This window comes from Pleurodeles waltl, chromosome 1_2, assembly GCF_031143425.1.
Source record: "Pleurodeles waltl isolate 20211129_DDA chromosome 1_2, aPleWal1.hap1.20221129, whole genome shotgun sequence".
Classification (NCBI taxonomy): Eukaryota; Metazoa; Chordata; class Amphibia; order Caudata; family Salamandridae; genus Pleurodeles; species Pleurodeles waltl.
Window position 1 is genome coordinate 813,516,245 of NC_090437.1, and position 1,153,433 is coordinate 814,669,677.

Sequence of the window (1,153,433 nt, forward strand, 5' to 3'; positions counted from 1 at the left end):
ATAGTAAGGTTTAAGGTGATTGACATGAAGCACCCTGAGGGGGCTTCTGGCTGTGCTCAGGACCACGCCTTCCTTCTCCACAATGAGATGGGGTCCACTCCATTTGCCCTGGAGTCCACAGGCTGCACTGACTTAGTTCTATTGAGTTTAATTAATGACTTATGTTGATGCATTAGAATGTCTTTTGATTCAAGCTTTGATTAGGTCACGTCTTCTGCGACTTGCAGATTAACAGATATTACTAGAGTTGTTTTAATTAGTATTGGATGATTTAAAATTCATGACTTAGGGGGTCATTCGATGACCGCCAGGGCCAACGACCGCGGAAGCACCGCCAACAGGCTGGCGGTGCTTCCTGGCCAATTACCGCCGCGGTCAGAAAAGGGAAACCGGCGGTTTCCCGCCGGTTTTCCCCTGGCCATAGGAATCCTCCATGGCGGCGCTGCAAGCAGCGCCGCCATGGGGATTCCGACCCCCTTCCCGCCATCCTGGTCCTGGCGGTTCTTACTGCCAGGAACAGGATGGCGGGAACGGGTGTCGTGGGGCCCCTGGGGGCCCCTGCACTGCCCATGCCACAGGCATGGGCAGTGCAGGGGCCCCCTAACAGGGCCCCATAAAGATTTTCAGTGTCTGCTTTGCAGACACTGAAAATCGCGACGGGTGCCACTGCACCCGTCGCACCCCTTCAACTCCGCCGGCTCCATTCGGAGCGGCTTCATTGTTGAAGGGGCTTTCCCGCTGGGCCGGCGGGCGGCCTTCTGGTGGTCGCCCACCGGCCCAGCGGGAAAGTCAGAATGACCGCCGCGGTCAATTGACCGCGGTACCGTCTTCTGGCGGTTCCGCCGGGGTCAGAATGACCCCCTTAGTTTTGTTAACGAATAGGAAGTAAAATTACTGAAATGAAACCTAAGGTGTGGGTATTCATGACTGAAAAGCCATGGGGTGTGAAAATTATTGACTCCATTGGTTGTTGGATTGATTAATGGTTATTGACTATTTTGTATTGAGTTATGATTCTGTATCAAAACTATGGCAAGAACACTCTATACGAATCAAAAGGTTAATCGACCTGTACGCGTCCCCTTGTAAGTTTACTTACAAAGGGCTGGCACTCCAACAGTCTCAACCTCAACACCATTTATTAGGAGTAGTTGCTTGTAGTTATCCATATTAAGGGGACAATCAACTAAGGTGGCAAGTCCAATGCCACCATCAGAGACTAAAACAGCCTCAGTGGTCTCCCTAACTACACCACCCCCCACTACATTATCAAAAGTGAGCCCAGCTACACTCTTTGACTGGCTATTTGTATTGTCTTTCCCACCACCACTGCAATTACTTGGGGCACTAATGGAAGCAGTGGGGGTTGTGGTGGTGGGAGGCTTGGTGTTTCGCTTTGGAGAAGTGGGATCACTTGCTCAATGGCCTTTTATTTTACTTAAACAACACCATGGCTTTTTCTGATTGTGTGAAGAGGATTTGGACCCACCACCCCCAGAGGATTTTTGTGGGTCTGATGAAGACTCTGATGATTTGTTTTATCTTTGTCCCCACCCTTCTCATGAGACGTACCATCCTTCTTCTTGCTGTCTTTGTCACCCCCTGTATGAGCTTTTCTGCTCACCCTTGTTCTGACCCATTTGTCTGCCTTCTTACCTAATTCTTGGGGAGAGGTCGGATCTGAGTCCACAAGACACTGATGCAACAAATCAGACACACAATTGTTCAATATATGCTTTCTCAGAATTAAGTTATATAGACTTCCATAGTCAGTCACCTTACTGCCATTTAATCAACCTTCTAGGGCCTTCACTGAACAGTGTACAAAATCTGCCCAATCCTGTGGTGACTCCTTTCTGGTCTCTCTAAACTTTATTCTATATTGCTCAGTGGTTAAACCCAGATCTTCTAAGAATGCACATTTGAGAATGTGATGTCTGCATCATCCTCCCTGACAATAAGGAGCCTGACTCTCCCCTTGCCAGTGAGCAACACCCACAGGATAGAAGCCCACTGAGCTTGAGGGACCCTTTGAACTTTACAGGCCCTCTCAAGTGCAGCAAACCACTTATAGATGTCATCCCCATCCATGTAAGGGGGAACAACTTTGTGCAGATTTCTGGAATCAAATGTAGGTTCCCTAACACTGGAGTTCTTGAAACTGCTGCTGCCACCATGGGAAACTAACCCCTGTATTTCCCTTCCACAGCCAGGGATTCCCTGTCTAAGACCAACTGTTGATACTGTAGCCTCAGTCTGACCTCCTTTAACCTCAGCTTTCTGAGTTCCCTATCTACAGACTAGTCCTCAGGGTTAGAAGTGTGGGATGCTTCTGAAACAGAAGGAACATTTGAATTGGCGGAGGCAGATCCTTTCCTAACTGGAGCCCCCCTAGTGACCTGGCCTCTAAGTGTGAAGAGAGCCCTACTAGTGTGTGACCCATTCCCACTCCCAGTTACACTAGGGGGTTTGTTGACAGAAAGATCAGTGGGAGGACCCTCACCAGGATTCCTCCTAGCTACCTGGTTGGAACTTTCCTCCACTCCCCCCTCTGGTTCTTCCTGACCAGTGCTAAGTCCCTGGTCATATTTTAGGAGAAGATTTAAAAGGAATTCCTTATTTGGGTTCTTCCCAATCCCTAAACCTCTTTCAATGCAGAGACCCCTCAAACTTTTTAAGTTTACACTTTCATATTTTGTTTTCACAACTCTAAGGGTAGCCTCTACAACAGACATGTTGACAGAAAGAGTATAGGAAAAAGAGTAAAAATGTTTCTCTAGTAGGAGTAACTTTTTAGAGAACAGAAACTCTTTTCAGAAACTTTGAAAAACATTTGAAAAGTTTTAAAGAACTTTTTAGAAAGTTAAAAGTGACTTCTAGGTACAATTATGTAGAGCTCTAAGTATTAGAGCAAGTTTTTCTTGTGGAAAGCACTAGTAACAAAGTGGTAAAGCAATTGCAAGTACTTATCCCACCGCTGCACCGCCAATGTAGGAGGATGGCCCGCTTGTAGTGGGTTACTTAGTTACTTAAACCTTATACCAGATCTAGTTATCCCTTATTAGTGAAATGTAGTAGTGGTCTAGCAGCTTAGGCTGATAGAGCTAGCTGTAGCAGAGCAGCTTATGCTAAACTAGGAAACATGTAAAGCTCCTGCAATACCATTATAGTTACACAGTACTTATACACAATAAAAGACAATACTCAGTGTTACCAAAAATAAAGGTACTTTATTTTAGTGATACAAGGCCAAACATATCTTAGAGGCAATACTCCTTCTGGAGGTAAGTATTATACACAATATATACACTAAACACCAACATTAGGTACGTAAATAGTCATTTGACAGTGCTAACAATAGAAAATACCATAGAATGCAATAGGAAGAAATAGGCCTAGGGGCAACACAAACCATATACTAAGAAAGTGGAATGAGAATCACGAATTCCCCTCTGGGCAAGGTTACTGTATAGAGGGTCACTGGGAGTGTAATAAAACCACAAAGGTGAGTAAAATACCCCACCCCAGAGCCCAGGAAAGTAGGAGTAAAGTACTGCAAGTTTCCTCAGGACACACTACAAGTCATGATTAGAGTTATTGCAAGAACCAAGCAAGACTGCAAACAACAAATGGTGGATTTCTGGAGCTGAAGACCTGTAAAGAGAGGATACCAAGTCCAGAGGTCGCAGAAGATTCCAGGAAGGAGAGGAGCCCCTGCCAACCTAGAAGATGGTACAAAAGCAGATTCTCTGGTTGGAAGAAGTCTGCAGAAGGGCAACAAAGAAGATGACTGTGGGTTCCTGCATGATGCAAAGGATGTCCCATGTGGTGATGTTGGATATAGGTGAGCTGCAGCGCTGGATTCATCCAACAAGCCTTGGTTCAAGCGATGTCACGTTTTGCGTCAAAATGGTGCTGTCTGGACTCAGGAGGGATCTGGGGGCCTCAACTCAGACTGAGGAGGCAGTGGGGGCTCCCAACACTGGAAGTAACCCACAGATGACCAGGCAGTGCCCACAGAGGTCCCGGGACACAGGGAAAAAGGTGCAAATTGCACTTGTTGCAGTTCTACAAAACAAGGTCCCATGCCGCTGGAGAACAACTTGGAGAGTTGAGCATCGCAGGATAGAATGCTCAGGACCTGGGCCAGGCTGTGCATGAATAATTCTTGCAAATAGTGCACACAGGCCTCAGGAGGGGAAGGTGACGTGGAGCACAGGGGTACTGTTGCAAACGGGTAAGGCAAGCTCTTACCTCCTCCAAATTTGGACAGCTGCACCTTAGGAAAGTCTGTGTTGAAGGCATCCACCACCTGTGTCCCAAGGAGCAAACTCTTTGTCAGGAGAGGAGTCCCAGAGACCCGGTCGTCATCTTAGAAGGTGCCTGCTGGAGCAGGGAAGTGACTCTGTCACTCCATGGGAGATTTCTTCAGTCCTACTGGTGCAGGGTAAAGACAGGGAGTCCCCAGAGCATGCACACCATGCAAAGTGTTGCAGTTGCTCGCTGGAGCTGAAGTTGAAGAGTCACAGTAGCCTTTCTGGATACTTTGTTGCAGAGGATTCCTGATGAAAACTTGCAAGCCGAATCTAAAGAGAAACCCACAAGTGTGACCATAAATAGCCCTGAGAGGGGGATTGGCTACCTAACCAGGTATGCATCTGTCAGGAGGGGTCTCTGATGTCACCTGCTGGCACTGGCCACTCAGAGAGCTCCAGAGTGTCCCCACGCCTTGGAAAACAAGATGGCTAATGCCAGGGACACACTGGAGGAGCTCTGGACACCCCTGGGGTGGTGATGGACAGGGGAGTGGTCACTCCTCTTTCTTTTGTCCAGGTGTGCACCAGAGCAGGACCTGGAGGTCCCTGAACTGGTGTAGATTGGCTTATGCAAGGAGGGCACCATCTGTGCCCTTCAAAGCATTTCCAGAGGCAAAAGCGCACAACGTCAGTGTAATCACCTCACTTCCACCTGTCCATCCACAAAGGACAGGTGGACGCCATTTCAGGGGGGGGACAGGCCCTGGATTACAACTGTGTCACGGTTCACAATTGTACAATCTGGACAAATGGCACAAATAAATTTTAAAATAACATCATGCAATGTACTGTTGTGGCTACAATGTACAGTTTATGACTAGCCCCTCACTCTTTTCCCCCTTAGATTGCAACTGCTATGGATGAATAGGAGATGGAGACATACCCCCGTGTACAGACCCCTGCTAGACTTGGCAACAATGGAGGACAGGCACATTATCTTCACCTACAGACTTGACAGGGACGCAATCACAGAGCTGTGTGCCCAACTGGAGCCTGACCTGATATCTGCTATTTGTCACCCCACAAAGACAAAGGCATTATGCACCAACCCAGGATACTTGGCAGTGATGTGGGAGATGTACTGGTCAGCCAGGCACACCATTTGCACATTGAGTGAGTGGAAACTCTTTTGATTCCTGAACACCTGTTCTTTCTAGCAGGGGGACAAATGCAACATGGGTAATGTAATTTGGCAAATAATATTGAGTATATGTCCCATTGCATAGAATTCTGCCTTCACAGTGGCCAAATCTTCCACCTGAGGAAAGCAATGTAGCTGCACATGTGTTTCACCAGGGCAGACAAAACCCTTGCCTGCACGATTGAGAACATTGGCTGTGACATTCCTTCTGCAAAGCCCACTGTCACTTGGAAAGAACCAGTTGCCAGGAAATGGAGCACTGATAGAACCTGCACAAGAGGCGGGATCCCAGTGGGATGACGGATAGCTGATATAAGATCAGGCTCCAATTGAGCACACAGCTCTGTGATTGTGGCCCTGTCCAGTCTATAGGTGAGTATTATGTGCCTGTCCTCCAGTGTAGCCAAATTCACAAGGGGTCTGTACACGGGGTCATGTCTCCTCCTCCAATTCCTCCACAGTGGTAGGTATCTAAGGGACACAGGAGTGAGTAGGGTGTCACAATCCAAACAATGTATTTACCACCTCAGTGTACATAGAGCAGTAATGTGAAGGGACAATGGGTATGGCAATGTATGTGCAAATTATAGAATTGATGCAGTTCTCGATTATCTGAATGTTGTCCACCACCATAAAATGGTGAAAGCCTGTCCTGTTTGTAGGGATAGGTGGAAGTGAGGCAACTGGGCTTCATGGTGGAAAGCGGCTTTGCACCACTGTGCTATTCCTCATTGGCTAATATGGGGCTCTATGGAGTACAGTGGCCAATGGGGATAACGGGCAGCTGTGACGGTGTACAGCGCCATGGACGTGACTGCCATTTTCTGTCTATAGCCTCACTTGATTCCTGCCTTCCCAAAGGACAATACCTGCACTGCATGTGCATATGTGACCTGTCTCTGGATCCTGACATGGCCCCTGTGACTGGGGAAAGGGCCGCTGCCTTCACTTCAGAGGAGTTGGAGCACTTGGTGGATTGGGTCCTACCTCAGTATGGACAGCTGTAAGGGCATCCAGACCAACAGGTGAGTACAACTTGGGCACGATGCATGTGACAAGGTTGCATGGAGGTGTGTGTGCAAGCATCATGCCATTTGGGGGGGTGGTATGGCTGGTGGTAGTGTACATAGTGGGCGCCGGGTGATGTGTGTGCCAGTGGAAATGGAAATGGGATTTGTGGGGTATATAGTATGTGTATTGGTGTCCTCCTGTTTGTGTTTCCTCTGCAGGTCAGCGCCCATCAGAAGAAGGGATTGTGACGTGCCATTGTCAAGGACTTGCAGACCCTGGGGGTCTACAGCACATGGAGCACCCACTGTAGGAAAATATAGGAGGACCTGGGATTCTAGGCCGGGAAGACCACAGAGGACCAGCTGTTTATGGCCTCCCAATGAGGGTAGGGTGCCTGTCAGAAACTGACCCCTGATGGCCTGCATACTGGCTAAGGCCTACCCAGAGCTGGATGGGCGCTTGAGGGCATTACAGCAGCTACAGTGGGGGCTATAATTGGTAGGTGGCATGGTATCCTGGTGGTGGGTGTCATTTAGTGGGTGCCCCTTAATACCAGGTCAGAGATCGCAGCGTGATCCAGCTAAAGGGTAATGGTTGTATTGGTATATCTGGTAACATAGCATGGTTGAAACAGGAGATGACAACACTGACTCAGATTAATCCTCTGATGGAAGCTCCCTGGTGGTGAAGGATACCTATGAGACCACCCCAGCTACAAATATAGCCACCACCCCATACCAGTACAGCCTTCCCAGTAGCCTCTCACCGAGTTGCCCGTACGCGCTCACCAGGAAGATGGGCATCTCCTTCACCCCAGGCACCTCAGGCCCTGCCACAGTGAGCCCTGCTGCCCTCAGTGAGGAGGCTATTGACCTCCTGAGATCCATCTCTGCAGGGCAGTCAACCATTGTGAATGCCATCTAGGGGCTGCCTACCCAGATGCAGCAATACAATGCATTCCTGGAGGGCATTCACTGTGGATTGGTGGCCCAACAGAGATCGTTCCAGGCTCTGGCCTCCTCTCTGATGGCAGCCATTGTCCCTGTTCCTACCGTCTCCCCTCCAACTACCACTTCCCAGTCCCAGTCTCCTCAACCCCAACCCATCCCATTCACACATACAAACAAGCATGCACACAAAACATCACACAATAGTGGCACAGACAAACCCAGGCAGCTCACTTCAGGCCTGAAGCACTCACAAATAACTGACAGTTGCACACACACAACAACATCCACTGCCTCAACCTCCACTCCCATCCCTCCTCCCACCACACCGTTCCTTAGAAGCTTTTCCTTGTCCTACTTGACCTCTTCCCTCCCCCTCCACCCCTGTCCTGCCCGTAAGAACAGGGTCACAATGACCCAGCCCAGCACCCTAGCCAAACAGTCCACAGGGACAGTGGAGGCACCTCCTAGTTGTAGGGGCAAGAAAGGAAAGGATCCCACTCCACCACCCAAGAGAGGGAAGGATCGCACTCCACCCCCCAAGAGAGGGAAAGATCCCACTCCAACACCCAAGAGAGGCAGGAGGTCCCCTCCAACAGTAGTGGGCAAGGAACCCTCACCTCCAACAGGGATACAGCAGCCCTCACCTCCAGCTGGGACACAGCATCCCTCACCTCCAGTTGGGACACAGCAGCCCTTACCTCCAACTGGGACACAGCAGTCCTCACCTCCATCACCTCCAACTGGGACACTGCATCCCTCACCTCCAGCTGGGACACAGCAGCCCTCACCTCCAGCAGAGGGCATATAGGCCACCCCCCAGGGACTGTTGTAAAAAGAGTCCTCTCCAGAACAAGTGGGCAAGTTCCCCACTTCAGAGACTGTAACCTTGCACTCCCCAGCAATGCAAAATTGGCATGGAGCCCCCTCCAGGGCCAGTTGGAAAGTTTCCCACCTCAGAGACTGTTACCTTGCACTCCCCAGCAAAAAGAAATGGGCATGGAGCCCCCAGAACCAGTGGGCAAGTTCCCCACTTCAGAGACTGTGACCTTGCACTCCCCAGCAATGCGAAATTGGCATGGAGCCCCCTCCAGGACCATGGGCAAGTTTCCCAGCTCAGAGACTGTGACCTTGCACTCCCCAGCAAAGTGAAATGAGGATGGAGCCCCCTCCAGAACCAGTGGGCAAGTTCCCCACTTCAGCTGGGGTGCCCCCCACTCTCCTTCTCCCTCAGGTGCCTGGCCATTCCCAACATGATGACCCTGCACAGTGTAGTGAAGGTTTAGTCAGAGAACAACAAGTGGAGCCTTGGGCTGTGCCCTGTGGCCATGTTGGTCTTTTTTACTTTGGATTAGCCATTGTCCCTTTCTGAATAGTGACTCATATTTCTCTTTTCACATGGACAGTATGGTGGCTGTTGACATCAAATTTCAGTTCTGGCTAAACGCTGTCCTTGCATTATTATGACTTGTGTCCTTTGAGACTGTGAGACTGTTTTTCCTCTGCAGCTGGTTGTGTGTATGGTGTGTGTGTGTGTGTGTATGGTATGTGTTGTGCGTGTGTCACTTTCCTTTTACTCCCTCCCTCCCTTGTGCTAGGCGGCTGTACTCACCATCATCGTCTTCGTCGGCATTGGTGTTCCAGGTGGAGCATGGTGTAGATGAGAATCGGGAAGACTTGAAGTTCCAGTTCCATAGCGGCATTGATCTTCTCTGTGTCTCTGATGGTGAGTCTTTCATCTTCTGTGGTCTGTTTCAGCGTTGGTACTTCCCTGAAAATCGTGGCAGTTTGCTATGTCATAATATGGTGGGTCGTATCTTGTCTTCCGCCTGGCTGTTAATGGCTACTGCCGTGGTCAGAGGTGTTAACACCTTGGCGGTTGGTGTGGTACATTGGCTGTCTTTGGGAGTTATCACTGCCATGGTCATAATTTGGCAGCAATTACCACCAGCCTGTTGGCCGTATTACCGCCACTTTAATAGTCACCGCCATTGTCATAATGACCACCATGGAAATGTAGTTTCTCAATTAATTCACTTTGAACTGCAGGATTTTTTCAATGTGCAGAAAGCTAAAATAAAGGCTCTTTTGCCTTAAAAATAATAAACTCAACAAAACTGGTAGTGTATGCCGGTCTTAGGTTGAGAACTGAAAGACAGCCTACCATCCCACGCCCAACAAACAGCAAACCACACACACACACCCACCATCATACATATCAGAGGACAAATATGTAGACAAAGAAAATGCACGCCGTTTAGCACCTAGTTAAATGTATGAAGCACTATATCACTACAATACAATACACATACTTTGATACTGCTGTTAGTTCTACCTAGTGCTGGTACCACATGATAACCTGTACTTCCTACAGTTGACATTGCTGTCTCACCCCCTCCTCCAATGCAAACACTGGCCTTGCATGTCTCTTTCCACAATCTCTTAGGGGCATATTTATACTCTGTTTGCGCTGAATTTGCGTCAACATTTTTGACGCAAATTTGGCGCAAACCTAACACCATATTTATACTTTGACCCCCGACCCCACGAATGTCAAAGTTTTGCAGTGTGCGTCATTTTCTGGATGCATGAAACTGCCTTGCGTTAATGACATGCAAGGTAGGCTTTCCCGTCCAAAAAATGACATTAAGGCATGTGCGCCTTATTTATACTCCTGTGTTATTTTGACGTACAGAAGGGGGCGGGCCTTAAAAAATGGCACCCACCCTGATTTGTGCCATTTTTTAACACCTCGGTGAGGGCAGGCGTTAAGGGACCTGTGAGCTCATTTCCATGGTCTCTGACCATGGAAGCAGTCCACAGGTGCCTTTCCCTGCCCCCAGGGACAACCCCTGCCACCCTCTCCCACCCCTGGAGGACACTCATGGATGGGAGACCCATCCCAGGTAAGTACAGGTAAGTAGAGGTAAGTATTTTTTTAGTTTTATTTTAAGTGGCATAGGGGGGCCTAACTTGGGCCCCACCACATGCCACTGTGCCCAATGACCATGACCAGGGGACAGGAGTAATTTCAATGGGGTTGTGCGTCAATAAATGACGCAAGTCCAGTTAGAGACATGGGCCCGTATTTATACCTTTTTTGCGCCGCATTTGCGTCGTTTTTTGACGCAAAAACGGCGCAAACTTGCAAAATACCATTGTATTTTGTAGGTTTGCGCCGTTTTGCGTCAAAAAGCGGCGCAAATGTGGCGCTAAAAAAAGTATAAATACGGGCCATGATTTTTTACTCCATCCTGACTTGCATCATTTTTTGATGCACAACCCCCATTCTTCCCTACGCCTGCGTTGGCCGGTTAGAGTCATTTTTTTTAGTCTAACCAGGCTGCAGCGCCGGCTAACGTCAATCTATAAATAAGGCGCCCGCCTGGCGCGTTGGAATGGCGTTGGCCGACGGTACATGTTTTGACGCAAACCAACGCTGGCGCTGGCTTGCGTCAAAAAGTATAATTATGGGCCTTAGTGCTGCCATCAAAATATATTGAACGTTGTATTTTCACTGAGTTCCTTAACACCATACCCCAGTTCTATAAACTTGTTTTCTGCACACCTGTAGAGATGTGCAAGCATGTATTTCTCTGGTATGATAAACTGTTGGAATGAGTATTTCTGATTATATTTTAAGACTGAAGGTGAGGCATTCCTTTTTCAAAGAAAAAGGTTATGTCAGCTAGTTTCATCTCTTAAGGAAGAAACAAAGTGGTACTTGAATGGCAAGGTACTTAAAAACATATTCACTGCATCACTACAGGAAACCTATCTCACCCACTGATTTTCTCATAAGCATACAAAATAATTTTGCTTCCTCACTCATCCACACACTTTTCAAGACGTAGTTTCCTCTTTTAATAGTTTTGAGGCCTCGATCATGAGCTCACAGGAGACAGAAATTCTGTCTCCTTTCTCAGCCCCAGGGATGGACTGTGACAGAAAACAGGCTTGAGCGCCAAAGTAAACGTGACCTCATTTAGTGAATCAGATAGCTTGAAAACTGCAAATTTGCATCTCAGAGCAGTTTTGAGCTTCCAGAGACACACTGTTTGGGTGTATTGCAAGTTTTGGGGGACTGCATGCATTTGTGTTTGCTGCAGACAATGGTAGTCGTAATATGACAGAAAACAACTATACAAAACAGCCCTCCAGTCTATAATATAGACCACAAACAGACACAAATAACCAACACACTCTCTGGTCAGGCCAGTCCTTCTGTTACGGGTAGATTGCCCTACAGGTCAGACCTACCCAATTTAGCCCCCTTATACCAGCAACAGACGCTCCGGGCTGAGTTGACTGTTTATTCACTAAAATAATGCTACTTTGAACACAGATAATTGGTATGCTCTAATTTGCTGTGTCAAAGTATAGACAGAATTGACACCTGACCTTCAGCTTGGTTCATTCCCAATGTGCTGTAGTGTTAAAGGAGACTGAAGAGACAGGTTGTTTGTTTGGCTTGGGGGCATGGAGGATAGGGCCTGGAAAAAGGCTGCTTCCTCCTGCCATCCTGAGCAAAATATTTCATTGTTACTGCTTTCCTAATCCAAATGCCTCTGACCCTGAATCAGACAGTACAATTCTCCGCAGGCAGTTTCTCTCCCTTAAATCCTCTGCAAATGCGAAAGCATCTGTGTAAAACGTGAGGCCCTATTCCATGATAATCTGTATTAGGACTGCTGCCCGTGCGAGGACTTCACTAGCCCCACAAACACAGTGTGCACTTTTTCATCTCAAAGCAATATCTGATATGCTGACAATTACATATAGGGGGGGGGACCAGGCATTTTTTTTATGGGGGTGCCCGGGCCCTTCAGGCACCCATGTGGCTATGGCTTTGTCTGTCACACTATGGAGAAAGAGCAAATCAAATTTGATATTACATAGGTGAAGAATGAAGTTGCTAACAGCCTGAATAGATTTTCTGTTTACGAGATTAAAGCAGACAAATGTAGAAAAAGTAAAAAAAATAAACTAGTAAAAATAAGCATATTTCTCCTCTTACACCTCACCTGAGAAGGCATAGTATGTGATCAGGAATGCACCAAAAACCATGAGTGGAAGCATGGGAAACCCCTTGTTATATCCATGGAATGCCTTTGCAGGGCAGAATACCATAAGGCAGCAATTTGCACTGCCTTGCATTACTTCAGATTTACTATGCCACACTGAGTCACGCTGGATGACTCTGCATGACATAGTAAATCTTCCTTAAGGGCTTGTGTTGCACTGCATCACCTTGCAGAATTCATGGGCAACACCAAGGGGCATATTTATACTCTGTTTGCGCCGGATTTGCGACGTTTTTTTTTACGCAAATCCGATGCAAAGGTAACTCCATATTTATACTTTGGCGTTAGACCCGTCTAGCGCCAAAGATCTTGGAGTTTGCGTCATTTTTTAGCGTGGACACCTACCTTGCGTTAATGATATGCAAGGTAGGCGTTCCCTTCTAAACAATTACTCCAAGGCATGTGCGTCTTCTTTAAACTCCCGTGCAAAAATGACGCACGGGAGTGGGCGGGCTTTAAAAAATGACGTCCAGCCGCTTTTGCGTCATTTTTTAACGCCTGGTCAGGGCAGGCGTTAAGGGACCTGTGGGCTCGGAAGGAGCCCAGAGGTGCCCTCCCATGCCCCCAGGGACACCCCCTGCCACCCTTGCCCACCCCAGGAGGACGCCCAAGGATGGAGGGACCCATCCCAGGGAACTTAAGGTAAGTTCAGGTAAGTATTCTTTTTTTTTTTTTCTTTTTTGTGGCATAGGGGGGCCTGATTTGTGCCCCCCTACATGCCACTATGCCCAATGACCATGCCCAGGGGACATATATCCCCTGGGCATGGCCATTGGGCAAGGGGGCATGACTCCTGTCTGTGCTAAGACAGGAGTCCTTTCAATGGGGGTTGGGAGTCCAAAAAAATGGCGCAAATCGGGTTGAGGCCAATATTTTGCCTCAGACCTGACTTGCCCCATTTTTTGACGCCCAAGCTCCATTTTCCCCTACGCCGGCGCTGCCTGGTGTGGGTCATTTTTTTTTACGCACACCAGTCTGCTGCGCCGGCTAACGTCATTCAATAAATAAGGCGCCCGCATGGCGCTTTGGAATGGCGTTAGCCGGCGTTAACATTTTTGACTCACAACTGCGTTGGCGCAGTTGTGCGTCAAAAAGTATAAATATGGCCCCAAGTTCTTAGTAATTTGGGTCTGAGTGTGCAGATAGAGAGAGAGCGAAAGGGATGAATGGGAAAGTATAGATGCCATGAGTTGAATGGAAGAAGAATAAGGAGAACCTATTTCGGATTTTCCTGGTAGGTGAGAATTAGTAGCTTAGCAACGAAAGATGAACTATAGTTAGACTGAGAGTAAAGTTAAAGAACATAATTTGAGTAGAGCACTGAACATGTTTGAAATAATGAGAGAATCAAACAAGAAAGTGCGGACAGAAGTGAGCTATTAGAGAGTACTTTAAAATCTATATACAAAGTCAGGAGAGGAGCACATCCAGAGTTACACTGAGTCATCGTGCAGTTTTTATGAATAGAGAAGAACTAATGTAGACATAAACAGTAGGCGGTCTTTACCATACTCAGAACGGAGAGGTTGAGAGTGATGTAGGTGCATTCATGTACATCCCTTCTCAAACCTGTTTGCATTAAAGGCCTTTAGCAAACACCCAGAATTCAATGAACCACCTTCCAGAGGAGTAAGCTGACTAGGTGACTAGGTGGCTTGGTACTGCACTGTAGGAGGCTGGTCCTATTCTCTTCACAATTGTAACTGTTGTTGGAATCAGGGAAACCCTCCTACCCCAAGCCATAGCTAAGGAGTTGTGGTTGGACGAAGTTCTGAGGAAGTATGAAATAGAAGTAATGCAAGTATAAAGATCCTGTGAGCACACAAATTTATCAAAGCAAGAATACATGTATAATGTACAGTAGAATAAAAATAGTACTCTTGGAGACGTGGGTGTCAGGGATGCCGTGTGTTGCCCAGAGTCCTGTGACCCAACCACTGTTAGAGATGATTGCCATACAGTAGCACATATGATTGTGGGAGTGGTAGGACAGGAATTTCCAGACAATCACCCCTGATAACCCAAGGGGCACAGGATACAAAATAATTTGACCTGCAGGTCCAGAAGTCCAATTAGTCAACATTTTGAGCATAAATAAACAGGTTTAAAGGTTTACCATCCAGACGGGGTTTCACAACTGTGAAATTACCATCTACATCAGCCCATGCTAACTAACTATCTGAAAAGGAATACCAGCTCTGATCCACAGGACAACCTCCCTAGCATTTTTCATGAAGCTGGTGCCGAAAACGTGGCCCTGTAATTTATATTGTAGCTTAGAGACCTCTGTAGCTATAAGATGTGTCACCTGTAGGAAGACAATCTGAGATGCATCCTCCTCAACACCCGCTCCGTCCACAAGCATGCAGTAGACCTATGGAATCTCATTGACTCAGCCTCCCAGACATCGCCTTACTGACCGAGACCTGGATGAACCCCCCTTAGTGCCTGACATTGCCACAGCCATCAAAGATGGCTACAAGATCACCCACAGGGACCGCTCCAACAAACCAGGAGGAGGCATTGCCATCGTCCACAAGAACACCCTCTGGTTCACGACCATCACCGAAGACACCCTCAGCACTGCCGAACACCTGCGCTTCCAGATCCACACTGAACCAAACACCACCCTCTGAGGGACCCTCATCTTCAGGCCCCCGACAGAAATTCAGCGACTCCATCACCAACATCATCAGCACGCATGCTCTCACATCCACTGACTACATACTCCTCTGGAACTTAAACTTCCACCTTGAGAACACCAATGACAACAACACTGCCCCCCTGCTCGACAACCTCTCCAACCTCGGTCTCAAGCAGCTAGTCACAAAACCAACCGACTCTGTAGGGCACACACTCGACCCTATTTTCTCCGCCAGCAATCACATCTCCTTCAGCCACACCACCGAACTCCACTGGAGAAACCACAGCTTCATCCACTTCTCCTTCAAGAAAACCACAAAACACCACCACCCACTGTGGATCCCCCACTGCAGTTGGAACAAGGTCACGAAGACCAACTTATCGTGACCCTCTCCTGGAACCCACCCATCAACACCACCGACACTGATGCAGCTGCCTGCAACTTCAAGCAATTGGTCAACACCTCTGCCAATATTCTCTCCCCAATCAAGAGTCCCGCCAACAGACGCACCGACAGAAAGGCCTTCTGGTTTACCACCGACCTCCATGAATCTAAGCAAACCTGCAGAAGACTCAAAAGAAAGTGGCACCAAGATCAGACTCGGTACAACCACACAGCCTTCAAGAACACCATTCGCAGACACCACCAGCTCATCCTAGCCACCAAGAGAACTGCCTTCAAAGACCGAATAACAACAACGCACACAGCCACAAGGAGCTCTTCAACATTGTGAATGAACTCTTCAACCCCAGCCCCAACGTCATCCTGCCATCCCAAGATCTCTCCGACTCCCTAGCCTCCTACTTCCACCGCAAGATTGCAGACATCCACAACAGATTAAGCACCAAGACCCCCCCCGGCAACCACCAACACCACAGATTCACCTCCAACGAACCTCCTGCTCTCCTGGAGCCCCGTCACAGACAACAACACCATGGAAATCATGAACACCATCCACTCGGGCTCTCCATCTGACCCCTGCCCTCACCACATCCTCAAGAAAGCAAGCACCCCAACTATGGAAGATCATCAACAGCTCCTTCGAGTCCACCACCTTCCCAGAGAGCTGGAAACACGTTGAGATCAACGCCCTCCTCAAAAAACCGGACCCAAAGGACCTCAAGAACTTCCAGCCTATCTACCTGCTTCCCTTCCTGGCAAAAGTCATCGAGAAGGCTGTCAACAGACAACTAACCTGCTTCCTCGAGGAGAACTGCACCCTGTACCCTTCCCAATCCGGATTCCGCAGCAACCACAGTACCAAAACAACCCTCATCGCCAGCACCAATGCCATCAGAACCATACTGGACAATGGAGAAACCACGGTCCTCATCCTCCTGGACCTCTCGGCCACGTTCGACAACGTCTGCCACCACACCCTACGCTCACGCCTCAGCAATGCAGGAATCCACAACAGAGCTCTGGACTTGGTCAACTCCTATCTCACCAGTAGAACCCAGAGAGTCCACCTCTCCCGTTCCGATCGGAGGCCACCAAAATCATCTGCGGCGTACCCCAGAGTTCGTCCCTCAGCCCGATCCTCTTCAATGTCTACATGGCCCCGCTCGCTAAAATCACCCAATCCCACAACCTCAACATCATCTCATATGCCAATGACACCCAGCTGATCCTCTCCCTCACCAAGGACTCCGTCAAGACCTACCTCCACAAAAGAATGAAAGCCATCGCCAAATGGAAGAAGAGCTGCAGCCTCAAACTCAATTCCGACAAGGCGGAAGTCCTTATCTTCGGCCCCACCCACTCAACATGGGATGACTCCTGGTGGCCTGCCACTCTTGGATCCACTCTGACTCCCACCGACCATGCACGCAATGTGGGATTCATCTTGGACTCCTCACTATCCATGACCCAGCAAGTGAATGCCATCTCCTCCTCCTGCTTCAACACCCTCCGCATGCTCTGAAAGATCTAAAAATGTATACCCACCAAAACCAGAAGAACAGTCACCAAAGCCCTCGTAAACAGCAAACTGGACTACGGCAATGTCCTCTACACAGGAACCACAGCAAAACTCCAGAAGAGGCTGCAATGCATCCAGGACGCCTCTGCACGCTTCATCATGGACATCCCCACCCTGCCACATCACAGACCACCTGAGAAACCTGCACTGGCTTCCGGTCAACAAGAGAATTACCTTCAAACTCTTCACCCACGCTCACAAAGCACTACACAGCACCGGACCAGAATACCTCAACAGACGGCTCTCCTTTTACACCCTGACCCGGCATCTCCGCTCTGCCGCCCTCACCCTTGCAACTGTCCCACGCGTCCGCAGAACAACAACCGGCAGTAGATCATTCCTGCACCTTGCCGCCAAAATGTGGAACACTCTTCTCACCCACCCACCTGCGCCAGACTAAAGACCTCCTTACCTTCAGGAAACTTCTCAAGACCTGGCTGTTTGAGCAGTAGCAGCCCTTCCCTCACCTTCACCCCTCCCCTTCCTCAGTACCTTGAGACCCTCACGGGTGAGTAGTGCGCTTTACAAATTCCTGAATGATTGAGGGTTCTAGCAGGTCAAAGCCACATGCATCTTGTAGTCTCTGTGCAATGAGTTTATACCCAGACATTCCATGTAATTTAATTATATGAGGAAGTGAATTAAACCGTAACTTACATAAATGACAAGGCACCTATAGAAAAGCCTAGACGTGAGTGGCAACTAAAAAGAACACACTAGAGAAAAGTAGTAAGGCATCTTGTCATGTGGGAAAAACAGTACAATCTAACAATACATACATTTTAAACATGTGCCGAACAGATCCCCGCCCTAAGCATCCAAAAAAGATGACAAGTGAAAACAAAATTTCTCCAGGCAAAGAGGGTCTGGGAAACAAAAAGAGGTACATGAGTGCCAAGAGAAAGAACACCTATTACACTGATGTATAAGAGTAACAATCCTAGTAGGCAATCAAGACATAATAAAACCTATTAGGATCCCATTGTCAACAGGCAAGATGGGCAATGTCATACAGTCAGGCAAAAGAATCACAATTGAATGCAAGCAAACAACAGTATCAAGCAAGTCAACCAGACCAAAGCGCCCTCCCCCACAATACATCTATAAAGAAACACACATGCACCATGTGGCATGGTACATGATAAAGGGCATACGACATTCAAATAATATTGTCAACAAATTGTGCTGCAAACACCGGTGGTGTTAGCGAGTTAGAACCCAGTTCACCAGAAAACAAGTCCTCCCTAGAAGCATTGCAGTCAGAGGAAACTGATTGAGGTGTAGCAGAGAGATCATGCAGAGATGCAACCATAGCCAAAGCCTCCTTCTGTGCTCTCTGGACCTGGGCTTTGGGGGGAAACCATGGTACTTCAATCCATGATGATGTACTTTATGGACTGTGGCCAAAAACTGTTCCACCTGAGAAATAGAGGCAAAAGAAAAGGGGGGCAGACAATTGTTTTTTCAATGTAATAAAGTTTTGAATGCAATGTTAAATTAATGATCATAAATAATGTATTTGTGCTCTGAAATGACTGTTCAGCATCTTTGAGTATTCTTCTGTACAGCGTGCTGATAACTTACAGTTAAATGGGCTCTGTAAGAATGCAAAAATGCACAAGAAAACAATTCCCTGGGGCATATAAACAGTGCCTTTTCCGTTCAGCAGTGAAAAATACATTTATAGAATATATGCTAACGAAAATACTTCAAAAGAAGTTAAAAAAAAACATGAAAATGAACATGATAGTCATAACATGAAATTTGATTATCCAGGGAATGTTATTTGGCAACACAATATAAGTGAGCAGATTGCAAATTCCTTATACTTGCCTTTAAACTTTGAGGAGTTGTTGATGAATGAATGATGACAGAATAATTGGAAATTCAAGGTTTCAAATTAAATGTCATCACTTCTCTATCCCACATCTAAAACATCAAAATATTGGTAGCTGTTAGACTGCAAGGCCATAATCTTAGACACACCCAAAGGAACTGAGGTATGGATCTTTAGTCTCATGTTCGGGCTACTTATTACATATTGAATTCTATGCACCCGAATCCCATGACTGCTTTGCACATTCCTGCATTGAAATGTTAAAGTCTTAAATTCATGACTATCCTAGAATGTTTTTTACTCCACTGCACATGATTAGCATTGTAGAAACTGAATACTGTAGTGTATCCTAACATTTTCTGGGCTGGCCTGAATTCAGTCCTATTGGTTTTATATTTCCACAAAGTAGTTGTTCAGGTGGGATATCAATATTGGGGCACATTTAAAAAGGAGCTTGCAGTGCTGTTGAGTAATTTTTTGATGCAGCATCAGCTCATTCCACGCTCCTTATTTACCAAGTGATGCATTAGGTACAATGAGTCACTTTCTGCTGGCCTGCATCATTTTGTTTCTGTGCCTCAACTGGCTGCTTCACATAACCTTAAACATATGCAAGGTAGATGTTCCCCTGTAAAGACCAGTGCAGAACTGATGCATTACAAGTTTATTTTAAAGTGACACACGTTTGGCAAGCAATGCAGAGACCATTATATGTCAAAATTCCTATGCATTGACAACCAAGGCAAAATAAATAATTAATTGGTACTGGTACGTAAACAGAACACACCCAAAACACTTTGGCAAGCTAAGCTATGCCAAGGGACCTGTTCCTTCTGCAGGTAGGAGCAGAGAGAGCACCACCACCACATCCACCACCAACACGTAGGAAGCACAGGAGAAGGGAATGTGTCTATTGCTAGAGGACTACTTTCATTGACCTCAGGAAGGAGGAGGTTATCACCTACAACAGGCTCAGGAGGGAGCCCATCATCCAGCTCCCAAATCTGGTTGCACCAAGGCTGTAGCCAGCATCCTAGAGGTGCACCAATATTCCTTGGCAGGCCAAGCTGTTGGCAGTACTCCACATACTGGAGTCTGGCTCATTCCAAACCACCACAGCCAGAGTAGCAGGGATATCTCAGCCATCCTTTTTGGCATGAGAAAGGTTTCAAACAATTGGCCCTATTCAGGTAATGTGTACCATGTAAAATTATGCTATATGTGGTCCATTGTGTGACACACAGATCTCCAGTGGTTAAAAATGTTCATCAAGGAAGACCCTCATGCACAAAGTACATCTCACAGGAAATGCAGACACATATTCACCATCTGAAAATATGTCTGCCTTGGTGCTATGCTGCCCATTGTGTGCCAGTGCAGTCTGTAAACTCAAGACTCTGTTGAATGTCCCAAAATATGTCCTACACTGCCCTCACTCAGTGAGGCATTGTTGTGTTGATAGTTTACCACCTGCATTGTACACCACAAGACACCCATATATCTCTCTCCTTATGGTCTGTCAACATTGTGGACACAGCACACTGCCATATGTAGAGAATGATGTCCTACATGGACATGCACTCATTGATCTATCCATGGCTGTAGCTACTGAACAACAGTGACTAATACTGTCACACCCATGTCATCTGCACTGGGTAACTATTGCAAATTCAGACATGTGGTAGATCAGAAATGCCAAGTATAGTTCCAAACCAACACAATAGAGAAGTGTGAGAGAAGTGTCTCCTCTATGGAGAACTGAATATCCATATCAGTAAAGATTCACCACATCCATGGCATTGGCACTCACACGTATTACAAATAGTAAGTGAATCTGTTTAGTACAGTGTCAGTCATAACGAAAATGAAAGAAGAGGAACAATCAGTCAAAAATGAAAGGTTGTGCATACCAAACAATGTCAGTGTATGTCCTACACTGGATGGAAATGTGTATGAGTCATTTAAGGCACATGATAGACATGTTCTTGAATGTGGGTCCATAAACCATCATAATCATTGACTGATTGTTCCTCTCCTGTCTTTTCAGCTTACCAAGGATATGGCCTGCAGCCACGGGTCATGACCTCATATGCACATTCCCAGATGGATGGCCAGCGGAGCTACAACATTGCACTTAGAAGGACCTGGTCCGTAGTACAGCAGGCGTTTGGAGTTCTTAAGTCCAGCTTCCGCTCATTTGACATGTCCGGGACTGGCAGATTGCTATACTCCCCCCATGGTATGTAAAATCGTCCTTGTGTGCTGTACATTGCGCAACATATGTGTGCAAACTAATGCCCCATGGGATGAGGGACACGAGGACCAGGAAGACCCAGATGTGTCTAAAAACAAATGTCCTTGTCAACAACATTTGCCAAATGCATTTGCATTGGGAAGATATACACCAAACAAATAGAGCAATTTGCACAGTGTGGACATGTGAATATGTGTGCTGCTGCAGTGTGCTGCCCATCAGGCATCCTACCAAAATCCAGAGGGAGTGTAAATGTAAACAATGTGCAATGACTGCATGTGTGTTGTACAACCTCATACTTGTAGAGGACAGTATAGTGAGCTCATAGTCTGATGACTGTGAAGGGGGGCACATATGATGCAGATGGGAACACAGAGCAACTCATATACTCTACATATGCTACATCAGTGTCTGCAAGCACATAATAAATTTATTGTGGGATTTCACAGAACACATATAAATGTGGATAGCTCAACTGTACCGGTGCAGGATTGGCTACCTAGGTGCAATGCTGTCACACTTGCCCCACTAGGCAAGGATACAACAGGAACCAGCAGGGATGTATGTGACCATGTTGGTGTTTCTCACTCAGATATAAACAATGCTGTCACCCCTACAGGTCCATGACGACATGCAAGATAACTTCTTCCAATGTACTATTCACTGATGCATTTCAGGTTATAGTGGCAGAACGTGACATGAAATGGCTAGATGAGCAGCTCGTGTGAATGTCTACCCACATCCTAAGTTCACTGAACCCCTCAGTATAGCAAAGTATTGTGATGCATGCCAATTGTAAGCATATACCTCCTTGGAGGTAACAGACTTGTTTTGGCTACCCAAGCTGGCCACGTGATCACTAAACCATAGGCTAATAATTTTGGCATACGCTAATGTGCAGTAGTACTGCACATGTGCCACACATATTGTTCTAGACCTAAGCCCGGACCGCAAATGTGTATGTACTACAACATGATAAGGTGGTTGTTGGGTATTTCTGGATGGTAGACATTGTTTCGTACATATCAACCTGTGTCATATATGCCTATCCACATACATTACGTATCTGGATAGTCATTATGTCCCCCAGATGCCACATACACCTTAGACTGGCTGAACCAGCCAGTGTATGTCATTCCCTGAGTGGGTAATGTACCCACAACACACCCTAAGTTAGCAATGGTGCAGATATGGGCCTATTTACATGAGGCTGATGGCTCACTACTTCCATTCTTCAGGTGGCACAAGCCTCCCAAACGTATTGATGGGGCCACACTAAGTCACTTTGTGTGGCTAATCTTGATCTCATAGAAATGGAGTACGTTAAGGCACTGCAATTGACCAGCTTAGCTTACTCTACAACATGGGGCATTCCAAGGATCTTGCAGGGCATATTCCAAGGCAAAACCCATGAATATTTATGAGGATTCAGATTTACATAATGATGTAAACCTGGTGCTATGGCAAAAGCTTATGCCTCCACTGAACATGCGCAATGTGGCATAATAGTTTTGTAATTCTTCATGTCTACTTCATTCCATGTGTGCTGCATCATGCAGCACACAGAGGGAAATACCTCTTCTGATTGTGTAATGTGCTGGAAGGTGCCTCAACCTTTCCAAAAACAATTCTGTATTCAACACAGACACACTTGCGCAATGGTGCAAGGGTGCCTGTGTTGGCGAAAGGTAGCACAGTTTGCATTGGCAAAATGTGAAAGGACACAAATGCACTGTAGCTCAAATCAATGGTGCTATCCTGCCATGTTCACATTGGTGTAATGTAGTGCAACAAGAAGACTTGCTGTGCATTATTATTCAAATTACCCACACAAATGGGCTATAGTAAGTCACAGAAGTCTGAGCATTATCATGTATTGCAATGTGCATAACATTTGTGCACAACAGCTATATCTGTGGAACTTATAAAAGTACAACTCAGTTACCCACTTTCAACCAATCATGATACTGACAGTAAGACATAAACATAATGTTAACCTATCTAGAACCCACAAAATGTCACAATTTCACAATGATGCATTGCTATCTCAGTCTCCATATCATTAATGCAATCATTCTCACATATGTGCATTGTCGACATACACATGCAACACATTCCAAGTCATCAAGCATGTCAGCTCGGAAATCTACAGCCAAAGTCACTGATCCCTGGAGTGTTTACATGCGTTGCTCAATATGCTACGATGTAAAACTCCTAATTGGCCAATTGCGTCAATTTAAACAAACGCATTTACTAAAAGTGTGATGCATGGCACCCTTCACATCACCTGGAAGACTCACATCCACATCAACGCATCAAAAATGAAGTGTTGTGCATTGAGATGCATTGTGCGTAAATCACAAATTGCCTAATATTATATGGATGCATTAGAAAAAATTATGCATTTGGAGAAAATGTTAGTCATCCCCCCAGGAAATGACACAATGTCAATGCCATGCTGCAAACAAGGAAATGTGAAATTACTTTCAAATTCCCATACATTTTTTTTGTCCATGCTGGCTAGAGGTTGTCTCTGTTGATTGCTTGAGAGTTTTCTGACATTTTTGATATTGTTAATGTCTGTGCTGTATTGTCCATGTTTGTCAAATTGGGGGCTTTATAGATTTAGGGGCAGGGTGGTTGCAAGTTTAGGTAGTTTTTTAGTTAGGCTTTTTTTGTAATTATTGACATGTCCGCTAGGAGCATGTCCCGTAATTTGTCTGAGTAGGAGTTTGGAGGCCTCCTGTGGCTCAACATCCACTACTTCCTGAATATAATCAGGGTAATCAGGTGATACCCTGCAAGCGCGAGAAAGGAGTGGTGGTCAAAAGGTACAGTTCCATTTGAAACATGTCTATTGAGTGGACAGGACCATGCATCAGATTAAGCACTGATGGGCAGATGTCATTAGTTGGTGAGCCTGTCAGTAAGAACATATATGCCAAAAGCCCGTAGATGTGTCTCCTTGACAAACATCTGTCATTGATGTTTTGACTTGAGTGTCAGATATATTTTGGGGTTAGTATATAATGCTTTAGGCCAACTCTGTTTGGCAAAAGCCATGCCACAGAACAATGTTCACTGTGGCCTAGCACTGGCGCAAACAGACCATGCAGTGTAGGGTAGGCCCTAAAGTGCTTGGGGACCCTTCCGCCACTGTGTGTGGAGTGTTGTTGCCTACCTGCCAGGTCATTACTGAGACTGAACTGTATAGCCCACCCTCCATGTATGTTGCATGCAAGCACACTCACATGTCATCACGTCACATATGTGAGAATTACATGGTTATCCCCCCATTTTTTATCTGGAAAATTATGTAGTTTCAAACTTTATGTGCCCTGCGCCCCTGCTAAACAGGTTCCCAGAGCCAGATCTCTTTTCCCAAAGATGTACTACATTTCACTTACACTTCAGCCTCCTTTGTGAGCCTCTATTAAACAGTACCCCTGGCGCCTAGGGCATGGGTACTGAAGAGGGCCCCTCAGAGCTACAGCACCAATTGTGTCACTCTGAGAGGCCCCACACCAGCCTTACGCAAACTATCATTGCAAGTGCATGACAAGGTGAAACCAAAGTTGCAAACTCAACATGGCACTCACCAAGAGTGCCATGCCCAGGAACACTGCATGCAATATCAGTAATTGTCCCCTCTGGCAGGCCATACAAGCCCTAAGACAGGGTGCACTACAATGCATGTGAGGGCATATGTGTGCAAATATGCCCCTGCTGTGTGTTTTTCTAATTCTGAAAACATAGTAAGTCTGCAGGAAAGCCATAGCAAATGCACGTGCTGGACACTGGTCATTACGAGTTTCCCAGCTACATGATGGTCTCTTGGGACCCTGGGTTGTTTGGTATCAAACAAACTCAGAATGAGGTGCCCCCTGCAAAACATAGCAGCCTTGGCATGGTTGCCAACTGGTCCTAACCAGCCTGCTACCATCAGACATGATTCTGGACTTCTAGGGTGAGAGCCTGTTGCTCTGAGGAACCAGAACACCAAGCCTTACCTGGGTGAAGGTGTTAGACCTCCCCCCAGGCAGGCACCAGGCACCAGTGGTCAGTTTTACTGCCTTTGAAATTTGACCTAGCTCTGCTGCTAGCAGCAGATGGCTGCCCAATGATTTTGCCACATTTTAGGTAGGAAAACAGGCAGGAAACCTAGCAAGGATAGGAGGAGTGGGCATCCCAAGCCTGCACCACCCCTCAGATGTGGCAGGTAAGGTGACTGGTACATTTCATTTTCCTCCATCTTGGATTGTAGGAAAATAGCCAATCAGGGTTAGGGATGTGAAACCTTCCCACAGGAAGTGGTCACTTAGTGGGTCTAGGCACCCTAAGGTAGGTGACCCATTGTCCATTAGCAGGTACACCACTAACACCTCACAAATGCAGTATTTAGAGGGCATCCCTAAACTAAGAACATAGATTCAACAGACACAAGACCAGGAACAAATAAAGTCCCAAAGCATGAGAACTGAAGTCCTGCTACACAAATAAAAAGGTGCCAAACCCCCCTGCCTGCTTCTCTAAGGACTCAACTATCATCACTGAGGTGTCATCTGTAAACCTGAAGGACTCTACAAAACACCAGAGCACCTCCAGACATCTAAAAATTACCAAGAACCTCCCTTTGAGTAAAGGTATAACTCTCCTGCACCCTGTAGGCATGGAACCTAGAAAGTTCGGTAAAGTGACGAGCTGCTGACCAATGGCCTGGACCCAGCAACCCTGCCAAATTCTGTATAACAGCCCTTAAGGACAAGACCTGCCAGCGTGTCAAGTTTGGTGGCACTGCGACTCTCCAGGGTTGTGGCATACTACTACCATGGGTACTGCACTCCCAATGTAGGACGCCCAGAATCAAGGTCCACTCCAGAATCCCAAAAGGCCAGAAGCAAGCACCAGTCAAGAGACTTCAAGACACCCACCCAAGAACCACCCCGCAGAGTGGCCTTACTGCCCTGAATCCACCTCAAATTTGCCTGCTCCTGACTCCAAGGTCCCTAAGAGGCACCACTCCTGGCTGACGTATCTGCGCTGCATCAGGCCTCAGTGACCAATCAGCTGTGTACTAGAGGTCCCAATCCCCTGTGACCTCCACCTTCCAAGGGGACCCAGCGGAGATTACTTGAAGTCCAACTTGCAGTGTGTTTCCAAGTGGCCGCCTTCTACTTTGGGCGTCAACTTTAAAACATTTAGCCACTGCTTCTGCTTGAACCTGGAACCACCTGACATTCTCCAGCTGGCCCATTGGACACTTCGATGACCTCAACGTGAACATGCAAGGTGACATTTGTGAGAGTATTACCTGATTTGATAGGCATTTTTTAACTTTTTCTGATTGATTCCTATGGTGCATAATCACACACAAAAACAGAACACTTTCTAACCTTTGAAAAATCATAGCAAAAGAAGTACTTACAGTATATTCATGATCTTTATCTTAATATGTTTATAAATATCTGAAGTATTTATGTAAACTGGTCTTGAGTTATTCTTCTGAGTATTTGTCCACATTTACTAATATTGTGAGTAAAATAAATGCTTTGCATATCTCCTGGATTAGCCTAACTGCTCCCCCACACTACCACAAAAACAGAGCATTAAGTCATCTGCTTTTGACCTCTGGATACCAAAGTGGGGTTGTTTGGACTATCTGCACAGTGCATGTTATTTTTGTACACTGTATAGACTGACTCCTGCAACATGTTGACCTGGTTGTTTGTTGTATCCCTGACAATTTGCCATAAATGTCAGCTTAAAAATTATGGATATTCCTTAATGAGACTGTACAGGGCCATAATGTTCCTTGTATGTGCAATAGTGATATGTAATGAGTGAACTGAAGTCAAACACAAGCATGCCTACTGCTTGATGTGTATTGTATAGTTAAGGACATGTATTCCTTTGAGAAAATGCCATGAAACTTGTTAGCTTGCAGATTGTGGTCTTTCCATTCATGAGGTACATATATCCATTTAAGGCAGGCACCTTGCACCATGTAGTGATTTATTTTAACTAGGTATGCACTCTGTGCATCTGAACCTTTATTTTCCTGTTCTTACCCATAAAGACTGCAAACAGGCATACCTATGGTCATCATCGGGCCAATTTAACTTTGCCATATGTTACTTATCTAATGTGTTGTGTTGATTGTCAAGACATTTATCACAAAAATGTAGTATGCCTCATGTGCCTACAGTGCGCATGTCCTAAATTCATACAGCATTGTTCCATGTTCTTGTGTTGTAGGTGAACCTGACCCAAATACAGAGGCTGAGGTGGAAACATTCTGTGATCGTGATGCTACAGTGAGTGTTATCTAAACCATTTCTGAGTCCTGTAAGCGCTGGGTGTGATTGTCCATGACAAATATGTACTTGGATACACTTCTTATACCACATGTATCCTTATGTGTGTGATCTGTCATCCTGCATCATAGGGAGCAGAACATCCCTCAGACTGCTGCATATCAGTAAAATGTGAGCAGGAAACTCAGAGGATGAATGTCCAACATGCCTTTGATTTCGGATGTTGTTTGATTGAAAGACTGTGTGAACCTGTCTTTGTGTGGGTCAACAGCAATCTGCCTGTCTGTTGCATGTTGCTAGTGTACATGTACCCATGTAAATGTATGGTCTTTCTCTAATTCAAGGCCAAACAGCATGTGTGGATTCCTCCCTCAGTGCAGACAGATTGGGCATGACTAGATATGGCATGTCACCATTCCACCAGGAGTAATGCATTTAAAGGCCTGACTCTTGTCCTTCTGTGCCCAATGACCTATAGGCAACACATGGCCACACAATTCTAATGTTTGTGGAACTGAAATGAAAATGTGTACAAGTACACTTGCATGTCTGCATTGTCTGGTCAGTATACATGCCATCACACAGTCCCACTACTGGTGGTAATACCCATACAGGTCCTCCTTGAAAAATGTAATCCTTGATGAACCCCAGGCCGAGGCATGCAAGGTACAACACAGGATACTTATACATATGAGAACTACAGCATTCATTCACGCACCCATTACATGGCTGTGGCTTTGGATTGTGTGCGTCAAGGCTGCAATCCAAATTACTTGTATGGGAAAATACTAGGGTTCATATGCGACAACATATTTTTGCTTGTTTTCAGTTTTTGTAGCTTGGTATATGCTTCCATGTATTTACACTATTGCCCTGATTGAATCACCCCAGGGAGTAGCTTGGGTAAGCAATGCATGCGTGCCATTCCTTGTGTACACAGCATCACATTCACAAAGCAGTCTCAGTAATGTTATGTGTACAGGTATTTTTGGCATGCACTGCCATTTTATGTAGCTACAATCTGGCAACATGAGTACATTTGCATCATTACATTTGGAGAGGATTGTATTTAAAAAGAATCCTTTCTATTTATACTATCCCAAGTGTCAATTTAGGGTCAGGACCTGGCACTTGTGCAGTTTTTGTTAACTAAATACTAATGCCAAATCAAATGGGTACAGCATTGCATAGTCTGATACATATTTCCATCCTTTCCAACAGATAACATGGCCCATGGGATCAGGTTGGGATGTTACCACCTCCACAGACATATTGCCCTGGCATACAGGAAGATGGGCCATAGATATGTGGAGGAAAGAGCCGCCAGCACTTTGGATGACAAACCACAGGTTCACCAATGACCAGTCATGGCAGGATCCAGCCAAGCTGTAAATGTTCCCCATTGTGGGGGTGAAGGATCAAGACCAACCACCTCTTCAGGTCCAACAGTGAGTGCTACACAGCAACAACCACCAACAGCAGGGCAGTCATAAGCATTTGAGCTGCAGATCATGAATGGCCTGCCTGAACTGAAGCGACATGTAAGTGGTATTGGACATCATAATGCATAGCATTACCAGTTTGCAGCAGGCGCTGGAAAGGATGGCTGTTCAAATTTAAGACACTTTTCAATCCTGCCAGTCCCAATTTCTTTTAGGATTTTTTTACTCTTTGCACAGTAGGTTAAGTTAGTTTAGACATTAGCTAGTTTAGTTTAGTTTAGTATTAATAATGTCTCTAGTTTTCATCTTGTTAGGTGGGGATATGCGTGGGCGGTTTGTTAAGGGGTGATGTTTTTTATATGTTTAAAAAAATATATATATATGTGTGTGTACATTTAAATGTAGTCAGTTTGTATGTATGAGTAGTTTATGTTGTTGATGTTTGAATACGTGTCTTAAGGGGTGTGGGGAGTTGAGATGTAACATATCTATTCTGGTATGTGTGTAGGATTAGATAAATTAAGAGAAGGTATGTTAAGGTAGTTGTAGGATAGGTTAGTGTACATTAGATAGATCAGGTAAGTTGAAGATTTTTTAATTTATATAGGTAAGATTTGTTTGAGTAGTTAGGATTCCATTGTAAATCTTGTATTGGATACTAATGAAATGTGTTAGCTACTTTAACAATTGCTTTGTGATTAACTGCATAAGAGTTGACGTAGGTTGCTATGTGGTAGTAGACACATGCTGTGGGTTTTCCAAGCAGTGTTTGCTTACATGTATGAGTAGCCTAGAGGACCAGTCCTTTGAGGTTTGAGGTTTGCAATGGATTGATGTAAGGGATTCTCACACATGATTGGATGATGAAAGGGGAACTCCTGGTGTGAATGGACAAAACAGGTATTTCCATACTGTTGACGAGTGTGTGTGAGTCCTGCTACATTCACTAGATATTCTTCAACAATTGTTAGTATTCGGTGCGGTTTTGGCTTACACACTGATGCCAATCACTTACACACTCTTCCTTGCATCATTTGTTTGTCACAACAGTGTTGTTTGCTGGCTAATATCAATGGAAGTGTCTCCCATGGGGCGGTAACTTCCTTCAGTCTTATTATTGACTGATTGCTAATTGCAGCACTTCATGCATGTGACATTAAGGTAACTACTTGCTAGTTTAGCTGCACATAAGCTTCACATATACTGTTGCCCTTGTATACTTATGTGATTTCATTGCATACCTATTTGGCTTCATATTCGTGAACACTGGGCACTGTGTGCCAATTCTGAGTTGGGTGGGCCCAGTAAAGCTAGGTAGGTTGTTAGTACTGACACTTACCACAGTTGAAAATTGCCAGAGTTGGGTATCTGCATAGTATCATGTATTCTTTGACTCAGGCAAGCTTGCCTGTACATGTATATGCCTCCTCTGCCACTCCTCATTTGGTGCCAGGTACTCAACCTAATTCCACACAGTGATGGAACCCAGATCATACGTTGACTCTCATGTACCTATAACACCAACAATAGGTGTGAGCATATCCAATGAACTGAAATGGATGGCTCTTATTGAGGGTGATGGGACAAGCTGTACCCCACATGTTAGTAGTACTGGAAGTGGTGACATGTACCTACCCAGGTTTACAACATGACTGGGGATATCCAACTCAGTCTCCAACCAAAGCCGACGACATCATCGCCCCGCACCTCCAGACCGTCATCAACTCTTCTTTTTCTTCTGCTACCTTCCCCGAATGCTGGAAGCACGCTGAAGTCAACGCCCTACTAAAGAAACCTACGGCTGACCCAAGCGACCTGAAAAACTTCCGCCCCATCTCTCTTCTACCTTTCCCAGCCAAGGTAATAGAAAAGACCGTCAACAAACAGCTGACCACCTTCCTGGAAGACAACAACCTGCTCGACCCTTCACAAACCGGATTCCGAACCAACCACAGCATGGAAACCGCCCTCATCTCAGTCACAGACGACATCAGAACCCTGATGGACAACGGTGAAACAGTCGCCCTCATTCTCCTCGACCTCTCGGCTGCCTTTGACACCGTCTGTCACCGCACCCTAATCACCCGCCTACGCTCCACCGGGATCCAAGGCCAGGCCCTGGACTGGATCGCCTCCTTCCTCGCTAACCGCTCCCAAAGAGTTTACCTCCCTCCGTTTCGCTCAGAACCCACCAAGATCATCTGCGGCGTACCTCAAGGCTCATCGCTCAGCCCGACACTCTTCAATGTCTACATGAGCCCCCTCGCCGACATCGTACGCAAGCACGACATCATCATCACCTCCTACGCCGACGACACCCAACTTGTACTCTCCCTCACCAAGGACCCCGCCAGCGCCAAGACCAACCTACAAGAGGGTATGAAGGACGTCGCAGATTGGATGAGGCTCAGCCGCCTAAAGCTGAACTCTGAAAAAACGGAAGTCCTCATCCTCGGCAACACCCCGTCCGCCTGGGACGACTCCTGGTGGCCCACGGCCCTCGGCACCGCACCGACCCCCGCAGACCACGCCCGCAACCTCGGCTTCATCTTGGACCCTCTTCTCACCATGACCAAGCAAGTCAACGCCGTGTCCTCCGCCTGCTTCCTCACTCTCCGCATGCTCCGCAAGATCTTCCGCTGGATCCCCGCCGACACCAGAAAAACCGTGACCCACGCCCTTGTCACGAGTCGCCTGGACTACGGCAACACCCTCTACGCCGGGACCACCGCCAAACTCCAAAACCGCCTGCAACGCATCCAAAACGCCTCGGCCCGCCTCATCCTCGACGTACCCCGCAACAGCCACATCTCCGCACACCTGAGACACCTGCATTGGCTCCCAGTCAGCAAAAGGATCACCTTCCGTCTTCTCACCCACGCACACAAAGCCCTCCACAACAAGGGACCGGAATACCTCAACAGACGCCTCAGCTTCTACGTCCCCACCCGCCCCCTCCGCTCCGCTGGCCTCGCACTTGCTGCCGTCCCTCGCACCCGCCGCTCCACGGCGGGTGGGAGATCTTTCTCCTTCCTGGCGGCCAAGACCTGGAACTCCCTCCCCACCAGCCTCAGGACCACCCAGGACCACTCCGCTTTCCGGAGACTCCTAAAGACTTGGCTGTTCGAGCAGCGATAACCCACCCTTTCCCCCCTAGCGCCTTGAGACCCGCACGGGTGAGTAGCGCGCTTTACAAATGCTAATGATTTGATTTGATTTGATTGCTGGTTTCTGCCCTTCTGGGTGGCAGACTAGTTTTTCTTGTACCTTGACAGATCCATGTTTCACATCCTCCAATTGAGACATACTTGGCATGACTCCTTCCTGACACATGCTACATCTTCACCCAAGACCTCCTCACATGGAGGATGTTGTACCCCAATAGGCTCTTCTCTGTCATTGCTTCCCAGTTGTAACATAAGTGTGACACTGTCAGACACAGCAGTGCATATGTACTGGACAGGCTGCCTTGCAGAACATATCCATTCTGACATCCTTGCTATGCAATGTCTTCCCATTCAGACAAAGTGGCAGTTCAACCTACTCAGCCAGTACTTACAATGCACTGCACAACCAGGGGTCCACCAGGGGCACACTCCATCTTTGGTGTCAACACACTTCTTCCTCTGGTGTGCATCACTTGCATTAACCCCAACCTAGTCAGATTTAGTGCAGGGCATGAGTTCTGGTGGTTCCTATAATGGCAGTTGACACCTTTGTGCTCTCATCCCACATGCCAGGACAGGTGTGTGCTATTTAGTGTCATGCCAGTTAATATATATCTGGCTCCTGGGATGTTCCTATGTGTTGAAACGTCCGACACCCCACACCTGACGCCTCTCTCAGGTGAGCTGTCTCTCCCCTGACAAGCTCAATCTGTTCCATGGCTTTGCGGTATAGATTTGTGTGCATGGGCCCAAGTAAAGCATAGTCGCCTCATGGTGCAAGGTGGCCTGCATTGTCACCATTAGTTTAGGCAGTGTTCTAGTGTCCATGATTGAAGTGTTGCTCCAGCCCATGATGGTTTTTACTTTATATTGTGGAACTTGTAGTTCTGGTGAATCGTGTTGTACATTCCACTACACGTGCCAGTATATAAAGGTGGTCCTGGACTGGTGCTGCACTTGACACATGGAATGGAACTGGACTGAGGTGTGCAGCATTTAACTGGGTAATGTAACTCACATTTCTGTGCCATTTAATAGTACATGAGCCAGAGTCTGGCCCTTTGCCCTGCACACAGTGAGGTGGAGTGCTCAGACATATCTAGCTGTACTGCACAACATGACCTTTTTTGCCTACATTTCCCCTTGTTGATAATTACCCTGTGGCTCTGGTTGTTCCTCGTGTGCAGCACTGTCCTGTCCTGGTACTCCAGCCACCAACTCGTCTGGGATGAAAACTGCCACCCGCTCCTCCAAAGCATCCAACTCCTCCTGGGTGGCTGGGCTCCCTCCTCCATTCTGCATTACTGCCTTTCAGTAGTTGGCCAGTTTCTCCTTCGTAAAGCACTTGTAGTCATGGCAGTGATTTTTTTTTTTTTTTACAGTTGGTGACAGACCTGTTAGCTTGTCCTATGCTGTTGCTCGTCTCTACCATAGACAGCCAAAATGCCTCTTTCCTCCTTAGTGGCAATTTAAAGGTGACAAAGAGCTGATGTTAGGGCTCTGTCACTTCAGTGATCAAGATGTTATTCTCCTCCTCACTGACATTGCACTTCCTCTTCTTCTTCCCTTGGGAGTCTGTCCGGACATCCTGGCTGGTGCTGGGGTAGTTGACCTTGCTTCTGCTTTCTGCTCCATGGGTGAAGTGTGCCATTTCTTTCCCAGATGAATCACTTATTAGACTTTTTTGATGCATTCCGGACTCAAAAGTGACACAAGGCCAATTTGCCATACTTTATGTGCCATTAGTCAGCCCAGCATCACTTTTTCAGAAGAAGTATCAGATTTCCTTGCAGGACATATACACGGATGCGTCATTTTTTTATGCAGCCTGAAACCTGATGCCATTGTACACCATTTTGTTAATATGATGCATCCATGGCAAAGGATTCTGTTGTACTGAATTACATGTTTATTGTGCCGCATCACTGATGCACCATAGTGAAGCATCACTTTTTGTAAATATGGCCCTTAGACTCTGTCCGTGGTCCACAGTGAGGATCTGAGCACAGTAGAAAATATTTTGTTTAATAATCATAATGATATTTGTTTTCTAATAATTTGAGATGAGATCAAGGTAACTTTTATAAGTTTCATAGCATCCATCCTGACTCATCAATATACATGAATTAAATGTAGATTTGTTTGTTTGAAATGAGTCTATGTTTCACCCAAAATACTTCATTATAAACAGGATCTTGCAGCTGATGAGAAACAGAATAGAATGTATAAGTTGATGTAGGAGGCTGGCCTTGTTTTGTAGTGGATACCTAAGGTACTTACACCTTATATTAAGTCCAGTTATCCCTTATTAATGAAATGTAGTCAGTGTCTATAAGCCAGGCTCTCTTGCGGTAGTGTGGATGAGGAGCCAAGGCCTAACTAGGAGACATGTAAAGCTCATGCAGTACCACTGTAGTCACACAGTACTGACACACATGAAAGAAAATACTCAGTGTTACAAAAATGGAGGTACTTTATTTTGGTGACACAAATGCCATAAATACCTTAGAGACCATACTCCCTTAGGAGTTAAGTAATATACACAGTATATGCTCTAGAATACAGAAATAGCTGTAAAAACAGTGCAAATAGAGAAAATCACAGTAGTTAGAAATGGGACTAGGGGGAACACAAACCATATACTTAAATAGTGGAATGCGAAAGTCGGCTTCCCACCTAGGGAAGTGTAGTGTGTAGAGGGATGCTGGGGGTAGTAGAAAACATCAAAGGTAAGTAATAGAACCCACCCCAGAACCCAGGATGCAGGAGTAAATCACAGTAACTTTCCTAGAACACCAGGGAGCACATTATAGAAAAATTTTCAAGAACCAGAAGAGACTGCATCACACCAAAAATGGATTCCTAGACCTGAGGACCTGTGGAATAAGGGGACCAAATCCAAGAAGTACTGAAGAGACCAGGGAGAAAGGGAGCCCCTGCCAACCGGATGAAGGTACAAAATAAGAACCACCTGTGAAGAAGAACAGTCAACGCTGCATCCAAGAAGATGGATGCAGGTTCCTGGTTGGTACAGATGATGTCCCATGCCGGATGGATGATTGCAGTCTGGATTGCGTCACTGGATTCCGCTAACAACCCTTGGTACATGCAAAGCTTGCGGTTCTTGGAAAATGGCACTGCTCGGGACCAGGAGGAACCTGGTGGCCTCTACTCAGGAGGAGGAGACAGAGTGGGTTCTCAGCAACTCAGAGATCCCTCAGAAGACCAGGCAGAACGCAGAGGAGTCCCACAGCATGGAGACAAAGAAGATGCAAAAGGAGGCCCATGCACCACTACACAAAGGGATCCCAAGCCACCAGAGAACCAAGCAGGAGGTTGTGCATCACAAGAAGGAGTGCTGGAGGCTGGAGATGCATGGTGCATGAAGACTTCATGGAGGGATGCCAACAAGCCTTGGCAACTGCAAAACAGGCAGTGCACAGGGGTAGTGTCTTGCGGAGGAAGGCAAACTCTTACCTCCACCAAAGTTGGACAGCTGGACTTCAGGACCATCGGGAGCACTTCAGTCCACCACCTGTGTTGCCAGATCCTCACAGTTCTTTAGGAGATGGGACCCAAGCCACTAGTTGTTGCTGCAGAGGGGTGCCTGCTGAAGCAGGAAAGTGATTTATTCACTTCAAGGGAGATTACTTTGTTCTTCTGGTGTATGCTGAAGACTGTCTGTCCTCTTAGGATGCACGACTGTGAAACAGTTGCAGTTGCTGGCAAGAGCGGAAGATACAATGTTGCAGAAGTCATCTTTGCTTGTTTGTTGCAGTTGTAGAGTTTCCAGAGGATCCAGATGCAGTTTCTTCGGTAAGAAGGTGAAGTAAAGGATGCAGAGGATTTCTGCTGGAGTCTTGCATTCCAAACCTGAAGAACCCAAGAGAGAGACCGTAAATAGCCCTAAGAGGAGGATTGGTCAGCTTAGAGGTAGGCACCTATCAGGGGAGGGCTCTGACGTCACCTGCTGGCACTGACCACTCAGATGCTCCCAGAGTGTCCTACCACCTTGGAATCCAAGATGACAAACTCCAGGGACACTCTGGAGGAGCTCTGGGCACCACCCCTGGGGTAGTGATGGACAGGGGAGTGGAAACTCCCCTTTCCTTTGTCCAGTTTCATGCCAGAGCTGGGACTGGGGGTCCGTGAACTGGTGTAGACTGGATTATGCCAGGAGGGCACCATCAGTTCCCTCCCTTCAAAACATTACCAGAGGCTTTGGGAGGATACCCCTCCCATGCCAATAACACAGTTTTCCAAGGAGAAAGGGTGTAACATCCCTCTCCAAAAGGAAAAACTTTGTTCTGCCTTCCTGGGCTTAAGCTGCTCACGCAACAGGAGGGCACAGACCTGTCTGTGAGGTGGCAGCAGCTGGGGCTGCCTGGAAAACCTCAAAAGTCTGTAATGGCAGTACTGGGGACCTCTAAGGTGCCCCCAGAGTGCTTGGAATCATACAACCAATGCTTTCAAAAGCCTTGGGGTATAATTCCAACATGTTTGATACCAAACATGGCTATATTCAGAGTTACCATTGTGAAGCTGTACATAGGTAGTGACGGAAAATGGTCCTGGATGACGTGGGGGCACCTCTGCTAGTGCAGGGGTGCCCTCATACGCAGGTACTCTGCACCCAGCCTTCAGGGTTGGAAGGTCTGGCATATGGGTGACTTATAAGTGACCTGGTGCAGTGTAAATGGCTGTAAAATGATGCATTCACCATTTAGCACAGGCTGCAATGGCAGTCCTGTATAAGCATTTGCATGGGCTACCTATGGGTGGCAAAAGAAAACACTGCAGTCCACAGGGATCCCCTGGAACCCCAATGCCCTGGTACCTAAGTACCATATACTAGGGACTCATAAGGGGGCACCAGTATGCCAATAGTGGGTGGAATACTGGATTACCAGTATCCTATAACCATAATTTAAGAGAGAGAGCATAACTACTGGGGTCCTGATTAGCAGGATCCCAGTAGACACAGTCAAACACACTGACAAACAGGCCAAACGTGGGGGTAACCATGCAAGAAAGAGGCTATTTTCCTACAGTTAACATGTCTGCAAATCTATTTTCAATTATTTAAATTAAAAGAGAGATGATGTACATATTCTTTAGATTTAGGCTATGTACAGAGGATTGTTTGGTCAAAGTAAGTATATAGTTGCGCATGTTCTCATTTCATCCCTGAAGCCTTGGGCAAAAAAACACCTACATCCCAAAAGGACAATGAAATTTGCTTTGGAGATGACTTTTTCCCAAATGTTGCTGAATAACATTTCAGTAGAGGAAGTTGAGTATGTCCATAAAATCTGTTATGGCATAGGACTTGTTAGCATTCCAGATGATCTTTATAGAACTTCAACATTCAATTGATCTCTCACTTCGCATAACCATTGTAAATTTTTTTGCTTTAAGATGTATGATTGTTTCTCAAAGACACTGATTGGGGTGATTCCTTAGCAAGTTATGACTCTAATTGTGTTCAGCTGACAACTGTAGTGTCATCCCTAGCTAGGGTACACAGCTATAACTACGCCACACACAGAGCTGTATATTACACTACTTCATTTGTCAGCATGTAACTGTGAACTCAACATTCTAAACCAGCATTCACTTCACCACATACTTATAATTGCATCACAGTTCTATGGAGTCCTTCAGGAGACATAGGGTTCCATCATTCATAACTCACACAACACAACATACCACCTCTGTTAAATAAAAAATTACAATTGTTTTAAAATTTATACACAATCATAGCTCTTCGATGAGCCTTTGTAGTGCTCTGATTACTTGTCCCGATTGTGGCTTTGGAAACTGGGAACTACCATTAGAAATGCTAGAGATTTTAATAGAATTAAATGCATTTAAAAACTGTATGAGAGAATCATAGGCCTAAAGCAAATACTGCATGTTAAACACAAGATGATAATTTTGGCAAATTCTTTACTTTTAGCTAAGCTGAAGTTGCTTCTTTTGATCTTATTGTGACAAATTCATATAACTTGCTTGCCACAAACTTCATATGCTAGCAAAGAAAATAATATTCGTCTTTCATGCCTAACGGCTTGAACTGCACTGGAAATGCTACTTTGTTTGATTTTTCTTAAAAACCTTTTTTTTAATAGGCTCCTACTGTGAAGATGTGTGACAATAAAAATGACAATATGTGTTTGCGCATAAAACTTACATTAATGTACTGTCTTTCAGAAACCATATCAACAGGAACTTTATTGAATGTTGCAGTGTTGTTAAAAGTTTGTTTAAATATATCTTGTATTTAGAACACAGCTTACCATCTCAATGGAAACTGTCCTTGTCCCACAGAATCTTCGCTTTCCAATTGGTTGGAAGAAGAGTTTCATCTGTGAAACTGGTAAAGCTTTTGTAACATTGTATAATGGATAAAAAGTGTTCCAGGGAAAGAGAGGAGAACTAGGAGAAGATGATGCTCTCACTCTTGCCTCTGTCATTCGCATTTACACTCTGAGCCAAAGACAGCTGTTGTGGCTAGACAGACAGTTAGACACGTGTTCCTTTTTGCTCTTTTATATTTCATTCACAATAATATTCAGACTGAGATTTTTCTCTGTTACTGACCTTTCTTGGACGACTATTGAAAGGACTCTTCATGAACTGTTCAATTAAATAATCCTTTTAATTTGGATACTATACTAGGGGTCAGATTTATTGGACATACTTTATGCTAGTTCTGTAATTTGTACTTTACCTGATAATATAAAGATAAATGAATTACTGATTGATAAAACCTTTAAAATAGAACTCATACACTCATTATTAACTCAAGAAATTAAAAGCAATTGAGAGTTTAAATTAGTGATGCACTTAAATTTGCAGCTTCCACTTCTCACTTATCACCAAGGTTCATTGCCATATGGCCCATGAGATGCAGAGATCATTAGAAAATACCAATTAGGTCACTCTGCGCTTCCAGTGGCGTCCATGATCTGTTTTTGCGACGCAGGAACAACAGCAGTCAGGGGTTTCTAACTTGTCCTTTCTGAACCAGTCTCTACATTGATATCAGGAACACATGGTGAGCGACATGTTTGAAATGCAAGGAATCTCCGGTAATGGATTTCCCAGGATGTTGGACACTCACTGTAGGAAAGTACCATCTTGCCTGGCATGTTACCCCCATTTTTACTTGTATGTCAGTTTGTTTTTGCCTGTCTCACTGGGATCCTGCTAGCCAAATTCACTATTTGGCCAAAACCAACACCTAGAAGAGATGATGCTGACAAGTCTAATAACTTAATAACATACATGTGACATGCAGGTGGGCCATAGGCCTGGGAGAATGCCCATCTGAAAGACTGGAGCAATAAACACGAAACAAGATCACAATGTGAATTAATCACAAGGGAGGCATGTCACATCACTCTTGCCACAACACAGACACACTAATTGTACCCTTTTTCATTGCAGAGGAAGCTGGATCTCCTGCGGATATGCCTGTCCCAGATTACCCTGATGACATAGATGACGAGCTGATAAACATTCCCCAGGAGACTATCCAAAAGGTCCTTGAAACCCTCCAGACCCCACATTCAGTCACAAGGAGGAGCACAGAACAAGCAGCCAACGCAGAGGATCCACCCACCACCCCAATTGTAAGACCTGCCAGCTCCAATACAGCTGAGGACTCAGACGACACAGGCACCAGCTTTGAGAGAACTGTAGTTGGGGTAAAGCGGGAGCTGGCCAAGGGGGTCGGGTGGGGATGCAAACTATGGCAGCCAGCCTAGAGGGGGTGCATTTGTGCATGATGTCATCTTCAGATCAGGCAGCAGCTATGCAAGCCCTAACATCTATCTTGCAGGAACAGCAAAAACCCAGAAGGAAAGAAACCAACACCTACAACACCAATCCTGTCAACGCGTGCACGAATGCAACATTGAACCCTTCAGGGCCGACCTGGCTGTCTACCATCGTGATGTGGCTGCTATTCTTAATAATCAGCAGATCCTCCTTGCTGCAGTACTGCCCTTAAGACCTTCACAGGGAGCAGCGACCGGGATGTCTGACTCCACGTCTTCTAACACTGAGGTGTGTGTTGCCCCTTCACAACCATCACCACCAAGAACAGAGGAGGCAACACACACATTAGAAGAAGAAGACATGGAACAGATCACCTTCACACTGAAAAGTACCCGGAAGCACTAGTCCCTGCCACATGGCCAACAATTACCAAGGTCCTGCGCTTTGTAACATGCCAGTCTTACAACAATTCTACTTAATGACTGTTCTGCTCACCACTGTATATCTTGTCAGCCTGCCCAGTGATTGTCTCTCTCTTACTCATTGGCAAATCCTGTCCCTCTGCACTGTCTGAAACATCACCCCAGCATGTCAAAAGCATTTCCGTAACCCCTTGTGTAGGATCACAATGTAAGATGTCACTCTAATGGACTCACAATCATGGACAATGTACAGATGGCACTACAGCACTTTTCAATAAATAGCACTTACACAACAAATCTGTCTCTGGGTAATGTGACATATCAGCTGTGCAGTAGATAACTGAAATGTGCCTACTGTCAAATTACGTAGCTTGTCAATACAACTGTGCTGATAATATGTAGTCAGATAAATTTGCACAGTGGGGATAGTCCCACGCTGTCACTAAAGACGTGTAATGAGACAGTCAACAGGGCAACCTTGGTGTGCTGAGTGAGATAATGTCTCAGGTGTCATGTTCCGGCAGGTGTCATTACAACATTTGTACACAGGTTAGCCTCTGCAATTCCCACTGCATCTGGGAACATCATAGCCTCTGTGCTGATTATTCTCGCAGCTATTCACCACACACAGCCCATCAATATGTTGTGAGCAATGTAATTTTGTGTGTGAACTGCCAGGGTCCTGACATGTGTGGATTTTTCATGGACATTTTCAGAGGTTGCTGGTTCTGCTGAAGGCCCCATACCCAATCCCTGCATACAGCCCTGGGACACTGTCACACTTTGTCATTCATGCATACATGAGACCCAGACAAGGGATGGGCCATGAATTTTGGTTTTCACAGAGGATTTAACAGATATGGTACAGTTAAAAGGCAGATGATGCTTTACAATGTATTTGGGTATGCATTGAAGAAGCACATGCCCAAATACCCCCTGATGAATGAGAGGTTTGCTAACACAAGTATGGCACATATGTAGACACAGGGATACTTTAGTGTGACGCACAGACAGATGCCAGTCAGGCTGACAGAAGGCAGGGTGAATTAGGATACAACAATTTGACAAGTTACATAATCAGTGGTCTGACTAAGACTGTTTGGAGGATGAACTAGATAGTTGACATGTCAAACTGTGCATGTCCTGTGTTTTTGAAGGTGACAAATGAACACAAGGGCTGTGTTACACAGCTTAATTAGTATCAATGCTTAACAGTGTATTTGACAAAATGGCAACTCCTATGCTGTTCCATACATCACCAGGGGCAGTGCTTGTTGTAATGGGTGGGGTGAATGGAGGTGATCACAGGTGTGGGCTGCATATGTTTCTCACAAGTCCTGTAGGTGAGATTTGCATTCTAATGGCCAACAGACATTTTCACACGGGAAGCAATCTACAGGTGCTAACAGGGCTTGGAAACTAGAAGCCAGTGTATTAATTGACCTGACGTCCATGCAGTCAGATGTTCTATGACAATGGCATACTATAGGAAAGGGTGTAGCACATTGGAGTGCTATTGACAGGCTGTGTGTAGAGGAGGGAATATCAGGGTACACATCTTAGTATTCCAGGGACCTCTTCAGACAAGTGGGTTGTGACCAGGTGCATGGGTGTGTAAGGAGTTAGGAAATGGGCTGAAATGTACATGGAAAGTCATGTGCGCAATGCTGCTCATATGTGTGGCACTTGTGCTGTCTATGTTCTGCTTCTATGGGGCTCTCTTCACAGATAGTCCTTGCAAATATTGGATGCAGTTGGACTTACTGCTGTCAAGGTTCTGGTCAGAAATTCCTGTTACTGATGCAAAAGCACATCAACTGCCTCATGTATGAGGCTTGTTTTCCACTTATTGAGTGATGGTGTCTTAGTTGTGTGCCATATGCTGCGTTGGACCTTCATTTCAACATGTATGTGTGAAATAGGTGTGGTCCTCTGCTATTGGCCTTCAAAGGAGAAATGTACATGATATATGTCATTTACAGTGTGTGTGTATGTGACCATTGTATGTTACGCATCACTTTAGCTCTGGGATTTTCAGTGTCCTAATCGGTATATCAGCAATGCTCCATGAGGCAACACTCTTATTCTGATAGTTAGAGATGAAGGTGTGCAAAAATGATTAGCCAGACCATGATATAGTGATTATTATAGGTGTTTATTAAAATTAGTTCATTAAAGTGGTGATGGTGATTATATTTAAAATAAATTGTTCACAATATGTTGCCGCCTACGCAAACCAGCGGCCGTATTCTGTAGTTCCTCCTCATGTTGCAGGCCAGCATCCTCCTCTTCAGGCATGTGTGGCTCTGGTTCCAGGAGGGGAATGTTCCTTTTTATGCAAATGTTGTGCAGAATAGCACCTGTTAGGATGATCTTACAGACCATCTCCGGTGGATATACAGTAGAAGGCTACCACCAGTGATGTCGAGGCACCGGAACCTTGACTTGAGGATGCCGAAGGCCCTCTGGACTATGGTGCGTGTCCTCCTATGTGCGTCATTGTGGGCACGCTCTGCTGCAGTGCTCGGGTTGCCAATAGGTGTCATTATCCATGGCTGGATGCCATACCCCTGATCAGCTGCAAGAGAAAATGAATGGTATCATGTTGATGTAGCTAGCCCCATTGAAATCACCTTTCATGGCAGTAGTTGTCTTGTGTTGTCTGTGACTCTTTTGTGTTATTATGTCGCATCCTAGGCTTGTAGGATGTACCATCTGCATCATGTTGTTTCCTTGGCTGAACAAGTGTTTGGCTGCTGACCGTTTGTCAGCAGTATGTTTTGGGATTTGCAGTACAGTGTGCCCTCCGTAGCATTGTGACTTGTGATACAGGTGTCTGTGTGTCTTCACTGGGGGTGAGATGATAGTTCCATACAAAGATTATTTTTGACAGTGTGGTTAACATGTTCATATCATTGTACCCTGGACATCCCATACCTTTAGACTTATGCAATGGATTAATGTAAACGTCATTGGGACACTTACAATTTGCAAGGTAACATTTAGGCAACCCACTCCACACGTTGTGATCTTTGACGTCTTAACATTAGACTGTACCTATTTTCTGATGTGTGGCAGGTTCGATGGTGACCTAAGAAACATGGCTAGCGGTGTCACGACCTCAGTGTGTTCCTGTTCACATGTTGCTGTTGTGGTGTATGTGTTGTGTGTCCTAGAGGGTTGCTGTGCAGTGTGTATATAAGTAGGTTTTTGTACTTACCAACAAGTAGTCCATTGCTATACCGTCCATCCTGGAAGTATTCATTGAAGGTGCAGTGACGGAAGATGAATGAGTCATGGACACTCCCAGGATATTTAGCCACGATGTTGGTGATCAATCCTTGGTGATCGACAATGGCCTGCACATTGATGGAATGTGTGTGCTTCCTGTTGCGGTAGAGGTGTTCAGTTGCAGCAGGTGGCACAAGGCGTACATGTGTGCAGTCGATTGCACCAAGGACGTGTGGGAAGCTACTAATGAGGTAGAACCCCTGTTTTGTTTCCTGCTGCTTCTGCAGTGTGTTAGGGAAGCAGATGTGGCGGGGTGTAAGTCCAATGATGGCATCCAGTACTTTGGGCAAAAAGGCAGAGAATGATGGTTGTGATATTCCGGCAACCAGGGCGCCAGTTGTTTGAAAAGAGCCACTTTCCAGCATGTGAAGTATGGCAAGCAGCTTGGTTTCTGTTGGGATGGTGCGGGGTGTCAGCAAAGTGGATGCCAACTGCGGCTCAATGTTGCGCAGCAGCTGCTGAATGGCCTGCCATTTCAACCTGTACCTCTGTAAGATGTTGTGTTCCCTGAGGCCATGAAGGGTTGTTCTGGGGCGGAATATCCTCTCCTGCCTTCTGCGCTGCCTTTGGGGTCCCTGCTGGTGTTGTGGTAACAGCTGTTGTAGCTGCCGGGCTCTGCGTCTGCGTGCACGCTGGATGAGAATCACCTGCATGTCTCCCTTTTGCTGCTCTGCTGCTCTGCTGTTGCTTCTGTGTGTTCTGATTAAATACAGGTGTGTTTGCCCCATTTTAACACCTGCCCTGACCCAGGCGTTAATTTTTTACGCAAATCAGGCTGTGCGTCATTTTCCAGCTCCACCTCCCGTCCGTGCGTAATTTTTGCCCGAAAGCATAAATATGACACACAGCCGTTTAAGTAATTTTTTGGACAGGAACGTCTACCTTGCATATCATTAACGCAAGGCGGGTTTTCGCATACAAAAAATGACGCACACCGCAGACTTTTGTCGTCCGCGGGCTCAGGCGTCAAAGTTTAAATATGGGGCAACGTTTGCGCTGAATGTGCGTGAACATTTTTGACGCACATTCGGCGCAGACAGAGTATAAATATGCCTCTAAGATCACTGAGTGAGTCTCTGAGTTCTTGACTGTTGAATGGTAGATCATTGTCAGATATTAAGATCACAGGAATACCCCATGTTGCGAAGATGCTGTCTAATCTGTCAATGATCTCTCTTGAGTGACAGATGAGAGGCCATCTTCCAATGGAAAATGAGAGTGTTCATCAGCAATCACAATCAGGTGATGTTCATTGTCAGGAGGACTGAAAAAGTCAACAGAAATTATTTTCCCATGCATGCTTTGGCAACTCTGGCATACTTAAGTGATGCTGAGTAGTTTTCAATGAAAGACAGTTGCATAGATGACATGCCTTCAACTCTTTTTCAAATCCTTCGTCAAGATGAGGAAACCAAACTCGGGCTCAGAGAGCTTGCTTTATAGCAACAATTCCTTGACGTCCTTCATGTGCCACTACAATTATCTGTTGTCTCAGACTCTCCAGAATAACAATTCTATAACCTCTCAGGATGATATTTTTTTGAGTCATGGACAGTTTATCTTTGACATTCTTGAACTTCTGTTATTGTCTGTCACTGGCATGAGGTCGAGTGTGCTAGTTCCAAGACTGATGTCTGATGTGTCCCAAGACTAATAATGCCTTACAGTTTTATAATATCACTATCTTGGCAGTGATAATTTGCTCCAACAATATGACAGCTGGTATGTTTGATTTCACAATGAAGTTTATGTAAGCTTCATCTGTCTTGGAAGGGGTACCCTAACACTGTATAGGCACTCTGGAGAAGTAGTCAGAGAAGTTTAGATTTTTTCCTGGATGGTGCACAATTGTGTAGTTGTACTCTTATAATCGTAGACCCCAATGTTCAATGCAAAGAAAGATCTTGGCTTTTGGATTTCCAAAGATGGTCAACAATGCTTGATGATCTATCACAAGTGTAAAAGGTTCTCCATATTGGAAGACATGGAAACATTCACATGCCCCCACCACTGCTAAACTTTCTTTTGCAAGTAGTGAATAAGCATGTTCAGTTTGGGACAAATGTTTGCTTGTATATACTACAATATGTCTTGGAGCATTTGGGTGTCTGCTGTGCAAGGATTGGACCTAAGTTGATTGGGCCATTGTCAACAACAGCTTCTGTATAGAGCTCTGAACCAAACAATGCCATTTCAGTAATGATCTCAAAAGTTTGTTTGATTCTCTTAGAGCTTTGCTCGCATTCACTTGATCAATTAAATCAATCATTCTTTTTCGTGAAGTATCTCAATGAAGCACTCACAGTGGCAAAGTTGTGTATGTATCTGGAACGGTAACTGGCCAAGAAATTACATAGCATGGAAACATCTTGCATTTCAGAACACTTGCACTTTCACTGGATAGGGAGTCATACCCCCATCAGAATAGATAAGACCAAAGAACTTTAGCTTTGTTTTATTGAATTCACATGTATCTATATTCAATAGTTAAGCCTGCATCAACCAGTAAACAACAAACTTGCTTTGCAGTCGTATTGTGCTTCTTCTGTGTAGCTCCAAAGACTTATATGTTATCACTATAGTTAAAAAGATTCATGATAGGGTGTATGATAACATCTTGAAAAAACTCTGCATCTGATGACACACCAACAAGTAGTCTTTTATATCAAAAAAGACCAATATGTGTAGAAAAGGTTGCAATGTACCTACAGTTTTCCTTGAGTTCCAACTGATATCCTATATTTAAATCACAGCGAAGACTGTCACACAATTTAGTTGTGCCATCATGTTAGCAATGTGCAGCCCCGGATGTTTTTCTCTTTTAATTGCCTTGCTCGCTTGATGCATATTTACACAGATGCATACAGCTCCTTCACTGTGCTTCTTGTGTACTACCACTACGGGCGAAACTTATGGCATTGGACCAGCAGAACAGTCAATAATATCTTGTTTCAGTAATGATTTGAGTTACTTTTCAACAGCTTCTTGTAAAAGAAATGCAATTCTTATATGTCTTTGTGCAACAGGATGGCCATCCTAATTAATATGCAATTGTACTTTCATAGTTTAAAGTTTTCCTAATCCATGAAACAAAGAAGGGAAGTGACTTACAGTTTTGTGCTGAACATTCATGCTGTAGTGCATTGAGAGCAGTCTCATATCACCAGCTGTGATGAGTAAACATGCACTTTGTGCCATACCTTTAAGCAAATGAATGGGTGCTTGCACTTTGTCTTCTTGTGTTTCATCTTCACTACGAATGAACCTTAACTTTTCAATGATATCAATGCAGGCCATGTGTATACTTTAGGTTTCAATGGAGTTAGTTGCAGTAGTGTAGATAGTTCATTATATTTCTCTTCAGGCACATTGTTTATCAACACACAACTGTAAATAATGATGGGTATTGAACAACCACTCACTTTTAGTGTAAATTTCAGACAATGTTTGAACAAATTTGGTGCTTTTTCATGTCAGCTTTTCTTTGTCTGGTATTTCTTTTCACATGCAGCTGGTCCCATAATGACACATTTTTAAGAGGTAAACATCAACTTTGCACAATCTTCTTCTTCACTTTCATTTGAAATTGATACTGACAAACCTTTTGACAATGATTTAGATGATAAAAGACTCTGGTGTCAATTTGTCTTAGTTGGTATTGATGCTTGGCCTTGTGGGCATGCATCGGACATGGCTTGTGGAACATTATTTAGCCATTTGTCTTCTTGTCATAAATCACATAATTTTTCCTTCTTCTTGCAAACTGTTGCAAAATGGTTTTTCTTTGGTCAGCTTTTGAAATCTATCCAATTGTGATATGTTTACCTTTGTCTGGAAAAGTCTATCTGAAATACAGCTTCTTTTTCAGTGGAGACATCAAATTGTGTCTTTCAGACTCAAGTTTCTGCTTGCTTTTCATCTTCATGACTGACTCACTTTAGACATGTCCGGCCTCCATATCAGCATCTTGTCCACCAGCAGGCTCTTCAGCTCTGGCAACCATGAGAACTCACTCCAGACTGTGGGGCATATTTACAAGTTTGTAGCACCACCAGAGTGTCACTTTTTGTGATGCCCTGGTGGTCCGGTGCACTGCACCACATTTAGAAGGCTGTCCTAAGCCATTTTTTGAGGCTTAATTCCACCTTGTACATATGGGACCCTCTGATGCAGTTTTCTGTGGAAGAGGGGCGTGCAATAGGTGTTGTTGTGGGCTTTCCACCACAACACCCATTGCTTTTGAGACTGTCCCACATTTACAAGAATTGGTAAATATGCGGTATCTCCACAAACTAACGCCACCCCAGGGTTGGTGTTAGCATGGCACAACAAGGAGAAATACTTGTATTTCTTCTTGTTTTCGCTTTTTCTATGTGTGCTGCATTTTGCAAGAGCAAACACCATGAATGATATTTTATGTGCAGGAAGGCCCCCCTTATTGCACATAAACAATCATTAATTAATGGCAATTTGCTACTTCTATGTGTGCTGCATTCTGCAGCACACATAGAAGTGACAAATCACTATTACTGATAAACAAATAAACAATTATTTCCTTCAATGCAGACACCCTTGCACTATGGTGCAAAGTTGCCTGTGTTGGCGCTAGGCAGCTAAATTAGCACCTGTGCTAGGGGAAACACAGGGGCGCACTATGGGGCATATTTATACTCCGTTTGCGCCGATTGTGCGTCAAAAAATTTGACGCACAATCAGCGCAAACGTTGCCCCATATTTAAACTCTGACGCCCGAGCCCGCGGATGACAAAATTCCGCCGTGTGCGTCATTTCTTGGATGCGGCAACCCGCCCTGCGTTAATGATATGCAGGGTAGGCGTTCCCGTCCAAAAAACGACGCAAACGGCCGTGCATCGTATTTATGCTTCCGGGCAAAAATGACTCTCGGCTGGGAGGCGGAGCAAAAAAATTACGCACAGCCCGATGTGCGTCAAAATTTAACGCCTGGGTCAGGGCAGGCGTTAAAATGGGGCAAACACACCTGTATTTAAGCAGAACACACAGAACAAACAGCAGAGCAGCAGAGCAGCAGAGCAGCAACAGGGAGACATGGAGGTGATTCTTATCCAGCATGCACGTAGACGCAGAGCCCAGCAGCAACAACAGCAGCTACCACAACACCAGCAGGGACCCCAAAGGCAGCGCAGAAGGCAGGAGAGGATATTCCGCCCAAGAACCACCCTGCATGGCCTCAGGGAACACAACATCATACAGAGGTACCGGTTGAACTGGCAGGCCATTCAGCAGCTGCTGCGAAACATTGAACAGCAGTTGGCCCCCACTTTGGTGACACCCCGCACCATACCAACAGAAACAAAGCTGCTTGCCGTACTTCACATGCTGGCAAGTGGCTCATTTCAAACAACTGGTGCCCTGGTTGGCGGAATATCACAACCATCATTCTCCGCATTTCTGCCAAAAGTACTGGATGCCACCATTCGCCTGACAACCCTCCACATCTGCTTCCCTAACACACTGCAGAAGCAGCAGGAAACAAAACAGGGGTTCTACCTCATCAGTGGCTTCCCACACGTCCTTGGTGCAATCGACTGCACACACGTACGCCTTGTGCCACCTGCTGCAACAGAACACCTCTACCGCAACAGGAAGCACACACATTCAATCAACGTGCAGGCCATAGTCGATCACCAGGGATTGATCACCAACATCGTGGCTAAATATCCTGGGAGTGTACATGACTCATTCATCCTCCGTCACTGCACCATCAACCAACACTTCCAGGATGGACGGTATGGCAATGGACTACTTGTTGGTAAGTACAAAAACCTACTTATATACACATTGCACAGCAACCCTCTAGGACACACAAACATACACCACAACAGCAACATCTAGACAGGAACACACTGAGGTCGTGACATCACTAGCCATGTTTCTGAAGTCACCATTGAACCTGTCACACATCGGAAATTACTGTACAGCCTAATGTGAAGACATTAATGAGTGTGGTTGCCTAAATGTCACCTTGCAAATTGTAAGTGTCATAATGACCTTTACATTAATACATTGCCTAAGTTTCAAGGTATGGGATGTCCAGAGTACTTTGATATGAACGTGTTAACAACACTTTCAAATTTAAATGTGCATGGAACTATCATCACACCCTCAGTGAGGACACACGGACACCTGTATCACAAGTCACAATGCTAGGGAGGGCACAATGTACTGAAAATCCCTAAACATACTGCTGACAAACGGTTAACAGACAAACACTTGCTCAGCCAAGGAAACAACACAATGCAGATGGTATAGCCTACAAGTATAGGATGTCACATAAGTACACAAAAGAGTCACAGACAACACAAGACAACTACTGCCATTAAATGTCTTTTCAATAGTGCCAGCTACATCAACATGATCCCATTCTGTGTTTTTCTTTCAGCTGATCAGGGGTATGGAATCCAGACATGGCTAATGACACCATTTGGGAACCCGAGTACTGCTGCAGAGCGGGCATACAACGACGCCCATAAGAGGACACGCAGCATTGTCGAGCGGACCTTTGGGATCCTCAAGTCAAGGTTCCGCTGCATTGACATCACTGGCGGAAGCCTACTATATTCCCCCGAGATGGTCTGTAGGATCATACTCACATGTGCAATATTGCACAACATTTGTGTAAAAAGGAACATTTCCCTCCTTGAACCAGACCCATACATGCCTGAAGATGAAGAAGAGGAGGATGCTGGCCTGCAACAGGAGGGGGAACAACCAAACACGGCTGCTGGAGTGCGTAGGCGCCAACACATTGTAAATAATTTCTTTGCATAATTATCACCATCACCACTTAATGCACTATTGTAAATAAACACTGATAACAAACACCACATCATGGTTTGGCCTATTCATTTCTGCCCACCTTTAGCTTGAAATATCTGAAGAAGAATGTAGTCTCATTGAGCAATAATGATATAACAATCATGACACAAAAAAATACACCACAAATGTTATGGCCACCATACAATGGTCAAATACACACACAATGTAAATGACAGACATCCTGTACAGTTCACCTTTGAAGGGCAATAGCTGAGGACCACACATATGACTCACATACATGTAGTAAACATGGATCATCACAGCAGACGGCACACAACTAAAACACCATCACTCAACTAGGGGAAAACAGGCCTCATACATCAGGCAGTTCACATGCTAATGCTTCAGGAACAGGAATGTAGTACTAGACTCTTGCCAACAGTAATTCCAACTACTTACCATCATTGCAATGACTATCTGTCACTAGAGTTACACATAAGCAGAACATACACAGCACAAGTGCTACACCTATGACAAGCTTCCAGCACATCACATCCCATCTACATGTCAGCCCTTTTCTAAAAACATTACACACACTTGCAGCTGCTCACACCCCACCTGTCTGAAGAGGTCCCTGGAATGCCGATTTGTGTACACTGAGATTCCCTCATCTACACACACACACTCACAAGAGTCATCCAGTGTGCCACACCCTTTCCTATGCCTACCATTGTCATAGTACCATCTCACTGCATGGAACTCAGCTCATATAATACACTGGCTTGGAGTTTTTAAGGCCTGGAATCACCTGTAGATTGATTCTTCTGTGAAAGGTACTGTAGGCTAATTATCAGTAAATCCCATCTGACAGGACTAGTGAGCCACTGATGGAGGCCACACCAGTGATCCCCTCCATGCACACCACCCAAATGTACATGCCCCGTCCCTGCTGATGCCTCCTACTGCATACATGTTGGAATTTGAGCTATTATATCATTAAGCATTGCTACTAAGGTTGCCGTAGAACACATTATCAGGGTTCATGTGTCACCTTCAAAACAACACAGGACATACACAGTGGGACATCTCAACTGTCTACTGCTCCCTCTGACCAGTCCTAGTCAGAACACTGATCATGTAATTACTGAAAGAACTTGCTCCTGATTGACCCAGCATCCTGTCAGCCTGACTGGCACCTGTCCGTGGGTCACTCTACAGATACCTGGGATCCACCTATGGACCACACGTGCTGTCCAAAACCACTTGTACCTCAGACACTAATTTGTCATTAGCCTCATCAATGTATACTCAAATACATAGTATTGCATCATCTGACTGTTATTTGCATCCGATTTGTGACAGTGCCCTTGAATAGCCAAATCTTGGCCCTTCCGTTGTCTGGCCCTCATTAATGCCTAAACTACAAAGTGTGACAGTGGACCTGGACCATAGTGTATGATGGTGTAAATGGCCTCCATCAAAACCAGCAACCTCAGATAATGTCCATGAAAAGTCAACACATATGAGGACCCTGACTGTTCAAACGCTGAGTAACATTGTTCAAATGATAAAGATGAGTCGTGTGTGTTGAATACCAGCCATTTACTTCTGCACAGAGGCTATGATGTTTCCTGATACATTACCATCCACAGAGGCCAACTGGAGTACAAATGTTGCTATGACACATGCCGGATCCAGACACCTGAGACATTCTCTCACTCAGCACACCAAGGTTGCCCAGTTGAAAGTCTCATTACACGTTTTCAGTGACAGGGTGGGACCATCCATGTGTAGGTGTCCATGTCCTCAATGGCTTTTCTCAAATTTTGCTACAAACAATACCCAATAGAAACAAGATTAGCTGCCACTAACTCATGAGGAGACCTGGACGTTACAGTGACAACATACACCCTGACAGTTAATACTGGATCAATATTGGACCACACACATGTACATGTACCATCCAATCAACAAAATATTTGCAAGCAGCTGATCACAGTAGTCTCCCAGTTTTAACCTAGCAGGAAGAATGAAACATGCCACTAAACCAGGTAATGCATAAAGGGCCACATACATCAACAACCTATTTGCTATCATGACATTAGGAATGTTGAGATTTTGCAAAAAATATCAATGCAAAATGGTATGTCAGATTTCTCCAAAGAATCAATTGGACAAACGCAAAATGGGCAAATGGGATTACAGAATGGCAAACAGTGAATCATACCCTATTTGCTTCCATGGGCCTGCTGCTGAAGGTTTAGCATTACTGAATTTGGGAAACCCTTGGATAAATTTGCAAGTCTGGAAGAGCAAACCCTGGGTGCTGGGTGCCTAAGTCCACCTCTACTGCCCCCCAAATATACATTATTTATGCACATGTGAAGCACACACATGCATAAGGCGCATGTGTGCCCTACATGTCAAAAGTAAAACACATTTTAGATACATTAACTCATAATTAGGACATGGTTACCCCCTAAAAAAGTGTAGGCGACAATTGCACTACCTATTTGGCCTTTATGTAATTTTGATTACCTTGATAAATGTGGAGACATTTTTGCTAAGGAATACATCCTGGTATCCCATTCATATTTTGAAAATAGCCATCAGCAATTACCCACATATGTGTACAATTATGAGTAATATCCATTCTGGCCAATCATTACCATTGCTCTGTGAATACCTTCTTTACATCCTATAAGGGACATTTGCCATAGCTAACCCCAAATGTGTAACACTTAGCACCGTTTGTTCATGTCAAAATTCATTTCTCAATTTGACAAATGAAAGACATATTTGTCATAATGCATCATATTTCCATGCATACAGCTTGTGCGTCATAATTTTTGACGCACAGGAGTGCAGATAATGCAGAGTCAAAAAAATATTTCAAAAATAGATATCATAATATCCTGCATAACATGGCCTCCATTTTTTTCCATAATGCGTCATATTTCCACGCATACAGCTTGTGCGTCATAATTTTTGACGCACAGGAGTGCAGATAATGCAGAGTCAAAAATATTTTTCATATTTAGATATCATATTTTCCAGCGGCTTAATTTTCAACTCGAGAACTGTAAAATATGCCTCAAACAAATATAATAGACCAATGAAGAATTTGTTTTTGACTTTGCATTATTTGCACTCCTATGCGTCAAAAAATATGACGCACAAGCTGTATGCGTGAAAAAATGACGCATAGCGGGAAAAAAACGGCGGCCATTTTATGCAGGATGTGATGTAATAGGATATCCTGTTTACAGAATCTGTACAGTGGGTGTACTTTCACTTTCACTTTGCAGTCTCAGATTATTCTAGACTGTGTGGCTGTGTGGAAAGTGTTGTCCTGTGTATTAGTGCTTTTGTGTCCAGTGTACCATCTCAATTGTGCTTTTGTCATCATTGTCTTGTTGTTGAATACTGTCTGAGTCTGTGTTGTATTATTTTGTCAATTCCAGTGTATTTTTTTTATTGTCTGTGGGAGTCTGTTGTGGGTACTGTAATAGAGGGGTTAGTTGGGCTCTTCTTCTTAAGTTTTCTTTGTATTTCACCACTCTACCTTTCCCCATTTCCCCCTTTTCCTTTTTCTACAACTTTTTCCCCTTTGTCAGTGCTGACATGTCTGGTAGGCCACGGCTTTCCAGGATGGGTGAGGAGGAATTGGGGGGATTTATATGGCTTGTTTGCCATTTCCTCCCACTCATGCTGGAGGCTGGGGGTAGGGTGATACAGGGGTATCACACAGAGGCCCGTAAAGTCTGGTGGGGGAAGGTGCGCCATCACTTGGTCCGTCTATATGGTAGCCAAAGGAATGACCATCAACTGAAGCACCGCTGGGCTGATCTGATATCCAGGGAGCAAGATCTGCTGGACCACCTGGGAATCAGGATTGGTGGCCATGTTGGTGAGTACAGATCAATTACATGTGCACAATTTAAAGCTGTGTGGTGACATGTGATGATTGTTACCCAATCTTCCAGATAAGTAGCTGACTGTGTGTAATGCTAGGGAAACCTACTGGGTAATTGATGCAGAATGTGAAGGAAGACAAATGCTAGCAGTCAGGTAGCTCAGGTTTTCTACACATACCGGTTGCCTGTAGCAGAATGTAATGTAGTGCTGCCTTTGTGTCAGACAAGCGACACATTAATGACGCAATTAGGACTCTACAGGTCACAATAGCCAGTGAAAAATGGATGTTGAAACATCATACCTACATATGTAGACGCCATAGCTAGACTGACATTTGTAAACCCTACATGATGCTATAAATGAGTGCTGCCTTCACGTCTATTGAAGTTAGCAATGTTGTCCAACATATGTCACATGTGTGTCTGGTTGGTGTGTATGGAAAATGTTCATGGAAGTGCCATGCCTTGTCGTGATAAATGTGTTCCTTCACATCTAATTGTTACATGCCTGATCTGAGCATGAGCCATATTTGTTAAGGACTCAGGTGCCCTCAGCTAACATATTAGACTGGTATTTATTGTCACTTGTGCCCAAATCAGAATAGGGATTGCAGTCCAAAGGTATGGACTAGGGTACAAACATCTATGTTTGGTGCCAATCACTATAGTTAGGACACATCAATGTATGAAACTGTAACAACATGAGGTATTGCCAAAGTACCTGGCCCTCTGTACCATGTACCTATCAGTCACATATGTGTCATGACCACATAGGCTGTTTGAGTTTGAGAGGTCATGCAGTCCTCAAGTAACCAGCTTTTGTATGTCTCTCTTGGATGCACATAATGAGATGAATGCACCCCTATATTGTTGGTGCATACTAATGGAGGTGCATCTTTGCCACCACATGACTGTCCAGGCCACTGCATGTGTGTAGTAGGGTGTGTAACTGTAGCAGGAGTCTCATCCAATGTAAATGTTGCTCATGAATAATTCCATGCAGTATGAGCATGTGTGAAAGGGTTTCATTACTCATGTCATATTCTCACATTGTCTTTGTAATTGCAATTGTTTGTCAGTGCACAGATTCTGAGTATATTCTTCCTTCCATGCTTTACAGGTGGACCTGCACCGTACACAGTGGGAGAGGTGGCTCATTTTGAGGACCCCGACACCTACAGTGAGTGTTGCATGTGTGCTATTTTTAATGTTTGCTGGTGATGCATGCAGGACTACTGTGTGTTCAACAGAATTCAAGGTTTGATGCGCTGCCCATTCATTAGTATTGTTCCATTAGTCGGATTTCAGTTATCACTTCATTTTGAGTTGACCTATGCTTATCCATTTCTCAGAATTTGGGTCTGTAGGCCATTCCAGTAGGGCCCGCTATGGGGAATGGGGTGAGTCATGTGGAATACACTGGTTAATGTAAGAGTTGCTCTGGGACTTGTCTCGGACTGAGTCTGCATTTCAGACTGACATTCTCCCAGATAGCTTCTGCAAATGGCTTGTCTGAAATCTGCTGCTTCCCTAGTTAACGATAGACTGGGTACACTGTAGGTTGGATCTTCCGGGGGCATGTACTTCCACAAGTTGTACTAGAAGTGTGTGGGACTAGAGTACAATGGCCTAGGTGTACATGCTACTCATGATCATGGGTGTTCTTGCTCCTCTGTGTCTGTAGAAAAATATGCCTCACTGGTGGTATGTGATGTTGGCCTAAGTCAGTACATTTTGACATGTGTGGACCTTGGATAGGACAAGGTTTAGCTGACTCCGATTTGTTGCTAGCCCTTCACTGGTGGTGTGTGTGTGGAGGCAAAAACATGTTGAGCTTTCTATACACTCCTGGGTGTGCATTGATTATGGGATTGTTGGATGTTCTTCCCACCCCCCCCCTCAAAGTCAGCCATGTGTTTGGGAATAGGGTACCTAGGACTGTAGCAACCAGTATGTTACACATACTTGTGACCATTTGAAACTTTGTTTTGAACCTAGTGTACACACTCGGTTATGGCACATGAGTTCTATACTAGCAAATCCAATTACAAATCGCAGATATTGAGGGTTGTGATTGTTATCACATACACTGACATATGGAGTCCAGGCAATAGGCGGAGGAGGTGCAGCCATAATGTCAGCTGCATTAGTAATTTTTATGATGAGAAGTTTAGGCTGATGTCACCCATCATGTGGAACATGTATATGCTATGTGTGAGATGCCCTTTGTATGCAGGCTTCCCATGTACTTCCTCTGAGAATTTCAATGATCTATATGGTGATATGAGCTGTTACAACTACAGTAAAAGTCATTTGCAATTGACCCATTGTGCTATACCACCCAATGCATTTCCTATGGTAAATAGTTGCCCTTTCTCTTCACAGCTGCAAACATGAGTGCCGCACAGAGGCATGAATTTGAGAGGCGGGCCATGAGATACCGGCACATCCTGCAGGTGCAGTCGGGGTTCCGACGGATGGCCCGAAAATATCAGGCGGATCAGGCCTCTGGAGCATGGTGGGCCTCACCACAGGGTGGCCCAACGTTGCCCACTACAGCCACCACCACCACAACCACCAGTTCTCCCCAAGTGGCCCCAGCAACGGCGGGGACAGTTGTCCCTGCCTCTGCAGCACGACCAGGACCCAGCAATATAAGAGCTGCAGGACAGTCCAGTGGGCTACAAACAACTCCCACACAGAGCACCTCTGCCAGCACACAGACAGCAGCAGCACCTCCAATTGACCCTGCGGCATTCCAGGCTTTAGACCACAAAATGGACAAGTTTATTCGGAAGGTGGACAAGCTGAGCCTGCATGTGGCGTACATAAAGAAGCGGATCAGGTCCATCAGGCGGACCCTACGGAGGGCCAACCTCTAGGACTTATATGGTCTATTTTAATTTATCCCTCCCCTCTCTCCTCTTTCCTTTTTATCATGATAGGTGGGTTTGGGGGATTAGTGTTAGTTTAGTATAGGTTGTTAGCTTAGTTAGTGTTAGGGAGGAGGGTGAGGGGTCCGTATTCTTTCTATTTTTCATTTTTGAGTGTGTGGGTTGGTTTGATGATTGTCAATGTTGGGATTCCTGCCTGTTTAGAAAAAATAATAATAATAATAATTATTAAAAAAATACAAAAAAATATATGATTGTTTAGGATAGTATAGTATGTGTGTAGGTTAGTATGTGTTGTCCTGCATGTGTCCTGTCTCATAATGGTGGGTGGGGGGTTGATGTTTAGATCGATTCATTATATGTGTAGAGTAAGTTTAGCTTAGGTTAGTTAGGGACAGTAGTGGGTTAGGAGTAGTCAGGTTAGATTAGTGTAGGTATGACTTTTCCCTTAGTTGCCTCTGGTGTGAATACTTATGAATAAATATATAGTTAACCCTTTGCATTATGTGTTAACTGCTACTTGATCATGGCCTTGCCATCAGTGTAGGTGATTGTTGTTCTATGACATTTGTGTCCTATGCTACAAACCGAAGAAAAAAGAGGTTTAAAATGGCAGCTACCCCTGTGCTAACTTGGTAAGTATCCACCATTTGATAGAACCACCATTTGGAGTTTACATGGATCACAAAGGATTTGTGTTGATGAGTATGTTTTCTACATCACAAAGTGTGCTTCCAGACTTGGTATTGTGGGGAATTTATTAGGTCGGACTGCAGTGTGATGTTCAGGGACATCTTTGTAGATGAGGTGTTGTTAACATTCTTGTCTTCTTGTCTTCATTACTGACATAGATCATGTGTGCAACAATTCAGCATGACTTCCCTTCTTGGAAGTATACTCAGAAAGGGTGATTGATGCTGTGTTTAGTTGTGTTTGCTTAGATTAGACTGCATAATTTAATGTTTTAGTATTGCATGGTGCCCACATTTATCAGCCACCATTAGTTGACTTTGATTGCTATTGATGGAGCATTATTCTGTCCAACACAGCATGATTGTGTGTGGTTTCTCCCTTCATTATTTATTCTCCTCAGGATGGTCAGGTTATGATGCAATCCTGGCCACTGCACAGATGTATCTGACTACATGATGTCAGGACAGTTGTATTGACAAGCTACATGGTTGTCACACAGGCACTTTTGATTTATCTACTGCACAGTTGATGTGTCAAATTACACAGAGACATATTAGGTGTGCAAGTGCTATTTATTGATAGGTGCTGTAGTGCAAAATGTACATTGTCCATGTTTGCTGAGTCCGTTCTAGTGCATTCTTACATGGTGATCCTACAGAAGGGGTGCGGATGATGCTCCTGACATGCTGGGGTGATGTCACAGACAGTGCAGAGGAACAGGAATTGCCAAATAGTAGGAGAGAGACATTCACTGGCAATAGGGACAAGTCATACAGTGGATTGCCGAACAGTCATTGAGTGTAGTTGTAGTGAGACTGGCATGTGTCAAAACGTAGGACCTTGGTCAGAGTAGGCCATGGTGCAGGGACTAGGGCTTCCGGGTACTCTTGCGTGTGAATGTAATCTGTTCCATGTCTTCTTCTTCTGATGTGTGTGTTGCCTGCTTTGTCCTTGTTGTTGTTGGTTGTGAAGGGGCAACACACACCTCAGTGTTAGAAGACGTGGAGTCAGACATCCCGGTGGCTGCTCCCTGTGAAGGTCTTAAGGGCAGTACTGCAGCAAGGAGGGCCTGCTGGTTTTTGAGAATAGCAGCTACATCACGATGGTAGGCAGCCAGGTCGGCCCTGAGGGAGTCATGATTGCATTCGTGCATGCAGTGGAAAGTTTGGGGTGCGAGGTGTTGTGGCAACTCCCTAACTGCAGTGGTGAATTCCTTTATAGTTTCTTGTAGTCCTTGCAGTATGGATGTTAGGGATTGCATAGCTGCTGCCTGATCTGCAGATGACATCATGCACGAGGGCACTCCCTCAAGGCTGGCTGCCATATTTTGCATCCCCACCCGCACCTCCTTGGCCAGCTCCCACTGTACTCCAACTACAGTTCTTTCAAAGCTGGTGCCAGTGTCGTCAGAGTCCTCAGCTGTGTAGGAGCTGGCAGGTCTTGCAATTGGGGTGGTGGGTGGTTCTTCTGTGATGGCTGCTTGTTCTGTGCTCCTCCTTGTGACTGAAGGTGGGGTCTGGAGGGTTTCAAGGACCTTTTGGATAGTCTCCTGGGGAATGTTTATGGGCTCGTCATCCATGTCATCAGGGAAATCAGGGACAGGCATATCGGCAGGAGATCCATGTTCCTCTGCAATGAAACAGGGTACAATTAGTGTGTCTGTGTTGTGACAATTTTTACGTAACATGCCAGCCTTTTGATGAATTTATTTTGTGATCTTGTTTGGTATTGGTATCTGCTGTCCTTCATATGGGCATTGTTATAAGCCTATGGCCCACCTGTGTGTCACATGTATGATATTGAGTTATAAGACTTGTCTGCCTAATCGCCTCTAGGTGTTGCTTTGTACCAAATAGGGAATAGCCATCTTTTTGTCCTACTCGACCCTTCATGTATATCCATTCTTATGGTGAGACCTTTCACTGGCTGTGGGTGTTCTGATTGCCCTGGCAGCACACTTGCCTCTCAGGACCTGCCCCAATCCCTGATTGTTCACATTGACTTAAATGTAATTGACATGTGGCATATCCTATGCATGGCAATGTTATGATGTGATATGGATGTAGACATTGTTAATGTGTCCTGCTGATGTTGGGTAATGTGTGTTACATTGGATTGCCCTGTTTATCGTATCAGTGTCCTATTTGGTCCTCTGACTGTGCAGGTGTATTTCAGTGACCAGTTGCATGTATCCCCTCCTCAATGCTGTTGTCTGAGCAGTATGACATTTGTGATGTTGCCTTGTTAGCCAGGCACGGGAAGGACCCTGACATATGCAGCATGTGTGTGTCCTTAGTGCTGTGTCGCTCCTATTGCTGTTTAGTTTGGCTGATGTATGTGACAACTATGGGCATTGACATGTGAGTGTACTGGGGCCTTTGTCTTGTTTCAGGAGATTGTTGCAGATGTCATCCTCACCCCCTAATTTAGGTATGTATGTTCCATGGGGAGGTTACTGCCATTGGCTACTATAGCTGCACAGAGATCAGAGGTGTTAGTGTCAACTGTTGTTGCAGTTACATTGCAGTTGTTGTTTTGGCTAGAGGATTGCTGATAGGGCCCTAGTTAATGTAGGAGATATTTTGGCTGACGAGTGCCAGGATGTAAGTTTGACGTAGTGGCCTTCCTTCCTGTCGAGGCTTTCCCTTAGCTCCATTGTTGTCATGACAGGATGCCCCCATGGGACTGTTGTTGGTGTTGTGTTATGTTGTGCCCCAGCTTCTGTATGTGCAGGGCATGCCCCCCTGCCATACCCCTTTACCCATGCCACTCCATGTATATGCTGACTTACATGCAATGTGTAGTAGGTATTTCCCCCCCTGCTTACAGTCAACATTAATGTATTTTAAATCCCCATGCAACTTACCCTGCATGTGCGTTGTCTCGTGGTAGTCTGCACTGTCCTGTCCTTGAATCCCTGTGACGATCTCCTCAGGGATGACGGCTGCGACCATCTCCTCCATGTGGTCCAGGGCCTCCTGGTGTGCTGGACTCCCCCCTCCAGTCTGCAGTGCTGCCTTCCTGTTCCTGGCCATTTTTTCCTTTGTCCTACATTTGCAGTCATGCCAGCGTTTCTTACACTCAGTGACTGTCCTGCGTACTTCAGCCACGCTGTTGATCTTGTCAACAATTTGTTGCCATATGGCCTCTCTCCTACTGATTGGCAACTTCAAGGTGATGAACAGTTGGTGCTGGTGTTCCGTCACCTCTTTAACCAGGATTTCCTGCTCCTCTGCACTGAAGCAACACTTTCTTTTTTTTCTATATATGTCCTGGTTCTTGTATGGATCATCCTGGCTGGTTCCCGGTCTGCTGTCATCTTCCTGGGGTCTGTAGTGGCATCTGGGATCCATTTTGGCTCTCCTCTGCTGAAAGGGCAGTGTTTGCGGGTATTTTTGACGCTATTGCGTCAAAACAAACGGCGCATATCCGGGTTGCGGTGTCGTAAATCGACCCACAGTCATTTACGTCGCGTTAACGTCGTTTTCCTTTACAACTTGACGCCGCGATGTGCGTAAAAAAAAATGACTCCCACCTGTTGATTGCGCCGCCGTGCGTCAAAGTATAAATTTGACGCACGCATTGCGCATCGAAATGGCGTTAGCCGGCGGTAAAACTTTTGCCGCAAAACTGCGGCGGCGCAGCTTTGCGTCAAAAAGTATAAATATGGCCCTATATTTTTTAAATTCGGGCATCCTTGTGTTTCTAAAGTGACACGGCATACCGCTGACAATGTTGGTGCAATTTTCTCTGAGCATTTATCATCTGAATAAATCTGACAGGCATCAGTCAAATAATGCCAAGATGTATTGCTTTATCATCATTGAATTCATTAAACTTACAGTGTTTCATGAGCGTATCCAGTCTCTCAACAAATTTGTCTATGGCTTTGCCAACTCTCTGTTGTTCTTGAATGAAAGTGTACCTTTCTTGGTCTATATTCTGTTGTGGAGTGAACTTGAAATTCAAGGTTTTTGAATTTGACAGTAAGTAACTTCATCAGCCCTCAACATTTTCTTTATGACTTATTTTACACCTTCACCAGCATGATTATTATGGTAATTAATAATCTTATCCATTCGCATCAATAAAATCTTCAGATGTCTCTATCCAAGCAGTCATTTGTCGCCATTATTCTTCTTTTTGTCAGTGTCAATTGATGGTGGTATATTCAGGAAGGTAACAGCAATATAATAGCTCACAGGATTGGCTGACCTTGAGGATAAATTTCTCTCTGACTCCACTTGGTGGTCTCGGTGAACTTGTTCATGTGCACCATCTCTTGGGCCTTTTGAAGTGTTGGCTTCTGGGTCATCTTTGAAAACTGTGGGAAATGTGGCCTTTTTATTAGTCTCTATTGGAAGAACAGCTGTTGATACTTCAGTTACTGACAGTTCCATAAGCACAACCTTGGGCACATCTTGGGCCACTTCCCAGAGCTGTGGTATGATGGCCCTCTTTAATCGGTTCTGGTAAGCAGATGACCTTTCTTGTATCTGAATTGCTGTGTTTTCAGGTGTCCATGTGTGCTTTTTCACACCTGGCTGATCTCTGCCTTGGAGCATTTCAAATCACAGTGTTAAATTGCAATTTGCTGTTGCTATTTGCTGCACTTTCAAAACCTGCTTGTATCTGCCTTCAGCAATATCACTCCATATGATATATATAGATTTATTTTGATTTATTTTGTATGGTAGTATGGTCCCTCCGATGGTTGACTTCTTAGTGAACCTTTCTGTTGGACCTAGCCCTTTTTACAGGGTCATACCCAAACGTTTTGCCTTCCTTCTCGTATTATTGTTGGCTCTAGGACTCTGAGCACTCTATCACTGCTCATCAGTGCTAAAGTGCAGGTGCTCTCCCTTCTAAAGTTGGTATGATTGACTTACACCTGCCTGACACATTTAATTTACCTATAAGTCCCTCTTACAGTGGTATCCCTATACCCAGGGCCTGTAAATTAAATGCTACTAATGGGCCTGCAGCGCTGCTTGTGCCACCCACAGAAGTAGCCTTTCAAGCTTGTCTCAGGCCTGCTAGCGCAGGGCCTGCATGCACAGTTTCCTGCCACAGGGACCTTGCATCTAAATTCACTTGCCAGGCTTGGAACTCCCCTTTGACTACATGCAAGTCACCCCTAAGGTAGGCCATAGCTAGACCTATAGGCAGAGTGCTATGTATGTAAAAGACAGAACATGTGCCTGGTTGTGTGGCCTGTCCTAATAGTGGCAAACAGCCTATTTGGTTTCTCACTGCTGTGAGTGCTGCTTTGCTCATAGGATTGCATTGGAAATGCCCTACCTTATGTCTAGGTGGTATTGTCTGATCTATGAAGGGTAACATTGGCATGTTTGATATGGTTATAATGGTAGTAAGAAATGATGCTTACTGGTGTAGGCGGATTTCTTATTACCATTATTGAAATGCCACTTCTAGAAAGTAGGCATTTCTCTGTGCTTATGACTCTGGTGCTGGGCAGCTTGACTCCAATTCACTTCTGGGGCAGAGTGACAGCTGGGCTTTGTGCATACTTTTCCCACTACCTGTACACAGGGTGGGTGGAGGTATCACCAAGGTGCATCTACATATTGAATGGTTTCCCCTGGCTGAGAGAAGGAGAGGCGGGGCACACCTGCATTTATAAAGGTTGTACTCTGGCCTCACACAAAGGGCTTGTTTTCCCCCCACTGATGTCTGTAGCCAGAGAGAGGGGACACTCATTAAACCACTTAGGACTGGCTGGAACCTCTTCTACCCCTTTTGTAAAAGCTGTGCAAAACTGAGTATAAGTACAGGAGGCTTTTCCCATGTTTGAGCGACACTAATGGACTAATGAACTAGACACAGGATGCTGCTGAAGGGACTTGCCAGGAACCGCCTTGGACTGCTGCTGTTGTGCTGACCTTTGAACTGGATCACTAGGAGGAACTGCCATTTACTGCAACCCTTTGTGCTGGCTTGTTTGCTTGTGCCCTACCGCCTTGTGCCCTCTTTTCCTGTCCCGAGGGGCTGGGTAGTTTGCCCCCTGTTTCCCTGCAGCTCTTTTTGCCTCACAGTGCTGGAGATCGCTGCATCTGGCTAATTTCCTTGGCACAGGAAGGTGGCTGGAGGTGTTGCTGAGGAGCACTTTGTCTTTGTGAGAGGAGCTCGTGTGCGTCTGCCAATGGGCTCTTTACTGTCTGCAGCCCCAAGGCGTGAGAAGCGCTGCCTGGGCCTCAGTCCCTGAACGCCAGAAGAGTACCACTATGTTGTGGAGGCTTCTCCACCCCTCCATCAGATGCCGTGGAGGTAGCTCAGCCGAGGTACGCTTGCAAAGGAGCCCCCGGGGCATGAGCAGGAACTGCTTCCCGAAAATAAATCACAGCTGTGACCGGGCGGGTGCAATGAACCCTGCTGCCAGATTGCAGGAGGACACCTGCCACCCAGCCAGGAGAGTAAAGATCCCTGCAGATCTGGAGGCCGTCCTGTGAGGAGGCGCGCAGCCTCCATAAATGAAGTCGGGCCACATACTTATTGGCAGCACCCCACCACCTGTTTCAGTGCTGTTGTGTTGGGAAGCCCAGGGAGGGTTTCCCCCTGTACCATTACCTTTGATGGGGCATTCTTGGATTGCTAGCCCTAGCAGACGAAACCTCAAAGGAGGTACCCGATCCTGTTGGGGTTAAGTGTGACAATACTGTATAGTCTGTGAAAGAAGCGCAGACGCGCTGAGGCTTCGTGTGGTTGGGTTCTATTGTATGATCTCAGGACCTGGCAGTGTTTGATGCTCTCTTTTATCATGTGTGCTGGGTGATATGACCTAGAGCCCTTTATTGTACTTGTCTGTGGTGGGTGAGGAGTATTCTAGGGTCTACAGGTCCTGCATTGGCAGAGAGAGGCATAGAATGCCATATGCAGTGGGAGATAAAGGTTTAATCAAGGACACATGTACGAAGGGAACGTTTAATTTTATGTGCATTTAGGATAGTGTCAGGACACCTCTGATAATGTATTTACTGTGCCATGTGCATCTTTGATAACAAGGATGACAACCTGACTGCTAATTGTGTGCAGAACACCAGTAATCTATGTGCTTCTCCTGACTACTGCTTATGTTTCAGGATAACCAGTAACATGTGTGTTTTATGTGACTACTGCTGGCTTTTTCAGAGCACTAGTAACTGAGTAATGTTCTGACAACTTCTTGTGTAGCAGGATATTACTGACATGTTGTGTGTGTTCTAATGATGATTTATGCAATACAGTTTTTTTTTGTATAACTTGGCATTGAGTTTCCTTTGTGGTGTATTTAATGCATCACATGTGTTGTTTGTGTTGTGCAATCACTTTACACATTGCCACTGGGCGAAGCCTGACTAATCATGCCAAACAACAAGGGGGTGAGCAGGGGTTCTCTTAGGTGTTTAACTCCCTCGCCCTGACTAGAATGGTGGGTTGTGTCTGGCTTAGGGGCATACCCTAGCCAACCAGAATCCCCATTTTTAACACATTCTTTATCTTGAAATGCTTCACAATGGCTGGAGCTACACTTTGACTTCACATACACTAAGGTGGTCATTCTGACCCTGGCGGTCTTTGACCGCCAGGGCGGAGGACCGCGGGAGCACCGGCGACAGGCCGGCGGTGCTCCAATGGGGATTCCGACCGCGGCGGTAAAGCCGCGGTCGGACCGGCACCACTGGCGGGCTCCCGCCAGTGTACCGCCGCCCCATTGAATCCTCCACGGCGGCGCAGCTTGCTGCACCGCCGCGGGGATTCCGACCCCCCCTACCGCCATCCAGATCCCGGCGGTCCGACCGCCGGGATCCGGATGGCGGTAGGGGGGGTCGCGGGGCCCCTGGGGGCCCCTGCAGTGCCCATGCCACTGGCATGGGCATTGCAGGGGCCCCCGTAAGAGGGCCCCTACATGTATTTCACTGTCTGCTGCGCAGACAGTGAAATACGCGACGGGTGCAACTGCACCCGTCGCACAGCTTCCACTCCTCTGGCTCGATTCCGAGCCGGCTTCATCGTGGAAGCCTCTTTCCCGCTGGGCTGGCGGGCGGTCTGAAGGCGACCGCCCGCCAGCCCAGCGGGAAAGTCAGAATTACCGCCGCGGTCTTTCGACCGCGGAACGGTAATCTGACGGCGGGACTTTGGCGGGCGGCCTCCGCCGCCCGCCAAGGTCAGAATGAGGGCCTAAATGTCAACTCTGCACTTCTACTGAGGCACTTGTGGCATGCATGGGCAGCTTGATTGGACCAGGACAAACTCTCTGGGAGAGCACTGTCAATCTTTGGGTTACTTATTTCCTATTTCCTTGCCAGTTTTAGCGTATTTTCCTGCCAGCATACCTGACAATAATTATGCCACACACGGAGCGGTATAGTCAACGTATTTATTCATCTGCATGTAACCGCCAACTCAGCATTCTAAACCTTCATTCACTTCACCACATTTTAACTCTTACGTCACATTTCTATAGAGTCCTTCACGAGCCAAGAGGGTTTGATCATTCGTAACTCACACAACACTACAACCTCCACCATATTTATTTACCTCATGGACCACGGTTTTGTGAACGTTGGATAGAAATGTGTCTTTTTTTTGTCTATTTACAAATTACTGTTTGGATTTCTGTTCTTAACCCCTCGGGTGCCGTGGACGTAATGGTTATGTCCTGGGCAGCACCGTCCAGACAGGGTCCCACGGGGGAGGTGCTAGCACCTGGGCAGTGGTCAAAGGGGAATCACTTCCCTTTCCACCCCAATCCCCCTGACCCCCCATGTGGCATCTGATGATGTCAGCACGCAATGGCATGCTGACCTCATCAGAGGCCGGCCCCCCTAAGCTTCCAGCGTGGATCAGAGGAGAAATGCAAAAGCATTTCTCCTCCAATCATGTGGAAGGGGCAGAGAGGCATGAAAGGAGAGGAAAGGCCTTTCCTCTCCTTTCATGTCTCTCTCAGCATTTTGAAATGCCACTAGACACCAGGAAATAATTTTTTGGTTTGTTTAGGCAGAAGGGGACTGACCCCTTGGGCAAGGGCCATTCCCCAAGGGGGAGGCAGAAAATGCTAGACATTAGAATTTTTTTTTTTTTTTTTTTTTATATATGTGGGGAACGACCCCATAGGCAATGGTTACTCCCTTAGGGCCAAAATTACTTTTAGGCTATTTCTGCCCCCCAGTGGCAGATCGGCCAATTATAATTAATTGCCCGGGGGGGCAGAAACCCTTAAACACCAGGGATATATATTTGTTTTTATGTTCACTTTTTTTTATATATGGAAAGTGACCCCTTAGGCAAGGGTCACTCCCCTGGGGGCAAATTAACTTTAGGCCATTTCTGCCCCTCTTGAGGGCAGATCGACCTATTTTTGTTTGGCCAATATGCCCCCAAGGGGGCAGAAACCAGTAGACACCAGGAATTTTTATTTTTTTGCGTCAGTTTGATGCAAGGGGAGCGACCCCTTAGGCAAGGGTCGTTCCCCTATGGGGCAAATTTATTTTAGGGCATTTCTGCCCCCCATGGGGACAGATCGGCCTATTTTTATTAGGCCGATCTGCCCCCGGGGAGGCAGAAACCACTAGGCACCAGGGATTTTTGTTTTGTTTTTTTGTGGCAATTTCATGCAAGGGGAGTGACCCCTTAGGCAAGGGTTGTTCCCCTGGGGGGGGGCAAATTTATTTTAGGACATTTCTGCTCCGCTTGGGGGCAGATCGGCCTATTTCTATTAGTCCGATCTGCCCCCGGGGGGCCAGAAACCACTTAGGCACCAGGGATTGGTGTGTGTATGTGTGCGTTTTGTTTGGGGGAACAGCCCCTTGGGCAAGGGTCACTCCCCATGGGAGGCATATTACTGTTGGCCATATCTCCCCCCCCGGGGGCAGATCGGCCTATTTTTGAAAGGCCCATCTGCCCCCAAGGGGGACAGAAAGCCCACCAGAGACCAGGGAAGATTTTTTTTCCAAAATAAGAGATTGGATATATGGCCATACTCCCACCCCAAATAAGTGGGGCCAAAGTTGTTCTGCCCACCGGCGGGCAGATGGGGCAATTACCCCAAATCCACTCCATGGGGGGTAGAAAGCATAATAGATGCCCGAGAATTACAAAAAAAAAGTGGGGTGTGGCTACCAACCAGTATGGGCCTGGTAATACCCCACCCCTACTGAAGGCGGTAACAGTCTTTCAGTTCTCCCTCCGCACACTAAAACATCTTGTCCCACAGCAAGCAAGATGGCATTTGATTTTTTAGGGCTTTGGTTTTACTTTTGGGCCATGAGAGCTTGGCTAACTCTCAAAATCGTACCACTCGCAATGGTGAGTGGCTGCACTTTTTGGACTTTAGGACTCTGCCATGTAGAAAAATCCACAAGACCTGGACACATCTCAAAACTAAACATCTGGGTTATTCCAGGTGGTGTGCTTCACATGCACCCGCACCATTTTCTTACCCACAATGCCCTGCAAACCTCTAACTTTGCTGGAAATCATACATTTTTCACACATTTTTGTGATGGAAACTTCCGGAATCTGCAGGAATCCACAAAATTCCTACCACCCAGCATTATCGCATCTACACCGATAAAAATTCTGCAGCAATTGTCAGCCTAAACTTTTTTTTTTCAAACTGCCATTTTGGACCAGGTTTGGTTCCCCCTCAATTTCGACATGCTTTTGGCTCCTCCCTGTCAGAGGCACTTGGCCCACCTACACAAGTGAGGTATCGTTATTACTGGGAGACTGAGGGGAATGTTGGGTGGTAGGAAATTTGTCCCAGTGTGGTGATCCCTCACAGAAATGTGGGAAAAAAATATGATTTTTTAGCTAAATTTGAGGTTTGCTGAGGATTCTGGGCAAAAAAAAAACACTGGGGGATCCACGCAAGTCACACCTCCCTAGACTCCCTCGGGTGTCTAGTTTTCAGAAATGTCTGGGTTTGGTAGGTTTCCCAAGCTGGCTGCTGAGCCCAGAACCAGAAACGCAGGTGCCCCCCACAAAAAACTGTATTTTTGTTTTTGATAATTTTGATGTGTCCGCATAGTGTTTGGGGGCATTTCCTTTCTTGGGCACTAGGTCTACCCACACAAGTGAGGTACCATTTTTACCTGGAGACTTGGGGGAACGCTGCGTGGAAGGAAATTTGTGGCTCCTCTCAGATTCCAGAACTTTCTGTCACCAAAATGTGTGAAAAAGTATTTTTTTGGCCAAATGGTGAGGTTTGCAAAGGATACTGGGTAACATGACCTGGTCAGAGCCCCATACGTCACCCCATCTTGGATTCCTCTAGGTATCTAGTTTACAGCTAGGCACTTTCCAAAATAACAGGTCTGTTTTCTTTGGGAGAATGTGATGTGTCCACATAGTGTTTTGGAGCATTTCCTTTCGCGGGTGCTAGGCCTACCCACACAAGTGAGGTACCATTTTTATCGAGAGACTTGGGGGAACGCTGGGTCAAATGAAATTTGTGGCTCCTCACAGATTCGAGAATTATGTCTCACAGAAATATGAGGAGAAAGTATTTTTTAGCCAAATTTTGAGGTTAGCAAAGGATTCTGGGTAAAAGAACCTGGTGAGAGTCCCACAAGTCACCCCATCTTGGGTTCCCCTTGGTGTCTAGTTTTCAAATATGCACAGGTTTGGTAGGTTTCCATAGGTGCCGGCTCAGCTAGAGGCCAAAATCCACAGCTAGACATTTTGCAAAAAACAGTCTGTTTTCTTTGGGAGAATGTGATGTGTCCACGTTGTGTTTTGTGGCATTTCCTTTCGCATGCGCTTGGTCTACCCACACAAGTGAGGTACCGTTTTTATCGGGAGACTTGGGAGAATGCTGAGTGGAAGGACATTTGTGGCTCCTCTCAGATTCCAGAACTTTGTGTCCCCAAAATGTGAGGAAAAAGTGTTTTCTGAGCCAAATTCTGATGTTTGCAAAGTATTCTGGGTAACAGAACCTGGTGAGAGCCCCACAAGTCACCCCATCCTGGATTCCCCTAGGTGTCTAGTTTTGAAAAATGCACAGGTTTGGTATGTTTCCCTAGGTGCTGGCTGAGCTAGAGGCCAAAATCTACAGCTAGGGACTTTGCAAAAAACACGTCAGATTTCAATTGAAAAATGTGTTGTGTCCATGTTGCGTTTCCTGCCATGAGCATTAGGCCTACCCACGCGAGTGAGCTAAACTTTTATCTGGAGACTTGGAGGAACACAGAATAGCAAAACAAGTATTATTGCCCCTTGTCTTCCTCTACATTTTTCCTTCCAAATGTAAGACAGTGTGTAAAAAAGGCATCTATATATCCCTACAACCATAATAGTGAAGCAGACATAACGGTAAATTGCTTTAAAAAATCTGACATTGCAGGAAAAAGTTACAGAGTAAAACGTGGAGAAAAATGACAGTTTTTTCACCTCAATTTCAATATTTTTGTTTTTCAGCTATTATTTTCTGTAGGAAACCCATGTAGGATCTACGCAAATTACCCCTTGCTGAATTCAGAATGTTGTCTACGTTTCGGAAATGTTTAGCTTTCTAGGATCCAGCATTGGTTTCACACCCACTTCTGTCACTAACTGGAAGGAGGCTGAAAGCACAAAAAATAGTAAAAATGGGGTATGTCCCAGTAAAATGCCAAAATTGTGTTGAAGAATTGGGTTTCCTGATTCAAGTCTGCCTGTTCCTGAAAGCTGGGAAGCTGGTGATTTTAGTACTGCAAACCCTTTGTTGATGCCATTTTCAGGGAAAAAATCACAAGCCTTCTTCTGCAGCCCTTTTTTCCAATTTTTTGAAAAAAATCCAAATTTTCACTGTATTTTGGCTAATTTCTTGATCTCCTTCAGGGGAACCCCAAAATTCTGGGTACCTCTAGAATCCCTAGGATGTTGTAAAAAATAAGATGCAAATTTCGCGTGGGTAGCTTATGTGGACAAAAAGTTATGATGGCCTAAGCGCAAACTGCCCCAAATAACTAAAAAAAAGGCCTGGCACATGAGGGGAAAAGGCCTGGCAGCGAAGGGGTTAATTTCTCTTTCCCTCTTCACTTTCATCCTTAAAGTTTATTTTTTATTGCTGTCAATATCTACTGTAGGGAGAGGTTGAGATCCTGAGTCCTGCACAGTCACCTGACTCCTACGTCACTCATTGGGGAATCCAGTGATGCCAGTGGAGATATGTCCAAGATAATTTCTTCATGGTTATCTTAACACTTGGTAAGCATTGAGAAAATGTGATTATTTGAATTGTACTTTTGCTCTTTAAAAATACATTGTTTGTTTACATCGTCACTTGAAATTATGTGTTTCTTTCTACGAATAGCATTGTGATACTCTGTGTATATGCTGACATGATCTGCTCTATAGTCTTCACCTGGGCCGCCCTCCTTCATTAATCAAAGGTATGTTTAATATATACTTCTAGAAGGGTATGAGCCTGTCCTCTATAGGTAATCTCCTCCACCCACAAGTTGTCTGCACTTGAATATTTAGGCAAAAAATTGCCTTCATTACGACCCTGACGGTAGGCGGAGAAGTGGCGGTCTTACCGCCAACAGGCTGGCGGTAAAAAAAATGGAATTACGACCATGGCGGTTACCAGGGTCATCCGGCACTTCTCCGTTCCGACCGCCAGGGCTGAGATGACCGCTGGGCTGGAGTCTTGGGTCTCCAGCCCGGCGGCCGTCACAAGACCGCCGGCGGTATCACAACCCGGCTGACCGCCATGGATTTCATGGGGTTAGGAACTGAGATGACCGCTGGGCTGGAGATCCATGGCAGTAAGCACTATCAGTGCCAGGGAATTCCTTCCCTGGCACTGATAGGGGTCTCCCCCACAATCCCACCCCCACCCTGAGCCCTCCCCCCACACCCTCTACCCCCATGCCACCCCCAAAGGTGGCAGGGCCCCCCTCCCCACCCCTACCCCCAACATTGCAACCCAGACACACACCGTACACGCATGCGGACACCAGCAACACAGATACCCGCACACATATCAACAAACATGCCAACAGCCACACACACAGACATACACGCACACATCCATTCCGACATACATACAGACAGACACGCACACATTTCCAAACACAACAACCCCCTGCATGCATACACGCACTCACACACCCCCTCTACATACTCACACGCACACCTCCATGCACACACATAACACACAACACCCCCTCACCCCCCTCCCCTAATGGACGATCAACTTACCTGGTCCGTTGATCCTCCGGGAGGGGATGGGGTCCATGGGGGCTGCTCCGCCGCCAGCACCCCGTCAACAGAACATCGCCACGCGGAATCACGGAAAGTGATTCGGTGGGCGGTGTTCTGATGACGGGGCGGTGGAGGTGAAGCAACCTCCACTTCCCGGCCGACCGCCAGTATGGCTGCTGGCGGCTCTCCGTCCGGAAAAGGACAGAGGGCTGCCAGCAGTCATAATTCTCAGAGCGGAAAACCACCTGCACTGGCAGTCTTCAGCACTGCGGTCCCTCGGCGGTCTTGCAAAAAGACCGCTGAGGTTGTAATGACCACCAATATGTCTTGAGATTTTCTATCTTGAAGGTAAACAATGAAGAACTTAATTAACATTAAAAAAACTGAGTTGTGGGATTTTTTGGTCTCACTTGTAGGTTATTAAATCTATCCCTCTATCTTGTGCTATATGTATAGTGCAAACTTGGCTGCAGGATCACATGACAGTGAGTCATAGATTTTATTTGTGATTATTATTCTCAAGCAATTCACCTGAGGGTTGGTTCCTGTTGTGTTTTTAGATTGTGTTGCAGAAAGGGTGTGCATTTCGTTTCTTTCTGTTTCTCAGGAATGTTGTAAGGTTGATGATGAAGTAGCAGATCTTGGGGCCTATCATTCATTCTTTCTTTTCAGCCTTTCTCATTTGACAATTCAGCAGTGCCCTATCATGTAGAATGGCACAGAGAGGAAGTGGACAGTGATTGGTGGGAGAGAGTAAACATACTCACCATTTAAAGCATCGTTACACAGGATAGACTGTAGCAATACAACCAAAAGACTGACGCCACATTCTGGAAGATAAAGAGAATATGTTCTGGATTATTTTACTCATGCTCCTCAAATCCATACCTATATACAACAATGTAAAATAGCCCAGTCCAGTGGTGGATTTAAATGTAAAGTTCTATCTCATTGAAAGGACAATGGATGGTTTCACAATGATTGCTATATGGCTCATAAACTATAATGAAAAATATTGATGGCACGCAAAATAATGATCCTTATATGTTAGACAATTATAAAGATTTTGTAGAGAGTATAAGATGTTATTAGCAAGGAAAAGAAAAAGAAAATGGAGAGGGCATTTGACCAGTATAACTCAAGAATTGTTTGGACCTTGTTTAAATGTGGATATATTCTGAAAACTGATCAGCAAACCTCCTGCTATTTTTGAGAAAGGCGGGTCTCAACAAATTATTTAGCTATATCAATCTTCAATTACTTTTTCACAATATTTTGAAAGTTTTGTTACTGATGTGACTGTGCTAAGTAAAATATCATGTGACAAATTGATGTATAGTGTTTGCTCCTGTTGTTATGGTCCCTTTATTATTTACTGTATCCCTTGCTGATTTGCAGGTTCAGTAATCTCATGACCACGCCTTCCATTTTAAAATTACTCATAAGCATACAGACGTAGTACTTTATGTTGTAGTTTTAGATTATACTCCCAAAGACTTTGAAAAGCAATTTACTATCTTGAAAAATTCCGTAAAAGAAAATAATTCAACCTTAAATGTATTTAAGAGCAAAGTGGTTCTGGAGAGTAATTTGAAATGGAAAGGTGTTGCTACTGTTGCTATTTGGGTAATTAAAAAAACAGAGATTGTGAAACAATATAAATGCCTGTGTGCATTATTTAATAATTCACTGCATTGGAGAGATAATTTAACTATGATTTGAAATAATTGTCTCCAGTTATTGGGCCATGTCATTTTGATTAAACATTTAGAGGACACTGAGTAGTTTCTTTAGCAAAGGTATATAATCAATAAGTAGTAATACTGATTACTTTATAAAACCATACTCCTCTATTATGGGACCTTATGACTATATTTGAAAGAAATACCATTTTGGAAAGAAGATATTTGAAAATAATATTAGGTCTTTCGAAGCCCACCCTGCAACTCATGCCTCTATCTGGATTAGAGCTTGTGCTCTACTTTGATATTTGTTTTGCATCATCTTTTAGTTCCTTGTATATTGGGGAAGCCTAACCCAAAGTCCTGTTTATTATTTAAATTTTTTATATTAGTAGAGCGTGAGCAAGCTGTTATTATTTTACTGGAAGGGTCTACCTGGCTAAATGCCAGATAGAACATTATCTTTCCTATTTATCCAGCAGCCAGCAAAATAGTACATAATCACTGCTTTTTAGCCAGCCACAAGCTAAATAATAGAGATGATGTACAATTTGACCAGTGGATAGATACGTAGTGTGAAAGACATCTTTACTTAGCTGTCATGAAGTAAAAAGGGGCTCCAGGCAAAGGTAGTGTGGTGACCATCTTGTAATGGGGATGCAGCATATCTGAAGTATTTGGAACTAAATCCATGTACAAAAGCTTGTTCAAAGGTAAGTGCATGAATAAAGATAAGGTGCTTATAGCTAAAAAAAAAAAACATCAAACTAATTTTGAATAAAAACATTTATGTTACTTTAATATTCAAATAAAACATGTAGGAATCAAACAGAAGTTTTAGGCTATCGCACACAGATATTTTGCACTGGCGTATGCAAAGAATCATGAGTATGGTATCAAGCATGATTTATAAATGTTTTATTCACTCATAAGAACACGTTTTAAATATTCAGGATCATGCTTTTGAGGACTGGACTCTTTTTGTGCTTTTTAAGAAGGTCTTGTGCAAGCTTTGTGCTTTTTTTAAGAGCGATTATGCTTGCTCAGTATTTCAAACCTGGCAGCACAGCACCAGTTGACCAGCAGCAGTAAACAGGGAATACAGATGGATAGATGGTGTTTGGGCCCCAGAGTGAAGGGCAAATATGGCAGGCAATTGGTCTTGGAAGCACAGTGCTTTGGGACACTTGTTGGAAGTAAACCGAGTGAGGAACAGTGAGGGAGCTTCTATGACTCAAGAAGTGAAAGCAGGAGATAGGTAGAATAATTCAAGGAGGAGTTAACTCTGCTACCTGTAAATAAGCACACAGTTTCATACTTTCCACCCAGCAGAGTGGGTTTTAGGCATAGATGCTTATTGGTCATGTCACGAGTGGCCCCTTCAGCTGCACTGACATTTTAGTAACCTGCACAATGTATCTTGGAAATTGTAGTTTTGATTGTTAACTTGCTAAGCAGTGTTTTAAGTGGACAAGGTCCCGACTACTGAAATTTAATCTCTGTCCTTGGCAGTGCTGTCTCTTGAAAGGAAATCTGGAATATTCATTAAAAAAACAAATTCTGTGTGACAGGGTTGCAAGACTAAAGTCATTGCGGAGGGGGATGGAGAAGAAAGGAGAAGGACCAGTAGGAGGAAGGTGATAAGAAGAAGACTAAAGGCCAGGAGGTAGACCACCAGGAGGGCTAGGGCCAGAACCATGCACACTAGGACATGAAGATCCAGACCCAAAAATAATTAATCTAGGCCCAGGGTTACCAATGATAAATAGACAGTGAAGAACAGGAGAAGGAGAAACAGGGACTATAAGTACCAGTACCAGAAGGAGATGGATCGGGGGTCAGGATGTATTAATACAAGTTGACAAGGGCCTGAAGGAACAGGACCAGGAGTAGAGCAACAGAAGGCTGTAGGTCATGACAATGATGAGGTCAAGGAGGGCCTGAGTGCAGCAGCAAGTACCAGCAAGACAAGGACAACCCAGATAGACACGACAAAAAGCACCAGTACTAGAAGACCAATAGAAAGAAGGACCAGAGGCAGAGGTTCAAGACAGACCACATAGACCAGATCAAGGAGCACCTAGGGTCCAGAATCAAATGGATCAGAACTGAAAAGACCACAGCTAGAAAAGACCAGCACTAGCAAAATCTAGAGACCCTAGAATAAAATGACGAGATGGATATAAAGGACCAAGAAGTCAAGGGCCAGTGGGATGAGGATCAGCATGTCCATGAGGGTCATACTTGGGAGGCTCCTAAACCAACGTGACAAGGACTACATGAATCAGTGTGATGAGCAACATGGGAACTAGGAGGACCAGTGCAAGAGAGATGAGGAAGACCAGACCCAGGAGGACCATTATTAGGGGGAGCATGATAGAGTAGACCAGGGTCAGATGGAAAAGAACATAGTAGAACAGGGCAAAACAGGATACCAGAATAACTAGTAGGACTAGGCAGAGACAGGAAGACTGTGGAACTAGGAGTGGCAGAGGACCCAAGGGAAGTTGAGCGAGTACCAGAATAATTGATACACAAGGACCCGACAAAAGAGTTCCAGAACTAAGACCAGGACTACAGTGACCAGGAGCAAAAAGATTAAGAACAGGCAAGGCAGAGGTCTAGATAAACCAAGAGAGCAGATCAAGTTGGAGTGATGGATGAGAATTAGGGTGAAGGGGATAAAAAGGTCCAGGATTGGGAACCTGTCAAACAGGAGACCCAGGATACAAAGAACTAGATGTAGGAGTACATAGGAACCACAACCATATAGACCAGGACGTACACTGTGAGGACGGTCTAAAAGTAGAATGAACCAGAAGTCAAGAACGTTGGAACATGGGAAGGCTAGAATGATCTGTGATGGGCCAGGACAAGTAATTAAAGAAACATGAGGACATGGAGCAAGAAGACCAAGCCCAGGAGGATCAGGGCCAGATTGAAGAGAACTACAGAGCTCAGGACCTGGAGGACAATGTCCAGTAGTACCAGGAAATCAGGGGCAGAGGCTGAGGCAGGAACAGGAGCTATGCCCATTATTAGGAGTTACACGGGGAACAACAGACAAGACGGCAACAATACTCCTGGTAGATCAAATCATTAACATTTATAAAGCGCGCTACTCACCCGTGCGGGTCTCAAGGCGCTAGGGGAAAGGGGGGGTGGGGGTTACTGCTGCTCGAATAGCCAGGTTTTTAGGAGTCTCCGGAAAGTGGAGTGGTCCTGGGTGGTCCTGAGGCTGGTGGTGAGGGAGTTCCAGGTCTTGGCCGCCAGGAAGGAAAAAGATCTCCCACCCGCCGTGGAGCGGCGGATGCGAGGGACGGCAGCGAGTGCGAGACCAGAGGAACGGAGGAGGCGGGTGGGGACGTAGAAGCTGAGGCATCGGTTGAGGTATTCCGGTCCCCTGTTGTGGAGGGCTTTGTGTGCGTGGGTGAGAAGTCGAAAGGTGATCCTTTTGCTGACTGGGAGCCAATGCAGGTGTCTCAGGTGAGCGGAGATGTGGCTGTTGCGGGGTACGTCGAGGATGAGGCGTGCCGATGCGTTTTGAATGCGTTGCAGGCGATTTTGGAGTTTGGCTGTGGTCCCGGCGTAGAGGGTGTTGCGGTAGTCCATGCGGCTCGTGACGAGGGCGTGGGTCACGGTTTTTCTAGTGTCGGCGTGGATCCAGCGGAAGATCTTGCGGAGCATGTGGAGGGTGAGGAAGCAGGCGGAGGACACGGCGTTGACTTGCTTGGTCATGGTGAGAAGAGGGTCCAAGATGAAGCCGAGGTTACGGGCGTGGTCTGTGGGGGTCGGTGCGGTGCCGAGGGCCGTGGGCCACCAGGAGTCGTCCCAGGCAGACGGGGTGTTGCCGAGGATGAGGACTTCCGTTTTTTCAGAGTTCAGCTTTAGGCGGCTGAGCCTCATCCAATCTGCGACGTCCTTCATACCCTCTTGTAGGTTGGTCTTGGCGCTGGCGGGGTCCTTGGTGAGGGAGAGTATAAGTTGGGTGTCGTCGGCATTGGAGGTGATGATGATGTCGTGCTTGCGAACGATGTTGGCGAGGGGGCTCATGTAGACATTGAAGAGTGTCGGGCTGAGCGATAAGCCTTGTGGGACGCCGCAGATGATCTTGGTGGGTTCTGAGCGAAACGGAGGGAGGTAAACTCTTTGGGAACGGTTTGAGAGGAAGGAGGCGATCCAGTCCAGGGCCTAGCCTTGGATCCCGGTGGAGCAGAGGCGGGTGATTAGGGTGCGGTGACAGACGGTGTCGAAGGCAGCCGAGAGGTCGAGGAGAATGAGGGCGACTGTTTCACCGTTGTCCATCAGGGTTCTGATGTCGTCAGTGACTGAGATGAGGGCGGTTTCCGTGCTGTGGTTGGTTCGGAATCCGGTTTGTGAAGGGTCGAGCAGGTTGTTGTTTTCCAGGAAGGTGGTCAGCTGTTTGTTGCCCGTCTTCTCTATAACCTTGGCTGGGAAAGGCAGAAGAGAGATGGGGCGGAAGTTTTTCAGGTTGCTCGGGTCAGCCGTAGGTTTCTTTAATAGGGCGTTGACTTCGGCGTGTTTCCAGCATTCGGGGAAGGTAGCAGAAGAAAAGGAAGAGTTGATGACGGTCTGGAGGTGCGGGGCGATGATGTCGTCGGCTTTGTTAAAGATGAAGTGAGGACAGGGGTCCGAAGGGGCGCCGGAGTGGATAGAGTTCATGATGGATTTGGTTTCTTCAGTGTTGATGTGGGTCCAGTTGTTGAGGGTAATGGCCGGGGGTGCGGGTTCGGTGGTGTTATGTTGGGTCTGTTGTCCGAAGCTGTCGTGGAGGTCGCTGATCTTGCGATGGAAGAAAGTGGCGAAGGATTCGCACAGATCCTGTGAGGGCGTGACGGCGTTGGCGTTGGGGTTGGAGAACTCCTTGACGATGCTGAAGAGTTCTCTGCTGTTGTGGCTGTTTTTGTCCAGTCTGTTGGTGAAAAAGTTCTTTTTAGCAGCGCGGATCAGGCGGTGGTGTTTGCGGGTACTGTTCTTGAGGGCGGTCATGTTGTCCGTGGTGTGGTCCTTGCGCCAGGCCTTCTCGAGGGTGCGACAAGTTTTCTTTGATTCTTTGAGGGTGTCAGAGAACCAGAGAGGTTTTTTGGTGTTGGTCTGTCGATGCGTGCGTTTGATGGGAGCAAGGTTGTCTGCGCAGTTGGAGATCCAGTTTGTGAGGTTGAGGGCTGCGTCGTTGGGGTCGGTGGTGAGGGTGGGTTGGTTGGCGGCGAGTGCTGAGAAGAGTTGCTCTTCGGGGATCTTGTTCTACTGTCGACGCGGGATGGGTTGAGTGCGGAGGTGGCGGGTCTCGCGTCGGAATGTGAAGTGAACACAGCTGTGGTCGGTCCAGTGTAGAGCGGAGGTGTGGCAATCATACCTTAAGTACCCATATCAGACAATACCTCCCCTCTCATGACACTACAATTTAAAGCTACCTCTGACCCCTCTGTCTCTACCAATACTAATATGGCTCCGATATTCTATCTATCAAGACATAGATTGACCCCTGATGAGATATACATTTTTAGCAAGGGACTTTCATTTGTACCCACAGTGCGTTCCAGTTTTTTAAAATTCAAACTTGAAATGCAAAGGTTCTTTAGGAAGATAAGATTGAACCACTTTTTTTGTATCAAACACCCAGGGTACCAATCTTGATATAACAGAATTAAGATTACATTCTACATTTACACCACCCTCCCACATAATGCCAAGCGAGGTCTTGTCCTTTGAAAAAATGGTTCTGAAAGATATCAACAGTTTAAGAAAACAAATACAATCTCACTTGAGAGCATGGCCATCACAAATCTCAAAAACAATACAGAGATTGTAAGACAAAGGTGGGGCTATAGTGGTTCAATATATTTCTGACAAGAGATCCTTAATCAATTAAAGGATGTGAGGTGTTATAAGAAAATAAAAGGAGATCCCACCAGTACGCTTAAAAAGGAGATAGCTGAACTTATAAAGCAAGGGCTAGACCAAGATTTTATCAGCAAGAATTAATATTTATTCCTCGACAGGGAACATCCAAGGATGTCAGTAATATATACCTTACCCAAGGCACATAAAATATTAGACAACCCTCCGGGCCACCCTATTGTATCTGGATGGGGCTCCATCTTGGAACTATTATGCGAATACGTTGATTTTTTTCTAACCTGCCTAAAACCAGATCTCATATTAGAAGCAGCATGCAATTCATAACAGAATTTGAAGGTATGGTATTTAATTAATTAACTGACCTACTAGTTACCATGGACATTCAGCCCCTATAAACCAGTATCCCAAAGACAGAGGCACTACTAGTGGTAGAGGAAATAATGGGATAGCATACGCAACCCATACAGGTACCCACCTGGTTGCTAGTTGAAAGAATAAAAATGACCAAAAATTATTTACATTTTGAGAATTATTTTTATTTCCAAATCAAGGGAGTAGTGATGGGAGCAAGCGGTGCACCAGACCTAGCTAATCACTATATGGCTGATTTTGAAGCACAACATATATTTTCTCCTGATAATCCATTTAGAGAACAGATAAGAAAATGGTCACGTTATATAATTGAAGTTTTTTTATTTGGAGGGGCACAGCCTCTGAACTACGTTCCTTCCATGCATGGCTCAATATGAGATCTGCAGATACTAAATTTACAGTTGAATACAGCAAAACAAGTATCCTTTTTCTGGATGTGAGGGTAGGGACTGAGGATGATAAGATTAATGTGTCCATTTATTGGAAACCCAGAGAAGAACACCTTTTTACATTACAACAGCAATCATCATAGGAGTTGAATAGCTAATCTACTATTTGGTCAGTTTTTACGTATTCTCAGAAATTGTACAAGGAGAGTATCCCAAAAGACTGGTTAAAAGAACTAAAAAAAGAGCATGGTATGATCATAGGGAATTTTTATTGTAATCAAATCAAAGAAAAGATGAGATGGACAGATTAGTTTGTGTGACCACGTTTAACCTGCCAGCAACGCAATAAGAAAAGTCATTGAACGACTTTGGGGTTTGTTATAGGATCATCTAACCAATAAAGGGCTACCACTACTCTCACTCAAGAGAGGGAGGAACTTGAGGGATGCCTTAGGGAGAGCTAAATTATCAGAACCACCTAAAACTACTCTAAATGCTTTGTGGGGTCTCCTGACAATGGTTGAATACTATAAGTGTGGGAAGTGTTTGTCTTGTAAGTTTAGTTTTAACACCAATGATTTAATTCATGCTCGTCACACTGATTCTTGTGAATAATTTAAATACGTTCACTAATTGCAACGCAAAATATGTTGTTTATGCAGTATGGTGTCCTTGCCAACTGTTGTATGTAGAAAAAAGCACATAAAAAGTTAAATGTAGAATTCTCCAACATAGAAGTAGGATCAAATGTGGTACCATTGGAGCACCTCTTATGAAACATTACCAGAGCCTACAGCATAATAATGAGGGCATAAAATGCAAGTGATTGAACTTGTCAGGACGGGACCAAGAACAGACAACATTGACACTCTTCTATCCAAGAGGCAGCTCTATTGGATGGACAAGTGTAATACAATTTCACAAGGATTGAACACATTAGAGGGTTGGAGACATGTATCTGCTACAGGATCATTGACTTTATCAGCTTGGCTTGTGAGAAGAGCTTTGTCTGTGTTATGGTTCTAATTATCACTGTTTTTGACTTTATTAAGTGTAACAGAAGATGCAAATTCATATAATATTAATATATAAACATCTCTTCCACAGGATCTAATGACATTTTAGCCTAACTGTGAATACAACATTTCAAAAAGGGCCAGATTGCAAACTAAAGGGCTCTGTTTGTTTAGTATTATTTGATGGGAATAACTAGATACACTGTGAACAAATTAAATGTCCGCATCTATTACATGATGGGACCTTTTCTAAGAAGTCTTTTAGTTTAAAAAATCTTTAGTAATTAACTTTGCCATAGGTTAACTATTAGCTGTCCCAAATAAATTATTAAGGACCATCACACGAGATTGTAACAGCCGTGATGAAATCACAGACGGTATTAAATACATACAAAACCGAAAGGGATACTCATTAAAATGGTCCAGTATAGAATCAAAACCTAGATTTACATAGAAGGTTATCATCTATCACTACATCATTTTATTTTACTTTTGCCCTCACCGTCTTTTTGGCCCAAGTAAAAGAACTCTTATTTTGTTTATCATAGACTAGTAAAAAATAGCCGTTACAAAACTGGACTTTTGTTTACTTAATAGAGGAACGATCTATTTTCTAGGCATTAGATGGTAGCAGAGGCTAATCTTGTGCATGTTACGTATGGCTGGCATCTTCATCTATAAATAGAACAAGGTGGGAAGCAGGCATCCAATGGATTCATTATGCTGCTTCACTATCAGCCAAGTAAGTTGATTGAACAAACAGGTTTAGTGTAAATTTTTGCTGGCAGAGACTCATTTATCTGACTCCACGATACTGTGTTTACTTCCTTCATAGAACTTGAGCTTTTAACCTGATTAAATCAGGACTACAGATCCTTAATTCTAGTATAGGACCCTGTCAACATGTTTTAAAAAGGACCTTAAACAATTGGCTCATTTTAATGGAATGATCTATGACCTTCCATAAGCCATTAAGTAACTATAGAGCAATGTTCATGTTTATTTTTAACCCCTAATAAATAGCCTTGAGTTTTGAAATATCAAAAAGAGTGGTATTATTGATAACACAGAAGGGCTTCATGAAAAAGAAAAGTTTTATCGCTAACATGACTAGGATGTGTCTGATTTCTATCAAAGAGGGGGTGAGTACCTCTTCAAATTGATTTAGTTTCCAAATTAAGTAGGTGCATTTTGTTTCTATCTCTTATGAGGTTGATTAATTACCAGAAGTAGTGACCTCATGTCAAACATGGACTTGATAATATAAACATATAGGTGGTAATTACAAGCCTGGAGGTCGGTGGTTAAAAAAATTGGAATCACGACCGTGGCGGAAACCGCCAACATAGACAGCCACTTTAACAATCCGACCCCCAAGGCGCTACAAACAAACACCGCGGCGGTAACCGCCAACAGACAGGCGGAAGACAAGGTTCTGCCCACTGTATTGCAACAGGCCAATCCGCCACCTTTTACGGGGCGGATGCACCGCAAACAAAAACACGGCGGAAACAGGACTTGGAAGGGAAAACGCTCACCTCTGCACACCCCACGAGGAATCAGGACACCATGAAACCCGAGCTCCAAATACTCCCAGCCTTTATCTTCCTGCTTCTCTACCAGGCACAACAAAGACGGCGGCGAAGACCACGGTGAGTACTGCACCTATGACACAGGGGAGGAAGGAGGGAAAAAAGAGTAACACACACACTCAACACTCCCACCCTCACCCACTACAACACACACACAAGTACATATTGATACATTACATTAACACCCCCCATCCCCCCTGGAAGAATGCAAGGACAAAAGGAAATGAGTTGAACGTTTGTAATCTATTCAAATACAGTAATCAAAAATATATACATATATATATATATATATATATATATATATATATATATATATATATATATATATATTTACACTAGAAACAAATATATACACCTAGAATACAAGTCCAAGGTATTCCAGCATCATAGTCCGTGGACCACTGAGCCCAAAATGCATGGGGGAGGCCCACACTCAATACCCGATCAAAACGGAGAGAACACTGCTGTGGTATCAGATAGAAATTCTGAATTGAAAAAGGGGGATATGGAGGATTAATGGTCCAGTGTATGCCCTCCTATGGGTACTATAATATACTGTTCCAAAAAAAGAGCAAGAAAGGAAGGAACTGGGGTCCTAATAATTAGGAGCAAGAGTCCTCACACACCCTATTGGGTGTCATGCTTCATCATCGGACATGCTCCTCTTCAGACCGGTGCTGCAATGTCTGACGGGCTCCCCCTTTCGGGGGGCTCTTTGCCGGAGATCTTTTCTCAATGATGCCACAAACTCCAAAAGTGAGTAAGGAGAATAAAGAAGGGAGAATAATGGAAAATTTTTAAATTGGTTCACAACCCTCTGAATACTCAAATTTATTAATCTAGGTAGGGAAATGGCCAAGATTAAAAACACAACGAGGGAGTGGGAAAAGAGGTAATGCTCCACCACTCTATATTGGTTTGTAGAAATAAGAGGGGACCAGGAATTACCTGACACACCTCAGCAGTGAGGTCGACATGTTTCGCGTCTCTATGGTCCTCAGAGGATCCAGTGACGCTTCTTCAAGACCTAATATACTATAAATCTCTCCTACTATCAACTAATTAGATACCTGCAGTCAGGAACTGTCAGCACAAAATCAAAAAGGAAGGATCCCAGTCACTTACACGAGTCCAATCTGACTCGAACTTGCTGTTCCTATAAGTCACCCTGAGGATATAAAATGACAGCATATAATTATAGTCCATCAATGGTGATTAACAGAATGGGTATCAAATGACGCCAACAAAACAAGCAAAAGGTGAAAAACCGTGTACACCAAAGTGATAGTGTAACAAAAGTAGCAAACCCATGCAAGTTGAAAGAATGAGCTTACCCTCCCAATTAGGGAAAGGGGCTTCAGGGGACTGCGTCGGCCTTTAGCCAGGCTTTACAAGCACTCTAGTCATAAGTGTAGCACGCGGACATAAAACGGGACATAAAAAACACAGAAACCTCAATTAGGGTACAAATATAAATGTTAATGATATGCATCACATAGTGAATTTGACTAATGCATTCATGATATGTACAATAATGCTCTCAAGTGTATCTGATTCATCCATTCTCTATATTGTCTATTGGGCAGGTCTCTCTTATTATAAACCAAGTACACACAAAAAGAGGAATGTAGTTGTACAAAATATGTACAGAATGACAAGGGCAAACAATCGATGTAAAGCACCAGTGGGGTTGTTATTTGGATAAAAAAGGTAACGCCATGTTAAGCCCCGGGCGAAACCGCAGTCGAAAAGGGGGACTCAGGATTAAGTCTACTAACGTAATTATTTACGTAAAGAGACAACGTCAATAAGGATAGCATGTATGGGTCGTCATCTCCATTATGGAGGAGATCGCCATATCAGTCATAGCAGCACTAAACCAGTCTTTAGAGGTCCATAAACCACTCCCCAGGCACTTACTTGTGATAGTCCTGGGTCAGAGAAGATCACCTACCCCGAGCCACACTCCCGAATGATAGTGTGAGTCGCAGGCCGGGGAGAAAAAATAGCGTTTGAACCGGAAATACAGGCGTCAGGCCGGCGTACTCGTTGTCTGGCAACACGGTCCCATATTATCCAATTGTTCAATTGGGACGCCATAAAAATAGAAGACGGACAGCATACCTACATGAAGCCACTCGGAGTCTAAAAGTGGCGGCCATTATAAGACGATTAATTATAATGTCAATAAGGCATGGTTTATGTTTTAAAGGGGTATCCATGTTCTTCTCAATTTGTCAAGGAGAACGAAAATAGCTGTTTCTTTTCAGAAATAAATATGTAAAAAAAAAAATCTTAAAGAATGAAAATAAACCAGTCATAATTACCCAATTCATTGTAAAATATGGGTATAGTACAATAGTTTGTTATCCTGGTATTTGTCAATGTCATATGTAAAGTGTAAAAAAACAGGGGGGGGCAAGTCTGGATATAGAAAAAACTTAACCCACTCTAAAGAAGAATTCTACCGGCAATGTAGTGGGCACTCTGGGATAATCAAATCAAATGTCCCACAAAGGTCCTGGAATTTTAATAATAAAAACTCGTCCAGGGAATATCGTCATTAAGCCCATGGCGATGTGTGTTGAGTTTGAACACCCAACGCTGTTCCAATTCGAAGAGACCTCTTGTTCCCTTCTGTGTACAAGTTTGCAGTATGACCCACCACATGTAATCCGGACTATGATTAGTATCTTTGTAGTGGACACTCAGTTTTGTGGTGGTACGTCCGCAGCGAATATTGCTACGATGTTCGTTAATCCTTGTCTTGACTGCTCGTGTGGTCATTCCTACATAGCGTAGGTTACATGGGCAGGTGATCAAATAAACGCAGTTGGAGGTATTGCAGTTAGTGTGTTTTAATAACCGCCAATTGCCAATTGGATCTAATTCAAGAGACTATATGGGGCATATTTATACTCCGTTTGCGACGAATGTGCGCCAAAAATTTTGACGCACTTTCAGCGCAAACGTTGCCCCATATTTAAACCCTGACGCCCGAGCCGGCGCACAAGGAAAATGGCGCTATGTGCGCCAGTTTTTGGAAGCGGCACCCCGCCCTGCGTTAATGACATGCAGGGTAGGCGTTCCCGTCCAAAAACCGACGCACACAGCGTTGCGTCGTATTTATGCTTCAGGGCAAAAATCACTCCAGCGCGGCAGGTGGCGCAAAAAAATGGCGCAAAGCACGAATATCGTGAAATTTTAACGCCTGGGTCAGGGCAGGCGTTAAAATGGGGCAAACACACCTGTACTTAATCAGAACACACAGAACAAACAACAGAGCAGCAGAGCAGCAACAGGGAGACATGGAGGTGCTTTTTCTTCAGCGTGCACGTAGACGCAGAGCCCTGCAGCAACAACAGCAGCTACAACAACAACAGCAGGGACCCCAAAGACAGCGCAGAAGGCAGGAGAGGATATTCCGCCCAAGAACAACCCTGCATGGCCTCAGGGAACGGGACATCATCCAGAGGTACCGGTTGAACTGGCAGGCCATTCAGCAGCTGCTGACAACTATTGAACAGCAATTGGCCCCCACTTTAGTGACTCCACGCACTATCCCAACAGAAACAAAGCTGCTTGCCGTACTTCACCTGCTGGCAAGTGGCTCCTTTCAGACAACTGGTGCCCTGGTTGGTGGAATATCACAACCCTCATTCTCCGCCTTTTTACCCAAAGTACTGGATGCCATCATTCGCCTGACACCCCGCCACATCTGCTTCCCTAACACAGTGCAGAAGCAGCAGGAAACTAAACAGGGGTTCTACGCCATCAGTGGCTTTCCGCACGTCCTTGGTGCAATCGAATGCACACACGTACGCCTTGTGCCACCTGCTGTGAGTGAACACCTCTACCGCAACAGGAAGCACACACATTCAATCAACGTGCAGGCCATAGTCGATCACCAAGGACTGATCACCAACATTGTGGCTAAATATCCAGGGAGTGTACATGACGCATTCATCTTCCGTCACTCCACCATCAACCAACACTTCCAGGATGGACGGTATGGCAATGGACTACTTGTTGGTAAGGACAAAAAACAAACTCATATGCACACTGCCCAGAAACCCTCTAGGATAAACAACACATACACCACAATAGCAACACCTAGACAGGAACACACTGAGGTACTCACATCACTAGCCATGTTTCACAAGTCACCATTGAACCTCTCACACATTGGAATTTACTCTACAGCTTAGTGTGAAGACATTAATGAGTGTGGTTGCCTAAATGTCACCTTGCAAATTTGAAGGCTCACAATAACCTGTACACTAATACAATGCATAAGTTTAAAGGGATGGGATGGCCTGGGTATGTTCATATGAACGTTTCTAATACACTTTCATGTTTCAACTCTGCATGGAACTATCATCACACCCCCAGTGAGGACACACGGACACCTGTATCACAAGTCACAATGCAAGGGAGGGCACACTGTACTGGAGAAACCAATACATCCTGCTGACAAATAGTTAGCCAACAAACACTTGCTCAGCCAAGGAAAAAAAACAATGCCAAAGTTTTCACCAACAACCATAGGTTGTCACATTAGTACACAAAATAGTCACAGACAACACAACACAACTACTGCCATCAAAGATACGTACAACAGTGCCTCCTACATCTAATTGATACCATTCTGTGTTTCTCTTTCAGCTGATCAGGGGTATGGCATCCAGCCTTGGATAATGACACCATATGGGAACCCAAATACTGCTGCTGAGCGGGCATACAATGACGCCCACAAGAGGACACGCAGCATTGTGGAGCGGACCTTTGGGATCCTAAAGTCAAGGTTCCGCTGCCTTGACATCACTGGCGGTAGCCTACTCTATTCCCCAGAGATGGTCTGTAAGATCATACTCACTTGTGCCATATTACACAATATTTGTGTAAAAAGGAACAATCCCCTCCTTGAACCGGACCCAGACATGCCTGAGGATGACGAAGAGGAGGATGCTGGCCTGCAACAGGAGGGGTAACAACCTAACACGGCAGCAGGAGTGCGTAGGCGCCAACAGATTGTCAATAATTTGTTTTCATAATTTATTATAATCACTTGTATTCCACACTTGTAAATAAACACAGATAAGAGACACCACATCATGCTTTGGCCTATTCATTTCTGACCACCTTTATTTTGAAATTGCTGAAGATGAATGTCGTCTCATTGAGCAAGAATGCTATAACATTCATCACACCAAAAAAACAAATGTATGCACAGAGGGTAGGATGTGACATGATACATTACCATACACAGAGCACAACAGGAGTACAAATGTGGCAATTACACATGCCGGATCCAAACAACTGAAACAGTCTCTCATCCAGCCCAAAATTGGAGATAATTTGAAAGTCACATCACACGTGTTCAGAGACAGGGTGGGACCATCCATGTGTACGTGACCATGTCATCAATGGCTTCTCTCAAGTGTGTGATATGAGCAATACCCAATTGGTACAACATCAGCTGCCACTAACACAGGAGGAGACCTTGAAGTCACAGTGACAACATACACCCAGACAGGTGATAGTGGATCCACATTCCCACACACATGTACACATATGTCATACAATCAACCTAATATTTGAAAGTAGACCATCACAGTTGTGTCCCAGTTTGAACCTAGCAGGAAGATTGTAACATGCCACTAAACCAATTTATGCAGAAAGGGACACAGACAACAACAAAATTATTCTCATTATCACATCTGGAACGCTGAGAGTCTTGCAAATATAGTCATTTGAAAATGGTATGCAAGTTTGCTCCAATTCATCATTACTGCAAACGTCAAATGGGCTAATGAGATGAATGAATGGTCAACAGTCATTCATACCATATGGCCTTACATTAGCCTGCTGCTGCAGGTTTGGCATGATATAATAAATATACTCCATGGATACAGTAGCTATTGTGGATGGTCAAATCCTAGGGTGCTGGGGGCCTAAGTCCACCTCTACCGCCCCCAAAACATACAAGAATCATGTACTTGTGAACTAAACACATGCATAAGGCACATGTGTGGCCTACATGTCATAAGTCCAACACAAATCTGAAACACAACATCATAATGGGACATGGTTAGCCCCATAAAAACTGTAAGTGACTCTTCCACTCACTGTTAGGACTACAGATAAAAGCATCACCATCCTAATTGTGGACACATTTTGGAGAAGGAATACATCATGGTATCCCATCCATCATTTCAAAATAGCCATCAGCAATTAACCCAAATATGTTGACAAATATGGTCAATACATTAGTTAACGTATCCAAAACATTACAGTGTGAATGCCTTCTATACATAAAACAACGGACATGTGTCATATCCAAACACAAATGTGTATCACATCGCACCGTTTGACCGTGACAAATCACCTTTCCAAAGGTAAAAACATGAAGACATAAGGAAAAATTTGCTCCATATTCTACGCATACAGCATGGGCGTCATAATTTGTTCACGTACATGAGTGCACACAATGCAGAGTCAAATACGAATGTATCCAAAAGTGTCTTAATATTTCGCCTTCAAAGTATAATTTACATTAACAATTTTTCGACTCTGCATCATGTGCACTACTGTACGTGGAAAAAAAATGACGCCCATGATGTATGCGTGGTAAAATTGACGCTACATGGACAATATGTTGGTCATCTCATGTACATTAAAAAATATTAATATTCATATCATATTTTTTGACTCCGCCTCATGTGCACTACTGTACGTGGAAAAAAAATGACGCCCATGATGTATGCGTGGTAAAATTGACGCTACATGGACAATATGTTGGTCATCTCATGTACAATAAAAAATATTAATATTCATATCATATTTTTTGACTCCGCATCATGTGCACTACTGTACGTGGAAAAAAAATGACGCCCATGATGTATGCGTGGTAAAATTGACGCTACATGGACAATATGTTGGTCATCTCATGTACAATAAAAAATATTCCTATTCATATCATATTTTTTGACTCTGCATCATGTGCACTACTGTACGTGGAAAAAAAATTACGCCCATGATGTATGCGTGGTAAAATTGATGCTACATGGACAATATGTTGGTCATCTCATGTACAATAAAAAATATTCATATTCATATCATATTTTTTGACTCGGCATCATGTGCAATGTAATGCGTAAAAAAAAAATGACGCACAATTGTGTATGCGTGAAAATATGACGCATAGCGGGAAAATAAAAACGGCGGCCATTTTATGCAGGAAGTGATGTAATAGGATATCCAGTTTACCAAATCTGTACTGGGAGTTAACTTTCACTTTCACTTTGCAGTCTCAGATTTATCTAGACTGTGTGGTTGTGTGAAAGGTGTTGTCCTGTGTTTTACTGCTTTTGTGTCCTGTGTCCCTTGTATTTTGTCTTTTTGTCAATCTATTCTTGTTGTATAACATTGTCTCTGTCTGTTTAGTCTTGTTTTGTCTATTCCTGTGATAGTTTGTATTGTCTGTGGGAGTCTGTTGTGGGTAGCATAGTTTGGGTGGTTAGTTGGGCTATTTTCTACTTTTTCTTTTTCTTTCACACCTCTACCTTTCCCCATTTCCCACTTTTACTTTCATATTTCATTTGTCTATTTTTAGAGCTCTAAATATGTCAGGTAGGCCTCACCTGTCCAGGATGGGTGAGGATGAATTGGGGGGATTCATAAGGCTAGTTAGCCATTTCCTCCCACTGATGCTGGAGGCTGGGGGCTGTGTGATACAGGGGTATCACACGGAGGCTAGGAAAATCCGGTGGGAGAAGGTGCGCCATCACCTGGTCCGGGTCTACGGGAGCATGCGAAATGTCCATCAACTCAAGCACCGCTGGGCAGATCTGATCACCAGGGAACAGGACCTGCTGGACCACCTGGGACTCCGGATTGGTGGCCATGTTGGTGAGTACAAATCAATTACATGGGAAAATTAGAAATCTGTGTGGGAACATGTGATGATTGTTACCCAATCTGCTAAATAAGTAGCAGACTGTGTGTAATGCTAGGTAAACCTAGGCCCATGGTTATACACATATATCCCCATTTTTGCAAAACATTTTCACACAAGAACAGCAGAAAATTGCAACTTCTAACTGTATTTTGCTAAGTAGCCCCCTCTCTGCGTAACTAAATGATGCAAATGATGCGCTACAAAGGTATACATATGTGCCCTAATGTGTATTTGTTGCAGAATGTGTATAAAGACCAATGCTACCAGTCCGATGGCTCATTTTTGCAACACATACCAGATGCCTGTAGCTGTATGTAATGTAGTGTTGCATTTGTGTCAGAAAAGCAACACGTGAACGGCTCTATTTGTACTCTACTGGTCATAATGGCCAGTGAGTAAGTCATGTTGAAACAACATACCTACATATGTAGACGCCATAGCTAGACAGAAAATTAGATACCCATGATGATGCTATACATGTGTGTTGGCTTCACGTCACATGAAGTTAGTTATGTTGTCCACACATATGTCACATGTGTGTTTGGTTGGTGTGTGTTGAACATGTCCACCTAGCCTGTTTGATTGTGAGGGGTCATGCAGTCCTCATGGAACCAGTTTTGGAATGTCTCTCTGGGATGCACATGCTGAGATGTATGGATAACATTATTGGTGGGGCATACTAATGGAGGATTAACTTGGCCAACACATGACTGTCCTGGCCACTACATGTGTGTAGTAGGGTGTGTCACTGTAGCAGGAGACTCATCCAATGATAATGTTGAATACAAAGTCATCCATGCAGTATGAGCATGTCTGAAAGTCTATCATTACCATGTCATATTCACACAGTGTCATTGTAACTTAAATTATTTGTCAGTTCACCCAGTCTGAGTATATTCTTCCTTTCATGCTTTACAGGTGGACCAGCCCCGTACACCGTGGGAGAGGTGGCACATTTTGACGAACCCGACACCTACAGTGAGTGTCGCCTGAGTGCCATTTTCATTGTTTGGTAAAGAAGCATGATGGATTACTGTGTGTTCAAGAGAATTCATGATTTGATGCGCTCGCCGTTCATTGGCATTGTTGTTTTAGTGTGATATCAAATAGGACTTCTGTTTCTGTAAAGCAATACCTAGCCATCTCTCAGTTTGAGGGGCTATAGGTCATTCCAGTTGTGCGGCAATGGGGAATGCTATGACTCATTTGGAATACACTGGTCAATGTTAGACTTGGTCAGGGACTTGCCATGAACTGAGTCTGCATATCAGACTGACTGTCTCCCAGATAGCTTAGGCACATGGCTTTGATGACAAGTGCTTCTTCCTAGTTGAGGATGGACTGTGTACACTGTAGGTCGGATCTTCCGGGGGCATGTACTTCCACAAGGTGAACTAGAAGTGTGTGTGACTTGAGTGCAGTGGCCTAGGTGTTCTGTGGAATCATCAGAATGGGTGTTCTACCTCCTCTGTGTGTGTTGTAAAACATGCCTCACTGATAGTATGTCATGTTGGCCTAAGTCATATCATTTTGACATGTGTGGACCTGGGATGTGACAATGTTTGGCTGACTACAACGTGTTGCTAGCCCTTCATAGGTGTTGTGTGTGAAGGCACATACTTGTGGAACTTTCTAAACACTCCTGGGTGTGCATTGAACATGGGATTGTTGGTTGTTCTTCCCACACCACCCACAAAGGCTGGGATGTTACTGTGAAACAGGGTACCTAGGACTGTAGCAACCAGTATGTTACACGTACTTGACACCTTTTGTGACTTGAGTGAGTACCTAGGGCCACATGTAGCAAAATGTCTACACGTTGCAAATGGCATAAATTTCTGTTTGTGAGTTGCAAACGTCTGTTTCCGATTCCAAATTGTTATTGGTGGTCATGAACATCTTAGCAAAATGCTTTTCAAATTGCTAAATATTAAGGGGTTTACCAGACCTACTTGCAACTCACAGTGGTAGGCAATCCCATTTGCAACCGAGTACGTGGTTGCAAAGTGAGTCGCTGCTATCATCCACTTGAAGTGGATGGTAACCCACTTGCTAACTGGAAGGGGTCCCCATTGTAACCCTTCACCTTTGTGAGTGGACCAAAATAATCCTGCACAAAACAGCCAGTGGTCTAAGGGACCACTAATTACCGTGAAATGATCCAAGATTGAATTTGTTGTGATTTTTAACTAATTGCAGCTCATTTTCCTTTCAGGTAAACGGCCTACACTTGGGGAAAAATAACCTGCTTTATTTAAAAGCAGTCACGTCCATGGAGGTCTGCTGTTCCCAGCAGGCCTCCATCCCCGTGAGTGCCCATAGTCGCTAAGGTGGCGCAACTTGGAACGCACATCATTGATGTTCATGAGGTGGGTCTTAGGGACCCCATAGCGACTCGCAGACGGTGTCAGAGACACCGTTCTGCATTGCAAATTGCTAGTTGCATTTTCCAAATTCCTACATCTGGCCCCTAGTGTGGACATATGATTCTGGGCCAGGGGTTCAATCTTAGCACACAACTAATTCCAAATGCCATTGAGTGAGGAGTGTGATTGTTATCACATAGAATGACATATGTAGTGAAGTCAGTATGCGGAAGAGGTGGTGCAATAATGTCAAATGCCTTAGGTATGATTTGGATGAGTAGTTTAGGGTGATGTCATACATCATGTTGAGACATGGATATGCTAGGTGTGATATGCCCTTATGTATGCATGCTTCACATGTACTTCCTCTGAGCCTTTCCGTGAACTATGTTGTAACAATTGCTGCAACCAATACATTTCTAGTAATGGACAAATGACCCACTGTGGTATTCCACCCACTGGAAATCCAAAGCTAAATATTTGCCTTTTCTCTTCACAGCTGCAAACCTGAGTGCCGCTGATCGCAACCATTTTGAGCACCGTGCGATGAGATACAGGCACATCCTGCAGGTGCAGTGTGTGTATCGGAGGATGGCCCGCAAGTACCATTCAGATCGGGCCTCCGGGGCGTGGTGGGCCACACCACAGGCTCCCCCAACGGTGCCACCAACAACCACCGACACCACATCCACCAGGTCTGCCCAAGTGGACCCAGCAACGGACCAAGCATCTTCCTCCAGACCTGGACCCAGCCGTGTGGTGGGAGCAGGACTGTCCCGTGGCCACACAACTCCTGCCACAACATCCACCTCCACCGGCACGCAAACCAGCACTGACCCTCCTATCGACCCAGCGGCCTTCCAGGCATTGTCCCGGAAATTGGACAAGTTGATTAGAAAGGTGGACAACCTGACGGAGGACATGAATGAGGTCAAAAAGAAGGTGCGCTCCATCAGGCGCACACTACAGAGGGCAAATCTGTAGTACGTTTGCCCTCCTGAACTTTTACCCCTCCCCTCTCACCTCTTTCCTTTTTTATACTGTTAGTTGGGTTTGGGGGGTTAGTTCTAGGATAAGTGTAGGTAATTAGCTTAGTTAGTGTTAGGTAAGAGGGTGGGGGGTCCTTATTCTTTCTATCTTCTATTTTTGTGTGGGTGGGTGGGTGGGGGGCAATGCTGGGATTCCTGTTTAAATTTTTTTTAAAAAAAAGTATATGTTTGTGTAGGATAGTATAGTATGTGGGTAGGTTAGTAAGTGTTGTCCTGCATGTGTCTTGTCTCATAATGGTGGGTGGGGGGTTGATGTTTAGATCGTTTCGTTACATGTGTAGAGTAAGTTTAGCTTAGGTTAGTTAGGAACAGTTGTGGGTTAGTAGTAGTCAGGTTAGATTAGTGTAGGTTTACATTTCCCTTAGTTGCCTCTTTTATTACTTCTTTGAAATAAAAATTTAGTTAACCCTTTACATGATGCGTTAGGTGCTACATTATCCTGGCCTTGACATCAGTGTAGCAGAATGTTTTAGTATGACATTTGTGTCCTATGCTCGCTATCCCCAGGCTATTGAGGTTTAACATGCCAGCTACCTGTGTGCTAACTTGGTAAGTATCCACCATGTGGGAGACCCACCATTGGTAGTGTGCATTGATCATCAAGGTTTTGGGTTGGCATGTATCCTACTTCACAAAGAGTGCTTCCAGACTTGTTATTGTAGGTAAATAGATAGGTCGGACAGCAATGTGAAGTTCAGGGAGATCTTTGTAGATGAGGATTTGTTCACACTCTTGTCTTGTTGCTGTCATTGCTGACCTACATCATGTGTGTACTGATTAAGCATGAATTTCCTTCATGGAAGTATACGCCGTAAGGGTGATTGATGCAGTGTAATTTGTTTATGATTCCTTACATTTTACAGCATTAATTCTAATTTTAGTATTGCATGGTGCCTACATTTCTCAGCCACCATTAGTTGTCTAGAATAGCTATAGATGGTGCATCATTCTGTCCAACACAGCATGATTGTGTGTGCTTAGTCCCTTCATCAGTTATTTTCCTCAGTATAGTAAGGCTATGATGCAATCCTGGCCGATGGACAGATGTTTCAGTATACATGAAATCAGGACAGTAGTATAGAGAATCTACATGGTTGCCACACAGCCACTTTGGAGTTATGTACTGCACATTTGAAGTGTGAAATAACACAGAGACACAATAGGTGTGCAAGTGATATTTATTTATAGGTGGTGTAGTGCAAAATGTCCATTCACAATGTTAGCTGAGTCCGTTCTGGTGCATTCTTACATGGTGATCCTACAGACGGGGTGTGGATGATGCTCCTGACATGCTGGGGTGATGTCACAGACAGTGCAGAGGAACAGGAATTGCCAAATAGTAGGAGAGAGACATTCACTGGCAATAGGGACAAGTCATACAGTGGATTGCCGAACAGTCATTGAGTGTAGTTGTAGTGAGACTGGCATGTGTCAAAACGTAGGACCTTGGTCAGAGTAGGCCATGGTGCAGGGACTAGGGCTTCCTGGTACTCTTGCGTGTGAATGTAATCTGTTCCATGTCTTCTTCTTCTGATGTGTGTGTTGCCTGGTGTGTCCTTGTGGTTGTTGGTTGTGAAGGGGCAACACACACCTCAGTGTTAGAAGACATGGAGGCAGACATCCCGGGGGCTGCTCCCTGTCGAGTAATGAAGGGCAGTACTGCAGCAAGGAGGGCCTGCTGGTTTTTCAGAATGGCAGCCACATCACGATGGTAGGCAGCCAGGTCGGCCCTGAGGGGTTCTAAGTTGCATTCGTGCACACGTTGACTGGCTTGCAGTTGGAGTTGTTGTGTCAACTGGATGACAGCTGTGCAGATTTCCTTCTGTGTTTTTAAAAGTTCCTCCAAGAGCGATGTTCGTGCTTGCATTGCAGCTGCCTGATCTGCAGTTGACAACATGCACGAACGCACCCCCTCAAGGCTGGCTGCCATAGTTTGCATCCCCACCCGCACCTCCTTGGCCAGCTCCCGCTGGACCCCAACAACTGTTCTTTCAAAGCTGGTGCCAGTGTCGTCAGAGTCCTCAGCTGTGTTGGAGCTGGCAGGTCTTACAATTGGGGTGGCGGGTGGTTCTCCTGTGGTGGCTGCTTCTTCTGTGCTCCTCCTTGTGACTGAAGGTGGGGTTTGGAGGCTTTCAAGGACCATTTGAATGGTCTCTGGTGGGAGGTTGATGGTCTCATCATCCATGTCATCAGGGAGCTCATGGACAGGCAGATCGGCAGGAGATCCGTGTTCCTCTGCAATGAAACAGGGTACAATTAGTGTGTCTGTGTTGTGACAATTTTGCACTAAGATACAAGCCTTTGGATGCCTTAACTTTGTACTCTGTGTTTGTCTTGGTATCTGCTGTCCGTCATAGGGCATTGTTGTAGGCCTATGGCCCACCTGTGTGTCACATGTATGATATGGAGCTATCAGACATGTCTGCCAGGTCGCCTCTAGGTGTTGCTTTTAAATAATTTAGGAATAGGCTTTTTTTTGTCCTACTCCTCCCTCGGTGTTTAACTATTGTTATGGAGGGACATTTTGTTGGGTGTGCTGTCATTATCCTACATGTGATTCTTGGCTTTCTAAGCAGCAGGATAGCTAATGGTGTGGGGGACTAAGTCTGACCCACTTGTAAATAACTCTGTCACCCAGATATTTCATTTTGCTCAGACTAACTAGCAGTGCCTCTGGTCTCCCACATCAAAGGAATGTTTAGACATCCGAGCGCATGACATCTTTGGAACTTCTCAGGGAAGTCGTGGTCACTCAGATCCTACACAATTATGTCTTTTCCGGTATGTTCCCATACACAAAGGACTAAGACAGTATTTGTTTAATATAAAGTTTCATTGTACAACTGACTTGTAGAAATTTAGGTGTGAGCCCCAATAACCCAAACAATACACACTGTTAGAATTGAAATAGTCCGCAGGAGAGTAATACATTAGTACACAGCTATCATGGTGCCTAACAGTTTCTACTCTCCCTCTGCTTGTTCTATGTATAGCACAGCATGTTAAGTTTGGAGCTTGCCTGTCTGAATCACAGGGGAGACATCATCCCTCATATCAGAGGAATGGGCTGTGATCTGGTTGTGCATCAGCAGCAAGGCAGGCAGCATCTAGTTGTGATTTTCTGTTTGGAAACTCCCTCTTGCATGTCTTGGGACAAGGAAGTGATTTTAAAAGTCATATGTCATGGTGATGACAAAGTTTCCCTACGCAGGAATGCCAAACCTTAACCCCTACCACATCCAACATACCAGACTGTATCCTTGACTGGGGCACAGAGTGAATATGTTCTGGCAAACTCAAGTGCAGAAGTAGGCAAAACAGTGTGATTTGACTAATTGACCACACCTTAAGACTGGCTATTTGCTACGTTAACTGATAGGAAGAGCAATGAGAATCATTTAGTGCAAAGTGCTCTGAGGCTCTTAGATGTGAGCAAATGAGTATAAGTACATTCAGGGTAAGATGCACAAAGGCCTAAAGCCTGAAGCTAATGCGCAATGTATTCGTTTCACTTGCCACAATACACTTTGACTGACTGTGGGTGATGTGACTGCCCTGCCAGCACACTTGGCTCTCAGGCCCTGCCCCATACACTTTTTATTGACATTGCATGAACTGTACATGTTAAGTGGCATTACCTATGCATGTCAATGTTAGGATGTGGTATGGATGTAAACATTGCTGATGTTTGAAGATGATGTTGGGTCATGTGTGTCTTACTGGATTGGCCTGTTTATCGTATGAATGTCCTATTTGTTTGTCAGACTGTGCAGGTGTGTTTCAGTGACCAGTTGCCTGTGTCCCCTCCTCAATGTTGTTGTCTGAGCAGTATGACATTAGTGATGTAGCCTTGTTAGCCAGGCACGTGAGGGACCCTGACGTATGCAGCATGTGTGTGTCATTAGTGCTGTGTGGCTCCTATTGCTGGTTACTTAGGCTTATGTATGTGTCAGGTATGGACATTCGGCATTTGAGTGTACTGGTACCTTTTTCTTATTTCTAGGAGTAGTTGCGGATGTCATCCTCACCCCCTAATTTAGGTATGTATGTTCCAGGGGGGGGTTCCTGCCATTTGGTACTATAGCTGCACAGAGATGAGAGGTGTTATTGTCAACTGTTGTGGCAGTTACATTGCAGTTGTTGTTTTTGCTACTGCATTACAGATAGGGACCTAGTTGATGTAGATTAGATTTTGCACTACAAGTGCCTGGATGTGGATATGAGGTAGTGGCCTTCCCACCTGTCACTGCTTTCCCTTGGCTCTCTTGTTGTAATTACAGGATGTCCCCATGGGACTGTTGTTGTTGCTGTATTTTGTCGTGCCCCAGCTTCGGTCAGTACTGGGCATGCCCCCCTGCCGTGCCCCTTTACCCATGCCACTTCATATATGTGCTAACTTACATGCATTGTGTAGTAGGTATCCCCCCCCCTGCTTACAGTCCCCATTATTGCATTTGAATTCCCCATGCGACTTACCCTGCATGTGCGTTGTGTCGTGGTAGTCTGCGCTGGCCAGTCCTTGAATCCCTGTGACCATCTCCTCCGGGATGACGGCTGCGACCATCTCCTCCATGTGGTCCAGGGCCTCCTGTTGTGCTGGACTCCCCCCTCCAGTCTGCATTGCTGCCTTCCTGTTCCTGGCCATTTTCTCTTTTGTCCTACGTTTGCAGTCATGCCAGCGTTTCTTACACTCAGTGACTGTGCGGCGTTCTTCAGCCACACTGTTGATCTTGTCCACTATTTGTTTCCAGATGGCCTCTCTCCTACTGAGTGGCAATTTTGAGGAGATGAAAAGTTGATGCTGGTGTTCCGTCACCTCTTTCACCAGGATTTCCTGCTCCTCTTCACTGAAGCGACACTTTCTTTTTTTTTTTTAAATGTCCTGATTCCTGTATGGATCCTCCTGGCTGGTTCCTGGTCTGCTCTTATCCTCCTGGGGTCTGTTGGGGCATCCGGGATCCATTTTGGCTCTCCTCTGCTGAAAGGGCAGTTTTCGCGCAAAAATGTAACGCAATAGCGTGAAAAAAACCAGCGTTTTCACAATTGCGCTGTCGTAAATCGACCCACAGTGATGTGCGTCGCATTTACGTTGGTTTCCTTTACGACAGACCGACGCTGTGTGCGTCACGAAAAAATTAACTCCCACATGTTGGTTGCGCCGCCGTACGTCAAAGTATAAATTTGACGCCCGCATGGCGCTTCAAAATGCCGTTAGACGGCGCAAATTTTTTTGACGTAAAACTGCGTTATCACAGTTTTGCATCAAAAAGTATAAATATGGGCCTACGTGTTTAGTCAGTGCACACACGTTACAGTTGCCACAAGGGAAATGACCTGTAACTGGTGGAAGATCCCACAGGGACCTTTGTCTTGTCGAGGCAATTCGGGGCCTGGGCGGGTGTGGACCAGCATATCCTTAAGATTGGTGGTCCTTTTGAAGGCAAACAAAGGTTTTTGAATATCATTCCCACCGCTGCAGAGGATGTCCCATCTCTTGTTAATTACTTTCTTAATAGTATTGGACAGCGGGGTGAACGTGGATACACATGTCAGTTTATTTTCTGATGGTCATCTGTAACAATGCATCCCTGTCACTATATCTTGCTCATTTATAAGCGTATTAACCACTTTTTGAGGATAATGCCGGTCGCCTAATTTATTACGCAATTCTGATGCTTGCGCGTCAAATGAGTGTATATTACTGCAATTGCGACAAAGTCGTAAAAACTGGCCAAAAGTACTTGGGCCCGTATTTATACTTTTTTTTGCGCCGCATTTGCATCGTTTTTTGACGCAAAAACGGCGCAAAGTTGCAAAATACCATTGTATTTTGTAGGTGTGCGCCGTTTGGCGTCAAAAAGCGGCGCAAATGCGGCGTTAAAAAAAGTATAAATACGGGCCTTGGTTTATAATAAGAGAGACCTGCCCAGTAGACAATATAGAGAATGGATGAATCAGATACACTTGAGAGCATTATTGTACATATCATGAATGCATTAGTCAAATTCACTATGTGATGCATATCATTAACATTTATATTTGTACCCTAATTGAGGTTTCTGTGTTTTTTATGTCCCGCTTTTATGTCCGCGTGCTACACTTATGACTAGAGTGCTTGTAAAGCCTGGCTAAAGGCCGACGCAGTCCCATGAAGCCCCTTTCCCTAATTGGGAGGGTAAGCTCATTCTTTCAACTTGCATGGGTTTGCTACTTTTGTTACACTATCACTTTGGTGTACACGGTTTTTCACCTTTTGCTTGTTTTGTTGGCGTCATTTTGATACCCATTTTGTTAATCACCATTGATGGACTATAATTATATGCTGTCATTTTATATCCTCAGGGTGACTTATAGGAACAGCAAGTTCGAGTCAGATTGGACTCGTGTAAGTGACTGGGATCCTTCCTTTTTGACTTTGTGCTGACAGTTCCTGACTGCAGGTGTCTAATTAGTTGATATTAGGAGAGATTTATAGTATATTAGATCCTGAAGAAGCGTCACTGGATCCTCTGAGGACCATAGAGACGCAAAACATGTCGACCTCACTGCTGAGGTGTGTCAGGTAATTCCTGGTCCCCTCTTGTTTCTACAAACCAATATAGAGTGGTGGAGCATTACCTCTTTTCCCACTCCCTCGTTGTGTTTTTAATCTTGGCCATTTCCCTACCTAGATTAATAAATTTGATTATTCAGAGGGTTGTGAACCAATTAAAAATGTTTCCATTATTCTCCCTTCTTTATTCTCCTTACTCACTTTTGGGGTTTGTGGTATCATTGAGAAAAGATCTTCAGCAAAGAGCCCCCTGAAAGGGGGTGCCCGTCAGACATTGCATCCCCGGTCTGACGAGGAGCATGTCCGATGATGAAGCATGACACCCAATAGGGTGTGTGAGGACTCTTGCTCCTAATTATTAGGACCCCAGTTCCTTCCTTTCTTGCTCTTTTTTTGGAACAGTGTATTTCAGTATATTATCAGATAGAAATACAACAGGCACCTCGGGGGAAGGGAAAGGGGGGCACCTCAGCTGGATGAGTGCACAATGCCAGATCCATGAGGGGATCCATGCCCACTGCTTTATCCTGGGGAGTGCAAAGTTGCAGTCTCTCAAGTCTCTCCAGTGGGTGGTTTGCCCACTGCTGCATCATGGGGAGTGCAAAGCAACAGTCTCTCAAGTCTCTCAAGTCTCTCCAGTGGGTGGTTTGCCCACTGCTGCATCCTGGGGAGTGCAAAGCCACAGTCTCTCAAGTCTCTCCAGTGGGTGGTTTACCCACTGCTGCAACCTGGGGAGTGCAAAGCCACAGGTTCTCAAGTCTCTCCAGTGGGTGGTTTGCCCACTGCTTTATCCTGGGAAGTGCAAAGCCACAGTTTCTCAAGTCTCCCCAGTGGGTGGTTTGCCCACTGCTTTATCCTGGGGAGTGCAAAGCCACAGTCTCTCAAGTGAATGTCTCCACTGGTTCTGGAGGGGGCCTTGTGCCCAGAGTGCTTCATCCTGCCAAGGACAGAGGTAGTGGATGTGATACTCCACTGGTTCTGGAGGGGCCTTTGTGCCCAGAGTGCTTCATCGTGCCAAGGACAGAGGTAGTGGATGTGATACTCCACTGGTTCTGGAGGGGGCTTTGTGCCCAGAGTGCTTCATCCTGCTCCTGGCGGCCTCAGTAGCGTCGGAAGCTTTGGCGCTCACTGGCCTGCGGTGCTTGTTGCGGCGGTGTCCTGTTCAACGGTGCTGGTGGCGGCGGTGTCCTGTTCAGCTCTGCTGGTGGCGGTGGTGTCCTTGGCAGCGGTGCTTGTTGCAGCGGTGTCCTGTTCAGCGGTGCTGGTGCTGGCGGTGTCCTGTTCAGCGGTGCTGGTGGCGACAATATCCTTGGCAGCGGTGCTTGTTGCGGCGGTGTCCTGTTCAGCGGTGCTGGTGCAGCGGTGTCCTGTTCAGCGGTGCTGGTGGCAGCAGTGTCCTATTCAGCGGTGCTGGTGGCGGTCTTGTCCGCCGTGCAGGTTTTCGCAGACTTGCCTGTTTTACTGTGCCCCTTCCCCACCTTGGATGGTGTCGCAGCTGTCTTCACACTCCCAAGTGTACCCATGGGAGAGGCTTTGGTGGAAGATGTTTTGCCTCTCTCCCGCCGGGCACTGGCCAACTTTTTGTGCTTTTGAGGTGGGGGACTGTCCGTGGTCTGGCTCCCTGGCACACTGGCTGCCCTGCTGCCTGGCACACTCCAGAAGCCGGTTACTACTGGCACCACTGTTCCCGCAGATGTTGTGGCTGAGGCCCTGGGTTGGGACCTGGAAAGGCCGGCCCTGGGAGACTGAAGGGGTGGGGGAGGTGAGGGGAAGAGGTCAAGGTTGGACAGGAAAAGTTTTTTGGACACAATGGTAGATGGAGGGGGTTTGGGAGCGGAGGAAGAGGTAGTGGTTGTCGGAGGTGTACGTTTGGTGACTTTGGGTGAGGGTGCATGGGCTGTAGGCTGTCGTGAGGTGGATGGCTGTTGGGTGGGTTTATGGCTGCGTTTGTGTACCTGGGGAGGTAGGCTCACAGACACACTGAGAGAGGACACAGGGGATGTGTGAATGGTAGTGGGGTGGTGAGTGCACGTGAGCGGGGTGTGGTGTTGGGTGTGCTGGTGATGGAGGTGGTGGCTTACGATGTAGTGCATGCAGATGTAAGTGGAGACGAGACTGGGAGGGAGGAGGGAGACGAGGAGGAAGGGGACACAGTGGAGGCAGTTGCTGTTGGTATGTCTGCATGGGTATGATACTTGCGTGAGTGCCTGTGGGATGTGTGGTGCTTATGTTTGCCTGAGCTTCCATTGTATGCTGAGGTGTGTGCATGCTGGTCTGATAGTGTGCTTGGGATAGGCTGAGGTACAGGGGTTTGGGTCTGGGTGGAGGAAGTTGAAGGGGGGAGGCTAGAGACAGGGACAATGGCTGCCATCAGTGCTGAGGCCAGAGTCTTAAAAGCTCGATGTTGGGCTACCTGACCAGAATGAATGCCCTCCAGGTATGCATTGGTCTGTTACAACTGCCTCTCCACACCCTGGATGGCATTCAAAATGGTAGACTGCCCAACATTGAGGGACCTGAGGAGGTCAATGGCCTCCTCACTGAGGGCAGCAGGGCTGACTGGGGCAGGGGCTGAGGTGCCTGGGGCGAAGGAGATGCCCACCCTCCTGGGTGAGCAGCCACAGGGCACACGCTGAGGGGCTGCTGGGAGGGCGGTGCTGGTAGGGGGGCTGGCGGCTGTACCTGTAGATGTGGGGGGCACAGAGGGACCCTCCAACGCATGGGAGCTCCCATCAGAGGAGGAGTCGGTGTCGCTGGTCTCAGCTCCTGTCCCCGCCGTGGAGCTCCTCTTGCCCTCCGTCCCACTGGTGGCTTCTGACTCCGTTGCTTCACCCTCCAGGGCCATGTGGGATGCAGCTCCCTTCTGTTCCCGTGGCACTGCTCCTCCGCCTGATGATGCTAATGCACACAAGAACAGGGAGACCACACAAAGGAGGGGAAAGACAGAAGAAAGACATCCAATACTGCTACCGTTGGCGGACACTACAGACACAGAAGCCCCCTGCACTACGCAGTGCACTTAGAGTTCCCTAATTAATCACAGGGACATGGGTTACAAGGCCTATGCCCAATTGCTGCACACATGGAAGTCACAGGAGCCTGACTAGGTGTAGTTGGATCTGAACACAGGTGGGGTGGGATGCCACAGGGCCTGCCATAAGAAGGGACCTAGCCTATTAAACTCGCCCGGGCCTAGGGGAACCCACAGCCCACCTTCCCCATCAAGACACCTACAATGCGCGCTGAATCAGCAGAATGAGAGTGTATTCTCCCCCTTGTGGCTGCCCTCAAGCGCCCATCCAACTCTGGATACGCCACTGCCAGGATCCGGAACATCAGGGGGGTCATGGTGCGATGGGCACCCCTCCCACGTTGGGAGGCCATCCCCAGCTGGGCCTCCGCCATATCCTTGCTCCAGCGGCGAATGTCCTCCCATCTTTAACGGCAGTGGGTGCTCCGTGTGTGGTGGACCCCCAGGGTCTGGACTTCTTTGGCGATGGCCCGCCAAATATCCTTCTTCTGGTGGGTGCTAACCTACAGGAATAGTACAGGGGAAAAGGAGAAGATATAACCGTCCACACCGTCACAGTCATTGGCTTGCATCCCTACCCTTGACATGACGCACATGCACTCACCGTCGTATCATGCACGCCTCATTCTCCCCCCCCTATCTTTCATCAACACCACTCCAAACAGGCATTGCCCATACAGTATGCTCACAGGGTACTCACCTGTTTGTCTGGAGGACCGTAGAGTAGCGTGTACTGGGGGAGGACCCCATCCACTAGTTTCTCCAACTCCTCAGTGCTGAAGGCAAGGACTCTTTCCCAAGACACATGAACCATTGTCTCTTCCAGACTGAGGTCACAGCAGCACTTGCAGTGTAGGTCCTCTCCTGTCGAAGATCAGATATCAAGTGATTGAACAGAGAGAAATTGGCGGTGACGTCCGCGGCTGTGCATACCGTCACCGCTGGCGTACATCGTCATTGGCTCCTGGGACCCATAGGGTCCAATGTTAACCAATGCAGGATTGCGCCGCGGTCTTCGACCGCCTACCGCAACGGTGTACAGCACCAGTGCAGTTACCTCATATCCCCTTGTCCCACATTACAGGTCAGGCAGCCTCCATTTCAGGGGGCCACATGGCATTAATTTTGGCTGCGTCACACATATCTAGGCTTTGCTTAAACACTAATACAGCCATATGTTGATTTTCAAACATTTCCTGATAAAGTTGTGTTTACCTACCTCATTGTTGGTTGTTCTCCTCCATAGAGCACGTCCGCTGGGGCAGGTGAGGAGATGGCGGCATCCTCCGCTGTACAGACCGCTGGTGGACCTGTTGACAATGGAGGAGCGACATGTAAGTATCACCTACAGACTTGATCATACCACAATCCTGGAACTGTGAGCCGAGTTTAAGCCAGACCTGATGTCAGCTATCCGCCATCCCACAGGAATCCCCCCTCTAGTGCAGGTGCTGTCAGTACTCCATTTCCTAGCAAGTGGGTCTTTTCAAACAACAGTGGCCATAGCATCAGGTATGTCCCAGCCCATGTTCTCCAACGTGTTGTCCAGAGTGGTGTTTGCCCTGCTGAAACACATGCACAGCTACACCGTTTTCCCTCAGGTGGAGGATTTGCCAACAGTGAAAGGTGACTTCTATGCCCTGGGACATATCCCAAACATCATTGGTGCCATTGATTGGACACATGTGGCCTTGGTCCCCTCACGCAGGAGTGAACAGGTGTACAGAAACTGGAAGAGGTACCATTCTATGAATGTGCAGATGGTGTGTTTGGCTGACCAGTACATCTCCCATGTAAATGTCAAATTTCCTGGCTCAGTGCATGATGCTTACATTCTGCGGAATAGCAGCATCCCTTATGTGATGGGGCAACTCCAGAGGCACCATGTGTGGCTATTAGGTGAGGACATGGACCCAATACAGTGTGACTAGGTGTCTGGGTATGGGGATGTCCCTAAGAGTTCATGTGTGTCTAACAGTTGTCCCTCGCCATTTGAAGGTGAATCTGGTTACCCCAACCTGTCATGGCTACTGACCCCAGTGAGGAATCCCAGGACAAGGGCAGAGGAACGCTACAATGAGGCCCATGGGCGGACTAGGAGGATTATAGAGAGGACCTTCGGCTTCCTGAAGGCCAGGTTCCACTGCCTCCGCATGACAGGTGGTTCCCTATTCTACTCACCAAAGAAGGTGTGACAGATCATCGTGGCCTGCTGTATGCTTCACAACTTGGCTTTGCGACAACAGGTGCCTTTTCTGAAGGAGGATGGTCCAGATGGAGGTGTTGTGGCAGCTATGGAGCCTGTGGACAGTGAAGACGAGGAAGCAGAAGAAGAGGACATAGACAACAGGAACACGGTGATCCAGCAATACTTCCAGTGAAACACAGGTAAGAAGACAACACTGCCTGCTACATCTGTTTAAATCTTCTACCTCTCATCTGTCTGTCATTTTCACCTAGTGCATGGACACTCAGTTGTCACTTTCCCTTTCGAATTCACAGATGTGAGTCCCACTGTGTGACCTCTGCTTTGTTTCTGCATGGATTAGAGCTGTGTGACATAAGTCTGTTGACATTACATTGGATACAGCATTTTGCCACAGTTATTGCTAATACACATTTTCAAAAGCACAGACTGACTCCAGATTGTTTTGTGATTTAAGGGTGTTTATTTAAGTGCTAAATAGTGGAGGTGGTTGTAAAATGGTCAGGGTTGATGGTGGAGGAATGTCCATGGCAGAGCCCAGTCTATTAGTCTCACAAGTGCATTGTCCAAAGGGGCATAGGAAGTGGAGCTAGGGCAGTTTAAGTATGGACAGGGTGACAAAGTGGGACAGAAGGATGACAATCAGGGTGGTCTCATTTCTTGGCGGGTGTCTTGGCATTGTTCTCTGTCTTTGTCCTGGATCTCAGGGACCGCTTGCAGGGTGGTTCTCCATCTGCAGGGGGTGGCGTGCTGGTGTTGTGGTCCTGTGGCGGTGCCTCCTGTCCACTAGCGCCGGTAGAGGTGGTGGTCAGTTCATCGTCCAGGCTAGTGTCAGGGGCCTCTTGTTGTGCCACAGTGTCCCTCCTGGTGTTCACGAATTCCTTCAGCACCCCTACAATGGTGCCCAGGGTGGAATTGATGGATTTGAGTTCCTCCCTGAAACCCAGGTACTGTCCCTCCTGCAGCCGCTGGGTCTCCTGCAACTTGGCCAGTATCTGGCCCATCATCTCCTGGGAATGATGGTATGCTCCCAGGATGTTGGTGAGTGCCTTGTGGAGAGTCGGTTCCCTGGGCCTGTCCTCCCCCTGTAGCACAGCAGCCCTCCCAGTTCCCCTGTTTCCCTGTGCCTCTGTCCCCTGAACTGTGTGCCCACTACCACTGCCCCCAGGTCCCTGGTGTTGGGGTGGTGTGTTAGCCTGGGTTGCCTGTAGTGGTGGACACACTGCTGCTTGACATGTCCTGGGGACAGAGGTATGGGCCCTGCTGGGGGGGTGCTGTGCTGGTGTTTCCAGAGGGGGGAAGCTCTGTAGTGGCCTGTGCCAGTGTGAGGGGAACCGACTGTCCAGAGGTCCGAGATTGGCCGGGCTGGTCATCTAGATCCAGTTGGACAGAGCTGAAGTCATCAATGTGGGCCTCTTCTGTGGGTGGAGTGGACATGTTTGGACCCTCCTGTCCAGTGACGTTGGGTAGGGGTCCTGCAGGGGTGTAAAGGCATGATTATTGCATCTGTTTGTGCCATGGTTTGCAATTGGTGGGTCACCCTGTACCCCAGTGCTTCCATTCTTGTGTGGGACCTTCTGTGATAATGGTTTAGGGGGGTGTATGGGTATGTGCAGGGGACATGCTTTGGTGATGGGTGTCCATGCTTTGGTGTTACATGCAGGGCTTAGGTTTGGGATGTGTGGTTTGTGATAGTGGGACATGTGGGAGGAGTTGGAGTGGTGGGGTGAGGGTGAGGGTGGTGGTATGTGATAGCATGCAGGTGGATGGGAGATGAAGTAGTTAAAGTTTTGACTTACCAGAGTCCATTCCTCCAGCTACTCCTGCGAGGCCCTCAGGATGCAGTATAGCCAAGACCTGCTCCTCCCATGTTGTGAGTTCTGGGGGAGGGGGTGGGGGTCCGCCACCAGTACTCTGAACCGCAATCTGGTGTCTTGAGACCACGTAACACACCTTTCCCCGTAGGTCGTTTCACCTCTTCCTGATGTCATCCCTAGTTCTTGGGTGCTGTCCCACTGTGTTGACCCTGTCCACGATTCTGCGCCATAGCTCCATCTTCCTAGCTTTGGTGGTGTGCTGCACCTGTGATCCGAATAGCTGTGGCTCTACCCGGATGATTTCCTCCACCATGACCCTGAGCTCCTCCTCAGAAAACCTGGGGTGTCTTAGCGGTGCCATGGGGTGATGTGTGGGGTGGTGTGTGTTGTGATGTGTGGGGTGATATTTAGAGGTGTGTTGTGTGAGGTGCGTGGATGTTGTGTGAGTGGTGGTGTTGAGTGCCTGTGGATTCTATTGTTCTTTCTGGTGGTGTCTCTCTCTTGCCTTCTGTCGCAATTGTTGTCCTAGGGGTTTGTGGGTGATGTGGGTGGGTGTTTTATAGTGTATTGGGTGTGTGGGAGTGGTGTGTGTATGTGTATCAGGTGTGTGTATTTGGAAATCCAATGTGGTAGTGTTTTGTAAATATGTGTGTATTTTGAGAGCGGCGGTGTGTACCGCCAATGGAATACCGCGGTTGTAAGACCGCCGCATGGATTCGTGGTTCGTGATAGTGTGGGCGTATTCATGTTGGCGTGACGGTGGAGGTTTTGTTATCACCAGTTTATCACTGACCTTTGGTGTGGCAGACTTGTGTGGGTGTCTAGATTTTGGCGGATTGCGAGCTGTGGGTCATAATGGCTGTGGCGGAATACCGCAGCCGCGGCGGTGTGTTGGTGGTCTTCTGCACGGCGGTAAGCGGCTTTTACCACCAATGTTGTAATGACCCCCATAATATGTTGTACTGTTGCATTAATAGATGCTGACCAGATGGAGGGGAAAGTACTGATACATGCTTTCTGTATTGTATTTTAGGTGATTCTTATTTCAATATTCGGTCCTGATGATGATCCTTACAAATGAATTAATTTCATTTTTTGGGGTCAAAAAGTCAACATTGAATTTGAAAATGTAGATTGGCTTTTGAAAAATTCAGAAGGCTGACAGAACCTATTTGTTATAGATGCTTATCTGAGACCTCATGCTTTTAACCACAGTTTGGTTTTAGTTTTCATGTAATTAGCACTGTAGCACTTATACTAACACATAATTAACTTACACTGAGCCATTATACAGGAACATCTTGATTACTTTACTTTAAATTGTGGAATTTAAGTTTCCAATAAATGTGATATATTATTCACAAACTTCATCAGTACAGAAAGTTATTTAAAGTATAACCACTGCCATGGAAGTTAATTCATATTCTTCCCAAAGAGGGACGAACATTATTTCTGTTATACTATTGACTTACCCAGGTCCCAGGGTACTGGGTTGCCCCATTTTTTCAAGACAGGAAATCAAGATAAGCAGAATAGGGATTTTGAAGACCAAGGGCCAGATGCTCCAAGACTGCTGAAACCAAGAAGGACCAGAGGTTTATGATAACAAGCAAAATAGCACAAAATGACCGGGCAGCCAGGACCAAGGAGACCAAGACTTGAATGGTTGGTGAACCAAGGTAATGAAAACTAGGCCCATGACAGATACAACTATAAGGGCAGGACCAAAAGGGTCAGGACCAATGGGCTCATCATCTTGAGTGGAACAAGGGGAATGAAAAAGAGGAATAGCAAGACCATGGCCAGAAGGGCCAGGGAGGTGAGACCAGGGACATTGGAAACCATAGCCAGAAGGCAAAGTTGTAAGAAGCCCGGGAACCAAAGGGCTATGGGTACCTGGAAGATTAAGGCAAAGAAGATCAGGACCTTGAGTTCCAGGACCACGAGGACCAAGGCGAGGAGGAAAAGGGGGATCAGAACCAGGGACATCACAAACAAGATGACCGTATCATGGAGGTTCAAGCCACATGGCTAGGAGTAAGATGGCCAGGAAGATGAGGAACAGGATGGCCAGACAATAGCACCAGGGGGGCAGAATAAGCAAGGAATATGAGTGGACTTGTACCAAGGATACTAGGAGGACCAGAGCTAAGAGGATCCGGACTAGAGCAAGGAAGATTAGAAGGATCACCACTAAGAGAATCAGGAGCAGGCCTAGGAGTGCCAGAGGGACTGTAACCATATTTTAGAAATGATCCTTTCTGCAGGGTTATCCCCAGACTTGTTGTCTTTCTCCTTCATGTTTTCTGGATTTGCTTTTGTTGGCTTTAGGACTCTGGGCACTTTACCACTGGTAACCAGTGCTAAGCTGCATGTGCTCCCTGCCTAAAATATGGTAACATTGGTGTGTCCACAATCCTTTAATTTACTTGTAAATCCCTAGTAAAGTTCATCGTATGTGCCCAGGTCCTGTAAATCAAATGCTACTAGTGGGCCTGCAGCACTGCAGTAGCCTTTCAAACATGCCTCAAGCCTGACTCTGAGGAGCCTGGGTGTGCTGATTTAAAATGTCATTTAGACCTGGCAAGTGCACTCACTTGTCGTGCCCAAACCTTCCTTTTTATTACATACCTCACCCCCTAGGGTAGGCCCTGGTTAGCCTAAGGAACAGGGTGTGGTGTATTTAGAAAGCTGGACCCATACTTTTAAATTTAACATGTTCGGGTAGTGAAACACAGCAAAATATGTTTTTCACTACTGCAGGGCCTATCTTTCCCATAGATTAACATTGGAGTTACCATGAAGCACTTTGTAAGTGTTACTTTCAATTGGGAAAAGATAGAAATATGGATTTTGGTTTCTCTGGACTCAATTTAAAATCACAACTTGTAGTAAAGTGGGATTTCAAATTGTAAGTCTAAAAATGGCACTTTTAGAAAGTTACCATTTTCTTTATGCATACTGTGCCTCTGCCTGTCTCTGAATACATGTCTACAGTGGATGACAGCTGGGCTTTGTAGATTCTCTATAGACATTCATATACAAAGGGAGCTGGGGTGTGACATTTGCATCCTGGTGGCCCATCACCAGACTGATGGGCCATTAACTTGCTTGATGGGGGGGATGAGCTTAGCAGTGACTCACTTAAACCTGAATAGAGTTGTGCTTCTCCCCACACAAAGGGCTGCATAATGTCCTGTAGAGTGTCTGGAGCCAGGGAAGGATGGCTCCCCCACTTCAAATGCACATTTGGGTATAAGTACTGGATCTCAAACCCCACCAAATGAGAATTCTACTTGAACCAATCCATTCTGCCAGGAAGAAGGACTGCTGTTCTACCAGGAGGGACTGCCACTCTTCAACTGCATTGCTGTGTTGGCCTACTGCTAGCTGTGTCTTCTGATGTAGGAGGGACAGCCACTTTGCTACTTGCTTTTCTGTGTTGGTCTGCGGCCTGCTGCTTCTGGCCTAGAGTGAGAAGAACTGGGCTTCTTCTCTACATCCTTGAAACCAAATTTCTCCAGGGAGTTGTCAGCTTCTCCCCAGTTCTCCTGCAGTCTCAGGGACATCAAAGACTGCCTGCAACTCCCCTGGGGACAGATGTGTGACCTTTTGTTTTGCCACTCATAATTTGCGATCCCTTTGGGAAATGCAAACTGCGAGTCGCAAAACAAAATGTACAACAGTGTTAAGTACACTGTTTGTGATTCCCAATGGGGTATTCATAAGGTAGAATGCAATTTGTGATCTCATTGGGAATGGCTACACTCACAGGGATGGTGGCCTGTTGGGGATAGCAGACCACCATGTCTGTGACTGCTTTTTAAATAAAGCAGTTTTATTTTTTTAAATGCAGCCCATTTTCCTTAAAAGAAAACTGGATGTATTTCAATCAAAAAAATGAAAAGTTTCCTTTAAATTTTTTCAGAGTAGTCAGTGGTCAATGGGACCACTACCTGCTCTGAAAAAATATTTGTGATTCCATTCACAAAAGGGAAGGGTCCCCTGGGAACTGCTTCCCGTTTGTGAATGGCTTATCACCAATTTGAAATTGATGTTAAGGGTGACTGTTTTGACACCGCATTCACGGTTGCAAATTAATCTATTTAGATTCAGTATTCGGGTGGGACACCCTGAATACACCGCTTCCTAATACTGAACCACAAAACCCAAATTGTGATTCAGTAACAAGTTAACAAATGCAATTTGGGCTTTGTACATCAGAAAAAACATTTTTCTAGTCATGACTAGAAAAATGGTTTCTACATATGGCCTGTGGTGCTACTGGACTCTATCCTCTGTGAGTCCTACCCTTACCTGAGGCATCCCCCTCTAGTCCTAGGCCTCAGAAGTTGGCTCCTGAGCTGATTCCTGCAAAACTCAAGGTATTGCCTTGAGTGCATGAAAAAATCTGCTGCAGCCCTCCTTCGACAACGATACACAGCCTGCTCGACAACAGTGGATTCACGTTCTGCATGGCTCAATAATGATGCATCACATTCACTTCAGCGGAGCCTGACGATGACGCAATTACCTGACTGCATGGAAAATCCAAACGTATTGTGCCCTTGGTATTGATGCTTTGCTACATCAAAGGTGCTCTTTCAGCAGGTTTTGGTGAGTTTTGTATCCAGCGAACCCTTCATCGCAGGGATTTGCACCGGTCCTTCACGACCTCAAGTAACCTTTATACTAACTACTGACATCTAGGCGCTCATTACAACCCTGGTGGTCGGTGACAAAGCGGCGGTAATACCACAAACAAGCCGGCGGTAAAACAAAATGGAATTATGACCACGGCGAAACCGCTCACACAGACAGCCACTTTAATACACCGACCTCCACGGCGGTAGCAACAAGCACGGCAGCGGAAGACAATGTACCGCCCACAGTATTACAACTGGCCTATCCGACACCTTTTCCGGGGCGGTACCAACAACATCAAAAGCATGGCGGAAACAGTCCACAGAAGGCAAAGGGCTCATCTCTGGAGACTCAAGGTAGAACCACAACGCCATGGAGCCATGGAGCCCTAACTGCAGATCTTCCCTATGTTGGTCTACCTCCTCCTACACCAGGAATACCAACGCCGGCGACGACGACCACAGTGAGTACTGTCGCCTAGCACACAGGGGAGGGGGAGGAAAAAGAGAGTGACATACACGTGCAACACGGAACACCCCCACCGCCATCACCATACACACAACCAGATACAACAACAGGAAAAATGCAAGGACAAAAGGAATCGATTAAAGTGAGTGTAATAAGATAAAATGCTAGAAATACGTCCTCAAAAATCAAAACAGTATTTACATATATACAAATGGAGGGACACTGCCCAGTCCATAATGTCCGTGGGCCACAGGGCTATTTCACATAGGCCAAGGCCCCACTTGACTTCTGCCTCAACACGGAGAGAATACTGCTGGGGCATCAGGTCAGAAATACACAGGCACCTCAGGGGGAAGGGGAATGGGGAGGGCACCTCAGCCAGAAGATGGTACAATGCCACTGGTCCTGGAGGGGGCTACATGCCCTCTGCGATGTCCTAGGGAGGGCAAAGCCACAGTCTCTCAAGTGGGTGGTTTGCCCACTGCCTGCTCCTGGGGAGTGCAAGGCCACAGTCTCTCAAGTGGGTGGTTTGCCCACTGCTTGGACCTGGGGAGTGCAAGGCCACAATCTCTCAAGTGGGAGGTTTGCCCACTGCTTGGTCCTAGGAAGTGCAAGGCTACAGTCTCTCAAGTGGGTGGTTTGCCCACTGCCTGGTCCTGGGGAGTGCAAGGCCACAGTCTCTCAAGTGGGTGGTTTGCCCACTGCTTGGTCCTGGGGAGTGCAGGGCCACAGTCTCTAGTAGATGCCTTCTTCTACTGGTTCTGGAGGGGGCCTTGTGCCCAGTGTGCTTCATCCTGGCAAGGAGGAGGTGAGTGGATGCCTTCTTCCACCGGTTCTGGAGGGGGCCTTGTGCCCACTGTGCTTCATCCTGGCAAGGAGGGGGTGAGTGGATGCCTTCTTCCACTGGTTCTGGAGGGGGCCTTGTACCCAGTGTGCTTCATCCTGGCAATAAGGGGGGTGAGTGGATGCCTTCTTCCACTGGTTCTGGAGGGGGCCTTGTGCCCAGTGTGCTTCATCCTGGCAAGGAGGGAGTGGTTCTAGGAGGTGTCTGTCTACTGTGTTTGGGTGGAAGTGCATGGGCTGGAGTGCTTGTGTTTGGGTACTTTGGGAGGAGGGGGCACAGGCACAGTGGGCGAGGACACACGGGACGTGTGCATGGATGTGGGGGTGGTGACTGCCAGTGAGGGGCGTGTAGTAATAGGCGTGATGGTGATGGAGGCAGTGGATGAGGATGCAGTGCATGCAGGTGTGAGTGGAGAGGCTACTGGGAGGGAGGAGGACGAGGATGAGGGGGACACAGTGGATGCAGTGGATGTTGGTGTGTCTGCATCTGGATGGTGTTTGTGTAAGAGTCTGTGGGATGATGTGTGGTGCTTGTGTTTGCCTGAGCCACTCCTGTGTGTTGTCTTGGGTGCATGCTGATCGGAATTTGTGCTTGGGATAGGTTGGGGTTCAGGGGAATGGGACTGGGCAGAGGAAGTTGGAGGGGGGAGGCTAGAGATAGGAACAATGGCTGCCATCAGGGAGGAGGCCAGAGCCTGGATTGATCTCTGTTGGGCCGCCATGACAGAGTGAATGTCCTCCAGGAATGCATTTGTTTGTTGCAAATAGCCTGCCAGTCCCTGAATAGCATTCACTATGGTTGACTGCCCAACAGCGATGGATCGCAGGAGGTCAATAGCCTGTTCACTCAGGTCAGCAGGGCTAGCTGAGGCAGGGCCTCAGGTGCCTGGGGAGAAAGGAGATGCCCACCCCCCCATGGTGAGCGGGCACGTCAATCTCGCTGAGGGGCTGCTGGGAGGGCGGTGCTGGTACGGGGGTGGCGGCTGTACCTGTGGTTGGGGTGGCCAGAGAGGTGTCTGCCACCACTAGGGAGCTTCCGTCGGAGGAGGTATCACTGTCAGAACTGTTGCCTCCTGTCTCTGCCGTGGTGCTCCCCTCGCCCTGCTTCCCACTGATGCCCTCATCGTCAGTAGATTCAGTCTCATGGGCCCTTTGGGATGCAGCTCGCTGCGTCGCCGGTGCCTCTTCTCCTCCGCCAGATGATGCTAATGCACAGAAGGACAGGGTGACAAAACAAAAAGGTGGGCAAAAGACAGAGAATACACTTGGTCAATGGCAGCAACAACACCACCGTTGGCGTACACGAAACACACACACACAGGGAACCGTCCTATGTACTAGGCAATGCACTACCAGTCACAATGCTAGTCACCAGGCCATGGACAGGAATACCTAAAACCAATTGCAGCATACCTGAGATCCACAGAGCCCTGCCCAGTAGTGGATGCCTACTAGCTTGGTTGGAGGTGGTATTCATCAGCCCCTGCCCAACATGGAACCTACGCTGTAATGTCCGCCCTGCCCTAGGGGCACCAACAGGCCCACATCCCCCACCCGAAGACCATTCCACCATGCACAAGTAGTATAATGTGAAACTGTACTCACCCCCTTGTGGCTGCTGTGATGCCCGCAAGCGCCCATCCAGCTCCGGATAGGCCACCGCCAGTATGCAGAACATGGGGGGGGGTCAGGGTTCAATGGGCACCCCTTCCTCGTTGGGAGGATATGCCGAGCTGGGCCTCTGCTGCCTTCCTTGCCCAGCGTCTTCGATTCTACCACCGTTTGCGACTGTGGGTGCTCTACCTGCCATAGACCCCCAGGGTCCGCACATCCTTGGTGATGGCATGCCATTTGCCCTTTTTCTGATGGGCACTGTCCTACAGAGACATATACATAGCAAAAAGGTATCAGTCATACCGACCAGCCTGTTACACTCATGGCCCACCATCTCCTGCCCATCCCCTTACACACAGACATTGCACACCATACATGCAGCGTGCTGCCCAGGAGCCTTCAACTACCCCCCTTACATGTGGCCCTCATATACAGCACTCCATGCATTCATGCCCCATGCATCGCGCTCACAGTGTACTCACCTATTGGTCTGGAGGCCCATACAGCATTTGGTACTGGGGTAGGACCCCATCCACCAGTCTCTCCAACTCCACAGCAGTGAAGGCAGGGGCCCTTTCTCCAGTGACACGAGGCATGGTCAGTTCCAGACACAGGTCACAGCAGCACTTGCAGTGTAGGTCCTCTCCTGTTGAAGGTCAGGTAGCAAGTGAGTCAACAGAGGTCACGTCCGTGGCGGTGCATACAGTTGCTGCCGGTGTACGTCACCATTGGCTACTGTAACCCATAGGGCCAAATTACAACCAATGAGCAGTTGCACAGCGGTACCCGACCACCTCCTGCATCCACTCACAAGGTCAGCAGCATTACCTCATTTCCACCTGTCCATCCACCCAGGACAGGCGGACGCCATTTAGTGGGGGGCAGGCCATGGCACCTAACTGCAGAGCACACATGGGCACCATTTGGCCTATACAACAACATACTGTTTCAGCCACAACAAGCAATGCACTGTACATTTGGGAAATGTTGAATACTGACAAGATGCTCATCATTATGCCCCCTAGATTGCAACCGCTGCAGATGAATAGGAGATGGAGACATCCCCCAGTGTACAGGCCCCTGGTGGACTTGACAACAATGGAGGACAGGCATATTATCCTCACCTACAGACTTGATAGGGCCACAATCCAAGAGCTGTGTGCCCAATTGGAGCCAGACCTGATCTCTGCTATCCGTCACCCCACTGGGATCCCCCCTCATGTGCAAGTCCTATCAGTGCTCCATTTCTTGGCAAATGGCTCATTCCAAGTGACAATGAGCTTGGCAGCAGGAATGTCTCAGCCAATGTTCTCAATTGTGCTGAGCAGAGTGTTGTCTGCCCTGATTAAACACATGCACAGCTACATTGTTTTCCCCCAGGTGGAGGATTTGGCCACAGTGAAAGCTGACTTCTATGCAATGGGACATATCCCCAACATCATTGGGGCAATAGATGGTACACATATTGCCTTTGTCCCCCCCAGAGAAATGAACAGGTGTTCACAAATGGAAAGAGCTTTCACTCTATGAATTTTCAGATAGTGTGCCTGACGGACCAGTACATTGCCCATGTCAATGCAAAGTATCCTGGCTCTGTGCATGATGACCTTATCCTGAGTAATAGCAGCATCCCATATGTGATGGCTCAACTCCAGAGGCACCCGGTGTGGCTAATAGGTGAGCCCATGGTTCCCACCCAGCATATGTTGGTGTATGGGTATGGGGTTGGCCCTAAGGGTTAGTGTTTGGCTAACAGGTATCCCTCGATATTTGCAGGTGAATCTGGTTACCCCAGCCTCTCATGGCTACTGACCCCAGTGAGGAATCCCAGGACAAGGGCATTGGAATGTTACAATGAGGCACATGGGCGAACAAGAAGAATTATAGAGTGAACACTCGTGCTCCTGAAGGCCAGGTTTCGGTGCCTCCATCTAACAGGTGGGTCCCTGTGCTACTCACCCAACAAGGTGTGCCAGATCATCGTGGCATGTTGCATTTTTCACAACCTTGCCTTACGTCACCATGTGCCTTTTCTGCAGGAGAATGAGGCTGGAGATGGGGGTGTGACAGCTGTGGAGCCTGTGGACAGTGATGAAGAGGAGGCAGAGGATGAGGATGTGGACAATAGCACATCAATCATACAAATGTACTTCCAGTGACACACAGGTAAGACACCGTAACTTCACCTTCCATTGACAGTTTTGTATTGGATATTGTCACTGGCAGGCTGATATTCCCACTACTATGGCCACTTACTGTACCCTTTGGCATGTCTATTTACAGATATATGTGCCCCACTCTGGCTTCTGGTGTGTTGATGGCAAACTATAGGTCATACCTATGTATACATTACTGTACAGTTGAATTGCAATGTTTACAGATTTTTAAATGACTTCATAGTTTGATCAATTGACAGACTCAATGCTTGTATTTTTTACAAGGGTGTTTATTTATGTGCTAATAAGTGGATGGGGTATTGCTATAGGCTGGGGTGGTGGTGGAGGAGAGTCCAGGTAAAAGTTCCATTCTATTTGTATCACAGGTGCACTATCCAGAGGGGCATAGGAAGTGGAGCAATGGCAGTTCAAGGTGGAAAGGGTGACATAGTGTGACACCCATCTGGGCGGGTGCAGTGGTGGTGTTTCCTGAAGGGGGAGGCTCTGTGGTGGTATGGGACTGCGCCTGATTAACTGACTGTCCGGAGGTCCCTGATGGACCAGGTTGGTCATCCTGATCCAGGCGTGCAGAGCTGCTGTCATTACTGTGGGCCTCTTCTGGGGGGGGACTGGATGTTGCTGGCACCTCCTCTCCAGTGACGTTGTGTGGGGAAACTGTGGGGATGTAAATGCAGTGTTATTGTTTCTGCGTGTGACATCTTGTGCATGGGTGTGTTGTCTTGTATGGTTGTGATTTCCCTGGCAGCTCAGGCTTGTGTGAGTAGTGATTTGGTTGGATAGGTGATTGTCTCAAGTGTGCATGCTTTGGTGATGGGTGTTCATGCAGGTCTGTGATGGGTGTCCAGGCATTGGTTTTGCATGTATGGCTTGGTAGTGGGAGGGGTGGGTTGTGATGGTGGGGTATATGTGAGGTGGTGGAGTGATGGGGGTGAGGGTAGAGGTGGGGGTTTGTGATGGCATGCAGGTAGAGGGGGTGATAGTAACAGAGATTTGACTTACCAGAGTCCGGTCCTCCAGCCAGTCCTGCAAATCCCTCAGGATGCAGTATTGCCAAGACTTGTTCCTCCCATGTTGTTAGTTGTGGGAGAGGAGGTGGGGGTCCACCGCCAGTCCTCTGTACTGCCGTCTGGTGTCTTGCTAACACGGAACGTACCTTCCCCCATGGGTCGTTCCTCCTCTTCCTGATGTCATCTCTTGTTCTGGGGTGCTGTCCCACTGTGTTGACCCTGTCCACAATCCTCCACCATAGCGCCGTCTTCCTGCCAATGGATGTCTGCTGCACCTGTGATTCAAATAGCTGTGGCTCTACCCGGATGATTTCCTCCACCATGACCCTTAGCTCCTCCTCTGAGAACCTGGGGTGTCTTGGGTGTGGTGTGAGTGGTGTGTGTGAGGGTGTGTGTGGTGATGTGTTGGGGTGTGTGCTGTGAGGTGTGTGGATTGTCTATGGGTGATGGTGTTCTGTGGCTCTGGTTCTGTGGGTGCTCTTGGTGTGTCTCTCCCTCAGTTTTCAATTTTCTTGTGTTGTAACAGGGTTGTGGGTAATGAGCGTGTGTGTACTATAGTTGTGTGGGTGTGTGGGTGTGGTGTGTGTATGGGTGGCAGGTGTGTGTTATTCAAAATTTCCAACATGGTGTTGTTTTGTTTGTGTGTGTGTATTTTGAGTGCAGCTATATGTACTGCCAATGGTTTAGCACCATTGAATGTCCGCCGCGGTGATTCACGTGTCATAATGCTGCGGGCATAGTTCTGTTGGCGTAAAGGTGTGGGTTTTGCTACCGCCATTTTATCACTGAACTTTGGGCTGTCGTACTTGTGTGTGTGTCTGTATAGAGATGGATTGCTATGTGTGTGTCATAATATGCGTAGCGGTAAACCGCTGCTGCGGCGGTATGTTGGGGCAGTCAGCATGGCGGTAAGCGGGACTTACCGCCAATGTCATAATGAGGGCTTCAGTCTCATCTGAATTCATCTGCATATTAAATAGGTCTTCCTGGGCTGGAAGGGTAGAGGGTCTGATACTTACATTACAAAGGCCAGTGTCCTGCCATCGCACAATAGACTGCCAAACGCCCTACTGGAACCCTGACAGACAGGACTGAACTGAAAGGGGAACTTGTGCACTTCAAAACCACTCCTTGAAGTCTCCGCCACTGAAAAGGCATTTTGGGTATACATACTGGGTGTCTGACCCCACCAACGCAGACACTTCTGGATTTACACCTGCATCCGATCAAGAGGAACTGTCTGGCTGCCCAAAGGACCCATCTGGACTGCTTTGCTGAGAAAGAATGCTTCCTTGCTGTTGCCCCACTACCCTGCTAGCCTCTGACTTTGCTGAGAAGGACTCTGCCTTCCCCAAAAGTGCTCTACTAGGGCTTGGGTTGAGCTTGCTTCCTATTTTCTGAAGTCTTCAGACCAAAAGGTGCCATATCTTCAGGAAACACTTTGTGCATTTAGAATCAATGCACCGCCTACCGAAATCGCTGTCAATCCTGCATTGCGACCGCACAGCCGACCTGAACACCACAGCCCAATGGAAATTTGGTGGCACACCTGCCTTGCGACAGAATATTTGATGCATCGCCTACCGGATCGGCGCATCGCCCGTGCCTTCTTCCAATGCATAAAGGATTTTCCCCTCATCATCCCTGAGCATCAAAATATTCCTGCACCGCAGTGACGAACCAAGACTGCGCACCAAAAAATGATGCAAACCCCTTGCAGCATGGAAAGAAACAACACATCATCTGTGTTGCACCAGAAAATTTGACGGAACACCTAATTTTTCCACTTATTTCTTCCTTTGCTGTCTACTGTGTGTAGCAAATAGAGAACTGGTTATTTCTAAGGAATAAGAATCTTCTAAACCTTTTAAAAGTAATATTTCAGCTTGTGTTTATTGGATCCTTGTCATTTTGACCTTATTTTATTCTGATAAATATATATATATTTTTTTCGAAAAATCTGTAGTGTATTTTGTGATGTTTTCACTGTGTTACTGTATGATTTATTGCACAAATACTTTACACATTGCCTTCTATGTTAAGCCTGACTGCTCAGTGCCAAGCTACCAGAGGGTGGGCACAGCATAATTTGGATTGCGTGTGACTTACCCTTACTAGGATTGTGGTCCCTACTTGGACAACAGTAATCCTATATCTGGCCCAGGTACATTCTCATTGCTTTCTGAGTACAAGTCAGCAGATGGCTGTAGCAGAGTAAACCGCTTCAACTTGTCTTAGAAAAGCTCTAATCATCTTTATCATTAAGTTCCTATGCAGATAAGCCTAAAGAAGTAGGAGCATGTATAAAGCAAGAGGCAGCTCCAAAAAGGGCCTCTCAAGTCACTGTGTCTTGGACAATGGTACAATGGAAGGCCATTCTGTGACTTTTCAGTAAAATAACTTGGAAACTTTCAAACGTTTGGGACTTTTAGACCCATAAGTAATAGCTGTCGTAACCTACATAACTTGCTGTGACATAATTACAGAGAATACAGAAAAAATATGGGAGTAGTGTAACGCAGCATTTAGCACTATTTACTCAATGTTAAATGCACCATTACATCCAAACTAGACTAGAAGATGCATTATGTGCAAAAAAGATAGCACAAAATGCAACACCAACCAGTGGTAATTACTTGTTGAATACTGCATAAAGCATAATATAAAATGTAAGCAGTCAAAACACTATCCAGTTAAAACCTGACATTTCTCTGATATCTGCATGGTTACTGGCCAAGTTATGTATACAGCTATTTAGCAAGCCGCCAGGGAACAATGTATCTTCTTTTCTATTTGTAAGGCCACCAGCCAAACAGTACATCATCTCTGTTATTCGGCCATCAGCTGGGTAAATATTGCAATTGTTTTCTATTTACCAGGCTACTGGCAACCTAGTATATAATATCTGCCAGTTAATCAGCAGCCATAAAAAAAAAATGTATTAGCTATCTGTATGGCTACTGGCAAAACTGTGAATAATGTTGATTGTTTTGCCAGCAGTTGGATAATGAGTGTAGTTTTGTTGCACAAATGTGTATTTACCTTAAAGAAATGAAAGACAAGAGGTGCTTGACAAAACACTAACAGTCAATTTAATTAAATGCAGCGACTGGGAAAGTGCAGCACAGGGCTAAGGTCTGATGAGTGTCTCTCAAATTTACAGAATTCTGAGCGCCCTTTTATACAATTTTTTGCGTTATAAAACAATTCTATATATTCTTTGTGGAAGGAATCTGAGCCTAGTGGTGGAGTCATAAATTTGACTATCTGATAAAGTGCTCAGTTGGGTCTCAACCTTGCATGGACAAAATGGGGGCTAGTAGGTAACATGTCCAAAAGGCCATCATGGGGAGCATCTGATCACTGCATGTTGTGTGTGTGTTGTGATAGGAAGAGTAACCCAACTTCATGTGGCATCTGACTCATGGTGTTTTTGGAACATGCCTCCCTCTGGGCAAATCTGTTTTATTGTGGGGCAATCTCCTAGGACCTTTGTGTTGATGCTGCCTATCTGGGGAATCGATCTGAGTTTTTCCTGTTTGCACATTTACCTATGGGCCATGTGTGTCCCACCTATCAACTGTCAATCAGTTGCAGGGATTGTATTACTGACTCGGGGTTGGTGGGGAGGTTATGTCAGGTGGATTCAGCAACAGTGATTTGAGTTTTCTGTTATGCTGGCACATATCACGGCGTACGTTGACATTGTTTTTCTGCATATTAATAGTTTCTTTGCTGTCTGCTTGACTGCCGGCCAAATAGTACATAACACCTTCTAATTAGCCAGTGGCCAGGTAAATAGTGAAGTCTTTTTGTTATTTGAACAGCTGCTGGCCAAACAGTGCAGAAACTCTATTATTTGTCCAACGCCTGGGTAAATATTAAAGATTTTCTGCTATTTTGAAGGCAACTGGCCAATTAGACAGGAGTCGAGTAAATAGCAGAGAAAATTCACAATTTACCCGGTGGCCAACTAAATAGCAGCTACTGAAGGTTTGCCGTATGCATGGCTGCTGGGTAAATAGGACATGATCTCTGCTATTTACTCAGTGAAATGGTAAAGCAAAGTTCTTTGGTGTTTACATGGCTGAGAGGAAATAGTACATTACCTCTGCTTTGTATTCGGAGCAGTGATGTAATCACAATGACTAGGCTCTCCTGCGGAATATGATGAGGTGCCCCGAGTCTCCCATACCTCACGGATATTCATTGATCTTGGGCTGAATGGTGCCCCATTGATGGTTTGGGGCCCCTTGAGGTTTGGTGGCCTGCTGCACTGCATGGGCTAGAACGGTCTGACTCACTCCCCTGACTTAGAGGAGAGTTACTACTGAAGTTTCTTAGCTGTTCGTATGGTTGTGATTGAAACAGTCCATGATCTCTAGTATATTAGTCAGCAGTTGCATAAATAGTGAAGTCTCTGTTGTTTGTATGGTCAATAGACAAACAGTTCAGGATATATATTATATAACCAGAGGCTCGTAAATAATGAAGCTCTTTGGTGTTTAAATGGCTCCGGGCCAAATAGAGCATGACGTCTGCTGTCTAGTTGGCTGCCTTGTAAATAGTGAAGTTTCCTTTCTATTTGCATGGCCATGGGCGAAGTAGTACATAATCTCTGCTATCTAGTTGGTAGTCGGGAAAATAGTGATGTTTCTTTGCTGTTTGCACTGTTGCTGGCCAGATAGTACATAATCTTTGCTGATTACTTGGCAGTGGGGTGAATAATGAAATGTGCTACTTATTTACATGGCTTGCAGTTAAATAGTGCATAATATCTGCTATTCAGCTAGAATCTGTGTAAATTGCAATGGAAATTAACTATATCACTCTGAGTGAATAGCTGCTACCTATTTTATTTGTATTATTTATATTGCTAAAATTCAGTCTGTTTGATCTAATTTTATTTTGCCTACCAACCCTGTCACTTTTTTAACTCTCTTGGCCTTGCTGCCCAGAAGGGTATTTATTTATTTGGATGTAGTTTGCAGAAGAGTGATGACGCAGAAAAAGAGGGTTTGATATATATTCATGTATACTGTGTAACCGACATATATATTGAAGTGTGATTTTAAGTAAAAGAAATAATGTACAAGGGAAATTGTGCCCTCGGGGCAGTTCGCCATCATTATAAAACGAGCTTTATTAATCATGAAGTATTAAAATGTATTAATCCGTCATAATCGCAAATGTATGCCATGATTTCTTGTTTGAAAACTGTTTTGCTTAGCTTAAATTTAGTACAGGCTTTGGCCTAGTTGCTTGGTTTCAAATTCTAACTGCGTGATTCTTTTTTTTCCTTGAATTAATGAAATATATTCTTGCTTGAAGTTGTATTTTTCCAGTAGAAACTGGCTGGTACACTTATCTCCAAGGTTTCGTGCTAGGCCGGTTACATCCCCTTTGATACAAGGTCAGTCTCTGCAGGTGCGGACAATGAAGGTACAGATAGTAAAATAATTGGCAAACCATGATACAATTTGTGTTCCAAGGCGCCAAGGACAGTGTATGCATAAATGGGCGCTAGTAAAAGACAATTTTGATTGGACAATTTGAAGCCAACCTATGAACCCTCCAATGGAAGACCCTACAGAATTTGGAATGTTTCTTACTTAAACCCACCGGACAAAGAGAAGTCAGCCATTTTTCCTCGATGCCAGTTTGAAGCCTGATGCCAGACTCCATTTTGGACGACACCCTAATGCCCTTTTCTCTATCTGAGAGAAAGAGACTTTAAGAATTCTCACCCTAGAGACTTTAACTTTGATTTGCCCCGTCTTGCCCATGCAGTAACTTTGCCCTATTCTCCTTGCCGTTGCAAGGAAGCTTGCCCTTAACTTTGCCCCTTTGAAATTTACCCCATGCTGATCAACCGGTACCTGAAGGACGAAGACTTTTCTTGAATGCTGATTGCATTTGGTAAATATGAAAGGATAAATGTATTATGCATTGTGTTTTTTTTCCTTTTAGGTACCAACTGCTATTTTGATAGGATCCTAGCTAGAACTTTTCCAAATTTGTGTTGACTAAATTAGTTTTGCATGAAGTCCCACATGCCAATGCTAATTAGAGGTTAGTCGAGGTATTCATTCAATGTATCATGAAGAATTGAAATCTTGTTATGCTGACCGAATGTATGCAATTAGTCAAATACAGTTAGTCACATTGGTGATTTGCATTGCTATAACAGAGTGTATCATTATTCAGATTTTACGTAGATTGCGTTTCTTCCGCTGTTATGGACAGCTAGTAATGTTCATATACATATATCAATTGGTTTTGAGACACATATATATTGTGCTAGCTTTGTTAATATAGGGAAATAAATTCACTAACTTTTAATAAACTGGTGTGGTTATTCATGACTGAAAGGTCATGGTGCGCCGAAATACCAACTGTTATTGATTTCTGATGTGTTATATTGATCTATTAAGTGAGTGCTGATAACCGATTACAACAGTTATTGATTATTGATCTGAGTGACTTGACTATTGAGGATGAGGAGAGCCCGACTCGGTTAAAAGATTCAACGACCTCCAACGTGTCCAGGTACAGGTAATTTATAAGGACTGGACGCGTTATCAGTAGATGGTAGCAGAGATTGATGGTTTAGCCCTTTGGGACCCCATCCGAACAATAGACAGAGTCAGGTTAGAATTTTCTTTGATAAAACAAGTTGGAGAGATGATGATGCCCTAAGTACCCAATGACTTTCCCGGGATCTCGGAGCTTGCGAATGAGGAACATGCAGGTATGAGAACGGTCTCAGCGTTTCTAGTGATGGTATGAGTGAAGTTAGGGTTTCGCGCTTGCACAGCTTATCGCCGCAGATTAATTGAGAAGTTTGTGAGGATTTTAAGGGGGGTTAAAAGATATTAGAGGAGTGTTACTCCAAAGGTGTGAGAGTAGGGAAGTCGTCGAACTTCACATGTGTGTGGCGCTTTGAGCAGAAAAATTGTCCACGTGGTTGTTGATGTTGAGGCGGGCCCTGCGAGGTCAAGAGACTCCGGAGTATGTTGAAAAGTGTATGTGACACTTGTTTGATGTTGTGATCTGGTCGGTTTAATAGGTTGATCGGGCGTGGTCAACAAGTCGGTATGAATGTTGCAGAGTGAAAGAAAACTTCGACTTTGAGATTTGACGAATTCTAAAGTGCACTAGAATAGTTCATTGATCAGTTGAGAGTAAAGTTTGCGGGTCAAATTTTGCTTGCGAAAGTGGGAAACCGAGAAAGATGGAATAACTGCCGAGGCTAGTGAAAAATCCCTAAGGTTTCTGAAGCGATTGTGTTACCCTTCCTGTAGTAAACCGACAGATCTGTTTTATTCTTTTGGTTAAGTGCTCGCTTTATATTGCAGAAATTAGTTTATGAGTGAAGCCGAATGAAAAGAGGACAAGCCGCAGGACTTTGTCAGCCGCAGTGTGTGAGTGTGACGTCACTAGGAGCCGCGCTGGGATAGGTCGGTTGGTGAGAAGGGTCGCGCACGGACTGGACGCAGTCCGTGAAGCGCAATTGAAAGGGGAAAGGCAAGCGAAGAGTATTCCGGGAATTAAAGTCATTTATTGGTTACATATTTTTAGAAAAACAAAAGACGGAAAGATGAAATTTTTCAAAGCATTTAAGAGTGCCATGAGGGGAGATGTTTATATTAAAGCAAATGTAGGAGAAGAAACACCGCCTGAGGGTACACCAGCTTACATCGTCATTGAAGAAAAGGGTGTAGCGCCGTGTCTTTGGCTAAAGCAATGGTGCAAATTAACAGAAAAACATGGAAGTGTAACGTTCCCTATCCACGGGTCGTTTAACCTAAGGGTTTTAGAAAATCTGAGGTTTGCGCTATACGACATGAAAGTACCCCCAAGGCCAGCACAGTTTGAGGCATTGGCAATTTGGGAGCTAATAGCTAGAAATCAACAACAAAAGAAATTTGAGACAAGAATAAGGAAAGTAGAAAAGACCCTAGCGGATGCTAGATGGGACAGCACACAAAAGGTTTGGAGATCAGACGTATTGCAGGGAATTAAATTGTTTCCAGCGATTGCCGAGGAAGAGGAGACGGAAGGAAGGAAAGCCACCTGTAAGACAAACAGGAGTCAGTCCAGGGAAGGAGAGAGCAATAGAAACTCGAAAAGGGGAGACGAGTCAGATGATGAGGAGTTCATTATACAATTACTGAATGATCGCCCACCACCATATGTGGAAAGCGAAAAAGGCTCAAGCATTAGTACTGCCCCTCCAGAACCAATACAGGGTAATGTGACGCCAAATTTGAGAAGATCTCAGAGGCCGAGCAGTTCTGACATGCCTTTCTCACCACGAATACCACGGCTTCAGAGGATGTACCCAGACGTGCCAACATTGAAACCTGCTGATAACTATCAGCCACAGGTTCAAAGGCACTGTTGTGATGAGCATAACATGGGAATGACTTCCGATTCAATGGCGCAGGGAGGACAAAATTATCAGAGACCGACATTGATTCAAGCTGAATCAACACAGTTCTCGATGCCCCAAAAGCAGACACAAGAAGTGCGAGTGGTAGAGAGCCAGTTAGGTATGCCAGCAATGATGAACCATAATGTGGGGATTAACATGCCACAGAATTCGGGGAACAGACAGAATCCAGATGCAATATCTCTACCTATCACTGTAGGTCCACCAGTACCACTGTACATACAGGCAAATTCAAGCACCAGCGACCAAGGGTTAGTGATACAGAATGGCACAGGGAGAAGATGCATAGAAACCACTCCAGAGACAACTCCGATAGCGGCACTGCCAAATGGATCTGGGTCCTTGTCGGAATTCAGTCCAATTCCAATTTGTGCTCCGTCAACCGTGGTAAGGTCACACCCACCACTATTAGTACCGTTAACTTCACAGACTGAAACATTACAGAAACCGTCAATGGCAGTTGATGTAACTGCCACATTGATGGGACTGAACGCGCAACAGTTGACACAATGGTTCAACAGCCTGATCTCCCCACAGAGTACATCAAGCGGGAAGGGAGAAGAATATTTGAATAAAATAAGGTTGGGGATGGAGGCAGATGAACTGGTAGAAGGAACAATGGGTTTGAACAGATTAGAATCATACACAGAGGAAGAACTAAGATACATGTGCCCTAGGATTACAAGAGAAGTGAGCAACATACATAAGAAGTTACAAGAAATTGCAGACAGAAACGAGATCGATATAGGTAAGACCAAACACCTGAGCAGAAGTTACAGGTTAGACTTCGAGACAAAAGATTTTGAACACATGAGATCCGCAGGGATGAAAACACACCTTAAAGAGATACTGCAGAGTGCACAGGTTTGGAGATGTTTAGACAAGTGGGAAAGCAGGTGGGTCAAGAAAAAGGATAAAAAGAAGGAAAACACTTCAGAACGAAGTGAGAAAAAACAACAGAATGACAATCTGATAACCATGTTACCAATGAGAGAGACAGCAGGGGGAAAACTTGTGCATGTACCATGGCACAGGTGCGATATTCAATCCTTTACGGATGACTTTCCCAAATTGAGAGAGAAGTCGATTGAGTGGTATCAACAAACGGATAGATTTGTGAAGCTCGCGAAGTGTCTCTGGGAAGACCTGAATACCTTATTTGAAATTGTGGTTCCGGCTGATTTGTGGGAATATAGTAAAAGGGCTGTAGGTTGGCCGACGAGTGAACCAGAGAGAGATAGGGACACAGGTGCGCCATCACCTATGGTAATGAGTTTATACCATAAGGTGATCGAGCACTTGAAAACCAAGGTTGCGTCGAAAAATGTGGATTGGCAAAGGATTGACAGGACCGCTCAAGAGGTTAAAGAATCTATACACGCGTATTATGAGAGGTTGTTGAAAGCGTTTAAAAATTACAGTGGCACGGAAACGATTGAACCAAAAGACATGCTCCATTTTGTGTTCAGGTTTGTGGAAGGGCTGAGACCCGAAATTAGCCAGATGATTAAATCGCATTTGATTTGTTGGCAGTCAAAGTCGATCGATGAAGTGTTGAATTATGCAAAATACTGCAGTGATGAGATTGAGACAAAGCAGAAAAGATTGAAGGAAAAGGTGATGGTGATGCAGCTCAGAGCAGCTCAGACAGGTTTACAAGGTTTGCAAGGGTTTCAACAACAGATGCCGCAGCAGCAGCAACAGGGAAATGTTATGTTTCAGCCACAGATGAGAGGCAGAGGTCGAGGAGGTTTTGTGAATAATGGTCCAGATTTGAATACCGTTATGATTCCGAATGGTATACAGGCAATGAAGAAGGTGATGCGGAATTGTCGGGCATTGGAAACGGGAGTGCCCAATGATGGTGCAGGAAGGTGTAGGTCAGCAAAACAATGATGTCAATGCATTTCAGACTATGAGAGGACCGAACCAAACTGAGAGGTCCGAATCCAAATTTTCAAAACCATATGAACCAGATGCAGGGTCTACAACCCATGCAACCGCAACAGGTGCAAATGCCTCGTGTGCAAATGACACAATTGCAGCCAATGCAACAGCAGTTTCCTATGGTACCTAATCAGCTAATGCAAATACCCTTAGCACCAATGAATCAGCAGCAAGCAATGCTTCCTCAACAGGTCACGGGTCAAGGAATGAATCAAAATGACACAGTACATCAGTTCCCGTTACACAGTGAGAATGAAATAAACGATGCATGGGAGAGTGAAAGTTCAGATGAGGAGGGAAATTGTGTGCTTGCAGCATCCTTGGAAGTTGATCAAAAGGGCCCGTATGTGGAGGGAAGAGTTATGGGCCATCGTGTTTCATTCTTGGTTGACACAGGAACTACACGTTCCACTGTTAGGAGCACTGAAGTACCAAATCTGCCACTTTCAGGGAGAACAGTTCAAGTAGTGGGAGTAGCAAACAGGTACCTGATGAACCCAATCACAGATCCAGTACAAGTCAGAATTGGTAACTATCAAGGGTCACATAATTTTGTGGTATGTGACTCAAGCCCGATATCACTGTTAGGGAGAGACCTATTGTGCAAATTGGGATGTTCGATTATGTGTTCGAACGATGGAATTAGAATTCAGACGAGCAGTGATGGGGAAGAAGAAGACAGTGTAGAAGGGGATGAGATGGAAACTGTCGATGAAGAATATCCTCTGATTACCCTTTTTCCGATGATCACTGAAGCAGATATTCCAGCTGAATTACGGGAAACAGTCGGAAAAGAAGTGTGGGATAACAGGAAAAGAGGTGGGATTGGTGAAAGGAGTGGAACCAGTGAAAGTGACCGTAAAACCCAATGTAACCTTTCCCCAGACCCCACAATACCATATGGCACAAGACACCCTCATGAAAGTCGCCCAACTCATTGACGAGTTTGTAAAACAGGGAGTACTGAAAGAAGTGTTAAGCAGTCCATGTAATTCACCAATCATGGGACTAATAAAGCCAAGTGGAAAGGTCCGAATTGTGCAGGACTTGAGGAAAATAAATGACATCATAATTAAATGCTGCCCTGTAGTACCAAATCCAGCTGTGATAATGTTTCAAGTCCCTTGCGATGCCGAGTGGTTCTCAGTCATCGACTTGTCACAAGCATTCTTTTTGGTGCCTCTTCATGAGGACAGCCAATTTCTCTTTTGTTTCAAATTCTTAGACAGAGTTTACAGTTGGTGTCGAATTCCTCAAGGGTTTTCGGAGTCACCGTCAATTTTCAATCAGATTCTAAAGAAAGACTTGGAAGCGTTAGAATTGCCATTCGAGTCAACCCTAGTACAGTACATTGATGACTTACTGATTGCATCCAAGACAGAAAGTGACTGCACAGCCGACACCATTGCCCTATTGAACCATTTGGGAAGGAATGGACACAAGGTGTCTCCTTCAAAATTGCAGTTCTGTCAGAAGAAAGTGAAATATTTGGGTCATCAAATAGAGAAAGGGTCACGGAGAATAATGAAGGAAAGAATAACAAGTGTACTTCAAATGAGTCCACCAAAGACGAGGAGGGAGGTGAGGAAGTTTTTGGGGATGGTGAGCTACTGCCGCCAATGGATTCCCAACTTCTCAACTCTAGCAAAGCCTTTACTGAAACTGACCCAGAAGGATGCATTGGATGAAATTGAGCTGAAAGGAGATGAGATGGATGCTTTTATTGAATTGAAAGAATGCATGTGCAGGGCTCCAGCTTTAGGTATACCTGATTACACAAAGCCTTTCACATTGTTTTGTCATGAACGTGGTGCATGTTCCTTGTCTGTCTTGACCCAAGCCCATGGTGGCATAAACAGACCAGTAGCGTATTTTTCAGCTGCTTTGGATCCGGTCGCAGCAGCACTGCCAGGGTGTTTGTGCGCCGTAGCAGCAGTTGGTATCAGCCTCACTCAGAGTGAAGGAATAGTGATGGGACACCCATTAACAGTCATGGTCCCTCACTCAGTCGAGATACTTTTGACACGTTCCCGAACACAGCACATGACTGGTGCTAGATTCACTAGGTACGAAACAATAATTCTGGGATCACCTAATGAGCAGCTGAAAAGGTGCACTACGTTGAATCCAGCAACCTTGTTTCCCAGTGAAAATGCTGAAATTGAGAACGCTGAAGACATCGAGCATGACTGTCTTCAGGTGACTGAATTTTGCACCAAACCAAGGCCTGATATCAAAGATACCAAATTAGAAGAAAATGATCAAATCATTTTTGTTGACGGTTCATGTTTAAGAGATGCACTGGGTGTATTGAAAGCAGGGTATGCTGTATGTACTGTAACAGGTGTTCTGGAAGCCTCTTGGCTTCAAGGGGTTTACTCTGCACAAGTAGCAGAATTGGTAGCTCTTACTAGAGCATGCCAACTTTCTGCACTAATGAAAGTTACCATTTACACTGACAGCCAATACGGGTTTGGAATAGTGCATGATTTTGGACAATTGTGGTCACAGAGAGGCTTCATGACCTCTTCAGGATCACCAGTGAAAAATGGTGAAAGAATAAAAGAATTGTTACATGCCATTCAGTTACCAGGGGAAGTAGCAGTGGTGAAGTGCAGTGCACACTCGAAGGGACAGGACTATGTTTCCCTAGGAAATGGATATGCGGATCAAGTCGCAAGGTTTTGCGCATTGAACTGTATATTGCTCAGGGATGAATGGAATTTGATAAGTGAACCAGAACTTGAACAAAGCGAAATATTTGCTCTAAAAGTTATAGATACAATGGACGAATTGAAATCCCTACAGAATGGTGTCAGTGAGGATGAAAAACTCTTGTGGACTAAATCACAATGTGTAAAGAGACTAGATGAATTATGGGTTTCAAGTGAAGGGAAATTCGTTCTTCCAAATAGCCTTTTGACACAGATAGCCAGATTTTACCATGGACAAGCTCATCTTGGGAGGGATGCCATGATTAGGTTATTTAAAACTGATTGGTTTAACCCCAAATTCCGTCAAGTTGCTGAAGCAGTTTGCCACCGCTGCGTCATTTGGCAACAGATGAACGCAGGGAAGGGAACAGTAGTAAATTTGAGCCACATTGGAAGAGCAGGGGGTCCATTCAGCAGGATGCAAATGGACTTCATTGAGATGCCTGTGCATGGAGGCTTGAAGTATGTGTTGGTGATTGTGTGCATTTTTAGTCACTGGATTGAAGCATACCCTACACGCAGAAACGACAGTCTCACAGTTGCAAAACTACTCTTGAGAGAGTTAATACCACGTTTCGGATTCCCGATCTCTTTAGAATCAGATAGGGGAAGTCACTTCAATAATGAAGTAATAAAATTGCTTTGTGCAGCACTGAACATTGAGCAAAAGATGCATTGTAGCTACCGCCCTGAAGCATCAGGTCTAGTGGAGCAAATGAATGGCACATTGAAATCGAGAATGGCGAAAATATGTGCATCGACAAATTTGAAATGGCCTGACGCATTGCCTTTGGTACTAATGTCAAGGAGAAACACCCCTGACAGAAAGACTGGATTGTCCCCACACGAGATTCTCATGGGCAGAGCTATGAGACTTCCAGCAGTTCCTGCAAATGCGCTTTTGAATATTACAGATGATATGGTGTTAGACTACTGCAAAGGTCTAGCTGATGTGGCTCGATCTTTCTCTCACCATGTGGAGGCAACCACCTTGCCACCGATCCAAGGTCCAGGACACACCCTGAAAGCAGGTGACTGGGTCGTGATAAAGAAGCACGTGAGGAAGTCGTGTTTGGAACCCCGTTGGAAAGGACCTTTCCAAGTGATTTTGACGACTACCACCGCTGTGAAGTGTGCGGGAGTCCCCAACTGGATTCACGCCAGTCACACAAAGAGGGTGCTGTGTCCCACAGATGAGGAAGTTGAAGCGCTGAAACTGCCAGTACCTGATAACAAAGTGCCGAGCGCTGAGGCAGAGCAAAACAGAACTAGAAGCGAACAGGCAGAAATAGAGGAGGGAGAAATATTCTCTGAGGACGAAGCAACCGATTCACTTGGGGAAGACCAAGGAGGAGCCTCAGACAGCGACGAAGCAGCTGAAGGTAACAAAGAGCCTGAAGCAGCTGAAAGTGACAAAGAGCCTGAAGAAAGTAACGGTGACAGAGGGCTCGAAAGAGGTGAAGAAGCAGGAGAGCCTGATCAGAGGAGGGCTTTCCCAGAAGCAGACGATACAGAAAAGGAAAAGGAAAACCTGATTGACTCCCCAGAAGGAGGGGACAAGGCAGAACAGAACGAAACTGTTCAAACTTCTTCAGAAGAGATCGCAGGTCCATCAAGTGGACACAGTGCAAAGAGAAGACCGAGCATATCACCAGTAAACCTAAGAACTAGAGAAACGTTGAACGACAGTGAAGGGCCAAGAGTGAAAGAGAAAAGAAAGGAAGTGTCTGTCGTGGTACCAACATCAAGTGAAGAAAAGGACTTAGCCAAAGAGGAAAGTACCAGTGAGACAGAATCAAAGAGAGATGCAAAACTGAAAAGAAAAAGGATACCGAGCAGGAGGTATTCCAGTCCGGAGTGGGCATACGTAGCCAATAACGATTGGTCAGACGAATTCGTATCCCTCAGCCTTGAGAACGAAGAGGCAGAACTTCATTTTGGAAATAAAAACTTTATGGACTCTGTTGATTGAAATCATTGATCACTTGATTGATTTTCTTTTACCGGCTAAGACATTGCTAACTTGACATTGCTAACCTGATTGACTTTTCAACCGGCTAAGACATTGCTAACTTGATTGACTTTGAAACCGATTTTGAGACAACGCTGCTAACCGATAAGAGACTAAGCTGCTAAAGAAACTGTGTGAACATTGAACTCGTTCAGCTTTGTAAATACCTGCAACTGAGAAAAAAAAAAAAAGACCCTGCAAATACGCTTTGATAAAGTGTCTTCAGCTTTCTGATTCTATACAGATCATGACTAGCTTCACTACACAGGGGCGTAAAATGAAGTGTTGTAAATACATGTGTATAGGCTTACTGATCGCATGCGTACTAATAATTGTAGCAATAGTTCTTGGAATGCATGGTAAAGGCGAGAGTGAGACGAATGATGCTTCTACTTCTAAACCTATTATCGTTACTGAACTAACAGCTCTGAAGAGACTCGAGCAAGACGAGAGACACTTGCATGATAAGAAGGAACTTTCATCTAACGTTTTCTATCGCTTACTGAGTGAGTATGTTGAGACCATGGATGCGAAAGATTGTTATGTGTGTACACAAATACCTACCTCAGTAGTGGAAGGGGTAACGTATCACAGCATGCCTCTTACGTATGGAATTACATGTAGTATAGTAGCTTCCAGATTTTATGCTCAAAAAGACATTCATTATTTCTATACTAATTACGATGTTACATTTGCATATGTCCCCATAATAGGGCACCTAAGTAAGATAGCTAGAGATTGGTCTGCCAAATTAATGAGGGAATTTTTCGAACCAATGTCCCCTTTCCACACAGCTCACGCACATAGGGAGAACCTTACATGCTTGCTTTCACCAATAGAAATATAATTTTTAGACCGCACTGACGACAGAAAGAACGAAATGAAGGAGAAATTAGAGAAGGAGTTGCACGAAAGGACGTCTGTAGATAATTATGCTTTTGCCGCAATAAAAACACAAGGGAAAATAGCCTTAGATACATTGCATGTGGGAAGATTTTGTATACATAGATTTCCATCATATTATGACACAGTTTTTGTGGGAACGAGTGAATGTAAACACACATACGCATTTCAACAAAAGTGGACGTTCATGCTGAATGGACAAGACCCAGTTATTCCTGGAGTATATTATATTTGTGGACTCAACGCCTATTATCGTCTTCCTAAAGGATGGTATGGGAGGTGTTATTTGGGAATATTGTTCCCAAAGGTTTACCAGTTATATGACTTAAAGAAATTTCCAAGGCTGTCTGAATCACATCATGTTCAGAAAAGGGAGACAGCTGCTGGTGTGGTAGGAGATATATTTGGAGCTATGATTCCTTCAGTAGGAGTCATATTGAATTCAATCAAAATACGAAAGTTGTCTACTATTGGGGATAACATGTTGACAAAATTTTCGGGAGCTATAATCCTGATGGATGCTGAACTCGCTGCAGAAAGAGCTATGACTCTTCAAAATCGGCGTGCCTTAGACATTCTTTTAGCAAAGGATGGCGCCGTTTTCAAAATGCTTGGCACGCGTCACTGTTGTACCTATATACCCGACAACAGTGGAAAAATTAGAACAATGCTTACAAATTTAAATAGAGAAAGTGTAGATTTAAAGGAATTGAAAGAACCCGGAGTTTGGGAGAAAATTGGAAAAGGATTTGCTTCTGTGGGAAATTGGCTCAGCAACGTTTGGAACGGATTGTTACTAAAAATAGTAAAGGGAATATTAATAATATTAATTTGTCTATTAGGTTCTTGGGGAATATGGAAAGCTTTCAAAATGTTAAAAGCAAGGAACAAAAGAAAAAGAGAAGAGAAAATAGAGAACAAAATGGTGGAAATTTATAGGGAGAAGTCAAAAGGGACTAAAAGAAAAAGGGAATTGACTGAAGTGCCAAATTACTATACAGAATTTTAATGGAATAACATTTGTGAGTAGATTTGATGTGATGACATAATTAGTCATCAGAGGAGGGATTGATGACGCAGAAAAAGAGGGTTCGATATATATTCATGTATACTGTGTAACCAACATATATATTGAAGTGTGATTTTAAGTAAAAGAAATAATGTACAAGGGAAATTGTGCCCTCGGGGCAGTTCGCCATCATTATAAAACGAGCTTTATTAATCATGAAGTATTAAAATGTATTAATCCGTCATAATCGCAAATGTATGCCATGATTTCTTGTTTGAAAACTGTTTTGCTTAGCTTAAATTTAGTACAGGCTTTGGCCTAGTTGCTTGGTTTCAAATTCTAACTGCATGATTCTTTTTTTTCCTTGAATTAATGAAATATATTCTTGCTTGAAGTTGTATTTTTCCAGTAGAAACTGGCTGGTACACTTATCTCCAAGGTTTCGTGCTAGGCCGGTTACATCCCCTTTGATACAAGGTCAGTCTCTGCAGGTGCGGACAATGAAGGTACAGATAGTAAAATAATTGGCAAACCATGATACAATTTGTGTTCCAAGGCGCCAAGGACAGTGTATGCATAAATCGGCGCTAGTAAAAGACAATTTTGATTGGACAATTTGAAGCCAACCTATGAACCCTCCAATGGAAGACCCTACAGAATTTGGAATGTTTCTTACTTAAACCCACCGGACAAAGAGAAGTCAGCCATTTTTCCTCGATGCCAGTTTGAAGCCTGATGCCAGACTCCATTTTGGACGACACCCTGATGCCCTTTTCTCTATCTGAGAGAAAGAGACTTTAAGAATTCTCACCCTAGAGACTTTAACTTTGATTTGCCCCGTCTTGCCCATGCAGTAACTTTGCCCTATTCTCCTTGCCGTTGCAAGGAAGCTTGCCCTTAACTTTGCCCCTTTGAAATTTACCCCATGCTGATCAACCGGTACCTGAAGGACGAAGACTTTTCTTGAATGCTGATTGTATTTGGTAAATATGAAAGGATAAATGTATTATGCATTGTGTTTTTTTTCCTTTTAGGTACCAACTGCTATTTTGATAGGATCCTAGCTAGAACTTTTCCAAATTTGTGTTGACTAAATTCGTTTTGCATGAATTCCCACATGCCAATGCTAATTAGAGGTTAGTCGAGGTATTCATTCAATGTATCATGAAGAATTGAAATCTTGTTATGCTGACCGAATGTATGCAATTAGTCAAATACAGTTAGTCACATTGGTGATTTGCATTGCTATAACAGAGTGTATCATTATTCAGATTTTAAGTAGATTGCGTTTCTTCCGCCGTTATGGACAGCTAGTAATGTTCATATACATATATCAATTGGTTTTGAGACACATATATATCGTGCTAGCTTTGTTAATATAGGGAAATAAATTCACTAACTTTTAATAAACTGGTGTGGTTATTCATGACTGAAAGGTCATGGTGCGCCGAAATACCAACTGTTATTGATTTCTGATGTGTTATATTGATCTATTAAGTGAGTGCTGATAACCGATTACAACAGTTATTGATTATTGATCTGAGTGACTTGACTATTGAGGATGAGGAGAGCCCGACTCGGTTAAAAGATTCACCGACCTCCGACGTGTCCAGGTACAGGTAATTTATAAGGACTGGACGCGTTATCAAGAGTGGTACAAAATTAGAAGAACATAACAAATAGATTATTACTCAGGTTATGTACTTGTTTGGAACTCACTAGGTACTCCCCTTTTCTAGAGGATAAGCTCAAGCTTTGCCATTGTGGTCGGTTTAACTGCTTGAGGGCGGATACGTGAAAATAACAGGGTCATTTAATGGAAATCACTGTGTGAAAAAGCTAATGGAGCCTTTTGTGGTTCATGTGTTGGCAATTCGCCCTATATGGGGGGGGGGAGAGACAGAAAAGTGGGAAGCTGGGGAATAGTGAAAACTTGAAGAGAGGGCACATGATCCTGCACCACTTAAAAAAGAGATTTGTATTTGCTATTGGAACATAGCGGAGGCAGATGACAAAAGCCAAAAAATCCCTCTGCATTTGTGGGAAGAGCAGTCCAATTTGTGGTATGTGTCTTTAAACATCCGTTACATTACAGTAAAAACAGCAGCTCTCAAGAAAAGCCATTTCTTCAAGAATCTGTTCACAGTTGCGGGGAGCAGAAAGCTAATCATATCCATATGTGTTCCACCTGCTCTAAAATGAACACTTTATGGTAAGGTGTAACTAAGACTTCCTCAGAGGCAGAGGTAGCCTGAAACCAAATAAAGGTCAGTCCTCTACTGATCTTGTTTTGGATGGATGCTCGACTGAACTTAGCTACCATGTTAAGTGTCAAACGTTTTCTTCCTTATGCGATGTTGCAAACAAGTAAGGAGATCTGCATAAACTTGCTTTTGGAAACCCCTCCTACCCCATATAGATCGCTGAAGGCAGTTAATGTGTGCAGGTTGGATATCCATTGCAGCAGTAACAGAAACTTGGTACGTTCATGGGCTAGTTACACCAGATGAAGAGAGGGTTATCAATGCCGTCGATCCAATGATTAAGCAAGATTAGCTGATGGGAATCAGCTGGAGGTGGTTTTCTTCAAGCCTCTGTGCTGATATATTTGGTAACAACTGTTCAGAACGTAAATGGACATCTCTAAAGTTGCAAAATTTACTTTATCTGAAGGCGAATGAGGACCAAAAGAAAATCCTTGAAAAGAGAACCGATGTCAGCAAGTTAACATTTCAACACCCTACCTTTAAATTATAACACCTTTACCCTGAAATCTGCAGAAAACCAAGAGCTAGTTTGTCCAGCCCCATGTTGACTCAAATCTTATTGAAAGGCTTAAACTCTCCCTCTACCTGATCCCTCAGCTTTCAAGCTGCATTTATCATCAGCAACCTAAACTCATGCTCAGTACCAAATATATAAATGGCATATTCTGAACACAGGAAAATGTTTTTTGGTAGAAGTTATTTTTTTTCCTGTGGAAGTTTTTCCCCTCTGGGTTGGGTCTCTAAATACGTTACTGAAGCTTCAAGGAGGATAGACCCTCCTCTTTAACCCTCCTTCTCCCCCCTTTGTTTAGCATATTCTGAACACTTCATATTTTTTTCTTCCCCAATTATAATTGTATTCCCTTATCATGCAGGGAATTGCATTGAGCAGAGGTTTACCAATTGAAATGGCATTCTATATTCCATTTGGCTGGTATTGCGGAAATGTCATTTTATTTGGGTTACTATAGAGCAGGGCACTGTGAAAAATTAAAAGGGTCATTAGGAGTTTGGTGGTCTCTGGACTGACTTGTTGGCGGTGGCAGTGGCGGTGGCAGTCATACCGCCAACAGGCTGGCAGAGAGGACCAACAAATTATGTGTTAGACCTGGCATCCTTGGTGTGGTCTCCCTTTGTCTTTTTGCCTCTGATTCCTATGTTTTGACTGTGTGCTGGACTCTGTTTTTGCTGTTTTTTGTACTCTGGGCACTTTACCACTGCTGACCAGTGCTAAAGTGCAGTGCTCCTGCGTAAAATATATGTGTAATTGGCTTTTCTATGATTGGCACATTTGATTTACTATGAAGTCCCTAGTAAAGTGTGATAGAGGTGCCCAGGGTCTGTAAATCAACAGCAACTAGTGGGTCTGCAGCACTGGTTGAGCCACCCACATAAGTAGCCCTGCAAACCTGGCTCAGACCTGCCACTGCAGTGTCTGTGTGTGCAGATTTAACTTGCCAATTCGACCAGGCATGTGTACCCACTACTCAGCCCCAAACCTTGCCTTTTTACTGATGTAAGGCATCCCTAAGTTAGGCCCTAGGTAGAACCATGGGCAGGGTGCAGTGTATGGTAAAGGGGGGACATGTGCTGATGTTTTCACTGTTGTATGGCCTCTCTCTCTCATAGGTTAACATGAGGGCTGCCTTTAAATATCTTGGCCATCTGAGCTGGAGTGGAGGGAGGAGAGGTCACCTATACCTGAATGGGCTGTGTCTGCTCTCACACAATGCAGTCTCTACCCCCCTGTGTGTGGCTGGGCCTGGGCAAGTCAGGATCCTTTCCTTTGACGTTTGCCTACATCAAAGGCAGAAAGGAGTATAAGTAGTGGACCCAAAACCCCAGATTTTTGAATTACTTCTGGAATCAAGAGGAACCTTTGCCAAGGAGAAGAGCTGAAAAGCTGGAGGAGGAATACTGCTCCTTTGCCTGTGACGCTGCTTTGCCTGGCTGGCCTACAGTTGCTGCTTCTGCCTGAAAGAGGACAAAGACTGGACTTTGTTGTGCATTCCTGTTTGTGAAGAATCTCCAAGGGCTTCAGTTGAGCTTGTTTTTGAAGTATCAGGGCTATTAAAGACTTCCTCTGCCAACACCTGGACTCTCTGCTGAGACTTCTTCCCTGCCAAGTCCCTGGGCCTTTAAGAGGGGAAGTTGACAGAACAAGAACTGAAATCCAAGCACAGAATACCGTGAGGGGAACATTTTGTCACACCACCTACAACGCGGCTAAAACGGAAGTTCCACCTGCATCACAGCTGGGAGATTTATGCATCAAGGCTGGAGAAATGACACAACACCCACTTGCGGCTGCTGATAATGGCGCAAACCCCACGTAGTGCGGTTTTCCATCATGGAGTGGCAGGATTTCACATACATCATCCCTGGGCGTAGTGTTTTCACCGTATTACTGTGTAAGTTGGTACAAATACTTTACACATTGCCTCTAAGATAAGCCTGACTGCTTTTGTCAAGCTACCAAGGGAGTGTGTATCTCCATTGCCCTGATTAGAGTGAGGGTCCCTGCTTGGACATGGTGCAAACTGACTGTCAAAAAGAGACCCATTTTTATCATTATGACTATGGCAGTATTGTATATGGAATACTGCCAAAGCACTGCCGGCACTGCTACGTTGGTCAGACTGCCTAGGACATTAGAAGGAACCTACAGGCTGGCAGAGACCATGTTTCCGCCAGACATATTACGAGGATGCAAACCACCAAGATTTCCATCGTGGTCGCACCACCATGGAAACCCAGGTGGAAACAAATTCTTTAAAAGGAGTACCACTACTTTCAGGAAGCCATACTTGTCCAGAGCCACCATGGAACCTGAACTAAACATCATCCTGCTGTTCTTGTTCCTCGAAAGACTTCGGAATCTTTGTTGACAACGATGACAGCAACCATAAGTACAAACACCAACCTGTTACTGTTGTATAATGTAAATTTTAGTACACGTATACAACATACCATCGGGAAGGAGGTCCTTGCGTGACACATTTAAGTGTGCACTGACACGCATGCTCACATATAGCCACACACACAACCGCACATACACAGTACGCACACTACAACCACCACACACACTACAGCCATCACACACCCATACACACACATGACAAACACATATTTACCCACAGAAACACAGCACTGGCCCAGTCTCACACTATACCATACAACACTAAAACACGTCACAACAATACCACAACCACACCATTATCAACACATTGCCAATCCCTCATAGACACTACCAAGGGGCACATCACACATATAACACAACTAGCAAATAACAAGGACCAAACACCCACAATCATACAACTTACCAGTCAACACACATCACACACAGCACATAGTACCTAACATACCATGCACAAAACACGCACACTAACATAGTCAAAGCACACAAAGCCACACAACACAGCAACAAACACATGTCAACACAAACACCACTCAAACCCATAACACTAACATATTTACAACATACACATGCCTATCACACTACACACACCCTATCCTTGAGGGACCAAAGCACGGCACACAACCTCACAGGCTGCTCAAACAATACAGGAATACCAAGCACCACACACACACACACAAATAAAGCCAGGAACAACTCTAACCTAGGAAATGAAATGCAGGACAAAGATGTAACCAGGAAACCGACAACTGTTTGTTTAAATATGTTTTGTAAATATTTAAGATAAAGTTAAAAGCCAGAAACCAGTCCATAGTTTCTGCTTTATGCACCAAAGGCACATATTAGTGACCCAAACTTGACTCCTGACTGCCATGTAACCTCCACAGGTAGGGGCATCAAGGAGGCAGGTAGGCACCTCAGGGATTATCTAGGGAGGACGGTGGTAGAGGAGCGGTTTGGGCTTAGACTTGGGAGGGGGGTTGAGATTTGGCTTGGGAGGGATGGTTTAAGTTTAGGCTTGGGGTGTTGGCTCTTCTTGGACGTAGTAGACTTCTTGGCGGGGGGGACATGGGTACTTGTGGGGGGGTAGAGGAAGCCTTGGAGGTGGAAGGGTTGGACTTGGGGAGGTAACCAGCACGTTTAGGGGTTCCATGGGGGGAGAGGAGTAGAAAAAAGAGCAAACTCAGAAAGGAAAGATTTTTTAGACACACAGGACTGGTGATAGTAAAATGGTTTGGGTGTGGAGGGGGAGAGAGTGGTCCTAAGAGGTGTGGGTGTGAGTTATGGGTACGTGTTTGTGTGAGGTATGCTTGTGGGTGGCGAGTGTCTGTTGGGTGAGTGAGTGAGGATGTTTATTTGTTTTAGGCTGAGGGGAGGTTGAGTTGCTGGGGGATGCCATGTTGGGTGCGGGCTGCCTGCTAGGGTGGCAACTGCAGTATGGTAGATGTACTGCATGTAGGGTGTCTGTGGGTGTAGTGACTGGGGTGGATGTCTGAGGGTCTGCTGTGGTACTGTCTGTGGGTAGGATAGGTGTAGAGACTGGATCTGTGAATGTTGGTGTGGTGTCTTATGGTGTGCTGTCTGTGATGCTGGGGTTGGTGGGGGTGTCAGGGCAGGTTGTGACTGTTGCTGTGTGTGCATCTGGATGTTGCTTGTGTGCATGCCAGTGGTGTGTCCTGTGGTGCTTATCTTTGTGTGAGCTACCCTTGGTTGTTAGACTGGATCAATGCCTGTCTGTTTGTGTGTGGTGGCTGGATCAGGGAAGAGGGGTTTGGGATTAGGAAGGGGATGGTGGGGGGGACGATAGACAGTGTCACTGGCTGCCATTAGTGCCCAGGCCAGAGCCTGAAGGGATCTCTGTAGGCCAGCCAGAGCACCATTAATGCCCTCCAGGAACACATCACTCTGTTGGATTTGAGTTGCAAGTCCTTGGATGGCATTCATGGTAGTCGACTGACCCACAGAGATGGACCTCAAGAGGTCAATAGCCTTCTCACTGAGGGTAGGAGGGCTAACAGGGGCTGAGATGCCTGCCGCAAAGGAGAAGCCCACACTCTTGGGTGAGTAGGCACGGCCAACTGGGTGGGGATCTACAGGGAGGATGGTAGTAGAAAGAGGGGTGGAGAACAGAGATGGTGCTGGGGTTGTCCCAGATAGGTCCATCACCACCAGGGAGTGTCCACTGGAGGAGGATTCCGAAGATGATGAGGTGGATCCCCCCAGGTAGAATCAGTTTTGTGCCAACATCATGTCACAACAAAATACATTCCTATATTACAACAATATCATACACCACATAAGCCACCTATCTCACATTTACAATACCAATATATCAATAGAGCTATCACACTAACCATTTCATCACAAAGTGACTCGGCAACATGAATCTGCGTCCCTATCCACAGCAACATACTCAACCAAAAACCAAGGTATGGGAAATAGTGGTAACTTGATTTACACATATCACATGCACCAAATCTACACATACTTATAAAATTACCTGATGTCATGTCCCAGGAAAGGAACCTTATCATATGCTAAACACAAGACAGCATGTTGCAAACAAGACAAAGCCATTTCATGTCACAGAGATCACAACCTTCACAACTGAAAATTGCAAACATGCACCTACCCTATTTGGCATATCAACTTCTGGAATATGATAGAGTCTAAACACATGTATAGTGGACCTACTCATCTTAATCATTCTCCACCTGTAAACAAATGCTTGTACACTTAGAGGGGCCTACTTAGCCCACAGCATTTACCCACAGACAACCACAGATAGCATACCTACTCCTTAAATACAATGGACACATGTAATGTGCATGAAGGCCACATACAGTTCAGCGTATCATGATGAGTAGCAACATCAATAGTCCAATGTTTAATTGGCAACATCACTATCCATACTTCAGACATGAGTAGTGTTACATCTGTATTGGAAAATGGCAATGGCACAAACCACATCTGATGCTACCATGATAGAGACATACACCTTGAAACAAGCCAAATGACTGACTACACATACCATTCGACCCACATGTTAATGTGAACTACCACACCTGCACCACAATGCAGTCAGTGCAAACTACAGGTTTCCAAAGTAAAAACATTAAAAAATATCCAAAATAGCAAAAGAGAGTATGTTTAAGTTACATCACAATGTAGATTTATGCCAGAACCTTGAAATGTACACATGATGTTGGCAAAAACCAGTGAAGCATGCAGCATACTAAAACAAGTAGGAGGATAACTAAAGTTAGAACTAACAAAAGTTAGTGCAAGTAGCCAAACATACACCTCCTTCAACATCCACTTCCTTGTCAAATGTCCATCTGCAGTTAGGACATGTGTGAAGTGGAGTCAGGCAAACAACATGCATATCCAGTACCAGGTGTTGGCTAGAAACATATGACCACAAGCTTGTTCTAAACATGATATAAGTAAACTATTTCAAATGCCACCATCAATTAAAATGTAGGAAAGTAATTTTGTGGATCAGGGTACATACATCACACACTCCCTACTATGTATCAGGGCTCAGAATCTTTTTATGCACATGTGCGTGTGTCAATCTACCCACACATATTATCTTAATACTTCATTCCAGCACATTTCATCTATATCATCATACACTCTACATTTCAACCAATGGTATTGCATTGCACTTACCTGTTCCTCTGGTACACCATAGAGCTGTCCATACAGGGGTAGGACCTCCTCTGCAAGCATGTCCAGCTCTTTCAGCAAGAAGACAGGGCCCTATCACCTGTAGGACATGTCATGATTGCTCCCAGAGGCAGTACAAAGCAGCTCAAGTCATGGCAGTCTTGCTTGCAGCAGTGTCATGAGTCAAGTAAAGGTTTCAGCAGAGGATGGCAGTCACGTCCACCAGGTACAGCACCATTACCACCGGCGGACGTTGCATTGGTTTAAGTCCGCCAAAGGCAGCAATGTGTTCCAATAGCAAGGTCCTCCGTGGTTGTGACCGCCTACAGCCATAACAACACCCGCAGGTGGAGTTAGGTCACTTCCTGATGTCCAGTACAGTAGATCAGGCAGGTGTCATTTTAAGGTTCATATATGTGTCTAAAGGATGTGTAAATCGGATTTATGATAATGTCTTAAGTGCTGGATTTATGGAAACATGTAGTAATGTGCATGTAATATGTATAGGATGTGAAAATTATGTATCCTGAGTTATCTACAGGAAACAGTATTGTTATCAGAGTAATGACAATCTGAACATAGTATAGTTGTACCAAATATGTTTCACATGTTAAGTAAGTTGAAGTCACTTTGACTGTCAGTGACATGTTTCCCCAATAAAAGAACATGCGAGGGGTTAGAGGATCTGAGTATAGTAATTAGTCAAATGTTGGTTAGGTATGTGCTGAGTACCACTTTTTCACTATTTCAGGTGACATAATAAGGATTTATGTGTGGTGTTGGTGTGATTATACTTATGATGTGTAATTTGAGTCATTCATATACATACTGAAGTTGTCCCATATAGCTACCCTGTAATACGAAAAACAAGACAAACTCCAGTGTACCATCCACTAGCAGCCCTGTACACCATTGAAGGAGCAAATTGTTACCCAAATATAGCACCACGATTGGCAGACAGTCATGGATTGATGTTGTCAGTTGAAACCAGACTGATGCTTGCCAGTCCCAATCCCAATAGCATATCTCCCTTTGTTCAAGTCATGTCAGTGCTATATATCTTGGCCACTGTGTCTTTTCAGAATACAGTGTTTCTAACTGGAGGGATGCCTCAGCCCATGTTCAGTCTGGTTTTGAAGGCTGTACTCTCTGCATTGTTGAAACACCTGGACAGCTACATCAGATTCCCCAACATGAGAACCCTCCTCTATTCACCCCACAAGGTGTTTCATGTTATTGTTGCCTGCTGCATGCTCCACAACCTTGCACTGAGATGTCAGATATCATTCAAACCAGATGAGGGGGAGCCATCAGATCTTGTGGGTGGAAATGCAGATTTGCCAAGTGAGGATGAGCATGATGAGGATGACGCTGGAGACATCAGGACTGATTTCATCAATCAGTACCTCAACTGACTCAAGGTATGTGATAAAACAAAAGTGATTCACTGGGTATTGGTGAGATTGGGAATGCCAGAGACGGTTCTTATTATGACCCTCAGATAGGTAATAAGTGGCTCCAAAGCCCATGACACAGGTATGCATGTTGGTTGTGGACAGAACAGCTATGTACATAGTCTAATGTTTTCATAGCGCACAATCAAAGTCACATTTGTACATATGATTTGGCAGTGTAATGTTCACTTATTAATGTGGCTTATACCTTATGTTTGTTAATTACATATTGCAGATTGACTGTATGGCTCATCCTCATTTGGCAATATCAGACAGTGTCACAGGCAGATGAGGTTCGCAGACTGACACGTGAAGTGAACATGTATTAAACCAGGTACTGTCTGTCATGAGATTTGTGGTGTGTGAGTTCTATGCCCAAACTGTCAGGACAGTGCGACGGTAGTGTTCTTTTCCACACTAAAGACATGTTGGATATCGGAGGTGGGGTCAATGGTGCCATGTGTGTGTTCATATGTCTCTGACACATGTCATGATGTGGCATCCAGACCCTCTAACATCTTAATGGTTTGTGTTGTTTGTGAACTAACTTGTACAGAGCTGCCAGTGGGTTTCCGCAATGCAGACCAATGTGCATGTGTCTGAAGACTGCAATAGGTGAGTGGCAAGCCTACAGATACCTAACCATGGTAAGTGGAAGGTGCAATGAATGGGGACGTAAGTACTGACCTCTGTCTGTTTCGTGGGATACGATCATTTGAGAGCTATATATGAGTATGTGATAAGCCTTTAGCTGATGATACACTGAAGCAATCTGTTTGCCTCCTGGGTTAGTGAAAGACTGACATGTTCCTAACTTCAAAGCCTGTGTGTTGGTGGTGTGTGACACCTATGCTGGAACACTAAAGTTATCAGCAGTTCATCTCTATGTGATAATTGACATTCTCCAAATAAATATATGGGTATGCACAATAAATGTGATTTGTGTCATGTATATAAGACATTGTCAATATTATATGTATTCTGGTTATACAGTACATGTATAATGACCATGACAAAGTTTTACATTAGAGAGGAACGTTTTAGTACGAGAGTTGTCATCCATGACAGTTTTATATGGTTGGTAAATAACACATGATCTGTGGTTAAATGGTATTTATTGGGGATTGCACAGCAAAATGAGTGATACGAATAAAAAATATGCAAAGTCACAAAGTAAAAAGTGAAGTGGTTCAGTCATGATGGATGAAATCATGAGGGTAGCTGCTACACCATTTGGGAACACAAGTCCAGTGTCCTAGTACCATAGGAAAATGGAGATAGATTTCAGAACAGTCAAGAGGGTGTATCTGTGTCACACATAAGGGACCAATCAGTAGAGGTTCACTTCTTGGCAGTGGCTTTAGTCTTGGCATAAGCTCCTCCTGGAATCCTGGGAGGACATTCACATTGGCGGGGGTGTTCTTCTGCTATAGAGGGTAAGATGTTTGAGGCATTGCCTTCCCCTGGCAGGGCCATTATTCCACTAGCAGCCACAGATGCAGTAGGGCCTGATGTTTCATTGCTAGTGGAAGAGGTCTGATGTTGAGTGCAAAACCTACTCAGGGTAGTATTCATATCCCTCAGCACCTCAGCAATGGAAGCCAGGATGGCATTTTGGACTTGCCACTGCTACATAGATTCCTTGTGGTTGTTCATCTGCAGCTGTCTAATCTCCCTCATCATAGTCAGTATCTGGCCCATCATGTCTTGAGAATGTTGGTAGGCTCTCAAGACTTGAGATAGTGTTCTGGTCAGCTGTTTTCCTTGGAGTCCCCATCCTCTGGGCCACACCATCCCTCCCACACACTCTATCCCCACATACCTGTGAACCTGGAAGAGTGTGCCCACTTCCACTGGTGGCATGTCCATCATTGTGAGGGGTGACAACAGGAGACTCAGGTACCTGTGCTGGGGGGGTATACGATGGAAGACACTGTACTTCGGGCACAGGTTTGAGGGCGAATGGTTACCTGTGATGTGGATGCAGCTGGGCTGGGATGAGTTGATGTGGGCAGGGTGAGACTGACCAAGTGTCACTGGTGGACCTGCTTCGTCCTCAGTGTCCAAACATCCAGGACTGTTTTCCTCACTGGGGCCTTCATCCAGAGGGGTAGTGTCAGTTTCTGGTGTCCTCTCCATGTTGACAGTGGCAAGGTTACCTGTAGGAGAAGTGGAACACAAGTTACTGTAAGTGATGCAACAAGTAAGGTTTAACATTGACAACTAGACATTCTATGTGACATACACACACTTCCTTTGCATGATCCTTTGTGTTTTGCTTGTAATAGTACTGTAGAGGGCCATAGCTTTGCTGTCATTTCAACCACTGTTAAGCAGTGGTGCATTGAGGAGGAGAGTAAGACCTGACACCTTTTGGTGTGTTTAGCTTGTCAGTTTGCCTTCTGACCTCCTGTGTTTATGGTATGCTGGATTCTTATTGCTGGTGTATTTGTGCATTTTACCACTGCTGAGCAGTGCTAAAGTGCAAGTGTTCCCTGTGTAAATTGTATTGGTGATTGGTTTATATATGATTGGCATATCTGATTTACTAGTACATCCCTAGTGAAGTGCACTAGAGGTGCCTAGGCCCTGTAAATCAAATGCTACTAGTGGGCCTCAATGTGCCACCCACATGAGTAACAATGTGAACATGTTTCAGACCTGCTACTGCAGTGTATGTGTGTGCAGTCTGGCACTGCCAATTCAACCTGGCACGTGTACCCACTTGCCAGGCCCAAACCTTCCCTTTTTGTACATGTAAGGCATCCCTACATTAGGCCATAGGTAGCCCCATGGGCAGGGTGCAGTATATTGAAAGGGTAGGATATGGGTTGGTGTGTTTTACATGTCCTGATAGTGAAATACTGCCAACTTCAGCGTTCACTATTACAAAGCCTGTCTCTCCCATAGGTTAACATGGGGACTGGCTTTGAATATCTTTTAAGTTCAGTTTCCCATTGGGACTAGATAGAGATGTGGAGTTTGGGGTCTCTGAACTCACAATTTGAAAATACATCTCTTGGTAGAGTTAGTTTTTAGATTGTCTGTTTGAAAATACCACTTTTAGAAAGTGGGCATTTTCTTGCTTAACCATTCTGTGCCTCTGCCTGCCTTTGGAATCTACATCTGGATAAGACTGACAATTGGGCTGTTTGCGAACTCCCAACAGAGACTTTCCTTGGAAGTTTGCCTACTTTAAAGACCAGAACTGATATAAGTAGTGGACCCAAAACCCCAGACTTTTAGAACATGCCTGGATCAAGAGGAGCCTCTGCCAAGGAGAAGAGCTGGAGGAGGAGTACCGCCCCTTTGCTGTTTGTGCTTTGCTGGGTTGGCCTGCAGTTGCTGCTTCTGTCTTAAAGAGGGAAAAGCCTGGACTTTGCTGTGTATCCTGCTTGTGAGGTTTCTCCAATGGCTTAGAGTAGAGCTTGCCTCTTGATGAGAGTCTCAGGGATATCAAAGTCTTTAGTTTCATCTACCTACAACACTGGCAACTGTATGTTTCATGCTGAAACAGAAGAAAAACCACTTCAAAGCCTTCAATGACACCACTGACTGCAGCGTGACCTGACGATGATGCACAGAGACGTGCCCTGCTTCGCTCCGCAAACCTGGTCTCACCAACATCGCCACCTGATGTCATCACCAAGCCGCTGCTTGCACCGTGGGCCACACACTCCGCATCACCTTGCTCACACTGCAGCCTTGGTATTCCCAACGATGAAGCATTATGCTGATACCGATGCCGCAGCCTGTACCATGGCCTGAGGACACCACTTGTGAGGTACACGACGCACTGTCCAATCCCACACTGCAGCCTTGTCCACTAACACAATTGAATCCAGCATTGTCAACTGATGGCCCTTTCTGCTCCCTGATCCATGGGCCCCACATGAAGCCCACCCCGTGCTGCACTGCTGCCTTGGGCCTGACGATGACAGCGCTTCAGCAATGATGACGTCACTGCCTGCACCATGACCTGGAGACACTGCACGTCGCACCGCCTTGTTTAACACTGCTGCCCTGGTCTCACTGACACTGCAGGATGCCACCACTGAATTGCTGTCTGCACTGTGACCTATGCGCACCGCACGTCACATCATCCTGCTCCACACCACAGCCTCAACGCCATCAACATCAGTGCTTCTTCATTCGCCATCAGCCCAGAGTTTGATCTTCAGCATGTGTGACTTCAAGGGCCCAACAACCCCTGCACCAACCTCCGGAACCAATGCCTGCGATGGCATTGACTTTGCAGTCCAGATCTCCTCATGAGGATCACAATACCCTGCATTTCCAAGGCACTGTTTGTGGGTCTTCCCGACATAGTAGCTTGCCCACAATGCCGAGGCCAATATGAACTGTTTGATTTGTTGTTCACGACACTGTGATAGCCCCAGACAGAGCTGTCAACTTCAAAATTCATATATTTATTACTTTATGTTGGATGTTTCTTGTTTTGGTCTTGTTTTACAAATAACAATATTGTCTATTTCTCTAAAGCTGGTGTGGTGTCCTTTGTAGTGTTTTCACTGTATTATTGTGTGCTATGTGCAAATGCTTTACACATTGCTTCTGAGATAAGCCTGACTGCTCGTACAAGCTACCAAGAGGGTGAGTAGGGTTATCTGAGCTAGGTACCTCCCTTGCCCTGACTAGAGTGAGGATCCCTACTTGGACAGAGTGTAAACCAACTGCCAACGATAGACCCCATTTATAACAAGGGGTTACATTGATTGTTAGTTTCACATGCAAGACATTTTAAAATGTAGTGCACTGTTCTTGTTTTCTTACAGGTGGAACAGTGCTCGCTGGGAGTTGTAGTGCGTCAGTTCCTGTACTATCCATGCCATACATAGACACTGTGGACCCAGGTGAGTTTAGTTGACATTTGGGATGCCAGAGAGGGGTATTTAGACATTTGAACACAGGGTTGGTGGATGGTTTGATCACTGCGGTGGGAAAAGATGATTGTGGGTGTGTCAGACCTTCTTTGATTTTATATTATTATGATAAGGTGGCACGTATAGAGTAAGTCATCTATTACCCTCAGAGGATGACTTGGACCTTTTGACTCAGACAGGAGTGTGAAATCATTCAATCAGACAATATGAACCTATTATCCTCAAATATGACATCAAATAATCAACATAATCAATTTGGAGTCAGTAATTTAAACACACCATGACCTATGTGACCATGAATCACCACACCAGTTTAGTAAAGTTTAAACTTTTATTGCCCTCAAATTAACAGTGCTAAGATCACATAAATCATGCACAAGACCAAATGATAGAAATACAGAAACATCACAGGATGTCCAAAACTCCAGAAGAATCTCAATCTAACTAGAACATTTAACATTAAACATTCCAAAATAACAATGTAGAATAGCAACATAATCAAGTGAAAAATAGAAACAGCATACATTTAATTTCTGCAGTTGAAATAAACAATATCAATTAATAAAGAGTAAATTTTAGACATTAGGGGGGTTATTACAACTTTGGCGGAGGTGTTAATCCGTCCCAAAAGTGACGGTAAAGTGGCGGATATACCACCAGCCGTATTACGAGTACATTATATCCTATGGAACTCGTAATACGGCTGGTGGTATATCTGTCACTTTTGGGACGGATTAACACCTCCTCCAAAGTTGTAATAACCCCCTAGGTCAGGCATACCTAACTAGTACTCTAATTAGAAAGAATATGTGGGCTTCATGCACACAAAAAATTAAAGACAAACATTTATTTGGAAAACATCTAACTATGGCCTTAACCAAAATAATAGGTTGGATTTTTCAAAGAGAAAACCTGCAAGAAGGCTCAAATTCACATTGGTTATACCTCTCCCAAATGGATCAGCAATCAGTACAATCTTCTTCAGCAGAGTGCAAGAACATCAGGTCTTCATTAGTCAGCATCAGGACATGAAAGGAAACAGTTCAGTAAAGTTGGGCCTAGTATATTTGAACTGTTAGAATCATAGGCAAGAACAGAAACATATTTAGCTCAGAGTAAAACTGGAACAGAACTAACATCACCAAAAAAAAATCTATATTAAAGTCCCAAAAACTACTAACTAAGCTTCCATTGATCATGACTATGGTGTGGTTTAGTTTGCAGCCAATGAAACATCGTCTGCACATCCGCTGTATCTCTTCACGTTTTCTTGCACCAGGATTTAATTATGCTGTCACTTCTCTTTTCTTCCTCTGACATTAGATTCTGTACATAGATTACATTTAAAACTTTATTAAAACATTACATGTGCTTCCTGCCAAAAATGAAACTCAGGCAGGACAAATATGCAACATGAAAAACTCAACATTGAGAAATGAGGCTCTTTGTTTAACTAACAGTTGTTATCTCAAAGAGATATACACCACCAACAGTAAGAACAGGACAGAAATTAAGTTTCCACTGTGCAAGCCACACAGAATGTTTGAAACAACATTATTTTGCAGAGTTAACATTCTTTTAAACATCATGGCTCTGGAAAATTAATACAGTATGAGGCTTTTAAAATGTGTTAAGCATGAAGAATAAACATTTCATTTACATTTAAACCATTAACATTTTAGTATAATGATTCAATCAGACAATATCAACCAATTATCCTCAAATGTGACATCAAATAATCAACATAATCAATTTGGAGTCAGTAATTAAACACATCATGACCTATGTGGCCATGAATCACCACACCAGTTTAGTAACGTTTAAACATTTATTGCCCTTAAATTAACAATGCTAAGATCCAATAAATCATATTAATAATCATCTTGTCAGTATATTTGATTATTATTAAGCAAAATATATATTCATTAGTCATTATTTACCTTAATTGTGACTGACACCAAAGTGATCCCATTTCAAAGTGCATGTTTTATTTTCTAACACACAGCTTTCTGTTAGGCCCTTCAATACACATTACTTCACATTGTTTTGAAGACACATTTTATTAAAAATGTTTACACTCCATCATGGTCTGTGAGCATGCAAGGCAAAACTGTTTGATGACATAATAGGTGTTGTGACTTATCTGACTCCACTCCCCCAGGTATCCCTGTCAGGCCCTTGGGATGGAGGATGTCCAAGACCTTCTCTTCCCATGAAGTGAAAGTAGGGGGAGGAGGTGGTGCTCCACCACCAGTCTTGAGGACAGCCAGCTGGTACCTTGTGGCCAAAATGTACCTTCCTCCTGAGGTCGTTCTATCTATTCCTGATGTCGTCCCTTGTGTGTGGGTAACTATCTACAGAATTTACCCTGCCGACTATCCTTTGCCGCAACTCTGGATGTACTATGACAGTTTCGTCCACCATGGCCTTCCACTCATCATCAGTGAAATGTGGATGTTTTTGTAGGAACATGGTAGTGGTGGAAGAGATGGTGAAGTAGTGCAAAATGGGGAAAAAGATGTTTAGTGAGGAGGTGCGGGTGCTGTGATGTGAGTGGGTGACAGTTGTGTATAGTGTGGGATACTAAGGCCCCCATTATGACTTTGGCGGGCTGCAGCAGTGCCCCCCAAAGTCATCCAGCCACATTGGTGGCTAGAACCCTGCCGCCCTAACTTGAGTTCCCCGCTGGGACGGCAGGCAGAAATAGTGTAACTGGGCCATAACACTGCAGACGACTCTTAATGGAGCCAGGCATGGTCTTGAGGGTGATTATTGTTGAGTGAAAGCATCTGGGCCAAAAGTAAACAGCAGCTGCTCATTGAATTTGCAAGCAAAATATGGGCCTCATTACAAGGCCTGTGGTCTTAAGACCACCAGCCTTGTGGTGGTGGTCTGGATGGCCGCTGCTGTGGCAGTTCGACTGCCATATTTAGACCCTAGTGGTCAGACTGCCAGGATTCTGCCGTCTTTGCCTGGATCAGATGGTGGTCCAAATGGGTTGACGGCGGGTGGAGATCGCAATCAGCAAGGGTGGTGCTGCATGCAGCACCGCTCTGCTGATTATGACTTCATTCTCTGCCAGCCTTTTCATGGTGGTCTTGCCACCATGAAAAGGCTGGCAGAGAACAGGTGTAGGGGCCAACAGAGGGGGCCCCTGCACTGCTGATGCACTTGACATGGGCAGTGCAGGGGTCCCCCTGCCCAGTACCATCACAATGTTCACTGTCTGCTGTGCATACAGTGGACATTGCGAGGGTGCTGGTGCGCCCTGCGGTGGCAGAATTGTCACTGGCTCTATTTTGAGCCAGAGAAAATGCTTCTGCCAGTTTCCCCCTGGGGTGGCGGGCATAAACCTCGGTTTCCCAGTGGAAATCTCTTAATGGGTCTGTCAGGGAGGTAGCCAGTGTGGCATCATCCTCCTTGTCAGAAGTTGAGCGGACGGTGCAAACCGTTCACTGAATTCCTATGAGGCCCTATGTTGTATCTTCTTTCACTGAGGCTGCTGCAGCAGATTCCCTTATTAAGGCAAACAGAGCAATACGTAAAATGATGTTAGAGGTCAGCTTTTTCAGCTTACAAGTTGAGCATGTATATATAAAGTGTTCCCCATTGAGGCGAAGTGTATTTTATTGTACTTGTCCTCAGCATCAAACCTATCATTACTACATTGCCAATTTATGACACAATTATTTTTAAAAAGACCGCCAAAGTCGTAATCAGGGCCTATGTGTTTTGGATTATGGTATTTAGCATTTCATGGTGAAGAAACTGTTTTGGAAGTGCCATGGAGTTACTGAGGAATGGTTTGTACCACTATATATTTTAATTAACTGACCAATATGTACCTCAAAAAGAGAATTTTATTATCCTGATGTAGGATCAATGTAGGCCCTGTATGAGCACTTAAGGTTTTAAATCTCTTTCTAAAATATTAGTAACTACCATAGGATTAGTTTCAATAACAATTTGGAACTGAGAGAAGCTGATTTGATTGTAGTATAGGGCAAGTTTTAATGTTTTTACGGGTATTCAGTTACCTAATAGACTTTGGTTGAGCAAATTTGTGCTTCTGTGATGTTAGCAGAGAGACAGAACAGATGAGAATGGGGCACTTGAGATTTTGAGAAAAACCTTTAATTGAAACTGTTTCTATGCCTCTTGATAAAATGTTCACATGTAATTTTAGGGTAGAGGAATAGCCCTTAAAATGCCTCAGATGTATGAATGTTGCATTAAGAGTCACTCCACGTTGGAGCTGTATGCTTTTCACCTGGAATGTGGGGAGTCCTAATGGTGGGCTCTAAGTCTGTGTTTTGTGGCTTGAAGAGTGTTAAATAAAAACTCCAAAACATAGTTATTTTAAATGCAAGTCCTTTCTTTAATGACTGCTAGCAAGCATTGCTATGAATGTGTTAATATTGAATGCATTGCAGTGTGGTTATACATAAATTATCATGGTGACTTTTTAATCAAGCTGATAAAGCCAATAGGCTTTCTTTTTATACTTTGGTGTTCAGACCCTTTGACAAAACTAGTATGTCTGCCTTACTTAAAATTATATCCTTTTATATTGTTACACTAGGTTAAACAACCTCAGTAATTCACTGAAAAAAACAAAGGGGATAACGATATATGACATTTAAGTAAAAATGTCAGTTGAGTCATAACATTTTAAACTCTAAGAACCACTGTAGTTTTCTAGTTGTAGAAAACTGAAGTAACTTAACCTTGTGCCCCTGCTCATGACTTCATGACTTCACATATTTCATCACTCATGGCATGGCCAATCACATATATAAATATATATATATATGAATAAAACAGTGGCAACCACTGAATGAAGTTATAGTTAGGACCAGCTTTCAACAGGAAATAGATTTTTTGGTTTAGTAATATGTTTGGTGCCATCTGACAACATTTCATGAAACATTTCAAAGACAGGTTCATCCACCTCAGCTTTTTCCTGGAAATTGTCAGGGTGCTCTGTCAATTGGAGATATTTGAGAAAAGGGAGGATGCCAAATTTTGTTTTCCCCACGCATGTTTAGACAACGCTACAGCCAAAATTTCTGAAGCCAAAACTATGAGGTAGTGTTTGGTGTTTTTCAGTGAATACATGCGAAGTAACTATAACTCAAACCATCACCATGCACAATGTTATGTGTAACATACAGTTGAGGATATCAGAAAAAAGATTCTTAGTACAGCAGTACCCCACCAATGTAGCTAAATATAATACAAAACATAACAACACTGAGAACAAAATAAACAGTATCAAACAGTTATTTCTTACCTGTCGACCTTTATTCTCAAATAAAAATGTTTCCAAATCAGCCTTTCGCAAACAGCCAACAGTCTCTTTACAACAGCCAACACAGGTTTTGCACATCTTGTGACTCAGGGCTATTACAAAAATATAACATAATGAATAGGTATCTACAGAATACGTAAATAACAGAATACATAAATTGTAATCTTTTCCAGATTTTCTGAACATATTTTTCACAGCCTCTACATTGTATTTAAAGACACTATTTACATTCAAAATTCAAACAGCAATTTTCCTCATACGGAAATACCTTCATCTGACAAATTCTCTTAAAGCCTTTTAAGTTCTTTTAGAGCTTTACATCCAAAATATGTAATTTTCCCAATTATTAAACGTTCTTTATGCAGTGAATATTGCATATCCATGGTGGAACTAACACCTATATTTTGTTTTATTCCATTGTACATGATGATATTCAACATAATCCAATTATTTATTATTTGCAACTTAACGCATCTTATAAAACAAATATATAATCATCATAATACTAATGTATGCTGACCCACTAGCTTCTTTATATGAATATAGAAATTACAAATGTCCTATGCATGAGGTAATCACTTCTTAGTATGGGCTCATATGTGGCCTCCTTCGTCACTTTCCTCTTTGCTGAGTATATATGTGCCTGGTTATACTAAAAAAAAATTTAAAGATTCATTCATCACTTCCTGTTTTAAGTGTATAATTAGTGCAAAACTTACTTCAATACTTCTCCATCAGTGTGGGGCTGAAATTCCGTTACATATCTCTATTCATAAATCACGCACCTCACATTTCCTTAGTCAATTCTTCTCTTCATCTTTTATTGGTAGTAAAAGAAATACATGTATTGAAACTCGCTGCTGATGTGCTCCGTTTAGTCTTCTTTATCTCAAAAGTTAACGAAATTTAGGGGCAGATTTATGAAAACCTCCTTGTGCCATTTTTTCTGCCCCCCCCCCAATGGGGCGACACCCCCCTTGCATACATTATGCCTGACACAGTCATAATGTGGCACAAGGGGTGACAAAGTGGCAATTCAAGCATTGCCCCACTTTGTAAATTGGGCGCCGATTTTTGGGACTTCCAACGCCACATTAGAGTAAAAGAAAAATGAGCTAATGTGGCTTTTGAATGGCTCTAGCCCCTAATAAATCTGGGCCTTACTATATTACCTCATCTATCTCATATTATTGACAAAACCTCACCTGGAGCATAATATTTAACAGAACCAGTCCGGAAATCTTCTATAATTCAGTTCCTCTCTTGACAATAATTGACATGACATAATATGGTAATCTAAAATCCAAAATTAACTATTTTGCAATGTGTATGATAAGCATTCCAGATTAGCTATTTATCCCCTGACGCTGGTTAAATACTATCTTCGCAAACCCAGCTTAATTTAGAAAGATCTAAATTGACCTTTACTTAACATGCACGCATCGCGATTATCTACACAGCAAATGCTGCGCTATTGCCTCACTTCCACTGATGCTATTCATAATATGTATCTGAATATATTGTTACGCAGGGCGAGTGACCAACTTCAAACAGGCCTATGCATGACCTACAATAATAACGCTATTTAAATAAAACATACAGGTATCACTGCTGTCGACATAGCAACCGCTACATCATTGCCTAGACCCGAAATGCTCATGGCGTTGTTATCCACACACCAGCAATTACAATATTGGCTTTATCACAAAGGTCAAACCAGCTCCGAATTACTACATATAACATCCCACAATATTTCCTTCTTGCTGATCATCTTTCATTACAATTGCTGTGGATTAAATATCACCCCTATTTTTTGCCACTATCAAGTTTATGCGTCTCCTCTGCACCTTTCCGTCTCACTTTCTGATTCGAAATAACCTTCAGAACTGCTCGTACCTATCTTTCTTCTTCAGTTTATCACACGCTCTAACCCCTGCTATACACATGCTCACCCATCCCTAAATGATTAGCCTGTGCTTAATTATGTTTGTTCTAAAAAAAAATACATTTATCACTCGAGGCTTAGCAAGTCCCATACAATATTCATCCTTAAAAATATATGCCTGTTCAAACTGATCAAAAATAGTGAAAAAGTATCTACCTGAAACATCTAACCCCTATATGTAGAGAATCGTAGATCGGTAACGTAACCCTTCCGCTAACTCACTTCATATGATTAAACTATTTCAGATCATCTCTTCATTCCATTTTCGTATTCACCATCCCTCAACATGTGATTTGTTTGCTTTACTAGTCCTACCCTTTTTAGTCATAAGTGTACCGCAGTGACTAGATAGGTACTACTATGTCACAATGAGCCAAGTACAGACAGCAAACGAATGCATCACAATTAACAACCTCCAGTCATAGGAGAAAGACCAGTGCTATAAATGGGCAGGTACTGTTTGGTACTGAGTACCTGCACTTCTTTAATTAGAGGGGAAGAGTACCTGCACTTCTTGGCACTGTTGCAATACAATATAATGGGTGAGTACCAGCAGCACTTCTCAGGAGTAAACAGGTACTCTAAATCGATAGTACTTACACTTCTATATTTCCATTTAAAGCAGTGGCGACACCGGTACTCAGATCTCGGCCACGCCATCAGATCATTGTGGTTGTCTAAAGCCATCAATTAAAATATTTTTTGAATATTCTTGCATGTCCAGCTCCCAAATATAGCCAAAGTTAATAAATAAACTTTTATTAACCCCTTTGCGGCCGGGCCTTTTCCACCCTCTGGTGCCAAGCCTTTTTTTTGGCTGTTTGGGTCAGTTCGGCTTAGGCCCTCATAACATTTTGTCCACATAAGCTACCCACGCCAAATTTGTGTCCTTTTTTTCCAACATCCTAGGGATCCTAGAGGTACCCAGACTTTGTGAGTTCCCATGAAGGAGACCCAGAAGTTAGCCAAAATACAACAAAAAGTTTGGTTAAAAAAAAAAAAAAAGGGTAAAGAGGGCTGCAGAAGAAGCCTTGTGTTTTTTTCCCCTGAAAATGGCATCAAGAAAGATTTTGCAGTGCTAAAATCACCATCTTCCCAGCTTTCAATCAGAAAACCCAACTTTTCAACACAATGTTGGCATTTTACTGGGACATACCCCATTTTTACTATTTTTTGCGCTTTCAGCCTCCTTCCAGTTAGTGACAGAAATGGGTGTGAAACCATTGCTGGATCTCAGCTAAACATTTCTGAAAAGTAGGCAACATTTTAAATTCAGCAAGGGGCAATTTGTGTAGATCCTACAAGGGTTTCCTACAGAAAATAACAGCTGAAACAAAAAAATATTGAAATTGAGGGGAAAAAACAGCAAATTCTCTCTACATTTTACTCTGTAACTTTTCCCTGCGATTTCAGATTTTTTAAAGTAATAAACTGTTACATCTGCTGGACTCTTTTGGCTGCAGGAATATCTAGGGCTTGTAGGTTCATCAAGAATCCTAGGGCCATATTTATGCTTTTTGATGCAAAACTGCGCCGGGGCAGTTTTGTGTCAAAAATATTACCGCCGGCGCACTGTGCGGGCGTCAAATTTCTACTTTGACGCACGGCGGCGCAAACCACAGATGGGAGTCATTATTTTTTACACACACCGCAGCGTTAAGTCGTAAAGCAAAACGACGTTAACGCGGTGGAAATGGCTGTGGGTCAATTTACCACCCCGCAAACCGGATATGTGGCGTTTCTTGACGTAATAGCGTAAAAAAAAAACGCAAACACTGCCATTTCAACAGAGGAGAGCCAAAATGGATCCAGATGCCACTACAGACCCCAGGAAGATGAAGATGACAACAGACCAGGAACCAGCCAGGAGGACCCACACAAGAACCAGGACAGTTATAAGAAGAAAAGAAAGTGTTGCTTCAGTGCAGTGGAGCAGGAAATTCTGGGTAAAGAGGTGACGGAACACCAGCACCAACTGTTTGTCACCTCAAAATTGCCAATCAGTAGGAGAGAGGCTATATGGCAACAAATTGTTGACAAGATTAACAGTGTGGCAGAAGTACGCAGAACAGTCATCGAGTGCAAGAAACACTGGCATGACTGCAAGCGCACCACCAAGGAACAGATGGCCAGGAACAGGAAGGCAGCACTGCAGACTGGAGGGGGGAGTCCAGCACACCAGGAGGAGATTGTCACAGGGATTCAAGGACAGGACAGCGCAGACTACCAGGAGACAACGCACATGCAGGGTAAGTCGCATGGAGAATTAAACTGCAATAATGTCAACTGTGAGCAGGGGGGGATACCGACCACAAAATGCATGGAAGTCATCATATACATAGAGTGGCATGAATAAAGGGGCACAGCATGGGGGCATGGCCTGCACAAACAGAAGCTGGGGCACACCATTACACTACACCAACAACAGTCCCATGGGGGCATGCTGTCATGCCAACGGTGGAGCAAAGGGAAATCCACGCCAGAAGGGAAGGCCACAATGTCAAACTGACATCCCGGCACACGTCAGTCACCATACCCCCTACATTAACTAGAGCCCTCTTAACAACCTCTAGCCATACTGACAACTGGAATGTAACTGCGACAACAGTTGCCACTACCGCCTCCGCTCTGTGTGCAACTCAAGTAGCCAATGGCAGTAACCTCCCCATGGATCATACACACCTAAATTAGGGGGTTGAGGATGACAACTTCAATAATCCCCTGAAACAAGACAAAGGCCCCAGTACTGTCAAATGTCAATGCTCATAGTTGTCGCAAACATCAGCCAATATAAACAACAATAGGAGCTACACAACACTAAGGACATACCCATGCTGCATATGTCAGTGTCCATCCTGTGCGTGGGTCACAATGTAACATCCCAAAAGTCATACTGCTCAGACAACAGCATTGAGGCGGACACACATGTAACTGGTCACTAAAATACACCTGCACTGTCAAAGGAGGAAATAGGACACTGATACGATTATCAGGGCAATCCAATGTACCACACATTCACCAACATCAGCAGTACACATTACCAATGCCAACATCCATATCGTGCCATAACATTGCTATGCATAGGGTATGCCACATGTCAAATACATTTAAGTGGATGTGAAAGATCAGAGATTGGGGCAGGTCCAGATTGTTAAGTGTGCTGCCAGGGCCATCAGAACACCCACAGCCAGTGAAAGGTCTCACCATGAGAATGGATGCAGATGGAGGGTTGAGTAGGACAAGAAGGTGGCAATTCTCTATTTGGCCAAAACCAACACCTAGAGGAGATGATGCCGACAAGTCTAATAACTCAATAACATGCATGTGACATGCAGGTGGGCCATAGGCCTGGGAGAATGCCCATCTGAAGGACTGGAGCAAGGAACACGAAACAAGATCACAATGTGAATCCATCACAAGGCAGGCATGTCACATCACTCATGCCACAACACAGACACACTATTGTACCCTGTTTCATTGCAGAGGAAGAAGGATCTCCTGCGGATATGCCTGTCCCAGATTACCCTGATGACATGGATGACGAGCCAATAAACATTCCCCAGGAGACTATCCAAAAGGTCCTTGAAACCCTCCAGACCCCACCTTCAGTCACAAGGAGGAGCACAGAACAAACAGCCATCGCAGAGGATCCACCCACCACCCCAATGGTAAGTCCTGCCAGCTCCAATACAGCTGAGGACTCAGACGACACTGGCACCAACTTTGAGAGAACTGTAGTTGAAGTACAGCGGGAGCTGGCCAAGGAGGTGCGGGTGGGAATGCAAACTATGGCAGCCAGCCTAGAGGGGGTGCGTCCGTGCATGATGTCATCTGCAGATCAGGCAGCAGCTATGCAATCCCTAACATCTATCTTGCAGGAACTGCAAAAACCCCAGAAGAAAATCAGCACAGTTGTAATACAGTTGACCCAACACCTACAACAGCAATCCTGTCAATGCGTTCACGAATGCAACATTGAACCCCTCAGGGCCGACCTGGCTGCCTACCATCGTGATGTGGCTGCTATTCTCAAGAACCAGCAGATCCTCCTTGCTGCAGTACTGCCCTTAAGACCTTCACAGGGAGCAGCGACCGGGATGTCTGACTCCACGTCTTCTAACACTGAGGTGTGTGTTGCCCCTTCACAACCACCACCAACAAGGACAGAGGAGGCAACACACACATCAGAAGAACAAGACGTGGAACAGATCACATTCACAAGGAAAAGTACCCGGAAGCACTAGTCCCTGCCACATGGCCAACTATTACCAAGGCCCTGTGCTTTGTAACTTGCAAGCCTTGCAACAACTCTACTTAATGACTGTTCTGCTTACCACTGTATATCTTGTCAGCCTGCCCAGTGATTGTCTCTCTCCTACTCATTGGCAAATCCTGTCCCTCTGCACTGTCTGAAACATCAACCCCAGCATGTCAAAAGCATTTCCGTAACCCCTTGTGTAGGATCACTATTTAAGATGTCACTATAATGGACTCACAATCATGGACAATGTACAGATAGCACTACAGCACTTTTCAATAAATAGCACTTACACAACAAATCTGTCTCTGGGTAATATGACATATATCAACTCTGCAGTAGATAACTGAAATGTGCCTTCTGTCAAATTACATAGCTTGTCAATACAACTGTCCTGATATTATGTAGTCAGATAAATCAGCACAGTGCCCATGATTGCATCATACTCTGCCCATCCTGAGGGACATATCTGATGAAGTGAGAAACCATACACCATCATGCTGTGTTGGACAGAAGAATGCTTCCTAAAGGGATATCTGAGTCATCAAATAGTGGCTGCAAAATGTTGTCACCATGCAATACTAACACATATAACAGTGCACACTAATCTAAGCAAACACTACAAAAACTGCATAAATGAAGGTGTCTGTGTTTACATACAAATAGGTAATCATGCTGAACTGTGTCACAAATGACGTATGAGAGTCATGAAGACAAGAATACAAGAGTGCCTATGAGAACTCATCTTATAAGGGTGTCCTTGATCATCACACTGCAGTCAAACCTAAAACTGTTCCCCCAATACCAAGTCTGGAAGCACAGTTTGTGACGTATAAAACACACTTATCAACAGAAACACATTGTCATCCATATTAACTGTGAATGGTGGAAACTTTGCAAGGTAGCTCTGGGGTAGCTGCCAATCGTACAGCTCAGTTGGGATTTGTTTGTAGCATAGGACACAAATGTAATAGTACAAAATTCATGTACACTGATTCCAAACCCAGGATCAAGTACCATTTAACACATACTGTTAAGGGTTAACCAAATATTTATTAAATGCTAAAATCTTACCTACCCTAATCTACCCTGACTACTCATTACCCACAACTGTCCCTAACTAACCTAAGCTACACTTACTTATCACATTTAACAAAACATTCTAAACATCCGCCCCCTCCCCCCTTATGAGACGGGACACATGGAGGACAACACATACTAACCTAAACACATACTATACTATCCTAAACACATATATATTTTTTTGTATTTCTTTATTTAATTTTTTGTTTTTTTTTGTGTTTTTTTTAAACACACAAGAACCCCAACATAGCCAAACACCCACCCACCCACACACTTAATAAGTAAAAATAGAAAGAATCAGGGCCCCCCACCCACTAACACTAACTAAACTAACAGCCTATACTAACCTAACACTAAGCCCACTAACTATAAGAACAAGGAAAGAGGAGGGAGGGGAGGGAATCATGTCCATTTCAAAAACAGTCTAAAGGTTGGCCCTGCGGAGGGTCCTCTTGATTGACTTAACACGCTGGTTAATGTGGCGCACATCCCGGCTCAGGTGGTTTAACTTGCGCAGCACACAGTCCATCTTCCGATCCATGTTGTGGAAGGCTGCAGGGTCTGGGGCAGTGGCAGTCTGGGTACTGGTGGAGGAGGTGTGTGTGTGTGTGGAGCCAGGGCCAGTGGGCCGTCCTGCACCTGTAGCAATGCTGGGGCCTGGAAGTCCAGCAGATGTAGGCACAACAGTCCCAGCTGTGGGTGGGGCCACCTGGCTTGAAGTTGTGGTTGTGCTGGTGGGGGCTGTGGTGGGCAAAGTAGGCCCACCCTGTGGGAAGGCTCTTCATGCCCCGGAGGCCCGTTCATGGTGATATCGACAGGCCATCCTCCTGAACCCGACTCCACCAGCAGGATGTGCTGGTATCTCATGGCCCGGCGCTGGAATTCACGGACCTGGTCTGGAGTCATGTTTGCAGCTGTGAAGACAAATGCAAATATTCTACATTTGTAACTGAATTGTGTGAAATGGCACAAGAAGTTAATCAGACAATACATCTACTGTACTTGTAACAGCTCATATCACAATACAGATCATTGAATGTCCTTGAGGAAGTACATGGCAGGCCAGCCTACAAAGGTCACATCACACATAGCACATCCATAACCTACAAGATGGGTAACAACTGGCTTTGACTAGCCATCTGAGTTCTGCCAGTTATCAGCTAACAATCATGCTGAATATCCTCCGCCAAGACCTGGGCTACAAATGTCGGTGTACAGAATGCAAAACTAAAGCCACATGGTCTGCAAGTTGTAACTGGACTTGCCAGTATAGTACCAAGTGCCATACCTGAGTGTGTATACTAGGTTCCAACCAAACAGTCACTTATTCACATGTATGTGTAACATACTGGTAGAATCAGTACTAGGTACCCCATTCACAAACCCATGCCTGTGTTTGAGGGTGGGGGGGTGGATAAACAACTATCAATTTCCAACAACATGTACACCGAGGAGTTTATAGAGAACTCCACACGTTTTTGGCTCTACACACACACCACAGGTAAGGTCTATCAACAATGAGGAGTCAGCAAACCCTAGACCAATCATAGGGCCACACGTCAGGAAATGCAGAACTTGGTACACAACATATACTTTCAGTAAGGCCTGACGTACATCAGACACAGAGTTGCAAGAACACCCATGATCATGATTAATATACACACCTAGGCCATTGCACTCAAGTTCCACATACTTGTAGCACTACATGTGGAAGTACATGCTGCTAGGAGGTTCTACCTACAGTTTCATAAGTACCTTGGTAAATAGGGAAGCAGAAGTCTATTGGAAAGCAATTTGCTGTACCAATCTTGGAGAATGTAGGTCTGACAGGCTGACTAAATCGGAGCTGACTTCCAGTGTGACTCTTGTTGATACAAGTGTCATCCACATGACTCACCCCAGTACTCACAGTGGGGCCTACAGGAATGGCCTACAATCCCTAGATAATACCACTGGATACGCATTGGCCAACTCAAAACATTTGAGAAACTGAAATCCCACTCATGGAACAAGAGAAATGATTGCCCAACGCATCACACCTTGCTATGCGTTCAACACACACAAGTCCATAAACAGTAAACACAACACATAACAGACATATCAACACTTACTGGAGTGATCGGGGTCCTCAAATGTCGCCACCTCTCCCACAGTGTAGGGTGCCGGTCCACCTGTAAGGCATGGAAGGAAGAAATGTGCTCAAAATCTGTGCACAGAGCAACAATTTCATAAACATATACAATGTGTAGGCTGAATAAGGAAATGGCAGCCATTCAGACATGATGATACTGCATCTGATATATCACGGCCAACTTGTACATAGCATGGGTCTCCTGTGACAGTTACACACATATCTGCACACATACATTGGCCCTAACTATCATGTGGTGGCAAACATGCCCCGTTATTGGTGACCAGAAAAAAATATGGAGTGTAATTGTCTCATCATGTGCATTCAAGAGAAACATCCAAAGCCTGGTTACTTGAGGACTGCATTACCAGTCAAACATGCCTTGTGGCCATGACCCTTTTTTTACACATAGGTACAATGTACAGAGGGAGGGGCAGGGACTTTTGTAAGCCCTCCTGTTGTTACATTTTATTCAATTGATGTGGCCCAGCTATGGTGATTTGCACCAACCATGGAGATATGAACCCATGTGCATACCTTTGGACTGCCATCCATATTTGGAATGTAGCACAACTAACTCAAACAAACATTCTAAGATGTTAGCTGAGGGCACCTTACACCTTTTCACGATATTTTCAAATCCAGATCTGACATGTATCCAAAAAGATAAAGGACCACAATAATCCAAAACATTCATAGTACTTCAGTGAACGCTTTCCTTCCACACTCACCAGACTCACATGAGGCATATGTCTGAGCCACTTTGCTATAATCAATTGACGTGAAGCCAGCACTAATTTTCTGCATCATGTAGTGATTCTAAAGTCAGTCTAGCTATAGCGTCAACAAAGCTAGCCAATATGTTGGTACATCTTTACTTCTCTGGCAAAAGTGCCCTATATAGACATGATTGGCTCCTATTTTGTTTGGTTGTCTGACACAAAGGCCGCACCAATTTACTTCATGGAAAAGTATCCTGTACGTTTGCTGAGCACGTGCTACCTGACAGCTAGCAATTGTGATCCTTACCACAGTGCATCAATTATCCCTGTATGTTTCCCCAGCATTACACACAGTCAGCAAGTTAGCTGGCAGACATAGTACAAATCATCTGATGTCACTACAGAGCATTTAATCGTGCACATTTACATGATTAGTACTCACCAACAGGGCCACCAATCACGATTCTCAGGTGGTCTAAGAGATCCTGCTCCCTGGTGATGAGGTCAGCCCACCGGTGCTTCAGCTGGTGGTCACTCCTCTGGCTGGCATACACACACTGCAGGTGATGCAGCACCTTTCCCCACCAGATTCTGCGTGCCTCTGTGTGATACCCCTGTATCACTCTGCCCCCTGCCTCGATCATCGGTGGCAAGAAATGGCACACAAGCCAGATGAAGCCCCCAACTCCTCTTCACCCATCCTGCCAAGACGTGGCCTACCAGACATATTAGAAATGTGAAAGGGAATAGGGGTAAAGAAATAGAAAGGGGAAAAGGGGGACAGTAGGGGTACAAATACAGAAGAAAAGTAAACTTAACCACTAAAAGAGCCCAACCATCCCCAAACTACCACTACCCACAACAGACTCCCACAAACAACAAAAACACTAGGTAAATGGACAAATGTACACAAAACACAGTAGGACAGTATACACCAACAATATTTATTTCACAAATTGACAATAGAGACAGCACACAGGACAAAAAAGCACAAAATCTTAGGACACCATTCTCTACACAGCCACACAGTCTAGAAGAATCATAGACTGCAGATTGAAAGTGAAAGTACACCCACTGTACATGATCTGTAAACAGGATAGCCTATTACATCACTTCCTGTATGAAATGTCCGCCCTTTTTCACGTAATGCGTCATTTTTTGTCCACCATTACTGTATTTGCGTCATTTTTTTTGATGCACAGGAGTGAAAATTAGCCCGCATCCAAATAATAGTACATGGCCTGTACAAATATCTGGATGCGGCCTAATGTTTACTCCTGTGCGTCAAAAAAATGACGCAAATACAGTATTGGTGGGCAACGTAAAAATTTCAGGGCATGAACTGGTTTTGGCCATTGCTTCTGTTTTTATGTTATGTCAGATTTGAGACACATCAGAGATAGACTGATTGCACCCACTATGGTGTTGATGGTGTATGTTCACATGTGTGACATCATATTGCAGCGGACCATGATCCACTACTCACTTCACAGTATTTTTACGGTTGGCTAACGCAATAGATGGTCATAAGGGTGGCCTACATATATGTGTTGCACAAATTGGGCATGTTTGGCATAAGGAGAGGATAGCAATGTGACGCACATATGTACAATAACTAAATGCCTTTGGCTCAAAGTGTGTGCTTTGGCAACTAATGTATTTGTTGACCAAGTGTGTGTGTATCACATGAAGCATTATTGCACATATGCTTGTATGAATGTGACGTCCATGTGTCCAATCCTTAGATGCAAGTCATTGTGGAACTGAGAGAGGGCATGTGTTAGTCATACATGTAGCAACATCCGTAAAATGGACTTCCAAGATTTAGGGTAACGCAGACACCACATGTGACAAAGCATGCACCAGATAGATGGCAGACACTTGTATATGTCAATGGTCCACATTTTCAACATCCTATGTCCTAGAGTTTTGGTAACAGCTTCCTAGGCACTAGTTGGTGAATCCCACAGTGAGTCATACACATGCATTGAGGAAGTGGGTACCATGTTGTTTGCACAGACAGACAAGGGTGAATCACAAATGTATGATGACACCACAGTTGAGGTCATAGAAGTGAGCCACAACTCTCAAGTGGCTGTGGTGGACCAACATACGAGGCAGCATGTGTCCACATATTTCCAGTGATCAATTGCACATAGGTGTCTTGTTCATGTGTGTGGTCCAATGATGATTCTGTATATTGTTTGGGGTGTAATTTGTCACAGTTCGGTCCAGGACTCATCATGAGTCAGTGGCAGCTATTCCTGTATCTACTGAGTATCCTTGGTTGATCAATGTGAGTAAAGTGGATGAGGACATGTGAACCTACATAGGGATGGTCCCACCCTGTCACTAAAGACGTGTAAGGAGACAGTCAACAGGGCAACCTTGGTGTGCAGAGGGAGATAATGTCTCAGGTGTCATGTTCCGGCAGGTGTCATTACAACATTTGTACACAGGTTAGCCTCTACAATTCCCACTGCATCTGGGAACATCATACCCTCTGTGCTAATTATTCTTGCAGCTATTAACCACACACGGCCCATCAATATGTTGTGAGCACTGTGATTCTGTGTGTGAACTGTCAGGATTTTTCAATGTGTGGATTTTTCATGGACATTATCAGAGGTTGCTGGTTCTGCTGAAGGCCCCGTACCCAGTCCTTGCATACCGCCCTGGGACACTGTCACACTTTGTCATTCATGCATAAATGAGACCCAGACAAGGGATGGGCCATGAATTTTGCTTTTCACAGAGGATTTAACTCAAATGGTACCGTTAAAAGGCAGATGATGCTATACAATGTATGTGTGTATGCATTGAGGAAGCCCATGTCCAATACCCCCTGATGAATGAGAGGTTTGCTAACGCAAGTGTGGTACATATGTAGACACAGGGATACTTTAGTGTGACGCACAGACAGATGCCAGTCAGGCTGACAGAATGCAGGGTGATTCAGGATCCAGCAATTTGACAAGTTACATAATCAGTGGTCTGACTCAGACTGTTTGGAGGACGAACTAGACAGTTGACATGTCAAACTGTGTATGTCCTGAGTTTTTTAAGTTGACAAATGAACCCAAGGGCTGTGTTACACGGCTTATTTAGTATCAATGCTTAACGGTGTATTTGACATAATGGCAACTCCTATGCTGTTCCAGGCATCAGCAGGGGCAGTGCTTGTTGAAATGGGTGGTGTGCTTGGAGGTGATCACAGGTGTGGGTTGCATCTGTTTCTCACAATTCCTGTAGGTGAGATTTGCATTCTAAGGGCCAACATACTTTTTCACACGGGAAGCAATCTACAGGTGCTAACAGGGCTTAGAAACTAGAAGCCAGTGTATAAATTGACCTGACGTCCATGTAGTAAGATGTTCTATGACAATGGCATACCATAGGAAAGGGTGTAGCACACTGGAGTGCTATTGTTAGTCTGTGTGCGTAGAGGAGGTAATATCAGGGTAAACATCTTAGTATTCCAGGGACCTCTTCAAAGAGGTGGGTTGTGATCAAGTGCATGGGTGTGTCAGGAGTTAGGAAATGGGCTGACATGTACATGGAATGACATGTGTGCAATGCTGCTCATATGAGTGGCACTTGTGCTGTCTATGTTCTGCTTCTATGGAACTCTAGTCACAGATAGTCCTTGCAAATATTGGATGCAGTTGGACTTACTGCTGTCAAGGGTCTGGTCAGACATTCCTGTTACTGATGCAAAAGCACATTGACTGCCTCATGTATGAGGCTTGTTTTCCCCTTATTGAGTGATGGTGTCTTAGTTGTGTGCCATATGCTGCGTTGGACCTTGATTTCAACATGTATGTGTGAAATAGGTGTGGTCCTCTGCTATTGGCCTTCAAAGGTGAAATGTACATGATATATGTAATTTACAGTGTGTGTGTATGTGACCATTGTATGTTAGGCATCACATTAGCTCTGGGATTTTCAGTGTCCTAAACAGTAGATCAGCAATGCTCCATGAGGCAACACTCTTATTCTGATAAGCAGAGATGATGGTGTGCAAAAATGATTAGCCAGACCATGATATGGTGATTATTATAGCTGTTTATTTAAATTAGTTCATTAAAGTGGTGATGGTGATTATATTTAAAAGAAATTGTTGACAATACGTTGCTGCCTGAGTATACCAGCAGCCGTGTTTCTGTAGTTCCCCCTCATGTTGCAGGCCAGCATCCTCCTCTTCCTCCTCTTCAGGCATGTGTGGCTCTGGTTCCAGGAGGGGAATGTTCCTTTTGATGCAAATGTTGTGCAATATTGCATATGTTAGGATGATCTTACAGACCATCTCCGGGGAATATAGGAAGCTACCACCAGTGATGTTGAGGCACCGGAACCTTGACTTGAGGATGCCGAAGATCCTCTCGACTATGCTGGGTGTCCTCCTATGTGCGTCATTGTAGGCACGCTCTGCTGCAGTACTCGGGTTGCCAATAGGTGTCATTTTCCATGGCTGGATGCCATACCCCTGATCAGCTGCAAGAGAAAATGAATGGGATCATGTTGATGTAGCTGGCCCTATTGAAATGACCTTTCATGGCAGTAGTTGTCTTGTGTTGTCTGTGACTCTTTTGTGTTATAATGTCGCATCCTAGGCTTGTAGGACGTACCATCTGCATTGTGTTGTTTCCTTGGCTGAGCGAGTGTTTGTCTGCTGACCGTTTGTCAGCAGTATGTTTTGGGATTGGCAGTACAGTGTGCCCTCCCTAGCATTGTGACTTGTGATACAGGTGTTCCTGTGTCTTCACTGGGGGTGAGATGATAGTTCCATACACAGATTAAAATTGACAGTGTTGTTCACACGTTCATATCAATGTACCCTGGACATCCCATACCTTTAGACTTATGCAATGGATTAATGTAAACGTCATTGGGACAGGGCATTGTGGGTAAGAAAATGGTGCAGGGTGCATGTGAAGCACACCACCCTGGATTCACCCAGATGTTTAGTTTCCAGATGTGTCTAGGTCTTGTGGTTTTTTCTACATGACAGCATCCCAAAGTCCAAGAAGTGCAGCCCTCACCATTCCAATTTTGAGAGTTAAACAAGCTCTCATGGCCCAAACATAAAACCGAAATCCAAAATAATTAAATGTCCACTTGCTTGCCATTGAGATATGATCTTTTAGAGTGCGAAGAAAACTGAAAGACTGTTACCCACTCCAGTTGGGTTGGGGGCATAACCAGGCCGATACTGGTTGGTAGCCACCACCCCACTATTTTTTATTTTTTTTAAAGTTCCCCCAGGGTGTGGATCGGGGTAAGTGCCCTTTCTGCCCACTGGTAGGAAAAACAGTTTGGGCCCCATTTATTTGTGGAGGGGGTATGGCCATACCCCCACCCTCTTATTTTGGAAAAAACATTTTCCCTGGTCTCTGGTGGGCTTTCTGCCCCCCTTGGGGGCAGTTGGGCCTTTCAAAAATAGACCGATATGCCCCCAACAGGGGCAGATATGGCCAACAGTAATGTGCCCCATGAGGAGCGATGCTTGCAGAGGGGCTGCCCCCCAAACAAAACACACACATACACACACACCAATCCCTGGTGCCTAAGTGGTCTCTGCCTCCCCCAGGGGGAGATCGGCCTAATAGAAATAGGCCAATCTGCCCCTAAGGGGAGGAGAAATGGCCTAAAATAAATGTGCCCCCCCCAGGGGAGTGACCCTTGCCTAAGGGGTCGCTCCCCTTGCGTGAAATTGGTGCAAAACAAATCCCTGGTGCCTAGTGGTTTCTGCCCCCCTCGAGGGCAGATTGGCCTAATAAAAATAGGCTGATCTTCCCCTAGAGGGGGCAGAAAAGGCATAAAAATATTTTGCCTCCCTGGGGAGTGGTCCTTGCCCAAGGGGCCGCTCCCCTCATTCATTAATATTAAAAAAAAATCTCTGGTGTCTAGTGGTTTCTGCCCCCCCTTGGTGGCAGATAAAAAATAGGCCGATCGAAATGGCATAAAAGCAACTTTGCCCCCCCTGGGAGCGACCCTTGCCTAAGAGGTTGCTCCCCACTTATAAAAAAAAAAACATAAACAAAAAAAATATCATCCCTGGTGTCTATGGGGTTTCTGCCCGGGCCAAAAATAATTTGGCCCCCTGGGGAACGGCCCTTGCCCAAAGGACCTCTCCCCTCATGTCAAAAACCAAAATAAACAAACTCCCTGGTGTCTAGTGGGCATTTCTGCTGCCCGATCGCAATGCGATCGGCCAGCAGAAATGCTGAGAGAGACATCAAAGGAAAGGAAAGGCCTTCCTTTCCTTTGATGCCTCTCTCGGCCCCTCCACGTGATCGGAGGAGAAATGCAAAAGCATTCCTCCTCTGATCCATGCTGGGCAGGCCTCTAATGAGATCAGCACGTAATCGCGCGCTGATGTCATGAGATGCAACGGGGAGCAGGGATGGAAGGAAAGCGATTCCCCTTCCATCCTTGCAGTGGGGGCGCCGAGGCGAGGCTCATGGGGGGAGCACAAGCCGGTCCCAGGACATAACGGTTACGTCCTTGGTGCCTCAGCACTGCAGCCAAGGACGTAACCATTACATCCTTTGCTGCCAACGGGTTAAAATGCACTTCTTCAAATTAGTAAACAAATGTCACCAGCTTCAAACCCACATATGCATATTTATAAGTCAGAAACATAACCCTTACTTTAGCTTGCTTTGTATGAAACTTTAACTATTCATCTTTTCCTTGCTATCTTGTACTTGGTGCCTCACCACATGGTTTTTGTAGCTCAACAATTTCTACTCTTCTTAATCAGTCAGAAAATACTACTAAATTTTAGTCACTAAGGGCCAGATGTAGCAAAAAAGCAAATTGCGACTTGCAATTTGCGAGTCCGTGCGACTTGCAAATTGCAAGTCGCAATTTGCTATGCAGAAAGGTGTCTCAGACACCTTCTGCAACTCGCAATGGGGTCGCAAAGACCCACCTCATTAATATTAATGAGGTGGGTCGCAGTTTGCGACCCCATTGCGAGCATGGGCACTCACGGGGATGGTGGCCTGCTGGAGACAGCAGACCGCCATGTCCGTGACTGCTTTTTAATAAAGTAGTTTTTTTTTTTTCTATCTGCAGCCCGTTTTCCTTAAAGGAAAATGAGCTGCACTTAGAAAAAAAAACGAAACCTTTTGTTTCGGTATTTTTCAGAGCAGGCAGTGGTCCTGCTCTGAAAAATTATTTTTGTTTCCATTCACAAAGGGGAAGGGGTCCCATGGGGACCCCTTCCCGTTTGCGACTGGGTTACCATCCACTTCAAGTGGATGGTAACTGCGATTTCATTTGCGACCGCTTTTGCGGTCGCAAATGAAATTGCATAGCATTGCGAGTCGCAAATAGGAAGGGTACACCCCTTCTTACTTGCGAGTCGGAAATGCATTTTGTGAGTCGGATCCAACTCACAAAATGCATTTCTGCATACCGGAGAGGCTTTTGCGCCTCGCAAACGGCGTTTTTCGCCGTTTGGGAGTAGCAAAACCCTTTTTACATCTGGCCCTAGGATACTTCCAACCATGTTAAAAAAACAGATAAATTTATCATATAGTCCCACCACAAAGTTACAAAGGTAATGCCTGAATTTCAATCCCTCTAACGTTCCTGGATTATTTATATATAAATACCCCCTTAACCTTATTCTCTTATATATGTACCGCTTGAATTTCTTATTCACCTCGGCACGCTCAAATGTTCTACCTTTTATACCTTATCATTTCCACAGCCATAGGTCTGAAATGCAATTCTGTCTGTAAATATGGATGCACCCCAATATAATTATCACAGGACTAAAGCAGAGTATACAGTTCCCTATCTATATTCAATCCATATTGGACTGTGTGTAGTCTGATTATCCGAAATGTTTCTCTTGCTCTGACTTTCTTTTCAGATTATCACCTGTCCTGTCTATTTTTACTTGTAGTGAATACCCTTAAACTCTGATATTTTGTGTGCATCTCTAAAGTGTGTGGCCATGGGGTATTTATTTTCACAGTTCTTTAGAGCTCTTATGCATTCCATCCATCTAGTTTTTAGTGTTCTTATTGTCAAGCCCACATATTGCTTACTTCATATACAAATCAATATGCATTACAACTGCAAGTATTGCAGACTGATTCTTGAGGATTATATTTTTTTACACAACAGCAATTGGGTTAGACAAGCCCAGGCGTGGGCCTATCATATGTGAATCTCTACATGTGACAACTTTGAAAAGCATCACTTTTGGTCAGCATGCCCTTCTGATGAGTTAGGACATATCCTATTCTGGGGTAGGTAGAATGCCAACATCTTGGTGATCTGGGCCCGTAAACAGATGCAGTTGTATACTCTTTTTGAACACCTTAGTGACAACTGCTATAACTCCATGTCAACCCTAGACAAATTGAAATCTTAAATGTCATCATCTATACTTAGGGTTCAAAGATCATGTCTAGATTATATAGAAAGCCCACAGCCTATAACTCGATACTACATGTTTTAGGTGCACAGCCCAACATGCAGATTAACATGATCCTCCTGGGGATAATGACTCAACTCAGATGCAATTGTAGTGATGATCAGATCGTTATATAGAAATTGGACCTACTAGAACATTGTTTCCACCAAAGGGGATCTTCTGACCAAGTACTTTCCAAAGCCAGGAACAAAACCATCAATACCCCATGTCACTCCTTTCTAAAACATAAAACTCACAAGAAAAATAGTGGCAAACGTCTAACTTTATCACCAGATACAGTTCTCAAAGTTCTGCTGTGTACTGCATTTTAAAGTGACACTGGTATTTACTCCACTTAGATAATACACTTTCCAGGGCTCTAGCAAAAATTCATCAAATCACTCACAGCAGATGGCTGACCTTGAGAAACAGTCTTTGGGGGTCATTCTGACCGCCCGCCTGGAGGGAACCGCCAGAAGACCGCACCGCGGTCAAAAGACCGCAGCGGTCATTCTGGGTTTCCCACTGGGCTGGCGGGCGAACGCCAAAAGGCCGCCCGCCAGCCCAGTGGGAAACAGCCCTCCATGAGGATGCCGGCTCCGAATGGAGCCGGCGGAGTGGAGGGTGTGCGACGGGTGCAGTGGCACCCGTCACGTATTTCAGTGTCTGCAATGCAGACACTGAAATACAAAGTGGGGCCCTCTTATGGGGGCCCCTGCAGTGCCCATGCAATTGGCATGGGCACTGCAGGGGCCCCCAGGGGCCCCACGACACCCCTCACCGCCATCCTGTTCCTGGCAGGCGGAACTGCCAGGAACAGGATGGCGGTGAGGGGGTCGGAATCCCCCATGCCATGGGGGATTCCCAGGGCAGCGGAAAACCGGCGGGAGACCGCCGGTTTTCCTGTTCTGACCGCGGCCGAACCGCCGCGGTCAGAATGCCCAAGGGAGCACCGCCAGCCTGTTGGTGGTGCTCCCGCGGTCCCCGGCCCTGGCGGTATTTACCGCCAGGGTTGGAATGACCCCCTTTGTCTGAACTGTATCATATCCAGTCCATGCATAGACAAGGATATCTGGTTACCAACTGAAGGAAAGTACCATCTTGCCTGGCATGTTACCCCCATATTTCACTGTATATATGTTGTTTTAGTCTATGTGTCACTGAGACCCTGCCAGGCAGGGCCCCCGTGCTCATAAGTATGTGCCCTGTATGTGTTCCCTGTGTGATGACTAACTGTCTCACTGAGGCTTTGCTAACCAGAAACTCAGTGGTTATGCTCTCTCTGCTTTCCAAATTTGTCACTAACAGGTTAGTGACTAAATTTACTAATTCACATTGGCATACTGGTACACCCATATAATTCCCTAGTATATGGTACTGAGGTACCCAGGGTATTGGGGTTACAGGAGATCCCTATGGGCTACAGCATTTCTTTTGCCACCCATAGGGAGATCTGACAATTCTTACACAGGCCTGCCAGTGAAGCCTGAGTGAAATAACGTCCACGTTATTTCACAGCCATTTACCACTGCACTTAAGTAACTTATAAGTCACCTATATGTCGAACCTTCACCTGGTGAAGGTTGGGTGCAAAGTTACTTAGTGTGTGGGCATCCTGGCATTAGCCAAGGTGCCCCCACATCGTCCAGGGCAAATTCCCCGGACTTTGTGAGTATGGGGACACCATTACACGCGTACACTATACATAGGTCACTACCTATGTACAAATTCACAATGGTAACTCCGAACATGGCCATGTAAGATGTCTAAGATCATGGAATTGTCACCCCAATGCCATTCTGGCATTGGGGGGACAATTCCATGATCCCCCGGGTCTCTAGCACAGAACCCGGGTACTGCCAAACTGCTTTTCCGGGGTTTCCACTGTAGCTGCTGCTGCTGCCAACCCCTCAGACAGGTTTCTGCCCTCCTGGGGTCCAGGCAGCCCTGGCCCAGGAAGGCAGAACAAAGGACTTCCTTTGAGAGAGGGTGTAACACCCTCTCCCTTTGGAAATAGGTGTGAAGGCTGGGGAGGAGTAGCCTCTGGAAATGCTTTGATGGGCACAGATGGAGCCAATCTCTGCATAAGCCAGTCCACACCAGTTCATGGATCCCTCAGCCCTGCTCTGGCACGAAACTGGACAAAGGAAAGGGGGGTGACCACTCCCCTGACCTGCACCTCACAGGGGAGGTGGCCAGAGCTCCTCCAGTGTATCCCAGACCTCTGCCATCTTGGAAACAGAGGTGTCTGTGGCATACTGGACTGCTGTGAGTGGCCAGTGCCAGCAGGTGACATCAGAGGCTCCTTCTGATAGGCTCTTACCTCTCTTGGTAGCCAATCCTCCTTCCTAGGTAGCCAAACCTCCTTTTCTGGCTATATAGGGTCTCTGCTTTGGGGATCTCACCAGATAACGAATGCAAGAGCTCACCAGAGTTCCTCTGCATCTCCCTCTTCACCTTCTGCCAAAGGATCGATGGCTGACTGCTCAGGACGCCTGCAAAACCGCAACAAAGTAGCAAGACGACTATTAGCAACCTTGTATCGCTTCATCCTGCCAGCTTTCGCGACTGTTTCCAGGTGGTGCATGCTCTGGGGGTAGCCTGCCTCCTTCTTGCACCAGGAGCTCTGAAGAAATCTCCTGTGGGTCGACGGAATCTTCGCCCTGCAACCGCAGGCAACAAAAGACTGCATCACCGGTCCTCTGGGTCCCCTCTCAGCATGACAAGCATGGTCCCTGGAACTCAGCAACTCTGTCCAAGTGACTCCCACAGTCCAGTGACTCTTCAGTCCAAGTTTGGTGGAGGTAAGTCCCCACGCTAGACTGCATTGCTGGGTACCGTGTGATTTGCAGCTGCTCCGACTCCTGTGCACTCTTCCAGGATTTCCTTTGTGCACAGCTAAGCCTGGGTCCCCGACACTCTAACCTGCAGTGCACAACCTTCTGAGTTGTCCTCCGGTGTCGTGGGACTCCCTTTTGTGACTTCGGGTGGACTCTGGTTCACTTTTCTTCTAAGTGCCTGTTCAGGTACTTCTGCGGGTGCTGCCTGCTTCTGTGAGGGCTCCCTGACTTGCTGGGGGCCCCCTCTGTCTCCTCATCCAAGTGGCAACATCCTGGTCCCTCCTGGGCCACAGCAGCATCCAAAAACCCTAACCGCGACCCTTGCAGCTAGCAAGGCTTGTTTGTGGTCTTTCTGCATGGGAACACCTCTGCAAGCTTCTTCACGACGTGGGCAATCCATCCTCCAAAGGGGAAGTTCCTAGTCCTCTTCGTTCTTGCAGAACACCAAGCTTCTTCCAACCGGTGGCAGCTTCCTTGCACCCTCAGCTGGCATTTCCTGGGCTCCTGCCCACTCTCGACACTGTTGCAACTCTTGGACTTGGTCCCCTTGTCTTACAGGTACTCAGGTCCGGAAATCCACTGTTGTTGCATTGCTGGTGTTTGTTTTCCTTGCATAATCCCCCTATCACGACTTCTGTGCTCTCTGGGGGTAGTAGGTGCACTTTACACCTACCTTTCAGGGTCTTGGGGTGGGCTATTTTTCTAACCCTCACTGTTTTCTTACAGTCCCTGCGACCCTCTACAAGCTCACATAGGTTTGGGGTCCATTCGTGGTTCGCATTCCACTTTTGGAGTATATGGTTTGTGTTGCCCCTATACCTATGTGCTCCTATTGCAATCTATTGTAACTTTACACTGCTTGCATTACTTTTCTTGCTATAACCTGCATAATTTTGGGTTTGTGTACATATATCTTGTGTATATAACTTATCCTCATACTGAGGGTACCCACTGAGATACTTTTGGCATATTGTCATAAAAATAAAGTGCCTTTATTTTTAGTATATCTGTGTATTGTGTTTTCTTATGATATTGTGCATATGACACCAGTGGTATAGTAGGAGCTTTACATGTCTCCTAGTTCAGCCTAAGCTGTTTTGCCATAGCTACCTTCTATCAGCCTAAACTGCTAGAAACACCTCTTCTACACTAATAAGGGATAACTGGACCTGGCACAAGGTGTAAGTACCTCTGGTACGCACTACAAGCCATTCCAGCCTCCTACACCAACCAAAGCAAATGGTTTGTATAAATGTATGCAATGCAAAATCTGTCAGTATGCTGTGGATGAATGTATCTTACAATTTGAACAGAACATTTAACATCAAACATTTTATTAACTGCAACAGCAAATTTATGGTCTACTGCATTCTTTGTAAATGTGGCAAGCTATACATTGGCACCTCCATACAGCCACTAAAAGAAGGGATTCAAGAACACATCAGAGTGATCAAAAACAACAACACATGCTACACTAGACACTATAATATAGCCCTTGATGTTTCAGAGGAGGTTGGCATCAGGTATCTTGGTATAGCTCAGGTAGCTACTAACCCAGAAATGGTGATAGAGTAGAGGCTTTAAGAAAACATGAAGCTAAATGAATGGTGAAACTATGTGCAGTGAACAAAGGGCTTAATGTTGGCAGGGAGTTCCATGTCTTTCTCACAGCACCAAACTAATCTTTGATTCAACATTGGGAATTTAGCAGTGCTGCATATTATATACTGTATCGTGTTTGTTCACTATAAAAATTTCAATCATTAGGGTAAACTCTGTATTTTGCTTGACTTTGGTGCTCTTGACCCATATCCTTCATTTCTTTTCTTATATATTGAATCATTGTATATTTTTTCTGGCAGTGTTGTATACAATACACAAAGTTTTGTCTGTCTGCTCTCATGACTTTATTACACAAAAGTGGGATATGTTTCATATTTCAGGATGATTGTGAAACTTATTTTTGTTATGAACCATTGTTGGCTGGTTGACAATACTTTATTTCAAGTAGTTCCCATTTGTTTTTCTTTGCTTTATATTTATTGCCTTGACCACTACACATTTATGTATACATGTTATTACCACACTGTAATTAAAATTGTAGCTAGAACTTATTGAAAACATACAGCAATATTCTTCCTGTTTCAATCTACATAATCTATGTGTACACATTGTTACTACATTGTAACCGCAACTGTAGCTATAATGAATACTGAATGCATCTAGTGTTTAATAATAACATTATCATATTCCTGACATATTTTGTGAACTCACAAGGCAAATTACCAGTGTGGGTTTTCTCCTTCCCAGAACGATTTGTATGCTTTTGTCTTGTACCTTTCTTGGTGTGCATTTTGTTTTTTGATTCTTTAGATTACATTCAGCCATTGGGTCCTCTTTTTTACTATTTCTTTGTATCTCTATCCTGCTGTGCACATTAAGGCACATCTTCTATGATTATTGTGGTGAGAGTGTCTCTAATTTCACTACTTTTCACATTTCTGTTTTTTATTATTTGTTTACATCTCACAGTCATGCTCATGAGGTATGGCGCAACCTCTAATAGACAGATTGCTCCTTATTTCATACCAGCAGGACGTTTTACCCAGAGTGGCTTTTGAACTTGACCTGGCTTTGTCTCGTAATACAAGATGGCTTTTTCTGAAATTATTACTTGTATTTAATTACAGGGTTTGGCTAGGTATAGTACCCATGTTCACATATATTTCCTAATCTCTGTCGAAGACAGCACTTCACCAATGTGGCTGTGCTGTTCCCAGCAGCTTTCATTAAGGCCTGTGCACTAGTGCATTTTCAATGTCTGCAAGATACTTATATCGAGAAACTGATGCCATCGGGTTCCTTTACTTGGGATGTTCCATCTACTATGTTACCATCTCAGAGTACGTCTCTCACCATTCGGGGACATTGTTAGGTTTTCATACTAGACATGTATTCATACGAAGCATTTAGGGGCATATTTATACTCCGTTTGCGCCGAATTAGCGTCGTTTTTTTCGACGCAAATTCGGCGCAAAACTAATGCCATATTTATACTTTGGCGTTAGACGCGTCTAGCGCCAAAGTATGAGGAAAGAGCGTCATTTTTTTGCGTGAACGCCTTCCTTGCGTTAATGAGATGCAAGGTAGGCGTTCCCGTCCAAAAAAATGACTGCGACACAAATGCGTCGTATTTATACTCCCGGGCAAAAATCACGCCCGGGAGTAGGCGGGGCAAAAAACCCTGCATTTGCGCCTCTTTTTAACGCCTGGGTCAGGGCAGGCGTTAAGGGACCTGTGGGCTCAAAATGAGCCCACAGCTGCCCTCCCATGCCCCCAGGGACCCCCCCCTGCCACCCTTGCCCACCCCAGGAGGACACCCAAGGATGGAGGGACCCATCCCAGGGACATTCAGGTAAGTTCAGGTAAGTATAATTTTTTTTTTTTTTAATATTTTTTATTGGCATAGGGGGGCCTGATTTGTGCCCCCCTACATGCCTCAATGCCCAATGGCCATGCCCAGGGGACATATGTCCCCTGGGCATGGCTATTGGGCAAGGGGGCATGACTCCTGTCTTTACTAAGACAGGAGTCATGTAAATGGCGTCTGGGCGTCGTTAAAAATGGCGCAAATCGGGTGGAGGTGATATTTTAGCGTCAACCTGAGTTGCACCATTTTTAAGACGCCCTAACGCCATTTTCCCCAACGCCGGCGCTGCCTGGTGTACGTGGTTTTTTTCCACAGACACCAGGCAGCGCCGGTCTGCTAGCGCCGGCTAACGCCATTCAATAAATACGGCGCCCGCATGGCGCTTCAGAATGGCGTTAGCCGGCGCTAAACTTTTTGACGCTAAACTGCGTTAGCGCAGTTTAGCGTCAAAAAGTATAAATACGGGCCTTAGGATTCACAAGTAATTACCAGCTATGTATGATTGAGCCTACTTCTCATATTTTCTCTTTCTGCTGTAAAACTATTGGTAACTTTGTGGCATTACTAATTTTCTTTAAAAAGTGTTTGCTTTTTAATTTTGGATAAGATCGGCATTTAGTTTGTGTGAATTATACCTTTTCCTCCTAATGTATACAGTTTACTTTGATGGTGCTAGGTTTCTTATTGTTACATTTTACCCTACGTTTTTATATACTTACAGGCGAGGAGTTAGCAAGGTCCCCGGCCGGGTCTGTGGTCTCATGACACTTGGAACCACACTGAACTCTTTGAGTTGTTTGTGTGACTACTTAGGGGCTTTACAGTTGGCTCTGACAATTACTATTATTCTAAGACATTCTCTATGCGTTATGTTGAATTTTGGTGCCAGTCCACATTTTGAGACTGGGTAATTATATTGTGGACCATTATGCAAATACTGCCACCTACTGCTTATTGTGTCACCCAGTAATTGTTGCTGGTGACAAAGATATACAGATTCACTGTGAGATTGTCATTGCTCAGCAGTGTCCTCGAAACATTCCCTGCTTTATTTTTCCCTCACTTTTCTTTTCCTCTTTTACCCTTTCCATCATGTTTTTGTTTTGTTGGTCACATTGACCTGTTTGCACAAAGAAAAAAAAATCCCAAAAATATTTTACAAAATTGAAAATGTTTATTTTAAGAACTACACAAGTCTATCATACTGTAGATTAGACCACAAGTCCCATGATTATTTGCACAACCTGGACCATACTAACACATCATGCTTAGATAAGTGAAAGTTGGCTGGACAAAAGCATAATATAAAACGTTGGTGGCGTTTGTGTCTTCTGAGAGTCTTTGTATCATATGTGTGTCAGCAGTGTGTGAGATTAAGTACAGTGTCTGGGTCTGAATGGTGATTGCCTGAGGAGTCATGTACAGGTACAGCTAAGTGTGGCTGAGTAAAGAGATAAGTGGGACCCTGCAGATAAACATCTTTAGTCTTGAATCAATGGATTGAGCTTGAGATGTACTTTCAATTTGGATGTTGGTAATCCCATTCAGAGATGGGGGTCAATATCTACTGTTCGGAACTCTGGAGATGAATGTGTGTGCTACAAAACTACTGGATATCAAAATAAAACTGAAATGTCATATGTACATGCCCTCACCCATTTCTGCAGTGTAGCAAGGTTGCTTGCTGTATAGAATTACCTGAATGTGTAACATATATAACCCCTACGCAACATAATTTGTTACAATTGCATGCAAGACAGTACAGCAAGGCAGATGTTTGTGGATTACTGTGTGTAAGGCAGAGTGCAGGATAATTTGTGAAACATAACAAAATAACATGACTTGTATACTGCTATGATATTAACCTATGGCTAAAGGGAATGCTGTCACCCTGGTAACATGGTGCAATGTCTCAGGAGTGTGGTGTAGAACCTAATGTAACATCAGTGTAAGCACTAACCACAAAAATCATGTTCAATGTAAAAAGTGGCTACTACCTGCACTCACCCTTTCAAGAAAGGCAGGCTGGAAAGCTGACAGGCTCTGTTGAATTATGTGTCATTAAACTAATGCTACCCCTTGTACATACAGAGGTAGTCTGAACAATGTTAAGGTTCTACCACGTGTATAGCAACAATAGTCTAACATGGTCTAAACTACTTCTTGTAACATATGTGCTGCATATCCATGTGTATTTGACAACTGAAAAAAAATGTAGAGGTGTCAGTAAAAATACTTTTCTACTCATATAACGGATCAATATTGACATATTCCTATCTCTTTAAAGAGGAACACACATTACCTCCTGTAGAGTAGCCTGTCCTTAATGACAAACTTGTTGAGGACATCATCCTGCTCCCCCCCTCCCCCATGGACGATGACGCCTTCCAACAACTCCTCTACTCTATTGACTATCCTCCTTTTGTCATGCCAAGTGAGGACAGCATTGCAGGGTCTCTAGAAGAACCACCATCTACTGGACAGGCCCCGTCTAGTGGTAGAAACCCATCTGAGGACTCTGAGGACCTATAAGTTGAATTTCAATGATGAGCGGTAGGAGTCCAGCAGTGAATGGCTGATGAGGTGCGAGCAGGAAAAGAGTCCATAAGTTCTGTGTCCTAATAAGAGTATGGCTAAGGCTATTACAGACACCCACACTTGGCTCCATTCAATTGATGAGTCCCTAGTTGACATTGCCGGTGTCATGGTGCAGAGGGAACAATATCAACCCTCTACTTCTGACACCAGTGAAGCTGCCATGCAGCTGGGTGCCAGCCGTAAAATCATCTTATCTTATGTCTTATGCATATTTGTAGAGCGCATAGCTACCAGAAGGCTTCCCAGTGCTGAGTAGGGTGAAGTGTGCTCCTTCCTGTCTGTTGTGTATGTCAGAGAAAACTTAATTTGAATAGAGCCAGGTTTTGATCAGCTTTCTAAATTTGCTTACATCTGGCTCAGTTCTCAAACGTCTTGGCATGGAATTACATAGTTTATGGGACAGATAGGAAAAAAGATCCCTCCCCCCCCCATCTGGCCTTCTGAATGTAACCTTCAAAAGACCTGTATTATAAGACCCTAGAGTCCTATTTGGGGTGCAGGATGCCAGAAGGGACTTAATCATATGGGGTCCTCTATAGTTAATTGCCCTGTGCATCAGGCATAAGGCCTTAAATGTTATTCTCATCTCCACTGGGAGCCAGTGCAAGGTGTCCAAGGCACTTTTGGCTGAAAACCTCTTGGCAAGTTTAAGGATGGTTAATGAATCATGGAATCCATGGATCATAAATTATACTTCTAGATAACAACAATAGGTGACCTCAATAGCAACTAGCAAATGGCAAATAGCAAATAGTTGCTTTGCTTGCAAGCCACCAGACCCCTGTCAGGGTTTTCTAGGCTGACTTACTGGCACTGATGAATGCCCCTGAGGACAGAGGAGTCACATCTTCAGCCACTGATGTTTGTATGCTTCAGATACCTCCCATACAAATACCATCACATGCAGGGGAAGCACAATACAACGAGGACGTGGACTTCAGCAGTTTTCCATGGCAATCTACCTGATGACATTTGTCAGTGCCTCCAGGCCAGTTTCATAGACGTCCTGTGTTTGACATCATGCCACTTATTTTGTCATCCATTACTGTACTCTTTGTTTGGGCACCTGTTGCTTTTAATAATTTTTGGACTTCAAACCACTCATATTTTCGCTAATGGCAATTTGTACCTCATCACTGAAATTCTACTCACTTCTTTATGTCACATGACATGTCTTCAAAATGGACTTTGTATGGACATCCTTTGCTCATGATCAATGTTCGTGTTGCTGCCCCACACACTGTGAAAATGATCATGCTGACCCACCCATATTTGTACATAAGTGTACTCCTAGAAACCAGAGTGATATATGTCTGTTACAGGAAGAACTACTTATACATTGGTGGATATGTATTAACAGAACCCATTTCTTAGCATCTGAAGGACAATGAGCTAAAGTGGCCATCAACTGCTCTCTTTGGATATGCACCAACAAGTATATACACTGTGATGGCATTATGCAGAATGTCTTGGCTCCCAATGGAACATCAGGGTGTGCCAATAAGTTTCAGTTACTTAATTGACACACTGTGAATATCCCTTACTAAATATACAAATGCCTACCTGGTAAAATGGAGCCTTTGAGGTATGTGAGACAATACCAGTGTTCCACTCATCCACATATATCTAGCTAGGTGAACATGGCAACATGATCAAACACATATGATAGCCTCAATGCTCATGCTGAAGAGATCCTCAAGTACATAAATATTCACAGTTGCACTGATAATAGGCATATACTCAATCCCAGACTCCTTCTGAATTTGCTTCATACATGTGCCACGCAAGGATGTACAAGGGCAGTCTAATTCCTTGGATGCCTGTATGAATAAAATGCCAGGGTTTATTCTTGGGTTGCTGTGTAAGTAGGGTAAATGTGTTCCTCTGTTCTTGAGAGGCCTCACATATTTTGAGTGTGAGTGTATTCACATATGACATCTATTGGAAAATATACACTCATATTACTGCATAGGAGCCAGAGCACATAAGTGAGAACAAATCAATACCTTCCCAGGGGAAGAGGAAACAGAAAAATTATGCTTTTGAAATGTTTCAAGTAGTTTAACAAAGTGACATGAATAAAGTGCCACGCTTACCAAGTAGTCTGTGGCAATGATGATGGAGGTTCTTCAGGGTGGTAAAGACACATTCATGATTTGTATCCAGCTAAGATCAATGAGCCACTTGCACAATGATGCAAGGATGTGTGCTGTAGTGGCAGGTAACAGTATAATCCCCAGCACATCCAGGAATCTCTAATATGTAGTGACAAACACATCCCAGCTATACCTGCCCTATCATGTTCACACTGAGTGTAGCACTCGTATGCTACCTGTGCTATGCTGTGAATAACATTTCTAAAAGGGACCCACCTACAGAGCCTAAAACTGGAATATGTACCACTCTTGACACAGATAAAATGTAGAATAACACATCTCAATAGACCTCTGGCAAAGCAACATTTTCCTACAAAGACTGCAGTACAATAGCGACATCATGTACTCAACTCACTCCATGCTACCAACCCATAGTTAGGAAATGATGACAAAGTAGTTTTAAGAATGTTAATCTATATCAAGTATCTAACTTACCTACACCTATCTACCCTAAGCTAACTAACCTCAACACTACCTTACACTATCTTAAATAACCTTACACTAGCTATACCTACGGAGCCTATCCTAACTAACCTTAAATCTAGCCCATACTACCTTAACCTATCTTAAACTATCATCCCTACCATACACAAATGACAAGTTAAATATCAGCCCCCTGCCCCATTAATGCACATAGATAAGCACAATATATACAATATCCACATGCTAAACATACATTAAACATAAAATCATTAACAAAGCTATATTTTTTGGTATTTTAATTTTTTTATAACATACACTAAACATTAAGCTCCCACTCACGTAAAAACGTAACTCTATAAAAAACACACTTAATTTAACTGCCTAAAAATATGCACTAAACTACACTAAATCCATGCTAAATCCTAACTACCACTATGCCTATTTTAAGGAAATTATAAAAACAGCAGGTAAACAACAGGAAAAAAGCATTGTCCAAGGCTAGAGTTCAATTTCCCACACTGATGCTCTCCAAGCCATTTCACAATGTTACCATCATAGCAAGCAGGTTTGCCATGTCACTCTTGATGCCCTGCACCCTCATCTTCAGCTAGTTTAATTCCTTCAGGACCTGGGCCTGGAACAAAGAGCCACTTGCAGGTGTCATGAGCATGGCTGATAGACTTGTACATGTGAGCAAATAGATCGGCCTTGGATGGACTGCCTAGTGTCCATTTGTAGTTGGACACTGGATAGGACTGTGTATGCCTGCCTTTGTGCATGTCTGGTGCTCACTGACCTGCCCTTCTCAGAACACCCCCCCCCCATCTTCCATAAAGCTTTGGCTACGTGCCTGATGTGGAAGTAGCCCTCCAAGCACAACTAGTGGTGTTTATCATCTTCAGCTGTCATGTTATCTAGGGAGGTGAAGGAAGACATCTCCAGTTGAAGTACATGATGTCTGCAAGACTACGCTTACAACGTTATACAATGATATGTGGCAGCCAAGACCAACACCAAATCTTGAGAAAGGGATATGGACAATTTACCTTCTGTACAAATACATCTTCTAATCAAGCGAGGCAAACTGTCTCAAGTGCTGCAGTGTAAATATATGGTGTTGAAATGTAGTCTCACAATTTTTTACTGCCACAGCATTCATGACAGTGAGTCACAATCATGATGATGTGTCCATACGGAATAGGGCACATGGTCCAGATATGGATACTTTGGTGTTGTAATTGCATCATGCAAGTGGGTATGTAATTTGCTCATTAGCATATGTGAAATGTGATAAGTTAAGCAAGTCCATGTAGTGTACTTCTGCATTGGAGTACTCAGCTGGAGTAGAACAAGGCAACAGACATTGCAGTCTTGATTCACTCAGTGCCAGGTAGTCAATATATAGATGGAGGGTGGTTAGCTACCTCATGCAAGACATAACTCAACTATCTAGCCCCAGGCACATACCAGGAAATCAAGCAAATAGCTTCTGGTATACAGTTAAAAAATACAATTTTCAAATGACAGTAAACACATTCTCCCATGGTGGCTTTCCTACCCCACATTTTAAATTTGGCAATGCATCTCAGGTGTGTATGCATGCTGGAGTACCCATCTGTACAAGTGCTATGTGGGGTATGATGCAGGGAACCATGCACCATGAGGCAAGGGTGACTGTGTTGTTGATTGCCAGTACAAGCTACCCCACTAGTAGGGGAACAGTGCAATGGGCTATATGCTGCTGACAGCACATTCATGCATGTGGACTTTTACACAGTGCAGCAACATTACTATTTACCTTGCATTGGATGAATGCCTCCAAGAAATGGGAGATAGGGCATATAAGACCAGTGACCTTTGTCCAATGTACTCATAATTATTCTGTTTGCACTGAAATATGACTCCTGACAACCTGTCATCACCAGCCAAGCCACATGACCCTAACCCTTATATCTGGACGTCTGACCTCACAATGTGCATTAAGCAGGCAGTATGATAATGATTTGTCCAACACCATGGTTAATTAGAGTCGCACGCCTACATCATTACAACCTCTAGGGCTTCTGTGTTAATGTTCCACTGTCACTCCATTTCACATACCAATGACATGGACTTCTCAAAGGGATGCTCAAGTACCCCTGAGACCATGAGGCCAGATTGTAGCATTAATGCCATGTGCTCACACCCTTACAGACACACATGCTGAGATGCCATGTGTCCTCTGTCATGACACAAATCAATGTTTTGTAACAACTTTGGCCTATTACAGCAAAATTTGCAGGATCTATCATAGGAATGTTTTTTGTGATGGCAAGCCTGCTGAAACCCTCACAAGAGATTTTACAATTTGGAATTTGATTTTACACACAGATACAGCAACAGATATGTGTCACCAGACATTTTAAGTGTTTATCAGCATGAATGTCTGACCACACCGATAGTCATCCACACTGAACATAAGTGGCAGGATAGGTTAAATGTATGCAGCATATATCGGCATAGTATGATGCAAAATGAAGCAATATATGTAGCATTTGAACACACACTTAGGTGGTCATTACAACCCTGGTGGACGGTGTTAAAGCAGCAGTGAGACCGGCAACAGGCCGGTGGTAAAAAATTTGCAATTACGACCGTGGCGGAAACCGCCAACAAAGACAGCCACTTTAACACTCCGACCACCACGGCGGCACAAACAAACAGCTCGGCGGTCACCGCCAACAGACAGGCGGAGACAATGTACCGCCCACACTATTACAACCCACCAATCCGCCACCTTTTCTGGGGCGGATTCACCGCGGATAAAAACACGGCAGAAACAGGAATTCCGAAGGGAAAACGCTCACCTCTACACACCCCACGAGTAACGAGGACACCATGGACCCAGAACTCCAAATTCTACCTGCGATAGTCTTCCTGCTCCTCTACCAGGAGCACGAAAGCCGGCGGTGAAGACCACGGTGAGTACTGCACCTACGACAAAGGGGAGGGGGGAGGGAAAATACAGGGACACACACATGCAACACCCCCACCCCCACCCTCACCCACTACAACACACACACTAATGCATATTAATACATCACAGTTACACCCCCCAACCACCCCGGAAGAATGCAAAGACAATAGAAAATGAGTGTAACCATTGTAATATATTAAAATCAAGTAGGCAAAAATATATATATACACCATTTACAAAATATACACCAAGCATAGCAGTCCAGGTAGTGCTCCAATTAAGTCCGTGGAACACTGGGCCCACATGGTATGGGCGAGGCCCACACAAGATCCCCGACCATGACGGAGAGAACACTGCAGGGGCATCAGAGAGCAACTAAACAGGCACCTCAGGGGGATGTAAGGGGGGCACCTCAGCCGCTTGAGTGCACAACGCCAAATCTACGAGGGGGCCACATGCCCACTGTTCAATCCTGGCGAGTGCAAAGCCACAGTCTCTCAAGTCTCTACAGTGGGTGGCTTGCCCACTGTTCCATCCTGGGGATTGCAAAGCCACAGTCTCTCAAGTCTCTATAGTGGGTGGCTTGCCCACTGTTCCATCCTGGGAAGTGCGAAGCCAGAGTCTCTCAAGTGGATAACAGTCTCCACTGGTTCTGGAAGGGGCATGGTGCCCAGAGTGCTTCATCCTGCTAAGGACAGAGGTAGTAGATGTATCTCTCCACTGGTTCTGGAGGGGGCATGGTGCCTAGAGTGCTTCATTCTGCCCGTGACAGACTCAGTAGCGTCAGTGCCTTTGGCGCTCATGGGCCAGCGGTGCTTGAGGCGGCGGTGCCCTGTTCAGCGGGGGCTGAGACGGCGGTGTCCTGTTCAGCGGTGCTTGAGACGGCAGTGCCCTGTTCAGCGGTGCTTGAGGCGGCGGTGCCCTGTTCAACAGTGCTTGAGGCGGCGGTGCGCTGTTCAGCGGTGCTTGAGACGGTGGTGCCCTGTTCAGCGGTGCTTGAGGCAGCGGTGCCCTGTTCAGCGGTGCTTGAGATGGCGGTCTCCTTTGCAGGGACTCAGCTGCTGGTGGACCTTCATGGCCCAGCGTGGCTTTTGCTGGCGGTCCTTCATGGCCCAGCGTGGCTTTTGCTGGTGGTCCTTCATGGCCCAGCGGGGATTTTGCTGGTGGTCCTTCATGGCCCAGCGGGGCTTTTTCTGGCGGTCCTTTATGGCCCAGCGGGGCTTGTGCTGGCAGTCCTTCATGGCCCAGCGGGGCTTGTGCTGGCGGTGGTCTCCTGGGCAGCTGGGCTTGTGCTGGCGGTGACCTCCTGGGCAGCTGGGCTGGTGCTGGCGGTGGCCTCCTGGGCAGCTGGGCTGGTGCTGGCGGTGGCCTCCTGGGCAGCGGGGATGATGGCAGTTGCCTCCTGGGCAGCAGGGATGATGGCGGTGGCCTCCTGGGCAGCGAGGATGATGGCGGTCTTCTCTGCCCTGCAGCTCTTCCCCGACTACTGGGTTTCTTGTGGCCCATCCCCACCTTGGAAGGTGTCACAGCTGACTCCAAACTCCCACTGGGACCCCTGGAAGCGGCTTTGGTGGCTGGAGTCTTCCCCCTCTCCCACCAGGCCATAGCCAACTTCTGATGCTTCACAGGTGGGGACTGTCTGTGTAGTGGCTCCGTGCCACACTGGCTACCACTGGTCGCAGAGATGTTGTGGCTGAGGTGCTAGTTCGGTACCAATGAGACAGACGGGGTGGGGGAGGTGTGGGAAAGAGGTCATGGTTGGACAGGAAAAGTTTTTTTGACATACTGGGACGGGTAGCTGGAGGGGGTTTGGGAGTGGAGGAAGAGGTTGTGGTTGTAGGAGGTGTTTGTTTGGTGACTTTGGGTGAAGGTGCATGCGCTGGATGGCTGTTGGGTGGGTGTGTGCCTGTGTTTGTGTATCTTCGGAGGGGGCGTCACAGATACTCTGGGAGAGGACACAGAGGACATGTGAATGGTAGTGGGGGTGGTGACTGCACGTGAGCGGGGTGTGGTTGTGGGTGTGCTGGAGAGGGACGTAGTGGCTGTAGAGGTAGTGCATGCAGGTATGAGTGTAGACGAGACAGGGAGGGAGGAGGGAGACGAGGAGGAGGGGGACACAGTGGAGGCAGTGGATGTTGGTGTGTCTGCATGTGTGTGATGCTTGCGTGATTGCCTGTGGGATGTGTGGTGCTTATGTTTGCCTGAGCTTCCCTTGTGTGTTGAGGCGTGTGCATGCTGGTCTGTAGGTGTGCTTAGGATAGGATGAGGTACAGGGGATTGGGTCGGGGTGAAGGAAGTTGGGGGGGGAGGCTAGACACAGGGAGAATGGCTGCCATCAGTGCTGAGGCCAGAGTCTGAAAAGCTCGCTGAAGGGCCGCCTGACCAGAATGAATGACCTCCAGGAATGCATTGGTTTGTTGCAACTGCCTTTCTTCACCCTGGATGGCATTCAAAATGGTAGACTGCCCAACAGTGAGGGACCTGAGGAGGTCAATGGCTTCCTCACTGAGGGCAGCAGGGGTGACTGGGGCAGGGCCTGAGGTGCCTGGTGCGAAGGTGATGCCCACCCTCCCGGGTGAGCGGGCACAGGGCGAAGGCTGAGGGGCTGCTGGGAGGGTGGGAGGGTGGTGCTGGAAGGGGGGGTGGCGGCTGTACCTGTAGATGGGGGGGAGGCACAGATGTTGCCGCCACCACAACGGAGCTCCCATCAGAGGACGAATCCGTGTCACTGGTCTCAGCTCCTGTCCCCGCTCTGGAGCTCCGCTCGCCCTCCGTCCCACTGGTGAAGTCCGAGTCCGTAGTGTGTCCCTCCATTGCCATGTGGGATGCAGCCCCCTCGTGCTCCGGTGCCACTGCTCCTCCGCCTGATGATGCTAATGCACACAAGAACAGGGAGACCACAAAAAGGGTGGGGATGACAAAAGAAAGACATGTTGAGTGCATGCATTACCGCTACCGTTGGTGGACACGACAGACACAGAAGCCCCCTGCACTACGCCGTGCTCTTGGTCTCCACTGTTCAATTCCTGGGAAATGGCCTACTAGGCTATGGACGACATCTGCCCACATGGCTGACACAGGGGCATGACTAGGTGTAGTTGGCACTCTACAGAGGTGCGGTGGGGTGCCACAGGGCCTGCCTTACGGAGGGACCTTGCCTACGGAACTCACCCTGGCCTAGGGAAACCCACAGCCCACCACCCCCACCCAGACCCCTCCACTGCATGCAAAGTCAGCAGAATGCGAGTGTACTCACCATCTTGTGGCTGCTGTGATGCCCTCAAGTGCCCATCCAACTCTGGGTACGCCACCACCAGGATCCTGAACATCAGGGGGTCATGGTGTGACGGGTACCCCTCCCACTTTGGGCGGCCATCCCCAGCTGAGCCTCCACCGTCTTCTTGCTCCAGCGGCGAATGTCCTCCCATCTTTTCCGGCAGTGGGTGCTCCGTCTGTGGTAGACCCCCAGGGTCCGGACGTCCTTGGCGATGGCACGCCAAATATGTTTTTTCTGGTGTGCCCTGACCTACATGATTTGTACAGGGGGAAGAGAAAGTTATTACCAACTGCACCGTCAAAGTGATTGACCCCCATCCCTACCCTTGCCATGTGGCACATGCACTCACCGTTGTTTCATGCACGCCGCACTCTCCCCCCTTCCTTCTTACATCCACCCCTCTCCACACAGGCATAACCCATACATCATGCTCCCAATGTACTTACCTGTTTGTCTGGAGGACCGTAGAGTAGCGTGTACTGGGGGATGACCCCGTCCGCGAGATTCTCCAACTCCTCCAATGTGAAGGCAGGGGCCCTTTCCCCAGACACTCGAGCCATTGTCTCTTCCAGACCAAGGTCACATTAGCACTTGCAGTGTAGGTCCTCTCCTGTCGAAGATCAGGTATCGAGTGATTGAACAGATAGAAAATGGCGGTCACGTCTGCGGCGGTGCGTACCGTCACCGCCGGCGTACATCGTCATTGGCTCCTGGGACCCATAGGGTCCAATGTTAACCAATGCAGCATTGGGCCGCGGTCTTCGACCGCCCACCGCGATGGTGTACAATGCCAGCGCAGTTACCTCACATCCCATTGTCCCACTTTAGAGGTCAGGCAGCCGCCATTTCAGGGGCCCACATGGCTTCATTTTCAACTGCGTCACACATACCTAGGCCTAGACTCAACACACATACAGGCCACTTTTTGAGTATGAATGGTGTTCTGTGTAAGCTGTGGGTACGTACCTCTGAGTTGTTTGACTCTGTGCTCGCTGTTGTCCTTCATAGGCACCGTCCACTGGGACATGTGAGGAGATGGCGGCATCCTCCGGTGCACCGACCGTTGGTGGACCTGTCGACAATGGAGGAAAGACATGTGATAATCACATACAGGCTTGACCGTGCTACAATCCAGGAACTGTGTACCAGACCTGATGTCAGCTATCCGCCATCCCACAGGAATACCCCCTCAGGTGCAGGTGCTGTCAGTGCTCCATTTCCTTGCAAGTGGTTCATTCCAAACAACAGTGGCCATAGCATCAGGGATGTCCCAGCCTATGTTTTCCAACATGTTGTCTGCCCTGCTGAAACACATGCGGAGCTACATCGTTTTCCCTCAGGTGGAGGATTTGCCTACAGTGAAAGGTGATTTCTATGCCCTGGGACATATCCCCAACATCATAGGTGCCATTGATGGGACACATGTGGCTTTGGTACCCCCCGGAAGAGTAATCATTCGATGAATGTACAGATGGTATGTTTGGCAGACCAGTACATCTCCCATGTGAATGCCATGTTCCCTGTGTGTGGCTATTAGGTGAGCACCTGGAAGCTAGTCATTGCGAATGGTTGTCTGGGTCTGGGGATATCCCTCCAGGTTAGTGTGTGTCTAACAGTTGTCCCTCACCATTTGCAGGTGACTCTGGTTACCCCAACCTGTCATGGCTACTGACCCCAGTGAGGAATCCCAGGACAAGGGCAGAGGAACGCTACAATGAGGCCCATGGGCGAACTAGGAGGGTGATCGAGCGGACCTTCGGCCTCCTGAAGGCCAGGTTCAGGTGCCTCCATATGACAGGTGGATCCCTATTCTACTCACCAAAGAAGGTGTGCCAGATCATCGTGGCCTGCTGTATGCTTCACAACTTGGCTTTGCGACAACAGGTGCCCTTTCTGCAGGAGGATGGTCCAGATGGCGGTGTTTTTGCAGCTGTGGAGCCTGTGGACAGTGAAGACGAGGAAGCAGAGGAAGAAGACATGGACAACAGGGACTTGGTGATCCAGCAATATTTCCAGTGACACACAGGTAAGGATACAAACCTGCCTCCTACATGTACTGAAACACTACTACCTCTCTACTGTCTGTCGTTTTCACCCAGTGTATGGTCACTGAGTTGTCACTTTCCCTTACAATTTCACAGATGCGGGTCCCACTGTGTGACATCTGCTTTGATTCCTCATGGACTAGAGCTGTGTGACATAGGTATGTTGCCATTAACAACGAAAAAGCTTTTTGCCACAGTTATTGCTAATACAGTATTCCGAAATCACAGACAGACTCCAGATTTTTTGGTGCTTTAAGGGTGTTTATTTTAAGTGCTCAATATTGGAGGGGGTTGTAAAATGGTGATGGGTGATGGCGGAGGAATGCCCATGGCAGAGTCCAGTCTATTTGTCTCACAGGTGCCTTGCCCAAATGGGCATAGGAAGTGGAGCTAGGGCAGTTTGAGGATGGACAGGGTGACAAAGTGGGACTGTAGGATGACATTCAGGGTGGTCTCATTTCTTCGCGGGGGTCTTGGCATCGTTCTCTGTCTTTGTCCTGGATCTCAGGGACCGTTTGCGGGGTGGTTCTCCCTCTGCAGGGTGTGGGGTGCTGGTGTGGTGGTCCTGTGGCGGTGCCTCTTGTCCACTAGCGCCGGCGGAGGTGGTGGGCAGTTCATCGTCCAGGCTAGTGTCAGGGGCCCCTTGTAGTGCCACAGTGTCCCTCCTGGTGTTGAGTACTTCCTTCAGCACCCCTACGATGGTGCTCATGCTGGACTTGATGGTTCTAGGTTCCTCCCTTAAGCCCATATACTGTTCCTCCTGCAGGCGCTGGGTCTCCTGAAACTTGGCCAAGACCGTTGCCATCGTCTCCTGGGAATGGTGGTAGGCTCCCATGATGGAGGAGAGGGCCTCGTGGAGAGTGGGTTCCCTGGGCCTGTCTGCCCCCTGTCGCACAGCAGCCCTCCCAGTTCCCCTGTGTTCCTGGGCCTCTGTCCCCTGGACCGTGTGCCCACTACCACTGCTCCCAGGTCCCTGTTGTTGTTGGGGTGGTGGGTTAGCCTGGGTTCCCTGTAGTGGTGGACACACTGCTGATTGACGTGTCCTGGGGACGGAGGTATGGGCCCGCTGAGTGGGTGCTGTGCTGGTGTTTCCAGAAGGGGAAGCTCTGTAGTGGCCTGTGACTGGGTGTGGGGAACCGACTGTCCCGAGGTCCCCGATGGGCTGGGCTTGTCATCTAGATCCAGTTGGACAGAGGTGCTGTCATCACTGTGGGTCTCTTCTGTGGTGTGGACTTGTGTGGACCCTCCTGTCAGGTGACGTTGGGTAGGGGTTCTGCAGGGGTATAAAAGCATGATTATTGCATCTGTGTGTGTAATGGTGTGCAATGGGTGGGTGATCGTGTACCCCAGTGCTAGCATTCCTGTGTGGGACCTTGTGTGATGATGGTTTAGGGGGGTGTATGGGTATGTGCAGTGGGCATGCTTTAGTGATGGGTGTCCATGCTTTGGTGTTGCATGCAGGGATTGGTGTTGGGATGGGTGGTTTGTGATAGTGGGACATTTGTGAGGAGTAGGAGTGATGGGGGTGAGTGTGAGGGTGGGGGTATGCGCTGGCATGCAGGTAGGGTGGGGGATGTAATAGTAAAGCTTTGACTTACCAGAGTCCATTCCTCCACCTACTCCTGCGAGGCCCTCAGGATGCAGAATCGCCAAGACCTGCTCCTCCCATGTTTTTAGTTGTGGGGGAGGAGGTGGGGGTCCGCCACCAGTCCGCTGAACCGCCAGGTGGTGTCTTGAGACCACGGAACGCACCTTCCCCCGTAGGTCATTCCACCTCTTCCTGATGTCCTCCCGATTTCTTGGGTGCTGTCCCACTGCGTTGACCCTGTCCACTATTCTTCGCCATAGCTCCATCTTCCTTGCAATGGAGGTGTGCTGCACCTTTGATCCGAATAGCTGTGGCTCTACCCGGACGATTTCCTCCACCATGACCCTGAGCTCCTCCTCCGAGAACCTGGGGTGTCTTTGCCATGCCATGGGGTGGTGTAGGTTATGTGTGGGGTGGTGTGTGGGGTGATAAGTGTGCTGATATGTGGTGGGGTGTTGTCTGAGGTGCGTGGAAGTTATGTGGGTGATGGTGTTGTGTGCCTGTGGATGCTAGTGTTGTTGATGGTAGTGTCTTTCTCTGGCTTTCGTTTGTGAATTGTGGTCGTAAGGGTTTGTGGGTGATGTGGGTGTGTGTTTTATATTGTATTGAGTGTTTGGGAGTGGTGAGTGTATGTGTATCAGGTGTGTGTATTTCGAATTGTCCAATGTGGCTGTGTTTTGTAAATATGTTTGTATTTTGAGCGCGGCGGTGTGTACCGCCAATGGAATACCGCGGTTGAAAGACCGCCACGTGGATTCGTGGGTCGTGATAGTGTGGGCGTATTTCTGTTGGTGTGACGGTGAAGGTTTTGTTATCGCCAGTTTATCACTGACCTTTGGTGTGGTTGACTTGTGTGGGTGTCGGAATTATTGAGGATTCTGAACTGTGGGTCATAATAGCTGTGGCAGAATTCTGCGGCCGCGGCGGTGTGGTGGCAGTCTTCTGCACGGCGGTAAGCGGTTTTTACCGCAAATGTTGTAATGACCACCTTAATCTAAATTAGATATCAAGAGACATTAATTTTCACACTTGGGAACACTGTCTGAGTAATGCGTTGTACCTCATCAGCACCAGTGTCATACTCAAATATGGACATAGGCAACCAAACCATGTCCAGGGAAGCTTAGCCTATCTCATTCCACTTTGCTTACATATATTGGTTGAACATTGTATGTTGTCCCATGTGTTGGGTATCAAATTTAGATTGTGTTGACCATCTGCTGATTTAGCGCCAGATGATGGGACATGTGCCATAAGCATCAAACTAGTAGTTGAGTAAACAGCTGGTAAAGGTGCATGCTACCTATGTTCCTGCATACATTGGTCCTACATGCACATTGACATATGTCCTTGTACATTTTACATTATTCTGTATACAAATTCAGTTGTGTGTGTATGCTGAGCGGAATTTGGTCACAGGTGATTGATACATCCCCATACACATCACAATTTTACCATTATCATGGATCCCACACAAACATTTCTGAGAAACAACCCTATATGTATTACACTTATTGGTTGTGATGGGATCCCACAAGATTTCAATTTCACCCCTGGTATATGAGGTAGGTCCACCTACAAGACAATAATTGGAATATTACTTTGTTAATTGGTGCACACACACACACAGTCCTAAGTCCATTAACAGTACTATGACATCACAGTGATTTAGGAGATTCAGCATACTGAAAACACACATGTATATATTGAATGAATAGGGGGTGCAGCCAGTCTTCCTGCATGGCAGAGATGGCTGAATGTTGAGGCTTAGAGATATCTAACATCACATGCATGAAGCATGCCTCGGGCATGTAATGTTCTGTGTACAGGTGGACAGCATCATCTCAAGCCCCCTTGCACTATGAGACAGGGGGAAACTATTGGCCGTAGGGAGACCAAAGAAATGCTGTGTTGGAAAAAGAGCTTCATACTGTATGTAACAGGGACCATAGCAGACTATTCACGACCCTGGTGCACAGAGTGATGACTAGCAGCAAAGCATGCTACCTTGCAACATGGTGCAGGGATGCATGCTTTGGAAGAGGTACAAATATTTTGTCATAAAAGGGCCACCTTCCTGAACAAATACAATTGCCAGAAGCATGTTTGTTTGTCTGCATGTGCTGAACAATGCAGCATACATTAGAGGAAATTGAACATAACCTTCCTCCTTTCACATCATTTGTGTTGGATAACAATATGTTTGCTTCATACCCTACACAAGGACGTATGTGAAATCAGGTAATGTTTCCAAAGACAAGCATGTTAAATCCCAAAACAATTCCCACAACCCATTGAACAGCCCCCCTGAGGAGAGGCATGGCAATTGCATAGAATTACATTGATTTTTTTTATAACCAGCACAATAAATGGTTTGCCCCTTGCATGTTTACACTGTTTTAAAAGTGATAGTAACATAACTACATGCTAATGGTGCATACATACATACCTACGGGTCCGCCAATCTCCAATCTAATGTGGTCCACCAGATCATCCTCTTGGGACACCACATCAGACCAGCATCATCTCAGCTGGTTGACAACGCGCTCTGTCCTAAACATTGTCAACATATGCCAACACACTCTTTCCCAGTGCTCCTTGACAGGGTATCTCTGACTGACCATTCCCCCAAATACCAGCATGTTTGGAAGGCAATGGCTCAGGAGCCATAGCAGGCACTCAGCTCACCCACAGACAAATACTCAGCCCTATCCTTTCCCAACATGGCCAATGAAACTATACTACTTATAACTCAAACAAACACCCCTTAACCTGACAAAACAATAACAAAACAGGTAAAATCAACCACAAAATGACACAACAGGCACACAAATTGTACAATGCAGGGATAGACCAGACACTATCCATGACAACATTTGCAACAATACACCAGCCACTCTCCACAAAACACCTCCTACCCCCAGCACAGACTAATTGAGATTAAGGGATATTGAAAGTAACTTTCACAATCCGTATTATGCAACTTGCCACACTTATTGCATAATTTCCTGGGTATATCCTGCCCATTTCCGATGCTTGCATACATTTTTGTCACACATTGCTACTCAAATGGCCATAGCGTGATGAATGCACAACACATCAGCACTTCTGCAGTCAGTTCTACGCATTGGTCTTGATACACGGCATCGGACCAGCGCAACTGCTGCTATGCACCATCCAAAATGGATGATGTACAGATTCTGACCCCATGCAACTCGTCTAATGTGTGTGATCTACTGTAAAGGACTGTGAAATGTGGGATATCACACCCTGGGCCCACTTGCAGGGGTACTGGACTTATAGTTGCCATCTTTCTGTTTGCTTATGTGTGACATTTCCATGGTCAGAGTGTGCTTATGCGTGACATTTCATTTTCTTAAGTGGAACATTTTTAGTGACACCTTATTGTGAGGATAACAAAGTAATTTTTGCCATGTAAAGAGGAGAAATATGAAAATTGTTTTCTTTTGGGATTTGTAGAAGTCTTGGGTGGACTTAGGGCCAGATGTAGCAAAATTTTGGGAGTCGCAAATGTCCCGAATCGCAATTTGCGACCCCGCAAATTCGGAAATGGGATGCAAAAATCCCATTTCTGTAGTGCAAATTGCGATGCGAGCCATTACCGGCTCGCAAAAATTATGACCTGATTTTGTGACCCGCAAATAGGAAGTCGCAAATTGCGAGTCGCAAACCATATGAAAAAGCCACTCGCAAATTGCGATTAGTTGCAAAAAGCCCATTTTGCACACCCAAATTACCACTAAGTCAGAGCAGGTGGTAACCAGAACCAAAATATAAAAGGAGACCCAGATGGCATCTGGGTTACTCAAAATGGCTGAAATATATGTGATAGCAAGGAGAAGGAGAGTCCACGCCGCACAGCAGAGGAGGAGGAGGAGCCAGAGACAGGAGAGGATATACAGAACCAGGCAGACACTTTTCCAACAAACTGAGGAGGAGATATATGACAAATACAGACTCATCTGTGCAGCAATATTAGAATTAATTGATCTACTCAATCCGCAGCTTCAATGCCAGACTGTGCACGGCAGCGCAATCCCCACACATGTGCAAGTGCTATGCTCACTGCACCTCTTGGCCTCGGGTAGCTATCAGGGGGTGATTGCAATGGTAGGTGGGGTATCCCAAAGTGCACTCTCACGTTTCTTCAGATGTTTCCTAGGTGCCATACTTACACACATGTCCAGATACATATACCTACCCAGGAATGAGGCAGAAATGAACAGCACCAAGTTGGGATTTTACAGAATTGCCAACTTCCCCCATGTAATAGGGTGTGTGGACGGGACACATATACAAGTTGCCCTCCTGCAAATCTGGAATATATGTTCCGCAATTGGAAATGTACCCACTCACTGAACATCCAGGTGGTGTGTGACACCCATTATGTCATCACTGACATGGTAGCCAAATTTCCAGGGAGTACACATGACTCTTACATTTTCAGGCACAGTGGGATACACCAACGCCTAGTATGAGGGGAGTTTGGAGACGGATATCTCTTAGGTATTGCTGAAGACACCCTGAAGCCATACACACAGGTCACTGAAGAAATCATCCATGCCCTGCTAACATTGCTTATTTTTGCCAAACAGGTGACAGTGCATATGCGCTCGACCATGGATACCAACCCCGTACCTAACACCCAGCAATGAGAATGAGAGGCGATATAACAGTGCACATAGGCGGACCAGAAATGTCATAGGGGGGACCTTTGGACTGTTAAAGGCAAGATTCCGATGCCTCCACAGAAGTGGAGGTGCCCTCCAGTATGCCCCAATAACAGTATTCAAGATAGTTGGCGCATGCGCAATACTGCACAACATTGCCACCAGACGTGGGCTACATCTCACCCCTGCAGACCAAGATTCGGAGGATGACGAGCAAGAGCTACCACATCGGCAGCCTGGCAATGTAAGTATTGCAAATCAAGGCAGACAGAGATGGGACCACATTGCAACCCAATACTTTGGAAGATAAGTGGCAACAGACACCACACTCACCAATGTCACACACAAAGAGCCCTGTTGTGTAGTGGAACAAACAAAACATTTTAATTAGTGAACCTAATAACAAAGAACATAACTGTTCGTAAAGGGCTGCACATGTCCACCCTTAATGAGGACACATTAACTGCATGTGCCTCATGAGTCCTGTAGTGTTTGTGCCTAACTCCTCCTCCTGGTTCGCCCAGCATGGCTGGTCCGAGGTGGGTCAGCAGACCCCTGACGTGCACTGCCACTCCGCAGTACACGTGTGTCTGTGGCAGATACACTGCTGACAGTGGACCCCTCCTCACTGTCCTGAGGGGTCTCACCCATGCCCCTTGCCACCTGCCTGGCCTCCAACATGTCCACAGAGTGGCTAATGCGGCCCAGTCCCCGCGCCACATCACGTGCATAGTGGCCCAGTTCCACCTGCAGACTCACGGTCCGTCTTGACAGGCCTGTGGTGTTCATGGCAAGACTGACAATGGACGCTGCCATGCGGTCAAATCTTTGAACTAGGTGGCGCTCATGGCGCCTTGTGCTGTGTCTCTCAGCCACCAGTTCCGTCACCAGTTGGCGGATTGATTGTGTAAGGTCACTGACATTGTCATTCAGTCTTGTGAACTGTGTGTTCACATCAGCCAGGCCATGTGTGAAATTGTGTTCCATTCTCTGCATTGCACCTGAGATAATCCTCAATTTCCTTGTTTGCAGGCGCTGACCAGAAAGGAGGGATGCCTCAACTGCAGACATGGATGCCTCCCCTATATCCTCCTGGGCCACTGCCTGGACTTGGACTCTGCGTCTGCGAAGCGGTGGTGCTTCTGGCTCTTGCTGTCTCACAGTGTGGCTGGGACCAGGTGTTGTGTCTCCTTCCTCCATGTCCTGTACTTCATCTGGAGGGGACAGTGGTGGTGTTGTGCTGGGCCCTGTAATGGCTGCTGCAGCCTCCTGCACTGCCTGTGGCCCGTTGTCTTCACCCTGGATGGTGTGGCTGGTGGGGGTGTCTTGTGGGAGACCTGTGGGACATAGGGAACACACTGTCAGTCTATAACATCTGTTGTATGCCTCATAATAAACTTTTGCCTATATGCTGCCTACTGTACTACATTGCCCATAATGCACCATTCTGGTGGTTGTTAGTCTGGAATGGAGCTAGTCTGGTTGTGCATGCTGCTGTGTACTGGGTGATTGTGGATATAGCATTTATCGGTGTACATGCATGTTTCATGGTGCTCACTTTTGGATGTCCCTTGCGCTGACGTAACCAATGCTCCCATTCCTGACACAGCCTCAGGCTCCAGTGTCTGCTCCACCAATTCCTCCATGGCTGTGGGTGGTGGGATGGTGGATGGGCCTCCTCCTGTGCCCCTCATCTCCCTGGGCTGCTCTGCCACCCTCTCCTTTGTCCTGGAGCGCAGGTCGTACCACCTTTTTTAATTTCATCAATGCTTCGGTGGCTCACCCCAATGGCATTGATCCTCTCCTGGATTTGCTGCCAGATCCTCCTCTTCTCAGTGTCTGGGACACTCAGGGCTGCCTTTCCAAAAAGCTGGTCATGGTGCTGGCAGTATTCTTCTGTCAGCACCTCAAGTTCTTTCTGTGAGAATTTTAATTTCCTCTTCCTTCCTGCACTGCCTGTGTCTTCCATGGTAGCAGCTGTTCCTCTCTCCAGGTAGTTGCACAGCAGTTAGAAAAGGGTGTGGTCCTCCCTCCTCCCAGGTGTATTTGATGACTTCCTGGCTCTGATGTCATCAGCAAGAGCCAGGAAGTGTTTTTCCAACTGTTTTGCTGCACCTGCGTGCAATTTGCGGCCCAGTCGCAATTTGCGACACCCGACTTGCAAATTGCGAGTTCGCTTTTAGCGGGGTCGCTAAAAGCGACCTCGCTAACAGCGGACTCGCAATCTGCGGTGCGACATAATTTGCGAGTCGCAAATTGATGTCGTTTTTTTTTCTTGGATACCATTTTGCGAGTCGGAAATTGCAAGTCACTATGTCTCGCAATTTCCGACTCGCAAAATTTTTCCTTCCTACATCTGGCCCTAAGTCTTTCATGCCCCTATCAATTCATGAAAGGTGAGTCAGAACATGGGACATGGAGTCAGTCTGATTTCAAGGAATGCATGTGCATTCCTCTTCACTCAGCCAGGGAAACAGCAAGCAGAATGGCAGCACAGTAACGCAGGAATCATGAACTGTATGATCACATATCAGTTGTCACTGCATTACCAGGGTACACACCTGGATGTCCCCAGTCATATGTGCATATGAAATTGCTCCTGGGGTCTATTACCCACTCTATTGTAGTCCCTATACTGGCCAATCTCTTTATTCATGCAATGTATCAGGAATCCTCCCACGTGATGTGTCATGGATGCAACACACTCTTAGGAAAGCACAGAGAGAGACTGGGCCATCCGTACTAGAGTATATGTGCCAGCCAGCTTGCAGATTTACTTGACTTTCTAAATTCATCAGGTGTAATTCCAATATTGCACATGTGTTTGTCGGGTAGTCATGTCTCAGCACACAAAGCTAGTCAAGGTCCTCCATGTAATGTGGAAAATGGTGGCAAAGACACTTGTGCCCTCAGGGCTATATGTATGACCTAATATGTGTGGTGAGTGCATAATACACCATGGTAAATGGGCAATGCAAATCTATTCTGATATTTTTTAAATCACCCAAGGCCACCATGTCTAGCCCTGAGAAGTGTCATTAATATTGATTGACAATGCATTGCAAATCACTGCATTGCCTTTTCATCCCATGGTTATAGACACATTTCCAGACTTAGCAAACCAAGTAAATCTGGGAATGCACAAGGAAGTGCAACCGTCTCAGGAGTGGCATTACAAGGAGTTGGACCATGTAACTTCATCTTACAATGCGTACTGTGTGCTGCAGTACACATGGATGGTGGAATATGGCTCAGAGGATATTTTGCTTAGCAGGAAGTTGCACCTTTCTGCTCAAATACATTCCAGGATGCAACAAAAGCAGCCTTGCTCAATGGCACAAGTGTGCCTGCATTGGCCATAGGCAGCTAAAACAGCACCGGCTCAGGGCAAAAGGCAGGAACTATTTGTATTCTATTAGATGCAGCACATGACTTCCCTTTTGCTTTCACACATCCCCGGGCAGTGGGCTGATTATCTGCGCTGCACTGTGTGGCCATGCTCATTTTATGCCCCTCTGTTTACAGTCACAGGACATTATGGAAGCAATATTGTGATCCACATGTACAGGGCTGCCATAAACATCATAAGGTGCAACGTACACACTCAGGCACCCCACACTGTTTGGTTCTACACTCCCTTTGGACTGTGCTAGAGTGTGTGAAGGTGAACTGACTCATATATGTAGAGTTTGAGGATGCCCATACATGCATGTATGCCTTCCTTACAAATGACATTTGCACATGATACTTGGCCTTTGTCCATGACACCTGTCACTCATGATCTGTGATGGTATGTATAAAGTGCTGACATTCTGCATGCTACCACATTAGTGAGACACACTGCAATGAGTGTTATGTCTCTTGTCTGGACATCTTGCTTTATTTGTGTTCCAACACTTCCTACATACCATATGAAACACACCTTGCTTCTGCAGAACACAGCAAGACTGCTAGCTGTGCAGAACTGCACTGCTCATGTGTGTGAGGACACAAATGCACTCTTTATATGTGGATATGTGGCAAGCCTGGCCCTTACATACAGTACACTACATGTTATTGCATTGCTGGGTTGGGTGATTAAATATTTAGGGCCAAATTTGAAAGAAAGTGGTGCAGCGCAGCACCAAAATTGGCAGCACTGCACTGTGTCACTTCTGAAATACAGGGATGCACTGTATTTCAGAAAATATGGTGCACTCCTGTGTTTCCCCTAGTGCTGGTGCTAAATTTAGCTGCCTAGCACCGATGCAGGTACCCTTGCACTAAAGTGCAAAGTGCCTTTGTTGCAGGTAATGATTATGTGCGGGAAGGTGTGCCTTCCTGCACATAAACAATCAATAATGGCATTTGTTATTTCTATGTGTGCTGCACACATAGAAGTAGCAAATCATCAGTATTTAATGAGTGTTCATGTGCATGAAGAGACACCTTCCTACACATAAACAATCATTCATTGCATTTTGTTCTTTAGAATGCAGCACACATAGAAAAAACAAAAACAAGGAGAAAGAAAAGTATTTTTCCTTGTTGTGCCATCCATGATAATGTTCTGGCGCTGACTCAGGTTCATGAATCCTCATAAATCTGGGGCACTGTCAAAATGTAATTGGTGCTGCAGTGGAGCACCCATAGCAACACCCATTGCACGCCCCTCTACCACAGAAAACTACACTGGGGGGACCATGTTAACAAGGCAGCATTAAGCCATGCAAAGTGGCTTCACGCTGCCTTGTAAATATGAAAAATGGCACAGTGTCACTGAGCTGTCTCTTAAAGTCGAGTTCCGGTGGCTCTAGGGGCTTGTAAATAAGCTCCCTAGAACCATGGCCCCATGTACTCAACGGTTCTGACAACATGATTGATACATATTTAGGCCTACTTCTAGTTGAGAAGATGTGAGTGATTTGATGTTTACATTGACTGCGACATAAGGACAACACAATGAATTAGTTTAAATGTTTTTTCTCATGTTGAACATTTCAGATAATTGCAGACAATTTGTCCGTCATTCCATTTCTAAAAGAAAAATAATTGGCCACAATGTTGTTGTTGTCCCACCAACCACCTGCTGTGTGATGAATTTCACGCAGGACATTTGTTCTTACACATATGTTGTATAGGATCGCACACACAAGTATTATCTTGCACACCATAGGGGGGAGTATAACAATCTTCCACCAGACATGTCCAGGCATTGAAACCTGGACTTCAGAACTCCGAATGCCTGTTCGACCACATTCCTTGTCCTGATCAGTGCCTGATTGAACCATTTTTCTGGCTCCGTCTGGGGATGTACATGACTTGTGGCTGCAAAGCATATCCTTGGTCAGTTGAAAGTAGAAAAAATACAACCGTTAATGATAATGCACATTGCTATACAGACATACCTGGCCATGTGTGTCATGTATGCTGGCTAACTTGTACATTCTTCTTACAGTATTGAAATGTATGTGTCATATACACATATCTCTCCCAGTTCTCTGTGTCACTGCCAATGTTGACCATGTCCTGATACTTTGAACACTTCTACTTGCAGACTTTCATTTTCAGGCAGTAGATTACTGTGGTAGGTATTTTGAAATGTTCCTCACCACTCTATGTTATGTGCACTCACCACATGAGCAAAGTGACAAAGTAGTGATCTGATTTTCGGTCATATATTCAGCCCTTGGTAGCTTTGGACAGTGCCAGCATGCTTGACACCCACACAAACATATCTTTTGAAATATCTGAATATTATTGCCTGTCTACATAACATTGACCCAGCCTTTGATTTGTTCACTTACTTTAATGTGGGAATTTGCTGCCTACATGTGTTGCATTTGCAACATGTGACATGGATAGTTATACATTTTGTTGTCAGCTTTCAGCTAATGTTTGTGGTTAGACAGATTATGCTGAACTTAGATTGACACATAAGTACAGCAATTTGGATTTCTTATGTAAGACACACTGGTGTAGATACAAGAAACTTTCTACTACAGGCATGGACACAATGCTTTAGGTTCTCAAATGTATGTACATGATTCTAAATTGTAGGGGATTCAGCCTTCTATACCTTGATTCTGTCCTCCCTAAAGTGGCAAGAGAATGTTGCGATTGGGATCCTAAGTACATTGTGATACCTAGCCTTGGTTGCATTTCATTCTATGATAGTTACTGTTGTATGACATGCTTGATAGCATTGTATTTGAGTTTGTGAGTTTAACATTCATATGCGGGGAATTTGGTCAACTTAGAAAGCAATTCTGGTATCTATCACATTGGTAACATGTCAATGTGGCTTGATGCCTCTGTGTATACATGTTTCTAGACTGTCAGTATGGGTGAGACTTAAGCGTGTTTTATACTGTTTGTCTCACATTGGTACAAAGTGTTGACATTTACACAGGAATGGGGCATACATTTACATTAAACGACACAAATGAATTTACAGCTACTTCTTCCAGTGTTGCTCAATAAACTATGCTCAGTATACAAGAATATTGCCATGTGTGACACACTTGAGCCTGAACACATGATTTGTTCATACACCATTTATTTATTGAAATGTTAACTGATACCAAGACTAGGTATGCCATTCAGATAACATACATCTCACACTCAGCCATCATTTGCCCATAGTACTCTTAATGAGTTATCTAGTGTACCATGTGATTTTTGTCTTGATTTGTTAACAATTGTTTTATTTTTTATATGCATGATTATTTAAAATCCTAGCAAAAAACAGCCACCTATTTAAATGTAATAAAAATTTGATATCCACTATAAAAATTATTGAATTTATACTAAAACAATAATAATAGTAACTAAACAATTATTAAGAGCAAACTATTCGATGTGTCTGGTTCAGCATGTTAAAAGAACATAATCTACATCCTTATGGTGTATTTGCGGTCCCAGGCCACGAGTTTACGCATGTGGTCTGCGCAGACAAGAATTTGACAAGTCTACAGATACAGGTCAAATGGACCATGTCCTCCCTGGCAGCATTGCATAGCCTGCAAGACGTCTCTTCCCCATTCTTCCACAGTGGTTGATCCACTCTAGATGGAAGGGATCCTCGTGTAGTGCAAGCAGGTGGCGTTTGATGTGTACTGAAAATGTTGAAATAAGATATTGCAATGGTGCCAGGGTGGTGTAAGTATGCATGACAAACCAGGCATGCGAGCATCGTGCAAATTTACGTTTATCATCTAGGAACGATTGCAGACCTATTTCGTTCTTTAACACATGGCACAGAAGGGGATATGACATTTTGGAATCCCATAGATGTGCCATTTGTGTCTCTTGCAGCGAATACTGCAAGTATCTCTTATATACTGACTTTGAATCATTGCTCACTGAATTCCATAAAGCCACGACTAAAGGGCTGGCATTGTTTCTTCTTATTTTGTACCAGGTCTTTATTGTATGTACGTTCCTGTCCAGCTTTTGTTGTTTAAAGCCAAATTCGAACCTAACCTGAGCAGGTGAAGCAATACGGGGAAGATTAAAAACTTTTTTGTGGATTTTTATTTGTTGCTGATCCAGGAGCAAGACATCTTTCACGTATAGTGCTGCACTTCCATATGTGGCACCTGGAAGGAATTTGGCTGACATGACGGACAGTAAAGGTTTGTACGAAGGCCCTTTTAACCTTTTGGCTAGGGCGTAAAAAGCTAACGACAGGGCTTTACATTTCTGAGCGATGTGCTGCTTTTACGGAGCAAGGTTAGCCTTGTTGTCTATAGTATAACCCAGATATTTATTGCAGCGAGTCACTTCAAGGATAATGCCGCCCAACTTAATTTTATTTACAGAGTTAGCAGGGCATCCTATAGAGATAGTTTTTGTCTTCGTAGTGTTTATTTCTAAATTGTTTGACGTTGTAAAATCGCCCAGGGTGCTAGCTAGCCGCTGTAGCCCTATTTTTGTGTGGCTCAATAAAACAATGTCATCAGCACATGAGAGGTGTGATATAAGCAGCTTCCCCATCCTTGGAGAGTGTGAATTGGTCGCATCTAGATTTGGGGAGACATCAGCCATAAAAAGGTTAAAGAGGTACGGGCCAGAACACATCCTTGTTTTAAGCCTATATTTGTTTGAACCCTCCTTGAAATTTTCGAGCCATCTGCTACCTTGATCTGCACCCAGGTTTTATTGTATAGCATTTCAATGCTTTGGAGAAGCCATTCTTGCAGGCCCCAACTTCGCAATTTGCGCCAAAGAATTGGTCTGTCCACCTGATCAAAGGTGCTTTTGAAGTTCACAAAGCATAAATGTAACTTTTTCTTTAGGCGTTTTGCTTTGTTGGCAATGTTGCTTAGTGCTAGAATATTAATCATTGTGCCGTAACCCTTCTGGAAACCAGTTTGATTCAGTGGAACAAGGTTGTTTGAATTTGACCAGTTGAACAGGTCGTCCAAGATTAGCATGGCAAAATATTTGGCCTCACTGTTAATTAAAGCAATCAGTCTATAGTTGGCCGGATTTGATCTGTCACCCACTTTGAATATCAGATTGATGATAGATCCTCTCCAACTGTCAGGGATGGTTGTATTACGCTCAACTTCAGTGCAAAGAATTTGCAGTGTGGTTCACCAGTACTTCGGATCAGCCTTAAATATTGCCTGTGGAAGGCCATTGGGGCCAGGGGCCCCATCCCCACCCCCCTCCTAATTACTTGGGAGACTACTTTGACACTGTATCCAACATCTATCAGACAGAAGACGTTAGGACTTTCAGGCTCCTTCAGGTGTGAAATTGCTTCAGATGGGCCTGGTTTGAAAAAGATGTTGACCAGGTAGTTTGCCCATTAATTTTCAGGAATTGAAGAGCAGTTGATTGCTCTTCACTGCCAGTCAATGCCATTGACTGTTACCCAAAAGGCCCTAGAATTGGCCCTTCTTGAGTTGTAGAGTAATTTGAGCCAGAAGTTGTTCTCCCTCTTGATGCGCTCACACCATACCTGATTTTTGTAGTGTTTTCAAATGGCCTTTATTTGGACACATGAAGATTCCATGAAAGGTCTATTTGTTATTACTTTTAGCTTGTGCCTCAATTCCTTTCTTAGTTTTAGAATTTTCACTGAGGAACTTGAAGACACCATCCAATTTTGTGTTGGTGATTGACGCTTAGCGAAGCTGAGCGAGATAATGAAAGTAGAAAGGTGGCCCACACTTTCACAACCGGAGTCCTGGAGTGTTGCCGATTGAAATAGAGTTTTTTTTTTTTTTTCACACAGCCGTGGCAATGAGAACTCTGACCAAGTCAGATGTTTTAAGTTGGTGGATGTAATAGTTCCTATTAGGGAGGAAATGTAGGGCATTCAAGTCCAGTTCTATATGTTGATATGATTGATCGCTGTGGAGCATAGTTTTAATTTTAAATTTGCTCACACGAGCTAGCAAGGGGAGAGACCCAGCCGTATAGTCTATTATGGTTGCAGACTTTGTGCTGTAGTGGTTTAGCTTGGAGGCATGTCATCTTTGGTCCTGCCATTTAGAACCCTCATGCTCAAATATTCTAATGCATATACCAGTTGCTTACCCATTGCGTCCTGTCTCTTCCGTATTGGTGGGAGTTGAGGCAGAACTGACATAAAGCATGTTCAGCTGCCAATTGCACATCGGTTTCAGGAGTTTGAATTAGGTAGGCTTAAAGTCGCCCGTCACTAGAATGTCCCATGTTGGGTGAGTGCATCTTATCCCTTCTGATTTATTCAGTAATTTCTCAAAAAAGCAGGGTTTTCCGTTGTTTCTGAGGGTGAGCATAAACATTAAAAATTACAAGAGATGTTTGTCCATTACCGATAAAAGTAAGTTTGACAGCCTGAAAATCGTTTTTTGAAAATGCCAGCTCCTCTGTTGTAATAATGGTTTTTGCTCCAGCGATATTCCAGGACATGATGGTGACAGCCGACCCCTGATCCATATTTTCGGCATTATAAATGTTAAGTCAGTTGTTGAGTTTAAAACATGAGCCATCCACCTCTGTTCATCCTGAACATCATTCTGTGGTCATGGGGGTATTGGCATATGGCTTTGAGCAGTCGGGAGGTCATAGGAAATTTTTTGATTAGCTTCCACCGTACAATACTGCCTCTGCTCTGACTCCCTTGAATTCATCCCCAGTGCATGTTTGTGGGCCTTTAGATCCATTGATGATTGGATTTTTCCATAGAGCTTGATAGCAGGGGAAGAGGGTAGTGTGATCTGGATGGTTCTGACAGAAGTGTGCCCCAAGCTTCGAATTGCACTTCTACAGTTATAATTTATGTAACGATTTCCCTTTGTTTCTCCAACTAGTGGATGTTTACTCTGGCCCGTTTTGATTGTTGCTGGTGAGGAATTTCACCGACATTAGGTCTGCGGAGACAATCTTCTGAGTTGAAGCCAGGAGCTTCAGGATGTTACCCCTATTCAAGCAGTCTTGTTAGCCCCATGATGTGTATTGTGGAATTAGAATGATCTGCCTTAATTCCCAGCCACAACGTAACTTTTGTAGTTGTTAGCCCATGTTCATTAGTGATTGTTACCACCCTAGAGGGATGGTTAGAGTTTGGGCTTGTTTCTGAAGTTGTTTCCCTACGAGCGATGTTAGTGATGGGCTATGGATGATATGCTAAGGGGAGTGGTTTATTGGACTGGCTAACAGGCTGTGTTTGTACATCATCATTGTTGTTCCGTGGCTGTGATTTGGGCCTTGTGAGTTGCCCGTTATGGCAGCTGGGCAAATTGCCATAAATTGTAAAGAGTCACAGTTAGACCTGACAGCCATAGGGTGGTTAGCCCTAAATTTTTCCTGCCTCCCTCCACTTATTGTACACTGTTGTTGCTGGTTTTAGGACTCTGCGCATTTTACCACTGCTAACCAGTGCTAAAGTGCATATGCTCTCTCCCTTAAAACATGGTGACATTGGTTCATACCCAATTGGCTTATTTAATCTACTTTTAAGACCCCAGTAAAGTGCACTACATGTGCCCAGGGCCTGTAGATTAAATGCTACTAGTGGGCATGCAGCACCGATTATGCCACTCATATAAGTAGACTCAGGTCAGCCATTGCAAGGCCTGTGTGTGCTGTTTCACTGCCACTTCGACTTGGCATTTAAAAGTACTTGCCAAGCCTTAAACTCCCCTTTTTCTACATATAAGTGACCCCTGAAATAGGCCCTACATAACCCCTTAGGGCAGGGTGCTATGTAGATAAAAGGCAGGACATGTACTTGTGCAGTTTATATGTCCTGGTAGTGTAAAACACCTAAAATAATTTTTACACTGCTGTGAGGCCTGATCCTTTCTTAGGCTAACATTAGGGCTACCCTCATATATGGTTTGAGTGGTAGATTCTGATTTGAAAGGAGTAAAAGGTCATATATAGTATGGCCAGAATGGTAATACAAAATCCTGCTGACTGGTGAAGTTGTATTTAATATTAATATTTTAGAAATGCCACTATTAGAAAGTGAGCATTTCTCTGCACTTAAATCCTTCTGTGCCTTACAATCCACGTCTGGCTGGTTTAGTTGACAGCTCCCTTGTGCATTCCACTCAGACAAACCCCAAACACAGGATACTCAGTCACACCTGCACACATCTGCATACTGAATGGGTCTTACTGGGCTGGGAGGGTGGAGGGCCTGATATTTACATGTCAAAGGACAGTTGCCTACCCTTACACAATGGACTGCCACACCCCCTACTGGGTTCCTGGCAGACAGGAGGGAACTGAAAGGGGACCTTGTGCACTCTTTGAAGTCTCCCCCTCTTCAAAGGCACATTTGACCCTACCAACTCAGACACTTCTGGACAAGATACCACTGGAAAGAATCCCTGAACAAGAACCTGCAACCTGCCAAGAAGAACTGCCTGGCTTTCCAAAGGACTCAGCTGACTGCTTTTCAGCAAAGAATTGCCTCCTATTCCTTGAAGTCTCAGGGCCAAAAAGACTTAGGCCCTCATTACGACCTTGGCGGGCGGCTTAAGATCGGACCGCCAGGCGACCGCCAATGCAGCCGCACCCCTGCCGTGGCCATTTGGATATCCCCACTGGGCCGTCGGGTGGAAACCTAGTTTCCGCCCGCCGGCCCAGCGGGGATCTCGGCTGCAACACAGGAGCCGACTCCAAATGGAGTCGGCAGTGTTGCGGCCGTGCGACGGGTGCAGTTGCACCCGTCGCGCTTTTCACTGTCTGCTGTGCACATTAAAACCACCAGGGTCGTAATGCCATGGGAAGCACCGCCAGCCTGTTGGTGGTGCGTCTGCCAAAACAGCCCTGGCGGTCTTTGACCGCCAGGGTTGTAGTGACCCCCCTAATTTTTGCAACAAAAATCCAGCCTGCATTGTGGTGAGAAAATCACTGCACGCCAAACTGGAACAACGCAGCCTGGCTCCCCAAGAGGAGATTGACGCAGCCGCATGTTGCTCCTGGAACTTCGACGCACATCCAGCTGGATCGACGCAAAGCCTAACTGGAACGACACAGCCTGCCTTCCTGTGGGAGAAATTGGCACAGCGCCTGCCGTGCAACAGAAATATCCACGCATCACCCACCAGATCGACGCAGCCCCTGTGACTTCTTCCTGCATGCCCAGGATTTCTCTGCATTGTCTTTAGGGTGTCCAAAAACCCTGCAACGTGAAGAGGATCCCAGTCTATGCGCTGGAAATCGACGCAAAGCCTGCCCTGTGTGAAAACTCAATGAAGCATCGTCGGTGTGCACCAGAAAAATCGACGCACACCTCCCCAAATTTGAATGCAAACCAGATACTTTGTGCTTTCAAGAGACATTTGTTGCTTTTTAAAGACTAAAAACGTATTTTATCATTTCCTACAGTAATAGCTCAAATTGTACTTATCAAATCTTAATCGTTTTGACCTGCATTTAACCAGATAAATATATATTTTTCTAAATACTGTTTGGTGTATTTCTGTGGTGTTATACTCTGTTATTGCATGATTTATTGCACAAATACTTTACACATTGCCTTCTACGTTAAGCCTGACTGCTTAGTGCCAAGCTACCAAAGGGTGGGCACATGATAAATTGGTTTGTGTGTTACTAACCCTGACTAGAGTGAGGGTCCTTGCTTGGACAGGGGGTAACCTGACTGCCAACCAAAGACCCCATTTATAATAGTCACCTTGTGGAGGGTGACCTTGAATGCACCACTGCCTCTGATTCCTGAGAGACAGATTGGTTCCCGATGCATCATTTAGTTTCGGTACTGCTGGCACTGGCGTCGCTGGAAGGTCCTTCGCAGGTGGTTGCGCATCTAATTGGACAACAGGTTTTTTACTACCTATGTGTACTAACAACTTTTATGATCTTGACATTGTCGCCCTTGGTGTGAGGTCAGGTCCATGCACTCCTTCTCCCTCCTCTTCGGGTGGTATAACTTAGACTGAAGTTGTTTCGTCAGCCGGTGCACTTTGTGTTCTGCGGATGGTGGCAAGGCAACAGGTTGAGTGTCATCAGAAATTACCTTAACTGAACCATTGGCTGCCCCTACCCTTGTAATTTTCACATAATTTGAAGCCTGGGAATTGCTTGAGGATCCAGAAATCCGCATTTGTGGTTTTGATTGTGCCGAGAATATGGGGTGGAAATTGCCACTGGTATCTTTGGTATATGTTTTTTTCTTGCCTTTCTGGCTCATTTTTTTTGCCTTTTAGATGGACGTTTGGGTACTGGGGTAAATACTTGTTTGTACAATCTGAGTTTAGCAACACAGTTTTTCTCATCTGTATGAATTCATCTGTACAATTTGAGTTTATCAATGTTGATTTTTTCATCTGTGTCCCCATTGCAGTGGCAAGAGCGACATCTGGAGTGCCTAAGAGTGTGAAAGGCCAATTTCGTACTTTAGGATCTTTGTTTCCACAAAATGTTGTGCCCTGAGTATTTACCCTGTTTTTTTCAGGACGGCTTGAGGGATAGTCTTTCATTGACACTGCTCCTAGTATCTTTTGCAGAGACACTATATGATATGGATCATGTTTAGGATTATTTGGAGTAGCGAAGTTGTTCTTTTTTGTTTTTCATTTCCCCAATATGTCTCTTAAAATATTTGGAAGTATACTCAATTGATTGATGATCGGTCCACATTTGAAGAAGTCTTGCTGTTGATCCACATTGACCTTTTGATCAGGTGGCCAGATGGCCAGCATATCCTGTTTACGAATAATATCAGCGATGTGAGTGGCCATACATTTATTAGTTCAATTAGTAAATCAAGTTTGTCAGATTGCATATTGAGGACTGTCGTTGAAGTGTGAAGAGCCTTTAGAAGTGAAGCGTGTAGCCAAGTGAGGTCCCCCAACTCGCAACTAGTAGATTCAGCTAATAGGTGACCTTTGAAGAGGGTTTTACTGCTTCTATTGTTGGCAACTAGAGGGGTGTTGTTGGTGACTGAAGAGTCCAAGTTGCTAAATTCTGTTGTGCCTATATCTTGTAGCTTGCTGATGTCACTAGAGACTTCAATGATCATGTTGGAAACTCTTTCTTGTTGCAGTATGGCCAGACTTTGATTAGCCTTCTCCGATGGTAGTGGCTGGCTCAGGTGCTGGTCCTTGCTATTTGTTAAGTCAAAGGTTTTCAGGTCCAATGCCTCGACTAGGACTTTGTCATTTGTTATGGAGAGTGACTGTAGCCAAGTATCTTCCATTTTTCCCATAGATGCATCAAAGCAGATGTCCAACCTCTCTTTGGCCCCCTGAATGCCAGGCTTTGACCATGGAATGGGCTTTGACTGTTGGCAAGTTCTGGCAAACATGGGGTCATTGTGTGCCTCCGTCAAGTTTCCACAAATGATTGGCGGCTCAGTGTTACATGAATTAACTGTTGTTTCCGGTCGTCGGTCACCTTGAGGAGTTTTTCCCTCTGGAGCATGAACCTGAGCCATGATCAGGGTGCTGCACACCTGGATATTTTTGTGTGCTAATGCATTACTTGTGCCCCAGGGTTTGTTCTGTTGCTCACGGACTAAGTTTGCGTTGTGTACTACAGTAGCTTACTGCTCTGAAGCTTCCTGGAGGGAGGATTCCGGCACCAGATGCTGAATCAGAGTTGTCGAGGAAGTGAGAATTCTTGTTGAGTTTTTATTGCCTGATGCATCGTGCACCATCTGCACTGAACCCAGTGTTTGCGGGACCAGTGGTGTTGGAAGGCCCTTGATAGTATCAGGATTTGAAAAGAAAGCAGCAGTTGGATCTTTTAGGAATGCAAACTTGTTAGTACTTCCTGGTAAACCTGAAGAGGAGTAAGAGGCAATACAGTTGGTTGAGACTGCTGTTTTGTGCTCTTGGTGGAGGACATTTCCCTTTCCTTTGTGCCCTCCTTTGGGGTCTTTGGGTCCTGGTTTTGCCTTCCGTGGGTACCCTGACTTGACCAGATCTCATGGTAACTCGGGGAACCAGTCTCTAGTCTCGAATTCCTCTGGCAATTTGCGGTCCACTTGTGCCTGATAAGTTGAAATATTTGGAGGCTAAAGACTGGCAGATCTTGAGCTCTGGGACAGGAGGTGAGCGGTGCACACAGGTCCCTCACAGGCCGTGACCAGCTAGCTAGGTCGCTTCTGTGTGGACCTGGTGCACTCACTCTGCAGTTGTTAGCTAAAACAGCTATGCTCACCTCTGATCGATGGCCCAGTCAAAGGGGCCCCTGTCACAAAGCCTCACTGGGCTTACGGGAGATGGAGAGATGAAGAGGTGTTCGAGTGGACACCAGCCCAGGGAGGAAGAAATGGGGGCTAGGACTGGGCGCCGCAGGGCAGGACGGAGCTGAGAGTGAAGCCTGGGTGGAGGGAGGTTGTGCAGCGTGGGGGAGTGGCTTGAGGTGAGTGACGAGGGCAGTGCGAGGGCGGCCGATGGCAACTGATGGCAAGCAAGGATGGATCAGAGAAGATCATTGTCAGAGATCAAGAAACAGGGCTGCTTGGTAGTAAGGCACAGGGAGCAAGGGCTGCGATGTAGAAGTGCGAGAATGCAGGGGCGCACTGAGGACTGTGGAGTGTGGCAGATGTAGTGAAGGCCCTTGCAACCTGCTCCAACGAGCTCCAGAGCACACTCCAAGCATGCTCAAACCGACTAACCCACAAACCCTGCACCCTGCGCAGCTCCACACGAGAGTACCCCCTTCTCACCTCACCGGGCCACACTGGTGAGGTCCCTGATCCCGTGCCCCAACCCCATATGTTTCCCATATTCTCCCCCACTCACCACAACTGCAACTGCTGCTCCACACCCGTCTGCGTCCTCCGCGTCTTCCTTGACCTCCTCACAGAGTGGTGATCAGAAAGATGTAGCCGTGGGTGGGCTCGGGTCACTACAGTCGTTGTGGCTCTATGCTGCTTTCCGCTGCTTTCCACGTCAGTGCGCTAGTGCGGCTATCTCACGGCTATCTCAGGGCTGTGCCAGGGAGTGCGGGTCGTGGACGGATTGTGATGTGGGTGTTGTACTCTGTGTCGGATCACTGTGGCTCCGCGCGCCTCGGCTCTCAGTCCTCTCGGGTGCTGCTACTCCGCCAGCTCCCTGCTCCTCACCTCACCTCTCGGTCCTTGTCTCACTCGGTCCTTGCCTCGCTTGCAGATCCTGGCTCCTACCCTTCTCCACTCAGAAGCCAGAGCTGCAGGCACTCGACTTGTTAACAAGTGCAGATGATGTGGTTCAGTCCATTCACACAGTGTGGGATGAGACAATAATATGCATAGATGTTTCTTGCAACTGCCATTGAAGGATTAGTGAGGGAATGACACAAAAGAAAACCATTGTCTACATATTGTCGTAAGTTGTTCCATCTATGTACACATGAGAATAGGGTCCAGATATTTGGCAAAGTTGCACTATGCAGTGCAGCACATCACCTTGCTGTTCTGTGTCACTGGGAAAGGGCAGGTATGCATAGTATTTATGCCATACAGCACTTTCTTGTCCTTTCACTCGGTGCTGGCACACAATGTGCTGCCTAGTGCAAACACAGGCACACTTGCACCATGGTGCAAGGGTGACTGTGTTGCATGCAGAATTGTTTTTCAGGAAGAGGCACCTTCCTGCATAAAAAAAACCTTAGAAGCATATTGCTCTATGTGTGCAACAGAATGTAGCACACATCGAAACAGGAAGTAACATGGATGAATTAGGTAAATTACCCTTGCTATGCCTCTCCTGAGGAGGCATACTTATTTGAAACATTCAAATGTTTACCTGGTTTGCTATACATGACATGCATAATAAACTATGGCAGTTGCATGGAAACACCCACACAACTCCCATGGAACACCTCCTTAGCACACATTAGTGCAATACAGCAGATTTTTAACACTATTCAAAGCCAGGGCATTGTGTTACTTGAACAACTGGCTTAGAGGTTTGCATCACACATGTACCACTATGCATGGTGCAAGCGTGAGGCACACATCTCATAAATAGACCCCTAGAGCAATAGACAAACACAGAGATGGATATTATGTCATACATTTCAAATTTATAGTTAGTATATTGCATACTTCAGATTTACTTATCAACAAGGAGGCCATTGACATATTGCCCATTCTCGAAGCACTCATTGATGATACTGTGCCAAAAGATGTAGACATTATGTGGACTTCCAGTGTATTTTGCCATCACATAGATAAACATCCCCAGATAGTCCACTATGGCCTGGACATTGATAGAAAATGTGCGCTTCCTGTTTCTGTACAGGTGGGACATTTCAGCAAGAGGAACCAATTGCACATGTGTGCAATCCATTGCGCCTAAAACATGGAGAAATCCTGCAATGGCATAGAAGCCTTGCTTGCTGTCCAATTGATTCTGTTGGGTCTTGGGGAAGATGAGGTACTGGGGTGTGAGCGGCATTATGGCATTCAGGACAGAAGGTAGGAAAGCAGAAAAATATGTCTGTGATATTCCTGACACTCTGGTTGTTGTGAAGTGGAAGGAACTTGATGCCAGCATGTGGAGCACAGCCATAAGTTTCAGCTGTGAAGAGATTTTAGAGGGCCTGCAGTTGGTGGTTGTAGACTTGGCCCAATGTTTCAGCGTGATTCAATGATGGACTCCCTCCTGAGTCTGTAGAAATTGATAACCTCATCCTTCCTGAGGTCCATAAGGGAGATGTGCTGCTGGAACACACACTCCCTCCTCCTTCACAGCCTATGTGGTCTCCTCTCAACTCCTAGCTGCAGAATCACAACCTTCATGGTATAGTTGAGCTTGCCAAAGTGTTTTTTGATGTGCAAATTTTTATACCATAGCCACTGCATCATTTCTTGTGACTGAATTGCTGCTGCACACATATTTTGGCACAGTTCAGGCTTTGCATGCTGAATCCAAACAATGCATCGCATATTGGCAGACTCACCAATATCACTGCATTAGATTTGCATTAGATTTTGTGGTGGAAAACCTACCTCGATATGTGTCACGCAGCTGGTTTAGGCGCAGTTTTTGCCTGAAGCAAGCCTCCAAAAATGACATGTTTGGGCAAATGCATTGTCTTTTAAATATAGAGTACTGCTTATGCCGCAGTTGTGTCAAAGTTTGTGGCACAACGTCGCACAAGCCTCTCATAAATATGTCCCTGAGACCATTATCACATTTTTTCCAACATATGTTTTCTTTAAGTAGAAGGTATATGCTCTCCATAATGAAAAATAGTAGTGAAAGTGCATTCTAAATTCGAAATTTGAGAAGCAGTGAAGTTATACATAAATGTTTTTGATTTTTCTATTATTAGGATCACATCTTTGGATCATCAAAATGATATATTTGGTTAGCATTGTCAAATTAGGGGTTGAGACACATTTTATGTTACAGTTTAGACATAAGTTTGCGCAGCGTTATACTTTTTGTTAATGGAATTGATTTGCAATCAGGTAATGGTAGAGCAGCTCAGACCAAAGAGGTCACAACTTGGGTACATATTGTTAGCCAACATTTCTTGAATAGCCATACATAAATCTTGATCATCTTGTTGCTGATTGATAGAAAAGTGAAGTGCAGCGAATAGCACCTCCATGCATATTTACCATAGTTTTATGCCATTTTTAAATTGATGCATGTGGTTGTTTGGGTTTGAATTTGTTGATAGAGATTTATCAATGTGTTGCAGAAACGTTGATGTTTATGATATATCTGACAGTAGATACAAAAGAAGATTAACAATGATATTGCATAGCAGTGTATGCCATTTTGATTTTGAAACTGATGTCCAGTAATTTTCATGAGTTTCATTTTTGAGTTTTTGGTTGCTCCAATTCTTCCTTGTAATTGTAGTTTGAATAATTTTTTCTTTAAAAAAACAGTTTAGGTTTTGTCAAAATGGGATATTCATCAAGATGAGGAGTGTGTTTGTTTCACAAACAATTGTATATGCTGACACAGCTACTATCTGGATTTATTCTCCTCTCATCAAAATCTGTAAATATATAGTCCTGTTATATTTTAACATGAGGTAGAGCAATGTATGCCATTCCTTCTTTGAATACTGTATAGACAGGGGTAATTAGTGCTTAATCCCTAGGCCTTGTGATATGTGTATTGTTGTTGCATAAGTGAAATAAAGAGGAAACTTTTCTCTAGAAATATATACATTTTTGCAAGTAATAATCTTGTGCACACCAAGAGATCTGTTTTTGCTGTTGAATGTGGTCAAATTTGACCAAAATAAATTCAGTCTCTTGATTCTTTCCAGACATCACAACGTCCACTACAAATCTGATGGGTTCATTTACCTGTCCTTCATCTACATGTACATTTTGTTGTAATGACAAAACAATTTTTACAAGACTGTAAATCTTTTTTCAATCCCACTGTACATGGAACTGATTTTTCCATCTTTAGTAATTTTGTAGCTAACATTTTGAAAATAGGTATGGTGAGTTTGTGATTCTTCACTTTATCTTTACAAGGAAGATGTACAATTTCTTCTTTTTACAGATGTAGCATATCATAATTTAATTGAGCACATTCTTTAAAAGATGGCAGTAAACAAATTGGTTTGTGATTGTGAAAGAAGGCAATGCATAACCTCAGCAGGTGAATGAAGTTTTAGAAACAATCTGCTTTTATTTTGTTCCCTTGGCTTAATCTTTGCTTATTTTGTCACAATGCCAAGGCAAACGTATTTTAATAACCTGGCATATTCTTTATCGTTAGCTTTCCTCACATTCTGTGTTAGTTCTCTGTGTGTGAAATGCAAACAAATGTTGACATTTCCTATACTTCCCAAAGAACTGAGAGTTTGGTCCTGCAAATGTTTGCTGAGAATTTGTTAAACTTTTAAGGGTTTTAGTTGTAAAAAGTCTCCAGAAACACTGACCTGTTTCCCTCCAAAGAGCACATCATAAGTAATTCTTGCAGATCCACATGATCAAACACCAACATCACTTTTGATATCACGTTCACTTCATCTATGATTAAAACCTTTATTCTTTTAAGGTCGCCCCCAAGTTCTTACCATGTATTAGTATTTCATTTTAAGTATTTCAATTTGCTGTCATGATCCACAGGTAGTAACAGTAGATGATGTAAGGTAATTGATTTCATGTTATGTGCTGCTAAGCCAGAAGGAGCCTTAACTACACAAGATAAATTTGGCGTATGTTAATGTACATAAGCAGCAATTACTTTAACTAGAAAGCCTTTTCCCAGTTCCTGCTTGGCCCCTCACATACTGCAATGTAGATTCAAAATTACTACATTCACATAATCCATTTTCACATTGATTTCCATGAGCTACTGAATGTTTTATGTCTTTGTATATTTGTAGCTGTCAACAATTTAATTGAGATTCTAAATAATCCAAATTATTTACATCCTTTTTCACGTTTTCGATTGCATGTTAAGCCTTGTCTATCACAGGCACAGCTTCATTATCAATAACTGGTTGTCCAAGTGGGTCAGCAGTTCCGGAAGTGAAAGTATTATTAGTTGATGCAGTATTGCATTTAATTTCTGCATTACTTTAATTCTCTTTCTGTACTTCTTGTTACAACAATTGTAGGTATGCCTGAAATTAAGGCAATGCAGTGGTATTTTTAGAAACATTAACCCCTTCACTGCCAGGCCTTTTCCCCTTCAGGTGCCCGGACTTTTTTTTTTGGCTATTTGGGGCAGTTCGCACTTAGGCCCTCATAATGTTTTGGCCACACAAGCTACCCACGCCAAATTTGCGTACTTTTTATCCAATATACTAGGGTTTCTAGAGGTACCTAGAGTTTGTGGGTTCCCCTGGAGGAGACCAAGAAATTAGCCAAAACACAGATATAATTTCATTTTTTTAAAGAAAAATGGGAAAAAGGGCTGCACAAGAAAGCTTGTCATTGCTGCCCTGAAAATGGCATCAACAATGGGTTTGGGGTGCTAAAATCACCATCTTCCCAGCTTTCAGCAACAGGCAGACTTGAATAAGAAAACCACATTTTTCAACACAATTTTGGCATTTTACTGGGACATACCCCATTTTTACTATTTGTTGTGCTTTCAGCCTTCTTACAGTTAGTGCCAGAAATAGGCGTGAAACCAATGCTGGATCCTGGATAGCTAAACATTTCTGAAAAGCAAACAAAATTGTAAATTCAGCAACAGGTCATTTGTGTAGATTCTTCAAGGCTTCCTACAGAAAGTAACAGCTAAAATAAAAAATATATTGAAATTGAGTTGAAAAAAAGAGACATTTCTGTCTACATTTCATCTATAACTTTTTCCAGCTCTGGCAGATTCTTGAAAGCAATATACCATTACATCTGCTGGACTCCTCTGGTTGCGGGATATATAGGGCTTGTAGGTTCATCGAGAACCCTAGGTACACAGAGCCAATAAATGAGCTGCACCTCGCAATGGATATCCATTGTATACCGGGTATATAGCAATTCATTTGCTGAAATATAAGGAGTGCAAAATAGGTATCAAGAAAACCTTTGTATTTCCAAAATGAGCACAATATCAGGTGTTGAGAAGCAGTGGTTATTTGCACATCTCTGAATTCAGGTGCCCGGACTTTTTTTTTTGGCTATTTGGGGCAGTTCGCACTTAGGCCCTCATAATGTTTTGGCCACATAAGCTACCCACGCCAAATTTGCATACTTTTTATCCAATATACTAGGGTTTCTAGAGGTACCTAGAGTTTGTGGGTTCCCCTGGAGGAGACCAAGAAATTAGCCAAAACACAGATATAATTTCATTTTTTTAAAGAAAAATGGGAAAAAGGGCTGCACAAGAAAGCTTGTCATTGCTGCCCTGAAAATGGCATCAACAATGGGTTCGGGTACTAAAATCACCATCTTCCCAGCTTTCAGCAACAGGCAGACTTGAATAAGAAAACCACATTTTTCAACACAATTTTGGCATTTTACTGGGACATACCCCATTTTTACTATTTTTTGTGCTTTCAGCCTCCTTACAGTTAGTGCCAGAAATAGGTGTGAAACCAATGCTGGATCCTGGATAGTTAAACATTTCTGAAAAGCAAACAAAATTGTAAATTCAGCAACAGGTCATTTGTGTAGATTCTTCAAGGCTTCCTACAGAAAGTAACAGCTAAAATAAAAAATATATTGAAATTGAGTTGAAAAAAAGAGACATTTCTGTCTACATTTCATCTATAACTTTTTCCAGCTCTGGCAGATTCTTGAAAGCAATATACCATTACATCTGCTGGACTCCTCTGGTTGTGGGGATATATAGGGCTTGTAGGTTCATCGAGAACCCTAGGTACACAGAGCTAATAAATGAGCTGCACCTCGCAATGGATATCCATTGTATACCGGGTATATAGCAATTCATTTGCTGAAATATAAGGAGTGGAAAATAGGTATCAAGAAAACCTTTGTATTTCCAAAATGAGCACAATATCAGGTGTTGAGAAGCAGTGGTTATTTGCACATCTCTGAATTCCGGGGTGCCCATACTAGCATGTGAATTACAGGGCATTTCTCATATAGATGTTTTTTTATTTACAAACTGTCTTACATTTGGAAGGAGAAAATGTAGAGAAAGACAAGGGCCAATAACACTTGTTCTTCTATTCTGTATTCCCCAAGTCTCCAGATAAAAATGGTATCGTACTTGTGTGGGTAGGCCCAACGCCTGCAAGAGGAAATGCACCATGATCACATCACATTTTTACATTGAAATATGACATGTTATTTGGAAAGTGCCTAGCTGTGGATTTTGGTCTCTAGCTCATCCGGCACCTAGGAAAAGCTACCAAACCTGTGTATTTTCTAAAACTAGATACCGGGGGAACCCAGGATGGAGTAACTTGTGGCACACTCACCAGGTTCTGGTACCCAGAATCCATTGCAAACCTCAAAATTTGGCAAAAAATACTTTTTTCTCACATTTTGGTGATACAAAGTTTTGTAATATGAGGGGACACACAAACTTCCTTCACCTAGCATTCCACCAGGTCTCCCGATAGAAATGTTACCTCACTTGTGTGGCTAGTGCCCGCAACAGGAAATGCCTCAAAACACTATGTGGACACATCAAAATGATCAAATACAAAACTACCTGTTTTTGTGGGGGGCCTGCATACTTAGTCCTTGCTCAGCAGCCTTTTAGGGAAATCTAACAAACTAAGGCCCTCATCCTGACCTTGGCGGGCGGCGGAGGCCGCCCGCCAAAGTCCCGCCGTCAGGTTACCGTTCCGCGGTCGAAAGACCGCGGCGGTAATTCTGACATTCCCGCTGGGCTGGCGGGCGGCCGCCTTCAGGCCGCCCGCCAGCCCAGCGGGAAAGAGGCTTCTACGATGAAGCCGGCTCGGAATCGAGCCGGCGGAGTGGAAGCTGTGCGACGGGTGCAGTTGCACCCGTCGCGTATTTCACTGTCTGCGCAGCAGACAGTGAAATACATTTAGGGGCCCTCTTAAGGGGGCCCCTGCAGTGCCCATGCCAGTGGCATGGGCACTGCAGGGGCCCCCAGGGGCCCCGCGACCCCCCCTACCGCCATCCGGTTCCCGGCGGGCGGACCGCTGGGAACTGGATGGCGGTAGGGGGGGTCGGAATCCCCTCGGCGGCGCAGCAAGCTGCGCCGCCTTGGAGGATTCCAAGGGGCAGCGGAAAACCGGCGGGAGACCGCCGGTTTTCCTGCACTGACCGCGGCCAAAGCGCTGCGGTCAGAATGCCCTGCGGGGCACCGCCGGTCTGTCGGCGGTGCTCCCGCCGACCCTGGCCCCGGCGGTCTAAGACCGCCGGGGTTAGAATCACCCCCTAAGACATTTCTGAAAACTAGACACCTGAAAGAGTTCAAGGAGGTGTCATTTGCATGGATCACCTCATCTTTTCTTACCCATAATCCTCAGCAAACCTCAAATTTCGCTAAACAATCATATTTTCCCCATATTTCTGCACTGGCACAAATTTCCTACCAACCAAGGTTCCCCTCAGTCTCCCAATAAAAATGATACCTCACTTGTGTAGGTGGGCTAAGTGCCTGTGACAGGAAAGAGACAAAAACATGTCAAAATTGAGGGGGAAACAAAAGCGGGTCAAAAAAGGCAATTTGAAAAAAATGTTTTTAGGCTGACAAATGAGGCAGAGTTTTTATCGGTATAGATGTGACAATGGTGGGTGGTAGGAATTTTGTGGATGCCTGCAAATTCTGGAAAGTTCCATTGCAAAAGTGTGGGGAAAATGTGTGATTTCAAGCAAAGTTGGAGGTTTGCAGGGCATTGTGGGTAAGAAAATGGTGCGGGGTGCATGTGAAGCACACCACTCTGGACTCACCCAGATGTTTAGTTTTCAGATGTGTCTAGGTCTCGTAGATTTTTCTACCTGGCAGCATCCCAAAGTCCAAGAAGTGCAGCCCTCACCATTCCAAATGGGACGATTTTGAGAGTTAGACAAGCTCTTATGGCCAAACGTATGGTAAAAACGAAATCCAAAATAATCAAATGTCCACTTGCTTGCTATTGAAATATTATGTTTTAGTGCGCGAGGGGAGAGCTGAAAGACTGTTACACCCTTCAGTTGAGGTGGGGGAATAATCATGCCCATACTGGTTGGTAGCCACCACCCCACTTTCTTTTTTTTAAATTCCCTGGCATTAAAATGCCTGAGGAATGGATCAGGGGTAATTTCCCCATCTGCCCACCAGTGGGCAGAACAACTTTGTCCCCATTTATTTGGGGTGGGAGTATGGCCATACCCCACCCTCTTTCTTTGAAAAAAATCTTCCCTGGTGTCTGGTGGGCTTTCTGCCCTCCTTGGGGGGCAGATGTGCCATCCAAAAATAGGCCAATCTGCCCCCAAGGGTGGCAGAAATGGCCAACAGTAATGTGCCCCCATGGGAAGCGGCCCTTGCCCAAGGGGCTGCCCCCCCCCAAACAAAACACACACACCCACATCAATCCCTGGTTGAAAAGTGGTTTCTGCTCCCCGGTGGCAGATCGGCCTAATAGAAATAGGCTGATCTGCCCCCAAGTGGGGTAGAAGTGGCCTAAAATAACCCCCTCCCCCTGGGGAGCAGCCCTTGCCTAAAATTAAGGAAATACAAATCCCTGGTGTCTAGTGCTTTCAGAAATGGCAGAAAATGAATTTGCGCCCCAGGGGAGTGACTCTTGCCTAAGGGTCACTCCCCTTGCGTGAAATTGGTGCAAAAAGAATCCCTGATGTCTAGTGGTTTCTGCCCCCCATGGGGGCAGATTGGCCTAAGAAAAATAGACTGATCTGCTCCCAAGGTGGGCAGAAATGGCCTAAAATAAAATTGACCCCCAAGGGAGCGACCCTTGCCTAATGGGTCGCTCCCCATTTCAATTATTATAATTTTTTTAATTAAAATAGGCTGATCTTCCCCCAAGGGGGCAGAAATAGCCTAAAATAAACTTGCCTCCCAGGGAAGCAACCCTTGCCTAAGGGATCACTCTCTTGCGTGAAACTGACATTAAATAAATCCCAGTTGTCTAGTTGGCACTGCACCCTGTGGGGGCAGATCGGCCTAAGAAAAATGGGCCGATCTGCCACGAAGGGGGGCAGAAATGGCCTAAAAATAATTTGCCCCCAGGGGAACACCCCTTGCTGAGCTTCCAGCATGATGGGGTGGCCACTGATGAGGTCAGGACGCGATTGAGTGGTGACATCATCAGACATCACTTGCAGGTGTGAAAAGGAAAGCGATTCCCCTTCCATCCCTGCTCAGGGGAGGCCCTTGGATGGAGCGCTAGCACTTACCCCAAGGGCCTGGTGCAGGATGTAACAGTTAAGTCCTCGGCACCTGAGCAGTGCTGCCGAGGACGTTACCGTTACGTCCGTGGCACTCCAGGGTTTAAATGTTTCTTCATCTGATTTAGAGAGAACTATTATATTATCTTCTTTGTGACATGGTTTATGTAGTAAAAGAAGTGCTATGTAGTAGAATTCTATCTTTTCTCCTTTGCCACAACTCAGTTTCCAATTATCCATAAGAATAAGATTAGAATGGCATTAAAACAGCAACTTGCCTTCAACTAGAAAGTTTCCAGTGTTGATATCTTCTGCCATATTATTTTTAAATATGTAGAAGTAAACAACTTAACAGAATGATACATCTTCTAACAATGGGCTTCTCTTTGGGTAATGTGTGTCCAACACATTTGTTTTCAAAATGTCTTTGTTTGCAGGATTAAAATATGCAAGGTATTTAATTCCATGAAAGCTTTTTATGACTCCAAAACATGACAATGGCAATCCTAAACTAAGCCACATGATTGCCTGAGATCTACCATTAAAGCTTAAGAAACTCAAGTGGCTATATCTGTTTTTATGCCCTTATAATGTATGAAGTAATATAGGGGGCAACCACTGCAGAGGTATCTGCAATGAATTGTATATCCATGTTAGCATCCCACATACATACAATTAAAGGGTTGTGGTAGTTGATCCATTGTGAAGCTTATAGTCTAATATAGTTATTTGGTGATTTGCCAGAAACTGCATGTCTTGCAGATGACATTAAACTGTTTACTTTTCCTTTTTCTTTAGAGTTGGTCTTGGAAATCCAAAGCTACATTTTGGCAAATAATACAATTTTTCTGATATTTTCTTAAGCAGTATTTACTGCATTTATGTGACTGAAAGAATAAAACTTGGTCAGATAGTTTCTTGTTTTTCTCTCTGTTTGGGATGTTGCAAATGACATAACATTCAATAAAATGTAGAACAGTTAGATAAGAGTTGTATCCAAACTTAGGTGATCTTTGATTCAGAGAAGCATATGAATGTGTGGTGCATATCTTATTTTGTACTCCATTTGCCAAAAAATCAAGGACTTCTCTAACAGGATTTTTCTTGTCTTAGTTAAGTGGTGAGGCATAGTCAGAAATTTGTGGTTGAAAGAGCTGCAAATGTTGGCAACCAACACAAAACAACATAATTCAGGAGGTGTTATGTAGTTAATGTTTTGAATATAAGAATTTGCTTCAACAACAAATTGATGCAAGTCATTCCATCTGTACTCCACACAACTTAAAGTAATTGTTAGACTTGGGATCATTGGCATGGTCTCCCCTAACTTTTTGTCTTTACTTCCCAAGTTGTTTCTGTGTGCTGCACTCTGTTTTTGCTGTTTTTGTTTGCTCTGGACACTTTACCACTGCTGACCAGTGCTAAAGTGTAAGTGTTCCCTGTATAAACTGTAAATGTACATTGGCTTATCCATGACTGGTAAGTCCCTAGTAAAGTACACTAGAGGTGCCCAGGGCCTGTAAGTCAAATGCTACTAGTGGGCCTGCAGCACTGGTTGTGCCACCAACATTAGTAGCCCTGTAAACGTGGCTCAGACCTGCCTTTGCAGTGTCTGTGTGTGCGGTTTTAAACTGCCAATTCGACTTGACAAGTGTACCCACTTGCAAGGCCTATCCCTTCTCTTTTTATACATGTAAGGCACCACTAAAGTAGGCCCTAGATAGCCCCATGGGCAGGGTGGAGTGTATGTGAAAGGTGGGGCATGTACTTATTTGTTTTACATGTCCTGACAGTGAAATATTGCCAAATTCGTTTTTCACTGTTGCAAGGCCTATCTCTCTCATAGGTTAACATTGGGGCTGCCTTTAAATATTATTAAAACACAGAATCCCTTTGGGAGCAGATAGACATGTGGGGTTTGAGTTCTCTGAACTCATAATTTAAAAATACATCTTTTAATGAAGTTGTTTTTTAGGTTGTGTGTTTGAAAATGACACTTTCACAAAGTAGGCATTTTCTTGCTTAAACCATTCTGTGACTCTGCTTGTTTGTGGATTCCCGGTCAGTTTGATAGTTGGGATGTTTGCACTTTTCCTCTAGACCGTGACACAAAGGGAGCTGGGGTGTAGCCTGCATATCCTGATGGAACATCTGGGCGGAGGGGAGGAGTGGGCAGTTACACCTGAAATAGCTGTGCCTGTCCTCACACAATGCAGTCTCCAACCCCCTGGTGTGTGTCTAGGGCCTGGCCTGGGCAAGGCAGGATCTTGTAAACAACAGAGACTTCTCTTTGAGCCAGGCCTACTTTAAAGGCAGAAAGGGGTATAAGAAGAGCACCCAAAACTCTGAAAATCAGATTACTTCTGGAACTAGAGGAACCTCTGCCAAGAAGAAGATCTGGAGAAGCTGGAGGAGGAGTACTGCCACTTTGCCTGTGACTGTGCTTTGCTGGGTTGGCCTGCAGTAGCTGCTTCTGCCTGTGAGAGGACAAAGACTGACATTTGTGTGACTTCCCACTGGTGAAGAATATCCAAGGGCTTGAGCTGAGATTGCCTCCTGTGGTTGGAGTCTCAGGGATATCAAATACTTTTTTCTGCCAGCACCTAGGCTTTCTGCTGAGAGTCCTGCCTGCCAAGTGGTGCCCTGACCTGTCTCTGGGCCCCTCAAAGGTGAAGCTGGTGGAAAATGATGTAAATCCATGCAAAGACTGCCGTTCGGGGAAACATTTGATGCACCACCCACCTCGCGACTGAGAAGCGATGCGCCGCTGGCCTCGTTGCTAAAATCTAAACTCTATCTGCATTGCGGCTGGGACATCAATGCAATGTGGCTGTTGAAATGCCACACAACACCCGCAGTGGCTGCTGTTAATGACACAAGCCTCGAAGCAGCGCAGTTGCTTGATTCTGTGCAACTGGATTTCGACACAACATCGCTGGGCTGGGAAATCAACGCAAAGCCTGCCTGGACCCGAGGTGCCCATCTGTATTGATGCATTGCTCTCTGGTGGGAGAGAAGAAATAACGCACACCGACCGGAGAAGGAACGACACACGTTCTCACTTGCGGGTGAGAAATCACCACATTGACAGCTTTTTTCGACACACACTCGCCCGTGCAGATTTTTTTTTAATGATACTCAGGTACTTTGCACACAAACAACATTCTCACTGTTTTCTAAAGGGTTTAAGACTCCTTTGCTTTTTAAATTCATAACATGACTTGTGTATCTTGGATTTTTGTCATGTTGGTTTTGTTTTGTTTAGATAAATATTACCTATTATTCTAGCCCTGTGTTGTGTCATTTTGTAATGTTTTCAGAGAGTTACTTTGTGTGTTGGTACAAATACGTTGCACCTTGCCTCTGAAGTAAAGCCTGCCCGCTCATGCCAATCTACCAAGGGGATGACGGGGGTTAACTAAGAGTGATTCTCCTTTACCCTGACTAGAGTGAGGGTCCTTGCTTGGACAGGGGGTAACCTGACGGCCAACCAAAGACCCCATTTCTAAGACTGGTGATCAGCGGTTGGGATTGGACTTGTATTTGTACTTGACATACAGTGATTAAGTGTACACTACTGTTTTCAGTGCAGACCATTACGTAACCACATACTACTTGTCTTTGTGATTTTTGCTTTTTTCTCTTTTTTGGATTTTTCCCTACTTCCTTATTTTTGGTGATCACTTTATTGACTCTTTGAACTCCATTTGGGAACATGTTTTTCTGCCTTTGGAACTTTTTACTTTTAACTCTTCATCATGTCTCAATCTGGAGATACATCAGCTGGAGCTGTTTTTGATTTAGGGAAACTAGAGAGATTTACCGTTTCTCAGTTGAATTAGTTCTGCAAAAATCTTGCCTGTCCCATAAAGGGCTCCACCAGGAAGGAAGAGCTGCAGATGGCACTGAGGGCGTGGGTAACAGCCAAGGAAGCTGAAGAGTACACAGAGGGGGAGGAGAAGGGGGAGGAGGAGGAGGAGGAGGAGGAAGAGGTGCCTCTATTCACAATGGCATAGTGGGTGGGCCTGTTATGTCCAGGGAGAGGGTTTGTAGGGCAGGTAGCAGTGTGTCATCCAAGGGTCTGACTCCTGAAGAGTTACGGGACAGACAGGCAGAGAGGGCTCACCAGTAGGAGTTGGAAAAGTTTAGGATGCAAAGGGAGATGGAAGAAAGGAAGATGGCCATAGAGGAGAAGGATATACTGCTGGCTCATGGGCTCAACTTGAGGGAGCTGGATCAGAGGAGCCAGTTCAGTAGGGATGGTGTCAGCAATAACACAGTGCAGCCTGAGAGGAGGGTGCACATTCCTAAGGACCTTGTGAAGGATTACAAGAGGGAGAATGACATACTGTTGTGGTTTAAGGGGTATGAGTCTGCTCTCCCTATGAATCTGGTCCCTGAAGCTCAATGGGGAATGGGTCTGTGGAAGCAATTTGAGGTAGAGGGAAGGGATACTCTGACATCCTTAGAGAATCCCCAGGGGCTCACTTATCCTATCATGAAGGATGCCCTGATCACTAGGTATAGTCTCACCCATGGTGAGTATAAGGACACGTTTAGGTCCTATAAGAAGAAGGAATTGCAAACATGGTTGGAATGTGTTGATTATTTTTGCAGGTCACTGGATGGCTGGGTCAAGGACAGTAAGGTAACAACGTATAAGGGGCTTTACAATTTGATTGCTTGGGAGCACTTGTACATTTTGGGGGTTATTACAACTTTGGAGGAGGTGTTAATCCGTCCCAAAAGTGACGGCAAAGTGACGGATATACTACCAGCCGTATTACGAGTCCATTATATCCTATGGAACTTGTCATTCGGCAGGTGGTATATCTGTCACATTTGGGACGGATTAACACCTCCTCCAAAGTTGTAATAACCCCCTTTATGTTTTTGAAAGCTGCGCCAACACCTAATTGACAGCAAGCTGACTGACCCCAAGAAGCTTGTGCAGGAAGCAGACCATTGGGAGAGCACCATAGTCCAAAAGAGGTATGTGGGAGCCCACGTAAAGAGTGGGCAGGGTCCCCATCAAAAGAAGTGGGGGAGCAAGGGTAAACAGAGGGACTTCTCTAAAGGACCCCAACCTAGTTCCCAGGGTAAAGAATCCCAGCCCCCAGTAGAAAAGAAACCATGGCTCTCTACAGGGAAACCTGCAGAGAAGGGGTCGCGCAAGTGCTTTGCATATGATACAGAGGGTCACATGAGAGGGGACCCCAAATGTCCCAAGTGGACACCGGCACCTACTGGTGCTCAGTCACAGGGTTTGGCCAGTGTATTACTTGGGGAGGAGTTGGTTCAGGTGAGTGGGAGCCAGCTGAGATGACCCTTGTCTCACTAGGGGATAGTGAGATGGTCCAGAGGACCCTCGTGCCTGATAATACTAAAAAGTACGGGTGGTGGGTGACCATTAATGGACAGAGGGTGGAGGTTCTGAAAGACACAGGAGCCAGTGTGACTACAGTGAGGAGTCACCTGGTGTCTGAAGAGCAGATAGATCCCTGTGTGCTTCACTAAGTAATTGCAGTGGACAACTCAGAGCGCCTGTGCAGAGAGGTGCAGGTTCCCTTTGAATGGGGGGGGGGGGTCTCAGGTTCCTTGAAGGTAGCTGTGAGTTCAACCATGCCTGTAGATTGTTTCTTGGCAATGACCTGGAGGATTCCCCTTGGCAGGAGGTGGAATGGAGGTCACCCTTGGAAATGTTGGGTCTGCCCGGTGTGTGTGTGTGTCTACCCGGTCTATGGCAGCCCGTAAGGGTGATCAGGAAACCCCGGAGCCTGAGAGAGTAGCCCAGTTGTCTGCCAGAAGGAGGAAGAGAAGGGGTTCGGCAAAACTGGCCCCAGAAGTTCCCACGGTCCAGGAGGAGGCTGAACCTGAGGGTGGGAGGGGGGTCCTGTGGCCTACAGAGGAACGGGTGGCTGAACTGGGTGAGGTCCCTGAGCTGTCACAGTGGCAGCAGGAAGGGGGACCCACCAGGGAAGCATTCTGTGAGGCACAGAAAGTATGCCCTACTCTGGATGGTTTGTGGCAGCAGGCTGCAGACAAGGCGTCTGACAAGGAACCTGAATCACATTTGACTTACTGGGAGGATGGCCTCCTATATGGTGAGCTTAAGGTTCCTGACCGTAGGTCAGCCCATGTGCTGGTGGAACCCCAGAGCTTCAGACCCTTCCTACTGGGTCTGGCTCATGATGTGCCTTTAGCTGGTCATTTGGGGGAGGACAAGACCTTTGAGCGGCTTGTCACCCACTTCTATTGGCCCCAAATGTGCAGGCACTCTGATGCTCATTGTAGATCTTGACCAACGTGTCAGACAAGTGGCAAGAGTGGGGGGAAATGCAAGGCTCCCCTCCAACCTTTCTCTGTGGTTAGTACCCCCTTTGAAAGGGTTGGTATTTCCATTGTGGGGCCTCTGGATCCCAAGACATTCATGGGCAACAGGTTTATCGTGGTCTTGGTGGACCATGCCACCCAGCACCCGGACACCTTTCCTTTGAGATCAGTCACTGCCCCTGTGGTAGGCTGTGCTTTGATGGGGGGTTTAATCCACATGGGGGATCCCAGGAGGGGGTGTCCGATAGGGGTACCAACTTCATCTCAACTTATATGAAGTCTCTGTGGAAGGTGAGTGGGTTAACGTACAAGTTCACCACACCTTACCACCCCTAAAGCAATGGTCTGGTTGAGAGATTCAATCACACCTTGAAGGGCATGATTATGAGCCTGTCAGAGCCCTTGAGGCATAAGTGGGACATCCTCTTGCCATGCCTTTGGTTCGCTTACAGGGAGGTGCCTCAAAAAGGGCTTGGCTTTAGTCCTTTTGAGCTGTTATATTGCCACCCTTTGAGGGAACATTTGAGTCTGATAAAGAAGGCTTTGGAGAAAGCCCCTAGTAAACTCCCCAGGATGTTTTCAGTTACATGCTGGCTCTGAGAAACCAGACTGCCTGCTTCAGAGCTCTCGCACAAGAGAACCTGGAAGCAAACCAGGAAGAAATTAAATGCTGGTATGACCAGAATGCCACTCTGGTCGAGTTTCAACCTGGTCAGAAAGTATGGGTGATGGCGTCAGTGGAGTTAGGCACTCCAGGATAAGTGGACTGGGTCATTTTTAGGTGGTGGAACGAAAGAGTGAAGTCACCTACCTGGTAAACTTGCAGACTACTAGTAACCATTTAAGGGTCCTGGATGCGAACTGTCTCAAGCCACACTTTGAGCTGACTGAATTGTCCATGCTCCTAGCAACAGATGATGGGGTGGAGGAAGAGAGTGAGCCTCTTCCTGACCTGTCTGCTGGAGAGTAAGATGGGTCTGTGGAACAAGTGATCCTCTCCTCTCCCTGACCCCAGAGCAGAAGAGGGACTGTCAGCAGGTGCTAGGTCAGTTCGCCTCACTGTTCTCCCTGATCCCAAGGGGTCACAAACTTGTGTACACACATGATGTGGACACTGGGGACAGTCCTCCAGTTAAACACAAAGACTGACAGGGTTATGGCTAACATTAACGATGAAGTTTCTAAAATGTTAGCATTGGGGGTTATAGAGTTTTCCAAAAGCTCTTGGGCCAGCCCAGTGGTTTTGATCCCAAAGTCTGCTGCTCCTGGTGCCACTCCAGAACTCAGGTTCTGTGTGGATTACTGGGGACTCAATGCGGTCACCAAGACTGATGCACACCCCATCCCCCGAGCTGATGAGCTCATTGATCGGTTGGGAGCTGCCAAGTACCTAAATAAGTACGATCTTACCTCTGGGGCCTGGCAGATCACCCTGACTGAGGGGGTTAAGGAGAGGTCTGCATTCTTCACACCAGATGGGCACTACCAGTTTAGGGTAATGCCCTTTGAAATGAAGAATGCCCTTGCCTCCTTTCAGAGGTTGGTCAACCAAGTGTTGGCTGGGCTGGATGATTTCAGTGCCCCCTACCTGGATAACATTGCTGTCTTTAGTTCCTTATGAGAGGAACACTTGCAACACCTCTGTAAAGTGTTAGAGGCCCTGCAGAAGGCAGGTCTCACTATTAAGGCAAGCAAGTGCCAAATAGGGCAGGGTTCTGAGGTACACTTGGGACATCAAGTGGGGAGTGGCCAGGTGGCACCCCTACAGATAAAGATTGAAACCATTCTGGCTTTGGCGCACCCAAAAACCCAGACTGAAGTGAAAGCTGTTTTTAGGCCTCACTGGTTACTATAGGAGGTCTGTCAAGTGGTATGGCACAATTGTTGCTCCCTTGACTTAGTTAACTTCCAAAACGTAGCCCAGAAATGTGATCTGGATTTAGTCTTGCCAGACAGCTGTTGAAGCCCTGAAGGCTGCCATGCGTACTGCACCTGTGTTGAAGGCACCTGACTATTCCAAGGAATTTCTTGTGCAAACAGATGCCTCAGTGCATGATATTGGAGCAGTACTGTTACAGCTTAATGAAGAGGGCCTAGATCAACCTGTAGCCTTCATTAGAAGGAGGTTACTTCCCAGGGAAAGTAGGTGGAGTACAATTGAGCGTGAAACTTTTGCTGTGGTCTGGGCACTAAAGAAGCTAAGACCCTACTTGTTTGGGCCTCACTTCCGGGTTCAGACAGACCACAGGCCCCTCAGATTGTTTATGTAGATGAGGGGTGAGAATCCCAAATTGTTGAGGTGGTCTATCTCCCTACACGGAATGGACTTTGCAGTAGAACACCACCCTGGCACCGACCACGCCAATACTGATGGTCTGTCCAGATTCTTCTAGTTCTAGTGATGAGAACTCCCATGAGGTTGGGTAGTTGCTCCCCACTTTCAGCTGTGGGAGACATGTGTTAGACTTGGCATCATTGGCATGGTCTCCATGAACTTTTTTCCTCTACTTCCCAGGTTGTTTCTATGTGCTGGACTCTGTTTTTGCTGTTTTTGTTTGCTCTGGACACTTTACCACTGCTGACCAGTACTAAAGTGTAAGTGTTCCCTGTATAAATTGTATATGTACATTGGCTTATCAAGGATTGGCATATTTGATTTACTAGTACATCCCATGTAAAGTACACTATAGGTGCCCAGGGCCTGTAAATCAAATGCTACTAGTGGGCCTGCAGCACTGGTTGTGCCACCAACATTAGTAGCCCTGTAAAAATGGCACAGACTTGCTATTGCAGTGTCTGTGTGTGCAGTTTTAAACTGCCAATTCTACTTGGCAAGTGTACCCACTTGTCAGGCCTAAACGTTCCCTTTTTATACATTTAAGGCACCCCTAATCTAGGCTCTAGGTAGCCCCATGGGCAGGGTGCAGTGTATGTTAAAGGTGGGGCGGGTACTTATGTGTTTTATATCTTTTGACAGTGAAATATTGCCAAATTCATTTTTTACTGTTGCAAGTCCCATCTCTCTCATAGGTTAGCATGGGGGCTGCCTTTAAATATTATTAAAGCACAAATTCCCTTTGGGAGCAGATAGACATGTGGAGTTTGGGATCTCTGAAATCACAATTTAAAAATACATCTTTTAGTGAAGTTGGTTTTTAGGTTGTGTGTTTGAAAATGCCACTTTTAGAAAGTAGGCATTTTCTTGCTTAAACCATTCTGAGACACGGTCTGTTTGTGAATTCCCTGCCTGGGTCAGTTTGTCAGTTGGGCTGTTTGCACCTCTCCTATAGACCGTGACACAAAGGGAGCTGGGGTGTAGCCTGCATATCCTGATGGGCCATCTGGGCTGAGGGGAGGAGTGGTCACTTACACCTGAAATGGCTGTGGCTGCCCTCACACAATGCAGTCTCCAAACCCCTGGTGTGGGTCTAGGGCCTGGCCTGGGCAAGGCAGGATCTTGTAAACAACAGAGACTTCTCTTTGAACTAGGCCTCCTTCAAAGGCGGAAAGGTGTATAAGAAGAGCACCCAAAACCCCTGAAAATCAGATTACTTCTGGAACCAAGAGGAACCTCTGCCAAAGAGAAAAGCTGGAGAAGGTCGAGCAGGAGTACTGCCCTTTTGCCTTTGACTGTGCTTTGCTGGGTTGGCCTGCAGTAGCTGCTTCTGCCTGAGAGAGGACAAAGACTGACTTTTGTGTGACTTCCCACAGGTGAAGAATCTCCAAGGGCCTGAACTGTTGTTGAATTCTCATGGACATCAAAGACTTCTCTTTGCCAGCACCTGGGCTTTCTACTGAGAGCCCTGCCTACCAAGTGGTGCTCTGACCTCTCTCTGGGCCCCTGAAAAGTGAAGCTGGTGAAAAGGATAGAAATCCACGCAAAGACCGCTCTGCAGGGAAACTTTCGATGCACTACCTGCCTCGTTGGTGAGAAACGACATGTCGCCAGCCTCGTGGCTAAAATCGACGCTCCATCTGGATCGCAGCTGGGAGCTTGAAGGAACGTGGCAGAAGAAACAACGTGGAACACCCGCAGCGGCTGCTGTTAACGATGCAAGCCTGCCTGGACCCGAGGTGCCTGTCTGGATCGACGCACCGCCCTCTGGCGGGACAGAAGAAACAACGCACGCCGACCCGACCAGAGAAGGAACAACATACGTTCTTGCTTGCAGGTGAGAAATCACAGCTTAGCTGGCTTTTTTCGACGCACAATCGCCCGTGTGGCTTTATTTTTGGCACTATCCAGGTAATTTTACACGCTAACAACATTCTCACTGTTTTCTACAGGATTTAAGACTCTTGTTTTTTAAAGTCATAACTTGACTTGTGTATGCAGAGTTTTGTCATTTTAGTCTTGTTTTGTTTAGATAAATATTACCTATTTATCTAGACCTGTGTTGTGTCAGTCTGTAGTGTTTTCACTGAGTGTGTTGGTACAAATACTTTGCACCTTGCTTCTGAAGTTAAGCCTGCCTGCTTGTTACAAGCTACCAAGGGGATGAGTTGAGGGAAACTAAGAGTGATTCTTTTTTACCCTGACTAGAGTGAGGGCCCTTGCTTGGACAGGGGGTAACCTGACTGCCAACCAAAGACCCCAATTCTAACAGTAATAAACCAAGGGCCATATTTACTAGAAAGTGACGCAGCAGAGCAAATCACCTTAATGTACTGGGATGCAGAAATTTGCAACTGGACGATCATCATATTACCCACCTTTTCCAGTGGGGAACAAATGTGAGAACATCTTGCTACTAGTGTGTTTAGTCCCCCAGACGCTGATAGGCTGTCTTCTAGCTTCCTTTACTTGATATAGTTCTAAAGCATTATCCATTATGTCTTTGGAGTATAGTGCGTGGATGCTGTAATGTGCATACAATTTTTTAGGTTTTTTCTCAATAATCTGTTCAAATAGTCTGTTTGGATTTTGTTTTTCAAAGCATAAGTATACAGACATGTTGTAGTTAGCCAAATGCCCACATTTTTATGGTAATTGTTTTCTCTGAAGGTAACGTATTGCTTTATGAACTTTATTTTTATTAATTTTTGTCAAACTATTTTGTGTTTCTTAACTACTCCATTGAATAAAACCACTAAAGGTTCCTCTAGTTTGCCTTGTATTCCTAAGGTAGTTATGTTATTGATGAAATTCAATGGTAGAAAAACAACTTTACTTTTCAATGAACGTAACAATTCAGAGGGCTGACATTTTCCGGATTTTGGTTGCATTGTAACAAAGGATTGAAGAGGATGAGCTGTTTTAATTAAAATGCTTTCACTTAAATTCAGTTGTTGTAGTTATGATGGTATTGGACAAACTCCCAAATTGTTTTCAATTCAACAAGAAGGCATCTAGTTATGGTCTACTTTTCCCAGGCAATAATTGCAGATTACAAGACATATGTATATACCATATTTACCTTCAGCAAACAAAAAGTGAGCAATATTTCTCCACACCACCTTATCTTCATTTTGTGCTTTGTCAAGGAGATTAATAATTGTAATATGCTTCTTATAATGCCCTCTTCTGATTAGGTGTTCCCAAAAATATTTGTTGAAATTCATGAATATCCATTTCATAATTAGCCTAGTCTGTTAATGGATTTCTTATTCATTCTGAGTGAAGACAACCTCTGGAAAATCATTGTACTCAATGAGTTCATCAATGTATTTAAATTGGATGTAGTTCAAAATATTATTTGCTTCTGATGAATTAGTGTGTATGAGATCATACAGAAGTTGTTCTAACTGCCATGATGATGTTTTCACAAAGTATAATGTCCACACAAGTTTTCTTATTGTTGAATGATTTGTTGAGAGCATTTGATATGAACCTAAAGAACGTCCTTGGAGGTTAGGCAGTGAGGAAATTTCATAGCGCATTAGAAATGTCCTTAGCTTCTGAATGGATGTATCTTAAACATTACAAATACAATTTCATTCATATGTATTTTTTTCTACTACAGATCATCAGTAGACATGGTTCATTCTTCATAACTTTTATTTTCTTTCCCTACTACATTTTGATGTAAGACTTCATAAAACGGGACTCCAGGTGTGACTGACAGGGCACAGTTATTCTGTTGATGGTGTGCCTCTTCGTGAAATTATGGTTCAGTGCCCTCCCTGGTCTCCCTGGAAAAATTTGCAGTTTGGTCTTGTTAAATTTGTCTTCCAAAGTTTTTGTATTTTATAGGTGGAAATAAATGATCCAAAGTTTTCATGAGATTCATTATGAAAATGAAGAGTTTTCCTCTGAAATGCTTTTGACAACATGTTGAACATATTATGTTTGAGTTTATTTGCCTTTTTCCTTATGAACTGTTGTGTTTCAAGCAAATATTTTTGGGACACAATTTGTATAATTCTTTACAGTGTTTTTCCTAATCTTGTCCCTTATGTAAAGTGAATATTTTAATTTTTTTTAGCATGATTTTCTTTGTTGGCATTGGTAACTGTTAATGGTGTTCCCTTTGTCAATTTTTTCATATTAACTTTTTACTGATATAGGTAGGCTGTTTAGAAACAGCAGAAACATTCTAAATAGTCTTGCAACTAGTACTGGTTTTATGGAGGCATTATACCTCTCTGTACTCAATTATTTAGTTTGTCCTCCCTCTGATGTACAATTTCATTTTGATTCTCCAGGTACAGTTTTGTAGGCATTTTGTTCAATGTGGTCAGATCTGTTGTTGAGGAAATGGTTACAGTATTAATTATTGTAATAAAAGTTTTTATATTTTTTTTTCATGTTTCTCCTCTATTATTTTACCAACTGTATTCCATAATGAAGTATATATGGTTTTTTATAAAGACGTTGATGCAGGTGAGGAGGTATTATTTCAAATGCCTCAGCAGAGTCTCTGTGGTTGTTGGTGGTATTTAGAAGTATTATTGCACTGTGTTTGAAGACCATTTTGTTTGATAACCAATTACCAAATGTTTTACCTCTCTATGCTATACTTTATGTAATTTTCAGTTGGTTGTCTTTGCCATGTGATCAGAAAAAGTTATCTCACATGACTTTGTATTACTTGTGAAATATAATTCATACAGTCTAATTTATTTTGTAAAATCAATTGTTATTTTTGGTATAACTGTGCTACTTTATTAGCCTAATTTCTATTTAAGCCAATAATGTTGTTCCTTTCAAAATTAAGGCCCTCATTACGACCCTGGCGGTCGGTAGTAAAGTGGGGTAATACTGCCAACAGGCCGGCGATAATTACCGCCAAATTATGACCATGGCGGAAAGATCTCTGAAAGACAACCCGGTGGTAGCTGCCTACAGCCAGGCGGAAGTCAATGTTCTGCCCACCATTCTAAGACCCTGCAAGCCGCCACCTTTTCTGGGGCTGTACCGACAACATTAAAAGCCTGGCGGTAACAGAGCTCAAAAGTGAAAGGACTCACCATTGGAGACACAGGGACCACCCAAGCCGTCATCAAACCAGAACTGCATGTATTTCCGATGCACCCACACCGGCGAAGACGATGACGGTGAGTACAGCTGCCTAGCACACAAGGGAGGGGAGGAGGAAAATGAGAGTGACACACACAAGCACCACACACACCCCATACACACAACCAGATGTACAAGAAAGCAAGTTACTCCCCCTAAATCAGCTGAATAATGCAATTGCAAAAATAATTCACTAATGTGAGTATAATATCAATCCAGTATAAAAATAACTTACCCAATGTTACAGATATCTAGAAATGTACAGAAAAAGTGACACTGCCCAGTCCTCAGTTCGAGTGGGCCACATGGCCACAGGGCAAAGTCCAAGGCCCCACTTGTCACCTGCATCAATCAGTTGACAAATAGGCAGGCAGGTACCTCAGGGGTATTGGGGGCACCTCAGCTGGATGTGGAAAGAAGACCACTGGTTCTAGAGGGGGCAACATGCCCTGTGCTTGGTCCTGGGGAGTGCAAGGACACAGTCTCTCGAGTGGGTGTCTCCCACACTGGTTCTGCAGGGGGCAACATGCTCTGTGCTTTGTCCTGGGGAGTGATGGGCCACTGTCTCTCTAGTGGGTGTCTCCCCCACAGGTTCTGGAGGGGGCAACATGCCCTGTGCTTTGTCCTGGGGAGTGATGGGCCACAGTTTCTCAAGTGGGTGACTTGCCCACTGGTTCTGGAGGGGGCAACATGCCCTGTGCTTTGTCCTGGGGAGTGATGGGCCCCAATCTCTCGAGTGGGTGACTTGCCCACTGGTTATGGAGGGGGCAACATGCCCTGTGCTTTGTCCTGAGGAGTGATAGGCCACAGTCTCTCGAGTGGGTGTCTCCCACAATGGTTCTGGAGGGGGAGGCAGGATCACATTGGGTCCACCGGCGGTGACGGCTGCACCGTGGTGGTGCTGGTGGTGCTGGTGGTGGAAGGCTCCTGCACATCCCCTGCACCCTCGAATGGATGCACTGTGGTGGTGCTGGTGGTGGCAGTGGTGGTGGTGGGAGGCTCCTGCAAATCCCCTGCACCCAAGGATGGATGCACAACCATGCTTGGTGGTGGGGGCTCCTTGACAGCTGCTGATGCATGCTCCTGGTCCTTCTTGCCTGCTGATGCATGCTCCTGGTCTTTCTTGCCTGCTGGTGCAGGCTCCTTGGCCTTCTTGCCTGCTGGTGAAGGCTCCTTGCCCTTCTTGCCTGCTGGTTCAGGTTCCATGTCCTTCTTGCCTACTGGTGCAGGTTGCTTCCCCTTCAGTATATGTGGCCTGGATTCCTCTGCACCACGAGTAGGTGCGGATGGAACTGGGGCCTTGGACTGTGTGGCTGAGGTGCTTTGCTGGGTTTATGATATCCTGGCCATACATGCAGGACTGGGGGAGGGATAGGGAAGAGGTCAATGGTGGATAGAAAAAGTTTCTTAGGGACATTGGGGCGGGAAGAGGGAGAAGGAATGGGAGTAGAGGATGAGGGAGTGGTTGTTGGAGTAGTCTGTCTGCTGGATTTGGGTGCAGGTACATGGGTTGTATGCTGTTGTGCGGTGGATGGCTGTTGGGTGTCTGAGTGCTTGCATTTGTGTACTTAAGGAGGGGGGACAGACACAGTGGGAGAGGTGTCTGCCAATGAAGTGTGTGTTCCGCTTGGTGTGGAGAAGATGCTGGTAGTAAATGATGTAGTGCATGCAGGGGTGAGTGTGGATGTGACTGGGAGGGAGGTGGTGGAGTGGGAGGAGGGGGAGACAGTGGAGTTAGTGGAGGCAGTGAATGTTGTAGTGTCTGCAACTGTATGTTGTTTGCGTGAGTGCTTGTGGGATGAAGTGTGGTGCTTGTGTTTGCCTGTGACACTCTTGGTTGTTGTCCTGTGTGCATGCTCATCTGGCTGTGTGCTTGGGATGGGTTGGGGTAGAGGGGAATGGGACTGGGAAGAGGAAGTTGGAGGGGGACGGTAGAAACAGGGACAATGGCTGCCATCAGAGAGGAGGCCAGAGCCTGGATCGATCTCTGTTGGGCTGCCAATCCAGTGTGAATACCCTCCAAGAATGCATTAGATTGCTGCATCTGGGCTGCCAGCCCCTGGATGGCATTTACAATGGTTGACTGCCCTACAGAGATGGATCTCAGGAGGTCAATAGTCTTCTCACTCAGGGCAGCAGGGCTAACTGGGGCAGGGCCTGAGGAGCCAGGGGCGAAGGAGATGCCCACCCTCCTGGGTGAGCGGGCACGAGGGGCTGATGGGAGGGCGGTGCCGGTACAGGAGGTGCCGGCTGTACCTGTAGCTGAGGTGGTTACAGAAGTGTCCGTCACCATCAGGGAGCTTCCATTGGAGGAGGTATCTGTGTCTGATTTGCCCCCTCCAGTCTCTGCCGTGGGGCTCCCCTCACCCTCCGTCCCACTGGTGCCCTCACCGTCGGTGGACTCTGCCACCTGGGTCCTGTGGGATGCAGCTCCCTCCATTGCCAATGCCTCTGCTCCTCCGCCAGATGATGCTAATGCAGATAAGGACAGGATGACAAAACAAGAAAGGGGGGGAGAGAGACAAAGGATACACTTGGTCAGTGGCTGCACCAACACCACAGTTGACATACAGAGCACTCTCACACACAGGGAACAGGACTACACACTATGCATTGCACCACCACTGATATTGCTAGCCACCAAGGCATGAAGAGGGACACACACTGCCAAATGCAGCATGCCTGGGACCCATGCAGCCCTGACCAGTAGTGGATGCTTACAAGCTAGGTAGGCAGGATTATCCCTTCAGAACCCTAGCCACCAGAGAACCTACGCTGCTATGTCAGGCCTGGCCTAGGGGCACCCACTGACACACATCCACCACCAGATACCACCCCACCAGCTGTAATTTGTAATGATAGCCACTGTACTCATCCCCTTGTGGCTGCTGTGGTGCCCTCAAGTACGCATCCAGCTCTGGATAGGCCATCGCAGGATGCGGGCCATCAGGGTTCGACAGGCACCACTTCTTCGTTGGGAGGCCATCCCCAGCTGGGCCTCTGCCGTCTTCCATGCCCCGCATCTAAGGTCCTCCCACCATTTCCGACAGTGGGTGCTCTGCCTGCTATAGACCCCCAGGGTCCCCACTTCCTTGGCGATGGAACACCATATACCCTTCTTTTGATGGGCAATGACCTGCAGAGGCAATACACAAAGGGAAACACCATTAGACAAAGAGTCCAGCCTTTTACACATATGGCCCACCATTCCCATTTGCATCACTCATGGCACACACATAGCCCAGCACACAATGTGTACACCTCAAAGAAAACATTCACCCACCCTTATATTGAGGCCTTCACACATACAACTCCATGCATTCATACCACATGCCCACAGTGTACTCACCTGTTGTTCTTGAGGCCCATACAGCAGTCCATACTTGGGTAGGACCACATCCACCAGTCTCTCCAACTCCTCCGAAGTGAAGGCTGGGGCCCTTTCCCCGGTCACATGGGCCATAGTAGGTTCCAGACACAGGTCACAGCAGCACATGCAGTGTAGGTCCTCTCCTATGGAAGGGCAGGTAGCAAGTGAGGAATGTAATAGAAATGTCAGTCACGTCCGCGGCGGTGCATACCGTAACCGCTGGCGTGGATCACCATTGGCCTCTATACCCTATAGGGGCCAATATTAACCAATGAGGAGTTGCATGGCGGTTTCCCGCCACGACGCACAACATTGGAGGAATTACCTCACTTCCACCTGCCTCTCCACACAGGACAGGCTGATGCCATTTCAGGGGGGGAGCAGCCCCCCTGCTGCGTCACAGGAGAAATAGGCACATACTGGAAAATTCACACTGACCCATTACAAGTTTACAGATTCAAAACTCCTGTTGTGGCTCCAATGTTCAGTTTGTGACAGCCTCCTCACTCTTGTGTCACTTAGATACCTCGCTCAATCACAGAGCTGTGTGCCCAGTTGGAGCCTGACCTGATACCTGTTATCCGTCACCGCACTGGGATCCCCCCTCTTGTGCATGTGCTATCTATACTTCATTTTCTGGCAACTGGTTCTTTCCAAGTGACAGTGGGCCTGGCAGCAAGAACGTCACAGCCAATGTTCTCAGTAGTGCTGACAAAAGTGTTGTCTGCCCTGATAAAACACATGTGCAGCTACAATGTTTTCCCCCAGGTTGAGGATTTGGTCACAGTGAAGGCCGGGTTTTATGCAATGGGACATATCTCCAACATAATTGGGGTGATTGATGGTACACATATCGCACTTGTCCCCCCTGGCAGAATTAACAGTTGTTCAGGAATCATAAGAGTTTCCACTCCACGAATGTTCAGATGGTGTGCTTGGGGGACCAGTACATCTCCCAAGTCAATGTTAAGTATCCTGGGTCGGTGCATTATGCCCTTGTCCTAAGAAATAGCAGCATTTAAAATGTGATGGGCCAACTACAGAGGCACAGGGTGTGGCCAATAGGTGAGCCCTGGTTCTCACTCAGTAGATGTTGGTGTACGGGTATGGTGTGGGCCATATAGAGTAGTGTGTGGCTAAATGTTGTCTCTCGATATTTGCAGATGACTCTGGTTACCCAAACCTATCATGGCTGCTGACCCCTGTGAGGAATGCCAGGACAAGGGCAGAAGAACGTTATAATGAGGCACTTGGGCGAACAAGATATATCATTGGAAGGACCTTTGGCCTCCTGAAGGTCAGGTTCCAGTGCCGCCATCTAAAAGGTGGATCCCTGTGCTACTTACCCAAGAAGGTCGCCAGATAGTGGCATGATGCATACTACACAACCTGGCCCTCAGACACCATGTCCCTTTTCTGTAGGAGGAGGAGACTGGAGATGCCCATGTGGCAGCAGTAGACCTTGTGGACAGTGAGGATGAGGAGGCAGAGGATGAGGACGAGGACAACAGAACATCAATTATACAACAATACTTCCAATGTTCACAGGTATACATAGGTAGGACAGTGTAACTTTACATTTCAATGACTTTGGTTGTACTCTGTGTGGCAATGGCATGCTGATATTTCCCACCTCAATGCCTACTTACTGTTCCCTCTGGAATTTTGAAGATGTTGGTGACTTGACATATACTCCTGGTGTGATCACTACAGCCAACTACAAGTCAATAATCGTTGCTCATTCTATGTACAGTTAATTTGCAATGTTTGTACCTGTTTCAAAGAATACATATTTGATATACATGACTCGCTCCAAATGGATTTTCTTCAAAGGGTGTTTATTGAAGTGCTAACATATAGGGGGCAAGTGCAATGGGATGGGGTAATGGTAGAGGAAAGTCCAGGATATTGTTCCGGTCTGTTTATATCACAGGTGCATTGTCCATGGGGACATAGAAAGGGGAGCAATGGCAGGTGGACAGGATGACTCAGTGGGACACATGGGTGACAATCAGGAGAGTCTCATTTCCTGGCGGGGTTCTTGCCAAGTGTCCCTGGCTTCTGTCTGGATCACAGGGAATGTTTGTGGGGTGGTTCACCTGTCTACAGGGGGAGGGGTGCTGGTGGCCTGTGAGTACTGTGGCAGGACCTCCGGGCCACTAGCAGCAGTGAAAGGCTGTTCAGATGTCTGGCTAGTGGCAGGGGCCCGCTGGTGTGAGACTGCCTCCCTCATAATGTTGGCCATGTCAGCCAGCACCCCTGCTATGGAGATCAGGGTGTTGTTAATGGCCTGCAAGTCCTCCCTGATCCCCTGGTACTGTCCCTCCTACAGCCGCCTATTCTCCTGCACGTGGTCCAGGATCTGGCCCATCAGGTCCTGGGAATGTTGATAGACTCCCAAGTTCTCGGAGAGTTTCTACTGGAAAGTAGGATCCCTGGGCCTGTCCTCCCTCTGGCGCACAACACTCCTCCCAGTTTCCCTGTTGGCCTGTGAATCTGTCCCCTGAACTGTGTGCCCACTGCCACGGACCCCAGGTCCCTGATTGTCTTGTTTGCGAGGTGTGGCCTGGGGTCCCTGTAGAGGTGGGCACACTGCTGATTGATGTGTCCTGGGGACAGAGGTGTGGGTTCGCTGGGTGGGTGCTGTGGTGTTGGATCCAGATGGGGGAAGTTCTGTGGTGGTCTGTGACTGGGCTTGGGTAAACGGCTGTCCAGTGGTCCCTGTTTGGCCAGGTAGGTCATCTACATCCTTAAGACCAGAGTTACTGTCATCACTGTGGGCCTCTTCTGTTGGGGGACTGGATATTGCTGGCACCTTCTCTCCGGTGACATTGGCTGGGGTACCTGTGGGGATGTAAATGACGTGTTATGGTTAATGTGTCTGACATATTGTGCATCCGTGGCTTCCCCTCTATGGTTGGATTTGCCCTGCCAGCTTTCACTTGTGTATGTTAGTGTATGGAGGGATTGTTAGTTCTCTATGCTGTACATGCTTTAGTGATGAGTGTCCATGCAGGGATGTGAGAGGTGTCCATGCATTGGTACAGCATGCCGGGCTTGGCATTGGGAGGAGTAAAATGTGAGGGTGGAGTGTGTGGGATGTAGTGGAGTGATTGGAGTGAGGGTGAGGGGGTAAGATGGCATGCAGGTATGGGGGGTGATAATAGTCTAGAGTTGACTTACCAGAGTCCAGTCCTCCTCCAACTGTGACCAGGCCCTCAGGATGCAGTATTGCCAAGACTTGCTGCTCTCATGCTGTGAGTTGTGGGGGAGGAGTTGGGGGTCCACCGCCAGTCCTCTGTATAGCGAGTTAGGGCCATATTTATACTTTTCGATGCACAACTGCGCCAACGCAGTTGTGCGTCAAAAAATCTAACGCCGGCTAACGCCATTCTGAAGCGCCATGCAGGCGGCATATTTATTCAATGACGTTAGCCGCCGTCGCTGCCTGGTGTGCGTCAAAAAAATTGACGTACACCAGGCAGCGCCGGCGTAGGGGAATATGGAGCTTGGGCGCCAAAAAATGGGGCAAGTCAGGCTGAGGCAAAATTATCGCCTCAACCCGATTTGCGCCATTTTTTTCGACTCCCAACCCCCATTGAAATGACTCCTGTCTTAGCAAAGACAGGAGTCATGCCCCCTTGCCCAATGGCCATGCCCAGGGGACTTCTGTCCCCTGGGCATGGTCATTGGGCATAGTGGCATGTAGGGGGGCACAAATCAGGCCCCCCTATGCCACCAAAAAAAATAATAATAATACTTACCTGAACTTACCTTATGTTCCCTGGGATGGGTCCCTCCATCCTTAGGCGTCCTCCTGTGGTGGGCAAGGGTGACAGGGGGTGTCCCTGGGGGCATGGGAGGGCACCTCTGGGCTCCTTCCGAGCCCACAGGTCCCTTAACGCCTGCCCTGACCAGGTACTAAAAAACGACGCAAAAGCGGCTGGACGTCATTTTTTTTGACCCGCCCACTCCCGGGCGTGATTTTTGCCTGGGAGTGTAAATACGGCGCACATGCCTCGGAGTCACTTTTTTAGACGGGAACGCCTACCTTGCATATCATTAACGCAAAGTAGGTGTCCACGCTGAAAAATGACGCAAACTCCATGGACTTTGGCGCTAGACGCGTCTAACGTCAAAGTATAAATATGGAGTTAGTTTTGCGTCGGAATTGCGTAAAAAAAAAAGACGCAATTCTGGCGCAAACAGAGTATAAATATGCCCCTTAGGGCCATATTTATACTTTTTGACGCACAACTGTGCCAACACAGTTGTGCGTCAAAAAATCTAACGCCATTCTGAAGCGCCATGCGGGCGCCGTATTTATTCAATGACGTTAGCCGGCGTTAGCCGGCGGCGTTGCCTGGTGTGCATCCAAAAAAATGACGTACACCAGGCAGCGCCGGCGTAGGGGAATATGGAGCTTGGGCGCCAAAAAATGGGACAAGTCAGGCTGAGGCAAAATTATCGCCTCAACCCGATTTGCGCCATTTTTTTCGACTCCCAACCCCCATTGAAATGACTCCTGTCTTAGCAAAGACAGGAGTCATGCCCCCTTGCCCAATGGCCATGCCCAGGTGACTTCTGTCCCCTGGGCATGGTCATTGGGCATAGTGGCATGTAGGGGGGCACAAATCAGGCCCCCCTATGCCACAAAAAAAATAAATAATAATACTTACCTGAACTTACCTTATGTTCCCTGGGATGGGTCCCTCCATCCTTAGGCGTCCTCCTGGGGTGGGCAACGGTGACAGGGGGTGTCCCTGGGGGCATGGGAGGGCACCTCTGGGCTCCTTCCGAGCCCACAGGTCCCTTAACGCCTGCCCTGACCAGGCGCTAAAAAACGACGCCAACTCGGCTGGACGTCATGTTTTTGGACCCGCCCACTCCCGGGCGTGATTTTTGCCCGGGAGTGTAAATACGGCGCACATGCCTCGGAGTCACTTTTTTAGACGGGAACGCCTACCTTGCATATCATTAACGCAAAGTAGGTGTCCACGCTAAAAAATTACGCAAACTCAATGGACTTTGGCGCTAGACGAGTCTAATGACAAAGTATAAATATGGAGTTAGTTTTGCGTCAGAATTGCGTAAAAAAAAAACGACGCAAATATGCCCCTTAGTGTCTTGCTGCTATAGAATGTACCTTCCCCGGTAGGGCGTTCCACCTCTTCCTGACATCATCCCTAGTTTTTGGGTGCTGTTCCACGGCATTGACCCTGTCCACGATTCTCTGCCATAGCTCCATCTTCCTAGCTATAGATATCTGCTGCACCTCTGCTTCAAATAGCTGTGGTTCTACCCTGACAATTTCCTCCACCATGACCCTTAGTGCCTACTCTGTGAAACAGGGGTGTCTTTGTAGTACCGTGTGTGTAATGTGAGGTGTCTTGGTGAGGTTGTGTTGGGTAATGTTTTGGGGTGTATTATGTGGAGTGCATGAGTGGTGTATAGGTGTGAGTAGTGTGTGGCTCTAGTTGTGTCTGTGGTCTTGGCATCTCTTTTTTGGCAATGAATTGCATTTGTAAAGGGTTGTGGGTAATGTGTGTGTGTGTTTTACAGTGGTGTGTGTATGGGTGTCAGGTGTGTGTTGTTTGAATTGTCCACTGTGGTGTTGTTTTGTATGTGGGTGTCCATTGTGAGCGCAGCAGTATGTACAGCCAATGGTTTACTGCCACTGAATATCCGCTGTGGTGATTCGTGGGTATAATGTGGTGGGCGTAGTTCTGTTGGTGTAATGGTGTGGGTTTCTTTACCGCCAGTTTATCACTGACCTTTGGTCTGGCGAATTTGTGTGTGTGGCTGAATTCTGTCGGATTGGTGTGTATGTGTCATAATATGGTGAACAGATATCTGCCGTTGCGGCCAGTAAGTTGCCAGCCGTCAGCGTGGAGGTAAGTGGGGTTTACCGCCAATGTCATAATGAGGGCCTAAGTGGTTAATGTAAAATACTTTTCTACTGGCCAATAATCAAACTCTGATATATGTGTTTGTCTGGCTCCTTATTTTTAATTCTTGTATGTCATTGAATGTGCACCATGGTTGTGTTTGGCTTGTTGGCCATAATTACATTTTTTGGGCCAAAGAGCACACCAAGAAAACAGATTATGAATTTGACTTAGATTTGAAAGGAGTAGACATAATATCGATTGGGAAAAGAGGTATCAGTTAGTATAAATTACTCCCTCTACTTTCCTTTTTTAGTGCATGTGACCATCTGCACCTTATGGTTATCCTCTGCAGTGGACATGATATAGGCCATTTAACCAGAGTTAGACTAGAACTGGCCACAAAGGAGACATTTTCCACCTTAAAGTTAAAGTTTCCGAATACACATTCTGTGTTCTCAGACATCTGTCAAAGACAAAAGTCGATATGTTCTAATATATATGTTGCTAAATTTGAGAAGACTTGAAGACAATTTAAACAAGACATTCTCAGCAGTCCGAGATCATTGCATGTCTTCTATTTTCAGGAATATATATATATATATACATAGGTAGGTATAGTTAGCATCTAGAGCCAGATGTATCATTATTTACAATAGCAATTACCTAATTGTGATTTTTAGCGAATCACAACTAAGCAATCGCTATTGGAATGTATAAAACTCCAGAGGTTTCATACTGCGATTCGCAAGGGTTGCAAATCAACCTACCTCATTAATATTCATGAGGTAGGTTGCAATTTGTGAGCCATTGCGAATGGCTACAATCACAGGGATAGTGGCCTGCCTGGCTCTGCAGACCACCATGTCTGTGATTGCTTTTCAATAAAGCAATCCTTTAAAAAAAAAAAATACAGCCTGTTTTCTTTAAAGAAAAACAGGATGCATTTTTAAGAGTAGAGAGTGGTCCGTGGGATCACTGCTTGCTCTTAAAAAACGTTTTTTGCATGCATTCACAAAGGGGAAGGTTCTCCTTTGCGAATGGGTTACCACCTACTTGAAGTAGGTGGTAACAGTGATTGTTTTGTGACCGCATTCACGGTCACAAAACAATCATACATACCTCTGCAACTTGGTATTAGGAAGGGACACCTTTGACACACCCCTTCCTAATGCCAAATCGGTATGTAGTTGCAAATCCAATGTGCGGTTCGGTAACAAGTTACTGAATCGCAAATTGGACTTGTTACATACCAAAATGCATTTTTGCAATCGCAAAAGGCCCATTGGGCCATTTGTGATTGCAAAAATGTTTGATACATCTGGCCCCTAGTTTCCATAGAAAAAATATTTCAAATTAAGTGTACACTACTAGTTTGAGTTCAGACCACTCCGTGACCACATATTACTTGTCTTGTGATTTTTGCTTTTCTCTTTAGGACTTCTTTTTGTTCTACTTCTTGCTGATCCCTTGATTGACTTTTTTTTAAACTTCATTTGGGAACTTGTTTTTCTGTCTTTGGAACTTTGCACTTTTTAAAATCTTCATTCTGTCTTAATCTGAAGATGCATGAGTTGGAGTTGCCTTTGACACAGAGAAAGTGGAGAGCTACACAGTGGCTCACTTGAAGCAATTCTGCACGGATTTTGCCTGTCCAATTAAGAGCTCATCCAAGAAGGAGGAGCTGCAAAAGGCGCTGAGGGCCTGGGTGACAGCCAAAGAAGTTGAGGGACACACAAATGTTGAGCAGGAAGGGGAGGAAGAGGTGCAAGTCACCCACAATGATGTAGTGGGTGGGCCTGGTATGTCTAGGGAGAGAGTCTCCAAGGCAGGTAGCAGTGTGTCCTCCAAGGGTCTGACACCTGAAGAGTTACAGGACAGACAGGCAGAGAGAGAATACCAATTGAAGCTGAAGAAGCTCAGTCTATAGATGGAAGAGAGAAGAATGGCCATTGAGGAAAGGAAGATACTGCTGGCTCATAAGTTTAGCTTGAAGGAGTGAGATCGTAGGAGCCAGTCCAGTAGAGATGGTGGCAGCAACAGCGCAGTGCAGCCTGAAAGAAGGGTACACATCCCAAAAGACTTAGGTCCTCATTACAACCCTGGAGGTCTGTGATAAAGCAGCAGTAATACCTCCAACAGGCCGGCGGTAAAAAAAACGGAATCACGACTATGGTGGAAACCGCCAACATAGACAGCCACTATAACACTCTGACTCCCACGGCGGTAGAAACAAACACAGCAGCAGTAACCGCCAACAGACAGGTGGAAGACAATGTACTGCCTACATTATTACAAGGCACCAACCAGCCAGTGTTTCCGCGGTGGTACCAACGCCATCAGAAGCATGGCGGAAACAGTCTGTGGAACGGAAATCACTCACCTCTCGACACCCAGCAAGGAACCAGGACACCATGGAGCCTGAGTTACAGGTGTTACCAATGTTGGTTTACCTCCTCTTCTACAAGGAACATCAAAGACGGCGGCGACGACCATGGTGAGTTCTGCACCTAGCACACAGGGGAGGGGGAGGAAAAAGAGAGTGACACACACACGCAACACGCAACACCCCACACCCCCACCCACAACAACAGACACACAAACACATCCAAACACATCACAGATACACCCCGTCACCCCCTGGAAGAACGCAAAGACCAAACAAAATGATTGTAACTAGTATAATCACTGAAAATCCAGATAGGCCAAGATAACTTTAAAAGATCCGCATATACAAATATTTACACCAAATACACAAGTCTGTATACTGTTCAATTACATGTCCGTAGACCAGTAGTCCCAAAATGCATGGGTGAAGCTCACACATGACACCTGCCTCAAAACGGAGAGAACACAGCAGGGGCATCAGTTAAAAAAACACACAGGCACCTCAGGGGGAAGGGGAGGGGGGCACCTCAGCCGGATGACGGTACAACGGCACTGCTCCACGAGGGGGCTCAATGCCCACTGCTTGCTCCTGGGGAGTGCAAAGCCACAGTCTCTCTAGTCTCTCAAGTGGATGGTTTGCCCACTGCTTGGTCCTGGGGAGTACAAAGCCACAGTCTCCCAAGTCTCCAAGTGGGTGGTTTGCCCACTGCTTGGTCCTGGGGAGTACAAAGCCACAGTCTCTCAAGTCTCCAAGTGGGTGGTTTGCACACTGCTTGGTCCTGGGGAGTGCAAAGCCACAGTCTCTCTAATCTCTCAAGTGGGTGGTTTGCCCACTGCTTGGTCCCGAGGAGTACAAAGCCACAGTCTCTCTAGCGGATGCTTTTCTCCACTGGTTCCGGAGGGGGCTTTGTGCCCAGATCGCTTTATCCTGCCAAGGACTGGGGTAGTGGATGCTTTTCCCCACAGGTCCTGGAGGGGGCTTTGTGCCCAGAGTGGTTCTTCCTGCCAAGGACTGGGGTAGTGGATGCTAATCTCCACTGGTTCTGAAGGGGGCCTTGTGCCCAGAGTGCTTCATCCTGCCAAGGACTGGGGTAGTGGATGCTATTCTCCACTGGTTCTGGAGGGGGCTTTGTGCCCAGAGTGCTTCATCCTACCAAGGACTGGGGTAGTGGATGCTTTTCTCCACTGGTTCTGGAGGGGGCATGGTGCCCAGAGTGCTTCATCCTGCCAAGGACTGGGGTAGTGGATGCTTTTCTCCACCGGTCCTGGAGGGGGCTTTGTGCCCAGAGTGCTTCATCCTGCCAAGGACTGGGCTAGTGGATGCTATTCTCCACTGGTTCCGGAGGGGGCTTTGTGTCCAGTGATGCTGCACCTGGGGTGTGGCAGTTCCCATTCCCTCACCTGGGTGTCTGAGCCACAAGATTTTCAGGGAACAGGTAGCACGATACTCCATGGAGGCAGAGACACACTCCACCCTGGGTCGACATAGCCTGCCAACTGCTGGTAGTGGCAGTGCTGGTTGTGGTGCCTCATGTAGTGTGTGCAGGGTCTAGGACGCCTCCTGCAGCCTCGGAAGGGTGCCCACTAGGGATGCTGCTGATGTCCACTGTGGTAGCACTGGCTGGGTACGTCACAGGGCAGGTGGTGGTGGCTGCGGCAGTGTCTGCGGCAGAGATGCTGGTGGTGGTGCAGGTATCAGCACCTGTGGAGGGAGACACCAGGCCGTCTCCTGCAGCCTCAGAAGGGTGCCCACTGGAGATGATGCTGAGGACAGTAGTAGAGGCAGCGACGTGCAGGTGGTGGTGCAGGTAGTGGTGCAGGAGGTGGTGATTGCAGCGGTGGCCACCGCCATACAGGTTGCTGTAGAAGGGGTGACACCAGTCCCTTAATCAGAGGCTCTGTGCCTTGAGCTGACTTCCGTTTGCCCTTGTGTCCCCTACCCACCTTGGAAGTCGCTGCTGGGACCTTGGCACTGTCCTTTTTGGTTCTGGAAGAGGCCTTGCTGGGTGGTTGGTACGGCATTTCCCTTTGGCATGTCGGCCCCTTCTTCACGTTGGCAGGTGGCGGAATAAGGTGGTACTTGGCCTCACAAGGTGACACACTGGCAGCCCTGATGGGTGCCGCCTTCGCTTTTCCCGGACTTGCAGGGACCACAGTGCTCAAGGATTTTGTGGCTGAGGTGCTGGGCTGGGATCTGGACATCCTGGCCCTAGGGGAAGGATGGGGGGGAGGTGTAGGGAGGAGGTCAATGGAAGCTAGGAAAAGATTTTTAGACACACTGAGATGGAAGATGGAGGGGGTTTGGGAGTGGAGGAAGAGGTATTGGTTGTAGGAGGTGTACGTCTGCTGAGTTTGGGTGAAGGTGCATAGGCTGGAGGCTGTTGTGAGGTGGATGGCTGTAGAGTGGGTATGTGCCTGCATTTGTGTATTTTGGGAGGAGGGCTCACAGACACACTGGGAGAAGACACAGGGGACGAGTGCATGGTAGCGGGGGTGGTGATTGCACGTGAGCGCTGTGTGATGATAGGCGTGCTGGTGATTGAGGTAGTGGCTGAGGATGTAGTGCATGCAGGTGTGAGAGGAAACGAGACAGGGAGGGAGGTGGAAGACATGGAGGAGGGGGACACAGTAGAGACAGTGGATGTTGGTGTGTCTGCATGGGTATGGTGCTTGTGTGAGTGCCTGTGGGATGTGTGGTGTTTATGTTTGCCTGAGCCACTTTTGTGTGTTGATGTGTGTGCATGCTGGTCTGATGGTGTGCTTGGGATAGGCTGAGGTAGAGGGGATTGGGTTGGGGTAGTGGAAATTGGAGGGGGGGGGGGCTGGACACAGGGACAATGGCTGCCATCAGTGCTGAGGCCGGAGCCTGAAATGCTAGCTGTTGGGCTGCCACGGCAGAATGAATGCCCTCCAGGTATGCATTTGTTTGTTGCAAATGCCTCTCGACACCCTGGATGGCATTCAAAATGGTTGACTGCCCAACAGTGAGGGATCTCAGGAGGTCAATAGTCTCCTCACTGAGGGCAGCAGGGTTGACTGGGGCAGGGGCTGAGGTGCCTGGGGCGAAAGAGATGCCCACCCTCCTGAGTGAGCGGGCACGGGAAACATGCTGAGGGACTGCTGGGAGGGCAGTGCTGGTAGGGGGGGTGGCAGCTGTACCTGTTGTAGCGGTGGGCACAGAGGTGCGCGCCACCTAAAGGGAGCTCCTATCAAAGGAGGAGTCGCTGTCGCTGGTATATCCTCCTGTCTCCGTCGTGGAGCTCCCCTCGCCCTCCATCCCACTGGTGCCTTCAGACTCCGTACAGTCACCCTCCTGGGCCATGTGAGTTGCAGCTCCCTCCTGCTCCGGTGCCACAGCTCCTCCACCAGATGATGCTAATGCACACAAGGACAGGGTGACAAAACAAAAAGGAGGAGGAAGACAGAGGAGACACATGGTCAATGCCAGCAACAACACCACCGTTGGCGGACACAACACACAGGGAGCAGCCCTCTGCACTAGGCCATGCACTGACAGTTCTTAGGAAAATCACATGCCCATGGGGGACTGTGGCTAAGCCCATTAGCTGCACACCTGGAATTCAAGGGAGCCTGACTAGGTGTAGATGGCCACTACCACTATTGGGGTTGGAGTGCCACAGAGCCTGCCTAACAAGGGACCTTCCCTACCAAGTTCACCCTGGCCTAGGGGAACCCACAGCCTGCTTCCCCCACCCAGACACCTCGCACAGCTGGCTGGCTATGGCATGCCAAATACCCTTCTTCTGGTGGGCGCTGACCTAGGGGAAAGGTAAAGTAAGAATGGATTTTACTCCCCCGTCCAGTTATTCTTACTCATTGGCCACAACTTCCCTACCATGCCCTGAAACACATACACTGACCACCCTCACATGCTGATCACAGCCCCCCCACCCATGTATCTTCCATTCACGCCACTCCATACATTCATGACCCATCCATCATGCTCACAGTGTACTCACCTGTTTGTCTGGAGGACCGTAGAGTAGCGTGTACTGGGGGAAGACCCCAGCCACCAGTTTGTCCAACTTCTCTGCGGTGAAGGCAGAGGCCCTTTTCCCAGACGCTGTAGCCATTGTCGCTTCCAGACTCAGGTCACAGCAGCACTTGCAGTGTAGGTCCTCTACTGTTGAAGGTCAGGTGTCAAGTGAGTGAACAGATAGAAAATGGCGGTCACGTCCACGGCGGTGCGTACCGTCACTGCTGGCGTACATCGTCATTGGCTCCTGGAACTCATAGGGTCAAATGATAACCAATGCTGAATTGCGCTGTGGCCTTCGTCCGCCTACCGCGATGCTGCACAACATCAGCTCAGTTACCTCATTTCCCCTTGTCCCCCCTTACAGGTCAGGCAGCCGCCATTTCAGGGGGCTACATGGCAGGGCAACTAACTGCATCACAGCACTTTTGGGCTGGAATACGGACAGACAGCACCACACTGATTACATCACAATAGTGCAAAACACCCTTGTGCAACCTATGTGGTATATGACCCTCTGCTCACCCTTCTCCTCCATAGGGCACATCCGCTGGGGCAGATGATGAGATGGCGTCATCCTCCGGTATACAGACCCCTGGTGGACCTGTCAACAATAAAAGACAGACACATAATTATCACATCATTACCACCTACAGACTTGATCGTGCCACAATCCATGAACTATGTGCCCAGTTGGAGCCAGACCTGCTTTCTTCTATCCGCCATCCCACAGGAATCCCCCCTCTAATGCAGGTCCTGTCAGTGCTCCATTTCATGGCCCGTGGTTCCTTTCAAACAACAGTGGCCATGGCATCAGGGATGTCACTTTCAATGTTCTCTAACGTGTTGTCCAGAGTGTTATCTGCCCTGCTGAAACACATGCGCAGCTACATCATTTTCCCCCAGATGGAGGAATTGCCCACAGTGAAGGTGACTTCTATGCCCTGAGACATATCCCCAACATCATTGGTGCCATTGATGGTATACATGTGGCATTTGTCCCCCCCTGCAGGAATGAACAGGTGTACAGAAACCGCAAAAGCTACCATTTCATGAATGTGCAGATGGTGTGTTTGGCAGACCAGTACATCTCCCATGTGAATGCCAAGTATCCTGGCTCATTGCAAGACACTTGCAGTTTGAGGAGAAGCAGCATCCCTTGTGTGATGGGCCAACTCCAGAGGCACCAGGTGTAGCTAATAGGTGAGCCCAAGGTCCCCACACAGTTGTCCCTCAATATTTGCAGGTGACTCTGGTTACCCCAACCTGTCATGGCTACTGACCCCAGTGAGGAATCCCAGGACAAAGGTAGAGGAACACTACAATGAGGCACATGGGTGAACTAGGAGGATTAAAGAGCGGACTTTCGGCTTCCTGAAGGCCAGGTTCCGGTACCTCCATCTGACAGGTGGCTACCTATACTACTCATCGAAGAAGGTGTGTCAGATCATCGTGGAATGCTGTATGTTGCACAACCTGGCTTTGCAATGCCAGGTGCCTTTTCTACAGGAGGATGGGCCTGATGTTGGTCTTGTGGCAGCTGTGGAGCCTGTGGACAGTGAAGAAGAGGAGGCAGAAGAGGAAGATATAGACAAACGAAACAACATCATCATGCAATACTTCCACTGAGACACAGTTAAGAGACTGGCACTGCTCCCACTCATATCAGACTACTGTAGGACATTGCATGATTCTGCCTTTTTACCTCTGTGTATGGACCCTGACAGTTCACTTTGCCTTTCCTTTTCACGGATCTGGGTACCACATTCTGCCTTCTGCTATGTTTACTGCTGCCCAACAACTGTCATACATTGGTATGTGCAAATGAACATTGACATTGATATTTGTCAGAGGGGTTGTAATAACACACTTGTAAAAGTACATACTTACTCCAGATCATTTTGTGATTCAAGGGTGTTTATTTAAGTGCTATTCACTGGAGGGGGATGTGCAATGGGCCGGGGTGATGGTGGAGGACTGTCCATGGAAGAGTCCAGTTTCTTTGTATCACAGGTGCATTGTCCAAGGGGGCATAGGAAGTGGAGTAACGGCAGTTCATGGTGGTCAGGGTGACATAGTGGGATAGAAGGGTGACAATCAGGACAGTCTTATTTTCTGCCGGGGTCTTGCAATGTTCTCTGTCTTGTGCCAGGATGGCAGGGACCATTTGCGGGGTGTTTCTCCTTCTGCAGGGGGTGGTGTTCTGGTGGCCTGTTGGTCCTGTGGCGGGACCTCCTGTCCACTAGCGGCGGCAGACGTTCAGCCTAGTGTCAGGGGCCCGTTGGTGTGCCACTGTCTCCCTCATGGTGTTGGCCATGTCTGCCAGCACCCCTGCAATGGTGACCAGGGCGGTGTTAATGGACTTCAAGTCCTCCCTGATCCCCAGGTACTGTTCTTCCTGCAGCCGCTGGGTCTCCTGAAACTTGGCCAGTACTGTGCGCATGGTCTTCTTGGAATGGTGGCATGCTCCCATGATGCTGGAGAGTGCCTCGTGGAGAGTGGGTTCCCTTGGCCTTTCCTCCCCCGGTCGCACAGCAGTCATCCCATATTCCCTGTTTTTCTGTGCCTCTGTCCCCTGAACCGTGTGCCCACTGCCTCTGACCCCAGGTCCCTGATTGTCTTGGGTTAGTGGGTTTGCCTGGGGTCTGTGTAGTGGTGGACACACTGCTGATTGATGTGTCCTTGGGATAGTGGCATGGGCCCACTGGGTGGGTGCTGTGGTGGTGTTTCCTGAGGGGGAGGTTCAGTGGTGGTTTGTGACTGTGGCAGGGGAACCGACTGTCCAGAGGTCCCTGATGGGTCGGGCTGGTCGTCTTGATCCAGGAGTGCAGAGCTGCTGTCGTCACTGTGGGCCTCTTCTGTGGGGGGACTGGATATGTCTGGCACCTCCGGTCCAGTGACGTTGGGTAGGGGTCCTGTTGGGGTCTAAATGCATAGATATTGTATCTGTATGTGCCATCTTGTGCAATGGGCGAGTTTCCCTCTACTCCTGTGCTTGCACTATTGCCTTGGCCCTTGTGTGATTGGTGATTTTGTGGCCTGTGTGAGTCTCTCTACTGGACATGCTTTGGTGATGGTTGTCCATACAGGTCTGTAATGGGTGTCCAGGCATTGGTGTTACTTGCAGGGCTTGGTTTTGGGATGTGTGGGCAGTGATAGTGGGGTATCTGTGACGTGTTGGGGTGATGGGTGTGAGGGTAGGGGTAGGAGTTTGTGATGGCATGCAGGTAGGGTGGAGGGGATATAATAGTAAAGATTTTCCTTACCAGAGTCCAGTCCTCCTCCTACTCCTGCAAGGCCCTCATGATGCATGATCACCAAGACTTGCTCCTCCCGTGTTGTTAGTTGTGGGGGAGGAGGCTGGGGTCCACCGCCAGTCCTCTGTACGGCTACCTGGTGTCTGGATACCATGGAACGCACCTTACCCGGTAAGTCGTTCCACCTCTTCCTGATGTCATCCTGTGTTCTTGGGTGCTGTCCCACTGCGTTGACCCTGTCGACAGTTCTCCCCCTTAGTTCCATCTTCCTTGCAATGGATGTCTGCTGCACCTGTTATCCGAATAGCTGTGGCTCTACCCAGATGATTTCCTCCACCATGACCCTGAGCTCCTCCTCAGAAAACCTGGGTGTTCTTTGAGGTGCGTGAATGTTGTATGAGTGATGGTGTTGTGTGCCTGTGGATGCTGGTGTTGTGTTTGCTATTCTCTCTCTCTTTCTGCTTCTTTCAAAAAAGTAATTATAAGGTGTTGTGGGTGTGTGTTTTATAGTGGTGTGAGTGTGTGGGTGTGGTGTGTGTATGTGTATCAGGTGTGTGTATTTTGAATTGTCCAATGTGGTTGTGTTTTATAAATGTGTGTGTATTTTGAGCGTGGCGGTGTGTACCGCAAATGGATTACTGCGTTGATTTGTGGGTTGTGATACTGTGGGCGTATTCCTGTTGGTGAGACAATGTATGTTTTGCTATCACTAGATTATTACTGACCTTTGGTGTGGCAGACTTGTGTGGGTGTCTGTATTGTGGCGGATTAAGAGATGTGTGTCGTAATACCTGTAGCGGATTTCTGCCGTGGCCACGGTATCTTGACGGCCGTCAGCACAGCGGTAAGCGGGATTTACTCCCAGGGTTGTAATGAGGGCCTTAGTGAAGTATTACAAAAGGGAGGATGACATATACTTGTGGTTGAAGGGGTATGTGTCTGCTCTCCACATGAGTCTGGTCCCTGACGCTCATCGGGGGGGACGGGTCTGTGGAAGCACTTTGAGGTAGATGGGAGGGATACACTGACAGCCTTAGGGATGCTCAGAATCGAACCTACACTATCATGAAGGATGCCCTACTCACAAGATATGGTCTCATCCCTGAGCAGTATAAGAATAAGTTTAGGTCCTAGACGAAGAAGGAATCCCAAACATGGTTACAATGTGTTGATTCTTATTGCAGGTCACTGGATGGTTGGGTGAAGGGCAGTAAGGTAACTACATATGAAGGGCTTTACAATCTGATTGCTTGGGAGCACTGTTACAGTTTATGTTTTCTAGAGCTGCCCCAGCACCAGATTGAGAGCAAGCTGACCGATCCCAGGAAGCTTGCACAGGAAGTGGACCGCTAGGAGAGCACCAGGGTCAAAAAGAGGTTTGGGGGAGACCACGCCAAGGGTGGGCAGGGTTCCTCTCAGAAGAAAGGGGGTAAGGGTAAACAGGGGGAGTTCTCGAAAGGGCCCCAAACTGATTCCCAGGGTAAAGATTCCCAACCCCCCAGTGGGGAGAAGCCATGGTTCTCCAAAGGGAAGCCAGTGGCAGGGGGACCCCCCATGTAAGTGTTATGCATGTGACCAGGTGGGATATGTGAGGGGGGACCCCAAATGCCCCAAGAGTACACCAGCACCCACAAATTAAAAGCTACTAATGGACCTGCAGCGCTGCTTGCGCCACCCTCTGAAGAAGCCTTTAAAACCTGTCTCAAGCCTGCTAGTGCAGGGCCTGCATGCACAGTTTTCTGCCACAGGGACCTGGCATCTAAATTTACTTGCCAGTCCCAGAACTCCCCTTTTACTACATGTAATCACCCCTAAGGTAGGCCCTAGCTAGCCCTGTGGGCTGGGTGCTATGTATGTGGAAGGCAGGACATGTGCCTGGTTGTGTGGCCTGTCCTGGTAGTGACAAACAGCCTATTTGGTTTCTCACTTCTGTGAGTGCTGCTTTCTCATAGGATTGCATTGGAAATGCCCTGCCTTATGTCTAGGGGTATTGTCTGATTTATGAGGGGTAGCTTAGGCATGTTTGGTATGGTTGCAATGGTAGTGAGAAATGCTGCTTACTGGTGCAAGTGGATTTTTTATTACTATTACAGAAATGCCACTTCTGGAAAGTGAGCATTTCCCTGTGCGTATGACTCTGGTGTTTTTCAGCCTGACTTCAATTCACGTCTGGGCAGAGTGACAGTTGGGCTTTGTGCAAACGTTTCAAACAGCCAGCACACAGGGAGGGTGAAGGTGTCACAGAAGGGCATCTACATTTTGAATAGTTTTCCTGGGCTGAGAGAAGGGAGAGGTGGGGCACTCCTGAATTTGTAAAGGCTGTGCCCTGGCCTAACACAAAAGGGTTGTTTACCCCTAACTGATGTTTGGAGCCTGTGCTGGAGGAGAGAGGGGGCACTCCCAGAACCAGCTGTAAATGGTTGGAACCTCCTCTCACCTCTCTTTGTGAACATACTGTAAAACTGAGATTAAGTACAGGGTATTTTTTCCCCCACAATTTAGACATTCTTGGAACACCAGAGACACTTTTGGAACTGGACACAGAACGCTGCTGAATGGACTCACCAGGACCCACCTTGGACTTCTTTTGCTGTGCTGACCTGTGACCTGTTAGGTTACTAGGAGGATCTGCCACTATCTGCATCCCTTGTGCTGGCCTGTTGTTTGGGCCTTGTAGCCCTGTGCTTCCCCCTTTTCTGTCTCCACGGGCAGGGTGCTGTGCCCACTGACCCCTGCAACTATCCAAAGCACGGGGACAGCTTCATTTTATCATAAAGCACATTGAACGCACTTGTGGGGGACATTGCATGCTTTGAGGAGCGCGTTGTTGTGACAAAAGATCTCTGCTGCAACCCGGGCGCTTCTAATTGCACTCCCTGTGCTTGAAAGTGCTTTTCTGATGCAGAAAATCACTGCCGCAAATAGGGCATCCTTGATTTTCAAAACACGCTGAAGACACGCTGCCCATAGGACCTCTGGGGCACCAACTGAGTGAAGGAAGGACCAAGCACGCTCCTCCCGTGCCCCCAGGGCAAAGCACACTCTGAGGAGCTCCCCTGGGGCACGAGCAGGCACCTGCTCTGGTGCCTGCTGTCTTCTATTGCCCGGGCGGGCTACAGCCTGCATTTATTAACCAGGCGGGGTGAAGGAAGCCTCATCCAAGGCTCCCCTGCCCCGCCGGAGCTCCCTCTACTGTTGCACATTGGCAGGTGAAAGGAAGCCTCATTGGAGGCTCCCCCCACTTCCCCAACGGAGCCCCAAATTGCTTTCGCAGGAGACAGGTGGGGTGGAAGCCTCGCTGGAGGCTCCCTACCTTGCATAGTCTTCCCTTGTGTCTTGGGGGCCACCACGGGAGTCTGGTGAGGCCCTCCATCTGTTCCCCACTTGGATCAGAGGAGCTCCTCTGATCCAGCCTAGCAGATATAGTGGCCGCAGTACCTCAGTGCAGCCTGAGAAGAGGGTACACATTCCTAAAGATCAGATGAAGGGCAGTAAGGTAACAACTTATGAGGGGCTTTACAACGTAATTACTTGGGAGCACTTGTACAGTCTTTGTTTTCCAGAGCTGCACCAGTACCTAATTGACAGAAAGCTGACTGACCCCAGAAAGCTTGCATAGGAAGCAGACTGGTGGGAGAGCACCAGGGTCCAGAAGGGTATGGGGGAGACCATGCTAAGGGTGGGCAGGGTCCCCAACAGAAGAAGTGGAGGGATAAGGGTAAATGGGGGAGTTCTCTAAAGGGCCCCAACATAGTTCCCAGGGTAAGGATTCCCAGCCCCCATTTCAGAAGAAACCATGGGTCTCTCCAGAGGAACCTGCAGAGAGGGGTTCTTGCAAGTGCTTTGTATGTGACAGGCCCCAACTGGTGCTCAGCCACAGGGTTTGGCCAGTGTAGCTCTTGGGGAGGAGTTGGTTCTAGGTAAGTGTGAGCCAGCAGAGATGACCCTTGTCTTACTAGGGGACAGTGAAATGGTCCAGAGGACACTTGTGCCTGAGAATATTACAAAGTACAGGCAGTGGGTGACCATCAATGGACAAAGGGTGGATGCTCTGAGAGACAAAGGAACCAGTGTGACTACTATGAGAAGTCACCTGGTGTCTGAGGAGCAGGTACTTCCCCATGCACTTCACCAAGTAGTTGCGGTAGAGAACTCTGAGCACCTGTGCACAGTGGAGCAGGTTGCCTTTAAATGGGAGGGTCTCTGGTAGTTGTGAGTCCAACTATGCCTATAGATTGTCTGCTTGGCAATGACCTGGAGGATTCCCCTTTGAAGGAGGTCGAACACAGGTCTCACTTGGAGATGTTGAGTCTGCCTGGGTGGGTGTGTGTGTTTACCCAGTCAATGGCAGCCTGTCAGGGTGATCAGGAGGCCCTGGAGCCTGTAAGAGTAGCTGGACCATGTTCTCCCTTAAGGGGGAATTTCAAGAGGAGAAGGAATTCTGCCCTGGAAGTTCCCACTGTCTGAGAGGAGGCTGAATGTATGGGGGTGCCCTGGAACCTACAGGACAACAGGTGGCTGAATTGGGAGATGTCTCTGAGATGACTCAGTGGCAGCAGGAAGGGGGACCCACCAGGGAAGCATTCTGTGAGGCACAAACCTGCCCTACTCTGGAGGGTTTGCAGCAGCAGGCTGCAGATCCGGCATCTGGCAAGGAGTCTGGTTCACATCTGATTTATTGGGATAATGGCCTAACAAGCCTAAGGTTTCTGAGCCCGGGGCAGCCCATGTGCTGGTAGTACCCGAGTGCTTCAGAGCCTTCCTGCTGGGATGGGCTCATGATGTGCCTTTAGATAGACATTTGTGGTAGGACACAATCTTTGGGAGGCTTGGCAACCACTTTTACTGACCCCAGATGTGCAGGCACTCAGATGCACACTGTAGGTCTTGCCAAACTTGTCAGGCAAGTGGCAAGAGTGGGGGGAATTGTAAGGAACCCCTCCAACCTTTTCCTGTAGTCAGCACCTCCTTTGAATGGGTTGGTATTGACATTGTGGGACCTCTGGATCCCAAGACAGCCATGGGCAATAGGTGTATCCTTGTCTTGGCGGACCATGCCACCAAGTATCCAGAAGCCATTCCTTTAATATCCATCACTGCCTCTTTGGTGAGACATGCATTAATGTTTTTTTTTTACTCAAATGGGGTTCCCAAAGGAGGTGATACTTGATAGGGGTATCAACTTCATATATTCATATTGGAAGGAGTGTAGGGTAACCACACCCAAGAAAACGGTCTGGTTAAGAGATTCAACCGCACCTTGAAGGACATGATAATGGGTGTGTCAGAACCCTTGAGGCATACATGGGAAGTCCTCTTGCCATGCCATCTGTTCACCTACAGGGAGGTGCCACAAAATGGTCTTGGATTTAGCCCTTTTGAGTTGTTGTATGGCCACCCTGTCAGGGGACCTTTGAGTCTGGTTAGGGAAGGCTTGGAGAAAGCCTCCAGTAAGCTCCCCCATGATGTATTCAGTTGCATGTTGGCTTTTAGGAACCAGACAGTCCACTTCAGGAAGCTCGCTCAGGAAAACGTCGAAGCAAGCCAGGAAGACATGAAACACTGGTATGACCAGAATGGCACTCTGGTTGAGTTTCATCCTGGACACAAAGGCCCTCATTACGACCTTGGCGGGCGGCTGAAGCTGCCTGCCAAGATCGGACCGCCGGGCGGCCGCCAATGCAGCCGCACCCCCGCCTCGGCCATTTGGAGATCCCCGCTGGGCCGGCGGGCAGAAACCTAGTTTAGTAACCTCGGCCGCAACACAGGAGCCTGCTCCAAATGGAGCCGGCGGTGTTGCGGCCGTGCGACGGGTGCAGTTGCACCCATCGCAATTTTCACTGTCTGCATAGCAGACAGTGAAAAGCTGCACAGGCCCTGTCAGGGGGCCCCTGCACTGCCCATGCCAGTGGAATGGGCAGTGCAGGGGCCCCCAGGGGCCCTGCAACTCCCCTTACTGCCAGCCTTTTCCTGGCGGTTTGAGGCTGGTGGTAGGGGGACTCGTAATCCCCTGGGAAGTGCTGCTAGCCTGTTGGCGGTGCTTCCGTCATAACAGCCCGGGCGGTCTTGGACCGCCAGGGTTGTAATGACCCCCAAAGTGTTGGTGACGGCACCAGTGGAGCCGTGTGCTCTCCATGACAAGTGGACTGGGCCTTTGGGGTGCTGGAGCACAAGAGTGATGTCACCTATCTGGTGAACTTGCAGACTCCTAGGAACCATTTGAGGGTCCTAGATATGAACCACCTCAAGCCTCACTTTGAAAGGACAGAAGTGACAATGCGCCTAGCAACAAATGATGGGGTGGAGGACGAGAGTGAGCCTCTTCCTGACCTCCTGTCTGCTGAGGAGAAAGATGGGTCTGTGGACGGTGTGAACCTCTCCCCCTCACTGACCCCAGAGCAACCGAGAGACTGTCACCAGGTGTTGGGACAGTTTGCCTCATTGTTTTCCTTGACCCAGGGGTCACTCATTTATGTACACATGATGTGAACACTGGTAACATTCAACCTGTGAATCATAAAGTTTACAGGGTGACTGAAAAGGTTAGGGCCAACATTAAGGATGAGGTATCCAGAATGTTAGCTCTTGAGGTCATTAAGTTCTCCAGTAGCCCTTGGGCCAGTCCTGTGGTCTTGGTCCCAAAAGCTGCTGCACCTAGTGACACTCCAGAACTCAGGTTCTGTGTGGATTACTGGGGTCACTAAGACTGAAGAGCACCCCTTCCCAGGATCTGATGAGCTCATTGATCGGTTAGGGGCTGCCAAATATCTCAGCACGTTTGATTTAACATCTGGATATTGGCAGTTTCTCTGACTGAGGGTGAAAAACCAAGAAGAATCAAGGAAGCCGATTTTGGACGACTCCGGACTGACGCTGCTGCTGGATCCCATGAGTCAACCTGCAACTGAAGCCATGGTCCTCGCAGGCCAGACGCTGCTGCTGCCTTGCTGAAGTCCACGACCCCGTGGAAGTCACTGCACCACGTCATGACAGTCAGATATCGACCCTGCCGGAAGTGCACGGATCCAGCACCTCACACCACCGCCGCTTCACCTCCACAGTTCCGCAGCAATGACCCAACGTTTCCCATCAACACCTCCGCTCTTTCACTTTGCAGCACCAGAACCGACACCCCCCGGTTCTAGCGACACCTTGATCTCTTACTCCTTGCACTGGCTTGTTTACACAATTTCACAAGGTACTGTACCTGGGGGTCTGCACAACTCCGGAACTGGCACCAGTGGTGCCCCATTGTGGGAAATGACTCAGTCAGCACACCGTAATAACATCAAATCAAAGCCTTTGTGCTTCTAGGTGCCATTTTTATGTTTAATCTTGCAAAATTCATGTTTGCTTGTTTATGTTTGATTTTTTTAGTTTTCATCTTGTTTTGCTTAGATACGTATTTACTATTTTTCTAAACCTGTGCGGTGTGCATTTTGCAGTGTTTCACTGTATTACTGTATGTGTTGGTATCAATACTTTACACATTGCCTTTGATATAAGCCTAACTGCTTGTGCCAAGCTACCAAGGGGATAATCAGGGGTTATCTAAGTGTGTTTCTCCATTACCCTGACTAGAATGTGTGTCCTTGCTTCGACAGAGTGCAAACTGACTGCCAACCAGAGACCCCATTTCTAACACTCTCAATAATAGACCACCCTTTTTGACTTTATTTACTTTTTGAACAGCTTTTGCTAGTACTTTTGGATTATGCCCTCTCTCTTGAAATCTGTCAAGCATTATAGTTTTTTCATTGTGAAGTACCTCATCAGTTCCACAATTACACTTAGCCCTAAGTAATTCACCATAGAGGATACTATGGACCAGTTTTTTTGGATGGTTACTTAATGAATGTAACAGGATGTTACCAGCACTTTCCTTGTGGAGCAACCTAGTTTCCAATCTTTCATTGCAAGCCTCAATTTAAAGATCCAAAAATTCTACTAATTTCATTGCTATTTACTGCATCCGCAAAATCCATAGCAAGTTGCTCAGACCCCTTACAGATAACAAAGATGTCACCACTTTAATGCTCCGAGAGCACTACATGTTAATCGTATAGATAGATGTTACTGGTGACCCATTTCTTTCACCAGCCCATATAAAGATATACATTGCTGGTGGTGAAACAGGTCCCCATCAAAGTGCCCTGGGCTTGTCAAACATATTTTCTGTCAAATATGAAAAAAAATATTATTCAAATAGTACCCCTGCTAGATAATTATCTCTAGTTAGAATTGCTCTGTTTCCCCCTTTATCTGATTTTATATTGACAATTTCTTTATTATTTTGCAGCTCTCAAACACTTTTCTGGTGTTTGTGTTCATGGAACAATAAAAAACACACACCTTAACATGTCTCAATTTTTTCAGATCATTCATTACACATTTTTCAACTATATCAACTGCATCATTGGGCCTAGTTTGCAGGAAGTCTGATTTTGGTATAAACTCACTAGGACAACTTAAGTCAATAGTATTATCCATCCTCTTAAGCTTAAGAAAGGGATCCTCATTAGGTGTAACACCCATCCAGTTCACATAATGTATGTAATAATTCCACATCCCCAATATTAAAAATTGAAGCTGGATGTCATAAATCATCATCTTTCACAGTGAGTGGTTTCTTTTGTTCATACCATTTCTTTAATTTCATTTCACTTGTGAATTAAAAGAAAGTAATATGGCTCGCTGTTTAAAGTTGGAGGAAGGACAAAACGATCGGAGTAAAGACAGCATCGTGATTTTGTTAAATCAAGTCAGATAAATGTATCACATTTGTATGTGACTCCAATACTTTGCAATAGTTTGGTCCCTTGTTCCCATTCCCATTGAGCTATCGTTGTCTGCTGTTTTCTAAAGAACTTGCTTGTTTGTGCCTTTCCACCTTATCTTTTTCCTGTTGTTAAGCCTCAATAAGGTTGAAGTTCCTCTTTTGAGTAATTACAATTTTTTGAAAAATCATTTTTCACGCCCTTCACATCAGAGCCTACTGAAATGTTACTGTCAGCTGCACTACTGTCATCTTGTTACTCAATTTGGGAATCTGAGTTTGTAATTGTCAGTTATATTCCCATATGTTTGTTTGCTTGGTCAGAAAAATCCATTGATTTACTGTCCTTCCTCAACTGGTTTATTCTGACAAATGTTAACGCTGTTTATATGTCTGTTTTCTCTATTGATAATCATCTTGTGACCAAGGCACCGAGTCACAAAAGCACGTTGGGATTTTTTTGCTGTCTAATTGTTGTGTTCACACTATCATCATCAAAGTGAGTGTGCCTTTTTCTTCTTTATGTTGCGAGTTGTTGGATGTTTATGGGCAAAAGCAGATCAAAAGGGTTCCTCCACAGTCTCAAATATGTTTTAAAATTATAGACCCACAGTACCCGCATAACAGGGATCTCCTGTGATTTCTTGTACCCTTATTTATCGATCACTATTCAGTGAACATCATTCGTAGTGTGATGTTCTTCAAATTAGTGGTTGGTCAGTTTAGTGGATGTACAGACACATTTAATTGTGCTCTTGTGTTCACAGAGGCACATTTTCATCTTTATTAGGGTCATACCGGTGTATCTGATTCTGCACGGAAATGTGATACAGTAAACTCTACCCACAGCAGTATGGGATCTGAGTGGCAGTGGTGTCAATTAACGCAGATCCACTTCCATAGTGACCTTAGTGAATCTACATATGGTACATGCACCAGAGGTGAAATTACACCTGATGAGATCTCGATCCCATAGAGCTCTGTAGATTACTGTTTTTTTAGGTTTTGGTTTGGTGTGGACTAGTTCATTATCTGTGTTTTTTTGTTTCTTTTGAAATCTGGGGGGGGTTTAGCCCCAGTCAATTAGTATTCAAGATTTTCAAGTGTTTTTTGAACATTTTCCTGACCTTACTGGGCATAAGATAGGAGGATAAGAGTTTAGCATTCTTTACCTCTTGCTCTTTTGTGTGTAAGAGGATGCCTATGGGCCTAACCCCTGTGCCCACGCCACTGCCTTTAGGGACAGAGGAGTTTGTGAACTGGTGCCAGCTGACCAGTACCAACTGGACCTGCTGCTGGCCTCTATTGGAGTGCATTTTAACCTCCAAGTGGTGCTCCTCAGATCCTGATCCCTTGGCTGAAGTTAAAGTGTACTGTTCCTGTCCCCAAACTGCAAGATCTTTTTGCCTTCTTTCCACTTGCACACCCATGGAGACTGGGATCGTCGCTGAGCTGCGACCATCAATGTTGAATCGGCCTTCTAGCGTAAATTGCTGGTTCACCCCTCTGAAAGAGTTCTGACTTACATAAAAAAATTATAATTCCAGTCGAGAGAGCTTCATCGGGACTGACTCTCAGCAGCATTCAATTGACATTGAGGAGGCACTCCTGGGCACAGATATCACCTGCTCAGAGACTTCACACTATCCTACTTCTGTTGACAACCACAACGGGACCACACTCTTCATCAACCTGCTGTCTCTGAGCCCTGCTTAAGATTCACCTTTCAGCTTGTCCCACTCATGACTCATCAACAACCTCTTTTCCGCCATAAAAGTTTCTAAGTCAGAAGGTAAACTTTCCTGTGGAACAATCCTGGTTCCTATATCCGAGTGGTGATCCATTGCCTTTTGCCTCTGACACCATCTATTTTAACCAGATAACTGTAATTTCTGCTTTGTGCTTTGTGGGGCTATTTTGTATTCAGACTCAAATACCTCATATCTCCAGTTCTACTTATTGGAGTTTTGTAGTTTTGGTGTCATTGTATTTGTTAACAAATACTCGTTTTGTCTAAATTGGTTTGGGATATTTCTTGTGTTATGTTCTCACTTTATTACTGTTGAGTATTGCATACACATTGCCGCTAAGAAAAGCCTGCTTTATGCCAAGCTATCAGAAGGTTAAGCACAGATTTATTTAGTGACTTTTGGGGTTAAACCTGACAAGGACTGTGATTCTTATTTGAGATAGTTTCTCACCCCACTCAACTAATATTCCAGTTGCTTAAAATAGTGTTCTCAGTGGGACTCACCACATTCTTTTGGCAGTGCCGCTCAGTGATTTGAATAAAAACCAAAAATCACCTGTGATAATCTGACATCAAATTGATTTTTCTTTTTTTAATTCTCCTTTATTTTTTGTTTGGGCATTTGTCCTTTCTCTCAAATTTCACTCATATCCTTACATTTTGCATCTGTGATTTGTGTAAAACTGCAGATGGATCGTACCAACATTGAAAGCTTCACCGTGGCAGAGCTGAAAAAAGTAGTGTGAGGAGACCAGCTGAAGCTAGCTGACAGCTCCAAAGAAGCTTTGGTCCCAGATAGCCCTTGGAGTCCAGAGTTTGCATCAAGAGAGTAAGAGGAGGAGGGAGCCAAGTGTGGAGATGAGTAGCAGAAGGAAGGAATGGATGATCCTGGAGTGCCATCAAAAGGGGGGGATGACCCATTACTGGTCCCAGAGCAGCAGAAGAAAGAGGGGCCACAGGAATTAAGTCTCCAGCCAGGTCCAGTGCAGGGAGCAGTATGTCTTTTCACAATCTGACATTAGCAGAGATAGAGGACAGGCAGGCAGAGAGAGACCTGGCCACTCTAGCTATAGATGAGGAGAAAGCTGTGGCAGCTGTGGAAAGGGACCTGGAAGAAAAGAAGCTGGCTTTAGAGGAAAAGAAAATATGTTTCACTCATGAGATGAGTCAGATGGAACTGGAACTGAAAGGTCAAATGGAGATGGTGCCAGTTATACAGTGGTGTGTAGAAGAGGTAGAATGGTTCACATTCCCAAAGAACTGGTGTGTAGCTTTGTGGTGGGGATGATATTGACAAGTGGCTTGAGCCCACTAAGGTGGGAGAATCCCAGAGGGATACCTTATTGGCTGGGTGAGCCTAACAGGATGAATTATGTCTCCATGAATGAGGCCCTTACTGTAAAGTATGGTCTAATGCCCAGAGAAATACTGCTTGAGCTGTAGCAACAGTCAGAAACTGTGCAACCATTCCTGAGTAGATTTATTGGAGTACTCCAGGAAGGCACTAGCGGGTTGGGTGAAGGGCAGTAAACTCACTCACTATGATGGGCTGTTCCATATATTTTGAGAGAGCATGTGCTCAGTAATTGTTCTGTAGAGTTGCAACAACACCTGATTGATTGAAAACTCACTGTGCCAGGGGGCTTTCAAAGGAGATGACCTCTGGGTTAGTACCAGAATGTGAAAGAATGTATAAGGGAGTGACTCCAAGAAGGGGGGGGTCAGATCCTCCTTAGGAGAGTGATGGGGTATTCTAGGATAAAACAGACAAAGTCCCAAAAGGGTCCCAACATAAAGTGGAGGAAAGCATTCCTATGTCCCCTCCGACAATAAGATGTAAGGGTCTTATGGGCAGAGGCCCAGCTACCTTTTTTCCAGCCCAAATCCTTTGATTGTCTCCATTTAGGATGCAGTTGGAGGGGCTCTGTCTGCACCAAGAAATCACCAACTGGTGGGACCACCTCAGATGTGGTCAATATGCCTTGGGTGAGGTAATCCCCCAGAGCAGATGTAAAGCATGTCCTGCTGTCTCTTAGTTGGGAGGTAGACCCAGAAGGCATGCTTGTGATCCTTAAGAGTGAGAATCATCACTTCCACCAGATCGTAGTGAATAGGGTCCCTGTGACTGCTCTGAGGGATACCTGTGCCAGTCAGACCAAGGTGGTAGAAAGACTGGTTTCCTGGTGCAGTATGTCCCGGGACAGGTTTGCAGGGAAGCCCAGGAGGCATATGAGCAGGAACTCATCTGCCCTATTTCTCTGGTGGTGGAGGGCCAAGAGGAGGCCAATTAGTACATTCTGAGAAACTAACTACCACCAATGATATGCTGAGTTGGACAGCGTCCCAGGGCAACCTAAACTCACAGGTTTCTGAGGGTACAGAGAGTAGGGAGGCCTGGTTGGAGAGCAAGGGGTGAGAGGTAAAGGAAATCCACAAGGCAGGGACCTGTGGATAAGTGATTACCTGCTCTGTGAAAGGAGCACTTGACCTTGGGGTGCTGCCTATGCTGTCATAGAGACAGATGACAGGAGACCTGCACCAGTCAAACTCCTGCAAGACACAGGGTGTCACCCCTGAGCTGGGGGTGCTATTACCCTGGTGGCAATCGTGGCCTGCCAGGCACCTGTTCAACCTCAGGGTACACACTCTAGGCTGAGAGGCTAGTCTCAGGATACTACCCTTGAGATGGCTGGATGAAGCTTAGAGTTATTGTACCTATCACCTGGGGCTGTTGCCTTCCACTCTGAGGAACTTAAATGGCCAGAGAAGCTTCAAGGGCAAAGGTGAACCTATTGCCAGGCCCAAGGCTGGAAGTGAGTCCTCTCCCAGGCACCAGCTTGGAGCCTCTACCTGCCAGTGGATGTCTAGGGGCCTGGCTCTTGACACTGACAGCTGTCGGTAGCCTCTGTTGGTTGTCATCCTTATAGGCACATTTTTCCTTGGGTTGGAGACAGAAGTCTGATTGAAGGGCGGTATAGGTCACATAACCTTGTTGGACATGGCTGTACTGTCTGTCTTCCAGGATGAATCTGTGAGTAAGCTAAGGTTAGATGACTTACAGATGGGGTCTGCAGATGAGGAGAATGTTGAAACATAGGCCAGTGTAAAGACTCAGGGATGAAGAAAAAGTGACACAGTTAGGTTCAGAAGGGCCTTTAACAGACAACTGCCACTGCAGAAAAGGCAAATTGTCCACATACTACTGCCTTTGCAGGGTAGCTAATCAAGGTATTGATTAGTCAACCAGATGTTTGGTTGGGGGGTTATGTTGAAAATTCTTCCTTTTCTGTAGGGAGATCTCAAATGTTTGTCTTTGTGTTACTGAAGTTGTGCACGTTATCCCTCCCAACTAGTGGTAAAGTGCCCTCCCTTATAACCATGTTAAAATTAGTATGCACCCAATTGTCACAATTAATTTACTTATATGTCTCTAGTATTTGGTATGGCCTGTACCCAACGCCGGTAAATTAAATGCTACTAGTGGGTTGCAGCACCCTTTTTGCTACCTACTAAAGTAGCACTATGAAACCCTTTCTCCAGGCCTGCCCATGCAGGCTAGATATGCATTCTTAAAATGCCCATTTTCCATGCCCAAATAACACAGGCCTAAACCTTCTTTTTTAACACATATAAGTCACAGCTAAAGTATTTCACATGGCAGGCTGCATGGTAGTTAAAAAATAGGACAGGTACATTTAGTATTTTAACTAGCAATAAAAAAACTCCAAAGTTGAATTTTACTGTGGAGAGGCTGCCTCTCCCATAGGCTAACATTGATTTACACTATTTATTTCAATAAATGCTAAGTTCAGCTTGGGAGTAGCTAGAAATAAAACAGGTTCAAGGTGTTGTTGTATGAGTAATTTAAAATATTTGTAATGGTCAAATCAGATTTTAGGATACTATCTTGGAAATTACCCTTTTAGAAAGTTGACATATTCCTGATAAAACCAAAAGGCTTTCCTGCCAGTGTCCTCTTGTCACCTGGCCCCTGACGGCTCCCCTGTGTCTATTGTCTCTTGCTCTCAGTCAATGGGCAAAGGGCCTGGGAGTGGTGAGTCTCCCTTGACAGTATGGTCTGGGGGCTATGCCCAGTTCCATACCATACCATGGTTACCATACTTTGAAGAAGGCGGCATGATCACCAAAATGACTTGTGACTAATTGGTTGCTTGATTTAAGTGTTCAGTAAAGCAAGCTGAGGCCCCCTCATTTAATCCTAGCACTTCCTCCAATGTCACATAGCACTGAGGAACTGCAGCTTTGGTGGGGCTGATGAGCTTTGATTTACTGTAGTTCACATGCTCTGACAAAGTCTAAATGAGGGTCCTTGTGCTTTTGCTTGATTATCCAAATTTTATCTTACTCATTGCCTTCATACTGTTTACTAGTGTGCTGCTGCCACAACTTTAAAACTGATTATAAGGCTGGGCGGCATCATCAGGATGGTTTTAGGCCATAATCATTTACCAAATGGATTTAGTCAACAATTGTTATTGAGGAACACAATGATAGTTCATAGTTTGATTTTGGCCCGGAATCGTTTTGATTTCTGTCATTCTGCAGCTTTATAGCAGGTCCCAGTTGGTTCAGTGCTCAGAATTTCCCAGCATAAAATGTTAACCGTTGTGTGTCACACCAAGTTGTTTACTCTCATTGTGCATTTTACCATGTGCATCATTGAGAATTTCCTCCCTATTTTGGTTAGCTAAGGTGTTCAGATACTTCGAGGCAACTTCATAGGTATTTGATGTGGGAATCTGGATATCTATTAATTTTCCCCTGGACCTATTGCACTACTGAGCAGTGCCACTTGATGACTTTTGAAAGTGGTGGGTCATCGTATCTGCTCCAAACGAAGGCTCAGATTTACAAGCAGCCTGCTCCACAGATGCACCACTTTTTTTGACTCATTGGTGGTGCAGGCTGCTGACCCATGTCTACAAGGCCACGCAAAGCCACTTTTCATAGCTTTACATGGCCTTGCAGATATGGAGTAAGGCAATGCAGTGGAGGTTGCTGCATTGCCTTACTTTACGTGTGGGAGGCATTTCCGAGGGCGTTGCTTGTGTGTCCTCACACAACATCCATGGGGTTTGACACATTCCCAGATTTACAAGGTTTTGTAAACCTGGGAGTGCGTCGAAACACTACACTACCCTTGGGATGCTGTAGAAGTGAGGCAACTGGGAGAAACATATTTATTTCTCCCCGTTTTTTCCTCTTTCTCTGTGTGCTGCATTTTGGAGCACACATAGTAAGAAGAAAACTCCCCTTTGGAATAGTTTTTGTGCAGGAAGGTGCCCCTTCCTGCACAAAAACAATCATCCCTGCAACACAGGCCCCTTCGCAGCATGGTGCAAGTGTGCCTGCGTTAGTGCACAGCAGCAATTTGTGCATCAGCGCAGGGGAAAAGGACAGGAATGCGCCGCATCTTGTAGATACAGCACATTTCTGCCCATTTGTTTTGATGCAGGGCAGCGCAGCACAGCAAGAAGGCTGGTGGCGCTGTCCTGAGTAAAAACATTGTACATCTAGCCCTAACTGAGTCAGTGAAACAATTGAGTCCTATTTTCTCAAGGGTAGGCCTAAGAGTTTTCTCACATAAAAAGCATAAAGTATGGGTTAAAAAGTGCATTTTGCAGTGCAACCTTCCCATCACATTTTAAAAAGCTTTGCCTAGGAGATGACAACAAATATTATAGTATGTTTATGACCCACCAAGCAAACCAGGTTGGATGGATGGAACTCGAGGGGAGAACAAAGCGGGCATTTGAAACTGATAGCTTAGACATTTGTTGTTGACTCTGAGTTATTATTTACAAATCAGATAAACTCTTCTTTTAAAAAGGGCTATGAAGCACCCTAGGATCTTTTATTTTCAGACCCATCACTCAAGTAAAGATGCTTTATGGTGCGCGATGCGGAGGGGAAGAGAAATTGCCTTGTATTTGCAGCATGAGGACACAGATTGCTGGAAAACAACTTACGGTCTCGCGAAGCAATCTTTCTGCCTATAGGACATTCGACTTATCTGCTATTCTCATTTTTATGACAACCGGCAGGGCAGCGCGTGGTACATTGTGTTCAAAATCTATTTTGCTTGCGAACCAACTGCAACATCGAAAAAATGCGAGACATTTTATGTGAAAACTGCAGCGGTTGCTTGCTTCTTAAAATACTTCTTCCACTACATGTCCCTTTTGATGTACATTGAACGCTCAGGTGACGTTTCAGAGTGTTATGGCTTTTGAACCGGTAGCTGAACGCAGTGCAGTAAATAAACACAGCAAGCATAAACTGTAGGATGAAGCTTTACCACGATCTGTTAAGTGTTTGCAGTTCATCGAAAGCAGCGAAGGATAAATACTATTTACTCCTAACTGTTTCCCCCAGGAATGACTAAGCAAGAACACCAAGGGGCAGATTTAAGCCACTTTCCTTGCACCCATTAGCGCCTCCTACCACCACCATGTATGCACTGTATTTAAAATACGGCGCATCATGACGCAGGGTACGGGGCAATAGCGAAATATTTTGTTACGCAATTGATGTACTTTGCAAGAGTAGCGCCAAAATATTGGTGCTACTTTTGCAGAGTGCATAGGGGCCCATTATAAATAATGGAAGCCCCCTTTTAACGCCTGCTTTGAGCAGACATTAAAAGTGCTGTAAAAAATGACATAAGCAAATCTGTTTGATTGCCTTGCACCATTTTGTACAGCCCCCCTAATGGGGGAACACCCCTTATGCATACATTATGCCTTGCGCTGTCATAATGTAGTGCAAAGGGTTACAAAGTGGCGCAAAGGAAGCATTGCTCCACTCTGTAAATATGGTGGGAGGATTTGGGCCTTGTTGGGCCATATTATTAATAAAATTAAAAAATGAGGCTAATGTGGTGCAAGGTGGCGCTAGGGGGCTTATACATATCCCCCCCAAATGTGTCAGTGGCACGGGTAGTAGTATCTGTGATGTTACAGGAGTTTCAAAGCTGGGGAGAGAGGATAACCATAACTTGTTTGTGATACAGGGCAAGAGAATAAAGAAAGACCATGTCAGCTGCTTAACTGCATCCTACATTGTACATGCTGGGTGCATCAGGAGAAGTAATACAATACTGAATAAAAATATACTGGACTGGTCCCTCGCTGCCTTGCTGTAAAAGAGAGCATGCAGAGCTCGTGAAAAAGTGCCAAGACTCCCCACCCAGCCAATCCAAGCACTGCTCTCCTGCTGTCTATAATGGTAAACAGCATAAGAGCAATGACAGTATTGGCTGGGACAGGGGAACACAGTGTTCCATCCTAGGCTGATGGGATCGTGTCTCAACTTCCCTAGCTCCCTGATAGTGCTGACTATGGAAGTCTGAACTGATTATGTCAGGCTGGCCACAGCAAAATATTCGTCAAGCTGACATGCGGGGTTCAGTTACACAGTCTCAGCTGGTTACCCCAATCAATCTTACCTACTGCTAGAAGAGACAGCTGCACGGTAGTGCCACCCCATTAAGGAAGTAAGAAAAGTAGTGCTGTACGGATAAAGTATATTAATTTGGATTTTTGTTTTAAAATAAGTAAATAAATAGGAATGTAATGGCACACGGGGGAACTCCTTATTACTGAGCTATACCTATTTTTCTGAAGCAGCTATATAACTGAGGCCCTCATTATGAGTTTGGTGGTCCGAGGACTGCCACGGCGGAGGTGGCAGTCGCACCGCCTGAGGCCCGGCAGAGAAGACCACCATATTATGAGCATAGCGGTGCTCCCAATGGGACACAACCAATAGACCGCCAGTACTGCCAGTGCGGAGGGACTGCCGCTGCAGGCAGCAGGCATCTCCAGTCCGGCGGGAACCATTTTACAGATGAGCATATTTGAGGTTACACACCGCCAGGATATCCAGCGCGGCTGGACAGTCACTAAAACCCTGGCAAAATCGACCTGTATAAAAGGAGACAAGCCTTCAGGAACACAGACACGTCCGGAGCCACCATGAACCCTGAACTTGAGGTCTTCCCACTGCTTCAGATCGCCCTACGACTCCAGGACCAGTGATGAAGACAACAACCGTAAATACACCCACCTAGCACACATTGAATGGAAAGGCATTAGTACACACACAACTCAAACATCCGGAATGGTGAGTGATGGACACACATGCAAACTAACACCCGTACCAACACACATACACACACCAACATAAACGCTTGCACATACACAACCACATAATACCAAACAACACCACCTCAACACTTCACACTGAGTAGAATGCACGAGGAAACCAAACAACCCATGCTGCAACACAATCACATCACATACACTTAACACACACAAACCAAATTGCACAAATACAACACATCCATCATGAAGCAAAGGCAGGACAAGTATGTCTCCATCAAGACCAACAGGTGGTTAGCCCATATCTATTTGAAATACCAATATAAAAATATCAAACAATTTACAAATAGGGCGAACTGAACAGTCTAAATAATCCAAGTGCCACAAGACGCATATGGCACATGTGAATGACCCAACTTTTCTCCAGACTGCAAAGTGGCCTCCACATGATAGGGATATCAAGGGGGCAGGCAGGTACCTCAGGGGTGATGGGGTGGTGGTCGAGAGGAGGGGTTTGGGAAGGGAGTCCTTGGGTTTGTCCTTGGATTTGTGGGGGAGGTTTGGGCTTGGCTCTCGCCTTAGGTTTGTCGTTGAGAGAGGGTACCTTGGGTTTGGGGGGATTGATTTTTTGACAGGGGGAAGGGTATGGGCAACACCAAGGGGGAAGGGAGGACTTGAAGGTGGAAGGGCTGGGGAGGGACACTGTGCATTTTGGGAAATCGTGGGGTAGGAGAGTGGTAGGGAAGAGTGAAAATTCATATACAAACCTTTTCTTAGGGACACAAGGGCGTCATGGGGAAAGTGTTTGGGAGTGCAGGGAGAGGGAGTGGTTGTGAGGTGTGTTCATGTAGGTGTCGGGTGCAGGTGCATGAGTGGAAGGTATGTGTGTGCTGGGTGTCTGTTGGGTGTGTGACTGCAGGCATGTTGTTGTCTTGGGAGGAGGGGGAAGGAGGTGCAGGGAGATGCCATAATGGATGGGTGACTGTCTGCTGGGATGGTGCCTGCAGGTAAGGTGGATTTGCTGCATTTCAGGTTGTTGGTAGTTGTGGTGCATGTGGTGAATGGGGTGGATGTATGTGGGTCTGAAAGTGTGGTGACTGTGGGTATGACAGGACTAGTGGCTGGATCAGGGAGTGTTGGTGCTGTGCCAGCAGGTGTGAGTGGTGTAGTGTCTGTGAAGAAGAGGGTCAGTGTAGGGAGTGGATGTTGTTGTGTGTGCAGGTGGGTGTTTCCTGTGTGCATGCCGGTGGTGGGTCTTGTGGCACTTGTGTTTGTCACTGCAATCCTTGTCTGTTGAGGTGGATGAATGGCGGTCTGACTGTGTGCTCCAGATGGGTGTGGGGAGAGGGGTATGAGATTGACCAGAGGTAGCTGGAGGGGGGGACGGAAGAAAAAGGGACACTGGCTGCGGTTAGCAAGGAGGCGAGAGCCTGATAGCATCTCTGCAGGCCAGACAGGGCACCATGAATGCCTTCCAGGAACGCACTGCTCTGAGCTGTCAATCCCTGGATAGCATTCACAATGGTTGTCTGACCCACAGAGATGTACCTCAGGAGGTCAATAGCCTCCTCACTCAGGGCACAAGGGCTGACTGGGGAAGGGGCAGAGCTGCCTGTGGTGAAGGAGATGCCCCCCCCTCTTGCGTGAGTGGGCACGGGCAACTGGGTGGGGAGCAATAGGGAGGGCAGTGCTAGTAAGGGGGGGGTTGCAGACAAGGATGGCGCTGGGCTGGTCCCAGATGGGTCCACCACTGACAGGGAGCTTCCATCGGAGGAGAAATCCATTGATGACACAGGTGACCCCGTCTCCCCTGTGGCAGTCCCCTCGCCCTCCATCCCACTGGTCTCTTCGGCTTTGCTGGTTTCAGCCTCCTAGGTCTTGTGGGCTGCTGCTTCCACACTGGCCAGTGCCCCTTCTCCTTCGCCTGATGATGCTGATGAACACAAAGACAGAGGAGGAGAGGGAGGGAGGGAGAGAGAGAGAGTGAAAAATAGGGTGGAAAAGGATCAATACCAACCAACCATTAACACAAATCAAAATGTACATCTCACCAATTGCAAAATGACATGCCATACCATTACAATGACAGTGCATTTAAGTTAATACACATTGTGAATTGCAAGATGCTATGCTCATAATCCAGCTATTGTGAGAACATTTTGACTTAGTGAATTAGCAAGGCTGAAACACTGCATAGCAACCTTGTGAATGCCAGGGCGATGTCATGCATGACAATGAAACAATAGGGTTAGCCTCCAGGGACCTCTCAAGGGACTTACCACATCCACTACCATAGCAAAGTCGGAAAGGCTAGTCCACAGAATGATAGCTGCTATAATAGATTTTGCTTTGTTATTTGCACACATGGTCACATGTAGCATAATGTCATGGTAGTTTCCCTACACGTATCCCTCACTCTGAGGGCAACATATGTCAGCATGGTAAGGAGTTATTTTCTTAATACTGTCCCATTTAGGCATCCATGCTGAGGACCCCTGATGCCACCCCCACAATCAGCCCATGGCAGCTACTCTGCAAGATGGAGATATACTTAGTCATAGTGGGAGACACATACTGATGTGATAGCACTTACACCTCAGGTACAATGATGCAGATGGAAGCAGCTGGCCTGACACAATGCGTCCGGTGCCCACGCTCACCCAAACATTGAAATTATCCACAGGATATTCACTGACAGCAGTGTATAGCAACACATGACTGATTCAAAGCCTGCCAGGGTGACTGATACACATTGTGGATGTCCATCGACCGCTGATGACATGCACATCTGCCCACATGTAACCCACCCTATCCCAAATAAGGCCTATCATGTGGGAGGTGGGAGCCTGTATTCCTCCCCTTGTGGCTGCTGTGCTGCCCTCAAGTGCCTATCTCCCTCAGAGTAGGCCACCGCCAAAATGAGGGGCATTAGGGGGGTCAGGGTCCAACTGGCACCCCTCCTTCTTTGGGAGGATGTCCCCAGTTGGGCCTCCGTGGTCTTTTGGGCCCAGCGTCTCAGGTCCTCCCACTGCTTTCTGCAGTGGGTGCTCCGGCAGCTATGAACCACCAGGGTCTGCACTTGCTTGGCAATGGCATATAATATCTCCTTCTTCTGATGGGCGCTGACCTGCATGAGTGACACAGACAGAAAGAAAAGGACATGTAGAGGGGCAACACATCAGCAGCACTGGACTACTCACATCATACACATCACATGCCCACACCACTGTGTCTTCATGGCACAAACGCATGTACCACATGGCCCTGCGTGTATTCACTCCCTGTGTGGCGTGGAAATGCCTAACAGCCTCGCACACCCCTGTCACACAGGCCAATGAAATAGGGCTCATCTGCTCCTCTGGTGCCCCATACAGCTGTCGTACAGGGGTCGGACCCCGTCCACAATTTTCTCCGGCTCCTCCTGGTTGAAAGTTGGGCCCTATCTCCTGCAGGAAATGGCATGGTGGCTCCTAGAGACAGTGAACAGCAGCTCATGGAGTGGAGTTCTTGCTTGCACAAATGTCAGGGGTCAAGTGAGCTAGTTGGCAGGAAATGGCAGTTCATGGCCGTCAATGCCGGTGGTGATCATTATTGGCCCCAGTTCCCCAAAGGTAGCAATGTGATCAAATGAGGAGTTGCATGGTGGTTGAGACTGCCTACCGCCATGACGACATACTCCGGAGGAATTAGGTCACTTCCATCTGTTCACTGCACGCAGGACAGGTGGCTGCCATTTTAGGCACATACAATGGTTTTAAAGTAATAATAAGTGCTCCATGCTAGACATATGTACCGAATGCACTGTAGGCCTATGTTCAGCCATCATGGCTGGCCTGATTAATGTGATAATCATGCCACAGTGCTGTAGGATGGGTGGGTCTCAAATCCAGGACATGAACAGCAGCTCTGTACCTCATATGCAGTGTAACCATATGATGCAGTGGCATTTTCACAAACGTGGGATGTGCTGGACTAATATGCAGCTTTTACATGGACCATTGGACATGTGATGTGTGTGACATGCTGTTATCCAGGGCCTGTAATGGCCATAATGGTATGTGGTGACTTTTGAGGCCTGTCACAAGTGTGTGTTTTGTGCAACAAGGGTCTTGTTATCTAGCACGTGTTGAGTGGTCATCAAGTTGTATATTGTGCCCTCTCTATCCTAGATACCCGGTATTGGGGAGAAGGAGACATGCACCGGTGTACCGCCTCCTAGTGGACCTGTCAACCCTGGAGGAGTACCACATCATCCAGACCTCTTGTCTGAATCGTAACACCATGTTGGAACTATGTACCCAATTGGAGCCAGATTTATTGTCTGTTATACGTAATCCCTATGCCATCACTCCCACAGTACAGGTCTTGTTTATGCTAAACTTCCTTGCCCCTGGCTCTTTCCAGATTACAGTGAGTTTGGCAGCAGAAATGTCACAGCTCATGTTGAGTCTTGTGTTGACAGATGTACTGTCTGCTTTACTGAAACACATGGACAGCTGCATCAGTTTCCCGCAACGTGTGGATTTGCCTACTGTTAAGGCTGACTTTTATCATGTTGGACACATCCCTCATGTGATTGGGGCCATAGATGGCACCCACATTGCTTTGATCCCTTCCAGGACCAATGAAGAAGTCTATAGGAACAAGAAAAATTACTACTCCATCAATGTACAGGTGGTGTGTCTCGCGGACCAGTACGTCTCCCAAGTGACAACCAAGTATCCAGGATCTGTGCATGACTCCTTCATTCTGAGGAACAGCACTGTCCCACACATGATGGCACAACTACAGAGAGAACAAGCTTGGCTTAATGGTAAGTTTGCAATAGGATGTGTGTGAATGTAATGTCAAACGTCATGCCATTCAGCCTTGTGCCTCTAACTGTGCTGTGACAGGTCCTACCTTTGTGCACGCAGGTGCCTCTGGCTATCTTAACCTTCCCTGGCTGCTGGCACCAGTGAGGTTCCCTACCATGGATGGGGAACACCATTTCAATGAGGCCCACGCACGACAAGGCATGTTATTGAAAGTACATTTGGACCCCTGAAGGCCAGAAACAGGTGCCTCCACATCTCTGGAGGTGCCCTCTTCTAAAGTCCCCTAAACATATGCCAGATCAGAGTTGCCTGCTGCATCCTGCACAATCTGGCCCTGAGACAACAGATCCTATTACTGGCTAATGAGGAGGAGGTAGCTGGACCAGAAGATGATGCTGGGGACAGGGAAAGTGATGGGGAGGCTGACGAGGAAAGTGCAGCTGAATCTAGGACTGAGCTGATCACTCATTACTTCCAGTAACGTACAAGTGTTTTTTGTGTGTATTGTCAGGTGTATTATTTCGAAAATGCCTCATGACAGTACTGCTTATAGTACATCACACCATTGGAGGTGTTCGGTGTACCTATTCCTCGGTGTGACTTGTGGTGGGAGACGGCCTATCAGGAGCTGTGTTACTGATGACATCTCACTGACGTAAGGTGAATGGTAGGTTGACAATTCCTATGTGCAGGCATGTGGTGTGTCATTTGTCCTGCAAGGTACTGTGCAGATCTTTTCCCACATGAAGATTGTGTAGTGTGTATCACACCTTATCACAACTGTTAGCTGTGACATTCATGGACATTGTCCTTTCCTAACAGTAGTAAGTGTAGTAATTTCACCATTTCACCTATGACCTACTGCATAAAAGTCACAGGATTCCTGATCTTGTGGGTGTGACATTGTCTACTGTTGTCCCCCGTGTAGTTGCAAATCCAAACTGTGCACGACAACAATATGCTATATGTGTGCTGTGGCTCCCACCATGCCTACTACACTGATGTGAGTCCCTGTCTTGTTCTAATTTCAGGTTGGATTTGTGGATCTTCTCCTGTGAGTGGCTAGGCTAGTGACTCCCTTGCAACTGGAATTCTGACCCTGTCTGGTGTAGGGTGTCACCTGCAGGGAATGGCTCCCTCTGCTGTCCATGTGACATATTTTTGGTGAAGGGCAATTACCACACATTACAAATCACTATGATTGACATTTGTTCATGTGAGAATAAAGACTAGACTCAAAGACAGTTCCAGTGTTCTATGGTGTTTATTGTGCACAAAGTGTGGAAGAGTTGCTGAGTGTGGTCATGGTTGGAGTAAACATCAGAGTAGGTGGCCTAGCTGTAGCCAGTACAGGTCCAGTATCCAAGGCACATGTGAAAATGAAGTAATTAAATTGAGCAGCCAACAGGGTAATTCAGTGGCACACGAGGGAGAATGTCCAGAAGAGGGTCACTTCCTGGCAGTGGGTTTGGTCTTGGAATCAGCTCCTGCAGGATGTCTGGGTGGACAACCACGTTTCCAGGGGGGTTCCTCAGCTGGAGAGGGTTGGGTGCCAATGGCCTGCGGTTCCTCTGGCAGGGCCTCCATTCCACTAACTGAGGCTGATGTTGTTGGCTCAGTTGTATCTGGCTTCTGGATGGGGCCTGCTGGTGGATGGAGATAGCACACAGGATGCTCGTGAGTTCCTTGCAATGGAGGCCATGGTGGAATTGTGGGCCTGCCACTGCTGCATGGCCTCCTGGTGGAACTGCATCTGCAACGTTTGGAATTCCTCCATTATGGTGAGTATTTGGACCATCTTGCCCTGGGATTGCTGGTATGCTCCCAGGACTGGGGATATGGTTTCCTGGGCAGTTGAGTTCCTTGGGGGCCCCATCCCCTGGCCCACAGGTGCCCTCCCATGGCCCCTGAGGCCCTGTGCCTGTGCCGCTGGCAAGGTGTGCCCACTCCCAGTTTTCCCAGGACTTTCATAGTCTCCGGTGTGAGAGGTCGACTCAGGTCCCTGTATTGTGGGGCACACTGCTGATTGACCAGGCCTTGGGACACAGGTTTGGGGAGCAGGGTTTGGCTGAGATGTAGATACCAAAGGTTGCAGGGGGTTAGATGTGGGCAGGGTGAGGCTGGGAGTGGTGGACTGACCAGGTATCCCAGATGGGTCAGGTAAGTCTTCTATGTCCAGACATCCTGTGGCATTGTCATCACTGGGGCCATCATTGTGGGGAGGGCTGGCTGTCTTTGGCATCCTCTCCAATGTGGCAGTGGCAGTGGTACCTGCAAATTAAGTGGGAGTGTATCACATGGTGGAGATGTGAATGTTGGTCTCTGTGTCTGATGCATGCAGTGGCTTAACTCGATTCCCAGTTATGGAATTGAGAGATGCAGCACTAAAGACATTGTTTGTAGGTAATGTACAATGATATTAGTAGCATGTTCCATTGAGGGTTGCTGTATAAGGATTGCACTTCTGTCATTGTCATGTATAGGTACTCAGTCATAGCATCCTGTTGGTGTTGAAGGTGCAATAGTTGTACATGCAGGTGTTGCACTGTGACATGGGCAGATCTGCTTTTCACATGGATGCGCAGGTGCATTGTGGGAGTCGTAGTGATGGTATATGGCAGTGATATCCGTGCAGTTGCAAGGGACTGTCTGGCCATTGTGGCTGTGTGTTGGGGTGCCATTTGGGGTGGGATATTAGGTGATGTGTGGGAGATAGGGTGACTTGGGGAGTGAGAGGGTGGTGGGGTAGCATGCCAGTGTGCCAAGTTAGCACTAGGGGCATATGGGTACATTACCAGTGTCCCCTCCTCCAGGCATTCCTGTCAGGCCCTTTGGATGCAGGATGTCCAAGACCTTCTTCTCCCACAATGCAAACTCTGGGGGAGGAGGTGGAGGCCCGCCGCCATTCTTCATTATAGCAGTTTGGTGCCTGGACGCCATGGAACGCACATTCCCCCTGAGGACGTTACACCTCTTCTGGATGTCATCCCTTAAGCGTGGATGGTTGCCAACTGAGTTGACACTGTCAACAATCCTCTGCCATAACTCCATTTTCCTAGCTATGAATCTTTGCTGGACCTGTGCTCCAAGCAGTTGTGGCTCTATCCTGGCGATTTCATCAACCATGATCCTCAACTCATTGTCTGTGAAGCATTGGTGTTTCTGATGGGACATGGTGGTTGTGGTGAGCGGGGGTGCAGTGTGCAAGGGTGCAGCTTAGGGTGCTCGGTGGGATGGGTGTGCTTGGTTGTGTGTGCTGGTTGTTTGTGGTGTTTGTGTGCTGTGAACATATGTGTATTGTGTCAACAGTGCAGTTGTGTGGTGTGTTCCTAGTGTTGTATGTGATTGTACGTATGGTATATGTGTGCAGTGTCTCTGGTTTGTGTGGTCCTCGCTGTCGGTTTTGTTTTGGTTGCAAAATGTTGTGGGTTATATAGGGGTGTGTTTTATAATGGTGTGTGTTGGTGTGTCAAATGTGTGTATATGTGTCAGATGTGGGGTATTCAATTGGTCCAATGTGGTGCTGTATTCTGGAAGAGGTGTGTTTTTGGCCATGGTGGTTCACACCGCCAATAGTTTTCCACCATGCAATGACCGCTGTGCTGATTTGTGGGTTGTAATATAGAGGGTGATATTTGTTTGGCGTGGTGGTGCTGGTGGTGGAATCGCCTCTATCCTGCCCTCGATCGTCCTGGCAGTGTCCGATTTGTGGCTGTTTTTGGTCATATTGCTTTGTAGACTCTTCTTACAGTGGTCTTTTGGCCCCCAGAACTCTGTCAGTCTTCCTGAAAGACCGACAAACTCATAATGAGAACCTGAGTGTTTTAGGCCCGTATTTATACTCTGTTTGCGCCGAATTAGCGTCGTTTTTTTCGACGCAAATTCGGCGCAAAACTAACGCCATATTTATACTTTGGCGTTAGACGCGTCTAGCGCCAAAGTATGGGCAAATAGCGTCATTTTTTTTCCGTGAACGCCTTCCTTGCGTTAATGAGATGCAAGGAATGCGTTCCCGTCTAAAAAAATGACGGCGACGCAAATGCGTCGTATTTATACTCCCGGGCAAAAATCACGCCCGGGAGTTGGCGGGTCAAAAAACCCCGCATTTGCGCCATTATTTAACGCCTGGGTCAGGGTAGGCGTTAAGGGGCCTGTGGGCTCAAAATGAGCCCACAGGTGCCCTCCCCTGCCCCCAGGGACCCCCCCTGCCACCCCTGCCCACCCCAGGAGGACACCCAAGGATGGAGGGACCCACCCCAGGGACATTCAGGTAAGTTCAGGTAAGTATAATTTTTTATATATTTTTTTTTTTTTGGGTGGCATAGGGGGGCCTTATTTGTGCCCCCCTACATGCCACTATGCCCAATGACCATGCCCAGGGGACAAAAGTCCCCTGGGCATGGCCATTGGGCAAGGGGGCATGACTCCTGTCTTTACTAAGACAGGAGTCATTTAAATGGCGTCTGGGCGTCGAAAAAAATGGCGCAAATCGGGTTGAGGCGATTTTTTTGCCTCAACCTGACTTGCCCCATTTTAAGACGCCCTAACGCCATTTTCCCCCTACGCCGGCGCTGCCTGGTCTACGTGTTTTTTTTCCACGCACACCAGGCAGCGCCGGTCTGCTAGCGCCGGCTAACGCCATTCCATAAATACGGCGCCCGCATGGCGCTTCAGAATGGCGTTAGACGGCGCTAAATTTTTTGACGCTAAACTGCGTTAGCGCAGTTTAGCGTCAAAAAGTATAAATATGGGCATTAGTTTATTGAATACCACTCTATACAACATTGACGCATCCTATTCCATAAATATGTTGACAGAGCAGGGGCAGCTTATGTATCTTCATCTGCTCCGGTTAGAACATATTTCAATTGGAATTTCATGCACTTTGCACAAAGAAGCCCTTCTCTTTTGATCTGTTTTCGGTCAATCTTTTCTCTTTTTCCTATAAATCCCAGGTTCTCTGAAGGAGTTATAAGAAGAACATCAGATGTACTGTGTTTGTGAAAATAGTTGAGGTTATCAATTAAGAGGTGAACAAACACCCAGTGATGTAGAGAGTTTCAGTATGCCTATCTCCAAAATGTTTTATGGATTCATGTCATCAGAGGGATCTAAGTTTGGCTGGGTGCGTGGGTGTTCCCAAGCATCCACCCATGGATTTAGGTGAATTCACAGATTTACCATTACTGGTAGACCTGGACTTACAGCAAAAACCTACGCATCCCCAGGTAAGGTGTAACAAGGAGAAATATCTTTATTTCTGCTTGTGACGTCCTCTTTCTATGTGTGCTATATTTCACAGCACACGTAGAAAGAGGAAAATGCAGATCAGGATTGTTTTTATGAAAGAAGGTGTTCTTTCCCGCACAAAAGCAATCCTGCTTACAATGCAGGCACCCTTGTGCCATGATGTAAGGGTGTCTGTGTTGGAACTAGGCAGCACATTGTGTGTGAGGCATGGGAAAAGCTATAAATGTGCTGTACAATGTCAAGTACAGCACATTCCAGCTCTTTCACTATCACGCAGTGCCGCACAGCAAGGTCACTTGCTGTGCTGCATGATTTAATTATAAATATGCCCCTCAGTGTTTAGGATGTAAAGCAGAGAGCAACTAGTAATATCTAGCATCACCACAATAGTGTGCAGTTCACTGGTTCCTCTGTATGATAAGGAGGGGTGGGCTGTTCCATGGCACAGAAGGAGCAGCATTTAAAGAGGTCTACAGTGCTGATGGCCATCCCAGCTGCCCTTTCAACACTGCCTGCTTTCACAATGATAGAGGCTTCCTCAGTCACATATTTGCTAATGGAGTGATACAAAATGGTTGCTCATTTCAGACTTCTATTACTACAAATAAAAAGCCTGGGGAAGGTTCCACCAGCTATGTGCAGTGCTCGGCTTCACATGCCACTCAGTGCTCAAAAGGTGGAGACTATACAAAGAAATGAGAAGGGGAATAGTCTTGGGCAGCACCATCACCATCACCACAGAGTAAGATCCTTGGCATGGTTTTCTCCCTAACTTTTTGCCTTCAAACCCCCTGTTATGCTGGCTTCATTTTGCAGGTTTCCCCCACTTTTTGCCCGCATTTGGACTACTAGACCTGACAACTAAACATCTGTGCCACTTGACGGTGTGGAGTTATACATTTTTCCCAGGGCAGTCCAGCTAACAATATTCAGTTGAGCCCTTGAGGAGTAAAAAGGGTCTTGATATCTGGAGTATTCCTTTCTGGGTTTCTGTATTTTCGTTTAATTATAAATCCTTACTTTTACCAGTGCCTTGGTTGAACCTGATAGTGCTAGGTCTTATTTTGGTTCTCTCCCTTTTATACTATGACCTTCCCTCTCCTCACTCTCTGAGAAACACCCTCACAATTCACCATGGCCCACGTTGGTGGTAACCTTCCCTCATGAGGGCATCATACTTACCACTTCTGATACTCCTTTCGTCGAGGGTACTGGCGGATACACCAGAGGAGAGGCAATCCTTGAAAGGAAGAGAAGAACCGGAAACCCCTATGCCATCCCTGCGACAAGAAGGACTGTATGCCCAGAGTCAATTCCCTTCCTGGCTAAACATCTATATTTCTTTTTCCCTTCCATTATACCCTTGAGATTGACTCTAATAAACTATCAAGATTCAGAAATCTACCAAGACTTCTAAGTCATATTTCCACCCATCCCTCTCACAAACCAGCTGTTAGGTCTAGGCATGACGGATCAACAGGCCAACAGGCTCAGAGACTCCTTGCACCACTCCAGTCCAGTGCTAGAGTACCCCAAATTTAAACTCCCGTCCGTCACGTTCAAGCCACCGAACCCCAGTGGTACAGAGATTACTCACTTCCGATGTTTCCGGAAAGCGCATCCGAGTAACAGAGAGATTCTTAGCAGTTCTGGACAATGGGACAACTAGCTAGGGTGATGAAAGGGGTCCCCACCTTCTGGGATCTGGTGAAAACAAGGAAGCCACAGGGTGCGCTCAGGTAGCCAAGTAAACAATGGAAAGCGAGCAAGAGAGCAGTTCCCGACTTAGCTCATACCTCTGATCAAAGGAGGCAATCTAGATGGGACTCAGAGCAAACTAAGGAGGGAGGGAGAAAGCTTGCATCTTGGAAGCCCATTGAAAGAGTAGAGCAGTCTACCCTCCACTTGAGGAAAACAGGGATAGATACAGAGCCCCATTCAGGAAATAAACTGAGATAGAAGCAGAAGGGAACCTTTTGACTGGGGTCCATGCCTCACCAGAGTACCAGTGAAGGAGAGAGGCTAACCAGGAAACTAGAGACCAAGGCAGCCTGGTGTACACCCAGCTTGGATACAGAAGGACAAAGATGGCGTCTGCTGCTCCCCCGAACTCGCAAGACAGGTAAAATACCCCCAAATGATATAGTAGCTCAGGTGGAAGGTTAGATCTTCGCCCACCCCTTTTGTCACCTGCTAGCCTGCTGGACAGATTGAAGTAATCAATATGATAGAACCTGGTCAGAGGAGGGATCCTTTGAACCAGAAGACATAGCGATTACAGACTGCATCTGGCATGGAGGGGAAGATACCATGTGGACCTTCCCTTACATGCAGGAGCATGTGAGGAGGTGGGGATGCTATGTTGAGCGAAACCCAGGGGAGCTTCCCAAAACAAAAATATGCCCATTACTACAGAAGGCATGGCAGGGACAATCTATGTGCCATGAGCTCAGATGGACAAGGAATGACTAAGAGCCAAACTGCTGCAGTTGATGGATGGGAAGTGTAGTGAAAAGAACAGTGCAGGAATAACTCTTGCCATAGGGGGCATTAAAAGTCTGCTAAGTAGCGGACTAAGATAGTGTTCACCCGAGCCTCCATCCCATCAGTCATGCTGACAAATACAGAGCATGATTGGTCACATGCAATTCATACAGGCACCAAATATGGATGGCCCTGAGACAAATGTTCTCTAACTGCCCAGATGTCAGATGGTTGATGGCAGAAACCATGAAACCTGGGGAGACCATAGCAGATTTAATAGGATGAGGGAGCAGTAGAGACAGGACAACCATTGACTGATACTAGCCCTTGGGCTGTCTTCTTTAACAATATCCTCAAGAAGGGTCTGCCCACCGAAATACAAAGCAGTTTTGACAGCGTAGTTGGGCTAGCCGCTAGACACCAAACCCTGGTGGGGGATACAAGCGCACATGTTGCATTTTCACAAAAAGAAACAGGAAAAGGATAAGGAAAAACAGGAGCAGTCCCAGAGGGACACCACTAAGTTGGTTCAATATAAGCTGAGGAAGACTGCCCTCGTTTATCACAAGCGTACAAATGGCACAAGTCCTGAAGGGAGCTCCACCACAAGACCCCACAATGTTTTAATATAGCTATTATGATAGAAACCAGGGAGGTTGGCAGCAGCCAAACACCATACAATGCTAGCATTGCCAAAGAATGGGCCACATGGCCAACAAAAGGCAAGTAAAGGCACACCACGAGCAGAAGTCAGCAAACTGGGGCCAGGCCTCACAAAATTCCTATCCACAAGGTCAAGACTATCGAACCTGACTGTACCTTATTTTCAGCTGCAGGGAAGCCAGTCCACTGCCACACTACCACAGCAGGGGTCACAAAGTAGGACCAATGCATGGCATCAACAACCACAGACAAGGAACCTAGCTGAACAAGGTCCAGGGCCACAGCCATAGCAGGGAGGGTAACTGTTTGGGAAAGCAATGCCTTCGAGCAGATGCAGAACTCAAATGCGCAGTAAACCTTAATATCCCTAAAGCAAAGCATCCATTTCACACACACCTTAAAATTCCTTTCAGCAAAAGCGCAGGAGAAAAGTAAACAAGATTAGGGAGTTAAAGGATTTAAAGTGTTACCTCCATTAGGAAAATTCTGGATTGTTGTGTGGCTGTCGACTGGGTATTCTAACTGGAGGTTGGCATTCTTGGTTGCTGTACAGCTGTCGATGGGGTATCCCCACTAAGGGAAATAATTCCTAGTGCTGGCCGTAGCCTAGGCCCCACTCTGCTACTGATTTCCTGGTGTGGTGTTAGTTGGGCACACTCCAGGGGGAGGGTAGCCTGATGAATGGGTCAGGGTGGCTCCCCGACCGGTGCTTAAAAAGCAGGCACCCAGGTTCCTGCTCCCATCAGTCAAATGGGATGGGTTCCGATTACCAAGTGAAAAAATGGTCACCATTCTTGTGCTCCCAGCTGGAACAAAGAGTTCCTTTTGGTGTGTAGTCCCAGCAGCAAAAGTGCCCCCAGCGGCCCACAGCCAAATGGGGGCCTCCTCTTTGGTCCAAAAATTGAGCTGTCCTTTAGTGTCAGGTGTCTGGCTTTCCATGAGCTTGTAGCAGCACAGACCCCATAACCTTCAGAGGGCACACGTGATTTCCAAAAGGTTGCAGAACATCAGATGGCATTTAGTCAGTAAAGGGAGTTTGCAAGATCAATCAGTTGTACCAGTCCATTCCCATAATCCGGGCAAGCTTCACCAAATTCCTGGCCTTACTCCAGGCTCCCCATGCAGCGATAGCTTTGCCTCCTCTTTTCCCCCAAAGCTTACCAATAGCAGCTAAGAACCATAGGCCCATGAAGTTATGGTCTGAGGGAGGGGAGGTGATGGGAAGAGTCAAAAATCACTCATCACAGCTCTGAGCAGAGTACAATGCAGAAATGTGCTCAGCCCCGCAGCAGGCAGAGCAATCAGGCAACACGCAAGGCCTCACACACTGAAGGAGGTAACAATTCAGATTTAGAACTCCACAAATCAAAGGCATATGGGGAACGCAGAACAGTTCTCTGACCCCCTCCAGTTCACCACTTTAAAGATCGGCTGTTTAGAGAAATGCCTAAAACCAAACACCCCCTTGCGTACTCTAGAGTACAAGAGGGCTGGCAACACCAACAGAGTACCAACCAAAGTTAAAATATTACCCAGATTCAAAAGAATCACCCCGTAAAGAATACTGTTCAGACATACACTCAGTCAGGTACATAGAGGGAGGAGACCCCATGACCCATAAGAATCACTACATGCCTAAACAGTAATCAATTTTTTCCAGACTAGGAATCCCATGTAGGGCCACCTTCCACTGCCTTACCAAAATCATGGAAAACCAGGAATTAATAGTTGGTGATATGCAAGGATATAATGTTCTTCATTTTATAACAACCAATTGTAGCTCTTGGCCAACAGGTCTGCAGTCGAGCCGCTAAGTGCACCACCTTTACAAGGGACCATAACTTTCTCAAGGGTTTCACCTGTACCCCCAGCAGGATCAAGAGCAACAAACTGCTCAAAGAAGTTTCACGCCCAACAGGATCAAGAGCTACAAACCCCCCAAGGACTTTCCACATCCATCTCCCCAACAGGATCCCGAACCTCACCTTGCTCCAAAGACTTTATTCTGGACTGTTTTTAATCAAGAGACTCCCTTCGCCAAAAAGACCACAGACCTCTCCTCTGGAATCATCTCAAGGCATAGAATGTTTCATAAGCTATGTGTTTTAATGCATTTATACATTCACTGTTTACTAGGGATGCTACCACATCCATGCATATCCAAGGAACAGTCGAGCATAATGGATTCTATTCAGAAAGTACCACCACGCTTGCATAGGGACCTCTCCCACGTCACTGACAATTACACTCCACCCAACACCAGCACTCCACAGGGACTACAGAGTGCTCTTCTACACAAAATGTGATATCAGCACATAACTGTCGTGGGTTTCACATCAACCAGGTCATGTTATGTTTGTTCACTGATATCACATGCAGTAGGCACAGTTAGGCTTTACTTACCCCAGGAGGTAGACCTTGAAAATGCAAAATGCCATCTCCATCTACACCTATGTAGAATTAGTGGCAAAATACAACTGAATAGAACCCCATAGGGTAGTAGTAAATCTGACCCACTACGAGACCAATCCTACAGCACTGTACCTTCTGACCCATCCTAGCGATATTCGAACTGAGCTAGACAGGATGCACAGAAAGAGAGCTATAGGGGAGGACATAGTTTGGCCGCAAGATTTTCCAGAGAAGAGATTCTTGGAGGTAGCTAAACCACCCAAGCAGTGCACAAGCATGTCCATTCCTGCTTCCATCTATGATCCCAGGGTGGCTCTTAACATATCTGGGGACGTCTTCATTAACAACAAGTGAACCACAGACATGGAGTTTCAGTGCAGAGCCATCCAACTCAATGATGTGAAGGGAAATGGGCCTTGTGGGGGAGGACTGAACAACAGTGTCAGGAGATCTGGGACATTGACATAGATAGGTACACGTGGATAGAATAAAAGGGCAAACCCCTACCTGTACAGAAACTTACACTTATGTTTCAATGGCAAAGAAACCATTCAGTTGGGTACAAACAAAAATGGTGGCACAATTTTGCACATTTTGGACATGCAATGAGACACCTCCCCACTGATGGGCGCCTGCTGGCAATGCTTAATCGTCACCATATACAACCCAACTCTGGTCATCTCTAGAGAAGATCTGTCTGAACTGTATCAACACCCACTGAGGAAGAAAACAACACTGTTGCGTCATGTTCAAAAGAAAAGAACTGTTGATTATTTTGGCTGGGCTCAGTACATGGACATTCCTGAGAAACTTAGACTATTCACCAAAGCCCAAGTATCAGTGGGAGGGTCCATACCCTTCTTCAACTTTTAGACAAAAGTGAATACCTGCTCATTGCAAATAGCCCTGAAGGAAATGCTCAAAATGATGAAAAGTACTGAGCTCGGCCTTAATGCAGCCAAGGAAGAACTAAGAGCCATCCACCTCATGGTTATGCAACATCAGTATGTGTTGGACTTGATGGACTTGAACTTGGACTTGGACTTGATGACCACAATGGAGGATGGGGCTTGCCAAAAGTTCAGTGCATCTTGCTGTACTTTTATACTTGGCAATGACATGGACAATGGAACTCTGACACTTGCCATTCCAGCATTGCACCAACTACAAAAAGACATTCTTGAGGAGGGACATTCCCAAGAGCAGGTGTGGTTCACAAACTGGTTCTCTTGACCCCCCCTGTGGCTGACCGGTCAGTGCATTTCATTGTTTCCAGCTTTTGTTGTATTACTACTTTTGTGTGGTTTTCTGCAAGTGGGGGATTTCTTCTGTAAAAACACAACCCCCAAATTTGGTAGTGTACAAGCAGCTGGGGAAGTGGGACAAAAAGCTACCAACAATGTGACTGTCATGATGTGTGGGTTAGATGGTGCAATTGAAAATTCAGCTAGAGTGGGGAATGGTAATATTGGATTAATCAATGTCGATTCACACAGCAATACATTTATTTATATATACAAACAAAGTTGCATCACCATTATTGGATTTCCCCGTCGTCAACTCTCTGTCAACCTCGGTACGTAGGTAGGTGGTCAGGAAGGCTCTGAGACCTAAGCCTCAGATTAATAACTGACAGGTCACACATAGAGTAACACTTAGCCAGAAGGCAAATGCCCAAACAAGAAAACTTAGATCAGATCCCACAGATAGGCACAGCAACACCACAAAGGTCCCTGGAGATTGACTCCAGTAAAACACACATGGCCAGAAGGATGCCTAAATTCCCCAAAACACCATCAAACTAGATGCAGCATGTAGTTAGGGACACATAGCCAGTCAGGGCACAACACACACAGCGACCTCATGCCCCTCAGGCCAGACATCTAGACATTTACTCGCTGGCCTCCATTGTGTCCACTTCAGGTCAAGGCCCACCTGCATTTACTATCTGAAAACTATATTTATGACTCCATGGCAACTGTTCTCATTTTTTCCAAGAAAGGAATGTTTATTGACACTAGCTTCATTAAGTTCAAGCTACGCACAAATATCAGTTGGGTGGAACATGGTCCGTTGGTGCACACCAGTGATGGTTCAGATAAAGTGTACTGAAATTTCACAATACAGAAGAAATAATTAATATAATGGGACCAAACAAAGGTGAAAATCTAGCACTGTCTCCAAAAAAGAAAAAATGTGTTTCAAATAATATCAAAGACAAATTTGTTATGCCATAAATGCCATTGTGTATCAAAACCAAGACAATCAAATGTGATCTCAGTGTATTGAACTTCAATATTCTTTATTGAATAACATCCTAGCCAGCACATGTTTTGGAATACAAATATTATTCATCACCCTAAGGTGAATATAAGTAGCCTGATTAGGACAAGAGTGTAGCAAGAAGAAAATGTACAATCAATACAAGACACATCTCAGAAAAGGAATTCTAAAGAAATGAGGGCTTCATTTACAAGCTGTTTGCACCTCAGCTGCATCTTTTTTTTTCACCACTGCAGTGGCGGTGTGGTTAGTGCTCATCACTCCTCCATATTTATAAACTGACGCATTGGTCCCAATGCGTCAGTTTGTGAAGCCCTGTGTTACCTGCACCAGATATAATGTTTGCAGTGAAGGTGTTCTCACAGAAAATGCCACGCAGAACTGATACAGTGAAATTTATAACATTTCACTGCATAATTCTGCTACTTCACTGGATCAACATTTTACCGCCCCAGGGCTTTTTCCTATGAAACTCCCTTGTAAATGAGGTCCTGAGTAACATAACTCCAACAGATTTCATAAACAAGGATTAAACAGAGTGAATCATAAATTAAAAAATCATCTGTTTACAAAAACAGACTCTAAGCATCCCATAAGTATTTAAAGCTAGAAAAACAATTGCGTAATGTAAAGACTGGCCACATAGAGTTTTTCATTATAGCCACATAAAGGGTACCGATTGCAAAGTGTACCAACAACGTGCTGTGCACAACTGTAATACCTAATATAAGGGAAATAATGCCGAAACTAATGAAAACTCGGGCAGTGCACCCTATTGCAGCAAAACATCCAATAGTACTCACAAGTTTATACCGATAATATGTAATGATGAAATAATAATAATTTTGTAAAATAAAAAATAAAACCTGACCTATGTTAAATAAACTGACAATATCTGGAGCCATACCAGCTATTTTTAAGATGAGTAAATTGTCTGCAAAGAATTTGCAAAGAAAAAATATGACAGGTATAATTTCTATCCTATTCAGTTGCAACTATGTCTTCAATGTAAAAGAATAATGAAGAGTGAGCAATTGAAAATAAAACATATTGTATATCAATATCTTGCGTTGTACATCGGCTAAAATGTGCAGAAACTGTGTTAAGAATAACAGTGAAGAGAAAAACAACATATACTTTCACATGGGTAAATGTATTTGGAAATTACCGAAGGGGTATCCCGTCCTGGCGTCCATGGTACACATCTTCCTCGTGACAATTCTCACCAGTATTCATAAATTTAAAAAAACAGAAGTAGGGCTAGAAGGCGTAATGATGGCTTTCAATATTAACCCTTATCAGAGAAGAAAAAAAAGAAATACAATTAAACAAGATATCGTACATGAAACTGTAAGTTCAAATTTCATCTCGCTGTTGTTCTAAACATAAGTAATATCTCCCTAGAAGTAGAAGTGGGACTAGACACGACATTGTATTACAAGCTTTAAGTGTAAAACTTCATAATGCTAATGTCCTAATTTGAAATAATATGTCCCTAGAAAAACTTGCGAAAGCACGAGAAACGATCAAAGGAAAGTTAACAAAATTCAACTTGCCTTTCCACAAACTGAATCACTAAGAAGTGGAGCAAGAAGTCCCTATCAGAGAGCAACACACACACCCATGTATATATACCGCAGTGGTCGCCATTGTGAGGTATTCTATAATCAGGGTTTCCATACGAAGATAGTTTTTTTGTTTTGTTTTGCTAATAACTTTGCGATGTCTTTACAACATTTTTCAAAATAAAATTCATCCACCTCAGCTCCTTCCTGGAAATCTTTGGGATGATCAATCCAGCAGGGGATGAGAAATAGTAGGGTTCCAAAACACCTTTCCCCATACATAAAAAATAAACAATGATGTATCCAAAACATCAGCAGATAATTACACCACATTTGACAGAAAGCTAGATCTCTACTCAGAAAGTTTACATTTTATGATTTTGAGTAAATCTGTCTAGTATTTTTTTGAGAAAATTAGGTTGAAAATGTATAAATATATTGACAGTTCATCATACAAGACTGCAGCAGGACACAAACTCAAAAATATTTTTCTCGTTGGCTGACTCACTCATGTGGAAGTAAACAATATGATTGGTTGGCAGCAAATTGAAGAAAATGTTGCGATGCCATTACAGGATGTCCTGAAAATGTTTTAAAAAAATAGTAGGGGCAGCATAGGGGTACCCAGGCACCCTGACTCCTGTAGGAGTTCATAGAGAGACTCCCCTGGCCAAACAAAAAATTTTTTGGTCCTCATCAAAAAACTACAGGACATCTGTAGGATCTAGCACGGTCCCACTGTGTGCACCAGGGATTCCCGCAGGAGTCAGGTGAGAGTCCTGCTGGTAAAAAAAAAAAAATCTTAACAAGAGGGATGTGCATCTTTTGCCAGATGGCTGAAGGCCATGTGTGTTGGAGGTTAGCTGCTCGCAGTGACAGGGGCGTATGGCAGGCACTGCGCCCAACCCCATCCCTGTCCACTACATATGGCCAAAGACCATGCATGGCATTGAGTTGGACTCCGTGCTGGCTGTCCACTCATAAATTCGCCAGTTATACGTAGCTGACATGACTATAAATTGCACCACTGTAATGCTCTTCTTATGCCATCATATATTACAACAATTTTGAGATCTGAAATGTATGAAGATGCTCGGCATACTTATGTCAGATAAATCTTAGTTGCGAATTTCCCTGTTTTTTGTGTATATATATATATATATATATATATATATCTATCTATCTCATAAACAAGTCCTGGAATACAGGAGCTCCATACAGCAATCCTGGATGGGCTCCGAGAGGCCCTAATAAATCCTCCAACACTCCCTTGAATATCAGGAGAACCAAGACACCTCCAAAGTGAAAAAATATTTCTAAATTTAATTTATTCCAGCATAAACATCCAACGCGTTTCGGCAACAGCCTCACTCATGGATAAATTACTGCTTGAGTGCTCCAGTTAAAAAACCCAAATTAATCACAAACATAGACAACAGACAAATCTTAAATGCATCAACCATAAAGCACATAACACAGCGGCCATCTTGGAGTGTGCATATAAGCTAATTCGCACAGTAGTTTGTACCATAATCTTACACATTATTAATCCAGTTTGTTCTAATATTCATTCACATTCTGTCATAAAATTCATCATGGTATCATTATCCAACAAGTAAAATCTAATTGAAAAAGTACAATATTATACAATTAATAATTATAACATTAAGGTGTATAAAATATAAATATTTTCACATTTTTTAAAATGTCAATATATTTCTTATAAACCTTAAATATTTTAAATATTTGTACCCATGTTGAAATTACTAACATTGGATCCTATAATGCCCAAGTGGGCATACATACTTTCAAAAGATTTCCTCGGAAAATATCTTGTTACTCTAGATGTCATACAACAGATCTGTCTCATATACTGGAGCTTTTCAACCCACGTGGTTAGAGGTACACAATCTTCTACTGTAACAACTACTAAAAAACCCAATAAATAATCACTTAAACCAATAATTATCACAAAATATATATCACCATCACTTAAAGTGTTGTTCTAAAAAGGCCGCCATACTCCTTCACCTCATTAAAAAAAATATATATATAATGTTCACCCTAGATGGATACTCAACTCTTCACTCGAATTCAGCCCCACAGGTTCCAATGTCTCAAAGTCTATTATATATATTTAGACTCTAAAATGCGCAGCAGCCTCTCTCTATCTCCTCCCCTTCTGCTGATCTTCACTTGATCAATAACTACGAACTTCAACAGATTCTCATTACCAAAGTGTTGGTTGAAGAAATGCCTAGCTACTGGATAATTCTTATCATAGTTTTTAATAGCTCGTCTATGTTCCAGAACTCTCTCCTTCGCATTGTGAATTGTACTGCCCACATACAACTTGTCACAAGGGCATATCAGACAATACACACAATAAGACGTGTTGCAGTTGTAATTCACCCTGATTACAAAGGTATCTGATCTTCCTGGAAGAGTCAATGTCTTACAAGCTTTACATTTCATGCAACAGACAAAACCATCCACTTTGGTATTCTGTAAGCGACCTCCCGATGTTACGTCATTACGACACAAGTTATCCTTCAGAGATCTACTCCTCCTAAAAGTTATTTGGGGATTGTCTTCAATCCAATTTGTCAGAAGAGGGTCAGTCTGTAAAATATGCCAGCTCTTACTCAAAATAGAGCGTTTTTTATAGGACTGATTACTGTAAGTTGTAATAAATCTGATGGAGTAATTCTCCTTTTCCAGACCCCTTTTGGTCCCATAAAGGACATCAACTCTATTCAAAGTCTCTACTTTCTGTCTGGCTTGGTCAATAACCTTAGCCCCATAACCTCTATTCCTAAACCTCTCACACATGACTTCACATTCCTGTTGAAAATCAGCTGCCTCACTGCAATTTCTCCGAGCTCTCAACAACTCCCCAAACGGAATACTGCGTATCAAAGTCCCCGGATGAGCACTATGGGCACATAGCAGATTGTTACCAGCCGTTGCTTTCCAATACAATTTGGACACCAGTTTGTTGTCTCTCACAGAGATATCTACATCAAGGAACTCAATACACCTCGAGTCCAGATGCTCAGTAAATCTCAGATTATATTCATTAATATTCAAATCCCGCGCAAATTGTATAGCTGCTTCCTCATAACCTCTCCAGATTACAAAGATATTGTCAATAAAACGACACCATAAGACCACATTGGTATCAAATTGAGTGAATTCTTCTGACACCTGCTCCTCCCACCAGCCCATAAACAAGTTTGCATAGCTGGGGGCAAAACAGGTGCCCATGGCTGTCCCTTGTAACTCACCCTCAGAGGGGCAGAGGACGAGGAGCCAGAGGAAGAGGAAGAGGAACAGACAAGCCAAGAAGAGGGGATGTAGGAGACGATGCAAGGCCCTTGGGAGTGGTAACTCGGGCACGCAAGTAAAAACTATGAATGTTGTAAATCTCTCAAGCAGAGTGCTGTCTGCTGTAGAAGAGGACCTCTTGTCTCTGGGCCTGTCATTCTGCCCAACCGGCTGCTTTAATTATACTCAAACTAGGATTGATACTTTTAAATTCATTAGAAAATTGAAACTAAAAAAGTGGTATCATACCAAGGTTAAAAGTGATGTGAGGCTTGAGGTGAAGGATAATGAGAAAAATGTGAGTAATTTATGTATTTCTGATATTGATTTGCTACATACAGCAACTGACCTATGTGAGGGGGTGGTTGCCCATGAGGATGCCATCTTAAATTTGATGGGATCGGGCATTGCCCTTGATAACACTTGCCCGAGTAATTTTAAGCCGAAATCCACCTTTTTACCTGCCATTCATTGCGATGCACTTGATGTTTTTGAACGAACAATGACTAAACAATTGAAGAAATTGAGGTATGGTGTAATGAATGTGAAAAATAGCAATCTATCAGGTGAACAGTAGCGAGCTCTCCAGGAATTGAAGGAAGATCATGCTATTGTCATCAGGCAATCTGACAAGGGGGGTAATGTAGTCATTCAAGATACCACTAAATATGTGGCAGGGGGAGTAAGACAGCTTAGCAACACTCAGTGTTATGAAGAAGTAAGTTGGGGAGACGTTAGATCAATGAATGAAAAATACTATGACATGCTTATTGATTGGAGAGATCAAGGAATGATAGAATGGGGTGAATTTCTGTTTCTCAAGTGCGATCATCCAAAGATTCCAATACTTTATCTCCTCCCCAAGATTCATAAGGAGTTAGTTAATCCACCAGGGAGACCTATAGTTTCGGCTATGGAGTCTCTCTTGGAGAATACATCAAAATATATTGATTATTTTTTACACCCTTTTGTTGAGTCAATACCCTCCTATGTGAGAGATACTACACACTTTTTAAAAATCATTGATGACATCCACTGGGAAGATGACTTTCTATTGTTAACATTGGATGTGACCAGCCTCTATACAAGCATAGATCATGATTTGGGGGTGAGAGCTATTAGACACTTTCTTAGAGCAAGGTCATTGTCCTTCTTTTTGCTTTCGGAAATGTTGTGCACTATGATTGAGTTTTGTCTTAAAAACAACTTGTTCATCTTTGATAACCACCTGTACAAGCAGTTACAAGGGACAGCTATGGGCACCTGTTTTGCCCCCAGCTATGAAAACTTGTTTATGGGCTGGTGGGAGGAGCAGGTGTCAGAAGAATTCACTCAATGTGATACCAATGTGGTCTTATGGTGTTGTTTTATTGACGATATCTTTGTAATCTGGAGAGGTGATGAGGAAGCAGCTATACAATTTGTGCGGGATTTGAATATTAATGAATATAATCTGAGATTTACTGAGCATCTGGACTTGAGGTGTATTGAGTTCCTTGATGTAGAAATCTCTGTGAGAGACAACAAACTGGTGTCCAAATTGTATTGGAAAGCAACGGCAGGTAACAATCTGCTATGTGCCCATAGTGCTCATCTGGGGACTTTGATATGCAGTATTCCGTTTGGGGAGTTGTTGAGAGCTCGGAGAAATTGCAGTGAGGCAGCTGATTTTCAACAGGAATGTGAAGTCATGTGTGAGAGGTTTAGGAATAGAGGTTATGGGGCTAAGGTTATTGACCAAGCCAGACGGAAAGTAGAGACTTTGAATAGAGTTGATGTCCTGTATGGGACCAAAAGGGGTCGGGAAAAGGAGAATGACTCCATCAGATTTATTACAATTTACAGTAATCAGTCCTATAAAAAACGCTCTATTTTGAGTAAGAGCTGGCATATTTTACAGACTGACCCTTTTCTGGCAAATTGGATTGAAGACAATCCCCAAACAACTTTTAGGAGGAGTAGATCTCTCAAGGATAACTTGTGTCATAATGACGTAACATCTGGAGGTCGCTTACAGAATACCAAAGTGGATGGTTTTGTCTGTTGTATGAAATGTAAAGCTTGTAAGACCAGCAATAGCTGCAAGACATTGACTGTTCCAGGAAGATCAGATACCTTTGTAATCAGGGGGAATTACAACTGCAACACGTCTTATTGTGTGTATTGTCTGATATGCCCGTGTGACAAGTTGTATGTGGGCAGTACAATTCACAATGCGAAGGAGAGAATTCTGGAACATAGACAAGCTATTAAAAACTATGATAAGAATTTTCCAGTAGCTAGGCATTTCTTCAACCAACACTTTGGTAATGAAAATCTGTTGAAGTTCGTAGTTATTGATCAAGTGAAGATCAGCAGAAGGGGAGGAGATAGAGAGAGGCTGCTGCGCATTTTAGAGTCTAAATATATAATAGACTTTGAGACATTGGAACCTGTGTGGCTGAATTCGAGTGAAGAGTTGAGTATCCATCTAGGGTGAACATTATATATATATTTTTTTGAATGAGGTGAAGGAGTATGGCGGCGTTTTTAGAACAACACTTTGAGTGATGGTGATATATTTTTTTTTGATAATTATTGGTTTAAGTGATTATTTATTGGGTTTTTTAGTAGTTGTTACAGTAGAAGATTGTGTACCTCTAACCACGTGGGTTGAAAAGCTCCAGTATATGAGACAGATCTGTGTATGACATCTAGAGTAGCAAGATATTTTCCGAGGAAATCTTTTGAAAGTATGTATGCCCACTTGAGCGTTATAGGATCCAATGTTAGTAATTCCAACATGGGTACAAATATTTAAAATATTTAAAATATTTAAGGTTTATAAGAAATTGATTGAAATTTAAAAAAAATTGAAAATATTTATATTTTATACACCTTAATGTTATAATAATTAATTCTATAATATTGTACTTTTTCAATTAGATTTTACTTGTTGGATAATGATACCTTGATGAATTTTATGACAGAATGTGAATGAATATTAGAACAAACTGGATTAATAATGTGTAAGATTATGGTACAAACTACTGTGCGAATTAGCTTATATGCACACTCCAAGATGGCCGCTGTGTTATGTGCTTTATGGTTGATGCATTTAAGATTTGTCTGTTGTCTATGTTTGTGATTAATTTGTTTTTTTTAACTGGAGCACTCAAGCAGTAATTTATCCATGAGTAAGGCTGTTGCCGAAACGCGTTGGATGTTTATGCTGGAATAAATTAAATTTAGAAATATTTTTTCACTTTGGAGGTGTCCTGGTTCTCCTGATATTCAAGGGAGTGTTGGAGGATATATATAAATATATATATATATATATATATATACATACACACATATATACACACACACACACATATGTATATATATATATTCCCTTGAAAACCTGAAGATTACAGGGATGTTAGAGTTAGGATCACATTTTAAACAAACCAAACCATAGAAATTCATCATTTAAAGTTAGGGGCACATTTAGGAACCCCTAGCACCTCCTTGTGCCACATTAGTGTCAATTTAGTTCACACTAATGTGGCCCAACGAGGCCATAATCACCATGCAAATTTACAAAGTGGTGCAATGCATGCATCGCACCACTTTGTAACCCTTTGTGATACATTATTCCTGCACCAGGCAAAATGTATGCAAAGGGAGCATTCCCGTTATGGGTGCCAAACAATTGGTGCAAAGAAATCTAAGAGATTTCTTTGCGTCATTTTTGCCAGCAATTTTAACGCCTGCTCAGAGCGTTATATTGGGCCTCCATGGGTTTTGCCGGATTAGCTAATCCTGCAAAGATCCAAACTAGCATCAGAAATTTAACACTAGTTCCCCTAACTACTGCCTTGGTGGACTGCAGAGAGCCTGCAAAGCCACCCAGTCTGCCCTGTGCTCCCAGCTTTGAGCAGCGTCAGAATTAGCCGAAGGGCAGGCTGGGAGCCTGTGCCTGCAGGGAGACTGAGGAGCGGAGCGGCACGTCGAGGAACAAGGTAAGTGGCTTGTTAAACTATTTTTTATAATGTAATGTGTTGTCCCCCCCCATTCGCCGCCCCAACCCGTCTGAGACCTGCAAGCCATGACTGCTAAGGGGTGCAAAAAAAGTGGCGCTGCACTGAATGCAGCACCACTTTTCTTAAATCAGGACCTTAGAGTTATCTCAAGTAAATATACCTTGTGCCCTAAAATAACTCGCACCCTCACCATGCACAGTTTTCTGCTTAATACACTTACTGCAAATGTTACATTCATATTATCAATGATGTTATCAAATATGTCATGAGTGATGTATTATGTAGGGATAATAGCAGTCCCCTAGGGATTTTAGACATGACTACAGCCTAAACTGCAGAACAGAATTACATCACATTTATCAGAAAGCAAGAGCATGGACCAGAAAGATCTTTTTTTCTAGTTTGGTGTAAATCTGTTCAGTAGTTTTCAAGTTATTAAAGAAAAAATCTTTTTGTATAATGAGAGACGTGGATCTACTGCAGATCCACCACATTGGACCAACGGATCTACATGTCATCAGCAATGCCAGGATAGGCTAGACACAACCTGAGAGAAAAGTTGTAGGAGCCATTTGTCAATCTGGACTTGGTTCCTGAGGGGGCATACAAATAAAATAGGATGTAAGGGGCATAAACGTATCCTGATACTATGGGACTGAAGGAGGGGTCTCCGAGGGACCACTTATGGGAAAAACGTTGCCCAGAAATGTTTTTTTTTGGGGGGGTGAGGAGCCACGGATCCTCTGCGGCACTCAGTGTGGCCCCCTCATGTGAATCCACAATGGATCGGCAGTTCCTGACCCCAATTTAAAAAAATACCCCCACTCACACACATTCACACACTCACACACCCACTAACACTCAAACATCTACTTACACACCCACACAACTACTCACACACCCATACAGACACTCACACACCAACTTACACACCCACAAAACCACTCACACACCCACAAAATCACACCACACCCCCGCTCACAGGCCCACACAGCTACTCACACACCAATACAGCCACTCACACACCCACTCACAGTCCCACAAAACTACTCATACAGCCACTCACACACAAATTCACATATCAAAACAGCCACTTACACACACACACACACAGAGCCACAGCATGTGGTTGGCTGCATGCAGGGGATGGTTGCAGGGCCTGACTTTAGGGCTAACCCTGTGGCTTACCTCCTGTCATGAATGGCTGAAGCCATGTGCAGTGTGGGCTTGGGTGTATGTGGTGGGACAGGTGCATGCAGGAGTTTGGCCGAAAAAACGTGGAAAATTACTGAAAAAAAACAAAGGTTATAGGAAAGTTATTGTTAGGAAATAGAAATAAAAAATACTTCAAAATTCACCATAAAACACAAAGATTACAGAGATGTTATATTTAGGCTCAGTTTTTACACACACAAAACCACAGAAATTCAGCAATTATAGTAATACATATGTCAAAGAAAATATAACTCGTGCCCTAAGGTAACTAAAAATCACGCCCTCACCATGCACTGCTAGTTACTCCACATATTACATCAGTCATGGTGTGAATTATTAAAGTATGAGTTATAGTGGTGGTCGCCACTAGGCAGTTATAGTTAGGACAATCTTTCCATACAAAAAGTGTTTCTTGAATTGTGTATATCTTTGGCACCATTCTACAAATCTTCACAAAATATTCCCAAAAATTCATAAGATTCACAGAAAAAAAAGAAGAAAAAAAACAAGTGCGGGATCCCGTGCTTGCTTCTGTGAGGCCCTGGGGCCAGGTCTCAAGGGCATTAACATTTTTAACACGGGGCCCTCCAGTCCCCCTTCAGTCCCAGTGTCTGTCACCTCCTTTGTGCTTCAGACAATTGTAACAGGGGTACTCCCTGCATCCCTGAGGGCCACCACCTCCCTGGAGCTTTAAATCAATATAATGCATGGGGCCGTCTGTCTCCCCCAGCACTGGGGACCACCACCTCCCATGGGGAAGTAAATAAAATGATGTGTGGGGAGCCATGTGCCCCCCCCTCAGCCCCAGGGACCGCCACCTCCCCAGGCCAGTAAATAAAATGACATGCGGGGGCACGCAGCCCCCCACAGGCCTGAGGACCACCAACTCCCCTGAGCATTCATGTAATGGTATGCAGGGGGGGCAAGCAGCCCCCCCACATCCCCGGGGACCACTACCTCCATGTGGCAGTAAATAAAATGAGATGCGGGGGGCATATGCCCCCACAGCCCTGGGACCACCACCTTCCAAGAGCAAACATTAACATAAGAAAAGGGGTCTGTTTTGGACCCCCGCAGCCCCGGGGACCACCACTTCCCCAGTGCTATTTGTTGGAGAGGCAACTTGTCAGCCTGCCTCTTGTAGCCAATGATGGCTCTGGGGACTGCCACCCCTGGAACATAGCTGTTTGTAGTGGCTTTACAGCTGCCACCAAGTCACATCAAACATTTTGATTGCAGCGAGGGAGAGCTGTCAAACAGCTCTCCCTCAGTGTGAGCAGAGGTTTCCTCTGTCTCCCTGTTTCAGGAGATGCAGTCAGGGAGACAGAGGAAACAAATGCTCTCACAGAAAGGGAGCTGCTTTAGCCAATTCTGGCTTCAACAGGAAGTGGGGAGGCAGTTGGGACCAATGGGACCTTGAGGCTCCCCCCATGATCCCCATCATTGTGACTGGGTGCCCTGGGAGGCAACCAGGTAACATGGCTGGGCCTCGACGGGTGGGGACTTCACCATGGGGAGGGTAGCCATGTAACCCCCTTCCCTCAAAAAGAAAATAAATAATTAGGCTGTGGCTCAGGGGATGGGATCCCAGGGGTCAATATCGGCTTGGGAAGAGGGCCCTGTGTGGCCCCAGTCCTTTAGAAAAATTCCAGGCCTTAGGGGATGCGATCCCTGATGCCAAGATCAGACTAGGGAGGTCGTCATGTTCCCCCTCTCCACCCCAAAAGAATATTTAGGTTGGGCCCTGGGGGATCGGGTCACCAGACCCAAGATTGGCCTGGGGAGGGGGGGCTGTATGGAGTTGGGTTGTTATAGGGGTTGGCCACAGGGACTGGTCGCATGCTAGGCCCTGTAGCCAACCCCCACTGTGCATGGCCAAAGGCTGTGTGCAGCACTGGGTTAGCTGGTTATAGGGGTGGCCAAGGGCTAGGCCTGGCTGGCCAACCCTCTGCTGCACACGGCTGAAGGACGTGTGCAGCATGAGGTTGGGTTGTTATGGGTGTTGGCTGCAGGGCCCAGCCACAGGCCAGACTCTGTGGCTGCGCACAGCTGAAGGTCGTGCACTCTGGTGGTTGAATTAATGTATAGTAATGAAAATTGCTACACGTTAAAAAACATCGAAAAAAATAAAGGTTATAGCAACATTATAGTTATGAAATAGAATTAACAAAAGCCTTAGAAATTTATTGAGAAAACAAAGGTTACAGGGACGTTATAGTTAGGTTCTTAATTTACTTGTTCAAAACCTTAGAAATTCATTAGTTATACTTAAAGTTATTTCAGGTAACTATAATTGACGCCCTAAGGTAACTACAACTCGCACACTCGCCATGCAGTGATATTACCTCAGACATTACACCTGGTGCCTGCAGAGAATTTCAGCCATTATAGTTATAGTTATTTCAAGTAACTATAACTTGTGGCCTAAGGTAACTATAACTCGTGACCTCGCCATGCACTGCTAATTACCCCAGATATTACAGCAATCATAACGAGTTTTTTTAACGTCAATAAAAATATCAATGAAACATTACCAGTCAAATTATTGAAGAAAAAACTGTGCATGGTGCAAGTTATAGTTCCCTTAGACCACGAGTTATGGTTACTTGAACTAACTATAACTATGATGGCTGAATTTCTCTGGCTTAGTGCAAGTAAATTCAGAATCTAACTGCAATGTCCCTGTAACATTTGTCTTTTTAAGTGGATATATATGTAGTTAGGAAATGTAATTTTTTTTAAACATAGAAATTCTCTTAAAAAACCAAAGATTATAGGGACGTTATTTTCAGGCTCAGATTTTACCAGTACCAAACAATCGAAATTCACCAGTTATAGTTATCTCAAGTAACTATAACTCGTGCCCTAAGGTAACTATAACTTGCGCCCCGCCATGGACAGTTTTTTAATAAATTTTTTAACTGAAAATATTACATTCAGATTATCAATGATGTTGTCAAAATGTCATGAGTACCGTAATTTGTGGGATAATTAGCAGTGCATGGCGAGGGTGTGAGTTAAAGTTACCTTAAGGGCTCCTCTGTGGTTCCTCCTCATATATATATATATATATATATATATTTATATATAGATAGATAGATATATATCTATATATATATATATATATATATATATATATATATATATATATATATATATATAATAAAAATAAATAAACACCAAGCCACAGCAAACAACTACGTTCCAGGAGTGGGCACCCCCGTGACCAGCAGGAGCCAGCCTTGGGGGGTGGCAGTGCCCAGTGCCATCAAAGACTCCAAGGGGGGGGGTCATTTGGCTGCCCTCCAATGTGAAGATAGCCCTGGAGGGTGGTGGTCCCCAGTGCACAGGGGGCGTACAGCTCCCTGCAAATAAATTACATTTTTCCCTGGGGGTGGTGGTCCTAAGGGTGTGGGGGTCCCATAGGGACACCCTTAATTTTCTTTAAACATTTACCAACTCAACCCCCCACAACCCCCACAAAAAAAATACAATTTGCCCAGAGGGGGTGGTAGTCCCTGGGCCGGTGGGGAGCTACGCGGTCCCCCGATCCAGCTTGTTGCCCTGGGGGTTGGTGGTCCCCAGGGCAACAGCAAGGAGCCAGACGGGCCCTCAGCATATTACATAAAAGCCCCGGGGAGGTGGTGGTCCCCAGGACGGCCCTCCAACATCCCAAAAAAGAATCCAGGGGTGGTGGCAGTCCCCAGTGCATCGGGAGGGGGACAGGAGGACCCCCTGCTTTTTTTTTTTTTAAATAAAAAGTGCCCAGGATTTGGCCTTGGAGGGCATTAAACTAACGAAGCACTGGAGATCGCACTTTTTTTATTTTTTTTTATTTTAAAAGTGGATTCGAATATTCACCTCATCTCTGCTTGTAAAGTAAAAAACAAATGCTTTTTAGCCCTGGAGCAGTCCCTTTGGGACACCACCAGCAGAGCTAAGGGTTTAGGGTATTTGTACCCTGGTCCATTTTTTTTAATTTAATTTTTTTTATTATGAGACTTGGCTGAAGCCGAGTCCCAAGATGGCTGACAACAGTGTTATCAGTCAATCAGATCTCAGCACAAGATCATTAGGGGTTGTGGATCCTTCACGTCCCTAGATATACACATTTATTTCCCCTTTAATTTCCCCCAAACTACTGAATGGAATAACACCACCTTCCCGGGGCTCATTGAAATACATTTCGGGTTGGCACCTGGGCCCTCTGGGCCCCAGAGACCACCAACTCCCAGTGGCTCAGATGAAATACAGTGCAAGGGGCCCACGGATTCACCTGTGGATTCCTGTGGATTCACACCTGGGGCCACATTCAGCCCCTCTGAGGGATCCCCGGATCTCAGAAAATATAAAAACAAATATGTCTTGCTCATATTTAACTAATTATTTATAGGTAAGGCATATTTATATGATCCTCCTTGGGTCAGAGACCCTCTATCCTGACCCCATTATGTACATTCCCACATTTCAGCCCCGTGGACCATTCCCTGATAAAAGAAAATGGTGACTGCAGCAGTTCCCGGGGCTTGATTTGGGGATGCAATGGACATAAAGGGGTCAGGGTAGAGTTTCCCTGATCATAGGGGCTTGATATAAATGCAGTGAAATTGTAAAAAAAATCAGTGAAAATGCATTAAAAGCATTTTTTAAAACATTTTCTGAGATCAGCGGATTCATCTCCGAGAGTCCGCCTCCCTCCATTCCGCTCTGAAGCCATCAAAAACATCTGCGGTGTACCTCAGGGGTCGTCCCTCAGCCTGACCCTCTTTATCGTCTACATGGCTCCGCTCACAAACATCGCCAGATCTCACAACCTCAACATTGTCTCATATGCCGATGACATCCAGCTGATCCTCTCCCTCACCAAGGACTCCGCTATCGTCAAAACCAACCTCCACCGAGGAATGAAGGCCATCGCCAAATGGATAAAGAACAGCTGCCTGAAACTGAATTCTGACAAAACTGATGTCCTCATCTTTGGCTCCACCCCCTCTGCATGGGACGATTCCTGGTGGCCTGCCACACTGTGAACTGCACCAACATTCACCGACCACACAAGCAACATGGGATTAATTCTGGACTCATCACTATTAATAACCCAGCAAGTCAACGTCATCTCTTCCTCCTGCTTCAACACCCTCTGCATGCTTCGGAAGATCTACAAATGGATCCCCACTGAAACCAGAAGGACGGTCACCCAGGCCCTCGTAAGCAGCAAACTGGACTACGTCAATGCCCTCTATGCAGGAACCATGGCCAAGCTCCAGAAAAGACTGCAACGCATACAGAACGCCTCCGCACACCTCATCCTGGACATCCCACGCCACTGCCACATCACAGCCCGCCTGAGAGACCTACACTGGCTCCCAGTCAACAAGAGAATCACGTTCAAACTCCTCACCCATGCTCACAAGGCACTGCACAACACCGGACCAGAATACCTCAACAGACGGCTCTCCTTCTACATCCTGGCACAACACCTTCAATCCGCCGACCTTGCCACCGTCCCACACGTCCACAGAATGACCTCCGGTGGCAGATTGTTCTCCCACCTCACTGCCAACATGTGGAACACTCTTCCCACCCACCTGCAACAGACACAGGACCTATTTACCTTCAGGAGACACCTCAAGACACGGCTGTTCGAGCAGTAGCAGCCCCCTTCCTCTCAATGCCTTGAGACCCTTACGAGTGAGTAGCGCGCTTTGCAAATACTATGATTGATTGATCTGCGGGGCTCAGTGTAGCCCCCAGTGTAAATCTATGGGTGGATCCGTGGAGCTTGTAAAACTTAAAAAAATATATATATAAATACTAGCCCACACACTAAGGCATTCATATGAACACTCACACTCAATTCACAAAAACTGTCATGCTCACTGTAACAGCCAGACTCATACTCTCACATCCAGCTTTACAGCCAGACAGATACTTTCAAACCCAATCTCATACCTAGTCACACCCTTTCAATCCTAATCTGACATTCTAATACACCCTGTCACACCCCTTCTCATACCCACATAGGCATTATCACACCCACTCTCACACACAGACAGACACTTTCACACCCACTCTTATAGCAACAAAGTCTCACACTCACTCTCACCCAAAAACACACTCTCACATCCACTCTCACAATCAAGACAGACACTCTCACACCCCCTCTCACCTCAAGACAGACACTCTCACACCCACTCACATACCCAGACAGATGCTCTCACACCCACTTTCACAACTATACAGAAATTCTCACACCCACTCTCAGACACAGAAAGACACTCTCACATCCATGCTCACACTCAGGCACAACCAGTCACACTCACTCTTACACTCGGACATACACTCACACCCTGGGACACCCTCTCAAACCCACTCTAACAGACAGACACACTAATACTCCCTGTTGAACCCAGATTCTCTTTGTAGGAAAGTACCATCTTGCCTGGCATGCTACCCCCATTTTTACGTGTGTGTCAGTTTGTTTTTGCCTGTCTCACTGGGATCCTGCTAGCCAGGACCCCAGTGCTCATAGTTTGTGGCCTAAATGTGTTCCCTGTGTGGTGCCTAACTGTGTCACTGAGGCTCTGCTAACCAGAACCTCAGTGCTCATGCGCTCTCTGCTTTTATAATTGGCAATGCAGGCTAGTGAGCATTTTTACCAATTCTGATTGGCACATTGGAACACCCTTATAATTCCCTAGTATATGGCACCTAGGTACCCAGGGTATTGGGGATCCCGGAGATCCCTATGGGCTGCAGCATTTCTTTTGCCACCCATAGGGAGCTCAGACAATTCTTACACAGGACTGCCACTGCAGCCTGAGTGAAATAAAGCCCACTTTATTTCACAGCCATTTTACACTGCACTTAAGGAAATTATAAGGCACCTATATGTCTAATTCTCACGTAGTGAAGGTGAGGTGCAAAGTTACTAAGTGTGAGGGCACCCTGGCACTAGCCAAGGTGCCCCCACAAAGTCCAGGGCAATTTCCCCAGACTTTGTGAGTGCGGGGACACCATTACACGTGTGCACTACATATAGATCAATACCTATATGTAGCTTCACAATGGTAACTCCGAATACGGCCATGTAACATGTCTAAGATCATGGAATTGCCCCCCCATGCCAAATCTGGTATTGGGGTGCCAATCCCATGCATCCCCGGGGCTCCAGCATGGACCCCAGGTACTGCCAAACTAGCTCTCTGGGGTTTTCACTGCAGCTAACCCACAGACAGACTTCTGCCCTCCTGGGGTCTGAGCAGCCCAGTCCCAGGAAGGCAGAACAAAGGATCTCCTCTAAGAGAGGGTGTTACGCCCTCTCCCTTTGGAAATAGGTGCTAAGTGCCTGAGAGGAGTAGCATCTCCTGGCCTCAGGGAATGCTTTGAAGGGCACAGATGTTGCCCTCCTTGCATAAACCAGTCTACACCGGTTCAGGGATCCCCCAGCCCCTGCTCTGGCGCAAAACTTGACAAAGGAAAGGGGAGTGACCACTCTCCTGTCCATCACCACCTCAGGGGTGGTGCCCAGAGCTCCTCCAGTGTGTCCCAGACCTCTGCCATCTTGAATGCAGAGGTGTGATGGCACAATGGAGGCCTCTGAGTGGCCAGTGCCAGCAGTTGATGTCAGAGACTCTCCTAATAGGTGCTTACCTGGTTAGGTGGCCAATCCTCCTCTGTGGGCTATTTAGGGTCTCTCCTGTGGGTTTCTCTTCAGATAATGAATGCAAGAGCTCACCAGAGTTCTTCTGCAACTCCCTCTTCGGCTTCTGCCAAGGATCGACTGCTGACTGCACCAGGAGGCCAGCATAACCGCAACAAAGCAAGACGACTACCAGCAACATTGTAGCGCCTAATCCTGACGGCTTTCTCAACTGTTTCCTGGTGGTGCATGCTCTGAGGGCTGTCTGCCTTCACCCTGCACTGGAAGCCAAGAGGAAATCTCCTGTGGGTCGACGGAATCTTCCCCCTAACGCAGGCACCAAACTTCTGCATCACCAGTCCTCTGGGTCCCCTCTCATCATGACGAGCGTGGTCCTTGGAACACAGGAGCTAGATCCAAGTGACCGTGACAGTCCAGAGGTCCTTCTGTCCAAATTTGGTGGAGGTAAGTCCTTGCCTCCCCATGCCAGATAGCAATCCTGTGTACTGCATGAACTGCAGCTGCTAGGGCTTTTGTGCACTTTTGCAAGGAATCTTTCATGCAAAGCATAGCCCTGTTCCCCAGCACTCCATTCTGCATTGCTCAATTTGCTGAGTTGACCACCGCCCTGTGGGACCCTCCTTTGTAGTGTTGAGACAACCACCATGCTCAAATTTCGTGAAAGCCTGTTCAAGTGCTTCTGCAGGTGCTGCCTGCTTCTGCGTGGGCTCTCTGTACTACCGAGTGCCCCCTCTGTTTCCTCCTCCAAGGGGCTACCTCCTGGTCCTTCTTGGGCCTGGGCAGCACCCATTTTCTTCAACTGTGACCTTTGCAGCTAGCAAGGCTTGTTTGCAGTCTTTCTGCATGAAATCAACTCTGCTTCCTCCAGCACGCCGTGGGACATCTTCTATGCAAAGGAGAAGTTTCTGGCGTCTTCCGTTGTTGCAGAATCTTCAGCTTCTTCTACCCAGAGGCAGCCATTTTGCACCTTCATCCGGGGTTTAGTGGGCTTCTGCCCCCCTGGACACTTGCATGACTCTTGGACTTGGTCCCCTTCCTTTACAGGTCCTCAGGTCCAGGAATCCATCATCAGTGCTTTGCAGTCAGTTGTTGCCTTTGCAGAATCTCCTATTACGACTTCAGTGTGTTTCTGGGGTAGTAGGGTAACTTTGATCCTACTTTCCAGGGTCTTGTGGTGGGGTATCTTGGACACCCTTAGTGTTTTCTTACTCTCCCAGCGACCCTCTACATACTAAACTAGGCCTGGGGTCCATTTGTGGTTCGCATTCTACTTTTGGAGTATATGTTTTGTGTTGCCCCTAGGCCTAAAGCATCCTATTGTATTCAACAGTGTTTGCACTACTTTTCTAACTGTTTACTTACCTGATTTTGGTTTGTGTTTATATTTTGTGTATTTTACTTACCTCCTAAGGGAGTATATCCTCTGAGATATTTTTGGCACAATGTCACAAAAATAAAGTACCTTTATTTTTAGTAACACTGAGTATTGTGTTTCTTATGATTTAGTGCTGTATGATATAAGTGGTATAGTAGGAGCTTTGCATGTCTCCTAGTTCAGCCTAAGCTGCTCTGCTATAGCTACCTCTAGCAGCCTAAGCTGCTAGAACACTAATAATCTACTAATAAGGGATAACTAGACCTGGCACAAGGTGTAAGTACCATCAGGTACCCACTATGCCAGGCCAGCCTCCTACATTGGTCACACTAACTGTCACACTCTGAGACACTCTCTCACACATACTCTTACATGCACGCAGACACTCTGACACTCACACTCAGAGGCACCCTCTTACACCCTCTCTCACAGTCAGAGAGACAATCCTACATCCACTCTCACACTCAGATTAACACTCTTACACTGACTCACAAATCCAGTCACATACTCTCGTGCACATTCTCCTCAGAGATACTAATACAGAGCAGGATGGCTGTGACTTGAGATGCAGAGTGGTGGATGCCATTTTGTTGTAGGGGGAAATTGTCCCGGTGCAAAAATGTGGGCAGTAATACATATGAAGGGGTCAGGGTAGGAGTTCCCTCACCAGAGGGGTTGAGATAAATGTTGCACATTATTAATACATTGGAATAGAATGCCATTTTTTTCTTGTTTGTTTTCATCATCCATGGATGGATCTGTGGATATGGATGGTATTAAAAATAAATCAGGGGGCATATGCACAAGCCTCCTCCACCCCTTCACACCGTTGTAGCTTAATTTTTGTGATGCTATAGTCGTGCTAAACCAGTTCTCACCCTGTGCCATATTTACAAAGTGGCCCAATGCTAGTATTGCACTACTTTGTAAACCGTTGCACCACATTATCCCAGTCCCAGGTAAAATGTAGGCAAAGGGGGACATTCCCCTGCTGGAAGACCCAAACAAATGGCTCAATGAAATGTACAAGATTTCACTGCACCATTCTAGCTTAATTTTTTTAAGCCTGCCCAGGACGATGGACCTACCCGAGCTCTGCTGGATTAGCATCAAAATATTCGCCCCTAGTCCAGCAAAGCACCACAATAGTATCAACATGTTTGACTCTATTGTGCTAACGTGTGCCACGGTGTGCAGTATTGTAAATTCAGTGTTACCATGGTGGTGTTAGGGGGCACAGGGTGACACAAGGAACCTGGCACATAAGAGTTAAACCACTAGCTCCTTCTAAAATATTTAAGATAAATTATTATGTGTATGATAATAGGATTGGCTCTGAAAAGAGCCTTTGTGTTAATGATGTGTAGGTGATTACTACACATGAAACAGGATCATGAAACAGGATGCAGTCGCTCAGGATCTGCAGGGACACTCTGTTGGCTTTGTCTGTTAGGTGAACTTCAACATTTCTGTAGATACCATCCATATCAAACCATAAATTATTATGATATATGGAGCCCATGTTATAGTCACTGAGGTATGCAGAAGCAGTGTTACTAACATGTTTCCTCAATTTGTGTATTTGTGGACAAAAGTCACTTGACCACTTTCACTTCTCCCTTTAGCAAATGTTAGAAAAAAACAAGGCAGTGTGTGGGAAAAGTGCCATTAATTTCCCAAAGGTATCCTTCATTAGGATTTTCAATCCTAACTCAGGAACAGTGCCCAGGTCATTGCCACACCGGGGCACTATCATAAAGTCTGGCTGTTGGCAATCCTTAATAGTTTCAACCAAACATAGCAATTGATGTCACTTTAACCCTCTCTGGCCACACCAAGTAATATCCACATAAGATAAACCCAAGTCCTTGTCAATGCCACTCTTTCTTGCACTCTTTCTGGCCCACACAAAGCTGTGTCCCACAAGCCACACTCTTAGCAATCTGGAGGGAAGCTGGAGTACCATTCAGGACAAGGCTACAGCTGAATGAGGCAGTGTTAAAATTACATTCATAAATGTAGTTTAAAATGGATGGTACAAGTTAACATTGAAAACAACTATTTTAATTGGTTATTCTAAATATGTTGGTGGAGAAAGACAGGTAGTGACATTGTGAGAAAAGAAAAGAAATGTGGGAGTGGCTTTTGGGAAAGAACAAAAAGTGTTGCTGTTTCAGATATGTTTTTTGTTTGAAAACGTCAATCTCACCTGCTATTTTTCATTTAAAAGTAAGCATGATGCTAGCTGAAAATGTTATGCACCTCTGACCTACTGCTGCAACAGAATGTTGCAAAGTATGAGTTAGACCAAGCATCCTTGGCATAGTCTCCCCTGTATTTTTGCCTCTGCTTCCCATGTTTTGACTGTGCGCTGGACTCTGTTTTTGCTGGTTTTGTTACTCTGGGAAACTTACCACTGCTGACAAGTGCTAAAGTACAATTGCTCCCTGTGTAAAATGGATGTGTAATTGGCTTTTCCTTGATTGGCACATTTGATTTACTAGTAAGTCCCTAGTCAAGTGCACTAGAGGTGCCAAGGACCTGTAAACCAAATGCTACTAGTGAGCTTGCAGCACTGGTTCTGTCACCCACATAAGTAAACAATGTAAACAATGCTCAGATCTGCCTTTGCAGTGCAAGTGTGTGCAATTTTAAACTGCCATTTTGACCTGGCTAGTGTGCTCACATCCAGGCCCAAACCTTCCCTTTTATACATTTAAGGCACCCCTAATGTAGGTCCTAGGTAGCCCAATGGGCATGCTGCAGTGTATGTTAGAGGTAGGGCATGTACGGATGTGTTTTATATGTCCTGACAGTGAAATATTACCAAATTTGTTTTTCACTGTTGCAAGGCCTATCTCTCTCATAGGTTAACATAGGGGCTGCCGTTAAATATCTTTTAAGTGCAGTTTCCCTTTGGGGGCAGATAGAGATCTGGAGTTTGGGGTCTCTGAACTCACAATTTAAACATACATAATTTGGTAAAGTTGTTTTTTAGATTGGCAGTCTGAAAATGCCACTTTTAGAAAGTGAACATTTTCTTGCTGAAACCATTCTGTGACTCTGCCTGCTTGAGTATTCTCTGTCTGGGTCAGACTGACAGTTGGGCTCTTTTTGAATCTCCACTAGACAGTTACAAAAAGGGAGCTGGGTTGTAGCCTGCATTTACTGATAGGTCATCTGGGCTAGAGTGGAGGACCTGAGACTTACATTTAAATGGGCTGTGCCTGCCCTCACACAATGCAGACCCCAACCCCGCTGCTGTGTATCTGGGGCCAGGCCTGGGCAAGGTAGGATCTTGTGAACAACAGAGATGTTCCTTTGAAGTTTGCCTACTTCAAAGGCAGAATTGGGTATTAGTAGTGGACTCAACCCCCCAATTTTCAGATTACTTATGGAACCAAGAGGAACCTCTGCCAAGGAGAAGACCTGCCCCCTTGCTTGTGACTGTGCTTTGCTGGTTTGACCTGCAGTTGCTGCTTCTATCTGAAAGAGGACAAAGACTGGACTTTGTGGTATATTCCTGCTTGTGAAGAGTCTCCAAGGGTTTGGAATGAGCTTGCCTCCTGTTTTGTAGTCTCAGGGCTATCAAAGACTTCAACTGTCAGCACCTGGACTCTATGCTAAGAGTCCTGCCCTTCCAAGTGATGCCCAATCCAGTCCCTGGGCCCTTGAAAGGTGAAGCTGGTAGAACAAGGACTGAAATCCATGCACATGAGCCATGCTGGGAAAATGTTGACGAACCACCGGCAACGCGCCTGTAAAAACAATGTGCCACCTACATAGTGGCTGAAATCGACGCAAACCCCACACAGCTCAAATTCTCGTCCTCATGCGGCTGGGTTTCGCACGTAACATCTCTGGGTGTCAAAATCAACGTGAACCTGCCCGGACCTGAAATGCCTGTCCATAAATCGACGCATAGCTCTCTTGGGGGAGAGAAAAATTACGCATCGCCTACCCGGCAGGAGAAGAAACGACACACGGCCTTACTTGCGAGTTAAGGAATCAACACATCGCTGACATTTCTGACGCACACTCACCAGTGCGGCTTTATTTTTTATGCAAACCAGGTGTTTTGTGTAACAACAACGTTTCCATTGTTTTCTATGGAGGAAGATTCTATTGTTTTAATAATTCTTAACTTTACTTGTGTATGTTGGATTGTTGTCATTTTGGTCGTGTTTGATTTAGATAAATATTGCCTATTTTTCTAAACCGTTGTTGTGTCCATTTTGTAGTGTTTTCACAGTTTTACTGTATTTTTTGATACCAATACTTTACACATTGCCTTTGAGATAAGCCTAACTGCTTGTGCCAGTCTACCAAGGGGGTGAGCAGGGGTTATCTAAGTGTGTATCTCCATTGCCTGGACTATATTGAGGGTCCTTGCTCAGAAAGAGTTCAAACTGACTGCCACCCAGAGACCCCATTTCTAACAGTATGTTACCAAGGTAGCACAGCTAGAGGGGTATGGGGGAAGGCTATAAAAAAGACTAGACTGTAACATTGTAGTTTCAGTTGCACTGGGAAAAACATGTTTAAAAGTATGTTTAGGTGACAATACACTTTTTTATTGAAAGAGGAATATATATATATAGCATTACTTGTGAATATACACTAAAAGTAAAAAGAAATCTCCCACGTCAATCGACGGATCAACACGTATAATTATATGGAGGGCCTTGATAAGTGCTTTGCTGGATCCGTGTATCCAGTGAAAACTGGTGTGGAATTGGGCTCTCTTTTGAGGAGTGTTCTAAAGAGTTAATTATCATATCCAGTCAGAAGATGTAAAGCATAACTTAAATATGAAAGAGAGATTCTGATTGGCTTTGTGATTGAGTAACATTGAATGCAAAGTTGAAAAGGTTATCATTAATGGCTCTCTTGATTGTGAGTGGTGTACCATTGAACTGCTTTGTTTTTGCACATTTTAAGTGACAAGAAATTCAAACTAAGACTCATAGATGAATATACAGAGTAACAAACATACTTAATAGGTGTGTGTAGTATAATGTATTTTAATGTAAAATGTGTTACTACAGGGATAATTGTACTTAACATGAATGACAGTGAGTAGCATGTTCATAACCACTAAAAATGAATATAAATAATACCTATATGATAACAATAAAGAAAGGTATAATAATCATGAAAGAAAAATTACAGTTTCCTTTTACGACACAATAGTTAACCCTTAGGTAGACTAGAGATAGGGCATAGAACAGGGTAGATTGTTATTAAAAGATGGGACATGTTGTTTGAATGTTTAACTGAGTTACATGTGGAGTTGCAGAGCCTTATGCTCACATATGTATCAACTCTGAGGCAGATACTACAACTCATGTTCCTATTAACAGAGGGATAGAGCTGCTGACATAACACTACCTGGAGGGCTGCTTATACTTTCATGCATACAGCCAGACAGTAGTTTTATTTCCAGCAGTATTGGATCCAGTTTCACACATAGTTACATACCCCTGTACTCACCTTTTTTGCTTGAACATCTGGTTGTGCTACTGATACTTTTAGTCAGATATTTAGCCAAGTACTGACACAACCTACTCACCTATCCACACAATTACTATGTTAAGCATAGTTGAGGCCTACTGCTGGAGACTATAAATATGTACTTTTATTGTCAGTTCGAGTACCCATTACAAAGACTGCCTGAGAATTCTCAAACTATGGTTTTACTACAGGAAATTAGGCACTCAGGTATTCTGTAGATAGGTGATAGAGCGTGGTACGTTGTGGTTAAAACATTAAACATGTCTATCTTGCAAACTCCTATCCTCACCTATATAAGCAGTGTCCCACCCATACTTCACCTCATATATCTATTAAAGGGATAGAGCCACTGGCCCAGCTACACCGATTGTGAGAAGGGTCCCTTATAGATTCATATACACACCCATGCAGCAGTTATGGTTCCAATAGTATTTGAGTCTGTTGCACACACAGTTACATACCTCTTTGCTCACCATATTTATTTAGACATTTGGTGGAGCATTCAAAGTGGTACTGATACACTCAGTCACACATGTACCAAATACTGACACAACCTACTGACTCATCCATACAAGTACTAATTTAAACATGACACATACGTACTACTGTAGACCCTGAGTATGCAGTTTTACTGGTTCACCTTTAAACTGTTGCTTAAGTGCTGCACTTTCAGTACTCAGGTAGGCCATAAGTATCCTTTACAGCAGGGAGCTTTGTAGTTCAAAGATAAAACATATCCTTTTACCTTTCACTGAGTTAGACATGCACTTGCAGACTCCTATGCTCACTTATAAATGCAGTGTCCAACTGATGCTGCAACTCATATAACTAATAGCAAAAAGATTGAACCACTAACACAGCCAATGTGAGAGTGCAATACCCGCTTATAAAGTCATGCACACACTCAGGCAGTAGTTATGTAGCCAGCAGTATCAGAGCCAGTTGCACACACAGTTGCATACTATTGTAGTCACCACCAGATAGTGATTCATAGAGGTACTTACAGACACATTTACATGCTCAGTGACTTAGTAAGAGAGCCAGTGATATACTATTGTATTTACTTAAACATCTGCTGGTACACTCATAGATGGACTCATACACTCACTCAGATATACAGCGAGGTACTGACACAAACTAGTCACCCATACAAACAAGTCCTCTTTTAAACATGGCTTGAGCCTACTACTACAGAGCCTGAGTGTGCAGTTGTACTGGTACCTCGAGTTGCCAAGAAAAATCCATTTGTCAAGCTTGAAAGTGTTCTTTTTAGTACCAATAACTCCCCCTCACTTAGACAATCAGTGACATAGAGCCAGTCAGACTGTGACACGGCCACTTACACATTTATGAATACAGCTAGATAGCAGTTATGTATCAAGCACTATAGGTGGCAATTGCACACACAGTTACATACCCCTTTACTCACTACATATACTTAAATATCTGGTGGGATAGTCATAGAAGTACTGATACACTCAGTCAAATATGTACCAAATACTAACGCAACCTGCTCAACTATCCACACAAGTACTATTTTAAACAAGGCTCAGGCCTACTACTGTAGACCCTGAGTATGCAGATTTACTAGCAGCTGGACTTGCCATTAGAAATGCCGTTTATCAATCCTTTAATTGCCATTTTAGTGGTGACAGTTCAGTTCTCAGGTAGGCTGTAGGTGGGGAATAGAGCAGGAAGCTTAATCTTTAAAAGATGAAACATATCCTTCTAAGTTTCACTGAGTTAGATGTGCAGTTACAGACTCTTATGCTCACTTATACATGCAGTGTCCAGCTCTTTCTGCAACTCATATAGCTAGCAACAAAAGGATAGAGTCAATAACACACCCAGTCAGACACTGAGAGAGATGCTCATACATGCATGAACACACAGCACTTTTGTTCCCATTAGTATTGGAGCTAGTTGTGCACACAGTCACATAGCCCTGTTTGCACTATATTTACTTAAACATCTGGTGGCACACACATAGAAGGACTCATACACTCGCTCAGATATGTAGCCAGGTACTGCCACAACCTACTCACATGTACAGATAACTATTCTGTTAAACATGTGTGGATAGCTGAGCAGGTTGTGTTAGTATTTGGTACATATCTGACTGAGAGTATCAGTACTTATATGCCTACAAAAAGTAAAAATAAATATGGCAAGAGTTAGTTGATATGAATAAAGTAAAAACAGGCACATTATACTTGAAAGAAAATAATGTTTTTAAAAAAATGTTGACATTATTGGAAAAGTGAGTTGTATCGATGATGAGGTACTACAAGCAAGAGGACAAATATAAAAGTTGGATAAACAGAAGTCAGAAGAAATATATGAAAACTATAGTATCCATCCACTTCATTCAAAAGATGTAGTTGGCAATGATCTGTTTCAAATGAAACAAGTTAGAGGAGCTCCAATGATGTACAGGAAACAGAGGCTCGTCCATTTCTAGAACTATTTCCCACAGGAGTAGATGGCCGCTATGATCAGTGACTTGCACAAATACCAGCAGCTGAATAAAGGTCAACTAGACTATTTTCAGAGGACCCTAGGTTTTGAAAATGTATTCCCTATGTATTCCATCTGTTACTTGAGAGTGACTTGTCAGGATGAAAATAATAACAAGACTCTACCACAGCAAGTTCTATGCTTCCACATACATAGATGAGGCAAGTGTTGTTGCCAAAGATACAGATGTAAAGAAATGTTTTATACAAGATGTTGTTTTGGATTTCCAAGGCCTCTCATTTCTAAGGGAAGAATGATTAGCTTCTTATCTGCAGTGAGGCATACACTGACAAAATCAAAAACAAATACATATATTCTGAAAAAATCATAGGCCTACAAATATATTCATGATTAAAATCCTGACATTCTGAAGTTATGGAACACATATATGGCCATACAATTTGTTGCAGACAATTCCATTGCTATTGCTCGCTATGTCACTTTATACATCACAAAATCAGAGAAAATAGAGATTAAGGAAACGTGGGAAGAGATTGATGCAGAAAAATCTCTAGCAAAAAAATTATACAGTTTCAGCTTGAAAATGCTTTTCAATTGGGAGATAAGTTCACTTGAGTGCTGAGATAGGTTGAGTTTAGCTTGCTTTTTCTCAAAGTCTAGAGAATTTGTTTGGGTTAGTCTAGGCCTTGCTAACGCATGACACTGAGCATTAAAATTTTTCTCAGAAATTAAATACCTTGCAGAGTTTGTAAAGGAGAGTAGAGATATTGTTAAAACTAATATGTTGGATACCTACTATCCAAGAAGAAGTCCAGACCTACACGATATGGGGGTCATTACAACATTGGCGGTAAAAGTCGCTTACCGCCGTGCAGAAGACCACCAATACACCGCCGCTGCGGCGGTATTCCACCACAGCTATTATGAGACACATCCCGGAATCCGCTGAAATTCAGACACCCACACAACACCGCCACACCAAAGGTCAGTGATAAACTGGCGGAAATAAATCTTCCACCTCCACGCCAACAGAAACACGCCCATGCTATTACGACCCACGAATCCACGCGGCGGTCTTTCAACCACGGTATTCCATTGGCGGTACACACAGCCGCGCTCAAAATACACACACATCTCCAAAACACCGCCACATTGGACAATTACAAATACACACACCTGATACACATACACACACCACTCCCACACACCCAAGACAATATAAAACACACACCCACATCACCCACAAACCCCTACGACCAAAAAATCACGAACGAAGGCCAGAGAGAGAGCACAGAATAGACAACCCCTTCACACAGAGGCACACAACACCATCACCCACACAACATCCACGCACAAAACACCACACACCACTACACTCACCACACTCATCACCACATACATCACCCCACACATCACACACACCACCCCATGTCACGCCAAAGACACCCCCGCTTCTCCGAGGAGGAGCTCAGGGTCATGGTGGAGGAAATCGTCTGGGTAGAGCCACAGCTATTTGGCTCACAGGTACAGCACACATCAATAGCCAGGAAGATGGAGTTATGGGGCAGAATAGTGGATAGGGTGAAAGCCGTGGGACAGCACCCAAGAAATAGGGAGGACATCAAGAAGAGGTGGAACGACCTACGGGGGAAGGTGTGTTCAACGGTCTCCAGGCACAACATCGCGGTACAGCGGACTGGCGGCGGACCCCCACCTCCTCCCTCACAACTAACAACGTGGGAGGAGCAAGTCATGACCATCATGCATCCAGAGGGCCTCGGAGGAGTCAGTGGAGGATGGGACACTGGTAAGTTAAATCCTAACTATCATATCCCCCACCCTACCTACATGATACCACACACCCCCACCCTCACCCCCTCCCCTATCACTCCAAATCCTCACTAATCTACCCATAACACAAACCACCCATCCCAAACCAAGCCTGCATGACACAACTAAGCATGGACACCCCTCACTAAAGCATGCCCACTGCACATACCCAGAACACACCTTCAACCATCATCACACAAACCCACACACAGGAATGCTTGCACTGGGGTACACAAACACCCACCCATTGCACACCATTACACACACACATGCAATAATCATGCTCTTATGCCCCTGCAGGAACCCGAAGGACCGTCACCACACCAGAGGGTCCAGACAACACCACTCCACCCCCAGAAGAGGCCCACAGTGACGAGAGCAGCTCAGCCCTACTGGATCCTGATGACCATCCCGGACCATCCTGGGCCTCTGGACAGTCGGTTCCCCTTGCACAGGCACAGCCCAACACCGACCTTCCACCCTCTGGTAACACCAGCACAGCACCCACCCAGCTGGCCCAAACCTCCCTACCCAGGACAGGTCAATCAGCGGTGTGTCCACCACTACAGGGAACCCAGGATAACCCGCCACCCCAACAACAACAGGGACCTGGGGGCAGTGGTAGTGGGCACACAGTCCAGGGGACGGAGGCACTGGAACACAGGGGAACTGGGAGGGCTGCTGTGCGACAGGGGGCGGACAGGCCAAGGGAACCCACTCTCCACGAAGCCCTAGCCTCCATCATGGGAGGATACCACCACTCCCATGAGACGATGGCCACGGTCTTGGACAAGTTGCAGGAGACCCTGCGCCTTTAGGACGAACTGTATTTGGGGTTCAGGGAGGAGCTCAGGACCATCAGCTCCGCCCTGGCCACCATCGTAGGGGGGCTAATGGACATACAGCAGACCTTGAGGGACACCGTGGCACTCCAAGGGGCCCCTGACACTAGCCAGGACGATGAACTGCCCACCACCTCCACCGGCGCTAGTGGACAGGACGCCCCGCCACAGGACCACCACACCAGCACCCCACCCCCTGCAGACGGACAACTACCACGCAAGCGGGCCCTGAGATCCAGGAACAGGACAGAGCAAGATGGCAGGACCCCCGCCAGGAAATGAGACCACCCTGATTGTCACCCCACTGTCCCACTTTGTTACCCTGTCCATACTTAAACTGCACCAGCTCCACTTCCTATGCCCAGATGGGCAGTGTACCTGTGAGACTAATAGTCTGGACTCTGCCATGGACATTCCTCTGCCATCACCCATCCTCATTTTACAAACCCCTCACATTTCAGAGCACTTCAATAAACACCCTTGAAACACAAAACAATCTGGAGTCAGTCTGTGATTTACTAAATATGTATTATCAATGACAGTGTCATAATGGGATTACCATTGTAAGGCTAACATACCTATGTCACACATCACAAGCACTTGAAGGATGCAAGCAGTTGGCACGTAGGTAACCACACCTGTGAAACCGTAATGGAAGGGTACAACTCAGTTTCCAAATAGTGATTGAAATCGAGAAACAGGATAGAGGTAGACGTGTGAAAGTTAATGTAATGGTAAAAATGAAAATGTTCTCACCTGTGTCTCACTAGAAATATTGCTGTATGACTGACTCCCTGTTGTCGTTGTCTTCTTCCTCAGCATCATCCTCATCACTGTCCACAGGCTCCACAGACTCCACAGCTGCTACTACACCGTCATCTGGATCATCCTCCTGCAGAAAAGGCACCTGGTGTCGCAATGCCAAATTATGGAGCATGGAGCAGGCGATGATGATGTCGCACACCTTCTTCGGTGAGTAGAATAGGGAACCACCTGTCATATGGAGGCACCTGAACCTGGCCTTCAGGAGGCCGAAGGTGCATTCGATCACCCTCCTAGTCTGCCCGTGGGCCTCATTGTACCGTTCCTCTGCCCTGGTCCTGGGATTCCTCACTGGGGTCAATAGCCAGAACAGGTTGGGGAAACCAGAGTCCCCCAATAGCCATACACGGTGCCTGTGGAGTTGACCCATCATATCAGGTATGCTGTTATTCCGCAGGATGTAGGCATCATGCACTGAGCCAGGGAACATAGCATTTACCTGCGAGATGTACTGGTCTGCCAAACAGACCATCTGGACATTCATGGAATGATAACTCTTCCTGTTCCTGTACACCTGTTCACTCCTGTGGGGGGGGACCAGAGCTACATGGGTCCCATCAATGGCACCGATGACTTTGGGGATATGTCCAAGGGCATAGAAGTCACCTTTCACTGTAGGCAAATCCTCCACCTGAGGGAAAATGATGTATCTCCTAACGTGTTTCAGCAGGGCAGACAACACTCTGGGCAACACGTTGGAAAACATAGGCTGTGACATCCCTGATGCCATGGCCACTGTTGTCTGAAAAGACCCACTTGCAAGGAAATGGAGCACTGTTAGCACCTGCACATCAGGGGGAATTCCAGTCGGATGGCGTATTGGTGACATCAGGTCTGGCTCCAACTGGGTACATAGTTCCTGGATTGTGGCACGGTCAAACCGGTAGGTGACGATGACATGTCTCTCTTCCATTGTCAACAGGTCCACCAGCGGTCGGTACACCGGAGGATTCCGCCATCTTCTCATATGTCCCAGCTGACGGTGCCTACGAAGGACAACAGCGACGAACCAGTCATTATTCCTCCAGGTATGTACCCACAGTTACACACAAGGCTACACCACTCACAAAACCCTTCCTGTATGTGTGTTGAGTGTTAGCCTAGCTATGTGTGACGCAGTATTAAATGAAGCCATGTGGGCCCCTGAAATGGTGGCTGCCTGACCTCTAAACGGGGACAATTGGATTGTGGGGTAACAGCGCTGGCGTTGCACACCGTCGCGGTAGGCGGTCGTAGACCGCGGCGCAATGCTGCATTGGTTAACATTGGACCCTATGGGTCCCAGGAGCCAATGAACAGGTGCGCTGGCGGTGATGATTCGCCCCGCCGTGGACGTCACCGCCGCGGACGTCACCGCCATTTTCTATCTGTTCAATCACTAGATACCTGACCTTCGACAGGAGAGGACCTACACTGAAAGTGCTGCTCTGACCTCGGTCTGGAAGCGACGATGGCTGCTGCGTCTGGGGAAAGGGTCCCTGCCTTCACTGCACAGGTGCTGGAGAAACTGGTAAACGGGGTCCTCCCCCAGTACACGCTAATCTACGGTCCTCCAGACCAACAGGTTAGTACACAGGGAGCATTGTATGGGCTAGGCCTGGGTGGAGAGGGCTGGTTGGAAGAGGGAAGGGGGCAGAGTTCAGTGAACATTAATGCATGTGCCAAATGGCAAGGGTAGGGAGGGGGGACACTTACATCTACGGTGCAGTTGGTAATGGCTTCTCTTCTTCCCTTGTGCATGTCATGTAGGTCAGCGCCCACCAGAAGAGGGACATTTGGCGTGCCATCGCCAAGGAGGTCCGGACCCTGGGGGCCCACCAGAGACGGGGCACCCACTGCCGTAAGAGATGGGAGGACATTCGCCGCTGCAGCAAGAAGACGGCGGAGGCTCAGCTGGGGATGGCCTCCCAACGTGGGAGGGGTGCACGTCGCACCATGACCCCCCTGATGTTCCGGATCCTGGCAGTGGCCTACCCGGAATTGGATGAGCGCTTGAGGGCATCACAGCAGACACAAGGGGGTGAGTACAACATCATTCAGCTGACTTTGTGCGTAGTGGAGGGGTCTGGGTGGGGGAGGTGGGCTGTGGGTGTCCCTAGGCCAGGGCGAGTTAGGTAGGCAAGGCCCCTCCGTAATGTAGGCCATGTGGCACTCTACCCCACCTCAGCAGACTGCCAAGTCGAGGTACAGTTGTCCCTGTGGCATACATGTGCGCAGATGTCCACCATTGCCATGTAGGCCATATCCCAGAAATTGCATGTGCAGAGGGCAGGAGCACGGCGTAATGCAGGGGGCTGCTGCGTCTGCCTTGTCCGCCAACGGTAGCGGTAATCCATGCACTAAAACTCTCTTCCTTCTGTCTCCCCCCCTTTTTCTGCTCTCTCTTTTGTACATCAGCATCAACAGGCGGAGGTACAGTGGCACCGGAGCACGAGGGAGCTGCATCCCACATGGCCATGGAGGGCCTCACCACAGACTCTGAATGCACCAGTGGGACGGAGGGCAAGGGAGCTTCACATCGGCCACCGGATCACCAAGCAGCTACACGGACTCCTCCGTCGATGGGGGCTCCCTTGTGGTGGCTGCACCATCTGTGCCCCCCAGCTCTACAGGTACAGCCGCCACCTCCCAGCAGCCCCTCAGCGTTCGCCCCGTGCCCGCTCACCCAGGAGAGTGGGCATCACCTTCGCCCCAGGCACCTCAGGCCCTGGCCCAGTAACCCCTGCTGCCCTCAGTGAGGAGGCCATTGACCTCCTCAGGTCACTCACTGTTGGGCAGTCTACCATTGTGAATGCCATCCAGGGTGTAGAACGAGAGTTGCAACAAGGTAATGCATTCCTGGAGGGCATTCATTCTGGTCAGGCTGTCCTTCAGTGAACCCTGCAATCTCTGGCCTCAGCACTGATGGCAGCCATTGTCCCTGTGTCTAGCCTCCCCCCTCCAACTTCCTCCACCCAGACCCAATCTCCTGTACCCCAGCCCATCCCAAGCACACCTACAGACCAGCATGCACACAAGTCAACACACCCAAGTAGCTCAAGCAAACATAGGCACCACACACACCACAGGCACTCACGCAAGCCTCACCCATGTACAGACACAGCAACATCCACTGCCTCCACTGTGTCCCCCTCCTCCTCTTCTCCCTCCTCCCTCCCAGTCTCGTCTACACACACACCTGCATGCACCACATCTACAGGCACCATGAATCGCACAAGGACACCCAGCACCACAAGCCGCTCACCTGCACTCCAGTGCCATTTACACGTCCCCTGTTTTCCTCTCCCAGTGTGTCTGTGACGCCCCCTCCCAAAGTACACAAACGCCGGCAATCACTCACCCAACATCCATCCACCTCACGACAGCCTCCAGTACCTGCACCTGCACCCAAAACACCTAAAGTGACACCTCCGACAACCACCTCCTCTTCCTCCACTCCCAGACCCCCTCCAACTACCCATCCCAGTGTTCGTCAGAAACTGTCCCTCTGTAAAGTTGACCTTTTTGCCCCCACCCCACCCCCTCCAATTCATCAGTCCCGTCGTAGCGCCTCAGCCAAAAAGCCTTCAATACCAGTGGTGCCTGTTCAAGGTTTGTGGAGTGCACCGGCCACCAGGGCAGGCAGTAGGACCCGGAGCCAAGGCACTGGCAGCTCACCCCATGTAAAGGCTCTAAAATTGGAGAGTGGACAACGGGACCGTGTTAAGACTCTTGGTGGGAAAACAACTGACATGGGTTCCAAGGGGATTGGAGAGTCAGCTGTGACTCCACCAAAGGTGGGGAAGGGCCAGAGGAAGTCTGCCCAGCCTGTTGTGAGTGTCACGGCGGAGAAGTGCGCCATCATTTCCGGCGGTCGACACACAACCGCCAGCACCGTCGTCACTGGTCAGGAGACCACCGCTAGAGTCACAGCCCAGGAGGGCCCAAGTATCGTCACTGGTCCAGAGACCACCACCAGAGTCACAGCCCAGGAGGGCCCAAGTATCATCACTGGTCAGGAGACCACCGCCGGAGTCACAGCCCAGGAGGGCCCAAGTATCGTCACTGGTCCAGAGACCACCGCCAGAGTCACGGCCCAGGAGGGCCCAAGTATCGTCACTGGTCAGGAGACCACCGCCGGAGTCACAGCCCAGGAGGGCACAAGTATCGTCACTGGTCAGGAGACCACCGCCGGAGTCAGTGCCCTGAAGGATCCCGGCTGCCACAGCCCCGCTGGGCAATGATGGAACTTCATGCCACACACCAATGCCCAGTGTAGAGAACGTCATGCCGCACACCAATGTCCATAGCAGAACCGCCAAGGCAAAGCACCGCTGAATAGGGCAAAGACCGCCATGGCAAAGCACCGCTGAACAGGGCAAAGACCGCCATGGCAAAGCACCGCTGAACAGGGCAAAGACTGCCATGGCAAAGCACCGCTGAACAGGGCAAAGACCGCCATGGCAAAGCACCACTGAACAGGGCAAAGACCGGGTAGGAATGAATGGGCCGCCACATCAGGCATCCTTATCACATGTGCAGCTGGGACAGTGACAGCACAGGAACTTTCACGGGGAAACTCATCCAGTCTGGGCACCAGTCCCCCCCAGTACCACTAGACACCTGCATCTACTTGAGTGACTGTGGCTTTTCACTCCCCAGGATGGCACAGTGGGCACCCCACCCACTGTAGAGACTTGAGAGACTGTGGCTTTGCACTCCCCAGGATGGCACAGTGGGCACCCCACCCACTGTAGAGACTTGAGAGACTGTGGCTTTGTACTCCCCAGGATACATCAATGGGCATGGACCCCCGTCGTGGATCTGGCTTTGCAGTCATCCGGCTGAGGTGCCCCCCCTTCCCTTCCCCCTGAGGTGCCTGTAGTATTTCTATCTGATGCCCCGGCAGTGTTCTCTCCGATTGTGGTCAGGTATCCTTTGTGGGCCTCGCCAATGCATTTTTGGACTGTTGGTGCACGGACATTGTTGTGTACATATCTGCACTACTTCTAATATTGTATATAATTATGACTGATTTTCAAATATATATCTGTATATTTTTGTATGACATGTATATTGCCACATTATAATGTTTGACCGAATTTCGCATTGTCTTTTCATTCTTCCGGGGGGATTGTGGGTTGTTACTGTGATTTTTGTGAATGCATTGGTGTGTATGTTGTAATATGCGAGGGTAGGGGTGGGGGTGTTTGGTGGGTGTCCCCCTAACTTTTGCCTCCCCCTCCCCTATGTCGTAGGTGCAGTACTCACCGTTGTCTTCGGCGCCTACGTAGCTGTTGGTCATAGAGGAGCAGAAACACAAGGGCAGGTAGTATTTGTAGTTCTGGCTCCATGGAGTCCTCGTTCCTCGTGGGATGTGTTCAGGTGAGCGTTTTCCCATAGCAAAAGCTGTTTCTGCCGTGTTTTTATCCACGGAGAATCCGCCCCGGAAAAGGTGGCGGATTGGTGGGTTGTAATACTGTGGGCGGTACATTGTCTACCGCCTGTCTGTTGGCGGTGACTGCCGCGCTGCTTGTTTGCACTGCCGTGACGGGCGGTGTGTTAAAGTGGCTGTCTTTGTTGGCGGTTTCCGCCAGGGTCATAATTCCCTTTTTTGGTCCGCTGGCCTGTTTGCGGTATTTCCGCAGCTTTAATACCGTCCGCCATGGTTGTAATGACCACCTATGTGTCTTAATGAAATTCTGCAGTACTATAGGTACAAATAGGTACAAAAATAATGTTTCAGAGAACATTGATGAAAGCAAATAGGTATAATTAGTTGCAATGGTTGTTTGGTTTTCCATGCAAAAAGTATCTTAATAAATCATAGAAAACTTACTTGTCAAACTGCTGAGAATTTTATTTTATCACTTCTACAACTATTTAAACCTTGGCATTTAGAAACAGAGTTACTTGGACAGTATGACTTCAAAGAATATACTTTTAATGCTATAAAAGACAGAATTGAATGTCCAATATTCCCTAACTACCTAAAAATGCTAAATGAACAAATTGAACAAGAAGAAACAATGGCTACTAAGATATCAAAGGATAGTTCACAAAGCAGTCATAGTTACAGACCTCTCAGTCAAGATCCCCTTGGGCAACCAATAATTAAAAAGAAAGCTGCCATAGGGATGAATGAGGTGCAGACCGCAATGTAACAAGCAAGAGAAGAAAATGTTGACAGTTAGTAGAACAACTCAATAAGTAGACAGAAATGTATATGGAAGTTAAAGAAAAAATAGATCATGGATTCCTCCATGAAAACAATCAATTGTAAATGTACAAGTTTTAAGCCAATTCCTTTGTATGTCAGAGGACAAGTTGGCACTGGAAAAAGATTTTTAATACAAGTTCTAACCACTTATCTAGAAAATACTACACACACGATGTTATCATGTAGAGTAACAGACCTTACTGGATTGGCTGCACACAACATCAAAGGAATTACATTACATCATCTTCTTATGCCCCCTGTGGAACAAAATTATAAACTGGAGTATTAAAAGTTATCTGGAGAAGCTTGTCACAAATGTTCAAGAGTGTTGAAGAAATTAAAACGTTTAATCATTGATGAGGTGAGCATGGTCCCAAACTTAATGCTCACCTTTGTACATTTAAGAATGCAACAGATAGTCAAGATACAGTATGGTGTCCTTTTTGGAGAAAAGCATCACATTGTTTTTGTTGATTTATTACAACTTACCCTTGTGGAAAGACAGCCTGTTTTTAAGACACTCTTACATGAACAAACTCATAATTCTTTAAGAAGCATAGGGAATATAAACATTTGGTTAAAATTCCAATACAAAGAACTCATTAGAAATTGGGATGGGCAGTGAACTCAGCTCTGCTGACAGATTTCACAGTGTTTTTTGCACTCCCTGGTCCAAGCAGAGCAAAGAGTTCAGAAAAAAAAACTGCACCAGATGGAGGTAGATCAGAGTTCACTGGTGCGCCAGTGGCGCTACCAGGTCTGCCAATATGTGCATCACCTCTGGCTCCACTTCACCCTCCATTCTGCTGCTATCACTGTCGCTCCTGTCAGGCCATTGCGCAGGAGAAGAGAAGACCTTCAACTAGTAATGAGTACTTACTGTCCGTTGGCATCGACCTGCTGTAAGTGCCAGCTCTGGTTGCAGACCTCCTTTTTTTTGCTGTCCTCAGCAGCCAGGGAGCAGCGGGTAGAGGGAGGCAGAGAGCCATGTTGCTGGCAACGGGGGCCCTGGAACCAGAAAGCATTCAGATCCTGGTGTCATTTTCTCTTCAAAGTCCACACAGGAATGGCTACTGGGCATGCACAGTACTTGCATAGGAGGGGGTGGTACTGCACATGACACAGCTGCAGATGTCAAGTACACCACACCTTACCTCACACCAGTCAGGAACACCCACCTTTTCAAATCCTTAAATGTGTTTAGTAAATTATGTCTTCTACTTCTAAAACCTGTTTTATTAGATGGAAATGGAGGGAATGGCTCAGTCACAGCAAGGCCTTCCTCTTTCAAACAATGCATTTACTATGTTTGAAAATCTGTTGATGGGAGTTTTTAAATCTCCTCACCCACTCCCCGGTTCTTCGTAGGTCCATTAGCAATACTGTTGACATTTTCAAAGGAAAATGTAGTTGCAGCCCACAAAAAAACACATTCTAAAAAGGCTCCCTGCTGTGACTTTTAAATAGCGCCTTGAGCTAACTCGTAACGTTTGAATTGCATAATAAAGTAGAGGCCGTGCAAACACCAGTGCCTGAGTTGATGTGATTTTGTTTCTGACAGAGAGGAAGCTGGTTAACCACAGATCACAGCTGTGTGAGCTAAAGAACAGTCCCTCTAAACACGATGTTAAGAAGGCACATCCTCCCACTGGAAGCCACAAACAGAATACCTGGGCCAGCAAGGTGAAAAGAAGGTCTGTGCAGATAAAAAAGGGAAATTTGCAGTCATAGCTCCACTTGAAAGAACCTGTCTTCTCAGAGTCCCTGAGAAAGAAAGTGATGTTATGGGGTACAGTGCTGAGGCCTGTAGGGAGGGCTGGAGACCGGGTAAGCATCAACTCTGGGCGGCATTCTGATGCACGTGAAACTCTGCAGAATTTCACAGAGTTTTTAGCTAACTCTGTCGAATTCTGTGGAGTATAGACACTCATCAAGCATCTGATATGAATTTTGAACTATTCTGTAGGATATTAAAGAAGGAATAGTGCCAATGGTGTCTCAAAAAAGCACTCTCGGAATGAACATTGTTTGTTAATTTTAAATAACATGCTATGTACTTATGGAGTTTTTTACAGTCCGTGTGGCTGTTTTTCCCCCACTGTTCACTGATGAATACACATTTCCTTTATAGTGCAAAAGTATAGAAGCTGGGAACAGTGGAAAGAGAACATGAGATGCTTAGACAATATACCTAACTGCTATTCAATGATATACATTTCTTGTGTTTTGTTATTAACAACAACTTTTTTATTACAGATTGTGAAGCTTTAACATATAAAATAATATTATGGAAGTTTAACTTTTATTGATCTTTTCTCTCTTTCAATACAGAATAAAGGGTGTCTTTTTTGCAGTAATAAATATGTAACCAATTTCATCTTGCTTCATTCATACATCATCCATACATGTACAATGTACAAATAGTTAATAACACTCCAACAGTAATACAGACCAATTAAAACACACCTTAGCATACACATACACATACATTAACACCCAGACAAACACTGATGCATACAGTAAAAAACCCAGGAAGACACTAATGTATACACTGACATACCTAGGCAAACAATGATGCCTACACTGACATGCCCAGGCTTAGCGTGATGTTTACACTAACACACCCAGGCACACACTGTCTTACACACTAACCCACCCAAAAAGACACTAATGCATACACAGACACACCCAGACACACACTGATGTACACACTGACACACCCAGGCACACACAAATGTTTTCACAGACACACCCAAGCACACACTGTTGTAAACACTGAGACTCCCAGGCACTCACTAATGCATACAAAAACAAAATCAGGCACTCACTGATGCACAAACTGACACACTCACTCACACACTGATATATTCACTGACACACCCAGGAAGAGAGTGATGCACACAATTAAGCACCTATGCATACACTGATGCATACACTGACACACCCAGGCACACACTGATGCACATACTGACATACCTACAGACACACTATTGCATATACTGACACACCCAGGCATATACTGATAAATACAATGGCACACCCAGGCTCGTACTAATTCATACACTGATACATCCAGGAACACACTTACACATAAACTGATACATCCAGACACACTCATTTATACACTGACACACCCAGGGACACACATATACACACTCTAAAACACCCCATAACACATTGATGTATACTCTGACACACCCAGGCACACAGTAACACGACCAGAACACACTACTACATACATCTAGGCACACACTGATGCAGACACTGACACACCCAGACTCACATTGCTGCACACAGTGACACACCCAGGAACACACTTATGCATATAATGACACACCCAGGAAAACACCAATACCTACACTGTCACACCCAGATGCACACTGATCTATAAGCTGACCCACCCAGGCACACACTGATGCATACACATATACACTCAAGCACACCGTGAAACATACACTAACACAGTCACAAACACATTGACAGATACAGTGACACCCCCACGGACCCACTCATACATACAATAACATGCCTAGACATACACTCATGCATATACTAACACACCTAAGCATAAACTCATACATACACTGGCAAACACGTATTCATACACTGAGATACCCAAACACACACTGATGACTACACTGGCATACCCATGTACACATTAAGGCATACACTTCCACCCCCATGAACTCTCTGGGGCATACACTGCAACACACAGGCACACATTCAAGCATACACTGACACCCAGTCACACATTGAAAAATATACAAACACAGCATGCCACACACTCATGCATATACTGTCACACCCAGAAATACACTGATGAATACACTAGCACACCCAGGAAAAAACACTGATATATTCACTAACATACCCAGGGACACACTTACACATACACTAACACAACCAGGCACACACTGACGCATATACAGAGATACCCTGACACACACTGATGCACACACTGTCACAGCCAGGTACACACTGATGCATACACTTACACACCAAGACACACTGATGCACACACTGTCACATCCAGGTACACACTGATGTATTTACTGACACACCTAGCCACACACTAACTCACACACCGACACACATAGACACACTGATATATACATTGCCACACCCAGGCACAGACTGACACAACCAGGCACACACTGATGCATTCACTGACACACCCAAGCATACACTGATGCATATATTTACACACCAAGCCACACACTGATATATACCCTTGCACACCTAGGTACACATTGACGAACACACTGTGGCAGCCAGGCACTTTCTAATCCATACACTCATACACCCAAGCACACACTGATGTACAGAGTAATACACCCAGGCAGACCCTAATACATACACTGACACACTCAGGCACAAACTAGTATACACCCTGACATACCCAGGGACTCAGTCATGTATAAATACATACATGCACATCCTAATCCAAACACTAGCACATCCAGACAGACACTGATGAATACACTGATATAAACAAGCAAAGACTAATGTATGCACTACTGCACACAGGCAAACACCAATATATACACTAATAAACCCAGGGAAGCACTGATATATACACTGACATACCCAGGCATATACATATCTATATACTAACACAACCAGGCAAACACTGATGCATACAGTAACACACCAAGGCACACACTAATGCATACACTGACAAAATTCTAATATATACTCTAACACAGCAGGAACATACTTATGCATATACTAACACACCCAGGCACACACCTATGCATACACTGATACATATAGACTCACACTTATGTAAATACTAACAAACAGGTACACTTTCATGCATACACTGACACACTCAGGTACACAGGCGTTCACTGACACACCCATGCACACTCTGATGCATACACTGACACACCCAGGCACATTATCATGCTTACACTGCCACACAGAAACACAAAGGTATGTATACACTGACACAGAGACACACACTAAGACATATTCTGACACACCCATGTACACTCTTATGCATACACTGAGACACCCAGGCACACACATACATACACTGAGACAGCCAGGTACACTCTTGTGCATATACTGACACACCCAGGCACACACTGATGCATACTCTGATGACATTCCCAGGCACACTCTGATGCATATACTGACAAACCCAGGTACACACCGATGCATATAGTAACATAAACAGGTGCACTCTGATGCATATAGTGACACATCCATGGACATATTGATATATACACTAACACCGCCCAGGCACAGACCTATGCATACACTGACACACATACACATTGATGGATATACTGACACACCAAAGTATGTTCATCCATACACTGACACACCCATGCACAAACTAATGCATACACTGACACCCCCAGACACACACTAATATATACTTTGACACACTTAGGCACACACTAAAATATACTTTGACAAACTCCGGAACACACTTATGCATATACTGACACACCCAGGAACACACCTATGCATCACACCTATGCATACACAGACACACACAGACACATACTGAAATATATATTCTAATACACAGGTAGACTTTCATGGATACACTTACATGCACACTGACACACCCAGGTACACTCTTGTGCATACACTGACACACTCAGTCACACACTTATTCATACACTGACACACCGAGGTAGACTCTCATGCATACACTGACATACCCAGGCACACACTGATGCATACACTGGCAAAACCCAGCACACTCTGATGCATACACTGACACACCCAGGTACACACTGGCGCATAAACTAACACACCCAAGTATGCTCAGGTACATACACTAGCACATACAGGCATACAGTGATGGATCCGGTAAACTCACTCACGCAGTCACTCAAATACACACTAACACACCCTAATACACATTAACACATACACTAACACAACTACAGAGTTTTTTACATACCCAACACCATGTACACAAATATATAAAAGAATAATAAGTCAAACACAGCTCTTTGGTTGATTCAATGGTGGTTCTAACAAGAACCCTTTTTTCAGATTTTTGGTTGAAAAACCTTTTTTTTTTTCAAAGTGAAAACAAACTTTTGAAAAAGCTAAATGCAAAACATTTGCTGTAGAAAAGTTGCTGAAAACAATAAAGTGTCAAAAAATAGCAACAGTGCTTCTTCAACTGGGGAGAAAAAATCACTCACATCTTTAACTACAATGACAACAATATTGTGGCAGATGGAGCAGGATGTCACCATTAAACCTAATTTGGTGCATGTGGCTTCCATAGTGATGGTTGCAGGAGGGACATGACCAGATGAAGGTGAGCCAGCTTCAGCACTCAAATCTCCTTCTTCTCTCTACCTCATCATTTAGAGATATGTACATGCTAGATGTGCAGTGGATATACTTTTTTGATGTGCCACAAGACAATTTGTTGCCAAACAAGTTGCATTTAACAAATTGGACTGTAACTTTCTTCTCTCTGCTAGGTAAGGTAATAAATTTCCATACCTCACTTTCCTTCAGTGACCCTGAAGGCGTCTGTTCTTCCTTTTCTTCATGTTCACAATGTAAACCTTTAGCAGATGGAGATGCAGCACTACCTTCAGCCCTTAAAAACAAGTGTTCCAAAATCTCTTTCCTCTCACAATAACCAGTGAAATAATAGCTGTTTTAGGGCATGGTCCTACTCAAAAGTAGGTATGGTCCAAAACTATCTATCTGGTCCCTTCATGAATCCACAGATTCAAACTACACATACAATCAAATATTTGAAACTAAAATAACCATAGGATAACTTATAAATACTTACAAATAGGTGCATCCTGATTCCAATATGAAACACAGGGACCCTTATATACTAAAACTAATCCTTTAAAAAAAATCACAGGGTGCGCGGATCCCTAGCGATCACTTCATTGGAACAAAAACCATAGAGCACAACAGTCCACTTTTTCCAGCCCCGCGGAGTAACTGTGAATCCTAAACAAATTAAAAATATAATAATAATACTGTAAATATGGTTACATTTATTTTATTGATACTTTCTTTTTGTTTTATCAAACGTCTTTCTTTTTTTATTTTTACCCTTATCCTGACTGCTTCATCAGTAGTGTTTTATACTTATTCCAGTATCTCTTTGATTTTTCCTCCTTTTTCTGCTTATTCAGTGTTTTTGAATTCTTTTCCTTCCATACCTCAAAATTACTTTCCCCTACTTCCTGTTCCTTTTCCTTTTTGCCATAGTTTAAAACTGTCAATTTATTTTTCAGATATGGTTATATAAAATCCCAATATTGTAGTAATGTGGCCACAGAACTCCACGTAGATCAGGCCTTAGTGACAGCCTCCATCTTCATTTAAAAAACCTTAGAAATTCACTGAAAAAAAAAGGCTACATGGACGTTATAGTTAGAAAATATCATTAAAAAAAACTAAGAAATTCACTCACACAAAACCAGAGAAATTCAGCAGTCATACTTAGCAGTCCTAACTATAAATTATGCCCCACAATACACTGCTTACCACCTCATGCATTACATCACTCATGACATGGTCAGAGACATCACTGATGACATAACTACTGACATCTCAAATGGCATTACTGATTATATCACTGATGACATCACCCACTGACAGCCTGTCACACCCCACTCACATACCCATTGAAATCTCTCATACACCCACTCACACCATCTCACAAATATTCACATACTCATACACACGTCCATCCAATTAAAGACAAAACACTCATTTTAAAGTGCACACACATGTATTAGCTTACTTATATAGACAGTCACACAACCATTAATTTTGCCTTGCACTTAATCCAATAGTGAGTTATAGACATATAAATTCAGTGAGATAGACTCAGCCACATGCTAAGTCAATCTTCACTTATTCATGTATACACCCACTAACTCACCCACTCATCCACCCAAACACACACATTCATACATCAAATTACTCTTGAATACATTCAGCCACACAATAAGTCATGCACCCATATAACTACTTATACTCCCACTCACTCACCGGAACAACAAATAACACAACCAGTCACTCATCCACACAGTTACTCAAACACACACTAACTTAGGACCTCATTACAAGTTTGGCGGTCTGTGGATAGCCATGGTGGTGTTGGCATTCTGACCACCGTTGGGCTGGCAGTTGGACCATGGTGTTAGAAGTCACTCCGGCCTATAGAGCAAAGACTGCTGTGGTCCCACGGGCATTGCCAGGCAGCAGAGACCACTGGGGTCACGAGGCTGCACAAAGAGGCCGGCAAAGACATAGGGGGTTATTCTAACTTTGGAGGAGGTGTTAATCCGTCCCAAAAGTGACAGAAAAGTGACGGATTTACCACCAGCCGTATTACGAGTCCATTATATCCTATGGAACTCGTAATACGGCTGGTGGTATATCCGTCACTTTACCGTCACTTTTGGGACGGATTAACACTCCTCCAAAGTTAGAATAACCCCCATAGTATCCGCCGGACACATTATGAGGTTGCACACCGCAAAACTGACCATTGCAGTCCAGCCACCACGTCTCAGCAGGCTAGAATGGGGAGTCTAAAGGGAGACACTCACCCACAGGCAGTCACACACCTCCTGTGCCACCATGAAGCACATCACACATGCCCTGTCACTGCTGAGGATCATCAATAGAGCACAAAATCCACACTGCCATGAGCGCAATCGACCAAAAGTACACACTCCTGCCTCTGTCATTATTCTCAACGTTTGTGCGTCACGCCGTTAGCCATATCATATGTGAGTCACTGTACAGGCACCAAGAACACTTGTCATTTTGTCCTGCATCAGATTCATACACTAAGAAGGATACAATCACAGTCACAAAATGACCCCTTTGGGAAGGTCACTCACACTCCACTGCAACACTACACAAAAACACATGTCTGATCACCTCAGGCGCAGGGACAGTGAAGTGTACACAATATTGTCTCACACAAGACCAACAACACACCAATATCACATCTACAAATACATCCCTCACGTGCCATGGACTGTCATCAGATTCAACACACTTATGTATGGATGTTGCATGGTACAGAAACACCACTCCCAATAAACATCCCTGCAATAGATACACACATGGAAGGACAATAGGATGCACAATATACAGAGAGACAAATCTACAAAGATCACTATGAAAACAATACCTGCACAATGGGGATGGGGCATCAGGAACACTCATGGAATGAGGATGCACGAGGACACATATGACTTTGTATATGTCCCTTAAACATTTGGACATGAAATGGCCCTACATGTATCTCGGGGACAAATATCACTAGACCCAAACGACATGCCTATCTGCACAATGTGGAAGTACAAGTCAACAAAAAACATACAACTCTAAGTGCATGGGACATACCTCTACTTTAAGTAGCTGCACACAGCTAACTGGACACATGCAAAGTCAAATACAAACAAAGTTATCACAACTGAACACACTCCATTCCTGCACAAACAAAATTCAAGCTGCCACACATTAGAATAATCCATAAGCCAGATCAGGGGGAAAAGTCTAACACCGTACTTGCTCACATTGGACAACACAAGATGAAGTACTTACTATACAAAACAGTATACAATGCCATAACACCACCTTTGCATTTACACCCATGTATCAATACAGTCAAAATATACCCTTATCTTGTTGGACACCAGCTCTGCTCTACGTCATATACTGCAAACAACAGCAAATGGATCAGCAGGCAGGCTGAAACACACAAAGGTAGGCAGATAACAGAGGACACCCAGCAGCAACATAAAGGTAGGAAAGGAATTGCAGGACAAGTGTATACCCGAAAAAAACAACTGTTTGGGTTTATTATCTTTAAATTTTGTAAGGTCCAATTGGCCAGTCAATATGTCTCTGTACAGGCACATCATGGTGCCGTCACTTGATTCCTAACTGCCAGGGTACCGCCACAGTAAGGGGCATCAAGTGAGCAGGCAGGCACCTCACGAATCATCTTTGGTGGAGTCGGATTTGGGATGGGTAGGTTTGGTCTTGCGTTTGGGATAGGTGAGCTTCTTCATGGAGGGAGTGGTATGGATGTTTGCAGGGGGGCAGGTGGGACAGGGGAGGACTTGGAGGTATAAGAAAGGGGTTGGGAGGTTGGCCGGGACTCCTAGGTTTAGGGTGAGTTGGAGGGAATAGGAGAAAGGTCAAGGTCAAACAGGAAATCTTTCTTAGGTACACAGTAATAGTGAGCAGAAGAGGGTGGGGATTTGGAGGCTGAGGGAGAGAGTGTCTGCTGTATCGGTGTGGATGTCATGGGTGCATGCATGTGGGAGGAATGCTTGTGTTTGTGTGGTGTCTGTTACGTAGGTGAGTGTGTGTGTTTGTGTGTCTTGGAGGTCTGGGAGGTAGAGGTGCTGGGAAATGGAGTGGTGGATGTGTGTGTGTTTGTTGAGATGATATCTGCAGGGATGCTGGATGTTGTGGATGTTTCTGTGTCTGCATGTCTGTGTGTCTGTTGGGGTGGTGTCTGCGGGTGTGATGGATGTGGTAGGTGTGTCACTGACTTTTTTTGGTAGTGACTGTGGGTATGCTTGATGTCATGTGTGGGATGGGGTGTCTGGGGAAGTGATGACTGATGTTGAGTCTGTGGGTGTTTATTCTTTGCTTGTGTGCTGGTGTGTTTTGCAGTGCTTGTGTCTGTGTGTGCTGCTATTGTGTGTTGAGGTGGATGCATGTGGATCCGTCTGTCTGCTTGGGTAGGTAGGTGAATGGGAGATTTGGATTGGGAAGAGGGAGGTGGAGGGGAAGGGGGAAGGAAGGTTGGTGTGACTAACTGCCATCAGTGTGAGGCCAGAACCTGAAAAAATCTCTGTAGGCCAGACCTTGCACCATGAATGCCTTCCAGGAATGCATTCATCTGCTGGAGTTGGGTTGCCAATCCCTGGATGGCATTCACAATGGCTGTCTGACCCACAGATACTTCTCAGGAGATCAAAATCCTCCTCACTGAGAGCAGCAGGTGTAACAGTGGCTGGGTCCAAGGTGCATGCGGCAAAAGACACGCCCACCCCCTTGGATGAGCAGGCATAGCCAACTAGTTGGGGAGCAACAGAGAAGGTGGTGATAGAACGGTGAGTGGCGGTCAAATATGGTACATTGGTATGCCCCCACAGGTATACCAGCACTAAGGAGTGTCCACAGCAGGAAGATTTTGGTGATGATGAGGATGTTCCGGTCTCATCCGTAGGATTCCACTTGCCCTCTGGGCTACTGGGTAACTGGGTCCCTCTATGTCTATGGTGTCTTGACCCTAGGTCCCATGGCCAGATGCGGCCCACTCGGCTGTGTCCTGTCTCCTTCACTTGCCAGTGCTGATGCTGCAAATACGAAGAGATATAGGGTCATCACATGTCCATGAACACACTTGAATAACAGCTCTGATTAGCAAACATTACCATGTTGTCAAGTAGGCTCCAGCAACAAAACTCCACCTATGTGGCCCATAGATGGGCCATACCATATGCATGCATGCCATCTGAACTGTCAAGAGCTGCCCACATGAAGATCAGGATCTCAAACGACTCCAATTGCATGGCTAAGGTTGTGCAATCACAGTAAGCAATAAACAAGTTGGAGACCTCATCACCCTCAGAGTTTTGCCCCTATAGCAGACCACAGTTATCTGTTGTGGTACAATAGTAGGCCAATGCCACCTGCATTCCCACATATCCCATTCAAGTTCATGCAGACAACTATTTGTCCCATACATAATCAACCAAAAATAAGAAATTATGCTCCAAAACCCTGCCATGTTGCTGACAAAAGCACGATAGGCTGGAGAAGGTCACATGGAAATGCTCATGTCACAATTAAAGCAATTCCACAATGCACACTTCTCCAAGTGATATTTGTTCCACTAGAGTCATTAAGGTAGTACTAATGTTGCTCAAATAGGCCACACATGTGGCATGGAAATGGGCACTATGCACATCATGTGCACTTTGTTTGGGAGAGATGTCCCCATAATCAATAACACAATGACTCAGCAAGTAACAGGGTAATCACCACTAATGTCTGTCACCCCTTACTCTGACATACTCTGAGTGCATCATTAGATGTTATTAGTCCCTGAGAGAGGCCCTGAGATTTGCATGTACTTGTTGAAGGCCCTCAAAATGCTGCTCAATTGGAAGCTACAGCATTGTCTCCATTATGGACATGCAGACCCAGATGTCTGTCTGTGTTGTTGTGGCTCAAAACTCTAGGGCTACCTGTCATGTCCCTCATTTGTCATTGCTATTGCAGTTGTACATGCCAAGGGACATGCTATGATGCATGAGGTAATGTGTCAGCCAATAAACACACACCCGTATGTGCCACAACATGAAATGTACCCCCATTGTAAAAGGCCAATTTCACACACAGATTGCCATGCACATATATGTCAAGGAATTATCCCATCAACACAGGTAAACCATGCATCTAACAGCAGCTTAAATATGTTTGCTAATGAGAAAGTTACACATGCTGATATATATACACAAGGATTGTTGGGAATAGTGATGGCACATAAATCATTTCAAGGGACATGCCCCACTTCCCAAGGGAAGGTATTGATCTGTAGCTGCACCTAAAGTACAATGTAGGCTCTGTCACATGTACGATGGCCATCTTCACAATACAGACTGCAGTGAGGCACCAGCACCCCTCATACGCTGAAGACAACTAGCCTCTGGGTGGCAGATGCCAATATACTCATTAACCCTGACACATGGCTAAGGACAGTGATCCATCACTTCCCTACCTTGGACCTGTAACATTGAGGAGTGGTGGTCTGTTGTATAGAATTTACACACACAACAACAAACAGTACATGATTGATCAATGTACATAGCCATATGTCTTTCCTAGAGAGCAAGTGGTTTGTAGATTGTACACAGTTGTGTCCTAGGTCCCTGGGCTAATAGGCAAGAAACATCAGTATACAATACATGACATGTCTACATCTACTATGTGACACTTGGCACTCTGACAGGCAGGAATAAACCCTGAACTCACCCCTCGTGGCTGCTGTGCTGTCCTCAAAGGCCCATCAAGATCTTTGTAGGCCACCGCCAGAATGCAAGCCATAGGAGTGAGGTCATGATCCAACAGGCACCCCTCCCACATTGGGAGGGCAGCCCCCGCTGGACCTTTGCATTTTTTCAAGCCCAGTGTCTTAGGTACTCCCACGTTTTCTTGCAGTGGGTGCTCTGCTGGCCGTGGACCGCTATGGTTTGCATCTTCTTGGCGATGGCTCTCCATAGTGCCCTTTTTGGTGGCTGTAGACCTGCCTGGATGCAAAAGACAAATCAAGAAATTATAATCACAAGTTTCATCACAAATTGGTCACATACATATCAATAACATCAAGCTAGGACTTTTTCTCAATACTCCCCAAGTGCGAAACACACAAGCCAATGTGTACAAGGACATGACTACAGACATATTTATTTCCATCTTCAGACTAACCCACTACACTGATCATGGACTACAATGACTACACAAGCTTACTGACATCAGGTAGTCCATGCTCTAGCAATCTGTACTGTAATATGAGCCACTGTGAAACAATACATATTTCTGTGGCTTCTGAAGGGTAAACTCCTTAGGAATGAATGAACCAACACATTCACACTCTGTGAGAATGACTGACTTCATGCACTCCCTACAGGCAACTACCAGAGTACAAACTTGAACATTACACATGAGTAACAATGAAGGGACTGGCATGGTGGGTACAGAAAGTGCCTTCCTTGTCCATGTATGGACATGTGGCCTCCCAAATTCAGACTCATGCCAGTTCAGGGGTGGGGTTCTGTGCTATGTACCTTTACCACAAAACACTCCTTTTGACATATGTGTCCATCCTACAGAAATGTCAACCAACAAATAAAGGCATGCATTGTACACTTTCTGTTATGTGACCAACCTACTGACTCACATATGTTTGCCTCCCGGGAATGAACACACTGTCTGCGCTATGTGGGACTGACAGGTGTGCAATATATGTGAACAGGACAAATATGACCTGTGTGAAGATGACAACAGAGTTGTGGGAGTAAGGGATGTATCATGAGTTTAAGACACACATTGACAATGATGCTAAATGGACATTTGGACTAGATTAATGATTTACCTCTGTACCCTTTTCTAATCTAGTCAAAGGAATGAGGCATTCAGGGCAGGTTTTGCCACCAAAGCCTCATCTTGGCCACATGACAAGAGCTGCTGGTGTACAGGGAGTGGGCACAGTACGAGAGTTGCATTACCACAGTCACTCTCCTACTGCCAAGACTAGCTTCCATTCTGGGAGATACATTTAACAGGTCGTGGGGTCTGCAGGCTGAGCATACAGAACCTTCATGACACTCCATTCCCATTGCTTCCATGCATGACAGGACATCATGTAGCCAACAACATTTTGGCATGTGGTGTGTGTAGCAACCTGAAGGGCAGAGTGACTCATGATATGCCTTCCACGCAACCGTTTAGCAAGGGCAGATGTGAGTTGAAAGATCTGTGGCACTATCCACATTACTCACATGACTCACAACTGACTCATACAACATGCATACACAGCTCACGCTATCATACACCAACATGCTGTCTGACATTACCACAATCATGAGGAAAGAGTTGCCAGTGAATGGCAGTAATGTTTCCTTACCTAGTTAAGTGCATCCAACACAAGCAGGACCTAGGACCCTCACACTACACAATGTAACTGAACTTCACATATGGCACTGGACACCAATACTTGCACATTGTCCATCCCATTGATGCCACACAGACTGCAACAAGAGACGCACAAGTAGTCTAACTGACACACATGGGCACATTCTAGCCTGTGACGAGAAAAGGATGAAGTACATATATAAATATATGCACATGGGGTACTTACCTACTACTCTGGAGACCCATAGACATGTCCATACAGGGATATCTCATTAACTAGCCTCTCTAGCTCCTCTGATGAGAGGGTAGGGGCCCTATCACCTGCAAGACGTAGCATGATTGCTCCTAGAGGCAGCACACAGCAGCTCAGGTCATGGAGGTGTTGCTGGTAGCAGCGTCAGGAGCCAAGTGAGTGGATTTGCAGAACATCGAGGTCACATCTGTGGTCATTATCGCCAGGGAACACAGCCATTGGCCCGCGACATTAGCCTATGGCTATCTGCCACAGCTGCAACCAGCTACGTCCATGATGACTTCCGAAGGCAGTCGCGGGTGGTTCCTAATGTCCAGTAGAATAGGTCAGGCAGCCACCACTTACTGTATTGGACTATTGAAAAAATGTGTCACAGCTGCAAATATGGATTATTGGCCACATAAACATGCTTATGCTGTTTTGCCATGGAGGTCCTACTACTAAAGTCCCACTGTAGTATGTTGCAAGGCACAGATGGCATTTAAGAGTGGGCAAGGGTCCACCACCGACAATGGTCATTTTGGCAGTAGGGATATCCAGTCACTTTTCAAGGGGCAATTGTGTTACACATCTTTGAGTTAGGTCAATATATATGTTGTGACTACATGTGTGGAAAACCATGGTGGGAACATGTGACACTTGTGTTATTTGCAGCTGCAATGCATCATGTAGGTTGCTGTGCACACAATGACTTATGTGAAAAGTCATGTCTTGTCATATATAGGTACCCAGAGAGAGGAAGGATGCGACAAACTCCTGTCTACGGTCCACTACTCGACCTTCAGACCATAGAAGAATACCACATCATACTGCTCTACCGTCTGAATAGGCAAACAATAGTGGACTTAAGCAATCAGTTGGAACCAGATCTGATGCCAGCTATTAGTTATCCAACTAGCAAACCACCCATTGTACAAGTCATGCCAGTATTGCACTTCCGAGCCGTGGGTCCTTCCAACAAACAGTGGCCCTATCTGCTGGTATGTCCCAACCTATGTTCAGCTTGGTATTGAAGGATGTCCTCTTGGCAATGTTGAAACACCTGGACAGCTATATCCAGTTTCTGTGATGTGATTATTTAGCCCATGTGAAGGCTGACGTTTACGTTTTTTCATGTATCCCACCTGTGATGGGGGCCATTGATGGCACACATGTTGGCTTGGTCCCAACGCAGGCCAATGAACAAGTATACTACAACAGAAAAAACTTCCATTACATCAACAGGCAAGTTGTCTCTTTGGTGGATCACTGCATTTCACATGTGTGTGCCCATTATCTGGATTCAGTTCATGATTCTTTCAGAACAGCACCATACCCCAGCTGATGTCACAACTGTACCCAGATAGGGCCTGGCTGGTTGGTAAGTCACATCTGTTCGGTTTGTGTGTGTGCAATGCCTGGTGCTACAATCATGAAGTGAGTGACTCATTGTTGCACATATGTCCCTTTCCTTAACTGGAGACTCCACATACCCAAACTGTCCTTGGTTGTTGGCACCACTAAGGCTTCAATGAGTCCCATATAAGAACCAGGCGGGTAGTGGAGTGAGTTTGTGGGGTCCTGAAGGCCAGATTTACATGTCTTGACTGGACTGGTGGAGCTCTTCTTTACTCACCCTGAAAAGTGTGTCAGATCCCTGTGGCATGCTGGATTCTCCATAACATTGCTCTGAGGAGGATAATCCCATACATCCCAGAAGAAGGGGAACCTGCAGTGCCATCGGGTGAGACTCATGAAATGCAAAGTGATAATGACGGTTGTGTAGAGGAAGGAGATGACTTGCGGGAAGATCTTGTCAACAGCTACTTTTCATGAACATGTATGTCATGTCATGAAATGATTGTTACTGTACAATGAACTGTGGTTGTGGGAATGTGTGGATTTGAGTGTTTTAGCAACAACCAGGGTGCTGATACTCAGCAATCTTCAGCCAAAGGCTGCTTGATGAGTTTGCCTTTGACATATTCCCACCTTGATGACGTTTGCTTTTGTCAGTTTCATTGCAATGGAATTACATTTCCAGTAGCTTTCTATGTGACTTGTGTAATAGATGTGTTTTCAAGACTATAATCCTTGTTTTCTCTTTGTATAAGCATCTTTACCATGACATCCTCATATGGGCATTTCAGAGTTGTGACATTGTCAGGTATCTGATGCTGTTCTGACATACAAAGTGGACATGGATTGTTCCAGGTAATGTAGGTCACAGAGGTTGCACAGTGTTTGGGTGGAAGGTCTGAAGTATAGATTGGAATTGTTTTGTGTGCTATATTGGGCCAATTGCACCGTGTGTGTCATCATGTGGGCATGAAATATGTAGTCATTGATTGCGAGCAAGTCATTCACCCTTCACACTGGCCCAACACTATTTTTAGATGACCTGTTTGTAGCTGGAGCTGCGTTTCATCATTGCAGGTCTCAGTACCTGGGCCGCAACACTGACAGATGTTTGTATCATACCACCAGATGCATGGTCATTGGATTATGATGACCCTGTGATCAGGGGCTGTTGTACTGCCATCTGTCCGTATGTGATGTTGAGTTACTTTGGTGTGGTATGTGATAAAGCTCAAGCTGCTGACATTATCCACTTTAATGTTTGACAAATCCCTTGCTTCCATGGTCTGGGGGGCTGCACCCTGGAGTATGTACTTTGACTCAATATGAGTCACACATTATTATGTCATAAAGGTCAGGGCATGTGGACAGCTTATATGCTGTACACTGGAATAAAATGTTTGGTGTGACCAGACACTTGTACAGATGTGTCTGTGTGTAATCCTGAGCAGGACACTGCGTACCTGTGACATATCCCTTCTTGTACAAGTAGCCTGTGCCTTCATCATATGGTTCACATGGTCTTTCATCTCTACATAGAAAATGTTTGAAATTAAGCAAGAAGACAATGAGTTTGTGATGGGTGAATAAATTACAGTGTTGATGCAGTAAATTAAATTTTGAGACAAAAGAAGAAAAATATTATGGTGAAGGTGTCATTCCTGGTGAATGAAATAATTGGAGTAGATGTCACACCACTGTGAGTCCAAAGTCCAGAGTACTCCTCCCATTAGAACTGGTGTGTAGCTCAGGATCAGTCAAGAGAGTGAATATGTGGCACACAGAGGAGCACATTTATGAAAAGGTCACTTGCTGGCAGTGGTGGGTGTGTTGCCATCCGCACCCCCTGGATTCTTCGCTGGATGTCCCCGCTTGCGTGGTTGGGGGGATCTGCTGTCTGGGGCTTGTTCCTCTGGCAGGGTCTCCCGTCCAGTGGCTGACACCGATGAAGAAGGGTATTGATGCACCAAAGGAAGGGGTAGAGTGGTGTGGCAGAGACCAGTTCATGGTGTGATAATGTCGTCCATCACCCCTGTTAGGGAGGCAATGTTGGTATTGTGTATTGTGAGCACCCCATGAGCTGGTTTCTCTATAACTGCTTTATTTCCCCATGTTTGGTTACTACTTGGCCCACCACGCTTTGGGACTCCTGTTAGACCCCCAAGACGTGGTTGATGGTGTCCTGGAAATGAGCAGCCAGAGTAGGCTCACCCAGCTGGCCCACAGCATCCCTCCCATGCACCCTACCCCTACAAGCTTGTGCCCTTGCCACAGGGGGGCCTCTCCCACTGATTCCTGGACCATCATTGTTGGAAGTGTTACACTGCAGCTCAGAATCCAGGACTGGAGGACACTTGATGGTAGACACTGTGCTTTGTACACAAGTTGGGGGGGTGAATGGTTGCCTCTGATGTAGAGGCAACCAGGTAGAAGGTGTTGATGTGGCAACAGTGAGACTCCCTGTTGGTGTCTGACCAGGTTGCCCAGATAGGCCAGAACCGCCCTCCATTTCCAGATATCCAGGAGTGTCTTCTTCACCGAGGGCTTCATCCAGGAGGGTAGTGGCAGTCTCCTCTGTGGCCTTTGTGTGCCCAGTGGCAGCTCAACATGTTGATGTGGAAGATACATTATTACTGGTTGTATTGTGACATCTATGTCCAATAATTTAGTGTGACATTAAGCATAGACCTTATACAAAGTTATATTGCAGTTGATCTAATTGTGGCAAATAGCCATGATATTGATCATATTGACCTGGCATTTGTGATGCATACTGATTCCATAAAAGTCAAGCAGCTGCTTAAATGTGTAGATCATTAGCCCCTCGGATGGATGGCCTGAAAATGACATCTTGCCACCAGTGCAGGTAAGACAGTGGCTTGGCAAGATATGTCTTTGGTCATTTTGAGGCCTATTTGATTTTTATGCAGACAGACCCTGGCGTTTGTTGTACATGTGACTGGAGTCATCACGTGGTCAGTGCATTGTGACTATGTCTACTGCCAATACCATTCTGTTGATGAATCTTGTGGCTTTTTGGATCATTGTTTTGCACTCTGAATAAGCCAGCCTTCCTGTCCTCAACAATTTAATCTTGAGTTAGCTGGGTAAGATGGAGCTAGGTGGCTAGACACATCTCTGAGTTGAGCATTATCTCTAGCTTGGTTCCTCCCATGTGAGTAAACTCCAATTGAGAGTTAGCAGGCAAGGATATTTGGACAAGTGACCACGGTCCTTGTGTTTGGAGATACTGAAACACTGACTTCTGGGAATTGCTGCCATGTCACTCTCCATACTACACACACTTGACAAATGGTATCCTCCCAGCTGAGTAAACTTCAATTGAGAGTTCATAAATAGATAGATTTGAGCATGTGAACATTGTTTCTGTGGTTGGAGTTAGAGGCACAGGGCCTATTGGGCTTAGCATTCCGGTCACTCCCTCAACTTCACACCACCATACAAATGATATCCTCCCACATGAGTAAACTTCATTTGAGAGTTAAGACACAGGGGTATTTGGGCATGAGAACACTGGGCTTGTGTTTGGAGTTGGAGAGACAGAGCCTCCTGGTCTTAGCAGTTATGTTACTCCCTCTACTTCATACACTTGATAAATGCCATCCCCACAGGTGAGTGCACTTCATGTGTGAGTTCCCAAAGAGGAGTCTTTGGAGAAGAAGACACTGGGCAGGTGGTTGGAGGGAGTAAATGAGCCTCCTGGGAGTTGAAGTCATGTAACTCCCTGTACTACACACGCTATACAAATACCATCCTCTCAGGTGAGTACACTTTGATAGAGTTGAGACAAAGAGGTCTTTGGACAAGATATTACTACGCTGGTGTTTAAATTTACGGAAGCAGGGCCTCCTGGGAGTTGCAGTCATGTTACTTCCTCTAGTTGCCAAATGGTATCCCCCCAGGTGAGTAAACTTCATTTATGAATTGGTAAAAAGTAGTCTTTGGACAAGAGAACACTGTGCTGGTGGTTGGAGTTATTGAAACAGGACCTGCTGGGAGTTGCAGTCATGTCACTCCGACTACTCCCCAATACTTGACAAATGTTATCCCCGAGGTGAGTAAACGTCATTTGGGAATTTACAAACAGTAGTCGTTGGACAAGACAATACTGTTCTGGTGTTTGGAGTTACAGACACAGGGCCTTCAGGGAGTTGCAGTCATGCCGGTCCCTGTCCTACAAACCATACAAATATCATCCTTCCAGGTGAGTACGCTTGAATAGAGAGTTGAGACAGAGGGGCCTTTGGACAAGAGAATCCTGTGCTGGTGTTTGGAGTTACAGAAATAGGGTCTCCTGGGAGTTGCAGTCCTGTAACTTCCCTGTACTACACACACTTGACCAATGTTATCCCCCCAGGTGAGTGCCCTTCAATTGAGCATCCACTAACAGATGTATTGTAGCATGTGAATGCTGTGCTAGTGCTTGTAATTACAAGACTAGTGCCTGCTGGGAGTTGTGGTAATGTCAGCGCCTGTACTACCCACACTGTATACGTTACCTTCCCAGGTGTTTACCCTTACATTGATGTATACAAAACTGTGGTATTTGGAGAAAAGACCACTTGTCTGGTGATTGGAGTTATAGAACAGTACCTGCTAGGATTTGGAGTCAGTCCAGTCCTGCACTACACACACTATGCAAATTTCATCTCCCAAGTGAGTATACTTCAAATGTGAGTTGCACAATAGTGGTCTTTGAAAGAATGAACACTGGGCTGTGGAGTGAGTAACAGTAAATGAGGCAAAAGATGAACTATGAGAATGCATGATATAGCAATTTGGTGATATTTTTAGTGTTGTGACTTATCAGACTCCAATCCCCCAGGGATTTCTGGCAAGCCCTTAAAATGCAGAATGGCTAAGCCCTTCTCTTCCCAGAGAAAGCGATATAATGGGGCACTTGAGGGGCCACCGCCAGTCTCCTTGGCCTGGAGCTGGTGCCTGGAGACCAGGAATGGACCTTGCCACTGAGGTTGTGCCACTTCTTCCGAAAGTCCTCGCTTGTGCATATGGTAGTACCTACAACATTGATTCAGCTGATGATCCTGTCCCACATTTCCACTTTTCTACTGAGAGGAGTATGCTGGATTTGCACGCCAGACAACTGTGGCTCTACTCTTATGATTTCATTCATCACGAGTCTTAACTCATCTTCTGAGATACAGGGATTTTTTTTACACGCGTTATGCTGGACAAAAAAAAATGAAACGGGTGACAGTGATTTACTAAACAGGGAAAGTGCAAAAGGGTGTGATGGACAAAAGTGTGTGCAGGGTGTTTTATGGGATGGTGACAAAAAGTGGTGCCTAGTATCTATACAGGTGGTGGTGCAGTGTAAATGCAAACGATTTTGGTGCGTGAAGGAATGTGTTTTATAGTGTCCTTGGCAAGTTTTATCCCATGTAGAAATGTGTCAGCTGTGTAGTTTTCAAATCCATCTAATATGCTATTGTGTATTACTTTGGTGGGCGCGGACTGTAATGTTTCAGACTGCCACTGGCTGACTGAAATGGGGGTCCGCCTTGGTCACTGTGAGCTCGTAATACAGTCAGTGGTTGGTTGCAGAGCTGTCGGCGCCTATTTCCAGGCCTCCTTGCCACTGCTGGTTTGCCTTTTTTGGTTAGAGGTCGGTGGTCATGCCGGTATTACCAACATGGCGTTCTTTTCAGGACCACCAACTTAACGGCCTGACGGTCCGACCGCCAAACTTGTAATGATGCCCTTAATCATATAGATATTAACACGTATAAACACTCTTCTATACAGTCACTGATACAAGTGCACTATCATGCATATATTCACTAACACACTCACTCCCTCACTCATGCATAGAATAACTGGCATACCCACTAACTTGCCTATAGACATACTGACATATCCTCTACCTCACTCAAACACCCAATCACATAACCTCTCACTCAAGCACATAAACACTCAGACACTAACTTACCACTACACATGCTGAAACAAACACTCACACATACAACTACTCACACATACATTTACTGATGCACACAACTACACAGGAACCCACTCACTCACCTTAAACATGTACTCACACAATCACTGATCCAAATGTACATGCTGTTACACAACCAGTGAAATACAAATGTACACACACAAATATCCACTGAGATCGCAAATATTACAAATACTATCAGTCATCACTGGCTGTGTAAGACTACTATTTTAACTTAAACAATACCTTTCTATATATGTTTTACTCTTTTGAACATTGGTTATACTCTTACACAAACTGGATGATGTCATCACCGATGTCATTTGAGATGTCACCATCAATGTCACTTATTTTGTCATGAGTGGTTTCAATAGGCATGTGAGTGAGGTTTGACAGGCTGTCAGTGGATGATGTCATCAGTGATGTCATCAGCTATGTCATTTGAGAAGTCATCAGCGATATCATCAGTGATGTCACTGAGCATGTCATGAGTGATGTGCAGTGCATTGCGGGGGCGTAAGTTATAGTTAGGGCTGCTAAGTATACTTGCTGAATTTCTCTGGTTTTGTGTCAGCTAATTCAGTACCTAACTATAATGCCCCTGTAACCTTTGGTTTTTACAGTGGGAGTGTGAGTGGCTGCACAGTTGAGTGACTGGCTGTGTCAGTAGCATTTTCACTAACTAAGTGGGTTTCTGTGTAGCTGTATGGGTAAACAAGTAGATGTGTGAGTAGTTCTACGTGTGAGTGAATGGTTTTCTCAGTAGTTGCACTGGTAAGGTAGTGACTGAGTGCTTCAATGGCTCAGTGAGTGGCTGTGTGAGTGGCTCTTTAAGTGAGTTAGAGGCTTTCAAGTATCTGTATATGTGAGTTAGTGGGTGTGTGAGTGACTGTATGCTGAGTGACTATATCAGTGAATATATGGGTGAGTGTGTACTTGTATCAGCGACTGTATAAGATAGTGAGCATTTGTGTTTGTAGCTATACTGTATGAGTAAGTGAGTGGATGTGTAAGTAAGTTTGTGGGTGAGTGTGTTATTTGTTGCATGGGTGAGTGAGTGACTGTACAAGTACTTCTTTGGGTGAGTGAATCATTGTCTCAGTGGCTCTATGTCTGTATGACTGGGTATCTGTGTGGCTGTATTGCTGAGTAAGTGGGTGAGTGGGTGTATGGGTTTGTGAGTGGGTTAGAGCGTGGCTGTATACATGCATTAGTGAAGACTCAGGGTCACCTTTCTTCTCACCTTTATTGCAGTGGCACTAACCAAAATACACCCAACATGTTTCAACAATAAATAAACCCTTGTCTTGTTCAGCAGTGCACAGAAACCAACATGACCACATTAAGTAGTGACATCATCATACACAGCACAGATGGCAGACTTCAGAGCAACCAAAATGAAATACACAAGTATCACCACCATCTTAGAACAGTGCAATATTGCAATATTGATGACTGCATGCTTACATAAACTTAACCAATAAAGCACCAATAAATCCTCCCCCATATCAAATATAGAGGGAAAATGAATCATACTGGGGTACCCTGTTGGCGACACTTACAAAGTGCAAGTGGGCATGGCAGACATAGAACTCTTCATTGGTAATAATGAAATTGATCTAGCCCAAGTGGGTGCCATGATGAAACTTAACACCTCTGATTACAACTGTGGCCATAGATGGGGTTGATGATGAGGTAAACATTTCCCCACCCCAATCATATTACATGGCAATGAATAGCAAACCCTTGGGCACATATACACGAGGGAAAGTTAAAATAATGGGGCAAAGGGGGGAATGCCATACGTGACTCATATTCCCACTGTTTACAATACGACTGCAAGGAGAAACAAAATCAAAGGGATGGCAATGTCACATGCATTAGAAAACAATGAAAGAAGGAACATAAGTACATATATGAAGCTCATATATAATCTTTTACTCCTAAAATTGGACAAATGCCAAAATAAAACAATTATTGCAGAACACCATTAAAGAGGTGTCACGTGGAGTGTACTACCCCAAACATGGTAGGTATATTCCGCCAAAGTTGGCTATTAATGAAATTGCATGTATGACCTACAACATATCCTCCTGCGGCTAAAGATAATATAACAAGTTGCCCATTCAGCATTCACCCCGGGCCGCTTCAACTGAAACAATTCACAGTGAAAAATAGAAAACTCATTCTTAGCTTAACAAAGCATGTGTCCAATTCTTAGTCACTCCAGTGAAATCTGTACAAAAACATTTAAAAAAATGCAGTTAAAACCAATGGCATGGAGGAAAGGGACAGATAAAAACAAATAATAGAACACATCAAATCTGCAACATTGTACGAAAAGATATACCACTCCTAAGCAATCACCCTAAGTGCCCTGCTAATTCTTCATCCATATTGAACCCAGCAGGGTGAAGAGTGCTGAAGTCAGTTATGTATCTGGATTCCAGTCTCCTCAAAGATAGCACTCTGTATCACCGTGCATACTAGCTCAGACACTGTTCAAAGTAAAGAATTCCAGTGAATCAGAGACAATATAGTGGAATTGTCTAAAGTGTCTAGCAACAGGATATAACTTATCACATCTGGTGACTACCTTCTTATGTTGTAATATTTGCTTTTTTATTTTGTGTAGCATGCTCCCAAAATAATATAGGTTGCATACACAAACAAGGCATACACACAGAAATCTGCATTACATGAAAAACCCTTCAAAATTCTATATTTTGGAGTTGTATCAGGTATTGTGATAGATCAAATGCTCTTACTATTCTTACAGGCCTCATAGTTTCTAATAAAGCCAACTATCCTGATTGGACCTGGTATAGCCTTTTCACCCACTACCAGATTCCTGCAAAGAATTTCTTTAAGTGGTTTGCCTATTTTAAAAGTGAACTTGGAGTATTCTGAACTGTGTTTGGAGACTCTCACTCTGTTAGAATCCTTGCTGAATGTAGCAATGAATATGATATGTTCACTAGCGTCAGAAGGTATGTTGCCTGTAAAGAGGACATTTTCACTCTTAGGTTTGTCCAGCTTTCCACAGACAGCATTCAGTGTTTCCGAACTATATCGCCTGGCATGATATCTGTCAATCATAACCTCCTTTTCCTGTTCAAATGCCTCATCGCTACTGCAGTTTCATCTGGCTTGTTTAAACTCACCATATGGAATGCTGTGGATAAGAGTTTTAGGGTGATTGCTGGTAGCATGAAGAATACTGTTCCCTGCTGTAATTTGACTGAACAGAATCCTTTCAATACAGGATTCGTTAATGACTAATTTAAAATCCAGAAACTTAAGAGTATTAATGTTAATGGCACTGGCGAAGCTCAGATTAAGATCATTCTATTTTAGTTCCTGAACAAATTCCAGAGTCTGTTACTTGAAACTTTTCCAGATGACAAAAAATGTAATCTACCTAACGTGCCCAGAGCACCAAGTGTATCTTACTGATGGATGTTGGTAACAACTTGCTCCTCCCACCAGCCCATGTACAAACATGCAAATTGGGAACAAAGTAAGTTCCCATTGCATTGCCCTGTGTCTGATGGTAGTATTTATTATCAAAGATGAAAAAATTATTGTCCAGGCAAAACCAGATCATGTCTAGGATCATCTTTGTTTGGAATAGGTAAGATAAGGAATGAGCTATAAGGAAATCGTGACAAGGCTAAACTCCTAATTCGTGGGGAATGCACATGTACGGGCTAGCTACATCAAGCCCCATCAGTAGATAATCCTTCTCCCATGTAATATCATTAATGATACATTGGAAGTCACCACTGTCCCTTACATATGAGGCCAGGGTTTCTACGAAGGGCCCCAAAATATTGTACACATATTTTGAAGCATTTTCTAGAAGACAATCTGTAGAGGACACTATGAGCCTGCTTGGAGCGTTTAAGGTATATTTTTGGATTTTTGGGAGTAAGTATACCAGTATCTTAGGGTGTTTCTTTAACAAGAATTGGCATTCCTCTCATTCAACAAGTCCCTGCTCCTGCCACTCCATCAGTTTGTCCCATTATGTCTTATTGGCCATAATAATAGTGTTCCTTTCAAAGGACTTATAACAAGAATTGCCTGCCAGCTGTTTATATCCTTCTGCTACATTGTTCTCTTTTCACACTTTAATGGTGTTACCACCCTTATCCGATTTTCTGATGACAGGTGTGTCATTCCCCCTCAACTCAGCTAAGGCTTCACCTTGTGCCTGAGAGAGGTTAAATGCTCCCCGATTACATATGGATTTCAAGTTTTTCAAATCTTTCACAACCTCTCTCTCAAAGACATCGATGTTGTCAAAGGGTAAAGTTGGGTGAAATATGAGCCCTGCGCTGATAATTACCCCAGATATTGCAGCACTCATGACGTATTTTATTACATCATTTATAATATCACTGCAACCATTTGCTATAAAATTATTCATGAGAAAACTGTGCCTGGATGGGGAGCGAATTATAGTTACCTTAGGGCACGAGTTACAGTTACTTGAAATTACTTACATTTCTATGGTTTTATACGTTTGAAATGTGAGCCCGAAAATAATGGCCCTGTAACCTTTTATTTTTTAACTGCATTTCTATGTTTGTTTAAATTGTAATTCCTAACTATAACGTCCCTGTACCTTTTAGCTTTTTCAGTAAATATATATATAAACAACATAATGGCAGTCGCCAGTAGGCAGTTAAATTTAGGACTTTGTTTCCATAGAGAAAACAATTTTTGGCTTGCCTATAGCTTTGGCACCGTTCGACAATTGTTCACAACATTTTCCAGAAAAAGTGTGCCTAAGACTCTTGTTGTGCATATGAAGTTTTAGTGTGATCATTCAAGTGGGGGCTGAGTAAAAGGCGGTTTATAAAAATGCATTTCTCATGTTAATTCTCATAGGGGGTTTGAACAAAACTACTGCCCAAACCACTGGACTGAATTACACCAAATTTGGCAGAAAGGTAGCTTTCGGTATGCAGTTTATGCTTTTTGTTATTTGGTGTTAATCCAAATATGTATAGCTAGAGGTGCAAAGGCTTTGTGAATCTGCTAAATCTCATGCAGAGATCTGTTGGCAGTGATTTTGAGAATCGGCTTCAGCCGAGTCTCAAAATAATAGAGAAGGGGAAGGATACAGTTACCCTACCCCCCAGCCTTGGTGAAGTGAAAAAAGCATTTTTTTTAAATAAAATCATGTATATTTACAAATTATGAAGTCATTTAAAAAAAAGCAAGCGTGGTTTCCCACACTTGATTTAAATTGCTCCCCCAGATAGGCCAGGTCCCAGTGGCATTGCAGGCAAAATAGGAAGGGGGATCACATGAGGCTCCTCTCCTAGGGAATTGAGTTGTCCAAGGGATTACCACCTCCCTGGGATTTATTTATTATATATAAAAGGGGGGTCCTGAGGGCCCAGGGACAACCACCACCCCGGGGAAACACATGTATTTCATAGGGGGTCCTGAGGACCCTCCATGGCCCTGAGGACTGCCACCTCCCCAGGGTTCTAGTTTATAAACATGTGGGGGGGGGCCCAAGCCCGTGCCCCAGGAACCACCACCTTCCCAAGGCAATAAAAAGATTAAATAATAGGTTGGTCCTATGGACCCCCCCAGGGCCTCGATAACCACCACCTCCCCAGGGTTACAAAAAATATATCAGAAGGGGTCTGTTGCGGAACCCCCACTGGGGGTGGTGGCCCCACTGGGGGTGGTGGCCCTGAGGACCACCACCTCCCCGGGACAAAATTAATACAAGGAGGGGGGTACACAGCCCACCTCAAGGAGCCATACATGGCCTGGGGACTGCCAACCCCGAGGCCAGTGCATGCTACCTCCCGAGGTGCCCACTCTTGGGAGATAGCTATTTGTTTTTGTTTGGCAAAAGCTGACAGCTCTCACCAAGCAAAAGCAAACATAACTCTGCATTTCAACTAGCGGGAGCTTTCCATCAGCTCCCGCATGCTGAAAGCAGAGTATTCATCTCTTTCCCTGCAAGCACATATACATGCAGGGAAAGAGATGAAAACATTGCTCCTGCAAGCAGGAAGCTGATATTTAAAGCAGCATTCTGCTGGTGAGAGCAATGCTGTCTCCCCCAGGATTCGGGGAGCCAGTTATTACCATGGCGACCTTCCGGCTGCCCCAGGTGTCCTGTGCTGTCTGCAAGCATCTTGCTTGTGTGCTGCTTTGAAGTCATTCTATGGAGAGACCATTGCTATAACAATAGCAATTGTCTTTCCGTAGAATGACTTTCAAAGTGGCACACAAGCAGGATGTTTGGTGCAAATGTTATACTTACATTTTCATGCACAGCAGAACATTGTCATGTCTGGCCTACTGGTAAAGCTCTTGAACTGTCACTCAGTAGGTTGAAAGTTCATATGCTGGTATCTCATGGCAGTGTGTCTGTTTATTTACTCATCTTTAGAATATTTAACATTCCTAGTCATGTAACATTTATGTCTTTTTCCTCATCACTATATTTGGGATGAATGTCATAGACATGTCTGGGCACTACACTCTAAGGAATCATCTGTGGCCTTGTGGTCAAGGTCTCAGACACTCACCCAGAAAAATGGTTCTGGTCTAGGTAAGTTAGTTGTCATTTCTCAGCTCTAAATTATTTTAAACTTCAAAATTTAAGGTACATCCACAAAGGTGATCTCATTCTTTTTATTTGACAAATACATTTTTTATACATTTTTCAGAACATTTCTCATTGTAAGTGGTGCAGGGTTAGGTGGGTATGGGGCTTTGGCCACAAGGCCTAGCCACAGGTCCCACCATGTGACCAATCCCTATGGCACTGCGCACAGCCAAGAGTGGCTCATGGTGCAGGGTTGGGTGGTTATAGAGGGTTGGCTGCAGGGCCTAGCCCATGAACGGCCAAAGGCCAGGCTTGGCACAGGTTTGGGTGGCTATACGCCCGCTGTGCACAGCCCAAAAAAAAAATGTTCAGGGACATTATAGTTAGGTTCTGAATTTACTCACCCAAAACTATAGAAATTAAGCAGTTAGTTATAGTTAGAGTTATTTCATACAATTCTAACTCGGACCCTAAGGTAACTATAACTTGTGCCCCCACCATGCAAAGTTTTCTCGTCAATATTTTGACATCCTGCGTCCCCCGGGGCCAGCTCAAATGCTTCAACCCCCTGAGGGAAGACTTCTGATCTGTTTCCCTGCTCTCACTGAAGGGACAAGGAATCAAATCAAAATATTATTTGCACTTGGAGGGAGAAGCATTAGGTGTTGGTCCCTGTAGGTGGAAGCGGTGGCAACACCTCCTGTATGCACAGAGCCTTCTGAGGTCAGAGGGGCTTTGTACTACCCCCGCAGCCCCTAACAAGAGTATGGTAGGTGACCTGTGTGGGCACCAGGGCACCCACCTTCAACTTTGAGGGCCCATGCCTCTTTTGACATGGTCACCCCCCACTTTTTGCCTAGTTTCTGCTGGAACTGAAAGTGTGTTGAGTTCCTGCTAATTAGGACCCCAGTGCCCAATCCCTTTCCTCCAAAACTGCACAGTTGTTTTTCCCAACTGGCAAAACCTTTAGCACCCACTTGAAGTTCCTAGTAAATGGCAACCATGGTACCTCGGGTACTAAAGCGGGTTCCTAAGGGCTGCAGCACAAATTGTGCCACCCTAAGAGACCCCTCACCAAGCATATTACCAGCTGCCATTTCAGGCTGTGTCTTGGTGCAGATAAAAGTGAAAACACAACATGGAACACAGCCTGTGTGCCAAGTGCCATGAGCATTGCATGCAATATATGTAAGTCACCCCTCCTTCAGGTCTTACAGACCTAAGGCATGGTGCATTACATTACATGTGAGGTCATATCTGCACAAGCAGGTATGTCCCTGCTATGTCTTTGTCGATTCTCAGACATAGTAAGTGACCAGGGAAGCCATTTCAAATTAATAAGATGGACACTGGTCACTACAAGTTTCCCAGCTACATGATGGCTTCTTTGAATAAAGGGATGTTTGGTATCAAACATCTCAGAACAAAAAGCCATTGCTGCTGCCAGTGAGGGACTTATTTATAACTGCACCCAGAGGGATCCTTAAAGGTGCCTCCTGAAAACCTACCAGCTAATAGTGGGTTGACTGACAGGTCCGAATCAGTTCAGCCACCATAGATGTGTTTCTGACCCCCTCTAAGGTGAGAGCCTGCACTCTTCAGGACAAGAGACAAAGGGGGTCATTCTGACCCTGGCGGTCATGGACCGCCAGGGCCAACGACCGCGGGAGCACCGCCAACAGGCTGGCGGTGCTCCCATGGGCATTCTGACCGCGGCGGTACAGCCGCGGTCAGAAACGGGAAACCGGCGGTGTCCCGCCGGTTTCCCGCTGCCCAAGGGAATCCTCCATGGCGGCGCTGCAGGCAGCGCCGCCATGGGGATTCCGACCCCTTTACCGCCAGCCTGGCTCTGGCGGTTTTGACCGCCAGAACCTGGCTGGCGGTAACGGGTGTCGTGGGGCCCCTGGGTGCCCCTGCAGTGCCCATGCCAGTGGCATGGGCACTGGTGGGCCCCCTAACAGGGCACCACCAAGATTTTCAGTGTCTGCCAAGCAGACACTGAAAATCGCGACGGGTGCAACTGCACCCGTTGCACCCCTTCCACTCCGCCGGCTCCATTCGGAGCCGGCATCCTCATGGAAGGGGGTTTCCCGCTGGGCTGGCGGGCGGCCTTCTGGCGGTCGCCCGCCAGCCCAGCGGGAAACTCAGAATGACCGCCGCGGTCTTTCGACCGCGGTACGGTCTTCTGGCGGACCCGCCAGGCGGGCGGCTTCCGCCGCCCGCGGAGGTCAGAATGACCCCCAAAGTCTTCACTGGGTAAGGGTGTTATCACATCACCCAGGCAGGATGAACATTTCAGGACAGGAAGCTTCAAAGGCATAGCTACCAGGTCCAGGTCTCTCCAGATGGTAGAGATGACCAACCCTCATGTCTTAACCCCACTTTTGGCAGCAACACAGGCAGGAAAATTAGGCAGATTATGGGGTGTGCCCACTTCATGCCAGTCCCACCCCTAAGGTGGACGAGCTGAAGTGGACATTACATTTTAAATTCCTCCATCTTGTTTGGGAGGAGTTAGGCCATGAGGGTTAGGGTTATGCACACTTCCGAGTGGAAGTGGTGATAGAAAGGGTGTAGTCCCCCTAAAGGTGGGCAGCCCATTGGTTACCTAATGCCACTTCCTATAGCACCCATAAATTTAGTATTCACATGGCACTCCTGAACCCTAGAACTCAGTTCCTGATGACCTAAGAAGCCAAGGACAAAGAAGAGTCACACCTGCAGAAGAGGAAAGCTAAGCCTCTAAGAAACCCAAGAGGACTGCCTGCCTTTCATAAAGACTCAAGACTCCATGAGTAGCAGCTCTGCTTTGCAACAAAGTCTCAAGAAAGGACTCTGCAGGTTCCAGAACAGCAAGGACCTGACACCCGAACCAGCAAGGTTCGACAGCTGTTCAGAGTCTGAGTCCAGTGTGCTCTCTCCCATCTTGGACCCCCCAGGTCACCTGCAGCCCCTGCATGCATTCCCCCTCCTCTGTAGCCTTGTGGATGAGAGAAAACCCAACACCCCAGCAACCACTGGATCCGTCACCCCAACCCCATCTGAGGTAGGTCACTGGTGACAAAGATGTCCACCTACTCCCCTGAGCTCAAGTCTACTTTGGGTCCCCCCTGCTGGACTCCCAGATGAAACCTACAGCCTCAACAAGCATGACCCCCTGATTGCGAGTGCTTTGGGATAAAGAAACCCAACCCCTAAAGATACTCTTGCATCCATCACCCCTGGGCCCCGGAGAAAAGGACCAAAGGTGCCCCCACGTCCCTAAGCACCCCAAGTCTACAACCTACCTCTTTGTTGTCCCCGACTGGCTTCTTAGCCAAAGCCTGCAGCCTGCCTTCATGAGGACCAAACTCACATAGGAAACCATTGGGCACCCGATGCCTCACTGCACCCCTGCACCTGACCGCCTCAAAGCTGCCTGGAGTGATTTGCTGGAGTGTTTCTGTTCAGTGTCCAGAATTTACCTTAACTCCATGAGATTGGCATCCTAAGCAGTTGTTAGCCCTGTGTGTGCTAAACATTGTTTACCTCCATAGCTTAATAATGAAGATCTTTGAGAATTGAGCTGTGTTGATTTTTAAAACTGAGAAATATTTATGTTCGAAAAAACACTTACCTAGATACGAAATTCTTGGGTTTGAATCATATATAAAAATAAGTGTTATTTTTATAAATTGGTGTATGTCTGATTTATTGCTTCTGTGAGTACAACAAATGCTTAGCACTACCCTCTGATAAGCCTAATCGCTTGCCAACACTATCCAAAAATAGAGCATTAGTCTCATCTGCTTTTGCCTCTGCAAACCAATTGAGGATCCACTGCACTCTGCACACGGTGCACTTCTTCTTAGTGCACAATACAGAGAAACAGCTTCCTACTTTGATGGAACAGCTGTGGGGTCTGCGACTTTGCATTTGCTGATGTCACTTAGTCAATAAGTGACAACTCAAGTAAATCCAAAAATTGCCTTTAGTTAAAATATGTTTTTTGAATTGGGTATTTTTTCCAAATTCCTAAAATTAACTGTTAGGGCCCTGGTTAGGTCTTGGTTGCTTAATAGTTTAAAAATCTCAAAAACTAACTTTAGTTAGGACTTGAAAAAATATGTCAACTTTAGAACAAAAATGAGTACCACAGAGGGTGTGGATAATGAGCTCAACCTTACCCCTTACCTCAAGCTTTCTCATAAGCAGCTAATAGTCCTTTGTAAAAGGTACAACATTAAAACAGGCTCAAACCCTTCCTCTCTAAAGCTCCTGGAGCTGTTAGCAGAGTATGAGCAGGCCCATCCTACTGATGGAGCCACTGGCTCTGCCAATCAGGGCAGCTCAAGTAAAGAGGAGGAGCTGGCCCCTTCATCACTTGAAAGAGTGGAACCTGTACCCCACAAACAACCCCAGGTGTCTAGGACAGTGAGCTCAGATGCCTCAGGATCCTCAAGGTCCAATGAAAGATTCTCTGAGGAGGAGATTCCTTTAGAGAGACGAGCTCTAAGAATTGCCCTGGAGGACAGGATACTGGCAATAGAAAAGGTAAGAGCAGAGATGCGTTTCACACCCATGAATGGTGGCAGCAATATTACAACTAGGAAAAGAGTAGAGCACTTTGACCCTAAAATCCCCAAAGGGATCGCACCCAAATATGAGGAGACTGATGATATCACCAAATGGTTCACAGCCTATGAGAGGGCCTGTGTGCCCAGAAAACTAGACAAACAGAATTGGGGCTCTGTCCTTTGGGAACAGATCTCCGGAAAGTCCAGGGATTGACTACTGACACTGAATGAGGCAGATGCAAGCTCCTATGGTCTCAAGAAGGATACCTTGATTGAGGGATTTGGGCTTAATCCTGAGGAATTAAATTCAGGGAAACTCAAAAAACCTCAAGTCAGTCCTAGGTTGATTTTGTGGATTTCTCAGTAAAAACACTAGGGGGCATATTTATACTCTGCTTGCGCTGGATTTGCGTCATTTTTTTTAACGCTAATTGGGTGCAATCCTAACACCATATTTATACTTTGACGCCCGACCCCGCAAACGTCAAAAATTTGCAGTGTGCATCATTTTCTGGATGCATGAAACCGCCTTGCGTTAATGACATGCAAGGTAGGCGTTTCCATCCAAAAAATGACTTAAACACCTGTGCGCCATATTCATCCAACCGCGCAAAAATCCCACACGGCTGGGAGGAAAATGGCGCACAGCCCGATTTGCATAAAAAATTAACGCCTGGGTCAGGGCAGGTGTTAAAATAGGGCAAACACACCTGTACTTAAGGAAAATACACAGAAGCAACATCAGAGCTCCAAAAGGAAGACATGGAGGTGCTATTCATCCAGCATTCACGAAGACGCAGAGCACAGGACCAACAGCAGCAGCTTCCACGATACCAGCAGGGACCCCAAAGGCAATTCAGAAGGCAGGAGAGGATATTCCAGACCAGGACAACCCTTCTGGGCCTCAGGGAAGATGACATCATCAAGAGGCACAGACTAAACTGGCAAGCCATACGGCAGCTGCTGCGCAACATTGAGCCACAGTTGGCACCCAGCTTGCAGACATGCCACATCATTCCACTAGAGACCAAGCTGCTAGCTGTCCTCCAAATGTTGGCAAGTGGCTCCTTTCAAACCAATGGTGCCCTGGTTGCGGGGAACTCACAGCCCTCATTCTCTGCCTTCCTACCTAAGGTACTGGATGCCATCATCTCCCTCACAACCCGCCACATCAGCTTCCCCAACACACAGCTGAAGCAGCAGGAGACCAAACAGGGCTTCTACCAAATCACCGGCTTCCCACACGTGCTTGGTGTCATTGAGTACACACATGTACGGATTATGACACCTGCTGCAACAGAGCATCTATACCGCAACAGAAAGCACACACACTCCATCAATGTGCAGGCCGTTGTGGATCACCAGGGATTGATCTCCAACATTATGGCAAAGTATGCTGGGAGTGTACATGATTCATTCATCCTCCTCCACTGCACCATCAATCAACACTTCCAGGATGGACAATATGGAAATGGCCTACTTGTTGGTAAGCATAGAAACCTAGTTATATACACACTGCACAGCAACCCTGTAGGACACACAACACATACATCACTACATTGACACGTGGCCAGGAAGACACTGAGGTTGTGACACTGCTAGTCATGTTTGATATCCTGACCCAATGGGATACACACTTATGGACAAATGATAGATGCAAATAACAACAGATGCCACTCCAGAGCCACAAGAGACCAATTTAAAACCACACAGTGACAATGACATGGCCTTAACTGCCAGTACAACTTGGAAGATGAATCTTACAATATCACGTCAACAACATTCAATCACACACCCTTCCAAGCAATATGTACTGTGTAATGTATTTTGCACCAGGTCAAACACCATGAGACACATAGCATGATGATGCTTACTCAAATGAAGGTGACAAGGAATCATTGAGGTAGTACCAACATCTCACATCACTCCTGGGGTGACATTGCCTGCTACCAATAAGGAAGTGGACTGTGCTAAGAACACATATTGATGTGACATTATTGCAAAGTACACATTGCTACACATACGGATTGAGACAATTATACATATACACAACAGATGTACAGGCATATGGACCTTCTGACAATTAAACAGTCACCCCCACAACCAAGTTAGCCAGCTTACCTGGACCAGGTTCAGTAGTGTAGGTACACGTTTGCACATGAGCCAACTCGGTGAGGGCACAAAAATAGGTTTGCATAGAACTTGCCACACTTGGGATATTTGTGCATCGTCAATTGTCAACACTTCAGTGCTGCCAACTTATGGAGATGTATTGTACATTGTCACCTAGCCAAATCGGAGGGCCTCACTGTTGTTTTTCACATTATATTACATATGTTGAATTGGACGGGATTTTCAGGCCACATAGTGCAACCGCGTTACCACCACAGTGGAATTGATTCTGTGTGTGGAAGTATCATGCCACCTCCGGTGAAGGCACATGGACACTTCTTTCACATGACATAATGCATGGGAGATACACAATGTACTGTAAGTTTACAAATATACCGCTGATATCCGGTCAATCAGCCAAACACCAGTTTAGATAAATAAACAACCCAGTGCTGATAGAACATCCTAGAACCGTAGCATCTCACACAATAACACAAACACAGATGAGTCGCAGACGACACAAGATAAGAACTGCCATGCAAAGTTATAATCAAGGTGTAAGCAACCTCCAAATATTTACACTCATTTTTTTCTTTCTGCTGATTAGGGGTATGGGATCCAGCCATGGATCATGACCCCATTTGCAAACCCAAGCACTGCAGCGGAGCGTGCCTATAATAAGGCACATCAGAGGACGCGCACCATAGTAGAGAAGACTTTTGGCATCCTAAAGTCAAGATTCAGGTGCCTCGACATCACCGGAGGCAGCCTCTTATATTCACCTGAAATGGTCTGCAAGGTAATTTTGACATGTGCCATCTTGCACAACATTTGTGTAAGGAGGAACATTCCCATCTATGAACCAGACCCACAAATGCCTGAAGAGGAGGAAGAGGAGGATGCTGTTCATCAACATGAGGAGGACCATCCAAACACTGCTGCAGGATTGCGTAGGAGACAACACATTGGACAAAACTTCTTTTAACTCTAGTCACCATCACCACTTTCTTACCATATGACATTAAGGCCCGTATTTATACTCCGTTTGCGCCGAATTTGCGTCGTTTTTTTCGACGCAAATTTGGCGCAAAACTAACGCCATATTTATACTTTGGCGTTAGACGCGTCTTGCGCCAAAGTATGAAGAAAGAGCGTCATTTTTTTGCGTGAACGCCTTCCTTGCGTTAATGAGATGCAAGGAAGGCGTTCCCGTCTAAAAAAATGACGGCGACGCAAATGCGTCGTATTTATACTCCCGGGCAAAAATCACGCCCGGGAGGTGGCGGGTCAAAAAAACCCGCATTTGCGCCTGAATTTAACGCCTGGGTCAGGGTAGGCGTTAAGGGACCTGTGGGCTCAGAATGAGCCCACAGGTGCCCTCCCCTGCCCCCAGGGACATCCCCTGCCACCCCTGCCCACCCCAGGAGGACACCCAAGGATGGAGGGACCCATCCCAGTGAAGTACAGGTAAGTTCAGGTAAGTATAACTTTTTTATTTTTTTTATTTTTTTTGTGGCATAGGGGGGCCTTATTTGTGCCCCCCTACATGCCACTATGCCCAATGACCATGCCCAGGGGACACAAGTCCCCTGGGCATGGCCATTGGGCAAGGGGGCATGACTCCTGTCTTTACTAAGACAGGAGTCATGAAATGGCGTCTGGGCGTCGAAAAAATGGCGCAAATCGGGTTAAGACGATTTTTTAGCGTCAACCTGACTTGCGCCATTTTAAGACGCCCTAACGTCATTTTTTCCCAACGCCGGCGCTGCCTGGTCTACGTGGTTTTTTTCCACGCACACCAGGCAGCGCCGGTCTGATTGCGCCGTCTAACGCCATTCCATAAATACGGCGCCCGCATGGCGCTTCAGAATGGCGTTAGACGGCGCAAAATTTTTTGACGCTAAACTGCGTTAGCGCAGTTTAGCGTCAAAAAGTATAAATATGGGCCTAAACACCTTACTTCATCACTCAATCATGGGCTGGGTAATTATTTATGCAACACATGATCCCTAGGAATCATAATCAGAGTTTAGCCTCATGGAGCATTGCAGAAATACAGATTTGGACACTGAACAAGCCACATCACGTTTGATGGGTATGAATGTACACCCAACATCACACACAGTGGAAATTACATATGTCCTGTCTATTTCACATGTGAAGGGCAAAATCAGAGGACTACATCTCTAAGACACATCCATGTTGCCAACATGTGCCATTGCAGCACATGACACACAACTAAGACACCATTAATCATAAGGTAAAATAAAGTTTATCATACATGAGTCAGTGGATGTGCTATAGCATTGGCAACAGCAATGTATGACCATACCCTTGACAGCAGTAAGTGTGACATCAGCTATCTTTGCAAGGAGCACGAGTGCCCCAGGTATTGCAAGCATTGCTCACAAGACATGCCCTGCTCAGTCCATCCCAGATAATAAGTCCTGCCACTGCCATGTTTTCAGTCTCTCCCCACCCTTCTCTAGGGGGCCCTGTAAATTGACTATTTGTACCCTGAAACCCTTCATCTACACACCCAGACTCACATTCTGACTCCTGTGTGCTTCCCTCTTCAGTATGTTATGCCATAGTCATAGTTCATCTGTCTGCATGGACTTCAGGTCCGATAATGCACTGCCTGGTAGTTGGTAGGACCTGTAATTAGCTGCCATTGCTTCCCATGTGAAAAGTACTGTTGGCCCTTTGAACGTAATCCTCACCTACAGGACTTGTGAGAGACTAAAGCTGCACACACCTGTGAGCACTTCCATGCAGACCAGCCATTTGAACCTGCACTGCCATTGTTGCTGCCTGAAACTGCTTAGAAGCTGCCATTTTCTGAATCTCATTGTTGTACATTGCTGTAGAAATCATTTGTATAACACAGGCCTTGGGATATTGTGTATCGTTGCAGCCCACAGCACAAGTAAAGTTTTTTTTTTTTTCCCCACAGTGTTGTTCCAGCTTTTCCGAGTCAAAGTCTGCTCACTGTGTATTTATGTTGTTCATTTTTGTTCCTGACTGAGCCTGCATCCTGTTAGCCTGACTGGTTCCTGTCTTTGCGTTACCATAGACGTTCCCTGTGGCTACATTTGTCTCATAGTTGCTTTCCCTGCCCTCTCTTTCCTCCTGGGGTGTTGTGTCTGGTAGGTCTACGATGAATCCTCAAATGTATAATATAGTTTAATCAGTTTACTTATCGTATTATGGTCTGGGACATGTATCAAAATTGGCTAATCCGGCCCCCATCCCTTGTCTGGGTTTCATATATTCATGAGTGACAAACTGTGACAGTGTAATATGGCTATATGCATGGATTTGGTACACTGCCCCAGCACAACAAACAACGTTTGCTAATGTGTATGAAAGGACAAAACATGTTGGTGCCCTGATGGTCCACACACAGATTCACATTGGCCACAACATATTGATGGTGCTTGCGTGGTGACTAAGGACCAGACCTGCACGTAACTGTGACAACATGGAGGCCAATACTGACACAGCGTACACATGTCCGCACACTTGAACTGGTCACCTTTGTGCAATGAACCACTGGAAATATGTGAACACATACAGCATTGTCTGCTGGTCCTCTACTACCACAGGCAAAACATAGGTCATTTATATGACTCAAACTGTGGTGTAAGATAACTTTATTGGATTGGTGTTGGATTACCCTTGTAACATTGCCATTATCAACCATCCTCTATCCTGTGCATAGTTTGTCATGGGAGATGTTTTGTCCCCCAAGTCAGGGTAGTCCACACAGCATTAGACACTACGGGTATGACAAACACCTATCCTGACTGATGTACCACAATGAATGGCATCAAATGGTTATCCACATTTAGAATACATGCATACAAGCACATTATGCAAAACACGTCTTGTGACGTAAACACAGAGGCACATCAACAATTGAAATAGGCAATGACACAGACACGTACCCACAGGCCATGAGTGAATGTAGCAAGTTGCGTAGCCTTGCTATCCTCTATTGATGCACCACCTGCTCAAACTAGGGAATACCAATTTTTATTCCAAATGTTTGGGTTGCTGTTGCGTCAGTCAAGAGTGCTTATCCGGCACAACAACATGAGTATTATGGTCCGCAGTAGTGTGGTCTGCCACGTGTGCCCAAACACTGGAACACACACAGCAGGCCCTAACAGCCTATCCCTGTATAGTTACAGCTTTCATGTACGCTAAAAATGAGAAAACTGACACAAAGACAGATATTTTGATGCAAACGCGTGAAAAATTACGCTTGTGTGTTAAATTTGGCCTCATATGTGTTGAAAAATGATCCTCACAGCCATTATACATCCATTGGTCCCTAGCGGTAAATCCAACACTGCACCCCATGAAATTGGTTATCCATGGAAAATATATTGATCTTTGAATGGTGAGGTATTTTTAAGCATTTGCGTCAAAAAAGTTTGATGCAAGGCCCGTAAGCGTCATAACAATTTCACGCATCTTAATAAAAATGCACTGCATTTGAGACAGGAAGTGATGTAATAGGATATCCTGTTTACAGAAATGGTGCAGTGGGTATACTTTCACTTTCACTTTGCAGTCTGTGATTCTTCTAGACTGTGTGGCTGTGCTGAAAGTTTTGTCTGTCCAAATTGTGCTTTTGTCTCCTGTGTGCCATTCAATTTGTCATCTGTTGTATTTGTAATTGTCTCAGTTAATCGGTGTGTATTTGTCATTTTTTGAGTTTGATTTTGTCTTTGTACTGTTGGGAGAGTGTAGTGGGTATTTTTAGTTGGGGCATTGTTGGGCTGTTTGTTAGTTATTTAAGTTTAATTTTCCTCCCTCCTTTCCCTGTATTTTCCTCTTTACCCTTTCCTTTCGCTATTATTTCTGTCATGTTGGGAAGGCCACGTCTTGGGAGAATGGGTGAGGAGGAGCTGGGGGCATTCATTTGGCTGGTGTGCCACTTCCTCCCCCTGATGTTAGAGGCTGGTGGCAGGGTGATACAGGGGTATCACACGGAGGTGAGGAGGCTCAGGTGGTCCAAGGTGCGGTACCATCTGAAGAGAATATTCAACATACAGCTCAACAACCACCAACTCAAGCAACGCTGGGCTGACCTTGTTGCCAGAGAGCAAGACCTGCTGGACCACCTGGGTGTGGTGATTGGTGGCCCTGTTGGTGAGTATAATTCAGAGTAATGTGCACATTTAAATGCTCTGTAGTGACAGTAGCAGATTTGTTGACATGCTGCATGCAATGTTTGTGGACATGTAGAATACAAATTCAATATACAGTGGCCGTGATTTCTACTATATTTGCTACACATTACTGTCATTTGTTGATGCAAAAGCTGCACAAACTTACAAAACACAACTCGATCTTGTCAATTAGTGTTGCTTTGACATCAATAGATGAAGGTAACACGGCTCAAACTTATGTTTTATTCATGGTCTGGTCAGGAACGAAATGTATTTCACATGATAAAGCAAGGAATGACTGTAGTCACCAATTATTTGGAATACATGTCTGAACTGTATTCATGGCCATACGTACAAAGTTCTTCCTAATCTCGGGTAATATCTTAGGCTGATACTTTGAATTGGTTTGTGCAGTATTTAAATTATAAATGGATGCCACAATAATGCACACGGGATAATAGCTAAATGTTTGGTGCTACTTTCCATAGCTGTAGCGTAAAACATGAAGCAAATGCTACAAATTGAAGAACAAAAAAATATCTGGCCCTCTGTTCATTGTTCCTGTGTGTTTTAATTAGTCTTGGGCACAATTGCTGGAACAGAGCTGATGCATTTGCGGTCTGTGTCAATTTATAGCCATGCAATTCTCATAAGTTAATGGGTCATCATGGGATACCTGAACTTGGTGAATGCATGGTCACAAATTATTTATTTGCATGATGTTGTGCAAGGGACCCCTGACCGCTTCCATCATACATATAAAGTGATAAAATAGTTTTAGACACTGGTAGTGAGTGGTAAGAATGCCGCACTTCCGTTCCGTTACAATTCTTGTTAGGGTAACACAGTAAGTTAAATGAGAAAAAGAGGTGCCATTTGGTCAGGTGCCCCACTACCCTGGTGGGCACAAAAATGTGTGTATCAAGATACACAAAAACAGTAAGTACAGGTAGACCAAGGCACACAGAGAGGTGAAAGTTCAACAATGATTGTGGGACGAAAGTAGAGCCCAAATACAATGAATCCAAAGGCGAGGAGTAAAACGATGATTCCGGGTAGGTGTTGTAGGTAGAGTCTTTATTCACAGGTGTAGGTTTGTGTCGTCTTACCGGAAACAGCCAACACGTGTTTCGTCACACAAGTGACTTTATCAAGGCTGGGCCCGTCCGGCCAGAGGCACAAGAAGACAGTAAATTCAGTAAATAAAGAATCGATGATTCCAGTGACCGATTGTAGGGTGATATCCGAGCCCTGATAAGCCCAAATATGTGACCTGTATGCTGGTCCGGGAGTGTCCTATTCGGCGAAGCGAGTCGGATATCACCCTACAATCGATCACTGGAATCATCAATTCTTTATTTACTGAATTTACTGTCTTCTTGTGCCAATATGGATGCCAATCAGATCCGAGAATTCCAGAGGAGGGTGATACGTTACCGCCACATTCTGGATGTGGAGTCTGGGTTCCGCAACATGGCACAACATTATCCCCATGAGAGAGCCACAGGGGTCTGGAGGGCATTTGGCCAAGGGGGCCCATCCGTGTCCACAACAGCCGCCACCACCAGCACCACCACTCCGACCCAAGTGGCACCAAGGATGACAGCCACTGTTGCAGGTCCCTCTACATCATCCACTCCTGGACCACTAAAGCAGCTCCTGCACCTCCCCCTCCAAGCATGGCATCAGCACCATCACAACCATCCACTAGTGGCACACAGAGCACCCCTGCTGCAGTCATTGACAATGTGGAATTTATGAAGATGCGACATGACTTGCAACAGATGTTGCACAGGATAGACAGACTGCAGCAGGAGGTGTCCCGCAATAGCAGGAGCCTAGGTGGGATAAAGAAGATCCTGCGGAGGGCAAACTAGTAACTGTTGGACCCTCAGCTATGATTCCCTCCCCTTCCTCCTCTTTCCTGGTTCTTTTATTTAGTGGGTTTAGGGGGCTTAGTGTTAGGTTAGAATAGGCTGTTAGTTTAGTTAGTATAAGTGGGTTGGGGTGGAGGGGATTATATTTTTACATGTGTTTTATTTGTGGGTGGGGGATGATGTTGGGGTTTTTGTGTATACAAATATATATATACATACATATATATATATATTTGTTTAAGATAAGATAGTATGTGTTTAGGTTAGTATATGTTGTCCTACATGTGTCCCCTCATATAAGGGGGGTGGGGGTTGATGTTTAGAGTGTTTAGTTAAATGTGATAAGTAAGTTTAGATTAGGGTAGTTAGGGCTAGTTGTGGGTAATGTGTAGTTAGACTTAAGAAACTTACTAGAGATGAAAATGACTATGCCAATGGTCGCATTTATACCTTTGCTCGCCGATTTGACCAGGTGAACAGAGACCGTACCGATAAGAGTAGTAATACTAATCTTTCAGATGTGTCTGTCCCTAGCAGAAGCATATCGATACCTCCAATCTTTCCGGTACTAGTTTGGACCCTTTTATTGAGGAGTCCACTGCCAATTCGACTACACAGAATGTTCCCAAGCCCTCTCCTTTTTTAGAAGAACTGGGTCGCTACAGGAAAGGTATACGTCAGAACTTCAACAGGAATCCAAATGCAAACCTACCCGCGGGGGGAGAAACATGGTGGGAGACAAAAGGGAAGGCGTGACCACTCGCTCGACTACCAGGACCCAAAAGACTTGAAGTGTTGCAATAAACTACTACCATCTGTACCTTCTGACTCAGTACAGGTCATTAATTTGTCCAAGCTTACACTGACCAATGATGAAATAAATGTATTACAGAAAGGTTTGGGTTTCTGTCCTGTTTGTAAACCGGACTTTACAGAAATTCAGATAGATCTGTTCACGTACATACTTTGTCTAAAACTCAATAAAATTCTTCTTTAACAAACCTATATAGGACAAGGTACCTAATCAGTCTCAGCGTACTTGTAACAGATATGTAAATGATATACGGGACATCCAGACCATCTTGTCCCTGGACTGTACGACACCATCTGGTGTGAGTATGGAGGACTTACTCTCTCATTTGAACATTGAACCTAATCTGGATCTTGACAGCGGCCTGAAACCTAGATCTACTTTTGTACCCATATTACCTCCTGACAATAACATTGATGTCTTTTATAAGGCTGTTAGTACTGACCTTTTCGAACTGGAGGACAAACTCAGAGCACACAACCAAAGACCCAGTTATAATTTAAACCACAGAGAATTCTTGGCATTACAGGGACTCTCCACATGTACCGATATTGTCATTAGAGAAGCAGACAAAGGGGGCATTGTGGTGGTCATGAATAGAATAGACTATTTGTCCGAAATTGACAGGCAACTCAGTGATACGAATGCCTACACATACCTACTTGACAACCCCCTACACAAAATTGTTAGGCTAATTGAAAACAAATTAACATATTGGAGGAATTTCTGGCTTCTTTCGGAACAGGAATACAGATTTCTGTTTAACAGTACACCTCGGGCCCCTTGCATCTACATCTTGCCAAAAGTTCACAAATCTGGGCTTTTCCCTCCGGGTAGGCCTATCATCTCTGGCATAGGCTCTCCTACCGAACAGATCTCGGAATACATTGACTCTTTCTTACAACCACTGGTACATAATTTACCATCATACATACAGGACTCTAGGGATTTACTTTGTCAACTAGAGGATATAGACTGGACGGATGAGTGCACCTTTGTGACACTTGATGCTAGCTCTCTATACACCTCTTTTCCTTTGGGAAAAGGTTTAGATATGCTTTCCTTGACACTTGCTGATCGTGATACAACTCTTTATGAACATACACAAATGCTTTTGGACCTTACTAGAGTAGTTCTTGAGAATAACGTGTTTCTACACAACGGACAATGGTACCAACAATGCCAGGGGGTGGCCATGGGAGCTAAATTCTCGCCTTCCTATGCCAATCCCTATATGGGACAATTCGAAAAACGACACCTCTGGTCCAACTGCCCTACTAACATCACTTCACATATTTTATTCTGGGCCAGATACATTGACATTATTCTCACTATTTGGACAGGCAATACTGAGGACCTCAAACTACTCATTGATCACATTAATACTAATGAATATAATCTAACTTTTACCTACAAAAGTGACAATGCGCAGATTGAATTCCTTGATCTGTTGCTATACGTTACCGGGAGCAAAATCTCATCCTGGTTATATAGAAAACCTACAGCCTGTAACTCCATCCTTCACGCACATACAGGGAGTGCAGAATTATTAGGCAAATGAGTATTTTGACCACATCATCCTCTTTATGCATGTTGTCTTACTCCAAGCTGTATAGGCTCGAAAGCCTACTACCAATTAAGCATGTTAGGTGATGTGCATCTCTGTAATGAGAAGGGGTGTGGTCTAATGACATCAACACCCTATATCAGGTGTGCATAATTATTAGGCAACTTCCTTTCCTTTGGCAAAATGGGTCAAAAGAAGGACTTGACAGGCTCAGAAAAGTCAAAAATAGTGAGATATCTTGCAGAGGGATGCATCACTCTTAAAATTGCAAAGCTTCTGAAGCGTGATCATCGAACAATCAAGCGTTTCATTCAAAATAGTCAACAGGGTCGCAAGAAGCGTGTGGAAAAACCAAGGCGCAAAATAACTGCCCATGAACTGAGAAAAGTCAGGCGTGCAGCTGTCACGATGCCACTTGCCACCAGTTTGGCCATATTTCAGAGCTGCAACATCACTGGAGTGCCCAAAAGCACAAGGTGTGCAATACTCAGAGACATGGCCAAGGTAAGAAAGGCTGAAAGACGACCACCACTGAACAAGACACACAAGCTGAAACGTCAAGACTGGGACAAGAAATATCTCAAGACTGATTTTTCTAAGGTTTTATGGACTGATGAAATGAGAGTGAGTCTTGATGGGCCAGATGGATTGGCCCGTGGCTGGATTGGTAAAGGGCAGAGAGCTCCAGTCCGACTCAGACGCCAGCAAGGTGGAGGTGGAGTACTGGTTTGGGCTGGTATCATCAAAGATGAGCTTGTGGGGCCTTTTCGGGTTGAGGATGGAGTCAAGCTCAACTCCCAGTCCTACTGCCAGTTCCTGGAAGACACCTTCTTCAAGCAGTGGTACAGGAAGAAGTCTGCATCCTTCAAGAAAAACATGATTTTCATGCAGGACAATGCTCCATCACACGTGTCCAAGTACTCCACAGCGTGGCTGGCAAGAAAGGGTATAAAAGAAGGAAATCTAATGACATGGCCTCCTTGTTCACCTGATCTGAACCCCATTGAGAACCTGTGGTCCATCATCAAATGTGAGATTTACAAGGAGGGAAAACAGTACACCTCTCTGAACAGTGTCTGGGAGGCTGTGGTTGCTGCTGCACGCAATGTTGATGGTGAACAGATCAAAACACTGACAGAATCCATGGATGGCAGGCTTTTGAGTGTCCTTGCAAAGAAAGGTGGCTATATTGGTCACTGATTTGTTTTTGTTTTGTTTTTGAATGTCAGAAATGTATATTTGTGAATGTTGAGATGTTATATTGGTTTCACTGGTAATAATAAATAATTGAAATGGGTATATATTTTTTTTTTGTTAAGTTGCCTAATAATTATGCACAGTAATAGTCACCTGCACACACAGATATCCCCCTAACATAGCTAAAACTAAAAACAAACTAAAAACTACTTCCAAAAATATTCAGCTTTGATATTAATGAGTTTTTTGGGTTCATTGAGAACATGGTTGTTGTTCAATAATAAAATTAATCCTCAAAAATACAACTTGCCTAATAATTCTGCACTCCCTGTAGTGCACACCCCAAGTCCCAAATCCAAGCCATACCGAATGGTAGATGGTGCGGATACGACGTAACTGTAGTGACAAAACTATTTTCATAAAAGAGCTTGGGGACCTAACACAACATTTTCACGCTAGGGGATACTCTGTAGAATTGATCTCCAAGGCCAGTAAACGGATTACTGTGAAACAACGACAATCTTTACTTATTAGAGGCCGTAGTAGACAGACTGACTTGGGTAAGAAGAAGGCCATTCCATTTATTAGTAAATTTAGCCCTGCCAGTATGCAAATCTACCGGATTTTGAAAAAACACTGGCATCTCTTACTATTAGATGGTAATTTGGCTACTGTGATCAATAAAACTCCATCTATCATACACAGCAGGTGGAAAACCTTGAGAACTCTCCAATGTCCCAGCTTTCTGGCTCCACCTGCCAAAACATCCCAGCTTACTTGGCTCCCCAACTCACCAATTGGCTTTTATAAATGTGGTTGCTGTGTTTCATGTTCTATGGCTCTCAACAAAACAACGACTTTTTCTTACAACACTGGGGTCACCCACCACATCAGACAATTTATCAACTGTAACACTAAATATACTGTGTACTGCATTATTTGTGTATGTGGTCTGATATACATGGGAAGCACAATTCTACCTTTGAAAGAATGAATACAAGAGCATATTAGAGCTATCAGGAACCATAATCAAACTTATCCTCTTGCTACACATTTCAATCTACTGCATGGAGAGAATGACATTCTCAATATCCAATTCCTCGGGATTGCTCATTTTAAAACTGCACCTAGATTTGGCAATAGGACTAAGGACTTGTGCAAATGTGAGGCCAGATGGATATTGAAACTTAGGGCTGTTGATATGGGCCTCAATTTGGACCGGGAATTACATGTGTTTTCTTCACTAGCCCGGTCCTCATTACGTAGCTACTCTATGCATTACTGTCCCTTCTATTGGGGTGCCCGTTCTACCTTGATAAAATTATTTATTTTTGTCTATATTGTTCTTGGTCTCCCTGACTATATCCCATAATGAGTCTTCTTATTTGTACTAGGTATACCTCTTTGTGCAACATTGTGGTTGGCCACTCTGAGAAAAATCCTGTTACTGTACTTTTCATGTTGGACATGTTGTTTACATATATATATATGTTCGTATGACTATGACCATCATTGACTTGACCAACTTCAACCTTTATGAATAATCACTGTTTAATCTCTTTCGTTTGTAATTTGTAATACATTTGCTTTTGATTTCTTTGTATAACTATATGTGTGGCCTCAAGGCTGCACGCCATTTTTGTACGTTACCTTATATATATTGTTTCTGTCTTACCATAGATGCCTGAATCTGTTACACCTATTAGGACGTAGGCATGACTGGAACCTGGGCTTTCCTTTACCTTCTGTTTCTTTTACTACATGGCATCTCTCTTTTGTCTCCTAGCTGCCTCTTTGCATGCCCATTAGCTTATAGCTACTCGGTGTTCACATTGTACTTTGTTTTTCCTCTCACACAGTTCTTGCACTTAATATGGCTCCCCTTTTTACTGGTATATTTACTCTTTGTCGTCGTTCATATTTTCGATAGTCCTATCTTTATTTTAGTGACTGTTTAAGTCACGTGTGTCACGTTGACTACTTAGACGCGTTCTCAACGTTCTACTGGGAACCGATGGAAACACAACAAATCATGGGTTTACGGCATTAGACTTTTACGCGGTGAGTCGGAACTTGGGTTCCAGGTTTATATTTTCTAAGAAACAGTTATTTTTTGGGGGGTGTACGGCATTGGTCACCTATGCGGTGAGTCGGAGCTTGAGTTCCGGGCTTTTGAATCTAAAAATTAGCTATGTATCTACATAGCATTATTTTCGTGGGCTGAATGGATGCCCGTATTGGAGCACGAGATCGCATATCGTTGGCTGTATTCTTTTCTAACTTTACAAATAAAGGGGGTCATTACAACATTGGCGGTAAAAGCCGCTTACTGCTGTGCAGAAGACCGCCAACACACTGCTGCGGCTGCGGAATTCCGCCACAGCTATTACGACCCACATCTCGAAAATCCGACAAAATTCAGACACCCACACAAGTCCGCCACTTTCAACGCAGTATTCCATTGGCGGTACAAACCGCCACGCTCAAAATGCACACACTTCTACAAAACACCCCCACATTGGACAATTCGAAATACACACACCTGATACACATACACACACCACTCCCACACTCCCAATACAATATAAAACACACACCCACATCACCCAGAAACCCTTACGACAACAAATCACGAACGAAAGCCAGAGAGAGACAGCACCAGCAAGAACACTAGCAGCCACAGGCACACAACACCATCACCCACACTACTTCCACGCACAAAACACCACTACATATCACCACACTTATCACCACATACACCGCCCCACACATCACCTACACCACCCCATGGCACGGCAAAGACACCCCAGGTTCTCTGAGGAGGAGCTCAGGGTCATGGTGGAGGAAATCGTACGGGTAGAGCAACAGCTATTTGGAGCACAGGTGCAGCACACCTCCATAGCTAGGAAGATGGAGCTTGGTTAATTGCCTACTTCCGGGTCGGTGACGTCCTTAAGAACTCCGGTGGCGTTTTACCGCGTTTAGTTGCGATTTCACGATTCCGGAGGGTAGGTCCAAAATTCTGACCGGTTACTCTGTTGTAAGTACTTTGGACATTCTTTATATAAACTTAGCGATGGATTGAGCTACCACCTTATTTCGGTCGGTAACTGTATTGTGTTATTTGACATACTGACGCTTTTTGGTAATTCGAATAGCGTCCCTGTGACTGAGTCAGTCTATTTTTAACAGCCGTATTAACATCTACAGCATCGTTGAAAGCTTTATTTACTGTGATTAATACCACCTAAGTGTCACTCCTTGATCATCATTATCAGTGGTTTGTTTATCACCATTATCAATGTTTTAATGACCTAGTTACTGTACAACAATTGTTACACTATATACATTGTTTGGTGAGGATATGTTCGACACCCTTTTTCTTTCATATCTTCACTACTATATGTACTACCAAACGAGGGTACTGATTTGTCCTATAATACACATATGACAGATGCTTCACATTGACATATGTTGATGATTTATGTTTACTATATCTAGCTATTAACCGAGTCCTCGGAACGTGCTTACCAAGGAGCCTGTTCCCGACTTGCGGGTGGTAAGCCCACTTTATTGTCATCACATCTCCTTCTATGATTGACTGCACAATGTTTGCATGACTACACCTATGACCACTTGTTGGGTATATTTTTGGTGTTTGTTTCTACCTTGTGTTTTCTAGGGCGACCTGACTGTGACTTAGCCAGTATACTTCAATGTAAGTGACCGGCTTATATAATTTTTAATTTCTATATTACTAATTTTTGTTTATTTGGAGAAGAGCTGACTTACGTCTTAAATATCTTGGTCTTGATGAAGCGTCATTGGATCCGTGGGGACCACACGACGCGAAACATGTTGACCCTGGTTTAGGGGGATCTCTAGAGTGTTATTCCTCCGAGTTTACTGCTCTTTGAAAGTAATTGAGCATTGACACTCAATCTACTACTTTCTCTTGTTTTTAATCTTGGTTTCATCCCTGACTATTGATTAAAATGATAATATATGTAGTGATGATTAACCAATTTTATCGGCAATTTTCTTTGTTCTCTCCAAGTTTCAGGAGACCCAGCGGCTGCAGGAGGAACAGTATTTGGGCTTCAGGGAGGAACTCAGAACCATCAGCTCCTCCCTGAGCACCATCATCGGGGTGCTGAAGGAGATACTTAACACCAGTAGGGACACTGTGGCACTGCAAGGGGCCCCTGACACTAGCATGGACGATGAACTGCCCACCACCTCCGCCGGCGCTAGTGGACAGGACGCCCCGCCACAGGACCTCCACAACAGCACCCCACCCCCTGCAGACGGAGATCCACCCCGCAAACGGTCCCTGAGATCCAGGAACAAGATAGAGCACGATGCCAAGACCCCCGCCAAGAAATGAGACCACCCTGATTGTCATCCTACTGTCCCACTTTGTAATCCTGTCCAACTTGGAACTGCCCCAGCTCCACTTCCTATGCCCATCTCGGGTGTGCACCTGTGAGACTAATAGACTGGACTCTGCCATGGACATTCCTCCATCATCACCGCTCACAATTTTACAACCCCCCTCCAATATTGAACACTTCAATAAACACCCTTGAACCACAAAACAATCTGGAGTCAGTCTGTGATTTCGAAAATGTGTATTAGCAATGACAGTGACAAAATGCGTTTTCAAATGTAATGTCAACATACCTATGTCACACATCTCAAGTCCATGAGGAATCTAAGCAGATAACACACGTTGTAAACCACACCTGTGAAACTGTAAGGGAAATGTACAACTCAGTTACCATATACTGGTTGAAATCGACAGACAGGATAGAGGTAAAAGTGTGAAAGTACTTGTCGTGGGCAGGAATGTGTTCTCACCTGTGTGTCACTGGAAATATTGCTGGATAACTGAGTCCCTGTTGTCAATGTCTTCTTCCTCTGCTTCCTACTCATCACTGTCCGCAGGCTCCACAGCTGCTACAACACTGTCATCTGGACCATCCTCCTGCAGAAAAGGCACCTGTTGTCGCAAAGCCAAGTTGTGAAGCATACAGCAGGCCAAGAGGATCTGGCACACCTTCCTTGGTGAGTAGAATAGGGAACCACCTGTCATATGGAGGCACCTGAACCTGGCCTTCAGGATGCCGAAGGTGCGTTCGATCACCCTCCTAGTCCGCCCATGAGCCTCATTGTAGCGTTCCTCTGCCCTGATCCTGGGATTCCTCACTGGGGTCAGTAGCCATGACAGGTTGGGGTAACCAGAGTCCTCTAATAGCCACACCTGGTGCCTCTGAAGCTGACCCATCACATAAGGGATGCTGCTATTCCGCAGGATGTAGGCATCATGCACAGAGCCAGGGAACATAGTATTTACCTGGGAGATGTACTGGTCTGCCAAACATACCATCTGTACATTCATCGAATGATAACTCTTCCGGTTCCTGTACACCTGTTCACTCCTGTGGGGGGGGACCAGAGCTACATGGGTCCCATCAATGGCACCTATGATGTTGGGGATATGTCCAAGGGCATAGAAGTCACCTTTAACTGTAGGCACATTCTCCACCTGAGGGAAAACGATGTAGCTCTGCATGTGTTTCAGCAGGGCAGACAACACTCTGGACAACACGTTGGAAAACATAGGCTGGGACATCCCTGATGCTATGGCCACTGTTGTTTGAAATGACCCACTTGCAAGGAAATGGAGCACTGATAGCACCTGCACTTGAGGGGGGATCCCTGTGGGATGGCGGATTGCTGACATCAGGTCTGGCTCCAACTGGGCACACAGTTCCTGGATTGTGGCACGGTCAAACCTGTAGTTGATGATCAAATGTCTTTCCTCCATTGTCAACAGGTCCACCAGCGGTCAATAAACCAGAGGATTCCGCCATCTCCTCACATGTCCCAGCGGACGGTGCCTAGGAATGACAACAGCGACCACAGAGTCAAACAACTCAGAGGTATGTACCCACAGTCTACACAGAACACCATTACTACACAAAATCTGGCCTGTGTTTGTGTTGCACGACAAGGCCTAGGTCTGTGTGATGCAGTTGGGAATGAGGCCATGTGGGCCCCTGAAATGGCGGCTGCCTGACCTCTAAAGTAGGGCAATGGGATGTCAGGTTACTGCGCTGGCGTTGTACACCGTCGCGGTAGGCGATCGAAGACCGCAGCGCATTGCTGCATTGGTTAACATTGGACCCTATGGGTCCCAGGAGCCAATGACGATGTACGTCGGCGGTGATGGTACGCACCGCCGCGGACGTGACCGCCGCGGACATGACCGACATTTTCTATCTGTTGAATCACTCAATACCTGATCTGATCTTCGACAGGAGAGGACCTACACTGCAAGCGCTGCTGTGACCTTGGTCTGGAAGAGACAATGGCTCGTGCGTCTGGGGAAAGGGCCCCTGCCTTCACTGCAGAGGAGTTGGAGAAGCTCGTGGACGGGGTCCTCCCCCAGTACACGCTACTCTATGGTCCTCCAGACCAACAGGTAAGTACACATGGAGCACGTTGTATGGGCTATGCCTGTGTGGAGAGGGCTGGTTGCAAGAATGAGGGGGCACAGTTCTGCGTGCATGAAGGGCTGTGAATGCATGTGCCACATGGCAAGGGTAGGGATGTGGGCCACTCACTTCGACGGTGCAGTTGGTAATGACTTCTCTTCTTCCCCTGTACATGTCATGTAGGTCAGCGCCCACCAGAAGAAGGATATTTGGCGTGCCATCGCCAAGGACGTCCGGACCCTGGGGGTCCACCACAGACGGAGCACCCACTGCCATAAAAGATGGGAGAACATTCGCTGCTGGAGCAAGAAGACGGCGGAGGCTCAGCTGGGGATGGCCTCCCAACGTGGGAGGGGTGCCCGTCGAACCATGACCCCCCGATGTTCCGGATCCTGGCGGTGGCCTACCCTGAGTTGGATGGGCGCTTCAGGGCATCACAGCAGACACAAGGGGGTGAGTACAACATCATTCAGCGGACTTTGTGTGCCGTGATGGTGTCTGGGTGGGGAGGAGGGCTGTGGGTTTCCCTAGGCCAGGGCGAGTTCCGTAGGCTAGGTCCCTCCGTAATGCAGGCCATGTGGCACCCCACCCCACCTCTGTACAGTGCCAAGTACAGGTATACATGCCCCTGTGTCATCTATGTGTGCAGGTGTCGACCATAGCCATGTAGGACATATCCCAGGAATTGCATCTGTAGAGCCCAACAGCGCAACGTAGTGCAGGGGGCTGCTGTGTCTGTCTTGTCCGCCAGCGGTAAGCCATGCACTCAACCTGTCTTTCTTCTGTCGTCCCCCCCCTTTTTGTGGTCTCCCTGTTCTTGTGTGCATCAGCATCATCAGGCGGAGGTACAGTGGCACCGGAGCACGAGGGAGCTGCATCCCACATGGCCATGGAGGGCCACACCACGGACTCGGAATACACCAGTGGGCTGGAGGGCGAAGGGACCTTCACAGCGGGGACAGGATCAGCAACCAGCGACACGGGCTCCCTTGTGGTGGTGGAAAAATGTGTGCCCCCCACTTCTACAGGTACAGCCGCCCCCCCTCTACCAGCACCGCCCTCCCAGCAGCCCCTCAGCCTTCGCCCCGTGCCCGCCCAGCCAGGGGGGAGGGCATCACCTTCGCCCCAGGCACCTCAGCCCCTGACCCTGTCACCTCTGCTGCCCTCAGTGAGGAGGCCATTGACCTCATCAGGTCCCTCACTGTTGGGCAGTCTACCATTTTGAATGCCATCCAGGGTGTAGAAAGCGAATTGCAACACACAAATGCATTCCTGGAGGGCATTCATTCTGGTCAGGCTGCCCTTCATCGAACCCTGCAAACTCTGGCCTCAGCACTGATGGCAGCCATTGTCCCTGTGCCTAGCCTCCCCCCTCCAACTTCCTCCACCCAGACCCAATTCCCAGCCTATCCCAAGCACACCATCAGACCAGCCTGCACACACCTCACCACACAAGGGAAGCTCAGGCAAACATAAGCACCACACATCCCACAGGCACTCACGTAAGCATCACACACATACAGACACACCAACATCAACTGCCTCCGCTGTGTCCCCCTCCTCGTCATCTCCCTCCTCCCTCCCAGTCTCGTCTACACTCTCACCTGCATGCACTACCTCTACAGCCACTACGTCCCCCACCAGCACACCCACCACCACACCCCTCTCACATGCACTCACCACCCCCACTCCCATTTACACATCCCCAGTGTCCTCTCCCAGTGTGTGTGCGATGCCCCCTTAGAAGAAACACAAACGCAGGCACACACCCACCCAACAGCCATCCACCTCACGACAGCCTCCAGCGCATGCACCTTCACCCCAAATCACCAAACTTACACCTCCTACAACCACTACCTCTTCCTCCACTCCCAAACCTCCTCCAGCTACTCGTCCCAGTGTTTCTAAGAAACTTTTCCTGGCCAACCTTGAGCTCTTTCCCACCCCCCTCCAACTCATAGGTCCCGTACTAGCACCTGAGCCAAAAAATCGCCGGGACCAGTGGTGCCTGTTACAGGTATGTGGAGTGCACTGGCCACCAGGCCAGCCAGTGTGGCACGGAGCCACAGCACAGCCAGTCCCCCCCTGTGAAGCACCAGAAGTTGGACAGTGCCCGGCGGGAGAAGGGGAAGACTCCAGCCAGCAAAGCCACTCACAACTGTCCCGGGGGTAGTGTCGACTCAGTTGTGACTCCTCCCAAGGTGGGGAAGGGGCAGAAGAAATCTCCAAAGTCTGGGAGGGGCAGTACAGCGGAGAAGACCGGCATCATCCCCGATGCCCAGGAGGCCACCGCCAGCCCAATCGTCACTGGCCAGGAGGCCACCGCCGGAGTCACTGCCCAGGAGGCCAGCCCAATCGTCACTGGCCAGGAGGCCACTGCCCAGGAGGCCAGCCCAATCATCACTGCCCAGGAGGCCAGCCCAATCGTCACTGGCCAGGAGGCCACCACCAGAGTCACTGCCCAGGAGGCCAGCCCCAGAGTCACTGGCCAGGAGGCCACCGCCGGAGTCACTGCCCAGGAGGCCAGCCCAATCATCACTGGCCAGGAGGCCAACCCCAGAGTCACTGGCCAGGAGGCCACCGCCAGAGTCACTGCCTAGGAGGCCAGCCCAATCGTCACTGGCCAGGAGGCTACCACCAAAGTCACTGCCCAGGAGGCCAGCCCCAGAGTCACTGGCCAGGAGGCCCCCGCCGGAGTCACTGCCCAGGAGGCCACTGCCAGAGTCACTGCCCAGGAGGCCAGCCTAATCGTCACTGGCCAGAAGGCCACCGCCGGAGTCACTGCCCATGCGGCCACTGCCAGAGTCACTGCCCAGGAGGCCAGCCTAATCGTCACTGGCCAGGAGGCCACCGCCGTAGTCACTGCCCAGGAGGCCAACGCCAGAATCACTGCCCAGGAGGCCTGCCCAATCGTCACTGGCCAGGAGGGCCCCGCAAGCCACAGCCCAGCTGACCCATGAAGGACCGCCAGCCACAGGCCTGCTGGGCAATGAAGGACCGCCTTGGCAAGCACTGCTGAACAGACCCGGGACCGCTGAACAAGGCAAAGACCGCCATGGAAAGCACCGCTGAACAGGTCAGAAACTGCCAACTCAAGCACTGCTGAACAGGGCAAAGACCGCCATGGAATGCACCGCTGAACAGGGCAAGCACCGCTGAACAGGTCAGAAACTGCCAACTCAAGCACCGCTGAACAAGGCAAAGACCGCCATGGAATGCATCGCTGAACAGGTCAGAAACTGCCAACTCAAGCACTGCTGAACAGGGTAAAGACCGCCATGGAATGCACCGCTGAACAGGGCAAGCACCGCTGAACAGGTCAGAAACTGCCAACTCAAACACTGCTGAACAGGGCAAAGACCGCCATGGAATACACCGCTGAACAGGGCAAGCACCGCTGAACAGGTCAGAAACTGCCAACTCAACACCGCTGAACAGGGCAAAGACCGCCATGGAATACACCACTGAACAGGGCAAGCACCACTGAACAGGTCAGAAACTGCCAACTCAAACACCGCTGAACAGGGCAAAGACCACCATGGAATACACCGCTAGCCCATTAGCGGCAGGGACAGTGACGCAACAGGGACCGTCACGGGGTGAGTGTTGCAATCTGGGCACCAGTCCCCCTCCAGAACCAGTGGAGACATGCATCCACTCCGTTTGTCCTTCACAGGATGAAGCACTCTGGGCACCAGTCCCCCTCCAGAATCAGTGGAGACATGCATCCACTCCGTCTGTCCTGCACAGGATGAAGCACTCTGGGCACCAGTCCCCCTCCAGAACTAGTGGAGACATGCATCCAATCCGTCTGTCCTGCACAGGATGAAGCACTCTGGGCAACAGTCCCCCTCCAGAACCTGTCCTGCACAGGATGAAACACTCTGGGCACCAGTGGAGCCTGTAATCCACTTGACAGACTCTGGCTTTGCACTCCCCAGGATGGTACAGTGGGCAAGCCACCCACTGTAGAGACTTGAGAGACTGTGGCTTTGCACTCCCCAGGATATGGCAGTGGGCAAGCCACCCACTGTAGAGACTTGATAGACTGTGGCTTTGCACTCCCCAGGATATGGCAGTAGGAAACCCACCCACTGTAGAGACTTGAGAGACTGTGGCTTTGCACTCCCCAGGATGGTACAGTGGGCAACCCACCCACTGTAGAGACTTGAGAGACTGTGGCTTTGCACTCCCCAGGATGGTACAGTGGGCAACCCACCCACTGTAGAGACTTGAGAGACTGTGGCTTTGCACTCCCCAGGATACATCAATGGGCATGGAGCCCCCTCGTGGATGTAGGGTGGTGCACTCATCCGGCTGAGGTGCCCCCCTTCCCTTCCCCCGAGGTGCCTGTTGTATTTCTATCTGATGCCCCTGCAGTGTTCTCTCCGTTTTGATCAGGTATCTAGTGTGGGCCTCACCCATGCATTTTGGGCCCAGTGGTCCACGGACAATGAATGGTGCATTACCTGCACTACTAATTGTGGTGTATATTTTGTTTGATGTGTATACAGTATATATCTGTATATATTTGGTTACTGTATTTTGATATATTACAATGGTTCAACTCATTTCCTTTTGTCTTTGCATTCTTCCGGGGGAGTTGGGGGTTGTTACTGTAATGTTTGTTTATGCATTGGTGTGTGTGTTGTAGTGGGTGAGGGTCGGGTGGGGGTTGTGATGTTGGTTGTGTGTGTCCCTGTGTTTTTCCCTCCCCCTCCCCTATGTCCTAGGTGCAGTACTCACGTGGTCTTCGCCGACGGCGTTGTTGATCCTCGTATAGGAGCAGGAAGACTATTGCAGGGAGAATATGGAGTTACGGCTCCATGGCGTCCGGATTCCTCATGGGGTGTGCAGAGGTGAGCGTTTTCCCTTTGAAATGGCTGTTTCCACCGTTTTTTTATCTGCAGTGAATCCGCCCCGGAAAAGGTGGCGGATTGGTAGGTTGTGATACTGTAGGCGGTACATGTTCCTCCGCCTGTCTGTTGGCGGTGACCGCCGCGCTGTTTGTCTGTACCGCTGTGGCAGTCGGAGTGTTAAAGTGGCTGTCTTTGTTGGCGGTTTCCGCCACGGTCATAATTCCAAATTTTTTTCCGCCGGCCTGTTGGCGGTTTTACCGACCGCCAGGGTTGTAATGACCACCAAAGTCACTTGTTACCTAACTGGCGGTAGTAGTCGCTTCACTCGTGCGACTCCAAATTCCATAATCTACATTAGGGGTGGCATTTGGCTTTGGTTTCATTTATCTTTTAGTTGTAATTTTAACTCTAATTCTCGCCTGGGTTTCTTTTGGATCATGAGTCATTGGTGTGGTTTGCCCCTAGAGACTTTTCTCTTCTTACTCTCGCATTGTAATGGTCTTTTATATTCTTTCTTAGAATTTGGCTCATGGACTTACCATGGTCCTAAGTATTGGCTTTCCTTCACCTAAAAAGGACGCCTTTTCCAGTGTGGCATATTAATACCGGCAATAACTAATTACAGGTATTTCTCACATTGGGATTTTTCAATGGATCCCTTAACTTACATTTCTTTTACGGTTGTCTATGCTTCACATTATTTATTTTTAGCTTACTTTGTTTCCCCCATGTTTTTTCTCAGACTATTCTGATGCAAGGACTGTACTTCTATTCCTGAGATTGTTTAGATTTATCTTGTTATTACCAGTATGCCAGAATAGGTATGTTTTGAGACCACTAGTCTCCTTGATTTTCTTGAATCTGACTCATGGTTCTCAATTGTGTTTAAAACCTTTTTTTCTACTTTCCCTGTTTTTATCACTCGGTTTTTAGTCACTTTAACTGAGCTCTCTTCCATGTCACTACACTTGGTCACTAAAGTTTCTCAGACTACTCAACTCAGGGAAACTTGCAAGAATTCTGCCGTCTTTTTCACCTCTTGTAGGCTTGGGTGTAATTTGGTACACACAGGTGATATTTCTGGAATTTCTTAAGCCATGTCCATGGTGCGTATATATGCTTGCCTGACCTTGGGATCTTGTCACCCCTTGCACAAACCATTGTACATGATGGCTTCCTTTGGTCATATATACTTGTTTCAATTTGTAATTTCCACTGATACATCAAGTATGTATATGTATGTTTTTTTACAGCCTTGAAAAAGTCACCAGTGTGACGAAACACGTGTTGGCTGTGTCTGGAATGATGTTCTTTGCTTTTTGAATGCAACTTCGCCCACAATAAAATAACTCACTTCTCAAGACAAGATTTGAATACTGATGTGCCTGTTTTCTTCATCTACTTAACCTAACACTACAGAGTGTCATAACCTTTTTGTTTACTATTGCGCATTGTGTGCTGTGATCTGTTTTGCTTGTAGTTAGGATAGGTTAGGTTAGTTAAGGTGTTTCCCCTAGTTTTAGTATCTGTTTTTTTTACTGTTAATAAATATTTAGGTACTCCTTTACAGTATGTGTCATATGCTTGGGGATCAGGGCCTTGGCATGGGTGAACAGTGTCAATTTAGTATTAGCATTCATGTTTCATCCTGCATCCAAATCCCATCAGTTGACATGGTTATTCCCACTTCCAATTGAGCTGGCACATTGGCAGCTACACCAAAGCCACTTCTCTATGCATCTGCCATCTATTGCACCCACCACTCAAAGTTACTATGGTTCCCAATGTGTTGTTAAGTTTGGATGTGTATTTTCAATCTGTCATCGTTTGAGACTTAATTTGGAATCTTGGGCACTGTGGTACGTCTGCCTGCAGCCTGATGTTTATGTGAAACCTGATAAGGTGAGTGATGGTATAATCTTATGTAGTATTGTATACATAACTCACAGCTATCATTTCTTACATTGTACTCCCAGGTCACATATTTGTCAATACACGTGTACACACCCATTCCTGCTGTATGGTGTGTGTGTGAAGAAAGTTTATAGTCAGATGTCACAGACATAAAGATTGTCTAGAAGGCAATTTTGAACACATTGATTTTCTGCTTAAACATCCCTTGAGGCAGACTTTTTCAGTCTAACACAGCATTATACTGTTTTCTATTTACTTCAGAAATAAGCATCAGGAAGTGCAGATGATGATACAATCCAGAACCTAGTGCATAGTTATCAGCCCACAATCTTTCAAGGCAGTTGTATTGACATTCTATGGCCATTGATATGTGACATACATCACTAATCTCCTACACGGCTGATGTATCACATTACACAGAGACAAAGTGGTTGTGTAAGTGCTATTTATTTTAAAGTGCTGTAGTGCAATATTTACGTAGTCCAGGATTGTGAGTCCATTAGTGTGATGCATTCGATTGTGATACTAAACAGGTGCAATGGTACATGTCATTGGACATGCTAGGGTGAAGTAACATACAGTGCAGAGGAACATGAATTGCCAATGAGGTAGTGAGAGACAATCACAGAGCATAGTGTCAAAGGTAAACAGTGGGTTGGAGAACAATGCATGTGAGCAGCTGTTGCAAAACTGGCATGTTAACAAGCACAGTACCTAGGATAAAATTGCCCATTTGGCATGGACTTGTGCTACCAGGTACTCTTACGGGTGAAGGTGATCTGTTCCACGTCTTCTTCTTCTGATGTGTGTGTCGTCTCCTCTGCCCTTGGTGGTGGTGGGTTTGAAGGGGCAACACACACTTCAGTGTTTGAAGACGTGGAGTCAGAAATCCAGGTAGCTGCCAAGTGTGGGGCTATTAAGGGCAGTACTGCAGCAAGGAGGAGATGCTGGTGCTTAAGTATAGCAGCTACATCACTGTGGTAGGCAGTCAGGTCGGCCGTGAGGGGGTCATTATTGCATTCGTGTAAGCAGTGAAAGGTTTGGTGTGTGAGGTGTTGTGGCAACTCCCTTACTGCAGTGCTGATTTCCTTTACACTTTTTTGAATTTCTTGCATGATAGATGTTCCTTGCTTGCATGGCTACTGTCTGTTCTGCAGATGACATCATGCACGAACGCACCCCCTCAAGGCTGGATGCCATATTTTGCATCCCCACCCGCACCTCCTTGGCCAGCTCCCACTGTACTCCAACTACAGTCCTCTCAATGCTGGTGCCAGTGTCCTCAGAGTCCTCAGCTGGGTTGGAGATGGCAGGTTGTAAAATTGGGGTGGTGGGTGGGTTTTCTGGGATGGCTGCTACTTCTGTGCTCCTCCTTGTGACTGAAGGTGGGGTCTGGAGGGTTCCAAGGCCATCTTGGAGGGTCTGGTGGCTGATGTTTGTCAGCTCGTCATCCATGTCATCAGGGAAGTCCAGGACAGGCATATCCCCAGGAAAGACATTGTCCTCTGCAATGAGATATTGTACAATTAGTGTGTCTGTGTTGTGGCATTTGAAATGTGACGTGCCTGTCTTCCTATTAGTGGGACATTGTAATCTTGATTCATGTTCATTGTTCCTGTCATTAAGGTTAGCAGTCTCCAGGCCTGTGCCCCACCTCCATGTCACATGTAGTGTGGGCTGTTTGGGTGAATGTCTGCGTCACATCCTCTAGGTGTAGGTTCTGCCCAAATTTTATGTTGCCACCTTCTTGTCCTACTCAACCCTCCGTCTACTTCTATCATCATGGTGTGGCCTCGCACTGGCTGTGGGTGTTCTGATGGCACTTGCACTACACTTAACAATCTGGAACTGACCCAGTCTCTGATAATTCACATCCACGTATATGTTGCTGAGACCTAGCATATACTATGTATAGCATTGGGATGGCACAATACAGGTGTCAGCATTGTTAGTGTGTACTGCTGATGTTGGGGAATGTGTGCTACATTGGATTGCACTGATGGTCCTAGCAATGTTCCATTTCCCCGTATGACTGTGCAGGTGTGTTTTATTGGCTGGAAACATATGTCTTCCCCCTCAATGATGATGTCTTAGCACTATGACACTTGAGATGTTGCTTGCTGGCATTGCTGCTATTGTGACACAGGCACATGGTAGACCATGACATGTGTAGTTTGGGTATGACATTACTGCTGTGCACCTCATATTGTTACATACAATACGTGATGTTTGTAGCACCTTTAGACATGAGCATTTGACAGGTTTTGCTCATTTTTATTAATTACAGAGGATTGATAACGTTGTCATCCTGAACCCTCTATTTTGGGTGTGTTTGATCCATGGATACGTAACTGCCATTAGCTACTTGACCTGCACAAACAGCAGAGGTGGTAGTGGCAACTGTTGTCATTGGTAAATACCACTTGCAGATATGGCCAGAGACTGGAAATTGAGCCCTAGTTTATGTAGCAACAATACCAGCTGCCGTGTGACAGAAGGCTAGTTTTAAGTTGTACCCTACCCTCCTGGACTGACTTTGGTTTTCCAACATCCTTGGCATGGCAGAGTACCTCAATGCAAACGTTGTTGGTGTAGTGATGTGCTGTGCCCCAGGTTTCCCCTGAACAGCCCATGCCCCCATGCCATGTCCCTTTGTCCTTTCCACTACCTGATTATCATGGCTGACATGCATTGTGTAGGAGGTATGCCCCCCACTTGCAATTAACAAATACACATTTTTGTCCCACATGCCACTTACCCTGCATCTGTGTTGTATCCTGGTAGTCTGCAATGTCCTGTCCTTGTATCCCTGTGATGATCTCCTCAGGGATGACGGCTGCCACCATGTCCTCCATGTGGTCTAGGGCCTCCTGCGGTGCCGGACTCCCACCTCCAGTCTGCAGTGTTGACTTCCTGTTCCTTGCCATCTTTGTCTTGGTCCTGCGCTTGCAGTCATGCCAGCGTTTCTTGTACTCAGTGTCTTCTGCCACACTGTTGATCTTATCGACAATTTGTTGGCAAATTGCCTTTCTCCTACCAATTGGCAATTTAGAGGTGACAAATAGTTGGTGCTGGTGTTCCGTCACCTCTTTCACCAGTATTTCCTGTTCCTCTGCAGTGAACCAACATTTCCTTTTCTTCGTCTCCCTCTCCTGGGTCTTGTGTGGGTCCTCCTAGCTGGTTCCTGGTTGGTTGTCATCTTCCTGGGGTCTGTTATGGCTTCTGGGATCAATTTTGGGGCTCCTTTGCAAATTCTGCTGTGTTTGCACCGCTTTTTGATGCTATTGCGGCAAAAAATGGCACGTATCTGGTTTGCGATGTCGTAAACCGGATGAAAGTCATTTTCGCTGCGTTACTGTCGTTTTTCTTTACGACGTGGCACATTGGTTTGAGTCAAAAAAATGACTCTAACCAGTGGTTTGCGCTGCCGAACGTCAAAGTATACATTTGGCGCCTGGGTGGCGCATGGAAATGGCGTTAGCCGGCGTTAAACCTTTTGACGCAAAACTGCGTCGGCTCAGTTTTGAGTCAAAAAGTATAAATATGGCCCTAGGTGGTTGGTTTAAAGTTCGCAATGTGCATGATTATGATGGGACTTTACAATGTACTGATGGAAGAACATCTGTTAAGTAATTGTGTTCAAGAAAAGTTACACCAGTTCCTGGTAGACCTAGATCCACTGACTCCTCAAGAGTTTGGAAAGAAGGCAGGTCAAAACAAGGGTGAACAAACTTCTACTGGTGGGGGGGGCCACAAGAAAGAGGCCAAAAAGTCCCCACAACAGAAAGAAGGTAACCAAAACAAAGATAAAAACAAAGAGTCCTCTAAAGCCCCCAAAAACCTGCACAGGAAGGTGGGCCCTAAGATTTTCCTCAACCCAAGGGTGGGTGCAAGGGTAAGAATTGGGATCTCATAAAGGCTTGGTGCCATGACTGCAAAGCCACTGGACACCGAACTGGAGATCTTACATGTCCCTACAAAAGGAATGCCTCTAGTGCACCTGCAGCGAATGCAGTGGTAAGTCTCCAGATGTGATTCCAAATAGGCTCTGACCATGTCAGAGAGCCTACTGAGGCAGCTTTAGTCTCAGTGTGTTGGAAAGTGGATTATTGGTGAGGGCAGGTAGGTACCTACACTTAGCAAAAGGCCACTCACCTCCACTTAGATCCAGTTAGGTCTCAATAAATGAAACCCAGCTCAACCCTTGGTAGCTTGCCAACGAGTGACAAGACTTAACTTGGGAGACAAGTGTGTAAAGCATTTAAAAATCACAAAACAGTGAATAAGTAAAACACAAAACACAATAAAAATCAACACCAATTTGTAACAATAGATTATATTTCTAGCTTTAAAATGACACCAAAATGATTAAAATCAGATAAGGAGAACTGGAGATATGAATTTTTAAAGAATTAGGCTCTCATTTCAACCTCGGCGGTCTCCTCCAGAGACCGCCGATGTACCGGCGGGTCGAAGACTGCCAGTGTTGGCGGCCTTCCGCCATATTATGCTCCACCATCACCGCTACATCATCAGAACACCGCCCACCGTAATATGACACAGTATTCGGCGTGGCGGTGTTCTGGTGACGGGGTACTGGCGGCGGAGCAGCCCCCATGGATCCCGTTCCCTCCCGGACGATCACTGGAACAGGTAAGGTGATCGTCCGTTAGGGGAGGGGGGTGGGGGGATGTTGTGTATTGTGTGCGTGCATGTTGGTGTGCATGTGAGTGTGTAGAGAGGTTGTGTGAGTACGTGTATGGATGTGGGGGTGTAATGTGTATGGTGGAAATACAACTTGTATGTATGTGGGTATGTGTGCATGTATGTGCGTGTCTATGTGTGTGAGTGGTGTGAGCGTGCATGTAGGGGAGTGTGGGGGGTATGTGTGGGGGTTTCAATGGTGGTGGGGGGACAGGGGGCGATGGTGGGGAGGGGGTCCTACTACCTTTGGGGAGTGGTAGGGGGGTAGTGGGTGTTGGGGGGGGACTCAGGGGAGAGGGAGGGAGAAGGGGGAGACCCCAATCAGTGCCAGGGAACGAATTCCCTGGCACTGATGGTGCATACTGCCATGGATTTCATGGCACTTGAAAATCCCACGAAATCCATAGCGGTATGCCGGGTCCTGATACGGCCGGCGGACTAGTGACTGCTGTCGGGCTGGAGACCGTTGTCTCCAGCTTGGCGGTCGTTACCGCCGTGGCAGACGGTGCGGGACATTGGCGGTTTGGCATATGCCAAACCGCCAATGTCATAATGGGGCGGTAATGACCGCCGGCTTGTTTGCGGTCTTACCACCCTATTTGCACCATCCGCCAGGGTTGTAATGAGGGCCTTAATGTTTTCTAGCAAATTGAAGCAACTTGCGCTCAAAGGGTTAAAAAAGGTCACACTGGAAAGGGACAAAGTCCAGAGTAAAGACCACCCACAAAGTAACACTGTCACACTTACTCACTTAAGTTTTTCTTGATTCAGGAACGTGGTCCAAAGCACCAGCCAAGGGATCAGAGGCACTGGTTTCCCTCTTGGGGTCTGGGACTACAACTCCCACAATGCACCTTTTCAACCTATGGTGTTGCTCCAAATGTCTCCAAACTTCTGGATCTTCTTCCAGGGGTCCTTTTTGGGTCCTTGAATTGTCCACAACTTGATCCAAGGTTCCAGAAGCTCTGAATTGCTTTTTGGGGGTTGTGACTACAATTCCCAGAATGCACCTGGTCAGAATCCTCAAATGGTCACCAGACGCTGGTCAACTGGACTCTGCTTGCAGGACTTGATGCAGGGGACTCTGGGCTGCTGCCTTCTACCAGTAGCAAACAGTGATCCCCTTCTTGAAGCAGTAGAAGACAGGCAAAATCCCTTTTAGTGGTGGAGCCCAAGTGTGCAGCTGGTGCAGTCCTTCTGAGTGCAGTGTTCAGGTGCAGGTCAGGGATCTAGCTGGACAGTCCTTCTTCTTTGTCTTGTTCCTTGTAGGGATCTGAGATGCGAGTGCAGCTCTGCCATATTTATCCTTGCCCCAGGGTGGAAATCAAGGCGTTCCTCGTTGTACAATCACAAGCAGACTCCTTCCCCCTTTGATGACCACTTCTTGGGAAGTGTGGCAAAAAGCAATCCCAGGGAGCAACATCCTTCAAAAATCCATCATGGCTGAAAGTGATTTTGGGGGGTTAGGCCTGTCTGAGCCCAACCACTGGTGTGGCTAAAAATCCTAAACACACCCTTCTCCTGCCCTCTCCTAATTTAATTAAGAGGGCACCTGACTATCTGGGGTGGAAGGATGTGAGGGAGATCCTGAGCTGTACCAAATGTCCTACTCTGCCTTTGAAGACCAGTTTGGCTGCTTTACCCCCATCCTGTATGACCATCTGCTGAGGCAGATCTCCTCCCCCAGGCACATCCTTTGTGTTTAGCCCAGGCCACTTCACACCTCATCAATGCAGCCTGGCCAGGCTGCCAGAGGCTGGCCAATCAGTGAAGGGCACAACAGAGCTAAATTTGGCAACTTTCAGGTAGTTTTTAAAAACTCTTTACCTGAACTAGTTATATTAACTCCAACAATGGGAAGTTGTGGGATTTATTATAACAATTCATTTGATGCCAAACACAAGGTATCTGTGACTTATGGGGACTTTGTTAATTAAAAATAAAGTCTCCCTATGTTAGCCTATGGAGGCCATTCACTACAGTGAGAGAAAAACAAACTTGGCTATTTTCCATCACTAGGGCTTATAAAACACTTTCTTGAGGTCTCTGCTTATAGGTACATGGCACCCAACCCTAGGGGCGCATGGGGCACACCTTAGGGGTGACTAATGTAAAAATAAGGTAGTAAGACTTTGGAAGTACTTTAAATTTCAAAGTCAAATTTGCATATAGCTCTAGTTTAAAAGCAGCCAGGAAGGCAGGCCTGCCTTTAAAATTGCCCTGGGCACCTCAGCAGTGCACGTATGGGTGCACCACCTATGCTGTGGTACCTAAACCTACATGCCCTACCATATACTAGGGACTTATAGATAGGCTGACATAGACAATTATAATTAGCCTAATTTGCATACTAATTTTACACAGAGCAGAGGCCCTGGGACTGATTAGCAGTTCCCCGGGCACTCTCAGAGACAGGAATAAAACAGCAAAAAGTGAAAAATGGGGGCAAAAAGATAAGGGGGCCTCTGCAGTCAGCCCTGTTTTCTCACAGTATGTGGACTGGATATAGCTGCCCTAGCTGAGTGGCACAGTAGCCTGGAAAGATACAGACAACAGCCACATATCAATGGGATTAGGGTAGGCCTGGGTGAAATTCACGGGTTTGACTCTGCGGAATTCTGCGGAGTTGAAAAAAACTCTGTGGAATTCCATGGAGGTGGAGTGCCGTGACCTGTGGCTTTCTGAATGTTGCTGGCATCCTTAAGAGTGATGGCAAATAATAAAATGTACCGTTTTAGGGATTGTAATGAGGTGGATGAGTTGATTAGGAGTTTGGAAAAGGTGGTAGAATAAGTTCCTCTCCTTTTACCTAATGGTGAGTTCGTTATGAGATAATCAGCGTTCAGTTGGAGTCCAGCAACAGTTCCCTCCCCTCAGGTGTTACATCTGATTTAAGGAGTTTTGGGGGGTTTTCCCAGGGTGTCCGGGGATGAGGTAGGCTGGGGTGGGCGAGGGAAGGGGAATAATGGGGAGCACAAGGTGAGGAGCAAAAAGGAGGAAAAAAAAGGAAAAATAAAAATTAGGTCCTCAGAAAGGTCGAATTTGAGGGTGGGAGGAGACGGTGTAACTATAGGTGCAGATATACTTGGAAGTTGGGAGTGAAGGTTTTGAATGCCCTGTCTTCGAATGTTAATGGTCTACAGGTAAAGAGTAGACAGAGGAGGCTTTTGCTATATATTAAAAGACAATCCTGCGGATGTTTTGGTATTGCAGGAAACGCATTTGTCTTGGCAGGAGTGTTTGGATGTGTTTAAGCCTTGTAAGTGGGTACAACAGATAGTCAGTACTAATAGTGCTGGGGGTAGTAAGGGAGTGACTATTCTCATCAATAACCTTCCGAAAATCTCCGTTGTGGAAGAAATAACTGATAAGTCCGGGAGATGGGTAGTTGGCAGATTAAGGGCATATGATTTCATATTTAGATTAGTGGGTTTTATGGGCTCAATAGAGAAGATGTTTCCTCTTTAATAGAGCTATTTCAAATTTTGGTACAATATCAAGATCCTATACTTTGGATGGGGGATTTTAATGTGGTTATGGATTATGAGTTGGATAGGTCTGCTGGTAATTGGTTACAGGTTAATGAGAAGATGCAGGCTCCGGTTCACTTGATGATGACGCAGCTTGGTTTATTTGATGTTTGGAGAGAGACCATGGGGGTTAAGAGAGGTTATATGTACAATAATAAAAAATATAAGCATCAATCAAGGATTGACTATGTATTAATTGAGGAGGGCTTGAGAGAAATGGTGGAGGAAGTATTGCATGTCGGCTCCCAGCTTTCGGATTAGTCGGCTATTAATTTGAAGATAAGAACTCCAATGAGGGAAGGAGAAAGTAGATGGACATTAGATAGAACAATATTATTGGATGATGAGGTGATAGCCGAGCTGCGTGTAGACACTGAGGAATCTTTTAGTCATAATAGAGGTTCAGCTGCGTTAACCCTGATATGGGATGCCTTTAAGTCCTTTGTGAGGGGGAGATTGATAAGAGCTGTATCATTTAAGAGGAAAGCCCATAAACAGGAGGTTAGTACCGTAGAAAAGCGGATACACCAAATTGATCAAAGGCTGGCGTGTCCTGATTTGGAGGAGGGTGAAGTAGAACTACTGCATATGGAAGATCAGGCGGCTCGATTGGATTTGGTTGCTGTAATGGATAGAAAGATTAGGTTGAGCTATGAGGCTAATAGGGTAGCACATTTTGAGTATGGGGAGAGTTGTGGTAAGATGCTGGCCTGGAAAACAAAAACTGACTCAACTAAAAATAGGGTGACCAAAATTTGTTGTGAGGATTCTGAAGAGGTGAAGAGAAGTTGGAAATTGGAGAATGCTTTTAGAGCTTTTTTAAGGTACTAAAATTTTGTGGTGGCGCCTGAGGCAGTGAAGGCATGGTTAGGTGATCTAGGATTAGCTTCACTAAATGAGGAAGAAAAGTTAATGATAAATGTGCCGATTACGACATTGAAAGTGGAGCGAGCTATTAAAGCTGGTAAATTGGGTAAGGCCCAGATGGGGAACTTCTGAAAGTTTACAGAGTTTTGGGGAGTAGTACAGTGGAACATTTTGTGAAGCTGTGTAATGATATTTTAGATGGTCCTGGGCTCCCCCCTTTGTGGAAGAAAGCTACTATTACAGTAATATTAAAGCAGAGTAAAGATTCACAAAAATGTGATTCCTTTTTACTAATATCATTGCTTAACTGTGATTGTAAACTCTTTGCAAACATTTTGGCAGACAGATTGGGGGGAGTGTCGGGGAAGCTTATTCATACTATCAAAAAGGTTTTATAAATGGAAGGTACATGCATGAACTGACACAGGTTTGGTAGGGATAATTGATCTTGCTTGTACATGTGAGCTTCCTTTAGCTGTGGTAATGGTTGATGCAACAAAAGCTTTTGACAGGGTTAACTGGGGTTACCTGATTACTCTATGCGAGATTTATAACCTAGGTGGGAAGTTCATTAAGGTGCTACAAAAGATTTACCAGGATTCAACTGCAAGGATTTTAGTAAATGGCTCTTAAACCCCCCCCCCCTCTTTTTAAGATTGAGAGAGGTACGAGACAGGGGTGCCCACTCTCTCCATTACTATTTGATCTGTATATCGAGCCTTTGGCATGTAGAATAAGAGGGGATCAAAGAATAGTGCCATTCTCGTGTAGGAATTTATCTAGAAAGGTAGCACTATATGCGGATGATTTGATGGTTTATACAACTAATTTCAATCAAGCAAAGCCAGCATTGGAAGAAGTGATAGCGGAATTTGGGGAAATTTCTGGTTATGAGATTAACAATGATAAAACTGGGGCAATTTTTGGGAATTTGGATACTGGTGGTTGGCCTTCTAAAAGGGAGGTTAAATACTTGGGGATTACTATCACACACGATATATAGATGAGCTAGTTAAAACACACTTTATGAGATTATTGAAAGATACTGATCAGTTGATGAGGAAATGGATGAATCTTTCCCTAACTATTGTGGGGTGAGTAAATTTAATTAAGATGGTGATTTTACCCAAATTCCTATTTGTTTTTCATTCAGTCACGTTAATGTATAATAAGGAATGGCTAAAGAAACTGCAGGGGAAAATTAACACCTTTATTTGGGCCTCCAAAAGTTACCGTATCGCTTGGAAAACGCTGAAAAGGTAAAAAGAGGAAGGGGTTTGGCCTTCCCAGATGAGGAAAATTATGCTTGGTCTTTTCTATTGAAAAATGTAAGGTAGTTGCTGAATGAGCCAGGATGTTCAGAGCTGGGGGAGATATTTAAAGTAATGATAGAGATAAATGGAGGTGGGCAGAGAGGTTTTTTATACAAATTTGGAGATCCAAAGTTTTTTTTAAAAGTAAGACTTAAGGTGCTTCAAGATGTAGCAAAGCTTTGGTACCTGCTGAGGAATACTACAAGTTTGCCATATTATAGCAGGAATGCTCTCGTTTGGGACTCACCAGGTTCCCCTGGCTGGACTAAAGATGCTTTCACCGTCCTGTTGAAGGAAACGGGTTTCGTAGAATGGAGTCATTTTTGCTATAACGGGGAGATACGATCATATTAAAACTTGAATAGTGAGAGGTGAGGGGTAACCTCTCTAAGTTTAAGTACCTTCAGGTAATAATCTGGGTGAAAAATGTGAAGGAGGAACTGGGAGGCTCAAACGATTTGGAGGACTAGGCTTATTTCGCTAACCCATTAACAGAGCCTTTTGGTCTCCAGTGAGGATCTCAAAAATGGGTACAGATGCCCTTGTTAACTGTAAAAAATGTGGGCTACCTGCAGCTGATGATTTACATATGTTTTTGGAGTGCCCCTACCTTGGAGAGTTCTGGGGAGAGATGGGCGGAGTGATAAGTAAGATCTTTCAAGTAAATCTGGAGGTAAGAGCTCCGCTAGTCATATTCGGGTGCCGTCCTAATATTTCGGCAAGTAAGATGGATGAAGAAAAATTACTTTTCTGTATGATATTATTGGCCAGGAGAGAGATCTGTAGAAAGTGGATCAGTCCCCTCCCCCGCCTTTTTAAGGGCTGGAAAGACTCAATAATGTATAACTTAAAACTGGATTATAGATAAGATCATAAGAAATACAGGTTTTGGAATCCGTTGAATGAATGGTTGAGTCATTACGGGGGTAAGTCCAAAACTTAATTTTGTGACTGGTTCAATGATTATATACTATGCTGGGTGTAAGAGTGTTTGTTGCAGTTTGTGATGGGACTGAATGAAGGTGGGATATGAAGCAAGACAGGCAGTGTTTTTACTCGAGATATTTTGTGAAGTCTGTGAGTAAACCGCTGCCGAAAGGACCCCCTCCCCACTTTGCAGCATGTGAATGAGGACCTAAAAAAAAGAGCTCTAATACCACTTTGTGATATATATTTAACAGTTAGTCCTCTTTACCTGTCAGAGTTTCTTCACCCTTGTTTCTACTTGCTGTGTCTTCTCTTCTCTGAATCTGATTTGGTACAATTTGCAGTAGTACAGTTACCAGTGTTCTTCACTTTGGCTCACAGAACACTATTCCTTCATAAGTATCTCTTGTTCTCTGGGTGTGTGAAGCATGCACCCAGTTTAGAATTCCAACACACTTGACAGCTGTGTTTGTGATTACAATAGCCTGGTAGGGGCCTTTCCAAAGTGAAACTAGACAGGACTAGCAGTATTGGTTCTTCATCTGCTGAAACCCAAACTTTATACTCATCTTTCCCCCATCCTGCTCTGATCCACCCCTGTTTGTCTGCTTCAGAGATACTTTGTTGCATTCATGTCAGTTCATACCATGTTTCTGCAACCCTCAGCATCATGGAAAAAATATTTTCCATTAAACTCATTTATTGGAGTATCTCTAGTAGCTTCTCAAGCTACTGTAATTGGTGAGCAAACAACTTGTGCATGAACTTATTGGGTTGACATCACTTCAGTCATTTGTGTTGGAGTCCTAATTACAGAAGCTGTAGCATCCATGAGTATTACAGTTTGAGCAGTTCCTGTTTGTGCTGGAACCCTGAGTTACAGGCTGTGCAATAACAAACTGTCTTAATAGTGGTTGTACAACTTACAACTACAGGCTGTGCCATTTGCATTGGGCTAGTAACCTATGAAACAACTTCATCTACAGGAGCCATTGCTATTGTCACATTATTAGTTAACTGAGCTCCATGATTTGGTGCAGGACCCACATAAGATGGTGGATGTGTAGCTAAGAGTTGATGTAATATTTCATTACCCAAATCTGCATCAGTATCAAATTTCATTTCATCTTTTGTTTCTCTGTCCCCTCTGATCTTTTTCCTTTTAGGCTTTTCACAATTTTCAACTTTTGTATTCTTTTAATTAATAGCAACAGGATATAATGTAGCACCTTCTATTATACTTTTTCTCCATCTCTAAGTTTGGCCATTCCCAATTGCATCTGCATAATTTCTCATTGCCCTTTTTGTTCATCTTTGCTACCTCTCTCTCTTTATTCTGAGCCATTTTCTCCTAAGTACTAGGGCGCATGTTTATACTTTTTTAGTGCCGCATTTGCGTCATTTTGTGTTGCAGAAGCAGCGCAAACTTATAAAATACAATTGAATTTTGTAATTTTGCGCCGCTTTTGCGTCAAAAAGCAGCGCAAATGCAGCGCAAAAAAAGTATAAATATGGGCCTAAGTGCTTCAAACTGTGGAGGGGTAGGAAGTGGCTTCATTTCACTTAGAATTTCTCGTAATTTGTCAATAATCCTTAAATTATATATACCCCTCTAGAAAAATGTAATACATCTTTCTTTTCAGTTATCTTGTGCCACTGACAAAGCCAAACACCTGTGTGTAACTCTTTCTCAATCATCTTATGATATGCGGGTGTACCTTCAGGAGGTGCCTCCTCACCCTCCCTCATTGGAATCAACACATCCATTCTTACTAAGCTTCTATCATATCAGGATGAGGTTCACCACTCCCCCGGCCCTGTCCTTTGCCTCTGACCCATTATCACTATAGTAGGTAGGATCCAGGGGCAAGGAGCACACACTGGATCTATGATACTGTTTCTGTACTTGCTGTTGACTAAGTTTAGACATTTTGGGTATCATTAAGCTGTCTAAGTAAAATACTAAACCTAAACACAGTGCATATACAGTTTTATGCATAGCCATTTTGCTTTCATTTGGGGTTCTATGGTTGGGTGTCTGAACTGCAGTGACTACTGTAGTGGGTTTCTGGTCCTCTCAAAAGTGACTCTTTTCTTTTGTTGAGTGATCATAATGATCTGACTCACACATGTGACACTGACCTCTGAATTATGTTGTTCATATGTATTTTCTGTAACTGCTAATTGAAAACAAGTTCAGAAAAACAAAAAACAAAATTCTAAGACCTGTGAAATAATTCATGACTTTGATTCTTTTTTCAAAAAACAAAATTGCAGCATCTTGATTTGTTATAAAACTGTTCCGAATGAGCCAAACCTTGGAGCCCTCTTCTTAAATAAGCATGCAGATCAGTTATGTGATCAATGAACCTCACACAACTCTTGACGTAATTGAACCAATCACAGTGTGACATTACACCAACCAACTGAATACCAGCTTGGCACAATATGACGCAACAACTCACTCCTCGCAGAGGCTCTCCCTCCTTTACAATTTCTTCTCAAAATACAAAAACTTCAATTCTAATAACTGAGCATTATAAATAACATCAGTCTTTCTCTGCTTCTTCTAAAGAAAACAATAATACAATTATCAATCGGAATTTAGGTTTTTATACCTTCAGACTTTTCAATCAGCAAGAGCTTTACACCTACATCAGTGAAATCGCGACCAGAGGTAAATCACCTAATCAATGCAGTGTCACCTTTGTGCATCAGGTTTCAATAGCACTGATCAATATGAGTACAATCCCAATAACATATTATGTGCCTATCTAATTGTGTAGTCAACGCCGACTCACAACTTATACTTCACCTAGCAGATAAGAATACCAAATCTCTTATGTATTTATCCCTGGATCTTAGACTTCTTTTTAGTCTGATAACCTTTTATCTTCTTCAACAGTAGTGCATATAAACTCAATAATGTAATTCAAAACAACAATAGGCAGTTCTCAGTGCAGTTCACAAATGCATAATTCACATTGATCATTAAAATTCAACACATCACACTTTTGATACTCACACCCGTTGAATCACCAATCTTCAACTACAATCAGCAACTGCTTCACAAACTGCATTCGATTAACCTTTGAAATCAGGTTCTGGGCAATTGGGTTCTTGTCTAAACTGGTTACTTTTTAATTATTGTAGCCTCTTCTCCTTATCATCTAAATCATACCTCTGCTACCAACTTTTCAGGAGTGCAGAAAGTCCTAAATCTCACCAACTATTTTAAACTCTGCACCTTGTGGGCCACGTTAGTAAGACGAGTAAGGAAGTAGGAAACTGAAACCCTAAACATGAAATTACTTTTATCTCTTTTTAACTTTAAAATCTAAAGTCAATAATGAGAATTTAATTAATTCTCAAAGTTTTATTAATCATTAGTTTTCAGATATTTCATTGTTTATTGAATTAAGTCAAAATTACAGAACATAGCCTCAAGCTTGTCCCATAATTAAAATCCCTAATCTATTTGTTTTCTAAAGTGTCTAAGTAAAGCTCTTCTTATGTGGCAGCAATAGAGGCTCAACAACAGAGATTTATATGAGTTAGAGAGCATCAAGAAATAAAATAAGATACAGCAAAAATGAGACAGCGTCTGAGAGCGTGTCTAGCCTCTAAGGCTGTTCAGTTAGCCAGAGTCTGAGAGCCTGTCTAGCTTATAAGGCTGTTCAGTTGCGAAGTGAGAAGAATGTAAATCAAGGCAGTAAGAAAAAGAGCCTCTGCAGCAGACAGATAGCAGTTCAAGACATGGCTTTTTGAACAGTAAATCGGCCTCCTCCCCTCTACTTCCTTTACCTCCCCCCAGTGCCTTGAGACCCTTATGGGTGAGTAGCGTTCTCTATAATCTTTTTGATTGATTGACTGATTGATTGGCATATAACATAGCATATGTGGGTCCCTTTGCCATGTAGAATGTTCTCTATACCGTGTGTCTGTAGCGTGTCTCTGTAGCATGTCTCTGTAGAGTGTGAACCTGTCTTTCCCTGGGACATATTTATACAATATATAATGATACATGTGTTCTAACAATTTCACAGATAAAATATTTTCTCAAACTCAGAAGAAAAAGGCTCTGTGAGACAGAAACAATTTCCTTCAAGATGACAACTTCTAACAAGGAGAATTCTAAACACAAGATATCTTTACCAGACTTTTAACTATACTGCAACATTCAGTGATGTTCCCATACATCTGAGTCTCTGAAAGAAAGAACTATCATACAAGTTTTGGGTATCAGCTCATTTTGTCTTTTCCTCTCGCACATATCTTCTCACTAAAAGCTTATTCATAAAGAAACAAGTGTTACAATTTAATAAGCAAATTAGAAATTCCAGTGCAGGTTAAGAGGATAAAAAGAAATGAAAATATAACTTTCTTTGTTAACATAGGATATTTGCATCATGAGAAGTTATGCAAAATGTCACAAAAGAAAAATTTCAGCTGCACTATAGCAATATGTAATTTGCAAACATTAACAGGTTAACCAAGTGAAGATAGTGCAGAGTTAAGAGTGAAAGACAATTGTGTTTAATATGCAGCATTTATTTAGGCCTATAATCCACTTGTACGGGTTATGACTTTATTGCATCTTTTATTTTTATTAAAATCTCTAGCCTATCATTCAAGCTTCTTTTGTACACATTGCTCTTTAAACTGGTATACCTATGATAGTAAGTGCAAAATAGCTCAGAATAATATGAAGCTCATTTACTGCTATAACACATACAACCATGGTAGGTAAAGCAAGCTTGTGGTATTTGCAACATTGGTGGTGTTCAATCTATACAAAAACAACAAGTGATGGACGGAATGCTGAACATTGTCAAACATTCACCCCCAGTACAGTGATCTCGGCCTAAATCCATCGTTCTTTTGCTGCCCGTGCCATTCCAGTTTAGACCCAGCCATATGCAAATCAGTCTTGACCCTGTCCCCATGGGAACAGTCCAACCCGAACTGCTAGGCCAGGTCTTCCCTGGACTGGAAACAAGCATCCTGGGACCGGTTTCGTGGTATCACCCCTCATCAGCCAGGCTAGCTTGAATCCAGTGGCATGGGAAGCACGGGAGCCACGTCTGGGCAAACCCTTCCCACTTAGGGCGACAAATGCAAAAACAACAAGTGATGGACGGAATGCTGAACATTGTCAAACATTCACCCCCAGTACAGTGATCTGGGCCTAGATCCATCGTTTTTTTGCTGCCCATGTTCAATCTATATGCAACTGTTCAGGGAAAACCAGGTTCTTCCTAATACTCATACCTTGTTACATAACTAATGCACTAACATAGACACTCTTTGCCCATATCAAACCCCTGACAGTCATTGAACTTACTTTGAGAAATTATGTGGATATGAGTAGAACAGTGGGTACTGCTTAAAGTGTTTATTCCATGGAGAGAGTTTACTCTGTACCACACTGTGAGAATGTGGGTGTACTATGTGATAGAGTTGTGGGACCTTATCATGCAGTACACTCACAGATACCATCATGGGTCCAGTCAGGTACATTTACTTAACATTAAGCTCAACCCTGGGTAGTTGTGGCTGTGAGCAGTAAGCCTTATCACAGGAACAAGGTGTAACGCATTTAACAGTACCAAACAATAAAAATAAGAAAGTCACACAACACAAAAAAATTAGACACCAATTTGTAAAAAACAGATGATATGTTTATGAATTTTTAGAGACCTTAGTCCTCAAAATCCAACGGAGGGTTCCAGAGGTACAAACTGTAGAAGAAATATATAACTTTTATATCAATCACAAACAAGAAATGGCCAACAAAAGTTTGTAAACTTTCGAAAAGTTTGGAACAGATAGTTTGTCAAGTCTGGCTCAGCGACCAGGTCCGGCAGGGTAGAGGTCTAGGGTGCCAGAAAAGATACTTTGGACAGTTACTTGGTCATCAGAGCAAGATCAAAACTATAGAGGACAACCGCCTTAGACATCAATAGAGTGGTGCTGGTGCTAAGGGATACAGGCATGAAGATGCTCAAAGTATGCTCCAGTTGAGGTGCAGTCATCAGGGTGTCATTCTGGGTGCCCCTCAGTCAACAGGTGAAATGGGGCAAACTTGGCTACAGAGATCAGGGATCCTCGAAGGGCCAGATGTAGCAAAGGTTTTTACCCATTCTGTGTCTATGGGAAAAAGTGTTCGTACAAATGGCCCGAAGTCCTTTACATTGCACTAGCAGGCCAGATGGATCTGGGCTATTGGTCAGTCTGTACCGCTATTGGGGCAAGATCCTTAGGGGGGTCTAGTGTCTCTTGGGTGTGATAAATCCAAACTCAGATAGCACTCTCAGGTACAGCAGACATAGGTGCAACTGTTGGCCATCTCGAGTTTGTCCTCAGTGACTCGTAGGGGCAAAACTTCTGTGGTGACTACCAACTTGTTGGTGTGGGCTCTTTCAACTCTTGTGTCCCTGGAGCTGGTTCCAGGAAGTCAGACAACTTTTGCTCAGAGTCACTGCTGTAGGATTGTGACAGGAATCAACTTTTCACTAAGCCAGGAGCGAGTTGTAGTCACAGTCCAAACTTTGCTAGCCCAAAGTGCAGCAGGTGCAGTCCTTCCGATGGTGCAGCCTATCTTTTTTGCAAGGCCAAGAGCAGCTGGGCAGTCCTTGTTTGGTCCTCTTCCAATCTCAGCATTATCTGAGGGTCAGGGTGCCAGGGGTGCCATATTTATCCCAGGAAAGTGCCCTGAGGGGACCACACAGTCATCAGCCAATGGGCCACTGTTATGTATGGTATCTTGCTATGCTGACATGCCACATTCTTGCCACTTTCAAGATGGTACAACTCTTCCTCCGTCATCAGGAGCTTAGTAGCCCATCCTAGACGCCAAGCTACCTGAGGGCTCCATGCCTACAGTATAACCAGTTTGGGGGTGAGTTTCTCCTCTCTGACCCTGTCATCATTCTGTCTACAGGATCAAAAGGCATGCTGCTCAAGGGTGTTGTGGTTGGTGGCCCATCAAAAGTGGCTTCCCCTTTGAAGCTCACTTCTGGGCTAATTCCCTGAGTGGCCATCTTTGCAGACTAGGTGACAGCTCACTCTGAGGCAACTGTCTTTATTCCTGAGCCTGGGAGGCATTTGCATGTCCCTCCAGGTGGTCAGAAAGCTGCCTGTGTGCCAGGACCTTTGCAAGGCCACTGGTCTATCTGGGGCACAGAGTGGCAACTTTCTGAAAGTTGCTTTACTTTAAAAGTGACATAAATGTCAACTCAGCCATCAATTCAGCTTTAGTAACATGATTAATTTGGTACCTTCCATGAACCAGTTTGGTTGTCCCATTGAGGAGTTAGCTGGGCTGGGGTGCCAACCGGTAACCCTGTGTTAGCCAATGGGGCTACTAACTTTATCCACAGCAGGATGACAATTTGGAAGTGTTGCTGTTAAGGCATATTCAAAATATTTTTTTTACATAACGAAACACAGCTCCCTGGCATAGGGCTATAGAGGCCTTCCTCAGGGAGAGACTTATATATATTGATATGGGAAAGAGTGTCTTTGCCATCGGTGTGAATGGCAAATTCGAACTGGGAGTACACACATTATCCTTCCAGTCTGCAGTGACAGGCTGGGAACCATTATGTACTTTGTCACACATAGGATGGCACAAACAGTGCTGTAGTGCTGAGTGGACACTCTGCCTTCCATGCGCTGGGTGCCATATACTAGAGGCTTATAAGTAAGCAATTGGGGACACCCCAGTTCAACATACCTGTTATAAAGGAACAGAACACTGTCACTGAGGTTTGGACAGCAGGCCTCAGTGTACTGTTAGAGTAAAAAAACAGCTGCTAATAGTCCAAATGGGGGCAAAAAGTGGAGGGAACCTCCAAGAAGCCTGGTCTCTCGCACACCCTGTTTGAAGACATTGAAACTCTCATGAAAAACACATTACAAAGCAGTAAAAAGTATCTACTAATTATAATGTACACTCTATCCAAAACTTGTTCAAAGAGTTGCTATTAACTAAAAATATCTAAGGTCTGAAGGTGCTAAAGATCATACTACCTGCAGCCTTCATACTGTCATGAAAATTTTACAGATAGCCCACCGTCTAAAGCAAAAGAACCATATGTACATTGGATCACCTGCGGCATGGACCAAGTGGCACCAACCAAACTGGCCAGACCGCACAGACCCAATACAATGGCCAGTTGGTACACCCCAGAACTCAGCACAACAAAACGCATATGCAAAGAAATTGAGGAGCACCAGAAACAGCCTAGACCGGGCCACATTCAAAATGGCCCTCAACAGCTATCACCACCATCTCAAACCCACCAAGAAGGAGGACCTGACATGCTGGATTGAGACCAGTGTCAACCACACCAAAGAACTCTTTGCTATAGTCAATGAGTTTACCCACCCACAAACTACTAAAAACACCATCCCCCCTTAGGAACTTTGCAGCGCCCTCCCGGATCACTTAAACAGAAAAATAGAGACCATCTACAGAAACTTTGAGAGCCTTCCTGCTCACCACCCTGAAATCACACCCATCATGGCTGCCGTCCACCAGCTCACTGCATGGGAGCTGCTCACCACATCGAACACAAACACCCTGCTGAACTCTGTCCACTTGGGGGTTCCCATCAATCCTGGCCCTCACCGACTCTTCAGCCTAGCAGGCGACATGTTCAGCCTCCAGCTTACCACCATCTTCAACACTTCCACCTTCCCGGAGGTCTGGAAACATGTAAATGTAGGACCTTTCCTCAAGAAGACAACGGCAGACCCTAGTGAACTCTAGAACTACTGTCCTATCACTCTGATCCCATTCCCAGCCAAAGTCCTGGAGAAGGCCACCAATCTCCAGTACATACAGCACCTGGAAAGAAACAACCTGCTGGACCCTTCAAAAAAGACGCCAGGCTACCTGAGGGCTCCATGAGCAATACCTGAGGCAATCCAGATTGCGAGCCAACCACAGCACCGAGACAGCCCTCACAGCTCATCCTCTCGCTCTCAGCAGACACCAGCACTACGAAAACCAACTTCCACAACTACATAAAGAGCGTCTGCACCTGGATGAAGAACCACTGCCTCAAGCTGTACATGGACAAATCCAAAGTTCCGAATTTCAGCAGACACACCTACATCTGGAATGATTCATGGTGGCCAGCAGAACTCAATCCCACCCCTACTCCCAAAGAACATACCAACCACCTCAATATCATTCTGGACAGCGCACTCTCCATGAAACGCCAGATCAACCCAGTCGCCACATCCTGCTTCCACATCCTCCACCAGCTCTGCAAAGTATTCAAGTGTGTCACAGTCAGCACAAGAAAAACTGTGAGGCAAGCTCTCATCACAAGCAGACTGTACTACTGCAACACACTCTATGTGGGTATCAGAAACGTACTCACTAAAAGACTCCAGACGGTCTTGAACTCAGCAGCAAGACTGATCCTCAACCTGCCCAAAAGGTCCCACATCTCCCAGCACCTGGGAGACCTCCACTGTCTCCCTATCTAGGAAAGATGTCAATTCAAACTCCTAACCCACGCCGACAAGTCCCTCCACAATCTTGGACTCTCCTACCTGAACCACCGCCTGAGCTTCCACTGACCACCCAGAAACCTAAGCTCTGCTCACCAAGCCTTTGCGCAGGTAAAATGAACCAGACACTGCCGGACTGGAAGTCGCTCCTTCTTCTGCTTAGCGCCAAGTCCTGGAACACCCTCCCCTTCCACCTGCATACCTCTCCCTCCCTAACCTACTTCAAGGAGGAGCTCAAAACCTGGCCTTTTGGCCACTGCAGCAGCACAGTGCCTGGATACCCACCCAGGTGACAAGCAGCACACTAGAAATACAAATTGAATGATTGACAGACAATTGCTGTGACAGTTTGACTCAGTGGATCACTGATGGACTGATAATAACTCTGCAGTGAAAGGATGTGAGAAAAGTAATGTCCCCAAAGTGAGTTGAGTAGTTGTAGTACACGTATGATTAAAATGACACCAAATAATTCATTGGTAATGCATATGCTGATAATCACTAAGGTGAAAGCATATATACTTCAAGATAATGTGTAATGTGTAAAAACGTTGGAGCATATAAATAAACGAATGTGTATATTCATAAACAGCCAATCAAAATATATGTGTGTTTAAGTAGAAAGGGAGGTGAGGGACTTATAGGGAAGTACACAACAGTGAGTATTATTGTCAGTATTTACAATGTATATCTTACCTCTGCAGTAACCCGATATGTTTTTGCAGAATATGATAAATATTTGTTCTTTTTTCCCTGGCCTTTGACTTTGTGAGTGTTTCTATTTTTAATCTTTTGGAGCTAATTACTAGAAAAACTGCATACAATTGCTAAAAAGTCAGGAAAAATAATGTATAATTTTCTTGGTGCATAAATGAGATGCAGCTTACACTGCAAACACATTTAATCAACCTTTCTTTGTTTCTGCGCCCAAAGACCAATACACACTCAAAAGGGGCTGAATCAAGCAGCTCTGTTTTAATGTGCCACTTACAATCTCAGTAGTGACTATTAAATCGAAATCAAGACCCGAATGCAATTACCACCTTCAACAAAGCCTTGTAAGTCACTATATTGTCCTGATCATTATGATAGCATTGCAGTGCTATTCGTGAAAAATAAACAAAAAGGGAGTTGTTGGCCTACATATGGAAAATACACCCACATATCCCACCTGCTCATTTCAACTAGATTAAAAATGCCTGGGAACACAAAGACGAGCTGTCAAATTGAAGAACAGACATATAAAAAACAACTGAACACATTTATTCGTATGTGCTAAACATATTTTGGGAGACTTGTTGTAATGTGGCATATGTGACTCTAGCTATTCTAGAAGAGCACTTGCAGTTACCTCTCGAAATAAGTCTACATGCACCGCTGTGCATCATTTGGGGACTGTACAATGACATTAGCTATCACATATGTTCAATTGCATTATATGTTCAAGATTTCTATGCAGAATGAGATTAAATTATTTGTTTCGGGGGGATCTGAACTCAGAACTCCAGTTTTCAAAGGAACAGTTTACCTTCTAGACCACAACTTCTCGACGTCTATTAAACTATCCCAAAAGAAAGTAGCGAGGAAGGTAAAATGGCCAAGCAACTAGAGAAAGAAAGGGTAAGTTAGTAGAGTTTTATTTAGTAATAAAAACTACTAAATATTTACATGTCACTTGGCAACAATCATATTTTTCTGTTTTGAAAGCAGAAGGGTCTAATTTATTAAAGAATAAGGGCCCCGGCCCAACAGTTTTCTTAGAGACCCACTGCCAGTGCCATTGAATGTTATCATTCCAAATGCAAAGACTGCATTGTTATGCTTTGGCCTCATGCTTCCTTAATCCACCACCAGATACTCTCTGCCCCTTTATGTCACTCTAGCGGTTCTTTTTTTTTCTCTCCTTCTCCTATCCTCATGGGTTTTCAGCCTTTCCTTTCCTACTTTTTTTCTTCCATGTGTGTTTTTTCCTCAATTGCTCTGAGCCAAATTCTGATGAGGTAATGTAAGTGAAGGTTCACAAAAATTAAGCGGTGATGTGTCCCACCTGGAAATACCAGCACAAATTAAGCACAGAGTGGTAGACACACTGATAAACGTGACAACAGTATGACACTTTATAATCAATATTGCAGAACGTATATTTCTTACTTTTTGCTGCAAAGTGTTTTATTATTGTGTCTATCCATTTTGTTGTGGCCAGTGGTTGCCACCTTAAGTGTCTCAGAAGCTGTGCTCAGAGACAACTATTTTTTCTGACTGATGTCGCTATGCAGGAAAGATAGACATAAAAATGTCTGCGATAATGGTATTGGTGAGTGAGTTGGTCAATACTTTTCTAAATACTTTAGCCAGACTTCCTCCGCACTTTTGATGGGAAATCTACAAACAGGCAAATCTTAGTATTTTTGAATAATTGGTGTGTCACACTATAGTAGTGTAGACCAAGACCAATGCTTACGCTTAGAAAGGTGTAGTGGTATGCAGTGATCAGCAAATACTTTAATATCTATTGCAATTATATACGTTTTCTTAAAACATATTAACTAAATACCATGAAACTGGCTCCATTGTCTTTTGTGTTTAAGAAAAAAAACATTTTAGCCGACTTTTAAAAGAGGAGTCAATGTGCATCAGTCAGATTTATAAAACATATTGTGAGATTCTAAGATGGTTAACAGTAGAATGAGCTCATAGAAAGGCATGGACTAGCAAGAAATATCAATTGATCCTTGTTGGGCCAGTCCCTTTTTTAGGCCTCAGTATGGTCTTTTCCCAAACTTTTTGCCTGCTTGCCTCCAGTTTTGCTGAATTCACTCGTGTTGGCCTTAGGACTATTTGCACTTTACCACTGCTAACCCAAACTACTGTAGCTCGGGGCTAACAGTGCTACAGTGCTTACTCATAAGTCCCTGGTAAATGGCTTAAGTGCTTATGCTCTCTCCCTAAAACATGGTAATATTGGCCTACACCTCACCTAATTTGCATGTTTTGTTTACTTGTAAGTCCCTAGTAAATGACACTACACGTACCCAGGGCCAACAACTCAAATACTACTAGTGGGCCTGCAGCACTCATTGTGTCACCCAATAAGAATCATGGGCCAGATGTAAAAAAAAACTTTTGAATTTCTTACTTCTTATTTCTCCGAATCAGTATTTCAAGTCATTAAGAAATGCAAAACAAACTTTTGTTATGTACAAAGGCCCTTAAGGAATCGCAAATTGAGATTTTTACCTGGTAGAAATTGCAATTCGCAATTCCCATAATAGGATTCCCTATTTACGATTCCTATTCTGAAGAATAAAGCTTTTCCTAAATGCCACTTGGGCATTTAGGAGATGCAATTACCACCGACTTGAAGTTGATGGTAACCAGGTATCATAAAAAAAAACACTCCAAAGTGTTTTTTTTAAAATTGCTATAGACTACCAACATGCCCCTTTGGCATATGTGTGCTTTACAGGTGCACCCCTATTTTTGAGGGGCACCAAGGGGGGCCTTTTACCCTTTGCCATCAGTGGTTTTGTATTTCTTAAATAGCGATTTCTTAATAAGAAATAATAGTGATTTCTTAATGCAAAATTGTTATTTAGGAAATACAAGACCTGCCCATTGACTACAATGCAATGGGATTTCTTAATACCAATTTCCTAATAGCAATTCTTACTTTGTAAGAACCACTATTAGGAAATCGATATCTCTGTACATAGCGTTTTACATTTCATAAATAGCGAGTTCTATGAAGTCACTATTTAAGAAATGCAAAACTGCATTTTAAACATCTGCCACCATGTCTCAGGCCTGCTACTGCTGGCTGTAGGGCAGTTCAAACTGCCATTTTGATCTGGCAAAATGAACCTTTTGCTAGGCCTAAACCTTCCTTTTTAGTACCTAAAAGTCACCTGTAAGATTGGTCCTAAAAGCTCCTAGGGTCGGGTGCATTGTTTTTAAAAAGTAAGATTAGTGGATTTAAGTCTTACGTATCCTGGCACTCATAAACTCATCTTGACCCTATTGTAAGGCCTATCTCTCCCACCGACTAAGACTGAGTTAACTAATTATCTTTTAATAATTACTAACTTCAGAGTAAGAGCAGACAGAAAATTAATGTTAACACTCAAATGCATTGTAATTTAAACCCCTCTGTAATGGTAAAGTCAGATTTGTAGTTACTATTCTGAAATGGAGCTTTGTGTGGACAGGATGGCAGGGGGACTGTATCCAGCCCCACTTAAACACACTTACACACACTATGGCACACACAAAGGAACCTGAAACAAGACCTGCCCTGATTTGTGTCATAGTAGAAGTAGACAGGGAGGACAGGGTAACTGGACAGACCTAGTTTGGGAAGGCAATAGGGGTTGACCCCCAACACAAAGGCTGGCACTGGGGAAAGAAAGATTGGACTCTCAGACCCCACTTCAGATCACTTCTGGACCTGTGAGTGAGAAGAAGGACTACCTTACTGCCCTGCTGTTAGACTGTCCTGCTGCCCTGGTGCCCGAGGAAGGAAGACTGGTCATGCTCCCTTAAACCAATGACTATCAGAGTGACTTCAAGGGTTAGCTGTCTGGCTTCCTGTGTGAGTTTCAGGAGCACAACAATCTTTAGAGGCCTGTCCTGCATCTGGCCACCTGACCAGTGCCAAATGACCTGCCTGACTGCTGCAGGTCCCTCCTAAAGTGAGCCCTACCACCCAGGTTGTGCCCCCAGGTCATGGACCATTGGCATGGTGCTAGAGTTTATTCCTCTTACCCAACCCTAAAAGCTGGTAATTAGAAATGTTTCAGAGAAAGTTTGCTCTAAGATCCAACGTGGAACAGGGACCTACCTGCAAAGTAGTTTGACGAATGTGCTTTGCCTATGGGATTGACTTTGGTGCAGCTCCTGCTATGTTCTTCTAAGCAGCAGCAGACCCTCTTCAGCTGTCCCTCTCGGCAATGGGTATCAGGCCATGTGCAGTCCTCTTCAGCTATCGCCTGCAGCCTCATTGCACTGGGGTAATCCAAGTTCCAAAAAAACTTCTTAGTCCAAAGGTAAAATTCTTCACTCAGCTCAATTTTGACCAGAGCCCCATCAACGGCAATAGCCTTCTGGCACAAAAACTTGCCTTTTCCTGCTCAGAGCTTTTTCCTGCATTTGTTGACAGACCTACTGAGACTTTGTGCAGTCACTTCCTGTCATTGATGATACCTTCCTTGGATCCATGCTGGTAACCTGCCCTTCTGAGACTCTGCCTTCTTGAAATTCTTTTAAGTCCAAAGGTAGCTCCATGACCAAGACCTCTATGATCCCTGTATCTGATCTGTGCTCTTTCACGGCCTGACCTAACTTTTGACTTTGATCTTGTCTGTCGCGACCTGATGCCTGTGGTTGGTGTTATTATTTGGATACATTTTTCTTTTAAAAAGTTTAAAAAATCACAACTCTGGTTCTACCCACTGGATTTCATTCATTTTGGTGTCATTTTATTTAATAACATGCATTCTCTTTTGCTAATCTATTTGGTATTTTTCTTCTGTTATGTTTCACTTTATTACTGTTTAAGGGCTGTTTAAATACTTTACATGTTTCTTCTAAGTTTGACCTGACTTTTTCTGTCCTAAGCAACCAAAGGGTTGAGCTCTGGTTAATTTAGTGACTTTTTGTGGTACACCTGACAAGGATTGTGTTTATTATCTGAGTTGGGCTTCCACCGGTCTCAACTAATACCCTGATATATTACGGTTCTCCATATCTTTAGTCAGTTAGGATAATCTGTGGTCCCTTCAGTAGGTGGACATAGCTTTGTTATTAAAACAAATACTGGTTGATATGTGTATACTTCATATAAGTTTACTCTCAATGCAAAATGTTATTCATCATTAGGTTTAGAAAAGGGTTTGTCCATTTTCCAGTCTGTGGTGTATGTGGAAACAGGCTGTCTACAGAGCTAGAAGTGTGACTACACAAGTTACTCAAAAGTGAATCCCTCTGCATTGATTCCAGGAAAGCATGCCAATCCTCCTACAAGGAGGAATGCCTTCATGTGTTCCCAGGTTTGGAAATCTTGTCTGGATCTTTTGACTTCTATAGAGACCCATGTTTATTTCTCTAATCATTGGCAACCCTGTTTGATTTGAGTTATGCTGGTGCTTTAAACAGGCTTAATTTTCAGATCTGTTTCTTTTCCTGCAGGAAAACCATACTTCATCTGACTCAGGTCAGCACCTGGGTTAACATCCCTAAATATATACTGTCCCTATTTAATGTTATTGCCTTCTTGAAAATTTGCCACCCCAGCACTCAGTGTTCCCGCACTGTTTGTGATTTTCCAATGAAGCACTGGTGCCTAAAACCAAAGATTAGGAAGAGCTTGACAGGGTAAATAGTATAGTGATTATATCCCTATCTAAAGAGGGTTAGGTCTTTCAATTTTAGTTTATTTGCTCAGCACTTCGTACCCACATCTGGTAATAATAAGAACATTGAAGCTGCTCTTGAGACGTTGTTGGTGGAATGCTTCCGACTTCTCAGATGGGAACGGGCTACTTGTAGGATGGCTCAAAAAAACAAGAGCAATGCGAGTCACACGATTTCGGCCATTAGTGATATCACACAGTAGTTATAAGTTTTCTGCTGCTTGTAAAATGATTGAAAATCAAGTTTTAATAATTATGTAGATTTTAGAGCTCAACTATAGGTATACTATTTGACCACAACATCCACTTTTAACAGTCATGTTGATAAAAAAATGTAATGTACTTCTTAGGAGCATTTCATATCAAAAACACAAAATATGTTTCCAAAAATATTACAATTCATTTTTATTCTAGATTTGATGACTTGTCAGTGGCACTCCTCTTTCCCTATCTTTGACATTCGGTATGTAATGGCAACTAATTATTAAGAAGGTAGTCCTACCATTCCTCCAACAATTCATTTTATTTAAGAGAAACTAATAATAAAGTTATTGACAAATAGGACCAGTAGCTCTTTTGAGGGGATTAGGAGTAGTTACTTTATGTCTATTCCAAATAGTGTTATTGGAGTTGATAAGGCCAACAATAATTAAAAGAAAGCTCTTAGCATAGAATGTGTGTTTCTAATAGGGTAAACAGAATCAAAGGTTGGATTCATGTGCACAAGCATGTTTTTGCTGCTGAATTGGTTTAATCTTATCGATGTGGACCCTATATGCAACCAATATCAGAAGCAAAAAAAGTTGGCTTTAACAATAATGACACAAGAGGTTAAAGATGGAACTAAAATTGTTCAACATCATAGGTTGCTCCAGGTCCTGTGATAGATGTTTTTACCAACTAAGTGCAAGGGTGCATAATGAGGTGCTTTTTGTATGTGTTATCCACTTTCTTCTAAGGCTTTTGTCACCCTAGAGCTGAAACCTTTTTTAGGTTTTGTGTACTTTGCGCATAACCCTTCAAGTATTTTATTACAAAAAGTATTCAGGGCAAGTTTGTTTCCTTCATTTCCCCCTTGTTAGAGATTCTAAAGGTACCATAGGTTGGTTGATTGCTCTGGGGAGATGCAGGTGAATGGCCAAATTATAGCATTTGTCTTTTAAATGGAGAAAGTGTTTTCCAAGAAAATATATATATATATTTTTTAAAGGAATCAGCAATGTCCTAAGATCATCATATTTCAAGAACAAGCAGTGTTGTAAGATAATAAAAACATTTTCCTCACACTTTTTGAAGTTTTCTAAGCGATAGGTGATTTTTTTTCTACTTTGGTCTTGTTTCTACCTATTTGTCATTTGTGGTGGAATCCGGTGTGAAACCCATAGGTGAACTCACAAAGCTTTACACTTCTGAAAAGTAGACATTTGAAATTCACAACAGTCACTTGTGTAAATTGCTAATGGTTTTCCCAAAGAAACAAAGCACTGAAATGTCCAAAAATAATGTACTGTTATATAAGTTTGACCCCTTTAGTTAGTCACAGAAATATATAGGGGCATATTTTTCAAGGGTTTTAAGAGTGAGATTTATCAAGCCATGCAAGGCCACCTTGCATGGCCCTGAGTGGCTTTATAAATCTGGACTAACGCAAAGCAGCGTGAATCGCTGCCTTGCATTACACTGCCACAGGGAGGCATTCCATGTGTGGAGCTTGGCTGTTCCACCCAGGACTTTGTTTTGGGACATTTCCTTTCGTGGGCGCTAGGCCTAGCCACACAAGTGAGGTACCATTTTCATTGGGAGACTTGGGTGAACGCTAGGTGGAAGGAAATGTGTGGCTCCTGTCAGATTCCAGAACTTTCTGTCGCCGAAATGTGAGGAAAAAGTGTTTTTTTGGCCAAATTGTGAGGTTTGCCAAGGATTCTGCGTAACAGAACCTGATGAGAGCCCCACAAGTCACCCCATCTTAGATTCCCCTAGGTGTCTAGTTTTCAAAACCGCACAGGTTTGCTAGGTTTCCCCATGTGCCGGCTGAGCTAGAGGCCACAATCCACAGGAGGCACTTTGTAAAAAACACCTCTGTTTTCTGTGAAAAAATGTGATGTGTCCATGTTGTGTTTTGGGCCATTTCCTTTCGTGGGCGCTAGGCCTACCTACACAAGTGAGGTACCATTTTTATCAGGAAACTTGGGGGAACGCTGGGCGGATGGAAATTTGTGGCTCCTGTCAGATTCCAGAACTTTATGTTACCGAAATGTGAGGAAAAAGTGTTTTTTTGGCCAAATTTTGAGGTTTGCAAAGGATTCTGGGTAACAGAACCTGGTCAGAGCCCCACAAGTCAACCCTTCCTGGATTCCCTTAGGAGTCTAGTTTTCAAAAATGCACTGGTTTGCTAGGTTTCCCCAGGTGCCGGCTGAGCTAAAGGCCAAAATCCACAGGTAGGCACTTTGTAAAAAACACCTCTGTTTTCTGTGAAAAAATTTGATGTGTCCACATTGTGTTTTGGGCCATTTCCTTTCGTGGGCGCTAGGCCTGCCCACACAAGTGAGGTACCATTTCTATCGGGAGACTTGGGGAAACGCTGGGTGGAAGGAAATTTGTGGCTCCTGTCAGATTCCAGAACTTTATGTTACCGAAATGTGAGGAAAAAGTGTCTTTTGGCCAAATTTTGAGGTTTGCAAAGGATTCTGGGTAACAGAACCTGGTCAGAGCCCCACAAGTCAACCCATCTTGGATTCCCCTAGGTGTCTAGTTTTCAAAAATACGCTAGTTTACTAGGTTTCCCTAGGTGCCGGCTGAGCTAGAGGCCAAAATCCACAGGTAGGCACCTTGTAAAAAACACCTCTGTTTTCTGTGAAAAAATGTGATGTGTCCATGTTGTGTTTTGGGCCATTTCCTTTTGTTGGGTGCTAGGCCTACCCACGCAAGTGAGGTACCATTTTTATCGGGAGACATGGGGGAACACAGAATAGCAAAACAAGTGTTATTGTCCCTTGTCTTTCTCTACATTTTTTCCTTCCAAATGTAAGGCAGTGTGTAATAAAGACGTCTATTCGAGAAATGCCCTGTAATTCACATGCTAGTATGGGCACCCCGGAGTTCAGAGATGTGCAAATAACCACTGCTTCTCAACACCTTATCTTGTGGCCATTTTGGAAATAAAAAGGTTTTCTTGATGCCTATTTTTCACTTTTTATATTTCAGCAAATGAATTGCTGTATACCCGGTATAGAATAAAAACCCATTACAAAGTGCAGCTCATTTATTGGCTCTGGGTACTTAGAGTTCTTGATGAACCTACAAGCCCTATATATCCCCACAACCAGAAGAGTCCAGCAGACGTAACAGTATATTGCTTTCAAAAATATGACATCGCAGGAAAAAGTTACAGAGTAAAACGTGGAGGAATATGGCTGTTTTTTTCACCTCAATTTCAATATTCTTTTAGTTTAGCTGTTATTTTCTGTAGGAAACACTTGTAGGATCTACACAAATCACCCCTTGCTAAATTCAGAATTATGTCTACTTTTCATAAATGTTTAGCTTTCTGGGATCCAGCACTGGTTTCTCACCCATTTTGGTCACTAACTGGAAGGAGGCTGAAAGCACAAAAAATATAAAAAATGGGATATGTCCCAGTCAAATGTCATAATTGTATTGAAAAATTGGGTTTTACAGTTCAAGTCTGCCTGTTCCTGAAAGCTGGGAAGATGGTGATCTTGCCACCGCAAACCCTTTGTTAATGCCATTTTCAGGGAAAAAACCACGAGCCGCTTTCTGCAGCCCTTTTTCCCATTAAAAAAATAAAATAAAAAAATATTCACTGTATTTTGACTAATTTCTTGGTCTCCTTCAGGGGAACCCACAAAGTCTGGGTACCTCTGGAATTTCTAGGATGTTGGAAAAAAAGGACGCAAATTTGGCGTGGGTAGCTTATGTGAACAAAAAGTTATGAGGGCCTAAGCGCGAACTGCCCCAAATAGCCAAAAAAAGGCTCGGCACAGGAGGGGGAAAAGGCCTGGCAGCGAAGGGGTTAATAAGAAACAATAGTGATTTCTTAAAGCAAAATTCCTATTTAGGAAATGCAAGAATTGCCCATTGACTTCAATGCAATGGGATTTCTTAATACCGATTTCCTAATAGCAATTCCTACTTTGTAAGAATCACTATTAGGAAATCTGTATTTCTTTACATAGCGTTTTACATTTCGTAAATAGCGAGTTCTATGAAGTCATTATTTAAGAAATGCAAAACTGCATTTTAAGACATCTGACACCGTGTCTCAGGCCTGCTACTGCTGGCTGTAGGGCATTTCAAACTGCCATTTTGATCTGGCAAAATAAACCTTTTGCTAGGCCTAACCTTTCCTTTTAGTACTTAAAGTCACCTGTAAGAGTGGTCCTAAAAGCTCCTAGGGTCGGGTGCATTATTTTTAAAAAGTAAGATTAGTGGATTTAAGTCTTACATATCCTGGCACTCATAAACTCATCTTGACACTATTGTAAGGCCTATCTCCCCCACCGACTAAGACTGAGTTAACTAATTATCTTTTAATAATTACTAACTTTAGAGTAAGAGCAGACAGAAAATTAATGTTAACACTCAAATGCATTGCAATTTAAACCCCTCTTTAATGGTAAAGTCAGATTTTTTGTTACTATTCTGAAATGGAGCTTGGTGTGGACAGGATGGGCCATCCTGCCAGGATGGCAGGGGGACTGTATCCATCCCCACTTACACACACTTACACACTACGGCACGCACAAATGAACCTGACACCAGACCTGCCCTGCCCTGCTTTTTGTCATAGTAGAAGTAGACAGGGAGGACAAGGTAACTGGACAGACCTAGTTTGGGAAGGCAATAGGGGTTGACCCCCCCACACAAAGGCTGGCACTGGGGAAAAAGATGGAACCCTCAGACCCCACTTCAGATCACTCCTTGACCTGTAAGTGAGAAGAAGGACTGCCTTACTGCTCTGCTGTTAGACTGTCCAGCTGCCCTGGTGCCCGAGGAAGGAAGACTGGTCATGCTCCCTTAAACCCATGACTACCAGAGTGACTTTAGGGGTTAGCTGTCTGGCTTCCTTTGTGAGTTTCAGGAGCACGACAATCTTTAGAGGCCTGTCCTGCATCTGGCCACCTGACCAGTGCCAAATGACCTGCCTGACTGCTGCAGGTCCCTCCTAAAGTGAGTCCTAGCCCCCAAGTCATGCCCCTAGGTCATGGACCATTGGCATGGTGCTGGAGTTTACGCCTCCTACCCAACCCTAAAAGCTGGTAATTAGAAATGTTTCAGAGAAATTTTGTTCGAAGATCGGACGTGGAACAGGGACCTACCTGCAAACCAGTTTGACGAATGTGCTTTGCCGGTGGGATTGACTTTGGTGCAGCTTCTGCTATGTTCTTCTAAGCAGCAGCAGACCCTCTTCAGCTGAACCTCTCGGCAATGGGTATCAGGCCATGTGCAGTCCTCTTCAACTACAGCCTGCAGCCTCATTCCACTGGGGTAATCCAGGCTCCAAAAATACTTCTTAGTCCAAAGGTAAAAATCTTCACTCGGCTCAATTTTGACCAGAGCCCCATCAACAGCAATAGTCTTCTTGGCACAAAAACTTGCCTTTTCCTGCTCAGGACTTTTTCCTGCATTTGTTGACAGACCCACTGAGACTTTGTGCAGCTGCTTCCTGTCATCAATGACACCTTCCTTGGATCCATGCTGGTAACCTGCCCTTCTGAGACTCTACCTTCTTGAAATTCTTTTAAGTCCAAAGGTAGCTCCGTGACCAAGACCTCTATGATCCCTGTATCTGATCCGTGCTCTTTCACGGCCTGACCTAACTTTTGACTTTGATCTTGTCTCTCACGACTTGATGCCTGCAGTTGGTGTTTTTATTTGGAGATATTTTTCTTTTTTAAAAGTTTTAAAAATCACAACTCTGGTTCTACCCACTGGATTTAATTCATTTTGGTGTCATTTTATGTAATAACATGCATTATCTTTTGCTAATCTGTTTGGTATTTTTCTTCTGTTATGTTTCACTTTATTACTGTTTAAGGGCTGTATAAATACTTTATATATTTCTTCTAAGTTTGGCCTGACTGTTTTTGTCTCAAGCAACCAAAGGGTTGAGCTTAGGTTAATTTATTGACTTTTTGTAGTACACCTGACAAGGATTGTGTTTATTATTTGAGTTGGGCTTCCACCCGTCTCAACTAATAACCTGATATGTTTTGGTTCTCCATATCTTTGATCAGTTAGGAGAATCTGTGGTCCTTTCAGTAGGTGGACATAGCTTTGTTATTAAAAGAAATACTGGTTGATATGAGTATACTTCATATAAGTTTACTCTCAATGCAACATTTTAATCCTCATTAGGTTTAGAAAAGGGTTTGTCCATTTTCCAGTCTGTTGTGTATGTGTAAACAGGTTGTCTACAGAGCTAGAAGTGTAACTACACAAGTTACTCAAAAGTGAATCCCTCTGCATTGATTCCAGGAAAGCATGCCAATCCTCCTACAAGGAGGAATGCCTTCATATGTTCCCAGGTTTGGAAATCTTGTCTCGATCTTTTGACTTCTATAGAGACCCATGTTTATTTCTGTAATCACTGGCAACCCTGTTTGTTTTGAGTTATGCTGGTGCTTTAAACAGGCTTAATTTTCAGATCTGTTTCTTTTTCTGCAGGAAAACCATGCTTCATCTGACTCAGGTCAGCACCTGGGTTAATATACCTAAATATATACTGTCCCTATTTAATGTTATTGCCTTCTTGAAAATTTGCCACCCCAGCACTCAGTGTTCCCGCACTGTTTGTGATTTTCCAATGAAGCACTGGTGCCTAAAACCAAAAATTAGGAAGAGCTTGACAGGGTAAATAGTGATTATATCCCTATCTAAAGAGGGTTAGCTCTTTCAATTTTAGTTTATTTGCTCAGCACTTCGTACGCACATCTGGTAATAATAAGAACATTGAAGCTGCTCTTGAGACGCTGTTGGTGGAATGCTTCCGACTTCTCAGATGGGAAAGGGCTACTTGTAGGATGGCTCAAAAAAACAAGAGCAATGCGAGTCACACGGTTTCGGCCGTTAGTGATATCACACAGTAGTTATAAGTTTTCTGCTGCTTGTAAAATGATTGAAAATCAAGTTTTAATAATTATGTAGATTTTAGAGCTCAACTATAGGTTTACTATTTGACCACAACATCCACTTTTAACAGTCATGTTGGTAAAAAAATGTAATGTACTTCTTAGGAGGATTTCATATAAAAAACACAAAATATATTTCCAAAAATATTACAGTTAGTTTTTATTCTAGATTTGATGACTTGTCAGTGGCGCTCCTCTTTCCCTATCTTTGACATTCAGTATGTGATGGCAACCAATTATTAAGAAAGTAGTCCTACCATTCCTCCAACAATTCATTTCATTTAAGAGAAACTAATAATAAAGTTATTGACAGATAGGACCAGCAGCTCTTTTGAGGGGATTAGGAGTAGTTACTTTATGTCTATTCCAAATAGTGTTATTGGAGTTGATAAGGCCAACAATAATTAAAAGAAAGCTCTTAGCATAGAATGTGTGTTTCTAATAGGGTAAACAGAATCAAAGGTTGGATTCATGTGCACAAGCATGTTTTTGCTGCTGAACTGGTTTAATCTTATTGATGTGGACCCTATATGCAACCAATATCAGAAGCTAAAAAAGTTGGCTTTAACAATAATGATACAAGAGGTTGAAGATGGAACTAAAATTGTACAACATCATAGGTTGCTTCAGGTCCTGTGATAGATGTTTTTACCAACTAAGTGCAAGGGTGCATAATGAGGTGCTTTCTGTATGTGTTATCCACTTTCTTCTAAGGCTTTTGTCACCCTAGAGCTGAAACCTTTTTTAGGTTTTGTGTACTTTGCGCTTAACCCTTCATGTATTTTTTTACAAAAAGCATTCAGGGCAAGTTTGTTTCCTTCAGTTCCCCCTTGTTAGAGATTCTAAAGGTACCATAGGTTGGTTGATTGCTCTGGGGAGATGCAGGTGAATGGCCAAATTATAGCATTTGTCTTTTAAATAGAGAAAAAGTGTTTTCCAAGAAAACATATTTTAAAAAAAGGAATCAGCAATGTCCTAAGATCATCAGATTTCAAGAACAAGCAGTGTTGTAAGATAATAAAAACATTTTCCTCACACTTTTTGAAGTTTTCTAAGTGATAGGTGATTTTTTTTTCTACTTTGGTCTTGTTTCTACCTATTTGTCATTTGTAGTGGAATCTGGTGTGAAACCCATGGTTGAACTCGCAAAGCTTTACACTTCTGAAAAGTAGACATTTGGAATTCACAAGAGTCACTTGTGTAAATTGCTAATGGTTTTCCCAAAGAAACAAAGCACTGAAATGTTCAAAAGTAATGTACTGTTATATAAGTTTGACCCCTTTAGTTAGTCACAGGAATATATAGGGGCATCTTTTTCAAGGGTTTTAAGAGTGAGATTTATCAAGCCATGCAAGGCCAGCTTGCATGGCCCTGAGTGGCTTTATAAATCTGGACTAACGCAAGGCAGCGTGAATTGCTGCCTATCATTACACTGCCACAGGGAGGCATTCCATGTGTCAAGCTTGGCTGTTTCACCCAGGACTTTGGCGCATTTCCTGATTTACCAATACTGGTAAACATGGGAATGCTTCAAAATGCTATACCCTGCCAGGGGAGGTGCAACAAGGAGAAATATCTTTATTTCTCCTCCTTATTTCCTCTTTCTAAGTGTGTTGCATTTTGCTGCAAATGCATCTGAAGATTGTTTTTATGCAGGAAGGTGCCCCTTCCTGAAGAAAAACAATCCTGCCTACAACTATGGCAGTCTTGCACACTGGTGTAGGGTGCCTGTGGTGGCGCTAGCAGCCAAAAGGGGTGACAGCACAAGGAAAGGACAGAAATGCACCATATGATGTTAAATACGGTGCACTCTTGCCCTTACTCTTTCACGTATCACTGCAAGGTGGCTTTCTGCACTGCCTGAAAGCCTGATAAATGTGGCCAATAGTGTTTTTGGTTGCTTACAACAGGCAGTACCCAGAGCCGCCTACTGAGCTGCAGCTTATAATGATTTTTCACAGGGTAACAACCACACAGCAATTCAGTTGTCAACATCTAATTCAGGAAATATTGGTATTAAGAAAACTTTTGCATTTATGAAATATCGCCAAGATACTGAGTTTAGGAAAAGTGGTTAGTTATAGAAATCTTGATTTGAGGGTATCCTATGCCATCATGCGTTTAAGGGGGAACATTGGAAATGTTTTTCTTGCTTGCATGCCGGCTTACATTTAGGAGCCACAAATGTCGAGAAATGTAATTGATGTTAACCAATGTTCTACCATTCTTTATCCCCACACATCTCTTGATCACACCAGTGTCCCACTTTTGTGGCTGGGACTATCAAATGTTACTAGAAAGGCTCAAAAACGTAATGTGAAGTCAAAGGAACATTGAACATGAAAATGAACCCAATTTGAGGATGTACATGGCAGTAGCGGGAAAATATACTATATCCAGACATTTCTGTAAACTAGTTACACTGGGGAGCCAGAGTTGTGTCACTTGCATGGATCTTGCTATCTTTTGTTAGTCGGAATGGCCTGCAAACTTAAAACTTTAGCTAAAATCATGTATTCCGTTCTCATTTCTGTGAGAACTTTCTAGAGTCAGTGGGACTCTACAAAATTCATTCCACCCAGTATAACTACATTTCTTATGATAAAATGGCATTGTAGGCTTGCCAGTGGTACCTCTCCCAGAGAGATAATTTCTTGGGAGACAGAGTTATTCAACCGAACACTGATGTAATTGAAAGCAGACCTCACTTAATGCCACGGTCTTCTTTCACTCTGTTACCGTGCAGCCAGCTTATTGTGTGACAGTAACAGAAAACAAATCAGAACGCGAAGGAGCATTTTTTCTCAAAAGGGAATCATTCACTGTTACAGAGGTAGTGCACTTGGCACACATAGTTCGTCAGCTGCATTTAAAAGGTAATGAACTGCATCTTTCCCCAAACCTGGTGCCATATCACGAAGTGAGCCAGGCTCAAGGCAGAGCCGTACACCTGTCTTTTGCGTTTGAAGCTTCTAAGGTTCTTACATTGAACTTGGAATTGCTCCAAGTCAATGCATGACCTTTAAACAGAATAGTAGGAAATATTGAACAGGTGTCATCGCTCTCTTCCACCACCCTTGGCATTATAAGTTGGATTTCAGGCTGCTCTTTGCGGAATGCAAATATTACAAAGAGGTGGTTTGACAGGAGTCAGTATATTTTTTTAAACAATTTAGGTTGTCTGGATTGCGTGCATTCTCTTGGTTCTGACTTTGCAAATAACAATTGAGAGGACAGCAAGACACCTATGAAAGAGCGCATCTGCACAGCAGTGACAATTACTAATGTCTAATTATGCTACTTAGTGTAGACAGCGTTGGGACTAGTTATCGAGTGTTTTATTTGTCAAATATATTATTTATTTTGCTAAGTATGTGTTTTTAAACAATTTGGCTTTTTATTTAAGATGTGAAACCTATTGTTTTTTTTCTGCTACGTATGTGTACTTAAACAAAACACTATCACCATATTAGAGGTTTTTCAATGTTTACGCAATACACATAAACAATCAATGTGAATTGGCGGGGTATAACTTCTTTTTATTTTGAAGTTTTGTAGTGCGCAAACTCGCCGGAAGGAGTTGAGAACTTTAAATGAGCACTACTTACATTACACATGGGCATGTTAACTTTTAGGTCTGGTCTAGGGACAGTTTTATCTGTTTCAGCAGACTCATATTTTAAACAAAAAGTCATAAGTAAAACATATACATATATTGGTACACAGAGGGACTTGGGGCACTGGCCTTGAGCCATTAACCTGGTATATTGGCATTCACATCTTGTTTCCACCCACTGGAGCATACAGCAGTAGGTCCACCCACTTCAGCCATCAGCTGACCTCTCTTTGCATGACAGCATGTTACCTGTGCCCATGTGGTCCTTCACCTATTAGGTGGTGCTGTAAGGAACCAAGGCTCTTGGGCTATTCTTGAATCATTTCTTTTTAGTTTTCTTTTATTTAGATGTGAGAGCACATGGCAATAGTTTCCTGGGGATGCATTGTATTAAGGCTGAACAATGAACATGCAGTGTTTTAGCCAGGGTCATAGCTTGGCCAGTAAGATTTGGGGGAGTGAATCACAAATTTTCCAACTACAAATTCAGTGGGCTAAAAGGTGAATGTGTGAAGTAACCGAGGTTTGGAATGAACTGTTTGCATGGAGAGCAGGGTCAGTACTGATTTGCATAAATTAGCACCTGAGTCTGATTTAGAGTTTGATGAACAGGTACTCTCTTGTAACAAAAACATACTACTTTGCCTTCCAAACCCAAGGTCCACCCACCCAGTTTTGAGTCAGGTAGACCATAAGCTTTACCATGAAAGAGTTAAATGTACTCTGTCAGTATAAAATTTAGTTTGTTGACCTGGTGGAGTGGGTGCCTTCAGAAGTAAGCTACCCTACTGTCATCTCAATTTAGAGAGGCCAGTCAGATTTCTTTAACTTTTCATCGCTGTCTGGTGGTGAAGTAAAATAAAAAGAATAAATGATCTGAGAAAATGGGAGAAAACTGGTGTAGGGGGTCATTAATTTTATTTAATGTTATTTTTCAAAACCAAGCTCCCTCTATACCTGTTTGTTTTTGATAAATAGAAAACTTTGGAGAAGTTTGATGGCCAGACATCATGTTTGATGATGCTGCCTGTTGAACTCTTCCTTCACTGACAGGAAAGACGGGTCCTACCAATGCAGAGATGCCTGAAGTTCTGGTGGACATCTCTTAATTTGTCAAGCAGAGTAAATGCAGTAAAGTATTCCACAGTCTTGTCTGCCTCTACTCCTCTCACTAAATCTGGCCCTCTGTCAAGATTTTCATAATGGGAGAAAACAGTGGTTTAGAATGATGCTTGTGTACATTAATGTTCATATGTTTTTACATATGTCTGTCAAGTACTTTAAATGTTGTGCAAGGTATGTTGATCTTCAGCCCTTCCACTTCTTTACCTTGCGTGTGGGTTGTACCTCTGAATCACACTTCAGGGCTGCACTTCAAAGTGCATTTTTGCCCCGAGGTAACCCTCCCATTTTTAAGCTTTATTCGTGTAGTGCACTTCAGGTCAGCACTTCCTGGTGCTCTTCCGGTTTGCACTTCTGCTGCAAATGTTAAGGCCTTGAGGATACACCAGATGGAGAAGTACAGCCAGTACACACCACTAAAAAAGCAACCATGGTAAACAGATATAGTGCAGACACCCTGGCTTGTGCGGAGAAAGGCTTGCAACTTAAACACTACAGTTCACTATGGGACTGTTGGTTCTCACCTCTTAGCACTTGCTAACAATGAAACTTCCTAATGGTAAGTGGCACCATCTACATCATTTGCCTTCAGGGGGGCAACATTAAACTTTAACTAATGTTGCTCAACCTCAACAAAGAATCAAAGCACATAACAAAATCTCTCAAAGCTATTGCCCCTGAACTCGGATTGGTAACAGGCAGTTAAAATAGCACAAATGATGCTACTATTCAGTCAAGTTGCAATGACTAGCATACCCCTTCCCCTGTTGCTTCCTTAGAGATCAGTCTTGGTCTGTTCCATATGCCCCTAATAATGCATCAGCCTTTATGCAGGGCTTGGAGGTCCTGAGATTAAGTGCTATCCAAATACATTATTCTGCATCTTCTCTGAGAAATTGCAGTGCAGATCTCATCATTTTACTGCTGAACTATGATTACCATAGGCATCCTACAGACATGCAGTATGTGCATACATTTCATTTGTTCTTTGTGCGCCACACTTTAGCACGGTTTATGATAAAGCTTACTGTTGGAGTCTGGTTATTAGTAGAGGTAAGTCACACCAACCACTAGCATTAATGCCCTTAAAGCCAATGCTATGTCCAGTCAAGGTCTCACAACATCAGCCCCTGGCTCAACCCCTGGTAGCTTGACAACGAGCAGGCAGGCTTAACCTAGGAGACGGGTATGTAAAGCATTTAAATATAACAATACAGTGAATAAGTCAGACACAATACACAATAAAAATTCAACACCAATTTATAAAAGTAGTATATATTTTCATCTTTAAAATGACACCAAAATGACAAAAATCCAGTATAGGGAACCAGAGATATGAATTTTTAAAGATTAAATTTAAGAAATGTGCATTCTAAAGCTTAGAAATCAATAGCGCTAATAGGGGACATCTGGTCGTGCGTGCCCTGGGCAAAATCTAAGTTTGAGGCCGACCTCGATGGAGCCCTGCTTGGATACACTGAGCAGGAGGCCTCTGTCAAAATTTTACCTTCACATTTAGAAACATTTCTGAAGCCTTTGGCCCTCATTCTGACCCTGGCGGTCTTTGACCGCCAGGGCGGAGGACCGCGGGAGCACCGCCGACAAGCCGGCGGTGCTTCAATGGGGATTCCGACCGCGGCGGTAAAGCCGCGGTCGGACCGGCACCACTGGCGGGGTCCCGCCAGTGTACCGCGGCCCCATTGAATCCTCCGCGGCGGCGCAGCTTGCTGCACCGCCGCGGGGATTCTGACCCCCCCTACCGCAACTGCACCCGTCGCACAGCTTCCACTCCGCCGGCTCGATTCCGAGCCGGCTTCATCGTGGAAGCCTCTTTCCCGCTGGGCTGGCTGGCGGTCTGAAGGCGACCGCCAGCCAGCCCAGCGGGAAAGTCAGAATTACCGCCGCGGTCTTTCGACCGCGGAACGGTAACTTGACGGCGGGACTTTGGCGGGCGGCCTCCGCCGCCCGCCAAGGTCAGAATGAGGGCCTTTATCTCTTGACGTCATGCAGTCCTCCTCAGCAAGTGACTTCGATGCAACATCTTCAGACTGCTTTTTCGTGAGGCACTGGTCAAATCCAGGAAGTCTGGAGCTCTGGAGCTATCAGTGGGACAAACCAGAATTTCTGGCTGGGCAGCGGTTGAGAGTAGTCGGCTTGACTCACGACAGCAAGTTGGACCACTTACGGAGCTTTTTCCAAACGTTGCTCCAAACTTCTGGAACTTCTTCCTGAAGTTTCTCATGAGGGTTCAAAGTGTCCAAACACAAATCCAAGGGTCTGGGAGCCCTGAGATGGTCCTTGGAAGTTAAGGACTGCAACTTCCACAATGCACAAGTTCACTAGATACACTCCAGGAAGAGGACTTTTGTGATAGTTGATGCAGGTAAGCTCTGTTAACCTGTTGCGTTCAGGAAGTCCACTCCTGAGTCCTTTTTTAAGCAAGGCAAAGTCCTTAAGGCTGTTGTTCTAGTGTGCAACAAGAGCAGAACTTCAATGTGTGGTCTCTGGGGTAGCAGACCAGGGTTACAGCAGGGCAGTCCTTCTGCTTCTGGTGGTTTCAGACAGTAGATCTGAGTTGCAATGCAGCTCAGCCAAATTTATTAAATCATCTTGGGGGACAAGCAGGGGAGCACCCCTGTCCAACTGGCTACAGGGTGCCATCCAAAACCATGACGGCTTCCTCCAACTTGTGGTATTTTCTTGTTCCATAAAACACTCCACTTTAAAATCCAAGATGGGCGGTTTTCCTTCAGAGGAGCAAGACCTGGTTAAAACAAATCTACTGATGTGGCTTAGTTCCATTAAACCTTTTACCTCTAGCCATCCGCAAATTCCTTTCTGTCCTGCCTCCTTTGAAGCCCTGTTTGATTTACCCAGCCCCCTTCCTGGCCTCTGCAGCTACAGAACTCCCCCCATCAGATAACCTCTGCTCAGTGCAGGCCACTTATCACCTCATGAAAGCAGCCTGGCAAATCCTGATATGGCTGACCAATAAGGAGAGGTCACCAGCAGGCTGGAGTTTGGCTTACAGAAAATAAATGTCTTATGACTTCTTTTCTGTATTAGTTATGATAAATTCAACAGTGGCAAGTTGTTGGATTTATCATTACCAATCTTTTAATTTATTTCATGACACATATAGCTCCTTTCTAGCAATACTTATGCTTATTTACATATTCCCATGTCAGCCTAAGGAGCAAAGTATCTACAATGAGAAAAATGAAAGGTGCAGTTTTTCCCTCACCAGGGCATAAAACACATCTTTTATAATGTGTGTGCTGATAGTTACATGGTACCTCACAGTGGGCCAACTAGGGGAGACCTTAGGAGTGACGTACATGTAAAAATAAGATAGATTTGGAAGCATCTTTAATTCCAAAGTCAAATTTGCATGTGTTTTACTTTTTAAAGACAGTCTGCAAGACATGGCTGCCCTTTAAAAATGACAGCAGGCAACAAAGCAGTGCACACTCCAGTACTAGAAATCTACTGGGCCTCTAAGTTCCCCTGCCATGTTATATGCTCGGGACTTATAGGTAGTTTGAATCCCCCTTGCCCTGTTATCTACTAGGAACTTCCAGGAGTCTGTCATTGTCAATTGTAATTGTGCCACTTTAGCATATACCTTTTAGTCAGAGCACTGGCCCTGAGCCTGTTCAGCAGAGCCCAGGCCACAGACAGGGTCGATTACCACTGGTATGAGTCAGAAAACTTGAGAGTAAACATGTTAAAAGGATGACATTCTCACACTTACAAATCAAAATGGAGCATTATTATTGATAGATAAGATAATGTGTACATCAGATCATGCACATATTGTAACAGTTCTAAGCACAGACTTGAACTGCTTTAGGGTTACTATTTTATTTCAAGCATGCAGTCACCACATTCAGAAGCCAACATCTTTTCATTTTAAAATGTATTTGTTTTATTTTGGTTTCGTATGCTCGCAAAAAAATAAAAACACATAAATTCACTTGCACTGGAGAAAATTGCTTGCCAAGGGCAGACCCATAGGCATTGCAAATGCTTATCTTTTAGGCACAGTAGATTATGTAGCTTGCCCAGAACCACAGGTTGTTGAGCTCACACCAAGACTAGAACTTGCTTTCCCAGTTTCAAGGTCAGCAGCCCTGGCCATTATGCTACAGGATTTCGTGTTTTTGTTATTTTAATTTCCTAATGTTCTTAACGATTATCTAATAACATAAATTAAACATGAACTAGATCCAAGACTCTGTTGCATGTACCCGCTGCCAACACAGTGTTTTTTTTTTGTTTTATTCAAAGGTTTGTGAAGTTCCCAAAAGTTGCCCATGAGGTAGTTTCTGCTCCTCCTTGACCTCACCTGTGGAAAAATGTTTTCTCTCAAATAGAGATTTGGGGGCATATTTATAAGCCCCTTGTGCCGCCTGGTGTGTCACTTGTTGTGACCTTCCGAAGGCACAGAGTGCAGACCCATTCCTACGAGGTGATGTCACTTTGTGTGGCTTTTCATTGCCTTGTAGGTATAATGTAAAGCAACACAGTGCAAATTATTGCATTGCCTTACACTGCATAAGGTGGGCTTTCCATGGGCATTGCTGTGAGTTTTCCCATGAAACACCCATGGGTTTTGATACATTCCCAGATTTACAAGGCAATGTAAACCTGGGAATGTGTCAAAACCTTATGTCACCCCAGGGCAGGCACAAAAAGTAGAAACATTTTTATTTCTCCTTGTTTTTTTCTCTTTCTACGTGTGCTGTATTCTGAAGCACATATAAAAAGAGGAAAATACCTCTCGGAATTGTTCTTGTGCAGGAAGATCACCCTTCCAGCCTAAAAACAAAATTGCAGGCAATGCAGGGACCTTTGCACCATGGTGCAAGGGTACCTGCGTTGGCGCTAGGCAGAAAATTGTGTGCCAGCGCAGGGGGAAAAGAAAGGTGAACCAGGCTTCTAAAGCATTTAGGCATCTCTTGGTGATGCACACTGACTACTTTCCAACAGTTTTCAAGCCACTTCAATGGGTGCTATTGCTCCAGGGCTTCCCAGCCGTACACACCCTTCACCTTCTTCACCTTCTTAGCAAAGGATACCAGACTTGTACATTGGTGTCTAAATGGCTGCAGTTTATTAGAACATTTTCATGCTGGTTCGTAAGTCTCATCAGGTATTTGGTAAGCAAAATGCACCAATGCAGGCAATACCAACATGGAATGTGCGCATTCCAAATTGTTCTACATAGCCGTAACTCCTAACATCATTGTTGACATACACAACCTCAAATCACTCCTTAGGGCTTCATAACTCCTTCTTTCCCAACCCCGTCAGTCATGGTAAGACAGCAATTTTTCTTGGGCCACAGTTTTTGTGTTGAGCTTCACAGCTTTTAAGCTTCCCTTGCTACTGAAGAACTCAGCCCATTAAAGACATCGTCCGCATGAAATTCTCAGACAGCTGGGTCTCGAATGATCTTCCTTTGTATCTTGCCAACGTTTTTTTAGAAGTACAGTACAGTATCTCATACAGGCAGGAAGACTCTCCTCTTCTCTACTGGTAACAGCACCAGAGGTTCTCACAAGTATCATAGAGTTAGGGCCCATGTAAGTTCGAATGCGAACCACATGAAGGTTTTACTCCTGGCCCAATGTTTTCTGGTGCACTGGTCTCTTCTGTGTCCGGTTGGGTAAGAAAAAAATGACACACTGGATGTTGGGTAACATACATACACCCCTATGGCAACCAATTACGAATGTCAGAGCCAACAGAATCTCATGCTACATTTGTCATCAAAACCTTTTTATTGTTATTTTTAGAAATTCAAAACAAAAAAAACCACCAATGATGAAAAGCCACATTTGGATCGATGTCACATCATTCCATTGTTTTAAACAAAACAGCAAATTATATGGGAACCTCCTTGAACCCACCCTCAAACCTTCCCCCTTCCTCTTGCATTCTAAACATCTACTTATGATTGCCTTAATTTCTGCAGTTGCAAGTTTGTTGCTCCCACTTTCACCATCTCAAACCCATTTGGCACTAAAAGACTAGTTGGCTACATGTCTATGTTAGTTCTTTATCAGTGACTCTCAAGACACTATACAGGTAAGTTCTTTAAATTCTGTGGATAGTATTTTCAAACATGGGTTCCACATTTTTATAAATTGCTTCCTTTTTCCCACCTTTGAGAGAGCTATTTTCTTCATTCTAATAGGCTCCCAGATCTTACATATACATGTCCTACAGCTGGGTGTTTTATCACTACCCCGACTGCTCAGTACGAACGGTTTCACTTCATATAGTAGCTGTAAAAAAATGGGCTGTTGACTGAATGGGTATGAGCCCTGATCAAGCAACAGCCACTATCCCTTGCAGGTTGAACCATTAAATGTCACTAAATTAACATTTGCTTACTCCTGGGTAGCTTGGCACAAAAAGCAGTCAGAAGGAATGTGTAAAGTTTTTATCCAGGACACCAACAATAATAATGTGATGACTCAACACAAGAAAAATACCACACCAATTTAGACAAATAGTGTACATTTTAATAAAGTATTTGACATCAAAATGTCAAAGATCCAATCAGTGGGACTGGAGTTATGAATTTTGTAAAGGTTTTTAGTAAAACCTAGCGCCTAACAATCAAATCGCCAACCTCTGACACCTAGTCACTTGAGACCGTCTCAAAGTAAAAAAATATGGCCAACAGAGATGGAGCGAGGTTCTGATAGAAGAAGTGGATACTGTTGGACTTAAAAGAATTTCTGAGAAAAATCGGAGAAGTTAAAGCTTAGCAGAGTAAGTCTGCAAGACGTGTCTGAGGAGGGTGGCTCAAATCCGCAGTGAAGATTTCTAAATTCAGACTTAGGGCCTGATTCTAACTTTGGAGGACGGTGTTAAACCGTCCCAAAAGTGGCGGATATACCACCTACCGTATTACGAGTCCATTATATCCTATGGAACTCGTAATACGGTAGGTGGTATATCCGTCACTTTTGGGACGGTTTAACACCGTCCTCCAAAGTTAGAATCAGGCCCTTAGTTTCTAAAATGGAATTGAAAGTCTTCAGAGGGATGAGGCAGAGGGCTGTAGCCAAAGAGAGTTCAAAAGCCTGGAAACCACTTTGGTGAAGGACTGCTTAACAGGATTTACTGCTGTCAAGAAACAATGTAGTGGGAAACGTTTGTGAAGTCAGTCTGACTGGCGATGCTCGTGTCTCCTCCTGGCTCTCAGAGCAGTTTTTAGCCCAAATGTTTCTGTCCCCACTATTGGAATTTGGCCATCGTATCACCTTCAGCACAACTTCCAAGGGTCCAGGACTATTGGGGCACCACTCACAAGGGAAAGGATCTCTCAGGCTAGGCTTAGGTGTAGATCCAATGTAAAGGGAGCCATTTGTGTCCCTGAATCCCAGATCAGAAGTGCAGCAAACCAGCCCTTTGGAGTTACTCTGCTGGCCCAGGGTTTGAGTTGCAAGTCCAGTCTTCCTTCACAAGGAAAGATGACAGCAGGGCAGGAAGTCTGCCATTAATCAAGGTAGAAGCAGGTGAACCATCCAGCAGAGTGGTGGTACTTTCAGCAGCACAGCAGTCCGTCTTTCTGGCAGGATATCCACAGTTCCAAATGTGTACTGAAAAGTTGGTGTCTGAGGTCCCTTTTATACACAGTTGCATTCCTGCTGGAGAAGGGGAGAACCCTCCAGACAGTAGCTTTGAAGTGAATGGAATTTCCTGACTCCCCTGCCCTGGCCCCAAGATGGCTGCAGTGAAAATGTGGAGGTGATGGATCCTCTGTGTGGGGGCACAGCACTCCCTATTCATTTGCAAGTGGGGTTGTGTTCCGCTACATTTCCTCCTCCTGCCAGCAGATGCCCTTTAAGGCACACATAACATATCTATTGTGTGAATGTCTGGGAGGAATTCACAAAGTCCAACTGTCAGTTGCACCCAGTCATGTGACCCAAGACAGGCTGCAGGCAACAAAGGGCAGAAAATTGTAGCCTTTATAAAAGTGACATTTTAAAAATTGGAATAAAAATCCAACTTTCCCAATCCATTAAGGTTTTTCATTACTATTCCTAAAACACTGGAGATGATATACTTACATGTTCCCAATTAGAAATTACAGCGTAATAAATATAACAAGGCATTCCCAACATTATCATATGGGAGGGGTAGACCTCACAGTAGTGTAAAATGAGTTTAGGATTTTCTCCACTACCAGGACATGTAAACCTTAAAATTACATGTCCAACTTTTTAAATAAACTGCACCTGCCCAATGAGCAATCCAAGGTCTACCTAAAGGTTGGCGTATAGATCATAAAAGTGGAGTTTAAGGCTTTACAAGTGGCTTTTATTGCCAAATCAGCCTGACAGTTTAAAGCTGCATTCAGGCTTTAGTGACAGGCCTGGGACATATTTTAAGGTATTTCCTGAGAGGGTGGCAAAGTAAGTGCTGCAGGCATTTAATTTACTTGCCCTTGGTATATAGTATTCTACTCTACAAAGGACTTATAAGTAAAATAAATATACCAATTAGGTGTAACTCAATTAAACCGTGTTTAGGGGAGGTAGCACAAGCACTTTAGCACTGGTTATCATTGCTAAAGATCACAGAGTCCTAAGAACAACAAAAACAAATTCAACAAAAAGTGGTGCTCCACAAACTGTTGGTAAACACAAAATGGCAAATGACATTCAGAACAAAAGGGAAATTTAGTGTTGATGGCACATCTGCACAGATGCTAGTAGACGTTTATCCTTAAGGAATCAAACAGTCGTTCCTGTAATGAAAATAATTGTGCCCCCTCATGGGCAACCATTACGTACTGCCATTGTCAAAGGCACTGCATTTGTTTTATAGATAGAATATAGATAGAATAGATGAGGATGGTGTGAATTTACATGCATAGACATTACTTCACTTTTGGTCCCTTTAGAGTATAAGTATTATTTGTTCGCAAATAAATATGGAGTATCTGTGCTTGTTTTGTAACATTCTGAGGTATTCAGATAAACAAATGTGAATATCTTTTAGAAAACATTGTGGTTTATTTCAAGAATTTAAATTTGTCATTAACAAAAATTAGGGAGACATTTTTTGATAATTTACTCTGCAAGTGTGCATCATCTCTGAGAGTGAATATGTTCATATGAAATATATACACTGGTGCATTTTGTGAACACCAGGGCCATGTACCGAACTGCTTTAACAATTGTAAGGAAATAGTACATTATTATGGAATCTATGCTGTAAATCAGCGTAGGCCTTTTCTGTGTTTACCTGGTAACCACTATTATCACTTGCTACAGTTAATATCAGAAAATCACAATACCAGAATATCAAAGTACCTGAACAGCTGCATACACGTTCACCAACACACCAGACACCAACGCTCTACCTCACTCTCACTCCCACACATTTCCAGCATCTGTAAAATCAAAATTGAAGGTCATTCATTCTCTTAAATTGCACCCAAGACATGGAACAACCTCCCTGTACACATCAGAACCACCTCCTCACTACTTCAGTCCTGCAACAAGCTAAAGAATTGGCTCTTCATATAAGCATCTTGGGGACCACAAAACTACACACATGCCCAAGCTTCTGGATGCACTCTCAGGTGAATAGAGTGCTGTACAAGTCAATATAACATACCATAGCATATCTAATTACAGCAGCAGAATGCAGTAAAACAGATGTATGACCTAAAAAACATAAAGTTTCATGTTTCTTCCAAATTACGCCTGCATGTGTAAGCACAATTCATTGAATACAATGTAATACAATTCTGAATTTCTTTATTAGAGAAGCAAACTTTTATATACTCGTATTTACTTGTCATAAATGAGAAATGTAGCTTTAGTTCAATAGTCTGTGAACTCACCAGCGGAGAAGTGGTTTTATATACACTTTTCACATCTTTTAAACATTTCTAACAATTCTTGTAAAGATTTACTAAGGTAGGACCCTTGTCAGAAAAAACATAGTTAAACTCTGAGGGCTTGATTCACAAAGACAAACTTAGGGGCATATTTATACTCTGTTTGCGCCGAATGTGCGTCAACATTTTTGACGCACAATCGGCGCAAACCCTGCCCCATATTTATACTTTGACGTCCGACCCCGCGGGCGTCAAAGTTCCACCATGTGCGTCATTTTTTGGAAAGGGGGAACCAGCCTTGCGTTAATTATATGCAAGGTAGGCGTTCCCTTCCAAAAAAAGACTTTAAGGCATGTGCCCCATATTTATACTCTGACGTCATTTTGACGCACAGGAGGGGGCAGGCCTTAAAAAACGGCACCCAGCCTGATGGCAGCCATTTTTTAACGCCTGGGTCAGGGCAGGCGTTAAGGGACCTGTGGGCTCAGAAGGAGCCCAGAGGTGCCCTCCCATGCCCCCAGGGACACCCCCTGCCACCCTTGCCCACCCCAGGAGGACACCCAAGGATGGAGGGATCCATCCCAGGGAAGTTGAGGTAAGTTGGGGTAAGTATTTGTTTTTGTTTTTCTTTGTGGCATAGGGGGGCCTGATTTGGGCCCCCCTACATGCCACTATGTCCAATGACCATGCCCAGGGGACATATGTCCCCTGGGCATGGCCATTGGGCAAGGGGGCATGACTCCTGTCTTTGCTAAGACAGGAGTCATGTCAATGGAGGTTGGGCGTCAAAAAAAATGGTGCAAATCGGGTTGAGGCCTGAATTTTGCCTCAGACCTGACTTGCCCCATTTTTTGACGCCCAACCTCCATTTTCCCCTACGCCGGCGCTGCCTGGTGTGAGTCATTTTTTTTGACGCACACCAGTCCGCAGCGCCGGCTAACGTCATTCAATAAATAAGGCGCCCGCATGGCGCTTTGGAATGGCGTTATCCGGCGGTAAAATTTTTGACGCACAACTGCGTTGGCGCAGTTGTGCGTCAAAAAGTATAAATATGGGCCTTACACTTTTATATAGCTTTATGAATGTTCCTTATTCACAGAGGAATTTAAAGTTGTATCATTTTAAGTGCACAATCTCCTCACATGAAAAGATAGGACAGTCCTATCATTTCATGTGCGGAGACTCCTCAATCATAAAAGTACTACTCGTGAATCCCTGTGTGAATAGAAAACAATCATAAACATACACAAAAGTGTAAGTTTATCTTTGTGAATCAGGCCTATAATTATTTTCACAGTGTTAGACCTGTTAGCCTAAGGGTGGCCTTCCCCACTAACTTTTTGCCTTCCTCCTCCATTTCTCTGACCTCGTTTTTGATCTTATTAGTACTCTGCACACTTTACCACTGATAACAGGTGCTAAAGTGCTTGTGCTCTCTCCTCTAAACATGGTAGTATTGATTTATCCCCAACTGGCATGTTTAATTTACTTACAAGTCCTTAGTAAGGAGCAATACATGTGCCAAAGGCCTATAAATTAAGTGCTACTAGTGGGCCTGCAACACTATTTGTGCCACCCACTTAATACCTAAATAGCCCTTTAAACCAATCTCAGGTCTCCCATTGCAGAGCCTGTGTGTGCAATGTAAAAACTGCCATTTTGACCTGGTTAAGTAACCCTTTTACCAGTCTTAAACCTTCATTTCTAATAAATATAAGTCACCCTTAGGGTAAGCCTGGGCAGCCTGACAGGCAAGGTGCAATGCATTTAAAAAGTAAGACATGCACTTCTAAGTTTTTCATGTCCTGATAGTGAAAAGCCAATAATTTGTTTTTCACTACTGCAAGGATAAAATTGGAGCTGCTTTATTACATTTTTAAGTGTCATTTCCAAATGGGAGGAAAAAATTGCTTCAGGTTTGATGTCTCTGGAATCTCGATGCCGCAAGCCACTCACCTGAACTCTAGGTGGTTCAAATGGGTTGATGATATCCTCCTGAGGACTAATTCAGGAAGCAGTAAACACCTTCATCAAACAGAGGTGTTCCCTAAAGGGAATGGGGTTGGGGGGTTGGGAAGAGAGAGAAAAGAAAAGATGAGTAATATTCACTGGTTCTTCTCTGCATCACTGCATAGATGTTTGTGGTCCACAGAAATCTTATACAAGGAGGCTACGGAAGTATCAGGCTTCTGGGTATTACAAGATCATTGGTTGCATGTGATCTGTAAATGACTTAACACCATTAGCTTTGACACTGGGGTTTTGAGGTTACACAAGTTTTATAAGGGGTACCTATGATTCTTCATTGAACATACCATAAAGCATTGACATGATCCCTAGATTTCTTGTCTATTTTCATACTGTTCTCTAATTCACAAAAAATGTGCCTGTACATATTACAGAATATGTAGAACACAACATGCTCTTCATTGCTTGAGTAATACAGTGGTAGTGAGTTCTCCCAAGACGCAAGTGCATTAAGGCTCAGAAACACACAAATGAGTTGTCAGTGCTTTTGTGCTATGAGTACTTGTATTTTACCATGACTGCCAAGCAGAGTCCATATTTCTCAGTTCAATCGGCATGCTTGTAAGTGTTCCATAAATGTATATTAGCATTTCACAAATGTCCTGCAGTACTGCAAAAAGCAAGTTTGCTTTACCTTTTTTGTTTTGAACCATCACAGTGGAACTCTGCAAGCCGCAGAGTTAAGTACCTTGCCTAATGGCCCTTTCTTGCTGTTTGTTTCTTTTCTTCAGGGGCGGAAGCCTTGGGAATGGAGCGCAGCAGAAGTGGATGGAATCCAACAGCCTGGGAATGTGATGTCTGGACCTTAAGTAAATGGGAAAACCTGAAGAGGCTAAGCGCTTTCAATCAGCAATGGTGGGGTTTATATAGAAGTGGGCATACGTGCAACAAGAGTTGTTGCTCAGCAGGCGATCACACCTGGATCCCTGACTCAGTTCATGCTGCTCTCACATGAGGAACCATTGACAGACGCTTTATGAGTACCTGTTTTCCTCTGCTCACAAGCCTACTACTGACCCCCACACAGGTTATTCTTTTACTCCAATTGGTAATCTAAAGTGCCTTCTACTGTCGCCAGGGAACACTGTAGTGTAGCAAGAGTAGAACAAAGTATAAAATAAACATATATAATATGGGAGGGTCACCTCGTTATATATCATGATGTCAAGAGTACCCTGAGGAACAAGATGTTACAACAGTGAAGCATAATACATACATCACGCAATCATGGGGAAGGCAACCACCTCTCAATACACAGTGGTAATAAGATTATGAATATGCAGTGGTGCGAGATGTAGCAGGGACAATGACACTCAATTATAAATCCTCACTTATGGCAAAGTCGTTTTTTAAATTGCAGGTCTGAAAAAGACACTTTTAGAAATTTGGCATTTTCTCACCTTAGCCATTTGGTGCCAGCAGCCTGTATCTGGTCACATGACTGGATGTAGTTGGCAGTTGGACTTTGTGTATCCCTCCTAGACAGCCACACACAATGTGAATTTAGATGTCTTTGGTCGGACATACAGGGCAGGATGGGAGAGAGGAACTGGTCTCTGCCCCACTCACACCTGAAAAGGCTATGTCCTCCGCACAAAGGGTCTAATATCCCTGTATTGTCACTCCAACTAGATTGGAGGCCAGAGCAGGGGAGGCATGAAATTCTTTGCACTTAAAAGCTGCTGTCTAGAAGTTTCTTCCAACTTCAGGAATCAGAACACATACTGGACCTCAGACATCACCACTTCTATACACTTTCGGACCTTTGGATACTCTGCCAGGAAGAAGCACTGCTGTGATGCTTAAGCACAGCCACACTCCTGGACTGCATTCTACTGGACATCTGTGTTGCTGTGTAGACCTCCTGCCCAGTGCCCTCTTGCCTGCGTGAGAAGGACTGGACCTCCATTTTTTGAATCCAGAACCCAGAATGACTACAAGGGCCAGTTTGCTGGCTTCTTCATCTGAAGTCTCAGGGACATAACGCGTATCCAACAACACAGTTTCTGCATTTGGACTCTGCCAGTTGTGAGTCTACCGTGCCAAGTGGTGCCACTCCAGTCCTACAACATTGAAAATGGGCCTAATGTGCTTGCTAGCAGAATCAAAGCATTTTCTCTGCTGAGTGACTGAACCCAGAGTAGAACCAGTGCATTTCCTTGGCCGAGTGATGTATCCCCAAGCAGAACCAATACATGGCCACTTCTGAGTGTATTGGACCCATCACAAAAAATCGCTGCCACATCCCGCACTTCTCTGGAGCAGGTCCTCACATTTTTTGTGACTGGCAGCCACAATGACACAGCTGAACCTCTGCTTTGCAGATTCAGAGTCAGGGCCTCGTCTTTGCAATGTATCCCTGAAACTGGCCTTCACATCGAAAGGCCTATTGACCGAATTCTTGACGTCGACACAACAGGACCTTGCATCGCAGCCTCGCCACATATCGAGACTGGCCAATTGCCTTGACTGCACAACACATCTTTAATGTGGATCTACACAACACCTTCTGATACCACAGGGTTTAGGCATCTAAATAAATAAGTAATTAATTTGAATATATATATATATATATATATATATATATATATATATATATATATATATTGCCAGTTTTTGTCTACAGCGAAGCTGGCAGTTCTAATCTGCCAGGGCAGCACTGCAAGCAGCACCGTCCTCCACCAGTGGTTTAGTGGAGGTAACTCTGCCATGAAACGGCTGAGGGAGACAGAGTGCAGGTGCCCCACTGGCCAGCTCCACCGCAATGTTCACTGTCTGGTTTGCAGACAGTGAACATTGTGACTGGTGCTGCTGCACCCTACACACTACAGCATTGCCGCAGGCTCTATTATGAGCCGGAGACAATGCTGTAGGCTGTTTCCCACTGGGAAGTGGCCGGAAACTGTGTTTCCGCCCGCTGACCCAGCTGGAAACTCAAAATTGGCCTGACAGGGAGGCTGCCACACTGGCCATGACCTATCCATCAGGACTTCAGCGGACGGGATTTTCCATCCACTGAAGTCATAATAAGCCCCAAAATGTTATTTTTAAATTAAGTTTATTGTTAAATTTTGAAATAATGAAACACACACAAACACACAGGTATATTTTCTACTAAATAGTAAACAGATATGTGGATCTTCCTCTCATAGGTGCTACAATTGTATTTTGTAGTAAGTTATTAGTATTACTGTAGTGCTACTTAAGGTGCTAAAAATTAAGTTTTTGAATCAGGCTCTCTGTCTGCTGCTCATGAAAACTAGGATTCCAGTCACAAATGTATATTGTGAAGTAGCTGTTAATGTTGTGAGGTAGGATAGAAAAGCTAGGGAGCTGCAGTTTAGGTTGAAAGCAGATATTACTAATCATAATTAAATATAGAGAGGTTGACTAGTATCAGTATCTAAAGATTTGTCAAGTAAGTATAGCATGAAAATACCATCTAATAAGCAGACAAGACATCCAGACCAAATAACTGGATGGTGAAGAAAAGTGATAATACAGGATAGTATGAGAGGAAGGATATTATTATACTTCACAGTAGGCAGCTATACTCAGGCAGTAATTAACAAATTAAAAGCAACCTGCCTCAAAAGTGAGCGACCTGTACAAAGAACAAATTAGTTCAGGACATGGTACTGAGAGGGAAAATATCATCCAGCATGGGCACACAAAGGTGGAATGTAAAATCTAGATGTAACCTTGTAGGATGGGTCCTTTTCTTATTAGGGATCAGAAACTAGAGCACCTAATATGCTAGAAATGTGTTCAGTGGAAAACCTATACCAAAAGTGCTAATTAAGCAACCCAGCGTGCAAACTCGTATGCCTTCTGACTTGGAAATCTGTAGAGCACAAAAATCTTCAGAAGGGAAAGATAAGTTCTACAAAGTGTGATAGCCATTTTCTAGACCCCCGCAGTGCCATCCACTGTCACAGTAAATATCCCTGAGTAGGACAAGGATATGAAAAGTAGCCTTGCATTGCACCTTGTCCCAGTCTTCCAGTACTGTAAAGCTTCTATGTGAAAACATCTACAAATATCACCAAAGGACACGGGCTACAGGTAGAAGTTCAAGGAAGACTCCCTAGTACTCCAATTCAGTTGCACAGTAGGCCAATTGCAAAATGTCTTTCTACAACTGGTTTCTCAAACTCTTATAAAGCATGAGCAACCCCCTGAGTTTGCAGGGCATTTTCCACAACTCAGATTTAGGAAAGAGGTTTCACCTGAGCAAGCTGAAGGACTTCATACTCATAAATGTGCTCACTTTCCTTTCCAGGTGGTTCTTTTGACTGTCTCTTGGTCTTTCTGGACTCAGTACATTCAGGAGAGAAGTTCTACAATAGATCATTCTCCACTGTACAATGCCTGGACGTCTCTGTCCTTTGGTTGTCAAGAGGTGGTCAGCAATTGGCTAGCATCAATAAACCTAGATAAAGGTTCTGCTCCAGAGCTTCATTTATAAAGCACAAGACACTATCCAATAGTCAGGCGGGGGAGTAATTATGAGCAGCATAATGGAAAGCCTGTGTATGTGTTCAAGTGATGTGGGTTTAGCTCGCTCAAGTAGCCCCAAGCATGACACTGCTCAGCAGCTGACCTGTGACAATCATTGTTATGCTGGTTGGTCTTGGTGAGTGGAACATTAGGCTTGAAATGTATTGAATGTTGAAGAGAAAAATAGGAGGAGTTTTGAAGTGGAGTAAGGTAGGTTGGAAGAAACAGGAGTGCGAGAGTCAGCCAGCATGGCTCTAGTAACCTGTCACTTGATCTGCATAGATCTGCATTCAATACACCTGTTGATTAAAGTACTGCGGTCTCCTCATATGTACTTAGAACACTCATAAAAAGTAGTAAGTTAAGGGAGAATTACTGAGGAAATGTCCTGTTGAGCTGTGACATTGTATATGCCTTCAGGTAATCTAAAAGAAATTATAATTTATTGTGCAATGACTATTGTATCTTCACTATACATACAACATTCTCGAGAAGAAGTCATATAAAGGGACCTTTTAAAGCTGGTTAATTCAAACTAAATGAAGTAAGTATTAATTATGTTTTTGACAATATACATAAATAAGGTAGATGAACACAGAATTTAGCAACAGCCTAGTAGAAACTATACTTCAACAACAGGTTACATTTTTGGTGAATGAACTGGGTGGCCTCAATGAACACTTTACCCACCTTACCCATAAGATTTTCAATAATTAACCTCATTATCAAAGATATTCCAAAAATGGTAACATTGACTTGAAGAGTTAAAACAAAAAAAAATCAAGAGGGGACAATTTAGTTGGTTTTGTGTATAAACTGTTATTACAGTAGTTACATGATAGAGATAAGGAGGAAGATGAACTAAAGTCACTTTGTGATCATGGATTTGTCCTTCCACTATATTCTTTGTATTGGTTTATTTTCTTTCTTTTGGCCAGAATATTGATTTCACCATTATCCTTTTTACAGAGGGACCTTAAGACCTGCTTGCTGTGGGAATAGGCTTGAACATGAATACTGTCATGCTTAAACTAGTTGATTGGACATGAAATCATAAATGAATCATACCACAGCGGAGTAGGCCGATGGGGAGATAGATCATGTCTTCCAGGTGGCAAAAAACAAATAATGCATCATAATATTCCTGTGGGAATTTGAGCCATCAAAATATATGATTGTCTATAAAGTTCTGGTAGAAGTAATTTAAAATGACCTAGCTTTTAAAGCAGGAAAGCTGTGGTGCCGGCACACTGAAAATTCCATGGTTCAATCTCAACTGTAAAATAGTTGTTGTTAGAGCTAACATCCTTAGCATGGTATTCGCCTACACTTTCGCCTTTTATCCTCACTGACTACTGAATTAATTTTTGTTGGCTTTAGGACTCTGTGCACTTTACCTCTGCTTACCACTGCTAAAGTGCTTCAGTTATCACCTTCAAACATGGTAACTTGGCATACAACTAATCACCACATTTAATTTGCCTGTAAGACCCTAATACATAGTACTGCATGTACCTAAAGACTGTGAATTAAATGCTATTAGTGAACTTGTAGCACTCACCAAATAAAGTGGCCTTTCAAAACATGTCAAAGGCCTACCATTGAAGCCTGTAGTGCAGTAAACCTGTCAATTTGACCTGGCCAAATAATCCTTCTGCTAAGCTACTTTAGTACATATACGTTGCCCCAAAAGGCGCAACAGGCAGGGTACATTGTACATGAAAAGTAGGATGTGTGTATTTAGGTTTTACATGTGCTGGCAGTAAAAAAAATCCTAATGCCATTATTCACTGTTGTAATGCCTGCCTTTACCAGTGACTTAAACTGTGTTACCTTATTACAGTTATTAAGTGATAACTTTGGATTGTGAGCAAATAGAAACATACACTTTACATTCAAACAAATTGTAATTTAAAATTCTCTTTAATGGTGAGGTCGGAATTTAAGTTGCAATTCTGAAATGCCACTTTTAGAATATTGGCATTTTCTTGTCCTAAACATTTATGCCTGGGTCACATGACTGTGAATGGCTCTGCTCTTGGGGTTTATGTATTGCTTCCAGACAATAACACAAGAAGGACTTCAGTGTGGGAAAGATGGGCCATCCTCACAGGACAAATAGGAGGGTTTGTGCGTAGCCCCACTTACATTTGAATTGGATTTGCCTCCTTTACACACAAAGGAATCTGACACCAACCCTGCCCTATATTTTGTCACCCTAAACTCCTTGGAGCCTTGACAAGGGAAGGAAAGAACTTTCCAGAACCAGTGAGGTGGGATCATCTATAGGAAATCCCCCCACTTTAAAGATTGGCACCAGCAATAAATATTGGACCGCCATAGCTTCTGCTCAGTACATGCCTGGATCTGTGGACATTACAGGAGAAAGGCTGGCCTGCTAGCTGAGGACTGCCCTGCTGCATGAGGACTGCCTTGCTCATCCCAGGATAACCTAAGTGACTCTAAGGGTGAGTTAGCTGACCTCTTGTTATACTTACAGGCATAGAACAAGCTCCAGAGGCCTCCCTGCTACTGACCTGCTGCAACTGGACCTGCCTGATCCTGCTGGCCTCTGCTGGAGTATGTTTCTGACCCCCAAGAGATGACCCCCAGAAAATGGACCCTTGGCCGGCATCAGTTTGAGCTCTTCCCAAGAAAAAAAGATAAAATCCTAAAGTTTGGGTTCTTCATGACTGTGAATGGGTCCCTTTGCACCGAGACTGTGGCACCTGTGATGACTGCCAACACAAAGATCTGGTGAAGACTTACTGTTTGCACTACAGTGACCACCAGCGACAACTGGTACAGGAGATGTGCACTTCATGCTGTAGCTATAACAGCCCATGGTGATCATCAGTGTGAAGCTCCATCAACGAACATCCATGACGCCTGACCTGCTATTCATACTACACTGATGACAAACAGCAAAGCCAATCCTGCTCTTCATGCTACGGCTACCTGCTCCTCATGGCCCCCTCCAACACAAATGGAACTCTTCGCACCGGACTCAGAAGATAACTTTTTATTTGGACTCATCTAGCCCCTATATTCTACCTATGCTCCAACACAGTCTACCTAAACTTGTGACTTTACCCTGGTCTCGCATGAACAGATGACTGTGACAAACAATAACCCAGTTTCTTTGAGTTGCCATCATTACATGTGGCAGTTAATTCAAGAACTATGCAGGACAGTTAGTTCAAGACTATGCAGGTGCCACAGATCACAAACAAGCACAAGAATATAAACAGTCTGATAAAACTAAAAATATAGATTAACAAAAACAATAGAGTTATTTTTAAGAGGTAAACAGAGGTAAAGGCAGCTACACTGTAGAGAATGGGGATTATTTACTCCATGCAGTGGGAGTATCACTTTGCTGGTTCTATGAGTGGAAGTGCAAAATACTCCTGACAGATGTACCTTAGTGCACTGAGGTTACCTTAAATGATTAGCTGTCCTTTTTTCTTAATTTTATGAATAAATAAATACAAAATAAGAAAATACAGGTGCCTAACCGTTTCCTAATTAAGCCCAAGACACACTTTCACCACTGGTCCAGGCCTTTGAATTAAAGGCACCTCCATGTATGGTGACTTAAGCAGTATTATGGTTGTAGCTGACTTCAGGGCAATTCATACAATCAGGTTAATGTTTGGTCTTGCTTCGTCCCTGGCACTACTAGATGCAGTTTGTAATTGTGCCACAATTTGGTGGCAGTGGAATAGCAGAACCATATTAACCAGCTCTGTTTACATGTAATATTTGAGAATTGGTGCCCTAGGGCACAATGGAAACAAAGTGTCCTGGTCTCCTGTGCCTTCTGGAACAAGTAGCTCAATCAAACAACCGGTTGTCTCCCTGTAAGAGCATTACAAAAGTCAACATAACTGAACTGCTTGAGTTAACATCAAATTTCATTGTGAGTTCCAATAAGGGTGCATACTTCTTGCTGATTTCCATTAAATGAGTTAAGGTTATCCCATGTTTTGGAAGCAAGGTGCGAAAGTTACACTCTTCAAAAAGGGGGCACTAGATGACTCAAATTTCTGTCTCCTTTTTGTAGCTGGAAAAATATTTTCACAAGGTGATGTAACATGGTTCCTACTAAAATAATAGGACTGCATATTAAGAAGACAGAACTTCAGAATGTGGGATACTGAGGGGCATATTTATGAGTGGTTTGCACCATGCATACAGCACGAAACCAAGTCAAGTTTTTGAGGCCACACAAAGCCAAAGGCTTCAAAAATATGGAGTACGTCAAGGCAGAGCAAGTTACTGCATTTTCATACTCTGCGCAAGGGAAGCATTCCATGGGTGTTGTGTGGGTGTTCCCATCGGGCGGTTTGCGACCAGTAAAATGCATTTGCACAAAAGGCAAAATGTGAATTGCATTTTGCTTTTGTGATTCAGTATTAAGAAGAGGCGTGTTTAGGGCATCTCATCCTAAAATCGAATAGCACTGGCAAGTGTGAATGTTTTGCAACTGTGAAAGCGGTCGCAAAACATACATAGCTACCACCAAATTCAAGTTGGTGGGACCCCTTCACTTTTGTAAATGGGGGGCACAAAATGTTTTTCAGAGCAGGTAGTGTACAATGGACCACTGCCTACTCTGAAAAAAATAAAAAGAAATATATTTTTTTTTTTTATGGAATGCATCCTGTTTACCTTTAATGAAAACGGGCTGCATTAGAGAAAAAAACCTGCTTTATTTCAAAAGCAGTCACAGACATGGTGGTCTGCTGTTCCCAGAAGGCCACCATCCCTGTGAGTGCAGCCATTCCCAATAAGATCACAAATTGTGACCTACCTCATGAATATTGATGAGGTAGGTCATTTGCAACCACATTGGGAATTACAAACAGTGTGCTTTAAGCTGTTGCACATTTTGTTTTGTGACTCACAATTTGTGATTGACTAAAGGATCGTTAATTTGTGTGTTGCAAAACAAAATGTCAGAAATCTGGCCCATAAATCCAAGTTTTACAGCAAAAAAACAGAGTTTTTTTGTTTTTGCACTCAGGCAGTGGGACTTGTGGTTTGTCTGCTAACATAGACATGGACTAAGGTGTTCAGTATGGGAGGGTCATGACCTTATAATAAAAGGATCCAGGGTGTGTAATGGAAGAGGCCAAAGATGCATTTCATGGTATATTGGCTGTACAAAATAAGAATCTTCTGTCCAGGTGAACAAAACTTGTTGGCTGAGTTGTTTTGCTGTAACACTTGGATCCATATGTTTAATGCACAAGCACAATATAGAAGATATGGAACATTCTACATTTTGATTTGGAATCTTTCACGTTTTATTTACTTTTGGTGCACCTCTATATGCATTTTTTCCTCTGAAAAGTATACAATGCAGAAATTGGATAGTCTGTATGTGGTATTTTACATGATGGCTTCAGTGAGATGTGGTAGAGGAGACCAATGAACTCATTCAGGTTCTGGCATGCAGGTTACTCCATCACAAGCGTGATCAATATTGTATCTGCCTAATTAACTGCCATAGCATATAATGCACTTGTAATAAGGCGGTCGGGATATCTGTCATGTCTCTGTCAGAGTAAACTGTCCCTCAAACTCCAAATTAGGCCACAATTCTGAGACTCACTTTACTGCCCATCAAGATTGTTCTTTAGCCCCCCTCTTTTTAAAATATTTTCTTATCAGTCTTTTGGTTCTGAATTTTTTTTGACTACCCTCGAAATCGCGTAACAAGGGAGTATTTCATTAGTCTCTTCTATGTGCTGATGAGGCATCTCTCTGAGATCTAGAAGTTGGACCATTGGAATGTAGATTTATTCAGACATAGTAGTATTTCCGAACAAGCTTTTTAAGTTATATAACATATTTCGAAATGGGAATGCTAAACGTAATGCAATACCGCACTGCGGATATTTTGAAAGTATGTATAATGACATACAACTAGGTTTGTGTAAACTTGTGAGTAGGGAAATCCCTTACAGCGGTTTGTGAAGGCTGCAAAGGAAAACAATGTGATTTTGGGGTTTTTATACTTCAAACAAGGGCATTTGACCACATTACCCCACACTCATCAATGTGAGTTGGCCTATAACCAGGATTCAACAAAGTTCAAACAGGGCAGACTAACCTGCAAAGCCCTCCATCTTAACACTAACCTCCTCAACTTATCTGATGTCCAAGGAGAACGCAGAATCAAGACCTCACTTGAGATGCAAGACGGTTCACACACGGGCACCAATTATTTTCTGATGCAGCCATATTCTTATGCAAATTGCATTCGGTGGACTTAAAAATCAAGCCCTATCTATTAGTCTTCTGTCTACACTTATCCATTCACCATTTCTTCTGTTTAGCTGTATTGTATATTTCTCATTTTAATGTTTCACTTTTGGAATTAAAAGTGCTCACAAAGTAAAGCACGCTTGAGCACCATATGATGGCTCAATAAATAAACAAACATTTATAAAAGCCTTTTTGAACCGCGTTCGAGCATACAATGCAAAAGACAAATTAAGTAAGCCTTTATGGTAGGTCCTGAGATTCTTCAAAAATGTCTTCTGAAGCAAGAGGGGCCATTTGTTAACTAATATTAAAACATCTCCATGTTTCAGGTTTGCTGCTGGTATCTTGAGAGGCTGGAATTAGCAACTGGGGGAATATGAGAATCATAAAATGCATATAGTGAAAAGTTCAGAATGCACAAGCTATTTGCACCCTGTTCCTCATTTAACAGAGAACTGGCAATGCCTTTTCTGTAAATGACCCTTGCCACAAGTATCCTGGAAGGAGAGCTGCAGGATCTTTGTGTTGGTCACCAGTGTTGTTCTAGACTATGGTACACTGCAGAAGTCCGAACAAAGTGAAACTCATTTTGTTCTATGGATGACGACTGTCCCCGTGACCAAGCTAGACATAAGTAACAGTTGGAGGCAGCTTATTGATATTGATGAAGCAAGAAAAAGAGAGACTAACAAACATTCATATATCATGTAACAAAATCATATAAGACAATGTGATTTTAGCAAAGAAAATAATGTATGTAGAAAAATGTGCACACGGAGTAGTTCGCCATTAGTATAAACGAGCTTAATTAATCATGAAAAATCAACAATGTAGTAATCAGTCATAATTGCAGCTATATTCTATGATTTTCTCGTTAAACTGTTATATGCTTAGCTTAAATTTAGCATAGGCTTTGGCCTAGTCGCCTGGTCTCAATTTTAACTGCGTGGTTTTCACTTGTATTAACAAAGATGTGTTTTATACCTTTAAAGCTGTATTTTTTCAGTGGAATGACTAATACACTTATCTCAAAAGTTGCGTGCTAGGCAAGTTTCATCCTCTTTGAAGCAAGGTCAGCTTCTGCAGGTGCAGACAATAAAGACACCGATACAGAATTAATTGGCAACTTTGTTGCTACTTGTGTTCCAAAAACTCCAAGGACACCTTATGCGTAGATGAGTGCTAAGAGAAAAGACACTATTTATTGGTCAAAGAGAAACCACCCCATGGAACCTCCAATGGAAGACCCTAAAAAATGTGGAACTTTTTCTTACTTAAACCCACCGGACAAAGAGAAGTCAGCCATTTTCTTTGATGCCATTTTGAAGCCAGATCTGAGAAGCCATTTTGATGACACTCTGATGCTTTTTCTCTACCCCAGAGAGAGAGACTTTAAAGAATTCTCACCCTAGAGACTTTAACTTTAACTTTACCCCGTCTTGCCCATACGATAACTTTTGGCCTTTTTTTCTTGCTGCTGCAAGGAAAACTTGACTTAAACTTTGGCCCCTTTGAAATCTTCCCCATGCTGATCGAACCGGTACCTGAAGGATGAAGACTTACCTTGAATGCTGATTGTATTTGGTAATTATGAAAGGATAAATGTATTTTTCATTGTATTTTCCTTCTTAGGTACCAACTGCTTATTTTGACAGAGCCTAAGCTAGAAGTTTTCTAAATTTATGTTGAATAAATTCTTTTGCATGAAGCCCCACATGCAAATGCTAATCAGAGGATAGTTGAGGTATTCACTTGATGCACCATGCTGAATTGAAATCTTGTTATTCTGACCAATGTATGCAATTAGTCAAATTCAGTTATTTTTATTAGTGATTTGCATTGCTATAGCCGAATGCATTATAATCCAAGTTTTGCGTAGATTGCGTTTCTTCCGTCGTTATGGACAGCTAGTTATGTTCGTATATGCATATCATTTGATTTTGAGACTTACATATATTGTGTTAGCTTTGTTAATATAGGGAAATAAACTCATTAACCTTTAATAAACAGGTGTGGTTATTCATGACTGAAAGGTCATGGTGTGTCAAATTACTGATTACTATTGATTCCTGATTTGTTGTTTGATTACTAATTGAGTATTGGTTATTGATTATAAATGATTATTGATTAGTGATTTGAGGGATCCGACAATTCTTTGAATGAGGAGAACTCAACCCGGTCAAAAGGTTCACCGACCTCCGGCGTGTCCAAGTATAAGTAATTTATAAGGACTGGACGCGCTATCAATATTCATTGGTATAGCACTTTTTACCTGCACACCAGTTTGATCAGATTGACTTCGAGCCCTCCCTTGTAAAATATGCATAGTTTATTATAAATGGGACCCTCTCATTACCCTCTGAGTCTGAAGTGTGGTTGACAATTGCTTCTGTACATTATAAGTGGCTTATTAAGTACAGTAGTTCTTATTCACTTATGAAGTTTCAAGTTTAGAGGATGCTCTATAAAAATAGCTGAAGTAAGAAAGTTGGCTGTTGCTCATTTCCATTTTTACCCCATACTGTCCTTCCCTGTTCCTACATCATGATTGCTGTGTGAAGTCCTGAATTCACATCCACCTCAATTGCAACATTCCATGAATTGAGCCATTTCAAGTAGGTCAGTGTGTAGCCCCATTAAAGGAACACCCGAACAGAATGGCCACTAAAAACAGTTCATCAAAAGTGGTATCAAAAGAGTCAGTCTGCGTACTCTTCCTCTGTATTCTGTGCCCAGCTCCAGAAAACTGATCTGAGCCAACCACTGTACGATTTTAAGTGAAGAAGCAAACATGTCATACCCAATGAAAATTATTGGATGCCTGCAGCATACAAGGGAACCAGAAGATCCATGTAGCTTTATTTTCAAGCTGAAAGGTACTCTTAATGTTGATAGTATCCATAAACAAGTGAAATACTTCCCCTATTTCTGCATGTATGATGGCATGTGATCCAAATATGCAAGTTCAGCTATCGACTCCAAGGAGCTCTGTGCATGAGCACAAGGGAAAGGACCAAATCTGAGGCTACTGTTACCTGAACAACAAAGAGGTAGAATGACTGACTTTTTGAGAACCTACCTTATTCAACTCAGAACAAAAAAGCCCACTTGCTTATGCGGTAATGTGAACATTTTCACCTGCAAGAATGTATTTGAAAAATACACCTGATGGGATTTCTCAGCAAGAGCCACAGTCTTGATAAATGAGAGTGGAGTTCTCCAAATGTGATCCATGTCTCCTTTATAGAGGACGAATACTACCCAGCTGCATACTACCCATTCTACCCAGGAGAGAAAGTAAAGAGTTAAAAAGTATATGGGGCGCTCTAAGGCTGCAGATACAGACTGCAAATTTAATAATTATTTTCATATGTGTTGGACCTGGCCCTTTCTACACGGTCATTCTCCAAACATTTTGCCTTCTCCTCCTAATTTTTCTGACCCTTTTTGGCTGACGTTATGACTCTGGTCACTTTAGGACTGTTCATCAGTTGCAGGTGATCTTCCTTATAAACTTGGTATGATTGACTTATTCCTGACTGTCATATTTACTTTACCTGTAAGTTCCTTGTACAGTGGTATCCCTATACCCAGAGCCTGTAAATTAAATGCTACTAGTGGGCCTGCAGCACAACTCGTGCCACCCACAGAAGTAGCCTTTCAAACCTGTCTCATGACTGCTAGCGCAGGACCCATGTGCACAGTTTACTGCCACAGGGACCTGGCATCTAAATTTACTTGCAGGCCCAGAACTCCCCTTTTACTACATGTAAGTCACCTGTAAGGTAGGCCCTATCTAGCCCTATGGGCAGGGTGCTATGTATGTAGAAGGCAGGACATGTGCCTGGTAGCGTAGCCTGTCCTGGTAGTGACAAACAGCCTATTTGGTTTCTGACTGCTGTGAGGGCTGCCTTCTCATAGTATTGCATTAGAAATGCCCTGCCTTATGTCTAGTGGGTATTGTCTGATTTATGAGGGGTAGCATAGGCATTTTTGGTATGGTTGTAAAGGTAGTGAGAAACGATTCTTACTGGTGTAGGTGGAATTTTTACTACCATTTTGGAAATGCCACTTCTAGAAAGTGAGCATTTCTCTGTGCTTATGACTCTGGTGTTTTGCAGCTTAACTCCTATCCACGTCTGGGCAGAATGACAGCTGGACTTTGTGCATACTTTTCAGACAGCCTGTAACAGGGAGGGTGGAGGTGTCACAGAGGTGCATGTACATATTGAATGGTCTTCCTGTGCTGAGAGAAGGGGGGGGCAGGTCACACTTGCATCTGTAAAGGCTGTGCCCTGGCCTCACAGAAAGGGCTTATTTACCCCCAACTGATGTCTGGAGCCTGTGCTGGAGGAGAGAGAGGACACTCCTAGAACCAGCGGTATCTTCAAAGGACCCACCTGGACTGACCTTCTGTTTGTTGTCCTGCTGCCTGGCTCCTACCAGGGAGCACAAGGGACTCATCAGGATCGCTTTTCTACTTGTTGCCCTGCTGACCAGCTGCCCCCCCCCAGGCTTGGGCTGGACAGACTTTGCTGGGCTGGTTGTTGAGATCACCCCTACCTGCCTGTGTGGTACTGATCTCCCTATCCATTACCGCCTGCCTTCGTGTTCCCAGAGGCTGGGTGCTGTAGCTCCTGCCCTCTTCAAATGATGGCTTTTTCAGTCCGAGACGCGCTGACTTTGAGCTGTTGGACCGCATGGAGTAGCGCTCTGTCTGATGTCCATGTTGCGCTGGGAGAGTGCTTTTCTTTTAATTGACTCAAATCTGGAGAGCACTTGGTTTGATGAGCAAGCGCCTTGTGAGTGCTCTCTCTTTGTGAACGGGGGTAGGGGTGCAGTCCTGTAGAGCCACCGACAACCTTGAACCAGTGCGAGCAAAGCGTGCTCTTCTTCGTGCCCCCTGGCCAAGGAGCATGTCCAGAAGTACCTCCAGGGCACAAGCAGGCACCTTACCTGGTGAGTCACCGCCACAGCCTGGATCAAACAACAAGAACGTCCCTCATCGGAGGACCCATCTGGCCAGGTGAGTGGCCGTGCCCCCTTCGGAGCTTTGGAGGGCTCTTACCCAGTTCCAGCAGGACCGCATCATCCATGCTCACAAAGGTCGCTGAGAAGATAGTAAACGTACAACTGTCTCGCTTCCTATAAGAGAACAACATACTCATCGCCTCCCAGTCTGGATTCCGCAAGAACCACAGCATTGAGACCACCCTCATCGCCTGCACAGACGACATCAGGACCAAAGTGGACAAAGGGGCAACCGTCGCCCTCATCCTCCTAGACCTCTCTGCAGCCTTTGACACTGTATGTCACCAAACCCTCCATGCATGCCTTTTCGATGCCGGAATTTGCCACAAGGCCCTGGACTGGCTCACATTCTTCCTCTCTGAAAGAACCCAAAGAGTTCACCTCTCTTCTTTCCGGTCTACACCCACCAAGATCATCTGTGGGCCCCCCAAGGATCCTCCTTCAGCCCCACCCTCTTCAAATCTACATGGCTTCTCTCCCCAACATCCACCACCCCCACTGCATCACCATCATTTCATACCCTGATGACACCCAGCTCATCATCTCCCTCACTAGGAACCCAGCCACCGCCAAGAAGAACCAGCACGACGTACTCCTCGACATCGCCAAATGGATGACAGCAAGCCACCTCAAATTGAACTCAGACAAAACAGAGATCATCATCTTCGGCCCCAAGAAGACAGCATGGAATGACTCCTGGTGGCCCACCACCATCGGACCACCCCAGCACCCACGCACGCAACCTTGGCATCATACTGGACTCGTCTCCCTCCATGATCCAGAAAATCAATGCCATATCATCCTCCTACATCAACACCCTTCTCATTCTACGCAAGACTTTCAAATGGATCCCTTTAGAAACAAGAAAAACAGTCACCCATGCCCTCATAAGCAGCAGACTGGACTACGGCAACGCCTTCTACGCAGGGACCAGAGCCAAGCTTCAAAGAAAACTTCAGCGAATCCAGAACTCAGCCGCACATCTCATCCTCAGCCTCCTTCACCACGAACGCATATCCACCCACCTCAGATCCCTGCACTGGCTGCCCATCAACAAAAGTATCATTTTCAAAATCCTCGTCCACGCTCACAAAGCCCTCCATGACACTGGACCGGCCTACCTCAACGAACGAGTCAACTTCCACATACCAACTCGGCAGCTCTGCTCCGCCGACCTAGCCTTCGCTACAGTCCCCCTGCATCCAAGCACCACCTGTGGTGGAAGATCCTCCTCCCACCTCGCCGCCAAGAACTGGAACTCTCTCTCCACCAACCTATACAAGACCCAGGAACACCTAAACTTCAGAAAGCACCTAAAAACATGGCTTTTTGAGCAGTAACCGCCCCCCCCTCCCAGCGCCTTGAGACCCTACCGCGTGAGTAGTGCATTTATGAAATTATTTGATTGATTGTTTGATTGATGGACAGTGCTGTCACCAATGAAGTAATTTCAGATGTCATTTGTGATATTATTAATGATGTCACAGAACATGTCATGAGTGATGTAATATGAAAAGGTCACAATCAGTGTAGTTCGGCCAGTAGCAGCCCCCCCCACTCTCACCCCTCACCTCCTCAGTGCCTTGAAACCCTCACGGGTGAGTAGAGTGCTTTACAAATCCCTGATTGATTGATTGATTGATTGATGCTCGCGGCCATCCTTATTAGTTGTCTGAGGCTGCGGCGAAGCTGTGACCGGCACAGAGGAGACCCCGAGAAGTCTCCTCATTGACCTGAGCCTCATTTTCTTGCTGTCAGCACGCCACAAGATTGGCGCCCTACAGCCTTTGACCCCCCTCTCTCCTGTGACATCGTTGTACATGGGCATGGTAGGAACGGCTGGTTGGATGGGAGATGGAATACTCATCAGAGGGCCCGTCCCTGCCGAGCCTTGTCCTTACCACATTTTTCCTAACTGGAGCACCGGAGCTCCCGATCTCCACCTAGTGAGTGGAGACTAACCACACTGTCGATAACGTGAGCATAGGAGTGCTAAGAGTCTCCCAAATGTGGGTTATGATGATAGCTTGCCATTCATGTGTGTGGGAATGACATGTGAATAGTTGGTAGTTTTCACATATAGGCTGCCTGCATTCCATTTTCTGCTCTCCATAGGGCTGCCTTGCCTCTTTTCCTAGGACCTGATTGTGTAATTGGTTGCAATTGCCATATTGGGATGACCAGTATATTCTTAGGCTCCAATGCCTTGGCGTCTCTAACCATAGGTTTAGCCTGATAAGTGCTTCTGTTAGTAATGCCTACCTGAATGCCGTTTAAGTTGCAGGATAACCAGTAACCTATGTGTTATATATGACTACTGCTGCCTTTTGCAGAGTAATAGTACTGTGTAATGTTCCAACGACTGCTGTATTGCATAGTACTACAAACATGTTGTGTTTGGTCTAGTGATGTGGTGTACAATGCAGTTTATTTTTATTTAACTTGGTGTTGTGTTTCCTTTGTGGTGGAGATAGTGCATAACATGTGTTGTGTGTGTTGTGCAAATGCTTTACACATTGCCTCCGGTTTGGGCTGACTGCTCGTGCCAAGCTACCAAGGGGGTGAGCAGGTGTTATCTTGGGTGTGCAAATGCCTCGCTCTGACTAGAGTGGGTGTGTTCTGCCTGGCTTAGGTGCATAACCTAGCCAACCAGAAATGCAATTTCTTACAATATACCAGGCTGCAACCTTTTCAGTGACTTATGGAATTGTGGTAAAAACAAACTTGACCTTGTATGATACCTGTCAGTGTGAATTTACTAGGTGACTCAACCACATTGTTTGCACTGTTCCGTAACTGCACACTGCTTTTGTTGTGGTGCCAAGTACCACTAAGTCTGCGCCTGATGATTAAGGTGATCTGTCCAATTAACTCTGTCCCATATTCATAGGCATTTGGCGCAGTGCAACACAGCAAATTATCTTGCTGCCCTGCCCTGCTTTGAAGGGAAAGAGCTGGAATGCTCTGTATCTGTGGCATACAATGCATTTCTGGCCTTTCTCCCTGCGCTGGTGCCATTTCAGCAGCCTAGTGCCAATGCAGGCACCCTTGAGCCATATTGGAAAGGTGCCTGCATTGCATGCAGGGTTATTTTTCTGCAAGAAGGGGAACACAAACATCCTGGGAGGCTTTTCCTCTTTCTATGTGTGAAGCAGAACTCCACACACATAGAAAGAGGAAAAAACTGAGGACAAAGCAAGACATTTCTCCTTGTTGCGACTTCCCAGGGAGGTGTCAGGTTTTGGATATCCCTAGGTTTACAAGGTCTAGGGATGGGTCAAAATCCATGGATGTTTTGCGTGGGAGCACCCACTGCAATGCCCATAAAATGCCTCCCTTATGCAGAGTAAGGCAGCGTAGTGATTTGCATTGCCTAGCATTACTCCATATCCATGAGGCCATTTGAAGCCACACAAAATGGCTTTGCATGGCCTCATGTATCTGATTCGAATGTTTGCACCACCATTGCATCACAAAAAATAATGTAACAGGTGTGCAAGGGGTTCATAAATATGATCCGTAATACCTTACTTAACTCCACTTAAACTTTTGTTTTCTCAGTGATGATTCATAATTATTAAGCACAAATATGAACTTTGGTTGATGCCTCTTTCCATTATTTAATAAATATCCAGCCACTTCCCTATACAAGCTGTGCTTTCTAACAGAAGAGAAAGACGCTGAGAAAAACTATGTAAAATCTGTGAAATTGACAGGCCAAGACACACTGCATTCCTCGAGAATGGTTGATGGATCAGAGTCACCAGGAGAAACAGTTCCTTTATATAAGTGACAGTATTTTGCATATGAGTTCTGTGTGACTTCAACAAAGTTGAACATTTCTCTTGTACTGATTCATAGGTTCTTTTTTGTTAGAAACATATCACCATATACAAATTCATAGCAACAGACAAGAGAGAATGCCATCAACAGCCATTGTGCTATCACCGGTCATAGAAGGGAACAGAAAAAGAAGTAGGTCATTAAGTGCAATGTGCATCAAGAAACTTTCGAATAAATGAATATCAAGCCACAAAATTGTAGGATTAATGACCAGCAGTTGATGCTACTGACCCATCAGAATTAATAGGCCACTCATAAGAAGGACCTTAATGTTACAAATAGCTACCTAGAATGTGACTTCAATAGCATACGTTTTGGTGAAATATGCTCTTTTCACATTTACACTGTACATTTATCCTGTTAAGCAGCAAAACCTCTGCGGCACACAGTGTTTATGCCACTAGCGTAATACAGTGCAAGCCTTGTCTTTCCTTTTTCTAGGGTAGGCTGTGAACAATTTATGTAAGTTTGAGATTTGCTTGGTCCATTGTAATCTGTCAGATGCCTACCTATCCACATGGCTGTGCAAAATCTTAGCATATAAATCATCGAGATCATGATCTTTTGACTTCCATTGTGATCCAATATGGTTAGAGATAAATCAGATAATCTTGAAGGCTAGCTGGTGATACTTAAAAAAAAAAAAAATTATATTGGTCCGAAATTGTTCTTAACTATATTGACATCGATGTTAAAATGGAGTATGATCTTTTGAACTGGCTGATCCACTTCCAGTGAACAGGCACCAGACAAAATTACTAGGTGAACTAGTAATCAGTTTAGAATGTGATCTTTACTGTGAGTGGGCCGCTAAGCCATTCACTGAAAACCCATGTACCAGAACAGCTTGTGAGTCTTAACTATCCCAAAACCTAATGTCGAAACTGAAGAGGATAATCAGTTTTGTTTAAGGCAGCATCAAGGACAGAGCTACATGAGCTACATCAAGTAGCTATGAATCAAAAATGCCTTCCTGATTTGGTGGACAACTCATGAAAACCAACAAGATCAATGTGCTTGATATTACAATCATGCCTACTATATGTTGAAATGAAATTTGCTTTTAAATGTCATACTGACAAAATGTTGTTGTACATCAATTGTACTTCATCTACGATGCTGTGCTCTCTGTGCACAAAGACCATTCCATAATTATCTGCAATAGTTCAAGTTTATTTAAGTACATAGTTAATTAAAACCAGTACATCATACATGTTCACACCAATTTAAAAATTAAAAAATATAGATTCCATAAAACTATCCAAGAGTGCTTCAATTTGCATTTCACACTATATAATATTATTAGTTGTCATTACTAACAAAGACCTCTTGGATATAAGTGAAAGAAACGTTGCAATCATATCCGCATAGGTATTTCAGTTGGGTGCATCACGTTCCCACTCCTCTCATCTTGTATTACAACTCTACGTGTGTTATAAGGAACCTTAAAAAATACAAAAAAATTGTAATATCATTCTACCTTAAAACAAAATAAGTATCACATTGTAAAATTATTTATAGTTGAGTTGGTATTCAGAAAGCAAAAATTCTTCCATGGATTCTGAACAGGGGAAACTTAAAGACGGCATGATCTTTCTCTTATAGACCAGCAAACATATATTATGTTTACAATGATTGATGGATATATGATCATTTTTTAACTTAAAAACGCATAAACTTTATAAATCTGGCATTCATGGTATAGTCAGAAGGCTTAAAACAAGCTATCACCATCTCTATATGGGTCCGTATTCCCCTCTGATTAAAAGCTGTTATTAGTAGAGTCTTACACTCATTTAACAGACCATTACAGATACAGATCAGATTAGTAATGTCTTCCACTCCACACCCGCAGAGCCTACACTGGAAGCTTGCTGCCATACGTCCCCATGGAGGTAAGTGAGCACTTCCAGGAATAATTCCAAAACGGTGTTTGATAAAAAGATCCTTATTTGCTTTTGACCACCCAGCCTCCAGATATAGCTGGCATTTCAAAATGTTGTACTCATTGATAACCATCCATGACTGCAACCTGGTTGCAAGCAGGCCCTTATCAATAAGTGCTGATCTTTTCTTCGCTATTTGGTTTAGGAATTTTTTTAAGGTTCAATAGGAAAGATTTGAATCCCATAGTTCCCGTACCTCCAAGTCTTCTAGATCTTGATCTAAATACTGTCTAGATTTGGTTGTTGGATTTGAGCTGATCTTCTTCCAGAGTGCCTGACAGAGATGATATTGCTTTGTTAACTGTAGGTGTTTTCATGTTTAAATGTAGCTGCATTTCCTAGCTATATTTTGGTTTAAGTACCCAAACTCCAGCCTAATTTGAGCTTGCAAAGCATATCCTGGTAGTTGGAATAGAGACCTAAATATTTTTCCAAATATTCCATTTAGAATGACGGCATCTTGTCCTCACAGGGGTTCATTACCTTACCCTATGGTCGAATTTTGTTTTGTCACAATAACTTGTAAGAGGGGGGTGAGAGCTAGGGTCATTTAGCGACTTTTTCAGAGTGCCAAAACCAAGCAGCAGAACATTTCCTTTCCTATGTAAATCCTGCATCTGAGGAAGAAAGGAATGCTGTTTATCAAATAGTACACCCAGGTATCTATAATGGTTTACTTGTTCTAATACTTCCCCTTGTGTGTACATTTACTGACTTCCATTACTTTGTTTAATTTCCGATTGATTTACATTCCGTTCTGCTCAGCATATTCAATTACATTTGCAATTAGCCAACGTAGACCTACTTTAGTTTGGCTTAAGAGCACTACATCATCAGCATATAGCAAATTGGAAATGGACATGTCCCCAGCCTTAGGGGAATGCATGTTTACCTTATGGAGCTTAAGGGTTAAATCTGATAAAAAAATATTAAAAAGATATGGGGCCAGTACGCACCCCTGTTTCAGTCTTTGTTTTGTTTCAATTTTCCCTGAAAGGAAGGAACCATACCCTATCTTAAATCTAATCCATGTATCTGTATATAACTGCTGAATAGCCTTTAATAATTTCTGTGGTATCCCCCAGGCAGCTAGCTTTCTCCATAGAAGACTTTGCTGTACCAAATCAAATGCTGATTTGAAGTCTACAAAACACAGATACAGAGGTTGATTGTTTATTTTTATTTTCATTTGTCAATGACATTGGAAAGAGTTAAGATGTTTGTAGCCATTTCAGGGCCCTTTGCAAAACCAGTTTGATTTGGGGGAATGTCATTTTTTTCGGTTGCCAAGGTGCAGCGATGCTCCAATAATAGACCAGCATAGTACTTTGCCTCTACGTCTGTTAGTGTAATCAGTCGATAATTTTCAAGAAGAAATTTGCTGCCTCCTTTAAATATTGGATGAATTATGGCACCCCTCCAAGAGTTTGGAATAGTTCCTACTTCTATACAATGGTTATATATCGAACTAAATGTATCTCCCCAAAAGGCTGGGTTCATTTTAAATAGTGCATTTGAGATCCCATTTGGACCAGGGGCCCCCGCACTTCTACTGCTCTTTATTAAGTTGACAACCTCCGACGTTGTGAAGGCTAAATATGTGGATTTGTTTTTGGCAGTTGGGGGAGTTGGTGTTGCTCCTTCTGAGCATTGTTTGCTTGTTCTCATGTCTTCATTTGTTCCATCATGTCCGCCGAAATGCTAAGCTAGGTATTCAGTCCATAAAGACTCTGAAATATTTGAACTGGTTAAGGTTATTGGAGCCTTATTCAATTCATTGACCATTTTCCAGAAACCCTGTGCATTTGATTTTTTTACTCAGGATTAGTGCCTTAGCCCAAAAGTCATGATTATTCTGCATTTTATGGTTCCATATTTGTTTTCATTAGGAATTGTTAATGTTTTTTAGATCATCCTTAATGTGACAGTCTGTTGGATTTTTCTTATATAGCCTTCGGAGTCTGTTCCGTTGCATTCTTAATTTGGTCATATGTGCAGACATTTTTATCTGCTTTTTTATTTTTCTTCACCCCTGATTTCGGTGGGTTTTTCGCTGTCAATCTGTAAGAAGACCAACTGCGAATTTGTCCAGAAAAGTCGACCATACAATTATTGGGTCACAAAATATATAATTACAACATTGTTCAAATATCGCAGTTGAAAGGTTACCAATTGACTCCATTGATTTTTCATTCCAACAAAGTTTCTTATAGTTCGAGGTAGTAACATCACTTGATGCAGTAGAAGCAGGATTAAATATAGGAAAGCCACAGCCAATCTCGAGACACTGTTGACCATGGTCACTGTTATCTGTGTTCATAATGTGATACTTAGTGATTAGAGGAAATACGGACAAGGAGGCCACTTTGCAATCAAGTTTTACTTGGGTTCCAGTGGCATCAGATGTGACTGCCAGTGGAGCATCTTGTGGAAACCTACCATTTATAGGAGTCTGAGTCCGAGGCCCTCAAGGTCTTTTGCTAAGCAGAGTGCCTTTGTGTCAGGCTTAGCTTAATTCAGTGCCAGCACAGGGGGAAACACAGGAGTGCATCTTATTCATGTAAATATGGCGTATCCTTGTGTTTCAAAAGTGGTGCAGTGTGGCACTGCTACTTTATTGAAAATCTGGGTCTTAGTACATTGGGGGCTACACCTCCCTATCTGTTTATGCAACCCTATTCCTTCGGTTCAGATTAGGATTGGGTACCATTGTTACCTTTTGGGAGTCCCCCTCAGAAACCTTTTTGGACACTCTGGTGCCGACTTGAGGTCCACCTCCTCAGCAAGCTTCCTGGTGTCAATCAACTCTGGTTGCATCTCTATAAAGCAAATATTGAGCATGTGCTCCCTGAGAATTAAGTTGTGCAGCCCATTGGAATCATTAACTTTGCTGTCAGCCACCCAACCATTCAGCACCTTGTTAGAATACTCCAGGAAATCCAGTCAAGACTGATAGGGGAGCTTGCTTATGACTGTCCCAGAACCTCTGGCAATACATTTCCGGGATCAGCCCAAACTTACATAGAACAACGACTTTCATGGAGGTGTACCTGATTTGATCCTTTCCTTATAGGATCAGAAATAGCCCTGCTCCGCCTGCAGAGTTATGCAGAATTCAGACACTTTGCGCTATGCAGAGGAGCCTGGAGTTCCACATTCTGACTCCAGCACGGAGCGGAGTTTGTTCACGCTCATGAGATTGGGTTGTGGCGCTCTCTTGTGAGTGTCACAATACATCTGAGCTCCTAGCGAGCATGTGCAAGATTTTGTGTTCACTTGCAATGCTTCCAGCCATGCTGGCGGCTACAACAGTGCAACTCGCAAGTGTAGACTCTTTCTGGAGTAGATTTTCTACTCCAGATGCCACTAAATCTAGTCAAAAAGAGATTTTTGAGTAGAGTTCCTTCTCCAATGGACAATGCAATCTGTTTTTCAGATAGAGAAGCCTTTTTTTTTCAAACAGAAAAGAAGTGCATCAGAGCCTCCAACTTTCTGTTCCTCTCCAGCAGGCTCCTACCAGTGTTTTGTTCAACTCTTGGTCACTTTTCACTTGGATTGCAAGGTGGAAGGATCAATCTCTTTGTCTCCTGGATATACCTTTGGATTGAAGGGCATTGTTTTGTGAAATTACACAAGTAAGTTCCAAAACTATTGAAGAAGGGCAATGGTTGTTTGCTTGGGCATTCACCAATATTTGTTTGTACTCAAATTTGATTTGGAAAGTCTACAGTGATGGGTGTCCTAAAGTTTATGTATGTGCCTAGTTATATATTTTTTGCATTTTATTGATTTCTCATCTTTTGTAAAGGAAAATTGTTGCACACCTCAGTGCCTGTCCTTTTTTACGTTTGAGACATTTACAATATTATTTTACAATATGGCATAGATTTCCAAAAGGCCCGTAGGCCCTGTACTTGTAGTCATCAGGGCATGAAGTAAATGTTTTAGTGGTATATGTTTTTAAAACTTTATTTAGGGCAGGGATGGCATTGGATTAAATTAAAATAGTTGGCTATCGTTTGCATTAAATTTTTTTGCAAACTATTTATAGATTGTGGGGTAATATTAGATGGCACTGGAGGATGTTGTTTGACCACGTGGCTGGCAGGCATTTTGTCCATCCAGCCAGTGTCCCTTTCCATAGGCGTGCATGTATTCTTTGGTGGCCATGCCTCCGTTGCTCTTTGTTGCTGTTTTTTTACCATGTGGCTGGCTGGCAGCCATTTTGTCCATCCAGCCAGAGATCCTTGCCATAGTCTTGCATGTGTTCTTTGTTCTCCATGCCTCCTTCTTGCCCCTTGTTGTTGATTTACCATATGACTGTCTGGCAGCCATTTTGTGCATGCAGCCAGAGTGTCTTTGGCATAGGCTTACATACAAGCATTGTCAATGATTGATCACTTGTTTTTTAAATTTCTATTATTTTCTATTTTAAACTTTAAAATTTTTTATTTTTAAATGTAATTGTTTTATGTCATTTTTTTCATTTTTTGTATTTTTAATTCATTTTTTATTTCTTTTTATATTGTGTTTTTTTATTTTTTTATTTTTTAGCTTTTTTGTTTTCTTTTTCTTTTTTGTCTTTAATCTCTTTTTTCGTTTTCTTTTGATTTTTATATTTCATGTTTTATTTTTTATAGTTTATTTTTTCACTTTTTATTTTTTATTTTTAAGTTTTTAAAATTTATTTTTAATTAAATTTTTTATATTTTCATTTTTTATATAATTTTTAGTTTTATTTTAATTTTTATTTAATTCAGCATTTTCCCTTGATCTGTCAATCCACATCCACCCATTCCTCCATCCGTCCATCCACCAAAGGTGCACAGCTGCATTAGTGTATTCGGCTTCTTTACGTATAAATCCATTTCTTCCACGAAGCACTGCAGACAAATCAACATCACAAAACATTTTGTTAATGATTATTACATTTCCCCTGGTCCACCTTGCTGCCATAGGTTATTTAAAGGATTATTCCATTTGCCTATGCACCACTCTCTGACTACCCAAGGTGTCTCCTTTAAAACACATGGAGATATAGCAAAGAGCTAGATCTCCTTGTTGTGCTGTCTGATTTGAAATGTGATTTTTTCATGGTGCGGTGGTGTGGCTTGCCTTTACAATGTTTGATTAAATAGGTATATTACATCAGTAACCAACCACACTTATTAAATGTCTGTACTATTTCAACCTGCAACAATGCCATGTTTCACTAACTACACATTTTTCTTGCTTGGTTGTTTTTAGGTGCACAAGAGAGGAGACCCCACATCTCCCACTGTACTGCCAGAGAGAAGGCCTTGCAGTTACCTCAGTCCACCAGCACCAAACTCTTTCTCTGTGCATCTTAGTGCCACTGCCAACCTAGAGCTTAAGATGACCCCAAAGAAAGTTGCTCCCAATAAAGTGGGCAATGAGAAGTAGCAGCTTTCCACCAGTGGCGTGCCAACCGCATCCTTTTTCAGAGACATGTGCCCTGCCACACTGGAACCTGGGAGCAGCACTACCCCATCAACAGCAACACCCGAACCCAAGCACAGGACCTTATCTGTCAGTAAGGTAGCAACTGCAAACATGGTGACACTGACAAGCAGTGATGTTGAATTGGATTTGTACCTTTCACAAAGTAGTACCCAATCTTTTAAGGAAATGGAGCAAAGTGGACAGCAGCTGCAGCCAGATCTACTGATGTTGAAGCAGAACAGGAGGTTGAGCTTTCTGCTGAGCAAGAACCTCTTCTTTGAGAAATAATGGCACATGCATCGCCAGCAAGAAAAGGGAAGGGTTCTACTCACTGTTTTTTCCAGGCACCACTTCTGATGACAGTGATAGAGACATGGAGTGGTCCCCAGCAACGTCCAGGACAGGCAAGGGAAAAGAGAAGCTCCAGAAAGCCTTAGAATCATGGTGGGAGATGATGATGAGGAGGATGATGAAGATGAGCCGGTCATTGTGGAAGCTAGAACAGAGGAGTCCAACGTTACTATCCAACCTGCTCCAAGGGATGTGGCACAGGCAGCACCACCAGCTCCCATATTTGTAAAGCCCCAGCTGAGTCCTCCATCTACCCATACCTCTGTAGAAGTATGCACTGCAGAGAAACAACCGACACACCCACCTAACTCCAGTTTTTTCATCAGGCATTGGCCCAATAAGAAAGTACTCCTCCCCAATTTGGGACTTTTTTACGATTAGCATACAGGAGGAGAACATTCCCATATGCTCCATTTGCCACATGAGTGTTCATCAAGGTAAGCCAGGTTCACATTGTGGTAGTGGAGGCCAGACGACCCATATGCAATCCAGTAAGAGGAGCAACTTAAAAAATGGCTCAAAGTGGTTGCGGTGGTTGAGGTGAGGAGAGCCAGTAAACATCAGCCACAACTGGTCAACTCATGGTTGAAGGTGAGGAACAAGAAGGTGACATCCTTACACAAAGCAGCCCTCTCTCCAGCAGTGCGCCAGAATCATCCACCTCAGCGACCTCCCAATAACATAGGCAGAATCACAGTCAGATGGTGACACCACAGCATATGGTGACTGCACAGCACACATTGAGTCTACAACCACCAACATCTCGAAAGTCGCCTGTGTCAATGCCCCACAAAAGAAGAAAATCCAGGCTACAATTACAGGTATGTTTAGGCAGAAGGGGCCCTATGACTGCAACCACCCAATGGGATGGTCATCTAATGTTGAAGCTGGAAAAAATGTTAGTGCTGGACCTCCTCCCTTTTTCTTTTGTGGAAGAAGTAGTATTCTTAGAGTTTGTGACAACCCTCTGCCTGAAATGGAAGGTTCCAAGTCAGACTTATTTTGTCAGAGTTGCTGTTCAAGCGCTCCATCATGATGTGCTGCAATTGGTTGGACAAGCTCTGTAGCAAAGTGTTGTCCAAACTATCCACCTGACAACAGACATGTGGACAGTTGTCAGGCAACTGGTTACATGTGCATCACTGCACACTGGATCTCTTTTGTAGGGATAAAGCAAAAGCTATCTACAGGTCTTGGCCCTGAAGACATTTTGTGTTCAGTGGCATGCAACAGTAGCCATTTTCACTGTGGAAAAATTACAGAGCTGCAAACATCTTTGAGTAATTTAATATCAGTGTGTCTGAATGGCTATGACCAAGAGGTCTTCCAATTGGATTTGTTGCCACGGACAATGGTAGTAACATAGTCAAGGCCAGGGCATATGGTGGCTATTTCAGGGTCCTTTGTTTGGCGCACTGCATCAAGCTGGTTGTGCAAGAGTTTTTTTAAAACAGAAGATATCGGCCCTCATTACAACCCTGGCGGTCGGTGTTAAAACGGCGGTAATACCGGCAACAGGCCGGCGGAAAAAAATGGGATTACGACCGTGGCGGAAACCGCCAACATAGACAGCCACTTTAACACTCTGACCGCCATGGCGGTAGAAACAAACAGCGGGGCGGACACCGCCAACAGACAGGCACGAGACAAAGTACAACCCACTGTATTACAAGAGGCCTATCCGCCACCTTCTCTGGGGCGGAACCAACAGTATCAAAAGCACGGCGGAAACAGTACACAGAAGGGAAAACACTCACCTCTCGACACCCAATGAGGAACCAGGACGCTATGGAGCCCAAACTTCATGTGTTACCCATGTTGGTTTACCTCTTCTACCAGGAGTACGAATGGCGGCGGCGACCACGGTGAGTACTGCACCTACAACACAGGGAAGGGGGGGAGGAAAGAGAGTGACACACACACAACACCTAACACCCCCACCCTCACCCTCACACACAACAACATACACACAAATACATGCAGCAACATTCCAACCCCTGGAAGAACGCAAGAACAAAAGGAAATTATTGTACAAATTGTAATCATTAAAAATCCATTGGTCAAAACTCCAAATTCAGTACATACAAAAATGTATACCAACTACACAAGTCCGGATAGTGTACTAATCATTGTCCGTGGACCACTGGGCCCAAAATGCATGGGCGAGGCCCACTCATGATACCTGGCTGGAAACGAACAGAACACTGCTGGGCTATCAGATCGAAAATATACAGGCACCTCAGGGGGAGGGGGACGGGGCCACCTCAGCCTGATGAACACACAACGCCACTGCTGCACGAGGGGACTCTATGCCCATTGATGTATCCTGGGGAGTGCAAAGCCACAGTCTATCAAGTCTCTCAAGTGGGTGGTTTGCCCACTGCTTTATCCTGGGGAGCGCAAACCCACAGTCTCTCAAGTCTCTCAAGTGGGTGGTTTGCCCACTGCTTTATCCTGGGGAGTGCAAAGCCACAGTCTCTCAAATGGATAACAGTCTCTACTGTTTCTGGAGGGGGCCTGGTGCCCAGAGTGCTTCATCCTGCCAAGGACTGAGGTAGTGGATGTGATACTCCACTGGTTCTGGAGGGGGCTTTGTGCCCAGAGTGCTTCATCCTGCCAAGGACTGAGGTAGTGGATGTATCTCTCCACTGGTTCTGGAGGGGGCTTTGTGCCCAGAGTGCTTCATCCTGCCAAGGACTGATGTAGTGGATGTGATACTCCACTGGTTCTGGAGGGGGCTTTGTGCCCAGAGTGCTTCATCCTGCCAAGGACTGAGGTAGTGGAATTATCTCTCCACTGGTTCTGGAGGGGGCTTTGTGTCCAGAGTGCTTCATCCTGCCAAGGACTGAGGTAGTGGATGGGATACTCCACTGGTTCTGGAGAGGGCTTTGTGCCTAGAGTGCTTCATCCTGCCAAGGACTGAGGTAGTGGATGTATCTCTCCACTGGTTCTGGAAGGGGCTTTGTGACCAGAGTGCTCCACGTGCAGTGGGGCCGGTACAATTCCCTCACCTGGGTGTGCGTGCCACAAGATTGGTGAGGTTCAGGTAGCATGACATGCCATGGAGGCAGCGACATACCCCTCACTGCTGCGGCTGTGCCTTCCACCTGCAGGTGCAAACAGTGATGGAAGAAATGCCTCATGGAAGCTGGCCAGGGTCCAGGAACTCTCCTCCAGCCTCAGACCACTGACCACTGGGGATGGTAGCCATGTCAGCGGTGGTGCCTATGTCCAAGGATGCCGCTGGGCCCGAGGCAGTGCTTGTGGCGGTGTCTGTTGCTGCGGTACTGGCGGCGGTGCTGACGGTGGTGCATGGGTCAGCACCTGCTGAGGATACAGCAGGACATCTCCTGCAGCCTCGGACAGATGCCCACTGGGGAAAATGTTAGGGACTGTCGCTGAGGCTGTATACGTGCCGAGGTGGTGCAGGTGGCGGCGCTTGCGGCGGTGTCTGTCGCGGAGGTGCTTGCGGCAGTGTCTGTTGCGCCGGTGCTGGTGGCGGTGCGTGGGTCAGCACCTGCAGAGGGACACAGCAGGTGATCTCCTGCAACCTCGGATGGCTGCACACTGGGGAAGAGGCTAGGGACTGTCGCTGAAGCTGTAGACATGCCAGGGGTGGTGCAGGTGGCAGTTCAGGTGGTGGTGCAGGTGGCGGTTGTAGTGGCGGGGCAGCTAGCTGTGTTCGCCGCCATACAGGTTGGCGTGGTCGTGGACAGAAAGTTTGACACTGATCCCTCAGTCGGTGCCACCATGCCCTCTCCTGACCTGCTCTTCAGCTTTTGGCCCTTCCCCAGCTTTGATGGTGCTGCAGTTGTCTTGCCACTATCCCCTTTGTTTTTTTCTGAGCCCTTGGTGGCTGGTACTTCTCCCTCCGGGATGTGGGCACCTTTTTCACCTTGGCAGGTGGCGGAATGTCCTTCCCCCTGCTACGTGGCACACTGGCAGTCCTGATGGGTGGTGCACTCGATGACACCACAGTTGCTGGCACCACTGTGCCTGGGGATTTGGTGGCTCAGGTGCTGGGCTGGGACCGGGAAAGCCTGGCCCGAGGGGAAGGACGGGGGAGGTGAAGGGAAGAGGTCAAGGGTTGACAGGAAACGTTTTTTAGACACACTGGGACGGGAAGATGGAGGGGGTTTGGGAGTGGAGGTAGAGGTAGTATTTGTAGGAGGTATATGTCTGCTGAATTTGGGTGAAGGTGCATGGGCCGGAGGCTGTTGTGAGGTGGATGGCTGTTGGGTGGGTGTGTGCCTGCATTTGTGTACTTTGGGAGGAGGGTTCACTGACACACTGGGAATGGACACTGGGGATGTGTGAATGGTAGTGGGGGTGGTGAGTGCACGTGAGCGGTGTGTGGTGATGGGCATGCTGGTGATAGAGGCAGTGGCTGAGGATGTAGTGCATGAAGGTGTGAGTGGAGACGAGACAGGGATGGAGGAGGAGGACATGGAGGAGGGGGACTCAGTGGAGGTAGTGGATGTTAATGTGCCTGCATGGGGATGGTACTTGTGTGACTTCCTGTGGGATGTGTGGTGCTTATGTTTCGCATGTCCACTCTTGTGTTGATGAGTGTGCATGGTGGTCTGATGGTGTGCTTGGGATAGGCTGAGGTACAGGGGATTGGGTCTGGGTGGAGGAAGTTTGGAGGGGGAGGCTGGACACAGGGACAATGGCTGCCATCATTGCTGAGGCCAGAGCCTGAAATGCTCTCTGTTGGGCTGCCTGGCCAGAATGAATGCCCTCCAGGTATGCATTTGTTTGTTGCAAATGCCTCTCTACACCCTAGATGGCATTCACAATTGTAGATTGCCCAACAGTGACGGATCTCAGGAGGTCAATAGCCTCCTCCATGAGGGCAGCAGGGCTGACTGGGGCAGGGCCTGAGGTGCCTGGGGCGAAGGAGATACCCACCCTCATGGGTGAGCAGGCACGGGACACATGCTGAGGGGCTGTTGGGAGGGCGGTGCTGGTAGGGGGGTGGCGGCTGTACCTGCTGATGCGGTGGGCCCACCACCTCAAGGGAGCTCCCATCAGAGGATGAGTCACTGTCACTGCTGTCTGCTCCTGTCCATGCCGTGGAGCTCCCCTTGACCTCCGTACCACTGGTGGCTTCAGACTCTGTTGTTTCGCCCTCCAAGGCCAAGTGGGTTGCAGCTCACTCCGGCTCCAGTGTCAATGCTTCTCCGCCTGATGATGGTATTGCACACAAGAACATGAAGACCACAAAAAGGAGGGGGGAGACAGAAGAAATACATGTTCAGTGCATGTAACACCACTACCGCTGGCGGACACAAAACACAGGGAGCAGCCCTCTGCACTACGCCATGCACTGATGGTTCCTAGAAATTTCAGCTGACTATGGGGTACGAGGCCTAAGACCAATTGCTGCACACCTGGAAGTCACAGGAGCCTGACTAGGTGTAGATGGCTATTACCACTGGTGGGGTTGGGGTGCCACATAGCCTGCCCCACAAGGGACCTTGCCTACCAAGTTCGCCCAGGCCTAGGGGAACCCACTTCCCACCACCCAGACACCCCGTAATGCACGCATAGTCAACTGGATGAGAGTGTACTCACCCCCTTGTGGCTGCTGTGATGCCCTCAAGCGCCCATCCAACTCCGGATAGGCCACCGCCAGGATCCGGAACATAAGGGGGGTCATGGTGCGACGGGCACGTTGGGAGGCCATCCCCAGCTGGGCCTCTGCCGTCTTCTTGCTCCAGCGGCGCAGGTCATCCCATCTTTTATGGCAGTGGGTGCTCCGTCTGTGGTAGAACCCCAGGGTCCGGACGTCCTTGGCGATGGCACGCCAAATACCCTTCTTCTGGCGGGCGCTGACCTAGAGGAATGGTACAGTGGGAAAGGAAATTACTGACCCGAAATTACTGGCCCCCAGTTCTCACCCTTGCGCGACGCACATACACTCCCCATCCGCACATGCAGGCCTCAACCCCCCCATGTATCTTCCATCCACACCACTCAAAACAGGCATTGCCCATGCAGCATGCTCACAGTGTACTCACCTGTTTGTCTGGAGAACCGTGCAGTTGCGTGTACTGGGGGAGGACCCCATCCACTAGTTTCTCCAACTCCTCCGAAGTGAAAGCAGGGGCCCTTTCCCCAGACACATGAGCCATTGTCGCTTCCAGACACAGGTCACAGCAGCACTTGCAGTGTAGGTCCTCTCCTGTTGAAGGTCAGGTATCAACTGAGAGAACAGAAAGAAAATGGCGGTCACGCCCATGGCGGTGTGTACCGTCACCACCGGCGTACATCGTCATTGGCTCCTGGGACCCATAGGGCCCAATGTTAACCAATGCAGAATTGTACCGCAGTCTTCGACCGCCCACCGCAACGGTGTAGAACTCCAGCGCAGTTACCTCATATCCCCTTGTCCCACCTTACAGATCAGGCAGCCACCATTTCAGGAGTCCACATGGGATGGATGTTAACTGTGTCACACCTATCGAGGCTGGGAATATAGACAGATACCAGCACATTGCGAATTAATAACGTTTCTGCAAATAACACATTGTGATACCTCAGAGTTGGATGACTCTCTGCTCGCTGTTCTCCTCCATAGGGCACGTCCGCTGGGGCAGGTGATGATATGGCGGCATCCTCCGGTGTACAGACCCCTGGTGGACCTGTCGACAATGGAAGAGAGACACATCCTAGTCACATACAGACTTGATTGTGCAACAATCCAGGAACTGTGTGCCCAGTTGGAGCCGGACCTGATGTCAGCTATCCGCCATCCCAGAGGAATCCCCCCTCTAGTGCAGGTCCTGTCTGTACTCCATTTCCTGGCCAGTGGGTCTTTTCAAACAACAGTGGCCATGGCATCAGGGATGTTCCAGCAAATGTTCTCTAACGTGTTGTCCAGAGTGTTGTCTGCCCTGCTTAAACACATGCACAGCTACATCGTGTTCCCTCAGGAGGAGGATTTGCTCACAGTGAAAGGTGACTTTTATGCCCTGGGACATATCCCCAACATCATTGGTGCCATTGATGGTACACTTGTGGCATTTGTACCCCCCGCAGGAATGAACAGGTGTACAGAAACCTGAAGAGCTACCATTCTATGAATGTGCAGATGGTGTGTTTGGCAGACCAGTACATCTCCCGTGTGAATGCCAAGTATCCTGGCTCAGTCCATGAAGCTTACATTTTGAGGAATAGCAGCATCCCTTATGTGATGGGCCAACTCCAGCGGCACCGTGTGTGGCTAATAGGTGAACCTAAAGTCCCCATACAGTTTAATTTGCTGTCTGGGTATGGGGCTGTCCCTAAGGGTTAGTTTGTGTCTAACAGTTGTCCCTCGACATTTGCAGGTGACTCTGGTTACCCCAACCTGTCATGGCTACTGACCCCAGTGAGGAATACCAGGACAAGGGCAGAGGAACGGTACAATGAGGCACATGGGCGAACGAGGAGGGTGATCGAACGCACCTTCGGCCTCCTGAAGGCCAGATTCCGGTGCCTCCAACTGACAGGTGGCTTCCTACACTACTCACCGAAGAAGGTGTACCAGATAATCACGGCCTGCTGCATGCTGCACAACCTGGCTTTGCGACGCCAGGTGCCTTTTGTGCAGGAGGATGGGCCAAATGTTGGTCTTGTGGCAGCTGTGGAGCCTGTGGTCAGTGAAGAAGAGGAGGCAGAAGAAGAGGATATCGACAACTGAAAAAACATCATCATGCAAAACTTCCAGTGAGACACAGGTAAGAAGATGTCACTGCTTCCCACATCTCATTCTGTTGTTGGAACTTGCATAAGTGTGTCATTTTCATTTAGTGTATGGACCCTGACTTGTCACTTTGACTTTCCATTTCACAGATCTGGGTCCCACTTTGTGCCCTCTGCTATGTTTACTGCTCGCCTACAGATGTGTTACATTGGTATGTGAACAAGTAAATTGGCATTGCTATATTCCATAGTTATTGATCGCAATTTCACATTTGTGAAAGCACAGACTGACTCCAGATTGTTTTGTGATTGAAGTGTGTTTATTCCTGTGCTAATAAGTGGAGGGGTTGTAAAATGGGATGGTAGAGGCATGTCCATGGCAGAGTCTAGTCTATTTGTTTCACAGAGGCATTGTCCAAAGGGGCATAGGAAGTGGAGCAATGGCAGTTTAAGGATGGACAGGGTGACATAGTGGGACAGAAGGGTGACATTCAGGGAGGTCTCATTTCCTGGCGAGGGTCTTGGCAATGTTCTCTGTCTTTGCCCTGGATCTCAGGGACTGTTTGTGGGGTGGTTCTCCATCTGCAGGGGGTGGGGTGCTGGTGACCTGTTGTTCCTGTGGCAGTGCCTCCTGTCCACTAGCGCCGGCGGAGGTGGAGGGCTGTTCATCGTCCAGGCTAGTGTCAGGGGCCCCTTGTTGTGCCACTGTGTCCCTCCTGGTGTTGACAAGTTCTGCCAGCACCCCTGCAATGGTGACCAGGGTGGTGTTAATGGACTTCAAGTCCTCCCTGATCCCAAGGTAGTGTTCCTCCTGCAGCCGCTGGGTCTCCTGAACTTGGCCAGTACCGTTGCCATCGTCTCCTGGGAATGATGGTAAGCTCCCATGATGTTGGAGAGTGCCTCGTGGAGAGTGGGTTCCCTGGGCCTGTCCTCCCCCTGTCGCACAGCAGTCCTCCCAGTTTCCCTGTTATCCTGTCCTCTGTCCCCTGAACCGTGTGCCCACTGCCCACAGGTATCTGATTTTCTTGGGTTGGTGGGTTTGCATGGGTTCCCTGTAGTGGTGGACACACTGCTGATTGACGTGTCCTGGGTACAGATTGATGGGCCCGCTGGGTGAGTGCTGTGCTGATATTTCCTGAGGGGGGAGGCTCTGTGGTGGCTTGTGACAGTGTCCAGGGAGCCGACTGTCCCGAGGTCCCAGATGGGCCGGGCTGGTCATCTTGATCCAGGCACACAGAGCTGCTGTCATCACTGTGGGCCTCTTCTGTGGGGGGACTGGATATGTCTGGCACCTCCTGTTTGGTGACGTTGGGTAGTGGTCCTGTTGGGGTGCAAATGCATAATTGTTGTATCTGTGTGTGCCATTGTGTGCAATGGGTGGTTGACTCTCTACTCCAGTGCTTGCATTATTGGCTTGGTCCTTGTCTGATTGGTGATTTGGGGGCATGAGTGAGTCTATGTAGTGGACATGCTTGGGTCATAGGTGTCCATGCATTGGTGCTACATGCAGGGCTTGGTTTTGGAATGTGTGGGTTGTGTTGGTGGGGTATCTGTGGGTTGTTGGGGTGATGGGTGTGAGGGTAAGTGTGGGAGTATGTGATGGCATGCGGGTGGGGTGGAGGGGATAAGGTAGTAAAGATTTGCCTTACCAGAGTCCAGTCCTCCTGCTACACTTTGCAAGGCCCTCAGGATGCAGTATTGCCAAGACTTGCTCCTCCCATGTTGTTAGTTGTGAGGGAGGAATTTGGGGTTCACTGCCAGTCCTCTGTACAGCAATCTGGTGTCTGGAGACAACGGAACGCACCTTCCCCTGTAGGTCGTTCCACCTCTTTCTGATGTCATTGGATGCTGTCCCAATGCGTTTACCCGGTCAACAATTCTGCGCCATAGCTCCATCTTCCTAGCAATGGAGGTCTGCTGCACTTGTGATTCGAATAGCTGTGGCTCTACCCGGACGATTTCCTCCACCATGACCCTGAGCTCCTCCTCAGAAACCTGGGGTGTCGTTGAGGTGCCATGATGTGGTGTGGGTGATGTGTGAGTTGGTGCCTGTTGTAATGTGTGAGGGGGTGTGTTGGTGTGTGTTGTTTGAGGTGTGTGGATGTTGTGTAAGTGATGGTGTTGTGTGTCTGTGGATGCTGGTGTTGTTTTAGGTAGTGTCTCTCTCGGGCCTGCTTTCAAATTTCTAGTAGTAAGTGTTTGTGGGTAGTGTGGGTGTGTGCTTTATATTGGATTGGGTGTGTGGGAGTGGTGTGTGTATGTGTATCAGGTGTGTGTATTTCAAATTGTCCAATGTGGTTGTGTTTTGTATATGTGTGTGTATTTTGAGCGCTTCGGTGTGTACCACCAATGGATTACTGTGGTTGAAAGACCACCGCGTTGATTCGTGGGTCGTGATAGTATAGGTGTATTCCTGTTGGCGTGACAGTGTCAGTTTTGTTAATGCCAGTTTATCACTGACTTTTGGTGTGGCGGACTTGTGTGGGTGTCTGTGCTGTGGCGGATTCCGGCCTATGGGTCATAATACATGTAGCGGAATTCCGCAGCCACAGCGGTATGTTGGCGGTCTTCTGCACGGCGGTAAGCGGGATTTACCGCCAGGGTTGTAATGAGGGCCATAGTCTTCAACATACCGACCACCTGCAGTTGCATCTGCACTCATCTCAGCCATTCTTTTAAAGCCTGGAAACAGTAGTGGATTATTCAGCGTGGTAACAGAGTACCAGTTAAAGCCCTGATACTGGAGGTACCAACACTTTGGAACTCAACCTGTTATATGTTGCAACATCTGTTTGAGCAGTACTAACAGATCAATGTCATTCAAAGAGGAACTGATGTAGTTGGGAAAGCTATGACCATGGAGACGGACAAATGGGGCCCAGTCAAATGCCTCACCCTGATGCTGCTCCCTTTTGAGGTTTTCACCCTGGACGTTAGCATGGAGGAAAGTACAATAGACCAAGCTATCCCGTCATTGCATCTGCTACAGAAGCACCTAAAGGGGGTGTCTGAAAGGTTCACTTTCGGGGTGCAAACTTAAACCATTTTCTGAAGGGGCTGTTTCACAATACAAGAGGTGGATTGTTGAGCAAGTAGGAAAACTGAGAGAAGAACGTCTGGAAGTTAAAGTCCCACTCTGTAGTTCAGGGGTGCCACCTTCAACATCCGGAGAGGGCAGCATTGTCTCACATCTGTCAATCCCACCAACAAGAAAATGCTCAACACCAGCAACAGAAACTTCAGACCCAACCTCTGCATTGGCGTGGTTTCATGTTGCAGGTCTCAAGTCCAATACAGAGGCAAAGGAAAATGCGGTCCAGCAGGTGGCAGCACCAATGACCATTGAGAGGATGGTAGTTGGAAGACCTGAAAGAAGTGGATATGGTGTATTGGTATGAGACTACAATAGATCATTACAGTTCTAACTTCTTCTATCATTCACTTAAAATTTTTTTGTCGGTTGTTAGAAAAGCATGGTAGATAAATTAACCTCAAATGTTTTGTAATGGAGGGACAGAGCTAAGTCACTGAAGTGCAATAAAGGGGTGGAATACTATGGTTAATCCAGGAGAACCTATGGTGAGGTCTTGGTTGGCAACTGAAATGGACATGAGCAAGGCAAACAAAACCTTCACAACCATCTGTAGAAAAGCTGACTTGGGCATGCAATCTTGCTCGTATAGTTCCTGTCCTACAAATCTGTCCTCTTAATATTAAGTACCAGTCCACAAGATATGTAAGGGGAGAAGGGAATGCTTAGCTTAGTAATAAAGCAGAAGAAAGTTAGTACAGAGAGGAGGAAGTCTGGTACAGAAGAAACCTGTAAAATAGATAAATGCATGGATGACAAGAATTTAACAAAGAATGAAAATAAGTACAAAAATAGGTAAACAGGCACAGTAAGACTAAAAGAAAAATTATTTGAAGTCAGGAGAGGTGAACAATAAAATTACAGAAATAACAATATAACAGGAAGACTTACTGGGGACAGCAGATCTGCCAGCATCAGCACCGGTGGTGGCACTGGCACCCTCATCTCCTCCTGGACCCACCATGAATGTTGCCCTCTTCTTCCCCTTGAGTGCTGAGGTGAGAAGTAAACAAAGATAAAAAAAAAAAAAGATTAGTGACATACTTAGGCCCATATTTATACTTTATTAGCGCCGCATTTTATAAAACTTACAAGATACAATTGTATTTTGCAAGTTTGTGCTGCTTTTGCGTCAAAAAATGATGCAAATGCGGCACTAAAAAAGTATAAATATGGGCCTTACTCTCAACAAAAATATGTTTTGACAAGCAGAGGCAAACACAGTAACGTTGTACTTTTCTAAATCAGTTTGCCTAGTATGATGGACTCAACTTGAGTTGACCTTTTACTTTTACTATCCTACTTCCTACACTTAAGCCCTACTCCAAAAGCTCCTGAACTATGGGCCATAATTATAAACTTTTGACGCAGGGCAGTGCCACAAACCTTCTTGTAGTGGTGCCCTGCGTCAAAAGAACAAGGCAGGATGTGCAGTATTTACAACAGATATGTCACATTCCTGTCCTTTTCCCCTGCATTGGCACACAATGGGCTGCCATGAGCCAAAGCAGGCACCCCTACACTATGCTGCAAGGGTGCCTGCATGTGAGGGGATGATTGGTTTTGTGCAGGAAGGGACACCTTCCTGCTAAAAAAAAATCACAAGAGGAGGTTTCCTTTTTCAATGTGTGCTGCAGATACCAGCTCACATAGAAAAAGGAAAAAGCAAGGAGAAATAAAAGTAGTTCTCATTGTTGCATCCCCCATACACTTCCTCTGGGGAGGCGTAGGCTTTTGAATCATTCCCAGGTTTACAAAACCTTGTAAATCTGGGAATGTGTCAAATGCCATGGGTGTTACATGAGAACACCGACCTTAACACAAATGGCATACCTCCGTGATGCAGGTTGAGTCAAGGCAGCGACTTGCACTGCATTGACTCAGTCCACATTTACATGGCCATGAAGAGCAACATGGGGTGGCTTTATGTGGCCTTGTAAATATGGCCCTGCAGTGTGAGCCATCAGACCCTCACTAAACGTGACTTCCAGCGCTGCAAAGGGCCTTGTAAATACATATGGCACTACATTTACAACTATGTATTATTATCAATGCATTCATATTGCAATGAATGATCTTTGCTTCTCAACCACCTTTGATGGGGTGACTCAGCCTCTATTTTTTTCTATGTATATATACCTACTATAATGATATCATACTACACATTCTGTTGTATAGATATTTTAGCCATGGTTTAGACACATTATTTTAGCAAACTAGGCCTGCAGTTGTGCACTTTAGCCCAGTTACATTTTATTCAGCATCACTTTGTTGTTCTAGCATTAGCCACATTTGCAGTGTTTTATTTTCTCTATCTGGTTATTCTTTCACCTAGGAAAGCATTACGTTCCACATTCATTTCACTCTGTGCTTTCTTCAAGACTGCATTCAGACAGGGTTGCCGGCAAAAGTGGTACGCTGTGTCTCCGACATTCACAGAAACATACATATCCTAACTTGGGGACCTTTTCTTAGAACATCAACTGTTTTATTATAAAAAATGACTCTGTCCCATACACGTTAGAGGGAGATTCCATGCAGATGACCATAACTGCATGCTGGCTGCTTAACGTCTTCGCTACAACTGCTTGCTTAGACTGCTGAATCCCTGGTCTATATGGGGACAGTGGTGGTCATTCTGACCCTGGCGGTCTTTGACCGCCAGGGCGGAGGACCGCGGGAGCACCGCCGACAGGCCGGCGGTGCTCCAATGGGGATTCCGACCGCGGCGGTAAAGCCGCGGTCGGACCGGCACCACTGGCGGGGTCCCGCCAGTGTACCGCCGCCCCATTGAATCCTCCGCGGCGGCGCAGCTTGCTGCACCGCCGCGGGGATTCCGACCCCCCCTACCGCCATCCAGATCCCGGCGGTCGGACCGCCGGGATCCGGATGGCGGTAGGGGGGGTCGCGGGGCCCCTGGGGGCCCCTGCAGTGCCCATGCCACTGGCATGGGCATTGCAGGGGCCCCCGTAAGAGGGCCCCTACATGTATTTCACTGTCTGCTGCGCAGACAGTGAAATACGCGATGGGTGCAACTGCACCCGTCGCACAGCTTCCACTCCGCCGGCTCGATTCCGAGCCGGCTTCATCGTGGAAGCCTCTTTCCCGCTGGGCTGGCGGGCGGTCTGAAGGCGACCGCCCGCCAGCCCAGCGGGAAAGTCAGAATTACCGCCGCGGTCTTTCGACCGCGGAACGGTAATCTGACGGCGGGACTTTGGCGGGCGGCCTCCGCCGCCCGCCAAGGTCAGAATGAGGGCCAGTGTCTTTTAAGACAACACACTTCCTTGCTCAGGTAAGGGGGATGATATCCTCCCAGGAGAAACCTGAAGGGCAGATTAGGGCTTATCACGCTGTGCTCTAACATAGCTTAGGTAGGATATATATATCTATATTGTTTCTAGTGACAGTATGGTGGGACTGTTTTTGTGTTTCACTCTTCTTTTCACAATTTTTCTTCTAGCATGTTTTATCATCCTAGTTATTGCAATGTATGCCATTTGAACTAAGATTGAGCTATACTCTGCTTCTGTATGTCTTTGCCTGTGTGAGACTAATGTAGCTGAGAGAAAGGGATGAGATCTGATCGACCATGATTCCCCAGAAGTGTCCTCTTTGTCAGGAGCCCAGTTGCCACAATCATCCCCACTTTTTGGTGGAGATGAGGCACTGCTATTTGGCCGGAAAACCCAGATTAGGCCAACAGATGTCACATGGTGTGGGATTCTACTCCGTACCCCATAATTCAGGTGATTCTGCTGTCAAAATCGAGTAGTCTCATTAGAATAATGAGAACCTACGTGACATGGTGCTGCCGACGTTTGGTCAGGCATTAATTTTCAGATCCCCCTAACTATCTCTGTTTCACTAAGTGCTAAAGGCACCTCAATACTATATACGAAGATGTCCTTGGTATTGAGGAATTCCTCCTCAGCTAGGTAGGTAGTACCTATCCCATGCTGTAGATTGTTCAATCTTGAACCATAAAAGGGTTAATCTCCATCTGGTGTCCTTATCTAACATGGCGAACTAGCAACGGATAGTAATTGCAACAAACGTGCAACCACCTCTCACTGGCCATCTATTGACAAATGGCCTCACAGGCTGGGGGGGCAGTCACATTTGTTGTTGAGGCTTATCCGGCCTACACAAATGTAAACATTTTATTCTTGGGTCATCTTTCTAGCAGCTGATGGGAATACTAACACATTTCATTACTAGACACCTGCTAATATACCTACACAATACAGAGCTTATGCATACTTAGAGATATGTCTATCTTAACAAGACCATTATAAATAATATATGTTAGGTTAGGTCCGCTGAGCAATGATGGTCCTACCTGGCCTTTACTGGCCACAAACACAACGCACCCTGATGCAGCAGCCTTGGTGATAGCTGAGGTTCGCTGCTTATATACAGAACTCACAGCAATATACAGATTGTTAGTACAGTTTGTAATGCAAACATTAAATACTAACCCAGCATGTGCTGCCCCAGTGTAACCACATGCAGTTACACCAGACATTAATCCTATGACTGTATATTTGATCATGGGTAAAGTACCCACCAAATGGCTCAAAAAATGAATGTGCTTTTCCCCATACCGGTCCTCAGGATAAACATAGAATACTCACTATGTGCTTGCCATTTGGGATGGTTTCCATAGCAGATAACTATCATACTTTTGGCACTGTATTTGCCACACTCTATACTACCGCACACGGTACACCAACACTAGCCAATCTTCCGGAGGTGTTAAAACAAATTCAAGATGAATACGGGGCATCCATGACCCTTGATTTGGGGATGTAGTTGATGGGCAATTTTGGCACAGTGTCTTCATTAATATTGAGCAATCTCAAAGGGGAGGCAGTTGCACTAGCAGTCCTTATGTGGTTATTGGACATTCCTGCACAGGATAGAGAACATGAGCTGCCAAAGATTATCGCTGGGACCTACTCTAGTATTGGTCGAGATAGTCTGGGGCCCGACCCATTAAACTACAATTACAGGGTAGATATAATAAAGAGTCTACCAACAAAGCACCAGAAGGTTCTAAAACAATGCTAGGATAAAAAACAATAAAACACCTAAAAAAGAAAGAGGAGAATATCCGTATTAGGAGAACACTCAAAATAGATATAATCTTAGAAATAAAGATAATATAAAAACGCCTGACAGATATCGATATCCTGATACACACCAATCTCGTTCCTTTCAGGACTCACTGGAAAAACGCAGAGAGAGAGGGGGCTAGTCAGAGCAGCAAGCAGAGTACATGAAACCGAGAAAGGACTCACAACACTTGCATGAAGTTTCTGTTAAGAAATAAAAGAAACATCCCCATCAAAAACCCCAATTCAAAAAGAAAAAAGTTGCAGCAGTTTCAATAAAACACATCAATTAGGAAGCTTTACTGAAGAACAGGAAGTCGCCACTAGCATTGCTAGGCTGTGCAGCAGAGGTCACAATAGTTCACCGGGATCTCCAAGAGCATCTGGCTGTAAAAGCAAATGATGACTTCTTACAAGTTGAGACTGTGGACATGCGTCTCTCCATGCCTATTAGGGTGCATAAAGTAACTATGCAGTTAGAAGGAGCAATTGAATGCACAATAGACACCATCTTTTGGGATTGCGTTGTTACTATTTAAGATATTTTGCTAGACAAGAAAAATTGTCCACCAGAATTTGTCCATAATGTCCCCTATGGGAAATAAATTATTGAGAAGTCTTTCTCCCCCCTTGTTCCCAGAAAGCTCATAGAAATCCATGCCATTGATTGGTCAGTGGCACAGTCACCTACTTTATATCACAACCATGTAGGGTGGGATAAAGATTTCCCCTATCATGTAATACCCATCAAATCGCAACCCCAACCTCAACCCCTATATCCAATAAAGCATGAAGCTAAAGCACCTGTCAGGGAAATCCTCATACAGTAAGAATGCCAGAGTGTAACTGAACTCTGTATCTCACCAATGAACAATCCATTGTTCCCCGTAGCTAAACCAGACCATTCATACAGAATAGTTTCAGACTACAGACATTTAAATAGTCATACATGCATATTTGCTATACAAAATGCACACAGCACAACACTTATGAACAATATAGTATGCAAGAAATATAAAACAATGTTGCACATTTTCAACAGATTTTTCTGCCAAAATATAACACCTGAAAGTAGGGACTTAACAAGTTTCAGCGACTTAGGATCTAAGAGAAAATTTTGCAGACTCCCACATGGTACAAGAACAGTCCAGGACTGTTTTCAACTCGTGTCACATCTTTTTTACACAACATTGACTCTGAGGTGTTGTCCTACGTAGATGACATCTACCTTCCGGACGACGACCTCATGCAACGTGTAAGATGGGTAGCCCGCATTGTTGTGGGATTTGCCGAATTAGGCTACAAATTCAATTAAAATCAAAAAACAAAATAGTCTTCCTTAGTGTCATTTTTTGGGATATGAATTATCAGATGAAGACAAGAGCCTAGTGTCCCAATTTTTTGAAAAATGCGCACAACTACAACCGCCAAACATCATCAGAAAGCTCCGTTCTTTGTTGGGCTTTTTACATTTTGGCAGAAGATACATTCCAGATTATGTACAATGCAATTAACTTTTATATGACTTGATATGTCCTGACTTTTCCAGTAAATGCTGGACAGTCGAACACACACACATTCCTAGAGCATTACAACAAGACATGCTTGCAGCTAGACGCTTACACACAAGGGACAACAAAAAACACTTGGTCATCATAGTGATTGCTGGTGCCATTGGTTTCATCTATATAACTCTCAATGAGGGTGAAACCATCCTGATTGCAAACAAATCACATTTGTATTCTACACCAGAACAACGCTTTGCTCCCAATGAGAAAATTCTCACTGCTGTTCAGATGGCTGTCTTCAAAGAGAGGCTTCTGGCCCACGGGAAACATATCATTGTTGTAGCTCTGATCCCGGCCCTTGAGGCTGTTACAAAACCTAGCGTTCCCAAATCTAATGCACTACATCCATGTGTCACAGTGCCCTTTCCTCAGGATCTGCACGCTGCTGAACAAAAGGCACACCTCCCGGTGTCACCAACTCAGAAAGCTATCAGAGCACAGAGTTATGATGAAGCCAGATGGGGGGAAGGGAATTAGGTTAGGGAACTGCAGGGAGAGAGATCTGAAAAGAAACGGTTAGAACAAATATGCATATACTCATTCATAACAGTAAAAACTCACCAATAGACTCTTGAATAAAGGCGTCTCCGTGGTATCAGATTGAGACCCTTTGTGAATTGGGCGTAGCCCCTTCTTTGACTCATGGAACAAAAACAAACTGCAACCTCTGAACCTAGAGATGGCAAGAGCTTTGGACTATGGTCATACTCTGAATATCAATCATGTAACAATTATGCATTCATAACACAAACGTTTGATCTCAGTCTAGAAATTTTCAAAGACTTAAATATGTATCTCACATATTATGCTTCCCAAAAAACAATTAAACTATAATTTGCTTATCTCCAAAACGTTTTCACATTTACTACTAAGGCCTGAACGTTTTACTCATTGAACTTGAAGCGCTTTGTTCGTTGGGCAGAAGCGCCTTGTTTGTTATTCATGAAGCGCTTTGATCATCATACATGAAGCGCTTTGTTCATTATGCCAGAGAGCGCTTTAACTTGCTTTGTCTGAAGCGCTACACTCGTTGTGCTTAGGGGCGCTCTACTCATGTGGCCTGAAGCATTTTGATTGTCGTGCCAAGGGCGCTTTACTCTTGTGACCTGATGCGATTTGCTCGTTGTGCTGAGGGGGCGCTTTACTCATGTGGACTGAAGCGTTTTGATCCTTGTGCCAAGACCGTTTTACTCATGTGGCCTGAAACGCTTTGATTGTCATGCGAAGTGCGCTTTACTCTTGTGACCTGAAACACCTTGCTAGTTGTGCTAAGGGGGCGCTTTACTCATGTGGCATGAAGCGCTTTGACCGTCGTGACAAGGTCGCTTTACTCGTGTGGCATGAAACGCTTTTGATTGTCATGCCAAGGGAGCTTTACACGTGTGACCTGAAGTGCTTTGCTCATTGTGCTAAGGGGCCGCTTTACTCTTTGGACTGAAAGCGCTTTTCTCGTTGTGCTTATGGGCGCTTTACTTTTGGAAGTAACAACTCCCTTCAAGATTGGTCTCGTCAAGACCTTACTGCTACGAGTACGACCTACTCGTATCTGAATTCACCATGGAAACAAGGATACTCCGATTTGCTGTCAATCTGACATGCAGGAAATTTGCTCTTCTTCAGAGGAACCCCGATGAGGTCTGACTGCATCGAAGTCTTCAAAATAGGGAGCAATGTGCTTGGGTGTGGCTGGGCTTTATAGGCCTGCCACACCCCAAGACGGCCACTGCCTCTAGAAACCTGGGAATTTTAGTCCATTCATAGAATCTTGTCCAACAATGTCCTGACCCTACAGCTACATGACCTTTACCACAGGGCAGGCAATGCTGATAGCCACTTCTAGAACAAGAGGGGATGACAAGTGGTGCGCATGAAGTGCCACAAATACGCACAGCGGAGTTTCGGGCGGAACCTGGGCCGCGCACAGCCTTATTCCTGACACCATGTTGGATTCAATGGGCAACGACTCAGTTTCAGCAAATACATTGCCTATTGAACAATATCAAATGATTTGGACGCTGATGGCTCAGCCCAACCAGCTATAGGCACAAAACATCAATCCTCTGCCATTTGTGCTGTCGTGAGTGTCTACATGAAGGATGGAGAATTCTGTCCACAGCATGCCTACATGCAGACCTTAGGGGACTGCCCTGTACAATTGGCAGAGCTCAAAGCTCTGGTGATGGCACTGGAACACACAGATCCAGAGCAGCTGAAGTTGATTGTGTGTGATTTGTATTATTGTGTCCAGTCCTTCAATGAATATCTGCATTATTGGCACCAGAATGGGTTCAGAGATTCAAAAGGTAGCACCATTAAACACAGACTTCTGTGGGGGAAAGTAGCGGACCTTAAGGAAATGCCACATAATGTCAATATTGTACAAATACTAAGACACCAGCGTGTTGGAATACACGCTGCTGCCAATTCCTTGGCTGATGAAGCAGACAAATCAGCAGTAGCTATGGCTTCTGTTGCTGCAGTAACTCGCTCTAGAATGAAATTGGATGATGAAATACAGGCTGCTGTGAAAGCTTTGGCTGACGACACGCCCATTCCAAAGGCATATTCTGCCAAATATTCCTACCTCACATAATGCCTCAATACTGCCCTAGTCGTAATACCAGGGGTGGGTAACCGTGTGATTCCCAACAAAGATCAAAGACCAGAATTGATCAAAGCAGTGCTTAAGGGAGTTGCTTTTGCCCATGCTGATGTGGCAGCTCCAATATCATTGTTACAAGCACGTTACTGGTGGCCAGGTCTATATAAACAGACCAAACAGTGTATCCTTTGTTGTGACATCTGTCAGCAAATAAAGGGGTCCACCGTCAAACACCCACCGCAGACACCCCTCCTAATTTCTAACAGACTATCACAATGTGTGTACTTGGACCCTGACATCTGACAGTGCATACAAATACATTTAAGTCACTATTGACTCATGCTCCAAATTTCTATGGGTTTGGCCACAACACTAGGCTGACAATCAAACTGCTATTAAAGATTTGCAAGTCTTTATCGCTACATATGCTCTTGCGGCTTTCCACTCGGACCAGGGCCCTGTCTTCGGCTCAAGGGCTTTCAGGGACGTCACAACTTTGTTAGGGGTTCAACTGCATTAGTTGTCTCCAGAAACAGTGATTTAAAGCAATCCTGAACAGCCAGAGTATTAGGCACAGGTCGTAGTTGTCTTACTAACCTGTATGGAGTCCAGAGAGCACTGAATGATCAGCCCAGAAGGTCCCTGGTGGGGTGTACCTCATATGAATGCCTGTTCGGAACATGAATGTATGTTCCAGATCTTGATGGTCCTGGCGCAGAGGAGGCAGATACACCTTTTGACATAAATGAACATGTCACTGTCTTGCTGGTCTTACAACAGTTCTGTGACGACAACGCACCTGCCAGTGCCGCCTCCTTGTGAAAAAGGAATGTACCAATAAAATATACTGGCTGGGTTCCAAAAGTTAGGGATCTAGTGCATGAAAAGATTGCTGTGAAAAAGGAATTTGGTCCTTCTTTTTGTGCACCGGTTCAAGTTCTGGGAATACACAGTATTAGAACTGTCATTTTACCACTGCTGCTTGGTTCTAATGAAAATTGCTTTCTCTCCATCGACATGTCAAGCTACACCATGTGGCCGATCTTGCACAGCAGACCTAGTGGACTCCTGGGCCCGTATTTATACTTTTTGACGCTAAACTGCGCTAACGCAGTTTAGCGTCAAAAAGTTTAGCGCCGGCTAACGCCATTCTGAAGCGCCATGCGGGCGCCGTATTTATTGAATGGCGTTAGCCGGCGCTAGCAGACCGGCGCTGCCTGGTGTGCGTGGAAAAAAACCACGTACACCAGGCAGCGCCGGCGTTGGGGAAAATGGCGTTAGGGCATCTTAAAAATGGTGCAAGTCAGGTTGACGCTAAAAAATCGCCTCCACCCGATTTGCGCCATTTTTAACGACGCCCAGACGCCATTTACATGACTCCTGTCTTAGTAAAGACAGGAGTCATGCCCCCTTGCCCAATGGCCATGCCCAGGGGACTTATGTCCCCTGGGCATGGTCATTGGGCATTGAGGCATTTAGGGGGGCACAAATCAGGCCCCCCTATGCCAAAAAAAAATATTAAAAAAATAAAAATGTATACTTACCTGAACTTACCTGAATGTCCCTGGGATGGGTCCCTCCATCCTTGGGTGTCCTCCTGGGGTGGGCAAGGGTGGTAGGGGGGGTCCCTGGGGGCATGGGAGGGCAGCTGTGGGCTCATTTTGAGCCCACAGGTCCCTTAACGCCTGCCCTGACCCAGGCGTTAAAAAGAGGCGCAAATGCGGGTTTTTTTGCCCCGCCTACTCCCGGGCGTGATTTTTGCCCGGGAGTATAAATACGACGCATTTGTGTCGCAGTCATTTTTTGGGACGGGAACGCCTACCTTGCATCTCATTAACGCAAGGAAGGCGTTCACGCAAAAAAATGACGCTCTTTCCTCATACTTTGGCGCTAGACGCGTCTAACGCCAAAGTATAAATATGGCGTTAGTTTTGCGGCGAATTTGCGTCAAAAAAAACGACGCTAATTCGGCGCAAACGGAGTATAAATATGCCCCCTGGTTAGTACCCAGATCCCTCTCACTACAGACCCGGATATTCACCTACAGGTTTTAAGCAGCAACGCTGACACCTCTCTGAGCTTGGGAGGGTGGAAAATGATCTTGCATTAGTTTCATTAACTTCTTCTGTGACTAGTAACGTAAGTAACATTGAGCGATTCTGCTAAAATTCTACACAAACGGATGGTATAGTCTACTATGAACCACCGTGAGAGACTCATGCCAGCTCTCCTCTTCCAAACATGGCTTCAGTTTTTGCACAAACTGCTTCTGGATATTTTGCCAGCAATAGTGACACTTTCCCTGACACATCTTCCTTTACTGCAACAGAACTGTCAAGAGCATGTAAGCTGATAATTTGTCTCAAAATTAACTATTTTATTCTTCCCTGGAACTATCTACGGCTCTTATTAACTGTACTTGCCTTCCTCCTTTGGATTGGGTTTGTCATAGTTTTCTTTTTTCTGATACATGGTCATTATCTTCCTGGACACTGTACAGTTGAACTGGTGGATAAGGTCCTAAAACCACATATTTCCGCTTACAAAGTCCGCAGGGACTTGTCCCTCGTGAACATTTCTGCTATACTAGTTCTTGATGGGATTGTTTGGGGTAAAGTATCATTCAATACACATATATATATGGCCCAATGGAGGTCATCCAAATGATGTATTTATTTAAGCTTTCCAAGAACGATGTTATGATACCCAGAGTAGTTTTTGATGATTGGGATATGAAAACAGTTGAGTCTATGATGTCTGATTTGCAATATTTCACTGTATTTGAAAGTGAGAATGTTTATCAATCCAAAGAAATTATGCAGATGTGTTTTGTTATAATTATTATAAACACCATTTCATTCAGAGAGCAAGTACACCAAAGACTATTTCTAATTATGTGTAGTGGGGAGTTCCAAAAGGTGAGCTGAAAAGTTTGCATATTTCTCTGGGCACAATGGTAAAAATGCTGAGTCATATTATTTTAAATTGGCAGTAATGGAACACATTTTATTAACTGATAAAAAATTGATTTATTCTGTTTCCTTGGTTTCCCGGTTAGCTATGGAGGGCTATGAATATTGGTTGAAGTTGATAGACTTGAAGAGTGTGTGAGGAACTAAAAATTGGCAAATAAGGGGAAAGGAAGCTTCATTTACAGCATGTCAGTTACCTGTTTACATGATATTTTTTAATGTCACTGTACAACAGACAAGTTGTTTAGGCTTGGCACAAATTAAGGATTTGAATATATGCAGTATTCCTGCCCCTGCAAAATTTTACAAATGGCAAAAGTACATAAATGCAACTGAAGATCAGCTCAATGCGTGGGTCCAGAGCAGAACTTTTAACATATCACTTTCACATCCTGGTGGGTGGTTATTGTGGCCAGTAGACACAAATGGGTGCCATACATGTTTTGTAAACTCCATAGGGGTTTTTAGAATAAATAGGCCAGACCCTCGCTATATGTCATCTGAACACCTGGGTATAGTGACAATTATAGTATAAGGATATTATGCCAGCAATGGTTAAAAAGTTCCTCACCTGATGCTGTTAAAGAACACCTCAGTCTCCTGTCTAACAATACAGATTTGCAGGATTTCGTGTTAGGCCCCAGAAGACAATGCATTAAGCACTTTTTATATGCAGTATATAAAGACATTTTGAAAGGTTCCCAACAAAAACCTGCTGCCAGGTTAAGGCAAATAGATCTGGAAAAGTTACAAAAAGCATTAGCCAGTGTAGATAGTGGGATTAACACCTTGTCCAACTGGATATATACTTTAAACAACATTGTCTCTTCTGCAAAAGACATAGTACAGAGTGACATGTCATCTTTATACCATGGACAGAGCCAACTAAGGTCCATTATGCAGTTAGATTGGACATTACAAACATTGAAAGCAGATTGTGTTCCCTGGCAACACGTTAGCGCAAGGGAAATATTTTAAACATTTAATTTAATGCTGCAACAACAAATAATGGCTAAAAACGAAGCAACATATGTCATGCTAAAATTGAGAAATTGGAAAAGTTGCCTTTTACTGTGGCTGAAATAACGTGTTCAGCATGGCTAATACACGGGGTAATTTATCTGCCTTTTTCAACACTTCAATTCACATCCTGCTTGACACACATTCCAGTAGGCAGATATGAAAGGCTGGTAGATAGATATATACACAAGGTGTGGGAGTCTCCCTTTTCGTACAAATGTTTTAATGACATGAAAGAGATCTTTCTTAGCAGCAGTGAATGCAAGACTGCTGTGAGCCATTCGATGGTTTATAAGCAGCTGTTCTTGCATGGGGCCTGTGATGCTTCGGCAGTGAACTTTGCTTGCTATCTGAAGGGAGTTCCAGTCCCATTAATTGGACCTGCATTCCAGGTGCTCTGAAATGGAAGCTATGTGCTCCTCAACAGGGAGAGTTGTTGTGGAAAGGTCTGTCTGAGCAAAATGGTGGGCGGGTAGGTGACGGCTGTTGGCCCAACCCCCCTGGATGCTGGTCGGGAGCTCAGTGCAACAACGGATGTGAGGACGCGGAGACAGCAGTCGAGCATCGCGCTAAGTACTGTTTCAACTCTGCACCCCCCTTCGTTTGCTGAGACTGCTGAATACCGGGGCAGGCTTTGAGGGATTTCAGGTGATGCAGAGGCGCAGCGCTGCTTTGCCAAGTTTTCACCGAGTCGGGTATGGTTTGATATCAGTCAGTAGGGCCTCTGTGGGTGTAACGGTGAAACCTCCTGGCACTTAAATAACGTAATGTAGGGTGCGAAAGAGACTGCGGCTCCACGGATTTTGTATTTATATTAAGGCAACCGGATGGTGTTATACCAATGCTGACTGGGCTCTGCCATAAGGAGGGGGTGGCTGAGAAGGTGTGGCTCAGCTCTTTTGATGGTACTGCATGGACACTGACTGGGTCACTGAGAAGTATCCTTAACTCTGTAGCAGAGGAAACAGAGCACTGGTATTGGATAATAAGAAGGATTGTAGAGTTAGTTGGAGCCTGGCCCTGGTTTTCATCAATATAAATGGCACCCAAAAATACACAGAATATTGGAGATAAAGAGGAGGGGGCCCGTCAGACACGTGTAGGAAAAGATGGCAGTGACGGAGGCCTGGTTGGCAGGCGGTCTGCTTTAGGACCGACTAAATTAAGCAGTAAAGCCGGAGGCATGACTGCCAAAGATGTCAAGGATGCACCTAGGGGGGCTCTGCCTGATCTTAAGTGGAAGGGCAGATCACAGCCTGTCATTACAAACTTTTTGACCAGCAGTGTGCAAGAGAATGGCATCGCGAACCCTACACCTCTCTCTAAGGATATGCCATTTTGTTTAAGCACGGATCCTGAGGCAATAACTCATAGAGAGGAGCCCCTACAAGCTAAAGGTGGGCCCTCCGGGAGCAACTTTCCCCCTGATATGCCACAAGATGGTGGGGGGTTGTGATTAGATGAATCTAGGAGCCTTAAGGAGCAGATGGCGCCGATTGACAGCAGGCAAATGCAAATGGAGGAGTATGAACAAGGCACTCAAGACATTCAAGACATAGTTGATAAGCCCCTTAAGTCACGCTTTAGGAAGGGGGAACGAGTAAAACTAGTAGGCGATGATGCTGTCAAAGATTCGGAATTAGAAGCTAGTAAATCTGGAAGGGGCGCAAAGATTACAGAGTGGTCTAGGGACGGAGGAGATAAATTCTACTCACTAACTGAGGATTCCGAAGCTATTAGTAGTGTCTGTAATCAGCGTGAAGCTGAGGGGAGTATATCATCAGAGTCTGAGAGAGCATCATCAGCGGTAGGGCCCACAGTGAAATCACAGCGACAACACCGCAAGTGCATAAGATCATGGTCTGGCTCAACCGGTGGAGCAGATCTCTCAGGACGGAGTGCTACGGCACTTAAATGGGACTATTCAGAAATCAGACTCACAAGTCTGGAGAAAGACCCTAAGGCTGACACGCCTCCCAATGTCGATGCAGGCGAGAATTGCCAGAGTGCTCCAATTAATAACACGGTTAGCACAGACGCAAAAATGCTGCAGATGATATACGATACGATAAGGGAACTACAAACTGAGACACAGGCAGAGAGTCGGAGAGCCTGGATGGCCACCAAGCAACTGCAGGACACGGTCCGAAAATTTGCGAAATCCTGCATGGAAATTGAAGAAAAACTAAATACAATGGAGAACAGAACCTCTATAGTGGAGGCAGAGGTTGAGGCTCTGAAAGAGCAGGCGGAAACACACAGAGGACAATTAACTGATATCATATTGAAACTGGAAGATTATGGAAATCGACAGAGGAGAAATAATTTGTGATTTTTGGGTATAGAAGAAGTGGGGGAGGGAAATGACATCAGAGCATACGTGATTAAACTCCTGCGGAATGCTTTTCCAGAGCTCACAAAATGGGATTGGAAGGCGGATATTCAAAGAGTCCACTGATTTCCAGTATTTAGACGAGGGGGAGAGCGTAATGTGGAATCTAAACACCCTAGAGCTATATTGATCTTTTTTGGTAATCATTTGTTAAGGCAAGATATTTTTGAAAAAGCCTGCCTGGATGCATCACAGTGTGTGGATAATGTTACCTTCTTCACCCGACCAAATTACTGCCATGTTACTGTGGAGCGAAGATGGAGGCTGCGAGAGCTGAATAAGCTCTTTCAGGACAAGGGAGTGGAGGCTTTTCTGCTGGCCCCAGCACAGTTGAAGACAGTGATTAATGGGAAAATTTTAATATTTACAAACAAAAAAATATTTGATGGGACTGAAAGTACTGAACCCACAGAAAACTGAGTAGGGACTATAAGAAATCCAATTTGTAATGATGATAGGGGTAATCCCATGTGCAGGAAGCTCGGCAGTCCAGGGCTTGTATGCAGCTGACAGTAAGGGATACCATCATTCAGACCAGCGGTGCTCTGAATGCTCATTTGGCTGAGGGGGTGGGGGAGGGGAGGGTGGGCACGGGCAGGCGAGGGGTGTAGAAGGGGGAGGATTGGGATTAAGAGTGGAGGAGGGGGGAAGGGGGGCAGGGAGGAACCGGGGGGGATGTGGGAACAGGGACTTGGGGGGGTGGAGGTGGAGGGGTTTTCAGGTGGGTTAAAAAAGAAAAATTGGATACCTGAGATACTGCAGGGGGTGAGCAGAAACAGGAAGAGGGCTGGTTTAAAGCGTGAGGTTTTAGGTAGGAAGGTTGATGTAATGGATCTTAAATATAGTCAAAGGAACACAGAGATTTTAAGTGAATATGGCAATCCCGAGAAAAACTTGCTTGAGGGTATATAAATGGCGATATTTCAGATAGCATCCGTAAACATATGTGGTTTGAATAACCCTTGTAAGAGAAGAAAAGTAGCAGAAGATATGAAAACATTAAAAGCGGATATTTATTGTCTACAAGAAATCCACATGGAGTATTCTGACAAAGCTGTGTTGGAGACTCTTGGGTTGCAGCTGCTGGTGTGAACTGAGCAAAATGCTAAAACAAAAAGGGTAGCCATTTTAACAAGTAATACAAGATGTAAGGCTACTCAGTGTAGGGCGGATCAGCTAGAGAGATAGGCTGTAATAGAGTGCCATTTGGGTAAAGAGAGTTTTACGCCATGCTCTTTATACCGTTCTGTGCTTGACGATCCAACTTTATTAGATTTTCTTTCAGTTGAATTAGCAGTGTAGCCAGCCCCATATATTATTTGCGGGGGATCTGAAGTTCAATGGCCCATGGGATGGATTACAAAATCTAATGGATGCTAATAATAAAAGCTACTTGGGCGCAAACTTAGAGTATTTCAGGCCATTCAGAATTTTCTAAAAGAAGTAGGGGTGGTAGATGTATGGCCAATATTGAAGGGGACGGATCTGCGGTATACATATTTTTCAGCTCCACAGAGGAAACTGTCCTGGTTAGATTATTTTTTTATCTCACCTGAATTATTAGATGGAGCAGAAATGAAACTATACCCACGATTTATGTCAGATCATAATCCTCTACTGCTGGACATTAAGAGAGTGGGTAGTAAGAGTTACAGGAAGTGTTGGACATTTGTGAGAGGGTTGCTGAACAATCCAGCATTTTTGCAGCATATGAAAATATGGCTGAGGGAGTTCCTAGAATTTAATAGAGGATCTGCCCCAGTTGAAATTGTGTGGAACACAATGAAAGCGGGGATAAGGGGGGAAACACTTTGTTTTAGTACAAGACAACAGAAACAAGTAGCAGATCAGATCCAAGAATTATTTACCATGCTTTGGGAGGCAGAAAAACAACTCATCATGGCGGTCAAAGGTGGCATGGATGTTAAAGATGCTCTACAGCATATAGCTATAGCTGAAATGTTAATAGATAATAGGTCGGCGGAAAGCGTGGTGGTAAATATTTACAATGCGGAAGGAGTGTTATGAATACAGTGAGAAAGTGGGTCACTTATTGGTGGTATGCGCTTGCCAGAAGGCTGTTTTTGGTTCAATCTCAGAGATTAAAGATGCTCAAGGGAAGCTAGCTACGGACCCTGACCAAATTAGGGAAGCTTTTCTGGAGTATTATGTGGAGTTATACAAAGCCAGCCCTGCAGCTGAAGAACAGACTGGTTGCGGCTTGTTAAGTGAGGTAGAGTGTGGCAGGATTACCCCGGAGAACAGGAGGAATTAGGAAAGGAGGTTATAATGGAGGAATTAGAAGATGCGGTGCGGGGGCTACCTAGCGGGAAGGCTGTAGGGATGGATGCAATCCTGCTAGAATTGTATAAATATCTTAAGACATTGCTGATGCCCATGATGCTAGAACTGTTCATTCAAGTGCAGCAAGGGGGTAATCACCCTCCGTCCTGGGCTACCGCCAATGTAATAGTGTTCTTGAAGAAGGGCAAAAATCCACTTAGCTTGGGTGCGTATAGACCTATTACACTTATTAACAGCGATGCGAAGATACATTCCAAAATGTTTGCAACACATTTGTCTGCTTGTATCTGTAAATTAGTTACGCAGAACCAACACAGGTTTGTTCCAGGGAGAGATACAACTGACCATATCAGAAGAGTCATCACTTTGTTTGACGCAATTCACGTTGCGGAGGAACAAATAGTAATGGCTCTATTAGATGCTGAAAAAGCATTCAATAGGGTTAATTGGAAATATGTGTGTGAAACATTAGGAGCCTATGGATTGGGAAACAGCTTTATTACTGCAATTAAAGCTTTATATAAGCACCCAAGCGATCAAATTCAAATGCTGGGCAGCCAGTCAAAAGATATACAAATTGAACGTGGTACAAAACATTGTTGCCATGTTCACCTTTGTTATTTGCACTATATATATTTTTACGACAATTAGAATAGAATATAGCAATTCAGCCAGTTACATGCAATGGTTGGGATACCAAAATTTTAGCGTATGCCAATGATGTTGCTGTTGTTACTGCTAATCCAGATTTGTCTCTCAAAGAAATTGAAAAAGCTGCACATAGTTTTGGGATGGTATCTGGTTACTTACTAAACAAAGATAAAACTCAGATGGGGTAAATGAGTATGGTAAGACAACCGATATCCGAAGGGTAGACCACGCAGTTTATTTAGGGATTGATATTAGATCTAATGTGGAGCAGATAGTACAGATTAATCTAATGCCGATCGTAAAGAAAGCTAAACACAATTTTAGCAGATGGAGTAATCTACATATGTCAATCATGGGGCGCTGTAATATGTTTAAAATGATGTTTCTCCTCAAGATCTTATACTTATTCGGTTCAATCCCGTTGGTGTTTGAGAAATCCTGGTTTAATATGCAAATTGTGATGAGGTTTATTTGGTCGTACAGCAAGATCAGGAGAGCTAGCAGATATATGACATTACCAAGGGAGAAGGGGGGTGGTCTCTGCCAAATATGAAACTATATCAGTTGGCAGCAGCTTTTCAGTTTATGCACCCTCTCCTTAACAGCAAAGGATCCCCAAGAGGGGAAGGGTATGTCCCGGATATTTATGAATTGCTAATTAGACACTCGGCTAGTGGCACGCTGCTGACATTAACCGAACCCAACTATTACAAGAAAGTGTGATTTAAGGTTTTACATGCTGCGTTTAAATGTTGGACACCTGGCAGAAGATAATAGGACTCAGTAGGTTTCATCCTACTCACTTTCATTACAAATAACCCTTCCCTTCCCGAGATATTTAGAGATAGCTATATGGCAAAATGGACTGACAGGGTGTTCAAAAGTTAGGAGATTTTACTGCATGCTCAAGTGTCTTTTAACTTCTCATTATTTACACTCACATTTATATGCCTTTATGAATAGGTTTTAGTAGCTTTCATACTTCATTTTAGGCTTTTAACCACCTTTGAACCGGCATGGGGAGAGTGTTGTATTGCTATTTTAGCCATGTTCTAGACATGTTATTTTAGCAAACTATGCCTGCCATTGTGTACTTTAGCCCAGTTGCATTTTATTCATCACGGCTTTGTTTTTCTGGCATTTGCCACATTTGCGGTGTTGGTTTATTTTCTCTCTCTGGTTGTTCTTTCAACTAGGAAAGCATTACTTTCTTAGAACAGCATTAATTTCACTTTGTGCTTTCCTCAAGGCTGCAGTCAGATGGGGTTGCTGGCAAAAGTGGTACGCTGTATCTCCGACATTCACAGAAACATACATATCCTTATGTTAGAACATCAACTGATTTATCATAAACACACTTCTCTGTCACATATACATTAGAGGGAAACTACAGCCAGATGACCACAACGGCATGCTGACTGCTGAAAATCTTTGCTACAGCTGCCTGCTTAGACTGCCAAATCCCTGGCCTATATGGGGACAATGTATTTTTGGACAACAGGCTTCCTTGCTCAGGTATGGGGGATGATGTCTTCCCAAGGGGGGAACTGAAGGCTGGATTAGGGCTTGTCACACTGTGCTCTAACATAGCTTAAGTAGGAAATATATTTCTATTATTCCTAGTGGGACTGTTTTTGTGTTTCACTCTTCTTGTCACAATTTTTCTTCTAGCCTGTTTTATCATACTAGTTATTGCAACACATGCCATTTTATTTAAGATGTGGTTACTTCAATAAACCTTATTGTACATACTCTGCTTCTGTATGTCTTTGCCTGTATGATTCTAAAGTAACTGAGACAAAGGAATGAGATCTGATAGACCACGATTCTCCTGAGGAGTCAGTTTTGTCATGCGCTCGGTTGCCGCAATCACCCCCAATCTCGGATGGAGATGAGGCACTGCTGGTTGGCTGCAAAACCCATATTAGTCCGACAGGTGTCACATGGTGTGGGATTGTAATCAGTACTCCACAATTCAGGTGATTCTGCCACCGAAATCCAGTAGTCTAATTAGGATAATGAGAACATATGTGACAATTCACTATGAGATTGCGATTGGGAGGTACTGCACACTGAAAGGCACAGTGAAGGGAATACTAACTCACTGATATTGCTTATTACTGCTTCTACTATCTCATTCTTTTTGGTGGTGACAGGAGGAATCTCTGTCTGCATGGCTTTTTAATTAATCAGCCCAAATGCGCACCCATGAGTACAATTAGGAAGTGCCACTGCTGACTCACCTTGCTACCTCAAAATGCATTACATAATAAATAAACGTAACCTTAACTTACCTCTGAGAGTCAGCACTACTATTAGAAAAAAACATTAGCATTGTGGAACAACACACACAGCAACAAATAACTATTACTCACCAAGCCCCGACAACTCAATGCCTATCAGGTCAAGCAGGTCCTGTTCCTGGTCCATTATGTCCACCCAACGGTGCATCAACTGCTGATGGGTGTGCTGGCTCCCAGTGTGGTGATGAACCAACAGGCCCACCCTCCCCACAGCAGTTGATGCTCCTGAAGGGTATAACCACTCTCAGGCCTGCTGCACACACAAAAATAGTGCTGCCATCTCTTCCTTGCTAAAGATGGACCGAGAGTGCACCCCTTGATGGCGCAACTGTCCACAAGGTAGGCAGCTGCTGCTGCATCCATGCTCTGCCATGGTGCTGGGTGGGGTGGGGTAAAGAAGAAAAGAAAACTAGAGGGGAAAGAAGGAAGGACAAAAAATATAAAAAGTCATGAAAAAACATGGCTTTAAAAAAAAATACAGATTCAGAGAAAAGAGATAGTACTACATGACTAATAACAAGGGGAAGGTTATCAGGAGAGTGGAGGATTACAAAGATAAATAAGGATGAAAAAATCAGGCCGCACCATAAACAGAGTGAAAAACAAGATGGCTGCACGATCGGGAACTGTGTGGCGCCAGTCGCGTGTGATTTTCAACACAATTATGTACTTTGCCTTGCATTTGCCATCAAATACAATGCGAATGGGCACCACAGAGAACTACGCCCACACGCAGAACTCCGTGTAGCGTGACAGAGTGTTTTTACCACTTCGCAGAGTGCTGCGTAGCATGACTCTGCACACTCTGCCCAGGCCTAGTCAGAAGAGTGTTCCTCCCCATTGGAGGCATATGCTTCCACAGTCCACCCCCAGTGCTCCTTTGGCATTTTGCGTACTCTCAAGGTTACCTCATAAATTGAAAACTATTCATCAATGTCACCTTCCACCACATGACTGGGTACCAGGTCTTTGGGGATAGGAACCTTATTTTTTACGCTTCAGACACTGATTGTATGCTGCCACAAATGCTGCTGAAACCTACCTGTTTTGCCTTCGGTTCCAGCTCCATAAGGTTCCTTTCATGTGGCAAACACTCCAAAGTAAGTTTGTTTTCCGCAAGTTGCAGATCTTTCTCTATTTTTAATTTGGTCATCTGCAACTAAAACTCCCTCTCTGCCTTCCTGTCCGCCAGCTTCTCTGGGGACAGGTCATGTGCATATACACTGTCTCCTGCTCTGGCAGGGACTTTCAATGGAATGGAGGGGGGTTATCCTTCTCCACTAGAGGCTGCATTTCAGGGTTGATGTCCAGATCCTTATCCTGCACATCAATATCAGCCCCAACAAACAGCTCCCATGTGACTATTGTCAACTGGTAGATCTCTGCCTAGACACTCAGAGCTCTCTGCAGCGTCAACGTTTTGGTACCATTCTTTATTTGTAGTCTTCTTTCCTTGCAGAACTGTTTAGGTACAACTACAGTGTAATTTTCCAAGTTGGCCAGCTCAAACATCATTACTGCATGTATAATTCAGTCAGTCCAATAGTCTCAATGAGGTTAGATTTGGAAAAACTAAAAAGCCAATCAAGCAGAATATTTAAAAAAACTTGAGTTGGTCTGACATTGTTTATGGGGATTGGTAGTGTAACACAACATTGCTGGACACAAGTCCAAATCCTTACTGCTGGCCACCAGTGTAAGAAATTGTGTTGCTCTTGAGGGGATGGAACCATTCTGAAGCAGCAACCACTTCACTTCTCAGGGTTAAGTCAAAGCAAACCCTAAATTAACTTGTGCTCACCCTTAGGTAGCTTGACACAGAGCAGTTGGTTTAACTTAGAGGTAAAGTGTAAAGAATGTATTCAACACTTCAAACAGTAACACAGTAGAAACACAAAATGATCCCACAACAAGTTTATAAAAATAGGGTCATTTTTAATAAATAAAACAATTCCAAATCAAAATCCAATAAGTATAACCAGAGCTATTACATTTTAAAGATGTCAGTAAAAATAGTGCCTAACAGCACAAATTGCCAACTGTGGATATCTAGTTGTGCAAGATTGTGACAAAGTCATATGTTCAGGCCAACCGCAATGGAGTGCAGGCCGGCTACAGTGACCCAGTTAGGCCTGCTAAACACAGTGCCTTAAATCCTGGTTTGCAGAGTGTTGCCAGGATCCACGTCAAAGGTGTGTCACAAAACCGAAGGAATGCATTGGTTCCAAGATGCAGCATGGTTGTGATATGAGGTCCTGCATCATTATCAAAGATCCCATCAACAAGGGCTAGCAGTCGAACTCCGGCATCGAGGATGTGTTGCACAATCGAGGTGATGCATCGGTTTTGAGTATCTGTGAGGTTGAGTTTGGCGTCATCATTGAGGCTGCTGCTGAGGATCAATGAGAGGGTCTGTACCAAGGATGCAGAGTACAGAGGCAGTTCCAAAGTAGCTGTAAACTGCAAAGGTGATGCAAGTCTTTGCAACACGTCCGTTCCAGGCAGCAGTGGTGATGCATTGGCTGTGTATGAGGTAATGCCATACGTGGAGGAGACGCGTTAGTTCTGCTGGGACCACAGAGGCAGGCATAGTACCTTAGGCCCACTTTCAAGGGAGTGGCACTCCCCTTTGCAGGGTAGAATCAAAGGTGGCAGAGTCCTGGAACTGTGTTTAAGGTTGTTGGAGCCTTGTGTCCCTGAGGCTCTATTCTAGGGCAGCCAACTACCTCTTGGAGTCACGTTGGGGTCCTGTGTCGAACAGATGCAGGTACAGTCCTTCTCACCCAGGCAAGAGAGCAGCAGGCTACAGGTCAGCAGGACAGTGGTACCTTTACAGCAGATGTCCAGCAGAGTGGTGGTCCTTTCAGCAGCCCAGCAGTCCTTCTTCCTGGTAGAGTATCCACAGGTCCAGAAGTGTACTGACGAAGTAGTGTCTGTGGTCCAATATTTATACCTCATACCCTTCCTTTGGAGGTTGGAGAAGCTTCTGGAACTTCCCTTTGAGGTCCCCAAGCATCCTTCTTTCCCTGTCCTGGCTCCAGACTAACTACAGCCGGTATGAAGCCCCTTGTGTAGAGGCAGGAAGCAGCCTATTCAAGTGTAATTAGGGCTTCACCCAGCTCCACCTTCCCACCCTCCCTGTGATTGTCCATCGAGGCACACTTAACCTCTCCATTGTGTGTGGCTGCTTAGGAGAAATAGTCAAAGCCCAAGTGTCAGCTACCCCTAGTCATGTTGCTCAGAGACAGGCTACAAGCACTAAAAGGCAAAGGTAGGAAAATGGCAACTTTCTAACAGTGGCACTTTTGAATTTGTAATTTGAACTCTGACTTTATGATGAAAGGGGATTTTTCATTACAGTTTCATAGACACCAAACAGGAACTGATTTCCTGCTCCCATTTGGAAATTACAGCTTATTAAATGTAATAAGGCAATGCCAATGTTATCCTATGGAAGTGGTAGGCCATTCAGTAGTGAAACACCAATGTAAGAGTTTTTCACTACCAGGACATGTAAAACTTAAAAGTACTCATCCAACATTTAAACGTTTCCAGGTAAATTGAAAATATCTTAGGGTATACTACTTTGGGAATTTCCACTTTCTCAATGGAGTTCCCTAAAAATGATTAAACAATTGCTGTATGCGTTTTTGATGGGCTGTAATGAGCCACCTATCCACTGATATCTTGCTTATATCTTTCAGCCTTTTTTCATGCATGTATGAAATGACTGAAATGTGTAGGCAATATATCAGTGGACAGATGGCTCATTACATCCTATCAAAAATCCACGGAGCACCTTTTTTGTAATCATATCTGGGGTTCTCCACTAATAAAGTAAAAATTCTCACAGGAGTATACCCTTGGATATTTGAAATATGCCTGGATCCCTGTGATTATCATGCTAACTTTATCTGATTGCGAGTGAATCTACCAAGGTGGTGTATGGGTCACTGATGATGAAGCATGCCACAATAAGTGGATGTGGTGATCTATCCATATCTGCTGGATACCTGCAGTTGACAGTGGTCCAAATAAGGGTCACTTGTAAAATCTCAAGCACCTTTGGTGCAATATATTCTTCTTTCGAAGGCTGTGCTTGGGGTATGTCCTTTTTGCTCTCCTCAGTCTGATATACGTGGCCGACAATTATGACATGCAACAATTGTGCTATCATGATGCACTGTCCATCTAGAAACTGAAATGTGTCAGTGTCAACCCAAATATTACAAAAGAGTTAGCCCAAGTAACAAATACTTTAGTCTGTCAATACATGCAGTATGTACCAAATGATTTCTGCCTATTTAAACCTCCTGGAGTTTTCTCATTTGACTACCCAGTGTCTGGATATTAACTGTGAGTGAGTCTCAGCACATGAGTCACCATAAATGTATAGCCATTGTACTGAGAATGCTAACCACTAAGGTCGGTCTTTAAAAATAAGACCACTGTTGCACAGTTAGGGTAAGAGGCTGAGGGCTGGTTACAAGTGAGCACATGCATTTACAGGCTGTATGTGTGAGACTACTGTCTTGCACAGCCAGATAAGTATGCACAAGTAGCCCATCACAGAAAGGATTCTTCAAGGTTCGGTATTGACCTAGGGTAGGCCTTTTCATGTGAGTTGGCATTCATAGGGTAAGTCTGTAGTTTTTACTGAAGGTCTGAGGTGTTTAAACTCTATTACATATTATAGGCAAATCTGCACTTACCTATAATTAGACCTACAGGATCCAGCAAGGTGTCTATCTAGGGGAAAACATACACCCTAAATGTATATTTACGGTCCCTAACATCATATTTCCACTCCTTATGATACTTTAAGAATTGCTATGTTTCCCTCACGTAGCTCATACTCAGATTCCAGGCATTTTGTAGTCCTCCTTGGCCAAGCATGTGCCACCTCTGCTGTCCAGCTGGAGGATTAAAGGCCTCCACACACATTAAAGCTATTAACATTACTTGACCCAGTTCCTGTGAAACAAAAAGGCAGGGGGGAAATGTGCTCATGTTAATAAGCTTGTCACACTGAACCTGGCTTTGGACAGTTCAGACCCACAGAAACAAAAAAGGAGGGCCAGGTTTCTGGACCCAACACAGGAGGGGCTAGCCTTTGTAGTTTTGGTGGAAAGATGACAGGCAGCTCTGTCAGCTGGATTGGAGTTAAGGCTTTCAGAGAAGCTCTTTCAACAGACACCTTGAGGTTACCATGTTGCAATGGCCCAGAATGCTGTGGTGTAGGAGGGTTGGAGCAGAGGTGAAGTGATGATGTGGTATCCTAGAATCGGCCAGGGGTGCCTGGTGTCTTCAACATTCCATATCCAGTTAATGGCCCATGCACAAAAGAGAGACAGAGATGAAGACACTGGACATGGGAGAGAATGCAGAGCTGGAGGGAGAAGTCACCTGATTTAACTTCAGGTGACCCCAAACACTAAGATGCATCTCTCTAGGGCAAGTGGTCCTGGCCACCTAATGCCTACTCCCCTGAAGAACAGATGGGAAAATGGACTTGCTGGTGACCCTGGAGGAATAATCTGGAGCTTTTGTGCACTGGTCTCTGACTTTGCTGCTGATGCGCCGGTGTCCTGCAAGATGGCCAGCCAGCCATGGGCCTGAGGAGTGAAGCAGAAAGGGTATTCTGCTTAGTGGCTGTGGAAGGGTGGCAAAAGACACCACTCAAGCATGAGAGAGTCTCAGGAGAAGAGGCAAAGAACTGGTCATGTGAGGGGAGCACTACAATTGAGATGAGCTCTTTGAGAGTCCAGGAGGTCTGAAACAAGAGTGCCTAGTAGCTAGGGCAGGCCACCAGAAGCAGAACCATCAAGCTCAGGACAACCATATCAGCCTTATGTGGCAGAATTATGAGAATTTAAAGGTTTATTCCCCAGGGTGACTAAGGGCAAAATGGAGCATGTAGCTCTCAACTACACTATAGAAAATCCCCCCCCAGGAGGGCACAACTTCAATAAGAGAGAGTTAATGAGGAGGGGGTATGTGTGGACCATGTCATGGCTTGCTTGGATACATGGCAGATGTCCAAACACATTTAGATGGCTTACTGCTTTGTAGATTGGTGAAAAGAAAGGTGGAACTTGCGCGGTGACGGGGTTCCTTGCCAAAAGGGATCAACAGGGCTGGGGTTAGGGTGGTGTGACTGGTGCAGCCACACTTGCAGCTACCTTTGATGGAGGGTGCTGTGTTCAAAAATAAATATTGGTTTAAAAGCACAGGAACTTCTTTGTGCTTCGAGCAGCTTTCAGACAACAATAGAAATCTCTAATAAATAATGTTCCTGCTGGTAAGAGATCAAATTTTGTCTAGTTGCAGTTTTGACTCATCATAAAGTAGTGTGGAGGGTTCATGTGCCTGCTGAAAAGAACGTGTACCATACAGATCACAGAACTGAGTGTGAGTGAACTACAAGTAGCGCTATAAAATAAGGAAATGTATGTCAGAGAGAGGCTATAGAGAGAAGAGGTGCACTTTTGGAGACTATGGGGGTCATTCTGACCCTGGCGGTCAGTGTTAAAGCGGCGGCCAACCCGCCAACAGGCTGGCGGTCAAAAAAATGGAATTCTGACCCTGCCGGGAACCGCCAACACAGGCCGCCGCTTTAACACTCCGACCGCCACGGCGGCACAAACAAACAGCGCGGCGGTCACCGCCAACAGGCAGGCGGCAGACAATGTACCGCCCACCCTATCACGACTCACCAATCCGCCACCTTTTCCGGGGCGGGAGCCCCGCCGATAAAAACACGGCGGAAACAGACATTTCCAATGGAAAACGCTCACCTCGACACACTCCACGCGGAATCGGGACAGCATGGAACCGGAACTCCACATCCTCCCAGCCATTGCCTTCCTGCTCATCTTCCAGGATCACGAAGGTCGCCGCAGACGACAACGGTGAGTACTGCACCTACGACACAGGGGAGGGGGGAGGAGGAAAGGTTACGGGTACACACATACGCCACACACCCACCCCCACCCTCACCCCCACCGACATACCTACACACCAATGCAGATTAAAAAGTCAGATTGACACCCCCAAACCCCCAAAACAAAAATGCAAAGACAAAAGGCAATGATTGTAAAAATAGAACTATATTATAGCAATAATGAAGTATAGCAAACTTAGCAATATATACAGAATTATTACACATCTAGAACTATATATATACAAGTAGCAAAAGTCCGGCACAGTTTTGCAAAGTTCAAATGTCCGTGGGCCAATGTGCAGCAACACATGGGCAAAGCCCACACACGAGATCGAGTCCATTGGAGAGAACACTGCTGGGGCATCACAATAATAAAATACTGGCACCTCAGGGGGAAGGGAAGGGGGGCACCTCAGCCACCTGAGTCCACGACGCCAGATCCACGAAGGGCCTCCATGCCCACTGTGCCATCCTGGGGAGTGCAAAGCCACAGTCTCTCAAGTCTCTACAGTGGGTGGATTGCCCACTGTGCTATCCTGGGGAGTGCAAAGCCACAGTCCATCAGGTGGATTACAGAGTCCACTGGTCATGGAGGAGTCATGGTGGGCAGAGTGCCTCGTGAAGCCCTGCCCGACACAGAACCGGGCATGCCAATCGGCCAGCGGTGCTTGAGATGAGGGCCCAGCGGAGCGGTGCTCGACAGGAGGGCCCTGTTCAGCGGTGCCTGTCTTGGCGGGGCCCTGTTCAGCGGTGCTTCTCACGGCGGGCCCTGTTCAGCGGTGCCTGTCTTGGCGGGGCCCTGTACAGCGGTGCTTCTCACGGCGGGGCCTGTTCAGCGGTGCCTGCCTTGTGTTTCGAGTGAACCACACCTGGCCAATACTTCCCGCTCAGTCAGCATCGGACCTTTCCGTTGCCGGGCCCTCCTGTGATGGAGTCCTGGGGCCCTGGGTCTCCTCCGATACCCCCGGAATGGGGCTGGTGGGGCCCTCATGGCCAGGTCGGCTGCTCCCTGCCTTTGGCGCTTTGCTGCCCTTTCCCTCCTTGGCAGACTCTCCGTGGCCCTTGGCTCCCTTACCCGATGTGGCAGGTGACGGTGCAAGGCTACCCTCCTTGGGGGCAGGCGTATCAGGCCTCTCGCGCCTGCCCTTCAGTTTTTTGCTCCTCTTCCCAGGGGAGGGTCTGGCTGTGCCTTTGCTGCTGGCCGATGTCCCTGCCCAAGGAAAGGGCGGACTCCAAAAACCAGGCACGACGTTCTTGGGAGTTGCTGGGCTGGTGGTGGCTGAGGTGTTTTTGGAACTCTTACGAGATGGAGGGGGTGGGTCAGGTGAGGAAAAGATGTTCACTTTAGAGAGGAATAGTTTTTTAGGAGCAATGGGAAGGGTAGCTGGAGTGGATATGGGAGTGGAGGAAGAGGATGTGGTTGTAGGAGAGTCAAGTCTGGTGTCTTTGGGTGCAGGTGCTTGGGCTGGAGGCTGACGTGAGGTGGATGGCTGTTGGTTGGGTGCCTGCCTGCCTGCGTTTGTGTGGGTTGGAAGCGGGGGTGACAGACACACTGGGAGAGGACACAGCGGACGTGTAAATGGCAGTGGGGGTGGTGACTGCACGTGTGCATACTGGGCTGGAGGGTGTGCTGGTGATGGGTGTACTGGCTGATGGTGGTGTGCATGCAGGAGTGAGTGGAGACGTCACAGGGAGGGAGGAGGGAGACGAGGAGGTGGGGGACACAGAGGAGGTAGTGGCTGTTGGCATGTCTGCATCTGTATGTTGCTTGTGTGAATGCTTGTGTGTTCTGTGGTGCTTATGTCTGGATGAGCTTCCCTTGGGTGTTGAGGTGTGTGCAGGCTGGTCTGTAGGTGTGGATGGGATAGGCAGAGGAACAGGGGAGTGGGACTGGGTGGAGGGAGTTAGAAGAGGGAGGCTGGAGACAGGGACAATCGCTGCCGTCAGTGCTGAGGACAGAGCGTTGAACGATCGCTGATGGGCAGCATGACCCGAATGAAGGCCCTCCAGGTATGCATTGCTTTGATGTACCTCCCTCTCCACACCCTGGATGGCATTCAAAAGGGTAGACTGCCCAACAATGATGGTCCTCAGGAGGTCAATGACCTCCTCACTGAGGGCAGCAGGGGTGACTGGGGCAGGGCCTGAGGTGCCTGGGGCGAAGGAGATGGCCGCCTTCCTGGACGTGCGGGCACGGGCCGAAGGCCGAGGGGCTGCTGGGAGGGCGGAGCTGGTGCGCTGGGTGGCGGCTGTACCTGTAGTTTCGTTGGGCACGGATGTTGCCGCCACCGCAAGGGAGCTCCCATCCGAGGACGTGTCAGTGTCCCCGTGGTGGAGCCCCCCTCGCCCTCCGTCTCACTGGTCATGTCGGAGTCCGTTGCATGGCCCTCCGTGGCCATGTGAGATGCAGCTCCCTCTTGCGCCGATGCCACTTCTCTTCCGCCTGATGATGCTAATGCACACATTCACAGAAAAACAAAGAAAATTGGGGGGGGGGTGGAGAAATAAAGACAAGTTGAGTGCATGCATTGGGGACACCGTTGGCGGAGAGGACAGACACAGAAGCCCCCTGCACTACGCTGCGCACTTGGGGTACACTACTCATTCACTGGGACATGCCCTACAAGCCTATGGGCGACAACTGCCCACACAGAATACACAGGTCCATGAATAGCGTTACTAGGCACCCTACAGCGATGGGGGGCGGGGGCACAGGACCATACCTCACGGAGGGGCCTAGCCTACAGAAATCGCCCTGGCCTAGGGATACCCACAGCCCTCCCCCCCCACCCAGGCACCTCCACTGCGCGCAAATATAGCTGAATGTGCTGGTACTCACCCCCTTGTGTCTGCTGTGATGTCCTCAAGCGCCCATCTAAATCGGGGTAGGCCACCGTCAGGATCCAGGACATCAGGGGGGTCAAGGTACGACTGGCACCCCTCCTATGTTGGGAGGCCATCCCCAGCAGAGCCTCGGCGGTCTTCCTGCTCCCGCTGCGGATGTCCTCCCACCTCTTGCGGCAGTGGGTGCCCCGTCTGTTGTGGACCCCCAGGGCCCGGACGTCCTTGGCAATGGCACGCCAAATATCGATCTTCTGATGGGCGCTGACCTATGTGACATCTACAGGGGGGGAAAAGAAACATCATCACTTTTCTGCATGCTCGATGTGAGTGGCCCCCCTCCCCAAACTTGCCATGTGGCACATGCTCTCATCTGTCGTGCCATGCATTCGTAATTCGCTCCCCTCCCCTCCATCGTACATCCACCCCACTCATCACAGGCATTGCCCACTATGCATTGGCCCCCGTGTACTCACCTGTTGGTCTGGAGGACCGTAGAGTAGCGCATACTGGGGGAGGACCCCGTCCACGAGCTTCTCCAACTCTTCGGAACTGAAGGCGGGGACCCTTTCCCCAGTCGCAGAAGCCATTGTCACTTCCAGACCGAGGTCACAGCAGCACTTGCAGTATAGGTCCTCTCCTGTGGATGCTCAGGTCTTGTGTGATTAAGCAGAGAGAAAATGGCGGTCACGCCCGTGACGGTGCGTACCACGGCGGTGCGTACCGCGGCGGTGCGTACCGCGACCGCCGGCGCACATCGTCATTGGCTCCTGAAACCCATAGGGTTCAATGTTAACCAATGCTGCTTTGCGCCGAGGTCTCCGACCGCCTACCGCCACGGCGTGCCACGCCAGCGCAATGACCTCACTTCACATTGTCATACTTCACAGGTCAGGCAGCCGCCATTTCAAGGGCCCACATGGCTTAATTCCTACTGCGTTACACATGGCTAGGCCTTACATCGACACTCATACAAGCCATTCAATCCAGAGAGATTCGTGTACTGTGCAGGCTGTGGGAACTTACCTGTGGGTTGATTGACTCTGTGCTCCATGTTGTCCTTCCTAGGCACCGTCCGCTGGGACTTGCGAAGAGACGGAGGAATGTTCCCGTGTACAGACCGCTGGTGGACCTGTCGACAATGGAAGAACGACATGTCATACTCACCTACAGACTCAACACTGCCACCATACAGGAACTGTGTGCCCAGCTGGAGTCAGACCTGATGTCACCCATCCGCCAACCCACAGGGATTCCGCCTCTAGTGCAGGTGCTGTCAGTACTCCATTTTTTGGCTAGTGGATCATTTCAAACTACTGTGGCCATTTCATCTGGGATGTCTCAGCCTATGTTTTCAAAGGTATTGTCCAGAGTATTGTCTGCCCTGATGAAATACATGCGGAGCTACATCATATTCCCTGAGGTGGGTGACTTGCCTACAGTGAAGGGTGATTTCTATGCCCTTGGACACATTCCCAATATCATTGGTGCCATTGATGGTACCCATGTGGCTTTGGTCCCCCCAAAAGACAATGAGCAGGTGTACAGGAACCGAAAAAATTATCATTCGATGAATGTCCAGGTGGTCTGTTTGGCTGACCAGTACATCTCCCATTTAAATGCCAAGTTCCCAGGGTCAGTGCATGACGTGTACGTCATGCGAAATAGCAGCATCCCTTATGTGATGGAACAGCTACAGAGACAGCGTGTGTGGCTAATTGGTGACTCTGGTTACCCCAACCTGCCTTGGCTATTGACCCCAGTGCGGAATCCCAGGACAAGGGCAGAGGAACGGTACAATGAGGCCCATGGGCGTACTAGGAGGGTGATCGAACGGACCTTCGGCCTCCTGAAGGCCAGGTTTAGGTGCCTGCATATGACAGGTGGATCCCTAATGTACTCACCAAAGAAGGTGTGTCATATCATCGTGGCCTGCTGCATGCTTCACAACCTGGCTTTGCGACGCCAGGTGCCTTTCCTGCAGGAGGATGTTCCAGATGGTGGTGTTGTGGCCGCTGTGGAGCCTGCGGAGAGTGAAGAGGAGGAAGACGAAGAGGACGACACAGACAACAGGGACAGAGTGATACTGCAGTATTTCCAGTAACACACGGGTAAGAATCTACTCCTGCATTTTATTATATCTGTAACAGTACTGGCTCTCTACTGTCTGACCTTTCACCCCAATGTATGGTAACTTAGTTGTGAATTTGCCTTCCTATTTCAGTGATCTGGTCCCCACGGAGTGCCCTCTGGTTTATTTCCCCATGGACTACCGCTGTGTGACACTGGTATGTTGTCATCACAATGTAATTGGACAATTTTTGGTTGGTTATATCGAATACATTTGGTTTAAAAAAATAAATAGGAGACTCCAGATGGTTTTTGTGCAATAATTGTGTTTATTGAAGTGCAAAAATTGGTGTATAGTTTAAAAAGGGTGATGGGTGATGGTGGAGGCATGTCCATGGCAGAGTCCAGAGTATCGTTCGCACAGGTGCATTGTCCATATGCCTGTGGAAGGTGGAGCAGGGGCAGTTCAAGGTTGGACAGGGTGAACAAGTGGGACAGTGGGATGACATCCGGGGGGATCCGTGCATGGCGAGGGTCTTGACATCCTACTCTGTCTTCTTCCTAGGTCTCAGGCCTTTCTTGCGGGGTGGTTCATGTTCTGCAGGGGGTGGGGTCCGGGTGGCCCGTTGCTGTTGTGTCGGGGCCTCCTGACCACTAGCGCCGGCGGAGGTGGTGGGCTGTTCTTCCTCCATGCTAGTGGCAGGGGCCCTTTGGGGGGCCACATGGTCCCGCAATGTGGTGACAATCTGGTTGAGTGCCACCACGATTGTACCCATTGCGGAACTGATGCTGCGCAGTTCTTCCCGGAACCCCATGTACTGGCCCTCCTGCATGGCCTGGATCTCCTGGAACCTGGCCAGGACCATCGCCATCGTCTCTTGGGAGTGGTGGTACGCTCCCATGATGGTGGTGAGGGCCTCTTGGACAGTGGGTTCCCTAGGCCTGTCCTCCCTCTGTCGCACAGCAGCCCTTCCAGTTCCCCTTTGTTCCTGGGCCTCTGTCCCCTGGCCGGTGTGCCCACTACCACTGCCCCCAGGTCCCTGTTATTGTTGGGGTGGTGGGTTGCCCTGGGTGCCCTGTAGTGGTAGACACACCGCTGCTTGACCTGTCCTGGAGACAGAGGCATGGGCCCGCTGGGTGGGTGCTGTGCTGGGGTTTCCAGAGGGGGGTAGGTCTGCTGTGGCCTGTGGCTGCCTGAGGGGAACCGACTGTCTAGAGGTCCCCAATGGTCAGGGCTGGTCATCAGGTTCTAGGTCGACAGAGCTGCTGTCATCACTGGGGGCCTGTTCTGAGGGTGGGATGGACATTTCTGGACCCTCCGGGCCGGTGTGTTGGCGTTCGGGCCCTGCAGGGGTAAAAGAGTATGGTTATTGCTTCTGTGTGTGCCATGGCGTGCGATTTGTGGGTGCCCTTGTCCCCCAGTGCTGGCATTCCCTTGTGGGAGGAGTTGTGAGGGTGGTTTGGGGGGGGGTATGGGTATGTGCAGTGGTCATGCTTAGGTGATGGGTGTCCATGGTTTGTGTTGGCATTCAGGGGTTGGTGTTGGTTTGGGTGGGTTGTGCTGGTGAGACATTAGCAGGGAGGATATGTGCTGGGGGGTTGGGGGTGAGGGTGGGGGTGTGGGTTGGCATGCTGGTGGTTGGGGGGGGGTGAAGTAGTTGAGATTAGACTTACCAGAGTCCATTCCTCCGCCTACTCCAGCGAGGCCCTCAGGATGCAGCATGTTCAAGACCTCTTGCTCCCATGCTGTGAATTCGGGTGGAGTGGGTGGGGGTCCGCCGCCAGTCTTCTGCACAGCGATGTTGTGTCTTGACACCATCGCCCGCACCTTCCCCCGTAGGTCGTTCCAGCGCTTTCGGATGTCTTCCCGATTTCTGGGATGCTATCCCACAGCGTTGACCCTGTTGACGATCCTTTGCCATAGCGCCGCCTTCCTGGCTATTGTGGTGTGCTGCACCTGTATGCCGAAGAGCTGGGGCTCTACCCTGAGTATTTCCTCCACCATGACCCTGAGTTCTTGGTCCGAGAACCTGGGGTGTCTTTGGGGTGCCATGGGGTGGTGTGGATGAGGTGTGGGGTGGTGTTTGTGGTGATGAGTGTAGTGGTGTGTGGTGTTTTGTGCGTAGATGTAGTGTGGGGGATGATGTTGGGTTCCTGTGTGTGTTGTGGTTTGCGTTCCCTGTGCTCTCTCTCTGTGTATTGCGCCTTGTCTCTGAATTTCGATTTGTGGGGGTTTGTGGGTGATGTGGGTGTGTGTTTTATATCGTATTGATTGTGTGGGAGTGGTGTTTGTATGTGTATCAGGTGTGTGTATTTGTAATTGTCCAATGTGGCAGTGTTTTGTAGATGTGTGTGTATTTTGACCGCGGCGGTGTGTACCACCAATGGGATACCGCGGTTGAAAGACCGCCACGTGGATTCGTGGGTCGGAATGGCATGGGCGTATTTCTGTTGGCGTGACGGTGGTGGTTTGGTCATCTCCAGTTTATCGCTGACCGCTGATGTGGCGGCCTTCAGTGGAGGTCGGGTTTTTGGCGGTTTGCCAGTTGTGGGTCAGAATGACCCTGCCGGGTTACCGCGGCCGCGGCGGTGTTATGGCGGTCTTCTGACCGGCGGTAACTGCCTTTTACCGCCAGGGTCAGAATGACCCCCAATGTCCCTCATTCCATCCCTGGCAGTAGGTGATATAGTGGCGGTAATACTGCCAACAGGCCAGCGGTAATAACTATGAAATTATGACCGCTCAGACAGACAGCCACTTTACCACACCGACCGCCAGGGCGAAATCAACAGGCACCACGGAGGTAACCGCCTACAGCCAGGCAGACGACAATGTTCAGCCCACTGTATAATGACACACCAATCCACCACCTTTTCCGGAGCGGTACTAACAACATCAAGAGCCTTGCAGAAACACTGCCCAGAAGGGAAATGACTCACCAGTGGAGACTCAAGGAAGAACCATGCCGCCATGGAGCCTGAGTTACATATGTTCCCCATGCTCTTCTACGTGCTGCTCCACTATGAAAACCAATGCCGGCAAAGACGGCCAAGGTGAGTACTGCTGCCTAGCACACAGGGGGAGGAAAAAGAGTGTGACACACACTTGCAACACACAACACCTCCACCCCCAACACCATACACAGAAGCAGATGCAGTAATATTACATATTCACCCCGTACCCCTCAGGAATAATGCAAGGATAACTACAATAGAGTAAGAAGAGTGTAAGAAGAAAAATATAGTAGGAATACGTGCATCAAAATCAAAAAGTTTATACATATTTACAAATCAAGGGACACTGCCCAGTCCTCAATGTTCGTGGGCCACATCACAAAGGCCAAGGCCCCACTTCACTCCTGCATCAATACGGAGAGAACACTGCAGGAGCATCAGGTAGAAAATAGCCAGGCACCTCAGGAGGACGGCGAATGGGGGGGCACCTCAGCCGGAAGATGGTACAACACCACTGGTCCTGGAGGGGGCAACATGCCCATCACTTTGCCCTGAGGAGTGCAAGGCCACAGTCTCTCGAGCGGGTGACTTGCCCATTGGTTGTGGAGTGGGCAACATGCCCTGTGCTTGATCCTGGGGAGTGCAAGGCCACAGTCTTTCAAGTGGATGACTTGCCCACATGCTCTGGAGGTGGCAACATGCCCCGTGCTTGATCCTGAGGCGTGCAAGGCCACAGTCTCTCAAGTGGGTGACTTGCCCACATGCTCTGGAGGGGGCAACATGCCCTGTGCTTTATCCTGGGGAGTATGGAGTGAGTGGATGGCTTCTCCACTGGTTCTAGAGGGGGCATCGTGCCCTGTGAGTTTCATGCTGGGGAGGGTGGGGTGAGTGAGTGGCTTCTTCACTGGTTCTGGAGGGGGCATCGTGCCCTGTGAGCTTCATCCTGGGGAGGATGGGGTGAGTGGATGACTTCTCCACTGGTTCTGGAGTAGGCATCGTGCCCTGTGATGCAGATCTTGGGGAGTGCAAGGTCACAGTCTCTCACCTGGGTGTCAGACCCACAGGATTTGCAGGGGCCAGGCCGCACAACAGCCCATGGACGCAGGACTACACACTGTCCGCCGGCGGTGATGGCTGCTCAGTGGTGGCAGTGGTGCTACTAATGGTGGAGCTGGCAGTGGGGGGGGGAGGCTCCAGCCCATCCCCTGCAGCCTCGGACAGCTGTCCACTGGGGTTGCTGCTGCTGGTGGCAGTGCTGGCAGTGGGGGGGCGGAGGGGTTCCAGCCAATCCCCTGCAGCCTCGGACGGTTGCACCACCATGGTTTGTGATGGGGGCTCCGACTGAGTCCCAGCACCAGGCCCCTTGTCTCCAATGCCTGCTGTTGCAGGCCCCTTGCCCTTCCTTCCTGCAGCTGGTGCTGGCTCCTTGCCCTTCCTTCCTGAAGCTGGGGCTGGCTCCTTGCCCTTCCTTGATGCACTTGGGGCAGGCAACCTTTCCGTCTGGCTGGCTGGTGACTGGGATCTTTTCCCAACTGGAGTAGTTGGGGACACTACTGTGCCTGTGGACTGAGTGGCTGAGGTGCTTGCCTGGGTTTTGACCACCCTGGCCTGATGTGAGGGACTGGGAGAGGGCTAGGGAAGAGGTCAATGTTGGCGAGGAATGGCTTCTTAGGGACATTGGGGCGGGAAGTGGGAGATGGTCTGGGAGTGGAGGAAGAGGGAGTGGTGGTAGGAGGTGTCAGTCTGCTGTGTTTGGGTACAGGTGCATGGGCTGGATGCTGTAGTGAGGTGGATGGCTGTAGGGTGTCTGAGCGCTTGCATTTGTGTACTTTGGTAGGAGGGGGCACAGACACAGTGGGAAAGGACACAGGGGACGTGTGCATGGATGTGGGGGTGGTGACTGCCAGTGAGATGTATGTACTGATAGATGTGCTGGTGATGGTGGTAATGGATGAGGATGTAGTGCATTCAGGTGTGAGTGTAGAGGTAGAGGGAGATGGAAGATGAGGAGGAGAGGGACACAGTGGAGGCAATGGATGTTGGTATGTCTGATTCTGGATGGTGTTTGTGTGAGTGCCTGTGGGATGAAGTGTGGTGCTTGTGTCTCCCATGTCCACTCTTGAGTGTTGTCCTAGGTGCATGCTCATTTGACTGTGTGCTTGGGAAAGGTTGGGGTTGAGGGGAATGGGATTGGGAAGAGGAAGGTGGAGGACAATGGCAGCCATCAGAGAGGAGGCCAGAGTCTGGATTGATCTATGTTGGGCCGCCAAGCCAGTGTAAATGCCCTCCAGAAATGCATTTGTCTGTTGCATTTGGGCTTCCAGCCCCTGGATGGCATTCACAATGTTTGACTGCCCAACAGAGATGTATCACAGGAGGTCAATAGCCTCCTCTCTCAGGGCAGCAGGGCTAACTGGGACAGGGCCTGAGATGCCTGGGGCGAAGAAGATGCCTACCCTAATGGGTGAGCGGGCACAGGAAACTTTCTGAGCGGCTGCCGGGAGGGCGGTGCTGGTATGGGGTGGCGGCTGTATCTGTAGCTGGGTTGGCACAGAGGTGTCCGCCACCACCAGGCAGCTTCCATCGGAGGAGGTATCTGTGTCCAAACTGTCCCCTCCTGTCTCCGCCGTGGTGCTCCCCTCACCCTCCATCCCACTGGTGCCCTCACCATCGGTGGACTCTGCCTCCTGGGTCCTGTGGGATGCAGCTCCCTCCGTCACCAGTGCCTCTGCTCCTCCGCAGGATGATGCTAATGCACATATAGACAGGGTGGACAAAACAAAAAGGGGGGGAGAGACAAAGGATACACTTGGTCAATGGCGGCACCAACACCACTGTTGGCGTACACAATACACTCACACATAGGGAACAGCCCTACACACTAGGCAATACACTATCAGTCACAATGCTAGTCACCAGCCCATGGATATGGACACCTATAGCCAATTGCAGCATTCCTGAGACCCACAGACCCCTGCTCAGTACTGGATAACTACTACCTTGGTTGGAGGACCTTCAGATCAGAACCCTGACCGACATGGGACTTACTCTGCAATGCCAGGCCAGGCCTAGGGGCACCCACAGGGCGCACCCGGATACCACCCCACCAGGTGTAAGTTGTAAATTAGGGCAGTGTACTGACCCCCTTGTGGCGACTGTAATGCCCCAAAGTGCCCATCTAAGTCTAGATAGGCCACCGCCAGCATGTGGGCAATCAGGGGGTCAGGGTTCGACTGGCACCCCTTCTTCATTGGGAGGCCTCTGCTTATTCCGTGCCCAGCGTCTCAGGTCCTCCCACCGCTTGCGACAGTGGGTGCTCCGCCTGCCGTAGACCCCAGGGTCCACACGTCCTTGGTGATGACATGCCATATACCCTTCTTTTGATGGGCACTGCCCTGCAGGGAAATAGACACAGGGAAAGGTATTAGTTAGACCGTCCTGGCTGTTACACTCATGGCCCACCATGCCCCTTCCCATCCCCATTAGCACAGACATGGCCCACCAATCATGCTGTACGCTGCCCAGGGCCCATCCACCAACCCCCACCCACATGAGGCCTTCACACACAGCACTCTATGCATTCACGCCCCATGCATCGTACTCACGGTGTACTCACCTGTTGGTCTGGAGGCCAATACAGCAGTCGGTACTGGGGTAGGACCCATCCACCAGTCGCTCCAACTCTGCCGAAGTGAAGGCAGGTGCCCTTTCCCCAGTAACACGAGCCATGGTCACGTCCAGACACAGGTCACATCAGCACATGCAGTGTAGATCCTCTCCTGTTGAAGGTCAGCTAACAAGTGAGTGCACAGATAGAAAATGGTGGTCACGTCCGCAGCGGTGCGTACTGTCACTGCCGGCATACAACACCATTTGCCACTGTACCCCATAGGGCCCAATGATAACCAATGAGGAGTTGCTTAACGTTTCACGATCACCTGACACAACGGCGCACTACGTCAGACCCCCTTATTTCCACCTGTCCTTCCATACAGGACAGGCGGATGTCATTTCAGGGGGGGTGCAGGCCATGGATCTTAAGTGTGTCACAGTACACAAATGCACTATTTGGACATCTCCAACAAAATAATGTTACAATCACTAGTTGCATTGAACTGTAGTGGTTTGAATGTAGAGATAATGATCAGCTGCTCACTCTTTTGCCCCATAGATTGTAACCGCTGCAGATGAATAGGAGAGGGAGACATCCCCCTGTGTAATGACCCCTGGTGGACTTGGCAACAATGGAGGACAGGCACATTATCCTCACCTGTAGACTTGACAGGGCCACAATCACAGAGCTGTGTGCCAATTGGAGTCTGACCTAATATCTGCTATCCGTCACCCCACCGGGATCCCCCCTCTTGTGCAAGTCCTATCAGTGCTCCATTTCCTGGAAACTGGCTCTTTCCAAGTGACAGTGGGCTTGGCAGCAGGAATATCACAGCCAATGTTCTCAATAGTGCTGACCAGAGTGTTGGCTGCTCTGATTAAACACATGTGCAGCTACATCGTTTTCCCCCAGGTGGAGGATTTGGACACAGTGGAAGCTGACTCTTATGCAATGGGACTTATCACCAACATCATTGGGGCAATCGATGGAACACATATTTCATTTGTCCCCCACTCAGCGAAATTAACAGGTGTTCAGAAATTGAAAGAGCTTTCACTCCATGAATGTCCAGATGCGGTGCCTGACGGACCTGTACATCTCCCACATCAATGCACAGTTTCCTGGGTCTGCGCATGATGCCTTTATCCTGAGGAATAGCAGCATCCCAAATGTGATGGCCCACTCCAGAGGCAGAGGGTGTGGTTAATAGTTAAGCCCTGGTCCCCACCCAGTGGATGTTGTTGTATGGGTATGTTGTGGGCCCTAAGGGTTAGTATGTGGCTAACAGTTGTCCCTTAATATTTGCAGGTGACTATGGTTACCCCAACCTCTCATGGCTACTGACCCCTGTGAGGATTGCGAGGACAAGGGCAGAGGAACGTTACAATGAGGCACCTGGGAGAAGAAGAAGGATTTTAGAGAGGACCTCCTCCGTAAGGCCAGGTTTCTTTGCCTCCATCTAACAGGTGGATCCCTGTGCTACTTACCCAAGAAGGTCTGTCAGATCATCGTGGCATGCTGTATGTTGCACAACCTTGCCTTGCGTTGCCCTTCCTGCAGGAGGAGGAGGCTGAAGATGGCAGTGTGGCAGCAGTGGATGCTGTGGACAGTGAAGATGAGGAGGCAGCGGATGAGGATGCGGACAACAGAAGTGCAATTATTAGTCAATACTTCCAATGAGACACAGGTAAGACAGTGTTAATACACATGTAATTGACAGTTTGATGTGTGACATTGTCACAGGCAGGCTGTGTTTTCCTATTTCTATGCCCACTCACTGTACCCTTTGGCATCTGTTTTTGCAGATGTTGTTTCCCCACTAATGCTCCTGGTGTGTTCAGTGCAGCCAGTTCTTTCCAATATAAATATTACTGTACAGTTGAATTGCGATGTTTCAACCTGGTTAAAATAATACATTTTGAAAACATATGACATACACTATATTTGTATTTTATCAATCTGTGTTTATTGCAGTGCTCTGAAGAAGATGGGGTAGTGCAATGGGCTGGGGTGATGATGGAGGAAAGTCCAGGTTAGAGTCCAGTCTATTTGTATCACAGGTTCATTGTCCAAGGAGGCATAGGAAGGGGAGCAATGGTAGTTTAAGGTGGACAGGGTGACAGAGTGGGACACAAGGGTGACATTCAGGAGTCTTATTTCCTGGAAGGGGTCTTGGCAATAGTCTCTGGCTTCTGCCTCGATCGCAAGGAACGTTTGCGGGGTGGTTCCCCTTTTGCAGGGGGAGGAGTGCTGGTGGCCTGTTGTTCCTGTGGTGGGGCCTCCTGTCCACTAGCGGCAGCAGAGGTGGAGGGCTGTTCAGTGGTTTGGCTAGTGTCAGGGGCCCGTGTTGTGCCACTGCCTCCCTCATACTGTTGGCCATGTCTGCCAGCACCCCTGCAATGGAGACCAGGGTGTTGTTGATGGCCTTCAAGTCCTCCCTTATCCCCAGGTACTGTCCCTCCTGCAGCCAAATGTTCTCCTGCAACTTGTCCAGAATCTGCCACAGTGTTTCCTGGGAATGTTTGTATGTTCCCAGGATTGCGGTTAGTGCCTCCTAGAGGGTCGGTTCCCTGGGCCTGTCCTCCCCCTGTCGCACAGCAGTCCTCCCAGCTTCCCTGTTGTCCTGTGCCTCTGTCCCCTGAACCGTGCGCCCACTGCCACTGACCCCAGGTCCCTGATTGTCCTGTGTTTGTGGGGTGGCCTGGGGTCCCTGTAGTGGTGGACACACTGCTGATTGACGTGTCCTTGAGACAGAGGTATGGGCCCACTGGGTGGGTGCTGTGGTGGTGTTTCCTGAGGGGGGAGGCTCTGTGGTGGTGTGTGACTGTGCCTGGGTAACCGACTGTCCGGAGGTCCCTGATGGGCCAAGCTGGTCATCCAGATCCAGGCGACCAGAGCTGCTGTCATCACTGTGAGCCTCTTCTGTGGGGGACTGGAAGTTGCTGGCACCTCTTTTCCGGTGACATTGGCTGGGGTACCTGTGGGAGTTGTAAAAGCAGTGTTATTGTTTCTGTGTGTGACATATTGTGCACAGGTGTGTTGCCCTCTATGGTTGTTATTGCCCTGGCAGCTTTGCCTTGTGTGAGTTGTTATTTGGTGGGCTAGGTGACTCTCTCTAGTGTGCATGCTGTTGGTGATAGGTGTTCATGCAGGTCTGTGAGGGGTTTCCATACATTGGTGTTGCAGGCAGGGCTTGGCCCTGGGGTGAGGGGGTAGTGATGGTGGGCTGTGTGGGAGGTGGTGGAGTGCTGGGAGTGAGGGTGAGGGTGGGGGTATGTGATGGCGTGCAGGTAGGGGGGTGATAGTAATAGAGAGTTGACTTACCAGAGTCCAGTCGTCCTCCTACTTCGGCTAGGCCCTCAGGATGCATGATCCCCAAGACTTGCTCCTCCCATGTTGTTAGTTGTGGGGGAGGAGGTGGGGGCCCACCGCCAGTCCTCTGTACTGCGAGCTGGTGTCTTGCTGCAATGGAATGCACCTTCCCCAGTAGGTCGTTCCACCTCTTCCTGATGTCATCCCTTGTTCTGGGGTGCTCCCCCACGGCATTGACCCTGTCCATGATCCTCCGCCATAGCTCCATCTTCCTAGCAATGGATATCTGCTGCACCTGTGATCCAAATAGCTGTGGCTCTACCTGGATGATTTCCTCCACCATGACCCTTAGCTCCTCCTCAGAGAACCTGGGGTGTCGTTATGGCGCCTTGAGTGTGGTGTGAGTGGTGTGGGTGAGGGCGTGCAGGGTGAGGTGTTGGGGTGTGTGTTGTGAGGTGCGTGGGTGGTGTATAGGTGATGGTGGTATGTGGCTCTGGTTGTGTGAGTGCTCCTGCTGTCTCTCTCTCTCTGTTGGCAATGGTTTGTAGTCATAAAGGGTTGTGGGTAATGTGGGTGTGTGTTTTATAGTGGTGTGGGTGTGTAGGTGTGGTGTGATTATGGGTGTAAGGTGCGTGTAGTTTGAATTGTCCAATGTGGTGTTGTTTTGCATGTGTGTGTGTATTTTAAGTGCAGCGGTATGTACCACCAATGGTTTACCGCCATTGAATGTCTGCCGCAGTGATTTGTGGGTCATAATGTTGTGGGCGTAGTTCTGTTGGCGTAATGGTGTGGGTTTGGACACTGCCAGTTTATCACTGACCTTTGGGCTGGCGGACTTGTGTGTGTGGCTGTATAGTGACAGATTAGTATGTGTGTGTCATAATATGGTTGTCGGATATCCGCCGCGGATGCCTTATGTTGGCGGCGGTCGGCATGGCAGTAAGTGGAATTTACCGCCAATATCATAATGAGGGCCTATGGAGATATGAGGTGCACTGTTGGAGAGTTCTAGTGAGGGAATTCAAGGAGGGGGGACTAAAAAAGACTATCACACCAGGCGCCACCATCTCTGGTGATAGAATGGACATAGAATGACCATTGGTGATGTTTAATTTTGATGTCTACACAACATTACTACCTGAAAGAAATACACCTAAAGGCTTTTGGGGGCCATTTTATGAATCCTGCAGAACACTCACTATGTAGACACAGGACCAGGTTTTAATTATTGTGGTCAGTCGATCCTCCGTCAAGACAATGGACTAAAACATTCCATTGCCTTGGCAGAGGTCTTGCCTGTCAAATTTGGAAACATCCATCAGGCCGAAGGACCTTTGTAGCATTCACAAGAACCTTTTTCTGTCAATACATTATAACTTTGAAGTACTGCTCTGCCAAACATGATGGAGCCATATGTCAAAGTTATTTTTTTTTCAAAAAGAAAATCATGAAGCAGGATTATCTTTTTTGAAAAAAAACAAAAAGACTTTGCTTTCCACTGGAGTTATCTTCCATGGCATGGAGTACATTAGAGAGTTTACAATGCCCCTTACCATCAGGGTTTTTCTTTCAGTGATGGGCAGTGAAAACTGACCTCTATTTCCACCTTTCTACTTAGGTGCACGGACATAGAGGTCAACTTCTGGCGGCTCTTACTCTGGACCATCAAGGAGTAGGTCTAATCATCGGAGAGTCAGAGTAGTCTCCACCATGGCTACAACAAAGGTCCACCCACATCTAAATTCAGCAGACAGGCCAATAAATAGCAGTAGGAATACTCCATTGGTGCTGCAACTGAGTATGCTTACCGTCAATATATAAATAAGGGCCATTAGACCTTAGTACAAGATCCTGATATTACTTTGTGGAGATTTTGCTTGCAATTGGTTGGATCATGGATGAGGGTGGGCTGGAGCCATAGTACAAGCGTATGTATTTTCTAGTCAAAATGAGATACCTTCCCAACGATATGAGCATTGAACTTTATATGAACCTGACTACCACCCACCCAGGCTCGATATGCGTGACTATAAACTTAACATGATAAATTCAGCACTGATATGTTGATCATGGTCTTGTTGTGCATGTTTTTGTAATGAAAATAACACATCCCTTCAAAAATGTACTATTGCGAAAACATATTGAACAAATCTCACAAATGTGCTCTGTGAAACACCACCTGATGCAAATGCATTTAGCTGGTAACTATCAGACACCAGTAGGTGAAATTATCAGAGTATTTGGACATGGGTGGTTATATATTGACACCTCTGTCTATCTCTACCTTAAAATGGGTTTAAATCATGAAGGAAATCATGTACCATTTTGCTATTCAGTCTATATTTTAAGTAAATGGAATTCTCTCTCTGTTTAAAAATGATAATTCTGACCTTGAAAATCCTTTCATGCCTCTTCCTCTTCAGTGGTGGTTGGTGACTCTCAAAGATGGTGTGGCATTCATTGGGTACTTTCTTCTGTTGCAATGTTGTTTATCTCTTTCCCTTTCGTCGCATCTCCTTTAGCCCACTCCACAGAAACAGATTTGTTCACCATTACTGTCATTATGTTTGTATTGTGGGTCAATCCTTTAATGTGCTGGATCTTGATGATCAGTCCAGGGCTCAGCCTGTTCATTATGAGATCCATGGTTGCTGTGGTGGTCGCACCCATCTGGTGTCTAATGTCACAATGCAGGGAGTGCATCGGTCTCCGGTGCTGCACACACCATACTTCCTGCAGTTCACACGTAGACCAGCAGGCGATCAGGGCTCTTGTACAGCATTTCACACTTTATTGTTGTAAGAATATGTCCTTAGTGAAGTGAAGCCACAATGTTGGGGATGAGATTTACATATGCCAAATAAAGTACAATGCAATATAATGTGTAAACCTAATGCACTCTGGAAGTTGTGATTTTGTTTTATTTCAGTTTTATTCCAATGGATCCTTTTTTGGACCTGGCTGGACAGTTGTGATCCCATTGACACCCAGTTACCTGTGAACGTATATTTTGTCTAGATTCAGTGGTCAGACCGGGATGATTACCCCTCACAATCAAAAGTGACTGTTCTTGGCTTGCAGGAGTGTTGATATTATCCTCGATTGAGGGGTTACCCGGCTGCAGGCTGCACCTTCCTCGAACCACATCTCTCACATAGAGAGTAGATTTATCTTCTTTCACCTTCTCCCCTAGAAGAAGCACTTCTTTTTGTCTATGCAAATTTAGTTTCCTGAAGGTTAAGGCCAAGGCATCTGGGCTGTTGTGAGATCTCAATAGTTTCTGACACACCATTTCATCTGAGAAGTTGGTGGGGCGGGACAGTCAGCCACATGTCAGGATTAAATGTATCTAAGTGCATTCTGGATTTAGTGATTCTGCTTTTAAATCTGTCATTTTCTGGCACCAAGTTATGAAGTCATTGGGGAACACAATCACAAACACACGATAACTGCCTAGTGTTCAAACCAAGCATTTACATAGTTTAATTGTTTTGCAGTTTTTAGATTGCATGAACTGAAACAGACCATATTGGAGCACTTTATATGAGTACCAGTTACATCCGGGGTTGGTTTCTCTTTGAGAGCTTTGGAGCATCTACCACCTATATTTGTGCCCCCCAACTCCTATTCGTGGCCCCCAGTCCCTTGTATTCATGTAACAATGGACAATGTTTTTTTTTGTTTTTTTCTGGGAGTCAGCTTTTTCAGCTGAGGACCAGTTGCTTGAAGTTCATGAATCCTGAGTGAGAGAGGTGGGTGGGATGGGCCTTCAAAGTACAAACCCAGTACACATGATTGACTGACTCACTCAAGTGTGCATGTCGGCCTGGCCAGTGAAAGGCAGACGTCCAAATCGATATGTGCACTTGAGGCCTTTCTCACTAGCTCTATCAGTAAGCCCTGGGACTCGAAGCTGCAGCCTCCCGGTCTCCTGAAGAGCGCTAACTTTGCCAACTCAAGCTAATCCTGGCACTGCTCTCATGCTGTGTTGGTAATATTACAGCAAGAGAGCAGTGTTGGGATTGTCTCAGGAGATGCGGTTAGTAAGCCTCTCTGGTGCACAGGAGGCAGCACGTGGGTGGGAGGTTGCTTTCAAGCCTACAGAGCTTATAACCAATCACTACATGGCTTTAGTATGAAGCCATGCAGTGACTGGCCCTTGTTCTCTCAGTCTCTGCCCTCTTCATGCACGTTTGACACAGTACGACATTGCACGTGAGGAAGCGATTCCGTGGAGGCGAGAAGAGACCAGAGAGGTATTCTCAGAGCCCTCTCACATGTTCAGGTCGGACCTGGCTGAAAAGGCAGCAGCACCTGGAGTTGGTGAGTCGGAGATGAGACGCATGTAAAAAAAAATAAGAGGTAAACTAAATAGTTTACAAAATTGTCAGTTGAGTGCTCTCATTTTTCCAATGGTAGTAGACAGTGTTGAAGAGCTTTCTATGTTACCTAACTTGCCTGGGTTCGCAGTTGCAGCCACACTTGGTATTGGCAGTCTCAATTAGAATCATTTTGCGGAATGGGTGGCAGAGCATTTTGTTGTTCAGGCTTGTGTAGTTCAAGCACTTTTAATGACTGTGGCATCCTAATCATGCATTAAGTATTCTTCACAGTGTGACACCCTGGCATCCGTCGAGCGCTACCGCTGAATCCTGCTTCATCCACCTGAGAGAGCGTAGCATTTATACTCAATTTTAACATGAAATGTTTATGAACTAATGCATGATAATGCTGCATAGAGAATGTATTAATGTACTATTGCTAAAAACGCGCATGAAATGTGCCCACGGGGAGTGGCCACCAATGTTTACAATGACTAATGAAACTGACTAATAATAATGAAAATGAGATGTTAAAGTATGATTTTACACTAATATTAAGAATTATATGTTAAGGTTTTGCTAATAAGTCATTAGGCTTTAGTTAGCATGAGTCGAGGCCTAGCTGCCCGGTTTTTCATATTAAATGTGTTTTTCTAACGTGCAGTGTGCTGACTTGCTGAAGGACATGTACTCATATTTTTCCAAAGCTAAAGGATGAATGTAACCGTAGTAGATCCGTTCTCATGAAATTCGACTTGCTAGGAGAAACATTTTTGCTAAATGCAACACTGTAGACTAGTAACAGGTACAAGGTCGCCTGAACCGGTACAGACAATAGACCTACTGACTGAAGATGCGAGAGGACCACGAGAGTATGAAATCATACCGGGCATTCTGCCCCCTGGAGACATCAATCATAAGAACCAATAAACTACGTGAGAACTGTTATGGGGTGACAAAATTGATACTAACACTGTAAACCCATTGGATGGAGATAGTGGGGTGCCAACCCTGACCAATGAAGAATTAGGGGACTGTACAACAGAAAAGGGATAAAAACCTTTGACACGAGTAACTATTCGGAGAGATGCCATTGCGAACTTGTTATGACCCAGACACTTTGTCACTCTGCATAGAGACTTTGTTGTTTGGTTCTTCAAACCATCCTTGCCTTGCCCGATATATATATACTTTTCCTCCTTATGAGGGAAGTGTCCTTTTTACCAGTCTTGCTGTGTTCCCTGACTGATGGCGAATCAACTGATGTCCTGAGGACGAAAACGGAATCTGAATGCTGACCCATTACGCAGGATAATTACATGAAGATGAAATTGTAATTGTCTGATTGCCTTTCCTTTCTAGGTACCAACTGCTTCTTTTGACAGGGACCATAGTTAAATGTTTTTCCAAATTCGTGTTACCAAATTGTTTTGCATGAAGCACAAAATGCCAATGCTAATTCGAGGTTAGTTAAGGGGTTCACTAAACGGACGCAAACAGACAAATGACTGGTTCATTGTTTTGTTGAATGATGCGCTAATGATACTCTGTTAAGGTTAACCTATGTTGACGTCGCGCTATGTTCTAATGTTTGTGATTCTTGCCATATTGAAATCTTCTTCGAGTTGCCATATTATGACTATGCTAATGTGTTTCTTGGTTTTGAGATTAATAAACTTGCTAGTAGAATTTTAATCAATAGGGAATAAACTTCATATAATCATACTAAACTGGTGTGGTTATTCATGACTGCAAGGTCATGGTGGTTCCTGAGTCTTATTGATGACGTTATTGACATATTGATTGACATGTTGATCAGTTATCTCGTCCTAAGGTGTCTTCAATCAGGGTCAAAAGATTCATTGGCCTAAAACTAGTCCCAGAGTGAATAAAATAATCAGAAAGGGATGCGTTAACACACCATTTGCTTTCACTGGTGGTGAGAGCGACGACATTCGTAGCAAATCCACCAGTTACGCTTCCTTGAAAGGACCTGCTCTCAAATTAAACGAGATTCATTTCTCTTACAGCTAATTTTGAAATGTGCGATGGAAAGTGTGCTTTATGGCTCATACTTTTCCTTAACTGATACAATACCAGTCATCCTGGGCTGGTTTTCAGAAAAGGAACACCAACTTGCCTTGACACGCTTGGGACTGGGGACACAATAAAAAAATAAATTGCACTGTTTGATTTAATAAAAAAAGAAAAATTAAAGCGGAGCAGCTGTTGCCACGTCGAAGAAAATAACTGGTACGGTCCTGAGTCCTGGCGCACCCCCTTCTTTCTTTTCCTTACTCCGCATCTGAGTCTGTTGTGCACTGACTGGGCAGTCGGCTGGCCAGGGAGAGACGAGGGAACCAAAAACAACGGCTACTACGCCACCCTCAATAATAAACCATTGATATTATAAGCAATACATTTATTATTGATAACTGTCGAAGTGAAATACGCTCACAAACATGTCCCTTTTACAGAGTACCCGCTTTAAAGTTAAACTTTTTCTACTTGAAAGATCCTTTAAGTTTTTCATACATGCACATACATTGTGTTACTTATACCCTGTAGTTGGTTTGACTTTTGTGATCTGCTGCATGAACATACGAATAAGTTAAAAATATACATTTTACAATGGAGTCATTCGTATCAAAGGTTAAGGCATCTAGGATTTCCTTCACCTAAGCAGTTTACAGCCAATACTGAGCCCTGTGATTATGGCCTGACAAATGGCTTGCTGGTTTGCAAAGCAGGCTTTTCAGCCCTTTCGAAATGCAAGCAATATATTTAAGTAATTTGTCAGGGCATAAACACAGGACTTGGCAGGTAACAGGGCAGATTGGCAATGGCAACTACATATGGCCTCGGGCTGTAGTTTGCTGTACTGTAAACTTTGGGTAAGGAAATAGGAAATCCCAGGAGGCCCCAGCCTTACCTTTGAGCACAGTAATCTGCTCTTGTGACCAGGCCAGGGAGTTCGCAAATGTGCTATGCAGCTTCATCTGCAGCACACAGCAACAGAATATATTGTCATCTGTTTTCCATAATTTATACATTCTCAATATAGGATGCAGAAGTGGATTCTTAGTTGCAAAAAAAGAATAGAACATCTTTTAAAAATAGTTTTGAACATTATTTTTGTAACAAAGGAACAAATAGCACACTGCACCAACTGTTGAACAATTTTAGTTAGTAAGAGATGGAGCATTTTTTAATATGTTTCAATATTTAAGTCTACGCTTTCACAGTCAGTTGCTTTATTAACCTTCTTGCTTTCCCAAAATTGCTTGAAAATGCACCATTTGCCCACTCTTTTTTTTCAATTTTCCCAGGGGTAGAATGCCCCCTGCCCCCAAGCCCTCTTTATGGCAATCAGGCTCACCGGCAGTCATCCAGAACTTTTACGTCCCACCACTTTCAAATGTCACTAGCCGCTACTGGTTACATCTTATTTGCTTCCTGTGGGCTGACTCTTCAAAATCCAACCGCACCGCGCTGCCTGGCTGTACTGAAGCACTGAGAATGCGTGGCACACGGAAACTGAAGCATCACTATCTCAGACAATTAAAGCATTACTCTCATGCTGTTTATAATAGTAAACAGCATAACAGCAGTGCGAATATGTGGCTGTGTCTCTGCTTCCTAACTCCCTTTCCAGCGATGACTGAGTAAGCCTTAACCACTCATGTTAGGTTGGGTGATAGCAAAATACCGGCCAAGCTGACATGCACAGTTCAGTTACACAGCCCCACTTGGTCACAGCAATAAACCACACCTAGAACAAAAGACAGTTCCGTGGTAGCCCCGCCTCATAAAGGAGATCACTTCCACCATCTCCTGAATCCACTTGGGAGGGGCGTAATGGCTGTTAGGTAGGGGGTCAACATCCCTACAGCTCTATGGGGAAACCGCCCCTACTCCTCTTCCTGTAAAGGGCATCCAAAATCCTCATTCTCCTTGCCATTGCATATAATCCAGCCATTTTGGAAACAGTGAGTTGTATCCTAGCCCACCTTTTATATCTTGCACTTGGTTACCATCTGATTTCATTTTGTAGTAGGTGGCAAATGCAAAAATAGCATTCTGCAACTATTCTCAGTTACTGAATTGATGCAAAATACCAACTTACACTTTTCAGTTTTTTTTTCCCTAACACATTCCGTTTTCCTTTGAGGAAAATGACTTGCATTTCAAAAAACAAAAAATGCTTTATTTGAAAGCAATCACAGACGTGGTGGTCTGCTGACCTTAGCAGGCCACCAGCCCTGTGACGACTGCAGTTCCTAGTGGGTCGGCACTTCTGACCAGCCACGAGGGGCCAGATGTACAAAGTCTTTTACCAGTCACAAATGGCCCATCGGTCCGTGTATGACTGGTAAAATGCTTTTTGGCTATTTGGCATATATCAACCCTATTCTGCAAGTCAGTAACCTATTACCAACTTGCAAATAGGGCTTCTGACTCGCTATTAGGAAGGGGCATGCCAAGGGCATCTCTTCCTAATAGTGAGTCACACTGGTATGTGGGAATGTTTTGAGACCAGGAATGCAGTTGCAAAACATTTGCAGTTACCACCAACCTCAAGATGGTAGTAAAACATTTGCAAAGAGGAATGTGATTTGGGGTGCAAACATTTTTTAAGAGCATCCTGGCCCAATATTCTTGAGGTAGCTCAGACTGAGACCCACTTGGAATTGGAAATTTGCAAACCAACCTATTAGAACATAGATTGGTTCACAAATTAGTAGTCATGCAATACTAGTTGCAAATTAAGACCAGTATTGTGCAACCAGTTCTTAGTGCATCGGTTCATCAGTGTTGTCTAACCATTTTGAGAATGGTTAACGAATCACTAATGCTCTGCAACGCAGGCCCTTAATTGCATATGAAAATGTGTTCTAGTATTTTAGAATGTCTGGCAAAGCAATGTTTAGGGTAAAATGATATGCTGTCTCTTGCTTACTGGAAAATTTGCTGATTCATTTTCTGAAGAAGTCAGAGATACTGTCCTTGGGAGTGTTGTTCTTCATTTTTACTTTCCGGAACGAAAGGCGTTTCTCCCCAATGTTTTAAATACTGTCTTACTAAGCAATGTTTTCTCCACACATGCTGCTCCCCTATTCCCTTGTTTCATCCTCTGGTTTATTACACCTTTATGTAGGGTAACTAATGTAGGCCTCATTCTGCTGCATCAGCAATAAAAAAAAAACAAGGATGTAAAATACAAAGATGCTAAAGACAAGGATTAAGAAATTCAAAGTTTTGTGCACAGCTGAGGATTAGCACTTGCTGTAAGATTGAAAAACAAAAACTGATCTAAAAAACAAGGATGTGAAAACTAAGCCGTGGTTCTAGCTAGATGTAAGCCTATACTGCAAGCTATTATTGTGGTAAAATATAATTGGCATAGAAGAAAATCTTCATAAAATGATATACGCACGTTAGAAATACATATTAAAACAGTAACAGAATGCTTTCTGCTTTCAGAAAGACATCACATAATGACTAAGCGGCATGCAAGGGGACAGCGGCGGAAATGGCAGCATCGTGCCCCAAACCTCTTCTAGCACCCTACATGGCTGATTACCTAAATACAATAAACATCCATGTTGAGAAAACAAACCATAAAACAGTCAAATACATATATTCGTTTTCTTAGCTTGTGCTAAAATAGGCCACAATCTGATTGTAATTAGAGAAAGGGCTAAATTAGTTGATGAAACAGAGCCCCTAAAATGAAGCATATTTCACAGCAAAGCTCACTGATAGGGTCAGGGACCTTAGGGTTCATTGTGGGAAAGAGAAATAAGATGATGCCCCTGGCCTTCTGTTACACTGCGTGACACTCCATCCAATCAAGTCTTAATACATGAAAAAGATTGCCTTGTTTTCAGCCTTCCTTACGGCACACCCTGCGGTACACTACTGCGCAGTCTGAAGATGAGATGCATCAATATTATCAGGTATACCAAATGTCATCATAGGTTTTGATGCTACTCTCCTGACTAGGTATCTGATATCACAGATTTACTGTTTGTTCTAATGGGCCTACGTGGGAAGTCCACAGCATTACTAAGCCTTTGCTTGGCAAAGATAGTCATCTATGAAATTTAGGGGTTCCTTTATGTATGTGGTCATTAGGAATTGGGATGACTGTCTACACTTGGTGAGGTATCATCATCAAGCAGCCACCTCCCCCACACAGTACCATCTGGTGGAAACCTGTGGTCTTGGATTGAATTGTGGTGTGTATTGGGTCATGATATAACACATGAAAAAAGAGTTGAATTATACCCAGGAGTATGCTCCTCAATCATCTACATCACTTCATGTTACAGCCCACACTACCACTTGCCTTAAGCAAGCCAGTTCTTCAACCCTTGCCAGACACTAGGACCCACACCGAATTTCATATTAGTTGCTGCTACTGGTGATCCAACTTGTACCAGCACAGACACTCATTCATTGCCTACCTTAAGCCTGGCAGCTATTCCGCCAAGCACCCTCATCAAGTCATAAACCTTCCGTTAGGCATGCATAATACATCTTGTTCTAAAAGAACTATTGTGTTTCTTGTTTAATTTCAGCATGCTTGAGCAGAATCCTTTTATGAGGAAAACTGAGCTGCCTGATTCTTATTTTCTCTACTAAAAAAAAACCCTTCACAGTAGAAATACAATGGCGCTTGTGTGATCCTTTTTTGTGCTTAAGCTGCAGCAACTTCTTTTCCCTTAACCACATAACTAACTGACCCATGCAATGGCGCCTTGCATGTCATTACTGGGGTGATGGACAGCTTGTACAAAATTAACATAAAGGGTAGGAATGGAGGTGGGTACCCAAATGCAATACATGGTTGAGTAGTAACAGAAGGAAACACTGTCTATGATTGCTTGTAAAGCAGTATGCCTGACACTCCCTACTTCTTTGTTTAGGTACATCAGAGGGAAGTTCACATGTGGCAATGTTGGATTCTGAGAGTTACTGAGCCAATCGTTGCAGCAGGACACTTCTACCATGGAGCTGGCTTAGTCAAACCATCACTCCTAAAGGCTGCCACTCTGACTGTGGTCTAGATATTGTCTTATTAACTTCATAACACCAACTAACAGCAAGGTAAATATGCTCTGTGTTCTTCCTCACCTCAAACATACTTTGGGCACTGATAGCTTTGTTCACTACTGCTTTTTTTTTGCTCACTCTGAATAGTTGTAAAAGAATGTTCACTACCTCGGAAAGGTAAGGAATATGTTCAAGATACTGGTCACATATGTGCTGACTAAAAACCAATATAATTTTTTGCAAGTTTTTTCCTTCTGTCTGATTGTGCAATTGCCTGATACAACCTTATGGTGACCACTGTGAGATGGGCACCAACACCTTTCTGATAACTTGCAAACTCTTGTCCTCTCTCTTAGGTTTCCCCATTATAAATCCAGAATATTCATTGGATTTAGGTTTTGCCTGAAAACATTAGGTTCTAAGCAGGGGGATACTCGGCACCTAACTAGCCCTACATTTGATGATATAACTAACATGCAAATCCTAGTGGTAAAGTAAAGAAAGTTTTTTTTTGTTTTGTTTTGTTCTGGACTACCACATTGTGAGGCAGGACAGGCACATCGAGATAGAGAGAGCAACTCAACAGTACTGAACTCCTTACCACAGAATCTTTAATATCATGCAGAGAAAGCATGTCAAAAGTCTGCTAAAAGCTATTCATGCAGCTAAAATGAGTGAAATATAAATTATGAAATGAGGCTTCTAAAACGCGGGAACCAATTCGGGTCCCAAGGGAACTCATGACAATAATGCCATAGAGCAGCATTTAATAGGTAGGTGTTTCATACTTCCTTTCCCTCACTTTTCCTTTCTGGCATAGATTATTAATTGCTGAAGCGGATGGACATGGTACTAGACCACTGTGGTTGGACATGGTAGTAGAAAACACTGCCTCAGAAAACCAGTTGTCTCTTGTTTGTAGTCACCTTCTTTTCTTCCTTAAAAGAGAATGTTTGTATCCATGTTAATCTCCCTTCTTCATGCCCCCACTATTCTATCTTCAAGCCTGCGTTGTGACCCTACAGTCAAACAACTAATTTCTTATGAAAAATATATCAGTAGACATACATTAAATGATTGTATGTTGCACTTTTATCCAGCAGTATTGAGTCTATCGACAATTAAGGTATGATATTCTTCAAATGAATGCTGTCACCCTGGATGAATGGTCTTCAAGTTTAATAATATGAGAACCATCTCAGGCCTGCTATCTAGTTTCAAACCATCATATTCCCTGATTCCACTCCTATTCCTTGATTACAGGGCAGCGGTCTACACCCACCTTGCAGCCTAGTGAAATGCGATACCACACACCTCACGTCCTACAACACGCCCTAAATACATTATTTACTGATTGAAACAAACCTACACAAACAAAAATGACATTCGCAAATTTAGAAACGTGATCTGATTCCAGAAACAATGTTTTATAAAAATGTTAGCTCAATGTATTACAATAAGAAACAATATTATGTAAATGTCAGAACAGAAAAAGGGTGTTAGCATGATTGTGGGGAACCACAAAGAGAAGGAAGAGAGATTTTACCGGAGATTACAGTTTTTGTTCCAGCGAATCTGTCAGAGATTACAGTTCTTGGTCCAGCGCCGGCTCTCAAAGAGAAATGAGGCGTCCTACTAACAAAATTGAACAAAAGATTAAACAGAGAAAGATTATAGGAGCAGAAGAAAGGGGAGGATGTAGGAGATGAAAGGGCTTTGCAAAGTAAAGGGCCCATTTTGGCACGAGCAGGATGGGCTTTGAAAGCAGAAGAACGAGTGGAACCTAGAGAGAGAGAGAAAAGAGGAAAGGAAGCATAGAAGGGAGAGAAGGCAAGGACGAAAGGAAGTACTGTAGAAAGGAAACCAGGCTAATGAAGAGAGTGGGAGAGGGTGCCATATATTCCAACAGATCCTGATCAGGAGAAAGTTGAGGAGGATACCCAAGAGGGCAGAGGAGGAAGTCGCATAGTTTGAAGATCGGTCACAGGAGTGCTGTGTGTAACTGTGTCAATGCCAGGGCACCAGCAGCTCATTCTCTGCCTAGTCTTGGTTTTTGTCATCACTTGATGTCCTTTATGTGCAAAGTTTACCCATCTTTCTCTAAATGTGCGTGATGGAATTGATCTAGTACTCCTGGAAACAAACCCATCTATTTCTGGCAATTCATCCTTGACAAATAAGAACAACGTTTTTAGACATTCTGTTTATTGAAAAGTTTTCAACCACTATAAAAGAAACCCTCCTTCCTCCCACTAGTAAATAGACACAGCATTCCCAGAATCATACATGTAGAACTCCACAAAATGTATAGATCCATTCCATCATTTCTTAGACTGAAACATAGATACAGACTTTGTATCAATGTAACATTCCCCTCCGCTCCCATTACTCTCAATTCTTCTCAGCTTGTTGTCATCATTTCTGTTAACAGGCCAAACCCGATGAGAGTTGTTCTGCAAAGTCCCCATATTTTCTCATATTTCCTGGTGCATCCTCTTCTCTCTTGCACTAACTTCTCTGCTATGGAGCAGTAATCCATAGCTGTCAGGCAAGTATAAAAATGGGGTTCAACACAGGTTTATCCAGTGGCTAGCTATATCCCTCTTAACTTTCATGCAGCCAATCTCTATCAGCCTTTTGTCTCCCTGTTGACCAACCCACTCAGAAAACACACCCAGTACTGCTTATTTGGGAGTGTGGTTTACTGGCACCCCACTACCGTCAAAAACTGTCACCCTGTATCTTTGAACAATAGGGCATTCCTATCTCACATGCAACAATGAATCCCGGGCTATGTTACATCTCAAACAATTCAGGTCTATGGCCCTCATTATGATATTGGTGGCAAATGCAGCTTACCGCCGTGCTGACAGCTGCCAACTCACTGCTGTGCTGGCGAATATCCATTCACCATCTTATGACGCACACACACTAATCCGCCAGAATATAGCCATGAACAAAAAATCCGCCAGACCAAAGGTCAGTGGAAAAGTGGCAGTACTAAAACCCACACCCAGAACAACGCCCATCACATAATGACCCACAAATCACCACGGCAGACATTCAACAGTGGTAAACCATTGGACGTACATACCGCCGTGCTCACAATGGACACCCCCAGCAAAACAACACCCCATTGGCCAATTCAAACAACACACACCTGACACCCATACACACACCACACCACTATAAAACGCACACCTACATTACCCACAGCCCTTTACGAATGCAAATCATTGTCACAACACTGGCACCAAGACCACTTGCGACAACTAGACACACACACCAATCACACCCATACACCGCTCACGAACTCCACATCACACATTACCCAATACACATCACACATTACCCAACACACATCACATAACACCCATGGCACCACAAAGGCACCCTTGTTTCACTGAGGAGGAGTTAAGGGTCATGGTGGAGGAAATAGTCAGGGAAGAGCCACAGCTATTTGGAGCACAGGTGCAGTAGATATCAACAGCAAGGAAGATGGAGCTAGGGTGGAGAATCGTGGACAGGGTCAACACCATGGGACAGCACCCAAGAACAAGAGACAACATCAGGAAGAGGTGGAACGACCTATGGGGGAAAGTACGTTCCGTAGCAGCAAGACATCAGCTCGCTATACAGAGGACTAGAGGTGGACCCCCACCTCCTCACTCCACAACTCACAGCATGAGAGGAGCAGGCCCTGGCAATACTGCATCCTGAGGGACTTGCAGGAGTTGGCGGAGGACTGGACACTGGTAAGTCAACTGTTAACAATTATCACCCCCCCATACCCGCATGCGATCACACACCCACACCCTCACTCCTATCACTCCACTCCATCCCACACACTCCACCATCACATCACACTAATCACAATGCCAAGCCCTGCATTCTGTACTAATGCATGGACACCCCTCCCAGTCCTGCATGGACATTCATCACCAAAGCAGGCACAGCATAGGGAAACTATCATAACCACTATACACCAACATACCCAAGCAAAAGCTGGCAGGGGAACAACAACCATAGAGGGAAAGCTCCAGAAGTACAAATGTCAGACACTGGAAGCATAATACATCATTTACATCCCCACAGGTACCCCAGACAATGTCACTGGAGAGGAGGTGACACCACTATCCAGTCCCCCAACTGAAAAGGCCCACAGTGATGACAGTAACTCTGGACTTCAGGATCTGGATGATCTACCTGGCCCATCAGGGACCACTGGACAGTCGGTCACCCAAGTCCAGACACAGACCGCCATAGAGCCTCCCCCATCAGGAACCAACACCACAGCACCCATCCAGTGTCCCAAAACCTCTGTCCCCAGGACACATCACTCATCAGTATGCCCATCTGTACAGGGTCCCCAGGCCACACCTCATACACCAGACAATCAGGGACCAGGAGTCAGTGGCAGTTTGCACACCGTTCAGGGGACAGAGGCACAGGCTAACAGGGGCACTGGGAAGACTGCTATGCGCCAGGGGGAGCACAGGACCAGGGAACCAACTCTCCAGGAGGCACTCTCTGGGATCCTGGGAGCCTACCAACATTCCCAGGACACGATGGGCCAGATCATAGACAATGTGCAGGAGAACAGGCGGCCGCAAGAGGGACAGTATCGGGGGATCAGGGAGGACTTGCAGGTCATTAACACCACCCTGGCCTCCATAGCAGGGGTGCTGGCAGACATGGCCAACATCATGATGGAGGAAATGTCACACCAGTGGGTCCCTACCACTAGCTAGTCATCTGAACAGCCCTCCACTTCCGCGGCCGCTAGTGGCCAGGAGGCCCCACCACAGGACCAATAGGCCACCAGCACCCCTCCCCTGCAGAAAGTGAACCACCCCGCAAACATTCCCTGTGAACCAGACAGAAGCCAGAGACACTTGCCAAGATCACCGCCAGAAAATGAGACTCTCCTGATTGTCCCCCTTGTGTCCCACTCAGTCACCTTGTCCACCTTGGACTACCATTGCTCCCCTTCCTATGTCCACATGGACAATGCACCTGTTCTACAAACAGACTGGAACAATACCATGGACTTTCTTCCATCATCACCCCATTCCATTGCACTTTCCTCTCTACATTTTAGCACTACAATAAACACCCTTGGACTAAATTTGACTACTAGTATTTCATGTATTGCAAATTTGTATAAATTGAAACAGCTACAACCATTGCAAATTAACTGTACATAGAATGAGCATAGAATTAATGACCTGTAGCTGGCTGTTGTGATCACACAAGGAGAATGTGTGATATCACCAACATCTGCAAAACGAATATTCATAGGTAACAGTAAGTAGGGCAAAGAAGTGGGTAATGCCAGCATGGCAATGCCACACAGAATACAACAATAGTCATAGAAATGTAAAGTTGCACCGTCCCACCTGTGTGTCATTGGAAGTACTGACGTATCACAGATGTTCTGTTGTCCACATCCTTATCCTCTGCCCCCTCATCCTCACTGTCCTCAGGGTCCACTGCTGCCACAGGGACATCTCCCGTCTCCTCCTCCTGCAGAAAAGGTACATGCCGTCTGAGGGCCAGGTTGTGCAACAGCAGCATGCCACTACTATCTGGCAGACCTTCTTGGGTGAGTGGCCCAGGGATCCACCTGGTAGATGGAGGCACCTGAACCTGGCCTTCAGGAGGCCAACGGTCCTTTCATTGATCCTTCTGGCTTGCCCATGTGCCTCATTATAACGTTCTTCTGCCCTTGTCCTGGCATTCCTCACAGTGGTCAGCAGCCATGATAGGTTTGGGTAACCAGAGTCACCTGCAAATATTGAGTGGCAACATTTAACCACACACTGCCTATATGGCCAGCACCATAGGCATACACAAACATATACTGGGTGGGAACCAGGGCTCACCTATTAGCTACATCCTGTGCCTCTGTAGTTGGGCCATCACATTTGGGATGCTGCTATTTCTCAGGATAAAGGCATCATGCACCGAACCTGGATACGTAGGATTGACGTGGGAGATGTACTGGTCCGCCAAGCACACCATCTGCACATTCATGAGTGAAAACTCTTACGATTCCTGAACACCTGTTCATTCTGGCGGGTGGGGGGCACAAATGCAATATGTATTCCATCAGTCACACCAATTATAATGGTGATATGTCCCATTGCATAGAATCCGGCCTTCACAATGGCCAAATCCCCAACCTGGGGAAATGCAATGTAGCTGCACCTGTGTTTTATCAGGGCAGACAACACTCTTGTTAGCACGTTTGAGAACATTGGCTGTGACATTCCTGCTGCCAAGCCTACTGTCCCTTGGAAAGAACCAGTTGCCAGGAAATGGAGCACTGATATCACTTGCACAAGAGGGGGGATCCCAGTGGGGTGACAGATGGGGTGACGGATGGAAGATATCAGGTCAGGCTCTAATTGGGCACACAGCTCTGTGATTGTGGCCCTGTCCAGTCTATAGGTGAGTATTATGTGCCTGTCCTCCAGTGTAGCCAAGTTCACCAGAGGTCCATACATGGAGGTATGTCTCCATCTCCTATTCATTCTCAGCGGTAGGTATCTAAGGGACACAAGAGTGAGTAACCTGTCACAAACTGAACAATGGAGCCACAACATCAGTCCGCAATGTGCAAACGTGTTATGGGACAGTGTAATTAGTGAAGTATGTGCCCTTCTTATCCTGTGACGCAGCAATAATGGATAGGCCTGTTCACCCCCCCTGAAATGGCAACCACTTGTCCTTTGTGTAGGGACAGGTGGAAGTGAGGTAATGCTGCTGACGTTGTGCGCTGTGGTGGTAGTTGGTTGTGAACCGCCGTGCAATTCCTGATTGGTTAATATTGGGCACTGTGGCATACAGTGGCCAATGGTGATCTATGCCGACGGTGACAGTATGCACCGCTGAGGACGTGACCACCATTTTCTATCTGATTCCTCACTTGTTTCCTGACCTTCCATACGAGAGGACCTACACCACATGTGCTGCTGTGACCAGTGTCTGGAACCTTCCATGGCCAGTGTGACCAGGGAAAGGGCCCCAGCCTTTACTTCTGAGGAGTTGGAGAGACTGGTGGATGGGGCCCTACCCCAGTACAGACTGTTGTATGGGCCTCCACACCAGCAGGTGAGTACACCTTGTGCACTGTGCATGTGGCATGAAAGCTTGGAGTTGTGTGTGAAGGCCTCATGTAAGAAGGGTGGGTGGATGTCCTCTTGGCAGTATACATGTTGTGGGCTTGGCTAAGTGCGTGCCAATGGTGTTGCAAACGGGTGTGGTGGGCCATTTGTGTGACAGGCTGGACTGTTTTCCTAATGGTGTTCTGTCTGTATTGCAGGTCAGCACCCATCAAAAGAAGGGAATATGGTGTGCCATCGCCAAGGACGTGCGGACCCTGGGGGTCTATGGCAGGCAGAGCACCCACTGTCAGAAATGGTGGGTGGACCTGAGACGCTGGGCACGAAAGACCGGGGAAGCCCAGCTGGGGATGGAAGGGGTGCCCGTTGGACCCCTTCCCCCCTGATGGCCCGCATACTGATGGTGGCCTACCCTGAGCTGGAAGAGCGCTTGAGGGCATCACAGCAGCCACAAGGGGGAGAGTACAGTGGCTATCGTTACAACTTATGGTTGGTGGGGTGGTATCCGGGTGGTGGTTGTGTGTCCTTGGGTGCCCCTAGGCCAGGCCAAACATAGCAGCATAGATCCTGTGGTGGTTAAGGATTTGAATGGGAACTACTGCTTACCTAGCTTGTTAGTATTCACTCATGGGTAGCGCTGCATGGGTCCCAGGTGTGCTGCAGTTGACTGTGTATGCCCCTCCTCATTCCTCAGTGACTAGCCATTTCACTGTTGGTGCCATGCATAGTGCATAGGCCTGTTCCCTGTGTGTGAGGGTGCTGTGTACACCAACAGTGGTGACAGTGCAGTCATTGACCCTGTGTATCCTTTTTCCCTCGCCTCCCTTTCTTGTTTTGTCATCCTATCCTTATGTACATTAGCATCATCTGGCGGAGGAGCAGAAGCACCAGTGACAGAGGGAGTCCACTGATGCTGAGGGCACCAGTGGAACGGAGGGCGAGGGGAGCACCACGGCAGAGACTTGAGGGAACAACACAGACTCTGATACCTCCTCCGATGGAAGCTCCCTGGGTGTCGCGGACACCTCTGTGACCAGCCAAGCTGCAGGTACAGCCGCCACCCCCATACCAGCACCACCCTCCCAGTATTCCCTCAGCGAGTTGCCCGTGCCCGCTCACCTAGGAGGGTCGGCATCTCCTTTGCCTCAGGCACCTCAGGCCCTTCCCCTGTGAGCCTTGCTGCCCTGAGTGAGGAGGCTATTGACCTCCTGAGATCCATCTCTGTAGGGCAAACAACCATTGTGAATGCCATCCAGGGGCTGGCAGCCCAGATGCAGCATTCAAATGCATTCCTGGAGGGCATTCACGTGGATTGGCGGCCCAACAGCGGTCGATTCAGGCTCTGGCCTCCTCACTGATAGCTATCATTTTCCCTGTTTAAACCGTCCCAACTCCAACTTCCACTTCCCAGTCTCCTCAACCCAAACGCATCCCAAGCACACAGGCAGACGAGCATGCACACAAGACAACACCCAAGAGTGTCACAGGAAAAAACAAGCACCACACTTCTTCCCACAGGCACTCACACAAACACCATTCGGTTGCAGATATGACAACATCCACTATCTCCACTGTCTCCCCCTCTACCTCCTCCTCCACCTCCCACTCAGTTGCGTCTACCTGCATGCACTACATCAATATCCACTACCAGCATCATTACCACACCAGGCAGAACACACACCTCACTAGCAGACACCTCCACAACATCCATGCACCCGTCCCCTATGTCCTCTCCCACCCTGTCTTTCCCCCCTCCTAAAGTATACAAACACAAGCACTCAGACATCCAACAGCCATCCACCTCACAACAGCATCCAGCCCATGGACCTGCACCCAAATCAAGCAGACAAATACCTCCAACAACCACTCCCTCATCCTCCACTCCCATTACTCCTCCATCTTCCTGCCCCAACATCCCTAAAAAGCTTTTCCTTTCCACAATTGACCTCTTCCCTCCCCATCCTGCACGTATGGGCAGGGTAGCAAGGACCCAGCCCACCACCTCAGCAAACAGTCCACGGGCCCAGTGGTAGCACCACCTACTCGTGATGGTAAGGATTCCAGGCCAACAATTCTGAAGGGGAAGGAGCCTGCACCAGCTGCAAAGAAGGGGAAGGAGCCTGCACCAGCTTGAAAGAAGGGGAAGGAGCCTGCACCAGCTGCAAAGAAGGGGAAGGAGCCTGCACCAGCTGGAAAGAAGGGAAAGGAGTCACCATCAGCTGTAAAGAAGGGGAAGGAGCCTGTACCAGCTGCAAAGAAGAGGAAGGAGCCTGCACCAGCAGACAGAGGGGGAAAGAACCCATCCATCAGTGCCAGGAAGGGTATGGGATCCCCAACCCATGAGCAGGAGGAGAGGAGGCAATCTACGCCAGCGGAAGCTGCCAGCCAAGCACCGCCACCACCACCAGCTATCACAGGGCCCCCACCGCCAGCCGTGCTTGTGCAGCCATCAGAGAGTGCAGGGGCTGTGCAGGAGCCTCCCCCAACCACCACTACAGTGCAGCCATCAGAGGGTGCAGGGGCTGAGCAGGAGTCTCCCACAACCACCACAGTGCAGCCATCAGAGGGTGCAGAGGCTGAGCAGGAGCCTCCCGCAACCTTCACCACAGTGCAGCCATCATAGGGTGCAGGGGCTGAGCAGGAGCCTCCCACAACCACCATCACAGTGCAGCCATCACCGCCGGCAGCCGCCAGATAGTCCATCCTCCAAGGGCTGCTGTGCAGCCTGCCCCCACCAGAACCAGTGGTGGGACACCCACTTGAGAGACTGTGGCCTTGCACTCCCCAGGACAAAGTGTAATGGGCATGTTGCCCCCTCCAGGACCAGTGCGCAAGACACCCACTTGAGAGACTGTGGCCTTGTACTCCCCCGGACAAAGCACAAGGCATGTTACCCCCTCCAGAACCAGTGGGCAAGACCCCCATTTGAGACACTGTGGCCTTATACTCCCCCGGACAAAGCACATTGCATGTGATCCCCTCCAAAACCAGTGGGCAAGACACCCACTTGAGAGACTGTGGCCTTGCACTCCCCAGGACAAAGCTCAGGGCATGTTGGCCCCTTCAGAACCAGTGGGCTTGTTCCCACATCTGGCTGAGGTGCCTCCTCTCCCCCTGAGGTGCCTGCCTATTTGATAACTGATGCTGCTGCAGTGTTCTATCCGGATTGGTGTAGGATTCAAGTGGGGCCTTGGACTGTGCCTTTTGGCCATGTGGGCCCTTTGAACTATGAACTGGGCAGTGACCCTTTTTTATACAAGTGTACAGATGTGTTTCATGTCCAAATCAGATTGTTGATTTTATTGTTGGACTGATTACAATCATTTTCGTAAATTAATTTTGCCTTTGCATTTTTCTTCAAATTTTCATGGTCAATTGTTTTTGTAATGCATATGGTTGTGTGTATGGCGTGTGTATGTCAGGTGTGTGTGTGTGCGTGTGTGTGTCACTCTCTTTTTCCCCCCACCCTCCCTTGTTTGCTAGGCGGCTGTACTCACCGTTGTCATCTTCGCCGGCATTGGTGTTCCAGCTGGAGCATAACGTAGAAGATCATCGGAAAGACTTGCAGTTCAGGTTCCATGGCGGAATTACTCTTCCCTGTGTCTTCATTGGTGAGTCTTTTCTCTTCTGTGATGTGTTTCCACCAGGCTTTTGATGGCACTAATACCACCCCAGACAAGGTGGCAGAATCGTGTGTCAAATATATGCTGGGCAGTACTTTGTCTTCTGTCTGGCTGTAGGCGGCAACCGCCGTGGTGACTGTTGTTTCCGCCCTGGCGGTCGGTGTGGTACATTAGCTGTCTATCTTATTTGTTTAAGGCATGTCTTAACTGGAAGTAAAGGAAACATTGAGCTTTGTGAAGATCAAAGTGTTCTGTTAATTGTGCAAAGGATAATGTGGTTTGTAGCCCAGACATCCTCCAGCTTTAATGTCCAGTATTTCCCATTATCTAAATCCTATCAGGTGTGCAACTTTCATGAGATGGGTCCCATGCCAAAACAGTGCTTTTTTGTGAGCCCCTTACCCTACTAATGTCAGTGCCTTTTGCCAGCACCCCAGGATCACCAGCATCACCAACTATACGATCGATGGAGGGATGATACCATACAATGAAGACCAAGGCTCTGGCAACTCAAATGATACAATCTCAGGCTGTATTGCTGACTCATCTTTCGCCTCAATAATCTACTTGTTTATTAAGAGCGTCTGGGACACCCAATACCACAGCTGCAAGTCTTTGACCACTTCCTGGGAGTGTAGGCTAGTCAGTTAGATTCTGGGGTGGTAATCTCAAGTTTCCCAACTAAAAAGCAGTGGCCTGTAGAGGGATGAGATAACAAAGGTTCAGGGTCGACTTTTTCCATGAGAAACAGGGTCAGGAGTGATGTACATTAGGTGGGTCTCTTCCTAGAGTATCATAATGAATTAAAAATTATGGGTTAAAATGCTGCCCCAAGCAAGTGTCACTGGTTACATTATTTGTAAGCATTTATACTATCACCTCTAGGGTATTTGATTGCTATTAGTATTCTTGGAAACTTGAGACTAGCACATCTTACCAAACCTACTACTGCCAATGTGTTTGAAATCCAAAAAGTAGCACATTTGCACCCATTCAAAAAGCACTTTATGGGTGCAGATGTATTACTTTTTTCATAAACTGGTCACTATGTTTAAGATTCCGATCCAAAAAATTTAACAAGTTGAAACCTCTTAGTGAAATCGGAACAATGAGAAAAACTGATACAGACAGAGCAGATCTGTTTCAGGGCCCCAAGACCCAACTACCAAAATAAGGGGCATATTTATGAGCCTCATTACTTCACTCTTGCAATGTGATGCAAGACCAACACAAACCCAAAATACAATTTGGAGGCCACACAAGGCCATCGTATGTGGCCCAAAGTGGTTTCACAGATCAGGAATAAAGTAATGCAGTGCAAATCACAACATTGCTTTTCTCTGTCCCAGGGAGGCATTCCATGGGTGTTGTGTGGGTGTCCTAAACAACAGCCCTAGATTTTGACACATTTCCAGATCTACCACAAGTGGTAGACCTCAGAATGTGCCAAAAACCTCTGCCTCCCCAGGTAGTAACCAGGAGAACTATCTTTATTTCTACTTGTCACTTCAGCATGCACCCAACATAGAAAGAGGTATATGCCTCAGGGTATTCTTATGTGCGGGAAGGTGTCCCTTTCTGCATGAAAACAATCTTCCTAACAATGAAGTCACCCTTGCACCATGGTGCAACAGTGCCTGCGTTGGCGATGTGCTGCTAAAATGGCACCAGCACAGAGACAAAAGTAGAATGTGGTGTATTCTTTTAAATTTGGCACATTCCTGCCCTCATGCTGTGACACAGCACAGAGCAGCAACATGTCTTGCTGTGCCGTGTCAATTGGCCATAATGTAGAACCAAGAATGCATTTGAGGTGTGTCACATCCCAAACACTGCCATTGAACCTACACCCCTGCCGTCCCACCATGGACCAATAGTTTGTGGGGTGAGATTGGCCCAGGGAGGGTGGTCACGTGCCACCCCAAAAAATAAAATGTTTAGACTGGGCCCCTGGGGATAGGGGTCCCCTGGGCAGAGATCAGCCCAAGAAGGAGGGCTACACTGCCACTTCCCCCCAAAAAATGTATATTAACACTGGGCCCCAAGGGATGGTGTCCCTGGAGCTGAAATTGGTCAGGGGAGGGGGTGGTGTGGTCCCCCTCCCCTACAAATTTTTATAGAAGGCTGGGGCCTATCTTGGCCCTTGGGATTGGGACACCAGGGCTAAGATAGGCCCCTGGGGGGCAATGCGGCCCCCTCTACAGAAGAAATAATTATATGAACTAGAGGCCCTGGGGGATGTGGTCCCCAGGGCCAAAATCAGCCAGGGTAACGGGGGGAGCATGCGTGAAAGATAGTAAAATATATCTGATAATTCTCATCTGGTAGGAATTTCCTGAGAAGCCTGGAGTTGATCTTCTCAGGGGGGCCCATGCGAGAAAGATTGTTAAATATGTCTGATAATTCTCATCTGGTAGGATTTTCCTGAGAAGCCTGGAGTTGATCTTACCCTAAAGATAAGACCGTGACACCACTTTATTACAAGACTTTGACTGGAAGAAACAAGTTAAGTACTGTAAAAAATACTAAATCACAATTTTTCAGGCATTATTCAACAATGGTTCATGTTTCAAGTTTATTGTCCATAGTCCTTGAGGAGCAGCCACCTTTTATTCGTAGAGAAGGTCATTCAGAATTTCCAGGTGGAATATTCTCGTTTATGAATATTTTGTCAAACATTGTCAACATGCTTTGTTTTGCTTTGAAGATTAAGAGTTGTATTGTAGTGAGTCTGAGCAAACATGCTTATACCAATAGAATGCTAAAGAAGGCTTTGCATTTTTTTACCTTTAAAGACTAAACATAACATGAATGCTAAGTGTTTCCACCCACACCTGCAGGCAATGCTGGCTGTTAGTTTCCCTTCACACAGGTATTGGCCTGAGCCAAAGGCAAGGTCGCATAACAAGCTAGGGGTTATTAACAGTAATTTTTGCTCCTGCAGTTAAGGGTAAAAGGCTAATAACACCATTCGTTCTCACCCTCACCAAAGTAGAGAGCACTGCGGGAGCATGAGCAACCTATCACTTGAATGTTTCGGTAAAAAAAACGCTTCATTCTCCTGCAACTCTCACTCAGTGATTTCTCTGGCAGATGCTCTTTCGCAGACAGCTGTTTAGCTCCCCCTTATCTTTGATGAAATGCAAGTCTAATGAGCCAAAGGAAAGTAGTAAAAGGTTGTTTACTTGTTTCCACTTTAATTGAATCTATTAGCATTCCTTTTAACAAAAGGAATGGGGTTGAGCCCAGATGTCTATATGTGAACTGATAATTGCAAGAGAAGAGGTTGTGGGAGTACTGTGGGAGGATGGATCTGTTTTGTATGAAAATATTCAGGTCAGAGGATGCTTATGCTCTTGTAGTACTCCCTAATTGCTCACAACAGAAAGGAGGGATGTCAGCGCCTGACCAGCAACAAAACACTGTCTTGTAGGTCTGCAACATTAAGGGCCATATTTATACTTTTTGACGCAAAACTGCGCTAACGCAGTTTTGCGTCAAAAAATTAGCACCGGCTAACGCCATTTCGATAAGCCGTGCGGGCGTCAAATTTATACTTTGACGCACGGCGGCGCACCCAACAGGTGGGAGTCATTATTTCATGACGCACACAGCGGCGTCAAGTCGTAAAGGAAACCAACGTTAACGCGACGCAAATGACTGTGGGTCAAATTACGACAGCGCAACCCGGAAAGCGCTGTTTATTTTGACGCAATAGCGTCAAATTTACACGCGAAAACTGCCCTTTCAGCAGAGGAGAGCCAAAATGGATCCCAGATGCCACAACAGACCCCAGGAAGATGACAGCAGACCAGGAACCAGCCTGGATGATCCATACAGGAACCAGGACATTTTCAGAAAAAAAAGAAAGTGTCGCTTCAGTGCAGAGGAGCAGGAAATCCTGGTTAAAGAGGTGACGGAACACCAGCACCAATTGTTCATCACCTCTAAATTGCCTATCAGTAGGAGAGAGGCCATATGGAAACAAATTGTGGACAAGATCAACAGTGTGGCTGAAGAACGCAGAACAGTCACTGAGTGTAAGAAACGCGGGCATGACTGCAAACGTAGGACAAAAGAAAAAATGTCCAGGAAGGCAGCACTGCAGACTGGAGGGGGGAGTCAGCACACCAGGAGGCCCTGGACCACATGGAGGAGATGGTCGCAGCCGTCATCCCTGAGGAGATTGTCACAGGGATTCAAGGACAGGACAGCGCAGACTACCACGACACAACGCACATGCAGGGTAAGTCGCATGGGGAATCATAATACAATAATGATAACTGCAACCGGGGGGGGGGATACCTACTACACAATGCATGTAACTCAGCATATATATGAAGTGGCATGGGTAAAGGGGAACAGCAGGGGGCCATGGCCAGCACAGACTGAAGCTGGGGCATGACAAAATACAGCACCAACAACAGTCCCATGGGGCCATCCTGTAATTACAACAATGGAGCCAAGGGAAGGCAGCGACAGGTGGGAAGGCCACTACGTCAAACTTAGATCCAGGCACTCGTCAGTCAAAATGTATCCTACATAAACTAGGTCCCCATCTGTAATCCAGTAGCCAAAAAAACAACTGCAATGTAACTGCGACAACAGTTGACAATAACACCTCTGATCTCTGTGCAGCTATAGTAGCAAATGGCAGGAACCTCCCCATGGAACATACATACCTAAATTAGGGGGTGAGGATGACATCTACAACTAGTTATAGAAATAAGACAAAGGCACCAGTACACTCAAATGCCAATGTCCATACTTGACACATACATCAGCCAAATTAAATAGCAATAGGAGCCACACAGCACTAAGGACACACACATGCTGCATACGTCAGGGTCCCTCACGTGCCTGGCTAACAAGGCAACATCACTAATGTCATACTGCTCAGACAACAACATTGAGGAGGGGACACATGCAACTGGTCACTGAAACACACCTGCACAGTCTGAGAACCAAATAGGACCTTGATACGATAAACAGGGCAATCCAATTAAACACACATTACCCAACATCATCTCGAAACATCAACAATGTTTACATCCATACCACATCCTAACATTGCCATGCATAGGATATGCCACATAACATGTACATTTAGGTCAATGTGAATAAAAATTGTTTGGGGCAGGTCCTGAGAGGCAAGTGTGCTGCCAGGGCATTCACAACACCCACAGCCAGTCAAAGTGTAGTGTGGTAAGTTTTACGTATACTTTGCGCATTAGCTTCAGGCTTTATGTCTTTGTGCACCTTGCCCTGAATGTACTTTTACTCATTTGCTAACAGCTTAGAGCCTCTGTGCACTTTGCACTAAATGCTATTTATTAGGCTTCGTATCAGTAATTTTGTAAATAGCCAGTTCTACAGTGTTGTTTTTTAGTCATATCACACTGTTTTGCCTACTTCAGCACTGCAGTTCTCCAGAACATATTCACTCTGTGCTCCAGTCAAGGATACAGTCTGGTACATTGCCGATAGACGTGGTAGGAGTTCAGATTTGGCGTTCCTGCGTAGGGACACTTTGTCATCACGATGACATGTTAGTTATAAAATCACTTCCTTGTCCCAATACACGCAAGAGGGAGTTTCCGAACAGAGAACCACAACTAGACGCTGCCTGCCTTGCTGCAGATGCTGAACCAGATCACAGGCCATTGCTCAGATATGAGGGCTGATGTCTCCCCAGTGATTCGGACAGGCAAGCTCGAAGCTTAACATGCTGTGCTCTAAATAGAACAAGCAGAGGGAGAGTAGAAACAGTTAGGCACCATGATAGCTTTGTTCAAATGTTTTACACTCCTGGTGACTATTTCAATTCTACCATGTTGTATTGTTTGGGTTATTGTGGCTCACACCTAATTATCTAAAAGTCAGTTGTTTTATGAAATCATCATATAAAACCAATATGGTCTTTGTCATTTGTATATGAGATCATACTGGAAAAGAGAGAATTGGTTTGGATCTGAGTGACCACGACTTCCCGGAGAAGTTCCAAAGATGTCATGCGCTCGGCTGTCTAATCATTTCTTTGCCGTGGGAGACATGAGGCACTGCTAGTTAGCCAGAGCAAAAAGAAAGAATTAGGGTGACAGAGTTATTTACAAGTGGGTCAGACTCAGTCCCCCACACCATTAGCTATCCTGCTGCCTAGAAATCCAGTAATCTCATGTAGGATAATGAGAGCCCACGTGACAAAATGTCTCCCCATAAGAATAGATATACACGGAGGGATGAGTAGGACAAAAAGATGGCTATTCCCAAATTTGGACAAAGCAACACCTAGAGGCAATTAGGCAGACAAGTCTGATAACTCAATATCATACATGTGACACACAGGTGGGCCATAGGCCTATAACAATGCCCATATGAAGGACAGCAGATACCAATACCAAACCAGAGCACAAAGTTAAGTCATCCAAAGGCTTGCATCTTATGGCAAAATTGTCACAACACAGACACACTAATTGTACCCTATTTCATTGCAGAGGAACATGGATCTCCTGCCGATATGCCTGTCCCTGATTTCCCTGATGACATGGATGACGAGCCCATAAATATTTCCCAGGAGACCATCCAAAAGGTCCTTGAAACCCTCCAGACCCCACCTTCAGTCACAAGGAGGAGCACAGAACAAGCAGCCATCACAGAAGAACCACCCACCACCCCAATTGTGAGACCTGCGAGCTCCAACACAGCTGAGGACTCTGACGACACTGGCACCAGCTTTGAAAGAACTGTAGTTGGGGTACAGCGGGAGCTGGCCAAGGAGGTGCGGGTGGGGATGCAAAACATGGCAGCCAGCCTTGAGGGGGTGCGTTCGTGCATGACGTCATTTGCAGATCAGGCAGCTGCTACGGAAGCCCGAACATCTCTCTTGCAGGAACTTGCCAAAACACTGAAGGAAATCAGCACAGCTGTCATCCAGTTGACACAACACCTACAACTGCAATCCAGTCAACGTGTGCACGAATGCAACATTGAACCCCTCAGGGCCGACCTGGCTGCCTACCATTGTGATGTGGCTGCCATTCTCAAAAACCAGCAGGCCCTCCTTGCTGCAGTACTGCCCTTAATAACTCCACAGGGAGCAGCCCCCGGGATGTCTGCCTCCACGTCTTCTAACACTGAGGTGTGTGTTGCCCCTTCACAACCAACAACAACAAGGACAAACCAGGCAACACACACATCAGAAGAAGAAGACATGGAATAGATCACATTCTCACGGAAGAGTACCCGGAAGCACTAGTCCCTGCACCATGGCCTACTTTGACCAAGGTCCTACGTTTTGACAAATGCCAGTCTCACTACAACTACACTCAATGACTGTTCTGCAATCCACTGTATGACTTGTCAGCATTGCCAGTGAATGTCTCTCTCCTACTATTTGCCAATTCCTGTCCCTCTGCACTGTCTGTGACATCACCCCAGCATGTCAGGAGCATCATCCACACCCCTTCTGTAGGATCACTATGTAAGAATGCACCAGAACGGACACAGCAATCATGGACAATGGACATTTTGCACTACAGCACCTATAAATAAATAGCACTTGCACACCTAATATGTCTCTGTGTTATTTCACACTTCAACTGTGCAGTACATAACTCCAAAGTGCCTGTGTGGCAACCATGTAGCTTGTCAATACAACTGTCCTGACATCATGTAGTCTGATACATCTGTGCAGTGGCCAGGATTGCATCATAGCCTTACCATACTGAGGAGAATAACTGATGAAGGGACTAACCACACACAATCATGCTGTATTGGACAGAATGATGCACCACCTATAGCAATTCTAGTCAACTAATGGTGGCTGAGATATGTAGGCACCATGCAATACTAAAACATGAAATTATGCTGCAAAATGTAAGCAAACATAAACAAATAACACTGCATCAATCACCCTTTCTGAGTATACTTCCATGAAGGAAAGTCATGCAGAATTAGCACACACATGATGTAGGTCAGCAATGAAGGCAACAAGACAAGAGTGTTAACAACACCTCATCTACAACGATCTCCCTGAACATCACACTGCAGTCCGACCTATGAAATTACCCACAATAACAAGTCTGGAAGCACACTTTGTGAAGTAGAATACATACTCACCAACACAAAACCTTGGTGATCAATGCAAACTACCAATGGTGGGTCTCCCAAATGGTGGATACTTACCAAGTTATCACACGGGTAGCTGGCATGTTAAACCTCCATTTTCTGGGGATGGCTACCATAGGACACTAATGTCATACAAAAACATTCACCTACACTGATGTCAAGGCCATGATAAAGTAGCACCTAACACATCATGTAAAGGGTTAACTATATATTTATTACTATTTATTCACACAAGAGGCAACTGAGGGAAAAGTAATACCTACACTAATATAACCTGACTACTACTAACCCACAACTGTCCCTAACTAACCTAAGCTAAACTTACTCTATACATATAACGAAACGATCTAAACATCAACCCCCCACCCACCATTATGAGACAGGACACATGCAGGACAACACTTAATAACCTACAAACATACTATACTATCCTAAACAATCATATATTTTTTTTATTTTTATTTTTTATTTTTTGGGGGGTTTTAGTATTTTTTTTTTTTTTAAACAAACAGGAATCCCAACATTGACCCCCCCCAAAAAAAAAAAAGAAAGAATAAGGACCCCCCACCCTCTTCCCTAACACTAACTAAGCTAATTACCTATACTAACCTAATACTAATCCCCAAAACCCAACTATCAGTACAATATAGGAAAGAGGAGAGAGGGGAGGGGTAAAAGTAAAACAAGGCAAATGTCCTAGAGGTTGGCCCTCCGTAGGGTCCGCCTGATGGAGAGAACCCTTTTTTTTATATACGCCACATCCTGGCTCAGCTTGTCCACCTTATTAAACACCTTGTCCAATTTACGGCTCAATGCCAGGAATGCGGCTGGGTCCACAGGAGGGGTTGATGCTGTCTGTGTGCCGGCCGAGGTGGACCTTGTGCCAGCAGTTGAATGCCCACTGGACTGTCCTGGTTGTTGAATATGGCTGGGTCCAGGTCTGGATGAGGAGCCAGGGTCAACTGTGCCCGACGTTGCTGGGGCCTCTTGGGGAGACCTGGTGGATGTGGTGTTGGTGGCTGTTGTGGGCAATGTAGGCCCACCCTGTGGTGAGGCCCACCATGCCCCGGAGGCCCGATCTGATTGATATTTTCGGGCCATCCTCCGGTACCCCGACTGCACCTGCAGGATGTGCCTGTATCGCATGGCACGCCTCTCAAATTGGTGTCTATCTGCGGCACTCATGTTTGCAGCTGTGAAGAGAAATGGCAAATATTTACCTTTGGAATTGCATTGGGTGGAATAGCACAATGGGTTATTTGTACATTACTTGTAATGTATTTGTTGCAGCAATTGTCACAACATAGTTCACTTAAAGTCTCAGAGGAAGTACATGTGAAGCCTGCATACATAAGGGCATCTCACACCTAGCATATCCATGTCTCTACATGATGGATGACATCAGCCTAAACTACTCATTCAAATAATGCCTAATGCATCTGACATTATGGCTGAACCTCTTCCGCATACTGACTTCACTACATATGTCACTCTATGTGCTAACTATCACAACCCTCACTCAATGCCATTTGTAATTTGTTGTTTGCTAATATTGAACCCATGGGCCATAACCGAATGTGTACACTAGGGGCCAGATGTAGGAAGACGGAAAATTGCGACTTGCAATTTGCTATGCAGAACGGTGTCTCCGACACCGTCTGCGAGTCGCTATGGGGTCGCAAAGACCCACCTCATTAATATCAATGAGGTGGGTCCCAATTTGCGCCCCCTTAGCGACTATGGGCACTCACGGGGATGGAGGCCTGCTGGGAACAGCAGACCTCCATGTCCGTGACTGCTTTTAAATAAAGCAGGTTTTTTTTTCCCAAGTGTAGCCCGTTTTCCTTAAAGGAAAACAAGCTGCACTTAGAAAAAAAACCAAAACCTTTAGTTTCGGATTTTTTCAGGGCAGGTAGTGGTCCCTTGGACCACTGCCTGCTCTGCAAAAATATTTTTGGGTCCACTCACAAAGGGGAAGGGGTCCTATGGGGACCCCTTCCAGTTTGCGAGTGGGTTACCATCCACTTCAAGTGGATGGTAACTGCGACTCCCTTTGCGACCACGAACTCGGTCGCAAATGGAATTGCATACCACTGCGAGTCGCAATTAGGAAGGGAACACCCCTTCCTATTTGCGAGTCGGAAATGCATTTTGCGAGTCGGTTCCGACTCACAAAATGCATTTCTGCATAGCAAACAGACGTTTGCGACTCGCAAAGGGCGATTTTTGCCGTTTGCAACTTGAAAACTGTTTGCTACATCTGGCCCTAGGTTTTAACAAAGTTGCAAAAGGTCACAAGTACGTGTAACATACTGGTTGCTACAGTCCTAGGTACCCTATTCCCAATCACATGGCAGTCTTTGAGGGTGGGGTGGGAAGAACAACCAACAATCCCAGGTTCAATGCACACCCAGGAGTGTATAGAAAGGTCAACAAGTATGTGCCTTCACACACAACACCAATGAAGGGCTAGCAACACTTTGGAGTCAGCCAAACTTTGTCATATCCAAGGTCCACACATGTCAAAATGCTCTGACTCAGGCCAACATCACATACTATCATTGAGGCATGTTTTACAACACACACAGAGGAGCAAGAACACCCATGATCATGAGTCGACTGAACACCTAGGCCATTGCACTCTAGTCACACACACTTCTAGTTCAATAAGGTACATGACATGTCCACCATATTGTCCATGTTGCTTCACATTTCCACTCCTGCACTCCTGTACGTGAAAAAATTATGACGCCCATGCTGTATGCGTGGAAATGTGAAGCAACATGGACAATATGGTGGACATGTCATGTACCTTATTAATTTATTAATTTTCATATCATATTTTTTGACTCAGCATTTTGTGCACTCCTGTACGTGAAAAAATTATGATGCCCATGCTGTATGCGTGGAAATTTGACGCATTTTTTAATTATGTCTTCATTTTTTTAAGTTGGGGAAGGAAATTTGTCTTGGCCAAACGGTGCTATGTGATACACATTTGTGGTTAGCTATGACACATGTCCCTTATTGGATGTATAGAAGGCATTCACACTGTAATATTTATGATACCTTAAAAAAATGTATTAACCATATTTGTACACATATTTTGGGTAATTGCTGATGGCTATTTTGAAATGATGGATGGGATACCATGATGTATTCCGTCTCAAAAATGTGTCCACAATTATCATGGTAATGCATTTATCTACTGTATAGTCCAAACAGGGAGTGCAATAGTCACTTACAGTTTTTATGGGGCTAACCATGTCCTATTATGATTTTGTGTATCTGATTTGTGTTTGACTTTTGACATGTAGGCCACACATGCGACTTATGCATGTGTTTAGTTCACAAGTACATGATTCTTGTATATTTGGGGGGCGGTAGAGGTGGACTTAGGCCCCCAGCACCCTAGGGTTTGCCCATCCAGATTTGCTAATTTATCCATGGCTTTCATTTATTCTGTTATGCAAAACCTGCAGCAGCAGGCTAATGTAAGGCCATTGGGTATGAATCACTGTTAGCCATTCATTCATCTCATTTGCCCATTTGACGTTTGCACTATTGATGATTTGGAGCAATCTGACATACCATTTTGCAATGACTATGTTTGCAAAATCTCAGCGTTCTTCATGTGCTGATGACAAATAGATTGTTGATGTATGTGGCCCTTTATGCATTACCTGGTTTAGTGGCATGTTACATTCTTCCTGCTAGGTTCGAACTGGGACACTACTGTGATGGGCAGCTAGCAAATATTTGGTTGATTGGATGACATATGTTTATATGTGTGTGCGAATGTGGATCCACTATCACCTGTCTGGGTGTATGTTGTCACTGTAACTTCAAGGTCTCCTCATGAGTTAGTGGCAGCTAATGTTGTTCCAATTGGGTATTGTTTATATAAAAAACTTGAGAGAAGCCATTGAGGACATGGTCACGTACTCATGGATGGTCCCACCCTGTCACTGAACACGTGTAATGAGACTTTCAAATGATCTACATTTTTGGGCTGAGTGAGAGACTGTCTCAGGTGTCTGGATCAGGCATGTGTAATTGCCACATTTGTACTCCTGTTGGCCTCTGTGGATGGTAATGTATCATGTCACATCCTACCCTCTGTGCATACATTTGTGATGTTTTTTTTTTGTGTCATGATTGTTATATCATTATTGCTCAATGAGACGACATTCTTCTTCAGCAATTTCGAACTAAAGGTGGGCAGAAATGAATAGGCCAAAGCATGATGTGGTGTTTGTTATCTGTGTTTATTTACAATTGTGCAATAAGTGTTGATATAAGAAATTATGAAAAAAAAATATTTACAAGCTGTTGGCGCCTATGCACTCCTGCTGCCGTGTTTGGTTGTTCCCCCTCCTGTTGCAGGCCAGCATCCTCCTCTTCGTCATCTTCAGGCATGTCTGGGTTTGGTTCAAGGAGGGGAATGTTCCTTTTTACACAAATGTTGTGCAATATGGCACAAGTGAGTATGATCTTACAGACCATCTCTGGGGAATAGAGTAGGCTACCGCCAGTGATGTCAAGGCAGCGGAACCTTGACTTTAGTATCCCAAAGGTCCGCTCAACAATGCTGCGTGTCCTCTTATGGGCGTCATTGTATGTCCGCTCTGCAGCAGTAGTGGGGTTCCCAAATGGTGCCATTAACCAAGGCTGGATGCCATACCCCTGATCAGCTGAAATAGAAACACAGAATGGGATCAATTAGATGTAGAAAGCACTCTTGTACAGACCTTTGATTGCAGTAGTTGTCTTGTGTTGTCTGTGACTCTTTTGTGTACTAATGTGACAACCTATACTTGTAGGGTAAAAGTTTTGCATTGAGTTTTTTCCTTGGCTGAGCAAGTGTTTGTTAGCTAGCCGTTTGTCAGCAGTCTGTATTTTTATTTTCATAACAGTGTGCCCTCCATTGCATTGTGACTTGTGATACAGGTGTCCGTGTGTCTTCACTGGGGGTGAGATGATAGTTCCATGCAGAGTTAACACATGAAAGTGTAGTTAAGACGTTCATATGAAAGTACCCTGGACATCCCATACCTTAAGACTTATGCAATGTATTAATGTACAGGTTATTGTGACACTTCCAATTTCCAAGGTGACATTTAGGCAACCACACTCATTAATGTCTTCACATTAAGCTGTGGAGTACATTCCAATGTGCGACAGGTTCAATGGTGACTTCAGAAACATGGCTAGTGATGTCAGGACCTCAGTGTGTTCCTGGCTAGGTGTTGCTATTGTGGTGTATGTGTTGTGTGTCCTAGAGGGTTGCTGTGCAGTGTGTATATAAGTTGGATTTTTGTACTTACCAACAAGTAGTCCATTGCCATACCGTCCATCCTGGAAGTGTTGGTTGATGGTAGAGTGACGGAAGATGAATGCTTCATGTACACTCCCAGGATATTTTGCCACAATGTTGCTGATCAATCCTTGGTGATCGACTATGGCCTGCACATTGATTGAATGTGTGTGCTTCCGGTTGCGGTAGAGGTGTTCTGTTGCAGCAGGTGGCACAAGGCGTACGTGTGTGCAGTCGATTGCACCAAGGACGTGTGGGAAGCCACTGATGGCGTAGAACCCCTGTTTTGTTTCCTGCTGCTTCTGCAGTGTGTTAGGGAAGCAGATGTGGAGGGGTGTCAGGCAAATGATGGCATCCAGTACTTTTGGCAGGAATGCGGAGAATGATGGTTGTGATATTCCACCAACCAGGGCACCAGTTGTCTGAAACGAGCCACTTGCCAGCAGGTGAAGTACGGCAAGCAGCTTTGTTTCTGTTGGTATGGTGTGGGGTGTCACCAAAGTGGGGGCCAACTGCTGTTCAATATTTCTCAGCAGCTGCTGAATGGCCTGCCAGTTCAACCGGTACCTCTGGATGATGTCGTGTTCCCTGAGGCCATGCAGGGTTGTTCTTGGGCGGAATATCCTCTCCTGCCTTCTGCGCTGCCTTTGGGGTCCCTGCTGTTGTTGTTGTAGCTGCTGTTGTTGCTGCAGGGCTCTGCGTCGACGTGCACGCTGAATAAAAATCACCTCCATGTCTCCCTGTTGCTGCTCTGCTGCTCTGCTGCTCTGCTGCTCTGTTGTTTGTTCTGTGTGTTCTGATTAAATACAGGTGTGTTTGCCCCATTTTAACGCCTGCCCTGACCCAGGCGTTAAATTTTGACGCAAATCGGGCTTTGCGTAATTTTTTTGCTCCGCCTCCCGGCCGAGAGTCATTTTTGCCCGGAAGCATAAATACGGCACACGGCTGTGTGCGTCGTTTTTTGGACGGGAACGCCTACCCTGCATATCATTAACGCAGGGCGGGTTGCCGCATCCAGAAAATGGTTCACATTGCGGATTTTTCCCTTGTGCGGGCTCGGGCGTCAGGGTTTAAATATGGGGCAACGTTTGCGCTGATTGTGCGTCAAAATTTTTGACGCACATTCGGCGCAAACGGAGTATAAATATGCCCCTAAATGTAGCCAGCAAAGGGAACATTCCGATTGGCTGGCTGGATCCCTATGTTCCACCTCAGGTGATAATTATAAATAGTTGTATTTGTTTTAACCATATGCATGCATCCAGTTTGTGTGTCTAAATATGTCTTCCCTCTGCTATATGTATTCATACTCGATTGCCCCACGTCCCTTTTGCAGTTACTAATAGCACAAAATTTGTTTGGCAATTTAAATGGGTCTGGTCTATCACAAGGTAGATTTTTCAACTCTGTTAAATAATATAACAATTTTCATTCATCTCTTACTATTCTAAAAATAAGCATTCCACTCAGCTTTACAAGCAAGAAATAACAGCCTAATCATCCTATGCAATTAGAGTTCTATTTAGCAGGAGAATAATCTAAACTTGCAGCTTTGGAGTGTCTTTGAAGCAAGATGTGAAGTTCCTCTTAGAATTCACAGCCGTTAATGCTCGGGAACAATTCTTTTGATAGGTATAAGAAAAAGCATATTTTCTTTATTAATGCTGCACTAATTAAAGCAAATCAGATATAAAATATAAACTGAAAACGTAACAACATTGCATTTCCCAGTACCCATTATTACAGGAAGTGCATCACTTGCTCCTGCCAAAACAACATTTAAAAGAAGAAACCAGTGAAGTCAAATTTACTCCCTATCATCCAACTACAAAGGATGTAGCCCACTGCATTACCCAGCATCCATCTCTATAGAAAATGGCATCACTGATTTGTGGCAAAAAACACCTTTAAAAGAAAAAGCCAGGTAATCAGCCTTCTTTCTCCATCTTTTTTTTTCCAAAGGAAGTGAACTCACTACATTTCATAGCATCCATCTGAGCCGGAAGAGCAATACATTCCTGCCTCTTCTATGCATCAATCAACTGCTCGGAGAGTCACACTACCTGAACATTTCCAACAAAAAGTGACCACAGATAAGGTAATTGCCTATATGGGCCTGTTAGACCAGGAAGGGCCTTTGGCCAGAACCCCATTTCTATTGTAATCTACAAGGTAAGATATATTCATTGCCTTACCATGAACCGCATATTACCAATTCCCAGAATCACACCAAGACCTGGATGAAAAAAAATGGTATCAGTAAGGATAACATTTTACTCTAATTGTATTCTTACAAAATATAGACCCAACCTCAAACATATTCCACTAACTACGACCTACCCTCTCAATCCTGATGCCCTCTTCATCCCAAGAATATGGTTCATCCCCAAACTCTTGCATACCCTGAATGCCCTCCTTCCCATAGGCCTGGGCATCCATTATGTGCACCAAGCAGAGAAGAAGGGATGAGGCCTTGATGTCATCCAGAAGTCCTTCTGGTCCTCCACCATTGGCAAGCAAGTGGCTTCATGAAGACTCTGACATACCACTTTTGAAACTCAGACTACCAACCTCCATTTCATTTACAGGACCTCCTTATCACCTCATCCATCCAACACGCCTATACCACTCTCTTGAGTAACTTCATCCTACCAGATAGATTATATTCCATGAAACAAGTCACAAAATGCCCAGCTTCATCGACACACTCAGGGGCATATTTACAACGCCTTGCGTCCCTTAGCACCACAGTAGCATCATATTTTCTTAAGATACAGCATGCTAAACAGGCCCTCACACTGCACCGAATTTACAAAGTGGCACAATGGTATAATTGCGCCACTTCGTAAACCCTTGTACCACATTATACATGCACCAGGTATAATGTATGCAAGGGAGGCGCTCCTCCACAGGGAGGCCCAACAAAATGGTGCAGTGAAATCTACAAGGTTTCACTGTGCCATTCTTGCGTTGTTTTGTAACACCTGCCCAGGGCAGGCGTTAAAGTGACATTAGTGCTATATCCCATGGGCCTCCCTGAGCATTGCTGGAATAACACTAAAAACTTTTGGTGCTAGTCAAGCAAAGCACCACAACTGCACCAAAAACTTTGGCACAGTTGTGCTAACAAGTGCCATGGTGCACTGTATTGTAAATACAGCTGTCCCATGGTGTTGTTAGAGGGGTGCAGGACAGCTCAAGGAAACTGGGACATCCGAGCCGATGCACCAGTTCCTTGTAAATATGCTCCTCAATGTAGTACAGTACGTCCCTCAACTAACACATCCAAAGACCACATCCTTTACCTCATCTTCTCAACATTATCAGCAGTCCAATGCAAAACACCCACATCAATTGGATAGGACTGTGTAACTCACTTTCCTCATCTACCTGATCAACATGCTACCAAAAAAACAAGATCAACCCATGAGAAAAAACTTTCATATCATTCAAATACTTATCCATCAATATTCTAATGTGTGAACACATCACTCACCCTGCCTGTCCCATGTGCAACTCAAGCCAGCTTCTAGTTAAATTGAGCACCTTATTTGAACAGCCATGTTCCAATTAAAATATGTAAGCCGAGGTGAAACCCTAAAGCACACAGGTACTCCTAAAACGGCTGACAATTAATGTTCTTTCTTGAGCCAGGAAAGAAAATGGAATAAAAAAAGTACTTCTGATAATACTTAAGTCCTTCCATGTAAAGCACAACCAACTGAATCAATCAGCTAAGGCAAAGTATCAACACCATTAATGAAGCCACCAAAGGAAGAAGAGCATGCTTCAAAACAATCAAGCCCAAACCTTCTATCCCACACTCCATAAACAAGTGCATTGCCTTCAACCTCTTCGTCTGTGAAAAAATGCAGGAGATCTGACAGTGTAGCAACAATATGCAGCCTTATTCTCCTCTTACACATACCCCTCGTAGAATCCTTCAGTGATCATCTTTCAAAGCTTTGCCTCTCACAATTCTTGCTGACATACTCAACACCCTGAAAGTAACTTACTGTGATTGTTTGTAGATTTCTGTCAAAATCCACGGGTGGTTGCATGAGACTGTCCATGTACCACCTAAGTAACTACCCCTTGATGCAAAGCAAAGCAAAACTTAATATTAATTTGGGAATCTATCCAATGCAAACCCTGATTTGTGTAGGATAGTAAATCCCAACATAACACTTTGCATCTGATTTGCCTTACAAAAGTAATGCAAACCTGTGTTCATATCATTTTAAACTTTTTCATTTAGTTAAAAATAAATAACTCTGAAAAGGTTTTAATAAATTATATTGTAGATCCTTGAGTAAGTTAAATTTAATTAATTATACCCAATAAACCTACGCCTTATTGTTTCGAACTGTATTTCTAACATATTTATGATTTTAAAACTAATACATAAAGGATAACATAAATATATATCATTAATTACATATCAAAATGTCAAATGTAAATTTATTGTGTCAGGTTACTTTGCATGTGAGTGAAGGTGTGTGACCTTTGACATAGCATTCTAGCATATTTACCTCTGCATAGGAAAAGTCACAGAATATGTTTGTTAGATCTAACAGCCTTAACATGGTCTTTCCCCAAACATTTTGCCTGTTTCCCTCACCTTTTTGCTGATTTCTTTTTGTTGGCCATAGGACATTGAGCACTTTACCACTGCTGACCACTGCTAAAGTGCATGTGCTATCTCCCTTAACATGGTTTGATTGTTACTTCCACAATAGGCATATTTAATTTACTTCTAAGTCTCTGTTAAAGTGCACCACATGTGCTTAGGGCCTATAAACTAAATGCTACTGGTGGGACTGAAGCACTGCTTGTGATACCCACTCAAGTAGCCCTTAAACATGTCTCCAGCCTGCAATTGCATAACCTGTATGTACAGTTACACTGCCTTGAGGACTTGGTGTTTAAAACCATTTACCAAACCTTAAACTCCTCTAGTATTACCTTAAGGTGGGCCCTGGGTGTCATTCTCTCACCTGGTCCCAACTGTGGAGGTGACACTGGAGGAGAAGCTGGACCTCCAATCTGTCTCAGTATGACGCAAGATCCAGGGACAGAACTTCTAGATCTCACACCAACCCAGGAGGAAGGAAGGATGGGACAAAATGAGAAAAAATTAACTTCTGGTAATGGATGTGCTCAGCAACAGTAAAACACTGCTTAATAGGATGTATCTCTCCTGAGACCTCCTCTGTTTGCAAATCTGGATTTTTACGGGACCAGATCCTCTGGTTTCATGAAGGAACAGTACACTGGGAACAAGAAGAAGAGGCAATTACCATCAATAGACTAGAAAGCCTTTACATACATTAACAATGCATTAACTTTGGTAACAAACAATTATAGGTTTGATAAAAAACAAGGCATGAGATCAGGATGACCAAGTTCTTGGATTAGAATCCCTGGGACTCTTGAGGAAGAACTTGAAATACTAAAAGGAGCCTCTGACACTCCCAGGGTAAATCTAGGGCATAGGTTGTAATAGGGACAGTCCCAAGGTTTTACTTGGTACATGGGTTGGAGTTAATTGCACTCCCAAGAATACACTCAGCACATAGGTTGGCGTTACTGGCACTCCCAAGGTTACACTCAGAACATAGGTTGGAATTACTGGCACTCCCAAGGTTATACTCATGCAACATGTGTTGCAGTTTCTGGCACTCCCAAGGTTACACTTAGAACATAGATTGGCATTAGGGACAAGATATGCTAGAGGCACAGATAGGAGTTTATAAGGCTCATACAATATTGATTGATTTAAAAGAACAACCTTATTTACACTTTTGTTCATCAGGGAAAACATAGAATTAAGGGACTGATTTAGATGTTGGTGGTAACTGTCCCACAGTTGAATTTTTAACTTTATATCTGCCCGCTGCTGCGATGGTCTGCCCACCGTATTTAGATGTTGGTGGTCCAAGAGATGAAATACTGTATTCAAACTGCTGTTTCCACTAAGAAACATCAGCCCCGCCAACAGCAGGAAAGGCAAAAGTGGATGTTGGCGGGACCCCAGCCAGCTTTCCTGCTATGCAGATTTAGATGCACTTTAACACCAAGGAAAATTGGCGGTCTGACTGCCATTCCTTAGTTGGTAGTTTAGTAGGGACAGGGGGTCTTTGATTGGCCAGAACTGGACAACACCTACCCTTGCTGTTGCCACTGACCCACAGAGAAAACCTGATTCCCCCCTTTGATGGACTACAAGGTATGAACACCGCATTCCCAGGGTACATTGGGTGGGCACTGCGCCTGAAGTGGGGACCACTGGAGACATATACATGTCACAGTGAGTTTTTTAATCACTGTGACATGCATATGTTGGGGATATGAGTGGGTCAAACACAGGGGGGCACACAGGTACACAACACATAACGCACACATAACTAAACTAACTGACATTATGGTGCTAGTATTCATTGGCAAATGAATGCTGACACCACAGTGATGGTACATTCACACCTATCAACTGTGTCCATGTGTGCACATTGCCTGGGGACCTGTACCAGTCATGTTGTGCTGCAAGTTGTATGTTTGAGTCAGTACGTGTATGTGTATATCCAATGCGATTGGCAGGGTGAGGTACAGGTGTGTGTATGTAGCTGAGTGTGTAGTTGTGTTGTTTGTTGTGGTTGTGTGGTATGAGGATGCAGTGTCAATGGAATGTGTATGTTGGTTGATGGATTTCTGTCAATGTGTGTTTTCGCCATGTACAGGTTGTGTTGTGTCGAACTGGAAATGGGTAAATGTGTGTATGGGCTGAGTTGTGTAGTGTGTAGTGTGGGTGTACCCATGGCTAAAGGACAGTGTGTGTGTGTCACTTGCCTCCCTTCCATAGCTGCTTCCATTGTATGAAGTCCATTGAATCCCACCACCTTCTCCCGCTGTCAGGGAACCGCCCCCAGTACGCCGCTTGCAGAACTGTGACATCTAAATATGGCGGGTAGAACACTGCCGCTATGACAGTCACTCAGGCCTGCTGCTGATGTGGCTTGATGGTAATACTGCCAAGATCTACATCAGACCCTAAGTCTCTAGTCCTTCTGTCATAGTAGTTCAAGCACCAAGGTTGTAGGGAGGATCCGGAGTATGAACAAGCAAGGAACGCTGGAGTCTTAAAGAGGTTGATGCTCCGGTCTGCTTACTACTATAAAAGGATTAGTATGCACTAACCTGAAGGTAAGCTGCTAAACCTTGTCTAGTACTTTAACTGCACTCCAAAGATGACAGGAGGCTTGGTGCAAGAAGCTCAAGAGGAGTCAGAATTGTAGATCATGAAGGATGACATTAGAAGCGTTGCAGATGCCTGGCTAACAGGATCATCAGGAAGGCTATGAAAACTATAGGGGTGGCAGTTCAGGGGTAATCAGGTGGTGAGTGCAGAGACAATGCTTGTGCAGGACTTGAACAAGGCCAAAAGCCAATGCTGGTTCAGAGTGGGTATTTGTGCTGGAAGAAAAGAGTGCTCCAGAAGGCACATGTCCCACATGGAATATTCCAATGAACCTGGGGAAAATGATGTGTTATATAGAATGAGGCCTTGCTGTTGGCAGGTAGAAACAGTAATTGACAACAATAAACAAGTGATGGTACAATTCATTGGCTCACAGTGGAAGTGTAACTATCTTAAATAGACACATCTTAATCTGCAGGTGCAAAATAGACTAAACTTGCATAGCAACAGGACAGGAGAGTCAATTTTTCAAGCTTCCTGGGGGTTGGGGGAGGACCATGGAGTACTCAAGACTGGAAGGTGCCCCAAGTGAAGTATGAGTTAGAGTACTCAGGGCAGGGAGGCGCCACAAGGGAAGGATTGCATGAGCCCAGTGAGTAAAACCTACCGTACATAGGGCACAAGCTGGAGTCATGACTCTAGGTAGCTCATAGGTCAGGGTTGGGTAGGACATGTACCTTTAAGTTTTGCATGTCCTGGTAGCAAAAACCTCCTTAATTCCATATTCGCTATTGAGAGGCCTACCCTCTCATAGGTTAACATCGGGGATCTTTAGTACAATGAATAAACTGTAAATCCTAATCCAGAAGAAGTAGACATGTCATGTTTAGCTCCTATGAAATTGGAATTATAAAGATGGATTTGTTGTTATAATTTTGAAAATGTCACTTTTAGAAAGTTGGCATTTTCATCCTCTTAGCCTGGTGTGCCTTCAGACTGTATCCAATACATGTCTGGGGTGACAGCTAGGCAGCCACACACAAAGAGCGCTCCCTGTGACTGATGGCCATTTACATCTAGATGGGTCATCCCGGACAGGATGGGAGGAAGGAGCTGACACACCTAAAAGGGCAGTGTTCTCCTTCAACACAAAAGGCTTCATGCCCCCCCAGTAGTAATTCTGAAGACAGGGCAGGAAGAACAGACCTCTGTGCATTTCAAAGACCCTTCATTAGAGTAATCCCCACTTCAAAAGCACAACTGGGTATAAGTACTAGACCTCTGTCGCTACCAGCTCAGTACCAACTCAGTACACTGCTGGGTGTAAAGACGCAGGAATCCCTTCAAGTACTTTTTTATTAAAATAATTGACAGGACACAGCATCTGCCCAAGTCTTCTCACAGTCCTTACTCGTCCGACTCCTTCTCTTTACTCCCCCAGCATTCTAACTCCTGTTACTACATTGTGTCCCTTGGTTACCCTATGTGGTGGGAACCAGCACCATTAGCACAATAATTCTGCAATTTACAAAGACCCAACACATCTTACCCCTTTTATATTTTTTTCTATACTTGATTGTTCAACAAAATAATACCTTAATCTAATCTATAACAATGACTATCCTAATTACATATGTATCCTTAACTGTGGAAAAATTCAATCTGTTCAATTAAAGTCATCTACTACATTGTCTAATGACAAAGTACAAAACATTTTTTACAACAACTTATACATTTAAATGAAAATAATTATACTTAAATAACACTCCTCATACCAAGAATAAGCTAAAAACATAATTAATCAAGAATATACTCCTGGAATCTGTTTGGTAACTTTTTATGTCTGGTATATATTTTGTGTTATGGATATTTGTTGACATTTGCTTCAAAATTATTACCCTCTTTCATACTTTTTCCCTTTTGATAATAACATTTCCCTTCCTTACTGTTATAAACCTTAGACAGCTTCTCCTTGTTCCATCATTGACCATCTTCTAATTTCACAACACTTGTTTTTATATCTGTTAATTTTTTTGGTGGAGAAAATATGGACTCCCCCTTTGATTTTTTTTATATTCTTGGAACCTTCTCTCTTACATAATCACCTACTTCTATCTTTGTTACTCTTCTGCATTCCTCAATGTACTTGTTTTGAGCTTCTAATCTCTTCTTGCCAACATCGTTTATCTCATCCTTGCAGATAGGAAATTCTCCCATCCACTTTCTTGTCATTTTGGTGGTAGGAAACCTTCCCCCTAACAATATAAAAGGTGAAACACCTGTGTCTGCTTTGGGAGTGGTTCTAACTGCCAACAATAGTTTGCTTATTTCTAATTTAACATTTCACCTGTTTGTCTTGGACAATTGTACATTTTCCTTAATACCTCAATTAAATCTTTCTTCTAAACCGGTACTCCTAGGATGATATAAGGAGGTTTTTGTATTTTTAATACCTAGAAGTTTCAGAAAATTAACAAACTAAGTCAAAGTAAACTGGCTAGCATTATCAGTTAGAATTTTGTCAGGAATGCCTTCCTTATCAAATACTGATTGCAAAAATTCTGCGACTTTTAAACTATTTGGCACTTTTATAAATGTAACTTCTGTCCACCAGCTATGATGATCCACAACTACTATACCATACTCAACCTCGCTTCCCATCAAAACCATTGGCCAATACTGTCTACTGCCAATTTGCTCCAAGCTTTATCAGGTACTTGTATTGTTTCCACTGCACTAGGAATGATGACCTGATACTTATCACTAACTGCACAGTTCCTACAGTCTGTCACATAATGTTCAACACTTCTATCTAAACCTGACCACCAGAAATTTTCGTAGATTCTTCTTTTCATTGCTCGCATTCCTCTATGCCCTTGTGAGCCAAAGATAACACTTTACTTCTAATAGCTTGTGGCACTACTAAAATATTAGCTCTGTACAACTGATCATTAATGACTGACAATTCTTCATAAACCTGTTAATATGCTTCACTCACCCTTCCTTTACAATCACATTTTGACCAGTTATGTAAAATGCATTGTTCCCATTCCTTGATTTGCTCTTATGAATTATTCGCTGATTCCCACTCTTCTTTTGACAAGGCCCCCGCTGAGTGACTTTTCACAGTACATACTAACTGTGAATCATCATCATTAACTTCCTCTATACTTCCTTGGTGATCTTGAAATGGAAACCGAGAAAGACAATCTGCTAACACATTTTTGATCCCCGGAATAGTTTGTACCCGATAGTTGCATTCTTGGAGACGGTACTGCCATTTGGGAATTCTAGGAGTAGCACATTCTCTACCATTTGTGGTGAATAATCGCACTAAAGGTTTGTGATCAACTCGTACTATAAACCTAGTGCCCCATAAGTGTGGTTTAAAATGTGTGATGCCCTTCCAGCATGCTAGAGCTTCCTTTTCTTCAGCTGAATAGGAAGATTCTGCACCCCTGAGACCTCTGTATGCAAATACTACTACTTCATTCTTACTATTCCTACACTGCATTAGAACAGCGCCTAAACCTTTGTTACTGGCATCAGTCATAACGATGCTTTCATCATGGGTATCATACGGTTTCAGAGGAATAGCTTGTACAATTTCTTCCTTGATTAATTCAAATTCTTGATTACATTCCTTGCTCCAATCAAATGTACCATTCTTTTTTAATAAATTCTTCAAATTATATGACTTTTCAGTACATTCAGAAATAAACCTTGTATAAAACTCAATTAATCCCATAAAGGATCTTAATTGATCTTTATTTTCAGGTGGACAAAAAATGTCTATTCCTTTAACTAAACTTTCCTTAGGTTCAATGCCCTCGCCTGAGAATTTCTAACCCAAATAATCAATGCATGAAGTACCAAATGCACATTTCTCCTCACTCAAGGTAACTCCTTTTTTCTCTTAAAATAGATAAGGTTTGATGTGATCTTGAATCATGATGTTCCTGATCTTTCCCAAAGATTAATACATCATCTTGAAATATACTTTCTTTCACTCTTTGAAATACTGCTGAAGCAGAAGCTAACCCAAAAGGCATACACTGAAACTGAAATAGCCCTTCAGGAGTTATAAATGCTGTTAAGTGTCTAGAATTAGGATGTAAACTGATTTGATGGTAAGCTGACGTCATGTCCAACAAAGTCAAAATGTTTCCTCCCTTCAAACTGGACAACATCTCTTTAATGTTAGGAAGTGGGTGACGATTGATCCATATCTGATCATTCAGGCCTTTTAGGTCCCACACACATCTGAATCGAGCAATAACTATAGATGCAACCCAATCAGAGCATTCTATAGGTTCAATTGCATTCTGGTTGCACAATTTGGTAAGTTCCTTCTTTAATTCAGAATGTAAGTCTAATGGAATTCTACAAACATTGTGCACAGCTGGAATGGCATATTCTGTTAGCTTTATTTTATTACTGAAACCACTGAAGAATCCTAATTTATTTTGAACTACTTCTGGACAACACTTTTCCCATATGTTATCTTTCACTGAACAAACTTCGGTATACTCTTTGCTCAGTATTACTTGGTTCGGATTATTAGGATATAGTATGATTCCCAAATTATTTTGATTACACCAGCCTAAAAGGCAAGTATGATATTTAGCAACAAACACCACCTCGGGTCATATTGTCTTTAAATTTAATTTCAGCCTCAAATTCACCTATCATGTCTATATGGTTCCCACCATAACCCACAGGCCGAATATCTGAGTTCTTCAACTGCATTCCTTTGAGAGTGCCTTTCCATACCTTTTCACTCATTAATGTGAACGGAGATAAAGAATCTACCATGACTTTGATTTTATGGCCATCGATTTGTAATAAACAGAAAGGTCTTCTCAGTGAGTTTGAAGTTGCACCCCACACTGTTTCTTTTTGATCAGTTTTCAGTGATTTATCTTCTAAAATAAATATTTCATCTTCTTCAGAAGAAGAACATTGCTGTTCTTTTGCCTTGATTTGTTCAATGTTCAGTACTTAATTGTTTGCTTCCTGCTCATAGATTGGCAAAAATTGGCAAAATGACCTTTGTTAGACTTTTCATCCTTGGCATGGTCTCCCTTAACTTTTTGCCTCTATTCGCCAGGTTGTTGATCTGTGCTGGACTCTGATTTTGCTGTTTTTGTTACTCTGGGCACTTTACGACTGCTAACCAGTGCTAAAGTGCAAGTGCTCCTTTACAAAATGTGTATGCAATTGGCTTATCTATGATTGGCATATTTGATTTATTAGTAAATCCCTAGTACAGTGCACTTGAGGTGCCAGGGCCTGTAAATCAAATGCTACTAGTGGACCTGCAGCACTGGTTGTGCCACCCACATAAGTAGCTCTGTAATCATGTCTCAGACCTGCCACTGCAGTGTCTGTGTGCAGTTTTAACTGTAAATTCGACTTGGCAAGTGTACCCACTTTCCAGGCCTAAACCTTCCCTTTTCTTACATGTAAGGCACCCCTAAGGTAGGCCCTAGGTAGGCCCAAGGGCAGGGTGCAGTGTATGGTTAAGGTAGGACATAGATTAATGTGTTTTATATGTACTGACAGTGAAATATTGTTAAATTCGTTTTTCACTGTTGCAAGGCCTGTCCCTCTCATAGCTTAACATGGGGGCTACCTTTAAATCTGATTAAAGTGTAGCTTCCATTGGGGAGCGGATGGACATGTGGAGTTTAGGGTCTCTGAGCTCACAAATTAAAAATATATCTTGTAGTAAAGATGATTTTAAGAATGTGTGTTTGAAAATGCCAATTTTAGAAAGTGAGCATTTTCTTATTTATACCATTTCTGTGACTGCTTGTTTGTGGATTCCCTGTCTGGGTCAGTTTGACAGTTGGGCTGGTTGCACCTCACACCAGACAGTGACACAAAGGGAGCTGGGGTGTAGCCTGCACATCCTGATGAGCCATCTATGCTGGAAGGGAGGGGAGGAGCGGTCACTTGCACCTGAAAGGGCTGTGCTTGCCATCGCACACTGCAGTCTCCAACCCCCTGGTGAGCATCTGGGGCCTGGCCTGGGCAAGGCAGGATTTCACATTCAAAAGAGACTTTACTTTGAAGTAGGCCTACTTCAAAGGAGAAATTGGGTATAAGAAGGGCACCCAAAACTACAGACTTTAGAACACTTCTGGAAACAAGAGGAACCTCTGCCTGTAGAAGAGCTGAAGAGCTGAGGAAGAAGAGCTGTCCTGCCTGTGACTGTGCTTTGTGGCGCTATCCTGCAGTTGCTGCTTCTGCCAGAGTAAGAGGGCAAAGACAGGACTTTGTGTGCCTTTCATCTTGTGAAGAAATCTCCAAGGGATTGATTTAGAGCTTGCCTCCTGTTGTTTGAAGTCTCAGGGACAGCAAAGGCTTCTCCCTGCCAGCACCTGGAGTCTCTGGAGAGACGCCTGCTCTGACAAGTGGTGCCCTATCCAGTCCCTGGGCCCTTGAAAGGAAAGCTGGTGAAAATTCAAGGAAATCGACTTCAGACGACTCCGGACCGACGCAGCTGCTGAATCTGGTAACGCCGCCTGCAACCGACTCCATGATCTTTGCTGGAACGCGACGACCTTCGCAGGCATGACATTGCTGCAGCCCCTGCCGAAGGCTGCGACTCCGTGGAAGTCGCCGCACCACGTCAATGTTTTGCACAGACCCACGATCCCCGACTTCGCGCATCGGTTTGTTTTCACTCATCACCACAGGTACTGTACCTGGGGGTCTACACCACTCCGTGTCCCGCACCTCTGGTGTGGGATTGTTGGGAACGACTCCACCACGACGCCGTGTTAACACCTCATCGAAGCATTTTGTGTTTCTAAGCGCTATTTCTGAGTTTAATCTTTAAAAATTCATAACTTGACTTGTGTATGTCGGACTTTTGTTGTTTTGGTCTTGTTTTGTTTAGATAAATATTCCCTATTTGTCTAAACTGGTGTTGTGTCATTTTGTGTGTGTTGGTACAAATACTTTACACCTATCACTCTGAAGTTAAGCCTACTGCTCTGCCAAGCTACCAAGGGGGTAAGCAGGCGTTAGCTGAGGGTGATTCTCTTTTACCTTGACGAGAGTGAGGATCCTTGTTTGAACAGGGGATAACCCTCATGTCAACCATACACCCCATTTCTAACAACCTTTTTTTAAACATTTGGCACATGAACCATCAATGGCGGGACACGCGGTTAAAATGCCTAAATGAAATGTACTTTCACACCTATAATATGACAATTGTTTTTTTGTATTGTCTAGTTGTTTTTCATTGTCACTCCTTTTATTATATTTCTTATATTTACTTTTCATGGCTAAAACATGCAATTTTTCATTTGACACAGATATTGGTTCCAAATAGGAAATGGTACTTTCAGTTCTGGTCGCAATCTCTATAGCTTTTTCTATTGTTAAATTAGACGTAGATAACAAGGCTTCTTGAACTTTTTTGCTATTTTTTTTTCAACCACATGATATCTAATTCTTTATTCCTGAAATGATTTATATTCACAAGATACAGCTAGTATTATCAAAGCACCCACAAAACTCAAAGCAGATTCTCCTGGCATTTGTACTCTTTTATAAGACGTGTACTTTTCTATTATTACATTCTTGCAAGTTTTAAATCTTGTATCTGGGGATTTTATTGCTGTTGCATAGTCGTCAATACCCAGTCACCTTCTCCTACATTTAATATTACTTCTTCAGGTGGATCTCCTTTTGACGAAATAGAAATAACCTGTTTTAATGATCTATCAAGTCTTGGTGAGGACGTACTTAAAGTATTTCAATTAAGCTGTGGGTGTTTTAGAATTATATGAGTCCGATTTACTTTCATTTCTTGCAGTGCATCATAGGAACTAAAGGTGCTGTACTGCATTCTGTGGAAGACATAAAGAAAAGCTGCACCATATGTGTTGAAATATAGTGCTGTTTACTTCTCTCTCCTCACTGGCACACATCAGGGAGCTATGTGCCAATGCTCACAGCCAGTCTCCAAAGTAAAAATGTGTGTGTGCATTCCATAACAAATACATTTTGTACTAGAATACCACACTACCAAATATATTCTTAAACAATTTTCCTGGTTTGTGTGTGTGTTGCTCAATAAAGCACTCATACAAATTAGGAGAAACAAGGCAAAAATGCTGGCTGCACCTGCCTTAAAAGTAATCCGATTTATGCAGAAATTGGTGTCTACAAATTGTAGCTGATAGGTATTTTATAGGAAACACTAGTATGTTTACATGTGAATGCCCATATACATCTCATGAAACCCAATCTTGATGCAAATGTATACAAAGTAACACATAGGTCCACTTTGAGATACTTTGTGGAACTATCCAACATATATTTATATTTGTTTAATTGTAAAACCAACTACAAGAAATTGTGCAGTGTTAGAGTCTTAAATGTAAGGCAAACATGTACTAAAGCTGAATGAAATTGAGGCACTGGTTTGGAGCATGTTACTGACCATTGAGGACCCATGTGACACAAATTTGATGCTAAGTTAACCAAAGTAGTGCAAGCTATGGCAAGAGTTGTTAGAACACTTATGAGTTCTAATATTTTCTAATAATTGAAACTCAAACTTAGTTTTGCTGGGATTTACTATCCAACACAAATGCATTGGATAATATCTAAATGTTAAAGAAAATTGTCCTATGTGCTCCTTTGTGTGGCATTCTCTAGGTGGTGCATGGACATTACAATGGTTTTTGGTACACATTCCTATGTATTATCATTGGTAGACAAAGATTTGTGACACAATCTTACACTTCCTCAAGACAGGTGTAACAAGGGGAAATGTTTTCATTTCTTCTTGTTTTTCAATATTTGCATGTGTATTGCATTGGGTAGCACACACATAAAGTGAGAACATCCTAAAAGCATAATTGTTGTACTGGAAGGAACACCTTAGATATCTTCTACAACCCTGCACTATTGTCCTAAGATGGGCGTGTGCATGATTGCCAAAAGTGAGTCTGAACTGAGGAAAGGAAACATTGAACCCCATCCTAATAGAAGTAGGACATTTTTTGTTTCTCCCTTTGGTGCAAGACAGAGTAGCAACCTTGCATCAAAGAAATAAATCTAGGCTTTAATATTTGTCCTGATATTTTGGCTTTATATCATATTGCATATATACAAAATATGTAATGTGATATATTGATAAATTACAAAGCAGAACCACATTAATATTTTGTGTTACCTTTTTACTATATGAAATTGAAAAGAGTTGCAACTAGGTAAACATTTTAAAAGGGGTTTAGAAATTTGGAGCTGTTACAACACACCCTATGCGGCCAAATACATTTGAATGGCCAAACACCGTCATACTGTACATCCCATCTTTTTGCTTGGCTTTCTTTTTTTAATAATGTCCTTTCCAAAGCTTTTTCTTCTGAGATTCATCTATATTTGTCTACTCAAAAAGGAAAATGTGTATATTTAAATAAAGTATACTAAAATGCGTTAAGTTTAGATGCCAATATATGTGTACACTTATTGGTTTACTGCGGTTACAGTTACATTTAGCAAAATCAACATGTGCAGAACGTTTTAGAGTATGAATTATGTATAGATATCATAGACATTAGCTGTGTTTAACATATATTAACCCTCACTTTATATTACAAACAAAAATACATTTAGAAAAGTATGCTTTGCCCACCTTTTCGTTGCTAGGCTTCATGAATCGAAAATCAATTCCTACATCAACAATATTTACAGGAAATGCTAATTAACAACATTAACTGACATTGTATAGTGGCATTTAATATTGCAGAATATGATTAGGAATTACTTAGAGATGTGTGTTTTATAGTACTGTTATATTTGCATAATAATAATAGAGATTGCAGATATGTTCTCAATTAATGTTTGATTTACAGCGAATGATAAGTGATGGAAATCGGGTCTCTAGCTGGCAGAGGTAGGCACCCTGTCCAAGTAGGTAGCACAATCCTAGTCAGGGTAAGTCACAACACAACCTAAATTATCTTGTGCTCACTCTCCGGTAGCTTGGCACAGAGAAGGCAGGGTTAGCTTAGAAGGCAATGTGTAAAGCATTTGTGCAAAAACTCATACAGTAACACATTGAAAACACCACAAAAAGAACTCCACACCAGTTTAGGAAAGTAGATAATATTTATCAGAAATAAAATAAGACCAAAATGCAAACATTCAATATGCACAAGATAAGATATCACTTTTTAAAGGTTTAAATGAGTCTCAATCCTTAAGAATCAGTGGTTGGATCCTTTTAACACACAGTACCTGGGATGCATCACAAATAACGATGCAGAGGGACAGCAGAGGAGGAGAAGCATTGAAAAGAAAAGTGATGTGTAGATTTTTCCAGCACGGCACAGGGGATGCATATTTTTTTCCAGGAGCACAGCCTCTGTTCCTCACTGCGATGCAGGGATATTTTGACGCCCAGGGATGATGCATAGAAAACCCAGAACATGTTGAACAGACATAACAGGCACTGCATTGATCCAGAGGGCAATGCAGTGAATTTTCAGCCACGGAGCAGGTGCTGGGTTGAACCGTTACATTTTGCAGGTGTTGCATCAATTTTCCACTGTGTTGAATTTTCTTCTCTTTGGTGAAGTCTTTGATAGCCCTCAGAAGAGGAAGCAATCGCAGTCCAAGTCCTTGGAGAGCAGTTGAGTAGGAAGGCAGAGTTCTTCCAACAGAGTCACGGGTCAGCAGGCAGCTGGGCATCAAGCAGGCCAGCAGTCGTTCCAACGAAGCAGTCCAGATGTGTCCTCTGGGCAGCAAGGCAGTCCCTCTGACAGAGTCCAGTTATAGATCCAGAAGTGTCTGATTTGGTGTGGTCACAGACCCATTATATATACACCGAAAAGTGCCTTAAAGGAAGAAATGTCAAAGAGTAGTTTTGAAGTGCACAAGTTCCCCTTTCAACCCAGTCCTGTCTGCCAGGTGCCATATGGGGGTATCAGTCCTTTGTGTGAGGGCAGGCCACTGGCCTTTGAAGTGTAAGAGGGACCCCCTCCACCCTTCTTGACCAGGGAAACCCATTTGTATGAAGAATAATGCAGATGCAGCTGAGTGTCCTGTATTTATGGTTGTCTGGTGCAATGCACAAGGGGAGCTGTCAACCGGCACAGACCAGACATGGATTAGAGACAGGCTGTATGTCACAGGTGGCAGTATGTGAAGGGGAATGCCTACTTTCTAAAAGTGGCATTTATGAAATAGTATTGTAAAATCCAACTTCACCAATAAGTTGGATTTCTTACTACTGTTCCAATCATACCAAATGTGACAGGTCTATTCCTCTCAGATCATAAATTACAACTTATAAGCATATAAGGGAATCTCTAATGCTGGTCTATGAGAGGAACAGGCTTCACAGTAGTGAAAAATTACTTTGGAGGGTTTTCACTACCAGGACATGTAAACCTATAAGTACATGCCCTGCATCTTACTTACATAACACTCTACCCTATGGGTTACCTCGAACCTACCTTAGGGGTGATATATGTGGAAAAAATGGGAATTAAAGGCTTGACAAGTAGTTTTAAATGCCAAGTCCAAGTGACAGTGAAACTGCACACAAAGGCGTAGCAATGGCAGACCTGAGAAATGATTAAGGGGCTACTTATTTGGGTGGCATAATCAGTGTTGCAGGGCCACTAGTAGGCTTTTAATTTACAGGTCCTGGGCACATCTAGTGCACTTCACTAGACACTTACAGGTAAAGTAAATATGCCAATTGGGTTTGAACCAATGTTATCGTGTTTAGGGGAGAGACCACAAGCACTTTAGCATTGGTCAGCAGTTGGAAAGTTTGTGGAGTCATAAAACCAGCAGAAACAAGATCAGAAAAACTGAGGGAGGCAGGCAACATATTGGAGGAAGATCACCCTAAGGCTGTCAGGTTTAAAATGGGTATATCGGTGTGGAGGTTATTGACTCAAACATCCTGCCTCAGAGAAATAAACTAATTGTAGCTGAGTTTTGCTGCCTACACTTTGCCTTCTGAAGAAGGACCAGCACAATATTGCCTCTTAAGGTTTAACAAGTTACCAGGAGATCCACTGTGTCTTAAACAGACATTGATGAAAGGACCAACTAATTCTTACTATGTTATTAAACCTTTTTAACTTTGATGCTACTAAATTCAATACATTTTATACAGTATTAATGTTGTGTAAAATATGGTGTGTGTTATTTTGTTTAAATATGCCACTGAGCACCTGCTTTTAAATGTAGGAAGGAATGGAATATAGTAATAGCTTTAATATGAGTGGACCAAATATTTTTGGCTATTGCTGTAAGCAAGATAACCAATTACATAACTTGTTAACTACAATACTCAGGCGATGTTATACAACATATTTAAAACTGGCTATAGTCTCATTTATAAACATATGTTAACCTGTTTGTGACCTTGAAAATAGGATATTCTATCTTGTAACTGGAAAAAGACATTAAAAGCATCCAGACTGTGCCTCACAGTACGCCCTTCACAAGGACAGTACTTGTTGGAAAGTGGATTATTGGTAAGGGCAGGTAAGCACCTACACTCAGCAATAGGCCACTAACCCCCCACTAGGTGCAGTTAGGTCTCAATAAATTAATTCCAACTCGACCCTTTGTAGCTTGGCTTGTTAGCTTGTTAGGCTTAACTTTGAAGACAGATGTGTAAAGCATTTAAAAATCACAAAACAGTAAATAAGTAAAACATAAAACATAATAAAAATCCAACACTATTTCATAAATATAGGTTATATTTTTATCTTTAAACTGACATTAAAAGGACAAAAATCTAATAAAGGGAACTGGAAAAAATAATTTTTAATGATTAACTGTTTTTAGAGCATAGAAACTAAAAGGAATCTGGTCACACTCTACCTGGGCAAAGTCTAAATTTGAGGCCGACTGCGATAGAGCCCTGCTTGGCTACAGTGAAGGGGAGGCCTTGGTCAAAGTTTTAGTTTTAGGGCCTGATTAGGAGTTCGCCGAACTTCTGATGGGGAGTTTGCCTCCACAGTGGCTATCGTCTTGCTGGACCCATTATGAGTTTCCCACTGGGCTGGTGAGCAGAAACCGAGGTTTCACCCGCCAGCCTAGTGGGAAAATGGCAGCAGTATTGTCACCTGCTCGTAATCGATCCGGCAGCATTGCTGCACCACAGGGCGCACCAGCACCTTCACAATGTTCACTGTATGCTTGCAATAGTGCTGGGCAGGGGGACCCTAGGGCATGGGCAGTGCGGGGACCCCTCTTTGGCCTCCTTCACCTGTTCTCCTCCAGCCTTTTCATGTTGTTAAAAAGGCTGTCAGAGGCTGGCCAATCAGAGAAGGGCACTCCAGAGCAGAAACTGGTAACTTTTAGAAAAGGTTCTAAAACTCTTTCTAGGTACTAGTTATATTAAATTCAACAGTGGCAAGTTGTTGGATTCATTATAACTTTTAGGGTGGTAGTAAACATGCCATATTTAGGGCCAGATGTATCAAAGGGTTTTACCCATTCTGTGTCAATGGGAAAATGCTTTGGTGCATATGGCCCTTAGTTCCTTTCTATGGAAAATAATCCGTTATTATTTTAAAATAAAGTCTCCACGTGTTAGCCTATTGAGCCTATTCACTACAATGGGGGAAAATGAATTTAGCTAGTTTTCCCTCACCAGGAATTATACAACATTTTATATAAGGTCCCCGCTTATAGTTACCCTGCACTCAACCTTGGGGGCACCTTTGGCACAACTTAGGGGTGACATATTAATATGGTAAAAATAAGTTAGCTTAATACTTTGGAAGTACTTTTAATTCCAAAGTTGAATTTATAGTTCATTTTAACTTAAAAGCAACCAGCAAGGCAGGCTTGTCTTTAAAATGACACTGGGTTCCCTCAGCAGTACACCTATGGGTGCACTACCTATGCTGAGGGCCATAAACCTACAGGCTCTACCATATACTAAGGACTTATAGGTAGGTTGATACAGCCAATTATAACTAGCCTAGTTTGCATAATCAATTTTACACAGAGAACTGGCCTTGCGACTGGTTAGCAGTGCCCAGGACAAAGTCAAGAGTCAGTGACCACCAGTGTCTGTCCAAAACATTTGGGGGTGACCAGGGCAAAAGGGAAAACTTTCCTACAATACTAAACTGGAAAAACTAAATTAGAATGTGTAACATCCTTCAACTGATCCAAAGTTTACTTATTAATCATGTCAAAAGACCGAACCTGCCACAAAACAATTGTATCATGTGAAAGAAATATTTATCCTTAATTCTATTCTAGGAAAAATGATTATTTATATATTTTTTAGAAAATGTGAGTGATCAACAGAAAAGGTACTAAGCTATAAGAAAAGCATGACTCCCAAGACTTAAGGCAATGGCTCCCTTAACACATAAAATGTGATACTTTTACAAAGAAGCCAAGGAGGAGCAAAGATCAGCAAGATCTGTGTAAGCCCCACCACCAAACACCAAAAGCTGCACAACCAGCAACCACAGCCCCAACAGCAGCAGTTTCATTGTAAACAGCCCAAAGTAAACGTGAAATCAGGCAACACAGGGCATAGATTCACATATCTTTACAAGCACTCCTAAAGTATGAATCACCAATCAATGAAAATTACTATTATTATGTGTGGATGCCAAGAAGCCTTGTATACTATTGCCCAGCAAACATGAACCAAACACATTTTAATACTTTGTTGGATTTGGGTTTTGAGTGAGCGAAGGGTGGAGTTTTGGTTACAGATTAATTTGTTAGTTATATCAGATTAGAACTAGTTATAGTATGGTCATACATAGTGTGGATAGTTTTATACATAGTTTAATTTCAAATCTAGTAGATGTAAGAATTATAGGGAGGAAATACTTTACTCAATGTTTTCAGGTAAATATCTCAGTAAATGCTTAACTTAGGCATATATGTTAAGGTAGTTTTAAATATTTAGGGGTATATTTATAAGCCCCTAACACCACCTTCCGCCACATTTGCAGCAATTATTTTGACGCAAATGTGGCGTTAAGGTGGCATTTCCAACGCACCATATTTACAAAGTAGTGCAATGCTTGTATTGAACCACTTTGTAAACCCTTGAGCCACATTATGCCTGCGCCAGGCATAATGTATGCAAGGGGGGGAGTACCCCCCTTAGGGGGGCTGAAAAATGGCACAAGGAAATCTAAGAGATTTCCTTGTGCCATTATTTTCAGCACTTTTATCGCCTGCTCAGATCAGGCGTTAAAAGGGGGCTTCCATTATTCATAATGGGCCCCTATGTACTCTGCAGGAGTAGCACCAACATTTTGGGAATACTCCTGCAGTGTACAACAATAGCATCACAAAAAATGATAATATTGCCCCCTACCCTGTGCCATGGCCCAATGGTGGCCTTAGGGGGTGCAAGGAAAGTGGCGCTGCACTGGGTGCAGCACTACTTTCCTTAAATCTTCCACTTAGTGTATTAACTTAGGATAGGTATTAAGGAGAGATAGCCTTTTGTGATATAGATGTGTTAGAAATTTGATTCAATGACTTAGACTTGCATTAAATAGTCTTTTATGTTATTTATATGACATGTTTAAATTAGATAGCCTTTGAATGTTTTATATATTTGTTATTTGCATCTATCATTTTAAAATTATATGATGTGTTATTCCTTATTGACAATGGACGCTACCTATTCAACAAATTGGTTACTTACTTCAGCTGAGTTATGTACCCAGAAAAATGTCTATTTGAATATAACAAGATTATTATCCGACACAGCATGGAAAGCATTGTCAGATGCTATTATATTTAGTATGATTTAGACATTAAATAAATCATACAAATAGATTGACACATGACACACAGAAATGCGCAAGTCAAATATATTTCTTTCACTTTTTCATTGTTTAAAGAAATTGTACATATAAGTGGAAGCCACATTACCTTTGCTGTATAAAGTTGTAGCATGAAAAAAGTCAGAACAAAAGACCAGATGTAATAAGAACTGGTGCAAAATATTGTGGTCACAATGTGATCAGTGTGGTCATTTGCAAACCTATCCTATTTTACCTATCTTTACCTACTAATAGCTTACAATTGGACCTACCTCATGAATATTATTGAGGTAGGTTGCAAATTAGTACCCACCTTCGATCACAGCTATGTCAGGGATGGTGGCCTGTAGGAGTAAGCAGGCCACCATTTCTGTGATTGATTTTGAATAAAGCATTTTTTTAAAATTCTGACTCTTAAAGGAAAAGGGTGTGTGTTTAAAAATAAAAATATTTTTGTTTGTTTGTCTGTTTAAGAAAATGCAGTGATTCTGTGGACCACTGCGTTCTCATAAACAAACTTGCAAATGGGTTACCACTTCATGTTTGTAGTCGGTAAAGACTTAGGCCCTCATTACAATGCTGGCAGTAAATCCCACTTACTGCTGGGCAGAAGACCACCAACACACCACTGCGGCGGCAGAATTCCTCTACAGCTATTACGACCCACAGCTCGGAATCCGCCATAATTCAGATACCCACCCAAGTCCGCCACACCAAAGGTCAGAGATAAACTGGTGATAACAAAACCGACACCATCACGCCAACAGGAATACGCCCACACTATCACGACCCACGAATCCACGCAGCGGTCTTTCAACCGCGGTATTCCATTGGCGGTACACACCGCTGCGCTCAAAATACACACACATTTACAAAACACAACCACATTAGACAATTCAAAATACACACACCTGATACACATACACACACCACACCCACACACTCAATCCAATATAAAACACACACCCACATCACCCACAAACCCTTACTACCAGAATTCTGATACCACGCTCGAGAGAGACACCACCATCAACAACACCAGCAGACACACAACATCATCACTCACACAACATCCATGCACCTCAAACAACACACAACACATCCCCTTCATACATCACAACACACCCCAAATCACACATCACCCACACCACATCATGGCACCTCAACGACACCCCAGGTTCTCTGAGGAGGAGCTCAGGGTCATGGTGGAGGAAATCATCTGGGTAGAGCCACAGCTATTCGGATCACAGGTGCAGCACACCTCCATTGCTAGGAAGATGGAGCTATGGCACAGAATCGTCAACAGGGTCAACGCAGTGGGACAGCATCCAAGAACTAGGGATGACATCCAGAAGAGGTGGAACGACCTACGGGGGAAGGTGTGTTCCGTGGTCTCCAGACACCAGATTGCCCACACAACCCACACATCCCAAAACCAAGCCCTGCATGTAACACAAATGCATGGACACCCATCACCCAAGCATGTCCACTACAGATACCCACAAAGACCCAAAACCAATTATCACACAAGGACCTAGACAAGAATGCAAGCACTGGAGTACAGGGTCACTCACCCATTGCACACGATGGCACACACAGATACAATAATCATGCCTTTACCCCCCTGCAGGACCCCTACCCAACGTCACCAGACAGGAGGTACTAGACATATCTAGTACCCCCACAGAAGAGACCCACAGTGATGACAGCAGCTCTGCACAACTGAATCAAGATGACCAGCCCGGCCCATCAGGGACCTCGGGACAGTTGGTTCCCCTGACTCTGGCACAAGCCACCACAGGAAACACCAGCACCCAACCAGCAGGCCCATGCCTCTGTCCCCAGGACACGTCAATCAGCAGTGTGTCCACCACTACAGGGAACCAAGGCAACCCCACCAACCCAAAACAATCAGGGAGCAGTGGCAGTGGGCACACGGTTCAGGGGACAGAGGAACAGGAAAACAGGGGAACTGGGAGGACTGCTGTGCGACAGAGGGAGGACAGGCCCAGGGAACCCACTCTCCACTGGGCCCTCTCCAACATCATGGGTGAGTACCATCATTCCTAGGAGACGATGGCAACGGTACTGGCCAACTTTCAGGTGACCCAGCGGCTGCAGGAGGAACACTATCTGAGGATCGAGGAGGAACTGAAGTCCATTAACACCACCATGGTCACCATTGCAGGGGTGCTGCAAGACCTTGTCAACACCAGGAGGGACACTGTGGCATAACAAGTGGCCCCTGACACTAGCCTGGATGATGAACAGCCCTCCGCCGGCACTAGTGGACAGGAGGCACCGACACAGGAACACAACACCAACACCCCACCCCCTGCAGATGGAGAGCCACCGCAAACGATCCCTGAGATCCAGGAACAAGACAGAGAACATTGACAAGACCCCCGCCAGGAAATGAGACCCCACTGAATGTCACCCTTCTGTACCACTTTGTCACCCTGTCCATCCATCAACTGCCCTTGCTCCACTACGTATGCCCCTTTGGACAATGCACCTGTGAAACAAATAGACTGGACTCTGCCATGGACATTCCTCCACCATCACCCCTTCCCATTTTACAACCCCCTCCACTTATTTACACAGAAATAAACATACTTCAATCAAAAAACAATCTGGAGTCAGTCTGTGCTTTCACAAATGTGTAATTGCAATAACTATGGAATCTAGCAATGTCAATTTAATTGTTCACATACCGATGAAACACAGCTGTAGGGCTGGAGGAAATATAGCAGAGGGCACAAAGTGGGACCCACATCTGTTAAATGGAAAGGCAAAGTGACAAGTCAGGGTCCATACACTAAGTGAAAATGACAGACTTATGCTAGCTCCAACAAAAGTATGAGATGTGTAAGCCAGTGACATCTTCTTACCTGTGTCTCAATGGAAGTATTGCTGGATAATGTTGTTTCTGTTGTCGATATCCTCTTCTTCTGCCTCCTCTTCTTCACTCTCCACAGGCTCCACAGTTGCCACAAGACCACCAGCTTAACCATCCTCCTGCAGAAAAGGCACCTGCTGTCGCAAAGCCAGTTTGTGCAGCATACAACAGGCCACAATGATCTGGCATACCTTCCTTGGTGAGTAGTAGAGAGAACCACCTGTCATATGGAGGCACCGGAACCTGGCATTCAGGAGGCCGAAGGTCCGTTCAATCACCCTGCTGGTTCACCCATGTGCCTCATTGTAGCGTTCCTCTGCCCTTGTCCTGGGATTTCTCACTGGGGCCAGTAGCCATGACAGGTTGGGGTAACCAGAGTCACCTGCAAATGTCGAGGGACAACTGTTAGACACACACTAAGCCGTAGGGACAACCCCAGACCCAGACAACTATTCACACTGTATAGGGTCCTTGTCCTCACCTATTAGCCACACACAGTGCCTCTGGAGTTGCCCCATCACATAAGGGATGCTGACATTCCTCAGAATGTAAGCGTCAAGCACTGAGCCAGGAAATTTGGCATTCACATGGGAGATGTACTGGTCGGCCAAACACACCATCTGCACATTCATCGAATGTTAGCTCTTCCGGTTTCTGTACACCTGTTCACTCCTGCGGGGGGGTACCAAGACTACATGTGTCACATCAATGGCACCTATGACAATGGGGATATGTCCCAGGGCATAGAAGTCCCCTTTCACTGTGGGCAAATCCTCCACCTGATGGAACACGATGTTGCTGCGCATGTGTTTCAGCAGGGCAGACAGCACTCTGGACAACACGTTAGAGAACATTGGCTGGGACATCCCTGATGCAATGGCCACTGTTGTTTGAATGGAACCACTTGCCAGAAAATGGAGTACTGACAGGACCTGCACCAGAGCGGGGATCCCTGTGGCATGGCGGATAGCTGACATCAGGTCAGGCTCCAACTGGGCACACAGTTCATGGATTGTTCCACGATCAAGTCTGTAGGTGACTGTTACGTGTCTCCCTTCAATTGTCGACAGGTCCACCAGCGGTCTGTACACCGGGGGATGCCGCCATCTCAACACCTGCCCCAGCGGACATGCCCTATGGACGAGAACAGTGAGCAGAGAGTCAGCCAACACTGAGGTATCACAAAATGTAATTTGCACACATTTATTAATCTGCAATGTGCCTATTGCTGTGTGTATGCAAGGCCTACATTGGTGTGACGCAGTTAAAATTAATGCCATGTGGCCCCCTGAAATGGCATCTGCCTGACCTGTAAGGTGGGACAAGGGGCTATGAAGTAACTGCGCTGGTGTTGTACACCGTCGTGGTAGGCAGTCGAAGACCGCAGCGCAATCCTGCATTGGTTAACATTGGACCCTATGGGTCCCAGGAGCCAATGACGATGTACGCCGGCAGTGACGGTACGCACCGCTGCGGACGTGACCGCCATTTTCTGTCTGTTCACTCACTTGATACCTGACCTTCAACAGGAGAGGACCTACACTGCAAGTGCTGCTGTGACCTCAGTCTGGAAGCAACGATGGCTCATGTGTCTGGGTAAAGGGCCCCTGCCTTCACTTCGGAGGAGTTGGAGAAACTAGTGGATGGGGTCCTCCCCCAGTACACACAACTGTACGGTCCTCCAGACAAACAGGTGAGTACACTGTGAGAATGCTGCATGGGCAATGCCTGTTTGGAGTGGTGTGGATGGAAGAAAAATGGGGGGAGGACTGAGGCCTGCGGACGATGAGTGTATGTGCATCAGGGCAAGGGTGGGAACGTGGGCCAAAGAGGATGACCATCCGGACAGGTAAAGATTTTCCTTTTCCCTTGTACTATTCCTCTAGGTCAGCGCCCACCAGAAGAAGGATATTTGGCCTGCCATCACCAAGGACGTCCGGACCCTGGGGGTCCACCACAGACGGAGCACTCACTGCCGGAAAAGAAGGGATGACCTTCGCCACTGGAGCAAGATGACGGCGGAGGCCCAGCTGGGGATGGCCTCCCAACGTGGGTGGGGTGCCCGTCGCACCATGGCCCCCCTGATGTTCCGGATCCTGACGGTGGCATATCCGGAGTTGGATGGGCGCTTGAGGGCATCACAGCAGCCACAAGGGGGTGAGTACACTATCATTCTGCTGACTTTGTGCGTATTACAAGGTGACTGGGCGGGGGAAGTGGGCAGTGGGTTCCCCTAGGCCAGGGCGAGCTTTGTAGGCAAGGTCCCTTGTGAGGCAGGCTCTGTGGCACCCCAACCGCACTAGTAGTTAGTGCCATCTACACATAGTCAGGCTCCTGTAACTTCCAGGTGTGCAGCAATTGGGCTTAGGCCTTGTACCCCATGGTAGTGGTGTTGCATGTACTGAACATGTCTTTCTTCTGTCTCCCCCCTCCCTTTTTGTGGTCTCCCTGTTCTTGTGTGCAATAGCATCATCATCAGCAGTGGCACCGGAGGAGGAGGGAGCTGCATCCCACTTGGCTCTAGAGGGTGAAACAATGGAGTCTGAAGCCACCAGTGGGACAGAGGGCGAGGGGAGCTCCATGGCGGGGACAGGAGCAGACAGCAGTGACAGCGACTCCTCCTATGATGGGAGCTCCCTTGTGGTGGCTTGCGGTGGCTGGCCCCTCTGTGCCCCCCGCATCAACAGGTACAGCCACCAGCCCCCCTACTAACACTGCCCTCCCAGCAGCCTCTCAGCGTGTGTCCCGTGCCCGCTCACCCAGGAGGGTGGGCATCTCCTTCACCCCAGGCCCCTCAAGCCCTGCCACAGTCAGCCCTGCTGCCCTCAGTGAGGAGGCTATTGCCCTCCTGAGATCCCTCACTGTTGGGCAGTCTACCATTCTGAATGCCATCCAGGGTGCTGAGAGGCATTTGCAACAAAAAATGCATACCTGGAGGGCATTCATTCTGGGCAGGCAGCCCAACAGAGAGCATTTCAGGCTCTGGCCTCAGCACTGATGGCAGCCACTGTCCCTGTGTCCAGCCTCCCCCTACAATTTCCTCCACCCAGACCCAATCCCCTGTACCTCAGCCTATCCTTAGCACACCATCAGACCAGCATGCACACACCTCAGCACACAATGGTGGCTCAGGCAAACATAAGCATCACATATCCCACAGGCACTCACACAAGCATCATACCCATGCACACATACCAACATCCACTGCCTCCACTGTGTCCCCCTCCTCCACATCTCCCTCCTCCCTCCCAGTCTCGTCTCCACTCACACCTGCATGCACTACATCCTCAGCCACTACCTCCATCACCAGCACCCCCATCACCACACACAGCTCACGTGCACTCACCCCCACTACCATTCACACATCCCCAGTGTACTCTCCCAGTGTGTCTGTGAACCCTCCTCCCAAAGTACACAAACGCAGGCACACACCCACCCAACAGCCATGCACCTCACAACAGCCTCCAGCCCATGCACCTTCACCCAAAATCAGCAGACGGACACCTCCTACAACCATTACCTCTACCTCCACTCCCAAACCCCCTCCATCTACCATCTACCCATCCCAGTGTGTCTAAAAAACTTTTCCTGGCTAATATTGACCTCTTCCCTACACCTCCCACCCGGTCCTTCCCCTAGGGCCAGGCTTTCCAGGTCCCAGCCCAGCACCTCAGCCACCACATCCCCAGGCACAGTGGTGCTAGCATCTGCAGGGTCATGGACTGCGCAACCATCAGGGCTGCCAGTGTGGCACGGAGCGAGGGCAAGGACATTCCACCACCTGCCAAGGTGAAAAAGGTGCCCACATCCCAGAGGGAGAAGCTGAAAACACCTGCCATCAAGGGGTCAGGGAAAACGAAAGGGGATAGTGGCAAGACAGCTGCGCCACCATCACGGGTGGGGAAGGGCCAGAAACTGAAGGGCAGGTCAGGAGAGGGCATGGTGGCACCGACTGAGGGATCAGTGTCACACCTTCAGTCCATGTCGACCCCAACCTGCACCGCCAACTGCACCGCCACAGAGCCCGCCACCAGCACCGCTGCCACAGAGCCCACCACCAGCACCGCTGCCACAGAGCCTGCCACCAGCACTGCTGCCACAGAGCCCGCAGCCCGCACCGCTGCCACAGACCCTGCAGCCAGCACCGCCATCACAGACCCGCCGCAAGCACCCTGCCACAGACCCCGACGCAAGCACCGCTGCCAAAGACCCCGCAGCCAGCACCGCCGCCACAGAGCCCACAGCCAGCACCGCTGCCACAGAGCCAACCGCAAGCACCGCTGCCACAGAGCCCACCGCAAGAACCGCTGCGACTGACAACGCTGCAAGCACGGCCGCGACTGACACCGCCGCAAGCACCGCCAGCAGCCCGTGACATCCTGAGCCAGTGGCACCACCGCAGACATGGCTGCCATCCCAAGTGGTCAGTCGTCCGAGGCTGGTGGTGAGTTCCAGGACCCTGGGCAGCTTCCATGAAGCATTACTCTCATCACAGTTGTCACCTGCATATGAAATGCGAAGCTGCAGCAGTGTGGGGTATGTCTGCCTCCATCGCTGCCACAGACCCCGACGCAAGCACCGCTGCCACAGACCCCGCAGCCAGCACCGCCGTTACAGAGCCCGCAGCCAGCACCGCTGCCACAGAGCCCACCGCAAGCACCGCTGCCACAGAGCCCACCGCAAGCACCGCCGCAACTGACACCGCTGCAAGCACGGCTGCGACTGACACCGCCGCAAGCACCACCAGCAGCCCCATGACATCCTGAGCCAGTGGCACCACCGCAGACATGGCTGCCATCCCCAGTGGTCAGTCGTCCGAGGCTGGTGGTGAGTTACAGGACCCTGGGCAGCTTCCATGAAGCATTACTCTCATCACAGTTGTTACCTGCATATGGAATGCGAAGCCGCAGCAGTGTGGGGTATGTCTGCCTCCATGGCGTATCAACCTACCTGTACCTCTGCAATCTCATGGCACACACACACAGGCGAGTGTATTGTTGTGGCCACAATGCACGTGGAGCACTCTCTGCACAAAGCTCCCTCCAGAACCAGTGGAGAAAGGCATCCACTACCTCAGTCCTTGGCAGGCTTTAGCACTCTGGGCACAAAGCCCCCTCCAGAACCAGTGGAGACTGTTTTCCACTTGAGCGACTGTGGCTTTGCACTCCCCAGGATAAAGCAGTGGGCAAACCACCCACAGGAGAGACTTGAGAGACTGTGGCTGTGCACTCCCCAGGATAAAGCAGTGGGCAAACCACCCACTGGAGAGACTTGAGAGACTGTGGCTTTTCCCTCCCCAGGATAAAGCAGTGGGCAAACCACCCACTGGAGAGACTTGAGAGACTGGCTTTGCACTCCCCAGGATACATCAATGGGCATGGAGCCCCCTCGTGGAGCAGGGGCGTTGTGCGTTCATCAGACTGAGGTGCCCCACCTCCCCCTGAAGTGCCTGTATATTTTTTATGTGATGCCCCTCCAGTGTTCTCTCCGTTTGGAGTCAGGTATCTAGTGTGGGCCTCGCCCATGCATTTTTGGGCCCTGTGGTCCACGGACAATGATTGGTGCACTATCCGGACTTGTGTAGTTGGTGTACATAATTGTATATACTGGATTTTGAGTATTGAATGATGGATTTTTTTTATTACAATTGTTACAATCATTTCCTTTTGTCCTTGCGTTATTCAAGGGGTGGGTGGGGGGTATATGTGTAATGTTGCAGCGTGTGTTTGTTTGTATGGTGTTGTGGGTGAGGGTGGGGGTGGGGGTGTTGCTTGTTGTGTGTGTGTGTCACTCTCTTTTCCCTTCCCCCTCCCCTGTGTTGTAGGTGCAGTACTCACCGTGGTCATTGCCGCCGTCATTGGAGCTCCTGGTAGAGGAGCAGGAAGACCATCGCCGGCAGGATCTGCAGTTCGGGCCCCATTGCGTCCTGGTTCCTCGTGGGATGTGGAGAGGTGAGTGTTTTCCCTTCTGTCTACTATTTCCACCGTGTTTTTATTCGCGTTGGTTCCATCCCGGAAAAGGTAGCGGATAGCCATGTTCTGATAGGGTGGGCGGTACATTGTCTCCCGTCTGTCTGTTGGCGGTCTCCGCTGCGCTGTTTGTTTGTACCGCTGTGGCGGTCAGAGTGTTAGAGTGGCTGTCTATGTTGGCCGTTTCCGCCACGGTGGTAATCCCATTTTTTTTCCACCGGCCTGTTTGCGGTATTACTGCTGCATTAACACCGACCACCAGGGTTGTAATGAGGGCCCTAATGTTTTGCAACTGGAATTCAGTTGCAAAAGCATTAATTTGTAGCATTCCAAGTCAGTATTTGGAAGAAACTTTCTAATCAGGCCCCTTTCAAATACCAAATCAATATTTGGTTGCAAACCCAATTTGTGGTTCAGTAACATATTACAGAAGAGAAGTTTTGGTTTCATACATGCATACATACTTCAATTCCATATACCCCCGGATATATTTTTGCAGTTGCAGATAGGCTGATTCTGTGAATTGGCCAATTTCCAAAGGTAAAAGCACTTAGGGGCATATTTATACTTCGTTTGCGCCGAAATTGCGTCGTTTTTTTTTTACGCAATTTTGACGCAAAACTAACTCCATATTTATACTTTGGCGTTAGATGCGTCTAGCGCCAAAGTCCATGGAGTTAGCGTCATTTTTTAGCGTGGACACCTACTTTGCGTTAATTATATGCAAGGTAGGTGTTCCCGTCTAAAAAATCGACTCCGAGGCATGTGCGTGGGATTTATACTCCCGGGCAAAAATCACGCCCGGGAGTGGGCGTGTCTAAAAAACCCGCATTAGCGCCGGATTTTAACGCCTGGGTCAGGGCAGGCGTTAAAGGACCTGTGGGCTCAGAATGAGCCCAGAGGTGCCCCCCCATGCCCCCAGGGACACCCCCTGTCACCCATGCCCACCCCAGGAGGACACCCAAGGCAGGAGGGACCCATCCCAGGGACATTAAGGTAAGTTCAGGTAAGTATTTTTTTTTTTTTTATTTGTGGCATAGGGGGGCCTGATTTGTGCCCCCCTACATGCCACTATGCCCAATGACCATGCCCAGGGGACAGAAGTCCCCTGGGCATGGCCATTGGGCAAGGGGGCATGACTCCTGTCTTTGCTAAGACAGGAGTCATTTCAATGGGGGTTGGGAGTTTTAAAAAATGGCGCAAATCGGGTTGAGGCGATTTTTTTGCCTCAGCCTGACTTGCACCATTTGTGGACGCCCATACGCCATTTTCCCCATATGCCGGCGCTGCCTGGTGTACGTCGTTTTTTTTAACGCACACCAGACAGCGCCGGCGGCTAACGCCGGCTAACGTCATTCAATAAATACGGCGCCCGCATGGCGCTTCAGAATGGCGTTAGCCGGCGCTAATTTTTTTGACGCAAAACTGCGTTAGCGCAGTTTTGCGTTGAAAAGTATAAATATGGGCCTTAGTACATCTGGCCCTAGACACACGCCCATTCCAAAAATCTATTTCAGTTTGTGATTCTGGAGTATCACATCTCTGTATCCACAAACAAATGTTCTTCCAAATCATCTTGTGCTACCCAGAACTCCACAAAGTGGTTAAAAAACTACACCACGCTACGCAGAGTTCTGCAAGTTGGAAGAATTTCCACATCAGACATAATTGCGGAGTGTGTTCTTGCATTCAAAATCACACAAGGATGGTACCATGCGGCTCGCATGGGTGCAGCTATCTTGTTTTCTCACACTGTTCATAATGCTGTGCCTGCTTTTTGAGTCCCTCCCTAATCTTTTCAATCCTTTTCCCTCCAAATTAAGATACCCCTCATTTTGATTTAATATATTAGAGTGTGTTTTTGTGTCTGTGTATTTTTATATTTTTTCCTGCTTATTGTGATATTTTGTATTTTTGTTTATTTTTATCTTTCTTTCCTCAGTAATTTTTTTTTCTTTCTTTCTTTCCTTCCTTCCTTCTCCTGTTTCTTTTCTTCACTCCACCCTGTATTATGGCTGAGCAGAGCGGTGAACTGGGGAGTAGCGGCACCAGGCCCCCTGACAGCCAGCAGCAGCAGCCACCTACCTTGTGGGCAAAAAGAACAGATGATGGACGCCGGTTACAATGATCTGTGTTTAATCCATTGTTTTTCTGCCCAACATGCCACCCCAGTTAGAACCCAGCCATATGCAAATCAATCTAAACACCTCTCCCATGGGAACTGTTCAGCCAAAACTGCCAGGCCAATTCCTACCGGGACCAGAAACAAGCATCCCGGGACCGGTTTTGGGATATAACCCTTCATCAGCCGGGCTAGCTTGGATCCAGTGGCACAATAAGTGCAGGACCCCTAGTCTCGGCATAACTTTCTCAGTTAGGGTGACAAAAACAAGAACAAGTGATGGACAGAATGCTGAACAATGTAAACATTCAACCACAGGCACAAAGAACTGGGTTTAATGCATTGTTTTTTTGCCCACCACGCCAACCCAGCTTGGACCCAGCCATGTGCAAATCAGACTTGAGCCTGCTTCCATGGGAACTGTCCAGCCCAAACTGCCAGGCTAAGTCTGCCTTAGATAAGAAACAAGCATCCTGGGACTCGTTTTGGGGTATCAACACAGGCTAGTTTGAATCCAGTGGTGCAATGAGCACAGGGCACACGTCTGGGCATACCCTTCCTACTTAGGCAAACAAAAGCAAAACATACACCAAGGGGTGCAGCCCCAGCTAACCTTTTGTGAGGTGGAGGTGGCTGCACTGGTGTTTTATGTGTAGTGCCACCTCCCCTCCATTCTGGCAGCAGGCCTGGGAGCGTCTCCCTGCAGGAGCATCAACTGCATTGGCGACCTGCTGGACGTCAAGATTCTGGGGCTTGGAGCGTATTAACTATATTATTTGTTGTGTATGTGTTCTACAATGCTAACTTTCTTTCTGAATAGCATGCTGCTCACACTCAGAGTTAAGTTACGTTCAGTTTACGTAAAGTATAATATTATGTGATCAAGTTTGAGCTAGGCAGATGCTCAGTGCTACCTAATTGTACTCATCTGTGCTTGCTTTGGCTAATTATTTAAGAAGCCATTGCAATGCAGACTCCTCTGTCCTCCTTTCACCATAGAGGTTTAGTGATATCAGCAAGTAAGCATTCTCCTTGACTTTTGTTAAGTAGCTCATACATTTCCAAGCAATGTCACAATAATGTGTAGTACTAGTATGCATCTATGCTTTGCAAAAAAGGAAGGCTGAGTTGGTCCATTAAGGGGGTTGAGAAATGAGAATAGAATCAAATATCATTCATTGCAATACATAAGTTCCAAATGTAGTTTTGGGAAACCATGAAATATATTTTGGAATCACTTTACATGGTTATAAAAAAAAGTGGTGCATGCCAAGAATGAATTTTTCAATTTTGTGGTAAGCTGGGATGGAATAACTTAGGAAGAATAAAGGAGTGAAGTACTAAGAGGTGACTGAGTGAGCAAAGCGATACACACCTTGTGTGTTCAGTTTGCAATGCATTGAAAACTTTGTAAATGCTGTGTTGACTGGACCAGCAATGTACTGCTACTGTGCTACCCACTGCTTAATTTTAAATAAGTTTTTGCACAGAGCTCTTTTTTGTTTTTCTCAATATAGCTACTCCTGCTGGTCCACCTGCACCACCCACCAGGTAGGAGATAGTGGCCCATCTGCAGAGGCTGGAGACCATCTGGACTGGTCGTCCTGGAAGATAAAGAGGTGAAAATAGCTGCCTCTGACCAGGACTCCAGTTCAGCACGCCAGCCCTAGACTCCATTACATCGCCAGTGCCTCCACTAACAGTAGGGGCCCTGACTGCCACTGCTGCCACCCCCTCCAAACTTCAGTAGACATTGCTGCAGCCCATTCTGAAGCAGTTGGACTGCTTGGAGAAGCAACTGGAGAGCCAGCTGGAGAGGATGGAGCAGAGCCTGAAGCAGCTATGGGCTCAAATCAACAATGCCCTCTTCTAATCTTTTTTAATTTGTTGTTTTGGTGGGAGGGGCTTATTGTGTATGGAGAGATTGGGAATGGAGTTGGGACTGGGTTTTTCACTTTGGACTTCTGTTGGACTTTTGGGAAAGGGGACATTTATTTGGGGAGAGGGTTGGGCCTGATGTGGGTGGAAAGGTTGGGAAAATAAAAGGGGTTGATTTATTTTACTTCATTTATGCCTCCAAAGTTCATTTTGGTGTTTTCATTTGCACTATTGTCTTTTAGTGTAGCATGTTCCTTAAGTCTGCTACAAAATATTGTTTTCAGTAGAAGGTAATTACTAAACAAGTTCACTTCGATCCATAGTTCTTTTCTTACCTGAGTAGATGAAGCGAGGGCTGATACCTCATTGATCTTAGTGCAGGGTTTTCCCAAGGTAGTATCAATCTTAATTAAAGGGGGAAGTAGTAGTAGCAGCAGGCTAGCACACTAACACTGAAGACACAATGTGCCACTCCCAGCTCTGCAAATTCCAACTACAGGATTAATCAAAGGGTATCCATCACTGTCAATTAGATTGAAAGAAAACAGAGAGTTTGTTGGTTATGTATTATATCATATTCATAACTTTAGGAAGATAGAGACCAGACTACCACAAATACAGTAATAGACACACAACAAAGAAGACCTGATATGATAATAAAAACTAGCAATATCAACATCTTCTGAGCAGTGGGGAGCTAGTAGCTTAAGAATAAACTTAGGAAATTAAATCTTTGAGTCAGAATAAGAGGGCTCATAGTCAGGAGTGGTTGGCCAAGGTTAAGAGTTTACGCAACACACAACACGTCAATCAGCAGTGTTCCCACCTGTACAGGGACCCCAGGCCACACCTCGCCCACAAGACAATCAGGGACCTGGGATCAGTGGCAGTGGGCACATCGTTCAGGGGACTGAGGCACAGGCCAACAGGGACACCGGGAGGACTACTGTGCACTACGGGGAGGACAGGCCCAGGGAACCAACTCTCCAGGAGGCACTCTCTGAGATCTTGTGAGCCTACCAACATTCCCAGGGCACGATGGGCCAGAACCTTGACAACTTGCAGCAGAACACCCGGCTGCAGGAGGGACAGTATCAGGGGATCAGGGAGGACTTGCAGGCCATCAACAACACCCTGATCTCCATAGCAGGTGTGCTGGCAGACATGGCCAACATCAAGAGGGAGGCAACAGCACACCAGCGGGCCCCCACCACTAGACAGTCTATCGACCAGCCCTCCACTTCCACTGCCACTAGTTGGCAGGAGGTTTGCCACAAGACCCACAGGCCACCAGCACCCCTCCCTCTGCAGAAGGTGAACCACCCTGCAAATGTTCCCTGCGACCCAGACAGAAGCCAGAGATACTTCCCAAGACCCCTTCCAGGAAATGAGACTCTCCTGAGTGTCCCCCTTCTATCCCACACTGTCATCTTGTCCACTTTGTACTTCTATAGCCCCCCTTCCTATGTCCCCCTTGGACATTGCACCTGTGCTACAAACAGACTGGAACAGTACCCTGGACTTCCCTCATCATCACCCCTTTCCATTGCACTTAACCCTCAATTTATTAGTACTACAATGAACACCCTTGGACAAACTTTGACTACTAGTATTTCATGTTTTGAAAAAAAAATTTGATTGGAACAGCTACATCTATTGTAAATAACCTGTAAATAGTGAGAGCATAGAATGAATAACCTGCTGTTTCAGGCTGTTGTGATCACATCAAAACAGTGTTGTCATATCACCAACATCTGTAAAATGACAATCCATAGGTAACAGGATGTAGCACAAACAAGTGGGTAATGCTAGCATGCCAATGTCACACAGAATACAACAATAGTTCTGGAAGTGTGAAGTTTCACTGTCTCACCTGTGTGTCATTAGAAGTACTGTCAGATCACTAATGTTCTGTTGTCCACATCCTCATCCTCTGCCTCCTCATCCTCACTGTCCTCAGGGTCCACTGCTGCCACAGGGGCAACTCCAGTCTCCTCCTCCTGCAGAAAAGGTACATGGCGTCTGAGGGCCAACATACAGCATGCCACTACTATCTAGCAGACCTTCTTGGGTGAGTAGCACAGTGATCCACCTGTCAGATGGAGGCACCTGAACCTGGCCTTCAGGAGGACAAAGGTTCTCTCAATTATCCTTCTGGTTCACCCATGTGTCTCATTATAACGTTCTTCAGCCCTTGTCCTGGCATTCCTCACAGGGGTCAGCAGCCATGATAGGTTTAAGTAACCAGAGTCACCTGCAAATATTGAGGGACAACATTTAGCCACACACTATCCTATATGGCCAACAGCATAGGCATACACCAACATACACTTGGTTAGGACCAAGGCTCACCTATAAGTAACACCCTGTGCCTCTGTAGTTTGGGATGCTGCTATTCCTCAGGACAAATGCATCATGCACCAACCCAGGATACTTAGCATTGACGTGGGAGATGTACTGGTCTGTCAGGCACACCATCTGCACATTCATGGAGTGGAAATTCTTACAATTCCTGTACACCTGTTCATTCTGGCGGGTCAGGGGACAAATGCAATATGTGTACTGTCTATCGCCCCAATTATAGTGGGGATATGTCCCATTGCATAAAACTCAGCCTTCACAGTGGCCAAATTTTCAGCCTGGGGGAAAGCTATGTAGCTGCACATGTGTTTTATCAGGGTCGGACAAGACTCTTGCCAGCACTATTGAGAACATTGGCTGTGACATTCCTGCTGCCAAGCCCACTGTCATTTTGAAGGAACGAGTTGCCAGGAAATGGAGCACTGATAGAACTTGCACAAGAGGGGGGATCCCAGTCGGATGACGGATAGCTGATATCAGGTCAGGCTCCAATTGGGCACACTGCTCTGTGATTGTGGCTGTGTCCAGTATAGCTGAGTATGATGTGACTGTCTTCCAGTGTAGCTATGTCCACCAGGGATCTGTACACGGGGTTATGTCTCCATTTCATATTCTTCTGCAATGGAAGGTATCTAAGGGACACAAGAGTGAGTAGGCTGTCATAATTTGAACAATGAAACCCCAACCTCAGTGTACATAGTGCATTCATGTGATGGGACAGTGGAATTGAAAAGAATGTGCTTTTGATCCTGTGATGCACCAAGTATCGATAGGCCTGTTCCCCCCCCTGAAATGGCGACCACCTGTCCTGTGTGGAGGGACAGGTGGAAGTGAGGTATATCCGCCGATGTTGTGCACCGTGGCTGTAGGCGCTCGAAAACTGCAGTGCAATTCTTCATTGGATATTATTGAGCCCTATGAGGAACAGTGGCCAATGAGGATGTACGCCGGTGGTGATGGTATACACCGCCGCAGACGTGACCTCCATTTTATATCTCATTCTTCACTTGTTTCCTGACCTTCCACAGGAGAAGACCTACACTGCATGTGCTGCTCTGACCTGTGTCTGGAACCAACCATGGCCCGTATGACCGGGGAAAGGGCCCCAGCCTTCACTTCTGAGGAGTTGGAGCGACTGGTGGATGAGGTCCTACCCCAGTATAGACTGCTGTATGGGCCTCCAGACCAACAGGTGAGTTCACTGTGGGCATGATGCATGTGCATGAATGCATGGAGATGTGTCTGAAGGCATTGTGTATTGGGGCATTGTCTGTTGGTGGTGTACATGTTGTGCGCTGGGCAATGTGTGTGCCAATGATGATGGAAGCGGGTATGGTGGGCCTTGTGTGTGACAGGCTGGGCTGTTGGTTTAATGGTGTTTTCCTGTCTTTTTGCCTCAGCAGGTCAGCATGCATCAAAAGAAAGGAATATGGTGTGCCATCGCCAAGGAGGTGTGGACCCTCGGGGTCCTTCGCAGTAGGACGGAGGGCGAGGGGAGCACCATGGCGGAGACTGGAAGGGATGACATAGACTCAGATACCTCCTCCGTTGGGAGCTGCCTAGTGGTGGCGGACACCTCTGTGACCACCCCAGCTGCAGGTACATCCGCCACCCCTGTACCAGTACCACCCTCCCAGTAGCCCCCCAGCAAGTTGCCTGTGCCCGCTAACCCAGGAGGGTGAGCATCTCCTTCGCCCCAGGCACCTCAGGCCCTGCCCCAGTCAGACCTGCTGCCCTGAGTGAGGAGGATATTGACCTCCTGAGATCCATCTCTGTAGGGCAGTCAACCATTGTGAATGCCATCCAGGGCCTGGCATCTCAGATGCCACAATGTAATGCATTCCTGGAGAGCATTCATGGTGCTTTGGCAGCCCAACAGAGATCGATTCAGGCTCTGGCCTCCTCCCTGATGACAGCCATTGTACCTGTTTCAACCGTCCCCCCTCCAACTTCCACTTCCCAGTCCCATTCTCCTCAACCCCAACCCATCTCAAGCACACAAACGGACGTGCATGCACACAAGGCAACACCCAAGAGTGGCATAGTCAAACACAAGCACCACACTTAATCCCACAGGCACTCACACAAACAACATACTGTTGCATAAACGACAACATCGACAGCCTCCACTGTCTCCCCCCCCTTCTCAACCCCCTTCCCAGTTGCATCCACACTCACACCTGCATTCACTACATCAACATCCACTACCAGCATCAGCACACCAAGCAGAACACACACATCACTGGCAGACACCTCCACAACATTCATGCACGCGTCCTCTGTGTCCTCTCCCAATGTGTCTGACCCCAATTCCTAAAGGACACAAACGCAATCACTCAGACACCCAACAGCCATCCACCTCATTTCAGCATACAGCCCATGCACCTGCACCCAAATCCAGCAGACATACACCTCTGACAACTCCCTCATCCTCCACTCCCATTACTCCTCCCTCCTCCCGCCCCAACATCCCTAAAAGGCTTTCCCTTGCCCAAACTGACCTCTTCCTACCCCTCCCTCGTCCTGCACTTATGGGCAGAGTACCAAGGCCATAGCCCAGCACCTCAGCCAAACAGTCCACAGGGACAGTGGTAGCAACACCTACTCATGGTGGTAAGGATACCAGACCTACAACACTGAACAGGAAGGACCTAGCACCACCGGGGATGAAAGGGAAGAGTCCTTAACCAGCAGTGAGGAAGGGGCCTGCACCAGCTGTGAGGAAGGGGAAGAGGCCTGCACCAGCTGTGAGAAAATGGAAGGAGCCTGCACCACCAGGCAGAGAGGGGAAAAGCCCATCCACCCCTGCAAGGAAGGGAAAGGGATACCAGAACCATGAACAGGAGGAGAAGAGGCACTCTACGCCAGCGGAAGCTGTCAGACAAACACCGCCACCACCAAACAGATGTGAATGTGCAGCCATTAATGAGTGCAGGGGCTGCCTAGGAGCCTCCCCCAACCACCACCACCATGCAGCCATTAGTGAGTACAGGGGCTGCCCAGGATTCTCCCCCAACCACCACCACCATGCAGCCATCACCGCCGGTGGATGCCATGTAGTCCACCCTCAAGGGGCTACTGTGCGGGTTGCCCCCTCCAGAAAAAGTGTGGAAGACACCCACTCCAGAGACTGTGGCCTTCCACTCCCCAAGACAAAGCACAGGGCATGGAGCCCCCTCCAGAACCAGTAGGGAAGGCACCCATTCCACAGACTGTGGCCTTGCACTCCCCAGAACAGAGCAATGGGCATGTTGCCTACTCCAGAACCAGTGGGGAAGACACCCACTCCAGAGACTGTGGCCTTGCACTCCCCAAGACAAAGCACAGGGCATGTTGCCCCCTCCAGAACCAGTGGGGAAGACACCTACTCCAGAGACTGTGGCCTTGCACTCCCCAGGACAAAGCACAGGGCATGTTGCCCCCTCCAGAACCAGTGGGAAAGATACCCACTCCAGAGACTGTGGCCTTGACCTCCCCAGGACAAAGCACAGGGCATGGAGCCCCCTCCAGAACCAGTGGGCTTGTTCCCGGATCCGGCTGAGGTGACCACCCCAGCTGCAGCTACATCCGCCACCCCTGTAACCGATGCCCCTGCAGTGTTCAATCCAAATGTGCTCAGGATTCAAGTTGGACATTATACTGTGCCCTGTGGCCATGTGAGCCCTTTGAACTTTGGACTGGGCAGTGTCCCTTTTTCTACATGTGTACATATCTGTTTCATTACCAAATCAAATTATTAATTTTGTTTTTGATCTGATTACAATCACTTAAGTCAATTCCTGTTCTCCTTGCATTATTCTGCCGAGTTTCGGGGGCAAACTGTTTTTCGTGTGTATGGTGTGTGTCGGGTGTGTGTTGTGCGTGTGCGTGTCACTCTCGTTTTCTTACCCCCCCCCTTGTGTGCTAGGCGCCTGTACTCACCGTCGTCATCTGTATCGGTGTTGGTGTGCCATGTGGAGCATAACATAGAAGATCATCGGGAAGACTTGTAGTTTGGGTTACATGGCAGCGTGGTTCTTCCCTATGTCTCCAATGGTGAGTCCTTTCACTTTTGAGTTCTGTTTCCGCCAGGCTTTTGTTGGCGTTGGTACCACCCCGGAAAAAGTGGTGGACTTGTGTGTCTTAATATGGTGGGCAGTACTTTGACTTCCGCCTGGCTGCATGGGCTACTTCCGTGGTGGCTGTTGTTTCCACCCTGGCGGTTGGTGTGTTACATTGGCTGTCTATTGAGGGTATCACCGCCATGGTCATAATTTTGAGGTACTTGTAGCCAGGCTGTTGGCAGTATTACCTCCACTTTATCACCCACCGCCAGGGTCATAATGAGGGCCAGTGTCCTCTTTTTAAGAAAGGCCTGCACAACCAGGTTGATACAGTGCGCTAAACACAGGACCCTGAAACAGTCACCATCTGCCATGGCCTTTACTATGTTACTGCTTTGTCCGTGGCAACAAATCTAATTTGGAGACCTCTGGATTGCAGTCATTCAGACACCTTGCTATTAAGTGTGTCCAAGATGATTGTAGCTGTACATAATTTCTCCATTGTGAAAATGGCTACTGTTGCACCTCTTATAAAACTATCTTCAGGGCTAAGACCTGTAAATAGCTTTTGCTTTACCCCCGCAAAAGAGATCCACTGTGCAGTGATGCACATGTAATCAGTGGCCTGTCAACTAGTCCACATGTTTGTCCTCAGGTGGATGGTGTGGACCACACTTTGCTGCAAAGTCTGTCCAACCAATTGCAGCACATCATGACACAGTGCTGGAACAGCAGCTCTGGCAAAATTGTTCCGACTTGGAAGCTTCCATTTTGGGTAGATAACTACCACAAACTCTAACATTTCCACTCCTTCCACAAAGGTAAAAGGGAGGAGGTCCATAGCTAACGTTTTTGCCACCGTCCCATTGTACAAACGTGCCATTGGGTGGTTGTGGTCTTAGGGCCCCCCGCCTAAACATGCATGTCATAGTAGCTTGAATTTTCTTCTTATCTGGGGCCACTGACACAGGTGAGTTTTAAGATGTAGCTGGTGGTAGACTCATTATTTGTCGTGGTGCAGTCACCGTATGCTGCGGTGTCTCCATCTGACTTTAAGCCTTCCTGAGCCATTGTGAGGTTGCGAAGACGGGTGATTCTTGTGCAGTGCTGTGGACAGGGCATCCTCTTCCTCCTCACCTTCCATTGTGATTTGACAAGTTGTAGCTGATGTTTCTTGATTCTCCTCACCTTCACCACTGCAACCATGTTCAGCAATTTTTTTAAGGTGCATTTCCCAAGGGGTTGTGTGTTTTTTTTTTCTTATGGGTTGTCTGGCCTTGAATACCATAATGTGAACCAGGCTTACCTTGATGAAGACTTGTATGGTAAATGGAGCATATTACAATGTTTGCCTCATTTTTCTTAATTGTAAAAAAGTCCCAAACTAGGGAGAAATACTTTCTTACTGGGCCAATGTCAATGCCTGAAGAAGAACTGTAGGTAGGTGGGTGTGTCTATTGCCTCTCTGCAGTGCATAGTTCTACTGAGGTAGGGGTTGGTGCAGGTCTCTGCTGCAACCTTACAAATATGGGTGATGGGGGTGCTGCATGTGCCATATCCTTCGTAGCAGGTTGGATAGTAATGTTGAATTCATCTATGCCAGCTACACAATGACTGTCTTGTCATCATCATCTTCCTCACTATCATTGACTTCCATGATTCTAAGACTATCTTGAACTTTTCTTTTCACTTACCTCTCTTAGCGTCTCCCTGACTCTGCAGCGGTCCACTCCATGTCACTATTATTGTCATCAGAAGTGGTGCTTGGAGAAGATAGAGGAGTAGTACCCGTCCTTTTGCTTGCTGGATATCTGGGAGCCATTTATTCTAACAGAGGGTATTCTTGCTTGACATGAAGCTCGACCTCCTGTTCTGCTCCAGCTTCAGGAAGATCTACTTTTTCTGGCTGCACCTGCTGTCTACTTTGCTCTGTCTAAAACAGTTGGGTACTACTTTGAGAAAGGGACTAAACATATTCAGCGTCACTGCTCATCAGTGTCACCATGATTACAGAGGCTGCCTCACTGACAGACATGGTCTTGGGCTTAGGTTGGGTTGGTGTTGTTGATAGGGGAGTACCACTCCCAGGCAAGCACACGGCTCCCAAAAAAGATGGCAGTTGCATGCCACTGGTGAAAAGATGGTTCTTCTCACTGACCACTTTCTTAGAAGTAACTTTCTTTGGGGCTATCTTAAAGCTCTAAGTTGGCAGTGCCATTAAGCTGCACAAGCAGAAGAGATTGGAGGACTAGTTGTACAGGCCTTTTTTTTGGGCAGTACTGAGGCTGATGTAACATCTCTTCTCTTGTGTACCTATGAGCACTGAAGCAGGAAAAACATGCAGTTAGTGAATCGTAACACCATTACTTGTTGAAATAATACAAACAAGTGCAATATTAGTATGGTTGGTTACTTATGTAATAAATGCCAATTTAATCAAATATTGTAAAGTCAAACCACACCATAAACTTTAATTTCAAATCAGACAGTACAACATGCATATATAGCTCTTTGCTTTATCTCCATCTGTAAAGGGACATGTGTGGAAGTCAGAGAGAGGTGCAAAGGTAAATGGAATAATCCTTAAAAAACATATGGCAGCACGGTCATCAAGGGGAAATGGAATTATCAATTATAAAATGATTTATGCTGCTGATATGTCCGCACTGCACCACAGCCAGGGTGTCCTGGAGGAAATGGAATTATTATAAACCTAAAGAAACAAGTGCTGTAGCGCCTTTGGTAGATTGATGCATTGATAGATAGATGCATGGATGGTTGGAGGAATGGATGGACGGATGGATGGATCAAGGCAAAATGCAGAATTAATTAAAATAAAATAAAAATTAAAACATTTAAAAAACAAAAAAATAAAAATCAAGATGTTTGAAAAACTTTAAATAAAAAATAAAAATAAAATAAAAAATAAAATAAAACCTAAAATAAAAAAGTAAAATGAAAAAAAAAAAAATCTAACTATAATCTTAAAATAAAAAAATGATTATCAATTGCCGATGTTTGTGTGCAAGCCTGTGGCAAAAGTACACTGACTGCATGCACAAAATGACTGCCAGCCACATCATCAAATAACAACAAGGAGAAAGGAGGCCTGGCAAACAAAGAACACAGGCAAAAGGACACTGGCTGGATGCACAAAACGGTCACCAGCCACAAGGTCAAACAAAAATAACAAGGAACAAGGATACCTTGTAAACAAAGAACACATGCAAGCCTATGGCAAAGGGACACTGACTGGATGCACAAAATGACCGCCAGCCACATGGTCGAACAAAAAGAGTTTAATCCAATGCCATTCCTGTTCTATTTGAACTTTTAAAAAACATACTACTGAAACATTCATTTCATGCACTGGTAACTACTAGTACTGGGTTTACTGGATAGATGTCCCTTTGGACATCTACGCCACATTTTAATATTAATATTTCATATGGAAAAGGTACTGAGCTGTGCAACACGTTTCCTTTATGAAAGAAGAAACATCAACAAAATGCAAAATAAATAATTACTAGGCCCAAACTTAGGCCCATATTTATACTTTTTGACGCTAAACTGCGCTAACGCAGTTTAGCGTCAAAAAGTTTTGCGCCGTCTAACGCCATTCTGAAGCGCCATGCGGGCGCCGTATTTATGGAATGGCGTTAGACGGCGCAATCAGACCGGCGCTGCCTGGTTTGCGTGGGAAAAAACCACGTAGACCAGACAGCGCCGGCGTAGGGGGAAGATGGCGCATGGGCGTCTTAAAATGGGGCAAGTCAGGTTACGTCGAAAAAATCGTCTTAACCCAACTTGCGCCATTTATTTTCGACGCCCATCCCCCATCAACATGACTCCTATCATTGTAAAGATAGGAGTCATGCCCCCTTGCCCAATGGCCATGCCCAGGGGACTTCTGTCCCCTGGGCATGGTCATTGGGCATAGTAGCATGTAGGGGGGCACAAATCAGGCCCCCCTATGCCACAAAAATAAAATATAAAAAATAAAAAATAAAACTTACCTGAACTTACCTGAATGTCCCTGGGGTGGGTCCCTCCATCCTTGGGGGTCCTCCTGGGGTGGGCAAGGGTGGCAGGGGGGGTCCCTGGGGGCATGGGAGGGCACCTGTGGGCTCATTTTGAGCCCACAGGCCCCTTAACGCCTGCCCTGAGCAGGCGTTAAAAAGTGGCGCAAATGCGCCGTTTTTTGCCACGCCAACTTCCGGGCGTCTCTTTTGCCCGGGAGTATAAATACCACGTAAAGGCCTGGGAGTCATTTTTTAGACGGGAACGCCTCCCTTGCATATCATTAACGCAAGGAAGGGGTTCACGCTAAAAAATGACGCACATTCCGGGAACTTTGGCGCTATTCGCCTCTAACGCCATAGTATAAATATGGCGTTAGTTGGCGTTAGTTTTGCGTCGAAATTGCGTCAAAAAAAACGACGCAATTTCGGCGCAAACGGAGTATAAATATGGCCCTTAGGCCCATATTTATACTTTTTGACGCTAAACTGCGCTAACGCAGTTTAGCGTCAAAAAGTTTTGCGCCGTCTAACGCCATTCTGAAGCGCCATGCGGGCGCCGTATTTATGGAATGGCGTTAGACGGCGCAATCAGACCGGCGCTGCCTGGTTTGCGTGGGAAAAAACCACGTAGACCAGACAGCGCCGGCGTAGGGGGAAGATGGCGCATGGGCGTCTTAAAATGGGGCAAGTCAGGTTACGTCGAAAAAATCGTCTTAACCCGACTTGCGCCATTTATTTTCGACGCCCATCCCCCATCAACATGACTCCTATCATTGTAAAGATAGGAGTCATGCCCCCTTGCCCAATGGCCATGCCCAGGGGACTTCTGTCCCCTGGGCATGGTCATTGGGCATAGTGGCATGTAGGGGGGCACAAATCAGGCCCCCCTATGCCACAAAAATAAAATATAAAAAATAAAAAATAAAACTTACCTGAACTTACCTGAATGTCCCTGGGGTGGGTCCCTCCATCCTTGGGGGTCCTCCTGGGGTGGGCAAGGGTGGCAGGGGGGGTCCCTGGGGGCATGGGAGGGCACCTGTGGGCTCATTTTGAGCCCACAGGCCCCTTAACGCCTGCCCTGAGCAGGCGTTAAAAAGTGGCGCAAATGCGCCGTTTTTTGCCACGCCAACTCCCGGGCGTCTCTTTTGCCCGGGAGTATAAATACCACGTAAAGGCCTGGGAGTCATTTTTTAGACGGGAACGCCTCCCTTGCATATCATTAACGCAAGGAAGGGGTTCACGCTAAAAAATGACGCACATTCCGGGAACTTTGGCGCTATTCGCCTCTAACGCCATAGTATAAATATGGCGTTAGTTGGCGTTAGTTTTGCGTCGAAATTGCGTCAAAAAAACGACGCAATTTCGGCGCAAACGGAGTATAAATATGGCCCTTAATCTCTAGGCCACTCACTACTATTATTTTTTTTAATGAAAATAAAGTACAAAGAAATACTGGTGCATGCCCAAGCAAATAAACAACACCCTTATTTATTAGCTTTTGAACTTAATTGTGTGATTTCAGAAAAACAGAGTCCTTAAATCCAAAGGTATCTCTACTTGATAAAGAGAGTGACCCAGCACTGGGAGGAGCCTGCTGGCCAGCAATAGCAAGTTGGAGTTTCTGGGGCACTTCCTTCCTGTTTGAAAAAAGAAAAGGAAAAAAGATTCTCACACTAAAAGACAACTTGAAGGGTCTATTGGAGAGGAAAATCCACTCAAAAACCTCTTTTTGACAAGATTTAGATTTGCTTCTTGAATAGAAAATCTACTCCAGGGGCATTTGTGCTCACAAACGGGACTGTTTTGGATGCAGTCATGGTTGGAAGCAGCAGTTGCAAGCACAAAGTCAGATGCACACAGTCGGAAACAGCACAAGGGAACACAAAGGGTTGCGTGCACTCGCAAACGGCCCAAGAGTATTGTAGTGTCTGTGAGAGAGTGTCAAAACCAAATCTTGCACATGCGAACGAACTTCACTCCATGCCGGATTGTGGAATTCAGGAACCCTGTGCTACTCCAAGTAGCGTGAAGTACCAAAATTCAGCAAACCCCGCCGGCGGATTAGTGTTCTATGCCCGGTCCTACTATTAATTGTCATTCAGTCTTTGGAGTGCACAGTCATGTATCTCCTAGAATTTAAAAACTCAAATGTACATTCTGCTATATTTCTTGTATTTTTTACAGTTTTTTTTTTTTACTTCATTCTGTGAATTCTGTATTGGTGGTATTATCTAAGGCTTAAGGGAATGACCTTGATCACCTAAAAATTAAAAGACAGAAAAGCTGTGAAATCATTTTAATGATTTTGTTTATGAACAACCATCAAACAAAATGGAACATATCTATATTTTTAGCCTTTTGAAGTGTTCTATAAATGTTTATTAAATAACCAGTGTAATGTAAACATTTTCTTTTTAAACTAAACAATTGTGTCAGAAATCTGACCTTAGAAACAACAGAATACCCATTGGTGCAATCTTAAAGAAACATGCACAGATATTAAAACATTTCACTCACAATATTGTATTGTTATCAAAGTATGAATAAATATACAAAGGAAATATAGGGTATTTGTAAACCCCTAGTACCTGTAAAAGGTGCATTTCAATTAAAAACTCCCAAATTCCCAGTTCTTAAGGTGCATACTAAATATTAGCATGCATAACAGTCACTAGAACATCAGACATCATGACACTTATATTTCAATGGTTTGAAACTCACTGATGTAAACAAAACACAGAAGATCACTTAATTGTTAACATCACGGAGGGATGAATATTATAATGAGAAACATATTTGCCTGTAAAAGCATATTTTACATTAATACATTGTTTGAAAGAGAACTCTGGGAAAGCTCATAGGTCAGTCAATGTATAGTAGTTCAATTTTAGTTATCAGTAACAGAATACAAGCCAAGAGCCCATCCCAGCTAACCCCCCAACAACCCTAAATCCTCCCCAATTCTGGGGACTGCTGCTCTGCAGGAACAGCTGATCTGCTGTGATAACCTGTTGACTGCTGCCCTCCTGCCGAAGGACTACTCCTGCATCACTTGAACCCAGAACACAGAGAGACTCCAAGGGCTAGTTGGCTGGCCTCCTGATCTGATGCCTTAGGGACGTGACATGCTTCTAACAACCTTGCTCTGTACCTGGCCGTTCATATATCCTTTGAGACACTAGAGGCATTAAAACGTTAGATGTTTGAATCGTTATATCATGTAGGGCATTTCAGGAGATGACCTCTGAAAAGTTAATTGTACTAAACGTCAGTTTTTCCTTTATTTCTAGAGGAATGCCTTTAATTTAAGCAACAATGTCTTGTATATTTGTATTACTTATGAAAGTCATACAAGGTTAAACATGAAATATACTTTTCTGTAAAAATGATACTGAATAAATCAATGGTGTCCAGATGTATTTACAACTAGCTGGATCCAAAATAAAATGGTACTTTTCGGTATTAGCCTGCAGCACTTGTCGCAAAAAATGCAAGGGAAATATGGAAATGTTTTATCATTTTTGGCACCATTCTTCGTTTCGTATTCTGTTTAGTTTTCCAGTCTTTCAGTCCTGATGAAGATCCGGAAACGTTCCAGATGCTCAGCGACGTAATTTACATAAAAGCATTAGAACCAGTCTCTATTGCTTATAATTATAAATTTGACTGTATAAGAAAGTATAGTTCAGGAACGAATATTGGTCCAATATTTTGTTTTATACACACTTTTGACGCTTTGCTTATTACCTACTTCGTCATCAAATGAGCACTAAGCATATCTTTCTGTACTACTATTTTGAATAACTATGTAATAGCATTTGTTTAATCGTTTTAATGATTCTTTAAGGAAGCTTTGATTATTTTTTTGTGAAACAGCTTGATTGTTCCTCCCTGCCACTTTTAGTTAATCCAACTAACTGATTATGTGATGAATACAACACCTTTGCTTCCCATTGTTTGTAGTGTAGTTTTGCCCAGGCATCGCGGAAGGTACATTTTGAGATGCTCCTGTAGTGGACTACTTTTTTAGCAGCAGCGAAATGTGTGTTTTACAGATTATATCAAATGTTTTTTGTTTTTTTTTGCTTGGTGAATAGTGTTTTAATTATAGGTATTACGCTCAAGTGAAAAAATCAAATAATGAATATCATATTAGTTTCAGGGATCTATTCAGGCTGATAGACTGTCAAGTTCCAATATTATTCATTTACACGTATTCCTGCAGCTGAATTGTAATCACAATTTAAGAATCCTTGAATTGAGATGCATATTTACGTAATTGCTGCAGGCAGATTATGGGACCTAACGATGGATGTCCGAATAAATCTCTCACTTACGTTTCTTTTAGGGAGTCTGAGATACTAACAGTTCATAAAAACAAATGACCCAAATTAACTTTGCAAGCAAGAAACCAATTCATCCCATCATAGAAGGGGAACAATGTGTAGAAAGCCATAGTACATGGAAGGGAAAAAAAGAGTACAATGGTGAAAGGATCATAATATAACAGAAAAATACTGGTGACATTTATTTATTCCTGTATGTGTTTTTTTATAGAGATTGCTTTTGAATGGATCCATTTTGTATCCTTTTGTGGGTAGACAAGTTCATCATGAAAATCTGGAGCAACCTTTATTGTATTGAGAAAGGAGCCACTCCATGTCACGTCACTGTGCTCTTATCCAATAGATCATTTAACCCTCCAATACTGTTTTGTCCCGATTTGTTCTAAAGAATATGGATAAAATCCCTACAAAAAAAGCATTTCATTGCTTGAGAGCTACCGAAGACCGTAGCTTTTGTTTTGATCCAGTAGCATCCAGTAGAATTGTCGCAGTGACAAAGCTCAATGTCAAGACAAGTTGAAGAAGCCACAGCAAACTAATAGCCAGAACCACACAACAGAATACCAGGTGACTATAAATATGCAGTTTCTCCGATGGTATGTCCTAACAATTTTCTTGCATTTCCAACCACTTACTTTCACTTCCGACTCTGAGGACCCCATGCAAAGGGATTCTAGTTCTATTATTCAGCCCCTGGCGCCAAAGCATATCCGTTCATGACAGCATCTATAAGACAGACAGACAAAAACAGATCTGAATGCTCAGATGCACTTTAATGTTCAACAAACTACATTTTGATGAAAAGGTTGCACTATAACAATTCAGTATACGTATATTTAATGGCACAACAACCTAAAACATTCAACTAGCAAATCATTGTGGAACGTGCTATGACAGTGATTCTCATAAATGCGATTCAACATTGCAATTTGGTACCCAGAGAGGTTTATTGAACTAATTAATTAAAAGGCTTAACTTACTCTACTCTTAGAGTTTCTTGTGATATCACAAGGAACGAGTCAAATACATTTTCTGAAAGCAAAAGGTATAAAGCTTCAGCCCCTTCACATTCAGGCAGAACACAGGGCTAATTAAACCACCGTATAGACAGAACCTGTATGCTTGGAATTGTGCTCCATACCTGAATTCAAACTGTGCACAACATAACCACATAGTTGTTTGTAATACAACTATTTGGGGAGGCCAGCAAAGCTGTCACCCTTGTGAGAATGAGAAAGTGACACTCCATCTGAACATTAACTTTTTTTACATAGGGCAACATAAGGACTGGTCTAGTTCAGAGGCAATATATTGCCTATTCTTTTTTTCTGCACAACATGTATAGTTCTAGCAAGTAAACGTTTTAATTGACTGCGCTACCTGCAATGGTAAAGCGGTATAGTGCTTTGCGTCTCACGGTGATTACGGTGGTCCGGAGTGAAACATTACCGGGCTCTGCCGAACCGCCAGGCCGAGCCAACCGTGTTGACCGCGCTACTGAGACTTTCCCATCATATACACAGGGCGAGAGTAGCAGCTGAGTGAGCAACAGCAGGACAACAGGACAACAGGACAACAGGAGTGACAGGAGGACAACAGGATAACAGGACAACAGGAGTGATAGGAGCTGCAAGGAGCCGCAACAGGACAACAGAACAGGCCAGTGGCTGCTGGGACAGGGAGTGGTTGGGGCTGAGGGGGAAACCGTGCCAAGTGCTAAGTGGCATTGAGAAGAGAGAGGATAGAGCTCGCTGAGAGGGATCTGTGAGGTGGCCAGTGGCCAGCATTAGTTTGCTGCGGCTTGCCCTCCAGCTGGGACTATTCTGCATGTGCCCTTAGGATGGTACCACTGTACAGTCAGATAATGGTTTAGCTCTATCCTGGATCGTGCTCGTGCCCCTCCTGCCTGAGGTATTTGGAGAGGAGAAAGTAAAGGGGAGGGTCAGGAGGTGAGGCGGCGCTCGAATGGTGTATGCAGCAAGCAACAGTACAACAGTACAAAATTCCGTGGTGTTTGACAGTCTTTTCTTTCAAGAAAAACTGCGTAAGGCTACGCAAAAACCTAACCAACATTAACATAAGTGAGCAGCCTGCCTGGAATCATATCAAGGCTCCTGGGTTCCTGTGGTAAGGTGGCTGGCACATGCCTTCTCAGGAGCAGGAGCAGGAGTTGAGGCCTTCGTTGAAAACAGCAACGGCTGTTCACTCAACTCTATTAAAATCACTAGGAGGCTTGAAATCCCCAAGGTTGGTACCTGAGATGCAAGAGGTTCGAAAAATATGGAAAAACTGGAAAGAACAAAGAAATGTCAAGATATTTGGAGGCAACTGGAAACTTGCTTATAGGATGTATTCCATATGTAGGGATCGCAGCAAAGCAAAGGGGCAAATAATAGCAGTAAAGTAGCCCCATACCGGTGCAAAGTGTATCAATAAAGGATTGAGGTTGTCCAACATGTTCAATGTAGGAGCTGGGGAGGAAATTAAAGAAGATAATGGTTGTTTTCAAGATGACAGACATTTGTCAAGTGCAAGGAGGGCCTTGGGTGGATCCATTGAACCCATAATACCCCATAGTGACAACGGTGAAGTGATGGAGTTGGAGGACGACCAGCCACTGACATATGGGTTTAAGACTAAGACAAAGACAAGTTGGGCCCCAAGCGAAAGGCCCTGAACACTAGAAAAGCCTTCCTACATAATTACTTTACAAGAGCGAGGGGTGGGGCAGGAGAGGACATCAAACTCCTGGGCGATCAAGATATACAGATTACTCCTTTGACTCCGATTCTAGAACTTGGTCAACCAACTTTTTCAATACAAACTGAGCAAGCACAAGGTTCTGTTAGTTGTGCTACAGGCTCCAGCATGGATGTTCCAATAATTGGGGAATTGATAGAACTTGCAGATACAGCCTTAGAAAAAAGCAGCATTGGTCACCATAATAATCATCTAGATAGGCCTGATCTAGACATTAATCCAACGGCAATAGGCAGTGGTTCAGAGGTAACTGGAATTTCTCCTCTGACTGTGATACCTTGGCCATCGACTGATGGTCATGCTAAACACTCAAGTAAGAAAATATTGCTAATAGAGGCAGAGATCCGTCAGATAGCGCAGTCTCAGCTAGAGGAATTTCATGAACAAGGGGCCCTTTGTATTTGCCAGTCTTGCTCTACCCCTATACTAGGTGCGAAGGAAGGCCCTCAGGACATGCTCACCACAACTGCACATGGATGCTGGTCATTACAAGAGTCAAGTCTGGAAGACCATGGCGGAGAAGCGGATAACAGGGGGGCCTTTGGTGCTGAAACAGCAAAGGAATATTTTCCTTGTAAGGGGATGGGGGATGAGGATAGTCCAGACTGTATTAAAAACACCATAAACACCTCCCTCTTAGCCACAGTTAAAGCTCTTACCTGGCAGTTGCATAGAATGAAGATCCATCTGAAGTTAACACACATGTTGGCTCAAAGTGTACTTACATCGGATAGTAAAGTGAACTTATTAATCAGAAAGCTAGATAGTTGGGGAAACAGATGGAACAAAGGCAGTATGGTGGGGGGAAGTTGAAATTATGAAATAATAGATAAGCTATCAACTCTGCCTGATTTACTGACAAGTCTCATTTATCATTGTAAAACTGCCCATGAAGCAGGCAAGAAGCTGAGTTGCCGGCACCTGAAAAAAGCAGCAGGACTTAACGCCTACAGAATTAACAGGAAAAGGGTAAATATCCACTCTAACTGATTACAATGAAGGAGGTAGGGGCACACGCTTTCTATTACTGCACAGCTGATGATGTCAACTTCTCCGAGCATTGCCAGTCTTCAAGTCGTCATAAAAGGGCAAGTACCGGAAGCCACTATCAAGCCGCTAGGCGGGCCTGACATTGCAAAATGTCCAAAAGACACAACTAACAAGAAGACAAAGGAAAAAGTTTTAAAAATCACTTAAAATTACAAAAAAAAGAACAGATTGATCCACAATCAGAAAAATACAAATGCACCTGATAATAGCCCTGGGCAGTTCGAGACCTATCCAGTTTTCCTGCAGAAACCTTCCTCAATTTTGGTACCCACTCCTTGTCCACAATCATATACTGCATCTACAACTGTGGAGGAACTGGCCAGTACAGGGGGTCATACATTTCCCAATGCCAATAATGGGGAAAGTGGCTAAATGTTCAGTCATCAGGGCCAACAGCAAATACTGATCAGGTGCTTTCGTATGCTCTGATGGTGGGGCCCAAGGCCAAGACATGTGAAAAGCAAATTGGTGTCTCAACTTTAATTCGAAAATTAGTACCTTTGCAGACTCGAGAGATGGAAATGGCGCTTGGTCAGGGGTTGCACCCAGAGGCCGAGGGAGGTGAAGAGCAAATGGGGGATGGTACCCCTATGTGGGAATCCTCGGTACAGCAGTTGGGAACTGGGTGGATGATGCCCTTCATAGCGGGCAACCCAGTGGGAACTCTCCAAAACAACATCTCTATAAACAACGGAGGGCAACACATATATAAAATTTGTAACGGGGAGTGCAAGATGACGGCCTCCCCTAATCGGCAACTCATATGGGAAGAAACAATACCCATATTCAATATTAACTCACTGATGTTACAATCTCAAACTATACAGTAGAAGACTCTTGCAAATCCACCTATATTGACGCAGCCTGAAAAATTACCTGATTACCAGAAACAGGAACATCTGCAAGAGGCAATTCTACCCATGGAGGGAATACCGGCAGCCCGGGCGCGTGCCCATAGCACAGGGCAAAATCATCGGCTGCCTGATTATTCAAATATTCAGGAAACCACCTCCACATACAGGTCAGTGTATGAGTAGGAAACCATGGGAAACTAAATACAAACACTACAAATCACCAGAAGAACTCCAAACTGCCTGCAATATTATTTACCCGCTATATGCATCCGGGGGGCCTTGGATGTCCTTACTAGGTCAAATATACTGTGTTTGTTGCTGAACATACCATCACTTTCGAATCTTACAGCAGGGGACCTCTCTTTGGTAAACTTTAACCCCTATGCATGGATTAGTCAGAGAGAATCTACACTGACAATGTGGAATGATCAGAGCATTGCAGAAAGAATATTTGAAAATGAGGGCTTGCTGGTAAGCTGGGGCATGAAATCAGCAAACCAGAAATAGAACGCTACCCCCATGTTTTGTCAATGGGGAAACAACCATTGTGTCCAGATAAGAAATCATCTAGCACCTTGAAAGGGACTCCTGTGAAAAAACCTCTGATGGTGGATAAAAGAATTACTATACAGTTGACATGGACTATAGGAGGTATTCAACATGAAGATGCAGGAAGCAATCTCACTGACCTAAGTCAGAGGGTCTGGATTGGCTTCCTCAAGCCTTGACCACAAAAGCAAAAATGCATCTTTAGCCGTAAATGTTCATCCCTTAATAAACTAAAAAGTGTGATCAAGTAAGTATGTTGGAATGTAGCCGGCCTGACCTCGCTTATTGCTAGCCCCTGTATTGTGGATTTTGAGAACAATGCTGACATTTTGTGCTTACATCAAACTTGGTCGGTGGATCCATTACCCATTTCTAGTTTCATAACAACTCACACTCCCACACAAAAGAAAAATCTGTTTGGAAGACATATGGGAAGACTAGCAACACATTTTAAATTAGATTTAGTCGTCAAGGTGGACCCCTGGAAGAAATCAACAAAGGATGTTCATGTAATAACCATACATGGCCTGACCTTTACTAATAAACCAATGCTGTTATCAATTACACATTTGTACATTAATCCAAGCCGGGAAAAAAGAACAGGCAAAGGTCAAATCAATCACATCTTTAATTAAAGAATTCTTACATGAGCACCCAAATCATGAATATGTGATTGCAGGAGACTTTAATCTTAGGAACCTGGCCAGGAGGTTGGGCTCCCAGGAGACTCTGTGAGAATGGCATTAGACATTTTCTTCAAAGAATTTGAACTGAGAATGACTAATCACAGAGAAATTGTAGCAGACACACTCTTACCAACATTCAGAAATATTTCAACATTAGATTACATCTTTTTAAGTACAGTATTGTTGGCTGGATGTCTAAGTCATTTGATCACTAAGTGACCTCAAAGTGATCATATGCCTGTGGCAATTTAATTTGATCTCAGACCTGCAATGCATCTGTCCTACAAGGCTAATGGGAAGCAATTACTATCCAGCTTATGTCCTTTGACAAAATGGATTAAATGGGGTACTGCCTGTTCTGCCAAGTATGAACTATGGAAACAGGCCAATGGCCACCCAAAGCTTGAAACTGAGACAAGTCAGGTCACCAACCAGTGGGGACTTATGATCAATAAACTCCATGATGCACTTAATCAGGGGAAATCAGGGACCAAAAGAAGAGAAGCTGATACATTTTTTGCATCGCAGGAATATCAATATAGTAAAAAGGTATTCAGGCAGGCAAAATCGTGATTTAGGAAAAATAAAACCCCTGCTGCAGAAGCCTTTAGAAGGCAGGCATTGAAAGAGTGTAGGAAAATAATTTAGAAATTGAAGATAAAGGACATAGAAAAATGTTGGAAATTAATACATGAACTGATAGTACCAAGGAAAAGCAGACAATTTTGGAACTATGTCAACACCCTGCTACATCCATCTGCCGGCAAAGATAGTGTGGTTTCTGTCTGTGATTGTGAAAGCCATGTGGAAAAACATTATATGGATCCATAATATGTAGATGCTCATGGCACCATGGGCTGTAACATGTATTAGACGGCCTTGACAACAGATAGCTAAATGTCACCGCCAAATAAGTACTTCACAGTATTTGGCGCGATGGGGCTCCAGGACCAAATGGTCTCCCAGGGAGCATCTTCAAAGATGACCATGATTTTTGGGCTGAGCCTTTGACTGTTTTATTTAATGATTGTCTTCATTTGTCTGTTGTCCCGGAGGCCTGAAAAGGGACTATATAGCAACCAATTCACAAAAAAGGGGATTTTACCCGACCAAAAAATTATAGCTTAATAGCACTACTGGACGTGGACGGCAAGGTCTTTGCAAAGGTGCTCCTACAAGAGCTTGAAAATTGGATCACTGAAAACAATATTATACCCATATACCAGACTAGCTCTAGATCCTGCTCTCCTACTTTAGACAATGTACTTCCGCTCTCATACCTTGGTCAGAAAGCACAGAAGCCTCCATCCCAGCTGCTTTTTGCCTGTTTCATTGATTATAGTGTGGCTTTTGATTGTGTGGAGTGCCATATTCTTTGGAAGAAATTAGCTGCTTGGGGGATACCCAGAAAGTCGCTGGCATCCAGAACTGCACTTAACTCTGACACATGGGTTCGAATTAAGATATCTCAAACACACGCAACAAAGAAACTCTATACTAACAGAGGTTTAAAGCAAGGCTGTGTTATTGCCCCCACTCTGTTCAATTTTTACACGGCCAATGTGGGTGCGAAGTTGCTCAAAGGAAACACATTTCCCCTGAAACTGGGTCAGACTTTGCTCCCCATAATCTAGTATGCTGACGATTTGGTCCTGCTCGCTCAGACTGGAATAGGGTTGAAAAGGGGCCTGGATATATTACACTGTTATAATTAAAAGAATGCATTACGGCCAAATGCAGCTAAAACTAAGGTTTGATTTTTAGCCGCCAAGCTAAAAAACATCAAATAGACTGGAACCGTGGCCCACTAAAAATAGAGATAGAAACTAAGTAGTACTACCTCGGAGTTTGGATATCAAACTCGGGGAAGACCTCATATCAGGTAGCAGCACTGGCAGCAAAAGCAGAGAGAATTATTTATGCCGTATCCAAACTTTACCATTGGCTCAAATCTCCGACCTCAGAGCCAATTAGGAGAGTCATTAAGGCAAAACTACTACCAACAATTTCCTGTGGGCACCTCACATATCCCGGTAGGCTTAAGGCACTGCATGAGAACTGCCAGGTGAAAGCCTATAAAAAGATATTTCAGAGTCCTAGATCCACCAGGCATGCAAGAATACGCCTGGAATTTGACCTAGTAAGGATATGGAATGTAAAAAGGATATAATCAAGTTTTGTTATCATGTTTCCAGGGCCAAAATTGATTGCTTGAAAGTAATATTTACGGATAATTCACTAATTGGGCCATCTATCTTAGGAGTGATGAGAAATCTCTGAACTTAGCTCCTTCCTCGGCACCCCATCCTCTTATAATGATGGTTCAGCTATAGAAGACTTTGAAGGAGCACGGCGTGCGAGCCTCAAGAGAAAGTGACATTGCTAGCATCAGGAAAATCAGTAGCGCTGAGGGTCTAGCAGAGTCAAGTGTGACCATAAATGGCCAACCATATATGAAAGCAGCATTGGGAGAGCACACCTTTCAGAGTATTTTGCAGATGTGGCTCTTAACTCTCCCTGCCTGGGACCAAAAACACCATTGGAAGTCTCCGCATGGCTGTCAGCAAAAATGTACCTTGTGCAAATATCATACTGAATCAATAATCCAGCTCGTATGCTGCTGTCCGGGCTTGGCCTCAGAAAGACGCTTACTACTAAAACGCCTATTTTTGAAACATAGCCTGAGAACATGTAAAGAGGCTCCAAAATACATATTTACAGCAGTGGCCCCCATGGAGCTGGCCTGCTTTAAGAAATTGTTCGCCAGAGCTGGCAAAGCTCTACAGGATGCACATGGTCAGCAAAAGCTAGCAACTGGCAGGAGCAGCTTGGCCCGAAAAGGAACCTCACTACTAAAATGGCTGATACCTTCACACTAACTCTCTATTTTGTCTAGGACAGTACTATTTACTGTATTTTAATGCTTTTGCTGTAAACAATATAGATGAATACTGGTCATGTAGATGACCTGTATTCATATATACCAGGAGGATGAACACAGACGTTGCTATGTAGTATTCACACATTTGTATCTGTACATCAATTTTATGCTTTAGCAAAGAGGATATGTGTCATGGTTTTGAGTCTTAACATCTACTATTCTTTCACATTTGCCTTATTTTATTTTAAGAGGATGAATGAAAGACAATATTAAATACTTACGTACTTTACCCATCTAAACGTTCGTATGATGGTAAACTCTTTTAATCTATTCTATTTTTAGACTCATGTGTCAGTGTGCAATAAGATAGACCCTGATAAAGTCATGGTACCTCCTTAACTTACGGAAATGATTTGAAAGATAGCATATATTAACTATGTGCTATCCTAGGCGGATGACTTGAGAGATGGAAAGAACTGTATATGTGTTAAAAGATAGCATGCATTACCTACATACTTTAATGGCCTATGCCAGGCGGATGATTTGAAAGATGGAAAGAACAGTTTATCTGTTTGCACTATGTTAATCTATAATAAGATAGTGCCTAATAGAGTTATAGTACCTTCCTAAATTAGGGAAATGAATTGAAAGATAGCATGCATTACTTGCTCACTTTATTAGCCCATCCCAGGTGGATGACTTGAAGGATGGAAAGAACTGTTTATGCATCTATACTTTTATTCTTTTCACTGATTTTAGGTTTCTATGACAGTGCTTGACAACGCACCTCATTTTAACATTTTGTGTTGGTGGGATTGTCAAGAGGATTATATCCTTTAGAAGGAAGCTGATTTCTGGCACTTTGCTAATATTGCAGTGTGTTCACTCCTTATGGTACTTTTCCTTCGGCCATTGATAAGTTAGCTACATCAAGATGGGGTAGTCTTGACTGTTCACACATAGGCATGGGAATATATGGCGATTTTATTCTGTTCTACCTATAGTGATATAGGGCCAGATGTACCAAACGATTTTACCCATTCTGTGTCTATGGGAAAAAGCTTTCGTACATATGGCCCATAGTGTGTTATGTACAGCTAGATATGAGTGTTGATGCTGGAATGTACTTTAAATATGTGTTTGTGCAATGGTTTTAAGTAATCACGCAATAAAATATATTGCTCTCTACTCCACTAGATCCTGCTGGATTTTCAGGCTGGATTCTGTGACAAAACAATAGATCAGGTGTTCTGGTTTTCAGTCATCTGTTGGACCTACATCACTTTACAGAAAGACCATCTATACGTGGCCTCATGGATTTGAAGGTGTTAGACCTGACAGCCTTAGGGTGGTCACCCCTAACTTTTTGCCTCCCTCCCTCCACTTTTTGGACACTGTTTTTGCTGTTTTTTAGACTCTGCGCACTTTACCACTGCTAACCAGTGCTAAAGTGCATATGCTCTCTCCCTTTAAACATGGTAACATTGGATCATACCCAATTGGACTATTTAATTTACTTATAGGTCCCTAGTACTGTGCACTGTCTGTGCCCAGGGCTTGTAGATTAAATGCTACTAGTGGGTCTGCAGCACTGATTGTGCCACCCACTTAAGTAGCCCCTTTACCTTGTCTCAGGCCTGCCATTGCAAGGCCTGTGTGTGCAGTTTCACTGCCACTTCGACTTGGCATTTAAAAGTACTTGCCAAGCCTAAAACCCCCCTTTTTCTACATATAAGTCACCCCTAAGGTGTGCCCTAGGTATCCCCTAGGGCAGGGTGCTGTGTGGGTAAAAGGCAGGATATGTACCTGCGTAGTTTACATGTCCTGGTAGTGTAAAACTCCTAAATTCGTTTTGACACTACTGTGAGGTCTGCTCCCTTCATAGGCTAACATTGGGGCTGCCCTCACACATTGTTGGAGTGGTAGCTGCTGATCTGAAAGGAGTAGGAAGGTCGTCTTTAGTATTGCTAGAATGGTAATACAAAATCCTGCTGAATGGTGAAGTTGGATTTAAAATTACTATTTTAGAAATGCCCCTTTTAGAAAGTGAGCATTCTGCACTTAAATCTTTCTGTGCCTTACAATCCACGTCTGGCTGGGTTTAGTTGACAGCTCATTGTGCATTCACTCAGACACAGCCCAAACACAGGATACTCAGCCTCACTTGCATACATCTGCATTTTGAATGGGTCTTCCTGGGCTGGGAGGGTGGAGGGCCTGCTCTCACACAAAGGACTGCCACACACCCTACTGGGACCATGGCAGACAGGATTGAACTGAAAGGGGACCTGGTGCACTTTTAAGCCACTCTTTGAAGTCTCCCCCACTTCAAAGGCACATTTGGGTATAAAAACAGGGCCTCTGCCCTACCACCTCAGACACTTCCTGGAGAAGAAATTGTAACCAGAACCTGCATCCTGCCAAGAAGAACTGCCTGGCTGCCCAAAGGACTCACCTGACTGCTTTCTGTGAAGGACTGCTGCCTTGCTGTTGCCCTGCTGCCTTGCTGCTCCCTGGCTGTGGTGAAGAAGTGCTCTCCAAGGGCTTGGATAGAGCTTGTCTCCTGTTCACTGAAGTCTAAGGACCAAAAAGACTTCTCTCTTGCAACTGAACTCCTTGTGTGGCGAAATTTTGACACCCAGCTTTCTAAAAACGACGCACAGCCTGTCCCGCAGTGAAAAATTCACTGCACGGCAAACCGGGACGATGACGCTCGACTTCGCAAGAAAAAGATCGGCGCGTGCCTGCGGTGCGACCGGAACCTCGACACATAGCCCACCAGATCGACGTACAGCCGACCTGGGACAACGCCGCCTGACTTCCAGAAGTAAAATCAACGCTGCTCCTGCTGTGAGGGAGAAATTTTCCCACACCGCCCACCGGAACAACGCAGAGCTGGTCACAAGCCCAGGATTCTACACACCGATCCCGGAGCGTCTGAAAACCCCGCATCCCGAAGAGGATCGACAACCGCGCACCAGAAATTGACGCCCAGCCGTCCCGGCGTGGAAACTAAACGATGCATCGACAGTGTGCGGCATGAGAAATCGACGCACACCCCTTTGTTTCCATGCTTCTCCTCCTCTGCTGCCCGTTGCGGAGATTTCTCACGCAAACCAGGTACTTTGTGCTTGAAAGAGACTTTGTTTGCTTTTAAAAGACTTAAGACACTTTATATCACTTTTCGGTGATATCTTTACATTTTCTTATTGCATCTTTTGATCGTTTTGACCTGCAAATATCCAGATAAATATTATATATTTTTCTAAACACTGTGGTGTATTTTTGTGCTGCTTTATTGTGTTATTGTATGATTTATTGCACAAATACTTTACACATTGCCTTCTAAGTTAAGCCTGACTGCTCATTGCCAAGCTACCAGAGGGTGGGCACAGGATAATTTGGGATTGTGCGTGACTTACCCTGACTAGAGTGAGGGTCCTTGCTTGGACAGGGGGTAACCCGACTGCCAACCAAAGACCCCATTTCTAACAGAAGGCCACTTTTGACTTAGTACCTAGGAAATGCCTGTGGGAAGTACCTAGACATTTTAATTAAATGTCACACAGACACTTACACACAAGTAAGTTGGAATTGACCAACCGGAACCCTTTCAAATGTGAGGTCAGACAAGGGTGTGTACTGGCTGAACTTTGTTTTGTCTATGTTATAATAATGTGTTGGGATTGGTGAATAGTTGTCTGCATAATGCCCCAAAACTAGAAAACATCGACTCTCTGGTGCTGCTGTTTGCTGATTATACTCTTCTCCCGTCACGCACCCCCATGTGCTTACAGGCATTACTAAGAAAGTTTTATTTATACATTGCAAGAATAGGGGACTCCATAGAAATGCTGGAAAATCTAAGTTTATGGCCCTTGTTCCTTCAAAAACAAAATGGAGGTAGACGGGACATCAACTGAGAGGGCCAAGAGTTTTGAGTACATAGGTGTCAGTCTCTCTGACAATTTACCCTGGAAGCTTTATCTTGACAAAATCAAATCTACTCTGCAGCATAGATCAGCTGCCACTCTAAACAAAAGTATAGACAAACCTCAAGTAGAGCAGCATCTCAGGTCCTCAAGGTTTACAGAGCGGTAGTCCTGGGAGTGGCCGTGTATGGGGTCAAATCATGGAGCTATAGTGACATCAATCAGTTAACCCATTTGGAAAATGAATTTATAGGATCTTTATTTAATTTACCACATGGCACAACCCTGCTGCCAGTAAGGAGGGATTTGAACATCCAGAGAATAGATCACATTGCCTTTTTAAGGATTTCAAATTATTGAGCCAGACAATGGGCAACGCCCGGACTGGACTGCTGTAGAATGGTCCTGAAACAGTTGATTGTTTTAGATAAAAATTGCTCCACACCTTGAGTAAAGGCTCTTAAAGATCTTGGCACCAAAATTCATATACATGATATATGAGAAGAACCAGAAAACCTAGAAAAAATGTTGCTTGTCAGATTAAGAGATTATACTGGGATCACATTCTTTCAGAAGTGTGGCATGAACCTCAAGTAAAAGGTCTACCAACTCTATAAGCATGTTCCTGGTGATGGAGGTTATAATAGAGGGAAGTCATAGAACCTGGCAGAAGTAGTACCTGTCTGCTACAACAGTTTTAGGCTACAACATATGTGACTTTTATAATGTTTATGATTATGTTTTCTTCAGTATTTGGATGTTATATGTTTATTTCTTTTTTGTCTTTGCCCTTTTTCTGCCGCTGGTTATAACAGAGGCACCTAACAGGCACAGGTGAAGTTATTATTGTTTGTTGTGCTATTTTTTAGGCTGTACATCTATTTTGCAATTTGATTTTATGGTTGAAGCTCTGGTTTGATCGTCTGGCAAATATATATTTATTGTTTCTGTTACTGTAGCCATGTCTACCACACTGCTTGAGCCTCAAAAGTTATGCTGTGGTGCCATGCTAATTTATCACCACACTACTGAACCAATTGCTTTAGCCTCAAGAAGGTCCTTAAGCAGGGCTTTAGAAGAACTTCTAAGTGGTGTGATGCCTATTGGCCGAGTGAGGCCTTGGTTGATGGAATTTATAATGAAAAGGAATCACTAGGGCTCAGCAGATTTGACTATAGCCCATATTCTCACTCATAGGCTGCTGCACTTGTCACTTTATTAGGCCTTTATAATATTGTATTGTTTCAGTTGTTAATATCTACACTGGATTAATATTTTTCTTTTGTTTGTTTTTTTCTTTCTATTCATGACTATTGGATTTTAACTTTTGCTGCTACATATTTCACACATGTCGTCTTCAGATTCCTACAGGCCAAACAGGACATGTAGTAAACATTTTACACCCTTTGAAAACCCTCTGTTTTGTACATAACTGCTGATTTGCTGAGCTTTTAGGGTAATTGTTGTTTGTGGTTTTTGCTATATCTGTGTATGTTCATAAACTATATATTTGTGGTTTATATTTATTGAACCAAAATAAAGTTAGTACTACTAGTAAAGTCGGATTTTAAGTCACAATTCTGAAAATGCCGCCTTAGGAAGAGGGCATTTTCTTGTCCTTATCATTTCATGTTTCCAGCTTGTATCCTGGGTCGCATAACTAAGTATAGGTGGCAGTTGGCCTTCGTGTATTCATCCTGCACAGTCATAGAGTGGGAATGTGTGTTGGCAGTGTGGGCCAGCCTGACCTGATGATAGAGGCAATGCTGTCACTTACCACACTCTATTTTTCTTGATTGTGTGGGATTTTTCCTGTGTCCTGTTTTTGCTTTATTACTGTTTGAGTGTTGCAAAATTAATTTACACATTGCCTTTATGATAAGCCTGACTGCTTTTGTGCCAAGCCATAAATGGGGACTTTTTGTGTTTTACCCTGACAAGTATTATGATTGTTGTTTAAGTAGTGTTTCACTCCACACAACTAATGACCCAATTTCACACCAAGGTATATCACCGTGCTATTAAAATCATCTTGGAGGTGGATATCAAAGGTTCACTGAATAACATCTGGTAGCCAGGGACCCTTCTGTACGCCACTACCAAGATCTGAACTTGAAAACAATACATGAAAATACAGAAACAAGTATTCACCACAGATAGACAGATTATGAAATATTTTATTCAATTTACAGTTACAAAATATGCAAGGGAAATTCTTTGATTTTCAGAATGTACTTTTATTCTAGCGATATGCTAGACTTATCTCTCTGTTATCTTTGCTCCTAATGCATGTTCTCATTTTGTCAATGCACAATAGTTTTCCAATTGAAGTAACCAATAATTCATGCGAGATTACATTTGTTGTGCTTGTGCTGCTCCAATGATTCAAGTTTGGATTCAAACTTAATAGTAGCCTCCAATTTAAAATTCCTTTTCATTCAAAGGGGGTCATTATGAGTTTAGCTGTTTTGGGAAGACTGCCTCGGTGGCGGCCGCAATAAGACTGCCATGTTGGCAGTCACCCGACCGCCGTATGAAGAGTCAAACTCTGAAGTCCGCCAAAAAACAGCCACATTTTCAAAACCACCAGGACACTGGTGGACGGAAAAGAGACCAGTACTGCAAGCTGACAAAAATCCTTCCATCATATTACGATCCATAAATCTCGACAGCGGTTCTTTCACTGTGGCAAACCATTGTCGGTCCCATCACACTGAACACAACACCACATTTGATGGTTTGAATACCCCACACCTGACACATATCCACACAACCAACACACCTACACACTGCAATATAAAACAGACCCCTACACAACTCACAATCCTTTGCAAACAAAATGCTACACATAGACAACCAACATTTTAGAGAGATAAAAAAAGCAAGAATAGGCACCCATATATATTTTGCTACGCACACATCACACACATGCACAACATACACAACACAAATTTTACTACCACACACAATCCACAACAACCCTCACCCACTCACATCACAGCACCTACACTTCACCGATGATCCATTTCTGCAGCCTTTTTCTTTGAACACTACCACACCGTCTTCATCACCACTACCATGTCCCCACAAGAACACCCACTATTCACAGATGATGAGTTGAGGGTCATGGTGGACGAAATTGTCAGGGTAGAGCCACACCTTTTCGGAGCACAGACCTAGCAAATATCAATTGCCAAGAAAATTGAGTGGCAAAGATTAGTCAACATCGTCAATTCTCGAGACAGCTATCCATGCACAAGGGAGGACGTCAGGAAGAGATGGAGTGGCCTCGGGGGAAGGTAGGTACCATGGCACCCAGGCATAATGCATCCTTAGGGCCTCACAGGAATACCTGGGGGAGTGGAGTTGGGTAAGTCCCCACAAAATCCCTGTCACCCAGTTGTCATGCCTTGCATGCTCTCTCACCATCTTAAGCCACCCCAATTAACATATCACCCACTACACCTCTGTCCAAATGTTCCAATACCCTCTCTGGCATGTTACATGTCCACTAAACTCACCTGGCCCCATAGCCCTTGGAAATGGCATGCGAAGTACAGGCAACTCATAGCACTACTACTCCTAGAATGCAATATCCCACCATTGTCAAAACCTGAACAGTGCACCAAATTTGAGATGTCATGCATGTGAAACTAACTACCAATCTAACCCATCTTGTGTGCACAAGTGTGAAACAGTTAATGCCAATGACAGCAATGCAATAGCCCACTCCCACTATCATCACAAGCAAAACACATCTGTAGCTCAGTGTCCTATCCTGATGCCCTTAGATTAAAGATTCCTAAGATTGAAATGTACTCACCTGGGGTGGAAATCTAGATGCCAAAGTGGATACACATGCAGTGCATCCAGTTACAGGTCAATATATATTGCTTACTCCCATACTCTGTCCCTACTGTGACACTATTGCGCATTGTACAGCTCTCTTTGTGTGGCATGTCTCATGTCAGACACTTCACTAGACAACAAAAGATGAACACCAATGTCAATAATCAGACACCATAGGATGGTATCAGCAGTTCATTCACTACCAACATCGTTTAACAGCTTCAAGCATGGTGTATGGCATTGAAATTATAGAGTTTCATGTTGGACAAAGTAAGATGTACAGCAGCTGCCTTTGTAATTTCTGGAGATCATGTTAAGGCACTGTCTGCATCTCACACAACATCAATAATACCCTAAATGTAACAGCAAATCTGTGTTCCACTTCTCCCACAGGTAACATTTCCAATAGCACCATGGACAGGACAGGATACCAGAGACTTTAACTACCTCTCTGGATGAAGGGGCAGTGAGGACAACACCCCTGGGTGTATGGACACTGAAGACCGAGCCGGCCATCAGGGACACCTGGTCGGTCAACACTGGTCAGCCTTACCCATCCCAAATGGACTCCTCTCAGCCCTGTTGCATCAACCTCAGAGACAGCCATTCACCTCAACCTTGTATCCCAAGGACTGCCTCATACATTGTGGGTCCCATAGTATAGGTACCTGAGTCTACTCTTGTGTGGGAGGGATGCTGTGGGCCTGAAGATGGTGGCTCAAAGGGACAATACTGACCAGGAAACCATTTCCCAAGTCTTGGGAGCCTACCAAAAATCCCAAGGCATGATGGGCCAGGTAATCGCCATGATGGGGCAGGTTCAAAAGCTGTGGAGGGTCAACCACCAGGCAGTACTGCAGCACTGGCAGGCACAAAATTACATCCTGGCTTCCATTGCTGGGGTGCTGAGGGACTTCACTTGGTGAAAGTACACTGGACTTGTGTTTACTAATGATGTAGCAGCTACTCTGATGGCTTCAGCCACCATTATTGAACCCTTCACTGTTTATATATTGTGTTTTTTAGTTACTAATCACACATATTTTTTTACTGTCCTCAAGAAATCACTCTTAAACATTGGTCCTGGGTAAATGTCATTTATCAACCATGAACAAATGTTCTGCATGCCAACTCTAGTATCAATATGTCCCTCTGTATTGTACAACCTTTGTGATGGACATCACATGTGGACTCTGTCAGCAGGAGACTCATCACATTGAGTTTGTAGCATGGACAGATTAAAAAACAGATGTATATTACATCCACAGGCATTTATTGCTAGATATGCAAACAACACATAGAGTATATCTGAAAGTAACATCAGGATGTTTGCTAAGGTCTCGTACACTACTAAACCACATGATACAGACGTTAGGGACATGTTAGTCTTCCTACATATAGATTGGTCTTTTGTATCACCTGATGAAGCCTGATCACATACCCATACAATAACTTCCTAATAATCATACCCCATAGTACAGACAGAGATTGGTTCTGATGTCCCCAGTCTAGGGATCATTCACTTATATTGGTCACATACCAGTAGGCTTGCCATTCACCTATGTCAGTCCACAGAGACATGCACATTGGTCTGAAAAGTAGGAACACACTGACAGCCAGGTACAAGGTAGATTACATCCAACAGAAACCATTGTGATGGTAGAAGCTATGGTTCTACATTTTCACATGAGTAAGAGACACATGGACACACCAATGACACAATTTGACCACCTCCAAAACCTACAGGTCATCTTGATGGAAAATACATTTCCACCCCAGAGTCCTGACAGTCTGGCCATGTCAGTTACACTCCACAGACTCATGGCAATTTGCACCTGGTTTCAGCCATGTCCACTTCTCAAGTCTGCCTGCAATTCCCATCTGCTTCTGACACGATCTGTCACTTGCCAAGGATGAAGAGGCAAACTGGAACTCAGCAAATCTGTGATCGACAGAGATAAGAGATAGGACAGAGCAGAAAACATTAATCAATTCAGTCATGTTCACAAGTGTGATTTTGCATATGCATTAACAAAGCATCACACTGCAAACCTTTCTGTTCTGTGCACAATACCAAATTAAAATGTGCATGTACAACTCACTCATTAGCATTGGAGCTACCTAAAAGCTCATAGATAATGGTAAAAGAGGAGGTGACATGCTACTCATCAACTCTAGATTACTAACTGAAATTTCAGCATTAAGAAGATACCACATACCTTGAATCAATTGAAGTACTGATTGATGAGATCTGTCCTGAAGTCTCCAGCTGCATCTTCATTTGGCTCATCATCACTTGCAAGTCATCATCAAATCTGCAAGTTCTGCTGCCTCCCCCTCATCAAGTATGAATAGTATCTGATGCCTCAGGGCAGAGTTGTGGAGCATGCAGCAGGCAACAATTATTTGACATACCTTGTTGGATGAGTGGATCTTCCTGATATGTCCAGGCAGCAAAATCTTGCCTTCAGGAGCCTCAATGTCTGCTCCACAACACGCCTTGTCCTTCTGTGGGCCTCATTGAAGTGAACTTCCCCTGGCATGGTTGGGTACCACACTGGTGTCAACAAGAAAGGATGGTTTGGATAGACAGAGTCCCCTGTAAGTACATAGGTAGAACACCATATATGTATATGAAGGACTTGCACAATTGTGATAGCAGGAGATAAACTTTGCAAACACATATGTCAAATCTGACTTACCCACCAGCAAAGCCCTCTCTATGTAGGGTTGTGTCATTATCAGCAGCATATTGCCTTTTTTCATAATGAAGGAATCATGGACTGATCCTGGATACTTTTCACTGACCTGTAAAATGTACTGGTCTGTTAAACGCACCACCTGAACATTGATGGAGTGGTAGTTTTTCTTGTTCTCATATGCCTGTTCATTGACACTGGGGGGGGAACCAAGGCTACATGGGTGCCGTCTATGGCTAAAACCACACGTGGACTGTGTCCCATAGCATAAAATTCTGGCTTCACATAGGGTAAATCTGCATATTGAGGAAACCTGATGTATCTGTCCGGGTGTTTCAACAATGCAGGCAGTACATCCTTCAAAACTGGATTGAAAATGGGCTGAGACATCCCTGCAGTTAGGGCCACTGTATTCTAGAGGGACCCAGTGGCCAAGAAGTGTTGCAAGGAGAGGACTTGAACAATGGGAGGTATGCTATAGGGATTGCGAATTGCAGGCATCAGATCTGGCTCCAACTGATCACAAAGATCCATGATTGTATGTCTATTCAGGAGATATGTCTGTATGGTTTGTCTCTCTTCCATGGTGTGCAGGTCTGCTAGTGACAGTACACTGGAGGTTGTCTTCCTTTCCTCATGCCATGGTAACTATGAGGAAACATGAAAATATTGTATGTGACATGAACAATGCACACGTAATGAACATTTCTACATATCTGCAGTCGAGGTCAGTTACATCTGACATCTACAGTACAGCATATTGCTATGCATCCTATGACACTCCCCTTGGTGCAAATTCACTGAATTATCTGATGTATATATGCATATTTAACTGTGACTGACAGTATTTGAGAGTCAAACAAGTTTACATGTGAAACACATTTTGTAGCACCCATTTAACATTAACAATGCTCATAGAATGTTGAGAATATGTGTACATTTCTTTCACCACAAATCCCTCTGTTACACAGCTTTAACTACTCACATGCACAAATAGACTACTAAATCTGAAAGCACTACTAACTGATATTTAGCCCAATATAAGAAATCATACATGACACAGATTGCAAAACTTTTCGATACATGAAATGTGGTCAAAATGGCAGCCATCTGACCTACTGCACTGTACATGTGGAAGTGACCTAACTCCGCCGGCGGATGTCATCATGTCGAAGGGAATCTGGGGTGCCATCACCAAGCAAGTGTGGACCCTGGGGGTCCACAGCGAGCGGAGCACCCACTGTAGGAAGCGGTGGGAGAACCTGAGATCCTGGGCCTGGAAGACTGCAGAGGCCCAGCTCGGGATGTCCTCCCAATGAGGATGGGGTGCCCATCAGACCTTGACCCCCCTAATAGCCTGCATTTTGGTGGTGGCCTACCCTGAGGTGGATGGGCATTTGAGGGCAGCACAGCAGCCACAAGGGGGTAAGTACTGATTACACAGATGTACATGCCTCTGCCAGTTAAGTGTATGATATCTAAGTATCTCAGTTGTGACAATGTGGTAAATGCGACAAGTAAAGGGTCCCCTAGGAAGAATTGTATTGTGTATGGGAACGTATTACTCACCTATGTTGACCTAAGTGTAGGACAGCATGTGGTGATGCACGTCATTGTGCCCTATGTATATCTCTACACTGCTATACATATGTGTAACCTGCTGTTTCATCCTTCCCACCTATTGATCCACAGTCCATACACGCAATTGGTAAGTTGTCCAGATCTTTGGTCTCTGACCATTCCTAGTCCAATGGATCTAGCTCTAAGTGCAACATAGGGTCTGACAGATGAGTAACAGGGAAAAATATTACTGTGTTTTGAAATAGATGGAAACCTCATGTGAGGGTGTTATCTCAATCAGGAATTTGACATGGCATACTTACTTCCCTCCCTATGAGATGTGAGAAGGTGTCCCCATTGTTATGACTAAACTGTATATTGGCAAATGTCATGTTTCATCAGGGTGGACACCCTACATGATGGTAAGCATGATGGTAAGCATGATGGTAATAACACATTAACAGTACAGGACATATCACTGACATGTGTATTCAGACAATTTGTACCATTTACATGGTAGTGAGAAGGTAAGAGGCTTGCCTGCTGATCCCTTAGGGTATGTATTTTGAGCATGCTACATAGTGTAGGACCATACCTATACAGTTGCAACATACACTGTTTGTTGCCTACATCATGTATCAATTTATACTTTGTGCCTTTAGTTATGTTGAGGGTTCTTCTTTGCTATACTTACCGTTGCCAATCTGAGACTGTTGTTACACATTTTGTAATGGATCAGCTAATTTCAGTCTGACTTTATAGTGTAGCAGGTGTTCCAGTTGACATTCATATGTTGGTGCAATGGGAAATATTGTCAGTCAATTTGCTGGACTCGAGGTGTATATATCAAACATGGTTAGATTAGAAGTGGCTTATGTCAGTGTTACTTTAGTCCTAAAAGATTAGGTTACACATGTCTGGACAGTTGGTAGTGATGTGGGTTTTTTATGTTGTCATGTAGTAGTTTCTACTTAGCATGAATAGTGGAATAGTATGTAGCATTTAGGCACATGATTGATGTCCATTGCATTGAATGTGTTGGTATGATCCCTGTGGTTTTCTGTGGGTGTATCCTGTGTGCTAAGTAGGCCCCTATTGCTGGACATGACTTTGTTTTCTATGTGTCAATGAGTAAGATAAGTGGGTTCAGAATCTCTATCTAAAAGATTTTCAAAGACTTTTGATAGATGGTTTACTATCATTTTATGTAATTTTATGAGTCTCACTATTTGGTATGCCAATGTAGTGATTTCATCTGAGGTATTTGACATTGTGAATGTTATGGACAGAGTCACATGATAGTGATATGTTTGCAAAGCAACATGCCATGTTGTACGTGAAGTGAGTTGAGTTCATATTCATGAAACATGACTACTGGTAATGGACAGGGCAAGTGTGGATTAGGGGTAGGCATTATATTGTGATGTCCTTTAGCAGCATTTGCTAAGGATGATTTGTTGATACACAGGGATGATCTGTATAGGGAGAGAAATTTTGATGTTGTCAAATCATCATGTGCACGGATAGTTTGTGTTACAGCTGAATTGATGTGATGGTGATGTAGTGATGGTTGGCTTATGTTGTTGGTGAGACTGTTGTCCCATAGGATTTTAGGACGTATTTAGTTGTGACATGATGTAGGCTCTAAATGGGTCCTACCTGGGGCTTTTCAATACATTAATGTGATTTTACTGTTGTGAATGGTGTAATGTATGTGTAAGTTAAGAATTTGATTACCCTTTCTCTCTCTCTCTCTGTTTTTCTACATCAGCATCAGCAGGTGGAGGAGATGGGGCACAGCCCAGTGGGGAAGCTGTGGCCATGGGGCCAGGAGTGCTGATACCACCTACACCAAGGGACCCAGTGGCCAGGAGGGCGAGAGCAGTGCCACGGGAGAACCAAGATCTAGTTCATCATCTTTGGAATCCTCCTCCAGTGGACACTCCCTGGCAGTGGCAGACCCATCTGGGACCACCCAAGCACCATCTCTGTCCATCACCCCCCTTTATATCTTTGTCCACCCATTTGGCCGTGCCCACTCACCCAAGAGGGTGTACGTCTCCTTTGACACATACACCTCTGCCCCAGCCCCTTTCAGCCCTGCTGCCCTCAGTAAAGAGGCTATTGACCTCCTGAGGTCCATCTCTGTGGGTTAGTCAACCATTGTGAATTGCATGCAGGGACTTGCAACTCAGATACAATAGAGTAATGCGTTCCTGGAGGGCATTCACGGTGCACTGGCTGGCCTACAAAGATCCTTTCAGGCTTTGGCCTCCACACTAATGACAGCAGCACCCTTTGTCTACTGTCTCCCCTCCTTCTTCCTCTTTCCAGTTCCAAACCCCTCTTCCCCTACCCAGCCAAAGCACACAGACAGACAAGCATGCATCCATCTCAACATCCAAGGGTATCTCAGACAAACACAAGCACCACAAAACACACCACTGGCAAGCACACAAGCAACATACACCTGTACACACAGCAAAAGCCGCAACCTACCCTGACACCCTCACCACCCCCAGCATCACTGACAGCACACCTGACACACCGGCAGACACCACACCAACATTCACAGATCCATCCACTATACCTATCCTATCCCCAGACAGCACCACAGCAGACCCTCAGATATCCACCCCAGTCACCACACCCACAGACACCACAACCACAGACACACCTACATGCAGCACATCCACCATACCTACAGTCACCACCCCAACAGATAATCACCCACCCACCCCCAATGACATCCCCAGCACCTCCACCCCCTCCTCCCAAGACACATAAACACACTCATTCACCTACCCAACAGACATCCACAAACATACCTCACACAAGCATGCACCCAAGACATCCAAACCACCACCTCAGACAACCACTCCCTCTCCCACCACACCCAAACACTTTTGCTATGACCATCCACATGCGTCTAAGAAAGCTTTCTTCTCAGAGTTTGCCCTTTTCCCTACTCCTCTCCCACCCTATGATACCCCTAAACAGTCTATGCCCCTCCACAAGTCTAGCCCTTCTATCTTCAAGACCTCCCCTACCCCTCCTACTAGTACCCATGCTCCTCCCACTGCCAAGAAGACAACCCTTCCCCCAAAACTTCAACCGTCCTCTAAACCTAAGAACAATCGCAGTCCCCCTTCCAAGCCAGACCCCAAAGGCCCCCCTCCATGACCTAAACCCAAACTCCCCCTCTGCCCACCCATCAGATGACCCCTGAGGTCCCTGCCTGCTCTATAGAGGCCCCTACCTTTGGAGGAGACATGGCAGTCAGGAGTCAAGTTCGGGGCACACATCTGTGCCCTGTGTGCATATGGACTTTACATGGATGGACTGGCCTATGGCATTTATTGAAGACAATGATTTTAAAAGTAATAATAATTTCAACCAACTTTTAGTTGGTTTCGTGGTTATATCTTTGTCATGCATTTCTTTCCCTAGTATTGAGTTGTTCCTGGCTTACATTAGTGGTGTGTCTGTATGTGTGTAGGTGTTCTGCTTGGGCTATGTGGGTTGTTTAGGCAGTATGTAAGGTTGTATGCAGTGCTTTTGTTTGAAAGTGGTAGGATGTGCGCTGTGTGATGGACATTTGTGTATTCAAGAGTTTTTGGTGTGTTGGTATTGGGTGCTGTTTATTTTAAGATGTGTTTGTTGGTGTGTTGTGTGGCTTTGTGTGCTTTTATTGTGTGTGTGTTATGTGCATGAAATGTTAGATAAGGTGTTCTTTGTAAGTTTCTCTGTAAGAAGTATGATTGTATATTTGCGTGTACTTTTTGCCTATTGGTGTTACATTGTGATGTATGTGTGATGTATACCTGGGTAGTGTCCCCTGTGGGTCCCTGCCAAGAGATAGGAAATGGTATGGTTGTTTTGTGGTTGTGATGAGATGTGTTGTGTGGTGCTGTGTGAGCGTGGGCCTTTGCAGTGTTTTTGTGCGTACCTGTGTGTGTTTATGACGTGTGTATGTGGTGGCCGTGGCATGATTGTTGTGTATATGCGGGTGTGTGTGGCTGTAAGTGAGTGTGCGTGTTAGTGTGCTGTTACGTGTGAGTGTCGCCCTTGTGCACCCTTCCCGAATATATGTTGTGTGAGTGTACAATAATTGACAATATACAACAGTAACAGGTAGGAGTGTGAAGTCTTTCGGTGAGCAGAGCAGCGGAAAGACGTGTAGTTTAGGTTCCATGGCGGCTAAAGGGGAGAATGACTTCCTGAAGGTTAGTGTCTCCTTTTATGAAGTTGGTTTCCGCCTGAGTTTCCATGGTGGTGCGACGGTGGTGGAAACCTTAGCGGGGTGAAACCTCACAATCTGTCTGGCAGAATCATGGTCTGTGCAGCCGGTAGTTGGCTACCGTCGTCCGTGGCAGTCAGACCGCCGTGGTTTGGCTGTATTCTGTTGGGGAATACCGCCATGGTCATAATTTGGCTGTCTTCTCCGCCAACCTGTTGGTGGTACGACCGCCAACATGGCGGTCCTGAGACTGCCAAACTCGTAATGAAGCCCAAAGTGAGTTTTACATTTTTCAATTTTATTTTTCTCTCTGAATGCCTTAATAATATGTGATTTTTATTTAATTTTCTGAACTGTTACAAATCCCCTGAGTAGGCATTGCGGCCCACAGGTAAAGAACTGTTAGAATGGATTTCTGGCATTGTCTGGAATATTGCTTCATTACAAACTCATTTTGACTTAGCTAGTCTTTGTGTAGACAATTTAAAATCTCAACACACTGAAATGATTTGTTATGTTTATTTATGTTATTATGGCCCTCATTACAACCCTGGCGGTCTGTGTTAAAGCAGCGGTAATACTGCCAACTGGCCAGCGGAAAAATAAATGGGATTACGACCACGGCGGAAACCGCCAAGATAGACAGCCACTTTAACACTCCGACCGCCACAGCGTACAAACAAACAGTGCGGCGGTAACCGCCAACAGACAGGCGGAAGACATTGTACCGCCCACCCTATCACAAGATGCCAATCCGCCACCTTTTCTGGGGCGGAACCAATGTGAACAAAAACACGGTGGAAACAGTACACAGAAGGGGAAATCACTCACCTCTCCACACCCCACGAGGAACCAGGACGCCATGAAGCCAGGACTGCAGATCCTGCCGGCGATGGTCTTCCTGCTCCTCTATTAGGAGCTCCAGAGATGGCGGGGACGACCATGGTGAGTACTGCACCTACACCACAGGGGGGAGAGGAAAAAGAGAGTGACACACACAACACCCCGTCCCCCACCCTCACCAACAACACCATACACACAAATACAAGCTGCAACATTACATATACACCCCTCCACCCCCCTTGAATAACGCAAGAACAAAATGAATTGATGTGAACGATTGTAATCAATAAAAATCCAGTACTCAAAACTCTAAATACAGTATATACAATTAGGTACACCAACTGCACAAGTCCGGATAGTGCACCAATCATTGTCTGTGGACTACTGGGCCATAAATGCATGGGCGAGGCCCACACTAGATACCTGACTCCAAACAGAGAGAACACTGGATGGGCATCAGATGGAAAATAAACAGGCACCTCAGCCTGATGAACGCACGACACCACTGGTCCACGAGGAGGCTCCATGCCCACTGCTTTATCCTGGGGAGTGCAAAGCCACAGTCTCTCAAGTCTTTTCAGTGGATGGGTTGCCCACTGCTTTATCCTGAGGAGTGCAAAGCCACAGTCTCTCAAGTCTTTTCAGTGGGTGGGTTGCCCACTGCTTTATCCTGGGGACTGCAAAGCCATAGTTTATCAAGTCTTTTCACTCGGTGGGTTGCCCACTGCTTTATCCTGGGGAGTGCAAAGCCACAGTCTCTCAAGTCTTTTCAGTGGGTGGGTTGCCCACTGCTTTATCCTGGGGAGTGCAAAGCCACAGTCTCTCAAGTCTCTAGTGGGTGTGTTGCCCACTGCTTTATCCTGGGGAGTGCAAAGCCACAGTCTCTCAAGTCTCTCAAGTGGGTGGGTTGCCCACTGCTTTATCCTGGGGAGTGCAGCGCCACAATCTCTCAAGTGGATGTCAGTCTCCACTGGCTCTGGGGGGGGGGCTTGGTGCTCAGAGTGCTTCATCCTGCCAAGGACTGAGGTAGTGGATGTATCTCTCCACTGGTTCTTGAGGGGGCTTGGTGCCCAGAGTGCTTCATCCTGCCAAGGACAGAGGTAGTGGATGTATACTCCACTGGTTCTGGAGGGGGCTTGGTGCCCGGAGTGCTTCAATGGAGCAATGACCACTGGGGATGGCAGCCATGTCTGCGGTGGTGCCAATGGCTCAGGATGTCACGGGGCCGCTGGCAGTGCTTGCGTCGGTGTCAGTCGCGGCGGTGCTTGCAGCGGTGTCAGTTGCGGCGGTGCTGGTGGCGGGCTCTGTGGCGGCGGTGCTGGCTGCGAGCTCTGTGGCAGTGGTGCTGGCTCTGGGCTCTGTGGCAGTGGTGCTGGCTGCGGGCTCTGTGGTGGAAGTGCTGGCGGTGGGCTCTGTGGCGGCGGTGCTGGTGGCGGGCTCAATGACAGTGGTGCTAGCGGCGGGCTCTGTAGCGGCGGTGCTGGTGGCGGGATCAATGACAGTGGTGCTTGCGGCTGGCTCTGTGGCGGCGGTGCTGGTGGCGGGATCAATGACAGTGGTGCTTGCGGCGGGCTCTGTGGCGGCAGTGCTGGTGGCGGGCTCTGTGGCGGTGCAGGTGGCGGTCTTCTCCACTGTACAGGTTGGCGTTGACGTGGACAGAAGGTGTGACACTGGTCCCTCAGTCAGTGCCACCATGCCCTCTCCTGACCTGCCCTTCAGTTTCTGGCCCTTCCCCACCCTGGATGGTGGCGCAGCTGTCTTGCCACTATCGCCCTTCGTTTTCCCTGAGTCCTTGGTGGCAGGTGTTTTCTGCTTCTCGCTGTGGGATGTGGGCAACTTTTTTAGTTTTGCAGGTGGCGGAATGTCCTTGCCCTCGCTCCGTTGCACACTGGCAGCCCTGATGGTTGGCTCACTCCAATAGCCCGCAGTTGCTGGCACCACTGTGCCTGGGGATGTGGTGGCTGAGGTGCTGGGTTGGGACCCGGACAGCCTGGACCTAGGGCACAGACGGGGAGGGGGAGGTGTAGGGAAGAGGTCAATATTAGCCAGGAAAAGTATTTTAGACACACTGGGACGGGAAGATGGAGGGGGTTTGGGAGTGGATGAAGAGGTAGTGGTTGTAGGAGGTGTACGTCTGATGAATTTAGGTGAAGGTGCATGGGCTGGAGGCTGTTGTGAGGTGGATGGCTGTTGGGTGGGTGTGTGCCTGCGTTTGTGTAGTTTGGGAGGAGGGCTCACAGACACACTGGTAGAGGACACTGGGAATGTGTGAATGGTAGTGGGGTAGTGAGTGCACGTGAGCGGTGTGTGGTGATGGGTGTGCTGGTGATGGAGGTAGTGGCTGAAGATGTAGTGCATGCAGGTGTGAGTGGAGACGGGACTGGGAGCGAGGAGGGAGATGTGGAGGAGGGGGACACAGTGGAGGCAGTGGATGTTGGTAAGTCTACATGGGTATGTGCTTGTGTGAGTGCCTGTGGGATGTGTGGTGCTTATGTTTGCCTGAGCCACCCTTGTGTGTTGAGGTGTGTGCATGCTGGTCTGATGGTGTGCTTGGGATAGGCTGAGGTGCAGGGTATTGGGTCTGGGTGGAGGAAGTTGGAGGGGGGAGGCTGGACACAAGGACAATGGCTGCCATCAGTGCTGAGGCCAGAGCCTGAAATGCTCTCTGTTGGGCTGCCTGGCCAGAATGAATGCCCTCAGGTATGCATTTGTTTGTTGCAAATGCCTCTGAACACCCTGGATGGCATTCACAATGGTAGACTGCCCAACAGTGAGGGATCTCAGGAGCTCAATAGCCTCCTCATTGAGGGCAGCAGGGCTGACTGGGGCAGGGCCCGAGGTGCCTGGGGTGAAGGTGATTCCCACCCTCCTGGGTGAATGGGCATGGGACACACGCTGAGGGGCTGCTGAGAGGGCGGTGCTGGTAGGGGGGGTGGCGACTGTACCTGTTGATGCGGGGGCATGGAGGGAGCTCCCATCAGAGGAGGAGTCACTGTCACTGCTGTCACCTCCTGTCCCCACTGTGGAACTCCCCTCGCCCTCCGTCCCACTGGTGGCTTCAGACTCCGTTGTTTCACCCTCCAGGGCCAAGTGGGATGCAGCTCCCTCCTGCTCTGGTGCCACTGCTCCTCCGCCTGATGATGCTATTGCACACAAGAATAGGGAGACCACAAAAAGGGGGGGGGGGGAAGACAGAAGAAAGACATGTTCAGTGCATGTAACACCACTGCTGTTGGCAGACACTACAAACACAGAAGACCTCTGCACTACGCCATGCACTTATAGTTCCTAGATTATTCACAGGGCCATGTGGTACAAGGCCTATGCCCGCTTGCTGCACACATGGAAGTCACAGGAGTCTGACTAGGTGTCGATGGTACTAACGACTAGTGGAGTTGGGGTGCCACTGAGCCTGCCTCACAAGGGACCTTGCCTACCAATCTCGCCCCGGCCTAGGAGAACCCACTGGCCACCTCCCCTACCCAGACACCTCGTAATGCGCACAGAGTCAGATGATTGTGACTGTACTCACCCCCTTGTGGCTGCTGTGATGCCCTCAAGCGCCCATCCAACTCAGGATACGCCACCGCCAGGATCCGGAACATCAGGGGGGCCAGGGTGCGACGGGCACCCCTCCCACGTTGGGAGGCCATTCCCAGCTGGGCCTCCGCCGTCTTCTTGCTCCAGCGGCTAATGTCCTCCCATCTTTTCTGGCAGTGGGTGCTCCATGTGTGGTGGACCCCCAGGGTCCGGACATCCTTGGCGATGGCACGCCAAATATCCTTCTTCTGTTGGGGGCTGACCTAGAGGAATAGTACAGGGGAAAAGGATAATCTTTACCCGTCCGGACCGTCATATTCATTGGCCCACGTTCCCATCCTTGCCCTGACGCACATACATTCACTGTCCGCTCATGCATGCCTCAGTCCCCCCATGTATCTTCCATCCACACCACTCCAAACAGGCATTGCCCATGCAGCATGCTCACAGTGTACTCACCTGTTTGTCTGGAGGACGGTAGAGTAGTCTGTACTGGGGGAGGACCCCATCCACTAACTTTTCCAACTCCTCCGAAGTGTAGGCAGGGGCCCTTTCCCCAGACACATAAGCCATCGTCGCTTCCAGACCCAGGTCACAGCAGCTCTTGCGGTGTAGGTCCTCTCCTATCGAAGGTCAGGTATCAAGTGAGTGAACAGACAGAAAATGGTGGTCACGTCTGCGGCGGTGTGTACCGTCACCGCCGGCGTACATCATCATTGGCTCCTGGGACCCATAGAGTCCAATGTTAACCAATGCAGGATTGCGCAGCGGTCTTTGACCACCTACCACAACGGTGTTGAATGCCAGCGCAGTTACCTCACATCCCCTTGTCCCACCTTACATGTCAGGCAGCCGCCATTTCAGGGTGCCACATGGCATTAATAATAACTGCATCACACCTATCTAGGCCTTGCATACACACAGTAACGGGCACATTGCGGATTAATAAATGTGTGCAAATGACATTTTGAAATACCTCAGTGTTGGCTGAGTCTCTACTCGCTGTTCTCGTCCATAGGGCACGTCTGCTGGGGCAGGTGATGAGATGGCGGCATCCTCCGGTGTACAGACCACTGGTGGACCTGTCGACAGTCGAAGAGAGACACGTAATAATCACCTACAGACTTGACCGTGCAACAATCCATGAACTGTGTGCCCAGTTGGAGCCTGACCTGATGTCAGCTATCTGCCATCCCACAGGGATCCCCCCTCTAGTGTAGGTCCTGTCAGTACTCCATTTTCTGGCAAGTGGGTCTTTTCAAACAACAGTGGCCATTGCATCAGGGATGTCCCAGCCAATGTTCGCTAACGTGTTGTCCAGAGTGTTGTCTGCCCTGCTGAAACACATGCGCAGCTACATTGTTTTCCCTCAGGTGGAGGATTTGCCTACAGTGAAAGGTGACTTCTATGCCCTGGGACATATCCCCAACATCATAGGTGCCATTGTTGGGACACATGGGGCCTTGGTCCCCCCCTGCAGGACTGAACAGGTGTACAGAAACCGGAAGAGCTGCCATTCAATGAATGTGCAGATGGTGTGTTTGGCCGACCAGTACATCTCCCATGTGAATGCCAAGTTTCCTGGCTCAGTGCATGACGCTTACATTCTGAGGAATAACAGCATCCCTTATGTGATGGGGCAACTCCAGCGGCACTGTGTGTGGCTAATAGGTGAGGACAAGGACCCCATACCCTGTGAATAGTTGTCTGGGTCTGTGGTTGTCCCAACGGGTTAGTGCGTGTCTAACAGTTTCCCTCAATATTTTCAGGTGACTCTGGTTACCCAAACCTGTCATGGCTACTGACCCCAGTGAGAAATCCCAGGACAAGGGCAGAGGAACGCTACAATGAGGCACATGGGCGAACTAGGAGGATTAAAGATAGAATCTTCGGCCTCCTGAAGGCCAGGTTCCGGTGCCTCCATATGACAGGTGGTTCTATCTACTACTCACCAAAGAAGGTGTGCCAGATCATCGTGGCCTGCTGTATGCTGCACAACCTGGCTTTGCGATGACAGGTGCCTTTTCTGCAGGAGGATGGTCCAGCCGGAGGTCTTGTGGCAGCTGTGGAGCCTGTGGACAGTGAAGAAGAGGAGGCAGAAGAAGAGGATATCGACAACAGAATGTTATCCAGCAATACTTCCAGTGAGACCCAGGTAAGACGAAATCACTGCCTCCCACATCTCATACTATTGTTTGACCTATCATTAGTCTGTCATTTTCACCCAGTGTATTGACCCTGACTTCCATTTAACAGAGGTGGGTCCCACTTTGTGACCTCTGCCATATTTCCTCATGGACTAGAGCTGTGTTACATCGGTATGTTGACATTTAAATTGACATTGCTATATTCCATAGTTATTGCAATTACACATTTGTGACAGCACAGACTGACTCCAGAATGTTTTGTGATTGATGTGTGTTTATTTTTGTGCAAATAAGTGGAGGGGGTTGTAAAATGGCCAGGGTTGATGGTGGAGGAATGTCCATGGAAGAGTCCAGTCTATTTGTTTCACAGGTGCATTGTCCAAAGGGGCATAGGAAGTGGAGCAAGGGCAGTTGAAGGATGGACAGGGTGACAAAGTGGGACAGAAGGATGAAATTCAGGGGGGTCTCATTTCCTGGCAGGGGTCTTGGCAATGTTCTCTGTCTTGTTCCTGGATCTCAGGGACTGTTTGCGGGGTGGCTCTCCATCTGCAGGGGGTGGGGTGCTGGTGTTGTGGTCCTGTGGTGGTGCCTCCTGTCCACTAGCGCCGGCAGAGGTGGTGGGCTGTTCATCATCCAGGCTAGAGTCAGGGGACCCTTGTTGTGCCACAGTGTCCTTCCTGGTATTGAGAAGGACCTGCAGCACCCCTACAATGGTGACCAGGGTGGTGTTGATGGACTTGAGTTCCTCCCTGATACCCAGATAGTGTTCGTCCTGCAGCCGTTGGGTCTCCTGAAAGTTGGCCAGTACCATTGCCATTGTCTCCTGGGAATGATAGTACGCTCCCATGATGTTGGAGAGGGCCTCGTGGAGAGTGTGTTCCCTAGGCCTGTCCTCCCACTGTCGCACAGCAGTCCTCTCAGTTCCCCTGTTTTCCTGTTCCTCTGCCACTGCCCCAAGGTCCCTGATTTTCTTGGGGTGGTGGGTTTGCCTGGGTTCCCTGTAGTGGTGGACACACTGCTGATTGACGTGTCCTGGGGACAGAGGGATGGGCCCACTGGGTGGGTGCTGTGGTGATGTTTCCTGAGGGGGGGCTCTGTGGTGGCTTGTGCCAGTGTCAGGGGAACCGACTGTCCTGAGGTGCCAGATGGTCCGGGCTGGTCATCTTCATCCAGTTGTGCAGAGCTGCTGTGATCACTGTGGGCCTCTTCTGTGGGGGGACTGGACATGTCTGGAACCTCCTGTCCTGTGACGTTGGCTAGGGGTCCTGCAGGGGTGTAAAGGCATGATTATTGCATATGTGTGTGCCATTGTGTCCAATGGGTGAGTGACCCTGTACTCCAGTGCTTGCATTCTTGTCTAGGCCCTTGTGTGATATTTAGTTTGGGGTCTGTGTGGGTATCTGTTGTGGAAATGCTTTGGTGATGGGTGTCCATGCTTTCGTGTTGCATGCAGGGCTTGGTGTTGGGATGTGGGGGTTGTGATAGTGGGACATATGTGAGGTGTTGGAGTGATGGGGGTGAGGGTGGGGATATATGATGGCATGCAGGTAGGGTGGGGGAATATTATAGTTAAGAGTTGCCTTAACAGAGTCCATTTCTCCTGCTACTCCTGCGAGGCCCTCAGGATGCAGTATTGCCAAGACTTGCTCCTCCCATGTTGTTAGTTGTGGGGGAGGAGGTGGGGGTCCACCGCCAGTCCTCTGTACTGCAATCTGGTGTTTTGAGACCATGGAATGCACCTTCCCCCGTAGGTTGTTCCACCTCTTCCTGATGTCATCCCGTGTTCTGGGGTGCTGTCCCACCGCGTTGACCCTGTTGACGATTCTGCACCATAGCTCCATCTTCCTAGCAATGGAGGTGTGCTGCACCTGTGATCCAAATAGCTGTGGCTCTACCCGGACGATTTCCTCCACCATGTCCCTGAGCTCCTCCTCAGAGAACCTGGGGTGTTATTGAGGTGCCATGATGTGGTGTGGGTGATGTGTGAGGTGGCGTTGGTTGTGATGTGTGAGGGGATGTGTTTGTGTGTGTTCTCTGAGGTGCGTGGATGTTGTGTGAGTGATGATGTTGTGTGCCTGTGGATGCTAGTGTTGTTTCTGGTGGTGTCTCTCTCTGGCCTTCTATCACAATTCTGGTCGTAAGGGTTTGTGGGTGATGTGGGTGTGTGTTTTATATTGGATTGGGTGTGTGGGAGTGGTGTGTGTATGTGTATCAGGTGTGTGTATTTCGAATTGTCCAATGTGGTTGTGTTCTTTAAATGTGTGTGTATTTTGAGCGCGGTGGTGTGTACCGCCCATGGAATACCGCGGTTGAAAGACTGCTGCGTGGATTTGTGTGTCGTGATAGTGTGGGCGTATTCCTGTTGGCGTGATGGTGGAGATTTTGTTATCGACAGTTTATCACTGACCTTTGGTGTGGCGGACTTGTGTGGGTGTCTGGATTTTGGCGGATTCCGAGCTGTGGGTCGTAATAGCTGTAGAGGTATTCCGCCGCCGCAGCGGTGTGTTCACGGTCTTCTGCACGGCAGTAAGCGGGATTTACCGCCAGGGTTGTAATGAGGTCCTATGTCTTGTCTTGTGCCTTGTCTCATATAAGTAATGGCAAAGCACTCCAATAGTGTTGGGCGAGTTTGCACTCGTGGTGTGTAAAAACTGCAGGAATAATTAGAGAACATTAAGGTAGCAGCAGCAAGTACTCTATATGCCCCACCATTTTCAAGAGTTACTAGTCACCACTGTAAATTATTCTTGAAGAGGTGGATTGTAACTGAGATTCTCTAATTCCTGGGGTGCATGTTTTATCTTATACTTTACCTTGTCCTTGGACATCACTTGGAGGTCAGAGTGCACTATTCTCTTTACTATTTCCATGATGTTTGATGAAACCTGCTAATTTGAAAGTTTCAAGTGTGGCTGCCACAAGAAGTATTTACATCTCCTGGTGGCTTGATAGTTTGAAAGCAGAAGTAACAATATCATTGCTTAATGTGCGCACTTATGCATTGCATGCAGAGATGGTGTTTTAACTTGAAAGTAGGATTGCTGTGGTTAAAATGTAACTAACCTTACTCTGATTCTTTCAGGTTTTTGTTTACTTAGGTAATGTTTGTCCTTCTGCTTTTTGTTCAGAAAATTTGTGTTTAGCACATATTATTCCTTTTAGTTTTTCATTATTGATGTGTTTTTGGTGAATTGAAGAGGATTGCAATAGATCGCAATGAAAAACCTAATATTGTGTGGGATTATTTTTATGTTATTTATTTACTTGTTTGGAGTAACCACACTGCCCTGTCCAAGTTTATGAACTATTTCTCCATATCAATATTTAATGTGAAAATAATATAGGTTGAGGGCTTTTGTTAAACTTCTTGTTGGAAGTTCAAATGCCATTAATAAAAAGGAAATGTAATCTTTCAACTCATTAACCTGTAATATGCATGACATTTTATTAACCCAAATCAACAAATAATCTTTCTTTTCTCAGCTGTGTGTGAGCTGTAACATTAGTCTCTTCTGGGCTCTTTTTTGTCAGTCTTAATATATATGTTTCTTTAGGTTGTGTAACCAGAACTATTGGGTTCTCTTAATGATTGTTTGAAAATAATAATGAAGGCTTCTATTTGTTTTGTTTACGTATTACTACTTTGTGTGGCAAACGTATCAACTTTGTCTGTATAATGTTTAGCAGGGGCGATCTATTGAAAATGTTCACTGTGAGAAAGTCATTATTTCAGCCGTGTACACCCCCATTTCTTTCTGACTGATGCTGGTGGCAACTGATTCTGAATGTGTCCTGCGTTCAGATAACCAGGCCCAGGGCCAGTAATATGATCAAAAAGACATATGGTAATTAAGTTTAACTACAATAGGCAATGACAGACCGCTGTAAGTCCCTAATATATAATAAGGCAAGGGGGGTTCAAACTAAATATAAGTTCCTTGCATATAATAAGTGAGAGAGGTTTAGAGGCACAGAACATTTCCTGTACTGGAATGTGCCTTGCTGTGTTGCCTGCTGTCATCTTTAAAGACAGCCCTGCTTTACAGACTATCTTTAAAAAGTAAAATTACTGTAAATTCGACCTTTAAACTAAAGGTACTTCAAAAGTGGTAATCTATATTACTTCTGCGTATAAGTAACATCTTACACCTCCCCTAGATGCCCTGTGGCAGGGTGCCTTGTAACTACAAGCAAGAACATTATAAAATATGTTTTATATGCCCTGATGAGGGAAAACCTGCCCATTAAATTTTTCCCCATTTTAGATACTTATCTCCATAGGTTAACATTGGATATTTTATTTAGGTGTAAATATTGCTAGGAAGGAGCTTGAGATGTTATTTAATGACTCAAAAGATCAGTAACGATAAATCCATTAATTTGCCATTGTTGAATTCACCATAATTACTACAGAAAATAAGTTCTAAGCTTTCTTTCTTGTGAGCCAAATTCACTCATTTAGCAATCTCTCCTGATTGGTCAGCTTTAACAGGCTTAGCCGGGCTAATGAGATGAGGTGATAAGTGGCCTGCATACAGCAGAGGCTATCTGGTGGGTGTTGCTCTGCAGCTGCAGAGGACAGGCCAGAAATAGGGCTGGGAAAATCAAACTGGGCTTCAAAAGAAAAGGACAGAAAGATATGCAGCCAGGCCTACCCCCTCTTCCTGTCCCCCCCAGCCAGATGGTAGGCCAAGGAATGGAATTTGCAGATGGTCTGGAGGGGTAGAGTTAATGGAAGTGAGCCACACCAGTAGGTTGGTTTAGCCAGGTCTTATTCCTCTGGAGAGGAGTCAACCAATTTGGATTTTTAAAGTGCAGTGCTTTGTGGGACAAGAATATGCCACACTTTGGAGGAAGTTGTCATGCTTATGGGTGGTATCCTGCATTTCATTGGATACGGGTGTCCCCCTGTTCGTACCCCCAGACCATTGGATAAATATGTGAAACCTGCATAGCAACTCAAATATGTTGTCTGAAACTACAAGGAGAAGAAGGACTGACATACTGGAACCCCTGTTGAGGATAAGCGGACCGACACAACGTCATGTGTCAAACCGACTACCTGCAACCGCAACATGGCCTGAATTCCAGGTTTGTCCTGCCAAAAGCTCTGGTGCTCCAGACTTCCAGGATTTGACCAAGCCTCACAAAAAAGCAATCCGACCATGTCACATGAAAATCGTCTTGCTGGGGAGGACCGCATGATGAGAGAAAAGCTCTAGAATTTTTTTTAAGTCTGAAGGTAAAACTTTGACCTAGGCCTACCCCTCAGTATATCTGATCAAGGCTTCATTGTAGTAGGCCTCAAATTGTGACCTGGTCCCAGTCCAGGTCACCCTGATATCCACGTTTGGAGCTATTAGTTTTTCAGCAATAGAAAGCATATTTTTGTATTTATTCTTTAAAAATTCATATTTCCGGTTCCCCATAAAGGAATTTGTTTGTTGGTGTCATTTTAAAGATAGAATTAATATTTTTTTTAATGAATTGGTGTGGGAGTTTTACTGTGTGTTGCGTCTTACTTATTTACTGAATTGTATTGTATTGTATTGGTGTATTTAAATACTTTACATACCTGTCTCCTGAGTAAAGCCTGGAGCAGGATGACACCCTGTCCATCACTTTCAGTACTAGATTCACATTTCCAGCTAGTGGACGGAGGGAAAGCTCCCCCACAGGGGAATCAAAACTGTCCTTTGAAGAGATAAAGGCCCATATTTATACTTTTTTTGCACTGCATTTGTGTAATTTTTTGACGCAAAAACGGCGCAAACTTGCAAAATACAATTGTATTTTGTAAGTTTGCACCAATTTTGCATAAAATAACGGCGCAAAAGTGGCGGTAAAAAAGTATAAATATGGGCCAAAGTTTCAATCTCAGTTGGGAGCCCTAGCTATAGAGAAGGAAAAGCTAGAACTAGAAAAGAAGAAGTGGGCAAGGGAAGAAGAGAGAAGAAATGGTGATGGAGACAATGAAGGAGAAGCTGAAATGCCCAGGGGTGGTGGGTTTAATCCAGGCTTCCCAAGGGAATAGGTCACATGTACATCAAGAGGGATGACATTGACAATTAGCTGACTGCATTTGGAAGGGACCTAGAGATTAGAGAGGCCCACTCTAAGTAATGGGGTTTACTCCTATGGGAACTGATCCCAGTATCTGGGTGGGATAGGCTCCTGACCCTACAGTGGGATGAGGTAAACTCTTTCTCCCACATGATGTAATGTTTGGTCTAGAAATTTGTCCAGACCCTAGAACCAGGCCTGGGTGTAGAACTTTGCTCCCCAGTTGAGTTTGCCGAATTTAGACACTTAGGGGGTCATTACAACCCTGGCGGATGGCGTAGAACCGGCGGTAAGACCGCCAACAGGCTGGCGGTCTTACTTTGGTGTATTATGACCATGGCGGTTACTGCCATGGTCAACCGCCGGTTCTCCGTCCCGCCCGCCAGGGCGGAGACGACCGTCGGGCTGGCGGCCAGGTCTCCAGCCCGGAGGCCGTCAGTATACCGCCGGCGGTATTTGGACCCGGCTTACCGCCGTGGATTTCCAGCGGTTTTAACCGCCATGAAATCCATGGCGGTATGCACTATCAGTGCCAGGGAATTCCTTCCCTGGCACTGATAGGGGTCTCCCCCACCCCCACCCTGATTCCCTCCCCTACACCCCCCACCACCCCTGCCACCCCTGAAAGGTGGCAGGGCCCCCCTCCCCACCCCAACCCCCAACATAACATTTCTCACACACACCCGACACGCATGCAGGCACCACCAACACACACACGCACACACCCCGACATACATGCCTACATCCACACACACAGTCAGACACGCACACCCACATTCAAACATACACGCACACATCCATACAGACATACCCACAGCCATACACACACTCATTCCCATACACACAACACCCCGCAAGCATACACGCACTCACACACCCCCTCTACATACACACCCCCACACCCTCATGCACGCACACAACATCCCCCACCCCCCTCCCCTAACGGACGATCGACTTACCTGGTCCGCCGATGCTCCGGGAGGGGACGAGAGCCATGGGGGCAGCTCCGTCGACACCACGCCGCCAACAGAACACCGCCACGGCGAATCACAGGACGTGATTCGCTGGGCGTTGTTCTGTTGGCGTGGCGGTGGAGGCGGAACAACCTCCACTTCCACGCCACCCGCAAGTATGGCTGTTGACGGCTCTCCGTCGGAATAACGACGGAGAGCAGCCAACAGTCATAATACGCCGAGCGGCAAACCGCCTGCACAGGCGGTCTTCCGCACGGCGTTCCCTCGGCGGTCTTGCAAAAAGACCACTGAGGTCGTAATGACCCCCTTAGTGCTATGCAGAGTAGCTCAAAGTTCCCAAATTCCACAATCCGGAGCAGAGTTTGCTCTAATGCGGAAGGAAGGGTTTTGATGCTCTCTCACAAGTGCCACAATACTCTAGGGGTAGTAGCTAGAGCCTGTAAGACTTGCTTGCTCTGTTTCCGGCCATGTGAGGAAGACTTTGGGCCTCATTTTGAGTTAGAGTTTGGCAGATAGGAAAGCCCGTCCATCAAACTCCTGACAGGGTGACAGGCACCTTCGTGGCGACCACCTTGCCGGAGTTATTAAGTGTCTACCTGTAGGTTGGCGGGCACAAACTAAGGTTTCCACCTACTGGCCTAGTGGGAAACAGGTTACAGCATTGTCTCTGGCTCATAATGGAGCCTGTGACAATGCTGTAGCCGGCATGGTGCACCAGTACACATGCAATGTTCACTGTATGCAAAGCAAAGCAGACAGTGAACATTGCGGCGGTTCTAGGCAGGCTAACCCTCTGTGACCCAAGTGTATCGGCAGTACAGGGGCCTCACTGTGACCCTCTGCACCTGTTCTCTGCCAGCCTTTACATGGTGGTGTTACCGCCATGAAAAGGCTGATGAAGAACAAGGTTGTAAACAGCATGCAGCGCTGCCCTATCGGATTGTGAGCTGCGCCACCGCCAGGTCATCGAGATCATCAATCCTGGTGGTACTGGCGGTTCCCTGGTGGTCTGACCGCCAGGGTTTCAATGTGGCATTGGACCGTTGCAAGAGCAGCGGTCCTGACCGCCACCGTGAGTGTTGTGGTCCGAAGACCACCACATTCATGATGAGGACCGATGTGTTTATCTGCACTGGTTCTTGCTGCGACGGTAGCCACAACAGTCCCGCTCATGAGTGCAAATGCACCTGGAGTAGATTTTCAACCCAAGAAGCATCTAAATCTAGACAAAGAGTGGTTTTTGAGTGGATGTTCATCTCCAATGGACCCTTCAGGTTGTTTGTGATTGAGAAGCCTTTTTTCTTTTTTTTCAAACAGGAAGAAAGTGACCCAGAGACTCCAACCTCCTGTTACTGTCCAGCAGGCTCCTCCCATTGCTTTATCCATCTCCTGGTCACTTTTCAATTGGACTTCAAGGCGGAACGATCACTCTCTTTGTTTCCTGGATATCCCTTTGGATTTAAAGATTTTGTTTTTATGAAATCACACAAGTATGTTCCAAAACTATTGAGTAAGAGTGCTGTTTCTTTGCTTGGGCATGCGTCATTATTTCTATGCAATTTAATTTGATATTTTAAAATGTATAGTGGTGGGGGCGCTGGAGTTAAAGTATGGGCCTAGTTATTTATTTTTCATTTCACAGAATTTTCATCTTTTGCAAAGAAAAATTGCTTCACAGCTCAGGACATCTCATTTTCTACATGTTTGTAACATTTGCAAAATTATTTTAGTATGTGGCCTAGATTTCCAAAAGACCATCTAGCCGGTAGGCCCAGTATTGGTAGTTATCAGTGCATGAAATAACTATTTCAGTGGTATATGCTTTTAAAACTTCATTTAGGGTAGGGTGGCCATTGGTTCAAATAAAAATATTTTTGGCTTTTGTTTGCCCTTCATTAAAAAAAAACTGCATATGTTGTGTGGTAATATTTGATGGCATAGGATGGTGTGTGCTGTTGTTGTGAAATTTTTATCACTCAGTTACTTTTTGTGCTTTGCACTGCTGAATTAAAGTAAGTGTTTTCTTCAGTGTTACCACCATTCCTCCTTATGGCCAGTGTGTTTGTGTGTAAGTGTGAGTGTTTGTCATCATCTTTGTCTTTGTTCTCCATGCTGCACGGCCAGGGGCCATTTTGTATAGTCTATGTCTCTGAGCATGTATGTGTTTTTTGTTCTCCATTCCTCCTTGTCCATAGTTGTTGTTTGACCATGTGGCTGGCAGCCATTTTCTGCATCCAACCAGTGTCCCTTTGCCATAAGCTTGCATGTGTTCTTTGTTTGCCATTCCTCATTGGCCCTTGTTGTTTTATCATTTTGTTTGCAGCCATTTTGCGCATACAGCTAGTATGCCTTTGCCATAGGCTAGCATTTCTCCTTGCTCTTTATTGTTGTTGCTTGATCAAGTGGCTGGCGGCCATTTTGTTCAACCACTCAGTGTCCCTTTGCCATAGGTTTGCATGTGTTGTTTGCCATGTCTCCTTGCTCTTTGCTGTTGTTTTACCATGTGAGTGTCACGCAATGTGTGCTTCCAGTCACTTTGTCTTTGCCATAGGCTTATATGAGTTCTTCCTTGTTCCCCATGCCTACTGGCTCCTTGTTGCTGTTGTCTGACCCTGTCAGCAGTATACCGTTGCCACATGCTTACATGTGTTCTTTGTTTGCCATGCCTCCTTGTTATTGTTTTACCAGGTGGCTGTCAGCCATTTTGTGCATCCAGCCAGTGTGTCTTTGCCATAGACCTGCATACAAACATTGGTAATAATTAATAATCATTTGTTTATTTTAATTTTAAGTTTAAATTTAATATTTTATGTTTGGTTTTTAAATTTGTAATTACTTTTTTTATTTTACTTATTTTTTACATTTTTAATTTAATTGTTAATTTTTTTTAGTTTCTTTTTGTTGTTTTAGTTTTTTATTTTAGCTTTACTTTAAAAAAATTTTTTTTTAAAAAAAACATTTAATTTAATTCTGCATTTGTATCCATCCAGCAATCCATCCACATCCATTCCTTCATCTAGCCATCCATTCACCAAAGGCACACAACCGCACTACAGAATTCAGTTTATTTAGGTGTATAATAATTCAATTTCTTCCTCGACTCCCTGTCTGCAGTGCACTGCAGACAAATCAGCATAATTAATTTTTCTAATGATTATTCCATTTCCCCTGGACCACCATGCCACTATAGGTTTCTTAAGGATTATTCCATTTACTCTTGCACCTCTCGCTGACTACCAAAGGTGCCTTCTTTAAAACAGATGGAGATAAAGCAAATAACTATTTCTGCATGTTGTGCTGCCTAATTTGAAATCAAATTTTATGGGGTGGTCTGACTTGACAATGTTTGATTAAATTGGTATTTATTACATAAGTAACCAACAACACTAAGATTGCATTTATCTGTACCATTCCAACCTGTAACACTGCCACTTTTCACTAACAAGGCCGATATTTATACTCTGTTTGTGCCGGATTTGCATAATTTTTTTACGCAAATCCAGCGCAAAGCCGTCTAGCATAACATTTTTTTAGTTAATGTCATTTTAAGGATGCGTGAAACCGCCATGCGTCAATGAGATGCAAGGTAGGCATTCCCGTCCGAAAAAAGAGTCAATCACCTTAGTGCCATATTTATCCAACAGGGCAAAAATGACGAATGGGTGGGAGGTGGACCTGAAAAATTATGCTAAACTCGATTTGCATCAAAATGTAACACCTGGGTCAGGGCAGGCATTAAATTGAGGCAAAAACACCACTACTTAAGGAAAACACACACAAGCAACATCACAGACGAACAGGACGACATGGAGGTAATACTGATGCAGGTTGCAAGACGACGCCGAGCACAGGACCAACAGCAGCAGCCATCACTACCCCAATGCGGCCCACAAAGTTAGGAGAGGGTCTTCAGGAACAGGACAACCCTCCATGGCCTCAGCGAACAGGAGGTATCGACTGAACTTGGAAGCCATACAGCAGCTGCTGCGCCATACTGAGCCACAACTAACAGCTAACCTGCAGACACCACACAACATACCACCGGTGACCAAGCTGCTAGCTGTCCTGCATATGTTGGCAAGTGGCTCCTTCCAGAAAACAGGTGCCCTGGTCGCTGGGGTATCACAGCCCTCATTCTTGGCCTTCCTGCCCAAGGTCTTAGATACCATAATCTACCTCACACCCGCTACATCAGCTTCCCCAACACAGAGCAGAAGCAGCAGGAGATAAAACAGCGCTTCTACCAAATCCATGGCTTCCCGCATGCGCTTTGTGCAATTGACTGCACCCATGTCCGAATCGTACCACCTGTAGCAACATAGCAAGTGCAGGCCATAGTTGACCACCAGGGATTGTTCACTAACATCTTGCCCAAGTATCCTGGGAGTGTCCATGATTCATTCATATTTCGCCATAGCACGATCAATCAATACTTCCAGGACGGACGATATGGTAATGGCCTTCTTGTTGGTAAGTCCATCAACCTAGCAATATACACACAGCACAACAACCCAGTAGGACACACAAAACATGCACCCCTATGTTGACACGTGAGCAGGATGACACTGAGGTGTGACATGGGTAGTTATGCTGTACACCCTGACACAATGGGATACACACCTCTGGACGAATGATGGCTGTCACAAACATTAGCTGCCACTACAGCAAATAGGGACCAATGTCAAAGCCCACAGAGACAATGACATGGCCTGCCCTGCAAGTACAACTTGGAAAATGAACAATTTACAATTACATTAGGCCACATAGTCAGTCCGACACCCTCCCAAGCAGTATGTAGCGTGGAAGGGGTGTGAAATGTGTGTTGCAGCAGGTCTAACACCATGAGACACATGGCATGATAATGCTGACTCACATGTAGGTGACCCAGAAATAGTGAGGCAATCCAAACATCATACATCCCTCCTGGGGTGCTGTTGCCAGGTAGCAGTAAGGAAATAAACTGTGCTATGAACACAAATTGATGTGGCACTGATGCAAACTGGACATTGCTGAACACAGTGAAAGAGCCAATTGTCCATCAAAATAGCATGTGTACAGGGAGATGGCCCTTCCTGCACAGATACATCAATCTCCACAAGACAGTTAACCGGGTTCCATGGAGTAAGTTTGGTAGTGTAGGTGCACGGTTGCACATGAGCTACTGGCAGAGGGAACAACAAAGGTTTGCCTAGAACCAAGTCCCACATGGGACAATTGTGCATTGTCAATACGGAACACCTCAGTGCTGCCAACTTATGGAGATGTGTTGTGCATTGTCACCTAGCCAAATCAAAGTGCCTCACTATTGCATTTCATCTGCAATGACATATGTCTAAATGGATGTTCAGGCCATGTAGTGCAACTATGTTACCACCACATCGGAATCTATTGAATGTGTGAAGTATCATGTCCCCTCCAGTGAAACCACACTAAAACATCTTGGACACGACACAACACATGGTACATACATACTGATCAACAGTTTGTAAACAAAACCATAGATCCCAGGTCAATGAGCCAAACACAAGTTGTCAAGTCAAACAACCTACTGCAGAAAAAACCTCACAGAAGGCCAGGATCTCACACAGTACCACAAACACATATGAGTCACAGACGACACAAAATATCAACTGCATGCTACATGATATTCCTGATGCAAGCACTAACAAAATACTCACTCCTATTATCTTTTGCGGCGGATCAGGGTTACGGGATCCAGCCATGGATCATGTCCCCATTCCCCAAGCACAGTAGCAGAGGATGCCTATAATGAGGCACATCAGATGACACGCATCATTGTGGAAAGGACCTTTGGCATCCTGAAGTCCAGATTCAGGTTCCTGGACATCACAGGAGGCAGCCTCCTATATGCCCCACACATTGTGTGCAAAATTATACTTACCTGTGCTATCCTGCACAACATTTGTGTGAGAAGGAACATCCCTCTAAATGAGCCAGAGCAAGAACTGCCTGAGGAGGAGGAAGAGGAGGATGGTGGCTGGGAAAATGAGGGGGAACAGCAGAACACAGCTGCAGGACTGCCCCACAGACAGCTAATTGTACAACACTTTTCAATCAATAGTCACTCTACACACCTTGTTAAGATATGTAAATAAACACCTTACTTTATCACATAATCCTGCTCTGGTTTCCTCATTCTCCATCACATGTTCCCTAGGAATGTGAGTATTGCCTCAAGGAGCATGTTACAAAAACAAATCTGACTACTTCTGATGCAACATCACATGTGATGAGCATGATTGTACAGCAAACATCACACATATAAAAAACTACCCATCTTTTGATTTTCACATATGAAGGACAAAGTCAATGGACCACAGCATATGACTCACATCCATATTGCCAACATGGCCTACTGTAGCACATGACACACAACTATGACATCTCCAAACATAAGGTAAATAAGCACCCCATACATGAGGCAGTGGGTGTGAAATTTCAGTGGAAACAGGAATGTATGAACAGACCACCTGACATTAGTAAGTATGACATTTGCAATTGCTGCAAGGATTTTGTGTGACAAGGGGGGCATCATTTGTAAAAATGGATAGCATGAGTGTCCCATGTATCACAACAGATGTCCTGCACAGTCCATCCCTGGAAGTAAGTCCTGCCACTGCCATGTGTTACGCCTCTGCCCTCCCATCTCTAGGGGGTGCTGCAAACAGACTATCTGTACCCTGGGAATCATCATTAACACTCACCCAGAGTCCCTTTCTGACTCCTGTTTTCTTCCCTTTTCCATATGGCATGCTATAGAAGAACTTCTTTAGCTTGCAAGTCCCATAATGCACTGCCTGGTAGTTGGTAAGACCTGTAATCTTCTGCCCATTGCTTCCTATTGGAAAAGTCTGGTTGTCCCTTTATACTGGATTCTCTCCTCCAGGACTTGTGAGAGACTGAAGCTTCACACACCTGTGACCTCTCTTGTGCAGGCCAGCCATGTGACTCTGCCCTGGGCTTGATGCTGTCTGGAAACTTCTTATATGCTGCCATTCCCTGAATCTCCTCATTGTGCATTGGAGTAGGATTCCTTTGTGTTCAAGGCCCCTTGTTGGATTGTGTTACAGTCCTGATTCAGCCTGAACCGGCTCTCTGTTTATCCAGTCCTGTTCCTGCTTGTTCCAGTCAGAGTCTGCTCCCTGTTTCTCAGCCTTGTCCATGTTTGTTTCTGCCAGAGCCTGCTTTCTGTTTCCCAGACCGGTTCCAGCTTTTGCGTCAGCTGAGCCTGTTCCCTGTGCGTGACTTTGCCTCCTGGTTGGTTCCTTCTCTTTCTGTGTCCTATTGGGTTTTAGTGTCTGGTAAGTGTCCTGTCAGTCCTCACTTGTGTGAAAGTGTTTTCCTTTATACTTGGGTTGGCACCTGGTTTCCAGGAGGAAAATCCAGCCCCCATCTTTTGTCTAGTGTTGCATGTAGTCTTTAGTGCCTCACAGTGACAGTGTTCTATGGCTGTTTTCCATGAATTGCCACTGTGTCTCCAGCCGGACCCAACAAGGGCTAGTGTTGTGTATGTTAATAAAATCCTTATTTGTGCCCTAAGGGTCCAGACACAGAATCACTTCTGAGGCCTCCTTTCTATGGGGCTTGTGTGGTGACTATCTGTAAGATTAATTTGCACAGAGGCACTGACGTTCCCTGGCGCTGTGGAAAGTTCTGAGCCCTACCCTGTGTACAAACGTAGAGATAACCCTAGAGTGTTTGTCCATTACTGACCCGTTCCATGTTTGTTCACACTAAGGTTGCCCTGCCTTCACATTTCTGTTTTTTCTGCCTTTAGCTTCTCTTCTACTTTGATACACTACCTCCTTGCGAATATTGTTGTTACAGATCATTCACACCCAAAACACACAGTTGCATGCTCTACCACATGTGGCCAACCACTATACCACACACTGCAGGCTATACATCCTATCTTCATGTTGATACAGGGTGCATGCATGTTAAATATTTGAAGATCACGCAATCACAGATTGAGTAAAAAATGTGGAAGCAAGATGAGTTGAAAAATCACGCAAACGCTAACTGACCATACATGGGCCCGTAGCGTGAATTCTACTTGAGCACCACATGCATGCGGATATCCATTGAAAATGAAGTCTACAGGTAATGCGTGGTATATTGCCGCACATGTAGGTTTTGCATCAAAAATATTCATGCAAAGATTGTGTGTGTCAAAAAAATACATGCATGATGGAAAATGGGCCGCAAAAGGGACAGGAAGTGATGTAATAGGAAATCCTGTTTACGGGTATGGTACAGTGGGTGTACTTTCACTTTCACTTTACAGTCCATGCTTTTTCTTGACTGGGTGCCTGTGTCTCGGTGTTGCTGGTGTCTCAATTGGGTTTCTTGTATCTTGTGGTGTCTCTCTTGTGTCTTTTGTGAATTCTGTTTGTTTATTGTACCTGTGTATGTGTTTTTATGTAGTTTAGTGTCTTTCTGATTGTATTTATATTGTCGGGTGTCTGTGGGTTAGATTAGTTGGGTTAGTTGGGGTTCTTAGGTGTGGGCTGTAAGTTTCCTTTTTTACATTTATTTTCCTTCTTTTTACACTTTTTCATTTTTGATTTGTTGTTCAGGGACATGTCGGGAAGGCAATGCTGACTCGCATGGGGGAGGAGGAGCTTGGGGGCTTTGTGTGGCTAGTGTGCCACTTCCTGCCCTTGGTACTGGAGATGGGTGGGTGGGTGATACAGGGTATCACACAGAGGCGAGGTGGCTGCGGTGGGGCAAGGTGCTCTACTACTTCAACAGAGTCTACCATACGAGCAGGAATGAACACCAGCTGACGCATCGCTGGACTGACCTGGTGGCCAGAGAGCAGGATCTGCTGGACCACCTGGGTGTGTTGATCGGTGGCCCTGTTGGTGAGTATCACATTGAAAAATGTGTACAGTAGAATGCTCCTGAGTGGCAGTAGCAGATTTCTTGACGTGCTGCATGCAATTTATGTGGCCATGTTGAATGCAAGCAGAACAAAGTGTTGGTGTCCCAGTACTGAGATGGAGTCCACATGTCTATACATGTTAACAATGCAGTCCTGAGGTTTGTTGAGTCATGTACAACTATCACTTAGGACAACATGTACCAAACTATTTTTAATTGTCACAAACTCATTCTCAATTTTGCCATTCTGCAATCACATTGCCGAATCACAAAACAGGGTTTGCTAGTGGCATTTAGGAAGGGGCGTTCCCTTCCTATTTGCGAGTCGTAGTCCACTGATTGATTGTTTGGTGACCTCAAATTCCCGTCACAAAACAGTTGCAGTTACCACCAGTTTCAAGTTGGTGCTAACCCATTCGCAAAATGGAAGGGGTCCCCATGGAATCCCTTCCCCTTTCTGAATGCATGCCAAAAAATTGTTTCAGTGCAGGCAGTGGTCCCACGGACCACTGTCTGCTTTAAAAAAAAATATTAAAGTTATAATATTTGTTTTTGACATGCTTTCTGTTTCCCCTTAAATAAATAAGGCTGCATTTAAAAAAAGAAAATACATCTTTATTTGAAAGCAGTCACAGATATGGTGGTCTGCTGAGCCCAGCAGGCCAGCATCCCTATGAGTGCCACCGTTCCCAAGGGGTTTGCAGGATGAGACCTACCTCATTAATATTCATGAGGTAGGTCACCTGCTACCCCATTTGTGATTTGCAAACAGTATCACTGACAGTGTTGTACATCAGATTATCCTACTCGCAAATTGTGAGATGCTAAGTCTCACAATGTGTGACTCACAAAACCTGATCGTCGTGTATGTGGCCCTAAGTCACACATTTCAGGTGCAATGGCAACAACTGTGCCCATGCATTCTGTCAATGATGATCAGGTAAGAAACTGTCAGCAAACCACATTTCACTGTATCAGGACAACAAAGTGGGCAATCCATGTTTAGCGCTACATTGTCATCACTACACACACATGATCCCTGCCATTATGTTGGCAAAGGGGGCATGCATGGCTTAAGGGAAACTGCCAATGGGGCATTTGTTACCTGCATACAACTGTGCTACATCTGTCATGGACCACTGAATGCATGATAATTACGGACGGCAAAGTGAGAAACACGTCCATCACACAGTAACTCAGTGTCCCTTGATGCACAAGCCACAATACATGAGTCACTTGTATTGCAGTGCACCAGGGAAGTGCCATTGAAATTGTCACCAAAATACAAATTAAGCCATGGAGTACCATCTGAAATGGATTGGCCACAAATGGTTGTAGTTGGGTTTAGCACCACATTGTTAGACCCAGTGCATGTGTGTAGATGTGTGGCTATCACTCACTGGAGTGTCAGTGTCAATGTGAGTTTCCAGTGGTATGTCTGTTGTGCTGTCTACATGCAGGATCACCATCTCACTCATGTAAAATGTTACACACTGTGATATGTTGCCCACACATTTGTATAGTGATCTAACATTGAGCATATAGGCCCTCATTATGACCCCGGCGGACGGCGGTATTTGGAGAAAAGTAGTGCCAACAGGCTGGCGGTACCCTTCCCCAAAATATGACATTGGTGGTGTGGCTCAAGCCAAATCACCAATGTACGACTCCGTCTGCCAGGGCGGTAACAGCCGCCGGGCTGGAGACTTCAGCCTCCAGCCAGACGGCCGTCACTGTCCCACCAGTGAGATTATGACCCCGCCTACCGCCATGGTTTTCATAGCTTCCTTACCGCCACGAAAACAATGGTGGTAGGCACTATCAGTGACAGGTAATCCCTTCCCTGTCAGTGATGGGGGTCTCCCTCACCCCCTCCCCTTCCCAGGGTCTTCACCTACCTTTCCCCTCCCACTCCAGACCCCCCATGACATACACACATATTCATGCACCATCAAACACATGCATACACACACTCATACCCACATTCCCCCATGCATGCATACATCCATTCACACACACATCCACACACACTGACATGCATACATGTACCCATGCATTCAGACAACACAACATACATGCACACTCACCACCATGCATGCACACACATTCCACACGAAATACACACCCGCATGCACACACAAACATACACCCACACCCCCCCCACACACACAAAACCCCCACCCCCTCCCCTGTCAGAGCACCTAACTTACCTGATTGCAGGGGGTCCTCCGGCAGGGGATAGGACACTGCGCTTCTGCCAGCAGCAGCGTCCACCAGCAGAACACCGCCATGCCCTATCATGGGTCATGATACAGTCTTCGGCGGTCTACTGGCGGGGTGCTGCTGCTGGCAGCAGCGCCACTTTACTGCTGTCTGCCGCCATTGCCGCATCTGAAATTCCGCCATCCTTCTGGTGGAATTCCAGCTACGGTCATAATATGGTGGATGGTAGGTAGCAGCGGCGACGGTGTTTTGGCGGCTGTCACTGCAGTGGTAGGCGGTCAACACCGCCAATGTTATAATGAGGGCCATAGTTCATTTCCGTGTCTTACAGGTAGACCTGCCACCTATACCATCGGGGAAGTGGCTCGATTTCAGGACCCACATGTATCCAGTAAGTGTGACAATGTCTGTCCTGTGTAGTGATTGCAGCTGTCGTGTGATTGACTCTTGTGTTTTGCACTCTTTGCAAGATATGATAACTTGGCTGGATGTTGACATAGTGTTCCATGCAAGGGTTAGATATTCACTGGCAGAGAGTCATACCTTGTGAGTCTTGTGCTGCACAATAGGCAGCAGCGTGTGAACAAGGTGATTACTAGCCATATGTAGGCCCACATGTGACTTGGAAGTGCTTCAGTGTCAGTATATTGGCACTGGGTCATACCCTCATTCTCACAACACATTGATACATCAGTTTTCCACACAAAATTGTGAATCCCTGTATTGTACTGTACATGTAGGACTGTATGGGTAATTGTCCCCCAGCATCTAGCCCCATAAGTTATACTCCATTTCTGTGACACTTATGTGGTATGTAATAGGCATGCATGCATGCAGGTCAAGGCCAGATGTGTGCTGGCATCAATGTGGGTGTTTTGGGAATTGTGTTGGCAGATCAGGTGTTGATGGCTGTCCACAACTGGACACATGAATGTAGATGTGAATGACCTATTGTTACCTTATTCCTAGGTGGCAGCCCTCCTCATATGTGTTCCACTCACTAAATTCATGTACAAGTGGACATGTCTTTGTGGTTGTCAACAGTTGTGATGATATATTGCATACCCTTACCCCCTGAGGAACAGGGGTAGGGGAACAACATATATGTAGGCAGATGTGATGGTCACAGTGTAGATGACAGTCATCTCATTCAAGCATGCATGTGTCCCAAACAACACTGACCCTTTATGATTAGCAACTGCATACTATCCTGCCAATTACATCTATATGTCACTGGTCTTGTGTGCTTTGAAGTTGACTCAGATGATAAAGATTAGTCGGCCTGGCCCATGTGAAGTAGTTACTGCCTTTGCATTGTGACACAGTGCACTACATCAATGCACAGACCACTTTATTTGGTCCAACTCGTGTTGTGCTTTGCTGTGGTATAAAATACATGATGGGTAGGCAGTGTTGCCATGACATTCATCAGGGTCATTGTATTATCTGGACTGTGTTGTGGACTGCATGTGCAAATCGAGGCAGAGTGTTAGATTATCATCTGTACATGCATCACACAATGATGACACTGATGGTTGCCTGTTTCATTTTTACAGCTGCCAACATGGATGTCAAGGCTTTCCAGAAGCGGGCTGTGCGATACTGACACATCTTGGATGTGGAGTCTGGGTACTGAAAGATGTCACAATGCTATCAAAGAGAACGAGCCACAGGGCAATAGCGGGCTTTCAGCCAAGGGGGACTGGCATTGGCCACAAAGGTTGTAGCTACCACCACAAGTACACACAGTACCACAGCGGCCACCGTCATATCTGCCCCACCTGCTGCACCATTAACCTCTGCACCACAGACCACTACACCTGCTGCACCATCAACCTCTACAACACAGACCACCACATCTGCTGCAATGGACATGGCCGCAATTGCTGAGCTCCAGAAGGACATGAAGAAAGTGTTAAAAAAGTTTGACACCATTCAGATGGATGTGGACAAAAACACATGGAGAATGAAGGCAATTAAAAAGACACCGAGGAGGACCAACCTATGAACTCTTGCCTCCCCTCATCCCTAATTCAGTCCCATCCCTCCTCATTCCTCAACCTGTTTTGTAGTGGGTTTAAGGGGTTTAGTGATAGGTTAGAGAAGGATAGTTGTTTACATATGATAAGTAGGTTTGGGGGGTGTTTTTTTATATTATTACATGTTCGTTTGTGGGTGGGTGGGGGTTAATGTTGTCTCTTTTATGAATTTAATTAAAAAAATATACATTTGTTTAGTGTTAGGAAGTATATGTTTAGGTTAGTATATGTTGTCCTGCATGTGTCTCGTCATATAAGAGGGGTGGGGGGCAAATGTTTAGAGTGTGTTGTTAAATGTGGTAAGTAAGCTTAGCGTAGGGTAGATAGGGCCAGTTGTGGATAATGTATAGTTAGGATAGAGTAGGTTAGTATAGGTGTGTTACATAGTTTTAACTTTTGTTCCATACATAGTTATTACAAATTCAGGTACTCCATTACTGCGTGTCATATGCTTGAAGCTCAGGGTCTTTACCTGAGTGTACAGTGGCAATTGACTGTTGGCCTGTGAATTCCATCCTGCATCCACATCCCTCTCTTGACATGTTAATTCTCACTTCCATCTGAGCTGTCACATTGGCAGCTACAACAAATGTAAATCTCAATGCATCTGCCATCCATTGTACCCACCACTCGATGTGACTATTGTTCGCGTGCATTGGACAGGTAGGTGTGCTTTATAAGCAGTAATTGTTTTGATCCTGTGTCGTGATGTTGGGCACTGTGGGACATCTGCCTGCAGCCTGAAGTTTATGTGAACATTGCTAAACTGTGTAGTACCAATTTCAGATGAGGTCAAGCATACAGATTTCACGCCATTGTGTTTTACTTGTAATTCCAGCTGACGTAATTGGATGAGCACTCTTACACACACATTCCTGCTGTATGTTGTGGGTGAGACATGTATGTTCGAAAGCAAATGTCACATTCACAGCAACTTGTTTGCAGGGGATGTGGCCAGCATTGAGGTTCATCTTGTAGATACCTTGTGCAGAGATATCTGCCCACGTTATTTCTGCACTCTGGTATTGACACTCTGTGACCATAGACATGTTACACGCATCACAAATCTCCAGCAAAGTACATGTGTCACATTACACAGAGACAAAGTGGGTGTGTAGGTGCTGTTTATTTTAAAGTGCTGTAGTGCATTATTTACATAGTCCAGGTCTGTGACCCCATTAGTGTAAAGCATTCTATTGTGTGACAACACAAGTGCAAGATTGAGGGACATGTCATTGGACATGCTGAGGAGAAGTGTTGTTCAGTGCAGGGGAACATAAATTGCCAATTGAGTAGAGAGAGACAATTTGCAGTCCATACTGGAAAGGTTAACAGTGTGTCGGTGAAGAGTGCATGTCGACAACTGTAGCAACACTGGCATGTTGTCAAGCACAGGACAAAGAAAAATCTTTGCCCTTGTGGTGTGGGCTGGTGCTATCGGGTACTCCTACAGGTGAAGATGATCTGTTCTACATCTTCATCTTCTGATGTGTGTGTCATCTCCTCTGTCCTTGATGGTGGTGCTGGTGGGTTTGAGGGGGCCACACACACTTCAGTGGTTGGAGAAGTGGACAACACATTCCCGGCAGCTGCCATCTGTGGAACTACATATGGCATCACTGCAGCAAGGAGGAGCTGCTGATTATTGAGTATGGAGGCAACATCCCTGTGGTAGGCAGCCATGTCAGCCCTGAGGGAGGCCAGTTCCCAGTGCACGGAGTAATGCTTGTTGTCATGCATGCAGCAGCAAGATTGGGAGGGCAGGTGTTGTGGCAACTACCTCCCTGCAGTGGTTAGGTCCCTCACACACAGTTGGACTCCATGTAGCTGGGATTGTGTGACTTGTTTGGCTGCTGTCTGTTCTGCCAAAGTCATCATGCACATGCACATCCCCTCAAGGCTGGCTGACATAGTTTGCATCCCCACCCGCACCTCCTTGGCCAGCTCCGCTGTACACCCACTACTATACTCTCAAGGGTGGTCCCTGTGTCATCAGAGTTCTCATCTGTGTTTGAGCTGGGAGGTCATACTATTGAGGTGGTGGGTGCATCCTCTGGGATGGCTGCTACATTCATGCTTCTCCTTGCAACTGGAGGTGGTGTCTAGAGGGTTCCCAGGACATCTTGGACGGTTTCCTGGCTGATGGTTGTCAGCTGGTAATCCAGGTCATCAAGGTAGTCCAGGACAGGCAGATCCAAAGGAGAGCCAACGTCCTCTGCAATGAGATATTGTACAATTAGTGTGCCTGTGTTGTGCCAGTTGTAATGTGACATCACTGACTTCCTATTGGTGGTACATGATCATCGTGGTTCCCATGCATTGTTCCTGTCATTAATGTTTGCAGTCTCTCGGCCCTATGCCCCACCTGCATGTCACATGTAGTGTGGACAGTTTGGACAATTGTCTGCGTCACATCTTCTAGGTGTGGGTTCTGTCCAAATTGTGGCTTGACACCTTCCTGTCCTCATCAACCTTCCCTCTGTTTCCATTTGCATGGTGAGGCCTTGCAATGATTGTTGGTGTGCTTTATGCCACAACACCACACATAACAGTATGGCCCTGTCCCAGTCTATCATTTTTCACATACAACTATGGTGCTGAGACCTAGCCCCACACCACGCATGAGCATTTCCATAAGAAAATGCAGGTGTTAACATTGGTAGTTTCTCATGTTGATGTTTGCGTATGTGTGCTACATTGCATTGCACTGATGGACCTGGCGGAGTTCCATTTCCTCTTGTGACTGTGCGGGTGTGTTTGCCTTCCTACACACATATGTCCCCCCTCTCAATGCAGTTGTCTTAGCACTATGATACCTGAGATGTTGCATGGTGGCATTGCAGCTATTGTGACACAGGCACACGGGTAAACCCAGGGATGGGCAGCATGGGTATGAGATTACTGCTGTGTACCTCATTATGTATGTGACAGTGCCTGATGGTTATTGAGACTATAGATATGAGCAGTTGACAGGAGTTGCACTTGGATGGGGATTGATGGGGATTGATCACGTAGTCATACTGAACCCTCATTTCGAGTGTGTTTGTTCCATGGGCACCTAACTGTAATTTCCTAATTGACCAGCGCACATAACACAGGTAGTTGTGGCAAATGTTGTCAATGGTGAATGTCGCTTGAGCCAATGGCCTGAGACTGGGCATTGTCCTCTAGTTTACATTCTGACAATACCAGCTGTCCTGTGACACCAGACCAGTTTTACATTCTACCCTACCCTCCTGGTCTGCTTCAGCATTTCCACCAGCCTTGGTATGGCGGTGTACCCCCATGCAAAGGTTGTTGGTGTTGTGTTGTCTTGTTCCCCTGGATGCCCCTGCACAGCCCAAGCACCTGGCATGGGCAGTGCAGGGAGTCCTGTGCCGTGCCCCTTTGCCCTGTCCACTGCCTGATTTGCAGGGCTGACATGCATTGTGTAGTAGGTATGTGCCTCCCCCTTCTTGCACTTGACGTTTAGGCATTTTGGTCCCCCATGCAACTTATCCTGCATTTGTGTTGTTTTCTGGTACTCTGCGGTGTCCTGTCATGCGATACCAGTGACGATATCCTCCGGGATTACTGCTGCAACCATCACCTCCATCTCGTCCAAGATCTTGTGGTGATGGACTCCCACCTCTCGTCTGCAGTGCTGCCTTCTTTTTTCCTTTGTCCTCCGTTTGCAGTCATGCCAGAATTTCTTGCACTCAGTGACAGTCTCCTGACCACTGTTAATCTTGTCCACAGTCTGTTGCCAAATTACCTCTCTCCTCCCAATTGGCAAATTAGAGGTGATGAAGAGTGGATGCTGGTGCCCCATCACCTTTCTCACCAGTATCACCAGTATTTCATGCTCCTCTGCGCTGATGCAACACTTCATCTTCTTCTTGTCTCTTCCCTGGGTCTTGTCTGTGTCCTGGCTTGTTCCTGGTTGTCTGGGGTCTCCCTGGGGTCTCGTCTGGCTTCTGGGATCCATTTTGGGGCTCCTTTGCACTGTTTGCTCCATTTGCATTGCTTTTTGATGCTATTGTGGTGAAAAATAGCACATATCCGTTTTGCAATGTGTTTGCATGTCGTAAACCTGATTAGAGTCATTTTTCCTGCGTTAACTTAATTTTGTCTTACAAAAAGGCGCAATGGTTAGCATCAGGAAAAATGACTCCAACCTATTCTTAGCACCACTAAGCATCAAAGTATAAATATGATGCACGGGTGGTGTTGAGAAATGGCGCTAACCAGCGCTAAACGTTTTGATGCAATTTTGCATAAAAAGGTATCAATCTGGCCCTATATTTTTTTTGCTTGGTTGCTTTCAGGTGCAGAAGATATGATACGTTACATCACCTGCATTACTGCCAAAGACAAGGCCTGTACAGTAAAGTCCTCAAATCTCTTCCGCTTGTGCAGCTTAGTGCCACTGCCAGGAAAGAGCTGTAAGATGGTTCCAAAGAAAATTGTTCCCAACAAAGTGGTCCATGAGAAGAAGCTGCTTTCCACCAGTTGTATGCTGACAGCAACCTTTATCAGTAGCCATGTGCCTGCCACACCGGCCTCCGGGGAGGAACTTGAGCGTGCACTCCCAGATCTACAGTACCACACAATCTAAGCTTAAGACCATGTCTGTCAGTGAGGCAGACACTGCAATCAAGGTGATTCTGACAAGTAGTGACATTGAATTGGGTTTGCCTCTTTCAGGAAACAGAGCAAAGTGGACAGCAGCCACAGCCAGCAATGATAGATCTTCCTGAAGTTGGAGCAGACCAAGAAGTCAAGCTTCCTGCCGAACAAGAACCTCCTATTTTAGAATTGATGGCTCCCACATCTCCAGTAAGGAAAAAGAAGGGTACTATTCCACCATCTTCTCCAAGTACCACTTCTGATGATGATGGACCACGGCAGAGTCTGAAGGACTCCAAGAGAGGCCATGTAAAAGAAATGTTACAGAAAGCCTTAGAATCATGGAAGGGGATGATGGTGATGTGGACGATGGTGACAAACAGTCTTTGTGGAGGCTGGCACAGAGGAGTCCGACATTAATACCCAACATGCTCCGAGGGATGTAGCATAGGCAGTACCACCAGCTCCCATATTTGTAAGGCCGCAAAGGAGATCTGCCCAACCCATTCCTGAGTAGACATTTGCACTGTAGAGAGACAGTCAACTCACCAACCTATCTCCAGTTCTCCTTAAGGCATTGACAGTGGCTCAGGAAAAAATTATTTCTCCCAAGTTTTGAACTTATTTAGCATTAAGGGCCATATGTACGAACACATTTTCCCATAGACACAGAATGGGTAAAACCCTTCCCTACATCTGGCACTAAAAAACAGGAGGAAAATATTGCAATATGCTTCATTTGTCACATGAGTGTTTGTCGAGGTAAGTATGGTTGACATTATGGTACTAGAGGCCAGATGACCCTTATGAAAAAAACATCATGCAATCCATTGGGGGGAGCACCTTAAAAAAATTGGTGAAAATTGGTTGCAGTGGTGAAGGTGAGGAGAGCCAGGAAAAATCAGCTACAACTGATCAAATCACGTGAAAGGTGAGGAAGAGGGGGACATCCTCATGCAAAGCAGCCCTATCCCCAGCGGTGTGCCAGAATCACCTGCCTCAGTGACCTCACAATGGCACAGGAAGACTTGAAGTTAGATGAAGACACCACAGCATCAGTGACTGCACCACGACGCACATTGAGTCTACCACTATCTACAACTCAAAAGTCACCTGCATCAGTGGCCCCAGAAAAGAAGAAAATCCAGGCCACTATTACTGGCATGTGTAGGCAGGAGGGGCCTCACAACTGCTACTACTCAATGGCACATTTGTACAGTGGGAAGCTGTAAAAATGTTAGCGCTGGACTTCCTCCCTTTTTCTTTTGTGGAAATAGTGGGATTCTTAGAGTATGTGCCAGCCATCTGCCCAAAATAAAAGGTTCCAAGTCAGACATATTATGCTTGAGTTGCTGTTTCAGTGCTGCAATTGGTTGGACAAGCTTTGCAGCAAAGTGCTGCCCACACTATCCACCTGATGAAAGACATGAGGACCAGTTGTCAGGCTACTGCTTACATGTGCATCACTGCAGACTTGATCTCTTTTGTTGGGGTAAAGCAAAAGCTTTCTACAGGTCTTGGACCTGAAGAAATTTTTACAAGTATTTGGCGGCATGCAACAGTAGCCATGTTCGCCATGAAGAAATCCCATACAACTGCAAACATCTTGGATAAAATTAATAGCAAGGTGTCTGAATGGCTGCGACCCAGAGGTCTCTGAATTGGATTTGTTGCCACGGACAATGGCAGTAACGCAGTTAAGGATATGACAGACAATGTCTATTTCAGGGTTCTGTGTTAGGTGCACTGAGTCAACCTTGTTGTGCAAGACTTTCTCAAAAAAGATGACGTATTCAGCAACATACTGACCACCTGCATGCAAATCTGCACTAATTTCAGGCATTCTTTCGAAGCTGGGAAGAAGTTGCAGGTTATTCATCATGGTAACAGAGTACCAGTTAAAGCCCTAATACAGGAGGTGCCAACACATTGGAAAGCAACCTATTTTATGTTGCAACTTCTGTTTGAGCAGTACAGACAGATCATTGACATTGTCGTTCTATTAGGAGAGGATGCAATTGGGAAAGCTATGACCATGGATGAGGACAAATCGGGCTTAGTCAAATGCCTGGCACAGATACTGCTAGCTTTTTAGGTTTTTACACAGGAAATTAGCAAGGAGGACAGTACAATTGGGCAAACCATCCTGTTGTCACATCTGCTACAGAAGCAACTAATGAAGGTGTCTGAAAGGTTCGCAGTCGGAGGTGTGAACAAAAACTCAGAAGCGTATGCCATGGTTAAGAGCCTAAGCTATCGTTTGACTTGTAATTCAGGCTGCAAAATGACATCATCAAGTCCAAAGAGTACATCCGTGCCACCTTACTTGGTCCACTCTACAAAAAAGTCTTCCCACTTTTATTCATTTTTCTGTAGGGGATGATTCAAAATACAAGAGGTGGATTGTTGAGTAAGACAGGGAACTGGAAGAAGAACGGCGTGAACTTAGAGTCCCACTCTGCAGTTCTGGGGGGCCGCCTTCAACCACAAGAGAGGGCAGGCTTGTCTCAAAACAGACAACACCAGCAACAAGAACACTGGCAACAACAGCATCAGAAGAATCTGGCCAAACCTCTGCATTTGCTTGGTTTCAACTGGCAGGTTTTAAGTCAATGGGAGAGGTAAATTCAAAAGAGGTTGAGCAAGTGGCAACATCAATAACAGTTCAGAAGATGTTTCAAGAGTATATGGATGACCCAAAAGAGATGTGTGGATCAAAATCCATTGGTGTACTGATATGGGAAGATGACCACAGCTCAGCAGGATGGCAATGAAGTATCTGGCTTGCCCTGTACCCATTGTGTCTGCTGAACGTGTGTTCAGTGCAGCTGGTGCAGTTGTAACAATGAGAAGGACCAGTCTCTTGCCTCAAAATGTGGATGGAAGATGTTTGGTCAGAATCAAGTGTTACTTTACCTACTTCTGGGTATGCCAGTGCCATCCTAGATCTTTTTAATTATTTCTCAACATCAGTCTTTCTTTGCAGACAAAAAAAGAATAGCTAGTGGAACATTATGTTTGTGTCAGATTTATGATGCCCACCATTTTTTAGTTACATATATTGTCTGATTGAAGTTGGACTTGTGTGCAGTGAAGAAACCCTCATATTTCCTTCAGGACATTGGAGACAATGCCTTTCTCCCTCACATGCCATTGCCTATCCTTTTTTTTTATCACCTACCAGGGCTGCCCCAGAAGATCATTGGTTGAAAAATTGCCATTGGCAATGCAAATTTTCAATGTGTTACTACCATCAAAGAGGAGATAATATGTTGTATCAGCCACTGTGCTTGGATTGGAAGAGGTAACTATTACTTATTGCACTAATGAGTGGTGATATATTGAGTGATTGTGAGTGATGATTAATAATGTTTGTGGTGGCTGACAGTGAGGGATGGAGTTCAACAAACTTGTAGACTTGATTTCGAATATTTGCAATATTTGGAGCTGATAGATGATCATTTTTTTCCTGAAAGTGATTGACCTTTCAAATGCAGCAAAGTTTACCTTCAGGGTCTATTCCATTTTTGTGGTTCCACAGAGAACAGACTAGTCACTTTAGTTACCAAACACAAATCTACACAAAATAATCTCATTCTGTTTCTGTTTTTGTTTTTCAACACCAGTGCACTATACAGGTCTACCTCGCTCGGTTTGGGACTGAGACAGAGTTACTCAGAATATAGGAGGAGGAGGATAGAAGGAATAAGTGTGGGACTACCTCAACAGCTAGATGGAGAAAGTTATAGATTTCAATGTGAAACCATGATGATGGCGAAGACTCTCACTCAGCTCTGTGGACTGGAGAGAGGTGTGTTGCTTTGGGAAATGCTGCTGAATGTGTGTTTGCTGCAATGCTGGCTCATATGTGAAAATACTCTTTATGTTCTTGCTCTGCCTCTTTGTTTTCTTGGTATACTCCTGATTTTTCATGAAGCTTACCTTGCTTCCTTTTGTCCTTCTTGTTTACTCTATAACACTGTTACTATATTTTAAATGTGGAGTCCTTCTCCAAGCCCTCTCCTGCATGATTAATACTGTGTGAAAGCTCAACACTCCAGCTTACCTACTGGACAGGTTCAGCCAGGCACCCTAGAATGACGGACAGAATCAGATGCACTGCCCAATCAGGTAACACAGTATCATTTTCCTTTTAACAACCATAATTTTTAGAACTGAGTAGGTTAACTTCAAACATCCATAACTTGTATGTTTCAAACCTAGAAATCATACCATTTAGATGTATAGTATCTCGGTTCTCTGTGAGGTGGAAGGACTGTTGGCAATGCACTTAACTGATCTGTGTCATCATTTCCTTCCACAACTGATTGATGATAGTGTGCTGCTCAGTGTCCTTGTGAATATTGTTGTGATTTCTTTTGTGTAGTTTTTATCTTTGTCACACCTTTCTCCAAATCCCTTTCCCATCCATTCATCGATCCCCTAACCCTCCTCCCATGAGATGTGTGATTTTTTGAGATGTCACTTAATTTAACACCATAAATGCATCACACACTTGCTGAGGCGGATGTGGTAAAATAAACACCAACTCACTGCATGACCTTCTATTACCTGATCAATATTCCACACCGGCCCCATCATTAAGGCCTTGTGTTGTGTGTTACATAAACGCTTATCTTATCCAACCACTCCTGACTCTGAGCTCACTTCTCCTGACTTGAAGATTTAATAAGTAAATGACATACTTTTTTTAGCAGATTTAAAAAGCAAGCTATCCTAAAGGATAGCAGTGCAAACTAGAAAACCAAAATAAAGAATTGAGGCATAACTGAAGTAAAATATCCCCTTTTATTTTTAAAAAATAGAAAACCCACCCTTTCTACCCACAACAGGCCCCCCATCTCCAAAAACAAATAGCTCCGCCCCTAAAAATCCAATAAAAGTCCAAAGTAAAACCCTTTCCCAACTCCTCTGCCCACAGTATGTCCCTCCCACCAAAATAAAAAAAATAAAAAAGGGCTTCAAAGAGGGCATTGTCTATTTGGGACCAGAGCCAAATCTCCATATGGTCCATCCACTGCAGGATGTGCTGGAGTAATGCCCTTTCAGAGCGGGAGGGGATAGCAGCAGGTGCAGACAGGGGTCCTGACAGCTGGCAGTATTGCCTGTGATGTAATGGCTGGGAGGCTGGGGCTGGTGAACTGCTGAAATTGGTCCTTGGTCAAAGGCAGCTGTTTCTGCCTCTTCATCCTCCAGGACTACCAGCTGCCGGTATTCGGCCTGTATAGTCTCTAGGCTCTGCGGTGCAGACTGGCCACTTTCAGCTGCCTGGTGTTTGGTGCCGGTCGACCAGCAGGAGTAGCTATACAGAGAAAAACGAAAATAAAAAAGACAAATTGTAAACAATGCTCTGAACAAATACTTCTTCAAAAGTAGGTAGTGGGTGGCACAGTAGCACTACATTGCTTGTCCCCTAGGGACATTGGAATTTGTTGCGATTATGATTAGGAGAGTCACAAATCCAATTTCATATGTTTACCCAGATATGCCTCAGATAAAAAGCACTGACTATCTGGTAGAAAAAAATTAAGGCAGACTAAATCCAGATTAAATAAACAATGATTTGATTTTTTCTCTTTTAAAGGCTTTTCTAGTAATTAATAAGATGCTTTTAGTAGAAAAATAAAAATTCAATTACTTCTCATTCATGAGTAAAGCATTATGCAGTATGGAGTTCAAATTGTTGTATTAGCCAGCGCTTCATGCAAGCTGCAACTATTGGTATCAGGGTTGAGGTACTGGGTTTTTCAGAACCGGTACTGATCCGGTAACCCAGTGGTGCCAGGGTACACCCAAAGACCTCGGGTACTTTCCTGATTCAGACCACAGAAACTCAGAGTCTTCTAGGTGAAGTCAAAGATCGAATTTATTGGCTGCAACCAAGTAACAAGCGTCCTAGAAGTACAACAGCACGGTTTGTATGTTCTCAGGAGACTGTGTTTCAATGCAAAGTCAGGTTTCCTTATATACAGTTTTTTAAGCTTCAGGCAAACATTCTTGACATTTTGGTTGGTCATTCACATGTTTTCACTACAAAGGAAAAAACAGTGTCATGACGAAACCTCATATTTCATGTCATCCAACCCATAATAAATTACCCGGCAAGGCCTAGTATTTTACATCAGATAAGTGTGGACCCCCAATAAAAACGGGCACCTCCCCCTCGTAAAGTAAGAAGAAGAAAAGAGCAGGTGCAGGTGTGAGCAAGATTAGGCAGGGTGTGTGAGCGATAATAAGGGTTTTATGGCATAGTGTGCCTTGATGCTATCTGATTCGGCCACTGGGAGAGGGACTGACCAAACAGGTTTGGCCTGAGGCAATGGTTCCAGCTTGCCCAGGTCAGAGAAAAGTCAATCAAGGTGTACGTGTCCTTGGAATCAAATCTGACTGTATTATAAGCCTATGTGAGGGCAACTTTTAAAAATGGCTGCCGTGTATAAAATGGGAGCCACGAGTGCAGGACGAAAATGGCGATTTCGAGGTGAAAACGCTGCTGGAATTGAGCGAAAATGCTCATGCTTAGTTTACTAGTCATTATCGGTCTTTTGATACTAAAATTGTACTGCTGTGGCAAAGTAAATTACATGGGTCCAGAATTTTTAGAACCACAGGGGCAGCTGTAGTTGACAATTATCTATCTTTAATTCCCATGGCCCTGCTTTTCTCCAAATACCTTTCACTTAGTTTCAACCCTGACTCCAAAGAAGCAGATGAATAATAAACAAGATACATCACACATGTCACATATAAAATTCAGATATAGTATCCTTTCTGTTGTAAGTAGACTGTGGGGAAAATGATGCTCTGCACCACAGGGAAAGGAAAGTTCATCACAGATTATCTCTTATCCCAAACTTGAAATCAAATTAGCCAATTACTATTCCCACTTTACTCACTGGCCTCACCCACCACCACAAGTTACTGACAACAAATTAATTTGCTGGGCAGTAAGGGAAGGAAACTTGACTGACTCTACTGCAGGGTAAGGCAGAGGGATTAAGTGGATAGGTGGAGTTTTAGCTATACAATAGAACGGTGTTACTGATCATTGTTTCATCATTTCCTTAAACCTTAAACTTCAGCTTATTCAGTCACTGTATAGACAAAGGTCTGAAGGAAAAAATATGAACAGGCGTAAAATAAATCTGGTATGGGAAACTATGAAATAATTTTGGAAACGCTTCACATGGCCATAAAAGTGTGGCACATGGCAAGAATGGATTTTTGATTTTTTTGGCAGGCTGAGACAAAAGAACTAAAGGAATGAATTACTAAGGGGTGACTGAATGGGTAAAGGGAAGCACACCTTGTGTGTTCGGTTTGCAATGCATTGCAAACTTAGCAAATGCCACCTTAACTGAAGCAGACGCGCTTTGCACAGCCAGCACTTCAGTCAATAATTGAACCATAGTGCACTTCTTCGGTCATGGGTGGTGACATGCTATGGGCAGGAAGGGGGTAGATGAATGATGATGGGTGGGATACATATCTGTCTTGCTTAACAAATACAGTGAGTCATAGAATTTGAACACAAATTAAAATACCCCCCAATTAGAACCATAGCTTTGATAACCATATAACAAAGTAAGGAAAGTAGGTGAGGAGCATGCCCCTCTCCAGAATAGCTCTCTTGTTTATTGATCCGAGCAATGTTTCAATCATCCTTTCATTCTACCTAATATAATCACCCATAGCCACCATGAATTAAGCTTTACTGTCTCTCATCCAGCATTTCACCAAAATTTCAAATCCATTATCCATCCATTCAGTATCCACCCTTTCTTTCAAAGATCCTTTCACCCACCCATCCATTTAACCAATACACACCTATGCATCCTTTCACCCACCCACGCTTTCTTTCCTTTCACTCATTTCACCCATCCTCTCTTTTAACCTTCTGTTTCCATCAATCATAATTTTTAGTGTACATTATGTGAGCTTTTGCTCAGCTGCAGAAAGAAAAGACAATAACCTACCCATCAATGCAGCTAGTAACGCGGGGGTTCACAATCACGATGATGCCCTTGTAGCTAGTGAGCATAAGAGTAATTGTCAATAAGCAAGCAATGTGACTTACCATCAGCCATCCCTGCCGCCTCTTCTCCCTCTGCTCCTTCTCCAACAATTGATGAGCATGCAGCACTCTGTGTGGCTAGAAAAACAAATTATACATTTTTCAGATGCAAGATATACCTCCCCTTATTTTAATTAAAAAAATAAAACCACAATACATTACTCCAAATCGGTTACCACTGCAGTATTTTCTATCAAAAATATCATGCTGGACACTTTGTTAGTTCGCAGTGTTAAAAAATCCAGGTACTGAAGCCAATCAAAATAGTTTTGTTATGTGGGGGTAGAGGTATAGCCTGTGATGATGATGAATCAGAATTATTAAAGCGCAATGGAGGGGTGGAATAATAATGGTCAATTAAATTTAGAAAAAAAGTTAATGCAGGGATGACAGGAATTTAAAAAAAACATTTAGTAGTGGAGTAGAAATAAAAGAACAGTATAAAATAATAAACAAGGCAAAATTAACAGTAGTATAGTATTGGGCAGAGGTAAAAGTTACGGAAATAATAATAATAAATAATATGACTTACTGGGATGAGCAGAGCCCTCTGCAGTGGTACTGGCGGTTGGTGCCTCCTCCTTCCCAGCTCTTCCCAGATCCGTCTCAGCTCTGCTCTTCTTTTTATCCTTGTGTGCTGATGCAGGAAATAAAGAAGATGAAAAAACTGATTAGTGGTACAGTTAATCGCCACTAAATTATCATAACAGGCAAACACGGTAACATTATACTTCTCTAATTCAGATCACTTATGGCAGTAGTATTGACTAGCGTTGAGTTGGCTAAATAACCCTAAAATCCCTATTCCAAATTTCCTTAATGAAAAGTACATTTGGAACTAATGCATTGCAATTAATAATCTTTGTTTCTATTCTCATTACTCATCCCCCCTGATGGACCAACTGAGTCTCCATTTTTGCAGTGTACAGATGCATACTGCTAGTACTACGCAGTGTGAAATTGTTTGAGACTGTACGAGATACATAGATGAAAGTCACAGAGAATGTTATCTCACTGATATCACTAATTCACCATGGTGCAGGAGGACAGAGGAGTCTGCATTGCAGTGGCTTCTTAAATAAAAAGTGAGCTCCGCTGAGTACGATTAGGTAGTCCCGAGCACCTGCCTAGCTCAAACTGGATCACATAATAATATTCTTAACATAAATTAAACATACCTTAGCTCTGAATGTGATCACCATGCCATTCGGAAAAAAAAGTTAGCATGTTAAAACAAAACCGCGACAAGTAATATAATTACTAGTCACTGAGCCCTGGAATCTCAATGCCTAGCAGGTGGAGCAGGTCCTGCTCACGATCTAGGATATCCACCCAGTGGTGCGTCATCTGCTGCGTGTGTGCTGGACCTGGCTGGTGTGCTGCACACACCTGCTCACCCTCCCCCATGCAGCTGATGCGCTCACTGGGAGTACCCACTGCAAGGCTTGCCGCCTGCTGCCAGCATGAGTGGGAGGTAGTGCTGCACATAAAAAAACAGTGCTGCCACCTCTGCCTCAGAAACAATGGGCCAGGGCTGCACCCCTTCGTGGCACCACCACCCAAAATGTAGATGGGTGCTGCTACTGGCTGCTTGGGGGGGGCTTGCACCGCAACTCCCCTGCTCACCGGCTCAGGAAAAATAAACAACAACACATTATTTCAAGAAAGCACAAGAAAAATGTAAAAAAAAAAACATAAAATACACAGACACAAAAACTCACACTAATCAATAAAATAAATGAGGGTTAGAATATTCAGGAGGGTGGAGGATTAAAACATATAGAAGGATTAAAAAAACAGGCCCAGCACCATGAACAGGCTGAAAGACAAGATGGCCACACCCATGCAAACCGTGTGGTGCGTTTGCTTGCAGTTTTGTACCCAAGAACATATTTCGCATTACATTTTATGTAAAGCACAAAGCAAATGCGTGCAACAGGAAACTCCACCCCCAGAACACCAAGTAGCACAGCAGACTTTTCTTACCACTTTTCAGAGTTCCGCATAGTGGGACCCCGCAAGCTCCCTGTATCCCTACCAAGAACAGTACCGGATGAAGTTCAGGGACTCCCAGAGGGTACACACACAGTCTTGGTGGTCTTTGTGGACATCTCAGTGAAGGCACTAGAGGGATGGATTAGTGGGAAACAAGTGAGTACCTAGGATGAGCTGTATAGATGATTTTTTAAAGAGTACATCCTTACTCATTGAGTACAAGAGAAGCTACACCCGTATTTAGTGAACTCAAAGTTGTCTGGTCCGAGGCAACTGGGGGAGACAGATGATGAGTGGTTGAGAACCCGGGTTTTTAATCAACACCAGGGAGGTGATCCTAAGAAAGGAGGGCAGGTTCCCCCCCCCCCAGGGAAAAGCATAGAGGAAAGAAGGTCAAAAACGAAAGAGTCCTCACAAGGCCCACAATAACCAGCACAGGAGGGAGGGACCCTGAGCCAAGCCACTTTCAAGAGGAAATGGCTTCTAGGGAAGAACTTTGATTCTACAAGGGCCAGAAAGTGCAATGACCTGATGAAAGCAGGTCAGTGTTATGACTGTTATCAGCTAGGACACAAGAGAGGAGATACTGTTTGCACAAAGAAGCCCCCCACTGGTGGGAAGTCACAGGGATTGCTAGTGCAGGTGTGGGGGTGGAGATTGACCCAGAAATGGGGAAGGAGCTAACAGAGGCCATCTTAGTGTCCCTGGGTGGGTTGGAAACTGCAACCCTGGCCAACATGCCTCCCAGCTTGAAGATGTACAGTCAGAGGCCTACAAAAAAGAAACTGAGTTTGAGGCTCTGAGAGATACAAGGGCCAGTGTGCCTATGGTCACAGAGAAGCTAGAATCTCCAGAGCAGATCATACCTAGTGCATATCACCAGGTAACAGCGGAGCCAAACTCCATCCAATGGCAATGGTAAGTTTGGAATGGGGAGGTGTGATGGGCCCTAAACATGTAGTTGTGTCTACTGCACTCTCAGTGGACTGCCTACTGGGAAATGATCTTAGAGTGTCTGGCTAGTCAGGGGTGAAGAGAATGGTCCATACAAGGAGTGGGTATGTGCTTTGACCAGGTCACAGGCTGCTCAGCAGGGAAAGGCTGGACACTTGCGCACTGGAATAATGGGCCAAGCATCCAATGACAAGAGAAAGGGTACTGGATCTGGTGAGCCAGCCCAGAGAACTCCAGATATGCAGGAGGAATGTAACCCTGAGGAGCAAGATACGACCGCTGAGGGTGGAATTACCCCCCTGCAAGATCTGTCCAACTTGCCAGAATTAAAAGGAGTTGGTGGACCCATCAGAGAGGAGCTTTGCCAGGGACAAAGCGAGTGTTCCACTCTTGAGGACCTGAGGCAGACTGCCTCAAGGAAAGATAAGGGTGATGTCAGTGGATTCCACAGTTTCTACTGGGAGAATGGAGATCTATATACTGAGGCCAGGGACCTTAAAGAAGGAGCGACCAGGAGGTTGGCGGTCCCCCAAAAGTATAGAGAATTCCTCCTCATTCCCCTGATATCCCCGTGGAATGTCATTTGGGTCATAATAAGACTTGTAACTGGCTGGTTAACCATTTCTATTGGCCCAACATGTCTGCCAAAGTGAAGGACTTCTGTAGTTCCTATGGTACCTGTCAGGCCAGTGGCAAGATAGGGGGAAAACTAAAGGCTACCTATCAGGGAACAGATATATCTTGGTGGTAATGGACCATGCCACAAGGTATCCTGAGGCAATTTTCCTCAGAGGTCATCAGTCCTTTGGTGGCTATGGTCCTATTTGGTGTCTTACCAAAGTGGGTTTCCAAAAGGAGGTTGTATCAGATAGGGACACAAATTTAATGTTGAGCTATCTGAAGGCGGAATGGGAACCATGTGGTGTCACGTACAAGTTCACCACCCCATATCATTCCCAGACTAATGGTCTAGAGGAAAGGTTCAATATGACCCTGAAGAGCATTAACAATGGGTTGTCTAACAAACTCAGTACAAGATGGGATGCTCTCCTCCCATGCTTACTGTTTGCCCACATGGAGGTCCCAAAAAAGGGGTTGGATTTAACTTCTCTTAACTGCTGTTTGGATACCCTTTAAGGGGCCCATTGTGCCTGGTAAAAAAGTTTTGGGAAATCACATGACAGGGTACATGAACAAACAAGCAGGAACCTGGAGGCCAGCCAAGAGGTCATGAAGCTCTGGTATAACTAGAAGGCTACTATGCCTAAGTACAAACCAGGACAATTGGATTGGGTGTTAGAGCCTATGGCACCTAGGGCCATCCAGGACAAGTGGACTGGGCCCTCTCTAACTCTAGTGAAGAAGAGTGAAGTTACCTATCTGGTAGACTTTAACAACCCCAGGAACCCTCACAGGGTCCTGCATGTCAATAGGTTGAAACCCCACCAAGACAGGACAGACCATGGTGATGGTCAAAGATGAAGGAGGAGAAAAGGAAATTGAGCCACTGCCAGACCTCCGCTCCAGCAATGTGCAAGATGGGTCAGTGGAGGGAGCTGTACTCTGTCCCAAGCTGACAGAGCAGCAGCAAAAAGACTGAATTTTTGGAGCAGTTTCCCTGATCCCTGGACTCACCACTTGGTGTGTCCATGACAGTGACACAGGTGAAAGCCTACCTGTCAAAAACAAGTTGTACGGGTTATCTGAACTGGTCAGAGCCAGCATTGAGGCTGAAGTAGCTAAGATGCTGGAATTAGGGGTCATTGAGCCTTCTGACTGTCTGTGGGTCAGTCCAGTGGTACTGGTACCTAAACCTAATCCCTGTGGGGGAAAAAGAAAGTTGATGTTCTGTATGGACTACAGAGGACTGAATGCAGTTACAAAGATTGATTCTCACCATATACCTTTTTCTGATGGGCTCATTGATAGGTTAGAGGCTGTTAAGTACCTGAGTACATTTGATTTGACCTTGGGCTACTGGTAAATTGCCCTCAGTGAAGGAAAGGTCAGCATTCTACACACCAGAGGGACACTACCAATTTAAAATAATGCCCTTTAACTTAAAGAATGCTGCTGCCACCCACCCACCTTCCAAAGGTTAGTGAACAGGGTCTTGTCTGGACTGAGCACGGTTTTACCTGGGAGGATCCCTTAAACCACTTGAAGGAAGTGCTTTAGGCCCTGCAGCAGACAGGCCTGAATATTAAGGGCAGTAAGTACCAAATGGGGCAAGGTTCAGTAGTGTACCTAGGCTACCTCATAGGTGGTGGCCATGTACAACCTATCCAGGATAAAATTCAAGCCATATTTGATCGGACTGCTTCTACAACCCATACACAGGTCAGGGCCATTCTTGGTCTGAATGGGTATTATAGAACATTTGTTCAGAACTATGGAACCATTGTGGCTCCCAAGAGAGATCACACTTCTAAAAAGAAGCCCAAGAAAGTCACATGGACACCAGAGTGTCAGAAGGCCTTTAACACTCTGAAAGAGGCTATGTATTCAGTACCAGTGCTACTGGCACCTGACTACTCAAAGGAATTTGTGGTTCAGAGAGATGCTTCGGAACATGGGATTGGGGCAGTGTTGGCACAAGCAAATGAAGAGGGCCTAGATCAGACAGTTGCCTTCTTTAGCAAGTGATTCCTCCCCAGAGAACAAAAGTGGAATGCTATTGAGAGGGAAGCCTTTGCTGTGGCCTAGTCCCTGACAAATCTGAGACCATACCTATTTAGTACCCACTTCCGTGTTCAAACTGATCATAAACCTCTCAGATAGCTCATTCAGATGAGGGGGAGAATCCTAAACTGCTGAGGTGGTCCATTTCCCTACAGTGGAAGGACTTCACAGTGGAACGCAGACCTGAGGTTGCCCACTCAGCTGATGAGGACTACCAGGGTGTAGGTTTGTTACCCATCATCTTTCTTTGGGGGGGGTGCATGTGAGAAAGTCATCTTTTAGCCCTGTTCACACAGTTTTTTTTCTGACTGATGTTGATGGTAACTGACTCTGAATGTGCCCTGGGTTCTACTAACCAGGCCCAGGGCCAGTGCTCAGATGGGAAATGTATATGGTAATTAGATATAATTACAATTGGCAATGACAGAACCCTGTAAGTTCCAAGTATATATTAAGGAATGGGGGATTCAAAGTACCTATGAGTCCCTAGTATATGATGGGGCAAGGAGATTTAGAGGTCCAGTAGATTTTCTGCACTGGAATGTGCACTGCTGTGTTGCCTGCTGTCATTTTTAAGGACAGCCCTGCTTTGCAGACTGTCTTTAAAAAGTAACATGTATGCAAATGTCAATTTTGGAATTAAAGGTACTTCCAAAGTGGTCATCAACCTTAGTTTTGCAAATAAGTCAACTCTACAGGATCCCCTCGGTGCCTTAGTGGTGAGGTGCCATGTAACTATAATCAGGAACATTGTAAAATATGTTTTATATGCCCTGATGAGGGAACAGCTGCCAGGAAGGGGACATCTTGTGGGAGATGGTGCAGGGAAGTTCTGTTAACTTGATGCTTTCAGGGAGTCCACTCCTTACTCATATTTGAAGCAAGGCAAAGTCTTCAGGGCTGTAGTATCCAGTGTGCAGCAGGAGCAGTAATTCAGAGAGCAGACCTTTGGAGTGCAGCTAGGGTTCCAGCAGGCAGTCCTTCTTCTCCTTGTAGTTTTAAGAAGCAAATCTCAGTTGCTATGCAGCTCTCACATATTTACTAAATGGTCTGAGGGGACAAGCAGGGAGGCACCCCTGTCCAATGAAGTGCCACCCAAAAAAAATGACAGCTTCCTCTATAGTGGAAAGGAATGGACTTTCAAAATTCAAGACGGTGGATTATTTTCTAGAGGAGTAAGACCTGGCTAAACCAACCTACTCATGAGGCTCATTTCCATTTACACTCTCCCTCCAGACCATCTGTAAATTCCATTCCTTGGCCTGCCATGTGGCTGGGGGTACAGGGAGACGGGGTAGGTCTGGCTGCATTCCGTTCTGTGTGGCTCTCTTTAAAGCCCAGTTTGATTCACCCAGCTCCATTTCTGGCCTGTGCTCTGCAGATTCAGGAAGTAGTTCCAGAAGTTTGGAACAACATTTGGAAAAAACTCCATAAGTGGACCGATCCAACTTTGTGAGTCAAGCCAGGTACCTTCAACTGCAATCCGACCTGAATTCCACATTTGTCCAGCAGAAAGCTCTGGTACTCCAGACTTCCAGGACTTTACTGAGGCCTCACAGAAAAGCAATCAGACAACGTACAATCAAAATCGCCTTGCTGGGGAGGACTGCATGACAGAGAGAGAGAAGAGCTCAAGAAAAGTTTCTAAGTCTGAAGTTCAAACATTGACTGAGGCCTCCCGCTCAGTGTAACTGAGCAGGGCTCCGTCTTAGTCAGCCTCAATTTGTGACTTGGTCTCGGTCTGGCGGAACCAGATGTCCTCAGTTCGGCGGCTTTTGGTTTCTAGGCGCTAGAAAGCAATTTTTTTTATTTAATCTTTAAAAATTCAAATCTCTGTTTCCCTATGTTCCATATTTGTCATTTTGGTGTCATTTTATAGATAACAATATTCCCTAATTTCTATAAAGTGACGTGAGATATTTAATGTGTGTTGCATCTTACTTATGTACTGTATTGGTGTGTTTAAATGTTTTACATACCTACCTCCTGAGTTAAGCAGGCCTGCTCGCAGCCAGCTACCAAGGATTGAGTCAGGGGTTCATGCATTGAGACCTTCACTGGACCTTAGCGTGGGGTGGTGGTCTGGTACTAAGGGCCAGATGTTTCAAGTTTTCAAATAACCATTACCACATTGCGATTTCTTTGTGAATCGCAATTAAGTAATCGCTATTGGAATGTATGAAACTCCAGGAGTTTCACGTAATGATTCGCAAAGGCTCGCAAATGGACCTACCTCATTAATATTCATGAGGTAGGTTGCGATTTGCGACTCATTGCAAATGGCTGCAATTACAGGAATGATGGCCTGCTGGGCTCAGCAGACCACCATGTCTGTGATTGCTTTTCAATAAAGAAATCTTTTTTTTTTTTTTTAAATGCTGCCCATTTTCTGTAAAGGAAAATGGGATGGGTTACCACCACTTTGAAAATGGTGGTAACTATGATTGTTTTGCAACCACATTCACGGTCACAAAACAATCATACATACTTCTACGATTCAGTATTAGGAAGGGACGCTCTTGACACGCCACTTCCTAATACCAAATCGGTATGTAGTAGCAAATCTAAGTTACTGAATCATGAATTGAATTTGATACATAAAAAATGCAGTTTTTGTGATCACAAAACTGTTTGATACATCTGGCCCCTAAGTGCAGGTACCTATCTGCCCTTAACAATAATCCACCCTCTAACATTCTCCTAATTCATATGTCTTGATATTAACAGTAAATTCAGTTAGAAATTTCAAACAATGTGCCTGGTTCATATGAGACTGAGGGGCAGATTTAAGAGCCTCTAGTGCCTCCTAGCGCCACATTTGCATCATTTTTTTTCACACTAACATAGCCAAACGATGCCAGAATAGTCCAGCCAAATTTACAAAGTAGCACAATGCATGCATTGCGCCACTTTGTAACTCTTTGCGATTTATTATGCTTGTGCCAGGTATGCATAGGGGGCATTCCCCCATTGGGGGGCGAAAAAATGGCGCAAAGTTTCTTTTGCATCATTTGTTTCGGCACTTTTAACACCTGCTCCGAGCAGACATTAAAAGGAAACACGTTACTGTTTACAATGGGCCTCAATGGGCTTTGCAGTATTAGCATCAACATTTTTTACGCTAATCCTGCAAAGCTCAGAACTAGCGTCAAGATTTTGATACTAGTTCCCCAACTAATGCCATGGTGTGCTATATCCTAGATACGGCACACCTATGATGGCATTAGGGAGGCGCTAAGGGATGCAAGAAATGTGGCGCGCACTGGGTGTAGCACCACTTTCTTTAAATCTAGTGCTTAAAATAATGTCTTCAAGAACGCTCATCTCAGGTATGGTTTTCCAGCTCTAGAACTGCATTTAACACATAATGCATAATTTCCTACGCACCCACAGGGTTATTATAGAAATGGTGTGAGATCTCTGTTGCATTTTTCTGAGTTTGTTTACGTGATTTGTGTGAAGGTAGAATAATCCATCTGTGCACACTACATGACAGAACTATGGCCCTCATTGCAACCCTGGCAGTCAGTGATAAAGTGGTGGTAATACGGCCAATAGGCTGGTAGTAATTACGCCAAATTATGACCATGACGGTGAGAAATCAGATAGACAGCCTCTTTATCACACCGACCGCCAGGGCGGAAACAACAGCCACCACCGGGTAGCCACCTACAGCCAGGCAGAAGCCAATGCCCCACCCATCGTATTAAGACCCTGCAATACGCCACCTTTTCTGGGGCGGTACCAACTACATCAAAAGCCTGGCAGAAACACTGCACAGAAGTGAAAGGACTCACCATTGGAGACACAAGGAAAAACCTCGCCACCATGGAGCCCGAGCTGCATGTCTTCCCAATGCTCTTCTACATGATGCTCCACCACGAACATCAACGACGGTGAGGATGATGATGGTGAGTACAGCCGCCTAGCACACAAGGGAGGGAGGGAGGAAAAAGAGAGTGACACACACTTGCACAACACCCACCCCCACCCCCAACACCATACACACAATCAGCTGTAGTAATAAAACATATATACCCATACCTCGAATGAAAAATGCAAAGACAACATGAATTTACCAAAGTGAGTGTAATAAGATCAACACAGTAGAAATAAGAAATATGCAATGTAACTGGTATATACAAATGTACAGTTCGAGGGACACTGCCCAGTTCTCACCAACACGGAGAGAACACTACAGGGGCATCAGTTGGAAAATAGGCAGGCACCTCAGAGGGATGGGGAATGTGGGAGCACGTCAGCCGGCAGATGGAACAAGACCACTGGTTCTGGAGGGGGCAACATGCCCTGTGCTTGGTCCTGGGGAGTGCTAGGCCACAGTCTCTCAAGTGGTTGACTTGCCCACTTGCTCTGGAGGGAGCAACATTCCCTGTGCTTGGTCCTGGGGAGTGCAAGGCCACAGTCTCTCAGGTGAGTGACTTGCCCACTTGCTCTGGAGGGGGCAACATGCCCTGTGCTCTTGATCCTGGGGAGGCTGGGTTTTTTGGGTGTCTTACCCACTGTTCCTGGAAGGGGCATCGTGCCCTGTGCTCTTGATCCTGGGTAGGCTGGGGTTGGTGGGTGTCTTAACCAATGGTTCTGGAAGGGGCATTGTGCCCTGTGCTTTGGATCCTGGGGGAGTGCAAGGTCACAGTCTCTCAGGTGGGTGTCATACTCACTGGATTAGCAGGTGCCAGGCTGCACAGCAGCCCATGGAGGCAAGACTACATACCGTCTGCCGGTGGTGACGGCTGCTCAGTGGTGGTGCTGCTGCTGCTGGTGGGGGGAAGCTCCTGTCCATCCCCTGCAGCCTCGGACGGCTGCCCACTGGTGTTGATGGTGGTGCTGCTGCTGGTGGTGGTGGGGGGAAGCTCCTGCCCATCCCCTGCAGCCTCAGATGGCTGCCCATTGGTGGTGGTGGCAGTGGTGGTGCTGCTGCTGCTGGGGCTGAGGAACGGGTCCTGCCCATCCCCTGCAGCCTTGGACAGCTGCCCACTGGTAGTGGTGGTGGTGCTGCTGCTGCTGGTAGTGGGGGGAGTCTCCTGCCCATCCCCTGCAGCTTCAGACAGCTGCCCACTGGTGGTAGTTATGGTGCTGATGCTGTTGCTGCTGATGGTGGGGGGAAGCTCCTGCCCATCCCCTGCAATCTCAGATGGTTGCACATCCATGGTTGGTGGTGGGGGCTCAGTCAGAGCTCCTTGCCCTTCCTGTCAGCAGCTGGGGCTGGCTCCTTGCCCTTCCGTGTAGCAGCTAGGGCAGGCACCCTTTTCTTGAGGCTGCCTGGTGCAGGCTCCTTCACCCTCTGCTGAAGTGCCCGGGATCCTTTCCCATCACGAGTGGGTGTGGAGACTACTGGGCCCGTGGACTGGGTGGCAGAGGTGCTTGCCTGGGTTTTTGCCAACATAGCCAGACTTGAAGGATGGTGGGGAGGGGGTGGGAAGAGGTCAATGGTGGAGAGGAAAAGCTTCTTAGGGACATTGGGACGGGAAGGGGGTGAAGGTTTGGGAGTGGAGGAAGAGGGAGCGGTTGTAGGAGGTGTTTGTCTGCTGATTTTGGGTGCATGGGCTGGATGCTGTTGTGAGGTAGATGGCTGTTGGGTGTCTGAGTGCTTGCATTTGTGTACTTTAGGAGGGGGGAAAGGCACAGTGGGAGAGGACACAAGGACATGTGCATGGCTGTTGTGTAGGTGTCTGCCAGTGAGGTGTGTGTTCTGCTAGGTGCAGTGGTGATGCTGGTAGTTGATGAGCATGTAGGTCATGCAGGTTTGAGTGTAAACGCAACTGGGAGGGAGGTGGAGGAGAAGGAGGATGGGGAGACAGTGGAAATTGTGGATGTTGGTATGTCTGCATCTGGATGGTGTGTGTGTGAGTGCCTGTGGGATGATGTGTGGTCTTTGATTGTGCCACTCTTGTGTGTTGTCTTGTGTGCATGCTCATCTGCCTGTGTGCTTGGGATAGGTTGGGGTTGAGGGGAATGGGATTGGGAAGAGGAAGTTGGAGAGGGGAGGGTGGAAACAGGGACAATGGCTTCCATCAGAGAAGACCCCAGAGCCTTGATTGATCTCTGTTGTGCCACCAAGCCATTGTGAATGCCCTCCAGAAATGCATTAGTTTGTTGCATTTGGGCTGCCAGCCCCTGGATGGCATTCACAAAGGTTGACTGCCCTACTGAGATGGATCTCAGCCTCCTCACTCAGGGCAGCAGGGCCAACTGGGGCAGGGCCTGAGGTGCCTGGGGCAAAGGAGATGCCCACCCTCCTGGGTGAGCGGGCACGGGCAACTTGATGAGAGGCTGCTGAGAGGGTGGAGATGGTATGGGGGTGGCTGCTGTACCTGTAGCTGGGGTGGTCACAGAAGTCTCCGCCACCACCAGGGAGATCCCAGTGGAGGAGGTAACAGAGTCTGAACTGTCCCCTCCAGTCACCACAATGGTGCTCCCCTCGCCCTCCGTCCCACTCGTGCCCTCAGCGTCGGTGGACTCTGCCTCCTGGGTCCTGTGGGATGCAGCTCCCTCTGTCGCCGGTGCTTCTGCTCCTCCGCCAGATGATGCTAATGCACACAATGACAGGGTGACAAAACAAAAGGGGGTGGAAGAGACAAAGGATACACCTTGTCAATGGTTGCACCAACACCACAAATGGCGTACACACCATTCTCACACACAGGGAAGAGCCCAACGCACTATGCATTGCACTACCAGTTATTTTGCTAGACACCAAGGCATGGGGAGGGGCACACACCACCAAATGCAGCACACTTGGGATCCACGCAGCCCTGACCATTTGTGGCTGCCTGCCTATCCCTTCAGGACCCTTGCCACCAGGAGACCTACTCTGTAATGTCAGGCCTGGTCTAGGGGCACTCACTGACACACACCCCCCACTCAGATACCACCCTATCATGCGTAAGTTGTACTGATGGGCACTGTACTCACTGCTTGTGGCTGCTGTGATGCCCTCATGTGCCCTTCCAGCTCAGGATAGGCCACTGCCAGTATGCGGACCATCAGGGGGGTCAGTGTTCGACGGGCATCCCTTCCTTGTTGGGAGGCCATCCCCAGCTGGGCCTTCACCGTCTTTCGTGCCCAGCGTCTCAGATCCTCCCACTGTTTCCGACAGTGGGTGCTCCACCATATACCCTTCTTTTGATGGGCGCTGACCTGCAGAGGAAATACACACAGGAAAATAGTATCAGTCAGACAGTCCTGCCTGTTACACTTATGGCCCACCATACCCCTTCACATCACCATTTGCACACAGCTGGCCCAGCACACAACCAATATGCCACACAGAGGACATCCACCCACCTCCCTTACACGAGGTCTTCACACACACCACTCCATGCATTCATGTCACATGCATCGTGTTCACAGTGAACTCACTTGTTGGTTTGGAGGCCCATACAGCTTTCCGTACTGGGGTAGGACCCCATCCACCAGTCTCTCCAACTCCGCCGAGGTGAAGGCAGGGGCCCTTTCCCCAGTCACACGGGACATGGTACGTTCCAGACACAGGTCACAGCAGCACACGCAGTGTAGGTCCTCTCCTGTGGAAGGTCAGGTAGCGTGAGAAATATGATAGAAAATGGTGGTCACATCCACGGCGGTGCATACCCTCACCACCAGCATACATCACCATTGGCCACTGTACCCCATAGGGCCCAATGTTAACCGATGAGGAGTTGCACAGCGGTTCCCGACCGCCTCCCGTAATGGCGCACAACGTCAGCGGAATTACCTCACTTCCATCTGTCCCTCCATACAGGACAGGTGGATGCCATTTCGGGGGGGGGGCTGGGCCTGGATAATAACTGCATCACAGTTAAAATTTGGACATACAGGACAAATCCCACTTACCCAATACAAATTGACATCATGCATTGTACTGTTGTGGCTCCAATGTTCAGTTTGTGACCAGCTTTGTCTCTTAGATTGCTACCTCTGAAGATGAATAGGAGATGAAGACATACCCCGTGTACAGACCCCTGGTGGACTTGGCAACACTGGAGGACAGGCACATCATCCTCACCTACAGACTGGACAGGGCCACAATCACAGAGCTGTATGCCCAATTGTAGCCTGACCTGATTTCTGCTACCCGTCACCTGACTGGGATCCCCCCTCTTGTGCAAGTTCTATCAGTATTTCCTGGAAACTGGTTCTTTCCAAGTGACAGTGGGCTTGGCATCAGGAATGTCACAGCCAATGTTCTCAAGAGTGCTGACCAGAGTGTTGTCTGCCCTGATTAAACACATGTGCAGCTACACTGTATTTCCCAGGTAAAGGATTTGGCCACAGTGTAGACTGACTTCTATGCAATGAGACATATCCCCAACATAATTGGGGCGATTAATGGAACTCATATTACATTTATGCCCCCCCGGCACAATGAACAGGTATACCGAAATTTTAAGAGTTTTCACTCCATGAATGTGTGCTTGGTGGAACAGTACATCTTAGTACATCTCCCACGTCAATGCTAAGAATCCTGGGTCGGTGCATGATGCCTTTATCCTGAGGAATAGCAGCATACCAAATGTGATGGGCCAACTACAGAGGCACAGGTTGTGGCTAATAGGTAGGCCATGGTTCCCACCCAGTAGGTTTTGGTGTATGGGTATGGTGTGGGCCATAAGGGATAGTGTGTGGCTAAATGTTGTCCCTCCATATTTGCAGGTGACTGTGGTTCCCCAAACCTATCATGGTTACTGACCCCTGTGAGGAATCCCAGGACAAGGGCTGAGGAACATTACAATGAGGCACTTGGGCGAACAAGAAGGATAATCGAAAGAACGTTTGGACTCCTGAATGCCAGGTTCAGGTGCCTCCATCTAACAGGTGGATCCTTGTGCTACTTACCCAAGAAGGTCTGCCAGATAATCGTGGCATGCTGCATGTTGCACAGCCTATCCTTGAGAAGCCATGCACCTTTTCTGCAGGAAGAGGAGGCTGGAGATGGCCGTGTGGCAGCAGTGGCCCTGTGGACAGTGAGGATAGAGAGGCAGAGGATGAGGATGAGGACAACAGAACAGGAGTGATACAACAATACTTCCAATGACACACAGGTAAGACAGGGTTACTTCACATTTCATTGTCAAATATTTGTATACCTTTGACACTGGCAAGCTGTTATTTCCAACTTCTATGCCCATTTACTGTACCCTTTAGCAATTCTTTTTACAGATGTTGGTTCCCCACTATCACTCCTGGTGTGATCACTGCAGCCAAATACAGGTCTTTCCTATGTGCACAATTACTGTACAGTTGAATTGCACTGTTTGAACCTGGTTAAGCGAATACATACTTTAAAATGTAACATACTCCAGACTTGTTTTTTTTCCAAGGGTGTTTATTGAAGTGCTAAGAAGAAGAGGGGCAAGTGCAAGGAGATGGGGTGATGATGGAGGAAAGTCCAGGGTATTGTTCCAGTCTATTAGTAGTGCAGGTGCATTGTCCATGGGGACATAGGAAGGGGGAGGAATGGCAGTTCAAGGTAGACAGGGTGACAGAGTGGGACACAAGGGTGACAATCAGGAGAGTCTCATTTCCTGGCGGGGGTCTTGGCAATAGTCTCTGGCTTCTACCTGGATCGCAGGGAATGTTTGCGGGGTGGTTCTCCTTCTGCAGGGGGAAGGGTGCTGGTTGCCTGTGAGTCCTGTGCCGGGGCCCCCTGTCCACTAGCAGCAACGGAGGTGGAAGGCAGTTCAGATGTCTAGCTAGTGGCAGGGGCTCGCTGTTGTAAGACTGCCTCCCTCATAATGTTGGCCATGTCTGCCAGCACCCCTACTATGGAGACCAGGGTGGTGTTGATTGACTGCAAGTCCTCCCTGATCCCCTGGTATTGTCCCTCCTGCAGCCACCTGTTCTCCTGCACATTATCCAGGATCTGGCCCATCGTGGCCCATCGTGTCCTGGGAATGTTGATAGGCTCCCAGGATCTCGGTGAGTGCTTCCTGGAGAGTCAGTTCCCTGGGTCTGTTCTCCCCCTGGCGCACAGCACCCTCCCAGTTTCCCTGTTGTCCTGTGCCTCTGTCCTCTGAACCGTATGCCCACTGCCACTGACCCCAGGTCCCTGATTGTCTTGGGTATGAGGTGTGGCCTGGGGTCCCTGTAGAGGTAGAAACACTGCTGATTGACGTGTCCTGGGGACAGAGGTGTGGGTACACTGGGTGGGTGCTGTGGTGGTGTTTCCTAATGTGGGAGGCTCTGTGGTGGTGTGTGACTGTGCCTGGGTAACCGACTGTCCAGAGGTCTCTGATGGGCCAGGTTGGTCATCCAGATCCAGGCGACCAGAGTTGCTGTCATCACTGTGGGCCTCTTCAGTTGGGGGACTGGATAGTGCTAGCACCTCTTCTCCGGTGACATTGGCTGGGATACCTGTGGGGATGTAAATGAATTGTTATTGTTTCTGGTTGTGACATAATGTGCATCAGTGGGTTGCCTCTTGGGTTGTATTTGCCCTCGCAGCTTTCACTTGTGTAAGTTTGTATATGGTGGGCTAGCTGATTCTCTCTAGTGTGCATGCATTGGTGATAGGTGTCATTGGAGGGCTGTGAGTGATGTCCATGCATTGGTATGGCATGCAGGGCTTGGCATTGGAATGAGTGGGATGTGATGGTGGGGTGTGTGGGAAGTGGTGGAGTGATGGGACTGATGGTGGGGGTATGTGATGTCATGCAGGTAGGATGGTAGTAGTAATATGGAGTTGACTTACCAGAATCCAATCCTCCTCCTACTCCGGCCAGGCCCTCAGGATGCATGATTGCCAAGACTTGCTCCTCCCATGTTGTTAGTTGTAGGGGAGGAGGTGGGGGCCCACCGCCAGTCCTCTGTACAGCGAGTTGATGTCTTGCTTCAGTGGAACGTACCTTCCACCACTTCCTGATGGCATCCCTGGTTCTTGGGTGCTGTCCCACGGCATTGACCCTGTCCATGATTCTCTGCCAAAGCTCAATCTTCTTAGCCATAGAAATCTGCTGCACCTGTGCTCCAAATAGCTGAGGCTCTACCCTGATGATTTCCACCATGTCCCTTAGCTCCTCCTCTGAGAATTGGGGGTGTCTTTGTGGTGCCATGGTTGTTGTGTAAGGTGTGTAGGTGAGGGTGTGTAGGGTAATGTGTTGGGGTGTGTGATGTGGGGTGCTTGAGTGGTGTATAGGTGTGAGTGGTATGTGGCTCTGGTTGTGTGAGTGCCCTTGCTGTCTCTCTCTAGGTGCAATTATTTGTATTCGTAAAGGGTTGTGGGTACTGTGGGTGTGTTTTTTATAGTGGTATGTGTGTGTGTGGTGTGTGTGTATTTTGAGCGTGGCAGTATGTACCGCCAATGGTTTACCGCAGTTGAATGTCTGCCTTGGTGATTCGTGGGTCATAATGTGATGGGCATAGTTCTGTTGGCGTAATGGTGTGGGTTTGGATACCGCCAGTTTATCACTGACCTTTGGTGTGGCGGACTTATGTTGGTGGCTGAATAGGGAAGGATTGGTGTGTGTGTGTGTTATAATATGGTGAACGAATATCTGTGGCAGCAGTCAGCACTGAGGTAAGTGGGATTTACTGCCAATGTCATAACGAGGGCCTATGTCTCTCCTGGATGTAGAAACCCAGAACATCAGCCTAAATTTGATATGAATTACAAAAACCTATTGCTGGTCTATTTGTAATGGTTTTCCAGGCTGGCACATTGCCGCCACTCCAGGGTTGAGTGTGATTTGCACATATCCTCTTCTTGGAGCTGTTGTGTACCTTAATTTACTATAAATTGATAGCATTTACTGTATGCCAATGGTTACTTTGTAAAAACCTAAGGGGCATACTTCTCAAAGGTTTACACAATGCATGTCACCAAGCAAAGTTGCTGTGCTGTGTTGTGTGATCGGGAGAGATCTGAAGAGCATCAAATCTGCTAAGATGTGGCTGTCTTCAGCTCTCTCCTTGTGCTGGTGCACTTGATGGTGCCTAGCGCCAATTCAGAGACCCTTGCATCATGGTGCAATGGTGACTGTGGTAGAGGCAGGATTGTTTATGCATAGGAAGTCCTAACATCTTTCCAGAAAAACAATGCTTAGAGGCATATTCCTCTTTCTGTGTGCTGCAGAATGCAACACATGTGGAAAAAGGTAATAATGGGGAGAAATAAAGCTATTTCTCTTTATTATGCCTCTGCCTGTTAGGCACACTATTTTGGCACAAACCTAGGTTTCAACAAATTGTTAATCTGGGTTTGCAATAAAAAACATTGGGCCATATGTATGAAAACAGTGGATTTCCTAAAAATCGCTATTTGTGATTTGCGAAGCCCATTTACCGAATCGCAAGTTTGCAATTTCGCAAATTGCGATTTTTTAGCGATTCAGTAAAAAATTGCAAATTGCGAGAAAGTTCGAGAAAGCACACCTGGAGGAGCCTGATGACATCACCAGCAGGAAATGAGTCATCCCAGGCAGTTTCAGGTGCCACACCCAAACCAGCATCCTGAGAGAGAGCAGCCCAGGCACACAGAGCAGCACTCAGAAGGAGCCAGCACACCTGAGCAAGGATGGATACCCCAGGTCAAGCACAGGAGAAGGGTGAAAGAAAGCCCAAGCTGAAATTCAGCGAGCAGGAGCTTGAGGTGCTGACTGAGGAGGTGGTCAGGAGCCATGACTGCCTTTTTGGAAAAAGCTCACTCCAGGTGCCTGAGAAGGAGAAGAGGAGACTATGGGCGGACATAGAGTCAAAAAATCTGCGCAATTGAAGTGGCACTGCGCTCCATCGAAGAGATCAAGAAAAGGTGGTATGACCTGCGGTCCCGTGCAAAGGAGAGGGTGGCAAGGAGACTTGCGGAGGCCAGGGGCACAGGAGGCGGTCCACCCACAGAGGCACCATCCACACCACTGGAGGACCTAGTCGAGTCCACATTCCTCCCTGAAGCTGTGACTGGGGTCACAGAGATCGACACCTCCGGCACACCAAGTACCAGCCAAGGTAAGTGCAATATTGATTTGAAACCCCATATGTGTATGCACAAAAGCCCCTTAGGAATTAGCAAGTAATGTTATACAGTGTGAGAACTAGTCCAGTCCACATCTTAGAAGCAGCACAACAATGCATTATGGGAGTGGCAGTCCACAACCCAGAACTGAAAGTAGCACATACAATGTATTTAAGTAGAGTGACACCCTGAGGAACACAACACACACAACACCGTGTAAAGAAGTACCTGTACCTTTATTACCATTGTCTGACCCGTAAATGTAACATACATAACTGACATGCTGCATATTCTTGTTGCAGGTGGGCCAGGCCCAGCAGCCACAGCACCAGCACGGGTAGGCGAGACAGACACCCATTTGGCCTCCGATTCAAACACCATTGGGTCTCTCAACATTGCGACTGTACGTAGCAGGCCTAGGGCACTGCCACTGCCAGAGCTCAGCAACGACTCCGATGAGCAGCAGGAAGGGCCAAGTACCCCATCAGCAACATGCCGGCGCAGCCAGATGCAGGAGGTCAGGTGTCATCAGACCACAGCACCACGCAGGATGGCGACAGATTCCTGGGCACAGCAGCATGAGGCAGGTGAGGGTCCCTCCTTATTTGGTGGCCTGGAAGCTGCTATGTTGCAGCAGCAGCATCTGCAAAATAAGCAGATCCTCGCATTAGATAAGAACTTCCGCAAACATAACCGCAACATGATGGGCCTCCATCGCCAACTTGACTCCCTCAATAACTACATTGTACAGCTGCGTGAGGGACAGGTGCAGGCATCACAGGACACCAGGGACCTCACAAGTGCTGTCCGTGAACTCTGCCAGGAGCTGCGCCATGAGTGGGTGAGCCAGCGCAGACAGGAGCGCAGATTTGGGAACATGTTTGGCAGCTTCTGTCATTCCTCTAACAGGGTGGCAAATTCAACACCACCGACTGCCCGTCGTGCAGTGGCTGTGCAAGTGGAGGCAGCACACAGCAGCGGGGACGTTGTGAATGGACTTGTGCAGATCACCAATGTGATCGAACACATTATGGGACCAAGGTCAGCCACTCCAGGTGAGCAATGACTAGAGGACACTGAGGACAGTTCCAGCCTCAGCAGTGTTGCTGTACCAGCAGCAGACACCAGACGGCGCAGTGCCAGGCACAGCACTGCCACTGAGGATGACAATAGAGGTGCCAGTGATGTAACTGGGTATCCGAGTGGTGTGTGTGGGCGAAAAAAATGACTCTAGCTGCCAGTGGACTGCTGTTGACACTATGAATTAATAGTGCATTACTCTGGTCCTTCATTGTTTTGAGTTTATCACATTACCTGTTTTTTTATATTACTCACACGTACATTACCTGACTTAAGGTAATACATTTATTTCACTACAGGTACAGTTGTCAGAGGATTTGTGTCATTTATACTCACGTCTGAAATGGTTGTGTGTGATGTCGGCACGCCTTTGCCTTCCCTCTGCTGCACTGGTCCTGTCTGTTGGCTGTAGGGGTGGTATGGGATCATCATCCTCATCTGATTCAGATTAACATTTTTCTACAGGTATGCCCCTGGTGGTAGCTATATTGTGCAAGATTGCACAAGTAGCCACTATTCTACATGTGGTCTCTGGGATGTACTGTAGTGCCCCTCCACTTTTGTGGAGGCACCGGAAGCGACTCTTCAGGAGTCCAAAGGTGCGCTCCACCACGTTGCGGGTTGCCCTGTGTGCTGTATTGTATCTCCGTTCAGCTGGTGTTGAAGGATTGAGGTAGGGCGTCATCATGTAGGTGTGCACTGCGTAAGCAATGTCTCCTGGAAGGGACAGAGGATATGATGAGTAGCTGAGCTATCTGACATCGGCACACCATCAATGCACCAGTGTACAGAGGGACAATACCTAGTAGATATCCTTCACCAAACTCCCCAGCTAGCAGTCGTGTGTGAATCCCGCTGTGGTGAAAGATGTAAGAATCATGTGTGCTCCCTGGTTACCTGGCCACAAGATCAGTAATGATGTAGGAGGCATTGCATATCACCTGTATATTCATGGAATGTTGGTATTTCCTGTTGCGGTACACATACTTTGTGGCTGATGGTGGACAGATTGCCAAATGTGTGCCATCTATGGCACCTAGGACGTGGGGGAACTGTGCTATCTGGAAAAAATCTATTTTTGTCTGTTGTAATTCCTGTGGGGTGTGGGGGAATCTGATGTACTGTTGTAGTTTGCTCAGCATGACGTTGATGAATGCATTGAAAAATCTAAGGAGGGTACTCTGTGAGACCCCTCCAGCTGCTAATATGACCCCTTGATAGCTCCCTGAGGCAAGTAGGTGGAGGGAGCATAATACCTGCACATGGGTGGGTATGCTGTGAGTCCTTAGTGTTGTGCGCTGCAGTATGGGTTGTAGCTCAGCTATCAGATCAAGTATCATGGCTGAGTTCAACCTATACCTCTCATATATTTCCTTCGCTGAAAGGTTAAAAAGTGTAATGCGCACTCTGAAAATGCGCTCCTGTCTCCTCCTCCCTCTCCTCAAACCTGATAAGATCCTCGTCCTCCTCGCCATGACATAGAGTGCAGCCATTGTTGAAAAGAGTTTGAGACATTCTGGGCCTCTTTATATAGGTTGCACCTGGTTACCATCTGGTTTCAGTTCATGGTATTTTGCATATGCAAAATGCCATTCTGCAAATAATCGCAATTTGCGAATTTTTGATGCATCTCTTTGCGACTTGGATTTTGCGACTCGCAATTAGCGCCTCGCAATTACCTACTGAAAATACGAAATCGCAAATTGCGAGTCGCAAAACCAGGTTGCAACGCAGAAAATCGCAATTTTTGCGATTTCTTATTTTTGGTCTGCGAATGCCTTTCATACATCGCAGACCACTTTTTTGCTCTCGCAAACGGCCGATTTTTGCAATTCACACCGTTTCATACATCTGGCCCATTGTTGGATGCAGAAGAATACTCATGTCCCAATCACATAATGCCTATCCAAGACAAAGTATTGTAAGGCAGTGCTATGTGCTGCCTTGCGCCACTTTGTATTTAATAGACCACGTAAAGCCACACAAGTGCCTTTGCATGGCTTAGTAAATAATAAAAATGATTTTGCAATAGGAGTGTGCACAAAAGTGACACAACTATTATGCAAAACCACAGTAAAACTGGGCACAAATTTCAGGCCCAATGTTTTGTTCAGAGAAACCTGCAAATGATGCTACCAAGGAGAGGGGTGCAGAATACCAAGGCTGTGTAGTGTTAATTCCAACTCATGTCTCTTGAATCGACCACCAGACACTCCCTGCATTTTCATCTCATTCTTGCAGATTATTTTTCATCCTTCCTCAATCCCTTTAACACTGGTTTTCCATCTTCTTTCCATCTTTTATGTTTTTGTTTCTCTGGCCTTGAATCAGTGTTGTTTAGGAAAAATAATTGACAGTTCCCAAGAAATAATTGGACCCGACCTGCAACCACTGCTCAAATTGAGCACTACTGCCCTCCAAGAAGTGCAGTAAAGTTTCTACAATAAGATGTTCCGTCTTTCTGCAATGTATGGTGTTAAAAATAGGGTCTCTGGTCGGCAGTCAGTTTGAACTCTGTCCGAGCAGGGACCCTCACTCTAGTCAGGATAAAGGAGATACACACTTTGATAACCCTTGCTCAGCTCATTGGTAGCTTGACACAAGCAGTCAGGCTTATCCTAAAAGTAATGTGTAAAGTATTTGTACCAACACACACACAGTAATACATTGAAAACACTATAAAATGGACACCACACCAGTTTAGAACAATAGGCAATATTTATTTGAATCAAAGAAGACCTAAACGACAAGAAATCCAACATACACAAGTAAAGTTATGAATTTTTAAAATAATAAAATCTTACTCTATAGAAAACAATGTAAATGCTGTTGTTACACAAAGTACCTGGTTTGGGTCAAAAATAAAGCCTCACGGGTGAGCGTGCATCGAAAAAGTCAGTGATGTGTTGATTCCTTAATCGTTTTACTCTCCCGCAAGAGAGAGAGGCATTGATTAGTAGATGGGGCACCTTGCATCCACACAGGTTCACGTTGATTTTGACGCCCAGCTATGATGTGTGCGAAATCTGGCCCCACGGTGATGGAAAACCATGTTGCTTGGGGTTTGGGTCATTCTTAGCAGCCACAAACGGGTGTTGCGTTGTTTCTCCAGCCGCAATGGAGGTGATCCATTAATTTCACAACCACGATGCAGGCGGTGTGTCGATTTTTCAGCCGCAATGCAGTTGGTGAGACGATGTTTCAGCCGCCATGCAGGTGGTGTGTCATTTTTATAGCCTCATTGCAGGTGGTGCTTCAAAATTTTACCAGCATGGCTCCTGTGCGTGGATTTCCATCTTTGTTTTACCAGCTTCACCTTTCAAACACCCAGGGCCTGGATAGGACACCACTTGGCAGGGTAGGGATCTCAGCAGAGAGTCCAAGTGCTGGCAGTGGAAGTCTTTGATGGCCCTGAGACTTCAAATCAGGAAGCAAGTTCAGTCCAAGCCCTAGGAGATACTTTACAAGCAGGAATATACCACAACGTCCAGTCTTTGTCTTCTTTCAGGCAGGAGCAGCAACTGCAGGCAAAACCAAGCACAGTCACAGGCAAACGGGCAGTACTCCTCCTCCAGTTCTTCCCCTTGGCAGAGGTTCCACGTGGATCCAGAAGTAATCTAAAGATCTGGTGGGTTGGGTCCACTACCTATACCCCTTTCTGTCTTTGAAGAAGACAAACTTCAAAAGAAAGTTTCTGTTGTTCACAAGATCCCACGTTGCCCAGGCCTGGCTCAAGACTCACACCAGGGTGTTGGAGACTACATTGTATGAGGGCAGGCACAGCCCTTTCTGTTGTAAGTGACCACTCCTCCCTCCACTCTAACCCAGATGGCCCATCAGGATATGCAGACTACACCCTAGCTCCCTTTGTGTAACTGTCTAGTGGAGAATCACACAGCCCAACTGTCACTCTGACCCAGACAGGGAATACAGAAGCAAGAAGAGTCACAGAATGGTTCAAGCAAGAAAATGCCCACTTTCTAAAAGTGACATTTTCAAACTGACAATTTAAAAACCAACTTTACCAAAAGATACACTTTTTAAATTGTGAGTCCAGAGATTCCAAACCTTAAATCTCTATCTGCTCCCAAAGGGAAACTCCACTTAAAAGTTATTTAAAGGCAGCCCCCATGTTAACCTATGAGAGAGATAGGCCTTGCAACAGTGAGAACTGAATTTGTCAGTATTTCACTGTTAGAACCTGTAAAACACACCAGTACATGTCCTACCTTTAACATACATTGCACCCTGCCCATAGGGCCACCTAGGGCCTAACTTAGGGGCGCCTTACATGTATAAGAAGGGAAGGTTTGGGCCTGTTAAGTGGGTGCACTTGCCAGGTCGAATTGGCAGTTTAAAACTGCACACACAGACACTGCAGTTGCAGGTCTGAGCCATGTTTACAGGGCTACTCATGTGGGTGGCACAACCAGTGCTGCAGGCCCACTAATAGCATTTGATTTACAGGCCCTCTGCACCTCAAGTGCATTGTACTAGGGACTTACTAGTAAATCAAATATGCCAATCATGGAAAAGCCAATTACACATGCAATTTATTCAGAGGGCATATGCACTTTAGCACTGGTTAGCAGTGGTAAAGTACTCAGAGTCCTAAAGCAAACAAAAACTGGTCGGAAAAAATAGGAGATAGGAGGCAAAACATTTGGGGATGACCCTGCAAAAAGGGCCAGCCCAACATATAGTAAACTTCTTCCTCAGTATTTTTCATTTGACACTTTGTCACAGATTTCGAATTGTACAATATTTACTACTGCTAATACCCAGCAGAGGCAGCCCTTCTAGCACGTCAAAAGTGGTAATTTTAAAATGAAATCCCTATCAGTGTCTTTAATCAAATGTGGTCAATGTGAAAATGTAGGTTATTCATTGAAATGAATTGTAGTGCTCTTCAAGTAATACAACTATTCCTTGCTAAGGCCAGGTAGGTTTCAATAATATAAACCCTAGCTCAACCTTTGAAAAACGTAGCACAGAGCAGTCAGGCTTAACTTAGAAGAAATGTAGAAAGCATTTATAAGCACCAAAACAGTTACAAAGTAAAACATGCAAGGCAATAAAAAGCCCGTCCAATTTATGAAAATAGATTTGTGAGAGAAAGGTTTAATGAGCAAAATACACATCAAAAGGATACAAATCTGATTTAGGGAACCTGAGATATGATATTTCAAACATTTTAGATGTTTCTAGCGCCAAAAAACACAAAGCAGCAACCACTTGTATCAGACAACTGTGATGTAGTATGGGCGGATACAGAGATCAGGTTAATCCCGGTGGATTTAGGGCCTGATTATGAGGGACATCACTGGCGGTCCACCTGCCAAATTATGATGCTGGCAGTAAGACCGCCACAACACCGCCACCGCTGCCAGGATCAGAGATCCAAATGGTGGTAGTGAAAGTTGTGCTTTGCAACGGTGGTGCCGAGTTTAGCCCCGCCCAGCTGATTACGACTTTCCATTCTGCAAGCCTTTTCATGGCTGGGTGCCCACCATGAAAAGGCTAGTGGAAAGGCAAAGTTGGGGCCACCTGGGGCCCCTGCACTGCCCATGACCCCTGTCAGCACACTTGGAATGAACACTGTCTGTCTGCCATGGCAAACAGTGCACATTCAAAATGTGCAGTGTGCAGTAGTACTGGCCCTGGATCTCTCTGAGATCCAAGGCCAATGCCTCCGCACTGTTTTCACCAGTCAGCCCAGCAGAAACATCATAATACGGCTGTGGGGAGTCCCCTGACTTGGCAGCCACCCCCCTCCTCATCTTATTGGTGGTCCGGCAGTTTCCCAGACGCAGTCAAAATCGGGCCCTCAGTCATTTTTCTGGAGAAAAGTCCTCATCCATGAAGTGCCAGTAAATGTCAGTAGGAAAGAGTACCAGCTGGATCCAAAGAGGGATTTGTCTCCCAGAGTGTTTTTAAGGCATGGGCACAGTTGTCAATTGCCTAGGCATCTCATCTTCCAATGTGCCCCCTGGGAAAATAAACTTTCTCTTTATCTAGCTCACCTATGACTATTTCCATATTTCAGTCTCACTCCTTTATACTTGCCTGTCCCTCTGAGTCTCTCTTAATTTGCCCAGTGGACCCTTACTGGTTTTCAGGGGCTCTGAAAGACACATTTCAACTCATATGTGTGAATTCCAATTCTGAAATTTCGTTTGGTACCAAGCAGGCTCCAATTAGAATGACATGGACTGTAAACCTACAAATAGAGTAGCCCAAAATATGTCTTTGCAGGGGGCCCCAAAAATCCTTTAGACAACACTGTTGTCAGTGACAGCTGGCTGAATGCCAGGACCTTGGATCTGATGATAAGTCTGAGGCTCTACGTCCATGGCCAGAATAATCTGAGCAGGCCCAGTCTGAATTTTGGGACCAGGAACATGTCATGTTCTATGTTTTGAATTAGAAACGTTTCTGCAAGTCAGGATCCTTTCAATAGGCAAACCAGCAAATTGAGTTTGACTGCTGACAGTGCGATGTAAGCAGATGCGGCTCAGCAGCTGACCAGTGATAGCCTCTGGTTCTCTTTGCCAAAAGTTCAGAAGAAGTTACAAAGTGTCTGGTCTTACCATTTTGAAGGGGGAAAGAATACACTCTAGCACCAACCAAGTGTCCAGGAATTGTTTAGCAGCATTAGCTGGGTCCAGGGCAAATCCAGTTGGAACTGGTCAGCTGGACTCATTAGAAATTCTTGCAACTTTTGCATTCTTGGATCTGAAGAGGATGCTATCCAACTAGCCCTTTGTGTCCACTCTTCTCTCCTGGGTACAGATGGGGAGCAGGTGCAGCCCTTGGGGTTTCTCACCACAGGTTCAACAGCAGGTGCAATTGTATGTCTGTACGCCTCAGGTCCGAAGGTATTCTGAAGAGGGTATTCAGATTTTCACTTTTATGCCCAGTGCCAGTTTGTAGGTGGAGAATACTCGTGGCCACTCTCCAATGAGGTAAAGCTTCCCTAGGGTGCACCTACCCACTTTTGCATCACCTCTTCTGTGTTTTACTGTAAACTATCCAACAAAGCCTCTCTTTACTGAAAACCAACATGGCAGAACCTTTCTTCCCTTGTGACGAGTTGTGGGCACACCCCTGTGGTGTGTCTATGGAAATGAGAAACTCACACTACAACCCAGTTCTGGAACAGTTATTAAACCAGACTGGGACTGGTGCCACTGTGGCTATTTAGAAATGACAGGGCAGCCCTAGGTGTGATTTATGTTGGTCTATGGCAGGGTTTGAAATCTGAAGCTTGTGCTGTTGGCAGGCACATCACCCTAGCCATCTTGCCAGAAGGAGATTATACCTCCTCTCAGCCAAGGCTCATCTGTTCCCTTTTCTGGAATACCATTAACACTTCCTCAGCTCCACAGGCTGCAAGGTGACAGTTGAAGTGACAGTGGAGGATTAACTCTGAAAAATCTACTAAAGGCTTTAGGCAGAAAAATGCCAACCTTCTAGAAGCGGTGTTTCCAATTTAGTAATTTCTTAGATTTGAATTGTCATTACTATTTACTTGAGTTGTGAATCATGGTTGAATGTATTCCCAAAATGAAGTTATGATTTTAATGTGTTGTCATGTAACCCAGTGCTATGCTATGGGGGAGCCAAACTTGCCACAGTGAAAAATTTCATTGGAGATTTTTCACTGCCAGGTCATGTAAAACGTAAGTACAGATGTCCTACTTTCTACATATCATGCACCCTGCCCTATGGGCTTTTAGGACCTACCTTAGGGATGACTTATACATACTAAAAAGAAAGAATTAGGCCTGACAAAAGCTTTTTTTTTGCCAGGTCGAATTGGCAGTTTGAAAAATGCACAACCAGGCTTTACGGGCAAGCTTGGGGAGATGCTTTGCCTTGTCACTTTAGTTAGGGTACAATAAGTGCTGCAGTTCGCTAGTGACATTTAACTAACAGGCACTGGGCACACTGGGTATCATATACTAGGAAGGTATAAGTAAGTTAAATGTGTCAGGCTTTTTAGCTAATTCAACAAGTTTTCAGGGGTCAGTGTGCATACACTGGGGCATGATTAGCAGGAGCCCTAGGTACAGAGTTCAGCATCAGTTAAAAAAACGGTGGTCACCATACACAAAAGCACCTTCTTACAGAATTATGCTAATGCCGGTCGAGGTGTGTTCACCGCAGATATCCCTTCATAAAAAAGTGAAAGCATGAAACTTCATACGTTGTCAAGGTTTAGTCATCATCCATGATATTGAAAATATGGACTACGAAAATGCATTGTTCATTCACAAAATGTCTTTCTTCATTTCAAGTGGCCTTCTATTATTGCGTTCAGTTCAAACAGCATAAAATAAATATTTTTAAAATAGAATCTCTTACAGTTTGGTTTCTGGTGATATTTTAAGGGTCAGTCAAGGTTAAAATAAAATGTAATTTCCTTTCAAATGATGTAGAACAACTAAGCAGTGTCTAGATTAATCTCGTGTTACATGGACCCAAAAGAAAAGTGGCCTTAGCCTGCAGAACTTGTCATAAACACATGGAGTTATGGAAATATTTTATCAATGTTGACATCATACATGATTCCAATTTTAAATAGTAATGTGAAGCACATCATGTATGTGCCAGTGCCTTCGGCGTGAGAATAAAATTGTATTCCGTGCAATCAATCACGTGTCAAATGAAAAGCACCGCAGTATAGAAAAGAGGATTTTCTCCCCCTTTTTTCATGTTCGATATTTTTTATCAATATTCGGGGCTATTCCTATGTCTGCTTTAACTCAAATTGCTGCGTTTTCGATTAGGGTGTAGGCCTCGATTTAAGCCACTAGGCGTCACTTCCACACATGCATAAACCTTTGTCTTACCTTCTCATTTCCTTCAAGGATGGCGTAGCGCTTGTCCTTGATCACAGGGTGGCTGGACTTGGGGAGTGGTGGGATGAGGACAAGAGCATGGCAACCTAAATACTACCCTTCTGGTACCCCTGTTCAGCCAGGTAGCCCTACAGGTTCACCTGTTTGAGACAGCACCTTGTGGAGAACCCTGCATCCTCGGACATATATGGAATGACACCCTGCTCTGCTGTACATTACGGCACTTAGGGCCAGATGTATCATCAAGGCCATTTGCGAATCGGGAATAGCGATTTTTAAGAAATCGCTATTTCCGACACGCAAAGTGCCATGTATCACATTTGCGAATCGGTAATAGCGATTTCTTAAAAATCGCAAATGCTATTACCGAATCGCAAATTGTGATACCGACCCCATTCGCAGCTATGGGCCTGTTGGCCCATATCTGCAAATGTTTTGCATTTCCAAAATTGCGATTTCTGAACCAGAAATCGCAATTTTGCAAATGCAAAACCCCAGGGTGCTGGGGGCCTAAAACCCCTCTGCTGCACCCCCAAAAACATTTTGGGGACATGTAAGGTGCACACATGCCAAAAGGGCATGTGTGCTTTACAGGTAAAATTTAAAAATGCATTTTAAATGCATTTTTAAATTTTGCACATGATTACCACCAAGTTCAACTTGGTGGTAATTAGCAATTCCTAAATGCCAAAATCGCATTTAGGAATTGCTTCTTACATGTGCTAAGGAATCGCAAACAAGGAATCCTTATTTGCGATTTCTAATTTAGAGAGTCGCAATTTGCGACTCTCTAAACAGGGTTGCAATTTGAAGGAATCGCTGTTTTAGCGATTCCTTAAAATTGCGTTCAGAATGTATTCTGCTAATGTATTTGCGAATGCAAAATGCTTTCATACATCTGGCCCTAAGAGAGTGTTCTCAATATTTTCTAGGACCTGGAATTCCTACTACAGCAGATACTATGGAAGCTTGTTCTATAAAGGTTGTTATTGTGTCAAGATAGGAAGGCCAATTTTTTACATGTTATCCAGTTGTTAGGCTGGCAGAGGGCAGAGTTAAAAAAAAATACATTTTTTTCCTCAACATTTGGTGTGGTAATTAGGTATTTGGAAGGGGCATGTTGAGGGCGTCCCTTCCTAATATCGGACCTGAAAGGAATGTACAAATGTTTTGTGACCAAAATGCGGTTGTAAAACATTTGCAGTTTACCGCCAATAGAAAGCTGGTGGTAACCCATTTGCAAATGGGAAGGGGTCCTTAAGGGACCCCTTCCCCTTTGAGAATGGTTGGGAAAATAGTTTAGAAGTGCAGACCCCTACTCTTAAAAAATGAAACTCAAACGTTTCATGTTTTCTTTTTAATGGCATCCTGTTTTCCTTTAAAGAAAATGAGCTGCATTAAAAAAAAAGAATGCTTTATTTAAAAAGCAATCACATGGATGGTGGTCTGCTGACCCCAGCAGGCCACCATCCCTGTGATTTTGGCCATTCCTGATGGATCACAAATTGCAACCTGCCTCATGATTATTGATGAGACATATCCATTTGCAAACCACTTGAAATCGCAAACAGTGTTAAAAATACTGTTGCACATCATATTTTGCAACTTCCTAATTGCGAGTCGCAAAAGGTCGCAATTAGGAACTTGCAAACTGTTGCAATCGTACGCATGGCCATAACTCCCTAACTTGAAGTTCTTGGGAAAAGGAAAAAGCAAGAATTCCTTGCCACTCATGATAATGATAGCAAAGTCAGCCTGTTTTGGCATTACATTATATCTTTCTGTCAAAAGTAAACCAGTGATTCATCAGCAATAGATACAAGGCACAGAGAGCTGGGCCATGGGCAAACATGTCTGCTTTTGTTTAATTCTCCGTGGAGCAGAGACAAAAGGCATTTTGTGCAGAGTTGTACAGCACTATCTGGCAAGGAAACCATTTCTTCATGCATCAATATTGCCATGAATCAGGGTAAGGTAGTTTAACAGGTTACTGTAACAAAAAGTTCCCTTGCCTCACTAATACTCACATTTCAAGACCCTATCTGTCCGCCTTTATTGATGGTCACTGTAAGCTTGGAAGCCATTAGGGGTTAGTCTCTGCAGTGTAGGGCCTGTGAAAAGCAAAGAAGAGACATCACCTTCCAGCACCTGATTATAAGCTTCACTGAACTCGACACAGAACAGGGCAGGATGACACATAGTCTTCACTTCACAGCACCTCAGAGTCACTGACGGAGGCTTCAGTAGTTCCAATGCAGTATGGTGCTGCGGTGCAGTCCAATGCAGGACCTCACATCGCAGTACCTTGCAGCTCCCTATTGGCGGCTTGAACAGATCTGATGCAGGATGCCACAGGACAACACAAGGGCTTTGCACACCACCACCTTACAGTCCCTGATTATCAGTATCATTGAATTCACTAGATCCAGTGCAGCGCAGCACAGCACAGACTGATGCAGGACCTCACATTGCAGCACTTCCCAGCTCCTGATCCAGAGGTTCACTGGATATGATGCAAAAGCCTCAATTCAAAGCAGCTCACAGCTCCTAAACGGTGGCTCGAAGGACCCAACACAGTGAGATGCGGAGGACTGCATCACAGCACTGTACAGCCTCCACACAAAGAACAAAAGGTACAACACCTAGAGGGCCACACCTGCTCCTATGCACGTCTGACAGACCATCAAGGTTGGCCTGAACTTGTAACTTTGTCCCAGTCTGGCATGACCAGATATCACTTTGTAGTTATTGTTGCAATTTTTACCCTAATATTTAAAAACACCTAACTCCAGTTCTACTGACTGGATTGATTACTTTTTTAAGTTTGTTTAAGTCTTCTTATGTTGTGTTGTCACTTGATTACTGTTTGAGTACTGCCTTGCACCAACGCAGGCATTCTTGCACCATGGTGCAAGCGTGTCTGTGTTGCATGCAGGATTGTTTTGTGCAGGAAGGGGCACCTTCCTACACAAAAACAATCCTGGGAGGCTTTTTCCTCCCAGCAATGCAGCACACATGGAAGCAGGAAAAAATGAGGAGCAAAATAGTTCTCCTTGTTGCACCTCACCTGGAGAGGTGTACCTTTTTGGTGCATCTTCAGGATTACTAGGGTTACTAAATCTGGATTGTCCATGGAACACCTCCATTGCTCAGAGTAAGGCAACATAGCAGTTTGTGCTGCCCTGCAATACTCCATGTCTATAACGCCATTCAAAGCCATACGAAGTGGCTTTGCATGGCCTCATAGATTTGGTTGCAAGGAATATGCCAATGTTGGGTCACGTTTTGTGACACAACAATGGTGCATTGGGGTCATAAATATGCCCCTAAAATATTAGCACATTTGTAAATCGAATCACAATTAATACCATTAGAAGAGAACTTGAAAGAGCAAAACTGGTCCTTAACTCTTGATGTACATCTAGCAGAGAGACAAAACCGTGTACTTTGGATTAGACTGAAGCAATGCAAAAAGTAGAAACAGGGAAATGGAACGGGAAATGAGAGAAAATAGAAATACGGGATATAGCTCTCTATCTCATCACTTTGCTGAAGAGAGACAGTTGTATATATGAATGGATATCTAAAAGCAAAACAATGGTCGCAAATCTCCACCTTGGCAACACATATGTTACTTTCTAATATCAAGGGTTCCTTGGTGCTCCATAACCTACATAAAATGAGCTGATGAAATAATTCTTAGTGTTCCTTCACAAAATATTCCAAGTTTAAAAGATTGTCGTAGTTATATTACATTACACTCAAAATAAAATAGTTCAACAGTTCAGTTTTATAAATTAGCTCTCTTCATTTCGCCAAACATGTTGTTTTCCAGAATACTTTCCTGTAACTTGGCTGTCTTCAGCAAACACTCAAGAAGATAACATCGACAAACACGAATCTCGAATCTATGAAACAAAGATTCTGGTTGCAGCAAATAACTAGTTTGCCTAGCAAGGATGCAGTAACACTCGGAGAAATTAAACCCAGCAACCCAAGAGGGCCCCCTACATCCACAAACAGTGTGAGAGTTCATGAATTTAGGGACATGAAGTTCACCGGTAAGCCTTCTGAGGCCCAAACTCTCTGCAGGTACCAGCAGCCTACCAGTAAGTACAGTAACCTAAGAGCAGGTGTTTTTTGAGCAATGTCCCTACTCCCTCTGGAACATAAATCACCAGTTCTGCGTCCTGACGATATACTGACAACACCGAAAGCTGAATATGCTCCTTACTATCTAGAATTACACCACTATGAACACAATGAGAAATTCAGCAGATTGCTAGCGGCTCAACTTAACCAAAGGGAAGCAGCAATGCAGTACCTTCCATATATGTTGTACAGGGGACTCTAAAGAGTTTTTTTTTTTTTTTTTTTTTATTAATCTCGGACACTTTTTCTTAGTACAATAAGGATGAAAAAATCTGGATGACAAGGAAGAGTTCATCAGGGTGCTGAAACTTCCCACGCTGTCACAAGAGGAAACAACCGAAGATATCACTGACCTCCCATACAATACAGCTGAGTATGATGATAGTTTCGCTGAGAAATGTTATAAATGTGGTTAGGCAAGGTCCTATACAGTCTTCAAAGAGTAAAATATCTTAGGCCCTTTAGCATTGCCATCCAATACCGTGGTGATTGCAGTCAATCCTTTCCAGAGCCAGGCAAATATCCTCTGTATTGTCATAGCTGCTGTCCTGCCATATCCATAGGAGCTGTAAGTAGGGCTGGGGGTGCTGCTGCACCCCCCAGGATACCCATACTGGAGTTCAGAAAGTGAATGAGTAGGAAAGATGTTTTTGCATTTTAATTTTGTCTTATCACGTTTATGTTGGCTCCAAAACAGAGATGCCATATGTCATGCCATGCCTTCTGACAAATGTCTGCCTATTCTTTTAACATGGAGACTGGTGTTTATTTTTCTTTTTGAAACTGCAATTTGAGAGGATTTTGTAAGGTGAAAAATCTGAAAATCAAGCAGAGGTACAGGGAGTGAGAACGGAAAGGATGCAGGATGTCTACAGTATTTTATCAGCAGTTAAGAAGCACATGGAAACAATGATTTTAATACGTGAAATCCAGATGCAGAAATTATTAATATTCACAGAAATCCCACACATTATCTATCGTTTGTCTCCTATCCATAGTTTATCAGTAAAATTACAAGCCTGTGCAAATATAGTAGCCATTTCAATGAGAAATGTGCTGCTTATAAAAGACAGTGCGCTCCCACACCATGCTTTAGTAAAATAATTGCAACTGTGAGCTCCAAAATGCATCTTAGCTACATTCTACATTGCAAACTCATCCCTGCTTAATGGGTGTTGCTCATTTCCCACACTTGTTCTTTAAGTGAAGCTTGGAATTTTCACAATTCATATAACTTCAGTGACATAACATTGATGGCAGCATCCTGGCTATGAAAAGCTGTTCCAGCACCACTGATCACATCAATTTGCCCATTAAAAATCCGGCCCACTATACTCAAGAGTGCGATACTATTCATCATGCAAGTGGAATTTATCTCTTGTTGCTTACCGAAAAACTACATAGGTACTCTATCACATCTTCTCTGACTTGCTGAAGATTCTCAAAAAAGAAGCACTGGTACTGTCTTTCAGTGCTAAGATGGCTTCAGATTGAAAGGGGCTACATGTTCAATACCCGGACCACCCAGGTGAACCATGGAGACTTCCTCTGGGACACCTTGATTATCCATCATCTAACATGTCAGGGAAATCCTTTGTCCCTCCTTTTGTTCTTGTAAACACTGGAAATACTGGACAACTCTGTCAGAATTGGGCATATCTCTGCTCAACCCTGATAGCTGTGGCACAAGCCAAAGGCAGCCCTAAGAGAAGTGTGTATTAAGTTCAAGCAGTGCCAACAATATTAAAGTTAAAAACACAACAAAATAAAATTCCTTAAACCAATTTAGAAACCAAGAGAAAGAGTTAATCAACTAATTCAGCAAACATTATTACAATTGAATCAGGAGAACAAGGGATATTATTTTTCAAAACTGTAAAGAAAAATGTGCATCAAAAGAGTCAAACTGGGAACTAAGCATGAATTCGGGCCAACCGCAATGGACCAATCATCCCAGTCAAAATTTTTACCTAAGGACTTCGTTTTCAAGGGCATTGCGTCAATGGAATGTAACTTTTACTCATGTTCCGGTTAAGCAGTGCCCTGCCCCATATTTACACACATCACTTTGCGTGAAAGGGGTGTACAATGGGTGTTGCTGTGGGTGTTTCACTGCAACAACCATAGCGTTTTGACGCTGCCCCAGTTTTACGAGTATTCGTAAACCTGAGGGAGTGCCTAAAACTAACATCACCCCAGGGGCGGCATTAGTATGGCTCAACGAAGAGAAATACTTTTATTTCTCCTCATTTTACTCTTCCTATGTGTGCTGCATTCTGCATAGGAAGAGCAAAACACCATAATGATTGTTTATGTGCAGGAAGGTGTCCCTTCCCACACATAAACAATAATTAAATAATGACAATTTGCTACTCCTATGTGTAGCACACATAGGAATAGCAAATCACCAACATCGATTGTTTATGTGCAGGAAGGGTCACCTTCCTGAACATAAACAATCATTCCGTGCAACGCACGCACCCTTGCACCATGGTGCAAGTGTGCCTGCATTGGTGCTAGGCAGCTAATTTTAGCGTCAGCACTAGGGAAAACACAGGTGTGCACCATATTGTATTAAATAGTTTGCATCCCTGCATTTCTGAAGTGACACAGCGCTGCACTGCCAAATTTGGCGCAGTGTCATGCTGCACCACTTCTTAGTAAATGAGGCCCTTAGTGTCCGAAATCCTTTAGTGGGGAAAAGTCCATGGCTGATTCCAGCTGGGAAGGTCAGATATGCTATTGTCAAGCTCCTGCCAGAGCTGTTGGTTTTGGCACCAAAAGATCAGAAGACGAAAAAACTATTGGTCCTGATGTAGATATTGGTGGATGGGGTACTCTGTCACAATGGTGACGAATATCCCATCCTCCATTGTCTATGGTATTTAGATTTCTTTGGACGGGCTATCCATCACTGTTGTGCCTGAGTTTCCCATCCTACCAGTATCTAAAACAGGCCCTATAACTTGGAGGTTGCTTCAATGCTGGAATTAATTTGCTGCCAAGTCCATGCTTAGTCACTTTTTTGTGGCTGAAGGACCGCCAAGGTGGCAAGACTGGATTCTGTAACTGTTCAGGCTCCACAAGGAGAGATACTATTTTCAGAAGGTCTTGCATAGGCATATTTTTGGGTTCCCTACAGTAACCAAAAACCTTGAGTTATGATGCAAAGGAGTTGTGATAGATGTCACATTTAGAAGTTTCACAAACCTTTTCTAGGTTGGAGACTTGAGACAGGTATATCATGTGGGACGAGCATAATGGTGTAGTTGTATCCTTTGTAATCATCACTTTTCTGTGAATTGTGATGGTTCTGTCCATGATCAGGTAGTACTTTGGTAGGAAAACAAACATGTGATGTGTCATTCTGATGTTGTATAAAGCATAGTGTCCCAGAGGCAGAATGGACATGTGCACCCGCTGTGTACGCCCCTGAAGTGCTATAGTGTTAGAAGAAGGAACACAGATTCATTCTTCATTTTCATGGAGACACGGTTACATACAAATGAGGAAATCGCCATGCGTTTATGCCCATGATATATTAAGGACACAGGCACAGAGGCAAACAGACCCTTAGAAAGCTCAGTGAAAGTGTGCCACAAAAAGGTGGTGCACCGATAGCACGCCTACTGAGGGCAGCCCCATGATGGTGGTAATGGAGGTCCCATGGATGCCGGAGACACTGCCCTGCAAGCAGGTGCAGTCATTCACTGCACTTGTCTTCAGGGTGATCTCTGGCTCCTCTTTATTGTGCAAGAGGGCTGGCACCTGCACTGTAAAACATAAAGTGGCTTGAAGTCACCACTCTGTAGTTCACTGAATGCAATACCAAGAGGGCTGGAGCGCATTCACGGCTGCCTGGGGCAGTACATTCAGCACTATCCTGGCCTGCACCAGGTACACTTTTTGAAAGGTGTGCTATGGGGCAAACTTTCTCAGTGCACCCTAAATGAAATACAGGCTCAAAAGTACCAAATTGTTGGATAAATAATAGCATGGCTTGGACAGTTAGTGCAAAATATTCTCCAGGGAAATTGGTGTTTTCTTTTAGAATCAGGCTTTTCTTTGTCATGAACCCTAAAGGGCTGGCAAGCGAGCACAGACGTACTGCTGTTTTGGATGAGAGCCACTGAGAGATAAACACAATGGTGAATGGAAACAATATACAGATGTGCTGATGACCCATGCATTGCTGCAGGCAGAGATAAACACAGATGCAAGAAAATGCATGTGCAGAGGCAGGCTTATGCATGGGAACATATAGCCACAGACAATGGTGCTGGCTGAGAAGTCCACGGAGTTCTCACCTTCAGTGAGACCCCCACTTGTAACCGATGAAAAGAAACAGTATAGCACTCCCTCATTAAAATTATCAGTACATTTAAGTCTGATTAATACGCAGTACTGTCACATTTAGAACAGGAAGAATATTGGCCTACATTTTAATCCTGATAAATATGTACCCATTACTTTAAATAAGTTAACTTGTGGGAAGGTATGAGTTGAATTTTGCTGATGTGAATCATCTGGATGCTGTTGAAATCCACTTAATTCCTCCTTGCTTTGTCATTGTTCGAGCTAACTGACCTTAACCTGTTGATAAATGTGTCTCTATCTGGGTTCCAGTTGGAAAATAGGGTTAGTCTATGCCCTGGTAAATATGTACCAAAGGAACTACATACTTTGAAATTCGTGAGGGTAAGTATAATTTAGTATTTATACATCTATGTCAACCATTAAGTGACAGTCAGGGCAGAGAGAACTCCGCACGTAAGAAGATAAGACGGACCTATATTTGTTATTTCTGGAGCTCTCCACCCCGACAGTAGAGCCTCCACAGTCATAAAGTTACTATTTAAGCGTTTGTTTGCGTATACTAAAAAAGAGAAAGCTTACAAAAAAGTGTACCTTTACCTGTGTAAATCAGGATTCTGTTTTGAACATATCGATTTCTCTACTGACTGTCTAAGCTAATATTTGTTGTAATTATTGTGCAACAAAATGCTGCACACTTTGCCAAATAACCGCTGTACATGCACTCTTTCTCACAAATGTGCCTATGATCTCCTGTATCGAGTATTTCTAAATATACTTGCTGTTACTACTTGTATACAGTTTTGTAAAACATTTGGAGGTCAGTAAATCGATAATAACAACTACAAAATAAAATAAAGAGAAGAAAACGGGTTTGTAAGAATCTGTGATCTTCACTTTTCTATTCAATGTTGGGCAGATGATTGGAGGAATCATCAGGGGCATTACAGGCTGAGAGCTTAGTTGTACACAGCTAGAATATCTCTCTTGCTGCATGGATCTCAAAAAGAGAATTTTAAGAAAGGAAAAGAAGTTGGCAGGTTCTTCCTATTCTATATAATTCAAGAGGCAAACTAGGACTTAATTTATTTTGGTGGGTGACTCATTTCTCTATCAGGGAGACTGAGTAAATGATTCTGGCACCCTGACGGGGTGCAGCCCAGCAAATGTATAGATGATCACCAGGCTGGCAATAATTTCTAAAGCATTGGGAGAAATCACCGTCACACCATGATGGGAGTCCTCCCCCATGGTGAGGAATCACATAGAAACTTGCACTGCCCCATATCACCCAGGCTTACCTAGTTGATGGGCAGTGAAAAATTACCTGCATTTCCACCCATTTAAATCAAGTAGGCAGAATTCAAGGTCTGCCTCGCATGGCTTTTACCCCACAGGGACGACAGAGCAGTTTTATCACAGTGGAATTAAAGTAGTCTCCGCTGTCACCTATGTCATTGTGACCGATTATACATAACAACAAGCTATGAGTCAGGCCCCAGTTGTTTCCGTATTCAAGGATGATGAGAAGTAAAAATCATCTCTTCTATTCTGCTTGACCACCACTCAACTAGATTTTTCTCTCATTCACCCATAAACAAGCTTGGTGAAAAAACAAATAAGGAGCTTGCTTATTTATAGTTGCTACAGGATTTGATAAATAACTTTGGTTTCATGAGCAATTTGGTTTTAATGTGTGAAGTTTTTCACTCTGTGTCAAGGGTCTGGTGCACCCAGGATGTTAAATATCCATGCTGAAAAATAATTCGGAAGAGGTTCACTACTTAATAGTATTCCTATATTAATTGTCACTCGTCTTCAAGTTAAAAGGTTACCATGCTGGTTATTCATGTTTTTTTTAATTCCCCTAATATGAAATATTACACAGACTGTTTAATTGGATGACAATGTTGTCCGAGTTCCAAAAAATTGATTCAAATTTTGATTGAGCGGGGATACCTACAAGGAGAGAGGTTACAAGTTGAGACTGATAAATCATGAAATCCAATTAGTTGTAGGATATAATGAAGACAATGAATGATGAGATGCAGCGAGGGTAGAAAAGCATCACTGAATATTATCAAGGAGAAAAAAGTAACTTAAAAAAGAGCAATTATGATAGAAGTACTGATACAGAACTGCTGTCGGTAGGTTATCTCTCACAGGTATGCAGACAAACAAGAACATGAAATCCTTAATGCTTGGTATGTGTAGTTTTGCATTCTCAACTATACATAGTAACAAGCATTTTCAATGCAACAGGTCTCGCATTTGTTCGAGTTAGAACTATTAGCGTTGTAAAGCAAAAATAAACGCAGCGCGATCGCACTATGTAAAATGCAGCGCAATCGCGCTGCGTGTAAAATAAACAGATAAAATAGTCCGGACTCCAGGATGAAAACTTAGAGTCTTGTATGTTTTTGGTACTTTACCGGTGCTGTGTAGGTGGGCTAAACACCGGAAAAGGCATGACGTATGCATGCCTTTCACAACTGAAAGCAAGCAGATTTTAAAAGGCAAGCCCACGAACCAATGTAAGTGACTGATGTGGCATGGGCGTGGTTTGAAGCCCAAAGAGAGATTACAGAATGGACGAAACACTTTGTGCTCGCCCATAAAAATGACAGCTTATGCTTGCACAATGGAAACTAAAAAGGGTAATAATGTCATGTGCTCATCTCATATCTAAGAAGCACCTGACTGCAAGACACTTGCGTTATCTAGAAGAGTTAAAGGTCTTCATGTTATGAAACTGATGATGTGTTATTGTGGCCTTCACCAATAAACTTGGGGCCATATTTATACTTTTTGACGCAAAACTGCGCTATCGCAGTTTTGCGCCAAAAAGATTAGCGCCGGCTAACGCCATTCTGAAGCGCCATGCGGGCGCCGTATTTATTGAATGGCGTTAGCCGGCGCTGCCTGGTGTGCGTGGAAAAAAACCACGTACACCAGGCAGCGCCGGCATTGGGGAAAATGGCGTTAGGGCGTCTTAAAATGGGGCAAGTCAGGTTGAGGCAAAAAAATCGCCTCCACCCGATTTGCGCCATTTTTAACGACGCCCAGACGCCATTTACATGACTCCTGTCTTAGTAAAGACAGGAGTCATGCCCCCTTGCCCAATGGCCATGCCCAGGGGACTTATGTCCCCTGGGCATGGTCATTGGGCATTGTGGCATGTAGGGGGGCACAAATCAGGCCCCCCTATGCCAAAAAAAAAAAAAAAAAAAAAAAAAAATTATACTTACCTGAACTTACCTGAATGTCCCTGGGATGGGTCCCTCCATCCTTGGGTGTCCTCCTGGGGTGGGCAAGGGTGGCAGGGGGGGTCCCTGGGGGCATGGGAGGGCAGCTGTGGGCTCATTTTGAGCCCACAGGTCCCTTAACGCCTGCCCTGACCCAGGCGTTAAAAAGAGGCGCAAATGCGGGGTTTTTTGCCCCGCCCACTCCCGGGCGTGATTTTTGCCCGGGAGTATAAATACGACGCATTTGCGTCGCAGTCATTTTTTTAGACGGGAACGCCTACCTTCCATCTCATTAATGCAGGAAGGCGTTCACGCAAAAAAATGACGCTCATTCCTCATACTTTGGCGCTAGACGCGTCTAACGCCAAAGTATAAATATGGCGTTAGTTTTGCGCTGAATTTGCGTCGAAAAAAACAACGCAAATTCGGCGCAAACGGAGTATAAATATGCCCCTTGGTGCCATCAAAAAGCACTCTGCTGTGTAAGTGAAATAAACAGCCCTGCAGACATTGTAACATCCTTTCAGTACTTCGAGGAGAGAAAAACAAAACCACAAAAGAAAATACCAATGATCTCCAACAACATGAGACTGGTGACCTTAAACTTCTAAGGAACATGAACAACTAGGATGTAACGCGTTGGACACAGTCTCGAGAGGTGCACTGGATAAGTCTGAATAACACTTAAATAATGTCAAATTTTGTAGGCTAAAATGTAAAGAAAAAATAAGGAAGAGGCCACAATAAGGGAAGGCAAGGTGAGTTAATTCTACCACCAGACTGAAAACAGACTCCTTCAGAGGCACAGAAGCTAGTATACCACATCAGAGGCTTCCAGAACGCTGGGCTCATGGGTCTCGTAGTCTTTAACACATAAAAACTAAATTTATCTCGCTACTGGATTTTTCCATACTTTCCTACAGTTCTGTGCTGAAATGTGTTTTGTTGACATCAAGACTCTGTACACTTTATCACTGCTAACCAGTGCTAAAGTGCCTGTGCTCACTCCCCTAAACATGGTTTGATTGGCTTACATCTCATTGGCATATTTAATTTACTTGTAAGTCCCCTGTTAGACCGGTATATTATATACCCAGGACCTATGAATTAAATACTGCTAGTGGGACTGCAACACTTACTGTCCCACCAACTTAAGAAGCACTTTAAAATGTGCTGCAGGCCTGCAATTTGCAGCCTGAATGTAATTTTAAACTGTCAATTCGACTTTGCAATATAACACACTCGCATATCCTTAAACTCTCTTTTTATTGCATATTCATCACTCCTAAGGTAGGCGCTGGGTGCTCATAGGGCAGGGTTATTGTAATTAAAAGGTTGGAATTTATTTTTTAAGTTTTACATGTCCTATTATTGAAAAACTCCTAAATGCCAAGAGAACCATGAGGATATAGGAACAAACCCACTCATCAATGTAAGTAAGGTTCATCGCCGGTTGGATTGATTTTGCAGCTTCTCCCACTATTTGTTTCTCCACAGTAGCAAATCCTTTTCAGCAGTCCTTCATCAAAGGGTTATCTGGCCACGTGGAACCTTCTTTGCCTACAGTCGTCTGCCTAGCACTGCTGGAAATGTTCAACTTCCAAAAATGAGACTAAGGGCCTGATTTTAATCTTGTTGGAGGTAATACTCCGTCACAAACGTGGCAGATATCCAGTCCACCTTATTATGATCTCCATAAGATATAATGGGATTGTAATAAGACGGTGGGGAAATCCGTCATGTTTGTGATGGAGAATTCCCCTCCACGAAGACCTAAATAAGGCCCTAAGTCTGAACATAGAAATCTTCACAGTGGCTTCGACCCAAGGCTCTCCAAAGACAAATGCTTCTCCACTGACAACCCCTGTAGCCTTGCCTGGCTGAACTTTAACTTCTCAGAACAAATTTCTTCTAAGTTTGAAGGTAAGTGCTGACCAGGTCCAATCCACTTCTTGTATCCAAGCTGCGCTCCATCACGGTCGGCCATATTTTTCGACTTTGAACCAAACAAGATGTCCACACTTGGTGCTTTGGTCTTTTAGGCATTCATTTTTACTAAAAGCTTTCAAAATTATTATCTTTGTTTCTGATGATTGGATTTTTGTTGTTTAAGTGTCAAATACTTTAGTAAAATTTACTCTATTTCTTTAACTTGATGTGGGATTTTTTTGTGTTGTGTTTTTACTTTACTACTGTTTGTGTGTTGCTTAAATATTTTACACCTTGCATCTAAGTTGAGCCTGACTGCTCTTTGTGCCTACACAGGTTTAAGGACAAGTTAACTTAGTAACGTTTTGTGGACCACCCTGCAAAGAATCGTTGCTTTAACATTAGCCAACAACCCAATTTCATTTTGTGATGCACTGTCAGCACTGGATCAGCTTGAGGGTTCTTGTCATTAATAACCTCTGTCAAGCATATAGGCCCTCGAGGTTAAGGCAGTGCAGGCCAAGAGACCCTCAATGTGGCAGTGTCAGAACCGCTTAGCTGCATTACACAATGCACCAAAGGGATACTACTAGGCAATGATTTTGTTTTAGAGAAATAAACGGTTTAGGGTGTGAAATGTATTCCAATAAGTGTGTCTTGAGGCATGGTTCCTTTAGATACAATCTGTTTAAAATGATGCAAACTGCTGTAAGGCAGGAGACTAGGAAAGCTAACACTGCACTTTCCAAATAAAGATTTCCTTTGACATGCAGTAGATGCAAGTTTACACATCTACTACAGAAATGTATTTGAACAAAACAGAGAAATAAACAGTGAAAGCCCAGAAAATACATCAAAACAGTAGAATCTAGTAGTCTGATAGATGAGTACCATATCAGTTGTTTACTTCAGGAAGTCCTTTCCATTGCTGTGCACCCATACACTCACCAGGCTTTGAGATGGTGCCTTTTATGCAGTATTTGGTCAAAAGAGAAGCATGAAGGATCTGTCTCAAATATTTTGAAGGGGCAGGTTAACTCATAGCCTTTCACACTCCACAAAGAACCACATGTCCATTAATAAATGTTCAGGTCCAATACCAGCCAATTTGTTCATTGTTTTTTTTGCTCATGGGTCTAAAAGGCCATCTGTCACGGGAATGATTCACACTAATCTTAAAAAACTAAGGGTCACATGCAGGTAGGTTTCATTTTGCAAGTTCCTAATAGCATTCATGCACACCAGCGCAATTCGATATTAGGAAGAGATGCCCTAAGCATGCCCTTTCCTAATACCAAATCGCAAAAGCAAAATGTGATTCAGTAACAAGTTACTGAGTCACAGTTTGCCTTTGGTACATGGCAAAAAGCATTTTCCCAGTTGAAAACTGCCCGATGGGCCGTTTGTGACCAGAAAAATGCTTGGTACATCTGCACAAAGCTTCTAGCATCTAATTCATGTAGTCCTTCAAAAATTGTAAATGGCAGTCTCCAATAAACCTCAAACAACCTGGTAGTATGTTGGATTGCTATATCATATATTTCTTTAGAAAGAGGTCATAGAAGTCTTTCACCAGATCTGTGGGGTTCTCAGAGTTTTCTCTTTAAGCTCATTTCTATATAAGAATGTAGATGTATTTTCTAATAAAATAAAGATGGAAGAGAATGATTACTAACAGGAAAAAGCTCATTTAACATGAACCTTGGAATGCTATCTGAGTTACTTGGTTTCTGACCTTACTCTCCCCAAGCCTATAGGTTCACCTTGAAATTTCTACCCTTTTGGTTTGACACCCATTATTGAACTGCAATTCCATCCTGTGTTTTGTGTTTGCAGTACAGGTCAATTCTGCAGTCTATATTCAAAGATATCCAATCCAGAATGGGCAAGCCTCTTCTGAGGTTGAAGGAATTTAACCTCTGAAGGACAAGATAGAGGAGAATTATGATTTTCAAAGCTTAAGTGTTAGGAAAATCAGGATTTTATTAAATACAATGACTCGCAGATTACGTGCATATTCTTTTACTGCAGCTCCATTTGAACTGGACAGAACAAAGAAATACTCTTACCTCCCTGGAACACAGCATCTTCATAAAAATAGCACAGTGAAACTTTACTGTCTCCTCTGGCTTCCTTCTTCTAACCCCAGCTGCTTGGTTTCCTTCTTCTAACCCCAGCTTCTTCTTCGGTAGATGTCACGAATTAGGAAACAAAAAGAAGCAAAAAGCTATCCATCACCAAACCATCCCCTGAAAACTTCTCAACAGGATATTAAATGGCTGAAGCAAGAATTTTCAAATAACTTTCCCCAGAACACCTCCTCTGAAACCAGTGAGAGTTAAAATGATGAAGATAATTTGCACTTTTATGTCTTTAGGAAAACCACAAGGCCACATTTACCAATTTTTCATGAATGCAGCTAGCCACCTTGCTCAGCTGTGCTTCACAGTGTGAAAGAGAATGGGCCGGAATGTGCTGTATTTACCATTAAATGTCACATTCTTCTCCTTTCCTAGCACTGGTGCAGTTTTGGCTGCCTACAGCCAATGCCGGCATCCTTATGTCATGGTTCAAGGGTGCCTGTGTTGTAGACAGGATTGTTTTTGTGCAGGAAGGGACACCTTCCTGCACAAAGCAATGCTGAGAGGCTCTTTCCTTTTTCTATGTGTGCTGCACATAAAAAGAATTCTCCTAACAATGCCTCCCTTTGGAAGGCGTAGCATTTTCATGCATTCCCAGGTCTACCACTCATGGTAAATCTGGAAATCCTTCAAAATCCATGACTGGATGCTTGGGGACACACTGACTCCACTCATGGAATGCATCCCTTGGGCAGAGTAATATAAGACAGAGATTTGCACTGCCTTGGTTTACTCTAGATTAATCAAGCCATGCAGGACCATACAAGGGTGCCCGGTGTGGCTTGATAAATCTCAGTTAGGTTTTGAGTCACCCTTGCACCCCCTTGTGTGGCACAAGGGTGACACTAATACATGATAAATATGGGCCACAATCTTTTGATCAATTAAGATTTGAAAATTGGAACCTCTGATTATGTGAAAGCTCAAAGACTATGCCCTACCAAACTCACTGCACTCTCAATAGATTGAAAATAAACAGTTGCAAATGTTGTAACTTGTAATTTTCAGGAATTATGGATGATCACACCAGTATCAATGAAATTTTGCCCAATTTTAATTTACAATATGTAAGTTGTACATAAGCTAGTAGTTAATAAAATTGAAGCAAATATTATGGCTATTGGTGCTCACAATTTAAAAGCTCCTCCTCCTGTATAACAAGAGTTGTTTAGAAAATAATAAAAACGTATGTATTGAGGAGTAACCAAGGTTAATAATTGAACTGGGTTGGCAATATCCATGCCTTCATCTAACACACTTCCTCTGCCCACCAGTCCTATCAAGTCACTTACAAACTGCCTTCTCTGCATTCAGTCCTTTAGAGAGTACTGAGCTAATAAATTTAGATACCAAAGGAAAACTTGTAACACATCCATGGACTTTCCCAGACTTGTGCCCTGAACAATGTATTCCTTTTATCATTATCGATTTAAAAAAATTGATCAATGCCCCTATCAATGCTGGATACATGCCAGTGGGTTTAACGCTGCTATACTAACTCTAATCCTGTATAAAGCTGCTATAATAACTCTAATCCACTGATGCCCTCCCTATTCATGGAATGGGACGAGAGAAGACAACTTGAAAAATATGTGTATCAAAACCTTCTCTTCTCCAACAATTGATCCTGATATAGACCCTCTTGCACGGAAGAACACTTCATTTTGTAGCCCCAGCCTCTCTGAGCCCAAGCAGCCCAGTCAGAAAGGACCAAGGAAGGTAGTAAGTTTACAGACTTAGAGCTGTGCTGTTTGAAACTGTAAACATTGCTCTTTTTCTCTACCCGTGACTGTTTACAATTAGCTCTTGGTTGCTGTGCAATTTATGCTTTTAAAAACTGTTGTTTTCTTCTACCCATGACTGTTTAAATTTCTCTCCTGGATTTTCCCTAAACTGTGTTAAGGCTCCCCCCTCTCTCCTTTGCAAACCAAAAGCCAAAATACATCCTTAGCAGAGCATTTTTAGAGACTATTTTGTGGTTTGAATTGTGTTTGCAAAGTATATTTAACAGTATTTTTTGGCTAGAAAAAGTGCTTTTTTAAGAGCATAAAAAGCAGTGTTTTATTAGTTTTAGATTTTGGCCTTACCTGAAGGGCTGAGCAGAGCTGCTGCAAAGTGTATATTGAGCCTATCCGTATCCAAGGACATCCTGGCTTTAGGAGTACTTCCCTGCTTTCTGCACACCCCAGTTTGTGCTGCTTTGTTAATTGAGCCACAGGCAGTATCTGAGAAGACCTAACTACTCCCCTCCCACCTGCACAGTTCCTCGAGTTTGTGTAAGGAACCCCAGGACAGCCACTTCCATTTTGTAGCCCCAGCATTTTAGAGTTCTAAACTGCCCAGTTAGCATGGACTGTCAAAATAGTTATTTTTCTCTACTCATGGATGTTTATATTTAGCTCTTGGTTTATGTGCCATTTGTACTTTTAAAAACTGCTGTTGTCTGCTGTTTGTGACTGTTACGATTTATCTCCTGGTTTTTAACTAAACTATGCCAACGTTCTCAGTAGGCAACCCCCCCTTACATACTAAAAAAGCAAAGTACGCCCCTAAGCAGAACATTTCGTGGAGACCATTTAATTTCTTTTGTGACTTAAATTGTGTTTGTAAAGTTTATTTAACACTCATTTTTAAGTGATCCAAAAGCGTGGTTTTAGATCTAGACCGTACCTGCAGGGTTGAACAGGAGCTACAAAGTGTGTATTGAGCTTGTCTGCATACAAAGAGATTCTGACTTCAGCAGCACCTCTTCGCCCCCTGCACACCTGTTTGTGGTTTAGTGAGTGGCCCACAGGCAGCATCTGAGAAGGCCTGACTACTCCCATCCCATCTGCACAGACCCTTAGCTTTAAGGTCACATGCTCCTTAAATAGGTTTTCCATTGGTTGTTGAATCCATGTTCTGATTGGCTCCTAGGGCCTGGGTTTCTATTGGATTTAGGGCTTACGGTTGGGGTTCTGATTGGCTGACAGAGTTAGGTGTCTGCTTAGTTCCTAGGACTAGAGTTTCTATTGGACCCAGGGCTTAGGGTCCTGATTGGTTGCTAGGACTAAGGCTGTGATTGTTTAATGGGGCCTAGGCTCCCATTGGATCTAGGGTTTAGGACTGGGTGTCCGATTGGCCGAAGGTCACCTGATCACTATGGCTATTTAACTTTGGGGCTCAGGGTGTCTCAGCCTGGACATTGTGGCTATGGACAGAGAAGACAAGGACAGTTGCCTGTTTGGGCCGGTCCTCTTTGGGATGATGGCCAGATATGCTGCCCTTTTTTCCATTTACCAGCAACCACCTCAAGCCATCCACATATGAAAAAATAATAATAAAATTTTATTAGATACACACTCGACATTTACAAAAAACTGTATTCATAGTTGTGTAAAAAAAATTGCAAATGAACACAAACCACATCCCTACATCCTTCTACCCCTTACTGCCCCACAATGGCACCTTCACTCTCACATAAACCACCATTCTGTCCTATACAACTATCAAAATCACACATCAACAACACAATACAAAGGCTCATTATACATAGCCTTAATGCCTTCATACTCACAATCTCTGTTCACACAAACACCAGCTCTACCCTCTACATACTTCCAAATGACCCATTTCCAACACCACCGACCTTATACTCAACCTTCTCTCATATCATCCACCAAGTGTACCCTCCTCCTCTTTACCAAAAATACACAAGCAAACAATCCTTACACCCCCACCACACGTTACTTCTTCTTCCTAACAAATCTAATGCAAACACACATAACTCCTGTACAACTGCTCTCAAACATACACTCACCTCTAACTGACATTACTATGCTTTTACCATTCAACATCCACTTACTAACAGTTCTTTACATCCAAATCCTTCACAGAAATTAATTGCATCAATACATCATCTTACTACTCCAGAAAAGCAAAGGATTATTCACACACCAGAACATCAAAATCTCTTTCTCACACACATCCACAATTTCATACTGCATTCCATCACTCACACCATCAGGACTACACAAATAATATGCATCCTAAATCAACTTTACTCCCAAATGTACTATCCTCACCAACACCTACCACAAGCATCCCAACACAGCAGCACTTTTTCACCCACTTCTCATCAATTTCACAAGTTAGAGCCTTAAAATATAACCCACATGCTCCACCACCACTAACCCATCCACCATCCACCATAAAGAGCAACATAATGAAATATACAACACCCCACTATTCACAAATTTGCATCTCCTTGTCTATTACACAGGATTACTCTACAAAAACAAATCAACTCACCAACTCACTCTCAACCACTAACTCCACCACCTACACACATGGACCCAATGAAGTGCCTTCTAAGCCAGTTGAACAAGCATTGTGACATAAAAAAGCACTATTAAATACTAATAAATGCTTCATCACTCTCTAAAAACAAGCACCACATTTATGACCTTCTCACTGACACACAACCTGACTTACTCTGCGTAACTGAATCATAGCTGGGAGATGATATGGCTCCAGTGTTGCATTAAGCCATTCCTCCAGGCTATCATCCTGTCACACAAAATTGCACAGGCAAAAGTGGAGATAGAACAGCTGTTATATTCAAGGAAATAATAAATCTCACTAAAGATGGCAACACTTGCATACAAAGTAGTGAGGCCCTCATCACCAGATACAACCATGCCTCGACTTCCTCCTGTAGCTTCCTTCTTCTTTACAGACCACCACCAAGCAATGCAACTTACCTAGACACATTTCCAAACCACAGTTTCAACTCTTAAGACACTGTACTGCACTCCAAGTTATGCATCCTTGGTGACCTAAACATTTGGTTTGACAAACTCAATATGCCCCATCCAAGAACTATCATCACTGGGCTAAACACACTGAACCTACATCATATCATCTGCAGAACCACACACATCACTAGACACATCCTAGATATCATTTAAGCAAATCAAGAATTACTTACATTTCAAAGGATTACTCCAGTCGCCTGGTCAGATCACCATATGGTAGCTTTCCAACACAAAACACCATAAATCACACATCTAAGGCACCTTACAAGCAACCACATATCAACTATGGAAAAAACTCAATTTTGAATACTTGGAAACACAATTGACTTAGAAACACAACTGAAATCCATCACAGATCTTGACACAATATATTCAGTTCAAAACTTTACGATTGGCTTCAGGTAGCTTTTGATATCCTAACACCACAAAGAACAAGAAAAAAGACAAATGAAAACAAACACCTTGGATAAATGCAGAACTGAAAAAGATGAAACAAAAAATTGCACAGCTGCAACATACCTGGGTCAAAACAAATAACAATCATAGCAAACTCCACCTACACATATTTAACAGAATATACAAGTCAACAATCAAAAAATCTAAGCAAAAATACTATTCAAACAGATTTTCAAATGCTAAATGTGCAAATAAAATTGTTTAAAAATTCTCACTGAATATCATAAACCTAAATGCACAAGGCAAACCCCCGCCCCCGCTTGCACCCAACCCCATACAGCCATGCACGTTGTAGGGTTGGTGTTTGTGTGGTTGTATTTTTTTTTATTGTCCTACAGATTTAGGGATCCTTCCTGAAGTTATACTGGGAGCTATGATGAGTGCCACAGTGGATACATGGATCCTCCAATTAAAAAGCTCTGGGGCAATTTCTTACCTATCAGGGGTCCTACGGAATCAGGATACCTGTATCTTGACCCTTTACCTGTTTTCCCACTTCATTTTTCTCACCCCTGGATCAAGTGAGAAAGAAAATGGCTGTCACAATTTTCCTTTCAGGTTGTGGCCAGCCAATCCGGGTCTTAATTTTTCTTCGGAACCATGGATTTCACCCGTGGTGAATCCGTGAAGGTTCCATGTACCTAGATATCTATAATATATTTCCTTAAATTACTCCAAAACTACTGAACAGATTTACACAAAATTATGAAAAGTGCTCTTTAGACCAAGATATAATTTTCTGCCAAATTTGGTGTAATTCTAGTCCGTTGGTCAGGCTATAGCAGTGTCTAAAAATTGCACAATTCCCATAGACTTCAAATCCAATGCTTTTTTCATAGACTTTTGTATTTCACATATCGCTAAAACTGTCAGGTGGATTTTTATGAAATTTCTTAGTATTACATAGCAGGGGATGCACATGATTCTGTGGGGGTACTGCAGGTCATTTGAGTAAGCAAATGTTACTTTATAAGGTTTTTCAACTTAGTGATACCTTGTTGCACCATTCCACTAAAAGGAGCAAGGGAGCAAGAAAAAGAAAATAAATTGCATATATAAAGTTTCAGGTTAATTACATGAACCATTGAAAGACCTACTGATGGTCACTGTTAGACCTGACAGCATTAGGGTGGTCATCCCCCAACTTTTTACCTACCTCCCTCCACTTTTCTGCCAATGCCTTTGCTGGTTTTAGGACTATGCACAGTTCATCCCTTCTAACCAGTGCTAAAGTGCATATGCTCTCTCCCTTAAACATGGTAGCATTGGTTCATCCCCAATTGGCATATTTAATTTACTTATAAGTCCCTAGTAAAGTGCACTACATGTGCCCAGGGCCTGTAAATTAAATGCTACTAGTGGGCCTGCAGCACTGATTGTGCCACCCACATAAGTAACCCCTTGCCAAGCCTTAAACTCCCCTTTTTCTACATATGTCACCTGTAAGGTAAGCCCTAGGTAACCCATAGGGCAGGGTGCTATGTCGGTAAAGGCAGGACATGTACACATTTGTTTTATATGTCCCGGTAGTGAGAAACTCCTAAATTGATTTTCCACTACTGCGAGACCTGCTCCTTTCATGGACTAGCATTAGGACTGCCCTCATATACTCTTTGAGTGGAAAAGTCTGAACTGAAAGAGGTAACCAGGTCATATTTAGTATGGCCAGAATGGTAATAGAAAATCCTGCTAATTGGTGAGGTTGGATTTTATATTACTATTTTAGAAATGCCACTTTTAGAAAGTGAGCATTTCTCTGCAATTAAAACCATCTGTGCCTTACAGCCTGTCTACAATCAACGTCTGGTCTACGCTGGTTGACTGACAGCTAGCTCCCTTGTGCATTTCACCCAGACAACCACAAACACACAACACTCAGTCACATTTGCATTCATCTGCATATTGAATGGATCTTCCTGGGCTGGAAGGGTAGGGGGCCTGACACTTACATTTCAAAGGCCAGTGGCCTGCCCTCACACAAAGGACTGAAACCCCCCCCCCACTGGGACCCTGGAGCACAGGACTGGGCACTTAAAAACCCTTTTTGAAGTCTCCCCCACTTCAAAGGCATTTTTGGGAAAATAAACTGGGTCTCTGACCCCACCAACATAGACACTTCTGGACCTAAAGGTGCACCGTGTCAGAGGAACTGCCTGGCTGCCCAAAGGACTCATCTGGACTGATTTTCTTGAAAGGACTGCTTCCCTGCTGCCCTGTTGGCCTCTGACTTTGTTGGAAGGACTCTGCCTTTCCCAAAAGTGATCTCCAAGGTCTTGGATTGAGCTTGCCTTCTGTTTCTTAAGTCTCAGGGCGAACAAAGACTTCACCTGTTTAAGTAACTCCTTGTACATCGAAAATCGATGCAACGCCTGCAGAAATCAGTGCAAAGCTGAGAAATCGCCACACAGCTGACCGGAACTAAGCAGCCCTGACTTCCGTACGGGAAATTAGATGCAGGACCTACCTTGTGACAGAAAATTAGATGCATCACCACCCGGATCGATGCAGCACCTGTGCCTTCTTCCAGCGCATCAAGGATTTTCAGCGCATGGTCCCTGGATGTCAAAATATCCCTGCATCACAGTGAGAAACCAAGACTGTACGCCAAAAATAACTCAAACCTCTTGCGGCGTGGAAAGAAGCGACACATCAGCTGTGCTGTGCTGTATCGGAGAATTTGGCGCAACACCTTATTTTTCCATGTGTACATACCGTGGCACCCGTTGTTCTTAAATACATCCCTGGTGTAGTACTATAAATTTTTAGAATAAATACAGTACTTAACAAATATTAACTATTAACCAAATAGTATTATGTTACTTATATTACAAGGACCGGGTTTAATACTCTAACCCACACAAAATAAACCCTTAGAAATTAAAATCAAAATCATACACCATAATAAATCAGTCCATCCCTTTTCCAAATGAATTCAATTGAATTAACTGTCCGAGAGTCGTTCCATCAGAGTCCACATTCCGTTCTGCTTGAACAGAATTATTCCCATCACCATAAGTTCAGGTAATAGTCCATTGAGAAACAAAAAAAAAAACTATCCAAGTTCTTTATGATGACCTTACAGCCAACACGTGTTTCGTCACTTGACTTCCTCGGGGCTGTAATCTGGTCGCTTCCATTAGTTTAGTAAATCTAGAACCCAAGAGTCATTATATACAAATTGAATACACTTCATTTAGTAATTAAAATACTTTAATCAAAGTTGTAGTGAGATTCCAAATTTAAATTCATATGTTTAAATTAGTGACATATCCAAATTAATATGCATGAGTTCCAATATTAATTATTATACAGACACCCAATCTGTGACACCCTCATCATGCGTCAGTAGTCAGACCTTCGGGACGTGGAAAGAAAGAAAGAGGTCCACACTACATGCACTATACCATCCGTAAAGTGAAGAGACACCCATTTGTTGTCACAACCCAAAATAAGTAAAATCAAACTCCAACATTAATCTAAGTATACCAGGAAAAAACTGCCCGGTTAACTTTACCTCTGAAAATCCCAAAGATATGTGTGTCAAGTCGAAATCCAGTTTGTTAACACTCCCACTAACAATACTTGTAATCTAGCCTTTCCTTTCTTCGGCTCAAATGAAATTTACTCGGGTTCGTCCTGTAATGCAAAACGTGTGTTCTCAGCTTCCCCTTTAGATTTTTATGCGTATACGTTCTATAAAAATTAGTTAACTAAACAAAGGTTAAATTAACCGCTCCCACACCTAGCTTTAAATCTGAGTACACAACGCATTCCAAACGCGCCTCTTATTGACCCGGTGAACACCACAAAAGTCAAAACACTCATCGTATTATCTTACCTCTTTAATATGCGTCAGAACGTGGGATTAAGGTCCAAAATCCATTGCAGAACTGTTCTTCAAAAAACCCTTAACCTCTGTCCACGTTCACAAAAGCAATTAAGCCGAATACGTTCACGCTCCTCTCAAAAAGTTACTCGAGAGAACCGCTGTGTACGGCGTTCTCTCTCGCCCTCCATTTAAGACTTCTCTACAATTGTAACAGAAGAAGGACTAAACGACTAGTAATGCACTAGAGGTAAAAAAAGGGACTAAAGCCACACGACTACCCCTTTGAGTCTTAATCAAGACTGACGAAGTACAAGTATTAAAGACCCTAAGAAGTAATAATTAATTATAATACCTACTTTGCTCAGCTCTTACTTGGCATTTGAGAAAAACTAATTAAATCTAAATCACGTCCATACCCTCTATTAATACAGAAAAGTACCTTCTCCCCACAACTAAAATGTACAAATATATTCAAATAGGGACTCCTTCTCTTTACTTTTGGTGTGACAACAAACAGTTGTGACGTATACATTAGAAAAGATAATTAGTGCATTGCTAAAACAAAATAAGAATATATAATGTGTGAGTATGAAGTCTGAATAAGGAGGTGAAGTATAAAAACAGAAAAGTATTAACACTTAGTCCATAATATTCATTCAGATAAAATCCCCCACCCATTCACCAATAATACATAAGTAATTTTATAGATTTGAATTCCGTGTTACAGTTTGAAGTTCATTTGTACCAGAGTTTACATGAGACATCATCACATTAGACAATAATATGTGATCAATTACATTATCATTTCAAACAATCTTAACAATACTGTTTATAACCGTAACAACCAATCTGTTAATTCATACTCCCAAAAAGAATTCCAGTTCCCTATCCGAGTTTAAACCATCTTCTACTGCCCTTAATCTCATAATCCAAAACCTTATTTTTCCATGCATCGCCTCCTCCGCAGTCTCCCTGTGTAATTTTTTTTGATGCTTCCCAATTACTGTTGTAACAAAGAGACAACTGTTTATTTCTAAGGTTTGGGACTCTTTTAAACCTTTTAAAAATTATATTTCAACTTTTGCTAATTTGATATTTGTCATTTTTACCTTATTTTATTTATTTAAATATTATCTATTTTTCTAAGACTATGTAGTGTATGTTTGTGGTGTTTTCACTGTGTTACTGTATGATTTATTGTACAAATACTTTACACATTGTCTTCTAAGTTAAGCCTGACTACTCAGTGCCAAGCTACCAGAGAGTGGGCACAGAATAATATGGCTTGTGTTGTGACTTATCCTGACTAGGATTGTGGTCCCTGCTTGGACAAGGGTGAATACGTCTGCCAACTAGAGACCCCATTTCTAAAATCACATGCTAACTGAAACCTATGAAGAAATGCATAGCAAATCGAATACATATTAATCATTATGTTTTTTTTGCATACTCTCTGGCTCACAAAATAAAACTGTGCCCAACAAGTCAAACGAAAATCATCTTTCTTATGTACTCCTCTGTAACAAAATGGAGCAGTGACTTAGCACTGAGCTACACAAACTACTGTGCAGAGGACATGATCATTAGCCATTAGGAAATAAAAATAACAATGATTGGATTCATTCACTCTGGGCTTCATATGTAGCACAAACTATGAAAAGTAACAAGGCGGCCCTAAAAAACAATCCTGTGGATGCCTGAGTTAGCAATAGGAAGCACATTTGCAACAACACAGGCAGAGAGCAGGAAGGCACCATATAATGTTACATTTGGTACATTCCTGCTCTTTTCCGTTCACTCAGCACAGCCTAGTTCAGCAAGGTGGCGTACTGGGTTGCATTAAATGTTGATATATATGGCCCAATGTGCGCATGAGTGCCAACATGTAGGCTGCATCAGTAAAGTTTCAGAATTACAACGTGAGCAACTAAAAGAAACATGTATGGTCACATGATTATGTAAACTAATAAACAAATATATAACAAATATGATAGATAAAAATAAAGAAATCACATTAAATCTGATTGCCACTCTGCAGTAGTCAGTATTCTTAAATATAGAAATTCCCTGAATATTACCCCCCAAATAACTTTCCCCATTTGATGAATCACCACAAAATATTCCAGACCTATGGCATGTTCTACATTTTGAGATGATATTCAGTGAGGTCCAAAGATAAAAGGGATCCAAAAATTCATTTGTCCCCCAATGCAATTTCCATAGACAATCGCATTTGATGTAGCTCAAATACAGCTGAATGGATTTACATGAAATATGACAGCATTATACATTATGATTAAGAGATAATGTATTTTGGATACTGCAGTTAAGTAGGGTAAGTAGTTTTTAAATTTAAAGGAATATAAAATTAGTGAAATCTGTCACCATGATATGTTGACAGAATTTTACTAAGTTTTGTAAAACTAGCACAGTGCATGGCCACAAACGTATTTAAAAATGTTTAAAAATATAGAAAAATGTCCATACCTACTACCACTTTAAGAAAGTGATAATAGGTAAGAACCTACCACTTACCTATATCGAAGGACCTAACACTGAACACAGCCAAAGTATAGTGAAAACAATATGGTTGCCTTTTCATTCTCAAAAAACAGCCATTACCCAATTATTTACCAGGCTGTCATCACCATGTGCCACTGTGTACTGCAAAGCTATTATGGTATACTATGGCCCAAAATATACCTAAGGCCAAGCTGTATCATTGGATTGTGGTTTCCTTGCAATGCAATACTTAAGTCAGATTTATAAAGCAATGTTAGGCCACCATGCGTGTTCTTGTGTTGATTGTTAAATCTAGTAAAGCACAAGCCAGAGCAAACCACTGTTTTGCATTACTCCACACATTGTAATCTACATTGCTGCTAAAGTTCACATACGTCCATATGCCACACCACTGTAGCCACACCACTATACGCTATTCTACTCAATGCCACTCCACTGTGCGCCTCTCCACTGTACGAGACTCCACTCTACAACACTACACGCTGTGGTATTTCACTGTATACCATTCCAGCTATGTCACTCCACTGTATCCACTCCACTGAATGCTACTCCAGTGTATGCTATTCCACTTTATGGCATTCTATTGTATGCCACGCCAACCAGATCTCTTCCACTATATGCCCCTCCACTCTACAATACTCCACTGTATGCTATCCAACTGTATGCCACTCCACTGGAAACTAACTCACTCTACAACACTCCAGTATATGGCACTCCACACCACCTCATTCTGCTCTATACAATTAGACCACACTCCAATATACAGCACTCCACTGTATGCTATTTACACTCTACCCCACTGTATTCCACTCCAGTATAAAGCACTCCATTATACGCCACTCAACTGTATGCTACTCCTCTATACACCATAACACTCTACTTTACTCCACTGTACAACATTCCACTCTATGCTACTCCACTCCATGCTATTGCACTGTATATAACTATTTTCTATGCCAGTCCACTCTATGCTACTACACTGTATGCAACTCCACTATTTGCCTGTTCAGTGTACACTACTTAACTGTATGCCACTCTGCTATAAGCTACTGCTCCATATGCTATTCTACTATATGTCATTCAACTATACAACATTCCACTATATGTTCCTCCTCTGTACGCCACTCCAGTATGTCACTCCACCATACCCCACTCTATTCTACACTATTCCATTGGTGCTTCTTCACTGTTCACCATTGCAATGTACTCTATTACACTCTACCCTATTCCAATGTATGCCACTGCAGTCTACACCACTTCACTGTATGTCACAGCACCGTACTGTACTCCACTATACGTTGTTCCAGCCTATGCCACTCTACTGTGCACCACTCCACTCCACTCTAGTCCACTGTATGCCACCCCACTATACGTTACTCCACGCTATGCCACTCCAATGTGAATCATTCCACTCAATACCACTCATTCTGTGCTTTTCCATACCACTCTATGCCTGTCCATTCCCCTTCACTCCACTGTACAATACTGCATGTCACAGTACAACTGTTTACTCCACTCTACTCTTTGATACTTTAGTCCACTATAGAACACTTTATGCAACTCTATGTATGGCTCCTGCACCCCACTTTACTACACTCTACTCTAACACAGTACTACAATCTACTTCATTACTCCTTCGTTTGCCACTTCAATCTATGTCACTCCATGCCATTGCACTCTACAACACTGTATACCAATCCGCTGTACCACATTCTACAACACTGTCCTCTACTGTGCACCACTCCAGTCCACAAAAAAATCAACTGCGCTGTATACCACTCTACTCTACTGTGGGCTACATCACTTTCCAATACTGTGAGACATTCCACTCTATTCTACTGTACAACACAGTATTCCATTTTATGACACTTTACTTGACTGTGTGCCATGCCACTTCACTCTACTACACTCCACATCACTATAGTCTACGACGTCATGCTATTCTATGATGCTTTACTTCATTCTACACTATCCCACTCCAGTGTACTCCACTTCACTATACTTCACTCTACTATAGTTTATCCTTCTCCTTACCACTGTACTATACTCTGCTCTATGCAACTTCACTGTCTGACATTCTACTCCACTCTATGCAGCTCCACTGTACAACAATGTACTACATTCCATGTCACTCTATGACACTCTACTACACTCTATGCCCATCCACTTTACGCCGCTGTACTACGCTGTGTGACAATCAATCACATGCCACTCAACTTCTCTCTACAGTAGAAAACTCCACTATATGACATGGCACTCCACTCTATGACACTCTCCTTTACTGTACTCCATGACACTCTACCTGATGATGCTTCACTTTATGACACAATATATCACCTCACCACATTCTAAAACACTCTACCCTACTCTTTGACAGTATACAAAACCCTGCTCTACTGTTTGTCATGCTGTTCCCTGTGTAACTCTACATAACAAATCTCAACTTGTGACAGTGGACTTTTTTATTCAAAATGTAAAACAAAATTGAAATTCAATGAAAAAAGCTTAGTTGTAGATAGGAATACATATTTTCCTTATACAAAATGAGTTTAAACTAAACAAACTTTAAACATACTTAAGTTATAGTTTTATAGTTAGTGTACCTCATCACACATTCTTTTCCCTCCTCTCTCCTCTCTCCCTCCTCCAAATATATATATGTGTATAGGGTACGGAGAGATTGAGAGAGAGCAAAAGAGAAATAGATATAGATATAGACATAAAGATGTCTATATATATATATATATATATATATATGTATATATATATATATATATATATACATGTAATTCCTCCAGTGATATATAGACGAATGCCCGGACAGCAAGTTGAGGTCAAGAATTTACTTGAAAACCAATTGCTTCCTCCCAATACAACGCGTTTCAGCCGTAGCCTTGCTCACGTGCAGATTGGAAGTTTGCTACACATATTAAATACCCATACCTTACAAAACATAAACAAAGGACTACATACAACACATACTTGCAATTCATCCAAACGTATGACCGCCATATTTGAATGTCTAAAGGTACATAATATAGGTCTTGAAAAATACAATTCCTGTGCCATGTTAACAGGTTATCATAAGCATATTAATCTAAATAATTTCCTAAAATTAATAATATTTTATTTTGAAGATGAAAAAACGGTTTTATAAGAATAGAAAAATAGATAAAGGATTTTTGTTAGAAATTACTATAAAACCCTATTATTCAAAATCTTTATAAATAATTAGTTAATCTAATGCTTCGAGTTGAATCAGGACTTCCATGCTACACCTATAATTTAGACCATCCAATAATATCGCCTCTCATACTATTTGTGAAATCTCAATAAATCTAATAATCTAAACAAATATATTTATATCTAAAAAAAACATTGATCTACCAATGTGTGTGCAAACCCAACCCACTCCTCTGTGTCATGAATATAATTGTAAAATGTTTGAGGTACAAAATTATTATTAAAAAAGTATTGAATCAAATCAAATCAAATCATTAACATTTATAAAGCGCGCTACTCACCCGTGCGGGTCTCAAGGCGCTAGGGGGGAAAGGGGGGGTTATCGCTGCTCGAACAGCCAAGTCTTTAGGAGTCTCCGGAAAGCGGAGTGGTCCTGGGTGGTCCTGAGGCTGGTGGGGAGGGAGTTCCAGGTCTTGGCCGCCAGGAAGGAGAAAGATCTCCCACCCGTCGTGGAGCGGCGGGTGCGAGGGACGGCAGCAAGTGCGAGGCCAGCGGAGCGGAGGGGGCGGGTGGGGACGTAGAAGCTGAGGCGTCTGTTGAGGTATTCCGGTCCCTTGTTGTGGAGGGCTTTGTGTGCGTGGGTGAGAAGACGGAAGGTGATCCTTTTGCTGACTGGGAGCCAATGCAGGTGTCTCAGGTGTGCGGAGATGTGGCTGTTGCGGGGTACGTCGAGGATGAGGCGGGCCGAGGCGTTTTGGATGCGTTGCAGGCGGTTTTGGAGTTTGGCGGTGGTCCCGGCGTAGAGGGTGTTGCCGTAGTCCAGGCGACTCGTGACAAGGGCGTGGGTCACGGTTTTTCTGGTGTCGGCGGGGATCCAGCGGAAGATCTTGCGGAGCATGCGGAGAGTGAGGAAGCAGGCGGAGGACACGGCGTTGACTTGCTTGGTCATGGTGAGAAGAGGGTCCAAGATGAAGCCGAGGTTGCGGGCGTGGTCTGCGGGGGTCGGTGCGGTGCCGAGGGCCGTGGGCCACCAGGAGTCATCCCAGGCGGACGGGGTGTTGCCGAGGATGAGGACTTCCGTTTTTTCAGAGTTCAGCTTTAGGCGGCTGAGCCTCATCCAATCTGCGACGTCCTTCATACCCTCTTGTAGGTTGGTCTTGGCGCTGGCGGGGTCCTTGGTGAGGGAGAGTAAAAGTTGGGTGTCGTCGGCGTAGGAGGTGATGATGATGTCGTGCTTGCGTACGATGTCGGCGAGGGGGCTCATGTAGACATTGAAGAGTGTCGGGCTGAGCGATGAGCCTTGAGGTACGCCGCAGATGATCTTGGTGGGTTCTGAGCGAAACGGAGGGAGGTAAACTCTTTGGGAGCGGTTAGCGAGGAAGGAGGCGATCCAGTCCAGGGCCTGGCCTTGGATCCCGGTGGAGCGTAGGCGGGTGATTAGGGTGCGGTGACAGACGGTGTCAAAGGCAGCCGAGAGGTCGAGGAGAATGAGGGCGACTGTTTCACCGTTGTCCATCAGGGTTCTGATGTCGTCTGTGACTGAGATGAGGGCGGTTTCCGTGCTGTGGTTGGTTCGGAATCCGGTTTGTGAAGGGTCGAGCAGGTTGTTGTCTTCCAGGAAGGTGGTCAGCTGTTTGTTGACGGTCTTTTCTATTACCTTGGCTGGGAAAGGTAGAAGAGAGATGGGGCGGAAGTTTTTCAGGTCGCTTGGGTCAGCCGTAGGTTTCTTTAGTAGGGCGTTGACTTCAGCGTGCTTCCAGCATTCGGGGAAGGTAGCAGAAGAAAAAGAAGAGTTGATGACGGTCTGGAGGTGCGGGGCGATGATGTCGTCGGCTTTGTTAAAGATGAAGTGCGGGCAGGGGTCCGAAGGGGCGCCGGAGTGGATAGAGTTCATGATGGATTTGGTTTCTTCCGTGTTGATGTGGGTCCAGTTGTTGAGGGTGATGTCCGGGGAAGCGGGTTCAGTGGTGTATGGTTGGGTCTGGTGTCCGAAGCTGTCGTGGAGGTCGCTGATCTTGCGATGGAAGAAAGTGGCGAGGGATTCGCACAAATCCTGTGAGGGCGTGACGGCGTTGGCGCTGGCGCTGGGGTTGGAGAACTCTTTGACGATGCTAAAGAGTTCTCTGCTGTTGTGGCTGTTTTTGTCTAGTCTGTCGGTGAAAAAGTTCCTTTTGGCAGTGCGGATCAGGTGGTGGTGTTCGCGTGTAGCGTTCTTGAGGGCGGTCATGTTGTCAGCGGTGTGGTCCTTGCGCCAGGCCTTCTCAAGGGCACGACAAGTTTTCTTTGATTCTTTGAGGGTGTCAGAGAACCAGAGAGGTTTTTTGGTGTTGGTCTGTCGATGCGTGCGTTTGAGGGGAGCAAGGTTGTCAGCGCAGTTGGAGATCCAGTTTGTGAGGTTGAGAGCTGCGTCGTTGGGGTCGGTGCTGAGGGTGGGTTGGTTGGCGGCGAGAGCGGAGAAGAGTTGCTCTTCAGGGATCTTGTTCCACTGTCGACGAGGGATGGGTTGAGTGCGGAGGTGGGAGGTCTCGCTTCGGAATGTGAAGTGGACGCAGCTGTGGTCGGTCCAGTGTAGGGCAGAGGTGTGGCTGAAGAAGACGTGTTTGCTGGCGGAGAAGATAGGGTCGAGCGTGTGTCCGGCGATGTGGGTGGCGGTGTTCACCAGTTGTTTGAGGCCGAGGTTGGCGAGGTTGTCGAGCAGGGTGGTGGTGTTGGGGTCGTTGTTTTGTTCCAGATGGAAGTTGAGGTCGCCTAGGAGGATGTAGTCCGGTGAGGCGAGGGCGTGCGGGGAGATGAAGTCGGCGATGGCGTCGCTGAAAGAGGCGCGAGGTCCGGGAGGACGGTAGACGAGGGATCCTCTGAGGGTGGTCCTTGGGTCGGTGCGAATCTGAAAATGCAGGTGTTCAGCGGCGAGGGGGGGGTCTTCGGTGGAGGTGGTGATGCTGATGGAGTCTTTGAAGATGATGGCGACACCTCCTCCTACTTGGTTGGTGCGGTCTTTTCTGGAGATCTTGTAGCCTTCGGGGATGGCGGGTAGCGATGTCTGGAGCAGAGGAGGCGTTCATCCATGTCTCCGTGATGAAGGCGACGTCCGGGGCTGTGGAGTCCAGGAGGTCCCAAAGTTCAACGGCGTGCTTGTGGACGGAACGAGCGTTGATCAGGATGCACTTGAGGTGGTTGGTGGCGCGTGGGCTTGTGGTCGTGGTAGTTGCGTGGTGGAAGATGCGTTTGCAGGAGTTGCAGGCGAAGGGTCCATGGGTGCGTTTGGGGTGAGCTAGGAAGCAGGTTTTGGAGCGCCCTGGGTTGAGGGCGTGGAGGGTGGTGGGGTCGTAGCGGATCAGCGGGGCTTGGGGGAGCTGGGGACCAGGGGTCGTGGCGCTGGGCGCGGGCCAGGCAGGGGGAGGAGGGGGGGAGGGGTCAGCTGGGGGCGAATGGGAGCTGGGGGGCGGGGGCGTGCAGGAGGTCGCGGCGGGAAAGCGCGAGGGAGGGGGGGGACAGGTAGAGTGAGAGGAGCTGGGGGAGGGGGTTTAGGGTGGAGGAGGGTGAGTGTTAGGAGGTTTGGAGATTAGGGAGAGAGATAGGAGTAGGGTTGTGAAGATAGGGGAGGGGGGGTTGTAGAGGTGGGTGAGGGAGAGAGGTAGAGTGAGAGGATAGGGAGATAGGTAGTAGAGGGGGTGGCGGGAGGGGGGGAGAGATAGAGAAATAGATAGAGAAAATAGATAGAGAAGTCGATAGATAGGGAAATAGATAGATAGACAGATAGGTAGGTAGGAGGAGGTGGAGAGTGGGGGAGTTAGATAGTGAGATAGGGAGCTAGAGAGATAGGAAGATAGGAGGAGTGAGGGAGGTAGATAGCGAACGGGTTAGCTAGGGGTGAGAGAGGGGGAGGCGAGTGAGGGAGGGGGATGAGGAAGGAGCAGGAGGGCAGGCTCGGGGGAAGAAGACGGAGGAGGTAGAAGAGCCGAAGACAGGAGAACAGAAGACAGAAGCACAGAAGACAGAAGAACAGAAGACAGAAGAACAGAAGAACAGAAGAACAGAAGACAGAAGAACAGAAGACAGAAGCACAGAAGATCGGAAGAGCAGAAGAACAGAGAAGAACAGAGAAGAACACAGAGGAACACAGAGGAACCGAGAAGAAGAACACAGAAGCACCGAGAAGAAGAACACAGAAGACCGGAAGAACACAGAAGAACAGAAGGGAAGAACAGAAGAACAGAAGAGAAGAACAGAAGAACACAGAAGAAGATTGCAGAGGGGGAGCGAGGAGGAAGAGACAGAGAGGAGGAAAAGAAGCAGGAGCAGGAGAGAAGGTGAGTGGCGCGGGGCAGGGCGAGGGGCTGGGAGGAGGGGGGTACTTACAGTTAGGTGGGTCTCAGGAACACAGGATCTCGGGAACTTGGAGGAGCTGCAGCGGCAGGGGGAGCGACCTACCCTTGGGTCAAGGGTCGCTACCACTGTCGCGCAGCGGCCGCCATAAGAGGTAGGAGGGGGGGGAGGGGTCAGCTGGGGGCGAATGGGAGCTGGGGGGCGGGGGCGTGCAGGAGGTCACCAAACATATTCAGCAAACCAATTCAGCCCAGATGTGCATTCATTTCCTCACTCAAATTTAAACCCATAGGGCTGAGGGTGTTAAGCCTAATGATTATCTTGGATTCTAAAATCCTCAATTTTTTAGATAGAAAAAGTGTTTTTGACTTGCCTATATATTTTATCAGCAATTGACAAATCTTCACGGCATTTTCCAAAAAAAGTGCCCAAGTGAGTTTTTGTTGCACATGGAAAGTTTCTCAGCTCCCATCAAGTGGAGGCTGAGAAAAAGGGGGGGGGGGGGAGTTAAAGCAGTTATATTTCTCATGGTAATTCCAATAGGACCTTTACACACGACTACAGCCTAAACCACTGGATGAAATGACACAACTTTTGGCAGAAAGCTAGCTTTCAGTATACACATTTTCACATATCTGATGTAAATCTGTTCAGTAGAAATTAAAGGGAAAATACATTTGTGTATCTAGGGATGCGGATCCTTCAAGAATAAATTGTAAAAATTCACATATTTTTGTGAATGCACATGCAAATAGAAGCATGGCATGGAAAGGGCACGTGTTATAGATACCTTAGGGTGTGAGTTATTGTTACTTGAAATACCTCCAACTGTAACATGCTTAATTTCTATGGTTTTGTACCAGTACATTCTTAACCTAACTATAACCCTGTTTTTTCAGTGAATATATATATTGTCTGTTCATATATATATATGTATATATATCTATATATATATATATATATATATATATATATGTAGAGAGAGAGAGAGAGCTATTTCTATCTATCTCTCTCTCTCTCTCTCTCTATATATATATATATATATATATATATATATATATATATATATATATATATATATATATTAAACCTTCGATGTCCCTCTTTGCCCTTCCACTCTCCAGAGCAGGAACAGACAACAGCACAGGCCAATAACAAGTATATAATTTATTATTACCCAACAGTGCATGCTATATATTTTCAGCAGTGAATGTATATATTCATTGAAAAAACAGAGGTTACAGGAACATGTTGGAAAGTGGATTATTGGTAAGGACAGGTAAGTACCACTCTTAGCAATAGGCCACTTACCCTGACTTAGGTCCAGTTAGGTCTGGTAAATTCTGAATACTGCCGCAGTGACTACTGCCAACATACCACCGCGAAGGCGAACATCCGTCTACCAGATAATGACATACACACGTGAAACCAACAGAAACCAGCCACAACCACATATCCTCCAGACCCAAAGAACATGATAAGCTGTCGGAACTAGCACCCATACAGTTATGCCACCAAAACAACGCCACCCTGATACTGATCCACAAATCACCACAGCAGACTTTCAATGGCGGTGAACCATTGGCGGTGCACAGCGCCAAGGCGGGAATGGCCACCCAAAAACTAAATAAGACAACATTAACCAGAACAAACCAACCTAACCTGACACAAACACACCCAACAAACCCACCACCAGCACTATACAACACCCCCACAACACCCACAAACCTTTGCAAACACAAGAACACCGCTACACCTTGCCACGTAAATGCCAGAGACAACTGCACACACATCCCACAACTACCCATACATCCGTCACGCACCACAGACCACATACCCCACCACATCACACATCACCCTCTGCACAACACACACACCACACACCACCCATGTCCCCACAAAGGCAAACCTGTTTCACTGATGAGGAGTTGCAGGTCATGGAAATAGTCAGGTTAGAGCCACAGCTGTTTGGAGGACAGGTACAGCAGATCTCCATTGCCAGGAAGATGGAGCTATGGCGGAGAATCACGGACAGGGTGAACGCTGTTGGACAACATCCACACACAAGGGGCGACATTCAGAAGAGGTGGTATGACTTACGGGGGAAGGTGTACTCCATTGCAGCAAGGCACCAGCTCACCATCAGGAGTACTGGTGGCGGACCCCTAGCTCCTCCCCCACAGCTAACATCATCTGAGGAGCAAGTCTTGGCAATACTGCATCCTGAGGGACACAATGGAATAGCCACAGGACTAGACATTGGTGAGTCACCATTAACAACTTACCACCCCCATACCTGCATGCCATCTCACCCCCTCACCCTGACTCCCTTAACCCCACTCCATCCCACATAATGCAGTATTCTAATTACCACACCTAAATGTCGACACCTGCATGCCATACCCACTGCAAGCACATCCCTCACAGCTTCCCACCACCAATGCATGCACAGCTTGGAGAACTACCAATCCCACAACACATCACCATACACTACCAAAGGTGGGAGGACAACACCAATATCATTTGGAAAGCTAGAAATGTGGAATATGTTACAGACAAGTACCCTAACACATTATTTACATCCCCACAGGTGCCCCAGCCAATGTCAGAGACGAGGAGGTACCACAGCTACCCAGTCCCCCCCAGAAGATGGCCTCAGTTATGACAGCAACTCTGGAGGTCTCGATCTGGATGAACTCCCTGGCCCATCTGGGACCACTGATCATTCAGCTACCACATCCCACAGCCAGTCCACCACAGGCCCCCCTCAGACTCAAACATCACAGCAGGCAGATAACACCCCCAAACCTCTGTCCTCAGGACACATCAATCAGTAGTGTGCCCAACTGTAGAGGGACACAAGTCCACACCAAACAGGCAAGACAATGAGGGTCCTGGTGTCAGTGGGAGTGGGCACACAGTTCAGGGGACAGAGGCACCGGGTGCCAGAGACAGTCAGAGGACAGCTGTGCACCAGGGGGAGGACAGGCCCAGGAAACCAATTGCCCAAGAGGCACTCACAAATGTCCTGGGACATAGCAGCAATCCCAGGACAGGATGGGACAGGTGCTCAACATCATACAGGAGAACCAGTGGCTGTAGGGGGAACACCACCAGGAGATCATTCAACAATTGCAGACCTTGAATACCACCATGACCTCCATTGCAGGGGTGCTGGGTGACATGGCGAACATCATGCAGGAGTACACAGTACACCAGCGGGCCCCTACTACTATCCAGTGTACTGACCAGCCCTCCACATCTTCTGCAGCTAGTGAATAGGAGGCCATGCCACAGGACTCACAGGCCACCAGCACTCCTCCCCGTGCAGAAGGTGACCCACCGTGCAAGCATTCACTGCGACCCAGACAGACATCAGAGACAGTTGCCAAGACCAAGACCAAGACCACTGCCAATAAATGAGCCCCTCCAGAATGTCCGCCTTGTGTTCCATTGTGTCACCTTGCTCACCTTGAACTGCCATTGCTCTTCTTCCTATGGACCCTGGGATACTGGACCTGTGCTACAAACAGACTGGCCCACTACACTGGACTATTCTCAACCATCATCTCACTCTATTGCACTTTGCATTGAATACCTTATTTGCAAATAAACACCCCTGTACACAACTTGAGTAATAGTGCTTTATCAGAAAGAAATGTACAATGTATTGAACTGTATTGAACTGCAAGATCTTGAGCAAATGTCCTGTAATGTGAGAATCCATCCTACCTATGTGTCTCAGCAGTCTGTACACATCACAGCAGTATACTATTGTAACCACACCAACATCTGCAATAAGGGAAGGCATAGGTGACAGTTAATTGGGATGCAAAGGTAGTGACTGGCATTATACCACAGCCACACAGCACGTCACTTAAATGGAGAAATGTAAAGATGAACAGTCTTACCTGAGTGTCATTAGAAGTACTGCTGAAAGATATGAGCCCTGCTGTCCACATTCTCCTCCTTTTCCTCCTCCTCACTGTCCTCAGTGTCCACTGCTGCCACAGGTGCATTGTCACCCCCCTCCGCCTGCAGATAGTGCACATGGCATCTTAGGGCCACATTGTGCAGCATGCAGAACACCACTACAATCTGGCAGACCTTCTCAGGGGAGTAGCATAGGGATCATCCTGTTAAATGGAGGCACCTGAACCTGACCTTCAGGAGACCGAAGGTGTGTTCCACAATCCTCCTGGTACACCCATAACCATCATTGTATGTATTCCCAGCCCCTGTTCTCAGATTTCTAACAGGGTCCACAGCCAGGACAGATTTGGGTAGCCTGAGTCACCTGGAAGAAGTGGGGGACACACATTAGCCATGCAGCCGCCGTGGGGTATGATTCCTGTAGGCATTCAGTGACATACATTGGGTGGGGACTCAAGCTCACCTGTAAGCCTTACTCTATGCCTCTGTATTCATGCAATCAGCTGTGGGACACTGCTGTTCCTCAAGACAAAGGCATCATGCACAGATCCACGATAGTTGGCAGTGACGTGGGAGATGTACTGGTCAGTTAGGCACACCATCTCGACATTGAGAGAGTGGAAACTCTTCCTATTCCTGTACACCTGTTCATTTTTCCTGGGAGGGACTAAGGCAATATGGGTCCCTTCAATGGCCCCAATCACATGTGGCATGTGTGCCATTGCGTAGAGTACAACCTTCACAGTGGGCAAATCATCAACACCTGGGGGAATGTGATGTAGCTGCACACGTGTTTGAGCAAGGCAGCCAAAACCCTTCCAAGCACAATCAAGAACATTGACAGTGATGTTCATGCAGCCAAGCCCACAGTCACCTGGAAAGAACCTTTTGCCAGGAAATGGAGCACTGATAGTACCTGCACAAGAGGGGGGTATTACTGTGGTGCAATGGATAGCAGGTAGCAGATCAGGCTCCAATTTTGCACACAGTCTTGTGATTGTGGCCCTCTCCAGACGATGGGTGAGTATGATGTGCCTGTCTTCCAGTGTAGCCAAGTCCACAAGAGGTCTGTACACAGGTGCTTGCCTCCTCCTTCTATTCCTCCACAATGATTGGTATCTAAGTGAGTTAAAAGTAAAATGGGTGTGACAACAGGACCTACGGACACACAACATCAGAGTACACAGAGCATGTATGTATGTTGGACATAAGAATTGTCTAGGTGTGGACAGTCCACACCAATGATGCACATTTTATTTCAATATGTGGTAGTAGCAGTAAGAAATGACAACTGCCTGTTCTGCATGCAGGGACAAGTTGAAGTGACCTCACTCCGCCGGCATTAGGTGTCATGGCAGAAGGTGGTCTGCACAGCCGTGCAATTTCTCATTGGCTAACATGGGGCTCTATGGAGTAGAGGAAACATTGATGATCAGCGCCGGTGGTGACGGTGTTTACTGCCGCTGCCGTGGCCGCCATTTTCCTTCTACCACTTCACTTGATTCCCAACTTTCCACTGGACAACATCTCCACTGAGTGTGCTGCTGTGACCTATGTCTGGAACCTGCCATGGCCCGTGCGGCATTGGAAAGGGGTCCAGCCTTCACATAGGAGGAGTTGGAGAGGCTTGTGGATGAGGTCCTACTCCTGTATGGGCAGTTTTATCGGCCTCCAGACCAACAGGTGAATACATTATGGGTACATTGCATGCGACATGGCTGCATGTAGATGTATGTGTGCGCTAGCAGTGTGTCATTTGGGGGAGTATGGCTGCAGGCAATGTGAATGCAGAGGTACAGGTCAAGTACGTGTTTGATGAGGGGTAAATGCAGTATGTAGGCCTTATGTGTGACAGGCTGGATTGTTTGGTTCATGGTGTCCTTCTGTCTGTGTCACCTCTGCAGGTCAGCACCCATCAGAAGAAGGGGTTGTGGCATGTCATCGGCAAGGACGTGTGGACCCTGGGGGTCCATAGCCGGTGGAGCACTCACTGCAGGAAACGGTGGGAGAACCTGAGACGCTAGGCCTGGAAGACCACAGAGGCCCAGCTGGGGACAGCCTTAAAATGAGGGAGGGATGCCTGTCGGAGCCTGACCCCCCCAATGGCCTGCATGCTTGCAGTGGCCTTCCCAGAGCTGGTTGGGTGCTTGAGGGCAACACAGCAGCCACAAGGGGGTGAATAAAGTGTGTGTGTTATATTCATTATTTGTTGCCTGGCATGAGATTTGGATGCAGGGTTCTAGTCAGTGGATGCCCCAATATGCCTGTTTAGACATTCCTGTGTGGTCCAGCTTAGGTATGTAGGGTGGTATGCATATTTGGTATTGCTAGGTAGCTAGCTTGCCATGGGGCTTAGTTGGTCCCAATAGGTGTGCAGATGGTAGTGTTTGGGTTCTACCTGCTGTATTTCGTAGGCAATGGTATTCCACTGTGGTCCATACTGCCCATTCTTAGTCCCAGTGAGTGAGTGTGATGTGTATGCCATCTGTGCTGTTGATGCTGTGATTGACCCTGTGCTCCCTTTCTCTCTCCCCCCTCTCTCCTTTTGTCATCCTGTCCATGTATGCATTCACATCATCCGGCAAAGGAGTGGGGGCACCAGTGAGTGATGGAGCTGCTGCCCATGGGACCTATGAGGCAGAGTCCAATGATGCTGAGGAGACCAGTGGGTTGGAGAGCAAGGGGAGCACTACAGGGACACTGGAGCTGATACAACTTACTCTGATTCCTCCTCCGATGGAAGCTCCCTGGTGGTGGCAGACCCCTCTCGTACCACCCCAGCTACTTCATCTTCTGTCATCCCTCGTATCAGCACTGCCCTCCCAGTAGCCCCCCACTGAGTTACCGCGCCTGCTCACCCAGGAGGGTGGGCGTCTCCTTCACCCCAGGCAACTCAGGCCCTTCACCAGTCAACCCTGATGCCCTCAGTGAGGAGGCTATTGACCTCCTGAGATTCATTTCTGTATGGCAGTCAACAATAGGGATTGCCATCCAGGGGCTGGCATCCCAGATGCAGCAATGCAATGCCTACCTGGAGGGCATTCACAGTGGCTTGGCAACCCTACAGAGATCGTTTCAGTCTCTGGCCTCCTCTCTAATGGCAGTCAGTGTCCGTGTTTCTTCAGTCCCCTCTCCAACTACCTCATCTCAGTCCCTGTCTCCTCACCCCAAACCCATCACACTCACACATTCTGACAAGCATGCAACCACAACAACAGACAGGACTAGCACAGACAAACACAGGAACCACACTTCAGTCCACAAGCAGAACCACACACAGATGCACACACATTAGCCAATATCTCCACTGTCTCCCCCTCCTCCTCCTCCCTCACAGTCACATCAGCACTCATACCTGCATGCACTGCATCAAGTCCCAGATTCTGCCACCTGTACAGCCTTGCCCACAGTCACCACAACAGCAGACCCTCAGACATGCACCCCACAAACCACATGTGCAGTCACCACGACTATCACCACCTCATGCAGCACACCCACCTCACTTGCAGACACCACCACAATATCCATCCACATGTCCTGTAGGTCCTCCCCACCCTGTCTGCCCCCTCCAAAGACACACAAATGTTCCCACTCAGGCCCCCAACAGCCATCCACCTCTCACACACACACACACACACACTCTGTCATGCACATGCACCAAAGTCTAGCACACCTACTCCTCCAACACCTACTCTGTCTACCTCCACTCCCATACCTCCTCCCACAGCCCGCCCTGCTGGTCCTAAGAAGCTTTTTCCTTCATGGACTTGATCTCTTCCCTCCCACCCACCTAGTGCTGCCTGTAAGAGAAAAGTCCCACCCCAGCCCAGTACCTCCAGCTCCAAATCAACTCCTGTTCCTTCCTCTAAGAGTACTCCTGCCCCTATGGTGAAGAAGGGTGTCACTCCGGCACCCCATCCCAATGCCACTCCTCCGCCCCAAGACAGAAGGGCAAGGACCCACCCCCTCCCAAAACCAAACCCAAGGACCCCCTACCAAGTAGAAACTCCCCCACTCATTCACACATCCAACTCGCCTCACCCCGCCTGCCCCCTGATGTGCCTACCTACCATCACCATGATGCCCTTGCCCACTGGAGTGACTGGGCTGTCAGGAGTTGAGTTGGGCCTTGGACATTGCCCTGTGGCTAATGGCTGACATTGGACTGGACAATAGCCCTTTGTATTTAGTTGCCTCAATTGTTGTGGTCACTGGTCCAGCAAAATACAGAAGTTGGACCTAAGGTATGTGTCCTGGCTGATGTTGCTGTTGTTTACTCTGCCGACTGTTCTGGGTGTGTGGTATGTGTGTGTATGGTATGTGTTGTATGTGCGCTTGTGTCACTCTCCCCTTCCTCCCTCCCATGTATGTTAGGTGGCTGTACTCACTGTCGCCATCTTCATCTGTGTCGGTGCTCCTGGGTGGCCATTGCATGATCCAGCATCAGGAAGACTTCCAGTTCTGGTTCCATGGCTGCTGCGGACTCCTCTGTGTCCCTGGAGGTGAGTGTCTCCTTTTATATTATGTGTTTCCACCAGGCTTTTGGTGGTGTTGCGAACGCTCTGGAAATCCTGGTGGTCTGCTATGTCATATACTGTGGGTGGATCCTTGTCTTCCACCTCCCTGGAGATGGCTACCGCCATGTTCAGTGGTCGTACTGCACTGGCTGTTGGGGTGGTTCATTGGCTGTCTATGGGAGGGATCACCACCACAGTCATAATTTGGCGTTCATTACCACCAGCCTGGCCACTGTGCTATCGCCACCGCCGGCGTGGCGATCAGCTGACCGCCAATGTCATAATGACCACCTTAGTCTTTTTCTTGAAGATTTTCTTCAGCGGACAAAGTCACGAATCCAATCTGACCTCCCTGCATCCCTCTTCAGATAAGTGTTGCAGGAGACCACGGTGAAGAATTCTATCTTTGGACTTAGATGATTTTTCAGGATGGAATTCTTCGTCTAGGCCAAAGCTGAGTCTTGGTCCAAAGTCCCTGGAGCTTTCCTCAAATACGCTGCATGGGAAGTCCCGGTCAACTTTTTTCATTCTGACTTTGTCACTTTTTTGGAGCTTTATCCTTCTGATGGGGTCAACACTCCACAGCAACTGATTTCAATGTGAGGTCATAGGATCACCTTTCCAGGAGCCCCTGGTGAAATCCTGAAAGTTTGGGGCTCCGGAGCTTTTCAGCAAGACAAATCTACAAGTCAGGCCAGGTTGCAATTGAGGTAAGCCAGATTTACTCACCACGGCGGGTCGTCCCTTTATGGAGCTTTTTTCTAAAAGTTCTCCAAACTTCTCCAAACGTCTGGTTCTTCTTCTAGAAGGGCTTTGGACATCCTTTAGGAGTCCACAGGTCACTGATCAGCTGGTCAGTTCCCTCAGTTTTTGATGCAGGGGGCTCTGGTTAGCTATTTTTCACCTGTAGGAACCAGGGAGTCCCTTCTTGAACCAGTTGAAGACAGGCAAAGTCATTTTAGTGGTGATGCTCAAGTGTGCAACTTGTGCAGTCCTTCAGAGTGCAATGTCCAAGTGCAGGTAAGGGGTCCAGAAGGGCAGTCCTTCTTCTGCTGCTTTAAGGATCTGAAACATGGATGCAGCTCTGCAAAATGTTTCCTTCCTCCTGGGGTGAAAAGCAAGGGGGTAGATGTCCAATCACAGGCAGGCCACCACCCTCTTGAATAACCACTTCCTGGGAAGTGTGGCAAAAATCAATTCCAGGAAGCAAAACTCCTTAAAAATCCAAAATGGCAGAAACTGAATTTTGGATGTTAGGTCTGGCTGAGCCCACCCACTGATGTGGCTAAACTTCTTAACATACCCCTCTCCTGCCCTCTCCTAATCCAATTTTAGAGAACACCTGGTTTTCTGGGTTTGTAGGAATTGAGGGAGGTCCTGGGCTGCTCCAAATGTCCTTTCCTCCTTTGAAGACCAGTTTGGCTACTCTCACCCCATCCTGTTTCACCATCTGCAGAGGCAGATCTCATCCCCAAGGCATTTCTTTTGTGTTCAGCCAAGACCACTTCACACCTCATCAAGGCAGCTTGGCCAGGCTACCAGAGCTAAAACTGGTAACTTTTAAGAAGAGTTCTAAAACTATTCCCCTGAACTAGTAATATCAAATCCAACAATGGCAAGTTGTTGCATTTATTATAACAATCAATTTGAGACCAAACGTGCCATATCTAGCTCTCAAGAAGACTTTATTAATTAAAATAGTCCCCCCATTTTAGCCTAGGGAGCCTATTCACTACAATGAGGGAAAAACAAATTTGGCTATTTTTCCTCACAAGGGTTTATGAAACATATTTTATAAGGCCTCTGCTTATAGTTACACTGCACCTAACCATGGGGGCACCTAGGGCACGCCTTAGAGTGACTTGTATGTAAAGATAAGGTAGTTAAAGACTTTGGAAGTACTTTTAATTCCAAATTCACCCTGGGCACCTCAGCAGTGCTCCTATGAGGGCACTACCTATGCTGGAGCCCCTAAACCTACATGCCTGATCATATACTAGAGACTTATAAGTAGGTTGAGACTGCCTTCAGAACCAGCGACGGCTACAGCATCCATGAGTACACACACTTTCCTGTCACTATTGTAAATTGTCAAAGAACCTATGTACACACAACATACAAATCGGGAAAGGATCACAAGGGTGACACTCACACGCCACCCCACACCAACCCACTCTCACACACAGCCACATGCACACCTGCACATTCATGGTATACACCTTATGGCCATCACACACACACGTCTAAAACACACACCAATGCCCAGATACACAGCACTGGCACAGTCACACAGAACAACACACAACACCACCAAATGACACAACTACACCACAATCGCTACATCATCAGGGCAGGAGGAGGGGGTTTGGGCTTCGGATTAGGAGGGGGACCTTTGGGATTAGGTTTGGGAAGGGGGCTTAGATCAAGGCTTTGGTGGGGCTTGGGTACTCTTGAAGGGTTGACTTCTTTGTGGGGAGCAGCATGGGTACTAGCAGGGGGCAGGGGAGGTCTCTGAGCTGGAAGGACCGGTCTTGGGGAGGAACAGAGAACATTTAGGGGTCTCACGGGGTGGGAGAGGAGTAGGGAAAAGGGAAAACACCAAGAGGAAAGCTTTCTTTGACATACGGGACAGTCATAGCAGAAGGGTTTGGGTGCGGAGGGGGAGGGAGTGAATGTAAGAGGTATAGTTATGGATGGTCTTGAATGTATGTGTGTGTGAGGAATGCTTGTGGGTGGTGGGTGTCTGTTGGGTGGGTGAGTGTGGGCATTTATGTATTTTGGAAGGAGGGGGCAGAGACGCCAAGGGGATAGGTGACTGTTAGGGTGGTGACTGCGGGTATGGTGGATGTGCTGCATGTAGTTATGTCTATGGTTATGGTGTCTGTGGATGTGGTGACTGGGGAGGATGTATAAGGGTCTGCTCTGCTGATGTCTGTGGGTAAGATACTTTTAGTGGCTGGAACTGTGAATGTTGGTGTGGTGTCTGCAAGTGTGTCTGGTGTTACGTCTATGATGTTGGGGGTGGTGGAGGTATTAGGGCAGGATGTGACTGTTGAAGTGTCTGCAGGTGGATGTTGCTTGTGTGCATGTCCGTGGTGTGTCCTATGGTGCTTGTGTTTTTCAGAGCTACCCTTGGATGTTGAGGTGGATGCATGCATGTCTATCTGTGTGCTTTGGCTGGGGTGGGGAAGAGGGGTTTGGTATTGGGAAGAGGAAGGTGGAGGGGGGGCGGATGACAATGGGTGACTGGCTGCAATCAGTGTGGAGGCCAGAGCCTGAAAGGATATCTGTAGGCCAGCCAGTACACTGTGAATGCCCTCCAGGAATGATTTACTCTATTGCACTTGAGTTGAAAGTCCCTGGATGGCTTTCACAATGGTTGACTGATTCACAGAGATCGACCACAGGGGGTCAATAGCCTCCTCAATGAGGGCTGACAGGGGCAGGGGCAGAGGTGCCTGCTGCAAAGGAGACACCCACCCTCTTTTCTGAGCGGGCACAGACCACTGGTTGGGAAGCTACAGGGAGGGTGGTGGTAGAAAGTGGGGTGCGGACAAAGATTGTGCTGTGGTGGTTGCAGATGGGTCTGCCACCTCAGGGAGTGGCCACAGGAGGAGGATTATGAGGATGATAAAGTAGATCCTGTCTCTCCTGCTGCACTCCACTCGCCCTCCGGAGCACTGGGTCCCTCGCTGTCAGTGGTCTCAGCACTCTGAGTCCCATAGCCGGCAGCATCCCCACTCGCCTGTGCCCTGTCTCCTTCACCTACTGATGCTGATGTAAACAGAAAGAGAGGGAAGGAGAGAGAGGAAGAGGAAGGGTCACCACATCATACACACATAACAACATGTACAACTATAAGTATACATCGCCTTGCAGGGAAATCGCAATTTAAAACCCTCAGGTCCCACATCATGTCCAAATATGATACTTCAAACTACCCCATTTGTCATTTGTGCACCAACATCATAAGCCAAGTATTTGAACAGTACACCATTCCATAAAATCACCTACGACTCAAAGGCAGTATGGTTATCCTGGCCTTCCCAAAGCACATATTTCATCACCATACAGCACATCAAAGTCCTTCAAGTTATCAGTCATGTGTAATGCAGTTGACAGATAATACCATATAATGGCTACTCCGACTACACGCCTGCCTAGTCCATCACCAAAAGTCACGTTTCATGCAAGGAATGTCATTTCTCATCACATACGAGACAGCACCCAGCCTTCCAACCACATGCCTTGCTGATCCTTGTGCACATACCTGACACAATGGCAACATACACTGTTGAATACACATGTGGCAGTCCCATAGAGTGTCCATCTCATTCCATTTTGATATTCCATGTCTGGAGAACAGCAATATCAATACATGTACCAAATCTGGCAGGATTTACTACAGTCACTATTCACAGACATTGCCAAATACATCATGACATTGGGAACTGGAACTGTGGGCTACTTAGCGCCCATGATACATCCACAGACATTCACAGAGAGCATAGTTACAGCAACTAACACTGGAGATTCCACAATTTCTTGTGAGGGCTCATACCATTTCACCTGACATACTGAATCAGAGCCACAACATGACAACATGTGTATACATACTTCACTTACAGCTGACCTGACATGTGCTACTCATGAGAACAGTACTGACACAACACTTACCCCACTGAAAAGATATGTTCACATGAATGACACATGCACCTACATGTCTGCTATGTAACTGACTACATATCCCACAACAAGAACCTGTGTTAGTGAAATGGAAGTACAGCTAAACTATTATATGTGGCTCACTAGAGGTGAGCCAATACCAAAACATGTCAAAACAGGGCACATTGGCTAAAATAAGTGTAGCAATGAATAGCCCACTATACAGTATCAGCCACCAACTATCCTTTGAGACATGATGTTGGCAGGTAACACCATATGTAGCACTTTTATAGGTATGGCATTGGCATGTATAGCATAGACAAAGCACAATGTCCAAGGGTAAAAATGCCTAGCCGCTTACCTCATCTACAACAAAGAAATTGGGACACAATTTATATGTCATATGTCACTGTAATGTCAAGAAGTGTAAAGTGCTACAACATGAGTTCCCCATTGTTAGATGTCCATCCGTTACAAACTCCACATACCCCATTGTATGATGATGAGTTGACTATGGGAACACCTCCTCAAATCACATATGGACAGTACCATATTGGTTATACCTTTTGCCTGAATGGGGTGGCCACTTCATATGAAGTATACAACTGTTTCAGTATACTGGATAACTTGGTCCTGTAACTAATAGTTCAGGGCCAATGTTGCACATAGAGAAGATCCATTTTATTGGGAGCGGTATGACACCTTGGAGGTACTTGAAACACTAATAGGATTATTGGATCAGGAAACTCTAGATGGGAAGGATGATATTGCACCTTAGTGACACATCTTCACATGCAGTCATACATATTGCTGGACACAGATGATCAACATGCTTGCATGCACAACCCAGATTCAAGATCACCATATTTTTATAACGGCAACTTAAGTACTATGTATTCTCATTAGTCAACATACCTGTAGCACCTATAACATTGTCACTGCTGCTATACTGAGACATCATACACCAACCTAGCAGAGTAAGGTATATGGATTCAGTCAGTACGTAACCCCTTGTGGCTCCTGTGTTGCCCTCAAACACCCATCTACCTCAGGGCAGGCAACCACCAAAATGCAGGCCATTAGGGTGGTCAGGGTCCGACACGCACCCCTCTCTTATTGGGAGGACATCCCCAGCTGGGCCTCAGCAGTCTTCCAGACCCAGTGTCTCAGGTCCTCCCACCGCTTTCTACAATTGGTGCTCTGCCGGCTGTAGACCCCCATGGTCTGCACTTGCATGGCGATGGCATGCCAAGGCCTCTTTTTCTGATACAAAATTAGAAAGTCAGGTCCACATGTACCATACCAATAGTAGTGGACAGTACACATCAGTCACATCAAGTTAGCTCACATAACCATCCTATCTGCTCACACACCTTCACAATATACCATCTGCATGCATAAACACCTTGACAAGTTCACATCAACAGTACACAGTCTGATACAACACCTATCACACATTGCTATGACATTGGACTCACCTGCTCCTCTGGTGTTCCATATAACTGTCAATACAGGGGTAAGACCTCCTCCACCAGCTTGTCAAGCTCTTCTGGGGTGAAGGCTGGGGCCCTATCACCTGCAGGATGTGGCATGGTAGCTTTCAGAGGCAGTATACTGCAGCTCAGGTATTGGAGGTCTTGCTGACAGCAATGTCAGCGGTCAAGTGAGCAATACTACAGAAGATGGCAGACACGGCTGCCACATACTTGACCGTCACCGCTGGCGGTCATCGCCACTCGCCCTACTTTGCAAAGGCAGCAATGTCTACCAATGGCAAGTTACACCGCGGTTGTGACTGCCTACCGCCATGATTACTTCCGCCGGTGGACTTTGGTCACTTTCACCTGTCCAGTACAGTAGGTCAGACGTCTTCCGTTCTGAGCACATTTCATGTATGTGCTGTTTCCAAATCTGCATCATATACTTTACCCCCTTATTTGCTACACATCTGTATATACTACCTGCATGTTTGGGTGACATACTGTGCATATGTGCAATATATGATGTGTTGTGTGAGGACATGTGGTGATAGCTCTGTACAGCTATTTAGATGTTACTATTTGTTGGAATAAAACAAATAAGTCCAACAAAAAAATGTGATATATGTGTAAGTGGTAAATCTTTCACATATTGGCAGCTACAGTAGGTAGAAAAGTTTATCCCATTGTTATGTTTGGCAACAGGCAAAAAGCAGGGTAAAATAGGATACATAACTATGTGCGGTACTGTATATGTCAATGTAGTAGCCGTCCAGTGTACTGTCCACCAGCAGACCTCCACACCATGGAGGAAAGGCATGTCATTCAGACATATCGTCTGAATCGTCTCACCATTTTGGATCTTTGTGATCAGTTGGAGCCAGATCTGATGCCTGCCATTCTAATATTACTGTGTTGTGTAGTTCTGGTTATTGCACCTCACACTTTGCTATCCAAAATGCAGTTGTTTTATTAAAACCAATCTTTAAAACTTATACTGCCTTTATTGTCATTTATATATGAGACTGCACTGTGTATGATAGAACCGGTTGTGACCTGAGTGACCAAGACTTCCCTGAGAAGTACCGATATGTCATGCCCTCGGCTGCCCAATTGTCTGTACCATTTGGGAGAGATGAGGCACTGCTAGTTAGCCGGAGCAAAACCCGTATTTGGAGCGACAAGTGTCATCCACCGTGGGTCAAACTCAGTCCCCCACACTGTGGACGATCTTGCTGCTCAAAATTCAGTAGTCTCATTAGGATAATGAGAGCCTTTGCGACACCTTCTCTTCTATCACCTGTGGGGTAGAGGAGGATGTCAAATGGTGTTTCATGTGCCTGGGGAGTGTCTGACACATGTGTTAAGGTTGGATCATAGCCTCTCACTTCCCTATTAGTGGAGTGAATAGTGATCGCCATTGGACCTACTATTAAATTTTTCTGACTTTGCAGTCCAAGGTGCATGTCACTGTAGACGGACATAGGTGAGTGACAAACTTGCAGATATGGGACCATTGTTAGAGTATGCTTTCAGTACTTGGGTCCTCTGTTCTGATCTTTGTATGTTCCATGGGATATGTGAATTATAAACTATTTTATGGGTCTGTGAAGAGCCTATGCCAGATGATACCGAGGACCTATCAGTTTGGCCCAGCTATGTAGCTAGATTTCCATGAGCCTGACTTCTGTATCCTGTGCCTATGTCTGGAGCTAATGATGGCACTCATAGAGCCTTGGTCTCTCCCAGTGGAAATTAACAGGAGTATAGGAAAAGGAAAAACTACCACTCAATCAACGCTCAGGTGGTGTGTCTTGCAGACCAGTACATCTCCCACAAGTATCCAGGATCTGTGCATGATTCCTTCGTTATGGGAAACAGCAATGTCCAACTGCTAATGACACAACTCTACACAGGGAGGGCCTGGCTGGTTGGTAAGTTACCATAGAAATGTGTATTTGTGATTTATGTTTCCTGCCACAACATAATAGCATGTCAGACCTACATGTTTGTGTTGTTTTCACAATGTGTTCACAGGTTACTCTGGCTATCTAAACAGTCTTTGGCTATTGACACCACTGCGGTACCCAACTGCGCTAGGGGAAGCCCGCTACAATGAGGCCCATGGGTAGGACAAGGCGCTTAGTTGAAGTGACTTATGGGCTCCTAAAGGTAAGATTTAGGTGCCTGGGCTTACCAGAAGGTGCCCTCCTCTACTCACCTAACAAGGTATGTCAGATAATGGTTGCCTGCTGCATGCTCCACAATGTAGCCATGAGATGTCAGATACCATTAATAGCAGTTGAGGGGGAGGCAGTGGAAGCTGTGTCTGGTAATGCTGAAATGCAAAGGGATGAAGAGCCAGAGGAAGATGGTGACTCTGGGGCCTATCTCATTAATCAGTACTTCAACTGACACACAAGTATGTGAATTAGACCTATTGTACAGAAGTTAGTGTGCAACCACATGTATATTTGTGTCATCACACCTCCTTACTTGCTTCTTCTGTGAGGGTGTAATTAGCTCCAATGCCTATGAGTGAGTTGTGAATGCAGACAGAAAGTTAATATTATGTACAGGACAGATTGTTCTGCACTTACATATCTCGTTGTACCAGATGCTAAGTTTCACTTCTTGTACTGTATTCACAGATCTGAGGTATGTGTTGTGCAATGCCATACCCTCTTTCCCTTTCACTCACAGATTTGCCTAGATCCTGTTTGGCTCTGCAACCTTGGATTGAGGAATACTGTGTCAGAAGCAGCTGGGATTTGCTGACAGATATGAGAGGATGTACACAATAGATACCTGGTGATATCAGTTTAGTGTAAGTGTGGTGTAATGTTGAAGATTTAACTGTCATAAGACTGGTGTGATAAATGGTGCCTCCTCTTCTATCACCTGTGGGGTAGAGGAGGATGTCAAATGGTGTATCATGTGTATGGAGAAGTGTCTGACACATGTGTGAAAGTTGGATCATAGCCTCTCACTTCACTATAGGTGGAGTAAATTGTGATCGCCATTGTACCTAGTTTTCAAATTGTTCTGACTTTGCAGTCCAAGATGCATGCCACTGTAGACTGACATAGGTGAGTGACAAACTTGCAGGTATGGGACCGTTAGAGTATGCTTTCAGTACTTGGTTCCTATGTTCTGATCTTTGTATGTTCCATTGTATATGTGAATGATAAACTATTGTATGGGTCTGTGAAGAGCCTATACCAGATGATACAGAGGACCTATCAGTTTGGCCCAGCTATGTAGTTAGATTTCCATGAGCCTGACTTCTGTATGATGTGCCTATGCATTTTATGGCAGCATTGCATACATCCTGATGGTACTCTTTGTCATGCTGTACTGCAATATTGACTATACTTTTGTTGTGACCTGGATTTCAACCTGGTTAACACCTGTTTTGTAACATTTCTGTTGTAGAGAGTGTCCTGCTGAAGGGATCTCCATTTGATATCCATTACAATGTCTGTTCGAAACGTGGAGGATCACCACAAAAAATAGGCATGCATTACTATTGTGACTGGATTATAAAGGACACATACACAGTACATGTGTTTAAGTGTGTTTTATTGTGCATCTAAAGAGTAAACTGTAACCATGCTACTGATAAATATGTACATAACAGTGATGGGTAAAGTCATGGTGGATAATTTCATTAGGGGAGCTGCTACCAGTTGGTAACACAAGTCCGGTGTCCTTGTACCATGGGGAGATGGAGTTAGGTTTGAGAACAATAAACAGGGTGGATCTGTGGCACACAAAAGGGACTAATCAGGAGGGGTTCACTTTCTGACAGTGGGTTTGGTCTTGGCATCTGTTCTTGCTGGATGTCTGGGTGGACATCCACGTTTGCAGGGGAGTTCTTCTGCTATAGAGAGAGTAGTGTCTGAGGCATGAGGTTCCCCTGGTACGGCCTCCATTCCACTAGCGACCGCAGATGTTGAAAGGGCAGAAGATACATTGCTAGTGGAAGGTTCCTGATGTTATGTGGAGAAACTAATCTGTGTGGTATTGATGTCCCTCAGCAACCCTGCAATAGATGTCATGGAAGCACTTTGTGCCTGCCACTGCTGCATGACTTCTTGGTGGTGGTCCCTCTGCAGCCTTTGATTTTACCCCAACATTGTGATGATTTGGCCCATCCTCTCTTGGTAACTTTGGTATGCTCCCGAGACTTGGGCGGTGGTTTCCTGGTCAGTGGTGTCCCTTTGAGACCCCATCCTCTGGCCCACAGCATCCCTCCCATACACCCTATCCCCACATGCCTGGGCCCCTGGCACAGTATGTCAACTCCTAGTGGTTGCAGGTCCATCATTGTGTGGGGTCACAAAAGGAAACTCAAGTACCTGTACTGGGGAGCACAAAATGGTAGACACTGCCCTTGGGACACAGGTTTTGGGGTGAATGGTTGCCTGTGATGTCGATGCAACAGAGAAGGTACGAGTTGCTGTGGGCAGGGTGAGGCTGACAGTCATTGACTGACAAGGTTTCCTGGATGGGCCAGGTTAATTGTCCTGTATGTAGATGGTGTGCATGTCAGTCTATAATTGGTTTTGGATATTTTATCTGTGGCCAGTAGGAATACTCACTCAGCTGGAGCTGTGTTTTGCTCTGGTTATTATTGTGAGTGTGCCATTGTGTTGCTGTCCTTACCATGTACTGGTCCTCACTGGACCAATTTAGATATTATAGCTAGTAAATGAGCTGTACATCTATTACAGGTGATGTGGTATGTACATTCCAGGTTTTCACAATGATGGGATAGTGCATTCTGGGAGTCGTAGTGATATAATTAACTTGTAGTTAACATGTCATTTCCAAGGGCTGTGATGGCAGCTAGGCTCAGTGGAGAAGTTGTTTGCCAGAGAGAGGTATTAGGTGATTTGGTGAGATGTGTAGTGGCTTAAATAGTTAAACTGAGTGGGATTGGGTGGTGTGGAAACATGCAGGACAAGACAATTGGGTGTCACAGACATTGTGGGTACTTACCAGACTCCAGTCCCCCAAGTATGCCTGTGAGACCCTCTGGGTGCAGTGTGTCCAAGACCTTCTCCTCCTATGATGTAAAGGTAGAGGGAGGAGGTGGGGGCCCACCACCAGTGTTCTGTACAGCTAGCTGGTACCTAGATGTCATAAAATGCATCTTTCCCAGTAGGTCATTCCACCTCTTCCTGATGTCCTCCCTTTTGCAAGGATGATTTACTACAGAATTGACCCTGTTGACTATCCTTTTCCACCACTCCATTTTACTGACAATAGATGTTTGTTGGACCAGTGCTTCGAATAGGTGTGGCTCTACTCTTACAATATCATACTCCATGATCCTCAACTCGTCATCAGTGACCCGTGGGTGTATTGTGGAGACACGGTTGTGTAGACAGTGTGTGTGGGTGTTGTGAGTGTAATTGTGCAGTGTTGGGTAATTGGTGAGGTGTGGGTGCTGCAGTGTGAGTTGGAGATGGTTGTTGTGGATTGTGTGTGCTAGTGATGTGTGTATTGTGATAGTTGTGCTGATGTGGATTGTGTGGCGAATGAAATGTGTGTGTGTGTGTGCCTATGGTTTACAAGAGCAAAATCTTATTATTTTGGCTTCTTCGTGTCTGTATATGGATGCAAAGGATTGTGGGTTGTGTAGGAAGGGGTGTGTTTTATGGTGCTGTGAGTAGGTGTGTCTGGTGTGTGGATGTGTGTCAGGTGTCGGGTATTCAAACTATCCAATGTGATGATGTGTTCTGACAGAAGTGAGTGTTGACCACCGCGTTTCAAACCGGCACTGGCTTTCAGCCATGGAAGAACCATTGTGGTGATTTATGGATCGTAATTTGGTGGGTGGAATTGTGTCAGGCTTATGGTGCTGGTGGTGGGACCGCATCTTTTTTGTCCTCCAGTGTCCTGGCAGTTTTGAAATTTCAGCAGTTTTTTTGGCAGACTTCGCAATGTGACTCTTAATACGGCGGTCGGATTACTGTCAAAATATCAGTCTTTTGGCAACCCCCACCATGGCAGTCTTCACAAAAGACCACCAAAGTCATGATGAGGCTCTTAGTCTTTTTCTTGAAGATTTTCTTCAGTGGGACGAAGTCGCCCGCCCATCCAACCTCCCTGGAGCCTTCTTCTGATACGGGTCGCAGGAGACCTCAGTGAAGAAATCTACCTTCAGTCCTAAATTACTTTTTAGGATGGAAATCATCGTCCAGGTCAAAGCTGAATCTTGATCCGACATCCCTGGAGCCTTCCTCGGATACGCTGTGCAGGAAGTCCCGGTCAACTTTTTACATTCAGAATTTGTCACTTTTTTGGAGCTTTTTCCTTCATACAGAGGTCGACCCTCCACAGCAAGCTGATTTTGATGTAAGGTTGTTGGATCACCTTTCCAGGAGTCCTAGTGAAATCCTGGAAGTCTGGGGCTCCAAAGCTTTTCAACTGGACAAACCTGCAAGTCAGGCCGGGTTCAACCTGCCTGGAGAGTGCTACCGCCGTGTTCAGTGGTCGTATTGCACTGGCAGTTAGGGTGGTACATTGGCTGTCTATGGGAGGGATCACCACCATGGTCATAATTTGGTGGTCATTACCGCCAGCCTGGCGATGGTACAATCACCATCTCTGGCGTGGTGGTCAGCTGACAGCCAGTGTCAAAATGACCACCTTAGTCTTTTTCTTGAATATTTTCTTCAGCTGGGCAAAGTCACCAATCTGATCTGACCTTCCTGCAGCCCTCTTCGGATACGTGCCACAGGAGACTCGGTGAAGAATTCTACCTTTGGACTTAGATGATTTTTCAGGATGGAAATCTTCATCTAGGCCAAAGCTGAATCTTGCTCCAATGTCCCTGGAGCTTTCCTCGGAAACATTGCATATAAACTCCGAGTCAACTTTTTCCGTTCTAACTTTGTAACTTTTTTTTTTAGAGCATTATCCTCCAGATGGGGTCGACGCGCCACAGCAACCAATTTCGATGTGTCATCGGTTCACCTTTCCAGGAACCCCTGGTGAAATCCTGAAAGTTTGGGGATCCGGAGCTTTTCAGCGAGATGAATCTGCAAGTCAGGCCAGTTCGTGATTAAGGTAAGCCGGCTTGACTCACCATGGCGGTTCGTCCTTTTATGGAGCTTTTTTCCAAAAGTTTTTCAAACTTCACTAACCTTCTGGATCTTCTTCCAGAATGTCTTTGAACATCCTTTAGGGTTCCACAGCTGACCCCAAGGTTCCAGAAGCTCTAAGCTGCTCCTTGATGGTTAGGACTCCAGTTCCCAGATTGCGTCTGGTTCAAATCCAAATATGACCACTATCCAATGGCCAGCTGGTCAGCTCTTTCATGGTTTGATGCAGGGAACTCTGGTTAGCTATTTTTCTCCTGTAGCAAGCAGGTAGTCCCATCTTGAACCAGTTGAAGACAGGCAAAGTCTTTTTAGTGGTGAATCCCAAGAGTGCAGCTGGTGCAGTCCTTCAGAGTACAGTGTCAAGGTACAGGTCAAAGGTCCAGCAGGACAGTCATTCGTCTTCTGATGGTGTTCCTTTTAGGGATCTGAGATGTGAGTGCAGCTCTGCCAAATTTATCCTTGCACGTGGGGTGAAAAGCAGGGGGGGCAGCTGTCCAATCACAGGAAGGATACCACCCTCTTGGATGACCACTTCCTGGGAAGTGTGGCAAAAATCAATCCGAGAGAGCAACATTCCTTAATAAATCCAAAATGGCTGAAACAGAATTTTAGAGGTTAAGCCTGGATTAGCCCACACGCTGGTGTGGCTAAAAATCCTTAACACACCCCTCTCCTGCCCTCTCCTAATCTAATCATGAGGGCACCTGGTTGTCTGGGTTTGTAGGAAATGGGGGAGGTCCTTAGCTGCTCCAAATGTCATTCCCTCCTTTGAAGTCCAGTTTGGCTTCTCTCCCTCTATCTTGTTTCACTCTCTGCTGAGGCAGATCACCTCTCCCAGGCACTTCCTTTGTGTTCAGCCCAGGCTATTTCACACCTCATCAAGGTAGCCTAGCCAGGCTGCCAGAGGCTGGCCAATCAGGAAGGGCACTGCAGAACTGAAACTGGTAACGTTTAGTAAGAGTTCTAAAACTCTTTCCCTGAACAAATTATATTAAATCCAACAATAGCAAGTTGTTGCATTTATTTATTATAACAATCAGTTTGAGACCAAACTTGTCATATCAGGCTCCTTTTGAGACTTTATTAATTAAAATAAAGTCTCCCATTTTGGCCTATGGAACCTATGAACTACAACAAGGGAAAACAAATCTGGCTATTTTTCCTCACCAGGGCTCATAAAATAAGGCCCCTACTTATAGTTACACTGTACCCAACCCTGGGGGCACCTATAACACACTTTAGGGGTAACTTATATGGAAAGATAAGGTAGTTTAAGACTTTGGAAGTACTTTTAATCCCAGAGTCAAATGTTCATGTAACTTTAATTTAAAAGCAGCCAGCAAGGCAGGCCTGCCTATAAAATGAATCTGGGCACTGCAGCAGTGCACCTGTGGTGGCAGTACCTATGCTGGAGTCCCTATGCCTAAATGCCCTACCATATACTAGGGACTTATAGGTTGGTTGTTATTGCCAATGATATTTAAATGGGGGCAAAAAGTTAGGAAGCCTCTGCAATCAGCCCTGTTTTCTCACAGAATGTTATAGTTATGAAATATAATTTAAAAAAACATAGAAATTCACTTGAAAAACAGAAGGTTACAGGGGCGTTATAAATGTACAAAACCATAGAAATTCACCTGTTACAGCCGGAGTTATCTCAAGTAACTATGACTCATGCCCCAAGTTAAATATAAGTTGATCCCTGCCTTGCAAAGTTTTTCGTCAAAAAGTTTGCTGCAAATATTACATTGATATTATTAATGATGTTATCAAAGGTGTTATCAGTTCCATAATTTGTGGGATAATTTGCAGTGCACAGCCAGGGTAAAAGTTATAGTTACCTTAGGGCACGAGTTATAGTTACTTGACACAACTCTAACTATAACAGGTCAATTTCTATGGTTTTGTACATTTAACATGTGAGCCTAACTAAAATGTCTCGGTACCCTTTCATTTTTTAAAGTGAATTACTATGTTTTTTTAATTCTGTTTACTAACTATACCTTTGTTTTTTCCAGTGAATTTCTATGGTATTTTACCACAAAGTCATTTTCATCACAATACATTAATCCAACCACCACTGCACATTGCCTTTGGCCTGCAGCCAGGCCATGTGGCCAACCCCCCTATAACCACCCAGCCTTGAGACAGAGAGAGTGAGAACTTGAGAGATTGAAAGAGAGAAATTGATTTAGGGTTTGATGAATGATATACTCAGAATGGGATGTTTCTGGACAAATTGTTTTTTATCAATTAAAAAGAGTGAGCTCACCTATCAGTATGTAACTTAAATATCTTTATTTGAAAAATAACTAAAGCAGGAAATGTCCACAGACACACATAGACTAGAACCCTTATCCTTTAGTTTGTATGTCTTAGACATTAACCACTAGGCCAGAGAGGACTCCTTATTTTGCACTGTCCAGACTTCAATATGACATTCGACCCACAGATTCTGAAGTGAAAAATACTTCAGAGTTACATCACTAGGCATATTAATCATTCAAATCACTGGAAATGAAACAGACACACTGTCATGAGATACAATGATTTGAAACTTCAGCCGAATGAGTCACCGCACAATACCTTGACCATTAGGCCAAAAATGACTCTGTTCTTCTCTGCATACAAACGTAACTGTAACATTCTTACCAAACATCTTACTAGTCTGATGCTTTGAAGTCATTGCATGAAATGACTATTGCAAGAACATGCTCTCTCTCTCTTCCAGCTCATTATGGGATAGAAAAGAGAGAAACAGTGTGACAGGACCACAAGGGGAGCCTCAAGGCCCCCGCAGTCCTAGCCAGCTCCCCACATCTTGCAGGTGTCGGCATTGCTTACACAAGTAGGTAGCTGCTTTAAATACCAGCTACCTGCTTGTGGGAGCAATGTTTTCACTTGCTTCCCTGCATGCATATCTGTGTGCTGGGAAACAGATGAAAACTTCACTTTCTGCAAATTAGAGCTGTTTGACAGCTCTCACTTCCAGAAAGTGAAGTGTTTTCTTTGACTTGGTGGGATATGTCAACTATTACTATAACTCGCACCCTCATCATGCATTGCTAATTACCCTGTATTTTACAGAATTCATGATAACTTTTATAACATCAATAAAAATATCAAGGAAACATTAGCAGTCAAATTATTGAAGAAAAAATTGTGCATGGCAGGGATGTGAGTTAATATTACCTTAGGGTGCAAGTTATAATTACTTAAAATAACTCTAAATATAACTGCTGAACTTCTATGGTTTTGTGTGCATACAGTTATGTTACGTTACGTTACGTTACGTCCCTGTAACCTTTGTTTTTTTCAGTGAACTTCTAAGGTTTTTTTTTAATTAAATTATATTTTCTAACTATAACATCCCTGTAACATTTGATTTCTTTTTAGTGAATTTTTAAGATTTTTCTTTTTATTCTGTTTCCTTACTATTACGTTCCTTCAACCTTTGTTTTTTTTTTGTGAATTTCTAAGATTTATTTTAGTCTATTTCATAACTATAATGGCCCTGTAAAAAAAATGTTTTCAGAGAATTTCTAGAGTTCTTTTCAATGAACAATAAGTTTAATAACTTTATAATAATCCAACCACTGCAGCATTATGAGGAGGCAAAGTGAATGAGCAGGCATGCAAAAATAGATTTTTGTGTGTTCTGTCTAGTACTGTGAAACATTTATGGGTGATAAATATTATACTGATTAGTTGATTCAGTGGTGTGCATACTTGAATTTTTTGGGGGGAATTTTTTAAGTATTTGTGAATTTGTCTCAATGTATGTATTGCGATTATTCATAAATTTTGCAAGTTTCTGTAAAACTGTAGAGACACGTTTCTGTAAAAGTGTAGAGAATGCATATACATATATATATATATATATATATATATATATATGCGGAACAAAGATCCCGAGGGGTCTCAATGGTGACGAAGAACTCCATTATCATTTATGAGAAAAAATATACTAGCATGATTGTTGTTGTTATAAAAGTAACAATTACAATCTAAGGGGGGCTGTGGAGGAAATAGATATAGAGGGTGCTAACATCAAGGGGGAGTAGGTACTGAGTGGTCATGAGAAATAGGTACAATTGAGATCTAATTGTGAAATAATGTAAAATACATAGATATGGAATATACTAATAGAAAGCAAGTAGAGCACTATGCTCATATAGGCCCTTATGTATGTATAGGTAGAGAGATATATGTATGATAATTATGATCTGACCCTGGTAATGGTACAGCCATACATATTAGATTGCTTATGTAAGAAAGAAAAGCTTCCTTAGTATTTGGTTAATATCATCATATGTAACCATTATTCAATATCTTCTACACTTAACAGACATTACAACTACCATCCTAATAGTAATTGGAAACATATTTCTGGCTTTTCTGTATGTGAAAACTATTATTACTAATGTATGTTGACATGTTTTTAACATGTAGTCAAATTGGGTGTTTTAAAAAGATGGGTCTTGGTTACTGACACTTTTTGGTTATTATTTGTTTTTTAGGGAGACCACATGTTCCATAATGCACTTGGGTGGTAATAGGAAAACAACCTATAAATGGAGACTCATGGGAAGGTATTCTTTACAAACTGTGAACAAGAGCGTAGGTGGTGTCACTCTACACTTCTTTGGATAAAAGCAATAAACTCTCCTGGAGTGCAGCAAATCAATTGTTTGACAATTGTTTTTATTGGAGATTGTGGAGGAATGATCTTTTCCTCACGTGTGCACCCGTGAACTTGCGCACCACTAGGTGGACCATTTGATGGAGTATTCATTTTGTTTGTGGCAGCGCCCGGCATTCAGTAAAATTAAAAAGTTAAAAGATATGAGAACGCCTCAAGAGAAATGAACTTGTGACTTGGGTAAATTAAGCCATAATTGACAAGTAACTGTGACGAGCGAGCTAACAATTCCAGTGAGTTGCTTGATTGCTGTCTGGTATCTTTCGTGTGTAGGAAGAAACACGAGCAACATTTGTAGCAGACTGGCAATTACTAACCGCATCACAGAGCTGTGTGTATAAAAATACGGTGAGTAACATTGACTCGTAACAACAGGAGCACAACGAGACGCGGTTGTGTGTTCTTTTTCTACAAACGCTTATAAAATCGATAAGGATCAACAGCAGCTGTGACAAATTGCTTGGGACTTGTATAGAGGGAAACGTTGATAACTACAGTGTATAATAAGCAACAGTTTGGGAAGACGCACTTGCATGATAAACAATGCGTATGTAGTGAAAACATTCCCTGGAGGCTGCTTTGAAATAATACGTTGAAATCTAAGTGAAACTTAATTACAGAAAATCATTTCATTTACGAGTTTCTGTGAAATTCGAATTGGAAGTGATTAAATCGTCAATAACAAAACAGTCTTGCCCTGACACACTTTGGCTCATGTCTGAAATCACCAGAATCTACTAATTGGAGAGACATGTTGTGGACACAAATACATATTTTCTGGTGATATCCGTCAGACACACAGTATTCTGTTACTTATTGGAACAGGCAAAGAATAGCAAGCGGATGGCAGCACGGCACTCAGGGTGATTTGGACCAGAACGAGCTGATTCGGAGGAGACCGTCTGAACGGATCCTATACTCTGGGTAAGTGCTGTTTATTCGCAAAGAGGCAATACAATATAAAAACACTAACACATAAATTAATGAATGACCAGCACGATCGGAGTAAGGAATTATTAGAATTGTTCCCGAAATCAGATCAGGAGAGAATCTTTTGAGAAGGAAAAGAAGCTAATGATAGTGTATGTAATTACCAAACCTAAATAGAACTTTGGTTACAATAGACACCCACTTGAACACCTAATGAGGGTGTACTTCAAATAGGAGAATCACAGTGTTAATTTGAATTGTATAAGATAGTGAGAAGTTTCAAGTGCAGGAAAATGAAAATGAGAGTGGCCAAGAGATTACAGAGAGCTGAATATCTGTTTTCAAAGGAAAAAAAGACAATAACAGGGACAATTGAAACATCAGAAATAATTCACACAGAAAACAATTTGAAATATTTTTATATTCAATTGGAACGCCTATTGAAGAAGGAAATTACAAAAAGCTGGGAGATTCTAACATTGGAAAAATATATAGAAGTTGACTGAGTTCAAGGAGGGCTAAGGATCTTCACATTACCAAATCATCCAGATACCAAATCGGAAATGTTTGAAGAACGGAGTGCAAACAGTATGGAGTGTTCAAAGAACATGATGTGTATTATCAACAAGTATGCTAGGAAGGATCTAGAAGCAATCTTGAAGGAAATAAAGGTAATAGAGGAGAAGATTGGAGCATTAAACAAGGAAGAAGAAAGTAATAAACTAAGAGAAAATATGGATGCCATTCTGTAAAAGTATGAAAAAATTATTGAAGAGCGTAAACAAAGAAAATTCAGAAGAGATGAGATTGATTATGAAACTGGAAGAATTCTAACATTTGTGAAAAGATTTGATACATTAACAACAAAATCCTAATATTTCAGATAAGAAGATGCAATCTCCAGAGACATCTATCAGTGAATCAGATGTGGAAGTAAGTGAGGGAGAGAAAACATCAGCACCGATAAGAAAGACTACTTTTTTAGACAAAATGAAACTAGTCTATATGGATCAAAGAACACTGAGGGGAGGAGGACGGGGCCAAACATGAGGTTGAAGAAGAAAATTCACATGGGATTGAGGAAGTATCAGAAAACAAGAAGGGGGTCTTGAAAGAGCAAAAGGCTATCCACTGAAAAGCAAACAAACAAACAAAATCAAATAAGGGATAGCAATTTAAGTGAGAACTTGATTGTAAATCTTTCAAATCATCAGTTGACACAGCAAGAAATGACCCTCCTTAATAAAGGCCTGTCCTTCTGTCCGGAGATGCACTTTGAACATGTTGAAACAAGGATTGATTTATACAAATTTGTGCATAAATTAAAACTGGCCAAATTTTTCTCCAAACAAATATCAGGAGAACAACCACAAGATGAACAAAGTACTTTAACAACCAATTTAATTATTGAACAGAAATCGGATTTCAAAACAGTATACGATTTAATGTACAATCTTGAGGATTATGAATTGCCTGAAACACAAGTGTTAGAAGAATTATACATAAACATCAACACACATTGCTATACAAACTTGAAATCCAAATCTAAATTCTGTCCAACACTATCGCCGGGAAATAGGATGAATATATTACATGACCTGGTGGTTGAAGATCTAGAAAGACTCAACAAAATGAAACATGTTACAAGGGAGAATGTAACTAAACAGGAACGAGAGGCCCTTAAAACATTGATGGAAAATAAAACTTGGAAATTAAACCTGCCGACAAAGGGGGAAACATAGTGATTATGGAAAAACGAGGTTATAAGAAAAAATCATATTGACAATTGAATATCAAAAATCATTATTTAAAACTTGAAGGGAACCCTATTAATCAACTAACCATGCAATTAAACCAACTGTTGGATACTTGGTATGGTGAGGGTTTGCTAAATAAGGATGAGAGATCCTTTTTGAGTAATGAAAATCCAATTATGCTAATGTAGGAAAGTACCATCTTGCCTGGCATGTTACCCCCATATTTCACTGTATATATGTTGTTTTAGTTGTATGTGTCACTGGGACCCTGCCAGCCAGGGCCCCAGTGCTCATAAGTGTGCCCTGTATGTGTTCCCTGTGTGATGACTAACTGTCTCACTGAGGCTCTGCTAACCAGAACCTCAGTGGTTATGCTCTCTCATTTCTTTCCAAATTGTCACTAACAGGCTAGTGACCAATTTCACCAATTCACATTGGCATACTGGAACACCCTTATAATTCCCTAGAATATGGTACTGAGGTACCCAGGGTATTGGGGTTCCAGGAGATCCCTATGGGCTGCAGCATTTCTTTTGCCACACATAGGGAGCTCTGACAATTCTTACACAGGCCTGCCACTGCAGCCTGAGTGAAATAACGTCTACGTTATTTCACAGCCATTTACCACTTCACTTAAGTAACTTATAAGTCACCTATATGTCTAACCTTTACCTGGTAAAGTTTGGGTGCTAAGTTACTTAGTTTGTGGGCACCCTGGCACTAGCCAAGGTGCCCCCACATTGTTCAGGCCAAATTCCCCGGACGTTGTGAGTGCGGGGACACCATTACACGCGTGCACTATACATAGGTCACTACCTATGTATAGCGTCACAATGGTAACTCCGAACATGGCCATGTAACATGTCTAAGATCATGGAATTGTCACCCCAATGCCATTTTGGCATTTGGGAGACAATTCCATGATCCCCTGAGTCTCTACCACAGACCCGGGTACTGGCAAACTACCTTTCCCGGGGTTTCACTGCAGCTGCTGCCAACCCCTCAGACAGGTTTCTGCCCTCCTGGGGTCCAGCCAGGCTTGGCCCAGGAAGGCAGAACAAAGGACTTCCTCAGAGAGAGGGTGTTTCACCCTCTCCCTTTGGAAAAAGGTGTCAGAGCTGGGGAGGAGTAGCCTCCCCCAGCCTCTGGAAATGTTTTGATGGGCACAGATGGTGCCCATCTCTCCATAAGCCAGTCTACACCGGTTCAGGGATCCCCCAGCCCTGCTCTGGCACGAAACTGGACAAAGGAAAGAGGAGTGACCACTCCCCTGACCTGCACCTCCCCTGGGAGGTGCCCAGAGCTCCTCCAGTGTGCTCCAGACCTCTGCCATCTTGGAAACAGAAGTGCTGCTGGCACACTGGACTGCTCTGAGTGGCCAGGGCCAGCAGGTGACGTCAGAGACTCCTTCTGATAGGCTCTTACCTGTGTTGCTAGCCTATCCTCCTTCCTAAGTAGCCAAACCTCCTTTTCTGGCTATTTAGGGTCTCTGCTTTGGGGAATTCTTTAGATAACGAATGCAAGAGCTCATCAGAGTTCCTCTGCATCTCTCTCTTCAACTTCTGCCAAGGAATCGACCGCTGACTGCTCTGGACGCCTGCAAAACCGCAACAAAGTAGCAAAGACGACTACTGCAACCTTGTATCGCTGATCCAGCCGCCTTTTCGTCTGCTTTCCTGGTGGTGCATGCTGTGGGGGTAGTCTGCCTCCTCTCTGCACTAGAAGCTCTGAAGAAATCTCCCGTGGGTCAACGGAATCTTCCCCCTGCAACCGCAGGCATCAAAAGACTGCATCACTGGTCCTCTGGGTCCCCTCTCAGCACAACGAGCGTGGTCCCTGGAACTCAGCAACTCTGTCCAAGTGACACCCACAGTCCAGTGACTCTTCAGTCCAAGTTTGGTGGAGGTAAGTCCTTGCCTCCCCACGCTAGACTGCATTGCTGGGTACCACATGATTTGCAGCTGCTCCGGCTCCTGTGCACTCTTCCAGGATTTCCTTTGTGCACAGCCAAGCCTGGGTCCCCGACACTCTAACCTGCAGTGCACGACCTCCTGAGTTGTCCTCCGGTGTAATGGGACCTTCTTTTGTGACTTTGGGTGAGCTCCGGTTTATTCTTCTTCGTAGTGCCTGTTCCAGCACTTCTGCGGGTGCTGCCTGCTTCTGTGAGGGCTCCTTATCTTGCTGGGCGCTCCCTCTGTCTCCTCACGCAATTGGCGACACCCTGGTCCCTCCTGGGCCACAGCAGCATCCAAAAACCCTAACCGCGACCCTTGGAACTGTCAAGGCTTGTTTGCGGTCTTTCTGCGTGGGAACACCTCTGCAAGCTTCTTCACGACATGGGACATCCATCCTCCAAAGGGGAAGTTCCTAGTCCTCTTCGTTCTTTCAGAATCCACAGCTTCTACCATCTAGTGGCAGCTTCTTTGCACCCTCAGCTGGCATTTCTTGGGCATCTACCCACTCACGACTTGAGTGTGACTCTTGGACTTGGTCCCCTTGTTCCACAGGTACTCTTGTCCAGACATCCATCGTTGTTGCATTGCTGATGTTGGTCTTCCTTGCAGAATTCCCCTATCACGACTTCTGTGCTCTCTGGGGAACTTAGGTGCACTTTACACCTACTTTTCAGGGTCTTGGGGTGGGCTATTTTTCTAACCCTCACTGTTTTCTTACAGTCCCAGCGAACCTCTATACCTATGTGCCCTCATTGCAATCTATTGTGACTGTACATTGCTTGCATTGCTTTCTATTGCTATTACTGCATATTTTTGGTATACTGTACATATATCTTGTGTATATTTGCTATCCTCATACTCACTGAGATACTTTTGGCATATTGTCATACAAATAAAGTACCTTTATTTTTAGTATATCTGTGTGTTGTGTTTTCTTATGATATTGTGCATATTGTGCATATGACACCAGTGGTATAGTAGGAGCTTTGCATGTCTCTTAGTTCAGCCTAAGCTGCTCTGCTAAGCTACCTTTTCTATCAGCCTAAGCTGCTAGACACATCTTCTACACTAATAATGGATAACTGGACCTGGTGCAGAGTGTAAGTACCCCTTGGTACCACTACAAACCAGGCCAGCCTCCTACAGCTAACAATCTGCTTTCTCTCCAAGATTCATAAAAGTTTGGAAAAACCACCTTGCCGACCGATAATTTCCAGTTGTGGCTCATTACATGAGAATTTATCAACATATGTTGATTTTTTATTAGCCCCAATAGTAAAAAGCTTAAGTTCCTTAATAAAAGACACATGGGACTTCTTAAGAGCATTTTTGGAAACTGACTGGGACTTCGACTTCGACTTTGCCCTGGTCGAGGTGCGACCAGATGACCAGATTGGGGCTATTCGTTTCTAATCCCTAAAAGGTTACCCTTATCCGACTTTATTCATTTTCGTGTCATTTTAAAGATAAAAATATAATATATTTTTATAAATTGGTGTTGGATTTTTATTGCATTTTGGGTTTTACTTATTTACTTTTTTGTGATTTTTAAATGCTTTACACATCTGTCTCCTAAGTTAAGCTTTGTCGCTCCTTGCCAAGCTACCAATGATAGAGCTGGGTTTAGTTTATTGAGACCAAACTGGACCTCAGTGGAGGTCAGTGGCCTATTGCTAAGTGTAGGTACTTACCTGCCCTTACCAATAACCCATTTTCAAACAGGGTGTGACTGTGAGGGAGGTGGAGGAGGTGGAGGAGGGGTAGGGAGTGGAGTCTGTGGATAATGTTGTGTGTGCATCTGTGTGTTGTCTGTGTGAGTGCTTGTGGACTGAAGTGTGCTCCCTGTGTTTGTCTGTGTGAGTTTTGTGTGTTGTTTTGGGTGCATGCTTGTCAGAATGTGTGCGTGGGATGGGTTGGAGGTGAGGAGACTGGGACTAGGAAGTGATAGTTGGAGGGGGACGGATGAAACTGGCTGCCAACAGAGAAGAGGCCAGAGCCTGACACGATCCCTTTAGGGCCACCAATCCATTGTGAATGCCATCCAGGAAGGCATTGAATTGCTGCATCTGGGATGCCTGCCCCTGGATGGAATTCCCTGTGGTTGAGTGCCCTACATAGATGGATATCAGGAGGTGAATAGCCTCCTTACTGAGGGCAGCAGGGCTGATTGGGGCAGGACCTGAGGTGCTTGGGCCAAAGGAGATGCCCACCCTCCTGGGTGAGCTGGCAGGGGCAACTTATGGGGGTCTACTGGGAGGGTGGTGCTGGTACAGGGGTGGCAGTAGCACCCGCCACCACCAGGGAGCTCCCATCGGAGGACAATTCAGAGTCAATGGTATCAGATCCTGTCCCCGTCATGGTGCTCCCCTCGCCTTCCGTCCCACTGGTTCCCTTCGCGTCAGTGGACTCTGCCTCCTAGGTCCCTTGGGCTGCCGCTGCCTCACTAGCCGGTGCCCTTACTCCTTCACCAGATGATGCTAATGCACACATGGACAGGATGACAAAAGGAGACAGGAGAACGAAAGGGTGCACAGGGTCAATCACAGCAACAAGAGCACAAATGGCATACATATCACTGTTACACACTGAGACTTAGAATGTGCAGTATGGACCACACTGTCATACCATTGGCTAAGTACCACAGCAGGTAGGAGCCAAACACTACCAGCTGCACACCAGCTGGGACCAGCTAAGCCCTGTCTGAAATGGGAGGCCAGCGACCTAGCTATCAGAAACATGCATTTCACCACATTAACCTAAGCTGGACCCTGCAGCAATGGCATATTGGGGCATCCAGTGACTAGTACCCTGCACCCAAATCCCATGGCAGGTAACATGGATAGTTGTCAAACACACTGTACTCACCCCCTTGTGGCTGCTGTGATGCCCTCAAGCACCCATCCAGCTCTGGGTAGGCCACCGCCAGTATGCAGGCCATCAGGGAGGTCAGGTTCTGACGGGCACCCCTCCCTCGTTGGGAGGCCGTGTGCAGCTGGGCCTCAATGGTCTTCCGAGCCCAACGTCTCAGGTCCTCCCACTGTTTCCTGCAGTGGATGCTCCGCCTGCTATAGACCGCCAGGGTGTGCACGTCCTCGGCGATTGCATGCCACAACCCTTTCTTCTGATGGGTGCTGACCTGCAGAGGAAACACAAACAATGGGACAACATTAACCAGACAATCCAGCTCGTCACACATATGGCCTACAAAATGCATTATCCCCTCATCAGGCACACCCATGACCCGTACCCCTGCGTTAGCGCTGCCACCAGCCATACCCCCCCATATGTCACACTGCCAGCACACGCACACATCTCCATGCAGCCATGTTGCATGCAACGTACCCATGGTGTATTCACCTGTTGGTCTGGAGGCCCATACACCTGCCCATACAGGGGTAAGACCCCATCCACAAGCCTCTCCAACTCTTCTAACGTGAAGGCTGGGGCCCCTTCCTCTGTTGCTGGAGCCATGGCAGGTTCCAGACACAGGTCACAGCAGCACACTCGGTGGAGATGTTGTCCTGTGCAAAGCCAGGAATCAAGTGAAGTGGTAGAAATAAAATGGTGGTCACATCCGCGGTGGTTAACACCGTCACCGCCGGCGTTGATCATCATTGGTTCCATACTCCATGGAGGGCTATGTTAGCTAATGAGGAATTGCAAGGTGGTGCAGACCACCTACTGCCATGACGTGAATGCCGGCGGAGTGAGGTCACTTCCACCTGTCCCTGAATACAGGACAGGCGGATGCCATTTTCTAATGCTGGTACACATGTACAGATTGATAAGTGTGTCATTGTAGTCGAATGCACTCACCTATACAATTCCAGTGTCCAACATACTCTGTGTAACCTGCTGTAGTGTGTTCTTAGTTCCTGTTGTCACTCCCTTCTTACTTTTGGGTCCCTTAGGTACCAAGCACTGCAGAAGAATAGGAGGGGGAGGCAAGTACCCATGTACAGACCCCTTGTGGACTTAGCTACACTGGAGGACATGCACATCATACTCACCTATCGTCTGGACAGGGCCACAACCACAGAGCTGTGCGCACAATTGGAGCCAGATTTGCTACCTGGTATCTGTTGCACCACAGTAATACCCCCTCTTGTGCAAGTACTATCAGTGCTCCATTTCCTGGCAACTGGCTCTTTCCAGGTGACAGTGGACTTGGCTGTAGGAATGTCACAGCAAATGTTCTCGATTGTTGCAAGGGTTTTGGCAGCGTTGCTCAAACAGATGTGCAGTTACATTGCATTCCCCCAGGTAGACGATTTATCCGCTGTGAAGGCTGGATTCTATGCAATAGGATATATACCACATGTAATTGGGGCCATTAACAGGACCGATTCTTCCTTAGTCCCCCCAGCGCCAATGAACAAGTGTATAGGACTAAGAAGAGTTTCCACTCACTCAATATCCAGATGGTGTGCCTTGCTGACCAGTACATCCTCCTTGTCACTGCCAAGTATCGAGGGTCGTGCATGATGCTTTTGTCCTGAGGAATAGCAGTGTCCCACAGCTGTTGGCACAACTACAGAGGCACAGACTGTGGCTAGTAGGTCCACACCCAATGTATGTCAGTTAATGCCTTCAGGAGTCATACCCCATGCCATTGTGCAGGGCTAATGTGTGTCCCTTCCTTATTGCAGGTGACTCTGGCTACCCAAACCTGTCCTGGCTCGTGACCCCTGTTCGAAATTTGAGAACAAGAGCTGCAAATAGGTACCATGATGCTCATGGGTGTATCAGGAGGATTGCTGGGAGGACCTTGGGTGCTCCTGAAGGCTAGGTTCAGGTGCTTCTATCCGACAAGTGGATCCCTATGTTATTCTCTTGATAAGTTCTACAGTATTGTTGTTGTGTGCTGCATATTGCACAATTTGGCCCTCAGACAGCATGCACCTTAACTGCAGGAGGAGAGAGATACAATGCAGCTGTAGCAACAGTGGACACTGAGGACATTGAGGAGGAGGAAGAGGAGGTGGATGTGGGCAGCAGGACATATGTGATCCTGCAGTACTTCCAATAACACTCAGGTAACATTGTGGAACTAAACATTTCTAAATTTTAGTGTTGTGCTGTGTGACTGTAGCAGAATTCAAGTACTTTTGCATCCCACCTGACTATCACCTATGCCTTCCTTTATTGCAGATGTTGATGTTGTTCCAACAGTGTACTGCTGTGATGTGTACATACTACTGAGACACATTTGTAGGGTGGATCAACATGTTACTGGGTGTTTAAACAGGATCATGCAGTTCATTACAATTCAATACATTGTACATTACCTGCAGATAAAGCACTATTAAACAAGTTATGTCCAAAGGTCTTTATTGAAAACTGGTATACAATTGGAAGTGCAACAGAGTGGCGCGATGGTTGGGAATAGTCCAGTGTAGTGGGCCAGTCTGTTTGTAGCACAGGTCCCGTGTCCAAGGAGCCATAGGAAGGGGAGCAATGGCAGTTCAAAGTGGACAAGGTGAGACAGTGGAACACAAGGGGGACATTTAGAAGGGCCTCATTTCCTGGCTGTGGTCTTTGTCTTGGCAAGTGTCTCTGGTGTCTGTCTGGGTTGCAGGGACCGTTTGCAGGGTGATTCACCTTCTGCAGGGGGAGGAGTGCTGGTGGTCTGTGGGTCCAGGGAGTTCATCCAGATCCAGAACTCCAGAGTTGCTGTCATTACTGGGGGCATCTTCTGGTGGGGGACTGGGTAGCCGTGGCACCTCCTCACCACTGAGATTGGCTAGGGCACCTCTGGGGATGTAAGTGGTATATTATGCTACATGTCTGTGACATATTCTGCATCCCTAGCTTCCCCTATATTATTGCTGTTGCCCGGACACCTTTGTTTCTGTATGGTGATGGATTGTTGGATTGTCAATTCCCCATGCTGCACACGCATTGGTGGTGGGTGTACATGCAGGGCTGGAAGGGATGTGCATGCAGTGGGTATGTCATGCAGTGCTTGGCATTTATGTTTGTTGATTGTGGTGGTGCACTGTGTGGGATGGAGTGGGGTGATGGGAGTCAGGGTGGGGGTTGAGATGGCATGCAGGTATGGGGGGGTGATAGGTAGTAAATGTTGACTCACCAGTGTCCAATCCTCTGGAAACTCCAGTGAGTCCCACAGGATGAGGATTGCCAAGACTTGCTCCTCCCATGCTGCCAGCTGTGGTGGAGGAGGTGGGGGTTGACAGCCAGTCCTCTGGATAGCGAGCTGGTGCTTTGTTGCAATTAAATGCTTCTTCCCCCGTAGGTTATTCCACCTCTTCCTTATGTCGTCCCTTGTGCATGAATGTTGTCCCAATGCGTTCACCCTGTCCACGATCCTCCGCCATAGCTCTATCTTCCTGCCAATGGATATCTGCTGTACCTGTGCTCCAAAGAGCTGTGGCTCTACCCTGGCTATTTCCTTAACCATGACCCGCAACTCCTCATCGGTAAGATGGGGGTGCCTTTATGGGTACATGGGTGTTGTGTGGTGTGTGTAGGTTGTGCAGGGGTGATGTGTGATGTGGTGTGTAGTGTGTGGTGTGTGTCGGCTGAATTGGTGGTTGTGATGTGTGTGCAGTTCTCTTTTGGATTGTCCTTGGAAAGTGTAGCCGTCTTGTCGTATTTGCAGAGGTCTGTGGGTGATGTGGGTGTGTGTTTTATAGTGCTGTTGGTGGGTGTGTTGGGTGTGTGTATTTGTGTCAGGTGTGGGTTTTTTGTTCTGGCCAATGTCTTGTTTTGTATATGGGTGACCATATCCGCCGCAGCGGTGTTCACAGCCAATGGTTCACTGTCATTGACTGTCCGCTGTGGTGATTCGTGGGTCTTTATTTGGAGGGCGTACTATTGGTGTCGTAACGCTATGGGTGGTAGTTCCATCAGTTTATCGTGTTCAGTGGGTCTGGAGAATTTGTGCTTGTGGCTGTTTCCTGTCGGTTTTGTGTGTCATAATCTGGCAGACGGATGTTCGACTCCGCGTCAGTATCTTGGTGGCAGTCAATGTCACAATGAGGGCCATAGTCTATAATATATTTTTGGGTAAAGTTAGGTGGCTCAAGTGGTATAACTCATGGACAAAGTTGGCTTCTAAGTTCACTGACATAATTGGTACATCTTGCCAGGGTTCTTACGTCTGGTTGTGCAAAGCATATCGCTGATGAATTCTTGCAAGTGTGAGCATCTTTAGACAGAAATACTGGCTTCAATAATGACCTCCTATCAGCCTGTAATGCAGGGCAGCAGCATAATAGATGGAGCCAAGATTCTTTACTAAAATCGCAGAGCCTGCAGGCCCGCCCTCTTACTCAATTGGGGCCAGGTTAAATGTAAATCCTCAACAGTTATAGCTAGCAGGCCTAGATACATGATGTTTTATGTGTGTGGGGTTTGATAGCTTCTAGGAGGTAGGGCTAAGATCTACTTGCATCAGCAGAATGTAGTATTTGGAGGGTCATATGTGCAGGTTTTGGGGATACCAGGTTGCTGTTGTCTAATGCTCTCCCCATGTCTGCCATATATAAATTGAAGATGAGCCGGGCAAGCAGGCAGCTCCATTTTAAGACACCCAGGGTCGGGATTCTGGTGGAGACTGTGTGGGGGTCAGTTTTCACTCAAACTCAAGTTTGTGTGTAGAGGGAGACTATGGCCTGCAGAAGGATGGGGGTGATACTCCACTTATTTCATTTCTTTTTATAACTTTGGTCAATAGACATTATCAAAAGTGGCACTGTAATCGATAAAACAAGGGAAAAGTGTAACTGAACCCCGGGGCAGCTTATTGACTTAATGCAGCAAGAGCTATGATGTTGTCCATAGTTGAAGCCACTGCACGAAAGCCTGTTTGAAAACATGGGAGTATATTCTTGTCCTGTACCCAGGCTTCTAGCTTCTTGAGCAATAGTTGTGCATAGGTCTTCGCCTCTAGGTCTACCAAAGCCTTTAGTCTGATGTTAGATGTTTCTGTAGGATCTCCCTTTTTGAAAACTGTGAACAAGATCAAGCCCATCCATTCCCTTGGAATATGTGCAGAATGTAAAAGATGGTTATAGAGAGGTGATAACATCGTGGCACAGTCCTCCACTGCACATTCGAAGATTCCAGTGGGGAGCCAATTTGGTCCGGGGGCACCGTCTTTTTTCGTTTCTTTAGTGAGTCGGCATGCCTAAGCCGTGTTTGTAAGTGGTGAAAGATTTTCCATCAACTGGTTGTCCTTTTCCCCGTATAAACTAGTAAACTTTTTACTTTGCAAGGATCAAATGCTTGAAACATTCCTATTTTTTTCAGAGTTTTGCAAGGAAAGTTTTGAAGGAAAGTTCTAAATATATCAGTTGATTCCTGCAGTATATTGCAAATACTGCAACAGTTCCATTCGTATACAGGGGCTTGTCTATGACTTGTCTTCGCCACCCCTCTATGTTTTCAGCTACCACTTCCTCCTCATTTCTGGGTACCATCTCTTCTTTTGGAATAACACTACCATCCTTCCTCTCATAACATCATCCAGATTCTTCAACTGCATGTGCTACTTTGTTCTCTTGTGAGTAGTTTTCTTCATTAAAGAAAAGGCTCAGTACTGGAACTATGTTTCCATTCTCCACCAAATATTTTGCAAAAGTTTCTTCTATTTACAAGCCTTTTCTTTTGTCTTCTTTTTCTTAAGGACAACACTATTTTAACTAATGTTCTCACTCTGCTCAGATTCAAAATAAATAGCTTCCTATTGAGAACAAAGGCTCTGTCAACTACAGCCTCAACACATTCCTTTTGTCTCGCTTTTTTTCTTCTCCTTTTATACTTCTTCATGGTTCTTATCAGATTCTGAATTGCCCTACTATTTTAACTCTGATTTCCTTAAACCTTCTCTGTCTTCTGGTTAAACTCTGTCCTTCATTGCACATTTTTTTACTCTTCATGCCATGTACTTTTTCTCCTTTCTTAGCTGATTTGAATGTTTGCTTTTTATTTACATGATTTTGCTCACTTTGCAGTTTTCCACATACTTTTAAAAAATGTATTTGTTTTCTCACCAGCAGCCCTTTCTCTTTCACCATATTCTCTGCATTTTGCCCATTTGTTTCTCTCATTTCTGATAAGATAGTATCCTTGCTTCTGTTTTTTGATTCTGACACTTTTTGATGGCATTGTAGCTGTCTTTACTTCAGTAGAAGTTGATGACTGAAAAGAAAAAGCAAATAAGTACATTTAGCTTTTCATTATATATCATTAAATTACATATTTTAAGTAGTTAATTGCTAAACAGTTGTATTATTATATTATAGCTACATTTCAGTATGTTACCTACATATGTGAGTAAATGTACCAGTTCCTATATGAGTGAGCCACCATATGTTTAGGTATTTATGGTAGTATATACCTGACTCATTCAGTAACTGTATATGCTTCTAAATGTGTGTTTAAGTGACTATATCAATAACTTGCTGGCTATCATGCTGACTGTAGATATGTATCTGTGTTGTAGTATGGGTGGGACTCTGCCTGTATAACTGGACACATGGGTCTGGAAGCCCATGAAACTCTTGAGGACATGTCTCACCTTTTAATCACATAGGACCATGCTCCATGGTCTACCTATAGCCTAGGTGAGGGGTGACAGTTCTGTAGTAGAGGAACAGTTTATGATTTGTCAAGCAGGTTTTCTAGTGCTAAGTCAAGCTGATGTTTAAAACTACACACTAGGGCTCAGTAGTAGTACTCCTGACCCATGTTTAAAGGACTACTTCTCTTGATGGAAAACTAGGTTGTCTCATATCTCAGTAAGAGTATCAGTTAGCAAATGGTTCTGATACTGCAGTATGTAAAGCTGCTGTTTAGATGAGTCCATGATTATATGTGTTTCTTTCAATGTCTGAGTATCTGAGTGCTTCTATCCTCTTATAAGTAGGTACATGAGATGCAGTATGGGTATAAATCTGCATATATAACTGAGCACAGGGGTTCTGCTAAGGCACATCTACATCAGTGAAACTTTAAAAGACATGTCTTACATTTTAATCACATAGCACCATGCTCCATGGCCTAACTACAGCCTAGGTGAGGGGTGACTTTTCTGTAGTAAATGCTCAGTTTAAGAGTTGGCAAGCAGGTTTTCTAGTGCCAAGTCAAGCTGATGTTAAAAACTATACACTCAGGCTTAGCAGTAGTAAGGCTGACCCATATTTGAATGACTTATTTTCTGCAGTGGAGACTAAATTGTCTCACTAGTTGTCTACATATGTGACTGAGTGAATCAGCTAGCAAGTGATTCTGTTACTGAAGTATGAACAGCTACTGTTTGGCTGTGTGCATGAATGTATGAGTATCTGACTGCGGGTCAGAAATGCTTCTAACCTCTTTTAAGTAAGTTCATGAGTTGCATTATGGGTGGGACTCTGCATATATAACTGGGCACAGGGGTGTGCCAGTTCACACCTAAGTCAGTGAAACTCTCAATAACAGTTATTATATTTTAATCACAAAGAACCATGTTCCATGGCCTACCTGCAGCCTAGCTGAGAGGTGCGTTTTCTGTAGTAAAAAGTCAGATCAAGAGTTGTGAAGCAGGTTTCCTTGTGCCAAGTCCACCTGACATGTGAAACTTCGTACTCAGACTCAGCAGTAGTAGGATCAACCTATGTTTAAAGCACCTCCTCTCTGGATGGGAGTCTAGATTATCTCAGTAGTTGCCTACATATGTATAGTCATATCACGTAATATCTACATACCTCTGTCTCTCAGAGGATCGGTTAATAGGAATGGTTGTCTACTTCTGTATATAACTTTTAGTATAGAACGAACAATGCATATTTAATTATATATAGGAGTATCAAAGTACACCTAGAACTCACTATGACTTAAATGGGCATTTCTTACTTTCTCCTCACATTCAAGCCTAACCTGTGACATACCTACACCATGACTAAAGGGTATCTAGTATATAGCTGGGAAGTTATACATGTAAATGCTTGATATACTGTTGCACTATCCTATGTTTACTATAAATTCTGCGTATTGTAGAATTAATTTAAAATGCAATAAAGTACTCTACAAGTGGCAACATTAAAAATAATGACCCTCATTAGTACATAAGCACATCACACATAAAACATACGTCTGTGTAATATGTGAGTCACACAGCCAGTAATTGTTATAAACCTGAGAAATACATTTACATTTTTAATTACATTTTTTCACAATATAATCTAATTTAAATACCTGTAAATTGAGTTTGTTGTTCTGAATTCTTTATATTATGCTCTAATTAGATAGTTACAAATGTCTCAAATAATTGTAATACTCATCATAAGAATGGCACACCACTCTCAGACAAAGCAACCATTAATGACAACTTTTTCAACTTTTCACTCTCTGACATTGTCAAAGACAGTGAATCAAAAGATGGCTTCCATTTTTTTAGCTTTTTTTCTACACTTCTGACTATTTTTTCTTAATCTTGTGAAGAACTAAAAATGGGAGGCTATTTATGATTATTCATGAATTCTTAACGACCTTTAATGAGACCCCCCATGTAACTTCGCAACCAATTTGCGAATATATATGGGGGTCCAAAAACATGCCTAGTTTACTATTTTTTACAGTTTACAACTATATTACACATCAATAAGAACTCCTCAATAGGAAAACATGTCATCATTGTTGTATAAAAACACTAAAGGGGTCTAACTTCAGTTAAATACAGTGCTATCTCTTTAATAACCTTGCCCCAAAACTCCTTTGCAAGGCTTTCCTTAGCAACCCACTTAAAATAATAGGTCAAAAGTGCAGCTCATGCCTTAGAAACTGCACATTACTGGGCAACTAAAACACAGCAGGTGTGCTTGACTCCTTTTGAATGTAACCATATCCAACACTACATTACATTTATTTTTCTAAGCACAGCTAATCACAGACATCGATCTGCATATTAAAACCATCCAATTAAATGTTTTTTTTTCCTTTTTAAGCAACTGCTGTCCTCCATTTTAACTGCCTTTCGTTTTTGTAACACCTCATTCTCTTCCAGCCTTCTTCTGTGAGGTATTTCTGCCTGCCTGCACAATGTTCAGAGTGTGGATTGTTAGTCACAGCATTGTGTTTTGGGCTAGTGAGTAGCTAAAAAGAGTGGCATTTACATGGACCTGTGTTTGCCAAGTGTGGAAATTACTTGGATTGGCCCAAGATGATTAAAGTGGCATAAGTCGCTGCCTTTGGTAAAGAGCATTACAGATTGCCAACCCCCTCACCTCATGATTGTGCACTGTGACGGTAATGACCTGGGCACACTCCCTGGAAGTCCCATTTAAGGATACCTTTGCACAATAAATGGCACTTTTCCCTCAAACTGCCTTGGTATTCTCCAACACATGTCAAAGGTAGAAATGGAAAGGTTTAAACAAATTCTGTCCACAGATAGACAAAGCCAACAAACATCTTAATAAAACTGTTTCAGCATTCCTCACAGACCAAAACATGGGCTCTATCTACAATAACAACCTGCGCTTTGATATGAATGGAATTTCTAGAAGTGATGGTGTTTACTTCACAGACAAAAGCAACAGGGTGTTTCTCACTTTAAACATTGCATCCTACATTATGTGTAGTTATCATTTACTAGAGAATAAACACAAAGGCCCATATTTATACTTTTTGATGCAAACCAGCGCCGGCGCTGGTTTGCGTCAAAGATTTTACCGCCGGCTAACTCCATTCCTATGTGCCATGCAGGCACCTTATTTAAGGAATGACATTAGCCGGCCTAGGGAAAAATGGTGGTTGTGCGTCAAAAAATGGTGTAAGTCAGGTTTGAGGCAAAAATCATGCCTCAAACCGGATTTGCACCATTTTATGACACACAACCCCCATTGAAATGACTCCTGTCTTAGCAAAGACAGGAGTCATGCCCCCTTGCCTAAAGGACATGGTCATTGGGCACAGTGGCATGTAGGGGGGTCAAATTAGGCCCCCCTATACCACTTAAAAATAAAATAAAATACTTACCTCAACTTACCTTAACTTACCTGGGATGAGTCCCCCCATCCATGGGTGTCCTCCATGGTTGGGTGAGGGTGTCAGGGGGTATCCCTGGGGGCAGGGAAGGGCACCTCTGGACTCCTTCCATGGTAAGAGACCATGGAATTGAGCCCACAGGTCCCTTAACGCCTGCCCTGACCCAGGTGTTAAAAAACTGCGCACATCAGGTTGCGCGCCATTTTTTAAGGCCCTCCCTCTCCTGTGTGTCAAAATGACGCAGGAGTATAAATAAGGCACACAGACCTTAAAGTCATTTTTTGGGCGGGAACGCCTACCTTGCATGTCATTAACGCAAGGCAGTTTCCCGCATCCACAAAATGACTCACACAGAGGAATTTTGACGTGCGCGGGCTCTGGAGTCAAAGTTTAAATATGGTGCACGGTTTGCTCTGAATGCGCGTCAAAAGTTTTGACACACATTCGGCGCAAACAGAGTATAAATATGCCCAAAGTCCCTTGCTCAAGCCACCCTATTTCCCAAACACTAGTTTATTTCATTTTAAGATGTCTTTTTTCAACTTGAAACATTTTTGCCAATACACAAATCAAAATCAAACACTCATTGTACACCACCATATTTATAACTCACAAGTGCATGAGTGCATTAGTGAACCTGAGATTGTGTGCATGAGACTCTGAGTGACTTTGGGAGTGGGTGCATGAGACTCTGAATGGGTCTGTGAGTGGGTGCATGAGTCTCTGAGTGTGTACATGAGTCTTTGTGTGGATTTGAGAGTGCATCCATGAGTATCTCAGTGGGTCTCTGCATGCGCACATCACTATCTCAGTTGGTTTGCGATTGTGTTCTTGAGTACCTCAGTGTATCTCTGAGTGGATGCATGAGTCTCTAAGTGGTTCTCTGAATGTGTATGAGTACCTCAATTGATCTATGAGTGGGTTAATTAGCCTCTTTGTGCATCTCTGAGTATGTGCATGCGTCTCTCAGTGCAGTTCTGAGTATGTGCATGAGTCTCTGTATATATGAATGCATGCATGAGTCTTTTAGTGTTTCTGACAGTGTCTGAATGAGTACCTCAGTGGGTCTGTGAGTGAGTGCATGAGTCTCTGAGTGACTTCGTGAGTGGCTGCACAAATCTTTGAATGGGTCTCTGAGTAGGTGCAGGAGTCTCTGAGTGCAAGCATAAGTGTCTGAGTGGCTTTGAGACTGAATCCAGGAGTACCTCAGTGGGTCTGTGAGTGTGCACACCAGTATCTCAATGGGTTTCATGAATGTGTGCATGAGTATCTCAATGGATCTGTGAGTGGGTGCATGAGTCTGAGTGCATCTGTGACTATATTTATAAGTACCTCAGTAGATCTATGAGTGCGTGCATGAGTCTCTGTCTTGACTTCTGAGTGAATGCATAAGTCATCCAGTGGGTCTCTGAGTGTATGCATGAGTCTGAGTCTACGAGTCTGAGTGGTTATGGGAGAGTATGAATGAGTTTCTCATTGGCTCTGTGAGTGCATACATGAGTCTCTCAATGGGTCTTGGAGTGCATGCATTAGTCTCTGACACTAAGAGTGCATGCATGAGTCTCTGTCTTTGGGTGTGTGCCTGAGTGCATCAGTGGGTCTGTGAGTGTGTGCATGAGTCTCCAATTGACTTTGTGAGTGGATGCTTGAGTCTTTGAATGGGTCAGTTAATGGGTGAATGAGTCTCTGACTCTGCCAGTGTGTGCATGCGTCTCTGAGTGGCTTTGAGAGCGTATCCATGAGAACCTCCGTGGGTCTGTGAGTGCACGCATCAATATCGCACTGCATGCTTGACTGTGTGCACGAGTACTTTACAGCTCACTGGGACAGAACTGGTATTCAACTGATATCAGGTGCCTGCAATTAAATCTACAGAGCAGCCAGACAGTTGGCCTTTGAAAAAGGAAGGAAATATTTGTTGTCTGCTGATGAAGGGATGAACCTAGAAACACGTGTCCAGAAATGCTTGAAAACATAGGGCATGAAATAATGAAATGCCATATATATATATATATATATATATGAGAAAACAGGGCTGATTGCAGAGGCCCCCTAACTCTTTGCGCCCATTTTCCACTTTTGGCTGGTGTTTTCCTGACTCTGATGGTGCCCTGGGTACTGCTAACCAGTCCCAGGGCCTGTGCTCTGTGTAAAATCAATATGCAAATTAGGCTAATTATAATTGTCTAAGTCAACCTACCTATAAGTCCCTAGTATATGGTAGGGCATGTAGGTTTAGGGACCACAGCATAGGTAGTGCACCAATAGGTGCACTGCTGAGGTGCCCAGTGTCATTTTAAAGGCAGGCCTCCCTTGCTAGCTGCTTTCAAATTAAAGTTATATGCAAATTCGACATTGGAATTAAAAGTAGTTCCAAAGTCTTAAACTACCTTATTTTTACATATACACCATCCCTAAGGTGTGCCCCATGTGCCCCTAGGGCTGGGTGCCATGAAACTATAAGCAGGGACCTTATAAAAGTAGTTGTATAAGCCCTGGTGAGGTAGAAACAGCCAAATTCGTTTTTCCCTCATTGTAGTAAATGGCCTTCATAGGCTAGAATGGGGAGACTTTATTTTAATTTTAAAAGTCCCCTTAAATGACAGATACCAAGAGTTTGGTATCAAATTAATTGGTATAATAAATCCCACAACTTGCAGTTGTGGGATTAAATATAACTTGTTCAGGTAAAGTTTTAAACTCTACCTGAAAAGTTGCCAATTTCAGCCCTGCATTGTTTTTGCTGCAGTACTCTGATTGACCAGCCTCTGGCAGCCTGGCCAGGCTGCCTTGATGAGGTGTGAAGTGGCCTGGCTTCACACAAAGGAATGTGCCTGTGGGAGGGAATCTCCCCTCAGCAGATGGTGAGGCAGGAAGAGAGACGGCTGCCACACTGGTCTTCAAAGGCAGAGAAGGACATTTGGAGCAACCCAGCAACACCACCACATCCTGTAACCCCAGACAACTAGGTGCCCCCTTGATTAGATCAGGAGGGGGCAGGAGAGGGGGGTGTTTATGATTCTTAGCCACACCAGTGGGTGGACTCAGCCAGATGTAACCTCCAAAAAACTGGCAGACCTGCACCCACCCCTCAGATCCCCATCAGATTCAAACAAGGAAGAACCAAAGGAGAAGAAGACTGCCCTGCTGGACCCCTGGCCTGCACCTGGAACCTGCACTCAGAAGGACTGCACCAGCTGCACACTTGGGCTTCGCCACAAGAAGGACTTTGCCTGGCTTCAACTGGTTCAAGGAGGGACTCCCTGTTTGCTACAGGTGAAAAATTGCTAACCAGAGTCCCCAGCACCAAATCCTGAAGAAATCAACCAGCTGACCACTGCCCTGTGGCCAAAAAGGAGTTTGTGCCAGGTGCATTCTGGGAGCTGTAGTACACACCCCCACGGATAATCTCAGAGCTTCTGGACACTTGGGGTAAGCTGTGGACCCCAAAAGAATCTTAAAAGAACATCTGAGAGAAGATCCAGAACTTTGGAGAACTTTTGAAAAAAAGCTCCATAGAGGGACCGACCCGCCGCGGCAACTCCAGCCGGCTTGCCTCAACCGAGACCCGGCCTGAACAACCGCATTCCTGGAGGGCATTCATTCTGGTCAGGTGGCCCTTCACCGAGCTTTTCAAACTCTGGCCTCAGCACTAATGGCAGCCATTGTCCCCGTCTCTAGCCTCCCCCCTCCAACTTCCTCCACCCAGACCCAATCCCCTGTACCTCTGCCTATCCCAAGCACACCATCAGACCAGCCTGCACACACCACAACACACAAGGGAAGCTCAGGCAAACATAAGCACCACACATCCCAAAGGCACTCACGCAAGAAACACAACACACACACATCTCCAAAAAAGAGACTAAGTCCGAACGTACAAAGTTGACCGGGACCTCCCAGCCAGCGTATCCGAGGAGGGCTCCAAGGACGTCGGATCAAGATCCAGATGTACCCCGGTCGAAGGATTTTCACCTCGAAAAAACGACTAAAGCCCGAAGGTAAAAATCTCCACGAGGACTCCCGCGACTCATATCCGGAGAAGAGTTCCAGGAGAAAGGATTGGACTGGCAGGTTCGTCCCGCTAAAGAAAATCTTCAGAAAAACGTCTAAGTGCAAAGGTAACCTTTTGACCGAGGCCTCCAGCGGCCTGTAGCCGAGCCGGGCTCCATCGCGGTCGGCCTTAAACTTTGATTTTGCCCCGATTGAGGTGCAACCAGATGACCCGATTGGCGCTTTTTGTTTCTAAGCGCTAAAAAACAATAATTCTTTAAAAATTCATATCTCGTTCCCCTTATCCAATTTTATTCGTTTTTGTGTCATTTTAAAGATACAAATATAATCCATTTTTATAAATTGGTTTTGGATTTTTAAACTGTTTCCTGTGTTTTATTTAATTACTGTTCCGTGATATTTGAATGCTTTACACTCTGGTGGTCATTACAACCCTGGCGGACGGTGTTAAAGTGGCGGTAAGACCGCCAACAAGCTGGCGGTAAAAAAATAGCAATTACCACTGTGGCAGAAACCACCAACAAAGACAGCCACTTTAACACTCTGACCGCCACGGCGGTACAAACAAATAGAGTGGCGGTCACCGCCAACAGACAGGCTGAAGACAATGTACCGCCCACACTATTATGACAGGCCAATCCGCCACCATTTCTGGGGCGGATTCACCGTGGATAAAAACACGGCGGAAAGAGGAATTTCAAAGGGAAAACGCTCACCTCTACACACTCCACGAGGAACGAGGACACCATGGAACCGGAACTCCAAATCCTACCTGTGATAGTCTTCCTGCTCCTCTACCAGGAGCACGAACGCCGGTGGCGAAGACCACGGTGAGTACTGCACCTATGACACAGGGGAGGGGGGAGGCAAAAAACAGGGACACACACACGCAACACCCCCACCGTCACCCACTACAACACACACACTAATGCATATCAATACATCAGAGTTACACCCCCAAGCCCACCGGAAGAATGGAAAGACCAAAGAAAATGAGTGTAACCATCCGAATATATTACAAACAAGTAGGCAGAAATATATATATACACCATGTACAAAATATATACCAGGCATAGTAGTCCAGGTACTGCACAAAGAAAGTCCGTGGAACACTGGGACCACACGGTATGGGCGAGGCCCACACAAGATCCCCGACCATGACGGAGAGAACACTGCAGGGGCATCAGACAGCAAGAAAACAGGCACCTCAGGGGGAGGGAAAAGGGGGCACCTCAGCCGCTTAAGTGCATGACGCTAAATCCACGAGGGGCCCACATGCCCACTGTTCAATCATAGGGAGTGCAAAGCCACAGTCTCTCAAGTTTCTACAGTGGGTGGCTTGCCCACTGTTCAATCCTGGGGAGTGCAAAGCCACAGTCTCTCAAGTCTCTAAAGTGGGTGGGTTGCCCACTGTTCAATCCTGGGGAGTGCAAAGCCATAGTCTCTCAAGTCTCTACAGTGGGTGGTTTGCCCTCTGTTCAATCCTGGGGAGTGCAAAGCCACAGTCTCTCAAGTGGATAACAGTTTCCACTGGTTCTGGAGGGAGCATGGTGCCCAGAGTGCTTCATCCTGTTTAGGACAGAGGTAGTGGATGGATCTCTCCACTGGTTCTGGAGGGGGACTGGTGCCCAGAGTACTTCATCCTGTGAAGGACAGAGGTAGTGGATGGATCTCTTCACTGTTTCTGGAGGGGGACTGGTGACCAGAGTGCTTCATCCTGTGAAGGACAGAGGTAGTGGATGGATGTTTCCACTGGTTCTGGAGGGGGTCTGGTGCCCAGAGTGCATCACTCACCCCGTGACGGACCCAGTTGCGTCAGTGCCCCTGCCGCTCATGGGCTAGCGGTGCTTGAGTTGGCGGTGCCCTGTTCAGCAGTGCTTGAGTTGGCGGTGCCCTGTTCAGCGGTGCTTGAGTTGGCGGTACCCTGTTCAGCGGTGCTTGAGATGGCGGTTCCCTGTTCAGCGGTGCTTGTGCTGGCGGTCCTTCAAGGCCCATCTGGGCTTGTGCTGGCGGTCCTTCATGGCCCAGCGGGGCTTGTGCTGGCGGTCCTTCATGGCCCAGCGGGTCTTTTGCTGGCGGTCCTTTATGGTCCAGCGGTGCTTGTGCTGGTGGTCTTTCATGGTCCAGCGTGGCTTTTGCTGGAGGTCCTTCATGGCCCAGCGGGGTTTGTGCTGGCGGTGGCCTACTGGGCAGCTGTGCTGGGGCTGGCGGTGGCCTCCTGGGCAGCTGTGCTGGGGCTGGCAGTGGCCTCCTGGGCAGCTGTGCTGGGGCTGGCGGTGGCCTCCTGGGCAGCTGGCCTGGGGCTGGCGGTTGCCTCCTGGGCAGCTGGGCTGGGGCTGGCGATGGCCTCCTGGGCAGCGGGGATGATGGAGGTCTTCTCCGCCGTGCAGCTCTTCCCAGACTTGCTGGGTTTCTTGTGGCCTTTCCCCACCTTGGAAGGTGTCACAGCTGACTCCACACTCCCAACGGGACCCCTGGGAGAGGCTTTGGTGGCTGGAGTCTTCCCCCTCTCCCGCTGTGCACTGGCCAACTTCTGATGCTTCACAGGTGGGGGACTGTCTGTGCTGTGGCTCCGTGCCACACTGCCTGTCCTGGTGGCTGGTGCACTCCACATACCGGTGACTACAGGCACCACTGGTCCCAGAGATGTTGTGGCTGAGGTGCAACTTTGAGACCTATGAGATGGACGGGGTGGGGGAGGTGTGGGAAAAAGGTCAAGGGTGGACAGGAAAAGTTTTTTGGACACACTGGGACGGGTAGTTGGAGGGGGTTTGGGAGTGGAGGAAGAGGTGGTGGTAGTAGGAGGTGTACGTTTGGTGACTTTGGGTGAAGGTGCATGCGCTGGAGGCTGTCGTCAGGTGGATGGCTGTTGGGTGGGTGTGTGCCTGCGTTTGTGTATCTTGGGAGGGGGCGTCACAGACACACTGGGAGAGGACACAGGGGACGTGTGAATGGTAGAGGGGGTGGTGACTGCACGTGAGCGGGGTGTGCTGGTGGGTGTGCTGGTGAGGGACGTAGTGGCTGTAGAGGTAGTGCATGCAGGTGTGAGTGTAGACGAGACTGGGAGGGAGGAGGGAGACGACGAGGAGGGGGACACAGTGGAGGCAGTGGATGATGGTGTGTCTGCATGTGTGTGTTGCTTGCGTGAGTGCCTGTGGGATGTGTGGTGCTTATGTTTGCCTGAGCTTCCCTTGTGTGTTGAGGTGTGTGCAGGCTGGTCTGATGGTGTGCTTGGGATAGGCAGAGGTACAGGGGATTGGGTCTGGGTGGAGGAAGTTGGAGGAGGGAGGCTAGAGACGGGGACAATGGCTGCCATCAGTGCTGAGGCCAGAGTTTGAAAAGCTTGGTGAAGGGCCACTTGACCAGAATGAATGCCCTCCAGGAATGCATTTGTTTGTTGCAACTGCCTTTCTACACCCTGGATGGCATTCAAAATGGTAGACTGCCCAACAGTGAGGGACCTGAGGAGGTCACAGGCCTCCTCACTGAGGGCAGCAGGGGTGACTGGGGCAGGGCCTGAGGCGCCTGGGACGAAGGGGATGCCCACCCTCCTGGGTGAGCGGGCACGGGGCGAAGGCTGAGGGGCTGCTGGGAGGGCAGTGCTGGTAGGGGTGGTGGCGGCTGTACCTGTAGATGTGGGGGGCACAGATGTTGCCGCCACCACATGGGAGCTCCCATCAGAGGACGAGTCCGTGTCGCTGGTGTCAGCTCCTGTCCCCGCCGTGGAGCTCCCCTCGTCCTCTGTCCCACTGGTGAACTCCAAGTCCATAGTCTCGCACTCCAGGGACATGTGAGATGCAGCTCCCTCCTGCTCTGGTGCCACTGCTCCTCCGCCTGATGATGCTAATGCACACAAGAACAGGGAGACCACAAAAAGGGGGGGCGACGACAGAAGAGAGACATGTTGAGTGCATGGATTACCGCTACAGTTGGCGGACAAGACAGACACAGAAGCCCCCTGGACCACGCCGCGCTCTTGGGCTCCACTGTTCAATTCCTGGGAAATGGCCTACAAGGCTATGGACGACATCTGCACACATAGATGACACAGGGGCATGAATAGCTGTAATTGGCACTCTACAGAGGTGGGCTGGGGTGCCACATGGCCTGCCTTATGGAGGGGCCTTGCCTACGGAGCTTGCCCTGGCCTAGGGAAACCCACAGCCCTCCTCCCCCACCCAGACAACTCCACTGAGCGCAAAGTCAGCAGAATGAGACTGTACTCACCCCCTTGTGTCTGCTGTGATGCCCTCAAACGCCCATCTAACTCTGGATAGGCCACCGCCAGGATCCTGAACATCAGGGGGGTCATGGTGCGACGGGCACCCCTACCACGTTGGGAGGCCATCCCCAGCTGAGCCTCCGCCGTCTTCTTGCTCCAGCGGCGAATGTCCTCCCATCTTTTCCAGCAGTGGGTGCTCCGTCTGTGGCAGACCCCTAGGGTCCGGACGTCCTTGGCAATGGCACGCCAAATATCTTTCTTCTGGTGGGTGCTGACCTACATGAAATGTACAGGGGAAGAAGAGAAGTCATTACCAACTGCACTGTCAAAGTGATTGGCCCCCATCCCTACCCTTGCCATGTGGCACATGCATTCACCGTCTTTCATGCATGCAGCACTCTGCCCCCTTCCTTCTTACATCCAGCCCTCTCCACACAGGCATAGCCCATACAACATGCTCCCTGTGTACTTACCTGTATGTCTGGAGGATCGTAGAGTAGCTTGTACTGGGGGAGGACCCCATCCACGAGTTTCTCCAACTCCTCTGATGTGAAGGCAGGGCCCTTTCCCCAGACGCACAAGCCAATGTCTCTTCCAGACCGAGGTCACAGCAGCACTTGCAGTGTAGGTCCTCTCCTGTCGAAGATCAGGTATCGAGTGATCGAACAGATAGAAAATGGCAGTCACGTCCGCGGCGGTGTGTACCGTCACCGCTGGCGTATATCGTCATTGGCTCCTGGGACCCATAGGGTCCAATGTTAACCAATGCAGCATTGCGCCGCGGTCTTTGACCGCCTACCGTGACGGTGTACAACGCCAGCGCAGTTACCTCACATCCCATTGTCCCACTTTAGAGGTCAGGCAGCCGCCATTTCAGGGGGCCACATGGCTTCATTTTCAACTGCTTCACACGTACCTAGGCCTAGACTCAACACACATAAGAGACCACCTTTTGTGTATGATTGGTGTTCTGCGTAAACTGTGGGTACGTACCTCTGAGTTGTTTGACTCTGTGCTCGCTGTTGTCCTTCATAGGCACTGTCCGCTGGGACATGTGAGGAGATGATGGCATCCTCCGGTGTAACGACCGTCGGTGGACCTGTCGACAATGGAGGAGCGAAATTTGATAATCACCTACAGGTTTGACCGTGCCACAATCCAGGAACTGTGTACCCAGTTGGAGCCAGACCTGATGTCAGCAATCCGCCATCCCACAGGAATCCCCCCTCAAGTGCAGGTGCTGTCAGTGCTCCATTTCCTTGCAAGTGTCTCTTTTCAAACAACTGTGGCTATGGCATCAGGGATGTCCCAGCCTATGTTTTCCAACGTATTGTCCAGAGTGTTGTCTGCCCTTCTGAAACACATGCAGAGCTACATCGTTTTCCCTCAGGTGGAGGATTTGCCTACAGTGAAAGGTGATTTCTATGCCCAGGGACATATCCCCAACATCATAGGTGCCATTGATGGGACCCATGTGGCCTTGGTCCCCCCCCACAGGAGTGAACAGGTGTACAGAAACCGGAAGAGTTATCATTCTATGAATGTACGGATGGTATGTTTGGCAGACCAGTACATCTCCTATGTGAATGCCATGTTCCCTGGCTCAGTGCATGACGCCTACATCCTGCGGAATAGAAGCATCCCTTATGTGATGGGTCAACTCCAGAGGCACTGTGTGTGGCTTTTAGGTGAGCACCTGGAAGCAGGTCAGTAGGAATGGTTGTCTGGGTCTGGGGTTATCCCTCCAGGTTAGTGTGTGTCTAACAGTTGTCCCTCGCCATTTGCAGGTGACTCTGGTTACCCCAACCTGTCATGGCTACTGACCCCAGTGAGGAATCCCAGGACCAGGGCAGAGGAACTCTACAATGAGGCCCATGGGCGAACTAGGAGGGTGATCGAGCTGACCTTCGGCCTCCTGAAGGCCATGTTCAGATGCCTCCATATGACAGGTGGATCCCTATTCTACTCACCAAAGAAGGTGTGCCAGATCATCGTGGCCTGCTGTATGCTTCACAACTTGGCTTTGCGAAGTCAGGTGCCTTTTCTGCAGGAGGATGGTCCAGATCGCGGTGTTGTTGCAGCTGTGGAGCCTGTGGACAGTGATGAGGAGGAAGCAGAGGAAGAAGACATGCACAACAGGGACTCATTATTCCTGCACTATTTCCAGTGAAACACAGGTAGAAATCCAAACCTACCTACTACATGTACTTTAACACTACTACCTCTCGCCTGTCTGTCGTTTTCACCCAGTGTATGGTCACTGAGTGGTCACTTTCCCTTACGATTTCACAGATGTGGGTCCCACTGTGTAACATCTGCTTAGATTCCTCATGGACTAGAGCTGTGTGACATAGGTATGTTGACATTACTATTTAAAAAACATTTTAGCACTGTAATTGCTAATAAACCATTTCAAAATCACAGACAGACTGCAGATCGTTTTGTGCTTTAGGTGTCTTTGTTTAAATACTCAAAATTGGAGGGGTTAGTGAAATGGTGAGGGGTGATGGCAGAATCCAGTCTATTAGTCTCACAGGTGCATTGCCCATATGGGCATAGGAAGTGGAGCTGGGGCAGTTTAATTATGGACAGGGTGACAAAGTGGGACAGTAGGATGACAATCAGGGTGGTCTCATTTCTTGGCGGGGGTCTTGGCATCGTTCTCTGTCTTGTTCCTGGATCTCAGGGACCGTTTGCGGGGTGGTTCTCCCTCTGCAGGGGGTGGGGGGCTGGTGTGGTGGTCCTGTGGCGGGGCGTCCTGTCCACTAGTGCCGGAGGAGGTGGTGGGCGGTTCATTGTCCATGCTAGTGTCAGGGGCCCCTGGGTTCCCTGTAGTGGTGGACACACAGCTGATTGACGTGTCCTGGGGACGGAGGTATGGGCCCGCTGGGTGGGTGCTGTGCTGGTGTTTCCAGAGGGGGGAAGGTCTGTGGTGGCCTGTGCCTGTGTGAGGGGAACCAACTGTCCAGAGGTCCCCGATGGTCCGGGCTGGTCATCTAGATCCAGTTGGACAGAGGTGTTGTCATCACTGTGGGCCTCTTCTGTTGGGGGTGTGGACCTGTGTGGACCCTCCTGTCCGGTGACGTTGGGTAGGGGTCCTGCAGGGGTATAAAAGGATGTTTATTAAATCTGTGTGTGTAATGGTGTGCAATGGGTGGGTGACCGTGTACCCCAGTGCTAGCATTCCTGTGTGGGAGCTTGTGTGATGATGGTTTAGGGGGGTGTATGGGTATGTGCAGTGGGCATGCTTTGGTGATGGGTGTCCATGCTTTGTTGTTGCATGCAGGGCTTGGTGTTGGGATGTGTGCTTTGTGATGTTGGGACATATGTGAGGAGTTGGGGTGCTGGGGGTGAGGGTGAGGGTGGGGGTATGTGATAGCATGCAGGTAGGGTGGGGGATGTAATAGTAAAGCTTTGTCTTACCAGAGTCCATTCCTCCACCTACTCCTGCGAGGCCCTCAGGATGCAGAATCGGCAAGACCTGCTCCTCCCATGTTGTTAGTTGTGGGGGTGGAGGTGGGGGTCCGCCGCCAGTCCGCTGAACCGCCAGGTGGTGACTTGAGACCACGGAGCGCACCTTCCCCCGTAGGTCGTTCCACCTCTTCCTGATGTCCTCCTGATTTCTTGGGTGTTGTCCCACTGCATTGACCCTGTCCACTATTCTTCGCCATAGCTCCATCTTCCTAGCTATGGAGCTGTGCTGCACCTGTGCTCCGAATAGCTGTGGCCCTGCCCGGATGATTTCCTCCACCATGACCCTGAGCTCCTCCTCCGAGAACCTGGGGTGTCTTTGCCGTGCCATGGGGTGGTGTAGGTGATGTGTGGGGAGGAGTGTGTGGTGATAAGTTTGGTGATATGTAGTGGTGTGTTGTGTGAGGTGCGTGGAAGTTGTGTGGGTGATGGTGTTGTGTGCCTGTGGGTGCTGTTGTTCTTGCTGGTGGTGTCTCTCTCTGGCCTTCTTTCAGAATTTTTTGTCGTGGGGGTTTGTGGGTGCTGTGGGTGTGTGTTTTATATTGTAATGGGTGTGTGGGAGTGGTGTGTGTATGTGTATCAGGTGTGTGTATTTTGAATTGTCCAATGCGGCTGTGTTTTTTTAAGAATGTGTGTATTTTGAGTGCGACGGTGTGTACTGCCAATGGAATACCGCGGTTGAAAGACCGCCCCGTGGATTCATGTGTCGTGATAGTGTGGGCGTATTTCTGTTGGCGTGATGGTGTCGGTTTTGTTTTCGCCAGTTTATCACTGACCTTTGGTGTGGCGGACTTGTGTGGGTGTCTGACTTTTGCCGTATTCCGAGATGTGGGTCATAATAGCTGTGGCGGATTTCCGCGGCGGTGTGTTTGCGGTCTTCTGCACTTCGGTAAGCGCCATTTACCGCCAATGTTGTAATGAGGGCCTCTGTCTCCTAAGTTAAGCCTTGTCGCTCGTTGCCAAGCTACCAAGGGTTGAGCTGTGTTTAATTTATTGAAACCTAAGTAGAGGTTAGTGGCCTATTGCTAAGTGTAGGTACTTACCTGCCCTTACCAAAAACCCATTTCCAACTATATATATATATATATATATATATATATATATATATATATATATATAGTATATATATTTTTTTTCTCCAACTCAGTTTACAGAAGTTAGCACACCACCCAGGCTGGTTCTCCCGGGATGTTAGACCAACTCCAGATAATTGACAAAACAGAAGAACAGAAGTACTCCGTAGCAGACATAGCTGTTTATTTAGTTATAAACAGTCAACGCGTTTCAACAACAACGGTATTGTTTACGACTCAACAAGACTGTTGAGGTAATACATATATATATCACCTAGTAGCGCTTGCCACTAGATAGTTACAATTAGGACCTTGTTTCTATTGAAAAAGCATTTTTTGTTTTGCTAATAACTTTACATTATTTAATGAATCTTCACAAAATTGATTAAAAAAATGGTGATCACTTCAGCTGCTTTCTGGAAAGTTTTGGGATGATCCGTCAAGTGGGGGCTGAGAAAAAGGGGGCCCCAAAACACATTTTTCCCATTCATTTTTCTATACAGATTTTGAACAGCAATATCATTAATACCACTGAACAGCATTACACCAAATGTGGCAGAAAGGTAGCTCTTGGTCCAAAAAAAAACACTTTTTGTTATTGTGTGTAAATCAGTTCAGTAGTTTCTGAGAAATTAAATGAATTTCAAATTTGTATATCTAGGGACGTGAAGGATTTGCAACCCCTCCCGATCTCGTGCTGAGATCTGATTTGCTGTTAACACTTCAACCAGGAAGTGTTGGCAGCCATCTTGGGACTCAGCTTGAGCCAAGTCCCAGACAAAAATGTACAGACATCCTGACCCCTCATCCCTGTGCTGAGGTCCCAGAGGGCCCTCCCAGGGCTAAAAAAAAGCATTAAAAAAAAAAGTTCTGTGTAATTTGCAGTGGATTTGGTGGACTTTTTTAAAAACACGAAGCACAGACTCCCGTGCTTCATATTTCTGAAGCCCCTGAGGGGGCCAGGTTCCAGGGGCAGTGTCTATTTGTGATGGGGGGCCACCTAGCCCATCCATAGCCCCATGGATGCCATGTCCCTGGGCAATGCATAAAAAATGAGCAGGGGGCCACACAACCCCTGTGCCCAGGAACCACCACCTCCCTGGTTCTTGAACTTCTTGTTATGTGAGGCAGCCGCCTGGCACCCCCCACAGCACTGGGGACTGCCACGTCCTTGGAACTTTTATCAAAAATTCATGGGGGGGCACCTAGCCCCCCACAGCCCCAGAGACCACCACCTCCCTGGAGTTATAATAAAAATGTGAAGGGGATTTGATTAATACCCCGAAGCCCTGGGGACTACCAACTCCCCAGGGCATTGTTCATAGGAGAGGGCGCACTGCCCCCCTCAAGGAGCCACTGATAGCCGTTGGGACCGGCAACCCCAGGGCCGGCTTATGCTATGTCCCAGGATGTCCACTCCATGACATAGCTGTTTGCTTTAGGTTGGTGGGATCTGGCAACAGGTCCCACTGCCAGAAAAGGGAGTTCTCCCCTCTCTTCCCTGCATGCAGATGTGCATACAGGGAAAAGAGATGAAAACATTGCTCTAGCAATCAGGGAGCTGCTACTTAAAGCAGGTACTTAGTTGGTGGAGAAATGCAGACTTCCGCATGAGGCGGGAGTCAGTTGGGACTGTGGGGGAGGCCTTGAGACTTGCCCAAGGTTCCAGATAGCCTGTAAAGGGTGAAAAATAATCAGAAAGGCAGATACAAATGAAGAAACAAAGAGAACGGCAGAAGAGAGGGTGAAAAGAAAACAAAGGCAGAAAGACAGGGCAGAAATTAACAGAAGGGCACAAACAGGGGGCACAAAACAAGGAGAAAACTGGAAGGAAGGCAGAAACAGAGGGCATGGAATGATCAGAAAGGCAGAAACAGATGTCAAGAAACTAGCATAAAAGCACCAGAAAGGAACAAACAGAGGAAAGAAACAAGCAGGAAGGCACAAACAGAGGGCATGAAACAAGCTGAAAATGGGCACGGAGGCACAAACAGAGGACAAGAAACTGGAAAGAATGTACAAACAGAGGTAAAGAGATGAGCAAAAATGCACAAACAGAGGGCAAGAAATAAGCAAATTGGCAAAGGAACAGCAAAAGAAGACAAAAAATGGGCAGAAATTCAGAAACCGTGGGAAGACATGCAGGGTTGGGTGATTATTAGCGGTTGGTTGCAGAGCATGGGCCACAAGCCAGGCTCTGTGGTCAATTCCAGCTCACATGGCCAAAAATTGTGCATGGCACGGAGTAGGCTGGATATAGGGGTCTGGCCACAGGTGAAGGTTGGATTAATGTATAGTTATTAAAGTAACTTTACATTAAAAAAAAACATAGAAATTCAATTAAAAAAAATAAAGGATACAGGGGAGTTACAGTTAGGCTCACATTTTTAACGTACCAAACCATAACAATTTACCCTAAATATCCCACTAATTCTGGTACTCATGACATATTTGATAACATCATTGATAATATCACTGCAACATGTGCAGTAAAATTATTGACCAGGTAACTGTGCATGGCGAGGGCACCAGTTATAGTTACCTTACGACATTAGTTATAGTGAATTTCTGTGGTTTGGTATCTATATCTCTATATTGACAAATGTGAGAAATCTTCAAAAATTGTTCCAGAGAATCTTCTTGAACATGGGAAGTTTTGGGGTGATCCATCAAGGGGGCTGAGAGAAAGGGGTTGGGTTTAAAAAAGTGTGTTTCTGATTATAGTTTCCATAGGGATTTTGAACATGACTACAGCCTGAACAGGTGGATAGAATTACACCAACTTTTAAAGAAAGGTAGTTCTTGGTCCACAAAGAAGCCGTTTTCTGGTTTGGTATAAATTAATTCTGTAGTTTTTTAAATATGAAAAGAAAACTAAATATAGATATCAGGAGGGGCAAAGACTTCGGAAATACTCCTGTTCTTTTGCAGAGATCTGATTGCTGCCAACACTTCAACCAGGAAGTGTTGGCACCCACCTTGGGACTCAGCTTCAGTCAAAATTTAAAAAAACAAGCACTGGCTCTAGTACTGGCTTTGAATAGAGTCCCCAGGTGGACAGGGTCCTGGGGGTATTTTCTAAAAAAAGGACTCCCCCCTCTTAAGACTCTTTGAGCACAGGGGACCACCTCCTCCTGGAGGCTTCATTAAATAAGTGAGCGGGGGTCCACACGGACCACCTGTGTTATCGGGACCCTCACCTCCCTGGGGCAAAATTGTTGTTTTAGTGGGTTCCCAGCCTTCCCCGCAGCCTCAGGGACCACTACCTCCCTGGGGCTAAATATTGCATTTATACATGGGGGTTAAACCGCCCCCGCAGCTCTGGAGACTGCCACCTCCCAGGGGCTCAAAGAAGAGGACTAAGGAGGTCTGTTGTGGTGCCCCGGGGACCACCACCTCCCGGGGCAATTAATTGGAATTATGGGGATCCAAGTGGCCCCCCACAGCCCCAGGGACCACCACATCCACAGGGCTGAATTAAAATGATGATGGGGGTTCACTGTAGACATGACCCTGGAGACCACCATCTCCCTAGGGTAATTGATTGCTAACAAGGGGGGCCGTGCAGCCCGCCCCACAGCTCCAGGGACCGCCATCTACCCAGGGATGAAATAAGTTAATGCAGGGGTCCATTGTGGGCCCCAGGGACCACCACTTCCTCCCCAGGACAAAGTTATAGATTGGAGGGGGCCATGCAGCCCCCCTTCATGGAGGCAATAGTGGCCCTAGGGATCGACACCCCCAAGGGACAGCTACATATATGTCCCAGGGTGCCCACCCCTGGGATATAGTTGTTTGCTCTGACTTTGATAGCTCCTGCCAAGCTGGAGCAAACGCAAATCCATTATTTGCAAGCAAGAGCTGTAAAACAGCTCTTGCTTGCTGGGAATGGAGGTTTCCTCTGTTTCCCTGCCCACAGACATGCAGACAGGAAAACAGAGTAAACGATTGTTCTCCCAGACAGGGAAATGCATGGTAAGCATCTTCCTTCTGTGAAAGCGATGCCAGCTCCTACATTAGGCATGGAGCCGGCCGGAACCCCAGGGGCCTTGAGGCTCTCCATGCGGTCCCATTTCACACTGGGTGCCTTGGAGGGCAACCAGAAGAGATGGCCCGGCCCCAGGAGATAGGGTTCTGAGGGCCAAAATCGTCCCAGGGAGGGGGCCTCGTGGCTATCTCCTCCATTTAGTGAAGGCTGGGCTCCTGGGAATAAGGTTACCCAAGACTGAGATTCGCCCAGGGAGGGGGGCAGTGTGCCTCACTCCCCCACTGAATAGTGGGGGGCTCTGGGAGATAGGGGCCCTGGGGCCAAAATTGGCCAGGGAAGGGGTCCAGCTGGGACCTCTCCCTTAGAGTCCCTGTGTCTCCATTTAAATTGCAAAGAGTATGCAAATGTGCAAATCACCTGAAAGCTGAGCACACATGGCACCACAACATCTACGTTAGCAGTATGCATGTCTTCGCCCCCTTTTGCCAGGATGATAGATAGCTTCTCAAAGGTCACCACAGTCCATTTACTGCTGATTTTGATGGTACGTTCTTGATGCTGAGGAATATGAGGACATCTCCACAAAACACTGACCATGTAGATAAGAGTAAGGACCCTTGTTTAGTCAAGATTTACATCGTTGTAGTCTTGTTAGCCTTTTTATGGGAGGATTCATCTTATTACAGAATTTGAGAGGAACAGGCAACAGGAACATATCATGTTGCCAAATTGCACACAAAGTCACTGGTGTCATTTTCTTGTGTTCCATTACACAGCTGTAGGGTAGAACACATACTGGGCATTTACCCAAGGAAGCAGAAATAACTCCACTTGGGCAGGTGAAATTCATTTGTGGTAGAGTCACTCACACAGCTACTGACACTCCCACACAGACACTCACACACCCACTCACAGATGCACACAGACACTCACTCAGTCATTCATGCACCCACTCACAGGCCCACTCTGACCCTCATGCACCTGCTCACTGTACCACACAGAGACTCCGGCACCCACTGACAGAACCACTCAGACACTCACTCAGACAGACTCACTCACCTACTCACTGACCCACTTAGACACTCACGTAGGCACTCAGACCCACTCAGCAACTCAGGAGCTCACTCTCAGACCCTCTTAGACACTCATGCACCCACTCACAGACCAACTCAGACACTCATGCACCCACTCACAGACCCACTCAGACTCTCACACATACAGTTACAGACCCACACAGACAGTCACCCACACACTCACTCACAAAGACACTCTCACACTGACTGTCACACCCAGAGACACCCTCTCATATCCACTCCCACACCAAGACAGACACTCTCACACCCACATAAACCATCTCATAACCACTCTCACACCCAGATAGACACTCTCACACCCACTCTCACATTCAGAGACACTCTTGCTCCTATTCTCACACCCAGTGACAGGCCCCGTGGCCAATTCCTGTTGGGCACTGCCAAAGGCCATGCGCAGTTGGATGCTTAGTGTGGTTGCCTGCAGGGCCACCCCCTGCCACACATGCCCAAAGGCCAAGGGTGGCGAAGTGTTGGGTGGATTAATGTAAAGTAATGAAAAAAACATAGAAATTCACTAAAAATAATCAAAGGTTACAAGGGTGCTACAGTTAGGGAACAGAATTAACTCACCACCTAAGATAATTATATCTTACACCCTTGTCCTACACTTCAAATTAGCCCAGCTATCACGGCACTCATGACAACTTTTATAATATTAATAAAAATATCAATGATACAGTAGAAGTCAAGTTATTGAAGGAAAAACTGTGCATGCCAGGAGTAAAAGTTATAGTTACCTTAGGTTGCTTGATATAGTTACTTGAAATAACTCTAACTATTACTGCAGAATTTCTCTGATTTTGTGTGAGTAAATTCAGAATCAAACTATAACTTCCCTGTATCCTTTAGTTTTTGTCAGCGGATACATATATATATATATATATATATATATATATATATATATATTACCTACTGGCGGTCACCAGTAGGTAGTTATAGTTAGGACCTAGTTTCCATAGAAAAAGCTTTTTTTGAGTTGCCTATATCTTGGGCACCATTTGACTAATCTTCACAAAATTTTCCACAAAAGGTCCCTGATGAGTCTTTTTGTGCATGAGAAGTTTCGGGTGAAAGTGGCATAAGGGGTGTGATATAGGTGTGTTTTAGGGAGAAATTATTGGTTTAAAATAATTTTGCATCACCTTGCGCAATATTCATGAAAATGTTTATGAATTATTAACCAAATAGTGGCAAATATGAAAAAATGTGGAAGATAACTCACAGACTCATTCATGTAATTCATTCTCCAGTGACTCATGCACCCACTCAGACACCAACTCAGACACTGATGCACACATTCACAAACCTACTCAGACCCTCATGCACCACTCACAGACCTAGTGAGACACTGATGCACCCACACACGGTCCCTCTGAGACACTCATACCTCCACTCAAAATCCCATTCAGACCTTCACTCAACCACCCACAAATCCACTCAGATCTTCATGCTCTCACTCACAGACCCACTGAGACACTCATACACCTTCTTACAGACCACTCAGAGACTTATGCATCCTCCAACAGACCCACTCAGACACTGACATAACCACTCACAGACCCACTCAGATGCTGACACATCCTCCCACAAACCCACTCAGTCCCTCATGCACCCACTCGCAGTCCCATTCAGACCTACACCCAACCATTCACAAACCCACTCAGACCCTGATGCACTCACTCACTGACCCACTTAGACACTCATAAACCCTCTCACAGACCACTCAGAGCCTATGCACTCACTCACAGACCCACTAAGACACTGACACACCCACTCACTGACCCACTCACATACTCACTGTTGGAAAGTGGATTATTGGTAAGGGCAGGTAAGTACCTACACCTAGCAATAGGCCACTAACCTCCACTTAGGTCCAGTTAGGTCTCAATAAATGAAACCCAGCTCAACCCTTGGTAGCTTTGCAATAAGCGAAAGGCTTAACTTAGGAGACAAGTTTGTAAAGCATTTAAAAATCACAAAACAGTAAATAAGTATAACACAAAACACAATAAAAATCCAACACCAGTTTACAGAAATATATTATATTTTTATCTTTTAAATGACACCAAAATGATTGAAATCAGGTAAGGACCAGACATATGAATTTCTAAAGAATTAATGTTTTGCAACGCATAGAAGCAACTGGCGCTCAAAGGGGTTAAACAAGGTCACCCTGGACAGGAACAAAGTGCAGAGATCAGGCCACCCATGAGGAAACACTGCTACAATTACTTTCAGAAGTGCTTCTTTATTCAGGAAAGTGGTGCACAGCACCAGCCAAGGGTTCAGAGGCTCTAGTTTTCCTCTTGGGGTCTGGGACTACAACCCCCACAATGCACCTCTTCAGCATATAAAGTTGCTCCAAACATTTCCAAGCTTCTGGATCTTCTTTCAGAGGTCCTTATTGGGTCATTGAAGTGTCCACAACTTGATCCAAGGTTCCAGAAGGTCTGAGATGCTCTTGGGAGTTAGGACTACAAGTCCCAGAATGCACCTGGTCAGAATCTTCAAATGGCTACTGGACGCAAGTCAGCTGGGCTCTACTTATAGGACTTGATGCAGAGGACTCAGAGCAGCTCCTTTGTACCTGTAGCAAACAGGGAGTCCCTTCTTGAAGCAGTAGAAGACAGGCAAAGTCCTTTTAGTGGAGAAGCCCAAGTGTGCAGCTGGTGCAGTCCCTCAGAGGGCAGCCTCCAGGAGTAGACCAGAGGTCCAGCAGGGCAAACCTTCTTCTTTTTCTTTGTCTTGTTCCTTGAAGGTATCTGAGGTGTGGGTGCAGCTCTGCCATATTTATCCTTGCTCCTGGAGTGAAAAGCAGGGGGCCCTTGTTGTCCAATCACAGGCAGACTCCTTCCCTCTTTGATGACCACTTCCTGGGAAGTATGACAAAAATCAATCCCAGGGAGCAACATTCTTCAAAAATCCAACAGGGTTGAAAGTGATTGTTGGAGGTCTGGCTGAGCCCATACACTGGTGTGGCTAAAAATAGTAAACACACACCTCTCCTGCCTTCTCCTAATCTGATTAAGAGGGCACCTAATTGTCTGAGGTTGCAGGAAATAAGGGCGGTCCTGATCTGCTCCAAATGTCCTTCCCTGACTTTGAAGACCAGTTTGGCTGCTCTCCCCCATCCTTTTTCACCATCTGCTGAGGAATATGTCCACCCCCAGACACTTACTTTGTCTTCAGCCCAGGCCACTTCACACCACATCAAGGCATCCTGGCAGGCTGCCAGAGGCTGGCCAATCAGTGAAGGGCACTACAGAGCTGAAGTTGGCAACTTTTAGGTAGAGTTTTAAAACTCTTTATCTGCACTAGTTATACTGAACAATGGCAAATTGTGGAATTTATTATAACAATTAATTTGGTACCAAACTCAAGGTATCTGTCTCTTATGGGGACTTTGTTAATTACAATAAAGTCTTCCCATGTTAGCCTATTGAAGCCATTCACCACATTGAGGGAAAAACAAATTTGACTGTTTCACCTCACAGGGGCTTATAAAACAATTTATATAAGGTCCCTGCTTATAGTTACATGGCACCCAGCCCTAGAGGCACATAGGACACACCTTAGGGGTGACTTATATGTAAGAATAAGGTAGTTTAAGACTATGGAAGTACTTTTAATTCCAAAGTTGAATTTGCACATAACTTTAATTTAAAAGAAGCCAGTAAGGCAGGTCTGTCTTTAAAATGACACTGGGCACCTGAGCAGTGTACCTGTGAGGGCACTACCTGTGCTGGGGGCTCTAAACCTACATTCCCTACCATATACTAGGGATTTATAGGTAGGTTGACATAGCCAATTATAATTAGCCAAATGTGCATACTCATTTTATACAGGGCACAGGCCCTGGGACTGGTTAGAAGTACCCAGGGCACCATCAGAGTCAGGAAACACCAGCAAAAAGTAAAACATGGGGCAAAAAGTTAGGGGGCCTCTGCAATTAGCCCTGTTTTCCCACACTTACACAACCACCCACAGACCCACTCTGGCCCTCACACACCCAGTCACAGGCCCACTCATACACTCCCACTTCCACTCACAGACCCACTCAGACACTGATGCACCCACTCACAGACCGACTCATACAGTAACACATCCACTCACAGACCACTCAGAACCTGACAGAACCTCTCAATGAGCCACTGAGGCTCTCATGCACCCACTCACAGTCCCACACAGTCCCTCATACACCCACTCACAGACCCATTGAGACCCCCATGCACCCACTCAGAAATACACTCAGACTCTCATGCACCCAGTCACAGACCCACCAAGACACTGACACATCCACTCACAGACCCATTGAGACCCTCATGCACCCACTTACTGACCGAGTAAGACACTGATGCACCCCTACACAGACCCACTGAGACACTCATATACCCTCTCACAGACCACTCAGAGCCTCATGCACCCACTCACAGACCCACTCAGACACTGACACACCCACTCACTGACCCATTGAGACCCTCATGCACCCACTTACTGACCGAGTAAGACACTGATGCACCCCTACACAGACCCACTGAGACACTCATATACCCTCTAACAGACCCACTCTGACCCTCACACACCCAGTCATAGACCCACTCAGACATCCCATTCACAGACCAACTCAGACGCTGATGCACCCATTCACCTGACCCACTCGAGCAGTGACTCATCCACTCACAGACCCACTTAGACACTGACACACCCACTCACATACCCACTCTGACCCTCACAAACCCACTCACGGACCCATTCAGACCTTCATGTACCCACTTACAAATCGACTCTGACGCTCATGCTGACACTGACAAATCCACTCACAGACCCACTCAGACCCTCATTTAAGCAGACCCATCCTGACCATCAAGCACCCACTCACAAATCCACTCAGATTATCACCCACCCACTCACAGACCCACTCAGACACTGTTGCACCCACTCACAGACCTAACACACCCATTCACAGACCCACACAGACACAGATACATCCACTCACCAACCCAATCAGACAGTGATGCACCCATTCACAGACCAAATCAGACCCTCAAGCACCCACTCACAAATCCACTCAGATCCTCATGCACCCACTCACAGACCCATTGAGACCTCATGCATCCACTCACAGACCCACTCATACACTGATGCACCTACTCACAGACCCAGTGAAACACTGATGCATCTACACACAGACCCACTGAGACACTCAAGCACCCATTCACAGTCGCACTCAAACTCTGAGACACCCACTAAGACACTGATGGATGCACTCGTACACCCAGAGACTCTCATAGCCACGCCTGCCCTAGATATACCCTCTTACACCTATTCTCACACCAAGAGAGATAGGATGCAGCCAATTCACTTTGGCCATGCGGAGCAGTGGTTGAATTAATGTATAGTAATGAAAATTACATTAACAGAGGTTACAGGAATGTTAAAGTTAAAGTTAAAGTTAGGTAATAGTGTTTAAAAAATGTAGAAATTCACTGAAAAAAACATTACAGGGGCGTTATAGTTAGAAAATAGAATTTAAAAAAAAACTTAAAAAATCACTTAAAAAAACAAATGTTACAGGGACTTCATAGTTAGGTCCTGAATTTCCTTCCACAAAACCAGAGAAATTCCGAAGTTATAGTCACCTGAGCTAACTAAAACTTGTGCTCTATGTTGTACTGCTTATGACATCACATAGTACATCATTCATGACATAAGTGTCACTGTACAAACAATCACAGACCTTTGTTTTTTCAGTCAATTTCAAAGTTTTTTAAATTCTATTTCCTACTTATAATGTCCCTGTAACCTTTGATTTTTTCAGTGAAAATATATTTTCACAGCACCATGAGGAACAATAAAGGAAATGCAATTAAGCAGACGCTTTGGGTACCTAGGGTTGGTACTTGCAAACAACTGGAACAGGAAGGTACCACTATGATGAAGGACTTGGTGAGGACTCTACTGACTACATGGTAAGTGCTCCCACCTGGGACTATCTATCAATCTATTCCTTGTATTTTGGTGCTGAGTGGGTTATATGGGAGATGGAGAAGCCTTGACACCCACATTCGAATAGCTGCATGATACTCGCACACTGTGTGACATGTTCAAGAGTAAAGATGGCTTCCTCTGTAGATGTTCAACATAAAGAAAAATCCAGCTAGCTGTTCTTTTCCCAATTGGATGGAGCTCAGTCAGACCGGCGTGGTTCTACTAATGTAGGAACTGTGGAAAATATACAAGTTATGTTTGACAAATTAGAAAAACTTCACAAGAAGGAGCTCTCCAAGTGGTGGGAGATTGAATCCCTCCAGAGATATGTGGAGGTTGAGAGAGAGCCCAGGGGTTTGCAGATCTATATGGTACCAACAAATGAGGATCTCAACCCAGAGATGTAGGAAGAAGGGGCAGAGAACTCCAAACAAAGTACCTTAAATATGATGAGGATTCTAATAAAATATGCATTAAATGATAGGACTAAGATTTTGGAGGAAATCAGTGAAATTACCTCAGAATTGTTGACCTTGATGCCTCAAGATGGCTTTGATGAATTTATGAGGAATGTGGAGAAGAAACTCTTGAAACCTGAAAAGGAGAGTACCAGCAACAAACAAAGGAAATTTATTCGTGACTTCAAAGATTATCAAACAGGAAGAATTCCGACTTTCCACTATAAATAGGATCACATGTATACAGAAAAATCATTGATTATTTGTTGTTTACACTTGATGTCACAATCTTGTTTACTTGTATCCAACATGAACTAGGTTTGAAAGCAGTTAGACATTGCATGTGAGCAACATCTATGTCATTACTGCTCCATACTGAGATGTTATGCGACATGATTTGCTATTGTCTCAGAAACCACTGTTTTCTTTTTTATAATCAAGTCAACAGACAGCTTCAGGGTATAGCAATGGGCACCTGTTTCACCCTCAGCTAAACAAAATTGTAAATGGGCTAGTGGGAGGAGTAGGTGTCTGTTGGGGTCACTGATTGTGAGGAAAGACTTGTTTTGTGGTTGTGTTGCATAGATGATATTTTTGTGATTTGGATGGGGGATGAGGTATCAGCTATGAATTTTGTTTCCACTCTGAATCAGAATGACTATAACTTACATCATAGTACAGAACGTATTGCATTTTTAGATGGTGAAGTTGTGGTCAGCAAAGATTCCTTGGTGATTCAACTGTATAGGAAGCAGACGGCTGAAAACAGACTACTTAATGCTCATAGTGCCTATCCTTTGAGTTTGATCAAGAGCATTTCCTTTGGAGAATTGTTGTGAGCTTGACAAATTTGCAGTACAATGGAACATTTTCAGCAGATTATTCTGCCCTCCATTTTACAAGTTCCATAAAATATAATGGAACTTGTAATACTGCAGACATTATATCCATCACATTTGTGACGGAGTATCCCATCTGCCAAGATCGTAATCAGGCCCTATGGGTGAGATATTTAAAGAAAGAGGATATGGTATTGATGTTATCCTACAGGCAAAGCAAAAGGATGAAAGAATTTCCAAAGAAAGTTTACTTTATAAGGTCTGTACAAGTAGGGTGGAAAATGAGACAGTGGGGCTTATTATATCATATTGCAATCAATCTTACAATGTAATGAAAACTCTGGATAAGAGCTGGCATATTTTGCAGACTGACCCAGTGTTAATTATGTATGTACATGATGCACCACACATTACATTCAAGAAAAGTAAATCCCTAATGGACGAATTTGTCATAACATGGTGACACTTATGGGGAATGCTGTTATGATCAATACTGACCAGACAGGCCTTTACTGTTGTATGCCATGCAGAGCTTGCAGGAATAGTGTAAATTGCAAAACGTTGAAAGTGACCAGTAGTAGAAACACCTAATTAGAGGCCATTATAATTGTAACAATGATTTTTGTGCATACTGTCTGATATGCCCTTGTGAGAAGATCTATGTAGGCAGTACAGTTCATCATGCCAAAAACAGAGTGCTGGAAAACAAGAGGGCAATAAGGCATAGTGACCAAAACTACCCTGTAGTGATGCATTTTCACAAATTTTAATTTTTTTTTTACTTTTATTTTGGGAATAGGCAAAATCTGAGTCTCAAGATGGCTGACAACACATCAACAGCATCTGCTGTTGAAGTGTTATCAGCCAATCAGTTCTCAGCACAAGATTGTTAGAGTTCGCAAATCCCACGCAGCCTAAATATACAAATTTAATTTCTCAAAAACTACTGATTGGAATTACACCAGGCACTCTTTCTGGACCAGGCCCTACCTTCATGCCAAATTTGGTATAATTCTATTCAGCAGTTTTTGCGCTGTCGCTGTTGAAAATCCCTATGAAAAAATTAATGGTGAAACCGTGTTTTGGGACCCCCCTTTTTTCTCGCCCCCGCTGGACAGATCACCCTGAAACTTTCCAGGCAGCAGCTGACGAAAGTGGCAAACCTTTTTAGAAAGTATCGTGAAGATTTGTTAAGCAGCGCTAATGATATATGCAAGTAAAAAAAATGTTCTTTATATTATAGAAACTAGGTTGTAACTATAACTACCTAGCCTTGACCATCACTAGGTAATATATATCTATATCTAGATATATATATATATAAATATATATATATATATATATATATCTAGATATAGATATAGATATGTTAGGTAAGAAGGGAAAACACCTTAATTTACATTAATGCACTGCTTATGACTTCACACTTTACGTCACTGACATGTTAAATGCCATAATTTATTTAATCACTGATGTCATCCCTTATCAAATAATCCTGGCTACTGCACTTCAAAAAACTCTCTAAACTGCTATATCATTGAAAAAAACAAAGTAGGAAGTAAAGGGCTCACATTCATATACCACATAGATTTATAATTCAAGTTTAGTTTGTCCAAAGCCAGGGATTTATCCAGTGGCACTTTGTATCACAGTTACTCGAATCCAGCCTTCAAGATGCTTTGATATGTTGCTTGAGCAACATAATATGGCAATTAATCTCTACAAGGACTTACCCATAAGAATTATTGTATAGCCTTGAGAAAACCCCAGGTTTATATACCGCTTGGGGGTGAAACACGTGTGGGCGTTTGTTCTCCTCTATGTACCTCACAATAAATCTCCATTGGATTAACTGACTTGGCTGAACATGCTCATTTAAGTATGAATTTGATGTAAAGACTTGAACTATTAACTTGACATATGGGCTTATCAATACTCTGCTGCACACATAGATTTATTGTATGTGCATACACAAAATAGAAATAGTGTCCTGGAGACAAGGCTGATTCAATGTAGTAAACGATATTTGGTGCAACCTTTACCGACCAGTAAGTTTTAGTTGAAAGCAGTACTTTGTTTAAAGATGGTAGAGAATGAGTGCAACTAGGGTGAATTGTAAAAGTAGGTTTCAAATAGGTTGTGGCTTGAATCAAAGGCCTATATATCCTCATAACCTACTTTAATGGATTACAGTAGATATTAAAGGCCTCCCTTGTGTGATAGGTCTCAGACAAAGGTGGATAACTATACCAAGAAAATGGAAGTTTAATGGTCAGTATAACCTAGTATAGTTACTTGTTGTAGCCTTGTACTCTGCTGCAGAGTTGTAAGTTAGTTTGAAGTTTATTGATATTGGTTGGAAGAAGCAAGTTTGCTTCTGTACCTATGCTTTATCAATTAGAGGTCTGCTTTTGACCACGATGACGTCCCAAACTCTGGTTCAAATTGGCAAATTGGAATATACCATAGAATCTACTGAATCTGCCTATTCTCTTGCACACGTACACATGGTCCCAGGTTAAGCTGTGTGCTGGAACACAACAAAAGGACTGCAACAGGGCCATATCCTCGTGCCCACTCTGTTCAAACTCTTTCTATCCAATTTAGCATCAATGTTACCCACTTGTAGCTCCCGCCATCCAATTTTACAAGGCATGGTCTTTTGTAGCCTCCTAAATGCTAATGATTTGGTCTTAATAAACTGCTCTTAGGTGGGGGTGCAGTGCCTGCTTAAAACCATGCAAGACTACTCAACAGAAAACACCCTGGTAATCAACTTCAACAAAAACAAAAATCATGGCAATAAATACCGCAACAAAAAGGTCATCAAGATGGTACTTGGCCAAGAAGTGACTTAAGCCAGTAGGAGAATGTAAATACCTGCGAGTCATCATAGAAAGTGTCCCTAAAGAGAAAATGTAACACACTTGGTATAACCTTTTAAAACCTGAAGAAAAAACTATCAGGTCCAACACTGATGCCGTTACTCCAAGTAATTCAAGCAAAAATGGCATCAACTATCACATACGGGTGTAAACCTCTGCAAGAGAGGGATGCGGCCATCTTGGACGATATTATGCTAAAACCATTTCATGATTAAAACATTTTAAACACATTAAAAAGCAATTCAATCAATATAACACCATGAGTGCCATTGAGAACTGAGTGTATGATTTTAGTTTGCTGGGCATCACCCATGAGATTATCCGGGCCTAGCAAGGGAAGAGTGTGTCCTGGTTCGTAATAGGGTCTCACCCTTATTCCCCAGCTCTTGGGAGTTAACCATTCATTCAGTACTCTCAGAGCTATCCCTGATGTCTTCCTAGTGGCCTTTGTTGTCTTGAGAGAGCGTAGCTTATATAATCAATATTAACATGAAATGTTTATGAACTAATTTGTAATAATGCTGCATAGAAAATGTATTAATGTATTTTACTAAACATGCGCTTGAAATGTGCCCACGGGGAGTGGCCGTCAACATATACTGGGACTAATGAAACTGACAAATAATGTTGAAATGCTATATTATGATATGATTTTATAATATTAATAATAAGTTATACGTTAAGGTTTTGCTAATAAATTATTAGGCCGTAGTTAGCATGAGTCGAGGCCTAGCTGCCTGACTCTCATATTAAATGTGATTTCTAACATGCAGTGTGCTGACTTGCTGAAGGGCATTAACTCTTGTTTTTCTCCAAACTAGAAGCTGAATGTAACTGTAGTAGATCAGTTCTCATGAAATTCGACTTGCTTGTAGAAACATTTTAGCTGAATGCAACAGTGTAGATTAGTAGCAGGTACAAGGTCGCCTCAATCGGTACAGACAATGGAGCCACTGACTGAAGATGTGCAAAGGACAACAAGACTATGAAATCATACCGGACAGTCCACCCGCTGAAGACGTCAATCATAATGACCAATAAAATACGTGGTAACTGTTATGGGGTGACAAATTCAATGAGCTAATTTGAAGACGATTGGATAAAGATAGTGTGGTGCAACGCCTTGTCCAACCAAATTTTACGGGAATGTACAACGAAAATGGGATAAAAACCCTTGACACCAGGAAGTAAATTAGACTGGAGAATAGGAGAGAATAGGAGACTAGGAGAGTTAGGTAGATGCCAATGCATTTTGCTATGACCCAGACACTTTGTCACTCTGCATAGAGACTTTGCTGTTTGGTTCTTAAAACCAATCCTGCCTTTAATTGCCCGATTACACTTTACCTCCTTATGAGGGAATTACCCCCTTTTACCTGATTGCTGAATTCCTGATGGCGAACCAACTGATGTCCTGAAGACGAAGACCGCACTTGAGTGCTGACCCAAATAAGGAGGGTAACTATATGACAATGAAATTATAATTGTCTGTTTGCTTTTCCTTTCTAGGTACCAACTGCTTCTTTTGACAGAGACCATAGTTAGATGTTTTCCAAATTGGTGTTACTAAATTGTTTTGCATGAAGCCCAACATGCCAATACTAATTCGAGGTTAGGAGAGGGATTCACTATACTGACGCAAATAGACAAATGACGGAATCTATGCTTTGTTGAATAACGTGATGATACTCTGCTAAAGTGAATCTATGTGGATGCTGTGTTATGTTCTAATATTTGTGATTCTTGCTTTGATGAAATCTTATCAGAGTTGCCATACTGTGACTATGCTTATGTGTTTCTTGGTTTTGAGACTAATAAACTTGCTAGTAGAACTGTAATCAATAGGGAATAAACTTCACAAAATCATACTAAAATTTGCGTGTTTATTCATGACTGAAAGGTGATGGTGGTTTTCGAGTTTATTAAATGTCTTTGATTAATTTGAATTGTCGTATTGCTGTGAACTTTGATGACATTATTGACATATTGATTGACATGTTGATTAGCTATCTCGTCCTAAGGTGTCTTCCATCAGCGTCAAAAGATTAATTGGCCTAAAATGAGTCCCAAAGTGAGAAAATTAATCATAAAGGGACACGTTAACCGTTCCATTCTCCAATGGGCCTTCAAAGTGCATGAATTTGATTTATTTAGATTTTCCAAGTTGGAAGTCAGCATAAGTAATTGTAAAATGCTGCCCCTATTTAGGGGGTCACAGTGGCCTTTTGATTTGCCATTAGGTATGAACAATATGATGTCTGTGCCTTGCTTTTCTTCAGACATTGCCTGTGGATCATGTTGAAGTCTGAGAGGATGTTCTATAATTAAGGGGGGGAGCTGTCGTGTAGGTTCTCAATATAGTAATCAGGTTACTGGATTTGGGCAGCAGAATTGCATAGATTGTGGGGTACTAAGCAGAATTACACACATGTGACACCTGTCAGCCTAATCCGGGTTTTCCGGCTCACTAGCAGCACCTCATCTGTACCCAAGAGCAGGAATTATTGTCGCAACCATGTGAATGACAAGAAAGACTCCTCAGGGGAATCGTGGTTGATCAGGTCTCGTTCCTTTTTCTCAGTTACATTAGTCTCAAACAGGCAAAGACAAACAGAAGCATAATGTAGTTCAATAACGGTTTATTGAAGTAACTGCATCTTAGATAAAATGGCATGTATTGCAATAACTAGGATGATAAAACACACTAAAAGCAAAAGGGTGACGTGGAGTGTGAAACCCAAAACTGTCCCACCATACTGCCACTAGGAGTGATATATATTTTTCCTACCTAAGCTATGCTAGAGCACTGCGTAATAAGCCCTAATCCACCCTTCAGCGTCCCCCTGGGAAGACATCATCCCCCATACCTGAGCAAGGAAGCCTGTAGTCTTGAGAGACACCGTCCCCATATAGGCCAGGGATTTGGTAGTCTAAGCAAGCAGCTGTAGTGAAGGCAGTCAGCAATCAGCATGTAGTCATGGTCATCTGGCTGGAATCTCCCTGTAATGTGTATGGGACAAAGATGTGTTTTAAAATAAAACAGTTGACATTCTAAGAAAGGGTCCCCATGTAGGAATGTGTATGTTTCTGTGAACGCTGGAGACACAGCGTACCATGTTTGCCAGCAACCCTGTCTGACTGCAGCCTTGAGGAACGCACAAAGTGAAATGCTAAGAACATGATGCTTTCCTGGTGAAGGAACAAATAGATAGGGAAAGTAAAACAACACCGCAAATGTGGCTAATGCTAGAAAAATAAAGTGATGCTGAATAAAATGTAACTGGGCTAAAGTGCACAACGGCAGGCCTAGTTTGCTAAAGTAATGTGTCTAAAGTATTTCTAAAATAGCTGTGCAACAGAGCTTCCAATGTGTTGAGCACAATGGTTCTCGAGACAGTAGTGTCTTCAGTTGGTACAGCCAATTTAAAATTTTGTATAGTTATGGAGGGAGCCTCCATTGTGTTGGGCACAATGGTTCTTAAGACAGGGAGGTCTTTAGTTGCTGCAGCCAATTTTAGAGTGACTACGTAGATGCAGTCATGCTCTGCAAGAAACTCTACCAATGCCTCATGTACTTTTGCTATTGTTGAGGCATTTTCCACTGGTTTGTCACCCAAGGGAATAATAGGTTGCACCTTGATTGCAGCGTTAGCTTATGTGTTAGAATCCACCGGTTCCCCAGTCTCTAGTGCTTCTGTGGTTTGTGATAAGGCAGTCACCTGTTCTGTACTCAAGAGTGCTGCTTCCCGACTTGTGGATTTCCTAATTGCTGTCGCATTGCTGTTCCTATGACCATTTGGAGCTTTGCTATTGAATACCTCTTAATAGGTAAAGCCTTTAATGCCAGCTTCTGCAGCTGGCTGCTTGCCCACTACCAAGGTGGATTGTAAGTGAGGTGATGTTTCAAAGTTATTATCACCCTGGGTCCTTAGTGGTATTTGGAGTATGGAATATTTCCCAAAAAAATTATGGTTATGTCATTCCTTTTGTTTCTGCCTTTCTTTCATTGCCTCCGCCGGGTTTGTGCTTTATTTGGCTGCCCTGTTACAGTGGGAATTTTTGTTGAGTTGGACTATAAATTTGGTGATGGGCTCTTAGCCCTTTTGGATGATCTAGTTGTGCTTTGATCCTCACTGTCCTCACTGTCCTAGACCAAAGGGGATACAATGTTTATTTGTTGAATGTCAGGAGCTACCAATGTGGAGCCTGGATGGTGTGGCTGAACTCCTTTTGAAGGGTTGGTGGTTTGTTTCAAGTCTTTGAGTAAGTCCTGAGGATGACTGGAAGGAAGGATAACTTATCCAAAACAGGGGCGCAATTATAGCTGGCTTACGTCCATTGGGAATCAGACTGGGCACACTTGATGAGATTATTTAATTTGCCTAATTTTTTGTCTACGCAGGCAAAGAAAACTGCTAGGGAATTGAGTAATGGAAACTAAATGCCAATTTTGTTTGACTGATATTGTAGGGCATCCAGTTATGGTTGCATAGTGTTTTTGCTGTTCTTCTCCCACCCCTGGTTTTACTTTAGCTCTGTGAGTATTTCCTATTTGAGGTGAGCTTTTAGTATATGAGGCTACCAACTCCTCCCACTCCGGGTTTGTAAAGTAAGAGATTTCATTGTTTGTCACCTGGGCCTCATCCAAGACTTGCTGGCCTTAGTGTTCCTTAATGATGTTAGCTTCTAGGCCGTGAGTATGCTCAGGAGCCTTGGGTGTTGGAATTGGATGAACTTTTTCCCCTTGTTTGAGTGCTTCCGTTATCTGCTGTGTCCCATGGGTTAAGGTTGTTGATGCACAGGACAAAGGTTTGTTTTATCAGGGGAGTCCCTAAGACCCAAATGTGCTCCTCCGTCAGGGCCCAGTTGAAGTAATAGATACGGTTAGGTGCACATCCTACCTCCCTCTAAATATTCTCATGATTAAGAGAGCTAGTGCTTGGACAGTTCTCAAGATCCTTCTACTGTGGCTCCTTCTCTATTTCCTTTGCTGTTCCCTGCCTCTGTCATGCAAGGAGTCATCAGATTGGACTGGCCACTATTGCCGGGGAAAATCAAACAATGCCTGCCAGCCCCTCTTCCCTCCCTTCTGATGCTTGTATTTGGATGCTTAAAAAGACAGTGGTGCCTGTGGCGCGAGATGTGGTTGAGACGTCAAGATGAAAAGTGCCCTACGTGAGGGCATCACGATGAGCTTTGGTAGTAATGGTGTCTGCAGGCTGGTTATTCCTTTCATTACTAGAGTAATCCTGTGTCCTTCGAGAAGCTGAACTGTGTATATATTTTTTATTGAAATCTGTGGGTCATTGCCTTTAAGATGGAAGCCCCGCGTCTGTTGTTAAGAAACCTCCATGTTGAACCTTAGGCTCCATGTTGGTTGAGATGAGAGGATTTGCCAGTGTGTATCTTATCTTGACTGTCCTTGTAGAGATTGACCCCTAGACCTTCCCTGACCTCATTGGGTATGCCTAAAGGTTTGTTTTGTATTAGCTTTTTTTGAGCCTCTGGACTATTCTATGCTGTGGTAAAATGCTACTGAGTGCTTGACAGGACAAAACATTGAAGGCATGTTAAATAATGATTCAAAGGACACATATCTGGCTGTCCAGACGACAGCGTACCCTCCAATATTGCTGCCGGATTCTGTATTTGGCTGTTGCCACCTGGCAGTTGTTCGTATTGTGGTATACGGCAACAGTTGCGTGGTTAACTTGGCAGGCACAGCTGGGCAGGCAAAGCTGAACTTCCATGGAGGGGCAGGGCCACAAGCAGTGCCACGACCTAGAATGGCCACTTCCTCACTTCCTGTAACCTCCCCTACTGCAAGCACCCTAATGGCATCTACGCCGCCTTGAAACCTAAATGCCTGGGAGTGTCTACCAACTTGCAGCCTGCAGAGTTGTTAGGGAGTCAGTGAACCAGAAAACCAAGGCATACTCACAACATGCCCTGCCTCAGCAAAGCTCCCCTATCACTTTTTTCCCACATTTCTCCTGTATGGCAGGGAGGGGCAGAAGGAGAGGGGATATGCTGGAGTTGAGGCTAGGCGATAAGTGTAGACGAGGAGGTGAGCTGACTGGAGGTTGTGCACGTGAGGATGTAAGGGCATGAGGACGTGAGGGTATCCTAATTCCAAAAGGGTTGCTTCAGATTGGTGCTGTGGCACTTCAACTCCAGGTTGGAGTTGGAACTAAAAGCTTCTGTGCTGCCGATCCTGCCAAAAGCTTCTCTGTGGTTGCCCTGAGCACCCAGGATACTCTCCGTGGCTCGGGCTGGACCGAGCCCGCTCAACCTGCTCCAACCCGCTAGTTCTGCAACCTCTTCCTCATTGTTGCAATCATCTTGCTTGGCTCTGGCCACTCAGAAGGGTGACGTACCATGCTGCAGAGGGCTTTGCCAGTTGTTAAAGGACAAGAATAGATGTATTGCCCAAGCTGAGGTAAAGCCCTAAAACAAAGGAGAGGGCCTTTAACCAATAGAATAGTTTGAGGGTAAAATGAAAAGCATTTAAATGTTGGAGCAGAATATTTATACTAGCCATTCTTAGCTGAATACCAATTTATTATCCTTTTTGGAGCACTAAGCATTACAATGTTCTAAAAACTCTTCCAACATTCTTTCCCAGAAGGACATAGGGCCTGATTTAGATGTTGGCAATAATGATCCCACTGTCAGTTTTTCAACTGAAAAACCGCCCCCCACCATGACGGTCTGTCTGCCATATTTAGTGGGTGTATAGGTGAAAGACTGCTAACGGTCTACTGCCACTGCCAAGAATCACTGCCCGCGTTGAAAGCGCTATAGGCAAACGTGGCTGGTGATGGAAATCCAGCTCTTTTACCACTGAGCTAATCATGATGTGCAGTCCCACCGACGCAACTGTGGCTAAACCTCCACAGCTGAGTTGGTGGATTGGGAGCGATAAAAGGACGAAACTCACCCTTTTATACTTTTCCTCTTTCCTGCTGACATGAACCCAATTGTAGCGATAATAGCCATACTACTGCAGGACGAAGATGAAAACCGATGCCATCATAGCCAGAGCCGGAGGTGAATCACTGTATTACCTGTTCTCCACTGACTTGGAGCAGTACAACAGCACTGGACTCAACTTCCTTTACTAGACAACCACATAATGATGTGCAATGTTTATGCCTGCAGGGTCTCACTAATACACATTTTTTTAAACTCACCTCAAGATGTATTTAGTACCCACCAATCTGGAACAAGCTGGCTTCATGGCTCTGAACACCTATACCATAAGGCACAGCAATCCAAAATAAAATTGTGACCATACAGGTGTGTCTAAATATCTTCCCAATCAAAGACCAAAACATAAATAGTATCCCCTATAGGAACTACTCTACACCATGACAATGTAGCAATTTCAAAACGAAAAGCTACAGGGGAGTGTACAAAGAATGTACAACCAATTTTACCTCTAAACTGCAAACATGTCAGAGATCTTGAAGCGCACATGTCACATTTGTATTTGTGCTGTACATGATATTAGACCCAGAAGTGTCATGTGCCTTGGGTAATGTATATGTGCACATATTGACACAGCACCTAAAAAAAAGCACACATGCTTTTTCCAGTCACAATATCAGAAGTACACATACGTTTGGTATAAGGGTCTAGTAACATGATGAATGCGTGCACCAACATTTTCATGTTCATCTCTAATGTACAACACATAGGTATGCATTTAGAAAAAAAAGTAAAATATACAACATGTGTTTGTCCCTCTCACAAATGAGAGGAAGTGCACGTCTCAAACATTAGCAGACTTGACATCATCAGCAAACAATCAGTAACAATCATAAAAAAGGCCATGACAAAAGTAAGTTTAAAAATAAAATATTTTTTATGTATAAATGAGATATTTCTCTCAAAATAGCTCAATAAAGTAAGAATGTTGAACAAAAAAGAAATATGTACATATGCACAAATGTACAAACAGTCCATGTGGGCCACAATGACTGTCAGGCCATACTTGACTGCTACAATCACTGCCAGAAAGGAACCTCATCAAGAATGGGCTTCTATGGGGCAGAGACAGCAGGCACCTCAGTGATGTCACAAGGAGGGGTGAGGGTTCTTGGGTTTGGGAGGGGTAGATTTGGGTTTGGGAGGGGTGGTGTTGGGATTGGGAAAGGTGGGTTTGGTTTTGCCAGGGGTGGGTTTTCATTTGGAAGGGGTGGTGTAGGATGTGGAAGGGTGGTTTGGATTTGGAAGGGGTACGAAGACGTCATGTGGGTGATCCAATGTTGGAGAGGGGTGGTCAGGGAGTTGGTAGGGATCAGGGACAGGGCAAACTTAATATCCTCCTTCGGGAAAAGGGCAGGGTGAGTTGGAGGGGATTTGGGGTGGCATGTAGAGGGAATGGCTGTGTCTGTTGTGTGTGTATGTGTTGAAGATGTGGGTGTCTAAGGGTCTGGTGTAGATGATGTATGTTTTGATGTGTGTCTCTTACTGATTGTCTGTTGGGTGGGTGAATGTGGGTGTTTGGGGTCAGTATTCAAATGTGTGGATGTGTCTGTTGTGTGTGTTGCTGTGGTGTCTGTGGGTGTGATGGTAGGTACACTAACTGGGGGTGTGCCTGTGGTGCATATGGGTGTTTGTGTCATGATGGGTGCACTAATTGTGGGTGTGCTGGTGGTATATATGGGTGGTGCTGAAGTTGTGGGTGAGCTGACTCAGGCCATGCCTGTGGTAGGTGTATGGGTGTTTGTTTCATGGTGGATGTAGTGATTGTGGGTCTGGTGGTGATGTCTATGGGTGCTGCTATAATGGTGGGTGCTCAGAATGAGGGTGTGCTGGTAATGTGTGGGGATGTGGGTATAGTGGTGGGTGTTGTGTCTGTGTATGCTGGGGTGGTGGTAGTTGTGGTGGTGGGGTGTGTGTTTTGCATGTACATGTGTCTGGGTTTGTGTTTTTTGCTGTGTTGTGAGGAAGAACTGCTTGTGGCTGTCATAGTGGGTGCATGCATGAAGGCATGAGTGTTCTTTAGCTAGGGCTTGAATGAGGGATTTGGGATGGGAAAGAGGTGAGAGTGTGGGCACAAGGTTGGGGTGGGTGAGAGGCTGGGGCCAAGGAGGAGGCCACAGCCTAGAATGATCGCTGTATGCCACACAAGACACCATGAATGCCATCCAGGTAACCAGCATCTGGATGTGCTGGCCAGCCAGCCAGCCCCTGGATGTCATTTAATAGGCCTCTCAAGCCTCCAGGGATCATGCGTAAAAGGTCTACATCCTCCTGACTGCACGCAGCCTGGGACACCAGGGCAGGGTTAGAGGTATCTCCAGCAAATGGGACGCAGCCCCTTTTAAGGGGGGCAGCTACTCCTTAATATTGGATGGGAGCAAGAAGGAAGGTGGAGATTGAAATGGGGGTGGAAAACAACACAGGTGTAACAGTTGTTCCAGGGTCAGTCCCCACTAGGGATTAGCCTTTATTGGAGGCCTCTGAGGAAGATGTCAAGCCCTCATGGTCTCATAGCCAGTCCTCTCACCCTCTGGCCACTGGGAACCTCAGTGTTGGTGGTGTTCACACTGATTGCCAGCGGCCAGCTTCATCCACACTGATGTGGCTGCTGTCACCTTCACTTCGCCCTGTTGATGCTGAAAACACAGATACAACTATTTTAGGGTTTCTGTGAGAACACAATTGGAAATCAATATACATCACACAACATTTGCGCTAAGTTCAGTAATCCTCCATCCCAGCTCCCATATCATATATGCCTTTGTCACTTATACACTTGTAGTCCCCTCTGTGCCAAAGAGTTCCACCAGCATGAGTAAACACAGAGGCCTGGAGACCCTTCTAAACCACTGCTGTAAAAAGCAACAATTGATTCACTTTTCCCAAAGGGCAATAATTTGGGATGGAAATTGGCAGCTAAAGATGGGACATCTGTGTGATGTAAACTTACATATGCAAATGTCCCTTTCAGTATCACATTGCTCTCCATCATCAATTTCTCCTCTAGGCAGACCAAAGGACAACAAAATGTTGTCTGTGGGACATACAACTCTCACCAATATGGACATATTGCTGTCTGTTGCAATTAATACAATTTGGCTCACAAATTCACGCTGGTGCTCACAGACTAACTTATGTGCACGTTTGTGGAGTACTAAGAACTCAGAGCAAACTGCTACTGTCCACAAGAACCTACTAGACGTTTGCTGGACAAACTGCTTTTAAAACGTGTATCTGATGAAATGATGCCACTGTACAAAGAATTCTAATACTTTTGGTGCAGATGCACATTCTCATTTTGTCATAGCACAAACTTACCAATGTCAAGTCTGATATATCAGTTGCATTTTAATTGCTCAGTTTGCCACAGTTACCAGTAGTGGGGCCTACATTCACTACTCACATTTGTGACATACCATCACACCTGACCCCAACAGGACATGGGATCTGTTTTGTGAAACTGTCCCTCTTGTTATTGAGAAACTGCTGGAAACCCCTATGTTTGCATGCAGCCATGTGTCTGCCCACAAAAATACTTGCCTTGTGAGAAGGAACCTAGTGGCAACCTTCAGCACAAAGCAATACACCACACGCTGCATCAGAAACTTTCTGAGCAACTTTCATCTCCAGAAATACTCATGGGCTTTGGATGTGTGTCATCCTCAATGTTGATGGCATACAACATAGCTGGAAATTAAAGAGGTTAAAACATACCTCACCCCCTTGTTGCTGCTTTTGGGCCCTCAACTGCCCATGAAGCTCTAGGTAAGCCACTGCAAGGATGTTGGCCATTATGGGGGTCAGGGTGTGGTTCACCTGTCTGGATTGCTAGGATTATTGCTCAATTTGGCTCACCCCAGACTTCTGTACTGCGAGACACAGGTCCTCCCACATTTTCCTACTCTGCAGGCTACACCACTTGTGATCCCCAGGGTCTGAACCTTCTTTATGATGGCTTTTCAAATCTCCTTCTTCTGATGGGAGTTGACCTTTATGGATGACAGAATCGCGCAGGAATAGAAATTTGAGTGTTTCTGTTTGGCTATACTGCTGTGACATTAAAAGTTTGGATTTTCATGCGTACAGTCACCAAACAGTGACTACATTTTTACCCAAAACAATTAAAGGTAGCTAGGAAATACTGAATTACAGCAATCTCATGAGCACCATCAAAACTTGCCAGCCCCTCATGTTATCTAATCAGGCCTACAACATCATGTTGGCCAGATGGATACAACCTATCATATTGTGAGAGCCACTCCGATTACTCACAATCATTATGAGCTACTAAAGGCCAAACCACCTGTACAATCCTTGCACATAATCCTACAAACAGCTATATTGGCTTCCTGCCTAACTCCCAAGTTTCAGAACCCATTGTCTGAATCACACACAGTGACTAAGGACAAAATAGAAGGGCTGCTATGTGTCGGTGAGAGGAGGGATTTGTGGGATGAATTGCCAGCCAATGCACTTGTCAATATTACAGATTATATGGTGTTGGACTGCTGCAAGGGTCTGGCTGATGTGGTTCGCTCTTTCTCTCAGCAGGTGGAGGCCACCATACTGCCACCAATCACAATCCAGGGCACAACCTGAGAGCCGGTGATTGGGTTGTTGTCCAAAAACATGTTCGCAAGGCATGTTTGGAGCCACTTTGGACAGGATCGTATCAGGTGATCTTGACAACTACAACAGCTGTGAAGTGGGCAGTGATCCTGAACTGGATGCATGTAAGTCACACAAAGAAAGTGGCATGTCCACTGGATCATGAAGAAGCATTGTTGAGAGCACCAACAACTGCGAAACAAGTTGCAGCACCAGTACCAGAGAAGGAACAAGGAGAACCTTAAGCTGAACCAGAACTTGTGTAAGATGGTTCTATCACCCCTGTAGGAGATGAAAGTGAAGAACTACAGGAGGGTGTTGGAGAATCTATCTCAACTGATGTAGCAGGAAAGCCTAGCACAGCAGGGGTTCTCCCAGAGGTAGACATTTCTGAGAAACGAACAGAGCAAAAATTAGACCCAGAAGGGGAGGGAGTTGAGCTGGATCAAAGCCAAAGTGATCTGACTGCTCTTGAGCCTGTCGCAGGTCCATCAAGAGAAAACACCACAGAGAAAGAGAAGGAGACAAGTCCAATCCTGAGGAAAATATTGACAGAAGGTTCAAGGAAAGGAGACAATTGACCTGAAACACAAGTAGAGAAAAGGAAGGAAGTGGTTATTGATCAAACAATAGAGGATGAAGTAGATAACACACGAAAATAAGAATTAAGTGAAGAAGAGTTGAGTGGTGATCGAAATTTGAAGAGAAAGAGAATGGCAAGTTGAAGATACACAGGTCCTGAATGGGTATATGAAACTACCAACGAATGGCAGCACAAGTTTATGTCTTTTTGTTTCGATAGGAAAGTTTGGAGTCAATATTTTGATGTAACCTGAAGATGAGCAAGGAGCTGAACTGTTGAAACTAATCTGAGTATTATTTTGAGTAAAGATACTGTCAAAAGTAAACTGGAAAAGACATTGATAACCTGATTTGACATTTGAAAACCAGATGTGACAAGGTCCTAATCGATTTTGACAAGGTAAATGGTTCCTGGATGTGAAACTAAGCTGCTGAAAGAAGATTTTTCTATTTTTGATTTTTGCTGCATTTTCCCTGAGTTATTTCTGCTTTCTGATTCTATACAGATCATGGCTGAATTCAATAACCAGGTTAGAGATACTAAGCGCTGTAAATATATAACTGTTGGGTTGGCAATTTTGTGTGGAATTCTGTTCATAGTGGTGATTTTGGGTATGTCTGTTCTTGATGCAAAAGGAGCCTACCATGCTTCAGTTTCTGAGACTACTACACTAACTTCTTTAGAAAAGTTTAAGTAAGATGAGAAATATTTGCAAGATTATACTACTACTCAAGGAGAACTTTCTTCTAAGGTTTCTATCACTTATTGAGTGAGTATGTTGAGACAATGGATGCAAGGGATTGTCTTGTGTGCAAGCAAATTCCTTCATCAGTTGATGAAGGAGTTACTTACCATAGTCTTCCATTATCTTACGGGATAAGTTGTAGCCTGCTACTAACAAGGTTCTATGACCAGGAGTATTTTTCAATAATACAGGCCTGACCCTGCTTAGCGCTTCTGAGATTGGGTACATTCAGGAGAGGGCTGTAGGCAGTAAAGGCTGCAGTTCCACGCATCCTGTGCACTGTCCTGTCCTGGGTGCACTGCACACGGGGCAGGCCAGTGAAAAAGAGGCCTGAAACTGCAGCTTTCTTTCACTGCCTACGGCACTGGCCTGTGTTCAGGCCATGGACATAGGCAGCAAAAGCTGCCAGACCTCTTGTGCACAGACCTGCCCCATTTTCATTGCACACAAGACACGTCGGTGCACAAGATGTCTGGAATGGCAGTTTTCACTGCCTATAGGCCTGGCCTGAATTCAGGGAAGGACCATAGGCAGCAAAAGCTGCTATTTCAGTCAGTCCTTTGTTTGTGCACTAGTGTGCACAAACAAGGAAAAAAAAGAAAAGAGCCGAGAACTTACCTGGGTCCTCCAGGGGGTCCTTGTCATCCTTCCCAGTGGCCTGGGACTCTGCCTCCCTCTGCATCCTGCCCCCGACTGCTGGCAGAGGGAGGCCTGGCCCTGGATCCATCGCTGGTGTGCACTGCAGCAAGTTATGGGCTACACAGCGCAATCGCAGACAGTTTACCCTAACCCTGTGTGGCCATAACTGGACTGCAGTGCACACCGGGTGAGCAGTCTTCCCTGCTAGCGGGGCTAGGGGAGTGCCAAAAACATTTGTGGAGCCTGAATGGTCTGCTGCAGTGTAATGGCAAAAGATCATGGTTTGGAATGGAGTGTGTTTTATAGTGCATTTTGCAGGTGTTCACAATTGTTCAATATACAACTGGTGAGGCCTACCTGCATCCAACCAATGTCCAAAGTCATGGTACTATACTGCATGGAACCTGTGATGGACTTTCACCATCATGGACCCACCGCTGAAACACTGCCGGCACAACTGTGTGATCTAAGTAGGCTTGCATCTGGTGCGACAGAATATACTCCATCATGGCGGTCTTTGACTTAGTGCATCTGGATACAGAGGTTAGTAGATGTTGGACCTGGCCCTTTTTGCAGGGTCATCGCCAAACTTTGTGCCTTCCTCCTATATTTTCTGAACTCTTGTTATTGGCTCTAGGACTCTGAGCACTTTATCACTGCTGATTAGTGCTAAAGTGCAGGTGCTCTCCCTTCTAAAGTTGGTATGATTGCTTACAACTAATTGGCACATTTAATTTACCTGTAAGTCCCTTGCACAGTGGTATCTCTATACCCAGGGCCTGTAAATGAAATGCTACAAGTGGGCCTGCAGCGCAGCTTGCGCCACCCACAGAAGTAGCCTTTCAAACCTGTCTCAGGCCTGCTGGTGCAGGGCCTGCGTGCACAGTTTACTGCCACAGGGACCTTACATCAAAATGTACTTGCCAGGCCCAGAACTTCCCTTTTACTGCATGTAAGCCACCCATAAGGTAGGCACTAGCTAGCCTTGTTGGCAGGGTGCTATCTATATGGGGTAGGACATGTGCCTGGTTGTGTGGCCTGTCCTGGTAGTGACAAACAGCATATTTGGTTTCTCACTGCTATGAGTGTTGCCTTGCTCATAGGATTGCATTGGAAATGCCCACCATTAATATCTGCAGCCTGTAATGGAAGAGAGAGGGGATGCTCATGAAACCAGGTGGAACTGGTTGGAGCCTCCTCTCTCCCTTTTTGGGAAAGTTTGGGCAAAACTGAGTAAGGGAGACACTGAAATGGGCACAGGATGCTGCCGGAGGGACTCACAAGGAACTGCCTTAGACTGCTGCTGTTGTGCTGAACTGTGACCTGCTGGGTCACTAGGAGGAACTGCCACTGACTGCAACTCTTTGTGCTGGCCTGCTTGTTTGGGCCCTACAGCCCTGTGCTTCCTTTGACTGTCACCAGGGGCTGGGTACTGAGGCCCCTGTTCCCTGCATCAAGAGCTAGAAAAGTGCTTCATTCTCTGCTTCCCCAGCATGACCATGGTGCATGAAGAGCGCTTTGTTGTCTTTGAGTAAAGTGTGGGTAAAGCACTTTGAATTCCAGTGCGTGAAGAGTGCTTTGCCGGTGTTGCTGAGTGCTTAACTTTATTTGTTGAAAGAGCGTTCTGAGAGCTTTTGATACAGCGACTCTGGAAGGTTGAGGAAATCCAACGAGCATGACACACGCTCTGTGAGTGGTGCCCCTGAGGCACAGGAGCATGTAGGAGCGTGCCCCAGAGCACAGACAGGCACCTGCTTTTGGTGCATTCACGGCTGCAGCCCGGGAGGACTGTGGACGGAAGCTCGTGCACCAGATCGGGTGCGGGTGTGCAGGCCAGAGGAGGAGCTGCTACCTGGAAGAGGAGAAACCTCATCAGAGGTCCCCTGTCCCGCTAGGCCCCTGTGTGGAAGCCAAGCTGAGAAGTGGGCCGGAAACCTCACTGGAGGTCCTCCGCTCATGCCGACCTCCCCCACTTGCATTTTGGTGGCACATGAGCAGGCCAGGGTGGCGAACCTCGATGGAAGACACCAGTCCTGCCAACGATTAGCCTACTGCGCCCCAGGGACGAGGATCGGAACATAGGAGCTCACAGATTGGGGTACGGACGTCCCAGTTTTGCCCAGCATTTCTCTGTTTTAGCACCTGGGTGGGTAGCAGATCGTACTCGGTTTTGGGTGAGTCTTATGACCTATGCCAAATGAGAATGTTTCATTGAATGTACATTCATGATGTTGTTGTAACATTTACGCAATGTAGTTTCTTATATGTACATTCATGATGTTGTTTGACCTTTTTGGTGACAGGTGCTTTCCGTGATATGTGCATTTCTACTGATATTGTTGTCCTGACTACTGCTTATGTTGCAGAATAATCAGTAACCTATGTGTTTTATGTGCCTACAGCTGGCTTTTTCAGAGTACTAGTAACTGAGTAATGTTCTGACACCTGATTGTGCAGCAGGGTATTGCTGACGTTGTGTTTGGTCTAATAAGGTTGTGTACGTTAGAGTTCATTTTCTTATAACTTGGTGTTCTGTTTCCTTTGTGGTGTGAATAGTGCCTCACATGGGTTGTGTGTGTTGTGCAATCGCATTATACATTGCCTCTGGGATAGGCCTGACTGCTCGTGCCAAGCTACCAAGGGGGTGATCAGGGGTTATTTTGGGTGTGTAACTCCCTCACCCTGACTAGAGTGGGTGGGTTCTGTCTGGCTTAGGTGCATACCCTAGCCAACCAGAAACCCCATTTCTAACAGTAGACCTCTAACTTGACGTCTTTTTGATCCGTCTGCTGATGCAGCTTGGTGGTAATACTGCCAACATCTAATCAGACTCATAGTGTTCTGATTAAGAATAAAAGAGGTGCTTTAGTTTACCCACTATGCAAAAGTACATTTTGTGCCAAAACTTTGGCATGTCTACATTATCCAAATTGGGAAACATAATATTAATCTGAGCACAGTATTTTGTACTGGAACTCTTCTCTTGCTAAATATTAGCACAGACAACTGCACTGTGATGCAAAGATGTATGCATGGCGCTCGGCAGTCTGATTTGCACGAGATCTAGGGAGACAGCAGGAAAGTGCATACTTATGCTCTTTCACTGTCACACAATGCCCCACAACTTTGGTTTCAGTACTACATTCTCTGACATCTTTGTAAATCTCCTCCTTTGCGCCTATGTTTTTTTGTACAACACTATTAAATAATAGACTGTGCACTGTAAAGGTTTTTGTTCGGCCTTTTGTGCGCATCATAAACATATGAGGAGTCAAATATGCTCACATTCCTGTTGAAATAATAGAGTGAATCTCTGTTAAGAAAGAAGCCACTGCCTTTTTTAACAACCAAGAATTCTTCAATATGTTTTTCCTCATCATCCATCAGGCGTTCTTCTTCTTCCCTGAGAGTTTTAATTTCTAAAGTAGTTAATGCAGACAGTTTTAACAGTATTCAAAAATGTCACGTTATAATTTATGATCACTTATTTCAATATATGTCCACTTCACCTGTAGATGTCCTAGTTCTGCATGCTGAAAGAAAAATACAAATTAAAAAAAGACTGACAAAATTTACTATTTGCACATTCACAATTTATCTGAGTACTGTTAACCCTAGGAAAATTATTATAATCGCAAAGTTCAGAAACTATCTTACAATGTTAAGACAAGATCTATTAGTTGGTGAAATCCCTGGAATATTACTACTAAGAATGTAAAAATTAATATATGTTTAGTTTTCAGTGGGTGATGTTTCATGTTGTGAAGTTGTAGACTATTTCACCACTTGTGAATACCTGCATGCCTTTGGCACTTCAAGCACATCAAAGAAATGTTTGTCCTTGTGGAGGTAAGTGGAAAACAAGTCTTTAAACATAAAAAACATAAAAGCTGTACTTCTTAGTAAGTCAACTTAAAAGAAGCAGATGCTACAGCGCACTACATGGGCAACAGTATTTTCTCTGAAAACTTGACTCAAGTAGTACTTAGCAAAAGTGAAAAGAAATACTAAACAACCTAAGATACTGCATTAAGCTACTAGTAAACAGCAATTCACCTCTTTTCAAAAACATTTTCAGACCTTCAGTGGTAGTCACCTTGCTCGGGTCGAAAGACCACATATATTAAAAAAACTTACTATATTTATATTTCTGAAACTAGCCCTACACATTACATTTTCCCAAACTTTGTTTCAAAGAATATTTTATATGAATTGATTTCAGTTATTTAGTAACCTCTCCTTGAATGTTAGACAAGTGTCGTTACATTCAGTCCAACCTTACTAATTTTTCAAATACACTGTATAGTGAGTGACCTGATGTAATAATATACTGTGTGCACCTTAAGAGACAGCAAAAATAGGTCAACACACTAAGGTGTTCATATCACACCGAATCAATGGGCCATTCATTTTTCTACCATTTGTCAGCCGAACATTTATGATAACGTTTGCGCAATAGCTGTGGGGAGCTATGCTCCTGCCACTTGCCTTACCTTTACATGAGAGGAAGTCATACGTGCCTTGTCTGGATGGGATCCTGATGGCCCTACTCAAATGTAATGGTGCTTTGTGGGCCCTCTACTTATTCATGTTTTGAAAAATGTTTCTGGGCACCATATAGCAAACCCATGATGCTCATCTATAATTATACCTCTATTTTGAAAAGGGTATTTCCTACAGAGTGCTGTAGATCTATTTTCCGTATGGACTCCATGGACAACGTTTTGGGTAGAGTTATATTTAATAGAATTAGAGCTTAAATTATTTTTTTTTAGCCCTTGCCAGTATGGATTCCGTGAGGTGCTTGCCACTGTAGAGCAATGTTTGAATCTTCACTTATTTTTGGACAAACATGTCGCTGCTAAGCGTTGCCCCACTATATCTGTCCTTTATGGATTTATCCTGCCCATTTGATTGGGTAAACCAGTCTAAGCTGTGGAAAATTCTTCTAAATCTGCGTATCAATGCTCTTTTGGTGTAGCTTCTCTCATTCCTACAAAGTATTTGGAGGCTAGGTTCCGTTTTGGACTTGTACGTGAATACTCTCCCATTTTCCAATCGCCCATATCAAGAGGACCTAATTAAAAAGGCTCTCCGCTCACTGTGGCTCTTGACATGGCAGAATACTCAAGCTAGTATTAATTGTTCTATTATTAGCAACTGCCTGTAGTCCGAGGAGGGCCTCCAAATACCTTGGCTCTCATATGTCAAAGGAGCTTTAAGTTTTTTAGGGCTGATTCAGCTCTTTCTTAATCCTATTGGAATTATAAAATCAGACAGTTCTGTTGTAAAATTAGCTTTCTTGGATACAAGGTGTCACGAAAGAGAGCGGGAGGCATTGATTAAACATTCAATAAATGAGTATATGAAGCTTCAGGTATTACCTGACCTAGATGATTATTTGACTACAGTAGCAGTGCACTGGTATACATACTTTGTGACATGTTTTAGAATGGGGTTATACACTCTCATGTTTTTCTCTGGGTTAATATGACAGGGCCTCAATCTACATTTGCCTTTGCGACGGACACTTGACCTAATCCTTGTTCCATATTGTCTTTTTCTGTGGATTTCATTGTATTTTCACAAAGTGTTTTCTAATTCGTAATTGCTATATGGTCTCCTTTTAAAATCTGCCCTGAGATATAGAGGTCATATGGTTTTTTGAATTTGTTTCTAATGTGCTCGCTATTATGAACACCCTCATTCTCTGCTCTGAGAAGCTGTGGTCTCATGTTTTTAATAAGCATTGAGAAAACTTTGAGGGTCATTACGAGTTTGGTGGTCCCAGGACTGCCATGTTGGCGGCAGCGGTCGTACCGCCAATGGCCCATTGGTGAAGACCACCAAATTATGAACAAGGCAGACTTCCTAACAAAGCACAGCCAAAAACTGCCAGTACTGCCAGTGCAGACATGCCGCCATGGATGACAGTGGGCACCTTCAGGGCAGCGGGGACCATGATTCCGCTGCACATATTATGAGGCTGCACACCACCAAGGTTTCTGCCGCAGTTGCACCACTACGAAACCCCTGGTGGAAACCAACTCTATAAAAGGAAACACTTACCTTCTGGGACACATACCTGACTAGAGCCACCATGGAACTTGAACTGAAAGTCCTCCCACTGCTCCTACTCATACAATGACTCCGGAACCAGCAATGGCGACAAAGACAACAACTGTGAGTACACACATCTACCTCACACTGAAGGGTAAACCCAAACTTCACACGCACACACAATACACACATTCGGGATGGCAGGCAATACACATGTAACCACACACCCGTACGCACATACACATACAGTGACATACACACACGCATACCCATACTACTTAAACCCACACGCACACCACACCGACCTAGAACAAAACACAGACCAACACACATGTGACATACACACACCAACCCCCACACACAGTACTGCCACTGTCCCACACAGCCTTCCACAACAGCACCGATACACACTACAACAACACAACTGCAACTATACACACGCTATGCCAGGCAATGTCATTGCACACCTCCACATAACTATACGTACTGACAACAACACATAACACCAGACAACCAAGTAACACATTCACACTAGCATACAACGAAGCAGACATCACAACACGCTAACACCACACGCAAAGCAGTTGACAGTCATCACCACACACATGGACGCACACACAACAACCACACAAGGGTACACAACACCACCATTACACATCTTTACACAAACAAAATACAATTCAGCTACATACATGCATGAAACAAAACAATTATATCTTACACACATTACACACCAATGACAGCGGGACAAATGGCAGTGCCACACCCACACATGCAGCCCAGGCAAAACAGCTGACAGAACCAACACACACATGTCACACACGCACAAACACCAAACTGCCACGTAGAACGAAAGGAGGACAGGTATGTAAACATCAAATCCAACAAACATGTTGGTCCAGATGTATTAATAAATAAGAAAATATCAAAGAAACTATGTACAAATAAAAGGTCAATGGCCAGTCCGAAGTACGGATGACACACATGGCACCTACGACAGCCCTAACTTGACTCCTGACTGCAGAATGACCATCACATGGTAGGGGCATCAAGGGGGCAGGCAGGCACCTCAGGGATTCCGGGGTAGAGGTGGGGTTTGGGCTTGAGTTTGGGAGATGGGTCCTTGAGCCTGGGTTTGGGTTTGGGAGGTGGGTCCTTGGGCTTGGGTTTGGGAGGGGGTCATTGGGCCTGAGCTTAGGAGGGGTAGAAGTCTTGGCAGGGGGAGGGACATGGGCACTAGCGGGGGAAAGGAAGGACTTGGAGGTGGAAGGGTTGGACTTGGGGAGGGAGGAAGAACACTTGGAGGTATCATGGGGTGGGAGAGGAGTAGGGAACAAGGAAAACTCTGTGAGGAAATGCTTTTTTGACACATGAGGCGGTCATGGCAGAAGGGTTTGGAAGTGGAGGGAAAGGGAGTGGCAATAAGATGTGTCAGTTTGGATGCTTGGGTGCAAGTGCGTGTGTGGAAAGCTTGTGGTTGTTGGGTGTCTGTGAGGTGGGTGAATGTGGGCATTTAGGTGTCTTGGGAGGAGGGGGGAGGAGGTGCAGGGAGATGCCATGCTGGATGGTTGACTGTCTGTTGGGGTGGTGTCTGAAGGTATGGTATGTATGCTGCATGTGGGGGTGTCAGTGGTTGTTGTGGGTGTGGATGTTATGACTGGGGTGGATGTATGTCTGAGGGTCTGATATTGTGGTGACTGTGGGTGAGACAGGTGTTGTGGCTGGACCCATGAATGATGGTGTGGTAGCTGCAGGTGTAGTGACTGTGAAGGAGGCGTGGGTGGGGGAGTCAGTGTAGGTAGTGGATGTTGTTGTGTCTGCAGGTAGGTGTTGTTTGTGTGCATACCGGTGGAGGGTCCTGTGGTGCTTGTGCTTGTCAGTGGTAACCCTGTCTGTTGAGGTGGATGCATGCCTGTGTGTATTTGTGCTTTGGATGGGTTTGGGGAGAGTCAATTGGGATTGGGAAGAGGTAGGTGGAGGAGGGATGGTAGACAAAGGGACACTGCCTGACATCAGTGAGGAGGCCAGAGCCTGAAAGGGTCTCTGGAGACCAACAATGGCACTGTGAATGCCTTTCAGGAACACATTGCGCTGTTTGACCTGAGCTGCCAGTCCCTGGATGGCATTCACGAGGGTGGACTGACCCACAGAGATGGACCTCAGGAGGTCAATTGCCTCCTCACTGAGGGAAGCAAGGCTGACTGGGGAAGGGGCAGAGGTGCTTGTGGCGAAAGAGATGCCCACCCTCCTAGGTGAGCAGGCAGAGGCAACTGGGTGGGGAGCTACAGGGAGGGCGGTGCTAATATGAAGGGTGGAGGACAATGATGGTGCTGGTGTGGTCCCAGATGGGCCCGCCACCAGCAGGGATTGTCCACTGAAGGAGTATTCTGAAGAAGAGGTGGTAGATCCAGTCTCCCCTGTCGCACTCCCCGCGCACTCTGTCCCACTGGGTCCCCTGGCCTTGCTGGTTCCAGCTTCCTGGGTTCCGTGGGTTGCTGTTTCCCCACTCCCCTATGCACCTTCTCCTTTGCCTGATAATGCTGATACACACAAATAGAGAAAAAGGGAGGGAGAGAAATAGGGTGAAAGGGGTTAACATATATCTCTCATACACACTGGTTAAAAGCACTTCTGTGGCAATACTTATCCTGCCTAGACCATCACAGGTGCAATCATGCATTACCTACATCATGTCACAACATGTTCCTACTACCCACACCTTTATTGCAACCCTCACATGAATACCTAAGTAGGACAGTACAACTGGAGTCAACCACATGATGACTTCCAAAGCCGTTTCTGCTGGCACAGTTTGCCTGAATATACATCATACTTCTCCATGCCCCTATCAGCCATTGGATGCCCAGCTGACTGAACAAAACACTACTGGCCTCTACTGTAACAACATATGGTCAGACCATGCCCTTTGTAACATATCCATAACATTGAAGACAACTCCACTTACAGACCACACTGCACCTGCTTGTCACATTACATGCCAGACCAAACACTCTGTACATTGATGCCAATGTGAAAATCAACACTGATTTGGCCATTACAAGTCAGACACACAAAAAATTGACATCTGATTTGTAAAATGAGAGTCTGTTTTATAGCCATTAGATTAGTCTGACACAATCATACAGCAAGATCAACAGACACAAAACACATACATATCACAACTCATCATACTGCTACGTGCATCTAAAAAGTCCCATGTATCAATTACTGAGTGCAGTTTCACACCAGATGTACTTCAGGCACACACATATTACATCATGGTCCACTTACAATGCAACCACACATGCAGTCCACCTAGGAATGCATAAAGTCTGCAACCAGACCTCATCAATTGTGCATGTATCAGTTTCCAAGTTAGCCTAGCTTCACATGCCCTACAGTCAGCAGCTCACCTATATATGATAATACAACTATCAAATCAATGATTCTGTCCCATGAAGGCCATATCTGTAGTGGAACTTAGATGGCAGCCCCACAATCAGTCAAAAACATCCCCAGTACATGATGTACTCAGTCCCTGTGAGAAAACTAGAGTCACACAGTAGCATGTACAGGTATGCTACATAGATGGAAGTGGACTGACACCTCAGAACCACTAATGAAGATGGATGGAGCTTATGATACTAATACAGACATCCTTTGCATAGGCAGCATGGTCTCACACATGTGGCAATGTCATATGAGTATCTCCACATTCCAGACATGGAGAGGTATTTAAATAGGAGATGTATATCTACTCACAATGAAGCATGCCAACACATCTGCTATATTTTCACAGCCAGAGTGCATAATGCCCATTTCCAATAGACGATACACAGGATGTCATTGCAACAATGTCACTTTGCCTGCAGTAAGGCAGAATATCTATATAAAGCCCAGACAAGTGCCAACATTCAGTCTGTACTCAACCCTTTGTTGCTGCTGTGCTGCCCTTAAATGCCCATCCACCTCGGGGTAGGCCACCACCAAAATGTGGGCCATTGGGGGGGTCATGTTCTGAAGAGCACCCATCCCTTGTTGGGAATACATACCCAGTTGGGCCTCTGTGGTCTTCCGGGCCCAGCGTCTCAGGTCCTCCCACCGCCTTCTGCAGTGGGTGCTTCAGCAGCGTTGGACCCCAGGGTCTGCACTTGCTTGGTGATGGCACACCAGATCCCTTTTTTTCTGATGGACATTCACCTGCATGGATGACACAGGAAGAAGGAGAAAGTCAGGTGCACATGTCCGATTCCTACAGAAAGTCAGGTACACATGCCCCATACCTACAGCAGTGGACAATACACATCTGATTCACCAAGAGCCCACACATATCCTTCTTTTTGGCTCCATGCCCCCTGCATGCATGTACCCTCTCCCCAGTACATGTACCCTTTACACCATCACACACACCCTATCACATATGACTTCAACAGCTCTACTGGGACTCTATAACCTGCAGGACGTGGCACTATGGCTCCCAGAGACAGGGCACAGCAGCTCAGCTCATGGAGGTCTTGCTTGCAGCAGTGTAAGGAGTCAAGTGAGCAAGACTGCAGAAAATGGTGGTCACGGCTTCCGTGTACAGGACTGTCACCGCTGGCAGTGATAGTCATTGGCCCCAATTCCCCATAGGAAGCAATCTGGACTAATGAGAAGTTGCATGCGGTTGTGACCTCCTATCACCATGAAGACATATTCCAGCGGACTTAGGTAACTTCCAACTGTCCTGTGCAACAGGCCAGGCGGATGCCATTTTGTGCACATATCATGCCTTGCACTCCCTAAATAAATGAGGAGATTGAGACATGCACCTATGTACCAACCACTAGTTGACCTTGCAACCATGGAGTACAGGCATATCATCCAGACCTATCTTCTGAATCGTCAGACTATCATGGATCTATTTGGCCAGTTGGAGCTTGATCTCCTACCTGCCATATGCAATCCCTCTCACAATACAAGTACTGTCAGTGCTACACTTTTTTGCGACTAGGTCCTTTCAGAATACAGTGGGCTTGAAGGCAGGGATGTCAAAGTCCATGTTCAACTTGTGTTGAAGGATGTACTGTGTGCTTTATTGAAGCACCTGGACAGCTACATCAGGTTCCGCTAATGTGGAGATATGGCCTATGTGAAGGCAGGCTTCTATGATGTGGGACACATCCCTTATGTGATAGGGGCCATAGATAGCACCCATTTAGCCTTGGTAACTCCCAGTTCCAATGAACAGGTATACAGGAACAGGAAACACTACCACTTGATCAATGTCTAGGTGGTGTGTCTGGCAGACCAGTACATCACACAGGTGACAGCCAAGATTCCAGGATCTGTGCATGACTCCTACATTCTGAGGAACAGCAATGTCCCACACAAGATGGCAAGACTACACTAAGAGAGGGATTGGCTCATTGGTGTGTATGCATTTGGATATGTGTCTCTGTTATGCCACCTGTCATCAGTTTCTTCACTGTGCCTGTACCTGCATTGTAACATGTCCTACCTTTATGCACACAGGTGACTCTAGTTATCCTAACCTTCCCTGGCTGTTGACACCAGTGAGGTGTCCTGCCACGGAAGGTGAACTCTGTTTCAATGACGCCCATGGCAGGATGAGGCATGTAATTGAAAAGACATTTGGCCTTCTGAAAGCTAGTTTCAGGTGCCTGGATGTCCCTGGTGGTGCCCTCCTCTACACTCTCCAAAAGGTATGCCAGATCATAGTTTCCTGCTATCATTGCTATCTGATGATGAGGAGGCAGCTGTACCAGTGGCTGGTGATGCAAACATGGATAGTGATGAGGAGGCAGATGAGGATGGTACAGCTGACTCTAGGACTGAGCTGATCAGTCAGTACATGGAGGGATCCTGACTGTGTATTTGCAAGTGGTGTGCATCCACATTGATTGCTGACAATGGTACCCCTGATTAGTTTCATCAGTGGTGTTGTAATGTGCTCCTATCTCCATGTGTGTGTTGGTGGAGGTGAGTGCTTGAATGTAAGGTGCTGAGTTGACATGCAAATTATCTAAAATGTGTACTCACTGCAGGTTGCTAGTTTTGCATCTCTTATGGACAGACCTGTGTTGAGCTATGTGTCACGCATTCTTGATTCCTCATGTTATTCCACCCACTGACTGTTTTCTATAAATCAATGTCTCTGCTACCTATGGCTTGAAGCATTCATGCTCATTAGCCATTGGTACGTGTAAACAGAATGGAGTTTTGCACATGACAGATGGTAGTTGCAGTATATTGTCATGTATTTCCTGTGACTGGGGATGTAAAATATCATCTGTTCTTCCCTGCTTTGGTGGCTATCTACTCTGGGATGGACAACTTGTACTGCATATATGCTTTGTGTGGCTCCATGCCTCCTATCCTGATGTAACTCTGTGTCATGGTCTTCACTGTAGTGTGTGCTTGGACTAGTGAATTACTTACATCTTCCCTGGGACATATCTATTGTACTGTGTCTCCTGCAGAGGATGTCTCCTTAGACTGTCCATTACACTGCCTGTTGGTTTAGGGGGAATGCCCACATCACATTTTGCTGACAAAACAATTTTACATGGTCAAATAATGACACATATGCAGTTGCGGTGATCAATAGTGTTTAATGGGCAAACAGGGGACATGTGAAATAACAATCTATGGTACATATAGTGACAAACAGGTGAAGAGTGGGGTCATGGTTGTTGAAATCATCAGAGTAGGTGGCACATCTGTAGGTAGCACAGGTCCATTGTTCAAGAGCCAGGTGAAAATGGAGAAATGTCATTGAACAGTCAACAGGATGTCTCAGTGGCACCCAAGGGAGAAAAATCGGGAGAGTTTCACTTCCTGGCAGTGGGTTTCATCTTGGCATCTGCTCCAGCTGGGTGTCTGGATGGAAGTCCAAGTTTGCAGGGGGTTCATCGGCTACAGAGGAAGGGGTGCCAGAGGCCTGTGGTTCCCCTGGCAGGGCCTCTATTCCATTAGCTGCTGCAGATGTGGATGGCTTAGCTGTTATGTGGCTAGTGGAAGGGGCCTGCTGCTGGGTGGAGGAAGCATGCAGGGTGGTGTTGAGCACCCCTGCAATGGAGGCCATGGTGGCATTGTGAGCCTGCAACTGCGGCATGACCTCCTGGTGGTATTCCCTCTGCAGCCTTTGGTTTTCCCCCAACATGGTGATAATCTGCCCCATCCTGGGATTGTTGGTATGCTCCTAGTACTTGGGAGATGGTGTCCTGGTCAGTTGAGTCCCTTGGGGGCCCCGTCATCTGGCCCACAGGTTCCCTCCCGTGCCCCCTGGCCCCTGTGCCTGTGCCCAGGGCACGGTGTGTCCACTCCCAGTGTTACCAGGACCTTCATTGTCTTGGCTGTGAGGGGTTAACTCAGGTCCTTGTACTGTGGGGCACACTATTGATTGAACTGTCCTTGGGACACAGGTTTGGGGACAAAGGGGTGGCTGTGCTGTTGATGCCACAGGTGGGGGGGGGGGGTTTGATGTAGACAGAGTGAGGCAGGGAGAGGTGGACTGACCAGGTGTCCCAGATGGGTCAGGGAAGTCACCAATGTCCAGGAATCCAGGGGTGTTGTCCTTACTGGGGTCTTAATCCTGAGGGGCTGGCTGTCTCTGACATACTCTCCATGGTGGCAGTAGCAGGGGTACCTGTGGATGGAGTGAGAGAGAGTTACATGGTGGAGGTGTGATTGATAGTCTCTTTGTCTGATACATTTAGTGGCTTGACATGATTCCTAGCAATGGCAATGACATATGCACCACTGGATATATTGTTTGTGGATAGTGGATTCTGATATATATATACCAAGCTCCATTGAGGATTGGTGTCAATCTGAATAGGTACGTTTTTTTTATCAGGTCCTGGTTGATGGTTCACATGGCAGACGTACCCTGTTTGCTCGTGGTAAATCAGGCTTTCTAGTTGTGAGTGGGGATGGCTGTACATTGCAGCATGGGATCCAAGTGAAAGGAGGGTATGTGTGTATGCATGGTAACTTGTCCTGTGTGTGTGTATTTGGTGCATGGGGTTTACCTTTTTACTTTCAAGCTCATGTTCAGTCCATTTCAATATTGTAGATCTTGATAAGTGGCATTTTGTTTGGTGTAGTTCTGTAGCTGTGTGAGCCATTGTGTAGTGCCATTTCATTACTGTAATTGCCATGTAGGGGTCCTCAGTCAAAGCATCCAGTTGGTGTAGCTAGTGCAATAGTCATACATGCAAGAGTTGTGCTGTGAAGTGGATATAGCAGGTTTTGCTGTAGATGGGCTAGTGTATTGTGGGAGGCATAGTGATTGTTATTGGCATTGCTATCCATGCACTTACCAGGGACTTTCTATGCATTGGGGCTGGGTGGTGGTGTGGCATGCAGGAGAGGGGCATTAGGTTATTATGTTGGAGGTTTAGTGGGAGATAGAGTGAATTGGGTGTGTTTGAGTGGTGAGGAAGCATGCTGCACAGAAGTAAATTGTGCCAGGGAAGTGGTAGGTACTAACCAGAGTCCAGTCCTCTGGGTATTACAGTCAGGCCCTCTAGATGCAGTATTTCCAAGACCTTCCCCTCCCACTATGTGAACTCTGGGGGAGGAGGTGGGGGCCCACCGCCAGTCTTCTCAACCTCAATTTGGTGTCTCGATGTCATGGAATGCACCTTCCTATGTCATACCACCTCTTCTGCATGTCCTCCCTCATGTGTGGATGGTTGCCTACTGAGTTCACCCTGTTGACAATTCTCTGCCATAACTCCATTTTCCTGGCAATGGAGGTTTGCTCGACCTGTGCTCCAAACAGTTGTGACTCTACCCTAACAATTTCATCAACCATGACCCTCAACTTATTGTCTGTGAAGTGTGGGTGCTTTTGATAGGACATGGTGGTGGTTGTGTTGTGGGTGGCAGTAAGTGTTATGTGTGTGAGGGTGCAGCATAGGGTGTTTCATGGGGTGGGGATGTTTGGTTGTGTGTGATGGATGGTTGTGGTGTTTGTGTGTAGTTGTGATGTGTGTATTGTGTTGTTCGTGCAGATGTGTGGTATGTGCTGAGTGTGAAGTGTATATGTGCCTATGGTATACAGGTGCTAATTAATTAGGTTCTGGCTCCTTGGTGTCAGTGAATGTCGTTATGGTTGCAAAGGATTGTGGGTTGTCTGGGGTGTGTTATATAGTGCAGTAAGTAGGTGTGTCTGGTGTGTGTATGTGTGTCAGGTGTGGGGTATTCAAACTGTCCAATGTGGTGTGGTATTCTGTCTGAAGTGAGTTTCTGAACGCGGCGGTTCACTCCGCCAATGGTTTTCTGCCATGGAAGGACCGCTTTGGTGATTTGTGGCTCGTAATGTGGTGGGTGGGAAGTTGTTGGGCTGACAGTGCTGGTGGTGGAACCGCCTCTTTCCTGCCTTCCAGTGTCCTGGCGGTCTCAGATTTTTGGCTCTATTTTGGCAGACTTCACTGTGTGACTCTTAATACGGTGGTCCAATGACTGCCATCATTGTGGTCTTTTGGTGGCCGAAATCGCAGCGGTCTTCCGTAAAGACCGCCAGATTTGTAATGAGGCCTTTTGGTTTTTGGAAAGTACGTATTGTCTGTACTTGCACATTTATGATTATACTTATAATAAAATAAAGTATTTTGTCTTGACTTGACATGATGTAATATTTGCTCAATGAAAAATTACAACAGTGATGTTAGTTTTCTTATATATTGATATCTGACTACATTTAAAATTGGTAATGTCAGTGTTTACTTTTGTGCCATCTTGTCTACATCTTTATAGCATTAGTATGCCATATTTCTTCTATACCTAGCAACTAAACTTGAAAATTCTTCTGCTTTATAGTGTGGACATAAGCTGCTTGCAAAGCTTTTTTTCAACAAACTATTAAAACAACACTGATTCACTATCTGGTATGATTAAAATCACCTTAAACCAATTTCACTTCATGTGGAATAGTGACATTTCAAATATCCACGATACTAGGAATAACTGATTCCAAAGAATTCAACAATTGGGATATGTTCATATTCTACAATATCTTGAATAGCCATGGAAAAAATATTTATCCGATTTAAAGTTTATAGTAAAGTGTGTTCTACCTGTATACAAAGTGACAGTGTCACAAATACCTCTCATAGAATGACAAGACTGTTTGCTTGCACTGTCTTCAGTAGAGTTGACAGTGCTCTAAGTAGTGGCTTACTTGTGTTTTCCTCAATTTTGTGAATAAGTTGTGTAAACTGAAAAAAATACCTTTCATAATTACGTTGCAGTAGCAGTTTACTCCAGGTAGGTTATAAAATTGAGATCCTACCATATACTTTATTACATCAATTTTCTGCTATTTCTGTTTTTGCTGCTCTGCCTTTTATGACTTTTGTGCCTTTCCTGTCAAATGTGCTTTCCTAAAACACTTGTTTGTTAGAGAATTCACAATTTGGAGGAATTTGGGGCCAGATGTAGCAAACGATTGCGACTCGCAAACGGGCCGATTCGCAATTTGTGACAGTGCAAAATCGGAAATGGGATGCAAAAAGCCCATTTCCGACTCGCAAAAAGCGATGGGACTCGTTTGCGAGTCGCATCCGGTGCGACCCCATTTTGCGACCCGCAAATTGCAAGTCGTAATTTGCGAGTCGCAAACCTTATGCAATTGCAACTCGCAAATTGCGACTAGTCGCAAAAAGCCCAGTTTGCATGTCCCATTTACCACTAACTCAGAGCAGGTGGTAACCATTACCAAAGTATAAAAGGGGACACAGAAGCCATCTGGGTTACTCAAGATGGCGGAGATATACCTGATAGCAGTGAGGAGGAGAGTCTACGCAGCCCAGCAGAGGAGGAGGAGGGGCCACAGACAGGAGAAGATATATAGAACCAGGCAGACTCTTTTTCAGCAAACTGAAGCGGAGATCTATGACAAATACCGCCTTAGCAGCGCAGCCATTCTAGAATTAATAGATTTACTGAAACCACAGCTAGAACACAAGACTCTGCGTGGCTGCGCCATCCCTACGCATGTGCAAGTGCTATGCGCACTGCACCTCTTGGCCTCAGGGAGCTATCAGGGGGTCATTGCCGTGGCAGGTGGGGTATCCCAAAGTGCAGTGTCAAGGTTCCTCAGGGCATTCCTAGATGCCTTAGTCACGCACATGTCTCAGTTCATATACTTACCAAGGAATGAGGCAGAAATTAACAGCACCAAGCTGGACTTTTACCGCATTGTCCACTTTCCTCATGTCATAGGGTGTGTAGATGGGACACACATTCAAATATGCCCCCCTGCTAATCTGGAACACATTTTCCGCAACAGGAAGTGTACCCACTCACTCAACATACAGGTTGTTTGTGATGCCCATTATGTCATCACGGACATCGTAGCTAAGTTTCCTGGCAGTACCCATGACTCATACATTTTTAGGCATAGTGGGATACATCAACGCCTGGAACGTGGGGAATTTGGAGACGGTTACCTCCTAGGTAGAGCCACAGACACTTGCAGACATACACACAGGTCACTGTGCACGACAATCTGGACTTCCTAACCGTGTACTTTTGTGCCCAACAGGTGACAGTGCATATGCTCTCAGGCCTTGGATCATGACTCCGTTTTTAACACCCAGAACTGAATCAGAGAGGCAATACAACAGTGCGCATAAGAGGACCAGGAACCTGATCGAGCGCACCTTCGGACTGCTGAAGGCAAGATTCAGATGCCTCCACCGCAGTGGAGGCGCCCTCCAATACACCCCCATTACCGCTTTCAAAATTGTGGTCGCATGCGCCATCCTCCACAACATAGCCACCCGACGTGGGCTACCTCTCACCCCTGCAGACCCAGATCCTGATGATGAAGAGCAAGAACAACCACATCGCCATCATGGGGATAGGAGTCTAGCTAATCAAGGCAGACTGAGACGGGACCACATTGCAACGCAATATTTTGGACGGTACGTGTCAACTCCCACCATACTCACCTATTGACCATTTGTTAAGTGGAACAAAAATAACTGTTTTATTAATGTCATGAAGAAACTATATACAAGTTGAAATTGTCCATGGGCAGGAAAATGCCAACCAGTCATGTGGCACATTAACGCCATGTGCCACATTAATCTGTCCTGGCTGTTATCTATGATCTCCTGCCCCTCCTGCCAGCCTGGCTGGTCCCTGCTGCGTCCATGGTGCTCTGCCTACCACTCCTCAGCACCCTACTGTGAGTGGCAGAGACACTGCTCACTGTTGAGCCCTCCTCCCAGATGTATTTGTTAACTTCCTGGCTGTGATGTCATCATCATGTGCCAGGAAGTGTTTCCAGAGTGTTCTGGCATGCTTTCTGGAGTGTTCTGCTGCATCTGCAAGCAATTTTGAAGGTATTCGCAATTTGCGACACCCACTCGCTAATTGCGAGTTCGTTTTTTGCACACTCGCAAACAGCGACCTCGCAAACTGCGGACTCGCACACAGCGTTGAGAGTCCGGCTGCGAGTCGCAAAATCGGGTCGCTTTTTTTTCTGGCATTCCAATTTGCGACTCGCATTTTGCGAGTCGCATCAACTCGCAAAATGCGAGTCGCAATTTTTATTTTTGCTACATCTGGCCCTTGGTTTTGACCGGCATGAGGAGCTTACAAACTTGTCATGCAATTGTACTCTCTAATACATGAAACGTCTGCATTTACTGTGCTGTCATCAATATCAAGAAGGTACAGTCCAAAAAGTGACCTAACTCATGACAGTGCAAAAGAAGTAATTTCTTCCTTAAAAACTTTTTCAAGCATCATGATCATTGATGCATCCAGACCTAGGGGCCAATTAAATTCTTGCAGTAAGGATACTCTGTCACAATGGAGAAAGAGTATTCTTACCACAAAAAATGTGGTCCGCTCATTGCATTTAAATGTGGGCAAATCTTCAGGTTGATCACAGCGGAAGATACTCTGTCTCCGTCCTGATTAACCCTTTCCTACAGCCCTGGGGAGCAAGGGCCATCAGAGAAATGACTACATGTCCACCCACCTAATTTGGATGGGCGGCCATATAGTCATTTTCTTACTGCTCCTTACAGCTAGGTAAAACCTGCTGGTATGGAACAGTAAAAATATTTTAATGCTCCCCTTCCCCAAGGGAGAAGCCTCCCATGGCGAAGGGGCATTACTTTTTTCTTCTCAAAAAGAACATCCTGTTTTAGGATTTTTCTTTTTGAAAAGAAAATAGAATACTGTTTGTCACAGGGCTGCCTACTTCCAACCCAGCAAATGGTGATACCCAGTCGTCCAGAATATATATATGGCCCTTAATCCTTGTGTTTAAGTATGAGGACTGCATAAGCTAAACACAAAGGAATTGTTCTCTGACCACATACAGATATTTCACAAAGAGTAATCATGTGCTGCACCTACCAATTTGTTTGGATTTATCTATATGGTCAAACCTGACCAAAAGTGATTCAAATTCAGTTCTGTTGCCATAAGTAAAGAAGTCTGCAACACACTCCATCATTCGATGCACTAGACTCTGCTCTGCGATCAAATTACAGTGCACGATATTACTACAATTTTCAATAGGGCTTAGAGTTTTTATTTTTAAACCAGCTGTAGGTGAAACTGACTTTTATGTTCATCAATTCTACCCACTACTTTTTAACATAAAGATCATTTTAATCCATGATTCACCATCATGTCTACCTAGGGAAGCTGAATAGTTTCATGCTTCTCTAACTGTAACATGTATATATTCTACATCTAACATTAGCATGAGGCACACCATTAGTTGGCAACTTTTCAGGCGCTTCTCCATTACTCTTGAAGGTGATTTTTTATCTGGAAAGAGGACAGTTAATGTATGGTTTTAGAGAGCCGTTTTAGCTTTTTAATTTACTACACCTATTCTAATGTCCTTCAGCATGTTGCCATACTTCACAGATGCAGCCTGCCTCATGTCCCTAGTTAGTCCAACATACTGGAAATGTATCCATAGATTGACATTTCCATTACTTCCTAAACAGTTTCAAGTTTGCTTTTGAAGCAGTCTGTAGAATACTATCAGACCTTTTACAGGAGTCAGCCGAAGAAGAATACTAAATATTACACCATTATTTTCTTTAAGAATTGCATGCATTCACAAGTGAACAAAAGCTGTCATCAAATTCGAAATCATGCTACCCTCATCAGTAATGAAGATTTTTATTTCTGCAGAACCCTATGAATTTAATGACAAACATCAACAGACAACGTAGGATATTCCTGCTTTTTGTCATGTTCCCCTGGGAACAATTAAAGGTGATGCAAAGTCATGTCTTTGAGGTTGTGTACTGCCAAACTAGTGGGTGCTGTTACAACACAAGAAAGGTTGCAACCTGTATTTTCTTTTACCGTGTATAGCAAGCACTTGCATAAGGAAACAATTCCCAGTACCTGCTGACTTCTAAATTTGAAAAGTGTATGTTTGAATGTGTTGCAAGAACGTTCATACTTTTCATTCCAGATTCCATGGTCAAATGATGCAGCTATGTCCCTACAAAACATGAACTGGTCCTTGTTAAGTTGAGCGTCAAGTTTAAATCAGTAAATTTACTTCTCACCTGATCCATAGAATTTTCAACTTTATTCATACTTATGGCTGCCTTATACGTTACTGTGGGGTGAGTTAGCAGATTTTGACCAAATATCCCTGGACTCTGGCTCCCTTGAGAACTGTCTTTCACAACTTAATCTACCATTATTTTATTTTGCTGAATTTCATCATTCAACATTTTTATGTAAGTTGGAAAAATTAGACACTGATTATGATCTTTTAATGCATTGAAAGCATTTTCATAGCAGTAATAGTTCCCTAACATTTCTTATGTAGGATGCCAAAGTTTAAACAATTAGAACAGGCCCATGTAAAAGAGTTCTTTTTTCAGCACTCTGGCAACTTAGCTTATGATGATAAATGAAACTTGTTTTGTTCTGTCTCACTAACTAACCATTGCAGTCTAAAACTGCAAAGTGGCCTATTTTTATAGTCTCCTCCACATTGTTTCTTTATGTGTAGAGTTGAACTACTTCATATGGACATAAGTTCTGCAAATTAACACTTCAATTGCGTTAATAAGTGTCCATCATTTTAGTTTGTACTATCCCTGTACTATCTGTTGTGAATGAGCAAGATATTGTATCTCAGCAAAGGAATTGAATTTTTTTCGTGTTGACACAATACCTAAACTAACCCAAAGGATATTCCTATTCTTGGTGTATAAGCTATAAGAAATCAGCCAAACTCACATCTCATATGAGCCTAACTACCCATGCAAAAGTATGCTTACACTGAAGCTATACAAATTCTTGAATACCAATTTCTCTGCTGAGATCTTTTCTCATTTGTATTTTATTTTTGTCTTTTCAGATGTTGTTACATAGGACTTGGGCCCGTATTTATACTCCGTTTGCGCCGAATTAGCGTCGTTTTTTTCGACGCAAATTCGGCGCAAAACTAACGCCATATTTATACTTTGGCGTTAGACGCGTCTAGCGCCAAAGTATGAGTAAAGAGCGTCATTTTTTTGCGTGAATGCCTTCCTTGCGTTAATGAGATGCAAGGAAGGCGTTCCCGTCTAAAAAAATGACGGCGACGCAAATGCGCCGTATTTATACTCCCGGGCAAAAATCACGCCCGGGAGGTGGCGGGTCAAAAAACCCCGCATTTGCGCCACTATTTAACGCCTGGGTCCGGGTAGGCGTTAAGGGGCCTGTGGGCTCAAAATGAGCCCACAGGTGCCCTCCCCTGCCCCCAGGGACCCCCCCTGCCACCCCTGCCCACCCCAGGAGGACACCCAAGGATGGAGGGACCCACCCCAGGGACATTCAGGTAAGTTCAGGTAAGTATAATTTTTGACATTTTTTTTTTTTTTTTGGGTGGCATAGGGGGGCCTTATTTGTGCCCCCCTACATGCCACTATGCCCAATGACCATGCCCAGGGGACATAAGTCCCCTGGGCATGGCCATTGGGCAAGGGGGCATGACTCCTGTCTTTACTAAGACAGGAGTCATTTAAATGGCGTCTGGGCGTCGAAAATAATGGCGCAAATCGGGTTGAGGCGATTTTTTTGCCTCAACCTGACTTGCCCCATTTTAAGACGCCCTAACGCCATTTTCCCCCTACGCCGGCGCTGCCTGGTCTACGTGGTTTTTTTCCACGCACACCAGGCAGCGCCGGTCTGCTAGCGCCGGCTAACGCCATTCCATAAATACGGCGCCCGCATGGCGCTTCAGAATGGCGTTAGACGGCGCTAAATTTTTTGCCGCTAAACTGCGTTAGCGCAGTTTAGCGTCAAAAAGTATAAATATGGGCCTTGATGTATTGTGTAGCAACAATGGAGTACTCTGTGACAAACTGAATACCCATATTTGCGTTCCACAAAAGGACAGGATTGTATTCATTAATAGGTTTGGAAGCCTTGCTTCTCCCAATGTTGTATATTTTTTGGGGTCATTTCTCAGTGACAGTATGTATGACTACAGACACAATACTGTTTACTCTTTCTCTGGAAGTAATAGGCCTAGAGAAAACAAAGTGACGATTTGTGTTATATTTCCCTTTCATTCTATATCTGCGACAACTGTACTTTTCACATTTGTTAGATTTAAATCACAACACTTATGTTTGTAAGGGTTCTATTCTGAGACTCATTTGGGATATCACAAGTAATGCACTGCTCTATCAATGGCAAAACTGAGTGGATACTGGCCTCTCAAAATGTTGGGACATCTTTTACCCACAGTAAAATGTGAATATGAGGGGTGCCTGTGGCTGAGTAGTCAACTATCTCATCAACTGAATGATTTTTGTTTGATACAGGTGATGTAAGAAGTATGATTGAATAGCCTACAGTAATTTGCTGTATCAAAGATTAGAATATTGATAGGCCCACTGGAAATAATTAAACCCCATCACGCTACAAATATTTATAAATAGCCTACTGCTTTCAACATTACAGTAACCTAATGCACACCATATTTCTCTCACCTATCCCTAACTCTTCAAGATATGTCAACTAGGAGGGGGGGAAAGGAAGTGCGTAGATGCTGTAAAGCAAGGTAAATACGTATTTTACACTTTCTGCCTCCCACAACTTATAATGTCACTCTGGCACTCATTACAACCCTGGCGGACGGTGGTAAAGCACCGGTAATACCACCAACAGCTCAGCAGAAAAAAAAATGGAATCACGACCATGGCGGAAACCGCCAACATAGACAGCCACTTTAATGCTCCGACCGCCACAGCGGTAGAAACAAACACCAGAGCGGTAACCGTCAACAGACAGGTGGAACACAAGGTTATGCCCACAGTATTACAAGAGGCCTATCCGCCACCTTTTCCGGGGTGGTACCAACGCTATCAAAAGCACGGCGGAAACAGTACACAGAAGGGAAACCACTCACCTCTCGACACCCAACTAGGAACCAGGACGCCATGGAGCCCGAGATACACATACTGCCCATGCTGGTCTTCCTCCTGCTCTATCAGGAGCAGAACAGATGCCGTCGATGACCACGGTGAGTACTGCACCTACAACACAGGGGAGGGGGAGGGAAAAGAGAGTGACACTCACATGCAACATGCAATACCCTCACCCACAACACCATACACACAAATATATGCAGCAACATTACATATACACCCCTCCACCCCCTGGAAGAACGCAAGGACAAAATTAAATGATTGTAACAATTGTAATCATGAATAATCAGATAGTGAAAGTTCAAAAATCAGTATATACAAATATGTACACCAACTACACAAGTCCAGATACTGTACCAATCATTGTCTGTGGACCAGTGGTCCAAAAATGCATGGGCGAAGCCCACACATGATACCTGACTCGAATCGGAGAGAACACTGCAGTGGCATCAGATCGAAAATAAACAGGCACCTCAGGGGGAAGGGGAGGGTGGGCACCTCAGCCGGATGAATGCACTATGCCACTGCTCCTCAAGGGGGCTCCATGCCCATTGTTGTATCCTGGGGAGTGGAAAGCCACAGTCTCTCAAGTCTTTCCAGTGGGTGGTTTGCCCACTGCTTTATCCTGGGGAGTGCAAAGCTACAGTCTCTCAAGTCTTTCCAGTGGGTGGTTTGCCCACTGCTTTATCCTGGGGAGTGAAAAGCCACAATCTCTCAAGTGGATAACATGCCCAGAGAGCTTCATCCTGCCAGGGACTGAGGTAGTGGATGTCAATCTCCACTGGTTCTGGAGGGGGCCTTGTGCCCAGAGTGCTCTACATGCAGTGTGGCCGGTCGCATTTCCTCGCCTGGGTGTGTGTGCCATGAGATTGCCAAGGAACAGGAAGCATGACACGCCATGGAGGCAGAGACATAGCCCATCCTGCTACCGCTTCGCCTGCCACCTGCAGGTGCAAACAGTGATGCAAGTCATGCCTCATGGAAGCTGGGCAAGGTCCAGGAAGTCTTCTCCAGCCTCGGACGGCTGCCCACTGGTGATGGTATCCATTCAGCTGTGGTGCCACTGACTGAGCACTTCACGGGGCTGGTGGCAGTGCTTGCTGCGGTGTCTGTGGTGGCGGTGCTGGCAGTGGTGCATGTGTCAGCACCTGTTGAGGGACACAGTAGGACATCTCCTGCAGCCTTGGACGGCTGCCCACTGGGGAAGATGCTGGGGACTGTTGCTGAGGCAGCAGACATGCAGCTGGCGGTGCAGGTGGCTGTGCAGGTGACGTGCTGGTGGAGGTACAGGTGGCGGTGCTGGTGGCGGTGCAGGTGCTGGTGGCGGGGCAGGTTGTGCTGTTCGCCGCCATACAGGTTAGTGTAGTCGTTGACAGAAGGGCTGACACTAGTCCCTCAGTCCTGACCTGCTCTTCTGCCTTTGTCCCTTACCTACCTTTGATGGTGCCGCAGGTGTCTTGCCACTGTCCCCTTTCGTTTTGGCGGAGCCCTTGGTGGCTGGTAGGTGGGGCTTCTCTCTCCGGGATGTGGGCACCTTCTTCACCTTTGCAGGTGGCGGAATGTCCTTGGCCTCGCAAGGTGACACTCTGGCAGCCCTGATGGGTGGTGCACTCAATGACACCGCAGTTGCTGGCACCACTGTGCCTGGGGATTTGGTGGCTGAGGTGATGGGCGGGGACCTGGAAAGCCTGGCACCAGGGAAAGGAGAGGGGCGGAGGTATAGGGAAGAGGTCAATGTTGGCCAGGAAAAGCTTCTTAGACACACTGGGACGGGAAGATGGAGGGGGTTCGGGAGTGAAGGAAGAGGTAGTGGTTGTAGGAGATGTACGTTTGCTGAATTTGGGTGAAGGTGCATGGGCTGGAGGATGTTGTGAGGTGGATGGCTGTTGGGTAGGTGTGTGCCTGCATTTGTGTACTTTGGGAGGAGGCCTCACAGAAACACTGAGAGAGGACACTGGGGATGTGTGTATGGCAGTGGGGGTGGTGATTGCACGTGAGCGGTGTGTGGTGATGGGCGTGCTGGTGATGGAGGTAGTGGCTGAGGATGTAGTGCATGCAGGTGTGAGTGGAGACGAGACAGGGAGGGAGGAGGAGGACATGGAGGAGGGGGACACAGTGGAAGCAGTAGATGTTGTTGTGTCTGCATGGGGATGGTGCTTGTGTGAGTGCCTGTGGGATGTGTGGTGCTTATGTTTGCCATGTCCACTCTTGTGTGTTGATGAGTGTGCATGCTGGTTTGATGGTGTGCTTGGGATAGGCTGAGGTACAGGGGATTGGGTCTGGGTGGAGGAAGTTGGAGGGGGAGGCTGGACACAGGGACAATGGCTGCCATCAGTGCTGAGGCCAATGCCTGAAATGCTCTCTGTTGGGCCGCCTGCTCAGAATGAATGCCCTCCAGGTAAGCATTTGTTTGTTGCAAATGCCTCTCAACACCCTGGATGGCATTCAAAATGGTAGATTGCCCAACAGTGAGGGATCTCAGGAGGTCAATAGCCTCCACATTGAGGTCAGCAGGGCTGACTGGGGCAGGGGCTGAGGTGCCTGGGGTGGAGGAGATGCCCACCCTCCTGGGTGAGCGGGCATGGGACACACGCTGAGGGGCTGCTGGGAGGGTGGTGCTGGTAGGGGGGGTGGCGGCTGTACCTGTTGATGCGGTGGGCACAGAGGTGCCTGCCACCACAAGGCAGCTCCCATCAGAGGAGGAGTCGCTGTCGCTGGTGTATACTCCTGTCCCCGTTGTGGAGCTCCCCTCGCCGTCTGTCCCATTGGTGGCTTCAGACTCCGTTGTTTAACCCTCCAGGGCCAAGTGGGTTGCAGCTCCCTCCTGCTCCGGTGCCACAGCTCCTCCACCAGATAATGCTATTGCACGCAAGAACAGGGAGACAAAACAAAAAGGGGGGGAAAGACAGAAGAAACACATGTTCAGTGCTTGCAACACCACTACCGTTGGCGGACACAACACACAGGGAGCACCCCCCTTTACTAAGCCATGCACTAACAGTTCCTAGCAAATTCACATGCCCATGGGAAAAGAAGCCTAAGCCCAAATGCTGCATAGCTGGAAGTCACAGGAGCTAGGTGTAGATGGCTATTACCAGTAGTGGGGTTGGGGTGCCACAGAGCCTACCTAACAAGGGACCTAGCCTACCAAGTTCGCCCTGGCCTAGGGGAACCCCACTTTGACCACAAAGACACCTTGTAAAGTGCACAGAGTCAGCTGAATGACAGTGTACTCACCCTTTTGTGGCTGCTTTGATGCCCTCAAGCGCCCATCCAACTCCAGATAGGCCACCGCCAGGATCCGGTATATCAGTGTGGTCATGGGGCGATGGGCACCCCTTCCACATTGGGAGGCCATCCCCAGCTGGGCCTCCACTGTCTTTTTGCTCCAGCGGCGCAGGTCCTCCCATCTTTAACGGCAGTGGTTGCTCCATCTATGGTAGACTCCCAGGGTCCGGACGTCCTTGGCGATGACACACCAAATACCCTTCTTCTGGTGGGCGCTGACCGAGAGGAAAAGTTAAGTAAAATTGGATGTTTCTAGCCCATACATTTCATCTCACGCATTGGCAAACACCTCCCACCCAGGCCCAGACACACATACACACACAGTCCTGACATGCTGCCCTGTCCCCCTCCCCACCCTATTCCACCCATGACACTCCATACACTCAGGTGCCATCCACCATGCTCACAGTGTACTCACCTGTTTGTCTGGAGGATTGTACAGTTGTGTGTACTGGGAAGGACCCCATCCACCAGTATCTTCAACTCCCCCAAGTGAAGGCAGGGGCCCTTTACCCAGACCCTGTAGCCATCGTCGCTTCCAGACACAGGTCACAGCAGCACTTGCAGTGTAGGTCCTCTCCTGTTGAAGGTCAGGTATCAAGTGAATGAACAGTAAGAAAATGGTGGCCACGTCACCGCCGGCGTACATAGTCATTGGGTCCTGGGACCCATAGGGCCCAATGTTAACTGATGCTGAATTGCGCAGCAGTCTTCGACCGCCCACCAGGACGGTGTACAACGCCAGCGCAGTTACCTCATTTTCCCTTGTCCCACCTTACAGGTCAGGCAGCCGCCATTTCAGGAAGCCACATGGCATGGAAAAAAACTGCATCACACCTATCTAGGCCTGGAATACAGACAGATACTGGCACATTGCGATTTTCCAACGTTTTAGCAAATTACACATTGTGATACGTAAATGTTGGATGACCCTCTGCGAGCTGTTCTCCTCCATAGGGCATGTCTGCTGGGGCAGTTGATGAGACGGCGGCATTCTCCGGTGTACAGACCCCTGGTGGACCTATCGACAATGGAAGAGAGACTCATCATTATAACATACAGACTTGATTGTACCACAATCCTGGAACTGTGTGCCCAGTTGGAGCCAGACCTGATTTCAGCTATCCGCCATCCCACCAGAATCCCCCCTCTAGAGCAGGTTCTGTCTGTACTCCATTTCCTGGCCAGTGGGTCTTTTCAAACAACAGTGGCCATGGCATCAGGGATGTTCCAACCAATGTTCTCTAACGTGTTGTCCAGAGTGTTATCTGCCCTGCTGAAACACATGTGCAACTACATCGTTTTCCCTCAGGTGGAGGATTTGCCCACAGCAAAAGGTGACTTCTATGTCCTGGGACATATCCCCAACATCATTGGTGCCATTGATGGTACACATGTAGCATTTGTCCCCCTCTGCAGGAATGAACAGGTGTACAGAAACCGCAAAAGCTACCATTCCACAAATGTGCAGATGTTGTGTTTGGCAGACCAGTACATCTCCCATGTGAATGCCAAGTATCCTGGCTCTGTGCATGACGCTTACATTTTGAGGAATAGCAGCATCCCTTATGTGATGGGGCAACTCCTGAGGCACTGTGTGTGGCTAATAGGTGAGGCCAAGGTCCCAACAAGGTTGATATGGGTATGGGGTTGGGGTTGTCCCTAAGGGTTAGTGTCTGTCTAACACTTGTGCCTTGACATTTGCAGGTGACTCTGGTTACCCCAACCTGTCATGGCTACTGACCCCAGTGAGGAATCCCAGGACAAGGGAAGAGGAACGCTACAATGAGGCACATGGGCGAGCTAGGAGGATTATAGAATGCACCTTCGGCCTCCTGAAGGCCAGATTCCAGTGCCTCCATCTTACAGGTGGCTTCCTACCCTACTCATGAAGAAGGTGTGCCAGAGCATCGTGGCCTGCTGTATGCTGCACAACCTGGCTTTGCGACGCCAGGTGCCTTTTCTGCAGGAGGGTGGGCCAGGTGGTGGTCTTATGGAGCCTGTGGACAGTGAAGAAGAGGAGGGAGAAGAAGAGGATATTGACAACCGAAACAACATCATCAGGCAATACTTCCAATGAGACACAGGTAAGAAGATGCCACTGCTTCCCACATCTCATTCTATTGTTGGAACTAGCATAAGTGTGTCATTTTCATTTAGTGTAAGGACCCTGACTTGTCACTTTGACTTTCCATTTCACAGATTTGGGTCCCACTTTGTGCCCTCTGCTATGTTTACTGCTGGCCTACAGCTGTGTTACATTGGTATGTGAACAAGTGAATTGACATTGCTATATTCCATAGTTATTGCAATTACACATTTGTGAAAGCACAGACTGACTCCAGATTGTTTTGTGATTGAAGTGTGTTTATTCCTGAGCTAATAAGTGGAGGGGGTTGTAAAATGGGCTGAGGTGATGGTGGAGGAATGTCCATGGCAGAGGTCCAGTCTATTTGTTTCACAGGTGCATTGTCCAAAGGGGCATAGGAAGTGGAGCAATGGCAGTTTAAGGATGGACAGGGTGACATAGTGGGACAGAAGGGTGACATTCAGGGGGGTCTCATTTCCTGGTGGGGGTCTTGGCACTGTTCTCTGTCTTGTTCCTGGATCTCAGGGACCGTTTGTGGGGTGGTTTTCCATCTGCAGGGGGTGGGGTGCTGGTGTCCTGTTGTTCCTGTGGCGGTGCCTCCTGTCCACTTGCGCCGGCAGAGGTGGAGGGCTGTTCATCATCCAGGCTAGTGTCAGGGGCTCGTTGGTGTGCCACTGTGCCCCTCCTGGTGTTGAGAAGGTCTGCCAGCACCCCTGCAATGGTGACCAGGGTGGTGTTGATAGATTTCAAGTCCTTCCTGATCCCCAGGAAGTGATCCTCCTGCAGCCACTGGGTCTCCTGAAACTTGGCCAGTACCGTGCCCATGGTCTCCTGGGAATGGTGGTAAGCTCCCATGATGTTGGAGAGTGGGTTCCCTGGGTCTGTCTTCCCCCTGTCGCACAGCAGTCCTCACAGCTTCCCTGTTATCCTGTGCCTCTGTCCCCTGAACCCTGTGCCCACTGCCACTGTTCCCAGGTCCCTGATCATCCTGTGTTAGTAGGGTTGCCTGGGTTCCCTGTAGTGGTGGACACACTGCTGATTGAGGTGTCCTGGGGACAGAGGGATGGGCCCACTGGGTGGGTACTGTGGTTGTGTTTCCTGAGGGGGGAGGTTCAGTGGTGGTTTGTGACTGTGTCAGGGGAACCGACTATTCAGAGGTCCTTGATGGGCCATGCTGGTCATCTTGATCCAGGCGTGCAGAGCTGCTGTCATCACTGTGGGCCTCTTCTGTGGGGGGACTGGATATGTCTGGCACCTCCTGTCTGGTGACGTTGGATATGGGTCCTGTTGGGGTGTAAATGCATAGTTATTGTATCTGTGTGTGCCATCTTGTGCAATGGGTGAGTTACCCCTGTGCTTGCATTATTGCCGTGGCCCTTCTGTGATTGGTGATTTTGGGGCATGAGTGAGTCTCTCTACTGGACATGCTTTGGTGATGGGTGTCCATGCATTGGTGTTACATGCAGGGCTTGATTTTGGGATGTGTGGGTTGTGTTAATGGGGTATCTGTGGGTTGTTGAGGTGATGGGTGTGAGTATGTGATGGCATGCAGGTAGGTTGGGGGGATAAAGTAGTAAAGATATGACTTACCAGAGTCCAGTCCTCCTGCTACTCTTGTGAGGCCCTCAGGATGCATTATTTCCAAGACTTGCTACTCCCATGTTGTTAGTTGTGGGGGAGGAGGTGGGGGCCTACCGCCAGTCCTCTGTACACCAATCTGGTGTCTGGATACCACGGAACGTACCTTTCCCCGTAGGTCGTTCCACCTCTTCCTGATGTCATCCCATGTTCTTGGATGCTGTCCCACTGCGTTGACCCTGTTGACGATTCTCCGCCATAGCTCCATCTTCCTTGAAATGGATGTCGGCTGAATCTGTGATCCGAATAGCTGTGGCTCTACCCGGACGATTTCCTCCACCATGACCCTGAGCTCCTCCTCAGAGAACCTGGGGTGTCTTTGAGGTGCCATGATGTGGTGTGGGTGATGTGTGAGGTGCTGTCTGTTGTGATGTGTGAGGGGATGTGTTGGTGTGTGTTGTTTGAGGTGCATGGATGTTGTTTAAGTGATGGTGTTGTGTGTCTGTGGATGCTGGTGTTGTGTTAGGTAGTCTCTCTCTCTGGCCTTCTTTCAGAATTGTGGTTGTAAGGGTTTGTGGGTGATGTGGGTGTGTGCTTTATATTGGATTGGGTGTGTGGGTGTGGTGTGTGCATGTGTGTCAGGTGTGTGTATTTTGAATTGTCTGATGTGGTTGTGTTTTGTAAATGTGCGTGTATTTTGAGCGCAACAGAGTGTACTGCCAATGGATTACTGTGGTTGAAAGACCTCTGCATTGATTCATGGGTCGTGATACTGTGGGCGTATTCCTGTTGGCGTGACGGTGTAGGCTTTGGGATTGTCAGTTTATCACTGACCTTTGGTGTGGCGGACTTGTGTTGGTGCCTGTATTGTGGCGGATTCCAAGCTGTGTGTCGTAAACCTGTAGCGGAATTCCGCTACCGCAACAGTATGTTGGTGGTCTTCTGCACAGCGGAAAGCGGGATTTACCGCCAGGGTTGTAATGAGGGCCTATATCTTTGTAAAAAGGGAGGTGGCAACTCAGATTCACTGTCATGTCCCTCAGCTGTTGAATATGATACAAGCAGTTTCACAGAACTCTAGCAGGGTGGTGCTCATCGTAACCCACTCTCTTAACTCTTGCTCTATATTGACACACTTCTACTAACAAGCATACACAGAAGAAAAGTCACTAATGTCTTGAAGCAATGAGAGTTTGTGAACCTTGTGAGTCACCCAAAGGCTATTTTTTCAATTAGCAGGTTCCATCCTTTTCATGTAATCACTGTAGTAGTCTACAGTACCTCTGTTACAAGATATGACAGGCATTATTGGCAAACTAATTTGCTGTAGGTCCTTACCCTGATTTTGCTAGTGTCCAATAGGAGGTCTTCCTCAGAAACATTAATTCCAAGTTTATGCATTCAATAAACTGTGTTATTCAAAAAATAGAAAGTTTTTATTCAGAATCCTTTTCATAGTACATATATATCAACATTTAAAAATAGCCAGTATATATTTGTAGGAGAATCCTCTTCATTAAGTCTGCATTTTATTGTGATGTAAAAGCTGATTCCTTGGATTAAGAAAATGCCACTGTCTTGTCTTTATTTAAATTGTAAAAGCATAGATTCAAGCAGGGTTTTATAAATTTGCAGATTGTCTCTAAATTTTGACAAAATTGTCTTCACTGTTGGTGGCTAAGATTCTCGCAAACCTAGCATTGCTTTAACTCGCTTTCATAGTAGTACCTACTTTGCTCTAATGAAATCAAGTTTTTCCATCCTTGTTGTTCATCAGTACTGACAAACGCCTTTTTAATGCGTGGCTTTTTATGAGGGGAAGATAAAAATGTGTGATGTACATAAAGTGTAAAAAAGCCACAACAGCACACTTCTGAAACAAAGAGAAACAAGAGGTGTTCAAGAGACAGCAGAGAGAAAGTCATGTATGGGTAAAAAACAAAAGAGAGGGTAAAAAGTACAGGCTAGAAGAGGGGACAATAAAATGGACCTATATTGGATGCCATCTACTTCTGTAGAGTTTCAAATGTATTGCACTTAATGAGTTCCTTACTATGTAATGAATGAAGCATTCCATAGGATAATTTAAACTATAAATAAATAATATACACTGTTACTATGTACCAGTTAAAGACCAGATATGCCTAAAGCCTTACCTACATTGCTTAGTATCTATACACTGAAAATTAACTTTTTTTCAAGGTTCTGCATGGCAATGTCATAAAATCACTATATTTGCATTCATAGTACCACATTTGCCCATCCCTATTACTGACATGTGTTCAATGGTACCTTCCTTATGCTACATTTTTTAACAACTGAACAAATAATTTGAAACATGAAGAACAGTCCTGGCCCCTTGATATACCTCTGTAAAAAATGTTGGCCAGAGATTTTCATTTTTTATTTGTGTTTTTGGATCACTATAGAAGCAGCTTAGCTTGGGTACACATTGCTAATCTTGGCCACTTTTTCTGGATGACATTTTTAAAAATGGCAGATGTACAGCGGATATGATGTGATATTTCAGGAACCATGAGATGCATATACATTTTGGTGTCAATACATCAGTTTTGGGAGTCAAGTAGTCTTATAGAGACATCAATTAATTCCTTAGAGCAACCCTTCCACCATTTTCCAAAATGGTGCCTCTAAAATGATGTCCATCATATTTGTCCATCATATTTGTAATTTATTTTAATATTGTTTTTGTTTCAGGTTTTCCATTGATTCAAATTTGTAAACATGAGTGAGGCAACTACATAATCTGATGTCTCCTTCAACAACGAAAAATGTGTCATATGCTAAACTAATCCAAAAGAAAAGCTAACATCAACTGCGGCTGGACAGAACAGAGTGTGAGGGTTATTAACATAATATTCCACATACTTTTCTCAAGACTGTATGCATTAAGTCTTTGTCTCGTGTAGCCTGTTTCTGAGTCACATGAATAGGTGTAGCAGCAAGCTGGACTTTGCACATAACTCATAGACAGCCACATCATTGAAGTATTAGTATAAGGCATGTCTGGATGGGCCATCAGTGGGCGGGTGGGGTGGCGGTGGAGCTGTCCCCAGCTTCAATTGCAATTGAACTGGCTGTGCTCTGCATTGATGCAAATGACTTGTCAACCCTGCATTGTACATGCAGGCAGCTTGAAGGCAGGGCAGTGTGAGCAGTTAACATCAAGGACAAAAATGTAATGTTCAAGAAACTTATCCTACTTCCAAGGAGGCACCGGGTATGCAAATAAGATTTCCAGTCCCACAATCCAGACAGCTGCAAATCAGTCTTGATGCTGCTCCCCATGAGAACAGCTCAGCCTGAATTGCCAGGCCAGGACCTCACCAGACCAGAAACAAGCATCCTGGGACGTGTATCAGGGTATCACCCCTCATCAGCCAGGCTAGCTTGAATTCAGTGGCACAGGGAGCAAGGGACCCACGTCTGGGCATACCCTAACATTACAGTTCAGGCTGGACTCTTCCCATGGGGAGCAGGATCAAGACTGATTTGCATATGACTGGGTAAAGCTGAGGTGAGATGGTGAGCAAAAGAACAGTGGATTTAACCCAGATCCCTGGCTGGGGTGAGTGTTTGAAAAGTTTCAGCACTCTGTCCATTATCCTTTTATGTTGCTAAAGTCACTGTAAGTTGGCCAGGGTATGTCCAGACATGCGTCCCTTGCTTGCTATGCCGTTGGATTCAAGCTAGCCTGCCTGGCTGATGAGGGGTGATACAGCAAAACCAGTCCCAGGATGCTTGTTTCTGGTCCAGTGAGGCCCTGGTCTGGCAGTTTGTGTTGGACTGTTCCCCTGGAGAGGAGGGTCAAGACTGATTTGCATATGACTGGGTTCAAACTAGGGTGGCATGGTGAGCAAAAGAACAATGGATTTAGCTCAGACCTGAGAGTGGGGGTGAGGGTTGTGTGAACATTGTGGCCCATGAGAAGAATCTGCTGCACCATATTGGCATTGAAGTGAATTGGCCTGTAGGTAACTTCAGTTCATGTGTATCGTTATGACATAGCCATTATTAATTTCTCATTTGGTTAATAGTTAATTATTCATAATGAACAATTATTGTTATTCTTTAGTAATATATATCGTATGCACATCATTTTGGATCTCATACTGATATGATTAATAAAATGTTTTTTTACAAAATGTAGGTATCACAAATGTGTGTTTCAATCATCCTTATACTTCACGACCTGGAAGACAGCTTGTAATTGTTTTTCATCTGCAATTGTATGCACATGTTAGCTATCTATTACAAAATGTATCAGGTTGCCAAATATTGATTTATTGCTTAAGATACATGGGCCAGATTCACAAAGGTTTAACATTGGGTTAACGTTACTTTTTTAATACTTGAGCAACATTAAACTTTTTTGGTGATTGACTAACCAATGCAAATTTGTATTTATTTTGTATGGAAAATTAAAGCAAGGCAGGGAAAAATGGAGCTTTACATTACTTCCTGTCAAGGGAGTGTTACGTGGGTGGTACATGGGCATTCCCATGCATGCACCGTGCTTTTTGTTAAAAAACCCTGTTCACTAACATTAGAGGAGAGGGTTTGGTGCTACGAAATAACCACCTCTGAAAAGCAGATGTTAAATGGAGAAAATGTTTAATTTGTCCATGCTTATCAAACTTTGTATGTGTGCAGCACTGTGCAGCAGACATACAAAGTGGGAAAAGGTATTTTCACCTGTCTAGGCATAGTATTTTGCACAGGAAGGATACTCTTCCTGTTCTAAACCCATGCTAGACTCACATACACACCCTATCACTGTGGTGCTAAGGTCTGTGTCTTGCACGTGGCACCTGAAATCAGTGCCAATGCTAGGGAGTGGGGGTAAGAGAGCCAGATCCATGTGAATATATCACTGTTTTGCTCTCTTCTTGTCACCCAACAAAGCACAGCATTTTTTGCTGCTGCTCTGTGTACCTTTCAGAATCAGGGCCTATGCATCTTACTACCATGTATATTTTAAGGATGTAGATAAATGAATAACACAGTCACTCATAAAATGTGTCTTAATGTTGATTTCAAAGTGTACCAGAACCTATCCATTCTGAGGATTTGCATGGTGAAGCCTCTTCTGATGGTAAATATGCAATTATTTACTTGATTTATTTATCTGTTTAATCATTCATGTGAACCTTTGTGTATGATGGTGCTACCATTTTAGGTCACATTGTGGTAACCTTCACACATAACCTTGTATGACTGCTATTTAGTTTTTGGACCATGATGACTTATACCAGTCAGTCACTATGCATATTCCCCTTTGTTATGAATACATGCCATTTTACAATAGTTGTGGGTGCTAATGTTGATTTACTAATTGTTATTGGTTTCAAAATAGTAGTCACATGCTGGTATATGTTACTGGACAGGTGTACATTTATGTGTGTATCAGCCTGTTACTCTGCATGTGTAACATAATGTAGTACCAAGCTCATAGACGTTTTGAGTAATGTTTGCAAAACAATTGTAACACACACCTAAATCAAATATTTTTTAGGGAAAGTGCCAATCGTAGCAAGCTAGATATTTCTTAAGCTTAGTATTAAATAGATAGACACATCGGAGCCAATCACATTTTTGCATCACTTGGCATACAGGGGTTGTCCCATGGCTGGTAATTAGTATATCATATGCACTAACCGTGGTGTTTTGTAGCAAATTTCCAACAATGAACAATAGTAGATGTGATTTAGACATGAATTGAATGCCACTGGAAAGCAGGCATTCAAATAGGACAAATCCCTTCATTTTTCATAAAAGTTCCAGATTCCCATTTGTGCTGCCCTGTACAACACATATCCAAAGTGAGAATGCAGTGCATAGCTATAGTAAAATATATTGGAAGGTCCACTTTCCTGTCAACCACCTATGCTACACTCTGGCAGACATGGTTGCACTATCTGACCAAGGTGTTTGATTTGGCCTTGACTGCATACAAGTATATCCTTCTGGCTTGTGAATGTGGCTCTGATGAGCAATCTTGTAGGCCATTGGCATTGCAGTGACGATGTTCAAAAAGCTATGTATGATGGAGAGGATGTTCGGTGCATTACTGCTCAGCAGGTGCCATATTGTTTGTTTGCTAAGTGATATTGTGTTGAGAAGCATGTATGCATGGGAGTGTGTGTTTGCATGAAGGTTTGATGTGGTCAGTGGTTTAGAGTTAGGTGTAGGTGTTGTTGGTGCTTGTGTGGCATGTGTGTTCGGAGTGGGTGTTCCAAACTCTGATAAGTAGGGGTGTGCCGGTAGCAATAGAGAGCTGCATTGATAGGTTCCTACCTTGGTGTAAGGTGCAACTATGCAGCTGTTGGGGGAGCAGTGTCAGTGGTCAAACATCCTAAGTAATGCTGAAGAATATCTCTGGGCCCTGATCAAACACACATTTCTGGGGCTATCTGCAGTCCAGATGCTAATGGGTGCAGACAGGGTTGGCTTCGGCACATCATAGGTGTGCCTGCAGGACTGCCACAGAGCACTTCTCCTGCTCATCCGCATTCCAGTTCTAAATCAGTAGGTCCTGTTAGTATGGTGGAGTGCAGGGTGCAGTGATGTGATTTCCTGTGCTGATGGGTGATATTAATTAGAGTCCACTAACTTGGCTTCTTCTCATGAAGAGCATTTGACAGATGAAATCAATATTTGTTAATATTTTTTGGTTAATGGCGTATGTTACTTTTGAAGTATGAAAGCACCTTAACTGCCAAACATGGGTAATTACATATAGGGGCATTTGTGATCTACACTGTCTCTTACTCTTAAGTTGCAGATGGGTGTGTCGTGAACCAAACAAATGAAATTTCAAAGCATAAGTATATATGAACAGATTGCTCTTATTATTGAGTTGGCCTTTCTGGGTCCACCGTGTTGTGTGACAGCAGCCATATTGTCAGTCAACATAAGTGTTACACATAACTATGATGCAACACATATTAAGTGTTTAGGTGTATGTGGGTTACATAAGTGACATATCTGATGTTGTTGGCCGTTATTTATTTGCAGACCTGGCTCTCCATTAAGTACAAACAATGCAATATTCCTTTGCCTCTTTCACATTTATGTAACAGTCAATTATGGTATTTTTACCTACATGTATGGCCTAATTTATTTACTAGAATGTTATTAGTTTCATTGCAACATTATGTAGTGAGCAAACATGTCTCATAAGTGTACATGTGTATTGCTATTGTAATGTGTCCATCAATACATGAGTTTTCACTTAATTTGATCATGTTTCATTTTGGGGTGAAATAAAACTTGATGCTGGTGCAAATTGCATACTGGAGAAAAAGAGGATGTCTGCAACATATGGAGGAGATAGCTACATATTTCCCAACTATGGTTGATGGCAGAATGGAAACAAGGGAAGAGAGAGCAGTAGAGTCACAGATTACAGGTGGAACTGGAGACAAAGCACCAACACATGCATCCAAAAACACAATGGCAAGAGGCAGGGCACAGATTAGTGCTTCTGGCTCTGGCACTACTGCTGGCAAAGATTCAGAAGTTCCTTTGTTATTGTGGAAAAACAAGAAAGTGCTGGGAAACATTTTACAGGAGATGAGGCTCTTCAGGAAAGATTTGAGAATACAACCTTACCAAAATCAAAGATTATACATTTTTTATGTTTAGTCAAGATTTTGGGCCAGATGTAGCAAAGTGTTTGCGCCTTGCAAACGGCGAAAATCGCTGTTTGCGAGGCGCAAAAGCCACTTTGCTATTCAGAAATGCATTTTGCGAGTTGGCTCCGACTCGCAAAATGCATTTCCGACTCACAAATAGGAAGGAGTGTTCCCTTCCTATTTGCGACTCGCAGTGGGATGCAATTCCATTTGTGACCGCGTACGCGGTCGCAAATGGACTCGCAGTTACCATCCACTTCAAGTGGATGGTAACCCACTCGCAAATTGGAAGGGGTCCCCATGGGACCCCTTCCACTTTGTGAATGGACCCAAAAATATTTTTTCAGGGCAGGGAGTGGTCCAAGGGACCACTCCCTGCCCTGAAAAAATACCGAAACCAAAGGTTTCGTTTTTTTTTTTAAGTGCAGCTCGTTTTCCTTTAAGGAAAACGGGCTACACTTAAAAAAAAAAAAACTGCTTTATTTAAAGCAGTCACGAACACGGAGGTCTGCTGACTACAGCAGGCCTCCATGTTTGCGAGTGCCTATACTCGCAATGGGGCCGCAATTTGCGACCCACCTCATGAATATTGATGAGGTGGGTCATTGCGACCCCATTGCGAGTCGCAGTCGGTGTCTGAGACACCGTACTGCATAGCAAATTGCGACTTGCAATTTGCGAGTCGGATGGACTCGCAAATTGCAAGTCGCAATTTTGCATTTTGCTTCATCTGGCCCTTTATTTTGTGCGTTTTCATAACCTACAGTAGCATGTTGTTTACAGACATATTGAGACAAAGCTGAGTTTACTAGCGTTATGGGACAACATAGTTTAAGTTTTTGTCAGATTTGTTCATAAGAATAGAAATTGTTTTGTGACATTGAAGCATTAGTTCACACAATAAAAACAGGAGTCTAATTTGTATATCTGTTTTGTTTTATTTTGAGAATCCTCCTGTAGCAAAATATGGTATGGGCAAATGAGCTTGCCTGATTAGACTTCTATTTTGGAACAGTGTATGTATTGCCAAAACATCTGTAGTCACTTGATCAAAGAAAAATCTTACATGTTCATTGAATAATGAAAAAAAATGATTATATCATATCCAAGTAGAATAAATTAAATGAATCCTACATGTGACTTAATAGTCATTATTGTCTCATATTTCTGCAAGGAGCTTCCTCTTCTTCAGTCAAAATATTTTTCTGTGCATTAGTAGAAGTCAAACTTGGGGCAAGATTGTTTAAATCAGTATATGGTTTTTCCAACATATTGATGGTAACCGGCCGTGTTTCATGTGCTAATGCTATACACTCAACAGCCAATGCCATTCTATTCTAAGAGTGGACCACTAAAGTGTTCAAAGTTATGAGAGTTTTCATACCTTCCCTTAAGTCATTGACTGACTCACAAAAAATGTCTATTGTCTATGTAGTTTCAGCATTGTTTGTAGGAGAACAAGCACTTGCCCTTTGATCACGAGATAAGGTTATAGTATCTATTTTCTTTGTTTCCTCTTTATGTTTTATGATCTTCAACGTGCATGAGGGAACCATCAATGCCATGAAAAAAAAATATGACTATTATTTTGCCTGGCAGGGACATGGTAGCCTTTAATGAATTATTTGTCTCCTTCAGATCAGCATCTAGTATTGAAAGTCCTTCTTTCACTACTTCCACTGTTTTCTCCTGTGTGTTGTGGACACATACTTCAGATTCATGTAAATTATCTAGATTCTGAGACTGCAGGTTGTGTGTTCTTGCAGTTGATGATACCACATTAGAGGTTTGTGATGTGGTCTGTTTTCTTCATCTATGCTTGGTAAGTGCAATTTTTCATTTTTGTAGGCCACCTCAGGCCACCACAGTTTTGTTGTCCTGATTCTCTGACAGGAAGTTCCCTACACATGGCAGGAAAACATTTCCATCATAACAGGTAATCTGAGTGTGTAATACATTCTGATTGTCATGGTATACACTATTATTGATATTTAACAAATGTTATTATACTATCTAATAATTACAAAAGTTTTAATGTGTGCATGTGTGTTGAAAAAGGTTTTGGTGTTTGTTGGAGCGCCTTTTTATTGTGTTCGAGTGTATGTCCATATGGCTCTCTCCTTCCCTCTCACTAGTACTGACAGAATTTAGCCGCCTTGCACCACAGATATCTTTGTGCCACGTGCAAGGGTGTGTGTGTGTGTTTAGCATGAATAATGTACTGGAAGGGTACCCTTCCAGTGCAAACTACTATCATTTAGCACTTTAAAGCTCATCCAAATTTGTATGTGTACTGCACAGTGATACACACAAGCAAGGTCAGAATTTAAAGGAATAATTTAAACCTTTATACTTTTTGCAGCTCCTTTAAAATGGCTTTATATTTTGGCCTAAAACCCTGCCTACTAATGATAGTAGATAGGGTTTTGCATCTAAAACAGTGGGTGGTTGCAATGGGAACACACATCTACCACCTATGTCACAACCTCTTGCAAAATAATGCAAGACAGCTTTTTGCTCTGCTGTGTGTTACTTTTACAAACAGGCCAACACAAACAAAAATTTGCTTTGGTTTGTTGATCCCCACACTGGTTTGGCATTGGTGTACATTACAAGAACAACACTAACCCAGCACAAAATATATTTCAATATTGGCCATGATGTCACGCTGCACAAGAAGATACTGTGCCTTACATGTCTTTCCAAATCTATGCAAGTATATGCTAATACATCCTTACATTGCTTGGTGAATTTTACTGTTGACTTTGCATTGTTCGTCCATCACCTTACATGACACAAAATTTCACACAAATGGACCTATGTATGTACACATCATCACAGATACATTGGCATATACAATGATATATATGTGATTTTGCTATGTTTGGCTTAAGATTTCAACATACTATTTACATTTCTCAATACTTCTATATGTGCTAACAAACGTTTGACATCACACAGTAACTATTAATGACCATACCTCTACAATAATGGGAACTTTTATTATTTTACCCTGACACACCTTTTCTGCATGATCTGCAATGTTTGCACCTCCAAAAGGTGTCAGTTGTATGCTGAAGGCAGGTCCTCCTCCTGTTCCCATTGCAGCATACCTATTCCTTGGCAATTTTTCTTTTCTACGACGTTTGTCGTCATGTCCACGCTTTTTGCACTCCTCAGCTGTCCTGTTTGCAGGCATACCTGCATTTTTTTTTATTTTTTTACTATTGCATTCTAGAGAGCTGTTTTCTTGGACTGAGGAAGTTTAGAATTGACAAAAAGCTGATGTTCTTACTAACTCACTTCTGATAGCATTATTTCAACCTCTTCCTCAGTAAATTAGTATTTTCTTTTTCGACGCCACCCTGTGAGCCTTTGGGGGGACATTATGGGTAGGATCCTGGGTCACCTGATATGTGGGAGAGGTCTTCTCAGGAAGTTGATTCACTACCATTCTGCACTATAGCTGTGTTCAAAATTAATTGCTCTGTTTCGCACCATTTTGCATATGTTTTTGTAGCTAGCGTGACTAATTTATGTTTTGCACCGCATCGCAACACTTTTTTGCGCTCACATAATTTGACTGTGGCCGGCATTGTGAATCTGTTACATCTATGAAAATGCCATTATGAGTCAGACAAAATAATCCTTGTCATTTTGGAGAGAGGGAGATATTGCTTTTTGTATTCAAGTAATGGTTTTTTATTTAGGGCATAAAGTTTTCACCTTTCTTTATGTTTTTGACATATATTATATGGTGTGAACTCTGAGTATCAAACCCAAAATACTGTTGGGACAGAAATCTCAGACAAAATATTGAAAAGCATATTGACAGGTAAGTAAGTTTTCTATACCTAACTCACATTAGATATGGAGTTAGGAACAATAATCCTATACTTTCCTATATCTGCTTATTTTTATATATTACCTTTAAATATTTTGTCCCTCGATATTATGTCCTCAACATTCTTGTACCAAACAAGTTAATATTTGTGTTGATATTCAAAAGTGCAACAATATTATGCTTAGTCTTCTGCATGACAATGCCACAAAGAAGTCAAACTGCCAAGTCAATATGTCTTTCTGCTGGAATAGTAAATAGCTCTTAAGACCAAGAGGATACAGCATGACAGGATTAAAATTGTGACAAGGAGAGTAAAGCATAGGAATAACGCTACCATATTGTCACTAGAGTCAATAGACTAATTCCTACCTCGGCAATAATAGCACACAGCATGTTAAGCTCTAATTCTGCCCTTCAGGTTCCCCAGGGAAGACGTCATCACCCATACCGGAGCAAAGGCCTGAAGTCTGCATAAGCAGCTGTAGTGAAGCGTTCAGCAATCAGCATACAGTTGTGGTACTCTGGCTGGAATCTCCCTCTAACGTGTAATGGGATAGTTCTGAGTTCTGAGAAAATGTCCCTACGTAAGGATGTGTGTTTTTCTATGAATGTCAGAGACAAAACATGTACCACGTTCACCGGCAACCTATCTTGCTACATCCTTGAACGAAGCACAGAGTGAGCAAGGATGTCTTGTTTGAGAACGTAGTGCTGGTCTAAGCAAAAACAGCTAGATAGAGAAAAATAAAACAAGACCGCAAAAGTGGTTATTGTGAGAATAATAAACAAAGCTGAATAAAATATATCTAGGTTAAAGTACACAGCGGCAGGCCTAGAATGCTAAAAAAAACATGCATGGAGCTATAACTAAAATGGCTACACAACAGTAGTACCACTTTATTAGGGACTTACAAGTAACCTAAATGTGCCAGTTGTGCATAGGCCAATGTCACCATGTTTACAGATGACAACACAAGCACTTTAGCATTAGTCAGCAGTGGTAAAGTGTGCAGAGTCCTAAAGCTAGCAAAATCAAAGTCAGTGAAACAGGAGGAATGAAGGCACAAGGTTGGGGTGAACCACCCAAAATATGTCAGGTCCAACACCTTACAAATACTGAATCAATGTCTTATATATGTGTTTTGTGCCAAAAATCTGTTTGCAAAATATAAAACTTTTACCAGCACCTAAAAGGAGGTGAGTCATTCACAAAGTGAAAAGTGTCTCTTAGGGACCTCTGAATGTAACAACAATGTTTGCTGGAAGACCACTGCCTATTCTTAAACTTTAAAATACCCCATCTTTGTAAAATGTACCTCCATTTACTTCAAGGGAAACAGGCTGTGTTTCAAAACAAACTTTAGTTATTGAAAATCAATCACAGTTATGGTGGCCTGCTGACCCTTGCAGTTTACCTTCCCTGTGATTGTAGCTAATAATATTGAGTACCTAATGGATATTAATTAGGTAGGTCTGATTGTGACTCAATCCGATTCTATACATTTTATAGAGGACCAAATATTACACTGATAGTCGCAAACTGTGACAGGTATTTTGCTACCAGTCAATGGTACATTTAGCCCCTGGGTCTCAATTAATGCTCCCTGTTTTCCTATAGGCCCCCGGTTCTTCATTAAGTTTTCCTGTTTTCCAGTTTTATTCCAACATTTTCTTATTGCTTCTTTATTTTTAAATGCTGAAAACAGCGGAAATTGGGTATTTTTGAGTGCTTCTCAAAAGTTTCACAATAGCCTAATGAAGCCATAGATGTGTGCTTAAACTTCTGTGTTACGTTTTCAAATGAGTCTATTATTTGTGGCTAATTTTAGCGTTAAATTCAACAGACAACTATGGCACACTGTATATGTATTGCTTAAATACATGTGGACCTTCATTTTTCGCGGAAAACATAATCCACGATCAATAACAATAAGGCCCATATTTAAGAAAAATGGTGCACATCTGCACAAGCACAGTTGTGCGTCATTTTTTTTTAAAGCAAACTTCCGTCATTCCTTAGTGCCATCCGTGCGCCATATTTAAGAAGTGACGTACGATGGCGCGAAGGAATAGTTAGCATCAAAAAAATGACGTTGACCATTGTGACATGCCATAAGAAAAAAGGACACTAATGCTGCAAAAGTTGCACTAGACGTTCGCAAAAACGTTAGCTAAACATTGTTACTGCATTAGCATCAAAACAAAACGCACAAGCAGGAAAAAGTGCAATTTCAAGAGAAGATGGATTTTTCGGGCCAGGAGAGACACTAGGGAGACCCCCAATCGCCCAAGTACCAGCCAGGAGGGTCCAGAAAAGTCCCATGAGAAGGAAAAGAGAAAGCACAAGTGTCACTTTAGCGAGGAGGAGCATGACATCCTGGTCAGAGAGGTGACGGAGCACCAACACCAGATCTTTGTAACCTCCAAATTGCCAGTTGGTAGGAGAGATGCATTATTGCAGCAAATAGTAGACAGAGTCAACAGCGTCGCAGAGGTGAAGAGGACTGTCACCAAGTGCAAGAAGCGCTGGCACGATTGCAAGTGCAAGTGCAGGACAAAGGAGAAACTCACCAGGAATCTACCTCTACAACAGCACCAGCCATGGCACAGGAGGCACCACACACATCAGAGGATGAAGATGTGGAAGGAATAACACTCACAAGGAAAAGCACCCGCTAGCACCAGTCTGTGCCACATAGACAGTTTCTCCTTAGTTCTGAGCTGAAGATCATGCCAGTGGTATGACAATAGGAAATGTGCCCTCTTCTCCCAATCATGGTTGATTTGTCTGCTATGTACTGTCATGGTCTCTTTCATACCAATTGGCAATTTTTTAACTCCTCACTAAAGCACAATACTCCTAGCCATGTCTCATAATTTCCCTCAACCCTGAACTCTGATTGTGCTACATTTGGCTAATGTTCACTCATGGGGTCTATGAATTGGACATTGTATATAATTCACAAATACATTTCCACCTGTAAATAAAGCACCTTGTACACATGTAGCATTTCTACTTTTACTGTGATCCATCTGCTCAGCTAAAAGATTACATTGTGTCAATCCTTGTCAATGTGTACGGAATATCAGTACATGAGTGCATGACTGTTAGACACGCACTAGGATCCTTACATGAGAAAGGTGAATGATGGTGTTGTTGGCTACAACCAACTTACTGAGTATTCTATATAAATATTGAACAGATATCCTTTTAAGTTGACATACGGCATGTATGGCTCTGAACCAAGTCACAGGTAATTTACCCAACTTATTTGTGTGGTACAGGAGAAGCTCACCTTATCAGTGATGGGCACCTGTCACTGTTGAAGGATACAGTTCCAATTCTGCCTGTTGTCAGATGTGCCACACTTGTCAACAAGGAAACTGCAGGACCCCATTGATAACAGGTGAAGTACCATACTTATCTGTCAAAGATAAAGTATACATGCACATTGTGAATGGCTGGAACACTGGGTGGCAAATGTATGGAAGAGCTGACGTTATGTAGCAGCCAATCTGACAGATCCTTGGTCACAGGGGATGTACATGGTAATTCTTGTAAATTAAGACAGTAAGCATAGACTAGGCCATTCCTTCAACTTGGCCAGTGCACTCATGAGAACCCCCAGACACTCAATCAACTTACAAAAAATGTGTCTAAATAAAACAGGATTTTTTGTAATACCTACAACTAACCTAAAAACTATCTTATGCTAAACTAACCTATACTAACTTAACTTTACTTACAACTACATCTATCTAACCTATTCTAAACGTATCTTACACATGCAACACCACACTCTAAACATTGTCCCCCCCACTTGAGAGACAAGTAGGACAACTATGACTGCACATGTACTAACCTAACCTGTGGCCTAAACAAATACATATTTGTTTGTATTTCTTTATTGTTGTAATTTGTATTTCTTTTTTTAAAAGCACAAATGCCCCAACATGTCCCCCACCCAACTCCCCACCAAAAGAAAAATGTAACCCCCCACTATACTTAAGCTAACCTGTGCCTACCTAACACTAACCTAATACTATCCATCTAAAACCCAATCTAAAACTATGTATAATAAAAGGGAGGGGAAGGAACTGGGAGGCCTTTGAACAAGATACGTGCATTTTTTCATATTGTTGAGTTTTTTCCTAATGTACTGCAATATCCTCCTGTTGTCTGCACTCCCCTCCTCCAAAATGTCCAGTCTGGCAAAAACATTGGCCATGTCTCATTTCATGTCTTGTTCAAAGTGGCTGCTAACTACTGTAGCAGGTGGCTGAATAGGTGCCTGGTCCTTGACAGGTGCAGCTGAAGTGGATGGGCTTTGACCTGCAAAGGCCCCCTGCACCTCTGATGTCTTCCCAACACTGTGCTTGTTTGGTTGTGGCTGCTGTGGAGCTCCCCCATGTGAAAATGCACACCATTCCCCAGTTGCCTTTACCCTGTGGAACCTCAGATGGAGGATATGTGATAGGGGATCTGGAAACTTCCAACAGGCTATTCTAAGGTTTGTCAAATCATCATCCATGTGTAAGACCTGAGCTGAACATACGTTAAAAGGGGGCACACCATTGCCCATGGTGTGCCTATATGTATAACTGATGCAATGCCCCCAGAAAATTTGGCCAAAGCCTGACCTGCACATTAACGTTGTCTACACATTACATAACTAAAGCCCCCTACCTTGTGCTATGTTTTGCTACATGTGTTAAACAGCACACACATGGCAGGGGTATGGGTGCCCTTAGACCCACAATGAATTTGGCACTGCACTGGGTGCTGCAAAGGTATCCTGATAAATTGAACATAATTTGCACATGCATGTCAGACATCATCAAAGTAGGAGTTATGCACACAGCATTCACATCATCTGCATATGTGATCCGACCAACATCACTTACAAATATCCTGGTGGCAGGACCATGTGAAAACCACTGAGATCTGGCTTGGGTAAAATCATAGACTTTTCCCACATCTGAAGCTGAGTTGTCTACTAATTGTGCACACTGCTGACTGTTGTCCAGCACAATATGGTCCTTGCAGTACTACAGTCTCAATATATATATATATATATATATATATATATATATATATATATAGAGTAGTAAGGCACCTGTGGTGCATGTGTCTCCTACATAAGCCCCCTAGAGGCATCGAAAGATATAACCAACATCTGTACCATCTTGTGAGTAAGTGTAAGCTATATGTGGCACACAGTGCTGTCAATAGTGCTGTGACAAAACAGTTGTCAACAGGCATGCCATGTACATAAAATGCTGCCCTGACACCTATCATGGTAGACATCAATCAATAAATGTAATGACCCATTCCAATTTCTAATGCACACAATTCCATGCCAGCATACGCTGCCCTTGTGCTACAAGCAAGCCATTCTCATTGCACAACATTCCACAGACATGATGTCACCATCCATTCTACAATTATATTATATCATTGATCAGGCAAAACCATCATTCATAGCATTCCACACTTCAGACGGGCTAACACCACACCCTGGATTGGCACACATGATGCACAAAATGACACTTACTGGCTCCATCGGGGTCTTCAATACAGGCCACCTCACCAGCAGTGTAGAGCGGAGGTCCACCTCCAAGACATGAATGGAAAATATTGCTTAGTGAAATTTGTACATATCAGTTAATGGACGACATTGTTCACTATCAACTTGTTAGGCTGAGTGAGCAAGTCATCCTAGTGGTAGATCAGAGCAACTGACAAACATCTATGTACAGTCAATCACACATAGGGTGTCATTATGACCCCAGCGGTGAGTGTTAATGTGGCGGTAGTACCGCCAACAGGAAGGCGGTAAATACCGCCACATTATGAGAATGTGGGTTGGCTGTAGCCAACCCTCCACTTCTCAACTCATACCGCCATGGCGGTATCAGCCACCAGGCCGGAGATATCAATCTCCAGCCCGGCGGCGGGCACAGTACCGCTGGCAGCATTATGACCCTGCCTACCACCATGTTTTTTGTGGCGTTAGCAATTCCCCGAAAACCATGGCAGTAGGCCCTACCGGTGATAAGGAATTCCTTCCATACCACCGGTAGGTGGCTCACCCACCCCCAACACACACCTGACATCCCCCACGCCCCTTCAATCCAAAGCCCCCCACCCCATACACACACCAACCCCTCCCACCCCGACATCCAAATACACCTTGCACCCCGATCCAAACACCCACCCCTCTGATCACCACACACACCCACCCCCTCTGATCATCACACACACTCCCTACCCCTCCGATCATCACACACACACACACACACCCATACATGCACACACCCGCAGATACGCATCACGCATACACCCAATCACTCACACTGGCATACACGCATTCATACATGCATACTTCCAGACATGCTCACACACATTATTACAAAATCACTCACACACATACAACCACTCAAACAAGACAACACACACAGACACATCCGCACACGTTTCTCACACATTCATGCACACACAGACATTTACACACACAACACTCCCTACCTCTCTTCCCTGTCAGAAGCCCAACTTACCTTTGTCGAGGAGGTCTTCCGGCAGGGAACGGGAAGGGGTGCTGCTGCCGCCAGCAGCATCCACCAGCAGAACACTGGCAGGCTGTATCACAGGTCATGATACGGCTGGCGGAGTTCAACTGGCATAGCGGTACCTAAGGTAGCAGCGCCACCTTACCACCGTCAGCAACCATGAACACTGCCAATTTCTGTCCTTCTTGTGGCGGAAGTCCGGCAGTGCTCATAATCTGGCAGATGGATGGTAGCCGTGGTGGTGGTATTTTAGCGGCCATCACTCCGGCAGTAGGTGTTTTTTAACGCCAATTTTGTAATGACCCCTACAGTCTCAGATGATGTAGACCCATGCAGACACTCCTCTGGTGCTTTTTATTGCACCATTTATACATGGCATTGTTAGGCAGGTGTTTGTTAGCTCATGGCAAAAACAACAAGTGATGGACGGAATGCTGAACATTGTCAAACACTCACCCCCAGTCATAGATCTGGGTTTAATCCATCGTTCTTTTGCTCACCATGCCACCCCAGTTTGGACCCAGCCATATGCAGATCAGTCTTGACCCTGTTCCTCATGGGAACAGTCCAGACCGAACTGCCAAGCCAGGTCCTCACTGGACCGGAAACAAGCATCCTGGGACCGGTTTCGGGGTTTCACCCCTCATCAGCCAGGCTAGCTTGAATCCAGTGGCATGGGAAGCCCGGGACCCACGTCTGGGCATACCCTTCCCACTTAGGGCGACAAAGCAAAAACAACAAGTGATGGACGGAATGCTGAACATTGTCAAACACTCCCCCCCAGTCATAGATCTGGGTTTAATCCATCGTTCTTTTGCTCACCATGCCACCCCAGTTTGGACCCAGCCATATGCAAATCAGTCTTGACCCTGTTCCTCATGGGAACAGTCCAGACCGAACTGCCAAGCCAGGTCCTCACTGGACCGGAAACAAGCATCCCAGGACCGGTTTCGGGGTTTCACCCCTCATCAGCCAAGCTAGCTTGAATCCAGTGGCATGGGAAGCACGGGACCCACGTCTGGGCATACCCTTCCCACTTAGGGTGACAAAGCAAAAACAACAAGTGATGGACGGAATGCTGAACATTGTCAAACACTCACCCCCAGTCATAGATCTGGGTTTGATCCATCGTTCTTTTGCTCACCATGCCACCCCAGTTTGGACCCAGCCATATGCAAATCAGTCTTGACCCTGTTCCTCATGGGAACAGTCCAGACCGAACTGCCAAGCCAGGTCCTCACTGGACCGGAAACAAGCATCCTGGGACCGGTTTTGGGGTATCACCCCTCATCAGCCAGGCTAGCTTGAATCCAGTGGCATGGGAAGCACGGGACCCACGTCTGGGCATACCCTTCCCACTTAGGGCGACAAAGCAAAAACAACAAGTGATGGACGGAATGCTGAACATTGTCATAACTCACCCCCAGTCATAGATCTGGGTTTAATCCATCGTTCTTTTGCTCACCATGCCACCCCAGTTTGGACCCAGCCATATGCAAATCAGTCTTGACCCTGTTCCTCATGGGAACAGTCCAGACCGAACTGCCAAGCCAGGTCCTCACTGGACCGGAAACAAGCATCCTGGGACCGGTTTCGGGGTTTCACCCCTCATCAGCCAGGCTAGCTTGAATCCAGTGGCATGGGAAGCACGGGACCCACGTCTGGGCATACCCTTGAGTTTGTTAGCTCATGACCATAAGGGACTGCATGACCCACTTGCTCTGTGGTCCAGATATGCATGTCTTGGTGCTAGTTACTGAGTAATGTGCAAGTGATGGAGCAGATGCAGGGCAGCCCCATACTGTCAGTAAGGTGCAGTGAGCCTGTGGAACTAAATCAGCACATGTGTGTGTGGTAATAGACACAGGGGGTCATTTTGACCTCGGCGGTCTTTTGAAAGACTGCCGAGGGACCACCGTGCGGAAGACCGCCAGTGTTGGCGGTTTTCCGCTCGGCCTATTATGACCGTTGGCAGCTCTCCGTCCTTTTACGGACGGAGAGCCGCCAACAGCCATACTGGCGGGAGGCGGGGAAGTGGAGGTAGCTCCACCTCCACCACCACGCCAACAGAACACCACCCAGCAAATCACGTCCTGTGATTCGCCGTGGCGGTGTTCTGTTGGCGGTGTCGTGTCGGCAGAGCTGCCCCTATGGCTCCCATCCCCTCCCGGAGGATCATAGGACCAGGTAAGTCGATTGTCCCTGAGGGGAGGGGGGAGGGGGGATGTTGGGTGTTGCATGGGGGTGTGCGTGTGTGTATGTGAAGGGGGTGTGAGTGCGTGTATGCTTGCTGGGGTGTTGTGTGTATGGGAATGAGTGCGTGTATGTCTGTGGGTATGTCTGTATGGATGTGTGTGTGTATGTTTGAATGTGGGTGTGCGTGTTTGCCTGTGTGTGTGTATGTAGGAATGTATGTCAGCGTGTGTGCATGTGAGTGTGTAGGTGCCTGCGTGCGTGTCGTGTGGGTATGGGTGATGTGATGTTGGGGGTCGGGGTGGGGGTGAGGGGTGGGGGAGACCCCTATCAGTGCCAGGGAAGGAATTCCCTGGCACTGATAGTGCTTACCAGTGCTTACAAACTGCTGGAAATCCACGGCGGTAAGCCGGGTCAAAATACCGCCGGCAGTATAGTGACCAGTATAGTGACGGCCGCCGGGCTGGAGACCCAGGTGCATAGTCAAGCTCCCTTACATGGCCTTGGCCAATGTCTCAAAGGGGCAGATTGAACGACAGTGGTGCAGCACCAAATGCATCACTACAGTCCTTGTGACCTTCAGTGCACCCTTTACCCCCACTATGTGTGCACCATGTGTGCACCTAATGAGAATTAAGGCTCAGCATGATGCAGGTAGGTTCCAACTGCATCTACTTATGCGTAGGAAAATGATGTACTCAGCATGAGTTGCAACACAACAGATCATCACAACTTCTGCTGAGTACAAGGGGGCCCATCACATACATTTATATGCCCCAACATAACACATGCACTCAGCAGCCGTTCAAAGTGCATGAAAAGGAATTTAGGTATTTCTCATTTTTCCCAGCGGCATTTACATTTGCCCCCCCAAACAGGTTTTGAGACCCCATCCCATACATGATGCATGACGCAGGCCTCATGTTGTGCTGCTCAAAACTCTGTTGCCCTATGCATGCATCACAACACTTTGTAATGGTTGTGCATGGAAAATGGTACATCTGCCCTGCCTCAGCCTCATTATTGTACATTGGAATGGCAGGCCTAAGGTGAAGCTGAGCTCTTCTTACAGGCGGCATACAACATGTCCAGATCCATAACCATGACATGCAACACTCAACTGTTTCTGCAACTGTCATGCACATGGAAATAATGGACTTTGTATGGAAATGGGATACTTACCAACTGCTCCACCAACCTTGATGCCCAGGTAATCCAACAAATCTTGCTCCCTCATTATGAGGTCTGCCCATCGGTGCTTCAATTGATGGTCATTTCTTTTCTGTGGCAAACACACTTGTCAGGTGGTGGAGCACCTTGCCCCACTGCAGCTTCCTGGCCTCTGTATGACACAGCCAACCAGTACCAGCATCATGGGGAGGTAGTGGTGTACCAGCCATATGAAACCCCCAGCTCATCGGACGACATCCTGGCCATCCTCCCTTTCCCTGACATAATGGACTGCAAATGCAGTTGACCTAAAAAAAAAAATTCCCTATGACTACCACAACTACCCCAAATACCCAAACTACTGTACTACCCCAGACAAACACCCCGAAATACAGAGACAGAAATAGAACACTTACAATACAAAAGACAGGCTAAATGACAAATAAAACACAACAGCTATAGTACACAGCACAAAAAACACTCCAAACACTCCAAAACGCCAACAGCACCAGCTGCGCACACCCTCACACAGTCACAGACAATAGGACTGTGAAGTGAAAGTGAAAGTGAAAGTGGACTCACTGTATCATGTTTGTAGTCAGAATGTCCTGTTTCATCACTTCCCGAGCATGTGTGTCACATTTCCAGTCATGCATCATTTAATTTGATGAATGATAGTCATGTGTAAATTTTTTCCCATTTTGCATGAAAAGGCCTCAGGACATGCAATAGATGTTCAGGGGCTACTCAAATTTTAGCTTAGGACAATAGTATGGTATATGCGTGTGCGTATACATGTTTGAAGCATGACGGTCATGCGTCCATTTTTCACCATGGTATTTGAAAAGTCCTGTGAAAGTGTGAAAGATGCTCAGGGGCCAGGCATCCTTTCACTGACATTGCAGAGTGTACATTTAAGGCATTTTTGTCATTTATTATTTTTTACTCTTGATGGGAATGCGTGAAATTTTGCAATGTAGGCCTTGAGTGCACCCAGATTCACTTACCATGTCACATTGGCTATGCAACAATGTTGTATATATGGTATGGCTACATGCGTGTAACTGTCCAGTCATGTCATAACAATGACATTGCAATGTTGAATCTATAGGTTTGTTTATGAGCTTGCTGCATGCGATTACTTATACCTTGTGCATATGTGCATGTGTAGCTACGCTGTGTCCACATACATGTTGACACATGTGTACTATGAGTGTACATATGTGTTTGAATACTAATTTGTGGGAGTACTACATTGTTATTTCTGATATACAAATGTATCCATACCAACAACACAATATAAATGATGGCCTATGTCCAACACATGGTAAGGCATGTAACAACCATGACAATTTGTACACAGAGTAAGCAGTCGACTAGGACTGGGTTGACATCACATTACCCCAGCCAATTTGCGTGTGCATATATGTCCACTCTGTGGTGTGTTGTTAGTTTTTACTTCATGATGTTCTGCTACACATGTGACATATAGGGGGTTATTACAACTTTGGAGGAGGTGTTAATCCGTCCCAAATGTGACGGATATACCACCAGTCGTATTACGAGTTCCATAGGATATAATGGACTCGTAATACGGCTGGTGGTATATCCGTCACTTTACCGTCACTTTTGGGACGGATTAACACCTCCTCCAAAGTTGTAATAACCCCCATAGTCCCATATGCATCTTAGTTGCAGGAGATGGTATATACACCTGTGTTACTGAAGGTTGGTTTATGCCGTGTGTGTGTAAAGACATATGCAGTGTCATTTCTGTAGCATATGACCACAGTGCTGTGTTTGCGGGATGAGAAACCTCACATTACAATCTTCCTGCATAGACACATGTTGGCATTTGATAAATGCATGTGTAGTCACATCAGTGCCACCTTTGTTTCCGTATGTTGGAACACATGTGAAGGTAATTTCTTACAGTCACTGATCATGTGATACCTATGCCCTTGCTTTTGTGCTAGGTTGCCTTTTGTTCAAAATCCATACACATTCCCATGTCTGAGCCATTAGAGTGGTACATGTGTGCTGAGATATGTGGTATATGTGTGCATGCCACAAACTTGGCATTCACTTTTGTCTACATCATGTTTGTTATAACTGTCACATGCAATCCCATACCACTGTGTGGCAGTGTTGTAGTCAGGCATAGATGGCAGCCTACTCATCATCACTACTGTGTGAGTTTGTATGGCAACAAAAACCCATGGTTTCATGTGAAGGGGCAGGTTTATGGATCTCCAGTTTACTCAGCCCCCTATGCACATGCATCAGGCCCCTGATAGTGCCACAAGTTAATGTAGTCAGAGTAGTGGTGTTAGGGTTTTTTGAGTAGGGGTCTAGCCTCTCCATGATTGCTACTCAGCAGAACAATGCACACTCCCCCTGCAGACAGACACATGCACAATTTTGATGAAACAGACCGGGATATCATATTTTCCTCTGCAGTACTTGATGTCAGCCTTCTCCTCTCTTATACAGAGGACTGGTTTCTTGCACATATGGGACATGTCTCATCATTTGATGTCCTTAGTTATTTCCATGGGCAGCTTGTTCAGGGGTTGTATATCTGTTGTGAGTTCTATTTTGGGAATATGTCAGGGTACAGATGGTATTGTCTGTCACTGCCTCCTGTCATGTTGCAATGTGCAAATACCAGGTTATGGTAGTGGCAAACATAACTGGGTTATTTACTGACCTGGCCGCCCTCTCGGTACATATGTTGAATGTTGACATGTCGACATTGATGTGTTTCACAGTCAGTATTGGTCTATGTGTGTTCCTTTTCTATGTTTTCCGGCATTACTGGTAAGGTATATGTTGTCTCCTACATTGCTCCCATTGTTTAGACTGTTTGCACTTTGAACACATATTCTACAGCAACATTGTATGGTCATACATGGACAGTATGCAACATGCGACTTGTGAAATTTGTAGATGTATATATCTTCTACTACTCACTACATGATAGTTACCATCCCATTGATGGTATTTGTGAGATGCAATGAGTGTCATGCACACATGACATTAAACCTGCCACAGCACTTGTGTTGTCTCCAAGTGCCTCCCATGTTGTATATGCAAGTATCTGTGGGTATCTCTCAGCTGTCCATTGGAACATGGGTATGCATTTATTCCAGCATACCACAACCTAGGTACTCTTACCATGACTGAATAATGTTGAGGTGTGAAATCATAGATATGATGTTTTTTTTATGAGCCAAGTGCAACATATATGGCTAGTTCTAATCCCATTCATTTTTATGATGGGTCTCTGACATTTTTTAACATTGCTGGACATAGTTGCACATCCCACACCTGATTGTGATGTTGGATCCCCAAACATGTATGGCATAATTTGTTACTGTTGCTGTCTTGCACTTTTTCTGTCATGTGAGTGACAATGAATGGTGTGTATTGCTATGTGCTCTGTGATGTTGTTATACAGAGCATAGTAGGAAAACATGCTGACACGTGTTAAGCATTGTTAGTATTAGCACACCCCTTGCTACCTAGGACATACACTTGTACATCAGTCTTCACATGTTTATCTGTATTTGCTGTAGGCATGTGTCAAGACTGCAGATTCTTGTGAAAAGTTCCCATTTCATGCACATAGGGAGTGTAACACACTCTGCCTACATTCCACCCAGGCAATGATTTGGTGGTGCATTGTCCCATTTAATTCTTAGACCCTGACAATAGATAGTGATTCTGCACCCATAGCTGCTTAATTTGTCTGGCAACCTATAGCATACTAAACAGCCAACGTGTGTGTGCCATAAGTGAGATACAGTCTACCATGTGTCAGGGTTGTGCCCAATAGTAGTGCCTGGACATAATCCCATGGATACACTGTGAAGGCTCTGCCTCCAACATTGGTTACAATCCCTGTACAATTACACAAGGTCCATAGTTACGAATGATGCCCCCTTGTCATACATGCACTGTGCAGGCAAAGCAGCAATCACCCTGACATGTGACAGTGTTCAGTTCGGACATTACTTAAACACCACTTGATCACAGCCCCTGCCTTATGTGTGCCCCCTTGTATAAGTCCTTGTTGGTGTGGTGTTGATCTGAGGAACGGGCTAGGAATTAGCACCTTGCCCACTTGATGGTACAATATATGTAGTGGTGCATGGATCTAGGATTGCAGGAGTCACATGCCCGTGAATAGCGTGTCACTGATATGTGAGATGGAGGAAGTAGACCCTCTTCCATCACAAACAATGTTGCTACCATACTTCTAACTATTGTGTTTCTTACCTGCTCCCTGAGGTTTGAGTCACATTCCAATGGTATATATAGTGGAGAATGAGTAGACCTAGGAGAATCAGGTGCAAAGTACTTTGATGGTGCTATTTACAATGTTGATGTTGATAGCCCAGTCACTATGTATAAACATTTTCTACTGTGTGGAGTCTCCTGCAAACTCCTGCAGAAGTATTTTGTTGTTCCCCCACCAAATTAGCTGATCCATCATCATCCTCCTCCTTGTTGGGGACATCAACCTGTTCATCCCAGGGAACATTTGTTCTGACACATATGTTGTGGAGGATTGCTCAAGCCAGTAAGATTTACATACCAGTGGGGGATCATATACAAGTCTTCCTCCTGTCAGGGCCAGACTCATGAACCTTGACTTCAGAAGCCCAAATGTCCTCTTCATCGCATTGCGTGTTCTTCTCTGCTCTTCATTGTATGCACGTTCTTCCACCATTGTGGGATTGGCAAATGGAGTCATTACCCATGACTGTATGTTGTAACCTTGAAATGCTGCAAAGTAATGAGAGAAGACATGTTGGTAAAGCTTGATAGGGGTTTGCAATATTCCATGGCAGTTGTTAGTTGAAGGTGGAGTGATGACTCAGACTTGCTTGTGGTATAGTTGATGCCCCTGTTCTTGTGAAATGGTTTCATTGAACTGTGTTGATTGAAAAGACAATGTTGGATAGTGGCTCAAGGACCTGGAAAATGTCATATTGATTCCAAACTGATGGTTATTGTTAGACTTGGCATCCGTGACATGGTCTCCCCTAACATTTTGCCTCTGTTTCCCAGGTTGTTGCTCTGTGCTGTTTTTGTTACTCTGGGCACTTTACCACTGCTATCCAGTGCTAAAGTGCAAGTGTTCCTATGTAAAATGTATGTGTAATTGGCTTTCCAGGATTGGCATATTTGATTTACTAGTAGGTACCTAGTAAAATGTAATAGAGGTGCCTAGGGCCTGTAAATCAAACGCTTCTAGTGGGCCTGCAGCACTGGTTGTGCCACCTGCATTAGTAGCCCTGTGAACATGGCTCGGACCTGTCACTGCATTGTCTGTGTGTGCAGTTTTTAAACTGCCAATTCTACTTGGCAAGTGTACCCACTTGCCATGCCTAAACCTTCTCTTTTCTTACATTTAAGGCACCCCTGAAGTGGGCCCTGGGTATCCCCCTGGACATGGTGCAGTGTATGTTTAAGGTAGGACATATACTAATGTGCTTTAAATGTCCTGACCATGAAATACTGCCAAATTCGGTTTTCACTGTGCAAGGCCTATCTCTCTCATAGGTTAATATGGAGTCTGCCTTTAAATATTATTAAAGTACAGATTCGCTTTGGGAGCAGATGGAAATCTGGAGTTTAGAGTCTCTGAACTGAATTTAAAAATACATCTTTAAGTAAAGTTTTTTTAGATTTTGTGTTAGAAAAAGCCACTTTTAGAAAGTAGGCATTTTCTTGCTTAAACCTTTCTTTGACTCTACCTGTTTGTGAACTCCCTGTCTGGGTAAGTTTGACAGTTGGGCTGTTTGCACCTCTCCTCTAGACAGTGACACAAAGGGAGCTGGGGTGTAGCCTGCATATCCTGATGAGCCATCTGTGTTGGGAGGGAGGGGAAGAGTGGTCACTCACATCTGAAAGGGGTCAGCCTGCCCTCACCCAATATAGTCTCCAACCCCCTGGTGTGTGTCTGGGGCCTGGCCTGGGCAAGGTAGGATCTTACAAACAAGAGAGACTTTCCTTTGAAGTTTTCCTACTTTTAAAGGCAGAAAGGAGTATAAGTAGTGGACCCAAAACCCCTGAAGATTAGATCATTTCTGGAAACAAGAAGAACCTCTGCCAAGGAGAAGAGCGGAAGAGCTGAGGAGAAGTGCTGCCCCACCTGTGACTGTGCTTTGTTGGGCTATCCTGCAGTTGCTGCTTCTGCCTGTGAAAGGAGACAAAGACTGGCTAAAACTGAAACTCCACCTGAATTGCAGCTGGGAGACTGATGCATCCCAGCTGGAGAAACGACACGCAACACTCACTTACGGAGGCTGATAACGACGCAAACCCCACACAGTGCAGTTTTCTGACACTGTGCGACCGGATTTCAACGCAACTTCGCTGGGTGTGAAAGATCAACACAAAGTCTGCCTGGATCTGAGGTGCCATGTCTGAAAATTGACACATTGCTCTCTTGCGAGGGAGAAAAACAGCGCATCGCCGACCCGAGCGGAGAAGGAATTGACGCACGGCCTCACTTGCGAGTAAGGAACGGATGCATCGCTGACTTTTCCAATGCACGCTTGCCCGTGCTGCTTTATTTTTTACGCTAACCAGGTACTCTGTTTAATAACAGCATTCTCACTGTTTTCTAAGGATTAAGACTCTCATTTTTTCACAAATTCATATGTTGACTTGTGTATGTTGGATTTTTATCATTTTGGTCTTGTTTGATTTAGATAAATATTACCTATTTTTCTAAACCTGGATTGTGTCATTTTGTAGTGGTTCACTGTATTACTGTGTGTGTTGGTACAAATACTTTACACATTGCTTCTGAAGTTAAGCCTGCCTGCTCGTGCCAAGCTACCAAGGGGGTGAGCGGGGTTTCTCTTTTACCTTGACTAGAGTGAGGGTCCTTGCTTGGACGAGGGTAACCTGACTGCCAACCAAAGACCCCCATTTCTAACAGCCATACTTTTGCAAAATGGGTTGCTTAGTCCATATTTGAGGCAGTGTGCTATTGTTGGAAAGAAGCTACCACCTCCTTGCACCACAATGGTGACAGATGTAGAGACACCATGGTAGCTCTACAAAGCCAAACTGTGGCGTCCATTTTACAATGTGACACTACGCATGCAGTGCGATACTTAGTTGCCCTTTGTGGCAGATGATGGTTGTGCCAGCCATCAAGTGTACAAGGGTGTGTATCACATAAGGGGCGCATGTGAGGTGACACTGGAGTAGGTGCGGCCCCGTTTCTCATGATTCATGGTCTTTCATGGCAGGTTAATTTGTATTTGTATGTGTGCTATACAATGCAGCAGACAGGTGTATGTGCACATTACAGGTATGTCAGGTGTGTGTAGATGATATGCAGTTGATAATGGCACCACTTGGCTGGCATTTGATATAGCTGCTGCCAGAGGCTTGCACATCATGATTTATGTGGGACTGTGCCTATGTGTGACTTTCTTTAAATGGCCATGGCCTATTCCATGACATAGCTGAGCTATTCTTTTTTTGGTGTAATGTGTGTGGAATCTGTATTTAGTTGACAACCATTGGACACTTGTATTAGTTTGTGGACAGCTGCTGTATTAAAAGGGGACATTGCTCCACCTGTCCACACGTTGTTTGCCATTGAGGTTGTGGTTGTGTTATGTACATGTGGGTGTATGTGTTTGTGATGTAGAATGATTGTAGTGTAGGGTGGCATGTTGCAAATATGTTGTTGTCTGTCATCTGTGATCCCTGTTCATGTGTATTTTGTGTGGCGTATATCTTGTTTGTCCTACAGGGTTGGTGTGTTGTGTGTGTAATGATTGGTATGGTGGCTTATCTATGAGTTGACCATTGTCATATTGCCCATTCTGGAGCCGCTTATTTATAGTGGAATGGTAGAATATGAAGGCATCATGGATGCTGCCGAGCTATTTTGCTAGGATGCTGGTGAAGAGCCCACGGTGGTCCACAATGGCCTGCACATTGATTAGATGGGTGTGCTTGCTGTTCCTATATAGATGTTCTGTTGCTGCTGGTGGCACCAGTTGCACATGGGTGCAGTTCATTGCACCCAGCACATTCAGGAACCCTTTCATTTGAGAGAAACCTTGCTTGGTCTCCTGCTACAGATGTTGGGTGTGTGGGAAGCAGATGTGGTGGGGTGTGAGGCATATGATAGCGGCCAGAACCTTCGGTAGGAGGACTGAGAGGGATGGCTGGAACATACCAGCCACTTCTGCGCTTGTTAACTGAAAAGATCCGGATGCCAGCATATGAAGGACAGCAAGGAGTTTTGTCATGGGTGGAATCATAGTAGGAGTTTGCACCTATGCTGTGATGTGTGGCACAATGTGGTGCAGCAGGCGTGCAATGGACTCCTAGTTCAGTGAGTACATCTTGATCATATCTTGTTCCCTGAGGCCCAGGATGGTTGCTCACTGTCTAAACATCCTCTCCCACCTGCGTTGCCTTTGTGGCTGCTCTTGGTGGTGGAGGGACCTGCTGATTTTGTTGATGTCTGCGGCGTGTGCCAAGCTGGAGCAGTACCACTTCCATGTTGTCCTGGATGTTGCAAATTCTCCTTCTGTGTGTTTTCCTTGAGTGGTGGTGCATGGGCCTCTTTTTAATGCCTGGTCTGACAGGCATTAAACTTTGACTCTAATCAGACTTCGTGCCATTTTTGCAGTCTGCTTACTTGGTATGTGTTGTTTCTGCATTGAGAAGTAAATCTGGTGCTAGAGGGCTAGCATAATTTTTAGGAAGGGAATGCCTACCTTGCTTCTCATTGTCACAATGAGATGCAAGGTGGGTTGGCACTTTCTAAAAATGGCACTAACTCCAATATTTTTATGCTAGATGGATATAGCTTCAAAATATAAATATGGAGTTAAGTTAGAGCTGCTTTTGCATCATAAAAAATGAGGCAAACGTGGCACAAATGTTTCATAAATATGGACCTAAATGTCCAAAATAAGGAACATGGACACATTCTGACATAAATTTCAAAAACTTAAATAGCATAAACATAGGATCCTTTTTTTAGTGTTTCCAATATTGGGATAAAAGCCTGGGTTGATTCCAAAACCAAAATCTCACATGGAACATCACAAGAAAGATGTTCATTGTTCATTTTTATCACCTTTATTGGGGAATCAACATCATAGATTTTACCCAACACATGTAAATATAAAATTGTGTGCAGTTATTGTATCAAGCATCATGTCAGGTGTGAAAATATGAATTTGTTCATGCAACTTACATGAGCCACAGTGAATTTATGCGTTGTGGCGGTGCACACTAAAAAGAATTTGATACAAATCCAGTTACTTGCACTGAGTGAAAGCTCTTCCCATGAATTCGACATGCAAAATATTATAAAATGTCTTTATTTTACTTAAGCCTCAATTCCAGATAAAGTATTTGCAAATCAAAAACCTTTTTGAAAGTTTGAAATTGTTTGTGAATCATTTTGCTTTACAGGAAGTATGACTTTTAGCTTTATCAGCAATTGAATGCAATGGAATTCTATTACAGGCTCATGAACAATAATCCAGAATTTAAAGAAACTCTTAGGCTAAAGAGGCAATGTGAGTAATATTATAGGAGCCCATTAGTGCAATGTGGATATCTGCGAAAAGTACTTTGCAGATGCACATTGTGCCTTGTTAAATTGTGTTATGAACAGTCAATAGTCACCTGAATGACAAGTATATTATGAGATCAGTAATTGAAAAAATATAAATAAACTGATCTGTTGGCAGATATGGTGAAGACTAAAAAAGCTTTGGCCAAGAAAATAGGCGTGGTGATGGTAAACACACACTGGGCTTGATTGCAAGTTGCACGACTGATGAAGTAGAAACTACAATTTTAATCAACACTAGGGTGTGTTACAATCTACCAGAACATGCAATTACAATGAAGCCTCATGAAATGGGAAATAACCACACTGACTCGGTTTTTGGGGTGAAATTCCTCATGATATTTCCCTTTTCATGTGAATTAACACTTACATTTATCACAGGCACTGTTCAGTGGTTAATGAAAGCTCTAGGGCTTGTGAAGGACCGTGTGGGTTTACAGTGGAGGGGGTAGGTTATGTCGTGCTCCCTCATGCCTTGAAAAGTTGTTAACTAAAGGTCAGAAAACAGGGCTTGGCTGCACTTGTGTCCTATTTCCAAAGCTTTTACACCCACTGTATATTTCGGTCAGTAAGATGAGGTATGATGTTCCAGCACACCTGAAATCCAGGCACTGCAAAATTGGGTAATTTATAGTTGGGGGAGCAGTATCTCACTAAGGGATACCTCTTCACTCAGCTTGTAATCAAAGTCAATGTCTCTTACAAATATCTCACATCACCCTTTCATATATACACACATAAAAGAATGTATGGGACACGATGATAGGAACATCATTCGGATGGTAGTGTTGGTAGTAGAGGTGGTGATGGTGGTAGTACTAGTGACAGCGATAGTGGTAATTGGTGAGTATGTAATGGAAGCAGTGTCATAGTAATGTGGAAATGGTAATACTAATGGTTATAATAGTGGTGTTGATGGTGGCAGTATTGGTGACAGTAGTATCAGTTGTGTAAGTGGTAGCACTGAAAATGGAATTGATTTGGAGAGATTGCTGTGGAAGTATTTGTGATGGTAGTTTAAATAGTGAAAATAGTGGTGGTGGTGAGAGTGGGGAGGATAATGAAAGTATTTAAATTGGTGCTTGTTGCTATAAGGGCTATCATATTGATAGTGGTGATGTTGGTAAAAGTGGTGAAAGTGCTTGGAATGTTTGTGGTTAAAATGGCTGCTGTGATAGTGGTGATGATAATGGTAGTCATGTTGTAGACAGTTGTGGATGTGATTGTGATTGTAGTGATAATGGTGGTGATCATGATAGCAATAGTGAAGATAATGGTAGTAGTGATGATAATGTTAACAATGATGCTGCTGAGGATCCAGTTTATGCACCATACCTGCACCATTGCATATGTACTTTATCTCCTAGATTTGGAATGATCAATATCATATAGCAGACCTGCATGTCACATGTTTTTTGGAAGCAGTGGCTGGTAAGCAAAATGTACTATACACAGCTACCGTGTTTAATGATACGCTAGACAGTATCATGGCTTTAATCATGGCCATCAGTTCTACCTTTGCAACAAAAAGGCACTTCAAAAATGTCAACGGAAATCAAATTGATCTGCATCAACATCATAACTTTCAATTGTGACCTGGATGCTGTTGAGCACTCAGGGCCTCCTTATGAGTTTGGCCGGCGGTGGAGGCCGCCAGCCAAACTCTTTGGGCCGGAAAACCACCACTCCAGCTTTCTGCCTGCTGGCCATATTTTGAGTTTCCCACTGGCCGAGCCGGTGGAAACAGAGTTTCTGCTCGCTGGCCTAGCGGGAAACTCACCACAACATAGACGCTGGCTCGTAATTGACCCAACAGCAATGCTGGGGTGTGTCGGGTTAGAAAGCACTCATTGCGCTTTTCACTGCCTGAAAAGCACCCAGTCTCTGCCAGCCTTTGCATGGGAGTGGAACCGCCATGCAAAAGCTGGCAGACACTGGTGGATTGAGACTGCAGGCACCTCCAGACCATCTGCCGGCCTAAAAGTGGAGGTGCCGGCGGTCCAACCGTAGTGCTTTCGCCACAATCGCAATATGAAGGTTGGACCGTCACTTTGGCCGCGGTCCAACCGCCACCACAAGTGTGGCGGTCACACTCGTAATGAAGTCTGAGTCACAGATGTTGCAGGACATCATCAGGTAACATCACTGCACAACAATGTGTTCCTTTAAGTGTTGTATAACCTGGCTACATCAGTAAAGTAAATCAAAAGTAGTGAAATTAGACTTGGGATGAATATGTGTTGTTTTGTGGTATTATGGCATGCACTCTGAGTTATAAAGTAGCTTGTGAAAAATAAATTGCCCAGGGCTCTGCATGTGTCTCAAATACTCAAAACAACATGGACAGGAAGCAGGTCCCCACCTATCCTAAATAAACACCCCATGATTTGAATGAAGAAACACTTAAAATACGACACTAGAAAGGAAACATTCATGCAATGTAATATATATAGGGGGTGATTCCAACTCTGGTGGGCGGCGGCCGCCATGCGGCCAAATGTCTGCGGTCCCCATTCCAACATTCCCGCTGGGCCGGCGGGCGCTAACCAAGTTAGTGCCCGCCGGCCCAGCGGGAATGAGGCAGCAACACAGGAGCCGGCTCCGAATGGAGCCAGCAGTGTTGCGGCGGTGCGACGGGTGCAGTTGCACCCGTCGCGCTTTTCACTGTCTGCTAGGCAGACAGTGAAAAGCTGTCCGGGGCCCTGTTAGGGGGCCCCTGCACTGCCCATGCCACTGGTATGGGCATTGCAGGGGCCCCCAGGGGCCCCAGGACACCCCTTACCGCCAGCCTCTTCCTGGCGGTACGGGGGTCAGAATCCCCAGGGCAGCGCTGCTTGCAGCACTGCCCTGGTGGATTCTCCCAGCCGGAGCAAAAACGGAGGAATACCGCCGGCCCCGGCAGGGCGACCGCGGCTTTACCGCCGCAGTCAGAATGCCATTTGAAGCACCGCCAGCCTGTTGGCGGTGCTTCCGTCATTCGTGACCCTGGCGGTCCAAGACCGCCAGGGTCAGAATGACCCCCATAGTCTTTGGAATCGTTTGATGCATTACCTGCCCTTTGACTTGAGGCATGGGTGTACTTTCCTGACTGGCCCTTATATCCATAGTCCATACCATGGGAGGTACCAATCATAAGTTTCGAAGGGCATGTAGTCAGATTGCTAAGCTCTGACAAGACCCACCAATTGGTAACTGGGTCAAAACATTGACGTACATCCCTTGTTGTGATGTGATTGGATTACTATTTGGATTACTGTAATGAAGATATGGTTGGGTTTCCCTTATATTTATGAAATACACATCAGCTGATGCTTATGAGGGTTTATTACACTGTAAATAGTATTTATTCCAGAATGAGCAATGCACCATCTGCACTATGTTGATGGATTCAATGTTTAATACATTAGATATGAACTGCAAGGAGTGGTCTTGAGTATCTGTTTCAACAAAAGCAGCGGCTGGTCTCCTTTGTTTGCAAAGTAATTAGCACAATACGTATGTCTGTAGTCACAATCAAGATGTGTGTACCTATGTTTGAATCCCACTGGGCATTTGTGCATAATATATTCCAAATCTTCTGGTCAGGTTTGTGCTTAAAGGGTTTAGTCTATGTTCTTGTAGACATATGTGTGACTGTGGATTATCAGTTGGAAGGTGTTAGACCTGGCATCCTTAGAGTGGTCTCCCCTGCCATTTTTTCCTCTGTTTCCCATGTTTTGACTGTGTGCTGGACTCTGTTTTTGCAGTTTTTAGTACTCTGGGCACCTTACTACTGCTGACCAGTGCTAAAGTGCAAGAGCTCCTGTGCAAAATATATGTGTGATTGGCTTTTCCATGACTGGCACATTTGATTTACTAGTAAGTCCCTAGTAAAGTGCAAATGAAGGACTGATATCTATGCACAGAACACCGTGTGGGGAAATTTGACGCACCACCTGCAACACAGCTGAAAAATGACATGCCACCATCTTTGCGGCTAAAATTGATGCTCCACCTGCATTGCAGCTGGGAGATCGACACATCGTGGCTAGAGAAATGATGCAACACCCGCTTGTGGCTGCTGATTACGACGCAAACCCCATGTGGCATAGTTTTCCATCACCGTGCGGCCGGATTTCATACGCATCATCGCTGGGTGTCAAAAGTCAACTCAAGCCTGAGTGGATCTGAGGTGCCCGTACCGAAATTGACACATCACTCTCTTGAGGGAGAGAAAAACGACGTAGCGCCTACTAGACTGAAGAAGAAAGCAACACATGGTCTCGCTTGTGAGTGAGAAATCAACATATCATTGACTTTTTTGACGCACGCACGCACATGTGGCTTTATTTTTGACGCAAACCAGGTACTCTATGTAAAAACAACGTTTCCATTGTTTTCTATGGAATAAGAATCTTATCCTTTTGAAAATTCATATCTTGACTTGTGTATGCTGGATTCTTGTACACTTGTGCCAGGCTACCAAGGGGGTGTGCAGGGTTATCTTGAATGTGTACCTCCTTTGCACTGGATAGAGTGAGGGTCTCTGCTTGGACAGAGAGCAAACTGACTGCCACCCAGATACCCCATTTCTAACAGAAGGGATGTGAGTAATCACCAAGTAATAATATCACATCCAGTAAAGTTGCAACAATGTAAATTTGAGCTCACCCATTTGTAGCTGTTGCACATAGCAGACTGGCTTAACTTAAGATAAATATGTAAAGCATGTATCAGTAACAAAGCAGTTAAAATGTAGAAAACAACACAATAATAATCCTAATCCAATTTGTTAAGAATGGAGTAAAATGTAATGAACAATTAGACACCACAATAACACAAATCAGATTTATGAAACAGGAAACATGATTTTAGGAAGCGTAAATTCAAAATGGAGACAAAAGGGCAAAGTTCCAGCAAGGGTTATCTGCTCGCACTAGATTGGGTCCAAGCCAAAAGTTAAGGAAGACTGCAAACTACTGCTCGCCGAATACAGGGAACAGGATTGTCCCGGGAAACTTTGCATTCTGGCTTAGAAGATTTTTGGGAGAAAAGTCCTCCTTGCTGTATTATTAGCAGGCCCAGTTGCAGGCTGGAGCTGAAGGAAGGCTTGATAACGGCGACTTGGTGAAGTGGGGGTCGTCAGTGGGAGCCTCAGCTCTGGCATGAAACCTGGTATAGTCTTTGTCCACCAAGTGGGTAAAGTCCATAATCTGTTCCCATAAGGCCTCATTGGTGGTCAGGTGCTGATTGAGGTGGACCTCAGTGAACGCCCTCTACGTTCAGACTGAGAAATTTCTCTGGCAGCCAAAACCTTTTGGGAGGGGGGGACTGGCAGATTAATCTAACCATAAATTTGATGTCAGTGGTTGCGGCTTTGGTGTCGGTCCCCATCAGCATCTACTAATAATTGAAAATGCAACTTCCACTTGAATGGTTATATAACAAATTAAAATGATTGATCTGGAAGAACAGATTCTGTCTAAGCCCAGAAAAAATTTAAACTACACCTGAAAACTTCATGTAATTTTAGGAACTTTGCATTATGTTCCATTTGCAAAATTCCCAAGATCATCCCACTGTGGCACAATGTATATATATATGTGCTGTTTGCAGTAGAATTGTACTATGAATGCTCAGAAATAATGTGTACGGCCAGAATGCGAACAGCTCTTCCTTGCAGCACTTGGGTTTCACACCATTATTGTATTTTAACTGAAAAATGTGTCCTTGCATCAAAAATGGTGCAAGAATTTATTTTTGCGATAAAATATAGCACTAAACAACTGATTCACAGTTTGCATAAAAAGGAATGGGCTTCTCCAAGTCCTTGTGTGGGGGCCTATTAACAGACATTTGTTGTGTATAAAGTAATAATCCTACAGTACTCTTTCACATTTTCTCGTATGCCTTTGTACATTAGCGCAAAACCATCCACCCTCCAAAACATCTAAAATTGGAATAAAATAGATATGGTCTGGGTATATTCATATAAAATGTGTGTAAACACTGTAAGGACTCTGCACTTTCTTTTCTTTAAGACATTTTTATGTTTCACGTCCTTCTTTATTAAAAGACGAATGCTTGTTCATATTTTAGATACTTATCCTTACCTGCAACATCTAATTTGAAGTTGTGTCAGAGACCACATATAGAGGTATAAGTACAGATAAGCCACCCTCATTTATATTAAGATACCAAAGCACATTTTGATGCAGATTCTAAATGCAGGACTATTCTTTATGAAACTTAAATCTTAGCTGTTTCAAGAACAAGGTTTTCTTCTTCACCCCCTCCAGTCAGCCCTGTGAACTATTTTAGGGTAACATTCAAACCATGACTCCAACTCCAACCTGCAAGTAAATGACTATAGTTGTAGATTACACTACTTCTAGGGCACCCACAGCAAAGCTAGGTTACTCAGACGATTTCATATTCAGCAGGAAAGGCTGGTTTTCTGAAAGTAATGGTCCCTTCACTTTGTCAATGAATTAGCTTTTGTGACTGTTCTCATGCTTGTCACTGCAAAGACAAGAGAAGGAAAATTGCTATTGTTCCCTGCAGTGCTGATTTGGATGGAGGAAGCAGTCTTTTTTTCAGAATAAACATGCATAGTTTCATAAAAGTCAACTAGGGCACCTTCATTTGAAAGAAATATCAAAGGAAACTATTTATGTTTTAAAGCCTTTTTTTATTGAGTCAAATACAAGAACATTGACTTAACATTGCCAGAGCAGAAATATGCAGTTATGTATATCAATGACTAAAGAATATTGTACTTATAAATGCATATTAAACATTTAAATAAATTAGGTGTATACTGCAATATAGTATCAAAGACTCCAAGTTTGAATAAAGAAAGAAGAAAGAGAAGGATAGAGGAAGAAGAGCTATAGGGATAGAAAGGGGAACCAAGTGATAGTCATGTGGAGAAAAAGGTAATAGACAATTGTTGCAGCAAATATAAGATGAAATAAGTATATTTAAGAGGAAAAACAGACAATATATTGAAATTGTAAAAAGGAGGAGAAAAATTAATTTCGTTCACAGTGTGTGAGAGATGGTTACTTAATGGCAACCATAGCTGATGACATTTGAAGAAAGCTCCTGTTGAATCAAGCTTGTAGCTCTCAAGTCTATGATAACATACAGAATCCCACCACTGTGTGAGAGTCATGTTCTCAGAAGATTTCCAGTTAGAAGTCATAATAAAAATTGCAATAGAAAGCAAGAGGTTCACCAGTTTTCCAAGAGGTTTGAATAAACTCCACATTTCATGTATGCCACCCAAAAACAGTAATTCCTATGACATTGGTAGGGAGATCTGAGCTATTGCTGAAATGCAAGACTATATTGAGGCCCAAAAAGTAGATGGACAAGAAAAAAAACTTGTGAAAGTCAGTACCCTGCTGAGTGTGGCAGCACCATCAATTGTCATTTTGTGCAAGTTTGAGTTTGTAAAGGCATACAGGAGTGTAGCAAAGTCTATTATAAAAAAAATATAGGCATGAGGCAAGTGCATGCAGTGGAATGTATCTTATACCATATTCTATCCCATAAAAAGGTTGGCCAAGCAACACCAAGATCTGATTCCCACAATGTCTCAATAGGTGTTTTGAATCTAGGTGGAACAGATGTTCTTAAAAGTTTATAAATACTAGCTGCCCTAGGATAATTAGAAGCTGTGATCGGGCGTGGAGATGATGCAAGAGAAGAATGATTGTGAGATATAAGTTTGATGAGGGACTCTTGGACCAGACTAGAAAGAATGAAATATTGTGATTTCATGCAAATAGGGAGATGATAAGTTTGCTGAGATAGTAGTAAGAGGGATGAGAGAGTCTTTATGATATAATTGGGAAATGAGAAGAATACCTTTAGTCATCCAAGCCTTCCAACACAAGGTTTTACCTTGTTTCCTGAGCAAACTATTGTGCCAAATAGGACTATTAAAAAATACATTCATTGGGGTAAGATGCAAAATAAAAAAAAGTTTCAGTAAGTTGATTGAATGGGAGACAGTGCTGGGCAACCAGAATTTTGGGGAGTTAGACATAAATATAATGCGTTTATGTGAAAGGGGAGAAATAAATGTTTCTTCCAAAGAGAACCATAGCTTTTGCTGAGCATCATTGAGTGTAGATAAGTAGAGAGTCTCCAAAACCCTCTGCGCCCTCGTAGCCCTCTTACAAAATTATCCCCGCCATCATAAAACCATTGTGGCTGGGGACTTCAACGTCACATTCGAACCCCTTGACTGGGACGATCTCAGGTCCACCCGCGAGGAAGATCAAGTCTGGTCTATCCCCGCCCTGTCCATTGCACCCATCAAAAGGTGGACGTCGGTTGCGATTCAGGTAAAATCATTGACCATGGAGTTTGGACTCAGGGCGCTAAATGGCAGAACTAATTCAGACACCAACGGTAGTCACACATACAACAAAACGAACCACACCAGCAGAATCAATTATTGCCTATTCGATATAAGATTATGGCCTCTAGTCATCGATATGACAATCATCGAAAGGACCGAAAGTGATCACAACCCTCTTTCTGTCCACACATTAGCCCTAGGTAACCTCCCAGCCACGTCTAACCCCGCAGCAGTAGCACCCGAGGGTATTAACCTGGCCAACAACAAAAGACACCTAAAATGGGTCAATATTGTGGCCCGGCCCGCACTCATCAATGCTGCCAACAACACCCTAAAATCCACACTAAGGGACCTAGAGGCAGGTTCAGCAACACCCCACCAGGAAATTAGCTCAATCCACACCTCCTGCTTTAGGGATATCGCAACCCACTTCTCAGCACCCCCAGCCCACGACGACAAACGACCCAAAGCCAGGCACCGCTGGTTCAACAAAACGTGCCGGTCCCTAAACAAGCGCCTAGTTCAAGCCATTAAATCCAAGGACCCCATCGCCATCCGCGTAGCTAGGAAGTCCTATAAATCTGTAATATGCATAGCCAAGCGTGATCAAGATAGCAAATGGTGGACATCACTCAGCGACGCTGTGCGCGAGAGAAATTATAGTCTGTTCTGGTCCCTGGCAGCGCGAGGCCCAGAAACCAGTGGTTTGGACATCACAACCAATATTGCCCCAAGAGACTGGATAGCCCACTTTAGTAGTCTGTACTCCCCTGATCATGATAGCCCCACCTCTGTTTGTACGGGCCCCCTCCTATTTCACTCGTTAGCACCAACCACCGCAGCACCCCTGTTGTTCTCCCAAAGTGATATAACTTACTCTCTAAGCACTCTAAAACGCGGCAGGGCCCCTGGTTCAGACTGCGTCCCAGCAGACCTATTCTCAACAGACCTAGCATCCTGGTCAAGATATCTCACCATTCTAGCTAACGCAATAGCATCTGGGGCGCCAATTCCCGACTCTTGGAAAGCGGCCATTGTTATTCCAATCTTTAAAAAGGGCGACAGATCTCTTCCCTGTAACTATAGACCCATTAGTCTAATTGACTGTGTCCAAAAAGTCTTCTGCCACTGCCTCCTAGGGAAGATAGAAGAATGGATAATTGACCACGATATCCTTAGCCCCCTCCAAGCCGGTTTCCGAAAGAAGATTTCCACCACTGATCAAGCCCTCAGATTCCTATTATTATATTGGAAAACAGTGTTCATCGGTAAAGGCAGCCTTTATGTAGCTTTCGTGGATCTCAAATCTGCTTTTGACCTAGTACCTCGCAACAAACTGTGGGTCACTCTCTCTCGGATGGGAATCCCGGAACACATCCTTGCCATTTTGATACGACTCCACGAGGACAACTACGCACAAGTCAGGTGGGGCAACAAGGGCCAACTTACCGATAGAATCCACGTCTCTAGGGGTGTGCGGCAAGGTTGCGTACTTGCCCCGACCCTCTTTTCCCTGTACATCAACGAAATTGTCCCCTCCCTCCTCAGACTGCAGGCTGACGCACCTTCACTTGGCACACAAAAAATCCCAGTCTTACTCTTTGCCGATGACACTCTCTTGATATCTAAGACCCCTAGTGGTCTAAGGAAACTCCTTGCGTGCTTCGAGCATTTCTGTTCATCCCAGGGACTCGAAATCAACGCAACGAAAACCAAACTAATGACCCTTAATCCCCACAGATCTTTCAAAGGGAAATTTACTCTAGAGGGCTCCTCACTCGAGAAGGTGGGCATTTTCAGCTACCTGGGCATAACACTCACTGACAACATGTCCTGGAAGCCACACATAGGAAAACAAGCCCTTAAATTAAGACAAACAACTGGGGCTCTACTAAAAAACTTCCACCTCTCACACACAAAACCAATTCGCCCAGCATTACAATTATACGAAGCCCAGGCAGTTTCCTCAGCGCTCTACGGGGCTGAACTTTGGGGTTATACCAAAACCCAAGACCTAACCACCGCTGAAAACAACTTCTTAAGAAACCTTGTGTCCCTTCCGCTAAGCACCCCACTGTTCCCTCTTTTCAAGGACCTCGGCATCAAACGCATTGGTCACAAAGCCCGCCTGCGACCTCTGCTGTACTGGCGGCGTCTCTGGACCACTCCGGAACTTGTCATCTTCACCGAAGCTCTACAGGTCATCCTAAAAGCCGACCACCTGCACAGAATCCCCTGGCTACGATCCATCAAGGATTTACTCCACTCTATCGGGCTCGATGATCTCTGGAACTCACCAGCCACGTCAGTCTTTCCCTCGAAAAGCGAACTAAAGAAACTTTACTGGCAAAGGGCCAACAACGAAGACACTCGGGCTGCACTCCACACTACATTATCTTGTGACTTTGCCAACCTAAAAGAGTCATGCAAGTACGAAACTTTTTGGGACCTAATCACGGCCCCAAGGGAAAGGAAACTGTACTTCCAGCTCCGCATTGGAACACTCCCATTAAGACTTTTCACCAGCAGCTGGTCAAACAACGAATCCACCGCATGCCCTGCTTGCAAAGCCCCCGTGGAGAATCTCCCTCACCTCCTTTTTGCATGCCCCGCGTATACTGCCCCCCGTAGGAAATGGCTGGCCCCGGCATGCAGACTACTGGGAGCACGCTGCTCTGCGCTAGCTCTGCGAATCCTCAGATCAGACACCAGACCAACGCTAGTGATCGCTATCGCCAAATTCCTCGGAGCTAGTTGGCTTATTAGAGGGAAAACTCTCCTGGACAAAGACTCCAAATAAGACTGTCCCAACATCCTGCAGAGTGCATTTCACTTCATTTCATTTTTTCTAATTTCATTCCATTTTATTCTATCTCATTTTTATTCCATTTTAATTTTTATTTATATTTCATTCCCTTTTATCACCATATTTACCTGCAATTTTATTTTATCATGTGCATTTATTTGTATTTATTACTGCTCGCGCTTTTTTGGCTCTTGTAGCCGCAATAAAGCTTCTTTGAATTGAATTGAAGTAGGGTTGTATTTGCTTAATGCGTAAAGCTTTGTGGTAAGTTAAAAAGTCCGGAAAATTAACTCCACCTTGTACTTTAGGAAGTTTTAATTTTGAGGGAGAAATTCAGGGTACCGTGCCACAGGAACTTGGTTAGAATTTTATCAATTGAACAAAAAAAAAGTTTAGGTATCTTAATCGGAAGCATCATAAGGAATAAGCTAGTGAGAAGCATCATCATAATGGTGTCCAAGCGTCCCCACCACAAGAGATATAGCAGGGACAATTTCTGTGTGAGGTCTACAAGCTTTGCAGATAAAATTTCTGAATTAGTCTTTAGTGTATCCTTTAGTGTATTGCAGTAGCATACCCCCAGGCATTTAGGCCCTCATTACAACATTGGCGGTAAATGCCGCTTACCGTAGTGCAGAAGACCGCCAACACACCGCCGCGGCCGCGGAATTCCGCCACAGCTATTACGACCCACAGCTCGGAATCTGCCAAAATCTAGACACCAACACAAGTCCGCCACACCAAAGGTCAGTGATAAACTGGTGATAACAAAACCTACACTGTCACACCAACAGGAATACGCCCACACTATCACGACTCACGAATCCAGGTGGCGGTCTTTCAACCGCAGTATTCCATTGGCAGTACACACCGCTGCACCCACAATACACACACGTTTACAAAACACTACAACAATGCACAATTCCAAATACACACACCTGATACACATACACACACCACTCCCACACACCCAGTACAGTATAAAACACCCACCCACATCACCCACAAACCCTTACTACCAAAAATGTAGACGAAGGCCATAGAGACAGCACAGCAAAGACAACACCAGCATACAGAGGCACACAGCACCATCACACATACACATCCACGCACAAAACACCACACACCCCTAAACATCACCCCACACATCACAACACACACCACCTCACACATCACCCACACCACCCCATGGCACAGCAAAGACACCCCAGGTTTTCTGAGGAGGAGATCAGGGTCATTGTGGAGGAAATCATCCGGGTAGAGCCACAGCTATTTGGATCACAGGTGCAGCACACCACCATAGCTAGGAAGAATGGAGCTATGGCGCAGAATCGTGAACAGGGTCAACGCAGTGGGACAGCACCCAAGAACACGGGATGACATCAGGAAGAGGTGGAACGACCTACAGGGAAAGGTGTGTTCCGTGGTCTCAAGACACCACATTGCGGTTCAGAGGACTGGCGGCTGACCCCCACCTCCTCCCCCACAACTAACAACATGGGAGGAGCAGGTCTTGGCTATACTGCATCCTGAGGGCCTCGCAGGAGTAGCAGGAGGAATGGACTCTGGTAAATCAGATCTTAACTATCACATCCCCCACCCTACCTGCATGCTATCACATACCCCCACCCTAGCCCTCACCCCCATCACTACAACTCCTCACATATGTCCCACTATCACAAACCACACATCCAACACCAAGCCCTGCATGTAACAACAAAGCATGGACACCCATCACCAATGCATGGCCACTACACATACCCACACAGACCCCTAAACAATTAGCACACAAGGTCCTACACAGGAATGCAAGCATTGGGGTACAGGGTGACCCACCCATTGCACACCATGGCACACACAGATGCAATAATCATGCCTTTACACCCCTGCAGGACCCCTAGCCAGACATGTCCACTTCACCCACAGAAGAGGCCCACAGTGATGACAGCAGCTCTGTTCAACTGGATCTAGATGACCAGTCCGGCCCATCTGGGACCTCGGGACAGTCGGTTCCCCTCACACTGGCACAAGCCACAACAGAGCCTCCCCCTTCTGGAAACACCAGCACAGCACCCACCCAGCGGGCCCATACCTCTGTCCCCAGGACACGTTAAGCAGCAGTGTGTCCACCACTACCGGGATCCCAGGCTAACCCACCACCCCAAGAACAGCAGGGACCTGGGGGCAGTGGTAGTGGCCACACGGTTCAGGGGACAGAGGCCCAGGAACACAGGGGAACTGGGAGGGCTGCTGTGCGACAGGGGGAGGACAGGCCCAGGGAACCCACTCTCCACAAGGCCCTCTCCAACATCATGGGAGCCTACCATCATTCCCAGGAGACGACGGCAACGGTACTGGCCAAGTTTAAGGAGACCCAGCGGCTGCAGGAGGAACAGTATTTGGGGTTCAGAGAGGAACTCAAATCCATCAATACCACCCTGGGCACCATTGTAGGGGTGCTGAAGGAACTCGTGAACACCAGGAGGGACACTGTGGCACAACAAGGGGCCCCTGACACTAGCCTGGACAATGAACTGCCCACCACCTCCGCCGGCGCTAGTGGACTGGAGGCACCGCCACAGGACCACAACACCAGCACCCCACCCCCTGCAGATGGAGAACCACCCCGCAAGCGGTCCCTGAGATCCAGTACAAAGACAGAGAACAATGTCAAGACCCCCACCAAGAAATGAGACCACCCTGATTGTCATCCTTCTGTCCCACCAACTCCACTTCCTATGCCCCTTTGGACACTGCACCTGTGAGACTAATAGACTGGACTCTGCCATGGACATTCCTCCACAATCCACAATCACCCCTGACCATTTTGCAACCCCCTCCAATATTTCACACTTAAATAAACACCCTTAAATCACAAAACAATCTGGAGTCAGTCAGTGCTTTCACAAATGTGTATTTGCAATACCTCTGGCATATAGCAATGTCAATGTACTTGTTCACATACCTATGTCACACAGCTCTAGTCCATGAGGTTACATAGCAGAGGTCACACAGTGGGACCCACATTTGTGAAATTGAAAGGGAAAGTGACAAATCAGGGTCCATACAGTGGGTGAAAGTGACAGACAGATAAGAGGTAGAACAATTGTATCAGACGCAGAAGGCAGTGATGTCTTCTTACCTGTGTCTCACTTGAAGTATTAATGGATCACAGTGTTTCTGTTGTCTGTGTCCTCTTCTTCTGCCTCCTCTTCTTCACTGTCCACAGGCTCCACAGCTGCCACAACACCTCCATCCGGCCCATCCTCCTGCAGAAAAGGCACCTGTCATCGCAAAGCCAAGTTGTGCAGCATACAGCAGGCCACGATGATCTGGCACACCTTCTTTGGTGAGTAGTAAAGGGAACCACCTGTCATATGGAGGCACCAGAACCTGGCCTTCAGGAGGCTGAAGGCCCTCTCTATAACCCTCCTAGTTCACCCATGTGCCTCATTGTAGCGTTCCTCTGCCCTTGTCCTGGGATTCCTCACTGGGGTCAGTAGCCATGACAGGTTGGGGTAGCCAGAGTCACGTGCAAATGTCGAGGAACAACTGTTAGACACGCAATAACCCTTAGGGACAACCCCAGCCCCAGACAACTATTCACATGGTATAGGGTCCTTGTCCTCACCTAATAGCCACACACGCTGCCTCTGGAGTTGGCCCATCACATAAGGGATGCTGCTATTCCTTAGAATGTAAGCGTCATGCACTGAGCCAGGAAACTTGGCGTTCACATGGGAGATGTACTGGTCGGCCAAACACACCATCTGCACATTAAGGGAATGGTAACTCTTCTGGTTTCTGTACACCTGTTCACTCCTGTGGGGGGTACCAAGGCCACATGTGTCCCATCAATGGCACCTATGATGTTGGGGATATGTCCCAAGGCATAGAAGTCACATTTCACTGTAGGCAAATCCTCCACCTGAGGGAAAACGATGTAGCTGTGCATGTGTTTCAGCAGGGCAGACAGCACTCTGGACAACACGTTGGAGAACATAGGCTGGGACATCCCTGATGCTATGGCCACTGTAGTTTGAAAAGACCCATTTGCCAGGAAATGGAGTACTGACAGGACCTGCACTAGAGGGGGGATCCCTGTGGGATGGGAGATTGCGGACATCAGGTCTGGATCCAACTAGGCACAAAGTTCCTGGATTGTGGCACGATCAAGTCTGTAGGTGACAATTACATGTCGCTCTTCCATTGTCGACAGGTCCACCAGCGGTCTGTACACCGGAGGATGCCGCCATCTCCTCACCTGCCCCAGCCGGCGTGCCCTATGGACGAGAACAGCGAGCACAGAGTCAGCCCACACAGAGGTATTAAATAGAATATTTATTGCACACATTTGTCAATCCGCTATGTGCCTGTCTTAGTGTGCATGCAGGCCTAGATATGTGTGACGCATTTACAATTAATGCCATGTGGCCCCCTGAAATGGTGGCTGCCTGACCTGTAAGGTGGGACAAGGGGATCTGAGGTAACAGCGCTGGCGTTGTACACCGTCGCAGTAGGCGGTCGAAGACCGCGGCGCAATCCTGCATTGGTTAACATTGGGCCCCATGTTCCCAGGAGCGAATGACGATGTACGCCGGCGGTGACGGTACGCACCACCACAGACGTGACCGCCATTTTCTCACTGTTCACTCACTTGATACCTGATCTTCGACAGGAGAGGACCTACACTGCAAGTGCTGCTGTGACCTCAGTCTGGAAGCGACAATGGCTCAAGTGTCTGGGGAAAGGGCCCCTGCCTTCACATCGGAGGAGTTGGAAAAACTAGTGGATGGGGTCCTCCCCCAGTACACGCTACTCTACGGTCCTCCAGACATACAGGTGAGTACACTGTGAGCATGCTGTATGGGCAATGCCTGTTTGGAGTGGTGTGGATGGGAGATTGGGGGGGAATGAGGCGTGCATGAAATGACGGTGAGTGTATGTGCGTCATGGCAAGGGTAGGAACGTGGGCCAATGACTGTGACAGTCCAGATGGTTATATCTTCTCCTTTTCCCCTGTACTATTCCTGTAGGTCAGCACCCACCAGAAGAAGGATATTTGGCATGCCATCACCAAGGAAGTCCGGACTCTGGGGGTCCACCACATACAGAGCACCCACTGCCGAAAAAGATGGAAGGACATTCGTTGCTGGAGCAAGAAGACGGTGGAGGACCAGCTGGGGATGGCCTCCCAACGTGGGAGGGGTGCCCATGGCACCATGACCCCCCTGATGTTCCGGATACTGGCGGTGGCGTATCCGGATTTGGATGGGCACTTGAGGGCATCACATCAGCCACAAGGGGGTGAGGACACTCGCATTCATCTGATTCAGTGCGCATTGGAGGTGTCTGGGTGGGGGAGGTGGGCTGTGGGTACCCCTGGGCCAGGGCAAGTTTTGTCGGCAAGGTCCCTTCGTAAGGTAGGCCATGTGGCACCCCACCAGTGTTAAGAGCCATCTACCCCTAGTCAGGCTCCTGTGACTTCCATGTGTGCAGCAATCAGGCATAGGCCTTGTACCCCATGGCCCTGTGATTAGTTAGGGAACTCTAAGTGCATGGCGTAGTGCAGAGGGATGCTCTGTCTGAAGTGTCCACCAACGGTAACAGTATTGCATGCAGTGAACATGTCTTTCTACTTTCTTTACCCCCCTTTTAGTGGTCTCCCTGTTCTTGTGTGCATTAGCATCACACGGAGGAGCAGTACCACCGGAGCAGGAGGGAGCTGCATCCCACATGGCCCTGGAGGGCGAGACTACAGACTAAGGACTCCGAATTCACCAGTGGGACGGAGGGCGAGGGGAGCTCCACGGCGTGGACAGGAGCTGAGACCAGCAACACCGACTCCTCCTCTGATGGGAGCTCCCTTGCCGTGGCAGGCCCCTCTGTGCCCACCGCATCTACAGGTACAGCCGCCACCCGACTACCAGCACCGCCCTCCCAGCAGCCCCTCAGCGTGTGCCCCGTTGCCACTTACCCAGGAGGGTGGGCATCTCCTTCGCCCCAGGCACCTCAGCCCCTGCCCCTGTCAGCCCAGCTGCCCTCAGTGAGGAGGCCATTGACCTCCACAGATCCCTCACTGTTGGGCAGTCTATCATTCGGAATGCCATCCAGGGTGTAGAGAGGCAGTTGCAACAGATGAATACGTACCTGGAGGGCATTCATTCCGCTCAGGCAGCCCAACAGCAAGCTTTTCAGACTCTGGCCTCAGCACTGATGGCAGCCATTGTCCCTGTGTCAAGCCTCCCCCCTCCAACTTCCTCCACCCAGCCCCAATCCCCAGTACCTCAGCCTATCCCAAGGCCAAGGACAGTCCCCCACCTCAGAAACATAAGAAGTTGGCCACAGTCCGGAGAGAGAAGGGCAAAACACCTGCCACCAAGGGCTTTCCCAGGACTACAGTTGGGAGTGGCAAGACAGCTGCGTCACCATCCAAGGTGGGGAAGGGGCGGAGAAAGAAAGGGAATGCGCCGCCAACCTGCACAGCGGACATGTCCGCCACTTGCACCGCCACATGCACTGCCGCCACCAGCACTGCTTCCCAGGGCACCGCCGCCACCAGCACCACTTCCCAGGACACCGCTGCCACCAGTACCGCTGCCCAGGACACCACCGCCACCAGCACTGCTTTCCAGGACACCGTCGCCACCAGCACCGCTGCCAGGACACCGCCACCACCAGCACCGCTGCCCAGGACACCGCCGCCACCAGCACGCTCACTGAGCCACCCACCAGCACTGCTGGCCAATGAGCGCCGCAAGCACCGCCGCTACTGAGGCTGCCGCAAGCACCGCCGCTACTGAGGCCGCCCCAAGAACCGCCACTACTGAGGCTGCCGCAAGCACAGCCAGCAGCCATGCCACATCATGTGCCAGTGGCACCACCGCAGACATGGCTGCCATCCACAGTGGCCAGTCATACGAAGCTGGTGGACAGTTCCAGGGGCCTGGACAGCTTCCATGTAGGCCCACCGTCAGTGGAGTGTCACATCCACTACCTCAGTCATTGGCAGGATGAAGCACTCTGGGCACAAAGCCCCCTCCAGAACCAGTGGAGAAATACATCCACTACCTCAGTCCCTGGCAGCATGAAGCACTCTGGGCACAAAGCCCCCTCCAGAACCAGTGGAGAAATACATCCATTACCTCAGTCCTTGGCAGGATGAAGCACTCTCGGCACAAAGCCCCCTCCAGAACCAGTGGAGGAATACATCCACTACCTCAGTCCTTGGCAGGATGAAGCACTCTGGGCACAAAGCCCCCTCCAGAACCAGTGGAGAACTGTTATCCACTTGAGATACTGTGGCTTGACACTCCCCAGGATAAAGCAGTGGTCAAACCACCCACTGGAGAGACTTGAGAGACTGTGGCTTTGCACTCCCCAGGATAAAGCAGTGAGCAAACCACCCACTGGAGAGACTTGTGAGACTGTGGCTGTGCACTCCCCTGGATAAAGCAGTAGGCAACCCACCCACTGGAGAGACTTGTGAGACTGTGGCTTAGCACTCCCCAGGATAAAACAGTGGGCAAACCACCCACTGGAGAGACTTGTGAGACTGTGGCTTTGCACTCCCCAGGATACATCAATGGGCATGGTGCCCCCTCGTGGAGCTGGTGTTGTGCACTCATCTGGCTGAGGTGCCCCCCTTCCCCCTGAGGTGCCTGTTTTATTTCGATCTGATGCCCCTGCAGTGTTCTCTCTGTTTTGATCGGGTATCTTGTGTGGGACTCGTCCATGCATTTTGGGCCCAGTGGTCCACGGACTATGTAGGTGCAGTACATGGACTTGAATTCTTGGAGTATATATTTGTTAATAGTGTATATATATTTTTGAATAATGGATTTTTATTGATTACATTCGTTCAACTCATTTCCTTTTGTCCTTGCGTTCTTCCAGGGGAGTTTGGGAAGTGTAAATGTAATGTATCAACATGTATTTGTGTGTGTGTTGTAGTGAGTGAGGGTGGGGGTGGGGGTTTTGCGTGTTGCGTGTTGCGTGTGTATGTCACTCTCTTTTCCCTCCCCCTCCCCTGTGTCGCAGCTGCAGTACTCACCGTGGTCATTGCCGCCGGCGTTCGTGCTCCTGGTAGAGGAGCAGGAAGAGAATGGCAGGTAGAATTTGGAGTTCCAGCTCCATGGCGTCCTGGTTCCTCGTGGGGTGTGTAGAGGTGAGCGTTTTCCCTTTCAAGTCTTGTTTCCGTCATGTTTTTGTTTGCAGTGAATCTGCCCCGGAATAGGTGGCGGATTGGCCTCTCATGATACTGTGGGCGGTACATTCTCTTCCGCCTGTTAAGAGTGTTAAAGTGGCTGTCTATGTTGGCGGTTTCCGCCACTGTCGTGATTCAGTTTTTTTTTACCTCCGGCCTGTTGGCAGTTTTACCGCCGCTTTAACACCGACCGCCAGGGTTGTAATGAGGGCCTTAATCTTAGAAGAATATAACATAAACCTGCATCAAGGAATACAGAGCCAGTGCAATGAGCATTAAGTAGTAAGACCACAGTTTTGTCTATATTAAGTCTATAGCCAGATACATCAGAATAGAAGTTGAGTTCATGCAGGAAGAGAAGTATCAAGGTGAGACATACACAAAAGAATATCATCAGCATATGCCATTAATTTGATGTGTCTATTATTAATTTTAAAACCCATAATTTGTTCCAAAGTTTTTAACTGGTATAGAAAAGGTTTGAGAGCCAAAATAAATAGGAAGTGGGGTAGTGGGCATCCGTGACAAGTACCCCTTTTAAGAGGGAAAAAAGGAGATCAGACACCATTTGTTATAACCAAAGAACATGGTACGGAATAAAGAATGGGTATAACATGTCAAAATGTAGTACCTATGCCATGCCATTCCAATGCCTTTGATAAGAAACCCCAATAGACCCTATTGAATGCCTTTTCCGCATCCCTTGTTAAAGCTGCCAGAAGAATCTTATGTTTAGCAGCTTTGTTAATATTTTTAAAAGTACAAAATTATCTGCTACATTTCTATTAGGGATAAATCCATATTAATGAGACTCAATCAAATCAGGCATATATGGAAGTAAACGAAGAGCTAAAACGTTGGCATAGAGTTTATAATCTGTATTAATTAAAGATACCGGTCCACAGTTTTTACATTAAGTTGCATCCCCATTTTTTTGGAGAATAGGATAAATCATGGGCTCTGTAAATAAGCAAGATGCAGAACCTGACTTTACAAAGTGATTAAGTAATTGAAAGAGTTTGGGGAGGAGAGGCTTAGTAAACTGAAAAAAGAATTCTACTGAGAAACCATCTGGGCTTAGAGCCTCACCCTTGGGGAGAGATTGTAAAGCTGTATATAGTTCTGTAAGTTGTAGGGGTTGGTCTAAAGATGATGCCAATCTGCAATGGGTCTCTTGGTTTCAGATTAGGGAAATACTGGTTGATAGATTTAACTGATGGTGCGTGTTCTGGAGTGTATAGTATATATAGTAAGAAGCGAAACACAATGCTATATTTCTAAAGTGTTTAACACCATTGTTATCTGTGATAGATTTAATAGTTGTTTTTTCTATTCTTTATTTCAAATATCGAGCTAGAAGAGAACCAGCTTTATTATTACCACCATAATATCTGGCATTTCATTTCAGGAGGGTGCTGCATGCTTGTTCAGTGGTATATTGGTTAAAGTCCATTTTGGCTGAGACTAGTGCTGCAAGGAGTGATTTACTGGTTTTATGAGTATAGTGTTCATGTTCAAGGGACTTCATATTTTTAAGGATAGAAGTGAATTTTTGTTGTGCAGACTTTTGTTTGAGTGAGTATAACTTATGATGAACCCCCTTGAGGCTGCTATGAATGCATCCCATACAAAGTGAAATGATAGTTGATCACTGTTGTTGATGTGGAAGTATTCTTCTTTAAACTTATTGCAGGAAGCGATAAAAGTAGCATCTGAAAGTAGAGAGTTACTAAACTTTCATGAAGATGTTTTGAATCTATTGAGGAAAAGATCAAGGTCAGTGATCCCAGGTGCATGATCTAAAATCAAATAGCACAGATTAAGAGAATTAACAATATGTTGCAATAAGCCCTTACTCAGAAAGATATAATCAAGCCTAGAATGGGAATGGTGGGTAGGAGAATAAGAAGAGTATTCCAAGAGGTGGAATCAGAGAGAGAATGCTGTAAAATAAATGTTTTAATGCTTTTGTGGGAGGCATGTGGAACAAAACTTGATGTGAAACATCTGTCTAAAACTGGATCGAGAATTTGGTTGCAATCACCACCTATTATTAAATTGTTTGATGAATGTGCAGAGGCAATATGTGAAAGATTCTTCCAAAAGATTGGATCTGGATGAGTGGGGCCATATAAATTAAGGATAGTAAGAGAAATGTTGTCAATTGTACGTTTAATGAGTACCCAGGGGCCTTCTATATCTTGATGTCGTGAAGTTATGGTAGGTTTGAGAGATGCATGACAGAGTATAATTACCCGGTTTTGTTTGTGGTGGAAGGGGTGTAGAAAATGTCACCCACTCATTGTTTTTTTAGCTTAATTGCATCAGAGTCATTGAGGTGAGTCTCTTGCAACAAATCAATGTAGCATTTCAAACGAGCTAGGTGAAATAAGACACGCTTAATGGGGTGTTTAAGCCCCTTAACATTCCAAGTAACAGTTCTAAGTTGCATAACAAGAAGTATTAATAAACAACTGCTGTAACACAGAAACAACTAGGCACATCAAATTTGCCAAAGCACAGAAATAGGGAAGAAACAGGATACTAAAGAAAAAGAGATGAAGGAAGATGACCTACAGACGTTTTATATACATGGATGTGGCAATACAGGGGCCAATGTTCTCGACAAGACAGAAAGTGAATACCCCAAAAGGTGAAGAAACAGCGATGCACCTGAAAAGACAGGGAAGAGTGGCTTTAGCACAAGAAAAGTGATATTAGGTATTAAAACATATGCAGGCAAGATTCATTTAGGAAAAACACATTATACAAACAAAAAATGTACCATTTATGAGACCTAATGACAAAATACCTACAGTAAATGACGTGAAGAACAATTTAAATCAAAACTTACCAGTGAAACGTTTAGGGGAACAAGTTGGATGGATAAGAAAGGGATACGGTTGGGGAAGGTACATAAGGATTGCACAAAGAAGATGCCAAGAGTGGAAACCATGGATATAAATACTAAACATAACCATTACTATTAAACTGTCAAGAAAAAAAGAAAGGATATTAAAGACAAATTAAATTATATCTTCAAGTAATTGCAGATGCTCCTAGTTCCATTGCTTCTGTTTTGTGATGGTTAATAAAAGTTTGTGGTGCCGAAGGTTCCTCGAACGATTAAGATTTGTCCTGGAATTAAATTTTGAAAAGGCATGAGTCACGAAGACCGTATTGAATATCCAAGGATTTGATTTGTGGACGTAAGACATGCAGGTGTAGCAGGAAGAAGTCTTCTGTGAAGAACACTTTATGACCTGACCATTGCAAAGAGCCCATCTTTTTGGCTTCTGGGAGTATTTGCATCAAGCCAGTAAATTGGAGAAAGAATACTAATGCCTCTATGACGTGCACAAGGGTTAGTTGAGGTCTGTGGACCTAAATTATGTGCCCATTGGATAGAGAGGGGAGAGGTAGAAGGCAAGCAAAGAATTGAAGTTATTGCTGATTGAAGGAATGCAATCATGTTAGAGCCTTCCGAACCTTCTGGAATCCCAAAAAGGCAAAGAGTATATTTCCTATTTCTATTTTTTCAATAAACCTTTTAAGTTGAGCTATGTCCTTGGAGATCTGATGATTGACAGTGTTGCATTCTTTAAGGTTACTGACTCTTTGTTCAAGAGTACACATTTGTTGTTCATGTTGGGACCATTGCTCCTCAATACGTTGCAAAGAGGCATTAGTGTCAATCATAAAGGATTTTATTGCACACAGTTCTTCCATGACATCATCTAGAGTAAGATTTGTGTGTGAATTTGAGGGAAAATCAAGGTCTTTTTTTGGGAGCTTGACCAAGGAGGTTTTAAAAGAATTTTTTTGCTATTGCGACAACAGCACGACAGGAAGAGGAGCTATCCTTGAAATAGACTCTAGCACTATCCTTTATTAAAGCTGATGGTAGAGAAGATTTAATTATATGTCTACGCACTACTCAAAGAGGATTTTTAGAATTGGCGGAAGAGGATGACTTGCTGATATTCTTAAACTAGTGTGTTCTCTCCATAAAAGCCAGCAGCAATTCGGTAATAGGAAACCAGCAACATGAGGCGTGATTAAATTATATTACGATGCGAAGCTGCTGTGAGAAGTATCCCAAAACAGAGCAGAAATAATATTAAAAAATAAATTAATAAACAAGTAAAAAATCCTAAATTATTCTCTCGGAACAGGCATGGCAGAATACCATAGGAGCAAAGGGAATGTTCTGAAGAGAAAAAAACCTCCAGTCAAAGAAGAGCATTTACCATGTTATAAATAGCAATTTGAAAGAGCTCCTTGAAAACAAGAGCTACCAGTAAATACTGAAAATTGAAAACCTCAGTTAAATGTGTTTGAAGAAAGAGGTCAAAAGTTAAGCTGGCAATCAGAAGGTAATAAATATTTTCATTGCAGAGGAAATTAAATTTTTAGAATTACATCCAGGCAAGCAGTTAAAAGTCAGTTAGAAACATCTTGTTGAAAGTTTAGGTTTGCACAGAGGCTTATGAAGTGGAACGCAAATGATGAAGATAAATATTTTCCTCAGGCCCTCATGGTGACAGGAGGGTGTGTCACAATGACTTCCAAACTCCATGTGTCTGTAAGATACATGCATATTCATGCAGTGGCATAACTCTGGTGCTCACAGATTAATCATTTTGATGTGAAAACATCTCATTCCTTCCAGGAAGTGCTGAAGCCTTAGGGAGCTCTAAAGAGCAGTGGCCGTCTTGCCTGACATCCAGCCACCCCCCTTGGAAACAACTTATGATCCACCTTGGATTTTGAATCCCGGAGTTTGCTGGAAAGCTTTTTCCCAATATCCTTTTCACATCGTCTTTGCTTTGCTTAAGCCATTGCCAGAGTCCTAGTTTCCTCTTCACTGCTGCTCACAAAAGTTAGAATTGGTTCCGGCTCTGACCTGCTCTCAGCGATGCTGGTATTTCTGTATTATTTTATGCTTGTCCATAAGGCACATCAGTGGCTTAGGTAGCACATGGAGGCAGCACTTGTGTACAGTACCAGAAGCCATACAGTCCTGCTGGCTCTCTGAAGCACTGTTTCATCAACAAGCGTGGACAAAGCAGTGGTCCTTCTGATAAATGTAACAACCACAAGGGGAGATGGACTTTTGGTGGCTTCTGTTTCTTCCTGTGACAAGTTCTTCTTCTTGGCTGCACTTTGGATGCGCTGAGACTGAATTTTTGCGTTTAGGAGGATTTACTATTAGGAGTAGAGCAGGTGCGAGGGGAAATAGGCATTATTTTTCTGAGGAGAAACATTTGTTTTTGCGCATGTACTGGTACTAATATTGCAGTAGTCTGCAGACAATCAACTGAAAATCCTGACGGCAGCCAAACCTCCAAACCAGCTTTGGGAACAGGGGGGTAAAATTGTTGTTACCACCTTCCATGGATGTTACCCAAATATTGACACCTCAGATCTTTGCATGCCCTGAAGCTTCCCAGTCATATGACGTGATCTCAGCTTTAATTTTATTCAGTAAAGTTACTGAGCAATCTAAATAAAACTAATGCAACTTATCAATGTAAATCTCCCAATAAATGTGAGCTGCGTATTTCCCTATTAGTCTCAATTTTTGATAGTATTTGACATAATTGAATCAGTGTCTGTCCTTTCTTTCTTTAGATTCTGAAACCACAAAGTAGAAAACAACCTTCTTTTTCTAGTATTTTATTTTCACGGGTTTGAGTTGCACATGCTATTTTGAATACGCGCTTGCACTTATTTCATAAATATACTGATATTTCGTTTATTTTTTAAATGCTGGTATTTTTTGGTTATTTTATTTATTTTGCAGGAGTGAAAGTCTGTACCAGTACTTGATAGGAATTGTGTGAAGTGTTTCATAAATATTGATGAGGAAGATATAAATGCATCTAAAGAGTAAAGAAATGAATTGTTTTCTGGAGGTCACAGAACAGACAGAAGAGGTTATTTAAAAGAGCTTGTGTACTGCAATCTGGTGAAAAGAAATCACCAGCAGATTGAGAGATTAATAGAACACTAAAGCGAGTATAGCAGGTGCCTATAAAAGAAGAACATATAAAAGGTTAATAAAAAACTTTCAGTGCTATACTGAATGGATTCAATTTAGTTCGCATTGACAAAATCATTGCAACCATTTGCAACCAGATTGTGATACAACTCCAAAAATGCCAGAACTGTGAGGGATTCATCTTTTTGCGATGTTAACCCTGATTTTTTCAAAAGTATCATGAGTTTTGGCAAATCGTAAGGGCTCTTAATTATAAGATACCATGATGTGAGCTCTTTGCACACCAGTTCTCTTCATAGCCAACAACAGGGCAGTCATTGGAAAGAGGTAGATTTGCTTTTGCCTGCCTCATCTAAAATATAAATAGGTATTTGGCTACATGTCTCACTAGCAGCCATGCTGCAGAAGACATACCCTTAGTATATTAATACACAAGTCCAATATGACCTTAAGATACATCTGCCTTGGCAATAGGGATAGGGACCTATCATAGGGGTACCCCCTATCCCTACCTGCAGCAGAAGCTGCAAAACCTTTCATAATGAAGGGATAATAAACTATGTTTATTATCCCTTCATTGTAAAAGGGGCGGGCCATGGCGGTGATGAGCAGTGAAGGGAGTGTACTGTGCACTCCCTTCAGTGCGCATGTATGTTTGGCTGGCTGTCTCACCGGCAAGAAAACATATACACAATAGAGTCTCACCAAACCAGCACTGTGCTTTGAGCAGCGTCAGAACTGGTCACAGGGCAGGCTGGGAGCCTGTGCCTGCGGCGAGAGGGAGGAGAGAAGTGCCATGGCAAGGAGCGAGGTAAGTTTTTATTTATTTATTTTTAATTAAATTTTTAGACCCGCTCCCACCCCCACTCCCTGCGCGTCACACCTGCCCCACTCCTTATGAGCGAAGCGAGCTGTGACTGCCTAATACCCAGCAAATAGTTAGCCTGGTCTGAAATAGCACTAGCAAAGTTTAATTCTGTACACCATTTATGGTTATAGTAATTTTGGAATATGAATATTTTTGTGCTTGTACATCAAATCTTATACCCATTTCTGTCACATATTTTAGGGGTTTTGCAAGGGTTTTGGGGAAATATTTTTATTTGAAGCTTTGAATTGGACGTATGTGGTTGCAATTGGGTTATGAATTTAGGAGGGGTTGAGTCCTAACGACTTAATAAACACAATATGGTTAGGCAGAAACACAGTTCGTAAGGAACCTCTGCTGCAACAGCTTTGGCACATGTTTCAGGCAATCCCCAGAAAAGTCTACATTAAAGTCAAGCAGTAATAGCAATTGTAAAGTAAAGAAAACATCACAATAAAGTTCTCAAACTAACTTTGAAAAATGAGCAAAATGTAATGAGAAAAATACACCGAAATGACGAGAATCACGTCAGGGAAACAAGAGATATGAATTGTTAAACTTTTAAGGCAAAAAACACCTACAAAAAGGTCAGTGGCCATTATAAACAACACTTCGTAATTGATCAGGATTTAGGGATGATATAAGATTGACCAAAATGGAGAAGAGGTTAGATAGACAAATTGTGGCATCGCTATCAAACATTTTACCTAAGACCTAATCTTTGAAATGAAAATCCTTCAGCAGGGCAAAATCCAACACTGAGATCTCTGTGGGTCCATAGAACATAGATTTCTTGTCACCCCTGAGCTCCTGCTGAAGCTGTTGTTATGGGTGCCAAAAGCTTCAAAGGGACAAAGTTGATTTTGCATCAGCCAATGTTGCTTTGTCACTTCAGTGAATTCTCTGCCTCAGCCCAATCCAAGGATGCTTTGGATTTAGTCATTTTGTGGTTCTTAATATCCTCCAGTGAGGCAAGGTGTCAGATACCTTGATTTGATTTCCTCAGGAGCAGAAAATTGATCCTCAATCCCAATCCAAACTACGCACAACAAAACAAATATCCGTAATGAGCACCCTGGAAGGGGAAAGGGGAATGTGATTTAGAGAGACTGCCTCAGAGACAATGTATCATCAAAACTTAGACTGCCACCTCATATCTGGTTAACTGGAGAACAGCACCTGAAAGATTACAGTCAAAATTAATAAGGACACACTATTATGTACTACTATATTTTCTAATTAACTAACAGCTAATTTTCTCTAGCAGACAATGAGCTTCTCTAGGAACTTTGCCTCTCTGTGTTGTATTAATGTATGTGATTGTAATAATAATGAACTTCTGAAAAACTCTTTCACTTTAGTTTGAAGAATTGTCCGCTTCTTGACTTTGAGCAATTCTTGAGTATTTTTTCTCTACTCATTTTTGTTGTGCTGAGAAAGGTTGGTATATATATATATATATATATATATATATATATATATATATATATATAGTTACTTCTTGTTCTGGCTGCATATGGAGTGGAATGACCTTCTAGTTAACTGTCTTTGAATAAACGTGTTCGAGTTGTAAATAATGTATGTTTTTTCATGCAAGAGGTTTTTTACCTTCTGTTGTTTGTTTCTAGCATACTATGTTATTTGAGTTGTCAATTAACTCTTTTATATACCTTGAATAGTCAAATGTCTCTTACCACTGTATTCTCGGAAACATTCAGAAATTAGTTTGTCTCAGAATTTGCATTCTGTTTCTCGAGCGACGGTTAACTACAATACTTGTCAAAATGCTTGCGAAGTTGAATTTTCCTCACAAAAACGTTTTCTCACAAACGCGCTCTCTCCCTGAACACCTGACTCCTGTCAGATCACAGTTGAAGTGCAAAGCTCTCAAGCAGCACACGCGTATCCTAGCAACTAGACTGAAAGCAACACTAGAACTACAACGTAACTGTCTGCCTAAGCATCGGCCATCTTGGATTCCTGTTTAAGACCTCTTTCTTGTAAAAAGCACAATATTGGGCAAATATTCCTCCAACTAGGATGGCGCTGTCTCCATTTGGGATACTTCTTCGCCTGCATCCTGATTACTTTCTTTGCACCTTTTGTGGTTACAACATGACAGGTTTGAAGGGTCTTAACACGATGCTGAAAGCCTGAGAGTGCTGAGCAAGCCCTGATAACTTTAACATGCGGTCCAGCTGAACCTGCTGTCAGTGCAGCAAAAATCTCAGAAAAGAAGCAGCCTAGTTTTCATGCCTACCTTGGGAACAATCTCCCTGTGCAAGACTCAGCATCTTGTTCCACTCCTCAAGATGTTCTGAAATTTCTAAGTTCAATTTTTGTTAAACTGCTAGGAAAGTTTCTTCTGGTTATTCTTGGAAACTACAGGTCCTCAGGGGAAGCTTCTAGCCATTAATGCTTTCTCTTTGTACAGCTCCTGCAGGGTTCCATCCATTTTGGTCAGTTTGGCAAAGTTAGAGTCAGGAGCCTTCCAGCATTTTGTACCCAAGATGCAGGCAAAAAGAGGTCAGTCACTGAACTTTTGGAGAGCAGTTCCAGTCCCGGGATGTCATGTAGAAGTCAGAAGTAAGGTGCCTTCTTTTTCAAGTGTAGTCTTCCTTAGGTGTAGTTTTCTCAGGTCAAGGAATGTTCTCAGCGGGTGGTGATGATGTGCCAGTATGTATCATGTGCAGTAGCAAGTGATTGGATAGTTTTCCCTATCTAATTTTCTCTATTTTCTTGCACTAACTTTTGGAGCACTTTTCCTTCACTTTACTGTACAAAATTCCCAGAAGCCATAAGTTGAAGATGGCTGAACCTTTGTTGACACTTGAAGAGCTCCAGGCAGGCCCCTAAACAATTTCTTTGTAGAGGAGAATTCCTCCACGCGATCAGTACCCAAAATCACTCTTTCCTGCTGGAGCCACAGATTCTAGAATGGCCCTAAGAAGGATTGCATCAAAACCTGTCATCCACTTTTGAGATGCGGGAGTCAAAAGAAGTAGTATTAATGTCATCCTTTGATCTGCTATCAGTCCTGCATCCCTCTCAGATGGCTACTGCCTATTAAGTGGCCATGTTAAAGATAATACCCCCACCTTCGGTGTGAGGGGGATAGGTCATTGTCCTGTGAGTTACCAACTCTAGCCAGGAATGTGTATTAGACATCTACAGGTGTGATGAGTGGCAGAACAGTTTCTAAGGCAGTTATGCTACAGGCAGCTTAAAGTATGTTTATTAAACTTTTGAACAAAACATATAAAAAAATTGAAATTCACAATTAAATTATATTTTGAAAACTAAGCAGAGAGTATATTAAATAATTATTTAACCATGCCTAAGCCTTATCAGTAGGGTTTATCATAATCTCATCATCTTTATCAAGGAATTCAACTGCTTTCATTTGGCATCAAGTAAAGTTATCCTTGCCCCTTGTCTTTCTTACTCCTCAATTTTTTGCAATTTAATATGACCTTCTCCTGAAATGTATCAATATCACCATATAGCATCATAGGCATTTATAATGATTTGGCTTAACAGTTGTCGGACATATTCCTGTCATATACAATACCTATGTCATCTAAAACAACCTCTATACTGACATTCTCATTCACCTTACCGTGTTCTAATTCATGCAATGTTGTAGGTAAATTTACATCATTTATTTGTAATTCCTGCTCTTTCTGTATAATATACACTTAGGAGTTGTGTACTGCCTATATTTCTTAATATGAAATGTGATGACATAGGCTTAATCTAAGGACAGGCAACAATGTTTGTTGGCAGTGATACTTCCAAATTACCATGGTAGATGAGGTGTATATGATTGGGTCTGAACCTGCTGGGATGGTATGTATGCCTAATATCCTCAATACTGAGGTTGCTCTGTTAACTAGGACATGTGACGAGGAGTCACTACACTTTGCTCAGATTGAGAGTCAGTACCCCAGTCTCCTCTTGGTGTTGTCAAGGGGTATCCAACTTTTTGTGCATTAAGAGCTACTTATGTTCAATTAAAATCCATGTGAGTTACTGATATTTCACTGAAAAAAGTTGCTTCAATTATATTTTTGAATTTCTAATGTTGGGTACACAATTTTGGCCAATATATAATAATTCAACCACGCAAAAGTTTCCATTTTAGGGGCTTCAGATACACACTGAAGAGCTACTTACAGGTAGCTGGAGAGCTCTAAGTAGCTCATGATGTGTTTGTTGGAGAAGCCTGGTGTAGATAGGCATATGTTTGAAAAAGTGTTGTGGTTTGATACTGGTATAACATGTTGTTTTGGAAAATTAATTTGCAGTGATTTAATCTGCCACTCTTAATATGCATTATTAAAAGTGAGGAAGATACAATAACTACACGTAGTAGCAATACCTATGTTATTGTTGATGAATTGTATACATTGCATTGGGTGACCAAGATGGTGATCACACACTTAAAGGTGGTCCCCCATTGTCTTGTACACCATAATCCTCAATTCATGTAGTTTCAAGTAGGCACTGATGCCAGTTCATCATGAGTAAGGCTGCATTTTGCCACAATGCATTGTTGAACTGTTTGTTATTCAATAAAGGACTTGCAACAGTGTGTCCACAATGAGAGTTCTGATTCTCTGTACAGGAGAAACTGTTTGTGTGTATGTGTATATTTATAGATAGATATATATAGTTAGCATTTTTTTTCATTCTGTTTTAACAAAGAGAGAATTAATTCACTTACAAACATTAATTATATTCAGTTTCCCATCATTTTGTCTTTTGGCTGTAGTTAATATATTTATTATTGCAATTATTAATCTGACCGAGTAAAAGTTTTGATAATGTTTGTTAATACATTCTAGGAAGGTTTAATTGTGTTATAATTTAATGTGGTATTTTTAGAGTAGGCTTCTTGCTCTCAACTCTGGATATGGTAGTCCTTGGTGGTTAGCAAAGAGTATTACTTTGCATGCTAGAGTCAATGCATTTCTTTAATTTGTTTAAATAAGGTCTGGTTCATTTGGGTTTGGAATTGTTCCATTCTTAATTCCTGGAAGCTATGTTCTTTACTTTTTTAAAGTATTCCTCAGTAATTGCTGGAGTGCGGTACCCTTTGACTGCAATATTTGTCTTTGCTTCTTGGGACATGGCATTGTCAGAGATATTCCATCATGGAATTTGTTACTTGGGTTGGCATCTGTGTGCTGATTCAGGCAACCAACCCAAGTATCATCCAAAAAATTAATTACTGGGGCTAGTTTAGTTCATGCCTTTAATAATAGGAGTTTTCAGTTTGCATGCAACATTTTGTGACTTTTGTTACAGAAAGGAATTCAAGAGATTTGTGGGAGATTTCCAGTATTGTGTAAATCACTGCCTGCTCCAAATCCACGATGAATTCTTGATGGTTATATTTGTTAGTTTGTTGTTTTATATGTGTTAGCATTTCACTGTAAGTTGTACTTAATTAGGTATTAGTGCATACTCTAATGGGATATTTCTGTCTTGGTATTGACCATGCCTTGTGGATATTTGATTGAATGGTTGAGGATATAACTTAAACTTCCCATCCATTGTTAAGTGTTACACTGTGTTAACATTAGTAAATTGTTGCTGGTAGCATAAATGATAAATCTTTTATTGTTATCGTGGTTGTTCTAATATCAAAAGGATTATTTCTTATGTGAGGTAGCAGGTTTTGGGGTATGCCTATTTTTATGTGCTACTGTTGTTTATTTTGCTATTCTATGTGTTCTGGCAATTAATTGTTTTAGGTGTGGTATGCCAAGGTGCTGATCTGTTGCCTGTCTAGTAATGTTTAGATTAATATTTTTAAGGATTGTTCCTTTTGAATCTTGTGAGCTTGCAATTTCAGGTACTGTGGAATATTTCTGCTTTCTGTAACAATTTTTATGTGATTCCTATATTGAAGTAGGTTAGTTTTAGTTTATTACTAAATTATGTCTATACTTAATTTTTTACTGTAAATGTTAGTATTGTGCTTTAGCTACAGTACTTACTTTCAAGTTGGTCCTTTTTGCATGTTGGGTGTTTTGATGTCATTATTTTTTTTTTTTTTTTTTTTTCCTTTTTAGTGTTAGTTCTTCATAATGGATGCATTATATTTTAGAGAAATAAATATATGTATATCATAATTTTAAGAACTTTTTATAGTAAATGATTTTTTTGATTTTTGTTAGTTTACAATTAAAAACTTAGTTTGTTGCATTTAGCAGTTCCTTGCAGTGTAGATTATTTTGTATGTGGAGTTTTAGTCTGGCAGAGCAATGATGTTTGTTAGTTTTAGTTTATTACTAAATTATGTCTATGTATCATTTTTACCACAAAACATTAGTGTTGTGCTTTAGCGACGATACTTACTTTCATGTTGGTACTTCCTGCATTTGGGGTGCTTTGACGTCAGTGGTTTGATTTCTTTACCTTTTTGAGTTTAGTTCTTCATGTTGTGGATGCATTATATTTTGGAGAAATAAATATATGTATATCATAATTTTAAGAAATTCTTATAATAAATGATTGCTTTTGTCTTTGTTAGGTTACAATTCAAAGCTTACTTAGTTTGTTGTATTTAACATTTGTTTGCAGTGTAGATTATTTTGTATGTGGAGTTTTAGTCTGGCAGAGTGATACTGTCCTGCTGCAGTTGCTGTTCAGGAAGCATTTTAGTGTAGTATATGTTTTCATGCATTTTGCGTTATTTTTAATTGGGAAAGGGTTTCTATTTACTAACTGCTTTAAGTTTATTTTGAAAGGTTGTTTGGAGAGTAGTAAAATGTTTTTAATCATTTATGGTAAACAATAATTGGTCTATTCATTATAAATATACATACATAGTTATAATGTTTACTAATCATATATAGAGGCAGTTGCGTAGAAGCCAGAGTTGGTGACTTTGGAATTGGGGAACCAAGTTTGAGTCCTGGCAGTGGCTCAACATCCTGTGATTCTGGGAAAAGTCACTTAGGGCCTGATTTAGAGTTTGGTCGATGGGGGTACTCTGCTACAAATGTGATAGATATCCCACCCACCATATTAAGATTCCATTATATCCTATGGAAATCATAATAAGGTGGATGGGATATCCATCACTTTAAATGGAGTAACTCATCCCCGCCAAACTTTAAATCTGACCGTTAATCTTCCTGTGTCTAAACAAAAATGAACGTGACCTTGCATAATGCAACTGGTGCTCATGTAAAGCTCTCCAGTACTTTTGAGTCAAGTTTGTTTTGTATAGCAATGCAAAAAATTGAAATATTATTTGTTTTAATTTAAAGTATGTATATTTTCTACAGTTTAATATTTTTGTTTTGTAGTCATTATGTTTGGTTTAATATAGTGATGATATTTTCTATTTATTTTTTATATATTGTTACAGCTTAGATTTTTCTTAGTGATATTTTTGTTGTTGATATTTGTCTCTTTCCTGTTGAAGTACAGGGTCATGATATTTAGGGTGACCATTTTTGGGGTGATATGTTTGTATGCCAATATTGATCTCTCAACGTATTATAATGGAGACACTCCTGGCAGCCATGTAGCTGGTCACACATGCAGGTGGTGTTAATACATACCCTAAATGGTGCATTTTCTGCACCATTTACTAGGTCTTACAAGAAAGCTAAATAAGCCAAACAGAGTAATGCAATGAACACAGCAGACAGTGAAAAGCGCGGCGGATGCAGCTGCACCAATCGTACGGCAGCAACACCGCCGGCTCCATTGGAAGCTGGCTCCCATGTTTCGGCCGACATCCCCGCTGGCCCAGCGGGGATGTCAAAATGGGTACGGTGGGAGTGTGGCCACATTGGCGGCTGCACAGCGGTTACACCTTGGCGGGCGACAGAGACCGCCCCCAAGGTTGTAATGAGGCCCAATGTCCTTTCTTACATTTCTTTTTTTGATACAAATACCTAGAATCAATTTTCAGAGAACAAGAATCAATGAAGCACCCATATTCATCATGTAGGCTGACAAAGCAGGTAAGGTACAGTGTACGAACTGATGGGCATAAACATTTTGGATGTTTACAAGTGTCTCAGATCCAACAACAGTCATTGTGTCAGAGGTGCATCTGTGAAGTTGAGAAACTTTGGCAGCATGTTTCCTACTGGTGGCTGACAACCTTTCCATGATTATCATATGAGGAAGAGGTATTCTGGCAGATTAGTTACCTACATTTTGTGTATCAAACTATCCCCAAATTCCCAAAGTTAAAAATAGATATGCACAATTTGAAATGGAATACATTTCAAGATTATTTTTAATAGATTGTGTAACCAGGAACCTAAACGTGTAGACAGTTTATTATTTACTTGGAGAAAAAAAACATTAAAATCATGGAAGATTATTGAATTTTCTACAAAAGACTATTAGCCCCTTATTGCTGGAAGTAGCCTTCTTCATACAAAATACTTCTGCTGCTATATACCACCATATAATTATATACTCTAACCACAATTTTGATGGGACAGGAGTAGTAGTTGTAGGCCAAGCCAGAAATGTCTGTCTGCATTTTCAGCTCTTGAAGGAACTGAAGAAATGAGTAAAACAACTTGGAGTATATTTTAGGCAGCTTATTGCCATGGAAATATATCTAATGGTCATGAAGGCAAACTAGGGGGCATATTTATACTCTGTTTGCGCCGAGTGTGTGTCAAACATTTTGACGCACATTCAGCGCAAACCGTGCACCATATTTAAACTTTGACGCCCGCGGATGTCAAAATTCCTCTGTGTGCGTCATTTTTTGGATGCGGGAAACTGGCTTGCGTTAATGACATGCAAGGGAGGCGTTCCCGCCCCACCCCATGACCAAACCACTCACCACCCCCATCCAAATCTCCAAATACCCCTCACTGCCATGTCACATGTCAGGTAAACTCACATTGGGCCACAGTGTTTTTGGAAGGGCATGTGAAGTTCTGGGAACTGACAGCACTTCAACTCCCAAAAGACACTGTTCCAGCATTACCAAAACCAGAACTGTGCACTAAAGTTGAACTGTCTTGTATGTGAAATTAACAATCAAAGTAAACCAACCTGAATGGTTCACCATTCAACAGTTCATGGCAATGACAGCTATGCAATAGCCCAGTACCATTACAAGCAGATCACAACTACGGCTGTGTCCCATACCAAATTGGACTCAAAGAAAACATCCCTAAAAATGTCATACTTACCTGGAGGGGACACCTAGATGGCAAACTGGATGCAATTGCAGTATATCCAGACAGAGTCCAAGGGCAAATTGTAACACCAATTTTGTGTGTCAGCTCCATCATCATTGTGCATTGTTCAGCTTGTAGTTGGCTCAATTATGCCATATACCTTACTAGGAGAGATATGTATATTGTCATGTCTTCACTCAGACAGGATAGTATGGCATTTGCAGCCATTTCAACACAAACATACTCCAAGAGCATGGAGCATGCTGTATGCAATTGCAAATTGCAGTGCCCAACATTGCACTAAGTAGCAGCTGTCATTTTCATGTCAGAGGATCATGTAAAGGCAGTGTGTGCATTTCACATACCATATTTGGATGTCTAATTTATACATAACTTGTTGCATCACTTACACCAACTGTGTGTTCCACTTCTCCTACAGGTAACCTTGCCATCTCCAGCATGGGGAGGATACCAGAGACAGACACTCCCCCTCTGAATGAAGGCCCCAGTGAGGAAAACTCCCCAGGGTGTCTGGACACTGAGGACGAAGCTGACCCATTTGGGACACCTGGTCAGTCAATAACTGTCAGCCTCACCATGCCCACAATGACTCCTTCCAGCCTTGTTGTCAGTGCATCAGAGGCAACCATTCGGCCCCAAACCTGTGTCCCAAGGACCATTTCTTCCATTGTACCCCCAGTACAGGTACCTGAGTCTTCTCAAGTCACCCTTGACAATGATGGTCCTGCCACCAGTGCGAGTGGGCACATTGTGCAAGGGGCACAGGTACGTGAGCGTAGGGTGCATGGGAGGGATGGTGTGACCAAGAGAATGGGGGCTCCAAGGGACACAACTGACCATTAGACCATCTCTCAAGTCTTGGGAGCCAACCAAAATTCCCAAGGATGTGTCAGGTACTGACTATGATGGGGGAGATCAGACAGCTGTAGAGGGAAAACCACCAGGAAGCCATGAAGCAGTGGCAGGCCCAAAATGCCATCCTGGCTTTCATTGCTGGGGTGCTGAGGGACATCAACACTACACATTAGCCAGAGTAGCTTTGGCACCCAACATCAGGCATCTTCAACTGGCCATGAGCCATCAGGCCCCTTGAAATATGTGGCTGCTAGTGGAATTGAGGCCCTGCTAGGAGAAGAGAATACTTCAGACACCCTACCCTCTGAAGCAGAAGAACCCCCACAAACATCAACATCCACCCAGACATCCAGGAGGAACAGACACCAAGACTAAACCCACCGCCAGGAAGTGAAACTCTCCTGATTGGTTTCCCTTGTGTGTGACTGATGTACCCTGTTGGCTGTTCTGATACCAAACTCAATTTTAATATGGTGCAAGGACACTGGACTGTTTCCAAATGATGTAGCAGCTACCATGATGATTTTATCCACCTTCACTGTTAACTTTATTTAATTTCTGTTTCAATTCACTCATTTTGTTGTTCACGCCCCAATAAATATCACTTAATCATAGATCCTGCAGAAGTGTGATATACCAACCATGTACAACTGTCGAATATAAAACCTATTGTTCCAAAATGTTCCTTTCTGATGAAATACATCTGTTATGGTCATCACACATGTACTGGACAACCATGATATATATTGCATTGGGATTGTAACATGCACATGACACAAGTCACCTGTATTGTACATCTCCACATATTCATTTGTAGAATGGCAATCAGCACATTGTGAAGTCATGCTGTGCACTTCAGTGTTTCAGCTTAGTTGGCATTCACTACCAACTCACAGAATACAGAAGTTTGGGACATCCCAGGATGCAGACAGATTGGTTCCATGTATCATCAGCTAAAGCCTTATCTCATACCCATACCTTATCCTTCAAAATGACCATACACCATGAAACAGACAGAGGTCAGTACTAATCTCCCCAGTCATGGAACCTTCCACTTACCATGATCAGGTATTTGTAGGCTTGCCACTCACCTATGTCAGTCTTCAGATACCTGCACATTGTTCTGCAATGAGAAAACACGCTGACAGCTATGCACATGTTAGGTCACATACAACACAAACCATTATGTAAGACACAAATGGACACACATGCCAACATTTGAGCCACCTCTAATATCAAACAGGTATAATTGGTTGAAAAGGACACTTCCAAACCACTGTCCTGACAGTCTGGGCATAGAATGCACACATCAAAAACCTCATGCAAAACAATAGCTGGTCTAATCCATGTCCACTGCTCATGTCAGTCTGCAAATCCCATTTGCCTGTGACACTGTGACACTGAGAATGGCAAATGAGGATGAGCAAAACATCCAATCTGCAAATTTGTGATTGACAAAGATAAGGTATAGGCCAGAGTGGAACACACACATCACATTGTCTATTCATAACTACAAATGTGACTTTGATTGTGCATTTTCTGAACAATAGAGTATGTACATAACAGTTCAGTACACAACTTGAAGGAACATTCAGCATGCATATATGAGCAAGGGGCTTTGGAGCCTCCTAAGACCACACTGACATTACATGGCATGAATAGCCTCAACAATCCCCATGGGATCTCCTTTGTAACAACACATCAGATAACCTGAGTCAGTTGAAGTACTGATTGATGACATCTGCCTTGATGTCTCCAGCTTCATCCTCATCATGCTCATACTCACTTGGCATATCTGTTTTTACACCCACAGGATCTGCTGGCTCCCGTTTATCTGGTATGAATGGTATCTGATGTCTCAGGGCAAGGTTGTGGAGCATGCAACAGGCAACAAATATTTGACATACTTTGTAGGGTGAGTAGAGGAGGCTTCAATCAGATTTGTCTATACAGCAAAATTTTGCCTTCAAGAGTCCAAAGGTCCACTCCACAACATGCCTTGTCCTTCCATGGGCCACATTGAAGTGGACTTCCCCTGACATGGTTGGGTACCTCACTGATGTCAATAACCAAAGATGGTTTGGGTAGAGAGAGTTCCCTGTAAGGTATACTGAAACAAATCCAAACTTTAATCTTGGACATCCACATTTATGGTATCAGGGAAAAAGGTACAGACACACATGACATATATGGCTTACCAACCAGCCAGGCCCTCTCTGTGTATAGTTGTGTCATCAGCAGTAGGATCTTGCTGTTCCACATGATGAAGAAATCAAGCACTGATCCTGGGTACCTTGCACAAACTTGTGAAATGTAGAGGTCAGCCAAACAGACCACTTTGACGTTTATGGAGTGGAGGTTTTCCTGTTCCTATATATCTGTTTGTTTGCACTTGGGGGGACCAATGCTACATGGGTGCCATCTATGGCTCCAAATACATGTGGAATGCGTCACAAAGCATTGAAATCTACCTTCACATGGGCCAAATCCTCACGCTGGGAAAATCTAATATAGCTGTCTAGGTGTTAACAATGCAGACAGTACAGCCTTCAAAACCAGACTGAACATGGGCTGAGACATCCCTGCAGTTGGGCCACTGTATTCTGAAAGGATCCAGTGGCCAGGAAATGTATCACTGACATGACTTGAATGATGGGATTTCAAATGACAGGCATGAGATCTGGCTCCAACTGACAACATAGATCCATAATTGAATGCCTATCCAGGATGTTGGACCGGGCCTAATTTCAAGGGACATTCCCAGTCTTTTTGCCTCCTTCCCCCTATTTGTTCTGACCTGTGTTTGTTGGCTTTAGGACTCTGAGCACTTTACCACTGCTAACCAGTGCTAAAGTGCATATGCTCTCGGTGTAAATTGTATGGTTGTATGTATGTATCTCTAGAGTATTTAGTAAAGCACATTTCGACCTGAGGTATCAAAGCGCTATGAAGGGAGAAAAAAATGAATTCTGTGAGCACTCTTAAGACTGAAAGAACCAGGTTCTACGTTGTGTGCAAAAAAGCTGAAGAAAGGGGATATTCCTAATTTTGAAGGGGAGGAAGTTTCATAGTTTAACAGCAGCTGTAGAAAAAGTTGGTCCCCTTATTTTACTTTTTTAGTTGATTGATTGGCTTTCCATGATTGGCCTATTTGATTTACTAGTAAGCCCCTAGTAAAGTGTACTAGTGGTGCCTAGGGTATGTAAATCAAATTCTACTAGTGGGTCTGCAGCATTGGTTATGCCACCCACATGAGTAGCCCTGTAAACATGTCTCAGACCTGCCACTGCAGTGTCTGTGTGTGCAGTATTGCACAGCCAATTTGACTTGGCAAGTGTACCCACTCACCAGGGCTAAACCTTCCCTTTTTATACATGTAAGGCACCCCTAAGGTAGGCCCTAGGTAGCCCCCTGGGCAGGGTGCAGTGTATGTTATAGGTGGGACATGTACTTATATATTGTACATGTCCTGACAGTGAAATACTGCCAAATTCAGTTTTCACTGTTGCAAGGCATATGTCTCTCATAGGTTAATATGGGGGCTGCCTTTAAATATTATTAAAGCGCAGAGTCCCTTTGGGAGCAGATAACAAAATCTGGAGTTTAGGGTATCTGAGCTCACAATTTAAAAATATTCCTTTTAGTGAAGTTGGTTTTTATATTGTGCATTTGAAAATGCCACTTTTAGAAAGTAGGCATTTTCTTGCTAAACTATTCTGTGACTCTGCCTGTTTGTGGATTCCCTGTCTGGGTCAATCTGACATTTGGGTTGTTTGCACCTCTCTCTAGACAGAGACACAAAGGGGGCTGGGATGGAGCCCGCATAGCCTGAAGAGCCATCTGTGCTGGAAGGGAGAGGAGAAGTGGTCACTCACACCTGAATGGGCAGTGCCTGCCCTCACACAATGCAGTCTCCAACCTCCTGGTGTGTGGCTGGGGGCTGGCCTGGACAAGAAAGGATCTTACAGGCACTTGACACTTTACTTTGAAGTTTGCCAACTTCAAAGGCAGAAAGGGGTATAAGTATTGGACCCAAAACCCCAGACTTTAGATTACCTCAAGTATTCAAGAGGAACCTCTACCTGGAGAAGAGCTGAAGAGCTGAGGAGAAGTGTTGCCCTGGCCTGTGACTGTGCTCTGTTGGGCTATCCTGCACTGCTGCTTCTGCCTGTGCAAGGGGACAGAGACTGGACTTTGTTGCATTCCTGCTTGAGAAGTAACTCCAAAGGCTTGGAGTGGAGATTGTCTCCTGTTTTGAAGCCTCAGGGACAACAAAGGCTTCACCAACCAGACCTGAGTCTACTTGCTGTGGACTCTAACTTGCCAGAGGGTGCCATTCCAGTTCCTGGACCCCTGGAAGTGAATTTCTGGAGAAGAACCAGTCTAATGTGGCCATGCAACTTCACAAAGGACGCAGCTGCCTGGAACAGCGATGCTGCTTGCCCCCAGTCCGTGGACCTCACTGAGTGCGATGAATCAGACGACCCTGTGAGCTGATGCTGCTACTCCAGAGCTGCAACGCTGCCTGCTGTGAGGCCGCGGACCTCGTGGAAGTCCGACGACCCTATAGACCTCGTGTCCCTGCAGCCGCTGATTCCACCCTACGATGACACCAGAGTGTTGTAAGTCCAACATCCATGATGATCTGATGCCATTGCAGCGCCTGCAACCCTGTGACATCATCAAGACCCTGTGAGGTTGCACCGCAGCATTGTGACTCCGCCAGGCTTCGCATCTGCCGAAACCAAGGGACCGACTGTTCACCTGATGCTGCTTCATCTCCACCGCCCTGTAGTGAGGACCTGATGCCGCTGCGCAACACCGCCGTCCTTCTGCCCCGTGGCACCAGACCTAGCAAAGTCGATCTCCACGACTCCGTGCAACAGCCTGTTTTCTACCTGTTTCTTAAGGTACTGTACCTGGGGGTAGAATAACTCCGTAAACTGCGCCATTGGCGCCACATTGTAGGAAACGACTCCATCACAACATCGCATAATACCAACTTGCAGAATTTGTGCCTCAAGGCACTGTTTTCCTGCTTTTAAGTGCTAAATTCATATTTTTTACTGTATATTGTGTATTTTTATCATATGTGGTCTTATTTATTTTAAATCAAATATTTACTATTTTTCTAAACCTGTGTTGTGTAATTTTGTAGTGGTTCACTGTATTACTGTGTGTGTTTGTAAAAATACTAAACACATTATCTCTGAGTTAGGCCTGCCTGCTCGTGCCAAGCTACCAAGGGGGTTTGCGGGGGTTAACTGAGTGTGATTCTCCTTCACCCTGACTAGAGTGAGGGTCCTGGCTTGGACAGAGGGTAACCTGACTGCCAACCAAAGACCCCATTTCTAACACAGACAATATATTTGGATTCCATGTTGCGTCTCCATTGTCTGTAGGTCTGCTAGTAAATGGTACACTGGAGGTTATCTTACTCTCCTCAGGCCATGGTAACTATGTGGGGCAACACCAAAATATATGTGAATGACTTAATCCATACATCATAAGTATGATCACAACAACGTCACAAACATCTCAATCTTGTCACATGAAACAGTGAATATGTGGTATTCAGCATATATCGAGTCAAAATGTGAAAGTGTATCATATTCAAATCCCCTAACGCCTCACAGGTACTCTACATAGAGATACATGTCACTGACAGTGAAAGTTACATCAACCCTGCATATGATCTTCAGATTGTCATTAGGATGGTGATAACACTGTTTCATGTACATAACCAACAGAACCTCATTTCACTTCCTCCACTAATGACATGCACATTAAGACTTTATAACAGTAAGCTTACACTTCAAACTTTGTCCTAAATATGAGGTTTCAGTAAATATCACAACTTTCATTATTGCATCATACATATTTGAGCCCTGAAATGGCAGCTGCCTGACCTACTGTGCTGGACATCAGGAAATGACCTGACTCCACCAGCGGATGTTGTCATGGCGGTAGTCGGTTACAACTGTGGTGAACATTGTCATTGAAACACATTGCTGCATTTGGCGGACTTGGGCCAGGGGTGACATCCACCAGCGGTGATGGTCCTGCCAGTGGTAGACGTGACCGCCATCTTCTGCACAATCCCTCTCTTGACTCCTGACACTGCTGCCAGCACCACTGCTGCTGGAGCAATCATGCCACATCCTGCAGCTCATAGGGCCCCTGCCTTTTCTCCGAAAGAAATGGACAAGCTTGTGGAGGAGGTCCTACCCTTGTATGAACAACTATATGGTGCACCAGAGGAGCAGGTGAGTCCAATGCAATATCGATGGGTGAAAGGTAGAGTGTATGAAGAGGTAGATGAAATGTGCATGGAAGAAGAATTGAGCTACCATGTGTGGGCAGATGGTTATGTGCAAAGATTGTTACCCGCTATATAATAGGTAGTGTGTGTTGTATGTAACCTGATCCATATACAGTATGTACATTACAGCATTACATAAATGTTGGTGTTACAGTGTCATGTGTGCCACTGTACTGCTCTTAATACCCTCCTGGTTGCTCCTTGCCACCTACAGTTCCATACTCCCCATATCCTGATGTTAAGTTGTCCTGGTCTTTGCCCTCTGTTCATTCAGATGCCCTTTGATCCATCTCTATGTGCAACACTGAGTCTGACAACTTGAGTGCATGCCTACTATTCCTGAGGTTTCCAATGAATGTCAACTTACTATGAGGTAGTGATCTCAATCTGACATTTCACATGCCAAACTTGCTGCACTTAATCAGATCGGCTAGGAGGTGTCCCCACTGGTAGGTGTGGAATAAACACCTGCAGGTGTGATGTTTCCTCAGAATGGACATCCTGCATGTACTAAACCATGGTGGAATAACTAGACTCCTAGTGCAACCCATATCATTGATATGAGAGCTCAGAGTATTAGTACCATCTACATGTTCTTTAGATTGTGAGTGGCTACACAGCAATTTCCTATTCCAATATGTTGTGGACATGCTAAATAGGCCACAATATCTTGGTAATTGGTACAATCTAAACTGGTTTTTGCCAACATCATGTGTACATTGTTATGTTCAGATGTACATCACCATTGTGATGGAACTTCTACATACTTACTTTTGCTGGTTATGTTTTGTAGGCTTTTGGTAATGGATCCTACAGTTTGTACTGACTGAATTGTGGTGCAGGTGTGGTATTTCAATGGTATGTGTAGTCAGTCATTTGGCTTAACTATGTCTCTATCATGTTAAGCTCAGATGTGTGTTGTGGCATTGTAATGTTCATATACAGATGTAAGATTGCTCATGTCTGAAGTCTGGATAGTGATGTTGCCACTTGAATAATGGACTAATAATGTTGCCACTCATCATGATTGGTTGTCCTGTATTTGGCCTTCATGCACATGAGAGTTGTACATTATATTTAAGGTGCTGGTATGGTACCTAGGCTTGTCTGCGGATAAATCCAGTGGTCTACGTTTGCCACCTATAAGTGTATATGACTTTGTTTACAGGTAGAGAATGACTTAGATGAGTAGTTCCACAAAGTATGTCTCATCCTGTCCTACATCACTATTGGGACCTGTGTTGCTTATGTGTGTTTAGACTCTATCATACTCCAAGTATTGAAGAGGCAGATATAGGTGTTGGATGTTTGCAAATGTCAACTGTGAAGGTTGTGTACTCTGTGACATGAAATGGTTTTGGCTTGTATGAAACATGCTGTCTTGTGTTTGGCATACAATGTGGTTCCTTACTTGGTACATGACATCATGTAGGTATGTACGGATTTTGTGTCTGACATGTTGAAATAAATGTTACCACTATTTACCATTGTTTGCTTATTTGTTGACTATGTTGCTGTGGATAGGAAGTCAGATTCAAGTTGGCAAGTCAGGTTGTCTTGGAATGGATATTGTGATTGCTCTACTGATATGATGGTATAGTAGGTGTGCGATAGTTGACTTAGCTGGTGTGTGACAGTGTTGTAATGTAATGAGCGTAGGTGGTATCTAGTCAATGTATCTCCCTTACACTCCTCCCAGTAGTGCAATTCTATTGACTGAAGAAGGACCTTTAAAAGCTTTAGTACATTGAACTCTTATATCTGCTTTATCTATGTGAAGGCTTCAGATGTTTTTAACAGTTTGTCTGTTAGACCCTTTGTGGACAGGCAAATGGATTAAATCTTTGGTTTCAAGAAAAAAGATGTATTCCACCTGCTGCTGGACTACATTAGATTACACTGAAATGTAATTCTCTGTACAACTCTGTCTTTCTTCTAGTTCGTCTACCCCAAGGTTCATAGAAGCAAACTTCTGTGAGATCACAGGGATCTGCTGGTTAATGGTGCCTCTGATTGAAAATCTAATTTGGCCAGATCTCTGCTAGCAGTTTGTTTTTATAGCCAATATGAGAGGAAAGGATGAGGAGTATAACAAACAGATCCTTTGGTACTGTGATAGGTCTTTAGCTGAAAGTATTTGACATTTTATAATCTCCTGTAAGTTTGTCTTTATCACTTACTAGTGGGGCGGGGTGTTTTCACCACCCTCTCACCAATCGTGGAATCATGCTTGTATGTAATGCCTCTAATTCTTGCTATAGCCTGGCTGGTGGAGGAAGCAGAATGCAATAGTAAATAGGATGCAGCTGACAGTTGAGCTGAGTTGATTTCTTCTCCTGAATGTGAGAGCTGTCAGATATGGAAATGCTTTCTCCTCAGACCATAATTGATATGATAAAATTGAGGATTATAAATAGGGCCCTTTATTTGCAGGTTTGACATGAACAAGCTTCCAAAAGATTGCCTAGAAAATGTCTTTCCAATGAAAGGGCTATCCCAACATAATGGCAGTAAGTGGAGATGTTCGCTTCCACTCCTCACACAACTAGTTTCCGCAGACTCTTCAGAAAGACTCCAGTTGAGGGCAGTGATTGAACTTTCTCCTCCTAGATCCCAGGAGTTACTTCATCTTTTTTAGGCAGATGACTGTTTTAGTTTATCTACTCTCTTTGTGCATCTTCTGCCCATCTGGTAATTTGCTGACTGTATACATCGTTTAGAGAGCATATTGTTTCCTGAGCTATTCTTCATTCAAATAAAAGAATGAATACCAGATTCAACTTTTAAATCACGATTATACTTCAGTTCCAAATAGCTAGCCCTGAGCATGTGTACTTTGTCTTGGTGATCCTTGACATTGATCAGATCTTCCATTGCCATCAAATACATGATACACTAATATTGCTTTGTTTATGTAAGCATCAAGATGCAAAAGATCCAATTACGTATGTACTGTAGAATAGTGAAAGATGGTCTCATGGGCAGAATAACAATTTGTATTGATACTATATCAATTTGATTAATTCAGATATACTAATGGTACCCCATTAAAAATGAGAGCGTGAGCAATGGCTATTTTTCAGATATAACTTCAAATCGGATACAATTCTATAGTCATTGAACTCTTGGAAATTCAAACATGATGCTCTGCTCCTGTGTGTAAAACTTTTCCATGCTGTAAATCATTTTATTCATTATGTTGTCAAACACAGAAAATGACTGAAGACACTCAGAGAAAATAATAACGAGAAATCTTGCTTAGAATGAAGTCATATCAGATGTTTCTTCAGTCACTACAACAGGATTTCCTGTCACTGTGCACCTGGTGTGCTGTTGGTAATTTGTCGAAACACACCAATGATGAGCCTTACAACCAAGTCTTACCTGAGACACAGCCCAGAGAGAATTATTCAGGTGGTTCTTGTAAAGTGCAAGCTTGTCACCCGGGGGTCTCCAGGTGCTGGTTTGGTCCTGCGGGATTGGCTTGACTTGCGATGGGGGAGGTAGAAGAGCCAGGTCTTGAGTTATTTTCTGAAGTCCTTCAGGGAGGGGGAAGTGCAAAAGTGTAGGGGAAGGTCATTCCAGGACTTGGAGGCGAGGTGGGAGAAAAAGCTCTCTAAAGCATTCACAGCAGATGTGGGGGATGTTATCCTGGGTGAGGGTGGCTGAGCGGAGTTCTCTACTTGGTTAGTGGAATGTGGGGCATGTCTGTCATTATGGAAGGCCTTGTATGCATGAGTGAGGAGTTTGAGGAGGCATTTTTGCAGTATGGGGAGCCAGTGGAGGGCCCTGAGGTGGGGGGTGTTGCATGGTCCTTTAAGGGAGTCGAGGATGAGTCTTGCTGCAGCATTCTCGATGACTTGGATGTGGTTTAGAAGCTGTTTAGTGGTTCTGGCATAGAGTACATTGGCATAGTCTAGGTGGGTGGTAATGAGGGCCAGGGTGACTGTCTTTCTGGTGGAGATGAGTATCTAGCGGAAAATCTTGTATAGCATGCAAAGGGTGTTGAAGCAGGTCCAAGGGACAGCGTAGATCTGTTGTTTCATGGTCAGTTGGGTATCAAGGATGATTCCAAATTTGCGTGCGTGGCTGGAGGGTGAGGGAAGAGACCCGAGGACAGTGGGCCACCACGTGTTGTCCCAAGGGGATTGCTTGTTTCTGAAGATGAGGATCTCTGTTTTGTCCGAGTTCAGCTCGAGGCAGTTGGTCCCCATCCAGACGGCGATGTCTGTCATGGTGTTTTGGAAGTTGGTTTGTGTGGTGGTGGTGTTTTCTGAGAAGGAGAGGACAAGCTGTGTGTGGTCAGTGTAGAAGATGATGTTGAGTCTGTGAGTGCAAGCAATATCGGGTAGCGAGGTCATGAAGGCAGTATAGAGGGTGGGGCTGAGGGAGGAGCCCGGAGGGACCCCGCATATGATGTCTTTCATATTAGAGATGAAGGGTGGGAGGAAGATCCTCTGTGTGCTCCCTTGAGAGGAAGGAGGAGATCCAGTTGTGTGCTTTGTTTTGGATGCTGGTGGTGAGGAGTCTGGTGTTTGGAGTGTAGTGGGATACGTGTCAAAATCTGCAGATAGGTTGAGGAAGATGAAGGCCCCTGTTCCCCCAAGGACTAGGAGGCATCTGATGTTGTCAATTGCTGTGATTAGGGCAGCTTCAGTGCAATGATTGGTCCGGAAGCCAGATTGGGAAGGGTCGAGCAAGTTGTTGTGATCGAGGTAGTCAGTGACCTGGCAGTTGATGAATTTTTCCAGGACTTTGGTGAGGAAGTAGGAGGAGAGAGATGGGGTGGTCTTTTTTGAGCTCATTGATTTCTTCAGCAGTGGCTTGACCTCGGTGTGTTTCCAGGAATGAAGGACAGTGGCAGTGCTGATTGAGGTGCTGATGAATTCTGTGAGGGGTGCTCCGATTACTTCTTTTCCGAGGTTGCAGAAGTGGTGTGGGCAGGGGACCGCAGGAGATTTGGAGTGGATGGAGGACATGGTGGTGATGGTGTCTTCGGTGGAGAGCTGCTTCCATTCGGATATCTGGGGTGGATGGTGTGGATTGGGGTGGGGGAGTCGAAGTCAGTGGGCTGGATCTCGAAGTTGCTGTAGATATCGGAGATTGTGTGGTGGAAGTAGTCTGATAGTGTGTCACAGAGGGCTTGGGAGGGGTGGATGGTGTTTGTTGTGGCTGAGGGGCAGAATAATTCCCTGATGATGCTAAAGAGTTCTATGGCGTGGTTGGTGCTAGCCTCGATGTGCATGGGGAGTGCTTCATTCTTTGTCTCCCTAAGACTTCGGTGGTATGGGTTGAGGGCGGACCTGAAGGAGTCGAGGTTTGTTGAGGGTATTGTTGGTAGGTCAGTGTCTCTCTAGTTTTCCGCACTGTTGTTTGAGAGTCCCGTGTTCTGAGGTGAATCATGTGGCTTGCTTGGTAGGTTTGTTGCTGGTGGTACTTTCCAGCAGGGGGGCTACTCAGTACTGAAAGGCAACAGTCTGCTCAGGGGGAAGATGTCTCTACTGAGTTGGAAACAGCTGCCAGTGCAGGAAGTAATGGGTCTTCCCAGGACCTGTCCCTAGAGGAGCTGGCAGACAGGAAGGCACAGATGGAGTTCAGGCTGGAGATGGCCAATCTCATGATACTTGGGAGAAGAAACCAGCCATGCAGGCCAAATAGAAAAAGGTTGAGGTTGAGAGAGACAGTAAAACCTTGATGGCTCATGAACTGAGGGCCTCATTTACAAGAATCGGATGCATCACCATCAATGCGTCTGATTTCTTGCACTTCTTGCACACCCCTAACAATGCCATTGATACCTTGTATTTACAATACAGAGCTCTGTGGTGCATGTTTTCACAGAAGCATCAGAAAGTCTGATGCATCTGTTGGTGCTAAATTCATGCATTGCATGAGTAGTGTTGTTAAACTGGCGCAACTCCTGAATTGTGAGGAGTCCCCATAGGAAAAAGCCCTGCATCACTTTTGTGCCTGCCCGAGCAGGTGGAAAAATCTTAAAGCAGTGAAGTCGCAGTATGACTCTGAAATGTTGTAAATGTCACTGCATCAGTTCTGCGTGGCTTTTCCGATAGGAAAGCCTACCCTGCATGCATTATACCCGGCACAGGTGTTAATCTGATGCTGGGCTTTACAAACGGACGCATTGGGGCCAATGCATCAGTTTGTAAATATGGAGCAGTGTAGTGCACTGCTAGCGCCACAGATGTGTAAACAAAAAATGACGCAAAGGGCTTGTAAATAAAGCCCTGAGTCTGGCATAGATGGACCCCAAGGTCCAGCAGTGATTAATTTATTCATTTAATATTATAAAGCGCAACCTTTCGCCCAAGCACTGGTATCATGACACTGAGCTAACTAAGGAGATCCCGCTGTAAAGTGGAGGAACCTTAATCACGGCCACCAAATGGGCAAAAACATAAGTCAACTCTGATACCAACTTAGGAAAAAGCCAGGTTTTTAAAGCTTTTCTAAAAGAAAGATCTGGGGCTAATCTGATGTAGTCAAGTAGCCCATTCCATATCTGTGCCACTTGATTGTAAAAGCAAGACCACCACATCTGGCCCTATGAAACTTTTTTACTTTAAGTAGGTTTGCCATGCTAGAACAAAGACATCTTTCAGGGGTGTAATGCTTCAGTTTCTGCTGTAAAGAGGGTGGGCCTATCCCGTGTAATGCATTAAAGACAATTCACATAGCCTTGAAAACAATCCTTTGATCAACCGGTAACCAATGAAGGTCCTGCATGGCTTTAGAGGCTGACACTCTACGTGGTCTATTTAATGCCATCTAGTAACTGTACTTTCTGCAATTTTTAGATAAGACAATTGGGGCCCCAAGCAGTAGTCTCACTGGCTCAGAACCACACTACGCATGATAGCAGAGCAGGATTTGCTAGGCAAAATTAATAGCACCTTTCTGAGGTCCTTTAATAGTGCAAAACAGGTGCTGGCAGTTTTAATAATTTGCTTCTCCAAAGACAGCATGTCATCAAAAATTACGGATTACACTTGCCGGAATGAGGTAATTCTCCAGAGGAATTGGCAACAAATTTTGGGGGTTCTGCATGGAGATTTTGTTAGCTGAATAGCAAAAGAGTTCAGTTTTATCCCTATTTAACCTGAGAGAGTTTTGATTCATCCACCTTACAACATCTAATATAACATTTTGAAAATTCTCCAAGGTACTTTGCTGATGACCATATAAAGTAAGGATCAATTGCGTATCATCAGCATAATTAACTTAGGTAATGTCATATGATTTTATTAGAGCCTGCTGAGTACAATTTTATGGATGGGCATGTCGAAAGCTGTGGAAAAATCTGGCATAACCAACATTTTCAGTTGGCCTCTATCCACCCTCTGTCGTAATTCGTCTAGAACAACAAGAAGGGCCTTAGTTCCATGCCCGGTCTGAACCCAAATTGAGCTTCCTCTAAGAGGGTTTGTACTTCTAGATATTGTGAAACCTTCTTACTAATATAATACTTCAACATTTTTATCAAAAATAGGAGCAGTGATATTGGTCTAAAGTTATTCAGCACAGAGGGATCCCCTGATGATTCTTTCAGGAGTGGAGTAACTATGGCTTTCTTCCACATTGAGGGAACCACCCCCGATTCCAGTGACTGATTGCATAGTGGCCAGATCAAGGGGGCGAGCTCATCACCCAACTCTTACCATACCTTGGGTGGTATAGGGTCTAAAGGGGAGCCTAATGAGATCTGTTGTGCTAGAGAATGACAAATCTCCTCAGGAATAGGTCAAACCAGTTAACTCAATTTAAACGGTCCTATAACGCTCTTTGACTGGCTGTCAATTTATCACAGACAGTGGGATTTCTATTAACGGATAATACAAGAGGGGATTATGTACTCAGATTGAGTCTCGAGATCCTCTAGGATCTTGCAAATCTTATCATCAAAGTATTCTGCCAGGTCATCCCACAACTTTTGAGAAGGGTGACTCTTTAGTCTCATAAATTCAGTATTAGTAAGGTCCCAAAGAACTTTGAACCCCTTTTGCTATTTTTTGGCAGAAAGTATAGCATTTGTATCTTATTCTGCTTTTAACCCTTCTAATCTCAATCTTCTACTCCCACAATGCTTTTTTAAACCCTTATTACACGCTATTATCATACTCTTTGCGCCAACTACATTCTAGATTTCTACATAATCCACTCAAAGTTTTCTAAGAATTGGTATACCAAGGAGCAGATAGTCTGCTGCTGCTGCACTTCTTGTTCTTAAATTGAATTATTCTATCAGGGATCTTCACAATCACCTGCTCATAAGATCTATAGTAATCCTCAACTGGCTTATCGAGGTCAAAACAATTAGATAGATTAAAACAGGAGTTGGCAGCCCACCAGCTTCTTTAAGCTGATGCCAAGGTCTGGCCTGCCTCGTATCCTTCCTGTGCTGTTTAGAAGGTAAACTATCCTTCATCCTTAAATCAAAAGCGTCCAAGGAATGATCAGACCAAGGCACGGGGAGAACAGAATCCATAGATATCAACTCTTCTGGATAAAAAATCAGGTCTAACATATGGCCTGCCTGACAAGTTGGCCCTGAAAGCTGTTGATAAAATCCTAATATTTCACAGGGATCCTGAAATACTTTCACAGATTGGCAAACTTTACCTTCCACTCAAAGATTATAATCACCTAAGATGAAAAAGTTGGCATGTGAGACAGCCATACTTGATAGCACATCCAGAAAATTCTGGATAGGTGACTGGGGAGTCGCCAGTGGCCTATAGCATAATATTCCATAGAACACATTGCCTTCTATTGCATTAAAAGAAAATCCTCAACATCCTGTCTCATCCAAAGGAAGAGGAGAGAGACTCAACTTATCCTTATGTATGACCCCCAACTCCACCACCGCTCCTACTAAGATGTGGTGTATTAAGTGCTTTATAGCATGAGTAGCAGCCATATCCGAGGTCTACAACTGAGACAGGAGAGGTCTAGGTTTTAGTACAGAAAAGTATTTCCCAATGGCCTGAATCAAATAGTGTTTTAATACCAGTTGCATGCTTTACTAGTGATCTTACTTTAATTAATCCACATTTTAAATTAACTGCATGTCTATTGTGTGGTTAAGTTAGTAAATCACAGCACACTGTCCCCCTTGCTGGCTAAAGGCAGTGTTGAGAACACAACTCACCTTGCTCATCAATACTCAACAGTTCATTCTAGGTCCAGTTAGTCTCAGATCCAACGGCCATATTCATACCTTCAACAGAATCTGGATCTCCACCAGCAACATGGCTGGCATGAGGTGTGGTGGGTATACGGGCGGGCGCAGACAGGCTTGCCTTTGGCATCCTTTTGACAAACCATGATTGTATTAAAATGCTCCTCCAGGAAACACTAGAATGCCAACCAAATTGGTGCTAGGAAACATCCCACTCCTACTGGTGAGGTAGGCTGATAAAGTGGTATTTATTTTAAAAATCAAGGCCCTACCGTCCCAAAATACAGATTAAAAACCTCCTAAAAACCTCCTAAAAGCAGAAGTGCAAATACTGCTAAAAAATCTACTCTGTTTCACCTGTGCAATCATGCCATAATTGTGTTTATATACTCTCCAAGGAAACCCTAGAATCTTAACCAAAATGGTGTTAGGAAGTGTTGCGTTACTACTGGCGAGGTACGCTAATAAAGTACTCCTTATTTTAAAAACCAAGGCCCCTCATCCCAAAATACATGTGGTAAAAACCTCCTATGAAACCTCCTAAAAGCAAAAGTGCAAATAGAGCTAAAAAAAAGTCAACTCTGTTTCACCTTGTAGCCCAACACTGAGTTTCTGTTAGCTGCACGGTCGCACCATGATCGTGTTTAAATACTTCTAGAGGAAACACTAGAATCTTTACCAAAATAGCGCCAGGAAGCATTCCGCTCATACTAGCGAGGTACGCTTAAAGAGTGTTCCTGATTTTAAAAATCAAGGCCTCCCATCCCAAAATACAGATTAAAAACCTAAAAAAAAATCCTCCTAAAAGCAAAAGTGCAAATACGGCTAAATAATCTACTCTGTTTCACCTTGTAGCCTAACAGTGAGTTCCTGTTAGCAGTGCAGTTGTGGCATTATCATATTTACATACTCCTTCAGTAAACATTATAATGTTAACCAAAATGGCGTTAGGAAGTGTCCCGTTCCTACTGGCAAGGTGCGCTAATAAAGTGCTCCTTATTTTAAAAATCAAGATCCTCCTGTCCCACAATACAGGTTAAAGACCTCTCTAAAAGCAAAAGTGCAAATACAGCTAAAAATTTACTCTGTTTCACCTTGTAGCCCATCACTGAGTTCCTGTCAGCTGTGAGGTTGCCCTATGATTGTGTTTAAATACTACCCTAAGAACACTAGAAAGTTAACCAAAATGGGGTCGGAAAGAGTCACCCTCTTACTGGTGGGGTACACTAATAAAGAGCTCATTTAAAAAAAAAATCAAGGCCCCCATCCCAAAATACAGGTTCAAAACCTCTTAAAAATCCTTCTAAAAGCAAATGTACAGTTCCGGATGGTGGCAGCAAACCTGCAGTGGCCTCTGGAGACAAGAGGGTCCATGTCTCAAAATATCTGGTGTCAGACCTTGTGGTGGGGGACACATTGAAAAGTGGCTTGAAGCTTATGAGAATGATTTACAGATGCACAGGATCCCCAAAAGGGAATAGGGTGCTAGTCTGTGGAAAAACATCCCTAGTGAGGGGAGGGACATCCTACTGGCCCTAGAGAAGGTGGACAGGATGAGGTATCCCCAATGAAGGAAGTCAAGTCAGGAAGTATGCCCTTACCCCAGAGAAGTATAGGCAGATGTTTCGGGAGGTCAGGCCTGCAGACCTGGGTGGATTGTGTTGATTCCTTTTGCAAGGCACTGGGTGGTTGGATGAAGGACAGTGAAGTGAAGAGTTATCATGGGCTGTGCAAATTTGAATATAAAGGAGCATATGTTCAGTCTCTGTTTTGCAGATCTGCACCAATACCTGAATTAGACTAATCTCACTAAACCCAGGGAGCTTACTGAGGAGGTGGACAGCTGGCCCAGTACCAGGGTCTGCAAAAAGGTATCTGGGGGGCCACCACAAGAGTGGACAAGGAACCCAGCAAAAGAAGCATAGAATAAATGAAAATAAAACACAGGAGTTCTCTAACTTCCCCAAACTAGTTCCATGGGTTAGGACTCCAATCCACAACTGAGAAGAAGCAGTTCTCTGATAATACATCCTCAGGACAGGCAGCCCCCAAGTGCTATGAGTTGCAACAGGAATGGCATTTCAAAGAGGATACCAAATGTCTAAAGTAGGCACAGCCCTCCACAGGTGGGCAGTCACTGTAGTTGCCTATTGTAGCGCTTCATGAGGAGATTGTCCCAGCTGGTGGAAGGACAATGTAAAGCTTAGGCTGGTGTCCCTGGGTGACAAACAGATGATGCACAGAACTCATATGCTCAGTAATAGTAGAAAATACAGGGAGTCACTGTTGGAAAATGGTTTATTAGTAGGTAAAGGTAGTTACTACAGCTAGTAATAATACCACAATCAGGTCCAGTCAAAGTCTGAAAATATTAATCCTTGCTCAACCCTTTGTAGCTTGGTTGATGACCAGTCAGACATAACTTAGGAGTCAGGTATGTAAAGCATGTATTATCAACGATACAGTAAATAAGTAAAACACACAAAAAAAATACAATGCCAAATTAAAAAAATAGTCTTTAAAATGACAAGAAAATGACACGCATCCAATGTAGAGAAGCGGAAATGTGAATTTTCGAAGAGTAAATGTAGAAATGTGCTATTTACTGCCAAAAACTGTTAAGCACCAACTACGGTATGTGCTTGCGCTGGACCGGGACTAAACTGCAATGGAGAGCAGGTCAGAGACAGTGCATGGTTGGAGTCGGTCAAGTTTTTATCTTTGCACTTAGTCACTTTTTTGGAGCTTTTTCTCTTGACATCAAGCAAGTCTCCTCCGCAGGCCAGGTTGCGGTTTGAAGACTGCAGCTTGCTTCAGCGAGAGGCCTCACTGGAGACCTTAGTTCTTGTTATTGACGATAAAAAGATCGGGAGCATTAGCAGGGCAAACCTGAATTTCAGACAAGTTGCAGTTCGACGTTGCCAGCTTGACTCTCGACAACGGGTGGGTAAACTTATGGAGATATTTCCAAAAAAAATCTCAAAATGATTCCAAGCTTGTGGAGCATCTTCAAGAAGGTCCTTTTGGGGTCTTGAAGGGTCCATAACACCAGCCAAGGTTCTAGAAGCTCTGAGTTGCTCCTTGGAGAGTTGAGACTACAATTCACACAATGCACCTAGTCTAATCCTCAAAGGTATCCTGGATGCTAGTCAGCTAGGCTCTTCTTGCAGGAGTTGATGCAGGTAACTTCATAGCTCTTTTCTATCTGTTGCTTTCAAGAAGCCCACTTCGGAATCTTGGAAGCAAGGCAATGCCCAGAGTGAGCAGCAGGTGCAGTCTTTGTGAGTGCAGTCCTATCTTGGTACAGACCAGGGGTTCAGCTTGGCAGTCTTTCTTTAGCTTTCTTTCATTAAGGATTTTAGTTGCTAGGCAGCTCCCATATTTATCCAGGTTTCTGGGCTGGCAAGCAGGATGGCACCCCTGACAAGAGGGTAGAGGGTTCCACCCTCTGTGATGACAACTTCCTTAGATATGTGGCATATTTCTGTCCAGAAAACACTGTTTCACATAAATCTAAAATGGAGACAATCTCTCCTGGAGCATCAGGTCTGACTAAGCCCACCCACAGGTGTGGTTAACCTTCCCATACCACGCTCTTCCAGCCCCTCTCCTAATTCAATTACAGGTGCTCCCATCTGGCTCAGGCTACAGGAAGTGAAGGTTGGCCTGGTTCTTGTCCTAACTGTCTTTCTCTCTTTGAAGACCAAGTTGGCTACCTAGCCCCCTTTCTGTTCTGGTCTTTGTAGACAGCAGATCTCCTCCCACCAGATGTCTCTATTGCCTCAGTTCAGGCCACTTCACACTTCATCAGAACAGCCTGGCTCCGCCTTTCAAAGGCCGAGCAATCAGAAAAGACTGCTACAGGGCTGATTTGGGTACATTCTATAACTTCTTTCCTACAATAGTTACAAAAAATCCAACCTTGACAAGTTGTTGAATTCACTGTAAATATTATTTTGACACTTTGTGTTATTATTGTAGCTCACTCCTGTCAAAAGATTGACCTTTGAAATAAAACCTTCCCATGTTTGCCTATGGAGCTAATGTAATACAATCTGTAAAACGAAATTGTGTTTTTTCCCTCACCAGGCCATAGAAAACATATTTTATGATGTCCTTGCGTATTTTTCCAATGCACCCTACCCTGGGAGCACCTGTGGTAGACCTTAGGGGGGCTGTATATGTAAAATTAAGGTAGTTTAAGACTTTGGAAGTACCTTTAATTCCAAAGTCGAATTTGGATATAGTTTTATGTTAAATGGAGCTTGCAAGGCAGGGGTGGCTTTCTAAATGACAGCAGGCAACACATCAGTGCACACTTAAGTGTTTTGAAGCTAAGGGGCCTCTAAACCTAAACTCCCTACCATATATTAAGAACCTATAGGTATGTTGTCAGTACTAATTGGAATTACACTTAATTACCACATGTCTTTTTTTAAGGATCATTAGTCCTTGGTCTGGCTAGCAGCGACCAAGGCACAATTAGAGTCAGAAAACACCAGTATCAATCAAAACTGGGGGCAAAACATTGGGGGAGAGTGCAAAAAATGCTGTTTTTCACAGTCACCATCAATGGGCAGAGGGTGGACGCTCTGAGAGACATAGGAGCCAGCATGAAAACTGTCAGATGTCATCTGGTGACTTCAAAGAAGGTAGTCCCTGTCATGCTATTTAGATTTGACCATCAATTGACCATCAACTCTATTTTGTTTGAGTGATTCCATTTTGTGTTCTGTGGCAGTTTCAGGGCAGCGCAGGTGTTTTTCTCACTGAAGTTGTTTTTCTATTCACCAGCACAAACTCAGACAGTGCTGGAACATGATATATAGGATGCACACTCAAAACAAGTTCACAAGGTTGAGACTGTTTTTATTAGAGAATGTACAAATTTGTCTCAGAACAAACATAGGGAGCCTGGCCAACTTTTATGGGTGTTTGACACAGATGAAGTACAGACAGTGTAACAGAGGGGAGGGGGTTCTACAATTCTCATCTTGAGGTGTTTTAAGGTATAAAAGATGGGGAGACTTGGTGCTCAGTACAGGAGCTCACCTGAGGAACGTATGTGTTGCTCAGAATAGAATTGTGATCACCATCGGATCTCCTGCCTGACTGATCCAAGGGCTCTCTCGGTCGCGCTGGTGAGAATGATGACTTTAACTCAATTGGTGAAGTATTTTAAATCTTGATTATTTAGCTCATGTTTACATGCTCTATTGGTGCATTGCATATTTCTTTTTAAGTCTTGACCATTTGATATGCATTTATCTTTGTATATACACATGTTCTGTCGAATTTGAGCCATATGCTTATTCTCCTATAATCGTATAGTCTTTATTTGATATTAGGGAAATGTCTTAATAAATTCATTTTTAAAAGTGCTGAATTCTTTTGACATTGTGTCCTCCTAGTTTAAGTGATAGCAATACAGTCCCTCATAAATTCCACCAAGTTGGTGCAGCTGACAACCATGAGCGTCAATACCCAGTGGCTCTGGTTCCCTTTGAGTGGGGGGTCTCAGGTTTCTTGAGGGTACCTGTGAGTCTGTCTATGCCTGTGAATTGTCTGCTTGGCAATGACCGGGGGCACACCATCTGGAAGGAGGTGGAGCTCAGGTCACACTTGGAGATGTTAGGGTTGCCTTAGTGGATGTGTCTGCCCACATGGTCCATGGTAGCCCAAGGGAGTAGTCCGGAGAACCTGCAGCCTGGAAGAATGGCCCAGGTGGATGCCAAAATGAAGAAGTACAAAGGGCATGGGAAACCCGCCCCTGAAACTCCCACGGCCTGGGAGGAGACTGAACCTGAGAAGGACACCAGGGGACTATGTTCCCATCCTGTGGATCCTATCCAAGCAGGACAACTTGCAGCATGAAGGGGACCCCACCAGGGAGGAGTTCTGCAAGGTACAGATGGATTGCCCTATTTTGAGGGCCTACAGCAGCAGGTTAAAGCTCAAGGAACTGGAAATACTTCTGGGAATCACCTGACATACTGGGAGAATGGTCTCCTGTTTGATGAGCCTAGGGTTCCTGATACTGGGGCAAAATGTGTGTTGGTCTTCCCCCAGTGCTACAGTGCCTTCTTACCAGAGCTTGTTCATAATGTACCCATGGCAGGACATTTGGGACAGGACAAGACCTTTGTCAGGCTTGTCATCCAATTTTACTGGCCTCAAATGAGTAGGACTTCAGATGTTTTCTGCAGGTCCTGTTATACCTGCCAGGCCAGTGGCAAGTAACTCTGCCCTGCAACCTGTTCTTATCATTGGTGCCCCCTTTCAAAGGGGGGCATCAACATTGTTGGGTCTCTGTACCCGAAGACAGCCTTTGAAACAGGTTTATCCTGGTCTTGTTGGACCATACCACATGCTAACAGGAGGGAATACTTCTGAGAAAGGTGACTGTGCCTGCAGAGGCCAGGGCACTTACAGGTATATTTACCCATGTGAGGTTTCCCAAGGAGGTGGTGTCAGACCATGGTATCAACTTCTTGTCCACATACAATAAGGCCATGCAGAAGGAATGTGGGGTAACCTGCAAGTTCTCCACTCCTTACCACCACCAAACCAATGGACTTGTTGAAAGGTTCAATAAGACCCTTAAAGGCCTGGTCATGGGCTTGACAGAATCCTTGAGGCAGAAGTGGAACGTTCTCTTGCCATACCTGTTTGGGTATTGGAAAGTGCCCCAGAAGGGGATTGCTGTTGCCCCATTGAGCTTCTGTATGGGGACCCAATGCAAGGACCTTTAAATCTGGTAAAAGAGTGGTGGGAGCAAGCTTCCAGGAAGGCCCCCCAGGATGTGGTCAGCTACATGCTGACCCTTCAGACTCAGATAAAGGGCTGCTGGAAGCAAGCTACGGCAAATCTAAGACCCAGCAGGAGGTAATGAAACAGTGGTATGACAAGAAGGCCACTCTGGTCGAGTTTCAGCCTGGCTAAAAAATGTGGGTCATCAAGCCTGTGGATCCCCGGCCGTGCATGACCAATGATTTGGGCCCTACGATGTAAAAAAGTACAAAAGCGGGCCTCAAGAGTCCAAGGAACTCTTTAAGGGTTTTGTGCATCAATTGCTTCAGAGCCCACTTTGAGAGGTCTGGGTTAACCATGCTCCTGGTCATAGTTTATGGGTTTGAAGAGGAGAGTAAACATCTCACCCACTTTCTTTCTTACAAGGTGCAGGATGGGTCACTGCCACCAGCTGTTGGGGAAGTTTGCCTCCTTTTTATTTTCCCTTATCCCTGGACTCAATACATGGTGTACCCATGATATTGACACTGGGGACAGCACAATACTAAAGAGTAAAATCTACTAGTTGTCTGACAGGACGAGAGCCCGCATCAAGGAGGAAGTCTCCAAGATGGTCGAATGAGAGGTTATTGAGCCATCAAACAGTTCTTGGTCCATCCTAGTGTTGATGGTGCCCAAGGCTTCCCCTCCAGGTGCCACTCCTGAACTTAGGTTCTTTGTGGATAACTTGGGGCTCAATGCAGTCACCAAGACTGATGCACACCCCATCCACCAGGCTGATGAGCCCATAGATTGGTTAGGAGCTGCCCAGTTCCACAGCACATTTCATTTAATACCTGGGTACTGGCAGATTACCTTGGCTAAGGGGGATAAGGAGAGCACTATATCCTCTGCCCCTGATGGGCACTTCTAGTTCTGGGTAATGCCCTTAGGGTTGAAGAATGCCTCTGCCATCCTTCAGAGGTTTGTCAACCAGGTTCTGGCTTGTTTGGAGACTTTCAGTGCCACCTACCTAGATGACATAGCTGAGAGGACCATTTGTATCACTTCAGAGAAGTGCTTGAGGCTTTGCAGAAGGCAGGCCTGAGAATCAAGGCCAGTTTGTGCCAGATAGGGCAGGACTTAGGGGTCTACTTGGGTCACCAGGCCAAGACTGAAACCATCCTGGCTGGGGAACTCCCAAGACCCGGACCGCAATGAAAGCCTTCTTAGGCACCATTGGCTATTACAGAAGATTTGTCACTCCATTGACAGAGCTGACTTCCAAGAAGCAGCCACATTAGGAGATGTGGACAGAGGCATGCCAGAATACTTTTGACACCTTGAAAGAGGCCATATGCACAGCACCCATGCTCAAGGCCCCTGACGTCTCCAAGGAGCTCCTTGTCCATATAGACACCTCAGAGCATGGCATAGGAGCTGTGCTCTCACAGCTAAATAAAAAGGGCCTGTATCAGCCTGCAGCTTTTTCAGTAGGAGGTTACTTTCCCTGGATCAGAGGTGGAGAATGGAAAGAGTTTGCAGTAGTCTGGGCACTGAAGAAGCTGAGTCTATACCTGTTTGGTGCTCATATCTAGGTTCAGACAGACCACAGACTCCTCAGGAAGCTAACACAGATGACGGGTGAGAATCCCAAACAGTTGAGGTGGTCCAACTCCCTACAGAGAATGACAATGGTCTCTCCAGGTTCTACTACCTTAGTCAAGAGAACTTCCAAGGGGTTGGGTAGCTCTCCCTACTTTCAGCGGGGGGGAGGCACTTGTTAGACCTGGCATCCGGTTTTTGCCTAATCTTTTTGCTTTAAAGGCCACCTTGATTTTACTAACTTGTTTTTGTGGCTTTAGGACTCTACACACTTTACCACTGCTAAATAGTTGCAAAGTGTTTGTGCTGTCTCGTTAAAATATGTTGAATTGGCTTATACCCAGCTGACAGAGTTAATTTACTGAAAGTCCCTAGTAAAGTGCAAACTACCTGTGCCCAGTGCCTGTAAATTTAATGATACTAGTGGGCTAGTGGAACTGATTGTGCCATGCACTTATTTAGCACGCAAAACGTGTCTCAGGCCTGTTATTGCAGCCTGTGTATGTGCAGTTTTAAACTGCTTTTTTGACCTAGCAAAATAAAACTTTTAACAGACTCAAATCCTCCTTTTTAGTACATGTAAGTGACCCCTAAGATAGGCCTTGGACAGCTAAAGGGCATGGTGCAGTGCATTTAAAACGTTGGACATGTACTTTTAACTATACCACAGAATTGTGGGGATAAAAAACTACTCAATACTAGAAACATGTACACAAAAACAAAAACAAAATAAGTACACCACAAATATTAAATAATTAAAAAATAAATTATATTATTCAATTAATGCAAATTCATTGAATTAAAAAGATAAGACAAATCACTATGGTGGTCATTCTGACCCCGGCGGTAAAATGCACTTACCGCCGGTCAGAAGACCGCCATAACCCCGCTGCAGCCGCGGAAACCCACCACGGTCATTCTGACCCGCAGAAGGCAAACCTCCGAAAATCCGACAGCCACAACCGACTGCCAGACCAGCGGTCGGCGGAAAGGTGGAGGTGACAAAACCTCCACCGCCACGCCAACAGAAATACGCCCATGCCATTACGACCCACGAATCCACGCGGCGGTCATTCAAACGCGGTATTCCATTGGCGGGACACACCGCCACGGTCAGAATACACACAAACGAACAAAACTCAGCCACATTGGACGATTTGAATCCCACACACCTGATACACATACACACACCACTCCCACACACACAATACAATATAAAACACCCACCCACATCACCCACAAACCCCTACGCAAAAAAATTCTGAAAGAAGGCCAGAGCGAGACACCAGCATCCACAAACTAACAGCCACAGCCACTCAACACCATCACCCACACACTATCCACACACAAAACAACACACACCACCACACTCAACACACTTAACTACACATACTCCACCCCACACATCATACACACCACCCCATGGCACCCCAAAGACAACCCCGCTTCACAGACGAAGAACTCAGGGTCATGGTGGAGGAAATCGTTCGGGTAGAGCCCCAGCTGTTCGGCACACAGATACAATACACCAGCATTGCCCGGAGGACGGAGCTATGGCAGAGGATTGTCGACAGGGTCAACGCTGTGGGACAGCACCCCAGAAATCGGGAAGACATCAGGAAGCGATGGAACGACCTATGGGGGAAGGTGCGTTCCATGGTATCCAGGCACAACATCGCCGTGCAGAAGACTGGCGGAGGACCCCCACCTCAACCCCCACAATTCACATCATGGGAGGAGGAAGTCTTGAACATCCTGCATCCTGACGGCCTCGCAGGAGTCGGCGGAGGAATGGATACTGGTAAGTTGAAGCTTCACTACTGCTTCCCCCCCACCTGCATGCCAAATCATACCCCAACCCTCACCCCCATCCTCGAACCCCACCCTCACCCCCACCCCCACCACCATCCTCACCCCCACCACCATCCTCACCCCCACCCCCAGCACACCTATTCCCCGCCAATGTCTCACCATCACAACCCACACATCCCAAAACCTAGGCCTGCATGCGTCCACTAAGCATGGACACCCATCACCAAAGCATGCCCAATGCATATACACATCCCCCCCACAAGCCACCCTCACCAAAGCCCCCACACACGAATGCCAGCACTTGGGGACACGAGAACCCATAAATACACCCATATGCCACACATTGAAACTATAACCATACCTCTATACCCCTGCAGGACCCGACCGTCAACACACCGCGGCGGAGGGGCCAGAATTCTCCACACCCCCCACCCAAGAGGCCGTCAGCGATGACAGCAGCTCTGTCGACCTGGACACCGATGACCAGCCCGGACCATCGGGGACCTCTGGACAGTCGGTTCCCCTCACACAGGCCCAGGCCATTACAGACCCAAACCCCTCTGGGAACACCAGCACAGCTCCCACCCAGCGGGCCCATGCCTCTGTCTCCAGGGCGCGTCAATCTGCGGTGTGTCTACCACTACAGGGCACCCAGGATAACCCACCACCCCAACAACAACAGGGACTAGGGGGCAGTGGTAGTGGGCACACCGGCCAGGGGGCAGAGGCCCAGGGAAACAGGGCAACTCGGAGGGCAGCTGTGCGACAGGGGGGGGACGGGCCCAGGGAACCCACTCTCCACGAGGTCCTCACCACCATCATGGGAGCATACAACCGCTCCCAGGAGACGATGGCGACGGTACTGGCCCGGTTCCAGGAGATCCAGGTACTGCAGGAGGAACACTATCGGGGGTACAGGGAGGACATCCGAGCCATCAACACCACCCTGGTTACCATGGTAGGGCTGTTGCAGGACCTCGTCAACACCAGGGCGGACACTCAACAACACCCAAGGGCCCCTGCCACTAGCCTGGACCAAGAACAGCCAACCACCTCCGCCGGCGCTAGTGGACAGGAGGCCCCCGCACAGCAGCAGCCCACCAGACCCCCACCTCCTGCAGGAGAAGAACCACCCCGCAAGAGGGCCCTGAGATCTCGCAAGAAGACAGAGTAGGATGTCAAGACCCCCGCCAGCAATGGATACCACCTGATGTCATCCCACTGTCCCAAATTGTCACCCTGTCCATCCTTGAACTGCCCATGCTCCATCTCTCCACAGGCCTCTGGACAATGCACCTGTGTGACTGTTACTCTGGACTCTGCCATGGACATTCCTTCACCATAGCCCCCACCCACTTGAAACCACCCATCCCATTTTGAGCACTTAAATAAACACCTATTTTGCACAAAACTATCTGGAGTCTGGCTGTGATTTCAATATATTGTAATTGACATGACAGTGCAAATATGTCCTTGTACATGGTGAAGTCAACAAACAGCTGCCACAAAGCTGTAGTCCATGGGGAAACGAAGCACAGGACTCGTAGTGGGGACCCCAGATCTGAAATAGGGAGGGAAAAGCCACAACTCAGTCATCATACACTGGGGCAAATAGACAGGCAGCAGAGATGCAGGAGAGTAGTTCACATTTACTAAATTATCTTTGAAATGTTACCTGTGTCCTATTGGAAGTACTGTGCAATGATTCTGTCCCTGTTGTCTGTTTCAGCCCCGTCGTCTTCCTCCTCGTCACTCTCCTCAGGTTCCACCGCTGCCACAACACCACCGTCTCGACCATCCTCCTGCAGGAAAGGCACCTGGCGGCGCAAAGCCAGGTTGTGAAGCATGCAGCAGGCCACGATGATGTGACACACCTTCTTAGGTGAGTACATTAGGGATCCACCTGTCATATGCAGGCACCTAAACCTGGCCTTTAGGAGGCCAAAGGTGCGTTCGATCACCCTCCTAGTACGCCCATGGGCCTCATTGTACCGTTCCTCTGCCCTGGTCCGGGGATTCCTTACTGGGGTCAGTAGCCACGACAGGTTGGGGTACCCAGAGTCCCCCACTAGCCATACACGGTGTCTCTGTAGCTGTTCCATCACGTAAGGGATGCTGCTATTCCTTAGGATGTAGGCGTCATGCACTGACCCTGGGAATTTGGCATTTACATGCGAGATGTACTGGTCAGCCAAACACACCACCTGGATGTTCATTGAATGGTAATTTTTTCTGTTCCTGTACACCTGCTCCCTGTCTCTTGGGGGAACCAAAGCCACATGGGTCCCATCAATGGCACCAATGACGTTGGGAATATGTCCAAGGGCGTAGAAATCACCCTTCACTGTAGGCAATTCGCCCACCTCAGGGAAAATGATGTAGCTCCTCACGGATTTCATCAGGGCAGACAACACTCTGGATAACACCTTCGAAAACATGGGCTGAGACATTCCAGAAGCAATTCCCACTGTTGTCTGAAATGACCCACTTGCCAAGAAATGGAGTACTGACATGACCTGCACCAGAGGGGGAATCCCTGTGGGTTGGCGGATGGGGGACATCAGGTCGGGCTCCAGCTGGGCACACAGTTCATGGATAGTGGCACGGTTAAGACGGTAGGTCAGGATAATGTGGCGTTCTTCCATTGTCGACAGGTCCACCAGCGGTCGGTACACGGGAGGACTCATCCGTCTCCTCGCCCAACCCAGCGGACGGTGCCTAGGAAGGACAACATGGAGCACACAGTCAAGCAACCCACAGGTACGTACTCACAGCTAGCACAGTAAACGATTCTCTATGCAGTGAATGGCGTGTCTGAGTGGCTATGCAAGGCCTAGGCCTGTGTGACGCAGTTGAAATTGAGCCATGTGGGCCCTGGAAATGGCGGCTGCCTGACCTGTGAAGTGTGACAATGGGATGTGAGGTCAATGCGCTGGCGTGGCACACCGCGGCGGGCGGCGGGCGAAGACCGCGGCGCGAAGCCGCATTGGTTAACATTGAAGCCTATGGGTTTCAGGAGCCAATGGCGAAGGGCGCCGGCGGTGGCGGGACGCACCGCCGCGGTACGCACCGCCGCGGACGTGACCGCCATTTTCTATCTACTTATCCACTTGCGACTTGAACTTTCACAGGAGAGGACCTATACTGCAAGTGTTGCTGTGACCTCGGTCTGGAAGGGACAATGGCTGCTGCGCCTGGGGAAAGGGCCCCTGCCTTCACTGGAGAGGAGTTGGAGAAACTTGTGGATGGGGTCCTCCCCCAGTATGCGCTACTCTACGGTCCTCCAGACCAACAAGTGAGTTTAATTCAATCTGGATTTGGGGCCACTGGCTGGCTTGGGGGCCTGGCGGGGGGCCTGGCGGGGATGGGGGGCATGTTGGGCCTGGCGGGGGGCCTGGCGGGGATGGTGGGCATGTTGGGCCTGGCGGGGGGCCTGGCGGGCGGCCTGGCGGGGATGGGGGGCATGTTGGGCCTGGCGGGGGGCATGGCGGGGGGCCTGGCGGGGATGGGGGGCATGTTGGGCCTGGCGGGGGGCCTGGCGGGGATGGGGGGCATGTTGGGCCTGGCGGGGGGCATGGCGGGGGGCCTGGCGGGGATGGGGGGCATGTTGGGCCTGGCGGGGGGCCTGGCGGGGATGGGGGGCATGTTGGGCCTGGCGGGGGGCCTGGCGGGGGGCCTGGCGGGGATGGGGGGCATGTTGGGCCTGGCGGGGGGCATGGCGGGGATGGGGGGCATGTTGGGCCTGGCGGGGGGCATGGCGGGGGGCCTGGCGGGGATGGGGGCATGTTGGGCCTGGCGGGGGGCATGGCGGGGGGCCTGGCGGGGATGGGGGGCGTTGGGCCACTGGCAAGGAAAATGCCGACAAACTTGAACGTGGTATTTCTCCCTCCCTGTACGTGTCACATAGGTCCGCGCCCATGAGAAGATCGGGATTTGGCGTGCCATCGCCAAGGAAGTCCGGACCCTGGGGGTCCACCATCGACGGGGCACCCACTGCCGCAAGAGGTGGGAGGACATCCGCCGCGGGACCAAGAAGACCGCCGAGTCTCTGCTGGGGATGGCCTCCCAACGTAGGCGGGGTGCCTGCCGTCAACTGAGCCCCCTGATGTTCCGGATCCTGGCGGTGGCCTACCCTGATTTGGATGGGCGCGTGAGAGCAGCACAGCAGACACAAGGGGGTGAGTACAAGCATTATCTACTCTGTTGTCGCGCAGTGGAGGTGTCTGGGTGGGGGAGGAGGGCTGTGGGTCCCCCTAGGCCAGGGCGATATCTGTAGGCTGGGCACCCCCGTAAGCCCCTGTGTCCCCAGCCACCACCCTCAGTAGTTTGTCAGTACAGCCATCCCTGGGCCGTGTCATCCATGGGTGCAGTTGTCAACTCTAGGCGTGTAGGGCATGTTCCACGGAATGCGTAGCGGACCCCAAGTGCGCAACTTAGTGCAGGGGGCATCTGTGTCTGTCATGTCCGCTAACTGTACCGGAGATCCATGTACTCAATATCCCTTTATTTCTCTCTCCCCCCCCCTTTTTGTTTGTCTTTCTGTGCTTGTGTGCATCAGCATCATCAGGCGGAGGAGAAGTGGCATCGGGGCAGGAGGGAGCTGCATCTCACATGGCCCAGGAGGGCCATGCCACAGAGTCAGACTGGACCAGTGAGACGGAGGGCGAGGGGAGCTCCACGACGGGGACGACTGGACCCTGCAGCGACACGGACACGTCCTCGGAAGGGGGCTCCCTTGCGGGGGTGGCACCATCCGTGCCCCCCGCCATTACAGGTACAGCCGCCACCCAGCGCACCATCTCCGCCCTCCCAGCAGCCCCTCAGCGTTCGCCCCGTGCCCGCTCTGCCAGGAAGCCGGGCATCTCCTTCGCCCCAGGCACCTCAGGCCCTGCCCCTGTTACCCCCGCTGCCCTCAGTGAGGAGGTCATTGACCTCCTCCGAACGCTCATTGTTGGGCAGACTACCCTTTTGAATGCCATCCAGGGGGTGGAGAGGGAGGTTCATCGCAGCAATGCGTACCTGGAGGGCATTCATTCGGGTCAGGCTGCCCATCAGCGATCGTTCCAGGCTCTGGCCTCAGCACTGACGGCAGCCATTGTCCCTGTCTCCTGCCTCCCTCTACTAACTCCCTCCTCCCAGTCTCCTGTTCCTCTGCCTGTCCCACCCACACCATCAGACCAGCCTGCACACACCTCAACACCCAAGAGAAGCTCATCCAAACATAAGCACCACAGATCACGCAGACATTCACACACGCAACATTCCGATGCAGACATGCCAACAGTCACTACCACCTCTGTGACCCCCACCTCCTCGTCTCCCTCCTCCCTCCCTGTGACGTCTACACTCACACCTCCATTCACCTCACCATCAGCCAGTGTTTCCATCACCAGCACACCCTCCACTCCAGTCCGCACACGTGCAGTCACCACCCCCACTGCCATTTACACGTCCCCTGTGTCCTGTCCCACTGTGTCTGTCACCCCCTCTTCCACACCACACAAACGCAGCCACCCACCCACCCAACAGCCATCCACCTCACGACAGCCTATCCCTCCTGCACCTGCACCCAAAGACAGCAAACGTGACTCACCTACAACCACATCCTCTCCCTCCACTCCCATTCCCACTGTACCTACCACTCTCCATTGTCCCAAGAAACTCTTCCTCGCCACTACTAACTTCTTTCCTGACCCTGAGCCCCCCCCTCCTTCTCGTCGGGGTAAGAAGAGCACCTCAGCCACCACCAGCCCTGCAGCCCCCTTGACAAGGGTGCAGGGGTATTGGAGCCCGCCAGCCCGCATGTCTGGATCTTCGCCCAGCAGCAAGGGGACAGCCAGCCCACCCCCTGGGAAGAGGAGCAGAAGGCGGAAGGGGCGCCGCAGGAGCCCGCCTTCTACATCCCCCCCGGACACCACCCAGAGACAGTCACCAGCCACAGCTCCAAAGGGAGGAAAGGGCCACAGGCCCACGACTAAGGAGGGCAAGGGCAGCAAGTCGGAGAGGTCAGGCAGCAGGCCTGCTGCCCAGGAGGAGCCCACAACCCCCATAGCCGCTGCCCCGGGAGGAACCGGCACAGCTGCCCCGGGAGAGCCCACCACCCCCATAGCCGCTGCCCAGGGAGGACCCAGCCCAGCTGGCCAGGAGGGCCCCACCACCCACAGCCCAGGTGGGCATTGAAGGAGCACCATCCCCGCTGCCCAGGAGGGCACCACCAGGCAATGAGCAGTTGGCCATAGACCGGCCGCCGTCTCCAGAACCGCTGAACTGGGCCCCGCCGTCTCAAGAACCGCTGAACTGGGCCCCGCCGTCTCAAGCACCGCTCCGCTGGGCCCCGCCGTCTCAAGAACCGCTGAACTGGGCCCTTCAAGGCAAGGAGCGCTGAACTGGGCCCCGCCGTCTCCAGAACCGCTGAACTGGGCCCCGCCGTCTCAAGAACCGCTGAACTGGGCCCCGCCGTCTCAAGAACCGCTGAACTGGGCCCCGCCGTCTCAAGCACCGCTCCGCTGGGCCCCGCCGTCTCAAGAACCGCTGAACTGGGCCCTTCAAGGCAAGGAGCGCTGAACTGGGCCCCGCCGTCTCAAGAACCGCTGAACTGGGCCCTTCAAGGCAAGAACCGCTGTCCCTTTGGCAGACGTGGCAGGGCAGGATCTATCTCGGGCAGGGCTGCAGGATGTCCTCTGGCCAACTTGCCTCCTCCAGTGGCAGTGGGGTCTGTTATGGACTGTATGGACCGTGGCTTTGCACTCCCCAGGATGGCCCAGTGGGCAGGCCACCCACTGTATGGACTGTTTGGACTGTGGCTTTGCTCTCCCCAGGATGGCCCAGTGGGCAGGCCACCCACTGTATGGACTGTATGGACAGTGGCTTTGCACTCCCCAGGATGGCCCAGTGGGCAGGCCACCCACTGTATGGACTGTATGGACTGTGGCTTTGCACTCCCCAGGATGGCCCAGTGGGCAGGCCACCCACTGTATGGACTGTATGGACTGTGGCTTTGCACTCCCCAGAATGGCCCAGTGGGCAGGCCACCCACTGTATGGACTGTTTGGACTGTGGCTTTGCTCTCCCCAGGATGGCCCAGTGGGCAGGCCACCCACTGTATGGACTGTATGGACTGTATGGACAGTGGCTTTGCACTCCCCAGGATGGCCCAGTGGGCAGGCCACCCACTGTATGGACTGTATGGACTGTGGCTTTGCACTCCCCAGGATGGCCCAGTGGGCAGGCCACCCACTGTATGGACTGTTTGGACTGTGGCTTAGCACTCCCCAGGATGGCCCAGTGGTCATGGAGTCCCCTCGTGGATTTGGCGTCGTGTACTCAAGTGGCTGAGGTGACCCCCCTTCCCTTCCCCCTGAGGTGCCTGTCCTATTTTCTTTCTGATGCCCCTGCAGTGTTCTCTCCGTGGAGTTCTTGTCGTGGGACTGGGCCTTGCCCCTTTGCACAGGACCCCTGTGATCCACGGACAGTGGTTGGACTACATTTAGTAGCTGTGTATATTTTGTACATAGTTTATTTATTTATTGGGATTACTGGTGTACATATTTCAATATATCTGCCCGTTTATGATCTCTTATTTTGGTCTTTGCATTATTTCGGAGGGGGGTGGTTTGTGGGTTGTGACAGTGATCTGTGGGAATGCATTGATGTGTGTGTTGTAGTGGGTGTGGGTGGGTGGGTGTGTGCCGGTAATCTTTTCCCTCCCCTGTGTCGTAGGTGCAGTACTCACCGATGTCTTCCGCGCCGCCGGGCGTGCTCCTGGTATATGAGCAGGTATAGGAGTGCGGGGATGACCTGCAACTCTGGTTCCATACTGCCGGAATCTCGCGTGGAGTGCGTAGAGGTGAGCGTTTTCCCGTTCGTAGTCTGTTTCCGCCGTGTTCTTATCGGCGGTGCTCCCGCCCCGGAAAAGGTGGCGGATTGGTGGGTCGTGATAGGGTGGGCGGTACATTGTCTGCCGCCTGGCTGTTGGCGGGGACCGCCGCGCTGTTTGTTTGTACCGCCGTGGCGGGCGGAGTGTTAATACGGCGGGCTGTGTTGGCGGTTCCCGCCAGGGTCAGAATTGCATATTTTAGACCGCCGGCCTGTTGGCGGCTTGGCCGCCGCTTTATCACCGACCGCCAGGGTCAGAATGAGGGCCTATGTCTGTCATCTATCTAATCATGAGAATTGTTTTGTATATAATATTTTCAGCAGTGAAATGCACCAATAAGATTCATTACATGTACATCATAATAGCACCTAAAATGTTCATAGCATTTACATCATCTATTGATTTTAGTTGCCAAAATGTATCTATCCACAAGACGTAGCTGAAGTTGCCATCCATCGCAGTTGCACCATTGCAGTTGCCAACACGGGTTTCACTGAATATCTGCTTCTTCAGGGCTATACATAGATAGCACAAGAAGAAAAATAAATAAAACAACACAAAAAGAACACCTAGAAAAGTTTGAGAAGATATAACATTGAATTCAGACCTACAATATTCAACTAACAATCTATCTTGCACAACGTCTTATAGATGGTACATCATAGATAGCATATACTAGTTGCTAGCACAATAGACAGTTATACCATACTTACATTGAACATGTACTTTTAAGTTTTACATGTCCTGGTAGTGAAAAGCTCTTAAATTCTTTTTTCACTACTGTAACGCTTACCTCTCCTATAGAATAACATTGAAATTGCCTTCTTACATTTTATAACAGTAGTTACCAAAGACGAACAAGTAAGGTTTCTCATGTTGTCTCTGGAATTGCAATTGAAAATCCTTATGATGAAGTTTGATTTTAAATTACAACTTTGAAAATACCACTTTAAGAAAGTTGGTATTTTCTCGCCTTAACCATTTGGTTCCTGCAGTCCTGGACCACAGGCACAAACACTTCAGTACACTTCTGGACCTGTGGATACTCTGCCAGGAGGGAGGACAGCTGTGCTGGTACAAGGACAGACTCTCTGCTGGACTGCTGCTTTGAAGGAACTGCTGCCCTGCGGTGCTGATCTGCTGCATGCTTCCCCCTTTCTTCAGTGAGAAGGACTGGATATGCATCTCTTGAACCCAGAACCAAGAGTTAATCCAAGGGCTGTTTGGATGGCCTCCTTTTCTCACGTCTGAGGGACACCACAGGCTTCCAACAACCTTGCATCTGCACCTGGACCCGACAACTGTGAATCTATCTTTCAAAGTGGTGCCACCATTGCCCTTGACCCTTGGAATTGGACCTAAAGGTGCTTAGCGGCCTCTGTGAATCCTCCTGTGCCAATGCATCTCCTCTGATACACGGCACAAACCCAAGGAGAACCAAAATATTGCCACTACTGCGTGGATTGAACCTGTTACAAAGATCTGAATCACAGCTCTTCAGAGCAAATGCATCACCCTGACCACGTGATGCATCTTTGGTGCATGCCCTCACATTCCTTGTCAACAGCAGCATTATGACAAATTCTGCATTGCCACTTCACGGTTTTTCGGAACTAACATATTATCCCCAACTGCGTGCTGCATCCTTAACGTCGGACTTCACAGTACAAGCCCCTTCATCAGGATCAACGATGCAAGTCCTTGCATCTGTTTGTGTGCTGTATAAATACTTTAGGCATTACCTCTAATGTGTCTGACCTCTTTGTGGCAAACTATCAGAGGGTTAAGCACAGGTTAGTTTAGTGACTTTTGTGGTTCGCTCTGACAGAGACTGTCATTGTTGCTTGAGAAGGATCTTCACCATCCTTGGTTTTAGACCCAATTTCCTATATTGGTTCTCAGTGCTGGCATCCAGTACGGTGTCTGTACAGTGCCACTCAGTGATTTTGTATAACACTGATAATCCCCATAAATAATCTGACATTGGATTCAACCTCTTTTTAAATTCTCATCGAATGGCCTTTTTCCTTTTCCAAATTCACTTCTAATCCACCTGACTGTGTGCACCTGTGACTATGCCTTCTACAAGTATGGAGTTTGAGCTCAACAACCTGGAGAGCTACTCTGTGGTTGATGTGGGATTTTCCTTGTGTTATATTTTCACTTTATTACTGTTTGTCTGCTGCATAAATACTTTGCACATTGCCTCTAAATTAAACATAACCTAGTTTCCACAAACCTACCAAAGAGTTAAGCAGGCTAATTTAATGACTTTTGTAGTTCGCCCTGGCAGATGTTGTGGCTGTTGCTTGAGAAGAGTTTTTACCTCACCCCCAAATTAAAAACCCAGTTTCCTACATCTGCCTTTATCATTAGAGAATTTTAAATTGAGGTCAAATGTGACATTTCCACCTGTTCCCAATCATTAGCACTTATCAACCGTAATAGGTTATCCCAGTGTTCTCCAGCTTTACAGTAGACACAATCAACTTTAGTAGTTTTTTACTATCAGGACACGTAAAACTTAAACCCACATGTCTTACTTTTTCAATATAATGCACTATGAGCTGTGGGCCTTTAGCGCCTACTTTAAGGTCACATATGCATTTAAAAGAAAGCTTTATGCCAAGTTGAAAACTGCATTACAGGCTGCAATGGCAGGCCTGAGAAATGTTTCAAAAGGCTCTTTTAGGGAGTGACACAATGGGTCCTGCAGACCCGAAGGTAGCAATTAATTTTCAGGCCCTAGGTACATATAGGAGGTTATCAGTAAATTAAATGTACCGGTCAAGAGAGCACAAACGCTTTAGCACTGGTTAGCAGTGGTGAAGCGGACAGGGTAATAATGTCAAGAAAAAACAATTCAGAAAACAGGAGGGGTGAGGCAAAAATTCTGGGGTGACCCTGCAGAGAGGATCAAGACCAACATTATGGAAACTCTTCACAATAAATAAGATTGTTTTTGATTATCAGACTGACCTATATGTCATATGAATAATGTGATAAATATTTCATACGAATAATGTGATAAATGTGTCCTTTGCTCAAATTGTAGCTCATCTTATCCTAAGTTACCCTTGTACAGTTTCTCTAGCTTCTGTAAGAACATGTTGACATTTTATAAATCCACTTGCCAGTTCCATATCTGTTGGATTGAGCACTCTATTAAAGCCAATGTGGTTCAGCTGCAAAACAGTTGGTTTTAATCACATCAAACAATGGCTTTAGAGATGGTTTAGACAGAGTATTTGCTAGTTTTAGTAGTGTTTAAGTAAGATTAGTTGCTTTAGTATTCACCTCTTTTTTAACGTTGTAAATGACCCAGGCCTGTTGATCAAGAAGCCTGGACATTTATATTAGTTTGCCAGCATCAGTTTCTTATTGATTATGTCAAAAGTGTAATAGATTTGATTTGTCTGTTTAATTTAAATGTTTCTTAGCACAGTAAATTTAAAAGCACTTCAGTGTGTATTAGAGAATGACACTAATTTAATCAATGATCCTGGTGTTGTCCGTTCCCATAAATAAGTGAATTGTGCTTTGACCAACTAGGGGGTTGAGGGTGAGCCTATTTCATTGTGCAAGTTGATTGTAATATCGGCAACATAAAGATAAAAATGCATTGTCAAAAACACGCAGCCTGATTGGGAATCCTAGTACTAATTACCCTTTTGACTAGGGATTTGCAGTTACCTCAATGTCACTGTGATCCTGGTATCACCAGACTGTGGTCTATTTCTCACCCTTTTCATTTGTGCCAAAGTTAATTACAATCAATTATATTGAATGTCATGTGCAGTGAATGATACAGACAAATATATTTGTTGTTGATGCCACTAGGTATTGACAGTATCATGATCTTTTCTATGGTACCATAAGTATCCCTGAAACCTATTTGATTCCATGAAACCAGTGCCTGTTCCTCGGACCATGACTTTAAATCATTTATAAGTAGAGTAGCATATTGCTTGGCCTTCACATCTATCAGTGCTATCTAGCAGTGCTATCATATGATAGATGACTAAAATGTGGCAAGGCCTCTTCTTGTGGAGATGGAAGAATATTGAATCCTGCCAGAAAGGTAGAATTAGCCCTGTAAAGTTGCAGTCATTGTATAATGGATAGAGGCATGAGGACTAAAAAATAGATGTAAATTTAAACAGATCTGCCATAAGGCCATTAGGGCCAGGAGTCCTATTGATGCTGCTGTCTTTGATGATGGAAACCCAAGCTTTTCTTCTGCACATGGTAGGTGCTACACAAATATCCTTCTTCGGGCAATTAGCAACATCTTCTATGGTCATGTGCTTTGACTCGCAATTTAATTAGGGCTCCCAGTTTTATGGTATTTATTTTTGTAACATTTCTGTCTGCATTTATCTATGTTTATTTTTTGGCCATGGTATTTGTATTTCTCCATATTTATTTTATATTATATAATCTAATCTTTTTGTCTACTCCTCCCATGTGCTAGCTGATATGCAGTTTTTTTGTTGTTATTTGTATGAGAGGTATCTATTGAGTTTAGATACACTCAGAACTTTCTAGATTTCTTGTATTTACAGATTGACAGTCTCGTTATACATTTCTTTTTCTTTATGAAGTTGTTGAACCTCTCTGAAGTCTTTTTATAGGGTCTTTGGGCTTTATAAAACAAATTTTTTGTTCCAAGATCCAGGTTGTTGTGTTTTACATTGAGACAACATTTGTTTATTTCCTTTTTCTGCCATGTTTTTCTTTTTGTATTGTTACCATATCCTTGTTGAGGATTAAAGTCATACTACTTAGCCATTTCTTCTTTTGTGTGTCATTCTTCTATTTTCTTTGGGCTTATAATTATTTGAGCATAGGTTCCTTTAAATAGTTTTTGGGTTTCATCCTGGCAGGGATTGTGGCTGTTGCGTGAGAAGGGCTCACACCCACCTCAACCAACAACACAATTTCTCACACCCCATCTTTGTAACTGTTAGAAATGGGGTTTCTAGTTGGTTGGGTGGGGTATGCCCTAAACAAGGCAGAATCCAACACTCTAGCCGGGGGCAAGTAATTTACACACCAAAGATAACCTGTCCTCACCCCCTGGTAGCTTTGTAGAGAGCAGCCAGACTTATCCCGAGAGGTCATTTGTAAAGATTTCACACCAGTGACACAATAAATAAACCACAAAAGAGTTTCCACACTGGATGTGTAAAAATGTGTTTCTTATATTGTAAATCTACATACATGTCAGACAACAAATATCATGCATATTGAAGATTGTGTACATTATTAGGGTAGGGCGAAGCACGCGGAGGTCTACTTCGGAGAGTTCAATGGAGTTATCTAAAATCTCTGTGAACTTCTGTGGAGTTCTGCATGCTGCAGAATGCCACCCAGGTATTCCCATTTCTCCTCTTCCTTTACTAATTTCAAAGCATCCAGCAGGTCTTGTACGTATGTTGCATGTTGTGAGAGGTCCCAAGAGCGGGCTGCAGCAGAGCAGCCCGCCTCCACTTCTTGGCTTGTCCACAAATAAGCGTTGGGCATCTAAATGTGGTGCTAATATGCATCTGGAGAGATATTGAAACAACAACGGAGCTCAATAAAATCTACACCAATTAGATGCAAAACATGTGAAGAAACTACCCCCAGTGGGGGCATGCCGGTAAATATTCCCAGACACATTTTGGGCCCAGTCCAGATGTATTAGCCACAAACAGGCCCGCAAGCATGCGCTGCATCCGATAGAGGATGAGAGAGCCCCCACCTTCATCACCCCGCGTCTATGAAGACTTTTTATGGGATCCCATATGACGCCTGAAAAGACTCATAGACACATTAAAAGAGGCCTCTCTTAAATAGTTCCTTGACACAGGTCTGCACCCCATTCTACCAGCATGTTTAAAGGGCTTTTGTGTTACAATGTCATATTAAAAAAATAACGTGCTAATAAAAACAGCAATAACACACTGGGGTAATTATAAATCTGGTTCACATTAAAAATGCTTTTCTTTGGCTTCCAATGGCCACTGGAATCATTTTCAGGGCGCTCCCTGTCCTGCATTCATATTATTTTGCAAGGGCATGTGGATGTTTACCGTGCAACATCTCCTGCGCTCCACAGCAATGACATTCACTATATAACCACACATCACCCCCTTTCAAAGGTTCAAACCATGCCCAGAGATGAACCTTTATTCCAGAAAACCATAAGCTATCTGAGATTACAAATAAATAGTGGTTTGTGGGGCCCTCCAACAGGGCCTTGTCAGTGAAAGCTGTTGTTTCAGGCTTTTTATGCACCGGCCTGCCCCCTGTGCACAGCACACGGGGCAAGGTGGTGCACAACAAGCCTGGCAGCTTTTGCTGCCTATGGTTCTGGCCTGAAATCAGGCCAGGGCATTGGCAGTGAAAGCTGCCATTTTAGGCATCTTGTGCACCGAACTGTCCTGTGTGCAGTCCACATGGGGCAGGCCAGTGCACAACAGGCCTGGCAGCTTTCGCTGCCTACGGCCCTGGCCTGAATTCAGGCCAGGGCTGTGGGCAGTGAAAGAAAGCTGCTGTTTCAGGCCTTTTGTGCACCGGCCTGACCTGTGTGCAGTGCATGGTAGCAGCTACTTAGGTTACTTGATGAACTATGCCATGCAGGCCAGGTTGTTAAGGGAGCCATGTCCACTGACAAATATCTTTATAGCAATAAGGCTTGGTGTGTTGGGCGCCTATTAGGTGCTGTATGGAAATTAGGTGAATATTGTGGAGTTGGTATGTCCTTCATGGAGGGGGAGCCTCCATCAAGGCTTTCCCCCATAATGCCACCAAAAATCAATGGTATCCCCCAAAGTGCACCCTAGCATTTGGTGAAGTGAGGGACCTTGCTGGTCCCCCGTGAACAGAGTGGTCAAAGACAGCTGCTGCGAGCATGCCGTGCAACTGGCAGTCATCCAATGTAGCTTGTCTTGGTCCAGGGACGGTGACAGGACAACACATTTCTAGCACCCGCGGGGATAGATGCAAATACTGGCAGGAGAGGCTCGCTGTGGCCAGTGTGAGTAGGGGGCTGGGAGTAATCTCCCTCCACAAGTCTGGGACTCCAGCTTCCCACAAATGTGCAGTAGGACAGCAGCTGTAATATCCTTCAGCAGCATTCCAACAGGGACCCACATGTGGGGGAAGAACTGTGTGGCTGCACCATCTGAGATCTGTGGAAAGCACACAGTTCTCTTACACACTGGTGAAGAACAACAAAGAGAAAATATAAAGTGCTTTCTCTGTGCTGAGGGTAAAGATAAGGAGAATCCCTAAGATGCTCACCATGCACTATCCTTCAGAAAGGCAAAATGGGTGCTCCCCAAATGATATAGTTAAATATATTTAAACCAGGGAGGTTAACATATGCAGGGCTTACTATGAGCTTTGGCAATTGAGATGAAAATGCTCCTCCTGTGCTAGTCTTTCCGGGGGGATGCCCATATGACCAAGGATAGGGGGTCATCACCAGTCCCTGGGACAACACTAAGGAGTGCACCAGAGGTGCAAAAGGCAGGCCAGCACAAAATGAAGCAGTACCTCAAGTGGTGGTTCCTCCTGGCAATACCGCAGTGCCAGTGAAGTTCAAGTCAGGGAGTAACTGGCAGCAGGGGAACAAGCAGGAAAGCAATCCAGTGAATCCTTTATGCCATCCAGCAAGTAGTAGGTAGCAGGGTAACAACAGGAGAGCAGTCCAGGTGTGTTCTCTGGAGCAACACAGCAGTCCTTTTGACAGAGGTTCAGTCCCAGATTCAAAGATGCTCTAAAGATCATGGGGTCACAGCCCCTGTACTTATACTCCAAAATGTCTTTGTTCAGAGGGTGACTTCAAAGAGACACTTTCAAGTATAATACAAACCATTTCAACACAGCCCTGGCTCCAGAAATCAGTAGGAGTTAAATCAGCTCATTTTGGGAGGCAGGGACACAGCCCATACAAATGAAAGTGTGCCCCACCTCCCTCTCTCCCAGCCAAGGAAGACTATCAGTATGCAAATGCACCCAGCCCCTCCTGTGTAATGGCTGTCAGGAAAATATGAATAAACTGTAGCTGTCACTCTGCCCTAGACGTGGACAGGAGTCAGTCTGCAAAACACATAGAGTTATAAGCATAGAGAAATGCCCACTTTCTAAAATTAGCATTTTTAAAATGGTAATGTAAAACCACCAGTAAGCAGGATTTCTCACTACCCTTCCAAACATAGGGGGCAAATTTAAAGAAAAGTGAGGCAGAGCTGTGCTGTGCCAAAGTTGGCAGAAAAGTGACGCTCCTGTGGCGCTAGGGAGCCTATAAATATGGCCCAAGATACATACCCATGCTACTCCTTTTAGTTCCAAAATTACCACCTAAACATAGAGAAGGCATTTCCCATGAAATTTCATATTTAGGAGCTCTGTGGTATATGTTTCGCGAATATACAACCCCAAACTTATATTCCAGTTTTTTTATAAATAAGATCCTAGGAGACATTTTTGTCATGTGTGTTTCTGTGTACATAGCCAACATCCTTATTAGCTCCAGGTTTGAAGAAGAAAATATAAGTTATGGATGCCCAGTATTTCAACTGCTACAGAATTACAATTGTTACACTAAATTAGACATGTGCATGTTCCACACCATCTCTGTCTGTTGAGTTCTTAGGCCTTTTTATGCTCATCTAGTATTTCGATTTTTATGCCGGGTTTGTAAGCCCTGGCTAAGCTTGTGAACCTATTGAGCTTGAATCTATATTTGGTGGGGCCTTGGTTTGTGGGCACTAAGCCTAGGGTAGAATAATATAAAAAATACCAGTCGAACTCTATGGGCCACCTCCATAGGCTTGGGCATGAGTGATGGGGAACGGTGCATAGCTTAACACTGTACAACCCTCTTTAACCATATGCAGCTTGGGTTGGGCATCGCACAGCATATTTGGCAATGAGCCTGGATGAAGATTGCAATGCAATACAAAAAGAGCAATGCATTATGCAATGAAAGCTTTGCAGGTTTAAAATATTCCTTTTTTCTTTTAAAAAATAAAGGTCCTCGAGGTGAGTTGGAGGTTCGCAAACTCAGAGGTATATGGGAATTTGATACCGGCCTTTGAAACTTGCGGAGTTATTCTTGCCATGACCTAGTTCTGCTAAAAACATGTATTACATTATTTAAACGCAGGCATTAAAAAACATTACACCTTTAGGGAATATCTAGGATCAACTTATCAATTACGGTAAACTGTGACGTTTCTCCTGCTCCCATTAGCTTACAGGCCTAGAATTGGAAACTTTCAGATCACCAATAGGAAGTCCAACCATCAAATGTCATCAAAACCGGCCCAACATCTTGTCCTGAGCCAGCACGCTTCCTCTTTCGAGCTTGTTCTGTTTAATAAAAAAAAAAGAAATTATGCATTGTGCAAATACAACCGTTATTAACTTCATTAAATATTTAGGTGATTTCTTGGATCAAATTTTGAATTACTAGAAGCTGGTGAAAGAAATCAGGGTGTTTCACTCATTTAATGTTGATGAATTGCAGACTAAGAAAACTGCAGCAAAGTAGCCATCTGGCTGGATAAACTTCAGCATTCTTCCACTATTAACAATGAAAACTGGTTCCTTTCGGAGAATGGACAAAGTCCTGCTTTAGGGGATTATTCACGCAGGAAATCAATGCAAGCTCTCTGACAATGTGAAAGAGTCATAGGTTCCACTGGTAGAAAAAATGAGATTTTGTTTTAGTAAACACGTGGATGTCCATTGCAGACCACACCATCCCAATCTGCTGTTCCAGCACCATTAACATCATCTGCTGATTTTCCTTGACACTGAAGACTCAGGAACAGAGGGTGAAAGTACCCGAGTCTTGGGTAATCGTATTTCACCCATCCTCAAGGTCAAAAAAATTAAAAACCCAAGTTTACTGACGGCACTCCTTCAAAGGATTACAAAAAAACAACTGGGATGACAGAGGGATGAATGCCATTAGGGCTTGGCTCTACAGTTCATATTTTCGGTTGCGGAGCCCCAGATAGGCAACAGTACCATTAACTTTGTAACTGCTGGGCCTTCCTCCCATCCCAACAGTGCTGAGACATTTTGACTATATGGAGTTGTTCACCCTTAGGGATCCATAACCTTTTTTCCACATATGCTATTCACACCAAATTTGTGTTCTTTTTTTCCAACGTAAGAAGGATTCTAGATGTCCCCAATGATTGTGGATTCCCCTGGAGGAGACTGAGAAAAAGGCCAAATTATAGCTAAATTATGAGTTAAAAAAATAAAATAGGAAGCAAATGATCTGGATAAAAGTGCCTGTTTTATTCCCTAAAATTGCATCAAAGAATAGTTTGCTGTGCTAAAGTCACCATCTTCCCACCTTTCAGGAACATACAGAACTAAATTTAGAAAAATATGTTTTTAACAACAGTGTTAGTATTTCTCAAAGAGATATCTTTTTTTTCATATTTTTCGTGCCCTCAACATTCTTCCAGTTTGTGGTAGAAACCAGTGTGAAACTCATGGGTGATCCAGAAAGATTATATGTTACAAAAAATTTGACAACATTGCAAACTCACCAAGGGGTTGTAAGACCAGTCAGACTTAGGGTGGTCTTTCCCCCAACTTTTTGCCTTCCTCCTCCATTTTTCTGACATCATATTTGATGGTATTATGAACTCTGAGGGCTCGATTCCCAAAGGTAAACTTAGACCAACACTCCCAGTTTAGACCAAACGTCTAAGTTTATGCCTTAAGTCTTACTTTACTCATAGTAAAGTTAGACTTTCAGCCTAAGTTTAGACTTGTAGTCTAAACTTAGACCAAAAGTCTAACTTTACAGTAAAGTTAGACTTTAGGTCTAAAATTGGATGTCTAAACTTAGACTTTTGGTCTAAATTTACCTTTGTGAATGGTGCCTTGACACTTTACCAATGCTGATCAGTACTAACGTGCTTGTGCTCTCTCCTCTAAATATGGTAGTATTGGCTTATCCCCAATTGGCATAGGTAATTTACTTATAAGCCCCTAATAAAGTGGTACTAAAGGTACCCAGACATCCAAATTAAATGGTACTAGTGGGCCCAGAGCACAGGTAGTGCCACCCATTTAAGTAGCCCTTTTAACTATGTCTTTGGCCAACATTGGAGTCACTTTATTACATGTTAGAAACATAATTTTCAAATGGGAAAGGATAATTAATTTCAAGTCTGATGTCTTTGGAATTGAAATTTAAAATTCTGACTTATGGAGAAGTCAGATTTTAAATTGCAGTGGTGAAAATGGCACTTTAAAAAATCTGGCATCTTCCTGCCTTAGACACTTGGGCCCATATTTATACTTTCTTAGCACCGCATTTGCGCCGCTTTTTGATGCAAAAGCAGCGCAATCTTACAAAATACAATTGTATTTTATAAGTTTGCACCGCTTTTGCATAAAAAAATGATACAAATGTGGTGCTAAAAAAGCATAAATATGGGCCTTGGTGCCTGCAGCCTGCCTCTGGTCATGCGATTGAGTGTAGTTGGCCGTTAGGCTTTGTGTATTGCCCTTAGACAGCACACATAATGGTAGCTTAGGTATAACTTGATAGGCCATCTTTAGCGAAATAGAAGGGAGGAGCCAGACCCAGCCTCACTTAGGCCCTCATTATGAACTCAGCGGGAAAACCCGGCGAGTTCGGCGCTGGCGGTCAACAAAAGACCGCCAGCACGCAGAACCCCCGCCAGCCACATAATGAATATTCAGATGGGCCCGTAGGTGGAAACAGTGTTTCCGCCAGCCGGCTCAGCTGAATGCAGGGCCTAAACATTGATGCCAGCTCCAGATGGAGCTGGCGGCAATGTAGCAGTGCCGCAGGTGCAGCAGCACCCCTCGTGCATTTCACTGGCCGTAAATCGGGCAGTGAAATGCACGATGGGGCTGTACATGGGGCCCCTGCACTACCCATGCACTGCCAAGTGCATGGGCAGTGCTGGGGTCCCTAGGGGGGACCAGAGTCACCCATTCTGCCAGCCTGGGAAAGGGTGGTGGAACTGGACACATTATCCGGCGGGTTTTGCTGCTTGCAGATCTGCCTTGTTTAATATGTAACTCCGTTATCACCAGGCTGACTGGTGGCGGAAGCCTGGCGATGGCAGAGTTACAAAAGTGGCAGTTCTGCCATGTTTATTATATGGCAGTCTGGATCGCCCTGTTCGTGGCAGTATTTACCGCCACCGCCGGCATGGTGGCACAAACCGCCATGTTCGTAATGAGGGCCTCATTCCTGAATAGGCTATGTCCTGTCCTCACACATAGGGCTGCATATCCTCTGTAACTAGTCTGGAGCCAGGGCAGAGAGAATGGGACATCTGTGCACTTCAAAGGCATGTCCTTGAAGTCTCCCCTACTTTAAAGGCACCACTGGATACAGCAACCATTTAGTACACTTCTGAACCTGTGGATAACCTGCTAAGAAGGACTGCTTTGCTGCTAAGGGACTTTCCCTCTGCTGACTCCTGCCTTGCTGTGCTGACCTCTTGCCTCTGTGAGAAGGACTGGAGCTGCATCTCGCATCTCTTCAACCCAGAACCCAGAGTGACCCAGAGTGACGCTAACTGCTAGATGACTGGCTTCCGTATCTGAAGCCTCAGTGACAAAAAGACACTCAACCATGCTGCATCTGTGCCTGGACTCTGTCACCTAGGAGTCTAGCCGGTGAATTGGTGCCACACCAGTCCTGGACCCTTGGAAGTGGGTGTAAGGTGCTTGCCAGTGTAATCAATGCATTCTTTCTGCTGAGGGATGCATCTCTGAACAGAACCAACACATCCCCTTGGCGGTGTCATCTGTGTAGATCCCTAAAAATGTTCCCAAAGAAACTAAGGCCCCAATTACGAGTCTGGCGGTCACTAGACTGCCAGACTCAGGGTGGCGGTCAGACGCCCCCATTGCGGTGGTCCAAGCGCCATATTAAGACCATATTAAGGCCATGGCGGATGTGAGATCGCGGCGGTCCTAATCCACCAGGGCAGCGCTGCATGCATGAGGGGGATTACGACCTCGTTCTCTGTCAGCGATATCATGGCGGTAGCACTGTCATGAAAAGGCTGGTGGATAATGGTAAAGTGGTCACCTGGGGGGCCCCTACATTGCCCATGCACTTGGCATGGGCAGTGCATGTGTCCCCCTGGCCAGCACCCTCATAATGTTCACTGTCCGCTTTCAGACAGTGAACATTGCAAGGGTGCTGGTGCACCCTGAATCCTACAGCATTGCCGCCGGCTTGATTACAAACTAGAGACAATACTGTAGGGTGTTTCCCGCTAGGCCAGCAGGTGGAAACTCAGGTTTCCGCCCACTGACCTATTGATAAACTCTTAATGGTCCAGGTGGAGAGGTAGCCACTATGGCGGCAATCTCCACATTGGAAGTTCGACGAACGCTCTAAACCATTCGTCGAACTCGTAATGAGGCCCTAAGTGTTGAAATAAAGAAATGTTAAAAATGACTAACCAAACCTTTTCTGCAAAGTGGGTAACCGTGGATTTTAGGCCCTATCTTGGCCAGCACCGGTGAAACAAAGCAAACCTGAACATTTTCCTCACATTTCTGTGACAGAAAGTTATGGAATCCGTGGAACCCCACAAACCTCCACCCAGCATTCTTCACAAGTCTCCCAATAAAAATGGTACCTCTCTTGAGTGAGTAGGCCTAGTTCCTGCGAAAGGAAACTGCCAAAAACTCAACATGGATACATGACATTTTTCCACTGAAAACTGATCCGTAGCTGTGGATTTTGGGCCAAGTTCACCTGGCACCTAGGGAAACCTAGCAAACTTGAACATTTTTGAAAACTACATACCTGGTGCAGTCCAGAGTGTGGTGACTTACAGGGTTCTCACTAGGTTCTTTATGCAGAATCGCTTGCAAAACTCAAACTATGGAATGGCAATGAACCTAAATTTGGTGCAATAACGTTCTTGAGAGCCATTTTACTAATACAATCACATTAACACATTTATTAATGCAGTGGCAAGTTAAATTTCATTTTAGTGCCATTATAAATTAGAAATGACTGGAAAAAAAACATATTTTACTGCCTCACAGATTGCATCTCAGAGAACATCTCAGACCTGCCAATGCAGTGTCGGTGTGTGCAGTTTTAAACTGCCCTTCTGACCTGGTGTTAGAAATGGGGTCTTTGGTTGGCAGTCAGGTTACCCCCTGTCCAAGCAAGGACCCTCACTCTAGTCAGGGTAAGTCACACACAATCCAAATTATCCTGTGCCACCCTCTGGTAGCTTGGCACTGAGCAGTCAGGCTTAACTTAGAAGGCAATGTGTAAAGCATTTGTGCAATAAATCATACAATAACACAATATAGCACCACAAAAATACACCACACAGTGTTTAGAAAAATATATAATATTTATCTGGATATTTGCAGGTCAAAAACGATAAAAGATGCAATATGAATTTGTAGAGATATCACTGAAAAGTGATATAAAGGGGGTTATTCTAACTTTGGAGGAGGTGTTAATCCGTCCCAAAAGTGACCGAAAAGTGACGGATTTACCACCAGACGTATTACGAGTCCATTATATCCTATGGAACTCGTAATACGGCTGGTGGTATATCTGTCACTTTACCGTCACTTTTGGGACGGATTAACACTCCTCCAAAGTTAGAATAACCCCCAAAGTGTCTTCAGTCTTTAAAAAGCAAACAAAGGGGGTCATTACAACCCTGGCGGACGGTGTTAAAGCAGCGGTAAGACCGCAAACAGGCCGGCGGACAAAAAAAGGGAATTATGACCGTGGCGGAAACCGCCAACAAAGACAGCCACTTTAACACACCGCCCGCCACGGCGGTACAGACAAGCAGCGCGGTGGTCACCGCCAACAGACAGGCGGGAGACAATGTACTGCCCATAGTATCAGAACACACCAATCCGCCACCTTTTCTGGGGCGGATTCACCGCGGATAAAAACACGGCGGAAACAGCTTTTGCTATGGGGAAAACGCTCACCTGAACACACTCCACGAGGAACGACGCCTCCATGGAGCCGGAACTCCAAATACTACCTGCCCTTGTCTTTCTGCTCCTCTACGACCAACAGCGACGTAGGCGCCGAAGATACCGGTGAGTACTGCACCTACGACACGGGGTCGTAGGGGTTTATGGGTGATGTGGGTGTGTGTTTTATATTGTGTTGGATGTGTGGGAGTGTTGTTTGTATGTGTATCAGGTGTGTGTATTTTGAATTGTCCAATGTGGCGGTGTTTTGGAGCTGTGTGTGTATTTTGAGTGGGGCGGTGTGTACCGCCAATGGAATACCGCGGTTGAAAGACCGCCGCATGTATTTGTGGGTCGTAATGGCATGGGCATGTTTCTGTTGGCGTGGAGGTGGAGGATTTGTTTCCGCATGTTTATCGCTGACCTTTGGTGTGGCGGTGTTGTGTGGGTGTCTGAATTTCGGCGGATTCCGTGATGTGTGTCATAATAGATGTGGTGGGCTCCCGCCGCGGCGGCGGTGTGTTGGCGGTCTTCTGCACGGCGGTAAGCACCTTATACCGCCAATGTTGTAATGACCCCCAAAGTCTCTTTCAAGCACAAAGTACCTGGTTTGGAGTGGAAAATCTCCGCAGAGGGCCGCAGAAGAGGAGATGCATGGAAAAATGGCATGTGCGTCGGTTTGGCCCCTTCACACACAGACTTGCGTTGTCATTTTCCACGCGGGAGAGACGTGCGTCCTTTTATGGGAAAAAAATGGTGTGTGCGTCGGTTTCGCCCCTTCACACACGGACTTATGTTGTTATTTTTCATGCGGGGAAAATGTGCGTCGTTTTCCGGCGCGCGGACCGGTCTCCTCTGTGGGTCGCGGGATTCCCAGATGTCCCGGGGTCTGTGCGTGGATTCCTGGGCTTGTTGTCCAGCTGCGCCTAGTTCCGGTGGGCTGTGTGTGGAATTTTCTCCCGTCCAGGCAGGCCGTGCGTTGAAGTTCTGGTCGCACCGCAGGCTTCGCTCGAACTTTTCCTTGCGGGGTCGAGCGACATCTTTCCGGATCGACGTGCAGTGAATTTTTCACCGCAGAGCAAGCTGTGCGTCGAATTGTTTGGTGCACAAGGAGTCCAGTTGAAAGAAAAAAGTATTTTTGGTCCTGAGACTTCAGAGAACAGGAGGCAAGCTCTATCCAAGCCCTTGGAGAGCACTTCTGCAGCAGGGCAAGAGTTCAGCAAGGCAGCAGTCCAACTTCAAGGCAGCAGTCCTTTGTAGAAAGCAGTCAGGTGAGTCATTTGAGCAGCCAGGCAGTTCTTCTTGGCAGGATGCAGGTTCTGGTTCAGGTTTCTTCTCCAGCAAGTGTCTGAGGTGGTAGGGCAGAGGCCCTGTTTTATACCCAAAGGTGCCTTTGAAGTGGGGGAGACTTCAAAGAGTGGCTAAGAAGTGCACCAGGTCCCCATTCAGTTCAATCCTGTCTGCCAGGGTCCCAGTAGGGGGTGTGGCAGTCCTTTGTGTGAGAGCAGGCCCTCCACCCTCCCAGCCCAGGAAGACCCATTCAAAATGCAGATGTATGCAAGTGAGGCTGAGTACCCTGTGTTTGGGGTGTGTCTGAGTGAATGCACAAGGAGCTGTCATCTAAACCCAGCCAGACGTGGATTGTAAGGCACAGAAAGATTTAAGTGCAAAGAAATGCTCACTTTCTAAAAGTGGCATTTCTGGAATAGTAATATTAAATCCAACTTCACCAGTCAGCAGGATTTTGTATTACCATTCTGGCCATATTAAATATGACCTTCCTACTCCTTTCAGATCAGCAGCTACCACTGCAATAATGTAGGAGGGCAGCCCCAATGTTAGCCTATGAAGGGAGCAGGCCTCACAGTAGTGTAAAAATGATTTTAGGATTTTTACACTGCCAGGACATGTAATTACATAGATACATTTCCTGCCTTTTACCCACACAGCACCCTGCTCTAGGGGTTACCTAGGGCACACTTTAGGCTTATATGTAGAAAAAGGGGAGTTTCAGGCTTGGCAAGTACTTTTAAATGCCAAGTCGAAGGGCCAGTGAAACTGCACACACAGGCCTTGCAATGGCAGGCCTGAGACAAGGTAAAGGGGCTACTAAAGTGGGTGGCACAACCAGTGTTGCAGGCCCACTGGTAGCATTTAATCTACAGGCCCTGGGCACATACAGTGCACCTTACTAGGGACTTATAGGTAAATTAAATAGTCCAATTGGGTATGATCCAATGTTACCATGTTTAAAGGGAGAGAGCATATGCACTTTAGCACTGGTTAGCAGTCTAAAAACCAGCAAAAATGAGGTCAGAAAAAGAGAAGGAGGAAGGCAAAAAGTCTGGGGATACCCCTGCAGAAGGGCCATTTCCAACACCTGGCAAGTGCAACCGCTTACCAGGCCCATATCTTCCCTTTTACTGCATGTATGTCACCCCTAAGGTAGGCCCAAACAGCCCCATGGGCAGGGTGCAGTGTATTTAAAAGGTAGGACATGTACTGGTGTGTTTTACATGCCATGAAATACTTCTAGATTCGCTTTTCACTATTCAAGGCCTATCTCTCCCACAGGGTAACATGGGGATTGCTGTAAAATTACTTCTAAGTGTAATTTTACGGGAGCAGATAAAGATATGGAGTGTGGGTTCTCTGAAATAAATGTAAAAATACATCTTTTGGCGAAGTTGTTTTATGGCATTTTCTTGCTTAAAGTTTTTATGCCTCTGCCTGTCTGTGGAATACTCGTCTGGGTCAGGATGACAGTTGGGTTGTTTGTGAATTCACTCTAGACAGTCACACAAAGAGAGTTCAGGTGTGCCCTGCATATCCTGATGGGTCTTCCTGCGATAGGGTCTTCCAAAGGGGTGAGCAGGGGATAACTTAGCTGTCTGACCCCCTTGCCCTGACTAGAGTGAAAGTCCATACTTTAACAGGGTACAAACCACTGACAACTGGAGAACCCATTTCTTTCAAACTGCAACATTATAGTTACAATATAATGCTTAAAACACTGATATGTTTGTGTTGTGGTGGCTGTGGAAGTCACTCATTGTCATATGGAGTTAATTCCCTCATACAAGATATTAGTATGGCATCTCAATTGCATCATTGAAACCATGAGAAGGCCTTGTGCTAAGCTCCCAAATAAATACTGTGTATGACCTTTGGCTATGTTCAACAGGATTTAAGTTCTGGTTTGGCAGCCAGTGCCCTTGAATTTGGACAGAGGACCCAACCTTCAGTCATGTTCTGTGCAACACAGGATCCAGCTATCGAGCTGGCCATTTAACCTGAGTGATTATTATATAACCTACTACGCATGACATTCTACCATGCCAAGCAGGGATTAAGGACGTAGAACTCATGGACCACACAATTTAACCCATAAACAGCTACACAAAGCATTTTCATTTTCCTATTTAAAGACCTACCTGAGCAAATTGTTTTCATTAATCCAGCATTGTGAGTCCCCACCACCAACTATGTATGTTTTTTATTTACAGTGAGGACTCAGTGCATTAGATAACCATTTGCAACATTATGCCAATTTAATTCAGGACGTTATAAGTTAAATCAGATCAAAGCATAGGCACAGCACATGCTGGAGGCACACGCTTTGGTTTAGATGAACTACAATGAAACAGAATTTCATTGCTCATAACCTTGTTATTGTAACCCTCACATTCCTTTAAATGTAAGTGTATTTCTGAGTTTTTTGGCACTAATTTGTACTGAGCACGGGCACCAAAAACAACCTACCAATAACAAAGTTTAGTTACTTTTGTACTATATTTCACACTCAACCCTATACCAGAAAAACCAACTGCACACATCCTCTAGCTTTGCACAGCAGTTTTTGAACAATGGTCGCAGCCTCCAACTAGGCCTCTTTGTGCCTTGTGTATGGCAGAGGTTGGTCATATGACTTTGCCAAAGTTTAGGCTCATTTGAAGATCTACCTGTGCAAACTGTTTACAAAAGACTGTGTATAACAGTCAGGAAGTGGTTTATGTCCAACTGGCTTTTGAGTCTTTGCTGTATGTCTCATAAACTAGTATCACTCAATTTAAGTTGCTGTAACATCATTATAGGTGCTATCCATCAGTGCAATTTTTTTAAAATAAGACCTCCTACTACATTGCTGGATGCACTAGAACATGTGAGTGTAAATATGTGCACATGTACGGGCAGAGAGAGTAGGACTGCTGTGTAACTCAGGCCTGTATTTTAGCACAGGTGGCCTGCATGAGATCAAGCCATTAGTAGATTGATTATGACCTAATAGTAGTTCAATTTAGCATCCAAAGAGAAATATCTACATTAATTTTTGACAACAGTATGAGTCTGCAATGCTTACCTGTGGTGTTTTATTGTATTGAGAATGCAGGAAAACCTGCACTAAATATTATTTCTGAATGGATCAAAATAGAGAGGTTCTCAAAGTAACTAACTTTCATTACATTACACAAATATCCAAAGCACAAATAAAACATTTATTTGACCGTGTTTGTGTTCCTTCCCATACTATGGTTATTACAACATTTTCCTGTTTCAGCTCTCAAAGAAATGTATGTTGTGAAGCACCATGCTGAGCTAAGTTATTTACTCCACTAGCAAACAGGTAGATCAACATCTACTCCAGATAATATGTCAATTCAGAGGGGATACGACTTCTTCTGGTAGAGGTAGAAAGTCAGGAAGAAATCTGCATAGATAGATTAACTAACAGGTTCAGTGAAAAGCCTGGGCAAGTTATTCTCCCCTGAGCAAAACCAGAATTAGACCTGTTGCACCAGTCACACCTGTCCTTTGAAGGTTTGGAAAGAAGGAAGACATTTTACTGTGTCAGGTGGTGCTAAGACAGAGCTCTTGCACATCAAAATGAGATTTGGGCATCTTTAAAACTTTCTAACAGGTCACGAAGAGGGAGAAGAAACCTCTGGGCTGCTCACAATGGGCATCTTTCAGGGGTGGAGGGAGGTGCTGCATTTGTTGACTGGACAGAGATGCTCAACTTCTACACTTTCCACCTCTACATTTAAACCTCTATACAAACAAGAAAAATTGTGAAGAAGGGGGAACTACAGAAGAAAAAGAATGGATGCACTTCTGCTTGGGGAGGACTAAAAACTTTTACTTCCTAGGACTATGGGTCTGATTTAGATGTTGGTGGTAACAGTACCGTCATTGGTTTTCCAAATAAAAACCCTCCCGCCGCATTGGCAGTTTTCCGGCTACATTTAGATGTTGGCGGTCCATGGGCGAAAGCCCGGCCGAGTCCTGCTGACTCCGCCAAGGAATCTCACTCACCATTGATGGCATCATAGGAAGGAGTGGATGATGCCGGGATTCCAGCTAAACGTATCTCTAAGCATATTGAGATCTACTTTTCTCCCAAGGAAAAAGTGGTGGTCTGACCTCTACGTCTGAGTTGGTGGATTGGGGGAAAAGGGGTGAAAACCCACTCTTGTTTTTAACTTGACATGACCCTCTTTTGCTGCTGCCATGGGGCCATGGAGAATCCTGACCCCCTATTGCTGGACATGAAGGTAGGGCACCCGCATTGGCTGTGTATGTGGGGGGGGTCACTGCACATGGGCACGGAACCACTGCAGTCACATACATGTCACAGTAATTTGTTAAGTTACTGTGACATGTATATGTCGGGGCATGAGTGGGTCAGATACAGGTGAGGACATGCTGGTACACAACATATTGCACACATACACAACTGTCATTTTGAGGCCAGTATTCATTGGCAAATGAATGCTGGCACCAGAGTTACTGTATATCCACACTTGTCAACTGTGTGCATGTGTGAATATTGCCAGGGGACCTGTACCTGTCATGTTGTGCTGTGAGTTGTGTGTGTGAGTCAGTATGTGTATAAGTGTGCAATGCAATTCAGTGGGTGAGATGGATGGAGCCGAAGTGGGTGATGTGGTTGTGTCAAGATGTGTGCCATTGGCACATGGCATTATGTTTTGTTTTGTTTGTTGTGTTGTGTGTGTTGCTGTGTGCAACATTCAGGTGAGCGGTGTTGTGTGGCAGTCATTGCAATGTATGCAGTTGTGCTTGTGTGTTAGTGTGTTTGTGTAGCTGACTGTGTAGTTGTTGGTTGTTGTGGTTGTGTTGTGTGTGGATGCAGTGTCAATGGTGTGTGTATGCTGTGTCATAGATGTATGGCAATGTGTGTTTGCAGCATGCCGTGTTGTGGTGGAATGGTAATGAATGCGGGTATGTATGTGGTGTGCTGTCTTGTGTGAGATGGAGGAGAACACATGTGGCATAGGTAGAGTGTGTGTATGACTTACCTCTATCGCACAACCACTGCCACTGTACAAAGTCAATTAAGCCTGCAATGTCCTGTGTGTGTAATAAGTACTTTTCCTTTTATAAGAAAAGTTACTGATTGGACGTTACTTATTAAGTGTTGTTTGTTAAGTTGCTGAGTTTTAAGTCTCTAGCCTGATTAAGCTTTGGAATGCTCGGCCTTGCTATTAGCAAAACAAAAAAAAAATCTTCCTATGGAAATTCTAACTTAACTGTAAGTACACAGTGCATAAAACCATTCCAAACTATAACTCACCAACCACTGTGCTCCATATATGACATTTCACAATACTTTAATGCTGACATCATCATGAAGCAAAATTATTAATGGCATCACCACTGCCATTTCTGCACAGAAGAAAAAAATTGAGAAAAAATATACTTTGTAAAATAGAAAAATTCAAAGAATAAAAAGAAAATATAGTGCTTATATATTACGACACTTGCTTTGCTGTGCTTCAAGTGCCAAAGAAAGGGGAAGTAGATAACGAGACTACGTCGATCAAAGAGGCCTTTTGTGGCTGTCTTGTAGAGTATTAGAGTGGGTGAGAGAAAGGAATCTGAAATGCATCTCAGATAACACGGATGTTCTACCTTTTAGCTCCCCTTATGACTATTGGCTATAGGACTGGTAGCTCAGTATACTGCCTCCTCCACAGCAGCCTGCAATATTTGCTAGCAATTCAGGAGTAAAACTTGATAACTGACGTTGCCTTGCTTTGTGCACCTAAAGAAAGTTCTCACCCTGCTTCGGATTGATAAGTGTAAAACAGTTGTACATACTCTGACTACGGCAAGGCTCGACTATGCCAATGTTCTACATCTTGGTCTTCCATCCTTTTTGACTAAGTGGCAGTGGATGCAAAATGCTGCGGCATGACTTATTCTACAAATACTTAATTTGGCGTCTGTCTCTCAGCATCTCAAATGATTGCATTGGCTGCCTAGACATAAGAGGATACATTTTAAAGCATTACTACTGACTCAAAAGGCCTTACACACTATTGGTCCTAGATATCTGTCCAATAGAGTAGCCACAATTGGGTATAAACTCACAAACTCATTGTAATCCTCAGAGGCTTTTCTGGCTCTCACTCCTAGGTTACAGTTATCCTCCAGGCTATATGAGCATTGTTAGATTTTCCTTGGCATGGTCTCCCCTAACTTTGTGCCTCTGTTTCCCAGGTTGTTGGTATGTGCTGGACTCTGTTTTTGCTGTTTTTGTTACTCTGGGTACTTTACCACAGCTAGCCAGCGTTAAAGTGCAAGTGCTCCTATGTAAAATGCACATGTAATTGGCTTCCCATGATTGGCATATTTGATTTGTTAGTAAGTCCCTAGTACAGTGCACTAGAGGCACCAAGGGCCAGTAAATCAAATGCTAGTAGTGGGCCTGCAGCACTGGTTCTGCCATTCACATTAGTAGCTCTTTGAACATGGCTCAGACCTGCGACTGCAGTGTCTGTGAGTGCAATTTAACTGCCAATTCGACTTGGCAAGTGTAGCCACTTGCCAGACTTAAACCTTCCTTCTTACATGTAAGACACCTCTAAGGTAGGCCCTAGGTAGCCCCATGGGCAGGGTGCAGTGTATGTTTAAGGTAGGACATATACTAATGCATTTTATATGTCCTGACAGTGAAATACTGTCAAATTCAGTTTTCTTTGTTGCAAAGGCCTATCTTTCTCAGAAGTTAACATGGGGGCTGCCTTTAAATATGATTAAAGCATAGATTCCCTTTGGGAGCAGGTAAACATGGAGTTTGGGGTCTCTGAACTCACAGTTTAAAAATACATCTTTTAGTGAACTTGGTTTTGAGATTGTGTGTTTGAAAATGCCACTTCTAAAAAGTAAGCATTTTCTTGCTTAAACCATTTTGTGACTCTGCCTGTTTGATGATTCCCTGTCTGGGTTAGTTTGACAGTTGGGCTGTTTGCACCTCTCTCTAGACAGTGACACAAAGGGAGCTGGGGTATAGCCTGCATATTCTGATGAGCCATCTGTGCTAGGAGGTAGGGAAGGAGTGGTCACTCACAACTGAAAGGGCTGTTACCGCCCTCACACAATGCAGTCTCCAACCCCCTGATGTGTGTCTTGGGCCTGGCCTGGGCAAGGCAGGATCTCACAAACAAGAGAGACTTTCCTTTGTAGTAGGCCTACTTCAAAGGCAGAAATGGGTTTAAGAAGAGCACCCAAACTCCCTGAAAATTAGATCACTTCTGGACATCAAGAGGAACCTCTGACAAGGAGATGAGCTGAAGATCTGAGGAGAAGTGCTGCCCTGTCTGTGACTGTGCTTTGTGGAGCTATCCTGCAATTGCTGCTTCTGCCTGTAAAAGGGGACAAAGACTGTACTGTTCCTGCTCGTGAAGAATCTCCAATGGCTTGAACTGAGCTTGCCTCCTGTTGTTGAAGTCTCAGGGCCATCAAAGACTTCTGCTGAGACTCCTGCCTTGCCAAGCGGTGCCCTATTCAGTTTCTGGGACCTTGAATGGTGAAGCTGACAGACTAAAAATCCACGCACAGACCGCTGTGTTGGGTAATTTTTGACGCACCTTTCCTGACACGGCTGATAAACGATGTGCCACTGGCTTTGTGGCTGAAATCAATGCTCCACCTGCATCACGGCTGAAAGATCGACCCAACATAGATGGAGAAATGACACGCAGCACGGAGGCTGATGACGCAAACCCTGCGCTGCATGGTTTTGTGATATTGTGCGACCGGATTTTTCACGTAACATCGCTGGGCATGGAAAAACATCTCAAGGCCTGAACAGACCCCAGGTGCCTGTCGGAATTGACACATCACTCTCTTGCAGGAGAGGAGAAACAATGCACACCAACCCGACCGGAAGAGGAACGACGCATGGTTTCCCTTGCGAGTGACAAATCAATGCCTCTCTGGCCTTTTTCAACACACACTCACCTGTGTGGCTTTATTTGTATGATACCCAGGTACTTTTGAACACTAACCACGTTCTCACTGTTTTCCATAGGATATAATGGACTCGTAATACGGCTGGTGGTATATCTGTCATTTTACTGTCACTTTTGGGACGGATTAACACCACCTCCAAAGTTGTAATAACCCCCTAAGACTCTTATTCCTGGAAAATTCATACCTTGACTTGTGTATGTTGGATTTTTGTCGTTTTGGTCTTGTTATGTTTAGATAAATATTACCTATATTTCTAAATCTGTGTTGTGTCATTTTGTATTGTTTTCACTGAGTAATTGTGTGTATTGGTACAAATCCTTTAAACATTGCTCCCGAAGTTAAGCCTGCCTGCTCGTGCCAAGCTACCAACGGGGTTAGCGGGGTTAATTGAGGGTGATTCTCCTTTATCCTGACTAGAGTGAGGGTCCTTGCTTGGACAGGGGGTAACCTGACTGCCAACCAAAGACCCCATTTCTAACATGTATGATCAGTAAACGTCTGAAAAAAAGGGCATGTTGGGGTTGTTGACTCTTCAGCAAACACCCAGTTCCTCTGGGGTTGTCTAGATCAACTCCTTCTGGGCTAAGCATGATATTGCAGTCTGTCAGAGACAGCTGCATAAGGAAGAGCTGCATCCTCTTTGCAAATAGTCTGCCAAGTGCTTGTTGCAGAACTATTGCATGGTTCAGGAACAAATTAGTGCAACCTATCATGCCCAGGCAGGGGCAAAGGTAGATGCCTCACACAGTTCTCTCAGTTCTGATGTTGAGCCTCAGGTTCAAACACACCATGGTCTTAGTTGCACAGCAGCTCTTTGACATGCAGAGACTCGAGCAGGTAAAACCAGCTCAGCACCAAATCTATTTCGTCAGGCCCTCAGCGCAAATGTATCTGGCCTTGTGGAATCCATTGTTGGACACTGCCTGCAAACATGTCCCACTGTAGGGTCTCAACCCAATGTAAAATCTCTGACCTGAATGAACCTGCATGATGTAGCCAACCTGCACTATAAAAACATTTGCATGAAATGGCACTTAGATTCAGGTCAAGTGCAATCATATGGAATTGTTGCCACTTTTATTTTTTTTAGCGGTTTCTACCTTTAATCTTCCAAAATTTATGTCTGTGGTCCCCCTTTATTGGATTTGTGTAAGTTTGGTATGGTTTTGTTTATTTTACTCCAGTCTTCTGAGTTTTGAGTGTGGTTTTTATTGTATTTTTTTACCTTTTTTTACTGGTTTGCTACTTCTAAATCCTTTACACATCTTCTTTAATTTAAGCTTGTTGTTTCTGTGCTTTAGCTATGAGAATTTAACCTAGGTTTAATTCATGAAAACTTTGGCCAGACTTAACAGATTAATGATTTTATTACTTGGGGTCAACTTCCATTAACCGCAAATAATTATTTACTTTCTTACAGCTCTAATATTAATTCACGAAAAAAGTGGGGAAATGTTGGAGCTTTACAACAATTACTCTTTGCCATCTAGCTGGGGAAAACAATTCTTGCTTCGCTATTCATTGCCCTTTCCTTTTGCTCCATCTGTTTGTTTATGTTGTGCTGTCTTGTAGAGCCTTTGCTGTTTAGGTTATTTTGTACACTTAATATTAATTGTTATTAATACTAACAACGTGAGGAATTGTTATTTAGAATGTGTAGAGTTGCAATCTACACTCACATTTAAATGTATATGGCTACATGTTAATATTTCCTTTCAAACAATTTTGATTTGTCCTGTCAAAGTGCATTTTCTTGGCTTATGCTAGCCAGGCCTCATAATCTCCGTCTAATTGGTCTCACTCTGCTCAATAACAGTTTTGGCTGCATATATTAAAGCAAGTCATGTTTTTGCTATTTCTGGATGACGTTGTTCTCAAAAGTGTTTCTCTAGCATGACTCACTAATGTTTTATCTCCCAAGAATTCTTCTGCCTGCTTGCAAGATAGCATTCCTTCCCAGTGTTGCTTTGGAACTAGTTTGATCTGACATCTCTGTATGACATTAACGTAAAGAGGACAGAATCAATATTCATGTACTGAGATAATGCTTAGATGATAAGGTTGTATGAAACTTTAATTTTGTGTTCTGATTTGTTGATTATGCATTCTTTTGCTCACGTCATGATGATTCTACAGATTGCATTATGTTATATGAGAGATTTCCTATGTAAACTCTCAGATTTGTTGGTGAGCCAGAAGACTTTCCTATGTGCCTGGGGATGCTGTCTGATACCTTACTGATTTTGCTGCTCACATGGGACTTAGAATATTTTTGATTTTACTTTCTAATCTCTATTGCTCTTTTAAAGGGAGGCTCTGTGGCAATGATTATATATATCTGCAATTTCTGTATAGTACCTTTTGCATTTTTGCACTAAATCTTGATAAGTGTTCTAATTCTGCCCTAGAAAACACTTATTGAGTTTCTTCTCACTTACTTGACTGGATGTTTGAAATGCTGATTTACACGTTATCTTGGGACACATTACCTCATGAAACTGGAGTTTAACATCATACCCGATCCACTTACCAGTGGGCCTGTTATTGAGGAATTTCGTGGACTGCAAGAATTTCGGGGTATCCTGCACCTACAAAAATTTGGTAGGTTAAGAAATAAGGCATGGTTATTAAGTAAGCGATACTCCCACACCAAAGAGGGCCAAGGGAGATTCATAGACCATCAGGTGTTGACTTACAATTTATTAACACTATAAACAAAACAGGTACCTGGGTCATATGAAAGAAAAAAAAAAGTGCTAGACAACCAGAAAACAGAACAAAACCTTGGTAAGAAAAATCTTCAGTTTTAAGTACGATTTCCCTCACCCACCAGTGCTAGCATGCTTTTTCATAGGGAATCTCTTCACATCGAGACAGCTGATCATGATGCAGGCTACGACACAGTAACTGTGAGGGGAGAGCACATCAGATATTTAAAGGAAAGTTGATCCGTCCCTATTGTGAGCTGGATGGTAGTAGGGTACACAGAGTGAACAAGCAATAGTGGTTGCAAGTGACAACAGGGCTTGTAAAATTACTTTATTGGTGCACCCCTGGCAAAGGATTAAAACCAATTGGTCAAGGCGGGAACAAAATCACCCTGGTTCAATGTGTCACAACAAAAGGTCAACATGTTTCTGCTAGGCATTCCTCAGGCCCTATAAGTGTATGTGCTACTGCTTTAAAAGAAGTGCTCAAAATAAAATATGCAAATCCTGACAATGGTCTGCTGTCATATCTGCAATTCAACCAACCTGTAGGGAGATTCGATAAAGCAAGGTTGTAGTGTCAGAAAAACATAGCTTTCATCAAGTAGCTTAACCAAACCCTTATATGTGTAACCAAGCATATCACATGCATGCATAGTAGAGGTAAGATAAAAGTACCTGGTGCAATTTATATTTCATCAACGTTCACAGCCAGGCATTCATACATGATCCTCAACTAAATTGGACTTACTCGTAACATCTGGTAAAGTGCCTCACCTCAGGATCCCTGGCATACGGCTCAGGGTGCCCTCTTTTCTATAGTTGGAATACAGGAGACAGCCAAGGGAAGAAAGTAGCAAGACAGAGCTATCTGAAACTGAAAACATTTGACATACTACCATTTGGAGCAGCAGTACCTCATGAGTGCAAAAAAAGGAAAGCAGTGAATCTCTGCAGGACATCCAAGGGACCTTAGCTGTGTATTGAAAATAGCAGTAAATTTGCAACCTAGTAGCAAAGATCACAGATGAGAGTGAGCCACAGAGGAGATATCAGACCTACTGATAAAAGCCTGCTGGCTATTATGTTAGGCAATTGTATCAGACCAGAAGGCCACCAGTGCACAGTGTAAAACAATAATGTTCTTGAAAAATATAACATTTGCAATGTAAAAACCCTCAAACTGGAGCACGCCACAACTAAGCATGTTCACATGGACAGGAGATGTGAACCATCAAGGGAACACTGTTAAGGGTCCACTGATACACATACACTGCCCCTAAATGCTAGGTAATTTGGTCAAACTAGAGACACTGCATGGTGCAGCCTAATCTCACTATTCAAAACACCAGCCTCAATTGGAGGCTGCCAAATACGTGCATGTCCACATGGACAATGAATGCCTGTGGAAGTAAAACAAATTAAAACCTCTAAATTATGGCATGTATTAGTACTGCGCTGCACCGTACCATATGAAATAAGAGAGATGCCTTTGAAGATTCCTTTTTGCACTGTCCTTGGGCTATCCCATGTCTACATTCCAAAGCTCGTTTTGGATTATTTGCTGAGTTCCCAATGCTACAGTTGTTGTCCTTGAGTGAAAGGATTGTGAGTACAAGTAGGGGAGAATGATTATTGAGATTGTGAGTGCTTTGCAGTGTTAGTAATTTGTTGTGGTATATGTAGGTGAAAGCGTGGGTTGTGTTAAGTCAAAGACTGTTGTGCTGCATGTAAGATTTTGGGTCATATGCTACAGAATTTTGGTTCAGTTAGTAATTTGATTACTATGATTGTGCTATATTGTCTTACTTTAGGTTTGTGTCAAAAATATTTTGGTTTATCATTTGATAAATAAGTAATAAAATTTGTGTAATCCAAGTTCACAAGACGATACTGTTGAACTTGTCTGCAGGGTAGTGTGATTTACAAGGCACTGCATTCACAGAGATAAGGATTTCCTTATGAACACATTTCTTTCCAGGTTTTGTATGTCTAATTTGTGCTAGTGTAATGTGCTCCTCAGTGCAAGGGATTAAATACATTCATCCAAAGTGTATTATCACTGGGTGGGAGTCTGCTTTACTGTGGATTGACAAGTGCTGCAAAATTACTGTTCTTAAGCTTATTATTTACAAAATGCTTTACTTTACTCTGCTGATTTTCTCTTGAGTAGTTGAGTAAAAAAAAAAATGTTTTTTTATTTTTTATTTATTTTTTTTGTATACAGTGATGGAGAGAGTTGTGTTTTATTTCCCATCTACAGAAAAGTTATGCTGCAATTGGTTAGTTGATGTTGAGATCCGAGCTAGGGTTGGTGAGACATCACCACAGAGTTGCACTGTCAGTAGTTGGTTAATGTTGAAATTGTGCTGTAATTGGCTGACCTTTGCCATACCCTTGCTGGGATTGGCTGGTATTTGTTTACCTGATTTGTGTGGTTTGTATATTATTTTGAATGAAAATAATGAGTGCAATGTTGAAAAATCCTAAAGCTGCTTGCATAGCTGCAAGGGTGGGACCGAACACTTCCCCAAAGGGCTCACTAGCATATGTAATGTTAACGGATGGTGGGCTCTATACATGTACATGGATTCAATATTGGCATGAGTATACCTCTAGTGACAAGGATTTGCAATTTCCTACAGAGGCTACCTTTAGTGTTGAAAAGCTCGATTTCTTGAGACAGACAATGAATGTTGAGAAGTCACTACCTAGACCTACTGAATTTGAATCATTGAATACATTGGATTGGGTGACCACAGAGAAAGAGAGTAAGAAAATGAAGAAGCAATAGTTCACTGAAACAGTGGATAGAAACCAAGTGAGGGTTATTTCTGCAATAATCAATGAAAAAGACAAAAAGAAAGCTGACAGAAAATAAAGCAAGACAAACAGAACAAAAGCTGATGAGGGTGACAGAAAATAAAGCAAGACAAACAAAAAGATTCAGATGAGGAGAGTAATATTTTATATGACCTTTTGAATTCTATACCTCCTCTGCACACAGAGACCCAAGTGGTTTCTACACTGGCATTTGACATGGGTGCAGTGAGTGAACCAAGAGCAAGTGAACAAGGTTGACGGCACTTACAGTAGCAAGAGCAAGTCAACATTTACTACAGGGGCTCTGTCTTAGAATGCCTTGATGACTTTGCTTAGTACTACAGAGGTATTACAACCGTTCCCACTAATGTGCCCATTACTGTGTCTTCTTGCTCCTGAATCTCCTGACCCTATTGTACTTCTTAAAGAGAGAGAAATTAATATTGCATTTGGAGAAATTATATAGAGAACAATTTATTTAAACAGACTAATATATTATTGGTGAATTGAAATACCTGATTAGATAAGCAGCAGGGTGTGTGAATGAAGCACATGATAAAATTGAGGATTTCGTTGAAGAATATATGCTTGATTTAAAAAGGAAGCAGAAGTGTTGGAAAAAAGTTACTGCTAAAAAGAAAAATACAGAGAACAAAACAAATGTGGCCATTTGTGAATCAGAATAAAAACAGTGTCAGAGTTTCCTTCAAGAGAATTATGTGCATGTGCCCTGGAATAGGGATTATGTCTGAGAGAGGAACCTATCAAGTGATACAAAGAGTTTCATAGATTGGTAACAATTTCAAGAATTCTTTGGCTGGATTTAGATATAATATTTGAGATTGTTGTTCCTAGTGATTTATGGACAGAGCACAAGACTGCTATTGACTGAGTTAATAACCAAATAGAATTGCATCTAATAATGGTCCAGCTGAGATGGTTGATGAAAACTACAGAACAGTCATAGACCACTGGACAAATGTGTGCCAGACCAGGAAGTGAACTAGGCAAATATTAGGAGAGCTAAGTAAGTGCAAGAAGAGTCTGTGTAAGATTATTATGAAAAGTTTATGTGGATTTATAGCATGTACAGCAGCGTTGAAGAGCCCAAATAGCAGAGTTGAAGAACCCAAATAAGACTTTTGTAGGGGTTTCATATCAGCTTTCATTTTATCTTTGCATCTGCAGCTTTTTTCTCTTATTCAGTAGAGTGTAATGTGCTAGCAAACCAAGAGTATTGATAAGATTTTAAAGTGTGACAAATAACGTAGTGATTGTTTTCACATGAAGCAGAAAAACAGTAATGAGAATTTCATGGTTGTGCAGATTAAGCAGGTTCAGAGAAACAACAGAAGTCAGACAATGCGTTCTGATTTAGATTTTGAAATTAGATTGTGTAGACACGGTCATGGTAAAGGTAAAGTGAATAATTCTGGAGTGAATGGAATGCTGTCACTTTTTTAGCAAAATCGGGCACTGGAAGTGTAGACAGAATCCACATCGAATTTGGAATCATTTTGTTGACTTGATGCAGTGAAACAAAAATCAAATGTAGATGCTAAACTGTGTCCCAGCCCAACTGACTCCCATGCAGAAAGGGCACTTCAATACAAATATGAACATAGCACCAGTGATACAGCAAAATATAAGAATAAAAAATGCCATACAATCAAGAGTACCAACAGAATGTTTTGATTGTGAGTTTTGATTTTCCTCAGTTTTCAACGGAGACACGTTCACAGTAATGGTGCCTGAGTAGGAGGAGGATTGCATGGATGGTGTAGTCCTAGAGTTAGACGAAAGTGGTCATATGTAGATGGTGAGGTGAATGGCCATCCTGTATCATTTCTGAAAAATAGTGGTGCTAGCTGGTCCACAGTTTGTTGTGTGAATGTCTGAAACCTGTCCCTTTCAGGAGAAGAAGTGCAAGCTGTAGTCATTAGCAATAAGCAGATTATTAATCAGGTTACAGAACATCACAGTTAAAATAGGGTAAATGGAAATCAGTTACCTATTCATATTGTATAATTCAAGTTCTGTTAACTTACTGAGCAAGGGCTTTGCTTGCAAGCTGAGCTTTGTAATTTATGGCACACTATTTGATGTTTCGATTGAAACAAAAAATGCAGATTCAGTTTTTATAATATCACAAGATTCAGGAGCTCAGCTGTTCTCATTTCTTACAGAAGCGTACCTGCCTCTGGCCTTCAGACATACTGTCAAAGAAGAAACATGGAACTTTAGAGGCAAAGAGATAAGACTGCTTAAAAGTGCAGAACCAGCCAAAATACAAGTCAAACAAATGCCATTTACCCTGCAAATCAGAAATATAAACTTTCAAGAGAAGCAGAGGAAATAATGAAGCCCATCATAGAATAAGTTATTGAACAAAGTATTTTCAATGAGGTGCTTGGTAGCCCTTGCAGTTCATGCAAAATTAGCGCAAGAACTTAGTAACATTAATCAGATAGTGGCATCACTCTGCATCTTGACTCGTGGGTGGAAGGCTGGTCTGAACTACATCTCCCAGTGACACCAGAGGGAGGAGGCTGCCTACGACGCTTTGTTGTGCCCAAGGCACTTTAATTAAGACTTACGCTTCCGCTGAGTGCATCACTTTGCATCTTACTCAGGGGCGGAAGGCTTGTCCGAACCACACCTCCCAGGGACACCGGAGGGAGGAGGCTGTTGCGCCCAAGGCACATAAATTAAGATCCGTGCTTCTGCTGCACGGGACGTGCCCGGCGAAGACCGGGCCAAGATCGGGCCCATCTGTGCCCGTCAGCGGCTGCCTGAGGCTGGGCTGGACCTGCCCGCTTGGTTCTGTGTTTTATTCTTTTTTTTATTTCACCTCTTTATCTTTTTATTGTTCTCGGTCATTGTCCCAGTCCCCCATCTGGATGTTACAAATAACCCATAATAAGCATAGGTGAGAAAGTAGGGGTGTTCTTGCCCCCATTGATTAGGCTTACTGGAAGTCCGCCCCCCCACAGCTAAAAAACGTTTATCAAAGGAGTTGATAACACGCATCCCCAATTATGGTCAAACGGAAGTTGGAGGCCAGAAGGCAGATACTGAACCCTGTTGTACCACATTTGAACTTTCCTAGTGCGAGGTATGGGGGTCATTTCTAAGGAAATTGACCTCGCCAAAAGGAATTTATCTTTGGGGGCAGCAGGAGTGAGGTAAGAAATGGAGGGATGCCTTACACCCCCAGAACAAGTACCCAGCATACACCATATTATTGAACCAGCAGTTATGAGGAATGGTGATGATCAGATAGAGCCTAGGGCCTCATTTAGTACAAACCCTACAGCAGACAAGCAGTAACCTATTGTAAAAAGGAAGAAACGGTGCGAAGGGGGGGCTGATAGCAATCTGGCCCCTATAATGCCTGGAAATTCCATACCTACATCCTGGAATGATTTCATATCTGTCCTCGATGACTTGCTTAGGCCAATTACGGTGCCCTCCAACTCCCAAATTACTGTTGCACAGAATATTACACATAATGAGTTAGGCCCCACAGTTATATCGCAGGGCACAGACCCAATAGATGGAATAGGCTTAGTATCTAGCTCTGGACATAGGGCCCCTACTCAAGGGCAAGTAAGGGAGGCCCATAAAGTAGATCAACCAAATGGGTGGCATACAATATCTAACAATAGACTGCAGGGGCCTGTTTCAGATGGCCTATGACCTATTTTAAACCCTAACACATCCAATTGGCCCCATTCTTGTAACACTCTGAACCCGCAGAAACCTGGGTCTGCCCAGCCACACTTGAGGGGAGACCTTCCTACCATTAACTTAGTACCGGAGTGTTGCCCCTATGTTATCATCATGGCTAATGTCCCCCCTTTACGGCCTGACCAGAGTAAACCCCAGAGGGCCTTGAAGTGTAAGGCCATGCATTGGCTAGCCCAAAATAATTTACTCTCAATAGATAATGCCCATCAGATAATGTTAACCTGGAGAGTCGCCTGGGTGGGGCTACTAGTAAAAGATCGTGAGGGTGACTATATAAGTATCAACTTTAGAAATCCCTGTCTTGTGAGGGACGTTCTGTCTAGGGCTTCTTTACACCCCCAAGGTAGTAACACTCCAGTATTGCTCCCGTTTGGTGTATTTCATAGACACTGGCAACCTGTGCAGCCAGAGTTTCCCTCCTGAGCTTACTGAAAATGTAAACTACACCCCCGTTACTACTAAGTAATAAATATCGGGCATTGAGCTCACTGGCAGGTAACGACTGACTGTTTTACAAGGCCTATGCAGACAGCCAGACAATGAGGTCTAGTATTGTGGGAACAGCTAAATGGATAACACCACAAGTCTCAATAAAACACCGACTGCCACAGGGCACAGATGGTATGGACCCTGTGGCCATTATTAACAACTGTGATGGAGTACCGATGGAAGTAGCCCAAAAGCCAGTCACCCTGAGAGAGTTAAGGAATGGGGCTAAAGTGTTTACAGATAATAATAATGGGCGCCATTATTTTGTAACATGGAACGTTCAAGGCATACATGGTAAAATTGAGATAGAAGAGTTGGGTGCCGTTATTAGTAAACTGGATGTGGTCTGCATCCAAGAAACATGGTGTGTTTGCCCTGTCTATATGCGTGGGTTTACCTCAACTTTCTGCCAGCTACACCTTCACAATCTGGGAGGGATGGGGGGCTCTAGGTGCTTATCTACAATAAACTTCCTGTAATCAATCAATCAATCATAGCATTTGTAAAGCGTACCACTCACCCGTGAGGGTGTGAAGGCGCTGAGAGGGGTGGGATGTGTGCTACTACTGCTCGAACAGCCAGGTCTTGAGGTGTCTCCTGAAGGTTAGCAGGTTCTGTGTTCCACGTCTTGGCGGCGAGGTGGGAGAACGATCTGCTACCGGCAGTCGTTCTATGGATGCATGGAACGATGGCGAGGGCAAGGTCAGGGGAACAAAGCTGGCGGGTTGGGGTGTAGAAGGTGAGTCATCTGTTGAGGTATTCTAGTCCGGCGTTGTGCAGTGCTTTGTGAGCGTGGGCGAGGAGCTTGAATGTGATTCTCTTGTTGACGGGGAGCCAGTGCAGGTCTCTCAGGTGAGCTGTGATGTGGCGGGGGATGTCCAGGATGAGGTGTGCAGAGGCGTTCTGTATGCGTTGCAGTCTTTTCTGGAGCTTGGCTGTGGTTCCTTCTTAGAGGGCATTGCTGTAGTCCAGTCTGCTGCTTACAAGGGCCTGGGTGACCGTCCTTCTGGTTCTGGTGGCGATTCATTTGTAGATCTTCCGAAGCATGCAGACGGTGTTGAAGCAGGAGGAAGAGACGGCGTTGACTTGCTGGGTCATTGATAGCGATGATTCCAGGATGAACCCCAGGTTGTGTGCGTGGTCAATGGGTGTTGGTGAGGTTCCATTGTGGCAGGTCACCAGGAGTCATCCCAAGCGGAGGGGGTGGAGTAGACGATGAGGTCCTCGGTTTTGTCAGAGTTCAGTTTCAGGCAGCTGTTCTTCATCCATTCGGCGATGGCCTTCATTCCTTCGTGGAGGTTGATTTTGTCAGTGGCGGGGTCCTTGGTGAGGGAGATCAGCTGAGTGTCATCGGCATATGAGATGATGTTGAGGTCATGTGATCGGACAATGTTTGCGAGTGGTGTCATGTAAACGTTGAAGAGGGTCAGGCTGAGGGATGACCCTTGAGGAATGCCGCAGTTGATCATGGTGGCTTCAGAGCGGAATGGAGGGAGGCGGACTATCTGGGTTCTGCCGGTGAGGAAGGAGGTGAACCAGTCCAGGGCTCTTTCGTGGATCCCTGCGTTGTTGAGGTATGTGCGTAGGGTGTGGTGTCAGACGGTGTTGAAGGTGGCTGAGAGGTCAGTAGTGATTAAAAATACTGTTTGGAAGTCCCCCTATTTCCAATTGCTGTTGGGCTTAAGTATAGGAACATGGCTGATGTGGTCCTTATCAATTGCTACAACAATGTCTTTGACTCTACCCGTTGCAGGGTTGTTTGCACCCTGGTACAAAGTTTACACACATTTTTACACCCTAATTGCTCTATTCCTATTATATTATTGGCTGGGGACTTTAATATGCAGCCTTGTTCACTGCCTTTAACTCAGACTTGTGGGCTTACTACCCCTGATGGGGTAGGGCATAAACATTTTGCCATAATGATTATGGTGAGGCCCTTAACTTGATGTTATCCACACTTGACTTGATGCTATTGGAAAGTAAGCTTGGTGGTAATGGTGAGATAATACCAACTTATAGAGGTGCCAATTCATCATCTGTTATAGATCATATAATCATGTCTTGATTTGCACAAAATGGTTGTGATACACCCTCCACGGGCCTGACTCTACTTAGTGACCATGATCCAATTATTCTCCCAACTGCTTTTTGGGGGCCAAAGGATGTGTTTCAAACTATCCCTAATCAGGTTGAGGTACATAGAACTAATGGGGTGAGAAGGAAATGGGAAGATATCGACCCTGCTGACTTTCTGCGGAATGTTATACAAGTTGACACGTACTAAATTGGCTATTGTCTACAAGAGGATATCAAAGCCCCATGGCTGATTAGTTGCTTTAGTATAATTACTCCATATATTCAGGGCCTTTTGAAACATTACCCACAACATAGGCGGTCCAACAATAAGAAAGCTTGGTTCAACCATGCTTGCACTAAAACTACAGGGAATCTCAAATTAGCCCTTCAGACATTACCCAGAGACTTGGTGGTAATCAAGTCGCTATGGTTGGAATATAGGAAGGTTCGAGAGCAAAGGAAGAAAGAATTGAGGGAAGAGGCATGGTTGAAACTAGCCCTGGTGACAGAAACAAACAATGTAAAATTGTTTTGGGAAACAATAAATGCCCCCTTTTTGTCAGAATGGGTGCCCCCAGAGCTGGGATCTAGTGTAGCCTGTGCAGCATGGGTGGACCACTATTCAGAAGCAAAGGACTAGGGTAGTAGATCTAATTGGCAATTTGAGATGGGGCTTCCCAAGTACTAACAAATTACAACAGGTGAAATCTACTCTGCCATCCTAGCTAGTGCTGAGGGCAAGGCCCCAGGACTTGATACGGTGCCGGTGGACATCTTTAAACATACCAGTAATTTTTGGGTACCAAACTTGATCAGGCTGTTTAATATGGTCATATCTGGGAATATCCCGGTGTCTTAGTCCACCTACATTATCGTACCTGTTTAAAAAAAGGAGATAAGGCTAACCCTAAAGATTATTGCCCAATGTCATTGCTGGACTTATCTTTGAAAATATTTAGTAGAGTTGTTCTGGCAAGATTAAATAACTGGTCTCTGGACAAAAACATTCTGTCTCCTGTTCAGTTTGGCTTCAGAAAAGGATAAGGCACTATTGAGCAATGTGTTAATCTAGACCTGATAATAGGGAAGTACACCAAGGCCAAAAAGGTGCACTATACCTTTGTTTTGCAGATCTCAGTAGTGCCTTTGACCTAGTGGAACAAGTCCTTCTATGGCCTACATTATTAGATATGGGTGTCCCAATGCATATAATCAATTTCTTGGCTCTTTTAAATAGAGATCTAGCATGTAAAGTTCATTTGGCCAAATGGGAGAATGTACCACCCTTTTTAAGATAGTAAGAGGTATCCGACAAGGTTGCATCCTTGCCCCGTTACTGTTTTCACTAGTTATCAATGGGGTAGATAAACATTTACAGGGATACAGGATGCCCTGTGCCTGCATTATGTTCTGCTGATGATGATTTCCAGGACACCAGTGAAGCTCCAAAAACTCATGTGTAGTTTTGAGCAGTTTATGACATCAAGGGGCATGATAATTAATAATTCTAAAATATTTACTATGGTATGTGGCCAGATAGTAAAGAGATGAAGGAGTTTCTATATTCAGAACACAGAGATTACTTATTTATATAAATATATCGGAAAACTGCATAAACCTTATTGGGAGTAGGAATTGCCTGGTGTGTACTTTTCTCCTTTCTTCTTCAGGTGATGGAGCCACCCATTACAAATTGCTGATGTGCTATAGTCTTTCATATACTGTTGTTTTAGTATTTTTAATATGCAGGAATTTATTTTGTCATATCTGTTGGATGTCAGCACTTTCACTGGAATGCCTTTCTATTTCTGAAGATACTGTAAATTCAATAACTTATATCAAATAGTTGAATATAGTTGCACAAACTAACTTGAATACCAAAAAAAACTAGAGGGTAGTATGGGTACATTTTGAGTAAATAAGAGGGTGAATTGTTTAAGGAATATATTAAGAGGAGAATAACCATTTTGAAAGATGGAAGGATGAGAGGAAAATTAAAGATCACATCAAGGTTAAAGAAGGATTAAGGACTCCAAATGTGTATCTATTAGACCTGTCAGACATACGGTGGTCTCCCTCCTACATTTTTGCCTTTCTCCTCCTCTTTTTCTGACTTTTTAAGGCCTTCTTATTAGCCATTAGCCATTAGCCAATGGCCTTAGCCATTACACTCTGCCATTGTTAACCATCGCTAAAAAGCATGTGCTCACTCCATAAATTGTGGTAACACCGGCTTGTCCTTAACTGAGATATTTAATTTACCTATGGGTCCCTAGTAAAGTGGTACTACATGTACCCAGGGCCTGTAAATTAAATTCTACTAGTGGGTCTGAGGCAGATATTGTGCCGCCCATTTCAGTAGTGTTGCAGACCTGTCTCAGGCCTACCAATGCAGCCTGTTTGTGCAGCTTTAAAATGCCATTTTGACCTGCCAAAACAAACGTTTGCAATGCACAAACCTACCTTTCTAATACATGTAAGTCACCACTAAGGTAGGCCCTAAACAACGCAAAGGGCAGGGTTCCATATATTTAGAAGTAGAACATATACCTTTAAGCTTTACATGTCCTGATAATTAAAAACTCCTAAATTCATTTCTCACTATTGCAAGGCCTACCTCTCCCGTAGGATAACATTGGAGCTACCTTATTACACGTAATACACTGTAACTTCCAAATAAGAACAGGTACCCAGTTCATTGGTGTGTTTGGAATTGCAATGAACAATCTTCGTTTATGTTGAACTCAGATTTTGAGTTAACATTTTTAAAATACCTCCTTTACAAAGTTGACATTTTTCCTGCCTTAGCCATTAGTGCCTGTAGTTTGTCCCTGGGTCACATGAGTTGGGTAGTTGGCAGTCGGTCTTTGTGAGTAGGTCTCTGATCCAGCTCCTTCTCTCTGCCGCTTGACTTAGCGGGTGTCCCGACTCTACCGATCTTGCCCTGCCTCCCCGCCAGTCTGCCACATTTTCTGTACTCTTCCTGGACCACTTCTGCCACTTGTACTGTTGTAATTAGAGCCTGTATGTGCATTAGCCATTCAAACTGTAGATTTGTAGCCATATTCTGTGCTTCTGTTGTCAATTAACCATTTTGACTGTGTTTTTAATTAGCCATCTTTCCTGTTTACACAATAGCCATTCCTTCTGTTTCAACTGTTGCTTTTATGTTTAAATTATAGCCATTCCTGCTGTGCTAAGCTTATCTGTCCTTCGTTTTTCTTTCTGTGTATGTTTTAAATTGTACTTTTTGGGCACTCGAAGCTGCCTCACTGCCCACTCAGTTCGCACCTGTTTTTTTGCCTCTCCTCCCTCACTGCACCCCTACCATCTACTGAGACCTACCTAATGGAGGCTGCAGTGTGGCCAAGCAGCGTTCACATACAGTGGCGTCTGTGCACGTCCATGCCTAGACCTCACCCTGTGCCAGGAACCCTGACCCTCTTGCTATCCACAGATACTCAATTGCCGAGCTATGAGCCCTGGACCCTAGTCCCCACATTAAGTGCTGCCACACCTCTCCACACTCAGCGACTGGACCTTTCACCTGCTGACACTGCCTCTTCTCTTACAACACCAGAACTCTCGCATGACTGATTTACACCACCACACCCACCAAACCTACCCCAGAGCTAGCTATTGTGTCCTGCTCAATGCATGATCACTCTGCCAGCATGCTATCGAGGTCTGGGACACCGTAACCTCCCTCACTGCCGATGTCATGTTCATCACCGAGTCATGGCTCAAACCCAACTCTTCTGCCAACATCACCACAGCTACCCTTGATGGGTACAAGATAGTACTCCAGGTGTACACCAACAAACACAGAGGTGGAATCGCCATTATCCAAAAAGAATCCATCCGCTGCATCTCCACCTCAGATGACACCACCCCAGTCATTGAACACCTCAGTTTCAAACCCCCCACTGATGGCAGAACCATATTCAGATCCAACCTCTCCTACAGACTTCCGGGAACACACCCCAGTTTCTGCAAAACTATCCCCATCTTTATCACCCCGAACACTATTTCTCCCGGTGATACATCAACTTCCACCTCAACTGCCCAAATTCCACCAATTCCACCGACCTCCTCAAGAGCATGAACATTAGCCTCACCCAACTTGTCACCAACCCCACATTTATCACCTGACACATGCTTGACCTCATTGTTTCAGCCAGCAATAGATTCAAGTACAGTAACTCCGTCATTGCTGGACCCCCAAGCACTGCCACCAAGCCTCCCAACACCCATCGCTGCAGCTGGAGAAGAGTATCAGAGAGCTAGTCAACTCCCTTGACTCTTCTCACCCAGACAGCACATCCAACTTAGAACAAACTGTCAAGAATTTCACCACCTGGATTTCCAACGACTATAACAGAGTCACCCCCATCAATCCCCCCAAACAGAGGAGATCCAACAGACAAGCTAGATGGTACACTCAGACCTGGAAACAGCTAAACACAACTGCAAGTGACTGAAGGAAAAATGGTGCACCAGCAAGGATCGCACAGACCGAGCCCACACATGACTACCCTCAACAAATACCAGCAATTCCTGAAACACACAAAAAGGAGCACCTTAGCAAATGGCATCAAAGCTCTTTAAAATTGTCAGAGAAGTCTCCAAGCCCCCCAGCCACCAAAACCACCATCACCCCTTTGCAGGAGCTCTGCAACATCCTGGCTGACTCCTTCCACAAGTTCTCCACCATCTACAAAAGCTTTGCAGCCCACCAACCTTTAAACTCTCCTGACTCCTACAGATACAAACCCCAGCCACCTGCTCACCACCTGGGACTAGCTTACCACAGAGGGCAATCATGAACTCCATCCACTCAGGAGCACCTATTGAACCCTGTCCCCACCACACTTTTAATCTCAGAAGCCAGATTTTAAGCAGCAAGCTTGCCTCTGTTCTCAGCACATCAGTCAACACAGCACCCTTCCCTGAAAAATGGAAACAGGGAAACAGAGGTCAAATCCCTTCTCAAGAAATCACCTGCCAACCCCAACAATCAAGAAATTTTGCCCCATCTCTCTTCTCCCGGTTCTCACCAAAGTCCTTGAAAAAGCCCTCAACCGCCAACCTACCAAACACCTGGACAGCAAGAACCTGCTGGATGCTTCCAAATCCAGATTCCACATTGTAGAACCCCCCCTGGCCAACATGGTCAGAACCCATGAACGGAACATCATATCCTACACAGACAACACCTATGTCATTCTCTCGTTATCACTCCTCCACCATGAGATCCAACATCAACAGGTGCATGAAAAGCGTCGCCAACTAGATGAGGGATACTTGACTGAAAGTCAACACGGAGGAAACTAAAGTGCTGATTTTCAGAACAATACCTCCCTATGGACTGACTCCTGGTGGCCCTCTGAACTAGGACCTTCTCCCACATTGACAGACCGTGCCTGCAACCTTGGCATCATCCTGGACAACAAACTAACCATGAAAACCGAGATCAATACAGTCTTGCCTGCTTCATCTGGCTTTCAGTGCTCCAGAAAATTTTCAAATGGCTCCCGCCAACACCACACAAACCATCACTCATGCCCTAGCCACCAGCCGGCTGGACTACGGCAACACACTCTACATAGGAATCACCAATCACCTTCTGAAGAGACTTCAAACCATACAGAACACTGTAGCCAGACTCATCCTCGACCTCCTCAAATGGTCCTTGACCTCAAGAAAGTCCACTGACTCCCATCTAGAAGAAACGCCAATTGAAGACACTGACCCACACCTACAAAGGCCCCCAAATTCAAGGACCAGCATACATCAACCGCCCCATGAAATTCCACCTTTGCTCCATCTCTGTCTCACAGCTCACACCACCTGCATCCACCAAAGTTAGTCCTCAACATCATTCTCCTACCCCGGTGCCATATCCTGGAATGGTCTTTCTCTCCACCTCTTGACATGAGCCTCTGTTCCAGATTTCGAGGGACTCAAAACTTGCCTTTCAACTGATCCACCTGCAGCCCTCAGCACCTGGATACCCTCACGGGTTATTACTCGCACTTTATAAATACTGTTTGATTGATTGATTCCTCCTAGGTAGCCCCACACAATATAGAGTATTGTGTGTTCCTCATAGACAGCCACACAATGCACAGCCTAGGTGTTCCTCGATGGGACATCACTGACAGAATGGAAAGGCAGAGTTAGGCACAGCCCCACTTACACCTGAATAGGCTGTGTCTTGCCTTTACACAAAGGATTGCTTACTCCCTGTAGGTAGTATCAAACAAGGGGAGGCAGGACTCCTGTGCACTTCAAAGGGAAACCTCTAGAAGCTTCTCCTATTTCAAAGGAGGCACCAGGTTTAAATGCTGGACCTCAGACGTCAATTCTTCAGTACACTTCTGGATCTGTGAAAGAATCTCTGAAGAAGAAGGTCTACTGTGCTGCTGAAAAGACTAACATCCTCTGGCCTGCTGCCTTGAAGGACTGCTGTCTGCTGTGCTGAACTGCCACCTGCTGCCTTCTTGCCTAGGTGAGAACGACTGGACCTGCAGCCAGTACCCAGGACCAGCAGAGTGACTCCAAGGGCTAATCTCTTGTAACCAGCGCCTGGACTCTGCAACTGTGAGTTCTACCCTTCCAAGTGACTGTGGATCCAACAGAACTGATGCATCCCATCTACGGCAGCACAATGCAACCCCAAGTAGAATTGAGGATTCTTCCAGTGCAATAACTCCACATCAATGTCTCAGCTCACAGCCTCATCAAAATCACTGTTGCATGACACATCCCTGATGCAGGCCCTTGCTTCTCAACCCTCTTGTTGAGAGCAGACTCAAAGACAATGACACAGCACTTCACACCACAAGCCCTCCAGACTCTTTAGAACCAGTCTGTGTGAAACATATCTGTGACACAGGACTTCACATTGCAAGCTTCCATCATCAATAGCCTTCTCAACAGTGATGCAGGACCTCACATAGCAGCCTCGCAGCTCAGTTCCTCATGATGCATCTCTGACTCATGATGCATCTCTGACTTGGATATCATATTGCCTTGGTCGCACGTTTTCTTGATGTGGAACTTTACAACACAATGCAACCAGGATTTATGCTACTTGTGTTCAACGGGCTTTGATTTCCTGTAGCTGGCCCATGCTCTATCGCAGTTGCCCTGAACTTGTGATGTTGCCCCTGTCTGGTGCGATCAGATATCTATAATTGGCAATTTGGGTTTTTGGCATTAATTTTCACTTAAATCTTTAATAGTGCAAATCTCCAGTTTTATTGACTGAAATGTTGTCATTTTGGTCATCTTTTCTTTATTATAAAATACTCCATGTTTCTAATTTAGTGTGTGGGATGCTTCTTACATGGCCTTTTCATTTTATTACTGTTTGAAGTGATGTACAAGTACTTTGCACATTGACTCTATGTTAAGCCTGACTGTTCTTTGACAAGCTTCATGAGGGCCCAGCACAGGTTAAGTTGGGATTTACATGTGACTTCACACTGACAAGGATTGTGGTTCCAGCTTGAGTAGGGTTTCAACCCCCTCAACCAGTAAACTAATTTCTCATAGTATCTAAGTTTGAGAATGGAACATGACTGAGAGGGTGACTTGTGTGTATTGTATAATGAATCATAGGAGTTAGATCAAAAGAGTGTGTGGATAAGAGTGAGTGTGAAAGCAGTTATGATGTCAGTGGTGATTTTCTTGTTGGTGGTTGTGAGAAAACAGGGCTGATTATGGAAGCCCCCCAACTTTTTGCGCTAATTTTTAACTTCTTGCTGGGGATTTCCTGACTCTGATGTTGCCCTGGCTACTGCTGTGCTCTTTGTAAAATGAGTATGCAGATTAGGTTAATTATAACTGGCAGTATCAACTTGCTTATAAGTCCCTATGTGGTACGGCATGTAGGTTTAGGGACCTCAGCTTAGGTAGTGCCCCCATAGGTGCACTGCTGAGGTACTCAGGGTAATTTTAAAGGCAGGCCTGCATTTCTGGTTGTTTTTAAATGAAAGTTACATGCAAATTCGACTTTGGTTTTAAAAGTACTTCAAAAGTCTTAAACTACCTTATTTCTACATATAGGTCACCCCTAAGGTGTGCCCTAGGTGCCCCCAGGGTTGGGTGCAGTGTAACTATAGGTAGGGACCTTATGTAATATGTTTTGTATGCCCTGGTGAGGAAAAATAGCCAAATTTGTTTTTCCCTCCTTGTAGTTAATAGGTTCCATAGGCTGAAATGGGAAGACTTTATTTTAATAAAGTTTCCAAAGGAGCTGTATATGTCAAGTGTGGTCTCAAACTGATTGTTATAATAAATGCAACAACTTGCCATTTTTGGATTTAATATAACTTGTTCAGGGAAAGGGTTTTAGAACTCTTACTAAACGTTACCAGTTTCAGCTCTGTAGTGTCCTTCTCTGATTGGCCAGCCTCTGTCAACCTGGACAGGCTGCCTTGATGCCTGGGGGAGGAGATGTGCCTCAGCAGATGGTGAAACAGGATGGGGGAGAGCAGCCAAACTGGCCTTCAAAGGAGAGAAGGACATTTGGAGCAGCTCAGGACCTCTCCCATTTCCTGCAAACCCAGACATGCTGTTACCCTCTTGATTGTATTAGGAGAGGACACAAGGGGGTGTGTTATGGATTTTTAGCCACACCAGTGTGTGGACTCACAAGACCTAACCTCCAAAATTCAGTTTCTGTAATTTTAGATTTGTAAGAAATGTTGCTCCCTGGTATTGATTTTTGCTACACTTCCCAGGAAGTTGTCATCCAAGAGGGTAGTGGCCTGCCTGTGATTGGACACCTGCCCCCCTTGCTTTTCACTCCAGGAACAAGGATAAATTTGGAAGAGCTGCATCCACACCTCAGATCTCTGCTGGAAGAAGGTCCTGGAGAAGGGCTGCCCTGCTGGACCTCTGACTTGCATCTGAACACTGCACTAACAAGGACTGCACCAGCTGCACACTTTGGGCTTCAATATGAAAAATACTTTGCCTTGCTTCTGCAACTCCAGGAGTAGACTCTTTGTAAGCTACATGTATAAAGGAGCTGCCCAGAGTCCCTTGCATCAAGTCCTGCAAGAAGAGCCCAGCTAACCAGCGCCCAGTGGCCATTTGAGGATTCTAATCAGGTGCATTGTGGGAGTTGTAGTCAGAGGTTATGGAATCTTGGATCAAGCTGGAGACACTTCAAGGATCCCAAAAAGGACCTCTGGAATAGATCCAAACATTTGGAACAACTGTTGTAAGCAGCTCCATAAGCTGAAGAGGTGCATTTTGGGAGTTATAGTCCCAGACCCCAAGAGGCAAACCAGAACCTCTGAACCCTTGGCTGTGCTGTGGACCACTTGCCTGTATCAGGAATCACTTCTGAAAGTAAGTATAACAGTGTTACATCATGGATGGCCTGAACTCTGGACTTTGTCCCTGTCCAGTGACCGTTTTTATCCCTTTGAGCGCTATTTGCTTCTAAGCCCTAGAATTACTTTTAATCTTTAAAAATTCACATCTCCAGTTCCTTACATTGGATTTTTGTTGTTTTGGTGCCATTTTAAAGATACAAATGTAATCTATTGTCGTAGATTAGTGTTGGATAATTTTTGTGTTTTGTCTTTTACTTATTTACTCTTTTGTGATTTTTAAATGCTTTACACACTTTTCTCCTAAATTAAGCCGTGTTGCTCATTGCCATGCTACAAAGGATTGAGCAGGGATTAATTTATTGAGATCTGACTTGACCTAGTGGGGGTTAGTGGCCTATTACTAAGTGTATGTGCGTACCTGCCCTTGGCAATAATCCACGTCCCAACACTGGTGAACAAATACTTAAAGGACTTTAATATATGTGTGGTAAGGCTACCTATTTCAATCTGCTGCATACCTGATCCTGATCTTGCGTCCCTGCAACCTTGCTTTAATATTTGAATGAGATGAGTGATACTGTTGTTTTAAACACACTGAATTGAGGTTTTGAGCAACAAGTGTCTTAGACGTGTTAGAGGTTATGACTCAATCTAATAAAGAGGCTTAGTATAATATGGAAGCTAATCAATAATCCACACTTGTTGACTGGCATATTTATAATACTGCTGGTGCAATCACACAGATAAGTAAATATTTAAATACCAGGGCACAATGATTATACAAAACGGCTTAGTAGTAGATATCCTTCTTGTGAAGGCTTCAGGGTTTTGAAGATTAGAAAGTATTGCACCTCCATCCTAGAGAACAGTAGAATTATCACTGCCTATGTCCCCAACATCATCACTGACATTTCTCGTGAAGTCAAAGCTTTTGATGAGTTAGAGCTGTACGAAGCAGTGGGCTTTTGGATTAGTGAGATTTGAAAGGGGTTTCGTAAGGTTGCTATATGCATTGGTTGGGGTATGATGAGAACCATACTAACACCTGTAATCAGTGTAGTATTGTGCGCAATTGTTCTGTTTCCCTTATTCAAATTTCTGGATTAATATTTCTAAATTGTAGGTGTGCGGGCCAAAAGAGGATGTCTAAAGGAACAAGGGTAGAATTTGAAATAGAAAATGCAAGATACTGAGAGCCTCCTTTGCAAAGATATGGTGTTGGGCAGTGCCGCAAGTCTTTTCGATGCACTGCCCTATGCCAAACCAAAAGGGCAGTAATGCTCCATATCTACAAGATAATGTGGATTCCTTTCCCCCTGCACCATCACAGAAAGCAGAATTGCTGCCTAGTGCCAATGCAATCACCCTTGCTCTATGGTGCAAGGGTGTCTGCATTGTTGGCAGGATTGTTTTCTGCAGGAAGGAACACCTTCCTGCACAAAAACAATCAATGGGGGTATTTCCTCGTTCTATGTGTGCTACAGAAAGAGGAAAAAATGTTATGCATGCCATGAGGAGGTGTATGATTTTGGTGCTGTTTCAGGTTTGTGTGTTTTTTGTAAATTTGTGGCAGAATGAAAATCCATGAATGTTGGGTGGGAACACCCACAGCAATGTCCATGGAACACCTCCTTGATGCAAAGTAAGGCAATGCAGCACTTTGCACTGCCTTGCCTTACTCCATATGTATGGGGCCATGCAAAGCCATGCAGGGTAGATTTGCATTAACTAATAGATATGATTGTGAGTCCTGCACCACTGGAGCATCTAAAAAAGTGACTCTTTAGCAGCACACAACTCTTGCAAATGAGGCCTGAGTAAATAATCAAGTGAAGATTTTGGATGAATCAAACTTCAGGAAGCAGAAAATAATGCAGACTATGGGGGTCATAACGACCCCGGCTGTCGGAGGTATAGTGGAGGTATTACCGCCAACAGGCTGGCGGTACCTACCTCCACTATTATGGAATTGGCAGTTTGGCCAAAGCCAAACTGCCAATGGACCACACCGACTGTCTCGGTGGTAACGACCGCCGGGCTGGAGACTTCAGTCTACAGCCCGGTGGCCGCCCCAAGGCCACCCATTACATTATGACCCTGCCCACCGCCATGGTTTCAGTGGTTTCTGTACTGCCACTGAAACCATGGTGGTAGGCACTATCAGTGCCAGGGAATACCTTCCCTGGCACTGATAGGGTCTCCCTTGCCCCCTCCCCCCCAGAACCCTCCTCCACCCTCCTCCTCCCTCTCCCGACCCCCGCACATTTACACACGTACACGCACATACATACACACCCATACACACACGCATACACACATTCACCCATGCATTCATACAGTCATACACATCCACAGCAACATTCACGAACATACATCCCAGCACACACGCAATCTCACGATACAACATGCACGTACACTCACACCTACTCATGCACACATGCATTATACACACATGCACGCATTCAAATATAGTCACACACATCCCCACTCATGCACACAACACCTCCCACCCCCTCTCTTGTCGGAGAACCCAACTTACCTGCTAGCAGGGGGTCCTCCGGCAGGAGACGAGACACGGCGCTGTTGCCAGCAGCAGCGCCCGCCAGCAAAACACCAGCAGGCCACATCATGGAACATGATACGGTAGGCAGTGTTTTACTGGCGTGGTGCTGCTGCTAGCAGCAGCGCCACCTTACCGCTGTCCGCCACCATGATGGTAGATGGAATTCCGCCAGACTTCTGGCGGTATTCTGTCTACGGTCATAATGCCATGGATGGTCGGTAGCCACGGCGACGGTATGTTGGCGGCCGTCGCCATGGCAGTAGGCGGCATTTGCCGCCAATGTCCTAATGAGGACCTATGTACTAATTGATGGTTTTGTGATTATCAAATAATCAGAGAGGGGAGTTTGTAGGAGTTTTTGTATATTTACTATTAATTGCGCAGAATAGTAAACTACACTTGAAGTCACATGTATAAAACAATATGATGCTATTGTCTTAGAAATTATTTTGATTTGGCCTGTTAAAGTGCATTTTCTTGGCGCACGCTAACTAGGCCCCAGCTAGCCCTCAACACCACCGTGTTCAAAATCGATGTCTCACCCTGCTCATGCACTGACTCTAAACCACATATTAAAGTGAATAATTCTATTTTTATTTACAAATACTTTTCTCGAAGAAGACTGTAACACAAACTCAGTAATGTTTAATTTCTCAAGGTTTTTTCTGCCTGCTTGGAGTATTGCATTTATTCACAATATTTTTCTGGGTAAATCTTGTATTCAGTTTGTTTATTGGGACTTAGTCATTATATTCCTGCTCAATCCAAAATAATAATCTGTTTATCCATCTTGGGAGATGTCAGTCTAGTTACTTAGATTGGAAAACATTTATAGATCATATTCACTGTTTTGCTTTGTGTCTAAATATTTGTTAGTTATTAGTAATAAAACCCTACAAACATTTTGTAATTGTGCTCAGAAGATTAACCACTCATAGGAGAGTCTGTGCTTGATCCTTGGGTCAAAGCTGAAAATTCTGGCATATCTACTTTAGGCTGTTCGCATTCATTCCAAGGTCAATGAAATGAGGAACGGTTTACATTGTCCAATTCTAATTGTATACAAACATGTTCTATTAAGCACTTGGTGGGTGGGGGTAGTATAGAAAAACGTTTTATAATTCTAAACAAAAGGCTCACTCCAAAAAAAATACTGCCTTTATATCCTGATCAAAAAGAACCCGCTCAATCAAGCAACTAGAAAGAGACTGTCACACTTGTGAGATCTGCATTTAGTGGGTAGGGTTATGTTGTATGTCCTAGGCCCACATGCAACATAAAGACTGAAACAGACACTGTTTTGGGAGTTACGAACTGACCACAAGCACGTGCACTGGTACTTTTTTACTTGCAGGTTCATCTGACCAGTGATGCTTGTTGGGGTGGGGTGGGTCTTAAGGCCAGCCCTCTAGACTGGCTGTGCAACAATCATTGGAATGTGTCCAGCAGGGCACTACAGGCAGATTGATGTTCAGACTGCAAGCCAAAGGTGCCTGTCTCTTCCTGATCCCTTGTTGGAGATAGGCAGATGCAGCAAGAAAAGATTACAAAATCTTGTGTGGCTGGCCACATTGAAACTCAGGGGCTTATTTAGAAGGTGCTTCCACCGCTGCTGCATAATTTGTTTATGCAATAGCAGCGCATTCTTAGTTCCATATTCACAAAGTGATGCTAGAGGCATCTAGCATCACTTTTCCCTCTAGTTTGTTTCCTACCGCCAAATCCGGCTGTGTCAGATAGCAACAATGATATGCAAGGTAGGCATTCCCTCTAGTTAAAACCATGCAGAACTGACACAGCCGTATTTACAAGGATTAAAAAAGATGACGCTCCCTCGGAAAATGTTGCTCAGAGTGTCCAATGCATTTAAAAAATAACACCTCATCAGAACAGGCATAAAAATAACCCATTGGCACTTGTACATAAGGCGAACACACCCAATTCACTCAGGCAAGCTCTAGGACACCATGGTTCTACTTCTACTGCAGCCTGGAGCCCCAAGAAGACCACCACCAATATCTCCAGCATCACCACCACTACCAGCACCACAGAGGCAGAGCAGGAGAAGGGAGGGCTTATATCGATAGCCTATATCGCTCATTGGACTCAGGGAGGAAGAGGTAATTACCCATTACGGTCTGAGGAGGGAGTCCATTGTACAGTTCCTACACCTGATTGCAAGCAGGCTTCAGGCAATAGTGGACAGGGTTACCAACATCTCTCCACGACAAAACTCCTGGCTGCACTCCACATGCTGTCTTTTGGGTCCTTCCAGACAATAGCAGGCTAAGGCGGAGGATTCTCTCAGCCATCATTCTCCTCATTTCTGACCTCTGTCCTGGATAACATCATCCATCTGACACCCTACTACATTCTGTTCCCTAACACCCAGCATCTGCAGCAGGAAATCAAACAAGGATTTTATGCCATTGCTGGCTTCCCATATGTGCTGGGTGCCATGAACTGACCACATGTCCAATTGTTTCCTTCTTCTGCAACTACCCTACCGCAGCAGGAAACACACCTACTCTATTAAGGTTCAGGATATTGTCGACCATTGTGGGATATTTACAAATGTGCTGGCAAAATATCCCGGCAGTGTGCATGATGCAGACATATTACGGCACTCAATCATGAACGAGTGATTCCAGGATGGACAATGTGGGATTGCCCTACCTGTTGGTAATCAAAACTCAAGTGCCTAACAGACACGCTAACTATTTGAAATAGGTGATACAATACACATCTCAGTGTCTATCAACACAGATACGGACTTCCATATGAGGACTGTCCCACATACATACACCAGGAATCTGGTTACATATGGAATGCAGCTTCCCCTGTCATAAATGTGAATACATCAAAAGCCAGCTTTGCAGATGTTGCATGGTGGAAAGGCACAGAGCAATGCATGGCAGGCAGGAATTATGGCTACCATCACTGTGTGCAAGGGTGGTGTTCCACTTCCATTGTGGGGGTGTCCCCATGCAACTCCCCTGGTCCATTATACATGTCATAGATCCCACACCAGGAACTAGGTGTAAGGTGACAAACCATGCCTTCTGAGCAGATGATGTGTAACTGTCCAAATAAACAGTAAATATCCATCACTCCCATGTCCTATGTGTGCTGTGTAATGTGGCCCATACCCATCACTCACCATGGCTCTGAGGCTGTAGCCTTGGCTGGAATGTGCTCCCGCACACACTAATACAATCCTGCAAGCTACGAAGAACCAACTAGAACACATGATGCAACTGTGAATGTGTACATGCCAGGCAAATTGTGTGCAAGTCTATTCAGAAGAAATTTTAAAGTGTAGGGTTCCCCAAATATTGGCCCTCATTACAACAATGGGGGCGGCAATCTCCGCCCACCAAGTTGTATCTGCCGGGCTGCTGTCAATGTGGCTGCACTCGCATGGACGCCATTTGGAGATCCCTGCTGGGTCGGCAGGCGGAAACCTGGTTTCCGCCTACCAGCCCAGCGGGGATCTCGGCCGCAACAGGGGAGCTGGCTCCAAATGGAGCCGGCGGTGTTGCGGCGGTGCGACGGGTGCAGTTGCACCCGTTGCACTTTTCACTGTCTGCTATGCAGACAGTGAAAAGCTCCATGGGGCCCTGGCATGGGCAGTGCAGGGGCCCCCAGGGGCCCCACGACTCCCGTTCCACCAGCCTTTTCATGGCGGTTCATACCACCATGAAAAGGCTGGCGGGAGGGGGACTCGTAATCCCCTGGGCAACGCTGCAAGCAGTGCTGCCCTGGGGGATTACAACCGCAGGACAAAAGTGGCGGGAAACCGCCGGTCCCGGCGGTGTGACCACGGCGCTTCCGCTGCGGTCGTATTGCCCGAGTTTGTACCACCAGCCTGTGGGCGGTACAAACTCCAGAACAGCCCTGGCGGTCTTTGACCGCCAGGGTTGTAATGAGGGCCACTGTGTACTAATTTCTCTTACCAGTGGCGTTGTGCAGTGCAGGAAGTTGTGTAGCTTGGCAGCAGAGGACCATTCCCAAATCATCAGGATCTATGTGTTGTGTGCACATTTTGGGTACAATACCATCACACATGTACACAATGCTCCCCCACCGAGACATGCACTCAAGGATCTGGAAATGGCAGTTGTGACACCATGTCACTCAGTTGGTATGTGTGAGTGCATACTGTATGGATGGCTTCAAGTCAACTGTATGGAAAATATTTGATACTCAAAAGCCTGTGCTAATGTAATGTAGGCCACCACAAACATCTGTGGATGACCATGAACCTATGCATGTGTCTTTGTAAGCCATGTTTGGTATGTTACCACCTACCTAAAGGAGACCTCCAAGAAAAAAAGACTCATCCACATTCCATCCCTTCACACTTGTAGTGTGAACACATAACATTGTTCGGGCTAACCCATTTAGTCCCCCAATTGGAGAAGTTATATAACTCTTCCGTGAAAGAAAGTGAACTCCCACATTTCTGATGCATCTGTGAAATCAAGCCCCACGGAGCTCTGTTTAGTAAACACAGCAAATCCATGGCATCATTAGGGAATCGTTGGGAAGCGCAAGAAATCTGATGCATCGGGCCAATGTATCTGATTCTCATAAATGATGCCCACAATATTTAGATGATGCTCTAATGTGCCACCTTATGTGGTGTCCAATATATCTGCTTTTACTGGGATAATATGCTAATGCATGCATACTGATGGAGGTACAATGCATCAATGCTGGATTGCACTGTTGTACATTACTAAAAATGCAATAAAGTTTGTGTAAAACAAAAAAAAGAAATTGAGAGGACTATATTGGCAGCAAAAAGACACCACCAAATTCTGCTGTATAGCAGGACAGTCAGGATGTAGACATGTATGATGTAACTGCTCCTTCAATACGTTTGACATCACATAGCTTGGTCTAGGAGTCCCCTGTAAATGTAAATATACCGATATGAATGACACATCATGTGATCACATCTTGGAGAAGTGCATGACAAAACCACTACACATAGCTCACATGGGCAGGAATGTATCCAATGCAGTTATCCTAAACATTTACAATGTCTTTTTTTTTTTAATCTCAGCTGATCAAGTTTATGATATACAGAAGTGGGTAATGACCCCATATGCCAGCTCTCAGACAGAACTGTACAAGGCATATAACCAGGACATATATAAGGACATGTAATGTGGTGGAGTGGACCTTTGGCCTGCTGAAGGGCAGGTTCCGCTGCTTGCATGTTTCTGGGTGCACACAAATGTCCCCTTGAAGGGGCAATAACCACAGAAAGACCTGATGGAAGAGTAGGAAGCAGCTGAGCATGGAGATATCCAGAACTCTGCTACAGGCACTCAAAGATGCACACACATATTCCAAAATATTTTCATTTAAAACATGTCTTTGAATGTATCATTAAAGCATGTGTGACAGGGCTTTCACATCATAATAAAAAATAAAAATCATCATGAGTCTTTGATTCTGTCAGGGTTCCTGAAAAAATGTACTTACCCACATCTTGGACACACAGTTGTCAATTAAGTTTGAATGCCAACATCGTACTCAAAGTGCCAGACACAATGCACTAATCTTTGTAAAGTGTTGTGTGCAATGTGTGCATTGCCCATTGAAGGATCATGTTGTACTCAAAACACACATATCAGCCAGATATGTGTAGAACCATGACAAATTCAGGCAAATTTAGATGTCAATATGATGCTTTAGGCTGAAATGTGATGTATATGTATGAAAAGTGATACCATAGCTGTAATCATGTTGCCTGAGTCATAAAATAATGGGGCTTCGGGACAAAACATGACACTTTAGGATGAAATTAGTAGTCATAAACAGAGACAAAAAATCAGTGTGAGAAATTGGACTCATCAGTGGCAAACAAAACCCTTTGTACTGGTGACAAATCACCACAGTCATGGCATTCACCATCACATATGAGACAAATAGTACATGTATCACGGAGGATATACAATTTCTCTATGGAGGTAAGTCATGGGAAATGCATTCATGGGATGTTGTTATTATTGCATTCACCCCAATCCAAGGACTTTTAACTCACACACTGATCTCTGCCTCATACACACTCACACATGGATCATTTCCTTGTCACAGCAATGTTGTTTGGTTGCTACTATCCATGCTTAGACCAGCCACCTGTGATGTGAGTTGCATCTGCTTTAACAATGACTCCATGATACCTGTTGCTTTTTATGCTTGAGAACTTCAGTAACTCCTTGCTAGTCATCATACATATTTTCTGGAAGTATGTTTCACTCTGTCTTTGTGGTCTTGTCTGTGGCTCCAGTCACCACATGTCCCTTCCGCAAGTAGTCAGTGTATTTGCATCACTTAATTGAACATGTTCTAATTAGTCTTCAGACACCTATACAACAGGTTGTAGTTAGTTTTTTTTATCTACATATGACAATTATATGGTGTGAAGAGGTACAGTTCTTTAGACAACAACCTCAACAGATGTTTCAAGCTAGTGGATATCCAGACAGAGTCCATGGGAAGAACATGTCATGGGGCATGTGGAGGAGATGAGGGCTTCTGTGAGGAGGAGGATCACATTGCCATTAGGGTAGATTGACCACAATACCACTTTACATATATTTAAGGTCAATGGGGGGGGGGGGGGAGTCAAACTCAGGACAGTGACAGTTGATTTGACACTGGCATGGTCTTAAGCACAGGCAAAAGAAAAAGTAAGTATATGCCATAGAGAAATCCTACTGGGCACTTTTTTGGGTGAAAGATGTGCAGTCCACATCTTCTTCCTCTTATGTATGCGGTGCCTCCCGTAAAAAGGTGTTGTAGGCCTCGGAATAGAGGAAGGCACACACACATTAGGGGCTGAAGATGTGGATCTTGTGTCCACTGCAATTTCATCTGAGGCAACACATAAGGCAGCACAGCAGCAAGGAGGATCTGCTGGTTTTGCAACACAGCAGCAATATCACAGTGTTAGGCACCCATGGTGACAATGAGGAAGTCCTGCTTCTGCTCCATGTGCTCTGTGGCGACCTGTGCAAACCGCCAGGTAAAGGCTGGCGGTCAGGGACTCGTAATCCCCTGGGAAGCGCTGCAAGCAGCGCTGCCCTGGCGGATTATCACCGCTGGGGCAAATGTGGCGGGAAACCGCTGGCCCCGGCGGTGCGACCGCAGCGATTCTGCCGTGGTCGTAATGACCTTAGAAGCACCGCCAGTCTTGGACCGCCAGGGTTGTAATGACCCCCCTGTGTGTTTGAAAATGCCACTTTTAGAAAGTGAGCATTTTCTTGCTTATACCATTTCAGTGACTCTGCCTGTTTGTGGATTCCCTGTCTGGGTTACTTTTACAGTCGGGCTGGTTGCACGTCACACTAGACAGTGACACCATGGGAGCTGGGGTGTAGTTTGCACTTCCTGAAGAGCAATCTGTGCTAGGATGAAGGGAAGGAGTGGTCACTCACACCTGAAAGGGCTGTGTCTGCCCTCACACAATGCAGTCTCCAACCCCCTGGTGAGTGTCTGGGGCCTGGCCTGAGTAAGGCAGGATTTCACATTCAAGAGAGACTTTGCTTTGAAGTAGGCCTACTTCAAAGGAAAAAATGGGTATAAGAAGGGCACCCAAAACCACAGACTTTAGAAGACTTTTGGAAACCAAGAGGAACCACTGCCTGGAGAAGAGTTGAAGAGCTGCCCTGCCTGTGACTGTGCTTTGTGGAGCTATCCTGCAGTTGCTGCTTCTGCCAGAGTAAGAGGGCAAAGATTGGAGTTTGTGTGCCTTCCATCTTGTGAAGATCTCCAAGGGCTTGATTTAGAGCTTGCCTCCCGTTGTTGGAAGTCTCAGGGACACTAAAGACTTTTCTCTGCCAGCACCTGGAGTTTCTGGAGAGACTCCTACTCTACCAAGTGGTGCCCATCCAGTTCCTGGGACCCTGAAAGGAGAAGCTGGCAGACTAAGAGGATGAAATCTACGCACAGAACGCTGTGCGGAGAAAAGATCGAAGTGACTCCGATCTACGGCTGGAAATTCGACCTGTCGCCGGCTTCATGGATGAAAATCGATGCTCGCCTGCAACGCTACCGAAAAATTGATGCACGGAACTGGGGAAACGACTTAGGCTGGTGAGATCGCAACCTGCACTGCATGGTTTTCGGATCATCGTGCGGCTGGATTTCCGACGCAAACACCGCTGGGCGTGTAAAAGCAAGGCAAGGCCTGCCTGGACCCGAGAGTGCTGACCGGATTGATGCATTGCTCTCCTGCATAGAGAAGAAACGATGCACCCCAACCCAACGAAAGGAGAAATGACGCAAGGTCTCGCTTGTGAGTGAAATCGACACATCGCAAGCCCTTTTTGATGCACACTCGCCCTTGCGGGGTTATTTTTGACTCACCTAAGGTACATTTTCAAGCTAACTGTGTTAGTGTGTGTTTAAAATTACATGAAGACTCTTTTTGCTTTTTAATTGATGACTTGTATATTGTGGATTTTTGTCATTTTGGTCTTGTTTTGTTTAGATAAATATTTTCTATTTGTCCATACCTGTGTTGTGTCATTTTGTAGTGTTTTCATTAAGTTACTGTGTGTGTTGGTACAAATACTTTACACCTAGCACTCTGAAGTTAAGCCTACTGCTCGTGCCAAGCTACCAAGCGGATAAGCAGGTTAGCTGAGGATGATTCTCTTTTAGCCTGACTAGAGTGAGGGTCCTGGCTTGGACAGGGGGTAACCTGACTGTCAACCAAAGACCCCATTTCTAACATGCATCTATCTCAGTTCCCTTGTGGGGAGCTAGCCGCCTTCTTCTTGAAAAAGATGACAGATATTCAAGTCTCTTTCTCTCCCACATTAGAAGGCACTCCACAGCAGTTCTGTCCTGCTGGACCCTGCTGTCTGAGTTCCTATCTGCCTCTGGACCTGCCATATTTTCTCTCTCTGCTGTTCAATATTAAGTCAGGCTCACTCCTTGCCCCTTGCCCCTCATTGGTATTTTGCCAGCTTGAATGAAAATCTTTGGAGATACTTATTCAGTGTCTAAATAGTTTTCTTTTGGAAGGCATTGTTCAAAGGCTATGGAAACACACAATGGTCAATCCTTTATTGACAAAGCCTAATGAACAATCTCCCTTTTGTTCAGTCTATCTACAGTGCTTGAAAAACATATGCACAGACAGTTCATGTCGTTTGCAGAAACGAATGCCCTGTTCCATCATTCTCAGTCAGATTTTAGGGCAGGACACAGCATGGAGTGAGCACTCTTGGTGGTCACCGAGTACCTGAGGCAACAACTGTATATGGGTGGCATAGCAGGATTATTTCTCCTTGACCTCAGTGCTGCTTTTGATACAGTGAACCACAACCTAGTTTTATAAAGACTGGAATATATGATTGTGCATGCTACTATGATATCTGTGCTAAGTTCTTTTTTGCAAGATCGGTTCTTAGAGATTCTCTCTCATAATTACTGCTGTAAACCTTATCACCTTCCTTCTGGAGTTCCTCAAGGCTCCACATTAAGTCCCACCCTGTTTAATCCTTATATAAGGCCACTTGCAGACGTAGTTGAAAATTTTAGTCTTACTTTATCATATGCAGATGACACCCAGATGTTGGTCTGTCATCCCAGGAAACTAACAATACTGCAGCCTTGAATAGGTGTCTCATGCAAGCTTCTGCATGGATGAACACCAACTCCATTAAATTAAATGGGGATACGACTTAGGTGTTGTTGGTAGGCAACAATCTCCATCTTTGGGGTCCTCACCTTTGGCCGGAGGTTATGGACACTATACTGAACAAGAACCTAGGTGTTTCGCTAGACAAGGAACTCTCCATGAACCATCAATTTACAAGGATCGCTGCCACCTTTTTTGGCATCCTCAGATGGCTAAAAACATCCTGTGCTGTCTACCTATCTACCCAAAGAACTGTCATTCATGCTTTATTTAGGCTATGAAAACATCCTATATCTAGGTGTTAAGAAATGCTTTATTAGACATCTGCTGGTGGTGCAAGATGTGGAAGCTAGATTGCTTCTTTATCCCCAAAGTTTAGCCCTATGGTTTGTATGCTTCGTGAACTCTATTGGCTCCTAATCAAGCACCAAATCCAGTTCAAAGCATGGTGTTATGTTTATAAATGCCTATACAACTCTAGTCTGAACTACCTTAGGACATTAGTATCACTGCATATCTCTAATCGGCCTCTGCGTTCAAGCAATCAGGACCTTGCTTTACTCCCTAGAAACAAGAAGGCCCGGCAGGCAGGAAGATCCTTTTCCTTCCTAGGCCCAAAACTTTGGAATTCACCCCCTCCTGATTTGAGGGATTGTGATTCCCTTGTGAAGTTTTGGAAAAGTTTTGAAAGCTGGTTATTTTGATCCCCTTGTATTACTTGATCTCAGCTTGGCCTTGGTTACTGTCAGGTAGCTTAGCACAAGAAAACCCTGGTTGGGTAGTCATGAGCTCTATAAGTGGCAATACAATACAATGCAAGATGTTTCTGATTGCTCCTAGCTAGTTGGCAACCCCGCTGGTGCCACTTTGGCAAGGCATTTATTCATGCTTCTTCCCCATGATACCAGCAATGTCAGCCAGGGACGGCTGAAGGCCACGAAGGGGGAGTAGGTCCCTTGTATGGCGGAGGAGTTGTCCTTATTTGGACTGAGGCACCCATGAACTGCCTCTAGGGTGCCCGCCAAGGTCTCCATCCCTGACCGCACCTGATCTGCCCCTCCTACTGGACACTACAGTCTGTTGAAATGTTAGTTGTGGGTCATGGGAGTCCAGGGCCCTGGGTCAGCTGCCAGGTGGTGTTTGTTGGATGTTGGGGCAGATAATATAGAGACCTGACAGCACTGTCAAGTCTCTCATGACCGGAGATGGTGTCTGGATGGTACCTAGGATTTGCTGTAGGGTGTCCGGGTTAATGGTTTACAGCTTGTCATCCACATAAATGGTAAAGTCCAGGACAGTCAGCTGGCTGGGACGTATGGCTTCATCCTTTACAATGAGATAGAGAAATATTAATAGTGATCTCTGTTAGATGGTAACGTGAGTAATAGGGCTGACATTCAAGGTTCAGATGTAGCACTCTCAGTTCAACAGTGATGTGTATTACACCTGTTAGGCATAGGTACTGATATTAAATTTCACAGTAATTCTGTTACAGATGGCAGCATCTCTGCATTGTTCTCACAAGCCCTGTCTGCTTATTCTGAGGAGATGGGCCATGTCCTACTGGGTAGACGACAATCACTGACATCCCCCCATTGCATCATGGTCAGAGCTGTTCATCTGCAGAGTGTCACACATCATGTGACTCAGTCCCCTAATATTGCATGTGGATCTGAACTTTTGGGTCATGGTACACTGGTTAGTGCCACACAGTGATGCTACCCAGATCATACATTCATTCTCACATGTGTATGATACATGGATTATGCATGACCATATACAGTAGTGCTACATGTTGCTTTGTTACTGAAAGCGATGGGTCAGGCATCACCCCGCATAGTAGCAGTGCTGTAAATAGTGACAAGTAGTTACATATAATTCCCACATCACTTGGCCCACCCACTTGAGCCTGGGTGCTTTCATGACTCATGTCATTTGTGATGGCTAAGTGGTTCTTCATGCCCCTTGTCAGGTCCCTGTTTAACATCCTCCAACTTATATATGTGGCACCTTGAGACAATGGTCAATCAATCAATCAGGATTTATAAATCACAGCTGTCACCCGATAGAGTATCCAGGTATTTGCAGGCCCCAGAGGCTTATTCGAACAGCCAGGTCTTGAGGGCCATTCGGAATTCCAGAAGTGAGGTGATGGTCCGGAAGTGTGTGGGGAGGCTTTCCAGGTTTTTGCTGCGATATGAGAGAAGGAGCATCCTCCATTTCTGCTTTGGTAGATGTGGGGAGTATGAGCAAATTAAATGGAGGCAGAGGGTAGTCTTCTCGACAGTTGGTGTCAAGTGGTGGTTAATGTATGCAGGTCCTTGGTGTGAGTGGGTCAGCAGCTTGAATTAACGTCTCTTCTGCATGAGGAGCCAGGGAGTTGCCTGAGGTGGGGTGTGATGTGGGTTCGTCGGGCAAGGCCGAGGATGAGTCTGGATGCAGTGTTCTGTGTGGTTTGAAGTCTTTGTAGGAGGTAACTGATGATTCCTATGTGGAGGGGATTTCCATAGTCCAGTCGACTGGTGATGAGGGCCTGTGTAACGGTACATCTTGTGTGTAGAGGTAGCCACGTGAAAATCTTATGTAGCATGCACAAAGTGAGGAAGCTTGTGGAGGAGATGGCATTGATCTGTGATTTCATGGTGTGCTTGTTGTCAATGAAGATTCTGAGGTTTCTGGCATGGGCGGAGGGAGTAGGTGTGGGTTCAAGGTCTGATGACCACCAGTAGTCATTCCATGTGTTGCTGCTGTTGCCAAAAATCTGTATTTCTGTCTTGTCTGTGTTCAGCTGCAGGCAGTTCCCCAATCAGCGACACTTTTTATGCATCTGTGGAAGCTGCTTCTGGTGGTGAAGGGGGTCATCAGTGACTGAGAGGATGAGTTTGGTGTCGTGTGCGTAGGAAATTAAGTTGAGGCCGTGGGATCTGATGATGTTGGCCACAGAGGTCATAAATGCATTGAAGAGCGTGGGGCTGAAGGATGAGCTCTGGGGGCTCTGCAGGTGATCTCCTTGGGTTTGGAGATGAAAGGTGGGAGGTAGAATTCCTGGGTTCTTCTGGTGAGGAAGGAAGTGATCCATCTGAGTGTGTTCCCTTGGATGCCAATGTGGTGGAGTCTTTCAATTAGCAGGTGGTGGGATACGGTGTTGAAGGCTGCCGAGAGGTCAGGAAGGATCAAAGCTGCTTTTTGTCCTGAGTCGAGAAGGGTTCGGATGTCATCGGTGGCTGTGATCAGGGCAGTTTTGATGCTGTAATTGCGGTGGAAGCCAGTCTGGTAAGCATTGAGTATTTGGTTGTGTTGCAGGTATGTCATGAGTTGCTTGTTGATGATCTTTTACAGTATATTTGCTGGGAATGGGAGCAGGGAGATTGGCTGGTAGTTTTGTGGGTTTGTTGGGGTCCGTGGACGATTTATTGAGTAGTGGTCTGACTTCGGCATGTTGTCAGGCATTGGGAAATGTTGCTGGGTTGATAGAAGTGTTGAACAGGGTGGAGAGTTCCTGGCCGAATATTTGGTTTCCAAGGTTGAAGATATAGGCCCTCATTATGACATTGGCAGTAAATCCAACTTACCACCATGCCAACATACCACAGCAGATATCCGTTCACCATATTATGACACACACCAATCAATCCGTCACTATACAGCCACAGACACAAGTCTGCCACACCAAAGGTCAGTGATAAACTGACGGTATCAAAACCCACAACGTTACGCCAACAGAACTACGCCCATCACATTATGACCCACAAATCACCATGGCGGACATTCAATGGCGGTAAACCATTGGCAGTACACACCGCTACGCTCAAAATACACACACACAAACAAAACAGCACCACATTGGACAATTCAAACAACACACACCTGACACCCATACACACACCACACCCACACACCCACACCACTATGAAACACACACTCACATTACCCGCAACCCTTTACCATTACAAACCATTGGTACGAGACAGACACCACGACCACAGACAAGACCAGAGACACACACCACCATCACCTATATACCAACCACCCACCTCACAACACATGCCCCAACACATCACCCTACACACCCTCACCCACACTACTCACACAACACCCATGGCACCACAACGACACCCCAGATTCTCTGAGGAGGAGCTAAGGGTCATGGTGGAGGAAATCACCTGGGTAGAGCCACAGCTATTTGGAGCACAGGTGCAGCAGATAACCATTGCTAGGAAGATAGAGCTATGGTGGAGGACTGTGGACAGGGTCAACTCCGTGGGACAGCACCCCAGAACAAGGGGCGACATCAGGAAGAGGTGGAACGACCTACGGGGGAAGGTACGTTCCATTGCTACTAGACACCAGCTCACAGTACAGAGGACCACCACAACCCACCTATCCCAATGCCAATCCCTGCATGCCATACCAATGCATGCGCACCACTCACAGACCTGCATGGACACCTATCACTAAAGCCTGCACACTAGAGCCAACAGCTAGCCCACCACATAACTCTCACAAGGGCAACCCGCCCATGCACAAATGTCACACACAGAAACAATAACACTACATTTACATCCCCGCAGGTATCCAAGCCAATGTCACCAGAGAAGAGGTGCCAGCACTATCCAGTCCCCCCACAGAAGAGGCCCACAGTAATGAGAGCGACTCTGCTCGCCTGGATCTGGATGACCAACCTGGCCCATCAGGGACCTCCGGACAGTCGGTTACCCAGCCACAGTCACACACCACTACAGAGCCTCCCCCCTCAGGAAACACCACCACAGCACCCACCCAGCGGACCCATGCCTCTGTCCCGGACAATTCAATCAGCAGTGTGTCCACCACTACAGGGACCCCAGGGCACACCTCATTCCCAAGACAATCAGGGACCTGGGGTCAGTGGGAGTGGGCACACAGTTCAGGGGACAGAGCCACAGGACAACAGAGAAGCTGGGAGGACTGCTGTGCTCCAGGGGGAGGACAGGCCCAGGGAACCGACTCTCCAGGAGGCATTCACTGAGATCCTGGGAGCATACCAACATTCCCAGGATATGCTGGGCCAGATCCTGGACAATGTGCAGGAGAACAGGCGGCTGCAGGAGGGACAGTACCAGGGGATCAGGGAGGACTTGAAAGCAATTAACACCACCCTGGTCTGCAATGCAGGGGTGCTGGCAGACATGGCAAACATTAGGAAGGAGGCAGTCATACAACAGCGGGCCCCTGTCACTAGCCAGACTACTGAACTTCCCTCCTCCGCCGCTGCCACTAGTGGACAGGAGGCCCCACCACAGGACCAACAGGCCACCAGCACCCCTCCCCCTGCAGAAGGAGAACCACCCAGTAAACATTCCCTGCGATCCAGGCAGAACCCAGAGACTTATGCCAAGACCCCTGCCAGGAAATAAGACTCTCCTGATTGTCACCCTTGTGTCCCACTCAGTCACCCTGTCCACCTTGAACTGCCATAGCTCCCCTTCCTATGCCCCCTTAGACAATGCACCTGTGCTACAAATAGACTGGAACTATACCCTGGACTTTCCTCCATCATCACCCCAGCCCATTGCACTTCCCCCTTTTATTCTTGGCACTGCAATAGACACACTTTGAAAAAAATGCAAGCATGGAATATGTCAAATGATTTAAGTATGTAATCGTTTAACAAGGTTTAAACATTGCAATTCAACTGTACAGTAATGTTTACATAGGAAAGACCTGTAGTTGGCTACAGTGAACACACCAGGAGCGATAGTGGGGCACCAACATCTGCAAAAAGAGTTGCCAAAGAGTACAGTGAGTAGGCATAGAAGTGGGAATTCACAGCATGCCAGTGACAATGTGTAGGAAAGTACCATCTTTCTTGGCATTTACCCTCAATTTTACATGTATGTCAGTACGTTTTTGCCTGTCTCACTGGGATTCGGCTAGCCTGGACCCCAGCGCTCATAGTTTGTAGCCTGAATGTGTATACCTGTGTTGTGCCTAACTGTGTCGCTGAGGCTCTGCTAATCAGAACCTCAGTGCTCATGCTCTCTCTGCCTTTAAATTGGTCACTATAGGCTAGTGACCACTTTTACCAATTTCAATTGACATACTGGAACACCCTTATAATTCCCTAGTATATGGTACCTAGGTACCCAGGGTATTGGGGTTCCAGGAGATCCCTATGGGCTGCAGCATTTCTTTTGCCACCCATAGGGAGTTCAGACAAACCTTAACACAGGACTGCCATTGCAGCCTGAGTGAAATAATGCACACATTATTTCACAGCCTTTTTCACTGCACATAAGTAACTTATAAGTCACCTATATGTCTAACCTTCACTTGCTGAAGGTTAGGTGCAAAGTTAATAAGTGTGAGGGCACCCTTGCACTAGCAAAGATGCCCCCACATAGTTCAGGGCCATTTCCCCGGACTTTGTGAGTGCGGGGACACCATTACATGCATGCACTACATATAGGTCAATACCTATATGTAGCTTCACAATGGTAACTCTAAATATGGCCATGTAACATGTCTAAGATCATGGAATTGTCCCCCCATTCCAAATCTGGTATTGGGGAGCCAATTCCATGCATCCTGGGGGCTCCACTATGGACCCCCGTTACTGCCAAACCAGCTCTCTGGGGTTTTCTCTATAGCTACCGCTGCTGCCACCCCAAAGACAGGGTTCTGCCTCCTGGGGTCTGGGCAGCCAAGTCCCAGGAAGGCAGAACAAAGCATTTCCTCTGAGAGCAGGGTGTTACACACTCTCTCTTTGGAAATAGGTGTTGAAGGCTGGGGAGGGGTAGCCTCTCCCAGCCTCTGGAAATGCTTTGATCAGCACAGATGGTGCCCTCCTTGCATAAACCAGTCTACACCGGTTTAGGGAATCAGCAGTCCCTGCTCTGGTGCGAAACTGGGTAAAGGAAAGGGGAGTGACCACTCTCCTGTCCAACACCACCCCAGGGGTGGTGCCCAGAGCTCCTCCAGTGTGTCCCAGACCTCTGTCATCTTGTTTCCAGAGGTGTGAGGGCATTCTGGAGTTCTCTGAGTTGCCAGTGCCAGCAGGTGACATCAGAGACCCCTCCTGATAGGTACTTACCAGACTAGGTGGCCAATACTCCTCTGAGGGCTATTTAGGGTCTCTCCAGTGGGCTTTTCCTCAGATAACGACTTGCAAGAATCCAGCAGGACTCCTCTGCACTTCTCTCTTCGACTTCTGCCAAGTGTCGACTGCTGACTGCTACAGGACACCTGCAAAACTGCAACAAAGTAGCCAGAAGACTACCAGCAACATTGTAGCGCCTAATCCTGCTGGCTTTCTTGAATGTTTCCTGGTGGTACATGCTCTGGGGGCTGCCTGCCTTCACCCTGCACTGGAAGCCATGAAGAAATCTCCAGTGGGTCGACTGAATCTTCCCCTGCTCCAGCAGGCACCAAACTTCAGCATCACCAGTACTCTGGGTCCCCTCTCATCCTCACGAGCGTGGCCACTGGAACACAGGTGGTGGACCCAAGTGACCCAAACTGTCCAGTGGTCCAACTGTCCAAATTTGGAGGCGGTAAGTCCTTGCCACCTCTCCGCAGACAGTAATCCTGTGCACCATGTGATCTGCAGCTACAAGGGCTTCTGTGCACATTTCCAAGAAATCCGGCATACACAGCTGAGCCTATGTCCCCAGTACTCCATCCTGTGATGCTGAGCTCCCTGAGTTGATCTTCAGTGTCGTAGGACCTCTATTTGCAGCGTTGAGATGACCGCCATGTTCAGACTTCTTGAACCCGTGTTCAAGGACTTCTACGGGTGCTTCCTTCCTGTGTGAGGGCTCTCTACGATGCAGAGGGCCCCCTCTGTCTCCTCTCCCAAGTGGCGACATCCTGGTCTTTCCTGGTCCCAGGCAGCACCCTTTTTCTTTATCTGTAACTCTTGCAGCTAGCATGGCTTGTTTGTGGTATTTTGCCAAGGAAACAACTCTGCATCCTCCAGCACTCCGTGAGATATCTTCTGCATGAAGAATAACTTCCTACCTCTTTTCGTTGTTGCAAAATCTGCAGCTTCTTCCAACCAGAGGCAGCCATTTTGCACCTTCATCCGGGGATTGGTGGGCTCCTCCCCCCCTGGACACTTTGGGGACCCTTAGACTTGGTCCCCTTCCTTTGCTGGTCTTCAGGTCCAGGAATCCGTCTTCAGTGCTTTGCAGTCTGTTGTGGTCCTTGCAAAATCCTTTATCACGACTAAAGTGTGTTTCTGGGGAAATAGTAGTACTTTACTCCTACTTTCCAGGGTCTTGGGGTGGGGTATCTTTTACACCCTTAGTGTTTTCTTACACTCCCAGTGACCCTCTACACACTAAACTAGCCTAGGGGTCTATTCCTGGTTCGCAATCCACTTTCTTAGTATATGGTTTGTGTTGCCCCTAGGCCTATTGCATCCTATTGTATTCTACAGTGTTTGCACTACTTTCTGACTGTTTTACTTACTTGATTTGGTTTGTTGTGTATATTTTGTGTATGTTACTTACCTCCTAAGGGAGTATATCTTCTGAGATATTTTTGGCACATTGTCACTAAAATAAAGTACCTTTATTTTTAGTAATTACTACGAGTATAGTCTTTCTTATGATATAGTACCTATATGATATACGTGGTATTGCATGAGCTTTGAATGTCTCCTAGTTCAGCCTTGGCTGCTCTGCTATAGCTACCTCTATCAGCCTAAGCTGCTAGAACACTACTACACTCTACTAATAAGGGATACCTGGACCTGGCACAAGGTGTAAGTACCATTGGTACCCACTATAAGCCAGGCCAGCCTCCTACACAATGTGAAACAAAAATATTACAATGGATTGTGAAGTTACGCTGTCTTACTTGTGTGTTATTGGAAGTATTGTCTAATCACTGCAGTTCTGGTGTCCTCGTCCTCATCCTCTGCCTCCTCATCGTCACTGTCCACAGAGTCCACTGCTGCACACGGGCATCTCCAGCCTCCTCCTCCTGCAGAAAATGCACATGGTGTCTCAAGGCAAGGTTGTGCATCATGCAACATACCACGATTATCTGGCAGACCTTCTTGGGTGAGTAGAACAGGGATTCACCTGTTAGATGGAGGCACTGAAACCTGGCCTTCAGGAGGTCAAAGGTTCTCTCAATGTTCCTTCTGGTTCGCCCATGTGCCTCATTGTAACGTTCCTCAGCCCTTGTCCTGGGATTCCTCACAGGGGTCAGTAGCCATGATAGGTTTGGGGAACCACAGTCACCTGCAAATATGGAGGGACAACATTTAGCCACACACTGTCCCTTATGGCCCACACCATCCCCATACAACAACATCCACTGGGTGGGAACCAGGGCTCACTTATTAGCCATACCCTGTGCCTTTGTAGTTGTCCCTTCACATTTGGGATGCTGCTATTTCTGAGGATAAAGGCATCAGCGGTTGCAATCTATGGGGCAAAAGAGTGAGGAGACGGTCATAAACTGTACATTGTAGCCACTACAGTTCAATGCATGATGTGAGTTTTAAATGTATTAGTTGCATTTTTCCTGTATGCACAATTGTGATCCGTGACGCAGTTATGATCTATGGCCTGGCCCCCCCCGAAATGGTGTCCGCCTGTCCTTTTTGGAGGGACAGGTGGAAGTGAGGTAATTTCGCTAATGTTGTGCCCCGTTGCGGGAGGCTGTCGTCAACCGCCATACAGTGCCTCATTGGATAATATTGGGCCCTATGGGGTACAGTGGCCAATAGTGATGTACGCTGGCGGTGACGGTATGCACCGCCGCAGACATCACTGCCAATTTCTATCTGTTCACACTTGCTACCTGATCTTAAAGAGGAGAGGACCTACACTGCATGTGCTGCTGTGACCTGTGTCTGTAACCTACCATGGCCTGTGTGATTGGGGAAAGGGGCCCTGCCTTCACCTCAGCGGAGTTGGAGAGACTAGTGGATGGGGTCCTACCCCAGTACAGACTGATGTTTGGGCCTCCAGACCAACAGGTGAGTACTCTGTGAACATGATGCATGGGGCATGAATGCACGGAGTGGTATGTGTGAAGGCCTCGTGTAGGGGCGGACGGTGATGGGCTCTGGGCGGCATGCAGCTTGTGTGCTGGGCCATGTCTGTGCAAATGGGGATGGGAAGGGGTATGTTGGGCCATGAGTGTAACAGCCAGGACTGTCTGAATAATACCCTTCCCTGTGTGTATTTCCTTGGCAGGTCAGCACCCATCAAAAGAAGGGTATATGGCGTGCCATCACCAAGGAGGTGTGGACCCTGGGGGTCTATGGTAGGCAGAGCACCACTGTCAGAAACGGTGGGAGGACCTGAGACACTGGGCATGGAAGACGGCGGAGGCCCAGCTGGGTATGGCCTCCCAACGAGGAAGGGGTGCTCGTTGAACCCTGACCCCCCCTGATGGCCCACATACTGGTGGTGGCCTATCTGGAGCTGGATGGGTGCTTATGGGCATCACAGCAGCCACAAAGGGGTGAGTATAGTGTCCATCATTACCACTTACGCATGGTGGTGTGTATCCAGGAGGGGATGTGTGTCTGTGGGTGCCCCTAGGCCAGGCCTGACATTGCAGAGTAGGTCCCATGTTGGCCAGGGTTCTGATGTGATATTCCTCCAACCTAGCTAGTAGGCATCCACTACTGGGCAGGGCTGTGTGGGTCCCAGGTATGCTGCAGTCGGCGGTATGTGTCCCTCCCCATGCCCTGGTGACTAGCATTCTTACTGGTAATGCATTGCATAGTGAGTAGTGCTGTTCCCTGTGTGTGAGTGTGCTGTGTTCTCCAACAGTGGTGTAGGTGCAGCCATTGACCAAGTGTATCCTTTGTCTCTCCCACCTTCTTGTTTTGTTATCCTGTCCTTATGTGCATTAGCATAATCTGGCAGAGGAGCAGAGGCACCAGCGATGGAGAGAGCTGCATCCTGCAGGACCCAGGAGGCAGAGACCACCGACGCTGAGGACACCAGTGGGACGGAGGGCGAGGGGAGCACCACTGCAGAGACTGGAGGGGACAGTTCGGACATGGATACCTCCTCTATTGAAGCTCCCTGGTGTTGGCGGACATCTCCGTGACCACCCCAGCTACAGGTACAGCCGCCACCCTGTACCAGTACTTCCTTCCCAGCAGCCCCTCATAGAGTTGCCCATGCCCACTCACCTAGTAGTTTGGTCATCTCCTTCACCCCAGGCACTGCAGGACCTGCCCCAGTGAGATTTGCTGCCCTGAGTGAGGAGGCTATTGACCTCCTGAGATCCATCTCTGTTGGGCAGTCAACCATTGTGGAACGCCATCCAGGGGCTGGCAGCCCAAATGCACCAGACCAATGCATTTCTGGGGGGCATTCACACTGCCTTGGCAACCCAACAGAGATCAATCCAGGCTCTGGCCTCCTCTCTGATGGCAGCCATTGTCCCTGTTTCCACCCTCCTCCCTCCAACTTCCTCTACCCAATCCCAAGCACACAGGCAGATGAGCATGCACACAGGACAACACACAAGAGTGGCACAGTGAAACACAACCACCACACTTCATCCCACAGTCACTCACACAAACACCATCCAGATGCAGACATTCCAACAACCACAATTTCCACTGTTTCACCCTCCTCCTCCTCCACCTCCCTCCCAGTTGCGTCTACACTCATACCTGCATGCACTACATCCTCATCCACTATCACCATCACCAGCACACCTATCAGAACACACACCTCACTGGCAGACACCACCCCAACAGCCATGCATATGTCCCCTGTGTCCTCTCCCACTGTGTCTGTGCCTCCCCTCCCAAAGTCCACAAACACAAGCACTCAGACACCCAACAGCTATCCACCTCACAACCGCATCCAGCCCATGCACCTGCATCCAAACACAGCAGACTGAGACCTCCTACAACCACTCCCTCTTCCTCCACTCCCAAACCTTCTCCCTCTTCCAGTCCCAAAGTCCCTAAGCAGCTTTTCCTCTCCACCATTGACCTCTTCCCTACCCCTCTCCCCCATCCTTCATGTCTGGCCAGGGTGGCTAAAACCCAGGCAAGCACCTTAGCCACCCAGTCCATGGGCCCAGCAGTGTCCCCAGCAATTTGTGGTGGTAAAGGATCCCGGCCACCAGGCAGCCACATGGAAAGGGTGCCTACCCCAAGTGCTGCCAGGAAGGGCAAGGAGCCCTCCCCAGCTGCTGTCATGAAGGTCAAGGAGCAATCCCCAGCTGCTGCCAGGAAGGGCACGGAGCATTCCCAAACTGCTGCTAGGAAGGGCAAGGGGCCCGCATCAGCAGGCAGAAAGGACAAGGGGCATGGTGCTGGGACTCAGTCAGAGCCTCTACCACCAATTATGGTGGTGCAGCCATCCGAGGCTGCAGAGGATGAGCTGAAGCTTCCGTCAGCTCCAGCACCAGCACCAACAGCACCACCACCACCAGTGGGCAGCCGTCCAAGGCTGCAGGGGATGGGCTGGAGCTTCCCCCTACCACCACCACCAGCAGCAGCACCACCACCACCAGAGGGCAGCCGTCCAAGGCTGCAGGGGATGGGCTGGAGCTTCCCCCCACCACCACCACCATCAGCAGCACCACCAGTGGTCAGCCATCCAAGGCTGCAGGGGATGATCACAGGGCAAGATGCCAGTGCCAGGACCAGTGGGTATGGCACCCACTCACCCCATTCTCCCCAGGATGAAGATCACAAGGCACGATGCCCCCTCCAGAACCAGTGGGAAAAACACCCACTCACCCCATCCTCCCCAGGATGAAGATCACAGGGCACGATGCCCCCTCCAGGACCGGTGGGCAAATCACCCACTTGAGAGACTGTGGCCTAGCACTCCCCAGGACCAAGCAGTGGGCAAATCACCCACTTGAGAGACTGTGCCCTTGCACTCTCCAGGACAAAGGGCACAGACAATGTTGCCCCCTCCAGGACTAGTGTGTTGTTCCATCTGCCAGCTGAGGTGACCACCTTTCCACATCCCGCTGAGGTGCCTGCCTATTTTCAAAATTATGCCTCTGCAGTGTTCTCTCCATGTTGTTTCAGGAGACAAGTGGGGCCTTGGACTTTGTAATGTGGCCCTGTGGCCAACGCACATTGAGGACTGGGCAGTGTCCCTTGATTTGGACATATGTATATACTTTTAGATTGGATGTACGTATTTATGATGTATTTATATTATTACACTCACTTTCATCTATCCGTGTTGTCCTTGCATTATTCCTGAGGTATATGGGGTAAATATATTTTCTTACTGCATCTGCTTGTGTGGATGGTGTTGGGGGTGGGGGTGTTGCATGTTGTGTGTGTGTGTCGCTCTCTTTTTCCCTTCCCCCCCGTGTGCTAGGTGGCTGTACTCACCGTGGTCGTCTTCGCCATCGTTGGTGTTGGTAGTGGAATAGAACATAAAAAAGCATTGGGAAGATCTACAGTTCAGGCTCCATGGTGGCGCGGTTCTTTCCTGAGTCTCCAATGGTGAGTCCTTTCCCTTCTGTGCAGTGTTTCTGCCAGGCTTTTGATGTTGTTCGTACCACCCCGGAAAAGGTGGCAGATTGTGCTGTCATAATACAGTGGGCAGTACATTGTCTTCCGTATGGCTGTAGACGGCTACCGCCGTTGTGGCTGTTGATATCGCCCTGGCGGTTGGTGTGGTAAAGTGGCTGTCTATCTGAGCTCATTCCGCCATGGTCATACTTTGGTGGTATTTACTGCCAGCCTGTTGGTAGTATTACCGCCACTTTATCACAGACTGCCAGGGTTGTAATGAGGGCCATAGTGTTGACATGGGTCTGTGGAAGCTCCTAGGTGGATGGATGTCATTGAGGAGGTGATGTCCTGGGTGGAGATGATGTTCTAGGTGGTCAGTATGTGCTTCTTGTTGATTACGGTGGTGGCATATCTGTGGAGGAGGTCTGTAGGTGTGGGTTGGGGTTTGAAGTTTCTGTATATGGTTGTGATCTAGTTGTGGAAGAAGTGGGCAAGGTTGTCACACAGTTCCTGTGAGGGTATGATGCTGTTTTCACTGGCAGCTAGGTTGGAGAGTTCCTTAAAGATGTTCAAAAGTTCCTTAGTGTTATTGCCGCTAGTTTCGATGCATGTGGGAAGGGCTGTCTTCTTTGTTGCCCTGGGCAGGCAGTGGTACAGGTTGAGGGAGGTCTTAAAGGCTGCTCTGTCCGAGGTGTCCTTGGTAGCACTCTGTTGGACTTTTTTGCTTATGAAGGGTCATCCCCAATCTTTTTGCCGCCCGCCTCCTATTTTTTCTGACCTGTTGCTGTTGGCTTTTGATCTCTGAGCACTTTACCACAGCGAACCAGTGCTAAAGTGCATATGCTCTCTGTGTAAATTGTATGGTTGATTGGTTTATCCATGATTGGCATATTTGATTTACTATTAAGTCCCTAGTAGAGTGCACTAGAGCTGCCAGGGCCTGTAAATCAAATGCTACTAGTGGGCCTGCAGCACTGGTTTTTCCACCCACATAAGTAGCTCTGTAATCATGTCTCAGACCTGCCACTGCAGTGTCTGTGTGTGCAGTTTTAACTGTAAATTCAACTTGGAAAGTGTACCCACTTGCCAGCCCTAAACCTTCCCTTTTCTTACATGTCAGACACTCCTAAGGTAGGCCCTAGGTAGCCCCAAGGGCAGGGTGCAATGTACGGTTAAGGTAGGACATACAGGGGGGCATTCTGACCCTGGCGGTCACCGACCGCCAGGGCCAACGACCGCGGAAGCACCGCCAACAGGCTGGCGGTGCTTCCTGGGCCATTCTGACCGCGGCGGTAAAGCTGCGGTCAGAAAAGGGGAACCGGCGGTTTCCCGACGGTTTTCCCCTGGCCCAGGGAATCCTCCGTGGCGGCGCTGCTTGCAGCGCCGCCATGGGGATTCCGACCCCCTTCCCGCCACCCTGTTCCTGGCGGTTGTTACCGCCAGGAACAGGATGGCGGGAACGGGTGTCGTGGGGCCCCTGGGGGCCCCTGCACTGCCCATGCCATTGGCATGGGCAGTGCAGGGGCCCCCTAACAGGGTTCCATAATGATTTTCAGTGTCTGCTTTGCAGACACTGAAAATCGCGACGGGTGCCACTGCACCCGTCGCACCCCAGCAACTCCGCCGGCTCCATTCGGAGCCGGCTTCATAGTTGCTGGGTCTTTCCCGCTGGGCCGGCGGGAGGCCTTTTGGCGGTCGCCTGCCGGCCCAGCGGGAAAGTCAGAATGACCGCCGCGGTCATTTGACCGCGGTGCGGTCTTCTCGCGGTCTCCGCCGCCCGCCGGGGTCAGAATGACCCCCATAGTAATGTGTTTTATATGTCATGATAGTGCAATATTGTTAAATTTGTTTTTCACTGTTGTAAGGCCTGTCCCTCTCATAGGTTAACATGGGGGCTACTTTTAAGATGATTAAAGTGCAGATTCCCTTTGGGAGCAGATTGACATGTGGAGCTTGGGGTCTCTGAGCTGACAATTTATAAATACATCTTTTAGTAAAGTTGATTTTAAGATTGTGTGTTTGAAAATGCCACTTTTAGAAAGTGAGCATTTTCTTGCTTATACCATTTCTGTGACTCTGCCTGTTTGTGGATTCCCTGTCTGGGTCAGTTTGACAGTTGGGCTGGTTGCACCTCACACTAGACAGTGACACAAAGGGAGCTGGGTTGTAGCCTGCATATCCTGATGAGCCATCTGTGCTAGGAGGGAGGGGAGGAGTGGTCAGTTACACCTGAAAGGGCTGTGCCTGTCCTCACACAATGCAGTCTCCAACCCCCTTGTGAGTGCCAGGGGCCTGGTCTAGGCAAGGCAGGATTTCACATCCAAAAGAGAGTTTACTTTGAAGTAGGCCTACCTGCAAGGAGAAATTGGGTATAAGAAGGGCACCCAAAACCACAGACTTTAGATCACTTCTAGACATCAAGAGGAACCTCTGCCTGGAGAAGAACTGAAGAGCTGAGGAAGAAGAGCTGCCCTGCCTGTGACTGTGCTTTGTGGAGCTATCTTGCAGTTGATGCTTCTGCCAGAGTAAGATGGAGCACTTTATGTGCCTTCCATCTTGATGGGAAATCTCCAAGGGCTTCATTTAGAGCTTGCCTCCTGTTGTTTGAAGTATCAGGAACAGCAAAGACTTCTCTATGCCAGCACCAGGAGTCTCTAGAGAGACTCCTGCCCTGAAAAGTGGTGCCCTATCCAGTCCCTGGGCTCTTGAAAGGAAAAGCTGATACAAATTCAAGGAAATCGACTTCGGATGACTCCAGACCGATGCCGCTGCTGAATCCGGTGATGCCGCCTGCAACTCACTCCGTGATCTTTGCTGGAACGCAATGACCTTTGCAGGCCCAACACCGCTGCAACTCTGCCGAAGTTCGCACCTCTGTGGAAGTCACTGCACCATGTCGTGACCGACGGCGCTCGAAGTCCGCGGATTCAACGTTTCACAAGGACGCCGCCATCCTCGACTTCGGGTATCGGCTTGTTCTCACTCTTCATCAAGGTACTGTACCTTTGGGTCCGTGTGACTCCATGGCCGGCGCCGCTGATGTCGGATTGTTGGGAATGACTCCGTCACAATGCTGTGTTAACACCTCATTGAAGCATTTTGTGTTTCTAAGCGCTATATTTGGATTTAATCTTTAAAAATTCATAACTTTACTTGTGTATGATGGATTTTTGTCGTTTTGGTCTTGTTTTGTTTAGATAAATATTTCCTATTTTTTTAAACCTGTGTTGTGTCATTTTGTAGTGTTTTCATTAAGTTACTATGTGTGTTGGTACACCTAGCACTCTGAACTTAAGCTTACTGCTCTGCCAAGCTACCAAGGGGGTAAGCAGGGGCTAGCTGAGGGTGATTCTCTTTTACCCTGACTAGAGTGAGGGTCCTTGCTTGAACAGGGGGTAACCTGACTGTCAACCAAAAACCCCATTTCTAACACACACCATCTCCTCACCAGCTGTTTGCTGTCTTGGTTCGCTGTTCTGCATTTTTTGGTGTACCAGCTAGCCTTTTTGTAGGATTTTCTCTGGATGTTGCTCTTGATGGGGACAATGTTGTTGATGCAATTGGTGATGAAGGCATTGAAGTTTTTTACTACCTGTTCGATGTTGGTGGCGATAGCAGGGTTGGGGGAGTTGAGGTTGCCTGCCCAGCTGGTCTCTGAGACTTTGTTCTACCTGTGATAGGGAGGTGCTGGTCATATTGGGGGTGGAGGTGCAGGGGCTGGAAATGCTGAAGTGGATGATGAAGTGAAGTATCCGTGTGAATTCTGTAAGATGGGTGTATTTGGTGTGGTTGCTGAGGTGAAAATGGGGTGCAGCTTGTGTTCTGCACTGTGTGTAGGATCGTGGATGATCTGGGTCAATCCGAGGCTGTCAAAGAGTTGTGTGGTGTTGTTGTCATTGGGGTCCTCGATGTAGAAATTTAGGCAATCAAGAACGATGTTGTCCTTGGAGTCCAAGGCTAGAGGTGCAATGAAATCTGCAATGATGTTGCAGAAACTAGAGCGCAGGCCTGAGGGTCGGTATGCAAGGGTGCCTCTGATGGTTGTTTTGTCATCCATGTGGAGCTTGAAGTTGAGCTATTCCCTGGGGGTGGTGGAGTTATCTGTGTTGGGGTGCATTGTATGGTCTCTTTGTGGACAATGGCTGTTCCTCCTCCCGGCTTACCATAGGTACCATAGTTTGGTGGAATGTTTGCATAGTGAGCTTGTGTTGAGAAGAGAGTATGCGAGTTGGTGTTTTTGTTCAGGTGCGGCTGGTCAGTGGGCTGGTGTGTGTGCTGTAGCAGGTGAAATGGCAGTTGGTGCAGGTAAAGGGTCCTAATGTGGAGCGTGCATTTGCGTGGTGGCAGTGTTTGTTGAGGTGTCTGGGATTGAGGGTATAGAGCTCGTGATGGTGTATCTTCAGGGGGAGGGAGAGCCAGGGGTTATAGCGCTGGGAGAGGTCAAGGCATGGATGGGTGTAGGCGGTGTGCCTCTGGCATGACTTTGGCGCCCCCACTGCACACAGCTGCTGCATGGTTGCGCAGTGGCCTGCAATGAGTAGGTCCTGTGGTGGGTGGGGCTTCTGTTGGTAGGAAGAACGGTGAATTAGAAATCCTGGTCAGAAAAACCCTGGCGGAAAAACCCAGGCAGCTGCGGTGTCACTGGTTCAGTCTGGAAAATCAGGAACTGTAAGCCACAGGCAAGTGGCAGGCTAAGTGTCCAGGTCTGTATCACACTCCCTCCTGGCATATGCTACACCTTCCTCCAGGTCCACATGACATATAGGCTGTAGTCACCCAATGGGGTGTTCTCTGCCTTCCCTCCCCAGGTGTGAAACAAGTGTTGCACAGTCAGACCCAGCAGTGCATGTGTATTTGTGAGGCTGCATTGCAGTACACATGTCCATCTCACCTCCCCGGAATTCACAGCCTTCCCATTCAGACTAAATGGCAATTTGACATGCACAGTCAGCACCTTCAATGCACAGCAGTACCAGTGGCCCACCAGGCCCACACATCATCATCAGTTTGTACACACATGGTCCTCTAGTGTCAATTTCTTCCATTTCACCCCACACTCCAAGTTCGATTTATTAGGAGTTCTTGTGGTCCCTTTCATGATAGCTGGCACCTATGTGCACTCACCCTGCAAGCCAGGTCAGCTGGGTGCAATATAGTTTCATGTGGATTACTATAGATGTGTCTCTTGTCATGTCCATATGTGTAGATACTTCCTGTAGCCCACACCTGACCCCCCCTCCCAGATAAGATGTTTCTTCTGTGACACAACCATTCCATTCTGATGATTTACATTCTAGATTAATGTGCATCGGCCCAAGTGAGGCTGAGTAGCTACATGGTTCAAGGTGGCTGGCATTGCTACAGTCAGGTTGTGCATAGTATCTGTGTGCGTGCTTGATGTATTGTTTCAGTCCATGTTTTTTGCTGTGTATTCTGGGAGTTGTAGTTTTGTTGAGTGTTGTTGTACATTGCAATGCAAGTGACAGCATACAAAGAAAGGCAAGCATAGACTGATGCTGCACTTCACACATTGCAGGGAGTAAGGTGACCAATCTGGACTGTGCTGTGCAAATTGAGACTGGTCAGTGCGAATTACATTTATTTGACAGGAAACAGATGGTAGCACCCTTCCTCACACTCCAGCATGGAGAATGGTACACAAACCTGAGAGGACTTTTGACAGCATTTCCATCAACCCCACAGACAAAGCTTCTCTCTGCTGATGAAGGGCTTACCCAGAAAAACATGTCCAGAGATTTACAGCACTTGCTGAACCTACTAAGGTGAAAAACTTTAGTTTACTTTATGGATACAAAACAAACTTGTACTTCATTTACCATGATGCACTGGGGCTGACTGCATGCTGGAGTGTAACGCAGGGTGCTCCCTTTCTGTTTTTTCTGTTTAAGAAGGCTCCCTTGAGCCAACGAGCTGAAGAGCTCTGGTTGAAGCACCTGCGTGCCAGTGAGTGGTACACAAACCTGAGAGGACTTTTGGCAGCATTTCAAGCAACCGCACAGACAAAGCTTCTCTTTGCTGATTAAGGGCTTACCCAGAAACACATGTCCAGAGATTGTACAGCACTTGCTGCACCTACTAAGGTGAAAAACGTTAGTTTACTTTATGGATAAAAAACGAACTTGTACTGCATTTATCATGATCCACTGGGGCTGACTGCATGCTGAAGTGTGAGGCAGGGTGCTCCGTTTCAGGTTTTACATTTATTTGATGTTTAACCATAGATGAGCCAGCATACCACCCTTTAGCCTGCAGACAGTGCAATGTAGCACTGGGACATAGCTGCCTGCACCTTACGACATTACCTACTTGCCATATTGCCCTTCGCTACGACTTACCCTGTGGTTTCTGTTGCTCATCATAGGCTGCAGTGTCATGTCCCAGGACTCCTGCCACCAACTCCTCAGGAATAATGGCTGCCACATTTCCTCCAACTCATCCAGCTACTCCTGGGGTGCCCAACTTCCACCTCCAGTCTGTAATGCTGCCTTGTGATTGCTGGTCAGCTTCCCCTTTGTCCTGCACTTGCAATCATGCCAGCGCTCTTACACTCGATCACTGTCCTCTTGACTTCTGCCACACTGTTGACCTTGTCCACAATGGACTGCCATATGACCTCTTTTCCCCCAATTGCTATTTTGATGTGACAAATAGCTGGTGTTGATGCTCCGCGGTCTCTGGTCTTCTCTGTTCTCCATAGCTACTTTTGGAGTGTGTTCTGCCTTTGTTTCAAATGCAGCATTTTTAAAGGTGTTTATGACGCTTTTGGCACTCAAAAGTGACTCTATGACAGCTTGTGTGTATTCGCGTGCCGCTGTTCAGTCTAGCGTCACATTTGCAGCAGTAGCATCAGTTTTCCTTCTGATACTGCGCACACACTAGAGACATTTTTTTGCTGCAGCCAGGATACTAACGACATGGTGCACCATTTTATAAATACGCCGGAAGCATGGAGTTAGGATCTGTCATACCGCGGTGTTGAAATTTTTGACACATTGCTGCGTTGCGGGAGCATGCGTCTTTACTTGTAAATGAGGTCCTTGAAGTAATGGCAGACCGAGTTTACGGCATCAGCGTCGGTGGAGGGAAACAAGATGATGCGACTACACTGCTAATAACGAACGGGCACCTTCCCCTCCACCCGAAGTCTTGGGCTAAAAGTGCTAGGATCCCCTTTAACGTGCACAATAAAAGTATAAAAAAATTAGCAGCACGAAAAGAAGAATGAGGGTTCCATCAGTAAGACACTGCTGCAGAAAAACCTGCTTCAAAGATATCAATTGAGGCTCCTAGGAAGGCTCACTTTTCATGTAATGTATTTCACATACCATTTCTCTCTCTTACGGAGCACGAGTTCTTTCCTATAGTTAATCTTTGTAAAGTACATTCCCATGTACCCGTCGAAAATAATTGGATATCCACATTTCCCAGCTCTTGCTGTATTACTGCCATTAAATTAATGTCTCAGCGATGCTTAGGACAGCTCTAAAGGTGCCATAACAGTGTTAATGTCACTGAAAATGATTCAGGAGATTGTTTTATTTATAATCAAACTATAGGCGACATCAAAATCTCTCCTTCCTAAACACAACTGCCGGCAGGACATAAAAGTATTGTTTGATTGGACGTTTTGAAAACCTGTTTGGCACATTCCCCGGGGAGAAAGAAATTGGCGAAGATATTGGATACAGCTTAGAAAAGAGGTCGCCTAAATGTAGATCGACTCAGCATCAATCCTAGCCCAGCAGTATATGCCATAAATCCTAAAATGTCTGCATTTAGCATGCCTCGTTCTCACGTACCAGGCGTTTATCTAAAGAGAAAACTGGCAATTAAACTTTAAAAACTCCAATAGCCTTCGAGGTGTGGAGCCTGGAGATGAATGGAAAAGAAAATCCAGTAACATAAAATATGGAATTTTCACTACTGACACTGGTGCGATGATTTCTTCAGATTGAATTATGGTTCGAGCTGTTTTCTGTTTTGCAAAGGAGTTATTATGTGGAAGAATACAATGAGTACAACATTACATATCGTTTACTTTTATTAAACTCTCAACTTCATCTTGGTGTGGCGACTTGACGAAAAAAAAACCTTGCTTAACTTCAGAAGGTCATTATCTGCCCACATCCTGTAATTTCCCTTGCAAAACATATCACGACAACGAATACATTCTTTCTTCATTATGTTACATTCCGGTGCTTTCACTTTTGCTACATAGCATATTTAATTATCGCCTTTTGTTGTGTTCTAGTGACAGTTGAAGTCGGGTACCTAGTGGGAATGTGAAAAAAACTGATTCACAGACAGACGAGTTAATAAAGACCTAGTTGGAATATTTTATACCACAAAGGTAATGCAACCTCTGGCATTCAAGCACATCTCAATAGAAAACTATCTAACTGACTAGCCCAAAGTGAGAAAATTCATCACTTGATGATGTTGGGCCACCTCTGATTGAAGGCTGCTGCGAACTCCTTCGGAGCTCCCAAGGGATATTAAATTGTAGATATCATACAACAATTTGCAATTCAATCGAGGTTTTAAGTTTATCCCTGTGCTCAGCCGTGTTTACACAGGGATCGGAATTACGAGTTCTATGATCATTATCACACCCTCGTAGTTTTTATCTGGTAACTTCAGATAGGTTAAACATGCTGAAAATATTGGATTGACCAATACATGTGCTTTTTGGTGTGGTATGAACAAAAATCTGCATGCTAGTCCCCAAAAACTTGTAATCAGGTGATGTTTATCACACCAGATAAATTCCGAATCTGCAGAGTTGAATTTTATCAGGTGAGATCAAGATCACATTTTTTTTTAATGGGGCCACTCGTAATGAGGTCCTACAAGTACCATATTACCCTCAAAAGACAATTGGTGCTAGTAAAGATCCTCAGAAATCGATTTACCCTACCCTGGTATTCAGCTGAAGTCTGTGCTTGTTTAAATGGGTTTGTATACTAAGCCTATCCAATCTTTTTAAGTCTAATCTTTGGTAGATTCCCTGTGAGATTCAATTGGTCAAGATATGACTTTGGATTGTGAGTTATATAAACAAACTTCAGGTCATTTGCACGAAGGAACAAAATGGCTCCAGAGAGGAAGAATCACTGTGTGGGGCAAAATGTGGGTTTGTGTATGATGTTGGAGACTGGAATGAGTTAAGACATCACAGCAAAAATATGCTTGTATAAGGCAGTCAGTGGGTTACTGTCTCCACTACAAATAGCCGTTTTGAATCTCCAGTTTAACAATTTTAATACAGTAAGGCAGTTCCTGGGTTAGGGAACCGTTTGTAGAGACCTGTTTCTAAACTAGTGAAATATTTAACTGTATTCCACAAGTAGACGATTTGCAGTGCAGCCTATTCGACTTTTCAACGTATGTCCTAGTAGCTGAAATCTGATCGATGTTATATCATCAGATTCAACTTCATTTATCTTCTCCAGGTGACAAAACTACATGTATGTTTTTTAACGATCTAGTGAGTCTACGACCTTCCAGTTGATCATCTCTACCGGCAAACTCCAAGTCAGTTATCTGAATCTCCAATAGCGGAGTGGCAGTGACAATGCTGGATTTCGCTTTGCTTTCTTTGTCCTGTTGGGCAATGGCTTAGTACAGCATTGCGCAGGTTCACTCATGATATGAACTCCATTCTAGACTTCATAGTTTGCAAGGGGACAGTATACCAGAAGAGGATCCTGGAATGGTCCAACTATTTACAGATTTCCTCATTAAGTTCATGAACTCCTGCTTTACTGTCCTGAACTCAGCACAAGCAGTATCGCCGAAAACATGCTCCCTCATTACTACAGTTAGAATGGGCACCCGATTGAAGCACAGAAACCGACTTGCCTTTCATAGTTGACAAAATCTGATCTGCTGTAATCTAATGATCTCCTTTCATTTGTCGACTCTCTTTCATACTGTCAATCACAAGGTACTTACTGCTTGGTAATGTAAATTGCTGCTTAGTTGCTGAAAGTCAGTGGGTTTCAACACAGTATGGAAAGTCGTAGTATTAAATTTACATGGGGTACCCCACGTCCTTTATTTTTTACTTTGAATTGTTGTTTCGTTCTGTGTGATTTGGCCAATTTCTATTACCAGTGGGTATCTCCATCTTTTAAGATTTAATACTTGAAAGACCTCTTGTTTGTGAGACATCTCTAATCTCTATACTTTAATAGAACGTTTCAATCATGTTCTTTGGTAAAAATATTTTGCTCTTCCCATTTCGGTCCCAATGCTGCTCTTTCACTTTCAACCATTTGGTTTTCTAAGTAGGAAATGTTTTTGTTTTATCTCACAATCTATCTTTTAAGGATGTAAAATGATCATAAAAACATTTTTCACAGTTTTCACTATGTGCTAATTATGTACCTTTGTAAAGCATTCTGATGGCCACTACTTGTGGTTTAAGATACCGAAAAAAAATGTTAAAACATGAAATGAAAAAATTATATTTATATTTTCTTGTTGGTGTCTGTCAATTGTGTTTGAATACAAATGTGGCACTTAGTGTACCAGAATCAAAAGAAAGAAACCAATGATCATAAGATACACACTACCTTATGTAACCCGTAGGGCACAGGCTCCGATCCTAGAAAGAACAAATAGTGGGATAGTGTCTGATGTAGATGCCAGTGTGTAAACTGAAAGCCGTGCATTCTGAAAGTCTGTATTATGTTTACTAAAAGGCATTACAGCCGTTTATAAAATATTTAAACATTAACATGGAATTATAATTCTTAGTACACGATTTACCGCTCAGAGGGAAGGGGGTATTCAGGAAGGGATTAAATGAAGTGAGGCGCTATAATCTTTATAATAATCATATTCATTTTTTGAATCATACAGTGATTACATGTATTTGGTACTAGTGCAGAACATTACAAAGCAACAACAAAAACTATCAAGGTTAAAAAAATCTCTTTTCCCACATCATTCAATTGATTTCTCATCTGGATTAACCCATCAATGATTAGCCACAAAACACTGCTTTCTTCTTATACAAAACCTGAAACCAGAGGCCCCTATGTTACAGAAAAGATATTGTCACTATGCTGCTGAGAAAATATGAGTTTCTACTGAAACATCACATCCACCTTTTGAACTTTCAACATTCATTCTATTATGGCCAGTAAGTCCATGATATTAAGGGGCATATTAATACTCTGTTTGCGCCAAATTAGCGTAATTTTTTCACTCGAATTCAGTGCAAAAATAACTCCATATTTATACTTTTTTGCTAGACCCGTCTAGCACCAAATTTATGGAGTTAAAGTCATTTTGTGGAAGTGGAAGCCTACCTTGCCTTAATGAGATGCAAGGTAGGCATTCCCGTGAAAAAAATGACTCTATGGCCTTAACGCCATATTTATATTCCCTTGCAAAAATGGTGCATGGGACGGGTCACAAAATGGTGCAAAGCTTGCTTTGCCTGGTTTTTTAACTCCTGGGTCAGGGCAGGCGTTAGAGGACCTGTGGGCCTATTTCCATGGTGGAACACCATGGAATAAGCCAGCAGGTGTCCTCCCCAGGCCCCAGGGGCACCCCCACCCACACCAGAGGAGCTGCGGAGGATGGGGGACCCCATCCCAGGTAAGTACGGATAAGTACAGGTAAGTAGTGCATTTTATTTTCTAAAGTGCCATAGGGGGCCCTGTAATGGGCCCACATACATGGCACAGGGCGCAATGGCCATCCCCATGGGACCCTTGTCCCCTGTGCTGGCCATTGGGGTGGTAGGCATGACTCCTGCCTTTTCTAAGGCAGTAGTCATGTGGCATGGTAGGTGTAACACGAGAAAATGATGCTAATCTGGTTAGAGTCTTTTTTTTTTACTCTAACCTGCCTAAAGTCATTTTTTTGGTGCTAAACCCACTTCTTCTATACCACCAGCACCACCTGACTAAGTAGTTTTTTTTTACTCTATCCCACCCTTTGCACCAGCTTGCACCATTCCATAAATATGGTGCCCGGCTAGTGCACAGAAATCGTGCAAGCCGATGCTAAACAGTTTGCTGCAAAACTGCTTTAGTGCAGTTTTGCACCAAAAAGTATAAATAAGGGCCTAAATCTTTATTCTCAACTGCTTTTCTCATGAAGAAGAATGTAAAAAAATATCCTCCTAAAGTATTTGGTTCTGATACATGAAACTCTAATAAATCCCTAAATAATTAGCGAGAAATAGTGTTTGCAGTATTTCTGGTAGAAGATATCCCTTGAAGTTATCATTGGATTTTGACTCCCTACCACAGTCCTTCCAACAGAAATAAGGAAATTTCTAGCAAGGTCCATACACAGACAAAACGCCACACCCATATGGTTTCTTTCATGAACACAAGGAATAGTGAGACAACTCAAAAATCAGCTTGTTATTGAATCTGGTTGCACAGTTTTAGAACTTTCTGGTACATCACTGGAGCATCTCAAATACTGGTCTTTGGACAGATTGTTTTGCAAAAGAATTGTTTTTCACTCATAATTGTAAAATCCCTATGGTCTTCCTTACTTATTAGGTTCAATCCTTTGATTTCCATTGTTAATGATGGCAAAATAATGATTCAAGCATGATAATCTAAATGGGTTTTCCTAACTATACTCTGAAATTACTCTTATTCACACCATTATTTTGATCCGTAACTCCTTTATGTCACAACCAACTGACTCTTACCTAAACTTGTCTATCGCTACACCTCCCAAAATTCAAAACCACTCAAAATTGAAGCTCTATTTCACTTCAATGCAACTTGAATCCAGAGGCACCAGCCCTCATCCAAGGGACATTGTCATTGCTCTCCCATTCACAACTACTGGAACATCATCAATGTGAGGCCCAATCTGCCTAATCCTATAAACCACACCAAACTGCTGTTCCAATGCCAACTTGCTCACTGAGAATTCTGGAGCAATGAACATTTTGCTTTGAAAGAGGTGGCTTAATAGAATCTTTGGCTGTACCTCCCCCTTGCTATCTCCCCAGCTAAATTCATTCCCTGATCCACCTAATTTTGCCCTTCCCTGTTACTGGCATTAATTGATGGGACCGTTATTAGGCCTAATGTTCAAGATACAATATGAATTAGGGGTGGGCAGAGAATTCTGCTCCACTGGTGGAGTTTGGGAAGTTTTCCCCAGTCCGCCCTCTGTGCAGACTTCCAAAAAACTCAGCAAAGTGAGGCAGAGTGGAGTTTTTTCTCTCACACGTGCTAGCCAATGTTAAGTTGGCGAGCGTGAGCTAGAGAAATCACTAAGTTGGCGAGCGTGAGACAGATTGCTGAATTTGAAAGGTTGTGGTAGGCCATGACCGCTCGCAATGAGAAATCTGCCGCTCGCACGGAGGAAGCTATTGCTGGAGTAGAAAATCTACTCGAATGGCAGAAGAAGTTAGCTCCTTCTGGCTCTCCGCATGATGCTGTTAGCTCTGATTTTTCAGCATGGGAGAAATTCCCATACTGAAAATCAGTGCAAACAGTGCGACTTACCCAAACTCTGCTGTTTGCGGAACTCCACATTGCACTGCAGATTTTTTTCTGGCACTTCATGAAGTTCCAGGTAGTAGAACTCTGCAAACTTCATCCAGGCTTTATAAGAATATGTATTTTGGCATCTATATTCAAATATATTTTAATATACTTAAATTTGTATGCTCCTATTTGCTTTTATGAAGTGGCTTATAAACCGCGGTTTCTAGTTTGCATGATTGAAAACTATTAATAAATAAAGAAATGTATCCTCACATCTGATAATTTTGTCAAGTCTCCTACTACTAGATCCTCTACCTCATCTCTACTTTTTATACCTTGAATTTTGCAGTTAACATCTCCCTACCTACACCCTAAGATGTTTTTTTCTACTAACTTTAAATACTGCCCCTCATGTATATTTCTGTACCCTTACTCTCATTCACTGCTCTCTGACTGTTTACCATCTTCAGGCACCTCTTTCTGTAGTGAAGTGTCCTTCTATGTATGGTCACCCCCTACTTTTTGCCCCCAATGGTGATGTGTATGATTCTGTTAGTGGACTGGAAACCTGCTAATCAGGCTCCAATGCCTGTGCTCTCTCCCTAAATTGTTATGTCAACACAGTGCGATAGGCAGGACTTTATCCCCTTAAAAGGCCCTAGTACATGGTACCCAGAGTACACACAGCATAGGTGGTAAACGGGTCCCCAGGGCTGCAGCACAAGTTTCTGCCACCCTAGGTGAATCTCCCAAATTGCGGGTGACAGGCCTGTCATTGCAGATTGCCAGAGCAGTGCATACTGCTCGACTTTGACTGTGCCCTCTCCATAAGTGGCACAGCCCCATGCACTACTTTAAGTTTATATATATGTCAGACACCCCTAAGGAAGGCCTCTACAACTCAGAAGGCAGGGTGCATTATATTTAGGGTGCAGACATATAAGAACAAGCTTTTATGTCTCTATTGTGTCCTTTCCATTAGGTACACTATAAGTGCAGGCCGGGCCATAGGATGACACTGGACTTAAGCTCCAGCAGTCTATGGCTGCTAGCTCCATCATGGAACCACCTAGATATGTTGATTTTGGTGTTAAACAACTTGCTTTCTCTCACCCAACACAAATCTGGTGTCAAAGGATGGCTGGCATGCAACCAGATGGCATATTAAAAGTTGCCCATCTGTTTGCCACCCTTCTTTGCGCTAAGCCCTGGCAGCCCAAGCTTTTTTGCATACTTGCTGCCACTGAGACAGGTTTCTGACCTCCTTTCAGGCAGCCTGTGTGCTCCCAGAGGTCAGGAACAAAGACAGAGGCAGGGCGGAGATCACACCGCCCAGCCCCTAGCCAGGCTAGTGAATCGAGCCGTCAAGGCAGTGAGCTTCAAAGGCTCCACCACCCCTGATAGCCAACTGTTCTGTCCCCAGTGAAGGAAACAACCCTCCATCTGCCCTCAGGCACACTTGCTCATGGACAGGCAGGAAAGTAGCTATGTAGGACTGTGCACACCCCCTGCAGACTGACCATATCTCTAGGGTGAACAGCCCGGTCTGTGCACTAAATTGTGATTTCTGCCATCTTAGGAGAGGCAGAATAGAGGGAATTGGGTATCTCACCAAATGTGGTCACCTCCACTCGATGGTGGAGGTGCAGGGCACAGCATGAAACCTGCAGCAGACATCTGCAACCCAGCCCCAGCTGAGATTTTTCATTCCTTTGTCAACGACGTCATGTAAACGGTAAAATCAGCACCAGCATGAATCCCTTCAGCACCACGGACAACAAGAACAACTCTGCACCCAGAGTAGATGTGAACTCACTGCTGTGGCCTAGTCCCAGGACTCGCACAACCCTGCAAGGGTTCCCCTCAACATCACCAACAAGTGGTCATTTGTCACCAGTGGCTTATGGCCATTGACTTCAATGCGAGTCCCAGTCAGCACCATGAATAGCCTGAACAACTTTGCACCCGGACACCACAGGCCAGGTAAAACTGCACTGACTGTTGTAATCTGGTCCTTTGGACTGCACAACCTTGATCTCAAAAGGGTGCCACGCGACTCTTTGATCCCTGGCTGCCAATCACTGAACAGATGCAAAACTTCACTTGTTTTTACAAAATTAATGAGTTGACGCCCCAAGTTTATAGAACACCATTGCACTAACCGGTGGCCAAAGGTGAAGGCAGCTATTCTACATGACCAGGTGAAAGCAAGTCAGTTGAGACCTCTTAACTATAGTCTTACTTTAATGCCATCACCTACAAGAGTGACACCCTCCTATGAAGAAGGGAGATCACTTGCCATGGATCTCATGGCCACATGGGCTTCTGTGACTTTCCTTAACCTTAAGAACAAACTGATTCTCTACCTCATATCCTTCCAAGCATGTTCAATCCACTAAACTGGTGGTGACAAGCAGAACGTGCTATAACAGAGAATAAATGCAGCAAGAATATAACCTAAATGTAATGATGAATACACAACAAGGGTTAGACACCATCCCCAAAACTGAGAAGTGAAGAAAAATATACCATCATACAAGGAGAAAAGGGTTGACCACAATAACTAGATAGATGTAAATATTTAGCAACCTTTATTAGCAGCAGGTTAGAATCATTTTAGTATTCTGAATCTTTGCACTCGTCTATAACAGTAGTTTCCTTGAGGAATTCAACCTTCGCTGGGAAGAATTAAAAGAGGCTACCGCATCACATTTTTCTTCATTCTTACTCCATAAAGACCTCATTCAATTATGAGGCACATCCACTCAAAAAGACCTTGAGTCTGGATATTCTAACTACAGAATAATTGATAATGATTCTATATTTCTATCCTGGTAGACTTGACTAACAACTTTCTCATCTACTGTTGGTTTATTCCTCGAAAGTCGTAACTACTGGCCAACTTAGGAGATCAAAGCAATAAATAACACTTTTGAAGAACATCATATAACTGCTGAAGAACACAAGTAGTAAATTCCATTCCTGAAGAACAAGAAGAAAACGCCCTAAAATCCCAAACACAGACACCTGTATAGACCATTAGCAAAGGATAAAGTTACTGGTAATGTAAAGCGCTAAAAAGAGAAGAAAATTTTCAGAATCTCAGAATGAATTTGGCATGAAAATACTTCAACAAAGACCATGATACAGCTTCAAATTGAAATAAATAAATACAAAACACATATCACTAATTCCAAAATTTCACATCTGAGAATGGAAATAGTCTAAGCCAAATTGTATTAAATTACAATTTTTGAGATCATAAAACAATCCATTTCTCCTAAAACAACATATTTAAAATACTAAGGGCCGGATTTACTAACATTGTGAAGATTGCTTTCATAATTGTGAATATCTTCAAATTGCAGTTAGAAAATCGTGATTCCTAATGTATGTAACTTTTTTTTAAGTAGCACTTTCCTAGCTGGTCGCATATCAATCTACCTCATGATTATTAATGAGGTAGATCGCAATTTGTAACCAATTAGGAATGACAGCCATCACATAGATGGTGGCCTGCTGGGATCAACATACCACCATGTGTGTGGTTACTTTTTAGTACACCAATTCTTTTATGCGGTCATTTTCCTTAACCCCTTAGCTGCTGGGCCTTCCCCCTCCTGCAGTACTGAGCCCTTTTTCAGCTATTTAGGGCAGTTTGCACTTAGGGCGCTTAACCTCTTGTCTACATATGATATCCATGCCAAGTGTGGTTCCGTGCTTTCCAACATCCTAGAAAATCTAAAGCTACCCAGGGTCTAGGGACTCCCTTGGAGGGGACTGAGAAAATAGGCAAAACAGACGTTTTTTGAGAAAATAGGAAAAAGTGTTCTGGATAAAAGTGTCTTTCTCTTCCTAATAATGGCATCAATGAACGGTTTGCTGAACTAAAGTCACCATTTTTCCATCTTTCAGGAACATGCAGAGCTAAATAAAAAAAACGACTTTTGTACCATAGTTTTGGCATTTTTCAAAGAACTAGCCCATTTTTCAAATTTATTTGTGCTCTCAACCTGCTTCTAGTGTGCGGTGAAAACCAGTATAAAACCCATGGGTGATCCAGAAAAGCTGTACATTTCTGAAAAGTAGAAACAATTCTAAATTCAGTAGTGGTCATATTTGTAGGTCTCTTAAGGTTACCTCAAATTTTTTTAAAGAAATATTGAAAATAAGCAGGAAAAAATGGCCACGTGTGACAACATTTTCATTTGTAATTTTTCATCACAGTGTCCAATTTACAAAAACAATACACCATTAGGTTTGCAGGACCCTTCTGGTTATGGGGATGTATAGGGCCATATTTACAAGAAAGTGGTTCATCTCTAGTGATGCGCCACTTTTCTTGCAGCCCCCTTGTGTCCTCCTAATGCCACCATGGTAGCGTCATATTTACAATACACTGCACCATGCACATGTTGGGGGCAATAGCATCATTTTATTGACACTATTTTAACACTATACTAGATAAGTGTAAAAAAAAAAAAAATCCAGCATGGTGTTAAGAGGCCCATTGAAATCAAACAGTCATTAAAAATGAGGCTACAAATGGGGCGGTGGTGCCTGTGACGGAAAATGGGTCAAAATACAACATTAATACCAGGTTTTTCGACTGAAAACTGACAATTTTTTTCGAATGTGGGTAGCTCTAGATTTTGGATCCTAGGTCAGTCGGCATCTAAGGAAATCTAGCAAACCTATACGTTTTTAAAAACTAGACTCCTATGGGTATCCGGGGGGGTTACTGGTGTGACTATCACAAGATTTTATTTACCTAGAATCCATTTCAAACCTCAAATGTTGACTAAATAATTCACATTTTCCTCACATTTCTGTGATGGAAAGTTCTGGAGTCTGTGAGGATCCACAAATTTCAATCAAACTAAGCATTCCTCCAAGAGTCTTGATAGAAATGGTAACCCACTTGTATGAGTAGGATTAGGGTGGGGGTGGGGGTTTGGGGTTGTTTTTAGGTCAGGGTGAGGTAGGTTTTAGGGATCAGAGCGGAGCAGGAGGTCAGGGTAGGTTTTAGGATAGAGTTGGATAGTTTTTAGGACAGGGTGGGGTAGGATTTAGGGATAAGGGCAGGGCACGGGGTCAGGCAGGTTTTTTGGACAGGGCAGGGTACCTTTTAGGGTTTAGGACGGGGGTCGGGGGAGTTTAAGGACAGGGCATGGTAGGTGTTAGGGTTTAGGGTGGGGGTCAGGCCAGTATTTAGGACAGGGTGGGGGAGTTTTTAGGACAGGGTATGTTTTAGGGTTTAGGGTATGGTCAGGGGGTTGGGTAGTTTTTAAGACAGGGTGGGGAGTTTTTAAGACACTATGGCCCTCATTACAACATTGGCGGTAAAAGCCGCTTACCGCCGTGCAGAAGACCGCCAAAACACCGCCGCAGTAGCAAAATTCGGCCACGGTCATTATGACCCACAGCTCGGAATCCGCCAAAATTTAGAAACCCACACAAGTCCGCCACACCAAAGGTCAGTGATAAACTGTCGAAAACAAAACCTCCACCGTCACGCCAACAGAAATACGCCCACACTATCACGACCCACGAATCCACGCGGCGGTCTTTCAACCGCAGTATTCCATTGGCGGTACACACCGCTGCGCTCAAAATACGCACACATCTCCAAAACACCACCACATTGGACAATTAGAAATACACACACCTGATACACATACACACACCACTCCCACACACACAATACAATATAAAACACACACCCACATCACCCACAACCCCCTACGACCAAAATCACGAAAGAAGGCCAGAGAGAGACACTACAAACTACAACCAAGCATCCACAGGCACACAATACCATCACCCACATAACTTCCATGCACCTCACACAACACACCACTAAATATCACCCCACACATCACAACACACCCCACCCCACACATCACCCACACCACCCCATGGCACGGCAAAGACACCCCAGGTTCTCTGAGGAGGAGCTCAGGGTCATGGTGGAGGAAATCGTCCAGGTAGAGCAACAGCTATTCGGACCACAGGTGCAGCACACCTCCATCGCTAGGAAGATGGAGCTATGGCGAAGAATAGTGGACAGGGTCAACGCAGTGGGACAGCACCCAAGAAATGGGGATGACATCAGGAAGAGGTGGGACCTACGGGGGAAGGTGCGTTCCGTGATATCAAGACACCACCTGGCGGTTCAGAGGACTGGCGGCGGACCCCACCTCCTCCCCCACAACTAACAACATGGGAGGAGCAAGTCTTGGCTATTCTGCATCCTGAGGGCCTCACAGGAGTAGATGGAGGAATGGACTCTGGTAAGGCAATTCTTTACTACTATATCTCCCACCCTACCTGCATGCCATCACATACCCCCACCTTCGCCCTCACCACCATCACTCCAACTCCTCACAAATGTCCCAATATCACAAACTACACATCCCAACACCAAGCCCTGCATGCAGCAACAAAGCATGGAAACCCATCACCAAAGCATGGCCACTGCACATACCCATACACACCCCTAAACCATCATCACACAAGGTCCCACACCGGAATGCAAGCACTGGAGTACACGGTCACCCACCCATTGCACAACATGGCACACAGAGATGCAATAATCATGCTTTTATACCCCTGCAAGACCCCTACCCAACGTCACCGCACAGGAGGGTCCAGACATGTCCACACCACCAACACCAACAGAAGAGGCCCACAGTGATGACAGCAGCTCTGTCCAACTGGATCTAGATGACCAGCCCGGACCATCTGTGACCTCAGGACAGTCGGTTCCCCTGACACAGTCACACGCCACCACAGAGCTTCCCCCCTCTGGAAACACCAGCACAGCACCCACCCAGCGGGCCCATACCTCTGTCCCCAGGACACGTCAATCAGCAGTGTGTCCACCACTACAGGGAACCCAGGCTAACCCACCACCCCAACAACAACAGGGACCTGGGGGCAGTGGCAGTGGGCACACGGTCCAGGGGACAGAGGCCCAGGGAAACAGGGGAACTGGAAGGGCTGCTGTGCGACAGGGGGAGGATAGGCCCAGGGAACCCACTCTCCACGAGTCCCTCTCCAGCATCATGGGAGCCTACCATCATTCCCAGGAGACGATGGCAACTGTACTGGCCAAGTTTCAGGAGACCCAGCGGCTGCAGGAGGAACAGTATTTGGGGTTCAGGGAGGAACTCAGATCCATCAATTCCACCCTGGGCATCATCGTACGGGTGCTGAAGGAAGTCCTCAACACCAGGAGGGACACTGTGGCACAACAAGGGGCCCCTGACACTAGCATGGACGATGAACTGCCTACTACCTCTGCCGGTGCTAGTGGACAGGAGGCACCGCCACAGGACTACCACACCAGCACCCCAGCCCCTGCAGAGGGAGAACCACCCCGCAAATGGTCCCTGAGATCCAGGACAAAGACAGAGAACGATGCCAAAACCCCGCCAAGAAATGAGACCGCCCTGAATGTCATCCTTGTGTCCCACCTTGTCACCCTGTCCATCCTCACACTGCCCCAGATCCACTTCCTATGCCCCTTTGGACAATGCACCTGTGAGACTAATAGACCGGACTCTGCCATGGACATTCCTCCACCATCACCCCTCACCATTTTACAACCCCCTCCAATATTGAGCACTTAAATAAACACCCTTAAAGCACAAAACAATCTGGAGTCTGTCTGTGATTTCGAAATAGTGTATTAGCAATTACAGTGACAAAATGCTCTTTCAATTGTAATGTCAACATACCTATGTCACACAGCTCTAGTCCATGAGGAAACAAAGCAGATGTCACACAGTAGGACCCACATCTGTGAAATCGTAAGGGAAAGTGACAACTCAGTGACTATACACTGGGTGAAAAGGACAGACAGTAGAGAGGTAGTGCTGTTAAAGTACATGAAGTAGGCAGGTTTGTATTCTTACCTGTGTCTCACTGGAAGTATTGCAGGATCACAGAGTCCCTGTTGTCGATATCCTCTTCTTCTGCTTCCTCGTCTTCGCTGTCCACAGGCTCCACAGCTGCCACAACACCTCCATCTGGACCATCCTCCTGCAGAAAATGCACCTGTCGTTGCAAAGCTAAGTTGTGAAGCACACAGCAGGCCACGATGATCTGGCACACCTTCTTTGGTGAGTAGAATAGGGAACCACCTGTCATATGGAGGCACCTGAACCTGGCCTTCAGGAGGCCGAAGGTCCTTTCTATAATCCTCCTAGTTCGCCCATGGGCCTCATTGTAGCGTTTCTCTGCCTTTGTCATGGGATTCCTCACTGGGGTCAGTAGCCATGACAGGTTGGGGTACCCAGAGTCACCTGTAAATGGCGAGGGACAACTGTTAGACACACACTAACCTGTAGGGCTATCCCCAGACCAAGACAACTACTCCCAAAGATTTGGTTCCAGGTGCTCACCTAATAGCCACACACAGTGCCTCTGGAGTTGCCCCATCACATAAGGGATGCTGCTATTCCTCAAAACATAAGCATCATGCCCTGAGCCTGGGAATTTGGCATTAACATGGGAGATGTCCTGGTTGGCTAAACACACCATCTTCACATTCATCGAATGGTAACTCTTCCGGTTTCTGTACACCTGTTCACTCCTGCGGGGGGGACCAAGGCCACATGGGTCCCATCAATGGCACCTATGATGTTGGGGATATGTCCAAGGGCATAGAAGACACCTTTCTCTGTAGGCAAATCCACCACCTAAGGGAACACGATGTAGCTCTGCATGTGTTTCAGCAGGGCAGACAACACTCTGGACAACACGTTGGAAAACATAGGCTGGGACATCCCTGATGCTATGGCCGCTGTTGTTTGAAAAGACCCAGTTGCAAGGAAATGGAGTACTGACAGCACCTGCACTTGAGGGGGATTCCTGTGGGATGGCGGATAGCTGACATCAGGTATGGCTCCAACTGGGCACACAATTCCAGGATTGTGGCATGATCAAGTCTGTAGTTGATGATTACAAGTCTTTCCTCTATTGTCGACAGGTCCATCAGTGGTCTGTACACTGGAGAATGCTGCCATCTCCTCACATGTCCCAGTGGACGGTGCCTATGAAGGAAACCAGCGAGCACAGGGTCAACCAACTCAGAGGTACGTAAACACAGCTTACTCAGAAAACCATTCATAATCCGATTTTTGCCTGTATGAGTGTTGAGTCTAGGCCTAGGTATGTGTGACGCAGTTATAAATCAAGCCATGTGGGCGCCGGAAATGGCGGCTGCCTGACCTGTAAAGTGGGACAATGGGATGTGAGGTAACTGCGCTGGCGTTGTACACCATCGCGGTAGGCGGTCGAAGACCGTGGCGCAATTCTGCATTGGTTAACATTGGACCCTATGGGTCCCAGGAGCCAATGACGAAGTTCGCCAGCGGTGACGGTACGCACCGCTGCGGACATGACCGCCATTTTCTATCTGTTCAATCACTCGATACCTGATCTTCGACAGGCGAGGACCTACACTGCAAGTGCTGCTGTGACCTCAGTCTGGAAGAGACAATGGCTCGTGCGTCTGGGGAAAGGGCCCCTGCCTTCACCACAGAGGAGTTGGAGAAACTCGTGGATCGGGTCCTCCCCCAGTACATGTTACTCTACGGTCCTCCAGACAAACAGGTAAGTACACTGTGAGCATGCTGTATGGGCAATGCCTGTGTGGAGTGGGGTGGATGAAAGAGAGGGGGGGAGAATGATGCGTACATGAAACAACGGTGAGTGCATGTGCCACATGGCAAGGGTAGGGATGCGGGCCAATGACTGTGACGGTGCAGTTGGTAATAACTTCTCTTTTTCCCTGTACAATTCCTGTAGGTCAGCGCCCACCAGAAGAAGGATATTTGACGTGCCATTGCCAAGGACGTCCGGACCCTGGGGGTCTGTGACAGACGGAGCACCCACTGCCGTAAAAGATGGGAGGACATTCGCCGCTGGAGCAAGAAGACGGCGGAGGCCCAGCTGGGGATGGCCTCCCAACGTGGGAGGGTTGCCCGTCGCACCATGACCCCCCTGATGTTCAGGATCCTGGTGGTGGCGTACCCGGAGTTGGATGGGCGCTTGAGGGCATCACAGCAGCAACAAGTGGGTGAGTACACTCTCATTCTGCCGATTCAGCTCGCAGTGGAGATGTCTGGGTGGGGGAGGTGGGCTGTGGGTTTCCCTAGGCCAGGCAGAGTGTGCTAGTTAAGTCCCCTTTTTCAGGCAGACCCTGTTGCACCTTCCCCACTTGGGTACAGTGCCAACTACACCTAGTCCGGCTCCTGTGACATCCATGCGTGCAGATATCGGCCCTAGCCTTGTAGGCCATTTACCAGGCATTGAATAGTGGACCCCAAGTGCGAGGCGTAGTGAAGGGGGCTTCTGTGTCTGTCGTGTCCACCAATGGTAACGGTAATGCATGCACTCAACATGTCTATCTTCTGTCTTCCCCCCTTTTTGTGGTCTCCCTGTATATGTATGCATTAGCATCATCAGGCGGAGGAGCAGTCGCACCAGAGCAGGAGGGAGCTGCATCTCACATGGCCCTGGAGGGCGACACTACAGAGTCTAATTTCACCAGTGGGACGGAGGCCGAGGAAAGCTCCACGGCGGGGACAGGAGCTGACACCAGCAATACGGACTCATCCTCAGATGGGAGCTTCCTTGTGGTGGCGGCCCCATCTGTGCCCCCCGCATTTACAGGTACAGCCGCCACCCCCATCCACAACCGCCCTCCCAGCAGCCCCTCAGCCTTTGCCCCGTGCCCGCTCACCCAGGAGGGTGGGCATCTCCTTCGCCCCAGGCACCTCAGCCCCTGCCCCAGTCACCCCTGCTGCCCTCAGTGAGGAGGCCATTGACCTCCTCAGGTCCCTCACTGTTGGGCAGTCTACCATTTTGAATGCCATCCAGGGTGTAGAGAGGCAGTTGCAACAAACAAATGCATTCCTGGAGGGCATTCATTCTGGTCAGGCAGCCCTTCAGCGAGCTTTTCAGACACTGGCCTCAGCACTGATGGCAGCAATTGTCCCTGTCCCTAGCCTACTCCCTCCAACTTCCTCCACCCAGACCCAATCCCCTGTACCTCTGCCTACCCCAAACACACCATCAGACCAGCATGCACACACCTCAACACACAAGGGAAGCTCAGGCAAACATAAGCACCACACATCCCACAGTCACGCAAGCATCACACAAATGCAGACTTACCAACATCCACTGCCTCCACTGTGTCCCCCTCCTCCTCATCTCCCTCCTCCCTCCCAGTCTCATCTCCACTCACACCTGCATGCACTACAACTACAGCCACTATGTCCATCACCAGCACACCCACCACCACACCCCGCTCACGTGCAGTCACCACCCCACTACCTTTCACATGTCCCCTGTGTCCTCTCCCAGTGTGTCTGTGACGCCACCTCCCAAGGTACACAAACGCAACACAAATGCAGGCACACACCCACCCAACAGCCATCCACCTCACGACAGCCTCCAGCGCATGCACCTTCACCCAAAGTCATGAAACCTACACCTCCTACAACCACAACCTCTTCCTCCACTCCCAAACCCTCTCCATCTACCCGTCGCAGTGTTCCTAAGAAACTTTTCCTGTCCAACCTTGACCTCTTTCCCTCACCTCCCCCGCCCCGTCAGTCTCCTAGGGCCCGACTCTCCAGGTCCCAACCTAGCACCTCAGCCACAACATCTCCGGGACCAGTGGTGCCAGTAGTCACCGGATTCTAGAGTGCACCAGGCAGCAGGGCAGCCAGTGTGGCAAGGAGCCACAGCACGGACAGTCCCCCACCTGTCAAGCATCAAAAGTTGGCCAGAGTCTGGCGGGACATGGGGAAGACACCAGCCAGCAAAGTCAAGCCCAGGAGCACAGGTGGGAGTGTGGAGTCAGCAGCAACACCTTCCAAGGTGGGCAAGAGGCATAAGAAACCCGGCAAGTCTGGGAAGATCACCACGGTGGAGAAGACCGCCAGCAGGCCCGCTGGCCCAGACAGGACTGCCAGCATCAGCCTCGCTGCCCAGGAGGCAACCGGCAGCAGCCCCGCTGCCCAGGAGGCGACCGCCAGCAGCCCCGCTGCCCAGGAGGCAACCGCCAGCAGCCCCGCTGCCCAGGAGGCAACCGCCAGCAGCCCCGCTGGCCAGGAGGCGACTGCCAGCAGCCCCGCTGGCCCAGACAAGACTGCCAGCATCAGCCCCACTGACCATGAGGCAACCGCCAGCAGCCCCGCTGGCCCAGAGAGGACCGCCAGCAGCAGCCCCACTGGCCCAGAGAGGACCGCCAGCAGCCCCGAATGCCCAGAGAGGACAGCTAGCAGCAGCCCCACTGGCCCAGAGAGGACCGCCAGCATCAGCCACGCTGGCCCAGAGAGGACCGCCAGCATCAGACCCGCTGGCCCAGAGAGGACCACCAGCAGCAGTCCCACTTGCTCAGACAGGACCGCCAGCATCAGCCCCGCTGCTAAGGAGGCAACCGCCAGCAGCCCCGCTGGCCCAGAGAGGACCGCCAGCATCAGCCCCGTTGGCCCAGAGAGGACCGCCAGCAGCCCCGCTGGCCAAGAGAGGACCACCAGCAGCAGCTCCGCTGGCCCAGAGAGGACCGCCAGCAGCTGAAGCGCTGCCAAAGACAGGACTGCCACAAGCATCGCTGCACAAGACAGGACCGCCACAAGCACCGCTGCACAAGACAGGACTGCCACAAGCACCGCTGCCAAAGACAGGACCACCACAAGCACTGCTGCCAAAGACAGGACCTCCACAAGCACCGCTGCACAAGACAGGACTGCCACAAGCACCGCTGCCAAAGACAGGACCACCACAAGCACTGCTGCCAAAGACAGGACCTCCACAAGCACCGCTGCACAAGACAGGACCGCCACAAGCACCGCTGCCAAAGACAGGAGCGCCACAAGCACCGCTGCCAAAGACAGGAGTGCCACAAGCACCGCTGCACAAGACACGAGCAGGATGAAGCACTCTGGGCACCAAGCCCCCTCCAGAACCAGTGGAGACTTACAACAACTACCTCTGTCCTTGGCAGGATGAAGCACTGTAGGCTCCAAGCCCCCTCCAGAACCAGTGGAGACTTGAGAGACTGTGGCTTTGCATTCCCCAGGATGCAGCAGTGGGCAACCCACCCACTGTAGAGACTTGAGAGACTGTGGCTTTGCACTCCCCAGGATAAAGCAGTGGGCAAACCACCCACTTGAGAGACTTGAGAGACTGTGGCCTTGCACTCCCCAGGATGATGCAGTGGGCAAAGCACCCACTTGAGAGACTTGAGATACTGTGGCTTTGCACTCCCCAGGATAAAGCAGTGGGAAAACCACCCGCTGTAGAGACTTGAAAGACTTTGGCTTTGCACTCCCAAGGATAAAGCAGTGGGTAAACCACCCACTGTAGAGACTTGAGAGACTGTGGCTTTGCACTCCCCAGGATTGATCAGTGGGCATGGGGCCCCCTCGTGGATTTGACGCTTTGCACTCAACCGGCTGAGGTACCCCCCCTTTCCCTTCCCCCTTAGGTGCCTGTTTTATTTCTATCTGATGCCCCAGCAGTGTTCGCTCTGTCACTTTCGGGTATCTTGTATGGGCCTCGCCCATGCAGTGTGGGCCCAGTGGTCCACGGACTTTAAGGGTGGGATAGCCTGGACTAATATTCTTGGTGTATATATTTGTAAATAGTGTATGTATATTATTTGACTACTGAATTTTAATATATTACAATTGTTTAGCTCATTTCCTTTTGTCTTTGCATTCTTCCGGTGGGGTTGGGGGGTGTAACTGTATTGGTGTGTGTGTTGTAGTGGGTGAGGAGTGGGTGTGGGGGTGTTGCGTGTTGCGTGTGTGTGTCACTGTTTTTTCCCTCTCCCCTCCCCTGTGTTGTAGGTGCAGTACTCACCGTGGTCTTCGCCGCCAGTGTTCGTGCTCCTGGTAGAGCAGCAAGAAGATGAAGGCTGGTAAAATATGGAGCTCTGGTTCAATGGCATACTGGTTCCTCATGGGGTGTGCAGAGGTGAGCATTTTCCCTTCGGATAACTGTTTCCGCCGTGTTTTTTTTCGCAGTGAATCTGCCCCGGAAAAGGTGGCGGATTGGTAGGTTGTGATACTGTGGGCAATACATTGTCTCCCGCCTTTCTCTTGGTGGTGACCGCCGCGCTGTATGTTTGTACCGCCGTGGCGGTCGGAGTGTTAAAGTGGCTGTCTTTGTTGACGGTTTCCGCCACGGTCGTAATTCCATTTTTGTTTCAGCCGGCCTGTTGGCGGTCTTATCACCGCTTTAACACCAACCGCCAGGGTTGTAATGACCACCTAAGACCCTTATTTATACTTTTTTAGCACCGCATTTGCGTCATTTTTTGACGCAAAAGCGGCGCAAAGTTACAAAATACAATTGTAAGAGAGGTTTAGAGAGGGGTGGGATCGGGGGTCGTTTTTAGGACAAGGTCGGGTTGGTTTTAGGGTATAGGGTGGGTGGGGGTAGTTTTTAGGTCAGGGAGGGGTAGGATTTAGGGTCAGATGTAGCAAAAACAAAAATTGCGACTCGCATTTTGCGAGTTGATGCGACTCGCAAAATGCGAGTCGCAAATTGGAATGCCAGAAAAAAAAGCGATCCGATTTTGCGACTCGCAGCCGGACTCGCAACGCTGTGTGCGAGTCCGCAGTTTGCGAGGTCGCTGTTTGCGAGTGTGCAAAAAACGAACTCGCAATTAGCGAGTGGGTGTCGCAAATTGCGAATACCTTCAAAATTGCTTGCAGATGCAGCAGAACACTCCAGAAAGCATACCAGAACACTCTGGAAACACTTCCTGGCACATGATGATGACATCACAGCCAGGAAGTTAACAAATACACCTGGGAGGAGGGCTCAACAGTGAGCAGTGTCTCTGCCACTCACAGTAGGGTGCTGAGGAGTGGTAGGCAGAGCACCATGGACGCAGCAGGGACCAGCCAGGCTGGCAGGAGGGGCAGGAGATCATAGATAACAGCCAGGACAGATTAATGTGGCACATGGCGTTAATGTGCCACATGACTGGTTGGCATTTTCCTGCCCATGGACAATTTCAACTTGTATATAGTTTCTTCATGACATTAATAAAACAGTTATTTTTGTTCCACTTAACAAATGGTTAATAGGTGAGTATGGTGGCAGTTGACACGTACCGTCCAAAATATTGCGTTGCAATGTGGTCCCGTCTCAGTCTGCCTTGATTAGCTAGACTCCTATCCCCATGATGGCGATGTGGTTGTTCTTGCTCTTCATCATCAGGATCTGGGTCTGCAGGGGTGAGAGGTAGCCCACGTCGGGTGGCTATGTTGTGGAGGATGGCGCATGCGACCACAATTTTGAAAGCGGTAATGGGGGTGTATTGGAGGGCGCCTCCACTGCGGTGGAGGCATCTGAATCTTGCCTTCAGCAGTCCGAAGGTGCGCTCGATCAGGTTCCTGGTCCTCTTATGCGCACTGTTGTATTGCCTCTCTGATTCAGTTCTGGACATTAAAAACGGAGTCATGATCCAAGGCCTGAGAGCATATGCACTGTCACCTGTTGGGCACAAAAGTACACGGTTAGGAAGTCCAGATTGTCGTGCACAGTGACCTGTGTGTATGTCTGCAAGTGTCTGTGGCTCTACCTAGGAGGTAACCGTCTCCAAATTCCCCACGTTCCAGGCGTTGATGTATCCCACTATGCCTAAAAATGTATGAGTCATGGGTACTGCCAGGAAACTTAGCTACGATGTCCGTGATGACATAATGGGCATCACAAACAACCTGTATGTTGAGTGAGTGGGTACACTTCCTGTTGCGGAAAATGTGTTCCAGATTAGCAGGGGGGCATATTTGAATGTGTGTCCCATCTACACACCCTATGACATGAGGAAAGTGGACAATGCGGTAAAAGTCCAGCTTGGTGCTGTTAATTTCTGCCTCATTCCTTGGTAAGTATATGAAGTGAGACATGTGCGTGACTAAGGCATCTAGGAATGCCCTGAGGAACCTTGACACTGCACTTTGGGATACCCCACCTGCCACGGCAATGACCCCCTGATAGCTCCCTGAGGCCAAGAGGTGCAGTGCGCATAGCACTTGCATATGCGTAGGGATGGCGCAGCCACGCAGAGTCTTGTGTTCTAGCTGTGGTTTCAGTAAATCTATTAATTCTAGAATGGCTGCGCTGCTAAGGCAGTATTTGTCATAGATCTCCTCTTCAGTTTGCTGAAAAAGAGTCTGCCTGGTTCTATATATCTTCTCCTGTCTGTGGCCCCTCCTCCTCCTCTGCTGGGCTGCGTAGACTCTCCTCCTCACTGCTATCAGGTATATCTCCGCCATCTTGAGTAACCCAGATGGCTTCTGGGTCCCCTTTTATACTTTGGTAATGGTTACCACCTGCTCTGAGTTAGTGGTAAATGGGACATGCAAACTGGGCTTTTTGCGACTAGTCGCAATTTGCGAGTTGCAATTGCATAAGGTTTGCGACTTGCAAATTGCGACTTGCAATTTGCGGGTCGCAAAATGGGGTCGCACCGGATGCGACTCGCAAACGGGTCCCATCGCTTTTTGCGAGTCGGAAATGGGCTTTTTGCATCCCATTTCCGATTTTGCACTGTCGCAAATTGCGAATCGGCCCGTTTGCGAGTCGCAATCGTTTGCTACATCTGGCCCTTAGTGTTTAGAGCGGGGTGGGGCTCAGGTAGTTTTTAGGACAGGGCGGCGTAGGTTTTAGGATTCAGAGCAGGGTCAGGGGTTTGGGTTTGTTTTTAGGACAGAATGGGTAGGGTTTAAGGGTTTGGGGCAGGGTGGGGGTCAGGGTAGTTTTTGGGACAGGGCAAAAGTGGTTTAGATTCGGGCAGGGGTATTTTTCAGGACAGGGCGGGGTAGTTTTTAGGACAGTGTAGATAATAGGGTTTAGGGTGGGGTAGTTTTAAGGACAGTCGAGTAGGTTGCAGTGTGGGGTTGGGGGTGTTAGGGTACTTTAAGGTCACGGTGGGGGAGTTATTAGGACAGGGCAGGATTTAGGGTTCAGGGCAGGGGTCAGGCCGTTTTTAGGACAGGGCAGGGTAGGTTTAAGGGTTTAGGGTGGGGGCAGGGGATCCGGGGAGTTTTTAGGACAGGGTAGGTTTTAGGGTTTAGGGCAGGGGCGGAGGGTCGGGTAGTTTATAGGACAGGATGGGGTAGGTTTTAGGGTTTGGGGCAGGACGGGGTTAGGGTAGTTTTTGGGACAGGGCAAAAGGGGTTTAGATTTGGGCAGGGGTATATTTGAGGACAGGGTGGGGTAGTTTTTGGGATAGTGTAGGTTATAGGTTTTAGGGTGGGGTAGTTTTAAGGACAGTTCGAGTAGGCTGAAGTGTGGGGATGGGGGTTAGGGTACTTTAAGGAACAGGGTGGGGGAGTTATTAGGACAGGGCAGGATTTAGGGTTTAGGGCAGGGGTCGGGTAGTTTTTAGGACAGGGCAGGGTAGGTTTAAGGGTTTAGGGTGGGAGCAGGGGATCCGAGGAGTTTTTAGGACAGGGTAGGTTTTAGGGTTTAGGACTGGGGTGGAAGGTCGGGGTAGTTTTTAGGAGAGGGTAAGTTTTAGGATTTAGAGCAGGGCAGGGGGATAGTTTTTAAGACAGGGCGGGGTAGGTTTTAGAAGAGGAGGGTGACTTTTAGGGAATAGGGTGGGGAAGGGGTAGTTTTTAGGGCAGGGTAGGGTAGAATTGAAGTTTTAGGGCAGAGGTGGGAGCTGGGGTCGTAGGTAGGGGGTCAGGTAATTTTTAGGGCAAGGTGGGGGAGATTTTTGGACAGGGTAGGTTTTAGGGTGGGGTGAGGGTTGGAGTAGTTTTTAGGACTGGGTGGGGTAGGTTTTAGGGCAGGACAGGGTAGCTTTTTAGGGCTTAGTGTGGAGGTAGGGTCAATTTTAGGACAGGGCAAGGTAGGATTTAGGATTTGGGGTAGGGGTCGGGGTAATTTCTAGGACACAGTAGGTTTTATGGTTGAGTGTGGGGGTCAGAGTAGTTTTTAGGACAGGGTGGGGTAGGTTGTAGGGCAGGCAGGGTAGGTTTTAGGGTTTAGTGTGGAGGTGGGGTAGGTTTTAGGACAGGGCAGGGTAGGATTTAGGATTTAGGCTGGGTGTCAGGTAGTTTTTAGGACTGGGTGTAGTAGTTTTTAGGACAGGGCGTTGGTTTAGGGAGGGGGTTGGGGTAATTTTTAAGACAGGGCAGGGTAGGTTTTTGGGGGTCAGGATGGGGGGTCGGGTTGTTTTTAGGACAGGGTGGGGTAGTGTTGGAAAATGGGTTATTGGTAGGGCAGGTAGGTACCTACACCTAGCAACAAGCCACAAACCTCCACATAAGTACAGTTAGGTCTCAGTAAATGAATCCCAGCTCTACCCTTGGTAGCTTGGCATCGAGCGTTAAGGCTTAACTTAGGAGACAAAGTGTAAAGCATTCAAATATCACACAACAGTAATTAAATAAAACACAGGAAACAGTTTAAAAATCCAAAACCAATTTATAAAAATAGCTTATATTTTTATCTTTAAAATGACACAAAAACGATTAAAATCGGTTCAGGGGAACCGGAGATATGAATTTTTAAAGTATTATTATTTTCTAGCGCTTAGAAACAAAAAGCGCCAATCGGGTCATCTGGTTGCACCAGGACCGGGGCAAAGTCAAACTTTCAGGCCGACCGCGATGGAGCCCTGCTCGGCTACAAGTCGCGGGAGGCCTCGGTTAAAAAGTTACCTTCTGACTTAGTCTCTTTTTTGATGTTTTTCTTCCCCGGGACGAACCTGCCAGTTGGATCCGACCTCCTGGAGCCCTTGTCCGGATACGCGAAGTCGGTTTCCTCGGTGGTGATTTTTACCTTCGGACTTAGTCGTTTTTTCGAGATAAAAATCCTTCGACCGGGGTAAACCTGGATCTTGATCCGACGTCCGTGGAGCCCTTCTCGGATACGATGGCTGGAAGGTCCCGGTCAACTTTTTACGTTCGGACTTAGTCTCTTTTTTGGATGTTTTTCTTTACCGGGACGAACCACGAAGTCAGGCCGGGTCGCGGTTGAGGCAAGCCGGCTAGAATTTCCGCGTCGGGTCGGTCACTTTATGGAGCTTTTTTTCAAAAATTCTCCAATCTTTTCCAAACTTCTGGGGCTTCACCTAGATGTTCTTTTAAGGTTCTTTTGGGGTCCACAGCTCACCCCAAGGGTCCAGAAGTTCTGTGATGGTCCTTGGGAAGTGCGGACTTCAACTCCCAGAATACACCTGGCGCAAACTCCTTTTTGGCCACTGGACAGTGGTCAGCTGGTCACTTTTTCAGGAGTTGGTGCAGGGGACTCTGGATAGCAATTTTTCACCTGTAGCAAACAGGGAGTCCCTCCTTGAACCAGTGGAAGCCAGGCAAAGTCCTTCTTGTGGTGAAGCCCAAGTGTGCAGCTGGTGCAGTCTTTCTGAGTGCAGGGTCCAGGTGCAGGCCAGGGGTCCAGCAGGGCAGTCCTTCTTCTCCTTGTAGTTCCTTCTTCTTGAAATTTGGTGGGGATCTGAGGCGTGGGTGCAGGTCTGCCAGTTTTATCCTTGCTCCTGGGTGAAAAGCAGGGGGGCCCTGGTTCTCCAATCAGGGACAGGGTCGTCCCCCTGTGATGACCACTTCCTGGGAAGTGTGGCAAAAATCCATCCCAGAAGGCAACAGTCTCTAGAAATCCAAAATGGATGAATCTGATTTTTGGAGGAGAGATCTGGCTGAGCCCACCCACTGGTGTGGCTAAAAATCATAAACACACCCCTCTCCTGCCCTCTCCTAATCTAATCAAGGGGGCACCTAGCTGTCTGGGGTTGCAGGATGTGGGGGTGTTGCTGGGTGCTCCAGATGTCCTTCTCTGCCTTTGAAGACCAGTTTGGCAGCCCTCCCCCTTCCTGCCTCACCATCTGCTGAGGGGAGATTCTCTCCCCCAAGCACATTCCTTTGTGTGAAGCCAGGCCACTTCACACCTCATTAAAGTAGCCTGGCAGAAGCTGCTGCAGGCTGGCCAATCAGAGCACAGCAGCAAAAACAATGCAGAGCTGAAATTGGCAACTTTTTAGGTAAAGTCTAAACTTTTTACCTGAACTAGTTATATTAAATCCAACAACTGGAAGTTGTGGGGTTTATTATAACAATCAATTTGATACCAAATTCTTGGTATGTAACATTTAAGGAGACTTTAAAATTTAAAATAAAGTCTGCCCATTCTAGCCTATGAAGGCCATTTACTTCAATGAGGGAAAAACGAATTTGGCTGTTTTTACCTCACCAGGGCTTATAAATCTATTTTTATAAAGTCCCTGCTTATAGTTACATGGCACCCAGCCCTAGGGGCACATAGGGCACACCTTAGGGGTGACTTATATGTAAAAATAAGGTAGTTTAAGACTTTGGAAGTACCTTTAATTCCAAAGTCGAATTTGCATATAACTTTAATTTAAAAGCAGCCAGCAAGGCACGCTTGCTTTTAAAATGACACTGGGCACCTCAGCAATGCACCTAGGTGTGCACCACCTATGCTGTGGTCCCTAAACCTACATGCCCTACCATATACTAGGGACTTATAGGTAGGTTAACTTAGCCAATTATAATTAGCCTAATTTGCATATCCATCTTACACAGAGCACTGGCCCTGGGACTGGTAAGCAGTACCCAGGGCACAGCCAAGAGTTAGTAACCACCAGTACCTATCCAGAAAGAGTGGGGGTGATCAGGCAAAAAAAAAAGGACTTTCCTACAGGTAGTTTTTAAGACAGGGTGCTTTTTATGGTTTAGGGCGGGGGTTGAGGTAGGGTAGTTTTTAGGACAGGGCAGGGAAGGTTTTATGAAAAAGCAGGGTAGCTTTTAGGGTTTAGGGGTAGGTCATTTTTAGCACAGGGCAGGGTACGATGTAGGGTTTAGTACTGGGGCAGGCGGTTGGGGTAGTTTTTAGGACAGGGTGTGGTAGTTTCTAAGACAGGGTAGGTTTTAGAGCTAAGAGCTGGGTGGGGGTCGAGGTAGTTTTTAGGGCAGGGCAGGGTAGCTTTTAGGGTTTAGGGTGTGGATGTGTGGAGTTTAGGGTGGGGTAATTTTTAGGACAGGGTATGTTTTAATGTTTAAGGTGAGGGTAGGGTGGGGATTGGGATAATTTTTAGGACTGGGCAGGGTAGGTTTTTGGGGTTCAGGGTGGGGGCAGAGGGTTGGGATCGTTTTTAGGACAGGGTGGGCAGTTTTTAGGACTGGGTAGGTTTTAGGGTTCAGGGTGGGGGCTTGGGGTCGTTTTAGGACAGGGTGGGGTAGTTTATACGACAGGGTCCTTTTTGTGGTTTAGGGTGGGGTTAGGGTAGTTTTTAGGACAAGACGGGGTACGTTTTAGGACAATGTAGGTTTTATGGTTTAGAACGGGAGTCAGGGTCATTTTTAGGACAGGACAGGATAAGATTTAGGGTTTAGTGTGGGTGTTGGATATTTTTTAGGACAAGGTGGCAAAGTTTTTTGAACAGGGTAAGTTTTAGGGTTTAGGACCCGGAGGGGGGTTAGGGTGGGAGTCGGGTGATTTTTAGGACAGGGTGGGGTAGGTTTTAAAGTTTCGAGCAGGGCGGGTTAGGGCAGTTTTTAGGACAGGGCGGTGTAGGTTTTTACAGTTCAGGCCTGTTGGTTGGAGTTGTTTCTAGGACAAGGTGGGGTAGTTTTTAGGACAGGGTACTTTTTATGGTTTGAGGTGGGGATTGGGTAGTTATTAGGACAGGGTGGGTTATGTTTTAGAACAGGGCACTGTAGCTTTTAGGGTTTAGGGAAGGGTGGAGTAGTTTTTAGGGCTGGGCAGGGTAGGGTTTAGAGGGGTGGATGGTCAGGTAGTTTTTAGGACAAGGTGGTGTCGTTTTTAGCACAGGGTCAGTTTTAGGGTTTAGGGCGGGGGCTCAGGTAGTTTTTAGGACAGGGCGGGGTAGGTTTTAGAGCAGGGCATGGTAGCTTTTAGATTTTAGGGCAGGGAGGTCAGGGTAGTTTTTAGGACAGGGCGGGGTAAGTTTTAGGATTCAGGGTGGGGTGGGGGATTGAGGGAGTTTTGAGGACAGGGTGGGTTAGTTCTTAGAACAGGGTAGGGTTTAGGGCAGGGGGTTGGGGTAGTTTTTAGGACAGGGGTGGTAAAGGCATGTGTGGTTAAGACGCAGTCGTTGTTCCAACCGTATTGTTAAGCAATGCGTGGTTTTGCCATGCCTGGTTCTGTCTTATAACCCGCAAACTTCCATCCACCAGGCATTTCCCATAGTTGCCCAATAAAAGTGGTTCCTCATTTGTATGGGTACACCTAGTGCCCACCAAAGCAAACAGCCCAAACCACAACATGGATGCATCACATTTTTCTATTGAAAACGGACTCTTTTTTCCAATGTGGGTAACTGTTGATTTTGTACCTTACGAAGCCAGCATCTAGAGAAACCTAGCAAACCTGTACATTTTTTTAAACTAGACACCTAGGGGTATATAGTGTGGGGTGACTTGCTTGCCTCGCATCATGTCGTTTTTTACCCACAATCCCTTGCAAACCTCAAACTTTGACTAAAAACACATTTTCCTCACATTTACGTGATGGAAAATTATGGAATCTGTGAGGAGCCACAAACGTCCATCCACCTAGTGTTCCCCCAAGTCTCTCAATAAAAATGGTGCCTCACTTGTGTGGGTAGGCCCAGTGCCTTTGACAGGAAACAGCACAAAACACAACATGGATGCATCACATTTTTCCTCTGACAATCAACCCTTTTATTCCAATGTCAATAGCTGTGGATTTTGGACCCTCGCACAGCCAACATATAGGGAAACCTAGCAAACCTGTCGATTTTAAAAAAATTAGATGCCTAGAAGTATCCAGGGTGGGAAGACTTGTATGGCTTTCACTAGATCTTTTACCCAGATTCTCTTGCAAACTTCAAACTTTGACTTAAAAAACACTTTTTCCTTACATCTCAAAGACGGAAGGTTCTGAAATCTGCTGTAAGCCACAAACTTCCGTCTGTCAACTCTCCCAATAAAAATTATGCCTCAGTAGTGTGGGTACATCTAGTGCCAGTGACAGATATGGCCCAAAAAGCAACATGGTTGCATCACATTTTTCCTCTGAAAACTGACCTTTCTTTCAAATGTGGAGATCTGTAGGTTTTAGGCTCTAGCTCAGCTGACACCTACGGGAAACCTATCAAACCTGTGATTTTTTCAAAAGTAGACCTTTAGGGGTGTTCAGAGTGGGTTGATTTGCATGGCTTTCTTATATTTGTTTAAGTAGAATTCCCTGCAAACCTCAAACTTTGAGTAATAATAAAACACATTTTCCTTACATTTCTGTGACGGAACGTTTTGGAATCTGCAGGGTGCAACACATTTCCTACCACCTAACATTTATCCACATCTTCCAATAAAAATAGTACCTCACTTGTGTATGTAGGCCTAGTGCCCGCAACAGGAAAAGGCCCACAACATAACATGGACACATCCCATTTTTCCACTCAAAACTGACCCTTTCTTCAATGTTTATAGCTGGAGAATTTGGACATAAGCTCAACTGGCACCTAGGGAAAACTAGTAAACTTGTAGATTTGTGATAACTAGACACCTAGGGGTATCCAGGGTTGTGAGACTTGTGTGGCCCTCTCCAGGTGTTTTTTTAATCACATTTCCTTGCAAACCTTCAACTTTTACTTCTGGAGTCTGTGGGGACCCATAAACTTCCATTCACCCGACATTCCTCCTAGTCTCTGGATAAAAATAATACCCCACTTGTGTGGGAAGGCCTAGTGCCCACAGTGGGGAACATCTGAGAACTCAACATGGAACCAATACATTTGTCTACTGAAAACAAACTCTTTTTATCCAATGTGGAAAGTTGTCAGTTTCGGGCCCTAGCTTAGCCAGCATCTAGGGAAACATAGCAAACCTGTAAATTTTTTAAAACTATATATCTAGAGGGTATACAGGGTGGGGAGATTTGATTGGCTCTCATCACATTTTTTTTACCCAGAATGCCTTGCAAACCTCAAGTTATGACACAAACACATTTTCCTCACCTTTATGTGATGAAAAGTTATGGAATCTGCAGGGAGCCACACATTTGCATCCATCTGGCACTCCTCCAAGTCTCCTGATAAAAACATGGACACTTCAAATTTTTCCACTGAAAACTGACCTTTTTTTCCAAAGTGGGTAGCTGTAGATTTTGGACCCTAGCTCAAGCAGTACCTATGGAAACCTAGCATAACTGCACATTTTTTAAAACTCGATACCTTGTAGTACTCATGGTGCGGTGACTTGTGTGGCTCTCATACAGGCTTTTTACCCAGAATCTCTTGCAAACAAACTTTGACTAATAAACACATTCTCCTCATATTTCTGTTACACAAAGTTCTGGAATCTGCAGAGAGCCCCACACTTCCTTCCACCCAGCATTCCCCACCGTATCCAGATAACCTGTACATTTTTAGAAACCAAACACATGGGTTTTCCAGGGCTTGGTCACTCGCCAGGTTATTTTACCTTCACTAAAAAAAACATTTTCATCACATTTATGTAATGGTAAGTTCTTGAATCTGTGGGGAGTCACAAACTTCCTTCCACTCAGGATTCCCCCAAAATGTTTTACCTCACTAGTGTGGCAGGCCTAGTGTCCACAACAAGAAACAACTCAAAATGCAAAGGTGACACATGACATTTTTCCACTGAAAACTGACCCTTTTTTCCAATGTGGGCAGTTGTATATTTTTGACCCTAGCTCAGCTGGCACCTAGGGAAACCCCGAAAAATACGTACATTTTTGAAAACTAGACACCTAGGGGTATCCAGGTTAAGGTGACTTGCATGGCTCTCAACAGGTTGTTTCACCTAGACACCTAGGGGTATCCAGGTTAAGGTGACTTGCATGGCTCTCAACAGGTTGTTTCACCTAGACCATTCAAACCTCAAGATCTGACTCAAAACACATTGGGGGTTATTACAACTTTGGAGGAGGTGTTAATCCGTCCCAAAAGTGACGGTAAAGTGACGGATATACCACCAGCCGTATTACGAGTCCATTATATCCTATGGAACTCGTAATATGGCTGGTGGTATATCCGCCATAGTATCCTGAGAAAAATAGTACCTCCCTTGTGTGGGTAAGCCCGCCCATGACAGGAAATGGCCCCCCTGTCTGGGCTGAATCTCCATGGCGGCGCTGCAAGCATGTTGCAGGGCCTTTCCCGCTGGGCCGGCAGGTGCTCCTTTGGCTGGCACCCGCCGGCCCAGCGGGAAAGCCAGAATTGGCTCCACAGTCTTTTGACCGCGGAGCGGCTAAATGGTGGTGACCCCATGCGGGCGGCTACCGCCACCCTCCGCGGTCAGAATGACCGCCAAAATGTAGACGTTACATTTTTTCACTCAAAATTGACTCTTTTTTCCAGTGAGGGTAGTTTTAGAATTTGGACCCTAGCTCAGCCGGTACCTCAGAAAACCTACTAAATATGTACATTTTCTAAAACTACACATCTAGGGGTATCTGGGATGGGGTAACTTGCATGGCTCTCAAAAAGATGTTTTACCCAGAATACTTTGACTAAAAACACATTTCCTTAAATTTCTGCATTGAAAAGTTGTGGAATCTGCAGGGAGATGCAAACTTCCATCTAACTGCCATAGTCGCAAGTCTCCAGATAGAAATGGTGCCTCCCTTGTGTAGGTATGCCTTGTGCCCATGACAGAAATAGATCAAACCAATGTCAATAGGAATCCCCTGGTGAGGGCTCCCATTGACAAAAAAAAACATATATTGAGTGTAAGGCCCAAAAATATTTTCAACTCCTCAAGTGAAGTGGGAGTCCACTTGTGTGCCCTAGAATGAGGCACTAGGGGGCATATTTAAAAGACGGTGGCACATGGGTCCCGCCACTTTTCTTGCGTTGCCCCTGCCCTGTCAAACAACACCTTGTTTGCACCACATTTACAATATGGTGCACCATGGTGGTCGTTAGGACAATATCGTCAACATTTTTGATGCTATTGTGACACTTTGCTACACTAGCATCAAAAGTTTTGATGCTAGTGCAGCAAAGCACACGGAGGCCCCTTAATTAAAATGAGTGCGTGATTTTAACACTTTCTCTGAGAAGGTGTTAAAAATGATGGAAAAAGTGGCACTGTGAAATGTTGCACATTTCACTGCAACATGTTTATGGGCCTCTCTGCAGCAGAATGCCCCCCTTGCATACATTATGCTTAGCACAGGCATAATGGCTCAATGGTTTACAAAGTGCTCGCATTGCGCCACTTTGTAAATACGGTGGAGGAGAAAGGCCTCCTTAGGGTGAAAAGAATTACACTAGGGTGGTGCAAGGTGGGGATAGGGTTTTATAAATATGTTACTAGATTGCCTCTATGCTCCCTCAGAAATTGTTTGGCACACAAATTTGTTTGCTGCACAGTTTGCTCAAGGAAGTCAACATTCAAAAAGAGATTGTCCTAGTCAAGTAGCTAAAAAATGACTGTCTGGACTTTACATCCAGAGTCTCCAGTGAAAGGCAGAATTTGGGGCTGAACTAAATTAGGAGGACAGCACTCCTCTGTGCTCTAGGCCGCACATGCCAGCTCTCTGGGTTGGTCTAACCTGCTACAGTCGCTCAACTGCACAGACTGTTTGTGCAAAAGAAAATCACAAATGCCATCATCATGTCCCTCAGAATGACTAAAAGACGAGTCATCGAATGGAATTCTGCTGACTGAAAAATATTTTTCACATTCTGCTCCATTTTCCTCTCCCTCAGATTCTGTCTAAGTATCTGCTGTATTAGTCTCTGATCCTGCCTCAGAGCTGTCCTCCATAACCCGAGTTAGGGCAGCATTCTGCCACTGAGATGCCATCTCTGCTACCGGCTAAAATGGTTCTTCTAATACACTGTCCTATGTAGCAGGCGGAAGTATTGTTCTAAATTAGTCGGTGGGTGAGTGCATGTAAGACGTGTGCAACAGTACAAAAACACAAAGTTAATTTACCTTATCTTCTTTCCTGAATCAGCAAGTTCTCCAAAGACATCAAACAAAAGACAAAAAAAGACACATAAATACTTCACCTTGACACATACCTAACACCACAGCACACATTTCTCATGGCTTATGCAAAACATTATTGTAAGTGGAGCTGCTGGGCCTTCACCTGTCTAAAACTAATATCCTAAAGCCAGTCAATTACCTTAGCACTGAAGAAGTACACATTGACATAACCGTCATTGAAACTTTGTGTGCAGGCATGCTCCTTGTGAAAACACACAGTGCTCCATAGTTCCCTCAATTGCATTGGCCCTCAGTTTTAATGTCCACGTTTGGGAGTTAGCAGATAGGGAAGTAGCCTATGTGGGTAAGCATGCCACAGCTCAGTGATATGGGGAAGGAGAGCGGCCTGGCTGCATGTTGGAGAGGCTTCTCCGCCAAAATTGACATAGTAAGTATATCACAAAATTGCACTCCCCTGCAGGTGTACCAATTTTTGATAACAAAGGCATAATGGCCAAACTTTTGAGCACCTCTACGCATCACGCACATTAGACAATGTGACCAAGATTGTGGCTTCCCTTGTGGAGATCGCAAATGTGTGGTGTACTGATTGTCAACTACTGTTCTTAAGTGAACCCATCACCAGCAAAGAGATAATAAAGGCAATTAATGCCCTTGACATATCCCAAGCCCCTGGCCTTTATGGCTTACAAAGCTTACATGCACCTCATAGCACCGCAGCTTCTTGAGGTATATGCAGAATCTCTACAAGCAGGTACCCTACCACTCATTCTGTGAGAATCTGTTGTCATATTTCTCCTCAAACCTGGTAAAGACCCCCACTCAGGTATTTCCAATAACCCACTTTCCTTTCTCAGTCTTGACAAGAACATTTTAGCCAAAGTCCTTTTTATTCGCTTATCCCTACTAATAGAAAAAATGATCTTTCCCACCCAGATGGGCTTTGTCCCACATAGATCCACCTCATTCAACCTACAGATGATCTTTGCTGTTCTGAACAGGATTTCTCCTGAAATCTCTGCCATGTTGGCATTATTAGATGCTGAAAAGGCCTTCAACTCCTTAGAATGTCTTTTTTTTAAAGCAACATTGGACACATTAGGCTTCCTTTAAAGGTTTACCTTACTAATAATGCTCCTTTATTCCAAACCTATGGCCCGCCTATGGGGTAAATGGCTCCCTAACAAGCCCCTTCCCTGTGACCAGGGTAACTAGATAGGGCTGTATCTTTTCCCACTGTTTTTTACTATTGCGATTAGACTCTTTGGTCCACCACCTCCAGAATAAAATGTGTGCACAGAGGCCTTCAATTCACATCCAACACCCTCTTACTTTCCATGTATGCTCACAATATCCTGTTATTTATCTTTCTTCTATCCGACAATTTCTGTCCTTTGATTCATGAAAGTTAGCGATTTGGAAAGCCTTTCTATCCTCCACCTCAACTGGGCTAAATCTGAGCTTTTCCTCCTGACCGATTGTACGCAACATACAACCTTGGAGTATCCTCTGTCTTGGAGTGCTGACTCCTCAAACTATCTTGGCATTTATCTACATCAGGAAAAAGACCAGATATTCTGACTCAGCTATGGCCTGGCCAAAGATAAGCTCAACACACAGGTGGAGCAGTGAATCAAACTCCATCTCTCTATGGTGGAACTGGTGGCGATTATTAAAATGGTTGCACTTCCTCACTTCCTGTATCTATTACTCAATCTCCCGATACCATTGGCCCAACATTACTTCACTACCTTATGCGGCCTCCTACTGGGCCGGGCATAGGCACCACATCAGTTGGGACACACTGATCCTCCCCTATGAGCAGAGCAGCTACGTCATTCCCGATCCCAAACACTACTACCTTGCTGCACAATGCCAATTCATGTACCACTGGTACCACCCTGACACCCAACTCCCCTATCTGAAACTGGAGTGGGATCAGAAAGAAGAGCTCCCACTATCCTACATATTATTGAAGGGTATCACCATTAATCCATTGGACGTACAAACCCTGTTGACCACCAGCTGGGCTTGGCAGAAGCTGTGCCAAGTCCTCAGTCATGGCATTCTCTTTTCCCAGCTTTACTCCGTCCAACAACCCCTGGCTCCCCCTTAAACTTGAGAAACTAGTCCAGCACACTCTACAATGCCATGACCTGCACACTCCGGGGGACTTTTTCCCTGATGACCAGGTTCTTATGCACGCAGACAATGTCTGACTACATGATGCTTCCCACATGGACCATTTTGTGCTCAGACGCCTTCAAAATACATGGCGCTCTTGGCTACCTTCGTACCCTCCTGACCCAGATGACTTCCCTCCATTGACACTTATTTTTAATTTCTCAAATGGGGGAAGGTTGGTGGATTACCAGACTATTTCAAGCTTACCTGGTCATGAAACCTGAACCCTCCAGGCAGGCTAGGGAGGCCTAGAAGAGGGACCTCAGCCTACCGCTATCTGACAAGATGTGGTATTACTGCTGTGCCCAGACGAAACACATCTCCATTAACCACAAACACGAGATCTTCCATTTTAAATTCCTACATTGTGCCTGTTAGAAATGGTGTCTTTGGTTGGCAGTCAGGTTACCCCCGTCCAAGCAAGGGCCCTCACTCTAGTCAGGGTAAAGGAGAATCACCCTCAGCTAACCCCTGCTCAACCCCTTGGTAGCTTGGCACGAGCAGGCAGGCTTAACTTCAGAGTGCTAGGTGTAAAGTATTTGTACTACCACACACATTAACTTCATGAAAACACTACAAAATGACACAACACAAGTTTAGAAAAATAGAAAATATTTATCTAACCAAAACAATACCTAAATGACAAAAATCCACCATACACAAGTCAAGTTATTACCTAAAAAGCAAAAAGAGTCTTAAATCCTATGTGAACAGATGAAACACTGTTAACATTGAAAAGTACCAGAGTCAGGTTAAAATAACATACACGGGCAAGTGTGCATCGAAAATGGTAAGCGGTGCGTCAATTTCTCACCAGCAAGCGAGCCTGTGCGTTGTTTCTCCTTCTCCTTTGGACCACTGTGTGTCGTTTTCCCTCCCCCCAGGGGAGCGATGCATCGATCCAGGCAGCACTCAGATCCGGGCAGTCGTTGCGTCATTTTATCCACACCCAGCAAGGCTTGCATCTAAAATCCTGCCGCACGGTGATAGCAAAACCACGCTGTGTGGATTGGGACGATACCAACCTCCATCAGCACAGCAACGCGTCCTATCTTTAGCTGCGTGCAACGATCTCCCAGCCGCAGTGCACCACTTGGCAGAGCAGGAGTCTCAGCAGAGAGTCTAGGTGCTGGCAGGGGAAGTCTTTGATGGCCCTGAGACTTCAACAACAGGAGGCAAGCTCAGGACAAGCCCTTGGAAATTTCTACTCAAGCAGGAATGCACAACAAAGTCCAGTCTTTGACCCCTTTCACCAGGCAGAAGCAGCAACTGCAGGATAGCTCTCCGAAGCACAGTCACAGACAGGGCAGCTCTTCTCCTCAGCTCTTCAGGTCTTCTCCAGGCAGAGGTTCCTCTTGATGTCCAGAAGTGATTTAAAGGTTTTGGGTGGCCTTCTTATACCCATTTTACTCTATGAAGTAGGCTTACTTCTAATAAAAGTCGCTCCTGTTTGTGAAATCCTGCCTTGCCCAGACCAGGCCCCAGACACAAACCAGGGTGTTGGAGATTGCATTGTGTGAGGGCAGGCACAGCCCTTTCAGGTGAGTGATCACTCCTCCCCTCCCTCCTAGCACAGATGGTTCATCAGGATATGCAGGCTACACCCCAGCTCCCTCTGTGTCACTGCGTAGAAAGAGGTGCAAACAGCCCAACTGTCAAACTGACCCAGATAGAGAATCTACAAACAGGCAGAGTCACAGAATGGTTTAAGCAAGAAAATGTTCACTTCTAAAAGTGGCATTTTCAAACACACAGGCCCATATTTATACTTTTTGACGCAAAACTGCGCTAACGCAGTTTTGCGTCAAAAAAATTAGCGCCGGCTAACGCCATTCTGAAGCGCCATGCAGGCGCCGTATTTGTTGAATGACGTTAGCCGGCGTTAGCCGCCGGCACCGTCTGGTGTGCGTTAAAAAAAACGACGTACACCAGGCAGCGCCGGCGTAGGGGGATATGGGGCTTGGGCGTCAAGAAATGGGGCAAGTCAGGTTGAGGCAATTTTTTCGCCTCAACCCGATTTGCGCCTTTTTTTTTTTACTCCCAACTCCCATAGAAATCACTCCTGTCTTAGCAAAGACAGGAGTCATGCCCCCTTGCCCAATGGCCATGCCCAGGGGACTTATGTCCCCTGGGCATGGTCATTGGGCATAGTGGCATGTAGGGGGGCACAAATCAGGCCCCCCTATGCCACAAAAAATTTTTTAAAAAATGACTTACCTGAACTTACCTTAATGTCCCTGGGATGGGTCCCTCCAGCCTTTGGTGTCCTCCTGGGGTGGGCAAGGGTGACAGGGGGTGTCCCTGGGGGCATGGGAGGGCACCTCTGGGCTCCTTCAGAGCCCACAGGTCCCTTAACGCCTGCCTTTTGCAGGCGCTAAAAAACACCACAAAAGCGGCCGTACGTTATTTTATTTGGACCCGCCCACTCCCGGGCATGAATTTTGCCTGGGAGTATAAATCCGACGCACATGCCTCGGAGTCGATTTTTTAGACAGGAACGCCTACCTTGCATCTCATTAACGCAAAGTAGGTGTCCACGCAAAAAAATGACGCAAACTCCATGGACTTTGGCGCTAGACGCGTCTAACGCCAAAGTATAAATATGGAGTTAGTTTTGCGTCGAAATTGCGTAAAAAAAAACGACGCAATTCCGGCGCAAATGGAGTATAAATATGCCCCACAATGTCAAAATCAACTTCACTAAAAGATGATTTTTTTAAATTGTGAGCTCAGAGACTCCAACTCCACATGTCTATCCGCTCCCAAAGGGAATCTATGCTTTAATCATATTTAAAGGCAGCCCCCATGTTAGCATATGAGAGGGATAGGTCTTGCAAACAGTACAAACTGAATTTAGCGGTATTTCACTGGTAGGACCTATACAACACATTAGCAGATGTCCCACCTTAAACATGTACTGCACCCTGCCCATGGAGCTACATAGGGCCTACCTTAGGGGTGTCTTACATGGAAGAAAATGGAAGGTTTAGGCCTGGCAAGTGGGTACACTTGCCAAGTGGAATTGACAGTTTAAAACTGCACCCACAGGGACTGCAGTGGCAGGTCTGAGACATGATTACAGGGCTACTAATGTGGGTGGCACAACCAGTGCTGCTGCAGCCCCATTAGTAGCAATTGATTTACAGGCCCTGTGCACCTCTAGTGCTCTTTACTAGGGACTTTCTAATAAATCAAATATGCCAATCATGGATAAACCAACCAACAATACAATTTACACAGAGAGCTTAGGCACATTAGCACTGGTTAGTAGTGGTAAAGTGCTCAGAGAACAAAAGGCAAAAACAACAGGCCAGACAAAATAGGAGGCAGGAGGCAAAACGATTGGGGATGACCCTGCATAAGGGAAAAAGTCCAACAGTGCCTATACCACACTCAGAAATGTAGCATGCTTTGACCCCACTTGCTCATACCAATGCCCTAAATGCCAAGCCGTAGAGGCAGATTTCGCTAATTTAACCTGGAAGTGCCCATACAATATTGGGCCAAAATATTCTCTCTAGTCTCTGCCATGATAGGAGTCACACTTGCACCTACCCCACTGCTGACTCTTCTGGACTTTGTTCAGGACCTCACCAATAGCCTCCATAGATTCACCGCCATCGTACTACTACTTGAAAAGCATGGCCTGGTGCGTCACTGGCTTTCTGCCTGGATGAAAAGCATGACTTATTGTAGTAAAAATTAGTGAAATCTATGTGCAGCTATGGCCCCAAAAACACCATATCCAAAGATATATGACAACCACAGTGATAATATCTACTCAACATTGAACCAGATGAGTCTAACTGAAGTAACGCACAACAGTACCAGTTTTTAATTTCTCTTAGATGCTTATACTGGTGAATCGACCCCCATCCCCTGTGCAGGCTCCTTAATGTTAATGTAATCACTCCTGGAATTTTATATTGTTATGCTATCCCAATGCTTTACATGCTCTTATTTTTTCCCCAACTAATTGTCACTGTACCTTATGCGTTAAATGGAGCTTCAATACCTATGGGCATTTATGTAATTGCAACTCCTCTCCTCACTAAAACAACCATTTTCTACCCTCCTGCTTGTTCCAAATAGAGCCGCCATTTTGGGAGGCAGTCTAGTCTTTCTTGCCTGCAGCTCTGGCCCACTATAATGGGCTTGATGAAACAAGTGCACAGGGGATCAGTAGGCTAAAGGTATTTTGACCTTCCCTAACGAATTTTGCATAATCCTCATGTTGTTTACTTACCTTTTACTGCTTAGGTTGTTTTACTGATATTTTAACCTGTTTTATTACACTCCCATGTTCAGTGGCATTTTGAAACTCCTCTCCTCACTAAAACTGCCATTTTCCACCCTCCTGCTTGTTCCAACTAGAGCTGCCATCTTGGGAGGTGGTCTGGTCTTTCTTGCCTGCAGCTCTGGCCCAATATAAAGGGCTTGATGAAGCAAGCGCACAGAAGATCACTAGACTAAAGGTATTTTGACCTTCCCTAGCAAATTTTGCATAATTATTGTGTTGCTTACTAACCTTTTACTACTGAGATTGTTTTACTGATATTTTGACCTGTTTTTACACACCCGTGTTCAGTGGCATTTTGACACTCTTCTCCTCACTAAAAAGGCCATTTTCCGCCCTCATGCTTGTTCCATCTAGAGCCGCCATTTGGGAGGCGGTCTAGTCTTTCTTGCATGCAGCTCCGGCCCACTATGAAGGGCTTGATGAAGCAAGTGCGCAAGGGGCACGTGCAGCGGGTGCGCCACTGGCGAGTCAAAGGCGCGCATAAGGCAAGCCCTTCTGCGCCCATCCATGCCCGGTCGAGACCAGGGACCAGAAATGCTACCCAGGACTCTCCCGAAAGCTTAGTCTACTCAGCTTCTCAACGGTTAGCTATCAGAAGGACACTTCTCACCTCTGTAAACACTCTTTAAATCCTGACTTCCCTATTATACACTGCAATGTGTGTCACTGGTCTCCCTTGTCTCATTTCCCATTCCAGCAGCGGAACAGCTTTGGTGGAGGTTGCCAAATCCTTCTACTCAACTGTCATTCCCTGCCTACGCATAAACTCCATATTTTCTGACTATTAATTGATCATGCTCCGGAGGCGTTGTTTCTAATAGAAACCTGGCTATCCGAGGACTCTGGTCCCGATATAGCTATTGCTCTTCCCCATGATTATCATATACACCAATTAGACAAACCTTACTCCAAAGGAGGTGGAATCGGAATCATTGTTAAAAATACTGTAAATTGTACTACCTAAAATTTGTCTATTCCAGACTGTGAAAGTCTCTTTTTCTCATTAACAATCAATCCTACCTTTACTCTCTCCGTAACATTAATTTATCGTCCTCCTGGGCCGGAGAGGAAATTTCTTCAGGCTTTACCAGAACTAATATCAGACTTTGCCTGTAGGAACTCTAACTTTACCATATTCACATCAATGATGAATATAACAATCTGGCAAACACTCTGTTGGCGTATCTAGCAGCTTTAGATCTGCCACAGTTGATCCATGGCCCCACTCATATTAAAGGACACACCATCGACTTGGTGTTTAGTAATTTGTCAAACCTTTCGGTTTTGCCTCTACTCCTTCTAGTTTGAATTGATCGCTATCTAATTTCTCTTTCACTCCCTCCTACCCCTGCACCCCCACAGTGCTCATCTAGCACTACCACCCATCGACCCTGGTCTAAGTTAAGTCACAAAAACTAGATAGATAGTTTAGAAAATCATCGTCCGTTCTCCACTACTAATGAGACTTGCTTTGCGTCAACATTTAATAAATGGATTTCCAACTCCCTGGACAATGTACTTCTGGCTAAGACCATCCAGAACATTGCACGTACCAAGAAGTCCTCTTGGTTTTCTCCTAAGATACGGCAACATAAAAAGATATGTAAACAGTTAGAAAGGAAATCGAGACAAACCTATGACGATGACTCTAAACATGAATATAGGGCAGCAATTAGAGACTATCATGCGGAAATTAAAACCTTGCAAAGACTGTTCTTTGCTGCCAGAATAAAACAATCCTCCAATTCTCCTAAAGAAATCTTTAACAAAATTTAAGAATTAACTCAAGACCCCTCTCCTTGCAGCCCAATTCAAACATCTTCGGAGCACAGTAACAATTTGGCAGCTTTCGTTCATAAAAAAGTTCTTGATATTCAACAAGGCTTCTCCCACCTCTCTGCAAAGAAGCCACTACGGCATTTCAAGACCCTTCGAATGTCACTTTCATAGCGTTTCAGCCTCTGACTGAGAATCTAGTTCTCGATCTCCTACGCAATATAAAATCAGGCTCTCCCCTTGATCCGGCCCCACCGTCTATATTAATCCTCGGCGCAGACTTTATTGTGCCTGTTCTAACTAGGATTCTCAATAATTCGCTCACCTCTGGTCAATTTCCACAACACTGGAAAAATTCTGTCATCAAACCTTTATTAAAAAAGCTGAGGCTTGACCCTAGGTCATTGAGCAATCATAGACCAATTGCCCTTCTGCCGATAAAATCTAAGATTATCAAAAAAAATGTTAACAAACAAATTTCAGGCTTTCTCGAAGATTACAATCTTCTACATCATACTCAGATGGGATTCAGACATTTGCATAGCATGGAATCTGCCCTGTTGGTGGTTACCTAGGACACCCGTCAATGCTTGGATTCAGGTGGCTATGCAGCAAATATCCTTTTGGATCTGAGTGCTGCATTCGATAATGTAGATCATAATATTCTCCTTCAGAGAATCTCTCAGATGGGCTTTTCAGGGACCCCATTTGAGTGGCTCTCTGACTTCCCGAAGGACAGGACCTTTCAAGTCCTAGATCGATCTTTTTTTTCTAAACCTCTGCCACTCAGTTGTGGGGTGCCACAAGGTTCCTCTCTGAGCCTTACTCTTTTTAACATTTATATGTCCCCCCTGGCAAGAATTATTGAGCCACATGGACTATCTCTAGTATCTTATGCGGATGATACTCAGTTGGTCTACTCCTTCTCTGCTAAGAATACCCAAGAACCAGCTACCTTATCTTCCTGTCTTTCATATTATTGCCAGATGGATGATAGAGAGCATGCTTAAGCGCAACGATGGGAAAACAGAAGTTATGATCGTATGGAATCCTTCCTTACTTAGGTCCCCATCATTAGCAGTGAACTTGCCTAATGATCTACCTCTGCCTAAAGATTCCATTAATAGCTTGGGCCTTTGGCGAGACCCGCACCTTACAATGGAATGCCGGTCTAAGAAACTGGCAGCTACCTGTTTCGGTTTTCTAGGAACCCTTAGGAAAATCTTTAAATTACTTCTTTTTTCAGCCAAAAGACTTCTTACTCAGTCTCTGATATTTTCACGTCTCGATTATGGGAATGTACTGCTCCTGAGCTCCCCTTAGCATGTTCTAAAGAGACTTCAGGTGGTGCAGTATGCTACTGCTCGCCTACCCACCGACAACCCCAGACATTGATCTGTCACTCCAGCCTTGGCTTCCATCCTTTGGCTTCCGATTGAACAATGCATTATTTTTAAAGCTATGTGTTTTATTCACCGAGCCCTTCGAAACAAGAATCCAGTCTTCCTCAGACAAATGATCACTCCCTATACCCCCTGGAGAATACTCAGATCTTCTTCAGCTTTTTAAATTAACTTTTGTGCTAAGAAAATTAGATGGGGGTAGATCCTTCGTATGTAGATCAGCTAAGATCTGGAACTCCTTCCCCTTGGAACTTCATCATGACATGTCAGAATCTTCTTTTTGTAGAAAATTGAAAACTGTATTGTTCCCTGTTGAGGTTTTTTCTTTTTACCTAGTGATCCTCCTCAGCGCTGGGAGGCCTTCGGGTAGCCATGCGCCGTAAAAATCCTCGAAACTAAACTAAATGAAACTTTATTTTGTACTATGAAAAACCAATAAATGCAGCTTAAAAAAACACAATGCTATCACCAGGATCACTGGAATTGTGCGACGGAAGGGAACTCAACTATGCAATAGGGTGGACCACAATATGCAACAAGAAACAGCAAAATAAGCAGTATAATGCATCACTTTGTTTGATAGTATCACTTCATTATCGTGTGTTTTCCCATTGGGGGCATGCAATGATCCCATCAGTGGAACAAACACATTTAGTAAAAAAAGAAAAGGGCCCGAAAGGGGATCAACCCATGCCTTCAGGGCTAACCCCGTACTATATTTCTTTATAATTTTTGGGGAAATATGTGTTTTCTTCTGGGACGCACAATCGGGCCACAGGGAAAACACAGAATGTGGGCCCAACAGGTGGTCAGCCCATGTCAAGAGGCCAGACCCCTAATGACGTCACAATTTTCTAAAATTAACAACAATTGTTTTACTTCCCCAGGGGCTAGAGTGCACCTCTGAGGGAAAACCACTTAAAAAACATGCTATATGCCCCTAAGGGGGGTCAGCCCCATCACCTTCAAGGCTGACCCCTCCAATGATTTTCTTTGTTTTAAAAAAGTTTTGTTTAATTCCTCAGTGGGTGCAATCACACCCACAGAGGAAAAAACACATTCTACATGCCCTCAAGGGGAGTTGGCATGTGTACCATTAGGGTCGACCCCCCTAATCACTTTCCATGATGTCTAATGTGTTTCCTGGCTGTGCATCACAGCGCGCCAGAGATCCACTCCCAAGAAACTGATTCAGGAAGACCTCATTGGAAAGGGGAGATTTTCCCCTTTCCAATGAAGCCTCCCTGAAGCGTTGGGGGCTTATTATTCCACTGGAGTGGAGAGAGCACTTACCTGCTCCTAACTCCGTTTCCGGTGGGGCAAATGGAACATCAGTGTGCCTCGTAGTGCGCTGATCTTACAGATGGGTGGGGGCTGACACAGAAGTGATTCATCATCTCCCCACCCTTTGAAAAAAAAAAAAATGTAATCCTCCAGTGCTTACACCAGAGGATCCATCAGATCCCTTCTCAGTGTTCGCCAGTCGCTGACAAATGCACTAGGGAGGGTTCGTAGGTGTCTGTTATTGGGTGACACCCGCATGAATAGGGATGACGGAAATAAGGAATGCATTCAAAAGAAGAAAATGAAATGCTTACTTTTTTTTTGTTTTTTTAATAATAGGTAGTTTTATTTGAGACCACTGTCTGCTCTTAAAAAAAAAAAAAAAGAAATTACATTCTAAAAGGGGAAAAGTTCCCACAGGGACCCTTTCCCATTTGTAAATGAGTTGAATTGGTAGCAAATTATTAATGTTTTAGAACCGGAATTTAGTCACAAAACATTTATGCATACAACTATGAATTGGTATTTAGAAGGGCTGCCCTAAGCACGCCCCTTTCAACTACTGAATCGCAAACGCAAAGTGCAATTCTGTATAATTTCAGGTTAGTGTTTGTACATACCAACATTTATAGGGCTATTTTGCAGCCATAAAAAATGCTTCACACATCTGGACCCAGGACTCCAGTATTATGCGTCAGAAATGTAAAATTACTTGGTCTTGCCTCAAAGAAATTGCTAAAACACATTGCTAAGAGTAAGGATTATTCCCATTTCTCAGAAACCATATCAACCATGCTTGTCAAGGAACTAAAATCCTCATTTACACCCTACTTGATGAACCTAGTTAATACTTCTTTGTTTCAATGAAAAAACTAAAAATAGTAAATGGAGCTCAGATCTTATTTGCCTAGCTAGCTACAGTCCTGGTCATTTTCATTTAGACAGAGCTCAAAAGTTTAATTGAGAAAAACAGCCACCTGTATGATCTCTAGTCATGGCCTAGAATCCTCCAAAAGTTCTCAAGTATAGACATAGACTGAATTGTTTATTCTTCAGTTTATTGTAATCAGACATAGAAATCCCCCAGTCTCCTGTCAATCTCCCAAAATCTTCAATCTTTGTAGATTTAACATTTCACCTTCAATATAAAGATACATAATGGATGAAGATACTTCTTGTTTACCGTCCAATCATTCAATTGGAGTCACAGGCCACCAATATGATCTTTTACTTTGACCACAAGTATTCTCACACTCCCCATTCTGTCTGCTCAATTCATACAAAATGTCTGCTTAAGCAATGTTTCATAAACTGACATAAAGGTCTGCTTATTTATGTTTATCTGCAGGTCCGTATTCCATTAGTTGGTCTGTGTTTTAGGCGATCCAGAAGTAGATTAATGGCTGAAACACTTCAATACTTTTTTTCAGGTAGCTTGCAGTCAAAGACATCACAAAAGTTTACCTGGCACAGGAAGGCATTGCAAAAACTACCAGAACTTTGAATCTATACCCCTACTTGAGATCCATACACAAGAGGGTACCAATACAAGCAATCCTTCAGCATTCACTTTTGATCTTTACATAAAAGAAACTAGGCCTGACTATTGTTAATAAGAACTCCTTACTAGGTGGCTCAAGAAAATAAGAAAACTGCATCAAAAATGTATTTTCAATTGTTTAAATTGTTTATCATGCATTATTCACAGTGGTGGTGAATAGGTTGTCATGTACTTTGTGTCACAATATCTTTGTTCCAAATTCAAATCAGTGGTGACTCCACCTATTGAATCTAGAACCCCCAAGACACAATAAACACTTGAATGCAGACATTTGTGATATGACCAAACTAATGATGTAATAATGGAATGTGGATACTAAGCCAAGAAACTATGGGATCCAAATCTGAACTTGGCAGGCAGTGTTCTGTTGATGAGTTTTTGGCAGTCCGACTGCCACTTCATCAGCGGTCCAACCACCCGATCCTGACTTAGATGGTGACACCATCTCAGGACCACTGTCACAGCTGACATCACTGCTACTGCATTGGTGGCAGTGGAGGAGGTCAATGGAGGTGGGCCCGCAACATCAGCCACTGTCCTGATCAGGACCTGCCTTTCCACTGACCTTCAGCTGCCAGGCCCCTGCCAGGTGAAGGTCAGCAGAAAGGCAGTGAAAGGGTCACAACAATGGCCGTAGGCAGATTATGCCATTCTGTAATGTGAACTATCACTCACTCGCAGCCCCCAATGCCAGCTGGTTGGGTGTGCACACTCTGTCACTTGCTAGGGATACTGCAAGGACACAGTGTGCTCGACTGGCTGGTGGCCCTGCAGCATGGCCGGCATTCACTTAAGTCTCTTACTAGAGCCGAAGCATGCTGCTGCGAAGACTGTGGCATCAACACACTACCATTCCTGCGGGCAACTTAGAACTCAACATTCAGGATGCTGTGGGCTTGGTGGACTGTTCTCTAGTGCCGCCGCCGCAGGCTGGCAGTATGCTGGCCAAGTTTGGAATCAGGCCCTATATCATTACAAATGAAACTCTAAATTATAATTGATCTCTTTTAACATTTTAAATTCTCATATAAAATGAGAAAAGGCCTTACCTAGTCCATGTTACTTAAAGTAGCTTTGCCAGGTTCTTTTTTGGATAAACATTTATTTGACGACTGTGTGGCCTTTCTAGGTTAATCAATGAACTTTCGACTGGCATTTTTCTTTATTTGCCTTAAGACCCTCTGTGACATTCTCTACAACACTTCCTACAAAACCTTCTTGTCTTCTTCTACACTTGCCCCAAAAAATAATGTTATCTTGCAAGAATATATGCTTATTTTACTAAATTAACATTCTTTTCCTTTTAATTCTTGAATATAAAGATGTGTGATGCAGAAATTGAGGACATAATTTATTTTGATTCCGATGGTTTGAAACTAACATCATTAGGAATACTTACCATAACATGCTTTCAGGAAGGACCTAAAGGCTAAGATTTGTAATGTTTTTTTTTTTCCACAAGCATAGTTTTGCAGAGGTCCCAATTATTGGCCTACTCATCTCTCAGAGAGCTTCCTGCTTCTACAACTTAGTTCTCTCTTGTGAGTGTTAGATGGTTGCCCCTGGTAGGAAATTGGGTTACTGGTTGAAAGGGGGTAAAATGTTATTCGACCAGCAACCACTATCCTTATCAGGGTAAAGTCACAAGCAAACCCCAAGTTAACCTGTGCTCAACTCTCCGGTAGCTTGGCACAGAGCAGTCAGGCTTAACTTACGGATAAGGTGCAAAGTATGTGTGCAACATTCCAAACAGTAATAAAAGGAGAACACTGCACAAGAAAATCCCACACCAAGTCATGCATATAGAGTAGATTGTAATAAATACAAAGAGGTGAAACTAAAAAAAATCTAATCAGTATAACCGGAGTTATGCAGTTTTAAGAATTTGAGTTAAAAAGCACCAAAGCACAAAGTGCCAACTGTGGCTATCTGGTCTCACTAGACCGAGTCAAAGTCACCAGTCCAGGCCGACAACAATGAATCGCAGGGTGACTACAGGGAATCAGTTAGGCTCACTGAACAAGAGTACAGAGAGTTGAAGAGTACGCATCCAGGATGTGTCACACAGCCAAAGTGATGCATCAGTTCTGAGGATCCTGTCAATCAGTGCTTGCAATGTGAAATTCTCGCATCGAGTATGCGCCACACAGCCATTGTGATGCATCGGTTCCGCAGAGCTGTCATGCTGCAATGTGATGTCCTACATCATCACTGGGGATCCCGCCAATGAGATGTTTGCAATGCAAGGGCCTTCATCAAGGTGGAATCGCACAATGGAGCTGCAAGGCTGCGTTGCAAAGACCTTGTGTCCGGAAAGTCCCTGCAGCAGAGGAGATGCATTGGTTCTGCTCGGGGTGCATCATGCAGCAAACAGGATGTGTCCATTTTGCTATATCCACAGGTAGGCTGGCAGAGCACTTTCAGGCCCCGTTCTAAGGGTTCAAGAATGAGATGGTACCACTTGGTAGGGTGGTAATCACAGATGACAGGTGCTGGGTTTAAGGTTGTTGGAGCCTTTTGTCCCTGAGGCTCGAGTCAGGAGGCCAACCAACTAACCTTTGGAGTCACTTGGGCATTCTGGGTTTAACAGATGCAGGTCCAGTCCTTCTCACCCAGGCAAAAGGGCAGCAGGGAGCAGGTCAGCAGAGCAGCAGTCCTGCAGCGTTGCAGTTCTTTCAGCAGCATAGCAGTCCTTCTTCCTGGCAGAGTTTACAGGTCCATAAGTGTATTGAAGAGTTTGTGTCTGGGGTACAATATTTATACCATGTACCTGCTTTGAAGTGAAAGAAGCTTCTAGAGGATTCCCTTTGAAGTGCACAGGCTTCCTGCCTTCCCAGGCTCCAAACTAACTACAAGATATATGCAGCTCTTTATGAGGAGGCAGTGCACAGGTGGTTCATGAGCAACTAGGGCCATGCCCAGCTCCACCCTTCCATCCTGCCAGTGATGGCCCCTCCAGGCACACCTACGCTCTCTATTGTGTGTGGCTGTCTAGGGCAAATAAACAAAGCCCAACTGTCAGCCTTACCCAGTCATGTGACATAGAGACAGGCTGCTGGTACTAAATAGCTAAAGTAGGAAAATGCCAAGTTTTTCACTACCAGGACAGTTAAAACTTAAAAGTACATGTCCTCCTTTTTAAATACTCTGCACCCTGCATTCTTAGCTGTCCAGGGCCTACCTTAGGAGAGACATATATATTAAAATGGAAGGTATGGGTCTTGCAAAAGGTTTCTTTTGCCAGGTCAAAATGGGAGTTTAAAACTGCACACAAACAGGCTGCAATTGCAGACCTGTGACATGTTCAAAGGGCTACTTACGTTGGTAGCACAATTAGTGCTGCAGAGCAACTAGCAGTATTTAATTTACAGGCCCTGGTAGTGACACTTTACTAAGGACTTACCAGTAAATTAAAGATTGCCATTTGATAGTGAGATAATTCTACCATGGTTTAGGGAGAGAGCAAATGTGCATTAGTCTTGTTTTTAGTGGTAAAGTGTGCAGATTCCTAAGGCCAGCAAAAACAAGATCCAGAAAAATAGTAGGGGTGAAGGGAAAAAGTGTGGGGGAAGACCACTGTAAGACTGACAGGTCTAACACCACTGACTACAAATATTTTGTATGTGAGTGCATACCATGGTGCTGTTCTTCTCCTCAGAACTATAAAACTGTGTCACAATGGTAGCTCACAAGTGATTAGCTTGCTTATCTTTTCACCATGAGAAACTCAAAACATGTAAGACATTTATATTTTTTGTATTTTTGATGAGATTAAACATACGTTACAAGGATGCAATATGTACATCTTTGCACATCCATGAACAAATGCACATCTATTTATTTACTCTGCCTAGCCAGTCTTGATTTTGGTGCTTTTTGCTAATCCATGCCTAGCAATAATGTGAATTAAAGTGTGCATGATATAAGCCAACTACATACATAAAAATACATTTAGTTGAATTTGTATGCTCTTTCTCTCACACTGAATCCCCCCCACCTTACTAAATGTGGTGTAATAGATCATACAAACAATTGTCTGCCTCACAACTGGGCTATTTAAGCATGTATTGAGTGCTGTCTTCCAGGGGAATTTTTTAATGTAAGTAGAATATTTCAGTTGCCTGATGACAGACTATGGATGTTAGGATTTCTTAGATTTGAGGGGCCCAATTCCTTAAGGTATTTGCATATTTCCTGAGACAAATAACCTCTTTAAGAAGGTAAAATCACTTTTGAGATTGACAAAAAGTGGATAATATTTGCCTTAAAAAACTTTCGCAAAAATGTTCTGGTGAATAAACTTCAAGGGACGGGGAATAGGTGAGCCAACGAGTTAAATAAGCTAGAGTCACGATGATAGCATGTTTGTACTATGACAACAATGCTTACACTGTGCTCCCAAAGAAGGCCATTGGAAGGCTTCAAAATCAGGTAATCAGGTGTATCTCAGCATGCAAGTTTGTAAACAAGTCAAACCAGCCTTCAAATTACTACACTGGCTCTGGGCACATGGGAGAATCAATTTTAAAATCCCCAACATCACAAAGACGGCCTCCTAAAGAAAAAAAAAACAGGAAAACATGCTGAGAGGAGAAAATTCCCTTTATGGTGAACACATGTTCACTGCTGTCCTGAGTGCCAACTGCATAGAAACCGGACATTCTGACTTTTATTTTGGACATGGCATCTTGCTACTCTGGCATTTCAGCAGACACCTTCCCCTGTCTCTAGTAATATGAGGTCCAGAACCTGTTCACCCTGTATGTCCTCATAGTGAACTTTGAACAATTACTGGAGATGTCACATTAAGGAATAGTGAGAGCTTGCAGTGTATTTTAAATCTATAGTGTGACTAGAGTTTTTTATTTTTTGTAAAGAGAGAGTGGTGAGCCTACTGGCTCCTCTTATGCAGGAGTAACCTGTTAGGTGAAGCCCAGACGATTACGCTGGTGTAGTGTTCTAAAGACATATTTTTGTGCATCATTAACAATTTTCAACATGCATGCACACTCACGATTTTACATCTACAGACTGATATAGGGTAATTACTTTTCAAACAAATTTCTTATGATGTTCAGAAATGTGTTTAATAATGTTCTTTAGTTACGCCACATTTCTTTTCAGATATCACCTTGAACGCAATGCAAGCTATCTCTGTCACTAGCTTGAGTTTCCCCCTCACAGATCCTCTCCCCACAGGCTGTGCACACACAGAAAACCTGAGGTCATTTCAGTTTATTTTCCTTGCTGTATTGTTTTGTTCACTATAAACTTTCCATGGTGTGGAAGTAAAACTGTTACATGTAACTACAACTTCAATTTTTACACTGGACCTATTCACTTGAACAGAGTCTCATTATTGTCAATGTTTTATGTCTTGTACGGACTTCTTAAGATGGCGTTGGCCCAGCGAATGCTAAAAAATTATGCATGAAGTAGGCTGGTGCTTAGGTGCTAAGGCAATATGATGCATATTGATTCCAATGCATTTTATAGTATTTGCTTTTGCAGCATGAATTAAATACTTTCTTTTTACGTTAAAGATAAGCACTGAGTTTGACAGTATTATGTTGCATCTGTAGGTTGACTATTGACACTCAGTGTACCTCCTTGAGAAGCCTGTGGGTACTCATCCTTGCTATCCTGAGAGTCAAGTGTGGAAAGGGTGTGCACTTGGTTTAGTTTATAGAGCAATAGTAGGGCAGACCCCAGGAAACTGGTGGCAAAAATCCTCAACCAACATTGTTGGGGACCAGAAGTTTATGTCTACCCTGTGGCCCCCCGGAATGGGGATCTGACACTTGCAGCTCATTATGCACCTAGCAGAATCCTACAGTCAACAACAAGCCTCAACATCCAATGATTGTGTAAAATGATGAAACATTGAGTAAAATTGCTTAGACCCAAGGCCAAAAGTTGTGGAAAGGAATGACTCTAAGCTAGACTGCAGAGTCAAATATATGTGGTTCACAAAAGCCTGTTTAGTGAACTGCTCTGTACTGTTTTTACCTCAATTCTTCTCTAAGAAGGGAAATTAATGATGAATATTAGATTTGGGTTCCTGGTGACAATTTTACTTCAACTTCTTCAATTAGTTCAATATCCAGACTTGCTTGTCTGCAATGTTCAAACGTTTCAGAAAGGGGTCACACATCACCTTATAAAATTTCTAAATATATAAGTAAATGCAATAAAGGTTTGTGCCCCTTCACAAGCATACTTATATGTAGACATTCACAGATTAATCACTAAATATTCCTCTGGAAATGATCAGTGAGTTAGAGCCCAATGTACCAAAGATGGGTATTTTTATGTGCGGAGACTCTGCACTCATAAAGATACTACTTGTAAATCCCTTTGTGAATAGCAAACAATCATAAAATTACACAAAGGTTTAAGCTTACCTTTTTTAATCAGGCCCATTGTGTACAGGTGACATCATAACAACAATAGTATGCCTCCCTAACATTGAGATTAATTGTAATCTTTACTACAGGTCATACAATGAAGCAGAGTAACTTCAGTATTGTCACTGTGTTATATAACAGTGTGCATAATCTTTGCTTTTGGCAATGTATGGGTATGTGTGTCACTATATTCATATCTACAAATGAAGTTGAATAGCAATATAGTTTTTTCACACATAAATGTTCAATAGCAAGACATACCTTTCACTAGTCACAAATCATACCATAAAATTGGATGCCCAAACTGTACCCCACAGTAAGAGAGCGAGTAATGAGGAAATATATTCCATTTAGAATACAAAAAGGCAATAAAATATGCCTATCTAACACTATCTAAACTTAATCTACCTATCCTAATATCTAAAGATACTAAACCTACACATAACTATATCTAAGCTATTAATAGCAAATCACATCATAAGCCTTCACCCCCCACTCCCCTTATTATACATGAATAGACACAGGACCTACAGATAGTATTTCCTAAACATATATTATCTACACATACATTTCTGTACATCCTTTCTTGTAATTTTCAGAATTGTTATTTTTTATTTTTATTTTTTATATCTAAACTTACAACATCACTCCCTCCCATAAACTTACTTATACTATAAAATCTTAACGTAAAACCTTAATACTATTTATAACAGAAATATTTCAACAATAACCTATTGCTACACCTGATCTATACCCATCTATCTAACTAACCACATAAAAATATAAAAAACACATTGAACCAGGGAAGCGGACTAATAGTGGTAGAGTCAGCATAATTATAATCAAAGTCGTTACACTATTGGGTAGAGTGCATCCTGACATCTCAAAGCATTTTAGAGTTCTGCACCAGTAGATTTTTTTCTGCTTGTGGATCTTACAACCAATGCTTTACAAAGACTTCAATTGTCTGAATATTACTCTGTACAGTGTATGTGCTTTTTTGATGATTTTTTATTTTTGTTTCTGTGCACTTGAACTTGGTCCTGCGCTTTGGGGGATGGATATTTGTGTTCAGCTCCCACGAGTGGCTGTTCCACCAGTGGACGTTGTATCCTGCTGGGTAGATTTAGAGGTGGTCCATGTTCTAGCTGCCTTGTCAGCATCATATAAATTGCTCATTTTTGAAATCCCTAAGCTATCTTCATAAATGTGTGTTGTGTGCCTTCCTGGGTCTAAAAGATTTAACTGCATCAGTGGTCATACAACCTAAACATGCCACTACATACAGACAGCTCCTATTTCATAAGGAGTACAACATCAAACAAAAGTAATGTTTATTTCAAATAGATTTGGAGTCCGAGATGACGGTCCATGTAGTAAAGCAGTAGTCATGTAGAGTGACCAGGTTTTGGAAAGAAAAAACTGGGACAGGTCAGACATAAAAGTAGGATTGAAGCCTTTAGTCTCACTTTTATACCTGGCCGGTCCTGTAAATTTGTGTGTATATACATACACACACACACACACACACACACAGATAGATATTGTATTGTATTGTAATCGTATTTATATAGCGCTTACTACCCGTCAAAGCGCTTTACGATGATTAGCACGCTACTCCGGAACCCAACAAGAATTAGTGATGGATTAGTATCGTTAAATAATGAGTACAGTTTTAGTATTATTATGAGTTAATTTGAGCCGCGGATATGAGAGTTTGTTAGTTAGATTGACTGGAGTAATGGAGGGGTGGAGGAGGAAAGAAATCCAGAAGTGTTAATTGGGAGTATATCCTTCATTTACCCAACCCAAAGGCTTGGGATGAGTAAAGGGGGGCGGAGGTGGAAGAGTATGTGGAAGGGTTAGGGAGAGCATAGTAGCAGGGTGAGATGAATGCAAGAGAATTTAGTAGGGTTGTGTGGGAGGTCACAGAGGTAGAGTGAGGTTTGGTGAGTTAGATGTGGAGGTGGAGGGAAGAGCTTAGGCAGAGATATTTAGGAGATGAAAGTGGTAGAAGGGATTTTGGATGAGTCAGAGTGAGAATGGAGGATAGTTTGATAGAGACATGACATAAGAGTGATGAGTAGATAAGTGTGATAAGATGAGAGCAGGAATTCATAGATATCTAGTATAACAACCCAAAACAAGGAGCCATGCAATGATCCACAAATATGCCAAGCACAGAAACAACATATACACATACATACGTATATATATATATATATATATATGTATATATATATATATACAAACACACTCATGAATACAGACACATATGCACATACAATACATAATTAGAATCATGGGTAAAAAAATACTTAGTCAGACAGGTTTAAAGAGTGTGTGTGTATTTTATTGCTATGACATAGTAGCAATACATATTTTCCAAAGAAACTATAAATAAATAGAAATATACATATAATCTGAAAAAAAAAAAATTATCCACATAGGCATATGAAGTTCATAGTTGTTTGAAAAAGGTGGTTATGAAGGAAAGAGACAACTCTTGAGTAGTTTTCTGAAGACAAGAAAGTTATCTGTTGCTCTTATAGTTGGGGGTAATGAATTCCATAGTTTGGCTGCTTCTACGGAGAAGGATGTACCACCTATAGTATTTTTCTTGTATGGTGGTGTTCTAAGGTGGGGGGCCAGTCTTGAGCGGAGGGTTCTTTGTTGGATCTATTTGGTAATTTTCTTTCTGATAAAAAGCGGTCCCGTTCCATGTATAGCTTTGTGGGTGATACAAAGCAGCTTGAAAGTGCATCTTCTGGCAACGGGTAACCAGTGTAGTTCTCTCAAGGCAGGGGAGATGTGGGCTTGCGGCTTTATATGTAGTAGTAGCCAGGCTGCGGAATTCTGGATATGTTGTAGTTTTTTCATAACAGATAGAGATGATCCATGGTAGAGGCTATTGGCATAATCCTATTTGGATAGTACAAGCGAGATAGTAGCTTGCACCTTGTGTGGAAATCCGAGGTGGGGGAAGATGCGTCGTAAAGTCTTTAAGGTGATGAAGCTTGTGCGTGCTAATTTGTCTACTTGGGCATTCATAGTTAACTTGTAATCCATGGTGAGTCCTAGGTTTTTAACTTCCTTGGATAATTGAGGAGGTGGTCCGAGATCGTCAGGCCAGACGCACAGAGGGTCATAATTTTTCCAGTCACTACATATGAGTATTTCTGTTTTGGAGGTATTTAGTTTGAGATGGCTCCAGGTCATCCACTGATCAACGGCTCTGAGGCAACTGAAGATTTGTGAGTTTTCAATGTTTTTGGGGTCTTCTAATTTAAGTAGTATTTGTGTGTCATCTGCATAGTTGTAGCATGTGAGATGGAAATCATTGATCAGTTCTGGTAAAGATATCATGTAGATGTTGAAAAGCAAAGGTGAGATGATTGACCCTTGGGGGACCCCTGCTTTTGTGAGGTATGGTTCGGACGAGAAGGGTGGCGAGTGGATGATATTCGCTCTTTTTTGAAGATAGGAAGTAATCCAGTTGAGAGCAATCCCTTGTATGCCGGCTTCATGGAGTCTTTGAGTTAGGGTGTTGGCCAACCGTATCAAAGGCAGCTGAGAGGTCCAGGAGAAGTAGTGCAGCAACTCCATTTCAGTCGACTGTGTTTTTAAGAGCATCCCAGATTGCCATGAGTGCTGATTCAGTGCTTCTTCCTGCGCGGAATCCAGTTTGGAAGTTTGAAAGTATAGGATTGTCTTCAATGAATTGTGACATCTGGGCGAATGCTGCTCTTTCTATCAATTTGCCCAGGAAAGGTCCATTTGTGATTGGTCTGTAGTTGTTGGCGTCTTGCGGGTCTAGGTTTGTTTTCTTTAATAATGGTCGTATGTATGCCTTTTTCAGGTCTGCAGGAAAAGTTCCTAAAGTTAAAGAGTTGTTGATGATTCTTCTTACAGGTGTGGCAGCAGAAGTAGATAGCAGGATGTTCTTGAAGATTTGTGGTGGGCAAGGGTCAGAAGGGCAACCAGAAGGTCTGCTTGCTTTGACCAAATCCATAAATTCATCCTGGGATATTTGTTTGAAGGACTGTAGAGGTTGGGATGGTTTATTCTTAAAAGGTATTTTAGTAAAGGGGTTGGTGCTGATGGTTTTCTTCTGTTTTAAATAGGAGTCCAATGTGTCTGCCTTGGTTGTGTAGTGAGTTGTCAATTTGTTTGTGAAATCTTGAGTGGTGGGATGACTTCCTTCCATGCATGTAGGTTTTCAAAATTCATTGAGAATTTTATAAAATTCCTTGGTTGTAGATTGAGCATTTTGAATTCTGTCTGAGTAGTATCTTTTTTTAGCTTTTTTGATTGATGATTTGTATATTCTGTTAAGTTTGTGTAGCTGCAGTTTGTCTTGCCTGTTGTTTGTTTTGAGCCAGGTCCGCTGCAACTTTCTGATTTGTTGCTTTATCTTTTTAAGTTCTGTGTTTCTCCACGGTGTTGGTTTTCTTTTGTTGTGTTTAGTTTTTCTGAGTAGTATTAGGACATCAAAAGCTTCCTGGAGCCACTCATAAAGTTTTGGTACAAAATTAATTGTATCTAGGTCTGTGTTTGCTGTTAGTTGTGTTTCTAAGTGATCCAAATTGAGTTTGTTCCATGGTCGATAGGTGTATGTATGTAAGTAGTTGTGGGGTGTGTTGATTTGTGGAGTTGTATGTCGGAAAGTTATCATATGGTGGTCTGACCAGGTGGTTGGTGTGATGCTATGAATAGTAACGAGTTCAGGCTTAGCAAAAATGACATCTAGGATGTGACCAGCGATGTGTGTGGGATTGTGTACAATCTGATGTAGGTTCAATGCGAGTAGGCCAGAGGTGATAGCTTTTGGATGGGGCATATTGGGTTTGTCAAACCAAATGTTTAGATCCCCAAGAATGCATAGATTGGAGTATAGTGTAATAAGGTTTGAGACTGTGTCAAGAAAAGCATCTGGGAAAGTGGAGTTGTTAGGTGGAGGTCTGTAAAGGAGGAGAAAGTTACAGGAGGAAGTTGGAGTAGGGTGGCATCTGATAAGGAGGGCTTCACAACCTTGTATGGAGATGTTGTCTGTTTTACTGAGGTTCATTGCTTGTTTGAATATAATAGCTAGTCCACCTTCTCTCTTGCCTATACAGTTTTGTGTGATGGTTTGCTAGCCCGGAGGAAGGGCTTCGTGCAACACTGGTGCCATGTCATCTCCCAACCAGGATTCCGTGATGAATAGTAAGTCAGGTTGTGTGTCTGTGAGCAGGTCGTAGATGTGGTGCTTGTTTTTTGAGAGTGATCGCGCATTTATGAGCTGGCAGTTTAGATAAGGTGTATTAGTGGTAGTGTTGTTTTGTTTAGTAGAAGGGTAAGTAGTGTAATGTGAGCTTGAAGCAGGAGTGTTGCTAGTTGTGATGACTGTTTGAGGCTCACAATAGTCTATGACAATCTAGATATGGGAGCAGGAAGCAGACAGGCAAAAAGCAATAAATTAAGTCTCCAGTGATTTCAGATTCTAGAGCTGCATGCAAGAGGAGAGCATTCCTTTCACTTCTGATTCATAGGTTGACCTGACCTTTGTCCCAAAAACCGGGATATTTATTTAAAATTAACAAAAGCATTCACAGGTTGACCTGACCTTTATCCTAAAAAAAGAACATTTATTTAAAGTAAACAAACATGTCAGGACACTGGGACAGTCCTCTGAAAACCGGGACTGTCCGGGGAAATCCGGCACATCTGGTCACCCTATATTCATGCTACTTAAAATGTCACACTCTAAATCCATTTCATAAATATGCCAGAATGTATTTTGCAGCCATGTGTGAGATATATGTTCTTTATGGACACACAACCTATACATATATCAAAACAACACTGGTGCTGACCACATGAAAAATAGTAAATGTGGTACAAACCACATATATACATTCATTCATATGTATATATATATATATAACAAGTGTAACCTAAGATTTACGGAGCATTTGGATTCGAAGTGTATTGAGTTCCTCAATGTGGAAAGTTCTGTGAGGGGCAGTAAATTAGTGTCCAAATTGTACAGGAAGGCAACGGCCGGTAATAGTCTGCTAAGTGCTCACAGTGCACATCCGGGGACTCTAATACGGAGTATTCCGTTTGGAGAATTGCTGAGAGCCCGGAGGAACTGCAGTGAGGAAGCTGATTTTCACCAAGAGTGTAAAGTGATGTGTGAGAGGTTTAGGAATAGAGGCTATGGGGCTAAAGTGATTGATCAAGCCAAACGTAAAGTGGTGACATTGAATAGAGATGATGTCTTGTATGGAACTAACAAGAGGCAAGAGAGGGGAAGTGAGTCCATTAGATTCATTACAACGTATAACAATCAGTCGTATAAAATACGCTCAATACTGAGGAAGAGTTGGCACATTTTGCAGACGGACCCTGTATTGGTAAACTGGATCAGCGACAATCCCCAAATAATGTTTAGGAGAAACAGATCTCTTAAGGACAATCTGTGTCGTAATGAGGTAACATCGATAGGACGGATGCAGAATACGAGAATGGAAGGTTTCTTCTGTTGTATGAAGTGTAAAGCCTGCAAGACCAGTAATAGCTGCAAGACACTAAATGTTCCAGGAAGGTTAGACAGCTTTGTAATTAGAGGTAATTACAATTGCAATACGTCTTATTGCGTATATTGTCTGATATGTCCATGTGAAAAATTGTACGTGGGCAGTACAATACACAATGCAAAGAAAATAATTTTGGAACATAGACGAGCTATTAAGAACCAGGATAAAAGCTATCCAGTAGCTAGGCACTTCTTCAGCCACCACTTTGGCAATGAGAATCTGTTGAAGTTTGTAGTTATTGACCAAATAAGGACGAGTAGAAGGGGAGGCGATAGAGAGAGGTTGTTACGTGTTTTAGAGTCTAAATATATAATAGACTTTGAAACGTTGGAACCTGTAGGGCTAAATTCGAGTGAGGAGCTGAGTATCCATCTAGGGTAATCAATATTTTGTTTAGGTGGCCGGTTGATAGATCACGTGGAGTAGGGGTGATTCTTTTGATTTTTATTGATTTTTATTATAAAATAGGTTTTGGGTTCTATAAGATTTTTACAGTAGTAAAATTTGTACGTTTACCCACTTGGGTAGATAGGTTCCATATACCAATATGCGATCCTCCAGAAGTTTTGTGCAAATGTGCAGGTCTATTTGGATGGTATAGGATGAAATGTGAATGATTTAAGCACAGGTAGTATTATTCAAGATTTATGAGTGATATATTGAATTTTAAATTTTGAAAATATTTATATTTAACAAACTTTTATAGTGTAATGAATTATTCTATTCACATTTTGTATTTTGGCAATTGAATTTTACTCTATTTACTGTGTGAAGTATGATATCTCATTGATTTAAAGATTTTGATGGATTTGAACAATGATTAGAGTCATATTTCCAAAGAACTATGGTAGGAACTACTGTGAAATGTACTTATAGATGCACTTTAAGATGGCTGCCACATTTTGAGTCCTTTGGTGGGGATCTGAGATTTTGTCTGTCTTTTATGTCTAGTATTATATGGTTTTTTAACTTGGAGCACTGTAACAATGATGTATCCATGAGTAAGGCTGTTGCCGAAACGCGTTGGATTTGTGTGCTGAAATAATTGATTTGCACCTTGGAGGTGTCCTGGGTCACCTGTTATTTGAAGGAGTGTTGGAAGATATATATATATATATATATATATATATATTTGAAATCCATCATACTAGTTTGACCATAGATGGGCTATACACAAATGTAGACCTAAAGAATACATGTGTAAGACATAGATAAACTTATCACTTATCTTCATTACATATCTTAAGTTTGCAGGTTCAGAAAAATTCACATAACATATGTCATGATTCCCAGCACTATTTCTCTATGATCAGCAGATGCAAATATTTGTATTCACTGTTGCACGGATGTTTGTGTGATTGAGTTTCAGGCTGGTTGGATGGTGGGTCATTAGTTGTGTGGCCTGTACAAGAAATGGGTCTGCACCCGACCACCACGACCACCACTGTGAATGAAATACCCCATTGAAGCGCTTGACTTTTATAGAGTAGTGTTGAAGAGCAGTCCATGGCTTACTCAAGGGAGGTGGTGTGGGCTAGTAATTGCCATTCACGAGTACACAAGTATAACCTTCAATAAATGATTGCCCAGTCAGTTATTTTTCTTTGATAAGGCAAAAGTACATTTATTACACACACACACTACTCAATACAATTTACAAATATACTTAAACTGATGGAATTACTTCTGAATGACATTTCATAATCATTCTGGTCTCCCCCTGAGGGGAAATATAATCTAACAACCAACATGGCCAAACATTTACTTTTATCCTAATGCAATATTTGTCTGTAAGTTGGAGTGAGAGCACTTAAATGTTACAATAAAGCACATTTCCTTTGCTCACAAATGCCTGTCAGTCTCATTATTCAAATAAGCATCAACAAGAACATGGAAAAGCATGTTGGAAAAAATTGGACATTAGGATTACACTCAAACTACTTTTAGATTACTCTCAGATTACTTTCAGTTATTTCTTGATTAACATTGTGTAAAAACATCCCACACCCCTAGAGGGCCCAGTCCCACAAGCAAAGAACAAAAGTTTCAAAAAGCTTGTGCTTCACATTGGGTTGGAACCCTTGGGGGGTTATAATTATTTTGTCCCACCCAACCTAGGGTGAGGATGCAAACTTTGCATTATGGGGAGGATGCACTGCTCCTGCAGCTCCCCCTGTCCATGGGCACTTGGTTGGTGGTGGCCCCATCTTCCTGTGGTCACCAGGAGCTGAGAATGAAGCTCAAAAAGATGTTGGGCCTGGCAAGGCCCTGTGGGCAATATGCATAGGTCTGAGTGGCTCTCCCGCTGTGCCAGGGAGAGCTGCAATTCTTCCAGAGTTGGAGCACTGCAACTGGGGGGTGCCCGGTCCCACCCGGACACCCCCATACCAGGTATGGCTTCCCTCATTGGGGGCGTCACAGGGAGCCCTTCATTTGGTGTCTGCCCGCTCCTGCGGGCAGACGTGAGCAGCTGCAGCAGCCGGTGGGCTGCCTGGGGGAGTGCGATAGCATTCCTCCTCCTCTCCACAACATTAAGGCCCCAGGGTGGGGTCTGGGCCCCTCCTTACCTTTCAGGGGAGCTCAACAGCACTCCCCATTCTCCTCCTGTACATCAGACCTCAGGATGGGGTATGGGGCCCCTCTTGCCATTTTCTCAGGGGTCGTCCCCTTTGTGGGGCCCCTGGATGGGGTCCAGGGCCCCAGGACAATTTTCATGGGGAATGTGACAGCACTCCCCGGCTTTGTCTTCTGCCACTGACTCCTCCCTCAGCCGGCGGCCGTCTTCGCGCGGGATGCGCCAACCCCAGCTTTTTTTCTTGGCGGGACCCCAGGATGGGGTCTGGGCCCCATTTACATTGCCACAGGGAGCGCAACGGAGCTTAGCATTCTCTGCAGGGCCTCTGCAGGGTCACTTCCAGCACCTTCATGAGGGGACGCAACGTTACCACCCCGGCTTTACTTCAGGCCCACGACCCTCCAGGAGTGCGACAGTACTTCCCAAGGTGTCTTCTTTTTTGGGGCCCTAGGATGGGATCCCCCCTGCTAGGCTTCACTTGGGGGCGCAACGGCACACTCTGGCTTTACCTCTTGTTGGGGGCAGTCCCTGAGTCCTGGTCCACCATGGGGGGCACAGTCTTGAGCAGCGGCAGAGTCCCATGACCTTTTAATTGGGGGTGGAAGTGTCCAGCAGGCCTGCACCTCTGGACGATCCAGATGTGCCACATCACTTCCCTGCCCTTGTCCCCTCCTTCCTGCACAGTCTTCAGGGATAGCTCAAACTGGCATCATCCAGGAGCTAGTGCCACATGTGCTCTGGAACTCCTCCCTGACATTCCTTCCAAGGCATCTCTGCCCATTTCCTGGCACAAGCTGACAGATAGCTGATTGATGCAAGGCCCTGCTCAGGCATTTGGAGAGAACAGTAATTGGCCCTAATCTTGAGCTGAGTCAGAGAAAGCTGACATTCCTGGTTGACCCATAAGTTGTACAACTATGCTTTTATAAGCTACTGCATTATTCTTTTCATACAGGTTACACTGTACATTGGTGTGACTCTGGTCTCGGCAGACCCTAGAGGAACTGAGTTGCACCCTAGGCCAGCCTTTCCCATTGACATTTAATAGAGTGTCCCTACAGTGAAAAGGCAATCAGCACACTGACTATCCCTCACATATGTACACCCATCTCATGAGGCCTACCCCAGGTCACCACCCACTCGGCATAGTTCCTTCGGTGCCAGGCTACTTAAGCACAGTTCTTGGGATATGCATGTTAGGAATCCTCCCCACGCACCCTCACACGTGTGCACACGTGATCACATGTGACCAGCTTCGGGTCTCCTACTCTTGCTGCACCAAGGCAGCCTTTCCTTAGCAAAGCAGCACCAGGGGTAAACTTGCGCTATCCATTTTACAGTGAGTTTATTGTGTGTGAGTCCCCAACTATGCGTCTCCCTCACAGTGAAAAGTCAAAAACCAGGTGATCAAAAATTCAGGGAGGACCGTCCACTCACAAGGCCATATACCTGGACTAAATCAATCCTGTGAGACGTCATCATCATTATTAGTGTGCATCAGAATTAAGCACATTTATAAATAGTAAGTATCGATTATAAATATAGATATTTATAATTGTACCACCTCCCCAGGGAAGGCTTAGCATTTTTTAGCATTTCTAGGTTTCGCAGTATTGGTACATCTGTGAATGTACAAAGTTCCGCGGGTAGATGCATAGGAACTCCATGCTGCAACCATGGAATGTCTTCCCAGGGCAGAGTAATGTTATGTAGCAACGTGACCTGCCTTGCGTTACTCTGGACTTACCAAGCCACGCAAGGTGGCTTTGCATGGCTTGATAAATCTGACTTACGGAATGTTTTGCCCTTCTGTTACCTTGTGTGATGCAAGGGCAGCACAACCCAATCATAAATCTGGAGCAAAGTGTTCATGTTCAATAGTCTTTAGAAATCAGTGTTGTTACATTTTGAGATATGTTGTGTCCTTAATGAACAGTTATTTGGTCAAGCACCCAATTTATTGCTTATACAACCAAAATGAAACTGTGTACCATAACTGAAACGATGTGTCTGATAATGTTAGTTACAAAAAGCACCTATCCTGTAACATTAACATACCTAAGGTTTGAGAGTGTCATCATAATTTGATGTATGTCACAATGTAAATGCAAATAGTCACAACATGAATATGGAATTAGTGGTGCCAATGGTGACTTGTATTAGGACGCTGTGCTGACATAAGTAGGGGTGGGTGGTAAACTCTGCTCTGCCAGTGGAGTTCACAGAGTTTTGCCACTCTGCGTTCTGCTTGGAGCGTAGAGTTCACCCAAAACTCTGCCCACTGCTGTATGGTGGAGATTACTGGCTCACCCCACCCACACCCCAATTACAGTTATATGGAACCTGCACTGAATAGCACCCTAATTGATACTTATGTCTGTTAAATTAGTGAGTCTGGCAGAGCAAAAGGAGTATAGGTCCTCACAGCATTTTCAGTCATATTTGCAGCCTGCACCACAATGGCCCACACACCATTCCCAGAACATACCATGTTTTCAGGCCCCTTAGCAACATTCTGATCTTTCACTGCAGGTGCACGGGGAAAGGGTGAGAAGCCATTGTCTCTGGCTCTCTTTTTCTGTTCACTCCCCCTGCCTGGGTCCCCCCATTGAATTCTACTCTTTCTTCCAAAGGGTGTTGCTGACAGTAATGATTTAGGGTGGGGGGAGTAGGTTTCTCCATGACGAAAGGGGGAGAGTGTGAGAGTTGAGGGCCAGTGTAACCTACTTGTGTCCTTTGCTGAATGAGTGTTTTTTTCTCTCTCAATCCTCCCAGCCTCTTTTTTCCAGCAGATCATTCCAAGAAAGGCCATGTTCACTGCTTTCTCCATTGCTTGCTCCCGAGGAAACTAGTCAGGCAAGAAAAAAAGTGGTTCAAAGATGGCAATGCTTATATATATTTTTTTATTAATAACTGGCATCAAACAATGATAAATATCCTTTTTCTAAGAAATTCCAGAGATGATGTACCTTCCCCGTTTACAAGGGTCACCTTAGCTCTTCTTGTATGCAGTGTGGAAGGGAAGACAAATTGTTCCAACTTGCACCACAAGGAGCAATTTTAAACACTGACTTTCCAACATTTAGATAAAAAATGCATATTTTCTTTTTCATTTTGACTACTTTGCCTTATTGATGGCTCTATCTTTTCCTTGATAATAAATTAAAATAAATTAAAATAATACCCCTCCCAAAAAGTAAAACTATGTAGTAAGCAATTCAAGCTCAAGCAAATGCTTTATATCTGTACAGATGATTAAACAATCAAGTTGGTTAATGCATATGTTGTGTATGAGTGTTGTTTGCAAACCACTTGCAGTTCAAAGGATCGAATCCTTTCATTCTTCTGAGGATGATAAAATGAGAACCATTTTGTTTGGTATAATTACATGCTTCATTAACAGCACCTTGCATTAGGCAGCCGAGGTCCACAGCTCCGAGAGGAGAACTGCTACAGGGCTGGCCCACCTGTCATAGGGTGGGCTAGAGGGCCCTGCAAGACATGCATTTTATGTATGAAAGAGTGACGGAGAGGTAGCATGTATCGCCCCAGGTGAAACTGGGCCTAGTCCCCTCCCTGGCTATCCCTGTATAGGACAACATTTCATGTGACTCGTCAGCTGTATTGAGAAGTTCACTACCATTCTTCTCTCTCCAATCATTGTTTCCAAAGCAAAAGAAAACCACCATTATGGCCACCCACTACTTCCTTCTGGTAGTTGTACAATACCAGGGTGGGCCTGTTTTCTTTCATCAAGTCGCATCATGGGGAAGATAAGTGACATTGTTAATTAGTTAAAAATTGTGGCTCTTCATCATAGAGGCTGGGTCTGAATGTGGATATGGAGATAGTACTCATAATACCCTTTGTGAATTCCCAAAGTAATAAACTTAAACTTTTGGTCTAAATTTAGACCAAACATCTAAGTTTACCTTTGTGAATGTGGCCCTCTGTTTGTATTTCTTGAAAATCTACTTGCTCTCCCCTGTGCGAAGTGTAGTGCTTTAGCAGGCACACGAAGAGAGTGGGTTGCCGCGAGAAGCATGCTGCCATGGGATTGCTGGTGAAAGTGTGTTAGGAACAAGTTGCAGAGGCTCCAATACTCCAAGTCTATTTTTCTTGTATGGGCAAGAAGCAAGGGACCTATAGGGAGCCTCTAAATTATATTACTGCCACAGATGCTGAATGTTACATGCATCAGAGAAGTGAGCAAATGGGTGGGCGGAACTCCACCGAATCGTGCAGAGTTTTTATAGAACTGCGGAATTCTGCGGAGTACAACTCTGTGAGTATACCTACCCCTAGCCATAAGTGGAGATGGGCCAAACACTAAAGGTTGGGAGACTACACTGAACTGGACTATGTGGAGTTCTGTGGAGTTAAATACAAATTCTGTGCTACTCTGTGGAGTTCCGGCAATTGATGGAAATAGTCATATTGTGCTGCTTGCGCTGTGATTGAACACCCGGAGCACATTCAGCACTAAAAAATCTGTGTAAATGGCACCACGCAGTGTGCCAGAGTGTGCAGCTACTTGAGTTGATTTTGTAGCAGCTTGAGTAAACTTTTTACTTGAGCGGCAACCTTCTGACCATGAACAGACATGACCGCTGTGTTAGAAGAATTTCACTGGATGTCCTCCTAGCTACTGGAACTCATAATAAGGGATGCCAACTCTTCCTTGCACTCAGGTTACCTGCACGAGAAAAAATTCTGCCATGTGGTGTTTGGCGGAACTTGGCCGAAACTCAATGCTACAAAAGAAATGCGGAGTCAGCAAAATTCTGTAAATTCCACTGCAGGAACGGGATATTTCTCCCACCTATACCTAACATATCTCTTAATGTGCATGCATGTGGACTCACTGGGTTGTGGCTACCCACACTCAGAGGCATAGTTTATAAATTATACATTACAGTAAACCTATTGTTTGTTACATAGCAAATGATAAGATGTTGAGTTCTAAAAAGTACATACAATTAGGAATGATCTCTGTGCAAGCAACTTGTCAGTTTTAGGGATGTTGGACATGTACACATTCCTAGTAACTTTGATAAGTAGAACATATATGTCTCACACTATCATGTAGTGACCTAGGGAAGTACATGGAATACTGCAACTTACCTTCAGCATTTGGATTAGTGAAGGATGGAATCTCGCCATGGAAAATGTGGAATGTGGAAAATGGAATTTGTCTCCCTGAAATAAGAGTTAATGTAAATGAGTCACATGTAGGCACATTAAACATTATGGTACATGTATATTACACACATTGATTGTGTAATATCTAAAAGGTGATACAACAAAAATGTATAGGCTACACTTATATGTTAAATACTTACATATTTACTTTTCAGTCAGGATATATGTTGAATGCTGACACAGAGTCACTTTTAATGGCAGCAAACAACAAATATTAAATCATATATAGGAAACAATATATAGGGAAATAAATTACATATATCAAAGTGACCACAACGAGAATCATGGATACTGATTATTGAATGCATTGGATCAGAATACTGCTTTCCATGCAACAAGTAGAATAGCTGAATACTTATGACACAGGGAAAAGGAGGTGTGAGATTCATAAGGGAAGACTTTAGTCATTGAGCTGTGTCTCCCTTCATGGAAAACTGATTCCAGTGACTATATAATAGTGTCATAACATGTACTACAGAAGGTGAAGGGTGTATAACTCCCCACACAAATTAGATAATTTTATGGCCACTACTAACATGGAGCCTTCGATTATGTCTGGATGCAACCTGGACCTGGTTATTTTTTGTACAATAGAAAGAAGTAATCAATATAATAGCCACAGAAGCAGATGGTGTTTATCTACGTTCTTTTACCAAAAAGCATCAGCGTGATTGGAAAAGCTTAAACTACCATGCACCAGTGAGCTTTATATTCTATCAATGACCTGCATGGACAGTGAGTGAGATACAGATCAGTGGTGCATGTGTTGAAAGGCAAATTGTGTGGTCTGTTGAATATGCTTCTTGATTGTTACCCTTCATGATTTTCATGTAGTTGTGTCTATTAAAATATACCTTTTTAATAGATCACTTTCAAATTAGATAATCATATTAAAGCCATGTAGGATTGGAGGTGGGAAATTCACCTTCAGCTAGTAATAATACCACAATCACTAATAGGCCCAGTCAAGTCTCAACAAATTAATCCTTGCTCAACCCTCGGTAGCTTAGCAATGAGCAGTCAGCCTGAACTTAGGGGACAGGTTTGTGCAAAGCATTTAATACCAACCAAACAGTAAATAAGTAAAAGACACAACACAACACAATGAAAATTCAGCACCAATTTATAAAAAGAGAAAACAAGTAAACAATAAATAAGTAAAAGATACAACATAATGAAAATTCAGCACCACTTTATAAAAATAGAAAATATTTATGTCTTTAAAATGACACCAAAATGACAAATATCCAATGTAGGGAGCCAGAAACATGAATTTTTGAAAATTAAATAATAACCGGTCCCGGTCTAAAGTTTACCTTTGGACTTGGGGACAGATTTAATAACGTTTTGCATTGCCCTTGCACAACGCAAGGGCATACAAGGGTGACACAAAAAGTAAGTGAAATTTATCACGCCATGCAAGGCCACCTTGAGCGCCCCTGTATGGCTTGATAAATCTGGAGTAACGCATGGCAGCCCAAAGTGCTGCAGTGCATTACTCTGCCCCAGGGAGATGTTACATGGGTGAAGCGTGGATGTTCCCATGCATCAAACCATGTACTTTTGCCCATTCCCAGATCTACCACTAGTGGCAGACATGGGAATGCGTCAAAGTCCCATGTCTCCACAGAGCCGTAATGATGAGAAAAATATTTTTGTGTTTTCTTTTTTTTCCTCTTGCTATATGTACAAGAGGAACATGTCTCTGCGAATCCAGCCTACAACATCCTGCCTACAATGCAGGCAGGATGGTGCAAGGGTGCCTGCATTGGTGCTAGGCAGGCAAAAGTGTGCCAGCAGTGGGAAAGGACAGGAATGCATTGTACAGTGCTAAATAAAGTGCATTGCTGCCCTTTACCTTTCACACAGGCGGTGCAGCAAGGTGGCTTGTTGTGTTGTGCTGTGTCAAAACATGATAAATATGGGCCTTAGTCTTTTTCTGGCAGGTTTTTCCTCAATGGCGAGTTTTTGGGTTCCTCCCATCCACATTCGTTTCAATGATCATGGCCTGCTGCATTGCGAAGCCTCAGTGAATCTTTGGAACTCTTTGTCCTCAACTTTGATGGTTATAAGCTCAGAACTTTCAGCGGGACAAACCAGTGTGGTTAGGCCAATCTTTAAGACTACAATGATGTCTTGACTCTCGATGTTGAGCTGGGCTCTTCCTAGAGCTTTTCAGAACAACTTTACAGAAGGTTTCCAACCTTTGAGATCTTGTTCACCCTTTGGGGAAAATAAGTGTCCACTAGCTCAGTCCAATGGCTCAGAGACACTGTATTGCCTCTTGGGGGCTAGGACTCAATCTTCCACAATGTACCTGTACAGCCCAGGAAAACTCTGGATGCAATTGGTCAACTTGGGTGATCCTCTCTTTGGCTTGGCTGGTGACTTCTTCCAGCTCTGTTGTATCTGTTGCTGATCAGGCAGTCCATTCGTTTTCCATTGAGTCAGACTCAGTCCTGTGAATGCAGCAGGTGCAGTCCTTTTAAGTGGAAGCCTTCTGTGGTGCAGTCCAATGGTACAGCAGGGAAGGCCTTCTTCTGATGTTCCAGGCAGTGATATGAGGAGCTTTCACAGCTCACCCATATTTATCTTTCATTCTAGGCTGTCAGGAGTGGGGGCACCACAAGCAAAAGGGGTAAACCTATCTCCTACTGCTATGACCACTTCCTGCGAAGTGTGGCATATTTTTGACCCAGAATGCACTGTTGAGACACAAATTAAAATGGAGAACTTTTCTCCTTGGTGTGTGTTGCTGAATAACCCAACCCAGAGGTATAGCTATAATTTGACTACACTTCCTTTCTAGCCCATCTCCTAATCTAATTGGGGAGGGGCTTCCATCTGGCTGGGGATCAAGGAAGTGGGGTCTTATGACATCTGTTCTTTGGCCTTTGAAGTCCAACTTATCTCCCCAGGCCACTTCCTCTTCCTGGCTTCTCCAAGAAGCAAATCTCCTCCCACCAAATGGCTGTATCATTTAAGCCCCAGACTTCTTCACATCTACTCAGGTAGCAGCTTGGCACAGGCTGTAAAAGGCTGACTAGAAGAGGCTGCTACATGGCTACTTTAAGTAGCTTCAGGACAGTACGTTCTAAGACTATATTCCTGTAATAGTTATCCTAAATCTGACCTTAGCAAGTTGTTGGATTCATTGTAACCATTATGTTGATACTTTGAATAAAATTTCTAACTAGCTCCAGTCAAAAGTTAAACTTTATTAAGTTTAATATAGCTTTCTCATGTTACTCTATGGGGTAAGTAGCACTACAATAGGGAAAACATCTTTGACTGTTCTTCCTTACCAGAGCATATAAAATATATTTTAGATTGTCCCTGCTTTTTATAACAAGGTACCCTACCCTTGGGGCAGACCTTAGAGTTGTCCTAAATATAATAAAAAGGTAGTTTTGCACTTCGTAAATACTTTTAATCACAAAATGCAATTTTTACACAGTTTTATTTTAAAACCAGCCTGCAAGCCAGGTCTTGCTTTAAAATGACACCAGATAATACAGCAGTACACACGTAAGTGCATGAAGTACTGGGGTACCTAAACCCACATACTCTGCCATATTCTAGGAACTTACTGGTAAGTTGTCTTTGCCAAGTAGAATAATACCAATTACCATATCCCTTTTGAGGACAGGACACGTTTTTGAGTCAGTGGCCACCAGCATCAAATAAAATAGTGGGGGTGATTGGGGCAAAAAGAATGACTTTCCTAAGTAACATATATTTTTTTTTTTAACCTTTTTTTGTGGTATTCGGCTTGCTACACTTATAATAATGTGTGTGACGTATTCAGATGAGATTATTATGGGTCAAGTTTAAAGGGATTGTATGGTTTGATTTAACTAACAGGGTACATACCGACAGGCCCAGCAACCTCCAACCCCAGTAGGTCCAAAATATTAACCTCACAAGAGACAATATCCACCCAGTGATGTTGCAGTTGCTGGACTGTGTGGTCTACCTTTCAGGCAAGGAAAAGGTGCATTTGAATGTGCTCCCACCAGATATTGCACTCCTTCCTTGGGTAGCCTTGGCTGACCCTTACACCAGCACTAGCCATATGGGGCAGCTAGTGAACCATAAGCCAAAACATGGCCCCTATCTCTCCCTCATCTTAGTTGAGCCCTCTCCCCTTCTCAGACTTCCTCTAATCACACACTGTTAGCAATTGGTCTGGTTGGCAGAGGTATGCACCCTGTCGAAGCAGGAACTGCAATCCTAGTCAGGGTAATTCAGTTACATACCATAAAGTAACCTGTGCTGACCCTATGGTAGCTTGCCACAGAGCAGTCAGGCTTAAATTAAGAGGCAATGTTTAAAGCATTTGCACAACAAGTAAAACAGTGAAACAGTGAAAGCATGACACAAAGATTCACCACACCTGGTTAGAACAATAGAGTTTAATTCTATGAGTAAAACAAGACCAAAATGACAAAAATGCAATTAGTAGAAGTTGAGACATAGGGGGTCATTCTGACCTTGGCGGTCCATGACCGCCATGGCGGAGTGCGGCGGAAGCACCGCCAACAGGCTGGCGGTGCTTCCTGGGCGATTCTGACCGCGGCGGTAAACCCGCGGTCGGAAAAGGGGAGCCGGAGGATTCCCGCCGGTTTCCCGCTGGCCCAGGGAACCCGCCATGGCGGCGCTGCTTGCAGCACCGCCATGGGGATTCCGACCCCCTTCCCGCCAGCCTGTTTCTGGAGGTGTCCACCGCCAGAACCAGGATGGCGGGAACGGGTGCCGTGGGGCATGGGCAGTGCAGGGGCCCCCTAACAGGGCCCCACAAATATTTTCACTGTCTGCTGTGCAGACAGTGAAAATCGCGACGGGTGCCACTGCACCCGTCGCACCCCTTCAACTCCGCCGGCTCCATTCCGAGCCGGCTTCATTGTTGAAGGGGCTGTCCCGCTGGGCCGGCTGGCGGTCCTCTGGCGGTCGCCCGCCGGCCCAGCGGGAAAGCCGGAATGGCCGCCGCGGTCTTTTGACCGCGGAGCGGTCTTTCGGCGGGAACCGCTTGGCGGGCGGCGACCGCCATAATTTTTTTAAGATTATCTGCAAAGATAGTGCTTAGAAGCATATAGGGCCATCTGGTCACACTTGACCGGGTCACAGGTATTCCCGATTGAGCGCAGGTCAGATCTAGGGACCAATCTTGTTCTGTTGAAAAAAGTACTTTTGGATGGAGGATGGTGTCGATGTTGAAGACTCGATGCAAGGATCAGATGAGGGGTTGTGTTGGCATTGATCCCTTTGGATGCAGGTGATGCATTGGTTCTGATCTGCGTAGTCAGAGGTGTGTCATGACAAACCTTTTGTGATGAAGGAGATATGTGGTTGTCGAGCCGCACAGCTGGTGATGCGAAGTCCTTGAGCAGCGATTCGTCTGCGTCAAAGGAGATGCATCGGTTCTGACCAGCCTAACAGAGACTCTGCAGGGATTTTGCTGGTTCAGCAGAGGGAAACTAACTTCCAAGGGCCCAGGTCTGGATTGGCTCCACTTAGCAGGGTAGAACTCACAGATCGCAGAGTCCAGGTGCTGTTGTGGGGTTGCTGGATGTCTGTGATGTCCTTCAGAACATGAGGCAAGCAGACAAGCCCAGGGATCCACTCTGGGTTCAAGTGGTGTGGGTCCAGTCCTTTGCACGCAGGCAGACAGGGCAGCAGGCAGCAGGCACCAGGCATCTGCTAAGGTTAGCACAGCAGAAAAACAGTTTTTCCGGAGCAGGAGTCGAGCAGTATGGTCCTTCAGCAGCACAGCAGTCCTTCTTCCCACAGGTCCAAAAGTGTATTGATTTGGTAGGGCGAGCCGTACACTACTTATACCTAGTTGTGCCTTTGCAGTTGGCGTGACTTCAAAGAGGGTTCTTTGAAGAAATTTTACAATGACATGCAAGCTCACACCTATGTTACACATGCCCCATAAAGCATACACACAAATGTGCTTAAGTTAAACAAAAAAATTGTAATGTTTCTGAAAAACCTGTGCAACTGGTGCTTAAGCATATTGGCCATTGTTCTGACCTAGGCGGTAAATGCCACCTACCGCCACAGCAACTGCCTCCAAAAGACCATCGCCGTGGCTACCTACCATCTACCATGTTATGACTTTATGACTGTAGCCGGAATTCCCTCCAGAAGGCTGGCGGAATTCCAGCTACGGTGATGGCGGTGGATGGTGGTAAGGTGGCGCTGCTGCCAGCAGCAGCGCCATGCCAGTAGACCACCTCCGACCGTATTATGACACACGACACGGCATGGTGGTGTTCCGCTGGTGGACGCTGCTGCAGGCAGCAGTGCCGCTTCCCGTCTGCTGCCGGAGAAACCCCTGCAAGCAGGTAAGTTGGGCGCTCTGACAGGGGAGGGGGTGGGGGTATTTTGTGTGTGTGTGGGGGTGCGTGTGACTGCTTTTGTGTCCTTGCATGTGGGTGTGAGGCGTATGGAATGCATGTGTGTACTAATGGGTGTGAGTGTGTGTGTATGTTGTGTTGTGTGAATGCGTGTGTGCTAGGATGTATGTCAGTATGTGTTGATGTGTATGTGTATGAATGTATGCATGCGTGGGTGAATGTGGGTATGCGTGTGGGTATGCGTGTGTATGTCTGTGCGTGTAGGTGTGTGTGTATGTCGGGGTCGGGAGGGGGAGGGTGGAGGAGGACTCTGGGGAGGGGGAAGGGGTGGGAGACCGAAGTCTCCAGCCCAGCTGCTGTTACCGTCCTGGTTGTCGGAGAGTGGTACATTGGCCGTTTGGCTTGAGTCATGTCATATTTTGGGGAAAGGTACCGCCAGCCTGTTGGCAGTACCTTTCTCCAAAATAACATCGTCTAACAGGGATGTAATGAGGGCCTTTGCTTTAATTCCTGATAATGTATTTCCCTTTGTTATCGCTCAGGTTTCACTTCCTACCAGTGCCTCACGCACACCATTCCTCCTTTCAAATGTTGAAACATCTGGGTTTCATGCTATGTAAAATTTGATTTCTGCACATATGCATGGGTGCATACATTGCTACATATACATTCTCTATGAGACACCGTCACTATGGAAGCTTGCACAATGAAGCCACTGCCTTTGGACTACATTATTTAAGAATGCACATGAAAAATATTTCTGCGCTGTGTGTTACCACTGGTCACATCTATCCATTTGTATGTACATGGATTATTCATAAACTAAACATCCTCAAGTAATATGTGTATAAATTCCTGGGTACAAGCCACAATGAGTCAATGACTGCCTCCCTGACTCACAAACATCATCTTTTATAACTGTTATGGTCATTGTGCATTACTCATGAGGAGTTGAGCAATATCATGGACAAGCTATTTTGATGGTGATGGTGTGACATAATATCAGCCACACTACTGTGATGGTATTATATTTTGGGACATTCGTCACATGACACAAGTTACTGTGTCTTACGTTTCTCTATGTATGTTTCATTATATAAACACAGTTTACACTACTTTGCCATGTTCATGATTCTGATGTAATTCATTGCATAGAAATCACTCCACACACTTACAATATCAATCAATCAATCAATCAGTATTTGTTAAGTGTGCTAACCCCCGCAGGGTTATCCAGGGACTGAGTGGGTGGAAAGCTACTCAAACAGCCAGGTCTTGAAGCCGCTCCTGTTACAGAGCTGGATGGGGAGGTCATTCCAGGCTTTAGCAGTGAGGTGGGAGAAGGCGCGTCCTCTGACTCGAGTGCACTAGATGCGGGGGACAATGGGTGGCTGAGCAATGGTGTCTGGTGGGGTGGTGAAAAGTTAGGTGGTTGTTCAGGTATTTAGGTCCTATGTTGTGGAGTGCTATGTAGTCATGTGTGAGCAGTTTGAAGTGGCATCTCCCCTTGATGGGGAGACAGTGCAGGGTGCGGAGTTGGGGTTTGGTGTCGAATCATCTTGGCAGAGCCAGAATGATTCTTGCCACTGTGTTCTGGATTGTTTGGAGGCAGTTGAGAAGGAGGGTAGTGGTTGCGGCATAGAGGCCGTTCCCATAGTCAAGATGGCTGGTGATGAGGGCTTGTGTGACGGTTTTTCTGGTGACTTTTGGGATCCGTCTGAAGATTTAATGGAGCATTCTTAGGGTGTTGAAACAGGTAGAGGCCACAGAGTTGATCTGTTGTCTTATGGAGAGCTCACTGTTGAGTATGATGCAGAGGTTACTGGTGTGGGTTGTGTGGGGGGTGCTGGTCCTAGGCCGGCGGGCCACCAGGAGTCATCTCACAGTGAGGGGGGTCTTTTGAAGAGGAAAACTTCAGTCTTGTCGGTGTTGCCAGTTGGTTCTCATCCAGTCAGCGACATCGGTCACGGCATTCTGGAAGTTCACTATGGTGGTTTCTGTGTCTTTGGAGAGAGAGAGTATGAGCTGGGTGTCGTCAGCATATGAGATGATGTTGAGATTGTGGCTGTGAAAGATAGGTGCTAGTGGCATTATCTAGATGCTGAAGAGAGTGGGGCTCAGTGAGGAGTCTTGGGGTATGCCGTATTTGATGCTCTTAGGGTCGGAGATGTAGGTGAGAGGCGGACCTTCTTGGTGCGGCAGGTGAGGAAGGAGGCTAGCAGCATGAGTGTGTTGCCGCAGATGCCAACGTGTTGAAGTCTTTGGATGAGGAGGTGGTTAAAGACAGTGTCAAAGGCTGTGACAAGTCAAGGAGGATCAGAGCTGCTGATTTGTAGTGGTTTTAGATGGTTCTTATGTTATCAGTGGCAGCTATGAGGATGGTATCTGTCCTGTAGTTGGAGCAGAACCCAGATTGGGAGTAGTCAAGCAAGTGGTTAGATTCCAGGTAATCTGTGAGTTGGAAGTTGATGGCTTTCTCCAGCACGTTAGTCAGGAAGGGGAGGAGTGAGATGGGCCAGTATTTCTTGAGGTCGAATGAGTCAGCTGTGGGTTTTTTCAGAAGTAGTTTTACTTCAGCGTGTTTCCATGATTCCGGGAAAGTGGTGGATCCTAAAGCAGAGTTGATGATGTTGGTGAGCGGGCTTCAAATACCTTGTGTCCGAGGTTGAAGGCATGTAGAGGGCAGGTGTCCGTTGTGACTCCGGAATGGATGGAGTACATGATGGACGTTGTGGTTTTAGTGTTGAGGGGGGTTCCAGTTAGTCAGGAGGTGGGGTGGCAGGGTGTTGGGAGGAGCTCGGAGGGCCAGTTGTGGTGATTGTGGCTCAAAGTTTTTGTAGATGTTGGTGATCTTGGTGTGGAAGAAGTCGGGGAGAGAGTTGCAGAGGGATGGGAGGGTTGGATGTCGTTTTCGATGGTGTCTGGCATGGAGAATTCTCTGATGATTTGGAATAGTTCTTTGGTGGATTGGAGGTGGGTGGCTTGTGAAGTTTTCTATGCTTCTTTGATGGCATTGTGGTAAGGATTGAGGGCAGTCAGCTGGGTCTTTGCAGGTGCGCCAGCAGTTCTCTAGGGGGTGAACCAGTTGGCATATTGCTGGTCCTGCTTTTGCAAAGGGGTTTGATGGGTGTAATGGAGTCGGCGTTGGTGTCAAGCCATTCTGAAAGGTAGGCGGCAGCTTCATTGACATCATAGGACGTGTGGAGAGTGGTGGTGTTGAGAGTTGTTGTCAATTGGGATTCGGTGATGGTGTTCCAGATGTAGGGGGACGCTGGAGGAGCGAGGACTGTGGCATGTCAGTTTACATTGATGGCGAATTCGATGATTGTGTGGACCATCCAGGTGAGCTCGGTGGTGTGGCTAAACTGAATTTTGTTGCTGGATATGAAAATTGGTTTGAGGGTGTAGCCGGTGTTGTGTGTGGGCTTGGTGATGATCTATTTGAGTCCCAGGTTGTTCATGGAGTCCAACAGGGTGGTCGAGTTGGTGTTTGAGGGGTCCTCTAGGCAGAAATTAAGGTTGCTGAGGAAGAGGTAGTGTCTGAAGTACAAGGCGAGAGGGGCAATGACTTCGGGTATGGAGTTGCAGAAGGGGGGTCAGGGTCGTAGTGGTCTGTAGGTGAATGAATCTCTGATGGTTGAGTGAGCATTGGCTTGGAGGTGGAAGCTGAGGTACTCCAGGATGGGTGAGTATAGGGGGTCATCAGAGGTGGGGAGTCTGATGGAATCCTTGTGGATGATGGCAACTACTCCTCCGGGTCTGGATAGTCAGTCTTTGTGGGTTATTTTGTAGCTGGTTGGGGTGGCTATGTTGGGGGATGAGTAGTCCTTGAGCCAGATCTCTGTGAGGAATACTATATTTTGGCAGGAGGCAGTGATGGTGTCCCAGAGTTTGATGGCGTCTATAGTCAGTTAGCAGACGTTGAGTATCATGCATTGGCGCTGGCAGTCAGTGGTTTTTGTGGGGGACTGAGGTTCCATGGGGTCACAGGTGAAGTTGCAGTGGTGGCAGTCGAAAGGCGGGAAGATGCCGGCTGGCTGGTTACTTGGCAACTAGATGCTGAGGAAATGTGGTGGTGTGTGGCCAGTGTGGCATTGATCTAGTCACCCCTGGTTAGGCTGGGTGTCTGGGGCGGGAGTCAGTTAGCTTCTCTCGGTCACATGAGGGAGCGCGAAGAGTAAAACTCAGGCTTGCTTGTGCCACTCAGTGACCGGCATTAAGTAGCCTACGGACATGGGTGGGTCTGTGGGTGGGTCCTTCAATGCGCTGGTTTGATCAGGCAGAAAGTCTGGTTGCTTGCAACTGGACGCTGAGGAAATGCGGTGAAGTGTGGCAAGTGCGGATTGGATCTGGCCGCTCCTGGATAGGCTAGGATTCTGGGCCGGGAGTCAGGTAGCTCCTTTGTGTCACGCAGAAGAGTGGGTAGAGTAAAACTCAGGATCATATATTTATGTAATTTAGTTCTGTTTTTTAAATACATAGAACAACCAATAGATTGTCATTTCCACCAACACAACACCATACCTTTGTATATCTTGTTATTAAGTATACATGTTTATTACTTTGCACAAATATCTAAAGGTTTTCCCTAAATGTTTATTTGATTAAGTAAAAGAAGTTGCCATTAAATTCTTTCATCTGGCATGGCCTGCCACTGAGTTCACAATTACATTTTTTGATCCTTCATCATCCTCATCCTCAGGTGTGATTGTACAGTCAGAAACCCATTGGACATTAGTCTTTACACTTATGTTTTGCCCACTATATTGTTCCCACCATTGGAGGTAAGTACAGCTGTTTCCTACTTAATCTATTTAGGAATTTAAACTGAGATTTAAGTACCCCAAAATGCATTCAATGTCCTTGCAGGTTTTCCTCATTGCAGCATTGTATCTCTTGTGACAATTGTGCTGTGCATTTGTAAAGGAGATTAGCATCCAAGGTTGTAGCTTATAGCTTTGATCCCCTGAAATAGGAAATTGATTTACTTATAAGAAGTGGTTCTAAACCTAAATGTTCATGCTGGGTTTATAATATATGTTAAACAACTATGATGCAAATTTTGGGGAAACATCCTATTTTACATATTTAGTACTGTGCACAGCTTTTTAGCAAGGTAAAATGAAATGAAAGTCAACATCCCTAGTTACATTTAACAAAGTCAATTGATTCTGCTTTGCATAGTCAAAACATGGCATCATTTATATACTTAAATGTAAACATTAACCCCTACAGTGCCTTGGACGAGGTGATCTCGTTCAAGGCACGGGTTCCCGGGTGCCTTGGACGAGATCACCTCGTCTTGCATCCAGGAACTGGGAGGAGCGCTAGCGCTCCCCCAATGGGCTCCCCACCCATCCCCCCGGTGGTGGATGGAAGGGGAAGTCCTTCCCCTTCCACCCCACCCCCGTGACAATCACAGAGGGCCTCCTCCGTCACGCTGGAAGCTCAGCTTCCAGTGCGATCGAAAGAGAAATGCAAAGCATTTCTCTTTCGAACACGTGGAGGAGGCCAGAGAGGCTTCAAGGGGAAGGAAAGGAATTTTCTTTCCTTTGAAGTCTCTCTGAGCGTTTCAAAAGCAATCCGGCTTTTTAAACGGCCACTAGACACCAGGGCTATTTTTTTTTTTTTAGAAACTGGCATAAGGGAGCGACCCCTTGGGCAAAGGTCGCTCCCGGGGGGGCATTTTTTTGGAAGGCCTTTTCTGCCCCCCCGGGGCAGAAACCTCTAGGCACCAGGGATATTTTTTTTTTTTACAGGTTGGGAGCGACCCCTTAGGCAAGGGTCGCTCCCCTAGGGGGCAAATTTATTTTAGGCCATTTCTGCCCCCCTTGGGGGCAGATCGGCCTATTGTTATTAGGCCGATCTGCCCCCGGGGGGGCAGAAACCTCTAGGCGCTAGGGCACATTTTTTTTTTTTGTTTTTTAGAGATAGGGAGCGACCCATTAGGTAAGGTTCACCCTCCTGGGGGGCAAATTGTATTTAGACCATTTCTGTCCCATCGGCCGATTTTAGGTCAATCTGCCCCCAAGGGCAGAAACCACTAGGCACCGGGGATTTTTTTTTGCGCCAATGTCACGCAAGGGGAGCAACCCCGTAGGCAAGGGTCGCTCCCGGGGGCGCATATTTATTTTAGGCCATTTCTGCCCCCCCTGGGGCCGGCTGAGCTAGAGGCCAAAATCCACAGGTAGGCACTTTGTAAAAAACACCTCTGTTTTCTGTGAAAAAATGTGATGTGTCCACGTTGTGTTTTGGGCCATTTCATTTCGTTGGCGCTAGGCCTACCCACACAAGTGAGGTATAATTTTTATCGGGAAACTTGGGGGAACGCTGGGTGGAAGGAAATTTGTGGCTCCTCTCAGATTGCAGAACTTTCTGTCACCGAAATGTGAGGAAAACGTGTTTTTTTAGCCCAATTTTGAGGTTTGCAAAGGATTCTGGGTAACAGAACCTGGTCAGAGCCCCACAAGTCACCCCATCTTGGATTCTTCTAGGTCTCTAGTTTTAAAAAATGCACAGGTTTGGTAGGTTTCCCTAGGTGCCGGTTGAGCTAGAGACCAAAATCTACAGGTAGGCACTTTGCCAAAAACACCTCTGTTTTCTGTCAAAAATTGTGATGTGTCCACGTTGTGTTTTGGGGCATTTCCTGTTGGGGGCACTAGGCCTACCCACACAAGTGAGGTATCATTTTTATCGGGAGACTTGGGGGAAAGCTGGGTGGAAAGAAATTTCTGGCTGCTCTCAGATTCCAGAACTTTCTGTCACTGAAATGTGAGGAAAACGTGTTTTTTTAGCCAAATTTTGAGGAGGTTTGCAAAGGATTCTGGGTAACAGAACCTGGTCAGAGACCCACAATTCACCCCATCTTGGATTCTCCTAGGTCCCTTATTTTAAAAAATGCACAGGTTTGGTAGGTTTCCCCAGGTGCCGGTTGAGCTAGAGACCAAAATCTACATGTATTTTCTGTAAAAAAATGTGATGTGTCCACGTTGTGTTTTGGGGCATTTCCTGTCGTGGGCGCTAGGCCTACCCACACAAGTGAGGTATCATTTTTATCAGGAGACTTGGGGGAACATAGAATAGCAAAACAGGTGTTATTGCCCCTTGTCTTTCTCTACATATTTTCCTTCCAAATATAAGAGAGTGTGTAAAAAAGACGTCTATTTGAGAAATGCCCTGTAATTCAACCACTGCTCCTCAACACCTTATCTTGTGCCCATTTTGGAAATACAAAGGTTTTCTTGATAGCTATTTTTCACTCTTCATATTTCAGCAAATGAATTGCTGTATGCCCGGTATAGAATGAAAACCCACTGCAGGGTGCAGCTCATTTATTGGCTCTGGGTACCTAGGGTTCTTGATGAACCAACAAGCCCTATATATCCCCGCAACCAGAAGAGTCCAGCAGACGTAATGGTATATTGCTTTCAAAAATCTGACATTGCAGAAAAAAGTTACAGAGTAAAACGTAGAGAAAAATTGCTGTTTTTTTTACCTCAATTTCAATATTAATTTTTTTCAGTTATTATTTTCTGTAGGAAACCCTTGTAGGATCTACACAAATTACCCCTTGCTGAATTCAGAATTCTGTCTACTTTCCAGAATTGTTTAGGTTTCTGGGATCCAGCATTGGTTTCATGCCCATTTCTGTCAATGTCTGGAAGGAGGGTGAAAGCACAAAAAATTCGTAAAAATGGGGTATGTCCCAGTAAAATGCCAAATTTGTGTTGCAAAATTGGGTTTTCTGATTCAAGTCTGCCTGTTCCCGAAAGCTGGGAAGCTGGTGATTGTAGCAGTGCAAACCCTTTGTTGATGCCATTTTCAGGGAAAAAAACACAAGCCTTCTTTTGCAGCCACTTTTTCCCATTTTTTTGAAAAAAACGACATTTTCACTGTATTTCTGGCTAATTTTTTGGCCCCCTTCAGGGGAACCCACAAAGTCTGGGTACCTCTAGAATCCCTATGATGTTGGAAAAAAGGAAGCAAATTTGGCATGGCTAGCTTATGTGGACAAAAAGGTATGAGGGCCGAAGCGCAAACTGCCCCAAATATCCAAAAAAAGGCCTGGCACAGGAGGGGGGAAAGGCCTGGCAGCGAAGGGGTTAATGATTACATTTTGGCCTTAGTTGACATGGCATTCATGACTTCTTTGGTATCAGTGACTGCCGCAATTTGAGTCACAGATACATTGCTTTGGTTTATATACAATAAATACATACATTGAAACCAAAATCTTTATTGTAGCTTAGATACACAAGTCATTTCAAATGATTTGTTTATTGGAAACATGAACTATTCTTATCCATACAGCATATTCATTCAATTTTCTTTGTTCATACAGCAGCACTATGTTTATTTATGCCATATATTTCATAGAAAGTATGCAGATAACATTGCTAAGATGATGTAGTAAAGTAGTTAGTGATTCAAATGATGAACTGTCAACTATCTACACACGTACCCACCACTTTTCTTATATGTCTGTATGTTTACAGGTTATGATTTATTGTTACAAGGATATGTTACATATTGTACCCATGCAACAACTGAGGGGCTTTAGTGTGTGAAACATAAATATTTATTTTTCACTTGTATCTCAAACAAAGTGACAGGGGTATGTAAGAAATAGTTATGTATTAGTTTCATCTCAGATAAGCACAACGTTAAGGTAACTTGAGTGTTTTTTTATTCATATTCACATGAGCCAGCATTTGTTATATGGGTTTACATAACTTTTGTGGATGTTACTTTTACCATAGGTGCATCATTGTCATTCTACCTCAATATACTTGAGAAAATGCCATACCGACATTAGCTATCAACTACAATACTGCATTACATGTGTGCATCACAGACATTGACAGAAGGAGCCATGGATTTAGTACTCCTATTAATTTTGTCTGAAAGAAAATTATATATAGTCACACACACACACACACATATATATAATATATATATATAATATATATATATATATATATATATAAATATATATATATATATATATATATATATATATATATATATATATATATATATATACTACCATCTGCAGCACACATGGTAAGAGGATCAAAGAATTCTTACTACTTGTTCTAGCCTTTACTGTATTAATGCCCCATTACACATACACCAGTCTCATATGTTGCAAGGGTGGGTGGCTGTTGGCAGACTTCACACTGTGATTCACCTCACAGATCATAAGTTAAGGACAATACCTATGCTGGTATTGTAGATATGCCCTCTCACGCTGTGACATCACACAATAAATATACATTTGTTGGTTGTGCTGCATTGCATGTGACAGTAGTAAACCTAATACACAATGGTAGACATTTGGCTATCTGATTTGTTTAAGTGCAGCCATTGTGTACATTCAACTACCTATTCATGCTAACATTAACAATTATACCTTATATTTAAACTAAGATATATTATTTATTTTTACTTACCAATCAGTAACAAATTTCCATATCTTTCATTTTCAAATCTCTCATTGACGGTGCGGTGCTGGAATATATGGCCATCATTAGAACGTCCAGGATGGCCCACACTTGCTTGCACATGGCTTGAGTATTGTGCTTGCAATTTTTAACAATGTGCACAGTAGCTGCAGGTGGCACCAACTGCACATGTGTGCAATCTATTGCACCAAATACAGAAGGGAATCCTGCAATGTCATAAAAGCCTTGCTTGGTGGCTGATTGTTGTTGGCTGATTTTTAGAAATGGCATGTACTGATATGTAAGTTTAATGATGGCACCTGACACAGGTAGCAGTAATGCAGACAAGACACCCTGTGATATGCTAGCCAACATTGCAGATTTTTGAAAATGCCATGTACTGAGATGCAAGTTTGATGTAGGCAACAACTCTAGGATGCTCTCCTTCTTTGGTCTCTATAGCTGAATCACCTATCCCTGAGATCAATTAGGGTTATTCTTTGTCAGAATATACACTCCTTCCACCTCCTCTGTTACTGTTGTGGTCTTGCACTAACTCCCAATTGCAAAATAAGTACCTCCACGGCATAGATGAGCTTGCCAGATGTTTTGCGATTTAGATCTTTTTATACTGATGCCCTTGAGCCACTGGCTGCACCTGCGTTGATGATGCATTGCATTTCGATGCATTTCCATCATTCCATTACACTGCACTACAATGCGTCCTGCAGTGTTATAGTTATAAATCCCACTGTGTCAACGTTACATTGGATTGTGCATTGGAATGTCTACCTACACAGTGCAAAACTTGCATCACTCAAGTACCAAATAAAATGATGCAGGAAGCCTCCTGCGTCACTTGATAAATCAGACCTAAGGATTGTGTTGCCCTGGCTTCACCCTAAATGCTTCAAGAGCAACATAGTTCTTTGGTAAATCTGGGCCCTTGAGTGTGAATTAGAATTTATTTTTCTACCTACCTGTACAGGTTACATTTGATCCACTTACCTTTTTCCTCCCAAAAGTATATACTTGTTTTGGTATTCCCAGTATGTTTGTATTTTAGTTTAGTTTCTTGATTATATGTTAGATATTTCACAAAATGCTTGTATATGAATGTAAGAATGTACGTAAGTGTGTATGTATGTATGTATGTATGTCTATAGGTCTGTATGTATGTATGTGTTAGAAATGTGGTTACTGGTTGACTGGGGTATGAGCCAGGGTCAACCAGCAACCACCGGCTCAAAGTCAAAACTTTAGACCAACCGCGAAGGAGCACGGGTCAAATACAGTTCCACATTAGTCCTGCTGAAGGTTTACCTTCTCAAGGTTTATGCAAAGAGTCCCATTCGTAATGGAGAGAGTCAAATGGAGCCAGAAGAGTGTCATGGGCGGAGGATGGTGTGGTGCGAAGAACAGGCTGGGCCTCACAGATGGGCATGCTGGAGGTTCACATATGTTGTCCCCAATGGGCTGTCGATGTTGCTGCTGCTGCTGGCAGCAGCTCGCCCTGAAATTCAGTGTGAGCAACATGGTCTTGGTGCAAATGGGCCCATTTGCGCTCATGAAGAGCCCTAAAGTTTGATTTTAGGAGCCCATGAGCCACACCCAGGGTCTAAGATCTGAGATGCAACACTTGGGGGATAGGAACTCACCAAAGCTGGGTCCAGGAGCTGGTTGGGGAACATTGTATTCCCCTGAGACTAAGATCAGGAGGCCATCTGACTAGCTCTTTGAGTCACTCTGGGCTCCTGGGTTCAAAATGAAGTTGCAGGTCCAGTGCTTCTTCCCACAGTAAAAGGGCAGCAGGCAGTAGGTCAGCACATCAGGGTAGCAAGCCCTTTAGCGCAGCAATTCAGCAGAGTGACAGTCCTTCTAGCAGCACAACAGTCCTTCCTGGCAGAGTATCCACAGATTCAGAAGTGTACTGAAGAGTTGGTGTCTGAGGTCCTTCTTCTATACACAGTTGTGCATTTGAAGAGGAGAGAAGCTTCTAGAGGCATGTTTTTGAAGGGCACAAATGCCCTGCCTCCATGGCCCTGGCTCCAGACTAACTAAAGAGGGTATGAAGCTCTTTGTGTGGAAACAGGTTGCAGCCAATCCAAGTGTAAATGGGACTGTGCCCAGCTCATCCCTCCCATCCTGCCAGTATTGGCCCATCCATTCACATCTAAGCTACAATTGTGTGTGGCTGCCAGACATGGGATCCAGAGAGAGGCAGCAGGCACCAAATGGCTTAGGCAAGAAAATGCCTACTTTCGTAAAGTGACATTTTGGAAATTACACTTACAAAATGTAATAAGGCAACTCCAATGTTATCCCACGGGAGAAATAGACCTCGAAGCAGTGAAAAACTAATGTATGAGTTTTTCCCTACTAGAACATGTAAACGTAAAAGTGCATATCCTACTTTTTAAATGCATTGCACCCTGCCATCTGGGGTGTCCAGGGCCTACTCTAGGGATGATTTGTATGTATTACAAAGGACGGTTTAGGCTTAGCAAAGGGTTTATTTTGTCAGGTCGAAATGGCAGTTTAAATTGCAATGGCAAGCCTGAGACATGTTTACAGTGCTACTTAAGTGGGTAGGTCAACCAGTGCTTCAGGTCTACTAGTAGTATTTCATTTACAGCCCATGAGCATATGCAGTGCCACTTTACATAGGGACTTACAAGTAAACTAAATATACCAATTGGGCATAAGCCAATGCTACCATATTTTAGGGAAATTGCACAAGCACTTTACCACTGGAGCAGAGTCCCAAGGCCAACAAATACGAAGTCAGCAAAAACAGAAGGTCTGAAGGCAAACCACACCAAAGATGCCAAGTTTAACAGTATGTGACATTTTTATAGTTGAAGTCAAGCAAAAACTGTAAAGGAGAAGTGTTCTGGAGCAATGCTTAGTAGGTGGTATGCGGTTTGGGTTTGCAAACTTTATTTGGCAAATACAGAATAGTCATAAAAGTACATAAATAAATCATTATATACAAGCCCAGTAGCAATATCAACATTCTTAACTAATTGAAACAAATAAAAAGCGAGTGTATCACATGAAATTACTGATATCCAGTCTATACATATTTAAAAATATGACTTTTCCTTATAGAAATAGCATTTAAAATATATAGTGCCACTTTATCACACAGGTGGGGATTATTCATTTCAGATAAAAATTCCAATGCAGCCTGATAAGTTCTTATGTTCTGGGCAATAAAAAAAGGTTTAAGATAAAAGATCCTAAGTTGCACATAAAATCTACAGAACAGCATAAAGTGTAAGGTGCTCTGTTTGCTGGATCCATTCAAGGGCAACAAACTGCTTTGATAGAACAAGACCTCATTTTAGGGAACATTAGATGATGCACCATTCCCAGTCTAAATCTTATCAGGACAAATCAGGGTTCCATATTAGTGATGCTAGATAAATGACCTTAACAGCATTCCTCGAGAGAAAGGGACATAAATATACCAACTGTAGATTTCATCATTTTGTTGGCTCTCCTGCTGTCCAACCTATTTTGCAGGAACGTATCCTTGATTAATTTTTTGAAACTGTCAAAACGTGTTCCGGTTCCAATTTTATATATATGTTGAACATGGTATTGAAGGAAGAATCAATGTAAGCAAGCCAGGGGATACAAGAGGCATTATCCAATTTTAAACAATCTAAAATAGGTTGTTTAGTGAAGGCAGTTTCATTATTGACCCAGGGGATGTACCATAGTAGCAGGGGGCTAATCTATAGCACATGCTTCAAATACTGTAGACCCACCTCCTGATGTGTAATCAAATTAGCTTCTGAGGTAGGTAAGCATAGCAACCATTTTAAAAAACTGTTTCCCTCCATTTGCAGAGGAGTGCTCTTAGTGTATCCCCATGCCCCAGCCCCATAGGCAGCCATAGGTAAGACACTGGCCCTATTGATGTCCACCATTACTCCTAAAGGACAACGACCTAGTTTCCTAGAAACTCCAAAGATGCCACACAAGCTCCTACACATTTTTATTTCTACCCATGGAAATGTGCTGTTCCCAGGACCCTTTACTTGAAATTGGACCCCCAGATAACTAAAGGAATTAACAATGGTTATGAATATATGAGAGGTTCTACATTTTTGGGCCTTTTCGGCCTCAAACTATTGTAAAAGTTTTAGATTTATTAATCATCATGTGGCACACAGGAAGTGTGAGGTAAATCTTTGTACATGTATAGGGGAAATGCACAACATCTCCTGGATACAGATGGTGTCAAGATTGTTAATATTATATCACTCCTCTGTCCCTATCTTTTTGTGGAGGCCTTCAACATTCCACATGGCAAATTTATAGCTCCCATCATTACACTTCCTACACTCACTGCTCCCAGATACCACCTCAGGCAAACTAGTGGTGAGCAAACTCCCCTCTATTGCTTCCCCAACAATGCTAGTAATACATGTCGTACTAACAGCCTTGGCTTATCCCGGAGAAACAGTGGGGGCCCTTCCATGACCACTAGTCATTATACCTGTAGGAAAGTAGCCCCTTTCTAGCATGGTTACCCCCCACTTTTGGCCTGTTTGTGAGTATGTGTCAGTATGTTTTTACTGTGTCACTGGGATCCTGCTAGCAAGGACCTCAGTGCTCATAGATAAAAACCTATATGTCAGTGTGTTTTGCCTGTCTCACTTGAATTCTGCTAGCCAGGACCCCAGTGCTCATAGTTTGTGGCCTAATGTGTATGTCTGAGTAGTGCCTAGCTGTGTCACTGATGCTCTGCTAACCAGAACCTCAGTGCTTATGCTCTCTCTGCTTTTAAATTTGTTGCTGTATGCCAGTGACTTCATTTACCAATTTCAATTGGCACACTGGACCCCCCTTATAAGTCCCTAGTATATGGTACCTAGGTACCAAGGGCATTGGGGTTCCAGGAGATCCATATGGGCTGCAGCATTTCTTTTGCCACCAATATGAAGCTCAGACAAACCCTTACACAGGACTGCCACTGCAGCCTGTGTGAAATAGTGCACATCATAATCCACATCCATTTTCACTGCACTAAAGTAACTTATAAGTCACCTATATGTCTAACCCTCACTTGCTGAAGGTTAGGTGCAAAGTTACTAAGTGTGAGGGCACCCATGCACTAGCAAAGGTGATCCCACATAGTTCAGGGCCAATTCTCCGGACTTTGTGAGTGTGGGAGTGTGAGTGTTTTACAAGTGTACACTACATATAGGTCAATACCTATATGTAGCTTCACAATGGTAACTCTGAATATGGCCATGTAACATGTCTAAAATCATGGAATTGTCCCCCCATTCCAAATCTGGTATTGGGGAGCCAATTCGATGCAACCCGGGGGGCTCCACCATGGACCCCAGTACTGTCAAACCAGCTCTCACTGCAGCTACAGTTGATGCCACCTCACTGACAAGGTTCTGCCTTTCTGGGGTCTGGGCAGCCCAGTCCCAGGAAGGCAGAACAAAGCATTTCCTCTGAGAGCAGGGTGTTAAACCCTCTTCCTTTGGAAATAGGTGTTACAGGCTGGGGAGGGATAGCCTCCTTCAGCCTCTGGAAATGCTTTGAAGGGGACAGATGGTGCCCTCCTTGCATACACCAGTCTACACCAGTTCAGGGACCCCTTATCCCCTGCTCTGGCAGGAAACTGGACAAAGGAAAGGGGAGTGACCACTCCCCTGTCCATCACCACTCCAGGGGTGGTGCCCAGAGCTCCTCCAGTGTGCTCCAGACTTCAGCCATCTTGCTTTGCAAGGTGTTGGGGCACTCTGGAGGGCTCTGAGTGCCCAGTGCCAGCAGGTGATGACAGAGACCCCTCCTGATAGGTCCATACATGATAAAGTAGCCAATCCCCCTCTCAGGGCTATTTAGGGTCTCTCCTGTGGGTTCTCTTTAGATTCTGCTTGCAAGTTTCCTTCAGGAATCGTCTGCAACAACTTCAGACTCTTCTGACCTCAGATAAACCACAGCCTGTTCCAAGAAACGCTGTACCTGCAACAAAGTGTCTAAAAAAGATACTTTTCTTCAGCAACCTCAGCTCCAAGTCAGCAACTGCAACAGTTTCCACGGTGTGCACGCACTGGGGACTCCCTGTCTTCATCCTTCACCAGAAGCACCGAAGAAATCTCCTGTGGAGTGACAGAGTCACTCCCCTGCTCCAAGCAGCCACCTTCCAAGATGACGACCGGTTCCCTGGGACTCCTCTCACAATGACGAGCGTGCTCCTAAGGACACAGAGATTGGACATCATCAGCATAGACTGTCCGGATGTCCTGCTGATTAAATTTGGAGGAGGTAAGACCTTGCCTTCCCTTAGAACGACGGTACCACTGTGTACTGTGCCTTCTTCACCTCCTGAGGCCTCTGTACACTCTTTGCAAAATTCCTTCATGCATAGCTTGTTGGTGACTTCCGACATGAAATCTCATCTACAACAATCTTCACGCCATGGGACATATTTTGCGCCATGCATAAACCCACTGGTATCTTCCTAGGGTGCATTCCTGCAGTCTTTGTCTAACAGTGGACTCTTCTTTTGCACCCTCTTCTGGGTTGGCAGGGGCTCCTGTCCTTCCTGGAACTTCTTTTGACTTCTGGACTTGGTCCCCTTCCTTTGCAGGTCTTCAGGTCCAATAATCCAGCAGACTTGGTTGGCTGCTGCAAAATTCCAAAAACGAGGTGTAGTGTGTCCTAAGGAAACTTGCAGTACTTTACTCCTGCTTTTCTGGGTTCTAGGGTGGAGTAATATACTTACCTTTACTGTATTCTTACTCTCCCAGCAATTCTGCACACACTACACTTGTCTAGGAGGGAATTTGTGATTCACTTTCCACTTTTCTAGTATATGATTTGTGTTGCCCCTAGACCTATTTTCTCCTATTGCATTCTATAGGAGTTCCTACTGTTTGCACTGTTGTATGACTAGTTATTTGTCTAATTTTGGTGTCTAGTGTATATATTGTGTATAATACTTACCTCCAGAAGAAGTATTGTCTCTAAGATATTTTTGGTACTGGGTCTCCCAAATAAATACATTTATTTTCGGTAACACTGAGTATTGTCTTTACTTGTGTATAAATACTGTGTTACTATAAGTAGTATTGCATGAGCTTTGCATGTCTCCTAGTTCAGCCTAAGCTGCTCTGCTATAGCTACCTCTATCAGCTTAAGCTGCTATAACACTACTACTTCACTAATAAGGGATAACTGGACCTGGTATAAGGTGTAAGTACCCAGGGTACCCACTACAAACCAGAGCAGCCTCCTACAATACCCCTTAAAGGCCCCTTAGGAGTAAACCCTTCCACTTAATCATCCTGACTGCTATGGCTTTGTCAATCGTTAGCTGATAGTGATCCCAAAATGTGATACCTATTACTTGGGGGCATAGGCGGAATGGTGATGGTGAATGACTCAATGCAGGGATGGGCCAGGGATCGCAGGGATTGCAGGTGTTGGTAAAAGAAGCCCAAGGTGACCAGCAACAGAGAAGTGCCACATGGATAGAAGTTACCCCACAAACCTAGGGCTCTGAAAATTAACAATTACAAATTCAGCCTCAAATTTTTTCTGAGGGCCAACCCACCCCACTCTCCTGGTTAAAAGAATTTGAAGTGCTCTATCAGGTGAGAATAAATTATTTAAGGCCAGCCAATGTATAACTTTACTCTGCAGAGTCTCAGGGGATTCAATCTGACCTGGCTGCAAAGGGGGGATATTTAACATAACAGTTACATGGGCCAACTAGCTGGTGGTAAATCAATGGTAATTGGCTCACCTGAGGGGGGCCATAGCATCGGCCTAGCCATCTCGCTGTTGCAAGGATGCAGTGAGGTGCACTTTGTGGGAATTATACTAGGTCTTGAATTACCCACTGCCAGGCCATGCAGCTTTTCGCAAGAAGTCGTACACCGCCCTGTGGTTTTTCATACTCCACACTCCTCCCTTAGTTGCCCGATGTCTAAGGCTTTCTCCCTCAATATTACCAACTGCAGTATCCACAAGCTGCAGGGTTATAATAGAGCCTTGCCCATTTTGTAACGCTCATGCTGAACAGTTAGGGACCAAAGGTAAGCAAGTGTGGCTTCTGACATAAGGCAATGACCTTCCTAACCTCCCCTTCTAAGTTGTCTAACTTGTCTGTAAGTGGCATGAGCAAGTCACTGATAGCAGTTAAAAGTTTATTCTAGGATTTATCTTCAAAGTTGGCTAGGGCAGGTGAACCCAGATCACCAGCAGCCCCCTTTTTGCAATGTCTCTTTCTTTTGGCAGTATGTGAATGAGCGGCTGATATAGAAGCAGCAGCAACAGAATCCATAAGTCCTAAATTCTCTTCAGCACATCTCCCTATGTCAGTGTCTAGAGCATGGTCCATATCAGTAGCTAGATCCACTGGGCTAGAGGGCCTTCCTGCGGCTTCACTAAGCCCAGCCACCCCTAGGGACAAGCGTCTTTCTGCCAGGTCTATCTCCTTGGTGATAATCTCCACCCCCCGGACTAGGAAGGAGTTAATGGTAGAGCAAGTTGTCTCGGGTGCTGACATCTGACTTCCTGCTTTACGCTTACCCATGTCCACACCGGGTGCTGACACAAAATCCCACAAATAAAGGTCAACACATGTAAAGTACAATTATGGACCTCTGTCCCAGAAGAGAAAAGAAGGAGGTTATCGTAAGTGACATTTTACAACAATATCACTTATTTCACTGCTCTTGATTCAACCTTGTTTGGTGTGAACCCGTACGACAGTATTTGGAGCCCAGGGTACGGGGCCAAGAGAGTAGGCCCAGCCCAGCATCAACTGGCCACAGATGGACGCAGATGGGCCTGCTCTTGGCCCGGTCTTCACCTGGGCACACGCCCAGGCGCATCCTGCGCTGCGGGGGCGTAGTATGAATTTTATGCACCTCCAGACACAAACAGAGTTTGCACCTCCCTGGTGCACCTCCCTGATGCAAAAACACCAGGGAGGTGTAGTTCAGATAGCCCCCGGGTCCCCTGACCAACAGCTGTATGGGAATATAGATCATGTGAAAATATTTTCACATTAAATTTGCAAAAAAAGACTGCAACTGTTCATTTTCATACATAACACAGTACTTTTTCTGGTGCTTGTATATAAATTTGTTATGTAACTTTGAATTCACGTTTTCAAATATGTAGCAAGATAAAATGTTTAGGGTTGGACAATATTTCAATTTTATATTGATTATATGTTTATGTGTATACGTTTCATGAAAATAATGTTTACTGTTCAAAATATGTCTGGGTGGACATCTACTTAAAATTTGTATTAAAATTAAATGTGTAGTACTATACATATATTTTGTTGAATATAACATTAACCAAATAACATGAAGTTAATGTACCGGATATTATTTCTCCATAATTGATAAAGCCTATTGCTTGTGTTCATCTGATTCATCTGCAAAAGTTGTTTTTACCAGATCCTTCAGTGAGAGTATCCCTCCTTATAGTAGTATCGCCAAGTAACATCTACATCTTTCGCGAATGACCACACTTTGTCAAGGTTGTTTAATAGGTTCAACAATTGCTGCATGCAGTATAAAACCATTTTCTACAGGTAGTTGACCAATAAATCTGAGGATATTTTATAAACTCAATTCAATAGCACATTGGAGTCTACACTTCACTCAAAATTAACATTCTACCCTGATAAGGTCAGCCAAATTCAGCAACTGAGTTTTGCCATTGTCATTTTCACCAACCTTCTATTAAGAGGCTTACTTTGACTACCCCCTAGTTTAATTGTGCTTCACCTGGGTAAACATACGTGAAATCGCATGAGCAAAAGAAAGCACAGAAATTCCTCGATTCATTAGTGGCATTTTTTAGTAGAATACAAATATTATTTTAATGTAACTTCTATGAGCTGTTTTTCTGCACTTTGAATCAGGGAAAACAGAAAATACTTGAGGAGATATTCTTTAGACTTCTCAAAAAAAGCATGAGTTCGTTTTGTGTAATGTTTTTGTTTTGATGCTCTTCCCTGGGCCTCGGGTTGTCAGTGAGATTGACAAAGAAAGGTGAGACTGTGACACTGAAAGGTGCTGCAGCATCTCCATCCTGAAATTAGCATAATAATTCTTTCAAGGTTATGCTGTCGGGACAGCACAAATATATCTGCTTTTATGGCACAATCAATACAGTTTGACAGCTGCTTGAAGGTACATTTTGTAAAACCAGTAACAAGACACCGTAATCATGATGCCTGTACTGTACTGTCTAGCATATTATAGCTTCTTAATGATGTTGAGTTTCTCAAAGGTTGGTAGTTAAAGAATACATCATTTCAAAATGAATAGCCTAGCAAACTAATCAATAAATACTTTATGGCCACTTCGATATACTATTATTGTCATTTTAATCACTTGCCTTTTTATTAAAAGAAGTTGAACAGAGTGAAGCTGAACAGCAATGAAAAGGAGAAACGTGATCTGTAAAGTTTAGGTATAGCATTAAACCTAAGTATTTGCGAACATGTGACTGTAACATTATTACCTAGTACCATAGTATGTAAGAAAAATAATATGAATTAGGATCTCCGTCTCCTCTAGACCCCCTGGATCCAATATCCTGGCAGTGCTGGCAGTTCCCAGGTGGTCCTACTGCCAGGGTTTTAAGGGGCGGCCCAGACCGCCACCACAAGTTTGGTGGTCTATAGACCACAACACTCGCAATGACCCCGTGTGACTAATTGGATTATGTCTTCAGCTACACATTGGGCCAAAAATAATTGTCTTGCTGTTACAGCTCTGAAAGAAAACACACAGGGCCTTAATTTATGAGGCCCTTGCACCACGGGAGCGTCACTTTTAGTGATGCTCCAGTGGCGCAATATAAAAAAATGACGATTTTCGACTTCTATGTGTGCTGCAGTCTGCAGGACCCATAGAGCTAACAAATCATCCTTATTAATTGTTTATGTGAAGGAAGGGGTACCTTCCTGCACATAAACAAACATTCCCTGCAACACAGGCACCCTTGCAATCTGATGCAATGGTGCTTGCACTTGTGCTAGGCAGCTAAATTTAGCACCAGCCCTAAGGAAAACACAGGAGGGCAACACGTTTTGACCTTCTGGTATTCACCTAAGTAAGAATTACCCTTAAAAACATAGTCATAGAAGTCATACTATAGTATTGCATTTTGTGGAGAAGATACTAAGAACACATCAAGCCAATGGACAAACCCATAAATAACCAGGGCTTATTTCTAGCACAATTCAATTTCTTTGAAAAATATAATTCTTAAAAAAATATATATATTCTCAAAGTGCAATAAATTATCTCATGCATGCAAAACTGAGTTGATCAATTTAATGATTGTACATACATACTCAAAGGGGGGAGGGTCAATGACCTCATTGCAGGTGAAAAAGTCATACATCAGGGAAAATCAACAAAGTGGTCTAGTTTCAACAATGAGGGTGGAATGGCGGCTTTACACAAAGGGTGAGTGAAATTGTGAATATTATATATATAAAATAGCTCAAGTCTGCAGAAATGATATGCATTATTCACCCCATAACTTAGCAGTAACCTGTATGAATATTCTATGTAGCTTGTGCCATAGCTCACAAAGGCCCCTAAAGATACCTATTTAATGCATTTCCCATACAGTTTCTAAACTCGTTTGGGGAACATTACTAGCACAGACAATATAGCAGCTGCACCCAGGCAGTTTCGTAGTTCCACAAGAAATTTTGTGCTCAAAGCAGCCTCTCACAAGCAAGTTTTGCAAAAAAGATTGTGTGAGGAAAAAAAAGATTATGTGAAATATACAAAACACAAAAAAGAAAATGTATGCAAGATCCCAATGGTGTAAATATAAATGCATATTCAATATAAATCTACTGCTGTGCATTATCAATAAGTGCCCAATTACAATAGGGAGGTTGCTGCCTTACTCACAACTTCCCCGCTGGCCCCATTATGACTTTTCCACTGGGCTGAGGGTGGAAACCTCAAAGTGGCACCAGTATTATTACCAGCTTGTAATCGATGCACAGTGGGGCTTCTGGGCATGGGTACTGTAGGGGCGACAATTGCCGTGAAACCACCATGAAAAGGCTGGCAGAGAACCAGTTTGAATTCATCAGGGTGGCGGTGACTTCAGCGCTGCCCTGACTGATCACGAACTGCACCACCGTCAGCCTGTGGGGAACATTGTTCGAGGCAGGGCCGACAGTTGTTTGGTGGTCTGACCACCAAACTCTTAATTTGGCCATCAGACCGCCAAACTGGTGGCAGACATGACCACAACCATGAGGCTGGCGGTCTGTTGAAGTCCAGACTCTTAATGAGGCCCTAAGTGTGTGGTTAAGCAAAATGTGTTTTGGCACATTTGATTTACTTACCTTTTTTCTTTGCATGGGAAGCTCTACAATGAATGACAGTTAATTATTATGTTTGCATGTGTGTGTGTTTGTTTATATGTGTATATGACTGTTTTACCATCACTGCAAAGATTTAAAATGTGGTTTTAACATTTGTTATGATATTTCCCCAAACTGTTTTGCCTTAACTTTTTTATGAAATTTGTTTTTGATGGCTTTAGGACTTTGTGCACTTTGCCACTGCCAACCAGTCCTGAAGTGCTGCTGTTCACTCTTTTAAGCCCGATAAAATTGGCTTACCTTAAATTGACCAATTTAATTTACTTTGAAGCCCCTATAACTGGAACTATATGTACCCAGAGAAAATAACCCTTTTGCCAGGCCTAAATATGGCTATCTTTGCTGAAATGAAAGTGGTTTGTTCATGTACTTTACATGTATTTTAGAGTAACTGCTTGTCCTGAGGATGAGCACTGTACTTTTCAGTTTAGTTGAGGATATAATGCCACTCTGGGGAACTGTTAAAGATGATTAGAGATATAAAAAATGTCTACAGGTCTACAGGCACAGAACATAACAAGTTTGTGGGTTTCCTTTCTTCCAGCAGTTACCAGCCTGATGCTACCTCTCCCTTTGGAATTTTAGAGGGTCCACTGGATCTATTCACAGACCTCCAGATTGGCCACTATGCTCCGGCCTGTCATAGTCTGACTCTTTCTCCACCAGTAGGCTTGTCAGTTTATAACAGTGGGGAGACTTAACAATAGCCCCTTCCTACATAAAGACTCCAAGATATACATTGCAGCCAAATTCTCACAAGACACATCTCTTCAGAGAAAAACAATTGTGGCACTGCAACCACTCCTTTAGAAGTTAGATATTAGATATGTCCTACTAGAGCGTGCTCCAATGCTGACTATGATCAGTGGCACCCAGAGGGAGTACATGGCGATGGATGCACCTGAACAGTTTCTGGCCCAGCGATATACAATGGAGATGGACAAGTTGAGCTCTACATCAGTGATGGTTGCTGCTTTGTCGGCCAAGCACCTGCTCTTTGAGGCTGGCAGGGGGAGCAGGAGGCATCTGGAATGGAATGTCACCAGCTGGAATCCATTCTCTGATAGTGGGAAGAGAAGGACCTCAAAATGACTTCTACTGCTACTGGCAGAGGCAGAGTCTTAAGGGGCCCCCTAAAGGCTTAAGGGTGCCTAATGATGGCCCCCTTGAGAGGAGCAGAAGGTGGGCTTGACAACATGGCTACATTTCACTACTGTTGCGGGTAAGACCTAACTGGTTTCACAGTGAGAAGGGCAGGGGAAAGTGGAGTCTGGAACTTTGGATTTTTAGAATGTTTTGTGAACTCTTCAAGGAGGATATCCTGGCCTCTGCTTGGATTGTGACTCTTTGTCACTGATTCTTTTAATTACTTTCAAATGGCTGCCATGGGGGGTTCTCATGTTGTTTGGAATACTGAAGGTATTATATATATCAGGCCAAGGGGTGTGGGGGACCTCAATTGGAATGGAACTCACCTGTTCAAAGCTAGGGTGGTAGGGGAGGGCCAGACACAGGTTCACTTGGGATTAAGTATTATTTCTGAAGTACTCTTTCCCAGCTCTGGCCTCAGTTCTGTTTCTTTGTTGGTGTTTTTCTATTTCTTGGTCTATTTTGTCTTTTGCTGCAGTAGTTGGCGCATCTTTTTTTAGATTGTCCAGACACACACTTGCTGAGGGCATCCCAACAGTGGTCGGACCGGACTCCTGATTTGGGGCTGTTTGTTTCTTGCACATACTCAGCTTTCCCACTCCCTTTGTTGTCCTGCCAACTGCTCTCCACTGGTTGTAGTTGCCCTCTTGCTGGAGGTCTGATGGCTCATACCAGGCCCAGGACACTGCTACTGTTGTCTTTTAATGAGAACAGTCGTACCCATTTTGTCAAATTCAAAAATGGTTCTGGCGCCGGGCCACAAAATCTCATAACATTGTGTTTTTACAGGAGACCCACCCCTCCCATTTGAAATCAGGCAGACAGGAGCAGGAATGGCTGGGGAGGGTCATCAATGCCAGCTACAGAGGTAGGACACCAGCTTCTTTTTGACGGGATTTTCTTCTACAATGGACCCTTTTTTTTTGTTTTAGAGTGTGAGAAGCCTTTTTTTTTCAAAGAGGACAAAAGTTCCCCAGAGACTCCAACTTTCAGTTCTTGTCCAGCAGGCTCCTTCCAGTGCTTTGTCCATCTCCTGGTCACTTTTCTCTTGGATTTCGAGGTGGAAGGATCACTCTCCTTGTCTCCTATATATACCTTTGAATATAAGGACTATGGGCATAATTACAAATCTGGCAGTCACTAGCCCGCCAGATTCGCAGTCTCGTCCACTCTTACCAAGGAAAGCAATTATCTTTGGATCTAACTCTGGACTGGTAGACACCCTATCTGTGAGGACTCCGACCTCAGTCTTACACGGACATCCTTCAGAATTTTGCAACTGATCCAAAACTTTATATAATCTGCTACATGATCAGAAGGTGCCCACTCAGGGGATAGTGCGTGTTTTAATAAAAGCAAATCAAATATGTAGTGGCCCAACAGGCCAATTAAAGTTTTAATACCACTACCTTTGAGTGACCATCATCACACACCTTAGAATGATCTTCACTACTCTTTATCTGAGCAGATTTGTGATCTATGTCCTCTGACATAACAGCTAATTTCAACCTCTTCACTACATGGAGAATCATCACAAGACACATCTGTTTTGGATCTGTGGCCTTTCTTTCTTTTAAATCTTTCTTTCTTTTAAATATTTTGGGCCTTTTTGCGCTCTCCATGTGTGCCCTCGGCACCATCATTCTGTCTGTTGGTTCAGACACCATGTTCTGAAGATCTTCTTTTTTATTGTCACTTCCACGCCAATCTCCACATGTTTCCTTTTTCTTTTTATTTGACACAGCCTCTTTAGCTGACCAGAAACATTCCTCTTCCAAGGTCTCAGATTTGTTTAAAATAATTTCTAGTTTCTTTTCCATTCTGTTAGATACCTCAGCAGTTCTTTAGTCTCTTCCTTTGTTAACCCCTTCGCTGCCAGGCCTTTTCCACTCCAGTGCCAAGTCATTTGTTGGCTATTTGGGGAAGTTCACGCTTAGGCCCTCATAACTTTTTGTCCACATATGCTATCCACGCCAAATTTGCATCCTTTTTTTCCAATGTCCTATGGATTGTACGGGTACCCAGAGTTTGTGGGTTCCCCTGGAAGCGACCAAGAAATTAGCCAAAATACAGCAACATTTTTGTTTTTTTCAAAAAATGGGGAACAAGGGATGCAGAAGAAGGCTTGTGTTTTTTTCCTGGAAAATGGCATTAATAATGGGTTTGTGGTGCTAAAATCACCATCTTCCCAGCCTTCAGTAACAGGCAGACTTGAATCAGAAAACCCAATTTTTTAACACAATTTTGGCATTTTACTGGGACACATCCCATTTGTACTATTTTTTGTGCTTTCAGCCTCCTTCCAGTTAGTGACAGAAATGGGTGAGATACCAATGCTGGATCTCAGAAAGCTAAACATTTCTAAAAAGTAGATACAATTCTGAATTCAGCAAGGGGTAATGTGTGTAGATCCTACAGGGGTTTTCTAGAGCAAATAACAGCTGAATTAAACAAATAATGAAATTGAGGTTAAAAAACAGCCATTTTTCTTCACGTTTTACTCAGCTACTTTTTCCTGCAATGTTGGATTTTTAAAATCAATATACCGTTATGTCTGCTGGACTCTTCTGGTTGCAGGGATATGTAGGGCTTGTAGGTTCATCAAGAACCATAGGTACCCAGACCCAATAAATGAACTGCACCTTGCAATGGGTTTTCATTTTATACTGGGTATGAAGCAATTAATTTGCTGAAATATAAAGAGTGAAAAACAGGTATCAAGAAAACCTTTGTATTTCCAAAATGGGCACAAGATACAGTGTTGAGAAGGAGTGGTTATTTGCACATCTCTGAATTCCATGGTGCCCATACTAGCATGTGAATTACAGGGCATTTCTCAAATGGACGTCTTTTTTACACACTGTCTTCCACTTGGAAGAACAAAAATGTAGAGAAAGACAAGGGGCATTAACACTTGTTTTGCTATTCTGTGTTCCCTAAAGCCTCCCGATAGAAATGATACCTCACTTGCATGGGTAGGCCTAACGCTGGCGACAGGAAACACAACATGGACACATTACATTTTTATATTGAAATCTGGCATGTTTTTTACAAAGTGCCTAGTTGTAGATTTTGGCCTCTAGCTCAGCTGGCACCTAGGGAAACCTACCAAACCTGCACATTTTTGAAAACTTGACATCTAGGAGAATCCAAGATGGGGTGACTTGTGGGGCTCTCACCAGGTTCTGTTACCCAGAATCCTTTGCAAACCTCAAAATTTGGCCAAAAAAACACTTTTGTCTCATATTTCGGAGACAGAAAGTTCTGGAATCTGAGAGGAGGCACAAATTTCCTTCCACCCATCATTCACCCAAGTCTCACGATAAAATTGGTACCTCAATTGTGTGGGTAGGCATAGCGCCCGCGACAGGAAATGCCCCAAAACACAACGTGGACACATCACATTTTCCCACAGAAAACAGAGCTGTTTTTTGCAAAGTACTTGGCTGTGGATTTTGGCCTCCAGCTCAGCCGGCACCTAAGGAAACCTACCAAAACTGTGCATTTGTGAAAACTAGACACATAGGAGAATCCAAGATGGGTGACTTGTGGGGCTCTCAAAAGGTTCTGTTACCCAGAATCCTTTACAAACCTCAAAATGTAGGCAAAAAAACACTTTTTCCTCAAAATTCGGTGACAGAAAGTACTGGAATCTGAGAGGAGTCACAAATTTCCTTCCACCCAGCATTCCCCCAAGTCTCTTGATAAAAATGGTACCTCACTTGTGTGGGTAGGCATAGTGCCCGCGACAGGAAATGCCCCAAAACACAAAGTGGACACATCACATTTTCCCAAAGAAATCAGATCTGTTTTTGCAAAGTGCCTAGCTGTAGAGTTTGGCCTGAGGATCAGCCAACACCTAGGGAAACCTAGCAAACCTGCACATCTTTTAAAACTAGACACCTAGGGGAATTTAAAATGGGGTGATTTGTGGGGCTCTCACCATGTTCTGTTACCCAGAATCCTTTACAAACCTCAAAGTGTGGGCAAAAAAAAACATTTTCCTCAAATTTCGGTGACAGAAAGTACTGGAATCTGAGAGGAGTCACAAATTTCCTTCCACCCAGCATTCCCCCTAGTCTCTTGATAAAAATGGTACCTCACTTGATTGGGTAAGCCTGCAACCCGCAACAGGAAATGCCCAGAAACACAACGTGGACACAACACATTTTTCCAAAGAAAACAGATCCGTTTTTTGGATGCCTAGCTGTGGATTTTGCCCTCCAGCTCAGCCGGCACCTAGGGAAACCTACCAAACCTTCACATTTTTTTAAACTAGACACCTAGGGAAATGCAAGATGGGGTGACTTGTGGGACTCTCCCCAGGTTTTGTTACCCAGAATCCTTTGCAAACTTCAAAATTGGGCCAAAAAAACACTTTTTCCTCTCTTTCAGGTGAGAGAAAGTTCTGGAATCTGAGAGGAGCCACACATTTCCTTCCACCCAGCGTTCCCCCAAGTCTCCCGATAAAAATAGTACCTAATTTGTGTGGGTAGGCCTAGCGCCTGTGACAGGAAATGCCCTAAAACACATCGTGGACAAATCACATTTTCCCAAAGAAAACAAAGCTGTTTTTTGCAAAGTACCTAGCTGTGGATTTTTGCCTATAGATCAGGCAGAACCTAGGGAAACCTAATAAACCTGCCATTTTTCAAAACTAGACACCTAGGGGAATCCAAGATGCAGTGACTTGTGGGGCTCGCACCAGGTTCTGTTACCCAGAATCCTTTGCAAACCTCAAAATTTGGCCAAACAGATACTTTTTCCTCATATTTCGGTGACAGAAAGTTCTGGAATCTGATAGGAGCCACAAATTTCCTTCCACCCAGCGTTCCCCCAAGTCTCTTGATAAAAATGGTACCTCACTTGTGTGGGTAGGTCTAGCGCCCGCAACAGGAAATGCCCCAAATCACAACGTGGACATTTCACACTTTCCCAAAGAAAACAGATCTGTTTTTGCAAAGTGCCTAGCTGTAGATTTTAGCCTCTAGCACCTAAGGAAACCTAGCAAATCTGCACATTTTTTAAAAACTAGACACCTAGGGGAATCCACGATGGGGTGACTTGTGGGGCTCTCACCAAGTTCTGTTACCGAAAATCCTTTGCAAACCTCAAATTTTGGCCCAAAAAACACTTTTTCCTCCTATTTCGGTGACAGAAAGTTCTGGAATCTGATAGGAGCCACAAATTTCCTTCCACCCAGCGTTTCACCAAGTCTCCCGATAAAAATGGTACCTCACTTGTGTGGGTAGGCCTAGCGCCCGAGACAAGAGATTCCCCAAAACACAGCGTGGACATTTCACACTTTCCCAAAGAAAACAGATCTGTTTTTGCAAAGTGCCTAGCTGTAGATTTTAGCCTCTAGCACCTAAGGAAACCTAGCAAATCTGCACATTTTTTAAAAACTAGACACCTAGGGGAATCCACGATGGGGTGACTTGTGGGGCTCTCACCAAGTTCTGTTACCAAAAATCCTTTGCAAACCTCAAATTTTGGCCAAAAAAAACACTTTTTCCTCCTATTTCGGTGACAGAAAGTTCTGGAATCTGATAGGAGCCACAAATTTCCTTCCACCCAGCGTTTCACCAAGTCTCCCGATAAAAATGGTACCTCACTTGTGTGGGTAGGCCTAGCGCCCGAGACAAGAGATGCCCCAAAACACAACGTGGACACTTCACATTTTCCCAAAGAAAACAAAGCTGTTTTTTGCAAAGTGCCTAGCTGTGGATTTTGGCCTCTAGCTCAGCCAGCACCTAAGGAAACCTACTAAAACTGTGCATTTGTGAAAACTAGACACATAGGAGAATCCAAGATGGGTGATTTGTGGGGCTCTCGCCAGGTTCTGTTACCCAGAATCCTTTGCAAACCTCAAAATTTGGCCAAAAAACCAGTCTTTCCACATTCGGTGACAGAAAGTTCGGGAATCTGAGAGGAGCCATAAATTTCTTTCCACCCATCATTCCCCCAAGTCTCCCGATAAAAACGGTATCTCTCTTGTGTGGGTAGGCATAGCGCCCGCGACAGGAAATGCCCCGAAACACAACGTGGACACAAAACATTTTCCCAAAGAAAACAGACATGTTTTTTGCAAAGTGCCTAGCTGTGGATTTTGGCCTCCAGCTCCGCCGGCACCTATGGAAACCTACCAAACCTGAGCATTTTTTAAAACTAGACACCTAGGGGAATGCAAGATGGGGTGACTTGTTGGGCTCTCACCAGGTTCTGTTACCCAGAATCCTTTACAAACCTCAATATGTGGCTGAAAAACACTTTTTCCTTAAATTTGGGTGATAGAAAGTACTGGAATCTGAGAGGAGCCACACATTTCCTTCCACCCCGCATTCCCCTAAGTCTCTTGATAAAAATGGTACCTCACTTGTGTGGGTAGGCCTGCAAGCCGCAACAGGAAATGCCCAGAAACACAACGTGGACACATCACATTTTCCCAAAGAAAACAGATCTGTTTTTTGCAAAGTGCCTAGCTGTTGATTTTGGCCTCCAGCACAGCCAGCACCTAGGGAAACCTACCAAACCAGAGCATTTTTTTAAACTAGACACCTAAGGGAATCCCAAATGGGGTGACTTGTGGGGCTCTCACCAGGTTCTGTTACCCAGAATCCTTTGCAAACTTCTAAATTTGGCCAAAGAAACACTTTTTCCTCTCATTTCGGTGACAGAAAGTTCTAGAATCTGAGAGGAGCCACAAATGTCCTTCCACCCAGCGTTCCCCCAAGTCTCCCGATAAAAATGGTACCTAATTTGTATGGGTAGGCCTAGCGCCTGCGACAGGAAATGCCCCAAAACACACCGTGGACACATCACATTTTCCCAAAGAAAACAAAGCAGTTTTTTGCAAAGTGCCTAGCTGTGGATTTTGGCCTCTAGCTCAGGCGTCATCTAGGGAAACCTACTAAAACTGTGCATTTTTCAAAACTAGACACCTAGGGAAATCCAAGATGGGGTGACTTCTGGGGCTCTCACCAGGTTCTGTTACCCAGAACCCTTTGCAAACCTCAAAATGTGGCCAAAAAAACACTTTTTCCTCACATTTCGGTGATAGAAAGTTCTGGAATCTGAGAGGAGCCACAAATGTCCTTCCACCCAGTGTTCCCCCACGCCTCCCGACAAAAATGGTACCTCACTTGTGTGGGTAGGTCTAGCGCCTGCGACAGGAAATGCCCCAAAACACAACGTGGGCACAGCACATTTTCCCAATAAAGACAGAGCTGTTTTTTGCAAAGTGCCTAGCTGTAGATTTTAGCCTCTAGCTCAGCCGGCACCTAAGGAAACCTTACAAACCTGCACATTTTTGAAAACTAGACACCTAGGGGAATCAACAATGGGGTGACTTGTGGGGCTCTCACCAGGTTCTGTTACCCAGAATCCTTTGCAAACCTCACAATTTGGCGGAAAAAAAAACCTTTTCCTCTTAATTCGGTGGCAGAAAGTTCTGGAATCTACGAGGAGCCAAAAATGTCCTTCCACCCAGCATTCCCTCAAGTCTCCCGATAAAAATGGTACCTCACTTGTGTGGGTAGGCCTAGTGCTCGTGACAGGAAATGCCCCAAAACTCTATCTGAACACATCAAAATTATCAAACACGAAACTACCTGTTTTGGCTGGGGGGGTGCACCAGCGTTTTTGGGCCTGGGCTCAGCAGCCATCTAGGGATACCTACCAAACCCAGACATTTCTGAAAAGCAGACACCAGAGGGAGTCCAGGGAGGTGTGATTGCGTGGATCCCTCAATGTTTTCTAACCCAGAATCCTCAACAAACCTCAAATTTAGCTAAAAAATATCAAATTTTCCCCACATTTCTGTGTGGGATCACCACACCGGGACAAATTTCCTACCACCCAACGTTCCCCTCAGTCTCCTGGTAAAAATGATACCTCACTTGTGTAGGTCGGCCAAGTGCCTGTGACAGGGAAGAGCCAAAAACATGTTGAAATTGAGGGGCAACCAAAGCGGGTCCAAAAGGGCAGTTTAAAAAAAAAACATTTTTAGGTTGACAAGTGCAGCAGAATGTTTATCGGTATAGATGAGACAATGTTGGGTGGTAGGAATTTTGTGGATTCCTATAGATTCCGGAAGGTTCCATCACAAAAATGTGGGGGAAATATATGATTTCCGGCAAAGTTGGAGGTTTGCAGGTCATTGTGGGTAAGAAAATGGTGTGGGGTGCATGTGAAGCACACCCCCTGGAATCAATCAGATGTTTAGTTTTCAGATGTGTCTAGGTCTTGTGGATTTTTCTACATGGCAACATACCAAAGTAAAAAAAGTGCAGCCTTCACCATTTCAAGTGGGAAGATTTTGAGAGTTACCAAGGTCTCATGGGCCAAATGTAAAACCAAAACCCCAAATAACTTAGGGCCAGATGTAGCAAAGGGTTTTTCCCATTCTGTGTCAATGGGAAAATGTGTTCGTACATATGGCCCTTAATGTCCTCTTACTTGCCGTGGGATAAGACTGCCGACCCCCTCAGTTGGGGTGGGGGCATAAGCCTTTCCTCCAAACTTACATTTTGAGAACCCTCAGAGTGCTCCATTCTAAAAAAAAATGATGTATAACAAACCGACACAATAAACAAAGTTCCTATGAATTATCTCAAAACCTGCAGAATAATCAATGTAAGCCAATGTTTTTGAGTCAAAAAGAACTCTCAAATTGAAGAGCGTAGGTTACCTCACAACAATAACAGTAACTGGCCTATGTTCAATATTCATAGAAACTTTACTGGGGATTTGATAAAGAGTAATGTGAAAGTAGCAGTCTAGTTGTTATTAACATGGAGTTTGTCACGCATTCTGCCGCTGTACACGTCAAGGTGGAGTGAATACATTGTTCGAGCATCGGCTCGTATTTGGCAAAAGTAAAAAAAAAAAAAAAGCAAAGCAACAGGTTTTTCCCTGGGAAGCATCAAGGGAAACACCCCTGTACTCTCGCTGTAAAACCTCGTTTCTGACTCAACATTGAAGTCGGACAGGAAGCCCCAATGAGCTCTTGTCTTCGTGCTGGCAAGTTGTGTGCCAGGCACGAGACACCTGTGATGACGCAGAAATGAAGGTTTTACATTTATTAGCGCATAAACGTAGTGCTGCAATAATCAAGTGTGACTTTAACCGAACTAATAAAGATTGTACGGGGACAAATGTGCCCTCAGAGTAGTTCGCCAACATTTATAAGCGTGCTTTATATAACGTGATGTATTAGAATTGTACTAATCTGACATAACCGTAAACGTGTGCCATGATTTGCTTGTTTGAAATGTTTAACTTAGCATAACTTTAGTGGAGGCTTCGGCCTAGTTGCCTTGTCTCACGGTTTAGATGCTCGTGTTTTTCTAATGTGCTAATAAACGTGTGTTCTTGCTTGAAGCTGTACTTTTCCAGTGAGATCGGTTCACATGCTTATCTTTAAGGTTTCGTGCCAGCCTGGCATCTTCTTCTTTGCTCCAAGGTCAATCTGCAGGTGCAGACAATGGAAGCTCTGAAAGTGAGTTAATTGGTAAAATATGTTGCAACTTACGTTCCCGACTCCAAGGATAATGTATGCCTAGGTAGAAGCTTGTGAATTGTTGTTTTTGATTGGACAATTTGAAGCCAACCTATGAACCCTCCAATGGAAGACCCTACTGGATTTGAACTGTTGTTTATTTAAACCTGGTGCACAAGAAGAAAGCGGCCATTACCCATTGCACCCATTGAGGACATCGAACATTATTGCCCATTGCAGCCATTATGGCCCATCTTGCCGATCTCGTCATTTTGCCATCTTCTACGATGCCAATTGATGTTCGACGCCATTTTGAATGAGACTTTGATGCTTTCTCTAATCGAGAGAAAGAGACTTTAAGTCATTCTCGCCCTAGAGACTTTAACTTTGATTTGCCCCTTTGCATAAAGTAGTAGTTTTGTCCTTTTATCTTGCCGCTGTGAGGCAATTGCCCCGTCCACCCTGCCCTTTGCCCCGTCCCATGCTGATCGAAACCGGTACCTGTGAGACGAAGACTTCCTTGAATGCTGATTGAATTTGGTAAATATGAAAGGAAAATGTACAATTGCATTATGTTTCTTTTTAGGTAACCAACTGCTGATTTTTTATAAGAGCCCTAGTTAGGAGTTTTCCAAATCAATGTTGCTAAATTGTTTTTGCATGAAGTCCCACATGCAGATGCTAATTTGAGGTTAGATGAGGATTCATTTGTTGCACGATGCAATTTGAGACCTTGTTATGCTGACTAATGTATGCAATTAGCCCATTACAGATTATAGTTTTAGTGGTTTGCGTTGCTATTATCGAATGCATTGTTATTCAGATGCTGCATAGATTGCATCTTTTTCGCCGTTATGGACAGCTATTAATGTTCATTTACATATATCATTTGGTGTTGAGACACATTTATATCGTGCTAGCTTTGTTAATATAGGGAAATAAATTCATTAACTTTGAATGAACTGGTGTGGTTATTCATGGCCGAAAGGTCATGGTTCGCCGAAATGTTTTCTGGATTAATTGTGAAGTGTTATGTTGATCAGGGCATTGCTTATGTTCGTTATTGATTATTGATTTGATTAAATTGACTAATCTCGGGTGAAGAGAGCCCCACTTGGTCAAAAGATTCATCGACCCAAGAGCGTCCAAATACAGGTAATTTATTAGGACGGAACGCTCTATCAGTAGATGGTAGCAGAGGACGGTTTCGCCCTTTGGGACCCCACTCGAGAGGTAACGGTTTCGCTCTTTGGGACCCCACTCGAGAGGTAACGGTTACGCCCTTTGGGACCCCACTCGAGAGGTATATGGTGTTGAATTGAAGGTTACGCTCTTTGAGACCCCACTCGAGAAGTATATGGTGTTGAATTAGATTTTTCTTGGGTAAAACAGATTGAGAGAATGATGATGCCCTAAGTCCCCCGCGACTTTCCCGGGATCTCGAAGCTTGCGAATGGAGAGAATGGAGGTGTGAAATCGGCGTTGGCGGTACTAGTGACGGTATGAGTGAAGTTAGGATTTTGCGCTTGCACAGCTTATTGCCGCAGATTGTTTGAAAAGGTTGCGAGGATTTTAGAGAATAGCGGAGGTGCGACTCCGAGTGTGAGAGTAGGGAAGTCGTCGAACTTCATGTGCATGTGGCGCTTTGTGCAGAAAAAGGTCCACGTGGTTGTTGTTGTTGAGACGGGCCCTGCGAGGTCAAGAGACTCCGGAGTATGTTGAAAAGTGTATGAGACACTTGTTTTATATTGTGGTCTGGTCGGTTTAATAGGTTGACCGGGCGTGGTCAACGAGTCGGTACGTGTGTTAAGGGAGTGAAAGAAAACTTCGACTTCGGGCTTTGACAAATTCTAAGTGCACTAGAATAGATCACTGACAAGTTGAGAGCAGAGTCTGCGGGTCAGAATTTGCTTGCGAAAGTGGGGACCGAGAAAGATGGAATAACTGCCGAGGCTAGTGAAAAATCCCTAAGGTCCTGAAGCAATTGTGTTACCCTTCCTGTAGTAAACCGACAGATCTGTTTTATTATTATTTGGTTGCTCGCGATACATGCTAGAAGTTGTTACGAGAGGAGCTGAGTGAAGGAGGACAAGCCGCGAGGCTTTGTCAGCCGCAGTGTGTGTGAGTGTGACGTCACTAGGAGCCGCGCTGGGATAGGTTGGTTGCAGAGAAGGGTCGCGCACGGATTGGACGCAGTCCGTGGGGCTCGATTGGAAGGGGAAAGGCAAGCGAAGAGTATTCCGGGAATTAAAGTCACTTATTGATTACAAACTTTGTGAAATAAAAGACGAGAAAATGAAATGAGTGCGATGAAGGGGGAGTCTTACATTAAAGCGAGCGTAGGAGAGGAGACGCCACCCGAAGGTACACCAGCTTACATTGTAATGGAGGAAAGGTGGGTAGCTCCGTGCCTTTGGCTAAAGCAATGGCACAAGCTGACAGAGAGACATGGGAGCGTAGCGTTCCCGATCCATGGGACATTCAATATAAGGATCCTAGAGAATTTGAGATTCGCGATGTACGACATGAAGGTACCTCCAAGGCCAGCACAGTTTGAGGCTCTAGCGATTTGGGAACTAATGGCTAGACAGCAACAGCAAAAGAAGTTCGAGGCCAGGATAAGAAAGGTAGAAAAGACACTAGCGGACGCTAGGTGGGATAATGCACAGAAGGTGTGGAGGTCAGATATATTGCAGGGGATAAAAAATGTTCCCGCAATTGCTAAGGAAGAAGAGGCGACAGGCAAGAAAGCTACCTGTAAGATAAACAGGAGGTGTTCCAAAGATAGAGAGGACGAGGAAAAGTTAAGGAGAGAAGACGAGTCAGAGGATGAGGAGTTCATCATGCAATTGCTGAACGACCGTCCACCACCTTATGCAGAGAGTGAACAAGGTCCAAGTACCAGTTCTGCCCCTCCGGCACCGGTACAGAATAATGAAACTCCGAATTCAGAAACGCCATCGGGATCTAAGGACCCGAGTTTACTGTTCACCCCGCAGATACCGCAGGTTAGGAGAATATATCCAGATGTGCCTATATTGAAAACAGCAGAAAATTATCAGCCGCAGGTCCCAAGGTACTACAGCAGTGACAACAGTACGGGAATGATTCTAGATCCAACCGTAATGGGAGTACAGAATGGTCGCAACCCAACATTGGCACAAGCTGAATCAACCCAGCTTTTGATGTCTCAAAAGCAGATGCAGGGGGGAACTGCACATGCTCAGATGACGGGGAGTCAGACGGGCATGCCGGTAATGATGACCCATAGTGGGGGAATGAACATGCCTCAGAACCTGGGGAATGGACAGAACCCAGATGCGATATCCCTACCCATTACTGTAGGTCCACCGGTACCTTTGTACACTCAGCCTAACTCAGGTATGAGCGGTCAAGGATCAATGGTGCAGAGTGGGACGGAAAGGAGGTGCATAGAAAACACTCCAGACACAACTCCGATAGCGGCTCTGCCAACTGGATCTGGGTCCTTGATGGAGTTTAGTCCCATATGTGCTCAGTCAACAGTGGTGAGGTCGAGTCCCCCACTGGTGATACCGCTATCATCGAACACTGAAAAGTTGCCGCAACCATCAATGGCAGTCGATGTGAATGCTACACTGATGGGGTTGAATGCGCAACAGCTGACACAGTGGTTCAACAGTCTGAATTCCACACAAAGCTCAGCCAGTGGGAAGGGAGAGGACTATCTGAATAGGGTCAGGTTGAACATGGAAGCAGAAGAATTGGTGGAAGGGACTATGGGTTTGAATAGGTTAGAGTCCTACTCGGAAGAAGAGCTGAGGTATCTATGTCCCAGGATTACGAGAGAAGTGAACAAGGTACATAGAAGGTTGCAAGAAATAGCTGACAAAAACGGGGTTGAGATAGACAAGACAAAACACTTGAGCAGGAGCTATAGATTGGATTTCGGGACCACAGACTTTGAACACATGAGGTCAGCAGGCATGAAAACGCACCTTAGAGAATTGCTGCAGAGTGCACAAGTGTGGGGGTGCTTAGACAAATGGGAGAGCAGATGGGCAAGGAAAAAGGAAAAGAAGAAAGACAGTGTCCCAGAGCACAAGGAGAAAAGACCACAGAGTAGAGATGCAATAACTATGTTACCAATGAGGGAGACAGCAGGGGGAAAATTAATACATGTACCGTGGCACAGGAGCGACATTCAGTCTTTTACGGATGATTTTCCCAAACTGAGAGAGAAACCGATCGAATGGTATCAACAGACTGATAGGTTTGTGAAGCTTGCAAAATGTCTTTGGGAAGACCTGAACACCCTCTTTGAGATTGTGGTTCCGGCAGATTTGTGGGCTGTAGGTTGGCCGACAAGTGAACCAGAGAGAGACAGGGATACGGGTGCACCATCACCTATGGTAATGAGCTTGTACTATAAGGTGATTGAGCATTTGAGGACGAAGGTTGCCGCGAAAAATGTGGATTGGCAGAAGATTGATCGAACTGCCCAAGAGGCTAAAGAGTCGATTCATGGTTACTATGAGAGGTTGTTGAAGGCGTTCAAGAACTACAGTGGCACGGAAACAATAGAGGCGAGGGACATGCTTCATTTTGTATTTAGATTTGTGGAAGGGCTGAGACCAGAGATAAGTCAGATGATAAAGACGCATTTGATTTGTTGGCAGTCGAAACCGATTGATGAGGTGTTGAATTATGCGAAATACTGTAGCGACGAAATTGAAGTGAAACAGAAAAGGTTGAAAGAGAAAGTGATGGTGATGCAACTTAAAGCAGCTCAGACAGGTTTGCAAGGGTTGCAAGGGTTTCAACAGCAGATACCGCAGCCGCAGCCGCAGGGAAACATGGTGTTTCAGCCACAGGCGAGAGGCAGAGGCAGAGGAGGCTTTGGGAGTAATGGTCCGGATTTGAACACTGTTGCAATTCCGAATGGTGTGCAGGCAATGAAAAGGGTGATGCCGTGTCACGTGTGCGGAATCGTTGGGCATTGGAAACGCGAGTGTCCGATGGTGGTGCAGGAAGGTGCAGGTGTTGGTCAGCAAAACAATGATGTCAATGCATTCCAGACAATGAGGGGACTGAAAATGAGAGGTCCAAACCCAAATTTTCAGACCATAAATCAGCTGCAGGGATTACAGCCCATGCAGCCGCAGCAGATGCAGATGCCCCGTATGCAGATGACGCAAATGCAGCCAATGCAACAGCAGTTTCCCATGGTACCTAATCAGCAAATGCAAATACCTTTGGCACCAGTGAGTCAGCAGCAAGTGATGGTTCCTCCACAGGTCTCGGGTCAGGTGATGAATACAAATGGCACAGTACAACAGTTCCCATTACACAGTGAATAAACAATGTATGGGAGAGTGAAAGTTCAGAAGAGGAGGGAAATTGTGTGCTTGCAGCATCCTTGGAAGTTGATCAAAAGGGTCCATATGTGGAGGGAAGCGTTATGGGTCATTGTGTTTCATTCTTGGTTGACACAGGAGCCACACGTTCAACTGTTAGGAGCATTGAAGTACCAAATTTGCCACTCTCAGGGAGAACAGTTCAAGTAGTGGGAGTAGCAAACAGGCACCTGACGAACCCAATCACAGATCCAGTACAAGTCAGAATTGGTAACTATCAAGGGTCACATAGTTTTGTGGTATGTGACTCAAGCACGATAGCACTGTTAGGGAGAGACCTATTGTGCAAATTGGGATGTTCGATTATGTGTTCGAACGATGGAATTAGAATTCAGACGAGCAGTGATGGGGAAGAAGAGGACAGTGTAGAAGGGGTTGAGATGGAAACTGTCGATGAAGAATATCCTCTGATTAACCTTTTTCCGATGATAACTGAAGAGGATGTTCCAGCTGAATTACGGGAAACAGTCGGAAAGGAAGTGTGGGATATGACAGGAAAAGAGGTGGGATTGGTGAAAGGAGTGGAACCAGTGAAAGTGACCGTAAAACCCAATGTAACCTTTCCCCAGACCCCACAATACCACATGGCACAAGACACCCTCATGAAAGTCGCCCAACTCATTGACGAGTTTGTAAAACAGGGAGTATTGAAAGAAGTGTTAAGCAGTCCATGTAATTCACCAATCATGGGACTAATAAAGCCGAGTGGAAAGGTCCGAATCGTGCAGGACTTAAGGAAAATAAATGACATCATAATTAAATGCTGCCCTGTAGTACCGAATCCAGCTGTGATAATGTTTCAAATCCCTTGCGATGCCGAGTGGTTCTCAGTCATCGACTTGTCACAAGCATTCTTTTCGGTGCCTCTTCATGAGGACAGCCAATTTCTCTTTTGTTTCAAATTCTTAGACAGAGTTTACAGTTGGTGTCGAATTCCTCAAGGGTTTTCGGAGTCACCGTCAATTTTCAATCAGATTCTAAAGAAAGACTTGGAAGCGTTAGAATTGCCATTCGAGTCGACCCTAGTACAGTACATTGATGACTTACTGATTGCATCTAAGACAGTAAGTGGCTGCACAGCCGACACCATTGCTCTACTGAACCATTTGGGAAGGAATGGACACAAAGTGTCTCCTTCAAAGTTGCAGTTCTGTCAGAAGAAAGTGAAATATTTGGGTCATCAAATAGAGAAAGGGTCACGGAGAATAATGAAGGAAAGAATAACAAGTGTACTTCAAATGAGTCCACCAAAGACAAGGAGGGAGATGAGGAAGTTTTTGGGGATGGTGAGCTACTGTCGCCAGTGGATTCCCAACTTCTCAACTCTAGCAAAGCCTTTACTGAAACTGACCCAGAAGGATGCCTTGGATGAAATTGAGCTGAAAGGAGATGAGATGGATGCTTTTATTGAATTGAAAGAATGCATGTGCAGGGCTCCAGCTTTAGGTATGCCTGATTACACAAAGCCTTTCACATTGTTTTGTCATGAACGTGATGCATGTTCTTTGTCTGTCTTGACCCAAGCCCATGGTGGCATAAACAGACCAGTAGTGTATTTTTCAGCTACTTTGGATCCGGTCGCAGCAGCACTGCCAGGGTGTTTGCGCGCCGTAGCAGCAGTTGGTATCAGCCTCACTCAGAGTGAAGGAATAGTGATGGGACACCCATTAACAGTCATGGTCCCTCACTCAGTTGAGATACTTTTGACCCGCTCCCGAACGCAACACATGACTGGAGCAAGACTCACAAGGTATGAAACAATAATTCTGGGCTCACCGAATGTGCAGCTGAAAAGGTGCACTACGTTGAATCCAGCAACCTTGCTTCCCGGTGAAAATGCTGAAATTGAGAACGCTGAAGACGTCGAGCACGACTGCCTTCAGGTGACTGAATTTTGCACAAAACCCCGACCTGATATTAGGGATACTAAGCTTGATGAAAATGACCAAATTGTTTTTGTTGATGGGTCATGTTTAAGAGATGCATTGGGAATATTGAAAGCAGGATATGCTGTATGTACTGTAACAGGTGTCTTGGAAGCGTCCTGGCTTCAAGGAGTCTATTCCACACAAGTAGCAGAGCTTGTAGCACTTACAAGAGCATGCCAACTGTCTACATTGATGAATGTTACCATTTACACTGACAGTCAGTACGGGTTTGGAATTGTGCACGACTTTGGGCAACTATGGTCACAGAGAGGTTTCCTGACCTCTTCAGGGTCCCCAGTGAAAAACGGGGAGAGAATAAGGGAATTGTTACACGCCATTCAGATGCCAGACGAAATTGCAGTGGTAAAGTGTAGTGCTCATACGAAAGGACAGGACTATGTTTCCCTGGGAAATGCATATGCGGATCAAGTCGCAAGATTTTGTGCCTTGAACTGTATATTGCTCAGGGATGAATGGAATTTGATAAGTGAACCAGAGCTCGAACCAGCTGAAGCATTTGCCTTGAAGGTCGTGGATACAATGGATGAACTAAAAGCATTACAGAATAGCGTCAGGGAGGATGAAAGAGCTTCCTGGATTAAATCACAATGTACAAGGAGACCAGATGAGTTATGGGTTTCAAATGAAGGAAAATTTGTTTTACCAAATGGTCTCTTATCGCAGCTAGCGCGGTGCTATCATGGACAGGCTCACCTAGGGAGAGATGCCATGATAAGATTGTTCAAAACTGATTGGTTTAACCCGAGATTTCGTCAAGTTGCAGAAGCAGTTTGCCATCGTTGTGTCATTTGTCAGCAGATGAACCCAGGAAAGGGAACGGTTGTGAACATGAGCCACATTGGCAGGGCGAGTGGCCCGTTCAGCAGAATGCAGATGGACTTTATTGAGATGCCTGTGCATGGAGGTCTGAAGTATGTGTTGGTGATTGTGTGCATTTTTAGTCACTGGATTGAAGCATACCCCACACGTAGAAATGACAGCCTTACAGTTGCAAAACTATTGTTGAGGGAGTTGATACCACGTTTCGGATTCCCGATCTCTTTAGAATCAGATAGAGGAAGTCACTTCAATAACGAGGTGATAAAGTTACTTTGCGCAGCGCTGAACATTGAGCAAAAACTGCATTGTAGCTATCGCCCTGAAGCCTCAGGACTGGTGGAACAAATGAATGGTACACTGAAATCAAGAATGGCGAAAATATGTGCATCGACAAATTTGAAATGGCCTGACACATTGCCTTTGGTGTTAATGTCAATGAGAAACACCCCTGACAGAAAGACTGGATTGTCCCCGCACGAAATTCTCATGGGCAGGGCCATGAGACTTCCTGCAGTTCCCGCAAACGCGCTTTTGAATATTACAGATGATATGGTGTTAGACTACTGCAAAGGTCTGGCTGACGTGGTTCGCTCTTTCTCTCACCAGGTGGAAGCAACCACCTTGCCACCGATCCAAGGTCCAGGACACACACTGAAAGCAGGTGACTGGGTCGTGATAAAGAAGCACGTGAGGAAGTCGTGTCTGGAACCCCGTTGGAAAGGCCCTTTCCAAGTGATCCTGACGACCACTACCGCTGTGAAGTGTGCGGGAGTTCCCAACTGGATTCACGCCAGTCATACAAAGAAAGTGTTGTGTCCCACAGATGAGGAAGTTGAAGCGCTGAAACTGCCAGTACCTGATAACAAAGTGCCGAGCGCTGAGACAGAGCAAAACAGAACTAGAAGCGAACAGGCAGAAATAGAGGAGAGAGAAATATTCTCTGAGGACGAAACAACCGATTCACTTGGGGAAGACCAAGGAGAAACCTCAGACAGCGACGAAGCAGCTGAAGGTAACAAAGAGCCTGAAGCAGCTGAAAGTGACAAAGAGCCTGAAGAAAGTAACGGTGACAAAGGGCTCGAAAGAGGTGAAGAAGCAGGAGAGCCTGATCAGAGGAGGGCTTTCCCAGAAGCAGACGGTACAGAAAAGGAAAAGGAAAACCTGATTGACTCCCCAGAAGGAGGGGACAAGGCAGAACAGAACGAAACTGTTCAAACTTCCTCAGAAGAGATCGCAGGTCCATCAAGTGGACACAGTGCAAAGAGAAGACCAAGTATATCACCAGTAAAACTAAGAACTAGAGAAACGTTGAACGACAGTGAAGGGCCAAGAGTGAAAGAGAAAAGAAAGGAAGTGTCTGTCGTGGTACCAACATCAAGTGAAGAAAAAGACTTGGCCAAAGAGGAAAGTACCAGTGAGGCAGAATCAAAGAGAGATGCAAAATTGAAAAGGAAAAGGATACCAAACAGGAGATATTCCGGTCCAGAATGGGCATATGTAGTCAATGACGATTGGACTGACGAATTTGTATCTCTTAGCCTCGAGAACGAAGAAGAAGAGATACCAATAGAAAAGAAAAGTTTTATAGACACTATTGACTGAAAAACTGATAAATGACATTGCTTGCTATAATCTAACGTGATACAACCAGCTGAGACATTGCTAAACCGGATGAGACATTTGCTAACTTGATAAGACTTTGATAACCTGATTGACTCTTAAACACGATTTGAGACAACGTTGCTAACTGATAAAAGACTGAGTTATTGCCGAATTGAGACAAATGCTGCTAACCGATAAGTGACTGGGCTCCTGAAGAAAACTGTGTGAACATTGCGCTCGTTCAGCTTTGTAACTAATTGCTAAATCGTTTCTTTATAAGTGCTTCTAGCTCTCTGATTCTATACAGATCATGACTAAGTACGCTATACAAAACAGTAGAGTGAAATATTGTAAATATGCGTGTATAGGCTTGATAACTGCATGTGTACTAATAATAATGGCAATAGTGCTTGCAACGCGTGGTAAGGGTGAGAATGAGAAAATTGATGCTTCTACTTCTGCTCCTGTTACTGTCACTGAACTAACCGCATTGAAAAGACTAGAATTAGATGAGAGACACTTGCATGATAAGAAGGAACTTTCGTATAATGTTTTCTATCGCCTACTAACAGAATATGTTGAGACTATGGATGCGAAAGATTGTTATGTGTGTACACAGATACCGACATCGGTAACGGAAGGGGTGACTTATCACCACATGCCTCTTACATATGAGATTACATGTAGTTTAGTAACTTCTAGATTTTATGGTCAAACTAACATACAGTATTTTTATTCAAATTATGATGTTACCTTTGCATATGTTCCTATAATAATGCAACTAAGCCAGATTGCTAAAGATTGGGATGCTAAAATAATGAGGGAATTTTTCGAGCCAATGCAACCTTTTGAAACAGCTCACGCTCATAGGGAAAACCTTACCTGCTCGCTCTCTGCAGTAGAAATAAGCTTTTTAGATCGCACAGATGATAGAAGGGCACAAATGAATGCGAAATTAGAAAAAGAGCTAAGTAAGAGGACTTCAGTAGATAATTATGCTTTTGCCGCAATAAAAACACAAGGAAAAATAGCTTTAGACGCTTGCCATGTAGGGAAATTTTGTATATATCGTGGTGAATCTTATTATGATAACATTTTCGTGGGAGCGAGTGAATGTAAACATACGTTTATCTTTAAGGCCAAATGGACATTCATGCTGAACGGACTTGACCCTATCATACCTGGTGTATATTACATTTGTGGGCACAATGCCTATTATCGTCTTCCAAAGGGATGGTGGGGGAGATGTTATTTGGGTATAGTGTTCCCAAAGGTTTATCAACTGGATGACCTATCAGCGATTCCAAAGACGCCTGGATCTCATCGTATCCAGAAAAGAGAGACCGCAGCTGCTGTGGCAGGAGATATATTTGGAGCCATGATTCCTTCATTGGGAGTTGTGTTGAATTCCATCAAAATAAGAAAGTTGTCTACTATAGTGGATAACATGTTGACAAAGTTTTCAGGTGCTATAATCCTGATGGATGCTGAACTTGCAGCGGAAAGAGCTATGACTCTTCAAAACAGGCTTGCCCTAGACATTCTTTTAGCAAAGGATGGCGGCGTTTGCAAAATGCTTGGTGCGCGTCACTGTTGCACGTATATACCAGACAACAGTGTGAAGATTAAAACAATGCTTGCAAATCTAACAAAAGAGAGTGCAGACTTGAAGGAATTGAAAGAACCAGGAGTTTGGGAGAAGGTTGGAAAGGGAGTTGCTTCAGTGGGAAATTGGCTTGGTGGCATTTGGAATGGAATATTACTAAAAATAATACAGGGAATACTAATAGTACTAATTTGCATCTTTGGGATTTGGGGAATAAAGAGGGGAATACTAATGATCATGGCAAGAATTAAGAGAAGGAAGGAAGAGAAAATGATGAAAAGAATGGCAGAAGAATACAAGGCAAGAACAAGGGGAACTAAAAGGCAAAGAGAACTGACAGAATTTTAATGGAATAAAATTTGTGGGAATAGTTTTGTGTGATGACAAATAGTCATCAGAGGAGGGATTGATGAAGCAGAAATGAAGGTTTTACATTTATTAGCGCATAAACGTAGTGCTGCAATAATCAAGTGTGACTTTAACCGAACTAATAAAGATTGTACGGGGACAAATGTGCCCTCAGAGTAGTTCGCCAACATTTATAAGCGTGCTTTATATAACGTGATGTATTAGAATTGTACTAATCTGACATAACCGTAAACGTGTGCCATGATTTGCTTGTTTGAAATGTTTAACTTAGCATAACTTTAGTGGAGGCTTCGGCCTAGTTGCCTTGTCTCACGGTTTAGATGCTCGTGTTTTTCTAATGTGCTAATAAACGTGTGTTCTTGCTTGAAGCTGTACTTTTCCAGTGAGATCGGTTCACATGCTTATCTTTAAGGTTTCGTGCCAGCCTGGCATCTTCTTCTTTGCTCCAAGGTCAATCTGCAGGTGCAGACAATGGAAGCTCTGAAAGTGAGTTAATTGGTAAAATATGTTGCAACTTACGTTCCCGACTCCAAGGATAATGTATGCCTAGGTAGAAGCTTGTGAATTGTTGTTTTTGATTGGACAATTTGAAGCCAACCTATGAACCCTCCAATGGAAGACCCTACTGGATTTGAACTGTTGTTTATTTAAACCTGGTGCACAAGAAGAAAGCGGCCATTACCCATTGCACCCATTGAGGACATCGAACATTATTGCCCATTGCAGCCATTATGGCCCATCTTGCCGATCTCGTCATTTTGCCATCTTCTACGATGCCAATTGATGTTCGACGCCATTTTGAATGAGACTTTGATGCTTTCTCTAATCGAGAGAAAGAGACTTTAAGTAATTCTCGCCCTAGAGACTTTAACTTTGATTTGGCCCTTTGCATAAAGTAGTAGTTTTGTCCTTTTATCTTGCCGCTGTGAGGCAATTGCCCCGTCCACCCTAGCCTTTGCCCCCGTCCCATGCTGATCGAAACCGGTACCTGTGAGACGAAGACTTCCTTGAATGCTGATTGAATTTGGTAAATATGAAAAGAAAATGTACAATTGCATTGTGTTTCTTTTTAGGTAACCAACTGCTGATTTTTGATAAGAGCCCTAGTTAGGAGTTTTCCAAATCAATGTTGCTAAATAGTTTTTGCATGAAGTCCCACATGCAGATGCTAATTTGAGGTTAGATGAGGATTCATTTGTTGCACGATGCAATTTGAGACCTTGTTATGCTGACTAATGTATGCAATTAGCCCATTACAGATTATAGTTTTAGTGGTTTGCGTTGCTATTATCGAATGCATTGTTATTCAAATGCTGCATAGATTGCATCTTTTTCGACGTTATGGACAGTTATTAATGTTCATTTACATATATCATTTGGTGTTGAGACACATTTATATCGTGCTAGCTTTGTTAATATAGGGAAATAAATTCATTAACTTTGAATGAACTGGTGTGGTTATTCATGGCCGAAAGGTCATGGTTCGCCGAAATGTTTTCTGGATTAATTGTGAAGTGTTATGTTGATCAGGGCATTGCTTATGTTCGTTATTGATTATTGATTTGATTAAATTGACTAATCTCGGGTGAAGAGAGCCCCACTTGGTCAAAAGATTCATCGACCCAAGAGCGTCCAAATACAGGTAATTTATTAGGACGGAACGCTCTATCACCTGTGAGCACCTGTCCTTGTCATGACTGTGACAATTGGAGGGACGCGAGAACTGCAGCCAAGTCTCAGGTAAGAGATTTGATCAGCACGCACGAGCATCAAACATTACAGACGCACCACACCATACGGCAACCTCGTCAACAGTAGAAAGCACATTTCTCACACATTAAACCAAATGTTAAGCGCGACAATAATACAAAGCACATTACCTATACAGCAGATAGACGTACAAAAGGTAAAAGAAAAGACAGAATATTTGTTATCCTACGAGATCATTTACATGACGGCCTAAATTATAGACATGCAAGGCCCGAAACAACCTTAAAAGACAATAACAAAGTTAAAGTCAGAGAGAGACGGAGGACAGAGAGAAGAGTAGACACCAGAGCTAAATCAGTGATACTTATCTCTCTGAGCAGCAGCAATAAAAGATGGAAGAGGACTGGTTTCTGGGGGGTTTATAGCTTTGGAGAGTTTTAAAATTATGGGTTCTTTTGCTTCATAATGGCTGTTAAGTGGCAGCAATAAAGGATTTACTGCATAATATTGGCCTTTGGGT